The following is a 1,006,795-nucleotide window of genomic DNA, read 5'->3' on the forward strand; positions in this document are numbered from 1 at the left end:
AGGAAAATAGAACACCAACTAGCCTTAGTAATGATGACCATGAAAACTACCAGATTGTTGTAAAACTTCATCTGTTTCGCCAATGTCCTTCAGGGGAGGAAATCTGCCATCCTTACCTATTCTGGCTTACAGATGACCCCATTTGGCTGATTCTTAAATGCCATCTGATATGGCGTAACAGAACACTCAGTTGTACCATGAGTGCTACTATCAAACAGAAAAGGAATAAAACTGGACAGACCACCTGACATCAATCTAGATACTGGCATCTAAATTGGGAGACCTGACCCATGGACTGACATAGTTGTACTCACAGAATCGTACCTCACAGACAATGTTCCTGATTTCTCCATCACAAACCCTACATCTTATCCCAGCAGCAGGGCAGACCTACCAGAGGCAGCAGCAAGGTGATTTGCAGGTGAGAGTGAGCAGCCTTGAGAGTCCTCAACATCGACACTGGATACTGCAAAATCTTGTGCCATTGGGTCACACATGGGTAAGGAAATCTCTTAATTATCACCTCAGCTCATGAATCAGTGCTCCTCCAGGTCGGGCAAAACTTGAAAGAAGCAAGTGCACAGAATGCGCTTTGGGTAGTGGGATTTCAGTGCCCATTGTCAAGTGGTTTGGTATCATCACCATAGGCCAAGCTGGCCCAGTCCTGAAGACATTGCTGCCAGACTGAGTGAACCAGCATCACTTGACATCATCCTCACCAGTCTTAACTGTGCCGGATGCACCTGTCCATGATAGCATTGCTAGAAGTGACTACAGCACAGTCCTTGTGAAGACAAAGTCCCAAATTCATATTGAGGACACTCTCCACCATGTTGCATGGCACCACAATCATGCTGAATGGCATAGATTCAGAACATATCTGGCAGTTCAAGATTGGGCCTTGTGGACCATAGCAGCTGTAGAAGTGTACACCACCTCATCCCTCAATCTGTATTATCAATCCAGGTTCAATGAGAAGAGCAGGAGGACCTGACGAGAGCAACACCACGCATACCTAAAAATGATGAGATGCCTGCCCAGCGAAGCAAAATATGACACGTGCTACAGAGCCAGGTGATTTCACAACCAGTGGATTAGATGAAAAGCTCTGCAGTCCTACAACATCTAGTCATGAATGGTAGTGGACAATTACACAGCTAATGGGTACAGAAGGCTCTGAGATCACCTCCATTCTAAAAGATGGTAGGGCCAAGCGTAAAAATGCTAAAGAAAGGGCTGAAGCATTTACAACCAAGTTGTCAGAACTGCTGAGCATACCTCAACTTCCTTGACATTTCCTATCATCACAGTTTCCGGCCAGTTTGATTCACTCCAAGTTATAAAAAGAAATGAGAACAATGGATACATCAAAGGCTATGGGATCAGACAATATCTCAGTTACATTATTGAAGATTTGTACTTTAGCCAAACTGTCCCAGTATAGTTACAACACTAGCATATACTTGATGATGTGGAAATTTGCCCAGATATATCCTGTTCACTAAAAGCAGAACAAATTCAACCTAGCCAATCATTCCCCAAATCAATCTCCTATCAATCATTAGCAAAATGATGGAAGCTGTCATCAACAATGCAAGCAAATGGCATTTGCTCGCCAATAACCTACTCCCAAAGTCCTGTTTCATCAGGATGTCTTTCACTCCAGATCTCATAGCCTCGGTCCAAACGTAGAGCAAATAGCTGAATTCCAGAGGTGAAGTGAGGGTGACTGCACATGACACCAAAACAGCATTTGATTGGGTGTGGCATCATTGAACCCTGGTAAACTGAAGTCCAAGGGCATCAGAAGGAAAACATTCCTGAGATTGTAGTTATAGCTCACACAAAGGAAGCTGGATGTGATTCTTCACGGCAGTACCCTAGGTCCAAGAATCTTCAGCTGCTTTGTCATAAAGTAGCATCATAAAACTGAAAGTGGGGATATTCACTGATAAATGCACAATATTCAATTCTACTCACAACTCCTCAACTAATGAAGCAGCCCATGCCTGCATGCAGGAAGACCTAGAAAAATTTCAAGTATGGGCTGATAATTGGCAAGTAACTTCCATGCCACTAAAGTGCCAGGCAATTACCATCTCCATTAAGAGGAAGTCTAACCACTTACCCTTAATGGCCATATTATTGTCAATCCTCCACCATCAATATTCTGAGGGTCACCATCAACTGAAACTCAATTGGACCAGCCTCATAACACTGTGGCTACAAGAGCAGGTCAGAGGTTGGGAATTCTGTGCTGAGTTACTCATCTCCTGACACCTCAAAGCCTTTCTACCTTTTGCAAGGCACAAGTCAGGGGCATGGTGGAATACTCTCCATTTGTATGGATCAGTGTGATGCCAATGATTCTAAGAAACTTGGCACCATCTTTGACAAGGCAGCCCACTCGACTGGCACTCTTATCAACTACTCTAAGCATTCATTTCCTCCACCACCAATACCCAGTGGCTGCAGTGTGTGCTATTTACATAGTGCACTGCATTTACTTGCCCTGGCTATTCCCTCAGCATCTCTCAAACTTGTTACCTCCACCAACAAAAAAGCCAAGTGCAGCAGGTACAGAGGAACACAACCATCTGCTTGTCCCCTTCAAATCACACGTCATCCGGTCTTGGAAATATACCACAGCCCCTTTATCATCATGGGGTCAGAAACTTGAAACTTCCAGCATTGTGGGAATACTTTCACCAGAAGGACTGTAGCAATTCAAGAAGTCATTATCCCAAGGGCACACAGTGATAGTCTGCAAATAGTGATGGTGTAATCACTACAGTTCAGCAACACTATGATCATCTTGATCACTTGGCACTAAAATGAACTTTTTTGTTCTAATTGTGTCCTTTCTTGCAAAAAATGTGCATAATTTATGTTTAATTTGTTTTTCTTGTGAATGCTGCCTATATGATGCTATGTGGCTGTGATGCTGCTTCAAGTTTTTCATTGCACCTGTGCATACACGTACTTGTGCATATGACAATAAATTCGACTTTGACTTTGCTCATGACACCCAGATCCTGCAAATGAATTTTTATAGAATTGAGGCTAAGGATTGAAGGGGTAGGTGAAAGTCTGGTGCAGGCCTAAGGAAATAAAGAGGAAGTGTTCAATGCCTTGGTGGGCTTAAAGGTGGATAAGCCCCCAGGACCGGATGGGATTTATCCCAGGCTCCTATGGCAGGCACAAGAAGAGATTGCTGGGGTTCTGCCTGAGATTTTTAAATCTTCGCTAGACACATATGAGGTGCCAGATGACTAGACGACAGCAAATGTAGTCCCCCTTTTTAAGAAAAGCAACAGAGAAAAGCCTGGTAATTATAAACCTGTGAGCGTAGCGCCAGTGGTAGAGAAGATACCAGAAAAAAATTCTAAGAGAAAGGATTAATAATCACATGGAAAGGCAGAGACTAATCAGAGACAGTCAACATGGCTTTGTCAAGGGCAGATCCTGTCTGAACAATTTGACTGAATTGTTTGAAGGGGTAACAATGTGTATTTACATGGACTTTAGTAAAGCCTTTGACAAGGTCCCACATGGGAGAATGGGATCGAGGGCAAGTTGGCAAACTGGATCCAAAACTGGCTTGGCAATAGGAGACAGAGGGTGATCATAGAGGGTTGTTTTTGCAATTGGATGCTTGTGACTAGTTGTGTCCTACAAAGATTGGTGCTGAGACCACTGTTGTTTGTGATATTCATGGATGTGGGAAGCAAGATCAGAGGGTAGGGGATACACCATAAGTGTGAGGATTTTAGGGAGTATTGAGGAACAGAGGGATCTCAATTTACAAGTCAATAGATCCTTGAAGGTGGCAACACAGTAGTCAATGTGTTTAGGAAGTCATAATATATACCGACCTTCATTAGTCGGGACATTGAATACTGAAGTAGGAAGATTATGCTCCAACTTTATAATACCTCGGACAGACCTCAGCTGGAATACTGCATGCATTTCTGGGTCTCCATGCTGTAGGAAGGATGTGATAGTGCTGGAGAGGGTGCAGAGGAGATTCACCAGCATTTTGCTTGGGATGGAGCAGTTCAGTTATATGAGGAGAAACTGGAGAAGCTCGGCCTGTTCTCCCTTGAGAGGAGACATGACCGAGGTATATAAAATTATGAGTGTTATCAATAGGATGGAGTGAAGAAAAATTTTTCCCATATCAAAGGTAGATAAAGCTAGAGGACATAGATTTAGGGTAAGCGCATTTAGAGGGGATATGAGGGGGACCTTCTTCACCCAGAGAGTGGTAAGTACCTGGAATGCACTGCCTGAGAGAGTGATTGAAGCTGGGTCACTGACAGCATTTAAGAAGTGTCTAGATGAGCATTTGAAGCGCCCAGACATGGAAGGATATGGACCAAGTGCTGGGTGATGGGGTTAATTTGGAAGGGTGCCCACTGGTCGGCATGAATGAGTTGGGTCAAATGGCCTGTTTCTATGCTATACAATTCTACAACTTTATGTCTCTAGTACCGGCAAGGTTATTTGGAGAAAACTCCTGTTCTTTACCATGAGGCTTGGAATCTTTTCTGTACATTTTCAAGGCTGGATGGGGTTTAACTTTTACACCTCAGCTAAACAAAGCATTTCTTGCATACAGAACTCACCCAGTACTGCACCGTATTGCCAGATTTAATCGTACAAACCTTTGACCTTCTGACTCTGAGGCAAGAGGCAACCTCCAAGCCAAAGATAACATAAACTGGATAAATCTTCCACTACTGGGAGCAATCCAAAAGTTGTACTTCCTCCAAGTTGGTTATAAAAATTGCACTCAAACAGCTAATCATGACAAAATCTATCTTCCTAAGGTTTATCATCTTGAAATCAAGTCCTGATACAATTTCATTACACTGCTAGAAGCTAATTAGCTTGAGGGAGCAGATTTTAAATATTTACTTATATTCTCAATTCTTTTCCTGCTCTGTAATATGTCCAGGGGGCTAATTTCAAATGCTGATGCGTAAAATCCATCAAGATTTACATAAACCAAACTTTCTTGTTTAAATGGATTTATTAAGGAATATTTTGAGCACCACACTACTTTCAACAATACATTGTAACAGATGTCTCATTTATGCTTTTGTTGCAAGCTCAGAAATATAAATGATGTAAAACTGATTTAATCTAATTTAAGCTCCACTTCAGAGCAGACCAGAACTGTGAACCACAAGATTCATATGAAGCCAGTTCAAATAGCTTGCATGAGATCTTCTGGCAACTTTCAACTGTGGATCAATAGTAAGCTTGTGCATAATTTAATGACATCAGCTGTGTGCATGATCTCAGGGCTCCCCTCAGTGTTTCATCCTGTGGATTTCATTCAGCTCAGGTCACCTTGACCCAAGTTGAATAGAAGTTGGTTTAAGCAAGTAACTTATCACTGTAGGTTCATCCAAAAATCACAAAGCATTTATAGATGATATCAGGAAAGTTATGGTTAAAAGGACAGTGTTACTTCAAGTGAAAGCTCACTTACTATTTACTTTGCAAAAGGGAGCAAAGAAAATATTACTTAAAACATTTCTGCATACCTCCAGGGCAGGTACATGCTAACTCTCAGCAGTGCTCACTGCTATGGGTTTTGAAGCGATTAGTATGGGTGATACTTTAAAGGTAGGTTTCAGTTTCCTACAACAAACCCATGAACTGCCTCCAGCAGCTTAAAGGGGGTGATGCGTGTAAGTGTTAGAAGCATTCATTGTGCCAAAGGCTTTGACACAGCAACTATAATGAAATGTGACTAATGGTTGGATAAGGCTGGGACCTAGAAAGTTGATGGTATAATATTGTTTACTTATGCACTGCACAATTGAAAATATACTTTGGATAGAGTGAAATCTGATCATGACCATTGGTAATTTCGTCCTTCTGGAAATTAACCTAGGCATTTACCGTTATGGTGTGTTGTATATCTGACATAAGTTTAGAACATTGGATGATGTTGGTATTGCTGGGGAAGTTATTCTGCATTGTTCGAGGAGAGTTCATCATTAGTTACTCCTGGGTTTATAGTGTTTTCATGGGCACTATGCAGACTGAGATCCACGTAAAAGATCCCTGCCAGCACCCCTCTACCCCACGGATATCAACTGCAAACCCCCACTTGTCAGTTTCCCCTAGAGCCCCGAACCTTTCATTCCCAATGCCCTGATTGCCCAACCCTCTATCATGACCAATCCTGTGATGTCTCCAGTGGAGGACTCTATCTTCAACCCCTCCATCCCTGTAACTGAGTCTGATCCTCTGATGACAGGCTAGCAACCTCTGCTCCACCGTGGCTCCAAACCACCAAGAGCTGATCCAACCCAAACATCCACCAGCACAAATTGGTGCCAACTTCTAGTTCTCACTGGTCCACCCAACCACCTCCCACTAAAACCTCTGCAATTGGCCTCACTCACAGACAACAGATTTTTATTTACAGGCACAGCTGAAGATCATAACAGGTCCCCAGATGGCACAAAATGACTACTTAGATGCATATAACAGTGTATGATCATTTCTAGGTCAGTAGGGTGATGAGAAATGGATCCAAAACAATTGTTAAAAGGAATTTGTTAACATTATAATTGGAGGGCTAGGTGGATTGGTCACCAGATTCTAGTAGCCACCACTGTTGGTCGTTTTACGAAGGAGGAGATTCTGACAAGAGTTCCTTAATTTCCATCAAGGTCACATATTAGTTAGAACCATAGAACCATAGAACACTACAGCACAGAAAACAGGCCATTCGGCCCTTCTAGTCTGTGCCAAAACGTTATTCCACTAGTCCCATTTACCTGCACCCAGTCCATAACCCTCCAGACCTCTCCCGTCCATGTACCTATCCAATTTATTCTTAAAACTTAAGAGTGAGCCTGCATTTACGACATCAGATGGCAGCCTGTTCCACACTCCCACCACTCTTTGAGTGAAGAAGATTCCCCTAATGTTCGCCCTAAACCTTTCCCCTTTCACCCTAAAGCCATGTCCTCTCGTACTTGGGGAATAATTTCAGGATAAATGATCGGCACTTAGTATTGAGTTGCAGAACAATTTCTTCACTCAGAGGATTATGAATCTTTGAAATAATTGACCCTAAAGGGTTCTGGATTGTAAGGAAATTGAGAGTATGTTAATCAGGGAGGAGAGTGGAGTAGTGGTGAAGGATCAGCCATGTTTTTGCTGAATGGTAGAGCAGGTTCAAGGTGCTGCTTATAAACCCAAATCCTAATGATTCTTAAATATGTAGATTATGCTGTCAGACTAAAGTGTAATATTTCCCTCATTTTTCTTCAAGTAGGGAATGGTGATCCTGGATTGGTTTGTCTGTGTGAGCTCTCCTTCTTTTTGAGACTTCCTCCCCACCCCCACACTATGTTCAATTGCACCCTAACATTCTCCACTCTCTGGCTGTGATCTTGTACCACAGACTTCATTGCATGACAGCCAGTCTCTTAATTTGGCCTAATGTTATGCAGCCAATAGAGCAAAAGAGGATCTGGCAAGATGTAACATTCATAGGTTCTTCGATACTCCTGTTCAATAAAGCAAGTAATAAAGATGGAACTTCTGAACAAATATCTTTTATCAAAGGCAAACCTCAAATAACTGCAAAAGGTAATATAACAATATATCAGAAGTCATACTACATGATAACACATATTTCTATCAGGTACACCTAATAAACTTACAGAAAATTCTGGACATTTCTGTAGTATATTAGGTGTACCTATAAGAAATGTGTGTATTTCTAGGCTTCCTAGTCACTAAACAATCACTCCCACCTCCCACCTACTGCCCCCAACCACCCTCCATACCCCATAAATATCAGGGAACATCTCATTATGTCTTTAACTTATACAGGGCAAAAAGGAAAAGAAATATGTATATTTACGTAGTGCATTCCACATCTCTACAAACCATGAGGGGCTTGAGGTGTAGTTGCTGTTGTAATGCAGGAAATGCAGCAGCCATACACAGCAAGATTCCACAAACATAAGTGAAATCATTAGTTTTTAATAAATGGTGAGGGATAAATATTGATCAGGAAACCAAGGATCTCACATGGTATTTCTTATATCCATCTGAAAGTGCAGACAGCGCATTTATTTAATTTTACATCCCCAGACAATACACCATATTCTCAGCAGTTCTCTGGGGTGTTGGTCTAGAGTTTTATGCTTGTCTCTGGAGTGGGAATTAAGCCCACAACCGTTCTCAAGGTCAAGAGGAATGCCAACTAAACTTTGCTGGCTCTCTCACATCTCATCTATTTCCCACCTCTAGCCTCATGCCCTCTTCTTCTAGACAAAGCAAGAATAGAGGTCCCCTGGTCCTCACCTTCGACACCACCAGCCTCGACATTCAGTGGGCCATCCTTCACAATTTTCTCCAGTTTCAACGAGATTCCACCACCAGACACATATTCCTTCCCTCTTACCTTCCAGCATTTTGAAGGGACCATTCTCTTCACAATTTCCTTGTCTGCTTTTCCATCCCCACCAACCACTCCTCTTTTACATGTAACATATAAAACCTGTTCTTTTACTTCTTCACTTCTCACCATCCAGGGACTGAAACAGTCCCTCATGCAACATAGTATAGCACAGGAACAAGCCCTTCAGCCTAACTAAAAGCCTCTTACCTGCCTGGAATACCCACCACTCTCTGTAAAAAAATTGCCCCACATATCTCCTTTGAATTTACCCCCTCTCACCTTAATTACATTTTGATCCTGGGGAAAAAGATACTGGCCGTCTATTCTATCTATCCCTCTCATAATCTTATAAACTTCTATCAACCTCTGCCGCTCCAGAGAAGACAAACCAAGTTTGTCCAACCTCTCTTTATAGCACATGCCCTCTAATCCAGGCAGCACCCTGGTAAACCTCTTCTGCACCCTCCCGAAAGCCTCCACATCCTTCCTATAGTGGGGCAACCAGAACTGAATGCAATACTCCTGATGTGGCCTAACCATAATTTTGCTAAACCACCCATCCACATTTTCATCCAAGACATTTATATATTTATCACAAGCAGCAGGGATCCCAGTATGGATACCTGCGGAACACCACTAGTCAGGGACCTCCAGTAAGAATAAGTCGCACAGACCACTACCCTCCGTCTTCTATGGACAAGATAATTCTGAATCCAAATGGCCAAGTTACCATGTATTTCAATCTTCTGGATGAGCCTCCCATGAGGGACCTTGCCAAACCCCTTACTAAAATCCATGCAGACAACATCCACAGCTCTACCTTCATCAATCACTTTCATCGCCTCCTCAAAAAACTCAATCGAGTTAGTAGGACATGATTTGCCACATACAAAGCCATGCTGACTGTTCCTAATTAGGCCATGGTTTTCCAAATGCTTATAAGTCCTACCCCTAAGAATCTTCTCCAATAGCTTCCATACCACTGACATGAGACCCATCAGTCTATTGTTTCCAGGGTTATCCCTATTTCCCCTCTTGAACAAAGGAACAACATTAGGTATTCACCAGTCCTCCGGGACCTTGCCTGTGGCTAGTTGAGGACACAAAGATCTTGGTCAAGATCCCAGCAATCTCATCTCTTGCCTCTCTCAATAACCTGGAGTATGTCCCATCAATGTGAAAGAGTTTCCAGCATTTTCTGTTTTTAGTTTTGACTATTAAGCAATGTAAAAATAGAAGGTTCTGTTTTTAAAAAATAGGAGAATATTCATCAAGCCAGCCAACATCTGCAAAGAGAGGGACAGTTAACACCTCAGGTCAATGGCCTTTTTCCAAATAGCACCTTGAATGTGAATATGCTCCAAAATCACTTTCCTACAGGATTTATAACCTTAAGAAATAATGCCAAAACTAATGAGAAAGTAAAGAATAAAAGAATTTCAAGAACATGTTCCTTAACCCCCTTTAGAATGACTGCAGCAAGGGCAAATGGAAGGAGAGGGGAAACTTAGTGTAATTTATTCCCCAGTTCTAGGTTTGCTGCAGATGGCCCTCGTCATTGATTCTGGAGACTCATCTCTTCTCCTTGACATTTGTTCAGTTACTTTCTGTGAAAACTGGTGTTAAATTATTTTTTCACACCTTACATTGTCTTGTCTCCAATCCAATGTGTTGTTGCTTTGCTTGGTTAAAAAAAATTACAATCCTTACAATTACCTGCAAACCATTTTTTTTCTTTTCTCTTGCCATTTTACATATGTTCAATGAATATGAGTCAGCTAATGTAAATATTTTCTGAATTAATGGTTTATTTCCTTCATCTTTTAAATGATCAGCTCCTGGTTACTTATGGGAGAATGCAAATGAAACTTTCTAAAGGTAAAGAGACCTTTTAACAGAGGTGTTAGAACTTCAGCAACCATAAATTAATGCACGCAAGGTAAGTTAATGTCAATCTCGGTCAGAACTTGTTCAGCTCAAACATCCCTCCATTCACTTACACAAAGGAAATACCTTCAGTTTTGTTGCTGCTTGTTCCACAATGAAAAATGGGTAGCTGCTAGCTGAAAGTGTAGGTGAGGGAGGGTTTCAGGGTGGGGGTAGATCTTGGACAGAAAATCTATTTGTTCCAATTTTCCAAGAGGCCTTTAAATGAGTGAGCATCAGACACATCTCTTTCAGATCTAAGGCTACATAATCATGTAAATCAGAATGCTATCCATTCGTATAACCCTGACTATTAGCTTTTAGGCACAAATGGGTTTGGTGCGTACTATACCGTGCACAGTTTGGTCATTTGCACCAGATGACATGCAGCGGTACCTGTGGTCCTTAAAGGGAGCATCAGTGAATGCTCAGAACTGTAGTTCTTATTTATGTGGGGTATCCTCTGTCCCATGTGGGGATTAAGTTCAAGACCAAAAAAGCTTGGCAAGAACAGTCTTTGTGTAGCAGTATTGTACTGAGCTTGGTAAATGTCATAACACACTCTGTATGCAATAATCTATATACAGAAACTACCAGACCACTCATTAATTTCCTATAGAGTGATCAGTCCATCTTGGTTCCCTTGCAAAAAATGTGCTGGTGTTCTAAATCAACCTATCATTATAAATATTCTTATTTGCTGAAAAAAGAACATTTATATTTGGATCTGTGAAATTCTGGAGCAAGAAAGTATGATTTTAAGCACCTCCTTTGGAGGAACTTGATCTCCAAGGAAGAATTCTAGAATGAGCTTTCAACATTGAATTACCTTATCATATTGGGTTCACATTAATGCTAACTTTGCATTTTCTGCACTAAATGTAGTGTGGCGCTTAGCCAATGTCTACTTCCTTGGTAAAAGTGTGTCCTAATATGAAAAATATTTGCGATCAGCTCATGTCTACGTGTCATCTCTTTGATCAAATTGCTTTCAAAGGTCCAAACCCTGGTTCAGCCAAATGTCATTGGGCTGGAGCCATGCAGCAGAAGTCTAAGGAATTCTCCTTTTTAAGAAGATTGTCAGCTGATAGCAGTGGCAGCTGGTTTCTGTATGTTCCAGTCATCTTCCAAACACACTTCCAGATGTTGTGGCAGAAGTGTTTATTAGGTCACTGGCAAATCCGTCAGGATTTCAGCTGAGTGGCAGATTCATGGACCAAGGAAATTTATATGTAACATTTTACAAAGGAGAGCCACAGATTTTTTTGTGTACCAGTACTAAATTAGTATCAATACTGGATGAGAACAGACTTATTTCCAGAGTCACCGCCCCATGTGTCAACCCAAACAACCTTTAATTGGTGAAGGATGGCCAGATGTTCCATCCCTTCCAAGACTTGTTGGAAACTCAGGAGAATGGAAGAGCCACTGCAGCACTAAACCAAAACAAGTTTGCTCCAAGATCCCAAAGAGGTGCTGGTTGGTAGGTTAATTGTAAATAGGTGTTTGATGTTGCATTAAATTAAGTCTTTCAATTAACTGTCAATAGTATCCTAAAATCATACCCCAAAAATAAGCAACTGCATGACCTCATGTTTAAAAACACTCTCCTTGAACTCTGTCATTCTGTTTTGCATAAAATTCTTATTGTGGAATTAGCTCCACTGAAAACACTCAGCAAGAAAAAAAGTGGTGCTGAATAGCACAACAGTACATATTCAGTAGCACTGTTGTGTTGCCTGCTGGCTCATAGCCCCTCAGTTGTCCACAACCCTTCTCCTATTGAAAACAGCTGCTCTCAGTAAACTCCCAATCCTGCTTTTCTTCCTCCTTTTAAATATTGGTGTGAGTAGCCATAGGAAACTCTGATCATTTTCCTACATTACTGACAATCCCCTCTGCTTCAGTCTTATTTTCATCCATATGTTCAACTTCCCTGCCTTCATGGTCTCCGTGATCACAAGGGCTGATTGTTTTGTGCTTTTTATCAGAGGACCATTTGTGAAATACAATGTTGTTGTGTTGAGTTTCCTAGTGTTTCGTTAAAGCGTTTTAGAGTCATATAGTCATTGAGTGATAGAATCATACAGCATGGAAACAAGCTATTTGGCCCAACTCGTCCACACTGACCATTGGGCACCCTTCCATTTTAATCCCATCTCCCAGTACTTGGTCCGTATCCTTTCATTTTAATCCCATCTCCCAGCACTTGGTCCATATCCTTCCATGCCTAGTGATTCAGATGCTCATCTAGACACTTCTTAAAAGCTTTCAGTGACTCAGCTTCAACCACTCTCTTAGGCAATGAATTCAAAGTACTTACCACTCTCCAGGACCCCCTCATATCTCCTCTAAATCTCTTATCCCTTACCCTAAATCTATGCCCTCTAGTTTTATCTACCTTTGATATGGGGAAAAGGTTTCCTGCAGTCTACCTTATCTATACCCCTCATAATGTTATATACCTCAATCATGTCCCCTTTTAATCACTCCGGGGAGAACAGACCCAGCTTCTCCAGGCTCTCCTCATAATTGAACTGCTGCATTCCAGATCTTTGAAGATTGAAGGGAGTACAGAAAAAGTGGTGCTCAGTTTTCATTGCTCAGCAATGAAGAGATCCTGAGGGAAGTCCTTATATTATCCAGGGATGAGGTTTTGCACATGAAACAGGGTGTCTGTTGTCTGTGGATTGTTCTCATCCACCTTCTGACTTCTGGAATGAGAGTATTTGTCCCATGATAAAGCCATTGAGGATCGAAATTGTATTTTATTTCAGACAGTTGCAGGAAGAATGTAAAGCAGCCAATCTCTGTCAAACCTCTACCCAGGCATGTGGACTTTCCCAAAAATTTCTTTAAGGTAAGCTGAGAGTCGGTAGTAATTTGCCCATTTACTGATACTGCACCAATCTACTTTCCAACATGGTTTTTGCCAGAGAAATTCTACAAATAATTTGCAGCACACATCCTTCCTTGAAAATAGCTCAGGACTATCACGAGACACATGCCCATTGAATTTTATCCATCATACAGAAATTCCCAGTTTAACACCGATTTGTAGTAATCACATACCAGTTCTGTCAGACATATTAATTTCTGCGTATAATCTTTTTCTAACCATACAGTATGTTTTTATTAACCAATGTTAAAATTTAGACAATAATCATCTCGTCAACAAAAGCAGATAAGTTAAAGGAAGCTATAACCATGTCTGGGTATAATGGGCATAGTTTAGAATTGCCACTGTGATTTTCCAGCCCCATGTTTAATTGTATTTTTTCTCTATCTGACCAGTCACGTTGCTTCATCCCATTATTTTAACATTGGTTCGTCGACTCAACATACAGCTTGAATTACATCAATAGCCTTGACTTAAAATCTTCTAAGTGGACCACCATAAAATTATGATGTTTTGTATCACCTCTTTTTATATCAGCTTTCATTATTAGAAAATGTTCTTTTTTCCTTCAGTCAGGTCCTCCTGCAGCTCTCTGAGAGAAGTTATGAGCTCTAACTAGCCACAATCCAGATAAAAAAGTAAGGATCTGCTCCAACAATTCCAAGCTCTTTCTTCTGTCAGCCAGCATAATTTTTAAATCTGGTGACTAATTTCTGATCCATTGAAATTTTTTTCCTTAATTTTTTGAAAATTTTTCAACTTTGAATTTGTAATGCATTAAAAAATAATTTATAAGTCTTTCATGTTAAACTTTATCAAAAGCAAAATCCACAAGTTCAGTGTTGGGTACCGATTAGAGCCAGATTATTCAGAAGAAAAAGATGGGAGACACTCTACACACACTGACAGAGATTAGGAACTCTGTCCCTCAAATGATAGTTTTCAATGAATAGTTTTAAAATCTGAGGTTGATGCAGTTTGCAAGGGATATGGGGAAAGCAGGTATCTGGAGTTAGGTTACAGATCAACCAGAATCTCAATGAATGGCAGAACGGGCTCGAGGGGCTGTTCTATCCTTATGTTCCTAAGTTTGTGCCATCTTCAAGGAAATTAACTGGTTCATTTCTCTCTTAAGATTCATGCCATCTGTTTCATCTATATTATCGCTGTACCTGTAATGTTCTTCCAGCTTGCCTTTTAGAATAGATTATTTTAAATTATGTTATGTTCAGCACAGCTTTGTGGGCCAAAGGGCCTGAATTGTGCTGTAAATTTTCTATGTTTCTATGTTCAAATGCCTGGAGACCCTTATATAAAGTCCTCGCTAAATGTCTACTTTGTCTCAGCTCCTGCATTCCAACTGTGGTGGAAATTCTAGTTTCAAATCCGAGTCAGAGACTTAATAATGTAATCTAACTAAATCTCAGAGTTACACTGAGAGAATGTTGCACTGTTAGCGGTAAGACCATAAGATATAGGAGCAGAATTAAGCCATTCAGCCCATCGAGTCTGTTCCACCATTCAATCATGGCTGATTGTTTTTTCAACCCCATTATCCCACCTTCTCCCCATAACCTTTTTCTCCCTTACCAATTAAGAACCTATCAATCTCTGCCCTAAATATATGCAGTGACTTGGCCTCCACAGGACTCTGTGGCAACAAATTGTACAAATTCACCATCCTCTGGCTGAAGAAATTCTTCCTCATCTCAGTTCTAAAGGGGCGTTCCTTTATTCTGAGGCTGTGCCCTGCTATCCTCAACTCTCCTACTAATGGAAACATCCTCCCCCCGTCCACTCTACCCAGACCTTTCAGTATTCGGTAGCTTTCAACGAGATCCCCAGATCCCCCCCTCATCTTTCTGAATTCTATCCACAGAGAGAGAGGGAGAGGGAGAGAGAGAGAGAGAGTAACCCTTGCAACCTAAATGGAGGTGATCTTCAAAGCAGTCACCCAATCTGTATTTGGTTTCTCCAATCTCAAGGAGAGTGCATTGTGAGTGCTGAGTGCAACACAGGTCGTCCCCAGGTTATGACAGAGTTCCATCCCTGTGAACAGTTTGTAACCTGGACAGTTTGCAAGTGGGAAACGCAGCCACAAACCGAGTTCCCAGGCGGCAGAAGATGCTGCAGCCCTGCAGCAGCTGTCAAATCCGTCCCATTGGTCTCACAAACGCTTGTCTGCACGTACGTTCTGTACACAAGTCAGGCATTTGTAATCTGAGGAGGACCTGTATATTGAGTTGGAAGAAGTGCAGTGATTGCTACTTTAACTGAGTCCCTAGATGCTGGGAAGGGGCAAAGTAAAAGGGCAGGTGCTGTGGCATCTCCTTTGGGTGGGAAAGTACTGTGAGGAGGAGAGGTGAGTGGAGATGGCAGAGCAAATCAGGGCATTATAGAAGGAACAGTCCCTTCTGAATACTTAAAGGGGAGGGGAAGAGTTGTCTAGTGGTGAAATCTCATTGAAGATGGAGGGGATTAAGGGCAATGGTCAGTTTTATGTGGAGCCTACCAGTGTGAAAGGTGAGGACCAGGGGAACCTCATCCTTGCCCAGACTGGGAGGAGAGAGGGTGATAGTAGAAGTGCAGGAAATAGAGGAGATACAGTCGGGAGCCCAAATATGGTATCGGGGAAATCACAGCTAATGAAACAGGGAGACATCACAGAAGCACATTTTTGGGAAGTCTCATCAGGACAGATATAGAGGAGATGGAGAAGCAGGGAGAGTGGAATGAAGTCCTCATAGAAAAAAGAGTGGGAATAGTGAAGGGGCATCGGAGTCTGTGGACTTGTAATGGATATTGGTTGCTAAGCTACTCCTTGAGACGGAGATAGAAAACTCCAGGAAAGGGAAGGGAAGTGTCAGACATGAACCACGTGAGAGTGGGGTGGAATCTGGCAGCAAAGTTAATGACATTTTTGAACTTTGGACGGGTATAGGAAATAGGACCAAGACTGTTATCAATGTGCAATCACCAGCAAACTAAATTTGCTGCCTGAACTCTGCTATTTGATGTTAAAAGATCCCAAGGCACCGTTTGGAAAAGTATGACTGAAATCTCCATGAGGAAGAAACAAATTATCTCCTTCTTCACTATGAGAAGTGGCCATGCAGAATGTGGTGAAACATTTCTCTCCTTTTCAACCCCATCTAAAATGTAAAAGAACATAAGAAATAGGAGTGGGAGGAGACTCGCTGGCCCTTTCTGCTTTTCATCGCGATCACAACCTTTCCAAGAAACACAACAGCCTGGTGTTTTGTGTTTTTATTTAGTGGCTTTCATCAGCTGTGAAACACCGCGAGATTTTCTGGGGCTCTGAAAGTTCTTCCTTTTCTAAGCTTTAGTTAATTTTTTTCTTGTTTCAGCATTACAAATCTTTCATTAGTCCCTGAACCCTTTCTTTAGCTTCTGTTTCTGTTTCATTACCATTTTAATTGACCTAATTTTCCATTTTGGAAAATGCTCAATTAACATACTTGTTTTTCTTGGGTAGATTTTTAGTTCTTGTACTATAATTAGCCAACTTTTGTGTTTAGTATATCTATAATATATTATTTCCTCGTGCCTTTTTTCAAAAAATTGAGCTACTTTTCAATAACTGACCACTTGTTCAACATGAATAAAATTTCATGGAATTATACGGAATTTTACATCCCAGCAAGAGGCCACACAATCCAACTGGTCAAAGTTTCTCAAGTGTATCCAACTAACTTCATCCCATCCAACTAACTGATCCTTCTATTCTTTTCTCCTTGGTGCCTTTATCCAGTTTCTCCTTTGTTTATCTATCTTTGCTTTTTCTCTCAACCACCACACACCATCGTCATTCACTAATTGAACAGCTTCTCCTGAATTCTTGTTGGATTGCCAGTGTCAATCTTATACTTCTGTCCCTTATTTTTGGTTCCCACAGGTGGAAACATATTCTCTGCACTTGAATGAACAAACCTCTTCATAGCTTTATAGATCTTGACTGCCACAGAAAAATAATTCTCTCCACTAATCTCCCAAGCCTTCTCATCCCATCACCTCCATATCTTCCTCCATCCTGCTGATCACCTAATAGAACATTGCAGTAAATCTCTATTTAACCTTGACTTAGTCAATATTGTTTCATTATAACATCACTAATATATTAAGGATTATATATTCTTTAAACCTCATTGCACTGCACAGCATTCTCTGCATCCTTTCTTAGTCTTGGTCTCATTTTGCCTTTTTTGATGTTGTCTGTAGTGTGTGAGTGATTACTTTTATTGTAAATTAATGATTCAGTCCTTTCTAAACAAGTGTCAAAGATGCCTAATAGGTGACAGTAATGAATCGGATAGTAAAAAAATATCATGATTGGAATTGGAACTGGTTTATTATTGTCACTTGTACTGAGCTACTGTGAAAAATCTATCTTGCATACTGTTCATACAGATCAATTCACTATACAGTGCATTGAGGTAGGACAAGGTAAAACAATACAGAATGCAGAATAAAGTGCCACAGCCGCAGAGAAGGTGCAGTGCAGATAGACAATAAGGTGCAAGTTCATAACAAGGTAAATTGTGAGGTCAAGAGTCCATCTTATCGTACTAGGGAACCATTCAATAGTCTTATAATAGCGGGATAGAAGCTGTCCTTGAGGCTGGTGGTACGTGCTTTCAGGCTTTTGTATCTTCTGCCCAATGGGAGAGGGGAGAAGAGAAAATGCCCAGTGGGTGGGGTCTTTGATTATGCTGGCTGCTTTACCGAGGCAGTGAGACATGTAGACAGAGTCCATGGAGGGGAGACTGATTTCCGTGATGTGCTGAGATGTGTCCACAACTTTCTGTAATTTCTTGCAGTCACAGGCAGTCTCCAGGTTACGTAAGTTTTCCATTCCTGAGAACTGTTCGTAAGTCCAATTTTCCCGTAAGTTAGAAACAAAGAATTTCCCCCAAACCAAGATAAAAACCCATCACCCAAAATAGTAGAGCCTCCTCTTCCTGATGTACTACTTCAATTTTTCTCAGTACTACATCGTGCTGTTATCCATTTTCTTTAGCTACCCATATCATATCACTCTACCTACACTTCCTTTCATTTCATCAAATCTCTTCTATGTTCACCCTAACACTACCCATAATTAAACTAATGAAATGTCTACTGTGTCCAGTTGTTACTGAATACCACAAAACATTTTAATATTATTTGTTGGGCTAACAAAGCATTCACTTTGAATGTTGGCTGAGATTGCAAGCAGTCAAATTGTAATTGAGTTAAATAAAGGGGTACAGTAGATAAATCATGAAATAAAGAGGGAGCTGAGGAGGTGGAAGATGGATGGTGGTTTGTTTCTTCTCTTTATACTTATGGGGAAATTTGTATAAAGTCAGATTTCCATAAGCCTGGTCTTCCACAACCCAGAGAGCACCTGTACTTAAGAATCTAAATTAGAGGTCTTAAAGCATTTTTGTTGCCAGAAAATATGTGGTTAATATCACAGAGCAAAGGTGCTACCTCCTGCAACAGTAGGAGAAATTTGTGGTACTGCTGACAAAATCAAAGAAACTGTGATATGTTTATGTATAACCAAGATAATTCATTCTAAATGCAGCATCATGGAATGCAGGGAAAGGCTCTCAGTTGTTTGGATTGAAAACCAAAACAATTGCTGTGCACCTCTTAGTATAGTGATCATTTAAGCAAAAGCTAAAAGCCTGCACATTGATCTAAAAAATGGAGAAGGAAAGGATCACAGTTGGAAAGTAGCTTGGTTTAGCCATTTTTAGAGGTATTACACTTTGTACAACATCAAAATTGTGGGTGAAGCAGTTGATTCTGATTCTGAAGCACTGAAAATCTCCCCATTTATTTGCAGAAAATTATTGAAGAAGGTGGCACTCAGCGAGATATGTCTTTAATGCTGATGTGACAGGGCTTTATTGATAGTGTCTGCCACAATGAACATGCATTTCCAAAGAGGAAAAGTTTGTGTCAGAAGTTACACCAGTTGAATTCTTATCTCTTCTGTTTGTGGGAGCTCCAAAGGAGATTTCAAGTTGAAGTGGTTTATCATGCAGGAGTGCAGGAGCACCAAGGGCTTTAAACATCTGCTTGTTATTTTGTGATCAAATACGGCCAAGATAACTGTGACAGATTTTTAAGAATTTTTTTTTTTCTGTATGCCGTTCCTGCTTGGAAGGAATATTCTGCCATAGAAAATCTCAACTTCAAGTTATTGCTTCCCTTAGATGATGTCCAAGGTCATTTATCAACCTTAATGACATCTTGGAAAACATTAACCTTGTTTTCTTGCTGCCCAGAACAACTTCATTGCTACAGGCCACGGATCAGGGTTAATAACAATGTTCAAGGCTCTTTATTTAGGTCATACCTTCTCCCAGCTCATTAAGGAAATAAATGGAGAAAATAAGGCAACAATCAGGGAATTTTGGTGCGAATATATCTCCCAGAGTATTGAAAATATTGATGATTCATGGGCTGGAGGTACATCGGCACATATGAATGATGTGTGGGGAATAATGTGGCCCAAATGTGTCAAAAACTTTAAATGGTTAGAGTTCATTATGATATCATCAACTTGGCTGAAGAAGAGATGAAGGAGGCTGATGTGGTGAATTGCTCGATCTCTTGGAGAAGTACTGTTAAATGAGCATATAACAACTTGAAACACAGTGAGCTGAATAAGAAAAGCAAACTATTGAAACAACATTCCCTCACATGTTAACAAAACAATTATCAAAATCTTTTCAGTTTATTGAAAAAACAATGGAATCATCATCGACGACAGTCTGAACAAAGAACACAGTTCTACTGTGGATAGGGAATTAAATATGACATTAACTGTTTCAAAGAGCTTTACCAACAAAAGAAAAAAAGTTTGTGTCCACAAAATCTGACCACAGTCTGGGTGATTTTTCAAAGAGGTGAGATAACAAACTGGAAGAGGTTGCAGTTGCCCTTGGATGAATTGAGCCAGATGATGTTGTCCCTTCAAATTCCACCAATTATCCCTCCACCCCATCTTACTTCTACACTCATGTTCAACAGCCATCACCATTATTTATATATTCTGTATTTAGTTATTTATTTTATTTTGAAAAATAATTCATGCAGAGTACATCATCTTAGAAGTTCATCTTTACTGAAGAGAACTTAATGCAAGACTACATTCTAATTCTTATAAGGAAATTGGATTCACTTGATGGTGTTTCACTTGATTGCACTTTTCAAGAATGCAGCTGTGATGTTAAGTGAGAAATTGCTGTTTTCAACACTGTGGGTCCAAAAAGATAAAATATCCAGCAATTTATGTTGCACTCAGTGCCTATCATGGTGAAAATATGTCGGTACGTAAAAACTCTTAAAAATGTAATCTAAAAGCAAATTGTCAAAAGGTATTCTGCATTGACCCTTTAACACCTTCCCATTGCAGGAAGTTTTTTTGTGTGATTTAACAGTGGAGGGTACATTGAACCTGTAAGAGTGATCAAGGTCAATTATCACAGATTAGTTTACATGATCAAATACTGACTGAACATGTATTAGAAAAATAATTATATATTTTAAATACTTTCAGCAACAGTATTCAGTTGTAAAGTAAAACATGAACTCTTTCCTGTAATGTGTTTAAATTTGAGGACATCTTCAAGAGGTGGTGCCTCAAGAAGGCAGCATCTATCACTAAGGATCCTCATCATCCAGGACATGCCTTCTTCTTGTTACTACCATCAGGGAGGAGGTACAGGAGCCTGAAGACCCACACTCAACGATTTAGGAACAGCTTCTTCCCTTCCACCATCAGATTTCTGAACTTAGGAACACTACCTCATTATTTCATTTTTGCACTATTTATTTATTTTGTAATTTGTAGTCATTTTTATGCCTTTGCACCGTACTGCTGCCGCAAAACCACAAATTTCATGACACACATCAGTGATAATAAACCTGATTCTGATTCCGAAAGTTTATGTTGTAATTCTTCCTTGTTCCACAAGGTGGTAGTGCTGGTCCATAAACTCCAACTATCTAGCATTTGCGTCTTTATACACAACGGATTTTCTTTTGTTTCAAAACCTTTGATGCCTCAAAAATTGGCATATATTTAAATAAAACAGAATTATAATAATGAAGATTATTAATCAAACAGTGAACATAAATGCCAAGAAATTCTGTTTCGTCATCTTTTGATAGTTATCTTTTGATAGCTTCCATCACAAAAATTCACAAAACGGTTGAAAAGAAGTTTGAAAAAATGCAAAGGTTGACTGCACCCCATAAGATGTGTTGAATTGGGACCGGTGCATTTCCCTTTGGGAGCTGTGCTTAGGGGATGTTCTCATTCATCAGACCTTGAAGGATCTATTGCCACAGCAGCCACAAACAAGCTACAAGAAAGGTTACCATGGGGGTGAAGGTAAATGTGGAGGAGGCCAAGTATGATAATCCTCAGATTGGGTGTCCACATACCATCCAATCTACCGCTCAGTGTCTGAGCCAAGAGTGACCCGTGTCACAGCAAACATAAGAACATAGGGTAAAGGAGTGGGCCATCAGCCCTTTGAGCTTGCTCTGCCATTTATCAAGATCACAATTGATCTTCTACCTCAGGCCAAATATCCTACATTGTCCCCATATCGCCTGATTCCCGTAGTATCTGTAAATTTATCAAACCCTGTCTGAATGAACTTAACCACTGAGCCTCAACAGGCTTCTGAGGCAGAGAATTACAGATGTTCACGACTCTCTTGAGTGAAGAAATTGATGCTTATCTCAGTATCCCTTATCCTGAGACTGGGACTGTCTCACTGACCTCCTCAGCCAGGGGAAACATCTCATTGCACCAGCCTGTTGAGCTCTGTAAGAAATTTCTATGAGCTCTTCTCTTATCCTTCTAGAGAACGGGTAGCACAGTAGTACAGCTAGTAGAGCTGCTGCCTCACATATCCAGCAACCCAGGTTCAATCCCAACCTCTGCCGATGTCTCCAGGGAGTTTGCATGTTCCCCCTGTGGGTTTCTTCTGGATGCTTTCTGAAATCAAGTCTCCGTTACAAAAACTGAAATTGTTGGTACTCTTTCTTTGGAAGATAAAAATAGAACTAATATTTCAGGTCAGTGACCTTTCATCAGAACTAGTATAGAGGCAGTGAAAGGGAGGCTCTGTGATGAGAGTCAGAAAGATTTAATGACCAAAAAGGATGCAAGACAGAAAAATGGAACAGTGGAATAAAAGGTGGGGCTAGAGAAGGTGTAAATGGCAACAACAGAATCATTGTCTGCCCTTGTTTGGGTTTCTTTAGAATGGGGCAAAGGACCAAGCAGCCAGAAGGGGAATGGACCTGAATCTGTTGGATGATGAGATAGAAAAAAACTGCAAGGATGAAAATAAAAATCTCCGATAAACAAATTAAATGAAGATGCCAAGCAAAACTATTAATAAATTCCAGGAAGTTTTCTACAAAACAATTCACACATGCAAGGAAGCATATCAGACTTGGCTGTGTAAATATAACACAAATCTTCTGTTAAATTAGACAAAATAGTGACTTTTGTGTTAGCAAAATTAATTTTACAGCAAGTTCATTTGCAAAACCTGGCACACCTACACATATGTGCATATTTCCATTCAATGCACGTTTGTACCACAATGGAGTCCAGACTGGCATTTTGCATTAGGATCACGTTGAAGCAGACTTTAATGGCAGCCAGGGAATGATAGTTCAATCTGATGTTTCAATCCTCTTGTGAAGAAACTTGCAATGAACATTAAGCTTTAATTTGTTTTAATGAAAGGTTTATGACTCAGGTACAGAAGAAAGCTCTCCCATTTAGTGTTTCCCTGTGCTGCCACTGGTAAGACCAACAACTTGAAGGCATGTGATAGCAAGCCTTGGGACCCACATCCTTTCATCACATGGCACTGTGTGAAACTGCTCGAAGGATATAAGCCTGATTAACTTACATTTAACTTTTACTTTGTCAAAAACTCACAGAGCAACCCTATTCACCCGCTGACTTTCCCTGTAACCCACTTTCACCAGCTCCATCAATTCTACCACTCACTTACATATTACAGGCAAATTACAGCAGCCAGCTATCCTACCAACCTGCACGTCTTTGGGATGTGGGAGTAAACCAGAGCACCCAGAGTAAACTCACACAGTCACGAGGAGAACATGAAAAACTTCACACACAGGACCGGAGCCCAGGATTGAATCCAGTCCACTGGAACTGTGCACCACTAGAGTTGTCTATTTTGTGTGTGTATACATGTTCATCCAATAAATAGTTCCTCCAATTAGTAAATGTAACTTGTTATTCACTGAGGATCCATTCAATGTGCATAGGAACTCCTAAACTTCCTGCTTAGGAAAACACAAAATGTAAAATACTTTTTGTGGAATTTAACAAGGGCCGTGGGGGTTGTACTAAATGTCCAGAAACTTAAGGAGAGAATGAACTATCATGTGATGTAAATTGTAGAGATTGTGAAATGATTTGTGCTGCTCTACTACTGGCTTGTCAGTAAGCAGCACCTTTACCTTTACCTCCCTGTGAGTGCATGAAATTTCCGCATTTGCAACCCATACACCCTTTAAACTAACCATCAAATTAAGTCCAATAATTAATAGCAGAATTAATACTGCTTTGCTGCCACTCAGTGTTGCTAACCAAGAAATTGAAAAAAGATCATGAAAATCTCAAGAAATCAATGAAGATCACAAAAGCAATCATGTCCTATATGTGTACCCTCAACTGACCACATTCACAGAGATTATCTCAGTTTCCGAAATTTGAACAATAATCACTTTTCGTTAGAACTTCATTGGCTGCAGAGGATTTTAGGATCCCCTGAGATCATGAAAGAGATTTTATTAATCCAAGTCTTTTTTCATATTTTATTAATGGTTCAAAATAAACAAACTGCTTAGACTTGGAATATGGAAATCTTTTTAAATGCAGAGCATTGTGCTGTGCTGTTATAGTTCCCAGATTAATAGAAATAAGTGATTTTCCATCAGCGTTAAGTTTTCCCTTCCGAGGGAAGTAATGAGCGGAAACTTGGCCTCCTCCAGACTGAAAGGGAACCTGAAGGATATCACCCTGAGGACCCTTTTACCCAGTAGACAGATCGGTTGAAATACTGTCAGATGCTTGGAACAATATCGGCCACCCACCTTCGCCGTAAGTACACGTGAGAGTAGGAAAGAGAGAATTAGAGAGAAAGGCAGAAGAAAACAAGGATTAGAAGTGTGGATTAAACAGAGCAACATAAAATGTGGAAGTGTGTGCCAGAAAGAAACAAATATTAATCACTCAGAGAGGGATACTGACGTATATTTTTACATTAACCATATATTTCCAAGTATCTTGAAATTCAGCAGTGACTGTAAGACAAAGAACATGTTGCCAATTAAAGCCACAGTACTCTCAGGGAAATTAATAACTGCTCACTGCTCAACTGACCCACAGCATGGAGAGAAAGGGTGTTCAGTACTTTTGCTGGAAATTCACTTTGCACGCCAGGTTTCGATGTACCAGATCAGGATGGGTACAGTGTAATCTGGATAGGATAGATGACAACCAAGGTAACAACAGCATTTCTGTGGTATAGTGGTTACCACATTTGCCTAACATGTGAAAGGTCCCTGGTTCAAAACCAGGCAGAAACATTCCAACGACAGCTACCGCAGCCTCCTTCTCACAGACTGGCGGCTGCATAGGAGAGAGGGGAGCAGCAGAGAGTGGGCACCCATCTGTAATATCTTTCATCTTCCAGTGCATCGCCTGTAGCCTTCAGTGCCCAGGCGATTCAAGTGCTCATCCAGATATTTCTTAACTGCTGCCAGTGACTCTGCTTCCACCACTCTCAGGCGATGCCTTCCAGATACTCACCACTCTCCAAGTGTAAAAGGTCACTCTCAAATCCCCACTAAATCTCTTACCCCTTTGCCTGGCTGAATTTGAGAGCACACTTCAGAACACACCAACCAGGATGTCCAGAATGGTCATGGGGAACATGGCTTTGGGGAACATTGCACAGAAACAAGGTTTGGGTTTTCAGAAGGGAAAGGAGAAGAAGTTGAGAAGGAGGAAAATGCTGAGGGCCGGTCATGACCAACTACTCTCACTGCTTTCCATTATGCCAAAGGTATAAGACTGGTCTATTGTCCATGTGTCGAGTTCAGGTCAATGCTGCCTGACCCACTGTGTTCATCCAGCAGTTTGTTTTTTGCGTAGGGTTGGCTGGACTTGTTAATAATCAGGACTTTATAAGTAAATATTTCTTCTTCATTAATAAGTACAATTATCTGCTGTTGGGATTGAGTGAACATAAAACATAGAACAGTACAGCACAGGAACAGGCCATGCGGCCCACAACATTGTACCGAACTAATTAAACTAGTAATTAAATGCCTAACTAAATTAATCCCTTCCTCTATACAATGTCCATATCCCTCCATTTTCTGCACATTCATGTGCCTACATAAGAGCATTTTAAATGCCTTTGTTGTATTTTCCTCCACTACCACCCCAGGCAGTGCATTCCAGGCACCCACTATTCTTTGTGTAAAAAAACTTGCTCCACACATCTCCTTTGAACTTACCCCCTCTCACCTTAAATACATGCCCTCTAGTATTAGGCATTTCAACCCTGGGATAAAGTTATTGGCTGTCTACTCTATCTACACCTCTCATAGTTTTATAAAATTCTATCAGGTCTCCCCTCAACCTCTGCCACTCCAGAGAAAACAACCCAAGTTTGTCCAACCTCTCCTTGTAGCACATTGCCCTCTAAACCAGGAAGCATCCTGGTAAACCTCTTCTGCACCCTCTCCAAAGCCTTCATATTCTTCCTATAATTGGGTGACCAGAATTGAATGCAATACTCCAGATGCGACCTAACCAGAGTTTTATAAAGCTGCAATGCAACTTCCTGACTCTTGAACTCAGTGCCTTGACTAATAAAGACAAGCATGCCATATGCCTTCTTTACCACCCTATCAATGTGTGCAGCCACTTTCAGGGAGCTATAGCCGACTTGTACCCCAAGATCCCTTTGTACATCAACACAGTTAAGGGTCTTGCCATTAACTGTGTGCTCTCCCTTTACCTTTTGTCTCCCAAAGCGCAGCACCTCACACTTGGCCAAATTAAACTCCATCTGCCATTTCTCTGCCCACATCTGCAACTGATCTACATCCCGCTGTATCCTTTGACAATCTTCTACACTATCCACAAGCCACCGATCTTTGTATCGTCTGCAAACTTACTAAACCACCCATCCATGATTTCATCCAAGTCATATATACAGTATATATATCTCACAAACAACAGAAGTCCCAGTAAGGATCTTTGTGGAACACCACTAGTCACGGACCTCCAGCCAGAATAAATCCCGTCGACCACTACCCTCTGTCTTCTATAACCAAGCCAATTCTGAATCCAAACAGCCAAGCCACAGGATTCCATGCATCTTAATCTTCTGGATGAGCCTACCATGTGGGACCTCATCAAATGCCTTACTAAAATCCATATGGACAATATCCACTGTTCTACCTACATCAATCACCTTCAGCACCTCTCAAAAAACTCAGTCAAGTTAGTAAGACTTATCTCACACAAAGCCATTCTGACTGCCATGGTTTTCCAAATGCTCATAAATCCTATCCCTAAGAATCCTCTCCAATAGATGTGAGACTCACCAGTCTGTAGTTTCCAGGATTATCCCTACTTGCCTTCTTGAACAATGGAACAACATTAGCTTCTCACCAGTCCTCCGAGACCTCGCCTGTGGCTAGAGAAGACACGAAGATCTTGGTCAAGGCCCCAACAATCTCATCTCTTGCCTCTCTCAATAAACTTGGGTATATCCCATCAGGCAATGGAGACGTTCTTCAAGAGGCTCAACATTACCTCTTTCTTTATTTCAAAATGATTGGTGCAAGATGAGTGCAGGTGTTTGGACTGAGAGAGGATTCTGAATGCTGTTAGATTGGGCTGGGGATCACCAACATTTTCTCCTTGGGCTCAGTTTGGGATTTGGTTGGGCATGGTCAGGTTGGATTCAGGTTAGTTTTTCCTTTTATTACCAAGCTGATCTCTACAAGAGCACACCAATTCTGGCAAAGTTCACAAGCATTCACCAGCCTCGCTCTGCCAACACCATTCAAGGTCTGGGTGCTCCTGTCTGCATCTTATCACACATTAGAGACTACTTGCTTTCCTGGTTCTGATTATGAGGTCGCTGTCCTGTAATATTATGTCTGCTTCCTTTGCTGGGTATTTTCAACATTTTCTGGTTTATTTTGGATTTCCAGCATTTACAATTTCTTTTGCTTTTGGATTGCAAAGTTCACATCACATATTTCAAGGATAAAAATCCACAGGAATGGGAATATTAGTCATAAAAGTAAACATAATTACCACTGATAAATCAGTGGCTAGGTCTAATGGTTCCCCAAGCAAAGCAATCTACCAATTAGGACTGCCTGCCTGGAAACTGGATTTCATTCACTTTTGGTTCCCTGAGCATGTTCTGTGTGTCGTGTTAAAGTCCCATCTAATCTCCAACAAAAATTTGTGAAAATGGACACCAGTATGTTCGAAGTGTTTTGCACACTGTTTAGTGTTCACAAGGGACAGACTCACGAGTGCATGGCCAGAATCTGCTCTAACTTCATCCACAGGTTTGGAGATGACACACTGTAGTAGGCTGTATCTCAAATAACAATCAGTTGGAGTACAGAAAAGAGATAGAGAGCCCAGTGACATGGTGTCACAACAACAACCTTTCCCTCAATGTCAGCAAAACAAAATAGCAGGTTATTGACTTCAAGAAGTGGGGCAGTGCATACATTCCTGTTTACTTCAATGGTGCTGAGGTCAAGAGGGTTGAGAGCTTCAAGTTCCTGGGAAGAAACATCAGCAATAGCCCGTCCAGGTCCAACCACATTGAGGCCATGGCCAAGAAAGCTCACCAGCACATCTATTTCCACAGGAGACTAAAGAACTTTGGCATGTCCCCGTTGACCCTCACCAATTTTTGTCAATACACCACAGAAAGCATCCTACCCGGATGCATCATGGCTTGGTGTGGCAACTGCTCTGCCTGTGATCGCAAGAAACTGCAGGGAGTTGTGGACACAGCTCAGCACATCACGGAAACCAGCCTCCCCTCCATGGACTCTGTTTACACTACTCGTTGCCTCGGTAAAGTAACCAACATAATCAAAAACCCCTCCCGCCCCAGATATTCTCCCTTCTCCCCCCTCCCATCGGGCAGAAGATACAAAAGCCTGAAAGCACGTACACCAGGCTCAAGGACAGCTTTTATCCCACTGTTATAAGACTATTGAACGGACCTCTTGTATGATAAGATGGTCTCTTGACCTCACAATCTACTTCGTCTCAGCCTTACATCTTATTGTCTGCCTGCACTTTCTCTGTAACTGTGACACTTCATACTGCATTTTGTTATTGCTTTTCCCTCAATGCACTGATGTGATGAAATAGTCTGTATGGATGGCATGCAAAACAAAGATTTTCCCTGTACCTTGGTACATGTGACAATAATAAATCAATTTACCAATTTACATGCAGTTCCTATTGCATGAAGAACTCACAGCTGAGCATTATCAGGAAGAACATAGTAAGTACTCCCCCTATAGCAGCCACAAAACAACTGCATACAAGGGTCCCAGAAAGGCAAAGGAAAATGTGAGGGAGCGGGAGGGGGTGTTGGAGAGAAACATCGCGATACTCTGTGTAAATGTTCATGGTTTGCCCTAGTTAGGTAGCCCCACGCCAGAGTGAAGTGTGGGCTGATCAAAGAGTCAGTGATAACAGAATGCAGCATTAGTGTTATTTGTAAAAGTGCGAGAAAGCAGCAATAGGACAACCGCTGATATGGTTCTCATCATCTTGAAAGCTAAGGCCGGCGGGTCCTTTGAGCAGGACATCCATGCCAGATTCCAGGCCCTTCAGTTGAAGTGTCATTGCCAATCCCTGCAAAATGTGCTCCCTTTTTTGTGGCCGGTCAGTCAGGATTGTAGGTCGCACACAAAGGTTCCAATTGATGTCAGTTTGGGAGGACTACTGCGGTGTTTGATTCTGATGCCATTAGGTGAGCAACTAGGAAAACGTTAGCTGCGCTCAGGTGAATTGCGGGTGGAGACTGGTGTGATTATATCCAGCAGGAGTTACTGGTGTAATCTATCCTGGGTCACCTGCACACAAAGAAGTGGCACAAATGGATCTAACTTCTAGCCTGCTTAGTTTTGCTGAAGGCATGGCCATTGATCTCCCAGTGGTGTGGTTGGCTTTGGATTTGCTGTAGACATTAATCCTCAAGTGGAGGTCCACAGTGATCACAAGATTCATTAGCTCATTGGAGACACAAGAAATTCTGCAAATGCTGGATGTATCTGGAGCAATACACAAAAAGTACTGGAGGAACTCAGCAGGTCAGGCAGCATCCATGGAGGGAAACGAACAGTGGACGTTTTGGGCCAAGACCCTTCATCAGGACTGGAAAGGAAGAGGGCAGAAGCCAGAATAAGAAGGTGGTCTGAAACATCGACTGTTTATTTCCCTCCATGGATGCTGCCTGACCTGCTGAGATCCTCCAGCACTTTTTATGTATTGATTCATTGGCTCAAGCCAACTGCAGAAGGAATCAGACCAGCTAAAAATCATCAGTGGGGTTCAGATGTATTTCATTACTGAATGTTTTATATTTGTGCTTAGCAAGAATCAATTACACAAAACCTGATGTCATTTAAAAACTTCTTTCCTTTCCCATCTCATTAAGCATTAAAAAGTACAATTTGTATATTAGTGTAGCGGTTAACGTAACACTATTACAGTGCCAGAGACCCTGGTTCAATTCTGGCCGCTGTCTATAAGGAGTTTGTACATTCTCCCTGTGTCTGTGTGGGTTTCCTCCGAGTGCTCCAATGCTCATTGTCCCCCTACCCCGCACTGCCCGTTTCTACCTCCTGCCCAAGATTCACAAACCAAACTGCCCCGGTAGGCCCATTGTTTCCACCTGCACTTGAGTCCTCGTATCTTAACTCCACCTTGACCCCCTTGGTCCAGTCCCTTCCCACCTACATCTGTGACACTTCGCATGCTCTCCATCACTTCAACAACTTTCAGTTCCCCTCATTTTCACCATAGTCGTGGAGTCCCTGTACATTTCTATCCCCCATCAGGAAGGCCTCAGGGCTCTCCACGTCTTTCTGGACAACAGACCCAAACAGTTCCCCTCCACCACCACCCTGCTCCATCTGGCAGAACTGGTACTCACCCTCAACAACTTCTCTTTTGGCTCCTCCCACTTCCTCCAGACCAAAGGTGTAGCCATGGGCACTGGCACGGGCCCCAGCTATCCCTGCCTTTTTGCTGGCTACATGGAACAACCCATGTTCCAAACCCACCCCAACACTACTCCCCAACTCTATCTCAGCTACTTTGACGACTGCATTGGTTCTGCTTCCTGCGCCCATGCAGAGCTCTTCAATTTCATCAACTTCGCTATCAACCTCTACCCCACCCTCAAATTCACCTGGTTCATCTCCGACACCTCTCTCCCCTTTCTTGACCTCTCTGTCTCCATCTCGGGAGACAGATTATCCACCAACATCTTCAACAAACCCACTGACTCCCACAGTTATCTTGACTACACCTCTTCCTGCCCTGCCATTTGCAAGGATGCTATTCCCTTCTCTCAGGTCCTCTGTCTCTGCTGCATCTGTTCTCATGATGAGGCTTTCCACTCCAGGATATCCAAGGTATCATCTTATTTCAGAAAACAGGGACTTCTCCTCACTGCTATCGACGTAGCCTTCACCTGTATTTAGCTTACAAATTAGAAGAATAAATGCATTATTGAGCCATAAATCTAAATTAATACTTCCTCTTTAACGACAATGTCTATGTCTGCCTTCTTTTGTAACAGCCAATGAAAGTTATTCATTTCACACCATACCTTTGTCTTCAGCCTCAGAAGTGGGGAGCTTTAGTTCTCTAATTGCTCCTACTGATGTGTTTGTTATTCTTATGCCTTCACATAGTTACAGATAACTTCCTTTATCTTACATGCACCTAGCTTTCGCCCTCTTTGGTTTCACCCTTACATTTTTATGTTATGGTATTGATGGAGTGCTTGACAGATGGAAACCGTGGATAAGAACCATATATTGTCATTTTCTCACTGAAAAGTCCAGTCTGAATCTATCCCAGCTGCCGCACCTAAAATGCAGCATTAATTGTTCTTAGCATCTTAATCTTCGCATTGCAACAATAACTAGGCTTGAATAGCAGTGGCAAAGATAAAACAACAGAAACTGAAAAATTAAGTTTATTAACAACACCTGGGTGTTAATCTGAGTAGAAACATGATGATGAAATGGGAAAATCAGTCTTATCATTACATTTAGGTTTTTGTTCCTATTAATAACCAAAGGAAATTAGGAGATGAACATATGGATCTGGAGGAAATAGAAGAGGTACTTAATGAATACTTCAGTATTCACTATGGAAAAGGATCTTAGTGATTGTAGTGATGACTTGCAGCAGACTGAAAAGCTTGAGCATGTAGATATTAAGAAAGAAGATGTGCTGGAGCTTTTGGAAAGCATCAAGTTGGCTAAGTCACCGGGACTGGATGGGATGTACCCCAGGCTACTGTGGGAGGGGGTTGCTGAGCCTCTGGCGATGATCATCATCAATGGAGACGGGTGAGGTTCCAGAGGATTGGAGGGTTGCGGATGTTGTTCCTTTATTCAAGAAAGGGAGTAGAGATAGCCCAGGAAATTATAGACCAGTGAGTCTTACCTCAGTGGTTGGTATGTTGATGATCCTGAGAGGCAGGATTTATGAACATTTGGAGAGGTATAATATGATTAGGAATAGTCAGCATGGCTTTGTCAAGGGCAGGTCCTACCTTGCGAGCCTGATTGAATTTGTTGAGGATGTGACTAAACACATTGATGAAGGAAGAGCAGTATATGTAATGTATATGGATTTCAGCAAGGCATTTGATAAGGTACCCCATGCAAGGCTTATTGAGAAAGTAGGAGACATGGGATCCAAGGGGACGTTGCTTTGTGGATCCAGAACTGGCTTGCCCACAGAAGGCTAAGAGTGGTTGTTGATGGGTCATGTTCTGCATGGAGGTCGGTGACCAGTGCTGTGCCTCAGGGATCTGTTCTGGGACCCTTACTCTTCGTGATTTTTATAAATGAGTGGAGGGATGGGTTAGTAAGTTTGCTGATGACGCAAAGGTTGGAGGTGTTGTGGATGGTATAGAGGGCTGTCAGAGGTTACAGTGGGACATAGATAGGATGCAAAACTGGGCTGAGAAGTGGCAGATGGAGTTCAACCCAGATAAGTGTGAAGTGGTTCATTTGGTAGGTCAAATATGATGGCAGAATATAGTATTGACGGTAAGACTCTTGGCAGTGTAGAGAATCAGAGGGATCTTGGGGTCTGAGTCCATAGGACACTCAAAGCAGCTGCACAGGTTGACTCTGTGGTGAAGAAGGCATACAATGTATTGTCCTTCATCAATCATGGAATTGAATTTAGGAGCTGAGAGGTAATGTTGCAGCTATATAGGACCCTGGTCAGACCCCATTTGGAGTACTGTGCTCATTTTTGGTCACCTCACTACAGGAAGGATGTGGAAGCCATAGATAGGGTGCAGAAGAGATTTACAAGCATGTTGCCTGGATTGGGGAACATGCCTTATGAAAGCAGGTTGAGTGAATTTGGCCTTTTCTCCTTGGAGCGACGGAGGATGAGAGGTGACCTGATAGAGGTGTATAAGATGATGAGAGGCATTGATCGTGTGGATAGTCAGAGACTTTTTCCCAGGGCTGAAATGGTTGCCACAAGAGGACACTGGTTTAAGTTGCTGGGGAGTAGGTACAGAGGAGATGTCGGGGTAAGTTTTTTACTCAGAGAGTGGTGAGTGCATGGAATGGGCTACCAGCAACAGTGGTGGAGGTGGATATGATAGGGTCTTTTAAGAGACTTTTGAATAGGTACATGGAGCTTAGAAAATTAGAGGGCTATGGGTAAGCCTAGTAATTTCTAGAGACATGTTCGGCACAACTTTGTGGGCCAAAGGGCCTGTATTGTGCTGTAGGTTTTCTATGTTTCTATGTTTCTATTTGCCAAGCAACATGAATGCCCAGCAAATTAACAAGGGGCATGCTAAAAGGAGATAATAGCTTGGTGCATATTCTTTAAGAACATAGTTGCTGCGGTAGACCACATCTTCCTTTGGGTCTGCTCTGCCATTCATTAAGATTATGGCTGATCCTTGACCTCAAGTTCACTTTCCCACCCAATCCTCATATCCTCTGATTCACTCAATGAATCAGTATACACAGTCCTCTGGGATAGAGAATTCCAAAAATTCACAATCCTATGTGTAAAGAAATGCTTCTTCTTTTCAGTACCAAATAGTGATCCTTTAACCAGAGACAATGCCGCCCCGGATCTCAGCCCTACAGCCATGGGAAACAGTGTCTCAACATTCTGCATGGGAATCTTTCCGGAATCTCATCTGCTGGCGAAGGATCATTTTACCTCCAGTTAGGAATCAACCCTAATTTGTCTAAGGATTTGCATGTTGTCAAAAATCACTCTTCCTATTGTTCCAAAGCTCTGGCTGCAAAATCTTTATACGTATTTACAAATTCCTCCACTATACTGCGTCATCTTCAATTAAATTGTTTATTAGACAAGGGGACAAAAATCACACAAAATTTAATGTGCAGATTTGTCAAAGCCCTGTACAATTGCAACAAGATTTCCCTATTCATACTCCAAATCCCTTTCAATAAAAGCAAACATTTTATTATCTTTTCTAACTGCTTGCTTGACCTGCATGTTAACATGCACAGATTCCTCTCCCTACCTATTTGCATCTTACCAGTTAAAAATAATTTAACCTCATACTTTTCTACATTTTTCTCCACCTGCTACTTTCTCACCTCATCACTTAACCTGTCTTTACCTCTTTGTATTAACTTCACAACTCTTTTCCCAAGTTTTATTTCATTAGCAAATATGGATACATTTCATTTACTCCTTTCATCTAAGTCTTTATAATACAAACTATAAATAGCTGAGCCCCGGTACTGGTCCCTTTAGGACCCTGCAGCTACCAGACTGCCAACTCAATAATGACCTGTTTATTCCTACACTTCCTCTTCTGAGCTTTAACCAATCCTCTATCCATGCTAATATATTAATCAGAGCTTCATTTATGTTTCAACCATTTCTGTGGCACCTAATCAACTGGCTTTAGAAAATCTTCAAATGCATACTGAAAATTCATGAATGATAAACATCCCCTAGATTTAAATTAGTCTATTTATTCATTGGTTCACAAGAACTGTGTCATGACTCTAAAAATAGAATGACCATTACGGGCAATTGTCTCATATTTATCCCCCAATCAACATTTAAAAACAGATTAACTGATAATTTATCTCATTGCTGTTTATAGGAGCTTGTGTGCAAATTGGGTTCTTTATTTCCCTATAACAGAACAGGGACAAAACACCAAACATACATTGGTTATAAAACATTTAAGGACAGCCTTGGGTTATTATGGTGCTTTTTATATACTTTCTTTCTATCAGTGTGAACAGTAGAAGCATCAATTCATAGTCATAGTGAAAAACAAACTTGCTAGAAGAACTCAGTGGATCAGGTAGCATCTGTGGAAGCAAAGGGACCCATGCTGTCTGACCCGCTGAGTTCCTTCAGTAATTTGTTTTTTTCTCTAGATCTCAGCATCTGTACTCTCTTATCTCCAATTCATATTCATATTTTTCTATATAGTTTTACTTGATTTCACTTGGATGTTGAGGTGATAGCATAAAACCATTATTAACTGAGCCATTAGGAAGGTTCTTTCAAAAACTAATGCAACTATCATTTTCTAAGCTAGTTTTGTTATGTGGATTCTTTATACTGCCCATTATGAAGGCAACAAACCTGTTCTCCACAACTTGCTTTTGTCCCAACTTATCTCAGCTCCTACGGAAAGCACACCTACAATTTTATTACCTCATGACTTGGCTTCTTGAATGCTTTCCTCAATTGTCTTCTGAACTTTTACCATATAAACCCTAATTTGCCTAACACTCAAGCTTTGCAACTTGCCAAAAATCACTCCTATTCTCCCAAAGCCCTGGCTGCACAATTTTTATAGTTATTTCCAAATGCCTCCAAAATTTGTCCCTATCCTCTCCTGAAACCTCCTGCTTCAAACCTCATTGGCTTCCTACTTTCCTTTTACACTTCTGTACTATTACCCAAATATGGTGCCTTAAAATGTTTATTCTACTTGAAGTCTTAGCCAGTCCTGTTGCAGTTGAATATTTCCTCAAGCCAAAACCTTATTCACATACATTAGAAAATAACTCATAACGTTAGATCAACAGAGTGCATTTCCATTTTGATATTTTATATTAATTGCATAGTCTCCCATTAGATTTGAAAATAATATTTGAGTATAACTGTGGTAAAGGATTCAAGGACTATATTAGTAACATGCAAACACCAGAAGAAGAAAAAATGAATACACTGTTTAGTCAGTACTGAACAAATGCTTTTCCACTAGTTTTTAGTTAAAAATAAAGTGAAACATTAAAGATTAACATTTTTGAGGTAAAATTTCTACTTTTGATTGACTGTAACAAAATCATTCTTCATTCATTCAACATCAATGTGCAAAAACAAAATGTGTTGGTGAGTAAAAAGATTAATGAGTTATGGTCTTAGTTATGCTAGGCTCTTTTCACAGCAGTAACCTCCTGACTGTCTGGAATCCCAAATGTATTGTCAAACATATTTCCAAAGGACCTTTGCACTTAACACAAAGTAGATGAATGTGAAAGTCCGTTTAAAGTTCATATCTCCTCCTACTTTCTCTTCAGGGGAAATTTTTCAGTTAAAACATTGACAAAATGTTTTTTGTGTGTGTGGTGAATTATTACATAGGTGCTTTCATCTTCCTTCTATAAGTAAGGGTATATTTTAAAAAAATATTGAGAATAGTGTGGAACAATATCATTTTCCAAAATTCTTCCACTTCCATTTAATATTGGTTAGATATGTGGCATGTTACAAAACAAGTGCATTTTTGGCTATGTCCATTATCCCTGAGTTTCTGGAAACAATTTGGTTGCAATGCATTGTTTTATATGGTTACATGGTTTTATATGGCAGATTGCTTTCAAGCAAGATCTTCTCATGCATTGTGAATTATGCTTCAATATTCCCACTTTCCAATATCAAATATGAAATTGAAAAAATGCAAAACCTGACTGCAAATGTTGGAAATTGTCTTATTTTTCCTCTCCAGTATGTGGCTTCAGTTGTTATCTAAGTTACTTGGGAATAAATTTTGTGACTTAAAAGTGTGGAAGTCACAACCCAATTTTTAAAGATTGAGGCCCAGTGCTTACTCAAATTAAGCAAATCTAATTATGGAAAATGAAAATTCTTTTGTGTACCCAACTTTAAGCTCTAACATTCTGGGTCAAATCCAAAGTTACTTTTCAATCCTTTTATACCCTCTGAGTAATAAGTTATTAGCAAAAGACATGCAATTTCCCATATTTAAATACAAAGACTAAAGGATAAGCTACTATTGATTGACATGATGGAAAAACTTCATATCATAATGCTATTTCCCCTTACTTTCCATACATTTTATCTTCCTCATTCAGGGTCACTGGAGTGACTTCCCACACAGTACATGTATGGTTCTTTCATTCTGGACAAGATAAGCAGACAGGTGCTTATCTTTCCTCAGGGCTTGGCATTTGCATACCAGTAAGGAAAGAAAAGCACTAGATCTTGCATTCAACTTCTGAAAATACATTTTAACTCCTTTATTGCCACACCACTGAAGAAGTTCATAATGCAGCCCATTGAAGCTCATAATGCAGCCAATCGCTACATAGAGCAGAAGAGAAAACACAATCAGGGAGAGAGAGTTGGCATGCATAATCTAATGCTTCAAGTAAAATGAAAGGTTGAAAATTACTGGTGCTTATCAGATTTTCCATGAGATGAGATAAGATGACATGCATCCCCTGTGGACTGCCTTCCTCCTGAAATGAAGAATTATTTTTAATAAATAAAACAGTACAAAATGAGTAATGCTAGAAAGGCAACAAAGTGGTCAACAAAGTCAGTGAAAATGTCATAGTAGGATGCTCTTTTACAGATGATACTAATTGTTGCCAATACAATAGAAGAACATTTAATCTAATTGTAATTAAGACAGAAAATGCTGGAAGCATTCAGCAAGTCAGGCACCAAACAAAGTTAATATTTTAGGTCGAAGAATCTTCTTCTGAACTTATCTTATTTTAATTTACACTAAATGTCCTCCATCTGATCTGTTAAGCACAGAAATGCTCCAATAATATTAAGACTTTTGCAGTTAAAACAAAATCAATGTTCTGGGTTGCTGTGAACTTATTTGAAAATCTTTCTTCAACCAATTATAGAACACATTAAACTTTAACCCCCTAACTTGTCAAACTGTTTGTCTGGCATCCATCACTGGAAGAGAGAAGTGTCTCTAAGTGAATATTGGCGAAGCCATTGTCACTGGACCCATCACAAACTCCATTCCCTTGCCACCAATCCATTCCCTCTCCCTGATGACAGTCTGCAACTGAACCATGCTGTCCAACTTTGCAGATTGTGTCATCACTAAAACCATTATTTCCATGTCTATAATATGGGCTCACCTTGCCCCTGCCTCAACTCATCTGCTGTTGAAGCTCTCATCCTTGCCTTTTGTTAGATGAAAACATGACTAATGAAATGCGCTCTTGGCCAGTGTCCTTCAATCTTCTGTTCAGAAACTTGAGGTCATTCAAAAATCTGCAATCTATGTTCCAATTTGCACAGATTTCCACTCACCCATTACTCCTGTCGTCTTTGTACTGGTCTCTTCTTCAACATATGGATTCTTCACATATTCTTCTTCAACATATGAATATGGATTGACATCCCTTTCTCCACTCCCATCCCCACTGGGTTATGTATTGCAGCAAGTTCTCCATTAAGCCATAAGGATTGCACAATAATGTGAAAAGCCTGAATAAAGCAGGCCTTTCAATATGTTGCTCCATTATGAGTGCTTCATTGTGTGTAGTCCACAGCTGGATCAGTGCCTTGCACCACTTGTAGTGTTTATTGCTCTGTTAAATGGATGAATTTCCCTTTCAGCAATTTCACTGCTGGTTTCCTCTGCTAAATGGTATATATTTATTTCAGCTGCATCATAACTTAGGTCCAAGTTTATGCAACGAATAACCCCACATACTTCTGCGGGAGTTAAAATGAGTAGCCACTGAAAATATACAAAAGGATATCTGTGTTAACTATATTTTTGATTGGCCAAATGAATTATCATAAAGTTAATATTGCAGGTGGCTAAAATAAAAACAGAAAATGCTGGATATATTCGCCAAATTAGGCAGCATCTGTGGAGAGAAACATAATTAATGTTTTCAAGTCAATGATCTCTCATCAGAACTGGAAAAGTAAAAACTTCAAACATGTTTTAAGTTGCAAAGAAGGGGAGGAGGAGGAGAAAAGTATGGTGATATGGTGGAAACCAAGATCGTCAGGTGAAAGAAATGAAGTCGGTGCCTCTCAGAGAGGGTGATGAATGCTTGGTACTCATAGCTGGTCTGTCTGGAGGAGTGTGAATAAGAGGTGGGTGAATGAGGGGGTTAGTGGAGAGACAGAAAATGTTGGCAATACTAAACAAATCAGATAGCATCTGTGGAGAGAAATAAAATGAGTTAAAGTTACAGATGGATCACCTTATTTCAGAATTGTCCATTTCTGACATAAATACAAAAGGCTGGTTATCTGCCTGTGCTGCTTATTTGCAACCACAGGTGTCTCAAATACTAGAGGGAGAAAATGGTTCATCCATCATCTGCCGTAACCCACCAGCAGTTCACTGGAATCAGACATGTTCAGCCCTGATCCAAGTATACAGCAGCCCGGCCATGCAGACAGATTCCACAATGCATTTCCTCACACTGTACAAATCTATTGGCATCAGAGGTGTGGGGCCAAGTCATCTCATATTCTTAACTTGATGGGCTGCTGTCATGAATAGTTAAATGTGAAGTACAACCATAAATATGTAAGAGTTTTCACTGCAGGTGAGTTCTGAAATTTTTATGGTGTGTTAGGCTGACTGGAGCTCTATTACCGCAGATGATTGAGAGGATTTAATTCTTATCCTGCATCCGTTCCTCCTCTCCTTTCTATGATTTAGGGTTCCCCCAGGTTCGCAGTGCTGCCTTTAGACAATATAAAAGATTTGTTGTGATATGCAGATACAGTTTGAAGAAAGATAATCTAATGGAGTTTTTGATGCATTGTTGAGTCCTGCATGTTTTTGATTTGGAAAGCTTCAAACAAGAGTGATTTCATTCTCTTCATGGATGGCGGCCCTGAGGGCTCAGATTTCCATTTTTCTCTCCATTTTCTCTATTCTCCTTCTCAAGTATTTTATGATGAATGTTTTGACTTTGATATTGCAAAGATAAATAAGGAGCAGAGTATAATAAGTGATGACTGACCCATTATTGCTAATTTTATATTGTTGCCCAAAGTTAAAGTTATTTTCTACTTGCAGCTCTGTAAGGACAAAGACGGTAAACCAAACCATAAGGAACTCAACCTTTATAAGGGAAACATTTATTTGTGTTCTAATGATACCTCCTCCAGGCTTATATTTTAACAGAGAGTTTCACTATCCATTTAATCCTTTAACTTCTTCAGCCTGCCTTCCTACTTTTTGTGCTTAACAGATCAGATGCAGTAAATTTAGAGTAAGTTAAAACAAAATGAGTTCTGAAGAAGGTTCTTTGACCTAAAATGTTGACTTTGTTTCTTTTTCCACAAATGGTGTCTAACCTGCTAAGCGCATCCAGCATTTTCTGTCTTAATTACAATTAGATTAAACGTTCTTCTATTGTATGCAAAAATTAGTACCATTCCTACCATGGACCTCCCCCTTTTTGACTTTCTGCCCTCCCTCTACCTTGTCTGCAACTGAAAACATTATTTCATCTTCCTGCAGTTCTGATGTAAGGCCTTTGATCTGAAATATTAACTGTTTCTCTTTCCAAAGCTGACTACTTTCAATGTTTTCTGCTTAATTTGAGGGAATATTTACAATGGTAATCAGTAAAATTGGTGTTTGAAGCTATTGCAATCTAGTGGATAAATTTAGTTCAAAATTTAAGCGAACAGAAAATATTTTAACTGGGATATTTAAATAACTGAGAATGAAGGAGTATAATTTTAAAGCATGAAAAGTAAAAAAATTGTTGACGGCAATCTGAAATAAACACAGAAAATCTTGGACAAGATCAGCAGGTCAGGAGGTATCTGTGGAGAAAGAAAATCAACATTTCAATCTGTGACCCCCCTTCAGTTTATCTTTTCATTTTTCCGTCATTTTCAGTTTTTACTTCTAATTCTAAAATGTGTAAAAGAATCCTCTCCAGACTGTCATTAAAAGTGGTAAATTTATTATTGACACGTACCGAGGTACAGTGAAAAACTTTGTTTTGCATGTCATCCATACAGATCATTTCATTACAACAATGCATTGAGGTAGTACAAGGTAAAACAATAACAGAATGCAGAATAAAGTGTGACAGCTACAGAGAAAGTGCAGTGCAGGCAGACAATAAGGTGCAAGGCCATAACGAGGTAGGCTGCGATGTCAAGAGTTCATCTGATCGTACTAGGGAACCATTTAATAGTCTTATGACAGCGGGATAGAAGCTGTCCTTGAGCCTGGTGGTATGTGCTTCTTAGGCTTTTGTATCTTCTGCCCGATGGGCAGGGGGAGAAGAGAGAATGTCCAGGGTTGGTGAGGTCTTTGACTATGTCGGCTGTTTTACTGAGGCAATGAGAAGTATAAAGTCTATGGAGGGGAGGCTGGTTTCCTTATGTGCTGGACTGTGTTCACACTCTCTGCAATTTCTTGTGGTCTTGGGCAGAGCAGTTGCCATACCAAGCTGTGATGCATCCAGATAGGATGCTTTCTATGGTGCATCGATAAAATTGGCAAGGTCAAAGGGAACATGCCAAATTTCTTTAGCCTCCTGAGGAAGTAGAGGCACTGGTGTACTTTCTTGGTCATGGCATCTACACAGATGGACCAGGACAGGCTACTGGTGATGTTCACTCCAAGGACTTGAAGCCCTCAACCCTCTCGACCTCAGCACCGTTGATATAAACGGGAGCACGTACACTGCCCTCTTCCTGAAGTCAATAACCAGCTCTTTTGATTTGCAGACATTGAGGGAAAGGTTGTTGTCTTGACACCATGCCACTAGGCTCTCTATCTCCTTCCTGTACTCCGACTCATTGTTAGTTGAGATTCGGTCCACTATGGTGGTGTCATCTGCAAGCTTGTAGATGGAGTTAGAGCAGAATCTGGCCATGCAATCGTGAGTATATAGGGAGTAAAGTAAGGAGCTGAGGATACAACCTTGTGGGCCACCAATGTTGAGGATAATTGTGGCGGACATGTTGCTGCCTTTCCTTACTGATTGCATTCTGTTCTTCAGGAAGTCAAGGATCTAGTTGCAGAGAGAGGTGTTGAGTCTCAGGTCTAGGAGTTTGGAGATGAGTTTGCTTGTAATTATAGTATTGAAGGCAGACTTCTCCGTGGATTGTCACTTTATCGTGGTGGAGAAGCTTGTGTGGTCCTGAGATCCTGAGAGCGATGCCATCTGGAGCTATGCTCCTGGGAGGGTCACCCATGGCAGTAAGGTCGATGGTGAGGTCCCTGACAAAGAACAATCCAACCAAGACCTCAATGGTGGAACAAGCGGACAAAGTTACTTGAACTCAACGGCTGTGAAGGCGGCTGAAGGCTGCAACAAATCCATCAGCTCCAATTGTCATGGTTTCCATGCCATTGGAATCAGTTGGTTGATTTGTGAAGTATCATGTGCTTTTTGTAGTGCAACATCAAGTACATGTTAAACAAATACATGCACAGGCATCTTCACTCTGTGGGCTACTTCTCAAGTCAATCACTTGAGAACCCATAAATAGATCAACGGAACGAAGACCATCATCCTCGACCTCGAGGGATAGCCACGATGAAGATTGAAGGCAGAGCTGTAGTTAATAAACAATAGTCTAACATAGGTGTCTTTACTGTCCAGATCCGGAGATGAGCGTGAGGCCAGGGAGATGGTTTCCGCCGTAGACCTGTTTCATTGTTAGGTGGATTACAGTGGGTCAGAGTTATCTGGCAGGCTGGAGTTGATGTGTGCCATGACCAGCCTCTCAAAGTACTTCCACCAAGTTAGATATGACCAATCGTTGTCACTGACATTCTGTTACTGCCAATTGCAGCTAATGTTAATAGAATATTGGAAATAATTTATCAAAGCATAATTTGCATAACTTCATCAATTTAGCTTATCTCTGGTTTGAAATATAGCTTTGAATCTATTTTCATTGCTTCACACTTTTGCCCTGTGTTTGTTCTATCAGCAAGAAATAGAGTTATATTGTTTGTAGGACTTAGAACTGACATAAACATTCTTTTTATCTGCACCATGATTAGAGGCTGTTGTGAAGTGAGAAGTATGTAAAATCTATCTGCATCCCAGCCTCAGTAAAGCTTCTTTGTTTGGCAGCCCTCTTGGGATCTGGATCTGAAAACATACATATTAATTTTTTATGCCATGATACATATCACTTGCTTTCTCCTTGCTTTATTGTGTAGTACAAAACACTTCAAATTATGAATGTGATCAACACCTTAGTGGTAATTGTTATGGAGTCTGAAGACTTACATGCACTTGATTGATACTGTTAAAAAAAAACAAGCTGATTCAGGGCCAGGGGGACTAGCTCTTTGAGACTGGGAATAGGTTCATGAAAGCTTCAAAAACGTGTTCACACAGAAGTTAAATGAAACAAATAATGCCTTGGGGTTCTGAGATTTCATTACACCTTGTTATTAACTGTGGCATTTTTTGACTTATCCTTGAGAGGTTTATTAAAAGAGAAGTTAAATAACCATTGTTTTCACAACATTTTGAAGAAAAGGCTTTTCATTTTTTTATTCCATTTTCTTTCTTTAAGAAATCCAATTTATCAGGCCTCCACTCCTGATGAAGGTTTTTGATCTGAAACGTTAGCTATTTCTCTTTCCATGGATGCTGCCTGACCTGCTGAGTTTTTCCAGCATTTTCTGTTTGTCCTCTGTTTCCAGTCTCATTGGTTACAGGCAGCCAACATGTTTTAGGAGCAGCACCAATGCAGAGCCAGAGCTTCTGACCAATCTATGGACTAAATTAGGAGGTATTGATATCTCCCAGGTAGTTGGAAAAACCGTGTGAAATACAGGAGACACAAGGGACTGCAGATGCTGGAATCTAGAACAACAAACAACTTACTGGAAGAACTCAGCAGCTCAAGCAGCATCTGTGGGAAGAAAGGAATTGTTGATGTTTTGGGCTGAAGTCCTGATGCAGGGCTTCAACCTGAAAAGTCGACAATTCCTTTTCTCCCACAGATGCTACTTGACCCTCTGAGTTCTTCCAGCAAATTGTTGGTTGCCCTTGTGAAATACTTTTGTACTGATACTTTATCCTATGGAGACAATATTAAAATATTATTAATTTTCATTATTTTTCAATCGGCATTTGCATTATAGGACTTTTGAAATAGAAGTAAAGCTTTTTATCACTTCTGCAAAGCACTTCTTTGGCACTAAGAGAAACAGTACAATTCCAGCATATTTTGAACAAAAAATGTGAGAAGTACTCTACAGGTCAGGCAGCATTTGTGGAGTGAGAAACAGAGTTAAGTTTTTCGGAATATGAAGATGAAACTTCAAAAAGATGTTTTTGTTTCAGAGTTTCAATATCTGCAGGTTTTTACTTTTGGGGATATAATTTATCCTGATTTGCCCATTTTCCTTCTACTAATTTTTCAGTGAATGATCTACATGAACCAGAGGGCAGTGGTCATTGTGTCAGATACAGACCGTTACTGATATGCACGGATTGGTATGACACTTCGTTTCCTGCATACTATAGTTGAACTATGTAAATATAACTTTATATTCCATCTACTGGCCTGAGAGTTGAAAGATGTAAATCTTGCATTGTGTATTGAATAACGGCAGATGAATGTAGTTGATAACAGATCAGCCATCATGAACAGGTTCAAGGCACTTTCACCCCTTTGTTTTCATTATTTGTACTACCTTCTGTTTCAATATTTAAATTCAATTTTTTGCTGATTACATCCAATATCATCAATAATTTGTATATATAATAAACATTTTCAATCTGACTTTACATGTCCATGGATGAGGAAGTGTCCAGAGGAGTTAGGAAAATCCATGCAGAAGAATGATGATGAGAATAATTCCCAACTCAATAAATATCAAATGTGAGAGTGGCTGTTGAAATGTGAAGTGCCAAGTTTGAGATATAAGTGCTGTGGCTTTGTCGAGAGAGGCTTCGTCAAGGAGGCAGAGCAGTGGTAAGGTAAGATCTTTTACTTTCCTCTGTATTCTTTTTGGGCTTAGAGATGGCAGTCAGAGTTGTCACATGCTCCTCCTGTACAATGTGGGAAATCAAGGAAACCTCCAGTCCAGATGAAGGATCTCGACCTGAAATGTCAACTTTCCATTTCCATCCACAGATGCTGCCTGGCCTGCCAAATTCCTCTAGCAGTTTGTTTCTTGCTCCAAATTTCCAGTGTCCCTGGTGGCTATGTCTGTGGTAAGTGTGTCCACCTTCAGCTCCTGACTGACGACGTAGAGCAGCTTGAGCTGCAGTTGGATCCACTCAGGAGCATCCATGATGCTGAGAGCATTATGGACAGGAGTTTTACTGGGGTGGTCATTCCACAGGTACAGACAACAGGTACTTAGGTGAGCACCAAGAAAGGCAGAAAGGGTAGACGGAGAACAGGATTCCCCTATGGGGGTTCCCCTCAGTAATGTATATATATAGTTTTGGATACTGTTGGGGAGGGATGGCCTTTCAGAGGAGAGCAGCAGTGGCCAAGTCAGTGACACCACGACTGGCTTTGATGCACAGCAGATGAAGGTGGAGACACCGAGAGCTGTCGTGAAAGGAGACTTGATAGTTAGGGGAACAGACAGGAGACTCTGTGGCCACAAATGAGCCTCCAGGATGGTATATTGCACGGTAGGCACGGTAGTGTAGTGGTTAGCATAACGGTATTACAGCGCCAGCAACCCGGGTTCAATCCCTGCCACTGTGTGTAAGGAGTTTGTACGTTCTCCCCGTGTCTGCGTGGGTTTCCTCAGGGAAAAATCTAAACCTTACACTAAAAACCCTAACAAAAACTAACCCTTACACCCAAAAACCCTAATAAAAGTGATAAACAGAGAAAACACTTAGCTGCTCTGAAGTCCTCCAAACCGAAGCCCGAGTCCTCCGAAGTTTTTTTTCCTCCGAAGTTTTTTTTTCGACACGGTGGGCCGAAGGGCCTGTTTTGTGCTGTATGGTTCTATGGTTCTATGGTTCTATGCTCCAGTTTCCTCTCTCATTTCAAAGACATACGGGTTAGGAAATTGTGGGCATGCTACGTTGGCACCGGAAGAGTGGCAATACTTGTGGGCTACCCCCCCAAAACACTCTACGCAAAGATGCATTTCCCTGTGTGTTTTGACTAATAAAGATATCTTATATCTTATCTTGTCTTAGATTGACTCCCTGGTGCCAAGGTCAAGAATGTCTCCAAGCAGTTGCAGAACATTCTCAAGGGGGTAGGTGAGCGGACAGAGGTTATTGTACATGTTGGCACTAACAGCATAGATAGACAAAGGAATGAGATCCTGCGAAGTGAATATAGGGAATTAGGCAGAAGGTTAAAAAGCAGGACCTCAAGAATTGTAATCTCTGGAATACTCCCGGGGCCACACACTAGTGAGGGTAGGAATAGGAGGATAGGACAAATGAATGAGTGGCCAAAGAGCTGGTGAAGGCAGAATGTCAGTTTCTTGGACAATTGGGATCTCTTCTGGCGCAGAGGTGACGTGTACAAGAGGGACGGGTTGTATCTGAACTGGAGGGGGACCAATATTCTGGTAGGGAGATTTGCTAGAGGTGCTCGGGGGATGATTTAGACCAGTCTGGTGGGGGGGGGGAGGGGGGGGTGAGGTGGTGGTGGTTGGAACCTGAAGCTGTAGTGCATCAGATAAGAAAGACAAAACAAATATAATGTAGAGATTAAAGCTAGCAAGTCCAGTGGAAATTTCAGGCAGGGACAACACAGACAGCGAGGAAGGTCTGATAGACTAAATTGCATTTATTGGATAAGGCAGGTGAACTCAGGGTATGGATCAGGACAGGGGACTGTGATATTATATCCATTACATGATGGGTAGAACTGGCAACAATGTTCTAGGGTACTGATGCTTCCAGTGTGATAGAGGTGGAAGTAAGAGAGGAGGAGGAGTTGCACTATTGATTAGGGAGAACGTTATGGCAGCACTTAGAAAGGATATCCCTGAGGAAATGTCCTGAATATAGGTAGATCTTAGAAATAAAAAAGGGGGGATCATTTTGATGGGATTATACTGTAGGCCTCCCAGTAGTCAGCGGAAATTGGAGGAGCAAATATTTTGGGAGATTGCAGATAGGTGTAGGAAAAATGGGGTTGTAATAGTGGGTGATTTTATCTTCCCTAATATTGACTCTAAGTGCCATAGTGCTAAGGGATTAGATGGGGCAGAATTTGTTAAATGTGTTGGCTATGGGAGATGGGCAAGGTCTTAAATGAGCACTTGTCACCTGAATTTACAGTGGAGAAGGACATAGAAGCTAGTGAGTTCAGAACAGTGACATCCTGAAGCATTTGACATTACAAAAGGAGGAGGTATTGGCAGTCTTGAAGCGCATAAAGATGATAAATTCCCGAGGACGTTGTGGGAACCAAGGCAGCAGGTTTCTGAGGCCCTGGCAAAGGCTTTTGTATCTTTGTAAGCCACGGGTGATGTACCAGAAGACTGGAGTTTGGCTAATGTGGTTTCTTTATTTAAGAAGGGCTAGAAAGACAAGCCAGTGAGCCTTCCACTGGTGGTGGGAAAGTTACTGAATATAATTCTGGGGAACAGGAATTAATTGCATTTGGAAAGGCAAGGGCCAATTCAAGATAGTCAGCGTGGCTTTGAGTGTGGGAGATCAAGTCTCATAAATTTGATTGAGTTTTTTTGAGGTGGTGACCAAGTGGATTGACAAGGGCAGGTTGGTGGATGTTGTCTACATGAACTTTAGCAAGGCTTTTGACAAAGTCCCGCATGGTAGCCTGGTCCAGAAGGTTAGAATACATGGAGTCCTAGGTGAGCTAGCCAATTGAATACAAAATGGGCTTGGTGATAGGAGTCTGAGGGTGGTATTGGAGGATTGATTCTCAGATTGGAGACTTGTAACCAGCGGTGCGCCACAGGGATCAGTGCTGAGTCTTTTATTGTCCGGCATATATATATTAATGATTTGGATGAGGACATAGGTGGCATGGTTAGTAGGTTTGCGGAAGACAAAATTAATGGTATAGTGGACAGTGATGGACATTGTCTAAGATTACAACAGGATCTAGATCAACTGGTGAAGTTGGCAAGGGAACGTCTGATGGAATTTAATTCTGATAAGTGTGAAGTGATACATTTTTTCAAAGTTAAACCAGGGCAGAACATATACAGTGAATGGCAGGTTCCTGGGGAGTGTTGTTGAACAGAGAGACCTAGGGGTACATGGTTCCTTAAAAATGGCGACGCAGGTAGACGAAGTGGTGAAGAAGGCATATGGCATGCTTGCCTTCATCGATCAAGACATTGGGTATAGCAGTGGGGATGTCACGTTGTAGAAATTGTTGGTTAGGCCACAGTTGGAGTATTGTGTGCAGCTCTGGTCGCCATTGCTATAGGAAGTTTGTGATAAAGCTAGAGAAGATGAAGAAAATGTTCAGAGGAATGTTGAAGGGCTTGAGTTATATGGAGAGATTGGATAAGCTGGGACTGTTTCCTCTGGAGCGGAGGAGGATGAGGGATCACCTTATAGAGCTTTATAAAATTATGCGAGGCATAGATAAGGTAGATAGTCACAGTCGTTTTTCCAGGGTGGGAGAGTCTAAAACTAGAGGGCATATGTTTAAGGTGAGAGGGGAAAGATTTAAAGGGGATCTAGGGGGAAGTTTATTACACGGCAGCGGGGGCACGGAGGGCGGTGGTGTGTGGGTATATGGAACAACCTGCAAATAGGGAAATAGGATTAGTGCAGATAGGCATCTTGGTCGGCATGGATGAATTGGGCCAAAAGGCTGTATAACTCTATGAATCTACGTATAACCAGCACTGTTAAGTGAAGTACGCTAGTCAGCTGAACTAAAAAATTAAAACTCACTATTTTGTAAAATTAATCACTAAATCTTTTCATAAAATATTGCGTTCCATAAATAGGCCAAAGAAACTAAAAAACTGCCACAAAAGCAACAGATCAGATATCCCAGCAATATTTGCCGACTCAACACTCTCTCAACTACATCAATGAAGACACTTGCGATTCCTGCTCTCCCTTTTTAGCACATTTACAACTCTCTCGACTGCTTTTCTATCAAATTTTGTTGGGTTTTATGTTATTCATTCACATTGGCAACTACCTAAACCCTTTGTATCTTTGCAGTTGAACTACTCTACAAACAGGTACGTACCTTAAGGCACACTTAGAGACAGCATAAAATCTGCATTTCCGTTATAATTCCATTTTACTTAAGGATTATACATGTTATATGATGTATCTTTTTTGTACATGAGTCCAGTACACATTATAAAGAAACACTTTATTCCAGAATAACTATTAAAATGAAATATAAGCAAAGGTTACTGGTCATGTGCAGGAAGGCAAGAATATGTTTAAAATGAAAGCACTTTCCACTTTAAGTGAAAGCACCACTGTTGCTACAGCAACCCATTCTCAGAAATGAATATTCAGAGACTCACAATCTCTTAGCTGTTGTGTTGAAGAGGGAGAAAAGGGAAGGGAAGGAAAGCAAGTCGAATCCCTTTCAGTTCTGTAATATGCCATCATTGATAGACAGCACCCATAACTTTGATGCGTGTGCAGTCAGTGGTGCCAGCATTAAAGGGAAGCCTGCAATCCCGGCAAAACTGTGCGCTCTCGTCACTTCTGTTCTCTGTGAAGAGGGAATGACATCAGTAGCTGGCAATTGTAAGATATACATGTCTGGCTCCAGTCTGGAAAGAGTCTGGAGCATAAAAAATCATTCTCACTCTCACCTTCGCTGCTATTGGCAATGTGATCCATGCCCTGCGCAGTGCAGCCACAGCAAGTGGGATACCACAGTAAGGATATCTTTTTGGGACATAATGATTTACACATTGTTTCCCACCGTGGTTCAGTTAGGAGCATTGTTTCTTGTACATTCAAGACAAGTACAACTTTCTCCTGCAAGGCATTCCCTCCCTCTTCTACCCTCCAGCAGCTTGCTCTAACCTGTTTCATCTCCTAGTCATGGAATATACCTAATAAAGCACCACATCCGGAAGAAATTGATTTGTTCAGAAGCTTGATGTCTATGCAAAGTCCTTCAGTGCTTTCCACATTCTCACTCTTCAGATCTTTACAACTTGACATAGCAATAGGAAGCATTAGACACTTGTAGTATCACATATTCTCTATCATAGAATCATACAGTTATACAGTATGGAAACAGACCCTTCACCCCAACTCGTCCATGCTGACCAAATTACCTACCTGAGCTCGCCCTATTTGCCTGTGTTTGGCTCATATTCCTCTAAGCCCTTTGTATCCATGTAACTGTCTAACTGTCTTTTAAATGTGGTAACTGTCCGCACCTCTATCACTTCCTCTGGCAGCTCGTTCCACATACCCACCACCCTCTGTGTGGAAAAGGTTGCCCCTCATTTCCCCTTTAAATCTTTCCCCTCTCACCTTAAACCTATGCCCTCTAGCTTTAGACTCCTCTACCCTGGGAAAAAGGCTGTGACCATTCACCTTATCTATGCCCCTGATGATATTATATACCTCCATAACGTCATCCCTCAGGGAAAAAAGCCACAGCCTATCCACTCTCTCCTTATAACTCAAGCCCTCCAGTCCATCCGTGGGAATTTTTTCTGCACTATTTCCAGATTAATGTCATCTTACCTATAGCTAAGCAATCAGAACTACACACAATACTCCAAGTGTCATCTCAGCAATATCTTGCATAGTTGTAACATGACGTACCAATTCTTGTACTCAGAGCCTTGACTGATGAAGGCAAGCATGCTAAATGCCTTTTTCACCATTCGGTCTACTTGTATCACTAATTTCAGGAACTCTGTACTCATACCTTTAGGTCTCTCTGTTCTACAGCACTCTCCAGGGCCCTGCCACTTACTATGTGTCCTGCCCTGGATTAATTTACCAAAATGCAACACTGCGCACTTGCCCGAGTTAAACTCCATCTGCCATTCCCATGTCCACTTCCCAAGTTGATCTTGATCCTGTTGTAATCTTAGATAACCTTCGCCACTCTCCACTATGCCACCAATTTTGGGGTCATCCGGAAACTTACCTACATCCCTGCAACACACCACTGGTCTCAGGCCTCCACTATCATCCTCTGACTCTTGTATCCAATTGGCTAGCTCACCCTGGATCCCATGTGATCTAACCTTCAGGATCAGCCTACCGGATCAGCCTACCATGTGGTACTTTGTCAAAGACCTTGCTGAAGTCCATTTACATAACGTCTACCATGTTGCCCTCATGTATCTCTTTGGTCACCACTTCAAAAAAAGTTCAATCAAATTCAGGTGTCTTGATTTATCATGCACAAAGCCATGCTTACTATCCTGAATCAGTCCTATCCTTTTCAAATTTAGATAGATCCTGCCCCTCAGAATCCCCTCCAGTAACTTTCCCACCACTGATGTTAGGCTCACCAGTCTGTAGTTCCCTGGTTTGTCCTTGCTGCCCTTCTTAAATAAAAGCACAACTTTATCCACCCTCCAGTCCACAACCTCACCCATGGCTAATGATGATATAAATATCTGTGCCATGGCCCCAACAATTTCCTCTCTACCTTCCCACAATGTGCTAGGATACACCTGGTCAGACCCTGATGATTTATCCACCTTTATGTGCTTTAAGACGACCATCACTTCATCTTTTGCAAAGACATCGCTATTCTCTTTCCTGAATTCCCTAGCTTCCATGAAGTTCTCCACAGTAAACACAGATGAGAAATATTTATTTAAGACCTTGCCCATCTCCTGTGGATCCACACATAACTAATAGTAATTTCCTAGCATCAACAGCTCAAAAGAAATTACTGGTAGAGACTGAAAACTTCAAGAACCTTGAATGGAGATACTTTTTGCCGCTGAATATATTTACAAGAGGGCATTATCTGGAGCCCCAAGTATATCCTGGAGCTCAACACCATCCTGTTCTTAAGTTGGCCATGAAGTGATGGATGTTGTAAATGGTCGACTCTGCATACTTCTAGTGGATGTTGCCTGCATATGTGCCAACACCATCACCTCCCAAGTGTGCATGTATCCCACTGAGGCCATTTTGAAATTCTTTGCATGCTGGTAACCCCAGAAAATGACCTCAAATTTTCACCAAATGGGTTAAATTACCTGCAGTTTACTTCACAGAGAAGCCAAAAACTGTTAAGTTATATAAAACTTAAGGAGAAGATCTAAAGAATATGCAAATGATGGTCAAAACATAAGGAAAGTTTGAAATTTAAACAGGAAAAACTAGAAATAAAAGAAATGGGCTCACTATTGTCATACAGGGCAATCCATGTCTTGGGTGCAGAACCTTGACTTTTGTCACCTTTGTTCTAAATAAACTCTACTTCTGAAATGTCAACACTCTTGCTCTCCCCTGAACATCCAGTAAGCATGCTGAAATAAACAGAAGGGATATAACCATCATGTAACATTACCAAAGGGAATTTTTGAATCAGAGTGTTTCAAAAAGAAATAAGCTCTCTGGAGCTTGTACTGACAGAGTTTGCTTGGAACAGTGAAGGCAGACAAACAGAGGACTACAAGAGGGAATTTAGATGATGAACCATACTGAACTTGGAGTTACACATAAATAGATTGGAGCTTTTTACTAAAGCTGTATTCTGATTTGTGCTGGATCTCCCTCTGTAAGAGACACCTCACCCTGAACAGCAGAAACAGCATACAAGATTGGCAGCTGCATATGTAAAGGGTCGCTTCACAGGAAAGGAGTGCCTGGGTCTCTGTACAGCGGAGTTAAAAATGTTGGCTATATGATATAGAATTCAGCAAATGGGCTGATGAAAGCTGGAATAAATTGTTCTGGTGTAAATTGTACCCTCCAGAACGTGTAAGCACAGGGGTAGGGAAGGAGTCGCACAATGGCTGGATCATGTTGGGTCTAGGAAAAGATGCTCTAACAATTCCAGAGGCAAGAAGACTGGGCAGCACAGAATCTACCACTCACCTGCACACTAGGGACGATTTACAACAGCCAATTAACCTACTGACCTGCATGTCTTTGGGATGTGGGAGGAAAGCCGAGCACCTGGAGGAGACTTCTATGGTCATAGGGAGGACACGCAAACTCCACACAGGTCAGGATTGAACACAGGTCTCCAGCATTGTGGCTTTCTTAGTTGTGCCACTGTGCCATCCGAAATGAAGCTTTACATCACCAGGACAAAACAGGTTAATTGGCAGCCTAGCCCCCATCCAAAACATTCACTGCTTCCAACACTAGTGTACCATGGCTGCAGTGCGTACCATCTAGAAAACATACAACAGTACTCACCCTGGCTACTACAACAGCACCTCTGAAACCATCACTATGGTCAAGAAGGAAAAAGCTCTTGCAATCATTTGGGAACATCATCACCTGCAGGTTCCCCTCCAAATCACAACTGGAAATACGTCACTGCTCTTTCATCGTCACTGGGTCTAAATCCTGGTACTCCCTATCCAACAGTACCATGGGACCGCTTTCATCAGAAGGATCATAGTAGTTCATTAAAATGGCTCATTACCGCCTTCTCAAGGGCAATTAGATATGAGCAATAAAGATGGCCACAGAGAAACAGAGGATGGCAGATGCTGGAATCTAGATGAAAGAACACGATGATGCTGGAGGAACTCAACAGGCCAGGCAGCATCTGTGGAGGAAAACAGGCAGTCAATGTTTTGGGTCAAGACCCTTCTTCAGGATTGAGGATAGGAAAAGGGGAAGATTTTCACCATAACAAATTTCCAATGATCACAGCAATGAAGCGTGATTTCTACAGAAAGTCTCAATTCTAAACAATTAATGTCATGTAAAAGAAATACACCAATATAATTTCTTTATAAGTTGCTAATCTGTTCTTCTGAGAATATAACACAACAATAAACTACAATTTTGGAATAGTTTATATCTTTCAAACATCAACACTGAACTGTAAACACGGACTGAAAGCATTGTGGCTTTCCCCAGGAACGTTCACAATCAAATCACCTGCATTTCATTGAACAATTTAACATTGCTCAACAATATACTTGTAGCAAAAGTGAAGAAGGAATTCCCCGCAATTTATTTGAACTTCTTGTCGCACTGAGTTGTAAATGAAGATAATAGACTGTGCTTCAGTTCTTCGCCACTGGTGTCAGCCACCTTGACAGTACAACTGTGTTTAAAGTTGCAAACTATCATTCTTCAAAATGTTTATTCCAAGTTACATTTAATACTTTAAGCATCATTTCAATTCTTTTTAAATATTGTCATTCTCAGAGAATTTTATTCACAATACTATCAAGCATTCTTTGCCAGTGCCAGACTTCTATAAGTCAAATGGTAAGGCTTGGCAGCGTTGTTTCAGGATTTTTTGATGGTCGTCTAGTCTCTCATATTAAATTTCAAGTAAAATATGGTTTAATATAGTAGGCACAGAAATTCTGCAGGTTATATAGGAAGAGGCATGCATTGTGGCAGGCCCTAATAGAAAAAGTCCAAATAGATCCAAATGGAAACAGGTGAGATAAGAATAATGAGCAAGTCAGACCACAAAAATAGAAATGTGGTTAATGTTTCAAATTTACACTCTTTCCTCAAAATTTGAAAATCAACATTACATATACTGAATAGAAATGTGCATTATGTTTTATGAATGAAGCATAAAATTGAATAGAATATGCACACTGAATTTATTTCTGAAATTTGAAAAGCAAAGTTTAATGCCTTTCTGTTGCAATATCACAAATTTAACACATCCAGCAGATGATACGTTCTTCCAGGGTGTGCATGGAAGAACAAAAGCACAGATCATTGATGATGTAGGTGGCGGGAAAAGTTAATGAGAATTGGGATGCAAGGTTAAAGGAAAAGAATGGTGAAATGACAAATGGGTGATTTTATGGGGCAAGAAATAAAACAAAAGAAATGACGTAAATGCAGCAAGATCTGGACAATATCCAGGCCTGGGCTGATAGGTGGCAAGTGACATTTGCGCCACACAGGTGCCAGGGCAATGATGATGTCCAACAAGAGAAAATTCTGCTCTCACCCCCTGATATTTAATGGTATTATCATTACTGAATCTCCCACTATCAATATCCTGGGGGGCTTACCATTGACCAGAAACAGAATTGGAGTAGCTATAAATCACAATGTGGCTGCAAGAGCAGGAATCCTGTGGCAAGTAACTCACCTCTAACTCCCCAAAGCCTGTCCACCATATACAAGTCTCAAGTCAGATGAATGATGGAATACTTGTTATGTTTGTTCTTCATCAAGAGACAAACTTTGCGTGGGTTTAACATCTGAACATTTATTACAACAACAACAACAACAACAGACTGGCTTGCTTTCCCGCTCTTTTACAGCCACCTCCTGTTCCCCCATGTGACCCCTTGCATTGCCTACTGGGAACTGTAGTTCTTTAAAATAACTACATAACAACACATAATAACACATCTTCCCCCTTTAAAAAAAACAAACACAATACTTTGTCCTTATAAACCTGCCAAGAACCCTTGTCCACTCAGCAGCTGTCAATCAGTCTCTGAGGTGGTTTAATGGTCCTTTTTGGTCTGGTACTTGCTTTCGCAGTTGTGTTGCTTTCATTTGCTGCATTACTGTTGGTGGTTTCCTGGGAACTCTGGTCCACATGTTCATTTTCTCCATATGCTGGCCCCTTTAGTGTACTAACAGGGGACGGGTCACAGCCATGGGTTGGAACTTGTGGTCATAGATCCACGCAGTTCCTCCTCAGAAGTGTTCCTCGCTCCATCTGGATCTGGTATAAATGTGGATTTACTTCCTTTTGCACAACTCCTTGCATGGACCATGTGCCAGAATCATGATCTTGGATTCGCACTTGATCCCCAGGCTTCAGGACTGGTAGGCTTTTTGCTGTCTTGTCGTGATTCTGTTTCTGTTTTTCTTTCCCTTCCTCTTTAGCCTGTTTGACCTTGTGTGCTCCTTCAGGTCTCAACAGGTTTTCATGTATTGCAAGGTTAGTGCGTATGCGTCGACCCATCAGCATTTGGGCGGGTGAAAGGACGTTCTGCAGTGGCGCACTTCTGTAAATCATTAGACTTCTGTGGAAATCCTCTAGTCCATCTTGCGCTTTCTTCATGAGGCCCTTCACCACCTTAACTGAACTCTCTGCTAGGCCATTAGATTTTGGGTGATGTAGGCTTGAGGTTATATGTCGAAACCCCCAAACATTGGCAAAAGATTCAAATTCACAGCTCGAAAATTGTGGACCATTGTCTAATATGACTTCACATGGAACTCTATGCCTCGCAAACACAGCTTTCAGGAACGTGATAACTGCTTTGCTGGACGTTGATTGCAGTGTCACATCCTCTGGGTAATTGGAAAAGTAGCCTGTTACAACAATATGCCTCTTCCCATTACAGTCAAACAAATCCACTCCAACTCTGAAATTGGGCCTGTCTGGTACAGGGCGTGGTGTAAGTGGTTCTGCTTGCTGCTTTGGTCTGTAGGTAAGGCATATTTCACATGAAGCAGTGGTCCGGCTGATGTCTTGGTTCATTCTTGACCAGTACATCACTTCACGTGCTCTACGTTTACATTTTTCCTCCCCAAGATGCCCTTTGTGTATCTTCTGGAGCATCTCCCAGTGTAGTGACACTGGAATCACAAACCTGTTCCCTTTGAAGATCATATCTTTCACCACTGACAGTTCAGCTCTGTATGCCCAATAATCCTGAATACACATTGGACAGTCATCCTTTGCTGCTGGACATCCTTTCCGTATTGTATCCTTGAGTACTTTCATTGTTTCATCTGCCTCTGCTGCTTTCCTAATCTGCTCTGTTCTATCCGGAGGTACTGGAATAGAGGTGACAATCATGTCAACATAGGCCTGTATATCTGCACTACCCTGTTGGTCACTCTTTTCTGTCTTGTCGACTGCTCGAGACAGAGCATCAGCAGTGTGTAGATCATCTTCACGTCGTATTTCTGCAGCCTTATCAACATGCGCTGTATCCTCATGGGAGAGTCATTCAGTGGATTGGACATAATTGAGACCAATGGTTTATGGTCTGTCTCCACTTCAATAGCTTGCCCATAGATGTACTGATGGAACCTTTCACGTGCATATGTAGTGGCGAGAAGCTCTTTTTCTATTTGTGCATAGTTGGCTTCTGCACTTGTTAAAGCCCTTGATGCATAGGCCACAGGTTGCCATGTGCCATCATGCTGCTGCAGTAGTACTGATCCAAGGCCGTGTTGGGATGCATCAGCTGATATCCTAATACACCTTTCCAGATCATAAAACTTCAGCATGGGCTCTTCAGTTAGGCTCCTTTTCAACGTCTGGAAATACTCTTCTTGCTCATGAGAACAAATCCATTCATTTTGTTGCTCAAGGAGTGACCTAAGTGGTGCTGACACTGTTGACAGTCGAGGGATGAACTTAGCCAGGTAAGCCACCATCCCTAAGAAACGTCTTACCTCCTCTTTGTTTTGGGGCCTCTCCATGCTTTCAATGCCTGATGTCTTTCTTGGGTCAGGATTCACTCCCTCTTCAGATCTGACATCTCCTATGAAGATCAGTGTCTTAACACCAAACTCACGTTTCTCTTTATTTAATTTCAAATTGACATTCCTTGTCACGTCAAGCACTTGTCTCAGTCAAGTATCATGTTCCTTCTTGGTGGACCCCCAGATGATGATGTCATCCATCATGGTCTCGACACCAGGTGTGCCTTCAAAGATCATGTGGATGGTTTTAATGGTAGACTTCTGGTGCGGACAGGATCCCAAATGGCAGCCGAAGATAACAATATCTTCCCTGTGGTGTGTTAAAAGTACACAGTCTCGAACTTGCCACATCAAGCTTCATCTGCCAAAACCCAGACGATGTGTCGAGCTTACTAAACCATTTGGCACCTGAAAACCGGCACATGTGTTGGCAATTTAAAATGCTCTCTCTTGATGGCTTTATTGAGATCTCTTGGGTCTAGACATATCCGCAATGCTCCATTTTTCTTTTGCACAATGACCAGTGAACTCACCCAATCTGTTGGTTCTTCAATTTTCTGTATGACATTCATCCTTTCCATGCATGCTAGTTCTTGTTTAAGTTTATCTCTAAGTTGAAACGGAACTTTCCTGCATGCATGGACAACAGGAGCCACTGCCTCATCTATGTGAATTTTGTGTACACCAGGTAAGCATCCGAGCCTCTCAAAGACATCTGCATACTTTTCCATGAGTGTTGTGTGGTCATCTTTGGTATGTGAAGCTACTGTGAAAACTCTTTTCACTAGGTTGAGCTTTTCACATGCACTCAGACCTAATATTGGCTCTACTCTCTTTTCTGCAATCAGTAGCTGTGATTTTAAGTGCTGCCCCTTGTGCTTAAAGGTCACCATACAGCCCCCTTTCACTGGAACTTTCTCTCCAGTGTAGCCTGTCACTTTTAACTTCACATATCTTACTCTTTACTGTGAGAGTCTTATAATCATCCACAGATAACAGATTCATCTGAGCTCCAGTGTCAAGCTTGCATGGAATTACTGTCTCATTCACAGTTACTGGAACAATCCATTCCGTTTTACCAGCAGCCACAGTCTGTACAGAATCCACAAAGAATTCCTCCATTTTCTCATCAACTGTGTGCACCTTTCCCTTGTTAGCTCCAGCTTTGCAGCACCTTGCAAAGTGATTCTTCTTCCCACAGCTATTGCAGGACTTCCCATAAGCAGGACACCTCTTTGGAATGTGTCTATCTCCACATCTGCTGCATTTGCTGTTTGAGCCTTCCTCTTTGCTTTGCCGTTGCTTTCGGAAATGCCTTGGGAGCTGCTTCTCTGTTTTCACAGCATGTACTGTTGTGTCTGCTCTGTCCAGCTCCTTAGCTTGTGCTCGTGCAGTTTCTGCTGACCCACACATATTCACCGCCTTTTCCAGGGTCAAATCTTTTTCACGCGACAGTCTTTCTCTGAGTCCATTATCTGGAATTCCACAAGCTATTCTGTCTTTAACCAGCGAGTTTCTCAAATCTTCAAATTCACAAAGACTTACTCAGTGTGTGAAGCTCAGCTAAGTATTGGTTGAAGCTAACACCTTGTTTCTGGTCACAGGAAAAAAAATTATATCTCTCAAATGTGATGTTTTTACTTGGGATAAAATACTCCTCAAATTTTTCCATCAAAGTGCCCAACTCAAAAGCTGTCTCTTCAGTTTGAAAGCTGTTATAACGTCCAAAGCATCTTCGCCAATCACGTGCAGAAAAATAGACGCTTTCAATTTTTCATCGTTCCTTCCTGCTCCACTAGCATCTAAATATATGTTGAATCACTGTTTAAGCGTTTCCAATTATCAGTTAGATTGCCAGTAAACTGCATAGGCTTGGGAGGACTTAGCTTATCCATAACGGGAACTCTCGGCCTCTCACCTGAATCACTCTTGGCAAATCCGGTGACTGCTGAACTTCAGGACAATGTGCTCCCTCGCCACGCTGGCCAGCTTTTTCTCCATCTTATTACAGCTTTTCTTCTGTACTCACTGAGTCTTTTTCTCAATTGCCCACAGTATTCAGCTACTCTCTTGTTCAGACCTCACACCATCTTCTGACACTGTGTTATGTTTGTTCTTCATCAAGAGACAAACTTCGCATGGGTTTAACATCTGAACATTTATTAAAACAACAACAACAGACTGGCTTGCTTTCCCGCTCTTTTACAGCCACCTCCTGTTCCCCCCCGTGACCCCTTGCATTGCCTACTGGGAACTGTAGTTCTTTATTATAACTACATAACAACACATAATAACACAATATTCTCCACCTGACAGGATTAGTGCAGCTACAACAATACTTAAGAAGCTCAACACCATACAGGTCACAGCAGTCTACTTGATAGGCGCCCCAGCCACAATACACTGTATCAACAGTTTGTACCACCTACAGGATGCACTGCAGCAACTTACCAAGACTCCCTAGACAATGTCTTCCAAACCCACGGACTCTACCAGTGAGGAGGACAAGAGCAGCATGGGACCACCACCACCTGGAATTGCCCACACCATCCTGATTTGTAAACATATTGCCATTCCTTCACCATCACTGGGTCAAAATCCAGGAACTGTTTCTCTAATTGCATTGTGGGAATAGCATTTCCCTAATAGCACCTAAACTTCAAGGACTGCAGTGGTTCAAGTGGGCAGCGCACCGCCGCCTTCTCAAGGGCAATTAGGGATGGGCATTCAAATGCTGGCTCAGACTGCAAAGCCCACATCCCCTGAATGAATATTTTGTTTTAAAATGCAGTAAAAAGAGCATAAAAGCGGAATCAGAACATGAAATAGTTGAAAATATTTAATTAGATTAGTTAATCAAACCAAACCATACTTTACATGTGGTTTCTTCCTTAATATGGGGGAACAGCCCCACAACTGTTGTTGAAGAGGCTGCTTTCAATATGAAAGAAGAACATCAAAGCCAAAGCATATTTTTTACATAGATCAAGAGCACCACAGAAAAGCCTCTCCCCTCCTTTCCCCATGGCTGTCAACTGTATTTTCAGTTGCCTAGGCTTTACACTCTAGAATTCTTTTCCTTAACATTGTCTGCATCCTTTCACCTCTCCTTCCAATCATAACTCTTTTTAAAGAGAGATTAAATGAAGCTGGGTCTAAATGATACTGTAAGCATACTGTAAACCTCACCTATTTAACCAGGTTTCAATTATCTCCATTGGCGCAAAGCCCACTTTTGTTTTATTGCTTTGCTCTGAAGCACCAAGGGACCATCAAAGGTGTTACATAAGTGCAATCTGTTTTTATCATTGTATGGGCCTGAAAACAAGATACTTGGCCATGGGACCTGCTTTAAGTGATCCACATAAATTTCATGAATGTAATGAGGTTAACATACATTCTCAGAATAGCCTCCAGAAACTAGCAAGATGTTCACATTGAGGAATTCAAAGCAGAGCGACCGCATGACTTTTGCCTACCTGCACATACGCATAGAAAATTTGTGAACTTCGTTTGGGCACATCATCACTGAATCATCCCAAATCCAAGTGCAACTTGTATTATGTGCCAAAACATTTGCCTAGGCGTTAGCATTCATGCATCCGAGTCAGGTGGTAAAGAATTCAAGCTCCACTTCAGACCAGCTAGATCATTCTCCACACGGGAGAAATCACCCTGATGTAAGAAGTCTTTGAGGAAGGCGACAAGAAATCATCTCAGTCCCTTTTCTCTGGTGAGTGGCTCAAGAATTATGTTGAGATTTGGGTTCAAGAGCAAAACAGAAAAGATGATAAAGTACCTTTAATTCATCTATGATTTTTATATTGGGAAATATGTCTAATCACAGCATGTGAAGATATTTTTACAGTGGGCTATCTAAGTAATAATGTCTGGAATTAACTATCCTCTTTTTTGGATTCCAGTAAAATATGAAAAGTGTTCAGGACAAAACAGATAATAAAGAAAACTGGGGATGAGGGGAGGGTGGTTTTGTAACAGACTGATAATTTGCTATCAATAACTTTGCACTACCCCTGAAAACCAATTTCACGTGTAAAGACAGTCTCTAAAAGTATTTTTAATGATATTTTAACATGGTCAATGTTAGTTTCAAGGAATCTACCATCTTCCTAGGCTGAATGCCATATTGTTTATTTTTTGGCATAAGCAATGTGACACTGAAACAGGATTTATTACAATTTTAAAAGAAGTCGTGAACCAGGGATTTCTCTTGGAATAATAATAGTGGTAAATAAATCCTAGTAACTACAATTTTATTTCAACAAAAGCTGCAAACTTTACCTATGCTCACCAGTGGTTTTTAATTCTATCCTCTCTTTTCCTACATTCTCTGCCTTCTTTAATTTTATTCCCTTTTATGCATTTCATCTAAGGTTAAAATATTTGTGTTAATACTTACCTGGCCTCATTGCACACTTAAGAGTTTAGTATAACCTCTTCAAAGCAAGAGAATTTTAGTTGAGTAAATTCTATGTTAAAACACCAATTCTGGAGAATTAACAGGTTCACAAATAGTAAAATATAAAACACACGTGCTGTGAATTCCCTTGCTACAAATAATCTGGAACAACTTATTATAACTACATAAGATGGGCTTGTTATTTTTGAGGTATGTGCTACGTTTATCTTGAATTCGATGAAATCCAAAGTATGCTTTTTTTTTCATTATCACATTATAAAAGCATTGAATATTTTTGTCACAACCAACCTGAAAAGGAAACCATCATTTCACTTAGATTGAAATGTCATTGGGTGAAGCTAACTAACCAAGGATATGGAGAGAAATTTTAAGACTACCTTTCTCTTCAATATTTATCTCAAGTTTTCACCTGCTTTACAAAGATACTTTATTCTGAATAAATTTATATTAAAATTTTACATAGATCACAAAAGGGCTCCATGATTGAATAGCATATTCTAATGTACTCTATGCAGCAATTTGATGAGTTGGTACCGTTCACTGGTGCACTAATTCATAATGTTGCTTCTTTGGTTCTAAAACCCTTAACAAATCTCAAAGGACATAATTTCATAGTTTCTGAGTAGGCACCAGAAAAATTGAGAATGGCAAAGAACCCAGGAGACATTTGCAATAATTTTCATTGCTTCTGAGGAAAGTAATGAAGCCAAACACTTCCATGATGACTCACCAGACTTTTGATCAAGTTTGTTTCAAGTAGTCACTACAGTAATTCTCCAGTGCTTGCAGTTATTCAATATTAAACTTCTTACCTGTTAAGTAAAATTTAAATTATAATGATGGACAATTTCACAGCAAAGAACTGTTCATTACTATTTAAATAGAATAGCTGTCTATTATAAATCTATGATGGAGAGCATAATCTCATTCTCAGGATTACATTTTTTGCTTTATTTTGCAGAGGGGGAGTGATGATGACGTTTTGCATTTATTCTCAGCATCTTTTAATTTCTAAGCAACAACCAAAAGTCACTAATGAATAAATAATAATTTTCATAAATCACCCTTGTAAATAAGTTTTTAGATTTGCATACTTTATTTTTATTGTATTTATTCATTCATTCAAGGAGCGTGGGCTTTGCAGGCTGAGCCAGCACTTAAATGCCTATGCCTAGTTGCCCTTGAGAAGGTGGCAGTGAGTTGCCTTCTAGAACCACTGCAGCCCTTGAGGTGTGGGTAAACTCACAATGCTGTTAGGGATAGAGTTCCAGAACTTTGATTTGACACTGGTGAAGGAACAGCGATATAGTTCCAAGTGAGGATGGTGTGTGGCTTTGAGGGCAACTTCCAAGTGGTGGTGTTCCCATGCACTTGCTGCCCTTGTCCTTCAAGCAGGTAGAGGTCGAGGGTCTGGAAGGTGTGGTCGAAGGAGTCGTGGTGAAATGCTGCTGTGCATCCTGCAGATGGTACAAACTGCTGCCATTTTGCATGGGTGGTGAAGTGAATGAATAGTTGTGGATGGGGTGCCGATCAAGTGTCTGGGTCTGTAAGGTGTCGAGCTTCCTGAGTGTTGCTGAAGCTGCACTCATCCAGGCAAGTCTCATCAAATCTCCTCAAAAATACAATCAAGCTGACAAATTTGTAACCTTCATTTCTGAGAAACAAAGGACTGCAGATGCTGGAATCCAGATGAAAAACACGATGATGCTGGAGGAACTTAGCAGACCAGGCAGCATCTGTGAAGAAAAGGAGGCGGTCAATGTTTCAGATCAGGACACAGTCCTGAAGAAGGGTCCTGACCTGAAACGTTGACCACCTGCTTTTCTCCACGGATGCTGCCTGGTCTGCTGAGTTCCTCCAGCATCATCGTGTTTTTCACCTTAATTTTTACTTGGGGGAGAAAGAAGCATAAAATAATTTTTGGCATAAAACAGAAAATGCTGTAATTATTCAGGTCAGGCAGCACCTCTGGAGAAAGGAAGGCGAATGACCTAAAATAGTAACTTTTTTTCCTCATATTTCCAACATATGCAGTATTTTCCTCTTATGGTATTTAACGCATCAATTCTAGTTTTAGACTATCACAAAACTAACATTTCCCAGTACACATACATTTTTGTAAAACTTAAGTATTTTGTGCTCAACTCTGAAGACAAACCAAGCAGAGGTAGCTCTTTGGAACTATAATTTGGAACTGATTTGCTTTAAATAAAACATCATTAAATGTGTATTTTTTATTATATACACAATAGAAATATGGTACAACAAATAAAGAAGTAATGCATGTTTGGTCTTGAAGGTTCAGTCCCATGGAATCTAGGGAGAGCTAGCTACATGGATTCAAAATTGGCTCGGAGGTAGGAAGCAGAGGGTGGTAGTTGAAGGTTGTTTCTCAGAATGGAGGCCGGTGACTGGTGGTGTGCTGCAGGGGTTGGTGTTGGGACCCTTGTCATTCATTATTTATATAAATGATTAAATATAAAAATGAGAATGCACAAGGCTTGATCAGTAAGTTTGTGGATGACACGAGATTAGGTGTTGTTGATAGTGAAGAAGGTTATCATAGATTACAGGGGAATCTTGATCAATTGGGGAAGTGGGCCAAGGAGTGGCAAATGGATTTCAATACAAATAAGTGTAGGGTGATGCATTTTGGAAAGTCAAACCAGCGTAGCACTTATACTGTGAATGGTAGGGCACTAGGGAGTCTAATGAAATAGAGGGATTTAGGAATACAAGTGCATTGGTCATTGAAAGTAGCATCATAGGTAGACAGGGTGGTGAAGAAGGTGTTTGGCACGCTGGCCTTCATCAATCAGGGCACTGAGTACAGGAGTTGGGACATTATGTTGCAGTTGTACAAGTCGTTGATGAAGATGCACTTGGAGTACTTTGTACAGTTTTGGTCACCCTGTTATAGAAAAGACAAGGTTAAACTGGAAAGAGTGCAGAAAAGATTTACATGGATGTTGCCAGAGGGCCTGAGTAATAGGGAGAGGTTGGCCAGACTAGATCTTTATTCCTTGAAACGTAGGAGAATGAGGGGCAAACTTATAGAAGCGTTTAAGATTATGAGAGGCATAATTAAGGTGGACGGTAACAGTCTTTTCCCTAGGGTAGGGGAGTCCAAAACCAGGGTGCATAGGTTTAGGGTGAGAGGGGGAAGATTTAAGATGAGGGGCAACTTTTTCACACAGAGGGAGGTGAGTACATGGAATGAGCTGCTACAGGAAGTGGTTGGGGCAGGTACAATAGTATCACTTAAGCAGCACTTGGATAGGTGCATGGAAAGGTGGCGCTTAGAGGTATATGGGTCAAACGCAGGAAACTGGGACTAGCTGGGCAGGCACCGTGGTCAGCATGGACTCATTGGGCCGAAGAGCCTGTATCTGTGCTGTATTGCTCTATGACTCTATGTTTCTTGCCCTTCATGAAATGGTAGAACTGATGTGAATTATATTTCGTCATAGCCAACACAATATACTTTACAATTTAAATTATGAGATCCTTGCTTTTGAACATAGTTGGATATTTGCCATGTCAGATTTCAGTTAAATTAAAATAACTTTTGTAGTTTAAGGTACATTCTAATCTCAGCTCCAAGACCAACTTTTCTGAAATAAATACATATACCACTACTTTTTATGCTTGTAGATGAGGATTGGACTACTCACCATCTACAAGGAGAAGGAAGATATGTCATTGAGTTATTTTTCCTAATCAGTGACATTAATAACTGCAATGAAAACATGTTATTCTTCATTTGAATTTTTAAAAAAAATCACAGAAGTACTACTTGAATTTAGCACAATTTTATATGTAGTCTTATCTGGTAGTCATATCTTTAATTAGAAAGCACAGACGACCGTTCGGGCACCCAGACAAACAATAAAATGTTTGCAAGATGACAAGATCACAAGACAAGGGAGAAGAAGTAAGCCATTTGGCCCATCTAGCCTGCTCCAAAGAAAAGGGGAAAAAGAAAAAAGAAATGAGAAATGGGGGAGGGGGGGAGGGAGGAATTCAAGTATTTATATTAGAGAATTGGATAGATGAGCAGTAATTTTGAATGAGACTGGAATCATGACTGAACAGAACATTATGAAAACAAAACTTTGGCAAAATCAAAAATGATTCTAATCTTCAAATACAAAATAAATATATCAAAATATGATGGAACAAAACAGAATTTCCAATGATCCAAATCCAGATTGTTGCCCAATGGCTAATGTTCCAAGAAACATTTTCAAAACAGCATAAAAATAAAATGGTCAAAGGCCATAAATCTGAAAATAACACAACTTAGTCATTAAAGAAAATGTTTTGATTGGGCGCGACTGACTTCCTTTCTTCCTGAGGAGGAATTATCTCCAATTACATAATGAAGTAACTACAGCACTGCCTTCAGCCATGGCACAAAATATACACCAATAATTCCATCATCTCCAACCCTTGGTTTCAACTAAACCAAAATATGGATTTCCTACTTGACCAGAGCCTATCTTACACTAAAAGCAGTCTAATAACACACTTATCCATCACTTCAGCCATCTACTCCTGAAATCCACGTCTGTGCTTATGTAACCCCCAGATCAGAATATTTCATTGCTCTAATAGACAGTCTCACACTCTCCATAAATATTAGCTCATCCAAAATGCCACCACTTTAACCCTGTTCCTCACCAAATTCTGCTCCTCTTTTACCCCTAGGTATCATGGACTTTGGAACTATTTCCAAAAATTCTTCAGTGTACATCTACTTTGTTTCCTTTATAATAATGTGGATTTCTTAAAATCAACCATTGGTCACCCTCCTGATGTCTCACATTTTGTCTCAATTACCAATTTTTCCTTCTTGTTCCTGTGAAAGTCCTTAAACTGCTTTGCTTTTGTAATACCTTCCTTTAATAAATTCTGGTCTCTGACTCATTTAACCTGTGGTTATCAGACAATGGGCATGAAGCTCTACTCAGGTTTTAGGCCATGTAAGTGAACTGTTGGTTTAATCATTAGCTATAAAACTTTAAAGATAAAATCATCTGCATTTAAATCATTCAAGTTAGTCATTGGCCTGAACTTCTCCTAGTGCTGAAGAACTATTTTGAGCAGGGCTACTGGAAGAACAGGTCCCCAAATGCCCAGTGGTTTCTAACTGCTGGGGCTCTCTTACTTGATTCCCTGCTTACAAGCAGCCAGAATTTTCTAGGCTGGCTAGCAGAGAATCCTGCTTTGTAAGTCAATTGGTAGGGCACTGATTGCTGGCAAATGGAGTTCCTGACCACAGACTGGAGAATTGGAAACCACTGGTAGAGGGATAGAATGAATTATGAGAAAGGTGCTTGTTGGAGAGCACTCATGACCAATGCACAGACTCCAGTGTTCAAAGCTCCTTGCCTTTCAGCTTACACAAGTTAAAAAGGGAGTAAAATTGTAGTACCTTACAAGAACAGATTCATCATAACCTGTCAAAACTGGAAGTGGGTAGTTTTAAAAACTGTTTGGGTTCCTCTTCCAGGCTGAGTTTTAACTTCAGACGTGATCTCCAGCCTACTCACTTTCAGAGTCAAGGTACAGCCCACAGATTAAAAAATTAAAAGCAACACACTTGTCTTTGAAGAAAGTATCCCAGTTTATTTTGCCAAATGCTTTTTAGAGTGGGGCACAGCACAGGGGGAGGTGGGGGGGGGGGCATAAGTCACAAGACAAATCTCATATGTCACTTCCTTGATCATTGGTATGGAATTACATCATTCACATCTTTCCCACTGCTTGACTTAAACTTTAGCTTTCTCAGTGAAAGCTGCACAAGGTAATTCCAGCAATATACATGCAGAAAAGCAAGGTATTTTCCAGTAACATCAATGTTTGGAGAGGGGCTGAATGAGATGAGGTTTTCAGTGACAGAAAGACTACTTGCTAAACTGGCACTGGTAACTATTGTTGAGACCAAATACATGAGATGGATTCTTCAGTGACAGGTCAACATTTGCACCCATGGGACTCAAAGTTAAACAAGAGGTGGTAAGTGATTAGTAGTTCAAAATGATTGGAACAAAACCAACAAGTTGAACGTCAAGTGGATAAAAACTTTAAAAGATTAAAACAAAGCAGTATTCAAACTTCTGAAACTGAAACAAGCTTTTATTGGAATACATAAAAATATAGATAGTTGAGGTCCCACCTTACAAGAATAAAGGATCGCGATTTCACACTGGATGTTAGAAATGGGTATACACACAAACTTGTTTTGTACAGCAATAGTCAAGACACGGTAATAACAACTACATTAAAAAAACATGAACTAGCATCTTCTGGAACCAAGGAAGATACTGCACTAACCATGGCTACATTTAATAATGACTTGCACTGACTTTCCCTGTGGAAGTTCTGGCAGGTTATTGGTACTGTGGACAATCAAGATTCCACTAATACAGTGTTGTTTACAATTAAAGGGTCAGCTGTGGCTCAATGAGAATTTTCACTTTTGTATAAGGTTAAGTATTTGAGCCTCAGCCCAAATAACCTCAGCTAACATTTCTGGGTGGTACTCAGTGCTGCACTGGAAATGGGATGCTGATTTGAACCCACTGAAACAAAAAACAGAAAATGCTGGAAACAATGAGCAGCTCAGGCAGCACCTGCAGAAGCAGAAACAGAGTTAACACTTCAGATCAAATGCCATTAGTCAGAACAGTTCTGACAAAGGCTCTTTCACCCAAATTGTTTGCTGCTTTTTTTTTCCCATAAATGCTGCCCTGACTTTGAGTGGTTCTAGCATTTTATATTTCAGAATTCCAGCATCTGCAGATTTTGTTTTTCATTTAACCCTATCCTGCTCTCAAGTGCACAAAAGCACTCAGGTAAATATTTAAAAAAGGGTGGAATCCTCCTGATAGGATGAACAACAAATGATCCTGAACAATCACCAAGAACAGATTATCTGGTTCTTTAATGAACTGTAAGAACATGCTGTGTAAAATGGCTGTTTTTCCACGGGTTAAAACTGTGACTATACCTAAAATAAAAAATATAAAAATACACATATTTTCTCCCCCCCATTATGGCTCCACCCCTCCCCCCCCAAAAGGAAAGTTAGCCCAAGGTACCTTTCCTTTGCCAGTTTCAGCAGATGTTCACTCTAGCATCTGAAGTTCCATCTAATAGCAGAACTCTGCAGCTTCAGATTTGGAGAGACTCAGAATGGGGATACCCAAGTGAATGACAGAGTGGTGTCATTCTGTCACCAGAATGGTGGAACCTTCATTTTTCTAATTCGCTATTAACTGTTGTTCTTGATGCTGATGAAAATAGAAAGAAAACCAAGCTCAACAGGGATGGGTAAGCAGGTACATGTCATATTCTTAAAAGGGACTGCGTGTCTGAGCGAGTTAACAATTTAGGCAGCAAATTTTCCTATTTTCCTATGGCGATTTATAAACTTCAGCATTTGGGCAATTTTTGAAGGTGACAAAATTAACAGTTGGTAACATTTGAGTAGGCACATCAGAGTGTACTCAATTTCTAAAAAAAGTAATGAACTCTAATTAACAAACTCCAATTCAATTTTGTTTTCAAAAAGTGGGCAAATCCAATTATATTTTCAGCATGCATGAAATAGGTATTTGCCATCTGCAACATCATCAAACGAAGTCTGTCAGTCAAGTACCTGAACACTTTAAAAAATGAACTATTTATCAAGTACATCAGTGTACTAAAACAATTTTATCTGCTTAAGATATGGAATTACAATTCATCACAAAGTACATTTTTTAAACTGTAATGAACACAGATGGACTCTACAGGCAAGGAATTTAAACATGTTTCATGTATCAAAACTCAGGTGCAGAATAATTTTAAAATAATTTAAATTTATAAAAGGTAACAATTCTACAATATGCAAAAGACCTTGAGAAATAAAGCACATCAAAACCTTAAATGGCCAGGGACAGGGATTACATTATGGTTAGAGATGGTGACATCTCTTCTTAACTCCTTGAAGTCATCAAATGGGTTCGATCATGACAATAATCATATTTAACCTGGTATTTCTTCCCCGAAAAAACATGTTCATTTAGTTATAAAAATACAAAAAGACAGACTTGTATTTAAAAAAAACAGCTTCTGCAATATGAAACAAAATCACCAAAATGCATGTATGTATGCAGTTCAGCAGCCAACTGTGTGATTTACTGAGGGAGTTATATGAATTTATAGGCTTTGAAAGCCTTTTACTCAGTAATTTACATGGTCCTGTGTTTTCTTAATTTGCAGAGATTCATCCTCTCAACACTAATTTGACACACACACACACACACCTGTTCTACAATTTGCTGCTAAATGCTGAACATGGGTTACCTACAACGAAAGATATTACCTCAAAATACAAGAGATTTTAGTGAGGGTGGGGGGGGGGCATGGGTGCGAAGAATTCAAAAAATTTTACATTTTACAGGATTCTCACAATGATTTTTTAAAAATAACACCTTACTTTAGTTTCTTGCTTTCAAATATTTATTTCTAGTGGACACATACGTGTTTGCAAAGATGCTCTGAAAGTAGGATGACTTGGTATGCACATATTTGGAACAATACATTTACAAATGCAGTGTAGAAATATGTTTGAATTTAGTGGAAGATGGAACATAAGACGTGCAGCTGAATAAACCAATTGCTTTTCTTACTCCACATTTTGGCAGGCTCTAATGGTTAAAATCAAGCAGATGCAGTGGTTAAAGGCCAAGATGCTGGCTCTAATTGTTACACTGAATTTGGCAGAACCTTATTCTATTATAGAATCAACGCTTCCAAGTCAGTTTTGCAGGAACTGCCTTTTATTCAGCACCCCTTTGTTAAGACCCTGAACTACAATTATGTTACGAGAAGTGACCAAAAAATCCAACATTCAAAAGTTTAAAAAAAACTGAACTTTAAATGCTGCATGAACTGAGACTCTGCAACAGATTTTAAACCAGAAAACAACCTGAATATATATTGTACCAGATTTAAAGGCAAATGCACTGCATTTTGATCATTACAAAATGCTTTTGTGACCAAAGTGCAAAACTATTTCTGCTGGACACACTCTTCATGTATGTTTCATTACTACTGATCTTTTATTCCATGGCTTAGTAGGTATAAAAAAAGTAGAAAAGTGGAGCAGGAATCAATTCAGGTTGAGATTCTGAAATCCCACTCCTAAATTAGACTTGTGAAATGTGTCATCATCGAGCAAATGCTCCTCGATGGGCAGCACCTCCTCGACCTCTGAATCCTCCTCTCTCTCCTCTGAAATTTCCTCTGTTTCTTTCCCTTCCTCTCTCTCCACGTCCTGCTGAAGGACCACCTCTTCCTCCACCCCTGGAAGTTCCACCTCCTCGATCAGATTTAGATTTTGGAGGTGGTGATTTGGGACGAAGTCTCTCAATCTCTTCTGTACAGCCAGTCAGATGTACATTTGTTCCAGTGAAGTATGAGCTGTAAGTTTCAGCATTGAAGTTACTATTTGTAAGACTAGGACCCACAGTTAACCATCCTGTTGGTAGTAAAAGAAATAGAAAAATTAAAGTGCAAATTTATTTCAAAAGCATACAAATCAAAGGTAGAAGCAGCTGTAAGTATTGATGTCAAATAAGAATATATTTTACAAAATGGGAAATTCTGGAAAAGTAAGTAAAACAATTCATTTACCTTATGATAGATTTTATCATAAACTTTGGAAAAATGTTTTGCCTTTCAGTACATTCGTAATTATTAGGCAGATTTCTCCATTTGATGAAGTTGTTATGGTTTAGATTAATAAGCATCTCAGACACAATTCTACTTACAAACATAACGCAGTTCACCCTCAACATAAGGGGCCTCATCATATTGCGGTTTGGATATAGTGGATATTATCACATCCCCCAAGACAGGTCTGTTTCATTCTAATATAATGGGCAGAATCGGTAGTCTGCTTTCATGTGGGTACATTATGTTGTTGGGTTCTCCAGCTTTATTTTATTAGCTTATATTAGATTTGCAAAGAGAAATTAATACATTAAGAAAACCAGACCGCATTGTTGCAAATGGATTCTAATGTAGGCAGACATATTGTGTGTGCAGTACCCCCACTGCACAGAGCATACATAGAAGGGATCTGCTCACCCATCCCACCCACCTAGGCAGAGCCTGCATGCATAAGACCCACACTCCCAGTCAGACCTAGTGTATGTGGGACCCTTGCCACCTCCGCCCAACTACCGGGCAGAGCCGGTACACTCGGGACCCAAACCAGTCTCTCCCCTGACACTCCCAGGCAGAAATGGTGTTTGTAGAACCTGCAGCCTCTCTTGCCACCTGTGGGTAGATTCAGCATGTGTAGGACATCTCAACCCCCCTGCAGAGCCATGGTGCACGCATCTGTCTCCTGCTCCACTGTTACCTAGGATTTTATGGTTCCAATGTTCTCAAGGTATCCCCTATGCTCAACTGTGCTCAGTTATTCCAGGAGTCATAAGGAGACTGTAAAATTCCCAGAAGAATGCAACAGATTTGATCAGCCATGATAACATTGAATGGCTGGGCAGGTTTGTCAAGAGCTGTACTGAGGAGGGAATAACAGATTTTGGAAAGGATGAGCATCTTAGGACTGGGAATCTGTTCTGTAAATTGTAGCCATCGGTACAACAATGGAGACTGAGGTGGATATTGGGGAAATCTGTACAAAAATGCCTGTATGCATACACCTCCAAACACTTGCTATGAGGTAGTTTTGTGTTGGGTTATGGAGCAATGTTGTGGAAATGGAACTGAGGTGCAGATCGTCGAAGATGGTGGTACTCCAAAAATAATAAATGTTAGTTTTGCTTATAAAGTGGGTCCCCAATAAAGCAGGTATTAAAGTTGCCCCCCCAACACCTGCATTATATGGAGGTTGCAGTATATGTCTAGATCAGACCAAGCAGTAATAATATTTGCACAATATCCAGTACACAGAAAACAGATATCTAAGGGACTGGAGTACAATTCTCAACAGTGTGCAGTCTTGAACAAAGTCTTAGCAATTTACCCATCCTATTTTTTTTTCTCTGCCACCCACATCTCAGATGTATCTACTCAGGAAGGATTACATTTTATTACTGACAAATTTTAAATTAGAATATTTGGCTTCAATGTCATGCATGCATTGAAATATATATGTTTAAAGCAAAGATATATTAAGAAGGAGACACAAGAGACTGCAGATGCTGGATCTTGAGCAAAAACAAACTGCTGAAGGAACTCAGCCAATCTGGCAGCATCTGTGGAGCCAGAGGGATAATCGATGTTCAGGGTTGGGAACTTGCATCAGGATTCATCCTCACCATAGAACAACACAACACAGGCTCTTCGGCTCAGCACGTCGTGCCGACCTTCAAACCATTCCTAAGACTATCTAACCCCTTCCTCCCACATATCCCTCTATTTAAATTCCTCCATATGCTTATCTAACAATCTCTTGAACTTGACTAATGTATCAGCCTCCGTCACCACCCCAGGCAGCACATTCCATGCACCAACCACTCTCTGGTTGAAAAACCTCCCTCTGACGTGTCACTTGAACTTCCCACCCATTACCTTAAAGCCATGCCCTCTTGTATTGAGCATTGGTGCCCTGGGAAAGAGGCACTGGTTGTCCACTCTATCTATTACTCTATCATGTCTCCTCTCATCCTCCTTCTCTCCAATGAGTAAAGCCCTAGCTCCCTTAGTCTATCCTCATAATCCATACTCTCTAATCCAGGCAGCATCCTGGTAAATCTCCTCTGCACCCTTTCCAACGCCTCCACATTCTTCTTATAATGAGGCGACCAGAACTGGACACAGTACTCTAAGTGTGGTCTAACCAGAGTTTTGTAAAGCTGCATCATTACTTTGCGGCTCTTAAACTCGATCCCACGACTCATGAAAGTTAACATCCCATAAGCTTTCTTAACCACCCTAGCAACTTTCAGTGATCTGTGGATATGAACCCCCAGATCCCTCTGCTCCTCTACACTGCCCAGAATCCTGCCATTTACCTTGTATTCCGCCTTGGAGTTTGTCCTTCCAAAGTGTACCACCTCACACTTCTCCGGATTGAACTCCATCTGCCACTTCTCAGCCCAGCTCTGCATCTCATCAATATCCCTCTGTAAGCTTCGACAGCCCTCCACACTATCCACAATACCACCGATCTTTGTATCATCTGCAAACTTGCTAACCCACCCTTCCACCCCCTCATCTAAGTCATTAATAAGTATCACAAAAAGTAGAGGTCCCAGAACTGATCCCTGTGGGACACCACTAGTAACAATAGTCACAGCCCTCCAATCCGAATGCACTCCCTCCACCACAACCTTCTGCTTTCTACAGGCAAGCCAATTCTGAATCCACATGGCCAAGCCTCCCTGGATCCCTTAGCCTCTGACCTTCTGAAGAAGACTACCATGCAGAACCCTGTCAAACGCCTTACTAAAATCCATGTAGACCACATCAACTACACTACCCTCATCAACTTTCCTGGTCACCTCCTCAAAGAACCCTATCAGGCTTGTGAGGCAAGATTTTCCCTTCACAAATCCATGCTGGCTGTCCCTAATCAGTCCATGATTCTCTAAATGATCATAGATCCTATCTCTTAGAATCCTTTCTAGCAGCTTACCCACCACAGACGTAAGGCTCACTGGTCTGTAATTCCCTGGACTATCCCTACTACCTTTTTTGAATAAGGAGACAACATTCGCCACCCTCCAATCCTCCGGTACCATCCCGGTGGACAACGAGGACTCAAAGATCCTAGCCAACGGTTCAGCAATCTCCTCCCTCGCCCTCCGAAGCAGCCTGGGGAATATTCCGTCAGGCCCCAGGGACTTATCTGTCCTAATATTTTCTAACAGCTCCAAAACATCCTCTCTCTTGATATCTACATACTCTAGAACATTACCCTTACCAACACTGTCCTCAGCATCATCAAGGCCCCTCTCCTTGGTGAATACTGAAGAGAAGTATTCACTGAGAACCTCACCCACTTCCACAGCTTCCAGGCACATATTCCCACCTTTGTCTTTAATTGGACTCTAGCCATCCTTCTGCTCTTCACATACGAGTAAAAAGCCTTGGGATTCTCCTTAACCCTACTCACCAAAGCCTTTTCATGTCCCCTTCTCGCTCTCCTCAGCCCCTTCTTAAGTTCCTTTCTTGCTACTCTATATTCCTCACGAGCCCTATCTGATCCTTGCTGCTTACACCTTATGTATGCTGCCTTCTTCCTAACTTGTTCCACCTCTCATCACCCATGGTTCCTTCACCCTGCTATTCCTTCTCTGCTGCACCAGGACAAATTCATCCCTAACATCCTGCAAGAGATCCCTGAACAACGACCACATCTCCATAGTATATTTCCCTTCAAAAATGTCATCCCAATTTATACTCTCAAGTTCTCACCTTATAGCCTCATAATTTGCCTTTCCCCAAATTAAATATCTTCCCATCCTCTTTGCTCCTATCCCTGTCCATGACAATGCTAAAGGTTATGGAGCAGTGGTCGCTGTCCCCCAAATGCTCACCCACTGATAGATCTGTCACCTGACCCAGTTCATTACCTAAAACTAGATCTTATATGGCATCCCCTCTAGTCGGCCTGTCAACATACTGTGACAGGAATCCGTCCTGGACACACTTAACAAACTCTGCCCCGTTTAAACCTTTGGCACTAAGCAGGTGCCAATCAATATTTGGGAAGTTGAAGTCTCCCACAATAATAACCCTGTTATTTTTGCATCTTTCCAAAATCTGCCTCCCAATCTGCTCCTCAGTATCCCTACTGCTAGCGGGGGAGCCTATGGAATACTCCCAGTAGAGTAACTGCTCCTTTCTGTGTCCTAACTTCCACCCATATTGACTCTAGAGAGGATCCTTCTACATTATCCACCCTTTCTGCAGCTGTAATAGTGTCCCTGACCAGAATCACCACCCCTCCTCCTCTTCTCCCCCCTTCCCTATCCCTTCTAAAACACTGAAAACCAGGAATATTCAATATCCATTCCTTCCCTGGTGTCAGCCATGTCTCTGTAATAGCCAAAATATTGTAGTCCCATGTACTTATCCAAGCTCTCAGTTCATCATCCTTATTCCTGATGCTTCTTGCATTTAAGTACATGCACTTTAGCCCATCCACCTTACTACTTTTATAGCCTGTACCCTGCTTCTCCTTCCTCAAACCCTCTCTACCTGTTAGATCTGACTTTTCCCCATCCTCTTCTTCCTCTGACCTCCTCCCCCGGTTCCCATCCCCCTCGCAAACTAGTTTAAACCCTCCCGAACCACCCTCGCAAACCTGCCTGCAAGGATATTGGCCCCCCCCTCAGGTTCGGTTGTAACCCGTCCTCTCTGTACAGGTCCCCAGAAGAGATCCCAATGATCCAAAAATCTAAAACCTTCACCCCTGCACCAACTTCTCAGCCACGCATTTATTTGCCATCGCCTCCTATTCCTACCTTCACTACCGCGTGGCACTGGCAGCAATCCCGAGATTGCTACCCTTGAGGTCCTGTTCTTCAGCCTTCTGCCTAGCTCCCTAAACTCACTTTTCAGGACCTCATCCCTCTTCCTACCTATGTCGTTGGTACCAACATGAACCATGACTTCTGGCTGTTTTCCCTCCCGCTCAAGAATCCTGTGGACTCGATCAGTGACATCCCGGACCCTGGCACCTGGGAGGCAACATACCATCCGGGATTCATGCTCACTGCCACAGAACCTCCTATCTGTTTCCCTTCTATCTCACGTAGGGTCTCGACCCAAAATATTGACCATATATTGAACCACTGCTACAACAAATGATCCGAAGAAAACAGTTCAGTGAAAACTATCATTTTACTATTATACACACTTTTTTCTCAACTTGTAACTGAAACATATTAACTTAATGCAATAAGTTGCAATTATTAATTTCATAATTTTATTAATTCTTGAAACTAAAATAGTTAACATTTGAAAGTCAATTGAAGACTACATTAACTGGGCTCAAGTTCATTGATATCCCATCAAGAAATAAATCATTTTTTTAATTATAGGATAGTGTCAGTCAGACAGCACAGATACAGGCCCTTCAGCTCACCATGTCGATGCCAACCATCAATTACCCATATATACAAATCCCACTTACCAGCACTTGATCCATAGCCTTCTGTGCCTTGGCAATTCAAGTGCTTGTCGAGATGGTGCATAACCGCTGTGAGAATATCCATTCCCATGACCCACTCAGGTAGTGCACTGCAGATTCCAACCACCCTCTGAGTGTAAAAAAATTCCTCAGATCTCCCCTAAATCTCTTCCCCCTTATCATAAGTCTATGTCCTCTAGTTTTTGACACCTGTGTTATGGGGAAAGTTTCCCGCTATCTATGCCCCTTAATTTCTGGAAAATCCAAGAGAAATTTTTATTAAAAACATGTACTAGTTGAACAAATATATTAATTGAACATCCTACAACATATGTTACTAACTGGAAAGCTACTGGAACACAAGGTCAAAAATCAAAATTACTTGTGAATTGATTTGACTTTAACTGCTATAAACAGTCAATGCACAACAAATTTTTATCACAGTAAATCCAGGAGATATTTTTTTTATTTACCAGCCTGCATCACAGGATCTCATTGCTTCAACTGTTTACAGGCTACAATGGGTCTACAAATGGTTTATTGAAAAAGTTTTGATCTTCCATCAACTCGAGTTGTTTGAAAGCAATTTAAGTATAATTTAAAATTACATAATTGTTAGATATACTTCAATCACAGCAATACTTCAGCTTCCTTAATTTGCTCAAGTTAAATTGAGATATGTGTATTTACTATATGGGATATAAAACCCTAGATTTTAACATCAATCAACAATTAGCACAATTACAAAGACATCAATCCACATTGTGAAAGAATGGTCCACTGAAATTATTAACATCTGGGTGCAGCAAGTTTCTGTGTATTGCCAGTTTATTTTGTTTGAAAATACTTGAGCATTTGATTACTAATGTATGGACTATTTGTCTGTCCTAGGGCAATCGCTACTAGAACAGTACCTCGTATTCTGCTTGGGGAGTCCATAACACAATGGTATGAACATTTAATTTTCCAGTTTCAGGTTTTCTCTCTCCTCCTGATCCACTCAAATTCTCCTACTCCCCCCACTTCTTTCCAACCTCCCACCCCAGCTCTCCATAATCCTGTTTCTTCCCCTACCCTCCTTTCCCCAAAACTTGGTTCCATTTGCTCATCATCCCTCCCTTACCTGGTTCTACTTATCGTCTTCCTTACTTGTCAGATTCCAGAATCTGCAGCCCTTTGTTGTCTCCACTTGTCACCTTCCAGAATCTAGTCTTTTCCTCCACCTCCACTACCTGGCCCCATCTACCCATCAACCCCTCCTCTCCTGATTCTACCCATCGCCTGCCAGCTCCTGCCTCACCTCTTTATACTGGCAATCTCCACTCTACACACTTAATCCTGATACAGAGTCTTGACCTGAAATGTCAACTATTTGCCTGCCTGCAGGAGTTTGTTTTTTGCTCTAGATTCCAGTGACTGTTGTCTCTTATATCGCCTTAGTATTGGAGTGGCAATTTAATTCGAAAAAATCTACAGTAATGCAAGGTCAACCTCCGACTTGACAGGTATCACTTTATCTTTTTGTAGTTAATAAAGTCAAATACAAATCCAGTTCTTGCAACTGGATTATATTACCTTAGTTGCCATATAAGAATAGAACAGCTCATTTCTCTACTGAACCATCACAAGGACCCTAGGAATTATCACAAGATGAAACTATATACAGTTTTTTCAGATAATTACAAAAATAAAGAGCAGGATAATAATATTTGCATTTTTTTTGAAGAAAACGGTCACATACCTGGTCTTATTGTGCTATCCCTTCCAAAAATATGTAATCTTCTTCGTCCCAGACAGAAATGTTCAATGATGTGAAATATTTCCACAGGCTTTCAAGGTTTCCAATCTCTGGCTCTTCTGTAATAATAAGATCAATGTCTACATTTGCGTGGATAAAATCGCCATCTGTACTTCTACGCACCGTCCCTTTGATACCCATTAGGCAGTGTTCCTATAAAATTAAATACATAACACATTAGGGATTACAGCATGCATAACTGATTGTGAAGCCATTAACTCTTACATTAAGGAATACTGTTCATGGAGTCTAGATACTTAGTTTTGGTATTTCTGCCAATTTATCAAGAAAAATGTTTCATAATAGAATTTTAAATACTATGAATGCTTGAAAATATCATAAAAGTTGTCATAATAAATTACAACATTGATTGTAAATGATTAATTTGCAAAAAGGAAATAATTTAAATAAAAATTACACTTTTGTTATATTTGTATCTAAACAGCATACTGCCTTCATTTGATTACAGGCTAATCTAAACTTAGGACATGTTATGGAAACATTTTCAATACTTGAGAAACTAATTGGTTTATTGTGAATTTGTGATGTTAATCTTTCCACAAAAGGCATTACAATCAAGTCTCCAAAGTCCTTGAACTGTTTCATTAAAAAGATCTTTTACAATATTAACTATGAAGAGATCCTTGAACACAACTTTAAGCACTTGTTTCAAAGTATTTCATCTTCACTTAACTATGTTACAGATATTGATGAATTAAAAGTTAGCCATCAAAAAATATTTTAGTTTAATTAAGGAAATGATTAGCATGTCATTGCTTATCCCAAACACAATTTCTTTCTGATGTATACATTTTCCATTGACGATATGTTTGTTCCAAATCATCTTTTACCCTTTAGGCTTTCCAGCAGCATGCAACATTTCTACTGAAACTAAGTGCCAAATTCAATAGCAGGACTTTTCCTGGGTTACTTGAAGCAGCCATTACAAAAAAGTGAGAAAACTGACATTTTCACCAATCTGTACGACTCTCCACCTGCATGTACTCCACTGGCATTGCAAATGAAATTAAGTTTTCAAGAACAGGGTTGTGATTACGAACCCACATCACAGAACCTTGTGATATAGCACTGTTGCTTCACGGCAAACCTGCACAAAAACTAAGAGTTTACAAAAAGGAGCAAACCAAGTTTATAATTAAATAAGCGTAATTAACTGAAATCCAGTTCTGGTAAGCCACACTGACTTAGCAGTTTCAAACAGCCTTTGTCTTGTGGGGGGGGATGTGGGGAAGAGAAGGGCATTGACAATTGCATATGGATATTCAAATCAGGTGCAGCTGGATAGTAGCTTATTCCTGATTCAAAGTTGTAGGTTCAAGTAGAACTCCAGAAATTTGACAATAAAAATCAAGACCCAGACTGGTACTTAGTTCAGTGCTGCTTTGTTGGAAGTGTTATTTCTTAAATGAAATGTTGAACTGAACCAGTGGTCCAAAATATATTATGCTACTCTTTCAAACAGTAGCAGGTGCCTTGGGCAATACTGATCACACCACCATTGAAAAAACCATCTGCTTTCATCACATTGATATTTATGAGAGTTTCTGTGCACAAATTACCCACGTTTGAACAGTGCAGCGAAGCACTTTAAATGCACCAGAAGACAAAAAATCTTTTCTTTAAGTTTCAGCTTTCAACTAAAAACCAAGGTCCTATGACCCTTTAGCAGCAAGTTACATGCAAAATAAATGATTAAGAGCATGTTTGAATTTTATCACATCTTTACCATTCTACAGAAGCAAAATATTGCAGATGCTGTTAATCCAAAATAAGTCAAAATACTGAAAGTATTCAGTCACACAGCATTTGTACATACAAGTTATCATTATAGGCCAACCACTTTTCAGAATAACTCTGAATACCCTTAACCCAAAATATTATATTAGGACTGGATTGTGCTGCATTTTGCCAGTGGTTCTGATCTAAACAGTCAGTAATTGACCATTTAAACTGCAATTTCTGGAAGGCTAAATCTGTCCGTTCACCTGTTCTACTGGGGGGGGGGGGGGGGGGGGGGGGGGGGGGGGGGGGGGGAGGGGGGGGGGGGGGGGGGGGGGGGGGGGGGGGGGGGGGGGGGGGGGGGGGGGGGGGGGGCGGGGGAGAAAAGTCACCACTTGGATCCGGTATCACAGAGCATTATCCAGACCCACTGATTTCCATGGGATCGGAGGTGTATGGCTTAGCAGACAAAGGGGAATTAAATTAGTCTTTCTAAACAATTTTGCTTTAGGTTTAAATGCTTTTAATTATATATGCTGTTTTGTGTTTACAGTTTATTCTTTAATTAAATATGTTCACTTTTTACTGTTGCCCCAATTGGATAGTTTTCAAAAGACATTTAAAAGGAAAAATGACAGTTTTACACTAGTTGCCATGTCTAACCTTGCTGCCCATGGCACAACTAATACCTGAACATCCCGTGGCTTCAGGGTGTGGACTGCCAGTGACAAAAAGCCCTTCACACATGACCTTAAAGAATGGGTAAACAGCAACTCCAGAAAGTGGGCTCCATCCTGCCTATTAATACTACTTTTCTCTATACTGGGATTCTCTTTCAACGGCCTTTTCTTTCCTTCCTTCCCATAAGTGAATTAAACTATTATGGAAATTTAAACAAAAAATTTCATACAACAATGCAAAACCGCTTGCATATTATCGCATACCAAAACCGTTAGAGTTGACAGCAATTAATTGCTCATTCTGAGCTGCATTCCTCATGTCATTCAATCAAACAATGGAGGAGAAAACAGGCGTTTCTTTCGATTTAAACTGCAGGAATTAAGTTTGGACTTGCTACATAGTACTGCCCCCAAGGTCAGACAAGACACTTGCCTTTGTTCGTTGGAAGACTGCTTTTGGGTCTAGGGTTTTGGTTTTCCCGAGGGTTATCTTTATTGGTTTTGATCCAGCATATATCTTCACAACGTCTGAAACCCCACTTGCGTAACACTGGAAAAATGAAAACATGTAAAAAATAAAATTTCTATTTGAGGCTTACTAATTGGGCCCCACATTATACTCCGAACGATGAGAGATTTGTACGGGACTTTATCATAGTTCAGTAAAAGTGTGTAACAAATTTATTAAACATTGCAGTATCTATAACCTCCATATTATAGCGAAATTACATTCACAACTGTAGTAAGCACAAAAACTCTTCTTATAGTTATCACATTATGAAGGAAATGATAAATTATTAAACTGAATGCTTATGAATATTTAAAAGTTTTCTTAAAACAAGAAAACAAACTTAACTTGAAATAATGGGAAGTAGGATTTTTTTTAAAAAGTGGCGATTCCATAATGATATAATTAAAGTTACAAATTTCTAATAAAAACCTGCACAGTAAACACATAATTGACAAGTAAATTATTTTAACTAACCATTTTAGAAATTATTATTTTGTATATATATTATTTCAGGAAATGGATTTACTAATACAAATGCAGCTTTCCAGATAAAACATTGTTTTTAGGTTAGAAGATATTAAAGAATGCAGTTAGAGATTTTCCTTTATGTGAAAGGGCATTATAATGGACACAGCTTCCAACATACCTCTGCAAGAGGAAAGCCATTATCACAGTGACAGACACAAAACTAGAACAGTGTGAATTATGTACAAAGCTTAAGACTCAACATACTCCCGCTATTGATGGCAAACAATTGGTCAGCTGTGCACCAGACAGTATTTATCATCTGAATAGGCTACTTAGTAAATGAAGGCCTTTTCTGGCTTAGATTGCTGCTGCATGACAACTTACCACTCTGCCAAGGTCAAGACCATCCCCTGAGCCACACCATAAAAAGACAAATGATCTTGGAGCTGCAATTTCTTCAATTTCCAGCTTCATGATCTACAAAAGAAAAAAAAAAAGGTTGCTAAGAAAGTACTTTCTATCCACCTTAAAAACACCCCATAATTATTTTCTTGAATAACATAAAATGCAATTGATTTTAACAAATCAGAGCAAAGATTCTTTTGCAAGATGTCAGGCAAAACTAAGGTATAAAATGTTGATATATCCAATCGTGAGCAACTAAAAATTGATGAAAAAAAGTCTTCAGGACAAGTCAGGAAAGAGTGAAAGCATCAGGAAATTGAAGAGGTCAGAATGGGAGCAGAATTGAGAATTAAATTTCTGGTTAAGACCATAAGACAAAGGAGCAGATGTCAGCCATTCGGCCCATCGAATCTGCTCCGCCATTCTATCAGAGCTGATCCATTCTCCCATTTAGCCCCACTCCTCCCGCCTTCTCACCATACTTTGGTGCCCTGGCTACTCAGATATCTATCAATCTCTGCCTTAAATACACCCAATGACTTTGCCTCCACAGCCACCCGTGGCAACAAATTGCACAGATTCACCACTCTCTGGCTAAAGAAATTTCTCCACATTTCTGTTCTGAACGGGCGCCCTTCAATCCTGAAGTCGTGCTCTCTTGTACTAGACTCCCCCTACCATGGGAAACAACTTTGCCATATCTACTCTGTGCAGGCCTTTTAAACATTCGAAATGTTTCTATGAGGTCCTCCCTCATTCTCTGAACTCCAAAGAGTAAGCCCAAGAGCCGTCAAATGTTCCTCATATGTTAACCCTCTCATTCCTGGAATCATTCTACTGAATCTTCTCTGAACCCTCTCCAACGTCAGCACCTTATTTAAGAAGAAGGAGCCCAAGACTGCACACAGTGCTCCAATTGAGGTCTTACCGATGCCTTACAGAGCCTCAACATCACATCTTCTATTCCATTCTCTAGAAATGAAAGCCAACATTGTATTCACCGTCTTCACCACCAACTCAACCTGGAGGTTAACTTTTAGGGTATCCTGCACGAGGACTCCCAAGTCCCTTTGCATCTCTGAATTTTGAATTTTCTCCCCATTTAAATAATAGTCTGCCCGTTTATTTCTTCTACCAAAGTGCATAACCATACACTTTCCAACATTGTATTTCATTTGCCACTTCTTTGCCCATTCTCCCAGTCTATTCAAGTCTCTCCACAGACTCTCCGTTTCTCAACACTACCCACCCCTCCACCTATCTTTGCATCATCGGCAAACTTAGCCACAAAGCCACTTACTCCAGTAATCCAAATCGTATGAGTTCAGTTTCAAATTTGAAAAGGAGAAGCTGATAACAGGTGGTCAATATTTCAGTAGAACAAAGGAAATTACAGCTGCATGAGGGAGGAAAATGGCCCAAATTGATCAGAAAAGTAAGCTAGATGGAGGGACAGCAGAGCAGAAATGGATGAAATTTCTACCAGAAATGAGGAAAGTGCAGGATAGATATATTCCAAGAAAAAAGAAACTGATGAATGGAAAAATGGCACAAATGTGGCTAACGAGAGAGGTTAAAGGGCTAAAATAAAAGCAAATGGGAGGGCATACAAGGAAGCAAAAAATTAGTGGGAAAACAGAGGACTGGGAAACTTTTAAAAACTCACAGAAAGAAACTAAAAGTCATTAGGAAAGAAAAGATGAATTATGAAAGGAAGTTGGCACATAATTTACAAAATGATACTAAAAGTTTTTTTTAAATATATGTAGAGTAAAAGAGAGACACAGGTAGATATAGGACCGATTTAAAATGATGCTGGGAGAAATTATAATGGGTAGCAAAGAGGATGGCAGAGGAACTAAATGAGTATTTTCATCAGTCTTCACTGTGGAAGACTTCAGCAGTATACATGATAGTCAGGGGTCTCAGGGAATAGAATTGAGTACAGTCCAAGGTTACTAGAGAGAAGGTGCTTGGGAAGCTAAATGGGACTAAGGACAGATAGTCTCCTGGACCGGATGAAGTGCACCCACATGTTCTAAAGGAGGTGGCTTTAGGGATTGTGGAAGGCATTGGAAATTATTTCCAGAAATCAATAGACTCTGGCATGGTTCCAGAGGACTGGAGGTTCACAAATGTTGTTCCGCTGTTTAAGAAGGAGGGAGGCAGCAAAAAGAAAATTACAGGCCTATTAGTCTGACATCAGTGCTGGAAAAGTTATTGGAGTCGATCCTCAAGGACGAGGTTATGGAATACCTAGAGGTGCATGACAAGATAGGTCCAAGCCAGCATGGTTTCATGAGGAAAGATCCTGCCTGACCAACCTATTGGAATTTTTTGAGGTAATCTCAAGTAGGGGTAGACAAGGGAGAGAGTGTGGATGTTATCCATTTAGATTTTCAAAAGGCCTTCGACAAGGTGCCGCATAGAGAGGCTGCTAAATAAGATGAGAGCCCATGGAATTACAGAAAGATATCAGAATGAGTGGAGCGTTGGCTTATAGGCAGAAAGCAAAGGGTGGGAATAAAGGGATCCTGTTTCTGGTTGGTTGCTGGTTAATAGTGTGTTCCGCAGGGGTTGGGTGTTGGGGCAGCTTCTTTTTATACTGTAATCGATGATTTAGATGATGGATTAAATGGTTTTGTGGCTAGGTTTGCAGATGACACCAATATAGGTGAGGAGCAGGAAGTGTTGAAAAAAACAGAAAGGTTGCAGAGATACTTGGACAGTTTAGGAGAGTGGGCAAAGAAATGGCAGATGAGATACAATGTTGAGAATCCACGGTTGTACATTTTGGAAGAAGAAATAAATGGGCAGATTATTATCTAGACCTCATTTGGAATACTGTGTGCAGTTTTGGGCCCCTTATCTTAGAAAGGATGTACTGATGTTGAAGAGGGTTCAGAGAACAGTTACGAGGATGATTCCCAGAATGCAAGGGCTTACATACGAGGAGCGTTTGTCGGCTCTTGGACTGTATTCATTGGCGTATAGAAGAATGAGAGTGGACCTCATAGAAACATTTCGAATGTTGAAAGGATTGGACAGAGTAGCTGTGGCTAAGTTGTTTCCCTTGGCGGGTGAGTCCAGGACAAGAGGTCACAGTCTTAGAATTAGAGGGTACCCATTTAAAACAGAGATGAGGAGAAATTTCTTTAGTCAGAGGGTCATGGATTTATGGAATTCTTTGCCACATACAGCTGTGGAGGCCACATCATTAAGGAGGAGATTGATAGGTATCTAATTAGTCAGGGTATCAAGGGATATGGGGAAAAGGCCAGGAATTGGGGCTAGATGGGAGAATAGTTTAGTTCATGGTGAAGTGGTGGAGCAGACTCGATGGGCCAAATGGCCTGCTTCTGCTCCTTTGTCTTGTGATCTTGTGAACATAAAAAGAAGCGGCCCCAACACAGACCCCTGCGGAACACCACTGGTAACTGGCAGCCAACTAGAATGGGATCCCTTTATTCCCTCTCTCTGTTTCCTGCCAATCAGCCAATGCTCTATCCATGCTCGTAACTTTCCTGTAATTCCATGGGCTCTTATCTTGTTCAGCAGCCTCATGCGCGGCACTTTGTCAAAGGCCTTCTGAAAATCCAAATACACAACATCCACTGCATCTCCTTTGTCTAGCCTGCTTGCAATTTCCTCAAAAAATTGCAATAGGTTTGTCAGGCAGGATTTTCCTTTAAGGAAACCAAGCAGAGTTCGGCCTATCTTGTCGTGTGCCTCCAGGTATTCTGTAACCTCATCCTTGACAAATCGACTCCAACGACTTCCCAACCACCGATGTCAGGCTAACAGGCCTACAATTTCCTTTTTGCTGCCTCGCACCCTTCTTAAATAACGAAGTGACATTTGCAATTTTCCAGTCCGCTGGAACCATGCCAGAATATATTGATTCTTGAAAGATTATTACTAAAGCCTCCGCAATCTCTACAGCTACTTCCTTCAGAACACAAGGGTGCATTCCATCTGGTCTGGGAGATTTATCTACCCTTAGACCATTCAGTTTCCTGAGTACCTTCTCTGTTGTAATTGCGACTGCACACACTTCTCTTCCCTGACACCCTTGAGTGTCCGGTATACTGCTGATGTCTTCCTCAATGAAGTCTGATGCAAAATACTCATTCAGTTCCTTTGCTATCTCCTTGTCTCCCATTACAATTTCCCCAGCATCGTTTTCTACCGGTCCTATATCTACTCTCGTCTGTCTTTTATTCTTTATATACTTGAAAAAGCTTTTAGTATCCTCTTTGACATTATTCACTAGCTTCCTTTCATAGTTCATCTTTTCCTTCCTAATGACCTTCTTAGTTGCCTTTTGTAAGTTTTTAAAAGCTTCCCAATCCGCTATCTTCCCACTAATTTTTGCTTCCTTGTATGCCCTCTCCTTTGCTTTGATTTCTCTTGTCAGTCACGGTTGTGTCCTTTTTCCATTCAAAAATTTCTTCTTTTTTGGAATATATCTGTCTTGTACTTTCCTCACTTCTCGCAGAAACTCCAGCCATTTCTACTCTGCCCTCCTCCCCGCTAGTGTCCCTTTCCAGTCAACTTTGACCAGTTCCTCTCTCATGCCACTGTAATACCGACACATTGGACTTCGGCTTCTCCTTCTCAAATTTCAAAGTGAACTCAATCATATTGTGATCATTGCCTCCTAAGGGTTCCTTCACCTTAAGCTCTCTAATCACCTCTGGTTCATTACACAATACCCAATCCAGTACAGCTGATCCACTAGTGGGCTCAACAACAAACTGTTCTAAAAAGCCATCTCGTAGACATTCTACAAATTCTCTCTTGAGATCCAGTACCAACCTGATTTTCCTAATCCACTCGCATGTTAAAATCCCCCACGATTATCATAACATTGTTCTTCTGACAAGCCTCTTCTATTTCCTGTTGTAATTTGTAGTCCACATTAAGCAGAAATTCAGAATAATGTTTATGGATTGAATAGAGGTATTACATCCAACTTACATACAGTCTCCATTGAGAGCACTGAATACATAATGCTATATTAAAAGACAGACAAATAAAGTGATTGTGGTTCTGGATGGTGGGACAGGCGGTGGTGAAAAATACTGCATCTGTGGTTGTAAAGGAAGGTGACATAAAACTGGTAAAAGGGCATTTCTCCGACTGGAGGTCTGTGACCAGTGGTGCTCTGTAAGGATCAGTGCTGGCACCTCTTATGAAAATGTAAGTGGTATGATCAGCAAGTTAAAAAAACAACAAGAAGATTGGTAGAGTTGTGGACAGCAAGGAAGGTTGTCATATGAACCAGCCAGATGTAGGTCAGTTGGAAACTGAGCAGAGAAATAGCAGATCGAGTTTAATCTGGACAAGTGTGAGGTGTTGCAGTTTTGGGAGGTCAAATGCAAGAGGAAAGTGTACAGTAAATGGCAGGACCCTTAGGAGCATTGATGTACAAAGGGATCTCGGGATACAAGTCCATAGCTCCATGAAAGTGGCAACACAAGTGAGTAGGGTGGTAAAGTAGGCATACTGCCTGCATGTCCTCATTGGTTGGGGCACTGAGTCCAAGAGTTGGGAAGTCATGTTGCACCTGTTTAAAACTTTTGCTCAGCCACATTTGGAGTATTTTGCACAGTTCTGGTTGACATACTATAGGAAGGATGTGGAGGCTTTGGAGAACGTACAGAAGAGGTTCACCAGGATGTTGCCTGGATTGGAATGTATTAGCTATCAGAAGACATTGAACAGAGTGTCAGAGGCTGAAGGGTAACCTGATAGAACTTTACAAAATTATGAGAGGATAGATGGGGTAGATAAGCCAGTGTCTTTGTCCCTAGGGTGGGAAGGTCAAATACGAGAGGGCAGAGGTGAGAGGGAGAAAGTTTAAAGGATATATATAAGGCAATTTTTTTTCTTTTCTATTGTACAGAGTAGCAGGTGCCTGGAATACCCTGCCAATGGAGGTGATGGAAATAAATATGATAGTGACATTTAAGAGGCATTTAGACAGACACCGGAACAGGCAGAGAATTGAGGGAAATGGACCATGTGCAAGCAGATGGGATTAGTTTAGACTGGCATCATGTCAGCACAGAAATTGTGGGCTGAAGAACTGTCTTGCGCTATACTGTTCGATGTTTTAAGAGCATCACCTGTTGGTGGTGGCTGATGGTGAATCCGGGTATTGCAGAAAAGGAAGGCTAGGAAAAGATGCATTTTGTGGTGACATTATGCGAAAGGAGTGCCAGAAATAATGGAAGAGGATTTGTCGAAAGTGGAGGCTGTTGGAATAAGAGTGAAAGCCTTTTGTAGTTCTGTGAGTAACAGAGAATGGGCAAGAGCAAAAGTATGAGAACTGTAAACAAATGAGTTGAAGACCCATTAAACACACCGGAAAGGAATTATAGGATGCAGAAGATATATTGGAAGCATGGGTCTATGAGCTGGCAAGGGCAGAACATAACCATCCAATTGAGATTTGCCTTTCAAAGTCCACCATTTGGAAATTACTAACTGATTAAGCAATCATTCAGTGAGTCAAAGACCAGTAAGTGCCAATGTATGGTTTAGTGTAAACTCACAAACTTTTTTTATGCCGTGGTAATGCAAGCCAATGCTACCATGGAAATCAGTTATGCAATCAACAAATGGGCTATTGAGTGCATTATCCTACAATGTTAGGGGTACACACAGTCAAGTGTTTTTTTTGCCAATATTGAAAATTAGACCACTTCAGGTTTGGTACTATTTTGAACCCGAATAAACAGCTTAAACAACTGTAGTCTCTTAATTTTGCTTGTGCCCTTCAAGAAAATTACTTGGCAATGTTTACTTTTTTAATAATAATGACGAGACTTGGCAAACATACCAATCATACTTAGTAATAAATAGCCTTAATATTCTGAAATAATTTTATCAAAAAATAAATGGCAAGTTAATAACTGGAAATAAAACATTCACCATTTTTGTCTTTAAAAGAGAAAGCAAAAGCAAACATTGAGAAAATAATTTGTAGATTGATCATTACAAAAAAAAGCATTGCAAGCAAAACAACTCACATCATCCCATGTCCAGCATTTTTCAATGGCTGTGACCCCAGTTTCTCTGTAATATTCTTCCAAGGGTGGTTCAACCAAAATAACATCAAATTTGCACTTCAGTTCTCTAATGTCAAATGTCTCCAGATCAGCCTGTAAATACCTGTTCACAAATAAAGTTATAAAGTTAGTTTCAAAGTAAATCTTATGAATGTATTGCTCCTGAAGCGCACTTCTCCTGACTACCTCATTCCTGCATCTGACACAAAAATGTCAAGAATTCCACAAGGAAACACTTACATGGGAGGAGTGTTTGTTTGTGAAATTAAGTCGTCCTTCAGCCGGATCAGCTCACGAAGTTTAGGATACTCTTCAAATCTGTCTGCAAGGCCTGGAAAAAAATTGAAATGGATTTTGATTCAGACAAGCTTCAGTTCACCGAACCATGGCTGGAACATAAATCGGACTAAACCATTCAGCCCTCATGTTTGTTCCACCATTGAAGATGATCATAGTTGACATTTTATCACAGCACCACTTTCTTACACTTGCCCCATATCACTTTATTCCTTAATATCTACAAAAAATAAACTACATAATTATGCACCCTATGATTTTAACAAACCTCAAACCATAAAACAATGAAAAGTTAACAGGTCAAAATCTTCACCTATAGTTCATTCCAAGAAAACTAATAACAACACCTTATAATCCACATGGATAGACTACAAACCAATGTTATGAATACTGAATTTTCCAATTTCAGGTAACCCCTACCTCCTGTGCTCCCCTCCACCCGTCTCACTCCTTCCAATCCTCCAATTTTTCCTCTCTTACCCATAGCTCCCCCTCCTGAACCCCATCACCCATTTTTGTCCCCCTCCCCCTTCCATCCAAACTACTACCCACACACATCACCCACCTGCTACCCCCTGCACCATCTGGTTTCATCTGCGCTTCATCTCTCCTTAATGGTTCCCATTACTACATTCTTTACCAGATTCCAGCACTTGTAACCTTTGCGTCACTAATTATCACCCTCCAGTTTCTGTCTCCACCTTCACCCTCCTCTCCTGCCTTTTTGTTTCCCCTTGTCTGCTTCCACCTATCACCCATCTGCCAATCTTCCAACTCCACCCCTCCCCTTTCTGGCTCCTTCTGCCCATCATCCTTCACCCCTCCTAGGTCCACCTACTGGCCCCCGTCTCAGCCCTCTCCTTATACTGGCTATCTTCCCTCTCCACTTCAGTCCTGATGCAGAGTCTAGACCTGAAACATTGACAATTCCTTCCTCCCCACAGATGCGGCTACATCCACTGATTTCCTCCAGCAGTTTGTTTTTTGCCCAAGAAAACTAAATATTGATGAGCTTTAAGGGACACACCTATTCCTAATGAAGCTGGGAATCAAATGTATATCATTCATTGATGTTATTTCTCAATCTGATGCTCCAAAAGAATGACCGTAGCTCAGGTTGTTACCCGAAATGATGGAATATTTTGGCTATGCCTGCATTACTATCTGGATTAACCTTAAAAGTACCTGTCCTGCAACATCAATTTACATATCTAGGCAATAAATCTGGAATTGCAAAATTAAAAACATCACCTAATTTTTGTTCAAAAACTTATTTCTTCACCAGTTTACAATTCCTGTCCATTTACAAAGTCCTTTAATCCTGAGGCATAGCTACTTGTGCAATAATCTTTTCAGAACTGCTTGCTGAATGCAACCTGTTTGCATTTCACACAAGTCTCCAGAGGGGCATTCAAAGCTTACTGTTAAATCTCACACTCGCATACACACACCATCACAGTGTATTTTACTGCAAATAATCAATTTGTACCAACAACTAAAAAGATTTCCATAGAACCACACAGCACAAAACAGGCCCTTCGGCCCACCATGTTGCGCCGTCCATCAAACCACCCTCACACTACCTAACCCCTTCCTCCCGCATATCCCTCCATTTCACATTCCTCCATATGCCTATCCAACAAGCTCTTGAACCTGTCCAATGTATCTGCCTCCACCACCACCCCAGGCAGTGGATTCCATGCACCAACCACTCTCTGGGTGAAAAACCTCCCCCTGACATCTCCCCTGAACCTCCCACCCATAACCTTAAAGCCATGACCTCTCGTCTTGAGCATTGGTGCCCTGGGAAGGAGGCGCTGACTGTCTACTCTATCTATTCCTCTCAATATTTTATATACCTCTATCATGTCTCCACTCATCCTCCTCCTTTCCAGTGAATAAAGCCCTAGCACCTTAAGCCTCTCCTCATATTCAATACTCTCTAATCCAGGCAGCATCTTGGTAAATCTCCTCTGCACCCTCTCCAACGCCTCCACATCCTTGCTATAATGAGGCGACCAGAACTGAACACAGTACTCTAAGTGTGGCCTAACTAGAGTTTTGTAAAGCTGCATCATCACCTCGCGGCTCTTAAACTCAATCCCGCGATTTATGAAAGCCAACATCCCATTGGCCTTCTTAACTGCTCTTTCCACCTGTGAGGCAACTTTCAATGAACTGTGAATATGAACCCCCAGATCCCTCTGCTCCTCCACAATGCCAAGTACTTTGCCATTTACCCAGTACTCTGCCCTGGAGTTTGTCCTTCCAAAGTGTACCACCTCACACTTCTCCGGATTGAACTCCATCTGCCACTTCTCAGCCCAGCTCTGCATCCTATCAATATCCCTCTGTAAGCTCCGACAGCCCTCCACACTATCCACAACACCGCCAATTTTAGTGTCATCCGCAAACTTACTAACCCAGCCCTCCACCCCCTCATCTAAGTCATCTATAAATATCACAAAAAGTAGAGGTCCCAGAACCGATCCCTGCGGGACACCACTAGTCACTGCCTTCCAATCCGAGGGCACTCCTTCCACCACAACCCTCTGCTTCCTACATGCAAGCCAATTCCTAATCCACACAGCCAAGCTTCCCTGGATCCCTTGGCCTCTGACCTTCTGAAGAAGCCTACCTTGAGGAACCTTATCAAACGCCTTACTAAAATCTATGTAAACCACATCCACCGCACTGCCCTCATCAATCTTCCTGGTCACCTCCTCAAAGAACTCTATCAGGCTTGTGAGGCAAGATCTTCCCTTCACAAAGCCATGCTGGCTGTCCCTAATCAGTCCATGATTCTCAAGGTGTTCATAAATCCTATCCCTTAGAATCCTTTCTAACAGCTTACCCACCACAGACGTGAGACTCACCGGTCTATAATTCCCTGGCCTATCCCTATTACCTTTTTTGAACAAGGGGACAACATTCGCAACCCTCCAATCCTCTGGCTCCATCCCCATGGACAACGAGGACTCAAAGATCCTAGCCAACGGTTCAACAATCTCCTCCCTAGCCTCTCGAAGCAGCCTGGGGAAAATCCTGTCAGGCCCCGGAGATTTATCTGTCTTAATATTATTTAACAACTTCAACACATCCTCTCTCTTGATATCTACAACCTCCAGAACATTACCCCTACCAGCACTCCCTTCCGCATCATCAAGACCCCTCTCCCTGGTGAATACTGAAGAGAAGTACTCATTGAGAACTTCTCCCACTTCCGCTGCCTCCAGGCAAATTCTCCCAACTTTGTCCTTAATTGGACCTACCTTTACCCTAGCCATCCTCCTACCCTTCACGTACTTGAAAAAGGCCTTGGGATTTTCCTTAACCCTACTAGCCAACACCTTTTCATGTCCCCTTCTAGCTCTCCTCAGCCCTTTCTTAAGTTCCTTCCTCGCTACCCTATATTCCTCACAGGCCCTGTCTGAACCTTGCTGCTTATACCTCATGTACGCTACCTTCTTCTCCCTAACAAGTCGTTCCACCTCTCTCGTCACCCATGGTTCCTTCACCCTGCCATTCCTTCTCTGTCTCACCGGGACATATTTATCCCTAACATCCTGCATAAGATCCCTGAACATCGACCACATCTCCATGGTACATTTTCCTTCAAAAAGGACATCCCAATTTACACTCCCAAGTTCTCTCCTTATAGCCTCGTAGTTCGCCCTTCCCCAATTAAAAATCCTCTTGTCCTCTCTGCACCTGTCCCTGTCCATGACAATTTTAAAGGTTATGGAGCAATGGTCACTGTCCCCCCAATAGATCCTTCACCTGTCCCGGTTCATTTCCTAAAACTAGATCTAACATGGCATTCCCTCTAGTCGGCCTGTCAACATACTGCGTCAGGAATCCCTCCTGGACACACTTAACAAATTCCGTCCCATCTAAACCTTTGGCACTAAGCAGGTTCCAGTCTATATTTGGGAAGTTGAAGTCTCCCATTATAACAACCTTGTTATTTTTGCTTCTCTCCAAACACTGCCTGCCAATCTGCTCCTCTATATCTCTACTGCTACCGGGGGGCCTATAGAATACTCCTAGTAGAGTAACTGCTCCTTTCTTCTTCCTTAATTCCACCCATACAGACTCTAGAGATGATCCTCCTACAACATCCATCTTTTCCACAGCCGTAACAGTGTCCCTGACCAGTGTCGCCACCCCTCCTCCTCTTCTCCCCCCTTCCCTATCCCTCTTAAAACACCGAAAACCAGGAATATTCAATATCCAATTTAACATTTCAATTTAACATTTTTAACACCATAAAACTGTGGAATAAATTGCAGTAAAAATGAGGATCGTCTGCATAAACCAGGCAAAAGAATTTAGAGCCCCTCAAATATTCAGGTCAAATATAACTTTTGAATTAGTTCTACACCAAAAAAAAACTGTCTGATAGCAACAAGGTAGCATGATTTGAAATCAGTCTTACTGCAGTATTGCAGCTCCGGATTCAACACCATCATCCCCTCAGTATTAATCACCAAGCTTCAAAACCTGGGCCTCTGTACCTCCCTCTGCAACTGGACTTCCTTATCAGGAGACCACAGTCAGTATGGATCAGTAATAATATCTCCTTCTCGCCGACAATCAACACAGGCGCACCTCAAGGATGTGTGCTTAGCTCACTGCTCGAACGCCATCTATAAATTCGTCAGTGACACCATTATTATAGGCAGAATCTCAGATGGCAATGAGGAAGCATACAGGAGTGAGATAGATCGGCTGGTTGAATGGTGTCACAACAACAACCTCGCACAACATCAACAAGACCAAAGAATTGATTGTGGACTTCATGAAGGAGAGGTCGGGAGAACACACACCAGTCCTCATTGAGGGGTCAGCAGTGGAAAGGGTGAGCAACATCTCAGGGGATCTATCCTCGGCCCAACACATTGATGCAATCATGAAGAAGGCATGCCAGTAGCTCTACTTCATTAGGAGTTTGAGGAGATTTTGTGTGTCACCAAAGACTTGCAAATTTCTACAGATGTACGGTGGAGAGCATTCTGACTGGTTGCATCACCGCCTGGTATGGAGGCTCCAATGCACAGGATCACAAGAGGCTGCAGAGGGTTGTAGACTCAGGCAGCTCCATCACTAGCACATCCTCCCCACCTTCGAGGACATCTTCGAGAGGACGTGCCTCAAGAAGGCAGCATCCATCACGGAGGACCCTCACCATCCGGCACATGCCCTCTTCTCGTTACTACCATAGGAGGTACAGGAGCCTGAAGACCCACACTCAATGATTTAGGAACAGCTTCTTCCCTTTCGCCATCAGATTCCTGAATGATCCATAAACACTACATAATTCCTTTGTTTTTGCATTATTTGTGATTTATAGTAATTTTATGCCTTTGCACTGTACTGCTGCCACAAGGCAACAAATTTCACGTCATTTAAGTCAGTGAAATAAACCTGATTCTGATTCCATGATTAATGTCACCAGAGCTATTTCTGTGGACAAAGTCTTAAAGACACACTGGTTATTGCTTTAACTTACCTACATCACGAATAAAGTTTTGAGGGCGATGACCAGTGTCTACAAAATGCTGGCAGTAGTCATTGTGTGGATTCAAGCTTTGTGTACCCTGGTGGAAAATGAATGCATAAAGCAGGTTAAACAACGGGCAAAACAGATTAAAAGAGCATCGTCAACTATATACTCAATGTAGTTATGCAAAGTAATAATAAAGCTAAATTTAGAAATTCTTAAATTGTCTCTTTTTACTTTTACAAAAACACAATCCAGATTAAATACAACCACTTAGACTATTTCAAGTTCAGCATAATGGATAGCATTGCCTAAACATACCCAGTACTCCACCTTGTTCTACTTATTGAGTGTATAACGAGAAAGTGTAGATGCTAATTATTGATCCTTGGCCTTCAAATGTTTAATAATAAAATCTTTAATACTTTCCCAAAACTGCTTAAAAGTAAAATTATACAGAGTGCAAGAGTTACACATCTGTGATTGACTAGATAAAATTTATCTAATGCAAAATCATAAATGGATTTATGAGAAACAATACAAGTGCTTATATCAGCAAACTTTTAAAAAAGGACAAACTTTCGGTCAGTATACTGTGGTACACAATTTCCCCAAAAGAAATCACAATGCAATGTCAACTTCACTACCCTTCCTGCCCCTAACCCCAAACATTCATAAATTGTTCCATTTAAACTGATGTTTCAGTTCCCTGTTCATTATCAGAATGAATGTGCTACCATTGATCCAAGGCTTACATTGTAATGCTTTAAAACTCTTATATCTGTTCTTGCAGGATATATAGTTCTCAAATGCAATTCATTACAATAAAATCCCTCCCAGAGACAATGGTGATTTGCTGTACTTTTATTAGGATGAAATAGATAGACCAGTCATTTCCTAAGCACTGGCCATTACTCAAAATCACATGTTTTAGGTAACATCACAGTATCTTCTACAGCTTTGCTAATAAATGTCCTGTCCATTGTCAGGATAGATCCACCAGATTTGGCAGCACAGTGATAATTAGTTTCTAGGAATCCTGAGCATTGACTGAATTTCATGACATGGTTATATCAAGTCAAACATTTACAAGATAGTCTATTAATTACAATTTCCTTCAGCTGATAAGTCAGTAGTCGTCCACATAGACCACCACTTGAAAGATGTACCTAAAGTAGCAGGGGGAAAGTATATATTCTGACCGGGGAACTTCAATGTTCATCATTAAGAACTGCAAACTCTCAGTACTATTGACAATTAGTCAAGCCCTGTTTGACAGAACACCAGCTAGACTGCATCTGCAGCAAATGGTGAGAGAAGCAGTGTAAAGGAACAACTTGACCTTGTGTCAACAACTTACTTTGCATTGGTGCATCATTCCATGACAGTATTGGTGTCCAAAGTTCACCTCTGTGGAGGCAACACCCTGCCATCACACCCAAGGGCAGCCTCAAATCATGCATGTGGCAAAACCACTACACTAAACAGAAAAGATTCAGAAATAAATCCAACAGTTTTCAGACATCCATAACGTGGTCTGAACCATCACTGCAGTGGAACTGTACCCCTCCACAATCTGTAATCGATACACTAAGCCAAGGATCAAACCCATTTCACTTTGGAAAACAAATAAAACTGCTGATGCTGGAATCTGAAACAAAAACAGAACAGAAGAATTCAGTCAGTCAAGCAGCATCTGTTGAAAGAGACACCAGTTAATGCTTCAGGTTGAAGACCCTTCAGTTCTGATCCCCATCCAAGTCCTGATGTTAAGACTACAAGCAGTGAAAAAAGAGGCTATTCAGCACTCAAGCCTGCTCCACCATTCAAAAGGATCAAGGCCAATCCAACATTCAAATTCATTTCCTGCCCTTCCTCCATTACGCTCAATTTCACTAATGATTAGAAATCTATCTCAACCACAATATACACAAGGATTCTTTCCCACATCTTTCTGTAGCAAGAAGTTGCAAAGACTCTCAACCTCAAGAAATTCTTGACTTATCTCCAACTTACAAGAATGCTCACTTATTCTAAGAGGACCCTCCCATAAGAGAAAACATCCTCTCTGCATTTTTTCTGAAACCTACAACCTTCTTGAAATAAGGGCCAACATTCCACTGGCCTTTCTTATTACCAGCTACACTTGCAAGCTAGCTTTTTGCGTTTTTGTGTAAAAGGAACCCCAAATTCATTTGTGCTGTACCTTTCTGCAGTTTGTTTCCATTCAAATAATACTATTCTTTTGTTCTTCCTTCCAAAGATCACAATTTACTATATTATACTCAATTTGCCAACATTTAACACATTCACTTAACCCAATTGTAAACTCTTTGTACCTTCCTAGAATCCTGTCTTCCACTTATTTTCTGTCATCTGCAAATTGGGCTACCATGCATTCACTTCCTTCCTCCAAGTCATAAACATATTTGTAAACAGCTGGCGTCCAGCACTGATCCCTGTGGCACGCCACTGGTCACAGGCTGCCAATCTGAAAATTACCCCTTCTCCCTACTTGTTGCTTCCTGTCTGTTAGCCAATTCTCTATCCATGAAAATACATCATCTCTTATTTTGTCACCTAACCCTTAGTGAGGCATCTTGATGAATGCCTTCTGGAAGTCCAAATACATCAACTTGTTCCCCTCTATCCATTCTGGGTATGACTTCCTCAAAAAAATGTTAATAAATTCATTGTACACTATTTCCCCTCATGTAAAGAATTTATCGTATCTGTCACTTCCTTATTTCTCAAGACTGGGGAATTAATAACAGAAAACAAAGAATTGGAAGTTAAGTTAAAATCAATATTATGTATCCAGTCTTCACAATGGAGAACACTGCAAATAAAGATATCTAATGAGCTGGTTTGCAACAGAATGGAAGAACTTGTAATAACCATTATCATGAGGGGCAAGGTATTGGAAAAATTAATGGGATAATAGGCAGACACGTCGCCAAGTCCTGATGGCTTTCACTCAAGTGTTTTAAAGGAAGCAATTACAGAGATAGTGAAGTTCAAGGAATGTACCAGTGGATCGGAAAACCACAAATGTGAGTCCATTATTCAAGAAGGGAAGACGACAAAACAGGCAACCATAGACCTGCTAGCTCAACATCCTTTGCTGGCAACATGTTGGGGGATCTACATACAATAAGGGGAGAAATAGCTAGATGTTTGGAGAAGCTTAAGTCAATATTGTTTTATGAAAAGCAAATCATGTTTGACAAATCTGCTAGTTCTTTGAGAATGTAACAAGCAGAATTGATAGAGGGGAATCCATAGATGAATTTAGATTTTCCAAAGGCATTTGACATGCTGCCATAAAAGGTTAGTGCTGAGATGAGAGCTCATGCTTTTTTGGGGGGCGGGGGGGGGGTGGATTTGTTAGCATGGATTCAAAATTGGTGATTGTATTAAAGACACTGAGTCAGAATAAATGGTTCTTTTTCAGGCTGGAAGGATGTGATTAGTGGAGCGCCCTGGGGATCAAATCTTAGCATTCAATTATATACAATTTGAGCTCTGCAACAGAGGGCAGAGTATAAAAGGTATCCAAGTTTATTGATGACATGAAAATAGATGGGAGGACATGTAGAAATGAAGATATTTGGACTCAGCAGCAGGGTTGAGTGAGTGGGTGAAAATTTGGCAAAGGGTTTAATGTGGGAAAGTGCGAGGTTATGCCCTTACGCAAGGGGAATCTAAAGGCAGACTACTATTTGAACAGAGAAAGACTGCAGAGGAGAACAGTATTAAAGCGACCCAAAAGGACTTGCACGAATCGCAAAAATTTAGTGGGCAGGTGCAACAAGAGGTTAAGTAGGCAAAGAGCATATTTGCACTCATTGCAAGAGGGCTGAAGTTTAGCAATAGAGAAGTATTGTTACGATTGTACAAGGTACTGGTGCGGCCTTACCTTAAAACTGTGCACAGTTTTAGTCCCCTTAATTTAAGGAAGGATACAATAGCACTGGAAGCAATCCAAAAAAAAATTCACTCAGCTAATTCCTAACATGACTGGCTAAAGAAATTAGATCAATATTTAGAAGAATGAGGACTGATCTTATTGAAATATACCAGATCCACTAACAGGTCAATCATGAATGAGGGACAGTTCCAAGATTAAGCTGTGATCAATTAAAACTAAGATGCATGGGAACTTTTTCCTCAGAGAATGGCTATTGTAACTGACTAAACTGAGCCACACGGAAGCAGCAACTGGGAGATATAGAAGTTTTTATTCACACAGTAGATCTACTGGAGAGAGAGTACAAGAAAATCTCACTCTCCTGACACAACATTTTTATACCATTTTAACATGAAGATAACAATATACGATTAACTACAGTTTCAATGGCTATAATCACCTGCTTTAACATTTTGAATATAGTCAAGTAAATTTGCAAGAATTACATATTTACAATGGTAGCACATCCCAACTAGCAGAACCACCTTGAATAATCAACACTGGTGTCTATTCCAAAAGGTTCTGAGCACAAACACCACACAGCCAAAATATACTACTTTTGTTAGTGCCAAGGGATGGCTCCAGGAATATACAATTAGCCAGAAATATTAAGTGACAAAACAGACCTGTCCTGAACTATACATTAAGTGGCAGGGATATGCCTTTAACAATGTGCTAATACAGGAGATGGCCACTTAATGCCTTCCTTGATCTCATTCTAAAGTTTTCAATAACCATCAATTAACATAAACATTCATCTATTGTCTTCCCTGTGTAGTTTCAATGGGACAGAATCAGAATGCCCCACACCCAATGATTGGTTTCAATAGCCTTAAAGTATCAGTTGAAGTTAAATTGTGAACCCACTGTGTGGGTTTCCTCCGGGTGCCTCCAGTTTCCTCCCCACATTCCAAAGACGTAGGTTAACACGGATGCGGCGCGGACTCATTGGGCCGGAAGGGCCTGTTACCGTGCTGCATAAATGAAGTTTTTAAAAGTTTTAGATTTTATTTCCTGAAGACTAATTCTCATTTTAATTAATCCATAATTATGCTATCCATAATTTCATGACTCCAGAATAATCCCTAACAATGGGGAATGTCTGGAATTCTCCACCCAGAGCACTGTGAACACTGGATACTTGGGGGTTATTTAAAGGGAAAGTAGATACATTTTTCAAAGATCAAGGCTACAGGGAATTGTTGCAACAGAGTTGAGGCCTGGGGCAGATCATGATCATACTGAATACTGGAGGGACCGAATGGCCTACCCCTATTCTTATTTTCTTATGATATTCTTATGAAGCTATGCTGACTCCATGTGATTAGGTGATGATTTTCCAAATGCACTGCTATTACTTCCTTCATAATTAATTCTGATGTTTGTCCAACAATAGACACGAGATTAATCAAGCTAGAATAATCTCCCTTTTTGAATAGGGATATCATTGGAACTTTTCCAATCCCTTTAGTCTGCCCAATACAAATCATTAAAAAGTGAGTAATTCCTTCCCAGCATTATTGCTATTAATGGAATGTTATGCAGTAAATACTACTGAAGACTGATGCAAAATGTCTAACTCCTCTGCTGTTTCCTTGTTTCCTATACCCATTTCCCTTGTTTTATTCCCTAAAGGGTCCAGCTTCACTTGGACCTCCCTCTTCATGTACTTAAAGCAGCCCTTATGGTTTTATCTTCCTCACCTCAGTTTATCTAGTTTAATGAAATCAAAATTTATCCTGGTCTCCTGATCATTTGCTTACTTTTGCTTCCTTATGTTCTCCCTAATTGGTTCAGTCTTCCCTTAGAATCTTTTCTCCTTACTGGGGTATTTTTGCTGAGTGTCATAAACTAACTCTTTAAATATCTGTCACTGCTTGCCTACTATCTTTTTTTTGCTAATCTATGCAATCTAACTTTAGTCAAGTCTATCTTCATTCCATCGTAATTCCCCTCAGTTAAGGGGAAAACAGTTTGCAATGTTATGGTTCCTACTACCCAAAAGACCTTTTACTCTGAGGTAATTCATTAAACCTACCTCATTACCCAGAACCAAGATAGCCTGTTCCTTGGTTGACTCAATAAAATTTTGCTCCAAGAAACTATCTAAAAACACCCTATGATTTCATTCTCGAGGTTGCCCTTTCCAACTTCATTCATCCAATTTACATGAAAATTAAAGATTTCCTTATTAAAGCAATGCTTTTTTTTAATGTGTTCCCATCATCCACTGATGTATACCCATCGTTACATTGGACCTACTGTTTGGGGGCCTGTAAACTATCTTACGAGGGGTTTTTTGCCTCCACCCAAATGCACTCAACATCTTTTGAGTCTGGATCATCCCTCAGCAGTGTGTATATTTTTACGTCTTATTAACCACCATTTCCTTGCGACCCATATTTCATAAAAGTCAAATATCCCTGAATAAAGTTCCGAGCTTTGATCCACTTACAATCACATCTCCATACTGGCTACCCATTCAGCTCTAAATGTGTTATTTAGATATGAATGCTTCATATGTTAAGGTACAGTCTTTAGACTTCCCTTATGCCATTTTTAAGTCATCTTATTTTCTATAGCATGTCCTTATTTGCTTCTTGCCCACAATTTCCCTGCCTTCTGTTTTTGCATTCAACTGTTATTTCTTTCATTTCCATCTGGTTTCCAGCTTGCTAATCACCCTGCCATTCTAGTTTAAACCCTGTTGTCAAGCGTGCAATCATAAAATCTCATACTGCAGGTCTGTGGTACCTGGCACATGCAGTTTGGAGATGATCATGCTGATCTCACTCAAATCTACTGCATGATCTTGTCAAGGACACCAGGGAAATCCAGTAGCAAGTAATTTTCATGAGATGCTTGGGATTTATGATGACGTACCAGGCTATTTTAGATCATCTTAAGTGATTGTGTGGATGACTTCTTTTTCCACCCTGCCTCAGCTAGCTATACAGGATCTGCTTTGAGAAGCAAAGGTATTCCATTTTACTGATGTGCCCTATTCATGCGATGCATTTTCAGCAACATTTCTTCATGATGGTTGTTTATACACACTTAAGAACACCAATTGCCCTACCAGGAAATTCTCATTATTAAACAGATGGAGCACAGGTGAAACTGCTTGCAATGCTTAACATAGCATTTGTAGAGAACCACATCTCAAAACTGCAAAGCAGGAATGCTCGGATGACTATATTGTAGACCTGTATTTAGTGGAGGGACAGATACTGTGTTGAGGATCTGCAAACAGCCTGGCTGACTTTACTGAAGCTAATTAGCGATTCATTGCTTTGGTCATTAGAGATAATTATACCTGACACTGGTTCATATTTTTCAACATTATATCATGAAGATGACTGGCATATACTGGAACGAGATGCAGGTTGAAACAAGTTGTCTGTCTTCTTAATATAGATGACAGGGCCAAAGACATGGAATCCTTCAAAAAAAATCCATCAAATGGCCTCTAATTACACCTGTAGGCCATCAGGGCGCAATAATCTGTGGAGTACTTTGACCAGAAATCTCTTTAATATCTTGAACTGTGCTTTGACTCTTCAAAGATCAAAGTGCCATCAAGCTGAAGGTAATTCTGCAATCAAAGCCACTTTAGGTTTGATCAAAGGCACATGCAAAGAACAAGCAGCACGGTAGCGTAGCGGTTAGCGCAGCGCTATTACAGCGCCAGCAATCGGGGTTTGATTCCCGTCGCTGTCTGTAAGGAGCTTGTACATTCTCCCCTGTCTGCGTGGGTTTCCTCCGGGTGCTCCAGTTTCCTCCCACATTCCAAAGATGTACGGGTAGGTTAATTTGGGTTTAAAATGGGCGGCGTGGACTCGTTGGGCCAGAAGGGCCTGTTACTATGCTGTAAATAAAACTTAAAAAAAAGCTAAAACTCAAATGGAAGTATGCAACCTTACTTTGCCTTATTTGAAATCTTTGTCTAATCACTCAGTTCTCTGCATCTATGAGATGAGATGTTGTGGTGTCGTCCTGATTTTAAGTTCCCACTCCTGTCCGTTGCAAAGTAACACAGCGCCACCAGGTTGATTCATTAAAACGAGCTTATTAGCAGTATACCGCTAGGGAGAGGTCTCTTCAGCACTCGTCGAGAGTCGCTACCAGAGGTCTCCACAGTACAAAGGAGCAGACAGTAATTTATACAGATATTGTCATGCACACTTAATGAATGTGGCTCTGCGAGTTTCAGTAAGGCCTCAGAGATCCAAAGACAGACACTGTAAATCAATTCTACTGAACGATAAGTGCAATCAAGAGATTAAAAGACAGGTATCACCCTCATTGTTTAGGACAAGCTTCCCACTCACTGTTTATTACACCCACCACCCTTATTGTCTAGTATAACTGGCTTGCAACCAAGGTTCCGGACACAGTAATTATCACCTAGCCCTGAGTCAGGGGCTTGCTTGCTCTTGTTTGCAAGATATTTTTTCCATCAGTTATATGTACAGTCACAGTTTCTTAACCCTTTACTCCCTCACTGGGGCATCACACGAGTAGAATTATATTCCATCTCAATCTGCCCTTTATAGCCCACATATTCTGGAGTCTTACCTTCAGCACCATGCCAGGAACAGCATGCTAGCATAGAGGGAATCGCACAACCAAACAATCAATCATATAAAGGCTCTGCAATCCTGTCACATCCATTTGTGGTTGGTGACAGACAAAGAAACAGGAGGAGGACGATATAGGAACAATCCCAGTCTCAATGATTGTGGAGGCTAAAGGCTAAAGACAAGGCATTTGCATCTACCTTCAGCCAAAAGTGTTGTTGGGTAATGGGTCTCAGTCTCAAGTTCATACGTCATTGCCTTTATATTTTATACATTTTCCTGGTTCACATTGCCAAGGGAATCTAGTTTATCGAAAATGTTCAGCAGATGGTTAACCATAGAAAACTACAGCACAGAAAACAGGCCATTCAGCCCTTCTAGTCTGTGCCGAAACATTATTCTGCTAGTCCCATTTACCTGCCCCCAGCCCATACCCCTCCAGACCTCTCTCATCCATGTATCTATCCAATTTACTCTTAAAAGAGCGAGCCCGCATTTACCACATCAGATGGCAGCCCATTCCACACTCCCACCACTCTTTGAGTGAAGAAATTCCCTCTAATGTTCCCCCTAAACCTTTCCCCCTAAAGCCATGTCCTCTTGTACTTATCTCTCCTAATCTAGGTGGAAAGAGCCTACTTGCATTAACTCTGTCTATGCTCCTCATCATTTTGTAAACCTCTATCATATCTCCCCTCATTCTTCTCCGCTCCAAGGAATAAAGTCCTAACATGCTCAATCTTTCCCTGTAACTCAACTCCTGAAGACCCGGCAACATTCTAGTAAATCTCCTCTGCACTCTTTCAATCTTACTGACATCCTTCCTGTAGTTCGGCGACCAGAACTGCACACAATATTCTAAATTTGGTCTCACCAATGACTTATACAACCTCGCCAAAACATTCCAACTCCTATACTCAATACTTTGATTTGTAAATGCCAGGATGCCAAAAGCCTTTTTTACAACCCTGTCTACCTGTGACGTTACTTTCAGGGAATTATGTATCTGAACTCCCAGATCCCTTTGTTCCTCCACACTCCTCAGTGCCCTACCATTTACTGTGTATGTCCTCCCTTGATTTGTCCTGCCAAAATGCAATACCTCACACTTGTCTGCATTAAATTCCATCTGCCATTTTCTGGACCATTTTTCCATTTGGTCCAGATCCCTCTGCATGCTTTGAAAGCCTTCCTCGCTGTCCACTACACCTCCAATCTCAGTGTCATCCGCAAATTTACTAATCCAATTTAGTTAGCAACTGAGTAACAGCCAAGATTGAGAGATAATTTTCACACTGTTCAAAATCATCGATGGTCTAAACAAAGTGAATTGAAAGAAAATATTTCTGTTGACAGAAGGGTTGAGAAACATTTAAGGTTAATGGCAGAAGAATGGGGATGGCATGAAAAATTTCTTCATGAAGTAAGCTGGAACAATCTGGAATTCTCTGACTAGAGGATAAGATATTCACATGGGGCTTCCAATAAGAAACCTGGATAGATATTTCAGGGAGAAAAGAAAATTGTCTGACACTGCAAAAAATGATTTACTTTCGCTTAGAGCCAGTCTGGATGATGGGCCAAATGGCCACTTTTCCTATTTTAATGATTCTACAACTCACTGAATGGGACTGATACAAAGACCTGTCATTCTGGAATTCACAAGGCCATAGTGAAATGCCTACAACTTTTTTTTAAACCATGCACTGAAAGCACCAAATCACTTTGGGTGTAGATTGACAGCAAGTTAAATCACACATCTGAATTAGGACTAACAAGTATTGCACTACAGTGAAGAAACTATAAAAGTCTTATTGGATGAAGAGCTGAAAGCTTTACATTTATTGCGTCCTATCAGCCCCAGAATGCCCCAAATCTTCACAATCAATTTAGTGATTTTGAAATGGAATTGCACTGCAATGCAGATAATGTTATAAGTAGGAACAGCAAGCAGCCACGAATTGCAATACGAAATTGACTGCATTTTCAATTCGTAGTGTTGCTGGCTAGGGTGCCAACCAATTGACTCCATTTTATTCCCTCAAAATAATGCCACTGGAAGGCCAAACTGCCTTCAGTCTAACATCTTGTCCAAAAGTCAGCATCTGTGACATCCACTGGACACAAGAGCAGCCACATTCAAAAAAAACCCAGGATGAAGAGGCAAAAATAGGTTTCCATGAATGCTACCCATGAAAAGAATCCCTGTACTGTATAATACACTAAACTCTGGAGGCTCACAGATGCAATAACTGCTTCTAGGTGAACCAATTTGTGGGTAAACTTGCAGCCCAAGATGAAGACAACATAGAGCCTTCCATAATCAGCGTTAGTTTCAATAATTGAAGCTTGTCACTTTCTCAGAAGTTTCTCTGTTGAAAGGATTATTTTGCAATTACAGTTCATAATTGGTGCACACTGGGATCTATTCAACAGGCAGCAACCCAGTAATGTCTAATTGCTGCAAGTGTCCACAGGCTGGAACACCACTATATCAGTTGGAGACAACTTTTGTTCAAATACTCCATGCCAACAAAACCTGAATGAACTGCAGAGTCTCAAGGTACAATTTCTCTGATGTTGTACATTCACCAAGCTTTTTCTCATTTACTTTGAATTGATACATAGAACATGCTGTAGCTAATTAATTATACTTGAAATGTAATTAAAAGTACACCCAATGTCTCAGCCCGATCAGACTGCTTTAATGCTTTGGAGGCACAAGAGACTACAGATGCTGGAATATGGAGCAAAACAAAACAAAGCCAGCAGCTTGCCTTTTGCCATAATAGTTCAATGGATTCATTATACCACCAATACACAAAACAGACCCAAAGGCAGCCAGCACAAAAAGCATTGTACAATTTGTGGCACTCTAACAAGAAAGTATTTTATCTTATAAGTTAAATACTTCAGCTTTGTGGGCATGATGGGTGACATGCTGCAGGGAGGCCTCAACTCTTCACAATCTGCATCAATGATTTGGCAGAGAGAACTAAGTGTAATATTTCTAACTTTGCTACTGACATGAAGCTAAATGGGAAAGCAAATAGTGTGAATACAGAGATTTCTAAAGGATATAGACAAGCTAAGTGAGTGGGCACCAACATAGTAGATGGAATGCAAGGTGGAAAAATAAAGTATCCAGTTATTCACTTTCATTAAAATAACACTCACACTTTCAATTTTCCTAATGGATAGAGACTGGCAAACACTGACATTCAGAAAGACCTTGGTGTCTTCATAGTCACTGAAAGCTAACTTGTAGGTGCAGCAAGCAGGGGCAGCAAACAGTATGTTGACCTTTATTGCTGGAGGATTTGAGTACAAAAATAAAGCTGTCTTACTATAATTGGTGAGACCACACCCAGAGTACTGTGTGCAATTTGTCTCCTTTCCCAAAAAAAAGAGACACTTGCTACAGGAGTGCAACAGAGATCACAAGGAGGAATCAAGCAGGCTAGACTTGTATTCTTGGAGTTTAGAAGAATGAGAGGCAGACATCACCAAAATATACAAAACACTTACAGGGTTTCACAGGATGAATGTGGGAAGGATGCAGGAATGATTCCCCCAGCTAAGGACTCTACAACTTGGGGTCATAGCCTTCAAATAAATGGTAGACCCTTTCAGAAGTGACTCAGAAATGTTTTCACTCAAAGGGTGGTGAATGCTTCAAATTTTTACACCGAAGGCCAGTCACTGATTGTTTTCGAAGTACAGATTGATAGATTTCTGGATATTAAAGACCTTGGATATGGGAATAGGGCAGGAAAATAGTCAGTTGTAATTGTGTTAAATGGTGAAGCAGGCCCGAGGGCCAAATCCACTACCTATTCCCTTGTTTTTTAATCTCAATGTTCATATACTTCAGTAACCCACTGCCAAATATTGCAATCTTCGCAATGAGATTTTTTCTCAACCAAAACTTCCATGCATTCCACGTAGTTAATAATACATTTCAATGCTTGGTTACATTTCTACAACAGGTAGATATTCAAGATGTGTATAACTGAATATGCTTAAAAATCACGCTTCTTTGACCGAAAAAAACAATGCAATGAAGAAAAGCATGATTATTTGTCTTCAAATGATCTTAGCATTTTCATTTTGATCTGAAGGATCATTACACCCTCCCCCTCAATCATCCCCACTGCATCATTTTATAGACATGGTCATTATGCCAATCAACCATTCAATTCAAATCTACAGAACTTGTTTATTGATTTGAACTTATCCTTTGCTTGCCACAAGCAGCACTTTTTCCTTAGCCACCCAGGTTAGTTTTAAGAGCTTGCATGTTAATTGTCCATCAAGTTATTGAAAATGAAATATGCTAATTAATAGGTACATTGCTAATTGTTAATACATTATCCATCTCTCTAGCCCAGAAGTTTAACAATTTAAACTTTGGAACTTCATTAATTTTGTTCTGATTTTGATTTTGCACATTTTCCTCCCTTTCACTCTTTCTGTAAATGATATGACAGTTATTCACTTCTGAAGGATGCAGAATAGTCTTATTAATGGGCATACCACATGATTGCCTGATCCAGCTTTAATTTCTAAAAATCATGAATAAAATTTAAAAAAAACTTGTAGCCTTAAAATTATGATGACCTATTGTCCCTCAGACTTTTGCAGCAATATTAAAAGCCTGGTTCAGTTAGTAGCACTCCCTCCTAGGTGATGGGTTCAAATCACAATACAGGAATTACAATTTATCATCTAGTATAACAGTATACACAGTACTGTAGGGATCATGGATTGCCTCAAGTTACGTGGTCTTTACATGACGGATATATGCCTGTAGCTCTACAGCAGCCAGAAAATCCACCCCACTGGTCTCCCAAATGCTTGTTGGTATGTGCAGGCTGTATGCAAGTCAGGCATTCGTAACCTGGGGAGGGCCTCCATTTGGGCACTTAAATATTGCATTCTATGTACACATTTGGAAAAGGATAAGGAATTACATAATGTATGTTTATAGAACTCAGCATTGCCCAAACACAACTTCATAAATTTAAAATATTTTTTATACATCAAACATGGCCTTTTCAGCTGTAAGTTAAAGCCACTAAACAAATGATAGAAGTCTGGGTGACTGTATGAGGTCATGTGCCATGCAATAGCACACAGGGTAATCAAGCTATTGCAGTATTAGTTTTGAGATAACGGAATTTAAGGTTTATTTCCAAGCATTTCTCATCATACAAAATGTACTGTGCAGGACATGTATTGACCAGATACACAGATGACACAAGACCTTGAATCCTTCAACAAACACTTCATTGTAGTCTCTAGTGAGTCCCTTAATTTCTTCTCTTTAGTTCTGAAATCCCCATCCTAAGCATTCCCACATTGCTACCCACCACTCCTTCAAGTCACCCTTAAATTCAAAAAATGTTGTCAACTGTGGGTCAGCTGGTAGCACCTTAGATTATACACAAGAACAAAAGAAAATAGGAGTTGGCCACTCAGCCCCTCAAGCCTACCCTGCCATTCAATATGATCACGGCTGTTTTGCCTCAGATCTGATCTCTTCTGTGCCATTCCTCCATAGCCCTCAATTCCCTTAACTCTAAAAAAATTATCTACTTCATCTTTAAATACCTCCCCCCCACCCCCCCCCCCCCCCCCCCAACAATGATCTAGCCTTCACAACCCTCTGGGGTAGAGAATTTCAGAGATTCACCACCATCTGCAACACACCTTAATTTTAAATGACCGCCTCCTTGTCTTGTAACTACATCCCTTTGTTCAGGATTCTCCCACTGATGAAACATCAACATCCACTCTGTCATGCCCTCTAGGGATCTTATAAATGTGTCAGTGAGATCACATTTCATTCTTCCAAACTCCAAAGAATATAGATCTAATTTCTTTAGCCACTTAAAACAACCCCCTCATCCCAGGATTTAGCCTGGTGAATCTCTTTAACTGTTTCTAATGCCATTATATCTTTCCTCAAATAAAGGGTCCAAAATTGTGCCTAGTACACCTGGTGTCAGCTGACCAGTACCTTATATAATTTTAACACTACTTCCCCATTTCTAAACTCCCACCTTCTTGCAATAATGGCTAGTATGTCATTTGCTTTCCTAACCATTTGCTGCACCTGCCTGTGATTCATGCACAAGAACACCTAAATGGAGATGTAAACTGGTTTTGCAGATGGATAAATTATCCTCAATATTTTCTGGTAGAACACTACAAAACAATAGCAAACCCAGTTAACACATAGCCTCATGCAAGAGCATGCTGTGCACAAGTTAGCCTCTGTGTTTCCTCAATGACTGCACTTCAAAAGTACATCATAGAACACTACAGCCCAGTACAGGCCCTTTGGCCCACAATGTTGTGGTGACATTTTATCCCGCTCTAAGATCTATCTAACCCTTCCCTCCCACACAGCCCCCTATTTTTCTATCATTCATGTGCCTAAGAGTCTCTTAAATGTCCCTAATGTATCTGCCCTCACAACCTCTGCAGGCAGTGCGTTCCATGCACCCAGCAATCTCTGTATAAAAAAAAGCTTACCCCTGACATCCCCCTTATACCTTCCTCCAATCACTTTAAAATTATGTCCCCTAGTGTTAGCCATTTTCACCCTGGGAAAAAATCTGACTATCCACTCGACCCATGCCTCTTATCATCTTGTACACCTCTATCAAGTCATCTCTCATCCTCCTCCTCTCCAAAGAGAAAAGCCCTAGCTCCTCAACCTATCCTCATAAAACATGCTCTCCAATCCAGGCAACATCCTGGTAAATCTCCTCTGCACCCTCTCTAAAGCTTCCACATCCATCCTATTATGAGGCAAACAGAACGGAACACAATACTCCAAGTGTGGTCTGACCAGAGTTCTATAGAGCTGTAACATCACCTCACGGCTCTTGAACTCAATACCCCGGCTAATGAAGGCCAACATACCATATGCCTTCTTAACAACCCTATCGACCTGCATGGCAACCTTGAGGGATCTACGGATGTGGACCCCAACATCCCTCCGTTCCTCCACACTGTTAAGAGTCCTGCCATTAACCTTGTATTCTGCCTTCAAACTTGATCTCCCGAAGTGTATCCTTCACACTTATCCAGGTTGAACTCCATCTGCCACTTCTCAGCCCAAGTCTGCATCCTATCAATGTCCTGTTGTAATCTACAGCAACCTTCTACACTATCCACACCACCACCAACCTTTGCATCATCAGCAAACTTACTAACTCACCCTTCCACATCCTTATCCAAGTCATTTATAAAAATCACAGAACAGGGGTCCCAGAACAGATCCTTGTGGAACACCACTGGTCACCGACCTCCAGGCAGAATACGCTCCATCTACCACCACCTTCTGTCTTCTTTGGGCGAGCCAATTCTGAATCCACACAGCCAAGTTTCCCTGGATCCCATGCCCCGACTTTCTAAACAAGCCTTCAATGAGGAACCTTATCAAACGCCTTACTAAAATCCATGTACATCACATCCACTGCTCTACCTTCATCAATGTGCTTTATCACATCCTCAAAGAATTCAATAAGGTTTGTGAGGCATGACCTGGCCCTCACAAAGCCATGCTGACCCAAATCAGCCTATGCTTATCCAAGTGCCCATAAATCCTGTCTAAGAATCTTCTCCAGTAATTTGCCCACCGAGTAAGACTCACTGGTCTGTAATTCCCAGGGTTATCCCTACTTCCTTTCTTAAACAAAGGAAGGACATTTGCCACCCTCCAATCATCTGGCACTACTCCTACAGCCAGTGAGGATGCAAAGATCGTCGCCAAAGGCACAGCAATCTCTTCCCTAGCTTCCCGTAATAACCTTGGATATATCCCGTCCAGCCCCAGTGACTTATCTATCCTAATGTTTTTCAACAGTTCCAGCACATCCTCTTTCCTCACATTGACAAGCCCTAGCATATCAGTCTGTCATACGCCATCCTCACAAACGTCAAGGTCTCTCACTGGTGAATACTGAAGCAAAGTATTCATTAAGGACCTCCCCAACCTCTTCCGACTCCAGGCACGTTTCCTCTTTCATCCCTGATCGGTCCTACCCTCACTCTAGTCATCCTCTTATTCTTCACATATGTGTAGAACGCCTTGGGGTTTTCCTTGATCCTACTCGCCAAGGACCTCTCACGCCCCCTTCTAGCTCTCCCAAGTCCATTCTTAAGCTCCCTCCTGGCTACCTTGTAACTCTCCAGAGCCCTGTCTGATCCTTGCTTTCTAAACCTTAGGTAAGCTTCTTTCTTCCTCTTGACAAGATATTCTACATCTCGTGTCAACCACAGTTCCTTCACTCTACCATCCTTACCCTGCCTCATTGGGACAAACTTATCCAGAGCCCCATGCAAGTGTTCCTTAAACAACCTCCACATTTCCAAGAATATCTTTTCCCAATTTATGCTCCCAAGTTCCTGCCTAATAGCATCATAATTCCCCCTCCCCAAGTAAAATACTTTCCCATATTGTCTGCTCCTATCCCTCTCTAAGGCTATGGTAAAGGTCAAGGAGTCATGATCACCATCTCCAAAATGCTCTCCCAACAAGAGATCTGAAACCTGATCAGGCCCATTGCCTAGTACCAGGTCCAGTATGGCCTCTCCTCTAGTCAGCCTGTCCACATACCATGTCAGGAATCCTTCCTGGACACACCTAACAAACTTTGCCCCATCTATCCCCTTTACACTAAGGAGGTGCCAATCAATACTGGGGAAGTTGAAATCACCCATGACAACAACCCTGTTATTTTTGCACCTCTACAAAATCTGCCTCCCAATCTGCTCTCTACTGCTATTGGAGGGGGGGGTCTGTAGAATACTCCCAATAGAGTGATTGGTCCCGTCGTTTCTGACTTCCACCCACAATGACTCAGTGGACGATCCCTCCAGGACATTCTCCCTTTCTACAGCTATGACACTGTCCCTGATCAGCAAAGCCACCCCCCCCCCCCCCCCCCACCTCTTTTACCTGTAAAACAATTGGTATAGGGAAGGACAATGTAAATGGCAAGTTTCTCTTTTCTAAACAAAAGATCTAAGCAAACTTTTGGTCAAGTCCAAAGGTCTTCTCCTTTGGCTAGGTGTCAATTTTGTTTGATTATATTCTTATGGTGAATCAAGAGTTGTTTTACTCAAAAGGTACCATGTAAATGCAATTAAAAACGTAGCAATGTCTGATATAGATGTTTATTTAACTAAAATGTACATATCTTTATTCCTCAAGGCTTTAAACTCCTCCAATTTGTGATAGCAGGAGCAGAAAACAAAGGCAAACACTTGTCATTCTACTGCATGCTGCTTCCAACCACTGATGAAATAAACCTGCTGTTACTTTGTTTAAAGTGAAAATGCCAATAACAGGAATGCTCCTTTACTAATTGGCATTCATAAATCAAAGTATTGAGTACAGGAGTTGGGATGTTATGGTGAGGTTGTCTAAGACATTGGTGAGGTCAAATTTGGAGTACTGTGTGCAGTTCTGGTCACCTAACTATAGGAAGGATATCAGTAAGATTGAAAGAGTGCAGAGGAGATTTACTAGAATGTTGCTGGGTCTTCAGGAGTTGAGTTACAGGGAAAGACTGAACAGGTTAGGACTTTATTCCTTGGAGCGTAGAAGAATGAGGGGAGATTTGATAAAGGTTTACAAAATTATGAGGGGTATAGACAGAGTTAATGCACGTAGGCTCTTTCCACCTAGATTAGGAGAGATAAGTACGAGAGGACATGGCTTTAGGGGGAACTTCTTCACTCAGAGAGTGGTGGGAGTGTGGAACGGGCTGCCATCTTACGTGGTAAATGTGGGTTCACTCAAGTTTTAAGAATAAATTGGATAGATACATGGACAAGAGAGGTCTGGAAGGTTATGGATTGGGTGCAGTTCAATGGGACTAGCAGAATAAAGTTTTGGCACAGACTAGAAGGGCCAAATGGCCTGTTTTCTGTGCTGTAGCGTTCTATGGTTCTAATTCTTTTCCATGTTTACAATAAACATTTTACACCATATTTGAATTTAGTGCATTAATGGTGATCAGATCACCCCAAGTGCTGCATGTGATAATAATATACAAGCAATGGCAATGTTTTATCATTGTCATTTTCTTACAGCTCTTTGGGGGGAGGTACAGTAAATATTGGCTCACTTACACGGTCCACATTTTGGTATTTTATATTAAACAAGTATCAATATTATTAGTGACACGAGACTGCAAATGCTGGAATCTGGAGAAAAAAAAACTGCTGAAGGAACTCAGCGGGTCAGGCAGCATCTGTGGAGGGAAATGGATAGTTGTTGTTTTGGGTCGAGACCCTTCATCTAGACAATATTACTATCATGAATATCATTTAAACAAAATCAAAAAAAGATTAAAATCCTCTGTCATTCAAGTTTAGAAGTGTATCCTGTTATAAAGATGAAAATGTATTTACCTTTAAAAATGTGCTGGAATCTTTGTAGATTTCTTCATTGTATTGCATTTCTGTTTCCTCTTCTTCCACAACTTCATCCTATCAATAGAGTGAATATTTGTGAACACTTAAATAGATCCAAGATTCCAGAGTAGCTTCCACTCATGACATATTGTATTCAATTTTGCACATTCATAAAAGCCATGTTAGAGTAGCATATTTGTATAGGCTAGGTAGAATACGTGATCAACATCTTTCTTTCAACCTAAAGTAAAACATTATTTTTTGTGAGCTTAATATATAAAGATTCCTGTCCCTATAAGCATATTTTCGTGAGTCATCAATGAAGTGGAGGTGTACTTCCCAGATCAGCTAATGGAATTCATTTCAGAGGCAGAGCACACAGAATAAGCATAGTGCTACTGACCATGAATGAATGTCTAGTTAAGTACATCTAAAACATGCAAACTTTAAGTTCTACTTATTTTTTGTGCAAACACATTACTGGTGCTCTACGTTATTACTCAGTTTAAATGTTAAAGTAAAACAAATTTCAAGAGTTTAAAAATCACAAACAAAGCCCTCTTCAAGTAAGTGGTCAAAGTCATGCTGAAATGTAGGTCACAGAAGAGCAATAATACACCTTAGAAGGAAGATAGAATGTATATCAGATTGAAAGACAAGGAGCAAGGACAAGTTGATAAAGTTGCAGATAAAAATCATGGAATCTAGGATATAACTAAACACACCAAGTATAAATATCTCTGCATATGAAAGTCATTATTTAGGCTACAGTTAAAAGTTGTGTGAACATCCTACTTGACAAACAATGTTGTGATTTTTGGAAGGGTAAAGATTCCCCAAAATGATGCATAGGTAATAGATTACAATTATGATGACAGAAACTTTTTGGAGCAAGGATCAAGCCCAGATCTGGCACTCAAAACTATCAAAGATTTTAATCACCCCCACAAACTACTCCTGGTCTTATAGTACTTTCCCATAAAATCGTAAGATTTCCCATACATCAACTGTCTCTTCACCCCTTCCTTTTCCAGATGCCCAAACAGTCTTTCTGGGTAAAGCAGGGATTCACTTGCAGTTTACCCCTAATCAAATGTATACATTGTGTTCACAACATGGCCTCCTCTGCATGGGGGAAACCAAATGCAGATTGGATGAGTTTTATGGAGCACACACATCAGTCTGCAGTAATGTCTGAGCTTCCCGTTTTCTGCCCTTGAATTCTGCACCACACTCCCAGTCTGTGGGCTCCTGCACTATTATAGTGAGGCTAAAAACAAGGTTGAGGAACAGCACGTCCTCTTTTGTCTGGGCATGTTGCAACCTTCTGGACAATAATGCATTCTCAAACTTCAGATCGCATAATTTTATTTTACTCTGTCAGTACTGGCTAGCTTTGTTGCAAGTCATCCACCTGGAATTGGTTTATTATTGTCACTTGTACCAAGGTACAGTGAAAAAATTGTCTTGCATACTATTCATTCCATTGAGGTAGTGCAAGGTAAAACAAAACAGTATGCAGAATAAGTGTAACAGCTACAGAGAAAGTCCAGTGCAGGTAGACAATAAGGTGTAAGGTCATAACGAGGTAGATTGTGAGGTCAAGAGTCCATCTAATCGTACCAGGGAACTGTTTAGTAGTCTTATAACAGCGGGATAGAAGCTGTCCTTAAGCCTGGTGGTACATGCTTTCAGGCTTTTGTATCTTCTGCCCCATAGGAGAGGGGAGGAGAGAGAATGCCTGGGGTGGGTGGGGACTTTGATTACGCTGGCTGCTTTACTGATGCAGCAAGAAGTACAGACAGAGTCCATAGAGGGTAGGCTGGTTTCCGTGATGTGCTGAGCTGTGTCTACAACTCTGCAGTTTCTTGCAGTCTCGGGCAGAGCAGTAGCCATACCAAGCCGTGATGCATCCGGATAGGATGTTTTCTATGGTGCATCAATAAAAATTGGCTCAGTTTTTCTCTATTAGCACACCCCAACCTGCTGGGCATGCTCCAGAGCCTGCAAAAATTTGCAGCATATTGTGCTTCTTTGTTTGTATTTTCATGCTCTTCTGATTCATTCAATCCATTTGATCAGAGGACCTCTACAACCTATCCCCATGGATTCCCCCCAGCCTCATCCGATCAAAGATATTCCCTTTAACCTATCCATCCCTGTCCCCACCTTTACTGCAGCTTACAACTAACTTGTTTTTCTCTTTATTAGCTCTGACAAAAGGGACTTCAACCTGAAACATTAACTGTTTCTCTATCCACAATTGCTTCCTGATCTGTTGTTTCCAGCATTTTCTACTTTTAATTCAATTTCCAGCATCTGCAGGTTTTTTTTTAATTTTCAAATAGATAATTATTTGAGGTGTCATATTGGGCAGATGGTAATTAGAATATGGTTCCTAAACAAAATACTTGTAGAAGGGAGCTTTAACTTTAAAGAAAGTTTAGCTTGTGGTGGGGGGGGGGGGGGTGGAGAAAGAAGGGTAGAAGAACTGAATTAAATGGGTAGCATTTTTCATTGATCATTTTCTACTGTGCTGTAAAATTCTATGAAATCCAGTTGGAACATTCAATGTGACAATTAAGTGCTACTGGATTACAAGACAGGCATAGCAATGCATTTCCTTAAATCACTATAAGTGGAAAGCAACTTCTTGTTAACAAAAATCAAAACTGCAGATGCTAGAAATCTGAAATAAAAACAGAAAGTGATACAAGCACTGAGCAAATCAGTCAACAGGAGATCTTTTTCCACAGTTGTTGTCTGATTTGCTGAGTGTTTCCACCATTTTCAGTTTTTATATGAAACTTCCAGTAAAATGCTTTTATAATTAAACATTAAATTAAGATATTGCTCAGAACAATTCCTCTGGTACAAATGCACATTTCAAATAAATTTGCTATCAAGTAAATTATTCAAATTTAGACCAAACACCAAGTAATTTCACGTTTCCCTTGCAACAGTACATTTTGCTAAATTTTAATTTAGCAAAATCATGTTGAAGATTATATAATACCATATTTTAAAATGATTCTATCATCAATAAACTGGACTCTAGTTCCAACTTGATGTTAATTCACCAGATGTTTTTCAAGACATACATGCACTTTGTGATAAACACCATAAACCAAATTACAAATTGCTTCTTTGCAAGTATTTCAGAGATTCTGTTCATTCTTTTTTTAAAATACGTGATATGCCAGATAAAGAAAATGGAGAGCATATATCTCAATCTTTGTCTGAGGATGACTAAACCCAAAAGCACTGCATAACATTATTACTTTATATTCTTCAAATTCTTCTTCACTGGCTTCCCCTTCTTCTGGAAGCCTCCGCTTCGTAATTGAGGCAGATGTGTCATAAGTTGCCCTGAAAGCATCAAACAAAATATTGATTTTTTTAATATACAAAAGGCACGAGTTCCAAAAAATGACCACAGATGTAAGAATATTTCTCTTACATGCACATGCAAAATATACTGCAGAAATAACTTACAAATAATCCAAAATTATTCTGGCTATCTCCAAATTTTGCATCCGAATTATCCTTCTTACCCCTCCCATTCCAGGAATTAATTTACACAAGTATGTATTATATTCTGTAAGTTAATGATGCTGGCAGAGCAAAATAATTTGGCTACATTAAATTATGAAATTTACACTACTGGTTACAAATGGAGCTTTAATATGGAATTGAAACTTGAAACCAAATGCAAGGAGGAATTAGAGAATGGGTTGGAGTCTCACAATACTACGTTTTAATTGAAATGCAAATACCCTTGATTTTTTTTTAATACTATCATAATCGAAAAGCTTATAGAAGACTGTCCAACTAAAAGCTCTCTCTCAATTTGGTTGTGGAATTTTAGCACATGACCCCATTGCAGGAGGAATGTACCAATATTAAAGCTGCATTCTCCATCAAATCTTTGGAGAAATTTTTTCTTTTAAAAGTACTCACCAGAATAGTCTGCTCCTTTAAAAAAAGGAAACAAAAATGCATCATCATCTAAAATTGTTGTGCTTTAATTAAATTGGACTTTACTCACTAAAACTTTCATCTAGAAGATTCATTGAAGTCTGCATCCAAATTGCCCCAATCGTTCCAGTTTTGCATATTTTTGATGCATAATAACTGTAACGTAGGGCAACAGGAAACAAATGATAATCCCAAGTCTTAATGAAGTGATTAAGCATTTTACGTATACAAAAAGCTGATGGTGACAGAACTGTACTGAATTGTACCAAAGAATCAGAAATCAGTAAAATTTTTTTTTACTATGTTCACTACAATCCTTAAAAAGTTCAGTTGTGTTTCATGGTTATATACAAAATATGCCATATCAAATGTTAAGGGATTTTTAAAAAAAGCAGAAAAATGCAATATTATTTCTCCAGAACTATAATGGGTGCAAGGTACTTTACCAGATGTATTTTTACTTTTAAAAATCTATCACTTTCCAATGAAAATTCAGGATGGAAGAGACAAAAACAAATACTTATTCAAATCAATACAATTTTTTGGCACGCAGATGTCATACTATTGTTAGAAGCTGAAGTTTTCATAATGTTTGCACAAAATATTGCTCTAATAGGACACTTTATGCCCTAATCCCAAACTCAAAAACTATTAGTACTGCTCTTATCTGACACTGCCATTTATTAAAGTAGGCCATCCTTATGGCTGCTAAAAAATGCTGTTAATTTATCACACATTTTGGCTTTATGCCAATTAGAAACAGTGCTAGCACTAAAATGAACACATTTCACAAGACCTGCATTTACAGCACCACACATTCCAGTTGTCTGGAATAACTATTGTCAATAAGCAAAAGGACATTTTTTCTAATGCACCATGATACTCAATAAAAGCATTCTTGATCTGGTGTTAACCACTGTGAAGCTATGGAACCTCAGCTATGTACAGTGGCATGCAAAAGTTTGGGCACCCATGGTCAAAATTTGTGTTACTGTGAATAGTTAAGTGAGTAGAAGATGAACTGATCTCCAAAAGTCATAAAGTTAAAAATGAAACATTCTTTTCAACACTTTAAGCAAGATTAGTGTATTATTTTTGTTTTGTACAATTTTAGAGTGAAAAAAGGAAAGGAGCACCATGCAAAAGTTTGGGCACCCCAAGAGATTTGAGCTCTCAGATAACTTTTACCAAGGTCTCAGACCTTCATTAGCTTGTTAGGGCTATGGCTTGTTCACAGTCATTGTTTGGAAAGGCCAGGTGATGCAAATTTCAAAGCTTTATAAGTACCCTGACTCCTCAAACCCTGTCCCAACAATCAGCAGCCATGGGCTCCTCTAAGCAGCTGCCTAGCACTCTGAAAATTAAAATAAATGATGCCCGCACAGCAGGAGAAGGCTAAAAGAAGACAGCAAAGTGTTTTCAGGTAGCCATTTCCTCAATTCATAACGTAATTAAGAAATGGCAGTTAACAGGAACTGTGGAGGTCAAGTTGGGGTCTGGAAGACCAAGAAAACTTTCCGAGAGAACTGCTCATGGGATTGCTAGAAAGGCAAATCAAAACCCTCGTATGACTGCAAAAGACCTTCAGGAAGACTTAGCAGACTCTGGAGTGGTGTGGCACTGTTCTACTGTGCAGTGACACCTGCACAAACATGACCTTCATGGAAGAGTCATCAGAAGAAAACCTTTCCTGCATCTTCACCACAAAATTCAGCGTCAGAAGTTTGCAAAGGAACACCTAAACAAGCCTGATGCATTTTGGAAACAAGTCCTGTGGACTGATGAAGTTAAAATAGAACTTTTTGGCCGCAATGAGCAAAGGTATGTTTGGAGAAAAAAGGGTGCAGAATTTCATGAAAAGAACACCTCTCCAAGTGTTAAGCACAGGGGTGGATCAATCATGCTTTGGGCTTGTGTTGCAGCCGGTGGCACGGGGAACTTTTCACTGGTAGAGGGAAGAATGAATTCAATTAAATACCAGCAAATTCTGGAAGCAAACATCACACGGTCTGTAAAAAAAAAAGCTGAAGATGAAAAGAGGATGGCTTCTACAACAGGATAACAATCCTAAACACACCTCAAAATCCACAATGGACTAGAGGCACAAGCTGAAGGTTTTGCCATGGCCCTCACAGTCCCCCAACCTAAACATCATTGAAAGCAGTGCATGCAGGACAGCCCAAGAACCTCACAGAACTAGAAGTCTTTTTCAAGGAAGAATGGGCGGAAATCCCCCAAACAAGAATTGAAAGACTCTTAGCTGGCTGCAGAAAGTGTTTACAAGCTGTGATACTTGCCAAAGGGGGTGTTACTAAGTACTGACCATGCAGGGTGCCCAAACTTTTGCTTTGGGCCCTTTTCCTTTTTTGTTATTTTGAAACTGTAAAAGATGGAAATAGAAAAGGAATCTTGCTTAAAATATTAAAGAAAATGTGTCATCTTTAACTTTATGCCTTTTGGAAATCAGATCATCTTTTACTCGCTTAGCTATTCACAGTAACGGAAATTTTGACCAGGGGTGCCCAAACTTTTGCAATCCACTGTATAATCAATCAAGAACAGTAAGAAAAAATATGAATTTTATTAAGTAAATATTGATTTTCCTAAACTGATAATAGATTGCAGATCTCGACCATCAACAAACGAGCTCTCAAACAACAGAGTTCTACTTAGGAAATGTTCTATACCTCTTCCTGCCTTGCTTTATGCTCCACCAGAAATACTGAATTTAACACTGTTTCATTTTTAAATACAACTTCAAACATGACCAAGTAAATTCTTTGAAAGATGCTTGCAGCTCTAGTGAAAAAAATAGAACTGTAATAAAGTTACATGGGGAAAAAATCCAGTGCACCAATTATGCAATGCATCTTTTGACTTGTCCAATCATTTTGATTCTCATCCAGGGGAAGATTGGAGCACTAGTCATCATGCAAAATTTCAGAGAAAAATTGGGAAACTTCCCACAGATGAAACTTCACATTGCACTTTTAATTTAGGACATGCTAAAACAGTTCCACTGGATTGCTATGTAACAACTATAAAATATTCAATTTAATGCACAAGATATCTGCAGCTCTGAGACCCAAAAAGAAAACACATTAAACATCATTTTGCATTTTAATAATGAGAACTACAAGCCATATTCTCAAGTATGTACAGGAGATTTGTACAACTGTTCATAAAAATAGCTGTAAAATGCAACCAATCAACTTCAAATGGCCTCCTGCTATGCAAAAAATTTGCACAAAGTTGCTTGCATTATTTAGGCTGTTAAAAAATTGCTTTTAAACTCAGCATTATAATATTTTATAGTTACTAAGGAAATTCCAAATGGCATATTTTAAATAGTTTTAGATTCAAATATACTATAAAAGGAATCTAAATCCGACACCAAGCTGAACATCAAAAAGGATGTTCACAGGGGCGGGGGTAGAAGAAAGAGCAGCTCTGATTAAAACAGACAAAATTAGTTTTTAAAACTTCTCTAACAGCGGAGTATTTGGCAATAATCACTCAAACTCAACACTCAAAAAATATTTTAGTATTGGCAGGATTTGCTAACATTGTCATGAAACTATTACTTCAGTGCAGCTTATTCCCATCAGCTCTTTACATCAAACACAGTGCTTACCAGCTTCATGATATATGCAATTTTGATCTATACCTTTTCTTCACTCTGTTCAATCTCTATGCATCTAAAAACAGATAGTTTGCAATTATAAAAATACTCATCTATACTACAAATGAGTAAAATTCTGAAACTACCATGTGACTTCAAGAATTAAAGACTATCAGGTCAGTTTAGCATTGTAACTTTTCTTGGTCAAACCACTTTCCAAACCAACTGTGTGAGCGCTGGGTAGGAATAAGATCTCTTAATGAAATAAGGTTTATCACAATCAGGTGTTAGATCAAGAGGTAACTTTACAATTAATAGTGCACATCTGTTTTTCTATCAACAGAAAGGAAAAGATTTTCCTTCATTTGTTTCAATACAGCCCTTAAACCAGGACAAAAATATTCCTTGCAGATTTTAAGGACTCTTAGCTTCATGCTGGGACACTCTCAACTCGGTGTCATGTGAAGGAGAAGAAGAACAGAACTGCTCATAATTCGACTTCAAATTGTTAGTCTAATGATGTCACTATTCTACTATAAAAAATACAAAAAATGCATTAACCTCTGTATGCATTATGTGCAGTACCATTCTGAATCACAACGGGAAACAAAGCACTCTATTTTGTTCAAGTAAACCATGACTTCACACACCTACCCACAGCACAATTCAACACAGGCTGGGTTTGCTGCAAAAAGCAATTTTACTGTGTCATCACATAACACTAGAGTTGAGAATACTCAGCTCTATTATAAACACTCAATTGTCAACTACCTAAATGAAAAAAACTTTGCACTTTATATAATGAAATAGCTCAGTTGGAGAAAGGTATGGCATGAAAGTACAACACACTCAATTCACCCATTTAGAACTTATGCAGTTACACAAACAATAAACAGAAGAGATTTGATAAATATAGCCAGTTTCATCCAAGTAAAAATTGATCTCACTTTTAAAATTCCTAAGCTTGCCACTATAAAAACAAAATCCTGTTTAACAGCAATCCTTTAAATACCTTGCTTAGATTTACTATCTCTGCAGAACAAATAAATATCAAATAGACATCAATAAGATACGAATAGAAGCAAATACTGGAGACCACAATATATTAAAGAGTGACACTGACGGCATTAGTTTGTTTTATTAGTTGATTTGGATCTTGAAATTGACAACACAATTTTACTTCATTTTATGCTGAATCTAATTTTCCCTGCCCACAACGAGATACGGAGATCTTTCATTATTCAAAATAACCATGACCTCAGAAGACACTTTCTTCAGTTGACAATGCCTCTTTAGTATGAATAAAACATAAGAATTTGCTGTTTAGATTGCTGTATACTGGTTTAGAATCCCAATTTAAAATGAAACACATGGCTGATGATGCACGATTCTGCAGCCATATACACACACGTTTTGTAAAATTACTCGGTAGCAAGCAAGCTTAGACAAACACAAAAGTGAGATTCAGTGATGATTATGTACAAATTTTGGATACAAATCAAGAAAAGTGGAATTGGAGATTGCTACATAGAATTACAAAATTAGTGCTCCTTGATGGCAAAGAAGATCCAAGCATAGGCACTTGGGGAACAGAGCTTTTGAGAATGTACAAGTACAGATTGAAATTTGTTCAGTATTTGGAAAGAAGTAACGTTTGAAAAGTTACCAAAAGGGTCCAAAGGACCATTTGAGTATGTAGTCAATCTGATTTGGCTTTAAAGCTGTAACATCATCAGGTTACAAAGCCAGTCTTGTGCAGAAGTACACAAGACATTGACTTCAAAAGTGCAAGACTCTGTACACTTTGGTCAGACCCAAAACAGGTAGATTCATATTTCAAATACAAAAGGAAAAATCTACAGCACTGGTTTTCTAAAGCTGAATTGAGGATAATTGAATATATTGAATAAGTAACAAATGAGACTCTGTATTGTGGGATACAGATTAATACCTGCAATTCTTCATTTACTTAGTTGGAGATTCCAAGCTAGGAGCTTATGAAAGAACAAACGTGTGTGTGCATGTATGCATGCAAAGAAGGGATCGTTAACTTACATCGTTGAAGAGCAACTTCAGGCAACAACTTCAGGCAACAACTTCAACAAGTTGTTTGCTTACCAACTTTACAATTGATTGTGCTGAAAATATGGATCCCAAGTGAAGAGAATAAAAGAAAGCAAGGGAATGCTACCCACAAAAGTGCCCTTTGCACCTTTGTTAGAGCATAATGCTGAATTTATGCAAGATTGCACTATTTAAAGAATTCAGTTCTCTTTTGAACGAATCAATTTAGGAATGTTACAGTTCCAAGTAGCTTTATTCAGAAAAAATGCAAATAAAGGGAGATTCTAATGCTTTACAGATCAAATTGACTGTTATTTAACATTCTATCAACTGTAATCTCCTAAATATCTTATCTAGAAGCCCCAATCTGGAAAGATTCAGAAAATAGTCGCCTTCATACTAACCTGCAAGTTTCCCTGGTTTCAGCAATCTCCCTCTGTTCTTCCTTGCTGTTCAGAACTGCTCCAATGTTATCTGCACTTTCAGCTCCCAGCTAAAGGGGGGACAAAAAGCTTCATATTAGTTCTGCTACACAAAAAAGGTCCATTCAGCAAAATATTTTTAGCAAGGTTAAAGTAGAGTAATATTGCAATGAGTTACTGTTTTATTGCCTTCTTGGAATCAGTTGTAATTGTGCAGAAATATTACAGAAAGTATGTATTTAACAGTAAACATTTTACTTTCACACTAAGAAGTGTCTGCAAGAAGTAAAAATGCTTTTTAAAAAGTCAACACTAATATCATCAATAAAATAGATTTTCAGAAAAGAAAGCTCAGAATAATTTGAATTGAATACCACACAAACATTAGTTTTGTGCAAAAGTCTTGGTAGGAAGCATGTAGTTTGCAATTAGAGTTAAAACATACAATAGTCAACTTGACTGGTGGCTTATTTAGACTTGAAGATATTACTGTAAATTCAAGTTTTTTCAAGATTAATAAATGCTATCTTTATTCTTCAGTAAACTACGAGAAGAATGACAACAGCAACCAGAAAAAAAGTGGAAACTCATTTTGCAGATTGAATGGAGAATAGAAATTTTCTGCAGGCATGCATGCCAAAAACAAAATTGCAAGTAATATCAAAATATCTTCAGAAACCTTAACTTATTTTATTTCTAAAAATTTCAAAACTCTTACAGGAAATTGTTTTTGGATATGCTGTTAACTCTTTAATAAATGTTCCTACATTCTTGAAAAATAAAACTTTAAACACATGTCAAAATAGCAATTTTTTTTAACAATGCTGGTTTAAGAATGTACATTCATCGATGTCCCTGCTGACATAACATTAAATCCATAAAGTAGAAAACTGTGTGAAGCCAGATGCCCAATCACATCAGGCAACCCATTTCATCAGGGAACACTTACATAAAACAAGAGACTATTAATGAACAGATTCCTACAATTTTCATATTTTGCCCATTTTTGTTTACAGGAGCAAACTGGTAAAATTTAATATGTTTCAGTAAAAACTGATATTTAACACATTTATGCTGATCATGCCACAACAAAATAGTTCCTATAATGGAAGCAAACAATGCACATTATTGTAATTTAATATGTCCATTCAGCAACTTGGATCACGGATGAACTAATCTCAGGCTGAAAGGCAGGCAGAAAAGACTATGTGGACCATTAAGCCTACTGTAACCAGAGATGCTACAATCAGGCACCCAAATTCTCTTTACAGTACTGGCTATCTTGACTCTCTTTCCGATACTGATGAAGGGTCCCAACCCGAAAGGTCGGCTGTCCATTTTCCTCCATTGATGCTGCCTGACCTGCTGAGTTCCTCCAGCAGCTTTGTGTGTTGCTCTGGACTTCCAGCATCTGCAGTCTCGCGTCTCCATTTTGCTGCTCCACTGTGAAGTCCCTTCAAGCTTTGCCTACATTGAAGAAGCTTTCCTCCTCTCTTTGACGGGAGTTCTGTGAGACCCCCTCTCACCGCTCCCCCTCTGCTGTTCTCCAGTTCTCTGACCATGTGCTCACCCAAACTTGCAAGATCTCCCCATCACCCACACATTCCTCCCACCGGTTCCACTCACCTCCTTCCCTTTACTCCATGGTCCAATGTCCTCTCCTATCAGATTCCATCTTCTTCAGCCCTTTGTTACTTCCACCGATCACTTCTCAGCTTCTCACTTCATTCCCACTCTTCCCCCCACCTGGATCCACCTATTGCCTGCTAGCTCTTGGTCCAGCTCCACCCCTTCCCACTATTTTTATACTGGTTATCTGCCCTCTTTCTTTCCAGTCCTGATGAAGGGTACCAACCTGTAACGTTGACCACCAATTTCCCTCCATTGATGCTGCCTGACCAGCTGAGTTCCTCCAGATTTCCAGCATCTGCCATCTCGTGTCCCCCTAAATTCTCCCATCTCTTAAAGAACTACTGCCAGAAATCACTAAAAACTCCCCATAGTAAAGCAAGCAAAACTCCAAGAGACATACAGAACTTAATTTCAGAATCAGAAGAACAGGGGCATTTATCTTCTTCACTCAGAGGATTGTTCTTTTGAGAGACATTGCCCTGAACTTTGCAGTTGTAATGATGGAAACCCCATTTACACCAGACCAAGCTGTCCAGTTTAACTACAAAAATTACATTAATACCTCATGAAGGGAATGTATTCTTGAAAACAACTTTGCTATATGAAGCTTATTTAGAGAAGGAAATCTAATAATAAATTACAAAAATATTAATGAGGAACGACAAAATGGAGGCTCCAGGACAGAGTTCAGTATAAAGATTTTTCATAGTATCATAATGCAAGTGATTATTGTTCGCTTTTATAGTTGGTTGGATCAGCTTGACTGAGGGAAAATGGCTGGTCATAGACCACCAGCACCATAACCAGGAGGTTGTTGGGTCTCTTTGCCTTTATTACATTCAATAGTCTCAAATGTTTATGATGTGAACTTATTCAAATTAGTTCAGGGCGATCTTCTCTCTTATTGTGTTCGGTCATCTCTATCTGGCCTGTCATCTGTGTTCACCCCTTTCCCTTTACTGCTGCTGCAATTTTACAGCTCTGGGCTCTGTGTCCAGTCCTAGACTGCTATTTCTGTCTTAGTTTTTTTTTCAAGTAACAGTTCAGCTTTATTTGCTGGATAAAGCATTGGACCTCCATTTCTCAGCTTTTGCTTTCCAATCTCTATTAATTCCTTGACTTCCATTCTAGCTTTATCCCCTTCCCTTCTGAAGCTATGCCATTCATTTTCCAGCAACTCCAGTTTAAGAAATAGCAAAACTCTCCAGATCATGCGTCCTAGCCCCACTGAGCTGTGACCCATCTGGCTTATAAAAAGTCCTCTCCACACCTCCCCACCCCGCCCCCCCCAAGACCCAGATCTAAAACTCTGAGAAGCTAAGTTGCCCCTCCCATATGTTGTCTTCAACCCCATCTTTAAGATCTTACTTTTTAAATTCTTTCTTGGCTTCCTAAAATCAGCTTGAAAAACCTTTTTCCACATTCTACCACAAATTGACAATCAGCTGACACTGAATGACATCCTTAACCAGAGCTGCCAAAGAGCTATATTCCAACTTTGATCTATAATCATGGAAATGCCTTTGTCTCCATAGCTATTGAATTATTCCACATCAGAATATAAACAACTTTTAATATATTATACATTACCCATGACTTCCCTTTTGATGACAGTATTTTTAAAAAAGTGAAGCAGCAAAATATTCTCCATGTCAACTGAAGATTTCATATTTTGTCACAACAGATTATTTGGCCCACAAGTCTATGTTGGCTCTCAGAGCAATCCTATCAGCCCCATTTCTCCACTTATTTCCCTGTACTATTCTCTATCACATGCCCATTAACAACAATCTGATTCTCTTGCCACCCACTGACACTAGAGTTACATTTAAGTTGTTAGTTACCCTATCAACCAGCATGACTTTGGGATGTGGGAGTAAAAAGCAACATGCAGGGGGAAACCCACATGGTCAAAGGCAGAATGTGCAAACTCCACAGACAACACCCAAAGTCAGGATTGAACTCAGTTTCACAGCTCTGGCAACCTATCTGCTGCATCACTGTACTGCCCCAATTACAACATTAGTTAACATTGCAACAATAAATATGAAATTTATGGCTCTGAATACTGATCAGAAAAAAATGCCAATAACTATAAGAAATGTAATCAGGAGCCAGGTCTCCAACAAGATTTGTTTTTTCAACATTAGATATTCTGTGGAACACAAGACTAAGTTTCAAGTCAAGCATAGTTGAAAAAGCAAGGATAATTAGACTAATAGCTTGGTGCAAGGGACTTGGTGTGACCCACAATTTAGGCAGCACAGTTGCTGATAAACACAGGTTATAGAGGAATGAAGAGGCTAACTGTCATAACATAGGGGCAGAGTTAAAGTGGTGGAAGTTCGTAGTCTTGGTGGTGAGGAGATAGTGATAAAAGCTCAACCTGGAATTTAACTGGATATCAAAGTTGCAAAGAATCCAGTTCAAACAGTGGCTAAGAAGAGGGATGGAACTGGTAGTTAGAGGCCAAGTTTACAGCAGAAGTGACGACAACAGCTTGTCTCCATAATGCTCAACTGAAATAAAGAGCACCCAGCTTTGGAACAAACAACTAACTCTTGGCAATGGACACTTGGCCTCTCACATTACTGCTGCTGCTGAACAACCTGAAAGAGGGTCAGCAACATTAAAGCTCAGAAAGAAATGGTTCATCAAACCCAAGGCTTCCAACTCCGGAAAATGATCAGTTGTCCATAGCCATTAAGGTATGCCCTTCACTTTTCTTGCTGCATGCAAACTGCTTTATAACTTATTTCATAATCAAAGTACCATATGGACTGTGATATTGTTGCTTAAAACCTGCTCAAGTTTTATTTATGTTTAAAAATAAAGTGGTCTATATGGTTCTCTTTCTACAGAGAAGACAGATTTCAGGTAATGCATAATCTCCAGTGCAGCAACTTCAAATTGCATTGATACAAACATTCAAATAACATTAGATTTACCTACCCAAGAAAATTTATAAAACCCAGGATCCCATAAGCTTTGCTAATGATTTTGGATCTTTTGACTCTTAGAAAGTACATGATTAAATAAGCAAGACAACTCAAGATCAAAGCTGGAAGTGTGGTAGTGAGGTTGATAACAATTCAGTGCAATTGAACGTTGGAAGGTTACCATAACAGGCAGACAAATGACAAAAGTAAACTGCTGGAGGAACTCAGCGGGTCAGGTAGCATCTTTGGAGGCAGCCTCCAGCAGTTTGATTTTTGCTCCAGATCCCATCATCTGCAGTCTTTTATGTCTCCAGACACTTGGTGATGAGTGTAGAAGAGTGATTTAGCAATTAGGTTGAAGATGATGGGGGTACTCTCCTTAGAACAAAGGTGGTTGAGGGAAGATTTGACTGAGATGTACAACTTTATGACAGATTTAGACAAAGGAGAACTAATTCCATTAGCTGCTTGTGGAAGGACTACAAGATTTAAGATCTTGGGTATGAGACACTAGCAGGGATACTTGTATGAAATCCAACACTGAGTAAAGAAATTTCTCATCTCAGTCCCAAACGACCAAAGTCTGAACCAGGGAAAACATCTTTATTGCTTCTCGGTTGTCAAGCTCTGTAAAAATTCCTTAAGTTTCAATGAGATTTCCTTGCATTCTTCTAAACTGTAAAGCCTTCTTCATCTCTCCTCATACAGCAAACCCATCACCTCTAGAATCAGTCCAGTTAAATCTTCGCTGCATTCCCTCTCATCTTTTCTTAGATGAGGAGACCCAAAACTATACTCTAGTTGCAGACTCAAAGGCCCATACCCATACATATAATACTAGCTTATTCCTGTTTGCAAATCTTCTTGTAAAAGTTAACATTGTAGCGGCCCGTACACAGGGGACTCGAACCGCCATTGGGGGCCGCGGGCAGACGCGCAGGAGCGCGTCGTGAACGAACTGCAGGGTGGGCCTTCCGGCGGGAACCTTAGGTCACGTCCACCCCACGTGGGCCTGGAGAGGCTCTTGGGTACTTGGGCGCACACGCATTTTGTCGGAGTGAGTAAAGTGTGTTTTGAACTCAACCTCCTTGTCTCCAAGTTTTTCTTCGGAAACACGCCGCGTCCGACTACATTTGGTGACCCCGACACTTCCAGACGGCATCTGGAACCCGCGACATGCATTCCAACGACTCGCACAACGCAGTCTCGCTCAAGCTCCTGACTTTCTGGGCCAGTCAGCCCCACGTTTGGTTCGAGCAGACTGAGGCCCAGTTCAGTCTCAGAGACATTACAGCCAATGCCACGCGGTACTACTACGTGATCAGCCCACTCGACCAGGACATGGCAGGCCGGATTATCGACTTCCTGCACCAGCCACCAACAGAGGACAGGTACGCTAAGATCAAGGCGCTCCTAATCCATACTTTCCGACTCTCCCACCGCGAGCGAGCCACGCAGCTCCTGCACATGGACAGCTTGGGCGACCGCAAGCCATCCGAGCTGATGAACGATATGCTGGCGCTCATGGACGGCCATAAGCCGTGCCTTCTATTCGAACAGTTGTTCTTCGAGCAACTGCCAGAGAACATTCGCCTCCTCCTCGCGGCTGAAGATTTCAGCGACCCACGCAGGCTCGCGGCCAGGGCGGACATTCTGTGGCAGAGTAAACAGCGGGGAGCGGCCTCCATCTGCCTAACCACCACCGCACAACCCAAGGCCAAGACCCTACAACTGAAGCCGTTGAGACCCACGGGGGACAAGGACGAGGGTTTAGACCACTGGTGTTTTTAATCACCAAAGATGGGGTTCAAACGCATGCCGCTGCCGCCTACCATGCACCTTTCCAGGAAACGCCGGGGCCGGCCATCGCTAGTGGCTTCGACGGTTGGCCATCGTGACAGCCTCCTATTCCTCTGGGACCGACACTCCGGGCGACGTTTCCTGGTAGACACCGGGGCTGGAATCAGCGTTCTTCCCCCTCCAACACGGACACCCGTAACGCTGCCTCAGGTCCCGATCTCACCACTCCAAACGGCACCACTATCCGAACGTACGGCTCACAAACCATCCCGCTGCGTTTCGGGCCCAGCTGCTTCAGTTGGACCTTCACGGTGGCAGCGGTATCACAGCTGTTACTGGGGGCAGATTTCCTACAAGCCAACCGTCTTCTGGTCGACCTGAAGGGCCGGCGTTTGGTCCACGCCGAGACATTCCAGACCTTCCAGCTCGGGGAAGCCCAGCTATGGGCCCTCCACCTGGACTCTGTCACACTCTCGGGCGATAAGTTCACCAGGGTGCTGGCAGATTTCCCCTCCATCATCACCCCGCAGTACTCCACAACCAATCCCAAGCACGGCGTGCAGCACCACATTCCCACACAAGGACCACCGCTGTACGCCCGAGCCTGTAGGCTCCCACCCGACAAGCTCCACCTCGCCAAGGAGGAGTTCCGGAAGATGGAGGAGATGGGGATTATCTGTTGCTCGGACAGCCCGTGGGCATCCCCGCTGCACACGGTGCCCAAGTCCGCAGGAGGTTGGAGGCCCTGCGGGGATTACAGAAGGCTCAATGATGCAACGACCGCCGACCGATACCCGGTGCCTCACATCCAGGATTTCACAGCGAACCTACACGGGGCGACCATCTTTTCAAAAATCAAACTGGTCCAGGGGTACCATCAGATCCCCGTGCACCCCGATGATGTGCCCAAGACAGCCCTCATCACCCCCCTTCGGGTCGTTCGAATTCCTGAGGATGCCCTTCGACCTCAAGAACGCCGCTCAGACTTTCCAGAGGCTCATGGACTCGGTGGGGCGAGGCCTGGATTTCGTCTTCATCTACTTAGATGCTATCCTGGTGGCCAGCAAGTCACACCAAGAGCACGTGGCACATTTGCGCCAACGCTGCCAACACCTGAGCGACCACAGACTGGCAATCAACCCAGCGAAGTGCCAGTTCGGGCAGACGGAGATCAATTTCTTGGGCCACAGAGTCAAATTGGCATGGTGCTGCCCCTCTACCAGACAAGGTCCAGGCCATCTGCCAGTTTCCCAAACCCAGCACGGTCAAGGGCCTGCAGGAATTTGTGGGGATGGTAAACTTCTACCATCATTTCGTGCCGGCAGCAGCACACATCATAAGGCCTTCGTTCGGTCTAATGGCCGGCAAGGCCAAAGAGGTGGCATGGGATGGGGAGTCCACTGAGGCTTTCGAGCAGACCAAAGAGGCATTGGCGAAGGCGACCCTCCTGGTACACCCAAAAGTCGATGTATCCACGGCGCTCACAGTTGACACTTCCAACACAGCGGTCGGCGGAGTCCTGCAGCAGCTCATCGAGGGCCAGTGGCGACCGCTCGCCTTTTTCAGCCGACACCTGCAACCGCTGGAGGTTAAGTACAGCGCTCTACCTGGCTATCTGCCATTTCCGGTATTTCCTCAAAGGAAGGGATTTCACTATGTATACAGACCACAAGCCTCTCACCTTCGCCCTTGCAAAGGTATCGGACCCATGGTCGGCTCGGCAGCAGAGGCACCTCTCCTTTATTTCGGAGTTCACCACAGACGTCCACCACATCGCAGGGAAGAACAACGTGGTCGCCGACACGCTGTCCCGCCCCCACATTCACTCAGCAACCATCTCATCCCCAGGGATCGACTACACAGCGCTGGCGGAGGCACAATAGGTGGACACCGAGATCCCAGCTTACCACACCGCTGTTTCGGGACTCCAGTTGGAGGACGTCCCTGTCCGCCCGACAGCAGCTTGGCTCCTGTGCGACACATCTACCGGCAAACCCCGGCCCATGGTACCAGCAGCATGGAGGCGCCAGGTGCTCGACACACTACTTGGCCTGGCCCACCCATCCATCCGGGCGTCCATCAAACTGGTAGCGGACAAATTCGTCTGGCATGGTTTGCGCAAGCAGGTCGGGCACTGGGCCAGGACCTGCGTACACTGCCAGACTGCCAAAGTCCAGCAGCATGTGAAGGCCCCCTCCAGCAGTTCCAGCCGACGCTCGGGAAGTTTCGGCACATCCACGTGGACATCGCCGGACCCCTGCCTGTCTCCTGGGGCACCAGGTATATCTTTACCATGGTCAACAAGTTCACCAGATAGCCGGAGGCCGTGCTGCTAGCAGACATGTCCACCGAATCCTGCGCCAGGACGCTCATCGCAAACTGGATCGCCATGTTCGGACTCCCAGCAGACATCACCTCTGACAGAGGAGCACAGTTCACGTCAGGTTTGTGGAGAGCACTGGCGCAGCTCCTGAGCACCCGGCTACATCACACCACGGCGTACCATCCCCAGTCCAATGGTTTGGTTGAGCGGTTCCACAGGCACCTCAAGTCGGCCCTGATGGCGCGCCTCAGGGGCCCCAACTGGACAGATGAGCTCCCCTGGGTCTTACCGGGCATCCGCACAGCCCCCAAGGAGGACCTGGGCACCTCCTTGGCAGAGTTGGTCTACGGCACCCCCCTGACAGTCCCGGGCGAGTTCATGCCAGAGGCCCGAGGTCAAGCAGGGAAGCTGGCAGAGGTGCTGACGAGGCTGCAGGACAAGGTAGGGACCCTGGCACCTGTTCCAACCTCCAGGCATGACACTACACCGTCCTTTATCCCTAAGGACCTCCAGGATTGCGAGTACATTTTCATTCGCAGGGGCATACACAAGTCACCCCTACAGTGGCCATACGAAGGACCCTTCAAGGTGATCCAGCACAACGGGTCTACGTGTGTCATGGAGGTGGTTAGCCGTGAGGAGACTTTTACAGTGGACTGCCTCAAACTGGCGCATTTGGACATCAAGCAACCGGTGAGGGTACCCGCACCATGCCAGCAAGGCAGGCCACCCAAGCGGGACACATAGACTGGGGACCTGACGCCCCCGATGGACATTTCTGGGGGGGGGGGGGGGGTGGTGAAGCGGCCCGTACACACGGGACTCAAACTGCCATCGGCAGCCGCGGGCAGACACATGGGAGCGCGTCGTGAACAAACCGCAGGGCGGGCCTTCTGGCGGGAACCTTATGTCACGTCCATCCTACGTGGGCCCAGAGAGGCTCTTGGGTACTTGGGCGTGTGCGCGTTTTGTCGGAGTGAGTAAAGTGTGCTTTGAATTCAACCTCCTCGGCTCAGAGTTTTTCTTCGGAAACGTGCCACGTCCGACTACAACATAACGTTTGTTTTCCTGATCATTTATTATACCTGCATGTTGGCTTTCAGTGACATGTTCAAGCATATTTCAGTTACTCTGAATTTCAACACTACCCAATCTGCATTTAAAAAATATTTCACTTTCCATTTTGGGCATGTCAGAGGAAAACCACATTTATCTTTATTCCATTTGCCAGGTTCTCACTGTTCATTCAACTTGTACAAATGCCCTTTACATCTTCCTCCAAATCTACCTTGTTTATCATCAACAACCTTGGAAAGATGATATTTGATTATCTCAGCCAAACTGTTGCTATGGATCGTGAATAGCTATGGCCCAAGCACTAATCCCTGCAGTATTCCACTCATCGCAGCCTGCCAATCTGAGAATATTCTATTTCCATACTTTGCTTTCTGTCCAATAATCAATTCTTAATCTACACCAGTACACAACTCCTATTCCATTTGTTCTGACCTTGTTGACAAACTCCTGTATGAAGATAGTCTCCACAATGGCTGTTTTCTCAATGTTTTCATCTAGAAAACTTATCTTATCTACTTATTGGACGTAATTTGACTCGTTAAGTCTATATGTAGATTAAAGTCTGCATATGGTATTATTCTTGTCATATGCACCTTGACTTTCCTGATTCATGCCACGTCCAATATTATAGCTACTATTTGGTGGCCCACAAATAACCCCTATCAATGTTTTCTGCACTTTGCTATTTCTCAGCTTGACCCAAAATGATTCTAATTCTATATAATAATCTGCTGAACCAAGACTATTTGTTACCAGTGGACTGATCTCTTCCCTCATCGATGCCACGACACCATCTCCTTTTCCCTTTTGACTGTCTTTTCCATATATCAAATACCCATGGATATTCAACTCCCAGTTTTTAATCATCCTGCAGCACAAGGGCAATTAGAACATGCCCATATTTTCAATGACGCACATGTTAAAGTTGTAAAATTGCTATTTTCTGTACTCTGATACCACTTGCTTTTTGTTTCTGCTGTCCTATTTTACTTCATTTACTACTTTTCTATTATCCACTTCCCACTTGTTCTCACCTTCCTGAATTCCCCTGGAGGTTTCCGTCCTCCAGCTAAGCTAGTTTAGACTTTCCCCAATGAACTAGCTGGGGTGAATGTGCTTTAATGACCTTCACCTTGAGGAACATATTCCCTGCATCTTGCACAATATTTAAGGTTACAAGTTAAATGACCAGTACTAGGTGCAAAAGTGATTAAGTCAGGTTGTCCTCACGATTTGTTACACTGCCTTAACAAGACACCTTTGAATGAGATCAGAAATTACATCTTGCATCTCAAGAACAAAAGAAGGTAACTTCCATTTAATGTATGCTGTCTGGTGCTGCATTAACATCACTCCAGCTCCTTTAGCAATAGAATAGAGACAGCACTTGCACTGAGTAGAGATTACTGTACCTTTGGAAATAGTGTCACTAGCACAAAGACATCTTTCACACCAACCGCAGTTAAAGCATTCCAAAAGCAAAACAACACATACTGTAAATCTGAAAAAAATTGAAAATGCTGCATTTACTGACACCAGAGCATCTCCAGACAGAGGAAGAGTTAACATTTCAGGTCAATGATTTTTCATCAGAACACTCCACAGATGCTGTCTGACCTGTTGAGTATTTCCAGCATTTCCTTTTCATACCAAGTGAGTAACTGTTCCGATTGACCTGTAACGTTAACTCACTCGTCCGCTGCCTTTCCATTTACTTTTAAAAGCACCATTTTCAGTTTTTGAGCACCTGCAACGCTGTGCCTTTTTATTTAGTTTAAATGTGCTTGCTTTACTCCTCTCCCACCGTCGACAGAACTAGATGAGAAGCTGAGCCGGGGTCGTTCCCTGCCAACCTTACGGGGAAAATTAACAAAGGTGGATCACAACCCAACCAGCCCACACATTGAAGAAACAGTCCACCGTGACCCGGGCCTACGCCCCGGGAGGATCGGACTGCAGCCGTTGGAGCCAGGAGCCCCTCACAGGGTGTCCAAGCCGGAGTCACAGCGCGGCCACAGGCTGCGCCCAACGTCCCGCCGACTGCCGGACATGGGCGAGGGGGGAGACGGGGTAGGAAGCCCCTCCGCCACAGGGGGCACTCTCCCCCCACTCTCACCTGCTGAGCCAAGAGCTGTCGGCGCAGCTTCTGCCGCTCCCGGATCTCCTGCAGGCGGCTGTTCATGGCGGCCGGGCCGATCCCGCCGCCGCCGGATGTCACCTTTACCCATTCCCGCCAGCTCGCGTTCCAACTCTACCTCACTTCCTGGCAAAGTGGGCCGCTGCGCATGCGCGACTGGGCTTGCTGAAATGGGCGGGGCATGGGGGCGGGGCGGGGCAAGGGGGCGGTAAAGCCGGTGGACGAGGTGATGATGATGGCGGCCAGTGATGATGATGTTACATCGAAACACACAGTGAAATGCATCTTTTGCATAGTGTTCTGGGGTCAGCCCGCCAGTGTCGCCACACTTCCGGTGCCAACATAACAAGCCCACAACTTCCTAACCCGTACGTCTTTGGAATGTGGGAGGAAACTGGAGCACCCGGAGGAAACCCACGCAGACACGAGGAGAACGTACAAACTCCTTACAGACAGCAGCCGGAATTGAACCCAGGTCGCTGGCGCTGTAAAGCGTTACGCTAACCGTGACACTACTGTGCCTGCCCCACTTCCAGCAGATTTGTTCTGCAAGGTCTTCTGATGTACCTCTTGCTTGCTTACCCTTTGCTGAATCAAGAAGGACATGGGCATAAGGGGAGTGACAGTGCCAATCACGCTTCCCTGTACACAACAATGTCCCTGTCTTCTGCTCAATTCCACAGTCGGTCTGCAGATTGATCAGCATCTGCAACCAGCTTGAATTGACATCAGGGGCCAGAGTTTACCACCGGAAGGGCAAGGTTATGCTCTTCGGCAACTGGCTGAGCCAGTCCACCAATCCCCTTCACCATGTGGTCAAACTACCTGAAGGTGCTAGGGATCTGGCTTGGTGGGGCTCAGGTGTGTAACAAAAAGATTGGCTAGAGTGGCAAGGTTAAACAATAGTTGTGACTGTGGGAGTGGGGCTCTCTCTCAATAACTGGTAAGAACCTGGTCATCAGATGTGAGGTGCTCTTGGTGTTGGTGTGGCCCATTCCCTTCTCCTCTGCCATGGCATTCACCAAAGCCATTTTTTGGTTCACCTGGGATCCAAAATGGAATGGGACCAAAGGGTCACAATACACAAATTCCTGGACAATAGGGGGCCAAAGCGTACCTAACATTGCCCTCATCCTAATGGACACCTTTGGGTGTGGCTGCATCAGACTGTGCTTGGAACCAAAGTATGTTGGCACCAATTGTCGCTACATGCTTGGCTCCACTGGTCTACAGTGTTGTTAAGAACAGGCCTGGCCCCGTTGCCACGCAATGTCCCAGCCAGCTGGACATTGCCACACTACCTATTCTTTGTGGAAAAGTTCTTTCAGAAAATCACATTTGACCACAAGTCAATATGGAAAGTCCTGCAGGCATTATGGGACAAAGACATGCTGGATCCTGTGGGGTGGTTCCCTGAGCACACTGTCCAAATCATCACCAGAATTCACCAAGAAGCATCAAGACCTCACTCAGCTGGAGCTGAGAGATGCCCTGATCCTTTCTGTACGGTCGGAATCTCACTCCCAACACACAGTGCCTTTGGGATGGTTGCAAGGAGAATGAGACAGTCGGCCACCTCTTTGCAATCTGTGCATTTGCAAAGAAGGTTGAGAGAAGGATATAAGGGTCCATGTCACAGTCCATTGCTGTGTAACAGAGGACACTCTGATCTATGGGCTATTCCCAGGGACACATGCCATGACAAATATTAAGTGCTGCTGGAAGATCATCAACATGATGAAAGACACTCTCTAATCTGCTTGAATCTTTTTGATCTTCCAGTACAACGAGATGTCCATAAAGGAACGCTGCCAACTGGCACATTCCAGTCTGCAAGAACACATGCAGAGAGGCATGCTGAAGTTCAGTGCAGATAATGCTAAGGCTTTATGGGGAAGGACTGCAGTCCAAAGTGTTTCTGCCACTAAACATTGAGGGACTAAGCCTAGTGTAGAAGCTTCTCAACCACTTGAAGACTGTGTTATCCTAGGAGGGCATATGAATGGCAATGGTGCTCTGAGCACGAAATGTGCTAACAATACCACTGTGTCTAAATTATAACACTGTGAATGTATAGACTGAACAACATTATGACTGTAAAGAGAGCCATGCACTGTATTGTATTTTATGTATATTTTTTATGAATAAAGTTTATTTTTGAAATAAAATATGTCTGTTGCTTTCTGTTTGCATCACAGGCTGGCACCCCTTCTACTACCCACGACCCTCACTGCTTGACCTCTTTCTCCAAATGACATTCCTTAGTTTAATGGCATTTAATCAAATTTATTCAATGTTAATGGCACACAATAAAATAAAAAGGTTTTTTTTGAGACAGATTCAAAACACTATGGAATCTGGAATTCTGACATATAACAGAAAAGGTTTGAAGTACAAGATGAGTCAGGCAGTGATTGTGGAGAGAGGAGTAAATTAACATTTGGCATTTTTTAATTCCGTTATGACATAGTAGGAGTCCATTCAAGTCTATGTCAGATCTCAGAACAATCCCATCAATTCCATTCCCCCATTTATTTCCCAGTAACCTATTCTCTCTCAGATGTACATTGATTGCCTTCTATTTCCTCGACTACCCAACTACACTGGAAATAATTTACAGCACCCAATTAACCTATTAGCTCATTTGTGGGATATGAGAGTTAACCAGAAACCCCAGAGGAAGCCCACACCATCAAAGGGAGAACATGCAAACTCCACACAGACAGCATCAGAGATCAGGATTGAATCTGGCTCACTGTAGCTGTGAAGAAACAGCACTCCCTGATGTACTACAGTGCCAGAAGTTTCAGTTAATTGCCTTCTGACCAATTCTCATGAAAGATGACTTCTCTTTTCATAGGTGAGCAGAGGGATCGTGGTGTCATAGAAAAAATAAAAAGTAGGAGTAGGCCATTCAGCCCTTCAGATCTGCTCACTCATGGCTGATCATCACTTCAATACCTTGTTCCCACCTACACTTCATATCCCTTGATCATAGACTCATGGAGTTATACAGCAGGGAAACAAGCCAACTCATCCATGCCAACCAAGCTGTCTACTTCAGCTGGTCCCATTTACCTGAGTTTGGCCCATATCCCTCTAAACCTTTCTTCTATGTACCTGTCTAAATGTTTTTAAATGTAATTGTACCTGCCTCTACATCTTTTAATATTAAGAAACATACCTGCCTTCTTCTTGTAAATACTTAATAACTTGGCCTCCATTACCTTCTGTAGTAGAGAATTCCACAGGTTCAGCAATGTCTGGGTCACTAATCTTGGTTCCAAATGCCATACTCTGAAGCTGTGAGTCCAGATTCTGGACTCTCCAGCTATCAGGAACATCCTCCCCGTATCTAGTTTGCCTAATCCTGTTGGAATTTTATAGATTTCTATGAGATCCTCTCTCATTCTTCTAAACTCCTGTGAATACAGGCTGAATTGACCCAATCTCTTCTCATTTTTCAGTCCTGCTATCCCAAGAATATTTAGACACAAAGCCTTAAAGGTGGCATGGCAAGATGGTAAGGTGGTTAAAAAGACACTTGGATTATCTAGGGTTATGATTAGGCACATCACTATAAAAGTTATGAGTTTATGCCTTGGGTGAAAGTAATTTAAATTTCTTACAGGTACAAACATGTCACTAACATTGCTGACTTAACCCATTAGTACTGATTGCTTCTGCCATTTTCTTACAGTTATGTTATATAAGCCCATACTGAGTTGCTTCCACCTCTGGATCATGCTAGAACTTTATAAATATCTGGTTAGGACTTGGAAACTTGTGAACATTTATAGGCATCACATGTCAGAAAACGTGATTCTGTGAAGCATATGTGAAGGCTCAGTGATGCAGCTAGTAGAACTGCTACCTGACAATTCGGGTAACTGGGTTCAATCTTGATCTCCAATGCTGTCTGTGTGGAGTTTGGACGTTCTCCCTTTGACCGTGTAGGGTTTCTTTGGGTGCTCAGTTCCTTCCACAATTCAAAGACATGCAGGTTTGTAGGTTAGTTGGCCACCATGAGTTGCCTTGTATCATGTAGGTGAGTGATGGAATATGAGATAGTTGATGGGAATGTGAGGAGAGTCAATTACGGGGAAAATTAGTGGGGATTGCTCTGTGATTGCTCTTTACTCATTGTAATGGTTATAAACGTTTCTACCAAATAATTTCTCAGTCCTCTTTGCTCCAAGAAGAACAGAGTCCTTATTCTAGTCACATAAATAATATCTCTCACCCTTGCAACCATTCCACTGAATCCTTCCTGTACTGAGGGCATTCATATCCTTCCTATAATGTGGTATCTGAACCAGACTTGTGGTGGAGCAGATGGAGATAAACTATTCTCTCTGGCAGGTGGGTCAATATCCACTTAAAGTCGTGAACAAAAGATCTGGAAGTGAAATGAATTTTTTTTTCCTATGTGGAGAGTTAGCATAATATCAAGCATTCTAACTAATACTCTGGTGAAAACTGATTCATTGTAAAAGGAAGTTAAACAGCTACTGAGGAGGATGGGCTTACTGGGTCAGAGGCAAAATGCAGGAATATGGTTCTGAGAATCCAACACAGGTGCACAAGCTGAATGGCCTCCTTCTCTGCTACACATTTATGATTTCATCATTTATTGCCACATACATTTTTAGTGAACCTTTTGCAAGACAGTGACATTGCACACACATTGGTATGTATCATCCCATATATTGATTTTATTTTAAGTCAGCTGGAACTAATTTTAATTAAATGTGTATTGCAACAGAGAAATAGCTATGGTGGCATCAATAGTTTAGACAGTGATTTGTAGGGTACATACAATGTGGGATATTCTCAGGTTGCCTTTTCTCCCAGAACTGAAAAGCTGTTATTGTAATTATCCTGTTAGTAAGAGTAAATGATAAAATACATGTGCTGCCAGTCAAAATGTTTAGTACATACAGCAATGAATCATCAATCTGGATAGATGTTTATTGCACAAGGTCTGTTGATTTACAAGCTTATGGCAAGACATGGGAATATTGCAATCCTAACTGTCACATGGCTATCACAAACCAATGAAATGTGAGAACCAAAAGATGGAACATATTTATGAGTGCACCTGTCCCTGGTCTCACTTGCGGAGAGTGGATTGATATCCTATCTCACTTTAACCATCTTTTTCCACTTTCCACATGCTCTGAATGGTATCAGCCTTCCCACTGTCAGTGCCTGCTCCTTACCCCATTCCGCGACTGTGAGAGAGCAGGCTACAGAATGCACAAAGATAACCTGACTGGTTGAGAGGCCCCTGCCTGTTCTACTAACTTTTCTGGCATTAGGTGGGCAGTATGGCTCACAGCATTATCAGCACATAAACTCAGAGGCTGTTTCTGAGAGTATGAATTCAATGATAAATTGTTGTATTCATGCAGATGAGGCTATTCTTCCACTCTTATACATTATTATTAAGTATCAACTAATTCCCAAATTAAGCTTCAAAATTGGTTTAAAGGTGAGTTTGGAAAAATAAAAACTTTTATTACATGAATTAAAAAAACTAATATGTGGAACTTCACTCATAGCTAATTTGTGCACATTGGCGGGCTGTTTTACTTAATTTTTTAGACATTGAATAGCCTCCTAATACCTGAAAGTGGGGTCTGTGGGCACTTTTCCAATGAGAAGTGGAACAGAGTTATTTTTAAAAGAAATTTGAAAGCATCCAATAGCCATCAGCAGCATACAAAGTTGGCATAATATGCCATAGAAACTTATGACGTTGGAAAGGAGTATTAACTGCCAAGCTCAAATCTGCAAACTTTTACAGCACACAAGACATTTAGCTTTATAGATTGTGACTTGCACTCTGTGTGCACTTAAAAGCCTTGACTTGGTGCATTCTATAATCATGGAGAGGGATTAGGATATTGAGGATTTGGTCAGGTCATGAGACAGGATTTGCGTCAGCTGCTGGGGGCAAGGATTGCAGTGTCTCTCAGGGGATGAGGGTTGGTATGGTTCTTGGTTTGGACAGGTGCTAGGCTAGCCAACTGAGGTGGGAAGGGAGGAATCAGGCTAACAGTTGGGGCAACCAAGGGTTCGGTTAATGTTACAGGAGATGAGGGCCACTACTGGATGCCGTTGTATATTTATGGGTGCCTCTGATTGTTAACATATCAAATGCATAGAGGATTTGGAAAGGAAATTAGGGACTTCATGATTCACATGTTAGTTCCACAATTTAACAATTTTTTTCATAGAAATTATATCATATGGTTTATTTCATCACTTTTCTCTGCAATACAATTTCTAGAGCAAGCACATCAAACAGTATGCAATTATTACCAACTTATTACCAATACTGGCACTTTCAAACACCATCCCCCAGTTTAAGCCATCTTTAAAGTCTGCATAACTAAGCACATTGTTACAGGCATGAAGGAGTACCACTGACTCCTGGCAACCCCTTCCCTCTATATAAGACCATCATGAAGCACTTAATGGTTGATTGCTGGATTGTTACTTCTGATTGCCATGCAATGTCTGTCAGACTGCCAGCAGAGAAAGGAGTAATGGTTGGAAGGCTTTTGGCACACTTATCCTAAGAGGGTCTTTAAGGAGCTTTTCTCATCTCAACTTCAACAAGGAACAATGCTTGGGATATCTTTGCTTTTTAAAAGAAAATGTGAAGGAAACTCCCAACTGCTGCAACCACAATTGTAAACTAGGGCAAGTGGCCATGAAGGCCGCTTAGGGCACTTGTATCTTATGTGTCTTGTTCCTTCTGGTCTGGAGTAAATATTGTAATATAATTATTATATGGGAGCTCACTGTGGCCTTCTATATATAGATAGCGATAGATAGATAGATGGCTTCATTACATTTCCTCTTGCCAGAGACAAGCTAGCCAAGTCAGCCCAAGGGCTTGTACAGATTGCAGGCTTCCTATGATGCAGGTTGCCGTTAACTGCAAACACATTGCTTTATGTGCGCCTCATCCAAACTCAGCTACATTAATGAACCAAACATGATTTAAATGTTTCCCATGAAACATTAACTGTTTTTAAGTGCGTACCAACAGAAAACGCAGATCAATGTGCAGCGAGAGTGTGATTAGAGGCAGGATAATTTCTAGGTAAATAACCATTATCCTGGCATGGCCACAAGTTTGTGAATCTGTGGCAATCTTTTGTGCCAGCTGCATAAGTAAAAGGTTAACTGTTTACTGAATGACACAGTACACGACTCCAGCTGAAAACTACATAGACATTCAAAATAGGCCTACAATGAGAACCATGCCACCACGAAAAAAAATCTCTATTGCCTTAAGGTAACCTGCAGTACCAGCAGTGAAAACACAGGAAATACACCGCAAACCAGGCAGCATTTTAGAAAGAGAAAAACATAGTTACTGTTTCATGGGAAACAGAAATAAACAAGTTTCAAGTCGCAAAGAAAGTTAGGACAGGTAGAGAGAACAAAAAGTGCAGCAGGCATTGCACTTTAACCTTTTTGCTCAATTTATACAAGATCAAATAATTCATGAGGTAATAGTAATCTGAACTATACCTGTCCATTCACCAAGAATCCCACATTCCTTAGCTTTATTCTATCATTAATCATTCACTGTTCCCTTTCTGACAACACAAACATGAAAGAAGAAAAAACAGAAAGTATGAAATCCCATGAGGAATGCAGCCAGTGAGGCCTGTGAGCTAGACAACCAAAGCCATTTGTTGTTGAGGAAAGCACCTGCATGCTGAGGATGGACCTCAGTTTCAATCCAATTTTCTAAATGCAATTACAAGGTAATACATTCAAAAGTAAGCTCAACATCCTGACAATTGTCTTGGTTGCCTAATTTTTTTTCCACATCAGGCTTCCCCAGTATCTCCGACATGGACAATAAAAGGAAGCTAATGTCCTAATCAGGAGATGCCAGATGGCCCAGGAGGATGACCTCAAGCACCTCTGAGTATGGAAGAATCTCAGAGTAAGGACAGAAGATTCCTGGATTGCTAATTAGCAGTGCTGTTTACAAACTGATGGGTTGATTCCAATGAGGTCCTTAAACAGTGGTATCCTAAGTCATAATGACAGCATTCCATGCTTCTACTGTAGAATTCAGACTTCTAATGGAAGTTGTTTGCACCCCAAAGGAAATTGTAATAACAACCATCAGACTTTCCAACATGATGGATTCCATAGGTGTGCCATTGGAACTAGCCAACCATACCATGTTTTAAAGCACAGGCTCCAAGCTCTGCAATGAGTCCTTTGCCTAGCTAGGTCTGGACACCTCCACGTTCCTTATGATTGTGTGGCAGACTTGCAATGAGACAAGCTTTTGGTTATTTATATTCATCAGTTTCATCTTGTAATCTGAAAGCCCTCATCAGAAAATGAACCTTGTTCTCTGATAAATTGACACCTGTACTGTCCTTTTCCTTTGCCCTGCTTCCTGCATACTTTATATCCATTTTAGCACTTTTTCCAGATCCTCCATCTGTGCCATCCTCTCATTTAGGTATATTGTTAGTATCAGAGCTGGTGAATGGAGGTTTAAGATTGAATGAGGGCATTTCTTTATCTTTGCTGTTTCCTCCTCTTTCAACTGACTGAAATGACTCCAACTCTTCGTGTGCGAAAGGTTTAGAGGGACAAGAGTTGGTTTGTGAAGGGGGAGGGGGGCGAGAACAGAATGTAAGCTGTGTGGGCTGACTTTATCAGCAGGAGTGCTAGAAGAGGAAGTATTAGTATGAGAAAAGGATGATTAGAAATGCAGATATTGTTAAATGGTTTGATTTATCAACCAAAGACAGACTCATTAAGAATAACGTTGTGTGAAATCATTAAACTTCTTCCTGCACTGCAGTCCTATTCTCTGAGCAACCCTCCTTGTATTGAATCTCATTTCTGCTGCCTCCCCAGCATCTCCTTGGAGGGCTCTTCTATCAAGAAATCCGATACACTGACTTTAAAATTTGATGTTTAGTCTTTAACATATTCAGTCATTGCATAAAGCACCACAGATCAGTGTCTTTTCATAAAACTCCCACTGTTTCTTGCAGCTTCTTTAAGAAGTTAGGAAAACCTTTGAGTAACGTAAGCCATTTGAAATATTGTGTCCCCACTGATGCATACACCAGAGATTAGTGGGGGTCATGTAAACCAGCAAGCTGCAGCAATTTAACAAGCTGCTTGCAAAACAATGACTAGCTAATTAATTGTGTCCTGTAACAAAAACAGAAAATGCTGGGAATTCTCAGCAGGTCAGAAAAGATCTGTAGAAAGTGAAAGGGAGATAATGTTTCTGGTCAAAACCCATTGTCAGGTCATGTACTGATTTGTACAGATTTTTTTAGTGAAATTGCTCCTCATGAATCGGATAATGGAATAGTGGAAAATAGAACTGTTTTACAGTATTATTAGTAAGTAGGGCATTTAAGAATATTTCATGTTGCTCTTTATCATTACACCTGGAATGATGTGAGCCAATTACCATATACTTTCTGGTATTATACTTCAATAGCTTTGCACTAATCACAAGTTATGATCTATACTAGTTGAGAGTTTTATAATTCTGACAGGAGGTTTCAACTTCAAGTCCATTTATTCCTTTCTTCTCAAACATTTACCAGGTCTTCTTAAACATTTACCATGTATGGTAACCATGTCCAAGACTTAATTTCACCTCAACTGTTAAAAGAGTCTTTGCAAACATGACATTTGATAGATTCTGCACAGCCACTGACGTCTAGAAAAATGGAATATGAACAAGCCCCTGGATTCAGTGACTCCACACTTGAAATATTTTGGGAGCTGTAAAAAGCTTGCAGGAACATAGTGCTCTCTGCTGACAAGAAGAGGAAGTCTGCCAGTGTAATCAAGAAGACATGGTTGAAGGCAGCCAAAAGGATGAGCTGCCAAAGAGAGGTTTATGCTCCTGACTTCAGTGCCATTTGTGGTTGAATGATCTCATCGGATCAGGAAAAGTGCGAACAGTATTCACCTACATCCTGATTTGTGAAAGTGAAAAAAAACTACAGATGCTGGAAACCTAAAACAGAAAATTCTAAAAACACGCAGCAGATCAGGCTGTATTTGTGGGAAGAGAAACAGAATCAGCATTTCAGGTCAGAGACCCTTCATCATAACTTAAAAGGAGACAAAAGTAGCCTGTAAAACTGCTGGAAGGGTTGGGAGGATATCCCTGATAGGGTAAGACTGGGGTCATCCTATCACAGCCATGGGAAGCCAGTCAGAGGCGTAGTCAGCTCGTTTCATTTGGCTTGTGGCTTCAAGGTTGATATAATTGTCAAACAAGCTGTCTGTCACCTGCCTTACCCAGTTTTGGGACACTGACTGCAAGATGTTGCATGCCCCTGCCAAGGCCATGGAAGGGCCAAAGGCAAAGAATGGGGCAGTTGTAAAGTGAGTCTTCTGGGATCTGCAAGCTGCAGTTCTTGTTCCAGTCTACTGCACTCATCTGCCACCTGATTCAATGGGCTGTTTCATCCTCAACCTCTGGTCACACTTTTTGCAGCGGTACAGCTCCCAGCATCCTGGAGGACCTGCTGCCATGGCAGTAAGCAAGGTGGAGTAGTCTCCGAACAGTGACTAACCTGAATGTGCTGCAAACTGAGGACCTACCCTCAAATCATCCTGATAGCCTTGTGTTGTTACCACTGTTTTCCACTGTTTTTAGATATCTCCAATGATCAGAGAGAGTTAGGAACAGTTGAAGTACGTTTAAATAATTAAAGAAGTTAACATTTATATTTTAACATTAAAATTAATTATGTTTTAATATTAAAATTTATTAAAATTAATATTAGAATCATATATTTACAAATACATTTATTTTATAAAAAGTAATTTCAAATATTAACATCAATCAAAATAAAGGGAAACAGTTCACACCGTAGAACTTCACCTGACTTTCTAATGCAGGTCAGTGACTCTGTTCAATTTAATGGGGTTGCATTATGCACGCCAACTCTGTCTGGTGTAAACCAAAGCTGGTGGTCAAGTGCTTCATGCGAACTCCAAGGTGTTCCATATTTCCACACTGCAGTGTGCAGGCACAGGAGTCTGGAATGTGGTAACACATGCACTGCAGCTGGCCCGCGATTCCCTATGGAACTGCCTGCCAGTCATCAGTGCAATCTGGCCCAATATTTCCAGCCTTCTGGGTCATTGTGTTCAGAAGAGGAAGCTTTCCCCGACTGTATAGCATGTGTGGTGGGTTTGGCCTCCTGTACCTCTCTACTGATTCCTTCGTTCCTGTGTATCTGGAAATATGTGGAGAGTAGATCCTCCTGCTCCTGGGGCTCTTGTTGATGCTTATCATGATCCACCTCTGAGTGCCAAAGTATTTTGTAGTATAAAGAGCAGATATGTTGATGTAGCCTTTGGGAACTGCAAAGTGCAGTTCAAGAGCAATCATCTGCAATGTTTGAAAACTCATCTGCAAGTTTTTCAAATTCAGTTCCAACTTTTATAAAGTCTGCTCCAAGGTTTTCAGAATTAACTCCCACCACAAGCCACAACTTCTGTGAGCAAAGTATTTTTTTTCACATTTCACTAAAGTAAGCAATTGTGAGTTAGCTGCAATTATTGACAGATTTTCCCTTCAATTCCACTGTGCTCCTGCCTTGCTTTCACTGGAAAGTTCCGGGAAACTTGAGAAACCTGTGCATAAAGCTCAAAATGAATGTTAATGTAATTTTTAAGAAGCTGCTAATGCGTTGAAGTTGCCAAACCACCTCTCTCCTGAGGGTGTGCTCATAGTTAGCCTGATGCACTCAAATTGAATTCAGAAGTCAGTAGGTTGGTGGTGACATCCCAATTCTCCACTGTTTTCAGTCTGACACACTCCCATATCTGTTGACTCACAAAACTAAAATCCAGGTCTAAAAGCCTGATGATATCCTGTATAACCACTTACACAATTAAATTGCATCTCAGCACAGACAAATTTCAAATGTTAAGGAAATTCTTTTGTTTGTTTGTAAAGACACAGTATTGTCCACAGCTATAACAAAACCATGCACCGAACAGGTGACATCTGTGAATCTGTGCTGTACAGGCAAAAAACAACATCAAATTTCTGTGCATAAGTACATTGAACCAATGTTATAGTGCTCAATTGTGAAAGTGGTTATACAGGATATCATCATTTTGAGCTTTACGCACAGATTTCTCAAGTTTCCCGGAACTTTCCAGTAAAAGCAAGGCAGGAGCACAGTGGAATCGAAGGGGAAATCTGTCAATAATTGCAGCTATTTCACAATTGCTTACTTCAGTGAAATGTGAAAAAAAATACTTTGCTCACGGAAGTTGTGGCTTGTACACAGTAATTCACTTGTTTGGGTGCTATAGTTCTTTTAAGGTTCCAGAATGATACCATGCACACATTTTGACACATAGTGATACCACTATGTTGAAGGCATTCGACCTGCTGCAATAGCAGACAGTAAAGGGAGATCATGACGTTAATCAACATGGCAGGTGTTATGTTTGTTCTTCATCAAGAGACAAACTTGGGGTGGGTTTAACATCTGAACATTTATTACAACAACAACAACAACAACAACAACAGACTGGCTGCAACAGACAGGCTGGCTTGCTTTTCCGCTCTTTCACAGCCACTTCCTGTTCCCCCATGTGACCCCTTGCATTGCCTACTGGGAACTGTAGTTCTTTATTATAACTACATAACAACACATAATAACACATCTTCCCCCTTTTAAAAAAAACACAATACTTTGTCCTTATAAACCTGCCAAGAACCCTTGTCCACTCAGCAGCTGTCAATCAGTCTCTGAGGTGGTTTAATGGTCCTTTTTGGTCTGGTGCTTGTTTTCGCAGTTGTGTTGCTTTCATTTGCTGCATTACTGTTGGTGTTGTCCTGGGAACTCTGGTCCACATGTTCATTTTCTCCGTATGCTGGCCCCTTTGGTGTACTGACAGGGGACGGGTCACAGCCATGGGTTGGAGCTTGTGGTGGTAGATCCACGCAGTTCCTCCTCAGAGGTGTCCTTCACTGCATCTGGATCTGGTATGAATGTGGATTTACTTCCTCTTGCATAACTCCTTGCATGGACCACGTGCCAGAATCATGATCTTGGATTCGCACTTGATCCCCAGGCTTCAGGACTGGTAGGCTTTTCACTGTCTTGTCGTGATTCTGTTTCTGTTTTTCTTTCCCTTCCTCTTTAGCCTGTTTGACCTTGTGTGCTCCTTCAGGTCTCAACAGGTTTTCATGTATTGCAAGGTTAGTGCGTATGCGTCGACCCATCAGCATTTGGGCGGGTGAAAGGCCATTCTGCAGTGGCGCACTTCTGTAAATCATTAGACTTCTGTGGAAATCCTCTCGTCCATCTTGCGCTTTCTTCACGAGGCCCTTCACCACCTTAACTGAACTCTCTGCTAGGCCATTAGATTTTGGGTGATGTGGGCTTGAGATTATATGTCGAAACCCCCAAACATTGGCAAAGGATTCAAATTCACAGCTTGAAAATTGTGGACCATTGTTTGATACGACTTCACATGGAACTCCATGCCTCGCAAACACAGCTTTCAGGAACGTGATAACTGCTTTGCTGGACATCGATTGCAGTGTCGCAACCTCTGGGTAATTGGAAAAGTAGCCTGTTACAACAATATGCCTCTTCCCATTACAGTCAAACAAATCCACTCCAACTCTGAAATACGGCCTGTCTGGTACGGGGTGTGGTGTAAGTGGTGTAAGTGGTTCTGCTTGCTGCTTTGGTCTGTAGGTAAGGCATATTTCACATGAAGCAGTTCTCCAGCTGATGTCTTGGTTCATTCTTGACCAGTACATCACTTCACGTGCTCTATGTTTACATTTTTCCTCCCCAAGATGCCCTTTGTGTATCTTCTGGAGCATCTCCTTGTGTAGTGACACTGGAATCACAAACCTGTTCCCTTTGAAGACCATATCTTTCACCACTGACAGTTCAGCTCTGTATGCCCAATAATCCCAAATACACATTGGACAGTCATCCTTTGCTGCTGGACATCCTTTCCGTATTGTATCCTTGAGTACTTTCATTGTTTCATCTGCCTCTGCTGCTTTCCTAATCTGCTCTGTTCTATCCGGAGGTACTGGAAGAGAGGTGACAATCATGTCAACAGAGGCCTGTATATCTGCATTAACCTGTTGGTCACTCTTTTCTGTCTTGTCAACTGCTCGAGACAGAGCATCAGCAGCAAACATATATTTTCCCAGTGTGTAGATCATCTTCACATCATACTTCTGCAGCCTTATCAACATGCGCTGTATCCTCATGGGACAGTCATTCAGTGGTTTGGACATAATTGAGACCAATGGTTTATGGTCTGTCTCCACTTCAATAGCTTGCCCATAGATGTACGGATGGAACTTTTCACATGCATATGTAGTGGTGAGAAGCTCTTTTTCTATTTGTGCATAGTTGGCTTCTGCACTTGTTAAAGCCCTTGATGTAAAGGCCACAGATTGCCATGTGCCATCATTGCTGCTGCAGTAGTACTGATCCAAGGCCGTGCTGGGACGCATCAGCTGATATCCTGAGACACCTTCCCAGATCATAAAACTTCAGCACAAGCTCTTCAGTTAGGACCCTTTTCAATGTATGGAAACACTCTTCTTGTTCATGAGACCAAATCCATTCATTTTGTTGCTCAAGGAGTGACCTAAGTGGTGCTGACACTGTTGACAGTCGAGGGATGAACTTAGCCAGCTAAGCCACCATCCCTAAGAAACATCTCACCTCCTCTTTGTTTTGGGGCCTCCCCATGTTTTTAATGGCTGACGTCTTTCTTGGGTCAGGATTCACTCCCTCTTCAAATATGATATCTCCATGAAGATCAGTGTCTTAACACCAAACTCACATTTCTCTTTATTTAATTTCAAATTGACGTTCCTTGTCACGTCAAGCACTTGTCTCAGTCAAGTATCATGTTCCTTCCTGGTGGACCCCCAGATGATGATGTCATCCATCATGGTCTTGACACCAGGTGTGCCCTCAAAAGTCATGTGGATGGTTTTATGGTAGACTTCTGGTGCGGACAGGATCCCATATGGCAGCCAAAGATAGCGATATCTTCCCTGTGGTGTGTTAAAAGTACACAGTCTCGAACTTGCCTCATCAAGTTTCATCTGCCAAAACCCAGACGATGCGTCGAGCTTGCTAAACCATTTGACACCTGAAAACCGGGACATGATCTCCTCCCGTGTTGGCAATTTAAAATGCTCTCTCTTGATGGCTTTATTGAGATCTCTTGGGTCTAGACATATCCGCAATCCTCCATTTTTCTTTTGCACAATGACCAGTGAACTCACCCAATCTGTTGGTTCTTCAATTTTCTGTATGACATTCATCCTTTCCATGCGTGCTAGTTCTTGTTTAAGTTTATCTCTAAGTTGAAACGGAACTTTCCTGCATGCATGGACAACAGGAGCCACTGCCTCATCTATGTGAATTTTGTGCACACCAGGTAAGCCTCTCAAAGACATCTGCATACTCTTCCATGAGTGTTGTGTGGTCATCTTTGGTATGTGAAGCTACTATGAAAACTCTTTTCACTAGGTTGAGCTTTTCACATGCACTCAGACCTAATATTGACTCTACTCTCTTTTCTGAAATCAGTAGCTGTGATTTTAAGTGCTGCCCCTTGGGTTTAAAGGTCACCATACAGCCCCCTTTCACTGGAACTTTCTCTCCAGTGTAGCCTGTCACTTTTAACTTCACAGGGTAAATCTTAATCTTTACTGTGAGAGTCTTATAATCATTCACGGATAATAGATTCATCTGAGCTCCGGTGTCAAGCTTGAATGGAATTACTGTCTCATTCACAGTTACTAGAACAATCCATTCTGTTTTACCAGCAGCCACAGTCTGTACAGAATCCACAAAGAATTCCTCCATTTTCTCATCAACTGTGTGCACCTTTCCCTTGTTAGCTCCAGCTTTGCAGCACCTTGCAAAGTGATTCTTCTTCCCACAGCTATTGCAGGACTTCCCATAAGCAGGACACCTCTTTGGAATATGTCTATCTCCACATCTGCTGCATTTGCTGTTTGAGCCTTCCTCTTTGCCGTTGCTTTCGGAAATGCCTTGGGAGCTGCTTCTCCATTTTCACAGCATGTACTGTTGTGTCTGCTCTGTACAGCTCCTTAGCTTGTGCTCATGTGGTTTTTGCTGACCTACACATATTCACTGCCTTTTTTCCAGGGTCAAATCTTTTTCACGCAACAGTCTTTCTCTGAGTCCATTATCTGGAATTCCACAAACTATTCTGTCTTTAACTAGTGAGTTTCTCAAATCTCCAAATTCACAAGACTTACTCAGTGTGTGAAGCTCAGCTAAGTATTGGTCGAAGCTAACACCTTGTTTCTGGTCACAGGAAAAAAAAATTATATCTCTCAAATGTGATTTTTTATTTGGGATAAAATACTCCTCAAATTTTTCCATCAAAGTGCCCAACTCAGAAGCTGTCTCTTCAATTTGAAAGCTGTTATAGATGTCCAAAGCATCTTTGCCAATCATGTGCAGAAAAATAGACGCTTTCAATTTTTCATCTTTCCTTCCTGCTCCACTAGCATCTAAATATATGTTGAATCGCTGTTTGAAGCGTTTCCAATTATCGGCTGGATTGCCAGTAAACTGCATAGGCCTGGGTGAACTTAGCTTATCCATAATGGGAACTCACGGCCTCTCACCTGAATCTCTCTTGGCAAATCCGGTGACTGCTGAACTTCAGGACAATGTGCTCCCTCGCCACGCTGGCCAGCTTTTTCTCCGTCTTATTACAGCTTTTCTTCTGTACTCACTGAGTCTCTTTCTCAATTGCACACAGTATTCAGCTACTCTCTTGTTCAGACCTCACACCATCTTCTGACACCATGTTATGTTTGTTCTTCATCAAGAGACAAACTTGGGGTGGGTTTAACATCTGAACATTTATTAAAGCAACAACAACAACAGACTGGCTGCAACAGACAGGCTGGCTTGCTTGCCTGCTCTTTCACAGCCACTTCCTGTTCCCCTCATTGCCTACTGGGAACTGTAGTTCTTTATTATAACTACATAACAACACATAATAACACAGCAGGCGACATAATATCAAGCTGTCATTCTGCAATTCCAGCACTTGGATCCATGCCCCATCTTACCCTCTCACAGACGGAAATGATCAGCAGCAGGATTGGGAGAATGAACGGAGGAGGTGGAGCAGGACAAGCTGCTAGAGAGGAAGGAGGAATGGGTGGCGGGGGTTTGGGGGGGGGGGTGCTCTCAGTACAGAGCCACATTTCCAGAAAGTCATAAGGAAACAGACCCATAAGAGAACTTGTTGCAAGAGTCCTGCAACACACTGAAAGTTCCTTTCTGCGCACTAAGCCATTGAGTCATAGAGTCACACAGCATGGAAACAAACCCATCAGCCCATTGCTTCCACGCTGAACACCAATCACTAATTTGTACCAATCCTACACTAATCCCATTTTATTTTCCTCACATTCCCATCAACTGCCCCCAGATATCACTCACTGACACACTAGGGGCAGTTCACAATGGCAATGAACCTGCCAGCATATGCTTGGGATGTGGGAGGAAACTGGAGCATTCTGGGTAAACCCAGGCAGTCACAGGGAGAGCATGCAAATGCCACACAGGTAGCACCAGTGGTCAGGATCAAACCTGGTTTGCTGGAGCTCTGAGGCAGCAGCTCTAACAGACGTGCCACTTTGAACCGAGCCATGACTAGTAGTTTGAGCTTCCATGGCATGCCACCACTCTAGCTTCCTACAGTTGGACTCAGATGTTAGGTGGACTCTGCTTGTGCTACAATGGAACCTAAGGTATTGAACATGAGATACTGCTTCATATCTTCATTGAAATTGCCAGTCAGAGGTCGGACTTCAGCTCTGTACAAGGTAGTGAGGCAAGTTGGTGTCAATTTCCTATATGCTCCTTGATGTTACAGACTTTCTGACAGACAGCCTAGTGCAGTCAACATTTTGGTGCATACATCTCTCAGCCTTCTTCTGCAACTTGGACCATCAAAGTGTGCAACTCAGTCTCCTGCAGAAGTAAAAATACTCCAAAGAAATTTGACTTTCTCATATTTCTTTAATGACACAGAAGGAAGCCACTTGCCCATTATGTCAATGCCAACTCTCAGGGTAATCCCATCAATCCCATTCTCCCATTTATTTCTGGTAACCCATTCTTTCACATGTGCTCATTAAAATCCCTCCCCCCAACCCAGATTCTTCCACCAGCCACCTACACCAGGGGTAATTTATGGTAAGCAATTAACCTAATGACCAGCACATGGGATGTGGGAGGAAAGTGGAGCACCCAGGGAAAACCCATATGGTCACAGGGAGAACATGCAAACTACACTCAGACAGCCTCAGAGGTCAGAATTGAACTTAGGTCGCTGAAGTTGTGAGACTGCTGCATTACCTGCACTTCCAAAGTCCAAACTCTTAGCATCCAGTTGGCTGACAACTGCACTTTCCTTTCCACCTATCATATGCACAGTATTCACCACAGGCAGAGCCCATCTCTGTACTAAGCTCCACATTACTTGCATTGCCAGTGTCTGAGCTGGCAGATGGCAGTGTCTGATGGCAGCACAGAAGACTGATGCTGTGTCTTCATCTTCACTGTCTTCCTGCACTTCCACCACTGAACTGGGCAGTTTGCTCACCTGGGAAGTAGGGGAAAAAAGGAAAAAGAACTGGATTATGTTGAGAAAGAGGAACAAATAAGATGTAGATGTTTACACCATTAACAGTTTCACTGTCAGGGAAGACTGAATGAGGGAGAAGTGGAATAAGAGAAGGAATATTAGGTGTGCTGAGACCTTCACCTTCAGTAGTGCTCACAACCTCCACAATGGCTCTTCATTAATTGTCACCAAACTGTCCACCATGGGTTTAGAATATTAAGATGGTCTTCTGTTCCTCCAGTTATTTCCTGATGCCATGAGTTGTGATCCATCTTCTCCTTCAAGAGAAAGGTAAAAGCATCATGAGGCCCACCTTGCATTATGCTTGGCAGAGTGTACAAGTTGTAAGGTCTGGGTGTTAGACTTCCAACAGCACTAAGTGCTAGAGGTGTGGTAGAACATATGAATAAGAGTTCTGATTCATAATTGGTGGGAGGATGATAGAGGTATGATGAATTGAGCAATGTCTGAGGCTGGTATCGCAAATGGTAGAACAATGTATTAGAAGGTTAATTCACTGACCTGTCTATCTGGCTGACTAGTCAAGTAAAACAATAAAGCATCTTTAGATACTGGATCTAGGTAGTTGAACTAAACCCCTGTCAATGAATTCTGGAGATACATATTTCCACTCCCTTCTGGGGTGGTATCCTGCTCCATGATGGATACAAGACATCCCTCCTACATTCCACCTGCTCAGCAATGGCCTCCACACAGCACTCATGTGCTTCCATAAACAGCCGTTCCTCAGCCTTTCCTGGGTTACATTCACTTCACAAACAATTCCCAGCTGCTGAACCAGCCACAATGCAGCTCCTCTTTATGTGGTGTAGTCCAGCTCCAAACAGCACAAGCTGGATGTAAATAGTAGCATCAATATACAGACCCCTGCTGTTACATGCCCTAATGAACAGCATGGTGTTCAGGCAGGTATCATTGCAATAAGCAGATAGCAAAGCGTTAGCATTTTTCCTGCATTCACCTAATTGGCACTGGCTAATTGTGCGTATGATCCCTGCATCAATTTTTGATAGCTTATCAATTTAACCCCTTTAACTTTTAACCAAGTTTCCTTTTTTACTGACTTAGTCAGTCCTGCCCTAGCTAGAGAATTACACTTCCATTCCACAACTGAATAATTTTTTAAAAATTCTACCCTGTCAGCAAGTGAACAGTTCTTCAGTGTCAGTTTTGGAAGAAAGTTGGAAGGGGAGAATAAAGCCACATGATTTACTGATTTCATTTCTAGATGGCTTTTCCTCTACTATGGGTGCAGGGATAAGCAGAGTGTACACATGCATATGCATCAGAGTAGAGAGGAAGAGCTGTACATGTAAGTATACTTGCTTAAATTGGAATGGAAGCTAACTACTGCACTAATATTTAATGATGACAAACCAAATTCTAACTCAGGAAGAGCTCTCATTCTCTTTAAGATGTTAGCTGTTTGGCCACACACTTTTGTGCTTCTCCTTCATACTGCCACAGAGCATTGCAACAAACCTGACTCTACCACGCTAACTGCTTTTATGTTCCTGTCAGTAGCAACTTAGTTGCCTTTTCATTGGTAGCTGTCACAAGCAAAGCAGGTGTAATCTTTATTTTAGTGTGTCCACCTGCTACTTCTGGTCTGTACTTTAATCTTGATAATGGTTAAGTCATTTTAATGAAATTGGAACACTAGTAAGTAAATATCTATTGATTAAAACAACAGGAGATAAAGAAGCAGAAGTATGTTGGGAATGTTTGGGTTTCAAGAACTTAATTTTCTCTTGTTTAGGAGCAAATTAATTGGGAAATTAATATTGATAGGTAATCATTCAGTATGAAAAGACTGAATTTACAAGCATCACTTCGTACTGAGAGAGTCCAGCTTTGATGAAGATGTTGCCTTTCAGATGAGACGTGAATCTGAGGTCCCAGGTGCTCTCACAGATTTAGGTAATATATACCCCGAGCATAATTTTTCAAAGATGAGCATTGGAATTCTCCCCAGGGTTCTTGTGGAGAACATTAATGCAAGTTTTGCATGTGTCTCCTTCCCCCACAATATTCTGTTGTACATATGGCCCAAAGCATTGTGTACAATAGAATCGATCTTGCATGCAAACAATTTTTGCACACTAGTTATGCAATGATTGGAAATCGAGGAATGGAGGGTTGCAACTTTGAGAGGCCTAGAGAGAGGGGAGGGGAAAATTAGTGTGGGCTGGAGCTTCAATCAGGGAAAGAAACAATCAGAACCTTGACCTTAGGCTTGGGGCAACAGGACGGAGGTCGTGATCAAGTGGGGAATTCAGGGTCATGATTGTTTGCTGGTAGGGGACTAGAAGGCTATTAGGTTAATATTTGGTTCTGAGAAAGAGCCGTCATGAAGGGAGGAGATGTTGTTGGGGATACTCTTAAAGTGAGCTGTAAAGAGGATCTACAGGCTGTAGGATCCAGTATCATAGAACATAAAACATTACAGCACAGTACAGGCCCTTTGGCCCACGATGTTGTGTCAACATTTTATCTTGCTCTAATATCTATTTAACCCTTCCATCCCACATAGCCCTCCATTTTTCTATCATTCATGTGGCTATCTGAGAGTCTCTTAAATGTCCCTAATATATCTGACCCCACAACCTCTGCCAGCAGTGCGTTCCACACACCCACCACACTGTTGTGTAAAAAACTTACCTCTGACATCCCCCTTATATCATCCTCCAATTACCTGATAATTATATCCCCTCACGTTAGTTATTTTCGCCCTGGGAAAAAGTCTCCGACTGTCCACTCGATTTATGCCTCTTATCATCTTGTACACCTCTATCAAGTCACCTCTCATTCTCCTTCTCTCCAAAGAGAAAAGCCCAAATTCCATGGTTACCAAGTAGGTTTACTGACTCCACTTTAATTTGTGCTGAAGCAATCCTTGTATAAGTGGCTTCAACCAGTTGGATACGATCAGGTACTTTGTATACATGACAGAACAGAAAATGCTCACAAATATTAGCTCAGTTTTGGTGCATACATCTCTCAGCCTTCTTCTGTAACTTGGACCAACAAAGTGTGCAACTGAGTCTGCTGCAGAAATAAAAATACTCCAAAGAAATTTGATTTTCTCAATTGGCTTGCCTGTAGAAAGCAGAGAGTTGTGGTCGACGGAGTGCATTCAGATTGGAGGGCTGTGACTAGCGGTGTCCCACAAGGATCAGTTCTGGGACCTCTGCTTTTCGTGATTTTTATTAATGACTTGGATGAGGGGGTAGGTGGGTGGGTTGGCAAGTTTGCAGATGACACAAATGTTGCTGATGTTGTGGGTAGTGTGGAGGATTGTCAAATATTGCAGAGGGACATTGATAGGTTGCAGTGCTGGGCTGAGAAGTGGCAGATGGATTTCAATCCAGAGAAGTGTGAGATGGTACATTTTAGAAGGACAAACTCCAAGGCAGAGTACAAAGTTAATGGCAGGATCCTGAGTAGTTGGAGGAGTAGAGGGATTTGGGGGTCCATATCCACAGATCCCTGAAAGTTGCCTCACAGGTGGATATGGTAGTTAAGAAAGCTTATGGAATGATAGCATTCATAAGTCATGGGATTGAGTTTAAGAGCCACGAGGTAATGATGCAGCTCTCCAAAACACTGGTTAGACCACACTTGGAGTACTGTGTCCAGTTCCAGTCGCCACATTATTGGAAGGGTGTGGAAGCGTTGGAAAGGGTGCAGATGAGATTTACCAGGATGCTGCCTGGTTTAGAGAATATGCATTATGAGGTGAGACTAAGGGAGCTCAGGCTTCACTCTTTCGAGAGAAGGAGGATGAGAGGAGTCATGATAGAGGTGTATAAAATATTAAGAGGAATATATAGTGTGGACAGCCAGCGCCTCTTTCCCAGTGCACCAATGTTCAATACAGGAGGGCATGGCTTTAAAGTAATGGGTGGGAAGTTCAAGGGAGATATCAGAGGAAGGTTTTTTGCCCAGAGAGTGGTTAGGGCATGAAATACGCTGTCTGGTGTGGTGGTAGAGGCAGGTACATTGGTCAAGTTCAAGAGATCACTGGATGAGCACATGAGGAATTTAAAATAGAGGGATATGTGGAAGGAAGGGGTTAGATAGTCTTAGGGAAGTTTTAAATGGCGGCACAACATTGTGGGCTGAAGGGCCTGTATTGTGCTGTAATGTTCTATGATTCTATGATTCTATGACACAGAAGGAGGCCACTTGCCCATTGAGTCAATGCCAACGCTCAGGGTAATCCCATTCTCCCTCTTATTCCTGGTAACCCATTCTTTCACACATGGTCATTAACACCCCTCCCTTGACCCAAATTCTTCCACCAGCAACCTATACCGGGGTAACACCAGCGGCCCCCTGCTGTTACATGCCCTAATGAACAGCATGTGGTGTTCAGGCAGATATCATTGCAATGAGCAGATAGCAACACATTAGCATTTTTCCTGCATTCACCTAATTGGCACTGGCTAATTGTGCGTATGATCTCTGCATCAATTTTTGATAGCTTATCAATTTATCCCCTTTAACTTTTAACCAAGTTTCCTTTTTTACTGACTTAGTCGGTCCTGCCCTAGCTAGAGAATTACATTACGATTCCACAACCAAATAGTTTTTAAAAAATTCTACCGTCAGCTTTTCCTCTACTTTCGGTGTATCACAGGAGCAGGGATAAGTCGAGTGTACACATGCACATGCATCAGAGTAGAGAGGAAAAACTGAACATGTAAATTGGTTTATTATTGTCACATGTACTGAGGTACAGTGAGAAACTTTGTTTTGCATGTCATCCATACGGATCATTTCATCACATTAGTGCATTGAGGTAGTACAAGGGATAAACAATAACAGAATGCAGAATGCAATTACAGAGAAAGAGCAAGTGCAGGCAGACAATAAGGTGCAAGGCCATAACAAGGTAGAATGTAAGGTCAAGAGTCCATCTTATCATACTTGGGGACCATTCAATATTCTTATAACATCGAGATAGAAGCTGTCCTTGAGCCTGGTGGTATGTTCTTTCGGGCTTTTGTATCTTCTGCCCAATGGGAGAGGGGAGAAGAGAGAACATCCAGGGTGGGTGGGGTCTTTGATTATGATTCTGCTTTACCGAGGCAGTGAGACGTGTAGACAGAGTCAATGGAGGGGAGGCTGGTTTCTGTGATGTGCTGAGCTGTGTTCACAACTCTGCAGTTCCTTGTGGTGTTGGACAGAGCAGTTGCTATACCAAGCTGTGACGCTTCCAGATAGGATACTTTCTATGGTGCATTGATAAAAAGTGGTGAGGGTTAAAGGGGACATGCCAAACTTCTTTAGCTTCCTGAGGAATTAGAGGTGCTGGGGCACTTTCTTGCTCTTGGCATCTACGTGGTTGGACCAGGACATGCTATTGGTGATATTCACTCCTAGGAACTTGAAGCTCTCAACCCTTATGACTGCAGCACCATTGACGTAGACAGGAGCATGTGTACTGCCCCCCCTCCCTTTCCTGTAGTCAATGACCAGCTCTTTTGTTTTTCTAACATTGAGTGAAAGGTTCTTGACATGACACCATGCCACTAGGCTCTCTATCTGCTTCCTATACTCCAACTCATTGGTATTTGAGATTCGGCCCACTACGGTGGTGTCATCTGCAAACTTGTAGATGGAATTAGAGCAGAATATGGCCACACAGTCATGAGTGTATAGGAAGTAGAGTAGGGGGCTGAGGACGCAGCCTTGTGGGGCACCAGTGTTGAGGATAATCATGGCGGAGGTGCAATTATACTTGCTTAAATAAATAAGAGCTCTGGTTCAGCTGAGTTGAATCCAGCTTTGATGAAGATGTTGCCTTTCAGACGAGTCGTGAATCTGAGGTCCCAGGTGCTCTCACAGATTTAGGTAATATATACCCTGAGCATAATTTTTCAAAGACAAGCATTGGAATTTTTCAAAAACAAACATTGGAATTCTCCCCAGGGTTCTAGTGGGGAACATCAATGCATGTGTACCCTTCCCCCACAATATTCTATTGCACACACGGCCCAAAGCATTGTGTACAATAGAATCGATCTTGCATGCAAACAACTAGTTACGCAATGATTTGAAACTGAGGAATGGGGGTTGAGACTTTGAGAGGCCCAGAGAGAGAGGAGGGGAAAATTAGTGTGGGCTGGAGCTTCAATTAGGGAAAGAAACAATCAGAACCCTGACCTTAGGCTTGGGGCAACAGGACAGAGGTCATTATTAAGTCGGGAAGTCAGGGTCAGGGTTATTTGCTGATAGGGATTATGATGTAATTAGGTTAATTTTTGGTTCTGATAAAGAGCCACCATGCAGGGAGGAGATGTTGTTGGGGATACTCTTAAAGTGAGCTCTTAAGAGTTGAACTCTTAAAGAAGACTTCCATGCAATAGGATCCAGCATCAAATTCCATGGTTATCAAGCAGGTTTATTGACTCACTTTAATTTGTGCAGAAGTAATTATGAATAACTGTCTTGAACCAGTTGGATATGACCAGGTGCTTTGTCTACACAATGGGACAAAAAATGTGCACAAGTATTAGCTCAATTGACTTTGAACTTCAATTTATGTGGCACTCAAATAATGTTCTAGCCCACTATGTTTGTTTCGTATTAAATAACTTCCAAGCAACAGAGATTGAATAGGGTAAACAGACCACAATACGTGTTTGAATTTAGATATGCCAGTTTGAAATTGCATTTAGTTTCACAGTACAACAAATTCTTCTGAATAGACACACACAAAAAAGCACCCAAAACTGCAATGGATACTGTGTCCTTGCTTAACCAGCATATGAAATCATTAACTCAAGCTAATGTTTATGACACTTGCAATGTTTGCTACATCTCAATTCCCCTCTTCCTCCAACAAACCAGTCCTGTTATCTTTGATCAGTGGCCACAAATCAAAAGTACAAACATCAAGAGAAACCAAATAGTTCTGACATCAAAGAAAGGAGCAATGCTCATTTTATTATTGAACACAGATGGTTTAAATTTCCAATGATTTCTGACAATATTATTAATGATTTTTAGGCTATAGTAAATCAAAACTTTATTAATTTCCTAACTAATACCAAACTATGCATGAAATAAAAAGAAAAGTACTGTGTGTGCTGGAAAACCAAATAAAAATGAAATTGTTCAGCAAATGAGGTGATATCAGTGGAAGACCACAGAAAGATCTGAGCCATTGGCTGACTAACTTCTGTTTGCATACACATGCTGATTGATCTCCAGGCTATTTCCAATAAGAAATAGATTTCTATCAGTTAATTAATATGATTCATGTTATATTCATAACTTATACTTTGGCAATTTCAAACTTGCTGACACACTATCAGTATGAACTAGTTTTTATCTGTTTTTTCTGGAAAATCAGGTCTCGTGAGAATAATTGTGAATGAGAAACCATTTGAACTACCTGGTATCCCCTTTCGATTCTTTCCTGAAGATATCGGACGATAGCTGGTAAGGTAAACTAACAAGTGCTTTATTATACAAGTTAACTTACAGAGAAGGACAGAGCATTCCTTGAACTGTGTGCCTACTCCAAGACATCAAACAGATTTCAGTCTCTTTAAATACTCACAGTGACAGCGAATAGTTCAATTCTAATGGCACAATGAATGGCACAATTCCAAAAGGTGTACGGACTTAATATTGCAGAAGCTAGCTGAGAGTATTTCTTTTTTTAAAAAAATTAAGAATAAAGAAGAGGAAAAAGTCAAAATAACTGGCCAGTCTTTGTGCACTTTACTTTGACACAAAGTCCTCCTGCTACTTCAGTAGACAGACTGTTCTTCTAAACTGGCACCTCAGTGTCTGTCAAGACCTTGAATGATCTGGGCTGTGGTGTCTGTTGAGTCACCACTGCCCTTCTTCCATGTCTGGTATTGGTTTGATGTGGGTTTCATTTTCACGGTGTGACAGGTCTGGCATCTTTGTGGTAGTTGTCTTCCTCTCTTGGCTGCCTCCAGGAACGTTGCGGCACTATTTTGTCAACACCATCTGCTGGACTGCACTACTTCCAGTTTTGGTCTACTATGATCAACTCTTCCTCAAAGCAGCCTTGACTTTATGGATCTATCACCTTTAGAGAGCATCCTCCAGGTAGCCTCAGTGCATGTTGAAAGCACATCAATTTCACCATATTGACAGCAATGGTTTGCTTGGGTGACACATGACAGCTTGCTCCTGAATCAGGCTGAAATGCCACTGGTTGCCCCTGCACCAACAATTTGGCCTAGATATGTCCAGCTACAACTGGTACTCTGAATCAAATCTTGTCTCTATCTCTGCACAGCTCATCTTGCCCATTCCATGGGCTTTCAATGTCCTCTTTATCATGCATTGGCAATAAAAATGAATTGCCAAACCAGTTCAAAAACAGTTTTTCCCAAACGCGGGGCACTTCCTTCTTGGTCACTCATGATGGTAGCCGGAATACTTGCAACATCTAAACACATTGGCTGTACTTTTCTTGTTCTTTTGCACTTATACTTCTTGCTGTTGGCCACCCAGCAGTGTTGATGAAAAGTCTTCGACTTGAAGCATTAACTAGTTTCTCTTTCCACAGACACTGCTTGGCTGGCTGGGTTCTTCCAGCATTTCTATATTTGCTTCCGGTTCCAGCATCTGCAGTTTTATTTGTTTTCTTGTATACCTAGTATGGCTTTGGATAGCTCCACAGCTTGTCTGTATACACTGTCTTGGAGTTAACTCAATCTCACATGGTAACTGCTCCTGCAAGCTGGATCTCTGACAATACAAACAACTCACTCCCTCATGACCAAGTCCTTTAAATCTGCAAGACTGTAGATATCTACTATTAAAATTTGCTCCATTAAGAAAGTGTTAAAATATTCTTGCTCCTGGTTGTGAAAAAACAACTGGTAATGGTCAATTGTTCCATTTCTAGATGGGCTGCAATATGCTTGTAATCTATGCAGTATTCTCTGGGGTCTCAGTTGAAGAATTTATATTATAATACAAATTCTTTCCTCTTGAGGCTAATGAGATATAATAACATCTTCACTTTTGTCCGTTCTAGTTTATCTGCAAAAGCCAGCTTCATATAAATTGGAAACTCTCAACCCATCCTCCCACCACCACTTCCCTGTTATCTCTATTCTTTAAGTAGGATACTTGCCTGGAAATCCAATGGCTTAAGCATCTATTTTTGTTCCATGGCATTGTAAGTCATTTGAATCACATAGCTCACTTTCTTTCCATGCACATTCATATGTTATCTTAATTTTCAGGCACAGAGATTATGTTTCATGGCTTCATTAACCAACAATTATGGCACTATAAATCAGTACCTTTCTCTAAGAAACTGGAGGGTAGCTGGTAAGTTAAACTAACAAAGTGCTTTCTTGTACAAAAGAGCTTAGAGGGACAGAACATTTTCTTTTTCTCTGTGCTCCCTCCCAGACAGCAACCAATTCAAGCCAATTCAATATTTTCAATGTAACAATATATACACAGAGAGCTGTTGATAGCTGGTTATCCTGTTTCCTGCTTTGTTTCTGAACTTACTGCCTTCACTATCTTGGTTTTCATTGTGCTTCACTGGCATCCATACCTTGGTGAACTGGAATTGACTCCAGTTAAACATTGGGAATACCAAAACCATTGTTTATGGTCCCTGTCATGAAGTTTGTACACTAGTAAAATTCCATCCCCTCCACAAGCATATTGAGGATTGAGCCAAGCTGAGCTTCCAATCTGTTATCGTGTTGATCAGTTTGCCTTCCACATCTATATCATTGCTCACCTCCATCCCTGACTAATCCTGACTGCTGCTTATAACCTGATCAGCACCACTATCACCTTCACTTGACTATTCTAATGCTTTTCTACCTGGTCTCCTATTCCATGACTTCAGTTTATCCACAACTCATCTGCAAGAACCCTATCCCACCTCAAATCATGTTCACCCATCATCTCTACATTTGCTAACTATCACTGTGTCCTGGCCCTCCCAATAGAACAAATTAAACATTTTCATCCTCAAGTCTGGTTCCCTTCATAGCGTCACCCTTCTCTCTCGTATTGACTTTCAGCAGCCCTATAGCCCTACAGCACTCCGCAATACAATCCTTGGCTTTGATGTATCCCACATTCCTCTAATCATATGTAGTTGTGCTTTTATCCATAAAGCCTTCCACTTTAGAACTCTCTCTGTAAATGTCTTCATCTCCCTTTCTTTATTCACAATATACTGGTATCTCACTTAGTGCTCTGGATACATTCCCAGAAATGAGAGTGCTGAAGGAATCAGCACTAAGAAGGGTCATTTTGACATTACATTTGGAAAAGTGTGTTGCTGACAACATTGCTGTGCAAAGTACCCGACGAACCACTTCCCTCCCCATTGCTGCATGCTGCAATGACAATAATCAAAGACCCCACCCACCCGGGACATTCTCTCTTTTCTCCTCTTCCATCGGGTAGAAGATACAGGAGCCTGAGGGCACGTACCACCAGACTTAAGGACAGCTTCTACCCCACTGTGATAAGACTATTGAACAGTTCCCTTATACAATGAGATGGACTGTGACCTCACAATCTACCTTGTTGTGACCTTGCACCTTATTGCACTGCACTTTCTCTGTAGCTGTGACACTTTACTCTGTACTGTTACTGTTTTTACCTGTACTACATCAATGCACTTTGTAATAACTCAATGTAACTGCACTGTGTAATGAATTGACCTGTACGATCGGTTTGTAAGACAAGCTTTTCACTGTACCTTGGTACAAGTGACAATAATAAACCAATACCAAACCAATGCCAGTAATCAGTTGCAAACCCTGGATCCCCACTGGCATTCCTGCAGCAATGAATAGCTGATGATTCAGTGTTGAGAGGTTGCCCATATGGACTAGTGTGGGTTGGGCTTAGTTGAGTGATGTGGCCATTCAACACTGAGATGTGGGGTTTTGTGTTGCACCCCAGAGACATGTGAATTTGGACTATTGCTGGCAACTGACAGCACATTCTCCATGTGTTGGCAGACCACCAGAGTGAAACTGGTGAGTCTGTGAATAAAAGAAAGTGGGGAAAAACTGAAGGGTGAAATCTTTAGCACTGAAACAGGAAGCATGTGTAAATGAAGCTCAAGATGTGATGGCAAAAAGGGCACAGACAGGGTAGATCAGGAAACCGAGCAAATATCACAAAACACAAGAAATGTTTAGCATGTACCTTGAATATTTGTACATGTTCTGCAAAACCATACCATGTTAGAAGTTACAGGCAAAACATCCAAAGAACAAGTGCAGTAATCTGTCAGCAAAGGAAACGGATGCTATTTGTGGAAGTGAGCTGGGACTCTTACATGCCACCAGCTAACTTGTTGATAGTATATTGTGATGTTGATGACCCATTTGAAAAACTAGTCAAAAAATTAAAGCAATATGTCAAAGCTATAAGTTCAGTGCACATATTCAGACGCCAGGCATGGCACTTAGAGATTAGATCATGATTTTGAGAGACCTAGCTATACCTTGAAATTTCAGAACATTCTTGGATCAGGATTTGAGGAATAGATTAGTTGATGAGTGAATACAGGTCATCCTCTCTGATATTCCAGACTTTTTGTGAAGGTGTTTAGGATTGCCATTGTGATGGAAATGCTACTGAATAACACGAGAGAGTTTTGATCAGTCAAACCACAGATATTAAAGCATTGCACAATGTAACAGCGACAGTAGTGGCAGTGTTGACTGTGACTTTTTTATTGGGATGCAGTCGTATGAGAATTAATGTCAGGAACCCCATGAGTCACATGATTATGAAAGGCATGAGGTTCTGCTATTGATGGCAGCAACATGACGCAGCCTCATTTTGTCCATTCAAAACAGACCACTGCTGTGATTGTGGAAAAACAGAACATCTTGCACACGTTGGTGAAAGCAGGCAGAACACAGCCACTGTTGAAAGCTATAGTCTATAGTTGCCTCACAAGCACAGAAACAAATATGCAGAGCAAACCTAAAGGGATGCCTGGAATGCCATATCAATAAATGAAGAGATGGAAGAGTCCATGCTAAATGTTATTTATGTCTCAGATGGTGATAGTGGACAGCAGTGGATTTAAAATTACCTTTAAGATAAACAGTCAGTGTATTGTAATGAATATTGATACAGCAGTTTATAACTCAGTAATGGTGCAAGACGACCATAGGCACAACTTTAACCAAGTCCTGCTAAGAAAAATGTCCTCATATTCTAATCTGCTGAGTTGGGAAAGAAAGGAAGATGGGTGGCAATCTGCATGGATTTTGGCTAATCTGCTGGGCTAACATAAATGCAACAAAACCTGGTAGCCATAACGAAAACAAGGTCCTCAGCAAAGCCAAATTAGGCCATACAGCAAGCTTAAAACAAAATCACAATAAGCAACATTCTGAATAAACCACGTGTTTCAAAGGATGCAGAGTCACTAACTAGCTATATGCCTTCCATCTCCTAACAGGTGTCAACTATTGCATGTGGAGTTGGATAAGTTGTGAGGAGAACACATAGGATTATGGCAGCAGGATCTACATTATTCAGAGAGATACAGGGTGGAATATCACTGAGGTGTGCATTTGCTTAAGTACAGCAGAATCAGGGGTGATTTGGTGAAGACAGAGACCATAGGAGAGGTCTTTAACAGATAAGCAGAGATGAAACTCATTAGATAAAAGCCTCTGAAGAGTAGTGAAGAGGAACAATGCCAAAACAAGAGGATTAGGTGATAAAAGTACAAAGGTGAATTCACCAATCCAGAGAGGAGACAAGAACTACATTAAGTGTGTTGATTTCACAAAATGTTCCCAAAGAATAAATATGTTTGCCAGGATATCAGTGAAAATGAACCTGACCATGATCAAGTATACACATTAAAGGAAGATCCTAAGGAAAGCTCTCAATCAATCAGAAGGAAAGCCAGAATGAAACTGAGAAAAAAGGGCAAAAGGATAGCATGAGAAGATCTCACTAGATTAAAAAGCCTGCAATTTGTTGTTAAATGATATGTGTATATAAGTTCTCAAATGTAATGACTGGTTTTAGACGGGAAATCTGTAACAAGTGAAGTACTGCAGGGATTGGTGCTAAGATCTTTGTAATATATATATAAATGACTTGGATGAGAATGTAGGTAGTATGATTATCAAGTTTGCAGATGACATGAAAATTGGTGGCGTCACAGATAGCAGAGAAGGTTGGTTAAGGATACAGTGGGACAACAATCAATTGGAAAGTTGGACAGAGTGGTGGCAGATGGAATTTAATTCAGACGAGTGTGAGGTAGTGCACTTTGGGGTGTCAAATTCTGGTAGGACATATAGCGTAAATGGCAGAGACCTTAGGAGTGTGTTGTACCGAGGGACTCTGAGGTACAAGCTTATAGTTCACTGAAAGTGATGGCATGTGGGGGTGTTTGGTATGCTTGTCTTCATAGGCTGAGCATTGAGTTGGGACATCATACTGCAGTTGTACAAACATTGGTTAGACCACACTTGGAGTACTGTGTGCAGTTCTAGTCACCACATTACGGGAAAGATGTGGTGGCAATAGAGAGAGTGCAGAAGAGATTCACCAGGATGCTGCCTGGAACAGAGGGCCTTAGTTACAAGAAGAGCTTGGATAAGCTGTGTTTATTCTCACTGGAGCATAGGAGGCAGAAGGCGACCTTCAAGAGGTTTATAAAATTATGAGGGGCATATATAGGACAGATAGACATAATCTTTTTTCCAGGGCAGTGGAGTCCAGAACCATAGGGCACAGGTCTAATGTTTTGAGCTGAGACCATTAAAAGAAGTATGCAATAGAACAAGATGATCTGAACTGAAGATCGCACTAAGAAATATGTCCTTTTGCAATAGTTCATCAAATGTGTTATGTTATTCTACTCCATCACCATACAACGACAAACTATGAGCAGTCAAGTGCTTGCTTTCCTCAGTGACGCCACTCTTGTCATGATCTAGATGCTGGGGAGTCAAGCCCTGCTCCAGATTGTGAACAAATATTCTAAACTGAAGAACTATTTTAATGAAATATGTTTTCCTTCATTGAAGTGAGGCAGTGGCAGCCTTTTAAGCTAGACTTTAAGGCTACACTATTTAAAGTGCAGCAATGAATTCTCCCAGTAATCTTTCCAAATCTCTTCTCTTAAGCAACACCAGTGAAAAGAAATAGATTAAATGTGAATTATATTATTGCTACGTGTGAGGTTATTTCTGCCATGGTTCCTTATGGTGACTGCACATCAAAATAATTTAAAGTACTTGGGAAACAAGATTAATGATGAGGTACTATATTTATAATGCTGTCATCGCCCAACCATTGCAGAAATATCCATCTTCTGTCTGCTGCTCATCTAGGTGACAGAATTAGGGAAGTTGATAGCAGCATGCACTCACTGAACAGATACCACATGTAAAGTCATTATTTTTGGTATTAATGCTGTGAAAGTCCCAAACAATCTAATAGGACCCAAAGTACTAAATTTATTAAGCTAATTATCCCAAAACATTGAGAGAGTAAAATGAAAGATTTTGCCAACAATTTTAATGAATGCTGGAGAGGACCTAAGAAATTCAAGACAAGCTAAAGTTCTATTAAGTATTCAGAAAAGACAGCAAAACATACGGGAACAATTATACTGCCATTGGTCTTGCTTTCATTTTAAGGTAAAGCAAAAAGAACTAGTTGTCTCATTGGCTTCATTGGAAACACTATTCACCTCCTCTCCAGAACCATGGTTACCCCTGCTTCAATCATAGAGTTGCAGTATGCAAATTATGCTTGTGCATTTGAAGGACAAGCTCCAAGTCATTGTCAATTCATGCAAGAGAATGGGCCTTACGCTTAATGTATGTAAAATAAAGGTCGGCTACCAACCTGGTGTACCGCCCTCCCTCTGGCCATAAAGATTCACAATGATACCCTGGAAAATGTGGTCCATCTTACATATCTTAGGAGCTTGCTCTCAAAGAAGGCAGACATGGATAATAAAATTTACCTTCACCTTCAGTGCATCAGTGCAGCCTTTAGCTGTCTGAAGAAAATAATATGTTCAAATCTCAAACCCAGCACAAAACTCACGTTTTGCCCTCCACTACACTTCAGAGATGGCCAACCACTGCAGGCACCTCATAACAGTGGAGAGGTATCACCAGTGCTGCCCCACAAAATCCTGCAAATCCACTAGCAGGATAAACAGGTCAATGTCAGCATCCTCTCGCACACCAACGTCTTTTGCAGTGAGGCCCTGATCATACCCATTTGGCTGTGGTGGCCAAGCCACATTGTTCAAATGCCCAACACTGGACTCCAGAAAAAGTTACTCCATTCCAAATTTAAAAACTTTATTTATACAGCACGGTAACAGGCCCTTCTGGCCCAACGAGCCCACACCACCAAATTACACCCATGTTAACCTACTAACCCGTACATCTTTGGAATATGGGAGGAAACCAGAGCACCCAGAGGAAACCCACACGGTCATGGGGAGAACGGACAAACTCCTTACAGACAGCGGCGGGGTTACGCTAACCGTTTCGCTACCGTGCCGCCCCACATTCTGTCACAGCAAGAAATTACTTGGCGGCCTGAGGAAAAGATTCAAGGGCATTCTTAAAACATCCTTAAAAACATGTACCATCTAACCAGTTTATACCAGTCCCTGGCTCATGAATGCCCAAAAGAAAAGAAGCATTCTGCTGGCTATTGAGAAGACAGAAGCCAAGCATAAATGGCAGAAGGAGCTCACTGCCTCCCAGACCAGGCACCTGATCTCCCTGTCAAGCATCTTCTGCCCTGTCCGTGGTAGGGTCTGCCGATCCCTCAATGGCCTCATCAGCACCTCAGATCCACAAAACTGAAGTGGAAGCAAGTCATCCCAAGGGATTGCCAAGAAGTTTAAACTCTTGCCTTTGAGGTTCAAGGTTCAGGTCCTGCTTCAGAGACATAAACATAAATCTAATCTGATTTCCAATATACCTCTGTGTGCAGAGGATATTTATTGTCATTTGGATTGGATATTAAACTCAGTTGGTTCTCTCAGGTGGATGTAAAAAATCTCATTGTGCTTTACCTTAGAAGAATAGGGCTTTTAATTATCATCTGTATTCTGGATAATATTTATCCTTCACTCAGCATTTTTGAAAAACAGATTATATGGTCATCATTACATTTGTGAGAGATTGTTGTGCACCAGATGACTCTCTTGCTACCTACTTTACAACAGTGACTGTATTTCTAAAGTAAAGAAAGGAAAACAAAGGACTGCAGATGCTGGAATCTAGACGAAAAATAGGATGATGCTGGAGGAACACAGCAGGCCAGGCAGCATCCATGGAGAAAAGTAGGCAGACAACATTTTGGGTCAGGACCCTTCTTCAGGACTGAAGAAAGGAAAAGTGGAAGCTCAATATATAGGAGGGAAAAGTGGAGCAGTGATAGGTGGACAAAAGAAGGAAGGCAGGATGGGCACAGGGAGGTGATAGGTAGATGCAGGGAAGAGACAATGATAGGGAGGTGTGGGGGAGCAGGGGAGAGCGGATCCACCAGGGGATGGGTCAAAGGTAAGGAGAGAAAGGAAAAAAAAGGTAGGAAAAAAAGAGGCTAGGAAAGGGAAGAAGAGAAGAAGCATGGTGGAGGGGGGTGGAGTTGGGGGGAAGGGCAGTGGGGATTACTTAAAGTGGGAGAATTCAATATTCAATTATTTCTGAAGTACTTAGCAGCTGCGGTAAAGTCCTGAAATGGTTGTGAAAGGTGTTATGTAAGTACAAGGCTTCCTTTCTTTCAATTAGCAGTAAATATGAAAACTCAAAAGGACAATACTAAAGATATTGGGAATCCAAAATACAAAGAGAAAATATTTGAAATACTCAGCAGGTCACATGGCACCTTAGTAGAGACAGAGTCAATGTTTCAGGTTGATGTTTTAGGTCAGCAGAACCGGGGAAAGTTAAAAATAAATCAAGTCTTAAGATGTAGAGAAATAGGGGTGGGGAGGTAGAAGATGTTGGGGAGTATCAGAGAGAAAGAAAGAGGTGTACTCCTCCACAGTAATCTTCTTAGGATTTCATGAACCATTCATGATCAAAGTGTAGATCGATCTAAATATTTTCATAATTTTGATAGAGCAACGGATGAAGGTATAACAGTTCATTAGAGCAAATGTTTTTTTCTATTCAATAGGTGTTCTCTCCCCATTCCCTAGCACAGTTATTTCTATCAATATTCCTGGCTATGGAGTATAATCTATATTTAGGGAAGAAGTGAAACCAGTCACACAGAAATGACTCCTTGATTTTTTTATTTGCTCACCTTCACTAATTCCTCTTCTGATTCTGATCCTCTGTCTAGTCCCTTCCTCAGCCTGCAAATAGCCATGGGACATTTAACCACAATTAGCCTCTGATGATGATAAATTTCTTACTTGAGTTGACATGCGATTTTCAACCAGTCCTCATCACCTGAATGTAGGGTACAGCATGTTATTTAATCAGTGTGCACTGATCAAATCTACTTGGCACTTACAAATGAAATACACAGAAGTAAGAAGATACCTCAGTATGAACTGATGTGTCATGGTTCAATAGCTGCTTGAGATTATTAAAGGATCGATATTGGAAGAGATTTTATATTCACATGAATGAATTCTCATTTTCAGAAGGTGTCTGTTCCAAAATGACATCATCCATCAATTTCACTGGATTATGAATTAAAGAGAAAGAAATATCAACAACATATAAATGCATACAAATAAAATTCTATATGTTTAATTATATTCAAGTCTTGACTGGATAATATAAAAACACAAATTATTTCCACACCTGCTCTAGCTGCAGTATTCTAAATAGTTTAATTTGAAATGCAAAGTTCCTGATACAGAAGTAATGAGGAAGCTAAATTATCAAGTCTAATACCTTTTCTCAATGTACAGATACCTTGAGGGCTCAGTCATCTATACCGGGTGGAAGATGGATGTATTCCAAAGGATTCTTTGCGTCATGAACTTAGAAATGCTGTTGGCATTTGTTGACAGCAATACCTATTTTAACATTGTGTGGCATGAAAGGCTTGACCTAGAGAAATTGTGGAGAGCTGGGTGAGAGGGAGGTAAAAAGAATAAAGAGGAATGCTGATCTGATTTCAAGAGTTAATAATGCAGGGGCTTTATCGTGAGACCCTTTATTTTGGCTTGGGGCCATCTGTGGCAAGGAATATGACATGAGAAGTGGATACTTCAATCACTCACAGTATTGCAAGAAATAACTGAATTTCTTTGGTGCTCACTCTCTTTCAAGACGGACAGTTGCCATCAATCAATATACAGCCTGTAAGAAGTAACAGCAGAATATGGTGGAAAATCAGGCTACATCTTACGAGATAATGTGAAACATTTAAAAAATAGAAGAGATATGAATAGAAATAATATATACTTCAAAAATTTAGACTTTGAAATGTTAATGCTGAGTTTTAAAATCACTATTTAGCATGCAGAGTCTATTTCAGATCTCAGCTCTATCTTGTTAGGCGTTGTTCTGTCTGAGATTGAACAGCAATTCACAATTTATCTCCTGTAGAAGTGTCTGCTTCCCTGTGCCACAAGACTAAGTATAGGTTAAATGGAGTCAGAAGGCAAATTGAAGATTTCATGGCCTAGATTCTTCTCCTAGAATCCTACTAATTTATTATAAGGATAATACAAGACTTTGGTAACATTTATTCAATTATTGCTGTAGGATAACACGTAATATTTTGTTATTCACATGCCTTACACCAGATTTCTGAAACAGGTCTTCTCCTTTAAACTGTGATGTGGCAAGAAATATCCAAGAAGGCAGAGCTTCAAGAAAGTTTTCTAAACCTCTGAAAAAGCCTGGTCAGCTTGGATCAGGAAAAGGCCTTAAACAGGATATCACACATGTACTTGTTGGACATGCTCTCCAAAGGGGAGGGTTCTGGGGAGAGAATCAGAAATTGGATCCATCTGCTCTACACGGATATCCATAGTGCAGTCCAAATCAATGAGAAGGAGACAGATAGTTTCCCCATCAAGTCTGGAGTCAGACAGGGTTGTTCACTCTCCCTTATCTTGTGTGCTGCATAGAACCCTTTGCTGAATCCATCAGGAAAGACGAGAGCATAAGAGGGGTGACATTTCCACGCAGAGAAGGCACACAAGTCAAAACCTCTCTGTACATGGATGATGTCACCGTCTTCTGCTCGGATCCGCAGTCAGTTTGCAGATTGATCAGCATCTGTGAACAGTCTGAGTTGGCATCTGGGGCCAGAGTCAATCATGGGAAGAGCAAGGCTATGCTCTTCGGTAACTGGCCTGACCGATCCAATGTCCCCTTCATCATCAGGCCTCGTCTATGTCAGTAACTGGGAAGAACTTGGCCATCAGGTGCGATCTGCTCTCAGGGCTGCTGTACTTGGTGCAGATGTGGCCTGTTCCTCACTCTGCCTCGCCAGTCACCTGGGACATCTTCCAGTTTATCTGGTGGTCCAAGATGGAGCAAGTCCAGCGGGTCAAGATGCACAAGTTCCCTGAGAATGGGGTCAAAAGTGTAGCCAACGTTGCCCTTATCCTGATGACCACCTTCATGTGTGGCTGTATCGGTCAGTGTGTGGACCCAAAGTACGTGTCACTACGTGCTGAGGTCCTACTTGTCCCTGGTGTTGTGGAAGATAAGCCTGGCCCCTCTACCGTGCAACATCCCAGTCATCTGGACGTTGCCTCACTACCTGTCCTTTGTGGAAGATTTCTTCCAAGTGAACACCTTTGACCTCAAGTCCATCAGACAGTGGTCAGTGCAGAATGTACTGCAGACACTGAGGGACAGGGACACTATGGATTCTGTGGGTTTGTTCACGGAACAAATGGTCCAAACCATATGACAGAATGCCTCATTGTCAGATCTGACCAACAAGCACCAAGACCTCGCTTAGCTGGCAGTGAGAGGTGCCCTCCCAGTCAGAGCTTTCCTCTACAGACGACACATCGCCCCCAATGTACGCTGCCCTTGGGACAGCTGCGGTGGGGAAGAAATTGTCGCCCACCTGTTTGCAGACTGTGGATTTGCCAAGAGGGTGTGGAGATGGATGCAAGGGTCCATGTCCCAGTTCATCCCCAGCAGATGTGTAACAGGGGAGTCTCTGATCTACGGGCTGTTCCCAGGAACACCCACTGAGACAGACATCAAGTTCTGCTGGAAGGTCATCAGCTCGGCGAAGGACACCCTTTGGTCTGCCCAAAACTCGTTGGACTTCCAGCACTGCGAGATGTTCATAGGGGAATGCTGCCGACTGGCACAGTCCAGGCTGCAGGAGTACGTGCTGAGGGACGCACTGAAACTTGGTGCAGCCAATGCTAAGACTCTGTGGGGAGGGACCACAGTCTCGGCTCCTTCCACTACCACACATGGAGGGGCTGAGTTGAGTGGGGAAGCCCCTTGAACAATGAAATGGGTATGACCTCAGGGAGCCACATAAGTGGCATGGTGCTATGTTTGTTTGTTTTTTTTAATAAAATTTACACTTCTGAATGTAACATCCATGAATGCTAAGGTTTTGTTTTTCCACCATTTCTTCCTTTGTATATAATTTTTATTATGAATGAAGTTTACTTTTGAAATAAAAAAAACATGTGAGATTCATGGTCAGTTTGCAGATTGATCAGCGTCTGCGACCAGTTTGAGTTGGCATCTGGGACCAGAGTCAACCACAGGAAGAGCGAGGCCATGCTCTTTGGTTACTGGCCCGACTGACCCAATGACCCCTACACCATCAGGCCTGACTACCTAGAGTTGCTGGGGATCTGGTTTGGAGAGGCTGAGGCACGTAACAAGAATTAGCTGGAGCAGATTAGGAAGGTAAAACAAAAATTGGGTCTGTGGGAATGGTGTTCTCTGTCAATAACTGAGAAAATCTTGGTCATCAGGTTGATATACTCTCAGGGCTGCTGTACTTGATGCAGGTGTGGCCTGCTTCCCACTCCTCTGCCTGCTTCCCACTCCTCTTTCCAGCGACGAGAGAGCGGAGAGTGCCAGAAATTAATGAGGAGTGAGTTTTTTTTCTTTCCAGCGTTCAGGATAGCAGCAAGTGACTGCACAAGCACGTGACGTCACTCGGAAGCGCGTGGGCGATTTAAAAAGAAGACTGCCATATCCAGCAGGCAGCGTCGGAGCGGGCAGCGGAATGAGAGGGAGCAGGGTGGTTTGGGCTTTGGCTCAACTGGCTTCGGCGAGACCAGGTAAGAGATGAGATTTATAGAGAGGGGGTAAGTTATTAGTTTATTTGTTGATCTCAGTGGTATTCAGCAGTATGCATCTGGGTTTGGTCTTATGTTTGGAGTGTCAGGTGTGGGGACCCTGGGAGACTACTAGACTCCCCGATAACTACATCTGCACAAAGTGCACCGAGATGCCACTCCTCAAGGAACGGATTGAGAGTCTGGAGCAGTAGCTCAATGACCTTCGGCTGATTAGGGAGAGCGAGCAGGAAATAGACAGGAGTTATAAAGAGTTTGTAGACAGTACCTCTGTGGCAGTCCCCCTCAAAAACCGGTATCTCATTTTAGATTCGGTTAGAGAGGATGACCTGATAGAGGAAGACCTCAGCAACCAGGACCTTGGCACCATGCCTGGTACTACGGTCCAGTGGAGAAAGCGAAATGCAGTGGTTATTGGGGATTCTATAGTAAGGGGTACGGATAGCAGATTCTGAGAAACCGACAATGAATCTCGGATGGTGTGTTGCCTCCCTGGTGCCAGGGTACGGGATATCACGGACCAGGTCCAGAATATTCTGAGGGGAGAGGGTGAGCAGCCAGAAGTCTTGGTACATGTAGGTACCAATGACATAGGTAGAAAAAGAGAAGAGATCCTGAAGGAGGAATACAAGGCGTTAGGGAGAAGGTTGAGAAGTAGGACCACAAGGGTGGTAATCTCAGGATTACTACCAGTGCCACATGCCAATGGTAGAAAGAATAGACAGCTCTGGCAGATGAATGTGTGGCTGAGTGACTGGTGCAGGGGGCAGGGCTTCAGATTTTTGGATAATTGGGACCTTTTTTGGGGGAGGCATGACCTATTCGCTAAAGATGGGTTGCACCTAAACTCCAAAGGGTCCAATATCCTGGCGGGAATGTTTAATTTATCTGTTGGGGAGGGTTTAAACTAATCTGGCAGGGGGATGGAAACCAGGATGTTAGGATACAAGATGCTAGGGTAAGGGAGGAAGTTTACAGAAACAAGTCCAAGACAGTGTGCAGTGAGGATGGCAAGAAGGACAGGCAGGTGAGAAGTCAGGATAATTTGCTGAATAATAGAAGTACAACAAATCAGGATGTTAGGATACAGGATGTTAGGATTGAGGATGAGGTATATAGGAACATGTCTAAGATAGTGTGTAGCGAAGATGGTAAGAAGGATAGACAGGTGAAAAGTCAGGATAATCTGCTGAACAATAGAAATACAACAAAATCAATAGCAGATACTGGACTAAATGTACTATATTTAAATGCACGTAGCATTAGGAATAAAGTAGATGACCTAGTGGCACAACTACAGGTTAATAAATACGACATTGTGGCAATCACCGAGTCATGGCTTTATGATGGATGTGATTGGGAACTGAATGTCCAGGGGTACACAGTGTATAGGAAGGATAGGCGGGTAGGCAGAGGGGGAGGTGTGGCCGTGATGGTTAGTAGCCATATAAAATCAATAGAAAGGAAGGACATTGGGTCAGAAGAGGTGGAATCCTTATGGGTGGGGCTAAGAAATAACAAGGGTAAAAGGACAATAGTAGCAGTTATATATAGGCCCCCAAAGAGCAGTCAGGAAGTGGATGATAAGTTGCAGTTTGAGATAGAAAAAGCGTGCCAGAGTGACAATGTGAAGATAATTATGGGGGATTTTAACACGAAGGTGGACTGGGAAATCCAGCAAGGCAGTAGACCTCAGGAGAGGGAGTTTGTGGAATGTCTACGGGACGGTTTTTTGGAGCAACTTGCTGATGAGCCCATCAGGGGATCGGTTGTTTTGGATTGGGTACTGTGTAATGAACCAGAGGTGATTAGGGAACTAAAGGTAAAGGAATCACTGGGAACCAGTGATCACAATATGATTAAGTTCAGTTTCAAGTTTGAGAAGGAGAAGCTGATAACTGGTGTCTCGATACTTCAGTGGAACAAAGAAAATTACAATGGTATGAGAGAGGAGTTGGCCCAAATTGATTAGAAGAGTAAGCTAGCTGGAGGGATGGTGGAGGAGAAATGGAAGGAATTTCTACAGGAAATAAGGAAAATGCAGGATAGATATATTCCAAGAAAAAAGAAGGTTTTGAATGGAAAAAAGGCACAAATGTGGATAACGAGAGAGGTTAAGGCTAAAATAAAAGCAAAAAGGACGGCGTACAAAGAAGCAAAAATTAGTGGGGAAACAGAAGACTGGGAAACTTTTAAAAACCTGCAGAGAGAAACTAAGAAGGTCGTTAGGAAAGAAAAGATGAATTATGAATGGAAGTTGGCGGATAACATTCGAAAGGATACTAGGAGTTTTTTTAAATATATAAGGAGTAAAAGACAGACACGAGTTGATATAGGACCAATTGATAATGGTGCAGGAGATATTATAATGGACGATAAAGAGATGGCAGAGGAATTGAAAGAGTATTTTGCAATGGTCTTCACTGTGGAGGACATCAGCAATGAGCCGGTTAGTCAGGAGTCTCACGAAGTGGAACTGAGTTCAGTTAAGATTACTAGAGAGAAGGTGCTAGGAAAACTAAATGGGCTAAAGACTGATAAGTCTCCTGGACCGGATGAGGTGCATCCCCGGGTTCTGAAGGAGGTGGCTTTAGAGATAGCGGAGGCATTGGTGATAATTTTCCAGGAATCAATAGATTCTGGCATGGTTCCGGAGGACTGGAGGGTCACAAATGTAGTTACGCTGTATAAGAAAGGAGGGAGGCAGCATAAAGGAAATTACAGACCTATTAGTCTGACGTCAGTGGTGGGAAAGTTATTGGAATCTATCCTCAAGGATGGGGTTACGGAATACCTAGAGGTGCATGGCAAGATAGGTCCTAACCGACATGGTTTTGTGAAGGGAAGATCCTGCTTGACCAACCTATTGGAGTTTTTTGAAGAAATCACAAGTAGGGTGGATAAGGGAGAGGTGGTAGATGTTGTGTATTTAGACTTTCAAAAGGCCTTCGACAAGGTGCTTCATAAGAGACTGATTAATAAGATGAGAGGTCATGGAATTACAGGTAGGATAACAGAATGGGTGGAGCATTGGCTGGTTGGCAGGAAGCAAAGGGTGGAAATAAAAGGATCTTGTTCTGGTTGGCTACCGGTTACTAGTGGTGTTCAGCAGGGGTCGGTGTTGGGGCCGCTCCTTTTTACCTTGTACATTAACGATTTGGATGGTGGAGTAAATGGTTTTGTGGCTAAGTTTGCGGATGACACCAAGATAGGTAGAGGAGTAGGGAGTATTGAGGAGACAGGAAGTTTGCAGAGAGACCTAGATAGTTTAGGAGAATGGGCAAGGAAATGGCAGATGAGATTCAATGTTGAGAAATGTGCAGTTGTACACTTTGGAAACAGAAATAAACGGGCAGATTATTATCTAGAAGGAGAGAAAATGTGCAGGATACCTTAAAGGTTAACCACCAGGTCGGATCGGTGGTAAAGAAAGCGAATACTATGTTGGCATTCATTTCGAGAGGTATAGTGTATAAAAGTAAGGAAGTGTTGATGAGGCTCTACAGGGCACAAGTGAGGCCTCATTTGGAATACTGTGCGCAGTTTTTGGCCCCATATCTTAGGAAGGATGTGCTGATGTTGGAGAGGGTTCAGAGGAGATTTACGAGGATGATTTACGTATGAGGAGCGTTTGTCGGCTCTTGGACTGTACTCACTAGAGTACAGAAGAATGAGAGGGGACCTCATAGCAACATTTAAAATGTTGAAAGGAATGGACAGAGTAGATGTGGCTAGGCTGTTTCCCTTGGTGGGTGAGTCCAGGACCAGAGGGCACAATCTTAGAATTAGAGGGTACAATTTCAAAACAGAGATGAGGAGAAATTTATTTAGCCAGAGGGTGGTTAAATTGTGGAATTCCTTGCCAGGTACAGCAGTGGAGGCCAGTTCATTGGGGGTGTTCAAGGAAGAGATAGATAGATATCTAAATAGTTGGGGTATCAAGGGATATGGGGATAAGGCCAGAAATTGGGATTAGAATAGTTTTTTTTTCTTCTTCTTCCTCCCCCCCATTTCTCATTTCTCATTTTTCCCTTTTCCTTGGAGCAGACTCGATGGGCCGAATGGCCTGCTTCTGCTCCCTTGTCTTGTGATCTTGTGATCTTGTAATCACCCGGGATGTCTTCCAGTCTATCTGGGGTTCCAAGATGGAGTGGGTCTAATGGGTCGCATTGCACAAATCCCCAGAGAATGGAGGCAGAAGTGTACCCAACATTGCCTCATCCTGATGACCACCTTCGTGTGTGGCTGTTGCAGGTGGTGTGTGGACCTGAAGTACGTGGGCACCAAATGTCACTACATGCTGAAGTTCTTCCTGTCCCCAGTGATGCAGAAGATAGGCCTGGCCCCATTATGTGCAACGTCCCAGTCAGCTGGACATTGCCACACTACCTGTCCTTTGTGGAAGGGTACTTCCAAGTAAATACATATGACCACAAGTCCAGCAAACAGTGGTCAGTGTGGAATGTCCTGCAGATACTGTGGGACAGGAACACTATGGATATGGTGGGGGGGGGGGGGGGGGGGGGTTCCCTGAGCAAACTGTCCAAACCATCTGGCAGAACACCTCATTGGCAGATCTCACCAACAAGCACCAAGACCTTGCTTGGCTGGCAGTGAAAGAGGCCCTCACAGTCAGATCCTTCCTGTATAGATGACACATCATCCCTAATGCATGTTGCCCTTGGGATGTCTGTGGTGGGGAAGAGATGGTCAATCACCTCTTTGCAGACTGTGGATTCGTAAAGGGGGTGTGGAGACGGATGCAAGGGTCCATATCCCGGTTCATCCTCAGCAGCTGTGTAACAGTTCTATGGGCTGTTCCTGAGACAGACATCAAGTGCTGCTGGAAGGTCATCAACTTGGTGAAAGACGTCCTTTGGTCTGCCTGAAACTTGTTGGTCTTCCAGCACAGTGAGATGTCCATAAGGGAATGCTGCGGACTGGCACAGTACAGGCTGCAGGAGTCCCTGCTGAGGGATGCACTGAAGCTTGGTGCAGCCAATGCTAAGGCTCTGTAGGGAAGGAACACAGATTAGACTCCTTCAGCTACCGCACATAGAAGGCGGAGTTGGGTGGGGACGCCCCTCGAACAATGAAAAGGGCGTATCACACAGGGGCTACACAAGTGGCATGGTGCTATGTTTGTTTGATTTTTTTAAAGCAAATTTACACTACTGAATGTAAAAACCATGAATGTAAAAGGTTTTTTGGACTGCTTCTTCTTTTGTATATATTTTTATTTTGAATAACATTTATTTTTGAAATTAAAAGAAGTGTGGGAATCCCTTGACTCTTATCTTTCAAAGTGGTGAAGATACACTCAGGAAAGCCTTGGAAACCTTGAGACATTTTGTTAGACTTACAAAGAAATGCACTGTGTCTTAAACTCCCCAATCTCCTCCAGCGCTTTTAGTGTTATCTGTGGAACAGCCTGTGGGTTCTATAATGACCTCATCAGCCACTTCAGAACCTACAGGCTGAAGATGATGCAAGTTATCCTGTTTAAGAAGTAAAAGAATAGATTTTTATCCTTTGGCTTCTGTATAAATTAAAATTGTGGCATTTGCGTGTCCTACACAGCATACAATCAATTAGCCTAAGGATTGGTCTATTTACTCAAGGACATTTAAATCAGGCCTCTAAGGAGCAATCTATGGTAATTACTGTAGGATCTTCTTGCCTTTATCTCCTTACAATTGAACAGATAGGACAAAGGTTAAAAAAGCACACTGGAAACAAAGTGATTATATTTTTCACATAAATTCTTATTTTCCAATGAAATGGCACAGGCTGTCTAAATTAAAAGATATAAGGTAATTTATCATTGAGATACTTTGAAAACTGCTTAAAACACAGAGCTGTGGTTAATTTTCATTGTAAAATGTGTCATGTAAGGAACAGGTTGTATCTTTAATTTTTTATGCTTGATAAACACACCATTTACTTGATAAGTGCTACTGATGATGGCAGTTCCAATTTCAGTATCAGTGTTGTGATTTGAGGCACCAGCCTCTATAATTAAGGATAAAATGACTGAACAGCTGGAAGATTTTCAGCTTACAGGAGCAAGGGAGCATTGATTAGAAAAGAGTTGACTAATGTAGTGCGCAGAGAAATGTCTATGGATGTTATTTATATGGACTTCCATAAATGCTCTGATAAAGACCCTCATAAGAAGCTATGAGCAAAAGTTAAAGTTCTTCAATTCCAAGAATTGACTTAGGAAATTGTCTGCATGGCCTGGGAATGAGAAACGTGGAACACAGCATGTTGTAACTAATAAATGTCTGTGTTAGGCTAGAGCAATTCAATACAATTTTAAGTGACTTTGATGATGGGACAGAGAGCTATGCTTACAGGTTCATCAATGATACAAGGATAGGCAACATTGAAAGAAGTGCCACCAATGACACAAGGATAAGCAGCATTGTAAGAAATGCAGATGGATGTACTATGTTGCAAAGAAATATTAACACGTTCAACAAACAGGAAAAAAACCTGTGGAATAAAGAATTCAGGGTCAGCAAACATAAACCTAAACTTTGGATATAAAAAGATAAACTAGTTTCTAAATGACGAAAAAATAGAACCATTGGAAGTCCAAACAGGCTTATGCGTCCTTGTGCATGGAGTAAAATGTCGTTGTCATACACAGAACAGAATCAAAAGTGTCAGTGGAATGCTGGAGTTTACATTTGGAGGGGCAGAACACATGAGGGTAGAAGTTTACTAACAGCTGTGCAAACTCCTGGTTAGACCACAGAATATTGTGAAGGGTTCAAGCACCACACCTTGGGAAGGATGTATTGGGCTTGGAGGGGAAGAGGCATGATCTGCCAGAATGTTGCTTGGACTCTAATGGTTAAATCAGGAGGAAGGGTTACAAAGCATTGATGTGTATTCCTGGGAGATCAGCAAGCTAAAGAGTGCTTTGATGAAGTTACAAGTGTATCATTGATAAAGCAGATGGAAAGAGACTACTTCTGCTGGTTCAAAAGCCAAGAACTAAAGAGCACAGCCTTAAAAATTAGATCCAGGTGTTTTTAGAAATGGACCATGGAAACAAGTTTTCAAGCAAACAGTGAGAGAAATTTGGAATTCTCTTCTGCAAATGATAGCTGATGCTAGGTCTAATGTTAATTTTAACTCTGATATTGATTTATTTTTAACCAAAGGTACTAAGAGATATGGGACAAAAGCAGTTATTTGGAGTCAGTTCACAGTTCAACCAGGATCTCATTAAATAGTGAAGTAGATTTCAGTGGCCAAATGACTTATTTCTGTTCCCATGTCCAGAGCTCTTTGTGCACCAAGAACCATCTAAAAGAAGGGACAATGACACCTCCATATAACTGGTGCCAGTAGAGGAAAAGACCACATTCTTTTCCAGATCAGAGCAGCCAAGCCTGCCAGGAGAGGCCAGAAATACAGAATGCTGGTTAGCAACCAGTCCAAACCTTCTCTAGCCATAAATAGCTATGCTCCAGATCTGAACTTGTGTTTACCAGTGATTCAATTAATTAATTTAATAAACATATGAATGATGCAAAACATGAAGTTACCAGGTTTTATCCAACCTCAGCAGGAGTGAGTACCAGTGGCAGTAGCTTGTTACAATATGCACACTGTCCCAGTGTCAGGGAGCAGGAATATCAGTCATGGATTCTAATATCTATTCATCTATATCAACTGGAAGTGGATGTGGAAGGAAATTAGAACCAAATAAGTTTACGCCACAGAAGAATGCCATTCTGCCTATTGCTTCTATGTCAGCTCTTAAAGGAAACAAAAAATAATCCCATGGGTCACACATTCCCTTGGCCTTGTATCTTCGTTTACTTGGGAGTTGCACTTCCCTTTGTCTCAGCTATACCCTCCAGTAAAGTATTTGATTGTTCAACAAACCTCTGCTTGAAGAAATTTCTCTCAGCCTCCCTCAACTCTAACTTGACATTAATTCCCTTTGACATTAATTGCCTAATCAAAGGAAGTAGTTTGTATTTATAAATTTGCCGATGACACCACTGTCATTGGCAGAATCTCAGATGGCAACAAGGAGGCGTACAGGGGTGAGATAGATCAGCTGGTTAAGTGGTGTCGCAACAACAATCTTGTACTCAATATCGGCAAGACCAAGGAATTGATTGTGGACTTTAGGAAGGGGAGGTCAGGAGAACACACACCAGTATTCACTGAAGGGTCAACAGTGGAAAGGGTGAGTAGCTTCAAGTTCCTGGGCATCAACATCTCAGAGGATCTATCTTTGGCCCAACACATTGATGCAATCATGAAGAAGGCACACCAGCAGCTCTACGTTATTAGGAATTTGAGGAGATTTGGTATGCCACCAAAGACTTTTGCAAATTTCTACAGATGTATGGTGGAGAGCATTCTGACGGGTTGCATCACCGCCTGGTATGGAAGGTCTAATCCACAGGATTAAAAGACGTTGCAGAGGGTTGGAGATTCAGCCAGCTCCATCACGGGCACAACCCTCCCCACCATTGAGGACATCTTCAGTAAGCTATTGCCTCAAGAAGTTGGTATCCATCATTAAGGACCCTCACCATCTGGGACATACCCTTTCCAAGTTACTACCATTGGGGAGGAGGTACAGGAGCTTGACGACCCACACTCAGTGTTTCAGGAACAGCTTCTTCCCCTCCGCCATCAGATTTCTGAACATTCCATGAACCCATGAACACTACCTCATTATTCCTTTTTTGCACTATTTATTTATTTTTGTAATTTATAGTAATTTTTTATGCAGAACAACAAACTTCATAACATATGTCAGTGATAATAAACCTGATTTTGATTCTGAATCTGACTCTGAGGTCCATCAGACTCCCTCGCCATTTTAAAAAAGGCCCCAGTTTAATCACATCTTTCCCTGCTTCAAGAGATTTTTTTCCAATAACTCATAACTGTGGTTACCCGTCTCTGTTTACAACATTGTCCATGTGATTATATGTTGAAAGATCTGAGCGTTTTCCATGAGGAAACACCACAGTAAACAAATGTTTGAACAGGGTAGTGCTTGGGTCCTCCATAGTTAAAAAGTCCAGTCTCATTCAAAGTTAAATTGCACACTTAAAACCAGAAGTTTAAGTGTGGTACTGAAGAAGATCAATGGACAAAACACTATGATGCTGGAGGAACTCAGCAGGTCAGGTAGCATCCATGGAGAAAAGCAGGCAGTCAACGTTTCGGGTCAGGACGCTTCTTCAGGACCCTTTCTCCACGGATGCTGCCTGGCCTGCTGAGTTCCTCCAGCATCATAGTGTTTTTCATCTAGATTCCAGCATCTGCAGTCCTTTATTTCTCTAAAATCAATGGGCATTCCTGGAATCAATGATAGTGAAGAATTAACACTTTCAGGAAAGGTGAAGATGGTGAGAGATTAAGTCAGTGTGTTTTTATCGAGTGCTGTGTAAATTGTTGGTATTGTATAAGGCAGTCTAAGTACACATTACAAGTAATTTAGGGTAATTTACTACTGCAATAAAGCTGTTTCCATGCTTTAGCATTTTAAAGTTAGTTCTGAGCTCCATCTTTACTGTTGCAGTGTTACAAATACCCTGACAGTCTCATTCTGGTTTTTGCTGGCATTGAGCTACAAACATAATTATATTGTGCAAGTTGCTTTCAAACTGAAAGAAAGGGAAAACTAGAAGGTACTAAAAAAGTTGCTGAAAAGGAATTAGTTTGGCTCTGGGGTTTTATTTTTGGATTCTTTATTTACAATTATTAGTTACTGATAAAAGCTGTTTGCAGTGATGGCAGAGAGACAGATTACAATTTTGGTACAAAAACAATTCACAATGCAAACATGCACATTTCTATACTTCAAACGGCATCTGTTCATATCCACCAGGGTAGTGCAAATGTTTACAGCCTGATTGTGGAATGCATGAGTCAGTCAAAACAGCTCAGTTCACCACATGGTAGTTTATTGTATTGCTTATTGAACCCATGTACACATGCACAACTAGAATGTGCACTTAGTGTTCACCAGCTGGCATTTTCTGCTTTTGTTGTTCCCATTCCTCCTCCAAGTATTCAGTTTCATATCATTTGGGACCTATAAGATGGTCCCAAACCTCCCCAAATCAGTTGAGTCCCTAGAACTTATTTTCATGGTTGTATGTTAATGATATTTCTTGCCTCTTGGCAAAATACTTTGGGTTTGTTACAGATTAAGGTTGTTTAAGTTGTGTGGGTTGACTGGATGTCCACACAGTGCCACAACTCCACAGCGTGTCTCTTCCAACCAACTCCAGGAGCAAAAGCTCATCGTCTGGAGCCCAACTGAAGATTCTTGTTCGCAAAATAAAAAAAACTCTCATGTTAATAATTAATGGTCAAAGTTGCAAGGAGAAACAATTTCCTTTATATTGCACTCCTCATATGATATAATTTGTATTTATATAGAATTCCTCATGAAATGAAAAATCTTCCGTTCCTGAGATAACTTTCAAGACCTTAAGACCTCCCAAAGCATTTTTATTGCCAGTGAAGTTTCTATGAAGGGCAGTCACTATTGTAATAAAGGAAATGCTACATCTAATTTGTGCACAGTATGGACCGACAAGCAGCACTGGGATAAATAAAAATGTGTCTGAGTGATATTCTTTGAGGGATATGGTTACACAAGCAAACCCAGGAAAACCCCTCTGGTGTTCATTGCCTTATTTCCTCACAACACTGAAGGAGGCCATTTGGCCCATGAAGTCTGTGCCCATTATCAGTGTACTCCCATTCACCCATATTGCAAATAAATTATTCTCTCTCACAAGTCCATCAACTACCTTACATTTCTCTTGGCACCCAACTGCACTAGGGGCAATTTACAATTCCTAACTAACCTACCTGCCTGTCTTTGGAGTGTGGGAGGAAACCAGAGCGTGCAGGGTAATCCAAACATCACAGGGAGAATGTGTAAACTCAGGACAGGCCAGAACTCCTTTTACTATTTCATCAAAGTGATAGTATGTATCACAATCCAGTGCTTCAGTACTGCACAGAAGTGTCAGCCTTTTAGTACCAAGGTCACTGGATTGGAAGTTAAACTCATGGTTTTGTGACTTGGGGGTGTGACTGAAGCAAGGTGGAAGGGTTTATAGCAGAGCTTCACAGGTGAGTATGAGGTGAATCAGGTGATTTGGAGTTAGCCAGTGCAGTCGGACCCTGACCATGCAGCTGTATGCTGCTGAGTCAGAGGCGATGTTTTCAGTTGGAATTACTGCCTTCTCAAGGCAGGAGAAGGGTTTAGGGAGGATATAAGGGTAAGCTAATGCCAGCGTGGGAAAAGGTGTGCCCGGGATGGGATATTAAGGTGCTCTGTGAGAGGCAGTTAATTAAGAGAGAAAAACAGAAAATGCTGGAAACACTCAGCTTGTCAGGCAGCATCTGTGGAAAGAGGAACAAGGTTAATGCTTCAAGTCAAAGGCCCTTTGTCAGAATTGGAGAAAGAGAAAACAAGTTAGTTTTAAGCTACAGAACAGGAGGGTGGGGTGGTGGGGGGGGGATTGTGAAAGAGACAATGAGGATATCTTTGATAGGTTGAGGTCAGGGTTGCACTGAGGATAAGCTGTTGAAGAAGTATCTGGTTGATATGTTAGTCAAGAGATATTTGAAAAGGGAAAGGGAGGTTACAGGGTATGATTTGAGAATCCAGAGGCAAGAGTGTAGTACCATAGAACCATAGAACCATAGAACCATACAGCACAAAACAGGCCCTTCGGCCCACCATGTTGTGCCATCCATCAGACCACCCTCACACTACCTAACCCCTTCCTCCTGCATATCCCTCTATCTCACATTCCTCCATATGCCTATCCAACAAGCTCTTGAACCTGTTCAATGTATCTGCCTCCACCACCACCCCAGGCAGTGCACTCCATGCACCAACCACTCTCTGGGTGAAAAACCTCCCTCTGACATCTCCCCTGAACCTCCCACCCATAACCTTAAAGCCATGACCTCTCGTCTTGAGCATTGGTGCCCTGGGAAGGAGGCGCTGACTATCTACTCTATCTATTCCTCTCAATATTCTATATACCTCTATCATGTCTCCTCTCATCCTCCTCCTTTCCAGTGAATAAAGCCCTAGCACCTTAAGCCTCTCCTCATATTCAATACTCTCCAATCCAGGCAGCATCCTGGTAAATCTCCTCTGCACCCTCTCCAATGCCTCCACATCCTTCCTATAATGAGACGACCAGAACTGAACACAGTACTCTAAGTGTGGCCTACCTAGAGTTTTGTAAAGCTGCATCATCACCTCGTGGCTCTTAAACTCAATCCCACGACTTATGAAAGCCAACATCCCATTAGCCTTCTTAACTGCTCTTTCCACCTGTGAGGCAACTTTCAATGAACTGTGAATATGAACCCCCAGATCCCTCTGCTCCTCCACACTGCCAAGTACCTTACCATTCACCCAGTACTCTGCCCTGGAGTTTGTCCTTCCAAAGTGTACCACCTCACACTTCTCCGGATTGAACTCCATCTGCCACTTGTCAGCCCAGCTCTGCATCCTATCAATATCCCTCTGTAAGCTCCGACAGCCCTCCACACTATCCACAACACCGCCTATCTTAGTGTCATCCGCAAACTTACTAACCCAGCCCTCCACCCCCTCATCTAAGTCATCTATAAATATCACAAAAAGTAGAGGTCCCAGAACCGATCCCTGCAGGACACCACTAGTCACTGCCTTCCAATCCGAGGGCACTCCTTCCACCACAACCCTCTGCTTCCTACATGCAAGCCAATTCCTAATCCACACAGCCAAGCTTCCTTGGATCCCTTGGCCTCTGACCTTCTGAAGAAGCCTACCATGAGGAGCCTTATCAAATGCCTTACTAAAATCCATGTAAACCACATCCACTGCACTGCCCTCATCAATCTTCCTGGTCACCTCCTCAAAGAACTCTATCAGGCTTGTGAGGCAAGATCTTCCCTTCACAAAGCCATGCTGGCTGTCCCTAATCAGTCCATGATTCTCAAGGTGTTCATAAATCCTATCCCTTAGAATCCTTTCTAACAGCTTACCCACCACAGACGTGAGACTCACCGGTCTATAATTCCCTGGCCTATCCCTATTACCTTTTTTGAACAAGGGGACAACATTCGCAACCCTCCAATCCTCCGGCACCACCCCCGTAGACAACGAGGACTCAAAGATCCTTACCAGCGGTTCAGCAATCTCCTCCCTAGCCTCTCGAAGCAGCCTGGGGAAAATCCCGTCAGGCCCCAGAGATTTATATGTCTTAATATTATTTAACAACTTCAACACATCCTCTCTCTTGATATCAACAACCTCGAGAACATTACCCCTACCAGCACTCCCCTCCGCATCATCAAGACCCCTCTCCATGGTGAATACCGAAGAGAAGTACTCATTGAGAACTTCTCCCACTTCCGCCGCCTCCAGGCAAATTCTCCCACCTTTGTCCTTAATCGGACCTACCTTCACCCTAGCCATCCTCCTACCCTTCATGTACTTGAAAAAGGCCTTGGGATTTTCCTTAACCCTACTAGCCAAAGCCTTTTCATGTCCCCTTCTAGCTCTCCTCAGCCCTTTCTTAAGTTCCTTCCTTGCTACCTTATATTCCTCACGGGCCCTGTCTGAACCTTGCTGCTTATACCTCACGTATGTTACCTTCTTCTCCCTAACAAGTCGTTCCACCTCTCTCGTCACCCATGGTTCCTTCACCCTGCCATTCCTTCTCTGCCTCACCGGGACATATTTATCCCTAACATCCTGCATAAGATCCCTGAACATCGACCACATCTCCATGGTACATTTTCCTTCAAAAAGGACATCCCAATTTACACTCCCAAGTTCTCTCCTTATAGCCTCGTAGTTCGCCCTTCCCCAATTGAAAAACCTTTTGTCCTCTCTGCACCTGTCCCTGTCCATGACAATTTTAAAGGTTATGGAGCAATGGTCACTGTCCCCCAAATGCTCACCCACCAATAGATCCTTCACCTGTCCCGGTTCATTTCCTAAAACTAGATCTAACATGGCATTCCCTCTAGTCGGCCTGTCAACATACTGCGTCAGGAATCCCTCCTGGATACACTTAACAAATTCCGTCCCATCTAAACCTTTGGCACTAAGCAGGTTCCAGTCTATATTTGGGAAGTTGAAGTCTCCCATTATAACAACCTTGTTATTTCTGTTTCTCTCCAAACACTGCCTGCCAATCTGCTCCTCTATATCTCTACTGCTACTGGGGGGCCTATAGAATACTCTTAGTAGAGTAACTGCTCCTTTCTTGTTCCTTAATTACACCCATACAGACTCTAGAGATGATTCTTCTACAACATCCATCTTTTCCACAGCCGTAACAGTGACCAGTATCGCCACCCCTCCACCTCTTCTCCCCCCTTCCCTATCCTTCTTAAAACACCGAAAAGCAGGAATATTCAATATCCACTCCTCTCCTGACGTCAGCCACGTCTCAGTAATAGCCACGATATCATATTCCCCCATACTTATCCAAGCCCTCAGTTCATCCCCCTTATTTCTGACACACTTCAGTCCATCTACCTTACTACTTTTATAGCCTGTATTCAGCTTCTCCTTCCCCAAAGCCTCTCTACCTGTTTGATCTAACTTTTCCCCATTCCCTTCTTCCTCTGACCTACTCCTCTGGTTCCCTTCCCCCTCACAAACTAGTTTAAACCCTCCCGAACCACCCTAGCAAATCTCGCCACAAGGATATTGGCCCCCTTCTGGTTCGGGTGCAACCCGTCCTCTCTGTACAGGTCCCACCTTCCCGAGAAGCTAAGTAAATGACCACCTAAAATAGGATGGTGAGGAACAGATCATTTTTAGTACAGAGAGTACGTGCAGATATACAGTATAATGCAGGAAGAAATTATTAAGGTAGGAGAGTTCAAACTCATACAGTGACTTGGAAGGAAGGTCTAGAACTTTGAACTTAGTGGGGTTAATGATGCATAGTTGAGCTTGGAGGTGAAAAGCTGATGGGAGCGTTGGGGTTAATATGGGAGGTTAGTGGGGAAAAACAATCTACCTGTTAGTTTGACACTCCCTACTTGCAAAGTCTAGCAAGTTAGTGCTGGATCATTTTTCTAAACTGTACTAAAACCGGAGTATAAAAATTTGCTTGCAATCAATGTCAGAGTTTTAAAACTATGTACACGCAGTCCCCAGGTAACCAAAGGGTTCCGTTCCTGAGAATTGTTCATAACCTGAATTTTTCTTAAGTCGGAAATGAACAAAAATGTTATGTGGAAGAGGATCACGGGAACAACTGTGATGGCAGAGTAAGCAGGTGCAGCAAGAGCAGCCGCCAGCTCAGTCAGTGAGTGAGCGAGTGAGTCTACTCAGCAGTTCCAGCTTGGCTCGGCTCAAACTAGCTTCCGATTGGGAAGTGTAGGGAGAGACAGCTCACAGAAATGTCCCTTTCCCATTCCAGCCCGGAGCATCTGACAAATTCATCCCCATCCATCCCAATGGTATCCTAAATGCAAGGGGAAATACCCCACTCAACCCCGAAAAAGACCGCCTGCAGCCCTGCAGCAGCCGGCATATCCATCCACATCCAGAACTCTGAGCTGCCGGCACAGGGCTTCAAAGCACTAATTCCCACTGAAAACATCGCCTCTGCATGGTTAGGGTCCGACCGCACTGGCTAACTTCAAATCACTTGATTTACTTCATACTCACTTGTGAAGCTCTGCTATAAAGTTAGGGAACTTGTTTCAAAAATTGTTTAAAAATACATAAGCAAATTTTAGTAAAATCAAAGATTCATAAGTCAGCTCGATTGTATGGACAGGTGTCCATAAGTTGGGCTTTCATAACCCAGGGAGGACCTATAACTCATCATTAGTTTCAGGTTGAGATAATAGATGGGATTTGAAAATTGTCCCTAGTCATGTGTGTTGATTGTAGAATATACACACTGTATATAGCTTCTTATACAGTATTTGTCCCAATGGAACTGAATTCTGGTAGTTGAGTACAAGAAATCTGTGCTGCCATTTAGGGGATTTAGTGCAACCAACAGGGAGAAAAACTGACCTCCATCTCTGATTTCTTTCTATCTATCCTGAAAGGCTGGAAGGTAGGTGAGTTAGACTAGAATGTTAATTCTGCACGAGAGGATGGGGAGCAAGTCTGACACCTTGAATTAAAAGGTTACACTTGTAACCTTATATCACATTCCAGGATTGTGATACCTTATGTGTAAATTGGCTGCTCTGTTTCAAATTATACAATCAAGATTATATTTTTAAGTATTTAATTGGGTGTAAAGAACTTTGGGACCTCATGAGGACATGAACAGCATTATATATAATGCAATGCTTTTTTAATAGTAAATTAAATTTGACTTCAAATAAATATTTGATTGCTGCCTTCAGACTTATATTGAAATAAAAGTAAAACCTACCAAGCTAAGAGCAACCAGTTCTTTCCCTTCAGATTCTTACTACCAACATTTCTGGCAAGAAAACCTTTGTTCACTGTGCTGAAAAAGCACTGAAAACATATATTCCCAATTGTAGCATTTGCTTTCATACATAAAGGGCCAATGAAATAAAAATTCTGAAAATCTCACTCTCCCAAATGTTGTTGAGAGTAGGTGATTGAAAATTTTGTTACTAAACTAGGTTGATGTTAAGATAAGGGCATTAATGGATATAGAGCAAGTGTGGGTATTTTTTTATTTCAAAAATAGACTTTATTCATAACTATATAGTGCAAAAACTTTTGCATCCTTAGTGTCATAATTGTCAATACATTCAGTAGTGTTAACACTTTTTTAAAAAACCATAGCACCAACGCCACTCATGTGGCCCCCTGGGTAAAATTGAGTTAAAGATGTCATACTGTCATTGTCTAACAAATGATGGAACAGGCTTGAGGAGCTGAGTAGCTTATACTTGTTCCTGTGGTCCTGTAATAAAAACTCAGTGTCTGAATTTTTCTAGACAAATCCATTTTTAAAAGTATATAGGCAATGCAATGAAGCAAGCTATTAATACTCTTTCAACTGTTATAGTTGGCTCTGAATATAAGCACTAAAGTTCATCTGGTTATTTATACTGATCAGAATGAGAGGGTAAAAGGCCAACATTTCTGCATGTATTGAGTCACAGGTCTACTGCTCCTGGCGGAAACAAAACAATAGCCTTTACCTATTAATGCTAGAAATCCTGAAACAGCTGAAGTTCAGAGGAAACTGGAGAAGTAGTGGAATCCAGAGGAGAGTTTTCATTTACGAAAAAACAGAAGCAACACCTATTACAGCAAATATCAGGAGGACCTAGGCATCAACCGGATGTCGACTCGCACATTACAAGGACGGGAATCATGATAACATGATGCGGGAACACCCAAGGAAGATGCCACCTGACCAAATATTCTCTGGGGTGGGTAGGAGCAGCTGTGGTGGGGGTAACGCTGCCACTCCCACATAACCTCCTGGACACGCATTGTAGGAGACTACGGAAACTATGTGGTATATTTTTAACAATTTATAGCACTTTGACTGTCTTTGCATGAATTGTTTATACGTTTTCAATGAACTTCTGTGCGAAATAAAATATTTAATTCTGTTAATAAAGACCCAGAAATGTAAAATGCGCTTTCTAAAGCAATTCAGCAGGATGCAGTTTTGTTCCATTCCCGGCTGTTGAGCTTGTTGGATATAGATCAGTCCCAGACCTTTAATTACCATTGTGCCGAATGCGACATGACACGACGCTCACTTGTGTCCAGTGCTGGAGTTCAGGGCTGTCCGGTTTGCTTAGTAATGTGTGTGTTTGATTGAAGTGTGTTTTGAAGAGCAGAGGGAGGAAAAAGACCCCTTTGAACACTGACAACAAAGAGGGCTTGAAAGAAGTGGACCAGGGGCTTTTGTCCGTTTGTAGATTTCATTGTTTTATGAGACTTGTAAAGTGTTAACTGCCCCTAAAATGCTGTTTGAGTTGGAAATGAGCCTGGGGAGCGAGATTTTCAACCGATAAATGAGGGCAGGGTTGTTTTAGCCCGGTTCTGCCGCGGATACTACATCCACATTTAACTTTGGCAAGTTAACCGGGAGAGAGACCAGGATCCAGCAATATCCGTGAGCTCTCAGATTTAAACCCATTCTACGGGAATAGTTTCCTACCAGTTTCTATTAGAGGGATATGGGCATTCTGTAGGTAGGAGGGAATAGCTATGTCGGCACAACATTGTGGGCCGAAGGGCCTGTTCTATGCTGTACTGTTCTATGTTCTATGTACACTAGCAACTCGCAATTCGCCCGGATCAGGGATCTCTTTTATTCTTTCCCAGTTTCAACAGGCTTGTAATTCTGACAGGACACTGGTGCCAAATATTCGCCAGGTTCCAGTCCAGAGTGAAACTTGGTACATCTTGCAAATAAACCTCACGCTTTCTTCAAGTGTCCGACGGAAGGTGTGAACGAGGTCTCGGTACCAACCAACCCTAGCCCTGCCTGCCCAGCATCTCACAGTTCAGCGTGGGACTGGGGAAAGTTCACACTAGATGCAAGAACAACGTCCTCCCCTGCACGGCTGCCGGCTGTCCTATGTTTGAAGACACAAGCAGCCAGCGTTAAAAGCTGACACCCCCCGGTGTTTGGCTGGGTTTCCCTCTTGCATCCGTTTTATCCCTTCCCACACCGCGCACACACACACACCTAACGGGGTTCAATAGTGGTGCATGTGGGACTGATCGCTCCGCTGGCCGATGCAGATGGATGCAGAGCGATCGCCATGAGGACCACAGGCAGCTTTCTTGCTGCCGCTGCGCTGCTTTGCAGCGCTGGAGTCTGGTGCTTTGGCACAGCGGGTCACAGCAGCCTCCCGGGTGACTGCCTGCACAGCCCGGCCGCCCCGGCTTCCTCGCAGCGGTCACTCGGGATCACCGAGTCCGGCCACAGGTGCCTGGAGTGGAGCGCCATCCCCAGTTTCGTCGAGAGGTTCCCGAACAAAGGTCTGGGAGACCACAACTTCTGTCGCAACCCCGATGGGAGGCTCAAGCCCTGGTGCTTTATCAGGAATCGCCGTGGAAGGATCGACTGGGCTTATTGCGGCTGCAGGCAGGGTGCGTACTAACACTGGACTTGCTGCTCATGTATCCAGACAAGGTATCAGACAGTGGAAAGCTCACCGAGACGTGTGGTGCTAGCACTGAGATGTAAACGCTCTTTTCAATGATATTCTCGGCTGTGTGCCGCTAGATTCGGATACGGATTAGTTTATTGTCATATTCACCAGGGTGCAATGAAATTCCTTGCTCGCGTTAAGCTTAAGGTGTACACAGTGTACATGTTTAGTACTTTATAATTAATTCCTGTGTACATCGTTAATACTTTATAATTAATTCTTAGTCATTATTGACAGCACCATAGGAGAGGGAGGCAGGTTCAGATGTTTCATATTTAATTGGAAACTAATACTTCACGGCAATAACTGTCGTACAGTAAAAAAAAGTGATAATGGAATACCCTTACCACTGCCGATTATAACCCAGCAGTAAAAAAGGGTCTCAGCTGACTCAGAAAAAATATACTTTCATATGGATAAATATTTGGTCTTTAGTTAATAAGGAAGTGCTGGCGTGCGGCACAAATAGGGACATGACTTTCAGCAAGATTTGTCAACTAGAGGATCCGCAGTTTGGGATTGCAAAGTTAATTCTCGGAAAAGTGTTCCTCAACACTTGTCACCATGGAAACAGTTGAAGCCTTCTGAAAATATATTTTTTTCCGATGAGATGCTGATTGAGCAACTTCTTGTCGGTGGTTATCCCAGTAAATGAAATGATTGCCAGTTAGAACTGTCTCCATCTTGAATGCGTTATGGCATTATATAATATGAACGATATTTATAAACGAAACTAAGGCTGCCTTTACAGAACCAGAGAGAGAAGTCCTTTTTGAAGCAGCATTAGGTTGTCCAAATGGAATGCGTGTTTGGCAGGAGCTCATCTGCACCATTTGCAAATGTTATTGGAACATGTATATTCTTTCCGAGCAGTTCTTTGATGCCATAGCCTGGAGCTGGTGATCTGATTTCATTTCGTCCAATAGCGCCAGCTATGTTGGGTTTCTTATTTTCATAAATGTGCGAAAACGAAATGAGCATTTCATTTCGACAGAGGTACAATTAAATTTTCCTTATGTTCAGAAACAATTAAAAATCCTCTTGTTTTCTCACATGCCTTTCTTCCATCATGTGGCTCCCCATCATCTGTTCTTGTAACGTCCCACGGGCATATCAAAGGACAATCGTCGATGCTGTTAAGCAGCAAGACTTCAGGATACTGTCTTGTGACCATGTCCTGTCCCTCCTTATTTAACCATATCAGCATCCTGGTCTAATTGTCCGTGGTGTTTTTTTATCTAGCATCTCTTCAAACACAATCTTTGCTCTTTACTCTTGTAATTCCCACATTACAATAACTCTCTGAATAAATAATTTTCCCCTAAATTCCATATTGGATAAATTGGTTACCATCTTATGGTTACACCTGTAGTTTTAATCTCTCCCAAAAGGGAAACATCTATGTCTGCATGTCAGACCCTTTCATGATCTTAAGTACTTCTCTCAGTCTGCTGCTCAGTCTCCCTACTAGAACCCTTTTGACATTTATAGCTTCTCAATTCTGGATCACTCTTCTCTTGTATAGCCTTTTGTTTTAACAATTTGAAGACCAAAACTGTACTTTAAGTATTTGAGATTCTATACAGAAATTCTCTGCTTCTAGGGTCATAGAGTCACACAGCACGGAAACAGGCCCTTCGGCCCAACCAGTCCATGCGGGCCACTGTGCCCACCCAGCTAGCCCTAATTTCCTGCAGTCGGCCCATATCCCTCTTAGCCCTGCCCCTGCATGTACCTATCCAAGTGCTTCTTAAATGACACTATTGTACCTGCCTCAACCACTTCCTCTGGCAGCTCGTTCCATATACTCACCACCCTCTGTGTGGAAAAGTTGCCCCTCGGGTCCCTTTTAAATCTTTCCCTTCTCATCCTAAATCTATGCCCCCTAGTTTTGGACTCCCCTACCCTGGGGAAAAGACTGTTACTATCCACCTTATCTATGCCCTTCATGATTTTATAAGATCACCCCTCATTTTCCTACGATCCAAGGTATAAAGTACTAGCCTGGTCAACCTCTCCCTATAACTCAGGCCCTCCAGTTCTGGCAACATCCTTGTAAATCTTTTCTGCACTCTTTCCAGTTTAACCATGTCTTTCCTATAGCAGGGTGACCAAAGCTGTACACAGTACTCCAAGTGTGTCCTCACCAACGACTTACACAACTGCGACATAATGTCCCAACTCCTACACTCAAAGCCCTGACTGATGAAGGCCAGCATGCTAAATGCCTTTTTCACCACCCTGTCTACCTGTGATGCCGCTTTCAATGAACTATGCACTTGTACTCCTACGTCCCTCTCTTCCATTACACTCCCTAGTGCCCTACCTTATCAGAGAAAAAGTCCTACGCTGGTTTGACTTCCCAAAATGCATCACCTCACACTTACCTGTATTGATATCCATTTGCCACTCCTCGGCCCACATCCCTAACTGATCAAGATCCCCCTGTAATCTACAATAACCTTCATCACTATCAACAACAACACCTAATTTTGTGACATCTGCACACTTACTGGTCAAGCTTTGTGCATTCACATCCAAATCATTTATATAAATAATGAATAACAAGGGTCCCAACACCTACCCTTGTGGCACACCACTAGTCACTGGCCCTCCATTCTGAGAAACAACCTTCAAGCATCACCCTCTGTTTTCTACCTCTGAGTCAATTTTGAATCCACCGAACTAGTTCTCCCTGAATTCCATGGGACCTAACTTTCCAGACCAGCCTACCATGCAGGACCTCATCGAAGGCCTTACTAAAGTCCAAATAGACAACATCCCCTGCCCTACCCTCATCTACCCTTTTGGTTACCTCTTCAAAAAACTCAAAAGCTTCGTCAAGCACGACTTTCCACGCACAAAGCCACACCAACTCTTCCTAATTAGACTCTGTCAATCCAAATGCTGGTAGATCCTTTCCCTCAGAATTCTCTCCAGTAACTTCCTCACTACTGATGTCAGACTGAGTGGCCTGTAGTTCTCTGGCTGGTCCTTGTTACTTTTCTTAAACAACGGAACAACATTAGCCACCTTCCAGTCTTCAGGAACCTCATCAGTGGTTAACGATGAAGGAAAAATCTCCACAAGGGCCTCCACAATTTCTCCTCTAGCCTCCCAGAAAGCCCAAGGATGCACTTGGTCAGGGCCTGGGAATTTATCCACCTTAATGCACTGTAAGGCTGCAAATACCTCCTCCTTAGTGATATGAATGTTCTCCAAAATATCGACACTAGTTTCCCTTATCTCTTGAGCAACCTTGATTTTCTCCTCAGTGAACACTTAGGAGAAATATTCATTAAAAATCCCACCCATCCACTGCTGCTCGAGAAATAGGCAGCCCTGCTGATCTCTAAGGGAACCTACTCTCTCCTTGGCCACCCTTTTACTCTTAGTGTAGTTATAGAATCTCTTGGGATTTTCCTTAACCTTGCCTGCCAGATCCATCTCATACCCACTCTTTGCCCTCCTGATTTCCCTCTTAAGACTATTTCTAATCTCTATATAGACATCAAAGGATTCACTCATCCCCGACCTCTTAAATACAATGTGTGCTTCCTTTTTCTCAATATCTCTCATCAGCCAGGGTTCCCTGAACTTGCCAGGTTTACCCTTCACCCTAATGCGAACATGCTGCTTCCAGACTCTTAAAAGTCTCCCACTTGCCATTCGTTCCTTTCTCTTTAAACAAGCTCACTCAATTGACCTCTGTTAGATCCTGCCTAATTCCCCCAAAATTAGCCTTGCTCCAGTTTAGGACCCTAACCCGTGGACCTGTCCTATCCTTTTCCATCACTGTCTTAAAACTAATAGAATATGGTCAGTGGAGCCAAAGTGCTCCCTGACTGTCACTTCAGTTACCTGTCCTACCTCATTCCCTAAGAGGAGGTCCAGTATTGCACCCTCCTGAGTAGAGGGTCAGGAAACATTGACTCAGGAAACGTTCCTGGACACATTTCATGAATTCCACCCCATCCAGGCCCTTAACACTCTGGGTAGTCCAGTCAATACCAGGGAAATTAAAATCTTCCACTGATACAACCCTATTATTCATACAACTCTGGGGAATTTCTCTACACACCTGCTCAAGTTCCAGCTGACTATTGGTGGGGTCTATAATACAGCCCCACTAGAGTGACCCTCCCCTTCTTGTTTCCAAGTTCTACCCATATGGCCTCACTGGACAATCCCCCAAGAATGTTATCTCTAAGCACTGCTGCTATGTTCTCCCTTATCAAAAAGGCAACACCTCACTTAACTGTACCTCTGTCACACCTGTAGCGTCTGTATCCTGAAACACTGAGCTGCCTGTCCTACCCTTCTCTCACTCATGTTTCTGTTATGATTATAACATCCCAGTTCCCAGAGCCAATCCACCCTCTATGAGTTTGTCTGCCTTACCAGTTAAACCTTGTGCATTGAAATAAATGCAGTTTAACTGGGTATGGCTTTCCCTGCTTTTACTGTTCCACGACTTACCTGATTACTAAACTTGCTCTCGCTGGCTACTGATTTATCCCATGACTTGCTCCTGCTCAGTGTCCCATCTCCCTGCCAATTTTCAATTCTATCCCATTACTTTGATGATTGGTTTTCTTCTTTTTTTAAGTGGGAATATTAAGTTGTGTTGTTACTTTATAGTGATTTGTGCATTTGGGCTTCAAGATTGCTTAGCTTCTCGACCACATATAGGCTCTTGTAAAACATTTTAGCTCCTCAATACAGATGGGTTTGGGTCAAACAGAAAGTTGAAATGTTAAAAGTTTGATCTCAGAACCTAATTTTCCTTAATCCTTGTTAATCCCGGTTCAACAAAGGCAAAACAAAGAACTGGTGACCTATCAGTTTTCAGGAGATGGGTCAATTGTTGGAAGTATTAAGACTGTTTAGTACTTTTGCAGTATTTCTAATTTTAACCCATATTGCTTGGGTTTCCTGGACCTTTGGAAATCTACCAAGTGATAGGAGGTGTAATGGTCCACCAGTTAAGTGCCTTTGCAGCATTGCTATGGCCAAGAAGAACAGGATTGTTTAGTCCAAGTTCAACAGTGTTACCTATTAATAGACCCTCACTTCCATGAATTCCACAATCACCTCCATCATCAACTCTTGCTCTGAGATCTCCAACCCATCCACTGTAAGAATTTCCTTAATCCCCAGAATTGATTTACTCTGAATTTATGATGAATATTTTCTTCTTAATTAATCAAGCATTTGGCATCATGGAAAAATAAACAGCATATAATGCCCAGCTCTAACTGTTCAAGGGAAGGTTCATCTGGTGAAGGTACACCTATTGAGTCAAATGGTAGGAAACTCCAGGAATTTGTTCCAGCAGTGATGAATATATTTCTGTTAGGATGATATGTGAATTGGAGAGTAACTAGCAAGTAGTGGTGATCCCTTGCACCTAGTGCCCTTATCCTTTTGGATGGTAAAAGTCATGGATGTGGGATGTGCTTTTGAAGAAGTCTTGTTGAGTAACTGCAGTGCTTTTGTAGATAGTGCATAATGCAGCTATGATTCACCACTAGTAGAAGGAATGATTGCTTAACACGTTGAATAATGCGCCACGCAAGTGGCAAGCTTTGAGAATACGGAAGGAGCTGCACAAACCCAGGCAATTGAGGATTATTCCTTTACACTCCTTACTTGACCCTTGCAGTCATTTGAAAATCTGATGTGCTTAACCTATCAGAGAGAACCTACAGAGAGAACAAAAAACAGGCTACGTTTCTGGTCACTGATTTTTCATCAAAACTCAAGATAAAAGACCATTTCCCCAGATGCTTCCTGACGTGCTGAATATTTTCAGCATTTTCTGCTCTTATTTCAGGTTTCCAAGATTCTTAGTTTACTGAGCAACATCTGCACTATTATTCAAGGTCAGAGGTGATCAATCTTCAACAAGCACAACTATATTCTTTATGGTAGATATTATTTCAAACTATTTATGGTAGATATTACATCAAAGACCGCTCCACATTGAATAAATGTTGTAAGTTATTCGGGTCTTATGGAACAGCGCATAGTGAGTACTAGTTACTGTATGTGAATCTGTGCAATAGTGCAGAGGAAAGCTGTGATGTAGTGTTAGGAGTAAATATTAAAATATTAATGTTCAATGGAAAGCCCTGTGTCAGCCTCGGTTCATTAGTAGAACTCTAAGTCAGAAGGCTGTGGGCTCAGATTCCATTGCAATACATAAGCCCACAGACCAAGAATTTGTGCAACAAGCACAAATGGAAAACTACTTGCAAATTGCTCTTAAAACTGCAATAATTTTCAGAAGTGTTTTTTGTTCAAACATATGCATATTCATAAACATAATATTTTCAGTGAATCTGCTTGATTGAGGAATATTTTAGAATATGATATAAATGAAAAATGCTATTAATAGTTATTTTTTGTTACAGTTAAGATTTATTAATGCAGATGAAGACGAGTTAGTAAGTATTTTCCACCATCTATGTGTAAACCAACTTTAATAAGACTCAAAAAAAGAGTAGTGTTTTTTATTGTGTGATGAGATGTTGTCATCACTGGTGATGCCAGTTTTTGTTGTCCATTATTACCTGGAGCCACACATGGGCTAGATCAGGTAAGGATGGCAAATTTCCTTCCCTGTAAGATATAAGTGAATGAGATGGGTTTTTATGACAATTTCATGATTACTGCTACTGAGACTAGCTCTTGTTAATTTCCATATTTATTAAATTACTTGAATTTACTTAGTGGGATTCAAACATGTCTTTGGATCAATTGGCCATAATTCTGGCTACTTACATGAATAATTTAACCATTATATTAGGGAAGTTGGATAGACAGATGGTGGAGAAAACAATGTTGACACAAGGAGCAGAAGAGGGGTAGGTGAAAGCTTATGTGGAGCTTAAATGCCAGCATAGCTCAGATGGGCCAAGTGGCCTATTTTTTTTATTGTAGATACAACATAACTATCTAGGTATGTTGGCAATGAAAATCACCACTTTTCTTTATTTTTAAGCTGCCATGTAATGTATTATTCCATTAGGAAAGCTTTTTACCTTCCATACTTCTTTTTTCCAGCACATGGGGAAGTGATACCCATGCACTGGTTCCCAGATCGTTAAACTAAAGGGGCCAGATTGTGCTGGACCTCATGGGTACCCACCTGACTGGACCTTCCTCTCCTGGATACAAGTAGCTGGCTGAGCTTAACCCCACCCATGAGACAGAATGGGCTTCAAACTGCAAATAGGCCTCAGGCGAAGGGTCCAGAAACCATTCCCCACAAAGTCCTGAAAGACTTTGACAGCTCGTCATTGTCAAAGATTATAAAATGCTTTTTAATAGTTTTTAAATGTCACTGATGAAACATTTAAAAGCTCTTGAAATTGGATTCAAAGTTGGTTCAGAGGTAGGAAGCAGAGGGTGATGGTTGAAGTTTGTTTCTCGGAATGGAGACCGGTGATTAGTGGTGTGCCACAGGGGTTGGTGTTGGGATCCTTGTTATTCATTATTTATATAAATGATTCGGATGCAAATGCACAAGGCTTGATCAGTAAGTTCGTGGATGCCACAAAATTAGGAGGTGTTGATAGTGAAGAAGGTTATCATAGATTACAGGGGGATCTTGATCAGTCAGGGAAGTTTGCCAAGGAGTGGCAAATGGATTTCAATACAGATAAGTATGAGTTGATGCATTTTGGAAAGTCAAACCAGTGTAGGACTTACACTATGAATGGTTGGGCACTAGGGAGTGTAGTGGAAGAGAGGGACCTAGGAGTACAAGTGCCTAGTTCGTTGAAAGCAGCATCACAAGAAGACAGGGTGGTGAAAAAGGCCCTTAGCGTTGCGGGTCTTTATCAGTCAGGTCATTGAGTTGCAGTTTTTTTTCAGTTTTATTTACAGCGTGGTAACAGGCCCTTCCGGCCCAATGAGTCCGCGCCGCCCATTTTATACCCAAATAAACCTACCCGTACGTCTTTTGGAATGTGGGAGGAAACCGGAGCACCCAGAGGAAACCCACACACATACGGGAGAACGTACAAACTCCTTACAGACAGTGACGGGAATCGAACCCCGATCGCTGGCGCTGTAATAGTGTCGCGCTGACCGCTATGCTACCATGCCACCCCTCTACGCTACTGTGCCGCGTGTATAAGTCATTGGTGGGGCCACACTTGGAGTACTATGTATAGTTTTGGTCACCCTGTTATAGGAAAGATGTGGCTAAACTGGAAAAAGTGCAGATAAGATTTACAAGGATGTTGCCAGGACTGGAGGGCCTCAGTTACAGGGAGAGGTTGGCCAGGCTATGTCTTTATTCCTTGAAACGTAAGAGAATGAGGAGTGACCTTACAGAAATGTTTAAAATTATGAGAGGCATAGATAAGGTGGATGGTAACTGTCTTTTCCCCAGGGTAGGGGAGTCCAAAACTAGGGGGCATAGAGTTAGGGTGAGAGGGGAAAGATTTAAAAGGGACCTGAGGGGCAACTTTTTCACGCAGAGGATGGTGAGTATATGGAATGAGCTGCCAGAGGAAATGGTTGAGGCAGGGACAATAGTATCGTTTAAGAAGCACTTGAATAGGTACATGCAGGGGTGGGGCTTAGAAGGATATGGGCCAAACACAGGAAACTGGGACTAGCTAGATGAGCACCGCGGTCGGCATGGACTGGTTGGGTTGACTCTGTGACTCTAAATGGATTTAAGCATTTTGAAAAATATTTAAAACTTTTAAAAAGTAAGCTATTTAATTAATAACAGTTTTTTCCATTACTTTCATGGAAGGATAACTGGCTTTAGCAGGAAACCCATGCACAGACATAACTGCTGGAACAGAGACAGAAACATGACTAACTCATTGTTTGCTTTTCCAGTGAACTCTGCAACTGCGTAATAATATTTCTCATTCATGCTAATAATCATAGAACCGTTATATGCTGTCTTCAATTAGCTGACACTACAAATGTTGTGTTTGCCACTTGGTTACGTGATGCATCAGTTTCTCCACTATGGACCATTAGAGTACACAAATGTGAGCTCCTGTTACTGTAGTGATGAAATGGGATATAAACAACCTCTCTACCTTGGATGATGCTGGTGTTTCCACCTGGTCAGATTTCAGTTAGATAATATGTGCTGAGTTGCCTATAGTCCTGGCTTTCTGATCATTTCTGTTTGGGACCAGGACTATTCAAGTCCAGGCAAGTCATTGCATTGCACAGAAAAATGTGACCCTTTGTCTGGAACACACAAGATGTTCATAACTACCACTGCCTCCTTTTCCTCACTAGTGCTCAATCACCCAGCTGGTACTTCCTCATGCTCAGAAGTATCTACCTCTTCTGCAAAGTATGGTTGCTGAAGTGAGATGGTAATTGATGCTAAGATGCTGGATATTATTTGTGTGTAGTTAAACACCCACAGTTTCTATTCAGGTATGACTTTTGAAAATCATTGTTGTGTATCTACTTACCACAATATTCTTTCCTCAACCTGCACGTCCAATACTCCTGAACTATTCCCCATAATACAAGGAAAATTTGCATTCCTGTAGCATGTTAAACGTAGACAACCAACCTGCAGCTAAACAGAACAAATGGCAGAAAAGCTGAGTAAAATCCTCGCTGAAGATTCAACTTTAAGGATATCCATGAGACTTAGGAAGGGAATTTGGCTTAGATAGCTGAATACACAGCAATCCCTAGTAGGTCAAAGGAAATCGAGGGAGAGGGGAGTACACACAAAGATGTAGACTCAGGGGAAGACAGAGTTCTCAGGGTGTTGTTCCTCTGGAGCCAAGGAAGGTTGCTAAGTAAGTGAGTGAGAGGTGAAGACAGCTTTGTGTGGAATTTAATACAGACACAAAATGGGATCTACAATTTGTCATAATGTGTGAAGTTTACCTTAAGGCCAGTGTGGATTGAGGAATAAAAACAGAAAATACTGAAAATACTCAGTAGGTCAGGAAGTGTGTTGGAGAGAGGAACAGAGTTAATGTCTCATATCTGATGAAGAGTCATTGACCTGAACTGTAAATTCTACCTCCCTTTCCACAGATGCTGCCTGACGTTCTGAGTATTTCCAGCATTTTCTATTTTTGTTTCAGATTTCCAGCATCTGCAGTTTTGGTCTAATTTGATCAACGATCTCAGAGCATTCCCTCCACTCATAACAAATGGAGGAAAACAGGTAAGGCACAGATCTGGGTCACAGGACATGGGGAAAGGGGAGAGAACTCTGGGGAAGTGCAGCAGATGGAGGGAACTTTAGTGGAGCATTCAGTGGAGCCTGTGTATTGGGACCTGGAGAGTCAGGTGGCAGTATAGGGAAGAGTTCATGATTGGCTGCTGTTTGGAAAGGGTGTTAGGTGATCAGATGTAGGTTGAAGGCAGATGAGGGTTGTGATTTGGTTGGGAAAGTTAGGAGTTGTGAGGGGGATCCTGAGGGAAAGCCCCTAAGAGGCATACGTATTTCTTTTACTTAAAGTGGATCTACCCAAAGCCAGTTCTCAGTGCTTCATTTGTGGAGTGAAGTTTGTTCAGTCAGGCCCTTTAAATGCCACCAAAGCAAGCCTTAAGGCCGCATATGGGTTATGGGAGCTCACTTCTCCACAAACAACCTTAATTATCCGTGAGTTTAGCATGCACCAATGATATCATGGAAATGGCATTGGATATGTGTTGGACACGATTGATACCACTATGCACAGTGGTATGTCATCAGATCTTACTATGTACAGAGGTCCCGGAAGGAGTGTTGCAAACTTTGCTGACTGTGTTGTAAGTTGATTAACTTGCCAAAGAGATTCTGTCACATAGCATACATAAACATTAAATTATGTGACAGCATTTCTATGCCATAACTTCACTTCATTTTGTCTTCATTACTTTCTTTGGAACTTCTTGCTGGGCTTTTCCACAATCTGACCTTTGTCAGCTACATTTTGGATTTTCATTAGTATGGTGTGGAAAGTAGGTCTATCTACACTCCATAATGGCCTTTACTAGAAGCGGCGGTGTAATATTACAACAACTGCACACTATAGCTTTCTATGCTCTTCCTTTTTAAAACAGAGATTGAACATACTTCATTAGAGATGTAAACTGCTGACTAATGTAAAAGCATTATAATTCTTCTGACCAATATTGCAGGTAAAATGCTAATCCTTATAACTATTTAGCAATTGCCTGTATTCCTATAGGTTTACAAAGCTTACATGCTCCTTGCAATTTTGTTTTGATCAAAGGAATGTCTGCAATCCTCATTCCCTCTTCCACAATAACTGATGACTTTTGCTGTTAAAATTTTTTGTGCAAGCATTAACCAATATTTTATTTTATCAGGTTTAGTCCGATTGCAAGGAGGTCAGAAACTTGGTGAAGGTAGAGTTGAAGTGTATGTGAATGGAGTATGGGGAATGATCTGCAACAAGAACTGGGACGATCGGGATGCCTCCATTGTTTGTCGGCATCTTGGACATGGGTAGGATTTGCAAGTTAGAATTTTTGAACTCGGAATCTTTTGAGCATTATCCCAGAGAGCTGCAAAATGTTCTTGCTGCCTCTTCTGGGAGAAGCTCTTGTACATTTTGGTTCAGTTCATGGGTGTTTTTCCAATTAAAACTCTCAGATAAATTAAGGTATTTTCAGTTATTGAAGAAGAAACTTTGGCAAATACACTAACTACTGGTTTCTATAATAAATTGAAATGAAAGTAGTTATGAGAATAATAATAGCCACACATTCAAAGTGACCCATTTTTACAATTTGTTGCCTCCTGTTCACCTGGTCACTTATTCATTAACATATTTTATAACAAATATGATTGATGAGTAGTATCTGCCTTTTGAAAACAGCTTAAAACAAAATGAATGGTTGGTATTACAAAATATATTCCCAGCACAGAGTTTTACCAGCGCAAAAAATATGTATTTTTTTTAAAGCAGATCTTCAGGGTTATTGCGTTTGTTATTATCAGTTAAGACTGAAAAATTCAGGTTCTAGGTATGTATAACATAATGGGCTAAAATCCCTCTGGGTTTGTTATATATTTAACAGCTGCCATTTAAAATGCTGTTCCAAACATAAGATTAGCATTTATATTATGAACATATAAATGAGGAGCCTGAGTAGGCCACTTGGCTGCCTCAGTCTGCTCTGCTATTTAATAAGATCATGGTTAATCTGATTGTTATTTCAATTTCCCATTCCCTTCTACCCACTGTAACCTTTCACCTCTTTGCTGATTGAGAATCTATTTGCCTCTGTCTTAAAAAATTTTCAAGGGTTCTGTTTCTACTGACATTTGAGTAAAAGAGTTTAAAGATTCTTTGACAGGGATGCTTCATCTCTGTCGTAAATTGGTGTCCCCATATTTTTTAAACAGTAACCTCTGGTACCAGACTCTTTCACAAGGAGAAACATTTCCTCCACATCCACCCTGTTAAGAACCCTCAGAGTCGTACATGTTTCAATCAAATTCCCTCTCACTCCTCTAAACTCCAGTGGATACAAGTCTATCTTGTTCAACATTTCCTCATAAGACAACCTGCCCATTTCAGGTATTAATCTAGTAAATTTTCCCTGAACTGCTTCCAATATATTAACTTACTTCCTTAAAAAAGGGACCAATACTGTCCACAGTTCTCCCAATGTGGTTGCATCAATGCCATTTATATCTGAAGCATAACCTTCCTAAATTCATATTCAATTCATTTACCCTTGCAATAAACAATAACGTTCTGTTTGCTTTAGCCTTTTGTGCATCGTGCATGAAGGCACCCAGATCCCTCTGCATCTCAATTTCTCGCCATTTAAACAAAATGTGTTTTTTTATTCTTCCTGTCAAGATGGACAAATTCACATTCTCCCACATTATACTGGATCTTAACTATTCACTTAACACATCTATATCCCTTAGTAGCCTCCTTATATCCTCTTTGCAAGAAGAAGGCCCATTAGTCCCGTTCCCCCTCTCCTTGCTTCCTTGTACCCTGCAACTCATTCTCTCTCACACACGACGTGCTTTGATTCTTTTTACCATTAAGCTACACTAGAGGTAGTTCACAGTAGCCAATTAACCTAGCAGTGCATCTTTGGTACATGGGAAGGAAACTAAAGAACCAGAGACAGGCTCCATTTGCCTTACTATTGTATGAGTGACTATCCCCACTTTTTCCTACACAGAATATTCAGAGAAAAGCTGTCAGTCAGGGAGAGCCTGGCTAGCACAGGGATGGAAAGAGAGAGCATGCTGACAACATTTTATGTTATTCAGTACATTAAAGGATATCCATTTGATCATCGGGATGAAGTAAATATATATCTCATGTTCCTAAATGCCTTGATTAGCAGCTATGCATTACATGCTTTTGATTTATGAGATCGACACCAAGAATAAGAAATAAGATAGTGCAACTTCAATGAGTCAGTTTTCAAACTTGCCTGCTGTGAACACAAGCGTGTTTAACATATAACAGATATCCTTGAGGAAACACTCACCAAAAGAATAGTGTTTCTGATTGGAGAATGGATGTTTTCCATAAATATTCTATCTTTCTGACTGTAGCAATGAGGGACAATGGTTACAATAAGGCATGCACTCTGATTTCATACTTAAACAATTATCACAGTCAGTGTAGTGGCACTGAGCTAGTGTTCAATATCACAGACAAAATGGACTCAAGTGAAAGGGTCTAGGACCCTGTCAAATTGGGAGATTACTGAACTGAGGGTGTAGAGTTTCCTGGAAACTGTGGAGTGTCTCGTCCAGTAGGACCTTGCTAGTTACCCAGTAAGTGACAGATTGAATCCTGTGACTGCCTTCTTTTAGTTTCAGGCTTCAGGGTAGGTGCACAAAGAAACAATGATACACAAGCATGAAAACTATTGGGTGGCATCACATCCCCTATCCTCCCACCCCATTTCCCTGTGGCATCAATGAGAGCCATACACACCCATTGGGTAACTTAATGGATGATGAGGAGGCAGGTTTGTTATGAATAGGACAGCCTTTGACAGGGTAGAAGACAGGTGTGATTAAGTGAACTAAAGTATCATCAGAATCCACAGTTTGAAAAATTGGGAATAGCAATTGTAGTCTGAAATTGTTGAACGGGCTCTTGAGTTGAACAGTGTAAATATTAATGAACAGAAGATTCTGGGTAATTAAGAAGAAATGACTTACATTTATATCATGTTTTTCCTGTCTCTCAGAATGCCTGGAAACAGTTCACGACCATGCTGTATGGTCATTACTACTGTAATGTAATTAACACCAATTTTCCATGAAAGTAGTGCAAAGTCCCACTGGTGGTGTGGTTGATAGGGCATCTTCACTTGAGAATTTCCATCTATTGCTTATGTATGCATTAAGGAAGGAGAAAAAAAAGTCTTCAGGGTACTATTCCTGAGCCTTATCCAATAACCCCAAGTGGAAAGTATTCATATATCAGGTGAGGAAATGTTGGAATTGACAGTTTAAGCTATCATATGAAGAATTAGCAAGAGGTTTTGTATACATTTCTGAAAGTGGACATAACTGGCAAGGATTGCATTTGTTGCTTATCCCTGAATGTCCTTGAAAATTTGGTGGTGAGTTGTCTTCTTGTCAACTGTTTGGCTTGATAGGCCATTTCAGCATTAACATTATTGCAAGTCTGAGGCTACATAAAGGCCAGACTAGGCATTTATGAGGAACAAGGTAGTTTCTAGGTCATTAATATTGACTACTTGATTTTTCCAGATTTAATTACTTAAGTAAATTTAAATTCCCTATTTGCCATGGTGGGACTTGAACTCATTTCAGGATCATTATTCCAGGCCTCTGGACTGTTGGTCCAGTAACATAACCCTATGATATCAGAGAGTTGATGGCACACAGATAACTGTATTCCAGCAAGAGTTACTATTTTCAAGAGTGAAGAAGAAATTATAAAATAAAGTTCAAAAGAAGAGATTCATTGGGAATGAATGTAGACAATAATGTAAGATGTCTGATATGGTCAGTCACTCATTAAAAACTACTTTATGAAAATGAACATCAATAAAAGTGGTTAATCTGATAAGGGGCTGACATTGCATCCCAGAAATTCTATCTCTTAGTGACATATTTATGATTGCAATGTGATACAGTTTCTGTGAAAAAAAAGGTTATCAAAGAAAATCAGTATCAAACGTTTATGCAATTCTTTCTGTGTTTTACCAAGTTTACCAAGCAAAACTTACCAAGCCATAAAGTTTCAGTGCTAGTTTTTACGTCACAAACTTTTTTGCGACGTAGAAACTAGTACTGAACCTTTATGGCTTGGTAAGTTTTCCAAATCTTGAAGGGTCAGATGCACTGAAATCTTTTGTCTGTCTGTTGATAATATGGGTAAGTATTATACTGATTTGCATACAAAAAACTGGAAAGATAATAATTAAAAAATATTATTCCACATGTAGTATAAAAACATTTTTATTTAAGATGCAGAGCTTTTGCATAGGGGTAGGATAGGAAATATAGCAATTTATTGTTTGCCAATCCCACATCAAAGATTACCACTGCCAGCAGGCAGCAAGTGCAATGATACACAGAGCCTTCAGCCCACGATTTGTGCCAAACTAATTAAACTAGTAATTAAACAATTTACTAAGCTAATTCCTTCTGCCTACACAATGTCCATATCACTCCATCCCCTACACATTCATGTGCCTATCTAAGAGCCAAGGTATGTACCATGAAAACATGGCTAACATTTCTGTTTTACTTTTAAATGTGATACTTAATCCTTAATTATAAAGTGATATTTTACCAAGTTAGGATCCATTCCTCCTTGGAAATTGAGATACTAAAGTATGAAGTGACAAGAAAGATTTTAAAAAGAATTTAAGCACATCCTCATATGAAGCTTCCAACAGAAGAATCAACTTCCTGCATCCCTCAAAGTAAAAGCTTTAAAAATCAAGCCATAACAATATGATGAATGCTAAACAATCAATATTCAAAAACACCATGAATTAACCAAAGTCTTAACATCTGTCATTAAACTGAGAAAAGACCTATCAAAAAAGTGTGAACATTTCTGCCAGGAGCAGAAATCACATTGATCAGACTCAAGAACCTGCACAAGATACTTTGGACTGGCCTGAAGTCTAACACAATTAGCACCCGTGAAAAGACTCTTGCTTCTCTATCAGGAGGAAAACAGAACTAATTTGCTGAGATGACCAGGAGATCCAGGAGTTTATTAACCACAAACTGTTCTTGGATTGGAGGCTCCACTACATCTCAACAGAAAAGAAGCCACTCCAAAAGTACTTGAAAGCAAGGCTAACAGAAAGCCTGTGACCTAATGAACAGATGTTGAAAGGAAAGGGGACAGAAGGTTCAGCGACTTGTTGATAACTGAGGCATGCACAGCTTCTTCAACATTGCCAAGCCCATCTATAGTCACAGAGTTAATCAGCATGGAAACAGGCCCTTTGGCCCAACTCATCCATGCTGACCAAGATGTCTATCTGAGCTGGTCCCATTTGCCTGCATTTGGCCCATATCCCTCTAAGCATTTTCTGTCCACGTACCTGTCCAAGGTACATGGCCCAAACATCAAACGGCCCACCCCACTGAAAGCCAAGGACAGAGGATGGTCAATAAGAATAGAGAAGTAGTTGGCCCCACCAAAAGGACAAAGAGCTTCTCAAGTGTGAATATGTCCTTGACCCAAGTGTCCATGACTTCACCCACAACACAGTACCGGCTCCAACCTCTTCACCATTCCAAACTGTCAAGAAATCGATAGGACCAAATGCCAACAGAAAAGCAACAAGGCCTTGGGAGCAGATAGTATCCCTGATGAATTTTTAAAAACTGGCTGAGAGGAACTTCACAACCTCATCTCCCAAATTTGGAAAAGGAAGGACATGCCAGGAGACTTAAGAGAATCTATAATTGTTACCTTTTTCAAAAAGGAAGCAAATCTGTTCAAGTAACTACAGATGGATCTGTCTACCATTTGTCACAGGGAAAGTCATTGCCAGGCTCCTCCTCAACTGCCTCCTCTTATTTAGTAAGTTCTCTCTCCCCATATTAGTGTGTGGATTTTGTTGCCACCCCAAACACAATGGACATTCGCACACCCTGCATTTCTTTTGAGTTGACTTCAGTGCAAGTCAACTCAAGAAATGCAAGGATCAGTATCAACAATGTACCTCAACCTTTTATTGACCTTACAAAAGCTTTTGAATCACTCAATCTAGAAGGATTGTGGAGCAACATTTTCAAATTTGTCTGCCCTCTGAAATTCATCTCACTTACACTTGCTACTCGATGGTTATTAACAATCTAAACTGATGAAACTGCAAATAAAACTAAAATCCACCAGCACTTTTTCTTCCCCAGCCTCTTTCATTATATATGCTAAGGACTGGCTTTCATCAGCATCCTTGTTTTTTCGCCAATATAGTCAGGCTAGTTGCTCCTCCACAGTCATCATGATCCAACAATCCCTCATTCCACTAACTCCACCACTAACACTGCCCTGTTACTTTCAATAGAGCAACAAAGTGCTTCTCCAGGAGCCTGGTGTCTCTTTGAGGCAAAGATCCTGGGTGCCTATCTATTTAGTGCAAGCACTCCCTTGCTATTGCGTTTGGGATGGAGTCATTGAGAAGGACAAAGAGTAGCCAGAAATCCTGCCTCAAAGCAGCACTCAGCCTGGAATTTGTAATGCCTTGTATTTCACCACAGCGGCTACCCATTAATCTTAGCTTGTGAGTTTGAAGATCAGAAGTAAATTGTTAACTCTGGTGGTGATTTATCTTTCTGTTTGTTACAAATATTGAAACAAAATAATATTTTCATATGTTATTATTTATTCTTGTCTAATCAATTTAACATGTTATGGTTTCCACAGAGCCAAATATAAATTAAAGTCATTAAAAGTAGAAAATGCTCAACAGATCAGGCAGCACCTGTGGAGAGAGAAACAGGGAAAATATTCCATGGCGACACAAAAGATTCTGTAGTCCTGATGAAGGGTCTTGACCCGAAACGTCAACTGTTTATTTCCCTCCATAGATGCTGCCTGACCTGCTGAGTTCCTCCAGCATTTTGTGAAATATTCCATGGTGCTTCATCAGTAAATTAAAGTTGTCTGATGACTGTTGTATTTGCTTCATCATCCTCTGCAAGCAAGTGGAATATCTATTCTATTTTGTTGGGCCTAAAGCAGAGTTTACTCAAAATATAAAAATGATCATGAAATTATTAAGCATTTTAAGCATTTCAGGCTTGCCTTATAGACCAATTCCTGTTACACCAAAAATAAGTATACTTAGAGCAGTTTAAGGAATTTTGAATATGGTCCAAAAACTGACCAGTTTTTTTGAATGGTGAGATCTGCCTGCTGGTGACCTCTGTTTTAGTCTATCATAGTTCAGAAGGCCAGGGAGAAAATCTCTATTTTAAGTATACACTAAGGGTGCCCATGCAGTTCAGATGCCCAGCTGCTCCAGGGGTCTAGGAGTACCAGAGTGTCAGATCAGTTCAGGAATAGTGGGTGGGAGTGGGGGAGGTCATGCGACTGCGCTATAGTGTAAAACACTTTGTCAGTGGATGGTGCCAGCATTTGGAAGGGCAGGCATGGATGTCAATGCTATGGGATGTACATGTGCATATGTATCCATAACTTAATGCCACAATGTGCCCTCTAGATGATGACTATAGGGACCATGCCTCTGCTTGATCCCACTTCCTCATGCCCCTGCATGTCACCTTTGCCATACTTGCAAGAAGGACAACTCTTGTGAGGAAAAGTCTTCCTCCTTCAGAGGTATTGACCATGTCCCAAGCATAAATCTGAGTGGTGGGTCCAATTTCTTGTGTTGGGCTGGCTGGTACATCAGCCCTTCTCTTATAAGGCCCATTGCAACTCCACCCCTTATAAAGCCAAGGGAACCATGGTATACTTGGACTTCTATGACTTGGCACATTTGGCCAACTCATTTGGGAATGATACTTCAAAGTTTGTTTGAGATTTGTATACAAATTCAGAATCCTGATTAAGACAAGCCAAGAGTATGCACTAATCTATTTACTATTTGCTATTTGAATGATTCACATGTTTATAACTTTGTATCTTTTCATTCTATTCAGTCAAAGTGGCAAAGCTGGCCAGACCTCCCTTTCTGGACTGACACTGGCTCCTGTTCACTGGAGTAATGTCCAGTGCCGAGGTGATGAACACAGTTTATTTGAGTGTGCAAAGGAGACCAGGCAGCGTGGCAACTGCTTCTACAAGCGGGTGGCTGTGGTTACTTGTTACCCTCCCAAAGGTAATGATGTATTCGTGAGCTCATCTAATGATCTGTTCCAATACATTTCAGAAAAATACCACTTTATGCTCTAATACTTCAATGATGAAAAAATAAGCAAGATCAAAATTATGTCTACAACTTTGTTATGTCCAATTGCTCATGACAGTGAGTGATGACATTGCTGGGAATTAGAACACATTTCCAGGTATATCCAATCAAATTACCAAGCATTTTATCCTGAACAGCAAGAGGCTGCTTTGTTCACCTACTTTATAATTTAACTTTAATTTAGCTTTCATAACCAACAGACTGACTTTGGTGTTCATTCTTTGTTTACTTACAAAAAAGAATTGTGATCAAATAAATGAAAAATTCAATGAAAAACTATGCTTTCATGCAATTTAATTGTGGAATTCACAGTGGAGAAATTAATTCACTTACTTACCACTAACGATGGAACTACGTTAAAGTACCTTACATCAATTTGTTTGCTTGTGGAGATTTATCTCAGAAACAGAAACTGTTTTCATTGTTTATAAATGATAGCAGAGTAGTTTTAACAATGCATTTTTTGGTTTAACTTTAGCATCTGTATTTGTTCCAATCCGACTGGTTGGTGGTAGCTCTGAATATGAAGGCCGGGTGGAAGTCTATCGTTCTGGGCAATGGGGAACTGTGTGCGATGACCACTGGGATGAAGCAGATGCTGAAGTTGTCTGCAGGCAGTTGGGCATAAGGTTGGTGTGATTTCACTGCTGTAGTTAGATTATAATTAAAAGTGTAAGGAGGATTCAGTTCAAAGTCACTGAACAACTCAGCACTAATACTGTGATTTACATTTACTATTAACTTAGAAGTACCAGACCCACCTGGTGAAAGGCCATGATAGCACCTGGCCTTTAAAGTATTTATTATATATCGGTATATTTTGTACACAGTATGGAACTAATATGGTACTTGCTGAATTATTTTTTTACTCTTTCATGGAATGTGTATGTTACTGGCAAAGCCAAAGTTTAACATGCACCTTGGGAAAGTAATGATGACTTCTTGAACTGCTACAATTTTTGTGATAAAGGTAAGATTCATTATATGTTTTAAGAGAACTGAAAACTGCAATTTGTTTGCACTGGTTAAACCTCACTTGCACATTCTTTTTGATGGTACTATACCTTGTTTTCTTCAGTTTCCTCAGGTTTCCTTGCTGTTCCAGTGGTTGTGAAAGAATTTTTTATTATGATGCAATTTATTTACTTTGATTTACTTTTTTAAGTTTACTTTTATTACCTGGAAGGGAACTATGACAATCTGTAACAAAGGTGTCAGTTTATTTTCAGGCCTGTTTATTTATTTAACACAGATGTCAAGGATGGAAAAACATTTTGAAATATATGCTGATGAAAAGAGAACACAAAAGCAAGAGAGAAGAGCTCACCCCTTATAATGTTCAATTGGCTGATCCTCTTAGATTTTGGACACAGATTTGGATTGTTTTTCTGTAATTACTTCTATAAACTGTACACTGCAATTCACACTTCCAGTTCAGATATCTTAGAATTGCATCATTACCTTGACCAGTAACTGACTGACCAGACAGAGTAAGGACACACCAGTGTTACAGCCCAAATTACTAGATAATATTTAGTATGGGATCCAAATCAGCAGAAGAATTTCAAATATTCAACCTATTAACTTTTCAAATACAATCAGCTTATTTTATTCACCAGAAATGAATAATGGTTTTGAGACTGGATGCCCTTTGTATCAGAACAGAACATTTGTTGCTGTTGCACACAGCAAGCTGGTAATTATTCAAAATGCAGACATTTAGAAGATGATATATTATCACATCTGTGCTGCCTATGTATAGTCTGATGTCTAAAATCTGATATCTGAACTGTCACCCGGATCTATGCAACCTTAACTCTTTCCCTACCATTTTTTTTCACTTACAGTGTGTTCATTTTCCAAAGAACTTTTCAGCCAGCCATTGAAGTAAATGTCTAGAGAAATATCTATGTTGTTAGATGACATTTTAAGGAAACCAAATACACCACAGATAATTAGGTTTACTCTTCAGTGAGAGGTGAAACCAAAGCCCCAAGTTTGGGACCTGCCTCCCTAAATCTCTCTGCCTTTTGTCTTCTTTCGGCTTTTAAGGTATCCTTCCTCTTTGACTAAGCTTTTCTTCATCTAATATCTCCTTATTTGATGTCAACCATTGTCTGATAATGCTCCAGTGTGGCACCTTGTGATGTTTCTTACATGAAAAGTGTTGTGTAAGTATATTGTTGTTTTCATTAGATGGAGCTGCACTGATACAAAAGTCTCTAGAGTGGACCCATTGCAGTTTTTCCGCTGGAAGTATGTCCCCTATTATTTCTGAACGTAGTGGCCAACATCACACTGGAAAAGGAAGGGAAATTCATTACAGATGACAGTCAGAATCACATTCCATAGGTAGATTCCTGATGGTAATTGCAAATAAGATCACTTCTTGCTCATAGCACGAAATGGGAAAACTAATATTGCTTAAAGAGATTGTCCATGATTAGCCTGAAAAGACAGAGACATGTTTTGTGGAGGATTATTTTAAGGGCAGGGTAATAGCTGTTCCCAGTGCCTCCATCAAAATCATCCTAAGTTTTGTCTTCATTGTCTTTTGACCATACACACTCCTCCAACCTCCATCCCAACACCATTCTAAACAGCCCCATCCATGCCTTTAACAATCTTCTACCATCTTGGCTACATGGAAGGACTGCTGAACTCCTGGTGGTTACTTAATGCTAACATCTCACTGCTTTCAGTTAAAGAAGGTCTGTGAAGAGAGTTTGGGCTTCTAACCTTGTTGTAAAAATGTTGGTGCTGAATTTGCATCAGTCATCTACATAATGCCTCATTGACACCACTTTCTGGTCTGGCAAAGAAAAAAATTTCTTTTAGAAAGGAGTCAGTGGTAAAGACAAATGCTTTTTGATGGCGGCATTTGAAAAGAAGACACAAGAGACTGCAAATACTGGAATCTGGAGCAGAAAACACGCCGCTGGAGGAATTCAGCAGGTCAGGAAACATCTGCGGTGGGAAATGGACAGTCAACATTTCAGGTCGAGACCCTTTATCTGGAACCCAAAATGTCGACTGTCCATTTCCCTCCACAAATGCTGCCTGACCCCTTGAGTTCCGCCATCAGTTTTTTTTTGTTAGGTTGGAACAAAATAGGCATTACCCATAGACTGATTCAAAGCTTAGTGTTAACAATGCAATCCTTGCAGCCCTCCTCTTGTTACTCTCAGAAGTACAGGGTATAGTGGAGATATAATGCCAACTTGTGTTTCCAACCATACTTTACAGTGTCACAGATAAAAGTTTATGTTACTATTAGTTACTATTAATTACATAAACATTATTCATTTGAATTTTAAAAAATGAATAATGCAGTTATGAACAGTAACTAATGTATTAATATCAAATGCATGCATACACAAACATTTGTTACAAAATATAGATACGATACAATAATTTTGTTTCTCAAGTTTTCCTGTCATGCTCCCCAGAGTCACTTGTGTATATAAATGCAAAATATTGTTCTGAGGATACAAGGCATTGAACTTGATGCAGTGACAAATGGTGTTGAATCATCCTCCAATTTATATCTGGAACAATAACTGGCATGTATATTAGAACATATGAACTTAAGAATTATGAGCAAGTGTAGGCCACTTGGCCCTTCGAGCCTTTGGCCCTTTACCACTATCATTGGTAGAATCTCAGTTGGCGATGAGGAGGCGTACAGGAGTGAGATAGATTGGCTGGTTGAGTGATGTCGCAACAACAACCTTGCACTCAGCATCAGCAAGACCAAGGAACTGATAGTGGACTTCAGGAAGGGGAAGTCAGGAGAACACACACCAGTCTTCATTAAGGGGTCAGCGGTGGAAGGAGTGAGCAGCTTCACGTTCCTGGGTCTCAACATCTCAGAGGCCCAACACACTGATGCAAACACTAGGAAGGTACGCCAGCAGCTCTACTTCATTAGGAGTTTGGGGAGATTTGGTATGTCACCAAAGACTCTTGCAAATTTCTACAGATGTACGGTGGAGAGCATTCTGACTGGTTGCATCACAGCCTGGTATGGAGGCGCCAATACACAGGATTGCAAGAGGGTTGTAGACTCAGCCAGCTCCATCACAGGCACAGCCCTCCCCACCATCGATGACATATTGAAGAGGTGGTGCTTCAAGAAGGTGGCATCTATCATTAAGGATCTTAACCATCCGAGACTTGCCCTCTTATCATTACTACCATAAGGGAGGAGGTACAGAAGCCTGAAGACCCAAACTCAGTGATTCAAGAACAGCTCTCTCTCCTCGCCATGAGATTACTGAACAATCCATGAACCCATGAACACTCAAAATAAGGTAGATGAGCTCATAGCGTAGTTAGAAATCGGCAGATATGATGTTGTGGGCATCACAGAGTCGTGGTTGGGAGCTAAACGTCCAAAGGTACACATCCTATCGAAAAGACAGGCAGGTGGGCAGAGGGGGTGGGGCGGGTCTGTTCGTAAAAAATGAAATCAAATCCTTAGAAAGAAGTGACATAGATCAGAAGATGTAGAATCCTTGTTGGTCAAGTTAGGAAACTGCAAGGGTAAAAAGACCCTGATGTGAATTATATACAGGCTTCCAAATAGTAGCCAGGATGTGGGGTACAAATTACAACAGGAGATAGAAAAGGCGTGTAAAAAGGGCAATGTTATGGTGGTCATGGGGGATTTCAATATGCAGGTAGATTGGGAAAATCAGCTTGGTACTTGATTCCAAGAGAAGGAATTTGTAGAACGAGCTGGCCTTTTAGAGCATCTTGTGGTTGAGCCCATGAGGAAAAAGGCAATTCTGGACAGTGTTGTGCAATGAACCAGATTTGGTTAGGGAGCTTAAGGTTAAGGAACCCTTAAGAGGCAGTGATCATAATATGATAGAATTCACCCTGCAGTTTGAGAGGGAGGGCTGAAATCCAATGTATTGGTATTACAGTTGAGTAAAGGTAACTACAGAGGCATTAGAGAGAAGCTGGCCAAAGTTGATTGGAAGGGCACCCCAGCAGGGATGATGGTAGAGCAGCAATGGCAGGAGTTTCTGGGAGTAATTCAGAAGATGCAGGATCAGTTCATCCCAAAGAAGAAGAAGCATTCTGAAGGGAGGATGAGGTAACCGTGGACGACAAGGGAAGTCAAGGACAGCATAAAAGCAAAAGAGAGAGCATACAATATTGCAAACATTAGTGGGAAGCTAAAGGATTGGGAAGCTTTTAAAAACCAACAGAAGGCCACTAAAAAAGCAATAAGGGGAGAAAATATGAAATATGAAGGCAAGTTAGCCAATAATATAAAAGAGGATACCAAAAGTTTTTTCAGATATATGAAGTGTACAAGAGAGGCAAGAATGGACATCGGACCGCTGGAAAATGATGCTGGAGAGACAGTAACAGGGAATGACAGAAATGGTGGATGAACTGAATAAGTATTTTGCATCAGTCTTCACTGTGGAACACACCAGCAACATGCCAGAAATTTGAGAGAGTCAGGGGGCAGAAGTGAGTGTAGTCGCTATAACTAAGAAGAAGGTGCTTGGGAAACTGGAAGGTCTGAAGGTGGATAAGTCACCTGCACCGGATGGACTACACCCCAGGGCTCTGAAAGAGGCAGCTGAGGAAATTGTGGAGGCATTAGTAGTGATCTTTCAAGAATCACTAGAGTCAGGAATGGTTCTGGAGGACTGGAAAATCGCAAATGTCACTCTACTCTTTCAGAAGGGAGGGAGGCAAAAGACAGGAAATTATTGGCCAGTTAGCCTGACTTCAGTGGCTGGCAAGATGTTAGGGTCCGTTAGTAAGGATGAGGTTTCAGGGTACTTGGAAGCTCATGATAAAATAGGCCAAAGTCAGCATGCTTTCCTTAAGGGGAGAATTTGCCTAACAAACATGTTGAAATTCTTTGAGGAAGTGACAGACGGGATAGACAAAGGAGAGTCAGTGGATGCTGTTTACTTGGATTTTCAGAAGGCCTTTGACAAGATTCCGCATATGAGGCTACTAAACAAGATAGGAGCCCATGGTATTACAGGAAAGGTACCAGCATGGATAGAAGATTGGCTGACTGGCAGAAGGCAAAGAGTGGGAATAAAGGGAGCTTTTTCTGGTTGGCTGCCAGTGACTAGTGGTGTTCCGCAGGGGTCGGTGTTGGGTCCGCTACTTTTCACGTTATATGTTAATGATCTGGATGACAGGATTGAGGGCTTTGTGGCCAGGTTTGCGGATGATACAAAGATAGGTGGAGGGGCAGGTAGTGTTGAGGAAGCAGGGAGTCTGCAGAAGGACTTGGACAGGTTGGGAGAATGGGCAAAGAAGTGGCAGGTGGAATACAGCGTAGGGAAGTGTACGGTCATGCACTTTGGTAGAAGGAATAAGGCGTAGACTATTTTCTAAATGGGGAGCAAATTCAGAAATCAGAGCTGCAAAGGGACTTGGGAGTCCTAGTACAGGATTCCCTAAAGGTTAACTTGCAGGTTCAGTCAGTAGTAAGGAAGGCAAATGCAATGTTAGTATTCATTTCAAGAGGACTAGAATATAAAAGCAAGGATGTAATGCTGAGGCTTTATAAGGTGTTGGTCAGACCACATTTGGAGTATTATGAGCACTTTTGGGCTCCATATCTAAGGAAGGATATGCTGGCATTGGAGAGGGTCCAGAAGAGGTTTACAAGAATGATCCTGGGAATGAAAGGGTTAACACATGAGGAAAATTTGATGGCTCTAGGCCTGTACTCACTGGAGTTTAGAAGGATGAGGGGGGATCTCATTGAAACCTACCGATTATTGAAAGGCCTGGATAGAGTGGATGTGGAGAGGATGTTTCCAGTAGTGGGAGAGTCTAGGACCAGAGGCCACAGCCTCAGAATAGAAGGGCATCCCTTTACAACAGAGATAAGGAGGAATTTCTTTAACCAGAGGGTGGTGAATCTGTGGAATTCATTGCCACAGATGCCTGTGGAGGCCGAGTCACTGAGTATATTTAAAGCGGAGGTTGATAGGTTCTTGATTAGTAAGGGCGTCAAAGGTTATGGGGAGAAGGCAGGAGAATGGAGTTGACAAGGAAAAATAAATCAGCCATGATCGAATGGCAGAGCAGACTCGAAGGGCCGAATGGCCTAATTCTGCTCCTATGTCTAATGGTCTCACTACCTCATTATTCCTCTTTTTGCACTTTTTTTTATTTTTGTAATTTATAGATCTTTATGTCTTTGCACTGTACTGCTGCTGCAAAACAACAGATTTCATGTCATATGTCAGTGATAATAAATCTGATTCTGATTCTGATTCAGTATCTGAGCCTCTACAGCCCTCTGACTTAGAGAATCCCAAAGATTCGCCACCCTCTCAGTGAAGAAATTTCAGTCCTAAATGACCTACCCTTATTTTGAGCACGCAACTCTAGTTTTACGCTCCATAGCCAAGGGAGACATCTTCCCAGCTGTGAACCCATTAGGAATTTGGTAAGTTTCAGTCAAATAACCTCTCATTCTTTGTAGAATCTTTAACATTGTCAATCTTTCTAAAGTGACTCATAGGAGTGTGCTCAAAAATTACTTCACACCAATCCACAGAACCAGATACTTGGACAGAGGATCAAAAGGTTGGTCAACAGAAGTGATGTTAAGGAGTGCTTCAGGAGAAAGAGGTGGATAAGCAGAGAGATTTATGGAGTAAATTTATGGAGTATGGAGAGATTTATGCAGACCTTAGGACCCTGGAAGCTGGCCACTAATGATGGAGTAATTAACATGCCAAAGACTAGAACTGGAGGAGCACACAACTCTAGGAGACTCATGATGTTCTAGAAACGGAGGCCGTGGAGAGAGATGAAAACTTTAAAATTGACATTTTGTCAGACCAGGAGCCATCACACGCACAAGTTAGGACATGGACAACAGAAGTTTGGCTGAGTTTTTGGAAGAAGGAAGACCAGAAAAGGAATCATTAGAGTAATGAAGTCTAGAAGCAACATAAACATGGATGAGTATTGAAGTTGTGGATGAGCTGAGACAAGGGAGGAGATGAGGAATGTTACCAAGTGTAAACTGGTAATCTTAGTGATGGAGAATATCTAAGATTCAAAGCTCAGGTCTAGGTCAGGATGCCAAGGATATGAAAGGTCATATTCAGCCCCAGATGTTAGCCAGGTAGAAGGACGAAACAAGTGGCTAGGGAATGGAGCTTATACTGGGGCCTAAAGATATTAGCTTCAGTCATCCCAATATTTTCTTTAGTTGGATGAAATTTCTGCTCTTGAAGTACTGGATGCTGGACAAGCAATCTGAATGTTTATAACAATGAAGGGGTCAAGAGAGGGTGTGGAGCAGTCTGCTGAGTTTTACTAGTAGACAAGTAAATCTTGGCGTGCTTACAGGTGACATAACCAGTGGATAGATTGTGTATGAGAAATGGGAAGGGGCCAAGGACAGATCATATGGGAATTTCAGGAGTAAAAGGGACAGCCATTGTTTTCTCTCAGTCTCTAAGAGGCATTCAGCAAGACCATGCCTTAATGTTAGATATATACAGAGTATCTCTAATGTTGGGAGTAAGTATTCCTTAATTTCAGATGACAACATATGTTTCTCTTCTGGTGAAAATAGTATGACGTTTCCCACTGTATCAAGAAGTGTACATGGGAGCTCCTCATGGATCCAATGCCTGTTGCCCACAGGATCACACTGTTCATTTGGAAAGATCCACTATGTAAAATGAAATAATTCTGCACAGCTGAGGAGTAGAAAGCAAAGCCTCAGGTATTTAGTTTCTCAGGATCCTTTTTTATTTCTGTGTGATCATTGTAAACTCCTGCATTTGTCCCATTGCAAGGAGTGGGTTGGATCCTAACCAGAGGTCAGCAGAACTGTTCAGCATGTGACTTCTTAACCCCGGAGAAGAGAAGCATCCAATCTCTGAATAGGTCGACATTTCCCTTTGTCTCCCGACTAAAGCCAGAGGACACAGAGCAGAAGCAACAAACTTGGATTACAATATAGGCAGGGGTATTGACCACTCTTTTGTAACGTGTCACACTGGATTATTCCCAGATGATACTGTAGTTCTTTGCATGTTGCAAATTTACACACTACAGTCTTTCTCTTTTAAGATTGTACTAACTTTCAGAAGAATTTTATTCCTCTTTTTCTCAATTCACTGTGAAATCAATAGTATTGAAACTCCATTTCTTATCAACAGATATTTGGGTGGTATTTGGGAGTTATACATTGATCTGAAGATGCATTTTGATGATGCATTCCTGACAAAGAGAATTTAATTCTGTTAACACAATCACAAGTATTATGGACATGAAACTTTTCCAGCAGTCAGAACAAAATAACATTTATAATTTTCAGTGGAAAGAAGCATTTCTGATAACCATATTCATGACTGCAGATTTTCCCTGATTAAAATTGACAAAAAAGCACCTTGACCCTCTTTTTCCTGACAGATTTCTCTTTCTTTCACTTTTCCTTTTTGATAGCTTGATTGGATTCAGTCCCATGGTTGAAAATCAAAAAACCTGCAGATGCTGTAAATCTAAAACAAAACCAGGAACTGCTGGAAATACTCAGCAGGTCAGGCCTCGTGTGGGAAGTGAAACACAGTTAATGTTTTGGGTCAGACACCAATAACTACTAGTACTCTCTTGTGTACTTATACTCAAGAGGTAATTTCTGAGGTGTAAAACCAGATGACAAGTATTTATGGGCTGTTTTAATTGCCACAGATGCTGCATTATGGATTTTGTAGTGTATTAGTAACATTACCAGCTGGTAATCTGGAAGGCTGGACTAATGATCTAGGGGCATTAGTTCAAATGCCACCAAAACAGTTGTGGAATTTAAATTTAGTTAAAGAAAACCTGTGTTATAAAAATTGGCATCCACGAAACTACTGAATAGTTGTAAAAACCCATCAGCAAGAAAATTTCAGCAAGAAAGTTGCAGTCAGTACCTGTTCTGATCTATATTTGATTCCAGGCCCCTATCAATGTCATTGACTCTTAACTGCTGTGGCCTAGAAAGCCACTCAGTTAATTTGGGAATTAGAGACAGGCAATGAACACCACCCTTGTGGAATTGAAGCCAATTTCTGTGCCCTTATTACAGAGATATTGAACCTTTTGCAGCTGAGGGCCAAAAGCAGGTGTCAAAATCAGCAGTGTGGGCTGAACAAATGTGCAGAATTGCATACCACAAAACACAGATCATTCAAGCACTCTAACACAATGAAATCCAATGCACAAACGTTACATGATTGTCTATACCTTGTAAAGTAAGATGCCTACTGCTCCCAATCCTCCATTCACACAAAACACAGAATGCGATGTATCAACAAAAATGAGAGACCCCAGACACAAATAATAAGATCCCATCAAAATACCAACACTCAAAGTATTCTCCTCATTCTCACCTGCCCCGTTTTAGGCATTTTGGGAACTCAAAGCAGAGAAACCTCATCACTAGCAATTGAAACCTTCTAGGCTATTGGAACAATAAGTGGAAGGAAGCTGTCACCTTGTTGGTCTTAATTCACCAGAGAGCAGCTTCACATAGTCATTCAGATATGGGAAGGTGTTTTTCCATAAAGTTAATTACAATTTACTTCTCCATCTTTTCAACTGAAAGCTTCTTCTGTTAAAAACAATCTGAATGTGAAGTAGAGAATAAAGAATAAGTGATTCCTTACACTGTAATTGAAAAGGCAGTTTGATGTAAACAAAGTCATAAACAGCCATGGTTTACCACAATAAACTTAAATAGCAATATGATTGTTATAATTAATAACTTCATCTTAATTGGGGATCTATTAAAGTTGGGATGAAGATATAACATCCGTAAAATGAACTGACATTTCCCCACCTCTTCCAGAGGTATGTTTATGCCTGATACTCAATCTATCTTTCTTTCATATTCCTATTTAGCTATAAAACATCTGCTAAGTATTATTGTGGCAGTGAGCCCTAGAAAGGACCAGATAAAATGAGCTTGTGTGCTGGTTGAGAGCTGCGTGCCAATATCAGGGTAGTTCTAAGTTGTGCAGTTGAAAGTTTTTTTCTATTTTGATACAAAAGACTAATGCAATATATTATTGTAGATGATGCACAAGCTGCTTTGTTAACAAAGGATCAGCCTTGCCTTGCACAGCAGGGGGAGCTTAAAATAGTGAAATTATGCAAAACTGACCACTGGTACGACAGGGTTAATGATGGTTCTTGTTAAATTACTGCTCCAATAGGCCTGTGTTATTGTAACCGGAGATGTGGAAGTGGACACCGGAAAAGCCTGAGTGGCACAAATGTGAATTCAGTTTCTTTTATATTAGCATCTGTCAGACACATGGCATGTACTAAGTATGGATGAGAGGGCATGCTATGTTTGGTTTTAGCTGAAGGAGATTTAATACTACCGATGATTCCGCTAGTTAAGGATATGATCATCTATCCAGGCAGATCAGGAAAGCCCAAAGTTTGCTCATCAGAATATGAGATCAAAGGAATAGCAGGAGTCCTTTCAGCCCCTCAAGTTAATTCTGATATTGTTAGATAATTGCGGTTCTGCAGCTTAACTCCATTTACCAGCCTTTGATCAGGTACATCAATATCTTTATAAAATTCTATCAGTGTTGGTTTTGAAAATTACACTAAACTCAGCATCATTAGTCTTTCAAGGAAGCAAGTTGTACATTTCCATTAATTTTGTGTACAAAAGTGCTTCCTTACTTCACAAATGTAAATGTTCCAAAATTATGAGGGTATCCAAGTGGTGCAGTTCATCCTCCTTTCCCCTCAATTAACATGTAATCATAAACGTTCCCCTGTTTCTGCCCAGGGCATCTTGTTTCAACAAATTGCTACTGAAAATATAAGTATGAATTGAAAACTTATCTTTGCCATTATCCTTCATTACCACCATTCATACCCACCATTTACACTGTAAGAGGGATTAAAGTTTACCCCTTTGGCATAAAAATAAAATTACAGTCCTTGCATTCAATCCACTAATGTAAATACCATCATTCTATAAGCTGCTTTATCTCTTAGAAGAAAGGAATGCAGGATTTATGGAATCGTAGCAGCGTAAAGTCATCTTTGGTTGCAAGCAAAGATGCTGTGCAAGAATATTGGCTGCTGGATGTATTCACCTCCAAAACATTTGGTTCTTTACTGAAACTGAGTTTGCGGAATAGAATACAACCAACAGTATTTTTCTCATGCTCCTTTAGCACTGGTTGTCAAAGACCAGTTTTTATCCCCCTCAAACATTAAAGCACAAAAGGAAATCATTGGAGCTTAACATAGTACTAATGGTGATAGTAAATACCTAACTGTTGTAATAGTTCCATAATCAATCAAATCTCATTTCAATCAACATACTTTGGTATTTGCTACAGAATGGCTCAAGTCCCATTCATTTATTGGTTTCTTGCAAACTTCACCTCTTGCTCTTTATCTGACTCCTTACAGTCTTAACTAATAGTATTTAATATCTATTCTCTCAAATCCTCTCATTTTTTTAATAAGGTTCCCTTGTTTCTCTGTTGCAGTGAATTCAGCCCCAGTTTTTTTCAACTCACTTATTGTAACTGTATCTCATCAACCATTGGTCATTCAAATGAACCTACGCTGTCACATTTTATGCTTTTAATATCATTTAAAATAACAGGCCGTATTAAATTGCCTTCAATACTCCAGCTGTAGCCTAATCTGAGCTCCCAATCCTTTATCTGTAGCATTATAAAGGCTTCTACCTTCTGGCTCTGCAACATTACTTTCTTTTATCCACCTTCATGTTGCCTGCTCCAAGCCTCAAATTTTATCTTCAGGTTCAACCCCTCCCCCTGCCACCATAGATCACTCCAACCCTATAATTCTCCTTCTGAGGATTTCTCTGATGTGTGTCACTGGTTCCACCCGCTCCCTCGCCACCCTATTAATCCTACCAGTAGCATATGTGTCTTCATCCATGCAAATCCTACTCCCCACACTAAACTCCCTAACCCCTCTGTTCCCCACATTCCTCTTATCCTTTAAGACCCCCCCCCCCCAACAAGCTCAAATCCTTTGAACAAGGCTTGTGTCATTCCACCTGAGATCTACTTTTTAGGCTTGATGTCTTCTTATAAATTATGGCTCTGTGAAACATTTCAGGATACTTTTTTTTATCATGAAGACTCAATCTGAATGCAATTTTTGGTGGTGAAGCTACTGAAAATAACATATGAGAAAAGTTGCCTTGATTTTGCTGAATGTGGACACAGTATTGGTTAACTTGGAGTTCTGCGTTCAGCCACACTCACTGTGCTCTTCATTGCCTCCATTCCCGAGATTGGGGAACCAAAAGTCAATACTTGCTGGCATTGTTTAAAGCTAGCCTTCATCACCTAAAGGGATGGAGGGGCATTTGGGCTGGAGCAGGTGATGGAAGTCCTTTGTGAGAACATGACCTGTAAAAGTGGGTGTGGGTTTTCATAGAACATTGAACATTACAGTGCTGGACAGGCCATTCGACCCACAATGTTGTGCCAGTTTTGATGCTGATTTATATTAAGTGTGCTCCTCCTGTTTATCATCCATATCCCTCCATTCCTTTCATATTCATGTGTCTATCTAAAAGCCTCTTAAACTCCACCAAACCCCCTGATTCCACTAGTACCCCTGGTCACCCATTCCAGACACCCACCACTCTCTGTGTACAAAAAACTTGCCCCTTGTGTCGCTTTTAAACTCCCCCCCCCCCCCCACAAACCTTAAAAGCATGTCCTCTGGTGTTTGACATTTCTACCCTGGGGAAAAGATTCTGACGGTCTACCCTATCTATGTCTCTTATAACTTTAAAAACTTCTGTCAGGTCTCCCTTCAGCTTCTAATGCCCTAAGGAGAACAACCCAAGTTTGTCCAACCTGTCCTTATAGCTCATACCCTCTAATCCAGGGAGCATCCTGGTAAACCTCTACTGCATCTTTTCCATGATCTCCACATCCTTCCCTTAATGGGGCAACCAGAACTGCACACGATACTCCAAGTGTGGTCTGACTAAAGTTTTATATAGCTACAGAAAGACTTCCTTACTTTTATAAACAACATCCCTACCAATGAAGGCAAGCGTTCCATATGCCCTCCTTACCACCTTATCCACGTGCGTAGCTACTTTTGGTTAACTATGGACCTGGACTCCAAGATCCCTCTGTACCTCAATGCTATTAAGGGGCCTACCATTAACTGTATACTTTCTTCTTTCGTTTGACCTCCCAAAGTGTAACACCTCACACTTGCCCAGATTAAACTCCATCTGCCACTTCTCTGCCCAAATCTGTAACTGATCTACAGTATTTTCGTGGATGAGGAGGTGGAAAGGAGAAGGCACCCACAGAGGACCAGTAGAAATTCACACTGAAGCATCCAGGATCAGCCAGCCGCCAGTTCTGACTATTTTATACGAGGTCAACTTGCAAACATACTAGTTCAGACTGCTGCCGTCATGGTTGAGCGGTTTGACTGAGATTACAGAGGTGCTGTCTGGGGGAGAGGTAGCGGCTCCATGAAGCACAAACCTGCTGGCTTCTCTCAGGATGATGGCATTTTCCCCCTCACCATTGCACCTCTGCCACTTGTAATTCTATCAACCAGCCTGATCCACAGCCACTATGTTGAAAATAGTGCCTTCTGCAGCAATCCTTCAAAACCAAGATCTGGTTGGGATGTTTCTCCCTGATCATTTTCAGTTTCCTTCACAGAAATTCGGCAGTCTTCCACCAGTCTTGCTGCAGCCATTGGGGTACCATTCCAGAGGCGCATGAGGGGCACAAATAAGGTGAATGGTCACAGTCCTTTCCCAGGACAGGGGGATCTAAAACTAGAGGGCATAGGTTTACGACGAGAGGGGAAACGTTTAAAGGTGATCTGAGGGGTAAGCTTTTGACATAGAGGGTGGTGCATATATGGAACGAGCTGCCAGAGAAAGTAGTAGAGGCAGGTACAATTACAACATTTAAAACACATTTAGATGGATTCATGTTTAGAGGTATATAAGATTGTGAGGGATGTAGGTAAGGTGGATGGCCACAGTCTTTATCCCAGGGTGGTGGGGGGTGGGTGGGGTTCTAAAACTAGAGGACATAGATTTAAGGTCAGAGGGGAAAGATTTAAAAGAGACTTCAGGAGCAACTTTTACCACACAGAGGGTGGTGGGTGTGTGGAACAAGCTGCCACAGGAAGCTGTAGAGGTGGGTGCAAATATATTTGGACAGGTACATGGATAGGAAAGGTTTAGAGAGATATGGGCCAACTGCAGCCAAATGGGATTAGCTCACAAAGGAACCTTGGTTGGCATGGATGAGTTGGGCCAAAGGACCTGTTTCCATGCTGTATAACTCAATGACTCTAAGAAACTAAAACAGTCCTAGTATTTGGGAAACAGGCACTAAGGGGATGCATAAGACTGATTGGTTTGAATTTATATGGTTATAACTTGAATGTTTCACTAAGTGAAATTTTGTAAATTGAAAAAGCTGGGTGAAATGCAGTATAGATATGTTTATGCAAGAAGAGCAGCATGCTGTTTGTATAGTGAAAAATTGCCTCCTAAATCAAAGACATATAGTTCAAGGAGTCAATGGCATTAAGTCAATAACTTATAAATTGAATGTTCATTAATTGAGGAATACTATATTTTATGTTGGCATTTATTTTTGCATTTTACACAATGTCAAAGGTTGGATGAGTGGTAGAGTTAGTGACTGGTGAACAAGGTTGAAGATTACTGCTATCGAATTAATCCTCCTTGTAAAGCCTTGTCAGAAAGAGGATGCCTCGGCTGCTTCCTTCTTTCCACAGTAGTGTAGCAGTTAGCGCAACGCTATTTACAGCACCAGCGACCCGTGTTCAATTCCGGCCGCTGTCTGTAAGGAGTTTGTACATTCTCCCCGTGTCTGCGTGGGTTTCCTCCAGGTGCCCCAGTTTCCTCCCACATTCCAAAGACGTATGGGTTAGGAAGTTGTGGGCATGCTATGTTGGCGCCGGAAGCATGGCGACACTTGCTGGCTGCCCCCAAAACACTCTACGCAAAACATACATTTCACAGTGTGTTTCGATGTACATGTGACTAATAAAGAAATCTTATCTTATCTTTCATTTGCTGCTTGTTCTTCTTCCACCCACTTCTTTCCTGCTCCTCCTTTCCTACTTCTCTCTCCTTTGTTGTCTCGTTCCTTAGCATCACACCTGATAGGTGAAGGCAGGAGGTTATGACGTTGAGTCATATGTTATGGCTCAATGCTATGCAATATGCAGTAGAGTTATGCTAATCTTGGGTCTTGCTCAGTCATGTACCACAGGGTTCTCCTGTTTCTTCAATAAACCACAGGTCTGCCCAATCACATTTCCCTAGCCAGCATGATATTCTCTTGGTCCATCCTGTCCATGGTTGTGTTGATTGCAACCAACTTCATGATCCATTTCAAAGAGCAGATAGCCCTCGTCACCCAATAGCATCCCGTTGGATTTCCATCAGATACGTCACAGGATGAAGGCAGGATCTTGGTCATTTTCCTGTAGAAGCACACTGGCTAGATGCTGAGATAGAGGAAGCCCTTTCAGTTCCACTACATGGGAAGTTTGGCATGTGGCATCCGAAATCAGATCAGATCAGATATCTTTATTAGTCACATGTACATGGAAACACACAGTGAAATGCATCTTTTTACATAGAGTGTTCTGGGGGCAGCCCACAAGTGTCACCATGCTGCTGGTGCCAACATAGCCTGCTCACAACTTCCTAACCTGTACGTCTTTGGAATGTGGGAGGAAACCGGAGCACTGGAGGAAACCCATGCAGTCATGGGGAGAACGTAAAAACTCCTCACAGACAGCGGCCAGATATGAACCCGGGTCGCTGGCACTGTAAAGCGTTATGCTAACTGCTACACTACCGTGCCTGTAAATGGAATGGGAGCCAGCACTGCAGGGCAGAGCACTATCTGGCAAATGTTTATACTCTGTTTTTTTCTGGTGAGAGGGAATGAAAGGAAATTAAATCCTTTTAAATTCAGAGGCTTAATGACCTCTCTTAAAGGGGAAATGTTACCAAAATCCACAGCGTGATTGTGGAAGTAGGCAGACGTATTATGCCAATGGCCATGGCTGCTTTTAAAGGTCAGTTTTGATAAATGATCATTGACTTGAAACATTAACTTTGTTTCTCTCGCGATAGATGCTGCCTAACCTGTTGAGTATCTCCAGCATTTTCTGCTTGTTTTTCCAGTTTCCAGCTTCTGTAGTATTTTGTTTTGGGAATATCTATAAAGGCATTGGCAGTAGAGTCATTGTCCAGCTCTGAGACTGTGGTTGTGTCTGTGACAAATGGTCAGATTCCAGTGCAGACCTCCTTGGAGAAATGTAAACATTCCTCACTTTGCTCTTCACTGAGCTTCAGGCAGGAGAATTGCTCCCTGAATGTCCTGGTCAGATGTGGTTTCCTCTGAGATCCTTCCTTCTCCTTCCTTCTCATCCTTCTTCTAGCAGCTTGTTCTCTCCAGTGAGCCCTCCGAACACTCCCCCAGGTCTGCTGTGTTCTTTGATTGAAGCTCTATGATTAATGTGCATTCACTGTCGGATTACCTTCCAGAGACAAAAAGCTAGCAATTTTTTGTCACGATTGAATTGTTGAAGAGTTTGTATTATTAAACATACTTAAATATGGAATTAGTATCAAAATTACAACTAAAATGAAGTTTCAAACAGATAATTGATCGGGTTTTCAGTATTGTCAAATGAATACAGATGATGGCGTGTTTAGTAGATGCAGCAGTTGCATTACAGGCAGGATTACTTCACAAAACATCTTGCACATTTCCTTTGTAATGCTGTTTAGGTACACAATGTCTCAGTTCCTTCTAAAACAGAAGTAAGATCACTGTGTAAACAATAACTTCCCATGACCAGCAATCACTTTCTTTGAAAAGTCCCACACAAATACATTCAGAAAATCAGCTTTAAAATATGGCATTGATATTGTTTGGTGATTGTTGTGAGGAACTTCTACTTCAGCAGTGTGAAGCAGGCAACCCAAGATCCAAGTAGAGTTACAATGCCAAAAATAGCAGTCGAAGACCAACAATCTCAGTTTTGAATGTGAGCTGAGCTTTCTTGCTGCAATGAAAGGATTTTTATTCCCAAATGTGTTAACCCCCAGGGCTACCAGCCCTCAATTTCAAAACTTTAACTCTCCTCAGCATGTACTTCTGTAATAGTTCTACTGTTCATTAACATTTTTGTCAGCAAAATGTTCTTGTATTGTTTAATTTTTTTTCTTTACTTTCAAATCAGTAAACAAAGTCAATAATTTGATGGCAATAGTGCATGAGTAGGCATATGTAAATAATCACTTTCTGCTGTGCTAACGTTTGTCTTAACACAAGCCAAATTATGGAAGTGATTAAAAGGAAAGGCCTTGATCACTGCAAATATTCTTATAACTTGAATTAGAAGTGGCTTTTTCACTGAAGAAGAATGAATATAATTTCCCACTCAATGCACTTCATGAATTGTAAAGAGCTATTAAATAAAGCTGGAGGGCAGGATCATTGAAACGCGTCTTCAGTCCTTATTCTTCACAGGTCTGTTGACCTTAACACAATGCTTCACAAAGTTAATGGATAAGACTAACTAAATATTAGTGCTTCAGAAGCTGCAATAGAAATGACTACCCATAAATGTACAATGCTACGTCTAATTTAAAATGATCGTGACTAGATCCTATCATATTTATTTATGCATTTTCACTTTGGGCATTTAATGCCCTGTGAATGGTATCAATTATGAGCTTTCTCCCCTTGTATTTTGGATGCCACAGGATGCCATGCCAATGCTGCTTGGAGGGTTAGTGTCTGCAAGCTTCGACTCCATCCATCCTGCCTTCCCTCCTTCAGTAACGCAGAGCAACCATAGGCTGATAGTTCAGCTTTAGAATTTGATATGTATCATTTGAAGTCTAAGTTCTCTCATGCTGTGTCATTTCAGTGCCAACACGTGCAGTGCAGATGAAATTATTCATTAGCTCAAAGCTGCAATGTTATATTTTTCAATGTCTGCACTAGGTCAATTAAAGTTGTGACCTATTTATAGATCTTTCCTTACTCTGGAAAATAATCATGCTCTAATAGCCTTGCTTTTCAGCTGTCATTCAAGCTTCATATTCAGTCTCTAATAAAATGTGTTTGAACACACTGAAGCTACATTTAACATGTCCACGGTGTAGCTATGGCATTTCTTTAAATAAGCTTTAAATTCCTCAGGTGTGGTTTCCTTATGCATGGGAATGAATTATCCCTACTTGAATAAAGCAAAATGTTTGCTCATCAAACTCTGAGATCTTGATACATGAATTTAAAGATTAAAATCAGTAATGTTAACTACAGGTGAAATTTCAAGAGTGTGTCAACAGACAGTGTGGTTCCAGTCATTATCCCATTTCATGTCCACCTTTTACAAAAACGAAAATCTGCATTTAGGCCAATTAAATATGGCTATATTACTGAAGTGCAGATGAAAATAAAAAAACTGCAGGTGCTGGAAAACTGAAATAAAAATAGAAACTGCTGAAGAAAGGTCTCTGACCTGAAACATAAACTCCGTTTCTCTTTCTACAGATGCTGCCTGGTCTGTTGAATGTTTCCAGCATTTTCTGTTTATATTACTAAAGTGTAGTCCTCATTTTAATGTGGGAACCTGAACAATTAATTTCCCACATGCAGTTGGGAATGTGGGACATGCAATTGCTGCACAAGTTGTTAAGAAGGTGTGTGGCGTGTTGGCCTTCATTAGTCGGGGGACTGAGTTCAAGAGCCACGAGGTAACGTTGCAGCTCTATAAAACCCTGGTTAGACCACATTTAGAATATTGTGTTCAGTTCTGGTCTATACTATAGGGAGGATGTGGAAGGTTTAGAAAGGGTGCAGAGGAGATTTACCAGAATTTACCACCATCTACCTGGATTGGGGATCATGTCCTATGAGGATAGGTTGAGTGAGCTTGGGCTTTTCTTTTTGGAGAGAAGGAGAATGAAAGGTGACTTGATAGAGGTGTACAAGGTGATAAGAGGCATAGATCGAGTGGACAGCCAGAGACTTTTTCCCAGGGTGGAAATGGCTAACACGAGGGGGCATAATTTTAAGGTGATTGGAGGAAAGTATGGGGGGTTATCAGAGGTAAGTTTTTCACACAGAAAGTGGTGGGCGCATGGAATGCGTTGCCAGGGGTGCTCGTAGAGGCAGATACATTAGGGACATTTAAGAGATAGACACATGAATGATAGAAAAATAGAGGGTATGTGGGAAGGAATGGTTAGATTGATCTTAGAGTAGTTTAAAAAGTTAACACAACATCGTGTGCTAAAGGGCCTGCACTGTGCTGTAATGTTCTATGTTCTAATTACATGATAATGACCAAATAATCCGTTCTTTAGTAAAATTAAACTGAGATTAATATTAGTCAGGACACGAGGGATAACTCCTCTGCTCTTCTTTGAGAAAATGTCATAGGATCTTATCTTTTTTGCCCACATGAGAGATGGAGTTGGAGGCTAGGTTTCATGCAGCAGTCAACAAACGACACCTTCAAAGATACAGCATTGCATCAGCCTAGATTCTTGAGTATTAATCAGTCTGCAACAGTGATCTTACATCACCACCATTTTCAAGAACAGCGTTCCACCCTATATGTTGTTTCACCCTAGCACAGATGAGCATGATATTATATGGAATGGGATCTCAGCAAACGACACCACAGTAAAATTACCAGCACCTTTTAAAGGGAACAATTTATAGGTTAGTTGCTGGATTATTTCTTCTCACTCCCAGTGCAATTATAAATGTTTTTGGAGCTTTGCAATAGTCAGCTAAAATTCCAAAGATCCACAGGGAATGGCCTGGCTTATGCTGAAGTACTTTTGTTTGTGTTGAAACAATTTGATTACAAACATGAGTGGCCTGGCAGGGCTTTCTCTGGAAACTGAACATGACTGGGAAGACAAAGAGAGGGTTTAGAGAGCGGGACAACCTGCTGACTGAGATGGGGAGGTGGAAGGGCCTCAGCAGGAGGTCAAATCCATTGAGGGTGTTTAGGGAGTAATGATCTTAGCGCAACTTCATGAATGAACAATTCGTGTGAAGTCTTTACTTCACAAAATAAATCAAAACTGAAATCTGTCAATTGGGACCAGTCATAATTTAATCTCAAATTAAAGCAAACACAGAATGGCCTGTGACTGTCCAGTTGAATGTGAATCTTAAACGTTGTTTCCTAGCTCCTTCCAAATCTTGCTGGAGATATAAGCAACATCTCACCCTTTAGTGAGTTGTCACCTATGCTAATTTTGCCAACGTCCCTGCCTCCTTGCATCAGATGTACACTCCTCGGGAATCCTAGCTTCCCAAATGCCTGAACTGCTCGTTGCAGCAGTGAGAGCAAATCACCAGTATCTCTCCATCACAGGTTGAGAAGCCTCCAGTTCTGGATATCTGAAAGTAAAAAGGGATAAGCATTGGATCGTGTTGAAATAAAAGAAGGATTTAAAAACAATGTGTTTACATCAAACGCAGCTTGATATGGAAAAGTAAGGAACTGGGGAGTAAGTGAATGAGGATTAAATATGCACATGCCCTCATTACCAATCCCTTTAGTCCCTCAAGTGACCAGAACCTCAGTGATGCTTTCTCCAATGCTGGTCAGCACTACCTCCTCCATGAGTGTAAAACATGCACCAGTACTTGCCCTCTTCAATCTCTTTCCTGTTGCCTACTATTAAGTATCGTTTTCTTCTGTGAGAGATGTTGAGCTCCCCGTTGGCATGTCCAGCCAATGAACAGTGTGGGCAACTCTGGCTGCACACAGCAATTATTTAAAGGAGCAGGCAGAACCAATTTAATGTGCTGTTTGAACAGGCATGGGTTAAGCCAGAGGAACCATGTTCATGAATAAGCCAACTTCTCCCCTATGTGTTTGAATATTTCAGTAAGACAGCAATGATTTTCAGCCACATTTGCTGGCTCTGACCTGGCGTGCACTTAACTATTTATCTGGTCTCCTGCTCTCAACCTGACATTGACGTTGTCCATGTGCCCACGTACAGTATATGAAAACTGGTAAATGCTGACTAACAGCTTCAAATAAGCTGCAATCGAAGGCAGAAATTAGGATTAATACCATGCTTATGTAACTATTTAGTGTGATTAAAGTAAATTTTCTCTGCATTATATTAACAAGTTCATTATCCTATTTGAGTTGATACCTACAGCAGATTACCACAGAATGCAATTTGGTATATGCATTAGTACTTGTGCAAGAATAGTACATATCATCATTTCTATCTTGCAGTTACACTACAGGTTTATCATAGGTTACATACGTATTCAACACCACCTTATTACATTCTACTTCACCCGTTTAGCTCCTAATTCACGTTCCCACTCTTCTCCAATTCCCAGTGAGTGCAAATGAGATTTAGCTATTCCGTTTGTGCTGGCTTTCCTAATATACATAACAAATAACCTTTCCTCACACAAATTCAAACATATATGGGTGGACACAGAGGCACCTGCCCTTAGCCTTGTTCCCCTCCCTCACCCACCTTCCCCAGACCTCTCCCACAATTGGTCTCCCCTACCAGGGTAATTCTCCTTCTCCATGTCCTCGAATTCCTTCCATCCTCATTCCTTTACCCTCTTTCCTACTCTCCTTCCCACTCTGCTCCCTCTCTTCCCTTCTCCATCCTCTCCCCTGCTCTTTCCTTGTTCCTCACTCTCCTCCTTCTTCATTCCCCTTCTCCTTCACCTGTCCTCCCTCACTCCTCACTCTCCAATCCTGACAGAAAAAGTTGTTTTCTGTTGGACGCTACCTGGAGTTGGACAACATTTTTTTGATCCAGTTCTTGGTGGGTGCGTGGAACACACTGCTGGCAGAGGTTGTGGGGGCAGATACATTAGGGACATTTAAAGGACTCTTAAATAGACACAAGAATGATAAAGAAATGGAGAGCTATGTGGGAGACCAGGATAAAATGTCGACACAACATTGTGGGCCGAAGGGCCTGTACTGTGCTGTAATGTTCTATGTTCTATGTTCCTGACACTGCTCAGTCAAGGGTCTGTTGTCTAAGAGGGACCCTTTCTGGATCTCTGAATGGTTTGGGAATCCGCTGCTTGATATTGCCTGATGCTGGCAGTGTGCTGTCTCCCAGAGCACTGTGGGAGGCTGTTATGGTGGAGACCAACAAGTGGTTCAAAAAGCCATGTCCCAACTGAGAAACAACAGGGTGCTGTCACTAAAACGTTGCAGAGAAGAACCTCCAATACATATTTACAGTGGTCATTCTAACATTGTTGGTACAGCAGGTGGTGCTGCTGCCTCACACCTCCAGCAACCTGGGTTCAATCCTGACTTTGGGTGCTGTCTGTGTGGTTTGCACTTTCTCCTACCGACTGTGGGGGTTTCCCCTGGTTGACCTGGTTTCCTCCCACATCCCAAAGATGAGCTGATTGGTAGGATAATTGGTGACTGTAAATTACCCCTAAGCATAGGTGGGTGGTAGGCAAATCAGCAGGTTGTTAATGGACATGTGAGAAATAATAGGTTATGGGGAAATAGGTAGAGGAATGGGATAGATGGGATTGCCATACGGGCTGGCTGGCATTGACTTGATGGACATAAGAGTCCCGTTCTCTGTTGTAAGGAAATATGAGATCCACCAAACTGGTGTTAGGCAATGACTGTGTCATCTCCCCAACACTTTCCTCAATCTTTCACACTGCAATATTGCACCTGATCTGTAAAAGGTCTCCAACAGGTTGAATAGGAGACCGTCCAACTTCTGTTGTCTCCAGTCAAGAACCGAAGCTCCTTTAAGTTTAGTTGTCCAGCTACAGTACACAGATCATACTTGCAAAACAACAAGCTGAGCTATAAGGTATTATTGACTAATTCAATGAAAATTACAAGTGAATGAGACCTACACTAAACATCCACATAACAAAGGCCCTCTGGAAAATTGCCACTGATCCACAACACCACCCCGGCAATAAAGACCTATGATGAGACCCTGTAAAATATGAATAACTTTCCATATCTTGGGAGTCATACCTCAGTGAAGGCAGACACTGATGACGATGTTCACCACCACTTCCAGTGCAGAAGCACGGCCTTTAGAAACAGGAACAAAGGAGAGTGTTTGGAAATCAAGACCTCAAACCCAGAACATAGTCTACCAGGCATCAAAGATTCCCTTCCCTCCTGAATACTTCGGATTCATGGACTAGACAAAGCTCTGGATAGGTACAGCCAATGCTGTTTCCACAAATTCTTCCAATTCATAGGCAGAATAAATGAACCAACATCATCTCTCAGTGTCAAGGCTCTAATTATACTCAACACTCTGAAAGAAAGTTACGTTATTCACAAGCCTGATACCAAACTCCAGGCACTTTACTGTAAGTCCCATCACGGCATGAGAATACCAGAGGACGAGGGAATGTTTCAAAGATTTTCTCAAAGCCTCCATGCAAAAAAAAATTTAACAACCTCACTGACTCACGTGAATCTCTGGCACGTGATAGATCAAAATGGGGAGGGAGTATCCAGGAAGGCACAAAGAACCTTGAGCCTCTTTGTTGGGAGCAAACTGAAGCCCAGCAAGCATGGTAGAAACTCATCATCTCCCACACAACCCAAATGCACGCCCCATCAAGCACTTCCTGCCCCACCTGTGGAAGATTCCAGATGTCCCACCTGGGACTCTTCAGGCATCTCAGAACCCACAGAACTGGAATGGAAGCAGGTCACCCTCAACCCTAAGGGACTGCCAAAGAAAGAGAAGAAGAATTTTCTTTCCACCTTTTTTCTTGTACTTTTTATTACATGTTTCCTACCACCTCAGTAAAGCATGCTTTCCCTGATGATTTCTCATTTTGCATCCTCCTTAATATTGAGCTCACCCAAAACAGGGTTGTATCCTAATTCATGCCAACTTCCATTCGCCCATTAGTCTGATCCTCTCTGACCTTGCTAAATACTGATTTTAACTACCTCTTCTGTGTATCAAACCCTTTATCTTGCCCTCGCCTATCTCTATAGCTCTCCAGCTCTACAACTCTTTGAGATGTCTGCAGTCCTTCAGTTCTGATCTCTTGTACAGCTTCAGTTGTCTTCACTCCACCACTGATCAACAAACTTTCTGTTGCCTAACCAGATTCTGGAATGCCTTAACCTCACTACTTGTCTACCTCTCTCTCCTCCTTAAAGTGTAATCCTTTGTTGTGTTGGGTCACTTCCCTATTGGGTTTCTGTGTAAATTTTTGTGTGAAAAGAACATTTACTCCTATGTTTCCTGTTAGTACAAAGAGCTAATTGCTGGACTCAGAACTTATTAATTGTTGGTCAGGTTACCCACGTGATTTCACAAAACCATTCCAAAAATTTCCACCCACAATAGAGTTTTGCCAAGGAAAAGCAGAGTTCATCATGTGAAAGTTTTAAGGTGCAGCCCACCAAAAGGGAGAATAGTATTTAGGACAGAGCTGGGATTTGCTAATGTAGGCACTGATTTCAAAATGCTGGCTGTTTGTACAATGTGGGTAACAGGCATGTTCGTCTCAGCTTTGATAACAAAAGAATGTATCTTGGCAAACACTTTGTCCTGGAATTATCTTGTAGCTACTGCTGCTGTGGGAAATTGGGAGAAGTGTGCCACATGTAAACATTCTTCTGGTGAACATGATTCTTGATTGAAGCACAAGGTCCTGAGGGGGCTTGGCAGGGTGAAGGTGGAAAGGAGGTTTCCTCTTATGAGAGAATCTCGAACAAAGAGTCACTGTTTAAAGGTAAGAGATTACCCAGTGAAGACAGGGATGAGGAGAAGATTCTTCTCTCAGAGGGTCATGAGTCTTTGGAACTCTCTTCCATAAAGGGTGCTGGAGGCAGAGCCTTTGAATATTTTAGAACATAGAACATAGAACAATTACAGCACAATTCAGGCCCTTTGGCCCACAAAGCTGTGCCGAATATGTCCCCACCCTAGAATAAAAATAGAAAAAAAGTAGAATAAAACAGTAGAATAAAAGTAAATAGAACAAAATAAATAGAAAAATAGAATAAAAATTAGAATTTAAGATATAAGTAGATAAATTTTTGATAGACAAAGGGGTAAAAGGTTGAGGACAGTGGGCAGGAATGTGGGGCTGATGTTACAGTCTGATCAACTATGATCTTCTTGAATAGTGGAGCAGGTGCAAGGGGCAAAGTGACTCCTGCTGTTAATCTGTATGTTTGCATCTTTGTATATAACACTCAGAGCTGGAGGAACAGCAACACCAAGGAAATTGCTGGCCTTTAATATTCAAATCCTTAGTACCAGGATTAAAATAGAAATCCTGACTCACTGGCACTGGTATAACTTCCAACTAGTGCAGTCCACTACAAACTTAAGATGCTCTTTTTAAACCGTCTGTGCATTCTTTAGATGTGGGCATTGCATTTTTTCCCTCAGAATCAGATGTTGAAATCTGTTTCTGAATAAAAGTGCATTGGTGATTTTGTTACAAACACTTTGACAGAACAATGTGAGGTGATGCATTTTGGTTGGAAGAATATGGGGACATGTATCTTTTGGAAAAAATGTGAATGGGGTAGAAAACCAAAGGGATCTAGGATTTTAAAAAAGTTGCAACACAGATTAATGTCATTAAAACAATCAAATCAAATACTATGGTTTATTTTTAAACAGAATGAAATTGAAAAGCAATGTTAAATGTATTAGATTTTGTATAGATCATGCTTGGAAGACCACACATGGATCTGGTCACCATATTATAAAAAATGATACAGGGGCACTGGAGAAATTGGAAAAAATCTTCATAAGGATGGTGTCAGAACTGAGGGGCTATGCTTACCAGGATAGCCTAACTAGGCCTGGCTTCCTTTCCGTAAGAAATAGAAAGCTGAGGGGTGACAGGATAAAGTTGAAGATAATGAAAGGATGTGAAATGATAAAAGTAGAGAAAAGGTTTCCACTGTGAAGTAGTTCAAAATTGTAAGTAATAAGCATAAGGTAGTTATTAATAAAGTTAATATGAAGTTAACCACAAAGACTATTTGAGGTGATTAGTTCAGATATGGAAACTGGTTAAACAGATGAGAGGGAGAGGTTAGGGCAATATGTGGACAGTGTTGATGGTGTAGTACAGGAGATGACTTGTGAGGGACATAAAAGGTGGTGAAGACCTAGATGGGCAGAACTGCTTAGATGGGCAGAATGGTTTGTTCCTTTGCTATTCACTTGAATTGTCTCAATGTATGAAAAGAATGTCTGTCAAAACAAATCCAGTCAGAGTAAAATCTCACTTGTTTTCTTTATAATGGTTTTAATGCATAAACATTTTTAAATGCACTCATATACCTAAAGCAGGAATGACTGAAATAGTTACATAATATATGATAATTCCAAACGTTAACATATGCTTATCATTTTCATTTGCTGAACAGTTCACCCAAAGTTCAAAGTTAAAGTGTTAGCTTCTTAAATTTAAAAAAAATTGTTTGCAGTTTTGCAATCTACCACTCATTTTCCTGCACTACATATCCCCCTCATAAGATTTCTGCACAGCAACTTGCATTGATGAAGGTACATTGAGATATCCAAGAATGGAAAGAACAGATTCACCTTAAAGCAAAAATAAAATGTCGTAGGTATCCTTGTATTGTATTGTTTCCTTTATCACAATAATACAGTGAACAGTCACTCTGGAAATAAGTTGTTTTGTGAAATATTATTCTGTTGGAATATCAGGAAGATTGTGCGCAGATTGTGAACTAATTTATTTGAAACCCATGTGTTTGGTTTTCATTACAAATCTATATCAGAAGGAAATATAGAAAATGTATAGGTTGAAATTCTGTGTTATAAATAAGGAACAGGAATAGATTCAGGTGAAATTCCCTTGTCTTATAGAAAACAAAATCTTTCAGAATTATTAGGCAAAAGAATCTCATTGGAATGTTAAAGAATTCAAATGCCAAAAATGAACAGAAATATTTCAATAATATAGAATCATTAAAAGGACTTATTTTCTATGATTATTTGGACATTAAGTTATATTAATTCCATGGAGTACTTAAGTATATGGTTATAATTTCAAAAAGGGTCATTTTTTTATCTTTTCATCTTTTTAAAGAAATCTTATCCTCCTCTTAGATCTAGTTCCATTGTTCAAGACAATCAAAGACCAATAATTTGGATGATTCTTCACTAACTCCAGAGCTCAGCCATCAGAATCCTGGAGGTTTGACCTTCCACAGGGTTTTCCTATCCTTGAGCCATTTTTATATCAGCAACACAAAAGCTCAGCAGACATACCCACAGAGGTTTCAGTCAGAAGGCAGGAATAGGACACCAGTATTAAAGCTTTGCAAATTGTTAGCCAAGCAGAAATGAAATGTCACAGGTACCTTTATAATGGGTTACTCCCATTATCACAAAAGTGCAGTGAGCTCTCACTCTGAAAATAACCTGTTTTGTGATAAATATTATTCTGCTGGAATACCAAATAGATTGCATGTAAATCAGTTGTTGAATTCAGATTTCAGATCTAAATTTAACTGTTACTTGGAGTATGTATTTAAAGGCAGTAAGTTAGTCCTGGAGATTTTATCACATAACTTCATGTCTCATATGACCCTGCTCACAAACTCCTGTCATTGGTTCATCTTCCCCTCCCCCGGCAAAAAAAATCTTCCTCGCATTCCTCATGCACTCCTAGCACCTGGCTGGGAACAATGGATGAACTATCTGCCCTGCCGATGTTTCAGCTGCCTGCTGCTACTGGATATTGCTACTGTGGTGGCTAAAGTCCTCACAAAATATAGTGTGAATCGTACAATGCTGAGCTATTAACTCAGAGCTGTGAATTCATCTCCCAATCTTAAGTTTGGTCACTCTTTGGTAGAGAGTTTTACCATTTCTCAGTTGACCTGTTAATTGGAGCACTACAGATGATAGGGCTGCTTCTCATTCTGGGGGAAGGGGGTTAAGAAAGGAACTTCACAGAAGCAGGCTGGTTTCTCCATGCAAATAATAGAGTTCCATGAATGGTGTCTGTGAACTGAAAACCCTTCAGTACCCCTAGCAAGTGGAAGGAATATTTCTGGTGGAATGAAATGAAGAATTGTTTTTTCAATCACTCAAGTCTGACTTTCAAATCCTGTATATACTGAGGAAAGAATATTGTCAATAACTTCCAGCTTAATCTATTCCTAGTTGGCCAGCCAGAAAAACAACCTTCATCTAGGTCTCTAGACTTTAACATAGGACATCAACAGAAAAATGTTGGATACTGGATGATATTTTTAAAAAAACATAAATATCATGCTGCAATTTTGTCACCCTTGTGCCAGCTGACTTTTTTTAGTAAAATAAACAATTGTAGCAAATTGCATTCATGAAAATACTGTTTTATCTTTTAACTTTTCCATCTGCTCAGAAAGGCAGTTAATGATCCCTGGAAAAAATATTTTCCTAAAGGAAAAGTATATATATGTCTGAGTACTCCCCAATGAGTACCATTCCTTTAAATTTAACTATTTTTTGAGAAAAGTTCAGGCTCCACAGGAAATTCCAGCTTCAAGCCTCTTATGTAATAATCTATCATATTACTTCCTAAAACCCACATATACTCTTTCAGCTAGAAATTCTAAAGCATCGAAAAAAAAGCATATTAAAGTGACATTGCCATGACTGTCAAATGCTGATCAGGTGTAAAGTTTCTAGTCTCCAGGTTGCCCATGAGGCCCAAGGCAAAACATCTTGGCAAAGACAACAGACAAAATTAGATATTGCATGCAGAAATGTGCACAGAGGTCTTCAACTGTAATCTCTTGTCCCAGCAGGAATTGTTAATAATGAGCTGGGGAATGGGTGAGATGGTTGCTGAAGGAGATGGAGCTCTGGGGAGAGGAGAGGATCACAAAAGAAATGGTGAATAGTGGAAGAAGACTGGGGTGAATTAAAGACCGGATCAGCATGGGGAAAATATTGGGGTATGGGAGGGTGATGAAAAGGTTAGGGAGGGCTAGGGAAATGATTGGGGTGGGATGTTGGGAAAATGATTGGGAAGTTCACGGAGATGATTGCGGGAGGTTCACAAGGTGATTGTGAGTGGCTGAGGACATTGGTAGAGGTTAGGTGGGAGAGGAAAAAGAACGATTTTGCCTGGAGGAAGATCGATGCCTTGGACACCCCAGCAGCAGTGCAGCTGAGGTCAGGGATTTCAAGTAATATAAAATTAGCCCTCATTCATCTCTTAAGACCTGTTTCAGTGTTTGGGTCCACCATTATTTGTGGGTGAAATACTTCCAAAAGAATTTGATTCCAGCAATGTAACGGAAACCATTTTACGTCACTGAGCTTGTTCAGTACCCTCTGCATGGATATGCTTCAATGCATAGAAGACCCAGACTGAATACTTAGAAATGCATTACTATACACTAAGCATCTGACCATGTTTAGTGATCAGGTGTTGATAAAATTCTTTCACATAGCATGTAAAATTATTGCACTACAAGATAGTATTGTGTGCCCTTCATCTGTGGACTGTTTGAGGTTGATTTTGTCTGTGGAGTTGTATAAAATGGGAGATAGCTGGTCTGTTTTATACTTTATCTGTTTTTATTCCCAATGATTTAAATTAAATGAAGATCTGATAGAGTGGAAAAGAGGATGCTGACTCACTGTCATCAGCTTCACAACATCCTACAAGGTCAAAACATACTCTTTTGATTTTCTCAAAAAAAAAATCAGGGAAAGCTAATCAAACAGAACCCATCCCTTACAAATTCATCATGGAACTCCCAATTATCCCCGTCTAACTTAACCTACTTTGATAAACTTCAAAGTTCACCTAAATCAGAGTAATGCCAACCCAGCTATCATTGTTTTTCCACTTCTTGAGCACTTCAAATATTTTGGAAGATGGTGATAATTGCCTCTGCTGTCTCTTCCCCAACTCCTTCTAGTATTCTTTGTTCAGGACCACTTGAGTCCAGTGACACACTGGGAAGGATTTCCCTCTGGTATGAGACATCATATCAAGAGGATTAACCTGTGCAGAACGAACAAAAATCAGTCAAGAGAGCTTACCTGTCTTTAACATGGTCAACTTTGACTCCTCTTTCATCCCACCTACAGGGTATAGGTCACCCAACCCCCAATGACGGGCACGTGGACCTCACGGACGTATCTAATTTCTCTTTCTCCCTGCTGCCACTCTGCAGGGACTAACAGAATAGGGACCACTTGTATCCCGAAATAATGTGGAAATCGCACACCTGTGGAAACTGGAGGGAGGAAGGATGAGACCTTACTCTTTTAATGTCTTTCCCTAATATTTCAGAAATCCATGTCTCATGGAAACCCTTGTCAAGTATTAATAGAATTTTAGGATGTTTCTGCATCCTTTAAAATGGATCTTTTCTCCTTTGGCGGCAAATACTCAATGTACTTAGCTGGAATCCTGTGAAAGGCTTGACCTTCACACATAAACAGTCCCAAGCAACTAAGCAAAATAGGTTATGAACACAGCAGGGTCAGGCATGATTATTTTCTGCTGACAGCCCAACACATTCACTTTCTTATAATTCCTCCATAAATCCATAGGCATCTCAGCTTTCTTTGCAAGAGCTGAAGGAGAATACTTCCATATGAATATGAAACAATATGTTTGAAGTCAAGCACATAAAATCACATAATTAGATAAATTTGGAATTATTTGAATGAATCTTGGAATGTTGAAATATTCCTTCTAATCAGTTTCTAATATAAAATGATGGGTTAGAGCATCCTCCAGATTCACAGGATATTTAAAGCCAAACCACTCAGTGATTTGTTGTTTTGGTTTGTAATGCAATCTGAGCCTCACTGATACGTTACTGCCCAAGAACACTCCAACTAATCACACTGCACATAAATTAATATCATCTGGTGGATGCATGAGGATTTCTTGCAAAGGTTGGGTCCGTCAAAGGAAAAACTCGGCAAATATTTATTGAACAGAATCAGTAAATAATCTTACATAAGAATCCTTAAGCAGGAGTTGAACATGGATAATCATAAAATCTATCTCCTTTGATACCAATAAGGCCACATGATGGCAGCAAACAAGTTTACAAGGCACTTTGTACGTCTTACAGATCCACAGGACCTCAGGATTGAAGGGCTGTGTAGGCAATAAATTGCTGTTTGAAGGAATAATATTCCAAATTGCCAACGTTTCTGGAAATTTTAGTACTAAAATTCATAGATGATCTCCCAATTTCTCAGCATGTCCAGGAAAGGTCCCATAAATATAGTGTAAATGGTTCTACCCCCATCTTCCACCTCTGGTCCAAGGCATGCCAGAGGACATAGGGAAGTGACAGGAAATCCCAGAGGTCTCTGTACTCTCACACTACTCTTTGGCTGAGAGAAGGTGAGCCGAGGTAACCATTACCTCAGTGACTGGGTATAGAGAATATCAAGGATCTCATACTGCTTTTTTTTTAAGTTAATTCCTCCAGTGAAGTGTGTCTTGTCTGCTTTTGGGGGAATGCTTGAGATTAAGAATGCATAACCATAAAGGCAAACCTTCATGATCACTCTGATGCAAAGTAACCCAACTGCATCCCCTATAATGAAGCTCTTGTCTTGATTTTGAAATCTGCCATTTGGACAAAGCAAGGTAGATTTCATGGCTTAGAAACTACAGAAGCTTTGTTCTGTTCCACTTTGCTGGAAAAATTCTGGCCACATTTTTTTAAGATCACATGACATCAGAGGTAATTTTAGAAAGTGAAAGTTTATATCTAATATTTGCACTACAGTTATTTTTTGTTTTCCTGAAAGCAATCTCTTTGCATGCAAAATTGTGGAATTCATTTGCATGGTAAGGATACCTGCTTTGTACTGTTTGCTCAGCAGAACTGATGGAGTTCTTCAGAGGGCTTATAAGAATTATACTACAATGATCAGTTGTCTTGACAGGAGTAGGCAGAGTAATAAAAATACACTGGAAGTTCTTGCTCTTCCACATCACCAGAATTTTTCTTTTAGGCCAGGATGGGATAGAAACAGGAAGGAACGAAATTTTGCCAGAGATTTTTCCCACTGACCCAAGTTATGATACTTCTATATCAAAAACAGGCCATAGTCTCTTGGTTCATGTCAACAGTTTAGGATTAGATGAAAAAGGAACAGTAATGACTTTGTCACTGTGGTACTTGCTTTGGATTATAGAGATATCTCTCAGGATATCTGATAACTCAAGTAAGAATAATAATGGCAGCATATTGCATGTTTTGAATATTTATTTGCTATTTATATCTCTACCACCATAGTACTCCAGCCAAGGCACAGACACTGGCGCATTTTGGAGAAGGAACTGGTCCAATATTACTGGATGATGTGCAGTGTACAGGCAATGAACTTTCTATAGACCAGTGTCCCAAGAGTTTGTGGGGAGAGCACAACTGTGGGCACAAGGAAGATGCAGGTGTATCCTGCAATCCTCTCAGGGGTAGGTATTACACCAAAGTAATAAAATTATAGTTATTATTTCGAACATTGGATGGCCATATAGTGAAAGGCAGCTTACATGTTTTTGTTTCAGCATATAAATTGTTATACACTTTGAATTCAATTCTGTTGTATTTTCTGCACAGATAAAGGACAAAATAATAACCAATGGCATGGTGATAAGTCCCTGTGGTTATGGTAGGAGAAAAGGTGTGGCCTGGTATCTTTGTGTTCTGTACCTAGGATTAGGAAAAAAAATATATGAATTCAGGGTGATGTTTTGTATACCATGTTTTGTTCCTAGATTTTTCACTTTTGAAAGAAAAGAGCCAATCGTGATAATTGGCACAGAATTCTGAAAGGAAACATCCCAAAGCAGCAGTTGGAGTGCATGAACATGTGGGTGGATTCTGATTCCAGTGCAGAGTGTGAGATTATTTCTAACGATGCCTAATATGAAATGCCCTGAAGGGTTGCTATTGCTCTTAATTTCTTTCTTGTGAACTCAGTATGGAGAGAGAAAGATGAATTTCTTTTGTGTTAATCAAATACATAAAGGCATTCATTGTCCATGCATGAGGCAACAAAAGTTCGTGAATGTAACAGATAGTCCCCATACGTGTACGACATCTGTTTCCAATGGTCATTTGGAGACCTCTCAGACAGAGCTAATGAAATGCGTCAATTGTAACAAACCTGACTTTGCAGAGGAGAAAACTGCAGTTTTAAAACTGCAAGTCCTGAGTGAATTTATTGGTAGAACTCAGCATCAAAAATGATGCATAACCAGTTGTCCTTGACTATTAGTACATTTTGTAAAATAGATCTTCTATTTTCTATAATGATATTATATTCCAGCAGATGCAGGAAGTCATATTAATGGCATTATATGGGAATGCCTTGCCACTTTTATTATTAGTCGTGTATTCTCATTCCGACCTTTTTTCTGTCTTGTTCAGACGGTGCACTACGCCTGGTCGGAGGAGAAGGTAGCCACGAAGGACGGCTTGAGGTATATTATAGTGGCCAGTGGGGAACAGTCTGTGATGATGGCTGGACAGAGCAGAATGCCCAAGTTGTTTGCCGGCAACTGGGATTCAGGTACTACATGAGCTTTTCATTAGCAGCTTGCCCATCAAATCAAAGAACCCAGAAAGCTGGGAGTTAGATGGATAATTAAAACCACACTGAGGATGTGACATCATTTCTTTTTTTTTAATTAATTCAGTGTGAAATCGGCATTTGCTTTACTGCAGAGAATAATCGTCAAAGGCTTCATGTGGGGAATCACTCAACGGGAATGCTAGATTTGAAAGAACCGTGAATATTAAAGCAAGTTAACAGATAAGGTTACTCAATTAATTATAATTGAAACAGCTATTTTTAACTGTGGTGAGCAGGTGATGTAGGCATCATTTTTTATGGTCTATAAATTGTCATTAAGAATTACAAAACCATACAAGAAGAAAACTTGAATTTTCAAAAGGTGTTTGATGCAGTGCTGCACAAGATTAGGCTGCATGGAATTGAGGATAATGTAGTATCATAGACTGTAGATTGGGTAATTGACTGAAAACATAAAGTAGAAATAAGGAACTCGTTATTGAGTTGAAAATAATAAAAACGCAGTACTGGAAATCTGAAATGAAAACTGAAAATGCTGGAAACACTCAGCAGGTTGGGGAATATCTATGGAAAGAGAAATAGATTTGATGTTTCAGGTTAAAAAAAAACTCTTCATCAGAACAATGAGGAATGTGGTATCATTTCTTTTTTTTAAATCAGTTCAGTGTGATATCAGTTCCAAAGAAGCCCCTTTGACCTGAAACGTTAACTCTCTTTTTGAAGATGCTGCCTGACCTGCTGAATGTTTTTATTTAAGGTTGGACTAATTGTTAGTAGTGGGATCCCATAATAGTCTGTACTTGGGCTCCAGCAATTTACAATCCATATCAGTGATTTAGATGAAGGGACTATGTAAAGATCCCAGGTTTGCTGACTATACTAAGCTAAGTGTTAAAGTAACCTCTCAGAAGAACACAAAGTGTTCTGAGCAACTGATTAGATAAGAAGACAGTGAATGGAATGGAATGTCTGAAATGTGAACTTATCTATTTTAGTAGGAAGAATGAAAAAGCAGAATATTTTTAAAAAGTTGAGGAACTGGTAGATCTTGGTTTGCAGAGCTATTTGTGTAACGCATATTTGTGTAACCCATATATCACAGACAGTTAACATGCAGACTGAGTAAGCAATTAAGAAAGCAAATGAAATGTTAGTTTTTATTATAAGGGGCATGGAATATAAGAATAGATCTTGCACAATTATGTTAGGCTTTAGTGAGATCACACCTGACATATTGTCTTCAGCTTTGGCCTCTTTATCTTATACTTGCCCTGGCATGAGTTTAACAAGATTCACTAGACAGATTTCTGTGATGAGAAGGTTGTTCTATTAGAAAACGTTGGGTGGTAAGGGACTATATTCTCTGGCTTAGAAGAATGTGAGGTTATCTTATTAAAATGCATAAAACAGGATAGCTTTTGAGAGTTTGTTCCCTGGCTGAGAAGTAAAGAAGTTGGATTGGCTATTTTGGACCAAGATGAGTTTTTTTTTCATTCAAAGGATGGGGTATCTTTGGCATTCTCCATTCATGAGATTGCTTGGAAGGTTAGATCACATGGGATCCAGGGTGAGATAGCTAATTGGATACAAAAATTAGTTTGTTGGTAGGAGACAGTGGATGATAGTAGAAGATTGGAGACCTGTGACCAGTGATGTGCCAGAGGGATCACTGTTGTTTGTCATCTATATTAACGATTTGGATGACAATGTTATTAACATGGTTAGTATGTTTGCGGATGACAGCAAAATTGGTGGTGTAGTGGACTGTGAAGAAGGTTATCTAAGATTACAACAGGAGCTAAATCCGCTGGGTATATGAGCCAAGGAATTGCAGATGGAATTTAACTTGGACAAGGTGAAATGTTGCATTTTGGAAAGTTAAACCAGGGCCAGACTTACAAAGTAAAGGATTGGGCCCTGGAGAGTGTTGTCGGACAGAGACAACTAGGGGTACAGGTACATAGTTCCCTGAAAGTTGTGACACAAGTAGAAGGGTGGTAAAGAAGGTGCTTGCCACGCTTTCCTTCATTAGTCAGGGCACTGAGTACAGGAGTTGGGACGTCCTGTTACAAATGTACAAGTCATTGGTGAGGCCACACTTGGAGTAGTTGTGCACAGTTCTGGTCACCTGGCTATAGGAAGGATGTCATTAACCTAGAAAGGGTGCAGGAAAGATTCACAAGGATGTTGCCAGGAATGGAATTATAAGGAGACGTTCAATAAGCTAGGACTTTTTCCCTGGAGCATAGGAGGCTGAGAGGTGACCTCATAGAAGTATATAAAATCATGAGGGCATAGATAAGGTGGATGTTCACAGTCTTTTTCCCAGGGTAGGGGAGTCTAAAACTAGAGGACACACATTTAAGGTGAGAGGGGAAAGATTTGAGGGGCAGCTTTTTCAGACAGAAGACAGTGGTATTGTGGAACAACCTGCCAGAAGAGGTGGTAAAGGTGGGTACAATTACATAACTTAAAAGACATTTGGACAAGTACGTTGATATAGAAGGTTCAGAGGGATATGGGCCAAACATAGACAAATGGGACTAGCTTAGATAGGCATTTTGGTTGGCATGGATGAATTGGGCAGAAGGGCCTGTTTCCATGCTGTATTTTGACAATTGGTCAATGGAATTTTGGACACCGAGCGAATCAAAGAGTTGTCCAGGAAAGTGGAGTTAGTGACCCTGCTGAGTGGCTGAACAGGCTTGAGGAATATTATGACCCACTCTTTTTGCTCTGTTGAATATTTTTTGTGTCACCCACTTCTTGTAGTTTCCACCCTTCCTAATTCCTATTGCTAATATGCTGAAGTTTTACTGGCAGACAGTTTTAAGGATGCCAGCCATCTTCCAATGTCATCTTTGAGTGGGCATTAATGATACGTGACCATTTCTTGACATCAATAATCTATTGACTGTGAATGCCAGCACAATCAGGCTGACTTTGTCATATTTACAAAAGGAGTCAGCGGGAAAGCATTCAGGTATAAGAATAGAAAACAAATTTTACATTTCATAGAACCATTGAACAATACAGCACAATACAGGCCCTTCAGCCCACCATGTTGTGCCGACCTTTAAACCATGCCTAAGACTATCTAACCCCTTCCTCCCACATATCCCTCTATTTAAATTCCTCCATATGCTTATCTAACAATGTCTTGAACTTGACCAATGTATCAGCCTCCACCACCACCCCAGGCAGCGCATTCCATGCACCAACCACTCTCTGGGTGAAAAACCTCCCTTTGATATCTCCTTTGTACTTCCCACCCATCACCTTAAGCTATGCGCTCTTGTATTGAGCATTGGTGCCCTGGGAAAGAGGCGCTGGCTGTCCACTCTATCTATTCTTCTTAATATTTTGTATACCTCTATCATGTCTCCCCTCATCCTCCTTCTCTCTCCAATGAGAACAGCCCTAGCTCCTTCAGTGTCTCCTCATAATCCATACTCTTTAATCCAGGCAGCATCCTGGTAAATCTCCTCTGCACCCTTTCCAACGCTTCCACATCCTTCCTATAATGAAGCGACGAGAATTGGACACAGTACTCCAAGTGTGGTCTAACCAGAGTTTTGTAGAGCTGCACCATTACCTCGCGGCTCTTAAGCTCGATCCCACGACTTATGAAAGCTAAGATCCCGTAAACTTTCTTAACTATCCTACCCGCCTGTGAGGTAACTTTCAGTGATCTGTGGATATGAACCCCCAGATCCCTCTGCTCCTCCACACTCCCCAGAATCCTGCCATTAACCTTATACTCCGCCTTGGAGTTAGTCCTTCCAAAGTGTACCACCTCACACTTCTCCAGATTGAACTCCATCTGCCACTTCCTATGGCACATACATGGGTAACTCAGAGGTCAGGATCAAAAACAAGGCCTTCTAGGTCTATAATGCTCAACTACTTCCTGATTTTTTCAACCGATACATCACTATTTAACTAACATGAGAAAATCTGATTATCTTTCATAAATATTGCAGTGAATATACTATGGGATATATATTCTGATTTGATTCTACCACTTAAAAGCCTCACCCAAATGAACTATCCTGTGGAATGTGTTCTCAGATTACCAGGATATGCTTGAAAGAGATGTGGTTTTCTAATGGTCAGGCATTTGGGAACTGGCCCAAAATTCTTCAAATTCTGGACTTCTCAGCAGGTTTTCAGTGATGCAGTTGTGTTTTCCTGCTCTTCCACAGATATTCATTGAAGCCCCTTGTGGGTCAATATGAAAGAGGTTCTGGACCTATTTATTTGGATGATGTCAATTGCTCTGGTCAAGAATCATCACTGGTTTTGTGCTCAAGAAATGATTGGGGTCAGCATGACTGCAGTCACCAAGAGGACGTAACTGTCATCTGCACATTCACTGCTGCAAACGACATCCAAGAAATACCCTTTGGTGAGCATTGCTTAGCAGAGTCTCAACACAGTTTACAGTTTTACTATTGACAACGTGATTTTTATTGAATCAAAAGTTCGAAAGACAATAACCATTTTCTGTGAATTTCTTACAAGCCCATAAAATGTTTCATTTTACACACCAGTAAATGTTTTATTCATGCCTCAATAATGGTTATGAGATTTATTTTGGACTAAGATAACGAGAAATTTCAACACAAAGCTCGTATATCTTTGGGCTAAAGATATTGAATATATTCAAGAACAAGGAATCAATGGATATGAGGACTGGCTGGAATGTGGATGCGATATGGATGAGTTTGAGGATCAGTAATCTCTGCATTGGATGGTTGGCAGGTTCAAGGAGTCATTAGGCTCCTTTTCCTATTTCCACATTTATCAGCCCCGCTAACACAACATATTTTGAGTGCAATGCCCACAGAAGGAAAAATCATAGATAATTCTTTAAAACAAAAATTCTCCTTTGAAATCTGCATCAGTTACAAGGTAATTAGACTCCATCCTGTCGCATTTTCTGCCCAGGGGACAACCTGTGTGTGTTCTGGTACTTCTGTTTCAAAGTATCTGATGGTGTGTCTTTTTCAACTATAAGGGGTGAAGAACATGGTTTGTTGTGTATTTGTTTCATGAACAAATATACAAATTGGCTTGAGTCAGTTACAGTTCCACACATCTGCAACTGAATGGCCTTTAAATAATACATATTTTGGCTGTTTTAATCTCTCTCTGACCATATGAATCCAGTACAAGCAGCTGGATTACCTAATGTCTAAAAACAGGCGCCACACAGTCAAATTTCTAGGCTTGGATGTTCCTGATATATTTTTGTCCAGGCATTTTTTTGGTTACAATTAACAGCCAATTCGTGAAAAATGGATCTAGCTTATACAAACATACCTTTTTAAAGATAACAGACTTTACTTTTAGTAGCTATGTTTTCAGGTCATGAAACTCCTGGTGTATAATTTCAAAATAGTTCTCCGTAGGATCCTATTAGTTCAGATTGGACACAGTAAAAGTCAGCTGGTTGTTTAGACACAATCATGTATATTGAATTGGTATCCCGCAATTCTGAGGCAGCCTGTGGGGTTCTTCAGTACATTTCAGGTCACACTTGCCAAAATAATTCATCCACTACTCATTTAATATCCATGAGCATGAGAAGTTCACAACCTGAAAAATGTAGTTGCTGAAAATGAATGTCTTTTATATTTAAATAGATGTGCTTGTATAAGCTGTACCCATTTACTGCGAATTGGCTGTTTATTGTAAACAATAGAAGTATGTCTGGGCCGAGGTATAACAGGAATGCACAAGCCTAGAAATTTGATTGGGTCCTGCCTGTATTTTAGGCATTAAGTGATCCAGTTTCAGTTTTACCCAGAATAGATTGTGCTGCAGATCAATTCCAAGTGAACTTGTACCAGACATAAAATTGGATTGGGCATCTCCATCCACTATTCATAAAAGCTCTCCTGGCATTTGCCTAGCATCAGACACATGCCAATAACTAGATATGGGAATGCATTACTCTCTGTGGACTGACATGAGGCTGTATGCAGCCCTAATACCTAATCAGCTGCTTGTGTAAAACATTGTGAAATTGGCCAAAATCCAAGAGAAGGAGTAGGGCTTTCAAGCCTGCTCCACCATTCAGTATGATCCTGGCTAATCCTCTATCTGAATACTGTATTCCCACTCTCTCCCCAGACTGCTTGATACTTTCTGTGTCTAGAAATCTATCTACTTCCTTCTTAGATCTAGACATTAACTTGGCCTCCACTGCCTTCTGTGATGGCAAATTCCATAACCTCAACATGCTTGGAGAGATGAACTTTCTCCTCATTTCATTCTTAGATGTTTATGCTGTATCCCGAGACTGTAACATCTCATTTTAGACTCCACCCACCCAGGAGGGGAAACATCCTTCCTGCATCTAGTCCACCAAATGTATAATTCATTATCCAAATGTATAATCAGAATGTTATACATTTCAATGAGATCCCCTTTGATTCTTCTAAGCTCTAGTGAAAACTTGGTTGACCCAATCTCTTCTCATACAATGTTCCTGCCATTGTAGAAACAGTCTGTTCACTAGCTTCAAGTAAAGTACATGATTCCTTAGGCAAGGAGACCAAAAATGCACACTATAGCCCAGAAATTTCACCAAGGCCATTTTACAATGGTAGTAAGACATCCTTGTTTCTATACTCATAACCTCTTGCATTGAATATCAACATACTATTTGCCTCCTGACAGCTTGCTTCACCTGCATGTTTGCTTTCAGTGATTGGTGTTCAAGGTTACCCAGGATCCTCTGTACATCAACACTTCACAATCTAACACCATTTAAATAATACTCTGCCTATAATATTCTGTTTCTTGTATTGAAGTGGATAACTTCACAGCTATCCATAATAGACTGCATCAGCCATGTATTTGCCACTCACTCTACTTTTATAAGTCACTTTGTAGCCTCTTTGCATCCTACACACAATTCACCACCCCAGCCAATTTTATGTCATTGGCAAACTTAGAAATACTGCATTCAGTTTCCTCAGCCAAATCATTGATGTACACTGTGAAAACTGGGACCCAAGCACTGATCCCCATGGTACCCCACTTTTATTAATGCCTGCCACCCTGAGAAAGTTCCACTTATACCTGGCCATCAACTAATTTTCAGTCTATTCCAGTATGTTACCCTGAATCTAATGCCCTTTAATTTTACTCACTAGTTCCTTTGTGGGACCTTATCAAAAGCCTTCTGAAGATCCAAATACATAATTTCTGCTCTTTCACCTTTATATCAATTTTACCAGTTTCATCCTCAAAAAAATTCCAGTAGGTTTGTCAAACATGATTTCTCTTTCATGAATCTATGTTGACCTTCTTGAATCCCCTTGATAATGTGTCCAGAGTCCTGTTATCATTTCCTTTGTAATGGTAGATTCCAGCATTTTCCCTGCAAATGATGTCCTTTACTGTACTTCAATGCATTCACTGTCCCTCCTTTGTTAAACAGTGGGATAACATTTGTGAGCCTCTATTCTGCAGGAACTGTTCCATAATCTACTGAGTTTAGGATGATGACAACTAATACCATTTTTTTCCATGGTTGCATCCTTTAGTACTATAGAATGCAGATCATCAGGCCCTGGGGATTTACTGGCATTAACTTTTTCAGCACTTTTAACTAATCATAACTTCCTTTTTTTTACACTCTTAATTTCCTAGCATCCCTAGGAGGTTATATGTGTTCTTTTGTGAAGACAGAACTAAAGTATTTGTTTAAGTTCTCTGCCATTTCGTTGTTTGCCCTTATATTCTTATGTTTCTAACTGAAAGGGACCTACATTTGCCTTCATTAATCTTTTCCTTTTTACATACTTGTAGAAGCTTTTACAGTCCACTTTTATGTTCCTTACAAGTTTACTCTCACGCTCCATTTTTCAAACTCTCAAAATCAAACTCTTGATCCACTTTAAAATGGCATTAGGGTCGTTTGCACTCAGAAGCAAGGATTAAAATAGGATCTCCAAGATGTCAGACAGGACCTCCTACTACATTGCTCCCTCGGAACCCGAGAAGGAAGTTAGCACTTAAAGGTACGCTCATATAAATACACATTCCAACTGCCATGAAAGAGACAGAGAGTGCAGTGTAGAGAAGGACAATTCCCTCTTTCACTGGAAAGGACATGCAAGTCCTGGTCAATGAGTTACATCCTGTTTCAAGTGATCTTCAGAGATATCACCTCTTACCTGAATGGCTCTAATAAACAACTTATCCACTGACTCAGGTTTTCCAAAGCCGTCATCAAGATAAGTAATATGTTCTGGGAAGACATTGGGCCACACTGTCGTGCCTGAACTGCTTTTTCTGTTGAGGTAAAATCACTTTGACTGACAACTTCCTCACCACAAGCATTTTTACTAATTTCCTGTGATGCACTTCCTGTGAATGTTAACGTGCCCTGGGAATATTGGATCATGCTTTTGCCTGTGCTCCCGATGGATGAGGCTCTGAGTGGTGAGCATAATTCCAAAAATAACCAGGGGCCAAATTTTCTAGAGCTGCATTGAGTTGGTAGGAGTGAAGCAGAGAGGTCCTCAAATGCAGAAATGAACAAGATCCAGACTCTGCCCCAAAGTGTGACTTTTTATGGTGGCTTGTGCCTGTGTCAGGGTAAATTGATGCTCCTCCCGATGGAGGACTGGAGCTGCTGCAGACAGCAGGCTGGTGTGGGCTGAAGCGATGATGGCAAATATCTTGAGGGTTCCTCACACAGAACTCTAAAGTTCAACCAATTCATCTCGACTTGGATTGATTATCTTTGCTGCAAGGGTTCTGAGTCCTCAAAGGAGACTTGAACGTCATCCCACAGATGGTGAGAGTTGTAACTGAAGGTTGCTATTTGTGGGAGATTTGCTCCCCCTGCACTGCCCCCACCACAATGTTATTTATCCACCCCCACCCCCATCCCCTACAGTGTCTATGGACAATGGCTAATATTTTGGCAAACCAGTGTTCTACTCTTCTGTGATCCTCACTTGGCAATTCCACCAGAAATGTGTTTAAGATTCAGTTGGAGTTTCAGGCTCATGGTGTTTTTAAATCTTGGCTCACTTATGCATTTGCTGTCTTCCAGGTCCTCCTATCAGACTGATGGATGGTGAAAATAAGAAAGAAGGACGTGTTGAAATTTTTATCAATGGCCAGTGGGGAACCATTTGTGATGATGGATGGACTGACAAGGATGCCGCTGTGGTCTGCCGTCAGCTGGGATACAAGTAAGTAACAGCTAGATCAAGAGACAGTTGCTGTAAATGCCAAGGGAGCCTTTCAAACTAACTTGAAACATTTTCCCAGCTAATTGTTTAAGCCAAAAAAATTACATCACCTTTGGCCATTTAAATTAATGATAGCCAGTGAAATTTTTCAAAGGCATTGGATTTTCTTTTCGAATTTCAGTTGCGATTTTAAGTGTTCTACCAGGTAGAAGATGAGACCAAAATAATGTGCAACCTAGTGTCACTTGTACTATTATTTATATCGAAACACAGATAAATGTTGTAGTAATAACAAAACCATAAGATTCAGTGCATCAAAATGAAAGAGGAACTTCAAAAATTCAAAATTTGGACTTTCTATGGGTATTCTCCTGATAATTCAACATATCTTCAGCAAAACATTAATTAAATCCCCAGAAAATAGACATCTGTATATGCCAGCTGTAGTTCAGTGGCTTGGCCCCATCCCTCCTCTGGAGGTTGAGCATTCAAATGTCATTCCAGAGATTTTACCACAAGGGTATATTCTGGGATGCTGTCTTTTGGATGATGCAATGTCTGCTCTGTCAGGTGAATGTTAAAGATCTCATGGCACAGTTTTGAAGAGAAGTGGAGTTATGGCTGGTATTCTGACCAACAATCATTCTTCTACCAACTCTCCTGAAACAGATCATTTAGTCATTACCATATTGTTTAAGCCAACAAAATATGATGTCATTTTTGGCCATTTAAATTAATGATAGCCAGAGAAATTTTTCAAAGACATTGGATTTTCTTCTAGAATTCCAGTTGTGATTTTAAGTGTTCTACCAGGTAGAAAACAAGATTACATTGCTGTTTGTGGAGCTTGCTGTATGCATATAGTCTGCTATTTTTCCAAAATTATGGAAGTGCCTTGACTGGCATCCTATATTCTATGTACAGCATTCACACTGTATCACTCTGTCAGCATGTGGCAAGGGATCTGGAAGAATAAGTTGAGCTGCAGATCCAAGACTGGAAATCTAACAAACAATCCTGTAGAAAGAACAAGATTTAACATGGTAGAAATGGTTAGGTGAATATTGAGAAAAAAAATCTATCTTATTCAAGCAGTGTAACTGTCAAATTAAAAATAAATCAGCACAAGTATGGTGATTGTCTGTCTGTGTGATAAATGGATATGATCATTACATGGTTTCAGCCCACAATGAAGTAGGATACCAACAACATTGTGGAAGTGTTCAGAAAGTTTAAATAAATGTGCAAATTGACATCCATTGGTTTTCCAAAAGACATAAGTGATGAGAAGAAGGTCAGTTAGATCCATTTCTTGGACAGGGGAGAGAGAATTAGATATTTTCACCAGTGAAGCTGAAAGTAAAAATCCCAATGAGGTCTTCAAAAAATTCATTATGACCCTCAAATCAGCCTCAAGTCACTAGACCTACAGACATGAATTCCAAAGCCTATGGCAAGTAACAGGTAAGACTTAGAAGAAAATAGAAGGATATGGGCATTGTGTAGGTAGGAGGGAATAGCTATGATGGCACAACATTGTGGGCTGAAGGGCCTGTTCTGTGCTGTAGTGTTCGATGTTCTATGTTCTATGTTCTAAGACTACTGATGATTTCCTTACATGACTTGAAAATACTGCTAGTAAATGTAAATTGAAGGAAACGGTTGAAAATTTTGTGGAGCAATGTATTATGGGCTCAGTATACCAAGACATTGCAGAGAGCTTTGATTGGGAAGGTGAAGCTCTCAAACTACAGATACCATCAGAGCACAGGAGGCTGCAAATAGACGGATGGAAATGCTGAATACTCAAACAGCCAAACTCCAAATTAATCCTGGGAAAGAAAGCAGGGCTGATGCAATAAGAAAACAGCAACAAAGGAATAAAAATGAAACTAATAGAAGACTATGCAGGAAATGTGGATGGCTGTACAAGCTGACAGATAAAAAAAATTGTCCTGCTGATGTGAAAGACTGCAGGTTTTATGACAAGCTCAACTATTGGGAAATGTGCAAATAAAACACATAAATATGCAGAGAAAATTTAAAAGAACAAAAAGAAAAAATCAAATCACAACAGCCATATTATGGAAAAGGTCAAGGGATTTGAAGGCTAATTTATAGCCTTCAAATACATAATTATGAAAATATTTGAACTGTTCATTGTCATGCAGGCATTAGAGAAATGAAATCTGCTAAACCAAAATAAATTTTAAAAAATACATTAAAGAAATCCACAATAAATCTAAAGCCAAAACTGGATATGAGAATGCAATATATCATCATATCTTTCCATTTATACCAAAAGAATCATTAAACCCATTAGGTGCAAAGAAAATTACTTCAGATGATGTATGAAGGCCACTTGGGCAAAGAGAAATGCAAGCTGAAAACTAGATTAGCTGTTTCTGGATTGGCATCTACAAAGGTATTGATGTGTGCAATATGCCAGAAATACAAAACAATTCTCTAAAGCAAAATGCATTTTCCACGAGATCAGGAGGGAATACAATGTAAAGATGCATAGGCTGAAGGGAGCCAACTCAACAACGATGATGCCAAATCTTTACCTGTGTTTGGAGAGGACAAGCAGTGCACGTACAAGATATAATGATGAAAATCTGGAACCTAGCTAAAGTCATTGGTAAAGCCGATCCCCTAAGATTGTATATCACCGATAAGGTGATAGGTCAACAGATGAAGTGGAAACAATTCTATCAATGACCCACAACAGAGCTGAGCGAAAAGGAAACAGCAATGATGACAAAAGTAAGTTTAACTTTAACAGCAACAAGAATAGCAGACAGCACATCATCAAGACAATGCCCTAACTCATTGCAGAGAAGAGGAACTTGCTGCTAAATTTGTCTTCAGACGCAACCATGTTGGATAATTCCCCTATATTTTCTTCTTGGCTTTCTTCTACATCTATTTTTTTATGTTCTTATTTCTTGAGATTTTTTTGTGGTCAAAATCACCTTTAAGTTAATGGTAAATCCTTTCCCTTTATGAAATGGGTAGTTGGCCTGAAGTTCCCCAGGAATTCAACACAGAAATCCTTGCATTCAAGCAAACTCTACGATCCAATGGAAGCCGCATATGCTGATGGCTTCTGTCCATAGGACATATTGAACTCCTTGAAAACACGCTGGCTTTCAGACTGCCCACATTGCCTGTCTTCTTGTGCAATGCAGAATGTATGAAACAGTGTGAAAAGTTCATTCTGTGATAATACCATTTCAAAATAGAATCCCAGACCAGCCGTCAGTTGTGGCAGGGTGTACATGCTATAACGGGCTACGAAACGATGTTGGGCAGTATAGTCAACAACAGGGCATCCCTTCCTGATGAGCTTAACATATTCTATGCACGTTTTGAACAGAAGGGGATTGGTTTGTCACCTCCCACCCTGACAGCCTCCAATGCAACTGAACCTGTGGTCACAGTTGAGGACATAAGATCAGTCTTTCAGAGAGTGAACCCGAGGAAAGCATCTGGCCCGGATGGTGTCCCTGGGTGTGTGCTCAGATCTTGTGCTGATCAACTGGGGGGGGGGTATTTGCAAACATATTTAACCTCTCCCTGCTTCAATCTGAGGTTCCCACCTGTTTTAAGAAGACCACTATCATCCCACTATACAAGAAGAACAAGGTAACATGCCATAATGACTACCGACTGGTGGCTCTGACATCCACCATCATGAAGTGCTTTGAGAGGCTGGTCATGGCACACATTAACTCCAGCCTCCCAGACAACCTTGACCCACTGCAATTCACCTACCACCAAAACAGGTCTACAATGGACGTCATCTCCCTGGCCCTACACTCAGCTCTGGAGCATCTGGACAGTAAAGACATCTATGTTAGACTATTGTTTATTGACCACAGCTCCACCTTCATTACTATAATTTCAAGCAAATTCATCACCAAACTCTGAGACCTGGGACTCAAAACCTCCCTCTGCAACTGGATCCTTGACTTTCTGACCAACAGACTGCAATCAGTAAGGATAGGCAGCAACACCTCCGGCATGATTATTCTCAACACTGGTGCCCCACAAGGCTGCATCCTTAGCCCTCTACTCTCCTCCCTATACACTCATGACTGTGTGGCCAGATTCTGCTCTAACTCCATCTACAAGTTTGCCGATGATACCACCGTAGTAGGCCGTATGTCAAATAAGGATGAGTTGGAGTACAGGAAAGAGATAGAGAGCTTAGTGACATGGTGTCATGACAACAACCTTTCCCTTAATGTCAGCAAAACAAAAGAGCTGGTCATTGACTTCAGGAAGGGGGGCAGTGTACACGCTCCTATTTACAACATTGCTAAAGTGGAGATGGTTGAGAGCTTCAAGTTCCTAGGAGTGAACATCGCCAATAGCCTGTCCTGGTCCAACCACGTAGACACCACAGCCAAGAAAGCTCACCAGCACCTCTACTTCCTCGGGAGGCTAAAGGAATTTGGTTTGTCCCCTTTGTCACTCACCAACTTTTATCAATGCACCATAGAAAGCATCCTATCTGGATGCATCACGGCTTGGTATGGCAACTGCTCTGACTGGGCCCACAAGAAACTGCAGAGAGTTGTGGACACAGCCCAGCACGTCATGAAAACCAGACTCCCCGGCATGGACTCTGTCTATACCTCTTGCTGCCTTGGTGAAGCAGCCAGCATAATCAGACTCCACCCACCGGGGTCATTCTCCTCGCCTCTCCTATCAGGTAGAAGATACAGGAGCCTGAAGGCGCATACCACCAGGCTCAAGGACAGCTTCTATCCCACTGTTATAAGACTATTGAACGGGTCCCTTATACGATGAGATGGACTCTTGACCTCACAATCTACCTCGTTATGACATTGCACCTTATTGTCTACCTGCAATGCACTTCCCTGTAGCTGCAACACTTTACTCTGTATTCTGTTATTGTTTTTACCCTGTACTACCTCAATGCACTGTGTAATGAAATGATTTGTATGAACGGTATGCAAGACAAGTTTTTCACTGTACCTCGGTACAAGTGACAATAATAAACTAATACCAATATCAATAATGTACAGCTCTGCTATTCATTGAACAACAATTATACCACACTTGTAGCAGGGTGCCTTGTGACTCAAAAGCAGCGAAGACAGAGCTCTGATCTGACCAGGTATAAGACCCAGCTTAGCGATGACATGGCCTCTCATGAGCTGAAGCATTTTAATGATGCTAGAGAGGGAAATCCTCAGAAGATACGCATTTTCCTCTCTACATAAGCTGCACATCAAAGTCATCATAAAAATAGTGACAAGAGCAAAAACAATTAAATGACAAGAGCAACCATTGCACGCAGTCATAGGTAACTGAAAATTAAACACAATCTGAGACCAGATTTATGAAGCAAACAAGCTCCAAGGCAGTCCCAGTGAACTGAATTTTGTGGGCAGAACCATGGCCAAAATCAGAAAACCTTGCGGAACACAAGAATTCGACAGGAGTAGAAATGGTTCACCTGGCCCCTTAAACCTACCCACCATTCAATATGATGATGGCTGATCTACCCTAGGCCTCAACTCCTCCTCCATGCATGTACCATTGCCTTCAATCTTTCAAAAATGCATCTAACTCCACTTTAAATACTTCTAATAATCTAGTCCCCTGCTCCCTTATTGCCAAACAGTTCCAAGACCCATGAATGCCTGTCATTTTCTAGCCATTCATAAACAAGTAACCTCATAAATAACTTTGCCACTTAATATCATGCAAAAGATCCAACACTAGCAATTGTACTACTTGAGAGTTCTCTTTTCCTGCTTAGAACTTTCTCCTTTGATGGAATAAAATTGGTGAAAATATTTTAAATAGGCCCACAGCAGGAAATTCCACCAGCTTTCAACACAATTGAGTTACCTTCAGGTAATCACAGCTGCTCCAGAAATGAACTGAAATATGCTGCAATTATTTCAACTTTTACTAAACCCCATTTAGTATAACTCTGGGTGGCCTCTTCTTATAAAGCTCAGTCTACTATCGGCAAATGTGCTCTGTTCTGGATTGTATTTCATAGATAGAAGCTAGGGAGGACCATAAGCAGGATCTCTAAATTTCAGAGATAGATCCTTTTATAGACAGTACACCAGTTACAGTTTTTGGATTTTCAGAAAACCATTTGATTTATTTTTTGCCATGAAGGTGAAGGGTGTGGGTACTTGTTAGTTGAACGCTTTTCTATCCAGTCTCCGCATTGAGCTCTGCAAGCCCAAATGTAACGGTGCCAGATTGGAAGTGAAGTTCATTCAAATCTGCTGGGATTCAAAAGTTGCCTGAACTCCTTCACCTTCTCATCTGGCAGCCATTTGAATTCACACATCACCCACTGGAAGTGAGAGTATCGACTTAACATGAATTAGTCTCTTATTTAAAAGACTTATACTGCCTGGGGACTGGGCTCAGATTGCCTAAATTTCTTTAACTTAGGAAAAATCACATCCATCCTTCCTACCCTTTGGTTTTGGGCCTAGGCCATAGGCTGACGGTGGAGGCAAGACCTGTGTCAAGATGAAGGCATGGTGATTTTACTTGCAGTGATCTGTTTATTCAGCCTGGCACAATTTGCACTTGATTGGAATGGAAGATTTTTTATTCCCAAAAGCCATGGATATATGGCAATGTGTAGGGAGTGGTGGTGGAATGGTCGGGGGAGAAAAGTTGGTAGGTGGATAGGGGAGATGGTGGGCGGAAGGATTCCTAATGCAGCAAGTGTCAGCTGTGCTAATTGTGAAGGGTGCGGATGTGCAAACATTGAATAACGTGTTAACCACAGTCATGATGTGCTGTTCCTAAAGCAGAGCTTGTGTAGAGATTAGGCTTAATGAGAATACAAGGAGGCCTCTTCAAACTCATGTGAGTTGGTCCACATCCAGTGTGGTGGATCCTGGAACAAAGGTGAGTGGGTTACTCCTGTATTTGTTTGCTCCCTCCCTATGACTGGACTTCTTGTTTATCCTTCAAGACTTCTTGTTTTCCCTGAATTTTAAGACTGCCATTGCTATATCAAAGCAATTCCCTTGGATACTAGGAAAACAATGGTGGCTGCTGGTAAAACAGAATTCAAGAGTAGCAGTGTTGTCACAGATACTGTGTTTTAAAAAAGTTTGCAATGTCAAAATATATTCACCTACAACAAGTGTTGTTCAAAGTCTAATGCAGAATCAGTGCTCTATAAATGGAGATGGGACTGGGGGGTTGGGGCGAGGATAGGTGACTGAGCTGTCCTCTGGAGACGGCAGGCTCATTTAGATACTTGAATGAGGCTGTGTGCCTCACCTTTTTTACATTTTAGTTTTAACCCTGACTAGTCAGGTTCCTTCAGTAAACACTTCAGCTAAAATGAGTTGAGGACTGCTGATTCCTATACTGCTCGTAGCCCAGGACGAGCAGCTTGTCTGTGAAACATTTTTGCGGTCAAGAGACTACTTTCAACCCTTCCAACCACTTCCCCCCCCACCCCCAACTGACCCACAATACCCCATGATCTCCCATTAACCAGGCCTTTCTGATCCTTTTCAGCCCCATCTGTGACCCCCAGCTGAATCCTTCAATCTCCCCTTGACCTTTGGATGTCTTTGGGTCTTTTGGATCTCTATCTGTCTTTCCATTTGCACTCAGGTTTTTGATCTCTCACTCCAAGTTGACCTATGATCTTAATTCTGCTCTCTGACCTCCATTCTCTTTTTCCACCCTTTGCTACCCACTCTCTGGCATTGGATTGTGGACTTACTGTTAAAGTTTACCTCAGCCCAAGGCTGGTGACCATCTCAATCAGACTGACTGTGGCTTAATAACAAAGACAAGTGACATCAATTAGACCACAGGGAGCATGTCTCTGAGTTTAGCAAGATTTGTGTTTGCTCTAGTTGTCCAGATTTGTAAGCCCTCACTTATAGATATGAACACATTAAAAAAAATCAGAGACAGGAGAAGTCCTCTTGGCCTATCTATCCTGTCTGATCAAGTAATGATGCTTGGGGATCATAGTCCTTAGACTCTCCACTCTTCCTTGAATCATTAATCCCTGGAGAGAGATATGTAAGCAGTGTACAGATTCACTACAACCAGTGACAGAGTTGCAGTGGAATGTTTGAAAACTTGAGTTTCTTTTATGCGCGCAAAAATGTAAATGCAAATGGATGAAATTGACAGCTCATTGATTACAGCACATGAATCCCATGTTCTGTTACACTGTAACAGAATAATTTGAATTCCACGGCATAAATTCACTCAGCGTATTTTTTTTATGGTCAGCACATGGATTTCAAAGTAGTCAGTCAGTGAAGAATGCCCAATGCATGCAGAACTTTAAATATCATTTAAAGGCTGTGCCACTTCATGAAAGGAACAATGTTAAAAATGTGTTAACAATAAAAAGAAGCTAATCAAAGTCTGATGTCTTCTAAGTATTGCATGTGTTATTTTTTAAGGGGCACAGCCAAGGCAAGGTCACTGGCTTATTTTGGAGATGGTGTGGGGCCAATACACATGGATAATGTGAAATGCACTGGGAATGAACAGACGCTGGAAGACTGTAGCAAACAAGATATTGGAACACATAACTGTCGACACAGTGAGGATGCTGGTGTGATCTGTGACTATGGTGCCAAAAAAGCAGGAAGCCTAGGCAACATAGGTGAATATGTTTGACTTCTTCTTTGACAAGGCTGTTTAGCAAAGTGGATAGAAAAATAAAACAAGGGAGATGCCGAAAATCTGAGACAAAAACAGAAAGTTCTGAAAAAAAATTGAGTGGAGCGAAACCAAGTTAATTTTTCAGGTTTATGGATTTTGATCAGAATGACATCAACTTGATTTGTTAGCTCTGTTTATCTCTCCACAGATACTGTACCTGAGTATTTCTGGTATTTTCTGTTTTTATTTAAATAGATGTGCAAAAGCAAAAACATGCATTTGCTGGAAATCTGACTTTGACCTAAAGTATCACCGCTGTATCCCTCTCCACAGGAACTGTTTGATCTGCTGAGTATTTGCTGCACTTTTTGATTGATCTGAATGGATTTATAGAATTATTCCAGTTGGCACAGCTTCAATCTGACTGGCTGCTGGGGGGTGGGGGGGAGAGGGAAGTAGTGGAATAAAATAATAATATGGTCCTGCCATTAAGCATGTTCTCAAGATCCCTAAATATCCCTCATTCACTAATTGCATCCTAAGTATTTTGATGTAAAACAATTATTTTTCTAGAACATACCATTGCAACATAAGTTATGAAACCTTAAGTAGTAAAGGTTTTCAGTTAGATATGATCAACAGGAAAAGAGCATCAGAATTTGTGGCACCCCTCTATTTCATTCATCCCCTGTTCCCTGGCTACGTTTGGTCTTGTCAAAAAGTAGTCACTTTGCTTCAGCTGACACTTAAGTCTGGCTGCTCCACTGAGCTGTGTTTAACAATACTCCAGCCAGATGGCAAGGTGCTCAGGATAAAAGAAGCACTGTAGAACCAGAAACACAATGCTCATTAATCAAACACGAGGAGCCCGAAGAAACCCACGGCTAATGCAACCTGGTCCTGCTGTCAGGACTGAAGGAATAGCACGCTGGCACCAGACAGTAGTACATGAACCTATAATGAAAAGGCAGGAAAAATGTTCATGTGGAAAGGATTTACCTGGCTGTTTGCAATCATTGGCACAGAACTAAGTTACTGATTGTGTTAATGTTTCAATCAGTGACCCTTTGATCTGATTTCTCTCTACACAGATGGTACCTGATTTGTTGAGTATTCACAGCACTTTCTGCTTTTCTTCATATTTCTAATATCCACAGTATTTTGCTTTTGTGTTATATGACTGTTGGTACGCAGCAGAGTAATGTGAAGAATTTCTATGTTCTTCATTGAAATGTTTTATAATTACCAGCCTGCTGGAATGAGAACATTACCACCATGATGCACATACAGTTTGTGCAGTTTTACAGGCTTTGAGAATCCTGACTGTTTGTGAACCAAATTATGGAGAATTGCAAGTAGATTGCTCTATACAAAAAAATATGGTTCCAAATCATTCAGTCAATGATGTGCAGTTTTATTTTGAATAGGTTGTAATTATGTGACATCGATCCCACTGAAGACTAATGTGGCTAACATTCAAAAAAGAAGAATTCATCATATTTCTATGGCCTCCTGAAATCACTGGAGTGCAAAATTGGGCAAAGGAGATGTTTGACTCACATCTACCTCTTTCTCAGTTGCCAGATTGGGTTAAGTCAGGACTCCCATTCACTTTTAATGATATAGCTTCTAGGAGTGTAGAAGGATCTTGCCCTATGCTCAGCAAAGCAGGAACCAGTTGCTGGCAGAGCCATTAGGTACATCTGTGGTTAAGGTGGTTTTCCTCTGTTTGTGATTCTCATGCATAAAGAATCATGTGGGTGAAACAAACAGAAGAAATTCAGATAGGCGGGATTACAGAGGTCCACATATAATACCAAGAAGAGAATTAGATAGGCCTTGTTACAAATGTGCAATCCTCCCTCCCTATATGGTCTGCACATGCAATCCTTTACCAGCTAGCATTATAAGAGAAAAATATGTCCAACTGCCTCCTCGTCTGATCATACTTCAAAAACTGCCAAGTGACCGATTTTCTGGATAGCCTTTATACTTTGAAGCTATTTGGATAATGATGGTTTCATTCATCTGGCATACACCTTCTCAAATTCACTGAAATTGATCTGATTTTCTGTTGTATGTTTCTTGGAAAATTGATGGCCTATATGTGGAAATGGCATAGAAGAAAAATTTCAGCAATACACAACTTTGTTTTGGGGAAGTTAGCAAATGTACATTGAGGTTACCAGCAGATATGGAGTGAAAGCTAGCAGAAATTTAGCACACCAACATTTAGCTGTTAATGACACGTATACAATGATAAACATGTGCCTAATTGGCAATGTGATCCCTGGATTAGTAAGAGATCATGCACTATATAATTAGGCTTTATTCTGAATTGTTTTGGATGATTCCTCAATTTGCACGGTCCCAATGAAGACCTTCTTTCGGTGGGAATGCATCTTGTGATGCTACAGGCACTGCCCAGCTTATTGCTTGCAAACACTGTCATCCTGAAACAATCTATTGAATGAAGAAATCTCTCCACATCTAAATTCTAAATGGTTAGTCCTCTTATTCTGAGACTGTGATATTTGGTTCTAATTTACCACCCAGAGGATACATTCTTCTAGCATCAATTGGTTTAAGAATTGTTTACATTTCAGTGAGATCACCTTTCATTCTTCTAAATTCTCAGGAACATAGGCCTGGTCTCCTCAGTCGATCCTGAATGGACATTCTCTCCAGCCCAGGAACAGATTAATAAAAAGATATATCTAAACCAAGAATTTCAATTACAAGTTGGGCCTAAAGTATGTGATACTCTGTAGGTGCCAAGGAAGCAATGAAATATATGAACAGTTGAACGAAGTGAAATGGGAAGAAACTTGGAAAATATTCAAAATTTGGATGAAAAAGCCATTAGCTCCATAATTTGTACAGAGGGATTATACTATTTCTGGCATTGTAAACAAACATTCATTATAATGTGGAAACTAAATGCTTTCCCTTCAATGTTCAAAGCTTCAGTAAAAATATATTTCATAATAAATAACTCTGAGTATCATTGCTTTTAAACCTTTTAGGGTCCATGAATTCTCTCTGTGGCTTACGATTATTAAACCAACGGCAAAAACGGATCATTGGTGGGAAAAATTCTCTAAGGTCAGTAAATATTTCATTGCATAAAATAAATTTTCTTAGGAAATTGTTACATTGGTAATTTTCCATATATTTATAGATTGCCAAAACATATGTGCAAATTATTGTCTTGTTGCCTCATTCAATATGTTGGTAAAGCATATATGTTGAAGATTTACAGAAAGGTCTGTTGCAATATTTGAGAGAATTAAAACAGATATAAGGCTCTTACGCTATTTAGTCTCATTTGATTTGATATTGGTATGGATCCAGTATGATACCAAGTGTTGAGCTAATCAATTTTTAAATGCATAATGAATATGATCAGAAAAACTATATTATAAATGTTCAGCTTGAATTATACTAGGGGTAATTTACAATAGCCAATTAACCCATGGCTTAGGAAACCCACACAGTCACATGAAGAATGTACAAACTTCACACGGACAGCCCCCAAAGTCATGATGAAGCCCAGGTGGCTGGAGCTGTGTGGCATGAGAACTAATTGTTGACTACTGTGCCACAAGTTGGACTACAGAGTCGGAAATGGAGTATTCAGCCAGGTCACAGTGGCAACATCTTACTTGTACATGCCTGCCATCATTGAGTGAAAATATGAACTGACTTAGCTCTACTGTCAATCATGGTTGAGTGTTCATTCAGTAGCCTGGAACACCACTCAGGTGATGGTTTTAGACTGCTGGCAATGGTTAAACATAAGTGGTTGCTGATGGATGCCAGATCCACTAAACAACTTGAGAGCTCAATAAACCTAATCAGGACAGGAAAAGATGTTGGTCTACACAGAATAGCTTCCAACATTGAGGACCATTTTGAGCCTCTGTGACCAGTGATATAAAATAGCAAGCACAAAGTTTAACTTTGTTGTTTTGACATTGGCACTGGAGTTCAACTAAGATTAAGCTGCACACCAGAGATTTGAGTACATGATCAAGACTAATAATATCGAGAAAATGTAGCACTATTGCAGGTACAGTATTTTAGATAAGATGCTAAATTGAGGCCTCACTTGCTCCATAAGGACATAAAAGATGCTGAGGCACTGCTTTAATAAATGCAGGGTACTTATTCCCTGTATCCAAGAATATTTCTCTCTCAAACAATATCATCAAAAAAGAAATTATCTGGTCCATCTTTGCCATTTGTGGAACTTGCTGTACAACTTAACACAAATAAGTGTAAGAAAATGTGTGTTTCTTATGTTACAACAGTGAGACCAATGATACAAGTAAATACAGTAATTCAGTGACTGAAAGGTTCTTTTGGGATGTTTCAAGGCTTTGAAAGGAGCTATAGAAATGCATTACAATAAAGGATTTTGGAACTTTTATACATTGCAACTCAGCACAATGGAAAATGCTTCTGCAATGTAAATAGGAGAGAAGAAAAATAATAAGCCACATGATATATGCTATTTGAATTCAGATCTTCAGTTTAGTAGATAATGAAAATGCAATGGAAACACACACTTAATTTCTCGTGTAAGCTAGCAAAGCAACAACAGCTGAGATCTCCTGACACAACTGCAAGGGTAAGATTTTCTGTCAGTGTGAGTGACAAGATCCATGTGCTGGCCTTTCTATTGTGTTTGCTGGGCCCCTGGTGATTAATGCCTTTTTAATGTTTGGCTTCCTGCCTTACACAGGGGCGGGTGGCCTTGGCAGGCAGCCATCCGACTGAGAGCATCCCATGGAGAAGGGAGACTGCTGTGCGGTGCCACTCTCATTGGCAGCTGTTGGGTCCTGACTGCAGCTCACTGCTTTAAAAGGTCAGTCTTCTAATTGAAATAATTTAATCAGCATAATTAAAAGGAGATAATGATCTTTCTCCCTGGAGGACTATTGTAGTCTGGTATAATTTGCTGCAATTGGCTTTGAATGGCTCGATGGAAGACATATTTCCGTGGGTAAGTGTTGCAGGTGTTAGTCTATGTATGTGTCAAATTACCCAGAATTAATGGAGTTTCTATCGAAAGGATCACATAGCTTGCAAAGACTCTTTGTTTGCAGCAAAGGCTTCTCAAAAAGTTTCGGCTCCAAATTTTTTGTAGGTGGAATGGATTATCTTGTAATAGGAAGAAGTACTGAGGACAACAAGGCCACAAGATGTGCTCCAGCAGTAGAACATCACCAAGAGTGGCTCACCATCACTGACTGAGTCCTAAGAGCGCAGCTAACAGATAGGTCGTGCAACAGATGATGAGAGAATTATGATGAGGGAAAAGGCTGGATGTTCTGTGGTGAATGACTCAACCCTTGACACCCTAAATTAATTCTTCATCAACAAATCAAGGATGTGATGCAATACCTTCCATTTATCTGCGTGACCGTTGCTCTACCAACAATCAAGAAGCTCAAAGCCATACAGAATGAAACAACTTGCTTGACTGGCATTTTATCCATTACACAAGCAGGTACACTCTCTACCACTAGCATACTGTGGTAACAGTCTGTACTACTTAAAAGATGCAATGCAAGAAATCCCCAAATGTATTTGACAGCACCTCTCAAACATGTAACCACTGTCATCTAGAAGGACAAAGGCACAACTGTTAGGAAACACCATCACCTAAAAGTTCACCTCCATGTTACACACCATCCTGACATGGAAAAATATTGCTGCTTCTTTATTGTGGCCGTATCAAAATCCTGGACCCGTGACCACCAGAAGTACCACACCTGTTCAAGGAAGTGGCTCTCCATCACCTTCTCAAGGACAATTAGGAATGGGGAATAGTTGCTGGCTTTGCCATGGACATCCACAGCCCATAAATGAACAACAAAATGATAGCTGTGATATCAGTGGCAGGTAATAGGCACAAAGGCCTGGATGAAGGGTGAGCAAAAGTTCCATGAGCTTGCATGTGTGGTCAAGTTCAGTGATTACAATATTAAATACCGTATTCCATCAGCTGCACCAATGGACTCAGACCCTGTTCAAAGTACCACTCCCACAGCATTCACTTACTAATAATCAGGACTCACACCGAATGTCATGATTTCTGTGGCTCAAAGACTCACACCTACATCTCACTGATTGCATGCACTGCTCACTGTTAAAGCACCCATACACACGAAACACTCACTAACACACACTGTTTTCTTATTTGCATAGCAACTGATAGATGGGGGCAAGTGTGGTTGCATCACCTTCCTCCAGTTGAGAAGGCAGCGCAGACCTTTGTGGAAGGGGCCATGACTGAGCTTGTGGCCAATGGTAGAGTTGAAACCACAGAAGATGACAGTATCCTCACATCTAATTCTCCTTTTGTATTCCACTCCCCCTCTCTGCTTTATCCCCTCTCTCTACGATCTCACATGTTACAAAACACAGCTCTGCGATAAGCATGCCCCTACTGCACCATCCCCCTGCCCCATGTCTCTCTCCACCATTAAGCTGTCAGTGTGCTTTTCCTCTTTAAGACAGCCAGGAACTGCAGCCTGGTTAGGCAGTCATTGAAGAGTAAGGAAAGAGTGAATTTGGAGACACTCAATTTTCCACTCCTATCCAACAGCTCAAACACTGACTGTGCACCACTCAGAAGTTACGTTAGAGAAGGGATTTACAAGTGGTAGGTCACCAAGCATGGGTGGCCTGCAGGGCAAGGGAAATGTTGGTGTAAATGCACAGATCATGAAACAGACATTATACACATGCTTTCTGACTCAAAAGAACACCTTGATGTGGCAGCTTACAGAAGGCTGATGATATGCTTCACAGCATGGAACTGGTGGGCAACTCCTTCCATATGCACGTGGAGCTCACCATCTTCTGATGGCCAGTACCGCAGCTTCCATTGCAACACAAGCAAAGCTCAAACAACATCTTAACAACAGTGACTTCCAGCGTTCAAGCTCAGACATCCATCTTCATGGGTGTAGATACCAGTGTTCAAAGGAGTTTCTAGGGTGTCACCGAAATGGAGAAGCTTCTCCTTCAACAAACTTCTAAGGCTGCAGAGAGACAACCTGAGGGGAGTGGCGGCTGGTCTGTAGAGCACGAATCTACTGTCCTCTCTCAGAATGACAGGTTCTTTACCAGTGTTTGGTGTTACCTGTCAGACACCACAGACTGCTCCAGTTCATGTTGGGGAAGTGCACTCCAAAGCTGGGCCTTCAAAGCTTGTCATCCTGCAAAACCTTCTCCATTCTCCATTCTCCATCTCCTCCTTCTTCATCACCCTTTCACCAGCCACACAGCTGTCAATGGGACTGCGCTGCTAGAAAATTAAACCAGGCAAAGGAAGGTGGGTTGTGGTTGTAATTTAATAATTCCAGCCCCAGGATATCTCGGCAGGCGTTCCTGAGGTGGTATCATAAGCCCAAACACCTTCAGCTATTTCATCAAAATGTTATATGTGGGGATTGCTGATGATTGCACAATGTTCAATTCCATTTGCAACTCCTCAACAAGTGAGGCCATTCCATGCTTGACTGCAGCAAGGCCTAGACAGCAATCAAGCATGGGCTAATATGTGGAAAGTAATATTCATGCTACAAAGTACCAGGCAATGTTCATCTCCAGCAAGGGAGTCTAATCAATTGACCTTGATATTCAACAGCATTAGCATTTCTGACTCACCCACCATCGACATGAGAGTCATCATTAATGAGAAACTCAGTTGTTCAGTCACGTAAGTACTGTGGCTGCAAGTGCAGGTCAGAGGCGGAGTAGCCTGCATCCTGACACTCCAAAGACTTTCCACCAACTACAAGTCAGGTGACTGTGATTTCCACTTGCCTGGACAAGTTAATCTCTAACAACACTCAAGAAGTTTGACACTATATAGAACAAAGCACCCACTTGACTTGAACCCCAAACATTCATTTCTGTCTCCACTGACTTATCATGGATGCAGTGTATACATCTACAAAGTGCACTGCAGTTACTCTCCTGATCCACTCCAACCGCATTGCCCAAGCCTACGACCTGTGCCAGGTTAAAGAACAGAGGCTTCAAGTGCCATCATTTACATGTTCCCCTCTACATTACACACCACTTCAAAATGTGTCACCCTTCCTTCATCTAAATCCAGGAACTCCCCTCCCAACTGCACTATAGAAGTATTTTCACCAGAAGGATTGCAGTGGTTTAAGAAAGCCACTTACCACCACCTTCTTGGGGGTAATTAGGGATGGGCAATAATTGCTGGCTTTGGCAGTAAAAAAGAAATTAAAAACAACATGCAGAACAGGCACTAAAGAAATGCACAGCTATTATTAGTTGATGTTTGTATCCATTTTGACATGCTTTTCATTTATAGGTTCAATAATGTAAGTTAATTGTTGACATAGAGTGTTGGTGAAGTATCCCAGAAAGTGTCCCACTGTGATTCTTTCAACATCCGAAGCTTTAAGCAGCATTCAGAATACTATGCATTGACATTTATTTCCAATCATGTTGAGATAATTAAGCAAGGGCATTGGGTCAAATGCTAGGCACTAAACTGCAGTGCAGCTTCATTAAAGAGCAATAGCATGCTTTTTAAATGGCAATTCACTTACTAAGTATTCTCCAGAAGCTCTTTGTAGCTTGCTTCATCTTTTTTACCAAAATGGTTCCATGCGCTAAATGTGAGCTAAACAATATTTCAAGAATCCACGTTAGTCGTTGAGTTCCTGAAGGAATTCCCAAAATCATCCGTTGCATTTATTTCATGTGTTGTACAATTTATCAACTAAATTTTTAACTGCTTGCAAAACGTGAAAGGTTCTTAAAGAAAATTTAAGCAACATTACAATAATTAACAAATGAATAAATAATATTCTTCTTCATTTTGATTGCTGTTCTTTGATACAGGATACGAATCATATATCCTACTTCTCTCTAATTCTGCATAAGACATATATGTGGATGTCTGGCTGACTTGCTGCCAGGAAAATCCCATGTTAAAATTTATCTGAGTAATTTGATTATATTGCAGGCAACATGTGCTTTATGGATTATAGGTCTTGGGATGAGGTAGTCGTGATCAGATTCCCTTTTACAAACCATAATGTATAACAATCATTACAAATACAGTGTGCATATGGTAGAACAATGGGGAATTCTTCCTTCAAGTTAGGCAATGACGAAATATGAGCTGCTGTGCAGTAAATAAATCACAGTGTTGCTTTCCAATGACTGTCAGTGAAAGGCACTGATCACAAGGTAATTTCACGTCTTCACTCTCCTGACTCTGTTCTTCTTCAGTTGCTGAGTAGTGGTTTAAAAAAATCGCTATAAGCGAGCAGCTAAATTTATGTTGCAGACTCCCGGAAGAGAAAGCTTTCAAGTCAGGACAGGCTCATAAAACAAAATATGACTTGTATATTATTTGGTGTGCATTACTTGACTGTCACTTAGCAAGTATCAGTAGTGATAAAATAAGTTGTTTCTCCTTTTCTCCCATATTTAGATATTGTCTTTGCTTTGCTCTCCATATTTCGTCATTTTCCAAATAAACCTTCCTCAGAATATATCAATGTTGTCACATGAAAAAGAAGTAATTGTACTTGTCAATAGCTGGAGTAACAAAGTTGGCATGAGTTCAGAAAAGAGAAACCTGTCTTTCTTTAGCCTTTTCATAGACTCGGAGTTATACAGCATTTTGTAATAGGAATTTTAAAATTCTATTTCAATAAAAACTTTGAAAAGCTAAACATATAATCTGGTTTTTAAATTTCTCTTCTGAGCTTATTAACATAACATCTCTACTATAGCACTATTACCTTAAAATAGGTCAGTATTAAGTTTGTCACAATATAAACTGGAACACAGAAGGCCAAGAGGAAACTTAATTGAGATGCATATTACGAGGGAGCAAGACACAAGGATTCAATTCTCATAGCTGAGGGACAAAAAACAAGGGGCAGAGACTTAAAGTAACCAATGGTAGGATCAGAGAGGAGATGAGGGAAAAAGTTTTCACCCAGAAGATAGAATGCAAATAGGATTAATATAGTAAGAACTTGATGGACATCCTTTTGCAAACAATAGGAAGGTTTTCACTACGAGGACAGTTCTCAGTTTCCTTATCTTTTTTTGGAAATCTTTTCAGGGAACTGTTATCTTCACTCAATCTTGCCCTCAGGTAACGATGAAATCAAGGAAATGTGTAAGAAACTGAAGGAGGAAAATGGATGTTTTTCACTTTGGGTTGTTGGTCGGATTGTCCCACACAAAACCACTGTCTATGACGTCTGTCCTCCCACTCACCTAGAGTTCCCTTTCCTAGATACAGAGGGCTGACCAAGCTGATCCCCACACATTGTTGCCCAAATTGGATTTATAGTCCAGACCTTTTTACATCCACGGTCTGAACATGGACCAAAGGGCTGAACTCTAGAGGTGAGTTAAGAGTTATCAGGCAGCCCTGATAAATCTGAACTCAGTGTGCTTCAGGGAAAATCACTCCCGTCGTTAGAGTCTTAGCTTGCACAAAGAAAGATGGATATGTCAATTGGTGATCAATTATCCCAGAGTTGATTGTATCATTGCAGGAATTCCTCGGGGCAGTTTCCTGGGCCCAACTGTTCAGCTGCTTCATTAATGACTTTTTTTAATCATGCTAGAAATTTGCAGATAATTGCAGAATGTTCAACTCCATTCACTACTCCTCATCAAAGGAAGAAGTATTGGACAATATACAAGCATGAGCTGATAAGTTGGTGTGCATTTGCATAATAAAACTGCCAAGCAATAACTGTCTCTTGACAAAAGAGAATTCAAACACTTCCCCTTGGAATTCAATAATATTGCCATCACTGAGCCCCCAGCATCAACATTCTGGGAGTCACCATTGATCAGAAACTCAAATGGATTAGCCACATAAATACTGTGACCGTAAGAGCTGATCAGAGACTGAGTATTTGGTGGTGCATGACTCACCTGACACCTTCCACTATCTACAAACCATAAGTCAGGGTTGTGACAGGACATTCTGATATGTGGAGCTCCAGCAACACTCGAGAATCTTAAAACTTCCCAGAATAAAGCAACCTACTTGAGTAACACCATATCTACCAACCTTACCATTCATTCCCTCCACCACCATTGCACCACAGCTGCAATGTGTTCCATCCACAAGATGCCCTGCAATTATTCACCTGCGGCTACTCTGATAGCACCTCCCAAACCTTTGACCTCCAGCAGCTAAGAGGAGGCAGGGGCAGCAGGTGTAAGGGAACACCATCACTTGGAGGTTCCTCTCCAAGTCATACATCATCCTGACTTGGAAACATATCCCCATTCATTTATTATCACTGGTTCTAAATCCTAGAACTCTCTATCTGACCATATTTTGGGAGTACCTTTACCAGAAAAACTGGAGCAGCTCAAGAAGGCCACTCATCACCATCTCAAGAGTAGTCTGAGATGGGCTATAAGAACAGTCTTGCCAGTATTAGTTTAGGGCCTAAATTTTTCTGAAAGTTTAACTTTCTTTATGCTTGCTTATATGTTTGTAGAATCACTTGTTTGTCCGTAAACGTTCAGTAGATTTTCAGTAATTTGCAGTATAGTTGGTTCTGTGCTTCTGTAGCTTCTTTGTCTGTAAGCCTGAGATGTCATGGCAGTGTAAACCAAGACTGTCCTTGTTGTCTCATAGGCTGTTCTCAGGGGAAGAGACCCTTATCTATCCAGCTTGAACCAGTTTTCAGTTAAAGAAAGACCATGAGGCAGGTTCTTTGTTAGAGTATGTTAGAGTGAGTGAGAGTGAGTTAGTTACAGTTAGAGTTCGTGTTACTTGTTCACAGTTCTTTTCTGCCATTTCATTGTATTGAACATCTAATAAAACAGCTGTGACCACAAGATTTGCACTCATTCTTGACTTCTGAAGAATGTTCTGGACAATATCATCTGCAGATCCAACACCAGCAATGCCCATAACTCAAAAAATGAATGAAGTATCCAACAGTAGCCTTTGAGAAGCCCAGTGTGTTTATTCATCCAGCAATAGGTTCAGCTACTCAAAGTCTGCTCCACCAACAATAGGTCAAGGCCAATTCTAGCTCAGCTATGTTTACCTGTCTTAACTTCAAAGCTTTCACTTCCTCTCACTAACTCATTCTGGCTTTTCACATATTCTTGCACATCCAAGATGAACCAAATCAAATCAATTGCTAAAGCAGGTCGATCTTGGACTTTTTTGAGAACTGCTTTTGGGTAGTTAGGTGGAGAGAACAAATTGGAAAGAAAGGTGAGAAATCTGTTTGAGGATATTTTTTTCTCAGAAAATTGATTAAGAAAGGTGGATTAGAATGGACTTAAAAAAAGTACTTTTTATATAAATAAGAAAAAGTGGACAGAAGATAGAGGGAGAAGTAATACTTGTAAGAGTTTTCAGAATTTATTCATGATTCAAAATGTTAATGGATATTAATGCTTGTTATTTAAGCCTCTTCATCGCCACAGCATCAATCTTTGCATCAATATCACATTGATATTGACTAATAATTTACACAATGGTCATTGCATAAGGATGTCATTTCTCAGTTTGTGCTGATAATTTGTTTTTTAATATTATTTTTGTTGTATAGAAAATTAACTCATGGCCAAGTTCGCTTTGTATAAAATGGGCATGTTTAAACTTGAAAATACTAATGGTCCCATCATTAATATTGTACTCCTGCTGCCTTCATTTTGATCACTGAAGTGTGGATAGTGCATCAGTACTCGCATCATCCTTGAAACTGTATCCAAAAATCCTGGTAGTAGGCTTCTCTCAGCTTTTCTTCTTCTTATGGTTGACAATGACTTGCTTCCACTCTGGTTCTGAGGGGCAGGTGGTGCTTGACAGGGTATCTGTTGGGTAGCTTAAATTGTTTGCTTGACCTCTGCATGGCCCTGCTAAACAAAAACCTGAGGTGATATGTGTCATCTAGGATATTTCTTCTCCATTTTGATTGGCTAATGGCCAGAGAGTCTCATGAGACAATACATTACATTTCTTCAAGGAGACCTTGAGAATGTTTTCTCTATCCTGAAAATCTCTTGATTCCAATTCTGAGACTCTAAAATTTTGATGTTCAGGGAATATCACCTCAGAAGCTCTTAATATTGTAACCATGAATATCAAATATAATAGAATTTGAACCTCCATTAGGTTGATTTGCTGTTAAGTGTTCTAGTTAACATAGTAAGTATTTTTTGATATGTAATATGGAAAATTGCAGAAGATATTATTCCTAAGTAATTATATTGTAGCTTTGTAGTTTATTGATATGTTTTGATTAATTTATGGGATTACTAATATTTTAAGACATACCCCTTTTTTCCCCAATGAAAGAGCATAAAGTTTTTTTAATTTTTCTTTTCGCCAATGATTTCAAGTTAAAATCAAATCGAAAAAATATTTAAGACCAATACTTCTTTTGATATTGGAATAGAAATAATTCTTTGATAACTCTGTATTCTTGGATTTACTCCAAGTTAATTTATATCCTAGCAGTCTCTTGAAATCATTCAAGAATGAAGTGCTTCAAATCAGAATATTTAGAGAATGAAAATGCAATTTGCCAGACTTGGCATTTCATGTTCACTCCTGTTTTCTCACTGTTGTTCAATGTCTGGTTCTTCCAACCTAAGATGCAAATGTTTCCAATGGCGAAGTGATTCAACGTTAAATAGCTATGATCTACGCCTTTGCCTAAATCAAGGAATCATGATGAATACGTTGAAATTACTCTCTGATAATTGCTTGAATTTCATGGTCAGTGGCAAAATGACAGCACTTGCAGCTGACCTCATTGAAAGCTCACTCCAAGGATCTAGCAATCGATACTGCATTTATTTCACTGTTTCCAATGTTATTTGCTTCCAGGCATCACTTCAAAGAGATCACGAATGTCTGTAGCTGTGGCAGTATCAAGCTAGCTAAGCAGCCAAATACATTATAGAATTCTCAAAGAAAGAAAATCAACAAAGAAATAGCACATTTTTAGCCAATATTTTAATCAGTTTATAGAGTGTTAAATAAATATCACAAATTACACATTTGTGAAAAATCAAATATCATATTTAAGCCATTTAAACATTACACTATACCATGAAGCATTGATGTAAGGAAAGTAATCTACCTAGATATAAAAGGACTGGATTTTGAGGAGAAATGCCTACTATTCCATGGAGAGTGGCAAAATTTCCAATATAAGTGTCACAAAGTATGGGATTTCTGCATGAACATAGAAGTCCTGAATTTGTTGGACAATATTTCCCAGCCGTTTTAGGTTGTTTCTGATGATGAGCTCTCATGGAGCAGAATCGCAGTAAATCCCCCAGCACTTAAGCAGGGGTATCTGCCAGCAGAATATATGCCAATTTAGGCCTGGCACAGGAACAGCATCTTCATTCATTTGCAAGGTAATAGTTAATTTATATTTGATGGAATTAACTGAGTTTGGTTAATGTTTTGAATAGTTTAAACAATATCTCAAGTGTTTTTACTTTATTTTTGATTTACTTCTTAATATTTTATAATTTTAACATAAATAATTTCACTGATTTTTAATTGTTTTTGAATGCTTTTCAATGTCTCTGAATGTCAGAGACATTTAGAAATATTTAGTTTTTGGCACATTTAAAAGTCAGCTAAGCCAGAGGAAAGCTTTTAGCTGGCTGTCAATTTTTTCAACTGTTCTGTAGGCAGGACTTGTTCTGGATCTCTGCCATTTAGCAATATTTATGCACACAAGGGCTTATCACCACATAGGAACTTGCACTGAAGATTAAGCTGGCTCGGGACTACAATTGACAATGACCTTTCAGCCAAAGGTAACTTCAGATTCACCACAGAGGTCAGCAGTGAGCAAAGAAAGTTCACTATTTACAGGAAATTCTAGGCAAAATTAAAATAAGACAACTACAATCCACATATAAAAATGTTTTCAATAGTAAGGGAGTTTCTGAGGAATTATTATAGCTTAGTATGCCATTAAAAATTCACTTTGATTTTGCTCAACAAAGTGTTATGTTCAGAATATTTCAGAATATTATTTAAGAACATTTCACACCAAGGTTAGTTGGCAAATAAGAGAAATTTGTGTCAACTCAACTGATTTTCCTTTATTGTGATGGGGAAGGCTGCAGATCAATGGAGACTAAGGAGAAAGGCTTAATCACTGACAACTTTGGGATTTCCATGTTAAACTGGGCATGCACAGAAATGCCAAAGTACTGTCAGTTTCATAGTGCAAACGTCAATAGTTTCACTGTCATTAGAATGGAAAAATTCTTGTCATTAATAGTGAAATTGGTAATATCTTTGTCTGATGCTCCTTTGTACACTATTTTGTTAAGGATGCTAATTTCAAAAAAGTGAAAAGCCAATATTTTGTTTGATATTCTAACTTAGTCTCACCTGATATTTAACTACTGAAAGATGAAAAGATCATTCCATTTTCCTCTCAAATGTTCAAAGTTAAGAATCATGGCCATCGGAGAACCAGGGATGTAGATATCTGCTGTTTGATATTTAAACAAAATTATAATTAAATATTTCATCAAATTTATATCTTCATTATAGATAGTGAACAGCAAGCATCTCCTGCCCAGATTCGATTGAGCTTTGTTTGTTGCACATTTTTTCTTCTTATTATTCTCTTATCTTGATTCAGTAACACTCTCTTATGTGGTTCACTTAACAAACTGTCAAACTGCATCATGCCTAGAAATTCATCGCTGGTCAGTGACTCTGAATGCACTATGTAGTAACGTCAGAGTGTTGTACCCTGCTTCCAAAGTTCAATCCATTGAAGCTAACATTTAGTGCAGGTCATTATTCTTTTAATCAAGTGAACCCAAGGTAACTGTAATTCATTAAGTTAGAGCTCTTCTATGTTGTGTGTTCTATTAAATAAAACTTCCTTCTTAAATTTATTCCTTCTCTTTGATAGGTATGGCAACAGCACAAAAAACTATATTGTGCGTGTTGGTGATTACCACACATTAGTATCTGAGGAATATGAGGAAGATCTTGAAGTGAAGAGCATTATTGTCCACAAGGACTATAAGCCTGATGCTAATGACTATGACATTGCATTGATAAAGCTTGAAGGAGACCAGGAACATTGCATCAAATTCAATGCCCATGTCCTTCCAGCCTGTTTGCCACACAGGAGAGAACGTACAGAAAGAAAAGGTTCAAACTGCTACATTACTGGATGGGGTGACACAGGTACTAATGAATACTGTGAACTAATATCCCAATAAGCAGTTAAGGAGAGTAAAGTGTAACTATGATTCATTGAAGCTAAATAATTCTAGATCTTGATTAGTGTCTGAAAATAATGTCCAAAATTCAGTAGATTCTTTCCTCATGGTTGATAAAATAGTGAATTTATTTATTTGAGTGTTTGCGCAACTATTTATGCATTAATCTAAAACATGATGGTAAATTAATCTGGCAATATAAAGAATCACTGTTAACATACTCAAGGAGCCTTGTCAGTCACAGGCAGAGATTTGAGTGTTCAAATAGACTAATGGTAAGTGAATCACCAGGGTTGTCATGATTTTTGATTTGTGCTATCTTCTTGAAGTCATTAATCAGATGCAGATAGTGCTCCTAACCATATTACCCCATATCTGGATAGTTAAGCACTTACTAAGACATAATGTAGCATGTTATTACTATTTACTTTTCTATGTCTTGCTCTGTGTTTTAAGTAACAAATTATTATGCCTTTCATTTGTGGTGACATCACTAAGTTCAAAGTCATAGAGTCGTGGAGTTACAGAGCATGGAAATAGAGCAATGGGCATCCAACTGTATTAATCCCACCTTCTAGCACTTGGCCCACCGGCCCCTGTCTCACCCCTCCCCCTCTCCTCTTTACACTAACAGTATCTGCTCAGTCCTGATGTAGCTTCTCCACCTGAAACATTGACGATTCCTTTCCCCCCACAGATGCTGCTCAACCCACTGAGTTCCTCCAACAGTTTGCTTAAGCCTTCAGTTGTCTAGCCAATTCAAGTGCTCATCTAGGCAACTCTGCTTCCACCAGTCTCTCTAGAAGTGCATTCCAGGTTCTCACCACTCTCTGCGTGCAAAAGGTTCCCCTCGAATCCCCTCTAAATCTCTTGCCCCTTACCATAAAACTAGTTTGTGTTTCTTACTCCAACCTATTTAGAATAAGTTAAAACTACTAGATCTGAAAATCTGTGGCCATTCCAGTGGACTCCCACTACAACTTTCAGTAGAGTCTCTTGGAGTGTTTATTAGTTAGGCCGTTATCTAGCGATGATATCTAATGATTGGCTGGTGGGGGATGGGGCAGGTATTCTGTCCATCTCAAACATAAAGGAATGAGTGGGAACCCCAAATGTTGGAGCTTTTGGCTTCCAGGCTCACTTAGAGACCTAGTACATGGTCAGTGGCAGCATTTCTAGTTAGCACCAATTGATTAGTCAGTGAAAATAAGATCAACATAAAGGTTCAGGTGAGGACCATGGACCCCCAAAGATTAAGCAATGGATTTTTAATTTTTTTATATTTGTGATGACCATGTCCCTCCCAGATTTCTTGCTTGGATTTCAGACTCTTTGGTGGGATTTGAAACCAGAAACATTCTGTGACATGTCACTAGTGCTGTAAACTCTGGTGACTCCACCAGCCCATCTCACCACTTTATGTCAGAATGTGCTACCTTGGAGGTTTTACTCTGTTATTGTAAGTTGTTGCTGTTAACATTTTCCTTATCTATCTTAATCTGATATTTAGTCCATGAAGAAGAGAGTGGCGGGGGTGGGGGGGATGTGGAGAGGGGTAATTTTGGATGGGAAACCTTGTATTAAGTGTACTCCTTGACTGATCTTCATTAAAATTGGAAGAGGGTAGATTGAAGATGAGTTGAGATTCGATTTGGGAATTACGATATTTCCTACTCATACTTATCTACATAATGTTGGGGGTTAGAATTCCTCATTTTATGTCCACTTTTGTAATATAAGTTGTTCCTTACAATTATGTTGCACTATAATTACACCTTCCCATCAACAGCAGTATTGATGTACCTCAGCTTTGTGGCCTTTGTGAGCTCCATCCCTATGCTCTAACCAGCCCTAATTGTAATGAACATTGCTTTGTCTCATAGCTTTTGTCTCAAAATCACGGCAGAATGTGTCGTTATGAAACCTGGCTAACCAGGCACAGTTATGCCCTGACTCACATCCCGCTGGTTTACATCTTCCAGTTCCTCAGCCTATGCACAGGGAAATATCTACCTCCCAAGCAAAGCAAAATAATAACATAAAATCAAGGCAGAGGATAAAGTGAGGGCAATTGAATGATTTTAAAATGCTAGCTATATTCTAGCTATTAAATGAGGGTCCAATTGTTTCCAGCCCTCTAATCCTACTTTATTTGATGGTAACGTTCAGTTATAACTCCTTGCTTACATCAGTGCTGGCCAACAGATGCCTGATAAAAGCAGCCACTTAGCTCAGGGACAATCAGCACAATGATAATCCTGGCAGTGATCTGGAATGCGCAATCTGAAAGGATATTGGAAGCAGATTCAAGCAACCTTTGAAAGGGAACAGGACAGATACTTCTAAAGAAACAAAAAAGGAATAGCTATAGGGAAGGGATCTATGTGAACAACTCTTTTAAATGGCCAGCAGAGGCATGATGAGGCAAATGGCATCTTGCTCCCTGCAATCTATGATACTATAAGGTAATAACAAGCAGACATTCACCAGAGAGTGTTACTAATTACTTTTTCTGTTGTACAGGAGAATCACTTTAATGGTTAATCACAGTTGATCAATAATGTACAATTATATGAACAAAATTACTGGAGTTCCACTTTAAACACTTACCCTTGTTTAACCGTTCAGATCTGAAACAAAGGTTACTTGACAGGGTTGCTGGTGATTTCATTGGAGTGATCATTAACTGGCTCACTCACTAATTTCCCTGAAGTTTTTCAACAGATGAGCTTTGGAGCATTGTGTCACAATCTCCAAATTTCCCCGATTGCCGTGCTTCATTTGATATCTTTTAGAAAACAGAACTTGACAATAGAAAATGAAAAAAAGCATATGAAATAAATATTAATGTGGGACAAAATGGATTGTTATAGGATTGCAGTTTCAGTGTCTTTTTCAAAAATTGATGTTCACGGACCTAATTCTTTACAATTACCTACAACTTTGTTGCAAATTTCCCCCTTGTTAGAGATTCTGCACCATTTGTAAAGTGAAATCTTTAGGCTAAAATTTGGGGTTATCATTTTCTCAGAGGGACCCATGAACTGGGAGCACATGTTAGGAATCTAATGGACAGAAAATAATGACATTGCAAAGTTCATCTACATCTGAAAGGTACTGATACTTGTTCCCAAGGTGTAGATGGTGCACTAAAATAGTGAGAAACACCAACAAAAATTACCTCTTCCATTTGGCAAGGATGCAGAAGTTAATGGCTGACCACCCACATGCGTAGATCCATGAAACTATAGTTTAGTGTTCAGTCGTGGAATTTCTGGCCTCTTCCCATTTTATCTGATTTATAAGTAAATTGGCAGGAGGGAAGAGTTAGAACATAGAACATAGAACTACAGCACAGTACAGGCCCTTCGGCCCACAATGTTGTGCCAACATTTTATCCTGCTCTAAGATCTATCTAACCTTTCCCTCCCACATAGCCCCCTATTTTTCTATCATTCATGTGTCTATCTAAGAGTCTTTTAAATGTCCCTAATGTCCCACTGCCCCCACAACCTCTGCCGGCAGTGCGTTCCACGCACCCACCACTCTCTGTGTAAGAAACTTACCTCTGACATCCCCCTTATACCTTCCTCCAATCACCTTAAAATTATGTCCCCTCATGTTAGCCATTGTCCCACTGGGAAAATGTCTCTGACTGTCCCCTCGATCTATGCTTCTTATCATCTTGCTGTTGTCATTGTGTTGTTGACTACAGTATATAAAACATTCTCCTACCCAGGACTACAGCCATGCCATCAGTTCAATGTGGTATATTGGTGTGAGGGTAGACAAACTACAGACATATATTGATGGCCGTGGGGAGGATATTGCATTATTATTTATCTTATATATGTATTAAGTCTGAGTCATGGTTGTGTCCAGGATGTCATAGGGGAGTGAAGGCTGGGAAGTTGAGAATCAGAATGGAGGTGTCAATGCTGATTGGTAATTAGAGGGGTTCAGATGTGCTTTAGGGGAAGGGTGGGGTTCCAGGCATGTCAGTAGTAGTTGGGGGTTGGTGTTGAAGAGGATTCATGTTAAATCAGCAGGTTGGTTGTTGAAGTTTGTGATGAGTGAGGTCATAAGATCAATACATGCCTAGGTAAAATTTGAGTAGGAGCCACAGACATGATACCTGCCTCTATCTGACACACTTTGATTTTATTTCCTTTGCTTCACTGTCAACATTTTAGTTGCTGTCCTGGAATTGTTCTCCATTGCATTCCTAGTCCAATGGTTTTGGCCAGACTGTCGATGTTACTTATCTTTCAATGCATTATCACATTTCACGTTGTCAGCACAATACTTTGTTGATTCCTTCTTTACAGCGATTGATTTAAATGGAGAAGATACGTATTCACACAAGCACAAATATGTACATTGCTACAACAGTTTGCATGTGTATTATGCACATACTCATGCATGCTCACATCAGTTAGTGACTTATTTTCATATATGCCATTACTTCCTGTCACTCTGGCAAAAGAACATACACTGTCACTAACATTAATGTGGGCTTGCACTCCGAACCTCTGTATACACATTACCCTGCAAAATTCATAGATCATTGTGGGCTTATTCAGTCTCCAAATGTATTGGGTAAGCAAATCAGTTCCAACTATTTGCAGCCAGATATAAATCCAATAATCAGTCGAACACTGACAATAAAATGGTTAAATGAAATAGATCACCAAACATATTCTGGAATAGAACTTCTTGTAACATATGGACAAAATTGTCAACTTAGTTTGAGAGGAATCAAACTAAAATGATGGTTGGGACTAATCATTTTTATCTGTGTCTAAGTATATTCTGAACATCAGCATCTTGGTAAGAAATGAATATTCAAGGCACTGTGGGGGTGAAATTGGATTGCATTGGTGTGCATTTGCCAGCTGGAATGACCCCAGGGCTGGAACAACTAGGCCAAAGTCAGTAGTGGGACTTGGATCTTATTTATCTGAATGCCTGCTGCCCAATCCCAAATGCTCACCAGTGAAACAGATTTAAATTTGAGGTTGTTGTATTGCCAGCAGAGGCACCAAAAAGAGCTCCTGGGAAATACACAGGAAGCAATTGGGAAGAATGGGAATTGATCAGACAAGGACTGTGTCCAAACCTTAGCACTTGTAGTGGAACTCAAAGGATGACTCCTTCTCCTCTCATCCCTACTTTCAATTGAGTGGTTTTAATGAGACATTTTGGTGGCACACCATTTTTTAAAGAGCTACTGCATTTGAAACTTTACAGCCTTGATTATCCTGAAATTAGCTTGGTGCCTGCTGGATTTAGGGTATCCTAATTTCAGGTAAGGGTCCAGAAAAAGACACTGTACCCACCTTTCACCTTTAGAAAGAGCCTGATGTCCATTTGAGGTGAAAGCCCCAGACACCTGCTTATTTTAACCTTTACCATTCCAGCTGGAAATTATGTGCAAACATGGGGTGGCACAGTAGTGTAGTGGTTAGCGCGACGCTATTACAGTGCCAATGATCGGGGTTCGACTCCCACCGCTGTCTGTAAGGAGTTTGTACGTTCTCCCGTGTCTGCATGGGTTTCCTCCGGGTGCTCCGGTTTCCTCCCACATTGCAAAGACGTACAGGTAGGTTAATTTGGGTTTAAAATGAGCAGCGCGGACTTGTTGGGCCAGAAGGGCCTGTTACCATGCTGTAAATAAAATTTTAAAAAAAATTACTGGCACATTGGATGTTAGGATTTCTTTTGCACTACCACAGTTTGCACTACTATGCACCATTCTGTTGTTTTTGTGCTCGTTGCTGTACTTATTGTTGTATTTATTATACCGTGTATATTGTTTATGAGCTTCATTGCAGTCTGGTGTATATGACAATAAATTAAACTAAACTAACTAGGCAGCCTCTCCATGTCTGAGCCTAGAATTTGGGTGCTCTGGTTTCCTCCCACATTCCAAAAACGTATGGGTTAGGAAGTTGTGGACATGCTATGTTGGCACTGGAAGCATGGCGACACTTGCAGGCTGCCCCCAGAACACTCTACACAAAAGATGCATTTCACTGTGTGTTTTGATGTACATGTGACTAATAAAGATATCTTACTTTAGACTGTCTGGGCTTGCACCTCTGTGATTTGTAATTAATTATTGGAGATTTGAGAGTGACGTTCTTTATTTTGAGTATTTAATTATGGAAAATCGTCAGTTCAAAATGAAATTACTTTTTCATGACCCTGCAACAAATTATAGGTTCTATGGATTCAATGGGCCAAATGGCCTCCTTTTATGTTGTATGGAAAGTTATGCTATTGCTTACCCGGAGTATGTTCTGGTTGAATAAAATGTTGGACAGTGGAGTGGTACATCAGAAATTTGACAAAAGACCAATTATGACTTTGTGTCTCTGCTGCAGGAAGAGCTTATTCAAAGACGCTGCAGCAAGCTGCCATCCCATTGCTTCCCAAAAGGCGTTGTGAGGGCCGCTACAGGCAGAGGTTCACTGGCAGGATGCTCTGTGCAGGAAACTTACTGGACCACAAGCGAGTAGACAGCTGCCAAGGAGATAGTGGTGGACCACTGATGTGTGAAAGAGCAGGAGGTCGCTGGGTAGTGTTTGGTGTGACCTCCTGGGGACATGGCTGTGGTATAAAGGAAACCCCAGGTGTCTACACAAGAGTTTCTGCTTTTGTGCCTTGGATTGAACGTGTGACTAACCTGTAAGTCGCTGGGATCAGAAGACTGGTGCTGACTGCCAATGGAGCATCACATATCCCTCACTCTCCATTGCTTCCCCCATGAAGGAGCTCCCCAAATTCATTCTCCCAACAACAAGAGCACTCCAAGAACTCAAGGACCAAGAGAGCAACCTCAGTGTGGTGCTTCCATAATTACAGAGCAACAACAGAACTGGAGAAATGATGGTGATTGTGTCAATCATTTAGAGGGCTGAGAACATTTTTTAGGGGATTTTATCTTGCTGCAAATGCACTGCACAATATAAAATGCATAGACGTTTTGATTTTCTTTCCGATCCAGCAGTTTCTATTTTCCTGGACTGGGAACACATTATTGAGAATAATTATTGAGACTTATTTATTTATACTTTTTCATATTTTGGTCACTCAGTGGTGCCCCATTGAAGGGAGAAGCTAAACAGCTGCATCACTTTAGCTATGTTAGGAGCAGCACACTGAATAAGCACAGAACCTTGCTGTCTTAAAAAGATCCATTCATACAGGCTGTAAGTCAACAAGCAAATGGGGGAAGTGCAGAACAGTGTCAACACTCTATATTCATATAATGATAACAGCATTTATATCCAAACTAACCTGAGAAAATTGCACTAACTTATATGATAAGGTTTCTCCAGTTTAACTGAAAGCACAAATTGCAAAGGACAAAAAAATAGGGAACCAACATGAACGAGAGTGTTCAGTCAAGTATTTGCTTGCCCTGAAATTTTGTTGATTACTTGAAAAATTGTATAAACTTGTTTTTAATCTGCTTGCCACAATTATATACGAACTACAAATGAAAATGCTTTGTCAACTTTATTGGTTCCAACTGTGAAATGAGTTTGATGGAGGAAGAAGCTACCAATAGAAGTTCAGTATAAATCTCCATTGAGTCAGTCCAGTATGCATTGCTCAACAGCAGAAGGAATGAAATATGGCAAATTCAAAGTGGAGTTAAGCAGCCAGTTAAAAATTTGATGAGGCTGTGTAATAGTTTTGATACAGGGCTCATAACCTTAAGGTTGTGAATTCTGTATAATTGTGAGGTGGTATTAGAAAAATGGCAATAAAATCTGTTGGATTGTTATTAAAAAACAAATGTATCACTAAATCCTTCCAGCAAGTGAATCCATTATTTCCACTTACCAAATAGAACATAGAATAAATAGCACAGCACAAGAATAGGCTCTTCAGCCTATGATGCCAATCTAAACAAATCCCGTCTGCCAGCACAAGGTCCATATCCTTCTATTCCCTGCCTGTTCATGTGTCTGTCTAAATGCTTCTTAAACATTGCTATTGTATCTGCTACTACTACTTCCCTTGGCAGCCCATTGCAGTCTTCTATCACCCTCTTTGTAAGAAACTTGCCTCACAAATCTTCTTTAAACTTTGCCCCTCTTAAACCTATGCCCTCTAATATTTAGAGTCATAGAGTAATTCCTCTCATAATTTTAGGTACTGCTATCAAGTCTCCCCTCAGCCTCCAGCACTCCAGAGAAAGCAATTCAAGTTTGTCTAACTTCTCCTTATAACTAATACTCTCTAATCCAGGCAATTTCCTGGTGAATTTCTGCTGCACCCTCTCCAAAACCTCCACATCCGTCCTGCAATGCAGCAACAAGAACTGCAAACAAAACTCCAAATGTGGCCAAAAAACCCAAAATTTTATGCAGCTGCAGCATAACTTGCCAATTTCTATACTCAATGCCCCAAACAAAAAAGGCAAGCATGCCATATTGCCTCCTTTACCACTCCATCTACTTGTGTTACCACTTTCAGGGAGCTATGGAGTTGCAACCCGAGATCCCTCTACACATCAATGCTCCCAAGGGTCCTGCCATTTACAGTGTACTTTCCTCTTGCATTTGACCTCTCAAAATACACCACCTCACACATCCAGATTAAATTCTATCTGCCATTTCTCTACCCAAATTTCCAACTGATTTCCTGCTGTACTCTTTGACCACTTTCCTCACTATCCACAATTCCACATATTTTTGTTTCCGTTCAATTCATGTATTTGTGTTACAAACAGAGGTCCCAGTACTGATCCATGCGGAACACACTGGTCACAGATCTCCAGACAGAATAACACTTTTCCACTGCCACCCTCTGTCTTCTATGACCAAGTCAATTTTGGATCCAACCTACCAACTCACAGTGGATCCCATCCCACAGTAGATCCCATCCAATCTTCTGGACCAGCCTACCATGAGGGACTTTGTCAAATGCTTTACTAAAGTCCACGTAGATCACATACACTGCCCTCCCATCATTAATCATCTTTGTTACTTCCTCAAAAAACTCAATCAAATTTGTAAGACATGACCTCCCCCACATAAAGCCATGGTGACCATCTGTAATAAGTCCCTGCCTTTCCAAGTGCGGAATCCTATCCCTAAGTATCTTCTCCAATAATTTCCCTATCATTGATGTAAGGCTCCCAGGCCTATAATTTCCTGGATTATGCATGTTGCCCGATTTAAACAAAGGAACAACACTGACCATTCTTCAATCTTCTGGGACCATGCCTGTGGCAAAGATCTCTGTCATGGACCCAGAAATCTCCTCCCTTAGTACCCCAGGATAGATCCCATTAGGCCCTGAGGACCTATTCACCTTAATGTTCTTCAAAAAACACAACATCTCCTCCATCTTGATATCAACATGCCATGGAATATCAACTACCCCTCCCCGATTCTACTATTATCCATGTCATCCTGGTATTGGTATTGGTTTATTATTGTCACTTGTACCGAGGTACATTGAAAAACTTGTCTTGCATACTGTTCATACAGATCAATTCATTGCACAGTGCATTGAGGTAGTACAAGGTAAAAACAATAACAGAAATCAGAGTAAAGTGTCACAGCTACAGGGAAGTGCATTGCAGGTAGACAATAATGTGCAAGGTCATAACAAGGTAGATTGTGAGGTTAAGAGTCCATCTCATTGTATAAGGGAACTGTTCAATAGTCTTATCACAGTGGGATAGAAGCTATCCTTGAGCCTGGTAGCACGTGCCCTCTGGCTCCTGTATCTTCTACCCGATGGGAGAGCAGAGAAGAGAGAATGGCCCGGGTGGGTGGGGTCTTTGATTATGCTGGCTGCTTCACCAAGGCAGTGAGAGGTATAGACAGAGTCAATGGAGAGGAGGCTGGTTTCTGTGATGCGCTGGGCTGTGTCCACAACTTTCTGCAGTTTCTTGCGGTTCCGGGCAGAGCAGTTGCCATACAAAGTCGTGATGCATCCAGATAGGATGCGTTTTTTGGTGCATTGAATCAAGATGGTGAGTGTCAAAGGGGACATGCCAAATTTCTTTAGCCTCCTTGATGAATACAGACACAAGATATTCATTTAGTAAGTAACTTGTCCATTTCCCTGACTCCAGGCATAAACTCCCTCCTTTATCCTTGAGCGGACCTACCCTTTCCCAATCTGCTATCTTGCCTATAATATATGTATTGTGTTGGGATTTTCCTCAATCCTACTTGCCAACGAGATTTCATGGTCAATTTTAGCCGTCCTGTTTCCTTGTTTAAGTTCTTTCCTGCTTCCTTTTCAGCTTCCTAAACATTACATATGCTTTCTTTTTTACCTTTTTGACTAAACTTACAACATCTCTTGTCATCCATGGTTCCTGAACCTTTCCATCATGATCTTTCATCTTCACAGGACCATGCTGGTCCTGAATTCTAACCAGCTGGTCTTTAAAAGGCTGCCACATATCAGGTGCAGATTTGAGATACAAGAGACTGCACTTGCTGGAATCTGGAACAACAAACAATCTGCTGGAGGAACTCAACGGGTTGAGCAGCATTTGTGGGAGGAAAGGATTTGTCGACATTTTGGGTCGAAACCCTGCATCAGGATTCCTGCATCAGTTGCTGCTTAACCTGCTGAGTTCCTCCAGCACATTTTCAGATGTAGATTTACTCAATAACAGGTGTTCTCAATTCTCAGATCGCGTCTAATATAGTTGTAATTAGCCTTCTCCCAATTTAGCACTTTCAACCAAGTTCTAGTCTTATCCTTATCCCTAACTACAGTATATTAAAATTTATGGAGATCACTGTTCCCAAAAAGTTCTGCCACTGATACTCCGATCATCTGGACAGTCAAGGTCTAACATAGCCCCTTCCCTGGTTGGACCATGTATTTCAAGAAGCCCTCCTGGAGGCACCTAACAGATTCTGATCCACCTAAGCCACAGGCATTGAGGAAGTCCCAATCAAAATAGCTGAATGTTAATACCCTCCGCAAAAACCCAGGAGGTCGACTTAATTGTAAGAGTATTATCAATACCTTCTTAGGGCACTGAGACTAGAGAATGCTGTAAGTGGAGGCGAGAAAACTGGCAGAATGAATGGGCTGTGAAATCTTACATTTTATAGGAATAAGGACCAAATTGGCACTGCATTCGGGACCCATGGCTCTTCCATCTGGGAACACTGGAGAGTCATTTTCATGCATACACCTTTTACAATGAGTTTTGCATGTGGACAACATAGTTTTAGAACAGTTATGGAGAAGGACTAAAGTTATCCTCAACTGGACCAGAGTAAATTTTGGAGCCATTAGACAGGATCTTGCAATGGGTTGATTGGGCAAGATTGTTTGCGGGGAAAGGACCGCCTGCCATGTGGGAGGCCTTTGAAAGTATGATGTCAAGAGTTCAGGCCCTGCATGTTCCTGTTAGGGTGAAGGGCAAGGCTGGCAGGTTTTGGGAACCCTGGTTGACGAGAGATATTGAGGCACTGGTTGAATAAAAGAGGAAGGCATACACTGTGCATAAACAATTGGGAACTTGTGAATCTCTTGATGACTACAAGAAGTGTAGGAGTGCATTTAAGATAGAAGTTCGGAGGGCAAGAAGAGGATATGAGAAGGATCTGGCAGGCGAGGTGAGGTAAAATCCCAAGAGATTGTGTAGGTATATTAAGAGTAAAAGGGTGGCTAAAGAGAGAATAGTCCCCCTTAAGGATCAGGATCTTTGTGTGGCCATCTGTGTATGGAACCAAAGGAAATGGGAGAGATTTTTAATGAATATTTCTCTTCAGTTTATGCTGTGGAGAAAACGATGTAAGTTAAGGAAATGGGGGGAAATGAGTGGTGTTGTCTTGGACCACATACCAATTAGCAGGGAAGAGGTGTTAGAGGCCTTAAAGTCCATTATGATGGATAAATCCCCGAAGCTTGTCCTGGTGCATTCCTAGACCTTGTGGAAAGCTTGAGAAGAAATTGCAGAGGCCTTTGAAGAGATTTTTGCTTCATCTCTGACCACAGTTGAGGTTGGTGGATCAGAAGACTGGAGGTTGGCTAATGTTGTACCATTTTTTAGAAAGGGGAGCAAAAACAAGCCCAGAAACTATAGGCTGGTGAGTCTGACATTGATGGTGGGTAAATTGCTGGAAGGGATTCTGAGAGACAGAATCTACCAACATTTGGAGAGACAGGGTTTGATTCAGGACAGACAACATGGCTTTGTGCGTGGGATGTTGAGTCTGACAAATCCATTGAAATTCTTCAAGGAGGTAACCAAGAGGGTAGATGAGAGTAGGGCAGTAGATGTTGTCTGTATGGACTTCAGCAAGGCTTTTGACAATGTCCCTCATGGCAGGCTAGTCTGAGAGGTTAGATCGCATGGGATCCAGGGGGAGGTAGCAGATTGGATTCATAATTGGCTCAGTGGTAGGAAGCAGAGAGCGATGGTCAAGGGTTGTTTCTCAGAGTGAATGCCTGTATCTAGTGGTGTGCTACAGGAGTCGATGCTGGGATCTTTATTGTTTGTAATTTATATCAACAGTTTGGATGTGAATATACAGGGCATGGTTAGTAAGTCTGTGAATGATACTAAAATAGGTTGTGTTGTAGATAGTGTAGAAAGTTATGAAAAATTACAGGGGGAGCTTGATCAGCTTGGTATGTGGGCTGAGGATTGGCAAATGACTTTCTATCCAGGTAAATGTGAGGTATTGCAGTTTGGGAGATCAAACCAGGGTAGGACTTGTACAGTGAATTGTAGGGCCCTGGGGAGTGCTATGGAGCAGAGGGACCTAGGAGAACAAGTGCACAGTTCACTGAAAGCAGCATCACAGGTAGATAGGGTGGTGATGAAAGTGTTTGGCATGCAGGCCTTCATCAGCCAGGGCACTGAGTATAGGAGTTGGAAGTTATGTTGCAGTTATACAAGACGTTGGTGAGGCCGCACCTGGAGTTTTGTGTACAGTTTTGGCCACTCTGTATTGTAAAGATGTTATTAAACTAGAAAGAGTGCAGAGAAGATTTACTTGGGGGGTCCTGAATTTCAAAGTGAGGTTGCATAGACTAGGACTTTATTTCCTGAAATGTAGGTGATTGAGGGGTGATCTGATAGAGGGATATAAGATTATGACAGGCATAGACAGGGTGAAAGCACATAGTCTTTTTCCCAGGCAGGGGATGCTAAAAACAAGAGGACATAGGTTTAAGGTCAGAGGCAAGAGATTTAAAAGGGACATCAGGGGCAGCTTCTTCACACAAAGGGTGGTGCGTATTTGGAATGTTTCCAGAAATAGTGGTTGAGGCGGGCATATTAGCAACATTTAAAAGCCACCGAGATAAGTACGCAGATAGGAGAGGTTTAGAGGGCTATGGGCCAAATACGGGCAAATGGGACTAGCTCGCTGGGCAACACAGTCAGCATGGTCGAGTTGGGCTGAAGGACCTGTTTCTATGCTTTAACAGGTCGCTAATATGATGCTTTAACCATGCGTAATTTTGGGATTGCCACACAGAGTAACCTGTAACCTGTTCTGTCCTACAGTGGGGCAGCTTATGGTGACCTTATGAGAGTCAGTGCTCCACTTGTCTGACACTGGAATGGACATTGTGAGGATAGGGGGGACATTCGGGAAGAGTTTTAGAGTCGTCAGGACCTGCTGCTGAACCAAAGTGGACAACCTCATCTGTAAAATGCACAAATCCATCACTTGCTGCTGTTAAAGGTGCTTTGAAGGAGTGCTCAGCTGGGCCTGTTTCCTCCCATTAGCAGCTGCTTTCCTGTTCAAACCCCATAATGTTTTCTTCTTGCAGACCCAAAGGCCAATGTTCCATTCGTGGTCAAGGATATGCTGCACATCGATTGGTGTCAGAACTGTGGGACTAGTGTCCCTCGTGTGTGGGTGTGTTACGCAAACGGAAACACACAATCCAAACAGCTGTGATACGTTACTGCGGGGTTAGAGGAATTTGCATATCATTTCAATCGTGTAAAACATAAAACATGTCCATCATGCAATAGAATCCCTGAGCTAGTTTCTGAAAATGTAAGCAACAGCTTTAATATTCACAGAATCATTTAAATTTCAGTCTCTTGTTTATTAATACTAACTTATCGTGACACAGAGGCCACAGTCAATTAGGTCCATGTAACTCCAAGCTGAGCAATTCCTATTCCAACTTCCCTTATTTCCTTGTACCACTGCAATATATTCTCCCTATACATGTACATCTTTAATTCTTTTTGCCATTAACTCTAAAGGGTAGGTTACAGTCACCCATCTTTGGGGTGTGGGAGGAAATCAGAGCAAACAAAAGGAGAGAACGTGCAAAGTGTACCAGAGGTCAGGATCAAACATGGGTCGCTTGAGCTGGGAGGCAGCAGTACTCACAGCCCTAATTGCTTTTGTTTTGAGGTCTCAATCAATCTTGATGTTAACAATATTTATGTTAATGGTAGATTTAACATTGTAGCTAATTTATGTGAAAAAAAAACTTCAAAGCTGGAAGCAGATTGCTGATTAAATCTCAGAGTGAATGTTAAGGTAGCTGGCATATCACCAATCGCTCAGTGCAAGTTGGAGGCACTTCAGAAGTCTCTACATTGGTCAAAGCTTCCTATTCCACACACTGAGAGTGCTGCACAACCCAGTGCACCTGTAGCTGGTAGTAACACTCTTTGGTTGACCTGTTGGCTCATGTCATGACTCCAAAACCAGTTTGTCCATTCTAAGTAATTGAGTTTCTATTTGCCTCACTGCCACGTTCTCACGATGTTCCTGGTAGTGGAGTTGGAGCAGCTTTGGAGGCGAGGGGATGATGGGGGTGCATGGAGCAGTAATATGTGGGAAAAAGTTGATTACATGAGTACAGTGAGGTTTGAGGAGAGGGAGGAAGGGACTTCTCTCCTCCTGGAGATTCTTTTCTCCTTCAGAGATTCTTTTAATAAATCTGCTGTAAATTGGGCAGCACTAACTGGTGAAGAACTAAAGCCTGCCCCACTCACCGGACTCCAATTTCTCAAAGGAGGCCTGAAACAAGCAACTGGTTGTTTATTTACATGAGAATGGAAACATATTCAGGAGGTGAGCACAACCCTGCTTGGGCTGTAGAAAGTGAAACAGGTTCCATTGAAGCATTTCAGTTCCATCTGGTGATCTCTGGCTCCATAGAGTTTGATGTGGTCAGGAGGATCAAACTGATGGCCTTCCACATTTAATGGTGAGTTGTGGTGCTCATCATGCTACTCAGGCAGAGATAGCCAGTGAGAGAGCAAAGGACACTTTGCTGAGGGAGAAATTTAAAAGAGATCTAAGGGGTAAGTTTTTCCACACAGGCATTGGTGAATATCTGGAATGAGCTGCTAGAGGAAGTGGTGGATGTAGGTACAATTACAACGTTTAAAATGCATTTGGAAGGCACTTGGAGAGGAAAAGTGAAGAGGGATATGGGCCTAATGAGGGTAAATGAGATTAACACAGATAGGCAACACTATCAGCAATTTGCAAGGTGGGCTGGCAGGCCCTATTTCTGTGCTGTTCATTTAGAATCATAGAATGATAGAGCAATACAGCATGGATACAGGTCCTTCAGCCCTACGAGTCCATGCCGACCATGGTGCTCACCCAGCTAGTCCCACTTTCCTGCATTCAGCCCCTCCATGTACCTATCCAAGTGCTTCTTAAATGATACTATTGTACCTGCCTCAACCACTTCCTCTGGCAGCTCGTTCCATATACTCACCACACTCTGTGTAAAAAAGTTATCTTTCCCCTTTCACCCTAACTCTATGCACTCTAGTTTTGGACTCCCCTACCCTGAGGAAAAGACTGTTACCGTTCACCTTATCAATAGCTCTCATAATTTTAAACATTCCTATAAGGTCGCCCCTCTTTCTTCTATGTACCAAGGAATAAAGACCAAGCCTGGACAAACTCTCCCTATAACTCAGGCCCTCTAGTCCTGGTAATATCTTTGTAAATCTTTTCTGCATTCTTTCCAGTTTAACCACACTTTAACAGGGTGACCAAAACTATACATAGCACTCCAAGTGCAGCCTCACCACTAACTGCAACTTGATGTCCCAGCTCCTGAACTCAATGCTCTGACTGATGAAGGCCAGCATGCTAAATGCCTTTTTCACCACCCTGTCTATCTGTGATGCCGCTTTCAATGAACTATGCACTTGTCCTCCTGGGTGCCTCTGTTCCATTACACCCCTAGTGGCCAACTATTCATAGTATAAGTCCTATGCTGGTTTGACTTTCCAAAATGCATCACCTCACACTTACCTGTATTGAAATCCATTTGCCACTTCCCAGCCCACTTCCGTAACTGATCAAGATCCCCCTATAATCTACGATAACCTTCTTCACTGTCAACAACACCTCCTAATTTCGTGTCATCCGCAAACTTACTGATCAAGCCTTGTGCATGTGCATCTAAATCATGTATATAAATATCAAATAACAAAGGTCCCAACACCAACCCCTGCAGCACACCACTAGTCACCGGCCTCCATTCCGAGAAACAACCTTCAACCACCACCCTCTGCTTCCTACCTCTGAGTCAAATCTGAATCCATCTAACTAGCTCTCCTTGGGACCTAACCTTCCAGACCAGCCTACCATGCTGGACCTTGTCAAAGGCCTTGATAAAGTTCAAATAGACAACAATTACTGCTCCACCCTCATCCATCCTTTTGGTTCCCTCTTCAAAGAACTCCAGAAGATTCATCAAACACGACTTCCCACACAGAAAGCCGTGCTGACTCCTCCTAATCAGACTCTGTCTATCCAAATGCTGAAAGACCCTGTCTATCAGAATTCCCTCCAGTAACTTCCCCACCACTGATGTCAGGCCAATTTGCCTTGCTGGACATTAAAACAGAAGGGTTTTCTTTGACTTGAAGTGTGAGACATTCAGTTGATTTTTAGATGTGAAGCAGTTCTACATTGGCACAACTCCAAATATCTTGCAATGTACTGATGTTCCAGCATCAGAATTTCCTCAATTAGTTTTGTGCGTGTCAGACTCCAACAACCACCTCGCTTCCACCCTCAACTCCAGCTCAAGTGAACAAATATTTATCCCTTGTTTACAGTCAGAGTTAAATGGATCAGTTGTTGCAGTCCCTTGGGATCCAATTGCAGTTTATTAGATATTACAAAGTATGATTCTGCTTTGCAGGCACATATTTCAGCAATTGCTCTCCCAAGTCTTTTACACAAACTGCATTGAAAAGCACTTTTCATAATGTAAAGGTTCAATTTTTTTTGTCCTTCCATAGAATGCTAAGTTGTATTTCATTATTAGTTTTATTCAAGTGACTGGAAATTTTTGACCATTAAAACAAGGATTTGCACTCTTTCTTCAATGAAAATGAATTGACATTCAATTGCATTACCATCACAGAGCTTCCCCTCATCAACGTCCCATGGGTTAATATCGACTTGAACCTGGACAAACCACATAAATATTGTGAGCTGAGTACAAGAGCAGATCAGAAGCTGGCTGTTCAGCAGTAATTGACTCACGTAACACTCAAAGCCTTTCCTTAATCTAAAAGATAAAAGTCTTGACTACCCTTCATAACATTGAATGACTTGGAGCTTCAGGAATCTTGATAGTATCAAGCAAAATCAGCCCATTTAATTAGCAGCCCCTCACCATCCTACACATTTGTTCCCTCCACCACTAGTGCACCACTGTTTATATCATCTACAAAGTGCACTGCACCAAGGACAAGTGTAACATGGGAGCATCACCAGCTGCAGGTTCCCCTTTATTACACAGCATCATGTTTATTCATTTTTGTTTGGTCCTGCTAGTGTGAAGACCAAGGCTGGAAAGTTTAGGGAACCCTGGTTGACAAGAGTATTGAGGCTCTGGTCAGGAAAAAGGAGGCAAACATTGGGTTTAGGCAATCGGGAAGAAGCGAATCCCTATAAGAAGTGTAGGAGTACACTTAAGAGAGAAATCAAGATGGCAAAAAGGGGGTATGAGATGAATCTGGCAGTGAATGGTCAGGGCCTAGGGAGTGTGGTAAAACAGACCTAGGAGTACAAGTACATAGTTGCTGAAAGCGGCATCACAGGTCGACATGGTGGTAAAGAAGGCGTTTAGCATGCTGGCCTTCATCAGTCAGGGAACTGAATATAGGAATTGTGACATTATGTTGCAGTTGGTCAAGACATTGGTGAGACTGCACTTGGAGTATTGTGTAGAGTGTTGGTCACCCTGTTATAGGAAAGACATTGTTAAACTGGAAAGAGTGCAGAGAAAAGATTTATGAGGATGCTGCCAGGACTCAATAGCCTGATTTATAGGGAGAGGTTGGACAGGCTCAGACTTTATTCCTTGAAACATAGCAGTGAGGGGTGACCTTACAGAGATGTATAAAATCATGAGGGGTATAGATAGAGTGAATGCACACAGTCTTTTTCCCAGGGTAGGGGAACTAAAACTAGAGGGCATAGGTTTAAGGCGAGAGGTGAATGATTTAAAAGGGACCTGAAGGGCAACTACTTCATGCAGAGGATGGTGTGTATAAGGAGTAAGTTGTCTGAGAAGGTGGTTGAGGCAGGGACAATAACAACAGTTAACAGACATTTGAATAAGTACATGGACAGGAGGGGTTTAGAGGGATGGAGCTTACTAGTGACACCTACGTCCTAAAGATGAATGAAAATAAATGCATTTTTGGCCAAAATCCAGAACTGCCTCATTGAATAAATTTTGTTTTACCCTGATCACCACCTTGAATAAATTCCAACTCAAAAGATGTCCTTTATTTAAAGTTAGAAAAGAATAACATTTGCATTAATCTTGCATTTTTCATTACCTTGAAGCACTGTAAACCCCACCAGAGGCAATGAAGTGCTTTTGAAGCATTGTCATTGCAGTAAAATAGTCAATTTGATCACAGCAAACTCCCGCAAGCAGCAATATGTTAAGGATAAGATAACCTGTTTTCACTGAAGTTGTCTGAAGGATGAATATTGGCCAGGACACTGGGGAAATCTTTGAAGAAGCCTGGATACTTCACCCAAGTAAATTTCCTCATGACTGTTAACTGTTCCGAGTCTGGAAAAGTGATAATAATTGTTTTTGGCACAAATGAGCTCAATCCATTTGACAAGACAAGACAATAAATGAAGCTGAGCTTTCCATAATATCTAACAGCATTTGTTAGGCTGTGGCAGCCAAGATCTTTGAAAAGTTCGGACCCTAGCACATGGAATCCTAACAAACTTTAATTATGAAAAATTACCCCAAATGTATCTTGAAAATAAACCTGAAACATATGTCCTTCCTCAAGTTCCTCAGGAAGATGAAAAAAGGAAGCCTTCCAAACCACCTGGAGACATGACACAAGATATTTGCTTATCCTCAAGTATATCCTTACAGTTGGTGACCTGTGTCTATCCCAACTTTTACAAAAGGAAGAAATATCTTTTCTTCAATTGTGATTTTAAGCATGATTTTAGAGGCTGTAAGAAATGTTCTCAGTTTAAATGGAGGTGGTTGAATTTTCTTTGCATTTTCTGTCTGCTGATTAATGTTCTCCTCTCATAGAGATACTAGCACTGTGGAAGAATGACCTGTGTTTCTCATAGAAAGCCCTGGTTGCCAGCACTGACACACACTTATGCTGGGGCAGCATTTTCTGCCATATTAGCTGTGCTCTGGCTGCTCCTGTGCTGCAACAGCGAACTCCTTGTGGGAAATCTCCAGCTAGCAGAATGTTGCCTTCCCAGCCTTGCTACCTTAGGTGCCGAACACCATCGTCTATGCAACCAGTGTGTGCACCTGTCATATGTAGACCAGATGAGCAGATTGGTCATATTAGCATTCTGGCACCAGCGGTCATGAAGAGAAAATGATGGCAATGGGTGGGGAAAGCTGAGCCTGGACAATGAAGAGTTAACCCTCTGAATTCACTCTGCTGACCATTTGTATGAGTACGGATCATAGAGTTGTAGAATCATACAGAACAGAAACAGGTCTTTCAGCCCACCAAGTCTGCAGTGGCCATCAACCACTCATTTACACTAATCCTACACTAATCTAATTTTTTTATTCTCCCCACATTCCCATCAACTCCCCCCAGATTCTACCTCTCACCCTAAACACTAGATTTACAGTGGCCAATTAACCTACCAGCCTGGACATCTTTGGGATGTAGGAGGAAACCAAAGCATCTGGAGGAGACCCACACAGTCACAGGGAGAATGTATGGAATCCACACAGACAGCAGCAGAGATCAGGACTGAACCCAGGTCATTTGGCGCTGTGAGGCAGCAGTCACTATGTCAGCCTATGTGGGTGGGTTCGTGCGGGATACAACACTGGCAATCCAGGGGAGAGGTTGTTTATTTTAATGGAAAGAAAACCTCAAGTGGTCTGTTCATCCCAGTACTGAATTCCCATGAATGAAACTCAGGGCTGGAAGAGCAGACTGGAAAAATTGGCATTATAGCTCCTGTGGTTATTCAAACAGAATGATGGCGATGGATGAAGATACACAGCTGATCCTGATTCTGATCCTGTTCTCAACCATGTATTCTTCCAACAGGAATTACCAGAAAGCAACATGACTTGGTCTAACTTCCAACTCACACCCCTTTAACTCTTGGCTGAATATAACCCTCCTAAACCTTGTGACACTTTTTCCATGGATTGAGCAATGAGGTTTGTTTATTCCCAGTGTTGCCATGCCTCAACTACTTATCATAAACTTAGTGAGTCACTAGAAGAGCTTTGCATGAAAACTGCGAATGATGTGGAAGTTTTTCTTTTTAGCTTGAACTATTTAATGGTAACCACATCAGGAACAGTGTTGGATAATCTTTTTTTAATACTGTACAAAAGCATGAGACTGACATAAATTTCCCGCACACTCCAAAAATATATACATTTGCATCACCTCTTTGTGAGACCATTGAAAGGAAAAATGCTCCTATCTGTGCAGCTCTATTCTACATCTAAATTAAGATAAATAAAGGAGGCATTTCTCATAATGTCCAAAGTTGTGTTGCAGTGAACAAGTTTGTTCTTGAAGTCTAAACACCACTGTAATGGAGGAAATACTGTAGCCATTGTGTGTTCAGTATGATCCCAGAAACAGGAATAATTTAGTGACCAGATAGTCTCTTAATGATGCTCTTTGAAGGTTATATTTTGATCAAAACATCAGGGAACAGCTTTTAAGAACACGACTGGAACTTTTACATCCACCTGATGAAGAATATTTCACATCTTACCTGACAGGCAGCATCTCCAACTGTCTGAAATGGCACTTGAGCCTTCTGACTCAGAGATAGCTCCTTTTCTGAAGTCAAAGCTGACAAGATATAGAGAGTTAAATCGAATTTGATGAAAACAACCTTACTTTAGGTAAAAATAAGATCTTTTACAGTTTTTGACTTCACATCTTTGTATTTAGCCTAATAAAACCATGGAAACATAGTACATTAAATTCACTGGTCTTGGCTGATTGTTACATACTCAGATGCTGTTTCTGCTGCATGACCAGAAATCACTTAAGGTTAGACTAGAATCTATATTTTAAGTCTGGAATGAAGACGGTTTCCAGGGATCAAGCCCAGCAATTTATAATCTGAGGACAAGGCTAGCAATCTGTTCAGTGCTTCAATTAACCATTTAAGACAGATATACTTTATCTTTCTGGCACTGTGCTGCCAAAATGTTGGATAGCCATGGCAAGCGAACACTGTTATAAAAATACATTGAACTTGGTTAATAATGAATGGCCCCACATTCATGGACTAATGTATATTTTCATTAGTTATTAATCAACCGCCCATGTGTATTCACATAATTAATAGATGGTTTTATGCAAATTAAAAGCAGAAGAAGAGGCTGCACCTTACTTAAATTCTCAAGATTAATGTGAAACAAAAGCGCAAACAAAAGCCAGGAGTATTTATAGCCTAAACAAGTAAATGGATGCTACATTTTAATCATCCACCTGCAAAGAATACTTTATAAAGTGAAAGTGACAGAATGCTTTATAAAGTGAAATCTGTGTTCAGTGGAATTTTATAATAAGAAATGTAAATGTAAAATATAATTCATTTACTTTTCCATTGCATCAAAGGAACCAATACATGCAATAATGTAGACATGAGAGTCACCTCCCCACATTGATTTGGGTGAGACTGTGGAAATGAGGGTTGGTGGGGAGGCAAGGTAAAACTTAGATGCTACTGGGTCGTTGTCGTGTAAACAATTTCAATTAGCGGTTCTTGCAAATAATTCAACCACTGTCTGCAAACTATGGCCCATGGAGATAAACAAGACACTAGACAAAAGCGGAGGAACTCAATGGGTCGAGCAGCATTTGCGTGGGTAAAAGAATTGTCGATGTTTCAGCTTGAGACCCTGTCCTGACCCAAGGTTTCTGAAACGTTGAAAATTCCTCTCCGTCCGTTGAGTTCCTCCAGCAGTTTGTTTTTCCCTCTGGATTCCAGCATCTGCAGTCACTTGTGTCTCCAATTCACCAGACAGGTGGGAGGTCAATAAAACTGAAACTTGTAAGTGGTCTAATTCAAAATGATTTGTTAATGAAAAAGTGCCTGGACCATTTTATTTCATCACAGATCATGTTTTCAAAAATTAGTTATTTCTTGGGCTGGATCCTGGCAGAAGGAGAACTTGATATCCCAAGCTCTAATAAGAAATGGGAAAGTAGAAAGCAGTAGTAAAAGGAAGGTCGTTTCAGTTGTGACACATTTGTCTGGACCTAATATACCGTCTGAAAATGTTTCCATGCTGCAAGACGATTGGATGCCTGGCTGGGGGGCAGGCTATGGTTACAACTGGGGATCAGAGAGGTGAGAAGGAGAGTTTGTGCACCAGATGGGATAGTGACAGGACTAGCAGGAGATTTCAGAGATCAAGGACAGGAGGGAGATCAGGAGAGGTAACATTGAATGAGGAGGGAGGGGCCAAGCTTGCGAAGTCAGAGAGGGTGCTGGCAAAATATCATGGGGTGTCCTGAGGAAATGGAATGGATGGTGGAGGTGAAAAGTAGGAGGAGAGAACTGGCTATAGTAGACAGCAGGTTGTAGCTGTGGTGGGTGTGGGGATTCTAATCAATGTAGAGCTTAACAGGTTTCTTTTTGAGACAAGCATAAGGGGAAGCCTTCCTCTGCCGGCCAACAAGCAGTGTAGGACAAGTACTGTTCCCAGCAGCAGATCTCATATCACTGCAGCTGCCAGTTTTCTTACAGCCCAGAAATCCCACCTGTCCAATGTTAAAGCTGTAGAAGGGAAACAAATCTGAGGGACTGATTGAGTGGGTATCGTCAAATCGCTTACTGTTCATCCTGCTTCCTTAAAATCTGAAGAGGGCTTGGGTTCAGATTTAAGAACTTGACAACTTTCTTTCCATCTGGAGTGTAGTGGTTAGCGTAACGCTATTACAGCACCAGCGACCCCGGTTCAGTTCCGGCTGCTGTCTGTAAGGAGTTTGTACGTTCTCCCCGTGACTGCATGGGTTTCCTCCGGTTGCTCCGGTTTCCTCCCACATTCCAAAGACATACGGGTTAGGAAGTTGTGGGCATGCTATGTTGGTGCCAGAAGTATGGCGGCACTTGCAGGCTGTCCCCAGAACACTCTATGCAAAAAGATGCATTTCACTATGTGTTTCGATCTGCATGTGACTAACAAAGAAATCCTATCTTATCTTATATGTTTCTCAGCGTTAAAATTCTGTCTGCTGGCCCCCAGATTGCAGGTCATCACCCAATTCCATTCCTGCTTCAGCTCATTTTCTGCTGAAACTCTCAATGGCTCTCCTACATCAAGGCTTGATCAAGTCCAGCAAAGATCCTGACTGGTCTTTCAATGCCTGTCCTACATAAACTTGAGCTCTCCTTGAATTATCTTCCCTAGCCATGGTGAGGTACCAGAAGAATGGTGGGTGGCTAATCTTGAACTTTTATTTAAAAAAGGGCTGCCCGAACAAGCCAGGGAACTACAGCAAGGCTTTTGACAAGGTCCTGCACGGTAGGCTGGTCCGAAAGGTTAGACCAGATGGGATCCAGGGCGAGCTAGCCAACAGGATACAAAATTGATTTGGTGGAATAAGACAGAGGGCGGTAGTGGAGGGTTGTTTCTTAGATTGGAGGCCTGTAACCAGTGATGTGCCATGGGGATTGGTGCTGGGTCCACTGTTGTTTCTCATATGTATTAACAATTTGAATGAGAACGTAGGTGGCATGATAGTAAGTTTGCAGATGACACCAAATTTGGTGGTGTGGTGGACAGTGAAGAAGGTTATCTAAGGTTACAACAGGAGCTGAATAAACTGGGAAAGTGGGCCAAGGAATTGCAGATGGAATTTAACTTGGACAAGTGTGAGGTGATGCATTTTGGGAAGTTAAACCAGGACAGGAAATAAACAGTGAATGACAGGGCCCTGGGGAGACATAAGTTTTTTACACACAGAGTAGTGGGCATGTGGAACAAGCTGCCAGAGGAAGTGGTAGAGGAATGTTCAAAAGACATTTGGACAATTACATGGATAGGAAAGTTCAGAGGGATATGGGTTAAATGTAGGCAAATGAGACTAGCTCAGGAATACACATTGGTTGACATGGACGAGTTGGTCCAAAGGGCCTGTTTCCATGCTGTATACTTCTATGACTCTATGACTCTACAAACCTGTTCTAACACTCACCGTCCCGTTCACCCACGACCCATTTGAGTTTCCTCCCATACTTCCATAAGCTCCATTTTACAATTCACATCAAATCCTTTCACAGATTTGCTACCAAGACACACGCCTAACAGCATGTTCCATTCCAGTGGCAATGTCTTCAGTTACCAAGTTGTAGAATTCCCTTCTTAAATATCTTTGCCTCTTCATGTCCTTTAAGATGGTCCTTAAAATCTTCCACCTTGACCAAGATTTTGGCTATCCGGCCTAATTTCTTCTTACGTGACCATCAAACACTATGTTTGGTAATAAATCTGTGGTCTCCTGGTATATTAAAGCTTCTATATAAATACAAGTTAGTTTTGACTGTATAGCTGTCTTATTACAGAGGTTTATATATTCCTGCAGTTTCCTTTGTTTTTACTGCAAAGTAATGGTCTTTAACTTTCATCAATAATGAATTCATTAGACCAACAATTAAACTATAGGCAGCGTTTGCTCACATGAAGCACATCTTAGCATTCCAGTGCTGATTTATATAGTCTGCTCCTTGAAATCATGTGGCTGACTTCAGACCATATCACATTAGTCGAAGTCATTGCCTGGATATTTCATCTGAGTCCTTGACACTTTTAAATTATTCCACAGATGAAATTAATCTGCAATCAATCCAGAAATTGCCCACAGTCAAACGCAGTCCTTCAACTTTCAACTTGATGAGACAAAGCTAAAATCCACTGATATGTTAACCATCCACTGTCTTGTTCTGAAACTTGTCAATGATGTGATTCTTCTTATGATGAGGTGTTTTGACAGATGATCACCACTAATTACATGGCATTTTGCTAAAATGGTTACAAGCTACTCCTGAAATCCTCTGATGTCAGAATTAATCTCCTAAAGGGAAAGGCTTTCATCATCACTATGTGTCGTTACATCCAAAAATGCTGCACAATTGTAAAAGTTATGGGTCTGGATTTAGTGGTAAAATTCTGGAAATTCTGTGCAAAACTGCCAGCGTTTCCGGCTTAAAGTGTTGGGATTCCTGCTAATGTGTATCCCAAATCTGCTGACAGCTCTTTGCCAGCATTGTTTGATATTTCCCTGATGATGGACTCTTTGGAATCCTGGGAGGTAGTGTGAAGTTGTGACAATTTCCCAGGATTTACACTGGGGAACCCACTAAAACAGAAGGAGGGTGTGGGCTGGTTGTTTGGGACTAAAGTAAATTTTAGCTAATTTGCAATTCCATAAATTGTTTTACTTAATTTAAATAATCTAATAGCTTTGTAGTGTTTTGGGTGCATTTCTGTTTGCTTTTAATCAAAATACTTTAATAATTTTTTTAATCAGTTTATTCATTTGAACACTTGTGATGGATTTGGAATGTTGTTGAATGTTTCAGAAACGTTCAAAGATGTTCCCAGTGGTTTGAAGGTTTCAACAGCTGTTTAAATCAAGGGCATGGCTTATGGCTGTACAAATTCTTTCCATTATTTTGAGGGTGGGGGTTTGTTCTGTCCACGCGCAACTGGGAACTGCTGCCACCCTGGGTCTTGCCATTGAGGACAGAATTGGCTCCATGCTGTGTGGCCTTTGAAGATCCACACTAGCTAAGTTTGAACCTTCCTTGCAAGTTGGCAGCAGCAGTGGTGAATGTAGGCTGCTGCCCCCTGCACCCCCTCCCCACCCCCGATAAGAAAACCCAGACCATTCTTTACACAACCTTCTCTCAAACTGAATCAGGTTGGTCTCCGGCACCCTCTTTAGATGTATCCTGATCAGCTCTAACTGATCATTCCCATTCATTATTATTTCCTTTGGACTGGTGTTAAAAGTGGCCCTAACAGGCTTAGGGGAAGAAAAGTTCAGCTGTGCTAACAGAGTTTATACCAGCAGTGGGAGGATTAATGCCAGATATATTTAGGATGTTTGGTCATTACATCAATTACTGCCAGTTACTTACAATCAATGAACTTAGTTATTGTCTTTTATGAATGGAATCTCAGGATTAAGGGCATTATTTTTAGTTACTAGTAAAATTTAAAATAGCTCTGATTAGTTAGATGAGGAATCAAAATTTCTTCTGCCTCTGGTCAGCTCCCTGTAGACCCTACTCTAACGTTTTCACTATCTCGGCTGCTTATCAATAACAGTCGTATTCTCCGATCTGCTTGTACAAACACTTACTCCCTCAAAACTATGAGTATAGTTGTTTTATCTAAGAAGGAATGTTCCCCAAAGCCACACATAGAAATCCATGGCTTCCCTTCTGCTAATAGCAGTCTCTTCCCCCTCCCATTCCTGTTCCAGATGACTGACCACAATGTGACATCCTCTCACTGACCAATGATCCTTGCATCCAGCCTCCTGACATTGGTCAGGTTTCCATTCAGTTAGATGTTGGAGAAGGAAGCAGAACCAAAGAACTAAAGTGAGTTCCTGCCCTCAAGCATGATAGGACCTCCTGGTCCCCAGCCTTGAAAAGTTCTTGCCTTCACTTCCTCCTCTCTCTTGATATATTACACAGCCACAGTGTATGGCACTCAGGGTAAGTGTTCCCTTCAGCTGTTGTTAGCTGGCCAGATTTGTGATTGACTGCCAGATAATTTATTGGGCTTTTTTTTGCTTTCTCTCAAAGGAATTGTCATTACACAGCATGAGAAAAAAAAGTTCCTTAAAACGTCCAATACTACCAGCTGAGAATCAGAAAGGTTGTTCATTTAGGTCTTTTTTTTGACATCAGCTCAACCCACACAGGGACCATCCCTCAGGCACCCAAACTAATCACAACTAACCCAAACTGACACTGTAGACCTCTCCCAGAAGTTCTCAAACCCCAATGCTCTAACCTGACCTCAAAGTCCTCAACCCCCTACTGGCCCTCGTCCCTAACTTCGGGCCCCTCTCTTTCCCACAACCCATCTGTTTCACAGTTTTGTAACCCTAACAGTTTTTCCCTGCAATGGAGAAAGGAGAGGGAAGGCGTCCTGATATGCTCTGCAGTTGAGGACTTGCCTACCGCTAATTGTGCCTTGGTGCTGCAACACTTTGCATTGTGGTTCTTCAATAAACATATTTCCTGGCTCACTGCACATTGCCTGTATAACATGTCTTTCCAGGGGTCTACGAATTTCTGGGCCAAGCTGTGTTCTTTGAGACGAAGGTACTTCCAGTCAAGTTGTACCAGCTGCTTACAATTTTCTGAAGTTTAACTATTGACCCATAATTTTAGTCATTGAAAGTCATTTGTAAATATGTTAATAGCTCTTTAAAAGCTGACAATTACAATATATAGCTTTACTTATATGAAATAATGTAAATATATTGCTCTGCATCCAGTCCTGTGTGCAACGACCTTTATAGATGAGTGACTATCCACTTTGTAAATGATTTTAAGATTGTATTGAAGTCTGACCAATAAAAGAAAGAATTTGTTAATTTGGTTCCTTTGAACACAGCTTGCAGTCAATTAGAAAAAACTGAGAAGATCCAAAAGAAAGTGATCTCTCTTTGTGTAGCTTCAATGCTTCTTCCTAAAATAGCTTTAATAAATTACATCACTTGCCAGTTCAGTTACTGCAAAGAATGTGATTCAACATTGAGGACTGGAAGTCTGCACCCTTTGCACTTCTGAGCCTCCTCCTCAGCTGACAACATGACACTGTCATTGTCTGTCACCTGTCATTTCTGCATCACCAGCAACACGGCAAATGATCCATCTGGTATTGCAGTGCCGCTCCGCAGCTGTCAAAGGCATGCGTTGTTTTAAAGATTACATCACAACAGAAAATAGAAATGAACAGTGGACCAGAAATTGAATCATGCCAGGCATATGTTTTAAGTGCTACACGACTGATTTCTACTCCAAAATTGTTGGCATTGGGTTTATAGCACATAATGAAAACTTCAAATGAGGTGCATCCATGCGAATGATGCACCTATGCCCAGATGGCAAAGTTGAAATGTGTCATTTAAGTTGCAAGCTTATTACAGTTTAAATTTAGATGCCCAAATGTTACTGTAGTTTGAAAAGGCTTGACTAATTCATCATTTTTATCATGCATAGTTTATTGTCAAATTATTGATTAATGATATCCTGGTTCTGATGTGTTCAAGAAAGATTGTTTTCTCTATGCAGCTGATTAGGGATTACTTCTCTCACTTATTTATTCTTTTCACTGCTCAGAAGAATGTTTAAAGAATGTACAATGGCCCAAAAGCGGTATTGTGCATAGAATCACCTCCTAAAATGGTACTGCTAGTTTCATCAGAGGAAGTGGCAGCTAAAGGGTTTACTGGATGGGGTTAATATTCATTTGCAAGCACCGTTCAAACATTGTGCATGTACATGGTGCAACTCACAGGCCTTTAGCACAGTGACATACATTACCCAACATATACTGGGAGTCCTTTGCAGACCGTGAACCTATCTACATAATGACTACACAGTGCTGGAGCTCTGAAAGCACCAGCACTCACAGGGAATCACTGCAAGAAGTAATCCAGAGGCAGGGTGGATCAAGGTTACCTATTAGTAAGAGATGGAGAGAGGAACAAGCATGCCATTGCCCTGATGTTCGAGTAGATGTTGTGGTGGTGGAAGTGGACAGCCCGGGGTCAGGAGTAAATATCTGGTCATCCCCTAAAGATGGTAGAAGGCCTTACCTGCAAAACACTGTGAGATCTGATCCTTCAAAGCCTCAAGAGAAGAATGTATTGTTCTCTTTCATCACAGACTGACCAATAATTATTCTGATAACGATTGTCTTTTTAAAGAGCACTGTTGTAGATCTTACTCCCACTGTCCAGGCCCGCTTTCCTTATCAAGCTCCCATTGTTTTGTTCTCACAAAAACAAAAAATACTGGAAACACTCAATGGGTCAGGCAGCATCTGTGGAGAGAGAAACAGATATAATATTTCAGCTCGAAGACTCTTATTCACAACAGGATCTGATGAAGGCTATTTGACCTGAAATATTAACTCTATTTCTCTTTCCACAGATGCTGCTGACCTGCTGTGCGCTTCCAGCATTTTGTTTTTATTTCAGATTTCAAGCATTTGCAGATTTTTGATCCTCTTTTGTTTTCATGTGTTCATCATCCAGTGTTGCAGAAGACACAGCAACTGTTTGTTGCACACAGATGTTCATCACAACATGTGCAGCAGGCTCTACCTATATTCAGGTTATGTACATGGAGATGCATAAATCAAACTTCCACTGTGTGTTTTGTGGAGTCATAAGTGCTGATTATGTTCAGTGACAAATTTTACACTTCATTTCCTTCACATAGCATACCAGAAATATGCATTACTGGAGTTCAAGGCTGATATCCACTTACCATCTTTGCCACTGAATGTAAGAAATAGGAGCAGGAGTAGGCCATCTAGCCTATCAAGCCTATTCCACCATTCAATAAGATCATGGCTGATCTGGCCATGGACTCAGATCCACCTACCTGCCTTTTCCCCATAACTTTTAATTCCCCACCTATGCAAAAATCTATCTGTGTCTTAAATATATTTAATGAGGTACCTGGGCAGAGAATTCCATATTCACTATTCTCTGGGAAAAACAGTTTCTCCTCATCTCCATCCTAAATCTACTCCCCTGAATCCTGAAGCTATGTCCCCTAGCTCTATTCTCACCTCTCAGTGGGAACAACTTTGCTGCCTCTATCTTATCTATCCCTTTCATAATTTTACATATTTCCCCTCTCAATCTTCTGAATTGCAGCGAGCATAGTCTCAGGTGACTCAATCTCTCCTCATAGGCTAACCCCCTCATCTCTGGAATCAACCTGAATGAACCTCCAGAATGAACCTCCTTTGCACCGTCTCCAAAGCCAGTATATCTTTTCTCAAGTAGGGAGACCAGAACTGCACGCAGTACTCCAGGTGTGACCTCACCAGTACCCTGTACATTTGCAGCATAACCTCCCTGCTCGTAAATTCAATCCCTCTAGCAATGAAGGCCAACATTCCATTTGCCTTCTTGATAACCTGTTGCACCTGCAAACCAACCTTTTGCGATTCATGCACCAGCACTCCTAAGTCCCTCTGCAGAACAGCATGCTGCAATCTTTCACCATTTAAATAATAATCTCATCTTCTATTTTTCCTTCCAAAGTGAATGACCTCTCATTTACCATCATTGTACTCCATCTGCCAGACCCTTACCCATTCATTTAACCTATCTATATCTCTCTGCAGACTCTCTTCATCCTCTGCCCAGTTTGCTTTTCCACTTAATTTAATGTCATCAGCAAACTTAGATATGCTACACTTGGTCCCCTCTTCTAAATCGTTAATGTATACCATGAACAGTTGTGGGCCCAGCACCAATCCCTGTGGCACTCCGCTCACCAATGATTGCCAATCAGAGAAACGCCCATTTATCCCAACTCACTGCCTTCTATTGGTTAACTAATCCTCTATCCATGCTAATACAGTACCTCCAACACAATGCATCCTTATCTTATGGATAAGTCTTTTATGCAGCATCTTCTCAAACACCTTCTGTAAATCCACATACAAAACATCCACCTGTTCCCGTCTATCCACTGCGCTTGTTATATCCTCAAAGAACTCCAATAAGTTTGTAACTATTCTTTACCCTTAAGTAAAACTATCCTTTACCCTTACTCTCGACCTTTTGCCATGCAGTCAGCAGTTATGCATTATGGTACTTGTACCTGCCTCTGCACATACTTCATTCATTAGAGTTTTTGCCTATCATGAAGCACTGAAATTTTTTTTTAATTTAATTTCTTTTAAATTTTATTTACAGCGTGGTAACAGGCCCTTCCGGCCCAACGAGTCCACACCACCCATTTTAAATCCAAATTAACCTACCCGTACGTCTTTGCAATGTGGGAGGAAACCGGAGCACCTGGAGGAAACCCACGCAGACACGGGAGAATGTACAAACTCCTTACAGACAGAGACGGGAATCGAACCCCGGTCGCTGGCGCTGTAATAGTGTCGCACTAACTGCTGTGGTGCAGTTTTTTTTGTATGCTGTGAGTGTTCTTAGGAAAAGCATCCACAGTGTGCACACTTGGTTGTGGAGTGAATCTTGCTGGGAGTTACCTTGGTGAAGGCTTAGTGTGGTAGCGAGTGGTGCAATCAGAAGGATGCAGTATAAGCAGATCATGACCTCAGTCAGTGCACTGTGCTGATTTAGAACCGGTTCTGCAGTTTTGGAGAACTTTTGCAAATCCACTCATATCGCAGCAGCTGCATTAACTTTGAATAGGTAACAGAAAGACTAGCCAAAAATAAGTTATTCATCAAGCAATTCTTTCTTTTTTGAAGTCTGTGCATCACTGTCTTTGGCTTCAAAGTGTTTTATTTTATTTTCTCATTTTGCAGAGGCTCCATTATCTTTCCTGTCACTGATGTTCAACTGGTTGTTCTATGGACAAGTTTTAACTCCCTTCTTAAACATAAAGGTAAAATTAGCTATCCAACTATCTCCTGGTATTTCAGCTTTTTCTAATGAGTTATTAAGTATGTGGATTTATCCTTCTGCAGTCTCTTCCTTAGATTATTTTAAACTGTATGGATACAATCTACCGAGACGAAGGGCTTATATCGTTTCTGAGTTTGACGTTTTCTTAATATGAATCTTCTTTTTAGCTGAAATGCAGTGATATCATTTCTAATCTCGTCTGTCAACTCCGCCTGATCAAGCTTCCTGGTCAATACCAAAGGAAAGCAATGATTCAATACTTCTGCCATCTCACTAGCATTATCTGTGGTTTTATCTGTTGGTACCTCTAATCCCCTCCTGATTTTACTTTATTGATTTATATTCCTGTAGAATATTTGACAGTTTGTTCTTTGATATTTTAATTTTCTATTTCATCTTTGCCTTCACAACTTATTTTCTTTCTCCCCTCATCTCCCTTGTCAAATTCTTTCCACTATCCATATACTTACCGTTTTTCTCTTTCCTTACCTTCTGCTATTGTCTATTCGTATATACTATCCGTGTTCAGTCCATTTTTTAATAACTGTGTCATATCTTCATGATCCATATAGAACAATGTTTTAAATGTTTTCCACTGTAGCTCTATTTAGTTTGCCAATTTGTTGTCCATTTTATTTTCCCAAGTTTTCTTTTCAGCCCCTCATTATTTCTCCAATTTATAACCTTGGTTTTGTCATACTTAAGGCCTTCTGAACTAGTACTTTAAACTGTATCTGTGCAACATGTGTTGATTCCTAACGTCCGCCAAAGTTCATTTGCAGTGTATGCAAACAAATACACATGAGACACAAAAAGTTTAAAGCAAGATGTGTGCACCTTAATGAAGGGTTTCTCATAGATACACTGGGTATAAGCATTGTTGCATTTCAGAGGGCAATTAGTCACAAAATACAAGTTTTAAAAAGGGAACAATCTTAAAGGAACAATTAGTATTCTCAACCAATATTAAACAAACCACAATGCAAAACAATTTTTTAAAGAAGAGAGATGTGTAAATTTTATACATTTGATGCATTTAACAGAGTCACCAGATTGCACAGTCACTGTGGACTTTTCAATGGTTTTAGCGTCACCAACTCTGATCTCCGAGATTCCCCTAACCTCAGTGTCCAATTTTGAATCCAGCGAGTTGCTTCTTCATGGCCCTCACCAGCATCATCACAAGTCAACTCTTTTTGATCAATTGTGGGACTCACATCAGCAAAATCTTTGATAGCAGAGTATTCTTTGCTATGTTCCCAGGTATCATGTGCGAAAGCAAAGTAGTCAAAATAATTTTGCAGAATATATTGTTAATTTTCGTAAGATTGCTCTTAGGTCTGTACAATTCCACTATCTCTCCAGTATCCAATCTCTGCATCACTGACCTGTCAAGAGGTCCCAGACTAGAACTGTGTCATACAGACTAAACCTCTTCTCCTGTAGCTTGAGACATGAGGCTTTCGCTGTTTCCATTCATTTCTTCCACTTTCCTTCCTAATGTGTGTTGGATGAGATTCAACCTTGTCTTGAGACATTGACTCTTTAATGTTTCAGCAGGTCTATTCTTTTGCAGTGTGTGGTTTGATAGTTTAAATGAATGCTCCAGATTGATACTTCATGGCCATGTTTAATTGTTTTCACATGACCTATTTCTTCAATTCTCCCTTCACTGTGCTAATTGAGATTTTTATAATTCAATTGGAAGCTGAATGGGAAGAAATAAATTGGTGCTTTGTTCCATGATCTTAACAAACTGTTCAAACTGAAAGGATCTTTTCAGTAGATCTTTGTATGAAACAACTTCTTTAGACATGCTGTGTGTGACAAAGGTAGATCATACTTTCTCAGTTGTATAATGTATTTAAATGCATAAGCCCATATACTTGTTTCCAAGATGGTTTGAATGGCTGTCAGTTAGTACCAAATTGTGGTTCACTCTTTTTTCACAACACTCACTATGAACCTGTTGAAATGGAACCTGAAATTGTGCTTTAGGAGGATGTGATGATAGTCTTAAAATATCATACACCCAGAGCCCTCTACTCTACTCCCTATATACTCATGACTGCATGGCCAGATTCTGCTCTAACTCTATCTACAAGTTTGCAGATGATACCACCGTAGCAGGCTGTATCTCAGATAAGGATGAGTTGGAGTACAGGAAGGAGATAGAGAGGTTAGTGACATGGTGTCATGACAACAACCTTTCCCTCAATGTCAGCAAAACAAAAGAGCTGGTCATTGATCTCAGGAAAGGGGGCAGTGTACATGCATCTGTTTACATCAACAGTGCTGAGGTTGAGAGGGTTGAGAGATTCAAGTTCCAAGGAGCTAATATCACCAATAGCCTGTCCTGGTCCAACCACGTAGACGCCATGGCCAAGAAAGCTCACCAGCGCTTCTACTTCCTCAGGAGGCTGAAGAAATTTGGCATGTCCCCTTTGGCACTCACCAACTTTTACTGATGCACCATAGAAAGCATCCCTTCTGGATGCATCACAGCTTTGTATGGCAACTGCTCTGCCCAGGACTGCAAGAAACTGCAGAGAGTTGTGGACACTGCACAGCATGTCACGGAAACCAGCCTCCCCTCCATGGACTCTGTCTATACCTCTCGTTGCCTGGATGAAGCAGCCAGCATAATCAAAGACCCCACCCACCTGGGTCATTCTCTCTTTTCTCCTCTCCCATCAGGCAGAAGATACAGGAGCCTGAGGGCACATACCACCAGGCTCAAGGACAGCTCTATCCCACTGTGATAGGACTATCGAACAGTTCCTTTATACGATGAGATGGACTCATGACCTCACAATCTACCTTGTTGTGACCTTGCACTTTATTGTCTACCTGCAATGCACTTCCCTGTAGCTGTGACACTTCACTCTGTACTCTGTACTACCTCAATACACTCTGTACTAACTCAATGTATCTGCACTGTGTAATGAATTGATCTATATAAATGGTATGTAAGACAAGTTTTTCACTGTACCTTGGTACAAGTGACAATAATAAACTAATACCAATACCAATCTGCTGGCTAGGTTTTCAGCATCTCTGTAAATGTCAGGCTAAATAACAGGTTTTCCGCTTTGGAGGCAGTTGAGGGTGATGACTTGCAGGGATCAAGCAGCAGTAGCCAGGTCTCTGGTACTGGGACCAGTCCTGCTGCTCAGAAGGGAAGGGAGGAGAAGAGGAAGGCAGTAGTGATAGGGGACTCGATAATCAGAGAAACAGATAGGAGGTTCTGTGGAAGTGAGCATGAATCCTGGATGGTACATTGCCTCCCAGGTGCCAGGGTCTGGGATGTCACTGATCGGGTCCACAGGATTCTTGATCAGGAGGGAGAACAGCCAGAAGTCGTGGTTCATGTTGGTACCAAAGACATAGGTAGGAAGAGGGATGAGGTCTTGAAAAGTGAGTTTAGGGAGCTAGGCAGAAGGCTGAAGAACAGGACATCAAGGGTAGCAATCTCAGGATTGCTGCCAGTGCAACGCGATAGTGAAGGTAGGAATAGGAGGAGATGGCAAATAAATGCGTGGCTGAGAAGTTGGTGCAGGGGGGAAGGTTTTAGATTTTTGGATCATTGGGAACTCTTCTGGGGAAGGTGGGACCTGTACAGAGAGGACGGGTTACAACCGAACCTGAGGGGGGCCAATATCCTTGCAGGCAGGTGTGCTTGGGTGGTTCGGGAGGATTTAAACTAGTTTGCGAGGGGGATGGGAACTGGAGGAGTAGGTCAGAGGAAGAAGGGGATGGGGAAAAGTCAGATCGAACAGGTAGAGAGGGTTTGAGGAAGGAGAAGCAGAGTACAGGCTATAAAAGTAGTAAGGTGGATGGGCTAAAGTGGAGATGAACTGAGAGCTTGGATAAGTACATGGGACTACAATATTTTGGCTATTACAGAGACATGGCTGACACCAAGGAAGGAATGGAGATTGAATATTCCTGGTTTTCAGTGTTTTAAAAGGGATAGGGAGGGGGTGAGAAGAGGAGGAGAGGTGGCGATACTGGTCAGGGATACTATTACAGCTGCAGAAGGGGTGGATAATGTAGAAGGATCCTCTCTAGAGTCAGTACGGGTGGAAGTTAGGAACAAGAAAGGGGCAGTTACTCTACTGGGAGTATTCTATAGGCCCCCCGGTAGCAATAGGGATATTGAGGAGCAGATTGGGAGGCAGATTTTGGAAAGATGCAAAAATAACAGGGTTGTTCTCATGGGAGACTTCAACTTCCCAAATATTGATTGGCACCTGCTTAGTGGCAAAGGTTTAGATGGGGCAGAGTTTGTTAAGTGTGTCCAGGACGGGTTCCTGTCACAGCATGTTGACAGACCGACTAGAGGTAATGCCATATTAGATCTAGTATTAGCTAATGAACCGGGTCAGGTGACAGATCTCTCAGTGGGTGAGCATCTGGTGGACAGCGACCACTGCTCTCTAACCTTTAGCATTGTCATGGACAAGGAAAGGAGCTAAGAGGATGGGAAGATATTTAATTGGGGAAAGGTGAATTATGAGGCTATAAGGCAAGAACTTGAGAGTGTAAATTGGGATGACATTTTTGAAGGGAAATGTACTATGGAGATGTGGTCGCTGTTCAGGGATCTCTTGCAGGATATTAGGGATAAATTTGTCCCGGTGAGGCAGAGAAGGAATGGCAGGGTGAAGGAACCATGGGTGACAAAAGAGGTGGAACAACTAGTTAGGAAGAAGGCAGCAGCATACATAAGGTGTAAGCAGCAAGGATCAGATAGGGCTCGTGAGGAATATAGAGTAGCCAGGAAGGAACTTAAGAGGGGGCTGAGGAGAGCAAGAAGGGGACATGAAAAGGCTTTGACAAGTAGGGTTAAGGAGAATCCCAAGGCTTTTTACTCATACGTGAAGAGCAGAAGGATAGCTAGAGTCCGATTAAAGACAAAGGTGGGAAGATGTGCCTGGAAGCTGTGGAAGTGGGAGAGGTTCTCAATGAATACTTCTCTTCGGTATTCACCAAGGAGAGGGGCCTTGATGATGCTGAGGACAGTGTTGGTAAGGGTAATGTTCTAGCGTATGTAGATATCAAGAGAGAGGATGTGTTGGAGCTGTTAGAAAATATTAGGACAGATAAGTCGCCAGGGCCTCACGGAATATTCCCCAGGCTGCTTCGGGAGGCGAGGGATGAGATTGCTGAACAGTTGGCTAGGATCTTTGAGTCCTCGTTGTCCATGGGGATGGTACCGGAGGACTGGAGGGTGGCGAATGTTGTCCCCTTATTCAAGAAGGGTAGTAGGGATAGTCCAGGGAATAACAGACCAGTGAGCCTTACGTCTGTGGTGGGTAAGCTGCTAGAAAGGATTCTAAGAGATAGGATCTATGATCATTTAGAGAATCATGGACTGATTAGGGACAGCCAGCATGGATTTGTGAAGGGAAGATCTTGCCTCACAAGCCTGATAGGGTTCTTTGAGGAGGTGACCAGGAAGATTGATGAGGGTAGTGCAGTAGATGTGGTCTACATGGATTTTAGTAAGGCGTTTGACAGGGTTCCACATGTTAGGCTTCTTCAGAAGGTCAGAGGCTAAGGGATCCAGGGAGGCTTGGCTGTCTGGATTCGGAATTGGCTTGCCTATAGAAAGCAGAGGGTTGTGGTGGAGGGAGTGCATTCGGATTGGAGGGCTGTGACTAGTGGTGTCCCACAGGGATCAGTTCTGGGACCTCTACTTTTTGTGATATTTATTAATGACTTAGATGAGGGGGTGGAAGGGTGGGTTAGCAAGTTTGCAGATGACACAAAGATCGGTGGTGCTGTGGATAGTGTGGAGGGCTGTCGAAGCTTTCAGAGGGATATTGATAGGATGCAGAGCTGGGCTGAGAAGTGGCAGATGGAGTTCAATCTGGAGAAGTGTGAGGTGGTACACTTTGGAAGGACAAACTCCAAGGCGGAATACAAGGTAAATGGCAGGATTCTTGGCAGTGTAGAGGAGCAGAGGGATCTGGGGGTTCATATCCACAGATCACTGAAAGTTGCCACACAGTTGGATAGGTTAGTTAAGAAAGCTTATGGGATGTTAGCTTTCATAAGTCGTGGGATAGAGTTTAAGAGCCGCGAAATAATGATGCAGCTCTACAAAACTCTGATTAGACCACACTTGGAGTACTGTGTCCAATTCTGGTCTCCTCATTATAGGAAGGATGTGGAAGCATTGGAAAGGGTGCAGAGGAGATTTACCAGGATGCTGCCTGGATTAGAGAATATGAATTATGAGGTGAGACTAAAGGAGCTAGGGCTTTACTCATTGGAGAGAAGGAGGATGAGGGGAGACATGGTAGAGGTATACAAGATATTAAGAGGAATAGATAGTGTGGACAGCCAGCACCTCTTTCCCAGGGCACCAATGCTCAATAAAAGAGGGCATGGCTTTAAGTTCATGGGTGGGAAGTTCAAGGGAGACGTCAGAGGGAGGTTTTTCACCCAGAGAGTGGTTGATGTGTCGAACTCGGTCGGAGAGAAGACTCAAAAGACCACTGTTCTCGTTCAATCTCTTTATTACTTGATCCAAGGAGAGAGCACCAAGCCAGGCACCTACATCCTGGACCAGGTGGTCTCTGAGATACATTGATCTACATACATTCTTATACTTTTTCAGAGGTGCAAACAATTACCATATAAGGAATGATCATGCATTAGTCAGGCAGCATGGCACTTATTTTCTACATCGTGATTGGTTACAGACAAAGGAATTTACTTAAAAAAAGTTACTAAAGCTATAGTTCCTTTATCTTTTCAGACCATCTTGTTCCACTGGTTATCTTTATATACATAAGGTTTCTCATGGTGGGCTCAGTGTCAGTTTAGTGGAGCAAGAGTCAATTGTGCAGACTTGCTGAGACAGGAACTGATTGTACTTGGTATTATCATACCTCAAGGTTGAAGAAAACCAGCTGAAGCAAGCAAAAGCTCTGAAGCAAGGCACTGCAAAGCGAAGCACAGCTATTTCAAGCAGTCTATTACAGCCATAGTGATGTACCCTTTAATTCACGTATCAGGGCTCACAATCTTTTACTCTCCTAACCTTTCCTTATACACATTCTCAGGTGCATGGAATGCGCTGCCTGGGGTGGTGGTGGAGGCTGATACGTTGGTCAAGTTCAAGAGATTGATAGATAAGCACATGGACGAATTTAAGATAGACGGATATGTGGGAGGAAGGGGTTAGATAGTCTTAGGTGTGGTTTGAAGGTCGGCACAACATGGTGGGCCAAAGGGCCTGTATTGTGCTGTATTGTTCTATGGTTCTATGGTTCTAATAGACAATTGCTCAGTGCTAAGTGACAGTGGGTATAGGAACAGAACGAGGAGGAGGTTAAATGTGTGGCTGAGGGATTGGAGTAAGGAACAGGGATTCAGATTTCTGGATCATTGGGGCCTCTTTTGGGGCAGGTATGACCTGTTCAAAGAGGACGGGTTGCACTTGAATCTCGGGGGGACCAATATCCTGGCGAGGACGTTTGCTAAGGCTACTGGGGAGAGTTTAAACTAGAATTGTTGGGGGTGGGATCTGAACTGGAGAGACTGGGGAAGAGGTGTTTGGCTCTCAAATAGAGAAAGCTAGTAGTAGGTATGATAGGCAAGTGATAGAGAAGGGACGTGCTCAGACAGGTTTAAGATGTGTCTATTTTAACACAAGGAGTATTGTGAACAAGGCAGATGAGCTTAGAGCTTGGATCAATACTTGGATCTATGATGTGGTGGCCATTACAGAGACTTGGATGGCTCAGGGACTGGAATGGTTGCTTCAAGTGCCGGGTTTTGGATGTTTCAGAAAGGACAGGGAGGGAGGGAAAAGAGGTGGGGGAGTGGCACTGTTGATCAGGGATAGTGTCCTGGCTGCGGAAAAGGTGAACGTCATGGAGGGACTGTCTATGGAATCTCTGTGGGTAGAGGTTAGGAACAGGAAGGGGTCAATAACTTTACAGGGTGTTTTTTATAGGCCGCCCAATAGTAACAAGGATATTGAGGGGCAGATAGGGAAGCAGATCCTAGAAAGGTGTGAGAATAACAAAGTTGTGGTGATGGGGGATTTTAATTTCCCTAACATTGATTGGAATCTCCAGACAGTGAGGGGATTAGATGGGGTGGAATTTGTTCAGGAAGGATAGGCCTACAAGAGGAGAGGCTGTGCTTGATTTGGTATTGGGAAATGAACCTGATCAGGAGTCAGATCTCTCAGTGAGTGAACATTTTGGTGATAGTGATCATAATTCTATCTCCTTTACATTAGCACTGGAGAGAGATAGGAACAGACAGACCAGAAAGGCGTTTACTTGGCGTAAAGGGAATTATGAGGCTCTCAGGCAGGAAATTGGAAGATTAAATTGGGAACAGATGTTCTCAGGGAAAAGTATGGAAGAAATGTGGCAAATATCCAGGGGATATTTGTGTGGAGTTCTGCATAGGCATGTTCCAGTGAAACAAGGGAGTCACAAGAGGATACAGGAACCGTGGTGTACAAAGGCTATAATAAATCTAGTCAAAAGGAAGAGAAAAGCTTACAAAAGGTACAGAGAGCTAGGTAATGTTATAGATCTGGATGAGTATAAGGCTAACAGGAAGGAGCTTAAGAAGGAAATTAGGAGAGCCAGAAGGGGACATGAGAAGGCCTTGGTGGGCAGGATTAAGGAAAACCCCAAGGCATTCTACAAGTATGTGAAGAGCAAGAGGATATGGTGTGAAAGAATAGGGCCTATCAAGTGCAGCAGTGGGAAATTGTGTATGGATCCGGAAGAAATAGTGGAGGTACTTAATGAATACTTAACATCAGTATTCACTATGGAAAAAGATCTGGGGGATTGTAGTGGGGACTTGCAGCAGGCTGAAAAGCTTGAGCATGTAGATATTAGGAAAGAGGTGGTGCTGAAACTTTTGGAAAGCATCAAGTTGGATAAGTCGCCGGGACTGGATGAGATGTACCCCAGACTGCTGTGGGAGGCAAGGGAAGAGATTGTGGAGCCTCTGACGATGATCTTTGCATCATCGATGGAGATGGGAGAGGTTCTGGAAGATTGGAGGGTTGCAGATGTTGTTCCCTTATTCAAGAAGGGGAGTAGGGATAGCCCAGGGAATTATAGACCGGTGAGTCTTACCTCAGTGGTTGGTAAGCTGATGGAGAAGATCCTGAGGGGCAGGATTTATGAACATTTGGAGAGGTATAATATGATTAGGAATAGTCAGCATGGCTTTGTCAAGGGCAGGTCCTGCCTTACGAGCCTGATTGAATTTTTTGAAGATGTGACTAAGCACATCGATGAAGGGAGAGCAGTAGATGTAGTCTATATGGATTTCAGCAAGGCATTTGATAAGGTACCCCATGCAAGGCTTATGGAGAAGGTGAGGAGGCATGGGATGCAAGGGGACATTGCAGTGTGGATCCAGAACTGGCTGGCCCACAGAAAGCAAAGAGTGGTTGTTGAAGGGTTGCATTCTGAGTGGAGGTCAGTGACCAGTGGTGTACCTCAGGGATCTGTTCTGGGAACCTTACTTTTTGTGATTTTTATAAATGATCTGGATGAGGAAGTGGAGGGATAGGTTAGTAAGTTTGTGGATGACACAAAGGTTGGAGGTGTTGTGGATAGTATAGAAGGCTGTCAGAGGTTACAGCGGGACATAGATAGGATGCAAAGCTGGGCTGAGAAGTGGCAGATGCAGTTCAACTCAGATAAGTGTGAAGTAGAAGGCATATGGTGTATCGTCCTTCATCAATCGTGGAATTGAACTTAGGAACTGGGAGGTACAGTTGCAGCTATATGGGACCCTGGTCAAACTCCACTTGGAGTACTGTGCTCAGTTCTGGTCACCTCACTACAGGAAATATGTGGAAGCCATAGAAAGGATGCAGAGGAGATTTACAAGGATGCTGCCTGGAATGCGGAGCATGCCTTATGAAAGCAGGTTGAGGGAACTCGGCCTTGGAGCGACGGAGGATGAGAGGGGACCTGATAGAGGTGTACAAAATGATGAGAGGTATTGATCAGGTAGATAGTCAGAGGCTTTTCCCCAGGGCTGAATTGGTGACCACAAGAGGACATAGGTTTAAGGTGCTGGGGAGTAGGTATAGAGGAGATGTCAGGGGTAAGTTTTTTACTCAGAGAGTGGTGAGTGCATGGAATGGGCTACCAGCAGCGGTGGTGGAGGAGGATACAATAGGGTCTTTTAAGAGACTGTTAGATAGGTACATGGAGCTGAGAAAAATAGAGGGCTATGGGTAAGCCTAGTAATTTCTCGGGTAGGGACATGTTCGGCACAGCTTTGTGGGCTGAAGCGCCTGAATTGTTCTGTAGTTTTTCTGTGTTTCTATGTTTCTATGCTATGGCCATTGCCTTCATATTTATTCTGCCTGATTGCTGTGCATGGAGTTCTTCTATAATCTTCTCCAGTCTCTCAGGATCACTACAGTGTGTCCCCCATTTATACAACCCCTGATCAATAGCTATTTCACACTAAATCCATTGAATTGATTTCATCTCCTCAGACAGACCGGTCTGAATCCAAAATCTGGATCTGAATCCAGTGATATTTCCCTCACTGTGCATTCTTACTCGTGATTCAAAAATTGGGTCTTTTTGACAATAAGAAATAGGAGCAGATTTAGGCCATTCAGTCCATTGAGTCTGCTCTGCCATTCATGGCTGATTTTTTTTTATCAACCCCATTTTCCCACCTTCTCCCTTGTAAGCCTTAACCCCCTTACCAGTCAAGAACCTATCAATCTTTGCCCTGGATACACCCAATGACTTGACCTCCACAGACCTCCATGGCAATGAATTCCACAGATTTACAACCCAATGGCTGACAAAATTCCTCCTCATCTCAGTTCTAAAGGGACATCCCTTTATTCTGAGGCTGTGCCCTGGGATCCTAGACTCTCCTACTAATGGAAACATCCCCTCCACGTTCACTCTATCCAGGCCTTTTGGTATTCATTGGGTTTCAATTAGATCCCCCCTCATCCTTCTGAATTCCATCATGTACAGGCCCAGTGACATTAAATTTTCCTCATACGTTAAGCCTTTCATTCCCGGGATCATTCTTGTGAACCTCCTCTGGACCTGTGCCAGGGCCAGCACATCCTTCATTAGATACAGGGCCCAAGATTGCTCACAATATTCTAAATGCGATCTAATGCCTTATAAACCCCTAGAACTTTTGGGGTAGTTCTAGATATTTCCCCACTGTGACAGGGAAATTGTTTCCTACAAACTGTTAATTAGAAATATTGTTCTTTGTGTTTGTTGCAGGGTAGTCATAGGGTAGTCTCAGTAAGGATTTCACTTCAGCACTTGTGTTGATGCTTTATATAGTAAAATTCTGATAATCCTTTATCCAAAGATTCAGAAGTTCCAATGGTGCAGCAATAATGTTTGCCATATTCACTTTTTATTCACCGAGAATTTGGTTCCTGCACTCCCCTTTAACTCGTAAGGCCCCTGTTCCGACCTTCCATTTCCAGTTACCCGGCCCCAGTTCCGACACTCCATTCCAACTCAGCAAGGCCCGGTTCCCATGCTCCCTCTGAACTTACGTGGTTCACTGAAAAATTTATTATATCACTTGCAACATCTAAAAAAAAGTCAATTGAAAAATAACATCCAATAGTCCAAATCTACTAGTCCATCACTACTGGTCCTGAGTGCGCCAGATTATCAAAGTTTTAATAATGCCATAGCTGTATTGAGATGATAATGTTACACTCCTCTGAATCCATGAAGCAGCTATTGTGAGAATGCCACATTTTATAATGCCTTCTGTACCTAAGAGGACAATCCGGGTGTTCCCAAACTGGAAACTGTGGATGAACCGGGAGATCCACTCCCTACTGAAGTCTAGGACTGCGGCATTCGAATCAGGTGACCCTGACCTATACAAAAAATCGAGATATGTCGTCTGGAAAGTTATCAGGAATTCCAAGAGACAATACCAGTCCAAAATCAAGTCCCAGACTAGCCGTCAGTTGTGGCAGGGCTTACATGCTATAACGGGCTACAAAATGAAGTCGGGCAGCATCGCTGACAACAGCACATCCCTTCCCGATGAGCTTAATGCATTGTTATGCATGTTTTGAACAGAAGGGGAATGGAATGTCATCACATGCCCTGACAGCCTTCAATGTAACTGAACCCACAGTCACCATTGCAGATGTAAGATCGGTCTTCCAGTGAGTGAACCCACAGAAAACATCTGGCTTGGATGGTGTCCCTGGACGTGTCCTTAGATCCTGTGCAAATCAGCTGGTGGGGGTATTTGCAGACATTTTTAACCTCTCCCTGCTTAAATTTGAGGTTCCCACCTGCTTCAAGAAGACCACTAAGACAAAAAAGGTAATGTGCCTTAATGACTACTGCCCGGTGGCTCTGACATCCACCATCATGAAGTGCTTCAAGAGGCTGGTCATGGCAATGCATTAACTCCAGCCCCCCAGAAAACCTCGACCCACTGCAACTTGGCTACTGTTGAAACAGGTCTACAATGGAGGCCATCTACCTGGCCCTACACTCATCTCTGGAACAACTGGACAGTAAAGACACCTACATTCGACTATTGTTTATTGACTACAGCTCTGTCTTCAATACTATCATTCCAAGCAAATTCGTCTCCAAACTCTGAGTCCTGGGATTCAACACCTCCCTTTGCAACTGGATCCTTGATTTCCTGACCAAAAGAGCGCAACCAGTAGGAATAGGCAGCAACATCTCTGCCACAATTATTCTCAACACTGGTGACCCACAGGGTTGCATCCGCAGCCTCCTACTCTACTCCATATACACTCATTGCCGCGTAGCCAAATTCTGCTCTAACTGCATCTACAAGTTTACAGTACTGTGGTAGGCCATATCTCAAATAATGATGAGTACAAGGAGGAGATAAAGAGCTTAGTGACATGGTGTCATGACAACAACCTTTCCCTCAATGTCAGCAAAATAAAAGAGCTGGTCATTGAATTCAGGAAGGGGGGCAGTGCACACACTCCTGTCTACATCAAAGGTGCTGAGGTTGAGAGGGTTAAGAGCTTCAAGTTCCCAGGAGTGAACATCACCAATAGCCCGTCCTGGTCCAACCACATAGATGCCATAGCCAAGAAAGCTCATCAGCGCCTCTACTTCCTCAGGAGGCTAAAGAAATATGGCATGTTCCCATTGACCCTCACCAATTTTTATCGATGCACCATAGAAAGCATCTTATCAGGATGAATCACAGCTTGGTATGGCAACTGCTCCACCTGTGACCACAAGAAACTGCAGATAGTTGTGGAGACAGCTCAGCACATCATGGAAACCAGAGTCTCCTCCATGGATGCTGTCTAAACTTCTCACTGCCTCGGTAAAGCAGCCAACATAATCAAAGACCTCACCCACTCTGGATATTTTCTCTTCTCCCCCCTCCCATCGGGCAGAAGATACAAAAGCCTGAAAGCACGTACACCAGGCTCAAGGACAGTTTCTATCCCACTGTTATAAGACTATTGAGCAGTCCCCTAGATGGACTCTTAACCTCAGAATCTACTTTGTTATGACCTTGCACCATATTGTCTTCCTGCACTGCACCTTCTCTGTAGCTGTTACACTTTATTCTGTACTCTGTTGTTGTTTTACCTTGTACTACCTCAATGCACTGTTGTGTAATGAATTGATCTGTTTGAACAGTGTGCAAGACAAGTTTTTCACTGTACCTTGGTACATGTGACAATAATAAACCAAGTTACCAATTTACCAATTTTAGACTCAGAATGACTGAGAGATTCTAGGGGTCAGTAACTAATGTAAACTCTCATTGCAGCAAAGATTAGTGAAACTTTGTTGCTCCAAATACAATCACTAATGCAGAAAAAGCTAGAGACACTCAGCAGCTCAGGTAGTATTTGTGGAAAGAGAAACAGAATTAAAGTTTTAGCCCAAAGCCCATCAGAAGCGAGAAAGAGAGAAAACAAGATAGCAATAAGTTGTAGAGACAGTGGGAAGGGGTGGTTTATAGTGGCCGTTAGAGGCAGTTAGGTCCCATTTAGTCTCATTCTATCAGAGCTTTTCCCTTTGTTCCATCCATTCCTCCCCATCTTCTCTGCAACTTAATTCTCATTTGTTTTTGCACTTTCCCAGTTCTAACAAGGGGTCTCTGGCTTGAAATGTTAACAGTGTTTCTCTTTCCACGATTGCTATCTGACCTGCAGAGTATTTCCAGCATGTTTTGTTTTTATTTCAGTTTCCAGCAGGTTGTATTTTTATTTTTATAATCACTAATGCCTCCGACTGAATTCACACATAATTGTTTTCACTCCTGGTCAAAGTGCAGAATGTACACATGCACAAGAACCAAAGTCTTGGTGAATGGAAAGGGAGTGTGGCAGATATTACCTGACAGGTCAGATACGGAACCACTGGGATTTCTGAAACATGGCACAACAAACAATGCTCCATACCCGGAGGTGAAAGCTTCTCAAGTCAATTACAACATACCGTAGATGTTGTAATGTACCAAAAACAACTCAGTGCCAAGGGTCTCGGCCAGAAACGTCAACTGTTTATTTCCCTCCATAGATGCTGCCTGACCTGGTGAGTTCCTCCCGCACTTTTTGTGTATTGCTCCAGATTCCAGCATCTGCAGAATTTCTTGTGTCACCAAGACTGTGGTGCAGGCTTTTTGATGATCCTTATAGTAGCACAATGGCTCATCATTCTTTGGTAGTTGTTGAAGTGGTGTCAAAACTATGGGAAGATTGGATAGGAGTTTAAAGTAATATTAGATCATACTTCAACACAACCTGAACTCAGTACTATTTTTGGGTTTCCCAACTTTGAGGATCACATTAATTTTTTTTTTCCATTTTGTTGGCTGCTGCTCATTTTGATGTACTCATAGACCCAAATAGATAGCTCTTTCCAGATGAAGGCATATTTGCTTTGTTTAAGCTTGGCAGAATGCTGCTGCAATCTTTCAAACATTTCCTCAAGTATTCAACAGCTTTTCATGTCTTTGGCTTTGAAATTAGAAAATCATCCCGAGCACACAAACATAGCTGGATCCCGTGTAGCATTTTAGCTGTGGTCACTTAGAATATTTTTCATATTGATATTATCCAGCACTGTAATTTGGTGAAGGAATACAATGCCCTTTTGGTGTTAAATGCTAAGTACTGCTGGCTTTCTTCACCTTCATTAAATTGGGCATTGGCATGAGAGAAATTTAGCTTTGTAAAAACATTGTCCAACATACAAATCTAGGGATGTACACGGTGTTAATTTTTCATTAACTACTATTAACGGCCAATTTGTAATCTCTGCAGTGCCAGATATTTTGGCTGCTTGAGAATCAATGTGATGAGCACTCACTTTATGTCACATTCACCAATATTCCATGCCATTCAAATTTGCTTTGCTCTTCCCACAGAGCTTTCAATGCACGGGGTCCAGGTTGGGGATTACAATAGATTGACCTGGCATCCCCTTTTGTACATATGTGAGTCTTATACTCCTCAATGCCCTTGTATGAATCTGCAAACATGTCAACGTTATCTTGCTCAAATTTGGTTGTGGCATATTAACAATGGATGTGTTTTACCATTTGTTCCTCAATTCTTTCAGCCAATTACTTCCTAGCAAGGTCAGTATGATCACATCATCAGTACTATAAGCAGTACTATAGCCTTGCCATACATTCCATTTATCCTAATATACTAACATCCTCAGAGCCAGACGAGAGTGTGTTCTTAATTTGCAAGTACTTTTCCTCAGTGGCACCTGATTAGTTATTGTAGGCAAACCTTCATATTAAAGAACAGCCTGTGGCTATATCAATGTCTTGATTATTGATCCTTACTTTGCTTGAAATGACTGTTGTTTTTATTACTGCTGGTGTGTACAAAATAAAAATCTCTGTCCCTTGCATTGTTCATCCATCTCAGTGTTGGATAAACCTCCCTTGTGTGATTTTCTTGTGAAAGTTTCCCTTCCATTGGAACTTTACTTGACTGCCACTGTTCCAGTTTGTTGTTTTCTGTCTAGCTTTGCACACTTAGGCTTTGAGTCCTTGCTTTGGACAATTAAGACATTTTGCAGCTCTAAACCAACAAGCTTGTGTAAATGGTTCCTGTGACCCCAGTGGAAATATTTCCCATAATTTGCTGTTTTGTGCCACTTGTGTTCATGTGACATCGACTCAGTATTGGAGCTGCCATTAATTTTCCCTGCTATTGATTCATTTACAGTGTTTATACCAATATGCTACACTGACAGTTAAAAAGATTCTCACAGATGTGGCTACCTTACATACCCATTTGAATGATAGATCCTGCGCATGTCGAACTTTCGACTACACATGTTGGATTAAATGTGTTCACTCATAAATCCATATACTTATGTCTCAGCACATGATCCAAAACCACACCGAAGTTACAATACCATGGCAGCTTTTATCAGTTGCTAATTGTATCCCCTAACTTCTGATTGCTGATCCTGAACTTAGACCTCTTCATGATCTCTGATTTACTGGGTTGAAATGGCTTCACAACTTCTCTTCTACTTTGTTTAATGGGATTTTGATTGTAGATGTGCCAGCAAGTATTGCTGCTCACAGGATCCCCTTCTTGAACTCATTATGAGCACCTTTGCCCTTGCCCTCTGCTTCAAAAATGTTATTCATCCTGACAAACATCCTTTTGATGTGTTTGTAGAAGGGCTCCTGCACTGCGTAGCCTCTGAGATTTCCAGTGTGCCTAGTTAGGGACTGGCCTGTCATTTTGCACCTTTCCCATCTCAATAGTTATGATTCTGGTCACAAGCGACTTTGCATGCACTGCCTTTCTTCCTGTGCTACACTCCAATTTATTGCGATTTAGTGTGAGTTTCCCAGACCTGCCTTGTCACTTTTGGTGGCAGATGATTCCTTACCATCCCATCCCATTTGCCAGTGTGAGATATGTGTTCTGTTGAATAGCTAACATCTGACAAAGTCCATTTGTTGAGAATGCAGGCAAATACATGAGACACAGATTTCAATACGAGGTGTGTTTAAGGGCTCTTCACGTGATTGCAATTTTCTATAAATGTGTTGCATCCAGAGAGCAGTAAGTACATGGCACAACCCTGAAAGAAGGCATCAATTATTATTCACAATCAGTATTAATATAGTGCAGTACTCCATTATGGTCACTGTTGCCTGGGTGTTTCACTTCTTTTACTTCTCTTATCTGCTCAGATTCATTCTCCTTTATTAGATTCAGTACCAAGTTCTCCCTTGCTGCATTTCTCACACACTTTGTTAGAAGTACTCTGCAAATCCATTCCTTTATCCATCTATTCTGGCCAATTCATTTTGGGGGAGCTGCAATCCCTTACAATTATTATACTGCACATTTAACTTATTTCTATGAATAATTTACAGATTTCTTCCTATTGGTCCCACTTTTGGATGGCCGTTAGGCTGTCCTTTTTACTATGTGTTATCTCTCTCCACAGGGATTCTATTTCTGCCTCACTGATGGCAGTGTCGCCTTTTTTTCTGCTGCCTTATGTTATCTGTAACAAATACAACTATACTATCATCCCCTTTCCCCTGTCTATCTATTCCTAAATATATTATACAACACTTTGTTTAAATCTATGTCCTAAATTTTCTGTAGCTAGGTCACAGTAATACCTGGTACCTTGAAATATATAATGCCTCTAGATCCACTTATATTAAGGACACACATCTGTGCTTCTGGACAGTTAAATTTGTTTTTAATAGCAGTTCTTATCATTTTATTTTTAATCATTTTTTAACACTCCTGTTTTCTAACTCTAGTTACTCCCTTGCCGTTAATATCCTCTCTTCATTTAGTCTGCCATGTGCTCTTCTTTCCATTTTGTTCATATTTAAGCTTGTTTCACTTCCTGTAAACTCTTACCTGCTTCAAAACTTTGCCAGAGAAACAAAGGACTGCAGATGCTGGAATCTAGATGAAAAACACAATGATGCTGGAGGAACTCAGCAGGTCAGGCAGCATCCGTGGAGAAAAGCAGGCGGTCAACATTTCGAGTCAGGACCCTTCTTCAGGACCTGAAGAAGCATCCTGACCCAAAACGTTGACCACCTGCTTTTCTCCACGGATGCTGCCTGGCCTGCTGAGTTTCCCCAGCATTATCAAGTCTTTGCCGTCTCCCTTTCTGAGGGACGCACGTCCCATTCCCATTCATGACGAAGGAGCCTGTGCCATCAGCTCTGCTAGTGCCACTTTAAGAGTAGCTTTCCTTTCTCCCAACATTTCTTTAGCCATATGTTGAGTCTTCTGATCTCTCGATCACTAAACCAATTTGCACATTCCTCAGGCAATAATATGAATTTTATGGGCCTCTGAGATTGAGTGTCATTGGTGGTGTAAACATTTCAAAGGATCTCTGCATTATTAACTATCAGCTATAAGCTCCTGTATTGACCTGAAATCAACTAAACAGCACAGATCAAGCAATTTTTTTGATATTTGGGGGCAGATTAAAGAAACCATCCTGTGTTTGTAAGTTCAGCAGTGGAAAAGAATGTAGGAAAATAAGGAAGATAGGCAGGAGTAGGCCTTCTGCCCCTTGTGCCTGCAGGGCCATTCAACAAGATCAACTGATTGTTTACCTCAGCACACTTCCCCACATTAACCCCTTATCCCTTGATTCCCTTAGTATTCAAAAATTCATATTTGATGTTTGAATATACTCAGCAACAGAGCCTCTTCAGCCATTCCGAATAGTAAATTCCAAAAATTTACCAAACTTTGGGTGAAGAATCTTTTTCTCACCTCTTATTTTGAGATTGTGACCACTGGATGTCTATAGTACAACCAGGGGAAACATCAGCTCTGCACCTATCTTGCCAATACCCTGAAGAGTTTTGTATGTTTCAATGAGATCATTTCTTGTTCTTCTAAACTCAATTTAGCATTGGCCCAGACCTCAGATGTCAAATCTGCCATTCCATTAGTCTGTCTGGTAACTGTCTGGCTGAACTCCCTCTATTGCATTAACCCTAAGAGAGGGAAACCAGAGTTGTGCACATTATTACAGATGAGGTCTCACAAGGGCTCTCTTTAACTGAAGCAAGATGCTTCTTTCATTGTACTAATATTCTCTTGCAACTAATGCCAACAAACTGTTTGCCTTCCACATTGCTTGCAGATTAACTTTCAGTGATTCATCCAATAAGGCACCCAAATACCTCTGAAACTTTTCAGTCTCATCTTCCTATTGTCAAAATGTATGAGCTCATAATTTTCCATGTTATATTCCTTGTGCATTCAGTTAATGTGCTTAAATTGGTTTGATGGTACGAAGCAGAGGGTGATGATAGAAGGTTGCTTTTCAGGCTGGAGGCCCGTGACTAGTGGTGTTTCACAGGAGTTGGTGCTGGGCCCATTGTTGTTTGCCATTTATATAAATGATTTGAATGACAATGTACAAGGCATAGTTAGTAGGTCTGTAGGTGACTCTAAAATAGGTGATATCATTGACAGTGAAAAAGGTTATCAAAAATTACAAGGAGGATCTTGATCAGCTGGGTAAGTGGGCCGTTCAATCCAGATAACAAATGGTGTTCAATCCAGATAAATGTGGGGTGTTGCATTTTGGGAAGTCAAACCAGGGTAGGACTTTCACAGTGAACAGTAGGGTCCTCTGGAATGTTGTAGAACTGAAGGACCAGGGCATTGAGTACAGGAGTTGGGACATAATATTGCAGTTGTACAAGATGTTGGTTAGTCTGCACCTGGAGTATTGTGTACAGATTTGAATACCCTGTTATAGAAAAGACGTCATTCAGCTGGAAAGAGCACAAAAAAGATTTACAAGAATGTTGCCAGGACTTGAGAGATTGGGCAGGCTAGGACTTCATTCACTAGAACGCAGGAGACTGAAGGGTGACCTTGTAGAGATGTATAAGATCATGAGGGGCATAGATAGGGTGAATGCACACAGTATTTTCACAAGGAAAGGGTATCAAATCCTAGAGTGCATAGGTTTAAGGTGAGAGGGGACAGATTTAAGGGACGAGGGGCAGCTTGTTCACGCAGAGGGTGGTGTGTATATGGAATGAGCTGCCAAAGGAAGTGGTTAAGGCAGATACAATACAACATTTAAGATAGAAAAACAAAGGACTGCAGATGCTGGAATCTAGATGAAAAATGCTATGATGCTGGAGGAACTCAGCAGGCCAGGCAGCATCCGTGGAGAAAAGCAGGCGGTCAAAGTTTCAGGTTAGGACCCTTCTTCAGGACTGAAGATAGGAAGGGGGAAGCCCAATATATAGGAGGGAAAAGCAGAGCAGTGATAGGTGGACAAAAGAGGGGAGGCGGGTGGGCACAAGGTGGTGATAGGTAGATGCAGGTAAGAGATCGTGGTAGGCAGGTGCGGGGGAGGAGGGGAGAGCAGATCCACTGGGGGATGGGTCAAAGGCAAGGAGTAAAAAGGGCTAGAGAAAGGAGAGATAAGCTTGGAAAGGGAAGAAGAGAAGCAGCACAGTGGGGGGGGGGGTTGTCGTGGGGAAGTGGGGTAGGGATTACCTAAAGTGGGAGAATTCAATATTCATGCTGTTAGGCTGCAAGTTTCCAAGATGGAAAATGAGGTGCTGTTCCTCCAGTCTGTGCTTGGATAAGACATTTAAGATATTTGGACAGGTACATGGATAGGAAAAGTATAGAGAGATATGGGCTAAATGCAGGGTAAATAGGACAAGCTTAGATGGGCATTTTGGTCAGCATGAAGGAATTGGGCTGAAGGGTCTGTTTCTGTGCTGCATTACTCTATGACCCTAAATCTGCTTGAACTTTCTCAGCATCCTATTCATTGCATGTACTGTAACCTAGGTTTGTATCATCATCAGACTTGGATATATTAAACTTGATTCCCCTCATCAAAATCATCCACCCAGCAGAAGAACCAGCATGATCCTTGTGGCAGCCCACTATTTATAGACTCTAACTCAAAAATGATCCCTTTATTCCTCCTTATGGTTTTCTGTCTGTCAGCCAATCCTCAATCCATGCTAGTATATTACCCCCCAATTCCGTGCACTCTGATTTTGATAAATAAACACTTTCATAGAACTTCTGTAGGTCCAAATATACCATATCAACAGTTCAGCCTTATCCATTCTGCTAGTTACAAACACAAGAAATTACAACAGGTTTGTAAAACATGATTTCTCTCTCATAAATCCAAGTTACCTCTGCTTAATTCTATTATTATTTTCCAAATCATCTGTTACCACTTCCTTAATAATAGATTTTAACATTTTTCCTACTCTTGATGTCAGGCTGGGTGGTCTATAGTTTCCCATTTTTTTTCTTTTTCTCCTTTCAATCTGGGATTATGTTTGCTTCCAATCTGTGGGATTCAGCTAAACTCTACAGAATTTTGGAAGATGACGATCAGTGCATTCATTATCTCCATAGGCATCTCCTTTAAAACAAAAGGATGCAAGTCATCAGTTCCTGGGAATTTATTTACCTTTAGTCCCATTGATCTCGCTAAAACTAGTCTGTTTCTACAAATGCTATTTTTCAACTTCGCTTTAGCCCTAGAACTGCAAGGGTTTTGCCTCTTTTTCCATGAAGACAGACAGAAAATGCATGCTTAATTCCTTTTTAACTTCAGTTTTTTTTAAAAATAGTTTCTCCTGTCTCAATCTGTAATGGACCTAGGTTAATATTTGCTAAACTTATCCTTCCTACAAAAGAACAGTAGTCTTCCAATTTGTTATCTTGTTTCATGCTAGCACACTCTCATATTCAATTTCCCCTTTCCTTCTCAATGCTATACTCCACCTTTCTTGAATTCTGAAATTTTCCCAATCCTCTGTCCTACTGCATTTAGATTCTCAATGTTACATGCCTTTTCCTTTGTTCTAATACTATCTTCAACTCCTCTTGAAAGTTATAACCAGACTACTTTTCCTGCTGTGTTTTTTTCCCTTATAGGGATTTAGATCATTTATAACTGTGCATTAACACTGTAAAATGTTAACCATTGCTGGTTTACTGTCATACCTTGTGGTGCAGCTTCCCAATCAACTTTGGCCATCCTGTGTCTCATGCCTTTGTAGTTTGTTTTCTTCAGAAATAAGACTCTGGTTTCAGATTGAACTGCATCACTTTCAATTTTTATGTAAAATTCTACCATATTGTTATTCCATAAAGGCCCCATAAGTACCAGATCATCAACTGACCCTTTCTCATCATACAGTAGAAGATCTAAAGTAGTCTGTCCCCTCAATGGTCCCTCAGTATGGGGATGGAGGAAATTACTGCTTATACACTTGATAAATTCATCCTTCAAACTATTACTAATTTAACCAACCTATCTGTAGATTAAAGTCTGACATGATTATTATATTACCCTTGTTATGTGAACCTTTAATTTCCTGAGTAATATCATGCTCTATCTTACCATTACTCTTCGGAAGCCAGTAGACAACAGTCACCATTGGTTTCTGCCTCATGCTATTTAACAGCTGCACCCAAATCGATTCTACTTCTAGATTTCCTGAGCCAAGTCCTTCCTCCCTACTGCCTTTATCCCAAGAGCTACACCACCCTGCTTTTTATTTTGCCCATCTCTTCTAAAAGTTAAATGTTGATTATTTAATTCCCAGCCTTGGTCAATTTATAACCATGTCTCTTAGTTCTATTTATGGCTGAGGCTCCTGCAGCACTGCCTCCTGGATGCCATCCCTTCCTCATTCATAGCTGCAACATCCTGTCATTTTGACTCACCAATTCTATAGGACTTAATCAAAGTGACTGCCTCCTGCAATAAAATATCCGGGTAACTCTTCCCCTCCCGGATGCATCACAATGCCCATATGTCAGAGTCCATCTCATCAAGTCTGAGCTGGAGTTCCTCAAGCTGCAGACACATACTGCAGATGTAATCACCATCAATCCCTAGAGTTTCCATCAACTCTCACTTAACATGGTTGCAACATTTGCCCTGCAACTCTTGTTTCTCTTCTAAGCCACAAATTGCCAGATATTCTATGTACCATAAGGTTGTGTTCATTTCACTCCAAATCATTTTCTAAGCTAACATTTAATAAAATGGCTTGATTATCTATTCCTACATATTCTTGAGATGTGTTTCCTGTAACCACTATCCCCATCACCCATACTTGCTCAGCCCACCATTTCCACCCCCCAAGTGCCAGATCATGGGAACATTTTTTGTTTCAAATCTTCTTTTTGGACACACTTTCTCTTCCCTCCAAAGGCACACTCCTTTGCTGGTTTATGGGCTTTATCCAAATATTAAACACAATACAGCCAATTTCAGCAGGGTATTCAAATACACAGGCTTTCTTAGCAGAGCCTTTCGTGGTTCTTATTCAATGTCGAATACATGGGGAACCAGTTGATTTTTCGCTCATAGTATCAGGGGCACTGAGATTAATGATGGAAACTTCCTGCTTGGTATTGCTCAGTGTTTCACCAGATAAACTCACTGGGCGGTTAGAGAGCTGTAGATTGCAATAATATCAATCAAGCAAATTATACAATGTGAATCCAAGCTACTTTGATATGAAGAGTCATCAATGTAATACCTTTCAAAGTACTTGCAGATAAATTAGGAAGCAATAAATCAAATTAAACAGTTGATTTATTTATTTTACACAGGCTGTTTATCAAACTAGATACAGGTTATTAAACTGTAGTACACAAACCAGAATTGACTTCCAGATAGTCTAATGTACATACACACCTATTTGTGCTACACTGATGGTCTCAATAGTACATTTTAATTTGATCCCAACTCCTCCAGCACACAGACATGACTGCAAATACACATTTTTATATACAGCACATTTGTGTACATCAGACATTATGCCGGAATATCTACTGCCTTGAAAGAACATTGATGACATAGCTCAAAGCTAGAACACTTAAACCAAACAAAAGTGCAAAGTGTAGATTTAGGAAATAAATATAATTGATGGAATTAATTAACTTGTTCAATGTAAAGTTTGATAATTGTGTCCACTGTTTTAATTTTAATAATGGACAGCAACAGAATAAGGCATAACAAGCCATTAAAAGGTTGTTCAAATTACCAATTCCTTTGTATTATTTTCTCTTCAGATTAAGATAATGCTGGGTTAAAAAGGCTTGAAAATATAGATCAACAAAATGTGAAAAATTATATAACTGTTATAAAAATAATGAGTGTGACCTCTCTACCTGTTTGCATGGACAATTGAAGACAAAATCTAATCCATCATCTCACAGCAAATTATTTCTGCAAAACAATTAGGTTTGGAATGTCCAGAAAGATTTACAGATTCAACACATGGACCTGTACGCAGCAGTTGTGTACTGATTTCAGATTTAGATGGGCAAATAATGTAGCCCTTCTTTCTCACCAAAAGGAGTTATCATCCACTTTCAGTTATTTCATATCCACTCATATTTAGCTCTGCTATTTGCAGCCTGTAGACTGCTTCAAACTTCCCTCAATATGCCATGCCAATACCAATAAATTGTGCTGCTGAACTATTGGGATTCATAGATCTGTTTGGCCCAGCAATGTGCAGACTTGATACATCACTGGTGCCAAGTCACCTGAACAGTCATCCTGTGATTTTTCGTATCTATAGCAATTTTCAACTGAGATGTATCACAGGAGTCAAATTTACTAAACAGTAGGTTAGAATTTACTCACTAAAAAATAAGCAATATTGTGCAAAAATAACAAAATGTGAGATATCAGGATAACCCCTTTCAGTGAATTCTTAGCAATGTGAAAACTATTAAGTTCTGCATTGTGAACATGTGGATTAAATGTGAACAATGCAAGAACCGTATCCTGAGAACTTTTGGGAAATCCCAAAAATTGCCATTCCTTATGGGAAGTGTCAAATTGGGAATCTTTTATCATTCTGTATTCTCCAGGACTAAAATACTGTGGATATCACTACTCTGCCTCTCTTTCCTCCTATAGCCTTCAGACCTGAAACACATGCCTGGGTCATAGACTTGAAACTTCCTGATTTATCTCCTTTTCTCTACTCTTTTTAGCAGTGTCACTTACCAGCATTTATCCAAAAGTATTCATTAACGGGGTGGAAATGTTTCAGTGGCACAAACCTTGGTCAGAACTTTAGAGTACTGCCTTTAAGTACTAGACATCGGGAAGAATATATAAATACAAAATGTAAGCACCTGCCACATGGTCTTCTGAATATTTGCACATTTTTTTTAGTTATATTTTAGTTTTTTTAGTTATATTTTAGAATTCTAGTAGCTGTTGTATTTTTTTCCCAGGAAAGAAAGGTTGGTCGTGGAAAGGATACGACGGAAATTCACTTGAATGAAACGGGTCTAAACTGTTAACATATGAGGACACAAGAAGAGCAATCTATGATAAGAAAGCATAATTAAAACTCAAGATGGCCCATTCAGGGGTGAGATCAGGAGACATATGTTCAAGCAAAGAACACTTTTGCACAAAAAGCTGTGGATGGAAGATCAAATGAAATGTTTAAAACAAAGATCAATAGAACTTTGTTAGGTAAATGGAGCAAATGAAGGAGTAGAGATTAATCATGAATGGCAGAACAGGCTCAAGGAGCTAAGCTAAGCTGCCTATTACTGATACTAAATAGGATTTGCATGTTTTCCTTTACACACTGTGGAGTGTGTGGGAAACCACAGTATCTGTGGCTGAGGCCAGGGGAAGAGAGGGCTGGCTGTCAAAGGGGATGGGGTGGGATGCTATTACTGGAGGCTTGGACAGGACTGGGTTAGTGGAGGGTGTTGTCTAGTTGGAGATCAGTCCCTTGTGGGAGTGGATGAGGATCGTAGCCTCCATCTTAAAATTCAGGGAATAGTGACCAAGGTGTTGGATAATCAGGGGTTTGGGAGGGAGTGGGCAAGAGGGTGAGGTTGATGGTTGGAGAGGTGGAGGTCTTAAGATTACAAGTTGAGTATTGGGACGTAACCTCTGAGAGGTCCCAGTCTAGCATTGGATATACATGAACCAAGTTTGCCCAAAAGGTGCATTGCACAAGGAATGACTTTAGTTCATGCACATCAGATACATAAGTATGAGCCATATCGAAAGGTTCTGGTTGAACTTCCAGACTGAGAATGGTTGCTATCACACTTCAATCCAAGTGCACCCATTTTCAATCACAGAGTGCCAAAATAAATGATCTAAATGAGTGACAGAAAAAGCTCAAGGAGCTAAATGGCCAGCTCCGGTTACTGAATAGGCACAGCACATTTTTCTTCATGTACTGAGGAGTGCATGAAAAATAAACGTGGTACCTGTGAATGAGTCGGGTCCAATGGCATTGAGAGAGAGAAAGAGGTGGCAGTCCAATCCCACTGAATTTCCAGGCCAGGGACTTTTGAAGAGAAGGTTATGAATGATGATTGAACATTGAAGGTTGTTCTTTGTCCTCACCAACATATGTTGTGATGCTGAAATTTGTCATCTCACCCTTGGTAGCATCACTAAGGCTCTCATTGGGGGGGGGGGGGTGGGAACACATTTTCCAGTGACCCTAAAACCACTGGCTTACTCCTCTTGGATCAACTCACTGGTGTGGCTCGGCACAGTGCAGCACAGGGTCTCTCCCAGTGTAAGTGGTCAGCTGGTGAGGCCCTTTCCCCTGGGTCTACCAGCCGTCAAAGCTGTCACTGAAATTGAAAAGTTGTCTTTGAGGTTCACAAATGTTCAAAAATATTCAGGAAGAATTAAAAGGACAAATATTTAAAACAATATAAATTATTACAATTTTAAAATAAGTTGAAACACCAAAAAACCTTAAAACCAAGTAAATATATTTCAACTAACCAAACTAAATTAAATGAAAGTTGCATTTACTGTGCTCACAGGAGCCCTTCCTTCCTATTCATTTCATGGGTCACTGTACTTACACCAGTTAAACCTGGCAGAACATCAGCAGGCAGATCTTCCAACCTGAGATGGAGAATCTTCACAAATCTGCACTGCCCTGTTGAACTCCAAGGAGAGTTCAATGAAACATGCAGAGGTGTCCAGCAGCACATTACGTAAGAAGCTGATAACAGCTTTAGTGCACACTCGAGCTGGACTTTCGCACAGAAGTGGAAGATTGATCCCATTGATCAGATTGAGAGAATGTAAGTGGGAGCAATAGGACTCGTTCTGGTAGCCACATACCTAGCAGGTCAGCACGCTCTCAAAGAGTGCAGGTCAGAGATAGGGCAATAACACTCCCCATGTACTTCCTATCTGCACTCCTTCACTGGGATTGTGGGGTCTTAATGTGACCTCAAATGTGCCTTAGGTAAGAAAGATGTAATTTTTTTTACCTCAATGGCACCATATAAATGTAAGCTCTAGTAGGACCTTCACTCAATAACAATTCAAAATTCTTCATAGGTATTTCCATAAAATATATAATTTCACTGCTAAATGAAATGGTATTTTTGAAAAAGTGCTTCCTGCAGATCAACTGACCCACATTGTGAAACTAAGAATTACCATTATTCAAACCCTGAGAAAAATTCTCTAAATTTATATCATTCAATGTGAATGAGGCAATAAATTAAATTGAATTACTAATATTAGCAGTGTAAAAAGAATGACTGGACAAAAGTTAGTAGGCTCAATTTTTAAGCAATAATAAATATGATAATATTAATATAGCTCCTATATCACTCCAGGGTAGTCCACACTCTGTGTTGTGTTTTCTTAACTTGGATTTAATGGGCATCATTTTTTGATGACTTTGCCTGGTACTGAGGTATCCTTGTCTACTGCAAAGTTGGGAGGTTGTGAGCAGATGTCTGTGCCATTTTGATAAATATTTTTAGCAGGTGAAGTTTCCCACAGCTGGTGCATATTAGGAAAGTGACTCAAGGAATGATAATGCTCCATGACCATTAATAATTTGCCAAGGCCACTGCAGGGATTAGAGCACTCTTTGAGGATTTGAGAACCGGTCAAAGATGACCACTGATGAGCTTTTATTGGACCAGAACTTGCTGGAAAATGCTAGGAATTCCACATCAATCTGCTGGCATTGTTCCATATAACTGTCACTATGCTTTGGATTCTCACGTGAATGTGGAAGCGAGCAATCTTTCCTGACAATAAGTAGTGTTTGAATGGTCTTAAAGGGTTCTGAATGGTTGAGACTTCCAGAAATATTCAAAGCTTTGGACAAATCTTATAGCGGCTAAACAAGGAAGTCTGACTTATCCAGCTGTCTTAAGCTTCCTTCAATGGTTTCATGGCAAGACTTGTTCTAACCCCTTGAGTCCTTGCCCCCTCCCTTTCCATTAGCACATGACGGCATGACATTGTGCTAGGACCTGCTGCTGCACAGGGACTAGCTACTTAGGAGCAGGACAGCACTTAACGGCAAGTCCACATTGGGCATCAGTAAAAGGTAAGCATGCACTTACACATGGAGAAGTGGCAAATGTGGGGAGCTTATGGGCTGTCTTCAATGTTAAAATCTAATTGTAAATGCTTACAATTGATGACTTTGAAAGAGCAAGAAAACAGACCTTAAATATGCCTTGGCTATACATCTGCATTTTAAAATTTCCTTAGTAAATCCTGATCCCTTCTTATCAGTGTGAAGAATCACCTTGGCTATGGTTGAGAACAAAGATTTTAAGAATTGGGTTATGGACTAACCACTCTCAGAATCTTTCCATAAACATTGTTGCAACCAAGACAACATCAGTCGCATGACCCAATGCTAAAAGGGGTGACAGCCTTTTGCAGCAATCATTGTTCATAACTAATATTATAGACACTGTGTTGGGCATATTCCTTCACCAAGCAAAGGTATTAGAACATTTTGCCACACTGTCAGAAAGTTATTTCAGATAACAACAAAATAAAAACATGCTCAGAAAAAAATTAAATTTGCACCAGTACCTAGTAGAAAACAGGTGGGGACAACGTAAATAAATATAAAATAGAATTTCACATTTCAAAGACAAGCATTACAAGCCAAGCCAATTTTTGTCTCAGAAACATTTTGAACATAGCTTATATCTCTTACCCTGTTACTGTCCACACTTATTTGTGTGAATTGAAAAGGATTTCATTGTATTAGCTTCTGTGCTATTCATTGTTGTATTTTATAAGCTAATTCAGGAGACTGAATGAGATTAAATTAGCAGTTATTTTCCTAAGGGCAACAAGCTATAACAGTATTACGAACTTGACATCTCTTATTCATCAATTATGTACATACCTGACATCAAAAAAGCACATTGTAACATTGAGATTCAGTGCCTACAGTTCACAATATACATCTATTTTGAGGCTGTTGATTATTCCTGTGGCTTTGACCATTGATGCTTATAAGAGACTAGGAACAGAGAAACTTCAAAAAAGTCATGCCACAGTATCTCTGTTTTATCATTATGGTTGCTTAAATGAGAATTGTAGGGCTGCAAATCAGGTGGCAGATAAATAGGGTTGAAGTTCAAATAACCTTTGGATGTGTTCCTTCTTCTAGGTTCACACCCTTGGGACTTCTCAGGAGAAAATACTTTTGCAGGTGCTGCAGGATTACTTGATGATGATGGAACAAGACCTGGTCGAAGTGCATTGTTCACTGCAGCACAATTACCCTGCAGCACAAAAACCTGGAGCTACACACATCAGTCAAAGAGCAACTTTGAAACACTGATCACACATATGTGCAAAACTCAATATTATTTCTTTGAACTGTTGTCGGGTGAAATGGTTGAAGTGAAAGAGTGAAAGGCAACATCACAGTCTGTGTAGTCACAGATTAGCGAGTTGGACCATAATTTGAACAAGGGTAACAAGGAAGGAATAATGAGAGTGAATTTTAATTTGCTACAGCTTCAGTTATGCTCAAGGGCACAGCAACCACCAGTACACAGTGATTAACTTCTCTTTTAGTTTTCCAGTTTTCATAAGGACTTCACTTCCAACAGCTGTGTTGCTGTGAAACCACTGTGAGAGTTCCTGTTCTTACGCACCAACCATAGTGATAAAAGATTAAAGGAGGACACTGAAGGGTTGTGGGGAACAGCAGCAGTTGGCTGAAGCTGAATAATGCTTCAGGAGTAATTTTTCTATGCTATCCTCTTTGATTGATTGTTGAAACTGGAAGCACTTGTGGCTGCAGTTCAGCACTCGTGTTTCCTGCTGTCCCAGTGTTGCTTCTTTTTGCTGCACTTGCCCCCTAAGTGCCTGCTGCTGAACCTTGATGAGAGGCTGCACCACCTGATGTTCCTCTCCAACAACTAGTGAAAGCAGCTTGTGCACTGGCAGCTCAGGAACTAATGAAAAAAGGCTTGTATCCATTAACTACTTTTCAATGCCCCCAAAGCACTTTACAGTCATTTTTGAAGTGTAGTACTGGTTAGGAAATGTAGCAATTAGTTTCAATGATATTGAGGGATAAAGACTGGTCAGGAAAGCAAGGCTATTGTCCCCGTTCCATTTCTGAATAGTGCATTTAGCCCTTTAAAATCCACCCCCGAGGGGATCTTCACTTAAAAGGACAGTGGAACACTTCCTCACTACACCATGGGAGTGTCAGCCTAGGTTTTGATGCTTGATTTCCAAAATAGGATTTGATCTTATATCCTTCTAGCTCAGAGGCTGGAGTACTAACAGTTGAGCCACAACAGTATATGATAACCAAAGCTGATTCCAAAATTTGTGTGGATCATACATTGCTTATTTTGGGTCAATGAAATGTATAATCCCAATCCATTTACTAAGCACAAACAGAAATGACCTCCAACAAATTTCATTTCACAGTAATTGTTCTTAGCTGAACTGCTAAGTTCAGCAAGCAAGAATCTAAGGTCAAAGCAAAACCCTTGTGTATATTTTCATTTTTCTGGTGTGAATCAGAAATCTCTTATGCAGAATGTGACCTAATCTTTTGCTTTTCTGTGAGCTCAGACTCACATCTCTTCTCTAAAGAATACATCATTGGGGCAAATTGAATTAATGCTTAATTCACTTCACTTAATGCTTCAGGTGTTTGTGTGTGTGTGTGTGTGTGTGTGTGTCTGAGAATGAGAGAGATGGAGAAAGAGAGATGGAGAGAGAGAGAGAGAGAGAGAGAGACTGGGCATTCAGTAAAATTACCTGACTTTCAGAGCAGCTCCTATCCTGTTGATATTGTACTCATGTTCATTATTCACTTGCTTAGCAATATTTCTGCCATGACTGAGAAGGAATAGTTTTCTATGAAGAAAATGGCATGAGCCTGCAAGCCTGCCCTTCGTTTGTATCATTTTATATGTTTGTGGGTATTTTTAGCTTGGAATTTTTATTGATGTCTGCATTGACGAACAGAATTCCCAAATGAGAAACTTGAATTCATTAATGACGCACTTCCCTCTCAGTTGTTTATATGAGCATTAGTCGGCTAGTTTCTAAGAAAGGACGCTATTCCATGCGCAAATTATGCCGTGAATAGTTTACAATCATTTTAAACTTTCACTAAGAACCAAAACCAAAATGATTGGAAACTTCAGTGATTTAAAAGCACAAGTTTATAATAACCAGGTTATGATTTTGGATTAATTTAAATGCATGGCAGTAAAAGTAACATAGTGCAATATTTTTTTCACTGCAGATACCAGACAGTTAACCAGCACTGTACTGGTTTCATTTACAAAATGAGTCACAATTTTCTGTCTTTACAATAACTCACTCAATCTTAAGACAGGGTGGGGTGGAGCAGGTTTGGGGCCCAAACTAAACATCATCAGTTAAACATATAGCTCAGCCATAGGCTGTTAACCCACATTTCCTCATGTGCTGTCAGCTTTATAATACCACATGCCAGCATATGGAAAGATTAAAGAATACTTTCTGTTTGTAGAGGTATAGTAGAAAGTTGTTTATTTTTGGCAGTCACTCCGAGTTTGGGAAGAAAGGACTACTGGAGTACTGGATGCTGTGTTTTGAGACTGATAGTAAGAAAATTGCTTCCAGTTTTCCAACAACAACTATCTCATCACTTTTTGCAGCTCTTCCCTCAGCCAAGCTGGCAATGGCAGACCCAGTCTGTAGAACAGCTTGGACAGTTCAATGTTGTGGTCTTTGTAGTATCTTGAGAGGAATGTTCGGGACTGCAATGAGGAATAAAAGAACAAAAAAAATACATAATTAAAACAGAACCAGCATCTTATAGTCCAACACATTCAAATCAAATATCTCATACCTAAAGATAAATAATTGATTTACACATACTAAAAATCTGTAATGCTTCAATTCCAGCAGATGTTACTTGGGTCATAAGGTTCCAGAAAAACTATGCATTACCTGAGCAAAGGGTTCAATATGGATTAGAGGTTGGATGGGGGGGGGGGGGTGGAGTTAGCATTCCATCCATTTATAAGAATAATAAATCTAGATAACAAAGACACCTACATCAGACAACTATTTATTGACTACAGCTCCGCCTTCAATACCATAATTCCAAGCACCTGTAGGGATGGCATGCAAAACAAAGTTTTTCACTGTACCTTGGTACATGTGACCTTAATAAACAAATTTACCAATCATCAGAACAAAATATGAAAACAGGAGATTTTGGCTGTGTAAGCTTACGTTTGCCCATAATATTAAGGATGCACGGGGATAATCCTTGAAATATGAGCCACTTAAATTCTTGTACAATATGCAAAGATTTGAAAAATTTGTACAGGTTCAAACACGGCCCTGGATGGTGGCGAGATTAACCAACACACTAAAAACAATGTGCAAGGCAACCATGCAAGATTGATCTAACAGTGCCCCAGGAAACAGTACACCTGTTGGGAAGTGTATTGCATCCATTCATCTGTGAATCTATTCAGTGGATATGCTGTGATTTTGTTGGACACGAGAATACTGCAATGTGCATATTTTGGAGCAAGATAACAATGAAGGGAACATTCAGTTCATAGCAGAAGCTTGGAGACTCATATATATGTGTGTAGATTAAGTGTTCTGCCTTACAAATAAACAGCTGTCCTTTTTCATGACTATTCAATGTGAATTAATGAATTTGTAAAAACATCACAAATTGTTGATGAAATTAAGATCTCAGGTAATATATCTTCAGGATTGTTGAACGATATTGAGAACTGTCTCTTGGGAAATCTTAGGTGAACTTGTGAATAAAAATGTACATTTTCCTGGTGTTTTACTGTGGCTACTTGCATGGAGTTCCACCTATCAAACACCCCTGCATGTACTGACAAGAACGCATGCCATTGTGAACCATTGTTGCAAGGACAGTGGAGCTGAATTATCAATGGACTGTCGAACTTATAGCCATGTCAGTGCTGAAAAGGATTGAATTCTTCAAAGCAAACAATATTGTCAGAGTCTAAAATGGAGACACAAGACCGGTTTGTGGAACACCTACGCTCTGTTCGCAGTGGCCAAGCTGACCTCCCGTTGAATGCCATTTTAATCCCCATCCCATTCCCACACTGACCAGTCTGTCCTTGGCCTTCTCCACTGCCAGGGTGAGGTCAAAAGCAAACTAGAACAGCACCTCATATTCCACCAGGGTAGTCTACAACCCAATGGTATGAACATTGAGTTTTCCAATTTCAGGTAGCCCTCACCCCGTGTTCCTTTCTCTCTCCTTCTCACAGGTTCTCCCAGATTCCTCCCACCCATAACCCACTTTCATTCCCCTCCCCCATATGGTTCCATTTGCCTATTACCCACACATTATACCTACTGGGTCTCCTTATCCCCTACCCTAACTGGTTCCATCTGCCCATCATTCCTTTCCTTATCTGACTCCAATTATCCCCTTCCTTACTCATCAGATTCCAGCATCTGCAACCTCTCATGCCTCCACTTATTACCTTGCAGCCTCTGTCTCTACCTCCATCCTCCCCTCTCCCCACAACCTTCTTCTCTCCCTCCTTATCTGTCTCTATCACCCACCAGTCACTGTCTCCCAAATCCACTTCTCCCCCTCCCTCACTTGCTCGATCTGCCCATCATTCCTCTCCTTACCTGGTTCCATCTATCACCTGCCTTTCCCCTCCCTCTCAGCTATCTCCCCTCTACACTCTCAGTCCTGGTGCAGGGCCTTGACCCAAAACATCAACTATCCCTTTGCCTCCACAGATGCTGCCTGACCCTATGAATTCCTCCAGCAGTTTGTTTTTTTGCTCGTGAGAATCTAAAACAATATATGCAAGCAGAGATTTGACAAAGGCATACTGACATGGTGAAGATGTCCAGTTTAAAGATATTGTGCAGGAAAGGGAAGATTTCTTCAATCCAAAACCACTAGGAATGAAAGACATTTGTATGTTTGGAACATGCACCCAGAAGCAGGATGGAACAATTGCATTATTTCATTTAAGAATTTATCCTTGCTTTGCAACTTTGACATTTATTCAGATTATGATTTTTGCAAGTTGAGTTTGTGTGTGGATTGGTACATGAAAGCTGTCGAACAACAAAAAATTCTGTTTGATTTTACACTTAAATCTGCTGCGTCAAAAGAAATAGCATTTAAAATTGCAAGTGGATGAAATGCAGTGGTCCACATTCAAAGAGCTATAACAAGATCTAGGCTACAAACTGAGACCAGTTCAATCACTCGATATCATTCCAATGGTGATCACTCATGACCGCCTTGTCAGTTTAAAACTGCCATGTGGTTCAATTGGCCAAAGAGAAGATCACATTTTGAGCCTGCAAAACCAATACCAAGACAAGCAACAAAAGCAATTTTGGTGGCAATTTGACAACAGGAAGGAGGACTTCACAGTTTGTAAGTTCTTTCCGACAATGAAGAACTGGCATCATATAATGTCCACATCACTATGTAGTCGTGGCAGCAAGTAGAATGACTTTCAAGTGAAAGTGTTGATTAAGAACCATTGTATTACACACAAATCAACACTGCTACAAATTGTTCAATTATACATTAAGGCATTTATTCTTGCAAGATCAGTCAGATACTTAAATGAAACAATAAATTCACCAGTTACCTTACCTCGCTTATGGCTCTTTGTCCCAATCTTAAAGCTCTCTGATATTTCTAATGGTTTTGGATTAAAGAAATCTTGCAGTTACTGCATAACATCTTTAAACAAGATATCCTTCACCTTGCCCATGTGCTTCTGGCCTACTTTCCGTCATACCTTTTGGCACATCCCCTTGTTTTAGGTTCTCACAAGGGGAAGCACCACCAAAGAAGAACCTACACTGGTGAGGTTTTACAAACATTAGGGCAAATGGAGCACACAGTGCATGTGCAGCGATCTTTTATTGCAGCACCTTATGGAAGCAGTCCAACTGTACCTGGGGAGGATTAGCTGAGACAACCAAGATAAATCGGAAGAATATTTTCAATGTTGGTGCTTCAAAGTTGCACCATAACACATTGCTGGAAGGGTATGGTGATTTGTTCGAGGCAGCTAACAATACACACATTTGCAACAGGCCATTTGCATAGTTGGTCTATTGTAAGCCATACCAGTCCAGTATCCTGTAAAATGTCAAGTTGAGAAGAATCTAGATCACCTAGAACAAAACGTTGTGTTCGGAAAAGTGACCAAAGTGAGCAGACTATAGCCAACAGTGTCTGTGCCTCAGGGAGACAAAACAGTGCAGATGTGTGGAAACCACAGTCACACTAAATCAAGTCATTCATGATGAATCCACTTCTCACTTTGCAAAACCTAAAAACAAGACATAGCAGGATCAAAGATATTCATAAAAATTGGACCTCTCCAACTCCAATAACATTGGCAATGATAGTCAGCGGTACCTAGCACACAGAGTTCTATTCATAAACAAGGTTACCATACACAGTCGTGTATTCACCTAAGGTTTTCCAGGCCACAACAGACAAAATATTGAAACAGTGGATCACTGGTTGTGTAACCAAGGTGATCTATTGATTTCCATTTTCTGAATTTGGTCTAAGTATTCATATGACTGCATATAAAAGCAGGCACGGTAGCATAGTGGTTAGCATAATGCTTTACAGCGCCAGCGACCCAGGTTCAAATCCGGCCACTGTCTGTAAGGAGTTTGTATGTTCTCCCCGTGCCTGCGTGGGTTTCTTCCGGGTGCTCCGGTTTCTTCCCACGTTCCAAAGACGTATACAGGTTAGGAAGTTATGGGCATGCTGTGTTGGCGCCGGAAGCGTGGCGACACTTGCGGGCTGCCCCCCAAAATCACTACGCAAAAGATGTATTTCACTGTGTGTTTCGATGTACATGTGACTAATAAGGATCTTATCTTATATGCACAGTCTGAAGTTGAAGTGAAGCAAATGTGCATTTTTTACAAGAACTTTGATTCAAAAGTTGATGGAAATGGCCAGCAACTAGTGAAAGAAAAAACAGAGACCTTCACTAATGCACCAAAAGCCTGAAAATATCACAGAGCTCAGGTTGTTCCCAGGGATGATGCTGTATTATGCATGGTTCCTTCCAGATCTGGTGGGAGTGTTCAGACCAGTGTCTCACTTGTTCAAAAAGAATGTGAAATAAATGTGGAGCAAGAAGTAACAGAGTGTGTTTGATGAATACAAGATTTGCAAGTGAAGGTCTCCTAATTTATTTCAATACTAAGCACAACGCGTAGTTGACATGTGATGCACATAGTAATGGTGTACGTATAAGTCACGTGAATGACAATGGGCAAGGGAAACCCACTGCTTTCGCTTCTCACACTCTCACAAGGAGTGAACATATTTATGCACAAATCAAGAAGGAAGCTCATGCCATTGTGTTGGGAATCACGAAATTTGATCATTTTTTTACCAGTTAGATCCCTTACCCTAAAAATAAATGATAAGCCACTATAAGAGATACTAGCAAATCAGCAAAAGCAACTGTGGCAGCATCGGGAATGCAAAGAAAGGCAATCATTCTATTGCAGTGTGGCCACAATTGAGTATAGGAGTTACAAGCACAACAATTTTGCAGATGCTTTGTTGTGACTATTGCATTAGAACTCAGATGTTGCAAGTGAAATACAGTTGATGAGGCCCTCTGCTGTAAAAGGTCTATGAACAAACATTGAAAGGATGGACAGAAGTTGAGCAATGTAGAGGCAAGAACTAATACCATTTCACAATTGGTTCAGTGCATTATCATGTGAGCAGGAACCATAGACTGGGGTCATAGAGCAAAATTACCTCATACTTTAAGAGAAAAATAATTGATCAAACTTCAAATTGAATACACAGGAATAGTCAGCCCAAAAACGGTTAGAAGAAGCTTTGTTTACCAGCCTGTCTGAACAGCAACCACAATTCAATCATAGTCTAATGCAGCAATTGCCCAAATTACATGAACAAGCCACCAAATCTATCCTTGCTATTATGATCATAGCCTACCAGAAGTTTCCAGAGAGTACATGTAGACTTTTGTGAAGAAGTGAATGTCCTGGTTCTGACTGATAGTCGGTCAAAGTAAATTGAAGTGAAACCCATTGGTTCGTGTATCATCACGTAAAATATTATAGATGAGTTAAGAGCCCTCTGTGTATGTCATGGTATACATGAAGAGCTTGTTTTTGACAATGGATCCCAGATTCAATACTGTTTGAAAACTTTATGAACAGAATGGTATTAGATATACTTCAAATGGCACAACTGAGAGGTCAATCGGAATAGCTAAAGAAGCTCTCAAGCAGCAGATGTTACAGGGATATTCAAAACTCAGCAGGAATCGTTCCCTGCCCAATTTCTTGCTGAAGTAAAAAACAACTCCACACATGCTGCCGCAGGGTGCACACCTGCAGAATTTTGATGAACAGAAGACTTTTGATGACAGAATGCTTTTGAGTCTTGTTCAACTAAATTTGGTTTCCAGAATTGAACAGAAGCAGTTGATTCCAAGATGTCACTATGAAATTAACCCAATTTCATGCAAAATAAAAGCATTTATGTTCTTTGCTTCCCCAGCCCACACAAGTGGGAAATAGAAACAACAGTAAAGATTTGTAGAGCCAAGAAATAGTTAGCTGAAATTTGTTAGAAAATGTAAAGTGTTTGTTTAGATCAAGTGACCTCTGCAAAAGACGAACCAAGTCTGGATTATGAATCATTCAAACATAAAACTGTGCCCAAATTGGATCCAGTGCAAATTTCAGGAACTGAAGAACCAAATCAGAGCAAGTATGGCAAAGAAACTGAACCAGCTTTAGGTTCAAATCCAGAATCAAACAATTCCAAAGTTGATTCAATCCCTGAACCTGAACAAAGGTTTGGAAGGCTCAAAAAGCCAGTTACATGACTTATAACTGTTGTCATTTAAAAGAGAAAGCTAGTTATAATAATAAAAAATGTTTCTTTCAGCAAACTACCATTCCATTGAAAGTGTAAAGTAGGTATAAACGAAAATACTCTTCTTTAACAAAAAATAGGCAGCAATATAATGTGTCCATCTGTGGATCAATGCTGGTGGACATACTGGACAAAAGAGTCATGTGATGTGCTTGCTTTGTAATAATGAGTGGAATACACAGTCTGTGGCAGGTGCTTAAAGAGTGAACATGTATATACCTGAAGTGTACTACTTTGTAAATAAATTACTACTTCCTTTGATGTATACACGGTCTGCTTTACAGCACATCTGAAGACTACACAGGAAGAAACTGGAAGAAGACCAGTTGAAACACTGGCATCATGCTAGCAGTAAGACTGTGGTAGCTAGGGTTTCTTTAGGAGTTGAAAATCAGGAGGTAGCTAATTACAGTCCATGGTCTCAGTATACTAGTAGTTGGAGCACCCGCTCTGGCACCACAATCAGGTTAGCATATGCCTAATTTATGCTTTGGTGATACCCCCACAGGTCCTTTTAAAGATGACTGATTGGCTGATTATCAAACAGACTATATCTTTCATGGTGCAGTTGATAAATAAAAACCTTCTTGCCTTTTTAATGAGCATCTTTTTCCAACACATTTCGGTGTTGGACATCCAATGATGGTTTAAGATGGCCTCCACTGGCATCCTAATGAACTGAGCTCATTCCTTGGCAGAATCAGAATGGAAATCTATTGGTGACCTTTCCACCACACTTCTTAGTGGTTCCAAGGATTTTCAGCCTCTTCATCTTTAGAATATTAGCCCTTAAACAGCCAGAATATTCAGGAATGTTCTGCCTTGGATCAACACGGTTTGCTTCTTTATTCCCATGCAGTAATGCCAAAAGTAATACTATTGTCACGATGATACAGTGGTTATGTTAATATTAGCTTTATCTATATATGAGAGTGTAGTGCTTATAATACCAGACTGATAATTCGTATGTTTGGAACAAAAATTCGAAGAACGTGAATTAGAATCCCACCAATGCAATTTGACAATTTAATTCAGTGCACACTGCCTAGAAATAAAAAGAATTGGTAGCAGTAAAAAGTGACCTTGAAGGAGTCGGGTTGCCAAAAAATATCCAACTGGCTCACCAGTTACTCAGGAAAGTAAACCTGCCATCCTTAACTGGTCAGGCCTTTATGTAACCCTGGTCCCAACATTGTGCTTTTATCATCTTTGCAAGGAAACAAGAGATAGACCATAAATATTGCTCTTGCAAACAATGCTTGTATCTTGAACATTCATAATCTTAACAAAGTCAATTAAAGTACCAAAATCTATTATCTATACTTGCTCTAAGGTGTCAATTTTGCTTCTATTTTTAATTCTATGTTTATTTATTCAACTTGCAGTTGGACTTTTTTTCCTGCCTAATCCAAACTATTCAGTTTTGTTCCAATCAATTCCTTTATGGGGATGATGTGAGCTGGAAAAGGTTCCCTAACATTCAGCCAGCCGAATGCCTGGATTTGAAAGGTGAAGTGATGAACTGATGTAAAGGTTAAACCAAAATGAGATCTGCCAAATGAATAGACTCATCAGTTACTTGAAATGCTCAGTGTGCTTAAATTAGCAAACTCATGTATCGTTCACTAAAAGACATTACGACAGGAATAGGTTTTGCATCAAATCATTTCTTAAGGATAAAAATACCAATCTAGAGAAAAGCAGAAATTAATACATGCAGAAATGTGCTTTCTGTTTTTTTTTAAATTTTCAACCCTTACTATAGGAAGCAAGGTGGATTTTGGCATTTTTAAAACTGAAGGGACATTTGCTGATAAAAAGGAAGATTTTTAGAGTTCTTACATATAAAGCATCAGAAAATTGCAAGTCTCCCTGCTGTGATGTTCCAATGAGTGCTTGCAGTAGAGAAGAAGCACACAGTATGAAAGGGCTTCTGAAATCTTCCCATGAGGATTCATAGTGTGACAAAGCAAAGTAAAATAAGTCAAGGTGATGTGAAATCTGTATTAAGATTAGGCAGCTATTTTATTTTCTTTAAAAAGAAATAAATACCTCCACATCCATTGCTGGATACTTCCTGCCTTTGCTTTTTCCCAGACACTTTGTCTTCCCTCCTTCAAGCAACTGGCACCAGAAGCCTTTTTGTGGATCAAACCTGAAATTCATAAGACACTCTCTTACCTATTTGCTACCATTATTAACTATACTAATGGAATGTCCACCAGGGTTACATTGACAATAACAGCTAATAGAAAAGAAATTCATAAATCTACTTCAATACAACAGGTAATTAAATCCTCATTTGGAGTATATTATCACTGCTTATTGCATACTCATATTTCATTTTAATCTATACAAAAGAAGAATTTCTTTTTATGAAATCTTTTTGGGAAATGTCCTCTCCACAGGGCATTTAACTGTTTAAAAGGTGAAAGAGTTCTTTTTGATCAGTTTAATCTCTAATCTTTATACTGGACAGTTTCTGCTTTATCAAAATCCACACATGCAGTTGTTATTCAAGATCAGTTAATGTCAATATTTTAAATGATAGTAAAATGGTGAACCCTGTCGAAGATAAACAATTCCAGTAAACAGTCACACTATTCTGAGAGTCAGTCCTCTCTACATTTAATCATCATTTTTACATCTCTGTTGAAAATCACTTCTACTTATTGATTTGAATCTTTCAATCTGTCTTCTCCTTCATAACTTACCCTCCAAAGTTTTTAATTTTCTTTTCAAAATTTTAGACAACAGTTTCAATAACTAGAATAGAATTTATTTTGTAATATTTAGATTACAATGTATGGTGTATGTCCTGCCCTTATTATTATGTGGTGGGGTGAGGGTAATGCCTTTTAATTCTGTGTAAAACTAACAGCAGCTGGATTGTTAATCTTGGATATGCCGGCATCTAGATTCACAAGGCATCTAACCCAATGAATTGCCTGGTGGATGAACAGCATTTCTCACACACCTAGGCCAATACAGAACCCAAGATGATAGACTTAACAGTGGAATCAAGGTATGAAGGGAAACTGGTTTTGTTTTACAAACTGATGATTTTATTGGAAAAGATTTGCAAGTGTGATGTTCATTGGGACAGTGCTAAGTATTGGTTCCCAGATTTATCACAGAGCTGAAAATGAGACCCTGCAGTACACGAGGATTAGAAAGGATCAGAGACAGAAAACACTGCAGGGAAACAAAATGTGATTCCTGTTAATGTTTGCTAAAGAACACATAAATCTTTGAATCTTTGTTATAAAAAATAGCTTTAAGAATTCAATTTCAGTAAACCCCCGCTCTGACCTATCTGTGTGTGGCCTCCTACCTAGTTAAAATGAGACCCATTGCAAGGGTGAGGAACAACATCTCGTCTTTCGGCTGTCATGTTGCAGCCTTCTGGACTCAATAGTGAATTCTCCCGCTTTAGGTAGCTCACTCACTCTATCATAACTGGCCATCTGTGCCACTCATCCATCTGTGATTTTGGCTCAGCTTTTCTCTCTCCTATGGCTTGCTGGGCATGTCCCACATCCTTGCTTTTGGGAACACATAACACAGAAAAAGAAGCATAATGTGCTTCTAACTATCACATGATTTCATTTGGTCTTACCCTTTCAGAGATATTCCCTATGTTCTACACAACCCTCCCCCATCTTCTCTGCTACTGAAAACTGACTTGCTTTCTTTCTTTCCTAGTTCTGTCGAAGAGTCTTGGATCTGAAACGTTAACTCTGTTTCACCTTTCACAGATGCTGCCTGGCTTACGGAGGGTTTCCAGCATTTTCTGTTTTAATTTCAGCAAATCAGTCCAATGATTAATTAAGTGCCCATTTCATAGGGGTGAAGTACTGGTGGGGGCTGAGAGAAGTTTGTCTGAGGAATGTGATTTCCAGAACATTAAGTCACCAAATAAAATTGATATTACACATCTTTTTTGCTGGCATTTTGCTTCTCTGTGAAATGGAGCTGACTGAGGATTGTGTGCATGGATCTGCACCCCAAATTTTATAAAGGGAAACAAAGAACTGCAGATGGATGAGGACCATGGACAAGGATTTGACTTCCTTGAGTGAAGTGTGGGTTGAGTATGTAAATATAAGCACACTTGGTTTTCTTTTGCAGCAGCTGACAAAGGCATACAAGGTGTAAAATTAGTGACCTCATGTGCTCGTTCCATAATGAGACACAGTTCAGAGCAATATGTCCACATACAAAGGAAGGCTTGTCACTAACATTAAATTTGCTCTTGAGAATTAAATAAAGGGAGCACATTCCAACATGGAGGACAAGGACTGCAAACTTTATAAAGCCACATTCATCATTGCCAAGGCAGTTAAAACCTGTACAAGATCAGAACTACTATATAAATATAAATTTATTCATTAAAGTTGCAGACAGATATTATAAACTTACGTCAGAGCTTGAGAATAATTGTAGTACTGGGAAACTCCAAGGAATTTCTGCACTCCATCCATTACTGCAGCAGGGTCAGTCCTCAGCTTATGCCCATCTATAATGTGTAACTAAAACCAGTTTCAATCAGATATTGTTACCAGACAATGAATAATTGAAGCAAAAACGCAAGAATAAAGCGAGAGTTAAAATAAAAAAATAACAACTACCCACATCTATCTGGCTGTCACTTGGTAGCTTTTTGATTTAGTGGACTGCTTCACACTATGTGAGGGAGTTGATAAAGTGTGCTAAGATTTGAGCTGTTATGCTATCTTAGGTTAGACTTCCCCTTGGCAAGCCATAGTGAATTTACTGCCACAGGTTTGACAAAAAAATCAGTTGCTCTCAATTCCACAGCTTTTTCTCCAGATGGCCAAGAGCAGCTAATTTAAATTTATGAAATCCCTACAAACAGACACCACTTGAAGAAGCCACAGTGCAGACTGGCAAGGGCTTGTGCTGGCTGTTCCAACCATAATTATTACAACATACATCTTTGAATTTTTTTCATTGTTGCCTTAAAGATGTCAAAAGTTGTTAAAATGACAATCACACTGTTTTCTTCCTTCCATCAAGGTACATAGCTAGTTTTCCTTTGATGTGAAAGAGATTTTGTTTGTCCCCAAATGTAAAAACCTGCCAGTGGCAGTCATCTGTGAGAAGACATGTTGTTGTGTTGTTTCACAATAAGACCTTGGGAGGCAAACTTCCCAGATCATAAAATTACGGCTTGAAAAATACCAGTGGGATCTGCCAGACCAAACTTTAATTTTTCTTTTGAAATGTTAAAGTCAGCTTTTCTTTTGCATCACAGAAGTTATCAGGCTGTGCACAAATCTCAATCTGTCCACACACAGGTGGTGATATGACTTCCTGGAGTGAAGTGTGGGTTGAGTGTGTAAATACAAGTACACCTGGTTTTCTTTTGCAGCAGCTGACAAAGGCATACAAGGTGTAAAATTAGTAACCTTCATGTGTTCGTACCATAATGAGACACAGTTCAGAGCAAATTCTCTACATACAAAGGAAGGCTTATGACTAACATTAAATTTGCTCTTGATAGTTAAATAAAGGGAGCACATTCCAACATGGAGCACACCCACACTCATCTCCAGCTGTTTCTTTGGTGGTTGACATCAGTGTGTCTAAATGTCTCCTCAAGAGGAACCCTCAGTTGATATATTTTAAACCAGCTTCCACTGTGAATTCTGGAGGGCTGATTTAAAATTCCCTGCTACAGCAGAGGTTGTCTGAAGCAAATTGTCTGACGGTGGAGGTAGTCGCTGCTGGCTACAAAAGGTGATTGGCCTTTTCAGCACATCAAGTGTCATAAGGACCCCACCCTCTGCCCCTCAAGAATGACTTCCTAGCCTGTTTCCTAGCCTGTTCCAAAAACATCCCATCCTGATGCCTCTAAACACCTCCCACCTGCACTTCCTGCTCCCCTACCTTTCCCACAAGTGACAGTCCTCCTCCAGCCCCAACCTCCCTTCTCCACATTTGACTGCAGGTTTTCTCCGAGCAACATCTTCAAGAGTCCTTGGTTATGGGCTTCTGCTGTCAGTATTTCCTTCTGTTCACTGCACTTGCTGCCACTGAGTCTGTCTGCTGGACAGGAAACATAATGAAAAAAGCAAAAATGCAGTCCTACAATTCATGCATTTGGATCCATGTGGTCCCGCTATTGTAGGTGCCTCATTTTTTATGGTCTTCTCCTCACCCTCAGTGCCTTTCCATCAATATTGGGGCTATGAATAGTAATGTACTTACATTGCAGGGCCAGAGTGAATATTTATTTTGTGTGAAAATCTCCTGCAGGTTCATTACAAAGAAGGAAGCAGTCCAAGTGGACTGATGTTTCACTGTCAAGCTAAATGTTCCAGGGTTACCCATCACCTGATGTCACTGTGGAAGGTCAGCAGAGAATTTGGATTGGGAAGACTGAACATCATCCAACTTGCTTCCGATCTCTCTTCCTGCCCAGGTAAACATGGGGCAGCATTGATGGCTGTAAAAGGGACTGCTCTGGTTTTACTATCCCAGCATTTCTGGCTGCCAGGACGACTTGAGATAGCAAGAAAAAAATTGAACAATACAATGCACAGCGACACGAATGGCATTGCACAAGCAACTAAAACAGTTGCTTCTTGCCTGTTTAAGTGCTCACCTGACTAGCAGGGTAGTATGTTAGCCACCTCTCGATATGAGCTGCATACCAGCCAGGCACCAGACACCGATTATGAAGGGCGCGAAGCTCGGGAATGGCTCGTCGGCCTGCCGTGATCACCTCATAAAAACTGTAGCGTAGAGCCGCTGGATCTTCATGAGCTCGCTGGTGCTGTGAGCATCACAAGAAACAAAGAGTTCAGTAGGTTTCCTGCAAACTTAACTAAACAGAGGACTTCAAGTGTATGCCTATGCAAGCTGAATGGTCAGGATTACCTGGTACCAGGAGTAAGCCCGATCTGAAGGGTTGATGAGAATGGTAATTATTTTCACCTTTGGCAAGAGGGCAGCAGCTCGCTTTGGAGCATCCTCAGAGTGGAAGTAGTTTGCACTCTTCTCAAACAAAAAGTCCGTGGTCACATTGGAAGGGACAGGAAAAAAATTCATGTACCTACAAAAATAGATGAGAGGCAAGCTTTCATTGTTTGGAATGTATAAGCCAGTGGATGCAAAATAGAGTCACAGCAAAGACTTCTGTGCTTGAAAGTCCCAAAGGTAGCAAGGTGTGCTCTTTGCTTTACTGAGGGATTAGCAAGACTATTCATGAATTATCTTGGCTGGTTTAAGTTGTACTTTATGAGAATAGCAGTAAAAATACCAAAGTAAACCGAAACAATGTTTCTGCACCATTTGTATTGCTATGAACAATTTTGGAGAGAATATAAGGGTTCTTGAGTACAGACTGATATATTTAAAAATGACTTCCATCAAGACTGAGAATCTGATGCAAAGTAATTGGATTCACTTTAGTGAAAGCCAGTGAGAAAGCAGCACATAGCATTTAGTGATGCAGCTCTGTGGAGAACCAGTGTGAGATTAACGCTCCTTATAGGAAAGATAAAACAAGAATAAATTTGACATTAAGTGACCAAATGTCAAATGCTTTGAGACAATGTGGTCCTGAATTTCTTTGGTATCAGAAACAAAGTGCCTGGGTTAGTCAGCAATGAGCATAGTCTAAGAATGCATATTCCAGTGGGAGCTAAGTATGCCAGAACTTAGCCCAGTGGCCGGTTTCTGTTGAGGCATGGAATGGGTGAAAAGTCTGTTCACTCCATGCTTGTCCTTTTACATCAGAGGGGATGAGGTCAAGGGAAGGAGTGTCCAACACTGTGAGTGTCGTCAGCTATGAATAGCTCCTGACTTCATGCTCTCTGGTTTCAGATTTCATGTAAACCTTTACTTAGGTGGCCAGAATATCTGACAGAAACAAATGGGAATTTCATTAGTACATGAAAATCAGAGATGTTATTAAGCTGGAAAAAGTGCAAAGATGATCTACCAGAATATTGCCAGGACTTGAGGGCCTGAAGGAAAATGTTGGGCAGGCTAGGACTTTATTCCTTGCAGCATAGGAGACTGTGTGATCTTACAGGGGTGTATAAAATCATGAGGGGCATAGACACGGTGGATGCTCACAGTCTTTTTCCCAGGGTTGGGGGATCAAGGTTTAAGGTGAGAGGGAAAAGATTTAAAGGGGACTTGAGGGGCAAATTCTTGACACAAAGGGTGGCCCGTATATGGAATGAGTTACCAAAGAAAGTAGTTGAGTTAGGAACAATAACAATATGTAAGAATCTTTTGGACAGGTACATGGCTATGAAAGATTTAGAGGGATATGGGTCACATGTAGGCAAATGGGACTAGCTTAGATGGGCATATTGGACGCCATGGACGAGTTGGGCTAAAGGGCCTGTTTCCATGCTGTATTAGTCTAGAGCCAAATTATTTTTCATTTCTATTCATGTCGTTACTGGCAGCTTTTCATTCTTCCCACAACCTTTTGGTTGGGATATAATCAAATCCCATGGGATTAGGAGGAATATTGGATTGCAGTGAGAGGAGGTTGGAAACAGGGGTGATGTAATAGCTGCCTTTGTACTGCTGGAGATGTTGCAGAAGTTTCCTGCTGGTGAACTGCTCCCTCGTCTTACTTCCACGTGCTCCACTAAGATGCTGCCAGAGCCTTACTCAAATCTGACTACATTGTTGAATGTGAGCTGGCTCCAAGTTACTGGATCTGAACTGGCACCTATTTATTGTAAGTGTGGCCTCCTGCTGACCTCATCCAGTAGCACAATGGGCTCTACTGAAAAGAAAGCCAATAAGGATTCAAGAGTAATGTAAAATGGGTGGCCTGTATTACCGTATTGTCCATTTTACACCATCACCTGAAGGCCGCAATATACCTTCATCTTTCAAAGTCGATACTTAGAGCTGAAGATAGCCAACTCAATGGATTTCCTTGACCTCAATGCTGCTGGATAGGCTTGGGAAACACTTGGAAGCAGAATGGTTGAGCCTAAATAGACTCAGCAGAAATCATGGTAAATGAGCAAATTAAAAGGATGCCAACCTTGAAAAAGTTGGTGGAACCAGATTTAATTATGGCTTTCAAAAAAAAAGGAATTGGATACTTGAGAGGAAAAAAATTCAGGGCTATGGAGAAAAAGCAAAGGAATGCAACTGACTGGATTGTTCTTACAAGAAGTTTCCATCTGTGCTATGCCAATTCTATCATATGGGGTCTACATCATTCCTCTGGGATTTCTGCACTTCTTCTGTCAACAGTGTGAAGGATAATCAGGGAGAACTACTGTGAAATATAACAGGTGACACACTTTAAGGAATAACTGCTTTATACTTAAAATTAGATAACAGAAATAGACAGTCATCTAACATATTGCTGAAATATTCATGACTTCATTGAAAAAGTACAGACATGGAATTTACTGTATCTGTTTATCTGTTGACAAAGCATACTGGAAAATTGTTCAGTGCCCCCAAAAGTAAATGAAAGTTTTGACTATCTTTCCATTCCAGGTTTGTCTTGGTCAAACTTGGTTACAGATACATTAGAACTACAGTGTTCCAGGCAATATCTGATTATCTTTGTTCTTATCCCGGCAGCCATAAATCGCATTTGGAACAGATAATTTTTTTTTCAAAGAAAGTTAAGTTGTTGCCGGCCAGTTTAATCATGCTAAGAATTTGTTCTGCAACCTGAAAGGGATATTTTTTTCACAATACCAAGTCTCATTTGAGGGCTGGTTAGTTCTTAAGAGATTCCAGATGCCGGAACTCAGTGGGTCGGGCAGCATCTGTGGAGGGAAATGGTGGCCAGTCTAGATTTGAAACTTTGACTATCCATTTCCTTCCACTGCTGATTCCCTCCAGTATCTTGTTTGTTGAATAGTTTTGAATGTGGCCTTTAGTTCCTAGATCACAATCAAAGTTCAATAGTCTGAACATGCCTTCACTAATTATTTATGGTTCTATCATTTTAAAAGTCTGCAACATTTCCTCCTCATTAATTTTTCTCCAGCGGAAGTAATTTTAGTTTGAGTCTCTTTGTATATTTGAGTCAGAGTAAAAGAGTCATAGGGCATAGAAAAAGGCCCTTTGGCCCATACTTGTCCATGATGTATATTCAAGCTAATCCCATTTCCCAGCACTTGGCTAATATCCTTCTAAACTCTTGTCATCTAGAGACCTGTCCACATACTTCTTAAATGTATCTAATGTACCTGCCTCAACCACTTCCTCTGCCAGCTGATTCCATATATCTGCCACCCTCTGTGTAAAATGTTGCTCCTCAGGTTCTTATTCAACCTTTCACCTCTAACTTTAAAACTATGTCCTTCAGGTTTCAATTCCCCAACCCTGGAAAAAAGATCGCTCACCCTATCTACGCCCCTCATGATTTTATATACCTCTATGAGATCACTCCTCAGTCTCCAATGCTCCAAAGAGTAAAGGCCCAGCCTATCTCACCCTATAACCCAGACCCTCGAGTCCTGGGAACATCCTTGTAAATCTTTTTTGCACTCTTTCCAGTTTAATCACATCCTTCCTATAATAGGATGACCAGACTAAACACAATATTCCGAATGTGGCCGCACTAACGTCCTGTACAATCGCAACATAACCTCCCAACTTCTATACTCCGGCATCCTCTGTATACCTCCAGTGATTCACTTGATCCCAGCTGCCTGTATCTCACCCAAGCCTCCTTTTTTTTGACTAGAGTTACAATATCCCTTGACACCCAGGGTTCCCAACAACCAGCAGCTTTTGCCTTTTACTTTAACAGGAACTTGTAGTCCTCGAACTCTTGCTGTCTCACTTTTAAAAGCCTCCCACTTGCCAGAGTCCCTTTGCCCACAAACAACCTAGCCCAATCAACCTTTGCAAGCTCCGGTCTAATACCGTCAAAATTTGCTTTGCCCCAATTCAGAACTCGAACCTGTGGATCAGTTCTGTCCCTTTCCATAACTATTTTACAAGTAATGGAACTATGGTCACTGGTCCCAAGGTGTCCCCTGCCATGACCTTGGTCACTTGCTCCCTTCATTTTTTTCCTTGGTCAGCATAATTTAACAATGACATGAATGTTGCAGGGAAATAGCAGAAGATCATAACTATTTCCTCACAATATTTCCTAAAGAGTTCAATGGTGGAGGGCAAAGCTAAGGAGATTCCCCAACTATACCAGGAAATCTGCTTAAACATGTTACACCTGACAAGTTAATAGAATGGTTATGACAGGTACAGATTATTTATATTCTTGAAATTTTTATTTTTTTATATATTTCTGAACAATTTTCATATGCTGAATATTTATAATAGCTTTGAAATGTCAGAAACAGAAACATACGTATCTACTTTGACAGCTGGCCAAGCCAGGGAACATGGTCACTTTTGTAGGTGGGGCTTCTTCAGCCCCATCACATGATAGGAATTATGAGTACAGGAAAACTCCGTTAATCCAGGATGCTTGAGAGTTTGTTGATGCTGGACTGGGAGATATTCTGGTCTATTGAACGTTATTCCCATTAAAACTCCAAAACACAATCCAAATTTTTTTTAGATGTCGCTCAACAGTGTAATAAATTTTCCAACGGACCCAGTGTATTTAAAAGGAATACAGAAAACTAGGCCCTTGTGACTCTAAAGGAAGCATGGGGTACCAGGCCCGGTGAGTTTCAAGGAAGTATAAGGAATAGGACTGTCGTGCATTTATAGGGACCATGAAAATGGGGCCCATTGACTTTAAAGGGAGCATTGGAAATGGAGTCCCAGTGTGTTTAAAGGGAGTGCTGGAAACATCACAGAGACACAAGAGATTCTGCAGATACTGGAATCTGGAGCAACACACACAAAATGTTGGAGGAACTCAGCAGGTCAGGCAGCATCTACAGACAGAAACAAGCATTTGACGTTTTGGGTTGAGACCCTTCATCAGGACTGGAAAGGAAGAGGGCCGATGCCAGAATAAAAAGGTGGGGGAGGGTGGAGGAGTACAAGCTGGCAGGTGATAGGTGAGTGCAGGTGGGTGGGGGAGGGGGGATGAAAGGGAATGATGTGAGAAGCTGGGAGATGGTAGGTGGAAGAGGCAAAGGGCCAGAGAAGAAGGAATCTGGAGAGGTTGAAGAGCTGGAGAGCAGCAGAGATCATGGGGGGGGGGGGGGGGCAGAAGATTCCTTCTCTAGCACTTTGCCTCTTCCATCTATCACCTCCTAGCTTCTCAAATCATTCCCTTTCACGCCCCCCCCACCCACCTTCCTATGCCCCCTCACCTGGACTCACCCATCACCTGCCAGCCTGTGCTCCTCCCCCCTCCCCTCACTTTTTATTCTGGCTTCTGCCCTCTTCCCTTCCAATTGTAATGAAGGGTCTCGACCCAGAATGTTGACCGTTTGTCTCCCTCCATAGATGCTGCCTGACCTGCTGAGTTCCTCCAGTGCTTTGTGTGTGTTGCTGGAAACATCAGCAGGTGAACCAATAATGAATCACAGGGATTTCTGACAAATTGGATAGCAGAGTTTTAGTGTAAAAGGACCTGCTGCCAAAATTGATGAGTTTGAATTTACTTATTCTGGAGGGGAGCAGGTTTATGGAATATTTTATTCAGTTATTCAAGACTCTTAAAGAAATTTGATGAGCTTATGTTGAATGACTGAGACCGATCTTCAGAGGAGATCCACCTTGATTAGGTGGCAGATAAGCTCAAAAGTGAACTGTTCCCACATGAATGCTGAAAGGAAGCCTTACACCAAGCGTTGGCTCCAAAATACCTGGGGTCCTCACAAGGTCTACCCATGCAACATCATCTTCCGTAATTTTGCAACTCACAAGGTAGAATGTTACCCACTGAGCCTGGGCCAGGTTATACATGGTAGAAGCATAAGTCAATGCAGGACTGCATTGTGGAGGGTCATGGCTGTCACGTGTCAGCACTGCCCCTAGCTGGTCGGAAGACACACCACTGCCAATCAAGGTTTGGCCCCGCCCCACCCATCAGTGCACACCTGACCATTGGTCTTTGTGATCGATTAGTCCTTGCTGGCACCAGGCCATTGGCCTTTATAAATTACCTGGGCTGGACCCCCCAGCCCTCCAGCGCTATAAAGAGTGCCACTTGTGCTCGGCTCTCTCTCTCTTTTGTCTCCGAGGGTGACCCTGCTTTGCTCCAGGCTAAGCACTGTGAAACGGCGCTGAAGAAATCATTGGTGAGGTGTGCATTGTTAAAATGGTTGGGAGCATCTTAGTTAGTATCCCTGGTAGCACAGAGCCGTGCCTGCACTGAGTCAAGAGGTGGTGGGTGTCGTATTGATTTTCCTTGATTGTCTGTACCTAGTTCGTTGTGTGTGTGTGTGTATTCTACCCCGTTGCGATTTTCCCATGCTCGCTATAAATGGTGTGTGTGTGTGGTGTTCCCATTGCCCTGTCCCTGCGTTTGTCTCTTGTAAATAAATCATTTATCTCTAAGACTGTGTTCAGAGTCCTTGCCTCTGAGACCTCGAACCTGTTTCACAACAAACTCTATGAGAATATAGTTAATACACATAAAAATAGGTCAATGGTAGAAAGCAGGAGCTGGGGAAAATGTAAGAGCTTTTCATTTTTTAGTTGTTTTTTAAAAATCTGTGCGATGATTAGTGTAATGTCATAAAATGTTTGTAACTTTATTTTTTGATGAATACTTCCCAGGCACTTTTGAAAGTGAATGCCATTCAAGGAACAATGAAAACTCTGACAGTCAAAACACTTAGTGCGGGGCCTAACCAGCTGTCAACATTCCAGTTAATGCAGCTTCTTAATTTTATTCCAGAACTCCATAACCATGAGTTTATATGTTAATGTCCTTATCAAATTTATTTGAAAATCTTTGGAATATGCAGAAGCATTCTATCATCACAGAGGCTCAACACAGACCTCAACCTTTCAAAGTGAGCAATTAACTTCGCTACAGATGATGTGCATTGAGTCCTAAATCTAATAAAGACTTTACTGTTAATGAAAGAAAATCCCTTTGCTTGATCTATCTTACCAGTCAATTCCCTTGTGATAAGCATTCCCATTGAAAAACTGCACTTCTTCAAAGGTCTTTGGGTTGGGGAAGTTACTGGTGATGGCTGGATGCATAATTAGGAACAGGTACAAAGCTGTGGTGCCTGAGAACAGAAAGTACCAGCAAACTTATTGGTGTATTGTGTAGAAATTGCCACCTGCTATCCAAAGACTTTTTAATCAGCAGAGTCTCATTCTACAAAGCCCTTGAAAAATGCATTGGTCTGTGAAATGCTGGATTATTTAATTAGAACACACAATTACTGAATATTAACATAAGTCAATTATCACCATTTTTACTTCATGGTTGGTGGAAGAACACAGACAATTCCCAGTGAATAATTAAAATATGTATTTACTTTTTTAGATTACTGCTGGCAGCACTAATGTATTCAACAGCATAAGTGAATGGCTATTAATAGACGGTTGCATTTGAACAAAAATTGAAAAATTAAAACAACCATTTACAACAATTATATTTGATACTCCTTACTGAATAACCTGAGCTATGTATTGTTATTTACTTTTTGTTTGGTCCTTTATACTGTACTCAGTCATTTATATGTAATGAATATTCAGTATATTACTTTGGGCATCATTCCATTTTGTATAAGAGCTTGCAATGCATTGCACCACACTGAACTGTGCTTCTGATATTGTTTGGAAATAAGATATTTGTGAAATAAAAACTAAAATAAAGCACAGTTGTTGATTATCAATATCATAGAAAAATCTACAGGAAAATATTGCATATGATGAACGATAAATAAATACTCAGGGTAAATGGAAAACATGAACCACTGATTTGAGGCAAATCTTTTGCTCTCCTGAGGTCACCAGTTACCAGTGCCCGGAACCAGGATGCAGACTTCTGCTGGGAGGTCGGTTTCTGATGCATTGATGGGGGCAGGGCTTTTACTGTCTGAGCAGAAGTAGCCAGCTGTGCTGTCTGAATGGCTTTGACCCAACCCCCAGACTTACTGGCTGTCAATGTTTTCATTGTTGTGAATGGTTGTGACTGTCTTTGACATTTACAATCAAAATATCCTGGAGCATGTTAAAAATATAAAAATTTTAAAAACATTAAAATCATTAAAAAAAAGGTTTAAAGACTAATGTGCTGAGTTGATTGCAGATAGCAGTGCCATAGCTTCCACTCAGGACCAATCCAGTTAAGGGCGAATTCGTGCAGATCTTGGTGGAAGTACAACCCCATGGGACCCCTCTTAAGTCAACTGTCCCAAGTTGGGGAGAACATTAAAAGTTTCAAATTGACAGCTAATTTTGTACCCAAATGATCTTATATCCCATTGAAGTCAATCAATTGATTATCTGTATGTGCAAGAGTGCACTTTTGACTCCTGCTGGCATATGGCCTTGGGAGTTTGTAAACTGTGCCATTTAATATGTAACCAGTGAAAACATTGATAGGGTAGAATGAACATTTCCAGAACTGTGGAAAGTACTTCCATTAAAAAGATTATCCATTCAGTTGTAATGACAGGTTGTGCTGGAGAAGACCTTCAGTCAATCAAGACTACTCATTCACAGGATCTCCTTGGTGCATTTCTAATTATTCTGGACCCAATTTATTGACCAGTTCCTGTCCAAAGTTCCTTCTTGAAACAGATTAAGTTTTCTTTGGCTTAGGTTTGATTTTCTTTGATTAAAGTTTCTGTTCGACCATACAAACTAGTCATCTTCTCTGGAGTGTTCCAACGAGACTCGTGGCTGTATATGGATTTCTCCAATGAACTAAACAGCAGTGGTTTGCCTGAACAGAGGTTGTTCGGGAAGAGAGTGGAAACAATTTTGGGAACTGTCCCCTTGGCTCCGCCTACTTTATGGTGTCAGGACACTAGGGTCCTCGTCAGATCTTCAGCACCATCCACAACCCCTCAATAGGATTTTCCACAGTATGGGGGATTGTTTTAATTTCAAAAATAAACTTTATTCATATATAATATAATACAGGGAGAGGTCATCTTCTCCTATGCCAGCACTAGTGCTGGGACTTACCCAGGTGTCCAGTGCAAGCTACCATTTTCAGTGCCAGTGCAGCTAAGTTGGTGGTAGCATCGTAAGTTGGTGGCTGCCGCACTGCTGCCCCAGTCAATTCCTCATGGACTCCAATGGCAGTGCAGTCTTCTGCAAGCCTCCCAGCTCTCAGGCTGTGCAGGGTTAAATCTTGCTCCGGCATGGGGCTTTTCATTCAAATAAGCAGTAGAGATCAGCTCCCAGGATAAAGGGAAGTGGTTGTGTTTTCATTATTTATTAAGATTAGGTTCAATGATATGCATCAGTTCTTAGTGTGTGGATGTGCATTCTGAAGAACTAAGACGTACATTTTTTTAACAATATTATTTTTTTTTACACATCCTGAGTGTGACTGAATTTTGTGAAGGTCAATGAAGTTCTGAGACCACACTGACAGCTTTGACAACCTGTGAGTCAGGGTGGAGACTCACCAGCTGTCAATGTTGTTCTGGGTGCCTGGCTAGCTGTTTGGGCTGATATAGCCCCTGTGCTGCCCTGGGCACACCAAAATTCAGGGAGCAGGTTTCACAGTGGGATATTGTGCTGTCGGCATTGCTAGAACAAACAGGGTGGCCCAGGGCAAGTGGCCAGTGGCTTCAGAACAACAGGCTATCTCCCCCAGATCCTCAGGATGAGCTTGAAACGTAAAGTTGCTTCAAAGTGAAATGGTGAAGTTCTGTGGGATCCCACTCAACATCATAATTCTGATGTGAGAGCCATTGAAGCCCTGGAAAAATGTGAAAATACTGTTGTGTCTTTTCTTAAGGATTCCCCAATAATTTTGCCAAAGTTATGGAAAACCTTTGTGAAAATTCACCTTCCCCTTCTTGTTTGTGGCTGTACATTTCCTAAAATATCCAAAAACCAGGAGGTGGCTTATTAGGTCTCAATTTAAGGCATAAAGAACATCAACATGTTATTACTAACTCTGATCTTAGCCCTAATGTTCCATTCAATATACTTCATGTAATAAATTTAATTTTTAACTGTTCTCCATTCAACTGACTGAATACTGCAATAACTCATTTAAATAAAATTATTCCTCACATTTTCCATTAAAGCTTACCTGTTTTTTGGGGTCCAACAACCAGAAATTTTGGTAAGCGATCGCAGGTTTTCTCTTTGGACCAGATGTCCTTGTGTCGTTTATCATCACATGGATTCTGTTGATAACAAAAAGAATATTGGTTGTGAAATTTTAGATTTCTTACGATTTACTGTAGGATGGATGGTGATGGCGATTATTCTTAAAGAAATGGATGCACATGTCCAGTAGTATTGCAGTTGAGTCAGTGTAATAGCTTAGAGTCTGATTGCCTGAGTTAATGGTTGTGGTCAAATTAGTCAGAGTCTCCAAATAGAAAGATGTACACAAAAAGCAAAACATTATGAATGTAACCTCTTACTAAAATGTTTTAAGTCATACCTGTCGGATCCGGTGATTTTCGAATCTGCAGGTTCTTTCAGGAGTCCAAGAATGAATTGAAAACAACTTGGTGCTTCACAAAGTTTTATTGGAAACGTTTAAAACAAAGACACAGTCACAGAGCACATGCACTAGCTTTACTACTGGGAGATGAGCCGAAACAAAAGGAACTAAAGATGAGCTAGGGCCGGGGGGGGGGGGGGGGGGGGGGCGGTGGGGTGGTGGTGGGTTGGGGGGGGGGTAGGGAAGGGGTGAGTGGGGAGTGGAACAGATCAAGAGAGTGATTAACAAAAAAACAACACCTTTTATACCTGAGATAAGAGGTACTCCTTAGCTAACAATAGTCCAATCAGAAAATCTATTAGATACCTGTGGCAAAACCAACCAATGAAAAAACAAATATTCACCTGATGGACGAACCAATAAGCTAGGAAGCGGCCATTCTTTGTGCAGCCACTTGAGGTGTATTAAACACTATACATGTTAAAAAACTAATTAAAATAGTCAAATCCAACGTACCAAATGAACAGCGAGAATTTTAAATCAAAACAATGGTGCAGCAGAAAGGAAAGCCCTTGTATTTCACCATGTCATACATTAATTCATTCCATGTACATATCAATGTAATTGGTGGAAACAGGTCCAAAAGTAGCTTATCAGAGAATAATTATATAATAGGCTAGAAGATGCGTGGCATGGTGGCACAGCAGTTAGTGCTGCTCCCTCACCTCCAGGGACCCTGTTACAAGGAGAGATTGAATAGGCTGGGATTGTACTCACTGGAGTGCAGGAGGCTTTATGAGTGACCTTATAGAGGTTTATAAAATCACGAAGGGCACAGATAGCATAAATAGTCACAGTAGGTTTAAGGTAAGAGGAGAAAGATTTAAAGGTGATCTGAGAGGCAACATTTTCACACAGTGGGTGGTGGAACAAGTTGCCAGAAGAGGTGGCAGGACAGGTACAATTGCAGCATTTAAAGAGCATTTGGACAGGTACATCAATAGGAAAGGAATAGAGGGATATGGGCCAAATGCAAGAAAATGGGATTACTGTAGATGGGTATCTCGATCAGCATGGATAAGTAGGGCTGAAGGGGCTGTTTGCATGCTGCATGACTCTATGACTTGGGTTCACTCATGACCTGACTGGAGCTTGCACGCTCTCTCCTTGACCTTGTGTTTTCCTCCAGATGCTCCTTATTCCTCCCATATCCCAAAGGCATGCTGATAGGTCAATTAGCTGCTGTAAATTACCCATTAGTGTAGGTTAGTACAGCTTCATTTCTACACAAAAGTAGGCATAAGACTGTTAACTGCCCCCATTTCGAGAAGGATGGGACCCGCACCTGCCACAGTGGTTCCTTTTGCTCAGGAAAGAGCTCAAAGTATTTGTGTGCCAGCTGCACAGGAGGCATAGTCTGCAGTTTCAGGTTGGTCCAGCAGTGAACAAAATTAGCCAAGTTCACAAAGGTATAGAGTCCCAGTCGATCATTCCCATAGTTGGATAAGTGCGTCATGAATATGCTGATCTGAAAGGAAATAAAAAGGTCACTCTTAGATATGACGTATTAAATTAAAACCATTTAATCTACAATCTAGATTGAGCAGACTAACTTGTTTACTCTTGCACTATCTTGTTTAAAGGCACTGACTCATTTTGGATTATGGTTTTAAGAACAGACGCTGCCTTTGGATAATATCACCCAAATTACCATAATCATTTACAAGCTGGTTTTCTGATTATATGAACCAACACATCATAACTTGTTAATTTCCCCAGCCACTTTCTGCATCAAGGATTTTTGACTCGGTATGTTATGGCCAGAATTTATTACTCACTGTTGGGGCTGAATTGATTCACTCTATGGTTTTTACTATATGAAAAAAAAGGACAAACTATCCAATTCAGAAACAAAGCAGGAAAATTTGGGGAAAAAACTTACTAGACCCACCATCACTTGTTAAAAAATCACGTTTACATTTAAAATGTAACCATGTCACATATAGACAGACTAGTTTCATGTGGAGTGTGATCACCATGTGCGCTGGCTGGTGAAAATTGGTCAGAGGATGAGATATAGTTACACCACAAGAAGTGAGAAGAGATCAGAATGGAAGTGAAGAGATTTAGTAGAAAATTGAAGAGAGCGGGTTTAGGATCAAGCAGTGCACGCAGCTCTGAATGGACATGTGACTGGAGGTTTCTGCTCATGACCTCAGCATCCAGCCACTTCTTGGTCAAACATCATTTTTTTACCCCATCTTTGAAAACCTTGAAATAAAATAGAAAATAATCGCCCCCCTTTCATGCTCTTTCCCATTGCAGTGTCCAGGAGATTGATCTTTAATTCCTGATTGATCTTTGACTCCAAAAAGAAGGAAAGAGTAACATCCTAATAAAATGCCCTTCACATCCCTTTCAAAATAAATGACTTAACTGGGAGATATCTGGATTACGGAGTTCCTATTCCAAGCACTGGGCAACTCATGACCTAAATGTCCTGCCTCAATGCATCTCCATGAACAACAACAAAGTGTTAGTAATCATTTACTGATATACATAATTGTTGCCTGCATTGGGTGCCAGAACAAAGTTAAACTGTGGATTCTAATTTCAAAATTACCAGCTTTTTGACAAAGCTGACCACCTGCAGAAAGGTGGGACCTCGTGGTGGTGAGGGAGCAGTTGCAGACATGAGTCAGGAATTGTGTGATTGCTCTGAATCTAGGCAGGAAATTCTGAAACAAGGGTCTCTGGAATTGGGGAAGAGCTCTGACACCAGGAAGGCTTGTTAGAAAGAGTGAATGAAAGCTTGAAGTGAGCGGCAAATTAAACAATGATAGCTGGGGAGAGTGAGCGAGACTGGGAAATGGAGCCTTGGGGAGGGATAGAGAGTAGCAAATGGGGGCTCAAGGGAAAAATATATGGATTGGGTAAGGGGTTTGGGGGGATGGATGGAGAGATTGTTTTTCCCTTTTCAATGCATAGTTTCTCCTGTTTGCCTCCTCACAGGCACCCTCTTTGTTCTCAGAACCTGTCACAGAAAGCTGCTGCTTTGAAAGCAGGAATGGAAATTCTATGATGCAAGTAAATCAACATTTGTAAAGTCAGATCAGATATTCTGACGGCATATGATCCGACATCACAAAGACAGGTGTCCAGTAATTAATCTTGTAGCAATGCCATGAAGCAGAGTTGGGTATCCAAGCAAGGTTGGGATTGCCAGCAGGTATTTTGTAAAAGGGAGATACATGTCTGACCATTAATTTTTTTATGAATTCAGAACTATGAGTGAAAGCATCCCTCACTATCACTAATAAAACAACTGTTCCCCTCACCCCCAAACAGCTGTTGTTAGTTGACAGTAACCAAAAGCAGCATCCTACCTAACTTAATAATACAATATCACTGAGGTCCACTATATTGTCTGCATTGTTGCTCAGGCCATGGTTCTAGTTAAGGCTTTCATTGTGTGTACAGCTCATTGCAACTATACACTGTGCCATTAAGAACAGCATAAATAAAAAGTTATTTAAAAAGCTGAAAATACTGAGTAGGTCAAGCAGCATCTATTGTGAAACAAACAGGGTGAACAGTAAAGATATAAAACAGAAAATGCCAGAAACACTTAGCAAGTCAGGCAGCATCTTTGGAAAGAGAAACAGAGGATCTTTTCAGGTCGAAGACCCCTTGTCAGAGACAGCTCTTCAGAACAATTAGGATGAAGAATCTTTGACTTGAAATATTAACTCTGTTTCTCTTTCCACAAATGCTGCCTGACCTGCTGAGTGCTTCCAGCATTTTCTGTTTTTAATTCATATTTCTGAGGTCTGCATTTAAAAAAAATATCAATAGTTTAGACTAACTGTTTTCATCTCTCCACAGATGTTACCCGTGTTGCTGGGTATTTCCTCCACATTCTGTTGAAATCAGCTTTCCAGAATCCTGCAATATTTTGCTTCAGTATGAATAATAACTTAGTATTTACTGAATAATAGTGGGTCGTAGTTCCAGGCAGAACCATTCAATCTGATATCAAGATGCAGCCTCAGATATCATTTACAGTCAATTCAACAAATGTCTGTAGCTTGTAAAGTATTCTGTTCCACCAACTTTACATAAATTGAACTGATCTGCAAGTTTAATTAATCACTAAATGCATACTTCATAATATATAGTTTGTATTTCAAAATATACAGCCCATATTTCAGAAGATATAATTTAGATTTCAGAACATATAGTCTGCAATTCAGACCCTATCATCTGTGTAATTACAATATTCAAGCACTATATATGTAAGAAACAATTTAGTTAAGCTTTAAGATGACATTTTTACTTAGGGTCAGTAACTAGACAGGTTGAAGACATGCCAGTATCTGTGTTCACTGGTCTGGGTCACTTTTATACTTTTACAATGCTAGACAGCATTAACCAAAAATGCTTAACCTCACATTATCACAGGCACTTCAGATAAGAGATTCCTGGTACTATCTCATGCTTAGTTCAAGTTTAGTATTCCCCCAAAGATGGAGAAGGGAATCAAAATGTAATGAAGCACCAAACAATTGAGGGACAGCTATGAACCAGAAGCATTGTTGCAAATACCACTAGAGGGGGCTAAGTGTTTTCTAATGGTGCAACCTTAATTGTTGCAAAGCACAATTTTACATTACAAAACAGTAATTAAAGCAGTGATTACATTCTAAAAACAAATTCACACATGAGCATCGAAACAAGTGAACTGAGTTTCGGCTCAACCACTTACATATTTGCACATGAGCTGCCACACCACCTGAAGATTTTGCAAAAAAAAATCATTTCTGGTTGTGCTGATATCATGCCATTGACCTTGGCTTTGGAATTTGATATCACAGTGCAAAATAATTAGCTTTAAGAGCTCCACTGGACCAACCAGGGCTCATAATGTGTAGGTAATAAAAAGCAACAGATGCAATTTATATTCCATAATCAGATTATTTTTGACTGGAGTTCCTTAACAATATTTTCTTCAGCAATTCTAAGAGTGTGTTGTAACAGCTTGTGGCACTTGTTCTACATTAATTGGTTGGAGATCATATTAAAAAGCCAGCCTGTGAATCCTACAAATCACTACCTGTTTCTGTTTCTAGACATCACTTAACTAATATTTGCTTTTCATTTAACTCATCAAATGTATTTTAGGCAGAACACAAAGATATTTATTTTAGAAACTTATCTTAGAGACAGACTCTTTAATACAACATTTAAATTGTGTCTGAAACTGCTAGAGTTTAAAAATTATTTAGCATATGTGACATTAGCAATGTTGGCATAAAACATACATACATATACCCTTGTATCTAACGTATGTATAGTAAAACTGGGTTAATCAGGCACACATGAGACTTCAGAGGTGCCAGACTAGCAGATTTTCTGGACTATTGAATTTTATTCCTAGTAATACTCGAATACACATTTAACATACTTTTTTGTGCTGTTACACAGTTGAATAATATATTTCCAATGAACTAAGTTGAAAAGGAAATGGGAAATAGAACCAGAGGGTTTAAGAGGAGCGTGGGAAACAGGGCCCCAGTAAGGTTAAAAGGAGCATGGGAACGGGACCCCACTGAACCCCAGTGGGGAAAAGAGAGTGGGGGGACTGGGGGCCCAGTGAGGGAATGTGGAGTGAGGGAACCAACTCCCTGCTGAGTGAAAAGAGAATGTGGGAACTGAGGCCCAGTGTGTGAAAGTGAGCCCAGGAACCAGTGCCCTGGAATGTTAAAGGGAGTGCGGAAACCAGGACCCTGGTTTATTAACGGAAGCTCAGGAACTGGAGCCCTGGTGTGTTAAAGGAAGCATGGGAAATGGTGTCCTGGTGTGTTAAATGGAGCCCAAGGATCATCATTTAGTGAGCCAGATGCCCAAGTGTTACGATTTTTGAATAGTCAGATAGTGGATTTTCTGAGTTTTATTCTATGTATATCAACAGAGGAATCTAGTCCTAAATTTTTAGCAGGGCTCCATGAATGGATGGGATAAGAAATGAATTGTTTATTGCAGAATAATCTATTTCCCTGCTGATAAATGCTGATTTTGTGCTGAAGCATCACTGTGCACAAGTTTCTCAATTGGGTGCCATCTGAGAACCTTTGTATCTCACTTACACAGTCCCTCTGCCCTGTAAATCTTAAACTGATGCTTATTCTCAGAATTTGTAATAATAATTAAATGTCAAGGAACAACAAGGTACAGCGCAACTCAGAGTATCAGCATATCCAACATTCTCAGCGTTTGACAATGATTTTCTGTGTATTTTTAAATAAAAATTCTTGTTAAGAATATCTTGCCAGTAGCAATGAACCTGAAGTTAACAGTTTACTTTCAGAAGGACTATGCAGCTGGAGTGGCATTTCCAGTGGGAATACTCCTGTGAGAGAATGAGCAGCAGCAAAGAAATTAAACTGCAGCAATGGACGGGGGCTTTAGGAGAGAGGTTCCTGCACAAAAATGACTATCCAAGATATTTCTCCTGTTGGTAGTGTTGTTTATGAGCTCTTTTTATGCCTCTTTTCAAGCAAGTGATTTCCAAAGGCATGTGATGCTTTCAGGGTTTGCAGTCCATGCATTTGAACAGGGGCCCAAGCCAGGGAGGGACCTCAAGCAGATCTAATGCTAGTAATTAGCTGCATCTGGCAGCAATGATCAGGCTACTGAGAAGTTGAGAACAGCTGAGAACTATGAAAGTCTAATGCACTCCATATCTGCATGACTGCTCTGTGTGGATCTTCACAACTCTGGAATGAGCCTGAGCCAACAAGAGTAATAACTTTGGAGTTACTATCCTGTGTGTGATTTGTTCATCTCACTGACATACAGAGATCTATTAAAATAAAGCCAGGTGTCCTTCAGCTCTCTGCCAAAGACAGATGATTGGCATAACATCAGATCAAGGGACAATTGAGAAGAAAATCAAAATAAAGAAACCTGCAGACAAAGAAAGACAAATGACAAGGAACAGAGACAGAGCATAGCAGATGGTGAAGTCTAAAACAAGAGCAGAAACTACTCTGTGGAAAAGAAACATTTAACATTTCAGGTTGATTACCTGCTAAATGTTTACTGGCATTTTCAGCTTTTGTTACAGCAAGTGGGAGGACTGATGTTCGGGCCAAGCAACAGTTAACTGCCGGTCATGAACACCTCCAGTCACCAAGTCAACTTTTTCACAAGGTCTCCGCATAGGACCAAAGCTGCTTCTGCCAACAGCACAGGAAACACAGAAACATATATTTTGCCATTCACTGAGATGATGGCTGATCTGTGTCCAAGTTCTATTTACAAGCTTTTTCCCTGTAATCCTTAATGCATTCAGCCAATTAGTTGGAGTTGGGGCAGGGAATATGATACAAAGTAAACAGGCTTCTGTACAGCAGCAGAATAGATGGGAACGTGTCTTAGAAAACAGAGTCTATTTCAGAGAACAGTCGTGATTGGATGAAATTGGATCGGAAAAGCTATTGGGAATTTAAAATAATGGCAAGGGAAGTTTAAATTCTACATGGGGGGGGGACAGGTGAGTGAGTCAGTGATGATAAGTGAGGAATGTTGATGAACAAGTGGCACTTAGTGATTTAGAGAAGGTATCAGTGGTTTTAACAAAATTACATTTCAGGGATTGACCCACTGGTTTTGTTGGTGTCATAACTTAAAACTCTAGAACACAATGTTTGATTTTTATTTTCAAAGCCACAAGACTTGATGGTTAATTATATGTTTTGATAAGAAAATTTGAACAAACTTCACTAACTGTTGAGCACCACAAGCGGAGTAAAGCTCAATTGTCTCTAATTAGAGAGACATAGATGGTGAGATTTCCTAAATTAATCTCCACTTTTCTTCTACTTTTGGTCTCGTTCATTAATTTGTTCCCTTGTTTTTTCTTGATATTCACTTGTCTCTTTCGAGCTCTTTTACATAAATGTTTTGCTTTGCTGCAGTTTTGGTTTTCTTTTGCTTCCTTAGCATTGAGCCTGCACATGAGAAGACTGTAGGAAGCAATGTGGTGGTCTCCCAGTCAGCCATGGAAGAGAAATCCAAAAGGATTTGAATGCTCTTTATCTCTGTCTGTCTGTCTCACACACACACACACACACACACACACACACACACACACACACACACACACACACACACACACACACACACACACACAACAAAGCAGTCCACTTGACAGGCACTCCATCTCCCATTCCAATATTAATTCCCTCTACCATTGCTAGAATATTGTGGCTGCTGTGTGTACCATCCACTAAATGCACTGCAGTTACTCTCCTGGACTTCTAGGACATGAATTCTACCACTAAAACAGACAAAGGCAGCAGGCACATGGAACATCACCACCTGCAGGTCCCCCTCCAAATCACACACCATCTCTGCTTCATCAAGCTGGACGTACATCTTGGAACTCCCTGCCCATAAATTCAAGTTTCTTCACCAGGACTGCAGCAGGTCAAGAAGGTAGGTCACCACCACATCTCAAGGTTAGCTAGAGATAGGCAATAATTGTTGGCCTTACCAGTGATAGCTGAAAGCATAACAAACATACAAAAGAAAGTGTCATGATATCACAATCAGGAAAACAATTAAATTGGTTTAACTTGGTGCCTCCTGCTGACTGCTTCTTTCAAATGCACACAAGCTTAACATTTAAAGATTGAGGGTTAGATTTTCCCAGCAGATCGGCTGTTAGTCAGGCACCGTGTTACAAGCATCCACTCTTTCTTCATGAATAAACCTTGCCTGTGGGACCTGGAGAAAGGCTCTTGCTTCTGTTGCCCCCACATTTACCCTTTTAGACTTCTGCTTCATCCAGCAGAGCTCCAACATTCACCATGACCACAACAGACATTTTGACAGGTAGGGCATTAAAGTTTCCTCAGAGCTCCATGAGAGTGATAGTACTTCAATTTACATATATTTATGAAGCTTTCATGTAGGGGCAAAGGGTTGCAAACAAAACAGCCAACATGCCACCTCAATTATATAGTTTTATTACCTAGAGTAATAACTTCAGAACTGACATAAATTCCACATACAATCTCAAATATCCTGAAGAATATATTTTCATTTCCAATAATACATAGATCTACATTCATGATTTCGCCTTCAGGATTGTCACTATAGCTCAAAGTGAAAAGCTTAAATACAAGATGTAATTAAGGAATGTCTTTTTAAAAATATCCTGAAGACAACTGAAACAATACATCATACAAAGGGTGAAGGGTGTCACAACAATCCAACAGGGCTGCCCTGGGGGACCATCAGTAGCTCCCTGAAGCACTAATCTGCTGTCCTCCCTCAAGGTGACTGTATTCGTAATCCCATCCCTGCCACTCTGCCTGTTGTCCATCAGCCAGCCAGTCTGGACTGCTGCTGTCTATGCCAACACTCTGCAATATGCCACAAGCTGCTTGGTCATCCTTAAAAGCTCTCTGCAATCACTAGTGGCTCTTCAACTGCCATGCTACAATCACTGGGCAGCAAAACCACATAAATAAGGGAATGCATAAGTCTTCAGCTGAGTTATCAATGCCAAATGGCATGCTTTGATTTATTAACTTGGGCTGATGTGTTCAATGTGTAATTGCTTCTATCTTGGCTATGCAGAACTTTCCATGACCAGCAGAAAGTGGAAGGTAAGCGGCAACCCTGTCCAATAAGTTGTTCGTGGACAGCTGGCCATAAAGAGATTCTCTGCTTTGGCTCCTTTTACCTTTCTTGTCCTCCTTGGCCACCTCTTGTCACTACGCCGGTGACAAGGCTTGGCTCCTCTTGACAGTGAACATCAGCCCTTGACAGGTGCTCCAGGCATCTCGACACTGGTTTGCAGAATTCCCCCAGAGTGGTGCAGGTGGTGGAACATCATTCTTGAAAGCTAATAATTTGCTCTATTGCATTCTGTGTGGCAGTAAGCTTTCTATATGCACACTGGAACCATGTTGTCTGTGAATTTATTTTAAATGGCCTTTCTGCACAAATGACAGTGCAGTAAAAGCTGATGCTCCACATGGAAGGTCAAAACTTCTCACAGAGATGGACAGGTTGCTGGGTAACAACTGTTGCCCAGCACTCATCCTTTAGTTTGTTGTGGTGGCTCAAATGCTGATGGCACCACGGAATAAAGCTATCATGACAACATTGACCAATACAATGTACTCTGTATGGTCAATTACCACCAAGGAGGAAGTGGAAGCCTGCAATTCTACTTAGTGGTGAAATGTGATGCCTTAGAACCAAAGTGCGTGCAGTGTACGTGGTGGGGTCCAGCACGCCGTAGTCCTTGTGAAGTCACCTGCTTCCTCTGGCTACTTGGCTGGAAAAGGAGAATGAAATGCAGACAACTCTCTTTGCACAAGAGTATCAGTGAACTTCCTAACGTAACAACAAACTGAGATATTACAAATATCCTGACAGTCAAAAAACTGCAGATGCTGAAAATCTGAAACAACAAAGAACACTCAGCAGGTCAGGCAGCATCCTTTAACAACAGTTCTGACGAATAGTCTTCACCCTGAAGTCATGATTCAATTATATGGCCAAATACAGTGTTCGACTGTGAACCTTCCTCTGTGAGCTCTCTGCTCATTCTCCTTCTCATGCTATAGACCCTTTAGATCATGTACTGACCTTGCTCTGGATGAACACCAATGCTCTTATGAAGTGGCAGCTCGGGAATTCAGACTGAAAGAATGTTTCAAGATAGGTATGGACCGGGTGGGCCAAACGGGCCCATTTCTGTGCCGTCTGATTCTACAATTCCAAATTCATTTTCTCATGACCGAGTTGACAAATGTGGAAAAAGCAAAATTTTAATTATGAAAGGCAATTGTCTGATTTTCTATTCATTAAATTTTGGGGTCAGTTGCTAAAGGAAAGCACCCAAATTCTTGATATATGTTCCGTGGTGCAAGTCTTCAAACTGAGAGCATCAATTTGCCAAGTCTGGCTGTTATAACAGTGACACATTTTACAAAAGACTGTAGAAAGGTTCAGAAAATCTGCATCATAAGGACTACTTCTTCAGTAACTCTTTTTCTCGCAGCTGATGAAAATAGAAGAGTTAACAACTCAATTAGAGTTTCAATATAATCACCATGATTAATTAATTATTCTTTTTTTCAGTTTTTAGCACTGGAGCACTGACGCATGGAGAATGTAGCTGGCCTGGGTGACAGCAGAAGAATATAATGAATTAATACAACTTTGCTAGCCTTAGCAAAGGCCACAGACTCAACAGCAATGGGTGATGTCTGCTAGAAAAATGGCCAATTAGAAGTAGGTTTATATCCTTGATGACTCAGAGGCCAACACCCACAAACCTTTCTCTTTCTGGCTTCTGGCCATTTGAGATGCTTAGAGACTTCTGCTGCCAGCAGCAAAAGTTATCTGCTTCAAACATAGAGCAGCTAAAGCTTGGTAAGAAGGTTAACATTTAACAGACATACTATGTTGTTTTTTGATTATTGCACTATATCCAGTTGTGGCCTATTCTCCGTAGGTTTAGAAGAATGAGAGGTGATATCATTTCTGAGGTGGCCTAACAGGCTAGATGCTGAGAGGAAGTTTCCACCTGTGAGGGGTTTAAATTAGGGAGTGGAATAAAGGATTGGTAACTCTAGGCTAAGAGGAGGAAGAATTCTTCTGCAGCAAAAAACAAACTGCGAGAAGAACTCAGTGGGTGAAGCAGCCTCTGTGATGGCAAAGAGATGGTTGATATTTCATAGAACATAAAACATAGAACATCACAGTACAGTACGATGTTGTGCAGACCTATATAAACCTACTCCATGATCAATCTAACCCTTTCCTCCTACACAGCCCATAACTCTCCATTTTTCTTATATCCATGTATCTAAGAGTCTTTTAAATGTTCCTATTGTAGAATCAGAATCAGAATCAGGTTTATTATCACTGACATATTTCGTAAAATTTGTTGTTTTGCGGCAGCAGTACAGTACAGGACTTAAAAATAACTGTAAGTTACAAAAATAAATAAATAGTGTAAAAAAGGAAGAACGAGGTAGTGTTCATGGGTCATGGACCATTCAGAAATCTGATGGCAATGGGGAAGAAGCTGTTCCTGAAATGTTGAGTGTGGGTCTTCAGGCTTCTGTACCTCCTCCCCGATGGTAGTAACGTGAGGAGGGTATGTCTCGGGTGGTGAGGGTCCTTGATGATGGATGCTGCCTTCTTGAGGCACGGCCTCCTGAAAATGTCCTCCATTGTGGGGCGGGTTATGCCCCTGATGGAGCTGGCTGAGTCTACAACCCTCTGCAGCGCCTCTTTCGATCCTGTGCATTGGAGCCTCCATACTAGGCAGTGATGCAACCAGTCAGAATGCTCTCCACCGTACATATGTAGAAATTTGCAAGAGTCTTTGGTGTCATACCAAATCTCCTCAAATTCCTAATGAAGTAGAGCCACTGGCGTGCCTTCTTCGTGATTGCATCAATGTATTGGGCCCAAGATAGATCCTCTGAGATGTTGATGCCCAGGAACTTGAAGCTGCTCACCCTTTCCACTGCTTGCCCCTCAACGAGGACTGGTGTGTGTTTTCCCAACTTCCCCTTCCTGAAGTCCACAATCAATTCCTTGGTCTTGCTGATGTTGTTGTGAGGTTGTGAATGTGACACCACTCAACCAGCTGATCTATCTCACTCCTGTAAGCCTCCTCATCGCCATCTAAGATTCTGCCAACAACAGTGGTGTCATCAGCGAATTTATAGATGGCGTTTGAGCTGTGCCTAGCCACACAGTCATGAGTGTAGAGAGAGTAGAGCAGTGGGCTAAGCACGCATCCTTGAGGTGCACCTGTGTTGATTGTCAGCGAGGATGAGATGTTACTACCAATCTGCACTGACTGTGGTCTCCTGATAAGGAAGTCGAGGATCCAGTTGCAGAGGGAGGTACAGAGGCCCAGGATTTGAAGCTTGTTGATCAGTACTGAGGGATGATGGTGTTGAATGCTAAGCTGTAATCAATAAACAGCAGCCTGACGTATGTTTTGCTGTTGTTGCTCAGGCAGGAGTTAATTCTAGCCATGACCAACCTCTCAAAGCACTTCATCACAGTAGATGTGAGTGCTACCGGGCGACAGTTATTGAGGTAGGTCACCCTGCTCTTCTTGGGCACCGGTATGACTGATGTCTTTTGAAGCAGGTGGGAACCTCTGACTGCAGCAGTGGGGGGCCGGGGAGGGGGTAGAGACAGAAGTTGGTAAGTGATAGGTGGAACCAGATAATGGAGGAATGGTGAGCAGATGTGAGCAAGTGGGGGAGGATGAGGAAGCCCTAAGATCTTCTTGATGGGGAATGGCATTGTATAGAGACCGAGGACCATGCTGAAGGTGAGGCGCTTGGGGCCAGGGAATTGGAAACTGGCAAAATGGTGGAGCACAGCTCAAAATGGTCTTAGGGCCCTACACATTGAGGGGCTTAAGCAGCTCTTCAACGTGAGGCAGCAATTCATGTGCACCTCTTCCAAACTATCTATTGTATTCAAAGCACCTGATGTGGCCTCCTCTACATTGGCAAGACCAAGCATAGACTGGGCGACTATTTTGCAGAACACCTGTGCTCTGTTCACAATGGCCACCATGGGCTTCCAGTCACATGTCATTTTAACTTCCTTTCAATTCCACACTGACCTCTCTGCCCTCAGCCTTCTCCGCTGCCACAGTGAGGCCAAACACAAACTGAAAGAACAGCACCTCATATTCTGCTTGCATAGCCTACAGCCTAATGGCATGAACATTGTATTTTCCAATATCAGGTAACCCACTCCCTCCAATCCACCCAGGGCCTCTCTCTCTTTATTCACATTTTCCACCTCTCCACCCCCATCCCCCTTGTTACTTAGACTCATCAACCTCCCCACCTGCTTCCATCTGCCCATTACCCACATACCTACCTACCTGGGTTTCTTCTCTTTGGTTCACTTTGCCTATTTCCAACCCCACCAGATTCCATCCATCCATCATCCCTATTTGGTTCCACTTATCAGCTCCAGCTTCTGCCTCTCCCTTCCATCACGTGGCTCCATCTGTCTATCCCCTCCAATTCCCTCACCTGGTTCCACCTGTTATCTACCAGCCTCTTGTCTCACCCCTCCCTCTCACTTCTATCTACTGGCTATCTCCCCTCTACACTTTCAGTCCTGAAGCAGGACCTTGACCCTAAACGTCGACCATCTCTGTGCCTTCACAGATGCTGCCTAACCCCCGAGTTCTTCCACCAGTTTATTTTTTTCTCTAGTTCACAGCATCTGCAATCTCTTGTGTCTCCAGGAAATTCTTCCGTTGGATTGCTGTTGGCCTTTGGTATTCCTTGTTCCAGAGGATTGTAATACTGTGTCATTAACACGAATCAAGACTGGGGCAGATTTTTGGACAAGATTGAGGTGTTGTACTGCCTATTTCTGGTTTGATTTCTTATGTACTTATGATAAGAGTCTGATATCCAAACTATACAGCTCGACCACTTCTGCTTATTGTCTTTGTGACTGATTCAATCTGGCTTTCATGAAGGAAAAATTCAAATACAAATAAACATCCATCAATTTTTTGATCTCCGATCAACTTTAATGGAAGGAAATCATCAGACCGTGTGTTTATAATTTCCCAAGTTGCAGACTGTAGAATCAATGTTTTCTTTTTACCTTCAGTGCTTAGGTTTAAACCGAGGTCAGGCTAATGGGATTAAATATCTCCTCTTGGTTTACGATAAAGGAGTATCAAGTACCAAAAAGTTGGATACTCACTTTCATATTCAAGTTGCAAGAGTGCCCATGGCTTAATTTGAATTGATGATTTCTACTGGGAAGAAGGACCAGGATGGGAAATGGAAATAAGAAATAGAAATGATCCACGCTGGGCATGATGTTCTTAGGTGGGTTGGAAGGTTCATTATGGCAGTAGAGGCTCCAGCCTGTGTCACCAACCCAATTCATCTGACTGTTGGCACCACTGCAACGTATAAGTGCAGAAGTATTTTAGTTTCATCATCCTTAAGAACATCTCCACCTCCTCCAGATTAGTTTGTGACCCTGACCCAAAAGATCTCCAATTTTCCAATTATGTTATAAAATTAAACTCAACCTAATCAATATTGAAATTTTAAAATGGAATGAAAAGAGTCAGTGTAGCTCTGACAGTGAAGAACATCACACTTGCACAGCTCTGTCAGTCTGACAAGTCCTTCATGCAAAGCTAAATGTTTTAACTATTAATGATAGAACTGTATTTGCATGTATTTAGTATGGTGCCTGTACTTTGAAGGTAGGTAGTTACTGCTATTAGACATTTCACAGTCCTTCAGCATATTGTAAGATGCTACTGGGGAAAGTGACACATGGCATCCACATTTTCTGTTCCTTCGTACTATAGTGCATATGGCTTGTTAACTTCATGAACAGCATTCACAAATTTGACACAATGGCTGACATGAATGGAATGCTGAAATAGAACTCTTTTTTCCACCAGAATAATCTCTGTTAATGATGACAAATTATCACTCACAAATTTAATGACTTTCCTATTTACTTTCCCTCCCCCACAAGACGTCACATTGGTTCTGTTGCATACAAATTTAAGAAGTAAGATTGCTCATGTAAGCTGCATTTGTGATTAAAATCATCTTACAGTAAATTCACCCTTGCCTTCCTTTACAAGCAGAATCTCAAAAGGACCGTGATGCACATTTTATGCACTGTTTATGGGGAAAAGTGCAGAATCTGAAATAGCATGTCATTTTATGGTCCCAAAGAACATTTCTTTTAATCAGTTATCTGTAAATGTATCATACAGTTTTAGAAACTCCCAGAGAATACTTTGTCTGTGTTTAAAACTCACTTGCCTATATCTTATGCTCAAGTGGCTTATTTCAAAACAATGCAACCAGATCAATAATGCAGCAGTTAATATGCTTCCTTCACACCAGTGACTCACGTCAATGACTCAAAACCACTGACTTTTCCACATTCAAATGTGAAGTTCTGAACATTTTCACAGCAGATCACCAGTCTCAGGACAGCTGCATTCTGCTTTTGGGCACCTTGCGGAGTCTGGCAGGGTAACTCAAATTTTCACAGATTTCCTCCATTTAAATTGGGAAATTTTCCCCCACACAGCCTGCAGCAGGTTAACCTGGCACAGGTGTGGTAGGCCCATTCATAATAGAAAGAAATGATTGTGACATTCACAGTCACTCTTTGGCAGCCTGTTCAACCAATGAACCTGGGTGCAGGGCTTAACCAGCTGTTAAAACTATTCTGGTGGATGGGTCTGCTCCATCCAATTGGAACGGTCCTATGCTGCACAAAGCCCCACTAATCAGTTTGCAGCCAGGTGGAAAAGAGCACCCAGGGAACCCACCTCAAGTTCCAAGGGCAGATGGCCACCGAGCTTGGGCTTTTCCCTGGTTTGCAGATCTATGCTAATACAATGAATAAACATTCTAAGTTGTGAGGAGTTCTTCAGCTTCAGATAATGTGCCAGTAAACCAGCCAAATGAGTAGGCATGCGCACACACTAGACTGTGCCCAAGCAAGATTAGGATATTTTTCCGTATATTCTAAACCCAAATCTGCTTGTTGTACACTCCAGACGGGTCTGGCCAATTGTCTGTAGAAATGAAGCATATCATGGCCCTCATCATATATTCCATCTGGAATTTTGGATGATGGGAGATGATGTAAATTTAGTCAAAGAAGGAAAAGGGAGCATACGTAAGGTTTAGGAAGCTGAAGTCGGAGAGGGCACTTGAGCAACATAAAGGATGCAGGAAAGAATTTGAACAAGTAGGGCTAAAAGGGGGCCATGAAATGAGTAGGATTAAGGAGGCATTTTAGGCATACATTAAAAACAAGAGGTAGCTAGGGAGAGGATAGGACCACTTGGGGATAAAGGAGAGAATTTATGCCTGAAGCCAGAGGAAGTAGGTGAGATACTAAATGAGTACTTTGCATCGGTATTCACCAAGGAGAAGGATATGGAGGATGGCGAGATCAGGGAGAGGGATGCTGATATGCTGGGACATGTTGATATCAAGAAGAAGGGTCTTTTTAAGAACGTTGAAAATGTTCCCAGGGCCTGATGGAGTCTTTCCAAGGTTATTGAGAGAGACAAGCGAGGAGATTGCAGGGGCCTTGACAAAGAGCTTTGTATCCTCTTTAGTCACAGGTGAAATCCTAGAGGACTGGATATGGTCCCAGAGGACCAGCCAATGTTGTTCCTTTGTTTAAGAAGGTCAATAGGGGCAAACCAGGAAAATTATAGTCTGGTGAGCCTTACATCAGTGGTAGGGAAATAACCGGAAAAGATTCTTAGGGATAGGATTTACTCACATCTGAAGAAGCATGAATTTATTAAGGCTAGTCAACATGGCTTTGTGTGGGACAGGTCATGTCTTACAAAGTTGATTGACTTTTTTTAAGGAGGTGACGAAGATGGTTGGTGGGGGTAGATAAGTGGATGTTGTCTACATGGATTTAGTAAAGCATTTCACAAGGTCCCTGAAGGTTGAATGATCCAGAAGATTTGGGATCCACAGAGACTTGGTAGATTAGATTCAAGATTGGCTTGCCCATAGAAGGTAGAGGGTAGTGGTAGAGGGATATTACTCTAACTGGAGAGCTGTGACTAGTGCTGTTCCGCAGGGATCAGGGTTGGGACTTCTTTTGGGGATATATATCAATGATTTAGATGAAAATGTAGGTGGGCTGATTAGTGAGTCTGCAGATGACACAAAACGTGGTGGAGTTGTGGATGGTGAGGAAGGTTGTCAAAGGATACAGCAGGATATAAGTCATTTAGAGATATGGGTGGAGAAATGGCAGGTGTTTAATTCAGACAATAGTGAAGTGTCACACTTTGGAATGTTAAACGTAAGGAAAAGTATACAGCAAATGGCAGGACCCTTACCAGTATTCATATACAGCACGGAAGGAACTTGTGGTGCAAGTCCATAGCTCCCCGAGACTGGCAACACAAGTAGATAAGGTTGTAGAAAAAGACATACGGTATGCTAGCCTTTATCAGTCAGGGCAATTTTGAGTATAAAAGTTGGGAAGTCACGTTGCAGCTGTAAAAAACTTTGGTTGGGCCATATTTGGAGCATTGTGTGCAGTTCTGGTCACTGCATTACAGGAAGGACATGGTGGTTTTGTAGAGAGTGCAGAAGAGGTTCACCAGGATGTTGTCTCGATTACTGAGAATTGGCTATAAGGAGAGGTTGGACAAACTTGGATTGTTTTTTTCTGGAGCGTTGGAGGCTAAGGGGCAACTGGATAGAAATATATAAAGTTATGAGAGGCATAGATAGGTTGGATAGTCAGAGTCCCAGGGTGGAAGTATCAACTTCTTTAGAATGTAACTTAAGTGAGAGGGGGAAAGTTTAAGGGGGATTTGCAAGACAAGTTTTTTTACACAGAGAGTGGTAGGTACCTTGAACATGCTGCCAGGGGAGGTGGTAGAATCAGATACGATAGCAACGTTTAAGAGGCATTTTGTCAGGCACATGAAGAGGCAGGGAATGGAGGGATGTGGGCCATGTGCAGATTGCTAGCATTAGTGTAAGTTGGCATCATGGTCGGCAAAGACATCATGGACCGAAAGGCCTGTTCCTGTGCTGTACTGTTCCATGTTCTATGTTTTATCTTTCCTGCTTCTGAAGGGGAAAACATTGTAATTCCCCCACTGAACTCCACCTGCCAGATCTGTGACCACTCACCTTGTCTGTCCACATCCCTTTGTGACTTTTACTCCACGCTACACAATTTGCTGTGTCCTAACTTGGTGAGATTGGCTGTACAGCTCTCTGGTTCTGCATCCAATGACATATACGACAAATTGGAATCAGGTTTATTCAAAATCAGAATCAGGTTTATTATCAGTGACATATGTCATGAATTTTGTTGTTTTGCTGGCAGCAGTACCGTGCAAGACATAAGGACATAAAAAGTACTGTAAGTTACAAAAGAATAATCTAAAGTAATAAATAATAAAGTAATAAATAATAAATTAATACAGTAATATTAAAGTAATAAATAATAAAGTAATAAAAAATAAAGCTGGGATATTGGTGGAGATCCTTGGGGAACAACCCCTTGTTACATCCAACAACTCACCACTCAGAGTGTCCCTACTCTTTCTGTTTGTATTCCACTCAACAACAACCCACACTACAAGATTACTTCCAGTTCTGTGCACTCTAATTTTTGCCAATATTTTCTTGTACATTGCCTCATCCAGTCTACATCAGTGTTGTTGTCAGACATTTCCTGATTCAACGTGCCAGTGACCTCTTTAAAATATTCAAATATATTAGATCAAACATGGCAAAGCTTTCAGAAAACCATGCTGCCTCTTTTTAAGTCAGCCAATGCATTTTCAATCATTCCAGCTCTGACGACAGATTCCAGTAACCTCCCGACAACGTCAGATGATAAATAGATTTGATAGCAGCCATCTGAGACTGGATAGCAGTATGCAGCCCTTGCATAAGTTCAGTCTGAACAACTGCATTGCTCAGACTCCTGGTGGAAACAACTTGTGCTGTGCTGGAAGCTGAAACATTAAACATTAGATGCTGCACTATGGCTGGGGCTATGTGCATGATGATGAGTTGTCCATCATGTTCATGTTTGTGAGAATCACAGAGCCACAGAATCATAGAGGTGCACAGCATAGATTCAGGCCCTTCGGCCCAACTCGTCCATGCAACCATCATGCCTACCTATGCCAATCCCACTTGCCTGCATTAATTCCGCATCCCTCTATGCCCTGCTCATTTAAATGTAAGTTCAGACAACTCTTAGATGTTGTTACTGTACTGTACCTCCTCTGGCAGCTCACTCCACTTACTAACTTCTTTGCGTGAAAAATTTACTCCTCAGATATCCTTTAAACCGCCTCCCACTCACCTTAAGCCTATGTTCTCTAGTTTTAGACGCCTATACCATTGGAAACAAACTCTGGCTATCTACCCTATTTAGGCTTCTCATATTTGTATATATCACTATCATGTCATCTCTTAGGCTCCTTTTCTTCAGGGAAAACAGTCCCAGCTTATACAATCTTCCTTCGAATTCAAGCTCTCCAATCCAGGCAACATGCTGGTGAACGTTTTCTGCACCCTCCCTACTTTAGTCACACCCTTCCTAAAGTGTGGCAACCAGAACTGCACACAATAAGCATGGCCTAACCAACTTTTCGGACAACTGTAACATGACTTCCCAAATCTTGTACTCAATTCCTCAGCCAATGAAGGAAAGCATATGCCTTCTTCGCAACCCTGTCTACCTGTGACGTCATTTTCAGGGAACTACGTACTTGTACCCCAAGGTATCTCTGTTCAACAGCACTCCCCAGGGCTCTGCTGTTCATTGTGTGAGCCCGGTCCTGATTTAACTTCCCAAAGTACATCACTATGCATTTGTCTGAGTTAAATTCCATCTTCCATTCCCTTGCCCACTTTCCCATTTGATCTAGATTCTCTTGTACCTTCTTCAATGTCCACAATACCACCAATTTTGGTGTCATCTGCAAACTTACTATTTACGCCACCTACATTCTCATCCAAGTCATTTATACGACAAACAACAGAGGACCCAGCACTGATCCCTGTGGCACAGCACTGGTCATAGGCCTCCAGTCTGAAAAACAACCTTCCTCCACTGCCACCCTCTGACTTCTGCCACCAAACCAATCTTGTATCCAATTGGCAAGCTTACCCTGGACCAGTCACTCATGTGGGACCTTGTCAAAGGCCTTGCTAACATCCAGTTTTAGAAGCTTGCTGGGCATCACTGCAGTTCAACAATCTATCCTCCAATAGACTGCTATGAGTGTTGAGAGACTGCTCTGGAGGTCAGGGAGATAGAAAATACATGGGTGGTGATTGGGAACAAGTGAATCAGTGGCTTCACAGAGCATGATCAGCCTGGAAGTCACATGGACAACTACACACCACAGGCTGTAAAGAGAGCAGGCTACCAGCTCACAGCAGGAAGCCACTTAAGAGATAAGGTTTGGAAACTGTCATAAAAATTCCTTCTAACATTGTATAAAGATACTTTGCTAAACAATGTGAAATCCATCAATATACTGTACAGGAACATAAAAGACTGCAGATGCTGGAAACTGGAGTAAAAAATAAACTGCTGGAAGAACTCAGTGGGTCAGGCAGCATCTGTGGAGGCAAAGAGAGAGTCGACGCTTCAGGTCAAGACCCTGCATCGGAACTGAGAGTGTAGAGGTGAGAGGGTGGGGTGAGACAGTGGCTGGTAGGTGATAGGTGGAATTAGATTGGGGATGGGGGGTGGGTATGGAGTGAATGATGAGCAGATTGGGCCAGGTAGGGGAAGGGGGAGTACCGACACAGAGTCTTGTAGGCAATTGGTGGAAATATTGGTGGATGGAAAGGTAAGGAGTAACAGAGTTAGGGAGGGTCTGAGGAAGACTTTTTTCACCCAGAGTGTGGTTGCAACCTGGAACGTACTGCATGAGAAAGTGGTAAAAGCAGGTACTTTCATAATGTTTAAAATATGAAAGGATGAGCACTTGAATCATTGGGGCACAGTACACTACAGACCAGGTGCTGCTAAGTGGGATTAGTATGGATGGGTATTTCATGGTTAGTATGGACATGGTGGGCCAAAGGGCCTGTTTCTGTGTTGTACGACTCTATGAAAACAGAGATTATTGTATCCAATTCATATTGCTCCTGATTTTCCAGCTGTAAAAATGTGTGGTCAGGTATCTCATCGATTTAAATGCTGCCACATAGAGCTCTGCCACTGGTTGTCTACACTGCATTCTCTTTCAGCCAGACTGAACCAGACTCAGTTTTGAGGTTGTGTGGCTAGTGACTGCCCTGTTAAACGTACAATAGTGTAAGCCTACACAGGAACAGGGTGCATGTGGAACAGAGTGCCTAGAGGCCAGAGTTAACCTATAGCATTGTTTGAATTATATAATATGATTGGTTTGTACATTTCATGTCAATGGAAGTTCAGCTGTCTTTTGTGAATGCATGAATCAAATAGTTAAGCTAATTGTAATAATGAATGCCGATGTATGATGGGCCAGTATAGGCTGGTTGATTTTGCTATACTTGAAGCTGATCAATTATCTAGCATTTCTTACATTTTTTTTAAAAAAGGACTTTATTAAAATCACATTACTGCTACATGATGAGCTGTAAAAGAAAATAAATGAGAATGAAAATTATACGGGCTTCCTTACGTGTGTGATTCTGGTCAGTCAGCTTGCTTCTGCACGAACTGCTCAGACAATCCAGCATGGAGGAGTGCAGGAACAGAAAAATCTATCTGCTTAACTCAGAATTATTCTGAATGCTTGAACATTAAATTGATGGCATGATATTTGCTTGCATCGGACATCAACAATACTCTCTCCTATTGTTCAGGCGGGCCTGCTTGACATGTCCCACAGCCCTGCTATCAACAACACATAACACAGACAAAGGAACATCATGTGCTTCTAATTGCCACATGGATTCATTTGGTCTCACCCTTTCAGAAATATTTCCTATGTTCTATCCATCTCTTCCCCACCTTCTCTGCTTCCCCACCAGTTTTCTCCCTTTCCCAGTTCCGACGAAGGGTCTGAGACCTGAAGTGTTACCTCTTTTTCTCTTTACAGAAGTTGCCTGACACTGAGTATTTCCAACATTTTCATCAACAATTGGTGTCTTGAAGAAAGGTGGATGCTGGCTTAAGTCACAGCAAATGGAAGTTATGACCCTCCTTTCAAGGAAGAAAGGAAATGCAGAAAGGATTATTCTGTCTGAGAAATTTCTTTCCCCTCTTATGAACGAAATTTCTTTCCCCTCTTATGCAAGCCCTCTTGAATGGCTGGCAGAAGTACAAACAGGAAGTTCACATGAATACTCCCTTAAAATGATAGCAATCAGCATTCATTAGTTTGTTGTTTATGAAATCCAACGATTTCAGCAGACACTTTTTTATTGACAGATATAGTTAACCCTGGTTACCATGGCTTTGTTGGGACAGCCATTCATTTTACTTCAAGGAATAATATTGTATCAGTGTATCCTGATTCTCACACACTCTCATGATTCGAAAAAGTTTAACTGCATTTATTTCATGAGCAAGTTTCATATTTTCCTTAATAAGTGAGGAGACTATTTTACACAGGTAGAAATTTTTTTTTTAAAAATCCATGCTTGTTTATCTTAATGTTCAGAACTTTACTGGTGTCATTTTCCACTTTTGCATTCCCAGTACAGAATGTCATTTTACCAGAAGCGCATATCAGAATAATGAGCTGGATGATGGGTGATTTTTCATCTTTTAACTTAAATTTTGACACTCTCTGAGCAAGCAATGTACAAAAGCTGAAAATTTAGCATAGTGTAACCTTGACTACTGCTTTAGATGTGTTCTCAACAATTCTAATTGAAAATAATTATCCCAATCCTCTGTCAGGGAAGTGCATAAACCATGCAAAATATCAAATTTCATTAAAATATGATGTAGTGAAATTATGTCCTGGTTATGTAGTGGCTCATAAAAAAGCACTCTCTTCAATCAATACAGTTTCGCAAACTATGTTGGCAGCAAACAGAGAGAGATGTGAGTTCTCTGTTCACATGCTCATAGATGTGTACAAAGTATTCTTACAAATGTGCATACAATATGATTATAAACTCACACACAAGATAATTGCAAATGCACAGAATTATTATAAACAAATGCATAATATTATTACAACCTCATACACAACCTGCCTAGAAACTAAAAACATGCAGTTACTTTCCTTCAGGCTCCGAAAATAGTTATAATTTTGATGTTAATAAATAACTTTTTTTCGCATTTAAGTTTGAAATGCTTGGTTTGCATCTGGTGCTGTTTTGCCAACAACTACAAGCTGAAGTGGTATGAGTACAGTTCCTCCAGGTGGACTCAAACCCTTTAGCCATAGTTTAACTTGACCTTGCTCCAGTCTGTATCACATATTCTGAAATCAAAGCTACATCACATTGATGTGGGAAGTGCAATATCACTGGTCTGTCAGTAATTTTCTCCGACTTGTGCAGAAGACCTTTAGGATTTACTCTTGCCTGCAGCTTTCATTAGTTATGGGTCATTAACAGTTTGATAGGCCAGCTGTAATGCAGCAGTTCATTTGCAGTTTTATCTGTTGGTTTAATTGAGCATTGTTTCAGCTGTGTGTTGCCCATAAACCACACACAATAGGAAATATCACTTCCCTCCAAAGCAAATAAACATGCAGGCGATACTGCATAACCATTCATTACATCAATGTTGCTACAACACCTGCACTGGAATTTAGTGGCCCTCCCAGCTTCAGATTTAATTGGACGCAGTGCCACAATTCATTACTTACTTTGACAGCTTCTTGCAACACACATAAATGTCCCATATCTGATGAATAATTAATCTAATATCATGTTCTACAAAGTGCAACAGAACATCAAAGCCAAATAACACTGTTGCACAATTTTAGAAAGATCTCCCTGAAACATTTCAGAATGCAGAAGTTTCAAATATTTTCTTCAATCATTTTGTTTAACTTTTACACAATGCAAGTTTTTTTCCCATGTATGACCACTCTTAAACTTCCTGCAAATATGTAATGTTTGGTGATTTTACAATAGGTTTTTCAATTTAACTGGTTTCAGGAGTTGTATTGATAAACTGGACTCAATGCCGGCAGGTTTACTACTATAGAAAAAATTGTCCCCATATTACTGCTTTAACGCTAAATACTTCAGTACATTTATGCCGGATAAATATATATTGCATCCAAACATGGGGATTCAAGGCAATCATTTTGAGTTGCTCCCTTTATGCACTGACCCAATGTAATCCAGATGCATATCCTATGACCTGAAAACTAATACACTGGGGTCAACAGTGCATTACTGCAGCATTGTAGGTGAGTTGTGCAACTCATCTAAAGGTTACTAACTTTATGCATTGCTGTTACAACAGGCCCACCTCAATTCTATCTTACCCATACTGCAAATCATTTCATCAATAATTTGCAACAATGAAGCATCATATTGTTAATTAAAATAACAACAAATTCAATTTGTATCATATATATGTTTCATTTACTGAGGCATAACTATGTTTTGGATAGGTTGTAGATGGTATGGGTCAACAACTTGCACTGATGTTGCATCCTAAAGGCAGTAAAACATAACAAAGTTCGGAGACATTAGCAAACCAAATTAGACACCGTCACATAAACTGTTATAAAGAAGCATCTCAGAGGAGGAAAAATAAGTAAGAAGACACGGAGCTTTCGGAAAGAAATTCCAAGGTTTAGATCTGGGCAGTTGAGGCTAAGGAAGCCAAAGATAAGTCCTTTAAAAATAATGATGATTTGGCAGATACAAAGGTTTGCAGAGAGCTTGTAAGATTATTGGCTGGGAGGAGATTACAGAGAAAGGGAGATGGCAAAACCAGTGGGGTAATTTGAAAACAGGAATGACAATTTCAAAGTCAGACAAGTATGGCATTTTTGGTGATGACGCAGCTCAGCTCTAAGTTGAATAAATTGCACATGTGTATTTTTTTGTATGGTCTGAAAAGTGAACAAAGAGGGTAATAACATCATTGTCAAGAGAGCAAAGTTTATGACCTATGTAGATAAAATCAGAAAGGAATAAATACATATGCAAGGGACGAGGCGACAGTCATACTGGTCATAAGGGGGCTCCACCAACATATGGGTAAGTATGGGGAGTTGATATGAAATTGTTGCAGCACTGGAGCTTCAGTGAACTATTTGTCGAGTGTGTTCTTCAGTTTAATGGACCACTTGGTATACTGCATGGAAGGCCTTCTCATCTTGTTACTGATGCATTAAATTCTCTGCAGGGCTGTAGGTAGGTAGAACTTCCATCCCAATGCATCTCTGCTGGTTCAGTAATAAGAATCACTTTTTTTTAAGTCACTTCACACATCCAAAATATTAATAAAATGTAATCTCAGCACTAGCGATCATTTAAATCTGTGGTTTTCAAACATCCATTCAAGCACTTCACCCGCAATTCTTGCCTGTGGACATGGAACCAAATGATTAGCTAAACATATTCAGGAAGATGCAGTTAATGAGCTTCAAGAAATGACAGCACTGGGTGTGTCATGGTACACCGGTGAAGAGTGGTGGTGGAAATGATTCAGACCCAAGCTACCTGGAGGATGAGTATGGCGCCTTCCTTAGCTCAGGGACAAGAAGATTTGACCTTGCAGGGGCTGCACACAAAATGCCCTTTGGTAAGAGACGACTAGATACTTGAGCCTCCAAGAGCATCCTTCAAGGATCATGTCACTGTGTAACTGAACAACAGTCTTCCTGGAATATGTGGCAACTTCGAGAATATCGTCACTAAACTCCTCCATGCCACAAATCCAAAGGCAAATTGGAACATCTCTTACGAACACATAAATTGCTGCCATTATGGCCTCAGGCTCCAATATGCAAGATCTTCCCTCATCCAACTTAAACCTTTTGAGCAATTGAATGAAGAAAATCTGGAAGCAGGAATGGGCAGAACATCATTGGATCTATTCTTCAAAAGAACAGGGCTGTGCTGAGGTAATACCTAACAGAAAGGGTTTGGCCTTGGTGGGCACAGATGAGTCTGTCTGTTTCCCAGGGAGGCATCACATCACTTTCCCCTGCACAAGAGAGGGAACGAAAGAAGACAGGCAGGACTGGCCAGCCAAAGGAACATCAAAGTGAATTGTTAATTATATGCTGTATTACAGATATTATGAAGAAGTTCCATTAGTCCATGGAAAAGAACGACATCAAAAAGCTTTGTCTTTCTAAGAAGACTGATTAGATACTATCTGGATCTCTTTTAGTTGTAAAATCTGGTTGTTGGTTAGATAGTAATGATGGTAGAATTTTTTTCAATTCTTCCCTCTAGCGTTCTATGGTGTTCTAAAGAAATTGACTCAAACTTGTGACAATGAGAGATACTTTAAACATTAATTGATCTGAAATAGATTGCTGAAGGACCCCTTCCAGCCATCAAAGAGGAACTACATCCAATCAATTTGGGCTGCACTTGAAATCAAACCTTAAAGGTCAAGGGACCTTGGTCCAATCTATGAAATCATTCAGTCACTTAGCTACCAAACACACAGCAAAATTGCAGCTGATCCTAGGAGAAAGAATACACATCTGCTTTATTATTACACATCAGAGCTTCAGGGGAACAGGTTTTTGTAAACTGTTGCCCTAATTCTGTGCAGTATTTAAGTCATTTGGTGGAAATATGTTCATGCCTATGTAAAAATAAAACACAAGAAGTTAAATGGAGCACTTCCAGAAGTAATTAGTTTTCTGAAGGAATACAGGAGCCGAAAAAGCTCAGACCTTTCAACTGGCTTCCTAACTGGTGGAAATGCAATGGATCAGCTAAAAAAGTGCCAGGACCCAAATTTGGGCTCTTGTATCCTTCAATGTGTCTCACCAAAGAAGGCCAATGATAGGAAGGGGCAGGAACACCCATTTCTTTCGTCCCTCAGATGCCAAATGCATCTTTGAAAGCCGAGATGCATCATCAGCCATTTAGAACTATTGTTGAAGACCAGTTTTACCCCCTTGCTCCCAAATCCTTCACAAGCATGAAATATTAGCATATTTGCAAAGGGTTTTAATACTTTATGTTTTGCTTATTCAGTTTTGAACCTCGTAATTTCATTTTCCCCACGGGAATTTCTATATTAATCATGATTTTTATTTGCATTGTTAGCTCCAAATTTATTATTAAATCTGCATTCATTTACAATTAAGATAAAACTTCCTTATTTGTCCACAGGACTATCCCTTTATGAACTCACTTTTTATCAATGGAATTTATACTTTTAATGCTACCCCATTGATATTATAAATGTTTTCACTATTCTTTTTGCTACTTTTCCTGCTTGATTAGTTTAGTTCTGATCTATCTCACCTCAGTTAGTTTTACCTAATTCTGATCCAGTAGCCCATCTTGATTCTTTATTATTTTTAACTATTTTCACATTGAACATAATTATGTTTCAGTTGAATTTTCTTGCAATTGTTATTTGTGCCATTTCATTTCCTAGAACTAAATCTAGCAAAGGCCTGGATTGTGCAGATGTAATGACAACAAAATTGCCAGTGTTGGCCATCTTACACTTGACACTGACAGCAACATCTGGAGTAGACATATGTGGAATTAAATGCTGGGAACTCCAAGTATTCTTGCTGTAACATACCCTGAATGTGATAATGCTTTTTTTGAATTCACTTTGAGTTTTTAATGGCACACAAAGTTATAATTACAGCTAGTGACTCTTTAGATCTAAAAATGAATTTTATAGATGTGGCTGTACTTCCCCCATTAATATTTCAAAATATTGTACAATTGCTCAGCTAGTTTTATACCTTTCCCCGCGTTGTATACCAGAGATGACTTTAAACTGAAACCTAATGGTAACTGACACCAGGGAAAGTCCATATTACACATATGAGATCTTTGTGGATAACTTTTTGGAAATGGGTGTGAGCATTATTAAATTGGTATTCACTGCCAATGTTTTTGTCTCTTTGTTACATTCAGTAATATTGATCTAGGGAGCAGTTGCAATGGTATTCAAATAACTGACCCCAAAACAAATGAGAAAGGAATTGCCAGGCATTTATTCATTAATGCACCATGTGATTTAGAATATTAACTTTGTGACTTATGTACCTGTTCTATCTCTGGCAACAGAAAAGTTAACAAAATTGCTGTGACAACTTATCTTTCTTTCAAAGTTATCATTAATTCCAGATGATTTTGCACTGGAAGAATAACCAGTAAAGACAAGTAGTTAACTTTTATTCAGTTGTGTTTTTGTTTTTCTGCAATCTGTTACTTAGAGAGTTGTTGTGGAACATGTTGTGATCTACCTCTGAAATTCCATTCCACTGCTGTATATTTAGTGTGACTGACTATAGGTTAGGGCTTTAGTACAGGAGCATTTATACAATTCTGCAACTTGTGTTAGAGAAAGTGGTTGATTAAGAGTATTAATGTTGCTGTTTTTATTGATTATATATAAAATATAAAAGCATAAGAAATTGAATTAGAAGGCGGCCTCTTGTGTCTGCTTTGCCTTTCAGTAAGATCATGGGTAAACCTCTGTCTCGACCTCATTTTCCTGCCCTATCTCTATATCCACTTACTCCTTTGATTAACCAAACTCTATTGATTACATCTGGAAATACACTCTAAGATAGGACATCCGCAATCTGTGAGCCAGATAATTCCAAATATTCACAACTTCTACATGAAGTTTCATTTCAATTCTAAGTGACTAACTCTTCACAGCAAGACAACTGCCTTGCTCCTGATCTACTGAGGAAACAACTTCTCAGTGTCTGCCTGTCAATCCCTCAGAAGCTTATTTATATGTCTCAATTAATCATCTTGCATTCCTCTAAACCCCAGTGAATAGAGAACAAGATTCCTCAATTTCTTTCACATAGGACAATACCCTCATCCCTTGAATCAATCTAATGATTTAACATTGCACTGACTACAAGGCAAGTAAATCCTTCTTTAATTAAGGAAATCAAAGGCTATATATACCTTTGCTGGCTGTAGCTTTGAATGAGTACAGCAAGACCTGTAGTAAGGGATAATGTAAGGTCACACCAAAGTGCATGACTTCACATGTTTCCATATTATACTCCACCTTCCACTTTCCTCCTCACTCAATTAACCTATCCATATCTCTTTCCAGACCACGTCTGCCTCACAGCTCACTTTCTCTCATAGCTATGTATCATTAATTAAGTTGGATTTATTACACTCTATCCTTTCATCTAATTCATTGAAGTAAATTGTGAATTGCCCTTCTTCACTCCTGATGAAATGTCCCTAGACCCATGGATTAATAGCTATGGAATATACAACACAACTTTCTCTCTTGTGATGGTCAATGATGGCTTAACCAATGCTTAAACTGCCTCTGCCAGTCAACACTGCAACCCAACCCCACTCTCTGATACCTCTCATACCTGGCAGTCTGGTCCTTGTTCATATCAGCTCTAATTTTTTTCAAAATTTTATTTACAGCGTGGTAACAGGCCCTTCCGGCCCAATGAGTCCGCGCCGCCCATTTTAAACCCCAAATTAACCTACCCGTACGTCTTTTTAGAATGTGGGAGGAAACTGGAGCACCCGGCGGAAACCCACGCAGACACGGGAGAACGTACAAACTCCTTACAGACAGCAACAGGAATTGAACCCCAATTGCTGGCGCCGTAATAGCGTCACGCTAACCGCTACACTACCGTGCAATTGGACTGCATACTTTGGAAAGAACGTTCACATTCTATGTGACCTTTTACCTTGTTAATAAAGCAAAAGCAATGTAGTGAAACATCCCAAATGTTTTCACAGGACAATTATCAAACAAACTTCTGAAGTTTGGTTAAGTAAATAAAAATCTGGGAGTTTTATTGAAGGAGGGAAAAGAAGGCAGAGAGGAAGTTTAGCAACATATTCCAGAATTGAGGACCTTGGCAGGTGAAGGTATATTTGACAATGATGAATTGATAAAGTTCAGGATTAGACACTGATCACAGAGTCATGGAGCAATACAGCACGATAAAGGCCCTTCAGCCCAAAGGATCCATGTCGACCACGTTGTCCACCTAGCTAGTCCCAATGTCCTGCGTTCAGCCCATACCCCTCCAGGCACCTCCACTCAATGTACATATCCAAGTTCTACTTAAATGATACTACTGGTACCTGCCTCAACCACTTCCTCTGCAGCTCATTCCATATACTCACTGTTAGGGATTCAGGAGTTATGGAATTGTGTGAATATAGCAGATATTAATTCAAACGAGAACCAGTATTCAGTTCTTAACGTAACTTGCAAGTAGTAATCAGGTTGAAGTTAAAAGGACAGCTTTGCAAACAAACACCACTGTCTAGAGAGCACAGGCTGCTGGCCCACAGTGGGGGGTTGGCTGCTCAAGAGATATGGTTTGCAAAGTGAAGTGACTGTGAGACATTCTCCTCTGCATCAGCCAAATGTAACACAACGGGGTTATGTTAATCGGCGGACATGAAACCAGGCAACTATGACTAAGTTATTTTGCACCATTGTGACCGAGTTCAAGGAAGCTTGCAGACCAGACTGATACACATCAAACATAGTCACAGGTATATTTGGTCTATCAATAGTTAGGATATTTGTGTACTCAGAGAGTCAGCCCTCATAGCATTAATTTTGGGGTGTCTGGGTTCTCTGCCTCAGAAGTTTTAGACTATCTGTGTGAATTACTTTGTTCCAACAAATGTGTTTGAATATTCAGAGGTGTCCCCATTATAGATTTGTAACTCAAAGGAAGCATTGTCAGACTCAAAATATTGAAGTAAATGATGTCATTGTAGTTATTGAAATTGTATTGAATCACCTGCTGTTACCTTTGATCTTAAGGGTATAAAAATGTGATGTGCTTTGAGCTTGGGAGACTCTACCGAGAGGCTCTCCAGGAGAATACCTGCTTGTTGTCACTTCTATATCACTAGATTCAATGTCTCTCTGGTGACTCAGATCACAGTCACAACATTTGAGGGCTCGTCCGGGATACGTTTGTGACCCATTATGTGGCCAGCAACCTCAGCAGTTTAAGGGGGGTGAGTATTTTTAAGAGTAGCACCCAATCCTTAGATCTGTTCAGGCCAATGATCATAGGATCACAAAGTATCAAAGAACACAGCAGAGAGCTGAACTGATAGATATTTCATCTAGATTCCAGCATGTGCAGCCCTTTGTTTCTCTTGTAGATATAAGTGTGTGTGTGTGTGTGTGTGTGTGTGTGTGTGTGTGTGTGTGTGTGTGTGTGTGTGTGTGTGTGTGTGTGTGTGTGTGAGAGAGAGAGAGAGATAAAACCTTTGCGATGGCACAAAGGGGAGAACTCATAGATGCCCTCTTATATTTCTTTCCCTTCCTTGCCTTCTGTTTGATACTGGAATTAACATGGAAATACTTACAGGAGAGAATCAAATGTCAGGCACAGCAAGAGGCACAAAGCACACAAATCAAAGAACTGGAGAAAGAAAGGGATATGTACTGAGAAGAGTTAGACTGGATGCAAAGAGAGAGAGACATGGACAAAAAATGGATGGAGAAATTAGAACAACATAAGGATCATTTAGTTAAGGACCTGGATAGTCTGAGAGGTAAATGGGGAAAGGCCCAGCAGGTTTGTGCTCACTGGGTAGCAGTCATAGGAACGGCCAAAGAGGAAGGTGAAGAGGTAGATTGGGAGGTACTGGCCTGTGAAGTTGACAAGTGGGAACGTGCCAGCAAACAGGAGAGGTTATACTGAGTCATGCCTGTCGGGGCGGCACCTATTAGAGGTCAAAGACAGGCCCAGAATCCTGATGACCCCAGTCAGCCCTTTACATTCATTACTGTCATCCATAAACCCTTCACCCCCGAGGAGAAGCAGAGCATTCTGAATGAGCTGCCCTCATTTAGAGTTGCTTGTAGGAATGCAGAATTCTGGCGCAAGCTTGAAGTAATGATTGAAATTCACCAGATGCACCCAAAAGATATACGTGTTGGTTAAAGCTGAATGTCTGAGGAATATGTGGGACAGTGTGGCCCCGGGGGTGTGGGATGGTACATGGGTGACTAGTGGGAGTGCCAGTCACAAGGAGAGGTATTGGAACTTTAAGGGAGAAGTGAGGCAGCGACTGGGGGGAGGTGAGAGTATCTGGGGAGTGATAATGTCGATGGGTCAGAGAGCTGATGAGCCCGCCATGGACTGTGTAGATTATAAATGCTGAGCCTATGAGGAATACTCAGGGCTGGGCAATCCAGGGAGGGATGATCCAGTCTTCCTGAAAATGCTAAAGGAAGGGCTGAGTTTAGCCCACCAGGAAGTTTTAGATTTAGGGATAGCTGTGGGAGTGACCTACCCCGCAGTAATATCATGGGCCGGGGAGATAGACCGGAAGAGAGAGAAGAGAAGTCGCAAGGTGGCTGTGGTGAATGTACAGAAGCTGTTGCGAGGACGCAGAGGACTTGCTTTGTGTGTCAGCAACCAGGGCACTGAGCGAGGGACTGCCAGAATAGACATAGAAGGGTAAAGGAGATGATAATGTAACAGCTGTGGCCTCTCAAGGCCATGTTGGAGGCGGTGTCTGAATAAGGGAGGAAATTCTGAGAGTCACCCACCAAAACAGGCAGAAGCTACCGCAGTGCCTTTTCTGTCCAAAAGGACTGCTGACCAGCTCACAGATTGTGACTAACATACCCTCTGCTTGGCTCCTGGACCGAAATCTGTCCCAGGAAGGCCAAACTTTAAGGAGGATCTAATTAAGTAGGGCAACAAAAATGCCCTTCACTTGGGATCCCCTCCCCAATTACATGGCTACCATGTCCCTATGTGGACCTACATCTACATTATCTATTGTCCCTATCTGGCAATAAAACATTCCAGGTATTTAATCCCATCCTCTTCTTGGAGATATTTGTCCTCTCGATTTCAACCTGTCTTTAAAATGCAGCTTTGTCATTCTGACACTTTGCTTGTTGCCTCCTTCCCTGCTGACCCACTGCGGTATTAATTGTTCAATCTCCGATAACTGAAACTATCAGACATGCCTGTCAGTAATTACCATGTGGGCAAGGGGCACCAGCTGGAATGAGGGTTGCATTGATTCCTTTATGACTCCTTTATAACGGCTGCAGAACCTCTGCAACCTTGCTGATTAAGCCTTATGCACTCACATCCAAATCACTTATATAAATAATGAATAACAAGGGTCCCAACCCTAATCTGTGGACCTTTTCTTTCTTTTCCTTTTCCATCACTATCTTAAACTAATAGAAGTATGGTCACTGGAGCCAAAGTGCTCCCTGACTGCCACTTCAGTTACTTGCCCTGCCTTGTTCCCCAAGAGGAGGTCTAGTATTGCACCCTCCTGAGCTGGTCCCTCTATATATTGACTCAGGAAACTTTCCTTGACACATTTCACAAATTCCACCCCATCCAGGCCCTTAACACTCTGTGTGGCCCAGTCATTACCGGGGAAATTAAAATCTCCCACTAATACAACCTTGTTATTCTTATAACTAAGAGCAATTTCTCTACACACCTGCTCCTCAAGTTCCCTCTGCATATTGGGAGGTCAATAATACAGTCCACTAGAGTGACCCTCCCCTTCTTGCTCCTCAGTTCTACCCATGTGACATCACAGGATGATCCTCCAAAGATGTTGTCTCTAAGCACTGCTGTTACGTTCTCCCTTATCAAAAAGGCAACACCTCCTCCTCACCTACCTGTACCTCTGTCACACCTGTAGCATCTGTATCCTGGAATAAGGAGCTGCCGATCCTGCCCTTCTCACAGTCCCAGTCCTCAGAACCAATCCACACTCTGAGTTCACCTGCTTTACCTGTTAAACCTCATGCATTGAAATAAAGGCAGTTTAACTGGGTATTCCTTTCCCTCCCTTCACTGTGCTCCTGGCTATCCTGATTACTAAACTTGCTCTCACAGGCTACTCCTTTATCCCATGACTTGCCCCTGCTCAGAGTCCCACTCCCATGCCAATCTAGTTTAAATCCTCCCATGTAGCATTAGCAAACTTCCCTGCAAGTATATCGGTCCCCCTCTGTCCCTCTTGTCCAGGTCGACTCTATCCCAGAAGAGATCCCAATGGTCCAAAATCCTGAATCCCTGCCCCCTACACCAGCTCCTCAGCCACAAATACATTTAATCTATCTTCCGATTTCTGACCTCACTAGCACTTGGCAGCAGGAGTAATCCGGAGATCACTATCCTCGAGGTCCTGCTCCTTATCTATCTCCCCAGACTCATTCTGCAGGACCTCATCCATTATTCTACCTATGTCACTTGTACCAACATGTACTACGACCTCTGGCTGTTCGCCCTTCTCCTCGAGAACATTCTGCAGCCGTTCAGAGACATCGTTGACCTTGGCACCTGGGTGGCAAAACACCATCCTAGACTCTCTTCTGCGGCCACAGAGTCTCCTGTCTGTCCCCCTAACTATCGAATCTCTGATCACTATCGCCCTGTTTGACTGCACCCTTTCCCTCTGAGCCTCACAGCCAGTCACAGTGCCAGAGACCAGACTACTGCTGCTAGCACCTGAAAGGTCATCCCCCTCAACAGTATCTAAAGAGGTATACCTGTTAGTGAGGGGAATGGCCACAGGGGAACCCTGCGCCGACTGCCTACTCCCCTTACTTTTTCCGGTGGTCACCCATCAATCTGAAGCCTGTATCTTGGGTTGACCACCTCAGTAAAAGTCTCGCCTATGATGTTCTCAGCATCCCAGATGACCAGCGCAGGATGAACAGAGATATCACAGATGATTGTAGAACAAAGCACAGGCCAAGATGAGACACACTTCAGAAGCTTAAACCTTGATTATAACAAAACAAACTAAAAAAATAAATTAACATAAAGGACACTGACTTGAGAAGGGTCCTACCTGGAGAAGCAGCTGACTTCTTCCTAACCATTCAATGTAATTTTCACTCTTTTAATTTTACATCCCCTAAGTTAAGAATCACAGCTCCTTCTATTCTATGATGGGACATCACTTCATTTATTATTTGGTTTTGCGAGATTCTGGTTCCCACTTATTACCAGCTATTTTTCCCTAAAAGATGCTAGACAGCTTGGGTCTGTGTTCCTTGGCATTTAGAAGGGTGAAGGTTGATCTTATTCGAACAGATAAGATTCTGAGGGGGCTTGATAGGGTAGAGGTTGAGATCTTCTCACTTGTGGGATAGTGGTGAACAAGGGAATATAACTACAAAATAAGGGGCTGGTCATTTAAAACTGAAATGAACTGCACAGAAATTTCATCTTCCAGAGCGTAGTGAATCTTTGGAATTCTCTTCCCCAGAGGAAGGTGGAGATGGACAACTATTTGCAAGATCATGGGTTTGAGAGGTAGGAGATGAGGCCAGCCTAGGCCATGATCATATTAAGTACTTAGGCAGGTTTGAAGAGTCTGGTGGCCTACTCCTGCTCCTATTTTCTTCTGTTCTTGCATTAAGCTCAAATGACTTTACAATTTGACTTGGTCTGTTCACTCTTATTAAAACTGTAGAGAAAGAAAGACCAGATTTACAGGCCATCGAGTACTTATTTTTAAAAGTGCTGTCATTGTTGACAGCCAATTTGTGCATAATGAAGTCACTAAAACAACATGATACTGTGATAATAGTCAAATATCCTGATTTCTAGCAAGAAAGGTTGAGATATAAAATATTGGCAAGGCACCTGCTCTTCTAATTATGGGAAGGAATCCCTTGCGTTCATATGAAGGGGAAGATGTGGTCTTAGTTTTACTATCCACCACTGAGGAAGAGCTGCATTGAAGGAAGAACCATCTTCCAGATGAGACAGTAAACAAATGCCTTTCAAAGACCCCATGGTATTATTTCAAAGAAGAGCAGTAGATTTATGTTCATGTATCTGGTCAACAAATCTCGCTCACTCAAAATAACTAAATAGTGCTCGTTATAACATTGATGTTTGTGGGGTGTTGGCTGTCTGGAAATTGGTTGCTGCTTATCCAACAGTACAGTTGATAGTACAATTCAAATAATACTTCATTGTTGCAGAGTGTTTAGAGATATCTGGAGATTGTAAAAGTCACCCGGCAACGTGCAAATTTTGCTCAGTCAGCTTTGAAACCTAGTGACCTGTATATATTTCATTCCAATGTGACTGCCTTTTAACTCCCCTCTGAAATATCTAGCCAGCACCCGCTATATCAAAAGAAAATAGAAATACCTTCAGCACACAGACAGCAGAGGGTCAAGAAGGTAGTTCACCACCACCTTCTCAAGGATACTTAGTAATGAGAAATGAATACTGGTCTTGCCAGTAATGCCCAAATCCTGTGATAAATATCAGAAGAAAAAGAATCATAATTAAGAATGCATGATACACTTACTGGATTAAGAAGAACAGTGAGAAAAAGCTCTCCTCCCCTGATGCTTTTGTCCAGTTCTCTTGGGCCTCCAGGGTACTCTTTGTAGAATATAGTATGGGTGAAAAGGCCACAAGTTTGACGTGGGAGTACCTGAAGCAATAAGAGATATAAAAAGGCAGACATTTGAGCAGGCTTTCTCAGAGCAAAATCTTAGACAAACTGGAATAAATTGGCAGAAAAGTGACAATTGCCTGGTGAGAATTCAATTTAAAAAGATCTTTGGAAAGTAGTAGGAGTTGTCAAGTAACCAATTTGCTTTTTTTACTTTCCATAAAATCCAGTGTATAAGTCATACCTGTGTATTAGTTGCTCTACCATTTTGATGACTTCACCTTAAGGAAAGCACATTTCATGAAAAATCTTTTTACAATTTGTTTTCTACGCATAAGACAGAGTTGCTCACCTTGGAAACAGAGTGTGGTACACAGTGCAGGGAATCTTGGTGCCTAGATCACAAGGTTTACAAAGTTTGGAAAGTAAAACTTGTAACTTGCCATCTGCAGTCCATGGACAGCAGCAGAGAAGAACATTACCATAGACCTTCGCTGCTGAGGCAGTCTCAGTGCATACATCCTGCGGAATAATCTGCAACAAGGGCAGATGAGGGAGCAGCCAGATGGGCAGGTCTAGTTTAGGTTTGAGAGCATGAGATGGAAAGGGGGAAGAGAGATGGTGTGCATTGGTGTGGAGGACAAAGGGATGCCAAAGCTCGCTTACTCACTCTCATATCTCTGTGCTCTCTCTCACTCTCCCTATCACCACATCCCCTTTCTAGGTTCTCATTTCTTCCCCATGTCCAGGACCCTACCTCCTCCCCCTCTCACCACCTGCACCTTCTCTCCCTTCACTCCTTCTATCTCTCACCCTCACCTGACTCTACTTCTCAATCTCCCCCCTCTCTCTTTCTAACCTTTTACTCTCTCTCTCTCTCTCTCTCTCTCTCTCTCTCTCTCTCTCACACACACACACACACACACACACAACCTCACTATCTCTCCACCCATACCTCCACCAATTCTTTCTCATCCAAGAGTCCTCCTGCTGGCCTTCAGTTTGAGTGGTAGCAGGAGGAACAGCCCCAACCTGAAATCTTTGAGTCCAGTCAGATGAACATTCTTTCCCCATTGAGACAGCAGGAAGAAGTGGGAGGGTCTGAGGCCCGACACTGGGGGCAGTGGGCAATGGACAGGACAGCATCCGAATTCAGAGAAATGTGGCAACATAACAGGTCAAATGTGACTCCAGCTGATATGATTTGGGAAGACTTGCTGATATACACTTGCAGAACGTTCATCTGACTGGACTCAAAGATTTCAGGTTGGGACCAATTTACAAGTTGCCACAAGAGATTCTGCCGATCCTGGAAATCTGGAGCAACACACACAAAATGGTGGAGAAACTCAGCAGGTCAGGCAGCTACTATGGAGGGGAAAAAAAACAGTTGACATTTCGGGTGGAGACCCTTTATCGGGACTGGAAAGAGGGCAGAAGCCAGAATAAGAAGGTCGGGTGAGGAGCACAAGCTGGCAGGTAATAGGTGAGTCCAGGTGAGAGGGGAAAGGTACGTGGGTGGGGGGAGGTGGGAATGAAAGGGAGCAATGTAAGAAGCTGAGAGGTGATAGGTAGAAGAGGCAAAGGGCTGAAGAAGAAGGAATCTGGTAGGAGAAGGCAGCAGATCATGGAATAATAAAATAAAGGTGGGGAATAGATGGGCAGGTAATGGAGGGCGGAAGGGTAAAGGGAAGGGAAGGGGTGAGGGGGCCATAGGAATAAGGGAAAACAAAGGGGGGGGAGAACAAAAGAAAGAAGGGGGAAGAGGGGAGGGGTTACCAGAAGTTAGAGAAATCGATGTTAAGGCCATCAGGTTGGAGACTCCAAAGGCGGAATATGAGGTGTTGTTCGTCCAACCTGCGCCTGGCCTCAACATGGCAGTAGAGGAGGCCATGGATAGACACAGTTGATATGGGAGTGGGATGTGGAATTGAAGTGGCTGACCACTGGGAGATCCTTGCTTTTGTGGCAGAGTGAAGGTGCTCGACAAAGCAGTCACCCAATCTGCGTTGGGTCTCACTGATACTATAGAGGAGGCCGTGCCAGGAGCACCAGATGCAATAAATGACACCCTCGGATTCACAGGTGAAGTGGTGCCTCACCTGCAAGGACTGTCTCACGCCCCTGAATGGTGGTGAGGGAGGAGGTGTAGGGACAGATGTAGCACTTGGTGCAGTTGCAGGGATAAGTGCCGGGAGTGTCATCAGTGGGGAGAGACGAGTGGACAAAGGAATCACACAGAGAGCGATCCCTGTGGAAAGCAGAGTTGGGGGGGTGCGGGGGGAAGATGTGCTCAGTGGTGTGATCCCGTTGGAGGTGGCAGAAATTGTGCAGAATGATGTATTGGATGCCAAGGCTCGTGGGGTGGTAGGTGAGGACAAGGGGAACCCTGTCCCTGTTACGTCGGGGGTGGGGGGGATGGGGTGAGGCTGGCATTGGAGGAGATGCGGGTGAGGGTTGCATTGATTCCTTTATGATTCCTTTATAAATATCCTAGAAAATCAACGTATCCTGAATTTTACAGAACCTTTGGAGGAAATAATAATTGCTTAAATATGTCCTTGGTACTTTTATGATCAGGTACTGACAGCTCTGTACAAAATTGAGTATTTCATTATTTCATTTTGGAAACATTGGGAAGTTTTTTATTGTAACACAATAAATTGTCAGTGAAATTTTGTTCGCTTGTAAAGCATTTCCTTATACTAGGAGCTGGCTGACTGAACATTAAACTGACTGACAGTTTCATCAAATAAAAAAAGCAGTCAGTTCAAGTTCAGCTCCATTAAATGACCAGCTCAGGCTGAAATGATTGCGTTTTTGATATAGATTCCTGGGCTGCCTTATATTATAAAGCTTCTGTATTCTTTACTATGCAGGGTCACATTCAAATTTGAAATTTTGCAAAAGAAAGAAAACTTTTCTGGAGTGAGTCATAATTCTTTTCCACAAAAGCACACACCTAAGAGGCACCACATCTAAGACATATATTCTGATGCAGAGAGTTATTGTTAACTGTAACATACTGACTGAAAGGGTGCTGGAAGAAGCTTCATTAGTGATTTTTAAAATGTTAAGTTCATAACACTAACTCAGAGTTGAGCAGATGTTTAGAAAAGAGACGACAGCAAAAAGTAAAATGGGGAGGGTGCAAGATAAGCTTATATCAATTCACTATGAGACCATTTCACACCATTAACAAAGGCCAATGTTACCCCCAGGATGTTAATTAACTCCAAAATCCCAAATTTCTCTCTGCAATGATTTTCCTTCCCATTTGCCACAGTAGTTATCTTGTTTCATCAAGCTGACGTTTTAAAATAAATGATTGCTGCCCTTCCAAGCCAAACTGGAATAGATAATTAAACTATTCCAGGCAGTGAAATCTACAAATATAGCCCTTGCCAAGGGGAATTTTCCCCTCCTCCTTTCACTTACTGAGCATCGAAGCGAACGTCTCTGGCATCATGTGGTAAGAGCAATAATATAACTGAGAGACCTGAGGGCAACATTACTTTCCACACTCATGAAGATTTCATCCAGGTTGATGGGTGGGTTGCAAGCAACATTCTGAATTGCCCATAGCTGGCAGCATTCAACAAACTGACTTAGGATTTAGGCTGTGTCCTTATCTCTGACTCACTTAAATTTGATATACATCCCAAGGCTGATGGAGTTTTTGACAGACTCCATCAATCCAGTATCTTTATCTATCCCTGTGTTAAATGAACTAATGATCTTTGCATTCCAATACCACTAACAATCGGAGATGCACAAAATAAAATCTTATTGAGGTTAAAAGTACCTTTTCATTTATTCCTTCAGTTATGGGCATTGCTAGCTCGGCCAGCGTTTAATATCCATCCCAAATTGTTGCTGAACTGAGTAGCTTTTAGAGGGTATTTAAGAATCATTTGCATTGCCGAGGGACTGGAAATTTTTCAACAAAGTCCCTACTGTTTTACTATCAGCAACCTCTAAGATGTATTCTATCTACATCTGGTGCCTCTTCTCTGCTTTGAGCAGTCAACTTTTTAACCATGTTTATACAACGCAAATTATCTGTCACAGTATTTCCTCATTTTCTGTGACTTTAGCAGCATCCTCTTCTTTTGCGATATAGATGCAAAATACTCTTGCAGTGCCTCAGTTACACCATCTGTCTACGTAACAAGATCTCCTTTTTGATCCAAGTTGAGCCCCACTTTTCCATTGACTACTTTATCATGATTCACAAGCTAACACAATACTTAATGTCTCTTTTTACGTCAGCTATTCTATTCACAACATAGAGGTTGCAAAACACATTTTGCTCTCCATGTTTCCTTTTTTTTGGTTCTCCTCTAAACATTTGTACTTGGCTTGGATCTCTCGTGTATTATGTACCAGTCACGTCATAAGCTTCATTTTTTTCTGTTTCATCTCTTCATCTTTGGTCCCCTAGGGAGATCCAGCTTTGAATGCCCTAACTTTCCACCTAACAGGTAGTTCCTAGCCAGTACCCAAACCTACTCCTCTCTGAAGGTTGTGTGTTGTTCATTTGCTGTTTACCTACCTGCCAGGGAAGGAGATTTCATCACATTTATGAAATTACATCTCTTCCAATTTAGTATTATTTATACTTTATTGTTTCTTATGCTTTTCTCTGTATATATCAGACCCCACTTCATTCCCAAGAACTAGACCCAGCACTGCTTCCTCCTTTGTTGAACGGGAAGCACAATGATTAAGGAGGTTCATATGCACATTGCTGGAACTAACTCCATTTTTGCCATTTACACTGTTACTTCAGCAGTTTAAATTAAGGTAATTGAGGTCCCCTACCATTACTACTCTAAAGTCTTTACATCTTTCTGAGATTTGCCTGCAAGTTGCCTCCTTTAACACTTTCTCATTACTTGACTGCAGCATTATAAACTCTTCTTTAGTTCTGTTAGAACTAGACAAGTTCTGTTTAATTGGACAATTATTAAAATACATGCAGTGGAGCCAGATATTCTTATATAATGTAATGAGCTGGAAAAACTCGGTAGCAAGGAACAGAAAAATGAGGTGGAGAATCAATGGGGAATTTAATTATCAATTTTCCTATGTCGATGGTTTGCTCTGTAATCAGTTATGGGCAACCAATTGCATTGGAGAAACTGAGGCATTTGAAAGTGGGACACCCTTTGTTATTTGGAAATGATTGTGTAGTTTATCCTACTCCAACTAAGCAGCAAAGGCTATAAATTATACAGGCACACAGAGTAAGTTGGATAATGATTTGACTACTGGTAATGGTTTGCTGAAGGGGTGAGGGTATCAAGTTGCAATTGATGTACATCAGAAATCCTGCCCTGCTACTTTCAAGTAATGCAATGAGACGATAGGAAATCTGGAGGGGGTGAGGGAGGGGTGTTGGAGGAAAGCATTCCTTGATACTGAAAGGAATATTAATTGACATAAGCAGTGCCTTTGAACTTTAAAACTAATCTTCTCTAATAGGAATTTGCAGATATTGCTGATTTAAATGGTTAAGCTTATGCTGTATTATATATAAACATTTACGTATATGCACACAAGTCGGTGAAATATAAAACCAAACCAAAAGAAACATGGTGTTTTAGTTTAAATTATGTCATCCTGATGCTCTATCTAGAGAAACTTGAAACTTGAGTTATACTGCACTTGATTTGAGAATCTGATCTGGAATCCACTTGATTTTCTTAAATCTTATTGGAGTTAAAGGAGCAGCAGCCAATCTAAAGCTGGAGAAAAATTGCTTGGGGTAAAATGTGGTCAGTTACATGCAAGATTACTCCAGTGACTGCTGTGGCCCAAACAGAGGCGAATACTGTTAAGAGGTGAAGTTGTTGGTGTTTTGAAGCTTATTGTGTAAATGAGATGAACTGTTCTCTATAGCACTCCCAATAGTTAGTGCCAGCCATTAGCATTCTTTTGTGTTTGTCTTTTCCCGTCCCATCCCCAAACCTTCCCCACTGATGACACATTGGCCAAAGTGAGAGCCGGTAACCTGAACAAACTGTCTCTGGAGGCATTTTTACCATAAGATTCAAGGCCCAATCTCTGGAAAGCTATGGTCTTCTGGTCAGGTGTTCCACCATGTAAATGCTTGGAACTGAACCATAATGTTTAGTCACTCCCCGGCCTCCATCTGTTTTTTTCACAGTATTTTACAAATCTGTTCTCGGGTCATGGACACTTATTACCCAACTAGCTCATGAGGTGGTGGACAATTGAAGTCTATATGGTGAAGGAATTCCTGGAGGCCTGCCAGGCAGGGCCTTCCAGGACTCTCAGCCAGTTTCTGTGACCCTGCTGCTCTTGTCTTTCCAGTGACGGAGATAGTGGTTCTGGTGTGAAACAGGTAGCCGATTTATCGGTCTAGAAAACACCTGTTTGTTTCCTAACTTTTCCTAGTTCTGGTAAAAGGTCAGTGACCTGAAGCGCTAATTCTGTTTCTCCCTCCACAGAAGCTGTCTGACCTGCTGAATATTTCCAGTTTTCTGTTTTAATTTGAGATTTCCAGCAGCTGCAGACTTTCGCTTTCCAAGTGTGAGTTGTTTATGTGGATGTTTTCCTGTTTTCTTTTCCACAACTGTTTTATAATTAAATAAATATTAGATGCTAAATTGTTATGATTATTAAATCCAATTTAATTTGATGTTCTAATTTTCTTTTAGAGTCATAGAGTACGGAAAAAGGCCCTTTGGCCAACTGGTCCATGCTGACCCAGATTCCCATCTAAGCTAGTCCCATTTGCCTGCATTTGGCCCCTATCTCTCTAAACCTTTCCTATCTGTTTCTTTTGGTTTTACAGAAAGAGAAGACATATACACTCACAGATGATTTCACTTTCAGATCCAATTCAGAAATAGTAATCAATGATCTCTGCTATCCAATGCACACAGGGAATATACTACTTGCAATTGTAGGAGTTGTTCCAAATTTCTTTAGGTGAATACATGACCACTTTTCAACTTTTTGTAAACATCTGTACTAATGAGAACTGTATGACAGTTTAGATATATAGAGCATCAGCAATCCAAGATTTTTGTAAAGGAAATCAAATGCATCTTACCATGATGCTACTATGGATGAAGCCATGCCTGTATCGTGCAGGTTTCAAGTGCGGATACTCCTCGGTACTGGTCACCTTGATGCCCCATACTTTCTTCCATGCTTCATACAGCTGGACATGGACTGGATAGACACCAGAGTGATGCGGTGCCACAGCATAGCCCATGTCAATAGGAATGCCATGTTTCTGTAAACAGAACAGCATCTGTCAGCTCCTCCAGAAATGGTCTCATGGGCATAGAACGATTAAAAACCTAATTTCACCAGAAACATAACAGCTGGACATTAAACTATGCAAAGCCAACAAAAAAATTACTAAAGACAGGGGAGAAAAAAAATCCCTCATTTTGTTTTTGTGACTGAATGTATTCTGATCTTCTTATCTCCGTCAGGATGGCCCTGGCTTCTGGTCATCTTGAAGGACTAATATATAAGACTTGATTAAAATGATGTTTATGGTGTGATCAGGGATGGAAAAGTACCAAGTTGTGCAGGAATACATGTGGAAAAAGCACTGAAGTGGCACAGTGTTTAAATCTTAATTAGTCCTCCTGCTAGAAGTAACAAACAATAATAATTACCCATTAAGGCATGATTAGTGAATGTCAGTCACCAGCAGATTTCCTCAAACTTGCTTTCCCCTAAAAAGATACCTAACACCGATTAAATGTAATATTAAAATAGTAACACTGAGGTCACACATCACACAGACCGTGATGCAATGTTGCAGGCTGCCGATTAAAAATAAACACTGCCTTCCTGGCATATTAGTTGATTTATTCCCAATAAGGTTTCAGTTAGTAATCATCCCTCTTTTTAGCATTCAGATATTCATTCAGCCTTAATGTAACATTCCTGATTTCAGAAACAGTACCTATCTTAAGATTTTACTAGTGTAATCAGACTTGGATTTAAAATGCTTTTTGCTTTTGACATACTTTTCTTTCTTAAAGTATATTAAAAGGGAATGTCAGTGACAAGGAAGCTGGGAGGTATTTCTAAATAGTACTGAGCAATGAACTTCCGATCTACATTGGCTCTATGTTTAGCTGTTACAAGGAACTGATTTTCCAGTGGGCATGGTGGCTGAGAAGTACAGCTGCACACTGCCCAGCAGGTCCTTTGAAGTCTGGTAAGGATGGTCCCCAGAAGTTCCTCCAAATGTATCTTTGGGGAAGTTCTTGGGTGTAAATTATACCCATTTATATCCAAGAACCTGACACCACCTACCTAATCAATTATGGCAGTAGCATCACCACAAGACTGGAACAATTCAAGGCAACGTCTTCCTCACACCTTTGGAGGGCAATAAATGTAACCTTACAAGCATTACCGATATCTTACAAACATACTAAAAAGAAAAAAATAAATAGCATGAGGCTTAGCAGCATTAAAAGTAGCTAAGGAAAAGGCATTTAAAGCATAAAACAAAAGAAAGTAATGAAGAACTGAAGTGTCAAGTAAAATACTGTAAAAAAATAACTGAACCAAACAGATTATGTGAAAATGAAAAAAGTATGTGCTTCTGACAAAGGGTTTCTCTTACTCACCACTCTTAGAATCTTTCTATTGTTTTATTTAATCCTGAGTGAGACATCTTAAAATACTCCAGAATTGCTCCTGATTTATTAACCCGTGGAAATAATCTGTCATCATTTACTTCATCATAACTCTTCAGAATGTTCAACATATCTTGACTTGCCTCTAGTAAACAGAAGCTGTTAGCTTCCATGTTTGCCTCTATAACCACAATTGCTTAACCCTGGTCACTTTTTATTGACTGCACACTGTGTCAGTATTCTATTAGTTTTGCATAGTTTTACAATGGGATATCCAAAACTATACATAACAATCCCAATAGCAGCTTCACTGAGGTGTGCATTGTTTCCCTTTAGTTTGATATATTACAGCTATAAAATCAAATGTATCTGTTCCTCTTAGGAATGCTGTTCCTCTCTTAAAAATGTTAAAATATGTTTATCCATAAAAAACTGTATTGTCTCACCATTTTTTGACATTGAACTGTATTTGCCAACAACCTGCCAATCTTTCTTGCTCAACTAAATCACCTTTAGTTTTTCATAATCTTCATCCCAAATCATTGATCCTGCATCAATAAATCACATTATTGTTGCAGTCCAGACCACACAAGTTGGTGAGAGTAGCTTAATATCATAGTCCTGTGGAACTTTGCTTACTGCATCTTCCTGGTCCAAAACAATCACCTTACCCCTTCCTTTCTGGTCTTTAACAATCTCATTCCATCTGGCAATATTCTCTTTAATTCCGTGCACCTTTATCATCATAATAATTCTCTCAAGTGGAACTTTGTTGGGTAGTTTAAGACAGTCCGTGAAACAAAATGCTAGTACAACTTCCAGATGCTAAACATTTTAGCTAACCACTCAATGGGCTCCTCTGACATGAAGTGGAGGAAGAAGGTGCACCTCACTGCAGATCTCAGAGGGCAGTTTGAAGTGATGTGATACACATGGCCACAGTGTATAGAACATCCATCATTTCCAGCTTGTGAAGGTGATGACTGTTATTTCCATGTTCTGTGCCATTTCAAAGAAACACTACTCACCATCTCTGAAAAAAGTCAAAAGCTGGAGACCCCTGTTGCTGAGTTAGTGGAAGGATGTTGACTCTTTGTGTGCCTCATGATCCTGCCCATGTGGACCATGCATTGCACTCATCTGCATGAATATTTCTTTCCCAAAACAGTTTCAAGATCTTAAGAACTTTCATATTGTTTTTTCCAAATCATTGTGAATTAGATCAGTGTTTGTCATAGATTTTCCACCTCAAATAAACAGTATTCTGTGGTTAACCTTGTCACCAAGATGGACATAGAGCCTAATTTTTCATTAAATTGTTGATAATCCTTAAGGTTTGTTGTACTGACTGACCGTTGAAAGCTTTCACTGCTTGCTGATGATAAAATCTATAGAAACCCATCAAAGATAGAATCAAATCCTGATGAAGGTTAACTGCACCCCATGGAATTTTTATAAAAGCAAATCTTATATAATAATGGTGCAGTTCATTGACTGTCTAGGAAGGTAATTGACTGAAGAATGTATACAGACAATTAGCAAATATTGCAGCCTATTCGAAGTGGTATTCATGGCAACACAATTAGGGACAGTAGAGAAGATGTAGTGGTAAGGTAGAGTCCAGAGTTCTCAGCATACATGCAGGAACAGGTTTGAACGATGCAGTGGAGGGATTGCATTTAGGAAATAAGAGAGCATAACCGCAGATAACGGTGTGGACTGAGGAAGAAAAGTCATTGCTGGTGATTCTCTGACTACATTTGTATCAATGTTACAGCAACTAGGCATGTCAGGAAGGACAAGGACAGGTGGATTACCTATGTCAGAATCATGTTAGATACTTTTTCCAAATTCTGAAGCTTTTCACTCATTCATAACGTAAGTTAAATATTTTTATTTATGAAGATTTTTTTCAAAGCTGAGGAGAAAGTAACCATACAATCCTTATTGAATAACATTACTCAGTTTTCACACTGAGATAATTCCACTTGCTAGACAGCAAGTTAGAAAATCATGGGATTTATTGAACAGGCATTTACTGGGTTACCCACAGTGATCCATTCATGCTACCAGCAGCAATAACATTTTATAAAATCCACAGGAATCCTCCCACTGTGACCTGTGCTCATACATCATGTTGGGGAAGGGTGGGAGTTCAAGGTTTTCCATCTGAGGTTATAGAGAATTATCTTGGAATTTTCAGGACATTCTGCTTAACAGTAGGGAATATCACTGCAAATGACATTGTTTTTGGGAATTCTCTTCATGTTATCAAATAGTTTTTCTGTACTTGCGAGCTGTTTGAGAGACTGCACAGAAATTTAAAATGAAAAATCCTTAACAGAAGCCCTCTGTATACATTGTGGACAACACTATGGCACTGGCATTATAGCTACTGCCTCACAATTCCAGCAACATGAGTTCAACCCTGATTTCTGTGGCTCTCTGTGTGGAGTTTGCATATTCTACTCGTGACTGTGTGGGTTTTCTGCTGGGTTCTGGTTTCCTCTCACATTCCAAAGACTTGCTGGTTGGTAGGTTAATTGACTATTGTAAATTACTCCTAATCTAGATGGGGGAATCAATGAGGAGTTGATAGGATGGGCATGTGAGAGAGCAGAGGAATACGTGGGGGAATGGATCTGAAAGCATTGCTCTGACAGCCAGCTTAAATTTACTACATTTGCAGGAGGCATGTTCTCTCCTCTCAGAAGCCCATTAGACACTCTGAATTGCTTTCTTTCAGTTGTCCATAATACAAGGTGATTGGGGAGTACTCTCTTCATGTGCTTTCCTGTGCTTCTGCCTTCTACTTCCCAGAAACTCAATTGTAAAAAACGCATGTTTTAAAATTCAAATGGGGAAATACACCATCTGGAGTATTCACACAATTAAAAATCTGGAACAGTTACAGTTATCCATATTGCTCAAACTTTTAAAACCTATTTCAAGTCATCATGAAACTAATTTTATTGCTATTATTCTATCTGACTAAACAATGATTTTCATAATACAGGTAGAAGCTCTCTGGTCCAGCATTTTGTGGTCCGGCAACTCCCATGGTCTGGCATGTTTTGAATCTGTAGTAAATATGTATACTAATTTACTAATTCTAACTAATATCTGAAAATTACCTAAGATCTTTACTAGACTGTAGCTAAATAATCTAGCAGTACAACTTTTGCAATCTCAGCCAGCAGTGTTTCTGACTTACAGAAACTTTGGGTTAAGTATAATTCTGGGAACCCTTACATGACCTGAGGAGTGTCTATACCATAAGACACAGGATCAGAATTAGGCCATTCGGCCTATCGAGTCTGCACTGCCATTTGATCATAGCTGATTTACGTAAAAAGAACAGAACAGTTCTCCTGCTCAGAGGAAGGTGAGTGGGGGCAATTTTTGTGGTCTGGATTTTCTGTGGTCTGGCACCAGTCCAGTCCTAAGAGTGCCGGACTAGAGAGTTTCAACCTGTACTGCAATGTGACAGATCAAAGGAGATGTTCAATCAATATCGTATTGAAAATCAAATAACTTCTGAGAATTCATCACTGATGTTACATTCCAACTGCATACACTTGCACTTTGATAGCACAAGTTTTAAATGCTTCAGCAGGTTTAATTGTTACAGTTCTGATGGGCAATCATCGGAGCTTAAGAGGAATCACATGCAGGGAGAGGAAAAACAGTGAGAAAGAACTTACTGAAAATGTGGAGAAGAAAGAGAGACACTGAATGTGAGGAGGAAAACAGCAAGAGTGAGGGGGTCTGAGGATGTAGAGGGGAATGGTGAGGGAGAGAGACACTGGAGTATGGAGGAGACACTGGAGTACTGAGAAAAAGGGACACAATGAGTGTGTAGACCGAGAGGGGGACACCGAATGTGTGGAGAGAGGCACTGAGGATGTAGAGAACAGAAGGTGTTTTGTCATGGGACATATTTCAAGTACAACTATTGCAGAGCTGCTGAATACTGCATTAAGGAGACACTAGGAGACACCAGGAGTTTCACAGTAAATGCTGACTCTTTATTAAAATTTAACAACAAACTATCATGTATTCACATCACACAATCTTTTAACTATGTCAGATACGTCATATTGCTTTCCCTCTTAAAAACAGTGCTTCACATTATATGATCGATTTGGTTGGATTTCTCAGATGCTTAGACCTTGTCAAGTGTGCTTTTGTCTCTGGCATTGTAATTTTTTTTGATCTGAAATAATTGCAACATCCTGACTCAACTCACCATTGACTTGTATCTCCTCTTCAGTGGTATTATATATATACTTCAATCTCCAATATATCCTGGTAAATCTCTTACTGATGTTATTTGGTCAACATGGACATTCCTTCCTCCAGTTTGAAGGTACAGTATGTGTAGTAATACAGACTTCCACCATTTCACCAATATCCCATGTCTATATATCATACTTGTTGGCTGGTCTCATTTTAACTGCTGTCTCTTTCTCTCCTCCAAGCTGGGCACAGCAAACTCAAGCACCTTCAAAGTCTATCATGCATCAACACCTTTACTGTGGTGAGTCCTGCGGTAGGATGTGGTGTACTATGTTTCATTTGTTTTATCTTCCCCTATAGATGTTTCACCTTCTGTGTTCCAAACCATTAATCACTGATTCTCAAAGAGTATTTCCAAATATCATCACTTCTTTTGGCTGCAATACATGTCCATTTTTTTAACCATTGTCATCGTCATCACCAACTGTAGGTTAATGTTAGGTAGTTCATGTGAAACTACTGTAAAAACCATAGAACAATACAGCACAATACAAGCCCTTCGACGCACCATGATGTGCCGACCTTCAAACCATGCCTAAGACTATCTAGCCCCTTCCTCCCACATATCCCTCTATTTTAAATTCCTCCATATGCTTATCTAACAATCTCTTGAACTTAACCAACGTATCAGCCTCCACCATCACCCCAGGCAGCGCATTCCATGCACCAACCACTCTCTGGGTGAAAAACCTCTTTGACATCTCCCTTGAACTTCCCACCCATGAACTTAAAGCCATGCCCTCTTGTATTGAGCATTGGTGCCCTGGGAAAGAGGCGCTGGCTGTCCACTCTATCTATTCCTCGTAATATTTTGTCTACCTCTATCATGTCTCTTCTCATCATCCTTCTCTCCAATGAGTAAAGCCCTAGCTCCTTTAGTCTCTCATCATAATCCATACTCTCTAATCCAGGCAGCATCCTGGTAAATCTCCTCTGCACCCTTTCCAACGCCTCCACATCCTTCCTATAATGAGGCGACCAGAAATGGACACAGTACTCTAAGTGTGGTCTAACCAGAGTTTTGTAAAACTGCATCATTACCCTCGCAGCTCTTAAACTCGATCCCACGACTCATGAAAGCTAACATCCCATAAGCTTTCTTAACTACCCTATCCACCTGTGAGGCAACTTTCAGTGATCTGTGGATATGAACCCCCAGATCCCTCTGCTCCTCCACACTACCCAGAATCCTGCCATTTACCTTGTACTCCACCTTGGAGTTAGTCCTTCCAAAGTGTACCACCTCACACCTTCTCCAGATTGAAACTCCATCTGCCACTTCTCAGCCCAGCTACTGCATCCTATCAATATCCCTCTGTAAGCTTCGACAGCCCTCCACACTATCCACAGCACCACCGATCTTTGTGTCATCTGCAAACTTGCTAACCCACCCTTCCACCCTCTCATCTAAGTCATAAAGAAATATCACGAAAGGTGAGGTCCCAGAACCGATCGCTGTGGGACACCACTAGTCACAGCCCTCCAATCCGAATGCACTCCCTCCACCACAACCCTCTGCTTTCTATAGGCAAGCCCATTCTGAATCCACACGGCCAAGCCTCCCTGGATCGCTTGCCCTCTGACCTTCTGAAGAAGCCTACCATGAGGGACCTTGTCAAACGCCTTACTAAAATCCATGTAGACCACATCTACTGCACTACCCTCATTAATCTTCCTGGTCACCTCCTCAAAGAACCCTATCAGGCTTGTGAGGCAAGATCTTCCCTTCACAAATCCATGCTGGCTGTCCCTAATCAGTCCATGATTCTCTAAATAATCATAGATCCTATCTCTTAGAATCTTTTCTAACAGCTTGCCCACCACAGACGTAAGGCTCACCGGTCTGTTATTCCCTGGACTATCCCTACTACCTTTCTTGAATAAGGGGACAACATTTGTCACCCTCCAATCCTCCGGTACCATTCCCATGGACAACGAGGACTCAAAGATCCTAGCCAATGGTTCAGCAATCTCCTCCCTTGCCTCGCGAAGCAGCCTGGGGAATATTCCGTCTGTCCTAATATTTTCTAACAGCTCCAACACATCCTCTCTCTTGATATCTACATGCTCCAGAACATCAACCTTACCAACACTGTCCTCAGTGTCATCAAGACCCCTCTCCTTGGTGAAATCTGAAGAGAAGTATTCATTGAGAACCTCACCCACTTCCAAAGCTTCCAGGCACATCTTCTCACCTTTGTCTCTAATCGGACCTACCTTTACTTTAGCCATCCTTCTGCTCTTCACGTACGAGAAAAAGGCCTTGGGATTCTCCTTAACCCTACTCGCCAAAGCCTTTTCATGTCCCCTTCTTGCTCTCCTCAGCCCCTTCTTAAGTTCCTTCCTTGCTACTCTATATTCCTCACGAGCCCTATCTGATCCTTGCTGTTTACACCTTATGTATGCTGCTTTCTTCTTCCTAACTAGTTGTTCCACCTCTCTTGTCACCCATGGTTCCTTCACCCTGCCATTCTTTCTCTGCCTCACTGGGACAAATTTATTCCGAACATCCTGCAAGAGATTCCTGAACAACGACCACATCTCCATAGTACATTTCCCTTCAAAGATATCATCCCAATTTACACTGTCAAGTTCTCGCCTTATAGCCTCATAATTTGCCTTTCCCCAATTAAATATCTTCCCGTCCTCTTTGCTCCTATCCCTGTCCATGACAATGCTAAAGGTTATGGAGCAGTGGTTGCTGTCCCCCAAATGCTCACCCACAGAGAGGTCTGTCACCTGACCCGGTTCATTACCTAAAACTAGATCTAATATGGCATTCCCTCTAGTCAGCCTGTCAACATACTGTGACAGGAACCCATCCTGGACACACTTAATAAACTCTGCCCCGTCTAAACCTTTGTCACTAAGCGGGTGCCAATCAATATTTGGGAAGTTGAAGTCTCCCATGATAACAACCCTGTTATTTTTGCATCTTTCCAAAATCTGCCTCCCAATTTGCTCCTCAGTATCCCTACTGCTACCAGGGGGGCCTATAGAATACTCCCAGTAGAGTAACTGCTCCTTTCTTGTTCCTAACTTCCACCTGTACTGACTCTAGAGAGGATCCTTCTACATTATCAACCCCTTCTGTGTCCCTGACCAGTATCGCCACCCCTCCTCCTCTTCTCCCCCCCCTCCCTATCCCTTTTAAAACAGTGAAAACCAGGAATATTCAATATCCATTCCTGCCCTGGTGTCAGCCAAGTCTGTGTAAGAGCCACAATATTGTAGTCCCATGTACTTATCCAAGCTCTCAGTTCATCTCCCTTGTTCCTGATGCTTCTTGCATTTAAGTAAATGCACTTTAGCCCATCCACCTTTCTACTTTCATACCCTGTACTCTGCTTCTCCTTCCTCAAAGCCTCTCTGCCTGTTAGATCTAACTTTTCCCCATCCCGTTCTTCCTCTGACCTACCCCTCTGGTTCCCATCTCCCTCGCAAACTAGTTTAAACTCTCCTGAACCACCCTAGCAAACCTGCCTGCAAGGATATTGGCCCCCCTTGGGTTCATGTGTAACCCGTCCTCTCTGTACAGGTCCCACCTTCCCCAGAAGAGATCCCAATGATCCAAAAATCTAAAACTTTCCCTCCTACACAAACTTCTCAGCCACGCATTTATTTGCCATCTCCTCCTATTCCTACCTTCACTATCGCGTGGCACTGGCAGCAATCCCGAGATTGCTACCCTTGATGTCCTGTTCTTCAGCCTTCTGCCTAGCTCCCTAAACTCACTTTTCAGGACCTCATCCCCCTTCCTACCTATGTCGTTGGTACCAACATGAACCACAACATCTGGCTGTTCTTCCTCCCGCTCAAGAATCCTTTGGACCCCATCAGTGACATCCCAGACCCTGGCACCTGGGAGGCAACATACCATCTGGGATTCATGCTTACTGCCACAGAAGCTCCTATCTGTTTCTCTGAGTATCGAGTCCCTTATCACTACTGCCTTCCTCTTCTCCTCCCTTCCCTTCTGAGCAGCAGGACCAGTCCCAGTGCCAGAGACCTGGCTACTGCTGCTTGATCCCTGCAGGTCATCCCCCTCAACAGCTCCCCAAGCAGAAAACCTGTTATTGAGGGGAACAGCCTCCGGGGTCCTCTGCACTATCTGCCTGTTCGTTTTCTTTTTCCTTTTCTCTCCCCCGACAGTCACCCTTCTATCTACTTCCTGGACCCCAGAAGTACCTAATCTAAGGGGGGGGGGGGAGTGGTGACAGTCTCCCGATGTACATTATCTACATAATACTCTCCCTCACTGATGCTTCGCAGTGTTTGAAGCTGCAACTCCAGCTCATCAATTCTGAGCCAACGTTCCTCCAGCCTCAAGCACTTACTGCAGATGTAGTCATCGTGCACCACTGCAAGGTCCACGAGCTCCCACATCAAGCAGCTGCAGCACACAACCATGTCCTCTATCTGAACTAATTCTTTCCCTACCTAGTTTTATCCTACTTAAAAATTTGTAACAGATAACAGGTAAACCTTACCTTTACCTACCAGCTACTCGCCCGCCTTGCCCCTTTATGCTGAAGCCCTTTGGGCCAAAGCCCAAAACACTCTGCTCCCTCTCACTCCACTGCCCGCTCTGACTCTGTCCACTGGATATGGCAGTCTTCTTTTTAAACTGTTCGCGCACTACTGACTGACGTCATGCGCCTGCGCAGTTACTCCCTGCTATCCCCGAAATGTTAGAAGAAGAAAAAAAACTTATCTGTTCGGAACTCCTCAGCTGCTTCCGCTCGCTCGCCTCTTGCTCCCAATCAAAAACGGCAAAGACTTCTCTTCTCTTTTTAAAATTGGTGATTACTTTGCAATACTTCCAGCATGTAATAACTCAATATTGAAGAGTAACAACAAGTTACTATTTGTACTTACGTCACCTGCACTACTTTGTTTCGTCACGCTTTCATACAGCAATGCCACAATGAGAGCAAGATTTGGACCATAAACAACAGTGAGTCAGAGAAGTTCTTATAGTGTAGAGAACAGTGAAAGAGAGAAAGAGACACTATACAGAGAACAATAAATAGGAGAGGCTGGTGCAGAGAATGTGGAGGGGAAATGAGGCAATGACACATGACGTGTGGAGCAGAAAAGAGATAGAGAGGGGCACTGTGTACGAAGATGAACAGAGAGATCCAATGAGTACTGAGAACAGTGAAAGATGCACTCAGAGTGTGGAAAAGAATAGTGAAAGAGATGGGCATTGAGGGTGTGGGAAGAATTAGGGAAGGAAATAGTGAGAGAAAGAGAGGTATTGAGCATGTGGGGAGAATAGTAAGGGAGAGAAAGACATTATGAGGGCAAACAGTGAGAGAGACACACACACATTCACACACATTCACACACATTGAGAGAGAGGCATTGACAGGATAGAACAGAACAGTGAGAGAGAGAGGGAGAGAGAGAAAGGTTCAGATAATGTTGAGAACAGTGAGAGAGATAAAGATAGAGAGATACATTGTTGAGAACAGTGAGTGGGACAGATACGAATTGAGAGAATGGAGGGAAAAGAAACAGGAAGTGTAGAGCAAGAGTGAGACATAATAATGGGGCATTGCTTGTGAATAACAGAGACAGAGAGAGGCACTGAGTGCTCAGGAGAGCATTGAGAGAAGCATAAGAATATAAGTGAATATGAGCATAAGTGAGCCACTTGGCCTCTCGTCTGCCCTGCCATTCAATATGATCATAGCTGATCAGCACAGCCTTATCTCCTCTTCTGTGCCAGTTCTCCGCAGCCCTCAATTCCCTGATCTTTCAAAAATATGATATACTTTCTCTTTAAATAACCCCCATCATCTAACCACCATATCACTCTGGAGTATATTATTCTAGAGATTCATCACCCTCTGTGAGAAGTTCCTATGAACCTCAATTTCAAATGACCACTTCCTAAGCTTGTAACTACGCCCCCTCATTCAAGATTCTCTCACTCAACAGCTCAACATCTACCCTGTCATGCCCCTATGGAGCTTCTATGTTTCAATAAGTTCATTCTCCTGAACTCCAATAGTCCCAAAGCACTCAGAATGTGGAACAATAATAGTATGGAGAAGGACAGAATATAAAAACACAAGAAACAGAAGCAGAAGGAGTCCAATTAGCCCCTCATAAATGTTCTGCCTTTCAATAAGATAATGGCTGATATTCCTTATATCTCTTGATTCCTTCAGCATCTAAAATTCGTTTGATCACTAATTTGAATATACTCAGCAACTGTGCCTCCACAGCCCTCCTGGGCAGAGAATTCCAAAAACTTACTACACTCCGGGTGAAGAAATTCTTTCTCACCTCAGTCCTGAATGGCCACCTCCTTATTTTGAGACTGTGACCTCTGGTTCTAGACACACCAGCTAGGAGAAATATCAACTCTGCATCCACACAGTCAAACCCTATATGAATTCTGTAAGTTTCAATGAGATCATCTCTATATGTAGTATGCTTAATTTGTTCTCATATGACAAACCCACCATCTGAGGAACCAACCTGTCACATCTTTGTTGCACTCCTGTTACTTCAAGTCTATCCTTCCTTAGGGAGGGAGATAATTCAGCCAAATATCTCTTCTCTCGCACTCAAATCCTATTGCAATAAAGGTCAACGTGCCATTTTACTCCTCTGGATGTAAGAAGGGTATCCAGATTTCTCTGAACACCAAACACCATTCAAGCTCTCACTATTAAAAAATAATATGACTTTTTTCATTTTCTGTCTCACATTTTTCCACATTATATTCCATCTACATGTTTTTACTCTTTCACTTAACCTGTCTATATCATCCTGAAGTCTTTCATTCTCCTTGCAGCCCACACTACCAAATAGATTTTCAACATCTGCAGACTTGGATATAATACAATTGAACACCTCATCCAAATCACTGATATGGATGGTGAACACCCAGGACCTCAGCACTGATTCCTATAGCACCCCACCAGTCACAGCTTCCAATCTGAAAGTATCTGATGACCAGTCCTCAATTCATGCCGGTACATTACCCTGTCCAGTGCACACTAATTTTGTTTAATAACCTCCTGTGTGGCACTTTATCCCCAGCCTTCTGAAATTCCAAATATATCATCTCAACTGATGAGTCCTTATCTATCCTGCTAGTTACAACTTCAAAAAACTCTTAAGAGATTTGTCAAACAAGATTTCCCATGGTGGCTCTTTCCCAGTAGTAAAACTCTGATTGTTTGGGAATCCTGATGATTTTGCATCTGGCTCACTCATTAGTCTGGAGTGTAAGTTAAGGTGTACAGCTGGAGCGGGGGATCCCGACTCTGGGCTGGCTGTGAGGTTGGGACAAGGAGTGGGATCCAGCGCACCAGCATGTGGGTGGAGGCTTGTAGCTGTAGCTGACGTCTGATGAGCCGAAACTCACCTGGTTCTAGTTCTTGCTTCTGTTAAATTCAACAGAGCTCATCAGTATCACCAAAATCCCAAGGGTGCTGGATTATTAGTTTTACAGTTTTATTTTCTAAATGTTCTGATAACACTCCCTTAATTATCATTCCCTAATATTTTGTGTGTGTGAGAGAGAGAGAGAGGGGGGGGGGTGTGGGGGAAGAAAAGGTGTTGGAAGTCCAATGGTGAACAATGAGAGGAAGACTTAAGAGTGTGTGGGGAGAGCAATGAGAGGGAGAGAGTATCAATTGAATTGAGAGAGAAGAAACAGCATAGAGGAACAATGAACAAGAGACTGGAAGTGTGGAGGATAACACTAAAAAGCATTTGTATAGTGGAGAACAGTAAGAGAGAGGTTCACTTAGGGGGAACAACAGAGAGAGAGAGAGAGAGAGGGTGTAAAAGAACAATAGTGTAAGAGAAAAGTGTAAAGAATACTGGAAGTGAGGAGCAGCAGAGTGAAAGTGGGTAGAAAACTGAAGAACAGAATGTAGAGCAAAAAGATGAACTCTTGACCTTACAATCTACCTCATCATGGCCCTTGTGCCTTATTGTCTGCCTGCACTGCACTTTCTCTGTAGCTGTAACACTATATTCTGCATTCTGTTATTGTTTTTCCCTTTGCACTACCTCGATGTACTTATGTTTTTAGATAGAATGTAGAACATAGAAACTGGACAGGCCATTTGGGCCACTACATTGTGCTGATCTTGATGCTAATTTATAATAAATGTCCTGTGTATCATCCATATCCTTCCATTCCCTTCATATTCATGTGTCTATCTTAAACTCCACCAAACTGCCTGCTTTCACTACTACCCCAGTAACCTATTCTAGGCACCTACCACCCTCTGCCTAAAAAACTCGCTCCTCATGTCGCCTTTAAACTTCCCCCCTCTAACCTTAAAAGCATGTCTTCTGGAATTTGACATTTCTACCCTGGGATCAGATTCTGACTGTCTATCCTATCTATGCCTCTTATAATTTTAAAAACCTCTATCAGGTCTCCCATCAGCCTCCAACACTCTAGGGGGACCAACACAAGTTTGTCCAATCTTTCCTTATAGCTCATATCATCTAATCCAGGCAGCATCCTGGTAAACCTCTTCTCCACCTTCTCCACAGTCTCCACATCCTTCCTATAATGGGGCAATCAGAACTGCACACAATACTCTAAGAACGGTCTGACTAAAGGTCTGTATAGCTGCAGCATGACTTCCTTACCCTTATACTCAACACCCCTACCAATGAAGGCAAGCATGCCACACACCTTCTTTACCACCTTATTCACTTGCATAGCCATTTTCAGTGAATATGGACCTGGACCCCAAGATCCCTCTGTACCTCAATACTGTTAAGGGGTCTACCACTAACTGTATACTTTCTCCTTTCATTTGACCTCCCAAAGTGTAACACCTCACACTTGCCCGGATTAAACTCCATCTGCCACTTTGCCCATATCTGTAACTGATCTATATCCCGCTGTATTCTTTGATAGTCCTTTACACTGTCTCCAACTCCACCAATCTTGGTGTCATTCACAAACTTGCTCATCCACCCATCTACATTTTTTCCAAATCATTGATATACATCACAAACAATAGATGTTCCCGCACCGATCCATGCAGAACACCACTGGTCACGGACCTCCAGCCAGAATAGTAGCCTTCCACCCCTACTCTCTGTCTTCAATGGCGAAGCCAGTTCTGAATCCCAACTTGCAATTCACCTGGATCCCATGCTTCTTCACCTTCTAAATCAACCTACCATGAGGGACCTTATCAAACACCTTACTAAAGTCCATGTGGATAACGTCCACTGACTTACCCTCATCAAGATCCTTTGTCACCTCCTCAAAAAACTAATTAAGTTTGTAAGGCATGACCTGCCCCGCACAAAGTTCTGTACGGATGGCAGGCAAAACAAAGTTTTTCACTGTATCTCAATGCATGTGACAATAATAAACCAATTACCAACAAGTGAGAGACTGAGAGCATGTGGAAAGCAACAAGAGTGAGGGGGCACTAACAGAAGCACAAACAGCACATTCATCCCCTTGCTCTTGCTCCAGCATTCAACAAAATAATGGCTAACCATGTTCCTTGAGTCCCTTAATATCCAAAATCGCTGCGAACAAAGAGCGTGAAGGACATGAAGTGCGGCAGCACGAGATGCTGACAATAAGGAGGACAACAGTGAGAACAAAAGGCCCTGAGATGGTGCAGCAAGGCAGCACCAGCCCCATGCATATTAACTCTGGCTTTGCAGAGGAGCCACAGAGAGTCTACCTGAGCTACTGATTTGCCCTGCCGGAGGGCACAGTTTGCCAACCAAATGTCCCCATGAGCTCCAAAATATCTTGAGCCTCTGACTGGGGATGTCAGAAGGGTGATGCAATTGAACTACCTTCTGTCCATCTAACCTTTGTCAGGAATTAAAATCAACCCATACATAAACTTATAATTGGCTGGTCCTTAAACAACAAGAAGTTTATAAGGTCTAGCATAACACTAACATGTTGCTTATCAAACCTTACACTATGTCCACTGAGTGGTATTTTAACTTATTCTGCATTAATTCAACAGTGATCAGGCTCTATGGTGAGGGCTGGTAGGACCATGGTGTGGCTGGGGGAGTGTCGGCAAGGGGGAAGGTGCAGCTCGTTGAGTTTCCAGCCTCACAAAATTGGCAGCAGGCCAGCAGAATCCTCAGAGAGGAACAAGTGTTTCAGGAGTCAGGTCAGGCGAGCAGAATAAATTCTGTGCAATGTCAGAGCCCCAGATCTTACTGATCCAGTATTTCACTGCCTTCTGTGTATAATTTAGTCTAGTGAAAGAAATATGTTGTACCTAGCAGGTTGTCATCTCGTTAGTTTTGTCTTTTGGGACAGATACAGAACTTTCACTTGAATATATAATGCAATTAGAAATTAATTAGTCCAGGGAAGGTAACCCAAACATTGTAGCAATTTCAGTTTAGGCAAGACTTTGGGGTGAAATGGGTTTAGGAGAGCACCTTAAATCAGAAAATAACAAGTTGGCATTTTGTCTCACACCAGCAAATAACTTCAACCAAAAACAAATATTAAGCATGTCTATAACTTTCAGAAACTAACATAAAAGTAGTAAGTAAAAGCTCAATCTACAACTGATCTGTTCTGTTTTATGATGCATTTTAAAAAGTGTGGCATATCCTGTTTTCAGTTTTGGAGCTTGACAGTGACTACCAGCAAGATTGAATCCTTTGTAGTATATATTAGTCCAAGAAGGCAAATACAACCAAGCCTGATGCTGCTTATGTTGATCCTTACGCATATTTCCTAGGAGGAATTGGTAGCCTGTGATCAAAAGAAGTTGCACACAGTGACAAGAAAATGTATACATAACTATTTTTCGTTCACTGCATCTTTCTCAAGAAATTATTTTACTGTTACTGGGAGAAGATGCAGTTTATCTCCTTCTAATGCTGTATCAGGTGGGGCAGAGTGAGCCATGGCACTACACTCTGCCCCACCTGATACAGCATTAGCAATGGGCACCCTGATCAATAGACGTTGCATAAGATGACAAAACTGTCGCAGGCCAAATTGCAGATGATTGGGTAATTCCAATTCAGCAAGCTTGGTGTCCATATCCATGTAAATGACTGAGGATTTATGGACATAATTTATGCACATAACAAACCAAATTCACTGTATTTTTCAGGAGAAATGGCCCTGGCTCTGAGAGAAGGTTGCCATAATTGGTTCCTTTTGCTCTTCAAATAGACTGTTTATCCAGTAAAGTGACATTATTCATTAGTCAACAGACTGTTTGCTCTGGGAAGAGATCTTACGTTTTGCCCTCGCCCTCCCCCCCCCTTAACATGAAGATCATCAGGCCATCTGTAGCACCTTCACCTGTGACGATCGTGGGTGAATACTAGTCTTGTAGTGGTCTAGAAGTGAGGCCCAGCAATTCTGAATCATGAAGGCAATTAAAAGGGGAAGTAAAGTGATTCCATTTTTCCCACTGAACTGATTATGTTCTTTCACCATCACTTTTTTCCCATTATCTCTCTGAGTGCTCTGTGTACCCTTGGTCTTACAATTGTGAATTAATTTTCCCTGATGGTCATTGCGTGCAGTAGAAGTGAGAAGTGTAATGAAAGTCAGCATATTCTAACCATTTGGATAAAAAGGAGGCATTATTTAAGTTTCATGTCAGTTTTCTCAGGAGATGATAGTTGCTTTACTTTATCAGTCACATATATATGGGCATGTACTTATGCTACCATATGTGCACGTGTATTGGAAGCTGAATAAGAGAAACTCATTTGGTGATACATGGGAGATAAGTTACATTTTACATATTTATAGGAAATCTATAGTTTGTTCGAGGGGTTCTGAGAATCTAAAGTTTTATTCTCTCAAAACCTAATTCTGATATATGAATTTATGCAAAGAAGAGGAGGATAATTCCTTAATCATCACTTTCTTTGTTCTTAATCACAGTCAAAAGCATCTTTAAGAATATGATTCGTCATCTTTTGTAATTCTCTCAAATTTAGTTTATGATAATAATCTCAAGCCAGCTGATACTCACTAATGCAAACTCCTTGTTGAGAATCATTTGCTCAGCCAACACCGATTCATTGTGGAAGAGATGAGGTTGCATGTGGCTCCACATGTGGGGGAACCACCAAAATTCATTCACGTACTTTAGCAGCAGATCATCACCTTCATCCTCTGCGAGCATCCCTGAAAATGTTACACGTGTCAGTTTTGAAATAGAATCGAAGTTCAGGTCCCAATAATTGGACTTAAACACTTTCCGGAATTGGGGACAATGAGGGCGGTCCTGAGATTCCCTGCCATATTAAAGTGGTATTGTGAACCATTGGAAAAGAAGACTTTTGTTGTCATCTAGGAGTCAATGTGCCCATTGATCCTGCCGTTGAGATATAGCTAGTAACCTAATTGGACAAAGTGTAAAAGTTTCATGATAGATCCATTTTATCATAATTCCACTTGCTTGAACATCACAAATAATGTGCCCATTTAGGAATATAAAGCTGTTGATGGCTGACAGAGATATGGGAATTTTTAGTGGAACATGCAATGCCACATCATGCTATTAACAGCCACACAATTCTGTTGAATCTAGGAGAAATATATCATTACCCCTCTGAGTATTTCTTTGGGCATTTGGGGAAGCTGGAGAATACAGAGTAATAATTCTGATTAGGTACTATTGTGATTCCTTGGAATGAAGCAAAGGTGTAAAATATCAGTTGGGATCACTTTCCCTGCTGTAACTGGAGCAAATCAATTTATTAGAAAGAGTCTGGAAAGTTCACCCTCATCAATACATCTTCCTTGCAGAGTCTTGCAAACATTAAGTGAGAGATTCCTTGGAAATTAAGCACCAGGTAGAGCCAAGTGTTTTGTATATATAAATTCACAGATCACTACAAATAGTCCATTACAAAAAGCAAATAAAGTAAGACATTCATGTTGGAGAAGGCTGGAAGAGAAGTAAGATTAATCAGACAGCACCAGAGAAATTATATATCAGCACAGAAACAGGCCATTCAGCCTAACTGGACTAAGCCAAAGTTAATATATGACATAAGCCTCCTTCCTGAATACTTCACCAGCCCTACCAACATAACCTTCTGTTTGTTTTATTCTCATGTACTTGGTTGACCCAGTCTCAGAAAGCTCACAGGAAAAACTTTGGAAGGTTTACCTGAGTCCACACATCTTGCCAACATAGTCCGGTTCTCCTCTAGTGCAGCTTGACTTGTCTGATTCCTTTATGTCTTCCAGTGCCATCTCTTTCTTTGCAAAGCATGTAATCTAAAGTGCGATTTCCATCGGAAAGCCCACTTTGGACACTATGGATACTTTCCCCTGATTCTGAGTCAATATAACCCTTCCTTATAGTGAAGATCTTGTGCACAATTTGATAGGTACAGTTCCCATGATTGCTTCAGTGATTCAATTTTGGGGATGTCTAAGAAGAATTGTAATTCAGGTATCTTGGAAGGTTATAAGGCTGGAGGAAATTACAAAGATAGGATAGGGCAAAACTTTGGAGGGATTTTAAACAAGGAAGAGGATTTTAAAACCAAGGCATTGTTCGAGCATGAGCCAGTGTAGGTCAACAAGCACAGGGTGATGAATGAACAATACTACTTGCAAGTAAGGACCTGGCAGTAGAGTTTTGGGTCCTCATTTATGTAATGTAAAATGAGGGAGGATGGCCAGGAAAGTAATGGATTAATCAAAACTAGAGGTAACAACTGTATTGAAGAGGGTTACAGCAACAGATGAGCTGAACCAGGGTCAGAATTCAGCAACATAGGCGGCCTTCACATGTCTTTGAATTAATGGGGCTGTTATATTTAGCTTTCTAACATACAGTAATAGACACAGCATTGCTCACCTTTCTATATCTCACTTCATCATTGTCTTGTTGACCTATCTAGGATCTGAGAAGAATTAAGTTCCACAAGAGATTAGACATTTAAATGTTCAGGTTGTAGTTATATGTGCCCATAAAACTGCTTCAACCAGCAATACCTATTACTAGTGAATAAAATAAATTAAAATGTTGACTAGGAGCATGCAGTATAGTAAGTGAAGAATCATGATCAATTAAAGGAAACAAACTGCATTCTTTACAACTATTTTGCTGAACAGACTAGGCAATGGCCAATGGTTCTGATGAGTAATACCGGCATTCAACTGCTTGCAGGTAAATACATCCTGAATTTTCACAACCCTTTTATGAGTCTGGGATGAACTGAGGATGAAATGCAGGGGAACTTGCTCCAGATCTGGTGTAGGATCAGGTTCCCATTCATTCCCTGGGGATTTCTGACCTAGAGATTAGGATGTACAAGTTAAATACAGTTATTTATTTTTAACTTATTTGACTTTATTTTGATTATTTAATTGGTTATAGGTTCTCAATCTACTTTAATACATTGAATTTATTTTTTACATGTCCTACATTTTAATTATTTAAAGCAAGTGATTACAATGTCTCTGTTTTTAAACATCTTTGAGTATCAGTGTTAATGACAACCTCTTCCAAATGCCTCACATACTTTGACAGGAGGTTAGGCTCCACCCCCAGTCTTGCCTCCTATCAATGGTTATCACGTTGTTCTAGAGCCAGGGCCAAGGTAGTTTGTGGGCTGAGGCCCAGTCATTGCTGAAACTTTGTTATCCCTTGCTGACCAGCTCCAGGATTGGGATGCCCAAGAGAACTGGAGCCACAGCTTTCTGCCAGGTTAGTGTAGGTGTTAGGGTAATACATGCGATGAGTCTGAGCAGTGGGCCAAATCATGCACTATGACACACCACAGAAGAAGCCCATTCAATCTTTCATGCCTGTATCAGTTTTTCATAAAGCTAACCAATTAATTGCTCATACTTGCCTATTCCCTTAGATTTTCCCCTTCAAATATTAATCTAGTTCCCTTTTGAAAATTGCTACAGTGCCTGCTTCCCCTGCTCTTTCAGGTAGTGCATTCCAAATAAATGTTCCATATTTCCCTGAGAAATACTATGTTGCAGCATGCAATGGAAATCAGTTTGGTCCTGGGATAGTGCCAAGGAGAAGTCTGGGATGGGAGTTTGGATTGGGGATCTGGAGGGAGAGGGTCAAGGTGAGGGTTGATAGAAATGGTCAGGTTCAGGGCTGGCTGGTCTGGGTGGAGAGAACAGTAGCTGGATGGTGGCTGGGAGGCTGGCAGGGAAGGATCAGGAGTTGTCAGTTGGTGGATCAGCAGATTGGTGGTTGGACTGTGGTGTCCTGAGTTGGTTTTGGAGGTGTGTTCATACCCGAGTCACGAGCTGGGAAGTGCGAGGTTGGTGGTGGTCAGCGCCAGGCTAATGTGGCCAAGGAGGAGCAGTCCAGGGAAGTGAATTACTTGTAACTTACCTGATTGGGATTTACAGTATCAGAATTCACAGACAGGTGTGCAAGGCCTGCTCAAAAGTGCCTTGGGCTTGAGCACCTCTGAATTTCCTGCTTGCTGATTCTTGAAAAATACATTCTTTGTTCTAACACAACCTGATTTCTTAATGCAACCTTACCTGCACCAACCAATTGCTAATCAATTCAGTTATCACTACTCTCTTTGTCTTTGTTATTGACACAATATCATATTCTATCTGGTAATGTGTGGCTGCACCTTACCATGTAATTTACCTATATGCACTTCATATCACATCATAGACAGCTTCATATCTGCCCTATCAATTCTTACAAATTCTAATTATATTTTACTCTAGTGCTATTTGCCTCTCCCAGTCCTTGGTGCATCTTTTTCCTCCTCTCCTAGTATTCATCCAGGCGTTCATCTCCATGCCAATTTTGCTTAAGCAGGTAAATAATTGTATTTTACTTTCCATTAAGGTCACCTCTAAAGTTTCCTGCCCTGCTTGTTGGTCAACCACTTAAGATTCTCCAGAAAACTCAGTTGCTGCAGTATGATCAGCTCTAGGAATGTCCATTCCAGGAAACTTTCAGCCTCCCCTATGCCCTGCCTGACTCCAGGCATCCCTCAAGCTCAAAAATACTGACTCTGAATCCTTTACATGTGAAGACTTCTGGAACTCCCACACCATCAAGGAATTATTGCTGTTCTACCATTTCACTTAAAAATATCCTCGGAGTTTGAATGGATTCCTCTGATTATTTATGTATTTACTGCAATACATTGGTTCAAAACATTTAGCACCCAACATCCTATGGAATGAATTCCCTCTCTCGTTAAGTTTCTGTTGGCACTATTTACAAGCTATTCCATTTGGCAGATCCTTCCTGTTCCGTTCACAGAATGTTACTGTGACATATTTGACAGCCCCCCTCTCGTTATACGATATTGCACCTCCTCCTTCACTGTAATCCTCTTCTTATTTAATGAATATTCACGAGATATGGACAATCATTGCACATTCTATTTTTCAATGTTATCAACTGCCTTGACCCTTATGTCACCTCCCTCCCATCCTTATCCCCAATGCCAAGGGGATCTTGTCTAAATGTCTCAGCCTTTATCTGCACCACCCTTCCCTGCCACTGTCATCACAGTTTTATCTCCATACTAACCCTAAGTTCATCTCACTTTCTGCCATCAACTGTTCTTCCAGTTCATCATTTGTTTTCTTGACCCCCAAATCCGAACACTCAACAGCTTCCAAACTTGACCCGTGTTAGAACTGACAGCTGTTTTCTGCTTTTCTCTCAGTAAAACCATTTCCCCAGGGAGTCTAAGAAAATATGTAAGTGTTTCTTTGGGGTAGATGACAACAAAAGTGCTTCTATTTAAGAGCTAGGGAATAATCAAAACAAATCCAATCAGGAATTCAGGAAATAAATCTTTTCCCAGAAAATGTGTGAAATTGCTCCCCTGAGAAACATTTACAGGGTGCAGCAAAAAGTAACCATTTGAGGAGAAGTTGGATAACATATGAGGGAAAAAGGAATAGAAGGATATGGTGATGGGAATAAAAGAACTGTGACGGGAAACTCGTGTGGAACATAAACAACTAGCTTGGAGCATCTTGGGCTGAATGGCCTATATCTGTGTTATAAATTCTATAAATCCATCCTATATTGCTACTCAACAACTTTAAAAATCATCTCACAAATCCATCTTCCCATCAACTTTAGTCACGTCCCTTAAAATCTCCCAACCATGTTCCAGTGTCTATTCCACTATCTATTTGATCTCCATATTCTTTTATCTCTTTATCTTATCTTCATGTCTTCCAAGGTTTTTCTGAATAAAAGTCCAATCTGAATGTAAGATCTTTTCTTGGCTATAAGTGTATTTTAAGGGTTGCAAGAACACTTGGAATGGAACTGCTATTTGCTGTACATTCTCCACCTGTATGGTAGAATGTTTCCAGAATATCCAAGGTTGAAGGTAAAGTTGGGAACCTGGGTTCGCAATAGATTTTGAGTTTCAAGTATGCCTAAAAAAGACAAATTGCAACATGATTGCTGGAGGATATGGTCTTTTAATAAGATATATCTGAACATAATGCTATAAAAGTGACTGTCACATTCATTTTACACTCTTGCCAATGGATAACAGAGCAGTGAACAGCAATTTATATTTTTAGTTCAGTCTAATGAAGGTCACATGACACCACAATCTTTATATTTCATCTTAGAAGTACTCATTAAAATAACAAGCTCTAAAAGCAAAAGAAAACCATAAATATATAACTTGGTTTGAACAGGGAAGCTTAAACAATAAGATGACATTCCAGTTGATTGATTGATGAGGTCTGACCTGGATTTATGCAGAGTATATTGGTAAAAGATGAAAGCAAAGACAATTGTGATAGTTTAGTGTAAACTGTATATCTACAGCACTAGAAAAAAAGCCCAGATTTTCAACTGATCATCACCTAATTTTCTGGCAGCAATTAGGTGGTTAGCAGTGAAAAAATGGATTAAATGACCTTGTAACATCAATTCTCAATCCCATGTAATTTCACACATTTGGAATAACCATCTGTCTACTTTTGGCTAAATACATGTAAATGAGATGGTGATGTGATATTACAATATCTCCTTCCTACCTCTCTTGCACTGACTTACATTCAGAACTCTTTGACGGTTGCATCCACTGTTCCATGAAAATGTAAAGAGAATTTAGATAGATCTCTCCTTCCACTTCCCTTTCAGCATTTTGAAAGGACACTCTCTTCCCAACTCCCTGGTCCACTCTTCTACCTCAACCAACCACTGAATTTCTCAATGACCTTCCCATTCATTAGTGGAGACCAATTATCAATCCTTTCATTTCTTCCCTTCCCAGGGACCTGAACAGTCTTTCCACGTGAAGCAGTAATTCAACTGTAGTCCCTTCCCATCTAATGTATTTCATCTCCTCTATAATGGAGGAAAAAAACACATATTGAGCATGACCATTTTGCAGAGCATTTGTGTTTTATCTACAGGGAGACCCTGAATTTCCTGTTGTCTGCTTTTTTAATCTGCCATCCCACTCCCACTCTTACCTATCTGTCTCTGGCTTCCTGCAAAATTATAATGAGGTCTAATATAAGCTTGAGGAACCACATCTCATCTTCTGGTTGGGCAGCCTTCCAGAATCAATCTCACTTTCTCATCTGTATCATAATAGGACCAGGTTATCCATCTGTGATATTGGCTCACTTTTCTCTTTCCAACAGCAGCCCTGCATTTCACAACTTTCACATTTCTTATTTCTGTTCTGCCTCCCTAACAGCCCCCCTTGAGTCCATCAATTAGATGACCTTGTTTGCTGCTTACCCTATCGGAGATACTCCCTTTACTCTATCCACCACCATCACCACCACCACCCCACCCCCCCCCCACACACAAATACACAACCAGTTACTATTTCCCTGCTCTCACAGTTCTGAAGAAGTCTTCAAACTTAAATGTTAACTCTGTTTCTTTCTACAGATATTGCCTTACCTGCTGAGTGTTTTCTGCATAGCCTGTTTTTATTTGAGAATTTGAAGGGCCTAGTTTCATTGTGTACAATTTATGTTCCAATCAATCGGAATTTGAATCAGTGTCTACTATTCCCTCCTTAGTGCCCGCTGGGAGATATATTCAATCATTGTTTCTCAGAAGAAAGGGGAGAGCAATAGAGGGCTGGTTAGGTTTTGAAACTTTGTTAGATGCATGGCATACCACTTTATACCCATGAAGGCTTTGAAGCATTTGATTAAGGAGCAGAAGGAATGTTGTGAGAAATCCACATGGCTGTCACGTGACAGTAATGACACTGACCCCCGCTGACTGGAGGACAGCATTGCTCCTCTGATCGGAAGTGATACTACTGTCAATCAAGGTGCGGCTCCACCCATCCCTCAGGTGTGAGAGTACCCTTTGCCTCTGAACTTGCCTGACCACTCTGAACTTGCCTGATCAGTACCCTTTGTCTCTGAACCTGCTGACCATTGGCTGTGGCAGGAACCTTTGTCTTTGACTCCCATACCATTGGCTCATTTAAATCACAACAGTGGGGCTCCACCCAGCCTCCTAGCACCATAAAAAGGGCTGCATCCCTTAGCCTTTCCTCTTTTGATGACCCCAGGAGTAGTGAGACAATGCTGCAGAGATCATTGGTAAGAGTGCATCACTGCATGGTCAGGGAGCGTTTCACACAGACTCAGGGAGCGTTAAGGGCCAATGCTAGTGTGGGACGGGCATTGAAGTGTTATATCCTGAAGTTGTACATTCTTAGTGTGTGCTTGTTTGTATCTGTGTGTGTGTGTGTGTGTGTGTATGTTACCCCAGTTGCGATTTCCCTTTCGTGTTCGTGGTATCCTGTGCGTGAGTGAGCGTGTGTCTGTTCCCATCCATTCTGTCCCGCGTTTGCCTTTGTGATTAAACTAGTTTTGGTCTACAAAGCTCGTGTTCAGAGTCCTTGATCCTTAAGACAGTAAAGAATGATTTCACACAACAAGGTGCAAAACCTTTCCACCGCTGCATGTGACTTAATAATGTTGCTAAACCAAACCTGGTAGACATAAACAACCTTTCCTGAGAATTCCCTTTCCTTGCTATTGAAGGTAGGAGCCAGCGCTTTTACTCATTGCTGTTGCAGACTCCTTCACGGTGAAACACCTCTTTCCCTTGCCTACTTCACCCTTTCACATCATCTTGATAACTCCAGCTATGACTCAGTTCTCTGAGGGGTGTACACTGAACATTAAATTTGACACCTTATGGAACGGCACGTGCACATCCTTAGGTTATTGAGTGAGTGGGCATGTGTACCCAGAACATCTACAACCCCCATAGCGATACACAGGGGTGGGGGTGGGAACCTATGTCCTTTCTCGTTTTCCCCTTGAAAATTTCCACGATGATTCTATACTTGAATGAGCACTTGCTGCAAAAACCTCCAAGGCTGTGGGCCAAGAGCAGGCAAGTGGGATTTTCCAAATTGTTCCCTGTTTTGCTGAAGTCACACGAGACTGCAGATGCTGGAACCTGGAATAAAAAACAGAATGCTGGAAGAACTCAAAGGGTCAAGCAGCATCTGTGGATATGATGGGCCAAATTATCACCTTTTGCATCATAAGTTTCTATTGTTTTGTGATTCATCTAAAAGGGTGTTAGCTGTCCTGCCAAAGACTTAATAGACATTATTTTGTCAGAAACCTTGTTATTATACTCCGAAGCTATTCATTAGCATAACTTACACGGTTCAAAGGATGCATCCCTTTAAAACCTGCACAGGAGTGCTTGTTTGCATCCTGAGTGTTCAAGCTACCGATCAGTTGCATCCTTGGCCTCTCATGTGTGCAGTTTCTTAAGTTAGGCAAATTCCAGGTAGAGAAGAAAAAGTTTACACGTATCCAATCCTTTTACAATCTTAAACTATCTCATTCACAATCTAGCTGGTTATGACCTTGCATCTTATTGTCTACCAGCATTGCACTTTCTCTGCAGCTGTGACACCTTACTCCATTCCGTATTGTTTTATCTTGTACTACCTCAATGCACTGTGTAATGAATTAACCTGTATGAACGGTATACAAGACAAGTTTTTCACTGTACCTCGGTACAAGTGACAATAATAAACCAATTCCAATTCCAATTCCAATATCTCAAAGGACTTTAGAGTATGTTAAAAACTTTTGCAGTATAATCACTGTAGTAGGATATTTAGCAGCTAATTTCAACACAAAGGCTCCGACAAATACAAATGGGATAATTTCCCCTCAGTTGCTTCTGTTGAATGTGCAACATAATAGCAAGCATACTGTACATTGCACTCCCTTTCCAAAATTTAGTTCTACTGATCTCAATGAACAAATTTCTGCCCTAATCAATTATAATAATGTTATTTATGTATGAATATTGGCCAAGGCATTAGGAAGAACACATACATCTTTCATTGAATAAGCTAACGGGGTCAGAGAGGGCAAGAACTGCCTCAGTTAACATTCTATTGAAAGGCAGCACTCCAAATATGGTTGAGTTGGCTCATTTCATGAGGCAAATATGAAATGAAAATACCATTTTTAGAAAAAAATCTGTGCAAACATCTAAAGCTGATCACTGCACCACCAAGGAGCCTAAATTTACATATAATTCAAAAATATGTATTTGATATTCCTTATTTTAATTTGAACAGGTGTAGACAATTACAGAAATGTTAACCTGCATTTGCTCTTTCTGCTGCAACCGTGCATTTTTTGCATGCACCATTGGAGGAGGTACCAAGCTGAAATGCTCAGAATATCACAAAAAAATCAAGTAACACTGGCAGGAAAGCATGATCACCTGCCAGCAAACTTCTTAGCAAGGTCCTAGATCAGGTGTTAGATCATTCGTATTAACATATGCCAGAGCATACTGTGGCACAGCAGGAAGTGCTGACGTTTGACAACTCCAGCGACCCTGATGCTGTCTATGCAGAGTTTGCATGTTCTCCCTGTGAGTGTGTGGGTTTCCGCCAGGTGCTCCAGTTTCGTCCTGTGTACCAAAACCATACTGGCTGTACTTGGATTTTGTAAATGGGTGGTAGGAGAATCAAAGGAGAGTTGATGGGCATGTGGGGGAGAATACGTTATAGGGGAAATGGGGTCAATGAGAATGTTGTGAGAGCCAACATAAATTTCATGGACAGAATGGCCTTCTTCTACATTGTATGAAAATGGGAAGTATGACAATATGAGCCCTAATCTTTGCTTTAAGCAGCTGCTTCCAGGCAGGTAGCATTTGATTTTAGCATGATAAGACATCGGACAATTTTCCAAATGCTCTTGGAGCAGTTTTCTTGTTTGACATTGGTCAATAATGATCAATTTCAGTCATTGTTAGAGTAATGTAAATAAGAAGTACTCTATAATTTCTGCAGTTGTCAAAGTATAGTATCCAATAATATGTCCATATTATTATTATCATCTCATGGGCAGTTCCAAATTCAAGAATGACCATAAACTTAAAGCATATATAATGAAATAAATCCAAAAATCTGAAAAAATCTAACAATAACTGTTTTGATTCATGTTGCTGCCAGCCATATCATAAACATATAATTGGCCAGTTATCTTCAACATCAGATTCTATTTATGCTATGTCAAAACAGCCTGCTAAATTGTTAATGTGCCTCAAGAAAAGTGCCGACTAAATTATCAAATTGAAGTGAAATGGGATAAATGTGTCAAATGAGCTTTCATGAACGCTAGCTCTACACAGCTTGAGACCCATAAATTGACGCCATTAAGTAGCATTACCTTCTCCATTTCGCATGTGTTTTACATAAAAGAAACATGTGCAAAGCCATTTTTGTTATCCGTGGAGCAAAACTCATGTCAACCTAACACTTTGTATGTATGAGGACAAAGGGAACAGCATTTCAAAATTGGAATTACTATGCAAATTGGATTCAGCTGTAGCAAATGCAACCTAAAAAACCCTTACAACCCATTCATAAAGACTGCATCTACCCAATTTTAGAGAGCTTGACACATTAGACTTTTTCACTTTGGTCGAAATGCTTCAATAATCTTCATGTCATTTGGTAAGGAACAACCAACAGAAATAACTGATATCTAGGATAATCTCGTTCATTTATATTGTCTGGTATGTTACTTATTTTAACCCGTTTCTCATAATTGAGTATTAATTTTTGATGGTATTTCACTAAGAATCTTAGGTAAAGGCTCCTGATTCAACATGCAAATCACCATCAAGATTAGAAATAGTGGAATCTGGAAGTACTGTTTCAACAATACCAAAGACTGTGGGAGAATGGAGCCAAAGACTTGGAAAGTTTTGAAATTCGAGAAAGGTTGGATTAAGGACAGCCAGTGGTGCATGAGCTGTTCATTATAATGAAAGTAAGAGGATAAATTGCTTGTTATATGGCATATTTGAAAACAAAGGAAATAAAGGATCAAAGTTCAAAAAGGGCACTGACCATTGCAGCGTATTTTAATGGGGAACCAGAACATTACACAGGAAATCCAGCTTTCTAGAAACACATTTGACACTGCAGGAATTATCTATATACACAAATTATAGGTTTTAGATTGAAGAAGCACTGGCTTGCAAGATGCATCTTCGTATTCTGTCCAGAGATACAAGAATGTTATCTTGAAACATCAGCAGGACATGCATTTTCCACAATGTGATAATGTGCTGTTTTTTTTATTCAGAGTTCCTTGCAGAATCTGCCATTGCACTTAACAACTAATTGTAAGTAAGTAAATTAAGGAACTAACCTAACAGTGAATTTTCTGAGTCAATTTGGTGCATTACTGTTGTTATTAGATCAGTAATGCTTCCAATTCCATGTGTTTGTGTAAATACGGCAATCCTGATTATTGTAATACAGTCATACCCATTGGTGACATCCACTGCTGATCCCACAGAGCAAAGAACAAGTTACCTAATTAGCATGCCAGGGGTTGTACCCACACCATCAGAAATATACTTGGCCACACTTTCCTCAGTTCATGCCAACATCAAGAAGCTAGTGTTCTGTTATTAATTTACTAGCTTATGAGGACTAATAAACATAAATAAAATGCCTGCCTTCTTTGAAATACCCAGTTGAATGACACTGCCAGCTGCTGAGCCAGTTCTCACAAGATGTTTTCTCCTCAAAGGAAAAGAGAGTTCCCCTTTTGGGTTTAAGCCACTTGAACCTCTAACATGAGGATTCCCAACAATTTGGATAATGCCAGAGGAGGACCTCTTACAAGGCCTGCAGGAACTCCAATATTAAGGGTGGCACTGTGGTGCAGCTAGTAGTACTGCTGCCTTACAGTTTCAGGGACCCAGGTTCAATCCTGACCTCCTGCACTGTGTGTATGGAGTTTGCACCTTCTCCCTGTGACCACATCTGTTTCCTCTGGATGGTCCAGTCTTCTCCCACCTCCCAAAGACAATGTGGGTTGGTAGATTAATTGGCCACTGTAAATTGGCCTTGGTGTGCAGCTGAATGGTAATATTTGATGGAATCTTGGGAGGGGGTGGGGTTGATGTGAATGTGCGGAAGATAAAATGGGTTTGGTAGGATTTGTGTAAAAATGGGTGCTTGGTATTTGGCGTGGACTTTGTGGGCCAAAGGGCCTATTTCCAGGTTGTATTTTTCTATGACTCTCTAATCTAAGTCCTTGCTTAATTTCTGGGTTTTGGAATATTCACATTGGAGTTTTGAGAAGAGTGCAGCAGAAGAACAATAAATTCTTGGCTTCTTGCCTGAGAGTACATCTCCCCGTAAATATGCTTCATACATCTCACAAAATGAGCTCTTTTTAATTGCAAGTTTAGGGAAAGTTGCTATTTAATGTTACTTGCAAAATAATGCAGAATAGGTACAGTATATTCTGTATTAAAGGTTACCCTCTTTATTGAAGATTACTTTATAAAATAACATTAAAAAACCTTCTTAAGCTGAGTTCCTATTTTTCTCTCTCTTTGGCCCTCCGGGATCTAATGACTGTGACCCCTGCACACTCATCCTTACCTGGCTGGCTACAGATGGCCTGCCTTGCTGGTCCTCCACAACCTTGAGTCTAGCAATGAGGTCCAATCAATGAATCGGCTGCAGATCATGGTGTCCCTGCCCCATAGTGTCTCTGACAGCTGGCAAAGTGCCATCCCCTTCTGTCAAAGCTGTCATTGATTTTTAATAGTTTTTTGTTTCTGACATTCAGAGGCAGTAATAAACTAACAATAACATAAACAATTAATTTCAAATAAAAATAAATTAAAAACATAAAAGCAGTGAGAAATAATCAAAAAATACTGAACTAAAGCAATATATATAATTGTTTTTAAAGTTGCCTCTTTGCCTCTTAACCAAAATGCCAACAAACACCATTAAAATCAAGGGTGAGTTGGATCCTGTATGAGAACAAGATGGGCCCCACCAAAGGTCACCACTTGGAATGCAGCAACAGAGCAGAGGGACAGATTTGGCTTTCTGAATCTGTCAATAAGTCCTGGAACCATACCACATGTGCTCACATCCCAGATTTACATCAGTCTGAACAGCAGATGCAGGCGATTCCATTCAGAACTGCTTGTCACAGCTTGCATGATTGCCCTAATGGATTTTGTAATGCTTATTATACATATTGCTGTTATTCCTTTGTTCATCAAACATTTCATGAATATTTAAATGTTGGGTCCCATTGTAATATAGTTGGAATAATAGACAGCATGACTACAATAAAATAAAAACCAAACTGTAGAAAACTAATATCCATTCTCTACAAATCAATATAAAATTACCATCACCGGTGATATTAAAATTTATACATGAACATTTTTAAACATATTTCCAAAAACCAATAGAGAAGGAAAGAAAATCCATCAGGGGCTTCTAATTATATGACAGTGATTTCTTAGAACTGCTCTTCTGCATTAATTAGATGATTTAATCCCTATGGTACAGCTTGGTTTATGTTCCACAGTTTTGCAGCTTTCTTGCTCAAAGACCTGATTTAAGATTCTGTAAATGAGTCATAATGCTTATAATTTGAAATTCAAACCTTGTGGAGATTAACAATTACCCCAATTGCACTACCATGACAGAATTGCATAAAACCTCTCACTATCCTACCACACTCACTCCAAACAGGTGAAATATGATTTGACAGGACAAGCACTAATCAATTTTTTGACAAAATCAGATGCAATTATAATATATAGGTTTTGGACCTTTGTGTGATGAGAGTGAACATCACGAAATTGGGTGCAGCAATCAATGTATGACCTGCATAAGTTTTTCCATCCATCCATTCTCTTCAATAGCTTGATGCAAATTGAGCTCCAATTGTGTGCACTAATACCATGCTCAAAACCCCCAAATTGTTGGATAATCTTCAAGCCTTCCTAGCCAGCACTTAAAACATAAGGCCCCTTGCCCCTTACATTTGTAACAAAGGAGTTTAACACCTCTTTTAGTACCTCTCGATAAATAGGTCCTGACATACACCAACTTAACTCTTTTCAGGCAATGTGACTGTCATCTTTGGACAAGGCCAACATCAAATATGTGAACTTTAGGATTTTAAAAATAAGTAGTATCTGGAGGAGTAGCATTCCTCTCTGCTGCTGCTGCATGGTATCAGTCTTCATCAGCATCCTCTGACGGCACTGCCACGCAGCATGAAATTTGATAATGCAGAAATGAAATTACTCCCAGAACAGCAGGGGTCACGACTACTTAGGTGCTTGTGTTACAAGGTGGCACATTAGAATTAATTTTCCGACTTCATATCAAACTGGTTCATGGGGTTATGCATATTGGAAACTCAGAAAATTAACAATTAGTGAATGATCAACTGTACATATCTGATATCCAGAACGGGCTCCCCAAACCAAAAATTTTCAGGTACAGCAGAGTCAAAAAGACACCCCGAAATAAAAGGGAGCAGAGTTTAATCAGAGGTGAGGTACAAGTGTTAAAAGCCTCTGTCACTGTTTTGGATATAGCTGAATTTTTAAAAATTGGAAAGATCATTCAGCACATGAATGTAATTTTATCTAGTGTCCCTGGATGGTTAACATTACTTGCATTTCAATTTCACACCATGTGTTGATCCCCTATTTTGGCAGGTTTCTTCCTGTATCTCTATGGATAGAGAGTTAGTTGTCCTGATTTTCTGCCGGAATGCACCTGGTTTCCTGCCATGAATATGGTGGGAGATTAACACAGCACTGGGAAAATGGCATAAACAGCTAAAATGGCATAAATTGCTAAAATGGTTAACTGTACCATATATCTTGGGGTTTAACCAATCTCCTAGCAAACTCATGGAAATGTATGACCAGTTTTTATTGTACTTATACATCTTAGTTATAAAATATCAAGTCAACCATCCATATAATAAACTAATTGAGGAAATTTTTGAAACTGCATTATCTCAGCCTGCAAGAATCTGCCTCAGCTGAAATGTCTGTTTCATGTAGGTGAAATGCACAACTATTATTTTAGTGACCCTTAAATATCTTATGTACATGAGAAAGATAAGATGCAATACAAAAAGTGCCAAAGATTCCAGATGATGTTGAAGGGTACAGCATGGGTCAGTCTCCTTGGTATCCACTATGCAGACCAGGCAATAGGCAAAGAATGCTCCAAGTTGTAATTTTGTTTTAGCTAGAAGGTTGTCACAGAGCAACTCCATCTGCAATTGCACAAAAGCAACCTTAGTGTTCAGGCAGCAATTACAGAACAGGCAAAATAACAAGTAGGTATCATCAAATTATAATCAACTCAGCAAGATGCTGCCCTTTAACATTCATTACAGGGAATTAAGTAGAGTTTACTGCACAGAGGCAAGTCATGAAACGGGAGGTAGTGCTGAGCATCCCAATCATCACCAGATTTATTATGCCTGAAATGTGGGTTTCTTTTCCTTGCATTTTTTGCATTACTTGTTAGTTGTCTCTCCCTTTAATCTTGGAAGAGACTGCAAATGGATTGCAAATCCATACTTGGTGCAGACATGCCAAGTGAATTCTGTTCATCAAGATCCATATCATAGTGCAACAATGCATGCATGTTTTTACTAGCAACTCTCTTATTGAAGGGAAGCAACTCAGGTCCCAATACTTCCTATCTCCTCACCCATGCCACACTACAAGCATTTAAAGGGATGCTGTCCATTGTAGCACAACAGCAACAACTGATATAATGGTTGCTATTTTGGAAACAGTGCAAGGACTAGGGAGGAACTCAAGGGAATCTGGGCACACAGGGTAAGTACAGGAAAATGCAGTGAGATAAAAGATCAATCATAATTGCACGCATTTAAGGTGATGGGGGTAAGTTCAAAGGAGATGTGTGGGGAAAGTTTTTTACACAGGGTGGTGGGTGCCTGGAATGCCCTGCCTGGGGTGGTGGTGGTGGAGGCAAATACGATTGGGGCATTCAAGAAGCTCTTAGATAGGCACATGAATGTGAGGGAAACAGTAGCATATGGACATTGTGTAGGCAGAAGGAATTAGTTTAGTTGGGCATTTTTATTACAAATGTAATTGGTTCAGCACAACATTGTGGGCTGAAGGGTCTGTTCCTGTGCTATACTGTTCTATGTTCTATATAATCTTACTGAACAACAGAGCAGTCACAAAGGTTGGATGGACTACTCTTGCTTCTACCTCCTTTGTTCTTATTGGTGAGGTTCCTGTTTCATGACTATGTCCAAGTGGATCTGGTGTGAATTTTCAATATTTCTCTGAGTTATTGGAAAACAGTCGGTAATTTAAACTAACAAGGGCATTTTACTAAATAAAAAACAGCAAGAGCATTGGTCCAAGACTCTTTTCTGAATATGTCTTCCTGTAGAATCAGCTCCTCCTGATCATCCAAGTATCACAAAGCAGGCACAGTTGTGATCATCTCTTTGATCTGTTTGACCACTAGTCATGAGCATCCAACCAACACCATTCACTTCTGCATGGCTCACACATCTGTGTTGGCCATGAAGGAATTAGTATATGAAAAACAGCTAAATGGAATGAGTTAAGGACAGTGGAAGTAGACAAATCAAATGACTTTGTTGTTGCCATGTGGAAGCTGCCACTTTCTGAGACTGTTCTTGTGACCACCATATTGTGAACTGATTCTTGCTCAGGGATGGCTGGATCAAAGCAACTGAAAGTGGACACAATGAGGCCCCTACTGATAATCTGCTAAACCAGAGATAGTGTTCTTTTGGAAGGTGTGAACTGTAGATTTATGGAAGGGTAGTTTGTGTCTGTGACTGAAGTAACCTGAGCCCAGTGTTTGACTGAGCTGGCTGTAATTAGTTTGAATAGGCCTGAATTGGAGAGAAACAAAGAAAGTGATCAGAAGCAAGGGATGTCCTTATTTGGGAGAAGAGTTATGAGGTAATGCTGCCTGTAGCCTTGGGCCGGAGCCAATGAAAGGTTAACACCAGCTAACCAGATAAGCCAAAACCAAAGGAAATGAATAATAACAGTGCAGAACTGATAAGAAACGAGAGGAAAAATGAAGGACTTTTGATGTAAAGCAGTCAGAACTCCGAAGACTAACTTTCACAGGGAAGACCCCCATGCCTGGGGCAGGGAGAAGAAGGATCAACCATTTGGCCAATGGGAGATCCCCGATTTCGGTGTTATGAGTTAGTTGGCCAGGGATCAACATAATTGTGAATACTGGTACAAGAAGTAATAGTAGCATTGAAGAACTTAAGTTATTGACCAGGGGTCAACATAATTTATGTGGATATGTATGCTGATACAATAAAGTGTGAGTTTTGATTTGTGTTGTAATTTACCTAACCTCAGTCAGTTTGACCGAGGTAAGGGGCAACACTTGGATGTGGCAGGATCTTACTAAGATGGTTGATGAACTCCAGAAAGCATTGTATTCTGCAGCAACAATCTGGCCCAACTTTTCCTTTACTGCCTTGACTTTGCAGGATCTGACTCCAGACCACCTTCCTTCATTTTGAACTTCAATTTTGGCTTGTTCAATTTCACTCGCATTTTCCTAAGTGCTCTCAGCTTCTGATCATGGTCGAAACACTGCCTCTTCCACTGTTTCTCCTTCTCCATAAACAAATATGTTTTACGCTCTGACCTTTGCCCCTTGAGACCTTCAAATGCAGAATCCATTTGCTGAAATTCCTAAGTGCTGTATTGATTCCAAACAGCATTCTTCTTGAACAGTATCTACTGAATATTGTATTGAAACAGATTAACTATGAGCTCCCTTCATCAAGTTGCTGCCCTGAAGCCTGGTAAAAACAACGTTTCCCGTCTTCATATTGTACTGGCTTTTTGTCAGAACTACATTAAAGTGGCTTGGATCCAGGCAAATTTTCAGTTTGCCAGTCGACTTCAACACACATCAAGCTGGATACCCAAGGGGTTGGTGCGTCTTACTGCAGCTGCTGTCTCTGCCTTAATCAGTCCCTCCAACTTGGCTTGAAGTAACTCAATGAGAACCACAGGAAGTCAGAGGTAGTACAGCCATCTCGGTGGACGTTTCACCAGTTTCTTCCACTAGATGGTATTTGCCTTCCGATTTCTCTGTTCCATAAAAAACATTTTCATGTTGATCTGTAAGTTGTGGAGCTGAAGTGATTGTTTGCATTGAAGCAACTTCATGATCCAACTATGGTATATTTTTGTCACTTCCATCTGTTATATTGCACTGATTCCAAGTATAAATGTGGTATCTTTCTCACCTACCTCATAAGTCTCTTGGTTCTTGGGTTTACCATCGTCATAGAACACCGCCTAGTCTGCTTTATATTTGTGACTTATATTTCATTGATTTTAATTGCACTGCCTCAAGACTGATGGATGAGGAGGACATCACATGTTGCTCCTGAATCAAGTTGAAATGTTACTGGCTGCCCTTACACCAATGACCACTTGTAGTAGGTTTTCCTTCCAGAGAATTTGCGTTGTTTGGCACCAGGCAGTTGTGTTTAAGTGTCACTCTGAATCTGATTTGCCTCTGTCCATGCATTGCTCATCTTTGCTACTGCAAGAATTTTTTTTTAATATCTTCTTCCTCATGCATCTGTGGGAATGATTTTCCAATTCACATAGTGGAAACTTTTTCCCCATATCAGGGCAATTCTTTGTCAGCTGCTCATATTGCCATTCACGATACTTGCAACTTTTAAGCCACCTTAGTTGCACAGTCCCTGTTCTGTCTTTTGTCTCAGACTTCACCCCCTGTACCTTCATTAGACCAACCAACATTTCTAGTCTGGCTTTGGATATGTTCAGAGCTTTACATGTCAGTAAACACTTTTGTAGGGTTAACTTTGACTCATGTATTAGCCATTCCCTCAGGTTGGGCTCCCCAATTTCACCAACAATCTGATCTCTGATGTACAACTCCTTCAAATCTGTGAGACTGCAGTTATCTGCTAACAGTTTTAGCTCCATTAAAATATGAAAGGATTCTCCCTGCTCCTGACTGCAAGGAAAGAATGAGTAATGGCCAATTGTTTCATTTCTCGATGGGTTGCAATGTGCTTCAATGCATCTGTTGTGTTCTCCAGAGTCTCAGTTGAGGGCTTTATATTATGGCCCAATTCTCCACCCTTGTGACAGAAGAGATAGAGTAACATCTTTACTTTTGCTTGCTCCAATTTATCTGCCATTACCAGCTCAAAACACAGTGTAAGCTCTTCCTTCCAGTCTCTCAATTCTTCAGACAAATTCCTTTGTGGAGAGATCTAGTGGCTTTGGATGCTTTTGTTCTGTCATGTGCTATCTCTATTGAATCTCACAGTTAACTCTCTCTGCACACAACCAGCATCACATCTCTCTCTCTCTCTCTCTGTAGTGCTGAAAATGCTGGAATTGATTGGTGTGGAAGTGTTATCAGGATACTTAGAAAATAATGGAGTAAAACTCTGATAATCAAGATCCTTGGGATTTCTGTGATGCCAGTCTTGCAGATTTTTCTGAATACTGAATTTTACTCCTAGGAATACCCTAGCAAACTTTCAGGTGGTGGAAAATAATCAGTAACCTACACAAATTAGTAATTTATTTAGTAAATAATAGCTTGCAGTGTTAAGACATCTTGTTGCTCTTTTTACAGTGGCTTTCTCCACAGAGGTGGATAATGACTCTGGCATAGTATGCACTGAACAATGATACAAGATCACAGATAACAATTGGTTACATGGCACAATCTTCAAAGTGGTATCATCTAATGTCACATCCGCATGTTACAGAGGGAACCAATACCATAGGAACCAGGAACCTTCACGGGCCACAATAAGGAAAGGCTGGCAGCAAGTGGTGAAAGAAATTTCCTCCAGGACTGATAGTACTGAAAATGGAGCAAGGTAAAGAAAAAGTAACGTGACTTCATAAGATATGTCAAAGTGAGAACACTTTTAACACTTCAACCTCCTCATCAAAGGTCATGCCTTCCACTACAGCACCCAGCCACAACACTACCATACTGACATAGGCCGACCTCCACTCAGGCACACAACCTCTCATGAATGCACCCAGAGGCAGTGCTACACTCAGGTATTGGAGAATATGATAATATTGACCTCTCTCATGAGGCCAGCATTGCTCCTCTCCCCAGACTCAGACAATGGGTTAACCTTTGACTCACAGTCATCTCTTCCAGACTGGGGCCACGCATAGCAGCACATGGTAGTCAGAATCAGCAGCTCAAGGACGAGAGAGTGTGGACCTCCATCTCAGAGACCTGTTGTTCCTCCAAGTGAATGGCAGCAGCCAGGATATTCCACGGCTATTTATAGATGACACAGAGGGGCATTCAACTTAGCTTACTGCAACCAATGTAAATTGCAGGTTGATCAACACTAAATCAATCCCTCCTTTGTTTGAGTCACTATCAGGTACCTTCCACAGCCAAAAGCACATCCCATTCAAAACCTTACAAAGGTCACTTGAAATGCAAAAATGTCTGAAATTCAAATTTTATAAAGGACACTGTTAAATCTTCCACATCATGCGGTGCAATCTACCACAGTTCCTCTTGTGACATAGCTGTGGTGCTCAGGGTGCATTAAGGATTCTATATCAGCAAAGATGTGACCAGAGATGCTTTAAGAATTGATGGCAGTTTAATGTGTTTTGGTCTTCTCTTGCCCTTGTGTTACCGGAGATGGAGCTATCAGTAGTTCTCCAAAGAGATGTCAATAATGAGAACACACAGTGCGGTGGGGATCAGTTTCCCAGAGGGCTCTGCACAAGTCAGTGCTCCACTGATTGGTTTGAAAACTGTATTCATTGCAGAGATTCAACCTTTAACTGGATCAATCATTGCCTGTTATGTTTACAGCCAGTATTAACTCAAACAATTACTTCAAGTAAATCTCTTGATCCACCTTATTAGGAATCTCCTATGAGTATAAATATGCCCCTGGAGCCGATTAGCAAGCCAATTGATTAAAAAGGTAAAGAATGTGAAGCAATACTCATTCCTTGGTAAAGGAATTCTTTTAGCCAAAGCACTTGCATTGCAGAATAGTTTTAAGAGTAAGAAAAATCTGCTTGTTGGCATATACCACAGATTGTTTAAGCAGCAAGGGCACAAAAACACAAAGTCCAATCCTGAGATCTCCACACCGGTCTTGTGCAGTCCTCTGTGATGACCTGAACTGTTTGCCCTCCAGCAAAACAGCAGTATTCCATGGTGATAAAAGAGAGAGCAGATGCTGGAAGCTAGAGCCAAAACCAAACTGTTGGAGGAACTCAGCTGGTCGAGCAGCATCTGTGGAGGAAGGGGGTCGTTGACATTTTGGCTCGAGACCCTGCATCAGAACTGAGAGTATAGAGAGGAGATAACCAGTAGTTAGAGGTGAGAGGGAGTAGTGATGCAGGGGCTGGCAGGTGATAGGTGGAACTAGGTAAGAAGGAAAATGAAGGACGGATAGAGTCAAGTGGGGAAGGGGGAGGGATGGAATTGGGAGACAGCACCTGATGGGTGATAGAGACAGATAGGGAGAGAGAAAAAAAAGAACATCAGAGGTCTGTTATAACTGAAGGAAATATTGGCCATCTCACGTTGGCCAACACCTCTTGCCCACTGACAATACATGGCTACAGTGTAGTGGACTGTCAATTTGTGCCACACTAGTATACTTGCCAAGTTGTGTTCAGAGAAAATGGAGAAAGATGCATAAAAAAAGTCCAGGTTATTAAATCATCCTCAATTCATGTCCAGAGTGGCCTTTCCTTTTACGGTATGTCACACGATTCTCATGGACTGGTACGTGCTGTCCCTGATGCCGACCTTGCTCCTTACCCTCTTCAGATTTGCCCTCTTCCTCTTTTGTCTCATCTTGGTGAGATTCCTCAGTCAAAGCTGAATTTTCCCACTGGCACAGTTCAGGCTGCAGCAGAAAGCCGATGTGCATAACGGTGCACCCCCAGAATGGTGCAGACAATGGAACCTCACCTTGAGGCTGATGGGAATCTCCATTAAGGTCCTGGTAACTCAGTGGCTTTCACTGCAGCCAAGCTCAACTGGAAATGATGGAAACATCCAGGAGTCAGAGATCATGTAAGAGGGGACAGCCCTCAGGGCAGTGTTGGTCCCAAAAGATGCTTGGCAAAGTAAATTCCCTCTGAATAATTGAGTCAAGTGAGCTTATCAGATATCTGATGTTGGTTATGAGAAAATTCTGCTCATTGTCAACACAGGCTGAGTGAATAGAACTCCTGTGATTCATGAAGAGCTCCAGATTCTGAAGGGGAGTTTAGTTTCCATATTTGTGCAGCCTATCAAGGTTCAAACTCTGGGGAAATTTGCAATTCTGGCAAATTGTAGCTTCATTTTCCTCAATGAAGGAAAAGTAGAGTACGTACCTTCTCCCAGAGAATAAAGCATTAGTAATCTTACTAATGTTGCATGGGATGTAGCATTGATCAACCATGGAATAATCCTGAATCCCTTTAAAACTGAATGTGGCAGTTTACTTGACTTCCGTGGGTACAGCAGTTCAGATAGTTATGCAGGGCCAGTGCTTTGCCCACAGAATGTCACACAAGGCCGTGACAATTGTCCCAGAAAGCCTGAGCCTGCAAAGAAATGCTCCTTGGTTTGGTCAAGATCTGAGTGTATGTTCTGCTAACGACTGTTGGAATAGGATTTTTAAAAACAGGTATTTCAGCACCTCCTCCCACAGGGTCTTCAGCTTTACCTGTGGCACCTGGGACACAAACTCCACAACCAGTGGGAGCACCATGAAGTCACCGATTTGTAATGTAGTGTCCAAGTGCTAAATTATTACTGGAGATCAGTAGAAGTGTCTGTGTTCAATAAGAGCAATCTTCAGCTTCAGCAATGCTGCTTGCTCCGTAGAAGACAGCAGAAGGTTAATCTTTCACTATGGTGAGGTGGTGCTATGGTAACCTGGGTGGTTTGTGATGGCATAACAACAGTCATGATCCAACATAACCTAATTCCCACTGGAAATGCTCTAAAATGGCATTGCACAAGAATTGATGTAATTTTGTTTTTATTTGACTTGAAAATGCATCTGATGCATAAGTGCATATTGCAACTACATGTCCAGAAATTGTTATATTTCACTTCCACTCCAGGATAAATAAATTTTCACTCATACTGTGTAAAACAAAAGCACTATGCAAACTAATTTGTAGATAAAAAAATCTTTTCATTGGACATCCTGAACTTTTGTCCTCCTTCATCACCTCCAACTTTCCCATCCATTTAATGTTCAATTCTACTCTCCCCTCATAAGCATGTTTATTGCATGCATTCAACTGTGTACCTGACGCTAGGCAAATATGTAGCCTTAAAAAACTGGGGGAAAGAATAGAAATACAGGGCACAAGCAAGCCATTTGGCCCAACTAGAATGTCGTGCTGCTTACTGCCCCACACAAACCTCCACTCATCCAATTTCATCTAAACTTATCTGCATATTTCTTCTATTACCTTCTCCCTCATGCACTTATGCAGCATCTCTTAAACACGACCTATGCTATTTATTTCAACCACTCTGTGTGGTACCAAGTTCCCTACTGTTACAAAGCTTAATACAGAGAGCAACGTCGAAGCAATGAGAAAGAAGTGGGCAGATCCATTAGTTTGCCATAAATAGGATGGGGCTAACTTGCAACAAAACATTCCTTTGGTTTGTAAATATTTGCTGCCAACACATCTGAGCATTTTCATAATATGGAAACAATGTTTTGAACATATTAGAATTTGCAGAATGTGGTAAATTTAATGATGCCTTGTAGAGATATCAAATCTTACCTACTGGAAGTGCAATTTAGAGAAATAATGGGCTCAATTGGCATGCCTGTCATCCCTTACTTTTACTATTTAATATCAGCATGGGACTGCTTCTTTTATATAAGTTCTTTTGAATTTAAAGCCTGGAAATTACAATGTATTGTATAAGATACAGTGGCATTGCCTATTAGCTTTAAAGTTTCAGGTTGGGGAATGGTTATCTTCTCTCTTCATTGCATGATTAAGATGTACAACATAATGTAATGGAGTTACACTGTCTGATTGGAAGGATTCCTTTGTGAGTCTGCATTGTACTGCAACTGCCAGCAAACTTGTCCTGCTCAGAATCTTTACTAATTCATTTCCTGAACGTGGGTGTCACTGGCAAACCAAGCAATTATTGGCCTCACTCATTTGCTCCTGAGAAGGAGTGATGGAGAACGTCCATCTTGAACTGCTGAAATATGTTTGCAGAAGGTACCCTTGGTGCTGTTAGAACATAAGAAATAGAAGCAGGAGTTGGCCATTCAATCCCTTCTGTCTGCTCTGCTATTCAAAGATGACCTCTTATCTCAGCACCACTTTCCTGCACTAACTCTACACCTTTTGATTCCATTACTATTTAAACATTTTTCTGTATTTATATTGAACATCCTGAGGGTCTGAATCACTACAATCTTCTTGTGTAGAAAATTTGTCTATCTTTATATTGAAACATAACAGGGTCTGAACCACCACAATCTTCTTGTGTAGAAAATTCCAAATACTCAGTACTCTCTCTGAGTGAAGAAATTTCTTCTCCTCTGTCTTGAATGGCCAACCTCTTATTTCAAGACTGTGACACCTGGTTTTAGACACCTCAGCCAAGGTAAATGTCAATCTGCATCTAACCTGTTAATCCCTGAAAAAAAGTATGTTTCAATGAGGTAATCTAATCTAGTGAAGATGAAGGGAAGGCAATAGATTTCCAAATCAGTATATATTTTGACTTGGAAAGGAATTTTTAGGTGCTGGTTGCTAAATCCATTTGCTGCCTTTGTGGTATAATAAAGATTGTAAATATAGGGAGTGCTGTCAGTGAAACCTTAGTGACTTATGGCAGTCTATTCTGCAGATGAGACACACTACAGCCTTGGTGTGTTGATAATGGAATGAGTAAATGGTGAATGTGATGAATGTGGTGCCAATCAAGCAGGCTGCTTTGAACGAGATGCTGACAAGCTTCTCGATTATTATTACACCCCCTGATCTCATCTTGACAGGTGGAGATAATTCTATCAAACATTTATTTTACCTTTTAAAGACAGAACAATTTTGAGGAATTAGCAGTCGAGACTCTGACCTGCCTGCCATAGTTGCTCTATTTATGTGTCCGGTCCAGTTATATTTCTGGTCAATGGTGATCCCCAAGATACTGCTGAATGAAGACTTAAGTGATGATAATCCTGTTGTTTGAGAATGGGAGGATGTTGGAGATGATCATTGTCTATCACTTGCATGATGCCAGAGTCAGTTGCCACTTACTAGCCCATGTCTGAATGTTGTCCAGGCCAAACTGGATGTTTCATTATTTGAAGAGTTGCAAATAAAACTGAAATGTTATCATCAGTGTACGTCCCCACCTCTGACTTTATGACAGAGGGAAGGTCATTGATGAAGCAGCTGAAGATGACTGGGTCCAGAACACCACTCTAAGGAACTCCTGAAGCTATGTCCTGGTGATATGATGATTAGACTCAATCACATACTGTACATCTTGGCATCTTAGCTTGAGCTTCTTTATGACCTCAGCTGGTGGAGTTTTCCTCTTTTTCCCTAAGGTTTACAGATTTTCTCAGAGCTCCCTGATGTCATATTCAGTCAAGTCTTGCCTTGATGTCAACAGCAGTTACTCTTCCACTTTTATCCATGCTGTGATCAAGGTTGTAATGAGGCTTTCGGTTGGGCTGTCTTGATAAAAAAACCCATACTCAGCATCAGTGAGAAGGTTATTGCTGGTAACTGACAAGAAGGAAGGATTGGAAATTTATCAGATTGCTTTTTTTGAACAGGTCATTCTGGACACATTACTGTGTGTTTTCCAGCACTGTGACTGTAGTAGAATGGTTTACTGGAGGTGTGATTTGTTCTGGAGTGTAGGTCATTGGTACTGCAGTGAGGATGTTGCTGATCCCCTGGCCTTGGATGTATCCAAATCTCTCAAGTTCCTGTTGATATTATGTGGAGCTGAAGAGTTTTTCTATGATGATGGAAACCTAAAGAACAGGCAGAACTGGCTCATCCAATCAGTACTACCTGCTTAAGGTAGCTGTAAATGCTTCAGCCTATTCTTTAGCATTCGTAATCTTCGCCACAACAAAGCACAGGCATTTTGAGCGATTGTGATGGGACATTGGGTTATAGCTATGATTCCATGAGTGTGATTGTCTCAGACTGTTAATTGATAGCTCCCCTAAGTAAGGTGGACTATGCAGAGTAAACTGGGTTGGGTGTGACTTTATATCTGAATATGTCTGATGCTGGGTAGTCCAGGTAATTTTATTCCCCTTACATTTTACCATGGCAATTTAGTACAATGGTTCAACTTTACTGTAATGTCACTGGCAATAACTCATGTTCTGCACTAAAAAGAAAGTCAGAATAATCATAAATAACATTATTATAATTGGTTGAAACTTCAGACCCACTGCTAGGGTATCTGCATTTCTCAGCAGGAGGTCCAGTGTCCAATACAGAGGTGGGCTTTGGACGGAGGTGCCAATCTCTAGCCTGATACCTGCTTTGCTGGCTGTCCCTCTACAGCACCTGTGTCCAAAGGGACACACCAACTCCCAGAGACTTCCCAACACTGTTGTGAAATCTGAGCCTAAACCAGTCTTAGCGTCATACACCACAGAAATAGGCCCTTCAGCCTGCAGTGATTATCAAGCACCCATTTACACTAATCCCATACTAATCCCATTTTTATTCTTTTCACATTTCCATCAACAACTGTAAATTCTATTACTCAAGTACACACTCAGGCTAATTTATAGTGGCCACTTAGCCTACCAGCCTGCACATCTGTGGGATGTAGAAGGAAAACAAAGCACTGAAACGAAACCCAGATGTCACAGGGAGAGCATGCAAACTCCACATGGACAGCACCAGAGGTCGGGATTGAACCTAGGAGCACCGGCGCTATGAGGCAGCTGCTCCACTAGTTACACCTTTGTGTCACTCCAGGAGAAATCAGCTGCTTGGGTAACATTGGTGTAACATTTTTTAATTTAATATGGTTAAATTTTTCTCATTGTGTGTGCATGTACTCTTTTACCTTTAAACTTTAATAGATTTTCTTTAATTATTATCTTTACTTTTTAGCAGGTCCCGAGTGATCTTGAGTGTTTGTAACTGTCAAACTCATTTACAACAATTCAACAGCAGTGACAGATTTTTGACAGCCAGTGAACCTGTGGGACGGGCCATCAATGGCTAGTAACAAGGCTCTGAGTGCAGCTGGCTATTTGCCCTGAGACTCCCTTATGCTGCAGAAATGCTGCCCAGCCAATGAGCTGGGAGTGGGCTCCAAGTGTGCACAGGGCTCCGCTGGAAGAAAGGCACGGTTCAAGGACAGGTGGCCGCCTTCAAGGACAGCAGAAGATCTGCCTCCATGCTTCAAATTGTGGGTCAAGTCAGCAGGAGGGGATGTACTCAAGTGAAGTTTCGCAATGTGAGGACTCTCTGTGGTGCCAGAATGCCAGCAAACTCTTTGGGCACATTAGAAGGTGGCATCAAGAGCCAACACTTCATAGTGCATCTGCTCATTGCACTCAAAGCCTGGAAGGCAGCTCTTGGCATCAAAGGTGTAGAGATAATGCTGTTAGCTTGTTAGTGAAAAATGTTGGGTATTGCCACCGATTGCAGAATAAACAACTTTATTTCTGGTTAAAGAAGATAAGAAAATTAATGACACACCACTATATCACTGTAAAACCACATTAGAATCTGGTCCAGGGGTTTCCAGCCCTTTTGTGAGTGTTTAAACCCTCAAAAATGTTGCAGGCACCATGTGCTACTGCTTCATACTTATACGCTTCTACCTGAGAATATGGAAGATTAATTACTGTAACAATAAAGAAATAATCATATGCACCTCACTATAATTTGTAATGCACAAACCTTAGTAAATATTAACTTAAAAACGGTGTGCTGATGGACTTAATAATTTAACGCTAAGGCACATGTGAAATAAAAAGCCGCAAGGCTGCAGGGAAAGAGGGGAGTGCAACCGTTATTTAAAGGGGCGACATGGACTCAATCCTTTGAAAGGCCACCCTCCGAGCTGTCACAATTTTCTCTTTCTAGGAGGCCAAGCAGCTCATCACATTGATCGTCACTCCTTTCCTGTCGCAAATTCCTCAGTTTGGGTCCCTTTAACGATCCCATCTAACAGCCATGCCTCATTCACCCTGAGGGCCCCAGCATTAATCCCAGAACTTGCAGCACTTAATCAGGTAACTCAATCACTGTCATGTTACTGTATTTAGGATCTTGTCATGCCTAACAGGATGGATGAGAATTATCGTAGAAAATTACCAGCATGGCCCAATCCGACACTGCACCCTACCGACATCCCTAATCAAAGCCAGCACCCTCACACCCCAGCTTCCAACCCATCCCTTTCCCTTGCTGCAGATGTGCCTAACCCTGGGTAAAGAAAGAGTGAGGGAGCCAGTCTGGGTTGGGAGGTTGGCATCTGTGGTAAGGCTTCCCTTGCTAACGCTCCACTCCGCTGTTGTTAGAGACAGAATCCAGGTCCGAGTATAATGGTCTTTGGAACCATCACCCTCCTGTGCACTCTATTAGCTACTGAATTAAGGGTCAGACTTTTCATTGGTTAGAATCTCTTACCTACAGACCATTCATGACATCCTGAAGGAGCCCATGAACCACACGTTGGAAACCATGGGTCCAGTTAACTCAACTGTCAGACGTGATACAGTTTAATTGTTTTGCCCTGCACCACCCCCTGTTTATTTTTACCTCTGTTTAATCCACAAGTTTGAACTTGAACTTTCTGCCCAATCATTTTCATTCACCACTCCTTTCCCACTCAGACTTCTCTATCCTTGGCCTCCCAGCTCATCTTTCTACTGGGCTGATTACAATCATTGGTACTCAATGATTGGTTTCTGAAAATGATCCAGGAACTATCATCTATAACTCCTTCAGACTCATGGTTTACTCTTCATTTTTCATCAGCACTTCTTTCTGCCTTGTCCTATCATCCCTTGTTCACATTTAATCATTCTTGCCTTCCACGCTATAATAGACTCTTTTGTTCGTTACTCTCCTCCCATTGGTTCCTGCTTCTTAACATTTGTTTTACCTCTAATTTTTTTTCCAATTCTGATGATAGGTTATTGACCTGAAACATCAACTGTTCTCTCTTAGCGCAAATGGCCTGACCTTCTGAGTACTTCTAGTAATTTCAGTTTTTTGATTAAGATAAGGCAAGATTTCTTTATTAGTCACATGTACATTGAAACACACAGTGAAATGCATCTTTGCGTAGATTGCTCTGGGGGCAGCCTACAAGAGTCGCCACACTTCCGGTGCCAACATAGCATGCCCACAACTTTCTAAGCCGTACGTCTTTGCAATGTGGGAGGAAACCGGAGCATCCAGAGGAAACCCACGCAGACACGGGGAGAACGTACAAACTCCTTACAGACAGTGGCCAGAATTGAACCTGGGTCGCTGGCTCTGTAATAGCGTTACGCTAACCGCTGCACTACCCGACCAGTTAGTGTAACTACTATAACAAACTAAATGTATTCATAACTGCATGTTAGTGGAATATTTCTTTAGGTCAATACTTGTTTGCAAAATTGTAACCATGTGAGGAGGATATCTTCAATTCAATACTTCTAATGAAATTGCAAAAGACATTTAAAACACCTTTTGGATTCCCTTTCTTAATCATTTACGGGTTATGGACATGGTCAGCATGCCCATTTATTGTCTGTCTCTAAATGTCCTTGATAAGCTGGTGGAGAACCACTTTCTGCAGTGCTGTGATGATTAAAGAACACTGATGGGTTCCCAGCTCAGAATGGAGCGAGGCTTGAAAGGGAACTGGCAGGGAATGCTACTCCCATGTGCCAGTTGCTCTTGACCCACTTGTCAAATTCTTCTTTCCATGTATCCCAAACAACCAGTGCATGACAGGTAAAGTAAATCTACCTCATTTTTAATGATCTTTATTTTAGTTGGGGAGGAGACAAACTGCAAATGGAAAAAAAAAATCAGTTTACTAAACAGATTTCATGAAGCCAACTTTGGAGTGAGGTAACCCAAGACAGTGGGTTTTGAATATCTACATTTAGCAGAAAACAGTCTCTTACTTGAGGTACATAAATAAGATTGTGCCATTAGCTTAAGCTTTGTTAGCAAGATCTAGTTCCATGGTTTCTCTTGAGCAATGCCAATTCTAACTGTACATCCCATTTATTATCCCCAGAACACTCTATGCAAAAGATGCATTTCACTGTGTGTTTCAATGTACACGTGACTAATAAAGACATTTTATCTTGCTTTATAAAGTCCTTAGGTCTAAAAATTCTTCTGCTCCAAGGTGGAAGCATCTGACAATGGCGGGTGGGACACTAGCACTGTTTCCTAAAATGCCAGTGTGGTTACAATCTTCAAAAGTAATCAGCATTAAAGAGTGTAGTCAGGTTTCCCTGTGAAATAGTGTGGTATTTCTGGTTCAGTGGACATTTCTGAAATTATTTACGGCAGCATCAAGCAGCAGCCCACATTTAGCCACACAGCTCACCCTCAGGAGCCAACCCTTAAAGGACCTCTGCTGCAAATTGCAAAAATTGACGTGGAGAATAGTTGACAGAGGTCAGAGGACACGAAAAAAACAAGAAAATAGGAGCAGGTAGGCCATCAGGCCCTTCAAAGCCTGCCCCACCTTTTAATATGATCATGGCTGATCTATGCTGGCCTCAACTGCTCTTCTGTGCCATTTCTCCATACCTCTCTATTCCTCGATCTATCAAATATTTATCCACCTCTATTTTAAATACTTCAAATGATCCAGCTTCCACCACCTGCTGGGGCAGAGAATTCCAGAGATTCAACATCTTCTACAAGAAGAAATTTCTCTGTACCTCAGTTTTAAATGAACAGTCCCTTATCTTGACACAAGAGGTTCTGCAGATGCTGGAATCTGGAGCAACACACACAAAATGCAGGAGGAACTCAGGTCAGGCAGCAGCTATGGAGGAAAATGAACATCAACTGGCCCCTTGTTGTTTTGTCCCCTTGTTCAAGACCCTCCCATTAGTGAAAACATCCCAACCTCAACCCTGTTAAGCCTATTTGGATCTTATATATTTGAATAAGGTCACCTCTCATTCTTCTAAACTCCAAGGAGTAGAGGCCCAAACTATTTAGTCTCTCTTGTCAGCCCTCCAGGAATTAGCCTGGTGAATCTCCTTTGGATTACTTCCAATGTTACTATTTTTAGGTAAGGGGACCAAAAATGAATGCAGTATTCTAGGTGAGGCCTTATCAATATCCTGTACAAATGCAACAAATCATAAAATTCCAAGCCCTTTGCAACAAAAACAAAAATGCCATTCGCCTTCTTGTTGGACCTGTCTGCTGGCTTTTTGTGATTGATACACTAAAACACCCTCTGTACTTCACTTACCTGCAGTCTCTCTCCATTTAGATAATAACCCACCCTTTGATTTCTTTTTGATTCCTTCCTCCAGGTCATTAGTGTAAACAGTGAACAACTGCAGGCCAAGAATCGATCTCTGCAGTACTCCACTAGTTACCTCCTCCTAGTCTGAAAAGGACCAATTTAATCTAACTTTCCATTTTTTGAGAGTTTTCAATCCATTCTACCTCCTTTGATACCATCGGCTTTTAATTTATGCTCTAGCCTCTTATGTGCCACCTTATCAAATGCCTTTTACAAATCTAAATACACTACATCTACAGCTTCCCTTTTATCAGTTCTCCCTGTTACATCTTCAAAGAATTCAAGCAAATTTGTCAAACATGATTTACCTGTCATTAAAGAGTTTTGATGAGTTTTAATTATATTCAGCTTTCCTAAATGATTAGCTATTTCCTCTTTGTTGACTTTAGCATCTTGCCAACCACAGCTGTTAAACTAACTGGTCTGTAGTTCCTTGCTGTCTGCTTTTCGTCTTTTTGGAACAAGGGAGTCACATTGGTTAATTTCCAATCTACTGGCACTTTCCTGGGGTTTACTGAGCATTGAAAATTTTCAACCGATGGATCTACTATCTCCGCAGCCACTTCTTTAAATCCCTAGTGTGTAGTCCATTGGATCATGGTGATTTGTCTACCTTTAGCCCCCCTCAGTTTCTCTAATACTTTATTGGAATTTTTGTAAGTTCCATCACATTATTTAAAATTAGCCTGCCTGATATCTTAGGATATGGGCAATGCCTTCCATGGTGAAGACTGATGCAAAAAAAATATTTAACATATCTGTTATTTCTTTGTTTGCTGTTATTAATTCATCAGCCTTGTTTTCTAGAGGCCCCACATTTACCTTAGCCTCCTCCTTCCTATTTATAATGTATATCCATAGAAACTTTTAATGTTTGTTTTGACACCACATACAAGTTTTCTCTCAAAATTCATTTTCTTCCTTCTTAGGACATTTTTAGTCTTCTGGTGTGGGATCCTAAAAACTTCCCTGTCCTCTAGTCTACCATAGAGGGGAAGGGGGTGTGCAACATGTGGCAACCTGGAGCCTTTGCTGAAGGAGATTACTGGCAAGAGAGAGGGAATTTAAGTTAAAACCTGTAGATGCTGGAAATCTAAAACAAAAACAGAACATGCAGGGAGCACTCAGTAGGCCAGGCTGCATCTGTAGAAAGAGAAACAGTTAATGTTTCAGATCAAAGATCCTTCATCAGATCTGGCAGTGAAACGAACAAAAATGAAGCAAAAGACTGGAAATCTAAAACAAAAACAGCATTTTCTATTTTTGTTGCAGGAGGCAGGTCCTATATATCTGGAGGGCATGGAGTGGTCCAAGGCAAAAGCCCAGTAATCTTGGTCGGTATTTATGTGGAAGTGAAACTTTCATGTTTCCATGGTTCATGAATATCTGTACTTTGGAGAAGGCTGCAAAGCTAACAAATCTTCATGCCTTTTCTGCCTCATCATTTTGGCTGAAGAAAAAGTAGACAAAGTCTTCTCTCATTAAGTATAGAGGTTGGATGACATCCTTATTGGAGCAGTGAGCAGCAAGCTCTGTGATATGGTATAGATCAGTGACAGTGGCCTGGTGTGATCTTGAAGCTAAGACACTGAGAGCAATGGTGACTTTGACTTTGATTGCAAGGGCAGTCCAAGCAGACATTCAGACTGTATTTAAAGTCAAGGAAGGTCAGGCCAGTGATATTGAAGATCCTCAAGAAAACAAAACAGTCATTGTAAAATTACTGATATCATTGGACTGAATTTCATGCTGGCACCATGCTTGTAGAACAGAGAAAAATCTCAGTGAAAAGTCAGGGATCCAATTTCCCACCAGATACTAAAAGATCCAGGAATGTGTACAATTTTGCTCTACTTTGCACAAAATCTATTTTCAACAGCACAATACTGTTTTTTTCCCCCCCAGTATTATGAGAACAAATTCTAAGTTAATTTGGATAATACTGTCTCAAAATCTGGTTCAAACTATGTTTTCTGGCGCAAGCCAGTATTGATAATAATTACTGGCCTTTCCTATTCTCAAACTGGTTGGTGCTTGCAGTGGTTGACTAATGTTGAATGATCATCCTCAAAACAGTCAGACCAGAAAGACTTTAAGTAAGGAACCAAACAGGATGTTAACAAGTTCAGATTTGTGAGTTGATGGCAATGATTGTCCACAGGACAGGCTTGGTGTAAGCTCAAATGATGTTTCAATAAAGTTGTCACATACCAAATATGTCACAGAGGAAATTGCCTTCAACATATTTTACAATGTTGCTACATATAATTTAGTCTCTGCCATCTGGCAATCCCAACAGGAGTGTTTTTCCTGGAAGAACATCTGAAGAAATTGCTGGCATTTAGCTCTGAATTTCAGTTTAAGAATTCCAAGGCTGGTAGTAGATCAATTCCAGACAGAGCCCACACTTCCCCTTGTGTAGCCACTTGTTTTGGGTGACATTCCGAGTTACCATTAAGTGTTTAAACTGTCCCAATATTATGGTAATTAGAAGGTACGTCCAATATTAATGCTTTATGCATTATGTATCAACAGACCTTACCACTGACAACAGGCTTAATTTGTAGTTTAAATTAAAATGCCTGCTACAAGAAATAGAATGATAGGGTGTCATGTCAGCTTGCAAATCGGTTCATCTTTCAGAATTCAATGTAAAAACATTCTTAGTCCTACACAGTTGGCAGCATCAGGCCATTTCATCTCACTTAGTTACCTGTACGATGGTATTTTAACTGCACATTAAGAATTTGATGGATTTTCGCCATAAAAGATTATATGGATATTACTAGGGTAGTTAGCTGAGCCTTTTTTATTACTTGATGCATCATATAATTGCCAAATGTATTTACAGGCTATTGGTTCTATTAAAAGGTTTCCTATCTCAGAACTAGTTTTTGATGAATATCCTTTTCTCAATAGATAGGTCATGTCATTATGTCCTGTGTAACTGTAAACATTTGATTGTGGTTATTTAACGCACCAAAGCAATTTTTGTGTTGTACTAATTGTGCTTATGTGCCCCCTTTTGCACTGTTAGTTGCTAGTTAGGCTATTCCACAAGTATCTATAAGAATTAAGTATTTCTAACATTAATTAAATGAGTTCATTATTTTACTGGCACTAGGAAAGAAAGATACAGACTTTTTTCTAATTGAAGGTCAGAGTACCTGAAGGCTGAGCAAATTGAAAGGCTAACCAAACTGCAGTGAAATTACATACTGCTGCCTTGTCATTTGAGGGCGAGAGGTGTTACCAACAGCAGTGTCATCCAGACTTGGAATGCAATGTTCTTCCAAGTGCCTCTCTGCCTGTGCTATAGAAAAGCTGATCTCTCCAGTGACAGCTGCACTAATTCTACAATGAGTAAGAGCAATGTAAAGACAGGTACGGTGGCATTTCTCAGAAAGCATGAAACTCCAGAGCTGAACAACTAATTAGAGAATCTTTACTCTTTAAACCAATTACTAAGCTCTGATCAATACCCTGATCTCACAATTCTCTGGGCCTGATTAATCGTCAACAGGTAGGAAATGATTTATAAGATGGGCAGTGCAAATGCCAAATTAATGGGGCCAACAAAAATAATCTCATATTTCTTGTCTGTGAGGTGATGTAAATGCAATCAATTCCATTGTGCATTACAGCACTGTTGTGGTGCAAGGATACTGTGGGTATGACTTTAAGTGGTTTCCGATGGCAACAAGCCGAACTGCCATTTCAGTATTGCTGCCAGCATGACATATGGACATTTTAAGGCTACATCCACTGAAAAATGGGTCTGAGCACCAGATTCTGAGATAAATTAATGCAGTGGCAATGTACAAACAACAACATTTCCCTAAAAAATGTCTCAATAAGATGTGACTTTGTCTCACAATAGTGCTTTGGCATCACTGTCCTAATTATTTGAAACTGATGAGCTCAATTTTATTTGCTATGAACATTCTGCGTTGTTCAGGATGTTCTGCATAACGTATATAAATTATGTTTATGTAATAATCTTTCTTGTTATTCATGAGGCAAATTTAATGCAAACTAACAGAAAATAATCTATAAATAATTGAGACGGCAAACGTCACTGCAGTATGACTAAATGCATACTGTGACAAATAAAATGGGTTTTAGCAATTTTTATCTAACTCCCAAAGGAGGCTAGTTTGCAGCAGAAACCTATCCTGAATTAAATGTGACACTTAATTTGGTCACTTTACTCTGAGCAACACTACAGTAACGTCAAGAATGTAAATGCCACTTTGTGCTGTAATTGGTGCTCTATTATCATTAGGAAGGAAGGAGACTGTTGAGCTAATGTAAATGAAAAGAAGCACAGCAATGCACAGTGTACCTAACCTAATAGTGGCATTTGGGCCACAAGTGGAAAAACTATTTTGTTTCACCTCAGCAATGTAAAAGAAATTAGATTATAGTTTGGGATGGATGGTGTGTAGTATGTGCTGCATTATTAATGTCAGAACATGATTCTGTTGCTGGCAATGTACATTCAATTTCAAACTAGTTTTGTAGAACCATGCTGGCAAAACCAATCTAGTCACGAGCACTCTAACTTTATCATCCTAATGCATTCAGTAATCTGCTTGGGATATTTTGTTTTCTTTATGCCTCAAATCTGCTACATAGGTTTGAAACAAATTCAGGCATTCAAATTACAGTTTGTGTGATGAATCCAAAATGAAATACCCTGCACTTGATAGTCAGTGTAGACAGAATCAGAATCAGGCTTATTATCATTGTGAAATTTGTTGTTTTGTGGTAGCAGTATGGTGCAAAGACAAAATTACTATTAATTACAAAATAAATAAATAGTTCAAGAGGAATAACACAGTAATGTTCACGGACCATTCAGAAATCTGATGGCAGAGGGGAAGAAGCTGCTCCTAAATCATTGTGGGTCAGGCTCTTGTACCTCCTCCCTGATGGTAGTAACGAGAAGAGGCCATGTCCCAGATGGTGTGGGTCTTTAGTGATAGATGTTGCCTTTTTGAGGCATCACCACTTGAAGATGTCCTTGATGGAAGGGAGGGTGGTGCCAGTAATGGAGCTGGCCGAGTCTACAACCCTCTGCAGCCTCTTGTGATCCTGTGCATTGGAGCCTCCACACCAGGCTGTGATGCAACCAGTCAGAATGGTCTCCACTGTACATCTATAGAAAATTTGCAAGAGTCTTTGGTCATATACCAAATCTCCTCAAACCCCTGCTCATTGAGTAAGTCTTACTCTTCTGCTTTAGAATAGTACACTCACTAAATGCATGCTAATGCAGTTAACTTAGCACTTGAAGATCACAACACAATTGTTTCTAAAATGAATCCTGGGACCAGACTAATTTAACATGTACATCCAAACAATTATGTTTTTTTGGACTTAAGCTATTGTTAAGCATCAATTATGAGATAAGTGTGTGGGTTTGCTTGTGTTTGGAATCCAGCACAGTTCATTAACCACAGGAAAGGTGTTGTGAAGTGGATAGAGTATTACAAGGCCAAATAGAATCAACCAAGGGACCCTTCAATAGAAAGAAAATCAGTGGTTTCAGCTCAGCCAGCAACAACAGAACTTGTTACATTGTTGGACATACTTCAGGAGTTTGAATTCAAGGTGACGACATGGGTCTGTTCTTAAAGGAATAGCATCATTCCTGCTCTGAGGTACCACAAACTCACTTAATCAGATTGTCATTAGTAGAAAGTTAGCAAGGTTTCCATGCAGCTGGAGCTTTCCTTACTTTGCACCATGTCATAAAAGCAGCATGGTAGTTAAATGTTCACCCACTCAGTTAAATATTCACCTGGAATAGTACAGGTGTTGCATATCATTTCCCAACCTTTAGGCATGCAACCTTCATGATAGAATCACATGCTTCAGAAGGTGGTCATCTGCCTCTTCATTCCTGTGCCAGCTCTTTCAGAGGTTTATCCAATAGAACACTACAGCACAGAAAACAGGCCATTCAGCCCTTCTAGTCTGTGCCAAAACAGTGTTCCGCTAGTCCCATTTACCTGCACCCAGTCCATAACCCTCCGGACCTCTCCCGTCTATGTATCTATCCAATTTATTCTTAAAACTCAAGTGAGCCTGCATTTACTACATCAGATGGCAGCCCATTCCACACTCCCACCACTCTGAGTGAAGTTCCCCCTAAACTTTTCCCCTTTCACCCTAAAGCCATGTCCTCTTGTACTTATCTCTCCTATCTAGGTGGAAAGAGCCTATTTGCATTAACTCTGTCTATACCCCTCAATTTTGTAAACTTCTATCAAATCTCCCCTTATTCTTCTGTGCTCCAAGGAATAAAGTCTTTCCCTGTAACTCAACTCCTGAAGACCTGACAACATTCTAGTAAACCTCCTCTGCACTCTTTCAATCTTACAAATATCCTTCCTGTAGTTAGGTGACCAGAACTACATACAATACTCCAAATTTGGCCTCAACAATGTCTTATACAACCTCACCATGACATCCCAATTCCTATACTCAATACTTTGTTTTAAGAATGCCAGGATGCCAAAAGCCCTCTTTACAACCCTGTCTACATGCAACACCACTTTCAGGGAATTATGTATCTGAACTCCCAGATCCCTTTGTTCCTCCACACTCCTCAGTGCCCTACCATTTATTGTGTATGTCCTACCTTGATTTGTCCTTCCAAAATGCAACACCTCACACTTGTCTGCATTAAATTCCATCTGCCACTTTCTGGCCCATTCTTCCAGTTGGTTCAGATGCCTCTGCAAGCTTTGAAAGCCTTCTTCACTGTCCATTACACCTCCAATCTTAGTATCATCAGCAAACTTGCTCATCCAATTTACCACATTATCATCTAGATCATTGATATGTAGACAACATCCACAGCCTTTCCTTCATCTACTTTCTTGGTAGCCTCCTCAAAAAAACTCTACAAGATTCGTTAAACATGATCTACCATGCACAAAGCTATGCTGACTATCCTTAATCAACCCTTGGCTATCCAAATACTTGTATATCCAATCTCTCAGAACACCTTCCAATAATTTACCCACTACTGATGTCAGGCTCACTGGCCTGTAATTACCTGGTTTACTTTTAGATCCTTTTTTAAACAGTGGAACTACGAGCTACCCTCCAGTCCTCTGGCACCACACCCATGGCTAAGGACATTTTAAATATATCTGCCAGGGCCCCTGCAATTTCTACACTAGTCTCTCAAGGTCTGAGGAAATATCTTATCAGGCCCGGGGGATTTATCTACCTTTATTTGCCGTAAAGCAGCAAGCACCTCCTCCTCTTTAATCTCTATATGTTCCATGACACTATTGCCTGTTTCCCTTCCTTCCATATCCACTATTCCAGTTTCCTGAGTAAATATTGATGCAAAAAAAGCTGTAAGATCTCCCCCATCTCCTGAGGCTCCACACAGACGACCACTCTGATCTTCTAGGGGACCAATTTTGTCCATTACTATCCTTTTACTCTTGATATATTGTAGAAACCCTTCGGGTTTACCTTCACATTATCTGCCAAAGCAACCTCACGTCTTCTTTTTGCCTTCCTGATTTCCTTTAGTATTTTCTTACTTTTTCTATACTCTTCAAATACCTCATTTGTTCCTAGTTGCCTATACCTGCTATACACCTCTTTCTTAACCAGATTGCCAATATCCCTTGAAAACCAAGGTTCCCTATGCCTGTTAACTTTGCCTTTAATCCTGGCAGGAACATACAAACTCTGCACTCTCAAAATTGCCTTTGAAGGCCTTCCACTTACTGAGCACATCCTTGCCAGAAAACAACTTATCCCAATCCTAGATCCTATCATTGCCACAAAATTGGCCTTTCTCCAATTTAGAACCTCAACCCGAGGACTAGACCTATCCTTAACCATAATTAACTTGAAACTAATGACATTACGGTCACTGGACCCAAAATGCTCACCTACACATACTTCTGCCACCTGACCTGTCTGGTTCCCTAATAGGAGATCAAGTATTGCATTCTCTCTCATTGGTACCTCTATATATTGATTTAGAAAACTTTCTGAACACATTTGACAAATTCCAAGCCATCCAGCCATTTCACAGTGTGGGAGTCCCAGTCAATGTGGAAAGTTAAAATCCCCCACTATTACAACTTTGTTTCTTACATCAGTCTGCTATCTCACTACAGATTTGTTCCTCCAATTCTGACTATGGGCAGTCTATAATACAACCCTATTAGTGTGGCCACACCTTTCTTACTCCTCAGCTCTACCCATATGGAGTCAGTAGACGAGCCCTCCGGGCTGTCCTGTCTACGCACAGCTGTGATATTTTCCCTGACTAGTAATGCCACTCCTCCCCCTTTCATCCCTCCCCCACTATCACGTCTAAAACAACAGAACCCCGGAACATTAAGCTGCCAGTCCTGCCCCTCCTGCAACCAAGTCTCACTAATAGCAATAATGTAGTAATCCCACGTGCCAATCCACACCCTAAGCTCATCTGCCTTACCTACAATACTTCTTGCATTGAAATAGATGCACTTGAGAACATTTCTATCATGTACAAGCCTTTGATTTCTGTCGATACCTGCAGTCCTCGCATGACCTTTTTCCTCCTCCACATCACCATCTGCTCTAACACTCTGGTTCCCCTGCCCCTGCAAATCTAGTTTAAACCCCCCCGGAGCAGCACTAGCAAACCTACCCACAAGAATATTAGTCCCCCTCCAGTTCAGGTGCAAACCATCTCATCGGAACAGGTCCCACCTTCCCTAGAACAAAGCCCAATTGTCTAGAAACATGAAGCCCTCCCTCCTGCACCAATTCCTTAGCCATGTATTTAGCTGCATGATCCTCCTATGTCTAGCCTCACTAGCTCGTGGCACGGGTAGCAATCCTGAGATTGCAACCTTGGAGGTCCTATCCTTCAACTTTGCACCTAATTCTCTAAACTCTTTGCAGGACCTCCTCCTCTTTCCTATCCATGTCATTGGTCCCTATGTGGACCATGACATCTGGCTGCTCACCCTCCCTCCTGAGACTATCAAGAACTCGATCTGAGATATCACAGACCCTGGCACCAGGGAGGCAACAGACCATCCAGGATTCTTGATCTCTCCCACAGAACCTATCTGTCCCCCTAACTATCGAATCCCCTATCACTACTGCTCCCTTCTTTTCCCTCCTTCCTTTCTGAGCCAAGGGTCCCATCTTGGTGCCAGAGACACGACCACTGCAACTTGTCCCTGGTAGGTCGTCCCCACCAGCCGTATCCAAAATGGTATACTTATTGTTGATAGGAACAGCCACAGGGGTGCTCTGCTCTTTCAGTCCATACCCCTTCCCTTTCTTGACAGTCACCCAGCTACCTGCCTCCTGACTGTTAGGGGTGACTATCTCCCTGAAACTCCTGTCTATACCTGCCTCTGCCTCACAAATGATCCAGAGTTCATCCAGCTCCAGTTCCCAAACTCAGTTTGTCAGGAGCTGCAGCCAGATGCACCTTTTACAGGTGTAGTCATCAGGGACAAGTGTGTTGTCCCTGACTTCCCACATACTGCATGCAGAGCACACAACTGCCCTAGCTGCTGCCATCACTACGTACTCCTAAGTTAATTAAATTATAGGAATTTACCAGCCTTACCTCTCTGGGAGCAAGCTCTTCCTCAGCCTCTGCTCACCAAAGCCTCAAAGCTCCACTCTTACCTTGGGCCATTCACACACTGGCCACACCTCTTCAGTTACTCCTCCTTATATTTGTCACTGCCAATTACCTCAAGTACACACTCCCTCTAATCAAGCACGCAACACTCTGTTTAACCCTTCAGTTGCCCTCCACTTGTTAAGCTTTTTAAATACACTCACCGTACCTGAAAGGGAACTGCTGCTCCAACGGCCGCTGGGCTCCTTCTGTAAATCACCTCAGTTTCTGCTTATCTTTCCCTTTCTTGACAGCTTATTTAAATATTTGTGCTAGTACTTATGCTCCCACTCGATTTGATCTAACCTTATCATCAAAGCCTTTTCCTTCCTCACTAATGTATTTTCAAATTTCTCTTAAATCTATCTGTGATGTCCACCTTAACTCTTCTGATGTGACAGTAATTCCATATTCCATCATCCTCTTTGTACGGGAAATGTTCCTGAGCAGAACGCTCCCCATTTAATCTATGTAAAAGTCTGCATTTTTCTGTCTAAGCTGCATACATTTTCAAAAAGATGAGTTTATCTTTCAATAAGGAAGCCGTGGGTTAATTGTTCCAGATCCTAAGATGATTGGCAACCAGAGAACAAAACTGTTCTCTGCTGTTAATAATGGTAAAAGTGATTAAAGTGCTTCTCTCGATTATGGCAAGAGGCTTCAGTTTGCTTTTATGTTTACACACATGATGCAGGACACCTGATTAGACAGACTGATGAACACATTACTGGTGATTTTAGTTTAGATATGCACTGGGCCCATAGATTGCAGTCTGAGATAAATTGGGCAATTTCAGTGGAAGGAGAATCAATTTGGCATTATTGCAGGCTGGCATTCTGACCTTCCACTCTGATATTCAGTGTGATCAGATAATCTAGATCATCTGGATGAAGGACAGGAACAATAAAAGGCGAGAATAAAATGGGATTAGTGTTGATGGGTGCCAACCTAGTGGGCCAAATGGCCTATTTCTGCGATGTACAACTTTATGACTCTATAAAATGTTCCCAATTATTTTCAGCACTGAAAAACAACAGGGGAAGCTAAAGAATTTTTTAAAAGATGCAATGTTCCCTGTGCACAACAATTGCAGTTATGATTGCCTTTCATGCAAAATTCCACAGTGCTCTTCAATAGATATGTACATTGTTTGAAGTGTGTCCAAATCTTTATGGTCTGCAATCACTGTCAGAGATCTGTGTGTACGTTAGTATGGTTTCCAGGAAATTTCCATCACATATTTTTGAGGAAATTATGATTTCCTCATTTATTCCAGTGCCAAAGATTTTTCACTTTTTTGGTCCTTGAAGCCACAGATTACCTGCTTGAAACATCAATCATAATAGAACCACACAACCTTTATTCCACCTGGCTTAAAGCAGAGAATGAAATGCATAAATGGAGAGCAGGGCATCATTTACATTTTTCATATGCACTAATAGTTCTAATGCTTGAACCACACTGCTGCTGCCCTACCAGATACTCCAGAGAGATCAAGCAAAAATAATAGTGCATACTGCATAGCTGAGGCATGGTACAGGATAAGAGAGCCCGAAGGACAGTAATGAAGAGCCAACAAATTTTGACAATAATTGTGGAAAGCAGTAATGACGAGATTGAACAGTTCCCTCAATAAGATCTGTTTTTACATTGAATTACACTTTCTTTTTGAACAGCTATTCTTCACTGGGACAGTTTTAGTGTGAATCATTAATCTCTAAAGACAGCAGCCACAGTAAGGTGATGAGCTGCAGCCTTATTAAAAATAATAGCAATGTGCAATGTAAGGGACATTGGGATTGTCTCATATGTGTAACCTAGTTTGGAAGATACTCTTATTTTACTAATTCTGAGGCTGTGCAGAATGTCTGATACAGAATGGCCAGTGTTTCAGCTGGCTGCTTTTTCTTCTCATTCATTGTTGGGGTGTAAATGTTGCCAGCAAAGTCTGCACTTATTGCCCACTGCTGGTTGCCCATGAGATGAATGTGGATGATCACCTCCTTGAACCATTGTAGTGTTTGTGGGGAAAGTACAGTGCTGTAGGAAGTTCCAGGAATTTGACACAGCATGGGCAAAGGAATGCTGATGCCTATTCAAGTTGGCTTTTGAATGGCTATAAGACAAGCCTCACAGCTCCAACAAATTGGATTCACTCCTGTGTGTGTGGTGTTTGCACATTCTACCCGTGGCTGAATGTGCAAACACCACACTGAGTCCTCCAGTTTACTGAGTTTCAACTGAGTCTTCCAGTTTACTCCCATATCGCAAAAGGCATACTGGTAGGTTAACTGGCTATTGTAAAATACCCTCAGTGTAGGTATTGCATTGAACCTCCTGGTGCCTTGTAGGTACTATTGCAGTTATGATACCTTGCCAGCTCCCAAGTTCCAACAAGTTGACCAGGATAATCTCCAGTTCAGATGTGGATTGGCACCAGTGGGAAAGGTCATAAAGATAATTGTTGCATCTCTACATAATCATGCCTACGTTATATTAGTCATGGAAACCCAGGGGAAAGTCAAAGAATCAAAGAGTAGTTGATGGGTGTGGCTTTATGACTATGATATCTTTATTAGTCACATGTACATCGAAACACACAGTGAAATGCTTCTTTTGTGTAGGGTGTTCTGGGGGCAGCCGGCAAGTGGCGCCATGCTTCTGGCACCAACAGAGCATGCCGACAACTTCCTAACCCGTACGTCTTTGGAACGTGGGAGGAAACAGGAGCACCCAGAGGAAACCCATGCAGTCACGGGGAGAACGTACAAACTCCTTACAGACAGTGGCCGGACTTGAACCTGGATTGCTGGCACTGTAATAGCATTGTGCTAACCGCTACACACGGTAGATGTGGGACATGGTGTCTGAGTACACAGGAAATATGGGGCATGGTACCAGCACATGGACAAGGTGTATGGGAATCCTGCAGTGGAGAAGTGAGTTGCTTAGTTAACATATTTAAAACAGACAGCTGCTGCTCAGTTTTCTCAGGTTTACGACACTCTGAAATGAAACTGGACGCAGGATCTGCTATTTCCCCCAAGACAGGCATCTCCTTCAATACTTCAGGATCAAAAAGATGGTTCTCCCAACCCTGATCAATGTCCTTCCCTGTCCAGTCTGAACCTAAGATGATCATAGGTGCCCAGTCTGAACCTAATATGATGGCCTGAGACTAATAAGAGCTTCTAAGCTGTGGCCTATGACTGCTGGAATTTACTCTCATTGGCTAGGCTATGAAATTTGATCAGCTGCCAAGAGACAGGATTATCTAAGGCTAATAAAGTACCCTTTCCACATGATGAACCACTGCAATGTAGGAAGGCAAAGCATTTCTCATACAAGGTAGTTCAACTGCACTCAATTTTATAATAGAATATTATATAATTTACAAGTTAGGACATAAATACTGTGGCCACAAGAACTGGTTAGATGTTGGATATCACACAGAGTGTAGCTCAACCCCCAACTCCCAGTGTGGTATGTTGATGTAAACATGCCCTCCCCAGGTTATGAATGCCCAATTTATGGACAGCCCATACAAACAAATGAATGTTTGGGAGACCGGTAAGATGGATGGGAATGGATTTGCCAGCTGCTGTGAGACTGCAGGCATCTTCTGCTGGATGGGAACAGGGCATTTCCGCATGCCTTCTCTCCCCATCCCCCTGACCCGCAACTATCAAACCAAGCAGAGCTGGGAGCACTGAGCAGACTCACTCGCTCACTCACTGAATCAGTGAGGCTGACTGACGGCCACTCTTCCCACGCCTGTTCACTCTCCTATCACTCCAGCAAGTTAGGAACAGTTCTCAGGAACGGAACCCCATCCTAACCTGGGGAGGACCTGTAGGGAGGTTACATGGTGATAGAATGCAATGATATCATAGAGCTATAGAGATTCATAACATTATACAGCACAGAAAGAAGCCCTTCAGCCTAACTCATCCATGTTGACAAAGGTGCCTTCCTGAGCTAATCCCATTTGCCTGCATTTGGCCCATATCCTTTTAGACCTTGCCTATCCACGAACCTATCCAAATGTCTTTATAACATTGTAGCTGTAATTGGTCTTGCCCAGGATTTGACCCCAGGATCTCTCCCATATCAGCCCAAGCAAGTGTCTAAGTGAGAATCATAACCAGACCAAAGAGCTGCCAAATGCATAATATGATGGCACAGTATGACATAAGTACCATGTCCATTATGTTGGTGTCCAGTATTATTAAAGTAGAAGGAAGTACACAGCATTGCATTGAACCTTCTGGTGCCTTGTAGATATTATTGTGGTTATGATACCTTGCCAGCTCCCAACACAATCCAAGTTCCAACAAGAATACATTATAAGTTGGCCAGGATAATCACCAGTTCAGGTGTGGATTGGCACCAGTGGGAAAGGTCATAAAAGAAAAAAAGATAATTGTTGCATCTCTAAATAATCATGCCTACATTACCTTAGTCTTGGAAATCCGGGGGAAAGTCTGTGGTTGCGGATGAGAGCATCAGAAATGGCAGAAAGTGGGCCTGAGCATTGAAATTTCTGCTGAGAAGAGGCTTAGTGAGCAAATTTGTATGGGCACTGGTGGGTCAGCTCGGAGACAGAGAGAGAGAGCACAAGGGAGAGAAAGGGAAAGAGAGAAAGGGAAAGAAAGAGCAATGGGAGAAACTGCGCAAGAAGGCGCTCTTAAAGCCACATCAACTAATTTTGTAGAAAAAAGACAGGGTTAGTATGCGAGACAGTAGGGCATGCAGCATGTAACACACATGAGACTTGAGCACAGTAGAACCATTTTGGTGGGAAAAGAAAGAAAAATGGGCACTCAAGCATAAACAGATTTCACAGACTGCCCAGGGATGTATACCATGGCTTGTGACTCATTTGCATCCTACATGGAAATGATGCAGATATTTTTTATGACCAATAATATCCCTAAGGTGGAAGACAATGCTATGAACATACAGGTGATGTATGTTGTAGTGAAGGAATGAAAAAAAAGCGATTTTACTATCAGAAATCAGCTCGGAAGTGCATCAACCTCCAAGCTAAACACATTTGAGATAGCAGAGGGCAATAAACTCAGCATATACAATCTGATAAGGGATCCAATAAATAATTATAGTATCATGATGAAAGGCTTTCGCTGCACTGCAATTTTGAAAGATTTTTAGATTGTGCACTGAGAGGTGGTTTTGTGGTGGCACCAAAGGGACAAAATAACCCAATCAAAGCTGTTAAAAAGCCTCATATTTGATTTAATTTGGATGTATCTTCCATGGAAACGGCAGTCAAGAATGCCAGGCAATTCCATACTTTGTCAGCAAGAAATGAAACAGTCGAGTACAAAGGACAAATCCTGAAATTTTGATCTTGAAACAGTGACAACTTCAGATGTTCACAAGTGGTATGAGTCACTTTTATAAATGTTCCAGCAGTGATTGTTCACAGAATTGCTCTCTTAAGGAGTAGAAGTACTACTCATATCAGAAGAAATGACATATGGCAGTAGGTTGTAGATCGAAAGTTAAGGCAACAGATAAGAACTCTGCTTCAATGCTAACATCAGCACAATGACATGGAGTTTCTCATAAGAAGTCACAGAGAGGAAAGCTGCACAATATCATAACTGCACAGAATTTATTTTGTGTAGCATCTATGCTTCAAGCAAGTATAGTTTGAAATAACAGGAGTGTGAGGTCAAAATTCTAATTTATGGTAAGTCATTAATGATTCAGATCAGCACTGCTGCAGATCATTCCATTATGGGGAAGCAGTTCACTCATCTACCCTCGGCAAGGGGCACAGACAATCTCAAGACTCATTGAAGAGAAGTTTTAAACATTTTATTTCAATAACCAGACTTTCAAGAACCAATAGTTGTGGCAGACACTAAATACCTGTTGGGCGAGTACACTTGTTTGAAAGGTTGTAGTTAGTGGTCACACTGCTATGTTAGAGGGAGATCTGGAGACACTCTTGTCCAAATATGTTAACATCTTCAAAGATGTTGACAATGGAATCACCAGATACAAGGTATATATTTCCATTAAAACTGGCAATAAAGCTGTCTACTGTGAATCAAGTCCATTCCTCGAAGAGCCAAGTGGATTAAGTACTCAAGAAATTGGATGTTGTTTTGGTCAAAATAACTTGTTGCTTTGGTTGCTCTGATAGGACTCTTACTTAGAGTCACAGAGAGATACAGCATGTAAATGGGCCCTTCAGCTCACTGAGTCCGCACTGACCACCAACCACCTACTTACACAAATCCAACATTAATCCCATTATTTATTCTCCTTGTATCCTCATCAACTCCCTCCAGATTCTACCACTCACATACACACCTGGGGCTACCTACAGTGGTCAGTCTTGGGGATGTGGAAGGAAATTGGAACACCCAGAGGAACACAGGGAAAACATGCAAACTCCACACAGGCAACACCCGAGGTCAAGACTGAACTGGGTCTCTATGATCTGTGCCACTGTGCCACCCTGAAGGTGGATAAAGGAGTAAGGCTGTACAGCAACTACAAGGTAAAGTTAAAATCAGACAACGATGAACAATATCCTTCCTTAACCTTCCAGGACCTGAATGCACAGTTGGCAGGATCCAATTTTTAAAATATAATTTGGTTTGTTGTAACATTTGTACAGCTAGTAGTGGATGAGGACCATTAGGAATACTAACACAATTTATACACATAGAGGGTAGCACTCCTATAATAACCTGTCATGTGGTGTAAAATTCTCAACAAAGGTCTTCCAGTCCACCATGGACTAAACTTTACATTTTTCAATCACTGCAGCAAATGCAGAGGATAATCTTGCAATTGAGAATAAGAACTGACCCAAATTTACCATAAATTGAAATGCCTTAAGTATGCCTTCATGCAATCAGAAGTGGTGTATCTCAGTCCAAAGGTAGATGCTAATGGGCTGAAACTTGTTATGGAGAAGCCTGATGCTATCATTAGAGAAAGGCATCCAAAGTATGTTGCGGAGTTTCATTCTTTTCTGTGAAATATTCAATCTAGTTCTAGATCCTTACCTAACTTGATGTTTTTTCAAGTTGTTGGACTATTTTTTTCAACAAGAATGAGAAATAGAATTGAACAGATGAACAATGGAAGATTTTAGTTCAATGTAAGTGCAACTTGAGCAGTGAATCTCTTCAGGTTCACTACGATACAATTAGAACCCTAAAAGTGTAAGTGTTGTCATCAGCCTTTGCTGCATTATTTTTGTGAAGTCTTAATAAAAGCAAACAAAACTACAAGTAAATTGAGAAGAATGCACAAGCAATTATCTTCAGTTCCTGATGGGACAAGCCTTTCTTCTCTTAAGGATCACAAATTGTTATTGGCAATCCTGGATCACACAGGAACAGTTCCAAAAATGACAGCTTCCTGGGTCAAAGGTGGCCTGATTTGCTCTCTTGTATAAACATATGATTGAATATCATTCATCAAAGCAAAATGTAAACATCTATGTTCTCCCCAGATTGCTGCATATATCGCCTCTTAAGGGTAGTTGAAAGCTTGACTTTCACATTGCAACTTGTAAATGAGAATATCCCAGTTACAGTCATTGTGATTGGTCATTGAGTCAGCAGGATACACCACTAACACGAGAAAAGGTAGAATTCCATTGTCCTTTTATCACTGTCACCTAGTTCTAATTCTTACTGTGAGATTCTGAGATTCACACCAAATTCAAGTTAATCATTATGCCAATTTGCATCGTGTCTACAAGATCATGAACTGTGCAGCACATCTATTTTGCCTGCTAACAAAGACAAGAAACATTCACCTCATAGGTGAGCTCAGGAAGTCCAATGCAAAAAAAAACAGAAATAAACAAATCTCACATATCAAACATTAAAAGTTGTTGCATGCCTAGGTATCGTGGGCAAGCATTAGAATTACTGCTGCATAATCATGGAAAAGCAGAAGCTGAAAAGTAGAAATAAAATGTTATGCAAAGTGTTTATCTGTTACAGAATAGTGTCTTCATAAACAAGAAATAATGACAGCGGTATATTAACCTATGTTTTATGATATCATTAACAACTCAGTAAATCCTGATTAACTGGTGAACATGGGTAAACAAGGGCACTATTGTTAATGAGGACGCTGTTAGGGAGGACATTACTTCTCACTTAAAAGACGCTTAATTAAAGGCTATATTTCTTTCTGAGAGATGAAATAATGAGGCCCAAATGATTTTCTCGACCAAAAAAGGTGAGATAATTGCTGAATATCTAAACAATGGAGAGAAAAATTGCTTTCATCAGTTCCTCTGTACAGAGTTTTATATGAGGCTTTCAATTAGAGTGCATTGCATTGAATTATGTTGGTAAAAAAATGAGGGATGCTATCAGTAACCAGCAATATTGGTTTGCTATAAGGAGCAGTCTGACTGCATGGCAATTATTTCACAAACATGAACCAGGTTCATGAAATAAAGTTAAATCCCATTACTTCGACAGGTCAAATAAATTCTGGTAATTTTGGAGGAACCAAATGGCAGTGGCAATTTAATTGGTAGAGACAGAGGCATAACATATCCAATTGTCCATCTGTAGTGGCTCACACTTATAATGAATGGTATGTTGGATGTAAAAGCTTATTTCAGATGAGTCTAGCTTTGTAACCGTAGAGATCTGCATGAAAGTGTCCGTGACTAAGTGCTTGCTCATAGCTAGGCAGCAAATCTGCACTGATTTTAAAGTTGTCAATGGTAACACCTAATAATCTGGAAATAATATATTTGTTGGAAAACTTCACTTTTTTCACTTCATTTACCCAGAGACCAATAGAGGCAGCAAAGAAAAAGCAGAAACCAATACGCAGGACTTTAAATTTCTACCTTCACAATGTTGCTCTGAAATTTATGGGACTTTCCTATTAAAGGGAAAGGCCAGTGCCTGAAGCATGAGGGAGTACACCTTTTATAACTTAAATTGAGGCAAAGTTGGGGCTGGATAATCAGGAGGTTACTGGGAGGCTGAGGGAGCCGAAGACTTGATTTGTGTGTATTTATGAACTGATAGAGGACAACGAGGAGACGCAAAGGTCACCACCATCGTTATGGAAAACACAACAAACATGGTATGTGGTTCACATGCCAATGAGGCCTACTAAAAATCCATGCATTGTCTCCAAAAATTAAATTGCTCCTTCATATTTTAGCTACCTCTTTGTTGCCTCCAAAATATTAATTGCTGGAAAGTTTTTGAATAGAAGGGACAGAATCTAGTGGGTGGTGGTACATGTGAGGACAATGGATGGGAAAGGAGGTGGAATCTATATTGTTTCATCATTTTCTCCTCTCTTCCCTCTCTGATTGAGAGCATGGATATATTTGGTCCAATCAGTTCATATCACCATTTATTCCACATGAAATTATTTTCACTCGTCTAACTCTGTCAGCACAACCTGCTATTTCTTGCTTTCTTGTATTTTTATTTAATTTTCTCCTTAAGTACATTGAAACTCATTTCAACTACTCGTCCTGGTACAAATCAAAATACTGCAGATGGTGCAAACCTGAAATTAAAACTGAAATTACCAATAGTGTTGAGTGATTCTGGCAGCATCTGTGGAGGGGCGAGAAGAATTAATGTTTCAGACCAATGACCTTTCATCAGATTTGCCAAAAAGTTCTGATGAAAGATCATTAACTTGAAGTTTTACCACTGTTTTTCTCTCCCTAATGACATTGTCTGACCTGCTGAGTATTTCTAACCTTTTCTGTTCTTACTTATAGTATTGCATTTTACCATTTGTTAGGATGGATGGTTCTCTTCAATTCCTTATTGGATTTATTAATGGTTATTTTATTATTTTTGATTTAAAACTCACAGTCTCACAAGATCACAAGACAAGGGAGCAGAAGTAGGCCATTCGGCCCATCGAGTCTGCTCCAAAGAAAAGGAAAAAAGAAAAAGAAGTGAGAAACTGGGGGGGGGGGACCTAACCCCAATTTCTGGCCTTATCATCATATCCCTTGATACCCTGACTACTTAGATATCTATCTATCTCTTCCTTAAATGTCTCCAATGATCTGGCCTCCACTGCTGTACGTGGTAAGGAATTCCACAAATTCACCACCCCCTGGCTAAAGAAATTTCTCCTCATCTCTGTTTTAAACCTGTACCCTCTAATTCTAAGATTGTGCCCTCTGGTCCTGGACTCACCCACCAAGGGAAACAGCTTGACCACATCTACTCTGTCCAGTCCTTTCAATATTTTAAATGTCTCTATGAGGTCCCCTCTCATTCTTCTGTACTCCAGTGAGTACAGTCCAAGAGACAACAAATGCTCATCATATGTAAGCCCTTTCATTCTGGGAATCATCCTCGTAAATCTCCTCTGAACCCTCTCCAACATCAGCACATCTTTCCTAAGATATGGGGCCAAAACTGTGCACAGTATTCCAAATGAGGCCTCACTAGTGCCCCATAGAACCTCATCAACACTTCCTTACTTTTATACACTATACCTCTAGAAATGAATGCCAACATAGCATTCACTTTCTTTACCACCGATCCGACTTGGTGGTTCACCTTTAAGGTATCCTGCACGAGTACCCCCAAGTCCCCTTGTACTTCTGTACTTTGAATTTTCTCTCCTTCTAGACAATAATCTGCCCGTTTATTTCTGTTTCCAAAGTGTACAACTGCACATTTCTCAACATTGAATCTCATCTGCCATTTCCTTGCCCATTCTCCTAAACTATCTAGGTCTCTCTGCAACCTTCCTGTCTCCTCAATACTCTCTACTCCTCCGCCTATCTTGGTGTCATCCGCAAACTTAGCCACAAAACCATTTACTCCATCATCCAAATCATTAATGTACAAGGTAAAAAGAAGCGGCCCCAACACCGACCCCTGCGGAACACCACTGGTAACCGGTAGCCAACCAGAACAAGATCCTTTTATTCCCACCCTTTGCTTCCTGCCAACCAGCCAATGCTCCACCCATTCTGTTATCCTACCTGTAATTCCATGACCTCTCATCTTATTAATCAGTCTCTTATACGGCACCTTGTTGAAGGCCTTTTGAAAGTCTAAATACACAACATCTACCGTCTCTCCCTTATCCACCCTACCTGTGATTTCTTCAAAAAACTCCAATAGGTTGGTCAGGCAGGATCCTCCCTTCACAAAACCATGTTGGTTAGGACCTATCTTGCCTTGTACCTCTAGGTATTCCATAACCCCATCCCTGAGGATCGATTCCAATAACTTTCCCACCACTGACGTCAGACTAAGAGGTCTGTAATTTCCTTTATGCTGCCTCCCACCTTTCTTATACAGCGGAACTACATTTGCGACCCTCCAGTCCTCCGGAACCATGCCAGAGTCTACCGATTCCTGGAAAATTATCACCAATGCCTCCGCTATCTCTAAAGCCACCTCCTTCAGAACCCGAGGATGCACCTCATCTGGTCCGGGAGACTTATCAGTCTTTAGCCCATTTAGTTTTCCTAGCACCTTCTCTCTAGTAATCTTAACTGAACTCAGTTCCATTCCGTGAGACCCCTGACTAACTGGCATATTGCTGATGTCCTCCACAGGGAAGGCCGATGCAAAGTACTCATTTAGTTCTTCTGCCATCTCTTTATCATCCATTATAATCTCTCCCGCTCTGTTATCGATTGGTCCTGTATCAACCCGTGTCTCTCTTTTACTCCTTATATATTTAAAAAGTCTAGTGGAAACATTACTGCTACTCTACTCTTTCAAATACTTCCATAATTTATATCTCAATCAGAGTTTTACCTAATCTTCTTTGTTCAAGATGAAGAAGAATTGTTTGACCTGTTCTTTCCAGGGATCATGCAGGAACCGTTTAACTGTGTGTTCTATTCCGTCTAACTTAATTCATGAAGAACAGGTTTTATAAGTTTCTTTTCATCACCCACCTGCCTTTCCCACCTCCAACCCCACAAAAATGTTAATGATATTGTTCACTGTGAGAGTGAACTGAAAAAGATTGTTTTGCTGAAATATCCATACTATTGCATTTTATGAAAACAGAATAAAACATTCTAAATGGCATTTCATGAAAAAAATGCAACATGTTTTTTACTTGAGAACTGATGTCAAGAATTCATTTGTGTCAGAATGGAAACAATTGATCAAAGAGAATAGCCCTGTTTACAGCACCAGCACCATCACACTCAAGTCTGAACACTGAAACACATTTACTTAATTGAAAGTATTCCATCTGTTGTACACAGAGTTTGCCACTCAGAACGAAGCATCTTTTATTTTTATTGTCTGTCCACAATATATTTTGCTCTGTAACTAACTTCAGCATGTTATGGCTAACCACATTATTCCTTTGAATGGACAACTTAAGACAAAAATAATACATTCTGTAACTAACCTGCATTGCGAAAACACATATTCCAATGCTTGACGTGTGGTGCTGCAGGTCACTGCTCTTCAAGTTCACATCCAGGATGTTTTTCAAAGTGATGAGGTTTTCTACCTCTACTAGCCTTTGAGTTCCAGACCCCTGTCTGAGTAAAAGAAAATGTCCTCATCTCTCCCCTAATACTGACAGTCTTGTCTCCAGGGTTTTGATTTCTCTCTGAAGGGAAATGGCTTTCACACCCTCATGACTTTATATACTTCAATTAACTTTTGCCCTTACCTTCTCCATTCTCAAGAACATAACCCCAGCCTAACCAATCTTTTTTCATAGATACAAAATTTCAGTCCTGGCAACTTCCTTGTAAATATCCTCTGGACACCCCTCCCCCCTCCCCTCAGTGCAATCACATGAGACATGGGAAATAATTCCCCATCTTCCGGTATTCAGTGTTTGTGCCTTTGTGAAATATTCTCCTTGAAAGCAATACTAAAGGGCTACCTAAAGGGCTCAACTCAGGAGTGTAAGGGAACGCCCTGCTCCTGTCTGCATAAGTGGAGTTCCAACAGCATTCCAGAAGTTTGAGATGATCCAGAATAAAACAATCCATTTGATGTACACACCATACCAAGCATTCACTACCTTCATCACTGTGTTTGTCTACAAAATGCACTGCAGTTACTCTCCTAGAATACTTTGACAGTAGCTCCCAAACCTGTGATTTCTACCATCAATTAGGATAATCGCAGCAGACATCTATGCACACTATCCTCTCTTGCAAGTATATTGCTCTTCCTTCATTCTTGTTGGGTCTAAAAACTGAAATTCTATCCCCGAATTGCAGCAGTTTAAGAAAGTAGTCCATCACCACTGTTAACTGCTCTGTTAAACCCTTGTATCTGTGACTAATTATACAGACTGTATTGAACACAATGTGAATAATGGCTGTTACCCCTCGTGCCATACCTGATATCCAGTGTATGCACAGAATTATATGCATACTTTTTTGCTACATTTCTTCAAAGAGCAAAAATGCTGCAACCACCTTTTCAGAGACAATTAGAGAAAGGCAATAAAGGCTGGTCTCACGAGTGACGTGCATGTAAATGAAATAAAAGAACAGAACAGCCAGACACATTGGCACCCAATCTGCCACCTTAAACGTCCAGTCTGGTACAACATTACCACCGTGTGCATCATCTCCCCAAGGTTTCTGTGACAGCAACTCCCAAGCCTGCAACCTCACCGCCTAGAAGGACCAGGGCAGCAAGCATATGAGATTCACTCCACACATCAACCTGGCTTGGAAACACTTCACCATCCCTCCACCATCAGTGGGTCAAAAGATTAAACCCTACCAAAAAGCATTACAGGAGCACTTATATTACAAAGACTGCAGTGATTCAAGGAGGTGGCTCAGGGATTATTCTCCTTACCATGATGGCTTAAAGGCAATTAGTAATGGAAAATAAATGATGGATGGTGATGCCCTCATCCCACAAATGAAAGTTAGACGTGATTGATGAACTGTCCACTTTTAATAATTCTAGAATATTTGGCATCATATGTTAACGTATTTATTTGAGAATTGGATTTTGTTTATAGAAGCAGATTGCTATTCTGGAGTCTCCCAATGATCTCTTCCCCTTTGTATCTAAACTTCAGCTCCAAATGCTACAGTACATCTCCACAGCAACCAGGTGTGTATCAATAAGACATTTCCTCCCTCTATTTCCTTCCCACCCAGTGGGACACCATATCTACTGCATACTATCCAATAGGATAGCTGAGAACTGCTTAAATCAGCCAATTGTCACACAAGGGGTTGAGCAACAGTGCGATTCTTGAACTAAATCTTGCATTTTTCTGGTCAGTAGATAAGGACTCAAGCACTAACCACTCTACACTTCACTGACAAGTAGGAATAAACACACATAGCAATTTATCAAAGCTCCTATGAAGTTTTAAAAATGCCATTACTCAATGCCATGGTGGAGGGTTTTCAGGAAACAGTAGAAGGTGACTTTCTAATCTCTTAACGACCATCTGAGTACTACAGGTTGACTGATGTGACACGGGCTGAGAAGAAAAATGTAGCTATCACAGGCCACGAAATGGCATTATCTCCAGAACAATCAGGGTAAACCTTGCCACTTGGCAGCTGCCCAGAGCTTGTGGTATGTTTTAATTTGAAACTGTAAGGACATAATTACCACTTGGGCTTCGTTTGCTGCTTTTATTCAGATTCAAAAGGCAGATAAAGTCTTCAGGTTCTGACTCTGTTCCCACCATTAATCAATACTGTGCAACTCACTGGGCACAGTATTGATTCATGTCTGGCAGGCTTGATAAGGAAATGCATTCTACAGATACTGCAACAACTATAGCCTAAAAAAAACTAAACTCTTCTCGCTAAGAGTATTATTTAAGGTTAAAACCTTGCTGTGAGTTAAATTTTTCACACTACTTTTTCTTTAAGAAAAAAGCATGTCATTGTGTGCTCACTTTCAATGGGAAGTTTTGAGGGCACCAAAACATTGCTTTTTGTTTAAGAAATTCTCATCTGGTTGCTGGATCCAGTGCAATACATTAGGGTAGTCAAACTTGGAAGGATAGGGAAAATGACAGGTGTTTCATGTGGGAATTTGTTTTAAGTCCAGAACAAGAAACATTTCATTTAAAGTTCTCCCAGTTACAACAGATACATTTGTGTGGGAATAGGAGTAAAATCATAAGATAAATTTCATTGAATTTTTTGAAGAGGTAATAAGTGTATGGATGAGGAGAGTGCAGTAGATGTTGTCTACATCAACTTTAGTAAGGCCTTTCACAAGGTCCCTCGATTTAGGTTGGTCCAGAAGATTAGAACCCATGGAATGCAATGCAAGTGGGCAAATTTGATCCAAAGTTGATCCTAAAGGAGGCAGAGAATGATCACAAGATCACAAGACAAAGGAGCAGAAGTAGGCCATTCGGCCCATCGAGTCTGCTCCATGAGCTAAACTAAAACTATTCCTATTTAGCCCCAATTTCCGGCCTTATCCCCATATCCCTTGATACCTTGACTAATTAGATACCTATCAATCTCCTCCTTAAACGCCCCCAATGATCGGGCCTCCACAGCTGTATGTGGCAAAGAATTCTATAATTCCACTACCCTCAGGCTAAAGAAATTTCTCCCTGTTTCTGTTTTAAACCTGTACCCTCTAATTCTAAGACTGTGCCCTCTAGTCCTGGACTCGCCCACCAAGGGAAACAGCTTAGCCACATCTACTCTGTTCAGTCCTTTCAACATTCTAAATGTTTCTATGAGGTCCCCTCTCATTCTTCTGTACTCCAGTGAGTACAGTCCAAGAGCCAACAAAGGCTCATCGTATGTAAGCCCTTTCATTCCGGGAATCATCCACGTAAATCTCTTCTGAACCCTCTCCAACATCAGTACATCCTTCCTAAGGTAAGGGGCCCAAAACTGCACACAGTATTCCAAATGAGGCCTCACCAGTGCCCCATAGAGCCTCATAAACACTTCCTTACTTTTATACGTTATACTTCTCCAAATGAATGCCAACATAGCATTCGCTTTTTTTTACCGCTGATCCGACCTGGTGGTTAACCTTTAGGGTATCCTTCACAAGGACCCCCAAGTCCCTTTGCACTTCTTTACTTTGAATTTCTCCCCATCTAGATAATAATCTGCCCGTTTATTTCTTTTTCCAAAGTGTACAACGGCACATTTCTCAACATTGAATCTCATCTGCCATTTCTTTGCCCATACTCCTAAACTATCTAAGTCTCTCTGCAACCTTCCTGTTTCTTCAATACTCCCTACTCCTCCACCTATCTTGCTGTTGTCTGCAAATTTAGCCACAAAACCATTTACTCCATAATCCAAATTAGTGATGTACAATGTAAAAAGAAGGGGCCCCAACACCGACCCCTGCGGAACACCACTGGTAACCGGTAGCCAACCAGAACAGGATCGCTTAATTCCCACCCTTTGCCTTGTGCCTACCAGCCAATGCTCCACCCATTCTAATATCCTACCTGTAATTCCATGAGCCCTCATCTTATTAATCAGCCTCTTGTGCGGCACCTTGTCGAAGGCCTTTTGAAAGTCTAAATACACAACATCCACAGCCTCTCCCTTATCTACCCTACCTGAGATTTCCTCAAAAAACTCCAACAGGTTGGTCAGGCAGGACCTTCCCTTCATGAAACCATGCTGGCTTGGACATATCTTGCCTTGCACCTCTAGGTATTCCATAACCTCATCCTTGAGGATCGATTCCAATAATTTTCCAACCACCCATGTTAGACTAATAGGTCTGTAATTTCCTTTATGTTGCCTCCCACCATTCTTATACAGTGTAACTACATTTGAGACCCTTCAGTCCTCCGGAGCCATGCCGGAGTCTATTGATACCTGGAAAATTATCACCAATGCCTCCGCAATCTCTAAAGCCACCTTCTTCAGAACCCGAGGGTGCACTTCATCCGGTCCGGGAGACTTATCTGTCTTTAGTCCATTTAGCTTCCCGAGCACCTTCTCTCTAGTAATCTTGACTGAACTCAGTTCTATCCCCTGAGACCCCTGACTATCCGGTATATTGCTGATGTCCTCCACAGTGAAGACCGATGCAAAATACTCATTTAGTTCCTCTGCCATCTCTTTGTTATTCATTATAATCTCTCCTGCACCGTTTTCAATTGGTCCTATATCAACCCGTGTCTCTCTTTTACTCTTCATATATTTAATAAAACTCTTAGTATCCTTTTGAATGTTATCTGCCAACTTCCTTTCATAATTCATCTTTTCTTTCTTAATGACCTTCTTAGTTTCTTTCTGTAAGTTTTTAAAAGTTTCCCAGTCTTCTGTTTTCCCACTAATTTTTGCTTCCTTGTATGCCCTCCCATTTGCTTTTATTTTAGCCTTAACCTCTCTCGTTATCCACATTTGTGCCATTTTTCCATTCATAACCTTTTTTCTCGGAATATATTTATCCTGCATTTTCCTTATTTCTCATAGAAATTCCATCCATTTCTGCTCTGCCATCCCTCAAACTAGCTTACTTTTCCAATCAATTTGGGCCAGTTCCTCTCTCATGCCACTGTAATTTCCTTTGTTCCACTGAAATATTGACACACCTGATATCAGCTTCTCCTTTTCAAATTTGAAACTGAATTTGAGGCTTCATCACTGCACCAATAACAAGATGTCATGTTCAACAAAACAGGACCTGCACATTAACTGCTCCAAGACTTTTCCTCTATTCGCTTTACAAGGAAGGTTGTCGCTCTGGGTCAGGGATCAGCAGAGTGGGCACAGAGAAGAGAAGCCCAGAAGAGGGAGCATCAGGTGTAGTTAGGGAAGTAGGGGGGAATTGGGACCTAGTAGGTTGTGTTGGTGAACAGAGTGGGAGATGAGGGAAATATGGTCGATTTTAGGGCAATGATCGGATGGAGGGTTTAGGTTGCAGCAAGGGGTATGATTTCACCTTCAGGTCACTAACCCAGAACTAGCTCTAAGCCCTAGACTTCATGGACTGGGCCCTGACCAGCCCCGATAAATTTCACTGAAGCAAACCAGTATTGGACACACACACCTCACATTTGTGCAATGGAACTGTGGGGATAATGAGTATAAAATCACAGATACATCCATCTGGATTAGATCTACATCAGATTAGATGCAAGTTTTTAATAGCTGGCTCCCTGTTTTGCACATAATAATCTGGTGGACCTAGAGCATGCCTGTCTGCATGTGTTTTCAAATAGACCCTTTAAAGCTGTGCATTTCTCCACTTGTTTGACAGTCTATCACTGTGAAATTTAAACCAGTTCTGAATCTGAAAATGCTTTGAATCACCCTACTATGATCTTGTGCAAGTGCTTGGACCCAATGCCCACAATGCGACTATTTTGTGCCCAAATTACAAATCCCCTACTGCCACTAAACTTGTCTTTGTTCTTTTAACATCCCAAAATGATCTGTATACATTTCCCTGCAGACCAAGGACTATCAATTAAATGGAAAGTAAACCAATACAATGTAAAACTTTGCTTTATCCATGGGATTACTCATGGTTTTATTAGCAAATACAAACCAAGCAAAGGAAAAAGGACCAAATTACTTTAATCTCTTTTAGTGGTTTCAGTATATTGTAAAGTAATTTCCAATTCCATTAAGGTATCAGCTTCAAAATTAAATTGCATTTTTTAGCTCATGCACTCTGAATATCAGTTTAAATTAATGTAATCTACCTACAGACTTTAGTTTGAATGGGCATCTATCGTTTTCCATTTGCTCTGCCCCTAATATGTTCTTTTTCTTTGATCAAGACAGCCGATCAGTCTTCTTTAGTTTTCATTGCAACCATGGATTTATTATCTAAGTGAGGGCATTGGGTTGACTAAGTAAATTAGTTTAGCTGAATAACATTTACAAGACACACAAATATTCTTTCCTTTGAGGCTAAAATCCATTTAAAATTTTCATAGCAATTCAACAATCAAATCCATTTGAAACACCAAAATGCAATGCAATAATAAAAAGTCGTTGAAGAAAAATTGTTCCTTCTATCTTTTGGACCAACTGCCGTTTTATAAAATTCCATTCCTTTGCCTCTCTTTCCCTTTCAGTCTCTGTGCTGGACTGCAAATGATCAAAGGCCAAGATGATAAGAGGCTTCACAGAGGATGGAAGAACAACAACTTTCTGCCACATTTTTGCCCTTACCGTGTCCCTGCAAAGGTTGCCTTGGGGCTACCATTGGGTACACACCAGCCAACACATGGTACTGGCTGAGGGCAGCAATTTTATAACCAGAGGGTTAAGATGCGAAAGTGAGGGTGGAGGGGTTGGTTGAGAAGCAAGGTGGTAGCACAGCTGAACTCATGCAAACATGAGATGAAGCACTTTTTACACACACATTACACAGCTGGAAGAGTGGCCCACAGCTAAGTTTAGCTGTGACAGCTTCCACCCACCCTTCTCCCCCTCCACCTCCACCCTCTGGGTCCAATCTCGAGGCATCAGTCAGTGCCACATGTTCACTGGCCACTTTTTAGCACCAGTGGGAAGCCACGTAACGAGGGAAAACCAGGAACCTAGCTCAACACTGCCTCAAGGCCAGTGCAATACTAGACCATCCATCAGTAGTCCAGGCCGAAGGAAAGCAGGTCTGGGGGGACAGAACCTGGTGAAGCAGTGGCCCAGGCTAACCTTCTGAAGTCACGGGGCTTACCTTGATACTTTGTGCATCTAGACTTCCAACTGAGTTTGCTTTGCTCTACAATGACAATTGGACCTTGTGTGTGTGTTAGGTCATTGATTTACATATTAAGAAGTCCTACTGTTGATCGCAGATTGATACTTCTGCTACCAGGCGGGCTGGGTCAGAGAATCAAGGGACAGCATGGAAAAGTGGTTCAAGTTCATGAAGAACACTGCAGCAGGTTTGATGGGCTTTGTGGCTTACTCCTCCTGTTTCCTCTATGGCCTACTGCTCCCATTTCTTCTGTCCGTGGGTTCTTATTTGTGGCAAAGATACCAATGGCTGGAACAGAAAAATTCAATCTCACCATTTTGACCCCTAATTGTTTCAGTTCCTCTGAGCAGGGGCACTCAAAAACACAACCACTGGACTTATGTTTGGCCAGGAAGTGAAGGAGCCCTTTCTCCAGCTCTGCACACCCTGCCTGGGCTACACCAGAACCACCCCACTGCTGAGATCAGACCCACGGACTGATACACTTCTGCCTGGAGGCCAGGCCGACCACCCAATACCCCAGGAGACTGGCTCTCCTCTTGGGACCACTCATGAGAATGTTCTATGTGGTGACCACCTCAAAAGTCCATATCTGCAATGAGAAATCTACCCAAACTTGTTCATCTCTAAAGGCTGAAGGGACAGCTTAAAGCTGCACAGTCCTCCTTGACATGTATAACCTGAAAAGCAATTTTAAAATATTTATTTCTATTTAGTTAATGTATTTATTTATTATGTTGTATATTCACAATTAGCCTGCTTGAACTTTGGAACCGAAATATACAGGTTTGAAAAGGATATCATAGTTTATTATCAGCATTTTATAGAAAATTGGCCTCCAAAAGTATGTTTTTTTTAATTAACAGCAAAATAATGTCTGGCAGTATGGTTTTGTTTTTAATTAATTCACTGGACACAGGTAACGAAGAAAAGGCCATCTCCTGTTGCCCTGCTTTTCCTTCCAATGATGGTGGACTGCATTCTTGAAACAGCACAGTCTCAGTGTTGAAGGTGCTTCTACAGTATTGATCTGCTCAGATGTAAAATTAAAACTTGACTCAAACCCAAACATCAATGTAAATATAATCATTCTGAACCCATCCCAGACACTCAGCTTGTGTGTGCTCGACCCACAGTTTTATTGTGTTCACAGTGGTGTTGCACAGTTGTGTTACACTAGTGAGAAACACGAGTGCTTCCAGTGTTCTTGGAAGCGGTGAGTTTCCTTCTCCCTCTCCAATTCCAGGAAACTCACCGGCTCTCTATTCTAGAGTTCTGCAGAGCCCCAAGTGCCATTTTTTCCAACTTGTCCACCCCTTTTGGCAGCATTATTTTCTGGTGCCTGGCTGGGTCCACCTGCACTGAGAGTGACCCTTCACCCCAACAGGCACTATTTCATTATGTCCATGTGGTGGCAGAGGATTCAGCAAAAAAACATAAAATAATGAGCTGGCCTAACCTGACATATGCCTATAATTTTTTTCACAACATGCCCAAACAAAACCATATACATAAAGATGGGCCTCATCACCAGATCCAACCCACACTCTGCATGTCCAGTTGCATCCCATCACTGGACCCAAAAACTTAAAGTCAACTCAAAACTCAAAATTTCTAATTCAGCATGTTGTGTGACTTGAGGAATTTGTAGGTGATAATATTCCCAACTGACTATTGTCCTTATCCTTCTAGATGGAAGGAGTTGTGAGGGTGCTGCTCTGAGCAGCCTTGGCATGTTGTTGCAGTGAGTCGTGTAGACGGTGTATACTGCAGCCATGGTGCACTACAGGAGATGGATCTTGGATATTGTAACAGAATGTCAGACGAACAGGCAGCTTCCCTGGATGGCTGAGTTTCTTGAATGGTGTTGGAGGTGTGCTCGTTCAAGCATGTAGATAGTGGAATGGCTTGTCGCTCGGGAAGCAAATCATTTGACACAGAATGTATTGCAGCTGATTTGGTTACGTTTCTGGTCAATGGTAACCCCCAGGAAGTTGAAAGAGAGTTCTGGCAATGGTACTGCCACAGAATGACAAAGGTCGGTGGGTAGATTCTCTTGTGTTGGAGAGGGCAATTATCTCACACCTGTGTGATATGAGTGTTACCCCCACTTGTCAGCCCAAGTCCAAATGTAACCCAGGTCTTTATGCAGATGGAATGTTTCGTTATCTGAGTAGCTACAAATAGAACTGAACACTGTGCAACTATTAGCAAAGCTCCTTATTTCGGACCTTAAGAAGGAAGAAAGGTTGTTGTTGAAGAAACAGCTAAAGATTTTGAGTTTCCAGACTGAAAAACTCCTAGGTTTGGCATGGTTTAATTCTTCCACAGTTCCCATTGATTCAGTTTTATTAGAGCTGCTTGTGGTCACGCTCGGTCAAATGGTGCCTTGATATGATCTCACCTCAGCATACTGAAGTAGTGATCGACATGATGGAAAATTGGGCTAATAACTCTCCCTTTGTTCTTTCCTGCTTCTGTTAAGGTAGGAGAAATGTTGAGCACAAGCCAGATATATTCACAAAGAGCGGGAGAGGCAACCTGAGTCCCTCTCAGGTATTTGATGAGATTCTCTTATACAGCACAATTTGGGAATGCAGGGAATTGATTTACCTTTCCCTCACTTCTCTTGAAGTTTGAGAAACTTGAGCATATTTTATCATTCTATCTTTTACACATCAGAGACAAGTCAAATCTTCCATGTTAGGTGTGAGGCTCAGTATGTTTGCAGTTTTTTGATGTAAGAACTTTAAGAGGTTTCTAAAATAATACCCTCAGTATTGCACAAGATGCCAAAATATCTAGAGCTATTAAGTAGAGACTCTCTTGGACTTCTCGGTTGTTTGTAGGAAATTCCTCAGCATTATTTTGAAGAGTCGGGTAGTTTTCTCTGATACCAAGGCCATTATTTAGCCCTTAAATGACACGACTGAAATTTGTTATTTGGTCATTTGCATACTGCTGCAAGAGGAAGCATGCTGTGTTCAATTTGGCTGTTATATTCCGAATTATTCTCTTCTCAGGCAGCTCCTTAGTGCCAAAAATGACTTGCTTCCATTCCAGTTCTATGGGTTCTGAGGAGGTTGATGAAGCCAATGTTGAGTCGACATACTCTGCTGCAGGTGAGGCAGATGTGTGATATGGCAGGTGATGCCCTCTTCCTGCTGTTTGCATCAGGCTTTCACAAGCTTTCAATGAAGAGGTAGGAGATTTTCACTGCTTCTGTTAGGCAGTGTTCTAGGGGATGAGAATGGATTATTCAGCAGAAGTGGAGTCACTTCAAAGGCCTGAAGCTTTCCTCTCACCCCTTCATCAAACATTTGGAGGAGCCAAACATCTGATTCTACTTTGGTACAGTAGGGCTTGAATGCAAACTACCAGGAAAATGCAGCCAATTTGGTTCCCCGTCAGCAGAGCTGACTTTGATGGCAAACATCGCCTAGACACTTTGCACTAATGGAACAGATGTTCCAGACATTCATTGTACAAGCCCAAGCCAACAGACAGACATGCAGCAGCCATCAAGCTCCATCATTTCTTTATTAGAAGATGAAATCTGTAGTAGAAATAATAATGAGCAATCACCCAAAACTGCAACAAAGAGCAGAAACCAAACAAGACACAACTTTTTGCACAGTACTCCAGCAAATATAATTTAATTAGTTTTATAATCAAACATGGCACTAGATTAGGAACAGGGAGAGCGGGCTGGGAAGTGATGCATTGGTTTTCATGGAAGTGGAGCCGAAACTATCAATCCTGCTTCTTGCTTCTGGTCAGACAGGTCTTTCAGCCGTGTTTGTGGTTTCTGAGCTGAAGACAGAGTAAAACATTGCTGTCCTCTAATTATGTTGTCACTCTGATGATGAAACCATTGTCCTGTAGCTTCTTCGCCTTAAGCAGGCCCCAACCTGTTTGAGTAGGAGTCTCATCCAGAGACTGATTTGTCACCATGGCAACCTGTAGGGTTTCATGTGGGATCTCAAAGATTTTCATTATATAATCCTTTCCTACATATTAGGTGAAATTAAAATTGAGGATAAGATTTGATTTACACTTGGCCATCCTACTGGGAACAGGGTAACGCTGGCTCCCAGACAGATGCAGTGCATCTACTGCCCTTCTCTATCTCCTATATATTTACCAGGGCAGTCCCTTGGGCATAACTAGACACCAGCCTGAATCAGGCAAGAACCTCATCACTGCAAGCAAATCATGTGCCTATGATGCAACTCAGGACTCCAAAGGAATTTCAAAAAATAACTTGAAGTATGCACCGTGCACACCAAAAATTGACATCTTTCCTAAATTTGAGCCATTGAACAGCAGGATGCTGAATAGGCAGGCCAGTGCAATATACTGCCAGCATTGTAATCAAGCCCAGCCCTCAAAATTCTGTTGGCAGGAATGCAAGGGAGTACCCACTATTTGCCCATTGCATGTCTGAAGTTGTTTTCCCTGCGATTTATAATTTATCATTGCTATCCCAAAGTGCCATGTTTCTTCTTATTTGCACTCCCAGCAGTTCCACTATATGTCCCGGAGTTTCCATTAATAATAACATAGCTTGCTATTTCAAGCAGTGCACTCATGCTAGTTGTAACTCCTCCTTTTCCATTGTCACCAGCCAATGCTAAAGAGAATGTCCCACAAAGCAAGTCATCCACCTATACTGGCAGAACATAAAAATAGGCAGAAATTTGAAAACAATTCCAATGGACTGCATGGGGGGGTGAAAGTGCCTCAATAGTGTAATGAAGCCTCAAAGCTGCACATCTGTGAGATTTAAGACGAACATTTTATAACCATCAATCTTTCAAACACTGCCGACCCCATTCCTAGGACAAGTGCTCCCATGCTAAGTTCAGCCTTTGCTTGCAGTCATGTATTTCCTGTATGCCGTTGGTGGTTTTTCTTGGCATGTTACATTGTTTGCTCAAATCAGAATGGCCTAAAACAGGTGTGGAAACAACTGGGGCTCTTCTTTCTCCAACTTACTCCGCTTCTTTGCTGAATTGCTTGTGTTCTTTTAAAATCATGCCTGTTTTTCTCCTCTTTCTGTGTGTTGTCTTTGCTTTCTCACTATTCCACATTTCCTTCTCTGTTCCAACTCATTTGCAGTCTCCTCTGCTCTTTGTTGCTTGTTTCTATTCTCATTTCACCTTGGATAATAAATTCCAATACTTAATAACGTTCAAGAAAAGTAGTGAAACTTGTACTTGGTCTCTATAATCCCAATCAATGACGTCTGTAAAGAATGATGGATTAAATTGTTTATGATTAATGGTTTCAATATATGGTTTTCTATATCTTTCTTGTAGTCTGCTAATCTCTTTCGTTTTGATAAAAAATATAAAATTTAAGAAAGGTTATTAAAAAGATGATATCAAGGCCGAGCGGGGTTTTGAGGTGTTTGAAGCCAGTGGGGTTCCAATGAAATTCATGACCACAATTATGTGCTGAAGGAGAAAGGGCCAAGGGGCAGGTATTGGCAAAGTGGCAGGAATCAGGGGAGAAGAGAGTTCAGGAATACTGGAGGGGTTAAAGAAGAGGGATATCCATGAAAGGTTCGGAACACAAAAGTGAGGATTGACTGCCAGTCATTTAAGGCAGGGAAAGTGAATGAGTTGGACATGGCACAAGACAGGATACAGACAACAAGATTTTGTCCGCACTGAAGTTGCTGAAGAATGGCCAGGAGTGAGCTGGAATAATCCAAAAGTGAGGAAGTCGGTAGAAATGGAGGAGGGGAAAAGAAGCAGTTGGCAGGAAGTGGCATTGCAAAGAAGGAAGTAAGAAGCAATATGGATTGGAATCTCTCCTGAAGTTGAAAAGTTTGCTGAGTCTGTTTCAGACCAGTCAATAGTCCAGGAAGTGTATTTGGTGGAAAACAAATTTGCAGCATTGAGGCTGATACCTTCCTAATATTGAAAGAAACTGTGGCTCAGCCAGGAATGGATTTTGGAGAAGTAGTATGGCAGCTGACAGGCTATGGGATGGGAGAGACTGGTGAAGAGCAAAGAAACCATAGTGTCATCAGTGTGCATTGGCACCTATCCGTGTACTAATTAAGATATCATGACCTACACTCCTTCTTACTGACTCTATCCCTTACTATTGCCGTCACTTTCTTTCACCCAACTCCTCCAAGAACTACATTCTCCTCCAATTCTGGCCCCGTGTTTATCCCTTGTTTATATTCCCCCATAATAACAGGAATAAATTCAGCTGCCCAGGACCAGATCTAGAGTTCTCTCACTCAACTTTGTTGCCTTGCTGCTACACACTCCCAATTATCTGACTATGTCTACTGGCCCAAAATCTGGTTCTGTCACTTGAGGCAATATGTTTGATAATTGTTCCTGTGAAGCAGTTTTGGTTATTTTGTACTTTGTAATTTTGTACTTATGTACTTTCTTACATGAAGATGAGGAGGAGGAAATGGATTGGAAAGATTTAGAGGTATATGGGCTAAATGTGGGCAAATGGAACTAGGTTAGATGGGCATCTTGGTTGGCATGGACGAGTTGGGCCAAAGGGCCTGTTTCCATGCTGTATGACTCTATGAGGAGAAGGCCTCATCGACCCTGTGCATACATACCACCCATCTATTTAATTGCTTCCACCAGCAGATAAAGCTCTCTTACAACTCCCCAGTTACCACTGCTTCAAATACCTAAATAAATAATCCTTGCTTCCAAGGTCACAGAGAGAATTCAGATTAACCGACCATGGTGCAAATTAAGAGAGATTATAAAGAATAGGGAGCAGAGATAATCAGTCCTCAAATTTAGATAATCCCAATGCAAAAAAGGTGTTCGAGAAATTAGTGCAGAGACTATTTATCAAGTAAACAAACATCTTGGTCAGAAGTAAGACTCAAGAAAGCAAGAACTGTACCAGCATGTCTTAGTGTTTGAACACTTCCCAGCAGTGGACAATAAAATATGCTAAAGGGGGAATGCAGATAGAATTAGAGATTCTATTCCAGGCATAGTTGGGGAGGTAAAGGGGAGTTATTGGGCTGACCAGTAACAGGGATTGATTGCAAAGGCACTGAGTGCAGCTAAGGTGTGGAGTAGAGTTTTACTTGAGAAACTTGAAGCTGAAACTGTCAGGCAGTGGAACATTGACTGCATAATCTGTTTCTCTTGGAGGTGACAGGTTTTCTGCTTCTAGGGTTGAACTCCGGCTGGACTGAATGGACTTTGAGGTATGCTGCAAAGCAAAGTAAGTCTGATATCCATCCCAGGTGATGAATAAAATCTTTTTTTGAGTACATTAGAGTCATAATGCATGGAAACAGCCCCTTCTATCTACCAAGTCTGACCATCAAACACCCATTTACATTTATCCTATACTAATCCCTTTTTATTCTGTTCACATTCCTATCAACTGCAACCATCCCCCACCCAACCTCACTGATTTTATCACTCATGTACAGGTGAAATTTACAATGGACAATTAACCAAGCAGGAGCAGGCAGGATCAGGAAGGTGGGTAAATGTTCTAATGGTGGAGGAGTCTCAAGGACCAGAGGAAGTTCTCCCGCTAATCCAGCAGTCTCATGCTCTGCATAGACCTTACCTTCTACAAAAAACATTCCTCACCTACTGCAGTTGTGGGACAGCTGGTTTCCTAAAATTTGTGAAACCAAGTGCCCCACAATTAAGCATGCATTTTTGCTTAAACTCAGGAGCAGACTGCCTATTTTTCCCTTCTTCTGCCTTATCGAAATCAAATTTGGAGCAAGTTTTCCAAGACTCTGTGAACGTCCTTTGTTTTAAACCTCTATCCCCAAGCTCTCCATCCACTCCTAAATCCAGGATAATTTTCCTTTCCACCTGGACAAGAAAATTATCCTTTCTTTCCAAATTTCTCCAAATTGGGTGAGCAAACCATCACTTGGTGAATTCTGCTTCACATTGTTTGGAATAGGAAGGATTAAAAAGTGAGATCACTGTGTACAACTGGCCATCACAAGCCCTTCCTAAACAGCACCACCATCCCCTCCCACCTCTCATAGGTTAGTAAATTGTCTCCAGTGTGTAAGTGGGTGATAAAATCTGGGGGTGGCAGGGGAGAAAGAGTTGATGGGAGTTTGAGCGGAATAAATGGGATTGGCATAGAACTAGTGTAAACGGGTGCTTAATAGTTGACACAGACTTGGTGGACCTGTTTCTGTGCATTATGACTCTAATGGCTTCAAGTTACAGATTGCATTCACATTGCCCAAGTTTGTGTTGACCACTTACTTGTGAGCCACAAGTAACAACGCAATGATTAAAGGTCAACATCCTGAAACATTAACTCTTTTTCCTCGATCCACAGATACAGCACTGAAACAGGCCCCTCAGCCCACCCCTATTCATGCCGACCTTTTTGCATAACTCCACTAATGCCATTTGTCCACAGTAGGGCCATATCCTCCCAAGCCTTGCCAATTTAAGTGTCTAAGTGCCTCTTAAATGCAATTGGTTAATTGATTTTTAATTGTAGTTGTAGTAATTGATTCCACCACTTCCTCTGACAATGCATTCCAGATATCAACCACTTTCTGTGTAACAATCTTACCCCTCAGATCTTCTTTAAAACTCCTTTGCCTCACCTTAAACCTATGCCCTCTTGCTTTCAATACCCCTATCACGGGAAAAAAGATTTTGACTATCAACCCTATCTATGTTTCTCATAATCTTATATACTTTTATTAGGTCACCTCTCAGCCTCCTTTGCTCCAGGGAAAACAAGCCCAACCTATCCGATCTCTCTTCATAACTAAAGTCTTCCAATCTAGGCAACGTCCTGGTGAAATAAAAACAGGAAATGCTGGAAATGCTCAGCAGGTCAAGTTGCATCTGTGGAAAGAGAAACTGAATTAAGATTTCAGGTCGAGCTCTGTTCATGTTAATTTTATGTGGCCTGACCTGCTGAGGATCTCCCAACATCTTCTGTTTTTATTTAGGACAACTGCAGTTTATTTTACCAAGCATCCCAGAATATTTCCAAGGTAGAGTTAAAATGTTTGTTCCAGGTTTTTATTTGGTCACAACCAAGTTTTTTTTTCCAATTTTGTCATGTTGGGTCAATTATTTTTTTCTTACTCATGATCTACTTGTTCTCTTTCTTCTCAGTGCAATAGCCTTGGTGATATACTAACTATAACAAAAGAGAAGCCAATGTTTTCTGGTCTTTCTTTGTTTCATTCTGGCATCATGTGCTTGGAGGCTGGAATGTCTTTACTAACTTGACATGATTTTTGCTTCACCTTTGTAATCTCTGCTTGAATTCCCCAGTACAACAGAGCTGAAGAGATGTTGTTTGTTCCAAGAAGAATTGTATTTGCATTCCCTACCAATCTCTTGTTATTTTGGCCCTCACCTTTGGAATACTCTCTCCCTAGATTTCAGCATTCAATTTCCCTCTCTTTCTAAGAACCTCCTCAGGACATATAATTTCAAGTATATTCTTGGTCAATTACTGTCTTGTGTTTCTTGTCTCTGAATACCATACATTTAAGGCAATATAAAAAATGTATGAATGATTATGTACATTTTGTGTTTTCTGAGCTTAGCATCAAGTTCATATCAAAACCACTGCTCCCAGCAAATGGCAATAATGATTCTTCTGTGGCCATTTAAATCCCCTCTAAACCCAGCTTTAGCTTCTTTGCATGTCCCATTGATACTCCTTTTTGATATGCACTGTTGTCCCTTCTAATGAAAGGCTATTGACCTAAAAGCTCAACTCTGTGTCTTCCTCCACAGTTGCAGCTTGGGCTGTTGAGGTTTTTCCAGCATTTTCAGCTTAAGTTTTAAATTACTAGCATCTGTAGAAGTTTGCTTTTGATAATTTTTGCCAATTTTGGTCAAAACCCATTTCCCAAATACTATGAGATATTGCACTGTGTTAAATCAACTCAATTGAAATTGATTTGGATTTCAGATTCAATTTGGATCCCATTCTCTGTGTTATGCTCTAGTTCCCATTGACTGGTCATGATCTAAAATGAAGTCTGGTGAATGGTGCGACAAAGATGAAAGAGATTATTCTGATTGGGTCAGAGTATAAACTGATGCACTTGTAATTTGCATAAGGAATGTGTGATATAACAGAGCATTTGTCAAATATCTGCATGACTTGCTTTCTTATATACTGTACATAACTGATGTGTTCCTACTATTACAGTCTCTTAACTAGAACTATAAGTAAGTCTCAGGGAAAATCTCCTTTCATGCTTTTAGATTTATTTCCAATTATCATAGTTGTATTGTGCAAAGCACTCAGCTGCAGATTCCTTCAAATGTGAGAAGCTAAACTGCCAAGGGAAGCAATCATGTGAAACAAGACAATGAAAAATGCAAAAGAAATAAATCTGTCTGAGTTTCAGCATGAAGACCCAAGACCAAAGACATTCCTTGGTAAATTTTAATTACAGAGAAGAGACACAGAAAAGTAAAATGAAAAAGAAACAATGAGTTGCAAAATAAATAATGAGTATTTAAATAGTTTAACATGTAATCAAGTTAATGAAGTCCTAACTTACAAATAATTACTTCATTGATCTTTTAAACAGTTTTATTTTCAAACAACAGAAATTCTTTAATCAGGGTTAATAAAACATAGACTCGATGTGTCAGGGGAACACAGTATTTGTCAAAGGACTCAGATGACAATTCATCCTTATCTTTTTCATTTCTACCCTTTTATCTCTATTCCATATACAAACATGCTGACTTCTCGTATGGGTTGGCTATACAAAGCACTAAGCACTACATGCTAAGGAGCCCTGGTGCATTGACAATATCTCATTTAGAAATATTATGTCTATATATACATGACTGCATGTACAAACATATAAAATAAGTAAATGTAACCTTCTGTCTGTATCACTAATAAGCTCATCTTCAGACCTTAACTACAACTCTCATATTCTCTCGTAAAACAGGTGTGGGTGATATTGTCTGGGTATAGCAGAGCTCTTAAACATAACCACAGAATCAATAGGAATAGGAGTTGACCATATGGCCTCTCCAGCCTGCATTGGCATTCAACCAGGTCATAGCTGAATGAGGGCAGGTATGGGTTGGTACTTGAAAAGAGGATCTACTGTCAGTTCTAGAGGCCAGTGGTCCATAATATTGGGTCCACCTAACTTCTTCTTTCATCACTTTCTGAGCCAAAGGAGCGTTTCTGCTTTGTCGGATTTTTCATGATTGTGTCCCCTTCTACACTTCTGCTGTTTCTCTCATCTCTCTCTGATGTTTGTCTTGCACCATCACTACCTTTGTCATTTAATAAGCTTCTGATCTCAAACTAATCAAAGACCTCTCTTCTTAAGATATCTTTATTAGTCACATGTACATCGGTACACACAGTGAAATGCATCTGTTGCGTAGAATGTTCTGGGGGCAGCCTGCAAGTGTCGCTATGCTTCCGTCACCAACATAGCATGACCACAACTTCCTAACCCGTACGTCTTTGGAATGTGGGAGGAAACCGGAGCACCCGGAGGAAACCCATCTCCCAGTGGATCTGCTCTCCTCTCCTCTGCCGCACCTGCCTATCACCATCTCTTACCTGCATCTACCTATCACCACCTTGTGCCCACCCCACCTCCCCTCTTTTGTCCACCTATAACTGCTCTGATTTTCCCTCCTATATATTGGGCTTCCCCTCTTCCTACCTTCAGTCCTAAAGAAGGGTCCTGACCCGGAACGTTGACCGCGGATGCTGCCCAGCCTACTGAGTTTCTCCAGCATCATTGTGTTTTTCCATCGGAGGAAACCCATGCAGACAGGGGGAGAACGTACTAACTCTTCCAGACAGTGGGCTAGCGCTGTAATAGCATCACGCTAACTGCTACACTACCGTGCCTGCCCTCCGGGATCTATTCTTCCTGACAAGCCCGACATCTCTAGTAACCTATAGTTCTGATGAAAGGTCATCAACTTGAAACCTTAACCCTACTTTCATTTTCTGTAGATGCTTACAGGCCTGCAGAATGTTTAGTTATTGTGTTTTCTGTCTTTATGTCCAGAGAAGCAGGGTTGCTAACCCTGGGAATGGGAGAACTGCAGCATAGTAAACTGAAGAGCTCACTAAATAGACAACACCCAAGTTTTGCCACCCACACCTGACCAAATGATTACTGAGAGTCTGAAGATCTGGGCTTTTTTTTCCCCCAGGACTGAGATTGAAAATGCCACTTTGTAGATTTTCTGTCTAATTTTAAATGACACATTATACATCAGTTTGCAACATTCAGATGCAGCTTGTTCCTCAGCCTCTCTTGCTCTCATTCTGTTCTGGCTATGCAGGCAGTAGTGTTTCCTGTAAGGCAGTGTAACAATGTGGTATTCTGGAAAGAACAGACTGATTCTTCAATAAGGAACACAAAGCATGTTTTATTCCACCAGCAAAAATCTCTGAAAATTTTTGCATATAGTTCAGCTGCTGCGTTTTATTTAAGGTTTATTTAATCTAATCCCGAAGGGCTTTCAAGACAGTATTAATCAAACCTGCACTGCACAGCATATTAAATAACGATACTTTCACTCATCTGAAGCCCTAAATCAGATTAGTGGAACAAACTTTGCTACTTTTTGAAATCTCTCTTGCCCTTGTATAGATGTTCATCTATATATGCACCCTTGTATATGCAAAATCTGCATCCAGTTCTTCCCAAGTGATTAGACTTCACAGTTCGGCCTTCTCATTGTATATTGGCATGCTACTGAAAGGTGGCAGGGAAGCCTTATTTCAACTGAAGCTAATCATGCCCTTGTCCAATGTGTGCCTGCAGTGCTGTCTCAGACGGGTCACTGGAGCAGGAGGATGCTCGCCTATTTTTTTATAGCTCATTACTGCAGCCCACCACGGAATAGCACACCAATACTCAATGTCAACACTCATCCATGAGCAAAGGCCATGTGGCATTCTACTTGCTGTTCTCAGCTAACACCACACTGGTCCCTTATAGATGATCATGGCGCAGACCACAGCGTATGGTGGTGGCACAGTGGTTAAGTTACCTGAATCTTAATTTAGCAACCTGAGCTAACAATCTCAAGCCGTGAGTTCAAATCCCTCCCTGTCAGCTATCCGATTTAAATTCACTTAATAATCTGGAATGTAAAGGGGAAAGGGTCCCAGTAATGGTCTTCACCAGAGCTACCAGATTGTAGTAAAAGTCTATTTGCTTCACCAGTGTCCCACAAGGAAAGAAATCTGGCATCCTTGCAAGTTCAGGCCCAGATGTGACTCCAGAATCACCTCTTAACTGGCCTCCAGAACGACCTGTGAAACTACTTAGTCAGCTTGTATAGGAACACCTCCACCTGCAGGCTCCTTCCACAAACTGCACGTCAGACTGACTTGGAAATATATCACCATTCTTTCAGTGTCAAAATCCTGGTACTCCTTATCTGACAGTACCTTCACCAGGAGGACTGCAGAGGTTTCAGAAGGTGGCTCAACCACAAGGGCAACACAGTATGGGTGATAAATGTTGACCTTGCAAGTGATGCCTGCATCTGTAAAAATGAAGTGAAAAATAAAATCAACTCAACTATTGGGAAATACATACAGAAAATGGTGGCACAGGCAGCATTCCCAGAGCAGGAGGCACAGTTAATAGAAGGTTTAGTCAGGAACATAAGAAATTCCAAGCCTTGTAGCCTTTTATTCAACAAGATCTCTGCTCAGTGGTCAACATGATCAGTGAGCATAGCTGCCACCCAGGCAGTGTAGGCTGCAGGAGAAGGTAGGACCCGTTACCACAAGCCGGAAACTAATGGTGAGTGGGTGAATTTGGTGACTGCCTGCTTTTTGCCTCATTTTCTTTGAACCCCCAGATCTAGGGAGATTGGAGTCAGGTTTGTAATTTTCACATCCTTTCCAATGCCAACCTATTCATTTTGGGGAAGGGCAAATTTACCACAACCTTCTTACCTCACTGACCGGAAACATTATTTCTGTTCAGTTCCTGCAAATGGTGTCTAACCAGATGAGTGTTTCCAGCTAACTCTGTTTTTATATATCAGAAATGTAATGGACAGATGGAAGTAATTTGAGGCCATAGTCTAATGCATCATAGCATTCAACTTCAGAAACATTCTTCAGTTCAATTTTTATCCTTCTTCAGTATCCATTTTTCAGTAAATATCTCCCACGGATGTGGTGCATTTGTAAGTGCTTAGATGTGACGCAACACTGAAAGAACCACAGTTATGTAAATTCAACCATTTGTAGCATTTGCTTTCTTATCTTAGGCATAAGAAAAAGCCCCCAAAACCTGCTACTACCTTTTGTAGTTAACAAATGCACTGGCAGCTAGAGAACTGGATATGTAAATACTCATCGAAAATTAGTTACAGGGAAAAAAAGTACAGGTATTCCTTGTTTTACAAATGTTCAGTTTACAATTTTTTGCAATTATATCACTGACTGGGGTATGGGTCTTTGATATGCCAATCTATTTTTCACAATAACAAACTGTGGACCAGTCTACGCCCATAGGAATGCACTGCCCCAAAATGTCCACAATGCATTTCACTCAGCTTTTTCAATTTATAAAATCTCAATTAATGAAACATTTTCCAGAATCGCATCCCTTTTATAAATCAAGCAACAGCTGTCGGTGAAACAGAAAATGGAGAACGTTTCAGTGATTGTTTGCATTAAATGGCTTCATCATTGGCGGGAGTATCTTTCCCCAGAAAATGCTGCAGAAGGTACGTGATCATCTCCAGACCAGAACAATGAAAACTGGATTAATTACATCTGTATTAACTGGCACTTAGGAAACTATATTAGATGGTGGAGTACAAATAGTAAATAAAGCAGCCTCAGACTACTGCTTGTTCATGCACAATTCCAGAAATAATCTTAAAAGGTTCTGTATAATGGGATGGAATGTCTTGGTTCTGTTCTATTGTTGGACCTGATGTTCATTCAGGTCCCTGATTGACAGTTCTTACCTCTCCTGGATGCAGCAGACTAGACAAGCTAACTGCCACAAACCAAGCAATATTCTATGAGGCAAAGCAGGCTCAGAGAGGCAAGTAGGCCTGATCTAGCACATCTTGAGGCCCCAGCCCCAGAACGTCCCATCAGCCTTTGACAGTTCACTGGCAGTCAAAGGCTTTTTAAGGGCTTTTTTAAATACTTATGAGAGTCAGAAACATTTAAAAAATTAAATAGATCTAAATGATTTAAAAAGTTATTATAAAGCATGTGAATTTAATTAAAACCACATTAAAATATAATTCAAACATTTTAAAATTATTTGTCAAACTGAAATATATCAAACACTTTGCTTCACTCCGCCCCCCTCCCCCCAGAGGATTGGTGACACGGTTCAAAGGAAAGATGTTGCCATTCCTATTACAGGCCTTCATGGCCTACGGCTGAGAGCTGGATGCAAAGTGCCTCTGGACCCTTTCCAGGACATGTAACTGGTCAGCAAGTGGGCTCAGTGGTGTGTCCAACAGTGCAGTGGACAGCCAGAGGTGTGAACAGACTGCCTCAGACCTCTGTCTTCTAGTGCGCACCTGTGGACATCTGAGAACTTGCTGAGGCACAAGTGGCCGACAGCCCCCCATTCCCTTTGGAATTATCAGCTGTTAGGCTGCCTTAAGCCTTTAGCAAAGGAATTCCTGACAAATATAATGTGAATCTATTACAAGAAATCAGGAAAGATGACCAGTTTTCAAGACTCTCCACTAAAACTTGAAAACCCTTCTAAAGGGTGAGGAATTAACAATAGAGCAGATTTGTCAATAAATAACAAAGGTACATTAAAAAGCATGCAAACTAATCACTGGAAAATAAAAGACAAAGCATAAACACCAGAACTCAAAGAAAACAAAGGAAACATTTCAGAGCTTAAAATATAAAAAAAAGACGAATAATGATTGAATAAGAACCACAAAAGCAAAGGCACTACATTGGTATTCAAGGGATGACACTTGTGGAAAGTAGTAGGAGATGGGGGTCAGAGAATGCCCTTTGAAAATCTAGCCAAACAATCAACTTAAAGCAAAACAGGAAAACGTGAAAGGACTGTGCAGTCTTGCAAGGGAGCTTGCAGGGTTGGGTAAAATGATGGACAAATCAGCAAAGGATAAAGTGGAAAGCACCAACAAAATAAAAACCGGTCAGTTCAAAAATGGGGCTTAATGTTTCAAGCAACTAGTAACCTGATTCAGTCCCACCAACACTAAACATTTTATTATAGAAATTCATTGCAGATAAACACAAACAAATCCAGCAGGCGGAAAATCAAGGCCATGAAAAAGTGATGGAGGAGAATCAGCATGAATTCATAGAGTCCCTTTTCACAACCTTGAGATATTCCAGAAATCTTTAAAACACATTAACTTCTTTTGAGGTGTGCTTACAGTTGTAACGTAGGAAATCCAAAAGCCAACTCATGCACAGCAAGGTTCGACACACAGAAACAAAATCAATGGTAAAATTATCCATTTTAGGTGTTGGTTGAAGGATAAGCACTGGCCACTCTGTCCTGGAGTCATGGTGAGATATTGCACAGAAACAGGCCCTTCGGTCCACTGAGTCTATGCCTGTCATAAACCATCAATTAACACGAACCATACATTAATCCCATTTTTTATTCTCTTCACATTCTCATTAACTCTCTCCAGATTCTACCTTCTTGCACAAGGGGCAAGTTACAGTGGCTAATTAACCTACCAACCTGCACATCTTCAGCATGTGGGAGGAAACCCAAGCACCCGAAGGAAACTCACATGGTAACAGGGAGAACATGCAAGCTCCACGAGCTTACCATGAACCTGGACTGAACTTTTTACTGGATGGAACCCTGATCTCTGGTGATGTGAGACAGCGGCTCTACCAGCTATGCCACTGTGCTGCCCTGGTTTAATATCTGATCCAAAAAATAGTGCTTCCAAAACTGCAGCCCTTGCTTCACATGGCATTGAAGCATTAAACTAGATTATCTATTCAAGTCACTGAAATGGGACATGAATCTGCAATCTTTTCTTGGAGATAAACTTGCTACCACTAAACCACAGCTGATATCTATCAGGCCTGGATGTACACCCCAAAAGTCATTGGAAGAAATTTGTAACAACTACCAAAACAGTGATCCAACTTTACACCAAGTTCTGGGAAACAGCAGAGATAGCTGAAGACTGAAAGGATATCTTAATACTATCAATAAAAGATGATATCAGAAATTGCAAAGCATTACATTGTTTCCAGTACCAGAGAAACTATTTAACCAGAACTGTCCTTGAAAGACTGAAAATAGAATGTGACAGATGGTTAAGAGATGAACAGCCTGCTTTTCAAAACCACAAGTGATGTAATGATCACATACGCAATACACTTCACAGTGGAACCATCAATCGAATGAAGCTCATCTTTATATCTCAAGTTCACAGATTTTGAAACTCCATTTGATAGCTATCATCAAAATATGGTGGGAAATTGATGAGGCACTGTGGAATACTCCAGCAATTTATTACCATTCTCCAACGAACATACCAAAAACACCCATCATGTAGATTAATACACAAAGGAACTCTTGTAGAACTTCCCCAAAAAAAATTTGAGAATCATAGGAATAATTACAGAAAATACTCAGTAGGTCACGCAAATAGAAAAAAAATGTTTAAGACTAAAGACTTGTCATCTGGTGAAAAGTTATGATGAATAGTCTTTGACCTGAAACGTTAACTTTGTTTCTTCTCCCAGATGATGCTTTACCTGTTCTGTTTCTAGCATTTTTGTTTTTATTTCAGATCTCTAGCATCTGCATTTTTTGATCTTCAACTTCCTTTGATGGGGCTGATTAATGCAAAGTGCCAAACTTAAAATCCAATGGAGACTTTTCAGCCAGTAGATAGTTCTGACGTTGCTCTGGCATTGCCCATCTGTCACACAAGTAACAAACAATTGCCAACAAGACTGATAAACCATCAGTAAGAAAAGTGAAAACAGATTTGAAAATCACTGTGATTGACTGTAGGTCTGCACTTCAGCAACATTAAGAATGAGGAAAGTGTGAGGAAAATGGAGAGGAGTGGTGATGGCAGGCAGTGAACGTGTTGGACATGTCAGGGAACTCACAGGACAAGCAGATTCAGCCAGTTACACTGTACATGGTATGAGTGGAAATGTTCCTTAAGTCAAATGATAATGGTAAGGCTGTGGGGGAGCATTCAGGTCAGAGAAACCTGGTGATACATGAAAAGAGGAAGGCTATATGGTTGCTAGTGGTAAGGCCAGAGACAGAGGAGATATTGGTGAATCTATTGCACTATGGATTATGGATGATTTGTGGTGCTATAGAATGGAAATTTTGAAAGGTCATTTCAATCTGAAGGAGATTTATCCTGGCTTGTGCTGCCATGGTACCTGCAGTTGCCAACATAATTGGGAAGATCCCCTCTTCTGCTGCAGCATTACTGCATTACTGCATAATGTACTGTTTCCAGTTTAAAACAGTACATTAAAACAGAGAAAAAAAAACTTTGGAGGCTTCGTGGGTTCCGCTTCAGAGGACTTCGGAGCAGATAAGTTTTTCTTTTTATCTTTTTTTTAATAGGGTTTTAATTATAAGGGTTGGATTTTAATAGGGTTGTTATTATTAGGGTTAGATTTTTATAAGGTTCTGTTTTAAGTATTTTATAAGTTTTAATCGGGAGGAGTGGGGGCAGGACTGCGCAGGGGCAGTGGGGGCAGGACTGCGCAGGGGCAGTGTGGGCAGTTTAAAAAGCAAACTGCCATATCCAGCGGGCAGCGTCGGAGCGGGCAGTGGAGTGAAAGGGAGCAGAGTGTTCTGGGCTTTGGCTCAAGGGGCTTCGGCATAAGGGGGCGAGGAAAGGTAGGTGACTTGAGTTAAGGAAGGACTATGAGTACGGTTTCCTGCACTCAGTGTCAGATGTGGGAGTTCCTGGAGTCTCCCTGCCTCCAGGAAGGCTACGTCTGCGCCCTGTGTGTCGAGCTGCAGCTCCTGAGGGACCGTGTTAGGGAACTGGAGATGCAGCTCAATGACCTTCGTCTGGTCAGGGAGAGTGAGGAGGTGATAGTAAGGAGTTATAGGCAGGTGGTCACACCGGGGTGATCAGAATCAGGCAATTGGGTCACAGTCAGGAGGGGGAAGGGGAAGGGGAAGAGTCAGGTACTAGAGAGTACCCCTGTGGCTGTACCCCTTGACAATAAGTACTCCTGTTTGAGTAATGTTGGGGGAGACAGCCTACCTGGGGGGAAGCAACAGTGGCAGTGTCTCTGGCACAGAGCCCAGCCCTGTGGCTCAGATGGGTAGGGAAGGAGTGAGGAGGGCACTAGTGATAGGGGACTCTATAGTTAGGTGGGCAGACAAGCAATTCCGTGGATGCAGGAAAGAAACTTGGAAGGTAGTTTGCCTCCCAGGTGCCAGGGTCCGGCGGGATATTTCTGATCGTGTCCAAGATATCCTGAAGGGGGAGGGAGAACAGCCAGAGGTCGTGGTACATATTGGTACCAACGACATAGGTAGGAAAAGGAATGAGGTCCTGAAAAGAGACCATAGAGAATTAGGAAGGAAGTTGAGAAGCAGGACCTCAAAGGTAGTAATTTCTGGATTACTGCTTGTGCTAAAGCGACAGTGGGTATAGGAACAGAATGAGGAAGAGGTTAAATGTGTGGCTGAGGGATTGGAGTAAGGAGCAGGGATTCAGTTTTCTGGATCATTGGGGCCTCTTTTGGGGCAGGTATGACCTGTTCAAAGAGGACGGGTTGCACTTGAATCCCAGGGGGACCAACGTACTGGCGGGGAGGTTTGCTAAGGCTACTGGGGACAGTTTAAACTAGAATTGTTGGGGGGTGTGATCTGTACTGGAGAGGCTGGGGAAGAGGTGTTTGGCTCTCAAATAGAGGAAGCTAGGAGTAAGTACCATAGGCAGGTGATAGAGAAGGGAAGTGTTCAGACAGTCTTGAGATGTGTCTATTTTAATGCAAGGAGTATTGTGAACAAGGCGGATGAGCTTAGAGCTTGGATCGATACTTGGAGCTATGATGTGGTGGCCATTACAGAGACTTGGATAGCTCCGGGGCTGGAATAGTTGATTCAAGTGCCAGGTTTTAGATGTTTCAGGAAGGACAGGGATGGAGGCAAAAGAGGTGGGGGAGCGGCACTGTTGATCAGAGATAGTGTCACGGCTGTGGAAAAGGTGGACGTTGTGGAGGGATTTTCTACGGAGTCTCTGTGGGTGGAGGTTAGGAACAGGAAGGGGTCGATAACTTTCCTGGGTGTTTTTTATAGGCTGCCCAATAGTGACAGGGTTATTGAGGAGCAGATAGGGAAGCAGATCCTAGAAAGGTGTAAGAATAACAGAGTTGTTGTGATGGGGGATTTTAATATCCCAAACATCAATTGGCATCTCCAGACAGTGAGAGGTTTAAATGGGGAGGAGTTTGTTAAGTATGTTCAGGAAGGATTCTTGACACAATGTGTAGATAGGCCTGCAAGAGGAGAGGCTGTGTGCTTGATTTGATATTGGGAAATGAACCTGGTCAGGTGTCAGATCTCTCAATGGGTGAACATTTTGGTGATAGTGATCATAATTCTATCTCCTTTACGTTAACACTGGAGAGAGATAGGAACAGACAGACTAGAAAGGCGTTTATTTGGAGTAAAGGGAATCATGAGGCTCTCAGGCAGGAAATTGGAAGAATAAAATTGGGAACAGATGTTTTCTGGGAAAAGTACAGAAGATATGTGTGGCAAATATTCAGGGGGTATTTGTGTGGAGTTCTGCATAGACAAGTTCCGATGAGACGTGAGTCATGAGAGGATACAGGAACTGTGGTGTACGAAGGCTATAATAAATCTAGTCAAAAGAAAAAGAAAAGCATACAAAAGGTACAGAGAGCTAGGTAATGTTAGAGATCTGGAAGAGTACACGGCTAAAAGGAAGGAACTTAAGAAAGAGATTAGGAGAGCCAGAAGGGGACATGAGAAGGCCTTGGCGGGCAGGACTAAGGAAAACCCCAAAGCGTTCTATAAGTATGTGAAGAGTAAGAGGATAAGACGCGAAAGGATAGGGCCTATCAAGTGCAGCAGTGGGAAAGTGTGTATGGATCCGGAAGAAATAGCGGAGGTACTTAATGAATAATTTACTTCAGTATTCACCACAGAAAAAGATCTGGGTGATTGTAGTGGGGACTTGCAGCGGCCTGAAAAGCTTGAACATGTAGATATTAGAAAAGAGGTGGTGCTGGAACTTTTGGAAAGCATCAAGTTAGGTAAGTCGCCAGGACCGGATGAGATGTACTCCAGGTTGCTGTGGGAGGCAAGGGAGGAGATTGCGGAACCTCTGATGATGATCTTTGCATCGTTGATGGAGACGGGAGAAGTTCCAGAAGATTGGAGGGTTGCGGATGTTGTTCCCTTATTCAAGAAGGGGAGTAGGGATAGCCCAGGGAATTATAGACCGGTGAGTCTTACCTCAGTGGTTGGTAAGCTGATGGAGAAGATCCTGAGGGGCAGGATTTATGAACATTTGGAGAGGTATAATATGATTAGGAATAGTCAGCATGGCTTTGTCAAGGGCAGGTCCTGCCTTACAAGCCTGATTGAATTTTTTGAGGATGTGACTGAACACATCGATGAAGGGAGAGTAGTAGAAGTAGTGTATATGGATTTCAGCAAAGCGTTTGATAAGGTACCCCATGCAAGGCTTATGGAGAAAGTAAGGAGGCATGGGATCCAAGGGGACATTGCAGTGTGGATCCAGAACTGGCTGGCCCACAGAAGGCAAAGAGTGGTTGTTGAAGGGTTGCATTCTGAGTGGAGGTCAGTGACCAGTGGTGCACCTCAGGGATCTGTACTGGGACCCTTGCTCCTTGTGATTTTTATGAATGACCTGGATGAGGAAATGGAGGGGTGTGTTAGTAAGTTTGCGGATGACACGAAGATTGGGGACGTTGTGGATAGTTTGGAGGGCTGTCAGAGGTTACAGAGGGACATAGATAGGATGCAGAGTTGGGCTGAGAAGTGGCAGATGCAGTTCAACCCAGATAAGTGTGAAGTGGTTCATTTTGGTAGGTCAAATATGTTGGCGGAATATAGTATTAACGGTAGGACTCTTGGCAGTGTGGAGGATCAGAGGGATCTTGGGGTCCGAGTCCATAGGATGCTCAAAGCGGCTGAGCAGGTTGACTCTGTGGTTAAGAAGGCATATGGTGTATTGTCCTTCATCAATCGGGGAATTGAATTTAGGAGCTGAGAGGTATTGTTGCAGCTATATAGGTCCCTGGTCAGACCCCACTTGGAGTATTGTGCTCAGTTCTGGTCGCCTCACTACAGGAAAGATGTGGAAGCCATAGAGAGGGTGCAGAGGAGGTTTACAAGGATGCTGCCTGGAATGTGGAGCATGCCTTATGAAAGCAGGCTGAGGGAACTTGGCCTTTTCTCCTTGGAGAGATGGAGGATGAGGGGGGACCTGATAGAGGTGTATAAGATGATGAGAGGTATTGATCGGGTTGATAGTCAGAGGCTTTTCCCCAGGGCTGAAATGGTGGCCACAAGAGGACATAGGTTTAAGGTGCTGGGGAGTAGATATAGAGGAGATGTCAGGGGTAAGTTTTTTACTCAGAGAGTGGTGAGTGCGTGGAATGGGCTGCCAGAAACGTTGGTGGAGGCGGATACGATAGGGTCTTTCAAGAGACTGTTAGATAGGTACATGGAGCTGAGTAAAATAGAGGGCTATGGGTAAGCCTAGTAATTTCTAGGGTAGGGACATGTTCGGCACAGCTTTGTGGGCCGAAGGGCCTGAATTGTGCTGTAGTTTTTCTATGTTTCTATGTTTCTATCCAAAGGATCAGTGCAAATTCGCTTTTACATTTTAGGGTCATCAGTATATATGACCATGGAAAGGACTTTACTGTTTGACTACTACAGAAAGAAACTTTGTACTTGGAGAGACTACATAAGTCATTATATTGTGTTCATGTTATGCATGTGATGAAAGGGATAAAAAGTCTTATTTCCAATGAGGGGAATGATGCATTAGCTGTAACAAATGTAATTGATAATATTAGAAAAAGATTGAATGATAAGTTGCTAAATTTGGGTTTGAAGTTGGTTTCTTTCCTTCAAAAGTCAAAAGGGAAATGACTCTTAAATGGCTGAGAGGAGTGCATACATCAAAAGCACTGGATCAAATATCATCCCAACTGTTCAGAGCTTTTTGAGGAGGTAACAAAGGAGATTGATGAAGGCAGGGTGGTAGGTGTTGTGCACATGGACTTCAGTATGGTGTTTGACAAGGTCCCACATTGTCGGCTGCTCCAGAAGATTAAGGCGTATGGGATCCAAGGCAAATTGGCTAATTAAATCCAAAATTGGCTTGGTGACAGGTGAGGCAGAAAGTAGTGATGGAAGAATGCTTCTCTGATTGGAAGACTGTGACCAGTGGTGTACCACAGGGATCGGTACTGGAATCTTTGCTGTATGTGATATAAATTAACAATTTGGATGTGAATGTAGGAGATAAGCAAGTTTGACGATGGCTCAAAAGTTGGTGATGTCGTGGATAGTGTGGAAGTTGCCTAAGACTACAGTAGAATATAGAGCAGATCGAATTTAATTCCAACAGGTGAAAGACGATGCATTTTGGGAAGTCAAATAGCGAAAGGACATATGCTGTAAATGATAGGGCACTCAGTCACGTTGACGAACAGAAAGACATAACGGTTCCTAGTCCATAGTTCTCTGAAAGTGGCAACACAGGTGGATAAGGTGATGAAAAAGGATATGGCATATTTGCCTTTACAGGTAGGGAGGAGAATATAAGAGTTGGAACATTAGGCTGCAACAGTACAAAACTCTGGTTCAGCCACGATTAGAGTATTGTGTGCTGTTCTAGTTGCCACACTATTGGAAGGATGTAGTTGCTCTGGACAGTGCAGAGGTGATTCACGAGGATGTTGCCTGGATTGGAGGATTTTAGTCATGGGGAGTGATTGGATAGGCTGGGCTTGTTTTCTCTGGAATGAATGAGAGGTGACCTGACAGAGGTATGCATTATTGTGAGAGGCATTGATAAGGCAGATAGTCAAAATCTTTTCCATGGCAGGGGTATCAAAAACAAGGGTGCATAGATTTAAGGTGAGAGGAAGGAGTTTTAAAGGGGATTTGTGGGATTAGTTTTCTTTACACAGAGTATGGTTGATATCTGCATCGCCCTGCCAGAGGAGGTGGTGGAATCAGATACAATTACTATGTTTTGATTTAGACAGACACTTGCAAAGCATAGAAGGATATAGTCCTGATGTTGGCAAATGGGATTAGTACAGATGGGCAAAATAAGGCCATGGTGGCCTGAAGGCCCGTTTCTATGGCGCATGACTCTATAACTCTGTGCCCTCTTGACAAAAAGTAGGACAAATCCAATCCGACTAATCAGTCTCTTCTCAACCATCAGCTGTCATCGGCAATGCTATCAAGCTGTACTTACTCATCAATAACCAACTCACCAATGCGCACTTTGAGTTTTGCCAGGATTACTCAGCTCCAGTCCTCATCAAAGCCTTGGTCCAAACATTCCAGAGGCGAGGCGACAGTGATTGTCCCTAGCATTAAGGCAACAAATGACCAAATGTGGAATCGAGGTGCCCTGCTAATAAAGTCAATGGGCATCAAGGGGAAAACACTCCAATGGTTAGATTCATGCCTCACACATAGGAAGCTGATCCTGGTTTTTGGAGGTTATTCACCCAGCCCAAGGATTTCATTACAGGAATTCCCCAGGGCAGTGTCTAATCTAAACATCTTCAGTTGTTTCATCAATGACCTTCCTTCCATCACATTTAGAAGTGGGGATGTTTTCTGATGATTGCACACTTGTGTTAGAAGTGGGGATGTTTTTTGATGATTGCACGCTGTTCATTTGCATTCACAACTCCTCAGCAAATGAGGTGGTCTACACCCGCATGCAGCAAGACTCGAGAACATTCAAGCATGGGCAGACAAGTGGCAAGTAGCTTTAGAGCCACAAAAGTACCAAGCAAGTGCACCTGCAGGTTCTCCTTCAAGGCGCACATCTTCCTGACTTGGAACTGTATCACCATTCCTTCATTGTAGGTGGGTCTAAATCCTGGAATTTCCTTCCCAACTGCACAGTTGGTGCACCTTCACCAGAAAGATTACAGCAGTTCAAGAAGGTAGCTCACCACCTTCTCAAAAGCAAGTAAGGTCAGGCAATAAACGGTGGCCTTGCCAGTGACATTTGGATCCCAAACGAATGAAGAGATATAAAAAGATTCAGAATGTGAACATAACTCAGAAAGTTCTCTGAGACTTACAACAACAACAACACCAACAACAATATGATTACGATATCAGTCAAATTACTGCAATACCAATGACTGTGGGATTGAAAGACTAGAGTAGAAATGTGCCCATGGTTTTGAATGTGCCACATATGCTTCTGTTCTGCAGCTGCTGATTCTTGCTTATTTGCTTTGTTTGACCCACCAAGCACAGAGGAGGAGGAAAACTACAAAATAACAACAGTTAAAGCACAAGGTTTAGGCCCAGCAAAACCAAGGGAACTCAATTAAGATGTGCCAAGGTCTCTGAAGCATCAATAGCCAGTCACTGATGGGTGGATACCTATCACCAAACGTCCAGTAAAAAACAAATTGCACTTTGGTAAGCAACTGCTATAACAGGAACCTTCAATGTGAAATCAGATGTGACACAGTTCAGCACGTAATTAGCCATGTTCTCGAGACTCGGTGCTGGAACATAAAACTGCATAACCTGTAAAAATATCAAAGTTAACCAAATTCCCAGAATACTTTGTGAAGCCAACAAGATTATATGCTCAACAATTAAGAATTCATGAAGGCAGTTATTGTTTGGCTGAAGCCATTTTTCTACAGATAAAACATTAGACACAACAGTCTGAAACAAACAAAGGACAGAGTAACTTAACACAGCCATAAGACTTCACAAGGATATGAGACATAGGACCTCTGGTACTTCAGATTCCAAAAGGAGCCATAAATCATCAACAAAGATAGATCCAAGGACCATTTTGCAGCTCAACAGTGGCGTGCACCATCACAAGATTGATATGATATCCTAAGAACCTAGGCACCTAGTAAATTACAGCCCACAGCCATACATGGATATACTGAAACACAGTGTAATGTTTTATTATCCATGTGCATACAGTATGTGATTGGTTGAACAGATGAGGAGCATATAACTGATCACCAATGTGAGTAGAGTTGTAGCTTAGATAGCCAAGGGTTAGAACCTTTACTATATGTATCATGGGGTTTAATTTAACTGAGTAATTGTCTTATTATGATTTGACTCCAGTCAGACTGGTGTTGGAATTGCGGGGCACCGACACTAATGCACAAGCATCAACAACACAGAACTTGGCAACAGTCCATCCTACAGGGAGTGTGAAGCCTGGGATGAAATGTAAAATCTTCCTGGAAGGAGTTAAGACAGTGGTTGAGCTGAAACTTGCAGGTGTTGCATACTAAGAAAACTCAAAAGTCACATGGCAGGGAGCCTAAAGATGTGGAGAAGCAGCATGGCAGTGAATGGGAACATGATACTTTCAGACAGGAGGAGGGGTCACAATAAAAGCGAGTAATATTAATAATAGCTGTAGCTTCAGAGTCATAAAGAGACTTGTTTGAGAGGCATGGATTTGCAGTGTTGACCATTTGGGTGAGAGACAGTAAAGGCTGGGCTTGCATCCATTTCACTGCAGGTCAGAAGTGGAACATGTAATGATGGCAGTAAAATACATGGGCAGTAGATGTGGATTTGCAGGAAGCTCACATGAGACTGGGAAAGAGACCTGTAAAGCAAAGTAGGGAGTTGGTTAGGAAATTAGGCCAGGAGAAGTATCCCAGAAGAAAGGATCTTCTGAATCTGAGGCCAGTGAAAGACAACTATAACAAGCAGCCCAAGTGACATATACTTCAACAGTGATTTAGCAATTTCAGAATAATTTTCACAAACTTCGAAGGCAACCAGTTCAAAGGAAGAGGCTGCAATCTGCTTGAGCAGTACCACGGGAGATTTTGGAGTGTAGGTGTGACACTACAAGGGTCCACAAAGAAGGTGGGAAACAACAAGCTCAGCTCAAGGGGCTACAGTGAGGTGATATTGATTGGATAAGTTGATGTAGGCAGAGACGTCAAGACTATGTGATTTCTGGGCAAAAGCTCAATGTCTATAAGGTTTTTGCTGTTAATAGGATTGTTGAATGGGCTCAGTCTAGTGCAGTTTAAATTGGATGTTTTGCCAAAGGAGTGCACTGAAATGTAGAGGTAGCTGCAAAAGACTTCAGATGTTCTGAAGGATGTTATATTTCTGTAGGATGTTTAATTTCAGCCAAATACAGCACATTGGGAAAGAGACAGATGGACTGAAACCAGTCATGTCAGAATTGAGAAAGTTGGATACAATCGAGAAAGGGAAAGTCAGAGGAAACGGCTTTCTGACAATTAATGGCAGTAGGAAAGTGGAATGTTCCAGTGTTTGCAGTGAGTCAGACTGGGAATGGGAGTCAGGTTACAAGGTGAGGTGAAAGTCACAGAGATGATTATGACTGAGCTGATGGTATTCAGTAATGGACCACTTTATTGATCTCTATGTTAATTTTTATATGGGCCATTTAGTGCATACAGGTGACACCAAAAAGATGGTGATTGAGAAACATTATACAGTGTATTTAGAGTCATGACGACAACGATGTTGAGGTGGTGCCAGATGTATATGGAAGCTATCTGGAGAAATAATCCACTGGAATTAACAGTGCCTGGAGCAGATACTTCAAAAATGTCAATTGCAGCTTGCAAGGGAGAGTTCATCAAATAAAGAGACCAAGAGATTGAGTAAATTTACAGTTGGCTGAACTTATAATTATACATTGTTAACCAATTGTACATTTTCATGTATGTGAATATTTAACAGTTTGTATGAATTTATTTTTCTTCTACAGGAGAAGCAATGCTGTGTAACCTTAGGAATTGTGTGTACCATATGGCATGACTTTGGTACACTGTTGGACCAGACGCTGCTGCTTAGTTGAGAATTATTGCTTTGAATGAGGGAAGTTCTGTTTATAACTCCACCTCCACTTATTTTTAAATTAAATTTAAATTTTATTTACAGCGTGGTAACAGGCCCTTCTGGCCCAACGAGTCCGCGCCCCCCATTTTAAACCCCAAAATTAACCTACCCGTACGTCTTTAGAATGTGGCAGACATGGGAGAACGCAAAAACTCCTTACAGACAGCGATGGAAATTGAACCCCAATCACTGGTGCTGTAATAGCGTTGCACTAACCGCTACGCTACCGTGCCCTGCACAAAGAATCTTCCAAACACAACAGAAATGATGCTCGATGCATAGATACAACTCATGACCAGAACAGCCTATTTGAATCTCTAGAGCGCCAGAGACAATGTAGAAATGGCCCTTATCAGATTTGAATGCATCACAAGTAAAATTTTCATCATATGGCACAAAAAATAGGGCCATGTGATCCAATTTTTAAGCAATCATGTTCCACCTAGCATCTTCTTCATTAGCCACTGAACTATTGAACCAGATTACTTTATTGGAAACCCTGATTCAATACAGTGGGGTAAGTTTTCATCTTCATCACATTTGTTATTAAGATCCATGCAAAATTTGTCAGGTTTTCCAGCGTGGGTAACCAATTCCCTGAACACAAGCTTGATAGAATTCTGCTACTAGCCCCACATTCCTATTATGCGAGCTCCACTGCTTGAAGACGCAAAGGATAATTAAAAGCAGCAGCATTTATACCATGTCATTAGTCAGTACAAAGCCACATGCCCCGTTTTCAGTGAGGTGCTTAATGTGAGGTCTCCCTCAATCACATTAAGCAAAGGCAAAAAGAGAAAAAAAGAACCACTGAAAAACAAAATCAATTTTTTTTCTTTTTTTAATGTCATAAGAGGTGAGCCATTGATCCTTCAGAAGCAGTTAATGGTTGTTTCTGCCAAAAGTAACAAAGTTCACCGATGGGAGAGATGTTTATTCAAGGTAAAAGGTAATCATCCCATTCTGTAGTTTCTTTTGTGTTTCTGAAAGGTTTCTATTGCATTGACATTTCAGAAACCTTCTGTACAGAATACACTGAATGGGGTCATGTAACATAATGCAAACAAATAATATTTGAAAGAAAATCAAGGTCAGACCATTCCATACACTGAAGTGCTCTCCTTACCTTCACATCGTTAACGTTCATCCTTGTTCCTTCTTTCCCCACAAATATGTCATCAATATCCACAAGAATGTATCTTTCCAAGGAAAGTGACAGTTTCTTCCCTGTAAGGAAAGCGATTGCATCCATAAAAATAAGTTTGTGCAGCCAAAAGTTTAGGTTGTTCCCAAACAGGATTCGCTGAATGCCATCTAGCAGCCCCAGGTCCTGAACCACGGTGGCTTGGAGAACCTCGTCAGTGATCTGGTGAGGAATGTTTTCAGTCAATCTTGGTTTGGCTAGTAACACAGGTTGGTAAGTGGAGTGATTGAACTGGAACACAGTCCAGTCCTCTCCTGGGAGTGGGCCTCTCTCGATTTCTTTCGCTTTGGTGATGTGCAGCAAAGGAGATCGTGGGTTGATACAGCAATCCTTCAGAGCAAGGTTGGTGTGCAGGTTCAGTGGGAAACCCTTCAACTGTGAGCTCAGTAAACTATTCTCATTGGCTTTGTGAAATCCTATAATGCCAACATTATACTCCATACAGTACTTATCGAGCAGTTCTCTATTCCACGAGTCCATATTCACATATTTTAAAATATTTTCATATATAACAAGTGCATATCTTCCCCGGTCCTTATTTGTTAGGGCTGGCATGTCCCCTTTGCCAGGGGCAATTTCAGTGTGGTGTTTAAAATGGCTTGACTCCAAAATTGCCACAATCTCCTGTCCGAGCTGTGAATATTGAGTCTCAACAAATACCAGAACCACAGGGTCTGCTCTGGATGTGTCAATTGGTCTTGCAGTCTTCATTTCAAACAATCTATATGGTAAAAGTTTTGGATCTCCACAATCTTGTCCTGGGGTCGGCTTAGAAAGTTCCAGCTCTTGCTTGTAACCAGTATAAAGGTAATAAGCTGATATAATAACACTCACCATGCAAAAGGCCGCCAGCAAGAACACCATCCTCCGCAAATGCCGAGGAAACTTCATGAAAAAATTCATGATTTGATTTGGGCACCTTTTCTTGCCTTTCTTTCTTTCTATGAGTTGACAGTGAACTGAATACAAACAACGTCTGCCAGTATGCCACTGCAGCTCATGTAACCATTGCAGAAACAATTACTGTTTTTCTTCTGCAAAGCTGGCAGGTTGACGCAATTGGAACAACTCTCTTCTGGGTTTCTGCAGGTGATTACACGGTGGATTGTTGGTCAATTTCCCCTAAAGCTGAACTTCGGTCCATCTTCACATGAACCGGCAACAAACCTGGGGAGATCTACCATCACTGCCAGAGATGACTGCCAGACATTCCCATTAAACAGATCTAATCTGTAGAAAAAAAAACAAAAAAGCCCAACATAGTTATACAGACAAACTGTTTTAATAAAGCACCAGTATTCCATGTGACCCCGCACAACCAATTATCGGCCATCAAAAGCATATTAAACAAACTTATTCTTCCTCAATATGCTGAATGGGTTATTTTAAGTGACAATTTAGCTTTGCAAATGATGCTTGACCATCTGTTTTCTAGAAATCATTTGCTTTTTCTTCAGAAAAAAATAAGAAACAGAACATCATCTTTTATCCTCATGATGAAAGTATTTCTATTAAAACTACATCCTTCCAACGTTTCCATTTCCATTAAAATTTAAAAAAAAGACGTGAAATGATTTTTAGCTTTTTCTCAAACTTTTCAACATTTAGAATGATCATAGCATGGTAGGATTTCAAATTCAGTGTAAGGATGATAAACTTGGGTCTGAAGCTAGTGTCGAAATTCAGATAAAGTTGGTGTGAGGCCAGATTTGGCTGAAGTGGACTAGGAAAATAGATGAAAGTGTAAGATGATAGTTCAGCAGTGGCAGGCACTGAAGGAGATATTTCATAACTCTCAGCAAAGCTACATTCTTATAAGGAAGAAAAGCTCTAGATGAAGGAAGCACCATCTGTGACGAACTGAGGAAGTTAAGAATGGTATCAAATTTAAAGAAAAGGTATACAATGCTGCAAAGAGTTGTGGCAGGCCAGAGCGTTGGGCAACTTAGAAACCCGCAGAGGATAACCAAAAATTATAGAGAGGGAGAAGACAGAGTGTGAGAGTAATCTGGCAAATAATATGTTAAAAAACAGCTGTAAGAGCTTCTATAATACAAAAAGAGAGTAGCTAAAGTAAACATTGGTCCCTTAGGGACTGAGACTAGGGAATTAATAATGGGAAATAGAAATATGGCACTAACTCTAAATAATTGTTCTGCACCAGTCTTCAAAGTACAAAACACTAAATCTCAACACAAATAGATGATCACAGGGCTACAGGGGAGCCAGGAAGTTCGAATAATCTCTATCACTAAACAAAAGCATTGAGCAAACAACTGAGACTATAGATGGACAAGTCCCCTGGACCTGATGACCTGCATCCTGGGTACTCTCAAAGGAAATGGCTGCAGGAATAGTGGATGGATGCATTGATTATTTTATACCAAATTTCCCTGGGTTCTGGAGAGATCCCAAACATTAAAAAAAACTGAAAATATAACACTACTATTTAAGAAAAGACAGAGAGAAAGCAAGAAAGTATAAGGCAGTTAGCCTAACATTTGTCATTTGGAAAATGCTGGAATCCATTATAAAGGAGGCAATAACAGCACACTTAGAAGATCATAATAGTCAATCATCCAAATCCATAGTTCCCTGAAAGTGGCAACTCAGGTGGATAGGATAGTGAACAACACAAATGGAATGCTTGCCTTCAAAGGTTGGGACACAGAATGTAAGAGTTGGGATGTTACGTTGCAACTTGGCAAGACACTGGGTAGAATACACTGTGCAGCTCTTGTTGTTACATGATAGGAAGGATGCGAATGCGTTGGAGAGAGTGCAGAGGAGATTCACCGGGATGTGAGGAGATGCATAAATAGGGCAGAGTGTCAAAATCTTCATCCCATGATAGGGGTATCAAAAACAAGGGGGCATAGGTTTAAGGTGAGAGGCAGGAGTTATAAAGGGATCTGAGGGCTAAGTTTTTATTTACACAGAGAGTGGTTGATATCAGGATCACACTAACACAGGAGGTGGTGGAATAAGATACAATTGGCACATTTAAGAAGCATTTGGACACACACTTAAATTGGCAAAGCACAGAAGGATACGGTCCTAATGTGGCAAATGCGATTAGTGTAGGCGGACAAAAAGATCGGCATAGACATGGTGGGCCGAAAGGCCTGTTTCTTTGCTGTACGACACTCTGACAATCAGAATCAATATGGTTTTATGAAAGGGAAATTTTGCTTGAAAAGTTTGATAAAATTCTTTGAGGATGTAACAGACGTGGTGGATAATAGGGAAAAATAGGTGTAGTGTATTTGGATATCTAATAGGCATTCGATAAGGTACCTCATGAAAAGTTACTGTACAGGGTAAGAAAGTACAGACCTGGGACTAATAGATGAGGCATTGATAAAGGAATGGCTAACTAACAGAAAACAGGGAATCAGGATAAAGGCATAATTTTTGGATTGGCAATCGACAACCAGTATGGTGCCACAGGGATCAGTGTCGGGGCCTCAGCAATTTACTATCTATATTAGTGATCTGGGTGACAGGATGAAGTGTAGGGTAGCCAAATTAGCTGATGATACAAAGATGGATGGGTTAGGAAGTTGTGAGGAGGACACAAGGAGCCTGCAAAAGGACATAGGTTAACTGATATGTTGGCAGATGGAATATAATGTGGGAAAATGTGAGGTTATCCACTTTACAAGGAAGAATGAAAAAGCAAATTATTACTTAACCAAAGTGAGACTACAACATTTTACAGTACAGAGGAATTCAGGCATGTTAGTGCATGAAACACAAAAAAGTTATGTGTGGATACAACAGGTTAACCTGAAGGCTAATCTAATTTTGGTATTTATTTCAAGGAGTATTGAATATAAAAGAAAGTTAGTTTAGATACAACTTTTCAGGGCAATGGTGAGGCCCCACCTGGAGAATTGCATAGAGCTTTGGTCTCCGTATACGAGAAAGGATGTGATTGAATTATAAGCAGTGCAGAGATGTTTTAATAGATTAATTGCATTATAGCTACAATAATAAACATGTTGCAACCACATTTGTCACCTCTTTTTAAATCGACCAACGTTTATCTTTCAAGACTAATTCTTAGCTGTAACTTCCTTGGCCTTAGCCTGAGGGGCACCACTCCACTGGTTCCCAAGGCCTCAGCATTTGCCCCAGGAAGTTAGAACCTACATTATGTGTATTTTCCACTGTGTCAATTAATATTTTTTAGAGCCATGAATTATAGAGAGATACAGCACAGAAACAGGCCCTTCATGCCACCAAATTCATGCTGACCATCAACCATCTACTTACACTAATTCTATATTAATCCTATTTTTCATTCTTTCCACATTCACATCAACTCACCCCCTGTCATTGTGCTTATTGATTCATTAGCAGTCTGTGTGGTGGTGATGGTGTTGGAGGAGGGGGAAGTGGTGGGGGTGATGGGGGTGGGGAGGTTGCAGCTATTGAGGGGGCTGTTTTGATTTTGTTTTTTAGATCACACATTTTCAGCTTCAAATAAACTGATATTGAAGAACCATCCAACTCTACTTGTACACACTGAAGCACGGCATTTGAGGTCTTGCAAAACATACATAAATCACAAACCCCATGGAGAGGGCTGCAACAGTTTCAAATGATGAGGTACCATTAACAAGCTGTGGATTTCACGCAATCTCAATGGAGAATACACTTTTGACAATATATGCCTTTGTCTTGATGTGTTTTGTGACAAACATTTAGATTTGTACAGGAAGTACTGAAGATATGCAATTGCCAAGAGCAACTATGCTAAACATGATTTCAATCAGACACTCTGACACTCTGATAGAAGAGTAATAAATTTATCGGGTGAGCATGAGATTGTAGAAAATCCACATTTCAGCTTTCTGCAAAGCATCAGGTTCATGTAGCATTTTAATTAGACTATCAGGGACTGAGGCACACATCTGTCTGCATCATCTCCAAATTTCCATTACCATTATCAGCTACCATTTTTCCCGTAGCCTGAAGAAAGCCATGGTTTTAATTTATATTTGTACAACATAGCGGTTTCAAAAGTGCTAGAAAGAGTTTCCTTTATAACTGAAAACCTAACATTCAGCTGACTTAGAAAACCAAGCTAAATATTTCTCCTCATAATCATTTAAGAGCTAACTGCTGCTTCTATTCAGTTCAATTATCAAGCTCCACATTCAATAGTTATCCTCACAAATGCAAGTTAAAGTGAAACAGATGCAACATTCAGGAAGGGCAGGTCAGAGATAATACACATCACATACTATTAAACTCATGATCACTCAGGAGTCACTAGGCAAAATTTCCTTTGTGGGCTTTGTGTCACAAAGTCATGAAAACAATTATAAGGATTGTGTTTTTACAACATTACACATAAACGCGGATTCTCCAATTGAGGGCTTCTTATAAAGGATACTGCTTGAAAGGAAAACACTGGAAAATTATGGGTGCCTACTTCTCTGTCTGTGTTTCCCATATGCACCATTCCCTGTTCTAGTTATGTGATCAAAAGGTCAACATGACAGGGCACAGTCTCTCTCAGTATTAGTGTAGACCTGGAATTGGTGTTCAATAAATTGGATAACAGTGCTCTATATTAGAGTTAGCATGGCTGTTACCTGCTTCAAGAATAAAGGTTCAGAACAGTTGTTAAAGGTTGCTATATTCATTTAACTTTTCTAATCTGCATGACTGTCAAGTAAAGTAAATATTTTTTCCCCAATCAGAAATGTGATTATATTTTCATTTGTGGACTTTTCATGTGGCCAGTAGCTGCAGATACTGACAACAAAATGCGCAATGATTTGCACTGTGTTATGGATAAAGGTGGCAGCCAAGGACAGATATTGTTGCAGTGGCTCAGTTCCAAGCTGCTAGTTTTCATGAGAATAAGCAATGATCTTTGGCTTATATGGATTTAACAATATAATAGGGAATAAGCGCCTGAAAATGGACATGGGGAATCCAATGTGTAGTTAACTTGCACATTATTGACCCAGGATTGGCAAAATGCACATTTGTGACGCCTGCTTGTTACAATGATTGGCACAGCCTTACCACGATTAAAGTGATTAGAGCCACGGAGCAGGGGGTGCCGCGGCACACTCAGGAGTCACTGATGTTAACTGTAGTCACACTGCTTTACTTAAAGTTAGCTTGCAAAGTTTCAAGAGGAGATCTTAATTGTATTTTAGTTTCAATAACTGATGAAATTGAATGTAGCAATAAATGCAACTTGGCAAAAGAGATGTGGCACAAATCAGGAATGAGCAGCCTCTATACTCTTCCAACGCTGCACATGGGGCCTTACTGGAAATGAAAAGGAGTGGTTATATAGTGAGTACCTGTCAGCCAAGGTGTCTTCCAGGAATATAGCACATAGTTAGTCGATGGAAATGACTTAGGAGGTGGATATCTGGAGCCAGTCACTGAAGACATTAATGTAGGGCTGCAAACATTTCTATAAACTCACAGATGTAGTCAAGTTCAGTGAAAACATTTTCAGACACCTCATCCCACCATATACTCAATGCAATACAGTCCCTTCCCTCATTTACCAACTATCTTCATCAGTACTCGTAGCTAAATCTGCTATAGCAAAGCCTCATACTCTACTGCTGCTTCAATCCTCACCCACATTACACAATCTGCATGCATTACAAGGACAATACCTTATTCGTACTCTCCATGACTTACAACTAAATGTCATTACTTCCTGCAGGAAAAGTAGTATGTGGTCACCACCAACAGCAGCAGATAACTGACAGGATCACTTTCATCTTATCCCCATAGAAAAGATAGCATTAGTTTTAACTGGAATTTCCTGGACTGAGACTGTGGCCAGTTGCAGGGCTGAAACTATAAACATGGCACTATTAAAAAACCTTACCTTCACCTTCATAAAGTGCACCCCCCCCCCCACCCCATCATCCAGTCGTGTCTGATTTACAAGCTGCAAATGATGCATGCTTGCACCCCATCCCCCTCACAACTCTGCCTTGGTGTCTTTCTCCTTTCAGATATCCACAGAACTGCAACCTGGCCAAGGCATGATGCAAGGGTGACATCAAAGACCATCATCCCAGGTTTGTATGTGCCTATAGCTTTAAATGAGCTCACAGTGTAGCGTGATGATTTAATAACTGTAGATAATGCATTCACCGAGTGGATACTCAAACACTCCATGACAAGGCTCTGGGATGGGAATTATCCCTGCTATACACAATGGTAAGTAAACTGTTGATGTAATAAACTTTAGTTTTATACTTAGTAATTCAACGGGTCAAGATAAAATAATTCAGAAGTTAGATGAGTATTATCATCAAAATTGCTTAAAGTTATAAAGTTGGTACAAGAAAACAAAAGTTGGGTGAAACTGTCAGTGACAATGTGGTGGTGCTTAAAGTGCTATTGTAGCTTTGTAACTGTGAAATTTTGGAAAGGACACTGTGACAGATTTGCACATGGGCTGCACAATGACCAGATTCAAAAGCTTTAAAACACTGCCACCTCAATGAATGTGACTGATGAAAGCTAATTTTGCCTGGTCCTTGCTCCAGATGCAATGGTGTCTTACAGTCTGAGGGGAATACCCCACTCTGAAGCAATTTCAATACTATGTGACTCCTCATCAGGCAAGCATGGTACCAGTCAGTGAATATATGCCCATTCAAGGAAGGTTGTTTCTTTGATAGAAGAGATATGTGCACTTTGCAATTGTGTCCAAAAAGCAAATTGATAAGTCAAGGCAGTATTAACACTACAGAAAAGTACAGCACAGGAACAGGCCCTTTGGCCCATGAAGTCTGTGCTGAACACAATGCCAAAATAAATTAAATCTCTCCTGCCTGCATATGATCTATATCCCTCCATTCCCTGCATATTCATGTGCCTATTTAAAAGCCTCTGTTGTAGCTGCTTCCACCACTTCCCCTGGCAGCCCGTTCCAGGCACCTGCCACTCTCCGTGTAAAAAAACTTGCCCCGTACATGTCCTTTAAACATCCGCCCTCTTACCTTAAATGCATGTCCTCTAGTATTTGATGCTTCTACACTGGGGAAAAATAGATTGACTGTCAAGCAACAACTTTTAAAAGACAGTTGGATAGGTACAATGATAGGAAAAGTTTAGAAGGTTATGGGCCAAATGCTGGCAAATGCAACTAGCTTGAATAGGCATCTTGATCAGCATGGACCAGTTGGGCTGAAGGGCCTGCTTCTATGCTGTATGACTCTGTGATCTACCCTATCTCTGCCTCCCATAATTTTATAAACTTCTACCAGGTCTCCCCTCAGTCTCCGATGCTCCAGAGAAAACAACATAAGTTTGTCCAACTTCTCCTTATAGCTCATCCAGGCAGCATCCTGGTAAACCTCTTCTGTACCCTTTCCAAAGACTCCACATCCTTCCTATAATGGGGCAGCCAGAGTTGCACACAATACTCCAAGAGCAGGCTAACCAAAGTTTCTCTAGCTGCAACATAAAACAGGCACAAAGAGAAAGACCCCATCAGACAACAGCGTGAGTGCATTGAAGACAATACAGTTGAGAGTGAGCTTCAACATTACAGCACTTATTGCTGTGGGTGGGAATCATTATCAATAACCAGATTTCAAGATTATGGTTCAGATAAATGGTTAACCAGTCTGAGTGAGAATTGATACAGCAGCAAACCTTTCAGCTATGGTAAGGGATGTTTATGAAGATGTCTAGTCATTTATCTCTACAAAACAGACATTTCCACTTACACTCAGGAGCAGCAGTGGATGTACTTGGCAAGGTACAATGTGTTGCGTTGTATTAAGGTCAACAGGTAGAGCTACTGGTGGTAGCAGTAATTAACAGAAGATGCCAAACTCTAATAGGAAATGACTGGCTGAAATATTATAAATCCACTGTGGAGATATACTAGGTGTGCAAGAATACACTTCAGTATCAGAGTCACAGAAATGTCATTGTCCAACTTTAAAGATGTTTCAAAGGATACAGCACCCAAAACAATAAAGGCCGTGGTGGCAAGAACTCATCAAGATAACAACTAAAAGAGCAGAAAGCAGTGACTAGGTCAAAAAGACAAAGTGCTGCCAGTTATACAAACATATCATATGGGAACAGGAAAAGGCACTTGCCCACAAGCCTGCTCTGCCATTTAATGAGATCATGGCTGATCTGATTATAACCTCAACTCTGGGTGGATGTGTTTCATTTTGGTCACTTGTTGGAAATTTAAATTTCATAAGAAAAGTTATAGGCCTAAAGGTGGGAGGACACAACTGCTTTAGTAAGGGGGAACTTTTGGTCATATCAGTCTAAATTGGACTCAACAGGAAGTTTGGTTGTGTCAAAACGCTGTTGCAGTGCCAGCGACCTGGGTTCAATTCCCGCTGCTGTCTGTAAGGAGTTTGTACGTTCTCCCCTTGTCTACATGGGTTTCCTCCGGGTGCTCTGGTTTCCTCCCACATTCCAAAGACGTACGGGTTAGGAAGCTGTAGGCATGCTATGTTGGCGCCGGAAGTGTGGCAACACTTGCAGGCTGCCCCCAGAACACTCTACGCAAACGATGCATTTCATTGTGTGTTTTGATGTACATGTGACTAATAAAGATATCTTATCAATTCTCAAACTGTAGAACAACTGGAAGGAGCATCGATGCTCAAAGGAAACACCATTCTGGTACTGGCACTTGGCAAAAGTTGGCCTTTCATTGCACCTGTGTACGATATCACAGAGCAGAATAGTACAATGCCGTGTGTCTATTGACTATGACCAAGCTTGGACAGATCTTTGTACATGAACTCCCTTTCCAGCATGAAAGTTGTGGGGAATTCCATTCATACACATGGAGGCAGACATAATGCAGAGGACAACCAGGTCACTGAACATCTGTGGCCTGCAGCAGAACCTGAAACAACTGTCATCAGGGCTCTGAATGCCAATGTCCATTGGGGCCTGGACACTGTCCTGGTAGTTTAGCCATCTGTGCACCAAGGCAATAACAAGGACTGCAGAGGTACTACCCCCGGTGAAGTGGCAGAGGCTCCAAGGGCATGAATTCTGTGATCCCAGCACTGCCACTCTACCAATGCTCTTGCCATCACCCGTCAGCCAGTCAACCAAGATTGTTGACATGCCTAGATGGTGGAAACACAGCCCTGAGATGCTCAATGTCGAACACCATGGCCATATTTTTTTCTTATGTTTTCTTACAACGTAGTAGGAGACCATTCAGCCCCTAGAGTCTATGCTGGCTCTCAGAGCAATCCCATCAATTCCATTCTCCTACTTAATTCTCTACAACTTAATTCTCTCTCACCTGCCCATCAACTTCCCCCAATTCTTCTCTTACCCACCTACACTTTGGAGTAATTTAAGTTAATTGCCAAACCTATCAGCCAGCCCATTTTTTTGGGATGTGGGAGAAAACCAGAGCACAGGAAATGTGTGAAGAACTCCACACAGAAGCACCGAAGTTCAGGGAAAAGCTCACAAAGACTGTCATTAGAGAAATAGAGATTTATAAAATTGTTTTACTCTGGAATGTTTATTTTGTGTTGGTTATTATTTTGATTGGACTATAGCTGAGGATTTATCTGGCTCACTTCTACCTTCTGGTCTCCATTCAGGCAGGCGCCTCTTATTATGTAGTACCCAGGAATACAAGAAATTTCAAGCCCCATTTGAGCAAGTAATGAGCTCCTCCAAACTTTTCACGTTTACAATATCCCACTGCGTGTCATAGCAAAGGCTTTATTCTCAATATGGTGCTCACATATATATGGGCTATACATATAGCAGCCATTTCACCCAAACAACAGGCACTGCAACCAATATTCTTTCTATAAAAATACAGCTTTATGTTAGTACAAATAAAGTGATAAAGTTTTCACGTTAGAGTGATTATATTTATAATTTCAGAAATACATTCTTTCAAACCAACTTGAATTTCTTTTCATAAGCCCTTTTAATATTACTGGAATGTCCTACTACATTACATTTCCTCAACTCCCTACCATAGCCAACATATCACAATTTAAGTGATTGCCATGAAACTCAGTAATGAGCTGAACACTAGTTCAAAAAATTGGAATAAAACACAATAAAAACTTCTGGTCTCCAATACTCCCAGTTACAACTGAAGTGTGCCAAATTCTGCTGCCAATAGAACTGGTAAATACAAATTACTCATGCAAGAATGCAGCAAACAACATTCTTAAGATCCTTGAAGAAATAAAAAAAAAGGCACTACTAGGTATTAAGAGTGACTTGCTGCATTATAATTGATAGAAAAGCTGAATTAACCCTTCATTTTGTTCTGGGTCATATTCTTTCTTTCAACACTAGAGGGCAACTGTTCCCAATGTTAACAAAGTGCAAAAAAGAAAAACTGTAACCAGAATACAGGAGAGGTTGTTCCTCCAACTCCAGAAATGCCTTGAAAACAAATATAAAATATAAATTAATGTAGCTTTAATGAAACATCAGCCCATAGATTTGAAGGGATTTATTTTGCTGGTAAGCAAAGCATTACAGTCTGGACATCCAGTTCACTGATGATTACTAATTATTTATCTCTGAGATCATGCTACTTATAAATATCATTTCATTTCCATTTTAAACCTTAAGCCATCTGAAAAACTTCTAACTCAGGGAACAGAAAAAAAGGGGAAAACAATGCTTATTAATTGGTATAAGTGATGCAAAATAAATTATTTATGTTCTTAATAAATTTTACTAAAGTTACCTTTTTTCTTCCTCATTCCCCTTTCCCAAAATACATACAATTTACCAAACCAGTTGTGCATTATTGAATCATTTAAAAGGACCATGTCGAGAAAAAGATACATATTCATATATCACCTCATCACGTCATACTGTGAAATATAGTTCCTCTTGTTGTGTAGAGGCATTTGAAATGGTAATTTTCACATACCAAAGCTATGCAGAGAGCAGATGAATTAAATGACCTTCTTATCTGTTTTGGTGATGTTGTCCAGGGTCTGGTTTTATGTTTATCCAAGATGGGAAGGGTGGTCAGTCTAATGTCTCACTATAAATTATTGCTTCTGACACTGCACATTTCCATTAACTGAAATATTAGATTTTCAGACCCTGGAGTGGAAGAAAACCTCCCAACACCAAGATGTGACTTCCTCTAATTAAGGCAAGCAGTTCATGGATTGTTGTTTAACCTTGAACACTGGAACATATCACCATATGGTAAATATCTATTTCCTTCAGAAAATGCTCTCTATTCTGATGGGGTGGGGGAGATGGTCATCGATTTTGGGTAAGTTATTTCTGTTGTTTCAGAGGCAGCATACCAACAAATTTAGGAATTGTCAAGAGAACACTACCCAATAAACAGTTAATATTCTGCTACTTGCAGTTTACAGTGTCTATCATACAGCCCACACAACCACTGTAACAAACAGCAGGGTGTCTATATTCTCATTCTTAACAATAGCTAAAGTACCATATCATCACTAAACTACAGTGAAGCCAACTTTAATGTAGTTTTGATGCAAGTAAACTCCCTTGTTTTATATTACATGGAAGCTTGATTTGCTGTATTTGTTTTGTTTTTTGTTATTACATTCGATAAGGTTCTTCAATGGAAGAAAACTTTCTTTCATCTAAGACCCTGAAATAATGTAACACAAAGCTCTTGAATATATGGAATAAAAACAGAAAATGTTGGAGAAGCTCAGCAGGTCAGGCCGTACCTATGGGAAGAGAAATAGAGGTAATGTGTCGGGTCAAAGCCCCTTTGTCACAACATATGGATATATGGAATTGCTTTCTCTGTTACTTTGGTGCACACTGTGACTTATTTTTAATAAGTACATTAATAACCTTTGGAAGGATAGCAAATGAAACAACTTGAGGCAAATAAATTCAACATTTGTGTACAAGTGACCCATTCCATAATTTAAGTCTCTTGATGTTTTGTTAATAAGGGTTATGAAAGAGCCTACTGCTGGAAATTGACAATTTTGTGGTGAACTAGTGGTTTATGGGAACAAATTAAAAGGTAGCCTCTCTGTGAAAGCATTTCTTGCAGGTTTTGTTTTGTTCATGGTTGCAGAAGGAATGGAAGTCATTACTGCCTTACTTTGGAATGTCAGGGAAGTCCCCTTATCTCTTTTGATACAATTTATGTCATTCATTATTTGCTAGAAAATAAAATAGCTCACCGCACTCTTACATGAACAAGGTACAATTCTGAAGTGCATTTATACAGATGGACTGTAGCTTAATAAATTTACCCGACCTTTTACTTCGGTCAGGAATTTTCCCATTCACATTCATATTTTTAAAAGCCTCCAACTTTTTTTAAATTGTTATTTTTATAATTTTTAATTTTTATATTACATTTATATTAAATAATATTTTAATTTAAAAATTAAAAATGGCACTCTTCAGAACTTCCACTATTCAGAATTCATGTACCAGGTTCCAAAGTAAGCACTTCAGCATTTTCCAACTCCGTCCCCACCATGTGTACCACCTTACCTCCCCAGAAGAACAACATTTGTAATATCAAATGTGAATGGAAAGGGGTCAAGCTGAGGCTGTGATGCAAATTTGTAATAATCTGACATTGTTAGCAACTTTAGTGGACTCAGCAGAGAGAGACTGTAAATAGAAACTGATTGTAGCAGGCACAGTGTATGTTGTGACGTGCTTTGAAGGAAGCTGAGGCACTTAGACCTTCATGTTCGGTGCACATTGTAGCACCCGACTCTGATCCAGCCAAATACTTTCTGACGCTACCTGTCGGAACTAATATCTGAATACAGGACTGTCAGTCCTCTTGGCTACTTTAAGTAGGAAATAATTGTTTAGGATCTGGGTGTACATTTTTGCACAATGGCTCCCCATCCTCCATGATTGGAGGGTTCAATTACTAATGACAGATGATAAGTGAGCTGCCATCCCATTTAAGCATGTTCATACTGCTCCAAGAGAGCATCAATGATCAAAATATTAAGAAGCAAGTTATCTCCAACATAATTTAAACATGTCAGACATAAACGACACTTGTTTGTGGTAACATCATTGAAAGTGAATAATGTCATAACAATGTCAACAGGTGAAAATGACAAAGCAATTTTTTCACCCAAAAGGGAAGCAACGTCTTTTAAGAAGTCTGTGTAACATTCGATAAGGGAGAGGATAAAAAGTTCCAGAAGACTTTTTAATTGTTCAAATGGGCAATGCTCAGCATAGAAGTTCAAACAGTACTTTAATATTTGCAAAGCAAAACCAAGTTATTTTAAAATGTAGAGTGTTATAAAACCTGTGACAGAAAATATTGACATCCACGATTGTATGTAATAGATTGCTTAAGCTGCTTTGAAGGTGCTCTTTTCTTAGTTTTTGATTTTCAGTTGGTGGCAGCTGGTTTCCTTGTTGTGTGGCATTCTCTACCAAGCTCCCACAGGAATGGTAATGAATCAAAATCCCTGTCACTGGTCTAAGTTAATCAGTTGCACAGGTTTTACTCATGTTGGAGCCACAGTGCGATAAGATCACTTGGACCCTTCCTTTATACATTTGATATACTCTTTAAACAGCCTCTTAGATATTTGTACATTGCTCTGCGGCAGCCAGACAACTACTTTTTAGTACATTTGATCAATCATTTGTTGTTAGGTCTTTTAAGGTTTCCCAACTACTGTTGTATATCAAAATATGCAGTTTATCTAGCACCAGGAGGATAAATCCCATGGTGCCACAGTAACCTGCCACTCTCAAAAAGATACCTTAGTAATCACTTACAGATTGGGGAGAAGTTAAGTTTTATTTTGTAAAATATATTAGAGAGTGTCTCACAAAATATACCTGAAACTCCTACTCAATATACAGAATATTATCACTTTACTCCACTCCAGCAAAGAAATTATTTAAACAGTCTGGGTTTAATCTTACATTAGTTTTGCATTGCCTGCAATCATCTTTCGTAAGCTTTAATACAAAAGAGGATTATGAAGATTTGCATGCTTTCTGTCATTTTCATATTTTATCACCCCCCTCCAAACCCCCACCTCCACCCACCCAACCACTGAATCAAAAGGAACTGAATGAAGCCAGAGCACATCAAGTGGTGAGAAGGTTATAGAGTTATGCTTAAAGTGTGGTTTTGTGTAAAAGATGTTTGTTTGTCCAAACTGTGATAACTGATTCAGTGCTGTGAATATTCACCGAGATAATAATGATAGAACGAGGAGCTTCAACCATTTCATTCTGAACTGTTAAAATTAAACATAGTGTGCTCTGTATGATAATAAGCATGTGGGTATTTTTCAACATTCTATATTTTTAATTGAAAATGTAATGTTAAACTTTATGCCATTTTTAAGCAATGAAGAGTAGATCTGTGCTTTACTTTTGTAAATATGGCAGAATTTAAACAATTACACTCAATATTACACATGCCTAACATTCTACATTTGAAACCGCAAATGAAAATTTAAATAATACATTATGGAATATTAAAATCATTTATTTCCCTTTCCATTCTTCCAACTACAATGCTCCAGCTGCATTGTTCTGTTATATTAAAAAAATGCAAGCAAGGTACTTACAAAAGAGTTTTGTGTAAATAATTCAAAGAAACCAGGACGTTCATTGCTGAAACACAGTTGCACTGTTGGAGAGATTCAGAGCTCTCCTTTGTCAGGCGCTGAGATAAGTGATCAGCAGCAGTTTCCAAGGCATTCAGGAAATACCCCAAAGCATTTAAACCTTACACTTAATAATTTAGCTCACCACATTTCACACCGAAACTGCCACTTTATGCTCTCTGCTTAAACAGCTGCATACAGAAAGCCTTAAACATCCCACAACTCCTGTGATTCGACACTTGCTAACTCAGTCACATTCTATACTGTCCCTCTTTAAGACTCACCCAGCCGGAATGATTTAATGTTCTATTCACGATTATGTTCATTGCAATCTCTTCTTTGACACAAGGATTATAGCAGGGGACATTTTGCAGCAAAACAAGGTCCACTTCATCACGAAAGAACAGCAACTGCAGTGATCTCTCCTTCATCTGAAGCAAGTCTATCGCTGCTACAGGGAAGTCGGTAGAAATAGCTGTAAAACAGTGTGATTGACAGAAACAGCCAATTCTCCCAGCTAATCATTGTAAAGACCTTCAAGGACTAGGAGCCATTTTGGTGTCATCCAGATAGTGGGTTGTTACACATGAATACATTCTGTTCTGAGCTAATTCAGTGTTCGACTGAATTCCACTCACAGTCAAGTGATTGATTGGAAACTCCCGAAGGATCTTCAGATCTGCCACAATGCACTTGCGCAAGAAAGTGCCATCCTTTCAGGATCAGACTCATGACAGGCATAGGAGTAAAATATCACATGTTACTACAGACGCTGGGAACTGAAGATGTCACAGACAAACCTTTATTTTATCAAAAAAAAACCTCAACAAGCACAGTTTATATGGTCTGTTAGATCTGTTGCCAAGTCTTGTGGGAACATAATTAATAAAATACTTTGCAAAGCCAGTGGCTATCTTGTTTTGTGTTCACACAACGATCTCATACAGCTAAATCACATTCCAGGGTCAGAAGGCTGAGCTCATTTTTCATGCATTTATGATAAGTCCAAAGTGCTTCTTTGAGAAATAACATTTCCAACAATTGCTTTACATTATTAACGCATGTGTGTGTGTGGGAACTGAAGTCTTAGCTTAGTTATATGCTTTTTCAGCAAATCTGCTACGACTTGTACATCGTGTTTAAAATATTATTATGAATTGATATTGACTTTCCACAGAATAGAGAAACACAGAACTTTAAAAGCAATGCAAGATTAAAATTTTCAATCTAAATAAAGATTTAAGAATTTTTCCAACAGCATTGATGCAAACATGTAGAGTTAAAAACACACAAAAAACTGTCAGGCAACAACTTGTTAACTTCAATAGGAACTAAAAGACGTGAAAAGTTTATTCAAAACTTTCAATCTGGGTCCAAAATCTATAGTTTGGGTGTGTACTGAAACTGCAGATAAATATACAGAGCAATTATGACACTCCTGTATATTTGTCCTCCCTCCCCCATTGAAACAACAGGGAAACATGCACATTTTTCTCCCATGATGCAGTAATTTCCTTGGAACTACTTCTGCTTTGCCATCATTATTTCTCCAGGAAGCAAATGTGTCTATAGGTGTGAACAGGGGTTTCAGTTGTAGGGTTACTGTAACAAAGCAGGAGCTGCTCCAAGAAAGTTCTCCGGATAAACTTTAAAACATGTTAAAAACGGTGAGAAACCCATGGATGACACATTTTTACAACTCAATCCACATTGACCGTCAGCAACATCAAAAGGAATAATAATATTATCACAGGATGACAACTGAAGAAAGCATGTTCTGCCTGTTGCTATTTAAATCTTAAAGGTGCACCCTAAAGTAAAATCAGGAAAATGAAAATAACTTTTGGCTCTATTGGGCCAAGCTTGCAAATTCATTTTAAAAATAGCTTAATTAATTGCGAAATGTCAGACTATTACCTTTTATCATAACAAACAAATCAACCTTTGAAAAAAACTGCAATCAGGTTTCTCGAGTGTACTCATTTCTCATCCATTAAAAAGTTTACTAGCATGAAAATACATGAGAATATTCAAAGGAATTTTAACATAATATTACATAATTTTCCATGATAAACAAAAAGACTCAGCTATACGCACAAAAATATAACATTTTATGCCATTGTGTGTGAAAGCTTTGAAAAGATCAAACCTAATCTGATTGCAAAAATGAACACCAGTATCACACTGTAGCTACTTCATATATTTGTGACAAGATTCCCTTTGAGCTAAAACCTACAATTCAAAGCCTACCAGAAATCTAATCCACATCCCTAAAATTCAGCAAATGAATGAGGAATTAATGGACCAATGATATTTTGGTTATGGGTCTTATGACATGCATTAATCTGTGTCAGACCATTTATCAGAACTGGCATAGCTGAAAAAGCGAAGTTTTAGCACTGACCTTTATCGGTACAGTATTTGCTTCAGTATATATACTGATAAGAGGGTGATTGACCACAAGGAAACTGAAACACTGAAACAGCAACAAAAAAGTTAATATTATGTGGCAGTTTTATTATTGCTATCAGAATTCTGAACAATGTTTACTTGTGACGAACCCCTGACAGAACTCTCGGTGTTATTGAGCAACCTTGATGCAAGACTATTCTGACATAACTTCTGCTGTGTCTTCAATCCAATTTAAACACTTTAGTATTTTGATGCCATGGTTTCAACCTTGAAGGGATAGTAACTTAATAACCTCTGATTTTTAAATAGATTTGGGTGGGAGGTTTCTTTGGAATTTTAAATAAGCTCTATAAAAATCAGTTTACGATTGCTTCACACAGAGCATATTCAGGAAATCTTTGAACAATTTAGTTAGAAACACAAAACCAAAAGGGGAGATTTTGTAGATCTGTGCCTGGTTGTGCTAGATTACTTCAATTCAATGAATATCAGAAAACTGAGTTGGTGTGTTTATCTATAAAGAAACATATCCCATTTTTATTCAATTTTATTTTAATCCTACATAATGTTGTCCTGAACACAGTACCTTTAAGCCAGCTTTACTTTTTGTCTTTGCTTCCCCACTACTTTACAAGTATTCCCTGCACTCTCAACATTTCTTTCAGACATCTGATAGATATTTCATATTAATTTACATAAGTCATATAGGGGTAAGACACATAGAATAAATGGTAGGACACTAAGGAATGTTGATGAATAGAGACCTAGGGGTCCAAGTCCAGGTCAATAGGGTAGTGAAGAAAGCATATGGCATGCTTGCCTTCAGAGAACATGACATAGAATATAAGAGTTGGGACATTACATTGCAACTTTACAAAACACTGGACAGGCTGCACTTGGAGTATTGTGTGCAGTTCTGGTCGCCACAGTACAGGAAAGATGTGATTGCACTGGAGGGAGTACAGAGGAAATTCACCTGGATTGGAGGACTATAGTTATGGGGAGAGATTTGATAGGCTGGGCTTGTTTCCCCTGGAGCATAGGAGGCTGAGGGGTGGCCTGACCAAAGTATATAAGATTACGAGGTGCATAGATAGGGTACTTAGCCAAAATCTTTCTCCCATGGTAGGATTATCAAACTCAAGAGGGCATAGGTTTTAAGTGAGATGAAGGAGCTTAAAAGGATACCTGAGGGATTTTTTTTACAGAGAGATGTTGATACCTGGAATGCACTGCCAGAGGATATGGTGGAATCAGATACTAATACTACATTTAAGAAGCAAATGGATAGACACTTAAATAGGCAATGAGAGCATTTAACAGCAAGTAAATGATTAAATACAATTACTTGTGGATTTGTTCCAGAAATACGGATGATTGCAGATGTCATTATAACCAAAGAATCTTCTTCAACATGAATAAATCACAAGCCTATGGAATTAAAGATCCTTGAAAGCAGCAGAAATGTCCAAAATCAAAGACCAAAATGTCGGAAGACTCTCAGGCAATACCTTCAGATTGAGGGCGACTTCCTTCCACTCCAGATTTGTGAGCACTGAGGTACTGATAGTGCTAATGTGGGAACTGTAGATTCTTCCACAGTTGGAGCAGGAGGTGCCTGACGGATGGGTAGTTCATGAAGTGGCATTTATGCAGGGCTTGTGAATACGTCCAATGTATGGACCCGAGGTTCTCAATACCATCCCAGATGTGCTTTCTCCACTTTGAACGGTCATGGACCATGGGTTCCCCAAAGTCCAGGGGATGTTCCATTTCTTTCAAGGAAGAGCTGAGCACATCTTTGAAGCACCCTTCTCCTGAACTGAACAAAGGCTGTGCTGGCACATCGAAAGCAATGGTGAATTTCATCATTGATATATTTGCTTTTCCCAGAAAATTTCTGGGGTCTCACCAGAAATCTTTATTGTCAGAAAGCAGTGTTATACAACGGGGGCAGGCTGGCAGATGACCTTCACCTGGTGGATGTTGAATGTAAGGCCCCTTCTCTCATATGCTTCAATGAACAAGGCCTCCATACAAGCTCTATCTGCATGTTGTGACTCGACTACTTAAGTTCAGTTGACCTCAATTCTAGAGTATAGTCAGTCAGTTTCTTCCGTCTTTTCTTTGTCTATTATTTGTCTTAACCTAGAATATTATAATGACTATGTCACTGGACTGGTTACCAACACACAAGTTGTGCACTCCAATTGAAAACTTTTTGTACTAATTCAATACTAATTGATGTACGTATGTAATGCATGATCTGCTTGGATGGCACTCAAACAAAAGTTTTTCACTGTATCTTAGTACATGCAATAGTAATAACCAATACACCTAGTAACAAGGGCTGATAACAGAAGCCACTGGATTATCACAAATTCACATCCTCCAGGGAAAGTGAACCCGAACCACCAATTTAGTTTGCAATACAATCCAATCACAAATTACATATTTCACAGAAATTTAGAATCAAGGTAACTACGGCACAGAAGAGGCAGAGGACCATATCTATGCTAGTCTTGCCACTTGACATTTACTGTTCTCAAGGTAGCCAGGATTAAGTAGTAAATCCTGCCTTGCCAATGCTGCCCACATCCTAAGGATGATATATTTCTATTTGTATAATTGAACAACATATAAGAATGTGAGCTGTGCCAACTCCTAACTGGAAACCTACTCTAAGACTAAAGTGGAGCCTAAATGCTGGTTGTGGAAAATATGACTATGTCCTCTGAATGCTTGATAATAAAATAAAACCACAGCAAAACAATGAAATAACAAAATCTCCACCCAAGGAAAAATACCCAGTTTCCTTCAGTGAATAGGGAAGTATTTGCTTTGAAGCATGATCCTTCCTTTTCTCTTCTGTGAAAAGAAATTGCTGATAAAAATCTTTATTCTGCTTTTGTAGCTTGAGCTACAAAATTATCTGTGAGGCTCTACTGTGAACATTACAATCCATCCAAAGCCTGATCTTGGAGCACAAAATAAATATTATGGAGAATCCTATCTAACTTGAAACTCCAAAGCTGACATAGTTAAACATTAAATAAAATCAGAAAACATTGGAAATCTATGCAGAGAAAAACAGAGTTAATGTTTCATGTTGATGATTGGAGGTCAATCTGCAAGGATGACTTGAGCTTCCACTTGCCTGTCACTTTAAATCTCTTCAGGTTCAAGTCTGATTTTTCTGTCTTTTGTTGTTTTATACTGTTCTAACGAAGCCTAATGTAAACTTGAGGAACAATATCTCATCTTTAGTCTAGGCCCTCACTGTAACAATTTCAGATAGCCTACCCTTCCTGTTTGTCTTAGAACTTGACAGTTCTAATGAGAGGTAATCAGCCTGTTTCTTTTTCTCTGCATAGATGCTGCTGGATCATCTAAGTATTTCCAGTGGAGAGAAAAGGAGAGTTAACTTTTCAAGCCAATGAACATTTGTCAGAACTGGAAAACAAAAAGAGATGAAACAAGCCTGTTTTAAGTAGCAGAGAGGAGAGGATTTCCAGCAATTGCTGTGTTGGGCATCTCAAAAGTTCCAGGACTGCAATTTCCTCCTCTCCTCCATCCTAATTCATCCTCCTTTATGTCCAGGCAGATCAGCTGTGATTAAAAACCTTCACCGCTCTCATTCACTCGACATCAACAATATTCCTTTGTTGTCCATTCCCCTCTCCTCTCTGCAACTTAAAACAGGTATGCGACATTGGCTTGAAATGTTAACTCTCATTTTCTCTCCACAGAAGCTACCTGACCTGCTAAGTATTTCGAACATTTTGTGTTTTTATTTTAGATTTCCAGCATTTGTAATTTTTGCATTTAGAAAAGTTAAATATTAATATATTTCTTTGATTAATATGCTTGTCTCCTCTTAGTCAAAGAGGGCCTATTGAATAGGCACATGTCACAATAATACTAGTCTCCATGACCCTGGTGGAAAGTTGAAGAGGAGAAAATAATGGGAAAAGACAATAAAAGCCTTATCAAAAGCTATTGCTCTGAGCCTATCAGATGCCATGTGAGATCATACGATTTACAGTGGCTTGGATCACATAAAGCTTCGATGGGTGAGAAACAACTGGAATAAAGAATATAATGTCACAGGTATGGTGGTAGGGATGTGCATAACTGTCAAGAGTATTGCTGTAAAAAAGACTTTGCAAAAAATTCAACTCCTTCTCAAAGCTCATTTCCAGCTAATGTTTTCCAGCCTTTAGAACTGCCCCTTTTATTGTGGTACAATGTGTTTCATGTTCCTACATATTTCATACATTGTCACAAAAAACAACATTCCCCATTGGGAGACTGCAAACATGACCTCAGATGTGTAAGGTAAGCTTCTTAACTCTTATTCCACTGGGTGGAATTATTTTAATCAAAAATGATTACTGCCACTGCTTGCATTCATGTATCATATTATACAATACATTGGTGTGGGAGAGTTTTCCTCATGAGGCTTGCATCACTAATCCTCAGGTAAATCTATATTGCTGCAGTGGAAATAACGTTCAGAGAGCCACGGCAGGCAACAATAAGGAAAATAATTCCTTAATACCAAAATCTACATCATTGGCAAATACAGCCCTTCCTCATCACTATCCAGGATAACCTGCAAATTAGAAATAGTCTTGAACTTTACAGACACTTGTACTTAAACCTGCAACAAATTATTAGTCACCTCTGTGCAAACATTGCAATAATTGCCAGAGCTATCATCCCTCCTTCACCTGCCACTTTAAGGTCATTTTGTTGTAAGGTCACCCCAGAGATAGTTTGTTGCCTGGTTCAATGCATTGGCCCTTTTTTTCCCAAACATGGCAACAATCATTCTGTGCATCTATTATAAACAGAAACGGAAAAAAAAATACAAGTTAATTTGTTTGAAGTACTGGATTAATCTTGGTTAAGTTCTCAGATAGCACCTTTGGATCTTTTACATCCATCTAAGCCTGATGGAGCTTTGATTCAATGTACTTCTCAGAAGTTGTGTGTGGTTTTCAAACTGCACCTGCATTGAACTGTTCATTTACTATTAACTTCACAAATGTCTTTTCAGTGAGAGCAAGCAAATAGGCTTCAAGCTAATTGAGAAGCAATAGAGTCATAAAGCATGGAAACAGGCCTTTCAGCCCAACTTGTCCATGCCGACCAAGATGCCCATCTAAGCTGGTCCCATTTGCTCGCACTTGACCCATATCCCTCTAAACCTTTCCTATCCATGTACCTGTCCAAATACCTTTTAAATGTTGTTACTGTACCTGCCTCAACCACTTCTTCTTGCAATTCATTCTATATACCGACCACCCTCTGTGTGAAAAAGTTGCCCCTCAGGCTCCTATTAAATCTTCCCCCTCACACCTTAAACCTGTGCCCTTTAGCTCTTGATCCCCCAACAATGGGAAAAAGACGGAGTGCATTCACTCTATCTATGCCCCTCATGATTTTATACACCTCTATAAGATCACCTCACAGCCTCCAACTCTCCAAGGAATAAAGTCCTAGCCTGCCCAACCTCTCCCTGTAATCTAGTCCCTCAAGTCCTGGAAACATCCTCATAAACCTTTTAGACCATAAAACTGTAAGATATAGGAGGAGAATTAGGCCATTCGGCCCATCAAGTCTGCTCCACCATGCAATCATGGCTGATTTTTCTTTCAACCCCATTCTCCTGCCTTCTTCCTGTAACCCTTAATCCCCTTACCAGTCAAGAACCTGTCAATCTCTCCCTTAAATTCACCCAATGACTTGGCCTCCATAGCCCTCTGTTTCAAAAAATTCCACAGATTCATCACCCTCTGGCTGAAGAAATACCTCCTCCTCTCTGATTTAGAGGGACGTCCGTTTATTCTGAGGCTGTGCCCTCGGATCCTAGTCTCCCCTACTAAAGGAGACATCCTATCCACATCCACTCTATTCAGTCCCTTCAGTATCTGGTAGTTTCAATGAGATTCTCCCCTCATCCTTCTGAACATTGAGTACAGGCCCAGAGACATCAAACGCTCCTCCAGCTTTCCATTACATCACCCATTCTAGCTTTATGGCAACTTTCCTATAGCAGCGTGACCAAAACTGAAGTCAATACTCCAAGTGCAGCCTCAAAGTGTTAAAGAATGCGGCAGAAAAAAAAAAGGAATGAATGCCAAGCAGGAACCACAATGGAGAGAGGACTCTCTTTTCTCCATTATTATTCAGGCAAGGAAACAAAAAGTTACCACGGCATTTTTTTTGTTACATTTTGCATACCTTCATTCTATTGTCAGGTCATTAACAGCTAGTTCAACTACTTCTACTCCTGGCATATAGACAGGGACTTGAGGACAGCAGCACCAGTGGTGAGGATGGCGAGGGTATGGTCAAGGAAGGCGGAGGAGTGTTTACAGGACTGCTTTGAATCAGTGGACTGGATTCATCTTCGGATCTGAATGAATATGCCACAGCCTTCACAAACTTCATCAAGGCCTGAGTGGGTGAGTGTGTGCCTTCGAGAACATACCAAGTCTTCCCAAACCAGAAGCCCTGGATGACCAGAAAATTCACAGTCTGCTGAGGGCTAGATCTGTGGCATTCAAGACCAGTGATCCAGAATCTTACAAGAAGTCCAGGTACGACATATGGAAGACCATTGTGAGAGCAAAAAGGCAATTCCAAGTGAAGTTAGAGATACCATTGGATGTGCGACAGCTATGGTAGGGTTTACATGCCATTAATTCCTATAAGGTGAAACCAAACAGCATAAATGGCAGTGATGCTTCACTCCCCGATGAACTCAACAGCTTTTATGCACGCTTCAAAAGGGAGGATAACACTACATCTGTGTGAATCCCCACAGCACCTGGTGACCCTGTGATCTCTGTCTTGGAGACCAATGTCTTCAAGAGGGTGAACCCTCACAAGGCGTCAGGCCCCAATGATGTACCTAGCCGGACACTGAAAACCTGTGTTGACCAACTGGCTGGAGTGTTCAAAGACATCTTCAACCTCTCACTGTTGCAGATGGAGGTTGCCATCTGCTTCAAAAGGGCATCAATCATACCGGTCCCCAGGAAGAGCAGGGTGAGCTGCCTCAACGACTATCACCTGATAGCACTCACATCAACTGTGATGAAGTGCTTTGAGAGGTTGGTCATGGCTAGAATTAACACCTGCCTGAGCAAAGACCTGGACCCACTGCAATTTGCCTACTACCACTACAGGTCCACAGTGGACACAATCTCATTGGCTCTCCACTCTGCTTTGGAGCACCTAGACAAAGCAAAACACACGTCAACCTGCTGTTACAGCTGCAATTACAGTTCTGTGTTCAACACCATCATCCCTTCAGTATTAATCACTAAGCTTCAAAACCTGGGCCTTTGTACCTCCCTCTGCACCTGTGTGAATCCCCACAGCATCTGGTGACCCTGTCATCTCTGTCTCGGAGGCCAATGTCAGGACATCCTTCCAGAGGGTGAACTCTCACAAGGCATCAGGCTCCAACGGTGTACCTGGCCGGGTACTGACAACCTGTGTCAACTAACTGGCTGGAGTGTTCAAGGACATCTTCAGCCTCTCACTGCTGCAGTCTGAGGTTCTCACCTACTTCAAAAGGGCATCAAATACCGGTGCCCAAGAACAGCAGGGTGAGCTGCTTCAATGCCTATCACCCGGCAGCGCACACATCTACCATAATGAAGTGCTTCAAGACGTTGATTATGGCTAGAATTAACTCCTGCCTGATCAAGGACCTGGACCCACTGCAAATTCGCCTACCACCACAACAGGTCTACAGCAGACGCAATCTCACTGGCTCTCCACTCGGCTTTGGAGCACCTAGACAACCACAAAACGTACGTCAGGCTGCTATTTATCGATTACAGCTCAGTGTTCAACTCCATCATCCCCTCAGTACTAATCAACAAGCTTCGAAGCCTGGGCCTCTGCCTGCTGCTGGATCCTTGGGAGACCACAGTCAATGCAGATTGGTAATAACATCTCCTCCTTGCTGACAATCAACATTGGTGCACCTCAAGGATGCGTACTCAGCCATTCCACACACCAATCCTCATTGAGGGGTCAACAGTGGAAAGGGTGAGCAGCTTCATGTTCCTGGATGTCAACATCTCACTTGCTGAACACCACCTCGTTTCTCCTTTTTTTTGCACTACTTACTTATTTTTGTAATTTATAGTAATTTTATATCTGCACTGTACTTCTGCTGCAAAACAACACATTTCACAACATACAAATCAGTGATAATAAATCTGACTCTGATTCTGAGTTCAATGAGATTATTGGGTTCTATGGCTAACCCAATAGTTAAACATACTATACGAATATGGTTTCAATTCTGTAAATTCTTTGGATTGAATAAATTTAATTTATCAAGCCCCATTCAATCTAATTTTTTCTTTCAACTATCCAGAAGCGATTCAGCTTCTTCTTTATGGAAAATGAAGGGAATAACATGTTTCCGTGATTTATTCATTGATAATTGTTTTTTATATTTTGAACAGTTGTCTAATAAATACAATTTGCCTAGATCACACTTTTTTCGATACTTACAGATTAGAAATTTTTTAAAAGTTACTATGCCTTCTTTTCTGGCTCCATATAAAATTGAAATTACGGAAAAAATTTTAGGTTTTAATCCCTATCAGAAGGGCTTGATAGCAATAATTTATGATCTAATTATGAAAATACATCCAGAAACACTTGATAAAATTAAGAATGAATGGGAAAGCGAACTCCAGATACTTTTACCCATAGAGACATGGAAGGAAATTCTTCAATTAGTTAATACATCTTCAATGTGTGCCAGACACTCTTTGATACAATTTAAGGTGGTTCACAGGACCCATATGTCAAAGGACAAGTTAGCCTGTTTTTATCACCATATAAATCCTATATGTGATCGATGTAATTTGGAGTGGCTTCCCTGACACATATGTTTTGGTCCTGTCCTCTTTTGGAAAAATATTGGAAAGACATTTTTAATATTATTTCAACTGTATTGAATACTGATTTACAACCTCACCCAATCACTGCAATTTTGGGCTACCAGTGATGGAATCTGGCCACTTATCTGCTGCAGCTTGTCGTATGATTGCCTTTGTTACATTGATGGCCAAGCAATCCATTTTGTTTAAATGGAAGGATCCAATACCTCCCACTACTTTTCAATGGTTTTCTCAAACTATATCATGTTTAAACTTAGAAAATCTTAGGAGTCGCACTGTGGATTCTTCGCTTAAATTTGAGGAAGTTTAGAGTCCATTCATTCAATATTTTCATATGATATAGATCCCTTTTCAATAATCTTTGAACTTAGAGGAGCAGAGTTGATGACATAATAATGCTCTTTGTTTATCAAGAAATGTCAGTCCAGTTTTTTTTTCTTCTGAAATTTATTTCTAGTTTGTTTCGTTTTATTACTTATAATTTTTCTTTCAGTTTGGGTTTTTTTATATAATAAGTCTTTTTCTTTCTCGTTTTGATTTTTTTTGTAATATATTTGTTTACTAATGGAGCTTAGAATATATCTTTTTTTATTCCTTATGCCCATATATGTCATGATTGTCCTCCCGATCTCTTTGTATTACGTGTATAATTACTGACGTTATATGTATTATTCTGAATTAATTTGAAAATTAATAAGAAGATTGAAAAAGAGATTGAACCTCAAAGAATACACCTCCATTAGGTCACTGATTGCAGCCATTTGAAATATCTTCAATGAAAACCCAACAGCCTCCCTTGTTCCAGGCTGTAGTTATGGCATATATAGTATAGCAGTACAATTTTAGACAAACTAACAGACTAACTGGGACATACACAAAGGAGTTTCTTAGTTAGTCCCATTAAATAAAATAACTTTGAGTTTCTGTACAGATTAATACAAGTCTTCCAAGATCTGATGAATTAGCACAGACAAATCGCAAATTTTAATTGTTAAGTTCACATAATCTATTGAGCTAGTTCAAAAGTATCAAATTAGAAGCAATTGCCTATAAAATTGTTCAAACTCTCAAGTCAAACTGATCACCATGATGAGTTTCTATTAATTGTAACTATTTGAGGGCCTTTGAGTGGGCCTTTTATTGTTATTTAGGTACAAGAGGAGTTGCCACTGAATTGACACTTATAAACATTTTTAAACATATATAAATAAATAAGATGTAAGATTTCTTTATTAGGCACATGTACATCAAACACACAGTGAAAGGCACCTTTTGCATAGAATGTTCTGGGGGCAGCCTGCAAGTGTTGCCACGCTTCCAGCACCAACATAGCATGCCCACAACTTTCTAACCCATACGTCTTTGGAGCGTGGGAGGAAACCGGAGCACCCGGAGGAAACCCACACAATCACAGGGAGAACGTACAAACTCTTTACAGACAGTGGCCGGAATCGAACCTGGCTCGCTGGCGCTGTAATAGCGTTATGCTAACCGCTACACTAATGTCATTGATAGGGCCGATGGAGCTGTTACCTATCTGAAATTGTTAAGGCATCCACCCACTTTTTACAGACAAGTGTTATCAAGAAGCAATAAGAAACTGACTTGCTGAACTTTACCAATGGCTGACATGTTTCTCCTCATTGAATATCCTCATTGAGACCTACCTCCAGATGTAGCCATAATTGCAACCTTAAGCACAGCGGGGATCATACTGGTTGTCACGTCACCTTGGAACTACACCACTATGTGTTTGGATCTTCCCTGGTTGGTGCTACAGACATTTCTAGGTGTTTGCTGTCCAGGGTTGCACTGTTGAGACCACTGATTGCACTTATTCAAAGGGAGCTAATTGCATTTCATGATTTCTTAAGCAAAAAGAATTTGCAGCTTTGCAAGGATTTTATGATTTCACAGGGTTAAGGTTGTATTCACCACACGCACATTGCTTTGCTGAACGCACTTGGCAACCCTGCCCTGAACCAAAGTTGCAAGAGATTCCAAATCCTCAATGTCCAGTTCACTTTTGACCAAAGACAGGATGGGCTACAGGGGCAACATGAATACAAAATAACCAGTATTGCTCTGGGAAAAGCAATAGAGCAGTTGACTGGCACGAAAAAAGGCGCTGCCATTTGATTTGCTGTGGAATACAGACTGGGTACAATTCAGGGACTTGCTGTGTGCTGGACATCCTCTCCATTATGAGGACACAACCCTTGTTGCCTAAAATATGGCAAGCACATTATTTTAAAAGTTTCTGTTGAATCCGTTTCTCCCATTCCTTTAGGCAGTCCATTCCAAATCAAGCTAATTGCACCTTCTGTCTCTGTCAAAATTCTTCAATTTGCAAAAGAAATTCAACTCAATTCAGTTTTGAATCAATACATCCATGTTTGATAAAGGTGGATGAAACTATTAGACATAGAAACAATCAAAAATTGAAAAAGAATTCAGTTGGTTGCCAAGAAATAAGATCTTTTTTAAAAAAGAGTCTATGCTTTTCTTACAAATACATATCTGCTCACTCTCTAAAACCGACTTGTCAGTGAAAGATCATAATGATGGGGAAAATACTCTGTATGTTCTTGTCTTTTCATGAATTCAGAATGTTCTGCCATTTGCAAAATGGTAGTTAATTTTAAGATGAAGTATTATCTTTCTGAGAAGCAATAGATGATGTCGGATGTGTCATTGATAGGGCTAATGGAGCTGTTACCAATCTGCAATTGTTAAGGCAGCCACCCACTCTTTACAGACAAGTGTTACCAAGATCAATAATGATATATCGACAGAATAATGTATCAACTTAAAGTGCTCTAAATAATTTTTTAGTTGTCCAATTTCACAATGCAGATTGTTCTGTTATCTCTGCTGAGTGAATTCATGTGGGTAAATTAGGTCAATCCCTGCCACTAACAAACAAAAGCCATCAAAATTATTTTTGTTTGGCAGTCTGTTCAAAGAAGAGAAATTATTTCAGTTATGTTTAAAACCATAAACACACCCATACTAGATTCCTCTTTATATTATTTTAATAGGCAGATTAACCCATTCATTTTAAATAGGCCAAAACATCTATTGTATTAGCAGAGGGAGGGCAAAGATGTCTTGGTTTGCTCATGTATCTGAAATCTGGAAATGTTCCTGCTGTACCTTTTTTGTAGTCATCCCCATCCACTGCTGGATAAACACATAGCTCTACTACTATTTAATTTTTATGGTGTCCAGTATATACATGAGCTTAGAACCATAGAAGAACCATAGAACAATATAGCACAATACAGACCCTTCGGCCCACCACGTTGTGCCGACCTTCAAACCTCACCTAAGACTATCTAACCCCTTCATCCCAAAGATCCCTCTACCTTAAATTCCTCCATATGCTTATCTAACAATCTCTTGAACTTGAACAATGTATCAGCCTCCACCACCACCCCAGGCAGCGCATTCCATGCACAAACCACTCTCTGGGTGAAAAACCTCCCTCTGACATCTCCCTTGAACTTCCCACCCATGAACTTAAAGCCATGCCCTCTTGTATTGAGCATTGGAGCCCTGGGAAAGAGGTGCTGGTTGTCCACTCTATCTATTCCTCGTAATATTTTGTACACCTCTATCGTGTCTCCCCTCATTCTCCTTCTCTCCAATGAGTAAAGCCCTAGCTCCTTTAGTCTCTCCTCATATTCCATACTCTCTAATCCAGGCAGCATCCTGGTAAATCTCCTCTGCACCCTTTCCAACGCTTCCACATCCTTCTTATAATGAGGCGACCAGAAATGGACACAGTACTCCAAGTGAGGTCTAATTAAAGTTTTGTAAAACTGCATCATTACTTCGCGGCTCTTAAACTCGATCCCACGACTTATGAAAGCTAACATCCCATAAGCTTTCTTAACTACACCATCCACCTGTGAGGCAACTTTCAGTGATCTGTGGAAATCAACCCCCAGATCCCTCTGCTCCTCTGCACTGCCCAAAATCCTGCCATTTACCTTGTACTCTGCCTTGGAGTTTGTCCTTCCAAAGTGTACCACCTCACTTCTCCGGATTGAACTCCATCTGCCACTTCTCAGCCCAGCTCTGCATCCTGTCAATATCCCTCTGTAAGCTTCGACAGCCCTCCACATTATCTACAACACCACCAATCTTTGTGTCATCTGCAAACTTGCTAACCCACCCTTCCACCCCCTCATCTAAGTCATTAATAAACATCACAAAAAGTAGAGGTCCCAGAACCAATCCCTGTGGGACACCACTAGTCACAGCCCTCCAATCCGAATGAACTCACTTCACCACAACCCTCTGCTTTCTACAGGCAAGCCAATTCTGAATCCACACGGCCAAGCCTCCCTGGATCCCATACGCTCTGACCTTCTGAAGAAGCCTACCATGTGGAACCTTGTCAAACACCTTACTAAAATCCATGTAGACCACATCTACCTCACTACCCTCATCAATCTTCCTGGTCACCTCCTCAAAGAACCCTATCAGGCTTGTGAAGCAAGATCTTCCCTTCACAAAGCCATGCTGGCTGTCCCTAATCATTCCATGATTCTCTAAATGCTCATAGATCCTATCCCTTAGAATCCTTTCCAACAGACATAAGGCTCATTGGTCTGTAATTCCCTGGACTATCCCTACTACCTTTTTGGAATAAGGGGACAACATTCACCACCCTCCAATCCTCCGGTACCATCCCCGTGGACAACGAGGACTCAAAGATCCTAGTCAACAGTTCAGCAATCTCTTCCCTCGCCTCACGAAGCATCCTGGGGAATATTCCGTTAGGCCTCGGGGACTTATCTGTTCTAATCTTTTCTAACAGCTCCAACACATCCTCTCTCTTGATACCTACATGCCCCAGAACATTACCCTTACCAACACTGTCCTCAGTGTCATCAAGACCCCTCTCCTTGGTGAAGACTGAAGAGAAATATTTATTGAGAACCTCACCCACTTCCACAGCTTCCAGGCACATTTTACCACCTTTGTCTTTAATCAGACCTACTTTAACTCTAGCCATTCTTCTGCTGTTCACGTACGAGAAAAAAGCCTTGGGATTTCCTTAACCCTACTCGCCAAAGCCTTTTCATGCCCCTTCTTGCTCTCCTCAGCCCCTTCTTAATTTCCTTCCTTGCTACTCTATATTCCGCATGAGCCCTGTCTGATCCTTGCTGCTTACACCTTATGTATGCTGCCTTCTTCTTCCTAACTAGTTGTTCCACTTCTCATCACCCATGGTTCCTTCACCCTGCCATTCCTTCTCTGCCTCACTAGGACATATTTATCCCTAACATCCTGCAGGAGATCCCTGAACAACAACCACATCTCCACAGTACATTTCCCTTCAAAAATGTCATCCCAATTTACACTCTCAAGTTCTCGCCTTATAGCCTCATAATTCGCCTTTCCCCAATTAAATATCTTCCCATCCTCTTAGCTCCTATCCCTGTCCATGACAATGCTAAAAGTTATGGAGCAATGGTCGCTGTCCCCCAAATGCTCACCCACCGATAGATCTGTCACCTGACCCGGTTCATTACCTAAAACTAGATCTAATATGGCATCCCCTCTAGTCAGCCTGTCAACATACTGTGACAGGAATCCGTCCTGGATACACTTAACAAACTCCACCCCGTCTAAACCTTTGGCACTAAGCAGGTGCCAATCAATATTTGGGAAGTTGAAGTCTCCCACAATAATAACCCTGTTATTTTTGCATCTTTCCAAAATCTGCCTCCCAATCTGCTCCTCAGTATCCCTACTGCTACCAGGGGGCCTATAGAATACTCCCAGTAGAGTAACTGCTCCTTTCTTGTTCCTACCTTCCACCCATACTGACTCCAGAGAGGATCCTTCTACATTATCCACCCTTTCTGCAGCTGTAATAGTGTCCCTGACCAGTAACGCCACCCCTCCTCCTCTTCTCCCCCCCTCCCTATCCCTTTTAAAACACTGAAAACCAGGAATATTCAATATCCATTCCTGCCCTGATGTCAGCCATGTCTCTGTAATAGCCACAATATCGTAGTCCCATGTGTTTATCCAAGCTTTCAGTTCATCTCCCTTATTCCTGATGCTTCTTGCATTTAAGTAAATGCACTTTAGCCCATCCACCTTACCACTTTTATAGCCTGTACTCTGCTTCTCCTTCCTCAAACCCTCTCTATCTGTTAGATCTGACTTTTCCCCATCCCCTTCTTCCTCTGACCTACTCCTCCGGTTCCCATCCCCCTCGCAAACTAGTCCCCTCCCAAACCACCCTTGCGAACCTGCCTGCAAGGGTATTGGCCCCCCTCAGGTTCGGGTGTAAACCATCCTCTCTGTACAGGTCCCACCTTCCCCAGGAGAGATCCCAATGATCCAAAAATCTAAAACCTTCCCTCCTGCACCAACTTCTCAGCCACGCATTTATTTGCCATCTCCTCCTATTCTTACCTTCACCATCGCATGGCACTGGCAGCAATCCCGAGATTGCTACCCCTCGAGGTCCTGTTCTTCAGCCTTCTGCCTAGCTCCCTAACCTCACTTTTCAGGACCTCATCCCTCTTCCTACCTACGTCATTAGTACCAACATGAACCAAGACTTCTGGCTGTTCTCCTTCCTGCTCAAGAATCCTGTGGACCCGATCAGTGACATCCTGGACCCTGGCACCTGGGAGGCAACATACCATCTGGGATTCATGCTCACTGCCACAGAACCTCCTATCTGTTTCCCTGACTATCGAGTCCCCTATCACTACTGCCTTCCTCTTCTCCTCCCTTCCCTTCTGAGCAGCAGGACTGGTCCCAGTGCCAGAGACCTGGCTACTGCTGCTTGATCCCTGCAAGTCATCCCCCTCAACAGCCTCCAAAGCGGAAAACCTGTTATTGAGGGGAACAGCCTCCGGGGTCCTCTGCACTATCTGCCTGTTCATTTTCTTTTTCCTTTTCTCTCTCCTGACAGTCACCCTTCTATCTACTTCCTGGACCCCAGAAGTACCTGCTCTAAGGGGGGTGACTGTCTCCTGATCTACATAACTCCCTCCCTCCCTGATGCTGTGCAGTGTTTGAAGCTGCAACTCCAGCTCATCAATTTTGAGCCGAAATTCCTCCAGCCTCAAGCACTTACTGCAGATGTGGTCATCGTGGACCACAGCAAGGTCCACAAGCGCCCACATCAAGCAGCTGCAGCACACCACCATGTCCTCCATCTGAACTATTTCTTTTTTCCCCCTACCTAGTTTTTTTTTCCTATTTACAAATTTATAACAGGCAAAACCTTACCTTTACTTACCAGCTACTCTCTGCCTAGCCCCTTTATGCCGAAGCCCAAAAACACTCTGCTCCCCGCTCTGACGCTGCCCGCTGGATATGGCAGTCGTCTTTTTAAACTGTGCGTGCGCTTCTGAGTGACGTCACGTGCCTGCACAGTTTCCCCCTGCTATCCCCGAAACCGTTAAGAGAAAAAAAAAGACAAAATGATAAAACTAATTCAAATTATGTTTCATCTAAATGTCACATTTTCAGATCAACTGATACTCTGCTCTGACTAGAGTCAGCCAGAGATGATTTTAATTGGGGAAGGTAAAAGATGTTGAATTACCTAACAGAAAAAAAACATACACATGCCAAAAATAGCTTAAGCTTGTATAACTCTTTTAACAAAGTAATGCATCCCAAATTACTCAGAAGACTATTATAGAAAGGAAAATGATGCTGACCCTATTAGGTAGGGCAGATGACAAAAAGCTGAGTAGATAGGAGGGTTTTAAGCTGCATCTTAAAATATAGAAAAGAGGTTTAGGGAGGAAATTCTGGAGCTTAGTACCTAAGCAGTTGAAAGCATGACTGCCAATTATTGAGTGATTAAAATCAGGGATGCACAAGAGGCCACAGCTGGAGCAGAGAGATCTCAAAAAGCTGTAGAGCTGGTGGAAGTTGCACAGTTGGAGGGAGCAAAGCCATGGAGAAACCTGAAAGCAAAGATGAGAAGTTTTAAATTGTAGCGCTGTAGTGCACATAAGCAAACACAGGAGTGATGCATGAAGGAGTTTTGGTGCCAGTTAAGATATGGGCAACAGAGGTCAAGTTTACAGAGGATGGCCAGGAGCGTGTTGAAATCATGAAGCAGGGTGAAGGTTTCAGCAGCTGACGAGCTAGTGTTGGGCAAGGATCAGGTCTTGGGAATATGGTCCAACAATGGCAAAAACATATGGATGAAAAGATCATCTCATAGATCAAATGTCACACAAACAATTTACAAGCTTGGTTCAGGCTCAGATTTTTACCAGGAAAAGGGATGCAAAATTTTGTGTCATTCCACTTGATGAAAGCGGACATTATTAATTGATCTATAAATAAAGCAAGTTATAGCCTTTCACTTTGTGTGACAACATTAGGCTATTTTGTTATTCTTCTCTTGACTTTTTTTTGTAATAAACACTCCTAAAATAGAAACAAAATGATCCGCTTTAATGCATTTGATGGAAATTAGAAGACAATTCAAAACTGTTCATATGAGGTCTCAGATTTCTCAAACATTCTTGGTCCATTCCATTCTTACTGGAGTCCCAAAGGCAGCTGGTTTAATTGGATACACTAAATTCCTGTCACTGTTGGCAATCATTGGAAGAATTGGCAGAATCAATTACTTGTTACTTGTGAATTCATATTTGAGGAAATACATTTTATTATCAAAAGGCACTTCAGTAATAAAGTTCATAACGAAGTAACAGGTCTTTAGATTAATTACGTGAATTGACAACTTCACACTTTACAAAGGTCAGTCTTTGAGGTCAACATAAATCTATTTTAAGTGGCTGTTTGTATGGTTGACACTGGAACAAGGGAGGTACACACACCATTACCCTTGGTTTCCTCTGGACCCATAAATCTCTGAAGGCGAAAGGCACTTTTATCTATTGTCTGACACCAATGTTGAATAATGACTTTGTTAATATACAAGAAGAGGTACAGGCAAAGTATATAAAACCATAAAAAGTAAAAGACAAGTTTGGCACATTACCTGATGTGTGACTGCCTTTACAAAATATTTCAGCTGGTGACAAATTGTTAATTTACTTTGTGTTTGAAAACTCAGCCACGGTTATTTGTGTGAAAAAAATACTGCTTCGAAAGAATCAGAACTACACCAGTCTCAGTAGTTTCTCTTCTCTACTTCACAAAGTACTTATAGCATTTTATAAAGTGCATTCTCATCTTTAGATTCTTTTGCAATCAATCGTTTGTTTCCCAATTGAAATGGAAAGCCAATATCAGCCTTATCAATACTGAGCAATATTAAGATGTTCAGTTGCATTATCTGGCCATCCCTTTGTAATGAGGAAGAGGAGCCTTAAGAAAATCTTCTCCCACTACGGATGGCGCTGGTCGTCCAAGCCATTATTATTTTCCTGTGATCATTACAGCGATCAACTCATGCCCCCAGTGCTTATCAAAGGACTTGATTTCACCCAATCACAGAGAGACAATGCACTAGCTGCTTTTCTGTTACAGCCAATGTTTTTCTAAAATTGGTAACCTTTTGAATTTGAACCATCCTCTGTAACTATCAGTGAAGTCTGGGCTCAATGCGCATCTGTTTGTTATCGGTATCTGAAAGCTCTGTACGACTACAATGTAACATGTGTTACCATTTCAAACTACAAACTCCTTGGTCCAAATCGTCTTGGACTTTTGGTTCAGAAGGTACAAAGAATGGGGGAGATCTAACAGAGCAGTTGAACAAGGATGCCCTTCACCTTCTAATGTAGGGTTTTGCTATTTTAATTATTTTCTTTCTAGCCATTTAGGTGATGCTGCGTTAGCAAAGTTGGAAATAGCTACAAAGAACTTCCAATCTATTAAGTATTTGTCTCCCCTAAGTTGTGATCCCAGGGTATTGTGTTTCTTGGGGTACACAGGCTGCAATGGCAAAGGTTTTCCATGGTGTTGCTTTGTAGATCTAATAGATAAGGCCATTGGTTAGAATCTTACTAAGTTACATGGATGAAAAATTACCAGTCCGTGCTGTTGGCTTATCCCAGCTGATGTAACCTTGGAGAACAAAAATTAAACTCAGTGTCTCCAGATAAGAAGAGTAGGATTAGACTTTGGTTGGCACATCTGATCATTGTTCAACTGATCTTGCTGGAACCATCTATGAATCTTGGGTGAGCCCAGAATTCAGTTTCACTCTGTTGGTTCACTTTTGCCATGGTCAATTACCCTGCCCACACTAATTGTCTCAGATGTGGAGACTCTGAATCCATATTCTTTCATAGGAGTTGGTACTTCAAGAGATAAGGAAAACTGTGGGTCAGAATTTCTATCTTTCTGTTCATACTCAAAGACATGCTACAAATGTAGCTGCATTCTAAAGTGTGAAGGCCAAAGTACTTGAGCCCAGGCTTCAGCCACCGATGTTGGTGAGCTGCAGCTCTGTGGTTGCTCCACCACAGCTGGCTGGATGTGGGATCCTGGACAGAAAAATGTTAAGTTCCCACACAAGTCAAAGCCCGGGAGGAATTACCTTGGAACAGGAAGACAATGTGTAAATGAGTTCACCTATAAAAATAATTAAATATCGGCTAGCCTTTGTTTTTGGCATCTCCTGTGTGGTCCCTTTAAAGATCACTGATTAGCCCCTTCACACTTCTGTACGAATGGGTGGAATTGGATTGAACAGTTAGCATCACACTCCAATTTTTAGGTTTAATTAGACATCTATCTGCCCAAAGTTACTTTCATATTTGCATCAGGTTATTGTCAGAGGCCATTGGAATGGCCAAGGTGCTTCCTTCCATCATTTTCCAAATGTTGACTAACCATCAATCAGCCAAGTAAATTGCCCCAAACATGAACATCCTCTTAGTTACTTATGGACCCTGGTCTTCTGCCTCTTGCTTTATTCTGTTGCCTCTGTCTCCTGCTTTATCTCACTGATCCCAAAGGTCTCTTGTACCTTACCTGTGCTAAATCACTCATTTCTCAAAGCTTCCCCTCCTGTTCACTGTATGTGTCTCCCATCTATCCAAGAAGCATCTTAGTCATGCCCTTTGTATTAAAGTGTGGTCTCCACCTGGCTCCACCAAGCCCCTCTACAGTGATCTTCACCCTTTAAGAACCAGTGAAAATGAGGAAGTAAAAAAAAATCAGTCTCAGTAAAACACAAATTCTACTTTTAATGACCCTGAAGACTGATAAATACCCAGAACCTGGTGATCTACCTCCCAGATTTATTGACAGAGGAGACTATGGTTGCTCTGGTTGTTTCTTTCAAAATTCTATAGATTCTGGGATCGTTCTTACAGATTGGAGAGTAGCAGATGTGGACCCCAAAGTTTAAGAAATGAAGAAGAAAGAAAACTGGAAAGTATCAAGCAGTTAGCCTGGCACTGGTAGTTTGCTGGCATTTACAATGAAGGAAGTGATAAAAGGGCATTTGGAAAATAATAGTATGGTTGAACAGAGTTGAACATTGGTTTATGAATGGTAAGTCATATCTAAGATTAAATAAATTTAGAGCACATGGAATGGGGTAATAGATTTGAGTGGATTGAGATTGGGTAACAGATGGAAAACAAAGAGTAGGAATAAATGGGTCCTTCTTAACATGGCAAACTATGACAAGTTGGGTACCATAGGGATTGGCACTTTGGCCCTAACTATCCATAGCCTATATCAATGATTTGGCTGGGAGGACTAAATCTAACAACTCCAAGCTTACAGATGGCATGAAACTAAGTGGAATGTAAGTCATGATAGGAGTGCAAAGTGGCTTCAAATGGATATAGACAAACTGAGTGAGTAGGCAATAAGAAATTCTGCAGATGCTGGAATCTGGAGCAATACACACAAAGTGCTGGAGAAACTCAGCAGGTCAGGCAGCATCCATGGAGGGAAATAAACAGTTGATGTTTCAGGCCGAGACTCTTCATCAGGACTGGAAAGGAAGAGGGCAGAAGCCAGAATAAGAAGTGGGCAACAACATGGCAAATGGAATTCAATCAAAAAAAAGTGAGGTTATCCATTTCATCAGAAGAACAGAAATGCTGAGTATTTTCCAAAACGGTGGCAGATTGGGAAATGTTGATGTTCAAAGGGACCTGGGTATCCTTGCGCACAGGTCATTGAAAGGCAAAATGCAGGTGCAGCAGGGAATTAGAAAGACAAATGGGATGTTCACCTTTACTTGAGTTGGTCATTGACTTCAGGAAAGGGGGCAGTGTACATGCACCTGTCGACATCAATGGTCCTGAGGTCGAGAGGGTTGAGAGCTTCAAGTTCCTGGGAGTGAACAGCCTGTCCTGGTCAAATCACGTAGAAGCCACGGCCAAGAAAGCTCACCAGCGCCTCTACTTCCTCAGAAGGCTAAAGAAATTTGGTTTGTCCCCTTTGACTCTCACCAACTTTTACAGATGCACCATAGAAAGCATCCTGTCTGGATGCATCATGGCTTGGTACGGCAACTGCTTTGCCCAGGACCGCAAGAAACTGAAGAGAGTTGTGGACACAGCCCAGCGCATTACAGACACTGGCCTCCCCTCCTTGGACTCTGTCTTTACCTCTCGCTGTCTTGGCGAAGCAGCCAGTATAATCAAAGACCCCACCCACCCGGGACATTCTCTCTTCTCTCCTCTTCCATCGGGTAGAAGATACAGGAGCCTGAAGGCACGTACCACCAGACTTAAGGACGGCTTCTACCCCACTGTGATAAGACTATTGAACAGTTCCCTTATACAATGAGATGGACCATGACCTCACGATCTACCTTGTTGTGACCTTGCACCTTATTGCACTGCACTTTCTCTGTAGCTGTGACACTTTACTCTGTACTGTTATTGTCTTTACCTGTACTACATCAATGCACTCTGTACTGACTCAATGTAACTGCACTGTGTAATGAATTGACCTGTACGATCGGTTTGTAAGACAAGCTTTTCACTGTACCTTGGTACAAGTGACAATAATATACCAATACCAATTTCACTACAATTATATAGAGCCTTGGTGGGACTACACCTGCAGTATTGTATACAAATTTGGTCTCATCACCTCAAAATAAGACATATTGGCAGTGGAGGGAGTGAAATCAAGATTCACCAGGCTGGTTGCTGGGATGGGTGGGTCTGTTATTTTTAAATAAATAAGGGAATATTATTGCAGCTACTGGGATATCACCGCTACAATTGCCACACTTGTCCTGTCATCACTGTCGCTGTGACTTAAGACACACTCCACATGCTAGGTGGTGTATGCGAGACATTCCCCAGAGTTTTTTTCAGCTGAGTAGAGCTCATGATGGTTGGGTTGTTCACCTGATGTCATCAATCTCAGATCTGAACCATTCTGATAGTAGGACCTTTTTAAATTTCATTTGAGGGGTATCCACACTTTTCCAGTGGTGAACTGGCCACCCCAGTATGGCAAGTGCAGGATTTTGGATTTTTGGTGGGTCTAGGGGATGGTTCATATTTAAAATATGCTTCCACATTAAAAAAAAGGTGCATTTTTATCATCTGTCATTTGATAAATTTTGATTACAAATCACTTCGCAAAAGAACTTCTCAATGCTCTGCCTACTGACCTAGCTTTCTCTAACCATGATAAACATCTACTGCACATCAGGTCCATCCTGCTCACCTAGTACCTCTGTGCTCTCAATCCCAACACCTGGAATTGAACTTTCTCATGTCAAATTGATCTATGGCCTAAATCCTTCCTATTTCTGTAACTAATCTTCCCCTGCACATTCAACTTTCTCTTCCTCAACTCTTGTCCCTCGACACTCCCACCTCTTTCTCTCCATTTTTAGCCTGCTTCTCTTCTTTCTTCAGTGGATGAAGACAGCTTCCCTGTTGTCCACTCCACAGTTCTTCCCTGTGCTCCTTGGAAGTTTTGAAATAAAGTAACAAAACAATGTTGATGGTAGACACATATAAAGGAAACCATACAAGTCAATTTGAAACAGATTCCAAGGATCTGAGTATTTTCCTCCTTAAATGCTGTTTCCAAGCAGATGATCCAAGATGTTAATGAAAGGGGGAATAGGCTGATGGAACTGAATGGCCAACTCATGCTCCTATCTCCTTTTGTGCCTGTGTTCAAAATGCTATTTCATGGCTGGGCTAGCACAGCCAATTACATTTCACTTCTTCCAATGATAATGGCATTAGAGTCCCATTGACATCACAGAACCCTGATTTCAATGGTTTAATGAGGCTCTGATTTACTTCAGCTTATTGACTTTAACAAAGGACATTGCTGCTCTGAAATACAATGGAGGGAATTACCTTCCTGTTACTTAAAGAACCACAATAGTCAATTTCCAATCTGGTGGCAGATTGAAATTCTGTTACTTTAAGTTTAAAAATGATGCTACAAGAATTGAAATCTTCTGCTAATATATACTCAGTGAGTTTCAGAGCCAGACTATTTATATAATTTATTTGATAGCCAACAACACGAAACATGTTGCCAAACAAAATAACAGTTATAAGGCAATGTAACAAAATGGTTGATTGCTATAATTATGACTCCTGGAGGCCTCACATCATTGTGCTGTCATTTCCTGTATGATTCTGTCAGAGTTTCTGCTATAGACTCTTCAATTATGTGTAGATGTATTCCTGGGAATTACACCATTCTAGCAGGAATGCCAATGTTTGATGATAATAGCATGAGACAAGTGAATGGCTGACCAGATAGAAAAAAAAGGAGTTGGAAAGTTTAGGACAAGTAATGAAATTATTTATTGTGACATCTTATCCATCCATGTGTAGAAAATATAGAATCAGTAAAGAATCCTAAGAACTTTGTCAGTGGGCAAGGTAACAGAACACCTGCCAGTTTTTCTAATAAAATGGCAGATGCATAATTTAACAAATTTCCCCATTCAATCAGTATCCTTCACATTTACAATTGCTTTTCTGCCTCCATGTTAATAATGTGGGTGAATTTCCATCTACGTTTTAATATTTTTGTTGCGTTTGCTGAGGGAAGCAATGGCAGTGCTTGAGTTTTAGCACCAGCAAAAATCTATGCAAGTTTCACACCATCCTCACCTGGACAAATATCCATGTTCTTTTACCATCACTACAAACTCTCTAGCAGTTCTAAAATAAGTCCTTCCCTCTCCCCCTCCTGCCCCCTGTCCCCCTCCCCTCACTTCTCAAGATAATGACACAAGCACATAAGTATAATACAAACACCAAGTGACATTAACTGAATACAACTTGAGCAGGTTCTACAATCAGTGGGTTCCACCAGATTACTGGAAACACAAGAGACTGCAAATGCTGGAATCTGGAGCAACATGCAAGATGCTGGAGGAACTCAGTGGGTCAAGCAGCATCTATAGAGGGAAACGGACAGTCAACATTTCAGGTCGAGACTGTTCATTCAGTCCAGTTGAAGATTCCCTGACCACATTGAATTTTCCAGGGTTAGACATTTATTGGATTTTAGGGTGGCTTTGAATGGAAGTCTTGCCATCACTGGGTGGGCAAAATAAACCTAAAATTCAGAGGTCATTGACTGCAACATCAGAGGTAACAATTTGAGTTTTTAAAGATCTTCATTTCTGGTGCCAGCAATCTGGTTTGCAAGAGCATAATTGCACTATTATCATTCCACAAAAAATAGAAATACATGTAATTCTATCATTTTATCCTTTGAGTACTGCCATCCATCTGCCATCAAGCACTTTCTATGCCACTACCATTTCTGACCTTGAAGGAGTGATACAAAAGAGCTGGTGCTGCCAGGGAGAACCCTAAAGAACGTCAACTTGTGATACACTAGTGTAATTTCAGTGAAAATCCTTTGCAAAGGTTTACATTTGATGTAGAATAAAATAAACTTTATTCTGTATCCAGTGAAAATTATGTTTAATCAGAACGTTCCATCTAGATCATATTCTAGATGGTACATTCGAGTCCTGGTGTTTCAGTGAACTTTTTCAATGAACCCTCTTGAAAGGGAAGACCAGGGGCAAACTTTTGTCTTGATTGCACTGAATTCAGCAATCTGCCTCAACCAATACATTAAAAAGAATAAAGATTAACTGGCCGTCTGAAGTGCAGGAACTAAATGTGAATAAATGCCTGCCACATTCTACCCACACAGCTACAGAAATGAAAACAATCCATTGATTCACTACATTTTACATTGATACTTCCTTCCTTTTCCTTAATTAACCACCGTAGTTATTTAAAAGATAGCTGTGCATGTTTTTTTCTCAAAATTACGCTCAACGATTTTCAACTTTAGTTTAGTGCTGTCCCTTCTTGCATTATTATCCAATTTATCATTTGCATTTTCAATCCTTATAGCTTTAGAAGCATTTTCACTAAAAGCTGGGACGTTAATAGTTTCATCTATTTTCCCCATACTCATGTTACAATATGAGATTTAATAATATTACGAACTGCCATAGCCAAGTGCAATCCAAGGCCAACAACTTCTACTATTTCAGACCTACTCTGAACTTCAAGATCCATTTCTCAATCTGCTACAGGACTGCAGTCTCAACCTAGTGCTTCAGTTTACATCATTTTTGTAAGACTTTCATCATAATTCTGCTTTCATTTTAAAATAATGCTACCTACCCCTTCCCTCATTTGTTCAAATTATTCCAATCTCCTTTTCCTCTTATGGTCTATAGCAATTTCCAGTTATTGCTTCCATTTCTCAGCTAATAGAATTTTCCATTCAGATTTCTTTACTCCAAAGTTATATCATTAGTTCAGAATTTATCATTAGTTCAGAATATTTCCACTCTCCCTTAAATAGTATGGTCATCCCTTCCTACATATTATTGCTTTAATCCATTTCAAGTATGTCAAACTATCAGCAGTTTTTAATTTTGGCCATGTTATTCAAATAAACTCTATTCACTTTCAGTTCTCCATGTCAATCTTAAAATCTCACCCCTGAAACATACCTCTTGCTTTCATGGATGATTACACACAAGTGAAATTTCACACACCCACTGCCAACTTGACAAGATGTACAGTGTGAAGGTAAATGTTATGCTACAATGCACTCTGGCAGAGTTATCTGATTTTTCAGCTGACTAATTCATCCCCAAAAATCAAAAAAGCAGATCAACCAACGTCTCTCAAGAACATACAAGTCAGATGATGTTTCAGATGGTTTATGTCTGAAATGTCAAGTAAAATGTTTTCTAAAGATAAATTAAATGATTAATATGAACACATTCTAGTTAAGACTTTCCAGTGCTCTGGATACCTGCATTTTTGTTCATGGAATTCAGAGGTTAAATCTTGGCATTGAAGACTTTAGTTATAAGAAAATATTCAAGAAACCTGGGTTTTCATTCATGGAAGAGATTGAAAAGAGCACTCAAAAGATATTTTGAAAACTGCATAGATAAATTAAATCCAAAATATTGTCTTACGGCAGGAGTACAACATGCATAAACAGAACTGATGTCAATAAATTATTTTTCATAAATTAACAAGTTAAATAAATTAACATGTGGAAGCTTTAGAGAGGGTGCAGAGGAAATTTACCAGGATGCTGACTGGATTGGAGAGCATGTCTTATGAGGATAGGTTGAGTGAGCTAGGGCTTTTCTCTTTGGAGAGAAGGAGGATGATTGGTGACTTGATAGAGGTGTACAAGATGATAAGAGGCATAGATCGAGTGGACAGTCAGACTTTTTCCCATGGTGACAATGGCTGACACGAGAGGACATAATTTTAAGGTGACTGGAGGAAGATGTAAGGAGGATGTCAGGGGTAAGTTCTTTTACACAGAGCGTGATGTGTGCGTGGAATGCACTGCTGGCAAAGACAGTGGGGGCAGATACATTAGGGACATTTAAGAGACTCTTAGACACATGAATGATAGAGAAATGGGGGGCTATGTGGGAGGGAAAGGTTAGATAGATCTTAGAGCAGGATAAAATCTTGGCACAACTTTGTGGGCTGAAGGGCCTGTACTGTGCTGTAACGTTCTATGTTCTATGAATTCATTTCCAGGAATGGTGATGAAGCAAAACCTGAAATGAATTTAAGAAACAATTGCAGTTGTATGTAATTGGAGGGTAAAACATAAACTTTCTTAGGTGGATGGAGGGAAATAAACTTGTTAACACTCCTCATCAATTTTGTGACCTTTGAGTTCCATTAAACATATGACTGTAGGCCAAATGAAAAGCTACCTAGAATAGAGTACAATCTTGGAAAATAATACGAAGGGCATTGAATTACTGTGGCCCAAATTTCAGCCAGAGGAGGATGGTTAACATGTCTTCTGCTCATTCCTTCCACACCTTGCAATCACACAACAGAACTGAATTGAACATGAAAGTAATAACTGATTTGCTTCAATAGGGAAGTAAAACCGTGAATTTGCCACATGCAATTCCAAACGTGTATGCTGAAGAACAGTACAATGGGCAGAGGTACTCTGGACAGATAGAGGATTATTTTATGTTTCAAAATAACACTGCACATTAAGATGTTCCATATTCAAGCAGAACACCTTGATTAAGCTACAATCATTGTGTAAGAAATGATCGCATGAGAACAGATCCCTCACAGACAGGCCCATTAAAGGACAGAAGTGTGGCATAAATAGATAGTCAAGTCTAAATCATATCACTAAGAGCTCAAAATATTTAGGGAAAATCACAAACCAATAAAATATATCCACCAAAAACACAAATGTACTAAAACTTTTGCTTTAAGTACCATAATTAAGGCAAAGTTACATCATTGGTTAATAAAAATTGATTCATTTCATAAGCAATGGATAACCAAATGTGGTAGGTGTAGTAAAACTCAAGAGAGAGGATATGTCTATATCCTGTCACATGGTGGCATGAGAAAGAAACAATGCAAAATTATTCTAGTCAGACAAACAAAGAGCAACAAAATAGTTCAGTGTTGAGAAAGAAGCAACAGGATAAGAATCTTATTTTTTCACCATTGCTCATACTGAAGCTGAACTGACTTCAACATAAAAGACAATAATGTTTGTTTCAAATTAGGTACAGGATGCAATATTATGCAATGGAAGTTAAATAAAAGAACTGAGCAAGTTTAATTCAAATTTGGTGTTGAAGTCTGACTATAACATAAAACCAATAGGAAATTGCACAATGCTGTATAAACATAAATAGCAAAGTCTACATTTTTGAATAGTGGGTCAATGAGTGCAGTCAGTCCTTAATTTTTAGAGTTTGTCAACAGGACTGAAAAACAAACTGAATCAGTTCTATCTAAAAACGGCTTACGGTTGCAGAAGACATACTAATGAGGCAAACTGAAGGAATATAAACACATGAAACTGAAGTCAAACACCCAAGGATGCACCTAACAGTTTAACTGTAAGTTTTACATTATGACAAAATGTATGATGTTAGATATTACAGATAAATTACTGCTGTGATAAAGAACGTCAAAAGTTAAGACATAGTGTCAGCAGTACAGAGGGAACTTGTGAGAATATGGCTTAACAGTAAGATTTAATTCAAGCCAAAGGAAAGGTAGGAGATAGTATTGGTAGGACTTACCTTGCAGTGGAAGTTGTGTTTTGCTTGCCTCCTTTGTCCCAATTACAAGGAGGTAAGAAAGAAGCTGTGAATTGGTACAGTGAAACAGTGAAATTCGCTCCATTAATAGCTCCCCACTGAAACTGCAAAATAATCCCACCCCATCCTTCCCATGATTGACCGCTTGTGTTGAATGAATTAAAGTGTAAAACATTGGTTTAAATCTTAGTAAGAACCAGTGCTGCAGTAATTAAGAGAATGTGTAGGAAGGCAAACATCTCCCATTAGCGAACAAAAGGACTCTTCAATAAATTGAACATGTCTAAAAACTCCTTTCAAGCGGATGATATGATGAAAACAATTACTTTGATTTTAAACAATAAACTAATCAGTGATTGTGTTGATCTCTGGACAAAGTAGCAAAGCCTGAATTTTGAGGTCACGAGTAGAATTTAGCAGCTGCAAGATAGCACAGGCTGAGGTTCTCTCTTCTATTTGTTTTCATTTACAAAGCCATGCGGTCTGGGCGAGGGTGTAGTCTTGTTTTACCAACAATTGCAGCAGCCAGGTGATGCTGATCTCCCAGTTATTATGTTCAGCTGCAATCACATGATCATCCATCAGCCAGCTGGGGCAATAACTATTTTTCATTTGAATAGAAACTTAAAATGTAAACAGTAAAGATATTTAGAATATTAACAAAAAATCAAAAGTTGCCTAATGTGTTCAGTTTCCAAAGAAATCCCAGTGTCCAAGTGGAAAATTTTAAGCTTTACTCAATGGAAGGGTAACCTTGAGAACCTCTGCATCTCAACTCTCCAGGTGTGGATATAAATAATCTAACCATGGAATTAATGGGCTGTGCAAATTCTGCAATGGTTATTTCCAATATAAATCAACAGAATAATAGGCAGATGTGGTCTTTTTAATTCTTACCAAACTTGTCAAATTTTATTTGATTTCCCCATGGAGAGTCTTGTGATGTTTTGTTAATGGTGCAATGTGAATACAGGTCCAAAAATAGCAACATTTCATAACAATTGTTACATTTTTGGCATTTCTGCTCCATCTATTCTTAGACATTTGGACGTTGAAAGAATACTTTGAATTTACATTTTTTTTAAAAGACAATGCAGGAGCTGAATTTGCATTTGCAATTTGTGCTGTGCAGAAGGCTTACAAACAAAAACAGCTCCATGTGTTAGATGAAGTCGAAAAGCCGAGAAACTGCATTCACTTGCACATTTTTTTTGTGCAAACTGTACATCAGAGCAATTTTTTGCAGATTAGAACACGCCAGCAATAATTTCTGGGTCAACTATCCAGAAATTGGTCCAGGCACTTCAGTGCTGAAAACCCCTTTAGTACTGTATAGCTGACATCAGCCCGGTAGCAGTTGAGCAGCTAATGATATGACCACATGTATGGCAGCCAGTTCCACAATTACCAGAATAAACTGTGCATACTAACACAAACGTATAACCTTGATTTAAGGCACAAAAAATCAAGGAGCAAACCCTGCAGCTGATTACCTGGTGTGACTTTGATGTTTATCTTACAGTTGCTGGCCGAATCTGTTTTTTTGTTGCTTGGTGTTTATACAAACACATCCATGTCTCCCCTCATGTATTGCTGCATTTCCAACGTCATGAAGCTCAGTGCAAGAGGCTGCCATCTTTGCCTCATTGATCAGCCAATAGCTGGCACAGGACTCTCTCAGGCCATTGGATCAGACTGAGGGTGGTCACACTGGAGGTTGCTGGCTACCTCCCCTCTCCTGCATTATCCCTCAACTCCATGGCAACCTTTCTTCAGATGGTCTGTGGCTGCCACAGAACGGTTTTTTTTAAATCTAATTGCCTTCCCAGTGGTCAGCTCAGCCAGTTTGCAGCAGTTATGAGCTTTGCCTACAGCTCCCATTCAAACCTGCTTCAACACAAGAAAGTTTGTGAAGTGACACGGTGCAGCTTTTATCATACTCTTGCCCAATTACAAGAACTTTTTCAGGTCATCCATGTGAACGTCAGTGCTATATGAAGTATATGCTTTGCACTGGAAAGTAGATTAACTCCTTTTTCTGACTGGAATTTATGAATGGAGCATTCAGAATTTGTTTATTTATTGTGCTTTCTTAAGTATCTTGTCAATGTCGGAACAAGAAATGCTGGAAAAATTCAGCAGGTCAGGCAGCATCTGTGGAAAGAGGAACAGTTAATGTTTCAGATTGGGAAACCTTCATCAAAACAGGAATGATTAAGGGTTCTAGATCTGAAACATTATCTGTTTCTCTTTTATCAGATGCTGCCTGGCATGCTGTGATTTTCCAGCATTTTCTATTTTTATTTCAGATTTCCAGCCTCTTCAGTTTTTTTTCTTTAAGAGTAAAAGTTTTGTCAGCCTTCATAACTATGTCACCACAATCAAGCAGATTGCTTGACCTTGGGAGCATTGTCTCATACTCTTAGGAGGAATAATGCTGAGTATTTTAAATCTGAAAATACATCAGACATCTTTTACCATGCCAGTAATATTAAACATCACTATATTAGCTAACACCTTGAGGCACAGCCAAAGTCCTTCAAAATGGCAACCAATCCAATATCTCAAAAGACTTTGCAAAAAATTCAAATGTAAATTTCACAGACTGTTTAATCATGTCAGAAATCTATTGGAAAGATGGTTCAACCATTTTTTTTAATTGAGAATTTCACAGTATTCTGAGAAATGATCAAGGTTCGAGCTTAATGAAATGGATCAGTGAACATCAATTTCATTTGAAGGATATGTGACAGGACCATACCTCACCCTATAAGGATAGAGAACTATTTACTTCTTATCCTGTCCCCATCTCAAACCTATTTCCTTCTCCCAATGGATCTAAGACATATTTACTCTAGTTTTATACCCCGTGAGCAAATAAAAATAGGATCTGGAATTTTTCATTATCAGTTTAATGGAATCCCTAAAAGCATTCATGCAGAGAAGCAGTTCAACCTTACACATTATTGTAATTGGCACTGATGCCCAATACTGTGTAGGAACATTAAAAAGTCACATGTACAGGAAATGTGAAAGTTGGTCCTACATTTGATAAAGCAAGCGTTTATTGCTAACTATATAATGGAAAACACATTTTTTAAAAAACAGCAGGTTTCAGTTCCAAGGATGGGATTGAAATTCTTCACTCCTTTCTCCACTGGAAGTGCTCCAAGGATAGACCCGAGGTTTAGGAAGAACAGAATAGTGAGGACTCTTTTGTCCTACTTCTAAGGAAACAAGAGAACTTTTATGTGAAGGTTATGAAGAATTACATGAAAGACACTGAAGAGAACCAGTCCAAACAGCCCAACTGGACAATTATTGTGGCAGTGTTTATGTTGCACATCAGCCTTCTCCAGTTCATCTTCATCGAACCCTTCAATGTTACCTTAAAAGTACATATACTGTTCTCCTTAAATGCATCCACACTATTTGTCCAATCAATTTGTAATCAACTACATTTATCCTGGAAAATTTGAGTTTGTTAGCTGGTTGTTTAACTGAACCTAGAAAGATGTAATGAGTGGAATTTCCTGAGATAGTTTGCAACCCTTTTATGTATAGGGCCAGATGGAAGACTCACCCCCTTACTTCCCAAACCAGAGTTTATGGTTCTGGTATAGAGGGCTCAACCCATGAGGCACCAAACTCTCCCCATGTTACACCAACAAGGTGCAGTCTAAGAAGCAATGATATGTTGCTGCAGTGTACACTGTGGATGGTACATGCTGAAGCCATGATACACTTGTGGTGGAATAAGGGAATTCTCAGGATGAAAATGTAGTGGCAACAGAGTGGGCCTCTTTGTCCTGGACGATGCCACGGTTCTTCTTGCTGTGGCTCCACTCATCCAGGCAAATAGAGATAATCCTGTCACACTTTGCTAAACACTGGATTCTCCAGGCTCAACCTTTCCAGCCTGGAATTTCAGGATAGACACAGGGTACAATAGGTACAATTCAAATTTCTTTATTCACACTGATAATAAAAGTACAGAAACCTGTATGAATACATACAAGATGAATGGGAAATTAGTACCAATACAAGATATAATAAATATCATTTCATATTAAAAACTTACACTGCAGATATACTTGCTATATCAAAATTTCAATATATCTCCAATGCACATCAGTGAGGAATTGGCAGCATCAATCAAGGATCAGATTCTGAACTGCCATTTATGTTAAACTGAAGGTAAAGAGTGAGAAACACTTCTTACCTAAGAGGCCATTTAACTTATCTTAGCCTTTGCAATATCAAGTTGTAAAGTTGAGTTACAAAAATGCTCAAGCCACTTGATCTCTTAGGCATTTTATAAATTTAACATCCAATCCTTATTATGCAAAGTGCACGCTGCCAGGGATTTGGGCTTTGTGCATGCAGAATTCATAACCATGCACAATTCACAACATAATCCTGATTTACAGGTACTGGTGATAAGTAGACTATTCGAACTTCAGCCTTCATCTTGCAATTAAATTAATCAAGATAGGTGCAGTTAAAATGATTAATTTATTTGGCTCAGGTAGTTTTCAAGGTAAAGTGTCTGAAGGATGCTTTATGTTGCAACATCTACCAATGTTCCACTCCAGCAAATTACCAGCCAGGCAATGAAGACAAACATTTACCCCAATGTATCGATGTCTGCTGCTGTAACTGCAAATTGAACAAAGCGTAATAGTGTCATATTTCTTCTTTTTAAATTAAAAACAAAATGCTTCTCCACTTGATAATAATAAATATTGGTATTTTAGTCTAGTAGTCTTCTGTCAAACTGGTCCTGGGAATAAATTTCAGTATTCAGTCAGACTTTGCCTTTCATCTAACTCAAGCTCCCTCTAATCCCAAGCTGTGGCAACAAAACTGAAATTGCAGAATGATGAATAAGAAGACTAAGACAAAAGAACTTTGATTTCCTTAAGTTTTAGACTTAATTGCTCAATATCAAATAATTGATTACATTAATTCAGTGTTTTATAATAAGATTAATTTAGGGGACTAAATTGGATCGCTCTGTATCACAGATGCAGGGATTTTGATACACAGTGATCTCATGCTCCTTTGAACTGGTGCAGAACAAGCACAAGTTCATGCTGCAACCTCACTAACATGATTGCGGCAACCAGCCAGTACTGAAGTTGGCCTAACATGCATCCTCCTGGCCTAATTTCTTCCGTGGCCAGCACAAGTTCAAACTTGATTCAGCAGATCAAAGGCATGCCTGCATCTCAAAGGGGGAGCTGCTTTGTGGCTGATAGTAGATGTCATTACAGAGCACTCTGGAGGTTGCTGGACAGAAAATGACATTCCATTCCTTAATCTGCCGAAGAGCCACTTGGTCCAACACTAACCATTCATATTTCGGAATACTAACTCTTCACACGTCAGAACTTCCACCTGAAACATTAACTCTGTTTCTCTTCCCACAGATGTAGTCTGACAAACTGAATATTTCTAGCATTTTCTGTTTTGATTTTAGATTTACAGCATCTGCAGTTTTTTGATTTGCATTCATGCTCCCTGCCCTGTCACTCTGCCAATACTATTACTATCACCTATCAACTAGCCAGCCCAGAATGCTGCCACCTATACCAAGAAGGTGTATTCCAAAATAGGCATTATAGGACTGGAGCTCCTCAAGGTCATCCTTCAGGACCACCTGCAGCTTCCTTCACAGAATCACAAAATAATTAAGAGTTTGGTAAGAGGCCATTCTGCCCATTGAGACTGTCCCTGCTCCATGTAAGAACAACCAAGTTCATTCCACTCCTTCACCCTCTCCTAGTAGCCCTGCTTTCAGATACTTAAGTTCTCTTCTGAACATGACTATTGAATCTGCCTCTAGTGAATTCCAGATCTTAACCATTCACTGATAAAAATATTTTTGCTCATGTCAAATTTGTAGTTTGTTTGTCAGTCATCCCCATTATATGTCCCCTGGTTCTTGACACCATTGCCAATGGGCAGTGTTTCCTCCTATCTGCTCTGTCTAAATCCTTCATGATTTTAAATACCTCTATCAGATTGGTCTCCTCCACTGTATCTACAAGCTTCCACCAGCCATTCTGCAGTCTCTATGGGAGCACCATGTAGGAACAGTGAGACAAACACACAGAAGGCAGCACCAAGGGATTTACTTGTTTGTGATTGGATGCCAAAATATGGTTCAGAATGCTGAATTGTTGTTGTTACTTTTCATGCATTAATTGTGGTCAAATTTGCTTTGAAAGATCAGGACTACACCAAAAGTAATACACAAATTACTGGTGATTCATTGATAATGTGGCCATCTCCAATCATTCTCAAGAAGATCATAGGAAAGTGCAATCTTGAATTGTTGCAGTTTTTGCACTTAAGATATTCTTATTGTATTTTGGGTAGAGATTTCAAAACTGACCCAGTAACAGTGTAGTAACAGCAATATTTGGCCAAGATAGGTTGGTGCACAATTTGGAGGCAAACTTGAAGGTGGTGGTTTCCCTATGCTCCTGCATCATTGTTGTTCTTGGCGGTAGAGTTCCTGAATTTGCAAGGTGCAGTCGAAGAAGCAATGATATGTGGCTGCAGTGTACACTGCAGATGGCACATGCTGTAGCCATGATGCACTTGTGGTGGAATGAGGGGATCCTCAGGATGAAAATGTGGCAATAGAGTGGGCCTCTTTGTCCTGGATGATGCCATGGTTCTTCTTGCTGTGGCTCCACTCATCCAGGCAAATGGAAATAATCCTGTCACACTCTGCTAAAGGCTGGATTCTGCACACTTGAATAACTTATGGTGTTTGCGGGATCCAGGAGGTCAATTTGCCAGCAATGCATGAAGATCAACCCAATGAGTTGCCAGCTCTGCATATTTCTAGCACATGCAAATAACGCCAGTCTAACCACCCTTTTGAAAATGATGGACAGCTAAAGAGGTGCATGCCAGCAATAAGCAAGAAATTTAAGTCAACTTGTCACCCATAGCAACCAGACAATAAGCATTATGAAGCCCATTTCACGGCCTTATTCTTTTTCATCTCCTGGTCATACTCTTTCTGTACATCCAACTCAATCAAGACAAACAGAAACAGTTTATACAGTCGCGCGTTTTCACCAGATACACAATGCAGTAATGTGCTTGAAACCAAAAACTATAAGAAAAATATAAATCAGAAAAATTGCACATTTTGTATGGATTATTTTGGCATGTACAATTTCACAGATATCTTTTAATGAGCAAATCATTTTTTTGTAAAATGACTGAAAGCAATGGTATTCAATGAGTAAGACTGGTCCAAATGCCCGAAGTGATGTTCAATTTCAGTAGCTGGTGCTATTTAAGGTCGAACAGTTATCTGCTTTTTAATGTAAGACAAGGGCTTTTGGAGGATTTTCAGATGAAATCTGGCAAGTGGAAAGATGACTTGACAAAACCTGAATTGGCATATTCTCAGGACCATTTATTACTCCAGCTTATCAGAGTGTGTGTGAGGGAGGCAAGACCTTTAACAGTTGAAAATCAAGTTTAAAGCTAAAACAAAATTCAAATTTTACGGAAACTCTTGACTTCATCTGAATATCGGTCACAATGTGAATCCATCTCAATGTCAAATGTATTAAAATTGGGACATTAGTCTTCTTCATCCATTCAAGCATTTATTTTCAAGACCTGAGACACCGTGAGAAACTCAACTTGTGCAGTAAAGGCATGGACAATGATGTCACATAAAAGCCTGCTTTCAATTGGTCCTCATGCCTTTCTGTTGAGATTGGTAAAAGGGATAGCGGATGGCACTGATACCATTTAAAAGAACCTTGCAATTTTTAAGAAGAGAGACACCTAGGCTATTTTTAATCAGGGCTTTGAACTAAAGACTGCTACCTGTTCTACAAGGGCATTTTTATTATCAGACTCCATACAGGAAGCCCTCGTGTAATTTTGCAAGGAGATGAGAATATATTTTTATTCCAGTTGATGGGAGAATGACTGACTTAAATTCAAAAGTCAGGGTCTGATGACATCAGCCAGGTTTTGATTATATTTATATGCTGTTTAGCCCCGGCTGGAACGATGGAGCAGCAAGCCACGTCATGGTCGATGCAAAACTAGTCTTATTTAACTTAAAACAAGTAACACCTCCCCCCCCACCACCCAATCACAGGAGACCAGGAGACAGTTCAAGGCAGAACCTGGTTATTATACCAAAAGAAAAGTCAATCATCTGACCAGCCACCTTAGTCTCACTCACAGCTCACACCGCTCTTTATTCACTGCTTGTCCTGGCACTATTGAAAGTCCCAGTGAGCCCAAACCCTCCCATCCTTCCTTCCCTTCACTCCCCATTTAGATCAGCATTCTACCTTCTGCAGTTGTCACTGTCACATTCTGCATCTGTTACTGGCCCCAAACTACTCTCTCCACTCACCCAAGACATCTTTCATGCTTCATCAAGACACATGCATTTCAGAATCTCCTACCAGATCATACACTATTTTTCTTGTGGGACAAGCTGGCAAAGAACATCAAGGACCAAGTAAGACTGTCGAGGTAGGGGGAGGGAGAACCAGCCTTCAAAAAAACCTGTTGAAATGTAAAACTACAAGCAGTAATCGGTGTTGAAATTACAAGGACAGCAGTATAAACAAACCATACTATTTTCAGAGCACAGGCTACTGGCCCACAGCAGGAGGCTGCTCAGGAGATATGGTTTGCAAACTGACATGACCATGAGATATTCTCATATGCATCAGCCAAACATAAGATAATGGGGCTATGTTAATTGGCCCACATCAAACCAGGTACCTTCAGCTAAGTTGTTTTGCATCTTTCCGCTAGAGGTCAAGGTGGGTTCCCAGACTAGAGTTAACTTTGTCACCAGCACATCGAACATGGCATCTTAGCTCCTTTTATTAATAATTGGGATATCTACGTACCCAAAGAGTCAGCCCTCACAAGGCTGATTTTGGGTGTCCGGGTTCACTGTCCTCGGAAGCACTTAGACCCTCCATGAGAATTACTTTGTCCAAGCAAAGGCATCTGAACATTCAGAGGTATCCTGTCAGTTAGAATGTGCTCCCATTGTAAATATGTAATTCAATGGAACCATTTGTCAGACACAAATTATTGAAGTAAACAATGTCATTGTAGTAATTGGGATACATTTGTGACCCATTTCATGGCGAGTGACCTCAGAAGTCTAAGATGGTGGATGGCGAAGTATCAAAGAACACAGCAGAGGGCTTGGAGGTAGTGTGTGTGTGTGTGTGTGTGTGTGTGTGTGTGTGTGTGTGTGTGTGTACAGCTACCAGACTTAGTCACACTCATAACAATCATTATATGGGTCTACTTTCAGCTGGCACTAACTGGTCCCCACCAATCTTTGTCCATTAACCTTAATCGCTCTCCATTTCCTTTGGCCATCTCAAGGGTTTCAGCTGCAGCAGAAAAAGTAGGCTAACACTGATTTACAAATAATCAATAAACTACTTCTGATTTAAGGCAAGTATCTAAATGGCTAGAAGTTATTTATGTCAGTGCAGCACTCTGCACAATTCTACTATGTCTGATTACAATGCAAAAGTGGGGGTCTATGGATGGCTATGAGTTGAATTTCTCTCACCCCGAATCGAGACTGTTGGGTGGCTGGTCACTGTATACCTATTAGAAGTGAGAGTGATATTTCTTCATCCCTTGGGTACCAAGGCCAAATAAAGTCCCCTAATCCACATGGGTTTATACTGTCCTGTGTCAGGCCGACTAACCCAGCAAAGGATTGAAGAGATTTTGGATCCAAAATTTTCCTGACACTCTGCAATTTCTGTATTGATTGAACCTTTTTTATGATTGAACTGTCCAATGGTTCTGATAAATTGCCACCATAGTAATGGGAAGAAAGAAATACATGCATTAATACAGTGCTTTTCACAATCTCTAGATATTTCAAGCACCTTACAACCAACTAAGTACTTCTGTTTTTAAAGTGTAGGCACTATTACAGCATAAGAAATGAGATAGCTGATTTGCACACCACAAGTCCCACAAACAGCAATGAAATAATGACCGGATAATCAATCCTTATTATTGGCTGAGGGAAATTTAGCATAAGTTGTCGATCTGAGCTACCATACACAATATGTTCAAATGTCAATCCCTACCGACTCAGTTGTGGGGAAGCTAGGGAAATGTCTCAAGAATCATGTGTTAGAAAAGTTAAACCACTTTTTTATTCTGCAGCCAAACAGCAAATTTAAGCATTACAAAAAAGCCTCAAGCCAAGTCAGAACCTGAAAGAATACAATTTTTGTTTGAAGTACTCCATTTACTTCAGTCTCCAATCTTTATCAACATTGCTTTGTGATCACATGGCTCCTAATGTTTGAGAATTACTCCAAGGTCTACAACAACACTTCGTTTAACAGACATCAACATTCTTAAAAGCATCTGGATTAAGCCAGAGTTCATTGTTAAAGTAACATCAAGGTTTTAAATGGTGTAGAAGTATGGTTAAATATCCAAAAATGCCTCAGTTGTCTGCCTTATTATTGAAATTTATTAAGCTGCTGATTTTGTATCATACATGTGAAGTAAATCTGCTGTGGGTATTCAGGGTTGGTAATTAGTATTGAATGCACTCTTTCAGCTGTGTGAACATTGTTGCAATCCAAATATTGTTGTAGTTATGACAATGCTTTCCCTGTGATATGACTTAATGGCTGAGAGAATCTCATGGTGCTCAATCAGTGGTTTAAACGTAGGCACCTACACTCAAGTATTATAAATAAATACTTTGAAAATAAGTATGAGTGATAAACTTGATTTTCCAATTACGGAGGTGAAATTTTTCGAAGACAAAAAAGTAATTATTTGACAATGAATTGGTAGCCACCCCAATTTCACTTTTGACAATAATGGTTCCTGGTAATATTCCAGAAAACATGGACATTTCCCATATCTCTGGGGCAACTCTTGCCAAAGACAGGCATCAATGATGAAATTCACCATCATCTTCAATGAGCCAGCACAGCCTTTGGTCAATTGAGGAAAATGGGTTTGAAGATGAAGATCTCAGAACTGGTACAAAATCAGTATCTACTAGGCAGCCATGATCCCTGCCCTCCAATATGCTTTGGAATCCTGGCCTACCTGCAGAAGGGACCTCAAGCCTCTGGAAAGATGCTACCAGTGATGTCACCACAAAATCCTCTAAAGTCAGTAGAATGAGAACTGATGTCAGTGTTCTTTCCCTGTCAACATCCCAGCCTGGGACTCTAATTACATTCTGTTTGCTGCAATGGGCAGACCACATTGTTTGCATGCCCAACACCAGGCTCCCAAAATAGACGCCACTATTTTGATGTCATGGAAAAAGATTACTTGAAGAACAAAGAAACATATTCAAGGATGTGCTCAAGGTCTTTTTGGCTCATCACTGCTCAGTGTGGAGAGGGAGCAGTTGGGATGGTATTAAGAACTTTTGAGGTCATACGTTGGGACCATACAGAAGGCCCATGTAAGTGGCAAAAGAAATGCACTACCTCAGAAACTATACACCCACCCACCCCATCAGATATCTCCTGCCCCCTCTGTGGAGAGTCTGAAGTTCCCACCTTGACCACATCAGTCACTTCAGAAGCCACAAGAACAGAATAAAAGCTAATCATTCTCAATCCTGAGGGACTGTCTAAGGGGAGAAGACCTTGCTGCCTGACATTTTTTTATTCTGTGCACTGACCAATTTCACACCCTTAATTTGGCCTGGATTTCATTGGTAAATTCTAGGCCGTGCATGCATGGAAGGCCAACACAGGTCTGACGTTTATTCGGCAACAGTTGCCGCTACATGCTTCAATCATCAATGTTCAGATTCCTGACATAGCTAAGCAGCAGAGAACCATCTTGTCCAGGGTCTCTAGCAGTTATGAAAGTCACATCTTAAAAACCCATGACAGCTTTTATAGTTGGCAAAGTTTGGGGGGGAAGGCACTACCTACCTGCAAAGCCTTTTAGGAGAGCTTGAGGGGCTGGGCCTCTCCAGTGTGCCATTCAAGGCGTTGCTGTTCTTCAAGCATTACCATTGGAGTCTACGGTTATTCAGGCCAGCTAGAGATTCCACATCCAGATCAAAAGTAGCTTGGGTGCAGGGTAAGCTGGGCAATGGACATGCCAGCAAGATCTGGCCCAATGTTCAAAGATGACACTTGATCTCATGGAGAAGGAGCGTTTTTAAAGAGGCTGCATCTTCATGAAAAATTGATCAACAACTATATTCAGTCACATAATACAATGATCTAAAAATTGCATTAAAAGAATAATGGATCAGTGCCATGATTTCATCAAGCTGAAAAAGACGACTGGCTCTTAGAGTACTCACTCTCCAGAGGAAATAAGATCTTATGAAGAAAGAGCCTCTTTAAATAACTCACAACAAATATACTTTGTAGGTTCTGAATACGTTCGAAAAGCTTTTATGTTTGTGCATCTTATCTCAGGAATCTGGAAGATACATAACCATAGTGGAATAGGTCTGATATTTGATCAAATTACAAGCAAGTAATGCAGTCCCATCAATTTGTTATTTATATTAATGCAGCCTTCAATATGGTGATGTATTTTGTTTAAACTCTAGGGCTGGAATGTGTGCTGATGTGAAGGTTAAATACTTCAGTTTGTGTGAATGTGCTTAAAATTAGCAGATACATTTTAGACCAATGGAAAAACACAATTGAAGTTTGACAATAGAGATGGATTTGATTTGGAACCTGCAAAGAAGGGAATAGGGTAAGTTAACAGTTACGCTTGCTGTGTGAGCTACTGAGATGCTGGGGAAGGCATTGCCTCTGGAGAAAGACTTATTATCAGAGGTAGCCACCGTAATTCAGGAAGCAGACCTGGTTACGCAGCAGCCCAAATTATTTTTGTGGGGACCAAAGAAAAATTACTGTTCGATACACTTCAGCCAACTAAAACTAGATTGGGGCTGGCTAGCACACCCAACCTAGTTTTCCACTAAAATGGCATGCACCTCACATAACCCTGTTTTGCCTTTGAACAGAACCTGCTGGATGCTTTAGGTGGTTCAGTGTTTGGCCCTTGTGAAGACAGAGATGCTCTAAAGAGGGGCGGTGAGCCATGTCTGGGCTGGATGCATGTGGGTCGAGTTTTGAACAGGGGATGAGCTCACTATGCCAAAGGAGCAGTAAGCTCACATAAACTAACGTTAAATTTACAGCCTGCCTCAGAAAGGCTATAAAGATGTGTCGGTGTGGGAAACAGCTGATACAACTTTATGGAGTTAATTCATGATGTTGAGACAGAGCAGATCCTCATCTGCTGTGTTAAAACTGACAGAAGATAGGTTGATTTTAGGGATTTATCCTCCCAGCATTGAGCTTCCTTGTGCAGGGATTGCACAATGGGAATCTGGCTGAAGTAGTCATTGGACCTGGTAGGATTTTTACTAGATGGGAAATCTTATGGGGTCTGCAAAATCTGGGTATTGGAAGTCCCACTGCACATTCTACCCATGTGAAATCTTAAGTGGGAAATTAAAATTATTTAAACCTAGGTTCTGAATTCCCTCACCTTATTGAACAAGCAGAAAATTGCCACAATGGATTGTTAAAGTGATTAAGTTCTTTGTTTTCATTTGTAATTGATTTTTGGCTAACCAAGTTCACCATCCTAAATCCCTGCTGTGCCTGGAAATAAACTTATTGAGATCTGTATCCAAGGGGATCCGGATCTCATTATATCTCAGTATTTCCCAAAGTCTCACCTTTTAATAAATATTATGTTTTTGTGCTCTTCCGACCAAAGCCTGATAATTTCCCATTTTTCTCCATCTGGTACTTAAGGCTCATCAACTTGACTCCTCTACATCCCTCTACAGCCATTCTACATCTGTCTCACACTGCTGTCTCCATTTAACTTTGCAACATCAGCAAACGTGGATACATATCACTGATTCCCTCACTTGAATCCATGGTTCCCAACCTTTTTGAACCAAAGCCCCACTTGCTCACACTTGTTAAAATGCATGCCCCTCCATAACAACTAATGGTGTTGATGGGCTGCCCCTCTTCGGGAGTTGGGGTTGTCCTGGGGATTCCTGAGGACTGCTGACAGCTCTATAGCCAAGGCAGACAGTGTGCCAAGTACATTTTCCTTTATTTTAAAATTTCTTGTGAACTTTCCAAATACATTACCTCTGTATTACAGAGTTATAGAGTCATACAGCACAAAAACAGGCCCTTTGGCCCACCATATCCATGCTGATCACCCAGCATTTATCCAGAATAATCCCATTTTCCAGCACTTCGTCTGTAGCCTTCTATGTCTTGGCGATTCAAGGGCTTTTCTAGATATTTCACAAATGATGTGAGAATACTTGCTGCCACCACCCACTCAGGCAGTGTCTTCCAGATTCCAACTACCCTCTGAATGAAACATGCTTCCTCAGATCCTCTTTAAACTACTTACCCCTTACCTTAAACCCATGCCCTTGGGTTTTAGACACCTCTATTATGGGGAATAGTTTCCTACCATCTACCCTAGCTATTCCTCTCATAATTTTAGACACCTTTATCAGGTGCTCCACAAAATGCTTCTGCTCCAGGGAATACAAACGCAGCCTATCTAGTCTCTCCTCATAACTAAAATGTTCCATCGTAGGCAACATCCTGATGAATCACCTTTGCGCTCTCTCCAGTGCATTCATGTCCCTCCTATGGTTTGGCAATTAAAGTCTCATGGACTCCCTGTAATCTTTGGTCCTGACCCCTGCTCCATTTGATAAGATAAGATATCTTTATTAGTCACATTTACTTCGAAACACACAGTGAAATGGATCTCTTGTGTAGAGTGTTCTGGGGACAGCCCGCAAGTATTGCCATGCTTCCAGCGCCAACACAGCATGCCCACAACTTCCTAACCTGTATGTCTTTGGAGTGTGGGAGGAAACTGGAGCACCCAGAGGAAACCCATGCAGACACAGGGAGAACGTACAAACTCCTTACAGACAGCAGACAGAATTGAACCCGGGTCACTGGCACTGTAATAGTGTTACTGTGCTGTACCAGTCTGCCCAGTCTGACTGAGGGGATGTACTCCCAGGTGGGGAACCCCTGATCCAAATCATTGACATAGATGATAAATAGCAGAGACACAAGAGCAGATTCCTGTGGTACTTCATTGGTTACAGCCCATTTATTCCTACTTTTCATTGTCTTTTGTTATCCAATCCTCAACCCTAACTAATATATTACCCCTTCTCATGAGCTGCAATGTTTGCACATTAACATGCTTTCACTCAATTCAGATCGCGGCAGTATTTGTCTTGTGAGGAAAATTCCTCTTTAAAATTTTCCAAGGATAGCAAGTTATGACTGCCACAACCTCTTGACTTTTCTTCTAACCTGCATTTAATTTTGCCTCACAGGACCAACCATGTGCTGTTTATTTATGGCTGTATAAGCTCTTGTGGCCTTCCTGTCACCTGACCAACCTTTAATCTTTGCCATTTGGCTCCAGTGAGAAATTTACAGACTTGGCTCTTTATACTATTGGAGCTAATTTTAAATGAATCATTAAGTGATCCCTTCCAAATGTTATAAAAATTACATTTGCACTGGAGGCAAATTATATTTGCATCTGTGGTAACATTTAATTAATTGAAAATAATAATTGGCTTTGCAAGTATGGAGTAATACCATATGTGTGTTAAGGCATGTTCCAGCAACTGAAATGCTCCAGTCAAGAAGGGGTGCCGTTTTGAAATGCTCAGAATTCCACTTACTGTCATCAGTACCACAGTCAAAAAATTAATCCTTTCTTTGTGATTTATCACTTAAGCACACAGATGCAGAAAAGAAGCAGGCCCAAATGTTTACATCACAGCCAATGGTATTTCTAATGTAAATTGCAAAAATACACCTGAAATACATGCTGTCATAAGTGGAAATTAAACAATTTCAGGTTGTAGAATTACAAACAACTTGGGAAAAACCAGGATATGACCTTGTGGTCAAATAACCTGGGAAGCAAAGGCATTTTGTATCTGCAGTCTCAGACTGGTTTTGTGCTAGTGTTTCAATAAATGTATGTACAAAAAGAATAACATGCTAAATTATTTTGTCTGCCTCTCAACTGCATATATCAGGAAATCATCAGCATACTCTCTGCAATTTACTAAAATAGAGTCTTAATGAACCAGATTCAGTGTCATGAATAGACATCGAGAAGAATGGAGCTACAAGGATGAGGCATTTCTAGACAACGCCACACCTCTTCTGGAATTCTTTTCCAATAAAAAAATGAGAAAATGACTATTATTGCCATCATTTGTAATTTGCCAACTAAGTTTCAGGATTACATGTCTTTCAAGTGTGAGACTCATAAGGATGAGATTGCATGAATGAATCATCAGTTTACCGGGTCATTCTTTTTTATTTCTTTCAATTTTCATCTTCAACAGTGTTCTCAAGGCTTGTCAAAAATTGAATATTATCAAGCACTTAACACTCTTGCTTGAACTTCAGCAGAAATTACTTTCAAGAAGACAGCACGAACAGAACTCGTCTGGTGAGAACACTGCAAAGATGATTCACCAGTAAAACTGAACGGGCCAAGTAAAGTGCAACTTACTAATTAAAAATATCCAATTGTGAAGGAATTGTTCTGCACTGAACGACTTAGTACTTCTTAACTGTAACATTCACCATTTTTATGAAGAGATTACCTTCTCACTCAGTCAAACGCATGTATCCAAAGATTCTGTTGCTTGATATTAGAGATATTAGAGAAACCTTAAGTGTCTGTGGTTCCACTTCCCAACCCTGGGTTTGGTTGACTTAAAGAATCACAGCATACTTGTGGAAGCTGTAAGTAAATTTCTCCTGCCAAAGATGGAGCAGAAATCTGCAAAAGTTTCCCACTGGCACAGAGTGAAAATGGAAATGACAGTAGAAGAATTTTCATGTTTCCAATAAAGGTCTGCTTTTACACCCTGTCATGCGAGGTGCTCTATGACATTTAAGGTGCTGCATCACAAAAACAGGCATCTCGTTATTTTGTACTTCCTGCCTTGAAGAACTGAAACAGCTGAGAAATTTCAGTCAGTTGTAAAGCCTAGAATTCCTATTAGTAAGCCAGATAAATTATGTTTTTATTTTCTTAAGCTATTTCTAGAATAACAGATATTGTTGGAATCTCAAATGATGTGCAGTAGCATCTTGGGCTCCCTTCATGGTTCATGTTTACCAAATGACTTAGACATTAACAAACTAACATAGGCAGCAAAGTGTGAAGTTGATTAAAGCACTAAATGAGGCAACATACTGCTCGCAGGGCAGAAAGAATGCTTGGTTAACGATATTCTAAGAATGCTTGCAAGTCACAGGGCCAGTACTGGCTGACATTCAGATTTCCTACATTCAGTGAGTGCTATCAGTTCTTGCCAACTTATGATGGCAGAGCATTCCAGATGGGTGGCCAGATGCTGCTGATATTCTCCTTTCCTACTTTGCAATAAGCACTCTGCCTTCAGCCTGATCGTTGCATGCTCTCTGCAGTAGCCACAAAGAAGCCTGCATTCTAGTAGAAACTGTTATCCTGGTCAAATAGATTGCAGTTGTCAAAAAAAACTATAGTAACATTTTTATGAAGATTCTCACAACATACCAAGGCATTACGATATGGAAATCCATCCTGTCAGCTGCACTAAATGTGCTATATAGTAGTGGCTGTGTGATCCACTCCACTTACAATATTTGTTTGCATAGTATAATCAAATTTGAGAAGCAAAATTGAATGCGTAGCTGCTATCCTGGTGCATTTACCACTAACGACCTGAGATGAATTTCTAGGTATGCAGAGCCTATGAAGTATTTTTGTAGTATAGTTGTTACTCTAATGTAGGAACTGCATGAACTAATTTAGACACAGCAAGCTCCCACAAACAGTAATATGACAAATGTCAGACAATCTTTTTTTATTTGATAATATGGGAACTTTTGCAAGGCTACTGAAACTTGGTTTAGTTTCTCACGGTGAAACATGGGAGACATTTAACATTCAATTTTGCGAGAGTTCTACAAATGAAATCCCCTCTGCCATCAGTGTTGTATCAGTGTTGATGATGATATCCAGCAATTCATTTTATTTGAGGGAGAAATTATGCTTATTTTGTTTATTTCTTAAATGAGAGTGAATCCTTTCTTTGACAGTTGTGTATAGTAGAGTACAAATATGTGTTTTAACTGAAATGGCATCAGTTCATTCTGTAGCTGAGTGGAAGTCTACCAAATGTTTTTAATGCATTCTCTGCCTTATTTCTAGAGTGATGGCTCTGGCCTAGCTGAAGGCACAAGAGACTGCAGATATTGGAATCTGGACCAACACACAAAGTGCTGGTGGAACTCTGCGGGTCGAGCAGCATCTGTGGAGGGAAATGGTCAGTCGACATTTCGGATTGAGACACTTCATCTGGTGTGACCCTGCCACCTAACCCGTTGACTTCCTCCAGTACTTTGTGTGTTGCTGGCTTGGCTGATCTTGCTTCTGTCAATCAACTTGGTGATAGATATAAAGGAGAGAATCTGATTAATTCCACACTTCTACAAATTGCTTTACAGTTATGAAGTATTTCTTAAGTGTAGCAATGTAGCAACTGCAATGGGCCATTTGTGCATTGCAAGATCCCAAAAAAGAAACACAATATTGACCAGAGAATCTGGTTGTAGTGGTGCTGGTTGAAGGATAACCATAGATAACTCTTCCCTGAAATAGTGCCACATGATGCTTTACATCAATGTGAGGGAGCAGACCCAGCCTTAGTTTTATGCCTTATTTGAAAGATGGCATCTCCAACAATGCAGTACTCCCGTAGCACTCCATGTACTCTCTGGAGTAGAACTTGAAACTTCAAGCTTTACCATTCAAATCCTAAATTGTTTCCACGTGAGCCACAGCTGACACTGGTGGGAGACTTCACTGACATTAATTAAAATAAAGATTGTGAGAGACATAAACCAGACTGTTACTTGCTCTTGCCGTGATTGCACAGATACAAGTTCTGCCCTAAGACTTTGACTCACCATTGCAGGTGGTGCCTGTGAAAGTGGCCAACACAGAAAAGCCAGCTCTGACAGTTCTCTCAAAGAACTGCTCTGAGGTGTTTTCACACAAAGTCGCTTAAGATGGTTCCTGGATACATAACAGTTCCAAGTTGTCAGAATTCCCTGAAGCTGGCTGATTGTTGTTAAAAACCCTGGAGTCACTAATATCCTATAAGGGAATACAGGTCCTCCCCAAGTTATAAATGCTTGAAGCCCATACATAGAACGAGCATTTGGGAAACTGGCGGGGTGGATTTACCAGCTACTGTGGGGCTGCAGTCAACTGCTACCAAGTGGGAACTCACTTCATGACAACACCATTGCATCTTGCAGAGGAATGTGAAGGGTTCGGTTAAACACCCTGTTCTAACTACACGTGGCCCTTGGTTGACCTATATTTTTATTTAAATATATTTCTAGGCAGCCGCATTTCCAACGGGAGTTGTTTGGGTTATGGACAGTTCTCAGGAGTGGGAACCTGTCGTAAGCTGGGAGGACCTGTAACTCTGCCACCTCGTGCTGGTCTGATCTGCTCATGACTCCAGTCACACACCAACAGCATTTATTAAACCAGCTACTAGAAATTCAAGGAAGTATTTCAGTACAAATTCTGCAGGACAACCAGGAATGGACAATAAATGCGAACGTTTCCAGTGATACCCTCATTTATTCCAGATCATGTTGCCAGCAGGGAGTCTCGCCCACTGGCAGCACACAACAGAAATCCTGTTATGCCCACAGATCCCTGACCGGGATCACATCATCATTCGCAGTACGAGTCCCAGTTCATTCTATACCAATGGCAAACGTGACTGGTAGTGTGATTTCATTTTATCTTCTTGTATTAAGTTCACTCAACAACAGACATAGGTTAGTTAAGCTTGGATGTTATTCAGAATGAGTCAATCTGATTTCCTTGGGCTCAGATCAAAAAGAACAATTAAAATAAACACCATTAATTCAAACACTGTTACCCTGACCTAAGCCATTCTAGTGATGAAGATGGGTGAGGTTACCCAGATCTACGAGGGAAAATATTTTCAGGTCATCTCTTGACCGATCTGTTGTGAATTAAGAATAGATTTGTTGTCATGCCAAAGCATGTTGCAGCAGCAGAAGAGTTCTGGAACCATTATCAGAAATTCCTGACAGGAAATCAATGGCAGAAATAATACCTGAAGGCTAAGCACCATGGTCGAATGCACACTAAGTCTCAAATCGACCCTACATTACTAGAACAAAAGTTAGGCTCTTTTTATTCTTAATCTTTCTATTACTGGGTTTTGTAAAGAGACCTCTGACTGGGGCATTCTTCCTGCTACCTGTATCTGCATATACATCCATTATACTGACAGTCAAGGTCCTTTCATCCTGGATATCCGTGCTGTGGAATCTTTTGTTACTACTCTGCCCAAATATTTCATGTACGCCTATTTTTTGTAAAGCTACTGCACCTCTGCACAAGGTAAGAGCACATGGCACTGGAACTAAAATAAATTACTATGGATAGAGGATCAGACATTATCAGAAAATAGTCAGGATAAACAAATTGTTTTCACATTGGCAAACTGTATCTAATGGGCTGCCACGGGATCACTGCCTGGACCTCGACTATTTACAACTTACATTGAAGGGATCAAGTGCATTGTCGTCATATCTGCTGATGATACACTAGGTGGGAAAGCAAATTGTGAGTACCCAAAGAGTCTGTAAAGGTTAAGTGAGCAGGGATAAAGGCAGATGGAGTATAATGTGGGCAAATGTGAGCTTATTCACTTTGGTTGAAAGAATAGAAAAGTAGAATATTGTTTGATTGGTCAGGGACACCATTTATAGAGGAATTTCAATATCCTTGTACATGGTAAGTTAGAAAGTACAGCAATTAATTAGGGAGGGGAACGGAATAATGACTCTTATTGCAAAGTGAATTGTGTATGAAAATTGAGAAATCCAGCAGCAAATGGATAGGGTGCTGAGAACAACGCAACTTATTTAAGGAGGGATACTTGCACTGGAGGCAGTTCAAATAAACTTCACTAGATTGATTCCTGGGTTGAAACTGTCTAATGAGGAAAGGTTGAGCAAGTTGAGCCGATATTCATTGAAATTTAAAAGAATGAGAGGTGATTTTATTGAAACACATAAGATTCTGAGAGGGCTTGCAAGGAAGATGCTACAAGATGTTATTCTTTTGTGGGAGAATCCTGAATCAGGATGTTAGAATAAGAGGTCAGCTTTTTAAGATGGAGATGAAGGAACTTTCTTCACTCTGCAGGTCATGAAGCTTTGGTATTCTCTACCCCAAAGAGTTGTGGAAACTGAATCATTCAAAACCTAGACAGACAAACTTTTGGTCAAGGATTGTGGAAAACATGGAGGACAGTGCAGCTGAGGCCAAGATCAGATAGTAGAGCAGGCTCGAAAGGCCATTTGACCTACTTCTGTTCCTATTTCTTATGTTGTCTGTGCTCTCTTTAATTCCTGGATTGTTTTAAGAAGTTAACTTGAAATTGTATGCTAAAATGCACTGATGAACAGTTTGCATTAATTTTCTCAATGTTCCAATTTAAAATAATTAATACCCCATTGTCCACAACTAGAGCCCATTTTACCTGTCTAAGGTGTCCATGAAATGGATAAAATGGTCACAAGATGATCATTAAATTATCCTATTATTTGTTATACTAACAGTAAAACTAGGCCTTCGAATTTCTTAGTTGATGAGACATGATTGCAAGTTAACAGTGAAATGTAGATGGATATTTGGCTAATTCTGGGAACAAACACTGCCTCATCTCTCTGCTGCTAGTAGTAAATTACTTCAGCAGAAATGATATTGGCATATTAATTATATGTGTAGGGAGAGAGTCCTGTTTACTTCTGATGGGACAAAAAGCAGCTGAGGGGCAGAAGCATTGTTTCATGATGCTAACCTTTCATCCGTTTTGATGAAAGCTGGCCAAGCTGAAACTTGAGTACAGTTTCTGTCTCCGCAGATGCTTACTTCTGTTCCCTGGCACCTGCACTGTTCTTGATTTTAGTGATTCACTTTGTTAGATCTGCCTTGTGATACAGGAATGATTCACTGAGTGTCAATGGTGAAGTTTAAAACATGCTGTCTGACAGTAATTAGAAGTGATCTGTGTAGCAGCATCTCCCAAGCCCAACAAGTAAGATAAGATCAGCAGATGCTCTGGTGCACCACTACTAACAAGTTCCCATTCATGTCCACATTATCCCGACTTGGAAATGCAATGGCATTTCTTCATCATCACTAGATCAAACTTCTGGAACTCCTGACCCAACTTCGTTGTCGGAACACAAGGGCTGCAGCAAGTGAAATTGGTGATCATTGTGTGATGGACCTTGTTGGAGCCACAACCCATGAGAAAAAATCAACTACAAAATAAATTATCACCACTACTCATAATTTCCCTGCCTTATTAAAGCTTCAACATCACACAAAACAAAAGATGGGCAGATTTTCCTGACAAATATCCAGATGCAAGAGCTTGGCTAGGAAACAGCTCTTTAACAGATTGGCTCACGTGTTTTTCCATCATTAAAATGAATGAGTGCAACATTTTGAGCAGCATGCCAAATTTATGATAAGTACTTCCAGCCCACCTATCCCTTCTTTTCAGTTGGTGAAATGGGAAAGCTAACCAACACAAATGTCAAACCATAACCACTGTCTGAAATTAAATGATTAGATTTAAACAAAAGCTCTTGAATCTGAAATCTTCATCAGTTTTTTTTGCACGTCTGTCAGTGTAAAGGAAGTAATGTTAATGTGGAACCCACTAGAATTTCCCCTTAGTAATTTAAATAGTGGAAAATCAGATAGCTGCTGTTAGGTACTTGATGTTTGAAGTTCGTTGCAGATGAACTTGTGCCAAGATGCACTTGTGTCTTTTATGCACAAGTGATTCAAATGTTTGGGTGATTCCAATGATTACCATGTGATATGTGTAATCAGGCACCTCATTGTATTCATGCAATTTATAACATTCAGGTTGTTCATGGTGCCCAGGTGATTAATTATGCCCAGACATTCTGGGCACTAAGGTGGGACATACATCCAAATTAAGACACACGAGACTGCAGATGCTGGAATCTGGAGCAACCAAAAATCTGCTGGAGGAACTCAGTGGGTCGAGTAGCATCTGTGGGGGGAAAGGAACTGTCGACGTTTTGGGTTGAGACCCTGCATCAGTTCTGATACTGAGGAGGCGAGATGGCCAGTATAGAGGAGAAATGGAGAGGTGAGAAAGGATTCCGAGGTGATTGGTGGACAGAGGAGGGCTGTAGCAATGGATGTGCCACGATGAGCAAGGAAGGAGCTGGAAGACGGCGGCAGGTGAATGATAGATGGAGGCAGACAAAGAGAGAGAAAAAAAATATGGAGAGAGATTGAGCAAGGTGGGAGGAGGGGAGTGTGAAGGTTGCTGGAAGAAGAAAAACAGGAACACAAAGGGTTACCAGTGCTGGAATCTGATAAGTAAAAGAGGTGAGAATGGGAGCCATTAGGGGAGAGGTGAATGACAGATGGAATCGGATGGGGAGGGGAGGGGTGAACTGTGTGTCTAGTGGGTGGATGGAACCAGGAGGAGGAGGGGGATGAAGATAGGTGAAGGAAGGTTGGTGGGGGGGGGGGGCAGGCCGTATGTAGGAGAGGAGACAAAAATGGGAGGACCAGAGGAGGATCAAGACAGGGGCAGGGCGAAAGTGGGGACAAACAACCCACTGGAGGGAAGGGTTACCTGAAATATTCATCATACAACATGAGGTTTTGTTCCTCCAGTTTGCATCGGGCCTCATTCTGGCAGTGGAGAAGGCTGAGGATGGACAGGTCAGTGTGGGAACGGGAAAGGGAATTGAAATGATCTGCAACTGGGAGCTTCGGATGTCCCTTGCAGACTGAGCGTAGGTGTTCTGCAAAATGGTCGTTCAGTCTGCGCTTGGTCTTGCAGGTGTAGAGGAGTCCACTTCAGGAGCACCGAATGCAGAAGACAAGGTTGCTGAAGATGCACGTGAAGCTGGAAGGGCTGTTTAAATCTCTGGATGGTGGGGTTGGGAGGAGGTGTAAAGACAAGTGTTACACCACCTGCGGGGCCAGGGGAAAGTGCCAGGGGTCAGGGTGGGATGAGCGGACCAGGGAGTCACGGAGACAGTGGTCCCCGCGGAAGGTGGAAAGGGGTAGGGAGAGAAAATGTGACTGGTGGTGGGATCTCATTGCAGCTGGCGGAAATGACGAAGGACGATGGGCTGGATGAGGAGGCTCATAGGCTGATAGGTGAGGACTAAGGGAACTCTATCTCTTTTCTGTCTGGAGGGAGGCAGGGTGGGAGCAGAAGTACGAGAACCAGAGGAGAAACATCCAAATTATTCTTTACACACACATACTTCCTACTTGCAAAATTATTCCAAAATGATTCATGCATTCAGGTGATTTGTTGCAACCTAACAATTCGGCTAAATTCATTGATCTAGCATGAGTGCACAGGAAGGAAATTTCATTTTCAACAGGGGCATGAAGCAAACAGTAATGGATTAACTGTTCATAATCCCCTGCTTGATTGGGAGACTGGCACATGTATAATGGGTATAAAAAAAAGTATGTTGAAAACGTTTGCATTATTAACTGTAGGTTGAGTAGATCTGGGGATACATGAAGGAACATTATCATTCTCACATCATGTTCAATGATCTGGTAGAAAAGATTAATTTTCCATGCCACTACCACCCCCTACCCCTCTATCTCCACTGTCCCACAGTATTATAAAACATGTCTTTTTTCATTTCATTGATTTGGGTGGAATAAAACTATATATTTGTTATTACGGGCAACCAATCTATTCCATTAGATTATGCTGTCCCAAATGTTCTCCACGTTACAGAGATTCAGGTTAAATTTACTCCTCTCGTCTTGAATTATGGCCTCTTTTGTGGAATATTATAGGCTACTTTAATGTTTCCTCTTCAGAGCATTTTTGTTCTTAATAACAGTAATTGTTTACGAAGCATTATCTCACTGCTACCAAGAATATTACAAAATATATTTTTAGAAACAATAGAACATTCAGGTGAGCTAATAATAGATTTATGTTCACAGATAATTCCCACTGAGAACTTTAGATGTTCACTAACACTTTCATGTCTGTCCCACATGGAATTAGTACAGATAAAACCAACTTAAAGTTATCTTAAAGTTATGTCTGCCAAGGACTAAGTTGTACAACATTCAGCAAAGATGATCATTTGACAGCATTGGTCTCAGTCCACACCGATTACTGATTCTGTGTCACAGGCACGCTTGAATCTAGGTGGTGCTCAGTAGTAATATAAAAACAGAAAATGCTGGAAATACTCAGCAGATCAGGCAGCATCTGTGGGAAGAGAAACTGAGTTAACATTTCAGGCCAAAGATCCTTTGTCAGAACTGGGAAGGTGACAAAGAAGTATCGGAGAATGAAGGAGGGGGGATGTCTCTGATAGAGCAAGCTGGGGATAAGCTGTAAACAAATTCATCTGTCAGTGCATGAATGGGAGCAGCTAGAGAGTCTTCCACTCCCAGAGGGAAAAAAAACAAACTGAGCCAATATCAGAGATGGATGACCGATACAGATATAAATCTCATTACCTGAAGTGGTAGAGTTCAATTTGAGTCCAGAAAGGTGCAAGGTACCCCGACAGAAGATGACATGCTGTTCCTCAATTAGGCCTCATTGTAACAGTGCAAGAGGCCACAAACTAACAGGTCGGAGTGGGGAGTGGGATGGAGAATTAAGGTGGCAGGCTATGGGAAGCTCAGGGAGTTGTGAATAAAAGTTCCCTGCGGACTGAACACAGGCTTGTTGCAAAGTGATCACCCAATCTATGTTTGGTTTCTCCAGTGTAGAGGAGACCACAAAATGAACACCAAATGCAGTACACTAGACTGGAAGTGTAAGTCAACCTCCTGCTTCATGTGGAAAGACTGTTTGGGTCCCTGGGTGGTGAGAAGGGAAGAGGTGAAAGGACATGTGTTGTATTGCTCGCAGCTGTAAGGGAAAGTGCTATAAGTAGGCAGATGGTTGGTAGGAAGAATGGACCAGGAAGTCACGTAGGGAACATTCCCTGTGAAATTCAGTATTTCCCAGAACCACTCTTCCATTCCCATCAAACACCTCACTTCTTACGGCACTTCCCCTTGTAACTGCAGACAATGCAACACTTGTCCTTTACTGAGCACCCGTGTCCTTTGCAGACCACCTGGGAGCAAACACCACGAACAGCCTGTCCTGGTCCAACCACGTAGACGCCACGGCCAAGAAAGCTCACCATTGTCTCTACTTCCTCAGGAGGCTAAAAAAATTTGGCATGTCCCCTTTGACCCTTACCAATTTTTATCGATGCACCATAGAAAGTATCCTATCTGAATGCATCACAGTGTGGTATGCCAACTACAAGGAACTGTAGAGAGTTGTGGACACAGCTCAGCACATCACGTAAACCAGCCTCCCCTCCATGGACTCTGTCTATACCTCTTACTGCCTCAGTAAAGCAGCCAGTATAATCAAGGACCCCACCCACCCTGGACATTCTCTCTTCTCCCCTCTCCCATTGGGCAGAAGATACAAAAGCCTGAAGCACGTATCACCAGGCTTAAGGAAAGCTTCTATCGCACTGTTATAAGACTATTGAACGGTTCCCTTATACAATAAGATGGACTCTTGACCTCACAATCTATCTTGTTATGACCTTGCACCTTATTGTCCACCTGCACTGCACTTTCTCTGGAGCTGCTACACTTTATTCTGTATTCTATTATTGTTTTACCTTGTACCACCTCAATGCACTGTGTAGTAAATTGATCTGCATGAATGGTATGCAAGACAAGATTTTTACTGTACCTCAATACATGTGACAATAATAAACCAAATCCAATTCAGTCTGCAGGAGCGATCCTGAGCTTCCCACTGTCTGCCACTACAATTCCCCATCCCACTCTGACCTATCAGTCTGTGGCCTCCTGTACTCTTACAACGGGGCTCAATGCAAGTTTGAGGAACAGCAGCTCATCTTCTATCGATGCAGTATTGAATTCTACAACTTCAGGTAACTTGATTTCTCTGCCTGTATCAGTCATCCATCTGTGGTATTGGCTCAGCTTGTTTCTTTTCCCCGCCTTTTTTTCACTTTTATCTCTGGATGTAAAGGTCAGGCACAGCCTTCCCTGACAGGCATGTCTTCTTGCTCTTCATTTTGCAACTCCTTCATTCTTTTGTCTATATCCTCACTCTCTAACTGCTCCCATTCACTCATTTTGTTTACAGCTTATCCCCACGGTCACCCTGGTTTTATGCTTTCAGAGATACCCTACAGTCTCTGCAGCTTAACCAGCTTCTTTTGTCTTCTTCCCAGTTCTGACAAGGGGTCTTTGACATGAAACATTAACTCTGTTTCTCTTCCCACAGATGCTATCTGAGCTGCTATTCCCAGCATTTTCTGTTTTTGTCTTAGATTTTGAGCATCTGTAGCTTTTTGATTCTCAGTATTAAAAATTAATTGACAGCAGCGTCATTGAGACTAGTGCCAAATCACAACTGCAATTAGGAAACATTGTGTATGACATCACATCAACTATTCAAATCTGAAGAAATGTTTTTAGCCGTGACTTTGTCCTGATAGGAAACAAAACATCAAAATTTAGCCATCTTGCAATCTTCTATTGATTAATTTATTAAAGTTCACAATTTCTTTTAAAGATAGCTTTATTCACATTATTAATTCTGACTTTCAATCAACTCGGAGATCAGCAAAAGAACCATTTCTCCAATATATTTAACTCCTTAATACTAATATCTCTTTCAATTTTATTTTGATCACCATTTTTCTTTTTGCTTTCTTCCTGATCATATTGGGTTGATATTCCAATGGTCACAGCAGCATTCTGCAATAGGGATCTTCCATGCACAAATCCAGATGGGATCCAACCCTAAGCGTAAGAGGCAAGTCAGCTGAGCCCAACTTGTCCTCAGCCAAGCACTTTTCATTATGGGGCTGTGACAACACTGGCTGATCTTAGCTCTTGCTAGCTCAAGACCTCTAAAACTAACTGAAATACCACAACAGCCACCTAATTTCATATTGTTACTTTAGAATAGTTCGGGAATGATATAGAGGACTCTCCCGTTTTGAATAGCTTTGTTTACAAATAATTGCATTTAAGTAACTCTTCAAATGCATTCATAAAACAAAGATTATTATTTGAAGCCCATATAGTGGATCTGCTTTCAGATGCTGAATGACTCCCAAAAATATAGATATTGGCTTCTAGGTCCTTCCTGTCAGTTCATTAAAGTTTGAAGAGGAAGCAACAAAAACTCCAACAAGCTACTAATTAGGAAAATAATGGCAAAGCTTGTGTGAGACAAAGGCTAAGTCACTTCAATTAGAAGATATCATGGTAATAAGGAAAATAGAAGTGGTGGCCACAGGGTCACCTGTATGGCAATAATAAACAGCAAGATTACTGTTAGTTGTACAATTCACACCCCTACCCCAACATTACTCTTGTTATCTAGTCCAGCTGTTTACACAAGTGCCAAGGTTTGTCTTAGTGATGTGTCAACTAAAAAACAATCATTTCAATCATGCTTATACTTTTCATTTCAATGCATTTACTTTGTCATTCAGATGTGCTGCCCCATTTACTTTTCTCTTACTCAGGCGCAGTGGAAAAACATTCATTTTATATTATATTTTCATTAATATGAATGAAGAATCTATTTGATTTTGCATCCAGCAGCAGTGTTAAGGATGCAATATCCTTTTTTTTCAGGTACTGTTGTCAATCACATCTTCCTAAGTAGTTTCACAAAGCTCCTTAAACTGAAGTTGACTTGTATTGGACTTGTCAATATGTTGTAATACAGTTTTATAGCTTTTGAAATAAAAAGGATCGAGGAAAACTCATTATGAAAGTTCAAAAAGCAGAACATGTCTTCACCTTATAGATATGAATATAGACCTGCATAAAAATGTATTTGGATATGGATTTAAGAAAATAAGAACGGTCAAGGCTGAGAAAACATTTCCCATTTAACTTCAGCACAGTATTCTTATGGAATGTTGCTCAAAGCCTTCTAATTGCCCATGAATAACTGGTCATGCAGTGGAAGAGCTCTGGGGTCCTTTGTCCTTTTGCAGTTAATATAAACAAGGAAGAAAATTGAGTGGAATATTGTTCTGATATTTTTGTCAGCAGCTGACCCCGTTTCTGTATTTTCTGCCAGAAGTAACATCAGGCATAGAAATATGATAATAGATGCAAATGATGGATTGACGACATATAATGTCTTTCCTGTCATTTTTGCTCCAGTGATCCTCAAAACAATTGACTGCCTTAAGTGAGGCAGCAATTTCAGAAATGTTGAAGTTTTTAAAATTCCTGGCTTGTCCATACCTGCTCAGTTGTGATGGATGCCTCACCAACAACACTGATGGCCATGGCATCCAGGCTCAATGCTTAATAACCTCTTCATTTCAGAGAAACAATGAAACCAAGAGGACATTCTGGACACTGTGATAAGACTATTGAATGGTTCCTTTATACAATGAGATGGACAATGACCTCACGATCTATCTTGTTGTGACCTTGCACCTTAATGCACTGCACTTTCTCTGTAGCTGTGACACTTTACTCTGTACTGTACTGTTATTATTTTTGCCTGTAGCACATCAATGGACTCTGTACTAACTCAATGTAACTGCACTGTGTAATGAATTGACCTGTACGATCGGTATGCAAGACAAGTTTTTCACTGTACCTCAGTACAAGTGACAATAATAAACCAGTTTCAATACAGGATGACACTGTGCTCTCAAAGCTGGAACTGAAGATGTCTACAAAACATCCTATCCTCCCCTTTCCAACTGGGATGCCTACTTAAGTTTCGACTGTCTATGGAATCAGTTGTCTTTTTATTTAAATTTCCTCTGGGATGAAAATGAACATTAGAGCTGAAACCCAACAATAGGATGGAGGCAGGGTCTGGTAACAGCTGCAGAGGAGGTCAGACACCTGAATTCAACAATTCCTGGGTTCACATCACTTGCGCTGGCTTGTCATTTAGCTTGTTCTGGAGCACTCCTTGGCAGGAGTGTGCATGGAGATATAGATTTAAACAGTCTCCCTCTGCTGTGGACATGAGGGGTTCACAGTATCAGTAATGATACTACTCCAGGCTGGTCTAAAGATCGGTACACCCAGTCTTCAGAAGATATTGTAACACAAATGTTGAGCTGAGCAATAGAATTTTCAGGTCAAAATATTTCATATGCAACATGTTAGAAAAAAAATGAGACACAGTGTATGAAACAAAATGTAACAGCAATGAAAGGCAGTTGATTGAAGGATAGGAAGCAAAAAAAATAGTGGGAGCCCTGATCTACATACAGCCGAGCAGCACCCTCATCCATGGTAATGGGAGATGCTGCCTCACATCTCAGGGGCAGGATCATTGGTAAACCCAGAGTTTGCACCTCATGACTGGAAGAGTTCTTAGGTATGTGTATTCCCCTAATGTTATAAGCATTTCTACCCAGGTCGACGGAGAAGGAAAACAGTCAGGGTGAAGGACAGGCTTCTGCTTGGCAAAAACTGTTCATGTTCTATTACACAGGACCTATAAGACTACTATCACTTCCACAAGTATAATATCTCAGGCAGGGCCAGGTGACTTTTTAGAGTTACAAAATAAGGAGGCGATCATTTAGAACAGTGGTGCAGAGGAATTTCTCTTGCAGAGGGTGCTGAATCTTTGTAATTCTCTAACCCGGAGATTTATGGAAGCTAAATCACCAGAGGTGTTTGATGAGGAGGTAGATCCATTTTGACAGATCGGGGAACTGAGAGCTACATGGAGTTAGCAGAGAAGAATAACTGAAGCCTGGGGCTGAACAGCCACGATCATATTGTATGGCAAAGCATGCTTGACTGGGCAGGTGGTTTACTCCTGCACGTATTTTCTACTGTTCTTGTATTCCACCAGACCTACAGTGATTTAGAGACTAAGTCATATTGTGCTAGAAATTTTTCTATGCTTCAACATGGACATAAAGTTGTGTTGCATGAAGGCCGTGCCCAAACTCACCCAAGGCAGCCAATCAGCAGAGCAGGTCGGCCCTTAATTGGATTGATGGGGATGTGAGGGAAGAGAGAGGTGAGAGGGATTGTTGGTAAGGAACAGACCTGGAATGGGTGGGTGCGTCAGAGCACCTGGGCAAAGAGGGGCATTGAAACAAGAGACACAGGAAGGTGGGGAGGGGGAATGGATCACCATTGTGGAAATGGCATCATAGGTCAAAAACTTGATCAGGCACTGGCAGAAAGGTGTCATGTTTTGGACTTGCAATTGTGTCAGGGTCCACATCTGGTGGTTGGACTGACAATTGGGGGCGGGAGAAACAATGGTAACAGTGGTTGGGGATGGAATGGGGTGAGGAGGTTGGGGGTGTAAAGGGAGAAAAAAATAAGAATAGAAGTTAGATCTCCTGGCACAGAAAAAGCTGCCTCAGACTCCAAGGCGGTGGAACAAATAAGGTTAGTCCCATTGAATGAACATTGAACCGAGACTCAACTCTCCAGTTAAGACTGTCTTCAGTATGAGTGACCCAAAATACATCTTGCGTGTCATTTGACATCTGTCCATACATCTGGAGGCCAACATCTGTACGTGCTTCATATACACTCAAGAAACATTACATTTCCAGAATTGCATTATGTCCAAATCAAAGATCCCATTCAGGCTTCAGATAAAATTTATTTGCGTAGTCTATAAAAGCTTTGTCTTTTATGAAAGAATTCCTAGCCCAGAGTATGCTCATCAGACTCTAACAATCACTCAAAAGGTGTTCTGTGTTTGCCTCAATCCCAAATACAGCAGGGAAGCAGTCAAGACAAGTTAGCGTAAAAAGAAAACATTGTTACTATTCCAACCTGTGCAATCCTTCTTGCAATGTTTCTTTTTACAAATCTCGCAAGTTACTGAATTCATCAGAGAGCAATGTGTCCCATATGTCGAAATGATTTCTTTGTAAGAAATTTTCAGTGCTTACCTTTCTTTGGTTCTTTTTACTCCTGCACCGAGAGGCTAATAAAACCGACAATAAAGGGTAGCAAAAAACTCAGAAGGTGATCAAAGAGCAGAAACTATCCTGAGCCACAGTGTCATATTAATGCTAATTGTACTCTTATCGAATTACTTTCTCCGCATTACCCCTTTGAAATGGTTTCAGTAATTTCAGGACAAAGAGAGCTACACAGACAAAGACAGCTGGAGGCAAAGGGATCCAGAGAAAGGCGGACATTAAAAAATGATACCGTGAAACCTGAGCACATGAATGGTTAATGCATATGTCAAAAAGAAACCTTTCTCTGATATTAACCCATTTAAAATAAATTGCCTAAAACTGCCACTGAAATATTAAGGCAAATGAGAAAGGTGTAATTTTAACACCTTTGAAGATAGTGGGCTTGGGAGCGTCTGGGGGAATTAACTCAGCAAATAATAATCGTATGTCAGAAACCCAATATCTGCCTGACAACTTATGCATTTAACTGGATGTATCAAGACTGCATTCGGGAAACCTCTTCAGGAGGGTTGGGATCACTATATCACTCTAATATCACTCATTAAGAAAGATACTCACAGGGGTTTGGCACTTTAAATGAATGTGCCTGAGTTTCCTCTGCTTCTGAGAACTTTGCAAAGAAAACCAGCCAAAGACATAGTGACATTGACATTAATGAGGAAACACTGCAGCCTCTCAACTGCTCTCTTGAGTGACTCTGTAAAAGGTTTTCTTCACGGGACTTGTATTGGATGGTTCTTCAGAAAGGTTTGGAGCGCATTTTTTAAAAATCTGAGTTTGCTCCTCATTTTCCAAACTGTGCAACTGCATTTTGCAGCTTATAACTTTTGCGGCAATATTGTCTGGCACAGAGGAGGCCCATGATGAACAAAAACAAGAATTCCAAGGCTGCCCTCATATATTTGTGATGACACAGCAGGGAAAGGAGCAGCAGAGGTGTGCAGCTCCTGGAAAGTCACAAACACCATGCAGAGTTCGTAGCTCAAAGTTAAGCTTCTTTGAAGGTCACAGGAGGCTAAAGGCATTGAATCAAATGGTGGCAAATTGGGCCTGTTGAGCCCTGTACCCATGCTTTACCTGTGGCTGTCAAAGCAACTACTGTCCTCAACTTCCTCACTTCTGGATCCTTCAAGGGCTTGGCTGGACCTTGAATTCAGTCACACACAATTGCACCACACAGTTGAGCGATGGCAACACACACAAAGAATGCTGGAGGAACTCAGGTCAGGCAGCATCTATGGAGAGAAATAAACAGTTGACATTTCGGGTCGAGACCCTTCATCAGGACTGTTGAACGATGGATTGCTTTTTATAGCATGTAATTATGAATTGTGCTTATTATTTGGATAGGATGGGCAGGTGCTGATATTTGCAGCTCTGGTCATACTCCTGAGTAGATCCACGATGCCTTTAGCCTGTGGAGGCCACCCTCCCTGATCTCCTGACAACTCTGAGCTGACTTACTAGCTTTACATGCCCTTGAAACCTGGCTGACACCACCGTTGAAACCTGACCAATGAGTGCCGGCAATAATACGGCCAGAGTCCTCTGGCAACCAACATCTCCTGCTCCGATTGTTCTGTTCTTGTTGGCCTGGGCAGAAGAGCCATGATAGTATTGAATGGGAGTGCAGGCCTGAGTGGCCAAATTAGCAGCAGCAGTCTAGAATAGTCCCATTGATAGGAAGCCGAGAGTCACCACCATCATGAGCAAAGCAATCAGGGCACACATGTGACGCTGTATTTAAAGTCACAGAAGAACACAATCTCAGTGAGGAGAAAGAATGCAGTTTGAGTGTTGAAAATCATAGTTCCAGGAGAAAATATGTTAGTAAAACCTGATTGTTCTGTGAGTTAGTAGGAACAAGGATTTCTTAAACCAGTGAGGTTGGAAATCTAGGTCCCAGGGCAAATGAAAATTTCATAGAGAATACATCGGTCAAATTTCCTGACAGGTACGAAAACATCGGGAAATAAGTGCAGAATGCTCTACTCTGTGTTAAGTCAGTTTTCAACTGCACAGCAGAAGGTTCTTTTACAGTTCTGTAAAGGAATTTTTAGGCCACAGAATACACTGGCAGCTCTAACCTCTGAGTCCAGGGACTAGAACTTGAGATCTGGACTGACACCAGTGCAGTACTGTCAAAGCTGGTGTCTCTTCAATGAGAAATTAACTGTCTGTTCTCTTGATGAATATCAATGCAGCTCAAAGCTACATCATTATCTGACAGAGGGACTACAATGATGTCCGCATCAACCTTTCCAGCACAGGCACTGATGACTACTGGACTGACCACTGCCTAATCCACTCGATTTGTTCCATCTTCATGACCCCAAATGAGCAGTGTTAACAGAAGCGCAGCTGAAGCTGGATCAATGTTGAAGGTCACCAGGACCCCACAAAGGTAGCTCTTCTCAAACAGTGCCTCAAAGACAACCTCTCAAATCCAAAACACAGGAGCAGGAAAATAACCACAGCTTACAGGTTGTCCTGTAGTCCACCAAAATTGGCACTTGTGTAGACTCTTGGCTTCTCGACCAAGACAGATTCCTGAGGGAGTAAGTGTAAAATGGAGCTGAGACTTAAAAGCAAATTCAAAGAATGCACACTGTCCTTCAGGCAGAATGAGGCAAGTATTTGAAGCAAGACAGAGTTTCTGAGCCACTCCCCAGCTCTTTGGATTAACTTCAGCTGCTTGCATCAATGATAAGGTACCTTGGCAAAACCTATGACCTTTATAATGTCCACAGAGGCTGCAAACCACTTATCTTTCCATTAGTTTTAAATCCCTAGTTGAACAATAATTGATGAACACAGTTGTTTAAAGAGGGACTACAATGCCATACATAAATATTCTAATACAATAGAATACCATTTGTTTCAACTGACAAGACTTTCACTGGAAAATAACACTTCATAAAGGCATTTGTTATCATTCTAATGCGCGTTCCACTTCTAATTTTTGAATTGTCCTCTTTTTGCCCTTCTTAGGGCACAATGCTCTCTTTTATGTACGATGAAAATCCTTCAATCCAGCACACTCAAGGCTTTGGTGGTGCCAGATGAGGATTTTCCTAATTATTGAATGTTATTATATTAAAGCCCCATCACATATATAATTCACTTTTTCTTTAAATGTTACACAGTAGAATAATAAATTTTACAGTGAATCATAAGTTTCAAGGGAGTGCAGGATTCAAGGCCCTCGTGAGTTCAAGAAAAAGCAGGAACCAAGGACCGGTGAGTGGACGAGGAGTGTGGGAACCAGGGACTGGTGAGTAGATGGAGGGGTGTGGGAACCAGGGACCGGTGAGTGGACGTGGAACGTGGGAACCAGGGAGCGGTGAGTGGACGGGGAGTGTTGGAACCAGGGACAAGTGAGTGGACGGGGAATGTGGGAACCAAGGACCGGTGAGTGGATGGGGGGTGTGGGAACCAGGGACCGGTGAGTGGACGGGGGGTGTGGGAACCAGGGACCGGTGAGTGGACGGGAGGTGTGGGAACCAGAGACCAGTGAGTGGACGGGGGGGTGTGGGAAATATAACCTGATCATCGTAATCAATGGTGCTTTTTTAAAAGTATCAGGCAGCTGCACCTGTCCATGTATCTTATTCCTTCCTTTCACCGGAACCAGATGACCAATCAGGATTTCCAAATAGTCAGACAGCAGATTATGGGAGTTTTAATGTAGTCTGACGCAATGAATGGCCCTCAGACCATGGCCATAGAATCAATACGGTTGACATGCACCCTTAGCCTTAAAATATTCGTGGACAGTATGCACCAATAATGAACAGATGTCATTACATAGTAATGGGAATTAAAGTTCAATGATCAGCTCTTGTTTTCTCTATGGGTTCCAGTGAGGCACACGCAATAAGGAGTGGGAGGCTCGAATTTTATTTGTTATATAAAAAGCAGTTTCACAACATTATTATTTTTCTATCCCATCTTTCTCGTTTCTTGGTTCTGACTTCTATCTCTTCCTCATTTTCTTTCAACTTGCTTCCCACTACATCAGTACAATCTGCGCTGGCATTTTTTGTAAAATGCACTAATCACATAATGTGTTTATATACAAGTCCTGCATTTTTTTACACCAACCATTTATATAGCAAGAGAAACATATTTTCCTAAAATTAGCGGAACGTGCACCTTCACTTCGTCTTTCCTTTAATTTGACAGCAGTTTCTCAGTTCTTTATTTCCCTGGGCAATGCCTTTTGGCTACTGTATAGGCTCTGAGTGTTAGGGAATTGTCAGATATAGACCATCTTTTAGGATTTACGGAATAGGGGTGGCAGGTACTAATTACAAACAAGAACCAACCATTCTTCAAAAAACCTGTAAAGCATAAGCAGTAATCACTTTTGAAACTAAATGGTATCTACTGAGCACAGGCTGCTGGCCCACAGCAGGGGGCTGGCTGCTCAAGATATGGTTTGTAAAGTGATGTGGCCATGAGATGTTCTCGTCTGCACCAGCCAAACATAAGACAATGGGCTATGTTAGTTGGGCTACATCAAACAAGGCACCTACAGCTAAGATATTTTGCACCCTTCTTCCAGAGATCAAGGAGGGTTGCCAGACCAGACTAAATTTTGCCACTTAGAGAAAGATACCTTTATTAGTCACATGTACATTGAAACACACAGTGAAATACATCTTTTTGCGTAGTGTTCTGGGGGCAGCCCACAAGTGTCGCCACGCTTCTGGCGCCAACATAGCGTGCCCACAACTTCCTAACCCATATGTCTTTGGAATGTGGAAGGAAACCGAAGCACCCAGGGGAAACCCACACAGACACACGGGGAGAACGTACAAACTCCTTACAGACAGCAGCCAGATTTGAACCCGGGTCGCTGGTGCTGTAGAGCGTTACGCTAACCGCTACACTACCATGCCTACTTATCAAACATGGTCTTGGGCATATTTGCTCTATCAATAACTGGGATAACGAGGCTAGCCCATTGACTTCGGTTGTGCTGACACCTGCGATGTCCCCCCCAAAAAATTTGTGTACTCAGAGAGTCAGCCCTCACAACATTAATCGTCTGGTTCTCTGTCCTCCATAGCTTTTAGACCTTCTATGTGAATTAGTTTGTCCCAACAAAGGTGTTTGAACTTTCAGAGGTGTCTTATCAGTTAAAATGTGCCCCCATTGTAAATATGTACTTCAATGGAACCATTTATCAGCCACAAAATATAGAAGTAAACAATGTCATTGTAGTTATTGAAATTGTGTTGAAACACCTGCTGTTACCATTGTCCTTAAAAAGTATAAAATCTTGATGTACTTTGAGTTTGGGAGCCTCTACCAAGAGGGTCTCCAAGAGAATGTCTGCTTGTCATGATGAATAAAGACTTCATATCCACCAGTTTCTCCAGTGACTCGGTCACAGTCACAACACTGACCACAGCTGCAAATCTGCTTATTGACAGTTCATGTATTTCCTCGTTGCCAGAGTAAAATATACCTCACAAGTATCTTTTAGTATCTGTTGACACATAACTTGGATAAAGAGATGTCAAGGAATGTGAGAGCAATCGGAATTTAACACTGAGGAAGAAACTAACTTGCATCAACATAACTGACTTTAAACCATAATAAGGAGACAGTAGGCACACTAGTGAGGTTAGATGATTATTCAATAACAATTTCCCATTCAAGTAGAGATTGCTTTGACCCAAACCCTCAATAGTCCAAATTACACTTGGATTTTAATCCCTGCCACAATCCCTAAGAGTTTGCCTTCCTCCTCCTCATTCCCCTTTATATCACTGCTACCCTGACCCCTTTCACTTTGAACCACAAACTCCATCTCTAAGCTTCAGTTTATCATATCTGTTCCCTGCTCCTCCACCTGCACTCCCCATTTCCACTATCAGGCAGGAAGATCCTGACTTAAAAATGAATCAAATTAGAATGATGGAAGTATCTGTTGGTTTGATGGTATTTCATCTGTATCTTTTGTTCTGCATCCCCCTCTCTCTAGCCATCTCATATTTAGAATTTAAATTACTAAGAATAACATAGAAATTCAGTGGGCGGAGATTGGGCAATTTAAGATAATGGGAATTAAAATAAGGTGTACACATAAGTGATGCAGATCCAGTTCTGTCCACCAGAGTGAATTTTACAATGAAGTTTTTTTCCAGTCAACAAGACAAATAATCATGGAAAAGCAAAAAAAAACTGCAAATGTTAGAAAAGTAGAAATGAAAACAGAAAATACTGGAGATGCTCAGCATGACTTAATGTTTTTACGTCGAATGATCCTTCTTCAGAACTGATGAAAAGTCATTGACTTGGTACATTAACAGCTTCTCTCTCTACGGCTGCTGCTTGACCCGCTGAGACTATCAATTATCTTCAAAACTCAACTCTTTGTTCTTTTTAACTTGTCACAAAATTAATCCATGAATTGTAGCAAAAATAATCTTCAAATGCACAGACCCCAGTGGATAAGCTGCCTCAGATACATCAACAGAGGATGAATTTTTATCCTGTTCTATTTCCCACAGGTCTGAAAGCTCCTTGTGTCCTGCTCAATTGATGAAAATGTGGCAGAAGGGACCTCTCACTCAACCCAGCCCAGGACCACAGATGTCATCTCAGTTTCCAGCAAAGAGGCTATTTGTACAAAGACCCAGCTGCAGCAGAAGACCCAACTCAGGCTAATCGACCCTACCACGGTAGAGTAGAGGCCTCTGGAGGTGACAATGTGTCAGAGGAAGTTTTCTCTGGGCATTCTTCAACTTCTGCTGATCTAAAGTACATTTTAATGGCTCCCACCTCAATCCAACACTGGATACAACTGCTTTCTGCAGCTTCAGGAAATTCAAAGCTTTTGTCTGTTTAAAAAAATAAATCAGCATAACGTGCAGCTCAATATTATTATTGGCATTTCTTTGTGTTTCAAAATGATTACAGGAACAATCTGCTGAGCAAATAGTAATAGAATGAATGTGGGAAACTACATTTCAGGGGAAATTAGGTCTGTGAGCTGGCAGAGGCTCAAAAGGGTGAATGGCCTCCTTTATCATGAGAAAACATGGAATAAGAAAATATGGAAGTTTAAGCAAAATATTGTCTCTGTAGGTGAATGGTACTGATGGGATCTAAGAAATTAGTTGCACAGCATATGATCAGATAGCACAATCCAAAATCAACTCACTATCCCAATAAAATAGCTACTATGTATCACAGCCTGATAGCTTTCAACATGGAAGAGATGTAACTAAACAGCATCTAAAGGATGAACCAGTACTGCAAATACTTATCATACACTGCAAGTGAAACATCTGCCCGACGTATCAACTTTAATGCATAACAATAGGGTAGATATTGCGCTGCAGGTATATAAATAAAAACTACAATAGAGAGCAGAGTAACAGATCCAACAACTCGTCCCGCTGCTTGCTTATCATCCATTCTATTAATTCTTAACAACTGCAACAACAAATTGCATTTATATAGTACCCTTAACTTTGAAGAAGTTCCACAGTGCACAGGAAAAACCAATAGCAACCTGTCTGATATTGATGTTTTCCACTAAATCACCCCCCAATCAATTACGGACTTAGGTCTTTTTTGAAGCTAACTCTGATAATAACTGTAAGTAATATCAACAAAAATAACTCACCCTCACACTGAGGTTGGCCAGGGAAGGGTAAGCAAACTAAATTAAACAAGTAATTTTTCTATATAAAGAGTTATGCAGCATTTATTGCAAAGAACTAGGCTATTTGACTCAACCACACTTCCCCACACTCCCCACCCCATAACACTGCCGGTGTTTATGCTCCACACACACCTCCCCTCTTCCTCTTCACTTAACTCACCCAGCATAAGCCAATAATAATACCTATCAGATAAAACTTAGACATTTCACCATAGCAGGATGAATAATTTTATAACATTACAAAGGTGAGACTGCAAAAGTATTATTGGGTGTCCCCTCCCCAGTTAAGCTCCTGTGTCAATAGTGCACATTTCAAGCACAAAGTATCACAGCTACATTACGAAAATGCAAAATAAGCTCCCTTAGCTCCAAAACAAAAATATGTAATTTACTCCAATGTAGTGCCTGGTTTCAGCTTATTGCGAAAAATGAAAAAGAAAACCTTCATGTCTACAGGAGAGAACAGATAATAGGAAATTTTAAGAACAAAAGAACGAGCATTGAGAACATTGCAGGAAGCAGCGGGTCAACACAAAGTGCAATGAAGTAGTGGGATATAATTGCATGTTCACAATCGCTCAGATGCTGGGTTAGTGATCTCAGCCAACCTGCTGTGGGTGGGCTATGATGCTACCTCTATCCCTGCAGAGAAGAAGGTTAAGCTGTCAGCTTCAGAGCTATGTCAGCTGTGGCCTCAGAGTCGCTTGTCTACTTCACTCTCTCAGTTACAGAAAGCAAAGAAACCATTAGAAATGAACCAGGCAATCTAATACAGAATATAGAGGGGAGCTTTTCTTCATAAATAGATAGACCATATATTCACCTTAATAAGGTTGATAAAAAATTGGATGGAAATGACTTGAGTCATATCAACAAATAGATTTCATTCCAACTTTTCTACCACGAGTAGCTATTACCATGTTAAGACATATTAACAAAAATTAGAACCATAGAACCATAGAACACTACAACACAGAAAACAGGCCATTTGGCCCTTCTAGTCTGTGCCAAAACGGTATTCCACCAGTCCCATTTATCTGCACCCAGTTCATAACCCTCCAGACCTCTCCCGTCCATGTATCTATCCAATTTATTCTTAAAACTCAAGAGTGAGCCCACATTTACTACATCAGATAGCAGCCCGTTCCACACTCCCACCACTCTTTGAGTGAAGGAGTTCCCCCAATGTTCCCCCTAAACTTTTCCCCTTCCACCCTAAAGCCATGTCCTCTTGTACTTATCTCTCCTAATCTAGGTGGAAAAAGCCTGCTCGCATTAACTCTGTCATACCCCTCATAGTTTTGTAAACCTCTATCAAATCTCCCCTCATTCTTCTGCACTCCAAGGAATAAAGTCCTAACCTGTTCAATCTTTCCCTGTAACTCAACTCCTGAAGACCCGGCAACATTCTAGTAAATCTCCTCTGCACTCTTTCAATCTTACAAATATCCTTCCTGTAGTTAGGTAACCAGAACTGCACACAATACTCTGAATTTGGCCTCACCAATGTCTTATACAACCTCACCGTAACATCCCAACTCCTATACTCAGTACTTTGATTTATGAATGCCAGGATGCCAAAAGCCTTCTTTACAACCCTGTCTACCTATGAAGCCACTTTCAGGGAATTATGTATCTGAACTCCCAGATCCCTTTGTTCCTCCGCACTCCTCAGTGCCCTACCATTTACTGTGTATGTCCTACCTTGATTTGTCCTTCCAAAATGCAACACCTCACACTTGTCTGCATTAAATTCCATCTGCCAATTTCTGGCCCATTCTTCCAGTTGGTTCAGATGCCTCTGCAAGCTTTGAAAGCCTTCCTCACTGTCCACTACACCTCCAATATCCAGTATCATCAGCAAACTTGCTGATCCAATTTACCACATTATCATCTAGATCATTAATATCGACAGCAAAAAACAATGGCCCCAGCACAGATCCCTGAGGCACACCACTAGTCACAGGCCTCCAGTCTGAGAAACAATCATCCACTACCACTCTCTGTCTTCTCCCACACAGCCAATTTCGAATCCAGTTTACAACCTTTCCATGGATACCTAATGTCTGAACCTTCTGAACTAACCTCCCATGTGGGACCTTGTCAAAGGCTTTACTAAAGTCCATGTAGACAACATCCACAGCCTTTCCTTCATCTACTTTCTTGGTAACCTCCTCGAAACACTCTACAAGATTCGTTAAACACGATCTACCACGCACAAAGCCATGCTGACTATCCTTAATCAGCCCTTGGCTGTCCAAATACTTGGATATCCAATCTCTCAGAACACCTTCCAATAATTTACCCACTACTGATGTCAGGCTCAGTGGCCTGTAATTACCTGGTTTACTTTTAGATCCTTTTTTAAACAAGGGAACAGCATGAGCTACTCTCCAGTCCTCCAGCACTGCACCCATGGCTAAGGACATTTTAAATATATCTGCTAGGGCCCCTACAATTTCTACACTAGTCTCTCTCAATGTCCAAGGAAATATCTTATCAGGCCCAGGGGATTTATCTACCCTTATTCGCTGTAAAGCAGCAAGCACCTCCTCCTCTTTAATCTCTGTATGTTCCATGACACTACTGCTTGTTTCCCTTCCTTCCATACCCACTGTGCCAGTTCCCTGAGTAAATACTGATGCAAAAAAACTGTTTAAGATCTCCCGCATCTCCTTAGGCTCCACACATAGTAGAAGAACTCTAGTTAAGGAGAGGAGCCATATACTTAGCACCTTCAACAGTAGTTTGTGTCACACTAAATGGAATGCTCTGGCCAGGTCTACAAATACAATCGTCGACTCTTTCCCAGTTCTGATGAAGGGACTGGACCTGAAACTTTTTTTTCTCATTCCACACATGTGCCTGACCTGTTGAGAAGTTTTGGTTTTTATTTACGATTTCCAGCATCTGCAATTTCTTGATTTTCATTCCCAGTTAAGGGCAGTTTGGGCCTGTTTTTGGCAAATTGGGAGGTTATGCAGAATTGAAAGGGGATAAAGGTGTAATATGACATAGTGCACAATGTCCTTCTCCCCATTCATATTCCTGCCTTTTTATTCTGTACATTTTCATTTGTTCTCTGCAGGATTCTTGGCATTTTTTCTATTCACTTCTCCTTATCATCACAATCTTCTCCAGCTGTAACACCCACAAAGACACGTGCAGTCCTCTAGTTCTGGCGTCTTCATCATCCTAAAATTTAAGTTGTTCAAGAATGTGGTCATATATTCAGTTGCCAAGGCACTAAGCTTCATAATCTCCTTCCTAATCATCTCCATCTCCTTTTCTCACGTTCCTTCTTTAAGACAATTCTTTTTCACCAAATATTTGGTCATCTGCACTAACACCTTCATACACATGGCCTGATGTTAGATTTTGTTTGATAACTCTCCCTAATGTGCCACAGGACAGGTTGCATCATATAAAAGGCAGCAATAATTGTTCTTTTTGGATCATTCTTCCTCCATCCAAAAAGTTCATTACATTTCATGAAATAACTTTAGTCAAGAACCTCATTCCCAAGCCAATGAAGTGACCTTTCCTCGATCACTCAGTTTGTCAAATATTTGAGTGTTGATTATTCGACAAAAAGAAAAATGTTAGATTAATTAAATGCAGATTCCACCATCTGAATATACACAAGGAGCATTGTTACAAATGCATCCTATTTAGCCAGGATTACTTTTGTTTGAGCAATACATCCAACCACAATTTTAAATTGGATCCATGAAGATGAGTAACTGTTGAAGTAAAAGTGGTTCTGTAAACATGCAAAATATAAAAAAGTAAACAAAGAAATACCAAAAATGTAAAAAAAAACCAGGGCATGGGAGAGAAAAGAACAGAAAATGGAGTCATGGGGAGAAGTAACTTGTTTTTATTTATTTTTCAAGATCAAGCATCACTGGCAAGGCCAGCATTAAATTCTCATCCCTAATTGCCCTAGAGAAGGTGGTAGTGAACCGCCTTCTCAAATTGCTACAGTCCTTCTGGTGAGGATACTCCGACAGTGCTATTTGGTAGTTACGGAACCTAGACCCAGGAATGAAGAAGGAATGGCAACACATTTCCAAATATGAACGGCGAACAATATAGAGGGGAATCTGCTGGTGTTGGTATTCCCAAATACCTTCTGTCCTTCTGTGGCAATAGAGATTATTGGTTTGGGAGATACCATCGGAGTAGCCTGGCTGAGTAAATGTAGTCCATTTTGTAGATGACATGCACTGTAGCCACTGTATGCCAGTGGTGGAGGGAATGAATACTTTCTTGCAGGATGAGGTTCCAAATAAGCAGGCTGCCTTGCCCTGAATGGTGTTGAACTTCTTGAATATTATCAGACTTGCGCTCATCCAGTCCAGTAGAGAATATTCAATGACACTCCTTAGTTGTACTTTGTAGATTGTGAGAAAGATCTCCGGTGTCAGAGAGCGAGTCACACACTGCAGGATACCCTGTCTGTTGACCTGCTTTTGCAGCCCCAGCATTTGTGTGGCTGTCCACATGAGTTTCTTGTCAATGATGACCACCAGGATGTTGACAGCTGGGGACTTGGTGATGGTACTGTCAAAGTGTGTCAAGGGTAAGTGGTCAGACTCTCACTTGTTGGAGATGGCCCAGTCCACGCCTGACACTTCTATGCCACAACTAATAGCTGCTTGTCTGAATGTCAAGGACTTGCTGCTTGCAGGCATGGACTGGAAGTTGTGAATGGAGTTCAGCATTGTGCAAGTACTAGTGAACATCCCTGATTCTGACCTTATGAAGGAAAAGAAAACATTCATTGATGAAGCAGCTGAAGGCACTGTTGCTAGGAACTCCTACAGTGATATCTTGGGGCTGGGATGATTGACCATGTGATGTATGATTCCAACCACTGGAGTATTTTTTCCCACTGACTTTGGTGTTGTCAGGGCTCTATCAAATGCGTCATGATGTCAAGGGCTTGAGCTTACACCTCAGCTCTGGAATTCAGCTCTTTAGTCCATGTTTGAACAAGGCTGTGATGTGGTCTGAGCTCAGTAGGACTAATTAAACCCTTATAGATTATTGGTGAGGAAATGACACATTAATCTTGCCTCCATCACTATGATGATGCTTGAGAGTAAGATCATTAGGTGGTAATTAGCTGGATTGGATTTGTCCTGCTTTTTGTGAGCAGGTCATATTTGGGCAATTTTCCACACTGTTGGGTAGGTACTTGTGTTCTAAATGCACTGGAACAGCTTGGTTAGAGAAGCCATTAGTTCTGGAATGTAGGCTTTCAGTACAACATCTGGGATGTTGTCTGGTCCCATTGTTTTTGCTGTATCCAGTATTTTTTTTTAGCAATTTCTTGATATAAAGAGGTTGGCTAAGAACTGACTTATGATGGTGGAGATCTTAGGAGGAAGTTGAGATGGATCTTCAACTGGCTGAATGCAGCTCTGAATGCTCCAGCTTTATCAGTCCTACTCAGCCCAGGCCACATGCTGGGCCTTGCAATCACTGAGGATGGGGATGTGCTTTGAGCCTCCTCCTTCCATTACCATTTAATTACTCACCACTATCACAAAGGGCAGGACAAGAGAACTTTGATCTGATCTGGAGACACAAGAGAGATTGCAGATGCTGGAATTCTGGAGCAACACACAAAACAGCTTCACCAAGTTGAAACCTCATTTTCAGGTATGCCTGGTGTTCCTTCCGGCAACACCTCTGTAATCCTCATTGAACCAAGGGTGATTCACTAGCCTGACAATAATGGCAGGGTGATGGATATACTAGGTCATGGGGTTAGAGATTGTGGTGGTGATCATTTTTGTTGCTGTTAGTCCACGGTGCCTTATGGATGCCCAGATTTGAGCTGCCAGTTCTTATCTTGAGTCTATCCTATTTAGCACAATTGTAGCGCCACGCAACACAATGAAGGTTGTTTTGGTGTGAAGTCTCCACAAGGACTGTGTGGTGGCCACTTCTACCAACGCTGTTATGCATCTGCCCAAAGGAAGAGGATGAGGTTAAGTAGATTTCTACCTCCTGTTGGTTCACTTGCTGCCTGTCACAAACCCAGCCTGACAGCTATGTCCTTTAGGACTCGGCCAACTCAATCAGTGATGGTGCTACCAGGCTGTTAGGGTAAAGGAGGATAAAAACAAGAAGAAAGGTGCCAGCAGTAAAAGGTTCTGATACAAGAAAAAATCAAGAGCTGGAAACTGAGATGCAACCACATGATAAGGAACTCAAAAGAGAAAACCACACTAGAACCAGACACACAGAAATTTATAGAGCAAAACAAAATAGAGACATGGAGGACAGCAAACACAAAAGCACCTGATCAAAATGATGACATAAGGACTGAATATATGAACATAGTCTTGTCACCACATATTTGGTATATAAAATATTTCTTTAATTTAAGTCTTAAAAATTGCATATTTATATGATAACAGAGCACATACCATACATGAAAGTTATATGGCACTGTTGTTCTTATACTACTGCAGTTTTCTCACTACCTGCGGGCTTTCTGTGATAAGTCAGACCGCTCCATAAAACAAAGATGTTTCAATTCAGCGTGCAAAATGCAATAGTAGCAACCCAATGACATGAGTCCCCTTGGCTGGATTTATTGCCCTGCAAACCCAATTATTCACTGCAACTTGGTTATTATTAGCTTGCTCCAGCGGCTCAGTGGCAGCAAGAGGCTGATCCCTAAGCCCATTGTGTCAGAAGAAACAATTTTCACTGATTCTGAAACACTAAGAGAGAGTGGGAGAGGGGGATGGGGAAAAAGTCTGCCAAGAGAGCACTAATGATTAATTGGTAGGTACATAAAAGTAACCACAGATTAGAATACAGATCTTTTAGAATCTAAGAGTATATTCTGTGACCATGGTGTGGAATTTCACATGCCAGGAGGGGCACTCAGTTAATGAACCTGTGGGATTTTCCATTCTCTAATCTGATGACTCAAATTCCTGATATGCAATCCCACTATGTGAAGCTTGATGCTGGGAGTGCAAATGCACAAATGTTCTCCTTCAGCATTTTCCCAGATATCATCAATGGTTTTCATTTTTGCTGGCTGGGGGTTGAATTTAGTTACAGAATTCTACTTATACATGTCAGTTAGAGAGAGAAATGGTGTGAAATAATTTATTACCAGACATTTTTTGTTTAGTCTCACATATATTGTTTTATTGTAGTGGTAAGATAATAATATTAACATTCAGAATATTTTTGGTCTTTGTTCAAAAGTAAAACAAGAACAATTTGCTTGTAAAGTCACTTCTTCTGTCCTTAAGGCTTGCCCAGCATAATGATATGGCTGGCAAGAAACCTTCTGCTATTTCTCCACCTTTCCTCTGACAGTCTCCACATGCCAGACAAAATATTGAAACCTGACAGGCTTATTGACCTTGGGGTAAATCATAATCAGACTCACTGTTATTTCAACCCTGCACAGGTCCTTGGTAGCAATCATTAATTAGCACGGTGGTTATTTTTTTTCTCTCTGCCTAATCTAGTCATACTGAATTTAATTTAGTAGCTGCATCACTGTCCTGATGATGCCAGCTAACCCAGTAAAGACTCAGATAGAAAACCAGCAGCAGTTATTGCCTGCCCATCACATATCAAGCTCAAATTTTCTTTCCACTGAACTAAGAATGAAAGGGCTTATAGTTATGAATAATTAGGAGCTGCACAGATCATCAACAACATTCCCTTGTAACATCTGACACCAGTGAAAGTTTTTCCCTTTCAATGAAACAGAGGATACCAAACCTGTATCTCTTCGATTTCTTGAACAATTTTTACCTCCAAAGTACAGATTCAAGTTGTCTAATGAAGTCAGAAGGCTTATTGGCTATTACAAGGATATATAAAGTTAGTACTGAACAATGACAATAAGTATACAGAGAGTCTTAGCTCCAACAGGTTCTGTTTTACAAGCTCCCTGGGGAGCTTTTGGCATGTTCTGTTAATTATAGTCCATCTTCATTCTTTGGCTGTAGCTCCTCTTGGAATGTGGGTGTCTCACCATATAAGGTCATGGATAGTATTGGCTGCCTACACTCAGTCTTTTGTTCACCCATGGCCTCCTGATCTAACTTGTAGTACTAACTTTGTATATCCCTATAATAGCCAATAAACTTTGGGACTTCATTAAACAAATGAGTTTCTACCTTGGAAGTCAAAATTGGTCAACAATCTAAAGTGAGACAGGTTTGGTGCCTATCCTATCCAAGTACCTGTCCAAATGCTTTTCAAACATTGTAACTGTGTCTGCCTCTATCATCTCCTCTGCCAGCTCATTCCACATAACCACCACCCTTTGTGTGAAAAACTTAACCCTCAGACCTCCTTTAAATTTCTCTACTCTCACCTTAAAGCTGTGCCCTCTAGTTCTAGACTCACCTATCCTGGGAAAAATATTCTGATTATCTATCCTATCTAAGGCCCTCATGATTTTTAAATCTTTATAAGGTCAACCCTCAGCCTCCCATGTTCAAGTGAGAATTAACCCAACCTATCAAATCTCTTCTTATAGCTGCAACCCTTCATTCCAGGCACATCCTGGTATATTTCTTTGTTATAAAAGAAGGCTGTTGATAATCAGTGCAGTACTTAATTACCCAGCACTTAGACCCTTTCTAGGTGGTTCCCATCTCCTGTTAAGGGAGAAGCTCAAAGTTTACATTTCCTCAAATACCACTTGCTTCCTGCAAGCTGTGTTTTCTTAACCATCTCCCCTCACCTAACCTGTATAGATATATCCTGCATAAATGTTACCATTGAACAACGTTTATTTTCAAACGAGCACAATCATATATTGTCCTTTTTAATGAAGCTTTCCATGGGTGCCTTATGGTTACAGTTTGCACTTTAAGTAACAACAATCAGCAATACCAAATTAATACTGAATCTAACAAACCCTAAATGGAGAAAAGCTATCTGAAGGCCCTGTGAAAGATGTCAAAGCACAGAAAGGAAAGGCGGAATACCCAATGGAGCAGTGTAATAAGAATGATGCATCCAGGCAGAACTTAAGTGCTTAAGAGTTTGCAAAGGATCAGCAAAACAAAAGAATAGCATGATTTGAAAATGCTGATAATCAGTGCATTCAGAAATGGGGAGGTATTGGAAGAAAGCAAGGATTAGCACGAAAATTATGGAGGATTTTGTGTGCCAAATGATGCAGCTGGCAATGGTGTGAATGAGTACAGTTAATGAAGATTAGGAATCTGGGCCCTAGGAAGAGGGCATTGGAAAAGTTGACCCAACGCATTTATAATAGAACAGAATTTCTTGCAATGTGACTTCCTACAAATGGTGTTAAATTTGTTTGTGCATGCTTAGGTCCCCCCGCCGCCCCATGAAGTTGCTGGGAATGAGATCAGTTAAAAGGGAATCTGGGATCTGTAACAGCACCAATGGTTAACCGATCTGGTTAAAGAAATGAGGAATAAACAGATAACGGACAAATGGAGCACAAACTAGAACCAGTTAGATCATGCTCAAATAAGATGCACAATAAGAAATAAAAAGAGGGAAAGCAAGAATCAAGGGAGAGAAAAAATAGACAGGTATGAAAAAATCCCAATTTGAAAAATTTGGTATTTTAAACCTTTGATAAGTGAAATCAATTGAGAGAATGGCATTCCACACTTCTAATGCTTTGATTTCTGGCCTATGATGTTGTCTGACTGCCATTAACAATTTTTATGTTGTTAATAATTATACTTTTAATTACCACTTTCTTGCCAATTCAATGCATAAATGATTTGACATTGCAGGAACTTCACAGCAGTACAGGTACAAGATGCATTTTTGTGAGGTTATGAATTAAATGACTTAACCCATCTGATACAATATGGGATTTTTAAATTCATGGGGACTCTTCTTCATCAATGTGCACAATGAAAACCATGTCCATCATTGGCACAATTACTTTTTCCACAGGTCCTTGAACAAGCAGCTCAATGCAAACTCTTCAAGAATCTGAGGTTGTGCCATATCAGATACACTGGAAAATCCATTGACCAATTCAAGTCCAGTGAAAAAAAGGGCTTTTAGATAATGCGGAATTGGAAGTTTAGAAAGACAAATCATAAATCTAGATATGGACTCAATCCCAAACAACCATGTGCTTTAACACTGCTGGCTCAAGCCAAACAATTCCCCAGGTTTCTTAGCTGTAATAATTTTAAACTAGTGCCTGATCACACATTTACATATTCATTCTGCCATGCAAACAAATTTGAGCTCTGCTGTGCTGTCAGGGAATGCATCCTAATCTGATTTTACTGAATGATCCAAGTTACAATTACTGAACAGGTATAACGATTTTACTTGACGGGCTTGAAGGTAGCAGATAAATGACTTTGCTTGTTTCTGGACTCATTTGTAATTATGAATACCATTTTCAGTGAATCAGCATCTCCATCGCATCTGCATCAGCAGTGTCTGTGACAGACACTATTACTGTTAATGTCATGGCTACTTGTAGCTCATAGTAATGATCAAGTTATCACACTTTTACAATTTCCTTTCCAGGAATAGTGCATATATAGCACAGCAAAGTAAAAAGATCAAGGTTCTTATGGCAATTAGACCAGCCTTTATTCTACATTCTCTGATTTATTTGCTGATGGTACTTATTTAGATGACAGATGGAAGTGCTGGAGATCACAACTTTCATCCATTTTACATTCATTTCACATCCGGTGATACAATCTCAGTCTCAGCCTTATCTCAGTCTCCCGCGTCACTGCACCAAGCAGCATTTCTATTTTGTATACTTCACAGGCCACTGAATTATTTGCAGAGAACAGTCCTTCAGGAAATAGATTGTTATTACTGGGGCTCACTTCTAATCTTCTATAATGGGCATCAGCAAGAAAAGACCTTTGCCACCTTTCCCTGTGCTAGGATCAGCCCAAGGTCTACCAGCCTGGCCGGTGGTGTCTGAGGCAGAAACTGCAAACTTTGCAACACAGGCACCTTGCTCCGACATGGGATGTGACGACTCAAATTTCTCAATTACATACAGATATGTTGAGAGCAATTGCTCAGTCACTCAGCCTTCTAGTTTAGGCATGCTGTGTTTCATCTACTATCTGAGTTCTTCTCACTAGCACAATAAGTGACAGGTTGTACTGCCTACTGTGTAATGTAATGTAAACAAGATTGATTTTCATTTTTTTCATTAAAAATCCCATGGTAAAAGCATTTTTACTGCTTGAAGATATAATTCTGCCATTGTGATTTCAGTCCATTATCTCCTCTCTAATGAAGCAACAATAATGGATGGATTATAAATGCAGTTACACAACTGGGGGTTCTGATGACACAGAGACCATATTGGCAAGACTCAGAGCAGCTTAGAAATGTCATTGGAAAACCCGGGGAGCATGTCTTGAACCACAGACAATCATTTTCATTGATTTTATTTTAATGTATGCATCTATAGTTCAAAATGGAAAACACTAAGAATACATGTATCCATTTTGCATGGTTCTTTTGGAGAGCTGGAAAGAAATTAGAATTCTGGTCATTTTATGCCAGCAACATCAGTAAATGCAGCAGGGGTATTTTCTCACATTATCTGTGAGAAAAAAATCATGTTAGTCAAGAAAATTGATTTCACCCATTTTTATTGAGCGAGATAGATGCTTTGTTTTGTCCAAATGCTGAACTGGGGGTCACCAAAAATATCATGAAATTGGAACATCATTGTTTTGAAAAATCATGTCGCCTTCTTTATTGAAGCATTAACTCCCAACCTGCATTTTCACAAATGGCAGCCACTGCCTGAATTCCCAGCTGATGTTGTGGGCCAGCACTCTTACAGCGATATCTCTGTGGCAACCACACAGGCTACTATGGTGATAAAGGAAAACTGGTTCGTGGTGTGGAGAGTTGAATGGCGCAATCATGGTGGGTCTTCACAATTGGGTTACATTATGGCACTGGGCTTAATCAATGGAGCAATCAATGTGGCCATAGTACTACCTGCATGTAGATGTGGGGAAACAGAATGCAGGAGAGGGTAATGGAGAACCCATCTCCAACACACAGACTGGGTCACTTATGCCCCATATGGTAGGGGCTTCTCATCCATTCAGGGATCAACAGAATTGGGCTATAGGTCGTGTACCTTTGTCCAGAGGTTATCAGTGAGCAGATGTTTTAATCTGTACTCAGTGCAAGTAGCTATTATTTTTCTAATGCCTTATTTACATAGTAAAAATGGGGGCTACCACTTTCACTTTCATGGCAATTTTCCAGTTGGAGCAACAGCAAACCAAAGTCTAAGGTTAGAGCTGAGGTGGAATTCAGTGATGGTGTGGGGCTGAATTGAGGCAGTGAGGGGTTGGGAACCGGTTGGGACAAAAGTGAAATATGCACAATGGAAAATCAGCAGCTCGTTTACACATATTTTGAAATCAATGGAAAATGGGTATGGTACAAAATGGAACACCAAATTGCTTTCTCCTATTTTGTACTTTTGTCAAAGGCACACAGAGCTGTCGCTGAAGTGCTGGAGGCATAGAGAGAAGTAGCTGAAGAAAACAAAGCTAAATGGATCATCAACAAGATAGTGTTTAAGACTTGTTGCGGGATTCTGTGTGGCAACCTTTGTCATTCCCCATGCTCATAAATAATTTGTACTAAAGTCAAAAATTTGTTAATGGGAACGAATAAGAAGCTTGGAAATTGGGAGAAAGAATGCAAAAAGTTGTCAGAGAGGTACAATAGATAGATGGTGCAAAATGTGGCAAATAAAGAATGGAAAATTCTCAGTGATACAAGAACAAAACCATTCGAGGGGTGCAGGACTGCAAGGGGAAAATCTTAAAATGAGCAAACCAGACTGACTATTCATAAACATAGATTGAATATAAAACAAAGAGCTGATGATGTCCACATTAAACATTAGTTAGGCCAAAGCTGAAAACCATGTGCTGAATTTGGAACACCAAATATAACAGGCTTGATTGTGTTGGACTCGAATGGGAGTATCTATTCATTACACTTCAAAAATTTAATTTTAGCCCTAAATTTATATCTGCGATTAAAATGATTTATTATACACCTATGGCTGCAATACTTACTAATAATCAAAGATCTCCTTTGTTTAGGCTTTTTCGAGGTAGTAGACAAGGTTGCCCATTAAGCCCTTTATTATTTGATATTGCTTTAGAACCCTTGGCTATTGCACTCTGGGACTCTTCAAATATATGTGGCATTACTCGCGGACAGAAGATTCATACGATATCTCTTTACGCAGATGACCTGTTACTTTATATTTCTAATCCGGAGGAATCTATCCCCGCAGTACTATCACTACTAGATCAGTTTAGTGTTTTTTCTGGCTATAGATTAAATCTTAATAAGAGCAAACTTTTTCCATTAAATATGCAAACTCCAATTTATAGGCAATTACCTTTTAGATTGGTAACTGACTATTTTATGTATTTAGGTGTTAAGATTACCAAGAAACATAAGGACTTATTTAAAGCTAATCTATTGCCTTTAATTGACCATCTTAAACAATTATTTACTAAATGGTCCCCACTGTCTTTATCATTGGTAGGCCGAATTAATGCGGTTAAGATGAATATTTTACCAAAATTTTTATATTTATTTCAAGCGATTCCAACTTTCGTCCCGAAATCTTTTTTTGACACTATTGATTCTAAAATTCTTTCATATATTTGGCAGGATAAAAACCCAAGATTAAGTAAGAATATTTACAAAAACTAAAAAAAGATGGTGGTATGGCCCTGCCTAACTTTAGATTATATTATTGGGCAATTAATATCAGATATTTAATTTTTTGGATACAAGATTCAGATGTAATTCAATGTCCCAAATGGGTACACCTTGAGCACCAAGCAGTACTTGAATTTTCATTAGTTTCTATTTTAGGAGCTTCACTCCCTTTTGCACTACCAAATTAAATAAACATATGATTAACCCAATTGTTAAACATACAATACGAATATGGTTTCAATTTCGTAAATTTTTTGGATTGAATAAATTTAACTTGTCAAGTCCCATTCAATCTAATTTTTTCTTTCATCCATCCAGAGTTGACTCAGCTTTTTCCATATGGAAAAGGAAGGGAATAGTATGTTTTTGTGATTTATTCACTGATAACTGTTTTTCATCTTTTGAACAATTGTCTAACAAATACAATTTGCTTAGATCACACTTTTTTCGATATTTGCAGATTAGAATTTTTTTAAAAGCTACTATACTCTCTTTTCTGACACCTTACAAAACTGAAATTATGGAAAAATTTTTGGTCTTAATCCTTATCAGAAGGGCTTGATAGCAATAATCTATGATTTAATTATGAAAATACGTCCAGAATCACTGGACAAAATAAAGAATGAATGGGAAAGCGAACTCCAGACATCTTTACCTACAGAGACATGGAAGAAAATTCTTCATTTAGTTAATACATTTTCAATGTGTGCCGGACACTCTTTAATACAGTTTAAGGTAGTTCACAGGACCCATATGTCAAAAGATAAGCTAGCCCATTTTTATCACCATATAAATCCTATATGTGACAGATGAAAATCGAATATGGCTTCTTTGACACATATGTTTTGGTCCTGTCCTCTTTTGGAAAAATATTGGAAAGACATTTTTAACATTATCTCAAATGTATTGAAGATTGATTTACAACCTCACCCTGTCACTGCAATTTTTGGACTACCAAGGATAGAGTCTGGCCATTTATCTGCTTCCGCTAACCATATGATTGCCTTTGTTACATTAATGGCCAAACGATCCATTTTGCTTAAATGGAAGGATCCAATACCCCCTACTACTTTTCAATGGTTCTCTCAAACTATATCATGTTTAAACTTGGAAAAAATTAGCAGTGGTACTGTCGATCCTTCGCTTAAATTTGAAGATATTTGGAGTCCATTTATTCAATATTTTCACATGATATAGATCCCCTTTCAATAACTTTCCAACTTAAGAGGAACAGAGTTGATGACATAATATTGTTCTGTTTCTACTAAGTTATTTTAGTCCAGTCTTTTTTTTTCTTTTTTTTTGAAATTTTTCTGTTTAGTTTAGTTTGGTTTGATATATTGTTTATAATTGTTCTTATTGATTTGGGGATTTTTTTTTTCCTTTTATGTATATCTATATATATCTATATATATATAATATAAATCTTTTTCTTTCCTTTCTTTTATAGGGCGGCACAGTAGCGTAGCAGTTAGCGCGATGCTATTACAGCGCCAGCGATCGGGGTTTGATTCCCGTCGCTGTCTGTAAGGAGTTTGTACGTTCTCCCATGTCTGTGTGGGTTTCCTCCAGGTGCTCCAGTTTCCTCCCACATTTTAAAGACGTACAGGTAGGTTAATGTGGGGTTTAAAATGGGCAGCGCAGACTTGTTGGGCTGAAAGGGCCTGTTACCACACTGTAAATAATGAAAAAAAAATTATATTCATTTTCTAAGAGATCATTGGATCTACAGATTTTTTTATATTTTATTGTTCTTTATGATTATCTATGCCATGATTGTTCTCCTGATCTCTTTGTATTACATGTACAAACATTAATGTTATATATTAATCTGTATTCATTTGAAAACTAATAAAAAGATTGAAAAAGAAAGAAAGAAAAGATTGTGTTAGACTCGGCCTACTCTCCAGGATCACCTCCCATAGTTTCCACATGCCCAAACTCACCTGGGCTGGACACACAGGGTCAATGTTACTGGCCTCCATACCTCAGGTCTAATGATGATGAAGGGGAGAGTCCACAGTCTAGTGACCAACTCAATCCATCAAATTTGTCAGTAGGTCCTGAAGCATCAGTGCTTGAGTCCAAGACTTACTGTCACGTCAACAGCAGAAAACTTAACTTTCAGCCGCAATCGTTATGATTCTAACCGACAGGTGGTGGATGGAAGACAAAAAAGCAAGGTAGATCCCCTGGAATAGTGCACAAAATGAGAATGTGTTGTCATAGTCTAAGATTAGTATCCTTTGTAGAAAGGGAAGATTAACTATGGGTGTTCAAAACTTTCAAAGAGTTTGAAACAATGGCCCCAGTATTGACTGGGAAAATCAAAAGGGTAGGGAGTGTTGTTAGATGTTTTCCCAAGACAATGTGTAGAAGATGCACAATATCTTTTCATTTTTTCCGTCAGTTTGTTGAGCAGCAGCTTGAATGGCAGGTTGGCTGTAATCAGCAGGGAGCAGATGCCAGTTACAAGTGACATTGTGGGTTGGGGAGAGCGCGGACGTTCTGACGAGGCAGGTGTTGGGGGATGTCAGTTCACCTGTTGATCATACTCTTGCTCCTGCTAGAACTGAAATAAACCCCACTCCCCTCCTTTTGGCTCTGGAATTCACAAGCTCCATGAATCTGTTTCCAGGGGTGAAAGTTCGGTCTGATAAGATTACAGGAGAAGGGTGAAAGACCTTCCTTTTACACAAAGGAGTTAATAGATTACTAGAGATCTGAAAAGTGCAGTGACCATGGCCCTTTAACTGAAATCTTATGCACCAATTTCTTCCAGTTGTTGTACTTGGAATCAGTAGGAACCACCATCTTTGTATCAGGCTACCAGCTATCTGTCCCAATACAAGTGCATCATATGTAGCTGTAAAAGCATCACTGGCAAATACTCTGGAGTCTGGCTCCATCTAAGGAAGTCAAAATTACTCATTTTCTTTTAAAAATTTCTCTTACAAACAGAGTTTCTATTTTCCATTTTCCCTCACTTTTTCTGGTTGGTCACACTTGATCACTTTTGGAGGCCGTACCTCTTCAAACAAACATATAAAGGATCCTGTGAAATACTCCTAGCACAGGGAATTCCCACTTTTGGCTCACGCCCACCATATCCATTTCTTTGTAAAGGAATAAGAAGAAAGCTTGCAATACTACACCACCTTTCGTGACCCCAAGGTTTTCGAAAATGCTTCACTGTACTTTGAAGTGCAATCAATACTTTAATGTAGGGAAAATTATGTACTTTGTGAGCTGTAAAGACCAAACTTCCACTAAAAACAAATTGTAATGCACTGAATGAACCGAAAGAATGAATAGACCTATTCTGTGGCTGACATGATCAATAATTACAATTGGTCATGACACAACCAATGATTATGTCATTGACAAGAGTGCAGCGTTCTAGTGATACTTTGGTCTATTGAGGTGTAGGCTTGGTGTGCTAAGTATTTGATTTAAGCAATTTAACAATCTTTTACAAAAGTACATCAGACTTTCACTCTAATATTACATTTCCAAGACTGTAATATGGAAATAACTTAAAGATTTGATGCCACGGTTAAAAATGAGATGCTGAAGGATGAAGTGCTAATTCTCCTTTCTGATCTAAAATAGTTTTCACTGACCATCAGCTCCTCGGTGCCACAAAGCAGAAATTAATAGCAGCAGGTTGATAGAAACCAGAATCATTTGATGCTTTGCCACACCATCATCAAGGCAGTCAAGTGTGATGCATTTAGTTCATACAGCACTCATTGCACCCAATATGCCTTGTCATCAGGGGAAAATTGCATTGGATAGAGAAGGAAATCAACTAGTTGCAGTATAATCAAGAAGTGACTGCCTCAGCTGCTTAGTGAAGCATTTGGAAATGCAACCCATGGGGCAGACAGGACCTTTACTTTGCCCCAAAGACTTTACTAAATAATTGCTGCATTAAGTAAATGGGTTCTCAGAGCTTCTTTATGTCTCGCTGCAACCTGGAGTGTTGGACATTAAGCAAAACAGAACCATTTCTGGATTTTACAATATAGCTAATGTAAGTGCATCTGAGCTATAGATAGTCTTTGGTAGTCCATCAAGATTGAGGATGATTGACATCCCCTCTGGTTTTTGGATTCTGAAATGAATAATGAGGACAATCTAGGAATGACAGACTCTTCTCCAGAAAGGGTAGGCAGAGACTGGTAGTGCAGGCAGCTGACTAACTTGTACGATGGTTTGCTCCTTCCACTGTTCCAACACAGTATGGACTTTACTCAATAATTGCTGCACTGAGTTTACTTAGCTCCTTTAAATCTCCATGCATCCTAGAATGCTGAACATTTCAGCATTTTCTGTTCTTATTTAATATTCCCTGCAGTTTTTTTTTGTTTTTCTGGTTTTCTGGTAAGGCACATTCCTGCCCACCTCCAGGTTCAATTCCGGCCGCTGTCTGTAAGGAGTTTGTACATTCCCCCCGTGACTGCGTGGGTTTCCTCCGGGTGCTCCGGTTTCCTCCCACATTCCAAAGACGAGCGGGTTAGGAAGTTGTGGGCATGCTATGTTGGCGCCAGAAGCATGGCGACACTTGTGGGCTGCCCCCAGAACATTCTACGCAAAGATGCATTTCACTGTGTGTTTCGATGTGCATGTGACCAATACGGAAATCTTATCTTATCATGTGCTTTCATCTTATTTTTCATGCTCCTAACACAACGGAAATCAGGATAAAGTCTGCAGCTTCCACAGGAATAAATCTCAAAGAGGAGAACATGGCAAGAAGAGAAAATAAACTTCACTAAGAACTATCCCTGACTTGCCCTCACCTACCTGTTCCTCCTTCAGTTCCTTACGTGGACTCAATCGGTATGGCATGATTTTCTGTATCTGAAGATAAAGTTGATCTGAAAGCACAAAGGGCTGGATCATTGTACCATCCATACCTTTAACTCTGTCTCAAGGTCATGTTTGGCCAGTGACTTATCATTTTCTGGTCCTGCCTCTAAGTCATCACGCATGGTATTGTTGTATGAATTAGTGGCTGTAAGTGTGAAATTGTATGGCAGTGTGACTTTACCATTATTGCCTGTTGCCACACAACTTCAGGCCACTGTCATCATAGCTGTGTGCAGAGGAGCTCTCTGTCACATCCGCCTCATCATGTGGCCAGGAATTCAGAAACATCAGACATTTGAGCCAGAAGTACAGATGTGGAGAAAACAGTTAAACTGTTAATGCTGCTTATTAGTGTTAAATGTCCAGATTACAACATTAGTTGCAAAAGGACAGCATTCATTCATAACCTCAATGACAACTGGCCACTAAGATACAGTTGTGCCTGAGGCATGGATTTCATCTTTTACAATGTGATGCTCTGTCAGCTCTGTGCACCCAGGAAAGATGTTGTCATCAAGCAGGTGAAGCAACCAATCAGACTGAAGAATTTTCACAAACCACAAACCAGGAAGTAAAAAGCACTGATTTTCACTTCTGAAAGGCAGTGGAAGTAGTAGTCTTCAAAGATCAATGGCGGGAGTCAAGCTCCAAGAACCTGGATGTAATGCTACCAGAAGGCCAATGATGTTACATGTCAAGGTGAATGCACACCAATCCCACCAACTGCCCCAATGCTTCAGATATAAGTCAATGCTTCCATTACTGACCTGCCAACAAGATCAACCAGTTATGACTCATATCGTACAAGTGTGTATTCACTATACCATTGTACATTCAGCCGTGGCACAAGCTTTACACCCAGGATGCATAGTTTACATGTAACTGCCAGCCACATTGACAAAGCTGCGCCAACCCATCCCCCAAACAGGTCACATGACATTCCCCCTTGTAACAAGATTGCACAGGAGCTACTCAGAGAGGGTCAGGGTCACTTAAATGCAGGAATGCCATGAGTAACTCTATCCTTGTACCACATCACACTTCCCACATCCAACCTCTCAGCCAATGTACGAGCTGTAGATGGTGTAAGAATTTATCTCTTCCACCTATCACAACTCGCAGCCCTCAAAATACCAACTCCCTGCCAATTTTACCCAGTGTGCAACTTCATCTTGTCCCCACACCAAGTCCTCCTCATATCACACCTTCACCCTAATTGACCATCAATTCAACCCACACCACAACCTCCCTCTACTCAACCTCTTCCGATCACACAATCCCGTCCCTCACCAATCCCTCCTTACTGCACAACTACAACTCCCCGAACAATACCAACGTCAGAAACTCAACTGCCACTAATCCCTTCCTACAACACAACCTGTTCCCACCAAGCTCACACCACCCCTCAACCGTATATTCCACTGACTCTACCCAGGTCCACAATCCTAGCCCTGAACCAATTCACCCAACACCATATACTCATGGCACACCAACTCTTCCCCCACCATACCTTCATCCAGCTCTACTTCACAAGCTCACCTCATCCCTGACCACCTCCTCCTTACAAGCAATAAACCTTCCCCACAGCATATCACCCTCCATTGATGCCTCCCCCACCATAACCCTGTCACTTAACCAAAGATTCCCCACACCACCATCGAATCCCCATACAAATCTTGGTAAGTGCAAGATGATGCATTTTGAGGGAGGTTAAATAAGGCTAGGATATGTACCATGAATGTTACAGCCCTTGGGAGCATTGATGAACAAAGCGATCCCTGAAGGTGTCAGCACAATGAGGGTGGTGAAGAAGGCGTACAGCATGCATCTCTATATATAATGCTATAATAATCCCTTTTAGCACTGATTTCGTTAGTGCTTTTGTTCCTGGCAATGCATCCTGAGCACTAAGTGAGGTACCAACGTATATGAAGACTTTGATGAAGCAGACTGCAGAAAAAGGTTGTGGTTACTACAGTGATGCTCAGATAGGTGCTGCAGGAGCAGTCTGGGCAGAAAGGAGGCATCCAGATTGTGTCCTCCTTTTCTCTTCCCATCTCACCCGCTCTTCAGCTTCTTGCCATGTAGCTGGCAGCTGAGCCCTATTGCTGGCGAGGATGTGTATCATGTTGCTGATCTGTCTCCACACCATCACTGCCGAATATTGTAGGAGCCCTCCCAGGGAGCCGAGTCCTAGTCTTTGAAATGTTCACTGTGTTTTTCTTTCCTCAGATGCTGCCTGACTGAATGCTTTTAGCATTTTGTGCCCTTGATTCAGATTCCAGCATCTCTAGATTCTTTGACTTTTGTAAGTGACAACAACCTTGTTTCAGCATGCTTATATTCTGCTGTGTCAGATTTTGTGTGGCAAAATGACTTTTATGATATATATTCTGCCCAAATGTGCCTAAATTATGCACAAATGTCACTGCCTATGTTGCTAGTGGATTTCCCCTCGCAGCCCAGTAGTAGCTTGTATGCTGGTTCAAGTGCAATTAGCACTTTGAGCATAGCAACAGAAAGAAGGTATAGCGATTCAAGCAGAATCCAATGCAGTGGCCTGAAGGAGTCACCTGCCAGCTGGACATTAGGCAAGTGCAATCCCCTTTGGTTATGCAATTTGGGAGACTTTACACATGAATCCCCAAAAAAGTGGTGGACATGCAGACAATGACACCATAGGATAGCCTCCAAGTTTTGCAAATTACCCCTTGAAACAGCACTGGTAGAAGCAAGGATGGGAATGTGTCATCACACTTATCAACCCTGATCCTATCAGAGCGAGGATTAGCTAGAATGATGAGCTCCAAAATGTCAGTACTCATATCAGTGTTGGACATTGACTTATGCCATGACCTGTCTATACGACATACTTTCAGTGGGCTTTCAGAGTGCACGGACTGACAGTCTCATCAATATGGCATCTGGCAAGACTTATAATGCAGCTGTTTGTGAAGACCAGGTAGATCATTTTGGACTTTAAGGGCACGTGTAGTTTCCAATAAATGATAGTATTGTGTTGAATTTTTCCTTTACTGAACTTTAACATTGCTAAAGTACACTAAACAGCACCCACCTCAAGTAGAACAAATGTTGTATAAATCAATCATCCTGGAATAAAGTTACAAGTTTAATTGGCTTAGTGCACAAATTTCACTCATCTACAGTCACTTTTTATTCATTGCGAGCTATTTCCCTCTGGATTGTGCTGCCTGAGGTGGTGGTGGAGGCAAATTCGATAGGGGTGTCCAAGAAGCTCTTAGAAAGGCACATGAATATGAGAGAAATGGTAGGATATGGCCATTGTGTAGGCATAAGGAATGACTTCAGTTGGGCATTTTATTACTAGTGTAATTGGTTCGGCACAGCATTGTGGGCCAAAGGGCCTGTTCCTGTGCTGTACTGTTCTATGTTCTATGTTCTAAATTATCTCCTCTTTGCAGCCAAATGCTATTTCAACAATGACTTTTTCTCATAAATTCTTACCTGCTGTCATTTTTTGTTCAATGTTTTAACGTGGATAAAGACTTTATTATCTTCCTGTCACACCAGTCAGCTGCAAGTGCTACCATCTTCTTCATAGTTGTCAATGTGATCCAAATCTCCACAGAATTGCAGCAGCACTGACTGTAAAAAGTGACTGACTCATTTTATTACAAAATGGTTCACCTTACATGTTTCTCTGAGGAAATTATATTATATTGGGCTGGAATCCTGTTACTGTCATTACACAGATATTGCCACTATTTTGCTGTCATACTGGAAGGCAAAACCAATTGTTACCCTATTCCGAAGATTTTTCCACCTACTTTCTGCAACTTTTGTCTCCACAAACCAATGTTATTTTACTTGAATGGAAAGCTGAGAAAGTCTGTCTGGAGAGCTATTACAATGGATATGTTTGGTTTGGGAGTCACACATAATTGAAGAAGTTTAGGATTTTCATCTGAGTTCTAGTCATGTTTTTTATTCCCTCTTTCCCTCAGTCAAATTATTATGTTGAAAGTATTAATTCAAGTAAGCTACTGGATAAGTTACACCTAACAAAATTCCTCAAGCGGACATATGCATTTCTGACTGCCCGCACTGAACAAATCAGATGGGAGGAACCACTGTTGGTACTGCCCCTCAAGGTTCAGTTCCAATGAAATCAATAGAACTGAATATGCAGGAGGCAAGTGCATATAATTAGTACCAGTGACCCAAGATAAATTCTTCACCTTTAGTTCAACAAAGATGCCCAATGACTACATTTCACTGGATTAATGACTGTTGATACTCATTTGGTACCTGCACTGCCCACTGTGGAAGAGAGCCAAATTAATCATGTGGGTGATGGGTTTAATGCATTGAGTTCCTGCTTTACATGTTTATGCTGAGTAGCAGATTTCTCTGGTACATTGGTAGAAATAATACAATCACCCTGGGCAATCTTGGGCTGAGGGAGAAACCCAGCTGGGGTACTTGATCATGGTACACATGGACGAATTAACACATTCTTGTCAAATTCTATTAAGATAGATGAAAAACACTCTAATGCTGGAGGAACTCAGTAGGCCAGGCAGCATCCGTGGAGAAAAGCAGGCAGTCAACGTTTCGGGTCAGGACCCTTCTTCAGGACTGAAGATAGGAAAAGGGGAAGCCCAATATACTGTATAGGAGGGAAAAGCAGAGCAGTGATAGGTGGACAAAAGAGATAAGATATCCTTATTAGTCACATGTACATCGAAACACACAGTGAAATGTATCTTTACATAGAGTGTTCTGGGGGCAGCCCTCAAGTGTCACCACGCTTCCAGCGCCAACATAGCAGGCCCACAACATCCTAACCGTACATCTTTGGAATGTGGGTGGAAACTGGAGCACCCGGAGGAAACCCACGCAGACACGGGGAGAACATACAAACTCCTTACAGACAGCAGCTGGAATTGAAGCCAGGTCGCTGGCACTGTAAGGTGTTATGCCAACCACTACACTACCGAACCGTACTGCGCTGAGGGGAGGTGCGGTGGGCACAAGGTGGCAATAGGTAGATCCAGGTAAGAGACAGTGATAGGCAGGTGTGAGGGAGGAGGGGAGAGCAGATCAACCGGGGGATGGGTCAAAGGTAAGGAGGAAAAAATGGGGTAGAAAAAAAGAGAGATAGGCTAGGAAAGGGAAGAAAAGAAGAGGCATGGTTGGGAGTGGGTGTGGGGGGGGGCAGGGGGATTACTTAAAGTGGGAGCTGCAAGGTTCCAAGATGGAAAATGAGGTGCTGTTCCTCCAGTTTGCACTTGGAATTCTCCTGGCAGTGAAGGAGGCTGAGGACTGACATATCAGTGATAATGTGGGAGGGGGAGTTGAAGTGACTGGCAATGGGGAGATACAGATCACAGTTACGGACGGAGCACGGGTGTTCTGCGAAACAGTCACCTAGTCTGCGTTTGGTCTCGCCAATGTAGAGGAGTCTTAAAGTAAACAGTGTAATAAATTTGCTAAACTAACGTTCACTAGTGGGCTACACAAAACACCTTTATAGGTAATAGTGAGGTTTGGACTAAACTCATTGATCCATAAAGCTCATTTGAGGTGTTAATTCATTTTTGATCTTTTTCGACATTGAAGCACCAGGACTACATGCTCAGCACTTACAGTACACTTTTAACTTTTGCAAAGGAACTGGATATGTACCAGAAGTGGAATCTTTTGCAGTTTTATGGAAAAAGGGAAGGGCAGAGTAACTAATCTTTTCAAAGAGCCTAGATAGGCGTGATGCATTCACTACTGCTTCCTACGCTGCGTTGTTCTACAATTCTATGACGTGAATGTAGCTAGTGTATTTCCAGCCGTAGCTTTTCTTCCCCTCATTGTGCTATCCTTGGTGGAGTCACAGAAATATATGCTTTCTCTCCTTCCAATTCTTCAGTTATTTCCTCCCCCTCCTCCCCTACCATAACGTCATTCATACTCACAGATCAGCTTCCACAAGCTTGCTGGTGACATCAAGCTTTGCATCACCACCATTCCCATCCCCTGATGTATAATATCCAGTCTTGGATCAATAATAACTTGCTCCAGCTCTTGACTGACAAGATACCACTAATACTCTGCTGTCATTGATTTCATTCCTTCTCAAGGTCACTGCATTAGGCTGTTCATAACCTTCTGCACTTTTTTTTGTTAATTTCATATCTTCTTCATTGTGAAGATCACTTACATTCGGTGTCATAAAACTGTCCACATCTGGCACCATTTCTTTGTCCCTAAATGTTTGTACACATCTTTGTGAAATAACTCACTCTGCTACTGCCACTGACCTCTCCTCCTCTGTCCTCTATAAATTCCAGCTGGTCAAGATATCCGGATACCTTGTTTCTTATTATCCTGTACGCACATTCACCCTTCCCTTCCAAGCAATCATCAACCAGAACATCAGCCAAGAACATTAAAATTTTAAATTCTTCCCGTGTGTATATTTTCCATGGCCTTGCCTGTCTACCCTCTGCAATCTCCAGCCGTTAACACCAATCACTTCCCTTCCAGTGTTGCCTCATTCAAACTACAGGTGGGTCTCCAGGTTATGACAGAGTGCCATTCCTAAGTACTGCTCATAATTGTGAGAGTGGGGAGAAAAAGTGTGTGGGAGAGGATCACAGAAACAGGTGTGATGGGAGAGTGAGCAGGCACAGGAAGAGCAGCCACCAGCTGGCCTCACTGACTCAGTGAGTGAGTGAGTGAGTCTGCTCAGTGCTCCCAGCTCTGCTCAGCTCAACCCACCCCTCAATTGTTGTAACTTGTTAGTGGGGGGGTGGGTGGGGGGGAAGGATGGAGAGAAGAGAGAGAAGGCACGCAGAAGTGCCCATTCCTACCTGGCAAAAGATGCCTCAATCCCACAGCAGCCAGTAAATCCATCCCCATCCATCCCACTGGTCTCCCAAATGTTTGTAAGGACCATAAGGCATTTGTAACCCAGGGAGAACCTATATTCTTTTGTCCTCTGCCCATCTTCCCTTTGCTTCATGACATCATCTACATCATTAGTTTAGAGAGGAAATTTGAGCCTCTGTCCACCTTGGTCCTCCAGTCATGAATTCTCACCCTGGGTGTTTCAACCTATCCTCTTCATCCTTTCTTAAAAAAATACCCAGAACCCATTTCTTTTACCAATCTCTCAGACATTCAACTCAATGTCTCCCTGCCTGGCACAGCACTTGTTATTCTGTGGGCTAGTTATAATATGCCTTGGGATTTCCTTTGCTTAAAAGCACCACATAAATTGTTGAATCAAATGAAGGGAAAAATAGCTTGTAAAATGGCATAATACAAAATATCCAACGCAATGCAATTTACATTTACCTCGTACATTTTACTATTGAGTGCAGTTTGAATTCAACAGGTTCAATGCATAATCAATAGACTAAATGTTTTATAGAAAAGTATGCTCATAAGTGCTTTATAATTTGAACATGCTTCAACATGCACCCTTCTTGTTTGGCAAGATGGCTTGCTGACTTGTTGATTAAGCCACATTCTTGATTATGCCACATTCTGATTGTTTGCATCTGCAATATAATGACAGCGTTTTGAAAAGCACAAAGACTTGAATGATGAGAAACGAGACCCACTTCTGGCTTTGAAATTGATGAATTTCAGTGGATTTAAATCAGCTCTGGATTGAGAAAGATAATTATTGTTTGTCTCTAATGATAAATGCTTGAGATGTAGAATGCATTATCGATTACTGACTTTCCATTTTAGCCCTCCCCAGGTCCATCATTTCATATTTCTCTGCATTACATTCCATCTACAATGCTCAATCCATTTCACTATCCTGACTTTCTTCCCAGAACTATTCATCACTATCCTTTCCTTTCACAAGTTCAATATCATCTGCAAACATTATAAAACCCCATCTTATATCTGAGCCCAGGTCATTTATAGAAATTGGAAAAAAGGGGTAAGGTGCCCTTCGGAAACAGAACTGTGCACCCCACATAAATAGAAACATCTATCCAGCTCCAGCCTTTACCCACTTTTAGTTAATCTGCAAAAGAATTCGGAGTGTTTTCAGTGATACATCAATGGCTAGTGTTTGACAGTTGAGTGAACAATTTTGTGCAAGTCAAGATTTTCAGTGACTTTAGTGTCAGTAACGGACATTTACAGGTTATCTATAACATAACAAGGTGCAGAGGAAACTGCTCTCCTACACCCCAGCAATTATATAAGAGAACCTCCTTCTGCACAAAGTAACATTTTCTTTTTCCAACCAAATGATTTATTAGGTCAATGCGGTTTAGCGTAAGTTAGGAGAAATTTTATGTTGTGGGCCAATTATCAGCAGGAATTTAATGATGAAAGAAATCAAACTCAGTTCAATTCATTTGATCACAATAATGGATTCAAATCCAGATCCTAGTAGCAAAAAGACAGTGCCTAAACTATTGCATCATTCAATTCATTTGAAATCATTACAAGAAACTGTTTCAATATAAAACAGCCCAGAAAATGTATCATCTATCACTGTCAAAGTTTTGTTTCCTGTTCATTTCACCTGAGACAGATAACAGTCAATTTCACAGCATTGGATGAAATGTGGATCAAGCAAGCTTTTAAAAACAAAACAAAATTGCTTTATCTTGGAGCTCATTAAATTATTTAAATGCTCTTTGAAAATGATATTTCAACCTAAGGTTCAATGAACATTCACAATCAGGCTTCAAATTAAGAAATAATAAGATGTGCATCATTGGTGCTTACTTTGGGAGAGTGTCCAGCATAAACAGTGAAATGAAGCCTCATTCTCAGCAATATTGCAATACTGAACAGCCTGGAGCTCATTATCACCGTTAGATTATGTTAAATCAAAGGAATTTCTTTCCCCTGCGAATTAAAATTGCACTTCAAGAAGTTCATCATGGCTGGAGACCTGCCCTCTGAACATCAGAGCATTTTCATTATATATAGCAAACTAATAAACAAGATGCATCTACCTAATTACAACTTAATGTGGAACTGTTGTAAAGGGAGTGGAGGTAAATCCACATGTGGTTGTCAGGATCCTTTTAATAATTACTGATTTATTATGCACAACAGGAAAAGTCTATTCATTAAAATATGCATGGTCATGCCCCAAGTAAGTGTAATGAACTAGCACAATGAACTGAACCTTTCCTTCAGAAGCACATTAATGACAGACACAGACTCCGAATGCTGATTTTTACCAGTACATTATTGCAAAGACATCACCTTAAAAACAACAGAGCTGTTTCAAAATTTTTCCTTTACTGTTTCTGATAGATGTTTTGTTTTAAACTTCTAAAGTCTTTCCTGCAACATTAGCATTAGTTTCAAGTGAGGCTTTTTATTCTAACGTTCTTATTTAATCTACTGCATCTCTCAGAAGTTCTCTACTATGTCTCTAAACAAAGCTTTGAAACATCTATTTTAGCATCTTCTTCTCTGGCTTGGCTCATGTCTTTAGCTAATGCACTCTTGTGAAACATAACTGCACTGAGTAAGGTGGCTCTGAACCACAGGCGATGGAAATGCCTCAGGTTCAATTCCTGATCTCCTTGCCATCTTGAATGAAAATGGAGGAGCCTTTGAGTGTAAAGGATAAGGACATTTTGAGTGGATCAGCCTTGGCTTCTTCCCCCCCACCACCACCCCAGGCCCTCACCATCACAAAAGAGTGCCTCCAGGCAATTCAAGATACACTGGATAGAAAAAAATTTAATGGCCCTGACAACATACTGATGCACATCCAGCCAAGCTGTTCCCAAAAGTCTAAAATTTTGGCATTTGCCCAAAACTTGCCGAGTTACGTTCTATCCACAAAAAGCGTGACAACTCTAATGTAGCCAATTATTGGTCATCTGTACGCTCTCAAACATCAGCAAAGTGATGGAAGATGTCATTGACAGTGCTATTAAGTGGCACATATTCACCAAAAACTTATCCACTGATCCCTAATTTGAGTTCTGCCAGGACCACGTGAATACAGAACTCATTGGAGTACTGTTTCAAACTGGGACAAAAAACAAAATTCCAGAGAGTGATTGTCCTTCACCTTAAATCAATGGGAATCAGGATTAAAATCTCCATAGGCTGAGGACATATTTCCTTCAAAATCAGATTTTGTGGTTGCTGTAGCCAAACATCAGAGTCCTAGCATATTGCTTCAGAAATTGCTCGTTCTGGGCACAACCATCTGTAACTGTTTTATCAATGATCTTCTTTCCATCATAATTGGTAGGTCAAATATGTTGGCAGAATATAGTATTAATGGTAGGACTCTTGGCAGTGTGGAGGATCAGAGGGATCTTGGGATGCTCAAAGCAGCTGCGCAGGTTGACTCTGTGGTTAAGGAGGCATATGGTGTATTGTCCTTCATTAATCAGGGAATTGAATTTAGGAGCTGTGAGGTATTGTTGCAGCTATATAGGTCCCTGGTCAGACCCCACTTGGAGTATTGTGCTCAGTTCTGGTCGCTTCACTACAGGAAAGATGTGGAAGCCATAGAGAGGGTGCAGAGGAGATTTACAAGGATGCTGCCTGGAATGCGGAGCATGCCTTATGAAAGCAGGTTGAGGGAACTCGGCCTTTTCTCCTTGGAGAGATGGAGGATGAGGGGGGACCTGATTGAGGTGTATAAGATGATGAGAGGTATTGATAGGGTAGATAGTCAGAGGCTTTTCCCCAGCGCTGAATTGGTGGCCACAAGAGGACATAGGTTTAAGGTGCTGTGGACTAGATATAGAGGAGATGTCAGGGGTAAGTTTTTTACTCAGAGAGTGGTGAGTGTGTGGAATGGGCTGCCGGAAATGGTGGTGGAAGCTGATATGTAGGGTCTTTCAAGAGACTGTTAGATAGGTACATGGAGCTGAGTAAAATAGAGGGCTATGGGTAAGCCTAGTAATTTCTAGGGTAGGGACATGTTCGGCACAGCTTTGTGGGCCGAAGGGACTGAATTGTGCTGTAATTGTTCTATAAAATTTCTATAATTCTATAATGTCAGAAGTGGGGCTGCTCACCAAATTTCACATAGTTTAGTTATATTTACAACTCCTCAGATAATAAATAAGTCTCTGTTCACAGGCCATGGATTTAGGCTTTGGCTGATAACTAGCAAATGACATTCATGCTACATAAGAGTCAGGCGGTGACTATCGCCAACAAGACTGACTCTAACTACCTTCTTTTGACAGTGAAAAGCAGGTACCGTCAACAAATACTTCACTATCAACAGCCTGCATATCACCTTTTAAGAGAAACTCAGCCAGATCAGTTGCATATGTTATTGGCTAGAAAAGCAGATTAGATCCTGGGTGTCCTGCAGAAAATGACTAAGCTCCTCAAATCTTTCTCCCATCCATGAGGCATAAGTCATGATGACACCATCTAGCAGTAAATTACCAAGTCTTCTTCAATATATCTCCTAACCATCTCAACAGAAAGACAAAGTTCAGGGGTGGAGGGAACACTTTCAAGACACACAGTGTCCTGACTTGGAAGTATTTTGCTTCTTCCTATGTATACCACATGGACTGCAGCAGTTCAAGATGGAAGTTTTAACGGCAAGATGGCTGGTATTTATTGACCATTCTTTGCCTCTCAAGGGTAAAGAATGCTGTTCTTGGCAACTACTCCCATAACACTCTTATAAATATATTTTTAAAAATGTAGCCAGTCTGAGGAAAATCTCAAAGATTTGCTAGAATTAAGGAACTCCATGGGACCAAAGCCATCTCTGGTATATTATTATTTTTTAACAACAAATAGAAAATAATTATCATTTCAAACTGATAAGTATTAAGTAAAATGAAAAGTGCATGAAAACTTTCACCTAAAACAAAATAATTAACAACTTATGTGAAAGAATGGAAAGGAAATTATTTTTAAAAATTATCACTGAAAATGTAAAATATCCTGATTTTTGCAGGACACATTTCAGGTCATAATTGTGTTATGGAATAAAATGTCACTATTTATGCTTTACTGTAGCAATTAATTATTTTCTAAATAATGATATTTAACATAGTTCTCAGAAATTCTTATGTCATGCTGGCAATTAAGCAGTGCTATTAATTACTTTACTGCAACTGAAACTCAATTAAGCTGAGCGTGCATAGGCAGGCCTGAATACAAGAAGCTAACCTACAACACCGCATCTTTCTGAGAAACCATCAGCCACTATTTCTACATAAGGGGTCATACAATGCTCCTAAACTCCCAATGAAGAAAGGACCATAGGATAGCGGTGGGCTGCAATAATGTGCACCTGAACCTTTACCCACCCACTCTGTGAGTAAGTGATTTTTTTTTCCAGAAACAGGATTATAATATTATACTAATATAATCAAAGACCTGTGAGTTAGAAAATCACACGGTTTGATTATCAATGACTAGTATTTAGGGGAAGAAAACACTCAGGGTTTTGCAGATTTTTAATGCTTATCACCGATTTTAAAAAAGACCTCAGGCACAGAATACAGTCTCAAATCCTATATAAACAGTACATGTTAAACAGAGTGAAAAGCTAAGAACTTGTGAGAGGTAGAAGGTCAATATTTTCACCTTTAATACTTCTGGTGGTTTAAAAAATCATTCCATATATTAGTACAGTGTTTTAAAGACACATCAATGAGACTAAACAGAGAGTGACATAAGGCAAGGACTGAAAAAAGAATTTGGGAAATTAAAACTACCTGAGAGAGGTTGATACTTTGTAATTATGTTCACTGACCCCAGATAAACATTTCAGGCCCAGTGACATCACAGTACTGTGGATTGCTGATTGTCGCAGAGTGAAATTCTTTTGTGTTAAAAAGGAAACTAGATGCATTTACTAAAAAAAATTGAAAGCAACTTGGTCAACATAAAAAAACAACTTAAACAAATAAAAATAAACTCAATTAATTAATGATATCAAACTCTAATTAATTAGACATATATACAAGTTGACATTAGCACTGGAGCAATGATATATCCAAGGCAACCAGATTTGTAAAAAGTACACTCAAAGAACTTCTATTCAGAGATGTTGAACTGGAATCTGAAGTACAGACTTGTGATGCATTAGATGCGTTAAGGGTCAACTCAACATTTTAACTAAGGAGGCAGTCATGGTCCTTGAATTAGGTTGTGATTTAAATTTGGTCGAGAGTGCAGGACATGACTACCAATTAGATTGGCATAGGTTCACAAGATAATGCAGGAGTCTCAGCTCATGCCAATATTTCAGAAAAAGTATAAGGAAATTGTTTAGACTCCAGGGAGAGTGTGCAAAGGGATGGTGACACTTGATGAAAGGAGGCCTTTCAAGCGTGTTACTGAAAAGAATGTGGTAATAATAGGGATAGTGTAGTTCAGAGGGGATAGAGATGATTATTTGCAGTCGTAAACAGGAATCCATGTTGACTGCCTAGTGTCAGTGTTAGGGACTTCACAGTTGGAAAAGGACTTAGAGTAGGAAGGAGATGATCCAGTGGAACCCAATGACAGAAGTGGAACTCAGAATTAAAGAGCCAGAGGGCAAATTAAAAAGCAGAATGTCAAAGGTAATAATCTGAAGTACTGTCTGAGCTCTGTGCAAATTGGTTTAGGGTCAAACAGATTCGACATTTAAATGTGTGACTGAACGAGTGGTGCAGGGTTCAGGGATTTCAATTCTTGGGCACTGGCATAAGTACTAGTGAAAGAGAGAACAGTTAAGTAAATATTCTATGTCTGTTAAAATAGGATACACATAAATAAAGCAGGAAATTATGGGGAGACTAAGGATCTTATAAGGGTAAGAAACAAAGTAATTAATATTTTTTAAAGAAATAGTACCAGAGAAATTAACAGGACCAAAAGCCAGCAAACCCCTTGGACCCGTTGATCTATACATTAGGATCATAAAGAGGATGAATCTAGAGATGCTCTAGGTTTGGCTTTCAACTTCCCTAACATTTTAGAATGGTTGCTGCTGATTGAAAGGTAGCAAATGTAACTCTGCTGAAGTGAAAGGGGAAAAAAGGTAACAGAAGAATAAGAAATTCAGACATTGACCTGAAGCAGGTTTCTTCTACTACTATTACTTAGTTCTTTTATTACATTGTTTTATTTCTCTAAAGGAAAATAAATACATATTATAGCAGATATTTGGCTGTAGCACCTACAGAGATGATTTGTTGACTAAACAGGAAAAGCAGAAAAAGAAAGGAAATATAACGAGTAAAGACATAAGACATTTCTTTTCCCATTTAAAATATTTTAACATTCTTTACCTTTTTTGGTAAAATGTAATGAAATTACAATTAAAGCTACTCTTTGTTTAATTGGAGATGTTAATAATTTAACAAGTTTTTAAAATTTAGTTTCAGTACTAATTATTTGGAAGGAAAAGCTTTAATTATTATGTGAAAAGAAAGGTCATTCGTTCTTGCAAGTGAGACAGAAAAGTGAGGACCATGATTCGTTCTCCTGCAGTCTGAAACTCTGTTCTGCCATAGTTTCACCCTTATTCTTGTTTCATGGATCTGAACAGTGGGCTGTTTTCAGCTTATTATGAATTTGAGGTAATATGGTTGTTCTTTTGCAATTCCCTGCCCCAATCCTGGATTAGTTTTATATTTTATAAATGCTTTGGCGGTCCTCAGCCAATTTTTTCAATATCGCCTCCCTTCCATAAAGAAATTTAAGTTTGCAGTATCCTCTTAACTTTTAACCAGCTGCAGTACTAAAATATGAAGCATGAATTATGACTAATTCATTATTCATTATGTTCTTAATTCATTATGTTCCTTCAGTTACCAACAATAGGAAATAAGTCAATTGTGAGTAAAGGTGAAGCGGGTCATTTGTGGTTGTTAAGCTATTTAATTTGCATGATTCCATCTTATGTTCCATTGGATAGCTGAAATCATAGACAGCTGCAAATTAACATGCAAATAGCTGAAAATGCCCCACTAATGGCTGGGCAGTAGCTGTGCATAATTATTGTAAAGTTAGCAACAAAATATGCACAACAGAGGAAAATGGTCTTACAATGAAAACGTTCAACACCTAGCCAAGGCTTCAATCTTGGCTCACATGAAAGCTTCTAAATGTGTAGTGATGTCAGGTTGGCATTTAGTGCAGGCCAAATTGCCCATTCTTGGCCATCATACAAAAGCTGCTTCAGTAATGGCAGGAAAGTAGCTCTCACATGGCCAGGAATACCAACATTTGATGAATTTTCTACATGCTGCCTTCTGCCAGGTAGGAAAGATTAAACATAAATGCAATTTACAATTATGCAGAGGGAAACTTGGACTGGAAATACTACTCTCAACCCAAAATTAAGTTTGAAAATAATGTATTTTATAATTATTTGGGATATTTATGCTCTTGCAAGTGACAGTAATGAGGTCTCCAGTAGTCAACTGCACTTTTCCTATGGAGTATACTTATGAAAGTAAATGATATGTTAGCCTTTGTTATAAAAGGCTTGTTCATATATCCACTTTGTCTGTGGATATATGAGCAAGTTACCATGTTTCATCGTGTATATAAAGCTCACCTTAGCTTAGCGTACCATACCAAATGATGATGCGACTGTCATAGCAAAGAGCCTGTATGAAAAAGACAACTATTTGGGTTTTATGTTTTGGAAATAATGTCAGATATATACCTTAATCAGGAAAGATGCATCATGTTTTCAGGATTATAGTTAATAAATTGAGACAGAGATATTGGGGCAAATGTCACAATACTGAGTTCACTTGTAAAATATGTTCCTCTTGTTTTGTTTTAAACATAAGAAATAAAAGTAGCAACCTGCTGAATTAACTCTGTGAGATCATGTGGATGATCCTGTGTCTCATTATCATATCCCACAATTACTTTGGTGCCTAAGATTTATTGATCCAGCCTTCAATGTAGTCAACAATGGCATATCCACAGACATTTGAGCTGGAGAATTAGAACGATTTACAGACTCTATGAAAAGTAACTTTTCTTCACCTTTGCCCTAAATGGTTGCCTCTTATCGTGAGACCTGCTTGTCTAACAAAACAGCCTCTTGAAATTTGCCCTGTCAATTCATCTCGGTATCTTGCAGGCTTCCATGAGATTATTGTTCTTTCTTCCAAATGCTTCACATGGGATAATTGCCTTATCCAAGGAATCAATCCAGTGAATCAATGGTGTGTTGATTACTCAGAATGAAGACCCAAATATCACATGGTTCTCTAGATGTAACCCCACAAAACCATTATACAATCTCGGCAAAACTCCTCTTCTTTGTACTTCAATTTCCTTGGAATAAGGGCCAAGATATCATTAACATTCCTAATTTCTTGCTATTAAAATACTTAAATATAACTGACCAAACATTATGTATTATTTTATTCTTCTATTGTGCCATAGGATGAAGAGATGAGTGCTTGCATTCACATTTCCCCATCAAGAATAATTTCACCTACTTGCCTCTTTCAATGAAATTGTAAATGTAAGTACAAAGTATCCACATACTACATGCCCAGAATTATGAGTGGTGATGAGTCAGGGTGGAGTTAATGAGCATATGAGACAGAATAGGTTGTATGGAAATAAGTAGGGGATGGGATTTATGTGATTACTCTGATAACAGGTATTTATTTGATGGACTCTTTCTGTGTCATGAGAAATATGAGATAATTGGGGAACCCTTACTATAACTATACAGGGCACTGGTGAGACCATATCTGAAATACTGCTTACACTTTGGTCTCCTTATTTAAGGAAGAATATATTTGCATTGGTGGCAGTTCAGGGAAGATTCAGAGTCGATTCCAGCAATGCAAGGCTGTCTAATGAGGAAACACTGACCAAGCTGCACCAATGCACATTGGAGTTCAGAAGAATGACAGGTCAAATTGAAACACAAGTGATTCTGTGACAGCTTGACAGGTCGGAGGCTGAGAGGGTGTGTACTCTTCTGGAAGAATCCACAAGTAGGGCATATTACCTCAGATTAAAGGGACAAAGAAAGACCTTTTCTCTCAGATGGTAATGAATCATTGGACTTCTCCACTCCTGAGAGCTATGCGTCCTGAATCACTGAATATATTGAAAACTCAAAGATTTTTGGGAATTCGAGGATTATGGGGAACATGGGAGTTGAGACTAAAATCAGATCTAACATGATACTGAATAGCAGAGCAGGCTCATTGGGCTGTATGGCATACTCGTGCTTCTGTATCTTATAGGAGCACTCCTCATGACTGACTTCTCTCTCATACCCCATCTTCTGCCTTATGAGCTGCAGATTGTTTAGACATGCACCTTTTATCTGCCCTTTCCTTTCACTCGGATCATTCAGCTATGCTTTTTCATCTCCTATATCCAACACCTGAGAATCAAGAGTTGGAAGGAGATTCCCCGTCACAGCATCTGATACTCCTGTACACCAGCTCAGATCCTATCATCTGGGGGGCAGTAGAAGGCAGTTCACTAGCAGAATCAGGGTATGCTTAGCCCCAGGTCTAAGTGGACTACTGGTAGGAGAGGGGACATGGTAGGTCATGTGTCAGCTCCCTGTTTGACAAATTCAGGCACCAGATCTGGTCAAGGTCAGTTTTATTTAATGGTAATCTCCATTACATTGCTGGTGGAAGAATGTGCAACAACAATGTTTTTGAAAGTCTTGGGACTATTATAAGACTTTCATTTGGAATCTCAGATGGTGACGAGGTGGTGTACAGGAATGAGAGAGATCAGCTGGTTGAGTGGTGTCACAACAACAACCTCGCACTCAACGTCAGCAAGACCAAGGAACTGATTGTGGACTTCAGGAAGGGGAAGTCAGGAGAACACACACCAGTCTTCATTGAGGGGTCAGCAGTGGAAAGGGTGAGCAGCTTCAAGTTCCTGGGCATCAACATTTCAGAGGATCTATCCTGGGTCCAACACATTGATGCAATCACAAAGAAGGCATGCCAGCAGCTCTACTTCTTTGAGAGCGTGAGGAGATTTGGTATGGCACCAGAGACTCTTGCATATTTCTACAGATGTACAGTGGACAGCATTCTGACTGGTTGCATCACCGCCTGGTACAGAAGCTCCAATGCGCAAGATCAAAAGAGGCTGCAGAGGGTTATAGACTCAGCCAGCTCCATCATGGGCACAACCCTCCCCACCACTAAGGACATCTTCAAGTGATGGTGCGTCAAGAAGGTGGCATCCATCATTAAGGATTCTCACCATCAGGGACATGCCCTCTTCCTGTTACTACCATCAGGGAAGAGGTACGGAGCCTCAAGACCCACACTCAACGTTTCAGGAACAGCTTCTTCCCCTCTGCCATCAGATTTCTGAACGGTCCATGAACCCCTGAACACTACCTTGTTATTTCCTCACTCGTACCATTTATTTATTTATTTTTGTGACTTACAGTGACTTTTATGTTTTGCACTGTACTGCTACCGCAAAGCAACAAATTTCATGACCTATGTCAGTGATAATAAACCTGATTCCGATTCTGAATTGTCAGTATTCAGACACTACCTGCACCTTCAAAGAGTAACAGCCTTCTCAGTTGCTTAGGAACTTTAGTTGACATGTGGAACCCTGTGTGATATCTATCCTTTCCCAAACCTTGGGAAGCCTGTAAACTGGGCAAGTTGATACACCTGATGCCCTTAACACAAGGAGAAGAGGGAATCAGTGATGTCAAGAATGCAACAGTATGCATCAGCTGTTGAAGTGGGAATGATTTAAGGATTTAGGGTAACAGGGACCACTTCCATATGCTGTGCAGACCAGGCACAAGTGAATGGCTGGAGTTCTGTTATGGAAGCTGGCAGATCTCTGGAATCACTGCCTTTCAGAATCTGGATATATTGCTCCTAGGAAAGGTTGAGGTAGGAGCATGGCTCCTGAAAATCTTGAGGAATAGGTCCTCTTCGTCAGTGTCCTTCTTCAGCCTCCTCTGTGAGGGAGATCTTGCCTTCAGTCTCTCTCCATCTCCCCTGGTGGTGCCAGAGGCTGTGACTGTGACTAAAGCACTCTTTTAAAAGAAGGCTCAACTTCGTTCACTGACTCCAAAAGGTTTCCCAGCAAACTTGTAAGTAACTTATGATGGCTTTAAAAGCAGGATGCATTGCTGTAGTTCAGAAACAATGCCCTGGCTGTGCTCCACACTTTGTGGTGACTCAGGTTCAAAGGAGTGGCAGCAATTGTTTGCTGTACAATGAACAATGCAACCTGAATGCTTTGGTAGTGGGCATGTACGTGTAATGTGCACAGAGCCATGTGACTGAATAATTCATTATGGGAAGGATGTGCCCGGATTAACACTCATACTTTGCAGTTAATTTATGCTGCATTTAGTCCCATGATGTTTTCCAAATAAGTAGTCTGCCAGATTGAATTTCAAGACCTAAATGTTCTGTAGAAGCTCTTAGGATAATGTGAAATAAGATAAGTAATAACCATTACTTAACCATGATAAGATAAGATAAGATTTCTTTATTAGTCACACGTACATCGAAATACACGCTGAAATGCATCTTTTGCATAGAGTATTCTGGGGGCAGCCCGCAAGTGTCACCACACTTCTGGCGCCAACATAGCATGCCCACAACTTCCTAACCTGTATGTCTTTGGAATGTGGGAGGAAACCGGAGCACCGGAGGAAACCCACGCAGACACGGGGAGAACGTACAAACTCCTTACAGACAGCAGCTGGAATTGAACCTGGGTCGCTGATCCTGTAATCGTGTTACGCTAACCGCTACACTACCGTGCCTGGTGAGACAACAGAAGCAATGTAAATTGGAAACTCTGCATGCTATGGGATTTCTGATCATGCCACCACGAGGGGGACTTGATGGCTGGGTCAGCAAGGGAATTTGCACCATATTTCATTACACATGAACTTGGACTTGGACTTGTAATACAGAAAATAAGTCAAATCTCACCAAAGTGACTTGATAATTTTTATTTGGTTTTCAAAATCTTGACAAGGGCATTTGGTATTAGTAGAAGTGACTGCATAGTTTCAGACTGTCTTCACAAGGCAACTATGGATGAGCAGTAAAATGAACAGAGAATGAATACTTCTTAAATATTGAACAGCAGTGTGTGACCTTCATAGTGGAGTATATAATTTTGTTTCCCAGGGTCAGGGTGCATCACAGCTTAATTTGTGAATTAAAACATTTCAAATCTGTTTCTCAGTGGACAAAATGGAGATGAAATATAGAAAAGAGGTTTATCCACCTGGTATTCTGAAGAGCATAACATGTTTTACTGATGATGTTGTTTTGGTAAGCATCACAGGATATATTTTTAATTTTGATTTTGTTCAATGATATGCCTTCTATAAAATTAATCAACATCATGGCATACAGATTTTTTTCTCAATTAAACTTGTCCTAGCAAAACTTCCTTCATTTCTATCAAAACATAGGAAGTAGTACATGTGGGAAGAGAAATGAAAATGAATATAGCATGATAAAGGGAAATGCACTGTTAAATCCTTCAAATTTTGCTGTTGTATAGGTACTGGGTATTAAGAAATAACTCCAAAACATTACAAGAGAAGTCTGCAAACAGGAAATAATTTGTACCATAGAAACCCTGAAAATACAGCAGACCCACAATTCATAATAACAGCCATACTGGAGGACATTTAGGACATGGAATTAATATTGGCTGAAGAACATTAGGATTTTTTTACAAAGGGTTATTAACTCTGGGAACATACTTGTTGGAAAGGTGAGGAGGTAGGTTTCATAGAAACCTTCGAGAAGCAATGGGACATACACTTGGAGAGAATACATCTGCAGCATGATTTGCAATTATGAACTAACCATAAAAATCAGCATGGATTTGCAGAATGAGCTTGGTTGAATACTTTGTGGTGTTAATAGCAGGGCATATTAGGAAGTATCTTTAGGTGTTTATTAATATAGTTTTCCAGACAGCATTTTATCAACTTCCACACAAGAGACTGCTAACAAGTAGGCGAGGATGTGGAATTGGAGGCATCCTATTGACGTGCGTAGGGAATTGGTTAGGAGGTAGAAGACAAAGTGTTGGAATAATGGATAAGTATTTGAAATGGCAGGATGTAAATAGTGGTGCTCCAGGGAGAGGTATAGAAGCTCAGCTTTTCATTTTACTTATAAATGACTAAGACAAAGGAACAAAGTCATATATCCATGTTTGCTGACCGCACCAAGAGCCAGTAAACAGTATAAATGAAAGCAGAAAGCAAGAAAGGGACATTGATAAATTAAATGGGTGGGCATAACTGTGGTGGATGAAGTTCAATGTGAATAAATTTGAGGTCATCCACTTTAGGCCTGAGAGAGAAAGGGATTAGAGAATTTTGTAAATGGATTGAAGCTAAGGAATTGTAGAAGAGCAAAGAGATTTAAAGATCCAAGGACAGAAATTGCAAAAGGCAAGATAGGCATACAAAAAATAATTTTAAAAAGACTAATGGAATGTTGGTTTTTAATCTCACTACAATATAAGGAGGAAGAGGGTAAATTGCAATTATATAAAGCTCTGGTTGGACACCCTGTGGAGTACCAAAATCAGTTCTGGGCAATGTATCTTCAATATATTAACATAATGATATAGTAGCTAAAAAATTCAACATATGAGGTCAGATTTCAGGGACTAAACTTCTAATCCCATGACTGCAGAAGATTAAGGGGTGATCTAATGATGATTAAATGATTTTCTGGGTTACATAGAGGAATGATTTCTTCTAGTGGGGACTTTATTGGAACATGGGGGATTATGTCAGGAAACACTTCATCACACACAGGAAATCAGAAACTCCTCCAACTCAGTACCATCCCTCTGGTTCCTCCCCCCACCCACCCCCACCACACACAAAAAAAAGAGCCTGCCAATTGAAAATGTCGGAACATGGAATCATGGCAGGTGGATACAGTTAAAACATGTAGCATCCTCAGTGGATGATGGAGGAGCTGAGTGGCCTAATGTTGTCCCTACATTTGTATAAATGCTGATTGATGCCATGATCAGTTACTTTCACCTGTTCTCTGGTACGTAGCCCTTGTAGGGAATGATAGCCTACAGTTATGGCACTAGCCTAGCATTTCAGAGGTTAAGAGTTTGACATTCCACCATGGAATACTGTGAAATTGATTTCAATAAATGTGGTAATTTATGAACTGAAATCTAACTAGCTGAGGAAATGAAGGCTGCCAACTCTACCTAGTCAAGAGACTCGCGTGGTTGACTCTTAGTTATGTAACAAGGCACTGAATTGTAAACAGCTGCTGTCAAAATTCACTGCTATAGTCTACAACATAAAATACCTAAGTGCAGCTTAATGGATGACAGCAGCCTTCGAGTATTCACCATTCTGTGTGGGTAAACTTCACCCATATGTACTTTCAGGATTCTTAACAGTTGGTTACATCAAATCAAATTCTATTTTTGCAGACTGTGGTCTGAAACATAACTAGCTCACTAATATCCATCAGGAAATGGAATCTGACAGCACTGTCCACTCTTAATAACTCAGGACAATACAAATTAGCTTGATAGAGTCATCCATACTCTAGGGACAAGCTTAAAGAGAAACCTGGAGGCTAAATTCTAAAGACTTAGAAAGACCCCAGGAATCCAACTAGTCAACTAACCTAGGCCCATTGTTTGTGATGTGGGCAGTTTGCCAACTTCATGTTACTGGCTTACATAAAGAATTTCACCATCTAGCCAATGTTAATCAGACTGCTCATTGAGTGGATGCATCAATAGAGGGGCTGATATTGTGAGTGGCTTGCTGGTTATAGCTAACTTGCTTTTCTTAAAGAGGGGCTGCATTATGGTTGGAATATGTGTTGGAAATCATGCAGGAAGTAAATGTAACATGAGAAGCAATGAAGAACTGGAATATCATGTGGAAGAACAGCATCCAAGCAGTAAGTATGCTCCACTGACAGAGAATGTGCAAAGTAGCAGGAAGCTCTCCAGATATTCAGTTAACTGGCAGCAGGAGCAGATAGCTTCAAAGTATCACCTCATGAATAATAAAGTCACATTCTTCCAAAGCACCACCTGGCTCAGACTCCATTCACAAAACCTAACCCACCCACTAACAACCTCTATCATTCAGACTCCTATTCTTCTCTTGCAAAGGCAAGATGGCATACAATTGGAAGCAGGGAAAAGTAACCAGAGAGACCATGTACACCTTCACATCCTTACCTCTGTGGGAGAATTGATACTAGCCATTATTACGACAATCAATGCAAAGGTCGTGACCAAAGTTGGGGCCGAGACCATCAAAGGTGCTTAGAATCCTCCCAGTTAATCCTCCTTTTCATATCCTACCTGTGAGCATTCGGTTATTACTTATAACGATATCTTATCTCTTATAAAGAATTAGTCACATGTACATCAAAACACACAGTGAAATGCATCTTTTGCGTAGTGTTCTGGGAGCAGCTGGCAAGTGTCACCACGCTTCCAGCACCAACACAGCATGTCCACAACTTCCTAACCTGTACGCCTTTGGAATGTGGGAGGAAACCGGAGCACCCGGGGGAAACCCACGCAGACACGGGGAGACCGTACAAATACCTTACAGACAGCAGCGGGAATTGAACCGGAGTCGCTGGCGCTGTAATAGCATTACACTAACCGCTACGCTACTGTTCCTTTGTCCACAACCTTTCCTTTGTCTCTGTTAATTTCAAATACTGAACAAATACATCCATAAGATAAGAGAAGGGAAAGTATGATGAGTGACGGCGAAGGAAAACCATCACCTGATTTCACACACAAGTCCACCAGCTCAGAGCTGACATCACATCACACACAATTTAGAGGAGAGCACTAAGGAGTATCCTTGTGTAGTGAGATTATGTGTACAAGTGGGCTACAGCATGGTCAGGGGCAAGGATAATGTGGGTGGTAGTTTGCTGAAAGGCAAGGTCTGACACGAATTGCTGCAAAGAACTCGGGGAAAGTGGCTAGGTAAACAACATAATGATTTTGTGGGTTAGGTGATTCAATTTTATTTGCAGTCCAATGCTAAATGTGACTGGATCTTATGTACACACAAAGCACTCTTTCGTATCTTCAATCTGACTCCTCTGTGCATTTGAAGCACCTACACAGGGAATATATAATGACTTCACATCACATGCAACACATGATTTGATGTCAGTTGCACAAAACTATTTTGCATATTTGAATCCCAGGTTTGGCGCAGCTCACTCAGACTGAAGTAGGCCTTGCCTAAGGAGTAAGGGACTGCTTTATCAATAACTTTGCCTAATTCACTGCGATGGAATATGAGGCATTGTATCTCCAGCAGGAAAGCCCTCATTCGCATAGATTCCTTGGTATTTTCCCCTAATAACCTTCTCACAACCCATCATTGGCATTGTCCTTGTGTCCCCTCAAACAACAGACAACAGCCCAATCACCTGTCTGACGACACCACTATCTCCCCTCCCACCCCACCACACCACTTCATCCCCAGCCTGATCACATGCTGCTACCTTCTTCTGGACCATAAACCAATTGTGCATCCGAATCCCTCACTACCTGATCACATGGCTGACACTCCAACACAATCACATTTCCAACCCTGCCAAACGCCCATGTGGCATCTCCCAGTGCTTCTCCATCACTCTGGTGCATGACCACTAATAGGTGAAGCCCCTTTCTACCAATGTTCTCAAACCCCTCTGACTCTGATCCTCCATACCTACAGCACCGCCCAACCTCTCCCAATGATATCCCATCACAACTCCTCCCCACTGACCAGTCCACTCTCTAATCCCAAACCTACAGTTGTAGTCCATGTGACTTTGTCTAAGGTTCAATGTGTAGTGCCAAATTTATTGTGCGCGAAGCTTTGGGCCTTGTGCCTGGCACAAACCCTCTGCCGAGTGCCTTGTACAAGCTGATGTGGGCCCCAGCACAATCCATCTCCACGGTGCCAAATCTGCAGCCCGTTCTTGTCCTGAACTTTGGACCCCCTTGTAGATCAAATAAGTCAAGTTTTGACTGAGGCTAAGGGGAACAGAAAGAGTTAATGGATAGATAGTACTTGCTTTGGAGCTGGCTTTTAGGAGTGCAGATAAGAAATCCTACATCAAATGATGGGAAGAGTTTAGAATTTCCTTTTGCATATGGTGATTGATATCAGAAAAATTGTTAATTTTAATTTGAGATTAAAAGATGTTTGCTGACTAATGATATTAAGAAATATAAGGAAAAGGTTTTGGATTAAATTAGTTCAAAGACCAGCCTCATCTTACTGAGTGGCAGAGCAGGCTTATTCTTGCTCTTATGTGCCTTCAATACATTGATGGCAGCTGTTTAAGGAGGCACGTACTTTTCATACTTTTTTACAACAAAGGAGACCATTTAGCCCATCAAATCTATGCTGGCTCTCTGAGCAAGTCATATTTCCCCTTAATTCCCTATAACCTATTGTCTCTCACATGCCCATTAACTGTGCCTCACACTGCCCCCGCCACCCCACCCCACCCACCTCAATTCTCCTCCCACCCACCTGTACTAGAAGCAATTTGCTGTTCCTAATGAATGTACCAGCCAGCACATTCTTTGGGATGTGGCAGGAGATCTAAGCTCCTGGGGAAAATCTATGCTGTGACAGGGAGAATGCAAAAACTCCACACAGACGATATCTGAGGTCAGATTCGAACCCAGGTTGATGGAGCTAATGACACAGCAACTCTACTGACTGCCCCAGTATGCCACCCTTCTCTCTATCGTCTTTAGAATGAGAATCAGTAATGGGCAAAAAATGCTGGCCACCTCAGTGATGGCCACATCAGACAAACAATGAGACAAACTAGCACAGAGCATTTTGATGAATACGTTAAAACAGAAATAAAAATAGAGATGTGGGGAAATGTGGAGTTAGATCACAGGTAAGCCATGATCTTACAGAATTATGGAACAGGCTCAAGGGACTAAAAATCCTCCTTCTGCTCCTATGTTCTTGCAACAAGCTTTTTCAACTTGTGTTGAAAGGACGTCAACCTGAAATGTTAACTCTGTTCCACTCGCCACAGGTGCTATGTGAACTGCTGAGCATCTCTGGCAATTTCTGGCTTTTCTTCCAACAACCACAGTTGGTGTTACTGAAAATGGACTAGGAAATCAAAAACGTGCAGAGCATGAACCAAGTTTCTCCCAGAAGATACAAGGACTCTTGTGAGTTGAAAGTATAATTAACCTCGCCGAGCACAGAAAATGGCTTTGCTCCCCAATGCTATCATATGACAAGTATGAGGTGATTTATTTTTCAGAAAGACAAATATTATTAAATGAGTATTTCATATGTTCCTTCATCTTTGTGTCTTTAATACTCTCAGTAATAAATTTAATAGAGTTTAATTACGGCTTTCTCTATAGCAGTAACAATTTGAAGAGATTATGTTGTTACTGCACTCCACAATCCCCTAAAACTGTCATCAAACACATATCTTGAAGTAAAAGATATCACACTAACAGTTTACTTTTCAGCTTATGAAAATGGGCCACGGGGCATGAAGTTGGCCCGCACAAACAAAGTTAACCAGCCTTGGAGTGAATTGCGAGCCTGTTTTACACCACACCCTATTTATCTTTTTTCTTGAGTGTGTTCTCAGTACAAGCTTCCAACTCACCATGAGATTGATTCATCCTAAAGCTGAAGAACAATCACACAACTTTTATAAACTAGAAGATCCACATTCTAAATATGAATCTATTTTAGTCAGGTTTTTGTTCATGTACATATGAGGAAACCATTTTTATATGATAGTAATCAGCGGCCTTGTTTTCTTTCCATTACAATCAAAAGAAAAGAATATAGAGCAAAATCTAAACTGGATTACCAATTTACTGCCACCCTGTTTTGCACTATTTCCAAAACTTAATTTCATATCTCAGTCTTCAGCGAGCATGCAGACAAATCTATCATTGAATAATTGACCCTGATGCTGACCATTTAGGAAAGTATTAGTTCACACAGGTAACCCAGAGTAGGAATATCAAGATTTTAGACTTGGAACCAAGTTACAGAAGAGAAACTAGAGTGCACCAGTCCAGAAGAGAGAAAAATGTGCTAATCCAGTGAAGACTTAATTCCATTTAAGAAGGGATTGCAAATAAAAACCTATTTACGGTCTACCTTTGACCATCAGGATGAAACTAAATACTCAAAGGATGAAGAACGACAGACAGATTTCAGTGAAAATGTTTCCCTTTAGAACATTTGTTAGGCAGTTATACTCCATTCACTACACTCAAGTAATAGAAAATATAATTTATCAGATTTTACCAAACCATAACAATTCATTTACATAAATGGACCATACTGAAGAAGAAGAATAACATGCATTAGAACAACCCCTCCAGTCTATTAAAATGAACAATGACTATATACAATTTCTAATGAATTTTGACCTTCATTTATTGTCCTTGACTAGGTTAAAAGCAGGGGTCTCCAGGGTAAACAATATGCACTCTAATTTCAGCAGAAATATGCTCCTCCGCACCGCCCCCCAGGCCCCAGAGGATGCCATTATATATTTTAGTGAGAAAATGGTTATTTTGTTATAGACCATTAAAAATTATTTGTAGAGCCTGAACACAATACATGCTGCCTACATAAGGGAAAAATATGTTCTGACAAACAGGGATATTTTTTTGTCATTGCCACTTTGTTTTAATTATTGTTCAGAAAAATATGGACTATTGAACTGGTCTGACCAAAATTCACAATATATGCTCCCAGATTTGCATTCCTGAGTCATGAATATTCAAAGCAAAAAAGTATATTTTTTTTTGTAAAAGCAAAGAAATTATTATTTCTAACTGCAACTTCCAACTGCTAAAAGTTGACTTGGATGTCATGGTCAGTCTAAATTCAAATGAGAACATTTTAAGAGAAATTATGAAGGGATTAGATTCTTCCACACATATTTTGCCATTGAGAATCTCCCTGAGGCTCAGATATATGCCTATCCATATGGTTAGAAAGCAGGAGGAATTTTTGTTTATTTAATGTTTACCACAAATCACAGCAAGGTCTTAATAGGCCTTGACCTACAACTAATTGCTTTGGAGTGCATCATTGCCTTATGTAGGCAAACACTCAAAGTGCAGGACATCTTGTACTTTACAGAAAATCAAAACCAAAGAGGATTGATTTGGCCACTTGCTCTTTTTCTTATTTCTTTTACATTTCTTATTTATTATTAGTCAGTAACTATGGCCCAATTGATGGAAAGTCAGTCTCCCTGAATTCTTGGTTGTCTGGTGCCTCATCATCTGACTTGCATATAAGAACATATGACCCATAAGAAATAGTAGCAGAAGCAGCCCACCTGGCCCTGTGCACTTGCTCCACCACTCATTAAGACTCCAGCTGATCATCTACCTCTGTGCCATTTCCCATTACCTTTGATTCAATTAATGTCCAGAAATTTATTTATCTCTGTTTGGAAGGAACATAGCAACTGAACCTGCAGTGCCTTCTAGGATAGAGAATTCCAAATGTTCACCACCCTCTGAATGAAAACATTTTCCTCATCTCAATCCTAGATGTCCCACTCCTTAATCTGAAAATAAGCACCCTATATTGACCCCAGTGTGGGACACAATTCCTGAGTGGGAACATGTTCCTTGCATCTGACAAGGGGTCCAGGACCTGAAGCTTCTCTCTCCACAGATGCTGTCTGATCTCCTGAGTGTTTCCAGCATGTTCTGCTTTTATTTCAGAATTCCAGCATCTGCAGCTCTGCATTCTATTTCCTGCACTTAGCTGAAGCCCTTAATGAAGTTTGTGTGTTTTGATGAGCTCTCTTCTCGCCTTTTCTAATTTCTAGAGAATACAATCCTCATCAACTCATGTGGCAAATCTGCCATCCCTGACCTCAGTCTAGTGAATCTTTGCTGCATTTCCTCTACAGCAAGTACAAATTGTATACAATATTCCGGGCATGATCTCAGCAAGGGCCTATACAATTGTCATAAGATTTTCTTACTCCTATATTCAAATCCTCTTGTATTAAAGGCAATCATATAATTTGAAACATACAAATGTGGAAAACCTGCCCTCTTCATTGCTTTCTACACCTGAATGTTAGCCTTCAGCAATATGTACAAGCACATTGGTTGGTGTTTATGTTCAAAGGGACCTCAGTATCTCACCATCTAACAAATACTCTGCTTTTCTATTATGTGCACCGTAGTAGATAACCTCTCAGTTTTCCATATATTTTCCAATACCATGTTCTCACCCACTGACCCAGCTTGTCCATATCCTTTTGAGACCTTTCTACAACTTCCTCCACACTCTCTATTATATCTAGTTTTACATCATCAGCAAACTTGGAAATATGACAGTTGGTCCCCTCAACCAAATCATTGACATAGATTTTTTAAAGCTGAGACCCAAGCACTGATCCCTGTGGTCATAGCCTGAGAACAATCCATTTATTCTGAATCAGTGCTTTCGGTTATAATTAAAACTCAAGACATGTCAGTATAATACCGCCCCCCGCCCACCCAATTCCATGCACTCTAACCTTGTTGAACAACCTTCAGTATGGGACCCTCTTGAATAGGTTTCAAAAATCCCAATACATCACATCCACCAATTCTCCCTCATCCTCAAAGACCTCCAGTAGATTAGTCAAATATAACTTTCCTTTCACAGATCCACATTAGCTCTGCTCAGTCCTATGATTCTTTTCAAGCTGTTTGTTACTAAATCCTTCATTACACAAACCCTACTAACATTAGGCTAACAGGTCATAGTTCCATGTTTTCTCTCCATCCTTTCTTAAATATTGGGGTCACACATGCTACCTTGCAATTCACGGGAATGATTATTCGCAGGCTCTCTCTCCTGAGGTAATTATGCTTTATTCTTTTAATTTGAACCCAGTCAATTTCTTTCTATTTATTTTGGAATCTTTAAAATTTAGCATTTCTCACTCTGGGGTCAAGCAGAAACAGTTATCATACGATACTCAAAATAAATAGTCTGTATATATGTCTCAACTCTTCTCCCATACTTGATAGCGTCATAGGTTCTCCTTCCTACAAAGCTTTATCAGCCATGAGGAAATGATTAACTCTATTCAATCGGGGGATTTGGGATTATCAACTGACTACTACAAAATCTAAATCCCCTACTTCTGACTTGTTATTTCTCTGCTCCTGGCTATCCATCCTCCTGATTTTACACTAGTTCTTCATGTTAATGACAACCAGACTACAAATAAACCGAGAACATGGACAAGAACAGAGATAATGGAAATCAGTAAGATATTGTCAAAGTCCAGGATTCTACCCAAGTAAAACAAAATCTGCTCAAATAAAATAACAGAGAGACACAGGCAAATTTTGGGAAAGTCATTATTGGCTATTCAACAGCAACAGAGGTAAAGGTTAGAGATTAGATTGGTAGCAAGAATTAAAGAAATTATGTCTTATAATATTATTATCAATTTAGATCACATTTTATGGCAATATTTTCAATTAATTTCTTAGCAACTTCATTAATTTCTTTTGTGTTATAATAATGACTGCAAAATATTTTATTTCATTGAAATAAATGTTCTGACCCAAGATACAGACCAAATGTGAAGAGCAATCGTCTGTTTACCTCAATCTTTCCAACAGTGTTCCAATTTGCACCCTGCAAGTTAATGTCCAATGAATGCAAATGGAGGTGATATTATGTTTCCAATCAGCTGAAATAAAGTTTTCAAAAAGCAAATTATTTCACAAATTAGCCAGCATATTGGATATGGTGCTGAAACTGGGGATGAATATCTTTCTATATTCAAGCTTGGAAATCTTGGAGTTTCTACAAATATCTGACAATTACTTAGTACTGTATGGATGAGATTCTAATAACTAGTGTCGCATGATGAGCTTTGCATATCATTAACTTCATAGAATAAATACTGACTGTGTTATTTCCTGGCACTCAGTCTAAGATTGGAGGCTTCTGAGCTTTGGAAGACTACATATTAAACCTGCTTATCAGTACAGAAGTACCAACTACAGCTGCCTCATATTGGCAGCCAGACACAGGACAGATGCAATACATGTTTTGAAATCATTCATGCATAGTAGATTTTGGATTAACATTTCCACATCAGCTTCTTGGGTGGGTCTAAGTGGAACGGAAGACAGATCAAGCCCCTACACCAAACTTGCATTCATTTAAATGCAAATTATTGCAAAATACAACCTGGAATTTACAGTGAGCAAAGTTCTTGCACAAAGGCTGAAGGCAATCACAAATAATTCTTCACTCTGCTTTGTTGACAGATGCATTAACCTGTTTACTTCATTAATGTAGTGCAAATAGGAACATGATACAAATCTGTTAAGTATTTTTGTGATAACATCACACACGGTAGTTTCCAACCTATTATGTTACATAAGCATTGGGTTCACCACAAATATCAACATGAGGCTAAGTAATAAGCAGCAGATCTTCATTCACCATCCAATCTAATTCTAAATCTTAAAACCTTAATTCTAAATCCAAATTCTTCATAATTTAAACTTGAAAAGGTTTGTATTTTAGTAATCTCTTCAAAACAATCCTCATTTGAGTTCATGAAGTGCATGAGATTCCTATGGTGAGGGCAGGAAACAAATTCACTCACGCACTCATGGTTTCTGATGCTGATCTCAGCACAGACCACAAGCACTTGTCCGTGACCTTAGCTCCAGCAGTCACTCACCACTAAAGATTAAAGGAGTACATTATCATAAAATTGAATACAATATGCATCTGGTAAGTAGATGAATGAAAAGTCTGTTTTAATTGGGTCCACCCTTTTCATTGTTCTGTTATAAAGGCAATCAGCTAGTTAAGCACTAGGAGTTCAAAAATATTGAGTTGGGATACCATGACTGATGAAAATAGTTCAATTATCTGTTTTCAATGCACACAATATATTTAACATTATAAGCAAGAGTATAGCCAATGTTTCTTATCCAGTACAAGGGAAAAGATAGATATGTGCCTTCTGGTCAAAGGTTAAATCACGGGAGACACAGGAAATACAACATTTTGCCCCACTTACTGGATCCTGGTGACAACATGGCATTTTGAGCCAATGCTTTTATTTTGATATTAGATGTTATAAAACAGATTACGTCTATTCATTCTTGGATGCAGTTGACATTAATTCCAGGCTTTTGTTTTAAATCTACACTTAGGTAGCTTTTTGAAAAGAGAGTTCTCTCAAAAATGTTAAAGTCCATTTTATTAACCAGAATGTATCCAATTAAAATAGATTTTGTATTCACCTGCTTATCAGATAACTATTTTGGCAGGAGCTTGCTGATGATTCAGTGCATTCTGAATGCTCTGCATTTGATTTCATTGTCAGACAAGTTATAATGCCAGATTTGTATCAAATTTACATTTGTTACATAACCTATAGGGAAAATAAAATAAAACCAAGCTAGCAAATTAATGCTATCAATTTAGTGAATACAGTACCTGGACCACTTTTTGTAACAGAGTTAGTGCCAATTGGATGGATATATCACAACCAAAGTTAGGCTGCTTACCAGCTTAATTATAGCTGATTGGGTATAAACTCAAATAGACTGACAGTGATCAGGCAGTGAAACATTGCCATCCTTACCTGGTGGAGTCCACATGTGACTCCAGACCCACCTCATGCAGTTGATTCTTAAACACCCTCTGGTGGCCTAGCAAGTCACTCAGTTGTACCACAATCACAATGTTTAAACAGAGAGAAATAAAAATGGAATTACCCTAGGCACCAAAATTTGAACATGGCAAACTCACTCCAAGCCCAGCCAACCTTGCAAAGTCCTCCTCACAAACTACTGGGGAATGGTGTCTAAATTGGGAGAGCTGTCCCAAGATTAGTTAAGTATAGCCTGACATAATCATACCTTACAGACAATGTGCCAGATTCCTCCATCACAAACCCTGGGTATGCCTTGTCCCAGCGGTAGGACAAAACCACCAGAGGTGGCAGCAGAGTGGTGTCCAGGTGCAAGGGAGCAGCCTTGAGAGTCCTCAATATCAACTCCAAATTAAACATGGGTAAGGGAACATCTCTCTGATTACCACTGACTGTCTGATGAATCAGTACTCCTCCATGTCAAATAATATTTGGAAGAAGCACTGAAGGCATCAGGAGCACAGAATGTAACCTGGTGAGGGACATCAGTCCCCATCAGGAGTAGCTTGGTAGCAGCATCACTGTCTGGCTGGCCAAGTCCTGAAGGATGTAGCTGCAGGACAGATAACGAGTGAACCAACCCAGGGAATAAACCTCCATGACATCCTTAAAAGTCTACTCGTGGCAGACTCATTAGAAGTAACTACCCCACAGTGCTTAAGGAAACAAAGTTCCATCTTCACACCAAAGATAACCACTGCCATGCTGTGTGAACTACATGTTGAATGCAATAGACCTTGAACAGATCTGACAGTTCGAAACTGGGCACCCATGAGGTAATGTGGATGATCAGCAGCAAGTGAAATCTGTAACCTCACAGCCTGGAATATCCCTCACTCTACCATAACCATCAAGCCAGGGGATCAACCCGTTTCAATGAGGAATGCAGAAGGGCATGCCAGGAGCAGCAGCAAATTTACCTAAAAATGGTGAAGGTGCCACCTGCTGAAGCTGCCTGCCAAACAGAAAAAACAGGATGCAATAGACAGAGTTCAAAGATCTCACAACCAATGGATCAGATCAGAACTCTGCAGTCCTGATATATCTAGTTGCAAATGACGGTGAACAATTAAAGAACTAACGGGAGGGGGAGGCTCTGAGAAAATCTCCATTCTCAATGCTAATGCATTTATAACCATGTTCAGCCAGAAGTGCTGAATGAATAATCCATCTCAGTTTCCTCCTGAAATATCAAGAAGCCAGTCTCCAGCCAGTTCAATTGAGTCCAGGAAGGGCTGATATCTAGAAATAGCTGTGATCACTGGGTACAACAAAAGCTATGTGACTGGACAATATCCCAGCTGAGGACTGAAGAACTAACTGCATCTCTATCCAAGATGTGCCAGTACGATTACAATACTGGCATCTACCTGACAATGTAGAAAACTGCCCAGGTACAGTCTTTTTCTCTGACAATGATTGCCTCACCAGTCTGCTCTCAATCATCGCAAAGTTATGGAAGCCATCATTAACAATGCTATTAAGTGGCACTTACTCACCAATAACCTACTCACTAATGCCCAAGTTCGGTTTCACCAAGACCACTTGGCTCCAGCTTTGAACCAAACTTAAGCAAAAGTGCTAAATTCTGGAGGTGAGGTAAGAGCAACTGGCCTTGACATCATTGGGCATCTGACTGAGTGTGGCCCTGGTAAAACTGAAGATCTACCAGACTTTCATCTATATCCAAATCTTCATAAATACTTTTCAAATGTTAAGTCCCAAGGTTGGGTGTCTAAGCAACAATTTTAAGTTCTTAAGGCTAACTCCAATCTTTCCTAAGCCTACCCAGTTCCTGAGACAAGTCAAGCAAATCAAAATTGGTCACTGAAATCCTTAAAGAAGACTGTGTGCCTCCATTTCAATAAAATCTTCATTTTTAACTCATGGGTCCTGGTTTACCTCAGGCCTCAGGAATTCTGGCAGGCAAAGGACTGCATGCATGAAGTAGGTGCCTTTGCAATGCTTGTCATCAGTAGGAGCAAGTTTTTCCTCCAAACCCAACATGCTTACCTCAATGTAAGCATTATAATTAAATGACCCAACTTTCTCTTTCTGAGATCCAACCCCTGAAATATTCAGTTCATCAGTATCCACACTCCCTTTCCTTCCCCCTTTCAAATTTTGGCAATCTCTGCTTATAGGCATCAGTTCTCCCATTGCTTAACTCGGTGTAGATCTGGCTGTATGGTGCAAGAAACCTGTTGAAAAGGTTTAGGAGAGATTCTAAAACCCACAGGATATCCAAGAATTTTAGATTTTTGGATTTCCTGCAGGAAAATCCTCCGATTCTTGGCCCTGACCTTTTTTCTTCCCAGTCCCGTCTTCCCAACATGCACCCTGCAACCCCCCACATCAATCACACCCCATTCACATAATTCACACCTTTCATCTGTCAACCTGCCAAGTACCTGCACTTAACAATGGGAAATATTGTTGCTGTCCGGTTTATTGACTTGAGTAATTACCCACTCTCCAAGTTCAATTATTGTGTTGGCTAGACTTCAAGCAGCTCAGATACATGCAGGAGTTCCACAATGCTCCGGGCTTCAAGGGTGTGCACCTTTTATGGTCACACATGTGAAAAGATACTTCCTCCATCACCCAAAGTCTTCCATTTTTCATCCACAAGCAATCCCACACAGTGACCAATCAATATCCATCTCCTTTGATGGTTACAGGCCATGGTCATAGTGCTCGATTTGACTGGTAGTGTTGAACTTGCTGTGCTGTGGTGGGCCAAGTTTGCCATGTCATCGTATTAGCTGTAGACTAAGTACTGCAATGTCTTTAGAATATATCCAAAGACATTGGATATATCCAAGAGATAATGTTTACTTACAAGATAGTACACTATTTATTTATTGCATCTTAAACTGTTGCTGCAGAACAAAGTCTGTGAAACAGTTTCATTATTAGAGAAGCAGCAGGCCATTTGACTCTGCTGTCCAATAGGATCACAATACAAACAAGCACAGATAAAGAGGAAACAACATATTTCATGCTTAGCTGTACATTTTAAGCACATTCCTCTCAATGGATCCCTGACTTAAAGGCTTCAGTTTTTCCCTACAACCTACCAAGGAAGAAGGTTTGAACGTTGTATAAAAAGGAAAAACATAACTACATCTTAATTCTATTTTAAATATTGCTGCTCGTGGTATATGGGAAAAGTAGTCGTCAGCTGATTTTAATCACTGAAATTTTTGCTATTTGGATTTTTGCTGAAAAATACAAATTTTCATCTATTTAAGATAATTAAATACTGGTTGAAATTATTTTTAAAAAAACTGAAGATCAGCTTGCCTGTTGTGGCAAATGGTTGTGTGTTGCAGAACGGGCAAAGTTTGATATAGAACTTCAGAACGTTCAAAGGGTTTTCAACCAACATTAGAAAAATAATAATATGTTGATTAACTGATTTACTGACCTATTATTGTTAGGAGTGAACCCACTGCTGCATGTGGGTACTATAGTTCAACAAGTCTCAATTATGCTTCAGCATTTCTTTATAAAATACTCTTTACTCTTGCATTTTATACACCTCAAGATCTCTCTCTTTTATTGGCAAAGCAAAACCATTCAAGATTCATATGTGTCAAAATCTTCCCTTTATCAATAGAGCCATATCATAATCTTGATTCAGGATCCTTAAGGCAATTATTCCTGGAGTTTAATATGCTCATAAGCCAAATGGTGTGTGAAAACTCTTCACTTAGACAGATATCTTGGTCACTTCTAGAAACATGCATCCTCCTCCTAAACTATCATATATTCCTAAGTGTAGTATTTATGAACACAAGGCTTATTGGAAAGGAATTGTGGAATAATGCTGCTGTGAGTCATTCAGCATTATTTGTATAATCAATTCAAATTGATTCAAAGCTATGTGCAAACTGGGTCAGATTAAACTGGCGACATAAGTTTGAGTTATTGTGCCTCCAAGCTAAATAGCATAATCTTAAAACTAATCTGACCTGCAATAAATCCACAAAATTGATCAAATTCTGGACAAAATGCATTTGTACCTGACCTTTAACCTTAATCTCACTAAACAAGGATATTGTACAAAATTTTCAGAGATGCTATATCCAGAAAGCTGACAATGTACTTGATTGTGAATTTCAAAAACAGCTTTTCTCAGTGATTTCACCTTTATATGTACACTGACAATGAAAGCAATCTGAGAAACTATGTTTCCCACAATGATTTTCCTGTAGGTTATTTACAATGCTATCTTCTTTGAAGTCAGGTTTTAGAGGACAGTGGATTGTTATTTTTGAAGAAGCAGGTGTTTTTGATATTGCATCCTGTTGAATGAATTCCATTTGTTTTCCACATATTTTGTTTTATTTGTGCATCACCTCTCTTCCACATATTTTTGGGAACTCAGAGCTCATGAGAAATAATGAAAAATTTAATCATACATTGAAATAACAATATCATAACAACTGAAAACATCTTGAATATATCACGGTGAAACAAATTTTATATATTCGGAAAATCTGAAGTAGAAACTTTAAGACTGCTTCAGATATACAGCCAGTGACGGTAACAGGGAGAGGATGCAGTAACAGTTCAGGTAGAGGCACATTGTTAAGCAAAGACATCACCTTGCAGGATTACATCTGATTTTATTAATTCAATACTTTCCCTTTCAAATACATCACAACCTGTTTTAATTTTCCAGTATTTTATCTGCTTAGTTGTAACCTGCACCAATATTACAGCCAGAGTGTCAGTGTGAAATGATTTCACTTGGCAACAATACTATAGTTATAGTGCCAGTACTGAGAAACACAGGATTAGGAACAGATCAGGTAGCCTCTTGTACTTGTTCCACCATTCAATGGAACCATGGTCGATCTAAGAGCTCTCTTCCCTCTTAGTGTCCATGGTTAAAACTGACAATATCCTTTGCATTAACTGTCATTTACAAAAGCAAATTCCAAACCACCACCACCTTTTGCATTTGTTTCCCAGTTTAATTCCTGAAAGGCTTGCCTCCAATTTTTAGACCGTGTCCCCATCTGAGTGTCCCCAACCAGCAGAAATAGTTTCTATCTATCTATGTCATCAGTTCCCCTGTCAGAGTTCAACCGATGTGAGAAAGGCAGGCCCAGAATCATTTGTGCTTTGGTGCACACACTAAAGTCACATAGTATCCTATATACTACAGGAAGAACTGATCACAGTGTACCAGGTACCACCATGGATTTTGTAGCTCTATTGTACAGTTTATTAATAATAAAAAAATTCATGCACGTTATTGGTGAATTTCCAGGCCCAGATATAGTTCAGGCATATTTCTGCTGCACTCCCTTGAGGGCCAATTCATTCTTCTCAGTGGTGGTGCCCAGAACTGATTGCAATGTCCCAAGCATGGTCTAACCAGAGCTTTGTAAACCTATAGATTTTTACAGCTGAAGAATAACTTCCTTCTTTTACTACATTCAATATCCAGTTCACATTTGAAAACGCTGATTAGCCCTTCAGATTATACTATTTCACCACCTCCTTCTCAACGATAATTAGAAACTTATCAGCAATGCCCACGTCCCATGAATGAACAAAAAACAACTTGAAATTGTCAATGTCCTATCACATTACTGAACAAGAAGTCCCTAGGTGTTCTCCAGAACACCGGAGAACATTCAGCTGGAAAGACAAAATTCAATGGAGCATACAGGGTTTTCAGGAGGCTTTTGAAGGTGGAGAAAGCCATTGCTAAGTAGTGATATAAAGAAGATCTTATAAGTCATATTAGTTAAGGAATCAAAATGTTTTTCTGTGCAGTATAAGTTTCAATCAATTTCATGCAGAATGGAAAGGCCACTGTAAAGCTAGAATTCAATTGGGTTGTACTCATAATGAACAAAAAATAGTCGGTACCCTTTATGCCAAAGGAACCCTCTGGTCTGTCCATCCACGCTCTGAGCTTGCAGTTCAAACAACTCCCAACACATCACCCTGCAACTTGCAACACTGAATGAACAGTCATAATAAATGGATAACAAACCAAAGTCTAAAATCTAATTTCCTCTGTAGTAATTAGACTCAATTGGTTTATTCACAAATAAACATGAAGGCAGCACATTTCAGTGATTTCATTCTAGCCATTTTTTAAAAAAAAATTAATCCTGAAATCAGTAATAAAACCAGTTAACTAATATATCTTCCAAGATTTTCCACTTTGTAAAACGAATTTATGATTTTGATTGGCAGAGAATTGATGTGAAATTGTCTGCTTCCAAACAGTGGTTTTATTTCCCATTCCATTTACATTTTAAAATATTTTTCCTCCACTATTATACTCAACAAAAAGAAATGCTAACTGAAATAAAATGTGAACATGAACACATACTATGATCAAAGCACCCTCAGGAATTCTCTCCTCACTTCTCTCTGAAACACTTCTGAAAGCTGCCAACCAAGACTTTACAGTCTGCTGTCATTCATCACTAAGATTTAACCTTAGAATAGCTTTAAGTGGAGGCAGCCTCCACAGGACTACTCCCATTAGGGTATATACCTGCTACTCCTGATTCATTTTTATTTTTAGAGTTCCAGTCCAAACATATTAACACCACTGGAAAGATTTTGTGGTTGTTCATCTGAAAGCATATCCCTACAGAGAAACCAACCTCTTCCAGATAAATGCAATATGGGTTAGTATTTGATTGAAGTTTGATACCTTCCTTACAAGCCTTCTGCTGGTGGTATTTGTAATGCTGGTAGTCTGCTTTCCATCTATTGGAAGTCCATGCTTATGACGGCTCTCTAAGTTTTTAATTCTTTCTCTTACCACAGAGCGTTCAAACTACCAGATTAATAAAGACAAGAAGATAAAGAAAGGGCTACAAATACAGGCACTCCTTGTGTTATGTTAAGGTTCTATTCCTGGGAACTGCCCATAAGCCAATTTCTCCGTTAAGTCAGAAGCATCCGTTTTCTATAGTAACCCATATTGAATCGCTCTACATACACTTGCTGTACTTCTTTCACTTCAATGAATAATCATGCTAACACTACCCATAATTAAATGAATGGAACATATAGTGTATCCAGTCATTAATGACTACCATAAACCATTTTGTTGTTATTATTACTAGCTTGAAAAAAATGCTTTAAAAATGTGTGGAAGAATTTGTGTAAAGTCAGATTTCCCTAAGGTAAGTCATTCATAACCCAGGGAGTCCCTGTAAACTGAGCGTTTTTTATGACCTTACAATGTCCAGAGAACTTTATGACCGATGAAGTGTGCCCGAATTGTTATCATTGCTACAATAAAGGAAACATGCTTGTTGATATGTGCACAGCATGATCCCAAAGCAACATACGAATTAGGGGCAGAAGCTGGTCACTTGGCCTTTCGAGCCTACTCCATCATTTAATAAGATTATTGCAGATCCAACAGCAAACTTAACTCCACATTCCTGTCTACCTGTGGTAACCTTACACCCACCCTGCTTATCAAGTGTCTATTTACCTTGGCCTGAAAAATATTCAAAGAGTCTGCTTCCATACTCGTTGAGGAAGAGAGTTCCAAAGACCTACAACCTTCTAAAAAAACAAAAATGCCTCACCTCTCTTTATCTTTATAAAGAGACACTTTATCTTTAAACTGTGGTCTATATGAACAAACAAATTCAAAGGAGAGATGACAACGTACAGATAATATGTTTCTGATCAAAAGATAAATTTTGATCTGGAGGTCAGGGATAACTTCTATTCATTTTCAAAGCCATAACACGAAATCTTTTAATGTCTAGCAGGGGAGAGCACACCGAGCCTTGAATTAACACAGGGGATGCACAACATACAGCCCCTGAGCCACCTCGGACCTACTAGATATTTCTTCCGAGCCCACCCTCAATCTGCACTGCCATGGCTACAATGACCATGTAGATAGGTGACCATTTTGATGTTTATTTCTGTCCTATTGTGGTTAGCTGAATTATTTTAGTTAGTTAAATTCCAGTTGCAGTCTTTTGTACACTTGGTGGCTCGGTTAACTAATGCAAACCTACTGGACAAGGTTATGAAAATATAGCTGTACAAAAAACAGAAAATTCTAGCAACAATCAGTAGGTCACTAGGTCACATGTGGGGAAAGAAACAGAGCGAATGTTACACATGGCTGACATTACATGCTATGATCCTCCACCAGAAATATTAACCCTTTTTTCTCCCCATAGATGCTGCCTGACTTGTACGGAATTTCCAGCTTTTTCTGTTTTTATTTTGGATTTCTGGCATTTGCAGTTTTTGCTTGCCTGTGACAGGGCAAAGGTGTGAATGAAACTGACATGACCAATATATCTGGAAAACAGAAACTCTATATGTTCTTTAACAGTTTGTTTAAATGAGGAAGATTTCTTTGTGGTCAGATGGCTGATTTCCCCCAAAGGAAACAAATAAATTAAATAAAGCAAATTAATGTTGAGTAGCTTTACTAGGGGCGTTTGGGAGTTGAAGTACTCTTTCTTTTAGAAACTTAATGACATTCACCTTCAATAGTACTAGAAAATTAGAATCATAATTTGAATTAACTTACAAACCTAGATCTGGTTCAGAAAAAAATCTGAAAACCATCAGAATTTTTCACGAAATATAATCACAAATATATGGAACTGACTTCCAGGAAAGGAAGTTAATAGCAACACAAATGAAGAAATTGATGATTATTTACTGCAAAGTAAATGAGTACAAAATACAATTCACATAGGAGATAAAGAGAGAAAACAGACAAACAGACAAAAGCAATTCCAACCTAATAAGTATACTTTGCAAAAGAGTGTTTAACTTAAGAGTGACCATTTTAAAACACAGGGTAAGTTATTAATGGGATCAAGAACCCAAACACTTAATGAGTTTGCAGGACTGGACGGGATTTAAAAAGGATTTTAGAAAATTATGCTCTCAAACACACATAAATGCACCAGTCAGAATTTACTATATTATAAAAGAGAAACCATTACCCACTTATTACTCAGTAGTAATCTGAACAGAATCAAGGCTGCTAATAAACATTAGATTTTTTTATCTTCATGTAGATCTTGAAAATTTTGGATTCTGGTTATGTGTGATAAACAGAAATTATTTGGAATGCCAACCCAGCCTTTTTTGCAAAAAAGCTGTGCACCACTGGCTAACATCTCATCCAACAGGCAGCTAACCACATAATGGTCTGATGCAGGTTCTCGATCTAAAACACTGACAATTCCTCCTGCCCGCCATCCCCACTCACCACCCCCACACCCCTTATAGATAGTCCAACCCACTGAGTTCCTTCAGCAGTTTGTTGCTCCAGGTTCCAGCAACTACAGTCTCTTGTGTCTCCAGTGGTCTGATCTACACTGGTATATTTACCAGGTTTCAGACTCAAGCCTCTGGAGTGAGGATTGGGACTTAGCTTGCTACCTTCTGAGGCAAAAGCCTGTGCACTATCAACTGAGCTACCACTGGTGCACAGGCCAGAAGGGACCGAGCCACTGACAACATATAAAGAAACAACACCAGAGACCACATGACATTTTGAACATTCCCTTCAAATACACTTTGATTTTTTGGGAGACAATGGCAGAATGGTTGAGAAAGGTGAATTGATCTTATTAGTGAAAGGAAGATCAAGAAGGGAGACATAATTTAGGTCTTTGTAGTGGCAAGGTATTTGACTTAGCCAGTGAATAAGAATATATGCTTAAAATCAGCAAGCTTCAAATTAAGCTAGTGGTTAAAAGAAATATTTTGCTTATGAGATATGTGGAAGACTTTCCCATCAGAAATATGAAACTTGGTGCTAATTAAATTCTTCAAAAGATGGGCCACATAAATATGTTGATTAGAATGAAAATGGAGGTAATAAGGCTCAGAACGAACTGAGATAAAACTGAGATATTTTATGTATCATGGAGACACATCCCCCACCCCACTTCTGATCCTCCTCCACTCCTCCCATTTTTGTCCCCTTTCCCTCATACCCCCTCCGCCCCCCGGTCCCTTCAACCATCTTTGTTCCCCTCCCCCTCCTGGTTCCATCCACCCATGACACTACACTACAGTTTACCCACAGATTTCTCCCTCCCCACCCCCTTCCCTTCCCTGGTTCTGGTTCCATTGCCATCATCTCTCCCTTAATGGTTCCCATTCTCGTCTCCTTTGCTTATCAGGTTCCAGCACTGGTAGTACTTTGTGGTCCTGCTTATCTCTCTCCAGCTGCTGTCTCCCATCCTCACACTCCCTTCCCCCACCTTGCTCCATCTGTTGTTCTCCTTTTTCCCCTTTCCACTCTCTGTTTGCCTCATTCACCTACCCATGTCTCCCATCGCCATCCCTGCACTCATTCCCTACCTGGCACAACCTGCCTGTCATCTTACACCCCTCCTCAGTCCACCAATCACCTCAGAATCCTGTCTCACTACTCCACTTCTCCTCTTCATATTGCCCACCCCACCTCTCCACTCTCAGTCCTGATGCAGGGTTTCGACCCGAAACATCGACAATTCCTTTCCTCCCACAGATGCTGCTCGACCCGCTGAGTTCCTCCAGCAGATTGTTTGATATTCCTTTTATATGCATCATAGTGTTTATCACATGAAATCCTGTGCTGGGGTGATGAGGGGAGTTATGACACTTGTGAGCACAGTGGCTTATGGTGAATAATCAAACCCAAGGCACAGTGGTACAGCCAGAAGAGTGGCTGCCTCACAACTCCAGTGACCCACAATCAATCCTGATCTTCAGAACTGTCAATGTGGAGTTTACACGTTTTTCCTGTGACCTCATGTTGGTAGGTTAATTGACCACTTTAAACTGCTCCTAGTGTGTGTGTGAGTAGGAAGAGTTGATGGGAATTTAGGGAAAATAAAAAAAAACAGGATTAGTGTAAATGGGTGGTCAGCGTAGATTTGGTGGACTGAAGGGCCTGTTTCCTTGCTGTATGACTCAATGACTCTATAACCTTTTGCCTTTTTGCTTGACTAAGTTAAGGCATAAGAAAGGAAGAAAAAGTGATCAAATTAATTTAGGGCCTTTCCTGATCTCACAACCACCCAAGACACTCTATAAACAATTGAGATTCTTTTTCAGTGAAGTAAGAAATCTTGGCAGCCAACTTGTACTCAGCAAGGTTCCACAACCAGCAATTAAATAAATGACTAGTTTATTTGATTTATCTGTTGATTGAGGAATAAATATAAGCCTGGCACCAGGAGAATACCCCTGCTCTTTTTTTGAACAGTGCTGTTGGATCTTTCCTGACCAACTGGCCTCACTTTTCCTGCCCATAACCCTCTTCTGATTAAAATTCACATTCAAAAGTTGAAGAAATAATGTGTTAATCTAATCCATTCCAAAATGAGATGTCCTTAAAAGTTGTTATTCACTCAAAAGCAACTTGACATTTAATGAAATGTAATTACTTCTTATCTTTTAAATTGATAAGAATTTTTTGGTTCATAGGAGAAGACAGAGGTCCAGAACAAAGTTCTGTGAATAATTTTCCATAATTTCACTCGTGAGAGAATCTTAAACAAGGGGACATAGCAACAAGACAAAGGACAGTCATTCAAAACAGAGATATGTAGAAATTTCTTTTCACAGATGGTGAAGAATCTCCAGAATTCTCTACCCTAGAGGGTTCTGGGTGCTAGATCATCACAAGTATTTAAAGTGCAGGTATATACATTATTGAAAGATTGGGGAATTTGAGGGCTACAAGGAAATAGGAAAGAAGAAGCGCTGAGGTTAGCATACGTCAACCACGATTATATTGAATGGCAGGGGGCAGGAAGGCTTGAGGGTCAGGTGGCCTACTCCTGCTCCTATTTTCTTGTGTTTCTCGAGGCTTGCGAAGTATCAGCACATTGCGATCAGTGATGTCAAAGCACATTATCACATTGCTTTTACATTTTGTCACTTGGGCATTCCATTGCCTCCAAGAACAAGAGTCAGTAGATTCCTTAAAGCTGTTTACTCTCCATCAACATTCCTTTGCTGGAGATGCAACAGAAAACACTAAGTGTGATATCTAAAACTTCTACTAACCAAAAAGAGAAATGGTTTATCTGGGGATTTTCGTAGTGGGTCTGCTGAATTCATTACTGGATCTTATCTGCCTCTCTGTAAAAGGTGCATCAGTGGAATTCAGGATTAGAAAGGAAGGGTGATTTTATGGGGTCTCTGCTTAAGGCTGTATTATAAAATTTATTTCACCTACATGACTGATCATAAACCTTGAGTAACAAACAATCTGCTGCAGGAACTGGGGGGGCCGGGGGGGGGGGGGTGGGTGGAGGGCGGAGGAACTGTCGACATCAATATTGTTCCAGATTCCAGAATCTGCAGTCCCTTGTGTCTCTGTGATCAAAAATCTTGTTTGTGTTTCCCATTTTCCTTATTTTTTTGGATATTTAGGATTAAATGATTTGGTTGAGCAAATACCAAATGAAGTGGAATTCGAGCATGGGGGGGGGAGACAAAAGTAGAGATAAGGCAAGATAAGATAGCTTTATTAGTCACGTGTTCATCAAAACACACAGTGAAATACATCTTTTGCGTAGTGTTCTGGGGGCAGCCCACAAGTGTCGCCACGCTTCCAATGCCAACATAGCATGCCCACAACTTCCTAACCCGTACGTCTTTGTAATGTGGGAGGAAACCGGAGCACCCGCAGACACACGGGGAGAACGCACAAACTCCTTACAGACAGCGGCAGGAACTGAACCCGGGTCGCCGGCGCTGTAATAGTGTTATGCTAACCGCTACACTAATAAACAGTTGTTGGATATAGTAAATTCTCTGCTGTTGGGATTGGTGTAGAGCTGGAATAAAGGCAGCGGTGGGGGGGGGTGGGGGGGTGATGGGAAGGGAGGCAGACTCAATGATGAAGATCTGAGCTAAGTGGACGTTTCTTACTAGCTGTGGTAATCAGTTCAAATTGATTCAGATTGTTCCCACAGGAAATTTGGCAGTTCAAAATCTGGAGCAATATTGACGTCGACAAACCATCATTCTTGCGTGCTGGACCTGGATTGGGACTGCTCAAGTGTTGTAAACAATGTCCAAATGATAGTTGGCTCCAGATAATACCATTTTTACCCTAATACCACTCAATTCCATATGCTCTCCGACTTGGGTTGCACATTACTGGGAAACAACATGACCTCTTTGCATTATGTATGTAAGTTACATGCTATTAATGGGCAGAGAGTTTTAGATGTCAGCAAAAAAGAAAGAACAGTTTATCAAGGTCATGTCTTAAAAACATACCTCCATGTAATTATCTTTTCATAATATATATCATTTTCAACCCAATAAAGCATTTGGAAATAAAATAAGATAAAAGTGAATGTGTTGAGTGGCTGAAAATATACACTTCTGTTTCTCTTTTTTTTATTTATGTCTTTTATCCAATAACCTGATTTAAACCTATTTGTCTGTTAATCCAGAAACATTTTGTTATTGTTAATGGTTAATGCAATAAGCAGGAAGCCATGGATTGATATTCTCATCCTACTCCTTCTGAGTACCAAACTAAGCAGACTCAGGTCTGCTCAATACTTGGATGGGAGACTACCCGATAGTATTAGTCCACGAGACTTGCTACCTGGGGAAACACATGATCCAACCAGCAGAATTAATTAATTAAGGATCTCAGTCACGTTGTATTGCATATGGTAAACAAAAAGTGCAATGACCCACTTCTTGGTTAGTTGCAACACATTTTTATCTTTAGTCATCAGCACATTCCTGACTATTGCCTCATTCTGTGCTTTTGGTGGCTTTATTTTCATAATAGAAATAATTTATATCAAAAGATGTGCAGCTAGAATCTGCTTGAGGCATACCTAGTAAATCACATTTCTGTTTTACTGGAAGATAGTTGAGCAATCAATATCGTGAAGTATGTGTGAGCGGGACACCTCCCTGTGGGCATCACAGTAAAATGCCATAGTGTAAATAACATTTTTTTGTTCTAACATATTTTGTTGAGTGAATAGACTTAAAACCTCAGTCTCTTGTTCAGATCATGAAGTGGTGATTCACTTTTACCACCTAAAAATAAGCTACTGTGGTTTTCTAAACTGTCATATGTCATGAAAACATTATTTTAGCAAATGACCTTCATTTTCTAATCACAGATCTGGAATTCTATAATGGCCAAAAGCATGACATAATTAATATTATATTACATTTAACCATTTATTTGTAATCAGTCTGATAGCTTTATTATTGTGTCGAGTGGAAGGGCTACATGAAATAGTGGCACATTGTCTTTTCGGCCTCGGTACTCAGGTTTGAACGAAATCCAAACTGAAGAGATAAAAAGCTCTCACCACTGTAAGTGCCTTGAGTTAAATGAGTTTCGGCAATACCAGTAATTCCTGTGTGACACTTCTGGTTCACCTTTCTCTCTGAGGGATATGAACCCTGGAAAATTACTTGAAAACTGTTATTTTATGATACATGTTTTTAGGTTTGATGCTCACAGTTGAAATATCAATCTATATTTAATTGCTGCCAATAATTAGGTTAGGCTTCATCTAGACTGAGAAGGATGTCAACTGGAGCAACTACTTCATTCTTCAGTTTTGATATCCCTCATCTTAATAAGTACAAAGTACTTGACAAACCTCCAAAAGGAAATATATTTAAGGATTAGAACAGCATATTGTAATTATTATAAAATGAGGATGATTAAAAAAGTATATGTCTGCTCTAAAGACTCAGAAGAATCATACACAGTTGTGGGGGATGAAACTGTTGAGTCAGGAAAACAGCAATTTGGGGTGAATATTACTTTCTCCTAACTAAACCATTTCCATTAAATAATGAAGGAATAGGAACAGGAAAAAGCATCTAGCTTCTATTTTGACATTGATTACATTATTTGTCAATTCCCATTTATCTCCCTTGATCTTGTAACCCCTGCCTACCAAAAGTCTATATTGTAAGTTTTGAAATGTTCAAATTGTCTGATCTCAGTCGCTTTTTGGGAGGGTCCCAGATCTAAACTGTATGCTATGTGAAACAATTAATCCAGTCATCGCTCCAAAATGTTATATCTGTATTTATATTATTCCCCATCAAAGAAAGAAATAGCACCTGTCTACTCTTATACTTTTGATCATTTTAAAGCTGTCAAGTGCATAACTTCTTAATCTCATTAATATAAAGGAATACAAGTTTAGTCTACACATCATTTCTTTATAACTTAGCCTATTTGTCAAGGTTGCATTCTGCTGCACTCCTCCTAGACTGGTAGATTATGCCTGAGATATATTAGCCAGAACTGAAGTTAGTACTCCAAATGTTGTTTGGTATCCTTGGCATGATGCCATTATTCCACTATTTAAAAAAAATATTTTATGTACCTGTGCAACCACTTTTAGCGATTTCCATATTCAGAATATCTCACCTTTATCATTTTCTAGCTTTACACAATAGAGAAAATATATAATATTTTAAAAATATGGGAATAGTAAAACTAAATAGTGTGGAATGGGGAATAACATGGTGGGAGATGGCTGCACAGTACGAGGTTGGTAGACAAGTATTTCCAGGACTACTTTAACATGGACTCCTTTCAAAGGGAGTCATTGATAGTATTTCCAAGTACTTTCTGGGGATGAACCAGCAAGTTACATAGTAAGTTATAGGTGGAGGCACTTGCCCACTATTATCATTGTAACAATGGCTTTAACCTGATTCTTACGAGCTTTCATAAGTTCAACAGCTGAAGTCCTTCTTGGGCTCCTCAAGACACTTAAGTTGAGGTACGTCCTCTCTTCAAATGACTATGGTGTCAATATGATTTTAAATCAAACAACAGATATGAGTTCATACCTTCTTAATAGCCTGCTGATTCATAAAGTTCTTGGTTCAAGCTCCACTTCAGAGACTTGAGAAAATAATCTAGGCCGAAACTCCACTGGGGGACTGATGAAACACTATTGCAAAAGAAGTACCGTAAGTTGCTGAACTTGCCCTTGTCTACTGCCTAAACAACTATTTTGAAGGGCAAGGATGATAATTCTAGTAAATTAAGAATATCTGCTACTCAATGGATTATCTAGCTTTTAATCATTATGCTGTTTGTGTATGTGCTGTGCACAAACTGGGTGCCCTGTCTCCTACAACAGTGACTGCACTGAAAAAGCACATCATTGGCTGTGATTTTCACTTTCTCCAAAGCAAATGATGACCTACTTTAAAGTCATTATGTGGGCAATTATTTTGAATTCAACTGAGGTGTGTTTCCACAGCCTCTGTTGTAGATATTGTGGGTGTGCAAGATCTTTTTATGAGGCAGATGTATTTGTAATCTGGCAGCGTCAAGATGAATTTGGTGCAGAAAGCGTTCAAGTACTTTCACTTCATCATCTTTAGTGTAGGAAGTAACACTGGAAGAACAGAGAGAAAGTGGTGATGTGTCCAACGCTTCTCTTAGTGGTTCGTTAAAGAGTGGCAGTGGCAGAGAACAAATCCCACTCCCTCACCAGACCCCTGCTTCTAAATGACTGATAACAATCTGCTACACAAAGAAAACAAAAAGTGGAATGGGGAAATATTGTTAACAAAAGTTCTTAAAGAAAAGAGAAATAGCGCTCTACAGTAAAACTCTGATAATCCGATTTTGGGCCATTTGGATTTCCAAATGGCTAGGCATCTGGCTCACCAAGTAGTATTTGCCATGCATCCTTCCCACTTGGTGGGGCTCCAGCTCCAGTTCCCACAATCCCTTTCCACTCGCTTAAGGCCCCAGTTCCTGTGGTCCCTTCTAATTCAATGGGGCTCTGGTTCATGTGTTCCCTTCCTACACACCAAGGCCCTGGTTCCTGTGCTCCCTTCCTACTCCATGAGGTCCTGGTTCCAGCATTCCTTTCCTATTCTCTGGGGCCTCAGTTCCAATGCTCCCTTCCCACTCACTGGGGCCCTAGTTCCTGTGCTCCTTTTCACTTTTCTGGGCCAGAAGTTTAGAGCCCATCGAAAGCAGGCAAACTGGATCCAAAACTGGCTTAGTAATGGGAGGTAGAGGGTGGTGGTGGGGGGTTGCTTTTCTAATTGGAAGTCTGTGACCGTGGTACCACAAGGATTTGTACTGGGACCCTTGATATAACATGCATTCACATCCAAGTTGTTAAACAACTTGGATGTGAATGTCAAAGGTATGAACCTGACACAAGGAATTGTGGTGTTGTAGATAGTGAGGAGGATAGTCTTAGAAAACATGATGATACTGATCAGCTGGAAAGTTGGGCAAAGCAATGGCAGATGGAATTTAACCCTGACAGGTACAAAGAGATGCATTTTATTGCACCTTATTGTCTACCTGCAATGCACTTCCCTGTAGCTGTGACACCTTAGTCTATATTCTGTTATTGTTTTTACCCTGTACTACCTCAATACACTGTGTAAAGAATTGATCTGTACGATCAGTATGCAAGGCTCATTTTTCACTGCACCTCAGTACAAGTGACAATAATAAACCAATACCAATACCAATTTTGAAAGGTCAAATAAGAGTAGGTCATAGAAAGTAGGAACATAGGAAGTGTTGATGTGCAGAGATCTTGGGGTACAAGGCATATTGTCATGCTTGCCTTCATCAGCCATGGCACAGATATAAGAGCAAGGATATCATATTACAAGTTTTTAACACCCTGCTTAGGCCACATTGTGTGCAGCTCTGGTCGTCATTCTAGAGGAACAATGTGGTTGTACTGGAGAGGGTGCAGAGGAGATTAACTGGGATATTGCCTGGATTGGAACATTTCAGTTATAAGGAGAGATCGGATAGGTTGGATTTGTTTCCTCTGGCGCAGAGGAAGCAGAGGGGTGACCAGAAAGAAGTATACAGAATTATGAGGGGGATAGATAGGGTCAATAGCAAGAATATCTTTAACCTTGGTGGAGCTGTCAAAGCTAAAGAGGGCAGATATTCAAGGGGAGAGGTAGGAGATTTAGAGGGGATATGAAGGGGAAGTTTTTCATTCAGAGAGTTGTTGTAATCTGGAACGTGATGCTTGAGGAAGTGGTGAAAGCAGGTACTCTCACAATATCCAAGCCACATCTAGCCAAGGCACATGCAGGTAAAGAAGTACAATGGTAGGTATGGACATAGTGGGCCAAAGGGCCTGATTCTGTGCAGTACGACTCTGCGTACTCTTCTGATTCACTAGGTCCCCAGATCCCACTCTACCCTCTGACTCACTAGACCCCTGGTTCCTGCACTTCCTTCTGACTCACCGAGGTTCCAGTTCCACCTCGCAATCAACTCACTGACACTCTAGGTCCCGCATTCTCTTTCAACTTACCTAGTTGGCTGGAAAATTTATTATAATAACATCTATAAAGGTGAATGAAAAATGTTCCGGGCCACTAATATGAATGATTTATCCAATAGTTTCAGAAAATTTGTTAACCTGGCACCAGACATGCCAGATTAGCAGTTTTACTGTACATAGGAATAGAAAAACAATTAGTAACAAATCCACCTCCTGCCACTGTCAAATGTATGTTTGTACTGTATTGTCTAAAACTGAAACAATATGGGAACATTGTACGTATCATAGATTGAGTCTCATTTGTTTCAATGCTAACTGCGTTAAGATTCCTGCATCATTTCAGCAACATCAATCTTGTTTCTAGCATTTCCATTTTTCTCAATGAATAAAACTGACAAACATTCTTTATAGTTTCTTCTTTTTAACTTCTAAAAAAGAACTAAAGGACTCATTTGCAGGAGAAATAAGAAGTGGCATTCTTTTCCCATAATCAGGCTTTAATCAGCTTCCTTGTTTCATGAGAAACTTTTCAGAACCTTTATAATTATCTGTATGGAAAATACATGACACAATGAAATAAGCCTTGCTGGATCACATCCTGGCAAAAACGGCACACTGCTATGATGGTATTACTTGGCAGAACAACACAAAGAATAACAAATTTCTCTTCAGAAAACTTGCACCCCTTCAACAACTATATTAATTGGAATTTACTTTGCAACTTTAACCTGTTAATCAAGGCTAGCAGAAGAAAGAAATTTTAAGGTGGCCTTTAAACAATGAGTGAAAGGTAGTAGATTCAGGGTTAAGGAAGAACACGTCACACTCCATTCAAGAGGCAGCTGAAGAGTGTGCCAATGAAGGTGAAATAGATGATGTAGAATAAAGCTACCACATGGTTTTTGCAGAGGTTGGAGATAGGGTAGTTGGCATCAGAAGGGTTTGATAATGAAAATGAGCAATTGGAATTCAGAATGTTGGAGAATGGCAGAAGGTGGAGCTCCTGGGGAGAAGCACCCAGTGAAGCACGGATGGGTCCTCAAAAATACAGCAGCTCAGGCCACATCGGTGGAGGGGGAAACAAAGTAAACAGCTCAGGTCAACAACCAGGCCATATGAGGGTGAGTGTTGTGTTTGCTGGTGCAGGGTGGCAGGTATGGAAATGTGTCAAAACTAAGGTATGATTATTAGTGAAGCTGGTTTGACTGCAAATATCAGGTCTTATGCCAGTACATCAGACAGTACATCAGGTCTTAAGCAAGATAAGAGATATTTTTTCTCCCTTATTCATGTTGCCAAATAAGAATAATGATGGTGCTCGGAGTTGACTTCTTTAAAAAAAAATGATGGATAAATATCTGATTAGGAGTAAGGGGCTATAAACAGTGAGAGATGATCTTCAAAAACTGGCACTGTGAACATGCCAAGCCATGCACAGCATTTGTTCAACGATGAACTATGTAGACTGAAGTTCTGGAACTTTGATTGTGTTTGATGGTTCGAAGGAGAATTTGGAGAAGCCTTCCTTAGAAGATTAAGTGAAAAGGATAGAGTGTGTAATTCATCATATCTCACATAGCCTGTGGAAGGAAGAAACTTGATTGACCGGAACGGCATTTCTTATTTCAATCATTTTTTTCCCCCCAGAGGAACTGCTGCATACTTAAAGGTACTGACTTTTGGACGAGATGCTGACTAAGGGCCTGTCTCTCCTCTCAGGTGAATGTTTGGCAATATTTGCAGTTAGCGGGGGTGGTGGGGGTACTTCCTGTTGTCTTTGGTGGTCATTTGTTTCCTTGCTAGTTAAGGGAATTTGCCAGTTGCAAAGTGTCTGGCAGATTTCCCGAGATAATAACAGTGTGTACACCTGGAAAAAGAGCACATAAGTTGCTGTGAAATACCCCGAGATGCCTAGAGGTTGTAACATGCAGAATAATGCAAATTCCTCTTTATTATTGATTTTCTATGGAAAAGAAGCTGTTGTTTTGCTTGCAGAATGCTATTAGCTCTTCACATTTTATGATGGAAGCAACATTAAGTACTGTGCCACCTGCATCACCTCCACCACCCTCACCATTTACAACATGATTTACTTTGAGGATGGCAAGGGAAAACAGCTAGAAGTCTCCTTGACAGCTGCCGAAACCATTCACCCAGATCTCCTGAGCTACTAGCACCTGTTTCTTTGTCACTGAGTAGGATCTCCATTCTCTATTCTCCTTCCCCCACAATCAACCTTCATCGCTTGCAGTGAAATTAAAACACTGCAGTCAACCTAGAAGCTTCACAACATAATTCCTGATACCCACATTTGATATCTGTTCCTTCACTTGATCCATTACTTTCTCTCTCTAAGACAGACAAATGGACTGCTGTTCAGAGTGCCACTCCTAAAGCAAGTATGGCACAACACATGCATTGTTCATAAAGATGGAGCCACTAACTGTCCACAGGCATGAAACTCAGTGAGTGGGGCAGAGGAAGGGTTGGACAGTGTCAGGTAAAGGCCATGAAATTGAAGAGGAATGGGGAGGGGGGAGGAGCGGGTTGGAAATGGCTATTGTGAGGGAACTGAAAGAGAGCTGGGTAAGCAAATTACTTAAAGGGGAGCTAGCTGTGTCAAGTACCTGGCACCAAATTGGGAGCTGCTCATGCAGATCCCATTTAAGTCAAGGGAGAAGCAAGGTTCATGGGTGCTTCACGAGCTTGCTCCTGCAGGTTTAACCTGCACTCCAGTAGGGCCACTCAAACATCACTGCGATGTCCAGGAGGGGAGCCCCAAGCTCATGTTGCACATCAGTGTGCACGCCCAAGGCCTTAGTGAGTCACATGTCGGACATATGGAAGAGCCCAGAAAAAATGTTGCGGATCCTTTCCCACAATTTTTATTAATATTCAAATATACAAATTAGGTGTAAGAGAAAGCCACCTGGCCCCTTGAGCCCGCTTTAGCACTTAATGAAATCATTGCTGATGTGATTGAAACCTCAATTCCTGTCTAACCCAGGTAAAAATTCACTCTCTTGCTTATTGAGTGTTTATCTAAACCTATTCAAAGACTCTGCTTCCACTGTCTTTTAAGGAAGAGAGTTCTGCAGACTGACAATCCTCTGAGAGAAAAGAAATTTCACCCAACCTGTCTTATATGGGAAACCTCTTATTTTTATACACTGACCCTCAGTTATAGATTCTCCCACAAGAGGAAGGATCCTCTCACCATCTTATAATGTTTCAATCAAATCCCCTCTCACTCTGCACTTTTTTTTAGAAACTACAATACAGTTCAATCTGGCACTGTGTAATCCACTTTTTGGGCATGAGTGTTTCAATGAGATTACCTCTCATTCTTCTAAATTCCACTGAATTGAGGCCAATCTCTGATATTTCCTCACAGGGCAATCCTCTCATTCCAGGAATCATTCTAATTAATCCATTTGCACCATCCCCAGCACAGGTATATCCTTCAATAGGAATGGAATCCAGAACTGAACACAGTTGTTCTGGTGTGGTGTCACTCGAGCCTTTTTTTGTACTCCAAATGCCTAGCAATAAAGGCTAACGCACTATTTGTTTCTCCAGTTACTTGCTGCACTTAATCCTAAATTGTGGTGCTTTATGAACAACTCAGTTGCTTCTGTTCACCAACATTTATCAGGCTCTTGTCATTAAAAAAAACTGTTTTTCTATTCTTCCTACCAAAGTGACTAACCTTACAATTCACCATCCATCACCTCTTTTCCCCCTTACCAACTGATCACTGACAGTACTTCTCCCAGGCAGTCCTTTGGGGTTGAGGATGACTTACTTCCACTCTGGTTCTGTGGGTTCTGAGGAGATTGATGAAGCCAGTATGGGACCAAGACTCCGCCACAAGTCTGACAAGAGGTGCCTGATCAGCTGAGTGGTGGATTGTTTGAGAGGTCTGCTCCCTTCTCTATTTTGACAGCTCTAGTGGCTCTATGTCATATTTATACTGTTGTAATGAATGACATGGTAAAATATCACCAAATGTGTGAAAATATATTTACTGAAATTCAAATTAAAAATACTGAACCTGGTCAAGATGATTGTGATGAGAAATAATTTCTTCCTGATAACATTAGCAACAACTGCAATTTTGTTGACAATTTATAGCATTTGTAATATTACTTCAATTTTCTCTCAACCCTTTTAATCTGGCGAAATGGCCACCTTGCAGCATTACTATTATTGAGAAAATTCAATAAATTGTCCACAAATTGTTGCTTACACTGTTTTACAGTGTGCCAAGTGAGATAAGCTTTGAATCCTCTCAACTCAGCTCCAAGTCAACATAAGCACATACACCACAGAATAGCCCATAGTCCAGTAATCCTAATCAAGTATAAGACAAACTCAGTGAGGCTGTCCCGAGGCTAAGGGCTACGTGTAACATTTTTTTTTGCCTGTATGTTAACCTCTAGGAGGCACAGTACAAGCTCTATGTTTTCTATAGGCTAACACTGCAAACTGCACTTTCCTCCAGGTTTTGTGCTACTACTTCTATAAGAAATGTTCCAGAGTTTGTGGTATCTTCAGTGCCACAAATCCCAGTTCATACTTTATTCTGTCTTTAACAGAGATAGAATTAAAGTGACATTTTATTCTATATCAACATTAAAAAGGTATTTTTAAATATTTCCTTCAGGATAATGTTAGCATCTTTCTTCCGGAAATGTAACATTTGCTTCTCATTTCAATGATCATATTTACATGCAGTCTTTATATACAGTATGTAGCATTAGATCAGCTGTCGATAAGGTTATTGACTCATTTTCAATGGAATTTAATTGATTAATTCTATGAGTTACAGAGTGCAAACAGCATGGGATGATTTAATCACTATTTAGTCAGCAACATTGAGGGAACTGTTGAGAAACTCCAAAAGATGACTGATAAATTAGTTGTCAAAAGTGGACCATAAACAAAAAATGATTGCTTGCATTTGCAAGTTGCACATAAATTACGCAAAGTGATTACTGAACTTCTCAACAGGCTGTGATTGTAAGAGAGGTCTCAGAGTGATTTTTGCAACTTTATATACACAACACATGTTGGCATATTGAAGACTAAAATCCTAGTTTTAACTCCTTCCCCAAGCCTATGGAGAAGGCATATATTTAAAGATACCTCCTTGCAGTGGCATTTTGCCTCCTGGGTTTTAGAAGATCTGTGGGCCCTCACCACAGATACAAATATTCTAAGGCCAGTTCTATTGATATCTCTTGAACTTGAAGCAAAGTTAATATTGGGGTTGCCACACACGTTAACTGCATCAGTGAAAACTAGCGTCGGATGGATTCAGGAGCAGAGGAGACACAACAGTGCAAGTTTCCTTGTTGGAGCAGGAGGAGCAGAAGGCTCCTCCCAGCCTCACAGGAAGTTGTTAGATTTCCCTTTGATCATTCAGTTTCTACTCCAGCGACTGCCCTCAGACCCACCCAACCCTCCCAGCTCAGCCCCCTTCTCCCAAAGCTCACAGTTCTAGGTGCATTTCCCACACAGCTTTGGGTAACAGTCCAATTGAGTTTCAATTATGGAGTCAGCATTCCACAATTGAAATGAGGCACAGGAATAAAATAGCTCAGGTATCATGCTGGCTTGGCCATGTGGGTCTGTCACTCACACACTACCCCATCCCCCATTCCCAATTTTGACCCCCTGCACTGCACCTGCACTTATGGAGTTGAAATCAGGGCTTACTGTCAAACCTTATGAAACCAAACCAATCACGTATGTTAAAAATGATGGAAAACTATCTTGTTTCAATTTTATTGCCTAGATTTATGCCAGACAGGTTCAGTGCAATACTATCCCTTTTCTGGAACAATGTAAGAATAGAAATTGTGTCTACAAATTGACCAAATAAAAAAAACTATCACCACAAAGCTTCATATCTAATCCACATTGGTCTCTTTAAATGCATGAGCATTGCTAAAGTGATACCGGGATAAGGCTCCTATTTGTGTTAGATAAATACACCATTTCTAGCAAAATTCAGGGAAATGAGTACATACAAGAGCCTTTGTAATCTGGCAAGTGTTCGTCACAGCTAATGAAAAAAAGATGCCAAACTACTCACAGCTCTGCAAATGTCCCAGTGCTTATTAAAAGAAAAATATTAGAAATCATTGCAGTAAATGTCCAGCTGGAAAGTGTATCCTGAGCATTTTACTGGCTAGGCAAATGCATCACATGCACATGTGCTAGACCAGCAATATTATTTATAATTACAGAGAATTCTCTTTGCTGTGCACAATTATTTCGACATTTCTGACATTTTGATTTTGCTGTTTGATTACTCTTTCTGTGATGCACCCTTTCCCTCTTTGCATAAGCCACTAATTTATCTTCTAAAAATGCAGAGGCTCTGCATACAGAATGAGCTGTGAGACTACTGAAGGGATTGATTTCATAAATCACAGACTTGTTTACTGTGCATGTGTGTGTTTTTTTTCTGTGCTGTACAGCAATACAGCAAGCTACTTTTCGTGAAATAAAAAGGCAAATACATTGTACAAGCTGGTCATGGTGTTTTTCCATTAAACTTCAATATCAGAAGCAGCAGCAGTGCTAGAAAAGGCCAAGCAGATAACATGATGAATATACTAATTTTGGAAAGAATAGGTTACATTGCTACATCACTGCCCATTTTTCTTCCCTAGTACTGAAATGCACGTTAATAAGAATTGCAGTGAAAACTTGGTTGACAGTCCTCCCAGTCCCAGGAACTGCACCACTAAAGTGGCAAGAGAGCAGACATATGGGAACATGATCACTTCCAGGTTCTCTTTTGAGTCAACCATTATTTTGACCTGACAGTAAAATGCCTTTCTTTCAGAGTCATCGAGACAAGTTTTGAAGCCATCTATTTACAGGCATCTATCATCATCTTCAGGACGATGCAATTCAAGAGGTGGCTCAATTCTACCTTCTCAAAGGCAGCTATGGGTGGGCAATAAATACTGATCTTGCCTGTGGCACCCATATCCTAAGAGTTTTCCTTTGGAAAAACTCTTTGTGATGATCCACAGGTCCAGTTGCTGCACACTAAGTCTGCAGCAGGATCGATCACTCATTGTATGTATTGCTCAGTGGAGAAAGTCCTGCATGGTACTTTACAATTATGAACACTACAGAAATACTCCAAAAATTCTCATCTCAAGCAACTTTATCAATATGTAGCATTTGCCTTGGGCTGACATTATTCATAATCTGGCAAGGAACCTTGTTCAGGCCCTTTTCCTTTCACCTGTGGCCATCAGTACACGTGCTCCTCCATTTGTCGCCTGGCCAAGGGATATTGACTGAGGTAATATTCAGTGTTATCTTTATCTTGCTTTCCCAGAAACAGAAGGCTATCAGGAAGCAGTGTTATTTGAGCATTTATATGACAAATGAAAGACCACTGTTAAAAAGAACTACGTAAAAGAACTATTGATTTTATGGTTCTATTATTAATGTTCCCCTGAGGGGATATGCCTTGTTCCTAGCTGGAAACTATCCATAGTGACATAATTGAAATCAGGAGCTTTCTGTTTGGGGAGTTGCATGCAGAATTCTGCACTCATTGCTTGATGATACACATGTTGTATTACTTATGAGATTAGTCCCTGAGCAAGACATTGCTCGTGATGATGGCTCCCGACAAAAGGTTAGTGAGCTTGATCCCTGCAGGTGCGGCCTCGACTCCAATGGCACCTGCAATATCCCCATTATAAACGTGAGGTGAAAACATTGCCCTTGAAATTGCATTGTGCAAAATTAGCCCATGCATAACGAGCAGAAAATTTATTTCTCTATTTGTTCAATAGTCCATGAGTTGTGGCTGTAGGAACTTCATATGAAAAGTTCTGTGCATATAAAAAAGTTTTATGCAGCATAAATTCATCATCAAATAACCCCCACCCCCTCCCCACCTAAATACGATGCGAGTTGTATGATTGCTATCTGTGCAAGTTCTGTCTGTGCTGTTCAATGACTGTCTTCATTTGCTGGGGTCTGATTTAATGTGTAGCTGGTGCTTCTTAAATGTAGCCTGCAATTCTTAAAGGAGAAATGCATTGTGGATGCAAGAAGTGGTGAATATCATTTCAAAACTGAACTTTTCAGCAATATCTGAACTAGGAAGAAAGCATGAAACACCACACTGGAGCTGTTTGCAGAAAAGTTGGAAAGAAAAAAGCAATGATCGATATTGACAGAAATCCAGCCAAACGCTCTGACGTATACTCAGGATGAATTGAGAAGTTACAATGGTGGTCAATGCCAAAAGAGAAACTTCAGGACCATGGTTGCACTGTAGGAAGAAAGTTAACAATCCCACATGAATTGAGAAGGTTATTGAGTTCATATTTAAATGGTATAGGCAACCTGTGCAGCACTAGCCTCAGCTGTAGGTCAGTTCCCACACCCATATTCGATCAGGACTCAACCCTTCATTTCAAATGGTCACCTCACTCTCACCTACTCAGCACAGTTGCAAGCCTCCAACTAAAACTCAAAGTTCACAGGTACTTGCAGCTAGTTAACCACATGGCTTCCAGCACAAACAGCTTTGATCAAACACATGAATACTGTGCTGTGGCTCAGTCAGCTGCCACCATGGATTTGGATGGTGTGTTCAAAAGAATTTGCAGGGCATTACAACAATCCATCAATCTATTGTCCAATAGTCAGCGCAGTAGACACAGTGACTTAATATGCCATTGGATTGCTGTATAATTTTCTTGTAACTGCCAGTGTAGAACCGCTGTGCATGCATGCCTGTTTCCAGACTAGATTCATCAGCCATGTCATGAGATGACAGTATTTCCCACTCCTTCATCCTCCGCAGTTTTCCAGCAGGTCGTCTGCCCGGGTTGCAATCTCTTCATTCTTCCAGACATGCTTAATTCTAAGTAGAGGCACTACAAGCCACCAAGGCCCAGAAAAAAACTAATTTGGTGCAAACTTTTAAAAAAAATAACAAGGTCATTCAACATTAGCCAGTGCACTTTCAGTAGACTAGTAAAGTTTTAGTCAAGTAAAGGAATTTCCCAAAAACACTTGCAGTCACTGCCCAAAGAAAGAACCCAGTGTCTAACCTGTCAGTGCTTCTTGACTCCTTTAAGTGACACAGGTGAGAGATCCTTCATGTCCTTTGACATCGTGTTTGGTGTGCACCAGTGGGTCAGTGTATAGACTGGTGCATGCAGTCAAATCAATGCTGCTATTAAATCAGTGTTGCCTACCAATTGATGTCATAATATATCTTTGTTGCATATGGCTTCCTTTCATCTTTTTCAGCAGTTAACTACCAAAATTGGCTTTCACTGCCATGCCTCACTCATCAGTCAATGCCTCTAGTACCGGCAGATTGACCTGCTAAATATTTCCAACACCTTCAGTATTTATTTTGTAATCTACCTCATCTATTTCCCCTGCTTGCTGCTAGCCATGCTCAGCACCTTTCACAGGTTAACTTCTTTCCCAAAAGTTATGCGTGCAATTTGAACGCCAATTTCCATTGTTAGGTGCCTCAAGAAAAAGCTCCCACTTACCTGTTTGCACAAGCATATACGTCAAGAAACATGCCTTGCAACTGCAAGTAATTCAACATTTGTCCTTTAACCTCTTCCCTTCCCATCATTCAGGACACAGTCTTTCCAGGTGAAGCAGCAATTCATTTGCACTTCTTACAATCCAGTGTATTGCATTTGGTTCTCACAGTGTAGTCTCTCCCACATTGTGGGTCTCCCCTCCCAGAAACCAACTGCAGATTGGGTGATTGCTTTGCATAACATCTGTATAGAATCTTCACGGGCAGCCCTGATCTTCCTGTTGTCTGCCACTTTAATTCTCCATGGGTCCGTGGCCTTGTATACTGTTACGAGGCCCAATGCAAACTTGAGGAACGGCACCCCATCTTCCGTTGGGACACACTTCAGCCTTCTGGATTCAATATCGAGTTGTACAACTTCAGGTAACTTGATTTCTGTCTGTATTAGTCATCCATCTGTGATATTGGTTCAGTTTGTTTTTTTTTCCTTTTTTTCCCTTTGGAAGTGGAGTACATGTCCAGTCTGACATCGCGGGCATGTCTTTCTACTCTGCATTTTGCAATTCTACATTCTTTTGTCTGTGTTCTCACTCTATAACTGCTCCCATTCACTCACTGACTGGTTAACCTTGTTTACGGCTTATCCCCATGGTCACCGCAGTTTTACCAATATCAGAGGCATTCCTTCTCCCCCACCCTTTCTGCAGCTTAACAAGCTTCTTTTACCTCCTTCCCAGTTCTGTTGAAGAGTCTTTGACCTGAAACGTTAACTCTGTTTCTCTTACCACATATGCAGCCTGACCTGCTGAGTGTTTCCAGCATTTTCTGTTTTTACTTCAAGGAACATACTTGTTTCCCACTGTCCCACTGTATTAACCAGTGCTACACCTGCCATGTTAGAGATCAATAAATAATTTCATGTAGACTACAGAGCAGACAGCAGGTGGCTAAAGGTTTGAAACTGATTGTCAGATTCCTGGTGTGCTGGGACAGGGGTCCACTAAAGATTTCATTCCCTCTATCACACACCTCACTTTCACACACCACAGCAGGAATCAACTGTAACAAGTCTTTTGCACCAATTTCAGAAAATAATCAAGTCACTGTGCCTCTTCCATCATGTTTCACCGAGGATGAGCAGTGCTGTTACATCCACTTGTTTTTCTTTTCCCTTTAAGTCAATAGAATGGAAAATCATGCAACAAGGTGGTGCCTGTCCCACCTCACTAACAATTTCACCAACTTTCCTTCCTCCCAAAGAGGAGTTAAACTTATTTTTCAATGTTTTGGTTCTTATATATATAAGCAAAGACACAATAGTTCTTTTCAGCTATCTTACCTGCCACTTGATGCCATTATTCTTCAAAGCCAAGATCAAAATTTGTTTCATACTGATGTCTGCATCATAAGGAATGTCATCCTGCAAGTAATGTGCTTGAAGGCATTCCATAAAGATTGGCAACTGACATAGAGACTCTCTCCAACAGCAAGCATCAACATCACCACATTTAAAAAAAAACCATAACTACTTGTATTTATATTAATATTTATATTCTTTCCAGTTATTGGCGAAGGCTTAGGTTTTCATTTAATATTGGAGAATGGTATTGTGAGAGGTACATTAACCTCAGTACAGAGAGTTATTAACCTATGGTTAGAACAGCGAGCTCGTCATTAGAATCACAGATGTTAATTTAATTCCTTCACTAAGTCAGGCTCATTAATTCTTTCAAGCCAGTTCCCCATATGATGTCAACAGTAATTACCATCTAACAAAATATATATTTAAAACTAAAAATATAAAGAAATAGGAAACTAATATTAAAAACAATATTCTTATTAGTTTAGAAGGAATGCTGACAGATGTGATTCTCTAAATGTATTCAATGCATTTCTTCATTGCTTATTGCAGCTCAATGCTTTTGAGAAGGTAGTATCCATCGACTTGATTAATAAATATTAGATCAGATTTCCATCATCAAACATAGGTCAGCAAGCTGTCTGATCACACACTGCACCATAGACCCTTAAGAGCACTTGGCTCTCTGCTAATCAGCAGCATTACCAAGTAAGAAAGATACTTTGGCTCCTCGTTAAAATAAATGTGGTATGTAATTATAAAAAAAAAGATGCCCAAGGGTGACTTACAAGGTAGTAATTTTACTGAGGGTTTTAGAACAACATCAGAATCCACAAATTGAATTTCACCCCTATTTGGTGTGCTGAACAGGTGCTGCAATTAATGCAAGTGTACATTTGGAGAGGCCCCCCCCCCCAGAAAAAAAATCACTAAGTCTGGAAAATTTACTTTTAAAGGATTGTGTACAAATTATGCTGGAGGACTATCAGCCACGCTGGAGTAAACTGTGTACAGAGTGACCGACTGGCAGGACTTTGACCAGAAATAGTCACTATCCACTTAATATAGTGCTGAATGGCTTTTATGCATGATTTGCCCATAAAAAGCAAACATGAATGATTCCAAATTTTTAGGGTTTTTTTTCTCACACTTCTGGGTAACTAGCATTTTCTGCCCCTATAAAAGAGCAATATGCTGTGTCTAAACGAGACAAGTCAGTGTTTTTGCATGCAATATGTCAACACTTTCATTTTTACCCCCTCCAAAAACTGATGCTTTTTGCTCATTATACTGACCGTTCGTCTAATTACATAAATGCAAGCAGAAAAATTATAGCCTTGTCACCTGAAAGAATACTTACTTAAATATTACTTCTGCAGTGCCTGCTGATGTGAGATTTTCTGTGGCTCATCCAATCTAAGCACAAATTTCTTGTAATATTGAAACTTTGCAATCTTTAGTTTATACAGTTTTCTTTAAACAACCATGCTGTTGATTCAAATTACATATGGTATCAGGAACAAGGAGGAGGTATGACTAGATATTCAACTTCCAGTTATAACCTGAAAGGAAGTCTTGGACATTTCATCTTGGTAGCAATTGTGCCAAAAGTCCTGTTGTTGGATAGTATACACTCATTATATAGCCCAGTCCAGCTTTAAAGAGGAACCTACAGAAATCCTGTGTAACCTTCCTTTGGTTCCAGTTGGGGTAGGGAAGGAGCACTTTCAGTTTGAGAGATACTACTGGTGTACCTTCCCCTATACTATCCTTGGACCTACATCTGCACTACAATTAAACCTGGCTGACATATCCCTCCCATCCACCAACACCCCCCCCCCCCCCCACCCCCGACTTGTCCCAGGCTAACTAGAGCCAAATCCAAAAGTCAAATTAAGGGACAGTTGGGATTGCACTGGAGAGGGTGCAGAAGGGTTTTGTGTGCATGTTGCGAAGACTAGAACTTTGTGGCTACAACAAAAGATTGAAAAGGCTGTGTTGGTTTTCTTTGTAACAGAGGAGGCAGATGGAAGACTTAATTGACATGTATAAAATGATTAAGAAACAAAATAAATAAGCACCTATATCTCTTAACACTGAGCTCAAAAGTGACGTGGTACAGATCCAAGATAGTTAGTAGAAGGACAACAGGGGAGATGAAGAATGTTTTTTTCACCCAAGAGGTAATGGGGTTCGAGAACTCACTGTGGTAAAAACCCTCATCACAATTGTCTCTCCATGAATTTGAGAAGCCGTCATGTACAGGATATTGGACCACAAGTCAGAAGGTAGGATTGGTTCTTTATTGACCAGTACATATTCACATGGGGCCAAATGACCTCATTACGTGTACATTTTTTCCTGCTATTTTATGAAAAGGATGTCCACACTCATATCCAATGTCCAAACATACATGTGAAGTACGAGCTCTGCAAAACAACTGCACAGGCCTTTCTAATTTACATAATTTATGGTCCAATTTATAAAGGCTGTGAGTATACTATTCAGTTGCACAAAGAGACTGCTATTTTTGTAGTGTCTGCAGGTTCGTTTGTGTTGCTTCGTACATAAGCAAATAAACAGAGGAACATTTTTATTAAAGACAGTAATTCTCAATTGAACTGCAGTGTCTGCATGCAACAATATATCACGAATCATATTATGTAATATAAATCAGTTCTCAGAGGTACACTGCACACTTATGTAGTAGCTCCTGTTTTTAATGAGACAAGCTGAACTTTTATATGTTTTAGTGTATGCAGAGCTGGCAGATAGAATGGCTGTTTGCAGCACTACATTCAATTACAGGTGTGGACTTTTGTAGTAGGAATGGTATTGTGGGAAGGGAATTCTGAAAGGAAGCAAACAGCAGCAAACATCAAGGAGAATACACAATAGCTAAAGCTCATCAAATCTACAACAGCAGTCAGAATACAAATCTTATAAAGATGGTAAGCTAATTTTAGGTGGCAGAGTTTTACAACAGACAGCTGACAGACCAGCCAGGATCTATTTTACAGAAAATATTAAAGAACCAAGAAGTGTTCTGTGAAATAGAAGGAGATTTTAGCATGGATTCATAATGCAACTATGCAATTATTTCCGGAGGAGTTAATGAAGTCAAGACTAGCACGCACTGCTGCCTGAAAATGTCATTTCAGGAAATCAGCTTTTTCCCACTTTGGTGTACTGATGTGTATTGCATTTTGCCCTAATACTAAATTTGTGGTCACCAAAAACAATTGATAAAATGAACATCGTTGCTTTAAGACACTGATCCCATAAACAACTAATGGAACTTGAAGTGTCCTCACAGATGGCAGCTGCATGCAGCTGTTTTCTCACAGGGAAGAGGTTCATTGCTATTAAAGTGCACTCTCCACAGCAGTGACTTTTTGCCAGAGACATAAGGAAAAGCAAAACAGAAGGGCAGAAAGCTGTGCAGTGGGTGGGGTGGGTTTGGGAGGCAGAATGAGAAAGGAGTGTTAAATGATGCAGTGGCATATGGCGAGGCCCTGCCACAGCTTGTACATTACTGGTCAGGCCCTATGCCATGGCTGGCCACTACCACACAATCACTGAGGACACAGATTGCAGTATCTTCCACTGAGGTGCAGAGAGGCTGCCCTCATTCTTGGTGGGGGCAGGGGTGGAGGGTTGGTGAAAATATGAAACCCATACGCAACACAGGTACGTATGGGAAAGTCTGGATAACTTACACAGTGATTATAACATTTAACCAAAGCTATGCTCCTCAAATTTCAAAGCTCCGGTTTGGGATTGCCAGGGTTTTTACAGCACAGATCATGGGCTTCCTTCTAGTCCCTCAGGTACATTTTCTGCACTGACCAGCATCTTTTCACTATCAGTTGGCACATCTTAGCTCATAACTTCTGCTGACACCTCATCCCCACCCTTCTCAGAAAACAGACCCCGCTCCTTCCCCAGAATGAACTTCTTAACCGCCAGGATAATCCCCAGTGGTGCTCAATTGGGGCCTTGCACTCCTGGGATTATCCCCAGTAGTGATCAGTTGTGCCTTGCACTGCTGCCTTCCCCACTCATCACTCATTCCTCCCAGCTGCCTGGCAGGAATTGCAGGTAAAGAATGTCAATGAAGTTCATCAGGACATTTGTCTTACTGGTATTTCTGTTTTACTTGGCTATCGACATGCTCCCGCTCTGCCTGCCTATATAATCATATATATTATCTGGTTACTGCAAAGCTTCAACATTGACCCACTCAGCCTTCTTTATCATTCACTGCACTGCAATGAGTATATCAGCGAAATATTGTTAGTGTGGTGGAAGAGAATTTATCTTGAGGAAAGATATTTAATACAGAAGAAAAGTTTAATATTGATGTGTTGCTGTAAGAGGTGAGGATGCTGTAGCACACCACTGTTCTAGCAATACAAGTCTAATACAAATGATTAGCAGACATGTTCGAATTCCAATATGACAGCAAGGGAATTTAACTTCAGTTAATTAACTAACTCTGGGGAGAAAAACATTTGGACTATTGATAGTAATTAGCTAACTAGTGATAGTTGGAAAAAAACAATTTGTTTCATTTAATGTCGCATAAGAAAGAAAATATCATCATTGGCTTCTGTCTTGTACAGTTTTCCATCTGGTAATTCGACTGTCTCCCAATCTGTCCATTTGATGACCACTGAACTCCCAGAGGGTGTTCTATGACCTTCCCTACTCACTGGTGCTTCTTCTAATTTCTGACGTTATTTAAGGTAAAGGTAACAGAAAATTCTGGAAATACTCAGCAGGTCAGACCACATCTGTGGGAGGAGAAACAGAGTGAACGTTTCAGGTTGAAGACCCTTCACCAGAACTGACCTTCATCTTTGACCTGAAATGTTAACTCTATTTCTCTTTCAACAGATGCAGCCTGATCTGCTGAGTATTTCCAGCATTTTCTGTTTTTATTTTAGATGTCCAGCATTTGAAGTGTTATTGATTTTCATTCTGCCCTTACCTGTCTGGGCTACATCCAACTCGAGGCCCAGACCAATGTGAGCCTACTGCCTTCTGAAACAGCGTAGTAAGCCACTCAGTAGCATCAACACAGCAACAAAAGAATAAAATTCAAACAAATCTAGATAAACCACCCAGCAGTAACCAGCCACAAGATTCAGATGCAATAACGCTGCACCCAGCCCAATTAAAGCCACACACAAACATATGGGGACTGGTATTTAGGTTAGGAGAGTAATTCCACAAACTCACGGAACAGCCCAAGACAATAATACTCAAAATCATATCTTTTGGTCAATCTCCCAGCTTCCCCTGTTGCGATCCTTGAGATGTCTCACTAATAACACAGATCCATTATGGGCAATCATACAGTGATACATGCTTGGACAGGATTGACCATGCAAGTCCACAACGATAAATCTTATGGCACAAATGAACTATCAACATATAAACTCCTGCTATCACCTTCCACCTTCTCTCAGTTAATGAGTCAGTATTCTTCCACATTGAACATCACTTGTTAGAAAAAGCACTGAGGGGACCAAAGCACTGAGAATGTTTTGGATTTCAAGAACCATCACCAAAAACAGCTTGATAGCATTACCAGACCTCTATTGTCCTTTGGGTGAACACATTTTGTCCATGTCAGCTCCAATTATTCTACCAATTATCTTAATCTATACCCCTGAGTTTTTGGCTGCTTAACTAAGGGAAATAGGTTTTCCTATATACTTACAGCCTTCATATTTTTACACACCTCATCTGTTCCAAAGAAATCAACCACAGCTTATCCAGTCTTTCCTCAAAGCTAAAACAATCCAGTCCTGTCAACACCCCCAAGAGCCTGCTTTGCACCCTGTCCAGCAAAATAACATCATTCCTACAATATGGTAACTGGAACTGGATGCTGTACTCAACAGCTGTGGCCTAATTAGTGTTGCATATAGTCCGAGCTTAACCTCTCTGCTCTTATATTTAATGGCTCATTTAATAAAAGAGAGCAACACATTTACATTTTTAACCATCTCAGTGACTAGTCCTGCTACTTTTAAGGATCTGTGGGCACACATTCCAAGCTCCTTGTATTCCTGCACATTTCTCAATATCCTCCCATTTACTCTTTCTTCCCTTGCTTTGTTGCAACTTTCCAAATCCACCATCACACAATTCTCGGAATTAAATTCCTTTTGCCACTTTTCTGCCCAACTCAACATATCATCTATGTCTTCCTAAAGTTGAAAGTTTTGTTCTCCCCTGTCAAGAATAGGGCCAGTTTTTGTATCATCCACAACTTCTTTATCATGTCCCCTCTATTTAAGTCTAACTCATTAAAGAGTACATCAGTAGCACTTCTCCAGTCTTCTAACACCACTCCTATAGCAGGGAGCATTGAAAAATGATGGTCAGAGCCTCTGCAATTTTCTCCTTTGCATCTTCTAATAGCCTGGATTATACTTCATACAGGTGTGGCCATTTATCCATTTTGGAAGATGCTAAACCCTTAGTACTTCCTTAATCCGATGTTTGTCCATCTAATGTCTTACACACTTCCTCCTTAATTAACACATTGGCATCACCCTTATCCTTTGTAAAGTTGGCTACAAGGTACTTATTAAGAACCCTACCCACCTTCTCATACAGGTTACCTTTCTGAAGCCTAAGAGGCTCCTACTCTTTCCTTAGTTATCTTCACTTAATCTAGTTATAAAGCACCTTTGAATTTTCTTTGATTTTATCTGCAAATATATTGTTAACCCTATTTTTGCTTTCCTAACTTTTCTTTTAGTTTTACTCTGATACTGCCAGCGGTGTACATTCCACCCCTGGCAAACGTCAAGCTGGCGCTGGAGGAGCTGAGCACTGTGATCAACAGTCACAAGACAGCACACCAATGTCTTCGCAATCATCGTGGGGGACTTCAACCAGGTCAGCTTGAAGAAGTCTCTAACCAACGACCACCAACATGTCACCTGCAGAACCAGAGGAGCCAACACACTCGATCACTGTTATACCACCATCAAGAACACTTACCGTGTCATCCCGAGCCCACACTTTGGCAAGTCCATTCACCTGGCTGTACTTCTACTCCCGGCATGTAGGCAGAGACTGAGGACCGCAGCACCAGTGGTGAGGACCGCGAGGGTATGGTCAAGGGAGGTGGCGGAGTGTTTACTGGACTGCTTTGAATCAGTGGACTGGACCATATTCAGGGATTCATCTTCAGATCTGAACGGATATGCCACCTTCATCACTTATTTCATCAAGACTTGCGTGGATGAGTGTGCATTCGAGAACATCCCGAGTCTTCCCAAACCAGTAGCCCTGCAGATTCACAGTCTACTAAGGGCTAGATCTGTGCATTAGAGGCCGGCAATCTGGAATCCTACAAGGAGTCCAGGTACAACCTACGGAAGGCCATCGTGAGAGCAAAAAGGCAATTCCAAGTGAAGTTAGAGACACCATTGGATGTGCGACAGCTATGGTAGGGTTTACATGCCATTAATTCCTATAAGGTGAAACCAAACAGCATAAATAGCGGTGATGCTTCACTCCCCGATGAGCTCAACAGCTTTTATGCATGCTTTGAAAGGGAGAATAACACTACACCTGTGTGAATCCCCACAGCATCCGATGACCCTGTGATCTCTGTCTCGGAGACCAATGTCTTCAAGAGGGTGAACCCTCACAAGGTGTCAGGCCCCAATGATGTACCTAGCTGGGCACTGAAAACCTGCACTGATCAACTGGCTGGAGTGTTCAAAGACATCTTCAACCTCTCACTGTTGCAGTTGGAGGTTGCCATCTGCTTCAAAAGGGCATCAATCATACCGGTCCCCAGGAAGAGCAGGGTGAGCTGCCTCAACGACTATCACCCGGTAGCACTCATATCTACTGTGATGAAGTGCTTTGAGAGGTTGGTCATGGTTAGAATTAATTCCTGCCTGAGCAAGGACCTGGACCCACTGCAATTTGCCTACCGCCACAACAGGTCTACAGCGGACACAATCTCATTGGCTCTCCGCTCTGCTTTGGAGCACCTAGACAAAGCAAAACACAGGTCAACCTGCTGGTACAGCTGCAATTACAGTTCGGCGTTCAACACCATCATCCCTTCAGTATTAATCACTAAGCTTCAAAACCTGGGCCTCTGTACCTCCCTCTGCAACTGGAGCCTTGACTTCCTTATTGGGAGACCACAGTTAGTACGGATAGGGAATAACATCTCCTCCTCGCTGACAATCAACACAGGTGCACCTCAAGGATGTGTGCTTAGCCCACTGCTCTACTCTCTACACTCAAGATTGTATAGCTAAGCACAGCTCAAACGCCATCTATAAATTTGCAGATGACACCACTGTTGTTGGTAAAATCCCAGATGACAGCGACGAGGCTTACAGGAGTGAGATAGATCAGCTGATGAAGTGGTGTCACAACAACAACCTCGCACATAACATCAGCAAGACCAAGGAATTGATTGTGGGCTTCAGGAAGGGGAAGTCGGAAGAACACACACCAGTCCTCATTGAGGGGTCAGTGGTAGAAAAGGTGAGCAGTTTCAAGTTTCTGGGCGTCAGCAGCTATCCTGGGCCAAACACATTGATGCAATCATGAAGAAGGCATGCCAATGGCTCTACTTCATAAGGAGTTTGAGGAGATTTGGTATGTCACCAAGGACTCTTGCAAATTTCTATAGATGTACGGTGGAGAGCATTCTGACTGATTGCATCACCGCTTGGAATGGAGGCTCCAATGCACAGGATCACAAGAGCCTACAGGGGGTTGTAGATTCAGCCAGCTCCATCATGGGTACAACCCTCTCCACCATCGAGGACATCATCAAGAGACGGTGCCTCGAGAAGGCAGCATCCATTACTCACCATCCAGGACATGCCTTCTTCTCATTACTACCATCAGGGAGGAGGTACAGGAGCCTGAAGACCCACACTCAATGATTTAGAAACAGCTTCTTCCCCTCCGCCATCAGATTTCTGAATGGCCGATGAACCCATGAACATTGCACTATTTATTTATTTTGTACTTTATAGTAATTTTTATGTCTTTGCACGGTACTGCTGCTGGAAAAACATCAAATTTCACGTCATGTCCATCAGTGATAATAAACCTGATTCTGATGCTTTCTGCATTCTTCAAGGTTTACTGCAGTACTAAGCTGTCAGTACCTGACATAACCTTCCCTTTTTTGCCTCACCCTACCTTCAGTGAACCCTATCATGCAGGGGTTTTAAAAATTGGCAATCACAGCCTTTATATTTGCTGGAACATGTTTATCATAAATGTCTTGAATCTCTTTCCTGAACTTGATTTAAGGTCGAATTATTGGTTCCAAGCAATTTTTGCTTATCCACTTTTCCTCCCCATCAACCACATGGTCACTTTTACTCAGCCTTCTAAAACTGGCCCTACCCCAATTTATAACATTTACTTCTCTTTGTCCTCTTTCATAGCTATGCTAGATTTGACTGAATTATAATCACTAAGACAAGAATGCACTCACAATGACACCCTTTCACCCTGCCCAACCTTATTCCCCCAAACAAAATTCAGAATTATCACAACCCCTTTTGTTGGGCTTGCTACATACCAGTTAAAAAAAGTTCTCCTGAATGCAACAGAGGAATTCTGTTGCCTCCAAACCTTTTTTTACAGTGGCTGTATCCCAGTTAATACCTGGATAATTAAAATCCCCTTAATAATGCATTTGCTTCCCATCCTCTGCCAAACCTAGTTTAAACCCTCCCCAGTAGCACTAGCAAACCTAGTGCTACTGCAAATATATTAATCCCAATCTTGTTGAGGTGAAACTGACCTGTACAGGTCCCAGTTCACCAGAAATTATTCCAATAGCCCAAGAATCTGTAATTGTCCTTGTTATTCCTTTTCCGCTCACCATATATTCATCTGTGCTATCCTCTTGGTCTCTGTTCACTGATGCCTGGCACTGGGAGGAATCCAAAAATTATTACTTTTGAGGTCCTGGTTCTTAATGTATTTCCTAACTCTTTAAAATCTGCCTGTTGAATCTTTTCTGGTTTTCTATTTGGTAGTTGGTTCCGATATGGACCATGACCTTTAGCAATTCAATCTCCAGAATGTTGTGAATCCACTCAGAGATGTCCTTGACCCTAGCACCATGGTCCACAACAAATGACTCATATTCTGACCCCCAAGGTCTTTCCATCACCTTCAAGTCACCAAGCCAGATGTGTGATGAACTGCTCCCCAATTGCCAACATAATTCAATGACCTCAGAGACAAAGTCCACTTGATCAGTGCTCCACATTAATCCTTAAACATTCATCAATGCCACAATATGCCAGCAATGTGTACCATCTACAAAATGTTCAATAAGACTTTTTCAACAGCACCTTCCAAACCCATTTTCAATACCACCTGGAAACAGCAAAAATAATATCATCACCTTCAAGTTCTCCTTGATGGCACATATCAGCCTGACCTAGAAATATATCATTGTTCCTTCAGTGGAGCTCTCCATCAAACAGTGGTGTGAAGGCATCTTCACCATGCAGATACCATTGGTTCATTAGCACCTTCTGAAAAGCAATTTGGAATAAACACCCCATGGTGACCTTGCCATCAATACCCTCATCCTATGAAAGGATAACAAAAATCTCTGAAATAGAATATCTGTTTATTATCACCTTTGCTGGTTGTGGGAACTTGCAACATGGAACATTGGTTGCTGATTTCCTCCACTGTGACAGTGTCTGCACTTGTTTCTAATTAGTTGTAAACCATTTTGGAATGCCCTGAGGTCAAGAAAGCCATCACATAAACCAGGTTAAATTATTCCTTTATGTCGAACCACTCCTTATCTTTATTTTATATCACTCTGTGCTCAGCCTTGCTGCTTTATGCCTCGCCCACAGTGAATATAACAGGAGGTTAAAAAAGACTTGCAAATGCTTCTCTTTCTGTTCTTCATTTCAGGAGCCATGAAATTCAACTAAAGTATAGAATTTTCAGTTATTCCTCAACATCAATTTATTATAAAATTCAATAATAACTTTGTGCCCTGGAAAAATTCTCAGAGGCCTTCGAAGCAACATGAATCTAGAGACTGATATGTGGTTGACGCTCTCCAGAATAAGATCAAGAATTGTGGATTTGCAGCTGGCAAGCTGATCCAACCCACACATTTACAGATGAGTCATCAAATACTCTTTAATCTTTGTTTATTCTGTGGTGTGGTACCGGTAGTGTGCTATTTATATTGCACTCTTAAATATGAGATATCAACCCAGAAAATAAAATACCTTCATTCTGTGAAAAACACTTTTTTTTGGAAAGAGTGTTGTGAGGATGGGAATATTTGAACAGGGGTCCCAGAAAAGAATCGTGTTTCTTGATGAAGTCCACATGATATCAATGTCTAGCATTACAGTTGTTATGAATGGCTGCTTCTGGGCTTGCAACTTTAATGAACTCACCAGTGGAAGTGTCATACTTGGTACTCATGCTATCATTACTCTGCCTAAAACATCCGTCCCACCCTCTCAAAGTCACAATAGATATTCAAAACCATCTTCTGTCTTTGGTTAAAAATAATCGCTTTTCTCAATTGAATTTCTAAGTTTCCATTCAGCAGAAACTTCTTTTCCTTTATTTTGGTTAATTTTCCAAATAATTGGAGGGAGCTGGCAATATATTTAAACATTAACTGAGCACATTGGTATTAGGGAGCTGAGCTTGCATAGATGGATGAGTGTAGTAAAATGATAACCCGTCATTTCTATCCTTGCCGAGTTTCATTGACTGTCAGTCCCATGCCAATTCCTATTCTTAATCCATTTATAGAATTAATTCATTACTCAAAGGTGTGGATTCCAGTCCTAAAAAGGCACAGAATGTAAAAAACCATCTTCATGTGTTACTGCTACTTCCATCAGTGGAAAGGACTGTTTCAATGGTTAGCCACAGGCATTGCTTGATAGCATCTGCTAATGTCATATTCTTAGTTTAGCTGATTCTGTGGAAGTCCACAATGTCAGTCAGACTTAACTCTATTTTGAAGTTAAAACTTCAACACTTTAAGAGAACCTATAATTCTAACTGTGAGCAGTTAACAAAAAAAAACTGAGTGATTTAAAAAATATTCAGCATTACATGAAGTGGTGCCTGATTCAAAAGTCCATTGACAGGTCCTCCCCCGGGTTACGAACACCTGTACATACTGTTTTAATTAGTTTTTTAACATGTATAGTGTTTGATACACCTCAAGTGGCTGCACAAGGAATGGCCGCTCACTATCTTATTGGTTCGTCCATCAGGTGAATATGTGTTTTTTTCATTGGTTGGTTTGGCCACAAGTATCTAATAGGTTTCCTGATTGGAGTATTATTAGCTAAAGAGCATCTCTTATCTCAGGTATAAAAGGTGTCGCTTTTTGTTAACCTCTCTCTTGCTCTTCCTGCCCCGAGTATCTTTTGTTCCCTTTGTCTTGGCTCATCAAAGCTCGTGCCATGTGCTCTGTGACTGTTTCTTTGTTTTAAACTTTTCCAATAAAACTTTGTGAAGCACCAAGTTGTTTTCAACTCATTCCTGGACTCCTGAAAGAACCTGTGGATTTGAAAATAACCGGATCCGACAATACGAAGGAGTTGACTTATGAATTTTCGACTTTACGATAATTTTCTGAAGTAGTTTTAAACATTTAAAGTTACGCTTCCCTGACTTTATATCAGACCTTCACAGGGTCTTCATAAGGTGAAACAAGTGATTTGGAGTTAGCCAGTGCGGTCGGAGCCTGACCATGCAGCTGTATGCTGCTGAGGCAGAGGTGATATTTTCAGTGGGAATTAGTGGTTTGCGCCAGTGTGCTGTGGTCGGAAGTCTGTATGGGCATGGATTTGATGGCTGCTGCAGGGCTGCAAGCATCATCAGTCAGATAGGAACAGGGTAGAGTCAGTGAGACCAGCTGGCAGCCACTTTTCCCATGCTGCTCACTCTCCTGTCACAGCTGTTTCTGTGATCCTCTCCCACACACTGATTTTGTTCACTTCTGACATACAAAATATTTGGGTTACGGATGGTTCTCAAGAACGGAACTCTGTCATCAACACTGTACTTCAGAAATTTTTTTTTGGGGGGGGGGGATCTCTCGCCAAATGGCAAGAGAGGACTGGGCCTGCTTTTAAAATAGAGGGGCTCCATTTCCTATGGAGCAATTTCCTGGACCAATGAGGTCCAGACTTCTGCTGTCCCAATTCCCCTCTGCTCATGATACCTTCACAACATAGCCAAGGTTTAAATTGTTGACAGCCTCCCCTTGGCGTTTATAATCAGCTTTCAGGTTGCCTCACCTCAACCAGACCCCTAACCCCTGCCAGCCAGTTGCCACCTTCTTCTAAAACAGTCTAGCAACTGGATACAAGCATTCTTAGTGAGGCCAACCCACTGAAAACCTGATCTGAGCCATCCATTCCTACTGGTTCCTTCTACCCCTTAATTCCCCAAAACTGAGTTTTATCAATAGGCTCACGTTTGCAGTTCAAATATCAAAGAAACTAATATTTCTCTACTGAATTGAAAGCCCCCTTCTTCACATTGCTGAGTACACAGATAATTCTGCTGTTTATATTACAATGCTACCACTGGACACTTTCAAAGATATTGTAATATAAATTAGGTGGCATTCTGGTACCCAGAGGCTCAAAGCACCACTTAACAGGATGTTTTAACTGACCATTTCCAAAGGAAAATAGCCACTGGGGACAAAATGGAAACATTTCAAGGTTGTCTAATCTCTCACTACAAGGTGAGCAACATGTTTTCACACAACCCTGATACCAGGGATGCTCTGAAAGAAAACATTAGATGACAAAATATAACTCCATGAACTCACAAGGCTGTTTATGGTCAGTTCTTTCTACTTTCTCGTGGCTACTCAAAAAAGAATTCTGAGCTGTTTCTACTTTTAACTTCCTTCATTTTAGTGCACTTTGCTTCTGGAGATTGAATGTCCATTTGATAGCTTACTCTGGACACTAAGGAAATGTTCGAAAATTCATTGCCAAGAAATTCTAGTGCATCCTAATAGATGGATGAGTTTGGCACAGCAGTTGTTGTCTTTGTCCCTCCACTGATAACTTCAGTTATACTTAAGCCCTAAACTTGAGCCCAACTGACTGGCCACAGTACATATTTGACACCAAAAATATGCTGCTCAGTATTCTTATCAGAGGCCAGGTTCAGGATGACTCCCAACACAGGTATGGTTAGAGTACAGGAAGGGGTAGGAGGGTAGGAAGGTTGATGGGGATTGAAAATTGTACAGCTATCATTTGGAGAGACTTAAGGGGAATATTAAGTTGGCTGCTTAAAGCTTGCAATCATAGATCTGGGATTCAGATAATTAAGGGGCTGGGCGGGGTGGGGGGGTGGGGGGTTGTTGGGCCAGAGTGGCAATGGGGAAGATGAGGGTGCTACACAGTGCAGGATTCAGGGGCCTGAAGGATGAAGGTAAGTAACTCACTCACCTACCCCAGTCCGGCATGGCACCAAGAAGACCATCTTGCCCTGTGAGTGCCCAATTGTCTGTGTTGTCCAATCCTGGGGCAACACGGACAAGTTACTCTTCAATGCTCAAAAAAGTGTTGTAAAGGGAACAATGTCATCTGCATGCCCTTGGCATGGAAATCTCATCAAGGCACAAGAATGACCTCTGGCAGGAACTACCCAGTTGAATTCTGGGAGAATATTTTTACATTTCATGATTTCTTTATGATGTGGAAGGATGCCATTCAGCCCATTAAGTCGAGGCAGTCCCTAATAACAATCCCATCAATACCACTACCACATTTATTTCCCTGTAACCTATTAGCTCAAACATGCCCATTGGCTACCTTCCCCCCCCCCCCCCCCCCCCCCACTACCCTGATTATCCTATCACCCACTGACACTAGGGGTAATTTAGAGTGGGCAATTAACCTAACAACCAACATGTCTTTGGAATGTGGGAGAGAAAATGAGCACCCAGAGGAAATACATGTGATCACAAGGAGAACATGCAAATTCCACACCACACAGACAGTACCAGATGTCAGGATTAAACCCAGGTTGCAAGACATGTGAGGCAGTTGCACCACCTTCAGTGCTTCTGTGCACAGTGATACAAAATGACCAGAAAATGGACATTATCATGATTTACTCTGGAAAACAATAATTTTCAGTTGCATGACACTATAGAAAATAGCATTATACAATTGAATTTCTAGGTATATACAAGCACCTTGACATCGTTTCACACTCATTAGTCAATACCAAAAAACCCATGAAAATGGATGCCAAATTATTTCCGGCACAGCGTTTTGAATGTACTAATGAATCAGCCTCCTGAAAAAATACCACAGTGTGGATTACCACAATTACAGAGTAAAAACAAATTTAAATTCAAACCATACATAATCAGATGCACATAATGAGATAAAAAGAGTAAAGGAGGTTGATAATGTGAGATTAAATCCATAAATACAGTTTTTCTCCTTTGAATCCAAGGTTGCTTACAATTTCAAGTTAATAAAAAAAGTCAAGAAAGACATCAGTCTTGCAATATTAGCAGGGAAATTAAATTTTCTATAAGTTTTTAAGGCCTGCACTCAGATAATTAGACGCAACCTCAGCTGATTTGAAACCATGAACATTTCCAATTAACTCAACATCTGCGACAAAATGAGATGGTTAACAGTAGTCACAATATGAAATGTACTGTTGAGTTTAGAGCTATAATGTGAAATGTACTTCTGAGTTTAGACTTGTGTGAAAGCATCAATTTATACTGGTTGACCCAAATGACCAAGGCATCTTGCCACTGCTGTATGGGTTGGAAAGGCCATTAATTTTCCAGTCCACAATGTCAGCAGCTGAAGTTGCCCACCAAAGAAGACTTTCATAACTGATCTATTTGCACAATTGTACTAGTTTATCAAGCACCATGACTGAATATAGTTTGCATCAACATTTTCTTCACTACCCATCTCCAAATATGACATTCACTTAAGTCAGGTTGTACACAATGAATAAACGGAGCTATACAACTAGTCTTAAAAGAGATTATTTGATGATTGTAAATGGCTTGAGAGATCCTGAAACACTCTTTTAAAGCAAGCTCTTCTATCACTCTACAGAGCTGAGTGCTGACAAGTCAGCTTAGGCCATAGAGCAAAATGCATGATCAGCAATCCCTTGAAAAATTATCGCTGAATCAGAAAAGGACTTCAATAGTAATTATGCTTGCCTCCAACATAGTACATTTTCTCACATACACAGCAGTGGAGTCAATGCTTTTAACTCTTCTCTGACAAGATTCTTAAAAACATCAGCTTTGACTTATAATGACACAGGAGGCAGCGATTTGGCCCATCAGGTGCATGCTGGCTCGCTGGAGAACAATCACTTTGGTCCCATTCAGTCTTTCTTTCTTATCCTGCATGCTGCAATTGATTCTCTCTCACTCAGACTCATCAACTCCCCTTTCATTGTTTTTGCCATTTAACTACATGGAGGAGTAAGTTACAGTAACCAATTGACCTACCAGCATATTTTAGTGGGAGTAAATAGGAACACCCTGAGGAAGCCCAGGTGGTCATGGAGAGAAGGTACACAGCCAGCCCCCAAAGTCAGGATCAAACCTGGATCCCTGAAGCTATGAGGCAACAGAAGGAATTCTAGTTCAAAATTGTGTATATATTTAATTTCTGTTTTTCTTATGAATGCTGCTTATATGATGCTATGTGCTGGTGATGCTGCTGCAAGTAAGTTTTTCATTGCACCTGTGCATACACGTACTTGTGCATATGACAATAAGCTTGAGTTTTACTTTGATGAACATATTTTGGTAATTCCCCAGCACAATAATACTCCACAACATGGAGCTATGTGTGTTTGGGGCAGGGGCACTGAAGTGGATGTAATGTGGAAGTCTGCATTTCCAACTGTACAATGGCTACATATCATGTGCATCACATGCGTGGCATCCTTAGCTCAGAGTGAACATTAAATAACGCAGCATCTTTCTTAATTTTCAGTAAATTCCAATATATTGTAATGTACTGCAAAGCTTCTTAATACACTGCAGTCTATTCTGAAATATTATAGATTATTGTAACATATTCTGACATATAGCAATACAGTGCGGAACATTCCAACAAGCAATACACAGCAACACATTCTGATATTATAAGTTCTGAAAAATCTCCTGCTATATTGTAATGTACAATAAGAAAATCTGATTTACTATCACATCCTACAAAGATAATATAATACACTATATAGTATTAAAGCACATTCTAGTCAATTATGTTCATTTATTAACAATATGATTTTGAAAGGATATGATAGGATTGGCAAAGGAATACAATAAGTCGTAGAAGCAGGAGTTAACCATTCAGCCCCTCAAGCCTGCTCCACCATTCAATATCATGACTGAACTAATCTTTGGCCTCAGATCCTATTTCAAACACATTCCCATCAACTGTTCATTCCTTTGTAACCCAAAAACCCTCTCAGTCTTGCACATGTATAATGCATTAGCACCTTCAGCCTGTTACTTTAGAGAAGTCGAAACCTTCACCTCAATCTTGAATGAATGACCCATTATCCTGAGACTCTGCCTCATGGCCCTAGATTTTATCAGCACAGAAAACATCTTCACCATATCCACCCTGTCCAACAACCACAGAATCCAATAATATTTCAATGAGATCACCTCCCGCTATGTTGGCGCCGGAAGCATGGCGACACTTGCGGGCTGCCCCCAGAACACTTTACGCAAAAGATGTATTTCACTGTGTGTTTCGATGTACATGTTATCTTACCTTATAAACTAGATAGAGCATGTGCTTAGTCTTCTCAATCTTTCTTCATACATTAACTCTCATTCCTGCAATCAACCCAGTGAACCTTCTCTGCAGTGCCTCCAGGACAGGTATATCCTTTCTTAAATAAGAAGACCAAAACTTCTCCACGAATGTTCTCATCAAAGTCCTTTGGAAATGAAGCAAAACTTCCTTACTATTTTTCTTTAATGTCCTTTGGACAAATGGCCAATGTTTACTCCCTCACTGCCCTGATTGACCAGGTGATGTCTACAACTTATTTCCATGACAACCATATCAGAGAGATCCCCTTTGTCCTCTTCATCCCTCTTTCCTCAGTTCTGATGAAGGGTCTTTGACCTGAAATGTTAACTTGGGTTTCCCTTTCCTCAGGTGCAGCCTGACAGCCAAACGTTTCCAGCATTTTCTGTTTTTATTTCGATTTCCAACCTCTATACTTTCAAGGCCAACATTTCAATTGCCTTCATAGCTATTTGCTGTACCTGCATATAAACTTCGTGCTTCAGGAAAAAAGACATTCAGATCTGAACACTAACGTTTATCAGTTGTACTCCATTGAAATAATAATATTCATTTTTCTGTTCTTCTACCAAAGTAGATCACATTATCATTTAAGACCTGACCCATCTCCTATGGCTCCCACAAAGTTGACCACACTGATCCTTCAGGGAAGAAGGTTGTCTAAGGTTGCAATGGCGGAGGAATGGTAGATGGCATTTAACTCAGGCAAGTGTGAAGTAATGCATTGTGAAAGTTAAACCAGAGTAGGACATACACAGTGAATGGCAGGGCTGTGGGGAACGTTGCTGACCAGAGAGACTTAGGAGTAGAAGTAGACGATGTGGTGAAGAAAGTGCACAGGTCGGGGCATTGAATACAAGAGTTGGGACGTCATGTTACTGTTACACAAAACGTTGGTTAGACTGCATTTGGAGTATTGTGTGCAGTTTCAGTCGCTACAATAGAGGAAAGAAGTGATTAAGCTAGACAGAGTTCAGAAAAGATTCACAAGGACATTGTCGGGACTGGAGGGCTTCAATTATAAGGAAAGATTGGATAGCCTGAAACTGTTTTCCCAGGAGTGAAGGAGGTTGAAGGATGATCTTTTAGGCGTTTATAAAATCATGAGGAACATAGATGGAGTAGATAGTCACAGTCTTTTTCCCAGAGTAGGAAAGTCTAAAATGATTGGACATATGCTTAAGATGAGTAGAGAAAGATTTATAGGGGATCTGAGGAACAAGTTTTTCCACACAGAGGATGGTGGGTGAATGGAACAAGCTACCAGAGGAAGTTATTGAGGCAGGTACATTAACAACATTTAAAAGACTTTGAGACAAACATGGATAGGAAAGGTTTAGAGGAATATGGGTCAAACTGGGCAAATAGAACTAGGTTAGATGGGCACTTTGGTCTGCATTGACGAGTTGGCCCAAAGGCCTCATTTTCATGTTGTATAACTCTATGATTTTCTATGACTGTTATCCTTGTCCTACATTACATTCCACCAGCCATATTGTTGTGCAAACACAATAGCTATCCCTATCCCTATACTGATATTTTATGTCCTTCTCACAACTTATTTTTCCACCTGTATTTGTATCATCAGCAAAATTGGAAATGCAAGGCCAAATTATGCACACGGATCATTGGTGGTTGCATAGTCTGCCTCTGGCTAGCTCCGCTACATAAGTGTCAGGGTGTACAGTTTTCTGTAGTTGTGGACTGCACCGCAGATGTACAGAATGCATGAGTGGTCAGATGAGGGTGCATCTGAACTCTCACTCTGGCCCTGGACTTACCAATACGTCCTGGGGCATTCTGTAACTTGCTGGGCCAAGGAAACAGATACACCTCGTAGCTGGCCCTTCAACTTTAAGCAGACATGGCTCTTGCATCTGAATATCACATTTGAATGGCATCACCAATCTTTTTTAAAAAGGTAACTAGACATATGTCAGTTGTTTTTCTACTTAACTTTAATTAATATATTTTAATTAATATGTGTAAAATAAATTAGTTTCAAGCGAATTTATTATTTTTTACTTTTACTAATAATAATATTTATTTATTTTCATTTATTTTAGTATATTGCAACTTTTTCTTAATTTCTCTGATCATCTGAGATATTCAGAAACAGTGAAAAGGACTTCTGACACCATAAGGTTCAGAGGTCATCATGGTGGTCTGTGGCCAGGGCCTTCGGGTCTGCTGCCGGCAGCCCAATCACTGCTTGCAGCCCGTTCCACTTTGCAGAATGACTACAACAGCTGTGTCAGCACTGCATTGGGAGCTGTGCAGTTACAAAAGGTAAGTGCAACCTTGGGGCTAGCACAAGCAGCAGCTGAAAGATCGGTGCTAAATCCAATGTAATCCAGCCCATTACATTTGGTCCCATTGTCTCAGTGGAAAAAAGCATGATGTCCCAACACCGACCTCATTACTACATGCTTATCAGCTTGAAAATAACCCATTCTTCCCGACTCAGTGTTCTCAATCAGTTAACCCATTATATTTTCATACTAATAGATTACCTTTGGTACTCTGAGTCTCTGTGCAGTAATCTTTAATTCAGCCCCTTTAAAATGCCATTTTGAAATCTACTTCACTTCACCCACAGGTTCTTCTTTATCTAATCTGCCAATTACATCTTCAAAGAATTCTAATAAATTTTTAATATACTATTTCTCTTGCGTAAAACTAATATTGTCCACCTGGAGCATTACCATTACTGTTACTACTTCTTTATTAAGCAACATTTTCCCAGTGACTGATGACAGACTAACTGACCTTCTCCCTCCTCTCTTGAATATTGGAGTTATATTTGGTAATTCCTAAACTACTGGAATCCTCACAGAATCGAGATAATTTTAGCAGATCACAACCATTGCACCCACCTCTTTTAGAACCCATGCGTGCATGGCATCTGGTCCAGGGGATTTATTAACAATCAGTCCCATTAGTTTGTTTAGCACATTTCCTCCAGTGATGTTGGTTGCTTTAAGTTCCTCCCTCCCTTTTACCCTATTTACAAATTATTTTTGGCATTTGTTCAGTCTTCTACCATGAAGATGTACAAAATATTTCCTGTCATTTCCTTATCTCCCTTCATTAATTTTCCTTTCTCAGCTTCTAGCATTTTAACATTTGATACCCTCTTCCCAATTGAAACAACTCTTTCAATCAGTTTTTAATTTTCTTCCCAATTTACTCTTTATCATTTTTATTGGTTTCTAAATTATCCCAATGTCCAGGATCACTACTATTCTTTGCAACCTTATAAGCTTTTCCTTTCATTCTACATCATCCTTTAACTTCTTCAGTTAGCCACAAATGGATCACTGTTCTTGTGGAACTATTCTTTCTCAATGAAATGTTTCTTTGCTGAGAATCATGAAGTATATATTTATGTTGCTCATCTAACATCATACCTTTTAATTTACTTTCCCAATCTGCTTTAGCCGACTTTCACCTCATACCTATTTAATTCCTTTTTCCTTTTATTTAAGTTGATGATCCTAATTTTATATCTTCAACGAATGGGTTATAAAATTCCATCATGTTGTGACCACTCTTTAGCAGAGAATTCTTAATTAATAACATGTCTTTACATATGATCAGGTCTAAAATAATCTGTTTTCTGGTTAAATCCAGTTCATATTATTCTTGGAAAATGTCTCAAATACTGTGAAATTATCCTAGGACTGCCTTTATCAATCTGGTTTGCTAGACAACATGAAGATTAAGTCATCCATGATTAACCTATTATCTTTTTATGTCCCCTTTATTTCTTGATTGATGCTCTGTGGAATATGGTCTGTACATAGCCCTATGTGCGATCAGATTTACAATCTGCTGGTGCAACAAATCACTTTACTTTTTCAGTTCTTTGTTGCATCAACTTTAAATCAATTGATTCACAAATATGGGATTCCACTGTGGTAAAAAAGTGTTTCAATTGAATTAGGAAAAAATTTTGGCCTAACCACCTACTTTGCATATGCGATAAACCATGCCTGAGGGATTTACCTTCTAATGTACTTGCTGCTATTTAAACTAATTAATACAGTCCCATTTAAGCTACTAAGCATGCAGGAAAGTCTTTACTGGAGATATATAATGTCCTTCCTTAAATATGTATTCAATTAGTTTGGGGTGGCCAACCCCTCAAGAGTGGCCTGAAGTCTCTAGGAATTGAAATTAATCTTCCAGGAACTCAAGCTTGCAATCATGGAGAATAATCATAGGGCTTCAAATTAATTGCTTGTTTGGTTCATTTCCTTTTAACACTTGTTTACTAATTATTAAAATATTGCAGATATGGGGGAGAAGGCTGTTTGATTGACAGTCAAAATCATTCAAACATGTAATGATGAGTAAGATAGAAATTTGCACTTAACTCACAGGTTAAAAGCATGGTGCAATTTTGTTTGGGTGTTACACTCTGCTTCTGAAATTTGTTTCTATTAACTTCAATGAAACAAAGTTCAACTTGTGTTTGCTACCATATCAATGGACTTGTGTTTGCAATCACAGATGAATTCCTGCCACTTTTGTTTTCACAGGATGTGGCACACTGTTAGGGTGAACATATGAGGTACCCAATGGTGAGATGTCAGGGATGCATGAGGAGTGTGGAGAAAAGGTCCAACCAGAATTTGAAGCCAATCGGAGATTGGGACAGTTAATTCTGGAAGAAGTGCCAATGAGTAGGATTGAAAATAAATATTACAATGATTTGAACCAATATTTACTGTATGGAAAGCTTATCACTGAATGCCTAACTTTATAGGGTCAGAGAGTCATACAGCATAGAAAAAGGCCCTTCAGCCCAACTGGTCTATGCCAACCAAGATTCCCATCTAAGCTAGTCCCATTTGCCCGCATTTGGCCCATATCCCTCTGAACCTTTCTATCCATGTACCTGTCCACATACTTTTTATCAAATTTAGTCTTTCTTTTAGGACACATTTCAATTGTATGACCTGGGTTTCTAGCTGTTCTCTCTCTCTTCTCAAGCTCTACAAGACCACCGGATTCCTAGAGATTAACTTTGTTCCAACTTTATGCATAAAACTTGCATATTAGATCACAATCATTCCTTGGTCAATTAGAAACTACCACATAAAGGGCCCATGCAAGATTCACAAGTGCACTTGATGTTTACCCAACATGAGTAGTACATCAAAATGATAAATAAAAACAGAAAATGGTTAAGCACCATCTTTGGATAGAGAAGCAGAGTTAACATGTCAAGACAATAACCAATTATCAGGAGAGACATAAGAGACTCCAAATGCTGGAATCTGGAGCAACAAACAATCTGCTGGAGGAATCCAGTGAGTCGAGCAGCATCTGTGGGAGGAAAGCAACTGATTCAAAATCCTGCATCAGGGCAGACCATTGATCAGAACTTCACTTCTAATAATGTCATCTGGTGCACAGCAGTTATTTCCACATTCATTGACAGAAAATGGCTGCTGCAGGTGTGACTAGTGATCTCCATTTTGACTTTACATTAAAACAAGTAGCAAACTCTGCAACATGTCAGCAAAGATACTCAAAGTGAAGAGATCCCCTCTGGGGAAACAATGTTTTACCGAGAGCCTCGGTCAGACTCATTGTTTTTGTAGTCCACTTTAGTTCACCTGCATTACTGACAATGATCACAGCATCTCTATCTTGTGCACCTCAGTGTAAAATGCTGTGGTCACTGGCTTCTTGGTGGGTCCATAAGCCACAGTGGCTAGTGGCCACTCACAGCAATGGGAGGAGGATTGCAACCAGAATTACATGGGCCCATTTCACCAGACCATTGCTTGGAGACTGCCAAAGGTCTGAAGTCCACTCCCCTCCTCCTCTCTTTTTCCCTGGCTCTATGGCAGCCTTTTAAGCTGTGCAGCTGCTAATCATGGGTGGTCTTTAAGAACTGATTGGCTTCCCAGAAGTCTGCATGGCAGGGACATCGTAACTGTGAGCTCAAAAATTGTACAGGGAAAGCTTCTGTGGATGATTCAGGATTAAAAAGCCCTCATTTTGTTCTATAATCAAAAACAGAAAATGCTGGAAGCCCTCAGTAGATCAGGCCCTTCAACCTGAAATGTTAACTTTGCTTCTCTTTGTATAATTGCTGCCCTTCTGCCGAGTGTTTCCAGCATTTTCTGTTTTATTTCAGATTTCCAGCAACCACAGTTTTTTTGATTTTCATTTACTAAAATCTTTTAAACCAGTATTGTCACCATCTTCACAATTCTTTGATTGGGCCCTAGTTCACCACATGACACCTGTTCTGCAGATCAAGAGGTGACCTCTGATTTCAGGCACAATTGTTTAGAAGCAGCCAAACATAGCCCAGTACCAGCCAGATGTTCACCAGCTGTATTATAAAAGGCACAAAGGCTGGCCAGCAACTTTAAAAGACAGTCACAGCCACTCACCTGGAAGCTGGTCTTGAAACTTTGAAATAACATTGCTCAAGAACCCTTGTTTCCTGTTTAGGATTTGGGCATGGTGAATTTCGTGACAGGGCAATGCAATATCTGAAAAGGCAGGTAATGCACTTCTAATGCATGATGAGCACAGGCTTCCTGCTGCTACATTGGATGCTGAGGAACAAGGTCTATGCCTGAAGCAGAGCTTTGGCAATATCAAATACCTCTATTATAGCCCTTCAGAAGGCATAATGTAACACATCAGTCAAATGTTTACATTTTTATAATACCCTCTCTTTTGATGTCACATAGAGCATTTACTTCTTTACAGCATCACCATCTTTCAGTGTTGTTTACTTCACTGAATCAAATAAATCACAAAAATCTCTTCAGAATATCACTGAAGTTATGAAATATCAAAAAGAACAGGAGCACTTGAAGTCTGCTATGGACAAGTGTAGAACTTGAGGGAGTGTGACTGAGTGGGAGGATGGGTATGCATGCGTCGTACATCAGTGTGGGAGGAAAGAAAGGTGGTAGGCAGCAGCAAGCATATGCAGTAACCAACTCCCTCATTTCCTACCACCACTGTCTATGACTGGAACACAACTACGTCTGTACAAAACACAGCAGCTTGGTTAGCTCAGAGTAGGTAAACAGAGGTATGGGATTGATGTGCAATGAAACAAACCCACAAAAAATGCTCCACCACCATCAACATCTTGTGTGGTTTCAAGATAAGTCTTTTGTAGCGGACAGCATGGAGAAATGTAGCATTTGTTTCTTGGAAAAAAATATCATCTTTGTGAGCTCAGTACTCCTCATTCAGTGTACTGCTGCCAAAGTCTAAATAAATAGCTGAAGTAGAAATACTGATTACACACAGGTGCCTCGATGTGATTGTTTCTCATCTGCAAGTGTGGAATTGGTTTTTCAGTGAAAGGTACTCAATGCAATGTTCAGTCATGCAAAACCTCTTTCAACTTCAAGGATGTCGATGTGAAATTCATGTAAACATTTCAAAAATGAAACTAACGTTAAATATCTGTTCTTTGTAACTTGAGCTTTAAACAGGCTTTACACAGGATTTTGCTGGGAGTTTAAAGTTAATGCCTAATGGAGGCAGTATTTGTGGGAATTTCAAGGGGAGAGGACGTTCCAACAGTCTCTGCCACTTTTGCTGCATCAAACTGCAAGGCACCAAATACATCCACTGCCTGCATTTGCACTGGATGTTTCCATAAGCAACAAATGTACATCAGATGGCAGTACCTTCATACATACACTTTGTGAGTACTGTTCACTCATGCAATGACTTCTTACAAAGTCAAAGATGCTGATATAAAATTTGTGTAAACATTTAAAAAGTGAAACCAAATTTAAAGTATCTGTTCTTTAGAATTTGATCCTTAAAAATACTTTAAAGAGGAGTTTGTCTGGGAATTCAAAGATAATGAGGAGGAAGTAGCATAAGGAGCATCCTGACCTGGGCTCAGAACAGAATAAAATAAAAAAAAGCATCATCAGGAAGTACTCAGTATGATAGCCCAGAACTGATGGCAAATAGGGCCTGTGAAATCCCAAGTCCAATTTTCAGGTATTTCCCAAATTGGGTGTTCCTGCTTTCCTATCAGGCTGGGATCCAACGTAGGGTTTAAACAAGTGCACTCAATGGGATCTCATCCTGGCTTCCAAAAGGGTTACATTAAGGAGCAGAGAGTGCCCAAGGTTAAGAAGTTTTGAAGGATCCACACAATTCGCTTTTTATGATTTAGCAGTGACTCCTTCAGAAAACACTAGAAACTATTTTCATCTGAGGGTGGCTGGGTAATCTTCCCCCATCACCACCTCCCCAGCTGACAGTCCAGGTACCTGCGTTGCAAATAGCAAAGGACAAGTATGAACCCAACATTTGCCTGTGAGTGCCTAGCTCCATTTAAAGTCTGTTAAGGGAAGAACACAGAGGATTTCAATGAAATTTCTGATCTCCAACTGCTTTGTTCTATGAAGAGATCAGATGGATCCTCATTTAGGACAATGCAGTGGAAAGGAAGCATACAAGATGAAGTATGAAGTGGCAGAATATTGTTCTAGACGTCCTTATTTAGAAGAACAGCAGCAGCAGGTAATCTTCAATACAGACAATTGCATATATAATCCATGGGCAAAGTTGCTAGTGAGCTATAGTCACTCATCCTCAGAGATGCTTGTTAAGATTTGCATCCGTGTGTTTTGATTACACTTCTAAGAACCACCTTGAATGTTTTCTCTGCATTACACACAATATTAGAACACGGAACATAGGATAGTACAGTACTGTACAGCATGGTGACAAATTAAACTAATCCCTTCTGCCTGCATATACAGTGTAAACCATATCCCTCCATTCCTGCATATTCATGTGCCTATCTAAAAGCCTCTTGAATGCCACTTTGACAGTGACATTATGAGATGGACTCTTGACCTAACAATCTACCTTGTTTGACCTTGCACCTTATTGTCTCCTTGCAATACACTTCCCTGTAGCTGTGTCACTTTACTTTGTATTCTGTTATTGTTTTTACCCTCTACTACCTCAATGTACTGTGTAATGAATTGATCTGAACAAACAGTATGCAAGACAGGTTTTTCACTGTACCTTGGTACAAGTGACAATAATAAACTAATACCAATACTTTCGTATCTACTTCCACTACCACCCCTGACAGTGTGTTCCAGGCACCTACCACTCTCTGTATAAACAAAACTTGCCCTGCATCCCCTTTAAACTTACCCCTTCTCACCTTAAACCTATGCCCTCTAGTATACAACATTTCTACCCTGGGGAAAAAAAGATTCTGGCTGACTATCTTATCTACGCTTCATAATTTTATAAACTTCTATCAAGTCGCCCATCAGCCTCCAGTGTTCCAGAGAAAACAATCCAAGTTTCTCCAACCTCTCCTAATAGCTAATACCCTCCAATCCAGGCAGCATTCTGGTAAACCTCTTCTGAACCCTTGACGAAGCCTCCACATCCTTGAACCTTCTCCAAAGATTCCACCGCCTTATTAAAGTTTGTTGATGTGGTGATGGCTGTTACACTCTGCCTGGATGGAGTTGGCCAAGTGAGTTAAAGCAGTTGGCCCAGGGTCTTCAGGATAACGTTCAGTCATTAGGAATACCAAGGTCAAAGCACTGACAGTTTAATGGAGCAAGCTGAAGACGTAAGGCATGAAGGACAGGAGCGGAACTTGTAATCCTGCACATATTGTAGAGGCAGAATGAAAATAACTGCATCAACCTATCACATTTTTCACAGACTTCCAAGGCAATGAAGCTTCCTAGGAAAGAGGATTTAACATTTTCAAGCCAGCCCTGGAGGCTTTGCAGAAAATGTTCAGGATAATACCTTTCTGCTGGCTCAGTAAATGCCCCAGCATTGCCAATAATAACATGAGTAGCCATTTAAATCAGGCCCATTCCTTAACATTATGGAACCTGTGGGGGTAAGGCTTGGTCACCACTGTGTAGGATACTGTGTAATTGGCGCTGAAATAGCTTATAACTGTCACATATAAATCTCATAAGGTATTCTCTTGACCAACAGTGCAAACTGCAGCTGCATTGAAATGGTTTCGTATTAGGAGAATCAGAGAATGAACCTAGTGTGTAATTTTACAATGAGTATGAATTCCAATGAATTTGGGCACAGATAAAGTGGATGGTAGCAGTTTTTTCCCCAGGGAAGGGGAGTCCAAAACTAGGGGCCACAGATTTAGGGTGAGTGGGGAGAGATTTAAAATGGACTTGAGGGGCAACTTTTTCACGCAGAGGGTGGCGAGTATATGGAATGAGCTACCAGAGGAAGTGGTTGAGGCAGGTATAATAGTATCATTTAAGAAGCACTTAGATAGGTATATACAGGGGCGAGGCTTGGAGGGATATGGACCAAACACAGGAAATTGGGACTAGATGGGTGGGCACCGTGGTCGGCATGGACTGGTTGGGTCGAAGGGCCTGTATCCGTGCTGCATTGCTCTATGACTCTATGAGTAAAGCTTTCCTTTTGAGTTTCTGAATTGTTTATTTTGTGTGATATTTTGAATGGTTGTAAGGCATTTAAGCTTTACATCCTGTGTATCTGGGACAGAAGAAATAAACCCACAAGGGGAGAAAAGCTAATGACTTAAGGTAGGGCTGGGAAGAAGTCCTGAATTGATCTCCTAACAGGAATCAGCTATCAGGAATCACCTAACAGCTATCAGGAATGCCAAGAGACATTACCGGTTCAAAATAGAGTCCCAGGCCAGCTGTTAATTGTGGCAGGGCTTACACACTATAACGGGCTACAAAACGAAGTCGGGCAGCATAGTCAACAACAGCGCATCCCTTCCTGCTGAGCTTAACACATTCTATGCACGTTTTGAACAGAAGGAGAGTGGATTGTCACCACCCACCCTGACAGCCTCCAATGCAACTGAACCTGTGGTAACCATCGAGGACCTGAGATCAGTCTTCCGGAGAGTGAACCCGAGGAAAGCATCTGGCCCAGATGGTGTCCCTGGCCGTGTGCTCAGATATTGTACTGATCAGCTGGCAGGGGTATTAGCAGACATACTTAACCTCTCCCTGCTTCAATCTGGGGTTCCCACCTGTTTTAAGAAGACCACTATCATCCCAGTATATGAGAAAAACAAGGTAACATGCCTTAATGATTACCGACCAGCAGCTCTGACATCCACCATCATGAAGTGCTTCAAGAGGCTGGTCATGGCATGCTTTAACTCCAGCCTCCCAGACAACCAGACAATAGGTCCACAGTGGACGCCATCTCCCCAGCCCTACACCATCACTGGAGCATCTGGACAGTAAAGACACTTATGTTAGACTATTGTTTATTGACTATAGCTCTGCCTTCAATACCATAATTCCAAGCAAACTCATCACCAAACTATGAGACCTGGGACTCAACACCTCCCTCTGAAACTGGATCCTTGACTTTCTGACCAACAGACTGCAATCAGTGAGGATAGGCAGCAACACCTCCAGCACGATTATTCTTAACACTGGTGCCCCACAAGGCTGCATCCTCAGCCCTCTACTCTACTCCCTATATACTCACTACTCTGTGGCCAGATTCTGCTCTATCACCATCTACAAGTTTGCAAATCATACCACTGTAGTGGTATCAAAACAAAAGAGCTGGTCATTGACTTCAGGAAAGGGGGCAGTGTACATGCACCTGTCTACATCAACTGTGCTGAGGTTGAGAGGGGTGAGAGCTTCAAGTTCCTTGGAGTGAACATCACCAATAGCCTATCCTTGTCCAAACACGTAGATGTCACAGCCAAGAAAGCTCACCAGCACCTATACTTCCTCAGGAGGCAAAAGAAATTTGGCATCTCCCCTTTGACACTCACCAACTTTTATCGATGCACCATAGAGAGCATGCTATCTGGATGCATCAGGGTTTGGTATGACAACTGCTCTGACCAGGACCGCAAGGAACTGCAGAGAGTTGTGGACACAGCCCAGCACATCGCAAAAACCAGCCTCCCCTCCATTGACTCTGACTATACCTCTCACTGCCTTGGTGAAGCAGCCAAGATAATCAAAGACCCCACCCACCTGGGTCATTCTCTCTATTCTCCTCTCCCATCAGACAGAAGATACTGGAGCCTGAGGGCACATACCTCCAGGCTCACGGAGAGCTTCTATTCCACTGTGATAAGACTATTGAACGGTTCCCTTATACGATGAGATGGAGTCTTGTCCTCATAATCTACCTTGTTATGACCTTGCACTTTATTGTCTACCTGCATGCACTTCCCTGCAGCTGTGACACTTTACTCTGTATTCTGTTATTATTTTTACTCTGTACCACCTCAGTGCACTGTGTAATGAATTGATCTGTACGAATGGTATGCAAGACAAGTTTATCACTGTACCTCAGTACAAGTGACAATAATAAACCAATACCAGTAAAATTTTTTTGCCCAAGAGTGCAACAAAGGTCCACTAAAGTTATTTTTTATGAAGGGAAGGTAGTCCTTTGAGAAGGGAAAGGCTCTGATTTTACAGGGAAATATGTGAAAATGTCAGCTTTCACCGCGATGCCTCTAGTTAACTAAAATTTCACAGTGGTTGCCATCAGCAGTTTAGTACTGGACAGACCACTGTACTCCAATGCTAGGATACAGCAATCAATCTGGAAGTTGTGAACATTCTCCACTACCGAGGACACTGTGCAGGCCCTACTGATATCAATGGAGAGGAATGGTGTGAAGGTACAGGTGGGTTTCTTGAAACAACATGTGGAGAATCCAACTAGGAATGGGGCCGCACTAGACCTTAGATTGGGGAACGAACCTGGCCAGATGAACAAAGTTTCAGTGAGGGAGCACTCTGGAAACAGTGACCAGAATTCCATAAATTTTAAGATAGTTATGGATAGGGATAATACTGGTCTTCGAGTGAAAGTGCTAAATTGGGAGAAAGCTAATTACAACAGTATTAGGCATGAATTGGAGAAAGGAGTTTGGGAGCAGCTGTTTAAGGGCAAATCCACCTCTGATATGTCCTGGTCTTTTAAGAACTAGTTGCTTAGGACCAGCATGTTTCTATGAAGATGAAAGATAAGGATGGCAAGGCTCAAGAACCCTGGATGACAAGAGATATTTTATATTTAGTCAAAAAGAAAAAGGAAGCATATATAAAGTTTAGGAAGCTGAAAAGAGACGAGGGCCTTGAGGAATATAAAGGAAGCAGGAAAGAACTTAAGCAAGAAATTAGGAGGGCTATAAGGGACCATGAAATGTCTTCGGTGAGTGGGATTAAGAAGAATCCCAAAGCATTTAATATGTATACAAGGTCATATATGTACAAGAGAGGAGCTAAGGAAAGTGTAGGTCCACTGAAGGCCAAAGGAGGGAATTTATGCTTGGAGCCAGGGGAAATGAGTGAGGTTCTTAATGAGCTGTTTACATTGTTATTCACCAAGGAGAAGGACAGGAACGATGGTGAGTTTAGGGAGGTGAATGATAATAATGAGGAGGGGGTTCTGGGTCTCTGGGTTGTTAAGTCCACAGGGCCTGATGGGAGCTATCCAGGATAATGAGGGAAGCAAGGGAGGAGATCGCTGGGACCTCTACAGAAGATCTTTGTATCCTCTTTAGCCATTACCATGTGCCAGAAGACTGGAGAATTGCTGGTGTTGTTCCTTTGTTTCAGAAAGGCAATAGGGATAAACCAGGAGATTATAGGCCAGTAAACCTTACATCAGTGGTAGGGAAATTATTGGAGCAAATTCTCATGGACAGGACTAACTCACATTTGGAAAAGCATGGACTTATGAGCAATAGTCAACATGGCTTTGTGCCAGGGAGGTCACGTCTCAAAAACTCAATTTGAGTTTTTTGAGGAAGTGACGGCAATGACTGATGAGGGTAGAGCAGGTGTTGTCTGCATGGACTTTGGAAGAGCATTTGACAAGTTCTCTCACTGTAAGCTGGTCTGGAAGATTAAGTCACGAGGGACTTACTGTGAGCTGGTAAACTGGATCCAAATTTGACTTGGTCACAGAAGATAGAGGGTTGTGGTAGAGGATTTTTCTTCTGACTGGAAGTATGAGACCAGTGATGTTCCATATGGATCAGTACCGAGTCCACTGTTATTTGTAATATACAGGTATATTAACGATTTGGCTGAAAATGTAGATGGTCTGATCAGTAAGTTTGCAGATGACATGAAGATTGGGAGTTGTGGATATGGATCAGTTGAAAATTTGGCCGATAAATGGCAGATGGATTTTAATCCCGACAATCCTCAAGTATGAAACAATACATTTTGGGAGGTCAAACACAAGAGGAAAGTATAGGACCCTGAGGAGCACTGATGTACAGAGGAATTTTGGGCTGCAAGTCCAGAGCGCCCTGAAGGTGGCAACACAAGTAGATAGAGTGGTAAAGAAGGCATATAGCATCCTTACCTTCACTGGTTGGGGCACTGAGTGTAAAAGGTGGAAGTTATGTTACAGCTGTACAAGGCTATAGTTAGGCCACATTTATAGTACTGTGTGCAGTTCTTGTCGCTCACACTGTAGGAAGGATGAGGAGGCTTTGGAGAGGGTGCAGAAGAGGTTCACCAGGATGTCCCCTGGATTAAAGAGTATTAGCTACAGGGAGAGGTTGGACAAACTTGGATTGTTTTCTCTGGACTGTCAGAGGTTGAGGGGCAACTTGATAGAAGTATATAAAATTATGAGGAGCATAGATAGGATAAATAGTCAGAGTCTTTTTTCCAGGGTGGAAAAATCAAATACTAGATGGCATAGGTTTAAGATGAGAGCGGGCAAGTTTAAAGGAGATTTATGAGGCAGGTTTTGTTTTACACAGAGTGGTCGGTGCCTGGAATGCACTACCAGGAGAGGTGGTAGAAGCAGATGACAGCAATGTTTAAGAGGTATTTAGACAAACAAATGAACAGGCAGGGCATGGAGGGATACGGACCACATGAAAACAGATGGGATTAGTTTAATTTAGCATCATGGTCAGCACAGACATGGTGGGCCAAGGTGCCTGTTCCTGTGTTGTACCATTCTATGTTTCTGTTACAAGTTAACTTAAGATGTTTGAGTGCTTTTAAATGATTTAGGCTTCCTTAAAACAAATGTAGATACCAGAAATAGAATTCAAAGTTTGTAAAGAATCTCTGGCGGTTTTTGCTGTTAGGGGTATGGCTTAGTAAGCTGTTGAAGTTTTCTTCATTTTTTTTGTCTGTGACATTTATTTTGGCTGCTCCATCTGATCCCACAATGGCATGGAAGTTCTTCATGCTATTTATCCACCCCAAAAGCAATTTTCTCAGTTGGAACCTGAGGTAACTGTATTTTTTTCTGCATGAAGTAGAGAGTACTGGTCACTGAACAAATATCATGAATTTTGAGTAGATTAGGCCCATATTCTCTCAGCTTTAGAATGGGATATGACCTCATTGGAAACAAAAAGGCATTTAACAAGCTAGATGCTGGGTAGATGATTTCCCATAGCTGGGCAGTCCAAAATCAACTGTCTTGGAACAAGGGTATGTTATCTGAAGATGAGGAAAAATTTCTGCACTCAACAGATTGTGAATGTTTATAATTTAGAATTCAAGCAAGCTGTGAATTTTACCATTTAGCATTTTCTTGGACACAAAGGAAATGAGGGTTTGCAGGAAGGTGAAGTTGAGGTAGATAAACATGACCTTTCTGCTTTCCTATCAGAGTGGAACCCAATGCAGGACTGTGGATAAGCACACTCAGGTGAGATACCCTGACTCCCAGAAGGTTGCAAGAAGGTTCCGCTAAACATGAAGTGATCTAAGATCAACAAACTGATACTATCCTGTAGTCTTTCTGCAAAGCTAGCAGGGCTGGCTGGTCTAAGTTGAATAAACTGAAGGCATCTTTTTCTTTCACAGAACAATGGATTTCTCTGGTGTTCTAGGCCTTGTGATTAATCTAGAACACCTGAGAGCCCTATATGGTGCCTTTATGCCAAACCTTGTAGAACACTGATCCTCACAGAGGCAGAAATTGTGGAATTCCAATGGACAGGATGTTCCAACAGTCTCTGCCATCTTTGCTTGTACCATGCCAGACTGCAAGGATCAAACACACCCACTGCCTACAACAGGCTGCATTGGAAATGTTTATAGAAGCCACAACTATCTTCCATCTACCCAATGACATATATACACTGTGCAGGAGGTGTCATTGGATGGGGTCAACAAAATGGTTAAACTCAATTATTTTAGTGCTGACCAGAAATGCAATAGAGGACCTTCAAGTCCATAAGTCTGAATCTTCGGCATTGCCCTTGAATGAGCTGGTTAAAGTACTTTACTGATACGTTGGAGTTTTCATTCCAAGTACTTTTCTGAGGTTGATGAACACAAGCTAGTTGAAATTTTCAATGGTATTGTGTGGATAAAGCATACTGCCAAAGCCTTCTGATGCACTGGTGATTACTGTAGAAGTGCTTTGATTAACTATAATACTGGTGTCATGCACGGTTTTATTCAACTGGAACGTACTTTGCAAAGATGAGGTTGTTGGATGGGTTGTCAGATTATAATTGCCCTTAAGATGTAAACTTTCATCTTCAGGCAAGCTGATTTGATATTTTCATGACACGTTTCATTTCAGATATTAAGCAGAAACTTTTCAAAGATGTTTAGCATTCATTATAATAGTGGGAAAAATTTAGGCCTGCACCAGAGTTCGGATCAGTTGAACTGCTATTCCCACCTTGCTAGTTTGAATTGAATCTCGCTTGCAGCAGACACATTTGCAATAATGAATGAATCCAATTGTGTAGTGCAGTGTCAATTCATAATTGTCAATCTCAGTTTTACTATTCTTGCTGGAGATTTTGCCCAGATTTTTTTTAGTTAATTGCTGTTTATTGCACATAAATTAACAAAAGAAAGAATTTGTCAGCGAGAAGAGTAGTATTTGTCAGTTCAATTAATTTTCTTTTTTACCCAAGAGAATTTCATCAATACAAAACGGATTTTAAGCATTCTAATTTATTTGAAATTTCACAAGCACTTTATGTGTAAAAACAATTCAGATGGATAAGTATGGCTAATGCTCAGTGACAAGTGAATAGAAAGAAGGAACTGGGTCCACAAATCCTTGTGTGCCTCAAAAGGCATGTCAAATCAGCAATGTGGGATTAGGAGGGCCCAGACTAATTTCGGATGTGGCCCCTAGCAGTAATATCTGATAGTGGATATTGTTCAAGACTTAAAATGGTTATTGCGTGAGGAAAACTGCACAAAAGACCTTTCATCCAGGATTATGATGGTCATGGAGGAAAACAGGTAGCTGTAAATCCAGCAAAGAGGGAACAGTTGACAGAGGCTCAGAGCAGGGTACAGATGATTGAACATGGAGGCAAGTGGGGTGGTGTGTGGTTGCGGGCTAGGTCAATACAGGTTCCAAGGGCCAGGTTAGGACACTGACAGTTAGAATTGATTGGAACAGCTTTCCGTAGACGTAGCAGAGGACAGAAACATAGTGACATCATGGAAAAGCCCAAATGTCATTGGTGTATGATATCTTTAAGAACTCTTTTGTATCACACGGTGCAAATCTTGACTGTTGCATCTGGACACTTCAACTAAGCTGAGAGTTACCACTTCAAAGAAGGATGCTCTGGTTTTAAAGGTTCACTCAGAAATAAATCCCCAGAACCTGGTGAGATGCATTCCAGACTGCTATGGGAGGTAACAGAGGAGATTGCTGGGGTCATCAAAGAGATTTTTAATCTTTGTTGGCCATAGGTCAGATAGTTCAAGTTTATTGTTGTCACAGGCATACATACACAGGGTACAAATGCCATGAAATTTTTTCTGCAGCAGCAGCACAGTATATTACAAGACAAGGACAAATAGAAGTTAACATAAACTTAAATTGACATAAATTATATATAACTTATATGTGTACAAAATTAACAAAATAAACAATGACACTAATGCAAGATTGAGAGAGAGAGAAAATATAGTCTGATAATTAGAGGTCAACGAACAAGGTAACCTTATTGGAGTAAGGAAGCAGGGATAAGCCAGATAATTACTTGCTTGTGAGTCTAATGTCAATGGTAGGGAAATTATTGGCAAAAAATTCTGAGGGATAGAATTAATCTACACTTGGAAAGAAGGGGATTGATCAAAGAGAGTCAGCTTGGCTTTGTTGGTGGGAAATTCTGTCTGAACACTTCAAATGATTTTTTTTAAAGAAGAGGTAACAAAATATATTGATGAGGGCAGCGCAGTTAATGTAGTCTGCAAGACTTTAATAAAGCATTTGACAAGGACCCAAATGGGAGGTGGGTCCAAAAGGTGAGAGCCCATGGGATCCAGGAGAAGTTGGCAAATTTGATCCAAACTGGTTTGGAAGTAGGAAGAAGAAGGTGATGGTGGAAGGTTATTTTTGTGATTGGAAGCCTGTGACCTGTGGTGTACCACAGGGAGTGTTGCTGGAATCCTCACTGTTTGTTAAAATACATGAATGATTTGGATATGAATGTAGAAGATATAATTAGTATGTTTGCGGATGACATGAAAATTAGTGTTGTTGTTGATAGTGATCAGAATAGTCTAATGCTACACCACGATAATGATCAGCTGATTGGATGGACAGAGCATTGGCAGACGGAATTTAATCCAGATAAAAAGGTGATGCACTTTGGCAGAAATAATAAGAGTAGGCCATACATCATGAACGGTAGGGCTATAAATAGTATTGAATATGATCTTAAAAGTACAAATCCATGGATTCCTGAAGGTGGCAACACAAGGAAATAAGAAGAAGAGATACCTGTCTTCATTAGCAAGGGCACAGAATACAAGCGCAGTGAGGTTATGGTACAGCTTTAAAAAACATTGGATTAGACCAAAAACTAGAGTACCATGGGCAGTTCTGGCTGCCAAACTATAGGAAGGATGTGACTTCACTGGAGAGAGTGCAGAGGAGATAGCCTAGAATGGAGTTCTTCTGTTAAGGAGAAAGAGTGGATCGGCTAGATTTGTTTTCCTTGGAGTGAAGGTAGCTGAGAGGGGACCTAATGGAGGTATACAAAGTTATGAGAGGCACAGGTAGATTTGATGGTAGGAAACTTTTCTCCATGGCAAAGGTCTCTAAGGCCAGAGTACATAGGTTTAAGGTAAGGAGATCTTCTTCATCCAGCAGGTGGTTCGAATCTGGAATGCACTGCTTTGTTGGTGCATCAGCATGGTGGTGGTAGAGACTCTCACAACATTTATGAAGTATCTAGATGAGCACTTGAATTGCCAATGTATAGAAGGTTATGGACCAAGTGGTACCAGTTAGCCTAGACATTGGGGGGGGGGGGGTGCAAAGCACCTGTTTCTGTGCTGTATAACTCTGTCACTATGACTTTAAGTCTCAGAAACCACAAAGATTAAATTCCTTCACACAGCACACAGAAGCAAAGCGCTACCTGAACATCTAGAGCTTGGTATTTATTTATTTTTTTACATCTTTAACATCTTCAGCCTCACTTTAACACTTAGCTAAACTGATAATTAGCCATTGAAATATTTCTAAAATATAGACATTGTTCTGCAGTGGGCAAACCAGGCAGTCACAGAAATGTCACATGCACAGCAATAAGATAAATGGGATCATCTACTTTGCATCAGATAATGCCATGAAATCTTTAACATTCAGAGTGTGGAAACAGGACTCAGTTTATCTTCTCATCCAAACGTCACCTCCAACAATGTAGTATTCTACCAGTATAGCACTGACATGTCAAACTAAACTTCATTTTAAATCATCATAGTGCTACCAGTATCAAGTCGGACACCTGAATATATTTTGCATGTTTTTTTGTAATTATGTGAACTGGCACCATCGTGACAAGAATCAGCTTGAGCTATTCACAGAACAGAAATGCATGGGCTAACAACTTTAATTCTGTTATTGTACAGTAGCAGCTACTGCAGCAAAGCAGAATGCAGCGACTCTCTTATGTAGTTCAATAAAAGTTCTTACTGGTTGGAGTACAGGTTGGTGAGCGTCTGTGCAATATTCAAAGAATCGTGTCGGGGCTCGGTTTGCAGCTACGACCTTGCTTGAGCTGTCAGCGAGATGTCTTGTCAGCAGCATGGCTGCTACTCCAATCTGGGAATCAAATCTAGGTCAAAACAGTTTGCATCTTTGACTGAAACCAGGAAACATTTCATTTCCTGGCCTGTCCTGTCATTTCACAACAGTATTTGAGATGTTTTAGTCATATCTGTTATGACTTTGTTACAGAGCTAGAAAACATTGTGGCCTAGAAAGTGTTTCCTGCCACCACAAACTGGCCACCCAGAATGATTCCTGCATTGGAACGGGGAGGTCTGAGCCAGACACAAAATTGGGCTTCATCCTAGACAAGTGTATTGAACATCAATGGATGTCTCCAACCAGTTCTTTGGTGAATTGATATGGAATTGCAGCCCACTATTTTGATAGCAGGAACTCCCAGTGAGTCTCTGGGGTTTGCTGGGTGGGGTACAAAGAGGAGGCAGTAATCAAGGCAGGGTAAGGCGTGTCCTTGTTTCACATAGCCATAAATTTAATGGGGAACCTACAAATGGTAACATAACACAGAGCTTAAACTTATACAGCTTTCCCTTAGGATTAAATGGTCCTGTTTAATTTTTGTTCCTCTTCTATTTTAAACACTTTACAACTAAATGATGTTCAATCAAGAGCGTAAGCATGGATTTCAACGAATCATTACTGCTATGGGAATGAATCCTTTGAGAGAGAGTACTTCCTGAAGAATGGAAATGAAGCTCAATAGTAGTACCATGACAATGGCAGTTAACAGAGAATGAGAACAGGAAATTCCTTTGGCACATAGGAGGAAAGGCATGTATTTTTCATACCTAGATTTTCCAAACGAATAATAAGTTGTTTCAATCAAAAAAAGACTGAACATGATATTTCAGATAATAAAAACAGAAAATGCTGGAAATACTCAGCAGGTCAGATTGTATCTGTGGGAAGAAAAACAGAGTTAATGTGTCAGTTCAAAGATCCTTTGTCAGAACATGATATTTCAGAATATCATGGCACCTGCAAGGTAAATTGCTCGGCACAATTTCATTGCACGAGAGGATCCCAGTTTTAATTCTTCCTCTCTGCAAAGTTTCTGAAAGGGCAATGGGGAAAGCCTGAACCAAAATCACCCTACTGGTACCCACACTAAGCCTGTAACATTCTACTGTATCAGGTTGCTGAGAGTATAAACATGGTGATCCTTCATAAGTAATTCAGCAGAAGCCCTTTCAAAACTCTGATGGTGGATGTTAATCACATAGATAATAAAGAAATCCTTACTCTAACAATTTATCTGGAAGCTTGGTATGAGAACCTGCATTCCAGGGTTATCTCTATCCAGGATTGTTTGCCCCCTTTGACTGGGCTGCAGAGAGAAGCAGGTGTTACTCCAGCTAGTAGAAGCATCATTTGATGAGCCATGGAGACCCAAGAGATTGCAGATGCTGGAATCTGGAAAAAAAAACAAGCTGCTGGAGGAATTTAATGGGTCAGGCAGCATCCATGGAGAGAAATGGACAGTCAACGTTTCAGGTCAAGACCCTTCATCTGTACTGAAAGAGTAGAGGGGAGATAGCAAATGTAAAGAAGTGAGAGGGACTGGTGGGGCAAGAGCTGTCAGATGATAGGTGGATCCAGGAAAGGTGCTTGGCAGATGGAGTCAGGTGGGGGAAGGAAGGGTGGAAAAAGCAACAGAGGCTGGGAGGTGACAGGTGGAGGCAACAAAGGGCTGCAGATGATGGAATCTGATAGGAAAGGATGGTGGAGTGAGGAACCAAGGGAGGAGCGTGTGGGTGACAGGCAGGCAGAGTAGGTGGGGAGAGGAAAGAAACTGGGTGATAGAGGCTGGGGGTGGGGAGGCTGGGGGTCGATGAGAGGATCTAGATGAGCCATGTAGTGGTCAAGAGGACAATGGCAAACTATTGCCTCATTTGTGCAGTTTTCAGACTCATGCCAGTTAGTAGCCCAATGGCCATTACTTTCCTGTAAGCTTTGCATGTGTTGCAGGTAGCTGAGAACTAAGTCAACCTTTCATGGTTGCCTCAGTATTCAATACCACATGTGGTTCTGTGCAACGTTTGACCAGCTACCATGGATCACCGATAAAATCTGAAAATAAATACCTGACCTGGGGGGCTATCCCTGCAAACTGTTAACGTAATCGATAGGGTAGCACCTATTGGACAACCAGCATGAAACCAAGTGCTTTATAATAGATAGAGTTTGTACCTTTAACTGGGTTTGTTACCAACAATAGCCTTATCACATTCATGGAAAAGTATATCTCAGCTCTCAGTAATATGCCTTTGGACTTAATTAGGGTGTTGCTATAGAACTTTTCACATCAAGGAAACAGAATTTCTACTTTTGTTTGATTCCTGGCAAAACAAAAATCTTGTAGGTTAGAAAGAAAATAAATAAACCAAGCTTCCTAATCATCATCAGTTATTCCTTCTGGGAAGTGTCTCTGCCAATATATTTAACTTTGGATGTCGTGTTTCACATGATCAAAATACTTGCTGATGTAGGCTGTCTAAATTCATTAGAAAATCAGGAAGGATTCCTGCACAAATTCAGTGCCTTGGTAGGAAAATGGTGGAAAAGAATGACGCTGGCTAATAAAATCACAATGGTTTGCTTGACAGATGAACAGGTGGATCACACAAAGTTCAGAACATACTTTTCAATACAAGTAGAGTTATTCTCATTTGGCTTATGGTGTAAAATAAGTGATATCAGAACAGCAGCCTATTAAAACCTCTCTTGACTTCTTTTCATGATATTGCCCATTTTATACTATAGCCTAGCCAAAGTACTCCGTACAAGAATACTTTCAGTGAAATTAAAAAGGGTTTGATTGTCAAAGCCCAAGAAATATACAACGTTAACAGTTTAATAACTTGCAACATACATATTAACTCAACTTACCATTAAAATTCTCTTCATTACAAAGAAAAGAGGAGGCTTCTGACGACCAATACAAAAGGCATTCCCTCCTCCTTGACTGTCTGTCACAAAAACCTAACCTAGAAAAGATAAAGATTAATTAATGCATCATACTGGTCTAAAGCTTTGCTCAAATTGGTTACCTATTTACTGATTTGTAGGAAGAAGTGTAGCAGCCTTGGAGAAAATAAATGCTCAACTTTATGAAGCAATTGACTACACATTTTCGATTTAATGTTTCATTGATATAAAATCTTTCATAGGTCAGTTAAATACTTCCAACATTCAATGTCTTTTGTAGTCTTTTGATACTTTATTGCAGCAGTAATTTTTTTTGGTAAAGAAAGCACTGTGCAGATGTGTGTGATACTTTTACATATTGATTTCTTAGACTCATTTACTTTAACAGTCTGGGGGATATTAATGATGTGTATTACATCAAAGGCCATACTTCTGAACATTGTTGCTAGGCTTTACTAAAGGTCATTAATTTTAGCTATTTAACTGAACTGGCAATGTAAACATTTTCCTCCAACAATACAGGACTGATCATTACTTTATTAAAACCTAGTATTTATAAAGATTGCACTTAACCAAGGTTTTATTTTACTAATTAAGAAAGTACGTTTTTGTTTAAACAGTGGATCACATTGATGCATTTGGGATAAATGACATGGAGGATTTACTTCGTTCACTGCCATCATGACATAGAATATCATAAGAAATGTAGTTATTAATTCATAATAGTGTAAGAAAATCATTCTAAGTCTCACCTCAGGACCTTCCTGTTAATAATATCAGAAGCATTCATTGATCAGAAGTACAAAAAATGACAACAATTTTATTTAACTATGTAATTTTTAAGAAGTAACGGATACCGATGATTAGTGCTGAGCAGTGCCACACAAATTCCAAATTTAATGGTGGCAGATTCCCAGCTTCAGTCACACAGCTATGTCCAAGTATGGTAAAATGGCTCATCCACATGTTAGGGATTGTTAGACAACTTTAATCAGCACATGCAAGGATAGCAGCCAGTAATACAAAGAGCCAGTATTCATAATGTTCACATGAAATTACAAGCAGTAATCAAGCAGACACCTTTGCCTGCAAACAGAGCAGACTACCAGCTCACATGCAGAGGCCACCTAAGTGGCACAGTTTGGAAACTGACGTGACTTGAGACATGCTAGAAGCCAGAACAACAAATACAGTGCTGGAAGAACTTGTCTATTTTTCCACACGCAGAGTAGTTGGTATCCGGAGTGAGCTGCCAGATGTGATGGTGGAGGCAGGAAAGATAACAACATGCAGAACACAGAACAGTACAGCACAGGACCAGGCCCTTCAGCCCTCGATGTCTGTGCCAAATTACGATGCCAAATTAAACTAATCCCATTTGCCTGCACAAGGTCCATATCCCTCCATTCCTTCGTATCCATGTGCCTATCTAAAATCCTCTTAAACATCACTCTTGGTATCTGCTTCCAACATCCCCCCCCCCCCTCCCCACCCCCCCGGCCCCGGAGAAAGACTCTGACCATCTACCCTGTCTTTGCCTCTCAGCCCCTCATAATTTTATAAACTCCCATCGGGTCTCCCCACAGCCTCCAACGTACCAGAGAAAACAATCCAAGTATGTCCAACCTCTTTTTATCGCTCATACCCTCTAATCCAGGCAGCATCTGGTTCCACCTACCAGTCTCTGTCCCATCCCTTCTCCCCCACCTGATTCCATCTGTCCATCATTGCCCCTCCATCCAGTTCCACCTATCACCTACCAGCCTCTGTCCCACCCCCCTTCACACTGCTATGAGCTGGCAATCTTTCCTCTTCCCTCTCAGTCCTGATGCAGGGCCACGACCCAAAATGTCAGCTTGCACCTTTTGTCTTCACAGATGCTGCTTGACCCACTGAGCTCTCCCAGTGTTTGGTTTGCCATTTAACATTCTCATATGCATTGGCCAAATGTACAAACTACGGAACTATGTGAATTAGTCTCTATCAAACCAGGCATCAGACATCTTTAGCTGAGATATTTTGTACCATTGTGACAGAGATCAAGGAAGGTTCCAGACTCATGGTTCTGCCACTTAGCACATCAGGCATAGTCATAGCACATTCCCCACTCTATAATCATTTTAAAAATATTTTACAGTGAATAACTTTACATTTCTCCACATGAAGCCACTTACTCACCCAATCAATTAACATCTTTGTGTCCACCTCATTGCTTTTTTAAGAACATAAAAACATCGGAAATAGAAGCTAGAGTATGCCATTTAGCCTCCTGTGCCTACTCTGTCATGATTTATCTTTTACAACAGCACCACTTTCCTGCATTACCACCGTTCTTCTAATATCTAAAACTTCATAGATCTCTTGAATATAATCAGAGACTGAGTCTCCACAGCCTTACAGAATTCTAAGCATTTACTGCCTTTGGGTGATTTTCTTTTCTAATCCCTGCCCTGAATGGCTGACTCCTTATTTTGAGACACTGAAAGCAGGTTCATGAGAGCCCTGCCAGGGGAAAACGTCAACTTCACACCAAATAATTTATTTTAATGCTTTAATAAGATTATTTCCCATTCTTTCAAATTCAAGAGAATATAGGCCCAGTCTACTTATTATCTGATAGGACATTCCCACACCTCAGTAAACATGATAACTAGATACTCTCATCCAATACATTGATGTACCCTAGAAATAGTTAAGATCTAAGGAGTACAGCACACCACTGGAAAGATATTGTCAATCTGAAAAAGACACATTTTCCTTTTATCTTTTATTTGTTAACCAATCCTCCATCCATTTTGATACACCGCAGAGAAGAGTCACCAGCATGTTCCCTGGATTGAGGACTTTAGTTATAAAGAGAAATTGGATAGGTTGGGCTTGGTTTCTTTTTCCCATGGTAGGAGTATCAAAAACAAGAGGGCATAGCATTAAGGTGAATGGGAGGAGTTTTAAAGGGGATCTGATGGGAAAGTTTTTGCATGGAGAGAGGTTGATATCTGGGACACCCTGCCAGAGGAAGTGGTGGAGGCAGATACAATCATTAGATTTCAGAGACTTTTAGACAGACACTTGATCAGGCAAAGCAAAGAAAGATACAGACCTAATGCAGACAAATGGGATTAGTGTAGATAAGCAAAACAGATGGGATGGATGCGGTAGGCCAAAGGGTTTGTTTCTGTGCTGTACAACTCTATGACTCCACTTCAATATCCTAATCCCATGATCTCTAATTTTATGTGGAACCTTGTCAATTTCCTTCTGAAAACAAAATACATTAAACCATGCTTTATCTATCTTGTTTGTTTACACCTCAAAAGATTCCAAACACAAATCCATTTCATAAATCCATGGTGGTTGTATCTAGCCATTTTATGATTTTCTAAGTATTTTGTTATCATGTCCCTCAAGACAGGTTATTTCTCTTCCTAGTGATGCCAAGGTAATTAGCTTATAATTCCCTGCTTCTTTCTTGAGTAGTGACATTGCATTTTCCTGCTGTTCCTCCAGTTTGCACTTGGAATTCTCCTGACAGTGGAGGAGGCCGAGGACTAACATATCTTTCATAGTGTGGGAGGGGGAGTTGAAGTGACTGGCAACGGTGTGATGCAGATCATGATTACGGACAGAGCATGGGTGTCTGCGAAACAGTCACCTAACCTGTGTTTGGTCTCACCAGTGTAGAGGAGGCCACACTTGAATGCAGTAGATGATATTAAGGGAGGTGCAGGTGAATCTCTGTCTCACCAGAAAGGACTGTTTGGGTCCCTGGATGGAGGTGACGGACGTGATGTAGGGGCAGGTGTTGCACCTATGGTGGGGGCAGTGGAAAGTTCCCAGGGTGGGAGCAGGATGGGGGGGGGGGGGGGGGGGATGGTGAACAAGGGAGTCGAGGAACTTTTTTGATTCCTCTCACGTTCTACAGAACAAGGTCGTAGCTATGGGCACTCGCATGGGCCCCAGCTGTGCCTACCTCTTCGTTGGCTATGTTGAACAATCTCTGTTCCAAGCCTAGTCCAGCCCCATTCCTCAACTCTTTCTCCACTATATCGACGACTACATTGGTGCCACCTCTTGTACCCATGCGGAACTTGACAGTTTAATAAATTTTGCCACAAATATTCACCCTGCTCTCCAATTCACTTGGACTATCTCTGACATCTCTCTCTCCTTCCTCGATCATTCTATCTCAATCTCAGAGATTCCTTATCTACTGACATTTTCTACAAACCCACTGACGCCCACAGCTACCTCACTTACAGCTCCTCCCACCCTGTCTCTTGCAAGGACATGATCCCTTTTTCTTAATTTCTCCGCCTCTGCCGCATCTGCTTCCACGATGAGGCTTTCCACTCCAGAACATCCAAGATGTCCAACTTCTTTTCTAACCGTGGCTTCCCCCGACTATGGTCAAGAGAGCTCGCACCCGTATCTCTGCCATTTCCCGCACTTCTTCTCTCACCCCCTCCCAGACCCAATAGGGATAGGGTCCCCTTTGTCCTCAGATTTCATCTCACCAGCCTATGTATCCAACGCAACATTCTCCACCACTTCCGCCATCTCCAACGAGACCCCACTACCAAGCATATCTTCCCCTCCCTACAGCTTTCTGCCTTTCGCAGGGACCACTCTCTCTGCCACTCCTTAGTTCACTCCTCACCCCACCCATCCTGCTCCCACCCCAGAAACTTTCCACTGTCCCCACCATAGGTGCAACACCTGCCCCTACACCACCTTCATCCAGGGACCCAAACAGTCCTTTCAGGTGAGACAGAGATTCACCTGCACCTCCCTTAGTATCATCTGCTGCATTTGGTGCCTCAAGTGTGGCGTCCTCTACATTAGTGAGACCAAACACAGACTAGGTGACTGTTTCACAGAACACCCACGCTTTGTCCATAACCGCGATCTGCATCTCCCTGTTGCCACTCACTTCAGCTCCCCCCACACTATCACAGATATGTCAGTCCTCAGCCTCCTCCACTGTCAGGAGAATTACAAACGCAAACTGAAGGAACAGCACCTCATTTTCCATCTTGGAACCTTGCAGCCTAATGGCATGAACATTGAATTCTCCCACTTTAAGTAATCCCCACACCCCTTCCCCCCTTCCACACTCCCTCCAATCATGCCTCTTCTTTTCTTCCCTTTCCCAGCTTCCCTCTCTTTTTTTCTACACCACCCTTTTTTTCTCTCCTTACCTTTGGCCCATCCCCCAGTGGATCTGCTCTCCCCTCCTCCCCCGCACCTGCCTGTCACTATCTCTTATCTGCATCTACCTATCACCACCTTGTGCCCACCCCACCTCCCCTCTTTCGTCCACCTATCACTGCTCTGTTTCCCCCCCCCCCACCTATATATTGGGCTTCCCCTTTTCCTAACTTCAATCCTGAAGAAGGGTCCTGACCTGAAATGTTGACCGCCTGCTTTTCTCCACGGATGCTGCCTGGCCTGCTGAGTTCCTCCAGCATCATAATGTTTTTCATATTTCTCTAATACCTCTATCACAACCCATTTCCCATAATAATTCTCTTGCCTTTGCCTGTAAGAAACGCTTTTACATTCTATTGTTATTTCTTCAGATCCCAATTCCTTCTGAAACCATGTTAAAAACTTCTAATAAATGGAAAAGTAGCAGCTTGTATGTCAAACTCCACATTTCATACAATGTGATGCCAGTGGGGTTATCGTGCACACGCATTGTATGAAAGGTGTTTTAATTAGATTGCTTTTGTCTTTCTCCCACAGTCAGGAGTGAAAAATCAATTAAACCTCAAAATACTATTTTGTGTTTTTCTCCCACACTGGCAGTTTCATTAAATGGAATGGTAATTGGTTTATTATTGTCACATGTACCGAGATACAGTGAAAAGCCTTTATCTGCATGCCACTCAGACAGATCATTCCATGCATAAGTAAATCAAGGTCATACAAAAGGAGGAAAAAATATAGTGTTACAGTTACAGGGAAAATGCAGTGCAGGTAGGCAAATAAAGTGCAAGGGCCATGACAATATAGACTGAGAGATCAAGAGTTCTCCTTTCACATGTAAAACCATAAAATGTAGGTTTTATAATGCAATGATTGACTCCCATATTACGTACACTTATCGCACAGAATCCAATCTTTAATTGGAGGAATTGAGGTGGATGTTTGCTAAGTGTCAATGCCAGATAAGATCCAGAGGGTTCAATATCCAATTTGCTTGTTCAAGCAGATGGCTCTGCAACTTCAAACACCATATGTAGTGGCTGCTTAGGCTTCTATACTCTGTGTTACTTGGAGAGCAGTTTTCCTCCTTGCCTCATGGTTTCTCATCATGGCTAAGGGTCTGTGTGAGGACAGTTTACTGGGCAGCACTGTATCTTATTGCTCCTTCAATTGTTTCCAAGTTTAGAATTAATGGAGCTATTGGTTGTACAATTGCATCCCAATCTACTTGCATGGCATCTATTATCTGTGCACTTTTGGAAAGATAACAAGAACTTTTGTTTTACAGAGGATTATAGGAGAAGCTGGTGACAGAGACAAATGCAGAGACCAGTAACCCTCTTCCACGATGATGTGTAAATGCCATAGTGTTTGATGCTTGTCATGCTGTATCTCCCACTGTGCACAAATATTTTTTCTTGAAACAATGTACAGCCCACTGGTAAAACATGGACATGGTCAGGCAACTGAACAACAATCTCCAAGAGGCAGTAGATCTTTCTTCTGTATAGCTGCACTGAGATCACAGTTGGTTATTGTTAAGGGACATTGTAAAGGAGCTTTTTAATATTAATCTTAAAAATCTCCAAGAAATGAACAAATGTAGTCCTCACTTTTTAAAAAATATTTATATATGTGAGGCAATAATTTCATTCAAAGCTGTTTTTCTTAACAGAACCTTTTCTGGAGGTTCATCCTTCCCCATAATATCTCATTGATTTTGCTGCTGTGCCACCTACATGCAAAGAATGAATAACATTGGTGAGTATGATCAATCAAGTGGATAACAGATTATTAATTGAGCTGTAAATGCTTTTTGTGGAAGAATTCCATATTTCTGCCATCCTATCTATGAGGAAGCACTTTCTATCCTCTCTCCTTAATGGTTTTGTCTCATTGTCATAGAGTCATACAGCATAGAAACAGGCCCTTATAAATATGCCACCACATCTCATACTTCATGCATAAAAATGTCTTTACATCTGGATTGTGTGTTGCTACATTATTCAAAATGGATGCATTTTGAATCAAAGTACATAAAGGTAAAGCAGTGTAGTTTATGGTAAACAGTCAATTGATATTGTCTGCAGATTGATATTTTGAATCCTTTAGAGTGATGTGTATTTATGAAGATGATGAGACAGAGGATTAGAGGGACATACAGTATTGGTATTGGTTTATTATTGTCACTTGTACCGAGGTACAGTGAAAAGCTTGTCTTACAAACCGATTGTACAGGTCAATTCATTACACAGTGCAGTTACATTGAGATATAGAAACAGGCGTGTCGGTCCATCAAATCTCCACCGACCATAGAGCACCCTTTAACACTAATCCTACACTCATCTCAATTTATTCTCCTCACAATCCCAACAACTCCTACCAGATTCTACCATCCACCTGCAGACTAGGGACAATTACAGTGGCCAATTAATCTATAAACCAGCATGTCTTTAGGATGTGGAAAGAAAGCTTAGTACCCAGAGGAAATCCATGCAGTCAGAGGGAGAATGTGATAACTCCAAGTATTATGAACCCTGAACATCATTCAGAAGTTTCTATTTCCCTGATGGCAACTTTTTCCAGGAGTGGGAGTTGTTGTCCGTCACTGGCATAAATCATTCCATTACAATATTTAAACTTGTTTAAGTCTAATTACTTCCTGTCTGAAGCTGCTCAAACGGTCTACTATGATCATTTCATCTGAAATCAGTGTTTCTGCAATGTCCAGCTACATTATGCCACACCTTTTCCCTGAGCCTCAGAATCATTATTCTGGAACAACTGCACTGTCACAGTGCAACAAAGCTGTTCAACTGCTCAATGAACTAGTAATACACTAAATCAAAAGCTAGTTTGATGCAGCTTCTTCTGTGAATGGGTTTTATTTTGAAGGGAGACTGTAAACTTCACTGTCACTTTGATTTGCCTCAAAGCAAAATTTTTTATCTGAGCAGGAAAAATGAATAAACGGACTATCACTTGGATTTCAATAAACTTTGTGTAGTCCAGAACTACAAATAAATCCTTCCTACGTGAGGACTCTGAAGAATCAAATACATCTGCAGAGTGGTGGCTCTTAAAGCATTCATTAATAATTGAACATTGAGATAAAGGCTATGCTTGTAGTTTCATGAAAACAATAGGAGACATCTTGAAAACAATGGGTCATTTTCCACTGGTGAAATGATACCTGCACATTTCTTTGTTATCATAACAACATAGATAATATTCCCTGTCCAATGGCTTAACCAAAGAAATAAATCTTCAAACAATTTTAAAAAGTTTTGTAAGGCTCTCTCTCAGCTGAGCAATGTCCGGCAAGAAGCAAGAGGCCAGAGGAGAGTGTCATGTACCAGCAACAAAAGAATCACACCAAGTCATGTATCAGTGTTAAAAACTACTTTATTAATAACTACTTACAATAATAAGAAAAATAAAAGTAAAAATGTTAGAATGTTAGAAGTAAAAATGTTAGATCCTAAACATTAACCCCAAAAACTAAACTGGAAGTGTGTGTGTGGCAAATTCCCAAACTCCAAGTCTAGGAATAGTTCTCAAAGTTCAGTTCAGCAAGCCGTAAGGCGAAACTTGAGCAAAGGCTTCTGCAAAACCACCATTGACTGAAGAGGAAATGTAGAGAGAAAATAGAGAGTAATTACGAAATCCAAATGTTCCACGATGGAACCCATTTGACACCTCAATCACTGATGATCTCCATTCCTTTGTTCCGAAGTATCTGCCACCCCGAAAGGCATTCGAGACGTGGCCATCCACACAAATACCTGTTTCCTTCTACAGGTTAACAACAAAGTGGACTCCACTGGATTATTCCAAAAATCCATACGTGGATTGTAGTGACAGACACAGTTATTGTTTTTCATCCATCGATACAGAGACCAGCAGACAGTGTCTCTCTCTCCCCTCTCTCTCCTTCTTCTCTGACTGCTCCAAAAACGTCATCACATCCTTATCTCCTGTTGTTGTCGTAATTATGCCACACAAACACACACACACACACACAACTGTGCTATGTCTTAAAGGGATATTCACCAATAGTAACCTAATCTATAACAAGAGTTAAAGTCTTCACATTGAAAGACACCAGTAATACGCCAGAAATTCAAGAGAGTCAGGAGCAGAGTTGAGTGTAGTGGCCATTACTAAAGAAAAGGTGCTGGGAAAGCTGAAAGGCCTGAAGGTGGATAAGTCACCTGGACCAGATGGACTCTACACCCCAGAGTTCTGAAAGAGGCAGCTGAAGAGATTGCAGAGGCATTAGTAGTAATCTTTCAGAAATCATCAGAGTCAGGGAGGGTCCCAGAGGGCTGTAAAATTGTAAATGTGACAGCCTGACCTCAGTGGTTGGCAAGATTTTAGAGTCCATTATTAAAGATGAAATTTCAGAGTACTTAGAAATACAGGGCGAAGTCTGCACAGTTTCATTACGAGGAGATCTTCCCTGACAAATCTGTTAGAATTCTTTGACGAGGTAACAAGCAGGTTAGATAAAGGAAAGTTAATGGATGTCACTTACTTGCATTTTCAGAAGGTGTTTGACAAGGTGCCGCACATGAGGCTGCTAAACATGGTAAGAGCCCATGGTATTACAGGAAAAGTACTAGCATGGATAGAAAGTTGGCTGTCTGGCAGAAGTCAGACAGTATGGATATAGGGGACATTTTCAGGATGGCTGCCAGTGACTAGTGGAGTTCTGCAGGGGTCAGTGTTGGGACTGCAACTTTTCACTTTATACATTTATGATCTGGATGAAAGAACTGATGGCATTGTGGACAAGTTTGCAGATGACAACAAGGTAGGTGAAGGGACAGGTTGTGTCATGGAGGCAGGAAATCTGCAGAAGGACTTGGACAGTTTGGGGGAGCGGGCAAAGAAGTGGCAGGTAGAATATAATGTGGGGCAGTGTGGGGTTATGCACTTTGGTAGGAAGAATAAAGGTGAAGACTATTTCCTAAATGGGGAGAGAATTCAGAAATCAGAGGTGCAAGGGAACTTGGGAGTCCAAGTGTAGAATTCCCTAAAGATTAACTTACAGGTTGTGTCGGTAGTAAGGAAGGCAAATGCAATATTAGCATTCATTCCGAGAGGACTAGAATATAAAACCAAGGATGTTCTGCTGAGGCTTTATAATGCATTGATCAGACTGCATTTGGAATATTGTGTACAATTTTGGGCCCCATATCGAAGGAAAGATGTGCTGGCCCTGGAGATGGTCCAAAGGAGGTTCACAAGAATGATCCCAGGAATGAAAGGTCTGACATAGGAGGAGTGTTTGATGTCTCTGGGCCCATACTTGATAGAAGGAGGAAGGGGGATCTCATTGAAACCTACCGGATATCAAAAGGCCTGGATAGAGTGGACATAAAGAGTAGGAGACTCTCCATTAGCTGGAGAGTCTAGGATCTGAGGGGACAGCTTCAGAATAAAGGGATGGGCCTTTAAAACTCAGATGAGGAGGAAATTCTTCAGCAAGAGGGTGGTGAATCTGTGGAATTCATTGCCAGAGGGCTGTGGAGGTCAAGTCATTGGGTGTATTTAAGGCAGAGATTGACAGGTTCTTAGGGACACAAGGGACTGCAGATGCTGGAATCTGGAGCAACAAACAATCTGCTGGACGAACTCAGCAGGTCAAGCAGCATCTGTGGGATGATTGTCGACATTTCGGGTTGAGGCCCTGCATCAGGACCGATGAAAAGTTCTTGATTGGTAAGGGGATTAGCAGTTATGAGGAGAAGGTGGGAAAATGGAGTTGAAAAAAAAATCAGCCAAAAGTGAATGGTGGAGCAGACTCAATGGGCCAAATGGCCTAATTCTGCTCCTACATCTTTTGGTCTAAAGCCAATTTTTGGGTTCTGTTCTGTCACTCTTCTCCCTAGAAGGCTTGCCACTGCTGCAACATGGTTTATTATCGCCCAGCACTTTGTAGTCCCCGCAGCAAAAGCAGGAAATATTCAGCTGCTTTCCTGGAACTTGCACCACTCTTCAGAGTCAGGAAGGTGAAAGGGGCAGTAGCTGATTTCTCTGTAGTGGGGAGCACAGGAAATGTGAAACTGTGTAGGTTGGGGCAGCAATCCAGAGAGTAGGCGTAAATGGGTCTTTTTTCTGGCTGCAGGATGTAACAAGTGGTGTGCCACAGGGAGCAGTGCTGGAGCCTCAACATTACAATTTCTATACATGACTTGAATGAATATACTGAGAGCATGGTTGCTGAATTTACCAAGGACAGGTATGAGAGTACGTTGTGAACAGGACATTAGTAGGCTACATAAGGATATAGGTAGGTTAGATGAATGGTCAAGGATCTGCCAAATGTAGTATAATGTGGGAAATTGTCCATTTTGGCAGGAAAAGTCTAAAAAACGCCCATTATCTAAATGGTGAGCGATTGTAGAGCTCTGAACCATAGAACCATAGAATACTACAGCACAGAAAACAGGCCTTCCGGCCCTTCTAGTCTGTGCCGAAATGGTATTCCGCTAGTCCCATTTACCTGCACCCAGTCCATAACCCTCCAGACCTCTCCCGTCCATGTATCTATCCAATTTATTTTTAAAACTCAAGAGTGAGCCCGCATTTACTACATCAGATGGCAGCCCGTTCCATATTCCCACCACTCTTTGAGTGAAGAAGTTCCCCCTAATGTTCCCCCTAAACCTTTCCCCTTTCACCCTAAAGGCATGTCCTCTCGTACTTATCTCCGCTAATCTAGGTGGAAAGAGCCTACTAGCATTAACTCTGTCTATACCCCTCATAATTTTGTAAACCTCTACCAAATCTCCCCTCATTCTTCTGCGCTCCAAGGAATGAAGTCCTAACCTGTTCATTCTTTCCCTGTAACTCAACTCCTGAAGACCCGGCAACATTCTAGTAAATCTCCTCTGCATTCTTTCAATCTTACAAATATCCTTCCTATAGTTAGGTGACCAGAACTGCACACAATACTCCAAATTTGGCCTCACCAATGTCGTATACAACCTCACCATAACATCCCAACTCCTATACTCAATACTTTGATTTAAGAATGCCAGGATACTAAATGCCTTCTTTACAACCCTGTCTACCTGTGATGCCACTTTCAGGGAATTATGTATCTGAACTCCCAGATCCCTTTGTTCCTCCGCACTCCTCAGTGCCCTACCATTTACTGTGTATGTCCAACCTTGATTTGTCCTTCCAAAATGCAGCACCTCACACTTGTCTGCATTAAATTCCATCTGCCAATTTCTGGCCCATTCTTCCAGTTGGTTCAGATGCCTCTGCAAGCTTTGAAAGCCTTCCTCGCTGTCCACAATGCCTCCAATCTTAGTATCATCAGCAAACTTGCTGATCCAATTTACAACATTATCATCTAGATCATTGATATAGACAACAAACGACAATGGCCCCAGCACAGATCCCTGAGGCACACCACTAGTCACAGGCCTCCAGTCTGAGAAACAATCATCCACTACCACTCTCTGTCTTCTCCCACAAAGCCAATTTCAAATCCAGTTTACAACCTTTCCATGGATACCTAGTGTCTGAACCTCCTGAACTAACCTCCCATGTGGGACCTTGTCAAAGGCCTTACTAAAGTCCACGTAGACAACATCCACAGCCTTTCCTTCATCTACTTTCTTGGTAACCTCCTCAAAAAAACTCTACAAGATTCGTTAAACACGATCTACCATGCACAAAGCCATGCTGACTATTCCTAATCAGCCCTTGGCTATCCAAATACTTATATATCCGATCTCTCAAAACACCTTCCAATAATTTACCCACTACTGATGTCAGGCTCACTGGCCTGTAATTACCTGGTTTACTTTTAGATCCTTTTTTAAACAACGGAACTACATGAGCTACCCTCCAGTCCTCCGGCACCACACAGATTGCTTGTATCTGAGATACAGAGCAATCTGTGTGTTCCAGTGCATGATTTGCAACAGGCCAGTATGTGGCTACAGCAAGGAATTAGGAAAGCTAACAGAATGTTATCACTTATTGCAAGTGACATTGAATACATAGGCTATGCTTCAGTTATATGAGGCATTGATGAGACCACATTTGAAGTACTGTGTATGGTACTGGTCACCTCATTTAATGAAGGATGTTAATATATTAGTAGTTCAGAGAAGGTTTACTAAATTAATACCAGAAATGGGTGGGTTGTCTGATGAGGAAAGTTTGCACAGGTTAGCCATATATCTGCTGGAGTTTATAAGAAATAGAGGGGACCTGATCAAAACATACTCTCAAGAGGTTTTTACAGGATGGATGAGGAGAGAATGCTTCCTCTATGGGAGAATTTAGAACTTGGGGCTTAAGACTGATGAGGTGAAATATTTTCTCTCAGGGGTGGCAAGTTCTTGGAAAGGTCTTCCTTGAAGCAAAATGGAAGCAGAATCTTCAGATATTATTCAAGCAATTAGCTACTCCATTTAACTAAAGTAGAAAATAAATCTTTTGAATCTTTCCAATCCAGTGAATTACTACAACAAAACATGCACAGGTGGTTAGGATAGGATTACGCAAGGTCATGATTGAACCCAGGTCTGAACCAAGGCCCTTCCCTTCCACTTTCAGCTTTCCAAAGGGACTGTTCACTCAATGACTCCCTGGTTTGCCCTCAGATCTCTACCAACCATTGCCCTTCTCATGAATCTTTCCCATGCAACTGAATATGGAACACCTGTCCTACCTCTTCCATGCCCACCATCCAGGCAATCAAACATTCTTTCCAGGTAAAGCAGCAATTCATTTGCACTTCTTCAAATCTAGTGTACCACACTTAGTGCATAAGCTGCATTCTCCTTTACACTGAAGAAACTAAAAGCTAATCTGTAGAGATGACCCTGATTTCAATTGCCTGTTACTTTAATTCCCCATTCAACTCCCACTCTGTGGTTGGTTTCCTACAGTATCCCAACACAGCCCAATGTAAGCTTGAGGAACAGCATCTCATCTGCTGTCCAGGCATGTTGCAGTTCATGGACTGAATACTGAATTCAACAATTTCACATAACCAGATCCTGTGTCAGAAATGGCCAGTTCTGATGTAAATTCATCCTCCTGTAACATTGTCTCACCATTTCAATCTTCACAGATGTTGCTCAATCTGCTGGGTACTTCCAAGATTCTCTTTGATTTCAGATATCTAGCAACTGCTGTGTTCTGCATCTCATTATCAGCTTTTGTCCCCCTCCTGTCTATTGCTGTCATTCACTCCCTCTGTTTACACTCCTCCAGGCAGCTCACCAATGATTCATTGCCCTCTTAATGGTACCAAGGGCAATTGCGTCACCTAAAATCTTGATCTCCACCCTGTCACAGATATTCCCTTTGGTGTCTTAATGCTACACCATCCCAAACCCGTATTAACTGTTTCTTTCCCTGCAGATGCTGCTTGACCAGCTGAGTATCTCTATCATTTTATGTTTTTATTGCTAATAAATAGAGAATGGCCGTGTGTATGAGTTAGCAAAGGGAAGGGAAAAGGCAGCATAAGAAGGAGAAGGAAATTCTATAGAAAAGAAAATTGGCCAGAGTGCAAAGCAAGCTGGTGATTGGCATTTTCATATCCACAATTAATTTATATCCCAAATTCTCAAAAGTACAACCATCGTATTCAAATGACAGGTGTGTGCTAACAAAGGCAAAGCTGAATGGGGGAGAAATTGCTTTCTCTGTTCGAGTCCAGGAAATTCAAAGTTTGACATCAAAATTTCTTTAAAAATGGCAATAGTTGATCTGAGTAACTGAGATAATGAAATATTTAAAGAGGGAGCATTAGAAGTTTAAAAAAGTGGTTTAGCTATTTAGGAATAAAATAAGGCAAAGTAGACAATTATTTCAGGCATGATACAGATCTCTAATTATTGTTATCACTGAGTACCTAGGCACAGAATGACTTAATACTAGGAAATTAATCTGGCTTTACTTTAGCTGATTACATTCACTCACTTTCACTAAACTCTTAAGAAACTAGAAGTAGTGACATGCTGCTGCATTAAATAATTCAGCACATAAGGGTCACAAATTAAAAGCCACAAGGTTATATAATTTCCATTTAAAAATTGTAACACATCAGCAGTTCTTAGCCCTGTCCAGTACTACAGACTGAAGCTGCAAATTATAAGCCATGTACATTTGATATTTAAAATTTCTATTATTAAGTGTCAGAGTTTCTGAAGCTTTTCAAAATGAAGGAGTAATTGCAATGACTGCTTGCCAAGCTTGGGGTATAATTTCAAAATTATGACTACCTGCCTTCAAAACAATCAGTTTTCTAAGCTTTACGACTCCAGACATTTTCCTTCTTATTTGATTATAATGTTGAAGCTACAAAGTGCAAAAGGTTATCCATTCATTTGTAACTGAAATTATATTCTGCTTTTATTTTTCTGAAAGCTTACATAAAAGATTTTTTTTTAATTGCAGTTAAATTATTCCTCTTACTAGCTTTACTTCCTTGCAATAACATTTTGAAAAGTCAATAACTCATCAGTCCTTTATTCTGGCCTAAGCTTAGACCAAGGTTCACCTAAGAGAAGATCCTGAGGTTGGATTGAACATTGGCACTTAGCCCTTAATAAATGGACATGCAACTGGCATCACCATTACAGTGCAGAAAGAGACCATTCAGTCTATTGGGTCCAGGCCAGCTTCCAGCAAAGCAATCCTATTCATCCCATTTCCCCTCTCTTTATTCTCTGCAATTTCTTCTCTCTCACATATGCTTATCAACTCCCCATTTGGTTCCTTTGCCATTAAACTATCCTAAGTACACTAACCATTTAACCTATCAACACTTGGGGAAAATCCACAGTCACAGGGAGAACATGCAAATTCCACACAGACACCATCGGAAGTCAGGATTGAACCGAAGTTGCTAGAACCAAGAATCAGAAACAACCTGCTGCACCACCGCACTGCCAAGCAGTTTCTCCCCCAATTGCTCACTCTTTTGAAACAAAAATTGCCACATCTGGCCACTAGTTTTGCCAACATCAGCAAAAAAAAATCCCAGGAGAGCCAATAAGGTAGATATATTGCCAGTTATGGAATCGGGGAAGAATCCAGCTCCTCCTGATCCCACAGGAACAAATTGTGATATTTAAAATAGCTTGCAGAAAAGTCCTGAGCAGGAAAGGCCCAACTGATAACTAGCCTGGATGTCTTCAGAGCCCCTGACTTGGTGTGATGGGGACACTAGTTCTTAAAATTAGCAATATTTATTCATTCCACCCCCTTGTCCAGAAAGGGTAACATGATCCAATTTCTATCTCATTGTAAATAGAATTCTAAATCTTTCAATGGTACACATTTTTATTAGCCTCTTAACTAGTGCTACTAACTTTTTAAAATGACAAAATGGAACACATGACGTTTTATATAAAAGGGGTTTGATGAAGCCAATTTTAAGGGTAGCATTTGTGGTTGTCTCTATCAAAGTTAATGTCTTGGGAGGCCCGATTAATGTTCAGGGCCTCACTTTGAGGGCTCAAGCTAATTTTGCACCACAAAGTTGAGATAGTACTAATTTAGTTTTGGAAATGCTTTTCTTTCTCAAATTTCACTCAAAACTGATGGGCTGAGAGTGGGTACTTAAGGTTTACCTTGGCCAGATGGAATTCTCACCCTCAAAGAAGCTTGGAAGCCAAATCTGAACATTTGTAAGGGAGAGGTAGTGATGCCACCTCCAGACCCCGTGCACTTGATGAAATGATGTAGCAATGTCATTCATAAGGTGGGAACTGGATTCTGACCAAATAGAAGTCCGCAGTCACCCTGCTCCCTTCTTTTAGCTCCATACCACATCTTAAATGTTCTCAATGTGAAAATCCTCCGAGTTTGTTCTCCACCTTTTATAATACATTTGTTCCTTCATTAAATGCTCCAGCAGGTTAATTGCAACCCTTCCCCGACGAATCCCGCTCCCCCCTTCCAGTTCTCACCCAGTGATACTTCACTCTCCTCTCACATACAATTAGGGGCAGGGGTAGTACACTCAGCACTTCAAGTCAGCTCCAACACTTAAGATCATGCTGATCGACTATATATTCATCTCTGCATTCCTGTAGACCCTTGGTCACCTTTCACCCCCTTGCTTATGGCTGCTGTGGCTGCAGAGAGAGTGGGTAAATGAAACTGCTTACATGGTGGAGGAGTGTCATGAAAATTCTGTCAATCTACCTTGAGCTTAAAAGTCTATCTTTGTTGAACCTTCTCCAATGCAACAGATTTGTCTTGAAGTTTGTGATAGTGCTGTTTTACAAATGTCACCTTTCTAATGCATCATACTGGTATATTTCAGCTTGGAATTAAATAATTTGAGCTACATACCTACACTTCATTAATTTTGCTGTTAACAGCAGGACAATAACTAGATACAGTTAATTAACAAAGAATCCTCCCACAGATGCTGCTTGACTGGCTGAGTTCTTCCAGCAGATTGTTTGTTGCTCTATTCTTTTCCTTTTGCTGAAGCAAACCAGGAGAGAGGGAACATTTTATACCTTTACGTCCTTCCTCAGGGCCTACGGATCCAGTTCTTTATCCCCCTCACTTTCCCCATTTACTGACCATAGACCTGCCTACCTTTTGCATCCAACCCTCTCTTCCTCCACGTCCACAAGTCCATCTAATGTTAGTCTTGCTTTTTCTTCTCTTTTCCCCCCTCTTTCCAACTTCTCCTCCCCATTCCCATGGAATTTCCAGATATATGCACTTTTGAATGGATACTTTTTTTTGCTGTAAACACTAACATGAATCTCAGTACATTGCCCCCAACTATAATGTGATGAGCAGTAATTATAGGTCACATTTGGCTGTAGACACCACAATTCATGGTGTGTTGCTTGTTCAGATAGCTTGATAAATTTGTTTGCTCTGGCAGCAACAGATCAGGGACAAAGGCAGGTAAGTGAATCAAAGGTAGATGTGAACCATGATTATAGGGAACTTTCAACACTGAACTAGTTATTTTACTCAAGTGATGTATGCAAAAGTCTGTTCTGCATGAATCTTCTCTTGCACTCAACCAGTCTACGTGTAGTGTGTTCTATGATCTAATTACTTGGTAGTGTCAGTGTTTTAGAGCTGAATCAACCATGTTGAAATTTCTGAACAGCTTTTGTTGGCTTTCTGTCTGGAATGCATTTATAAGTGTTTTCCACAAACTCAGGAGAAGACAAATTGCCTTTCAAACAATAAAGGAAAGTTAGTGAAATAAAGCAGTATGATTCCACTAATGTCAAGTTAATTCTACCATCAAGTATAGGACATCACTCTAAGCTCACATAAAATGTTTGGTGAAACTGGCTCAAAAAATTGAGCGGCCAATTCCTGTTCCATTATTCTTATGATGATGAAATATGGGGGAGGAAATTCAGTGGCAAAGTAGTAAAATTCAGCAATACTGCTGTCTATTTTTTGTTAGTTTTACTTTAAAAGTCTGTGCATTGTGACCCTGAAATTAAATACCTGGGAATTAATTCTTGTATTTCCAGTTTATATTACTTTATTTTGTAACTTCAGCTTCTTGCTCTACCTATACATTTAGCCATTTTACATTTGCTTTGATCACAATGGAGTAATACATTTTTTAAAATTCTGATTTAACTGAGTAATGACTACTGGTATGATAGGTCCCTGGGGTTGCAAAAGGGTTTGACTGACCACAGAGATTGCACAGGGCATGATCTATGGAAAGAAGTTGGGAGAAATAGAGGTCCAAAAGCATCAAGGTCCATGTAACTAGATCATTAAAATGCTCCCACAAGGTCCAGTGAATAATCAAATTGCTACATCTGAGTAAAGCTCTAGTCAGATCACAACCAGGGTGCTGTGAATAAATCTGGGTACCACACTTTAGCAAAGAACTTTAGAGATGGATGGTGCAGCATTACCAGAACGATAATTGAACTTCAAGTTTTAGGATACATCCAGTGATTATGCAAAGCAGAATTATATTCAGGAAAGATAGAAGGTGATTGGATTGAAGTTTTCAAGTTATCAAGTGAGATTGATAGGTTGTTATTGACTGTGGATTATAAGGGACATGAGGAAAAGAGGAGGTATGATGGTTTGGGTTAAAAATCAGCTATGCTCTCATTGAACGGCAGATCAGGCTGACAGCATGTGTATTCCTTTATTCTTATCACTTTGGGTTTCTTGTTTTGGGCATTAAACTAAAAAAGTTACTCCATGAGTAGAAATGATTGCAAAGTAGAGCACTTACCTAAACAGTGCAAACATGATGAGAATGGGTGAAAAATAAACATAAACAGTACACTAATTTTGCAGGAGCTCCACTCTTGGGGCAAACTATGATGTTACTGTACACTGATATATGGGGTCAGTTTTTCTTAATAACATTGAACCAGCCTGGTACCAACAAATCCTAAAAGCCATCCAAAAGTTGTTCTGTTGCGAGGAGAAACAATACTTACAATAAGTCTAAGGGTTATAGCCCATTTTCAGGATATGACTTTGGAGACCCTATTACACTACTCACTCTTTGAACATGGAGGTGCATTTAACTCTGTTTAAGCACAGCTGCAGGTGATGGATGAGTCCTCTCTCAGATCATGGAAGCAGGTTGAAAAGAAATTGATACTGCTCTGGAAATATTGCCAAGATTAGGATTAACGCAGGCCAGGGCACCTCCCTTATTCTTTACAGACATCTCACAAGATCTTTTTCAGCAACCTTACAGAGCAGATGGGGCCTGAGTTTGATGCCCTGAAAGATGTTGCTCCTGACAATCTGACACCCCTGACAATCTGACTGTCAGCTTAGATTATGTGCCCAAAGCTCTGGAAGAGACTCAAATCCAAAGCCTCTGACTCAGGAGGTGAGAGGACCACTGTTAACCAAAGTTGATACCAAACAATAAGCAAGTCTGACATCTAAAATGCAATAAAAACCTTTGAACACTAATTTATTTCAAAGAACAACACCATAAACATGTTTGTAATTTAGATTTTTCATTGACACTATGATAATATATTAAGTTTTCTGAGAAAAAAATGTATTTCCATTAAGAAAAGTTATATAAAACATGTGAAGAGAATGTAGCGAAAATTAATTGATGCTTCTGTTACCCAAATATAAAAAATAAATGCATTTTGAGTCACTCTTTTAGATCTTGTTACACCTCAGAGTATTTCTTGTGAGAAATAGACTCTGAAAATCTGGCTGTTAAGCTTCCTCTAAATCTACGTTGGAACCAGTCCTTATACAGTACACTAGCTGGCTTTCCTGCAAAGAACCAGCACTGACAGCAGTTTCATGCTTAAGTGCTCAAATATTGGACACAACATTCAATAGGATGAAACCTTTGACAGTGACAGAGCTTGTGTTTTGCATTGGGGAATGCCAGGCAAGCAGTGTTTCAGCCAGAAAGGCTAAACCGAGTTTCCTTGCATACCTTTGAATTTCAGCTTCACGACACCTTCCTTTCTTTTTACTAGAATTTTTGCTCAGAGGTCAGCCTAACTGTCTGGCAGGGAGAACTCCAGAGCATCCTAGTGGTGCCTGCTGCTGCTAGAGGGACCTTTGGGGGAATCAACAAACAAAATCTTGGAGGAACTCAAGGGGTCAGGCAGCATCTGTGGAGGGAAACAGATAATCAATGTTTCAGGTGAAGACCCTTCATCTGCACTGGATGAAAGCACTTTGTTGCTGAAAATTCCAGCATCTGCAGTCTTGTGTCTCGACCTTTGGGGGATATAGAAGCGGGGGGTGCGTGAGAATCTGATCCTTGATACCCCATCTCAAGTGGGTTCTGAGCGGAGGGTGGAGTCCATTCCCAGGAACTTTGACAAATTTGGGGGTTAATGTGGGTCAGCATTCCTGCTCCTCCTGGCCAACAACTAAGGGTGGCACAGTGCTGCTGCCTCATAGCACCAGAGACCAGAATTCAATCCTGACCTCTGGCGCTGTCCATGTGGAGTTTACGTGACTCTTGTGGGTTTGCCTCCGATGTTCATTACCTCCCACATTGCAAAGGCTTGCAAGCTGGTTGGCTAAATAGCCACAGTGAATTGCCCCTAGTGTGTAGGTAAGTGGTATAATCTGGGGAGAGTTGGTGGCAATGTAGGGAGAATCTAAAAATGTGTGACTAGGATTAGTGCAAATGGGTGACTGGTAGTCAGCATGGACTTGGTGGGCCAAAGGGCCCGTTTCTATGATTCTAAGTACTCTACCTCTTTCCTGAAGGGGTCTTTGGCTCTCTTTAATGGTTTTAAGTGGGTTAAACCATTTGTAACTATTCAAATATGAGGATTCCAGCAAGAATTTAAAAAAATTTGCACCTCACCTAACCCCAGCCCACCTGAAAAAAAATCACAGATTACCTCCTATGCTTGTTTTAAGATAAGACCCAGGCTATTACAAACTGTGGGTTGTGTAATAAAAAGAATACAGTGGTTGTTTTACATAGCAATTAACAATGGTGTAATTCTTGTATGAAGTTGTGGTAAGAGATCAATATCACCCTTGTAAAATGCTTTGGCAGAGTAGACAGTATCATTCAGAGAGGCAGACAGTAACAGGAGCTGCTCTATTAATAGATGAAGCCACAAAGAGCAATATGGTTTAGTTATTACATGTAGCAGAGTAGTAGCATCAATATCAGATACAGCTAATTTATCTCCTTTGCCAGGTACTGAATTTACAAAAGATAAAGAAACCTCAGATTACATTTTATGCTGACTGCATCACAAAAACTAGAAAAGTTAGAGGATAAATGAAAAGCATTTTGCAGACATTACTTGTATGACTATACCCATGTTCTGTTATCATTCAATTTCCTCAGTTGTTATACAGTGAATGGGATATCTGACACACCAAGGTCCTCTGATAATAGATAGCATCATCCTTTAATACCATACACAACTAAGGAAAGCCTTCATTAGTTCTAGGCTTCCAATTGCCCTCCTGTATTAAATTGTTTAAACACCATAATTAAATTGTTTCAAGCATGCAGTTTAAATATTCAGAATCCAGTCTTTTTGACTAAAGCAGGGTAGATTTAGATCATTATCTTAGGAGTGGATCTCACCTGTTGTGGAACCACACAATATTTAATCTACTGAAATCAATAGGAAGAAGATTAGAGGCTCCACAACAGTGGACTGGTGAAAGAAAGGCAATCTGCTTGAGCAGATTACTACCCAGCTTGTGAATATTTCCCCATTTGTTTCTATTTAGGTACTGAAAATATAGACTGATTGAGTTAATATTCAAACCTTTGATACATTTTTATTGAAAGAATGTTAGAACTTAAAGTTCATCAAAATATATAATAGACTGCAGATAAACTGTGTGGGAAAGAATTCATTTCAACTGACTGAAATCAAACATGTAGTTTGTGATAAATTCAGGATAATCCATTCCCTGACTGTCCAAAATGCTGCAACTCAGCAGCTGAGTTGGTTTTCAGTAGACTTCCTGGATTGCTCTGGAACTCATGTACTCACTTAGCAGCTGAGTGCAAGGTCTGCTGTAGTGCTGATCTGTGCGGGACAGTAATACTCCCAGTTCCATTTTTAGTCTGAGCTGAATTACCTGAACACAATGGTTTGTTGTACTTGAATTAGCTTCCACACCATTGGGAAAAGGGGGAAATGAATTCCAGTCTTGAATAATTCTCAATTATGTCTATTGAGAAATATGCATGTTGTGTTTGCTAACGAAATGATCCAGGATGCAGATGGTGATTTCTGCAGTTGAACGTCCTGGAAACATTTATTTTCTTAGCTTACATGTAAAGAATGGCCTGGAAGAGGCACTAGATCAGAAATAAAAACAAACTGCTGGAAACAGGTCAGGCAGTATCTATGGAAATAGAAACATTGTGAATGTTTCAGGTCTGAGACTCTTTGTCAGATTTTCATTTATTGAGGCAGATGTTTATTAGGGACAAGGAGCCATGCCATAGAAGAGCATGTTGCAGAGCATGATATGGCCAGCTCTAGAACATGGTTCTTAATTGTGGTTCTCTGTAAGGTAGGGGGCATCAGAGTTCCAAAGCAGCTTCAGTAAGCAGAACCAGAATGATACCTACCCCAGGGTTTTCCTTGGAATTAGTCCATTGCAACTTCATTAGATTGTGGAAGAAAACTAACTTATGTGCATCAAGCATGTATTGTCAGAATAGGAACCACTGTTGGGTAAGGCATCTTTTTTTGTTTGAAACCAATGTCCTGTGGATTTCCAGAGTGCGAGACTAGGGTCTATAATACGATTAAAACAGTAGCTGCTGTTCAGGTACATAGGAGAAACATAGAGAAAGGAACATCAATACAAAATACAAAAGCATAGTTATATCAGTTGCCAGAAAATATTTTTGCTTAGACAGACACTTATTATTGGAATAGATTGGCAGAAGATATAGGCAGCAAGATAATAGGAGTTGGGATGTTATGGTGAGGTTATATAAGACATTGGTGAGGCCAAATTTGGAGTATTGTGTGCAGTTCTGGTCACCTAACTATAGGAAGGATATTTGTAAGATTGAAAGACTGCAGAGGAGATTTACTAGAATGTTGCCGGGTCTTCAGGAGTTCAGTTACAGGGAAAGAATGAACAGGTTAGGACTTTATTCCTTGGAGCGCAGAAGAATGAGGGGAGATTTGATAAAGGTTTACAAAATTATGAGGGGTATAGACAGAGTTAATGCGAGTAGGCTCTTTCCACCTAGATTAGCAGAGATAAGTACGAGAGGACATGCCTTTAGGGTGAAAGGGGAAAGGTTTAGGGGGAACATTAGGGGGAACATTAGGGGGAATTTCTTCACTCAAAGAGTGGTGGGAGTATGGAACGGGCTGCCATCTGATGTAGTAAATGCGGGCTCACTCTTGAGTTTTAAGAATAAATTGGATAGATACATGGATGGGAGAGGTCTGGAGGGTTATGGACTGGGTGCAGGTAAATGGGATAGCAGAATTATGTTTCAGCACAGACTAGAAGGGCCGAATGGCCTGTTTTCTGTGCTGTAGTGTTCTATGGTTCTATAGCAAGCTTTTACTTTACGGGGGACTTCACTTCAAAACTACTGTATTAGCTGCAAAACACAATGGGTAATATTGAAAGTTTTGAAAAGGTATGATACAAATGCAGGATGTTCTTCCTCACCTCATGACAAAAAGAATTCTGGATGCAATCCTGCAAGCAAATGGTATCTCAATTACAGAAGGTGGAGGAGTTGACAGTGAAATAGGTTCTATCATATTTGGATAAGGTGGGCTGCATACACCAGATATTACTTCCTCTCCCTTTTCATATTCTCAGTTGAGGCAAGTAGGAAGAAAAGTGAAAATTGAAAAATATAATGAAGATAAATGGTACAGTGTTTTCTGAGATCCTTTCTTCCAGACAACATTAAAAGAGGGAGAGGTAAATGTCTTATAAGACTCCTGAATAGACCTCTTGTAGAATAAAGGTGGACTCTTGACCTCACAATCTACCTCGGCATGGCCCTTGCACCTTATTGTCTATCTGCACTGCACTTTCTCTGTAACTGTAAAACTATATTTTGCATTCTGTTATTGCTGTTCCCTTTGTACTACCTAGATGTACTTATATTTTGAAATGATCTGCATAGATGGCATGCAAAACAAAGTTTTTCACTGTATCTCAGTACATGTGACAATAATAAACCAATTACCAATTTCAGTGTGATCTTTTTAATCTGCATGCAGAATTCATCCAGTATAATTTTGAACATCAGCTGTTGAATTCAATCGATTCTTTCATGTTAGAATTCATTTGTTGCATAGGATTTGAAGCTTATGATTATGATGAGTCATCCATTTTTTCATTGATATTCACCTTACTAATCACAAAGTTGCTTCAAAAACTTGTAAAAGATATTCTCATAAATTTCCTTTCCCAATTTCAACTGGTCTTGCTTGTACAGCCTGTGGATATTAGCAGGATGAACACTAGTAAAAGTAAAACATACTTATGAAGTAAACATCATAAGAGTTCTCTGATATTGGATCCAATGGTGAATATTGATTTAACTTCCAGACGGGCCAGTTCTGCTGAAGGTCATCCATCTGTGATATTAGCATAGATTTTCTCTCTGCACTAAACACTACCTGATCTGCTGGGCAATTCCTAAAGCTCTGATCTGCATTTCACAGCTTTTGTGCATGTGCTTGTGAGTTTCACCTTGCAGGAGTCTAAAAGAGGCATATTTGCAAGTGGTTAATAATTGATTGGTTCATTGGCTAGTTAACAGCAGCCAATAAAAAAAAGTAAGGGTCAAACAGAGCAGTCATTTTGAGAGTGAATACCAGGCTTTAGAGTGGAGGGTGAGCAATACTAAGGTCAGGGTAGGGTCTTATTCATTATTTCTGTCTCTTTATTTTCACTCAAAGCTTTTTAGTCATGGCAGGCCAGCTCAGACCTGTGTCACGCTCCTCCTGTGCAATGTGGGAGCTTGGGGAGGCTACCAGTGTCCCTGATGACTGTGTGCAGGAAGTGTGTCCAGCTGCAGCTCCTGATAGACTGCATGATAGCACTGGAGCTGTGCATGGATTCACTTTGGAGCACCTATGATGCTGAGAATGTTGTGGATAGCATGTTTAGTGAGTTGGTAACACTGCAGTTTAAAGGCCTTGGGAAAGATAGGGAATGGGTGACCAACAGGCAGAGCAGTAGCAGCAAGGTAGTGTAGGAGTTCCCTGTGGTCATCTCCCTCCAAAACAGATATACTGCTTTGGCTACTGTTGGGGAGATGGCTCATCAGAGGAAGGCAGCAGTAGCCAGGATCATGGCACCATGAGTGGCTCTGCTGCACAGGAGGTTAGGAAAAAGAGGCAGAACAATAATGGTAGGGGATTCCATAGTAAGGGGGATAGACAAGAGCTTCTGTGGCTGCAAATGGGAATCCTGGTTGGTGTGTTGCCTCCCAGGTACAAGGGTCAGGGATGTCTTGGAACAGCTGTAGGGCATTCTGGAAGGGTGAACAGCCAGTTGTCATAGTACATGTAGGTACCAACAATGTAGGGGGGGAAAAAAGCAGTATGAGGTCCTACAAGCTGAATTTGGGGAGTTTGGAGCTAGATTAAAGTAGGACCTCAACGGTAATAATCTCAGGATTACAACCTGTGCCATGTGCTAATCAGAGTAGGAATAACAGTATGGTTAGGATGAATGTGACTTGAGCAGTGGTGCAGGAGGGAAGGTTGCTGATTCCTCATGCATTGGAACCAGTTCTGGGGGAGGTGGGATCAGTACAAACCGGAAGGTCTGCACCTGGGCAGGACTGGGATCAATGTTCTCGGGAGATTGTTTGCTAGTGCTGTTGGGGAGGTTTTAAACTAATATGGCAAGGGCATGGAAATCCATGCAGAAGGACAGAGGGAAGCAAAGCCGAGACCAGAGCTAAAGTTTTTTTTAAAAAAAGTAAGAGTGGTGTACAGAAAAGTCAAACACAAAGGTTACTAGATTCTAAAAGAACAATAAGCTTAAGGCCACTTTATCTGAATGCCTGTAGTATTTGAAACAAGGTCACTGAACTTGTGGCACAGATCAGAAAAAAGGGGTATGATTTAGTGGCCAATACAGAAGTGTGGTTGCAAGGTGGAGATGAGTGGGAATTAAACATCCAAGGGTATCAGGAAATATGGAGGGATAGGCAGGGAAGTGGGGTAGTGCTCTTAATTAAGAATATCAGGGTGATAGTGAGAGATGATATAAAATGTAAGGAGAAGAATGCTGAGTCCATCTGGTTAGAGATTAGGAATAATAAAGAGGAAAAAATAACTGGTGGGAGTTGTCTATAGACCACTGAATAATAATATCACAGTGGCACTGGCAATAAACAAGAAATATTTGATGCATGTAAGAATGGAAGAGCAGTTGTCATGGGGGACTTCAACTTCCACATAGATTGGGCAAATCAAGTTGGTTAAGGCAGTCTTGAGGAGGACTTCATAGAACACATTTGTGACTGCTTTCTTGAACAGCATGTTAGTGAACCTACAAGGGAAAATGCTATCTTAGATCTGGTCCTGTGCAATGAGACACGCAAAATTAAGAATCCAGTAGATGGGGATCCTCTTGGAAAGGGTGATCATGGTATGATTGAATTTCTCATACAAATGGAGGGTGCAATAGTTTGATCTAAAACCAGTGTATTATGCCTAAACCAGGGAGATGACAATAGGATGAGAGAGATGAGTTGGCTAGTGTAGACTGGAAGCACAGGCTATGTGGTGGGACACTTGAGGAACAGTGAAAGACTTTCAAAGAGACTTTTCACTGTGTCCAACAAAAGTATATTCCAGTTAAAAGCAAGGACGGTATGGGTGGAGAGAGCCAGCCTTAGATAACCAAGGAAGTAAAAGAAGGCATCAAGCAGAAGCTCATGTGCACAAAGTTGCCAAGAGTAGTGGGAAACTGGAAGATTGGGAAAACTTTAAAAAGCAAAGAACCACTAAACAAGCAATAAGCGAAGATAGAGCATGAAAGTAAACTAGCACAAAATACTAAAAACAGATGATAAAAGTTTTTAGAAACATAGAAAACCTACAGCACAATTCAGGCCCTTTGGTCCACAAAGCTGTGCTGAACATGTCCCTACCTTAGAAATTACTAGGCTTACCTATAGCCCTCTATTTTTCTCAGCTCCATGTACCTATCCAAAAGTCTCTTAAAAGACCCTATCGTATCCACTTCCACCACCGTTGCCGGCAGCCCATTCCACGCACTCACCACTCTCTGAGTAAAAAAACTTACCCCTGACGTCTCCTCTATACCTATTCCCCAGCACCTTAAACCTATGTCCTCTTGTGGCAACTATTTCAGCCCTGGGGAAAAGCCTCTGACTATCCACCCGATCAATGCCTCTCATCATCTAATATACCTCTATCAGGTCCCCCCTCATCCTCCATCGCTCCAAGGAGAAAAGACCTGACCCTGTTTAGATGTAACAAGCAAGGGGAGAGGGCAATGTTATATTCTGGGATACTTCCGACTATCATGAATTCATAATTTTCCATATCATAAATATCATTTTTATAATTATATAAAGCAAAAAAGGGTAGCTAAAGTGAACGTGGGTCCCTTGGAAGATGGGAAGGGGTAATATTGGGTAATGTAGAAATGGCTGAGGCCTTGAATGACTATTTTGTGTCATTCTTTGTGGTGGAGGACATGTCTAACATTTCCAAAGATGTTATGAATGCAATGGGAGGCAAGGACCTTGATACAAATGCTGTCACTAAAGAGGTAGTGATGAGCAAATTAGTGGGCCTAAGGGTAGACAAGTCCTGATGGCATGCATCCCAGAGTGCTGAAAGAAATGGTGGAAGTTATGGTAGAGGCATTTGTGATAATTTACCAAAATTCTCTGGACTCTGAGCAGGTCCCAGAGGATTGTAAGACAACAAGTGACACACCACTGTTTTTAATAAAAAGGACGTAGGCAAAAGGCAGGTAACTATAGGCCAGTTAGCTTAATGTCTGTAGTTGGGAAAATGCTTGAAGCTATCATTAAGGAAGAAATAGCGAGACATCTGGATTGAAGTGGTTCCATCAGGCAGACACAGCATGGATTCGGGAAGGGCAGGTCCTGTTTGACAAACTTACTGCAGTTTTGAGGATATAATGAGTGCAGTGGATAGAGGGGAGCAGGTGGATGTTGTATACTTGGGGTTTCCAGAAGGTGTTCGATAAGTACTGCATAAAAGACTTATCCATAAGATAAGGATGCATGGAGTTGAGGGTAATCTATTAGCATAGATAGATGATAAATTAACCAATAGAAGGCAGAGAGTTGGAATAAATGGGTGTTTCTCAGGTTGGCAATCAGTGGTGAGTGGGGTGCCGCAGGGGTTGGTACTGGGCCCGCAACTGTTCATGATATACATCAACAATTTAGAAGAGGGGACCGAGTGTAGTATATCTAAGTTTGCTGATGACACAAAATTGAGTGGAAAAGCAAATTGTGCGGAGGATGTGGACAGTCTGCCAAGAAATAGATAGGTTAAGTGAGTGGGCAAGGGTCTGGCAGATAGAGTACAATGTTGGTAAATGTGAGGTCATCCACTTTGGAAGGAAAAATAGAAGATCAGATTAGTATTTAAGTGGTGAAAGATTGCAGCATGCTGTTGTGCAGAGGGACTTGGGAGTGCTTGTGCATGAATCACAAAAGGTTGGTTTGCAGGTGCTACAGGTTATCAAGCAGGCAAATGGAATGCTGGCCTTCATTGCTAGAGGGATTGAATTTAAGAGCAGGGAGGTTATGCTGCAACTGTACAGGGTACTGGTGAAGCTGCACCTGGAGTACTGCATGCAGTTCTGGTCTCCTTACTTGAGGAAAGATGTACTGGCTTTGGAGATGGTGCAGAGGAGGTTCATCAGGTTGATTCTGGAGATGAGGGGGTTAGCCTATGAGGAGAGAGTGAGTCGCCTGGGACAAAGCTCACTGGAATTCAGAAGAATGAGAGGGGATCTTGTAGAAATATGTAAAATTATGAAAGGGATAGATAAGATAAAGGCAGGAAGGTTGTTTCCACTGACAGGTGAGAATAGAAGTTGGGGACATAGCCTCAAGGTTCAGGGGAATAGGTTTAGGACAGATGAGGAGAAACTGTTTTTCCCAGAGAACAGTGAATCTGTGGAATTCTCCACCCAGGGATGCAGTGGAGGCTACCTCATTAAATATATTTAAGACAGTTAGATTTTTGCATAGTAGGAGAATTAAGGGTTATGGCGGGGAAAAGGCAGGTAGGTGGATCTGAGTCCATGGCCAGATCAGCCATGAACTTACTGAATGGTGGTGCAGGCTCGATGGGCCAGGTGGCCTAATCCTGCTCCTATTTATGTTCTTATGTATGTTCCTTTTGTTTTTTCTCCCTCTGACTTTCCAGTAGCTTATTACCATAGCAACCCTGGCCTTGTCCTCAGCAGAGACATTCAGCCTTTGTCCTATCCATCCCTCCCCTGCCTTCTCAGCAACTTAGAACTACCTTGTTTTCTCTCTGTTGCATTTCTGACAAGGATTCTTTCACCTGAAATGCTAACTGTTCCTCTTTCCACAAATGCTGCCTAACCCAGCATTTCTGTTTTTATTGCTGATTTAACTAGGTTATTACACAGTAATAAATGCAAGACGTAGAGAAAGCAGTGTTGAATTTCTGTTCCCATTGCATTTTCTTCTAAAATAATGTTGAGCAAGTACAAGCAGGGTAGTCAGTAACAGTGACTCATGCACTTTCACTGCTGGTGACAGCTTAGAAAAAAAAATCGATATCAGTAGAAAAGAAGGAAACCACACACGGGAGTGAACTGTGAGACTAACTGAAGTCAGAGACAGTAACAAGAGACAGTGAATAACTGACAAGAAGTGACTCGCACATTAAACTAATCAGTCAAGAATAAACCCTCAAGAGGTAAAATGGAAGGACAATTAACAGGAGGTTGAATCAATAACGCATAAAGGCTGCTGTAAAGAATCTATAATCAGAATTCATGATAGTGGGAAGTATCCCAGAATATAACATTGCCCTCTCCCCTTGCTTGTTACATCTAAACAGGGTCAGGGCTGTGGATTCCTGCTCTCCATGGGTTTTGATCAGAATTTTTATCCTGTTTTCTTTTTGTCTTTTTCCACTTTCATGTCTCGATTCAAGAATTTGTCTTCCCCTTTACCCTGACAGAACCATTTTGGCTTCTTTGTTTCCCATGTATTTTCCAGGTACATTTGACCATACCACACCAGTCTACTCTTTGGTATTTTCCCAGATGCCTTTCACTACCAAGCCCCTGATGCAAGCATTTCCTTCCTTTCCCCATCTAGAAGATTATTGGGAGCTAAATTCAGCAGATACCACAATCCACTTCAAGGATCATCATGAACTATTGACCCATGATCATTGCTTCTATTGCAAGTCAACATTGTGTTGTTCCCAATAGGGATGATTCCTGGATGCAACCAGTGCTAACTGCACTGTTCATTGGTTGATGCTTAGGTTACAGCTAATCATGGATGGCTAGCACCAAATAAAGCTAGTCTGGATTGTTTAAAAGCACCCTGAACCTCTTAAAAGAAGGTGCATTGTGACTGCAAGTAGTAATGGAATTTTTCTCAAGTCAATCTGTATTGAGATTCCTTGAGAAATGGCAGCATTGCTTCAGAGGTTTTGGTGAAGGTGCCAATATCGGGAAGCTGTCCAGACAAACTGAGAGCAGCAATTATTGCAAACAATTAAACAAGAAAACCATAGATGCAGTGCTGAAACTAGTCTGATAATCTCATACTAGTAGTCAAGGAGGGTAAATGCATTTCAAATGCTGTATCCCACAAGTTTCCCTGGTCACCTCACACATTTTCAATGCACCAGACATTCATCACAACAAATAACTTCCCTTAAGCAGAGCTCAAATCCAACGGTTATTGGCTCAAGTCGCCTCAAACATCTAATACCACTGTAAACATCATGCACCTCACAGCCTGCATGTACTGCCAACTCTTCAATCATGACAAGCATATCACCCAATGATACTACTTTTCTCCCTTGCATCACATTGATGTATAATTGGAGGCACCACAGCAAACCAATGGAAGATGGGCAACATCATTTTAACCAAATGGAGGAGATGCTGTACACCATCATTGGAACCATGATCAGTGGCAAGGCTGAAGTGACTGAAGATGGCAGAATACCAATTCTGTTCCATATCCCACTCTATCCTAATGGAATAATTCAACCAGCTTTCTGTAGAAAGAAAAAAATTTAAGATAATCACTCAAATCACAGCTGAGACATCTTGATGTCACAACCTGACATTGTCACCTAGTCTGTAAGTCTTTCCTTTCATTTGTTGGACAATTGAAATTTCCTCTTTCACTGCTGCTACACTTCTCTCCACATTTATGGATCTCCCCACACACTTGGAAATCTCCACCTCTCCACCTTTCCACCTCTCCACCAATGCTGTTCCATGTCCACTTGCAATGCCCCACCAACATTGCTCTCTGCACTCTTGAAACTCTCCACCAACACTGCAGTGCTTGCCACTTAACTTTTAGAAGTGAGGAGTTTCTGGTATAAGAGCATGCCAGTTAGGTTGGTCTGTTGATGATGACAGCAGGTCAATCACAGATTCAATGAAAAAACAAGATGATGCTGGAGGAACTCAGCAGGCCGGGCAGCATCTGTGCAGAAAAGCAGGCAGTCAACATTTCAGGTCAGGACCCTTCTTCAGGACTGAAAATAGGAAAAGGGGAAGCCCAATATATCAGGGGGGGGGGGGGGGGGGTGGGTGGGAACATAGCAGTGATAGGTGGATAAAAGAGGGGAGGTGGGGTGGGCACAAGGTGGTGATAGGTAGATGCAGGTAAGAGACAGTGATAGGCAGGTGCAGGGGAGGAGGGGTGAGTAGATCCACCAGGGGATCTGTCAAAGGTAAGGAGACAGGTGCTCCGGAGGGGGAGGGGGAGGAGAGGAGGTGAGGAAAGGGAAGAAATGAAGGCGCATAGTTGTGGGGGGTGGGTTGGCTTACTTAAAGTGGGAGAATTCTATGTTCATGCTGTTAAGCTGTAAGGTCCCAAGATGGAAAATGAGGTGCTGTTCCTCCAGTTTGCGTTTGGGCTTCTCCTGGCAGTGGAGGAGGCTGAGGACTGACATATCAGTGATAGTGTGGAAGGAGGAGTTGAAGTGGCTGTCAACAGGCAGATGCAAATCGCAGTTACAGATGCAGCACAGGTGCTTTACGAAACAGTCACCTAGTCTGAGTTTGGTCTCGCCAATGCAGAGGAGCCACACTTGGAGCACCAAATGCAGTAGATGATACAAGGGAGGAGCAGATAAATCTGTCTTACCTGAAAGGACTGTTTGAGTGTCCAGATGGAGGTGGTGTACCTGCCCCTACATCACCTCCATCCAGGGACCTAAACAGTCCTTTCAGGTGAGACAGACTTACCTGCACCTCATTTTCCATCTTGGGACTTTGCAGCCTAACGCATAAACATCGAATTCTCCCACTTCAAGTGAACCAAAACTGCCACCCCAACACCATGCATCTTTACTTCCTTTTCTTAGCTCTTTTTTTCTCCTCTCCTCCCCTCATGGAGCACCTGTCTCCATACCTTTGACCCATCCCCTGGTGGATATGCTCTCCCCTCCTCCCCTGCACCTGCCTATCACTATCTCTTACCTGTATCTACCTATCACCACATTGTGCCCACCCTGCCTCCCCTCTTTCATCCATCTATCACTGCTCTGCTTTTCCCTCCTATATACTGGGCTTCCCCTTTTCCTATCTTGGGTCCTGACCCAAAGCACTGACCATCTGCTTTTCTCCATGGATGCTGCCGGGCCTGCTAAGTTCCTCCAGCATCTTGTTTTTTTCATCTAGACTCCAGCATCTGCAGTTCTTTGTTTCTCTAATCACAAATTCAATGTTGGCCTCAGTAATTAAGCAAATCTGACCAATGAAAGTCGCCCTTTCTGTGTACAGATCACAAGCTTTGCCCCAGTAGGTCTAGCAAAAACCAACCAATGACTAGTCCTGTGCTGCTTTCTCTTCCCTACTTTCTCTTCTAGACCAGGAATCTGCAACTGCCCAAATGTCACATTTTACATTTGGAGTAGGAGTTTTGAAAAGAGGTGAGTCTCTGTGCTTGTGCTGGTGAGTTTCACCTTGCAGGAGTCTTAAAGGCACATATACAAATTGCTAATTGGCCAATTAACAGCAGCCAATAAAAAGAAGGTAGGGTCAAGCAGAGTGGCCATTTTGGAGTGCCCATTATGTGAGTGGACCAGTGATGGAGAGGGGGACTGAGGTTTTGGCTCAAGAGGCTTAGGCGAGAGGAGGCAGAAACTAAGGTAAGTTTCTTTCTTCCTTTGATATTTCCTTTAGCACCAGGCTAGAGTGGCCCTGTGGCCATTCCCCTGAATAACAGATATACTGCTTTGGATACTGTTGGGGGGTTGTTGGGGGGGGGAACCTACCAAAGGAAAGCTGCAGCGACCAGGTCTCTGGCACTGAGCCTGGTTGTGTGACGCAGAAGGGAAGGGAGGAGAAGAGGAGAGTGGTAGTGATAGGGTTTCAGTAGTAAGGTGGGTGGATAAGAGATTCTGTGAAAGAGATCACAAGATCACAAGACAAGGGAGCAGAAGCAGGCCATTCGGCCCATAGAGTCTGCTCCAAGGAAAGGGAAATAGAAATGAGAAATGGGGAATGGGGGAAGAAAAAAAAAAGAAAAAAAACTATTCTAATCCCAATTTCTGGCCTTATCCCCATATCCCTTGATATCCTGACTATTTAGATATCTATCTATCTCCTCCTTGAACGCCCCCACTGCTCTGGCCTACACTGCTGTAAGTGGCAAGGAGTTCCACAAATTCACCACCCTCTGGCTAAAGAAATTTTTCCTCATCCCTCTAATTCTAAGATAGTGCCCTCTGGTCCTGGACTCACCCACCAAGAGAAACAGCCTAGCCACATTTACTCTGTCCTTTCCTATCAATATTTTAAATGTCGCTATGAGGTCCCCTCTCATTCTTCTGTACTCCAGTGAGTACAGTCCAAGAGCCAACAAACGCTCCTCATACGTAAGCCCTTTCATTCCTGGAAGCATCCTCGTAAATCTCCTCTGAACCCTCTCCAATGTCAACACATCCTTCCTAAGATGTGGGGCCCAAAACTGTGCACAATATTCCAAACGAGGCCTCACTAGTGCCCCGTAGAGCCTCATCAACACGTCCTTACTTTTATACACTATACCTCTCGAAATGAATGCCAACATAGCATTCGCTTTCTTTACCACCGATCCGACCTGGTGGTTAACCTTTAAGGTATCCTGCACGAGTACCCCCAAGTCCCTTTGTACTCCCGTGCTTTGGATTTTCTCCCCTCCTAGATAATAATCTGCCCGCTTATTTCTGCTTCCAAAGTATACAACTGCACATTTCCCTACATTGAATCTCAACTGCCATTTCCTTGCCCATTCTCCTAAACTGTCTAGGTCCCTCCACAACCTTCCTATCTCTTCAATACTCCCTACTCCTCCACCTATCTTGGTGTCATCCGCAAACTTAGCCACAAAACCATTTATTCCATCATCCAAATCATTAATGTACAAGGTAAAAAGGAGCGGTCCCAACACCGACCCCTGCGGCACACCACTAGTAACCGGTAACCAACCAGAACGAGATCCTTTTATTTCCACTCTTTGCTTCCTGTCAACCAGCCAATGCTCCACCCATTCTGTTATCCTACCCATAATTCCATGACCTCTCATCTTATTAATCAGTCTCTTGTGAGGCACCTTATCAAAGGCCTTTTGAAAGTCTAAATACACAACATCTACCGCCTCTCCCTTATCCACCTTACCTGTGATTTCTTCAAAAAACTCCAATGGGTTGGTCAGGCAGGATCTTCCCTTCACAAAACCATGTTGGCTAGGACCTATCTTGCCTTGCACCTCTAGGTATTCCGTAACCCCGTCTTTGAGGATAGATTCCAATAACTTTCCCACCACTGACGTCAGACTAATAGGTCTGTAATTTCCTTTATGCTGCCTCCCACCTTTCTTATACAACGGAACTACATTTGCGACCCTCCAGTCCTCCAGAACCACACCGGAATCTATCGATTTCTGGAAAATTATCACCAATGCCTCCGCTATCTCTAAAGCCACCTCCTTCAGAACCCGGGGATGCACCTCATCCGGTCCGGGAGACTTATCAGTCTTTAGCCCATTTAGTTTTCCTAGCACCTTCTCCCTAGTAATCTTAACTGAATTCAATTCCATTTCGTGAGACTCCTGATTAACCAGCACATTGCTGATGTCCTCCACGGTGAAGACCGATGCAAAATATTCATTCAATTCCTCTGCCATCTCTCTATCGTCCATTATAATAGCTCCTGCACCGTTAACAATTGGTCCTATATCAACCCATGTCTCTCTTTTAGACCTTATGTATTTAAAAAAGCTCTTAGTATCCTTTCAAATGTTATCCGCCAACTTCCTTTCATAATTCATCTTTTCTTTCCTAATGACCTTCTTAGTTTCTCTCTGCAGGTTTTTAAAAGCTTCCCAGTCTTCTGTTTTCCCACTAATTTTTGCTTCTTTGTACCCCGCCCCTTTTGCTTTTATTTTAGCCTTCACCTCTCTCGTTATCCACATTTGTGCCTTTTTTCCATTCAAAACCTTTTTTCTTAGAATATATCTATCCTGCAATTTCCTTATTTCCTTATTTCCTGTAGAAATTCCTTCCATTTCTCCTCTGCCGTCCCTCCAGCCAGCTTACTCTTCCAATCAATTCGGGCCGACTCCTCTCTCATACCATTGTAATTTTCTTTGTTCCACTGAAATATCGATACACCAGTTATCAGTTTCTCCTTCTCAAACTTGAAACTGAACTCAATCATATTGTGATCACTGGTTCCCAGTGGTTCCTTTACCTTTAGTTCCCTAATCACCTCCGGTTCATTACACAGCACCCAATCCAAAACAGCTGATCCCCTGGTGGGTTCTTCAACAAGGTGCTCTAGAAAAACGTCCCTTAGACATTCCACAAACTCCCTCTCCTGAGTACTACCGCCATTCTGGATTTCATGTTAACCTTCATGTTAAAATCCCCCATAATTATCTTCACATTGTCACTCTGGCATGCTTTTTCTATCTCAAACTGCAACTTATCGTCCACTTGCTGACTGCTATTAGGGGGCCTATATATGACTGCCACTATTGTCCTTTTACCCTTGCTATTTCCTTAGCTCCACCCACAAGGATTCCACCTCCTCTGACCCAATATCCTTCCTTTCTATTGATTCTAGGCCACACCTCCCCCTCTGCCTACCCGCCTATCCTTCCTATACACTGTGTACCCCTGGACATTCAGTTCCCAATCACATCCATCATAAAGCCATGACTCGGTGATTGCCACAATGTCATATTTACTAACCTGTAGTCGTGCCACTAGGTCATTATTCCTAATGCTACGTGCATTTAAATATAGTACGTTTAGTCCGGTATCTGCTATTAATTTTGTTGTACTTCTATTGTTCAGCAGATTATCCTGGCTTTCCACCTGTCTATCCTCCTTACCATCTTCACTACATACTACCTTAAACTTGTTCCTATATACCTCATCCCCTATCCTAACATTCTGTATCCTAACATCCTGACCTGTTGTACTTCTATTATTCAGCAAATTATCCTGACTTCTCACCTGCCTGTCCTTCTTGCCATCCTCATTGGACTTGTTTCTATAAACTCCCTCCTTTACCTTAGCATCTTGTAACCTAACATCCTGGTTTCCATCCCCCTGCCAGATCAGTTTAAACCCTCCCCTACAACTAAATCAAACATTCCCGCCAAGATATTGGAACATCTGGAGTTTAGGTGCAACCCATCCTTAGCGAATAGGTCATGCCTCCCCCAAAAAAGGTCCCAATTATCCAAAAATCTGAAGCCCTGCCCCCTGCACCAGTCACTCAGCCACGCATTCATCTGCCAGAGCTTTCTATTCTTCCTATCATTGACACGTGACACAGGTAGTAATCCTGAGATTATTACCCTTGAGGTCCTACTTCTCAACCTTCTCCCCAATGCCTTGTATTCCTCCTTCAGGACCTCTTCTCTTTTTCTACCTATGTCCCAGACCGTATGTTGCACCCCGGGTGCCAGGGTCAGGGACGTGTTAGATTGGGCCCACAGCATTCTGAAGGGGGAGGGCGAACAGCCAGAAGTTGTGGTACATATTGGTACCAATGATATAGGTAGGAAAAGATGAGGTCCTGAAGAGGGAATATAGGGAGCTGGGTAGGAAGCTGAAAAGCAGGACTTCAAGGGTAGTAATCTCTCTCTGGATTGCTGCCTGTGCCTGCCACACACCAGTGAGGGTAAGAATAGATTGATTTGGCAGATGAATGTGTGGCTGAGGAGTTGATGCAGGGGGTAAGGTTTCAGATTTGTGGATCATTGGGATCTCTTCTGTGGAAGGTACGACCTGTACAAAAGGGATGGGTTACACCTAACTGGAAGGGGACCAATATTCTTGTGGGCAGGTTTGCTCAAGCTTTTGGGGAGGGTTTAAACTAGTTTGTCAGGGTGAAGGGAACCTGAGTGATAGGTTGGTGCATTTAGCATACAAGTAGTCTCAGCGTGTAGAAAAACTGAAGGATTGGCAGTTGAAAGGACAAAATTGCAGTCAGTTGGATGGGTTGAGATGTGTCTACTTTAATGTGAGAAGTATCAGGAACAAAGACGATGAACTTAGAGCATGGCAAAGTACGTGGAACTATGACGTTGTGGCCATTACAGAGACTTGGCTGTCACAATGGCAGGAATGGCTGCTGGATATTCTGGGGTTTACATGTTTCAAAAGGGACAGGGATGGAGGTAAAGGAGGTGGGGGAGCAGTTTTGCTGATCAGGGAGAGTATAACAGCTGTAGAAAGGGAGGAGGTCCTGGAGGGATTGCTGAGTCAATGTGGGTGGAGGTTGTTAGGTGTGTACAAGAAGAATTCCTGACACAGTATGTGAACAGGCTGACTAGAGAGGCCATGCTGGTACTAGGCAATGAGCCTGATCAGGTTTCAGATCTTTTAGTGGGAGAGCATTTTGGAGTCAGTGATCATAACTCCTTGACTTTTACCATAGTTTTGGAGAGGGATAGGAGCAGATGATATGGGTAAGTATTTAAATGGGGGGGGGGAAATTATGATGCTATTAGGCAGGAAACTGGGAGCGTAAATTAGGAACAGATGTTCTTGCGGAAGTGCACAACAGAAATGTGGAGGTTGTTTAGGGAGTATTTTATGGGGTTCTGGATGGGTTTGTCCCATTGAGGCAGGGTAAGGATGGTAGGGTGAAGGAACCATGGTTGACAAGAGACGTAGAAAGAAGCTTTCCCGAGGTTTAGAAAGCAGGGATCAGGCAGGGTTCTAGAGAGGTAGCCAGGAGGGAGCTTAATAATGGACTTGGGAGAGCAAGAAGGGGGCATGAGAAGGCCTTGGCAAGTAGGATAAAGGAAAACCCCAAGATGTTCTACACGTATGTAGAACACTAGGGTAGGGACATGTTCGGCACAGCTTTGTGGGCCGAAGGGCCTGAATTGTGCTGTAATTGTTCTATGTTCTATGTATGTGAAGAGTAAGAGGATGACTAGAGTGACAGTAGGACTGATCAGGGATAAGAGGAAACATATGCCTGGAGTCAGAAGAGGTAGGGGAGGTCCTTAATGAATACTTTGCTTCCATATTCACCAGTGAGAGAGACCTTAACATTTGTGAGGATGGCGTACAACAGGTTGACGCGCTATAGCATGTCAATGTGAGGAAAGAGGATGTGCTAGAACTTTAGAAAAACATTAGAATAGATAAGTCACCAGGGCCAGACAGGATATATCCAAGGTTATTACGAGAAGTGAGGGAAGAGATTGCTGCACCTTTGACAATCTATGCATCCTCACTGGCGACAGGAGTAGTGCCAGATGATTGGAGGGTGGCAAATGTTGTTCCTTTGTTCAAGAAAGGTAGTAGGGATAACCCTGGAAATTACAGACCAGTGAGTCTTACTTCAGTGGTGGACAAATTACTGGAGAAAGTTCTTTGACAGGATTTATGAGCATTTGGAGAAGCATAGGCTGACTGGGGCAGTCAGCATGGCTTTGAGGGGCAGGTCGTGCCTCACGAATCTGATTGAATTCTTTGAGGATGTGACAAAGCACATTGATGAAGGTAGAGCAGTGAATGTGGTGTACATGGATTTTAGTAAGGCATTTGATAAGGTTCCTCATGGAAGGCTCATTCAGAAAGTCAGGAAGCATGGGATCCAGGGTACCTTGGCTGTGTGGATTCAGAATTGGCTTGCTCATAGAAGACAGGGTGGTTGTAGATGGAGCGTATTCTGCCTGGAGGTCTGTGACCAGTGGTGTTCTGCAGGGATCTGTTCTGGGACCCCTGCTCTTTGACTATTTTCGAAATGACTTGGATGAGGATGTGGAAAGGTGGGTTGGTAAGTTTGCAGATGACATGAAGGTTGGTGGTGTTGTGGATAGTGTAGAAGGTTGCTGTAGGTTACAACATGACATTGATAGGATGCAGACCTGGGCTGAGAAGAGGCAGATGGAGTTCAACCCAGAAAAGTGTGAAGTGATACACTTTGGAAGATCTAATCTGAAGCCTGAATACAAGGTTAACAGCAGGACTCTTAGCTGTGTGGAGGAACACAGGGATCTTGGGGTGCACATCCATATATCCCTCAAGGTTGCCACGCAGGTCAATAGGGTTGTTAAGAAGGCGTCTGGTGTGTTGGCCTTCATTAGTTGGGGTATTGAGTTCAGGAGCTGCAAGGTAATGTTGCAGCTCTATAAAACTGGTTAGACCACACTTGAAGTATTGTGTTCATTTCTGGTCGCCTCATTATAGGAAGGATGTGGAAGCTTTAGAGAGGGTGCAGAGGAGACTTACCAGGATGCTGCCTGGATTGGAGGGTATATTTTATGAGGACCAGGTGAGCGAGCTAGGGCTTTTCTCTTTGGAGCGAAGGAGGATGAGAGGTGACTTGATAGAGGTGTACAAGAGGATAAGAGGCATAGATTGAGTGGAGAGTCAGAGACTTTTACCCAGGGTGAAAATGGCTAATACGAGGGGGGTATAATTTTAAAGTAATTGGAGGAAGTATAAGGGGGATGTCAGAGGTAAGTTTTTTTTTAAACACACTGTGGTGGATGTGTGGAACTCACTGCCAGAAGAGGTGGTGGAGGCAGATACATTAGGGACATTTAAGAGACTCTTAGATAGCCACATGAATGATAGAAAAATAGAGAGCTGTGTGGGACGGAAGGGTTAGATAGATCTTAGGGTAGGATGAAATGTTGGCACAACATCATGGGCTGAAGGGCCTGTACTGTGCTGTATTGTTCTTGTTCTAGAGAACCACCAAACCTATTGGCTGGAGATTGTCACCAAATTTGTTTTATTAGGTTGCAGGGCTACTGTTGCACAGTAATATTCCTGTAAGATTCACACCCATTCTATCTACAAATGGAAACAAATTTAAAGTACAGAATAAAAACAATTACATTTCAGAAGTACCTTACATTTTTTGAATGTCATAACTCAGTCATTATTTTTGAAGTGTCCTGAGTATTGTTTACAGAAGCAATAATCATAGCCAAAGAAGGTGAAGTCTTAAGAAAATATGATGGATGCAAGAAAAGCCAGGGACACAAAGGCCAGTGAGATTCATTTCCCTTGTTACTTGTGTGTGCGTGCTTGGAAAATGTTGGGAATGATATTTCAGGGCTAAAGTTTTGGAAACTAAGGAAAACAAATTTGTAACAGATAATTTTGCCAAGTTGCTCTACTGCCAGGAAGTCCTGCCTGGTAATAACAGCCTACTCTGGGATTTCAGTAAAGCTCCCTCTCATTTTCCATCATTAAAATGAATAGATGGAAAATTAAAGGGAGCAGGTGGCTAAAGCCTGAGAGGATGTTTTTTTCCACCAACTTTCTACAAGTGCTAAAATTGATGGCCAAGATGGACTTTTAAATGGTCTGTTTCTTTGGTCCACATTTAGTGCAAGTCACCTTATTGGTAAAAGTGTGAAAACCTGCATCAGGAATGGCCACCTAGAAGCTGATTCAATGCACATTTGCTCTGAAATGACTGCTAGTTCTCGTTAATGAGGCAATGTGGTGGTTAGTGCTTCAACAAATGTCCTCTCCTAACAGAGGCCAGCTGGGAATGAAAGTGGCATTCATGTCAACTTCCACTTAAGTGCCATTTAAAGGGATATTCACCAATTGAAGGGTAGTCACCATTTCACAGTCATTACTGCCAAGATAGCCTCTGAAACACATTGGGTGATTCTCCATGTCACTTTTTCAAGATTTCACCAGTATTCTCTTGATATTTATTCTGAAAAATCTGTGGTCTTCAGAGGGCATATACTGTGGTGCCCTATCTCACTGGGCAGAGTAACCAGGAGAAAGGGAATGTTTGGTTGGGGTGTTTAACCTTGGTTTGGTCAGGAAATGATGCAAAGAAAATGACACTGGTGCCATCTGCTGCATGGCAGAGAGGCAGGAAGACATGGAGGACGATCTGGTGTCCTTCCCTCTTTTTATAGCTCATCCTTCCTCATCCAAATCTCCTCTGTTATTGACTTCCAGTTCAATATCTAAGACCCAGTGTGCCCTCTACCTTGGTCCCAAAGCCAGGCTTCAATGTTCTGCTGAGTGTCTACCCACCCCAAGCCTTGAATGGGGGTGAGTGCACACTGGTGATTGTTGTGTGAAACGGTTCTTTTGGAATCTTAAAGGTAAAGAAACTCTGGACACAGTCTTTGTAATTTAAAAATGGTTTATTAACAAAGACACGCAGGGACAGAATGAATGGGAACAGATGCACACTCACATGTACACAGGAGACCGTGAACGTGAGGGGGAATCACAACGAGGATGAGATACACACACACACACACACACACACACACACAATAAACAAGGTACAGCTTATCAAGGGATAAACACTTCAATGCCTGAATACCTTGACTCAAACAAGCATTGGCCCTAACACTCCCTGGAATCTGACTAAGACACTCCCAAACCACATGGTAGTGTAGATTCTTATCAGTGGTCTCTGCAGCGTGTCTCACTATTCCCGGGGCAGTCGAAAGAGGGAGACCAGGGGATTACAACATTTTATAGTGCTGGAAGGCCCGACCAGGTAATTTAGACAGGCCTATGGCTTGGAGGTCAAGGACAAAGGTGCCTGCCAGAGCCAATGGTCAGGCAGGTTCAGGAACATGGTGTTCTCCCAGGCCAATCTCTATGCCCACACCTCATGGGTGGGGTGGAGCCAAACCTCAATTGACGGTGGTATGACTTCCGACCCAATGAGCAATGCTGTCATCCGACCGGAGGGGTCACTGTCACATGACAGCCATGTGCTTTCATACTACAGTGATTTTTAGATGCAATTAGGGCCAAAATTGCACACTAAATCTGTACTATCAATAATGCCTCATTAACACTGCACACATTTGGCAAAGAACAGCACCAGATTTTACCCTTTAGTCAAAATAGACTCTCTGAAGTGCATTCCACAGAGTAAACTCTCCAAAGCAAGAGTGATTCTACTAAATAATACTGGTACAGTGGAAATTTTCCTAGTCTGGAGATGAAAAGAATGATACAGGGTAATACTTTTGTTGCTTTTGTTTTGTGTTATTATTTTATAATTGCTACTTTCCTTTCCAGGCAATCATTTCCTCAAAGTGAAAACAAATGTCCTTTCTCTGTTTGATGTGGACCAGGGGAAGTTCAAACTGAGGGCAGCTGATTGGTCAGGAGCCAGCTGTTTCCTTTTAATTTCACCCCAGTCTACCTTTAATGCTGTTTTCAGAAGAGTTTGCTTAGAGAGCAAGTAAAGGACTCTTATTTAACAGCCTGAGGAAACAGAGTTGCAAACAAAGTCAGTCAGGCCAGGGGGCCAGTGATAGGCACTGACTAAGCATCCACCTCAACAACACATGCTTGATTTGATGTATTCATGCCAATGGGGGGGGGTGGGGGGGGGATGGAAGAGAGGAATTATGGGCTGGTCAGCTTATTGAAGACACTGCACCCCAAATGTACCTACCTACCTATTGCTGGTGGTCCATGAGCAGAGCTCAGCTGTGGCGAGTTAGATGGGTGGGGGAAAACACACCTCATGTGCAACCCCTCAGTTTTACCTAGTTGTGCTTGCCATGTGTAGCATAGCCCCAGTCATTTAAATGGGGCTGCCAATCCTTATTGAAAAGTGCAGGTAATTTTTTTTCCTGACTGTATAATAGATCTACTCAAAGCAATTTTTCAGTTTTTTTTTAAATCATTGTTCAGAGACATTTAAAACAGTGACAAATGTCTTTGACAGTATGAACTATCAAAAGGCTTTCAATGCCACCAGAGATAGGGTTATATGATACAGGTTCTTGACCCGAAACGTTGACAATTCCTCCCCACCCCTCAAATGCTGCACGACCCACTGAGTTCCTCCAGCAGATTACACACAAAAACAAAATGATCAGCAGTCTAAACTGAGTCATTGCTCAGGAATTGCTCAGCATTGGGGGATAGCCAAAGCAGCGAGGCCTCCAGCGTGAATGAACACAGAACTGTTTAAAGAAAGCCAGCGTGTCCTTGAATAGAGCTGGCAAGGGAAGGGGGAGAACAGGTTGGATCAAGCACAATCTGGCTCTGAGCTAGAAATCCCACCATGTCCAGACATGGATGAAAGAACATGGGCTCGTTTACAATATTTGTCCTGCTGAATTGTTTGTGATGCAATAAAACAACCAGCGCCACCTGCACTACTTAATGGCTCCATGCATTTTGGAGCAGTCATGGTAGAAGTGTGAGGAGCATGCTATATACCAGCATGTCTGATGCCACTTAAACCCAGACTGCATCCTCTGGAGGGATTATGTTCTTGTGGACAAAGACACACAAAAGAATCCTTTCTTTTTCAATCTTTTTATTAGTTTTCAGATTTATTACATGTACAAACATTGATGTTATATATTAAAGAGATCAGGAGAACAATCATGGCATAGATAATCATAAAGAACAATAACATAAAATCTGTAGATCCAATCTCTTAGTAAATGAACATAATATAAAATAAAGGAAAGAAAAAGATTTATTATTATAAATTTTAAAAAATCCAAATCAATAAGAAATTATAAACAATATATCAAACCAAGCTAATCTAAACAGATAAATTTAAAAACACAAGAAAAAGACTGGACTAAAATTTCTCAGTAGAAACAGAGCAACATTATGTCGTCAACTCCGTTCCTCTAAGTTAGAAAGTTATTGAAAGGGGATCTATATCATGTGAAATTATTGAATAAATAGACTTCAAATATCTTCAAATTTAAGGAAAGGATCAACAGTACCACTCCTAATTTGAGATAGTTTGAGAGAACCATTGAAAAGTAGTAGGGGGTATTGGATCCTTCCATTTAAGCAAAATGGATCGTTTGGCCATTAATGTAACAAAGGTAATCATACAGTTAGCAGAAGCAGATAAGTGGCCAGACTCTATCCTTGGTAATCCAAAAATTGCAGTGATAGAGTGAGGTTGTAAATCAATCTTCAATACATTTGAAATAATGTTAAAAATATCTTTCCAATATTTTTCCAAAAGAGGACAGGACCAAAACATGTGCATCAAAGAAGCCACATTCAATTTAGATGTCACATACAGGATTTATATGGTGATAAAAACGGGCTAGCTTATCTTTTGACATAGGGGTCCTGTGGACTACCTTAAACTGTATCAAAGAGTGTCTGGCACACATTGAAGATGTATTAACTAAATGAAGAATTTTCTTCCAAGTCTCTGTAGGTAAAGATGTCTGGAATTCTTTCCCATTCATTCTTAATTTTGTCCAGTGATTCTGGACGTATTTTCATAATTAAGTCATAATTATTGCTATCAAGCCCTTCTGGTAAGGATTAAGACCTAAAATTTTTTCCATAATTTCAGTTTTGTAAGGTGTCGGAAAAGAGGGTATAGTGGCTTTTAAAAAATTTCTAATCTGCAAATATCGAAAAAAGTGATCTAGGCAAATTATTCAAAAGATGAAAACCAGTTATCAATGAATAAATCACGAAAACATACTATTCCCTTCCTTTTCCATATGGAAAAATCTGAGTCAACTCTGGATGGATGAAAGAAAAAAATTAGATTGAATGGGACTTGACAGGTTAAATTTATTCAATCCAAAAAATTTACAAAATTGAAACCATATTTGTATTGTATGTTTAACAATTGGGTTAATCATATGTTTAGTTAATTTGGTAAGTGCAAAAGGGAGTGAAGCTCCTAAAATAGAAACTAATGAAAATTCAAGTACTGATTCGGACTTAAGGTGTACCCATTTGGGGCATTGAATTCCATCTGAATCTTGTATCCAAAAAATTACATATCTGATAATAAGTGCCCAGTAATATAATCTAAAGTTAGACAGGGCCATACCACCACCCTTTTTCAGTTTTTGTAAATATTTCTTACTTAATCTTGGGTTTATTCTGCCAAATATGAAAGAATTTTAGAAACAATAGTGTCAAAAAAAGATTTCGGGACGTAAGTTGGAATCGCTTGAAATAAATATAAACATTTTGGTAAAATATTCATCTTAACTGCATTAATGTGGCCTACCAATGATAAAGACAGTGGGGACCATTTAGTAAATAATTGTTTAACATGGTCAATTTAGGGCAATAGATTACCAAGAAACATAAGGACTTATTTAAAGCTAATTTTAACACCTAAATACATAAAATAGTCAGTTACCAATCTAAAAGGTAATTGGCTATAAATTGGGGTTTGTATATTTAATGGAAAAAGTTCGCTCTTATTAAGATTTAATCTATAGCCAGAAAATCTAGTAGTGATAATACTGTGGGGATAGATTCCTCTGGATTAGAAATATAGAGTAACAGGTCATCTGCGTAAAGAGATATCTTATGAATCTTCTGTCCGCGAGCAATGCCACATATATTTGAAGAGTGCCAGAGTGCAATAGCCAAGGGTTCTAAAGCAATATCGAATAATAAAGGGCTTAACGGGCAACCTTGTCTAGTACCTCAAAAGCCTAAACAAAGTAGATCTTTGATTATTAGTAAGTATTGAAGCAATAGGTGTATAATAAATCATTTTAATCGCAGATATAAGTTTAGGACGAAAATTAAATTTTAAGTGTAATGAATAGATATTCCCATTCGACTCGTCAAATGCCTTTTCAGCATCTAGTGAAACAACACATTCTGGAATTTGGGATGAAGGGGTATATATAATATTCATTAATCTCCTAATATTAAAGTGTAAATAACAATTCTGAATAACTCCTGTCTGGTCTTCAGAGATAATTTGTGGAAGAACCTTTTCCAATCTGAAGGCCAATATTTTGGAAAATATTTTTGAATCTACATTTAATAAAGAAATAGGTCTATAAGATGCACAATCAGTGGGATCTTTGTCCTTTTTAAGAATTAAAGAAATAGTTGCTTCATAGAAAGATTGTGGTAGTTTACCTACTGATAGGGCATCTTTAAAAATGTTTGCTAACAAGGGAACAAGAACTATCAGAAGAGGATTTAAAAAATTCAGCTGTATATCCGTCAGGGCCGGGTGCTTTACCCGAGTTCATTGAAAATATTACTTTCTTTATTTCTTCCTCCAAAATGGGAGCATCTAATGTAGAATGTTTATTTAAAGATAATTGGGGAATCTTCAGATCTCAAAAACTCATGCATTAATGTAGGATCCTCAGGGGATTCTGATTGGTATAAAGAAAAATAAAATTCTTGAAAGGATTTATTAATTTGAACCTGATCTATCATGTAGGTACCATCTGGTTTACGAATTTTATTAATTGGGCGTTTAGATAAAGTAGCTTTCAATTGGTTGGCCAATACTTTACCTGATTTGTCACCATGTATATAAAATTGACTTTTGTTTTTAAGTAGTAGATTTTCAATTGAAGATGTTAATAATAAACTATGTTGTAATTGGAGTTCTGTTCTCTTTTAAAAAAGCTCCAGATTAGGAATATCAGAATATTTTTCATCAATTTCTTTAATCTTGTCAGCTAATATACGTATTTTGTTATTAGTTCATTTTTTCAATCCAGCGGAATATGAAATAACTTGACCATGGATATATGCTTTAAAAGTATCCCATATTATCCCACTGGAGATTTCTTCAGTAAAATTGGTTAAAAAGAAAAATGAAATCTGTTCTTTAATAAATTGGACGAAATCTAAGTCTTGTAATAGAGAAGGGTTAAATCGCCATTGTCTGACAACAAAGGGTACATCTGGTAATTTATTTGATAATCTCAATAGTTCATGATCAGAAATGGCAATTGCATCATATTTACAGTCCATAGTAAGTGGAGCTCATCTAGCATCAATTAAAAAAGTCAATCCTCGAGTAATTATGGTAGACATGAGAAAAGAATGAAAATTCTTTATCATATGGGTGTAGAAGTCTCCAAACATCTAAAATTCCAGATTCAACTAAGAAGGAATTAATAAAGACAGCGGATTTGTTTGGAAGTGCAGGATTTGACACAGATCTATCCATCGAAGGGTTTAGACAGCAGTTAAAATCTCCACCCATAATCACAGTATATTCATTTAAATTAGGAAAAAATGCAGAGATGTCTAAAAAATTCAGGGTGATCTACATTGGGTGCATAAACATTAACCATAACAATTTTTTTATTATGAAGTAGACCAGTAATTAATAAAAATATACCATTTGGGTCTGATATTGTCTCATGATGGACAAACAAAATTGAGGAGTCTATAAAAATAGAAACTCCTTTCACCTTTGCTTGTGAATTTGAATGGAACTGTTGACCCCTCCAAAATCTAAAAAAAGTTGATTATCTTTCTTCCTGATGTGAGTCTCCTGAACGAAAATGATCTGAGCATTTAATCTATGAAAAACTTTAAAGATCTTCTTGCACTTAACTGGATTGTTTAAGCCGTTAACATTCCATGAAATAAAATTAATAGTCTTATCCATTTTAACAGATTAAAAAAACATGGTATGTAAAGGGTTAATCTTGGTATATGCGAGTCTTACCGGCAGGAAGTAGTAAAAAAAAGTTCAAAGTGGAAGCGGATATGGCAACAATTTAGAAAAATTTGTAGTTTAGCCCAGAAGGAAAAAAACCTAAAAACAGCCCCACCTCCCTCCCCCAACAGCCTGAAAACTGGCCAATAGACAGCCAGAAAGCTACCCTCTAACTGAACTAACCCCAGCTCTATTGGTGGCAGTAGTCCAAATTGAAAAATATATAAACCACCCATGTTTAGTCTAAAGGTGAACATAATCCAAACAAAGATATCGAACTCACAACATAGTTGTGGGATTGAAACAGAGCCAAAGGGTGTTAACAGTCAACATTTAAAAAATACAGTTTATTATTTTGAAAAGAAAGCAAATGATCAGTCATTTTGTTAAATTATTATTAAAACAAAACATTAAAAATATTAAAAGGAAAAAAGGTTTCAATCTAAAAATTAATTGGATAATAAAGCAAGTAGGTAGTAAAAACACTCTCTTGCGCATTTCTTAGCTTCTAAAATTAAAAGCTAGTTCAAAAGAAATTCCTTGGCCTCTTGGACGGATTTAAACCATTTGAGAGATTTATCAGGTAGTGTAGTTCTCAACCTTGCTGGGAATAATAATGCAGGATGATAACTGCTTTGATAGAGGAGAGCCCTAATTGGTTTGTAGGTCAGCCTTTCTTTCATAACTTCTGGGGTGTAAGCTTCAACTATTCAAAACTTCCATTGTTTAAATTGAATCATTCCATGTCCACGAGCGGTATGAATCAAAAGTTCCTTGACATTGACATAATGAAATCTCAATATTACTGGCCGAGGTTTTTGATCTGGAGCAGGTTTGGATCTTAATGCTCTGTGAGCTCTATCGAGAATGGGCCGAACAGGGAACATTTCGGAACCAAACACATCGACCAGAAGTTTAGAAAAGAATTTCGTAAGGTTACCAGTCTCAGCGTTCTCTGGCAAATTGATGATTCTTACATTTTTCCTCCTGCTGCGTCCTTCCAGGTCGAAGATCCTCTGTTGTTGCTTTTCCAGGTTTTGCTTGGTCGTAATTAAGGCTTTTTCAAGTGAATGGAGTTTGGCATCTCTCTCTACCAGCTTGGTTGAGTTCAGCAATTAGTTGCTCTTGTTTGGCATTTTCCTGGATAAGAGTATTTTGTTTGTCTTCAAATTCCTTTAAAATGGGCTTCAATTCAGCAAAGCTCCGGTCAAACTTTCTATCCAGATTAGAAATAGCTTCCAAAGTAGGTTGGTCTCCATTACCTTTACCATTAGCTGACGCTTTAGATCTGGTATTCATTCTAACAGTTAAAGATCAAAATTAAACTTGAGCCAGTATTGTAAAAGACTTACTAAAGAGTGGTAAATAGTAGATTGAAAAGTGCTTGGACCAAAGCCAAGTTATGACTTAGTCCATCGCACCAACAGACTGCCCGACACACAAAAGAATCCTGATCTAAAGATATGGAGCAACTTTGGAAAGGGCACCAATATTCTCAGGTGCTAGCAGTAAAGATGATGTAGAGGATCCACTATCCTTCCCACACAGGGCAAGATACTCGTACAGAAAATCCAAGATCCTAATTTGAATCAATTAACATATCATTTAATGTTCCCAACACTTATACTGACATTACTGGCACTTTCACCAACATGCAAAGGAATGAACATGGGATTCCTTCCTGCAATCATGGGCTGTCCAATAGCATGGTGAGCACCTGAAAGACAAGTATTGCTTGTGTGGATTTTCACTCATTGTTTTGCCAATCTAATTACTTCATAGAGCTCATGGGTTTACAATTAAACACCAGTGTGACAAATCTTTAAGAAGACTAAAATTCATCTGTTCTGGCTAAGATTTTTGCAGTAAATTATCAAATAAGTATAATGTCCTTGTTTACTTCTATTAAGCCAGTGCAATAAGGTAAATTTACATGTCCAACATTGATTATTTTACCAAAAGTTCATTAATACGTTGAAGAGAATTCAAGGAAGGAAATGAAGATGGTGTTGAACTGCCATTGATGAGGAGATTCCTGAGAATTAATGTTTAATGTTGGGGAAAAAAAATGTATGCAGGGATTTAAAGCCTGAGAGGTGATCATTAGAAACTGAAGGGTAATGTTCTCTTTGTTCTTCAGCTCAGTTGGTATTAAACTATAAAAGTTCAGAGTATCAAATCACATGGTCTATTTTCATCAGCCAACATATTAAACATAATATTGCTGACTATCACACAAATACAAAGTAATCTGGGATGCCTGTGTCTGGCACTTCCTCTATTATTTACAGAGACAGAAAGTTTTGAGTCTGAGGTCTCAAGATAATTAAAGGGTTTTATTACAGACCACCCAATAGTCAGAGAGAATTGGAGGAGCAAATCTGTAGAGGAGAGATAGCAGACCGATGTAAGAAACGGAAAGTTGTAATCGTAGGGGATTTTAACTTTCCACATATTGACTGGGACTCCCACACTGTGAAAGGGCTGGATGGCTTTGAGTTTATCAAATGTGTTCAGGAAAGTTTTCTAAATTAATATATCGAGGTACCAACAAGAGAGAATGCAATACTTGATCTCCTATTAAACCAGACAGGTCAGGTGGCAGAAGTATGTGTAGGTGAACATTTTGCGTCTAGTGACCATAATGTCATCAGTTTCAAGTTAATTATGGATAAGGATAGGTCTGGTCCTCGAGTTGAGGTTCCAAATTGGAGAAAGACCAATTTTGTGGAAATAAGAAAGGATCTAGGAAGAGTGGATTGGGATAGGTTGTTTTCTGGCAAGGATGTGTTCACTAAGTGGAAGACCTTCAAAGGTGAAATTTTGAGAGTGTAGACTTTGCCTTTAATCCTGGCAGGAACATGCAAAGTTAATAGGCATAGGGAACCTTGGTTTTCGAGGGATATTGGTGATCTGGTTAAGAAAGAGGTGTATAGCAGGTATAGGCAACTAGGAACAAATGAGGTACTTGAAGAGTATAGAAAATGTAAAAAAATACTAAAGGAGGAAATCAGGAAGGCAAAAAAAAGACATGAGGTTGCTCTGGCAGATAATGTGAAGGTAAACCCGAAGGGTTTCTACAAGTATATGAACAGTAAAAGGATAGTAAGGGACAAAATTGGTCCCCTAGAAGATCAGAGTGGTGGGCTATGTGCAGAGCTTCAGGAGATGGGGGAGATCTTAAACAGTTTTTTTGCATCAGTATTTACTCAGGACTCTGGCACAGTGGGTATGGAAGGAAGGGAAACAAGCAGTAGTGTCATGGAACATATAGAGATTAAAAAGGAGGAGGTGCTTGCTGCCTTACAGCAAATAAAGCTAGATAAATCTCCCAGGCCTGACAGGATATTTCCTCAGACCTTGAGAGACTAGTGTAGAAATTGCAGGGGCCCTGGCAGATATATTTAAAATGTCCTTAGCCATGGGTGTGGTGACGGAAGACTGGAGGGTAGCTCATGTTGTTCCATTGCTTAAAAAAAGGCTCTAAAAGTAAACCAGGTAAGTACTGACCAGTGAGCCTGACATCAGCAGTGGGTAAATTATTGGAAGGTGTTCTGAGAGATCGGATATACAAATATTTAGACAACCAAGGGCTGATTAGGGATAGGCATCATGGCTTTGTGCGTGGTAGATCATGTTTAACGAATCTTGTAGAGTTTTTCGAGGAGGTTACCAAGAAAGTAGATGAAGGAAAGGCTGTGGATGTTGTCTACATGGACTTTAGTAAAGCCTTTGACAAGGTCCCACATGGGAGGTTAGTTCAGAAGGTTCAGATACTAGGTATCCATGGAGAGGTTGTAAACTGGATTTGAAATTGGCTGTGTGGGAGAAGGCAGAGAGTGGTAGTGGATGATTGTTTCTCAGACTGGAGGCCTGTGACTAGTGGTGTGCCTCAGGGATCTATGCTGGGTCCATTGTTTTTTTTGTCTATATCAATGATCTAGATGATAATGTGGTAAATTGGATCAGAAAGTTTGCTGATGACATGAAGATTGGAGGCGTTGTGGACAGTGAGGAAGGCTTTCAAAGCTTACAGAGGGATCTGGACGAACTTGTAAATTGGGCCAGAAAATGGCAGATGGAATTTAATGCAGACAAGTGCGAGGTGTTGCATTTTGGAAGGACAAATCAAGGTAGGACATACACAGTAAATGGTAGGGAACTGAGGAGTGTGGAGGAACAAAGGGATCTGGGAGTTCAGATACGTAACAGGTAGACAGGGTTGTAAAGAAAGCTTTTGACATCCTGGCAATCATAAATCAAAGTATTGAGTATAAGAGTTGGGATGTTATGGTGAGGTTGTATGAGACATTGGTGAGACCAAATTTGGAGTATTGTGTGCAGTTCTGGTCACCTAACTATAGGAAGGATATTAGTAAGATTGAAAGAGTGCAGAGGAGATTTACTAGAATGTTGCTGGGTCTTCAGGAGTTAAGTTACAGGGAAAGATTGAACAAGTTAGGACTTCATTCCTTGGAGCACAGAAGAATGAGGGGAGATTTGATAGAGGTTTACAAAATTACGAGGGGTATAGACAGAGTAAATGCGAGCAGGCTTTTTCCACCCAGATTAGGAGAGGTAAATATGAGAGGACATGGCTTTAGGGTGAAAGGGGAAAGGTTTAGGGGGAACATCAGGGGGAATTTCACTCAGAGTGGTGGGAGTGTGGAACGAGCTGCCGTCTGATGTGGTAAATGCGGGCTCATTCTTAAGTTTTAAGAATACATTGGATAGATATATGGATGGGAGAGGTCTGGAGGGTTATGGACTGGGTGCAGGTCAATTGGACTAGCAGAATAAAGCTTCGGCACAGACTAGAAGGGCCAAATGGCCTGTTTTCTGTGATGTAGTGTTCTATGGTTCTACAGATGAGAAAGACTATTCAGGCCATTCATCCATCCAGAAATATCTTAAACTTTTCCAGTTCAGTACTTCATAATTTTCCTCAATAAGTTTCATCTGCCATACACACACAGTCATACACACAAATCCCAAGTAATTCTATATTTTCTTAACCTTCAAAAGCAAGTTTGTTGTGGGGAGACATATTAAAGCCCAACTGCCAACAGTCTTTGAGTTGGCGAGCCAATCGTACTCACGACAGACTTACAAGTTTTCTCTGTGGGCCTTCTCTAAGATAGTGCATGTTCTGACTTATTAACCAACAATTAATAACTTAGTGAACTAATGTCGCAACTGTGCCTGTTAAGTTAATGAAATTCCCTTGTGTTAAATGACAGTCGGGATCAAAAACCCATTACCATAGGTGGTATAACATGTTTCAGATCAAACACCAAATAATGGCCAGTGATTACTTATCAAGGTGGCTGGGTTAAATTAAAAGCAGGTTGAATGCCCAAGGAGGATAGCAGAGTTCTTGAAGGAAATGGCAGCAAAAAGCAAATGAGCAGAGTGGCTTAGTGATTTTACCAATGACATCAGGGGGGCAGATGGGCTATCTAGGAATGGCCAGTAATCAATGTAGATGAAAAGCAAGCAGGAATATCTCCCCTAAACTGGGAAGTGCTGCACCGCAGCTGGTTCCAAACACACCAATGCAGGTAATAAAAAGGCCAGTTTGCCTTGGATTTTTTTGGCAATGGCATGATGAATGAAAATGGTTGACCACTTCTCAAATTTCATTTTCAACTTATTTTCTGGGATAGGATCACCATACAAATGTAATGGTAACATTTACGATCAAGCCACGAGCACCAACTAGAACTTGTTATTGCTAGAAGGAAGGACTTACCTTGGGTGTAAAAGACGCACACATTTCATGGTGTTGGCTTTGATACAACTCACTCCCTGATTGTGAGCAAGGTGAAGATTACAACTAAGAAACCAGACAGAACAAAATTCAGGGCCAAATCCAAATTCAACTCTACCAAGAACAAGAGGAAATGCCAAGTGTTTATGAAAGCTTTTGAATACAGCATGCCTGAGACTTCACTACCACACAAGGTGGAGGAAGACTGGGAAGCATTAAGAACAACAATTCAGGAAGTTCCCAAAGCCACATTTGGGGAAAAGAGACAGCTAAATAAGGACTAAGTTGAAGAAAATATAGAGCTATTACCTTTCATCAAAGTGAAGAACATAGCCTCTCTGGAACATCAAAGAGGACCAAAGTGAGATAATTGCAAGGTATGCTGCATAAATTAGTAATGGTCTGGTCTGCTCTCTGAGATATAGCCTCCTAGGCAGGAAACATTAAAGTCATGTACAATAATTTCAAGACAGCACTGGGTCGCTTTGTCAATGAAGATGTACCTCTCAAATCATGCATTGGTGAAACCATTATAAACAGGAGCATACAGATGCTCCATTGGACTGAACACTATGCTTGCAACAAAGAAATATCACTGGATTAAATACCAACTCTTCAGTTGATATGCAGCCTAGTGCTAAGCAAAGCTATTGGCTCATTATCATGTGACAAGACTACAAGCAAAGAAGGTATTCCAGTGGAATTCTAAATGTGGAGAAGAAAGTCCAAGTATCTCACATTTAAGTACAGTAGAAAAAACTTTCACAAGGGTCAGCTTGACGTGCCTGTAACCACGAGTGGTTATCCTGAATAACAGTGGATTCAATGTCGGAAGATCAACTATACAGTTAATATTTTCTTCATATCAACTTCAAAAGTGTAGACACCAAAATTAACAACTGTACATCATAACTGTGGATTTAACCAAAACATTTGCAATCCTGGAAAAGGCAGAATGCCTACCAATCCTATTAAATCATATAATAGAAAATGCTGCAATCACTCAGCAGGCCAGGCAACATCTCTGGAAGGAGACACAGAGTTAATGTTTCAGGTACAGAGTTCACCCTACATTATCTAGTTTTGTTTTAGACTTTTTTTATATGTTGCTTTTCAAAACATACTTATGCACACTTTCCAAGACAAGGCAGCTACTGTTGAGTATGATGGGTCCACATTCAACAGCTTTGAGGTGAAGAGTGGTATGAAAGCAAGGGTGTGTTCTTGTCCTGCAGTCTGGAATCTTCTCTGTACTTCTGAAGCACCTGTTTAAAAGGTATGGAAGGTGGAGTGTACTTACATTCAAGATCGGATGGGACCTTGTCATGCCTTAAGGATATTATTCTTCTATAAATTTTCAGTATCCAAGCCATTTTACTTTTCCTAGCTGAGGAAGAATGTTATCCATGATTAAAAGTGGTAGTAATTATATCTAAGGGCAGCTTTGGATTAATAACATTCCCAAGTTTATTACTTACCGTCATTGCCAGTTCTTATTAACAAGCTCATTGACCTGAATCATATATGCCTTCTGCTGATAGTTTCATAGGGAACAATAGAGGGATCCTTTTCAAGCCCGTATGCCGAAATCTGACCTCCAGTTCATCTCTGGCCTCTATGCCAGTGCATTCTGATGCAGAAATCAGGAATGAGCTGAAGGTCAAATTTCGACATATCCAACCTCCCGTTCTGCTGCTGGACTCGGACTGATTCCAGGTGAAGAGCACAATCATCCTGAGCTGCTTTATGCCAGGAATACCTGGGATATGGAGTGTGACCACTTTCATGAATGGGGCCACCAAAATCAATTGAAAAGATTAAGTGTAGCAGTGTGGTTGTTTTACTTGATATTCAAGGAAGCATTAAAACTTTGTTTTTGAACAACCTTTTTTATCTTTTGCTTTAGGCAATTAGGATTTTTTTTAAAAGATATTTATTTGAATTTTTTTTTTAAATGCTGCTAATTACCAAAGATCTTTGACAGTGGGCAGATAGCGATAGGGAAAACCACAAAGGGTAAGTGCAATTGGCAGGCCAGACCAAGCATAATGCAGCTATTAACATGCTCTTTCACAAGTTCTGTTACAAATGGACGTACCTTCCTGCTGTATGAGTGGGAGTTGAGGGCTAATTAGAAGGTATTTAAAATCACTGTAAGACCCAACTGCACTTTGAAACCCTGCAGTTGCACTTTGGGGCCTTTTTAACTCCTTGATTGAGTCATGCAAATTTCCCAGGATAGCTGTTATTGCCAAGAAAATGAAATTATGGACCATCAGCTGTCCAAGGGTAATTCAGCAGATGCCCACCATTTTTTCCATTAAATGATACAGCATTTCCTTGGGTAACAAACAACTATGCACTAATAAATGCTGGTTGTGCCACACAATGTCACTCACTAGGCAGTTTTAGATCAACCACACTGACAAAGTTTTTGACTAATGACTCCTAGCCAAACTAACCAGTCAGCTATGAGTTGTTTGCAAAACATTCAGTGTATAATGAATTGTAATTGAGAATTAGTGTTGAAGGTCAATATGCAACTTCCTGATTTATTCATTCCATCCATGTGGCAATTTCAGCATTTGAACCGCTTCCAAATGTTACTTCATATTACCTGGTTTTTACAACTTGTTTTATGACATTTGATATTCCTGCCATTATAATAACATGCTTGCTATTTATTGTCACCAGTTGCATGTACTCAATGACTCAAACATCCAGAATTCACACTTCAAAATATTTGAAATAAACATTAATATAGCTCCTTTTCAATGGTGGGCAGGCACAGTAGTGTAGCGGTAAGAGTAATGCTATTACAGCACCAGCGACCCGGGTTTAATTCCAGCCACTGTCTGTAAGGAGTTTGTACGTTCTCCCCATGAAACCTGGGTTTCCTCCAGGTGCTCCGGTTTCCTCCCACATTCTAAAGACAAACATGTTAGGAAGTTGTGGGCATGCTATGTTGGTGCCGGAAGCATGGCGACACTTGCGGGCTGCCCCCAGCAAAAGATGCATTTCACTGTGTTTCGATGTACATGTGACTAATAAAGATACCTTACTTCCGCTTAATTGAATACAAGTTGTTGGGTATTAGAATCCCGAATCCAATTTTATCTATATCAGTAGGCACTACATTTCAGTGGGATCTAAAACTGGATAAAATCTTAAAGACAAGATTCATGTTAATTTTTTTTTAGCATATTGGTCTCCTATGTTTTCTTCTTCAAGAAAGGGAATTTATCAAAGTGACTATTAGTTTCACCTCTAGTTACTATTTCACTTTTCTCCAACTCTCAATTTTAGACATGCAGTGTAGAAGTGGTTGAATTCTCCATACATCTGACTTTCCTGACCCCAAGCTCGATAGGTTTTCTCAGCATGTTGTTTCCTGTGGCATTTACAGCCTACTTGGAGAGTTTAAAACATTTCTCAAAGGCATTATTAGCTTTCAAGTACAAACAGCCTTGATGTCTTCTTTTCCTGTGTACAAAGCTGAAGACCAATAAATATTTTTTAATGCTTCTCTGCCCTAAAATATTTTGAATATTTAGTGAGGCGTTTGTAATCATGCAAGTGTCCTGTATTCTTTTAAATCTTGCCAGTTGTTGGTTAGCTGCAAATTTACCAGGTGTGATGTATTTAAATAAAATCTTTGAAGAATGAAATAGTTTTCCTGGAGCTTGGCATCTTCACTTTCAATTTTAAAGATAACGTGTGGATAATGCAGTCATGCAATTCACATAACCTGGTTTATATGGCTAAGTAAAAGTGCTATTGCATCTGTATTTTATCACTTAGAGCACATAGCTGAAAGCACCAAGGGAACTTTAACCAAAACTGGATGGAAGAAAGCATGCTTGGGGAGCTTTTAAAATGAAGATTTCAAATCAACAGCCCCAACCCTACCATTTTCCACAAAAATCACACACATTGTAATTTGGATGCAGCCTCATATTTGTGCAAATCATCTCTTCAAATCCTACTGTATCAGTGTGACCCCAGTTGCATTGAAAAAAAATGCAGCCACCTCAGCTTTCTTACTGGGCATTATCAATTAAGTAGAAACTGGAAGGGCCAAGACCAATTTACTCACTTGCCGTTTTTCCTTTGGTGCTATGAAGCACCTTAGCCGAATGACCACCTGCTCCTGCCCAGACTTCAGAACTTGCAGGCAAAGTCTTTGAATTAAAATACCCTAGGCCTTTTGCTTAGAGATTTACTGTATTTGCTTTTCCAGTATGAAACACAGAAAACCCCTGAAATATGAGACCCTGCTGAGATCTTGCTGAGGGAAAGTGCGACTTGGAGAAGTGGGCTGCTTTTTGTAATAATATCTTTTAATGGTTGAGAAACTACAGAATTTATCCTATGGTCAGGGGTCTTGGCAATGGGAGGGCATTGACTTATTTGTTGGGTTACAATCTGCAATGAATGAATTTGTGGCTGACCTGACTGACTGTGCTGATCCTGCCTTTATTCTGTATGATTGCCTGTCGTCTCTCCTGGAAGATCAGGGTGCAGATTTCATCTCGTTTGAATAGATCTGTGCCTCAGAGCAACAGACATTAAAAGCACCAACACAATTAACTTGCATTCAACGTTGAGTGTTTGGTTGTGGAATTCTTCATCTACAATTCAAATTGTTGGTAAAACAAAAACAATGCTGTAATAACAAAAAAAAGGAAGTGTGTCCTTGATTGCTAGCCCTGAACAACAGCAAGAGTATTGGCCCCATTATTAGTATTGGAATAGGTTTATTATTGTCACTTGTACTGAGATACAGTGAAAAACTTGTCTTGCCGTACAGATGTGTACGAACTTTAGTGGAATCAAATATTGGGAGGCAAGTGCAACTGCCAATACCCTAGCATACCTTTGACCAAGGCAACCAAGTGTACATTTCTGCTCCAAACCTGTACCATCAGTTTAATCATGTACACTGTGTCATTATGAGAAATGTGAAAAAGATACAACCACGAGTCACTTCAATAGATTGAAGTGATTAATGACCCAAATGCTTTTGTGATAGAAAATGTTTTACAACCATATGTTTTCACATCAGATGCTTCCAGAAATTATGAAGTACTGGTATAAAAATAAAATCAATCTTTTATTTTTACTTCCATATAATGGTCAAGAATTTCCTAGAAATAATCTCATCATATCACTGCAAATTGATCTGAAGCAATGTGGAGACCTGGTTTCCATAAGTTGCAGGGTTTGTCCCATGCATTTGAAGAAGTTATGATGGCAGCTTTGGGATCAGCTGTGAGGAAATTCCCAGCCATGTTTGCCCGGATAATGGCCTGGGGATATGTTGTGGTCAGGAGCCGTCAGGCCACAGAATCAAGTTACACCTGATCCTGACCTGAAACATTGACTGCCTGCTTTTCTCCACGGATGCTGCCTGGCCTGCTGAGTTCCTCCAACGTCGCAGTGTTTTTCATCTTGATTTCAGTATCTGCATTCCTTTGTTTCTCTTAGTTACGCCTCAGCTGTTTCTACATAGAGCTGAATGCAACAGAGCATAAAATCACATGGGTTGGGATACAAATTTCTCATATGCTGCTGGGATATTCCCCACAGACTGGTCATCTTATAATTAATTTTTTGTGTTAATAATGGATAAGAAATGTATGCCTCAAAATTCATTGCCAAACAGTATGGTAGCATTAGGCCAATTTACTGTGCCTTGAGATTCATTCCTTTGACATCAATAGAATGAATTTCAGAGGCAGAGTGCAACATAATGACAATGCTATATAACATATTTAATGCTATTAACCAGGAATTAATTTTTAGGCATTTAGTCACAGAATAATACAAAATGGAAACAGGCCATTCAGCCCAATTTGTCCTCACTGACCAGTGGGCACCCTTATTATATTAATCCCCTCTCCCAGCATTTGATCCAGAGCTATCTGTGTTCAAGCAATTCAATTCAAGAGGAATAGATAGAGTAGACAGCCAGTGCCTCTTTCCCAGGGCATCAATGCTCAATACAAGAAGGCACGGCTTTGCAGTAATGGGTGGGGAGATATCAGAGGAAAGTTTTTTACCCAGAGAGTGGTTGAGGTGTGGAAATGCACTGCCTGGGGCAGTGGTGGAGGCAGGTACGTTGGTCAAATTCAAAAGATTGATAGATAAGCATATGGGAGGAATTTAAAATAGAGGGATATGTGGGAAGAAGGGCTTAGATGGTCTTAGGTGAGGTTTAAAGGTCGGCACAACATTGTGGGCTGAAGGACCTGTATTGTTCTATGACTCTAAGTGCTGATCTAGACACTTCTCAAGTGCTGTCAACAACCACTCCCTTGGGCAGTGAAGAAGGTCCCCCTCACATTCCCTCCAAATCTCTTCCCCCAACCCTAAATCCATGTCCTCTAGCTTTATCTAACTCTGATATGGGGAAAAAGTTTATAGTCTATCTATCTATACTGAACTTTAAAATACCTCAATTATGTTCCACACTAGCCTCCTCCACTCCAGGGAGAACAGCTTCTCCAGTCTATTGTCAGAACTGAACTGCTCTATCCTAGGCAACATCCCAGTGAATCTCCTCTGCACTCTCTCCAGCACTATCACATCCTTCATATAGCAGGGTGACTAGAACTGTACACAGTACCCTAGCTGAAGTCTGACCTTTGATTTGCACAATCATTCTCTGATGCAGATTATACATTTAGATGAAGTGTTTCTATTATACCAGGATGATTAGGCTGCAATGATACTACAAATTCTCTAACTTCCTCCTCATCCCACAATTTTCTGGCTTACAATATGATGTTGAGTCCACCACTTTAACATTTCCCTTCCCTCACAACGATCACATTCTGATATCTAAGGATACCCAGCTGCAGAGTTTGGGTTGCTGTACAAGAAGAAACTGAGGGAAATACTTAGGTCTTCCTCCCCATCAATCAATCAGCAGATGTAATTGCACTCCACAAATCAGGGCAGGTACTTTGGAGATGGGACTGGCAGCCAGTGAGTTTCCTGGGATGAGTGACCTATAGCCAGGGAGGAGAAATGATTCGGTTCCAGTTCTCCAAAGGGCAATGCACTACATGAAATGGGAAGCTTACAGATGAAGGCTGAAGGGGACCCACATTCAGATGATCAGGGAACATTTGGAGAAGCGTGGCCAGCACTACATTTGTGGAAGCAACCACAGTGCAGAGAGTGAAGGCAGAGGTCTCTGCCCACACTTGCAGCATTGGTGGAAGCTTCAAAATATAGATGTTGTACTTGGAAATCTTTATTTCCCCCTTTGCAATAGCAGAAACTTCCTGGCAAATGAATTCCAGCTGTTGCCATCATGGCTCTTGTTTCCATAGATTCCAGACTGGAGCAACATCAGGGGTGGCTGCAGCTCCATGATATACAAATCTGTCACTGTATGGGGTTTTACAGCTGCCCATCAATTAACTGGCCTGGACAACAGTGGCCCATGGAAAGCAATGCAATCTAAAGCTGGCTGTATTGGAGCATGACCCCACACTGCTCCAGGCACCTGAAGTGGTGCTGGAGGACTACCCATGGCTCCAGGTATGGTATACTTGGTAGAGCTTCCCAGAATCTGTGCAGAGTCGTACATTCAGAGGATAGATGTTGTCTCTCTAAGGGTCATTTGTTAAGAGCTGAAATCTTACATGCAAGTGGACTGCATCACAGTGAACAAGTCAAGCCAGTTTCTAGGGTGATAAGGTTAATCACGATGATCTTGCATACAAGTTGCTAATTTAAAGGTAGTTGACCTTACCAATAGGCTACGGTTCCTACTTGGAATCTATATGGCCACGTGGATATGTAAAACATGCACTGAACTATGGGGAAAATCTCTAACGGAACAAATCCATGCACCAAAGGAGGAAGAAGTGAATTCCCTCTCTTTGCGAATAGGGAGTTCCTATAATTGCCGACTGCAGCTCTGTCTGGATACTGGAATGTGACAAAAATCCGCCCTTGTCACCCCAAGTACAGAGGCCAGAGTCATTGTGGCCATCACTGTTTCAAGTGGCCCAGGCACGGATCTGTGGCCTGAGGTCTGCTCTGCAGCAGGTGGCCGATCTGAGTGTACACGCACTTTGAGGGGCCCGACCTCCTCTACCAGTTAACTTTCAGAGTGTTGCTTTTGGAGAAAATTGTCATACCAGTCTCCAATGGGCACTGAAACAATACTTGCAGCAGTTATCAATCTTTGATTTAACTACTCCAACTCAAGGAACCAAATAATTAAAGATCTCCAGAAATAGCATAGTTGGCAAGGGTGGTGTGGTGTGGTGAGAGAGAAGGCCTTCTTCCTGGAATGGCTCATGCAGCGTATTAGGGACACACGATATACTCATTTTGCTTTGAGTCAAATCAGCATGGCATGAGGTCAGCAGCAGTCCTCTCACAATATCCTGCATGGTACCCATGGAACCATACAATTCCTTTTGATAAGTGTGAGGTATGCTAGAGCGTTAAGATCATCATTCACAGTTGAAACTAATCACAAAACTGGGACCTGTGTAGTTGAATCAAATGATGCCACTCAATCCAATTTCTAGGTCAATGGGTCTGAGCAGCAAAGGTCAGTTTTACATCTCTCACTTCAATGCACCTGGGAGTCAGATCATTAAACTGATTCAAAGCAATGACTTTCAAGTCGATACACACTCAAAATTGGTTTGCAATAAAGGAGAAGTGGCAGTGTAACTGTGAATACTTATTGAATGTATCAAGATATTGAGTACACTGGGAGAATGAAATACCCGAGAAAATAGAGGACACATGAACAAACCAATTCAAAACACATGTGCAGAGTAAAACTCTTTTTCCATCTATGAAGAGGGCTAATGTAATACTTGGTCTCCACTGTAACACCCCCATTGGTAGGGGAGGACTGCAGTTAACATATAGATCACTTAAATATCATTTGAACCTGGTCAAATACAATATTAAAATCAATAAACAAGCAGATCAGGTTCCAATCACAATATTGGGGCCCAACTGTTATGCTAACCCAAGGCTGAATGGTACAGCAGTGGTGCACTGCTAGTTAGGCTCAATAGGCCAGAAATAGTAGCCAGGTTCAGAAAAGGGAGAGTGATATAGGTTTCTTCATATATTTAATTTCCCTTGTGGTCCTCTCTGGAACACATTGTCAGAGGAGGTGGTGGAATCAGATACAATTAGTACATTTAAGAGACATTTAGACAGACACTTAAATAGGCAAAGTATAGAAGGATGTGGAACAATGCAGGCAAATGGTCAGAGCAGAGGTCAGCATGGATGTAGTGGGTTGAAGGGCACAACACTATGATTCTGACTTTAAGATTTGCTTCTCATGGCCCCACAAGTAAATTGTACACCAACCCTGCAACGAACTTACTGCTAATCTAATCCCCATCTTCTGCCCCTCATCCCTTCCTGCCCATGATACAAAATTATATTCGTCATTTTAAAATTATTCCTCAGTGAGATAAGAGTGAATACTATAGTCAAACTAAGTAACAGCAGAGATTGGGTGAACATCCATTTATTCATCTGTGAATAACAGGTACAGTTCACAGTAGACACATAGCAGTACTGTGGTAAACGAGCATGACTAAAATTGTTTGTGCAAGCAAGCGATACAGTATGGAATTGAAGCCATAGAGAATTCAAAGGGGAGGGGGAGGGGGAGACACACACACACACGGGTCTCAATATTATGCATCTGCACTCACAGGAGGTGGTTAATGAATATAAATTGCATTCGAGCTGTGCCTGGTAGCATGCAGTAGAGAGCTGCCTGCCTTGTCAGTGTCCTCTAAGAGGGATAGGAGATTTCATTTGCCGAGGAAGGGTTACTGACCTGATACTTCAACTCTTTCACTCTCCACAAATGCTGTCTGACCTGCTGAGTATTTCTGTCATTCTCAGTTTTGTTGTACATTTAACATCCACTGGCAGAGCTGGCAGCTCCAGAGCACTTTCAAAACACAGTGGATCAGGAGGAGTAGGAGTGTTCCAAGCCAGGCTTCTCTCAAAGCCTTGCTCTGCCACCATTACTGAACAGGTCCAGACCATGCGTTGCAGCTGATGGTCCTCTCCCAACTGTCAGAGAGATGACATCACTAAAACAAATTGTCTGACCTTATTACACAGCTGCTTGTGGCAGCTTACTGTATACAAATCCATTGCTACAACTCTTACCTTGCAACAATGACTACATTATAAAAACAGTTGATTGGGATGTGAAAGATGCATTTCACCACATGCTTGGTCTGCAGTTTCCCTAGCCATCCACCTATCATCGAGAACAAAGCCATTTCCCAACTTATTTCCATCTGATGAGTGTTGCTCTTTAAACCCCATCATTTTGCAACATCTGTCATTTCCAAAGCAGTCTTAAATTCCACCTCCTCAACACCTCAAGCTTCTTCCCCAAGAACACTTCTTGCTCCAGTGCTGTGAAGAATCTTGGCAAATTTTATTATTTTGAAGGTATTATATAAATGTTAGTAAAAAAAATCTTGTGCGCACCAGAACCTGGAAGAAACTTGCACCTTTTTCTTCTGGAGTGCTTTACCCTCAAATTGAAAATTTAGTTTAAGCATCAAAATATCATGCCTAGACTGTGTCCGTATTTCTGATGAAGGATGAGGCTATCACCCACAGGCAGTACAAAAATCAGGAAACTGCCACTCAAGTACAATAATCAAAAGCCAATAATGTGGGTGGGATGCATGGATTGATGTGTATTTACATCAGATATTATTGGGTCAGAATTCAGTAACAGATTCACCCCATCTCTGCCATAACTTTGACAAACACCCGTTTAACAGCAAAGAAATGGTGGGAATTGCAACTCCTTTCATTTCCTCTGGGTGGGACTGAGTGGATATCATGAGAGGATATGGATTTCTGCCAGTTTCCCGTTCAAGAAACACCATGAGACTAGTGAGAATCCTCTGATATTCACCTCTATCATGTCCTTTGAATCCTTTGCCATTAGAAAGATAACAGAATAAAAACTCTTTCCAATCCACAGTTAAAATTCTCAGATGGATATGTCCTTGTGGTGTTTAAATGCTCCTCCATATTCCAGGACACAGGTACTGCAAGGTACCTGGTTGTAGAAAATACAAAATTAAAGGACACAAAAAATAATGTGTGGATTGTTGTTTACACTGTACAAGCAAAATCTTTAAGCAACACATCAGTCATGCATAATAATAGTTGTAAAATAAACTTGAGGGAGTATTTTAGTATGAAGTATTTTAGTTTTTATTATGTCTCTCAGAGCTCAAAATTAAATCAAAATATTCTTTTCAACTCCTTCGTATTTTTTTAATACACATTATCCCCAGGCAAATGAAATATTCTACATGGCAGTTATGTAGAGATAAAATTCAGATAAAAGCCTTAAGTGATCTAAAATAGTGAAATGTATTGCTCTCTGTCATTCTCTGGACATTCAGATACATAATGTAATCCACTAACAGCACAGCAATACCATTAGACACCTCAGGCATTCAATTACACTAATACTTTATCCTTCTTAATTGATGCTGCTAATCACTCTTGTCTAATCGTTTGACAATCGTCAGGATATCTGCCTGATAATGAGTCAAGTTAACTTGCAGTCTGTGACACTGCAGCAATTACCAAAGATCTCTAACACAAGCCAAAAATCAATACCTTACTATAGTTCTACTTTTATGTTTGCTTATTCTAGCCAACTTGCTGTTGCACTAAGATGCATAGGAATCAAAGACAGGATGCAATCAACTTGAGAATGCTACTGCAAGCACAAGCATACAGAACCTATTAGGATGGGATGTAGCGCACAGAGTGCAGAGCTACCACGGTTAGTCCTTGAACGTGGATCAATTCCCTGGAGGCTTTTAGCTATCAGTGTCCGCTAGAATATCAACTGCCAGCAAAAAAAACGAAAACCACTATCCATATTATTATATTGGTGAAATAATTGATCTAGCTCACAGGGAGGGTAAATATCATAGTTTCCCATTCATCAGTCTTAACATTATTGAAAGAGCTGTGAAGATGGTCTATTTGTTGCTTCAGGGTTTCCACTGGGTCTTCTGCCAAATAGCAGAAGAGGAAGAAAGCATCTGCAGAGCACACTTGACATCAAGGTGAAGCACAATATTCAGTAGTATTATTAATGGAAAAGATGGGATAATTGCAGGGTAATTTAATGCCCATTTAACATCATAATCTCTGTCCTAATTTTGTGTTTCTATTGTAAATTCCTATGTTGATATTTATAATAGGATATGCCTAGGTAAACACGTCATGTTCTAATCACTGCCTCTTACCAGTAATACCATTAGCTTCAGCAGAAAAAAAAGTTAGTAATATACAAGTACTCCCACAGTCAAGCCTCAGGCCAGGAACTGCTAGAAGAGCTGCTGCCTCACTGCTTCAGCCACCTGGGTTCAAACCTGACTTCCTATGCTGATCTGTGTGGAGTTTGCACATTCTCCCTGTGACCATATGGGTTTCCACCCAGGTCCTCTGGTTTACTCGTGAACTCTAAAAACATGCAGATTGGAAAGTTGAAAGAAATTTTAAAAAATGCTGGAAAAACTCAGGTCAGGCAGCATCCGTGGAAAGAGAAACATTAATTAACATTTCAGGTCATCAGAACAGGTTTTCCCTTATTCAAAACTCAGCTTCCACGGCTAAAATAACATCAGTGTCCAAGTAAAATCTGCGCGAGGCTGAAATCGGAATAATTTTTTTTAAAATTCACTTACAATTTTCATTGACTTGGAGGAATCAGATGCAAGACTCTGAGGGAAGTATTGGAATAGTAGTCAGTGAAAATATGTGAAGTCTGATAAATGGAATGAAAGGAGGTAAGCACAAGGAATGCTGCTGATATTCAAGAGTATTATCATCAACAAAAAAGGCAGAGTTCAATGAAAAGAGAGAAGCAGATTTAAAGCTTGTTCAATTTTTCTGGCGAGTTTATTTGCACAGTTAGGCTTTACAGTACATGGCTGCATTTTGAATTATGAAGGTCAGTGCAATGCAGTCATGGTCTTAGTGCTTATTATTCAGTTTGTCCAGCACCACTGATGGTATCACAATAAATTTATACAGTACACTAAACAACATTGATTTACCAGTCCTCCTCAATGCAGTTCATTAATCCATCCCTAAAATTCTGAAAGTGATTATTTTTGCAAGGCAAAAACCACTTTCCTATCAACCTGACAGCCTCAACATCGACTTCTCAAACTTCCGATAACCCCTCCCCCTCTTCTCCTCCCTCCTCCCCCCGCTTTGTCTTCCCTCATTCCTGTGGCCCTCTCACCCCTTCTCTTTCCCCTTCCCCCGCCCTCATGACCTGCCCATCTATTCCTCACCTCCTTTCCTTTATTCCATGGTCCACTGCCTTCTCCTACCGGATTCCTTTCTTCTTCAGTCCTTTGCCTCTTCTTCCCATCATCTCTCAGCTTCCTGGACTCACCTTTCATCTGCCAGCATGTGGTCTTCCCCTGACCTTCTTATTCAGGCTTCTCCCCTCCTTTCCAGACCTGATGGAGGGTCTCAACCCAAAATATCAACTGTTTATTTCCATCTATAGATACTGCCTGACCTGCTGAGATCCTCCAGCATTTTGTGTGTGTTGCTCCAGATTCCAGCATCAGTAGAATCTCGTGTCCCTGTTCCCTCCTATCACCCTTGCTGTACCAAAAATGTGTGGTTCACTTGCCACATGGTTGCCAAGAATGGTTGAATCTTGTGCTACCAACAGTACTTTCAAAATTAGGATGAACATGTTATCAAAGTCTGGCTTGAGACCATCCAGCTCAGTTTTCAAAATCCAGGTTTGTCATCACAAACCTAATCTATTAAAAAGGTGTTTGTAAAGTTAAGAAGTTCACAGCAAGATGGTGAGGCACAAAACAAAACAGCAAAAATAAAACCCTCAAATATACAAACATAGAACAAAATAAGGTGGCTAAAATTGGGAGGAAAAGAATAAACTTAAAATCAAAAGTGAACAAGAAGTGGAGAGGAATAGGACACAAGCATAGATAAAGACCCCAGAAAGGAATGATTGAGAAATAGGGTGAGAAATTGAGACTTTCACTCAAAGATTTCCCAGCTGCTGCCATACCTCTCTCTCCTCTGTTCAATGACCAAGTCATGCCTCTACCTCACTGAAGCCATGCAGGTTGCACATGTTGAAGTAGTAGGGGGTGTAAATTGAACAAGTGCATATGAATGTTTTTCAAAATGTTTCTGGTTTTAATGTCACATAACAACTGATCTAATTGTTCAGTTCAATTTCATGTCACTTCATGCTAAAGGCTAATTCACCCTTTCACATGTTCCGTGATGAAGGTCAATAGATGCCAAGATCCATTGAGCACATGTCCAATAGGTGGATTACTGTTGAAGGGTTGTTCAGTACAAAGGTAGCAGGAGAAGTAGGGCTGCCATTGCTGGTCGATGGATTATGTTTCACATTAGGTGAATATTTGCTCTGTTGGGGCACTCATGGCAGCAATGTAAGCAGCTGGTCTGGGGATGCGTGGCCAATCTGCATTCTCCTGCTCTTACTTTGAAGACGAGCACCAAGCTCCTTTGAGTTTTCCTTTGGAACAGGTTTCTTGACCAGTTCCAAATGTGCCTCATTAAAACAAGAATGGATAAATTGATGGCATCTCCCTCAACCTATTCAATTCAGTGCTCACAATGTGGCCTCCTCTACATTGGCAACACTGAGCATAGTCTAGGCAACTGTTTTGCCAAACACCAGCACTTTGTCCACAATGGCCATCCTTAGCTCTTGGATGCATATTGTTTCAAATCCCCTTCCCATTCCCACACCAACTTCACTGCCAGGGGGAGGCCAAATGCAAACTAGAAGACTACCAGCTGGTTAGTCTTACAACCCAACAGTACAAACACTGAATTTTCTAATTTCTGGTTATCTGTACCCAGTGTTCCTTTCTTTCTCCTCCTGATCCACCCAGGTTTTCTCAACCATCCTTTGTTCCAAACCCACCCATCCCCCGCCACCACCCATTATGTGGTTTCTTCCCCTCCCAGCTAGTTCCATCTGCCTATACACTGGTCTCCTATCTCCTTCCCCACTGGGTCCATCTGCCCATCACCTTCCTTACTTATCAGATTCCAGGACCTGCAGCCCTGTTATCTACACTTATCACCTACCAGCCTCTTTCTCTATCTCCCCCTCCCCACCTGGTTTCACCTGCCCAACATCCCCCTCCTACCTGCCAATTTCTGTCTCACCACTCCCCCACATCTCATTGCCCCTCTACACTCTCAGTTCTGATACAGGGTCTCAACTCGAAACATTGGCCACCTCTCTGCCTCCACAGATGCCACCTGACCCAAAGTTCCTTTTTTTGTGATGGACCTATTGGAGTTGGATTGCATTCTTTCTCCCATCCATCCCATCCACCCTGCCCTACCCCGCAACACCCCCCACCCACCCTCCTGGCACACATCCAATGCTCACCATATTCCCATTCCACCAGTTCACACCCGATTCTTCTTTGCATTTTATCTTCTACAAGAAACGAAAGTTTCTTTTGTTTAAATTGAGGGACAGCAGTTTGGGGTGGGGGGGGGGGGGGGTAGGGTGGGATATGCTGTGATTGTTGGGTTAGATTTTGCATGGGTTTAGTTATCTACAAGAGTGGGAGAGCAACACCATTCTGCAGGAAAACACAAGAGTGCTGTTGTTTATGGCATTCAATTTAATGAATGGTTTATAACTCTGATATTTGAATCTCTAATGTTTCAGGAAGTCTTAATGCTAAAAATATTAGTTATGCCTCATCTCCTGTACCAGATCCCCATATCCCTCATTTCCTTGATCTGTCAAAAATATATTTACTTCCTCTTTAAATACCTCCAATGACCTAGACTCCACTATCAGGGTAGAGAATGTTGGAGATTTACCACCCTCCATAAAAAGTTCCTACACATCCCAGTTTTAAATGATTACCCCCTAATCTTCTAAACGTGTCCCCTCACTCTGGATTCTAGTGGAAACATCTCAACATTGTTGTCAACCCTCATGATCACCCAATTCTTCTAAACTCTTAAAAAAATATAGATCTAATTTCTTTAGCCACTTGTGATAGGACAATCCTCTCATCCTAGGAATTAGCCTAGTGAATATCTATTGGACGGCCTCCAGTACACTAAAACTCTGATGATCCACTATCCAATAATTCAGAAATCCTGATGGTTCAACAATTAGCTCAACAAGCAATGTTGCCTCATTCTCTTCCCACTCACCAGGACTCCAGCTCCCCTACCCTTTTCCGACTCACCCAGGATTCAGTTCCTCCACTCCTTTCCCACTCACTGGACCCACTGTTCCCATCTCCATTTAAACTTACCTAGCTCCACACCATTTACCAAGTTTTCACTCACATACTCAACCTATCTATATCCTGTCACAGAATCCAAATATCTTCACTGCAACACACCCTCAAACCCATTTTCTTGTCACTGGCAAGCTTGGATATTTTACATTGTTCTGCCTTGTCGGAGTCATTAATGTAAATTCCAAATAACCGAGGGTCAAGAGCGGATCCTTGGAGTGCTCCACTAAATATACCCTTCCAGCTTATTCTGATTTTGTCTTCTATGCGATCTTTAGTCCAAACATACTTCCTCAGTATCATGAGCTCTTTTATGTGTCACCTTCTCAAATGCCTTCCAAAAATCCACATACACTACATCTACAGGCTCCCTTCTATCAACTCTGCTTGTTACATTGTAAAAGAACTCTCGCAAATTTATCAAGCATGATTTTCGTTCCTTAAATCCATATTGACTCTGCTTGCTTACATTAAGCTTCTCTAAGTGACTCTTTATTCCTTCCTTGATGATAAACTCCAGCATCTTGCCAACACATATTAAGCCAACAAAGCCTATAGTTACTCATTTTTTGTCTTCTTCCCTTCTTACCAATGCAGTCATATTTGCAATTTTCCAGTTTGCTGGTACCTTCCCTGAACTTTGTGTTTTGTGAACCTTCCATCAATGGCTCCACTACTTCTACAGCTGCAACCTTTAAAACCCTTGGGTACATGCCATCGAGACCTGCTGTCTGCCTTTAGTCTCATTAGTTTTTCCAATACAGGCCATCCTTGGGTAACGAAAGAGTTGTGCAAGTTGATTTTGCCACAAGTCGGAAAATACACAAAAATCACTCGATGTGGTAACAATACCTCCACAGTACTGTAATGAATGGCATCAAAAGCACATAAGACTGAAAAGGAAGAACAATTACTAAACCGAGAGCAAGAGAAAGGAAGCTAGTTCTGGCATTCATAGGAATGGACATATATGTATATTGGACTTTTCAATTTAATACCATTATGGGAGCTCGTTTGTATGTAGGAGTGTCCATTAAGATGGACGTTAATAATTCTGGGGACGGCCTGTACCTCGTCTCTCATGATAGTGATCCTTACAGGTTCTTTGACACTTTTTGAAACTAGCCCATCAGATATTTTTTGGGATATTTGCAGTGTCCTCACCGTGAAGACTGGATGTCAATTATTGATTTAATTTACCAGCCACTTCCTCATTTCCCATTATTAATTCTCCTACCTCACTCCCTTGGGATCCCACTTTTGCCCTATCTACCCTCTTTTCATACATCCATAGATGCCCTTGCTGTTGATTTTGATATGAGTTGTCAGTGTTCTTTCACAAGAATTTTCCTCTTTCCTTTTTAGCTTTTATATTCACGTTGCTGGTTCTTCCAAAATTCCCAGTCCCCTGGTCTACCTCTAGCCCTTGACACTTAGTCCTAGTCTTTGATTCAATATTTTCCTTGACTTCTTGTTAACGATGGATGGTTCATCTTTCTTATGCAATCCTCTTGTTTATTGGTATAAATTTCTGCCAAGCATTATGAACTAGGTATTCATAACACTCATGCACCAATCTCTGTTAATATATTTCTCCATTCTGCTTGAGACATCATACCTTTGTAATTACCCTTATTTAAGTCAAGGACACCAGTTTTGGATCTGGGGTGTTTATCCACAAATTGAGACCAGAATTCTACCACGTTATGATTTCCACTTCCTGGGGATCCTTGACTACAACATCTTTTCCTAATCCTACCTCATTACACATGACTAAATCTAAAGTAGCCAGTTCCCTGGGAAGTTCCATAACACTCTACTCTAAGAAACAACCCATAATACACTCCACAAATTCTTCTTTGACAGTGCCCTTGCCAATTTGATTAGTCCAATTAATATACAGGATAAAATCACCCATGATAATTGCAGTTACCTTCATACATGCTCTTGATATTTCCTCTTATGTTCTAACCCATCGAGAAGCCACACCTTGGTGGCCTGTAGACTATTCCCAACCATGCCTTCTTTTTCCCACTAGGCATTATTTCCACGCAAATCAATTCCACATCACTATCCACCTGTATCAGTGCTGTGCTGATACCTTCCTTGATTTAGAGCTTCCCCACTTCCTTTCCCTTTTCATTTTGAATCTTAAACCTGGAATAACGCAGCCCCAGTTCTGGTTATCCTGCAATTACATCTCTGAAATTACATTCCTGTAATGATATTCAGATCTGGATGCAGTACTAAAACTATGGCTTATAAACTGTATTGTGGGCAATTTCAGTATAACCGCACTGATTTTATATTCTCTGCCTCAGCTATTGAAGGAAGGTACCCCAAATGCCATTGGACTGTTTTATCAGCAGATCTGTTATCTTTAAGGATAAAGTTTGAAGGCCATGAAGTAACAAGGGCTGCAACAGCATAGACAGAAAATTAGCTAAGTAATAGAGTGCAGTAAAAGAGAGCAGAAAAGATTTCTGAGGATGTTGCCAGGACTAGAGGGTCTGAGTTTTAGGGAGGGGTTGGCCAGGCTAGGTCTTTATTCCTTGGAACATGGGAGAATGAGGGGCATTTTTATAGAAGCGTTTAAAATTATGAGAGGCATAGACAAGATGACAGTAATAGTCTTTTCCTTAAGGCAAGGGAGTCTAAAACTAGGGAGCATAGGTAAGATAAGATGCAGGATATTTATTAGCACATATACATTGAAACATAGTGAAATACCTCTTTTTGCCTTACTGAGAATGTGCAGGGGCAGCCTGCAAGCGTCGCCACACTTCCGGCACCAACATAGCATGCCCACAACTCCTAACCTGTACGTCTTTGGAACATGGAAGGAAACCGGAGCACCCAGAGGAAACCCACACAGACATAGGGAGAACGTACCAACGCCTTACAGACAGCAGTGGCTTAGGGTGAGAGGGGAAAAGAATTAAAAGGGGACATGAGGGACAACTTTTTCCACACAGAGGGTGATAAGTATATGGCACGAACTGCCAGAAGTGGTTGGGGCAGGTACAATAGTATCATTTAAGAAGCACTTGGATAGGTACATGGAGGGGTGGGGTTAAGAGGTATACGGGCCAAAGGCAGGAAATTGGGACTAACTCGGTGGGCACTGTGGCTGGCATGGACTGGTTGGGCCGAAGGGCCTATATCCGTGCTGTATTGCTCTACGTCTCTATAATAGGAAAAAGTAGCAGTAGTACATGGTGATTTTCTATTTGAAGGAGAGTGCACAGTAGAGTTCACAGGGTTGGTACTAGGCCACTGCTTTCCTTAATAGAAAATAATGGACTTGGGTATTCAGGACATGATTTCCAAATTTGTGGTATTTGACACAGAACTTAGCAGGGAACTGCGAGGTCAGTGTTTACCTTTGAGATACAGACAGGCAAGTGGAATGGACAGATGGATAGCAGAGAAAATTTAATGCTGAGAAATGCAAAGTGTTATTTCTTTGGTAGGAAAAATGGGAAAGAAGCCACTTAAACTATTTAAAAACAAAAGGTGGGGGGGGGGGGGGTACAAGAAAAGATCTGGGATATATGTAACTAGTTCTTTGAAAATGGCAATCTCTGTTGAGAAAGCAGTGTTTAAAAAAAGCTGATGGGATCCTGAGCTTTGTATGCAGAGGCATAGGTTACAGGAGCCTGGAAGTCATGATAAGTCTTCATAAAACTGGTTCAGCCACAAATGATGTATCGTGTCCAGTTCTGGATGCCACACTTAAGAAAGTGATAGCTTTAGAATGGTCTCAGCAGAAATGAACCAAAACGATTGCAGGGACATGCAGAGATGTGGAAGCCATAGAGACGGTGCAGAGAAGATTTACAAGGATGCTGCCTGGAATGCCGAGGGAACTCGGCCTTTTCTCCTCGGGATGAGGGGGGACCTGATTGAGGTGTATAAGATGATGAGAGGTATTGATAGAGTAGATAGTCAGAGGCTTTTCCGCAGGGCTGAATTGGTGGCCGCAAGAGGACATAGGTTTAAGGTGCTGGGGAGTAGATATAGAGGAGATGTCAGGGGTAAGTCTTTTTACTCAGAGAGTGGTGAGTGCGTGGAATGGGCTGCCGGAAATGGTGGTGGAGGCAGATACGATAGGGTCTTTCAAGAGACTGTTAGATAGGTACATGGAGCTGAGTAAAATAGAGGGCTATGGGTAAGCCTAGTAATTTCTAGGGTAAGGACACGTTTGGCACAGCTTTGTGGACCGGAGGGCCTGAATTGTGCTGTAATTGTTCTATGTTCTATTAGCAATGTAGATGGACTAAGGAAGACAAAGGTGTTCTCCTTGGAGCACAAGAGTTCACAAGGGGATATTTAAGATTATGAAGAATGTAGATAGTACAAGGAGAGAAACTGTTCTAATTGGCAGAGTGACCAAGAACTCTGGGACATAGAAGAAAGTGATTGGTAGAAGAACCAAAAGTGACATGATGAAAAACTTATATGCAGAATTACTGATAGAGCCTGAATGCACTGCCAGGGTTAATAGTGAAAGACGATTAAAAGTCAGCTGTGTAAGTATCTGCAAGGAATGAATTTAATGAGCTACGGGGGGGGGGGGGGGGGGGGGGGGGAGGAGAGAATGGAAGGGAGGAACTAGCTAGATTGCTCTTATATGGGGCTGCTATGAACTCAAAAGGGCCAAAATGCCAATTTCTGTGTTGTAACCATTCTGTGATCCTGTTGAGTACACTTCAAGTTCCTCCGCACCAATCAATATCTTACATTTATTGTTTATTCGCTTGCCTGGCTGCATCTCCCCAAATGCATCATCTCACATGTCTCCAAATTAAATTCCATCTATTATTTTCTCCATTCAATTACATCTTTCTGATGTCCAGAGCTTTTCTCCTCAGCATCAACCACATGACCAGTTTTGGTATCATCTGCAAGCTTCTTTATTTAGATCTTAAAATTTAGCTCTTAAAAATTTAGGTCTAAAATCACATCATTATGAACAGCAAGTGATCAAGGCCCGTGAAACAAAAAAATCTCATCAACCATTACCCTTTTGCTTTCTGCCACTGAGCCAGTTCGGGATCCAATTTGCCACTTTCCTTTGAATTTCATGGGTTTTTACTTTGATCAACCTGCCATGCATGACCTTGTTAAAAGACTTGCTAAAATCTGTGTAGACAACATTCATATACTTCCCTTGTCAACCTTCCTTGTGGCCTCCTCAAAAAAAAATTCAATCTGTTAGACATGTCTGTCCCTCAACAATTCCATGCTGACCTGCACCTTTATAAATTAAGGTTTATAGTGTCATGTTCCTGATAATAGATTCCAATAATAATCACTGAACTGCCCCATAATTATTCAGTTCATCCCTTGCTGCCTTTTTAAGCAACATTCCAGTTCTCTGGTACCATTTCAGTAACCAGGGAAAATTGAAAAATTATGAGTCTACTTGTTTGCAGGGAACACCTCAAGAGAGGTGGTATGCCTATTAACATTTGTTAATTGCTCAACTGGAGCAATAATTGAACACAATTTCAGATTTACTGCTGCATCATTGGGTTTCTCAAGCTTCCTGAAACCAGTTAGTGAAAGCAAGGCAAGAATGCAATAGTTATTGATGGGCTGAATCAAAATCCTGGGACAATACTCCAATAAATACTCAGTACTCACAGCTGTGTTCTAACAGAAAGCTGGTTAATGGCTTAACTGCCTTATATTGAACCTCTGATAAGGGCAAATATGAACAGCAAAACCACCATGCTGAGACTCATTGCTGAACAGCTGGGCAAAGAGCAGCAGAGGGATAAAGCTTGCCAAGCCACAAGAACACAACCTGGGGAATTAATTGTGGAAAACATGAAGATGGCAAATGAATTATTTTGGACTCTTCACACTAGCGGATTCAAGTAACATCCCAGAAATAGTTCTGGAATTGGAAGGGAGGAAGGAAATCAGGAAAATTACAATCACCAGGGCAATGGTACTGAGCAAATTGCTGGAGATATGGGTTACAAATCTCACTGATTAACTTCATCCTAGGGTCTTAAAACAAGGAGATGGTTTTAAGATTCCTTATGATCAAAAAATTGTAAATGTAACTCCTTTGTTCAAAAGGACAGGAAGAAAGACAGCAAGAAACTACAGGCCTGTTAACATATTTCATTAAAGACATTATGGCAGGGCGCATAGAAAAATTCAAAACAAAGTTAACAATGTGAAAGGAAAATCATGTTTGACCAAATTTTAAGAGTTCATTGACATAGTAACTTGCTGTTGATAAAAAGGTAAACTGGTAGATGTACTAAATTTAAATTTCCAAAAGACATTTGATAAAGTCCCTTATCAGATATTGCAGGTGTAGGTAGCAGCATACTGGCATGGACAGAAGATTAGCTGGCAACAGAGAGGAGACATATGTAGGTTTTGTTCTGGTTTGCAAGATGTAACAAGTGGATGTAACAAGAGTTGTGTGGGAGGCTCAACTTTTTACAATTTATAATAATGATTTGAATGGAAACAAAGATATATATATGTTTTCTAAATTTGCTCATGGCACAAAGATAGAAGGGAAAGTAAGTCATGAAGAGGACACAAAGTGGGTAAAAGTCTGGCAGATGGAGTATAATGTGGGGAAAGTGCAAAATGGTCCATTTTGATAGAAAGGATAAAAAGCCATTATCCAAGTGCTGAGATTGCAGAGGGATCTGGGTGTCTGAGAGCATGATTCACAAAAAGCCAATATGTAGGTACAGCAAACAATGAGATTGTAATCAGTTATTGTGAGAGGAATGGGGAAGTTATGTTTAGTTATATAAAGGCATTGATGAGACCATATCTGGAGTGCTATAGATAATGTTAGTCTCCTTTTTTAATGAAGGATGTTAATCCAATGTAAGCAGTTCAAAGAAGGCTTGCTGGTCTAAAAGCTAGAATGGGTAGGTTGGCTTAAGGGGAAAAGGTTGGACAGGTGATGCTTGTATCCACTGGAGTTTAGAAGAGTGAGAGGTAATTTGATTGAAACATAAATATTCTAAGGGTCAATGTGGAAAGGATGTTTCCTCTTACGTGAGAATCTAAAACTAGGGGTCACCATTTAAGACAGAAATGACAGGAAATGTTTCCTTTGAGAACCATGAGTCTTTGAAACTCTTCCTTGAAGAATTATGGAATCAGGTTCTTTGTATATTTTTAAGGAAGAGGTGCACGTTGGTTCCTATATGTAGACTAGAATGCAGAGTTCAGCCAATAGTCAGATCAGTCATGACTTTTTTTAAAAAATGACAGCAGAGTTGAGGGGCCAAAGGGTCAACTCTTGCTCTCATTTCATACCCTGAATGTTCAAATACAGAGGAGAACAAGGAGCTTTTTGAGCCTGCTCTGATACTCATCAAGGTCATGACTCACTTTCTACATCAGCTCCATTTCCTCGTACTATTCCCAATGTCTGTGAATTCCCGTAATATCCAGAAAACTCATCAATCTTTGCTCTGAATTAACTCAATTTCTGAGCCTTCACAGTCCTCTGTGGTAGAGAATGCCAAATGTCCAACACCTTCTGAGAAATTTTCTCATCACATCAGTTCTAAAAGATCCTTTAGCTTATTCCACAAGTGTGAACCCTGGTTCTTGATTCCTCAGCAGGGGAACACATTCTCTCTGCATCCAGCCAGAGAAAGCCAATATAAAAAAATACCAAATTTGCAAAATGAGAATTTTGTACATTTCAATGAGCCCTCCTCTCAAATCTTCCAAACATTAGGAATCATAGACCTAGTCTACTCAATCTCTCTTTAAATGACAAGTCCCACTATCCTAGGGACCTTCACTGCATTCCCTCCATTACCTTTTTAGGTAATGACACCAAGATTGTACAAAATGTTCCAGTGGTGCCATTCCACTAAGGCTTTATAAACTGTAGCAGCAGGTCTTTGTTCCTTTATTCAAATCCTCTCCTAATAAAAGATAATTTACCTTCCTAATTGCTTGCTACACCTGGATGCTAGCTTTCAGTGACCTGTGCAATGACAGCCTCGTACCTTTGAACATCAACATTTCCCAATCTGCCACCATTTTAAAAAAATGGGTTTGTGTGTGTTTTGCACACCAAAGTCGATCATTTCACATTTTTCCTCAGTATATACCACCTACCATACTCTTGCCCACTCACTTTGTTTGCCCATGTTTCTCTGAAGCCTCTTTACATCATCTTCCCTGCTCACAATCCCACCTAGGTTTGGTATAATCAGTAAACATGGAAATATAACATTTGGTCCCCTCAGCTAAATCTTCAATTTGGATTGAAGTGCTGCCTCCCCTCCCCCCCCCTCCCAACCAAGCAACAATCTCTGCAGTACCCCACTAATCACAGCCTGTGAACCCAAGAAACATGCATTTACTGTCACTCTTATTGCTTGTCGTCTGTTAACCAATTCTCAATCTATGCTTATATATCATGTTTAGCTGCACAGATGGTTTAGATTTTCTTTCACATTTCTGAACACCGGTGCCTCAAGACGTCCCAGTGGTGGCAGACATCTGCAGTCTAACCTGACAGAAAGTGGTCAGCTGTTTGTTCAATTGTGTGGCAGCACTTCACCTGTTACTCTCCAAGTCACCAACATCCTTAGCATTTGTGTGCACAGAACCCCGCAGGGCTCTGCTGGACACAAATTCAGGATCTCCCAGGAGGAGGCCCAAAGATGTTAAGCCAGGTGATTGACAATTTTCTTACTCATCCTGACGACTGTGGGAATTTTACTTGCAATGATGCCACTCAGAATGGGTGGGTGCTTGGGTATGTGGTTGCCAATGTTTACATTACCAACAAATGCGGCAATACACACACTCAACCATGAACCACCTCCTCAGCCCCCACCCCATGCAGGACTCTCACTCACTGAGGCTCTGGCTCAACTACAACAACAGCTGCAAATTATACAACAGCTTTAACATAACAAAACAACCCAAGATCCTTCACAAGAGCACTACCAAACAAAATGTGACATTGAACCACGAGGAAGTACGAGCATGGATAACTAAAAGCTTGGCTAGAGTTAGGTATTTGAGGTGGACCTCAAAAGGCAAGAGAGTTAGAATTTTTAAGACAGGATTCCAGAGATCAGGATATAGAGTAATAGAGTCATACAGCATGGAATCAGGCTCTTCGGCATAACTCGTCCATGCTGACCGTGTTGCCCAATGAGCTAGTTCCATCTGCTCATGCTTGGCCCAAAGCCCTCTAAACCTCTCCTATCCGCGTACTTATCTAGATGGCTTTTAAATGTTGCTAAAGTGCCCACCTCAACCACTATTTCTGGCAGCTCATTCCAAATACACGCCACCCTTTGGGTGAAGAAGCTGCCTCTGAGGTTCCTTTCAAAGCTTTCACTTCTGATCTTAAACCTATGCCCTCTTGTTATTAGCAGCCCCTCCCTGGACAAAAGACTATGTGCTTTCACCCTGACTATGGCCCTCATGATCTTGTATACCTCTATCAGACCACCCCTCAATCTGCTACCTTGCAGCAAATAAAGTCCTAGTCCACGCAACCTCTCCTTGTAACTCAGGTACCCCAAGTCCAGACAACATCCTGGTAAATCTTTTCTGCACTCTTCCGAGTTTAATAACATCTTTCCTATAACAGGCTGACCCAAACTGTACACAATTCTCCAAGTACAGCCTCACCAATGTCTTACAGTATATATCTGCAACATAACTGCCCAACTCCTATACTCACTGCCCTGATTAATGAAGGCCAACGTGCTAAACACCTTCTACAGCACCCTATCTATCTGTAACACCACTTTCAGTGAACTATTCACTCACACTCCCAGGTCCCATAACACTCCCCAGGGCCCTACTATTCACTGTGCAAGTCCTACCCTGAGTTGATCTCCCAAAATCATTATCAATGGCCAAGGTCACAGATGCCACTGTGGAGCAATTAAAATCAGGGGCAATCAAGAGGGCAAAATTAATGGAATCTAGACACCTAGGATAATCCTCCAGATGGAGGGGCTCACAGAGAAAGGGAGCAGTGAGCCCATGGGCAAACCTGGAAATAAGGATGAAGTTTTAAATGCAGTCCCTTCCCACTTATATCCATGACACTGCAGATGTGCCATTTTGACCATTTCTAATTCCCTGTCCCACAGGTTCCTCGTATCCTGGACTGCACAGTAGCACAGCTAGTAGAGCCACTGGCTCACAGTGCCAGAAACCCAGCTTCTGTCCTAACCTCCAGCTCACTGCTCCCTTTGTGTGAAGTTTGCATGTTCTCCCTGTGACAGTGTTTCTTCCAGGTGCTCCAGTTTCCTCCCACACCCCAAAAACTTGGGGATTGGTAGGTTAATTGGCTGTAAATTGCCCCTAGTGTCCAGGTAAGTGGTAGAATCTGGGGAGGGGCTAAATAGAATGAGAAGAGAATTTTAAAAATGGGAGGATGAATGTAGGACGAGTGTAAAATGTGTGGTGTGGACTTGATGGGCTAAAGGGCCTGTTTCTATGCTGAATCTCTCTACGATACTATGACTCTTTGCACCTCCATCCCAAATCAGGATGGTCTGAGGGCACTTGTTTCTTTCTTAAGAGGCCCAACCAATTCCCCTCCAGCACACTCACTCATCTATCTGAACCTGCTATCACATTGAAAAAAATTCTCCTTCCCATTCACTCACTGCCACCTGATCAAGGGTGTCACCATGGGATCCTGCATAGGCCTGAATTCTGCTTATCTTTTTGTGGGATATATGGAACAGTCTTTGTTCAGTCATATCTGTGCCCTCTATGTCAACTGTTCTTCCCCGTACAGTTGACTGTGTTGGTGTTGCTTCCTGTTCTCATGCAGAACTCAACAACTTCATTCTGTTAGATGCCAATTTCCAACTGCCCTCACCTTCACATGGTTAATCTCTGACTCTTCCCTTCCTTTCCTGGCTCTCTTCATCTCCGTCTCAGGAGATGGATGAGCTACTAACATCTATTCCAAGTCTACTGACTCCCACAGTTATCTTGACTACTCTTCATCCCACCCTGCCTCCTGTTAGGATTCCATTCCATTCTTGCTACGTCCCTACACTTTATCTCATCCATTTCCCATACCGTTGCTCTCACCCCTTCTCCTCCAGGACAGAACAAGGATAGAGCTCTCTGTTACTCAACTTCCACCCTACCAGCCTCTGCATTCAACACATTTTCTGCAATTCCCACCACCTTCGAAGAAAATTCCACCACAAGACACACCTCCCCAATCCTCCCATTTCAGCAACCGGTGACATGACATTTGTCCTTTCACCTCTGCCCTTCTCAACATCCAAGGACCCAAACAGTCTTTCAAGGTGAAGCAGCAATTCACTTACACTTCTTCCATTCCAGTGTAGTGATCTCCTCTACAATGGAGAAACCAAATGCAGGTTGGGTAATTGCTTTACAGAGAAACTGCGTTCAGACCGCAGGGGCGACACTGAACTTCCCATTGCCTGCTGCTTTAATTCCCCATCCCACTATTGGTCTGGTAGCTTCCTGTACAATTAAAACAAGGCCCAATGCAAGCTTGAGGAACAGCACCTCATCTTCTGTCTGGGCACGATGCAACCTTGTGGACTCTATATTGAATTCTACAACTTCTGTTTCTATCAGTTGTTCATTTGTGATATCAGCTCAGCTTGTTTGTTACCCCCCCCGCCCCCCACAAGAACCTTTGTTTTTTTTTGAAAAGACATGGAAAGAGGCCCTTGGGCCCCACTCATCCACGCTGACTGAAGTGCCTTCCTGAGCTAGTCCCAATTGCCTGCAGTTGGCACATTTTCCTCTAAACTTTTCCTATCCATGTACCTGTCCAAATGTCTTTTAAATGCTGTAATTATACCCACCTCTACCACTTCCTCTGGCAGCTCATCCTATATACCCATCACTCTGTGGAGAACTTTGCCCCTCAGATTCCCTTTAAATATTTCTGCTCTCAACTTAAACCTATCCACTCTAGTTTTAGCCTCCCCTACCCTAGGAAAAAAGACTGACCATGCAAAAAAGATTCTGCCCCTCATAATTTTATAAACCTCTATAAGGTCACCCCTCAGCCTCCTACGCACCAGGGAAAACAGTCCCAGCCTATTCAATCTCTCCTCATAACTCAAGCCCTCCAGTCCTGGCGATATCTATGCAAGTCTTTTCTGCACCCTCTCTAGCATAATCACATTCTTCCTATAGTATGATGATGAGAACTGCACACAATACTCCAAGTGTGGCCTAACCAATGTTTTGTACAATTGTAACATGGCATCCCAACTCTTGTACTCAATGCCCTGGCCAATGAAAGCAAACGTGTCATACTTCAGAGTGTGACAACTCGTTGCAAGCTGCTCTCTGCAGATCTACTCATTACTTTTACTATAATCATTCTACACTTTTACCTCAATGCACTGTGTAATGAATTGATCTGTACGAACAGTATGCAAGACAAGTTTTTCCACTGTACCTCAGTACAAGTGGCAATAATAAACCAATACCCTTGTCCACCTGTGTCACCACTTTCAAAGATCTATGTACTTGTATCCCTAGGTCTCTCTGTTGTACAATGCTCCCTAGGATCCTGCCATTTACTGTGTATGTCCTGCCCTGGTTGAACTTCCCAAAATGCATCACTTCCACTTATCTGAATTGAATTCCCCTCAGCTAGTGTCTGATCTTAGAAATATATTTTGAAGTGTACATAGAATTCCTTGGCACCTGTCATGATGCTTTTGTATGGCAGCAGCCCAAACTAGATGACCTCTTGGGACACAGAGGAAACCAACAAATGAAGCCAAGCCTTGTTACAAAAAGATGCCAGGTCACCACGGGTTGCCTGCATAAACAGGCACTGGCATGCTGAAGGTGTGCTTCAGGTGCTTGGACAGTTCTGGGAGATCCCCTTCAGTATGCACCAGCTAATGATCCTAATGGTCTGCCCTCAACACAACATTATGTAGCTGTAAATAGGAGGAAAAAATCTCACAACTCAGATCCAATTTGAATGTTTTTGAGAAGGGATGTTCATCCCTCCTGTTGTCACAGACCCAAAGAATCTTGCAAACAACCATGCAACTTTGCACATTGTCCATTTGAAAAATGGAGACCAATCATCAAACAAGTTAAATAAAAACAGAAATTTCTTAGCAGGTCTGGCAGCATCTGTGAAGAGAGAAATCAAGTTAACATTTCAGGCCAATGACCTTCCAGCATCTTCAATCTTTGCTTTGTGAAGTTAAATGGCAAGTTGTCATCTAGCACAACAAAATACTGAAGATGTAAGTGGTCTAACATAAAATGTATGGACTTTTAAAAATACCCTTGTGCAATGGCAGCTCTCCATTCTCTTTTTCTGCAATTCCTTTTTGATGCAAACCCTGTGTATTCAGCAGACGTTAAGAAAATAACATATTTGATCACTCTCATTGCACAATTGGTCTTGGCCAACATTCTAACATTCTCCCTCTTCTCCCCCCAATCCCCCATCTGCCCCCCCACTTCAAATTCCTCAGGTGGTGTCATTGCAGCAAGGCACAGTTCCTCACCACCCTATATTCATTTTTAATATTCTACTTCTACTGTATCCAGTTCCTTCAAATTTCACTTCAGGTGGACTGCTGACGACTGAACTTTACATTCCATATTGTCCATCCTTAGAAAGTTTGAATAGTTAAAAAGGCACTGACAGATGCACTAACCTTACTACCTGTTTTTCCAAAAAAAAAATCAGAACACTAACACATCACTACCAAGCACCCCCACACACCACAAGTATGTCTCCAATTTCAGGGCTATGCATTTCTGTAGAATTCTCATTGCATACACTCAAAGGTGAACATCCCTCATAATAAAAATCACTATCCCTCAGTGATCAAAGTCTTTTTGATGATTAAATCCAATCATGAGATCCTTTGACCCCATCAGGGTTTTAAGTCCACCTCATTCACTGCTGTACAATGATATAACTAATTGAAGGTAAATATATCCATGTTCAAATCCATACAGACTGCATTGTACCAGCAAGCTCCTTTGATTTCTACCATGAAGTATTGTTGCTACGATTCAGAGCAAACTATTCCCCCCAGATTGCACTGACAGAAATGCAAGTGAATGCATGCTGTGTTCTTGACCCCGAGTTTGCATTCTTTTTCGTACACAGTTGTCCTGAGCTCATTACAATTGAATCCAGAGCAATAGGACAGCTTACTGTTGTTGTTGAGCAACATAATTCCTGACCCCATGTTGGCCAATTAGTGTAATTTGCACATCAATTCAGTGTCCAAGTACTCCCAGGGTAACGTTACAACGATGTAGACCATGTGTACATTTCAACCATAACTCAACTGCAGTTATTTCTTTGTCTCCAGACGTGTAACAAAAGTGGCTACACTTCAAACAGTACAATTTTGAATGCAACTTGGGATTTCCTGAGGTTGTGAAGGGCTCCATACACATGCAAGCCTGTCACCCTTTTAATAAAACAGATCTCTGTTAACTTAAGAATTTTCCAGTTATCTTCAAAACTGATGAAAATTCTCCAAGCTGTGGTTAGAATACAACCAAAAAGTCAATATCTTAGTGTGCTGTGATTTTTTTACATGCCAATGCTGTTTTCATGCTTTTCAACATTCATTTATAAATTGTACTTTTTCATCATCTTGAAGGTTTCCTCACCCCACACCAACCCCTCCCCCCCCCATGCTACAGAACATTTTCACCCAAGTTTGGTGCAACTGATACATTTCTAGCCCCAACACCAACTACCTCTGACATTACATGCTTACAGCAACAAACAGCATGCTGGAGGAACTCAATGGACTGAGCAGCATCTGTGGGGGTTGAAAGGAATTGTCGATGCTTCAGGTCAAAACCCTGCATCAGGGCCACTCCGGATTCAGATTGTTGCTTCTGATTCTGGCATCTGCAGTCTCTTGTGTATCTATTACATGCTAATGGACGTACAATAAAAGCCACAAGTTGGCATTTTACTCCTTTCCCTCCAAGTCCTTGCTTCTGCCAATTTTGTTTTTCCAAAAGAAATGGTGGCCTGCCCTTTCCCAACAGTGTTCTCTTTCCTTCTCTGTGACATTTTGCAAACTGTTGCTGGACTTCCAGCTGAAGGCTGGATTTTGAGAAAGCCACAAAAGCCAAGCTGGTCCACCACATTGGACAAGAAAATGCAGGACATTGTGGAAAGTGAAATGACTAAACTTATAATAGCCAGCAGGCAGGTTACAAAGCTCATTTTCAGAAATGCTTACTGCAAAGACAAGCCACTTCACTTAACTTCTTGATGTACACATCTCCACAGCTCACTGGCAGCTATGCTATCAGTAGGTTCTTCAGCCCTGTCAAAGCTATGGCCCAAACATCCAAGGCCACACCCAAAAAACTGAACTTATCAAGCACAGAGAGCAGTCAATGCCTCCAGGATGGAGTATATTGAAGACCTTCTCAACTGCAACTCCATCCCATCACACCTATTGAATCCAGCCTTGCTGCCAGTCCTTACAAGTTGGAAAGTTCATTTGCCAATTAAAACACATCAAGGCCTTGGGAGCAGATGGTATCCCTGCTGAAGTTCTGAAGCTCAGTGCTGAAGTTCTGAAGCTCAGTGCTGAAGAGCTTCAGTGACAGATCAATAACCTCATCATCCACATCTGGAAAAGAGTATATATCAGGGAGCCTCAGAGATACCACAAGTGTTAGGATCTTCGAAGAGAGAGAAACGTCCAACTGTGGTAACTACAGAGGGTTTTCCTGCTGTCCGCCACAGGGAAAGAAATCACCATGATCTGCTTCAACCTCCTCCTCCTCCAGTGGCCAAAGAGTTGCTCCCCAATATTGCAATATGGATTCCATGTCTCTGGAAGTACTGTGAAATCATCTTCACCTTGCAACAACTCCAAATGCAGGGTACAGCACCAACTACTATACATGGACCATTTTCCAACCTCACTAAAGCTTTAACTTTGTCAATCAGAAGGGACTGTGGAACCGCACCTTAAATTCAGCTGCCTGCAGATATTCATCTGTCTTATTTTTGCTTCATGATGCCATGAAAGGTGCTTGCTGTAGTGAACTTACCTAAGTGACAAATGGGAACTTTTCAATCTACATAGTTTATGCTCCAGAACCAAGGTCACCTGAACCTCATTACTGAGCTTCAGCATGCAAAACAACACTTGCATTTGTGGCCGAGCTCCAACATATCGTTCACTTCATTCACTGAAGCGTTCTGCCTTACATCTGCAAGATAAACAGTGCTCCATCAACCTGCCCCAGCTGCTCAACACTGCCTTTGACAGAAGTTCATGGCGGGACCCAGGAAAACTTTCCATTATTCACAAGCCATCTCTCAGCAAAGGCAGACATCAATAATGAAATTCACCACCAACTTCAATGCACCAGCACAGCCTTTGACTGCCTGAGGAACAGAGTGTCTGAAGATCAAGACCTCAAAATCCAGTACAAACTCATGACCTATAGACCAGCAGTAACCCACGTCCCACCAAGACTTCGACCTCAATACTACAGAGATAACAATTTTAACAATGACTCTGCAAAATCCTCTAAATGTACTGGAAGAACAAGTGAGCCAACATCAGGATCCCCTCCCAGCCCAAAATCCCCAGTACAAATTACACTCAGTGGGCTAATTCGAGCAGGCCATGTTTTTCATATGTGCAACATCAGACTCCTGAGGCTTAGACACACTGTTGTAAGCTGTCATGGGAAGAAATTGCCAGCTGGAGGAAGATTTTAAAATATGCCAAAATCCTTCTTTAAAAAAAATGTAAAGTGCCCACTGACACCTATAGCCAACAATTGCTCAAAATAGAGAAGCTACATTTGGATTGATACCAAGAACCTCAGGGAGGGCAGAGAAGCCCAGCAAAAATCATGGAAGCTCTGCACCACTTCACAAACTACCCACCCACCCATCCCATCAGGTACCTCCTGCCCCATCTGTGCGGGAGTCTGCAGGAAATGCATTAACCTTAGTCACTTCAGAACCCATGAGCCTGGAATGGAAGCAATTTATCCTTAATCCCAAGGGACTGCCCAGGGATATACCTCCACCTATAATCAAGTCAGCAGTGATATCAATGTTCATATGAATACAGTAATCATTAAATTTCAGTACAATTTTAAAAATTGCCACAATTTCCATTACTGTTCGAGTGAGTTTAAACCTTGCCCTTCATGTTGCTCATCAGCTTCAGTCTCTCATTTCCGAGAGTAGCTCTTCCATCGAGGACCTACTTAGCTGAATTTATTCTAACTCGTTGTCATCCTTTGTCCAGGTTTATGCAATGAGACCTTTTTGCAGCTGAATTGTATCGCTGCTCTAAGCCGGCAGGCGTGATAGGTGATATTCATATCCAGCTGACCTTTTCTGTCCCACTCACTCGTGGACCTTGAACTTGGTTTTGGAAGTCCTGTCTTCAACAAATGACAGTTGCTGTATAAAGCATCAACAATGACATTATGCACCAGCCAGAATTTATTCAGCATTTATGCAAGCCATCTTCATCAATATAGATATTTTACATGCAAACTCAGATGTTAAATCTTGTGCATTTAATAATCTAGATTGAACCTGCTCATCTGTTAAAGTGCACACAAACGAATCCCGCAGTACTCAATTCAGGGAGGTGCTGAAATTCCAGCATCAAGACAGATCCTCAACACACTCAAATAATCCCTATTGTTCTCTCTGGATCTTTGTCTTCTGTCCTGGAATTGTCATCAAAAAACACCATCTTAAAGTGATTCTGCAATCAATCAACTCTGTCAAAGAGGTCTGCCACAGTGAAATACTCGCCAAGCACCATTAGCAAGATTTCTTTCTCATTTGGTTTTGTCTTGAGGATGTATATTTTTGCCATCACCTTCAATTGCAATGATATTGTTTGGGCTGAAAAATGCCTCCATCTGGTCCACAGAGGAACTAAAGAGCCCACACACTTTATCATAAATACCAAAGACCAATGACATAGCCAGATTAGGTCTGAGCTACCATGTTGCACCATTTCTACTTTCATAGTTACAGTTCTTATGATCCATCCTTTGTGCCCTCTATCATTCAAATTAAGTACCAGTTCTGTTGCTCCAAATCTACACATTAAGTCACTCTGACAAATCAGGAGATTTCAGACTCACCAACTACAATTGCTCATGCAGTCACTTGATGTATTCAATAACTGTGTTACTTCTGGCAGCTTCGATTCCCTTTTGTTCTATCTTCATAGCCAGTGTACTGCCTATGCCCCTGTGCATTCCCAACCTATGATGAAGTAGCACATTGAGTAATATACAGGGACCATTCTTACTTACTCGAGGTCCTTCTCAGACTGTGCACAACAATACACACATGATCAAATAGATCATATTTATTTACATCAGGTTACAGTGAGAGCAATCAGAAAGCACAGCAAGTTTAGCAAACCAAACTAGGTTTAAATGTTTTAACCCACATTCAGAATGTTCTGACCTTTGAAGTTGGTTTGGTTGGCTTTGGTATCCACTGATTTCACTGCTTGTATGTTTACTTATAGACAGCCTTTTAAATACTCAACCAGCACCTTGTGTCATTATTGATCAATAGATATAAAGCAAAAGGTAAACCAAAGTATGGTTGCTTCACATTTGAATTGAAAGTAGGAGTCATATATACCAAGGATAGGATTATACTCGCTGAATGTAAAAGTTGACAAAAAACATAGGTGTTAGTTCTTCTGTTTCCTGCATCTAGCAATGCGGAGTGATATTGAAGGAAACAAATACGATGTCAGATTTTATTTGCAAATTAAGTTTTGTTATTATTTAAAAGCTAGTCAAGAGTTCCTGAAATAGTTGGAAGTTATAGTGGACTAATGCAATAAAGTGGGATAAAAAGACTTTCTTCATCCAAAACAATGTTGTAATCTATCGTGTGAACTAGTATCCCCATCTCTTACAGCACTGTACTTTAGAACTAGCTTTTACTTTTTAAAGATATCTCCAAATCTAGTTGTAAAAATTAACATTTAATTAAAATCACACCTATTTCAGTAACATCTTCATTGTAAAGATTAAAGTTTTTTTTGCACACACCTTGTACTTTAATAATTCAGCTACACAAAATGTTATTTTGAACCCACTGCGAGCACAAAAAATACATCAACATATATCTGCACAATTGTTCAACAAATCTCTTCCATAAATTGTTGTCATTTCTCTTTCCACCAGCAAATACTATTCCCCGAATCACTGACAATCTCCACTACAGCTGAGGAAGACATCATGAGATGAAATCTCATGACTAATATTATAAATATATACATCACTTTTTGACAAATAAATTGAACCCATCTGAAGCAGGGAGACATCAACCTATTGAGCTGAAGGATATGGATGTATCAATTGTAGTATGTCTACCTCAATAATCTCTGGCATTTGATTGACCCATCCACTGGCTGCCTACAGGGATTTTAGTATTAAATATTTGACAAACAATCAGTGTAAAGGCTTGACTGTAAATTAAAATGAAGTCATGCAGTAGCATAACAGAAGTAGTACAAGTGGAATGTGACTGAAATGAGACAGCATGTTGAACATTCTGTAATAAGTGGTTATTTAATAATTTAATGTTACGAAGTGAAGACAATGTTCTCGGAACTGAGAAACAATGCATAAAACTATGAGACTGAGCTAGTTCACTAAAATATTGATTCAAGATTTTATGCTTTTTTAAAAAAAGATTTTGTTGTAGGCTGAGAAGTTTGTGGAAATTCTTAGATATATCTGCTCTTATTACTGTTGTGTGCTCTCAAAGACATTGATCCTCTAAAGAGCTAACTATTCTCTTGCGAGAAGAGGGTGTGGGATAAAGCCCCAGTCTAAACTCATTCACCGTCATTTCTGGAGTGGGTCAACTCCACTGGCTACAAGGTCTATGCCTTTAGATAAAATCTTTCAAGATAATGTTTGAGAAAAAGCTGATGAGTTTATTTGCTCCCTGCAAATGCAGACCTGCTGCCAGTATCAATGAACACTGTCAAGTGATCTATGGCCCAGCTTATTATCGATCCTTCTGGATGAAGTAGGAGGCATGGCAGTGGATGCCTACAGAATGGGTTAGCAGCAGGAAGTATGTCAAGTGAAAAATAAAGAAAATGGTTTATGATAGGTGCAATATGGTTGGGAGGAAGCAGCAACTTTGGAACTATGGTTTTCTGCAGACCTTAGATTTTTCTGGCATCATATCTGAGGGTTGTAGATCAACTAGACTTCATATTTGTTTCAACAATCACGACAGTAGGATGCAAACTAGGAGGACACTGGGTCGTCCCTTGTCATATATTCTTTAAAGTCCTTATATTGACAAAACAGTAGGTTTGCAACTGTAAGTTCATTAATACAGCCTACATAATGAATCCTATCAGAAGCAATAACCAGTATAGCCAACACAGAAATAATAAGCACAGCATTAGTTCATGCAGCTTAAGTTTTCCATGAGTCTAGGATTTCTCTTTTGGATATCAACTATTCTGCAGTGGATGTGCACCGTATCCCTTTTTTTTTCTATATTTGTGTTCTTTTTTCCAGTTACTTTTCAATCTTTAATGAATTAGGGTGCTTTTTTTCCCCTGACAGGAAGAAGGTACAATGTATTAATCCAGTGGACTACCAGTCTTATAGCAACAGTGCATGAAGTGCCAGGTTTGAATCCCATCGCAGCCCAAGAGTCAAATCTGATCATCTGAACAGAGATGAATTTTGTCAGTTTTTCAACTGGGCTGCTAGCTGTGTGCAAGCTAAGTGCTTTCCTTCAGAGGACAGCAACTGTGCCTAGGAAAGCAAATAAGCCAAAGGGAATGCTGCCACTGCCTGTTCAGAACCAGAGAACAGTCCATGCTTCCCAACACCAAGTAGCACTCTTTATGGTGTGGGTCACATCCTTCTGGAGTCACGGAGTCATTCAGCACACAACAAGCCTTCGGCCTACAGTGCCAGGCCAACCACTGTACTAATCTATCCTAATCCAATGTATCCTCTTGCATGAAGCAGAGCAAATGATGGTAATTTGATATTTTGGGAAAGGGGGAGATCGTATCAATGATAGAGGGGAATTTTATAAACTTTTTATAAGCAACTTGTTCTAGTCAATAAAACCTCCAAATGACTTTTGACTCCATTTTTACTTCAACAAAGTTTAGTTGCTGAAGGCAGCCAAATGAAATTGAACTAATATATCAAAAAAGATTTAATATTGTAAATTAAGAAAACAGTAGCTCAGAATGAACATTCAATAGGAAAGCAACAGTGCTCACTGCAGATCTTAAGAGCTCCCCACAAAGACTTGATAATCACTATAATAAAGATCCCCTTTTACATGTCAGTTCAACAGGATCCCTGATGCCCATGAGTTGTAATGTCATCCAATTTGCTGAACAGCCAATCACATTAAAGAATTCTCACTGGCATCATGCCCCAAATCAAAAAAAGGCACATTTTCCAATTAACTTTTTAATTGGAGGATTAATTATTTTAGGGCTAGATAGTCTGCATAATTGTAATTATGTCTTAGTATATAATTTAATTCATATAACCAAGCACATAACTCACAGGGTGCTTTACAGTGAGATTAGTTTGCAAATATAAAGTTCACGTGAGATTTCCCTTGATTTTTGGAGAAAGCTACAAACAGCAGACTATGGGAGGTGGCTGAGTCATTGATAGGAACTTTGGGATTTCCATGATAAGCTACACCTGCACAGAAATCCTGAAGCTGCTGGCACTTTAAGTGTTATAAATACTTCAATATCTGAGCCAAAGCATATAAATTTAGAAATGTTTTCCGGCGAGCAAGATGAAAGTTTTTGTCCCCTACCACCTGGCAGAGCAGATCACAGTTAGTATTGCTGAACTAAAATTCCTTTTCAATTCCCCCCTCTTACCATTGTAATTAGGCTCGATTTTCCAAGCAGTCAAAATCCCGGTCTGACTCAGGTGGCAACCAGATCAATATTTGCTAATCTCTTTCCTGAAAGTTCCTGTTTAAGATTATTATGGCAGTACCTTCACCAGTAAGATTTCAACATTTTATATTATTTTTTAAAATAAAGTTCCTGTGAGGTAGGACTCCAATGGCATTTTAAAGAATTTATGACCAGGGTATCCTCAATAATGAGAAGAAAAATCCTTTTCCTTGTGTGGCCTGGATTAGATTAGTTTGTGCATATCAAGAAAACGTGCAACCTCTTCTCTTCAAGGCATTTGCAAATGACAATCACTTTACCTGCTGCCAAATCAATGTACTATTCAGCACTGCCCAAGAGAATCTGCAGCTTAGAGTAGAAAGAGAAATGGATCAGAAAATAATAGAAAATTATTATTGACGGATGAATAATATATCTGGTCTGTTAGTTCTTGATAAGTAATTACTGGATAAATATGCAATCATTATATAGCAATAACGTCTTTCATTTTGAATAATATCACGCATCGACTACACAGAGCAGACACCATATATCTTCACAGCAAATATGTTTCAAAATAATAGACATACAGGAATGATTAGGAAGCAGTAATTTCCAATTGATGAATGTAACTCAGTTTGGAACCAGAGTTTGTCATGCCATCAAAACTCTTTACAATACTATACTTGTGTGCCCAATGTTATTTATGCAATAAAATATGCATTTTTCCCTGGTTTCTCATGGGCTATGTTATTTACTATGTTAATTGATTGTGACTATGTGCACTTTTGCTGGATTATTTTGAAATTATTTTCAGAAGCTACATGATTTCGATAGGTGCCATTCTGAAGTTTAGGTTTTAAACTCAGATTGGCTCCATTAGCTAATCTAACTGTAAACCTCAGTAAAACAGGGCAAACTAAATGGATGAACCTTAATGAAGTCTTGTCATCAATTGATAATTTCATGTGGAATCTGCCTATGGATACTCTAAAGTGCTCCCCCCTCCACCCACCCCCATGCTCCTAATATTAGATTCTAGCTTTCTCCCAGTGACTGATGATAAGCAATGATAGACTGATTAGGCTATTTTCACTTTCCTTCCATTTTTGTAAAGCCACATCTGGAAGATTTGAGCAATGTATTCATCACACCTGGTGCTAAGACATTGAAAATCATAGTATGTAGGCCATCAAATCCTGGGAATTGATGGCCTTCAGACCACTTAGCTCCCCTTGACCTCTTATTAATATTAATCACTTTACATTCCTCTCTCATTGGACAAATTGGTTCACCACAATTCCATTAGATTCTTTGTTACTTTTGAATGTAACCTTTGCTCAATGGCATAGACATTCCCTTTTTCTTCATTATTATTCCTCCAGCTCTCTCATCTAATGTATCCATGTTTATCTTTGCTACTCTCTTCCTTTTTGCATTGTTGCAGAAGTAATTGCAATCACACTTCATATTTTCTCTGAATTTACTCACGTTTTATCTTCTCCTCCTTTAGCAACTTCTTGTTCATATTTTGTTAGTTTCTATAACTTATAGCCCTGTGGTACAGAATACTTCTCAGCAACATTGCCAGACTTTTATTTTATTCCAATTCTATCTTTAACCTCTTTAGGCAACTATTATACTTTTCCCCCAATAGTGTTTTTTTATTTTCATTTTCCCAATGGTATGTATATTCTTTGAGAACTGCAAAATCTTTGTTAGCCATTGTTTATTGTTTAATTTTAATTGAATTCCAGAATTTATTGTAGGAAGATTGGTCCTTCATTTCTATGCAAATTAATTTAAAATTTCAGACTCCGATTTCAGATTAAACAATAAAATTCTATCATTGGGATCACTTTTCAATACATATCGCTTATGATGAAATGACATTATGTTACATTATGCAAGATACAATCTAAAATGACCTGTGCCCCAATTTGTTTCATATTTTGTTCTACAAAATTGTGCCTAATGTGTTCTATGAATTTATCCTTCAAATGACTTTTGTTACGGATTCAGTGAATGTCCCTTTAAGATAGTGTGTGCGTGTGCAGCGTGCTTACGTCAACAGAAGATAAAGGACGTAATGATGTTGTTGAAGAAGTCAGTTGAAGAGAGAGAGAGAGAAAAGGGAGAGAGACAGCAGGCTGCTAGTTTCTCTGTCAATGGATGAGAAACAATAACTGTGTCTGCCACTGAAATCCATGTATGGAAATTGGAAGTAATCCGGTGGAGTTCACTTTGTTGCCGACCTGTAGAAGGAAACAGGTATGTGTGGACGACCACGATTCGGATGCTTTACAGGGTGAGGAAGTCATTACCGAGTCAACACTGAGGTGTTGTTTGGGTTCCATTGTGGAACATTTGGACTTCGTAATTACTCTCTCTATGTTTCTCTACATCTACGTCTTATCTTCAGACAACGGTGGTTGTTGAAGAAGCCTTTGCTCATGTTTCACCTTATGGCTTGCGGAACTGAACTTTAAGAACCATTCCTGGACTTGGAGTTTGGGACTTTGCCACACACACACACACACACACACACACACACACACGAAGAGTTTAAGTTTTGGGGTTAATGTTCAAGGTTTAACATTTTTGAATTCTAACATGCTAACATTTTCACTTTTATTTTTCATATTATCATAAGTAGTGATTAATAAAATAGTTATTAACACTGAATCATGACTCAGTGGTGTTTCTTTTGTTGCTGGTTCGTAACACTTTGCTAATTTAATTTGCCCAGTATTTATGAAAATTAATGTCCATTTTGATCATCTTATTACCCTTCCTACAAGCTTCAGTTTTATTGTACAAGTTCTCTTTCCAAGAGTGTAGCTGCCAAGGGGCACCCATAAACCACTGCCATCAAGGATTTTGATCCTTGCTATTTCCAATTTCTATCCAGTAAGATTCTAAAATCTGCTCTTCAAGTCAAGATTATTCAGCAGTTATGTAATCCTTTATCAGGGTTACTCCCCACTTTTCCAAATATCAAGTACCCTCGAATATTTAGATACCAACTTTCACAACCACGGTCTACAAATTCATACATGTAAATGCTTCCCCCCCCCCCCCCCCCCCCCCCCCCCCCCCCCCCCCACCCCCCCCCCCCCCCCCCCCCCCCCCCCCCCACCCCCCCCCCCCCCCCACCCCCCCCCCCCCCCCCCCCCCCCCCCCACCCCCCCCCCCCACCCCCCCCCCCCCCCCCCCCCCCCCACCCCCCCCCCCCCCCCCCCCCCCACCCCCCCCCCCCCCCCCCCCCCCCCCCCCCCCCCCCCCCCCCCCCCCCCCCCCCCCCCCCCCCCCCCCCCCCCCCCCCCCCCCCCCCCCCCCCCCCCCCCCCCCACCCCCCGCCCCCCCCCCCCCCCCCCCCCCCCCCCCCCCCCCCCCCCCCCCCCCCCCCCCCCACCCCCCCCCCCCCCCCCCCCCCCCCCCCCCCCCCCCCCCCCCCCCCCCCCCCCCCCCCCCCCCCCCCCCCCCCCCCCCCCCCCCCCCCCCCCCCCCCCCCCCCCCCCCCCCCCCCCCCCCCCCCCCACCCCCCCCCCCCCCCCCCCCCCCCCACCCCCCCCCCCCCCCCCCCCCCCCCCCCCCCCCCCCCCCCACCCCCCCCCCCCCCCCCCCCCCCCCCCCCCCCCCCCCCCCCCCCCCCCCCCCCCCCCCCCCCCCCCCCCCCCCCCCACCCCCCCCCCCCCACCCCCCCCCCCCCCCCCCCCCCCACCAGTGCTACATATATAGAAACAACCAATTTCTGTAATGGAACACAATTGCTATGATTTCTGGGACAAACTGTGCCATTCCAAAAACTTGACCATGTTTTTTTTGTTGTGAACCTCACATAAAACACAAGATGGAGTAAACCACTTGGCCCCTCAAGCCTGCCCCACCATTCAATATGGCTGGTCTGCTCCAGAATTCACATCCCCTTCTGTGTCAGTCCCCCAGAGCCCTCAGTTCCCTGATCTTTCAGAAATATATCTACTTTTCCATATGTACTCCCAATGATCTAGCTTCCACAACCCTCTGAGGTTGAGTGAATCTCTTTTGGACCGACTCTGATGCCAGTATAATCTTTCTTAAAAAAAAATTGTGTGCAGTACTCCAGGTGTGCCTCACCAGTATCCTGCACAACTGTAACAATATTCTCCATTTCTAAACTCCAACCTCTTACAATGAAGAGCAACATGCCGTTTGCCTTCCTCACCACTTGTTGCAGCTGCTTGCTGGTTTTTTTGCTATTTGTGCACAAGAATACCTGGATCTTTGTATTTGACTCATTTGCAATCATTCTCCATTTAGCAAAAAGGCTTCCTTTGGATTTCTCTTGCTGAAGTGCATATCCTCACACCTTCCCACATTAAATTCCATTGCCAAGTTTTCATCCATTCTATCAACCTATCTATATCCTGCTGCTGAGTCCTGATATCCTCAACGTAACAAGCCCTCCCATTATGTTCATGTAATCGGCAATTTGATATTGTGCTGCGCACTGCACCTCATTCATACAAGTCATAAGTAGTTGAGGGCCAAGAACCGATCCTTCCAGCCTGAAAAAAAACTCATTTATTTTGACTCTCTGCCTTCCATGTGATATCCAATCTTATTAACACACCTCCTTCATACTATTTGCTTTTATGTTGTGCACCAGCTTTCTGTGTGGCATGTCATCAAAGTCCTTGTGAAAATCTAAATACCCTTACATCCGCAGGTACCCCATCAACTCTCCTGGTTATATCCTCATAAGAACTCCAACAAGTTTGTCAAACATGATTTACCTTTCGTAAAACCATGTTCTCTTGATCTGATTACATCAAGCTTCCCTGAATGACTATTTCTTCCTTGTTTATAGATTCCAGCATTTTGCCAACAACAGATGTTCAGATAACAGGTCTATAATTACACACTACCTGTCTTCCTCCCTTCTTCAACAATGGAGTCATGTTTGCAGTTTTGCAATCCACTGGAACTTCACCTGGAACTTGGTTAATTTTGAAAAAGCTTCAACTAGTGGCTCCACCATCTCAGCAGCCACTTCCTGTAAAACCCTAGTGTGCAGGTCATCAGGACCTTGTGATTTGTCTACCTGTAGTCCCATTAGTTTTTCTAATACCTTGCCCCTAGTGATAGGGACCATTACAAGTTCTTCCACAGTATTTGAAACCAGCTCATCAGAAATCTTTAGCATGTTTGCAGTATCCTCGACCATGAAAACTAATGCAGAGTATTAATTTAACTTATCTGCCATTGTTTCCCATTATTAATTCCCCAGTCTCACTCTCTAGGGTTCCCACACTTATCCCAGCTATTCCTTTTTTGTTATATATTCATGGAAACAAAGAGCAAGGGTTTCTATATTTCTTGTCTGTTTTCTATCACAGTCAAGTTTCTCCTTATTAACTTTTTGGTCTCTTGCTGTTGGTTCTTGTAACACTCCCAATACTCTGTTCTATCACTAGCTCCTGCCACTCTGTATGATCAAGTCTTTGATTTAATATTTTCCTTGATCTCCTTTGTTAAATCATCTTTCTCCTTGAATTCCTCTTCCTAAATGGAATAAATTTCTGCTGAGCATCACAAACTAGCTATTAAATATCTGCCACCAGTCACCCACTGACCTAACCTTTAACCCATTTACCCAGTCCACTGAAGACAACTCTACCTTTGTACCACTGCAACTGTCCTTATTTAAGTTTCACTTGCACTGAAGATACGATTTCCATGCACATGGAGTGATGTCATTCGTCGTGCATTGCTCTTTTTTGTTAAAAGGGAGTATAGCCCTGGCAGTGAAGCAAAACATATAGCCCTGACAACCGCAAATACTAGCCCCTCTTCTGCTCTCACACCTCTCTCGATCCTCCCACCCACTCCTCTCCATACATGGTAACAACTACTTCCGGGTCTTTCTGCATCATTCCAGAAATTATGCGACTTGCTCTGCTGTGCTTGGTCCGATTTCATCAAGTGATTTTACTCCACACCCAATATTCCTTTTGAAACTTTGTGGATGAAATTAGTCCACGTTGTCACAGAAATGGGGTTGATGGCCACTCTTGGGACCACCATGGACCAGCAACATAATCCAGCAGCTGACCAGTTTCTTATTTCTTTCTATCCTTCTCTGCCCCAGCTATGGTATTAACACCACCTCACCCATCAACTTTACCAAAAAATGGCTCATCCTCTGATGCTGAACCTGCCCCGATCACTCAATATCCTAACTCCAATGACCTTAACTCTCAGATCCCCTGGCATTCTGAAGCCCCAGTCCACCTTGTCCCAATTTCCCCAACACATTGCTCTTCCACCTCTGACTATAGACATCAGTATCTTGCCGACAGCAGATGTTAAGCTAACAGGTCTACAGTTATCCATTGTTTGTTCTCCTCTACTCTTTAACAATGGAGTCACGTTGCAGCTTTCCAACTCACTGGCATCTTCCCAGAACCTGGTAAATTTTGAAAAACTTGTCTTTGCAGCCACTTCCTTTAAAGCCCCAGGGTGCAGGTCATCGGTACCCAATAACTTCACAGCATACAAAGCTAAACTTCAACATAGATTCCATAGCTCTACATTTGTACCACATAATGACCATGGCATACACACAATTTACTTGATTATGAGAAATACAAACTTTCATAGCAAAATAAATTCATTCTTCTACTTCAAGAGAAGCAAACAGCCTCTAATCTTTTGGCTAAACATATGTAAAATCAAAACATTGCTTTGTTTTGCTTCTTTTACTCTTTTAAGCCACTTGTAATGTGAAAGGTCATGGCTATCATGTGACACCACCGAGTACTGGTCAAAAGTGACACCACTGTCAATCAGGGTCTAGCTCCACCCAGCCGTTAGTAGCACACTCCTGACCATTGGTCCCTGTGCACACCTCTCGTACCTGGCCATGACCCACTGTACTTGTTGAATTACCTGAGCTAGCTCCACCCAGCTCTCCTGCACTATAAAGGATGCCGCACGTGCGTGGCTCTTCCTCTTTTGATTGCAGCCGGGGTCGAAACCACGTCGAGGGACCACTGGTAAGAGTGTACGAGTCCACAGGGGTTTCGGGGCATTTTTAAGTAGATTCCCAGTAGCGTAGAGCCATTGCTTGTCCAGACACAGGGGGTTCAGGCACCGTATTGTGTTTTTCCCTGACCATTTGTAACTAGTTTACTGTGTGTGTACATGCGCACTTCACCCCTGTTGCAACTCCCCTCACGTTTCGCAATTACCCACGTGCGTGTCTGTTAGTGTGCATCCGTTCTCGTGTTTGTCTTTGTAAATAAATTCTTTTTGAAATCCAAAGACAGTGTCCGGATTCCTCTGCCTTTGAGACCCAAAAGAACCTTTTCCCACAACACCATTTTAAACTGTCAAGTATTTAACCCATAAAGAATGTTATTGGAAATTGAGTTCAGTTTCTTTGAAAAAAAAAGAAACTTAAAATGAGTTCACTGACATATTTTATGTTCATGAAAGGAAGTATCTAAATAATTCACTGTTTCTTATAGTTCAAGTATGAGATATATGAATTAATAATCAGAAATTAAGCAATAGGAAGGGAACCATTTCACCAAATGGAATAATGTAACACTGATGTAAATAGCATAAATAGGAGCAGGGAGCAATTAGATGCATTTCTGGATGAATAGGAGATGAAGAAGTGTTGACAGTGGGAGGGGTAAATCCGTCAGAAGAAGGAAGGCTTTCTAAAGTTTTCTATTGCTACACATTTTTTTGTTGTAAATCTGCTTTTCGTAGCATGAACAGCACTTGATGATAAATGGATTAAGAGGAGCAAAAACCACCAATGAACACATTGTACCCCAGCCCTACATCAGACAAATACATGGGTGAAACATTACTTGCAATATGAAGGAAAAAGATTGTACTTCACTTCAGCTCACACAGTTTAACTGCAACAGATGGCCTCCTTGGCACAAGAGCTCATCACTGGCACAAATAAAAGCTCAAAATTAAATAAAAGAAAGTTATTTTGAAGAATTTTTACTTCTTGATAAAGAATATCATGGGCGTATGTTTGCTTCAAGCAGGCAGCACATTTTGTGGTTCAGATTACTTTCAGAGACCAAACTCTACTGTTACTTCCAAATATTATCCCATGCAATATTGCTTTTTATACCACACATTGTACGGAAGTGATGGTTTAGGTTTTGTATTTTCTGGGGTGTGCAGGTCAGTAATACAAGGAAATTAATTGATAATATGCTTTACTGTCAATAACATCAAATCTAATAATTACACAGATATATTTATTTATACAGACCATCAATATACCAGACATCATTACTAATATTCTTCAGGGAAAGAAATCTGCCATTCTTACCTGGCCAATATTCAACTCCAGACCCACAAATCCAGTTGAGTCTTATGCTCTCTGAATGTCAATGAGGGATGAACAATAAATGCTGGCCTTGGCAATGACATCCACATCCCATGGATGAATAATAGAAAAAGTACATGTTCCTATGGAGCTACAAATGTGCATTGCCCTCTTAGCCAACATGTTGCCATAACAATTTTTACCTCCCTTCCTCAGCATCTTCAGGCTGAATGCAGCTCCTTTCAGCTTTGGTCTGGCAGGAAAAGCACCACACCTCACCTCCCAGGTCTTAATGATGACAGCATGATTCCATTTGAATAATCAGAGTAGAACCCAACTCCCTCCAGCAGTTTCTCCATGTGCCTGCTGAAATTTGCAGCATAAAGTCTGCTCCAATATGATTCCACGTAAGTCACTTCCCCTTATTTTAACTACTTTCCATTCTGTGTCTTCTGGATTGGTGGTGGGGGTGGGTTCAGGTGGGAAACTGCCCTCTAAACCAACTTCTTATAGTACAGAACTCAATGCAGCAAGGAATTGACATAATGAACATATACAGCAAAGACACCGAGAAGTGACAAACTTGCACTTATGTCACACTTTATTACATTTCTCACAAACTTAAGCATCTGCAAAATAATGTCCCAACTCCTATACTCAATGCCCTGACTGATGAAGGCCAGCATGTTAAACGCCTTTCTCACCACCCTGTCTACTTGTGATGCCGCTTTCAACGAACTATGCACTTGTATTCCTACGTCCCTCTGTTCTATTACACTCCCTAGTGCCCTACCATTCACAGTATAATTCGTTGCACACCCAAACAAAATAAATCTTGGAGGTCCAGTGTTACATTGCAGAAGTGCACATGATTATGAGGGCTGTACACACAATGCTTAACATACCTATGCAAAATTTTAATCCTTACTTATGTCCTACAAGACTGAATAACATCAATCCTTGAATGAAAACAAGCCATTTAACAAGTGAACCATTCATTATATAAGCATCCAATATAATGGTAATACAGGCTTGCCAAAACAGATGAGGGAGAACATTTAATCTCACCACTGCACAGATCCACATAGCTTTGTAAGTGGCAAAAAAATACCTAATTAATATAGTACATTACAAAATTAAAAATAGGGTATAAATATCTTCATGATAAAAGTCCGTGTCCAAAGAAAATCAAAATGGGCAAGATTCTCAACTACTGCCTGCCCAGATCTTCATTGACAAAGCATGAGAAGCAAATAAGTGGCAGATAGCTGACTGAAACCCAAGGGCTGACTGACTTGATAAGCTGGTGACCTTTTAAATGGTGAGCAGTTTGCTTACCTACTTCAAGGAGGAAGCTTAAATACATAACAGGAATTGCATTTGGTGGCCTAATAGGCAGTCTGAAGAGTTATTCAAAAATATGATCCAAGTATTTTTTTTATTTTGATGGTGACTTTAAGAACAGGATTACTCCTTCCTGCGCCATACAAGACTTCCAATCTGTTGACAGCTTGCACAAGTTGGTCACCATCTCATGGCACGTCACACCCTACCAGACACGACCCACCAAGAGTTAGCAGGTTTCAAAATAAATCTCAAACAAAACATGATTGTTTTTCTTTGAACACCAATTTTAAGAAGGTGGAATGCCCCTCCTACTGACTTTGCCACTAGTTGGAGACTGGCTCAAGTAACTCTGAATGTACTTTGAACTGCAGAATCAATGTAAAATCTGGCCAGTCAGTCTGGGTGGGACGACATCCAATGACAAATCCAACCAATTGCTACACTTATGGAAGGTTTTCATAGATATTAATTTGAACTTCAACAAGTCTTAGGAAAAGATCAAAAGGGAAACATCCACAGAAAACACTGGGTACCACAACATTGATTGGTCATTTAAGCCTGAGCCTTTCTGCAGAACATGTTAACAGAGGAAACCTTCTTTTCCATCCACAGTAAAGCAGTTAACTATTTTTTTCCACCATTCAATTCTATGAGAGCTGATTTGTACCATAACTCAGTTAACATAATTTTGATCCTTCACCTAATAAAAATCTGTCAATCTTAAACTTTAAACGTCACAAATTTTTGGAGGTTGGTTTCCATACTTCCGCAAGACTTGTTGTTCATCATATAAAAAAACTGCTTCCTGAGTTCACTGCTAAATGCCCAATTTCAAATTTGTGGCTTTTTGCCCCCTTGTTCTTTACACCAAAGGAAGTGATTTATCTGAAATTACTCTCTCATATCTCTTCAGCTGAACTGTGTGAAAATCATACTCAACTGCAGCCAATTCTTCTGTCATTTTATAGCAAGAGGAATTGGCTTTCACCATAGTCTAGAATGTGATCACCAACAAGTAGAGCATCAAATAATCAAGCAATACAAGACCATATTTTAACTTAATCCACTGATGTGAAGCAGTGACCAGGGCCATCGTTCTATATCCAGGAATATGGCTGAGCTATGGATAGGTTTTGAACAGTTTTTAGCTTTTTGCCAATGTGCAAGTTTTGGAAGGTGTTTATCAAATATTGTTGGTTTCCCAGGTGAACACTTAAATACAGTTAGGGAAGGGACAGATGGCAGATGAGTAGGAAATGGGTGAAAAGGATTCTGGAATATTTGCCAGCCAAGAATATCACTTGGAGCCAAGCAAAAGCATTCATAAAGGCAATCAACAAAACAAGAATAAATTCTGCACATCATTGAGAGAGACTCCAGATTTACAAATGCACTGTAGACAAGAGATTCTCTGTTAACAATCAATGTTAGAATTCATGTTCTCATAGGATTCTCATGCAATGACCAGTGGTATTCTGGAACAACAAAAACTCACGCTTTCCTTTCAATTTATTTTGGGCTCTATACACTAAAAATGAATAATTGACAGACAGGTAAAATACTGATATTGATTGTAGGAAAAGCTAAATCAATGCTACAAATATCTTTTGTTACTATCTGTAGCCAACAGTAAGCAGAGGTTAGCAGTTCACAAGAGCAATCTACAGCAAACATTTAATAACAAATAACCTGAAAGGAATACATTTCTAAATCATAATAGCAAAAGGTGAGTGCTTCAGAGATGCCCAGTAGTACGCCAAGAGTGACAGTATCATTTTAAGTGATTGAGCACTTCACTTTGACTCTGGATGATATTGTGCAACTGCTGATATCGACACATCTGTCCATTGCACAAGGAATCATAAAACATTACAGCAAAGGAAGACACCATTCAGTCCATCATATCTGTGTCAGATCTTTGAAAGACCTCTTTATCAGTCCCAGTTTCCCCTCAAACTCTGAGATTTCTTTTCACATTTCATTTTATCCAATTCCCTTCAAAAGTGTGTTGTTGATTTTTCTTCTATCAACCTTGTGGTAAGTGCATTCCAAATTACAACAACTCATTGGATAAACCTTCATCTCTCTGCTGCTTCTTTAACCAAGCCCCTTGAATCCAAGCTCTCTAGTTAACAGCTTAGTTGTGGAGGGAAACAGAATCAGCATTTACACTACCAAACTCAAAACAAATTTATGGCTTTACTAGGATCTGTTTCACTCTGCGCCAGCCCCCAATCACTTAATTTCCCATTCACATTTGAATCAGAAGTGTATGATGCAGAACAGAATCAACTTCACCAATGGATACTGGCAACATTAGCCCTCAAGCTTAACTCTAAAATACAGACCTTAGTTAAGAGATACACAGCACAAAAACTGCCCCATCCATCAGGTATATTGCAGCAGATATTAAATACTTGGCTGGAACAAAGGCTGTCCATAAAAGCGTCACCATCCTAGATACAGTAGAGGGTGAAAAACTCAATTCATGCTTACGGACAAAATCCACTGATGGACATCTGTAAAAACTGAATCTGTTCAATATGTTGGAACAGCCTTCACTAATATCGATGTAATCCCCTGGATTGCAATTCTAAATGGTTGTTTAGTAACATTTAAAAATTGTATCAAACAGCTGACAAGATATTAGACAAGAGTGGGGTAAAGAGCTAAATGCTATTTGGTCAGGCCAAGAGGAGGGGAACATGAAACTTAGTTTCACAAGGGAAAGCTGCAATTATTTGTTTATGGCAGGAGGGGCTCTACCTTAAAAGCAGGACTCAGCCACAAAGATACTGCAGGCAATGCAGATGGCCTAATCTGTCATCAAAAGTTATGTCTTATTGGGTTGGAAATAGATTGACCCCCAGGATGGTCATGAGGATTCAGCTGATTGCACAGAAGAGCATGGGAAGCACAGTGGTGCAGTAGTTAGGTATCAGGGTACAATCTTGACCTGCTTGTGTGGATCACACTCCCCAGGGGGAAAACAACAGCTCCCTCCTACATCCCAAAAGACTTGCTGGTCGATTAATCAGTTGTTATAAATTGCCCCAAGCGTAAGCGGCTGGCAGGAGAATTAGGGAGGATTTGACAGACTGAGAGAGGATAGTTTATCAGGAATAGGAGGGGAAATGGAATTGCTCCAAAAGCAGGCATAGATTCGATGGGCCAAATGGCCTTGTGTCATAGATTTATGCAGCATGGAAACAGGCCCTTCTGCCCAACTTCTCCATGCCGACCTTGGTGCCTTCCTGAGATAGTCCCATTTGCCCATGTTTGGCCCATATCCCTCTAAACCTGCCCTATCCATGCACTTGTCCAAGTGAGTTTTTAATTTTATAACTGTACCCACCTCTACTACTACTTCATCTGGCACCTCGTCCCATATACCCAACACCTTGTGTGTGGAAAAATACTTGGCCCTCGGGTCCTCTTTAAATCTTTCCCCTCTTACCTTCAACCCATGCCCTCCAGTTTTATCTATGCCCCTCATGATTTTATAAACTGCCAATAAGGTCACCCCTCAGCCTCCTACGCTCCAGGCAAAACAGTCCCAGCCTATCCAATTCTCCTTATCACTCAAGCCATCCAGTCCCGGTAACATCCTTATGAATATTTCATGAAAAAATATGAAGTGTAGAAGGGAAGAATGTCCTCATGTCAGCTATTACATTAAAACTACTAAAAGCTCAATCAAGGTACTTCACCACAGAATAAGGAATTTTTTTTTGTCATTTACTAAAATTCTCTAGTCAGAACTTTAACATCGCTGGCGGTAATTCAATTACTGGTCTGTTGTAAATGTACGTGGGCCGTGGGAGACACCAGTCCCACAGGCCATTACAGGAAATTTTAATTCACTGATGTGATGAGCATGCAGAATGTCAGACTGAAAAGGAATAGGAGTACGCCCTGGCATTCCATTTCTACTTGGCCTCAGTGATAACCACAATCTTGTTCTCCTGACATGCTGGGCTGCGGAATCAGCCATTTCCTATTATCTGCTCTGTTGACTATCCAATTTACAACTTGTGTTTTGATCCCACAAGCTTTTACTTATGAAGTGTTTTATCAAATGCTTTCTACAAGATAAGCTTTATATTAACCACATTATCTTCATCACTAACTCTGTTATATCCTCAAAGAATTCCAATAAATTTGTCAGACACAATCTATCCATCATAAATGTTGGCCTGAATTTATTACCCTTATTTCCATCAAATGCTCTTCAATTACTTCTCTTACGATAGATTCTCACCACCCCTCTCCACTACTGAGGCCAAGATTAAAGCCCCACAATTCCCAAAACTGTGCTTGACCACAATTTTAAATTATCAAAATAATAGGAGCTACTTTTCTGCATTGACCGATACATTCACTTATTTTTGTGTTCCTTTTTGCTATCCTCATTTATTTCAGCTTTCTTTCATATGTACATTGAGGTCTTGTAAATATTCCTCAGTGACCACTGCATTGTTTCAGACACCTCATTTATCATTCTGTTTACCAAACTGGGGATACTGGAGGGAATGGGTCAGATCAAGCCGAATGGCACTGCAGAGAACCGCCCGCTAGTTGCAAGCACGTACAATCTGGACATCCAAGCCTGGACTCTGCAGTGAAGTACAGAACACAGTGGAGGTCGGGCACAGGCACACCGGACATCTTGTTCCACTCTGAACTTGCCCCTAAGATCTGGGGCATTTCATAAATAACTGAACCCATGGGCTGGATAAACTTCACACCAGGCCCCTCAGCTTTACACCAGCAACATTTAGTATAGCTCTGGTCATTTGACTGGAATCACCAACCTTAACTACAAAGGGAAGTTGGTCAGGTAACTTTTATTTTTCATTAGTTTTGTATACAAAAGTACAGGAATAATCCAAAATATTAATATTTAAAATAACAAAAATTAATTTAAATTTAAAATATATTTTATATGTAAGATACCCCCAGGCTTGCACTGTTAAAAGCCATCAGGGTGGGGCTGGTGATGATGAGTAGGATGTGTCAGAGGCCTAGTTGCCACTCCCAGCTTGATCCGCATGAAAGGTCACTGCAGAACTGAGACCGACACGATTGACTGCTGGGCAGCTACAAAAAAATTAGAGCGGCCACAGGCCTTGGGCAGCAGAGAACTATGGCCAATTTGGCACAATATCTTTTCCTCTGCGATATCCAGCAAAAAAATACTTTTAATGGGATGTTGGCATCACTGGTAAGATCAGCATTTATTTCCCAATAAACAAATGGTGGTGGTGAGCTGCCTTTAGAGTCACAGTACTGGTGATTCTGGTGAAGGTCCTCCCAGAACGCTGTTGGTTGGAGAGTTATGCTATGATATGGGAACAGAGAAATATTTCCAAGCCAGCATTGCGTGCAGGTTGGAGGGGAATGTGCAGGTGGAGGAGTTCACTTCTGCCTTCTATCATTATCCTTCTTGGTAATAAAGGGTGTGGCTTGGGAGATGCTGCCAGCTAGCCTAACCTAGTAGCTTCAGTGCATTTTGTAGATGTCACACAATGCAGCCAGCGTACACCAGTGGTGGAAGAAATGAACACTCATTGCAATGGATTGGTCATTCAAGCAGGTGCCTTGTCCTGGATGGCATCAAGCTTCTTGTGTGTCATTGGAAATGCATGCATGCAGGCTCGTGGAGAGTGTTCCATCACACTCCCACATACCTTGTAGATAGTGGAAAGGCTTTGGGGAGTCTGGACATTACTCACTTCCCACATGACACCCAGCCTCTTACCTGCTGTTATAGCCACAAGACTTACACAGCTGGTCAATAGTGAGCCCCAGGCATTGACGGTGGAGGACTCTGCAATGGCAATGAACGTCAAGGACAGGCAGTTAGACTCTCTCTTATTGGAGACGTTCATTGCCTAGCCCTTTTGTCACGTGATGGTTAGCTTCCAGAGAATTAGATTTAAAAAGTCTACATAAAAGTTAAATGATAAAGAGTTAAAGAGAATATTTAATGTGTTTATTTTGCAGCTTTTACTTTGTATTTTGTTGTCTTTCATATAATATCTGCGATGTGTACGTTGTATTTGACATAATATCAGCATTACTTGTGTTGTAGTATTTGCACAGTATTTGTAAGTGCAATACACTCTTAAGACAACTTGTACTAATCTCTGAGCCTTGAGCAGTTTTACCCACCCACCCCCAGACAGGTTAAGTAAAATTCACAACTGAGGAGTTAGGAAGACAGGTACAGAGGTACCTACAACAACTACAAATGGAATTGAATCATCAGCAAACATCCCCACCCTCTAACTTTATGATGGAAGAAATGTCACTGATGAAGAAAATATACAATTCGATCTCTGTATAAAAGACCAATTACAATTCTTGAAATGGGCCAGCTGATTTGCAGAATATGACAGATCATCCTAGTTGACAGCTTGAATTCTGAACCATTTTACACGATTCGGTACTGTGCAGTGGTTTAACCATCAACATTAATCACTGAAGGAATAGGACTTGAGTTTGGAAGCACTAACAAAGATTGAATTAACTGGTGCATTTGACAATGTAAAGGCTGGCTTAATGATCATGTTAGACAAACAAAAAAGACATCTTGCACAAATGTTGCTGATTCATCAGCACCTAAAAGTAAAAACAAAACTGCTTCAAATATAATCCTTCTTCAGGTTGCAAAATGGAATGAAGGGTCTGAAACATAGGTTTATTACCTCCCTGTCTGTTCCTGCTGAGGCTCTAAATTACCAGTATGCATTTTAATTTAGATTTCCAATCCTGTAAGCTGTTTTTCCCCTCTTTAACCACCATCATGTTATTGCTATTTTTTCCTCTTCCATCTTCTCATCTTATCCACACCCAACTTTAGTACCACCCTCATATTATTTTATCAGCCTCATTTGATTTTTATTGGCCTCATTCTTCAACTCCTTTCTGTCCAGTTATAATGGGGGAATTGAACCAAGTATGTGACAGCTCACTCAACTTGCCTTTTTTTCCCCCTATTCATTTTAATGGGACCTACTGAGCTTGTGTCAGGTTTAAAGACACAGACTCAGTGGGCAGATTTCCCAGCCTGAGAGCTGGGAAGCCTGCAGAATATCACACAGACCTGTTGGGCTCCACAGCGATTCCTCTGGTGCAACACAAAAGCTGGAACATCTGAGATTTAGCCAATGAAGCAATTTAAATATACTGTAACTGTAAAATCTACCTCAGCCCTCTATCCCAAACAATGTGAAGAAATGGATTGCTCTTATAAAAGGATGACCCACCAGTGAACACGCTTGGTACACCATTTACTGCCTTACAACCAAAAGAGGTTATCCAAGCTGCATTGTTAAAATACTGTCCAATAACAACAAATACAGCAACTCAAGCAATGAGTGAAATGCTCAGACACATAATCTATGAGCAACTTTAATCAGCCACTGTTAACATCAGTTTGAGTGCACCCATCTCTCCCAGCGAGGGGTTGTTCAACTGACTGATCATGTCTGACAAAGCTGCAGGACCAGGGAGCTATTCTCAAAACTTGATGCTCAGTTTGGGATGAAATGAAAAGATGTCTCCAGCAGTGTGTCTAACAGCTGTAGACAGCAACAGATTCCCAAAGATCTGGAGAAAGATTAGTGACCTAAAACCAAACAAACCATTGTAAGTTCCAAAGAACTACTGATCCACCTCCCTGTTGTATATTAAGTACAAATTTGAAGGACAAAATCCCAATTAAAAAATTGACTCCTAGCTCTCAAGAACAAGCTGATATTTGAAAACAACAGAGTCTCACTGACCAAGTTACTTTGTTCAAATCCATTTTCTATGCCAGACGCTGAACATGGTTGTGGTCTTCATCAGCCTTATGGATAATGTGATGGCCTCAAGGTTTCAAATAGGAACTGCCCTCCATGGTACCTGACAGCACAGAGTCATCATGAGCAGGATCACCAGCAAGTCTTTCAAACTCGTGCTCAGTCATGGAGTACAAGCCCTGAAAGACAGAGTCTTTTCAGGGTCAATACTTGCACCAGTACTTTTCAATATATATTTTATGCTTTCCACACACATCCAAGTAAAAGAGAGGCCAAAAATATTGCAGCAGCAGCAGCCGCCTGAGAAAAGACTTGATGATCATTACCGAGTTAGAACAGCCTCCATAAGTGGCAAGTACAGTAAAACTCCAATAATCTTTCATCTATTTAGAAATCCTGATAGCTCAACGTCTGGCTCACCAAGTGATGTTTCCTACACTCTTCTGATATTCACCAGGGCCCCAATTCCACCAGGTTCACTGGAAAATGTATTGTAATACTGCGTAACATTCATTTAATTTGGGTTTTTTAGATAACAAAAATACAACAGTCTAGAAAATCTGCCAGTCTGGCACGAAAGTTTCAAGTGTGCTGGATTATCAGAGCGTTTCTGTACATCAATATTATCAATTTTCCAACTCTGCAACCATTAGAACTAAAGCCTACTGAATATTAAAGCAGCAAAGTACATTTTTCTCCATTGGCACAGCCCAGGCTACCTGGATGTTACTCCCTCACCTATAAATAACATGTTGGTATCGGTTTATTATTGTCACTTGTACCGAGCTACAATGAAAAACTTGTTTTGTATGCCATTCGTCCAGATCAATTCATTACACAGTGCAGATACATTGAGGTAGTACAAGTAAAAAAAAACAATAACCGTACAGAATAAAGTATCACAGCTACAGATAAGTGCATTGCAGGCAGACAATAAGGTGCAAGGTCACAACAAGGTAGATTGTGAAGTCAAGAGTCCATCTCAATGTATAAGGGAACCATTCAACAGTCTTATCACAGTGGGATAGAACCTGTCCTTGAGCCTGGTGGCATGTGCCCTCGGGCTCCTCTCTCTTCTGTCTGATGGGAGAGGACAGAAGAGAGAATGACCCAGGTGGGTGGAGTCTTTGATTATGCTGGCTGCTTCACCAAGGCAGTGAGAGGTTTAGACAGAGTCCACAGAGGGAAGGCTGGTTTCCGTGATGCGCTGGCTGTGTCCACAACTCTCTGCAGTTTCTTGCGGTCCTGGGCAGAGCAGTTGCCATACCAAGCCGTAATGCATCCAGATAGGATGCTTTCTATGGTACATCGATAAAAGTTGGTGAGTGTCAAAGAGGACATGCCAAATTTCTTTAGCCTCCTGAGGAAGTAGAGGCGCTGGCGAGCTTCCTTGGCTGTCGCACCTATGTAGTTGGACAAGGACAGGCTATTGGTGATGTTCACTCCTAGGAACCCTCTTGCCCTCAGCACCGTTGATGTAGACAGGTGCATGTACACTGCCCCCTTTCCTGAAGTCAATGACCAGCTCTTTTGTTTTGCTGACATTGAGGGAAAGGTTGTTGTTATGACACCATGTCACTAAGCTCTCTATCTCCTTCCTGGACTCCAACTCATCCTTATTTGAGGTACAGCCTACTACGGTGGTATCATCTGCAAACTCGTAGATGGAGTTAGAGCATGATGTGGCCATGCAGTCATGAGTATATAGAGAGTAGAGTAGAGGGCTGAGGACACAGCCTTGTGGGGCACCAGTGTTGAGAATAATCATGCTAGAGGTGTTGCTGCCTATCCTCACTGATTGCGGTCTGTTGGTCAGAAAGTCAAGGATCCAGTTACAGAGGGAGGTGTTGAGTCCTAGGTCTCGGAGTTTGGTGAGAAGTTTGCTTGGAATTACAGTATTGAAGGCGGAGCTGTGGTCAATAAACAATAGTCTAACATAGATGTCTTTACTGTCCAGATGCTCCAGAGCTGAGTGTAGGGCCAGGGAGATGGCATCGGCTATGGACCTCTTACTGCAGTGGGAGGATTGCAGTGGGTCGAGGTTGTCTGGGAGGCTGGAGTTGATGCATGCCATAACCAGCCTCTCAAAGCACTTCAAAATGTTGGATGTCAGAGCCACTGGTCGGTAGTCATTAAGGCATGTTACCTTGCTTTTCTTCAGTACCAAGATAATAGTGGTCTTCTTAAAACAAGTGGGACCCTGCGGTTGAAGCAGGGGGAGGTCAAGTATGTCTGCTAACTGGTCAGCACCATATCCGATCACACGACCAGGGACACCATCCGGGCCAGATACTTTCCTTGGGTTCACTCTCCAGAAGACTGATCCTACGTCCTCGATGGTGACCACGGGTTCAGTTGCATTGGAGGCTGTCAGGGTGGGTGGTGACAATCCACTTCCCTTCTGTTCAAAACGTACAGAGAATGCATTAAGCTCATCAGGGAGGGATGCGCTGCTAAGTTTTAGTTTTGTAGCCTGTTATAGCATGTAAGCCCTGCCATAATTAACGGCTGGTCTGGGGCTCTATTTTGAACCGGTATTGCCTCTTGGCATTCCTGATAGCTTTTCTGAGGTCATATCTCTTTTTCTTATCCAGGTCAGGATCACCAGATGTGTGTGCAGCAGTCCTCAACTTCAGTAGGGAGTGGATCTCCCTGTTCATCCATGTTTTCCAGTTTGGGAACACCTGTATTGTCCTCTTTGGTACACAGTCCTCAACACACTTGCTGATAAAGTCTGTGATGGTGGTGACATACTCATCTGGGCTGGCAGCTGAGTCTTTGAACATGGACCAGTCCACTGACTCAAACCAGTCGTGTGGAAGCTCATCTTTATCCTCAGACCAGCACTGCACGACTCTCTGTACTGGATCCTCCCATGTCAGTTTCTGTTTGTGTGCAGGGGGGAGCAGCACAGCCTGGTGGTCTGATTTCCCAAAGTGGTAGTAAAGTCTTATCAAATAAACTTTCCATAATGGACTAGATTTTGCTCTGAAGACAGAGTTCAGCATCCCAGTCAAAGCTCCCAGTCTCCATATCTGTGGACAGCTTTTGTTATCGGCCATCCAAACAGGACCAACCAAAATCAGCACACCTGCACTGCTCAAAGACCATCAGACCGGGACCAGGCTTGGCCAGCCCAAAACTCCTGCAACCCCTACTGAAGCAGACACACTGCAACATGTCCCATCATTGCATATGGCCATTTGGTATTGCACCAAACACACTGTCACCTCAAATGGACAGGGAACTCTGACATAAATTGCTGCCAGCCAGCATGTATCGTGCTCCATGGAGAGCAAGGTCAGCTGCAAGTGCTTAAGAGTGTAATTGTGAGAGCCCATCACATTAAATGTTGCCGATTCAATGAGGTCGAGCACGATAGTGGGTGTGAACTGCTTTTGAGGAATGGACTATCAGGAGCAATTTAATGATATTCAAAAGTGATGTTTATTCCAAACCTCTAACACAGGCTTAGAGCCAGTGAGTCACCAAGCCAAAAAACAAAGATGGCATTTGAGAAGTGTTTAGACAAACACCTAAATCTCTCAGGCACAGACATCTACTTACTAAGGGCTGGAAGATGTGATTAATACAGATGAGTGTCCACAGGTCAGCCTTAAAGAGGGCTGAATGACTTGTACTCCAAACATGAGAACACACTGACTGCTGCATCATTACTAGAACAATACAGCACAGGAGAGACCCTTCAGCCCACCATGTCTGCCACTTTCAGCCTATTAACCTAAACTCCCATCTACCTGCACATGGTCTGTATCTCTCTCTTTCTTGTCAGTTCATACCTCTGTCCAAATGCCTCATAAATGTTGCTATTGCATTTGCTTCTACCACCTCCCCTAACAGCACATTCCAGGCACCTACCTCGCACATCCCTTTTAAGCTTTCTCCCTCTCACTTTAAACCTATGCCTTTCAGTATTTGACACTTCCACCCTGGGAAGTGTCAAATACTAACCTATCTATGCCTCTCATCATTTTATATAAACTTATCAGATTACATCTTAGTCAATATTTTAAAATTTTGCTCTTGCGCAGATCAATTGGTGAAAATGCTCTTCAATTCTGAAGAAAATTTGGGCTGCAGAAATTGGAGGCAGCAACTCTTCATAAACATGTCGAACCAGCATGGTGAGTGTGGAGTTCACTACACAGCACAAAGCTGGTCTTCACAAATGCTCATACAAGGTGGATGGAATTCGCACATTGAGAGTTAACACCAGTCACTAAATGAAGGTGTCATCCTAATGGAAGCAAAAGATCCTATTCTGTTATCAATTATTGTTTATCAAACCCCTCAGTGTCCAAATTGGTTATCACATTGTTTTTTAAATGCTCTCACTGTATATATGTTCTGACGTCACAAGGTTGAGAAAATCTCAATGGAACTGCATGCTTTTCCTCTCTATTAAAAACAAATTTAACTAAAACAAGACTGTCAGAGTATTTAGCAATCTGCGCAAAGCATTTAGTGAATAGGATTAGAAGCCTGAATTTTCTAGTGGATTACTGTAAAACTAATTCCCATCCATATTATTTTGTGATAACAGCAACTTAATTGAAGTTGATTCTGGGGGAAGATGGCATCCTCGCATATGAGACGCAAGTAGGATGTTAGCCTACAAACTTCACAATAGATATTTTCCTGGGACCAACTGAGGTTGCCATGGAGATGGGTTAAGGGTGAAGCAGGTCCACATGTTCTCAAAATTCCTCTCTCTCTCTCAAAATTGGATGAAATTCCATTATCATCTAGATGTTGCATACAGGTCCTCCCCAGTTACAAAGGAGTATTTGGGAGACTGGTGGAATGGACCTGCTGGCTGCTAGGCATCTTCTGCCTTGTGGGAATGTGGATCATGGCTGCATTTCTGACTTGAGAACCATTCAGGCTATGAAGAGTTCTCAGGAGTGGAACCCTGCCATAACCTTGGGAGGACCTGTAGTTGCTCATAGATGGGCAACACAAAGGATTGTCCAACCTGAAAGTTACATGGTTGAATGAGGCAGACTTGACAGACCAGCTGGTCTTTGCTTTATTTGTTCTCATCTTTCTGAGCTACACCTGATGGCCCATTAAGCAGATGCCCAATGTGGAAGTCATCGATAAAGATTATCCTAGATTAAATCCCCAGCATGCACTGAATTAATTAACTTCACCCAAAGTGACTTCCAGATTCAAGCCCAGCAATAAAGGAACAGCAACTTGGTTCCAGTAAAGATCGTAACCGACTTAGAAGAGAACCTGCAGGTGGTCTCCTCCTGCCTTCTCTCTCTTGATGGTATAGTTTGTATGTTTGGGAAGGGCTATTAAAGCCACCTTTATAAGTAACTGCTTATATAGATGCTTCACACTACAGCCAAGGGTGTGCCAGGAGTAGTTATGGTGCCAATCAAGTGGGCTGCCTTGGCCTGGATGATGCCAAACTGCCTAATTAATCAAGCTGCACTCATTCAGCCAAGCAGAGAGAATTCCATCACACTCCTGACGTATGTCTTGCAAAAAAATAAGGAGGCAAATCACTCACAGCAAGGCACCGAACTCTGCTCAAACTGATAGTATATGCTGGTCTGATGAAATTTCTGGTCTTGGTGAACCTCCCCCACCCCTCCTCAAGAATGTTGAAGGTAAGGACTCAAAGTAATGTTGTTGAATGTCAAAGGTAGTTGGTTATTTTCTCTACAGATGGAGATGGTCATCATCACTTGTTCAGCAGCAATATTATTGCCACCTTTCAACACAGGCCTGAACTTTGTCTAAATCTTGCTGCTTGCAAAAACATGGACTGCTTCATTTTCTTAGGCATTGCAAATGGAGTTGAACATTGTGTGAATCAGTGAACATCACCATTTATGACCTCTTGACAGAAGGAGGAACACCAATGTCTTTTTCTTTGAGGTAACAAGGGTGAATGAGTGTGTTTGATGTAATCTACATGAATTTTAGTAAAGCCTTTATCAAATTCCCACATGGAAGGCTGGGGAATAAAAAACTAATAGACCAGGGGATCCACAAGAGAATGGCAAATTGGATCCAGAAGTGGCTCAGTGCCAGGAACCAGAGGCTAATGGTCAACAGTTGTTATTACAGCTTGAAAGTTGTTCTCACTGGGATTCCTCAGTGCTCAGTACTTGATCTCTATTTTTTTTGCAAGTATATTAATAATTGAGACCTACATGTGGAGAAATGACTAAATGGTTTACAGATCTACAATTATTGGCCATGTGGGGGACAGTGAGGAGGAAATCTATGAAATAGATTGTTTGGTCACTTGAGTACAAAAGTGGCAATTGGAATTTAATGAAGAAAAAAGTCTGAGGGAACGCATTTGGAGAGGCACAACCAGGCAAGAAAGTATTCAATAAGCAGGAAGATATTGAGTGGTGTGGAGAAACCAAAGGTCCTTGGAGTGAATGTCCAAAGGTCATAACAAGACAGGTCCATCAGGCATGCAGAATGATTTCCTTTTTTAGCCATGGTAAAGAACATAAGAGCAGGGAGATTTTGCTGGAACTCTCTGCAACACCAACCAGGTGACAGCTCGAGTACTGCATTCATTTCTAGTCACTGCATTACAGGAAAGCTGTGATTACATTGGAAAGCTTGTAGAGGAGATTCATAAGAATGTTGCCAGAACCAGAACACTTTAGCTCTGAGAAAAGACCAAATAAGCTCGAGTTGCTTTCTTTGGAACAGAAGACGCCTTGGAGAAACTTAACCGAGGTGTATGAAGTTATGAGGACTAGATAAAATAAATGGAAGTGACTTATTTTTCTTAGCTGAAAGGTCAGCAACCAGAGGGATAATTTTATACTAACTGGTAGAAGGAATAGAAGAGCAATGAGGCACAATATCTTCTCTGAGTTTAGTAGGATTTAAGAACCCCAATCTTGAGAGAGTGGTAGAGACTGAAAGCCTCACCACATTTATCACAGTCATAGAGTCATACAGCACAGAAGCAGACCCTTTGGCCCATGTCATCCATAGCTATCCAAGCCAGTCCCATGGGCCTGCATTAGATTCATATCCCTCTAAACACTTCCTCTCCATGTACCTGTATCTTTTAAGTGTCATAATTTTATCTGCCTTTACTACCTCCTCTGGCAGATTGTTCCATATACCCACTACCTGCTGTGTCAAAAAAAACTTGCCCCTCAGATCCCTTTTAAAATCATTCCCCTCTCACTTTAAACATTTCCTCTAGTTTTACACTACCCTCCCATGGGAAAATAACTATCTACCCTATCTGTGCCCCTCATGATTTTATAAACCCCAAGGTCACACCTCAGCCTCCCATGCTCCAGGGTAAACAGTCCCAGCCTATCTAATCTCTCCTTATAACTTAAGCCCTCCAGTCCAGGCAACATCCTTGTGAATCTTTTCTACAACTCCTCTAGCTTAAATGACATCCTTCCTAGAGCATGGCGACCAGAAACACACACAACTTTCCAGGAGCAGTCTCATCAATGTTTTGTACTACTATAACATGACATCCTAACTCTTGTATTCAAGCCATGGCAGATGAAGGCAAGTATGCCATACACCTTTTTCACCACTTTGTTTTCCTGTGTCACCACATTCAGAGAACTATGTACTTGTAGTCTTTCGACTCTGTTTAACAACACTCCCCTGCACCCCATCATTCACTGTATATGTCCTGCCTTGGTTTAACTTCCCAAAATACATTATTTCATAATTTTCAGAGTTATATTCCATTTGCCATATTTCTGTCCACTTTCCTAAATCCCCACCCCCCAGCAATATCCCATTTCAATCTTGAGAAACCTTATTCACTGTCTACTCTAATCACCAATTTTGGCATCATATCTGCAAACTTACTAACCACGTCACTTACACTCTTATCCAAGTCATTAATATATACGATGAACAACTGAGGACTGAGCACAGGCCTCCAGTCTGAAAAGCAATCCACCACCATCACTGAGCCAATTTTGTGTCCAGTTGGGTTGCTCACCCTGGATCCTATAACTTTCTGGACCAGCCCATCACGTGGCACCTTGTTAAAGGCCTCAGTTAAAGTCTACGTGGACAATGTCTACTGCTGCCCTCATCAATTCTCTTGGCTAGGTCTTCGACATAATCAAATTCACGTGCCTAAAGAGCTGTGAGCTGCAGGGTTACAGACCACTTGGTGGTATGGGGATTAGGTCAGAGAGCTCCTTTCAACTGGCATTGATGATGTTCTGGAGCTGAGAAGATTGATATCTCCAACAACCACAAACATTTTCTTTTGGCCAGGGCAATACTTCTGCCAATGAAACATTTTCCCAGTGATTCCCTTTGACTTCAGTTTTACCAAAATTCTTTGCTATCACACTCACCCTGTCTCTGGAATTCAGGTCATCTGTCCATACTTTGAATGAGCTTGTTAATGAAGTCTGGAGTTAAGAATAAAAAACTCGAGTAAATGCTGCTTGACAGCATTATCAATGACACCTTCCCTCAGTTTATCGGTAATCTGAAATAGACTGATTGGATGGTAATTAGCTCCGCTGAATTTGTTCTGTTTTTTGGGATATACCCAAGACATTTCCATATTGTTGGATGAATGCCTGTGTTGTACCTATACTAAAATAGCCTGCTTAAATACACAGCTAATTCTGAGGGCAAGGTTTCTGCAGTGCATCTGTAAAGTCATCTCTTTCCGTAACTTCCACATGGAACCATTTCCAACCACCTCTGAGTATCATGTGGAGCAAATTAAATTGGCTGAAGACTGGCAGGGATCTCTGGAAGAAGCCAAGATGGACCATCCACATCTAGCTTTAGGTTTATGACTGGCGTTAACCTCCTGGGCTATCTGCTCTCACTGCAGACTGTGCATAGGCCTGTAACTAGAGAACATCTCTCTTCATTACCACTTCCCGTGCAGTGACTGAAAACCAGAGACTGTGCTCTTCCACTTGCAATTAGATATACCTCAGTCCAGTCAATCACAAATGTTAGCCCTCCACTGAAGTGCCCAGTAAATGAATACTGCAATTACACAGACTTGATACTACAGTCTCAGAAATACTCTGGAAGTTAGCATCCAGCTCACACTCTCATAAATGGGAGAAGTTAATCATGCTCCATGATCTTTGCATCCCTTTTTGGGAGTTGCAAATTTTGCCCAGTTGTTTTCTTTAAAACAAAGATTTGTGCCTAGTCTACAGCTCCCTTCTCTTCAAATACAGTGCCTAGTGGAAAATCAGTATGGGAGACAACTTAGTTAATTTTTTTCAGTGGCAATTCCTTGTACTCTTGCTCATTGCAAACCTACCAGTGAGTTTTGGACTAATGATCCGTTAGCCTTTTTCATCAGCTAATTCACTACCAGTCACACTTCAGATAACTGTTTCACTTGGATACCACAATCAAACACACATTGAAACTGAACAAATAACATTAACAAACATATGAATTTTTTTGAAAGAAATTCACTAATTGCTGAAAAAGGAATGCAGTTCTTTCATTTATTGGATGTTTGATAAAAAGTGCCAACAAATTTGTTTCTAACATCACACCTCAATTTCATTCTTCTTATTCAACTCTAATCTGTAAATGTTGAGCTTCAATGGAAAATGCCTCAGAGTGCCACGCTTATGCATAATAATGATTTCCAAAATTGGATCTCAGTTAGTTACAACATCCAAGTATTTGCTCAAGAGGAACCCTCTTCCCTACCAAAAATAAATACTTAGCTATGGCAGCCAGACAAATGCAATGTGTGGCTAAGTTTTAGGTTGTTATAGCACCTAGCTGATTTTTTTTTTTAAAAATGTCAATAATCTTCATTCACTACAATTTTCTCCATAAAAGGTCCATGCAGCTGGTCATTAGCTCCCAAGATGAAGTTCAGAAAAGGAAAAAGGCAGTAAACGTAAATGGCTGAAGTTATTTATGACAGAGACAGACAGCTGAAATTAGGAGAGAATAGATGAAATCATTAAAGACCTGAAACAGCGGGTGGATGTGATTAGGAACTGTGACCAAATGACTTATTAAAACTGCTGTGAAAGATCAGTTCTACATTGCTGACAATTCACCGTTTCCAGTCTCAGACTGTTCATGTTATGATCCACAAGTACAACAAATGCCCGGAAGACAGAGCAGTGTTATTTTTATGCGGCCTGTGCTCTCATACTTTCTTGCTCAACTCGTACTGCTTTGAGTTTCTGCTCATTCATCTTATGGGTGTATCTGAAACTGAAATTAAAGTGGGCAAAAGCAACGTAACGCCAGATCATCTCTCTGTTTCAATAACAGTCACAAGTGTAAAATCCTTTTCAATTTGCACCCCCTTGCCATTTCATCATAAAGCAACCTCATTCATTCCTCTTTATTTCAAACACCTGTCCTCTTCCACCAAATAGCTTCGTTCCATTTTTCTCTCCTTCGATCTCACGGTTTATAACTCTAACAATACAGTAGCGTCCAGATAGTGAAGGTTTCAATAGCAGTTCGTGGCAATAATCAGATCAGGTCAATAAACGAAATGTTGAAACCTTAAACTGTAATCTGTTAAAGCCTACCACAGCAAAAACAAATACTCGTGTTCCACTGCCACTGTTAAGACATTTTTAATTAATACAGAAAAATGTGTTTATAATACCAAGCATAGTGACTTTCAGCAACAAAGTTTATCTGAATTGTTGATATCAGGAGAAATCTATCACGGCAAATTAGCACTTACATCATCTGATGCCCCCATAATTCAGACTAACGAAGCCTTGTGATGTTTCCGTTTGCTGCAGCTCAGTGTAACACCAGCTGGGCTGGTGGAGAAACAGACTTGACTGTGAAATGAGAGACGTTGTTTTACTTGGTACATCCTTCATTGCTGACAAGTCCCACGCTGCCAAGCCTCCTACTCTCAGGCACAGCTGAGCGATGCGAGGCAACAAAAAAAACCCGCCCGTACAAGCGTCATGTGATCTGTGAACGTCTGGTCGGAAGAGAACCCATGATTTCTGTTGCAGTGATTTGCAGCAAACAATTTTTTGCAAGTTTTTGTAGAATGGCTTAAGTATGCAGAAAACAAGATTTTGTACTTTCTTCTTGGTTGAAAATATAGGTGTTTTATTGGTCCCCTTAGGATGTTGATAAATTTATGCAAGAGACTGGATGACTGCCAAAAAATGTGCACAACAGCACACTTTATATTTCTAATGTCACCATCTCAGTCAACCAAATGAAAAACCAAAGAATTCTCAAGAGACATTTTGAGAGCAAAAGTTAAGAGCAAAGTCCCCGCTGGAAGCTCCATTATTGCACAACCTGCTATTAATTTGAAGAAGCAGTAAAACATCTATTCAGGTAACTTGGTCACTGTCAGCTGGAGCTTTAACAGACCAGTTTCCTTGCTCTGGTGGGAGTTTGCATCTCCCCTTGAAGCAGCATGTGGGACCCAGGGAGTCACATGTCCCTGCACATCTGGACCTGAACTCCTGACTGTCTGGACACAAAAGTTGAAAATGTTTTGAGGCAGTGCCTTGTGAACGTGCTGGTCTGGAATTCTGGCTAAATTGAACTTGTTTATTGGTGCACTTAGTCAAAAATCAGCACAAAATGGCATAAAAGAACAGAGTTTTAAGGCTCATTTGCATTTGAGACAACTCAAGTTCAGAGGTTTACCAGAATAATTCTTGGAATGGGTAGTTTGCCTTATAAGGAAAGATTGGACAGCTAGGCTTATATTTGCTGGAGTTCAAAAGAATTAGAAGGGATTGATGAAACCATAAGTGATCCTGAGGGAACCCACCAGGGTGGATGTGGAGAGGAAATTTCCTCTTATGGGAGAATCTAGAACTCGAGGTTATCCATTTAAGATATAGACAAGATGATTTTCTTTTATTCTCTCTAGGAGAAAGTCTTTGGAACTCTTGTCCTTAAAGGGTGATGGAAGCAGAGTCTTTGAATATCTTTAAGGAACAGGTAGATAGATGCTTGATGAGCAAGAGGTGAGAAGTTATTTGGGGTTGGAGGGAATACGGATTTCAGGTTACAATAAGAACAGCCATGATTTTATTAAGTGGTGGAGCAGGCTTGAGGGGTTAATTGGACTGCTCTTAATTTGTATGTTCTTATGTTTATAAGTAACTACTTTCTTTTATAAGAGTTTTATAAACATCTTGCCAGAACTTTCATCAGAACTTTTCAGTTGTGACAGAAACAGGCATAGCTGGTTATGTGAATTTTTTAAATTTGTTGCTGAGTCCTGAGGGCTGTAGTGCCTCAATGGAGGTTGAGAAGCTGCTCCTTGAGCTTGTGCTGCACTTTGCAGAAGTTGTGGAAAAAGCCCACTGCAGAGGGATAAGTGTGGAAGTGGGATGGAGAATTACAGTGCTAGGTAAATGGGAGCTCCAAATCAGGGAGGTAGGGGAAGGAAATGGTTCTCCAAACACGCAGCTTTGCAATGCCAGAGTCAGCAGTTATGCCCATACTATATACAGAAACTCCTATTGAGTTAAAGAGTAGTTTACATCTGATCAGCAACTTTTAAGAAATGACTGGTGACATTTGCCATATTAGTCTATAATTTATAAAATGGTTGCGTGGCTCATTGAGGCTGAGCTCTGACTGGGAAGGTGGAAACTACCACAGACAGCCTTCCCCTTCTCCAAGATAGCTGAGTTCCCAAAAATACAGAACAAACTAAGGAACCCAAGGCATAAATAAATCATAAAGGATTGTCACTCATCAACATTTAGGTACTTTTGGACCTCCACACCAAAGTAGCATACCTGACTGTAAGATAACCTGCCAGTAGCTGTAATCTTGCAACAACCAAATGAAGGAACAGGGGAAATGCATGCATGAGACTTGTGACAACACCCTAATCTTCATGGAACTTACCCAGGTGTTGCTCCCAAAGGAGGTAGCTGGTAGGCTATTTTTTTCCTGTAAATTGTTCCTGTGCATAAGAATGAAAAAAGGGAGTTGATGGGCATGTAAGCGAGAATAAGTCACTGCAGGGCTATAAGGAAATAAAGGTGGGGGGGGGGGGGGGTGCAGCTCGAGTATTGTCTTCCCTATTCAGAGAAGAGAGCCTTTACTTTTATACCAGCTACCACTAAAAAACTCTGGTATCCGCTTCACAATCTACTTGGGTATAAAATTAAAACTGAACTGAGCCCAAGGACTTAACACTTTTTCCATCCCAGACCTGCTATCGTTCAGAGGACCCTTCCGCAAGCACTCAGCATTGGAGGAAGGGGAGGTCACTTGCTAAAATGTGATTGGTACATTTTAGTATGAGAAGGTACTAAGCCAGTTAGCCTGAATCAAGCACAAGGGTGTTTCTTTCATACCCAACTTAACCTAAACCTGGCACTTATAGCCAGGTCCCATTGGGCATGAATTGGACAGTTAGCGTCCATATCTGTTGCCCTGCTTGAATTATGCAGTTGTTGTCATCAGACCTTTTTAGTGTTCATAATCTCATATATGGAACCTTATTAAATGCATCTGGAAGACCTCATTAGATGCTCTCTGATTTGGCATCACTCTGACCTCTTCAGAAAGTCCAATTGGATTAATCAGTCATGACCTCCAATTAGCAAATCCATGCTGATTTCTGTTGATCAGCCAATTTATGTCCAAACCCTCAGCCATTATGATAAATTCCAGTAACATCCTCATGGTTGATGTGAAACTGATGCATCTGTGGTTTCCGAAAAATCAATAAACTGTGAATTTCTCCAAAGGTTGCCCATATTTCCTGCTTTGTCCAGCGAGGCTGGAACATCTGCAAGACAGCACAAGTGGGAACTTTTGACTGTTTCCACCCTTTGTCCAGAGGCCCTGCAGATATTCTATGTAGAATATGGCAGACTGGGATCTCCCCTTGCAAAGTTAGCTCCATTATTCAGGAATAATACTGCTTCACAGCTGTTACCTTTGCATAAAATATAGTTCAAACCATTTTTACCATACTTATTAATGATGAAAGATCAGAAAGTTGGTCTTCAAGAATGTTGATGATACTACTTTAGAAAGCATAGGAAAGGTGTTTGCATGCAAGGGACAGAGTAAGTGATTGGAAAAGAATATACAAATATGGAAGAGAGAGTGTTTAATGGGGGGGGGGGGTATAGTTAAGATTATCCACTCTGGATTTGGGAAAAAAAGTTGGAATATTTCTTTAATGGTGAGGAACAAGCGAGAGGGAAGTAAAAGGAAGTGTTGTATATGTAATTGTAATCTAATGTAATGCAGTGTAATCAAACAAACAAACAGAAAAAATGGTTGTAATACAATCCTTTGAATGTGTTTGACCAAGTGGGGATAAACACAACACATCTTGACAGCAAACATAATAAATTCAGTTACCCCATAATTCCCCAAGGAGCAACAGAATCCATATTGATCTTTTTGATCAGGTCTCAATAAGTTGTTTAGGAAAGCTCCAGATATTTATAGGGCTCTTGCACACTGTCCTTGCTGAATCATTGTAGACATGCAGAACTGTGAACAATGCCCTCCCACCTAACACCCAAATGTGAGAGAGTTCCTATAAAATATCAGATGGTATTTTGTTTACCATCCTGGCCTATTGTCCCACAACGTTGTCTTGGCTGTCTTGTTTCACAGCCCAGCAACAGAAGTAATTTAACTGATATGAATTATACTTTCTGCACCTCAGAGAAGCTAAACTCCAGCCCAGTTAAATTGCACACAGACACATTAAACCATCCTGGGTTAAAGAATCATGGAAATGAACAGCTTTAACTTTTTTAGTATTTCTAGCATCAAGGCAAAATTACAAGCCATAAGTAAAATAAGTAAAATTATTGTCAAATTTCTTTGCCAAATGTGAATAAAACAATCCACCATTGGGCACTAACAATAATGTAAACATTTATCAAGGGAGCAGGAATTTAAAAAGTAAGGAAACAATATTTCAGTGGTACAGAACCCAGAGCAGAACCTTGCTGGAGTATTGAGTACCACTGTGGGCATCAAGTCTTAGGGTACATCTTGGAAGATAGTGGAAGGGAGAACGTATAGGTTCACCAAAAGAACACCAGAATTTAAAAAGTTATGAGACTGGGTTGCAAAATTCTGGCCAGTATTTCACTGAATTTTAGAAGGCAGAATATGAGCTAAAGGGCCAAATCATTCTTTTTTGTTGTTGGTAGCTTCATACAAACTGCTCTTCCCAGGTAAGCAAGTGCTGGACTTCTACAAAACTATTCAAGGTTCAGAACTTATTGAGTGACACATGCCATCCCTTCTATAACTTCATTCTGATGCTGGACACTCAGTGGAATCCAATGGGGCAAACCATTCTTGCTGAGGTGCCTTGGCATTAGTCTTAGGAATCTGTCTCTCCGATACTGTTAGACAGAAACTCCATTCATTACAATGAGGTTTTTTGACTTGGTAAGAGGCAAGGTAAATGATTTAACAACATAATTTTGGTTAATGTTTCTTATTGATTTATGTGTTTTAATAGCTTTAATTAACTTCTTTTTTTCCAAATATTTACCTGCCTTGTAATAATTTTTAAATGCCTTTGAATGTTAAGAGATATTTTAAAGGATATTTAAAATGATAGGATCTGGGGTGAGTTGATGGGAATCTGGAAAAATAGTTTAAGGGAAAAATTAGTGAAAGAATGGGATTGCTCTGTGAAGCGGCAAAGACTCGATGGGCTGAAATGGTCTCCTTTTATATTGAAAAGAAAAATGGAAATATGAACTAAAACAGTAACAGACAACCGAGTTTTTTAACATTTCAGTCTTGAACTTTTAATGATGAGGGATGTGTTATTACATTATTGTCAAACAACATCTTTCAATGGACATTACATGTGAGGAGTTTCATTGCTTCATGTTTCATTTATTGTTGCAGATTTTAAATACTTGAATTTCACTTTTTTTTAACTTTTGTCTTTTTTTTATCTTGTTATATTGATTCATTGAAATCCTCATCATAATATTAGAAAGTTCCTGGATGTATGCTTGAAGAGCAGTGACTTGCATGGTTAGAGACCTGATGTTGGAAGGTGGAATCAAGGTAGATTCCTTTTTTGACTGGTACAGACAGGATGGCCCAAAAGGACTCCTCTTGTGTTGAACATTTTCTGTGATTGACAATTCATTCAAGGTCCATGCCCTGGTAATTTACAAATCCTTCAATCTAATTGGCTATGGTAATACACAGGTGCTCACCCAATGTACTCAGGTGCCAGGTGCCCTGTATCTCTTGTTGCATTGTTAGCAACGTACAATATCGGCAAAGTTTTAACATGAAAAAGCAAGTCCAGCTATTGGCAGTGTCTGTCATTTTCAATCCTTTAGCAAGATGTGACCCTGTGTAACTCATCTAGGTCTTGTAAAAAGGCATGCTTATTATAGGATTTAAATAAATTGTGGCATTCATATTTTGCAAATAGTATGAATCACATACAAAATATGATCATCTATCATTTCTTTGACAATCAAAATCTTTACATTTTTAATTCTAGAAGTAAATTAATGAAGCAGGACAGTTGTAAATATTGGGATGTTTATGTTTTACAAGAGTCTGGTGTCTGGAGCAAGAGAAGAATAGGATGTTTACTTTTGCAGGATAATATTTCCTTCCTGTTGCTAAATTTAGCCAACAGGCTGCATTGGATTTCACAGTTTTATTTATTTCACACCCAAGATTATATCATCAGTGACTGGAGCAAAATATTCTATAATTTTGTTTGAGAACAAAGTCCAAAGGAAGTGGGAAATCTCCAGGCAGAATCTGTTGTCTAACCAGGGGATGCAAAACTACTGTGCCAGTTTTTAATTCTTCATACATCTCTCAAAATGTCTTGCCTGCTCATCAAAAATGACAATCAGTCAGAAGAAAGAGTCATGATGGGTTGAAGCAATGAATCAATACATGATTACAAGACATTCTGTGAGAAAAGGAAAGTGTGACCATTTTGCTCAGAAGCATGCCCATAGAGAATTTAATCAAAAATTTGTCAAGTCTGTCAGCTTATGAGACGTTGATGTTTAATAGATTGCAATCCGAAGAATGTGCCATGTCTGTGAGGAGAAATGCTGAATAATGATTATTCACTAAACCACTGGAAAATATGAGAGGCAGATGTTGATTAAAAATGTCCTTCACTAGTACAATAGGAAAGGAGGAGTCGGAAAAGACAAGCACAAGCAGATGCAGAGTTGAAATAACACATCATTTCATAAGGCCATTGGAAGAGTAATGTGTCTGTGATAGCTTGCACAATATTATATTTTAAATTTGTCCATGAACACTCCTCCTGTAAATTCATCAGGAAATTTGCAAGATTCCCAAAGAAATGGTGCCAATGTCCAATTCAGACATTTCTCTACAGTTTCTACCAGTTCCCCTTCCAAGTTATGGCAATGAGTACAGAACTCAATAAAACTCTACCCCAAGATGAAATAATGTAGATCATTAAAAAGTACATTTTTATACCTTTATGCTGCAGACAAACACAACCCCAAGGGTCAACCAGAGGTCAGTAACCTGTCTTTGAGCCCAGATCAATCAAAGAAATCCCCTCTCTTGCAAATGCCCTCAGTGAATGGAAAGGTTAAGTTTGCAAATCAATTACTTAGTCTTTTCACTGGTTGGGTCTTGAATGTAGGCCCAAAAGAGAAGCATCTCACAGTGTACCTTGTTACTTAGACTTGATCTGCACTCATTCAGTTTTGTTTTGAAAAACTGCTCAGTAAGTTGCTTGGAATATGAATTGTTAGTGGTGCAGTGACAGCAATGGGCCATCTGGGATCTTGGTCCAATAGAGTTTGAAAATATGGAACTGAGAAACAAACAGAGAAAGGATGACAAAGATGTAACTCTGGGATGAGGTGCTACCTTCCTGGTGTCAAGGATGTCAAGGATGCATGTCCTTGTCCACCAGTACCAAAGAGATAGACAGAAAGAGGGATGAGATGCTGCGGGCAGAGTTTAGCGAAGTAGTTTAAGATGCAAGACCTCAAAGGTGTTAATCTCTGGGTTATTACCAGTACCTTGTGCAAGTCAATGATTGGGACAAGGATGATGTGATTGTGTGGCTAATGAGACTGTGTAATAGGTAGGCCTTTAGATTCCTGAGGAATTGGAATCATTTTTAGGAGAGGTGGGACTTTTATAAGTTAAATGGATATGGGACCAATATTATCATGGGGGGTTTTGCTAGTGCTGTTGGGGAATGTTTAAACTAGCTTGGTAGGGGATAGGAACCAAAGGGAAGAATAAGAAGGAGAACAGCTGAGCTGGAAGTTTAGGTAAAGCGGTGATTAGGAAGGCAAAGAGAAAGGAAAAGACAATAGGGCAGGGCAATGACTGGGATAGAGCACAGAAACAGGCCCTTCGGCCCAGCTGGTCCACGCCAACCAAGGTGCCCCATCCAAGCTGGTCCCATTTGCCAGTACTTGGCCCATAACCTTCTAAACCTCTCTAATCCATGTACCCGTCCAACTATCTTTTAAAAAGTTGTTATTGTACCTGCCTTAACCACTTCCTCTGGCAGCTCATTGCACATAGATACCACCCTTTGTGTAAAAAGGTTGCCCCTCAAGTTCTTATTAAATCTTTCCTCCTCACCTTAAACCTATGCCTTCTAGTTCTTGATTCCCCAACCCTGGGAAAAAATACTGAATGCATTCACCTTATCTATGTCCCTCATGATTTTATACACCTCTATAAGATCACCTCTCAGTCTCCCACACACAAAGGAATAAAGCCCTAGCCTGACAAACCTCTCCATAACTCAGTCCCTCAAGTCCTGGCAACATCATTGTAGATCTTTTCTGCACTCTTTCCAGTTTAACAACATCTTTCCTATAGCAGGGCAACCAAAACTAAACACAATACTCCAAGTGCGGCCTCACCAGCATCCTGTCCAACCACACCATGACCTCCCTACTTTTGTACTCAATGCCCTGACTTATGAAGGTCAAAGTGCCAAAACCTTCTTCACCACCCTGCATATCTGTGGCTCCACTTTCAGTGAACCATTTATCTGTACTCCAAGATCCCTCTGTTCTACAACACTTCCCAGGGTCCTGCTATTCACTGTGAAAGTCCTTCCTGGATATGACTTTCCAAAATACAACACCTCGCACTTATCTGAACTAAACTCCATTTTGCCATTCCTTGACCCACTTACTCAGCTGATCAAGATACTACTGTAATTTTTGATATCCTTCCTCATTGTCCACTGTACCACATATTTTGGTGTCATCTGCAAAAACTATAACCAGAAGGTATCAAGAAGCAGCAGAGAATGCACCCACAAATAGAATCAGATTAAGAAAAAATGATAAGATAAAATTAAAGACTCTTTATATGAATGTACACAGCAATCACAGAAAGATCAATGAGTTGATGACATTAATAGAAAAACATGGGCATGATCTGGTAGTCATTGCGGAGATATAGTTGCAAGGTGATCAAGGCTGAGAGTGGAATATTCAGAGGTATTTGACATTTTGGAAGGATAGGCATAATAAAAAGGAGGTGAGATAGGTCTGCTAATAAAGGATGAGTTCACTGAAGTGGGTAAGAATGATATTGGCTCAGAAGCTCGAGTACAATTTGGATTGAGATGAAAAGATGAAAAGTAAGAAGTCACTGGTGACAGTAGTATATAGGGCCTCTAACAGTAGCTATACTTTATGACAGAGCATATATCGAGAAATAACGGGGGCTTATAAGAAAGATATTGCAATAATACTGGGTATTTTTAGTTATAAGATAGACTGATCAAACACATTGGCAAAGGTAACTCAGAGGATGAGCGCACAGTTTATTTGGGATGGTGTTTTTGAATTTTCAAACAATATATTGAGATACCAACTAGGGAGCAGACTATTTAAGAACTAGAATTGTGTAATGTGACAAGATTAATTAATGATCTCATAGTAAAGGTTCCCCTTGGAAAGACTGATAATTGCACATTAGAATTTGAGGGTGCGAAACTTGGATCTGGAATTGGTGTCCCAAATTAATTAAAGACAACCACAATGGTATAACAACAGTTGGCTAAAGTGGACTGGGAAAATTGGTTAAAGGGTAAGACAGTAGATCAGTCACAGAGGACATTTAAAGATATAATTCAGAAATCTCAGCAAAGGTATGTTCTGGTCAGAATAAAAGGCTCTATGAAAGGGATGTCTAACTAAGGAAATTTGGTATCAAATTGAAAGAAAACTAAAACACTGGTGAAAAGATTAGTGATAGGCCAGAGGATTTGGCTTTTTTTTAGAAACCAGCTGAGGATGACGGAACTAAATATAAAATGGGAGAAAATAGAGTAGGGAGTAAACTAGCAAACAATAAGAACTTCTACTGATATATAAAGAGCAAAGGAATAAATGCTGGTTCTTTAGAAGATAAAACTGGAGAATTAATAATGGGAAATATAAAAATGGCAGACATTCCAAATAATTAGATATTAAGAACCCTAATAATAATTGATAATTAAAGGCCCAGTGAAAGGGAGGAATTTAAAGCAATCTCTACCACTAAAAACAATATACGAGGCAAACTAATAGGACTAAAAGCTGACAAGCACTCTGGACCTGATGGCCTACATCCTGGGGTCTTAAAGAAAATAGCTGCAGAGATAGTGGATACATATAATCTACCGGGATTCTGGAGAGGTCCCAAAGGACTGGAAAACCTCAAATCTAACGCTGCTGTGCTATGCAAGAAAGCAGGGAGGTAAAAAGCAGGAAGCCATAGGCCAGTTAGCCCAACAACTGTCATTTGGAAAATGCTGGAACTTATCATTGGAGGGAAGTTCCAGCATTAGAGAATTGGCTAACTAACAGAAAAACAGAGAGTCGGGATAAATGGACCACTTTTGGAGTAGAAGTCAGTAATTAGTTAAGTGCAACAGTGGTCAGTGCTAGGCCAAATATTTACAATCTATATTATGATTTGGATGAAGGGAATGATTGCACTCTAGCCAGATTTGCTGAAGATACAAAGATGGGTGGGTCAGCAATTTGTGAGGAGGACACAACAATATTGCAAGAGGATACAGAAAGGTAAGTGATTGCTCAACTAATGTGCAAAGGCAGCATCATGAAATTCATGAGCAGGTTTTAGGAAGCTAACAGAAGAGTGGCACCGATCATTCTGCAACTTGCAATGATTCACTATTCACAGGATATCACTTCCTTAGTGCAAGTTGCTGTCTTGTGCATTGGTAACAGTATGAGTTATTCACATGCTGTCATTTTCTTAGCAAATTCTGCTCCACGGTAACAACAAGGGGAAAAAGGAGGTTTTATGACAGCTAATAAACCTTAAATACCAAATACCTATGTGTCACTCTCGGCTCAGTAGGATGCAGTCTTTCCTGACTATGGATTCTGTGGGGCCAAGCCTCCTCTGGGATTTGAGTACATAACCCAGACAGGCAATGCTTGCCAGAACTACTTTAGCCAGCAGTGTAAGAATGCTGCACTGCTGGGGATTTTTGAATAGATTTTGATGCCATGCAACGTGCAAGTCTTTGCACGTTGCATGGCATCAAAATCTATTCAAAAATCTTTCATGATCTCAGATTGTCCAAAAATGTCTTACAGCCAATAAACTTTCATCACTGCTCTGATGTTGGAAAGGTAGCAACCAGCTTGCTCATAGCAAGCTCTCCAAACTGGCGATACAATAATGGTCAGATCATCATTTTGTGTGCTGGTGAGTGAGGAATTAAGTTCTGGTTCTCCAGATCTGCCAACCTTGACGTTCTTTGAATGAGTGAACAGGGTTGGTTACGTCATCAGAAAGGGCAAACTAGATGTGTGTTTAACGTTTCTTGCAAAAAAAAATGGTGTTTCTGACTGCAGGACTCTCATAATGCTACACTGGTCTGTAGTACTTTCAGTCTCAATTTCCATGTTTAGTTTCTGACTTAATCCCACAACCTTCAGGTTCTGAGGAACAGGTTTTACCAGATGAGCTCTGTGCCCAAATTGGAACTAGATCTGATGAACCAACCTGTTTATTAAGCATGATAATTCAGACAGTGCTCATACGAAAGCAAACCTATCTATAATGAGCTTTGTGCATATTTATAATGGTAAATCTAGAACATAGAAACATAGAACATAGAAAAACTGCAGCACAATTCAGGCCCTTCGGCCCACAAAGCTGTGCCGAACATGTCCCTACCCTAGAAATTGCTAGGCTTACCCATAGCCCTCTACATCCCATCCAGTCCCAGCGACTTATCTAACTTGATGCTTTCCAAAAGTTTCAGCACCACCTCTTTTCTAATATCTACATGCTCAAGCTTTTCAGGCCACTGCAAGTCCCCACTACAATCCCCCAGATCTTTTTCCGTGGTGAATACTGACGTAAAGTATTCATTAAATACCTCCGCTATTTCTTCCAGATCCATACATACTTTCCCACTGCTGCACTTGATAGGCCCTATCCTTTCGCATCTCATCCTCTTACTCTTCACATACTTGTAGAACGCCTTGGGGTTTTCCTTAATCCTGCCCGCCAAGGCCTTCTCATGTCCCCTTCTGGCTCTCCTAATCTCTTTCTTAAGTTCCTTCCTTTTAGCCTTGTACTCCTCCAGATCTCTAACATTACCTAGCTCTCTGTACCTTCTGTATGCTTTTCTTTTCCTTTTGACTAGATTTATTATAGCCTTCGTACACCACGGTTCCTGTATCCTATCATGACTCCACTGTCTCATCGGAACATGTCTATGCAGAGCTCCACACAAACACCCCCTGAATATTTGCCACATATCTTCTGTACTTTTCCCAGAGAACATCTGTTCCCAATTTAATCTTCCAATTTCCTGCCTGAGAGCCTCATAAATTCCTTTACTCCAAGTAAACACCTTTCTAGTCTATCTGTTCCTATCCCTCTCCAGTGCTAACGGAAAGGAGATAGAATTATGATCACTCTCACCAAAATGTTCACCCACTGAGAGATCTAACACCTGACCAGGTTCATTTCTCAATATCAAATCAAGCACAGCCTCTCCTCTTGTAGGTCTATCTACGTACTGTGTCAAGAACCCTTCCTGAACACACCTAACAAACTCCACCCCATCTAAACCCCTCACTGTCTGGAGATGCCAGTCGATGTTTGGGAAATTAAAATCCCCCATCACGACAACTCTGTTATTCTCACACCTTTCTAGGATCTGCTTCCCTATCTGCTCCTCAATAACCCTGTCACTATTGGGCGGCCTATAAAAAACATGCAGCAAAGTTATTGACCCCTTCCTGTTCCTAACCTCCACCCACAGAGACTCCGTAGACAATCCCTCCGCAACGTCCACCTTTTCCGCAGCTCTATGACACAGAAATACAAGAAACAAAATAACAGAGCAATTCTAGTAAAGGAGCTCGTCCTGGACTATTGATGGATGGGATGACAGACCATAAACACCGCTGATGATAGCAAATGTCATTGAAGCTCTGGATAACTACAAATAACTTGCAGACCATTGGACAAACACAAGGTGACATAGATAAATAACGCAGTTATAGCCCTGGATGGCACAGGTTCGTTAATGGAATACACAGAAGAATAACTGTAGTAATGGATATAGATTTTCATTCCAAATTTCTGTGTTTAGTTTCTGCTTTTATTCCCTTTATCCCACAGTCTTTGAGCTCTGAGGTATAGACTTTGAGAACTGAGATATAATGAAAGTCAAAGGATGTCCTAATAACCAACTAACATGTCTCTATCTGTTGAGGATAATAAGAAGGAGATTCAGTTAAGTATCCCATTTGAGAGGCCTGGATGACTCGGACTAAACCAACAGGTTATTTTTGGCCATGGAGGCTTATGGAGAAATATATTGATGGGTTGAGCATCTTTGGTGTTATACAATGAATTTAGGGGACAATTGATGTTGCTTCTGGGTAAGTGACACAACACATTGGACATAGAAGAATGAACATTTGTTAATCAGTAAAGATTCATTCTGCCTTTAGAAAACATATTTTCATCATGGAAACCAAAGGGAATGTTGGGGTAAATCAGTCACAGCAACAACTGTGTTCCGAAAGTCTTAGAACCTCATGTCCAATCACCAGCAAACAGTCTGAAGGATTACAGGACAGCTATCAGTATTGTCATATCTCAAGATGTGCAACAACCTTATCATTGTCATGTCCCACACTGTAAATATCCTGGGGCCACCAATGACCAGAAGCTTGATTGCAAAAGCCTCAAAAATGCAAAGACTATGTTGGCAGGTAAGATATTGGGTATTCTATGGTAGTAACGTATCTCCCAACTCCCCAGCCTGTCCACCATCTAAAGGAACAGGTCAGGAGTGCGATTGAATAACCTCTATTTGCCAGTGCAGCTCCAGCAGTTTTGAACAAGCTCAATATTATCCTGGTCAGAAACAGTGTCTGATTGTCAACCCATTCACCATTCTAAACATTCACATGCTCTATCACTGGCTGTTGTGTATACTATTTGTACGGTTTTCTCTGGTAACTTGTCAAGATTTTGATGTCATCTCTAAACCCATGACATCTGTTGTCTTGATGAATAAGTTTTGTTGGTGCACAGGAACACTGCCAAATCCCCTTCTATATAACACATCATCTTGATTTGAAAAGGTACTGCCTCCTTATTGCAGGGCCAAAATGCTGGAACTTCCTACCTGACTGTACTCTGGAAGTATCTTCACACAAGATAATGTGGTTCAAGAAAACAGCACACCTTCTCAAGGCCAATAAGAGATGGGCAATAAATGCTGGCCTTGCCTGTGACGTCCAGGTCCCTTGGATAAAAAAATTCAAGAACAGTTTTATTTTCTAAATAGAAAAGAACAAAAAGATTTGCTGTGATTGGTATATCTACTGAAATCACAATCATATCCTTAAAGTAAACATCTTGGTAGAAATTCTGCCTGAATTTATTTGCAATGGGGGGGGGGGGGGGGGGGGAGGACTGTATTTGTTTTTCATTGATGGATGTGCAAGATCCTCTTCGCAGGGCAGCACTTTACTGATTTCTGCACTTGTGTGTTGCAGTGCGGAACCCAAGAACCCTGTGGAGATTAGAGTCAATGCATGACTGACCCATTATCAGCAAGCAGAGATTGCAACTTTGCAGATGATACAAAGACAATGATAAGTGAAGGGGCAAGTAGAGTTGAGGAAGCAGGGAGTCCGCAGAAGTACTTGGACAGGTTGAGAGAAAGGGCAAAGAAATGGCAGATGGTATACAGCATAGGGAAGTGTATGGTCATGCACTTTGGTAGAAGGAATAAAGATGTAAATGATTTTCTAAAAGGGGAGTGAATTCAGAAATTGGAGATGCAAAGGGACTTGGGAGTCCTAGTGCAGGATTTCCTAAAGGTTCACTTGCAGGTTGAGCCAGCAGTAAGGAAGGCAAATGCAATGTTCAGATTCATTTCGAGAGGATGAGAATATAAATGCAAAGATGTAATGCTGAGGCCTTGTAAGGCCACATTTGGAGTATCGTGAGCAGTTTTGGGTCCATATCTAAGGAAGGATATGCTGGCATTGGAGAGGGTCCTGAGGAGGTTTACAAGAATGATCCAGGAATGAAAGGGTTAATGTATGAGGAGCGTTTGATGGCTTTGGGCCCGTACTCGCTGGAGTTTAGAAGGATGAAAGGGGATCTCATTGAAACCTACCAAATATTGAAAGGCCTGGATAGAGTGAACAAGGAGAGGATGTTTCCAGTAGTGGGAGAGTCTAGGACCAGAGGGCACAGCCTCAGAATAGAAGGACGTCCCTTTAGAATAGAGATGGGGAGGAATTTCTTTAGCCAGATGGTGGTGAATCTGTGGAATTCATTGCCACAGATGGCTGTGGAGGCCAAGTCATTGGGTATATTTAAAGTGGAGTTTGATATGTTCTTGATTAGTAAGGACGTCAAAGGTTATGGGGAGAAGACAGGAGAATGAGGTTGAGAGGGAAAAATAAATCAGCCATGATCAAATGGAGGAGCAGGCTCAATGGGCTGAATGGCCTAATTCTGCGTCTATGTCTTATGGTTTTATCTCCCTCCAGAGATTTGCTGTCCTACTTCAAGAATATATCTCTGCGTGTAACAGTTGTGAACAGACTTTGAAAAATTATCACCTGCTAATGTAGCTCCATTATATTGAAAATCCCTCACAAAAGAACTTAATATAATTGCTGATTTAGAAAAAACTTAAACTGATATTGAAGGAGAATCTATTTTTCAAGTTTAATAAAATCTATTGCACAAGCTATTCTTTAAGTATTTATAAGCTGTGAGTCTAAGGCACAATTTAACCATCGGAGAGATCTGTTGCCACTTAGCTGCTTATTAGAAAAGTAGTGAGTGCTATTTATATACCGACATACAGCTGTGAGAAAAGTAATGCATATTTGCCTGGTTTTAGCCTGGCAGAGGTTCCTGCAATTCATTTGAAATAGACAGTGAGTTAATATAATGTTGTTTGCAGAACTGTGCTTCAAGTCAAACCAGACAAGAAAAAGCTGCAGGGACTTGTGTTTGGTTGTCTCTGAAACTGAGGGGTGATCTAAGTCACGCAATTGCAATAAACAGAAGTATGATTTGTCTAGCCACATCACTTCTTTCCATCAGTTTGATTGTTTCTTCCAATTCATATCTGTACTGCCACAAGGGATTACTTGGGAATTCTGATGGAGGATAGACGTGTCTCCTGTCATCAGGAATGTGGCATGAGCTTGATGGACCTTCTGGTCCTGTCAATCATTTTCATCTGTTCACACTTTCTCCTTCTTCTTTCCTTCAGTTCCATATTTCTACTGTAAAAATATTAAATTAATTCACAGGGGATTAACACGATTTTTTAAGGGTCTGGTGAAGCAGGCAGATTTATCTTACAGTGAACTTGATCCAAGTGAACGATGCAAATCTGAATTTATCCACAAAAGTTCTCAGCAACAAAAAGCAAAGGAGAAAATTTCTAAGAGAGTTCCTGATCTCCCTTAGTCCACGTTCTTGTATCTGGCTATTTGAGCAGCAGGTTTGAGCTGTATGTCAAGGCTATAGATAGTATGTCAAAGGCTTTAGGTGAGGTTGTACGGACAAATTCTATGCCATCCTTAAATGATCATTCAGGACTAGAATTCAGAGCAGCAATCACTGAGGCTTTTTCCTATTCTCCTAAAAGTGGCTTTATCTTCCCTGAACTATCCTCACATTGTTCATGTCAGACCAGGTTTTCCAAGCGTTAAAACCCAAGACCTCCTTACTCAGATCCTGTAGCAATTACATCAGCAGTTAGCCAAGAGTTGTGGCAGTGAGTAGACCAGTCAGGTTGTTTTTGAAGAGTGTTGACTGTGCTCTAATAGCGTCTAGATTCCACCTTGTGTGAAAACTGGTTGACACAGTATGGTTTAACAATGTCAGTCCAGCACACACTTTACTTTGATATACTTTGTAGTTAAGTATTGTTCTCAGTGAATATCTGTCACATGACCATAGTTGATGTTCAGATAAGAGCAGCTATGTGAACAAATCCAACAACACTGAGATGAACCCAGCTAACATAGCTTCTTCACTATTTTACAGTGAAGTTTTAAGTTTGCAGACAATTGGCTGGCAATAACTGAAGTACTTCCCATAACAGAGAACAGACAACTCCCATGAATGTAACTCAGATTTCATAGTCCATATTAGCTCTCCCATAGCTACTTGAACAGTAGAGAAAACTTGACACTTTGACATAAATGGTCCCATCTACCTCTCCCATCCTGTTACCACTAATTTTCCACCAGGTTCATAGAAGGTGATTGGAACATAGTACCAATCACCTTCATACCCTTGAAACATTCAAAAAGACCATGACTGATCTAAAATCAATATGAACACAGGGATCTGAATGTTGGATGCTCAAATGAAAAGTCTGATATTCTGTTAGCTCTAAATGGGCAGAATTAGTAAATTAGCAGAAAATCCAGATGTATGGGAATGTCTCCAGTACTTCATTAGGACCAAGGTGCCTGAAATCACTGCTGTCAATTAACCAAGATTAAAGACAGAATGGTGTGAAATACTGCATAGGGACTGATGTGCAGGTGCTCATTTATCAGCTGTTTTAGAGTACCCATTAAAATGGCTTCTCCATAAATAATTTAATTAGCATCTAAAACATTTGACTAATTTCTAGATCAATCAACATTGCCTGATCCTGTATGCAGTTTGCTTTTCTCACTTCATTGAAATTGGGTAAGGGAATCCAGCTTTCATTTCAAATGTAGTGGCATAAAAAAAGTTCATGAAATGAAAAGCAAACACTTATCTATGATGATAGTGTGCCTGGTGGATCACAACTCAACAAAGACTGCTTTCTATTGTAATCCTGGAAGATGGGTGTCAGACAGTTGCTTACTTTCTGGAGAGCATCACAGCTAAACCTAATCCCACAACAAACTAACATTTGCACATTATGAAGAAAGGAAAGTTAACACAAATGAGGAATGGAATCTAAATGTAGCATCTCACTTGCTACATTTGGATCTGGCTGAGATTAGCAAATCAATAGAAACCAGATATTAACCCGAGTATCTTTTGACCTCAATGGATCAGAAGTATATTATTTACTCACTGTACCAAGATGGGGAGAGAAAGGTTAAGGCGAGAAGTTAACACTTATTGTATGATAAAATTAACATGCACTTACTGTTAAATCACTTTAACCTTTTATATCCATTCAAGTGCTGCCTCATCTCTCAGCTGTGAAGCACTATACTTGTTGATCCATCCTGTATCATCTACATTCTTAAATGCTGGCAGGAATATCTGATAAACTAACCAGAAAGTACAAAAAGAATCCAAAAACTGGTTCAGTAGATTACAATGCATACAATAGATATGTGGTTTAGTGAATTCAAGTGTACAATGTGCTTGGCACAGATCTTTCATAATGGTTCTCCATTCAAATTTATCCAAAATCCATAATAATTATAACAGATTTGTGCAATCATCCAACACCCTTAACAGCTGTTAAAATGTTACTGATAGAAGACTGCACAAGAGCAGCTTTGAAACAGCTCTCTGTTACATGGAGAAAACCTAACTAAAATCTGCCAACTTTTCTCACATCTCCTTTCAACGTTTATCATTGTGGTTCAGTAATAGTTAAAATGTTTGTTACATGATTTCATACAGTATGGGATAGGACTTCATTGGACTTGATTTTCAAAGGCTGGATTCAATGTACTTACTTTACAGCATTGTGTACTCATCACACACAATAGAGAATAAATTGTTAGACTTTTTGTTTATAATTCTGAAACCCTGCATGTTATTTTGAAATTAAAATCTGAAAATGCACCCTAAGTAAATCTTATTTACTGGAAGGATGATTTGTTTCATGACAGTCTGGTCCAATCGTTCATCACCCCATGGAGTACTCATCTACCCTAACACCTTCCCTTGCTAGTGAGATGTTAAGCATGCCCCTCACATCTTAACTTCTGATTATCCAGGATACTAAATGTTTCTTTCAGGATGCATTGCCAATTACTTCCAGTGTTTCCAATTTCACATTTTGTAGTCACCACCTTTGATCCTGTCTCCATTTTCTGATTATAGATTGAGTATTTGATTAAATTCCTTTGCATTTGTGCAAAACAAAACATTGCATCACTGAATGGATTTCTGCTCCATGGTCTTAACCACCGCCTCCCATTTCCTCTTTGCAAATGCTGATAATAGAGGATTGATGCAACAGATCCTTTGGGAATGAAGGAGGCATGAATGAAGCTTGGGGATCCTCCTTAAGGTACAAAGCTGGCAGAGTGGAATCTACCTATTCTGCAGTCTCTTGTGTCTCTAACTGTTCTATTTCTACCACAGTTTTCAGTGGCATGAGTCTTTCCCAGACAATTGCATCTTTCCTTCCTCAGCTACTCTGTTGTAATCAATTATATCTTCTCTGGACACTATTTGGTTTCGACTGAATGCCCTCATTTTTTTTCACATTTAATCATTCTTATTCTCTATCACAGACTTTCACTGCTTGTTCCCTTCACTGCCCTAAAATCTAACCTCCCATCTCAAGTCCCCATCTCTTTCCCTATTTTTCCCAGCTTTAAAATGGCTCATCTCTAACTTGTTCTGGATCTGATGCAAGGTAACATTTTATTTCCTTTGCAACAGAAGCTGCCTGAATTCATAAATGTTCTTGAAAGGTTTCCAGCATCTGAAGTAATTTGCTTTTGCCTTAATTTGCCAAAAACTGTTATTATTAATTCAGGCAATCACCAATAACCCACTCAATGATGCTTAACTTTGGTGTTGCCAAGATCACTTGGCTTCAGATCTCATTTCAGCCTCACTACAAACTCAGGAAAAGGACCTCCCTTCCAGAGGTCAGAGGAGAATGTCAGGCTTTGACAACAAGGGAGCATCTGAGTGTGTTTGTAATAAAATTGAACTCAGTGGAAATCAGGGGGAAAATGGTACTGGCTGGAGCAGCCATGAAGATATTTGTAGTAGAGCTGATGCCTTGGCTGAGCACATCATTGCAACAATTCCTCAGGCCAGACCATCTTTTGCTCTTTTATAAGGGCATACTGCACACCTTAATGTCAGAAGTGGAGGTGCTCACATGACTAAAGAGTGTTGAGCACTATTTCAGCCCATCTGATTAGAAAGCGGACGGTGTCCACATGCAACAAGAGTGACAACCTTTGGACTCCACCTGACTAGTGACAAGTAACATTCATGCCACACAAGTATTAGGCAATGAGTATGTCCAACATGAAGGAACATCTTCAACTCACCTTGGCATTCAACACTAATATCATTGATAAATTTTTCACCTTCAAGTCCATTGACCAGAAACTTAGTTGGACTGGCCACATAAATACTATGGCTACAAGAGCAAGTCAGGGGATTGGTATCCTGTAGTGTGTGATTCCCCTGCAGACTCCACAAAGCCTTTCCTTCATTTACAAACCAAAAGACAACTATTTGATGGAATAAGATAAGATATCTTGTCTTATCTTCATTTACAAACCATAAGACAACTATTTGATGGAATACTCACTGTTTGCCTGAAGACTGCATCTTCAACTTAACTCAGGAAGCTTCACATTTAGTGACAAAGCAATCTGCAAAATTGCATGCCATCGAACGTCCTGAACATTCATTCTGTCCACCATCAATGCAACAAGGCTACATCACAGCCTTTTTTCAAAGGCTTATTTGACAGCAGCTCTTAAGCACAAGGGTTTTCCTGATTAGAAGAACACAGGTAGCAGGCATCGGTGAATACCACCACATCCATGTCTTCCACATTGCACATGTTGCTTTGCAAACCTATCCCTATTCTTTCATCAATTTCGGAACTTCACATATAACAGTGCTTCAACGCATGGAATAGAAGCGTTAAGAAGGTGGCTTACCACCATGTTCTAAAGGGCATTTGTAGATGAACAATAATCACTTGCCCATTAATGAAACACATTTAGCAGCCTAGTCAAATCCAAAAAGCATGTGTCAATTACCATCCTCAAATAAAAGCATAATGCATTCATTAAGAATAGTGCAAGGCAGGTTGCAATGGAAAGTAATAGAATTAAATGAATATGTGTGAGGAAAAGGCTTGATCGATTGAGCAATTATAAAATCTAAATGTTTAATCACATGCAAGATTAATTTGTATATATTCATTGCAATGAAACATTAAATATTTAAAATGTTGCATTATTAAACTGTGCTTATTGTTCTACCGAATACATGGACTAAAGTATAATTTTGAGTCAAAATTATCATATTAGTATTTGGAAAAGTTTGCAAATATCAATCAATTTTCCAGCCTGTTGGATGCTGAAGAAAATGTGGCAATACAACAATACACAATAGAGCCAAATTAACTAAATAATGAAATGAATAATTGTAAGGATTTTATCCAAATGTTTTTAAAGTATTTGCCTCAAGTTGAAAACAGCTAATAATTCAATCTACACAACGAGAAGCAAATGAAGAAACTATTACTCATATAAATTTCCAACCTACAAAAAGAACCGCAACAACGCCCTCCTTCTCAAGCCAACAATTTGTGAAAAAGAAATTGGACATGATCGTGTGAAGCACTACACAATTTAAGAAATATATGCAACATAAGGTATTTTGTCTCAGAAGGAGTTTCTGAATTACAAAGCAAAATATTTTGCCATACACCTTTGCCAGACAAACAAAATAAACTATATTTAGAAGACTGTAAAAATCACCCAATAAAGATGCAGCCAGATACATGTTTTATTATAAACCAGCAATATGCTTTCATATTAATAAAAACTAATTGTTAAAATCATGATCATTGTGAAAGCATCCAATGATGCATTTTCCCAATACTAAACAATTCCGTACATCCTCAAATGCTCAAAATATACTCTTGGGTGTCAATGGCTCCCTGATTTCCACAGTAAAAAATGGAATGATGTAATGGGCATTAATATTTTAACAAAGTCCATATTAAGTAGCAGTAAAAGTTACTGTGTTGTTTCTTGACTGATATCTGCAGTATTAGACAACTACCTTTGGGATGCAATGTTCACGAAAAAAGGGGGAAAAATCAGAATACATTTGTTATGAAAAGCTGAGAAAACTTTCCCTATAAGTGCATATTTTTCCTTTGAATGTAGAAGGGGGTTGGCATTTGGAATAACCAAACGATGATGCTAATGGCATTGAAAAATATCCTCAGGAGCAGACGATGCTGACTCTTTGAAATACCAAAGAGTAATAACAATATGGATGAGTAGCGCATAATTGCTTTCAGCCTTAAGCTGAAATTTTGTTATTTTTCACAGATGATTTGCATCTTTCATTTGATTTATTTTGCTGGCAGCTAAAGCTTATATAATAAAAGAAAACACTGACGTAAACTTCAGCTTCAACAAGAAATGAGCTACTATTGTATTTCCCAATGAAAGAAGACATGAAAATAAGACGGTGGCTTTTTAAAGTCATTGGGATGACTGGTGTGCTTTAAAAATGCGTTAAGAGGAAATGTTCAAACAGCACATTGGAAGCCAGAGCTGACAATGATTAATGCTTCACCCAGAATACTGATGTAATGATGAACACTAACAACAAACTAAATGCATTTCAAAATGTGTTTTGTCAACATAAAGAGCTGCATAAAACAATTTTGATACCTATTCACTCAAGATATTTAGGAAAATAATAATGTAGGTAGAAGCAATTAAATTTATTTGTTCATTTGGCATGAGCTTTAAAATTAGTATCAAAATAAATAAATAAAGATATATATAGGAGTTAACAATCCTAAACAATGTTAGAATTAGGAAATAATGTTTTGTTGCTTCATGTTTATTGCTTGTTTCAAATGATATCTTAGTTCGGATCCAGATGCCATAATTAAATAGATCAAATGTAGCTATTGGTAGATTTTTAACTAAATTGAAACACTGGGTATCTTAGTTGAACAATTTGATTACGCAAAAAGCAATAGAAATAGCTTCAGCTTAATTCTTTTAAGGGTATTCTAGAAAGTAAAAATTCTAGATGAACCTACTTGAAAGCTGATTAATATACAAAGTGAGGTTTACTTTATATACATCCTAAAAGGTAAACAATTTGTTGGCTTGCTTGGGTAATCAAAAAAGTCTCATGCATGCCAGTCTGATGATTCAGCTCAACTAGGTTGGTTTAGTGAGATGTGACAAAAAGATCCAGAATGTTAAGCATATATTTCATTGAACCGCAATTGAATACCAATGATCTTTTCTGCTTGTTTTGAGGACATTGTTCTTAAAGCATGCATACTCACACACTGGTTGTCCACAAAAAGGATTGATCACTGATGGGATTTTCTCCAATTTGTCCTCATTTGCAGGCTTTTGAAAAAGTAACAGAAATCCAGATGTATTCCATGAGACAAGGACACCATTAAATTTTTAAGTTTTGATATATTTTGGATGACTTCTTTACTAACAAACTGACTATTCTAAGTAGAAAATAATTTTGAATACTTTTTGAAAAATCTTTTACAGTAATTTAAGATCATAAGTGTTCATAAGTGGTAAATTAGAAGTATGATTAAAATGCTTATTTTTGTCAATTTTTTGTGGTATTAATCAAGCTTAAGCACTCTTAAATATATACCAAGGATTTTTTTTTAAAAAAGAAACCATACTTTAAAAAGATTGCATTGGTTCATGACAATTTGGCAAAATGTAAATCAGATTGAGCAAAATCACATGGGACAGGAAAATAAAAAAATAATTCCTATCTACTTTGGCTGTTTGTATCCGAAGCACAAAATCTAACCAATTGGGTTTTAAAAGTCCTTTACTCCTGCCCAATTTTGAAGGAGAGATTAAGATTAAATAGAGACCTGGGGGCATTACCATGCAATCTTTTAGAATTAGAATAGCTGGAAAGCATGTCAGGTGTATTAGAAACATAGAAAACCTACAGCACAATACAGGCCCTTTGGCCCACAAAGTTGTGCTGAACATGTCCCTACCTTAGAAATTACTAGGCTTACCCATAGCCCCCTATTTTTCTAAGCTCCATTTACCTATCCAAAAGTCTCTTAAAAGACCCTATCGTATCCGCATCCACAACTGTTGCCGGCAGCCCATTCCATACACTCACCACTCTCTGAGTAAAATACTTACCCCTGACATCTCCTCTGTATCTACTCTCCAGCACCTTAAACCTGTGTTCCCTTGTGGCAACCATTTCAGCCCTGGAAAAAAGCCTCTGACGATCCACACGATCAATGCCTCCTAGCATCTTATACACCTCTATCAGGTCACCTCTCATCCTCCGTCGCTCCAAGGAGAAAAGGCCAAGTTCACTCAACCTGCTTTCATAAGGCATGCTCCCCAATCCAGGCAACATCCTTGTAAATCTCTTCTGCACCCTTTCTATGGCTTCCACATCCTTCCTGTGGTGAGGTGACCAGAACTGAGCACAGTACTCCAAGTACTGAAGTCTATGAGAGCTTTCCAGAAGACGAAGAAGTATTAGAAGGTAGGGTATGGATAGAAAGTTTTTAATCCCCAAAACAAACAGGTTTCTCCTGATTTGGGTGGAAGCATAGCATATTCATTTGTTTGTATTATTTCACAAAAATGAATTTAATTGTCAGTCTGGTCACAATGGCTGTGAAATTTATGTTCATTTATTGTTTTTTTTCCAAACAGGCCACTTTCAGTAGTGTTTCTTGAAGAGATTAGAGAAGTGTTCATTTTAAACAGGACTCCACCTGCCTTGCAACAGTTGCTATTGCTTTGCTCTTGATTTGATGCATTTGCAAATATGTACAGAGCAATGTAAGGCAATTCCTATTAAAATAATACCTCTGGACTCATTATAGAGTAACAATTGATTCTGATAGACCAAAATTGTATATGGCGGTCAAGGAGCCTTAGAGTAAGACAGCACAGAAACAGGCCCTTCTGCTCAACTCATTCCATTTGCCTGTGTTTAGCCCATATCCCCCGAAACCTTTCCTATTCATGTACCTGTCCATATGACTTTTAAATGTTGGTATTGTACCTGACTCAACCACTTTCTCTGGCAGCTTGTTCCATATATGTGCTACCCTCTGTGTGAAGAAGTTGCCCTTAAGGTTCCTTTAAAATCATTCCTCTCTGAAAAAGACTGTGTGCATTCACCTTATCTATGCCCTTCATGATCTTATACACCCAAATAGGTCCTACACCTCTACGAGGTCTTAAAGTCTTAAAAATTTCATTGGAATTATATTTCCTTCTGCTAAAAGGCCATTATTAAGAGGGGAAGTCTCTAGAGTCTTGACTCATTTACCTGTCTAGTGCACTTTTTTCAAACTAGTTCCTTTCTTCATCATACAAAACTTCAGCTTTGGATAAAGATGACCAAATGATCTTTAGAACATAGAACATAGAAAAACTACAGCACAATTCAGGCCCTTTGGCCCACAAAGCTGTGCCGAACATGTCCCTACCCTAGAAATTACTAGGCTTACACATAACTCTCTATTTTTCTCAGCTCCATGTACCTATCCAACAGTCTCTTAAAAGACCCTATCGTATCCGCCTCCACCACCGTTGCCGGCAGCCCATGGTGAGCAAAGAGTTTTGTTAGCCATCAGTGAGGAATTTCCTTCAAGATGCTTCCACTTCATTGGATCCTAGAGGTGAGTTATAAAACTTGCTCATATCTGTAAATGGGATTTCTACTGCATTCCCCTTGAGCTTGCAGTAGTGAAGGGGAAACTGGCTTGAGGGAACTTCCATCGTAGTCAAATCAATAAATATATTTATTTATAATTATGGTAATGGGAAAAATTGACGATTACTTCGAAAGGGAAAGATTCTCCAAGATGTCTTCCAGGATCCATGTCCAACACACTGATTTTGTCCAATAAACAATAAATCAATGTATACAATCATATCTGATAATGAGGGAAATAATAAACGTACACCTAGAAATTTAGTGCAAAGTACTTTTCTTTTCAGTGATATGCACCTGACAAAATCCCTGAATTAACTGGAATTGCAAAAACTTCCAGGTCAAGTTGTGCCATTCTGGTCATACCTGTTGGGGTTCACTCTTCCATGCCTCATGCAACTTCTGTGTTTCCTTGGAACATTGCAGGGGACATTAGGCCAAATTCCCTTGGAACATTGCAGGGGACATTAGGCCAAATTTCCCTGGAACAACCATTAATAGGCACTCTTGAGCCAACAATGTCTTCACAGCACAGAGCTAGATTGAAACCCTTCATATGTAAGTCTGATACTCAACTTTAATTCCTTGACCCTCCTTTCTAACATGGTATCATCTTCCCCCAACCACCAATATCCAAATTCTTCAGCATCCACCTGCAAACCTCCTGTCATCCAGGTCCCATGACCTCAATTACCCTGAAGACCACGATATGAAGCCAGACCTCACATCCCACCCCAGTCACTTATCTGATCACCGCGGACACAAACCTACCCAACTAAATCCTTGCCAGTAAACTATACCTCCCGATCTTCCTTGCTCTCATTCCAGACTTTCTGGCCCTGATCTTACTCATCATTACTACTGCCCACCCCTTCCCCCACCCATTGCTTCCTACCACCACCACCCAGCTACTCTCTTCATCACAGATCTAATCCTAAGCTCTACTGTGGCCACAGCTACCAGACTTCTCTCCCTTCACCTTAACCCACTGGATCTAGCCTTGGTCATAGGTGGTATAATTTTGACACAAACAAAATAATATTGAAGTTTGAAGCAGCGTGCCCTCGGCCATCTGGCACACCGATTAGGTTGCACTAGAGCTGCTAGGCTAATCTGTTTTAGTAGCATAAGGAGACTAATAGACTTTAGTCCAGACACTGGAAGAAATAACTTTGTTTTGCATGACGCCATGGTAGCTTTCACTGAGAGACATTCCTGTTTAATGTCACATCCAACAGGTGGCATTTAACAATGCAGCAACACAATAGTTTTGCACTAAATTATCAGCCACACACATTGGTATATAGAGAGATGTTTGAGCCCATGCCCATCAGACTTGAGTAAATGTGCTAATATGAAGCCACTGAAGACACATATACACAACGTTTTGTATGTAACCAGTCATCAAAACTCAGAAATTCTAAAAATATTTTAGGTGTCAAACCTCAGCTTCCGTACTTTTTTACCAAAAACTATACACAAAAGTTATCTACGTCAAACTCAGAAATCTTCATAAAGTTCAACAGAATTGCACAAACCTGTCTGTAGTGACACAATCACAGCTCACATGTTCCAAGGTGCTTTGATGATTAAAATTTTTTTCTCTGGAAAGTAGTAAGTGCTCTCACTGAGCCAATAGTCTGAACAGCTGTTGCTTCCTCTGGCTGAAATCTGGTGAAGGAAACACATTTATTCAGGGAAATGGAAATGAGAGAGTTTTCAACAGCAAAGGATCTTCAAGCTTGGAGTGTGGTAGGTTCCGATCTGATGGAGAGGCTTCTATTGACAAAAACAGAAAACGCACCATCATTGTTATTATACTTGAAATAAAATCAAGCGTATTCACCAATCTAGCAGCAAGGGATCAATCTGATGAAACCAGGGTGTTTAACCCTGATTTCTTGTAAAGCTAAGAAGTAAAATGCAGTCCTTAGAACATATGCTTCCCCATTCGGGAATCAAAGGCTTGTGGGTCTTGAGCAGGAAAACAGAGTGAAGGCTAAAGATCAGAGTCACCATGATCTTATTTTGAACAAGCTGGTTCAAGGGACTTCATGCCTTCCTCCAACTCACATTCCCTATCCTATTCCACTTTCCTCGTGGATTAGGTTTTAAGGTTTCAGCACTAAGAATCCACAGATTTGTAATATATACGAGAAATACGGTTGTGGAAGTCCATGTTCTCTGTGTATTTTCTCTATGTCTATTAAGTAGGCTGCACTGATTACACACAGTTTCCAGTTTGCAGTTCTGTCATAACAACACCAGGAACATTAATTCGACATATCTTCCCATTTAGGGGCTCCTAAGCTAATTGGCTGCATCTGCAATTTATTTACGGTCTTTATTCATAATAATTAGTACAAGAATTAATTTATTATATCAGTCACTCACTGATTTCCCTACACTATTCCTGCCACATTTATTTATCTACTTGGTGTACACCTTTAAAAAAAGAACAATTTACCTTTCTACATTGATTTCATTTTTGAAGAGATAAATTAGAAACTTGCTAAAATATGGGCAGTGAAATTAATGCATAATTTCTGGTGAAAGCAAAGAAGAAATAAGACGAGGTAATGGTAATACAGTGTGACAAATAATTGCACTGCAGTCACAAAAAGAATGGCTTTGGCCTGGTAATGTCTGCATTATTGTGGCATTGCAGGAATAATATATCTCTACTGCAATGAGCTGGATCATTCAAGTGCCATCCTTGATTTTCGGAAAGTCACCAGCACTCCCACTCCTGGATTCTCACTTTCTGTTCAGCAGCTTGCGTAATTCATAGGATGTATTTTTCAGACTTTTCTGTAAGCTTGTCTCTCTTGTCAGCAACTTGTCAACAACAGTTCATTGCAAGAATGAAAACTACCCTTGCATTTCATTTAACAAAATCCCAAAGATTTAAGGTGCAATATATTGATTCATTTATCACACAATTTGATATATATGATTGTGTAGTAGGCTATTTTGAATTCAAGACCCACATATAATGCAAAATTGAGTTAAATGGCCTGAGGATTGTTAATTCCATCGCAATTATTACATGAAACTAACGGGACAGCAATCAACTTATTTCATTAATATCAGACCACACTCTGCCATTACTTTAGGAATCCAAAAAGTAACTCAAGGACGTTGAGGCAGATTGGCCCAGTGGCGGTGCTTAGACCTCTGGAAATCCTGGTTTCCAGCCTGACTGCTGCCTTTGCACTGCAGTGCACAGGTGGACTTCCCATGAGGTCCAACAGGGCAGTACAAACTTCCACAGGCTTGCCAAGCTTTCAAGCCAGGAAGCAGGCTCACTGTACACCAGTCGTATTCAGATGATTGAGAGAAAATGTCTGCCAGCAGAAAGGTAAGTGGGATTATTTTTTAAACTTTTTACTTTTTTTGTTGCCTGTGTGTTCTTAGTGTGTCAAATGTTTTAAAACAAAACTTTTGATTCTCTTAACTATATATCCTTCAGCAGCTTCTCAGTATTACTCATTACTTGTGAATGTTAAAGATGGTCATGAACATTCAGTGGTCCCACACTGACAGTCGCTGAGCCTGGGGCACTTCCTCTGTTAAAGCTATTCTAGGATTGCAACAGGCTGCCTGCACTGAGACTATTGCTGCACTTAGACTATTGCTGCACTTTACTTCATCACATGAACTCCAGGGGGCCATCCTAGAACAAAGAGTGTAGCTGAAGGGCAGGAAAACAGCAGCTTCAGGGTAATGGAAGATCTGCCCTTTTGTTTTTATTTGACCTATTGTTTTTATTTAGAATTCAGATTCCATTATTTGTAGTTCTTTTCTCAAATTACTACAATGCTGCTAAATCTTAAATCATTCATGGGAAATGTGAATGTTTGCACATCTGTGATACGTCACAAGATCAGATTGGATGAAGAGGCTAGCTGCACTCATGAGCCATCCAGGCACCTTTAGTCCTACAACATCTATCGCAATGTGATCTACAATTTGTGCAATGACCTCAGCAGCTTCACCACTGACATCTATCCTGTTCCAGCAGCAGTGCAAGGACACCTGCAGGGGGTTTGTGTGTTACTACACTGGTACATCTTGCACTCATTTGATACCTAAAGCTGAGCATGAGCTGTAAAATTTCAAGTTGCCATTAAAATGGAATAACTAAAAATATCCAAGTTATTGAGCAGAAATTCTTCCTTGAAGATTGAGATTTATGAACTGTTACACTAGAAGATTGAGTTTCATATGAATAGCTTTGAGTGAGGAGCTGTGAAATGGAGATGAGCAGAGAAATTTATAGGGCCAGATAGAGAAATCACTTAAAACTAGTGAACAGGCACAAAAAGTAATTAAAAAGGCTAATGGAAAGTTGGCCTTTATCTCAAGAGAGCTAGAATACAAAAGAATTGTATTGCGGAGCAGAGCTGTATTTCATTCACTTCTGGACAAATCAAGAAGGATCCTCTGGCCTTGCAGGAGATGCAGAACTCTCAAACCCATGGTGACTATTCCCAACAAAGACAAGGGCAGCCCTGACGTGGAAATATGTCTCTGTTCTTTCATCATCAGTGGTTCTAAATACTGGAATCCCCTCCCCAACAGCACAATGGGAGTAGCATTACCAGGAGGTCTGCTGCAATTCACGCAGGTGACTCATCACAACTATCTCAATGTCATTTAGGGAGGAGCAATAACATTGGTCTTGTTAGGAACACACAGATTCTGACAAACGAACTTAAAAAAAAGATTCACCAGAATGATTCCTGGGGCACAAAGGGTTAAGTTATGAAGTCAGGTTGTATTCCCTGGAATATAGAAGATTTAGGGCTTCAAGTATAGAAATCACTTAAATCACTCAAAGCAATGTGCAGGCACAAAAAGTAATTAAAAAGGCTAATTGAATGTCGGCCTTTATCTCAAGAGAACTAGAATACAAAGGGCATGATCTAATTGAGGTGATTATTGTGATTAAAGGGTTTGCAGGACAGATGGAGAGAAGTTATTTTCTCTTGGAGAGATTGGCCAGGTTAGGTCTTTATTCCTTGGAAGGTAGAAGAATGAAGGGCGACATTATAGAAATGTTTAAAATTATGAGAGGCATAGATAAGGTGGATGTTAACAGTCTTTTCCCCAGGGTAGGGAAGTCTAAAACTAGAGGGCATAGATTTAGGATGAGAGGGGAAAGATTTAAAAGGGACCTGAGGGAGAGAGGTGAGAATATGGAATGAGCTGCCAGAGGGAGTGGTTGAGGCAGGTACAATAGTATCATTTAAGAAGCACTTTGATAGGTACATGGAGGGAAATGGGCTGAATGCAGGAAATTGGGACTAGCTGGGTGGACAACGTGGTCGGCATAGACCTGTTGGACCAATGGGCCTGTATCTATGCTGCATTGCTCTGTGACTCTTGTGGGAGGATCCAGAATAAGGGATCATGCCTTAAAATTAGGCCTGGTGTGTTCAGGTGAGACATCAGACTTTGTGGGTTCACAGAAAGTGTGGAGAAATCTGGAAATCTTCCCCAAGAACGTGGCTAGATCAGGTGGAAATTTGAAAACTGGGCTTAATAGATTTTTATTTTTTCAGCTATTATGTAAGATGGGTAAATGGAGTTAAGAAAGAGATCAGCCATGATCTAATTGAATATATAATGGAACAGGTGAGAGAGTCGGCTGGCCTACTTCTCCTGTTACGAACAAAGGTATAATGGTTTCCTTAGTTGACTCATAAAGGCACTGACTGTGAAATTCTTTGGCCCCTGTTAAAATGTGTGGAGAGCAATGGGCAAATGTCTATTACAAGGGCTTAATGCAGCAAAATATATTGTGCTTGAAACCAACAAAGACATGTTTGGAACAGCCTTGTGCATTTAAATTGAGGAGGAAAAATTGGTGGGTTGGCATATCTTATTTTTTGATTATTGTGAGAAAGACAATGAGGATGAGAAAGCTTAGGACATCAGATGTGTGAAGAACTGAACTCTAAGAGATAGGTAGAAGCATCACAAGGGTCACAGTCAGCGGCTATAAGGAGGCTGGTGCTGGGATCACGATCAGCTGCTGAAATGGCAGTGGGAGTGAAATGCTGGGATACATCTGGGCGGTGAGCTTGCAATCCTGTTAGAGGAGTGGATTTCCTAGTCAAGAGAGGGATGTTGGGGAAACTGCAAGAGGTAAGTCTTTTGCTAAGTCTGCACCTACCTGAAGCTGCTTCCCAGCTGGTTCTACAGGATGGGACCACTTCAGGCAGACCCTCCAAGTTCTGTTGAAGCAGACCTTACATCTCTTGCAAAGCCTTACTTCTGCATGAGTGGCCCACCTACACTGTCTGCAGAAATTGCAAGTGACAGTGGTGTTTACAGTGCAGACATACATTTCCACCACTGAACATCACTGCCCAGGTCTGTGTGTGTGTACGTGTTTTAGCAAAAAATGTGTATGTGGAATCTGGGAGAAGACTGTGTTCTGGGCAGTAAAAAACCGATTGTGCTTTGCTATCACTTATTTTGAATAAACCTTATTGTATAGTGCATCTACACATCAGAATTTTGAGGCTGCTGAATATTATTTGCATTGAATGTGTTCTAAATCTTGTTGCTTTTACATTATATAATGGGTAAAACAAGCATGGCGTAAAATCCCCCATTTGTATTTTATTGCAGGAAATAAATACTATACCACAAAACAATACCTTATTGTAGCACTAACGTTTTATCTAAAGCAAGCATTCCTGTTGAAAGTTTTTCAGATATGATTGCAATTTTACTAAAATACATGAATTGTACAAATAATAGTTGCAAGACAATATCTTGAAAGAGTTCTTCATTCTCTTGGATGATCAGAGCACCAAACTGTTTTAAAACATAAATTAAGGCTCCATGATGACTATAGAGTCTCAACTGGAATGTTGAAATATGTCGAGTGTGCCCAATGTACCTGAAACTTGTGGGGGGCTTAGTCTTGTGGCCGATATTCCAAGCAATGTAAAGATAACTTAGAAATACTTGCAGTGCAAATAATATTCAGCAGCCTCAAAATTATATGTCAGATCAGAATGTGAATGTTATTCTGAATGGCTCTGTGTTTTCAAGATTTATCAGTTTGGACCTTGCAATTTAAAATGGGAAGTGTTGTCATTACTAAACCTAGGCAAAAAAAAAGCTTTATTTTTGCTACATTATATTCTGATATATATTTTTAAAAAAAGACAGACAGACACACCCACTCTTTATATCCAACAACCAAAGTGTACATGATCAACAGGCAAATTGCACTCCAGATTCTTGGTTATAAAATGTAAATTGCTGCTTCATACCAGATTTCATTGAATTCAGAAAAGAGAATCACTTTAAATTCAACCGAAATATTTGTGAATTAGGAATGATATTATATCCTTTTGGAAGAGATTTTCGACATAGTGGAGCTACTTGCCTAAGTAATAATGTTCTTAAATCTGTTAACAAGTATTATACATCTTAAAAAAGACAGTGAATGCCCATGGGAAGATTTGCAGCAATCTATATATGCAATGGCACCATCAATTAGTTCAGTCAGCATTTGTAACAAAAACATTAAAAGGACTCAAAGGAAGTGATAGCAAGTTGACTAAAAGTACTGACTGGGAACACTTCCTCACTTATTCAGTAAAAAAGACAATTTCGTGATGTGGGCAATGCTAGCACGATCTTGTTTATTGCACATATCTTGTTTCTCTTAAAAAAATACAAGAGCCTCTATCAATCTCTGGGGTAAACAGTGATATAGAAATGGAATTCCATGATTTGGACCCAGTGATGTTGAAGAAACTAAAAATAAAGTGTGAGATATTTCGACCATCATATTGTTTCCTTTGTTCTTTTCAGTGTTAGGGGTTATGGTAATAAGGGTTGCTGTTGAAATAATCTGGAAAAATTACTACATGGTATTCATTAGAATGTGTATTCTATAGCCATAGTGGAGTGGTTGTCAACCAGTGAGTTCTTAACCTCTCATGAAGTGTATTACAGATTATACAAACTGATACATGAGACATGTGGAGTTCAGACATGATGTGACAAATTTATTCAAGGGTTTTTCACACTCTGCCTATGTACACAGTAATACACCTGATGTGTGACATCATGAGGATGTATTACACTTTACGTATACTACATTGGCGGTATAGGAGCTGGATGCTGAGTGAAGCAACAGGAACCCTAAGCAGGTGTTCTTCGCAGCCCTGAATGGTATTGAGATTTTTGAGTTTTAGAGTAGCTGTGTTGCACAAGGGGTCAGAAAATACTCCATCACATTTCTGACACATGCCATGGAAATGATAGAGGTTTTAAGGAATTGGAGTTTCCATTCTCTAAGTTTCTAGTCAGTAGTGAGCTTCATACAATAACCACAAACTCAACCCAACAGTGCCATGCAGATGGTAATGATGGAGATTCTGTGACTGTAGTAATATTGAAAATTTGGTAGGTATTTCACCCTTTACTTGTTGAAGTTTATGTGGCACTAAAATGGTACGTAGGTTACATGCTATTTTCCAGCCCAAGTCAGGATGTTAGTCAGTGCCTGTTGCAGTGTGACGTGAGCAGCTTCATCACTGAAGAAATTGTTACTGGGACCAAACACGGCAGACTTGCTCATCAGCATCTGTGAGGTTGCTAATTGTGGTGGTGTAGAATTCTATACTTCAACTCATCCACAACAGCTCATAGAAACCTAATTTGATTTATCAGCTGGCCCTGAGCCCCGCTTAACACATGACACAAGTAATAATCATGACCAACATTCATCTTGTGTTCAATAAGTGATAATTTGTTGATTAAATATAATCAAGTTCCATGGTTGCTCTAAATGCTAAAAGCAGAATTGTCCCATATGCAGCCGTTAAGTTTATTGATCTGGTTACGGATAATTGCCCATATGTACCAATGGTAACACATGGTTTACCAGCTTTTTCACCCCTTAATTTAATGCATACAATGAAAAGACATTTTCAATAGTTATTTTAAGCAACTTAACAACATAGAACAAAACCATCTGACCTCCAAACTTTAGACTAGTTAGTGCCATAGATGCAAATTTAAACAAAACAGATACCCATGGTTCTGAACACTAGAATTCTTTGGAGCACAAGTTGGTCCCTTTGGTTTGCCTAGAAAATCTAGTCCACCCTAACAGGTGTGGTAAAATTACATAACTGCAATAGGACAGCAGCCATTAAGGTAATTGACCCAACAAATTCTAATTGGGACCAAGCCCTCAGAATGCACATTTTCACACTTGATAATATGCCGCACAGTCCACATAAAGTCATAGAGTCATAGAGAGCAGAGGCCCTGTAGCCCAGTAAATCTGCTCTGACCGTCAACCATCCATTTGCACTAATTTAATATTAATCCTATATTCCCAAAAATTCCCCCAACATTCCACCACTCAGGTACACACTGGGGGCAACTTACAGTCATCAATTAATCAACCAACCCACATGCCTTTTGGATGTGGGAGGAAACCAAAACACCTGGAGGAAATCCACGCAGTCATAGAGAGAACATGCAAACTCCACACAGACAGCATCCAAGGTCAGGATTGAACCTGGGTCGAGTCTCTGGTACTGTGAGGCTGTGGCTCCATCAGCTATGCCACTGGGCTGCTGCATCTCCCAAGGCAGGGTTCAGCTTGGCAATTGGCTTCACTTTGCTGGTGGAGTGGGGGGCTTGATCTGGACGATGTGTGTGTGGGGGAAGAACTTCGGAGAACAACATTCTTAGCATGTGGTGGGTGAGGAGGAGGGAGGGAATGGGATGAGGATGCAGCAAAGCTGGAGTTCCTACCCTCCCAATGAGCAAGGTATAATCAGCTCAGGTAACACCTTTGTTAATTACAGAGGTCTGTTTGCCAGAATAGTTTGGGCCATCAAATGATGTCAACTGGGAGTTCAGCAATTGCCCAGTACTCATTCTATGCACCAACAGATTAAAGCAAACTCAGACTTTGTTTTAATTTTGCAATTTGTACTGTGAATGTGACTATTTTCTGCTAATTCCAGTGTGCTGCCAGCCATCTACAATCCTATGCACAAGTTACCTCCATAATGTTAACCAATCTTCTGGCTGAAATTGCTGTTAGGAGCTCAGCTACAGATTTCTGCAGGCACACCCCTGGGTTATGGCAGCAGCTAAAGCAGTGGAATAGCAGTGACCTTCACGGCAGCAGCAATTACAGGGAATGATTCCAGATTGGTGCAATTGATGACAATGACATAAGACAGTGAGAGTTGCTCCACTGAATACAAATGACCTCAAATACACAACACTGATAAAGGCAGATTTTTTTTTGAACATGTAAGTCCTTTGCCTTCCTTCTACTACTGCAATGTACTCATTCTTAAAATAAAGTTGCCAATGATAACAGTAATGAGCATTGTAACTCGGTACTGATTGAAACACCATTATATATTATTTTACATGCTGCTTTTGTAGGTAATGTAGCAAATAGTCAAGAAGGCAAAGAGAATTTGTATTCATATTTATATGCCTTTGCTTCAAGGGGGATAGAGTATACAAGGAGAGAAGTCTTGCTACACACATACAGGGTTCTGCTGAGACCATACCTGGAGTACTGTATACTATACGTAAGGAGGCATATCCTTGCATTGGAGGCAGTTCAGAGAAGGTTCACTAGGTTGATTCCTAGGATGAATGAACATGTTGGCCTCACTTCACTGAAGTTGAGAAGATGCCAATTCCCATCACAAACCTATAGACTGCAAAAGTTATCTCGACTGTGCCTTCTCCACCCTAGTACCCAATGATATTTTCTAGTCCTCACCTTCTAACCCATGGAGAATCCCTTGTAATCGCTACCACTTTCAATGAGATGCAACACTTATCCTTTCTCTCTCTTTCCCTTTCCACCAGGGATCCAAATACTCCCTTCCAGGTAAAGTAGTAATTAACTTCTACTTTCAATTTAGTATTCTCTTGCAATGCTGATGCTGCACTCTCTCCTAAATTGGACAATCCAAATTCAGATTGGGTGACCTCTTTGCAAAATACTTCTGATCAATCTGCAAGGGTAACCATGAGCTTCCAATTGCCTGCCACTGTAATTCTCCATTCCACACCATCCTGACTGCCCCACCTCTGGCCTCCTGCACGAGTGAAGCACAATGTAAGCTCAAGGGACAATGCCACATCTTCTAACCAGGAAGATTAAAACCTTCAAGACTCAATAATGAAATCAATAATTTCAGATAAACAGCCTTTCCAGTTTGTGATAGAACTGGTCTATTCTGATGAAAGGACATCAACCTGTTAACACTAACCTTGCTTTCCTCTTTCATTGATGCTGCCTGACCTGTTGAGTATTTCCAGAATTCTCTTTTACTTCAGGTTTATAGCAGCTGCATTATTTTGTACCTTCTAGTTCCAGCACTGATATTTTTTCTCCTCTATCCTCATGCACCTCATTTCGTCAAGACAGATCAGTCACAATTAACAAACCATCACTACACTCTCTCAATCATCACCACAACCTCTTACACTCCACCCTCTCACAGACATTCCCCTTGTTCTTTCCACCCCTCCCTCTTCTCTGCAACTTAAGAAGAGTTCAATTTCTATAGTTTTTCTACTTCTGATGGAAGTCATCGATCTGAGACAATATCTCCGTTTCTCCCTTCACCAGTGCTGCCTGAGTATTTCCAGCATTTCCTGTTTTTTATTACAATTAGATCACTAGTTCAGCAAATCTTGGTGGAAAAGAACTGGATTGATGGAAATAAATATTTTAGAACCGAAATAAACCAGAAAAGTTTGAAATATTAATCAAGTTCATCAGCATTTGAAAATAAGTTAACATTTGAAAGTACATTGCATATTGAAAAATTACAGATAGCTGGCAGCAGTGTAGAAGGCATCAATTCAAATAAATGGAGCTGGTGATGTTGCAAATCACAAAAGCAAAGCCTCAGTGGTTTATGAGCATTAGTGAAATTGCAAGATACAATTACTGTCTTCAACTCACCGTAGAACATCTGTTATTCCCTAAAGTATTCCATCTGTATACTTTTGAACCTTAATTTTTGATACTTGTGCAGCAGTCACCGGCTCAGCTCAGTGAAGTTTGCACGACGAAGATAATTAAACTGATACTTACATAAAAGCTAAGGGCACATGGCAGTCTTTGATTCAGCACATACATTCAGCTTTGATGTGATAACATGATTGGGAGGGAGCTGATTTTAATCCCTTTATTTTACTTGATCCATTCCTGCCAATTACTTCAATGCCGATGACCTTTGCAGCATAAAAGGTGTCAGCTAATTGGCTCCCATAATGTACTCACAGGCAAGGTCCAGTTCTGGTGATTCTGTCAGGTAAAGCTGCCAGGAAGTTGGCAAAGTCATTGAACATGGTAACAGGTGAGTAGGGGGCAGGAATGTTTTTCTAGACATACAACTAAAGAAAGGACTGTTCGGTTTATGGAGACATAGGAGACTGCAGATGCTGGAATCCGGAGCAGCAAACAATCTGCTGAAGGAACACAGCAGGTTGAGCAGCATCTGTGGGAGGTTTCAACCCAAAACATTGACATTTCCTTTCCTCCCACATATGCTGCTTGATCCACTGAATCCCTCCAGCGATTGTTTGTGACTATTTGGTTTATGTATGGTACTGTTATGCATCCTTTATTTGATAGTGTTGGATTCAGCTTTAGGATAAGTGAAAGGGCATTTCAGACGGAGCATAAAGGTAATTCCCATAATTAAAGGACTGCAAATCTTTGGGATTCTTTGCTTCAGAAAATTGTGACTGTTTGGTATTGGTTTATTATTGTCACTTGTACCGAGGTACAATGAAAAATTTGTCTTGCATACTGATCGTAAAGGTCAATTCATTACACAGTGCAGTTACATTGAGTTAGTACAGAGTGCATTGAAGTAGTACAGGTAAAAACAATAACAGTACAGAGTAAAGTGTCACAACTACAGAGAAAGTGCAGTGCAATAAGGTGCAAGGTCACAACAAGGTAGATCGTGAGGTCATAGTCCATCTCATCGTATAAGGGAACCGTTCACTAGTCTTATTACAGTGGGGTAGAAGCTGTCCTTAAGCCTGGTGGTACGTGCCCTCAGGCTCCTGTATCTTCTACCTGATGGAAGAGGAGAGAAGAGAGAATGACCTGGGTGGGTGGGGTCTTTGATTATGCTGGCTGCTTCACCAAGGCAGTGAGAGGTAAAGACAGAATCCAAGGAGGGGAGGCTGGTTTCCGTGACATGCTGGGCTGTGTCCACAACTCTCTGCAGTTTCTTGCAGTCATGGGCAGAGCAGTTGTCGTACCAAGCCAGTTAGGATGTTTTCTATTGTGCATCCATAAAAGTTGGTGAGTGTCAAACGGGATATATCGAATTTCTTTAGCCTCCTGAGGAAGTAGAGGCACTGGTGAGCTTTCTTGGCTGTGGCATCTATATGATTTGACCAGGACAGGCTATTGGTGATGTTCACTCCCAGGAACTTGAAGCTCTCAACCCTCTTGACCTCAGCACCGTTGATGTAGACAGGTGCATTTACACCACCCCCTTTCCTGACATCGAGGGAAAGGTTGTTGTCATGACACCACGTCACTAAGCTCTCTATCTCCTTCCTGTACTCTGACTCATCACTGTTTGAGATATGGCTTACAACGGTGGTATCATCTGCAAGCTTGTAGATGGAGTTAGAGCAGAATCTGGCCACACAGTCATGAGCATATAGGGAGTAGAGTAGAGGGCTGAGGACACAGCCTTGAGGTGCACCAGTGTTGAGAATAATCGTGCTGTAGGTATTGCTGCCTATCCTCACTGATTGTGGTGTATTGGTTAGAAAGTCTAGAGTCCATTTACAGAGGGAGGTGCTGAGTCCTAGGTCACGGAGTTTGGTGACAAGTTTGCTTTGGATTATAGTATTGAAGGCAGAGCTGTAGTCAATAAACAATGAGTATCTTCTAAGAGAATCGGAGAGTATGGGGTCTGCACAACAAAATAGAGCTATGGTGAGGGATCAGCCATGACGTTACTGAAAGGCGCAGCAGGCTCAAAGGGCCCTCTCCTTGTTTTCAATTTTTTTAAACCTTGAATAAAAACTTGAGGACCAAGGAACATTTAAACTTTGGTTTTAAAACTCAGTTAATTTATGAATAGGGAAGTCAAACCCTCTACTCTTAAAACCCTTTATGCACAGCATGCACATAGGTCCCAATTCCTGCGTAGCTCACATCCCCTCTTCAAGTGATCAAAGCTATTAACCTCAACAAACCTGGAGACAGTCTTAAGGAAATCTAGCATCTGAAGCTTATGGCTATGTCCTAACATAATCCCCATTAAATCAACATCTTCTCCTGCAACCAAAGGAGGTGCAAAACTTGTCCCTACACCTCCAACCTCACCACCATCCAGAGCCCTAAACAGCCCTTCCAGGTCAGGCAGAGATTCACATGTACCTCCTCCTTGTCTATTGTATTCGGTGTTCGCGATGTGTCCTCTTCCACGTTAGTGAGATCAAGTTTAGACTAGGTGATCATTTTGCAGAGCACCTGCTCTCTGTCCACAAAGGCACTCCTGAGCCTCTGGTTGCACGTCAGTTCAACTCTCTTTTCCATTCTCACACTGACCTGTCTGTCCTCAGCCTTCTCCACTGCCACAGTGAGGCCAAACACAAACTAGAAGAACAACACCTCATATTCTGGTTGCTTAGCCTACAGCCCAATGAATATTGAACTTCCTGATTTCAGGTAACCCACTTTTCAGGTGTTTCGTTTCTACTATTCCAGTCCGCTCAGGTTCTCTCTCCCTCTGTTCATCTTTTCTGTGCACCACCCTCCCCAGACTCATCACTCTCCACCACCTGGTTCCATCTGCCCATCGCCCACACACCAACCCTGTCTGGGTTTCATCTCCCTTGGCATATTCTTCCTATCCCCTCCCCCACCCAGTTCCATATGCCTAAATGACTTTCTTCTTCTGTTCTAATGTTTCCACCTGTTATCTATCAGTCTCTGTCTCAACATTCTCCTTCCCCCTCCCTATCTGGCTGCATCTGCTCATCATATCCCCTCACTGGTTCCACCTATCACCTTCCAGCCTCAGTCTCACCCCTCCCTCTCACCTCTATACACCAGTTATTTCCCCCTCTACCCTCTCAGTCCTGATGCAGGGTCTTGACCCTAAATGTTGACCATCCCTTTGCCTCTGCAGAGGTTGTTTGATCCACTGAGTTCTTCCAGCAGTTTATTTTTCTGCTCTAGATTCCACCATCGACAGTCTCTTGTGTCTTCATTCTACCTTCTCCAATGAATCTATGAGAGGATCTATTTACTGACTAATGAGAAAACATTGGGTATTAGTTAAGGCCTTGCTCTTCATTTTTTTTTACAGAACAAAAGCCTATCCAATCCATATCACCCCTCCACAACCACTTGAGTTATCTCTGTGCTTGTATTCTTGGTTCTCCTTCTCAAGGTACTGTCTCCAATAATTTAATCCTGGCTTGGGGAGGTATTGCAGAATAAATGCAAATCAATGGATGTATTAGATTATAGAAATAAATGGCAATTCAACAAGTATCATAGGGCTCTGCTGCACTGGGACTACCAACCAGCTCCACCCCACCCCACCACCCCCCCAACCCCAACACCACACAGAGCCTTGTAGCCCTGCCACTTAGATCCAGTAGGCATTCTCTCTCCTATGACTTACTTTTGTACTAGGAGCCTTCTCTTGGTAATCTTTGGACTTGCCAGTCTTTACTGTTCACCTGCTTGCAAGCTGTCATCTTTGACACAACATGGTTTGGCAGTTGACAATCAAGACCCAGTGTTAAGATTAACTTCTCAGGTAGGAATGTCATCCACTCATACTGTCTTCAACCTCGAGCTAGTCCATTCTTGAAGTCAAAGACAGATAGAAGATACTTAAACTATACACACAAATTTCACTTGCTTCATGACCATACTAAACATCTGAACAATGGATTAAAAACCTAGTTAGATATGAACAATGAGATTTGGAAAATACAGATTGGCAAGTAATGTGCTATTGCTGGTTTTGCTGAAGCAACTCCCACTATAATGTATTAATTGAATACAGTATATGATAATAGTGCTTCAGTAAGCAATTCCCACTATCACCTGTAAACAGTCCTATTTATTTAAGTGCTTAAGCCTATTGGCTGTGCAGCATTAAGAGTTATTTTCAATGAAATCACTTTTCTGGCCATTCTCACTTTCCATGAACAAAGAACTCTGAATGAGAATTGCAAACAACAGTTATGAACATTGTTTTGAATTGATCAGATGGAGTGGCGCTGTAGAAGTGCAAAGGAACGTAAAAAAATTTCATCATTGTCACAGGTGTACAGGGGACTGCCTGAAATCAATGTGCACTCAGAAATGGGTATGGGGTAGATCATTGCTACTGCGGATCAAAAATGGGTTCCTCTGAGCCCTGTGAAAGTGAAAACTCAAAATATAGGCACACCAACCTTCAACTCCAACCCTCACCCGGTTGACAAGGAACACTATGATTTGCCTTTTAAAGAAGGAATGGCATGAGCCTGTAGGCAGATGTTAAGCTGAGTTGCTGTCCCTATAATACCATCAGGACTAGACATTTAAATAAGCCCTCTTCCTATGAGATAGACTGCCTTGCTATGCTTGATGACAGGTAGGTAGAGTAGGCAGTGGATGGGAGTTCATCTGAAGCATCTGCAAACTTACTGCAATCTTATCCTTGCCCACACTGTTCCTGACAGGTTGGGGGAAGAGTTTAAACAGATGAATTTCAAACTCCAGTATAACAGCTCTTTGCCTCATTAAAATAATAAATAAAATATTCCATCTGGCATGTGCATTAAGTCTGTCATCTACAATTGAGTCATCTGTCAATTTTCATCTTCAACATTGTGTAAGAGTTTATGGATCTGTTTTTCTCCTTTCTAATTGGATATTGAATATTTTTGTTACCTTTCATTATCCCCTAATTGTATCATGCAAAACCTTCCTCGCCAATTTCAACTTTCCACTTGGTCAGATTCCATCTAAATAAATTATCTGCATTTACATCTATTGAGACAGCTTTTCATTGCCCTGGCTACAGTGTATGAATAACATTTGTCAAATAACAATGGTCACAAAAACTCACAACAAATTCAGAAACGTATTTATAAACTTCATTCCAACAACTTTCCTGACTGTAATGTATCCTTTTGGTGGACTTTTGCTACTGCTGGAGTTCTGGTAAACTTTCTTGATACCAATAGTAATCATTACAGGAGACAGGAGTATTGAACAGGTGGGGGTGGACCAAAATAAACAGGAGAGTGTACACCAGGCAAAGGAGGAGGAAAAGTGGGCAGTAGGAAACGAGCAGAGCAGAAATAAAGAAAAATGAAGGGGAAGAGATGGAAAGAGAGAAATGGTATGAAGACTCAGTATAAAATTATCTTAGTTGGTATTGTGAAGAGAACCTGTTGACTGTTAACTTCCACAGTGGCCCTATGGGTCCTTTGCTTTATTATATAAAACTGTTGATTTTGTCTGTCCAGGGTTGCCATGGCTGAATTTAGGATGCAGAAGGTCACTGAAAAACTAATTATAAATGATGATTATAAGCACCGTTTTCCTTTGCATTTCACACCTAGAGTTGTGTTAAAAAAAGACAGCAGGTGTCCTTTAAAATGTTAAAGAGACGTGAGATATAATCAACAAAAACAGTGGTAATGATCCTTTGCTCACTGTGAGTCTGTGTCTTTTTTACTGAATGTCATCTTCCAAACAATTTACAGTGAACGTTCAATTTTCCTCCCCAAATTACATTTTAACTGTTATCAGATTGTATCAGGAAATGAAAGAAATATGTACATCTTTACAATCACTAGTGCAATATGAAATCCAAAAAGAGAAGTCCCTTTACAGTAACCATTAAAATGCTCTCAAGAGCAAATATTCACAAGATTCTTATGTGATGGAGGAGTAAATATGAAGATCATCAGGCCAAGGTGAATGTATATCTGGTTACCTACAAAAAGAATATTGTTTTATTTGATCAAGTAATCTCTGTGTTTTAATTTTCCTTGTTTGCACTGTCAACCTGATTACAACTTTCATTTTGAAGATTAATGTTTGCACATGATGTGTTGATTGAAGCAGCAGAGTTTCTGAATGCTAATTCCTTTCCAGCAGTAAATAGAAGTACAATAAATTCCTTTGCAACAAATAGTTCATAAAAACTTGCAATTTAGCTAAGACATGTTAAAATTATTATGTAGCATATCCCTGTTGTTAAAAATTACCACATACATACTTGTTATGGTATTTACAATGTTCAAATGGGTCAGACTGATGTTTCCCTTCAGAACTGCTGCCTGTTGGCCTTTCAGGGTACTACTCACTCACTCTGCTGCATGCACCCAGCTGAGGTCAAAGCTTGAGACCAGCTGGAGATTGAATTCCGGTGTGTCTGAGTCCAGTGACCGAGCATTCTGTGGAGAGAGTCTGAATGCCCTTTGCATCTGGCCCACAGCTTTACAGCAGGGAAACTGATAAAGGGAAACTAATAAGGTTTACTTTATTAAAAAGGCTTTAATTACTTGCTTTTATTTTGTATATTTTAATTAATTTGTTTTCTTTATTTTTTCATTTTAACTTCTTTTAATTATTTAATAATTTTTACACACCTCCATCGGGCCTACTCATCACCTGGAGCCTGTTCTGCCCCACAAGATGGTTCTTGGGTGTGAGGATCACCTTGTCTGACCCTCTGCATGGATGGGCATCATGGGCACAGTAGGTGGTGAGTTCAGAGACTGGGCTGGCTTCAGGACAAGTCTGGTCCAGTGTTGATAGCTCTCCTTTGTACACTTTCTTAGACACTTTCATTTCATTCACTGAAATTTCGAATGACTGATATGAAACTTCTACCAAAATAAATTTTCTTAAAAATCTAGATATCAAAATTAGCTTGATATAATTACTGCCAAATACATCAAGAGAGCAAGACCAGAGATACACATGGGGCTACGTGAACGAATTGCGTGTCTTTTCTCAACTTATTTGATTCTTAATAAAATTGCAAATAAATTGAAATTTTAAAGCATATAAATACCAAAGATTCTGTGCAGTAACTCAATGTTTGTGTGTGTGTGTGTGTGTGTGTATGTTATCAAAAATCTATTTGCTAGAAGCAAGTGAATACATACACACTTCCAGAGTATATTTTGGAACTTTCAGAGTCCACTGGGCACATGCTAATATTGTTCATTTTTCACAGAACCGGACTGAGCAGACAAGACCCATGGATGGTGAGAGAATTACAGACTAAACCAGGCCGTAACAGGAGGGTTATGGTAATGTTCAGATTTAGAGGCTACCTGACTTTACCTGGGCCGCTGACAAGGAATCCAAGGCATCTTTCTTCCAGGTACCTTTTTACTTACTGATTGCTCCACCCACCCTCCTCTCACGTGCTGTCGATGTCCTTAGGCCCTTTTTATTGTCTCCCCATTCGATGCTCCCCTCTCATTATAGTCAACATTATCCCTCCATTTTTTTACCTGATTGAACTCACAACAATCCTCTACCTATTTAAATCCTCCTATAATGGTGCCCCTGATACTTCCCCAATCATCTCCTTCCATGAATATCTTCCCAACTTACCCCTACTTGTTCCCTCCACCAGCTTGTGCCATTATCTTCTTATGTGGCGCCAATCTTCTCTATCAAGTGTCTTGGAGTATTTTGCTGCATTAAAAGCACTATAAGTTGTTGTTTTTGTTAAAAATAAACTGCTGAAAGAACTCTGTTGGTCAAACAGCATCTATGGAGGCAAAAGAGATGTGTTGAGTTTTGGGTTGAGACCCTGCATCATGATTGAGGGTGGGAGACAAAAGATAGCCAGTATATAGAAATGTGGGAGAGGGATGGGGCAGGAGTTGGTTGGTAATAGGTGGAACCAGATGAGAGGAAATGATGGGCAAATGGACCAAGGTGTGGGAGGGATGGGAAAGGTGAACAAAGGGAGAGAGAACTTGCCTGGACTAGTGGGAGTAGAAAAAGAACACAAGGGGTGTGGGTTACCTGAAATTGGAAAATTCAATGTTTATACCATTGTGCTGTAGGCTACCCAAGTGGAATATGAGGTGTTATTCTAATTTGTGTTTGGCCTCACTGTGGCAATGGAGAAGGCTGAGGACAGACTGGTCGGTGTGGGAATGGAAAGGGGAGTTCAAATGATATGCAACTAGAAGCTCAAGATGACCTGGAAAGGCTAATTAGGACCCTGGATGGTGGTGAGGGTTGTTCCCTCAACAACTTCTGTTTTGATTCCTCCATACACAAAGATGTAGCCATGGGCACCTACATGGTCCACAGCTAGGCTTGTCTTTTTGTTGGCCACATGGAACAGTCCTTGTTCCAAACCTACTCTGACACCCCTCCCAGTTCTTTCTCTGCTATATCAATGACCATATTGGTGCTGCTTTCTGAACTCATGCAGCAGTCATTAATTTTATCATCTTTGCCACCAATTTCCACCCTGCCCTCAAATTCACCAGGACTATCTCTGTCATCTTTCTTCCTTTCCTGGTTCTTCATGTCTCCATCTCAGAAGGTAAACTAGCCACTGATATTGACTATAAACCTGCTGACTCCCACAGCTACCTTGATTACACCTCCTCCCACCCTGCCTTCTGTAAGTTCACCATCACTTTATCTCAATTTCTCTGTCTCTGCCACATCTGTTCTCAAGATGAGGCCTACTGTCTAGAGCTTCTGGAATGTCCTCCTCCTTCTGGAAACGTGGCTTCCCCTCTGCCGCAGCTGATGGAGGAGTCGCTTGTATTTCCTCCCTTTCCCACATGTCAGCTGTCATCCTCCCGTCTCCCCGGACACAACAGGACCCCATAGTCCTCACCCCACTAGCCTCCACATCCAGCATATAAACCTTCACTATTCCTGCCAGCTGAAATGGGATCCACCAACAGTCACTATCTTCCCCTCTCCTCCCCTCCCCCCTTTCTGTTTTCCATAGAGATCTCTCTCTCCATGACTCCCTCCCCCATCCACTCTTCCACTTTTCCCTGCAACCGTAGGAGGTATAATATTTGTCTCTTCACCTTCTCCCTCACCAACAGCCCTTCCATGTGAGGCAGAGATTCACATGCACCTCCTCCAACCCTGTTTATTGCATTCAGTGCTCACAATACGTACTCCTCTAAATCGACAAGACCAAGCATAGACAGGTGACTTTTGTGGACCACCTGTGCTCTGTCCACAACAGCCACCTTGAGCTTCTGGCTGCATGTCATTTGAACTCCCCCTTCCATTCCCGCACCGACCTGTTTATACTCAGCCTTCTCCACTGCCACAGTGAGGCCAAATGCAAACCGGAAGAATAACACCTCGTATTCCTCTTGGGTAGCCTACAGCCTAATGGTGTGAACATTGAATTTTCCACTTTCGGGTAACCCGCACCCTCTGTGTTCCTTCCCCATTCCCACCAGTCCACCCAGGTTCTCTCTCCCCTTGTTCACCTTTTCCCCCACCTCGCCCAACTAGATCTATCTGCCCGTCATCCCCACCCCTCCCCCAATCTGGTTCCATCTACCACCTCCTGTCCCACCCCTCTCCCACACTTCTATATACTGGTCATCTTTCATCTTCCCCCCACCCCGAAGTCCTGACTCAGGGTCTCAACCTGAAATATCAACACATCCCTTTTGCCTCCACAGATGCAATTTGCCCCAATGGGTTCTTCCAGCAGTTCATCTTTTGCGCTAGCTTCCAGCAGCTGCAGTCTTTTGTGTCTGTTGTTGTTGTTGATGTTGATAGTTACTAACTCCTGGTACACGCAGATATCATTGGCAGAGATAGGGAGAGAACCTAAAGTTGCTTGGAGTCAATTCCAAAAAGCAGTAGTGAGAAGACTCTGGGTGAAAAACAAATTCTGATGTTAGTTATCTTCATAGTTTGCTTTACACGTGTCTCATTTTGCAGATCCATTTGTGTCAACATTGGATAAAAAGATAACATCCAACTTGAATCAAAAAGAACAGAAGATGCTGGAAATCTGAATTAAAAATAGCTTCTGAGTCTCTCCAGCATTTTTATTTAACAATTCCAACTTGAGGTATCTCTGTAAAATGACAACTTACATGCATATAGTACCTTTTATTGTGGTAAACCATGACAAGTTACTTAACAGCAACTGGTAACTGTAATATGGGTTTTTTTTATTATTATTTATTCGCTTTTTTACAACATGGATATTGCTAGCAAGGTCAGAAGTTATTGACCACCCATAATTACCCTTGAGAAGGTGGTGGTAAATCACATTTCTTTGACAGCTGCAGTCCTCCTGGATAAGATTGTGGGCAAAGAGTTGCAGGATTTAGACCTGGTGACAATGAAGAACCAGCAGCATATTTCCTAAACAAGGTGGTGTGTGATTTGAAGGGAAACCTGCAAGTGGTGATGCTCCAATATAAACTCAGTCAAATTGGTGAGGCAGGATTTCCCCCTCACAAAGCCTAACATACATAAATCCTGTCCCTTCGAATTTTCTCCAATGATTTCCCTATCACTGACCTATTGCTCAGCCGCCTGTGGTTACCTGGCTTATTCTTGCTGCCTTTCTTAAATGAAGGAACAATATTTCCATGAACCAAGTTTCCACGAACGCGGTAATATCAATATTTCCATGTGCTGCAGGAATACCTGAGGAACTCCTGCAGTGACCTCCTGTGTTCAGCATGACTGATCTCTGATAAACAGTCATTCTCCTTGGTGCAATGTATGACTCCAACCAGCAGAATGCTTTCCTCAGTGCTCATTGATTTCAGGCTGTCTGATGCTGCACTCAATTAAATGCTGCCTTGATGTCACTCCCACCTCACCTCTGGAATTCAGCTCTTTTGTCCATGGTCACCAAGGCTATGATGAGGTCTGGAGCCAAGTGGTCCTGGCAAAACCCAAAATGGGCATTGGTGAGCTGGTTATTGGTGAGTAAGTGCTTCTTGACAGCATTGGTGACATCACTTTATAGATGATTGACAGAAGACTGACTGGGCAGTAATTGGCCAGAGTGGATTTTTGAACAATGGTTGATGAATTACTTCTTTAAGTATCGTATCATGTGACCAACTGCTCTCAAGGCTGCAAAAAGTATTTTTAGAAGGTTCAAGAGATGCAACCTATGAAGTGCCCTTTAATAAGGACACCTTGTTTTGAGCTCCTTGTGTCTCATGTGCACAAGTCTGCATACTCTGCAAATGGACATTGTGGGATGTTTAGAATTCACATACTCCTCTGCAATGATTATCAAATAAAATACGACAAGAGGCACCTAAGGATTCAGTGGAGGAGTGAGTAAAATCTTGGTTAAAAATTTAGGTTTTAAGCAGTCTTAGAAAAGAGAGATGGAGAAGCAGACATGTTTGGAGTGTGACTCCCATAGCTTCAGGCATTTGAAGGGACAGCCACAAACTGCAAGAGATTGACAAAGAAAACACAAAAATTCTGCACTCCTGGTTGTGAATTTACAAGTTAATATCTTAAGGTTTACTCCTGAGAAAGCTTGGAAAGTTCCAGGATAGGTTTGCCAAAGATATGCTTGTGTGAATCAGTATTTTATTTGGGCAGACCCTCTCTGTACCATTTCCCAAAAAAAGTGCTGAATTTATCCTATTTGTATCTCACATAATTGAACCACTGACATTAAAAATGAATCTTCATTAAAGTACCTTTGCAACAGTATAATTTTTGCAGAAAACTATTGGTGTGCTTAAGAGGACTGGCATATTGGACAGAGTGTATGTACTTGGTGAAAACATAAGTAATTGGAAATGTCTATGCATGGATAACTAATTCTGCTGAGGCCGAGAGGATGGCAATTAGGTTGCTCTGGAATTTTGTCTTTCAATCTAACTTAGCAAATATGGGTTTATCTGAATACTCTCAAAGTTTGTCTGTTGGTCTTCAACCCACATGGGATATGAGCCTGCACTTATTAAAAACTGATCACTTATTCAGCATTTATAGCAATGTGAAATAAGTTTGTCAAATGATTTAGGAATAGAAGTCTCTCCATTCAGATTAATACATGCACTGTTTGTGCCAAATGGTGGAAGGTAAAGGGTCAACACGACCATCTGTTTGGCTCCACAAGAATCCTGTTTTGAGGGAAAGCTTCCAGCAGTTCTTGCTCATTGTGTATAATGGGCACACTTTGATTTCGTCCTACACTTAATAAATAAAGTTTAAAAGTAAAAAATAAACGCATGAACAATTTGGACTGTTCTGCAATACTTTTGATTCATGCTCTCCCCTTACAAATTGGAATGTCTTCTGGGATAATAGAAAACAGCAAGACAAATCAATCCTCACACTCTTGTCATGTCTATTGGAGACTGTTCAGTATGCTACATCAGACTCTCAGTCTCTCCAAAGTGGTGGCAAAACACTGTTCAAACTGAACTCCGTTTTCAAACTTATTGTAACTGATGAAATGATATTGAAAGAAAAATAAATAAGCCAAACAGAAGTACGATGTCCAACCACAATCAAAACAATAACAAATAAGCATTTGTAGCTTTCCTCTGTAAATTTTGAAATTAAGTCTGTGATTAAAAAGCTACCCTGGCTAGGTGAACTTTGACTCAAAGAGTCGGGGCAGAATGTTGTGTTTGTACTTTTGATACAGAAGCAGTTCCACTTCAAACTACTTTTTGTTTACAATGGGAGTACAACAAGGAAGGCAACAACAGAAATAACTAATTATAATAAACACAGCCTACCCAAGCAGAATTGGAATTAATTGAGCTCTGATTTTCCCAATGAGATGACCATTACAATTTTCAACCATTTAATTAATGATTGGAAAATAATGCACAGCGACACAATTTCCAATATGTACTTTCAGCATAGTATGGGTTACTGACAGGAATACAAGGTATTTATACAGTAACTTCTATATTGTAAATTATTCAGAGATATTTAAATACAATGTTTTATGTTAATCCATATTTGCTATATTATTTAAGTTAATTTGCTATAAGTTCCCCTATTTTCTTTTATGCTTGGCTAAATTCAACAACTAGATGATCAGGAAGCCAGGGATAGAGCCTTCTATGATATGTAATTCAGCTTAATTTATTTACAAATGATGGTTACAGTTAATGCAATGAATACTGCATCACTTCTTCCAAAATATTCTGGCCCTCGATCGTATGCTTGACAATAACCAATTTAAGTACACACCCTTAGTGTCACAGCATGTGGTTTGCTGACTCAATAAACATGCCAGAAGCACCTGTGCTAGCAAAAACAAAGCTCCTATGTGTAATAATTTCCTTACTTGGCAGCATATAAACCCTGCTTGCATGGAAAATTAATTGATAAACACCTTGGTCTGAAGCCGATCAGTTTTGCATTTCCCCCTCATTAAGCTAGCATTGAAGTAGTAGGTGGGCTGGGGGTGAGTGCATGGATGGCAGACAGAGATGAGTGAGGGAGAAACTGACCTGAGCTTTTCATACAATATCCAGATCCTCTTCAGTTATGAACGCCCAACCTACGTACAACCTGTACATAGGAATGAGCATTTGGGAGACCGGCGGGACGGATTTGCCAGCTGCTGCGGGGCTACAGACATCTTCTGCCACCTGGGAACTTGGTTCGCAGCTGCATTTCCAACTTACAAACTGTCCAGGTTACGAACAGTTTGCAAAAACGGAACCCTGTTGTAACCTGCAGAGGATCTGTTTTTGCACAAATAGTTACTGTATTGGCTTTTGCACTCAGATGAATGCAAAATTCAAAAATAGTTACTGTATTGGCTTTTGCACTCAGATGAATGCAAAATTCAAAAATGATTAGGAAAAAAAAGGTTTCAACATTAGGTGACATTTGATTTAACTTTAGGTTGGCAGCTCCAGTTTACGCAGAGGAAAGAGTCTCTCCTCAATCAACATTTCATAAACATCTTACAGAAGGGGGATTATCATTTGCTTGTGTAGAGGGCCCTTCACTAATATCTCTAATTATTTCTTCAACTTATTTCTAAGTGGCACAGAAATTGGTAGAAAAATGATATACACCCATTGTGTCCATCATTATAAAAGCTTATCTAAACCCTAATTTGCGATGAGGTAGGGATACCCTATGTTGCAAATTGACCTGATTTGTGTTGCTTTAGCATTCACCTCACAAAAAAAATAGCAATTTGCCCTCAATTTACCCATGACTTTGAAGAAAAAGCATAGGATTTATATTCTGAATGGCAGGACACTCAGGAGTGTAATGGAAGAGAGGGACCTAGGAGTACAAGTGCATAGTTCATTGAAAGTGGCGTCACAGGTAGACAGGGTGGTGAAAAAGCATGCTGGCCTTCATCAGTCAGGGCACTGAGTATAGGAATTGGGATATTATGTTGTTGTTGTATAAGTCGTTGGTGAGGCTGCACTTGGAGCACTGTGTACAGTTTTGGTCACCCTGTTACAGGAAAGATGTGGTTAAACTGGAAAGAGTGCAGAAATGATTTATGAGGATGTTGTCAGGTCTAGAGGTCCTGAGTTAAAGGGAGAGGTTGGCCAGGCTAGGTCTTTATCCCTTGGAACATAGGAGAATGAGGAGCGTCCTTATAGAAGCACTTAAAATTATGAGAGGCATAGGTAAGGTCAATGGTAACAGGGTAGGGGAGTCCAAAACTAGGGGGCATAGATTTAGGTTGAGGGGGGAAAGACTTAAATGGGACCAGAGGGGCAACTTTTTCACGCAGAGGGTGGTGAGTATATGGAACGAGCTGCCAGAGGAAGTGGTTGAGGCAGGGACAATAGTATCATTAAAGCACTTGTACGGGTTACATGGAGGGGTAGGGTTTAGAGGGATAGGGGCTGAATGCAGGAAATTGGGACAAATTGGGTGGGCACCATGGTTAGCATGGACTTGTTGGGCCGAAGGGCCTGTATCCGTGCTGTATAGTGCTATGACTCTAAATGGCTGGACATGTGCCATTAACCTTGTCACAGCTGGTAACTCCTGCTGTAACTTTCCTTCTAATTGGTATGTAGTATTGACATGCCACTTTGCATTCGAAACTCAGAAAAATAAAAATAATTTTTTTTGTCTCTCTTCTGCAGATAATCAACATTTCTGGAGGTTTACCAAATTTTATATTTTCTTTTTGTTTTCTTTTCTTACTTTTATTCTTTTTTCTCGCTGTCCATTCATTTAATTCACATTCCTGTCTTTTTTCTGTCTAATTTAATTCTAATTTAATTCTCCTTTAATATTAAAGGACATTGACCATTGGACCTGTTTTTCACAAGCTCCCTTGATGTGCCTTTTCAGTAATTAAATATGGCCCAGAATTTGCAATCTGAGATAAGGCACTCAAATTTGTCACTGTCCTCTGAGGGAAGACTGGATTTATCCTGCACATTTGGTTAATGGAAACTTGCACAGGGAAGTGGGCCTCATCTGTAGTGACAAGGCCTTGTACAACAAAAGGGGCTTCACAATCTAAATGCCATGATGTGGAATTTGGTGGGTGAGAAAGGTAGACAAGCTCTGCTCCCCAAACAGCTGGAAAAAACCTTTGACACTGTCCAAGATGTACTTGGCTTATCTGGTTGTAAATGGCTTTAAATGTTTCCGGTCACATTCAAAAATAATTACAACCTATTAAAACCACTCAAACTATTAAAAAGTTCCAAAATATACAAACATATTTTTTGAGAACAGGGACGGACCACTTTGTCCCTTGAGCCTGCACAACCTTTAATAAGACCATGAATGATCTCATTGCAATCTCAGCCCTGTGTTCCCATCTACTCATTTACCCATGGCCACCTTTCAGCCATTACATAGCTATCTACTTCTGCCTTGAAAGTATTAAGGGATCTGCTTCAACCATCCTTTAATAAAGAGTTCCAAAGACTTTCAAATCTCTAAGGGAGAAAAAAAGTCACATTGTTCCTGTCCAAAATGGGCAATCCCTTATTTTTAAACTGACTTTTATTTCTAGGTATATATAGATATTTAGATATTTATTAGTCACATGAACATCGAAACACACAGTGAAATGCATCTTTTTGTGTTACTGTGAACGTGCTGGGGGCAGCCTGCAAGTGTCGCCACTCTTCCAGCGCCAATATAGCATGCCCACAACTTCCTAACCCGTATGTTTTTGGAATGTGGGAGGAAACTGGAGCACCCAGAGGATACCCACGCAGATGCAGGGAGGACGTACAAACTCCTTACAGACAGCGGCGGAATTGAACCCGGGTCACTGGTGTTATAATAGCATTATGCTAACCGCTACACTACCGTGCCACAAGTGTAAACACTCTCCCCACATCCACCCTGCCCAGACCCTTCAGGGTGTTACAAGTTTCTCTCTTCACTCTCTAAATTCCAGAGGATACAAGCCTAGCCTGTCCAACCTTTCTCCATAAGAAAACCTGCCCATCCAGGTATTGCTAAACATTCTCTGGACTGCTTCTAATGCAGTACCTTTCTTAGATAGGGAGACTACTATTATACACAATACTCCAGATCCAGTCTCACTGATGCCCTTTATAACTGAAGTATAACCACCCTACTTTTGTATTCAATTCCCCCTGCAGTAAATGATAACATTCTGTTAGCTTCCCTAAATAGTCCATCTGCTTGTGGCAAATCATACACTAGGACACCCAGATCCCTCTGCATCTCAGAGCTCTGCGATCTCTCACCATCTAACTAAAATGGACAATTGCATATTTTTTCATGTTAGATTCATTTTGCAAGTGATTTGGCCACTCCTTAACCTGTCTGTGTGCCTTTATAGGTTCCTTAAAAAAAACAAAATAATCAACAATTAAAAATCTATATTAACAAATACTCGCCTTGGGCCCAATCCCCTCTATCTGGTGAATGTACCATTGAGGTGATTCTCCTCTGTAAGTGGTGGGGATTTGCCACAGCATTGCTTTCACACCCTGGACTCCAAAATGACAGACCACAAGGCACTGAGCTACATCAGAGGGCTGGCAACAAAACTGTCACAACCAGCTGACCACAACTTTGGGACTTCCTTATTCATGCTGAAATCGCTAAGCTCTAGTCAGCTACCTGATGAAGTGCTGGTAACATTTTCCCACAAAATCTGGACTGTGGAGGGTGAGGTAAAAGTTCTAATTCTGGGCCAAATTGATTTATTTGTTTACTTCCTGTTGCGCTGTTGGATCCTTTTAAGTTGATACAGCCGTCTGGAAGAGAAACAATTCATTTTGTTCCATTTCTGCTTATGTAAAGTGCTTTTCACACCAGTGAATCATATTGCTGTGAGTTCCTTTGAATTCATTAATAGATTAAAGCTACTTCATCTGATTCACCCAGCTTTTAGGCAGGCTTGAGGAAGCAACCAATCACCAGTCACAGCAGGAGAAAAATCAGCTTCACTATCAGGAAAACAGTTTATATGATCATATTCATTTGAGTCTGTGAATTACTGACTTGAGGGACAGCACAGTACTGAAAAGAATAACACAAATATATAATTTTTCACCTCCAAAACAAATCTTAATATGCAATATAATATTTCTAATTTCTCTAAATTTTAATTAGGCGATTAAACTTATGAGGAGAGACGAAGGGAGCTAGGGCTTTACTCTTTGGAGAGGAGGAGGATGAGAGGAGACATGATAGGGCTATACAAAATATTAAGGGGAATAGATAGAGTAGACAGTCAGTGCCTCTTTCCCGGGGCATCAATGCTCAACACAAGAGGGCTTGGCTTTAAAGTAATGGGTGGGAAGTTCAAGGGAGATATCAGAGGAAGGTTTTTTACCCAGAGAGTGGTTGGGGCATGGAATGTGCTGCCTGGGGTGGTGGTGGAGGCAGGTACATTGGTCAAATTCAAGAGATTGCTAGATAAGCATATGGAGGAAGTTAAAATGGAGGGATATGTGGTGGGGGGGGGGGGGGAAGGGTCTAGAGAGTTTTTAGGCGAGGTTTAAAGGTTGGCACAACATTGTGGGCTGAAAGGTCTGCATTGTGCTGCACTTTCTCTGAGTCTATGAGAGTGGTTAGTGCTTGGAATGCACTGCTGGCAGAGGTTGTGGGGGCAGATATATTAGGAACATTTAAGAAACTCTTGGATAGACACATGAATGACAGAAAAATAGGGGGCTACGTGGGAGGGAAGGGTTAGATAGATCTTAGAGCAGGATAAAATGTCAGCATAACATTGTGGGCCGAAGGGCCCATACTGTGCTGTAGTGTTCTATGTAAACAATGGCAGAAAACAGAAGAGGAGAGATTGGCCTGTCCCCCCAATCCACCTCTCCCCTCTTCCCCATGCCACTGTACACCTAGTCTGATTTTCATAAAACCAGCAGACAATCCCATGATGAAAATTAAAATCATTCCCTAATATATTAGCTTTTAACTTCTGAAATGGGAACCAGCAGTTCCAAAAAAAGTAGTGGGATAAATGGGGCAAGACTGGCATTCGTTCACACCTGTTTTTTTCCTAATCATTAAGAGGTCATAGCTACTCCATTTAATTCAAAGAAAGTACCATAAACAAATTGAAGTTTAGACAAGCACCCAATGATGCTGCAAAGAACTAAACGAAGCATCATTTTCCAGTAGATTTTTCATTTTTAATGACATAATTGGTGTCATTAAAGTTACATATATGCAAAATCATTACCTAATCCCTTTAAAGATGTTCAAAGCATTTCATTTCTATTTTACAGTGATATTAATGATCACTGTTTCAAGATTCTAAGCACTAACTGGTTGAGTCAACTGATTGTCGGGAGGTGGACACTTGTTAAATAATAACTGAGTAAATATACTTTCCTAACAGTTTACCAAATTGACATTTGCTTATTTATATTTAGTTGAAAAATGGCAGGATAATTGTGAGGAACTGTCTGTGCAACAGACTGGAACATATTGAGCCTCCTTCAAATGTGCCTCAGCATATGTTTACCACTTCCCTATCTCCTTCCTCTACCCGCAGAAAAACACAGTAAATATCAGCCTGGCTTATTTTAATGAGTTTGTTGCCTAATAATTGGTTTAATTAGTGTTTAGCTAATGCTCGGCACTCTGTTACCACTTAATTAGTATGATTTGGAAAATGCAGGGTATCTGTTGATGATGAAAGTACCACTGGACACACACTAGAATTTCCAGTAAATATCTAATTATAGGGCAGCACAGGTTCTCCTGATGAAGAATATTTACTGTGCTACATCAGATGAGAATCCCTGAAGAATATACAGCCAATTTTGAACTTGGTGACAAAGGTGAGAGCCTTTGTGGTGCAAAATGTTATGTAAAAAAAAAGTTGCACCTCAATTCTATTTTACCATTACACAGAACCAGGTGCTGAGAGATAGGCAGACAGGGCCAGATAGGCAGACAGCCAATTAAAATATTTTACTGAGGAAGACAATTAATAATGATGTGGAGTGTAATATGATCACTGATCCAGATGCAGAGGGGTAGCTACAGCAGTTAGAGCCATCTGTTTGTCGAGGCACCCTCTGCCCGAGATTTGAAGAAGAGCAAATAAAAGGACAATAACTGTATCAGGATTCAAAATGCTGATATTGCAACCAACTGGGTGAAAGTATCTCACAGCAAAGGATCTGTTTTGGTCATGGGAGAGCAACATCATTGAAGTTACCATGCTGTCCAGGTAGCTGCAGCCTTAGAATGCTTCAAAGACTATCTATGTTTTCTTAAAATATTGAATGACTGAAACAGTATATGTGTCTTTGAATTATCTGGATATTGTTGTTGATGCCATTGTTCTTTGTTATCATTCAGAAATGTCAAGAAACAATCACTGTTAACAACCGGAGCTGCAGATCTTTGATCAGTTCCTGGGAGGACAGTTAAGGACTGATTGAAGATCAGGACCTACCCTCACTCTTTTATAAATGCTTTTCCAAGCAGGTCGTGTGGCTTATTGGATGTTCTCCCATCCAATTCTTGGCATAGTTGGAGCTGGAGAAAACCGTAGTTCCTTTAGTTAAGGTCAAAACAATATTAAAAGTGGCAGCTACAACGTGTTTGATAATGAATCCTATTATCCAGAAAATTTGGCAAGTATAACACTATTTAACAGACAAAACTTTATCTTCCACTGATCTTCATATTTATAAACTTGAAATACCGTGGTTTAAGTTGAATGATAAAATGCTAACAACCATGTGTGGATTTGTAAAGATCTTCTGACTTTAATAAAGGAATTATTTGGAACTGATAATGTTGAGTCCTGTGACCAAATTCAAACATGTGCAGCTGGAAATGGACATTAACTGGTGGATTCTCCAAGTGAAAAAGGGGTGCATAGAGCTCAAATTTAAGTGGCCAAATTCATGTCAACACAGATTGTCAGAAACATTTCCAACACTATATTAGTTTGTCTGTCATAGAGACATCTCTGGTGGCCTCCTAAAACAGCTATTAGACCTCATGAATATGCTTAAAAAGAACACTATAATGTATTTTCGGACCCAAACCAGAACTTGTTTGGTCCTGAACATGAATCCTCTCAGGTCCACAGTGGGCTGCTGGCCATAGCTTGCCCACCCCAGATTGCATGCCCCCAGCTGGTGTCCAAGGAGATATTCCTGCATTACTCCATGGAAAAACAATTTACTGTGCTCCTCCCAATGGTCTCTTTAGGTGTGTGGAGCTGGAGCCCCACACAGATCTCAGCCTGATTTAGGTACAAATTGCAGAATGATACAAAAATTGATGGTGTTGTAGATAGTGAGGAATGTAAATCAGCTGGTATGTTGGATGAGCAATGGCAAATACAACTTAATCCTGACAATTGCGAGGTCATGCATTTTGGAAAGGGAAACAAGGGTAGGACGTACACAGTAAATGACAGGGCCTGAGGAAGTGGTGATGAACCTTGGGTACTAGTCCATTGATCACTGAAAGTGGCAGCACAGGTGGATAATATAGTGAAGAAAGCATCTGGGATGCTTGCCTTCATTGACCATGGCATAAAATATAAGAGCTGGGACATCATGCTACAGCTTTATCAAACATTTCTTGGTCACTGCTGGAGTAGTGTGTGCAGTTCTGGTCACCACATTATTGGAAGGGTGTGATTGCACTGGAGAGGGCTCAAAGGAGATTCTCCTTGATGTTGCCTGGATCCAAGTATCATGTTTATAAGGAGACACTGGATAAGCTGGGTTTGTTTTCTCTGGAGTGGAGGAGGCTGAGGGATGACCTGATAGAGGTATATAAAATTATGAAGGAGACAGATAGGGTAGACAGTAAAAATCTTTTTCCCATGGTGAGGGTTTCAGAGACAAGGAGGCAGTGGTTTAAGGTGCGAGGTGGGAGCTTTAGAGGAGTTTTTTTTCATACAGATGTAACTGGAGTCTGGAACATGCTGCCTGAAGAGGTGGTGGAGGGAGATACTCTTGCAACATTTAAGAAACATCTTGACAAGTACTTGAGCCACCAAGTAAATGGGATTAGCATAGATCTATACAATGGGTGGCACAGACATGGAGGGCTGAAGGGCATGCTTCTGTGCTGCACAACTCTACAACAATCTCATTTCATGGCCTTGATTTCTCATAATTTTCTAGCTGTGACATATTGTTCACCAAGCATCACACTGTAATATTCTTCATATAAGTTCTCTATCAAGGGTATTTAATTCACTTAGACTGTGCATAAATAGCAGACAAAAGGTTATTATCCATTAGATGCAATCTAGCACTCTGAAGGTGCAGATTAAGGTAGCTGGATTTCATTGCTCAACATTCACCATTAGATTCCATGGATTTGCTCTGAACCAAACACATCATCTTCAAGACAACGTGCAGTGCAAGTGTGGGTGGCACCTGGGGAAAATGATACATTTTCTGTGAGCAAATTACCTGCCCATTTTCTTTAATACAAAAGTAACTATACTTCAATTGTACTTAATTCATTATAAAATTCCTTGGGATAATGCAAAATGCAGAGCTTTTGTCATACTATAAGATGAAATATTATTGAGAAAATGGAGCATACTTCCACCTTAGAATTTAATTCTCTTCCCAAAAGATGTTTCAAGGATCTCTGACCATTGGAACAGATCATACATACTGCCTGTTAACAATTCAGTTGACATTGAGCAACAGTGGGAGCCTGATTAATCTTTCAACATTTGCTGATGAGTCAACAGGAATGGTTGCCCTTCACTCATCTCCTTTCCACAGCCCCGCCACTGATGTACAGGATAGGCCTTACCCCTGCATCTTCTTACCTCATTTCCTCTCTGGTACAATGGGAAGGAATGACAGCTGCAGCCAGTAGATGGGAATCCAGGTGATTGACCTCTGCAGTTGACTGAAAGCTGACTTGGTGCATCTTGGGATGAACAATAAGTGTTGCTCTTGCCAGTGACACTTGCAATTTAATCATGAATTTTCTTAACTAGATACAAAGGGGTGACAGTAAGTGGGGAAATGTTTTTGGCTAAAGTGCTGATTGCTGGTATTGAATTGGTAGGCTGCTTTGCACTGGACTTGATCTTCTTCTCTATTAAATAAATAAAATAATTTCATGAGATGGTGTATGGGTGGTGTGGAGTAACTAGAGGGAGGGGAGTGGTTGCTGGGAAACAAAGACAATGGAAAGAATGGAAAACAGATAAGGAAGTGCAGGTTTCAGCAGCCGAACAGCTTATTAGAAGAAAGGTGGCAAAAGTACACAGTAATGACCATGGACATAGCATCCAGTTACCTTAGTAGCAACACTCTTCATTGATAAAAATTCCCCTTCCACTCTCTTGCATCAATGTGAACTATATTTAAAGTCACTTTATGCCAGTGAGAGAGGCAAAGTAATGGGAAGCCCCTCACCACCTCCATTCTCAAGAGCAATTAGGGTTAGGTAATAAGTTCTGACCTTCCTGAAGACTCCCACATCTTATGATGAGATGTGTCTTGTGTCTCTTTATGATAAGATATGTTGTTTTAAAAAGGGCTAGGGTTAGATACTGAAGTTGTAACAGCTTCACCTGGAGTTTATATTCATTGGAGGAGATTAGAACAGAGGGGTAAGAGAGGCACTTCGAAGGACAATTGAATTGGGAAGTGAAGGATAGCACAGAATCCTCCAAAGGCTGAGTATCAACTGGGAGTCACCTAACCTGAAAATACGTTCACTGACATACAGAAGACTGCAAATTTACATGCCTTTGATCCAAAATTGTGCACTTACTTTCATCGTCTATGCTATTTTTTCTTTACTTTTTCCTTTGAATGAAATATGAAGCCAAAGCCTCCGACAAAAAGATGTGAAAGATACTGTGGCTCTATCAAAGCAGGGCACTCTCACCACTATCTGACCAATATTAATCCTTCCACTACTAAATGAGATTTATTTAACTGATATTCATAATTTTACAGTGTGCAGATTAGCTACCACATTCCCTACACAACAGTAGTATCTATGCTTTAAAATGTGCCAGTGTTTATGTACCAGTTTATTTTAATAACTGTACAAAGCTGCGATTGCTATTTCTGCTTTGCTTAGAGAGGAGGCCCAATGTAATCAAATGGAAATTCTGGCTTAAATTAAAGGGATGAGCCTGTTTGGAGGCAAATCACCGCATAGAAATACATGTTCAAGCCTATAGATTTATCGCTGAAAAATATTGCTAAACATCCTAAATAATTACTTCACAATTTTATTCTGCCTCTGAAATTCAATCCAGTGACATTCATGGAGTGAATTTCAGAAGGAGAGTATAATGTATTAAAATTACAACCTAACCCATTTGGCACCAGTGGCTGGGGATAAATGCATGGGCATTCTTATTGTCTAACAATCATTGAAATAAAACTTGGCTTGGTAAATCTTATGAAAATTGATGAACAGCATTTAATTGAAAGGAAACTAATGTGGTGGCATTAAGTTTCTCAAAGAAAATGATGGAATGATGCCAGACCTGCCTCCTTGAAGATGAATGGCTGCATGTTATATTTGACATGATAGAAAGGAATGGTTTCCAAATTGGGAGACCAAAAATAAAGGTCATCAGTATAAGATGGTCACCAATATATGAACAAGGAACTCTACTCAAAGAGTTCTGAGAATATAAAACCTCTGGCCCCCTACCATACCCAGCACATGGAGAAATTAAGGCAAGTAGTAGAGACACAGTTAAGAGGAAGTTAGTTTATCTATATAATGAAAAAAAAACATATGCTACAAAGTTCAGACAAAGAAGGACATGATTTGGCTCACGTGGAGTATAAGCAAAGGCAACATTAGGGAGGTGAATGTCCCAATTCTGTAAATTCAATGTAATTGCTCTTTGTGCAAGGGGTGTTCCTCTTCAGAGAAGATCAAGGGATTATTGATGCTGGATATGATAAACCATGTAGATAATATGCAGACAACCTGCAGGATCTAGGTAGAGAAGACATTTGTCCAGAAATGGAATCATACTTTGCAATAACTTTGAGTGCTACACAATACAATTTCTGTGAAAAAAAATAAATGTTCATAAAAATCATGGATTTACTGTATGGATTGTGCAATCCTTGATTTTCATTTGAAGGTCTGACATGTAATGTACAGAGGAGACTGAACATGCACAGCGGTATGTATCTCATGGCTCACAACACATGGTTGGATTCCACCACTGGGACTTGCAGTGAACTTAGAGGCCAGAGCAGTCCATGGTCACTGATGGAGCAATATGGCTACCAATATTCTTGCAAAGTCTGCATCTGACTCAAAGGAAACCTCTGAGCAGGTGCTGGCCAGCTCTGGGAGATTCTAGTTAAGAAATTTAGTTACACAAATCTTCTTCACGCACCTCACACCCAAACTCACAGCTCTTGCTCAACACTATCCTCATCTTCTGGTCTCTGGTCCCAGCCTCACAGCCACTCAATCTCTGATTACCTGATGGATGCAGTCCCCTTATTCAAGTACCCCTCCCCTGACGAACAATTGCAGAATCCCATCATCCGCTTGATCCCTAGCAGATGGCTCTTTCCCTAACCTCTCAACATACCAAGGCCCAATACGTAACCCTGTACTGCTCTTGACCCTTAAGTGGTCTGCCTTCGTAGCACATAAGCCCTTAGATCTCCTGCACTCTTGACATCTAGTTGTGGGTCCCTCAACAGCTGATCCTCGGCCTGCATACTGAACAAAATCTATCAAGGGAAAAGCAATAAAAATAGCCCAACGATGACAATCCTTGGTGGCAATCTTTTCCCACAGGGTTTCTGCATCTCCTTATGTGTTAAGTTCCCATAAAATCTTGCTGCCTATTCTCTCCATCTTGTACATACCTGCCCCTCAGAGGTGCGCAGCTACAGATGTAATTTACATTATCCATATGGCTATCATCGTAAACTTCCTTCATATTAGAATCTCAAAATGATCTTTCTGCTGGGTCAGCTAGATATTACCCTCATGGCTGAATCCCACATGGACCCCAGACTTGCTGAGACTTGTTGGGGAAATAACCTCGCCCAAAGTGTGATAGTGCAGACTGGTGCAGGCTCTAAGATCCTATTGATTTCACTGGGGACCCTAGAGCAAAGGTTTAACAAGCAGAGTGGAATGTAAGCTCTCTTTTTAATCATTTTGCTTTACTTGACAGTTTTTAAATAGTTATATATGTTTTAAAGCTTTCGATAATTGTATTTTTTGTTTATATATTTCAACTTTAATAGCTTTTAAATGTCTTTGAATGTCAGACACATTTAAAAAGTAGTAAAATTAATTGTAACTTTTGCAGAAGGCCAAGGCTCACTCCAGCTTTGCTGGCTGTCGTACTGCCAGAGCCTTCTCACTACACTGGTAGACTCCAGGATACAAAGGTCAATAAGATGCAGCCTCTGCTTCCGGCACAGGTAACCACAGGCACAGAAGAACTGTGGGTGGCATGACTGGTAGAGGCTGGTGCAGTGGGCCAGCCCAATCCGGCCTAACATCTAATTGACATCTCAGTGTTGTTTGAAGAAGCTGGTTGCATACAACATTGCTGACTCACATCTTACATTACAACAACAGAACAAAAATACAGAATAGTGCCTCTAGTCCACTGGAGGAGAATTTTAGACAGCAAGATCAAATCATTTAAAATTTTCAGTTTGATTGAAGTGCATTTCGATTCAATTAAATCGTCCTTTCAAACCCACCATGATATTGACCAAGAGAATCATTTCTATAACTTTAGTCTGTTCAACATCTTAGTTCCAGAGAGACTTGGCTGCCATCAGATCCATCGACACAGCAGATCATCACACATTGTTTTCCTGTCCTGATTCAAAATCTGGATAGCTAAAACATTATTTTAGCACTCATTTTAATGACAATGAAGAAATTGCACAAAGCTGATATTCATTCTAAGCAGCTATGACATTCCAAAGTCAGACCTGCTTGCAATAATATTTTTATGTACCTCAATTGTCCTTGCTTTGAACCTGTGAAACTTCTGCATCTGTACAATCAATAGGCCAGATCTTCTGCTGATCAGTCAGCAATCAATCCCACTGGTTGCCTGTCCTTGGACTATGCTGTTTGATCCACCTTGATCCTCCCACAATCTTCTTGGAGGCTGCCTTATTGAGCATGAATGTCACAAATATTTTTTCAAAATAATTCCCAAGGGTAAAAGAGTTTAGGAATAGTGCAAAACTAAAAACATATTTAAAAAAATAAAACTTTTTCTGAAGCTAAATTATGAAAAAAACTCTCACTTGTGCTCAAAAACAATAAAATATGTTTAATGTTACTGAGTTACATCAACTGAAGTTTTACTTTACGATTGCATTCCTTCCCCTTTGTTTCAGTGGGACTGTTGTGCTGGGTTAACCTGAAACAGGTTCAGCGTATGTTGCTTAACCTTCAGCTGGGAAGTCTGAGGAAGTCTGCGTTGGGTCTGTCAGTGCAGCGATTGCGTCCTGGGGCCAGCTCTCATCTGGAATGGAAAGCTGCACAATGGCCTGGGCTCATGAATCCTGAGCTTCTGCCTAGTTAAGTGCTTAAATGCTGTCAGATTCAAGCAGATCAGTTGGCTTTTCAGCAGAAGGTCTGCCCACATATGTTCAGAGTTTGGTTCTTGCTCTCTTCTGAACTCATTTTATTTTCTCCAATTATTTTGATGTAGCTCAATGTGTCAATACTATCTCCCTTTCAATTATTTCTTTTCGATCTAATGGATCAGCTTCCAGTAAGTTAAGCTTCTGTCAATTGTCTGTCCCTTTACTGTTAGCATGTGTGCATTATCATTTCATCAGGCTTTTCTCAGAAATTCTGCTTTTTGCTTTCACTGCCCTGTCTATACCTTAGCTGGTGAATTCATTAATCTGAATTTGACTTAATTGCAGACATCATACATTTGTCTCTAAAGCAGAATGGAACTGAAGGCAGCACAGATTTTTCTCTTTTTTAGGGAACTGGGGAGAGAAGCCAATTTATTTTTTCTCCACAGATGCCTGTTAGAATAATTACAGTCCCAGTGGTTTCTGTGAAATTGAAGTAGGTAAGTACAAGAGTAAGATGGACAGAAGTTATTAAGCAAGACGGAAGATGGACAGAAGTTATTAAGTAAGGTGAAAGATGGACAGAAATATTAAGCACACCGTAAAAACACAGCTCAAATTGATCTTTAAATGAATATAGGGAAAACCAAAGAAATGATGCAATGAGCAAATGAGAATTTACAACCACACAAAAGCAGGTATTGCATTGCATTGCAAATAGTTGGAATTATAAATTATAACAACAGAAGAGCATATTAACACCAGAATAAATGATGCTTTTCAACCTGAAGGCTAGTGAATGGAGTCTGCAAATCCAAAATCTGTGCAGGAAAGATACAAGCAAGATATTCAGGAGCACCATGGAGCTGGTTTTGATATATAGCCCCGACACATGGACATTTATTAAGAAAGTAAAAAAAGAACTAGATGGCATCTACTAAAGATTATTGAGAAAAGCTTTACATGTGAGCTGGGAAGATCATATCCCTGTGATATAGTCATGGAAACATAAAAAGAATAACAGTGGAATAAAGCCAGGAAGACAGAAACTGACCAATTTTTCCTTCAGAGTGAGAGAAGAATTTGGTTTTAGAATAATTTTTGCTTTAAACTGAAACGTGAAAAAGAAAGGTCCAACTTGCAATACTTAATGCAAAATAAAAAATGTGCACAGGGAATTATTAATGTGCACTATCAGTGAAAAGGCTTGTAGGATAGCAGTAGGATCTTTGAGGATAGTCAACTGATGAAGATAATACGGTACAAGACTGGTCGATTCATGATCCTTACATGCCATTAATTTCTGTCATTCTATAATCTCATCCATTTATCTCATGCGTAATTCTTTGCAGATTAGTAATTGAGTGTTGCCACCAATATGCTTTGTAATGGGAAGTCCTCAATTTAATGTATTCAGAAGTGTGAAGGGAGGGTGCAAGGGAAAATATCAATTTGCATGAGAGGTACACTATGCCCACCACTGGCATCTCAACACCTTCAGAAGTGGCCAGAGCTGGTGTTAGCAGGTGACTGAGGCAGGTCAAGGCTACACTTCCCCAAGGAAACTCTGTCAACAGATGACACTTGGTTAACTGGTTAATATTTGGTTAACTGTTTAAATGTGATCTTGGATTATTCCCTTCATTCCAATCACAGTACCTGTTCAGTTCTGCTGGGCAAGGTAGTTCCGAGTTGCAGGAGCATAATTTCCTGGATGTGGCTGTCAGTCTGGAGGGAACTGCCTGCAATCAACTGCTTCAATGGAAGGAAGTCCTGGACTTGCACAGAGCTGCTCTGTGTCCAGGCCTTATTGATTGGCAGATCTTGACATATCTGTCACTTCTCTCTGATGCTGGACTCTTCTGCGTGGAATTTAGTATTCCTGGGATCTCCTAACATTATTTCAGGAAATTTGCTCTCCAGCCCTGTGCTAGGCCAAAGGATTGGAAACCTCATTCATTCCAACAGGGATTCTGGAAGGTAAAGATAAGGTAACTCTTTAAATTACTTTACTTTAGTTCAGTGTTTAAAATATTTCTGTTTTATTGTACATTAATTAACTTTTTATTTTAAAAACAGATGTTCCAGGGACAAGGCCTCAGGCTTCAGACGAGCTACCAAAAGCCCTCAAGAGATGCGAGGATCTGAAGTTCCAGAAAAATCTCTGCATCTCTTGGAGGTGCGTGAGGAAAGCAGGGGCTGCAGACAGTGACTCCAGGTGGCAATCCAAATTGAGGAAGATTGGGCCCAGTATATGTTGATTGGTCACATCCTACAAGATGCCACAATCCTTATCCATGGGACTTAGCCCATGGGTAAGGATTACTGGGCAATAACCATGGAAAACTGATGTGATCGGGACCATTAAGGAGTCGGATTTACAGTTCTGCTATGTGTGTTTAAAAAAAACTTGCCAGTTTTAACTGCCTTAACAATCATTTATGTTAGACATAGCAACACAACCATTTCTGTAGTTGTCGAACAGACCAGGTGTTGCATAGCTCTGTCACTTGCTTACAGACACATGCTTCCAATTTAGATTTCCTTCCCCTTTACATTTCCTGACCATTTCTATGTCCCATCCCCACACCCTACACTCCACCCCTCCAACCATTGAGTTGAGATGCATTTCCAAAGGTCTTCAGAATAATTCTCATGCTCAGTTATTTTTTTTTTAATTTTCTCCTAGAATAAAAGGAACATTAATTGACACAGCACAGAGGGAGGATTTAATTAGGTAACACTAAGAACATCAGGCACAGCTCCGGTCTCAGAGGAGACAGAAATGCTGGAGAAAGTAGAAAAAAAAGCCAGAATTGAGACAATATACCTTTCATGAAAGATTGAACAGGTTGAGTATTTTTTCCTAGAAGAGAGAACATTAGGGAGAACTGAAAGAAATCTTTAAAATCTATCAATGTATTAAACAAAGATGATATTGGATAATCGAAAGCTAACCCCTACTAACACATGATAATTATAACAGATGTCTTACAGTGAACCAAGGAGGAAGTTGTTTATTCAGGGAGTGGTTTGATTGTGAAAAAGAAAGAGGTAAGATTATAAAGGGTTGAAGGTGAGAAGCCACCCAGGAAAAGGGCATCATCAGCAGCTGAGATGAAGCAGGGTGGAGCTGGGTGTTGTTATGGAGGTGGAAATGGATGACCCTGGTGATGGTGTATTTCGTGATCTGGCTATCATTTCAGGGTCGAAAGGTGGAAAACAGTCTGATTTGCCCACGGCTAATTGTCAAGGAGAGGGATGGAGTCTGTGACCAGGAACAGAGTTTATGACAGAGCTAAAAATAACGTAAAAGGTCAGAATCAAATTATAGTGCAACTTATGTCTTAGAGTCACAGGGAGATACAGCAGGGAAACAGGCCCTTTATACCACTGAGTCTGTACTGACCATCAACCACTCATTTATCCTACATTACCCTTATTTTTTCTATTCTTCCCACATTCTCATTAACCCCCCTGGATTCTACCACTCACTTACACACAAGGGGCAATTTACAGCGGCCAATTAACCTAACAATCTGCAATGTCTTTAGGATGTGAGTGGAAACTGGGGCACCCAGAGGAAACCCATGTGGTCACAGAGAGGATGTGCAAGGTCCACACAGGCAGCACCAAGGTGAGCATCGAACCAAGGTCTGGCGCCATGAGGCAGCAGCTCTACTGGCTACACCACTGTGCTACCCCACAAAAATTTACCTGGACGCCTTGGACCCAGACGAAGGAAATGGATGGGGAATCATCTATTCCTTCAACAGTTAAGTGTTGGACAAGACCAGGCAACTTTTCAAGTTGGAGCCCTAGACAGGGCTCTTCATAGTGAAGGGCAACATAACTGGAATCAAGAACTAGAATCACAGTCTATCAGCCATCATGTTCAGCAGATTTATATGTGAGTCCCACCTAACTCAAACATGTTACTTAAACATGATTTGCCTTCAACAGACTTCCCTTCTCCCTCAACATGGTCCTCCAAGGTCATGCTGAGAACGAGATGTGGCCCAATGTCACCAGCTGTGCCTCAGTCTCAGATACTGCCTGAAGGAAAGGTGTTCTGGGCAGCACGGTAGCGTAGTGGTTAGCGTGACACTATTACAGCACCAGCGATCGGGGTTCGATTCCCGTCGCTGTCTGTAAGGAGTTTGTATGTTCTCCAGTGTCTGCGTGGGTTTCCTCCAGGTGCTTCGGTTTCCTCCCACATTCCAAAGACGTACGGGAAGGTTAATTTGGGTTTAAATGCGCAGCGCGGACTCGTTGGGCCGGAAGGGCCTGTTACCATGCTGTAAATAAAATTTTAAAAAAAAGAAACACATTTGGCTTTATCTTCAAAGATTTGTGCACACACACCACAGGTGTCTCAGTTCCTGTAGCTCCTCAAAAATTAGACCCTTTATATTGTATTGCACCAAAGTACATAAATTTAAGTTTCATCAACCATGTGACTGCCCATGTTGTCCGATCTACATCCACTTGAAAACTTTCATTATCCTCTTTGCTGTTAATTACATTTCTTAATTAGTTGTCATCTGCAAACTTTGAAGTTGTTCCCAAGACACTACTGTTCAGTCAGTGATATACGTGAAGAAAAACACTGGTCACAGAGTAATAGAATCAAGCAACATGGAAACTTCTGCCTACTGAGCCTGTGCCAACCATTAAAATCCAATTACATTTATCCAACATTGATCCCAATATATTCTCCCCACATTCCTATCAACTACCCTCAGATTTTATCATTCACCTGCACATTAGGGGAAACTTACAATTACCAATTAGCCTACCAACCTGCTTGTCTTTGGGATGGGAGAGGAAACCAGAACACCCAGAAGAAACCCCGCGTGGTCATAGGGAGAAAGTGCAAAGTCCACATAGCCAGCATGGAAGGGAGGATTGGACCCAGATCTCTGGAGCTTGAGGCAGTAGCTCTACCAGCTGCACAACTGCGATGCCCTAGTAATGATCCAATATAACTTGCTCCCGTCATAAGAGGAGAGATTAGGTCAAATAAACCTCTTTCAGTAGAGTTCAGAAAAGTGAGTAGTGATCTTGCTGAAACGTACAAAATTCGGTCATGGTTTGACAGGATGAATGCAGTGAGGATGTTTCCCTTCGTTGGGAAGTCTTGAACTAGAGGTTACAGTGACAGGATACGGGGTAAAACATTTAGGGCTGTGATGAGCAGAAATGCCTTCACTCAGAGGGCAGTGAACCTGTGAAATTCTCCACCACCGAAAGTGGTGGAGGTAAAGTCACTGATTGTGTTTAAGAAAGAAAAAGGTAGATTTCTAGAAACAAAAGACAAAGGGCTGAGGGAAAAGATTGGCAATATGATACTGAGATGATCAGCCATGATCATAGTTAACAGTGGAGGAGGCTTGACAGGCTGAACAGCCTAGCCTTTCTCTTATTTGTCTACTTTTCTATGTCTAAAGGACAGCTGCTAATCACCATTCTCTCTTTCTTGTCCTTTAGCCAATTTTGTATCTAAAACCATCTTTTATCCCAAGGGCTTCAGTATTGCTGCTAAGCTGGTCTGGCTCTTGATCAACCACTTCTGGAATGTACATTTACACATCAACCCCTTAGCAATCCTTTGATTTACCATACAAAAAAACTTAATCATGTTAGTTAAACACAATTTTCCTTCAATAAATATGTGTTGACTTTCCATTATTAATCAACACTTTCATAAACAATTGTTAATTTTGCCCAGATTATCATTTCCAGCAGTTTAAACTTGATTGAGGCTAGACTGACATTTCTGCAGATGTTGGGGTTTTTCCTCTAATCTATTTTGTACAAGGTGTGCCGTTTTTTTTAATTCTACATTCCTCTGGAATCACCCATTTGGAAAAATGTGCTCAGAACCTCATAATTTTCACCTTTACTACTCCTTAGCAATCTCAGAAATGTCCTCTCTGAATTAGGCAACTTTACAGTTAGGTGTTTAAATACTTCCTCTTTACCAAGTTATCATCAGTCCAATATCATAACTACTTTCCACTTTTATTATGATTTGACAGTACTTTGAAAACTACTTACTTAGCAGGTCCTCTGTTCTACTTTTTTTCTGCAACTTTTATGTTCCCAATCAGTCCTGACTCTCCTCTTATTCTTCATTTTTTTTTATTTATATGCAAATAAGCTTTGGTTTCCCTTTTATGTTTTCTGTTAGTTTGTTTCCTCGCCCCTCTTATTACATTTTTTTGCTTTCCTTCTGAAACATTTGGCCTGTTTCTCCAACTTGTTTTCAAGCTGGCATCCTCACTCACCAACTTTGTCCACTTCTCTCTCTATTATTATCCGGAAAGCTCTGGCTTTGGTTGCTCTACCTTTTCCTACCATTGAAATGTTTTGTGGGAGACTGGGAACGCTAGATGTGGTAGATTTACTTTCTGGCGTAATGAGGGAAACTGAGGATCCAACCAGAAGCTTGAATTCATGTTCCAACAAGAATATGAGTCACATTCCTTACCGTTCCTCAGAAAAGAAAGGCTCATAAAAAGTACCTAAATTTGCTACTTCTTTCAAAAAGTAACCACACAAGTAAAAACACATATTTTAGCTTTTTGGTACATAACATGCCTCAGTGAACTTTAGAAGAGAAGGTATAATGTGCCTTGTTAAACTGCTTCAGAACACTGCTAATTGTCAATAATAATGGTGAGAGTCCCAACTGGATCTCACATTGGACTCTTCAGTCACCTCAAACCCAGACAACATGCATGAAAGTAAGTTATGCTGTACCTCGACCTGCTTAAGGAAATACTTGTTCAACCATTTCTCAAAACTGCTAATAGTCAAGAACATTGTTATAAGTAACATATGGAGCAAGTTTGCTAAGTATAGCAGGTTTTCTTTCTAAAAAGACACTAGTGAATCAGCTGGGCTTTTAATGGTCATAATGATTCCTCTAACTGATTGTATATTGATTCCATTTTCTTAAAAGAACTGAATTAAATTTGAACACATTCAGAGGAAAATTAATCCTGGTCTTCTGAATTACTAACCTCATGATAAAACCACCATGTCATCAAGCCCTTCTTCACTACCACAGTCTTGACTTGATTTGATTGGAAGTGTGTTTTTAGTCCAATAGTCTAGCTTGTGTCACAGATTAGGCATGCACTATACATTCACCAATTACATTCAAAGAGAAATATAATCAGCATCCATGTCACTATGTAATACTTATGACCACTTTGGAGTCAAATTTCCATTCATGACACTAGGATGCTTCAAATTGTATGAATAAGAGATAAAAGTACTGTATCCATTTTTAAAAGAAAAAAAACCATCTGTTTCTAATTTCAGTACGACAACTGAATTGCTGTTTGCTTTCTCCTGCATTGTTTATGAACCCGCAGGGCATGATTTCCAACCTCTAATTACAACTCTACTTTGCATAAATTTATGCAAAATCCTTTCATATAATTTATTCTCAAAATCAATAAAAGCTAATTATTTCATAAGAGTGTAAACATAAGCAATCTCCTTAATAATTATGACCTCTAGCTAAACTCATCACTGACAACTTTAGTAAATTAGAAACATAATGAAAAATCTCCAACAGTCACTTGATTTTGAACTAGTGCATTATATATTAGCACCTTGCTACAAAGGCTGCCTGGAGGACAAAGGAATGTAGGAATTATTAGATGAAAACAGATCAGGGTTCATCTAGTTCACCTTCTACCATCCTGATTGCATGCTGCAATGATAATGGAGTCATCGACTAATTATGGCAATCTATCTGCATCAATTAGTCTACAGCATACACAAGAAACACTCTATTGATGGGATGCCTTGAAAATTGGAGACCTAAAGTCACTTTATCCTGCCTTGCCTGCTCCTCAATGTCACACTTTAAATTACTCATAAACTATCCCAAAGAGTTATTTTCTGAAAAAAAAAATCTAATTTGAAGGAATCATTGCAAACTGTTTCCTCTCTCTCCTAAGGGAGTTTATTCCATAAATTGACCATTTACTCACAGATGCATTCATTGTTTTTGCAAATCATTTTGAGTTTGTTCCACTTCAAGCACTGCCCATGCCTCCTGATTCCACTCTCCCGGACAAAGTAACATCGTACGTCCACATTATCCCATCTTTTTTGAAGCTTGATTACAGCAAACTTCTTGCTATCAACACAGATTTGTGCAGGAATTTAAATATGGCCATTTGGAGTGCAACTTTAAACAGATGCATATAAATGATTACCTTTACTGTATTTTACAATATGGGGAAGGGTTGTTGTACCCCTGTTGAATCCCTCTGTCCCAAGCTTCCCTCTTGAAAATCTAATTGTTCTTCATAAAATTACTCCATGCTTGCAATCAGTCTGGCTGCTCCTTTCAATTGTTAAACTATCTTTGTTGTATTGTGATCCGAAAATTGCACCCAGTATTCTGGGTGTGACCATACCAACAATTTATAAATGCTGGGATAACCACACTATTTTATCTCAAGACAGATCTTTTAATAAATCCTAACATCTGATTATATTTTTTTCCATACATGGCATATAGAAGTTACTGGCAAAGCTAGCATACGTTGTCCTACACAGATTGACCCTAAACTGAGGCGGCAATTAATAGTTAACTACATTGGTGGGTCTTCTGTCATCTGCAGGTCAAACTGGATAAATGTGACAGAATTCCTGTGCTGAAGGACGTTAATGAAACAGATGGATTTTTATGACAAATTAACTGTTTCCTAGTCACTGGCAGTGTGACACACTTTTTTTGAAATTCCAGATTTATTTAAATATTGGTTTAATCACTGCCACTGAACATTTTTGTGACAGCTTCAACTTATTGTTAATCAAGACCATAGAATCTCTTATTCTGCGCAACATTTTTATCCATTTTTCCCCAAAAGTCCCTAGATATTTTTTCTCATGTGAAGCACCTTTTCCATTTCTTAATAATAAATTTCATCCGTGACCATCTGCCCAATTGCCAGTATGGTCACTTTCTCCAAATTAATCTACGTACGGCCTTTGGCAACCTTGATTCATCTGTAAATGAAACCCCAACACTTGTCCCAAAACTAATCCCTGTGATACCCCATGAACAACATCTCCGAGGCTAATGACAAACCCACTACAAAGTTCCTGCATAGTTTCCTGAAAGCTGTGACACAGGTAGACAAACTGATGAAGGCGGCGTATGGCATGCATTCATTGGATGGGGCATTGATCACAAGAGTTGGGACATCATGTTACAATTGTATAGGATGTTGGTGAGACCACAAAGAGTATTGTGTGCAGTTCTATGCCATACTATAGGAAAGATGTGATTAAGCTAGAAAGAGTGCAGAAGAGATTCACAAGAATGTTGCTGGGATAGGTAGGCTTGAGTTAAGGGGAAAGACTGGATTCCCTCAGACTGTATTCCCTGCAGCAAAGGAGACAGAGGGGTGAACTTATAGAGGTTTATAAAATTATTAGGGGCAAAGATAGGTAAGATAATCTTTTTTCCAGGGTTAGGGAGTCTAAAACTATAGAGCAGAGGCTTAAGGTGAGAAGGGAAATATTTAAAGGAGACCCGATAGGCAAGTTTTACATGCAAAAGGTGGTGGGAATATGAAACAAGCTGCCAGAGGAAGTTGTAGAGGTGGGTACAATTGCAACGTTTAAAAGGCATTTGCTCAGGTACATGGATAGGAAAGGTTTAGAGGGATATAGGCCAAATGAGACTAGCTCAGGTAGGTGCCTTGGTTGGCTGAAGGGTCTGGTTCTGTGCTGTATAACTCAATTACTCAAAGATACTTCTATCAACCAATGATTTACACATATTGTGCAAACATTTCCACTTATCTCCACCTTCTTATGAACATATTAATAATTTAGTGGGAATTTCTTTATTTTTATTAAACTTGTGATGGAACTACAATCAATGGTCAATGATTGACAATCAATCTTGGTAGCACACCTACACTGTACTTCTTAAGCATAAATGCATCCTTTTTCTATAAATGAGTTGATCATAGTCATTCATCTCTCTTCCTATGTGATAATCTTTTTGTCTTGTTGGATTCTCCATTCCCTTAGTTTAACATAACCTAGTCCAATATAATATTAAATCCAAGGAAGTATCATAATCATAGATTTACCAATGGCATTCTTTGAAAAAGCTGTTTATCGTGGCTTATATTAACAGAAACAAAATATAAAATAACAAGTCAACATCAATGCCAAGTGTTGTCTTTAAGTAAAGTGTGGTTAGAGGGCAGGTATAACTGGAGCAGGACATATAAACATAGCCAATTCATGCAATCTGTCCTTTTCTGATTTGATACAATAAAAAGCTTATCTGTGCATCTCCAGTCAATTATTTTATTGTAAGCTCTCGTGTATAAGTTTAAAAATGAAACTATGTAAACTACAAACATCATAATTATGCTTTCCTTCCAGTGATTGCACTGGTGGGGGTGAGGGAGGGTGGAGTGCGAGACAGAAAATGTATTTATTCAACAACCTCTAATGCCTGTGCATTTATTTATTTGGGGAGATGTTATCAATTTGTCATGAGACATTAAATGTACAATGCCACATCCATCTGCAATACCACTGGAAACTTGCAACTATCTAATGTACTTTTTTAAAAAACATTCTTATTTTATCTATATATTTATTTAAGCAATTTTGTTCATAAAGTGTTTTATTTTACTTTGTTTCAATGATTGTTAATAGTGAGTACGAATGTGCTCCTGTTTAAAAGGTTATATTTCATTGAAAAACCTCAGAAGGGAATTTAAATGAATAAATGATGAAAATGTCATATCAGTCCAGTAAGACCTTCGCTGCAATTTATAAAAATTAAATAATATTGGTACAATTTGCTCCTGGATATTTAGCTTCACTATTTCTGGCTAGTGTATGCTTAAAATTAGATATGGTGTTGACAAAATGCATGAAACTGCAGAATGAATTTGTATTAATGATTCAGTTATTTAACATTTCAAGCAATTTTCAGTGAAATGTGATTAATTCTTTTTGAGCACAATGTACAAAATTGTATTATAAATGCATAGGAATAAATAGGTAATGCAGTTGAAAATCAAATGTCAAATGTTCACCAGGCAGATACAACAATGAAGCTGATAAATAACAATACATTGTAACCACTGGAAACAATTTCCTTGGTGGTGCACAATGGGCATACATTATCAAGGTGCCTGCTTTTCATGGCATTGCCAATAGCACATGACCAATTTTGTCCAGGAATACATTTAAACAGTTTAATCAGATGAGACCCTCTGCATAGAAAAGCACAAAGTTGAGGAGGAATTCCTTCTCTCAAAGTCATGAATCTTGAAATTCTATCTGAGAAAGATACGGAAACTGAATCATTGAACATATGAGGCTAGATGGACAGATTTTTGGCCTTTAGGGGAGTTAAAGGTTATATGGAACAGGAAGGAAAGTGGAGCTGTGACTCACATTGGGTCAGCCATGATGTTATTGAATGCCAGTGCAAGCTCCTGGAGCCAAATGGCTCTCTCCTGCTGCTGTTTCTTATGTTCCTATTAGAAATCTTCTGCCTTTTCACATCTTTTGAAGCATCATTAATATCCTGTGACAATAAATCTTATGCAACATATAGCATAGTACTATCAATCAAGGTATCCTTTCTGTACTGTACTGGGGAAATAATTCAGAAAAGTCCATATAATTGCCATAGGGCTGCTTCTGAACTATAGACCTGACTACAATATACAACATTGGCTCAGCATGGGCTACTGACATAAATATGGAATCAAGCAGCAATGGCTGTTGTCTCTTAATTGCCAGCATCTTGCTTGTTGTAGAGGGACATCTTTAGGATTTTTGCAATACAAATAGCAGTTGCTAGGATGGCAGGAACAGACCTTATCAATATGTCCCTAGATATCACAAATGCATAATATGAAAGCAGAATGAACCTGCAGGTTGATATGAGAGTAGCTAGTATGCAAACCACACAGCCAAGATCTTGAAGCAGACTAGCTACAGTCAAATTCAGAGATTAGTAGCAACTGTGGCAGTGAATTCCTGCTCTTGGTACAGAACTTGTGTTTTTTCCCCCCCTTGAAGGAGTGCAAGTGACCTCAGGATTTTCCAAAGCACAGCACAACCAATGAAATACTTCTAGTTTTTAAGTGCTGCCTCTGTTGCATTTTTAGACTGCATGGCAGCTAAATTACATACAGCAAGGAATGTTACAATGAACAGAAAAAATGTAGTGACTGGATATTCTGTTCAAGTGATGTTGGTTAGGGGCAAGTACCAGCCAAGACAATTGGAGCTACTCCTTTGCACTTCTTTAAAATAGTGTCATGGAATCTTACGTCTACTTGAGGGGGCAAATGCAACTTTGATTTTTCATCCCATCCAAAAGTCAGCACCTTGGACAGTGCAGCAGTCTCTCGCTATGCAACAGGAATGTTGTCTGATTTTGTATTTAAGTTCATCAAATACACTTTAAACAAAAACTTCAGCCATTGAGAGTTCCACTGCAGCACAGTTAATATTTTAAAAGTGCAACCATGTTGTTCACTGAATTACCATGTCTTGACATTGCAGTGCAGGTATCATAATGAATGAGCATTGCCCTTTCGGTTGGTCAATAATATGGAGCAAAAGAGAAATCATTAATGTCATACCAAATCAAAATAAGGGCACAGGAAATGCTAGACTTGCAAGTCAACTTTCTGGAGGTTCTTCTGCCTCTTAGCATTACCATAGAACCATACAGCACAAAACAGGCCCTTCGGCCCACCATGTTGTGCTGTCCATCAGACCACCCTCACACTACCTAACCCCTTCCTCCCACATATCCCTCTATCTCACATTCCTCCATATGCCTATCCAACAAGCTCTTGAACCTGTTCAATGTATCTGCCTCCACCACCACCCCAGGCAGTGCATTCCATGCACCAACCACTCTCTGGGTGAAAAACCTCCCTCTGACATCTCCCCTGAACCTCCCACCCATAACCTTAAAGCCATGACCTCTCGTCTTGAGCATTGGTGCCCTGGGAAGGAGGCGCTGACTGTCTACTCTATCTATTCCTCTCAATATTTTATATACCTCTATCATGTCTCCTCTCATCCTCCTCCTTTCCAGTGAATAAAGCCCTAGCACCTTAAGCCTCTCCCCATATTCAATACTCTCCAATCCAGGCAGCATCCTGGTAAATCTCCTCTGCACTCTCTCCAATGCCTCCACATCCTTCCTATAATGAGGCGACCAGAACTGAACACAGTACTCTAAGTGTGGCCTAACTAGAGTTTTGTAAAGCTGCATTGTCACCTCGTGGCTCTTAAACTCAATCCCGTGACTTATGAAAGCCAACATCCCATTGGCCTTCTTAACTGCTCTTTCCACCTGTGAGGCAACTTTCAATGAACTGTGAAAATGAACCCCCAGATCCCTCTGCTCCTCCACACTGCCAAGTACCTTGCCATTCACCCAGTACTCTGCCCTGGAGTTTGTCCTTCCAAAGTGTACCACCTCACACTTCTCCGGATTGAACTCCATCTGCCACTTCTCAGCCCAGCTCTGCATCCTATCAATATCCCTCTGTAAGCTCCGACAGCCCTCCACACTATCCACAACACCGCCTATCTTAGTGTCGTCTGCAAACTTACTAACCCAGCCCTCCACCCCCTCATCTAAGTCATCTATAAATATCACAAAAAGTAGAGGTCCCAGAACCGATCCCTGCGGGACACCACTAGTCACTGCCTTCCAATCTGAGGGCACTCCTTCCACCACAACCCTCTGCTTTCTACATGCAAGCCAATTCCTAATCCACACAGCCAAGCTTCCTTGGATCCCTTGGCCTCTGACCTTCTGAAGAAGCCTACCATGAGGAACCTTATCAAATGCCTTACTATGAACCTTATCAAATGCCTTACATTGGAGGAAGACTTCTAGTACTTGTTGCTCATAGTGAAATTGTTAACAATTGTTCACATTTATCGTGACCTTGTTATACCCACTTTTAGAGTTAAGTGCTCCTAGACCAGGCACAGCACAAGTTGATGCAAAATTCTAAGTAACCTATCAAACAGTAATGCAAGGCTTTCACAATTGCCCAGTTATCACAAAACTACAAGCTCCATTGAAAAGAAAATATTCACATTTTCACTCTAATTAGAAAATAGCAGAAATCTTCCTTCAGTGTGCATCTGATAATGCAAAGATGTGGCATAGTTATTCTTTACATGAGATACAAAGTTAGTTTCAGATTGACACATTTATGATGCAACTCAGAACTTAGCAAGAGCTGAATTTGATCTATTTAATCACATTCAACTTAAAAAATGATTTGCATTTTCATTGCATTTCAGAAAATCTCAGTGCCCTTTTGTAGCATGCTCATTGCTCTATCACGTGGGAATACAACATACAATTGGTTAATCTACTTTTGTAGTGTTGGTTGAGTGATTATTTGTTTGCAAGAACACTCGAAGTCCCCCTATCCTTTAAATACTACTGTGGCATTTATTGCCATCGACGTGAGAGCAGGCTAGAGAGTTGCTTCATGTCTTTTGTATCACTGACACCACAGAATTCCACCAGTTCTTTCCAGAAATGCAAGCCATTATATTATATTCATTGGTTTCTGAATTAGTCTTGAACCCACAACCTTCTGATTAAGAATGAAATGCCACTAATGAGATAGCATAGGTGACAAAGTGGTTAACTAAGTCCTAAATCCAGAAGCACAAGCAGATTTAGACCATCTCCATTGCAGGCAGTTGGAAATGGAGATGGTGCGAATAGGTTGGGAAAGAAATATTGGTCTTAAGTTTCTTTTAAAATTGGACGCAATGGGGTTGCATTCAAATATGCCCCTCTGATATGTTTACTGAAGTCCTATTTTTAATTGTTTTAGCATGGAAAGAACAGTCTATATCATACCATTTTTAATTGACCAATTTAAAACTGCAATACCACTTCTGGACTATAACTAGACAATGAGTTTCCAAACCACCTGCAAAAGATAGAAGATCAAAAATCAAATTTGAAGATCAAGTCAAAGCATCAGCTTTTGCCGATTCATTGATTGCTGTGAACAGAACATTGAGAACAAAACGAAACAGGAAAATTGAGAGTAGCACTGTCTAATTCAGAGCAATTTAATAGCTAGGGGTGATGGATAGATAAGGAATCATTCTGACTTCTGTCCATAATCCACCACTTGGTCTAGGGCAAACTTCCTGAGGCCCAACTCGTTTTATAGGTTTGAGACCATTTAAGATCCAGTTTTCTGAAGGAACTTGCAAGGCATTGCTACTATTCCACCTCTTCCAGACAGCTCTTATTTTGTTCTGCAAATTGAGTTACTGTTCTCTTGAAAAGTGACCAAAAGCTGCACCGAAATGGAATGGCAACTTTATTGTGAATATTTATTAAACTATCTTTATACTCACATCAATAATACATTGACCAGAATGGTTGTTATACATCTCATTAAACTTCATTCTTATTATATACAACTCACCTAAATGATTTAGAAATAAACAACCAATTCAATTATACCCAAGAAGTGTTGTGCTTTCAGGGAAGTTACATCAGAGCAGGCCCAGGAAAACTTAGGAACCAAGACTTAATTTAGGAGGCATAATGATCAGCTTAAAGAAAACTTGAAAACAGGGAAAATTAAGAAGTTGAATGGAGGGTGGTCAAGGGCACTGTTCACATGCTTGATTGTCAAACACACAAAGAAACATCTCTGCATTATATCCTGTGGTGAACCCTGGATATCCCTGAGACTTTGGCAAGTTCTACTTACAGAAATAATTCAGGAAAAACAAAAAATTAAAAGAAACTGCAGATGCTAGAAATCTGAAATAAAAACAGAAAATCAGAGAAACACTCAGGTGAAGCAACATCTACAGCAAAAAAGTTAATACTCCATGTTAAAAACCTCGAGTTTTAACCTGAAACATTAAATCCGTTTTTTCCCCCTACAGATGATGCCTGACCTTCTAAGTGATTCCAAGAATGACTGCTGTTATAATTAAAAAAACATAGAACATAACAGCACAGAACAGGCCCTTCAGCCCATGATGTTGTGCCAACATTTTATCCTGCTCTAATATCTATCTAACCCTTCCCTCCCACACAGCCCCCCATTTCTCTATCATTCACGTGGTGATCTAAGGGTCTGTTAAATGTCCCTCATGTATCTGCCCCCACCACCTCTGCTGGCAATGTGTTCCACACACCCACTATTCTGTATAAAAATTACCTCTGACATCACCTTATACCTTCCTCCAATCACCTTAAAATTATGCCCCCTCATATTAGCCATTTTCATCCTGGGATAAAGTCTGACTGTCCACTTGATCTGTGCCTTTTATCTTATAGATCTCTATCAGGTCACCTCTCATCCACCTTCTCTCCAAAGAGAAAAGCCCTAGCTCACTCAACATATCCTCCTAAGACATGCTCTCCAATCCAGGCAGCATCCTGGTAAATCTCCTCTGCACCCTCTAAGGCATCCACATCCTTCCTATAATGAGGCAACCAGAATGGAACACAATACTCCCAAATGTGGTCTAACCAGAGTTCTGTAGAGCTGCAACATTACCTCACGGGTCTGGAACGCAATACCTCAACTAATGAAGGCCAACACTCTATATGCCTTCTTAACCCTATCGACCTGTGTGGCAATCTTGAAGGATTTATGGACATGGACCCCAAGATCCCTCTGTCCCTCCACACTACTAAAGGTCCTGCTATTTACCTTGTATTCTGCCTTCAAATTTGATCTTCCAAAGTGGATCACTTCACTTTTCCAGGTTGAACTCCATCTGCCACTTCTCAGCCCAGCTCTGCATCCTATCAATGTCCTGTTGTAATCTACAGCAACCTTCTACACTACCCACAACACCACCAACCTTCGTGTCATCAGCAAACTTACTAACCTACCATCCTCACAAATGTCAAGGTCTCCCTCACTGGTGAATACTGAAGCAAAGTATTCATTAAGAACCTCCCCAACCTCTTCCAACTCCAGGCATGTTACCTCTTTTACCCCTGATTGGTCCTACCCTCACTCTAGTCATCCTCTTATTCTTCATGTGTAGAACACCTTGGGGTTTCCCTTAATCCTACTCACCAAGGCCTTCTCATGCCCCCTTCTAGTTCTCCTATGTCCATTCTTAAGCTCCCTCCTGGCTACCTTGTAACTATCCAGAGCTCTGTCTGATCCATGCTTTCTAAACCTTAGGTAAGCTTCTTTCTTCCTCTTGAAGAGATTTCTATATCTCGTCAACCAAAATTCCTTCACTCTACCATTCTTACCCTGCCTCAATAGGACAAACCTATCCAGAACCCTGTGCAAGTACTCCCTAAATAACCTCTACATTTCCACTGTGCGCTTCCCCAAGAACATCTGTTCCCAATTTACACTCCCAAGTTCCTACCTAATAGCATTATAATTCCCCCTCCCCCAATAAAATACTTTCCCATATTGTCTGCTCCTATCCCTCTCCAAGGCCATGGTAAAGGTCAAGGATTTATGGTCACTATCTCCAAAATGCTCTCCCACCAAGAGATCTGAAACCTCATCAGGCTCATTGCCTAGTACTGGGTCCAGAATGGCCTCTCTAGTCAGCCTTTCCACATACTGTGTCAAGAATTCTTCCTGGACACACCTAATAAACTCTGCCCTATCTATCCCCTTGTGACAACCAAGTCTTTGTAATGGCCACCACGTCAGCGTTCCATATACTTATCCATGCTCTAAGTTCATCATGGAATGTTGCTTCCCAGGTGCCAGGCTCAGGGACATCTCTGATCAGGTCCACAGCATCCTGAAGGAGGAGGGTGAACAGCCAGAGGTTGTGCTACACATTAGTACCAATGATATTGGGAGGAAAAGCGATGAGGTCCTGAAGAGGGAATATAGGGAGCTAGGTAGGAAGCTGAAAAGCAGGATCTCAAGGGTAGTAATCTTGGAATTTCTGCCTGTGCCATGTGCCAGTGAGGGTAAGAATAATTTGATTTGGCAGATGAATGTGTAGTTAAGGCATTGGTGTAGGCGACAGGATTTCAGATTTGTAGATCATTGGGATCTCTTCTGGGGAAGGTATGACCTGTACAAAAGGGAGGGGTTACACCTGAACTGGAGGGGGACCAATATTCTTTCGGGCAGGTTTGCTAGAACTGTTGGGGAGGGTTTAAACTAGTTTGGTGGGGGGGGGGATGGGAACCAGAATGATAGGTTAGAGAATGGTGCATTTAGGGTAAAAGTAGATGCAGAGTGTAGAATGACTGTGAGGAAGGATAGGCATTTGAAAGGGCAAAATTGCAGTTGTAGTTATCAGGGAGACTGGAGGTCTCCCAGAACTCCCACATCTCACATGATGAGCACACCACTGACCCTGGAGCCATTCTAACTACTCTGGCCTGGCACTAAAGGAAACACCAAAGCAAGAAAGAAAGAAACTTACCAGAGACTTACTTTCACCTCTTCTCACCAAAACCTCTTGGGCCAAAACCTCAGTCCAGCACTCTAACACTAGCCCACTGATACAAGAGCTACTCCCAAAATGGCCACACCACTTATACCTACTGTCCTTATACTTGCTGCTGTTAATCAGCGAATCAATTGATAACAATTTGCAAATGTGCCTTGTTTAGACTCTTGCAAGGTGAAACTCACAAGCACATGCACAGAGACTCACCTCTTTTCAAAGGTCCCGCTCCAAATCCACAGAACACATGCATTAAATATGAATGCTTATTCAACAGCAAGGACTCACACTACACATGATGCTTACAACATTTATACATTTTATACTATACATGTATTATATACAACAGGTATGATATTAAATATACTACATCCTCTGTCCATGTGACTTATTTACATAACTACATACAAATACACCACTTTCTTCTGTTGCACATTCATAATGTAGGCAATTTCCTACTGGGAATGCATATTAGAAAATGAACACAAAGTTTTCTGTTTATTTAATAATATTTAATAACAATTCCTGAAGGAAAATAATGGGTTCCATATATATGAATTTTCATGCTGCATTACTAACAGACAAGATTTCATGCTGGGAGTGTTTAACTGGAAAATGAATCCTTTTCACTTTTAGATACAAGAGATAGTTTCACTCTCTTTCAAACTTAATGATTGTAAATTCTGCGTAAGATCAGCATAAATGGCAGAGAAGCATTTTAAAGGGTCCTTGTGACATTTCTCCAGGGCTCCCATCTGTGTCCAGCCACGGCCAGTTGGAGGGACCCTGGCAGGAAGTCTACTGCTGCTGGATTCACAATATAATTGAGTATCTTTGGTGGGGAATTTTGGTGGAACTTCTGTTCCTTTACCAAGGTTTCTGCCAAACAAACCACTGATGGAAGGCCAGAAGGTATCTGAGAAAATTCAGCTATTTCCATTTTATGATGCATTTCAGGACATATTTTATAAAGTTTGTAGGTGAAAGCAAATAAACATGGTAGCACAATTCCATCATTGATAATATAAAAATCATCATAACTTACTCACATGCATTACTGACTATGAGATCCAGATCTTGTAGTCTCATTACACTACCCCCAGTGTATTTATTATCTTTCCTTGTATCTTGAACTCCTTAAATGTAGCAAAACTGGAATAATACTCTTCAAAATCACTCATTCATCTGGTGAACATCAGAAGAGCATTGCTCCTTGACTAAATACTGAAGGGAGGGCTATTTTTTGCTATCCTTTCTCCTGAGAAATAGAAGCTATGAATTAAGTAGTGCTGCAGATTAATCATTAATATTCAAAGACTTTGTCATTAGTTGTGTAAGACAGATACTTATTTTATCAGGTTTAAAAATTAAGTCTAATTTTCCTGTCTGTCAAGGTCATAAACTAACAAACACCCTGCTTTGAAGTGAATCTTCCTCTTCATTAAAAAAGATATAACCTATGATCTATAATTGAATTCTCATCTCTTTTGTCAAGAACTAAGCCTCAAAGTGTAATGAATTATCAGCCGCGATTAAAGGGGACATAAGAGAAATTGAATCAACACATACATTTTTCAATTCAAATTTTGAATTGAATGTCAAAGTACAAAATAATTACAATGAGCTAGAACTTCCACAGGCATTGTATCAATTTCTAACTATAACTTCAGCTGAGGATTGGACGATAATTCAGAGAAACAGTGGAAATCAGAGTTTACCTCACCATTTCCAATTTTCTGCCAATGTTATTACACCAATCCCCACAGAAATTCTACTCAGTATTTTAATTATATGATAGCCTTAGTTTTTTTTTCATAAACGTTAAAGACAATGTTCCTAAAGAATATTGTTCAACAAAGATTTTCCATGATGATGCGAAAAGAATACTCAGCCATAATAGGAGTCTTTTCCTTTTCACTCTCACTTTAAACATGGGATATACCACCAAAAAATACAAATGATTTAGGGTAATTATAACTGCAAAACCTGGGCCAGTGCATCTGCAATTGGATATCGCTATGCAAAAATTACAGTTATCACCTTGTCACATCAGTAACATACAGATATTCTTCTTACCCTGGATTAAGATGCTTTTTTTCCTGAAAAAATGAAGTGCAGGAACAAAACCAGAATACAGTGAACCACTGGATTGGAAAGAATAACTTAGAACAAAAGTGATGAGGAAAGTAGCAGAACTCAACCCTGGTTCAGTAAGTTGTGATGCAAACTCTATTCAAAGACTCAATAAAATGATCCGAGCTCTGTTTAATGCAGCACAAAGTCTAATCATCAACATCATACCTTTTACTCATAATCTTTATTTCAGATGCATGTGTTAGCATTCTTTCAGGCACCGAACTGTAAGAGGACAGGGTTTTATATGCACTAATGTGTAACTGCAAATCATTAATGTTATTTGGGATTATATCTGGGATACTATCAGGAGTATTACATTCAAAGTTCTCTTCTTCATTGGTGTTCTAGCAAACCTACTGAAATGTGCCCAAGTGTGTCCACCTGGTGAAGAATGATCAGTTGAATAGTTTACTTTTGCATCATTCCACCATGGTGTAACGTAAGAAAACAGCAAACACAGAGATGACTGACTAAAATGTATGAACTGGTTATCACATATGCAAACACTGAGCAAGGGAAGAGCTATCATTGCCTGGAAGGTGTCAAAAGACACCTAGTCAGTTCTTATGGCAGGTGATGAATTTTGGGAAATTCTACAGCATAAGGCCCAAGATGTTTTGTGCTGCTGAACACGTCTTCTACACTTAACACCTTTCCTTCGCATGGTCTACAAATGCAGAGCATGCAAAGAAAATTGTGTGCAATTCTGGTTGCCCCATTACAGAAGGAAGTGGACATTTTGGAAAGGGTGCAGAAAAGGTTTACAAGGATGCTGCCTGTATCAGAGGGTATGATTGATAAAGAGAGTTTAGGCAAACTTGGGTTGTTTTCTCTGGAGTGTTAGAGACTGAGGGGGGGGAAACTGTTAGAGGTTTATAAAATTATGAGAGGCATAGAACGGGTAGACAGTCAGAATCTCTTTCCCAGGGTAGCAATGTCAAACACCAGAGGACATGCATTTAAGCAGAAGGGGATAAACTTAAGGGAGATCTGTAGGGCAAGTTTTTTGTTTTATACGGAGAGTGATAGGTGCCTGGAATGGGCTGCCGGGGTTGTGGTGGAAGCAGATATGACAGTGGCATTTAAAAGGCTTTTAGATAGACACATAGATATGCAGAAAATGGAGGGATATGGAGCATAAGCAGGCAGAAGAGATTTAGTTTAATTTGGCATCATATTCGGCACAGATATCGTGGGCCGAAGGGCCTGTTCTTATGCAGTACCGTTCTATGTTCTCTCAGTGAATTCAAGGGATGGGTCCAAGACCAATGTGGGCCCTGGGGATGTGGAATTAGAGTCTGAAGGTTGAACAATTGTTGGTTGAGGGAATGATCTGTTTGGGTTGGATTGGGAGACTTGGGTGTAGGTTGGGTAAGGGTCACAAGCTTGGGGAGGTGGGAGTAGGTAACCGTTTGGAGATTTGCAGGCATTGTGAAAGCCTGCTCCCACCTGAGGTGCCTTCAGGTGCATGGATATCATAACTATTATGATGGTGGCAGAGGAGAATGCATTGCCAGTTGTTGGGTATCACTACACCTGTTCAGGCCCTTCTGTGTGTTACCATGTCAGATGAACAGAAAACCCTGAATTGTGAAGTACTTCACAATTCTGAATTTTCTGTTCATCTGACATGCTAAGTACTTACAACTTATTTCTGATCTTCAATCAATCACAGCCCGCACACAATTGTGATTTTAAGCAATCCAGTTCTTAGGTCCATATGTTTTACTTAGAGATGAAATGGCAGTGGGATGCCAGTGGAAGTATTTGCTCACCAGCTTCTGAATATCCTAAACACATGTCTGCATTTGTCTAATATAATGAAATAATGTTTTCAATGTTATTAAAAGTTTCATCGCAAACCAGTCCCAACTTTTCGGTGAAGGAGAAGCAGTAGTGAAAGAAATTTTAAAATAGATCCTTATGAGCTGTTTCTACCAATATATGAAACAGAATAATGGGTTTCTTCCCCTATTCATTGTAAAACATTTACCAGCAGGCTTTGTTTTTTGGCTTCACACTGTCATGCGTCATCACATATAATTAATTGGCCAAATGTAATTAATTAGTGTACTGTAATTCTTACAGGGTTAATTTAGCAAAATCTAATAAGGTGACAAGTATACAATAGTCTAATAGATTATGTGGAATATTTTATCATTTATTGCCTTGAATAAACACCTAATGAGTCATAAATTCATCCTAGAAAAGACAATAATTCAGTGTCTGCTACATTTATTAGGGGTCCATTAAAAGCCCAAGAATAGAAAATTCTGCCTTTTGTTTTGATCTCTGAACAACTGTGTGAACTAAAACTAGTGCTGCTGCATCTCAAATTGATTCTGTTTGACTCAGATCATTGTGGTGAAGGAAGGTGCTTAATTTTATTACATTACTATCTCTATTCCGCCCAGCCTCAAAGAAAGCAGTAAAAAATGACGACTTCACCCACAGACAACAGAGCACTTCAGAGAAGGGAAGTCTTATCTTATAATGTAATAGAAGGAGGCCAGTTAGCCCAATGAGGTCAAGCCACCTCCCAGGGGAACAATGCCATTAATTCCATTCCCCCTCAATGTAATTCCAAACTGTTTTCTCTCACACATGCATATCAATTCCCCTTGGATTCTTTTTGCTATTAACCAACACTAACTATTAATTTACAGCATCTCATTAGCCTGCTTGCATTTCTTTGGGATGTAAGAGGGAACTGGAGCACTGGAAGAAATCCACATGGTCATGGGAATGATAAAATATCATTAAGCTGCCCCAATTGCTCTAATAGCTGTGATCTCTTACCTGACTGATGGTCCAGTGGTATACGTCACCCGAGACACTCCCTGTCTGTAATGAAGACTACACGACCTTTAGAGTGCTGAGGGATTGTTTGGATCAAAGTTCTCATCTTTTATTTAAAAAATACCATATTACACTCTTTGCTTTTTCTAGTTTTGCCCTATATGTTGACCTTTCTTTCTGCTGGATACTTCTCCAGAGATACCTTAAGCTTTTCTATTTCTTGCTATTATTTGAGTTGAAATCCTCTGGAGCATTGTGGAGCTAACCAAATCAAACATTACACTTTATCACAAAATCTAATAAAAACCAAAACTAAACGCATACTGCTTAAGTGGTAGATTTGTACACAGACACTCGTAATATGGGCTTTTTCATCGTATCTATTTTGCATCTATTTCAGCCTTTTTACTTCTCTGCTGTTTCTTTTGGTTAAAGTGTGATCATACTTACACAACCACAGATACAGGTATACTCCCTGACTGAGACAAGTATTGCAAACTGTTGGGGCTTCTGACTGTATAGTCTCCATATCAGAAATATCGTCCATTTCCACCAGCATAATTCTGTCCCACATCCACCGTCCGTCAGCCCCTTGTTTCAGAAACCCTCGACCATGACTGTCACCTCAGGAATGAAATATTCTAACACTCACCCAACTCATGTCCCATCCTTATCACCTCCATAAATATTAGCTCTGTATAATTCTTGCTTCCTGCATTTTAAGCCACATCAAATGCCAATTTGCTATCTTCCCTAATTGCAAACTCTTATTTAATATTCTCAAGCTTCTTGGTGTTTGTTCTTTTCATTTTTGTGATCACTTTTAGACCTAAAAGCTCCCAAGATTGTGTTCTTCCACCTCTTGTTTGATTAATTCCCAACTCTTTTCAACCCAAAATTGGCAGTTGCACCTTAGTCCATCCAAGCTCAAATAATTGCTCCCTTAACATCACTCTTCAGTTTCCTCTTCTAACTTAAGTTCCTCTTGGTCCAGTCTTTAGTTACAATATCTCATTTTATCTCTTTTTTTTCATTTTCAACTCTTATATACATTTTGGGCTGGACAAACTGCTCACTAGCTACTGAGTTTATCACTTTCCCTGATAGCAATCTGAGACTTAACCAGACTTTTCACAACCTGGGTATCATATTTGGCTTTGTGATGCAATTCCAACTACATGGACATTACAGGTGTGCATCCTGTGAAAAGGGTGCAGTCCTGGCCTCTGGTGCTGTCTGAGAGGAACTTGCATGTTCTCTCTGTGGCCAATTTCTTGCAATCTCCTCCTACATCCTAAAGACCTGCTGGTTGATCGGTTATTTGGGCACTGCAGTTTGCTCTTAGTACGTAGGTGGGTGGTAGAATCTGGGGAAAGTTGATGGAAATGTAGAGAGTATAAAATGGGATGATGGTAAATGGGTACTTGATGGTTGGTGCTGACTTGGTGAGCCAAAGGATCTGTTTGCATGCTGTATGAATCTATGACTTTCATGACATTACAAACAAGACCACTGATTTGCATCTATGCATTAAAGTCCAACTCTGCCACTGCTTTACTTCATCTGCTGGTGAAATTCTCATCCCACCTTTCTTATCTCCAGATTCCATTGCTCCATCACTTTCTCATGTTTTATCCTCTGCAAACTTTCTTTGATCCAAAACTTTGTTGCCTATATTCTAACTTGAACTGGGATCTGTTAATCAACCATGTGCACTTGCTGACTTACATTGGCTCTCTGTTAAAAACAACCCTCAATCTTTTTCAAACTTCTCCCTGAGTTTTCTTCCCCCATCTCTGTCATCTCTACCGTCTGCAACTCTGAGATATTTTGGGGCCTCCAGCTTTAGTGTTTTGAGCATCCCTAACTTCATCACTGGGACCGGTCCTGCTGCTCAGAGGGGAAGGGAGCAGAAGAGGAAGGCAGTAGTGATAGGGGACTCGATAGTCAGAGAAACAGATAGGAGGTTCTGTGGAAGTGAGCATGAATCCCGGATGGTATGTTGCCTCCCAGGTGCCAGGGTCCGGGATGTCTCTGATCGGGTCCACAGGATTCTTGAGCGGGAGGGAGAACAGCCAGAAGTCGTGGTTCATGTTGGTATCAAAGACATAGGTAGGAAGAGGGATGAGGTCCTGAAAAGTGAGTTTAGGGAGCTAGGCAGAAGGCTGAAGAACAGGACCTCAAGGGTAGCAATCTCGGGATTGCTGCCAGTGCCACATGATAGTGAAGGTAGGAATAGGAAGAGATGGCAAATGAATGTGTGGCTGAGAAGTTGGTGCAGGAGGGAAGGTTTTAGATTTTTGGATCATTGGGATCTCTTCTGGGGAAGGTGGGACCTGTACAGAGAGGACGGGTCACACCTGAACCTGAGGGGGGCCAATATCCTTGCAGGCAGGCTTGCTAGGGTGGTTCCGGAGGGTTTAAACTAGTTTGCGAGGGGGATGGGAACCAGAGGGGTAGGTCAGAGGAAGAAGGGGATGGGGAAAAGTCATATCTAACAAGCAGAGAGGCTCTGAGGAAGGAGAAGCAGAGTATAGGTTATAAAAGTAGAAAGGTGGATGGGCTAAAGTGCATTTACTTAAATGCAAGAAGTATCAGGAATAAGGGTGATGAACTGAGACCTTGGATAAGTACATGGGACTATGATATTGTGGCTCTTGCAGAGACTTGGCTGTCACCAGGGCGGGAATGGATATTGAATATTCCTGGCTTTCAGTGTTTTAAAAGGGATAGGGAGGGGGGGGGGAGAAGAGGAGGAGGGGTGGCGTTATTGGTCAGGGATACAATTACAGCTGCAGAAAGGGTGAATGATGCAGAAGGATCCTCCCTAGAGTCAGTATGGGTGGAAGTTAGGAATAAGAAAGGAGCAGTTACTCTGCTGGGAGTATTCTATAGGCCCCCCGGTAGCAGCAGAGATACTGAGGAGCAGATTGGGAGGCAGATTTTGGAAAGGTGCAAGAATAACATGGGAGACTTCAACTTCCCAAATATTGATTGGCACTTGCTTAGTGCTAAAGGTTTAGATGGGGTGGAGTTTGTTAAGTGTGTCCAGGACGGATTCCTGTCACAGTATGTTGACAGACCGACTAGAGGGAATGCCATATTAGATCTAGTATTAGGTAATGAACCGGGTCAGGTGACGGATCTATCAGTGGGTGAGCATTTGGGGGACAGCGACCACTGTTCCATAACCTTTAGCATTGTCATGGACAAGGATTAGAGCAAAGATGACGGGAAGATATTTAATTGGGGAAAGGCAAATTATGAGGCTATAAGGCTAGAACTTGAGAGTGTAAAATGGGATGACAATTTTGAAGGGATGTGGTCGATGTTCAGGGATCTCTTGCAGGATGTTCGGGATAAATTTGTCCCGGTGAGGCAGAGAAAGAATGGCAGGGTGAAGGAACCATGGGTGACAAGAGAGATGGAACAACTAGTTAGGAAGAGGAAGGCAGTGTACATAAGGTGTAAGCAGCAACGATCAGATAAGCCCCATGAGGAATATAGAGTAGCAAGGAAGGAACTTAAGAAGGGGCTGAGGAGAGCAAGAAGGGGACATGAAAAGGCTTTGGTGAGTAGGGTTAAGGAGAATCCCAGGGCTTTTTTCACGTACATGAAGAGCAGAAGGATGACGAGAGTAAAGGTAAGACCAATTAGAGACAAAGGTGGGAAGATGTGCCTGGAAGCTGTGGAAGTGGGTGAGGTTCTCAATGAATACTTCTCTTCAGTATTCACCAAGGAGAGGGTTCTTGATGACGCTGAGGACAGCGTTGATAAGGTTGATGTTCTAGAGCATGTAGATATCAAGAGAGAGGATGTGTTGGAACTGTTAGAAAATATTAGGTTTTTCACCCAGAGAGTGTTTGGGGCATTGAATGCACTGCCTGGGGTGGTGGTGGAGGCTGATACATTGGTCAAGTTCAAGAAATTGTTAGATAAGCATATGGAGGAATTTAAAATAGGGGGATATGTGGGAGGAAGAGGTTAGTTAGTCTTAGGTGTGGTTTAAAGGTCGGCACAACATGGTGGGCCGAAGGGCGTGTGTTGTGCTGTATTATTCTACGGTTCTATGGTTCATTTCAGAATCAGAATCAGGTTTATTATCACTGACTTAAATGAAATGAAATTAGTTGTTTTGCAGCAGCAGTACAGTACAGAATAAATAAATTGCAAAAAAATAGAAATAATGAGGTAGTGTTCATGGACTGTTCAGAAATCTGATAATGGATGGGAAGAAGCTGTTCCTGAGGTGTTGAGTGTGGGTCTTCGGGCTCCTGTACCTCCTCCCTGATGGTAGTAATGTGAAGAGGGCATGTCCCGAATGGTGAGGGTCCTTAGTGATGGATGCCGCCTTCTTGAGGCATCACCTCTTGAAGATGTCCTTGATGGTGGGGAGGTTTGTGCCTATGATGGAGCTGGCCAAGTCTTCAACTCTCTGCAGCCTCTTGCGATCCTGTGCATTGGAGCCTCCATACCAGTCGGTGATGCAACCAGTCAGAACGCTCTCCACCGTACATCTGTAGAAATTTGCAAGTCTTTGGTGACATATCAAATCTCCTCAAACTCTCAAAGAAGTAGAGCCACTGGCATGCCTTCTTCGTGATTGCATCAATGCATTGGGCCCAGAAACTTGAAGCTGCTCACCCTTACTACTGCTGACCCCTCAATGAGGACTGGTGTGTGTTCTCCTGACTTCCCCTTCCTGAAGTCCACAATCAATTCTTTGGTCTTGCTGATATTGAGTGTGAAATTGTTGTTGTGACACCACTCAACCATTTGTCTCAACTTTGCCTTCCAATTGACAGTGTTCTAATTAATTCCCTAAACCTCTTCACCTCTCATTCTCTGTTATAAATGCTCCTTAGAGCTCAAAGTTTTGATCAAGTTGTTCTAATATCTCCTTCCACGCCTTGTTCTGAATTTTGTTTGATCATGTTTCTATACAGAATATTGAGAACTTTACAGTGTTAAGGGTACAAACTAAACCGTTGTTGTTAGAGTTGCTCTGGCATAGCAGTTAGTGCTCTTGCCTCACAGCAGCCTGGGTTTGATCCCATCCTTCAGGGCTACTTTGTGGAGTTTGCATGCTCTTCCTGCGACCGCAAGTTGATAGGTTAACTGGCTACTGTAAATTGCATAGATGAATGGGAAAGGAATCAGGATTGTGTTGATGGACATGTGAGAGGGATTAGGCTGCAGGGAAATAGGACCGCTCTGAGAGCCAGCACAGACTTGAAGGGTCGAATGGCCCATTGTGAGAGAATGTGTGAAAATATTAAAAAATCTATAAATACTATAATATATAATACATGAAAATCTGAATAAAATATATGAAATATATAAAAATATATACATTTCAAGGACACTACACTAGTTGTAAAACACTTAAAAATTTGAAGATTGTGAGAAGTATGACATAGCTATTTTAGATGAGAATATACAATTAAAACTGTTAATAACTGAAACTTTTATAATTGGTTATTTCATTTTCTAGAAGCATTCCAAAGGCTTGGCCCTTTGTTGGAGAAGCTTTTGCCTTCAATTAAAAGGTTTGTGGGTGGGGCTTGTTTTATCCCACCCATGTGACCCAATTGTGTTATGCTGGGCCTCACTGAATGGTCCAAGATGTTCTTGGACAGCACGTTTGGCCTTACTGATCTCAGGCAGGTAAATGTGGGGCAACTGGGAATCTAAGCAGCAGATGTGGGCAGCACATCCCAAAATATAGGATGCTGCTCATGTGATGCTCTGTGCCTGTGATGCTGCTGCAGGTAAGTTTTTCATTGCTCCTGTCATACATGTGCACATGACAGTAAATTCAACTTTGACCCCTCTCAACAAGATTCAGACTGATGTAGAGTAGCATGATGTGCTGGCTGGAGGGGATAAGGATATTGGATTCTCCTCAGAAACACAATGACCTGGCAGCCCTTCCCACCTACAACCTCACACCTTTGTAAGGATGCTATTCATATTTATAAGTAAAAGATATACTTCATCTTTAGCATGAGGTTATACAGCATTGGTGACTCAGGTCATGACAGTGTAAACCCTTTCCACCATCTGCAAAGTTGGTCAGGATTGTGATAGAATTCTCTCCACTTGCCTGCTTGAGTAGGTCCCCAACACCTCTCAAGAAGTTTGATATCTTTCAAAACAAAGTCGCTGCAGATGTCTACAGAATGGTCACAGATTTGCTGCCAGTATGGTGTGCATCTCTGAGATCTACACATGAAAACATGCAACTATGTACACATTTCCAATGAAAATTTTAAAAAGGATCCTTACATTTGCAACAACAGAGGAATAAAAAAACTCAAATCATTGCAGTCTTGGGTCTTAAGATGTTCAAACCCAGTATCCCTGTGGATTTTGATTTATATTAGATACTTTCACTGATGGTATCTTGTCAAGAATTGGCTCTCCATCAACAACCTTAGATTTTCATTCCATCCACCACCAGTGCATGTAGTTGCAGTGTATATCTTCCCAAAATACTCAGTAATTACTTGCCCAGGTTACTGTCGCAGCACCTTGCAAACCCTTGATCTTTACACCAAGAGTGACAAAGGTAGCAAGAGCTTGGGAACATCACCTCAAAATCTTGCACCATGCTGACTTGAAATTTCCTGCTGATCCTTCATCATCACTGGGTCTAAATCCTGGCACTCCCTCTTCAAGAGCATTGTGGGAGCACTTTCACCAGAAAGACTGAACTGGTTCAATAAGGTGGCTCATCGCCAACTTCCTAAAGAAACGTAATAAACACCAGCCTTGGTAGTGATACTGAGAAATAAATAAATGAAAAAAGTTTACTTTTATATAAAAAATAACATATTTATAAACACACCTTAGGTAGTGTCAGAGAGTTCCAAAGGTGTTGGGATACTTTGGCTTCATCCTTCAGTATCCCAGCCTATGATGTTACTTCAGGTACTCACTAGGCTGGGAAATACAATCCTAGTGCTGGGATCCTTGCTCTCTTCTTTGTCTTACTCTGTTTCAGAGAGCATGGTAAGGGACACTTCACTAAACACCTTTCAAACTCTTGCAATGATCAGGACTGGATAATTCTGATCCATGTGGATATATGGCCATTTATATTGAAGATACTGCAGATGTCTACAGAATGGTCACAGATTTGCTGCCTGTACGGTGTGCATCTCTGTAATCTACACAAGTTTTATTCCAAACTAAAACATGCAACTATGTGCACATTTCCAATGAAAAATTTAAAAAGAATCCTTACATTTGCAACTACAGAGGAATAAAAAACTCAAATCCTTCAGATTTTGCAGTCTTGGGTCTTAAGATGTAAAGCTTCAAACCCCAGTAGCCCTATGGATTTTGATTTATTTTAAATACTTACACTAATGGCATCTTGTCAGGAAAACAAAAACAATTGCTTGACACAACCATCATAATTACAAACTTGCTTTTAATCACGTGAAAGCTGCTGCGGGTGCTCAGGTTAATTAGTATTTATCAGCACTTGAATGGTTTCTAAACTGTGAGTTCAGTTATGCATTTTTAATAAAGCAAAATATCTGACATAAATTGGCAGTTTTATCATTAACGATGGAACAATGGCCAAATTTGCCACATTCAATCACGGAGAAGTCAGCATTGAGTTTCTGCTCCCAATTATAAGAATGTAAGAAATAGAAGCAGAAAGCGATTCATTTTCCATTATTTAACAAGACTGTGGCCAACCTCTTACTTCAGGACCACTTTCCTGGACTAACTCCATATCTCTTCTCTCCCTTAATATCTAAAAATGCATTGATCTGCATCTTGTACGTGCTCAGCGACTGAGTGGCCACAGCCTTCTGGGGTAGAGAACTCTAAAGAAATTTCTCCTCATCTCTGTTAATACTATTGTCCATTGTCCCAGTGCCATTGTTAATCCAGTGGTAACCACTGACTGACCTTATCCACTCGCTTTATTTTTTTGTGATCAAGTCCTCCTCGGTGTCAGTAATTGCTCAGCCAATTATGTCAAAGCATTCCATATTTTAACAAACATTTAAGTAGCCAATTACTGATTCCAAATTTATGCTCTCCTGACTATTTGGTACTTACTTTAATCAGTCATCATGGGTTCTTTGCTCTTTAGTGAGGGGTGATTTTGACTATTCATCTCTGCTGATTTTCTTTTCTGCTAAAACAGGTGGTCGATCCAACATATCCCATTTTAGAACATAACACGGTGCAGGAATGGGTCCTTCAGCCAACGATGTCTGTGCCAACCATGATGCCAATCCAAACTAACCCCATCTGCCTGCCCCCTGGTCTATATTCCTCCATTACCTGCCTATTCATGTGCCCGTTGAAATGCCTCAAAGGTTGCTATCGTATCTGCTTCCACTATTTCCCCGGCACTGTGTACCAGGCACCTACTACTCTCTATGTAAGAGAAAACTTGCCTTCTAAATCTCCTTTAAACATATTGTAGTGTTGCTGCCTCACAACTCCAGCAACCTGGGTTCATTCCTGACCTCTGGAACTGTCTGTGTGGAGTTTCCACATTCTCTCTGCGTTCACTTGGGTATTCCCTGTTTCTGTCCACATTCCAAAGAAGTGCCAGTTGGTAGGTTAAATGGCCACTGTAAATCCCACCCCCTATCCCGCCCACCAAGTGGGTGGTAGGAGAATCAAGGTGATAGAAGAGAGAATGGGTTGTGGGAAAGCAGGCAGAGAATGGGATAGATGGGATGACTCTGAGAGCCAGAATAGACTCGGTAAGTCAAATGGCCTCTTTCTATGTTGTAAGAAAATGTGAGAATTAATATGAGGAAGTGTGCTCACCCTCTGCCAGGTACTACAGGCCTTGGGAAACACAAGTTTCAGTATAGCTGGCCAGCTATGGGAAGCCTGGCAGCCACTATAAACCTGACAAAGGAGGTTAAATCATAGGCGCTAAGTCTCATAAAATATTTAAATTACCAATCCGTCTCCTGGCAGCAAGTTGCTTTCTGGCTGCTACTCCCACGAGTTCATGAGTGGGCAGTTTGGAGAAAGGGAATTTCGGGTGGAGTGGGGAGGGGGAAGGATTTTTAAAATTTAATGCAGACCTTGATCCAACCCACACATTGGATCTTGTAAGCTTGGATACATGCTTGTATCACCTTACAGCTGATTTATTGCCATATCTGTTCTCAAATTTTAAAGATTGCACATTAATTGGCAATATTTACCCTAATTTTTGATAGGGGCTTCACTGGTCTACTTCCCTAAATCACCAAGGGATTTTAAGACTATTGATTTGCCGAACATCTCTAGTATTTACAGAAAATTTGTGGTTTCTTTGTAAAGGGCGGAACCTTGTTCCATGCAACTAAGAACTCCATCCTCAGTACTGTTCCCAAAACTGCAGGTTCACTTTTTGCCTTTGGTAACTTGTTTTGTCAATGTAGAGAAACTGAAGGTGGTCTTACATTACCATTCACTCAGTGCTGCTGAACTGATATGCCACTGTAAAAGGCAGTGATTTATCCTAGCAGCTGAGCAGTAGACCTATGATCTTACTGCCATCTGATTAAGTATTGTAAACGTACAGGGCTGGCACATGGATGATGAATTTTGGGAATCTTCACTGAGCAATTACTGGTGGCCTTCAAAAAAAGGAACTAGGTATATACTTGAAAGGAAAACTTTGCAGGGTTTATGGGGAATGGGTGGAGTGGCTTGCTGGTTTGCTTTTGCATACGGCAGGTGTGCCTCATTCTATGATGCAGTCTTGCTGCAATTCTGTGAATGCAAAAGCTGTTTAAATGACCAATGACAAGTGATTCTGGGCAGATAAGGCGCTCAACATTTACATGTCATATTAGTCAAATTTGTGTGAAGTGACGTTCCTTGGAAACTGACATGATGCAGATTAAATGTTCTAATTTTCACTGTTGATTTTCCAGTTTTGCATCCTCATAGTTTTATCTTGGAGGAGTCACCTTGCAAAATTGCAACTGGTTATCAATAATGAAACTTTTATTCCTGTTAATAGTGTTGAAAAATAAATTTAAAAAGCTTTGCTTCAAAAATTGAAAGAGGAACAAAGGCTGAAGTGATGAAATAGAAGATAGAGAAGATAAATTAGGACAATTATATCAACTTCCTCTGCCATTGAAGTAATTCAGGCAGAACTAAATAAGCCAGCTGTTGCATTTTATGAGTATTTTAAGAAAAGTAATTCCGTCAAATACTTACTAAATAGTAGCTGAGAATAGGCGATCAGTAATAACAAGTTAACCAAAGCCATTGTAAATATCAACTCATTCAAATAGCATCCACTGATTTCAATGGCAAGCCAGTTAAATATGCAGCTGTTTTAGTGCACATTATTACTTCAGGAAAAATGTCTACTTTATTTTATCAGGCTTTACTATATTATTAATAGAGCTACATTCACAGCAACCTGTTAAAGTGAAATTCTATTTTTATTGCATAGGATCCCATGACTTGCACTGATGTTCTCAACTAGATTACATTCCCCTTGTCCATTTATTTAAATAGGGTCATTGGTTTACAGTGACAGAATAAATGAAATTTTGATGTAATTAAATAGGATTACAAGACTTTCACCATCACCTTACAGATCATATTCCATGCTGCCATTTATTGCCATTTAGGAATGGTGGTAATGAGTGAATTTATTGTGAATGTTTCAAATTACCAAACGCTTATCTGTACTGTTAAATTTGAATACTGGGACCATTTATTATTGACGGTGTTTTGAATCTGTTGGTTATTACAGTAACAGTAATCTAGCCCTCCTCCTCCCACAATCCACAAAGTTTTGATGGATCTGGAGGTCTGGAGAGACAAAGCAACTCACAGACATTTCACTTTTCCATCTCCTATTGTTTCGCTAGTGAGGTAATGCAAATTAAGAAGTCTCTGCTAGGTTTCCCATTGTATAAGCTGCTAAAACACCAATTATTATTGAAGCTACTTGTTAGGGCTTGGGGTTCAGCATTCAATAAAATTGAACACCAGCTACAAGTACACAGGCTCACCACAGGAAATCTCCAATCTCAGAACTTTGCGAGCCCATCTCTCATTGGCAAAAGGCACCAGGCAGATACCACTGGTTAAAGAGAAATCTGATTCTGCCAGAGGTGCAGCCTACATTAGGGAAGGAACAAGCTTAGGCTTTGTCTTGAAATTGTCAATTGTAATGCAAGTCAAGTGTATGTTAACGAAAATAAAAAAAAACTTCAGGTGTGGAAATCTGAAGCAAAAACAGAAAGTGCTGAAAAAACTCACCAGGTCAGGCAGCATCTGTGGAAAGAAAAACAGTCAATGTGCTAGGTCTGCGACCTTTTGTCAGAACTGGGAAAGGGGGAAGTTGCAACTTTCTCTTTCCCAAATCTAATAAAGGATTGCAGACCCAAAACATTGATTGTTTCTTTTTCTGGACTCTACATATGTGCCACTCTTATAACCCACTATCCAACTGCAGATGAAGATGCTAAACAATGTTGCACCATCCTCCTTGATACAATAATGTACTCACATGAGAGCTAAGTTGATAGATTTTATTTTTACCAAAGATAACTGACACTTGTGATGAATATTTAGGCAAATTGCTGAAAAACACACATGTCAGGTCAAACCAGACCCACCTGGCAGCCCAGACTTGCCACCTGCATTCTCTGCTTATCCACACTTAAATTCTCTGGATGTGCTGAACCCCACAGATGAGAGATGTCTGGTGAGACAGCAGGTTCACGGGGACAGCAGGCCTTTTGCTGCATATTCTAAGGCCCAACCTTCAGAATGCCCCGACAGCTTTTGACAGTTTGCCGCTCGTATATTGACAGTTCTAAATGTTTTTGTCGTTAAGGAGATGTAAAGTCTATACCAGCAGCTTTAAATGAGTTAAAAAGTGAAAATTATATAAAAATATAGAAAAAATAAATTTAACAGAAAGCATATTAAACATTGACAAAAAATCATAAGCAGTTAAATAAGGTAATGAAGGTACGATTAGAGAAGTTCTTACCTTTCTATACCTTACTCAAGTCAGCAGTACTAGCTGAATGAACAGGGCTGTCATTAGGACACCTAGCCTCCCTGGTGTAAAGTTGAGGGGTGGGTGCTGAGTCCTCCTTCTCCTCTCTACAGCACATCATTGCTGGGCTCAACAGTAAGTAAAGAAATGAACCGACAAGCCGATAAGCTTGCATGTGACTTCCAGCACATCTCTGTCTTCCACCTTGTACTGCATAAAGACATGACACATGCTGAGGCAGACCTACTGATAGCCAGTGGATGCCTTTTCTGAAGAGTTAATTCATATATGAGCTGAAATTTCTGCCACTTTTATGATGCTTTAAAATAAAGATGGATAGATAGATTGATAGTTAGTTCACAGATCAGCCAGAATTTAATGGAAAGATGTATAAAGCACAAGGGTTGAGGCCATGTTTTGTCCCCATTGCTATCTGAAGCTGCTGATAATTGTTTTGTAAAGATACAAAATTATGTCTTTGTATGATGGAACCCTTCCACTTGAAGACCGGCAACAAGAGGACAGGTAAATGCATGCTATTGGGCAACTGCACAGTTTTTAGAAAGTTGCAACTCAAAGTATTTTTGGATGCAGACCTGCATGTCTATCGCTAGTGCATGACAGTTCTTGAGCAATGGAACTCTTTGCCACCAGAGGCATTACTATAATCTTATTTACACTACAGCTCCAGCACTTTTGTTGGAAGTAGTATTTGCAGGTCTGTAATGTTAAAAGAGCACCCCAATTGATTTGAAGTAAGCTGATTATGTTGAACTCATAGTCTGAAATGAAACACTATATCCACTATTTCTATGTAGAAATCATTAGGTAAAATAATCACTTGGCACAAGACAATGTTGCGGCAAAGCTTACTAGAAAGGATAAGATAGTACTGGGGCAAGAATTATAAATGTTAAGTACTTACCCTTGGATGTGGCCCATATTTTATTCCATGCTTTAAAAAAAAGCTCTTAAAAAAACATATTTTAAAAGCTCTATCTCAGCTTGTAAGTAATCTAAATCTGGAAAAGAGCAAGTGGACCCTGGAGGGTGTCCATTTACTTTTGCACACAGTCATACATTTCACCTGTAAGGCTTCACAGAATGACTTTGTTCTTAAGCATGTACTATGAAAGAAAATAAAACAATAAATAGGCAAGTCCTTTTCATCAAAGTAATCACCTTTGGAATTACGATCCACAGAAAGAAGCAGCAGGCAGCAAAATCCTACCCTAAGTTATAAACTCTGGGATAATTGATTTAAAAATCACAATCCGTATCTAAGTACACAACAGAGAATTTTACTCTCATAATATTCAGCTTCAGGCTATTAACATTGCCTCAGAGGATGCTAATATTTATACTTGGACCTTTCATCCTGTTGGTAGACTTATGTTTTGTTGGATCTCACATCTAGAGCAGCACCCTTTTTTTCTTAACATAATGAGGAGTAAATGTTGTCACAGCTAAGCAGAATCTATTTTGGTGGTTACTACTACTAGCATGTCTCCTGTCCCACCAGGGGCTCTAACACCCTTGACCATTGCTATACAACCATTAAAGATGCCTTCCAAGCCACCTCTCACCCTCACTTTGGTAAATCAGACCACCAGGCTGTGCTCCTTCTCCCTGCATACAAACAGAAACTGAAATGGGAGGATCCAGCACAGAGAGTTGTGCAGTGCTGGTCTGAAGAAATAGATGAGCTTCTATGTGACTGCTTTGAGTCAGTGGACTGGTCCATGTTCAAAGACTCAGCTGCCAGCCTAGATGAGTATGCCACCACCATCACAGACTTTATCAGCAAGTATGTTGAGGACTGTGTACCCAATACAGGTGTTAACAAACTGGAAACCATGCATGGACCAGGAGATCCACTCCCCACTGAAGTGGAGGATTGCTGCATTCCAATCAGGTGACCCTGACCTGTACAAGAAATTGAGATACGACCTCTGTAAAGCACTCATAAATGCCAAGAGACAAGAGTGGTTCAAAATAGAGTCCCAGACCAGCTGTCAGTCGTAGCAGGGCTTACATGCTGTCATGGGCAACAAAACAAAGTCGGGCAGCATAGTCAACAACAGCGCATCCCTTCCTGATGAGCGTAATGCATTCTATGCATGTTTTGAACAGAAGGGAATTGGTTTGTCACCACCCACCCTGACAGCCTCTAATGCAATTGATCCCGTGGTCACCGTTGAGGACATAAAATCAGTCTTCCAGAGAGTGAACCTGGCCCAGATGGTGTCCCTGGCGTGTCCTCACATATTGTGCTGATCAGCTGGCAGAGGTATTTGCAGACATATTTAACCTCTCCCTGCTTCAACCTGAGGTTCTCACCTGTATTAAGAAGACCACTATTAGGCCAGTACCTAAGAAAAACAAGGTAACATGCCTTAATGACTACCAACCAGTGGCTCTGACATCCACCATCATGATGTGCTTTGAGAGGCTGGTCATGGCACGCATTAACTTCAGCCTCCCGGAAAACCACTACCTACTGCAGTTCGCCTATTGCCGCAACAGGTCTACAGTGGATGCCATCTCCCTGGCTCTACACTCATCTCTGGAGCATCTAGACAGTAAAGACACCTATGTTAGACTATTGTTTATTGACTACAGCTCCACCTTCAATACTATAATTCCAGGCAAACTCATCACGAAACTCCGAGACCTGGGACTCAACACCTCCCTCTGCAACTGCGGGGGTGGTGTACATGCACCTGTCTATGTCAACGGTGCTGAGGTCGAGAGGGTTGAGAGTTTCAAGTTCCTGGGAGTGAACATCACCAATAGCCTGTCCTGGTCAAATCACGTAGATGCCACGGTCAAGAAAGCTCACCAGGGCCACTACTGGCTCAGGAGGCTAAAGAAATTTGGCATGTCCCCTTTGACATTCACCAACTTTTATCAAGGCACCATAGAAAGCATCCTATCTGGATGCATCATGGCTTGGTATGGCAACAGCTCTGCCCAGGACCGCAAGAAACTGCAGAGAGTTGTGGACACAGCCCAGCACATCACGGAAACCAGCCTCCCCTCCTTGGACTCTGTCTTTACCTCTCTCTGCCTTGGTGAAGCAGCCAGCAAAATCAAATACCCCACCGACCCAGTTCATTCTCTCTTCTCCCCTCTCCCAACAGGCAGAAGGTACAGGAGCCTGAGGGCACTTACCACCAGGCTCAAGGACAGCTTCTACCCCACTGTGATAAGACTATTGAACGGTTCCCTTATAAGATGAGATGGACTCTGACCTCACAATCTGCCTAGTTGTGACCTTGCACCTTCTTGTCTACCTGCATTTCACTTTCTCTGTAGCTGTGACACTTTACTCCGTACTCTGTTATTGTTTTTACCCTGTACTACCTCAATGCATGGTGTAATGAATTGATCTGTACGAACGGTATTCAAGACAAGTTTTTCACTGTACCTCGGTACAAGTGACAATAATACACCAATTCCAATACCAATGCTGCAATGGGCATGATTTCACTTGGAATTGACAGTTAACATGAATGAATTTTTGCATTTTTTTCACATAGAAGGGTACTAATTAATAGAATTTCTAAGCTAATAACAGCAAAAAACAACCACGGCTACATACAGAAATAACTGCTTCCTTTTGTATCTTTGTTTCTTTCAATACACAATGATGCCTTTGGCACTCTGTCTCTTATCTTTTTTGGACTGTTCTCTGCAATACTAGCTGGATTGCATATAAATATTTTTAAAAATCTATAAACAAACACAATTACACTTTCTTCTCTTTGACAAAGATGAATCTTAGAGATTGGCCAAATAGAAATGATGAAATTAATAAAGAATTACAAAATAGAGAAGCTGCTCACTCTGTCAAAGTGGATCCATATAAAACAAAATAGAAAACTGAGTGTAGGGAGTGGAAAAAGTTCATATATAGATATCCATACAAAAACTAGAATCATTGAATAAGTTAACCAGGAACATAAAATATCATAAATGGTTTGAAAAAGCATTTGGTTATGTACTAGATAAAGAGGGGATGTAAAGAAATCGATTGCAAATGCATTGTTGGGGTTTATCTTACCAGGTTTTACCTGTTCCTAAAGGATCAAGGTAGATTTTACAAATTGGTATGCCCAATATGGAACTTTGTACATTGGGAGAATGTAATGAAAATTCAAGATGGAAGTCAGGGTACAATGAGCGTCTATTAATTTTAAGGAACAGTTAGCTACAATCAGTAAAATGAAGAGAATGAATCAGGACTTGATTGGAACTGGAGGTAGTTGTGAAGGTGCATAAACTAGATGAGGAGTGTTTGGTTAAATGAGGATCAGGATACATTTTAGGCTAAATATGGAAATTGTGCCACTAAAATATTATTAGACAACCATTTATATCAAAATTCCTTTAGAGATAATGGCCAAAACATTCTAAGAATACATTAACAGATTTATTTCAAAACAGGTTGATATCACTGTTAAAATAGGAGACAAAGAAATGAAGGCAACCAAATAAAATGTTCACACGATAAGATAGTATAATTTTGGGTCTTAAAATCATCCTACAGTGCTGTGTGCACTGACATTGATTTGGAAGTGAACCCTTCAATGCACTGAAATAAAGAAATAACAATGTAAAAGCATTTTAAACTTCAGAAATGTGTTGCAGGAAGTAATTACAATAATTAAAAAGGACTAAGAGAGTCTACAAAGACTATGACCACAGGCTCTCCAGAAAGCAAAACTAATTCAAAAATGAAAATAATCACAACACAACTGTAGAAATGAACAGTAATATTTTGCTGCCAATTACTGAGGCATGATGCTCCCACTGAATAATAAGTGTCAAAGGAAGACAAAGCTTTAATTTTCCATCATTGGCATGGAATCACTGATGTTTCCTTTCCACCCCTAATTACTTCAAATACAATATATAATTTATATAAATTCATTGGTTAATTAAAAGTGCAATAGTGAAGCAGTATTCTTGTCAGCTATTATTTTTTAAAGACCACTGTCGCATTCAATAATAGGCAGGATTGCCTCACTGGCAAATCTTGTACTCCAATTAATCCCTAGATTGGATAGAGCAAGCCAAGCGGAATTGGATTAGGGAATTGATTTCCTATTATCTAAATATAAAACAAAATATGCTGACAGAGTAGCACAACAAATTAGCCCTGTCCTTTCACCTCAGGGATTTGGATACTAGAAATTTTGAATTTAGTCTAAAATGATGGTCATGAAAATTTCCTCTCTCTGTGACTCTAATTATTTTATGGATGGAAGTGGAAAGGGTTATGCTATTGGATTATAATCCAGAGGCTGGATAGTAATCTACAGCAAAGGAGATCAAATCAACCAAGGCAATTTGAAATCAGCATTGTTTAAGAAACTGGAAATTAAAATGTTCTCATCTGAATCCACTAAATATGCAATACAGTAATAATTGTACTTCACTTTGAAAATTCAGATCAATTAAATTCAGTTCAGAGGCTTGAAGATTGGCAACTGAAGGTGATAGTGGAGTGTCTAAAATTGGCAATGTGCAAGAGGACAGAATAGGAGCAGCGTCAAGATTTAGGAGCAGGAATGGGAGAATGAATGGAGGATGAATGGAGTCAGTTAGGATTGGGCAGTTGAGTTTCGGGTGAGTGCATGTTCATATGAAGATGGAAGAGTGGTCTAGACAAACATAGGTGAGGTGAGATTTAGAAGTAACAAAATAGAGGAGGATGGCTTCAGCCACTTGGGCTGAGGCTGGAGCAGAGTTAGGGAATGTCATGCAGGTGATAATAGATGGTTATGATGTTGAAGTCAATATCCATCCAAACCTCGTATGCAAGGGTTGAAGTCATCTGATTTAGCTTCACACAGGTGCTAAGGAGAGGGCTGGAGTTGAAGGCCAGATAATGGAGGCTGTAGTGTGGACAAAACCCTACAGCATTGGTTTTGGGATTTTCAATACTAAAGCCAATGTGGGGTGTGGGAAAGGTACTCGTTCGTGACTGAAGTCATACAACGGCAAGAGAAATCAAGGGCAGTGGAGGTTTTGAGAGAGGTGGGGATGAAATAGACAGCATGTAGATAAGAAGTAAGAGGACACCAAGGATAGATCTTTAGGGAACACTAGGAATGATGCAGAAGCTGGAAATGAAGCCAGAGCAGATGACTGATTCCTTGTCCTTAACTGGATAGGTAAGAATAGGAGGCAACAGCCAATTGACCCAGGTAGATGTCAAGGGTGATGTATTGTACAAATATGGCATAGTCAAGAGTGTCAAAGATGGCAGATGAATCAAGATGAATGATGAGAGTTTACCATAGTCAGAGGAACACAAAATGTTGACGGAGGCCATCTCAGTACTTTGACAGGAGTCGAGACCCAATTGGAATGGTACAGGAATTTAGAGAGAAAAAAGGTTAGAAATGGAATGGTAGTTTACAAGGGCAAAGGAAGACAAAAGTGATTTTTTTAAGATAGGTGATGAAGCAGATTTGAAGAAAGGTCAGGGTGGGTTGGGGCAGTGGGGGAATGAAGAATTATATTGACAGGAGGGAATATTTAAAATACTAGGTAATATAAGAGCCCGGATAGGAACTTGTGTGGTTCACAGTTGTGTGGAGAAGTGGGCATTAGTTCAGATTTGAGGTGGCAGTGAGGGAAGTGGGAAAGCTGAGTAATGTGGGAAGGTTGGGAAAGGGATTTAGGAAGGCAGATGTAAAAGAGCCATGACAGAAGAAAAGTGGGGCTTCGGAAGGTCAGACAGATAAATCCTAGTGATGAGTGGAGAATAGAAAGGAACATGAAGAGGTCTGGAACTAACTTTGAGATATTATCTGCTGGGTTTGAGATACTGTCTGCTGGGTTAAAGTTAAAGGGTCAGTATGGAGCATCAAACAGTTGGTAATAGGGTTCAGAAATAGTTTGGAAACAGAGTTCATCCAGATGTTACTTCGAAGGTTTGGTGTCAAAACAAGTTGCTAGATGTAGAGCCTGGAGCTATGCAGAAATGATCACTGAGCAGAAAAAAGGGCAAAGCAGAAAGTCACTGTAAGATCCAGAGCCAATGGAGAAACGGGTTCACACCCAGGAAACTGCAAGTTGTTAGGCCTGGAATGTTCCATGATAGGTAACTTTATTAGCATGGAGATATGTCTTTAATAATTGAAATGTAATGTGTCTTTAGCTGTGAAGTGGTTTAGAAAATCCTGAGGGTGTGAAGGGTGTTATACAAATGCAAGATTTTTCTTTTTAGTATGAGTGTGGAGTTTTGTTCTTTCACCTGTTAATGGTTGGTAAAGATAAAAAAACTTGTAATAGTTATCCACTCACTGGTGCTCCATTATGTAGCACAGGTTGTCAGGCAATTTTCAAGAGACTGTTTTGTGACTGTTTTAGGTATCAGCCTGACAACTCTTTCTGTCAGCAGGGTGTTTCAGGTTGCTCTGTCTTGGTAAATGCATCAAAGTCTGTCAAGGACAATGAACAGAGATTTCTTTTTAAATTACTTTAGCTCTCAGTTCTATCCTGTACCTCCAAAGATTATTTTTCATCTATGCAAGTAGCAGAATAACAATCCATTAAATATTGCTTTGGCTTTAACTGCTGAACAAATTTGGGAGCCTAACTGACACAATAATTCAACTCCTTTTGGTGTGATAATTCAGCTTTGGTGGGTGGTCCCACAAATACCAAAGACAGTCATGAGGAATTTGTCAATTTCTGCCAAAGTTAAAAATTTTCTATTGGAAATGTTAAGCCTGGATCAGGCCTTATTTGTCACGGTTGTATTTTAGCCATTTTTATCAGCAGGGACATTGAAAGAAAAGCACTGCAATAGATATTCCCAGTATTAAAGGTGTCATACTTATAGAGTCATAGAATTACGTGGCGTGGAAACAGACCCCTTTGCCCTCCATACTCTGAGACATCCAATAATATTTTGTGGTTGAATATAGATGGTGTACAATGCAATTATCCAATTCTATAATTTGCATTCTAATCTTTTCCCTTACCTGCTTCTCTCATTAACTGAAATTTCTGGTGACCAAAAAAGCAGTTTAAAAAACATTCAAATAGATAAAGTTGGAAAAGTCTTGCTTACTTTGATTAACCTGTTATATTGGACAGCATTTATTACAATTACTGGGGAAAATGGTGGATTAATATATCTTCAACAAGTCCAACGGACAATTTTCACAATCTGAGACAAATATACTCTCATTATAAAAAAATACAGCTAGAATTTACAAAATATAGATCCCAATGCTACTTCTGAAAAAATATCAGGTGTGCTAGTATAGCACTGAGTGGCAGTGAAAGCACCCACCAGTAGTTGCAGTCAACATTTGGGTCAGAGTTTTCATAGAATCATCAAATGCTTAAGGCACAAGATGCATCTAAAATGTTGCTATCGTTTCTGCTCCCACCAGCTCCCCTGGCAGCATGTTCCAGGCACTTACCACTCTCTGTGCAAATAAAAACTTGCCTCATAAATCTCCTTTAAATTTCCCCCCTCTCACATTAAAGCCATACCCTTTGGTATTTGATAATTCCAGCCAGGGAAAAAGACTCTATCTACCCTATCTATGCCTTTTTTTAATTTTATATATTTCTATCATTCATCCCTCAGCTTCCAAGGTTCCAGAGAAACCAGTTCAAGGTTGTCCAACCTCTCCTTATAGCTAATACTCTCTATCCAGGCAACATTCTTGTGAACCTCTTCTGCACCCACTCCAAAGTCTCCATGTTCTTCCTGTAATGCAGCAACCAGAACTGCACACAATGCTCCAAATGTGGCCTAACAAAAGTCTTATACAGCTGCAATATAACTTGTCAATCTTTTTACTCAGCAGCCTGACCGACGAAGGTGCATATGCTTTATGTCTTCTTTACCACCCTATCCACTTGTGTTGCCAATTTCAGGGCACCATGGACTTGCACCCCAAGATCCCTCTGTACGTCAATGCTCCAATGGGTCCTGCCATTTACTGTATGCACTCCTCTTACATTTGATCTCTCAACGTGCACCATCTCGCACTTTACCAGATTAAACTCCATCTACCATTTATCCGCTCATATTTCCAACTGATCTAAAGCCCACTGTATCCTTTGACAACCTTCTTCACTATCCACAACTCTGCTAGTTATTTGTGTCATCTGGAACGTTACTATTCAGCCCACCTACATTTTTGTCCAAATCATATACATCATAAACAACAGAGGTCCCAGCACTGACCTCTGCAGAACACCACTGGTCACAGACCTCCAGTCAGCATAACACCCCTCCACCACTAGCTTCTGTCTTCTATGGCCAAACCAATTTTGAATTCAAATCTACCAAGCCACCGTGGATCCCATGTGCTTTAATCTTCTGGATCACCTACAACGAGAGACCTTGTTGAATGCTTTACTGAAGTCCATATGTACAACATCCATTGTCCTACCCTCATCAGTCATCTATGTTGCCTCCACAAAAAACTCAATCAGCTTTGTAAGGCATGACCTCCCCCACACAATGCCATGTTGGCTATCCCTAATAAGTTCATGCTTTTCCAAATGTGAGTAAATCCTGTGCCTAAGAATCTTCTCCAATAATTTCCCTGACACTGATATAAGGCTCACTGGTTTATATTTGCTGGATTATCCCTATTCGTAAACAGAGGAACAACATTCAGTATTTTCCAGTCCTCCAGGACTCCAGCAATGGCTAAAGAGGATGGATACAAAGATCACTGTCAAGGCCCCAGCAATCTCTTCTCTTGTCTCCTCCAATAAACTGTGATAGATCCTATCAGGCCCTGTGGACTTATCCACCTTTATGTACATCAAGAGACCCAACGCATCCTCCTTCCTGATATCAACATGCCCTAGAATATCAACAGACCCCTCCATTATATCACTTACCTCCGAGTCTTTCTCCTTTAAGGAGGGAAACAACTTAGTTGAGATAGCAGAGAAGGCAGGGGGAGGGTAATGGGTGGAACAAAGGGAATGTCTGTGATATGGTGAGATAATGTTGCTGTTAAGGGGCAATTAAGCTCCTTTGTCTACATTTGTTGAATAATGTGTTGTAGTCAGTCCCACTGGGATGTGCCCAGGAAAGGAGTAGGTGGGAGGGAAAATGGCCAGTCCTCTTATAAACAGAAAGAATGAGCAAGTTATCTGAAGTTGGAAAAGTCGATATATGTAATCATGCAGGCTGCAATGTGTCAAGACAAAAGATGATGTATTGTTCCTACAGCTTGAGTTGGGCCTAGCTGTAATGGTGTAGGAGGCCACAGAGAGAGACGTCAGAGTGGGAGTGGGATGGTGAATTAATGTGGCAGGCAACCAGAAGCTCAGGTTGACCCCTGCGAACTGTGTGCGGGTATTCCATAAGGTGATTACCCAATCTGCGCTTGGTTTGTCTGAGGTAGAGGAGAACATTTTTTGAACACTGAATGCAGTACAGTAGATTGGAAGTGCAAGTGAATCATCGCCTTACCTGAAAAGACTGTATGGGACCCTGGATGGTGGGAAAGGAAGAGATGAAAAGACAGGTATCACACCTCTTGCAGTTGTATGGGAAAGTGCAATGCAACAGGGAGTAGTAGATGGGGACGGAAGAGTGGACCAGGGAGCCACGAAGAGAGCGATCCCTTCGAAATGCTGAAAGAGAAGGGGAATGTGTGCCTCCTGGTGGAATCTTGTTGGAGCTGGCGGAAATGGTGAAGGATGATCTGTTGAATGCGGAGGCTGGTGGGGTGGAAGATGCAGACCAGGGAAACTGTTCTTGTTCTGTCCAGGAGAAGGGGTGAGAGCAGAGGTGTGGGAAATAGACAAGATGCAGTTAAGGGCTCTGTTCACAATGGTAGAGGGGAAGCCACAATTAAGGAAGAAGGAAGACATTTCAGAGAAATCTGTGTGGAATGTCTCATAATTGTAGCAAATGAAATGGAGACAGAAGAAGTGAGAGAACCATAAATCTCTCTTGCTGTAAATCTAGGAGCGGAGTACATCTGTTGGCTCTGCATAACCATATTTGCTTGTCACTAGTCTGTAGTCCCGGACCCTCCCCAAGTCAACCTGTAGAGAACCCATGTTAACTAGAGGCAATGTAGCTCCCACTTACCACTGGTAGTTGCCAAAGTTATTCCAGTAACACCCAAATTTAGGATGGCTTTTGAGCTTTTTTCTTGTAGCATCTATTATCAGATTTTGGCCTCAGTAAATGAAGTGAATGTCTAATTAATAACTATAACTAATAGATATTCCTTGGCACATAAAGGAATATGATCAGTCTCATGAACATCTGCAGCTTTTATACAGTTGTTCCTTTTTCTCTCCATCTCTTTTTACACACATCGGCTTCTCTCTCACGACATAGAAGAGCATTGCCCTTGGTTGCTAGCGTGAAACATACACAGAAATATCAGCCACCAGTTGTATTTATGCGTGATATTCAGTTCCACTGATGAAACACAGCGTTGGCAAGGTGAATAAACTGGCAACCAATATTTGCACACATTTACCAATAGCGACCAAAGCAAAATTACTCCTCCTAATATATTTTACTTAATTTGCTCAAAGCTGGTGACTTGTTGGAGACCCAAACCACCCTCAGAAGACTGTGGAGAAAGAGTGGCCTTCATCAGCTCCCTAGGGTATCTAATTTCTAGTACCTGTGTTTGCTCAACCTCTATTGTATTGTATTCTGTTTTGTCACCTTCCGGAGTTTGCTTTGTTTCTCAAAATTATTGAAAACATGCAACTTTGCAGAAGTAAGTGAATGGCAGATAGAAGTAAAAATATCCCAATAGTGCAGCTATCAGTGGATGATACTGATACATTTTTAATTGCAAATAATGCATCTTGCATGTGCTGACATTGCATGAACCTTAGATATTTGTGCTCTGGACAACTACATTAAGTACAGGCCTTGGGTTTTGGGAAGAAATGTTGCCTTCAAACAAAAATATTAAGGAAGCATTGAAAATTCAGCGCAAGATACAATCATGTTATCGTGAAATATGCGTATTTGTTCTGAATACTTTATTTTTTAAAACTGCTATTTTGAACTCCGTAAATTTCAGTTAATGAAAAAAAGGGTAGAAAGCAAATTGTGGGAATTGGATGACTGCATTGCACACTCTTTGTACTTGACCATAAGATAGTAAATCATTAGATGTCTCTGAGTCTGACACCTTTAACAGTAACAATACCTATTACGGTGGAACGGGAAGGAGTAAAATTACTGAACTGCTGATACTTGTTTTTCCAATGAAACACACACCTTGCAAACCAAATTCCATATATTGAATGCTATATGTAAAATTTGATCAGACTCTGCTGCATTCCAAACTCATTTTAATACATCTGAGGAAGAAATGTTGTAAAAAAGTGACTTCAAAATGTCATTGTAAGTCTGGAATACCAAGTGCTTATGAATTCACGGTTCAAAGCGCTGTGAATACATAAGTAATATATGCTAGCACAGGTTTATTGCATCTGGATAGTATAATCTGTGCTGGTTGCAGGCTTGACCTTCTGTAGACAAGGTTCATCCATGTAAACATGAGGCTCCCAAGCATTTGAAAGGACTCATTATTTGATCATAACAATATTTGACCTGCTTCCGCTGACAGCCTACCTTTACAAAAACAAAATAAAGAATTTTCCTTCTGAATTTTGCTGCTGTAATTTTCTAGTATTTCCTGCTTTTATTTTCTTCTGACAATATGGACAGTCACTTGAGATGCACTGCATAAACATGAGCGGACTCATGGCAGATATATCTTTTTAAATGACCTAAAAGGAGTCAGGACACAAACATTCAATCACATCTTGACCTTTAAATGTAGGGGTGCCAACATCTGTCTGGTCTAAGTAAGATATTTGCAGATGGAAAACACTCACTTTGTGTTTCCAACTGCTTCTTTTCTCTGGTTGTCTTTTCTGCATTCAGTGTGGTACATTGATCATATCAAAAGATAGGATCAGTGTTAATGCTGTGTGGTTTTGCAGTCCTTGGAGATAATTTACAGTTCTCGTAATTCAATATCCTGCAAAGTGGCAATTTGCACATCAGCAAAGTTTAGATTGGAGCACATGCATACTAATTTGCCCAGGAAGATCTTGGAATGAATACATAAATAACCACGCTGTACAATGAAACATCAACAGGGCACTAAAATACATAAACACATTTGCAGTAAATTTTTGTACCTGAATTATGAATACTATATACTTGGAAGAGCAGCCTCTATTAGTCAAAAATGTAATTTCCTCAGAAGAATTCAGTCTTGCATTTTAAATAGAAAAGAAGCTAATAAGTCCAGATGGCTGTACCTTTATTTATATTTCTCTCCTCAGCCAAACATGCACAGACAGCAGATCTTCCTTCACTGCACTTGCTAGAAGGTGGTAACCACAGCTTTTCCCAAACCAGGAATCTTCCACGGATGGCATGCTGGTCGACCACCCACTAAACCTGTTCTTGTTTGGAGTGAGTTGCCGAGTGACAACATTCTCAAGCAAGCTGTTTCCAAGCTGATCGGCAAGGCCTGGGGCAGCTCAGGCTTTTCAATGTACAAACCCAGCCCTCCCAAAAATTGCTTTGGGAGCCAGTTGAGCCAAAACCCCTCAGGCTTAACATCCTTCAAAGCTGCCAAAGAGATTGAATGTTTGTGAATGTATCCCATACATTAAAAAAATTATTAAAAATTAAATATCCCATTAAAATTTTAAAACATTTTTACAAAACAAAGGAATTTTTAAAAATGGAATTCTAGAAAATACTAGTAAGCACAGCAAAATGGTTTGGTTTTTAACTAGATAGGGCTTATTCAAGATAAAGTACATCACCTAACAGGGCTAGGGGCAATGTCCTAACAGGGTGGTTTACTAGTACAGCAGGGGAACTTTAGAACTAAATTGGCATGGGGATGTTCACCAGCACATAGTGGTAGAAAAGGGAACAATGATAGACAAAGGAACGGAAATGTTATATTGTTCCAGAAAAGGGAACAGTACATTATTGATGGGAGGAGACCAGAGACCATGAGCAACAGAAATACAGGTTTCAAATTTATGTGTGTATAGGAATAAAGTACGGTGAACAAAGTCAATGAGCTGCAGGAACGAATAGCTGTTTGCACAGCCAATAAATGAAACACAACTCAATAAAAGACAGGATGAGCACCAATCATTCCTCAGTCCAAGGTGTTTGGAAAAAGAAAGGTAAGGTTAAAAAGGTGGAGTGACAATCCTGTTTGAGTGAGATATTGTAGCAATGGAGAGAGAGGACGTCCTTGAGGGATCAGGCACACGTCCTTGTGGCTGGAATTAAGAATCAAGAAGGGAGCTATAAAGCTACTGGGAACGTTCCATCAGTGACAAATTAGTGAATTAGTGAGAGAGGGAGGGAGGGAGGGAGGGAGGGAGGGAGGGAGGGAGGGAGGGAGGGAGGGAGAGAGAGAGAGAGAGAGAGAGAGAGAGAGAGAGAGAGAGAGAGAGAGAGAGAGAGAGAGAGAGAGAGAGAGAGAGAGAGAGAGAGAGAGAGGATTATCTATTTTGGGTCCTTTCCCATGCCCAATTTCACCTCAAGGCTTTGTGTTTGAACTGTACAAAAGTCCTCATTGCACAACCTCTTCAAAAGTCAAATTCAGAAGTCAGTCCTAAGGCTGCTGCAACAATTGGGTGCCTTAAGATTGCAGTATCCTTCAAATCATAGGCAATTCTTGGGCAGGGTGCCAGCTCTGCTCCAGGTATAGCCTTGGGCACCAGTTATTCCAAGGCCATCTCCTATTCGAGTGCTAACCATGCCTGAGTCTGTTTAAGCTTCTGAGGTCAGGCATTCCAATAATGGTACAGTAGGACTTGGACCGCTATTATCATAGGGATTTTGGTTTTGTTGGTTTAAAGTTTAAAATAAAATTGCTGAACTATTGAAAATAGTCATTTTGAGCAACTTTTGGCCATGCTGTAATTTTACATCCCCAACAAATAACTATTTCTTTTCAAGATGAAAAATATGATGATGCTGGAGGAATTCAGCAGGCCAGGCAGCATCCGTGAAGAAAAGCGGGCGGTCAATGTTTCAGGTCAGGACCCTTCTAAGAAGGACCCAAAACATTGACCGCCTGCTTTTTTCCACGGATGCTGTCTGGCCTGCTGAGTTCCTCCAGCATCATTGTGTTTTTCATCTAGATTCCAGCATCTGCAATCCTTTGTTTCTCTACTATTTCTTTTCAGTCCTGAATATTAAGTTACTGTGTGATATGCCACAGAAAGCAGACCATAATGAGGCACTAACAACTTCAGTTACACAGGATCTCTGGGGGGAGAAAAAAGACCCTTGGAAAGCATCATTTCTGACAACAACTTCCTGGAAATACAGAAATAACACAGGAGCTCATTGCAAGCAGCAGACAACCAATGAGCTGCTCATCTAGGTCAAATTAATGACTTAAATATTCCAGGTTTTATTGCTGTAAAAGAATGATTCTAAATAAAATGTAATCGTATATAAAACCCAACAGAAGTTGAGAAAAATTCTTACTCAGAGAGGAGCAAGAATATATTGCCATCACGTAGATGGTTGAGACAAATAGCACAGACACATGTAAGTGGAAAGGAGTGAAAGAAATAGAAGGATATATTGATTGAGTTAGACAGAGAGTATAAACCTACTGAGTTGAATACTCTGTTTCTGTGCTGTATATTCAATGCAAGACAGAATAAGGCATAATATGCAGATAGTTTTCAACATATCTTCAAACTTTGGAAGTCAGTCTGGCGTAGGAGAGCAACAAACCATTGACTTTGGATTCTGAGAATGGTCACCCATTCATAATTACCTCTTGTCCACTCATAGAAACATAGAAACATAGAAAAACTACAGCACAATTCAGGCCCTTCAACCCACAAAGCTGTGCCGAATGTCCCTACCCTAGAAATTACTAGGCTTACCCATAGCCCTCTATTTTTCTCAGCTCCATGTACCTATCCAACAGTTTTTTAAAAGACCCTATCGTATCCGTCTAAATAGAATAAAATATCTCCTTCTAAATATCTTCTGGATTTTGTTTTACTCTTTCCCCCTAATGTTTGTCTGGAATGCATCAATGCTGTCTGCTGCAACATCACCAAAAACATCAAGAAATTCTTCCAAAGGTCTTCATTTGCTCTGTGATAATCTTTAATTTATCTCAGTTTGTTTTGAATTCACTCACATGGAAATATTTTCTTCACATACTGCCTGAATTCTTCCTCCATAGCACATCTTCAAAGTTATGGGTGTGGGGATTCTGATTATAAATGTTTGTTTAAGGTATTGAGTGGGAAGGAATGTATCAGCAATGTGACAAAGGGCTCGATTTGGAAGGAACCTACTACCTTGCCTTTCCTTGCTCCCTCTGTTCTGATTCAAAAGAATGGTCGTGACCTCCAAGCAAGTTAATGATCTTAATATTACAAAGTTGTGTAGACAAGGTACATGACAAGAATAGGCTATTCAGCCCAATCCTCCCAATCCTATTGCGTTGGTGTTTATTCCTGAGATGAGCATTTATTTTAATTTGGTAAATTGGTTTATTACTGTTACATGTAAGTGCAAAAACTAGTCTTGCGTACCACTCATACAGATCAATTCATTCACGGTGAATTGAGATAGTACAAGATAAAACAATGCAGAATGCAGAGTAAAGTGTTACAGTTACAGAGAAAGTGCAGTGCAGGTAGATAATAAGGTGCAAGGTCATAACGAGGTAGAATGTTATGAGGTCAAGAGTCCATTTTATTTTAGTAGGGAACCATTCAATAGTCTTATAACAGTGGGATAGAAGCTGTCCTTGAGCCTGGTGGTACGTGCTTTCAGGCTTTTGTATCTTCTGCCAGATGGGAGTGGGGAGAAGAGAGAATGTCTGGGGTGGGTGGGGTCTTTGAATATGCTGGCTGCTTTATCAAGGCAGTGAGAAGCATAGACAGTTAGAAGTGTAGACAGTGTAGAAGTTAATCTCACTATGATCACTTTGCCTTTATTCCTTTTTCCATTAAGTGTTTTTTTGATTGAGCAAGGTGGCTCAATGAATTTGAAGCTATTTTGAAGGTACAGAGAAATTGCCTCACACCCCTTCCTCCCACAACTTTTTGTGCATATGTTTAATTCCCCATATACCTTACATTATAACTGTCCTATTAGGATAGTTCTCTGAGCAAAGTCACACAGGGTTCTTGACAAGTTTGTCAATGAAATCATGTGCAGAGGACAACTTTGTATCAGCAGTTATTAGCTTTAGGGCACTCCCAGATATTTGCTCGGACTGGAAAATCAGCCCCAATATCTGCTATCTGGAAATTCAGACATTTTGGTAACTGGTACACCAGGTGAAGTTTGCCAGTTCCCATGCCCCCACTTCAACTGCCTACTGTTCCTGCACATCAGTTCAGCTCCCCGAGGCCCCAATTCCCACACCCAACCTCCCCCTCCCTTCAGCTCCACAAGGGACCCAATTCCTCTGACTCTATTCAGCTCCCTGGGAATCCGGTTTCTGTACCTCCCTCCAACTCCCTGGGGCCCCAGTTCCTATGTCTACCTTCAACTCCCCAGACCCATATTTTCCACATTCCCCCTCTAGCTCCCTTGGGTCCCAGTTTCAACATCTTTAGCTCCCTGGGTTCCTAGTTCCTATGCCATCCTTCGGCTCATTGGGGCCATGGTTCCCATGTCCCTTTTCAGACCCAGTTCTAAACAAAGGGAATTAAAAGTGTAGAGAAACAAAGGATTGCAGATGCTGGAATCTAGAAGAAAAACACAATGATGCTGGAGGAACTCAGCAGGCCAGGCAGCATCCGTGGAGAAAAGCAGGCAGTCAATGTTTCAGGTCAGGACCTTTCTTCACGACTGAAGATAGGAAAAGGGGAAGCCCAATATATAGGAGGGAAAAGCAGAGCAGTGATAGGTGGATAAAAGAGGGGAGGAGTGGTGGGCACAGGGTGGTGATAGGTAGGTGCAGGTAAAAGATACTGATAGGCAGGTGCAGGGGAGGAGGGGAGAGGAGATCCACCAGGGGATGGGCCAAAGGTAGGGAAGAAAAAAGTAGAAGAGGCTAGGAAAGGGAAGAAGAGAAGAAGCGTGGTGGTGGGGGGGGATGTGGGGAAGGGGGTTTGGGGAATTACTTAATTAAAAGTGTGTTGGGTATTAACAAGAGTAACATCCGGTAGTCCAGAAAATCTGCTAGTCTGGACCCACCAAAATCCCAGGTATACTGGATTGTTGGAGTTTAACTATACATATATGTTGGCAGATTACAGGAGTAGTCATTTGTGTTGCTTTTGCTTGTTCTGTTTTGCAGAACTCCAGATCTTCTCTTTCTGGAGTAGAATTGTGGTTGCATTCTTTAAACTCAAATGCAATATTTTGCTACAAATAGCACCAATTTTGCCAAATTGTGCCCCCAGTGCAGGTGCTCACTGAAAAGGAAGGTAGATTGCAGAATTGTAGGCACCATAAAAACAGTGTGCTGAACTTTATACATATTTCTTTGCACCTTTCAGGAAAGTTTTCATCCATTAATCAATTTCGTAATCGCAAACTTATCTTTGTTTAAAGAACCAGTTTATTTTTTCCTCTTGTTAATTTCTACCCTGCATGTATCAAAGAAAACTTGTCTCAGAAGGTAAGAAGGATGAATAAGACATTGACATTAACTTTATGATGCATAATTTACCTTCATGTATTCAAGACAAATAAGAGATCAAATGGTCCTGGTTATGACTATTTTATAGGTGTAAGAGAGATGAGGCGAGACCCTATTTCAAAACCATTGTTCAGTGCTTTAAACATCTCAAATGTTGGATTAGGTCTTTTTCAGGCATCTCTGGGGACTCCAAAAACAGTTGTAAATGAAAAGGCTAATAACTATTTTAGGAGCCCTCAGAGTAATGGATTATTGCAGAGCAGGTGAAAACTTGCTCCCTCCGGATCCTTCAGTTGTGACTACCAACAGAAGGTAACTTTATGCAAAATGTTTTTTTTAATAAAGTTGCCCTGAAGGGAATGGAAGAGGAGTGCATTTCTGGTTTAACTGTATCTAAATTGTCCTGATCTCTGCATGGTCATTCCATCCTTGGCCCCCACTTGTTCGCCTTGTGTCTTGCCATCAAGGGGGAGGGTTACCTCTGGGGTCACGACTGGGGATGCCATTTAGTGATTCCCAAGACACAATTTTGAGTCCCAGTTTTGGTCCATATTGCAGAGGCCTCACTATATTTGTACCCACATTTTTACCCCAATTGCCCTTAGCTCTGCTTGGAGACATTTGAAATGGGCTGATGCTTTGCATTTATTGCACCAGCATTTAATTCATTTTCATTGCTAGCAATTGACAATGTTATTCCATCTGCCACCTAGTTTCTTTTTTATCTCTTACAGGAATTGGACTTACTAATAAGTACAATGTTAATCTTCCAAATCAGGAACTATTGCCCACAATCCTAAGAAGTGGTGTAGATGACCTTATGTATATCTTATTAAGGGTGGTATGCTGTATCAGAGCCTGAAGTGACTTTGAGAAGATTTGCCTTACTGGTTGGTCTGCATTTTGGGCATTTTAGTTGTCCCTACGTGATTTTCCTCCACAGGCTCTGCCTGTGTTTTCTTTGTCACAGCTTTTCTGGTTATTGCCCTGCTCGAACATTTCTTCTCATGCTGTCTTGCTCTTTCTAGAGCTTGTAAAATTCAAATGGATCCTAAGAACTTGGTGGCAATTGGTCCAATCTTTCCCAGAAATGCTGGCAGTTCCATGTTGGAAGCAAAACTGATATTTCATTTGGCTGGAATGTCCAGCACCAGGGATCACTGACTCAAAATAAGGGGATGGTCATTCTGGACAGACAGGAGGGAAATGTCTTCACCCAAAGGGTGGTGAATCTTAGGAATTCACCACCCAAAAAGGTTGTGGCAGCTCAGTCAAGACCGTGGTTGGTAATCTTTTTGATAATAAAGGAATCAATAGATATTAGAAGGGCAAAAAGGGAGAATGAGATAGCTTTGGCAGAGAAGATTAAGGAGAACCCAAGGAAATTTTATAGGTATATTGGGAAAGATAGTAACTCAAGAAAGCCCCTGAAAGACCAATGTGAACATCAAAGTGAACAGCAGAGGAGGTACTGGATGTCTTAAAACGTATGAAGGTAGGTAAATTTCCAGGTCCTGATCAGGTATATCCAAGAACACACTGGGAATCTAGGGAAGAAATTGCAGGAGCCCTGGCTGAGATATATGCATCATTGTCAGCCATAGGTGAAGAGGCGGAAGACTAGAGGGTGGCTAATGTTGTACCTTTATTTAAGAAGGGCTGCAAAGAAAAACCTAGGAACCATAGACCAGTAAGACTAACATCGGTGGTAAGTATGTTACTAGTGGGGATTCTGAGTGATAAGATATACAAGCATTTGGAAAGGCAGGATTAATTAGGAATAGTCAGCGTGACTTTCTGCGTGGGAGATCATGTCTCACAAATTTGAATTTTTTGAAGAAGTAACCAAGAAGGTTGATAATGGCAGGGTGGTAGACATAGCCTATATGGACTTAAGTAAGGCCTTTTGATAAGGTCCTACATGGTAGGCTGCTATGGAAAGTTAGATTGCATAGGATCCAGGGAGAGCTGGATCATTGGATACACAATTGGCTTGATGGTAGGATGCAGAGGGTGATGATTGCTTTTCGAACTGGAGGCCTAAGACTACAGGTGTTCCGCAGGGGTCGGTGCTAGGCCCATTACTATTTGACAAGTATATCAATGATTTGGATGAGAATGTACAAGGCATGGTTAGTAAGTTTGCAGATGGTACTAAAATAGGTGGTGTCATTGACAATGAAGATAGATATCAGGATTTACAGGGGATCTTGATCAGCTGGGTAAGTGGGCTGAGGAATGGCAAATGAAGTTTAAATCAGATAAGTGCAAGGTGTTGCATTTTGGGAAGACAAATCAGGGTAGGACAATTACAGTCAATGGTAGGACCCTAGGGATTGTTGTAGAGTGGGATCTAGGAGTACAAGGGCATGGTTCCCTGAAAATGGCATCACAGGTAGGCAGGGTAGTGAAGGCAGCTTTTGGCATGCTGGCTTTCATTGGTCAGGGTACTGAGTATAGAAGTTGGGATGTTATGTTGCAGTTGTACAAGGCATTGGTGAGGCTACATTTGGAATATAGTGTTCAATTTTGGTTGCCCTGCTATAGGAAAGAAGCTATTAAGCTGGAAAGAGTGCAGGGGAGATTTACAAGGAAGTTGCCGGGACTTGAGGTACTGAGTTATGGAGGGAGGTTGAGCAGGTTGGGACTCTTTACATTGGAGCATAGGAAAAAGAGGGGTGGTCATATAGAGGTGTATAAAATCATGAAGGGCATAGATCGGGTGAATGTTCAGAATCCTTTTCCCAGGGTTGAGGAATCAAGAACTAGATGGCATAGGTTTAAGGTGAGAGGGAAGACATTTACTAGGAACCTGAGGGGCAACTTTTTCATCCAGAGGGTGGTCAGTATATGGAATGAGCTGCCAGAGGAAGTGGTTGAGGCAAATACATTAACAACATTTAAAAGGGTCTTGGACAGGTACATGGATAGGAAAGGTTTAGAGTGATATGAGCCAAATGTGGACAACTGGGCCTAGCTTAGATAGGAATCTTGTTCAGCATGGATGAGTAGGGCTGAAGGGCCTATTTCCATGCTCCATGACTCTATATGGAGTTAGTTCAGGAAAGTGGCACTGAGGCAAAAGATCAACCATAATCTTATTGAATAGCAGAGCAAGCAAAAGGGATTGAATTGGCCTACAGTTCTGCTTCTATTTCTTGTGTTCTTTCATTAGGTCCAGAACTTCTGTAGAGCTGATTGCTAGGGATTTCCTCCTTGCACTCCAGATTTGGACTCTTAATTCAGTCCAGCAGTAACGCATGAACTTGCACAGATTTCACCATAGTTATCCTGGGATATCTGGCTATGGTTCCTGCACCAGGTTAGCCTGGCCAAGGATCAGAGAGCCCCTGCAATTGAACAGAGAAGAATGGCTATGAGGGAGAAGGGCAAGTTTTAGCAAATATCTATTTGTTCCTGGTATATTTATGGAATCCTGATATATTTCATAGAATCAAATATATATTTGATTCTATAAAATCATTATGGCACAGGAGGATGTTTTTCAGCCCATTAGTCTTTGTCATATCCTGATAGCCCATTTCCTCATTCTTTCCTCATTGCTCTGCAATTTAATTTCTTGTAAGTCCCTCTGCAATTGCCTTTTGAAAGATCCACCACCCTCCCAATCTGTGATCTTCAGTTCCTAACGACTTTGAGTAAAGAACTTTTTCCACACATCTGCCTTGGGCCTTTTGCCTGAAATATTATATCAGCCTCTCCAGTCCTTGAACGTAATGTAAACAGCTTCCCTCTATTTAACCTATCAAACCAGTCATAATTTTGTATATTAAATCACTTCTCAACCTTCTTTGCTCCAAGGAGAACAACTCCAGCTTCTCCATTTTAACACTGTACTTGAAATAAAGCAACCAGCATAATCATAGACCCCACCCACCCTGGACATTCTCTCTTCTCCCCTCTCCCATCAGGCAGAAGATACAAAAGCCTGAAAGCATGTACCACCGGGCTCAAGGACAGCTTCTATCCCACTGTTATAAGACTATTGAAGTTCCCTAGTATGATAAGATGGACTCTTGACCTCACAATCTACCTTGTTATGGCCTTACACCTTACTGTCTACCTGCACTGCACTTTCTCTGTAACTGTAGCACTTTATTCTGCATTCTGTTATTTTACCTTGTACTACCTCAATGTACTGTGTAATGAATTGATCTGTATGAATGGTATGCAAGACAAGTTTTTCACTCTACTTCAGTACATGTGACAATAATAAACCAATACAAATGCCAAATATAATTATACCTCGAACCATACTGATGGATCTTTACTGCAGCTTCTCCTGGACCATCATGACCTTCCTGAAGTGTGGTGGCCAAAAGCGGACGCAGACCTCAATTTGTGACCTAACCGTTGTTTTTTTACAGCTTCAACGTAACGTCCAGCTTTTCTAATCTATGCTCCTATTTATGAATGAAAGGATCTCTTAAGCTTCACTAACTATTCTCTCAACACACTCTCCATTTTCAAAGATATCAACCCAAGTCCTGCACCAACATTCCAAAGGTTCATTACCCTACATATGAAGTAATTTCTTCTCAATCCTGAATGCCTGTCTCCTTAGTTTGAGATGGGTATCCCTGGTTTTACATAGTTCATTCAGTGATAGCATCATCTCTGTAATATTGTGTCAGTCACCTGTTACTTGCGGTTATTTGCAGTTTTGTTAATTTTAATATTTTACGAGGCAATAAATGTAATTTGCTTCTGTTCTTTTGTTCCCACCTATTAGGCCTTAATTAGGTTCCAGCTAGACTTTGCTGATACTGATGATATTAGGAACTCGTATGCATGGACTTTAAATGGATTGTCTATGAAACAGTATTGAATTTTCTCTCTACTTCTGACTTAAAATCATAGCTGTTATTTCTAATAGCTAATTATAGACCTGCAGGCAGTATTCCTTAATTCTTTCAACTCATTTAACAGCATAACATAAGTCACTAATTCTTATTCTGTGCTGTCCATTATCAATGTCTGGAGCATTATTTTACAGATAGCTCCTTCAAGTTCTGCTAATGGAATTCTATTTAGTTTTTACTAATTTACATACTTCTCCTCAGTAGCACTATTAGGACTATATTGGAGCACAGATCCAATGGTGTATATTTTATGAATTCATACTCTGAGCCTAGAGAATTGCAAACTGAGAATGAATAACACAGTCATATGGAAGTTATGAGGTTGTCCAGAATTATTTTTGTCCTTTAAAATTAGATTTTACAATGGATATTTTATAATGGAGATATTATAATTGATACTCAGTCTTGCAATAGAACATTCAATATATTTATAAAAATCAATCATATGGTTATGATAAATTCAAAAATATGATTTAAATAATTAATATAAGCAGATTTACATCTTAGATAACATGATATTAAAGAGTTACCAATTAGATTAATTTTAACAATGAATTCAATGGGAATTTTTCAAAGATATTTACTCTCGGTTTTCTTAAAGTCCCTGGTTTGTGTTTTTATAGTAGTTGATCGAGTGAGCTAATAACTGTTTCACTGTCCATCTAAAATCATTCTGAGCTAGCAGCTTAGATGCATACAAGGATGACCCCATGATTTATCTGTTTAGCACATGAAGATGGTCTTTACATACCAACAGACCCTCACCACCCGGGACATGCCCTCTTCTCGTTACTACCAATGGGGAGGAGTTACGGGAGCCTGAAGACTCGCACTCAGCGATTCAGGAACAGCTGCAATGCATGGTCAAACCCCAAAAAAAGTTGTTTCCATTAAATTTTCCCAGATACAAATTGCATTTTGAAAAGGAACTTCTTTCCATGAAACTTTTCTGTTTAGGCTCTCGTATATTCCACTCATGAGCTATTCTACAGCCACCCTGACACCAGAGTTTCAGAATGACAGTAATCACTGTCATGATAATTGGTTAACTAGGAGGGTCTTCGCCCTTTGGGGGTAGCAAGCTTACATTTATTTCCATTTTTAGTTTGCTCCTGAAATATAATTAAGTTTTCATGACATGAAGCTAGTCTGTGAAAGGATTCTTTTCTTCACAATTTCAAGCACGTAGCATGAAATCCCTCTTGTTTTGTGATGCTGTGTAGCAGTTAGCATAACACAATTGCAGCGCCTATCTGGATACATCACGGCTTGGTATGGCAACTACTCTGCCCATGACCGCAAGACACTGCAGGGAGTTGTGGACACAGCCCAGCACATCACGGAAACCAGCCTCCCCTCTGTGGACTCTGTCTTTACCTCTCGCTGCCTTGGCGAAGCAGTCAGCATAATCAAAAACCCCACCCACCCGGGTTATTCCCTCTTCTCTCCTCTTCCATCGGGTAGAAGATACAGGAGCCTGAGGGCATGTACCACCAGACTTAAGGACAGCTTCTACCCCACTGTGATAAGACTATTGAACAGTTCCCTTATACAATGAGATGGACTGTGACCTCACAATCTACCTTGTTGTGACCTCACACCCTATTGTACTGCACTTTCTCTGTAGCTGTGACACTTTACTCCGTATTGTTATTGTTTTTACCTGTACTACATCAATGCACTCTGTACTGACTCAGTGTAACTGCATTATGTAAGGAATTGACCTGTATGAACGGTATGCAAGACAAGTTTTTCTCTGTACCTCGGTACAAGTGACAATAATAAACCAATACCAATACCACTTTCCAATGGCCCTTGCATTCCCTCCCACCCTGCCCCCCCCCCCCCCTTGCTTCTCCTGCCACAGCAGTCCTCCAGCACATTACTTGACATTATTATTTGTGATGGTTTGAGCCTGGTCATACTCCAGGAAACAAAATAATGAAGTAAAAACATCTTGGGCGATATTATTTTTCTTATGTGCCATCGATGGAAACTCGAAACGGCCAATGCAATTTTTAATATGCATAATAATCAGATAATGGCAACAAAAAGAAAACTATGTTATGCAGAAAATATAATGAAAACTTTTAAACAATTTGCGGCAATCCTGTCAAGACTTTGGTTGGCCTTGCAGAACTGGCACTGTGTTGTGTGTCAATGGCACTTCAAATCATCTATTGACAAATTCAGCAGTGGCCAAGGTTCAGGACATCAGGTGGTAACAGAGGAAAGGACTTACCTTCACACACTGTGCTGGAAGTGGGGTCCAGGATTGGTGGGGGTGGGGGATGAGTAGGGTTGAGGATTAGGTGGTAGGCTGGCGTGTGAGTGGGTGGTTGGATGGGCGGAGATGCAGCGGTGAATTAGAGAGCTGCGACCACCTATCGGGGGTGGGAGATGGTGGTCGGGTCACAAACTTGGGGAGGGAGTGTGTGCCAGTGTTGGGTGTTGCCTGGAGCCAGGACGGGAGGGGGGTGTCAGTAAGTTAATGAGCAGTGACCCGGTTGGGTTTCCAGCACCAGCACAGACCTGTTCAGATGGCTCCCTTAAAGTTGTGCCGAGCTGGAAGTGTGGACAAGGGGCCGGTGGGGTGTTACCTATCTCTGGATATCATGGTACATGGCCGGCACCTCCATGTGGAAGGCGGTAGACCCCAGGACAAAAAACCACAGGCTTGGCATCTACCAGCTTCAAGTTCCCACTTTTGGTTCACGTTTTAATTTTCCTGGAACTCGAATAGCAAGGCAGACAAAGCAAGGAAAATGGTAATTTCAAAGCCTCTGGTCAGAGGTGAGCTCTGATCAGTTTCAATACAAGTGGGTAACATGTGGTAGAAAGTCCATGCAGTGGTAAGAAATTTCAGTTACTTTCACCACTGTGTATAATAAAACTCAAATAGCAAAACACAGTGTCAAAACACACAAAAATATAAAATCCGGGCCTTAAGGTTGCTTTGTGTGTAACTGCCACAAAGAAAATAGGCTCATGATAAATGGCATTAGAGTACCATAGTTACCGTGTAAGTTGTATGTCTGTTTTCATTCTTAAAGTACACGGACAAGAAATCAATGAAGGATTCCAGTGGACCATGTCAGCTATAGTTATAGACCGCTGGCTGATGAAGGCCTCGCCAATTAAACGTCAGCAAAATTCAGACTTCCCAAAACCTGAGTGAAATCCATATCATTACCCATTGCACTGTGCCCAGTTTTAGCTGCATACACTCTTTACCATGCCTTATTGACTGCCTTCTGCTGTTAAGTTTGTATTAGGAGCTGCTTCAACTAACTATAGTGTAGGACTGCACATTGCAGCTTTGGTGAACTCCACTGCATTGTTGGGGCAGATTTCACAGCAACAGAGCAGTAAAAATGGTAGCACTGTGGCAGCTGTCTATAAACTGGTTGGACAGCAGGGAATAAAGCATGTTTAAAAATAAAAAAAAGTCCAGCTTTTACTGACTACAATTGACTTTAAAGTGATTAGTGGTAGTACAGAAATTTTCAGGTGGCTGCAGGACTAAAGTTTCTAGCTCTGCCAAACTGGCTCCACCTTTTGGACTCTGGTGTTGTCTGGTGGAGTTTACAAGTTCTTCCTGTGACTCCATGGACATGGTCTGGTTTTACTTTACTTTTTACATTGAAATGCAGAGAAAAAGTTTTCACATAATTGTGCTACATTAGTAGGATAAGGATCATTTACTTTAATAGTTTCATTTATCATTAACTGAAACCTTGTGCCTCTATCTCACCCCAACCTTTTGGCCATCTGTCTACTATACAACTTCCCTTGTCAATGATCACTAAGCTGACCCTCTGGAACAATTGCCCCTCCTCCCCCCCTTCCACCATTTGTGAACCCAATCTTCTACAGCCATAACCCCACACTTCAACTCCTCCCAATCTCTAAACTAATCACAACTTGCAAGACACCCTTACCTCATGATCTCCTGGCCAATCCTCTATTGAAAAACATCATCCCTGCCAAAAGTAAGCCTAACCTTGGCCACGTCCCAGCAACCAATTACAAATCTTCTCAATGATTTAGTCAGACAACTGACCATTCTCTCCAATCCTCACCCTGCTCTGGCCCCTCTAATATGAAGTCTTCATGCTTCAGCAACCTGGACCTTGGCTCATGCTACATTATTGGCACTGGCAGACATGGAAGAGAAATATCTTTGAGTGCAAAAACACTGTGAAGCTCATTCTGTAGTACACAACATAGTGGGCTATGTACATTTCAGAATTATGCAGTGGCGGTCCCTCTAATTAAACATTCTTGTCCCATCACGTCACCCAATGGACACTCAATTCCAGGCACCATATAATTTCCAGACCAAAAGCATTTGTACAGCAGGGCAGCATAATTGAACCTTATCATATTTTGTTCCTATTCATTGAAACGTATCCCCTGATGTACTTAGTAATCTGGTGCTGCTTTATTAAAGAAACTGAAAGTAAGTTTATCACCAGAAGTCAGAATTTTTAATAAGATTGTCCAGTTCCTCCACTGAGTAATCTGATTTATAATCATGGAAAATTAGTTTAAAAAAACAGGTAATAGTTTCACGAGTGTACAGTTGTCACTTTTGTAAATTAAATGATTTTTGATATGATTTTTCAAACTTGATAACCAGGTGTCAATAATGAACGGGAATGGTCAAGTCTTCCTTAATCAATATGATTAGCATGTGATCAGTTTTGTGAAAATGGTATGATCTGAAAGTGAATTGAATCTCAAAGCAGTATTAAAGAACTTAAATTGTTTTGGGCCTAACTCCATTAACAATTGAAACGCACAAACTTTTGCATTAGTTAGCTGAATAAATCTGGATTGTGCCAGAATTCCTGATGCAGACAAATGTAATCTCTACTCCTTCCCAGTTAAACCAATGATCAAAATTCATCAACATGTGGCTGGAGAAGCCATTTTGGAGAATCTGTTCATCCAGGTCATGTATAGATTTTGCAGTACACCTCAAAGCTATACAGTGGATCATGCATGAAATCTTCTCTGTTTCAATTCCATTCAATACAAGATAACTTTTACTCCCTGCTTTTGCCGCCTGTTATCAAGACCTGAAGCTGACAGTAAATTTTATATATCATGGTTTGCAATTTTTACTGATAATTTCCTATTCATGAATGTGAATGAACATTATATTCCAGAAAATGTGCTGTTCAACAAATGTCTGAATTAGATGATCTTTGACTATGGGTTCTTCTCCATTGGAATATCACCTTACTTGAAATAAATAAAGGATACTGAAATTCAAAGGAATCCAACATTCCTGTACACTGGGATGCCTTGAATATGTGCACATTTATGCATGAAATCCAGACCAATTCAAATTAGATTAGATATGCTGGTACAAGCTCTTCCGCTAAATCCCACATATAGGAGTATATTTCTGCTGCTTATTTCAAACCTCTGTCCTGTGACTAACTTACCCTCCCAAGTTTTCTTTAAAACTTATCCCATCAGCTGTTTGGGTAACAACAGCAGAAGTTAAATGGAAGTAAATTGTGGGAAAATACAAATAACAAAAGAGCTTTGTACACATTCATATTTTGTTGACCGTTACATAATAATTCATCATCACCGACTGCAGGAACCCTGGTGGCTGCATGGAAATATTCTGCCTGTTAGCTCATGAAACTGTCGAATTATAAGAGCAGCAGATGATAGACTCAAATGTACCTTCAATGTCTAACATGTTTATACATAAGCAAGGTATATGGAACTTGATGCATTACTCTTTACTGCTTCATAATGAACTATGAGTGCTTTGATTTTCTCAAAGTGGTTACTACCATAGCAGCAGTAGAACTCCATTTATTTACACGGTAATTTAATTAGTATATTCAGTTTCTCTAATTGTGAGTTTAATAATATGTGCAATAAGCAAAATCACCTGTTCTTTGTGACATTCATGAGGTCTTTCAGTTTTTGCACAGTGAATCATTGGCACTTGCAATTGGTATGGCCCCTCCTCCACATTCACAAACACCCACACCTTGGAGACATTTCGAGAATGTTTCTTGCACTTTTAGTTTAGCCTAAATCTACTGCTGTGACCTGATGAGCTATCGCGTTTAGATAATTAAAAAAAACTTCTTTTTTTGTAATTACCAGCCATTATTCTTTGGGACAAGTTCAACAAATTTCTGCAGACTCCAAAGGTGCCTCAGGGAAACAGGCTCTTTGCTGCCACCTCCTGGTGGTGATAGATCATCCTTTCCTGTTAAAGAAAACAACAGAGGAACATAATACAATAACAGCACTGACAGACAGCAAATATATATTAAGCATATAAAAACTAATATAAGACATTAGCCAGATAAATCCTTTAAGCAGCTTCTGAAAATTGAAATGAGCATATAAGTGTAACCAGCCTTACACTTCAGTGTTTTGCTTCTCTTCATCTTAACATTCTTCCGCTGGCTTACTTTGATTTTGTCCTCTCTCATAACAGCAGCTGTCACTCTCTGTAGAGATACACGAACTGATAAACACCTGCAGCTCCTTCTTGGCCAATTTCATCACTGTCACAGCATCGCTTGCAACCCAGTGACAAGGAAAAGATCACACAGAATCCCGAGCAATGAAATGAATGAAGGCAATTTACATGGTGCAGCATGTCAGCACAGCTACTGCCATGCCAAGACAAAGCACATCAGTGGTACCAGCCAGAAAGAACATTCTTTAAAAATGCAGACTACATAACATGAATATTTTATCTCCTGCACCTTTCTTTGGATTAAATATGTTAGAGAGGCTGAACTGTAATGGAAGCTGAACAATTGAAGGTCCTGGTGCAGCAAAAGAAAGGAAAGGCATTCAGAAAAAAATAGTTCATGATTCTTTCTGCATAAATCCTGCTGATACTCAGTCACATTTCCTCACATTAATTTCAAACAGTTTAGTTTGTGTTATCCCAGTTTTCAATAAAAAAATCCCTTTAACAACACTTAAAACAGAAATACAACACACATTATTCTGCTGTCATCTTATCTTTTGTAACAAAAGTCCACATAACAAACCCTTTTTTTCCCTAGAGAAGTATTCAGTACTTTCATCTTCCTTTCAGCATCTGCACATTGGGATCACAAAGCACTCCCTTTGTTCCAGGCAGCTATCATGAAGCGACCAGCCCTAGAAGTCACTTGGTTATCTGCATTTCATGTAAACTAAATTAAGGCTCAAAAATAAATCTTCAGTGAACCTCCTAGATTGCTTATAGGCATGCAGGCTAGTTCATTGCCACAAAAGAACAGACCTTAGTTGCTCATGTATTTCACAGCTTTGCTCCACGTAGCTACCTAAGCCCCATTGCTTTAGATCCACCTACAACAATTTACAGTTAACTCCTTCCTTTAATCCACCTGCTTTTGAGTCTCTCAAAGGACTGTCAGCCAGGATCAAGTGAAGCACTTTCTTATACAGCCCAGAATGAGCAGCTGGTTTGAGTAAGAGAGTCTCATATCAACCTTAGACTTTTATATTGTGTTGCAGGTTATTTTAATTTTCCATGTATTGTGAACCACCAGCTTTTAGTGATAAGCTGCTGATTAAATTCTAAATGCATACAGCAATGGGTGCCTTAGAAATCCTGAGGCACGTGCATGCTTTTGCCATGGAGCCAGTGATTACAGTGCTGGCAACGAGACACACCTATGTCATTTGATGCTAAACAATAATACATAATGGTAATTACTTTTCTTAAAACATTTAAGAACATGTTCCAAAGTCCCATTAAGTTCTCAATTGAAACCAGTCTCGGATTCAAAAATAAAATACGCTGCATTCTGTTTCCAATAGATGTCTAAATAAATCATCACAAGCATATACAAAGAAATTGACAATGCTGAAGTAATCCTGTTGCAATGATAGGAACTTTATTTCTTTACTTTCTGCAGTACCTAACAGCACAATATCTAAATTCACCAAGGTATAAAAGGAGTTATTATATATATTTAAATATTACGTGTTATTTGCTAGTAGGTAAAACAGGCATGCAACTAACACTTGCATGTCATCTTCCTGAAACTAAGCACACAGTTTGTTTTTTTGTCTTCAGGTTTAACAATCACTTCATTTTCACAATCATAGTTTGCTTTCAGACTTTACTTAAAACTACTCTTCACATTTATTTAACAAAGTACCTTTCAAAGAGTGAGTAGCAATGTGATAAACATCTTTTTGTATGTAAACAATTAAAAGCATATAGTAGAGTTCTTTCTCTCAAGACAAAGTTTATAGCTAGAAACCAATTAACCCCTGCCGGCTTCCTACCTTCAGATTATGAAGTCTGTTGCTCACCAGCGCTTTCAGTATGAAGGTGCTTCTAGTTATATTTAACACACCACCTTACCACAGAGATTTTTTTTCTCTTCCCCTCCAAACAGGCACCAAGCATCCAGTACTAATAACTGACAGGACCGTGCATGCAGTACCTCAGCAGCATCTAACTAATGGCCCCCAGGCCAGTGAAACTTTTACATGCAGCTAGCTATTTGAATTCTCTTCACTGCAGGACTTTCATTTACAGTGACAGGCTGCTGCCAGACGCAACCAAAGTGGACCTATCAGAGCCTCCCTATGCAAAACTCAATTCCTCACCATTATAAGCAATCCAACATAATAACATCTCCTCCGGCCTTTGTATTAAATGGACAGTTTCGTTCTGAAGCTTTAATGAGACGATTGACTTAACCCTTGAGAACCAAAAGACTTCGATGGCTTTCTAAATACTATTCACTGCCATTGATTTAAGGAACATTTTGTGGATGGAAAATATATACAGGGATAGAACACAGCAACACTCAAATATTAAAATCAGCAGAAAACTATCCTTACAAATGCACTAAGAATAAAATTGCTGCGATTAGCTGGAATGTAGCCTCACTCCTCATAGATTTGCCTCCCACAACCCAGTTGTTCCCAGCCTGGACTGTGACTCCCTGGAGGAGATGGTTCATAGGTTACAGGGGATGTGTGAGACTTCAATAATGTTAGGGTAATTTAGATAGAAAGCTCACAAAAATAGTAGAAATAAATGAAAGTATACTCGAGACACTAGCTGCCCTGGCTTTAGGATTGCCAGCAATTCCAAGGAATCCCTGGGTCAGCTCCAGCTCATGACACCATCAGTCCCAAGTAGGGGGGAGGGGAAGTGTGGGAGAGGTATATATTTTGTTCGAATGGGGAGATAAATGGGGCTTTCATTCAAAATGGTTGGACCACTAATGTAGCCTAACTATTAACTATGCGGCGCTTCAAAATCTTGCCATGTCATTTTCCTGAACAAAATGTACTCCAGTTAAAATTCTTACAACAAAGTCAAGTTCTGGTATTTTGGGTATTCTGTTAGAGTTTGAGCAACATTTATACCTGTCTAGAACTCCTTTCTGAAATTCATTCTGATGAATGGAATAAGTATGGCAGACAGTATTAATGTGGTTGGGACAGATAAATAGTGTGGTCCAAAGTTAAGCAACTAACAATCTCAGGGTCCCATTATGTTTTGGAGTCACGTTTTTACAGCCTAATTATATTTTCTGCTCTGTTAATGGTGCTCTATGTATAAATATAAATTGAAAAAAAATTCTAGGCAGATCCTGGACGCAAATGGCAATTTCTTCTCTCAAAATCTACATTGAATTTTTATCCCCCCCCTTCAATGCCACAAAACATTAATTTCATTATTCCAAAAGACCAGTTAAATGTTTTCATGTAGGACTCTTTTGAAGTCATTGTGTCGATAATCCAGTGGAAAGCATTGATTACATAATGTGGACAGATGTGTTTGGTTAGTTGGTCGTGCTTAAATTAAGAACATTATTTAGGCAGTTATTTGTTTGGACTATGATAATAGATAAAATGCACAGTTCTGTGTTAGTTCACACAGTCTCCTATTTCACTCTGTTTTTGAGCCTTCAAACACCCAGCTAATTTGCAGTAACAAAACGTACAAGTTTGGATGTATCCTTCTGCCTGGGCACCCATGCTTCTGTCAGACCTACCCACTTGGGCTGGCAGCAGTACCTTCTGCTACTGTGCTGCACTGGTGGATCCATCATGGAATTCATGGTGTAGCACAAACTTCTTCAGATATCCCAGCTTGCAGTCTGCCCTGGTACAAGTATCATATTGAAATCAAAGGGAAAAAGCAGCTGTCTACAGAATAGTAAATAGATCTGTTTGTTGTATTTGTCAGTAAACTTAAATGTGTTCAATTGTTTCCAGTCTCTGTGGTATTTTAATTTTTATTAATAATTTTGCTTTTTCAGTATTTTTAATTTTGATACTTGTGTGAACTATGGAATGTTTGTGGATATAAAATAGTCATAAACATACAATTTCAGTGAAAGTTTGCACAGCTGGTAGCCCCAACGATGATACTGCTGGCTGTCAAGGTCTTTCTGTTAGTGAAGCTGGTCACTTAAGCTGTAACAGCCTTTCACTATGATGGGCCACACCCAAAGGAAGACTGTGCATGGGAACATGTTGAAAAAATAGTGTAGTCCAAGGTTAAGCAACCAGCAATCTCAGGGTCCCATTATGCTTTGGAGTCATGTTTTTACAGCCTAATTATATTTTCCGATCTTTTATAGGATACCGACAGAATTCAGCAGAGCAGATGTCAAGTCTGTGATGATTCACTGCAGGCTAAGCAACCTTGCCATGATAAGAGAAAAGCCCTGGCAACCTGGAAAGCTCCTTCCTAGCTAGGCTGATCCAACTTTGATCAAAGTTAAGCTTATTGTCATATGCACAAGTACATGTATGAATAGGTGCAATGAAAAAACTTACTTGCAGCAGCATCATAGGCACATAGCATTAGAGACACAAGAAAAATATAACTTATACAAAATTATACAAGAAAGAACACAATTAGAAAAATTAAAACAAAATTCATTATAGTGCAAAGTGGTCAAAATGCTCACAGTTTTGCTATACTGAGGTAGTGATTAGAGTTGTGCAGATTGGTTCAAAAACCAAATGGTTGAAGGCAAGTAGCTGTTCTTGAACCTGGTGGTGTGGGACTTCAGGTTTCTGTACCTCCTACCCGATGGTACATGTGAGAAGATGACATGGCATGGATGGTGGGGACATTTGATGTTAGATGTTGCCTTCTTGAGGCAGTGCTTCATGTAGATACTTTCAATGATGGGGAAGGATGTGCCCATGGTGTATTGGGCTGAGTCCACTACTCTCTGCAGCTTCTTGAGTTCCTGCACATTCAAATTGCTGTACCAGGCCATACTGTAAATGTATCGCCACCCACAGTGGCACAACCTCAGGTGTTGTCTGTGTTGAGTTTGCACATTCTCCCTGTGACCATGTGGGTTTCCTCTTGGTGCTCCGGTTTCCTCCCATATCTCAAAGACGTGAGGGTTGATAGGTTAATTGACCACTGTAAATTGTATGTAGCTCAGTGAAGGGGACGTTGATGAGCATGTTGGGAGAATAAAAAATGTAGGATTAGTGGAGATGGGTGGTTATGATTAGCATGGGTTTGGTGGGCCAAAGGGCCTGTTTCCATGCTGTATCTCTCTCTCTCTCTCTCTCTCTCTCTCTCTCTCCCTCTCTCTCTCTCTCTCTCTCTCTCTCTATATATATATATATATATATATATATACATACACACACACATACATATATAAAATAATATAAACATACATTGAAAAATAATTCTAATGTTGGCAGATCCTGGAGACAAAAGGCAACTTCTTCCCTCAAAATCTACATTGAATTTTTATCCCCCACTTAATGCCACAAGAGTATTCATTTCACTGTTCCAAAAGACTAGTTAGGTGTTTTCATGTAGGATTCTTTTAATGTCATTGTGTTGATAATCCAGTAGGAATCATAGATTACATAATGGGGACTAACGTGTTTGGTTAGTTGGTCATGTTTAAATTAAGAATTTATCATCTAGGCATGTATTTATTTGGAATATGATAATGGATAGTTTTCATAGTTTTGTGTTGGTTCACACAGTCTCCTATTTCACTCTGTTTTTGAGCCTTCAAACATCCAGCTAATGTGCAGTAACAAACTATACAAGTTTGGATGTATCCTTTTACATCACACAATAAGTGGTGTAGAATCTCTGCAAGTTACTCAATTCCAGGTTCAGTAAACTCCTTGCATTTGCTCAGTTACCAAGATCAATATCTTTCACCTCTGTAATATTACACATTCTTTCCATATTGCTCTCCCTCTCTGTAAACTGAAATCTATAGTTTTATCAATTAGTGACTGAACTTCTCCAATACTGTTGTTCCTGCATCCTTGTCAACCAGAATGATGCAGTCCTTTTCCTCATGAAATTTAAAATCTTTGTTCTCAATACTTCAGAGAAATATGCTTCAGAGAACTACCTTTCAGACACCCATATAAACCTTCAAACTCCCAGTTTTCACCCTATTCAAATCCATGACGTTCTCATACAGACAACTTTCAGTCCTCTGCAACAATCTACCTGCGGTCTCCTCATCTTCCCACCTCCACTGTGCTACTTCTGCAGCCATCTTGTTCCCGACCTATGAAATTCCCAGTCTCCACGTCTATGCTTTGCCTTCTTCCCTTATCTGCAAAAACTTACAACGGACTCTCCTCATAGATCTAACTTTCGTTCCACACTAATTCACTTTGTTCTTCTCAACTCCCCCCACCTCACCCCTGCTCTACTTGATAAGATATGCACCTTTTGTGTAGAGTGTTCTGGGGACAGCCTGCAAGTGTTGCCACGCTTCCGGGTCCAACATAGCATGCCCACAACTTCCTAACCCGTATGTTTTTGGAATGTGGGAGAAAAATGGAGCACCTGGAGGAAACCCACACATAAGGAGAACATACAAATTCCTTACAGACAGCGGCCGGAATTGAACCTGGGTCGCTGATGCTGTAAAGCGTTACACTAACCGCTACACTACCGTGCCTGCCCTCTTCCTATCTGCTCCCTAATAAAGGAGCAGGAGCAAAGGAGAAAATCCCTCACTCTGAAACATCTTTGTGTAAACTCAGTCCTATAACAATTTAATTGTTATGTCACGATATGGTAGAAATCTATTTATCAATAACGAATCTATTTATCAATAATGCAGCCCTGTGCATCGTCAGCTTTTTCAAAGTCCCATTCAAGAAACTGACAACGGTTTACTCTCCATTTCAAACACTTGTTTAAACCCTACAGAGGACGGCACGGAAGCATAGTGGTTAGCACAATGCTTTACAGTGCCAGTGACTTGGGTTCAAATCCGGCCGCTGTCTGTAAGGAGTTTGTACATTCTCCCCGTGTCTGTGTGGGTTTCCTCTGGGTGCTCCGGTTTCCCCCCACATTCCAAAGGCGTACGGGTTAGGAAGTTATGGGCATGCTATGTTGGCGTCGGAAGCGTGGCGACACTTGCGGGCTGCCCCCCAAAATCACTAAGCAAAAGATGCATTTCACTGTGTGTTTTGATGTACATGTGACTAATAAAGATCTTATCTTATCTTACAGTCCTGCAGTTTTCAAAATGGGAGCCCTAACCTACAAAACCCTCAGATTTTAGAGTTGTTGATCAAAGGGAGTTTTACTTCTATTGTGCTTTGTTAATATATTTTCTGCCCCTGCTTTCCTTTGTCTAGCTGATACAGGGGGTGAAATCAGTCCCAATCATTAGCGTAAACTGGGTGCATGATCAATTGGAAGCCTTTTTTTCCAATCTGTCAGGTCGTCCTTTCCATTGAAATTCCAGTTACACCCACCACTGTCTTGCAGAAGTTGGGAATCTGGCACCCTGAGTCTGTCAATATTGTGGGAACGTCTTCTACAACAAAATCAATTGCATTTATAATCCTTCCAAGGTTCTTTATAGAACCTTTATCAAAACAAATCCTGTCGTGATCTAGATTTCCAGTGCAGTGTGCTGGTAATGGATGGCTTTTATGTTGTCATCCATTTCATTAAAACAATGAATTGAGGAACAGTGGCCAGAACTAAAATTGCTGTCAGTCCTCATTTAAGCAAATGCATTTTATTTTTGGTATTTTAAATGGGTAAGCAGAAAGGTGATGTCAGCCTGGAATGAGACTTCACTTTTGGATTTCTACCTAAAAATGGTATATCTTTTGAAATATAAAGATAAGCTAGAAAGCAGGAACAAAAAACAATCTGAGATATTTTCATATTTTAAGTTTAGCTAAACGTATATTAAAATCTCACTCAATGATACAATTAAGAGTACATTATCTCATCACATGTACTATTATTAGATTAAAGCTTAAAGTAAAATAATAGGAAAGACTTGAAAGATTACAGTTGAAATATGATAGTATCATCTCAGCACAATTTCCAGAAGAGTGAATCAATGCCAGACTAAAAGCATATGAAATAATCCCCCACCCCCTTCCAATCTAAACATTTACACCAGTATTAATATTGCATTGTCATTCACACGTAAGGATACCTCTTAAGTTACTTCTCAACAATATTTTGTATTTCAAACAAAGAATGATTATAAAATAAATCAAGAGGATGGGCCCTTAATCTTTTTTCTGTCACTGTTTATAATTAAAGAATGATTTGTTTGCAAGGAGGGAAATAAATCTGAAAGCTGTTCCTACCCTTTTCTGTATCTGCATGTCCAAGTTATCTGTCTGAGGAATTTACCATCAATTAATTCTTCTTTATTTGTTTGATATGATTACAGCATGAAGGTGTGGTTTTCTATTCAATTAGAAGTACAAGATGAATGTGCTCAGCAAGATAATTCCAGGACTCTGTAGGAATTAAAGGCGGGGATGTCTGTACTAGGCAGCTGATAAACAACTGCATAGTGCTGACACAGAAAAATTAGCCGTCTCAGGGCAAAAGACTAAAGCTATCATCGTCAGTTGTGAGCCTCCTGTTACAAAAGCCAAAACGTTGCAGCTTTCATTTATAGCAACATTCTGTAGCACATATAAATGGGAGTGAGGCAGTTAGCCCATTGAGACCATTCTACTGATCACCATTCTGTACTCTAGTTCCATTTATTCACCTTGGATTGATAATCCCTTAAAAACTCTTAGCCAACAAAAAATTATCTTGATCCAAAAATTTGAATTGACCAGGCCCTTTGAAGGAGAGTTTTCCATATTTTACATCCCTTTTATGAAAGTTTCAGTGGGATATCAATGGAAGTGAATGGTGCAGATCCCCAGTGTACAAGTGGTGCTATAAGTTGCAAAATAAATCTTTCATTCCTATGTGCCTTTAGGCACTCCTTTCTTATTTGTGTTCCCTTGTTTCGGATTACCCCATTTCCCTAATGGTTTTCCTGTATCAAATCTTAATGCCATAACTCAGTTTCTCATCTAGCTGGATGCAGAGCTCAGGCATTGCAGAGACAGCTAACAATTCAGGCTTTGGGGAAGGAGAGGAGGGAGAGCAATTGGGGGAGTCAGTCTCATTGAGGATCATTCACAGGCTGGCAGTGGGCCAGAAGACTTTAGCGGGCTCACGAATCAGTCCCACAAAAATAAAAGATGGAAATGGTTCCAGGCCATTTATTTTACAGCATCTGTCAATCCTTGTAAAGATAGTTGACTGGTTGTCAATGCGTAGCAAACATTCTGTTCTCTTGAGCTCCAAAATAGCAATCAGTTGAGAATCATAGCTCCCAGATTGGCTTTCCACCTGAAAGTGCTGGGCTTCCTAGCTGCCTCTCCAGAGACCCCTGCTAGTTGGTGGCAGGCAGTGCAGAGGACCACCATCAGACCACTATTGTTCTAGTGACACCAGATGGCCACAAGTTAAAATTTGGCTCAGGTTTTCTATCTTCATTTACATTTCCACACATTAACTTCAATAGGCTTGAGAATGACATCACCAGGGCATGTGAAAATTTGGGAAAAAGTCAATTCTAAAAAACTAGGAAAGGAAAAAGTGAGTGTCACAAGGTGCAAGAAAAGCCCTTAGGAAGCTTTTGAAGGGCTTAAGAGGCATTTCATTAAAATGTTTGGTGTTTCAATAAATCCAGATATTCTAAAGACATAAAGAAACTATAGATGCTGGAGGTATTCAGCAGGTCAGGCAACATCTGAGGAAAGGGAAACAGCTAACGTATCAGATCAATGACCTTTCATCGGAACTGAAATATGCTTCAAATTGCAGAGAGGAGAAGGGATGGAGACAACAGAGAAGGTCTGTGATAGGCTGGAGACCAGATTGTCTATATGCCGGAGACACTGACATGGATACTGTTGGTGCCAGCACTAGTCTGTCTGGTGAAGTGTCTATGGAGGGAATGAATGAGGGCAAATTAGGGGTGGGGGGGCCAGGTAGCATGGGAGAGAAACCAATGCTGGATCTGTGAATGAAGAATACACACGTTGCTGCAAATCTGAAAAAAAAAGGGAATGCTTCAATGCCGGCTAGTTCTAACACAAACAGGAAAGGATGGTTATCTGAAATTATTCAATTCAAAACTGGCAGAAAGTTGAGGTGTTTGTTTCTCAGGTTTACATTGAGCTTCATTGGAACTATATAGGAGGCCAAGGACAGAGGGGTCAGAGTGGGACTGGGATGGAGAATAAAACAGACAGGTGACTGGAAGCTCCGGGTTGACTTTGCAGACTGAATGAAGGTGATCTACACCCAATCTATGTTTGCATCCTCTAATATAAGTGAACCCACATTGTATCTAATGCAGGGCACAAAGTTGGAAAAAATCCAAATATTCTGTTCATTGCTATGATGCCCACTTTTGTCTGATTCCTCTGAAGTGACTGAAAACATTCTTTTCTAGATTAAATGCATGATATAAATGCAATTAATGATTGCACTCAGATTTCTTGGTAATAATGTATATTATACTAACCAAAATTATGTTTTCATCTTGCAAGAAAATGTTTATCATGGTTCAGCTACATTAACCTCATGTTACTTTTCTGATTTTATCTTAAGCTTTGCAAAATGTTAGCTGAAAATTGAGCTTTTTACTTCTCAATGCACTGCTTATGGGAATTATGATTGGGTGCACATCCAGATGTTGGGCAGACTAGAGCCTTTAGAGTTAATGCCTCACACCCAGTGAGACAAGAGGAAGGGAAGATCCATGCCATATAGATTGCAAGATCTTTATGGGGAGCTTTCTTCAAGGTCAGTGACAGCAGAACGAATCATGTGATTTCTCTTTGAGGTCATTAACAAAATCCAGTTGATGGGAAATTATTGCTTTAGGGATTGATGTTAATGATCTGGATGATGGAATTGAGGGCTTTGTGGCCAAGTTTGAGGATGATACAAAGATAGGTGGAGAGGCAGGTAGTGTTGAGGAGGCAGGGAGTCTGCAGGACTTGGACAGGTTGGGAGAATGGGCAAAGAAGTGGCAAATGGAATACAGCGTAGGGAAGTGTATGGTGTCTCTTTGGTAGAAGGAATAAAGGCATAGACTATTTCTAAATGGGGAGTGAATTCGGAAATCAGAGGTTCAAGGGGACTTGGGAATCCTAGTGCAAGATTCCCTAAAGATTAACTTGCAGGTTGAGTCAGTAGTAAGGAAGGCAAATGCAATGTTAGCACTCATTTCAAGAGAACTAAAACATAAAAGCAAGAATGTAATGCTGAGGCTTTATAAGGCATTGGTCAGACCACATTTGGACTATTGTGAGCAGTTTTGGAAGGATGTGTTGGCATTGGAGATGGTCCAGAGGAGGATCACAAGAATGATCCGGGAATTAAAGGGTTAATATATGAGAAGCATTTCATGGTTCTGGGCCTGTACTCGCTGAAGTTTAGAAGGATGAGGGGGGAATCTCATTGAAACCTACTGAATGTTGAAAGGCCTGGACAGAGTGGATGTGGAGAGGATGTTTCCAGTAGTGGGAGAGTCAAGGACCAGAGGGCACAGCCTCAGAATAGAAGGGCGTCCCTTTAGAACAGAGATGAGGAGGAATTTCTTTAGCCAGAGCGTGCTGAATCTGTGGAATTCATTGTCAGAGAGGGCTGTGGAGGCCAAGTCGTCGGGTATACTTAAAGCGGAGGTTGATAGGTTCTTGATTAGTGAGGATGTCAAAGGTTACAGGGACAAGGCAGGAGAATGGGGTTGAGAGGGAGAAATAATTCAGCCATGATCAAATGGTGGAGCAGACTTGATGGGCCGAATGGCCTAATTCTGCTCCTATGTCTTATGGTCTTATGATGTTATGGATTTTTAAGAATGCTACAATATTTTGTTTTGTGTAATGGTGCGAATTTGCAACTGCTTGCAACTGTTCAGCCATTAAACATTTTAATCTCAGATATCTTAAATTAAAAACCCCCTAATAATTAGGCAACTTTGGATGTCAAATATGCTTCCAAACCAAGAATTTGTTTCCATCATTTGGAAAAAGGGAGAAGGTGTTCAATGAGTCTTGGAAAAAATACACATAATTTAAAATTAAGTTTAACTACCCAGTTTTTTTCTCTATTAAATCTCTGCCTCAAAATTATCATTTCAAATCCTTTGTCCATCTCAAAATCCTATGCTTCAACTGGAGATCTATTCTGAAAAAAGTTGATCTATGCTTTACTCTCATATGAATATACTGATCATGCCTACCTTGCCCATTTCTTCTCTGTATCAGAAGGATAAAGGTATGTGTGCTGTTCATCTTGGGAGGATTCAGGTTTTATTTGTTGTCTCCAAAGGAGATTGAAATAGATACTAAATTGGTAAAATCTCCTTTCTCAGGTGAGTATAGCACTTATTTGAGATTTCTTTGTTGATGTTTAGAAAAGAAAATTGGGAGGGCAGTTTCAAACTAATTTTCTCTGAAGGCAACTGATGGGGTCAGATTGGTGGTTATTTTTCCACCTGGTAGATTTGACATATTTTATTGTTTTTGTTTTTTTATTTGACACTTATTTGACAAACAAACATTAGTTGACATACAGTATGTTATTGTTGAAGAGTTTGCTTGTAGTGACTGTATTGTATGTACTGCTGCTAAAAATTAAGACATCTCCCTTCTAAAACATTTTAAGGATTAAAGGATCCTTCAAAAAACATTGACTGCAGAAATTATGAACTTCAGAGTGTGTATGATGTCACTTTTTGTTAGATACAAGAGACTGCAGATTCCTGTTCAGTGGAAGGGTCTCAACCTGAAACGTCGACTGTTCATTTCCCTCCACAGATGCTGCCTGAACTGCTGAATTCTTTTTTCTCACTTTTTGTTAGTTTATAGAAATACCAATGTTCATTATTGAGTCTGTGAGTCATAAAACTCAATAAAATGCTTCTGGCAAAGACATTATTTCAGGAAGTAAATGATTTTTCATTTATGTGTTTTATACAGGAAACTTACACTTAAATACATGATGGTAGGTGGTATGGCAAATATAGCTGATGTGGGAAACGTGCTGGTGGGAGTACCCGAAGGGACATAAGAATCCCTAGGCCGATGAGGAGGAAGGCTAATGAACAAGATCATGATTGGAAATTGGCCCTCGTTAACCCAATAAAATCAGACTCTCCCCATTCCTGCAATGGTCCAAAGCCATTTTCTCATTAATAAGAAGACATGATGCTTCCCCCATATTCCCACCACCCACCCAATTCTTTCACCCCGTAATCCAAAGAAACTCCCTTGTGGTGTTCCAGTGGCGGGCAGTTACAACTTGTTTTTGCTAATTTGTCCTTCGCGAAACTCTTACCATGAGCAGCATCACAAAATAAATGAGTGTTGCAGAATATTGACATTTTCATCTGGACATTTTACGATGTCAACTTAATTTAAAAATGCCTGCTGCAGTAAAAATTCTGCAAAGACAATTAAATGTTAATAGGAAGCCAAACTACAGGCCAACATTTTTAGAGGAATTTTAGGATACTTTTCACCTTTCTTTTTAACACAAATAATCCTAACCTAAAGCATACTCCAGCTTAAAAGGAGAAGCAGAATGCAGGTACTAGTCCTTCTGAAAACAGAATTAGAACACAAAGTCATGGGACCCAGAAACTATAGCATGCATCCCATTAATAAATTGGCAACCTATTTCAAGGGCAGGGCTAGCCACTTTCCACTCCATCAGCACTCCTGTCCATACCCAATTGTTTAGGGTTGCATCACAGGTTGATGTATCATTCAGTATGGGAATCCAGCCAGGTGCAAAACCTTAGGCTCAGCAGCAAAATATCTGAAAAAAAGTAAATTGAGGTGCTCCCTGAGCTGGATGTGGATTGTACAACAAAAAGAAATGGGGGTTGAGTGACACTTCATTCCAGTCTCACAGGTATGGGAACAAAAGGGGAGCATCAAATACTCTTGGATTAATGGGTCTGCTGCTCTTGCTTTGAAACAGGGTATTACACTGTTGTAACTTAGTTAGCACTGTGGGTGCCCACCCTGCTCAGGCTGAGTTAGAATGAGGTCACTGGGAACTCAGTGCAACAGGTGGAAGCTCTCTCCTCCCAAGTATCCAGACATACATTTCAATTACCTGTAATTTTATTCTCCTATTAGGAATTGATAGTCAAGTACAGCATCCACTGATCCTGCTCAGTCATTTAATGAGCATCAGCAGCACTGTTTGAAAAGAACGTCAGCTCAAGTTTCCATTAGAGAAACAATGAGCTCCACCTGATCGAGCAGGTACTTAAGCAGTTTGTCAGTCCTCTCCGCTGGGATCTCAGTTTCCAGGAACACAGCTGAGATTTCAGTTGGAAATATCATTGTGTAAACTGCATAAAAATCTACATACATGCTCAAGCTCAGTACAACTGCTGAGATGAGCTTGCCACAGTTCATGTATCTGACCCTCTCAAAGTATTCAGTCTTGGTGGTGGGGAGGGACAGAGCTGAGGGCAGTTTCCTTCACCTACCAACCATCATTGAATGACTATGATACTAAGTTTCCATTGGTTGAGAAATAAACAAGCAGAATGGCTAGGCTGCCTATTATAATATCAGTGTGAGGGGACAGCTCAAAATGAGAGAGTGATATAATCCATCAGTTTACCAGCCAAATTGTGAAGGAAGAAGCTACGTTTTTAGAGCATATTATTTCATATTAATTCCAGGCTAGTAGCATTAAACACATCACAGAGTCAGTGTATAAGCTTTTTCCAAAGATCACAGATTACCCAAAAAGTCAAGGAAAAGAATGGTTTATTTGGTTCACAAAAAAATTACTGTAATCACCACAGTCTAATATTACAAAACAAACATGCAACCTGATGTGACAATTCTCTTGCAATGGACTGATCAGTCAAACAGAAAACAGTGAGATGTCTCAGCATCTACCAAGATCAACAATGACTTGTGTTTCTGGTGTTACATTTCCTCCAGAGAAATGAAATAAACACACCATGCTAAAGATAAGACAGTCAAGTCAGTTTTGTTGGTGCAGTAACAATGGGCATAGCAGAAGGAGCTTTCCGACAGGATGTGCCAAAGACACTTAAGTGAAGGCAGAGATGAGGAAGGATCACAATTACATTACCTGATAAAGGAGGAATCAGCTGTTTGTTTGTTAGTTTGTTCATTAGGTGAGGTAGTTAGGATCTTTTTCATGATGTTCTTTGTAAGCAATTCAAGGTGCTAAGCCAAGACTAGCAATGAAACATCCACTTTGAAGAGCTTTCAGGATTAATTACTTGGTTTTCACTTATGCACAAATTTAAATATCCCCATGCAAGCAGTTAGTAGATGCTCCTTGTCCATCATTATTGTAATTACCTTAGCCCTTTAATCAACCACTCATAAATGAACAGACACCCCAAACAATTGCGGTAATATAGTTGTGAATTCTTCATCTCTGACTTTACTCAGTAGGTTATGTTCCATTGGACAACTCCTTCTCCTAAACCACCAAATTGACTCAACTGTCAAAAATGATTGGCACCAGGATCTCCTTTTCATTTGTATGTATCCAGGATAGCATGGTGTGTTTATTTCATTTCTCCAGAGGAAATATGGCATCAAGGAGAAACTCCTGCTTTTAGGCCTCTGCTTAAAATAAGACAGGTGTTGAAGCTTTTAACATAAAGTTGTCTGTCTCAACATCCATCAGTTCTTTTCCTCCTTATATAATTCCCTCCCTGATCACAATACCTTTCTATCATGTTGTTCACATTTTCCTTCAACCTTTCCAATTTTACTCCTACCAAACAATCCACCACCTAAATTTCAACATAATAATGAGGTTGTACCCAAAACTCTGTCCATTGAAACATTTATGGAGGACTACAGTGCTACAGCCATGGATATTAAAATTTGTATTTTTTACAGGAGAGGCATCAAAGACTTGAACATTAATGTGAATAACATGGATTGTGGAACTATACTGCATAATAGAGTCTTAAAGTCTGGAGTGTTCAAGTATGACTTCACCAGATATTCTACATTAATCTCAGCAATAATATTATGAGAAGCAGATTAACCACCTTGATAAAAAGTGAAAGGAAATAATCCATGAAACATTGTGGTCTCCTTCTATCAATTGGCTTCAGGGCATTGTTATTGGAGAGATAGCTTCAAGTTACCTACCTACTCAATTGGCTCAGATTAGTGCCCCAAAGCAAAGGAGACACTGACAAAAGAGCAATTTAATGCTGAAAAAATCATAATATGTGGACAAGGAAGTGCTATGCAATAAGTAAGCTCTCAAACTTTCAGATCAACCAAAAAGGAAATTATTAAAGACAGCTGTTGTGATAGCTTTGTGGATTGCAGAAGAGCATTGTAAATTTGTTATGTGCACACGCGGTTTAGGTTTACATAGTTTTTCCCGTGTGACATTAAGTTGTTATATAGAGCAACAAACAAACTTGAGTCCTGATGCAGGGTTTCGACCCAAAATGTCAACAATTCCTTTCCTCTCACAGATGCTGCTCGACCCACTGAGTTCTTCCAGCAGATTGTTTGTTGTTCCAGATTCCTGAATCTGCTGTCTCTTGTGTCTCCAAGCTGTTAAATAGATTGGATTATTTTAGTACATAGCCACTTTGTCTTAAGATTGTGCTTAATCAGTTTACTATCATAGCTGTTACTTTGCTGAATGTCACTGAAAGGATTGCAGGGAATCCCTGCACGCCTATCACATTCTTTCTCAAAAATAAATGCTCATTCTTCTATTCTTTTAGAGGATGTGGGCAAGGCCAGCATTTATTGCCCATCACTGAATGCTCTTGAGATGTCAGCAATGGCGCATCTTCTTCAACTGCTGCAATCCTTCCAGTGAAAGTACTCTCACCCTCCAGTCAGGTAGGAGGTTTGTTCCAGGATTGATGGTGAAGAACTAATGGTGTCTTTCTAACCTGAGCTGGACTGTGTGACTTGAAGGGGAACCTGTGGGTGATACTGTTCCCATGCATATGTTGCCCTTGTCCTTCTTGTCAGTAGATGTTGTGGATTCAGGAGGTGCTGTCAGTAGCAGCATAACTCTTGATTAATATTTCACATTGAATCAATCCGCATGTTGAAGTTTGCTGATCACTTTTAGTTATGTGTTCGTTTGAGTGCCTGACAGATCTAGAAACCTGCTACGAAATGTACATTGCAGAGTTTTGGATTAACCTATATGGAATGTGTATGAATTAATCTTGCAGACTACCACCTATTTAAATCAAGAAAATTTAGGCATAGAGTAGAAACAGCTCAGGGGCTCATGAATATGTACAAGTGATACAACTAGAGTCTAATTGTAGAATTGCTGGCCATCACAGTTCATCATGGGTGCCAACAAATGCCAGCTATGACTCATTGATCCCAATTCAAAAACTGTTTATAAACTATGTAGAAAATATTCACGAATTATCGTTTCTCTTTTTGCTATGCCCTCTCATTAACATCTGAGCTCTCTCATAATCATGCAGGTAGCCTGGGTTACCTCTGCATACAATGAACAGCAGAAAATGTAAGTGGGCAACTGCGCCACAAGCATAATTGCTGACAAATTTCAAAGGAAAAAATGGATTACTTTTGATTGTAATGCTCCAAAATCACTAAAGCCCAGAGGAAAATCTCATTGTTTTATTATTGATTGCAGTTGTCAAATTTTTGTTGACTTTTTTCTAAGTTATATCTAATATGGTTATGCAGTAACCACTGATAGACTGCTTTGTGCACAACACTAAATCATGGGCTGAAACACATCTTCCAGACACTTTACATTCATTGGCTTGTACATTTTGTCCTCTGGGATTCTTGTTGCATATATAAATGCAAATATGTACCCTTGTTTCTTCATTACTTCTGGTGGAAAGCTAGCATTCATGATTTTAATGTAATAGATATTCATTATCATTCAAGCACTCTTTCATGAGGAATTATTACTACCGAAGTGCGATTGGCAAGAGGAATTAAACTCAACTGCAGTCACATGCACAACAAGCTGATGAAATTATAAAACCTGAAAATGCTGGAAATCATCAACAGGTCAGAATGTATCTGTTGAGACACAAACATAGTTAATATTTTGGGTCAGTGACTTTTCACTGGAATTGAAAGCTGTGAAAGGTTTTAAGATGAAAGGAAATAGAGGAGGGGAAGAAAGAATAAAAGTGAAGGTCTGTATTGGAATGAAAGGCAGGAGAGATAAAATGTTCATTGTTGGGCAATATAAGAATGGTGGTGACAGACCAAGTAAAGGGGAAAAGGATTGACCCAGAGGTGTAAATGAGAGAATAGCCAAATGATTTCTGAAATTGTTGTACTCATTGTTGGTTCTGGAAAGTTGTACTGTGGCCCATTGAAAAGTAAGGCCTTGCTCCTTGAATTTGTATTGGACTTCATCGTAGTACATTGAGGACAGAGAGGTCTGGGCTAGAGTGGAATGGTGAATCAAGGTGACCAGCAACTGGAAGCTGAGGGTCATGCTTGCAGACTGAATGGAGATCTAATGCAAAGATGACCACACAGTTTGCCTTTTGGTTCCTCAATAAAGTAGCAACCACAAACAACTGAAGTAAAAGTGAAATACATTGTCTCCTGCAAAGAGTATTCAATGTACGTGACTATCTGCCTAACATTGCTCTGCAAACTGTTAATTGATCATAGCATTCCTGGTTAAGACAGTCTGAATGTTCACAGATACATACTTCCAGTTCTTTTATAAAGGATTTGAGTTTGGCTGCTCACTTGTTCCTGCCTGGTACTTGACTTTCTTGTAACAACGAATCACCCACAGCTTGGTGTGGAGGTGCTGTCTAAGAGGGCTGGCGTTGGGTGAGTGGCTGAGCTGGCAAGCTGTGTGGACACTTATTATGGTAGTACAGGGCTTAGGGTTTCACCCCGGCTTCCTTTTGAATGTGATGGAAGCTGCTGTCTTCTCCTCTCCAGGTTTGACGGACAAGCTCAAAAGGTCAGTGTCCATTGTTGAGCTTATTACCATAGAGAAATCACTGTGCTGGGGAGAATTGTGCAGCCAAACAAAAAGAGTGGAAGAGAGCAGCTTCCGTCACATCCAACAGGAGGTGATGAGAGAGGTTAAAGGATCTGAGCAGTCTGCCAAAATTGGCTCGGTAGTAGGAGTCAGAAGGTGGAGGGTTGTTATTCAGATTAGAGGTCTGTGACCAGCAATGTGCTGGATCCACTGATGTTCATCATCTATATTAATTATTTGGATGAAAATGTAGTTGTCATGGTTAATAAGTTTGTGGATGACACCAACATTGGTGGTGTGGTGGACGGTGAAGAGGGTTACCGAAGATTACAGCAGGATCTAGATCAACAGTGAAAGTGGATCATGGAATGGCAGATAGAATTTAACTTGGACAGGTGTGAAGTATTGCATTTTGGTAAGTGAAACCAGGGCAGGGTTTACTCAGTAAATGGCAGGGCCCTGGAAGGTGTTGTAGAACAGGGAGACGAAGGGCTATGAGTGCATAGTTCCCTTAAAGTGGTGACACAGGTAGACAGGGTGGCAAAGAAGGCATTTGGCATGCTTGCCTTCATCAGTCAGGGCATTAAGTACAAGAATTGGGATGTCATTTTACCTTCATACAAGATATTGGTGAGACCACACTTAGAGTATTGTGTGTAGTTCTGGTCACTTAGCTATAGGAAGGATGTCTTTTAGCTGGAAAGAGTACAAAAAAGATTCACAAGGATGTTACTGGGACTGGAGGGCTTGGGAGATAAAGAGAGGCTGCGGGCTGTGGCTTTTTTCCCTGGAGGGTAGGAGGCTGAGGGATGACCTTACAGAGGTATGTAAAATTGTGAAAGGAATAGATAAGTTGAATGGTCACAGTATTTTTCCCAGGGTAGGGGAATCTAAAGCTTGAGGGCATAGATACAAGGGGTGAGGGGAAAGATTTAAAGGGGACCTGAAGGGCAACTTTTTCACACAGACTGTGATGGGTATATGGAACAAGCTGCCAGAACAAGTGGTAGAGGTGGGTACACTTACAGATAAGATAAGATATCTTTATTAGTCACATGTACATCGAAACACACAGTGAAATGCATCTTTTGCATAGAGTGTTCTGGTGGCAGCCCACAAGTGTCGCCACGCTTCTGTCACCAACATCGCATGCCCACAACTTCCTAACCTGTACGTCTTTTGGAATATGGGAGGAAACCGGAGTACCCAGAGGAAACCCACACAGAGAAGGGGAGAACGCACAAACTCCTTACAGACAGCATCCGGATTTGAACCTGGGTCGCTGGCACTGTAAAACATTACACTAACCACTACACTACCGTGCCTGCCTAACACTTATAAGGCATTTGGACAGGTACATGGATAGAAAAGGATTGGAGGAAGATGGGTCAAGTGCAGGTAAATGGGACTAGCTTAAGTTGGCAACTTAGTCAGTATGGACAAATTGGGCTGAAGGGTCTGTTTCCGTGCTGTATGACTCCATGAAGCAGGTACTGCCAGTCCCCAGTAGTGACTGATGTTACAACAATGAATGAGCACACTGCTCACCCTGGCAGGAGCCCAGCATTGACTTTCATAGGCAGTCTTCGTATGTGGGTGATTCATTGCTGAATTCAAACCAGGTTCCTGGAGCAACAGTGCTGTCAGTAACACATATGTTCAATGCTGTTATCAGTCCTCTTAGTACTGATTCTATGAGCGCTTCATTCCTGGAAATCCATTTGGAGTTTTGAGCTATTGGAAGAATTGCAGAGGATATGGGCTGGATGGTGCTGGGTCTGATCCACAGCCTATGGTTTTTGCCCAGCCATGCTCCAGGATGGCTGATCTCACTTGCCTCAGGCTTCAGCCAGCAGATACCGAGGTCCTGCCCCAGAATGTCCTATTGGAATTTAACAGGAGCCAATGCTAAGAATCCCCAGCAAGACTGTCAGCTGCTGGACCCTGTGTGGAGTCCTGGGACGGAGAGCAGTGACATGTGGTACCATCTGGCATGACATGGATGGGTCTGCAAAACTCCAGGAATTGCATCAGTTAGAATGGTGTGAGCCAAGAAGATTTAAGTTGCTTTTAAGTTTCAATGTTGTAATTTCATTAATGCAGATGAGTTTGAAGTGAACAGCTAAAATTCTTTTTATACACAATGGGCCAGATTTATTTTTGTTTTGGTTCTTTATATCAATATTTTATACTATAAATATAGTGTCATCCATATCCATAAAAGCAAATCTTTACTCAATGTAGTCCCAGAATTTACCGATTATATTAATGCATTGATAAATGTGTAAGTCATATGTAAATTAGTTTCCTTTCTATCAATAAAGATTTTTATGCACGGCAAACTCTGCTGCACTTGTTTGATGCTATAAATTAAAGTGTAAATAACAATAAAAAAAAATTGCACACATCTCTGTTGTGTCCTTTCATGAGTGAAATTTAGATGCAGAGTCCTAAATAACATTTTTAATGGTGCTTGTTCATGCCACATGAGGAAGGAACCACAGAACCCAGAATAGGTTTGTCTCTTGTTTATTATACAAATCTAATAAAACCAGTGATTAGATGTTATCCTGGTGGTTTTGTAAATGTAATCAGTTTGATTTTGTTTTATCTAATTCCCCTTCGTGATGGTTCACTCTGCATTTCAGTGATATGTTTAGCTGTACGAAAGTTTATAAGAGGCAGTGCAGCATACCTGGACTCCTGATTTTGCAGTCAGTAGTGGTGCTATCTGCTGAGGTCTAGTGATCTCTTATAACATGGACTTTGGGATTGCAAACAGGCAGTAGTTCTTGGGTATCAATGGCTTCTAGCAACTTTGATGTTTTAAGTAGTTTGACCAGTCAATTACATTGATGAATTTTCACCAAAATTTAGCTAATGTTTTAAACATTTTAAAGAGTGCAATATAAAGGCTGAAACTTACAGTTAAGATTTATGTAGATGCTTTCTTCCTTACCACTCTCAACTATTGTCTCCTCCAGATAAACACAAGTACTGTATATTTAAAGGCTATGTATCCATTGGCAGAATGCCTCTATTCAGTCTGTACTGGTTACCCTGAGCTTCAAGTTGTCTGTCACTTTAATTTTCCATCCCACATCCATTTTGACCCCTGTGTCTTTGACCTTTTCACTGTTCCAGTATAAGCTTAAGAGTAGCATCTTATCTTCTGTCTAGCTTTAAGCTTTAAGACCAACTTTGAATTCAACAATTTCAGAGAATCAGCCTTTCCAGTTTTGATCATCTGCTTTAATTTCTTCTTAAGTGGCTCGGCATCAATTTTGTTTTGTGAGGTCTGGTGAAGTGCCTTGACATCAATCTGTTAATGTTACTGTATAAATCTAGTTGGTTGTTGTCCTGCCTGCTACTAAATGCATGAGCCCCATGTGTGCTTATCATATGATTGAACATTGAACTCCCAGTTGACTGTGCTGTTGTCAACTGGGTATTGCTTGGTGATTGACATTATATTCACCTTCTCTGCATGTTATTGGAAGGCATTACTGTCACATGTGCTCACACTTCCTTGCATGCCAGCTATGAAAACCCATGCTACAGATATGCATGAGCACTAGGGAGTCCATATTGAAAGCAAATCAGATATTTAGTCCCTAAGCATTGGTAATACACAGCAGACTTTTGCTACCACAGTCTCAGGAACTGGTTGACCCCAGTATTATGAAGAAATTGCTTTCAAATGTGTGATTGAATTCTTACCACCACCTTGGATGACTGAGCAAAAACAACACTCAAGATGCTCATTATTATCCAGGATAAAGCAGTTTGCTTAGCAGGTATCCCAGGACCAATATTTACCCCTTCATTGCCAGTGAACTGTGGTTATGGTATATATAATTTGCAACATTGCCTTAGAGGGAAATGACATTAAAGTGACTTTGTAAGATTCTGCAGACAACCTCTATTATCAAGAAGAACAAATGCAAGCATTTTGTGGGAATTTTATCACCTCTCCTCTTCCCAACAGTCATTGACTTGGACATGACTTTTTCTCCTGTTTTATTACCGGTCAATTCATGTTGCAGCCAACTTCATCACAAAGTTTGCAGCAGCACAAAATATCAACTTGTCTGCAATATCCATACCTCAATAACAAAGTAAAAGAGAACTTAATTAGCACTCATGCTTTAATGCATTTTCAAAATGAAAATAACGAAATCCTTCCATTCTGTCATTTCCAAAGTTATTTAATTTAGTTTTTCCTGTTGCTCCTTATGTGAGATGCACCTTCCTCGTGGAACTCTTCCTTTTGACTGAGGACAAAATATGGGAAATGAACTTCACAAGAGTTGTGTAAGATTCATCACAAAAGAACTACTTGGATATTCAGGAAAGCTTGAAATCTCTGAGCGATATTTCAGCCTTATGCATG

General features: G+C 40.8%; 3 protein-coding genes across 4 annotated transcripts; 1 reads left to right on the plus strand and 2 right to left on the minus strand.

The window, feature by feature from the left end:
* Positions 1 to 70,144: 70,144 nt before the first annotated feature.
* mettl14 (methyltransferase 14, N6-adenosine-methyltransferase subun) lies at positions 70,145 to 136,555 on the minus strand. The gene is given in 13 exon segments (XM_052010308.1): positions 70,145 to 71,374; positions 78,747 to 78,839; positions 78,842 to 78,956; positions 81,657 to 81,704; positions 81,706 to 81,773; positions 82,583 to 82,679; positions 89,645 to 89,786; positions 89,924 to 90,014; positions 95,493 to 95,580; positions 114,468 to 114,545; positions 117,752 to 117,839; positions 124,539 to 124,627; positions 136,444 to 136,555. Coding segments are annotated over 13 exon segments (1,374 nt in total). The 5' UTR covers positions 136,510 to 136,555; the 3' UTR covers positions 70,145 to 71,063.
* A 58,703-nt stretch (positions 136,556 to 195,258) lies between these two features.
* Positions 195,259 to 291,611, plus strand: prss12 (serine protease 12). Of its 2 annotated transcripts, none has more exons than XM_052041280.1 (13): positions 195,259 to 195,590; positions 206,987 to 207,125; positions 214,779 to 214,957; positions 215,526 to 215,676; positions 248,444 to 248,622; positions 249,581 to 249,722; positions 253,952 to 254,154; positions 258,826 to 258,967; positions 267,427 to 267,632; positions 270,658 to 270,736; positions 272,379 to 272,501; positions 283,606 to 283,886; positions 290,308 to 291,611. In XM_052041280.1, the coding sequence occupies exons 1-13, from the start codon at positions 195,260 to 195,262 to the stop codon at positions 290,613 to 290,615; spliced, it is 2,463 nt and encodes an 820-aa protein (XP_051897240.1). In that variant the 5' UTR covers position 195,259; the 3' UTR covers positions 290,616 to 291,611. The 2 variants fall into 2 exon arrangements, with proteins under 2 accessions (XP_051897240.1, XP_051897241.1); XM_052041281.1 differs by lacking the exon at positions 195,259 to 195,590 and adding an exon at positions 205,025 to 205,078.
* A 56,327-nt stretch (positions 291,612 to 347,938) lies between these two features.
* On the minus strand, positions 347,939 to 853,652 carry ndst3 (N-deacetylase/N-sulfotransferase (heparan glucosaminyl) 3). The gene is made up of 16 exons (XM_052040680.1): positions 853,538 to 853,652; positions 732,356 to 732,453; positions 524,461 to 525,768; positions 521,030 to 521,135; positions 436,088 to 436,234; positions 433,951 to 434,105; positions 416,101 to 416,286; positions 408,927 to 409,055; positions 373,223 to 373,405; positions 371,515 to 371,611; positions 368,392 to 368,515; positions 361,275 to 361,449; positions 361,000 to 361,170; positions 358,791 to 358,900; positions 356,421 to 356,523; positions 347,939 to 348,174 (listed from the first exon to the last, which is right to left on the minus strand). The coding sequence occupies exons 3-16, from the start codon at positions 525,439 to 525,441 to the stop codon at positions 348,052 to 348,054; spliced, it is 2,790 nt and encodes a 929-aa protein (XP_051896640.1). The 5' UTR covers positions 525,442 to 525,768; positions 732,356 to 732,453; positions 853,538 to 853,652; the 3' UTR covers positions 347,939 to 348,051.
* Between the last annotated feature and the right edge of the window lie 153,143 nt (positions 853,653 to 1,006,795).

Source organism: Pristis pectinata, chromosome 2 (assembly GCF_009764475.1).
Source record: "Pristis pectinata isolate sPriPec2 chromosome 2, sPriPec2.1.pri, whole genome shotgun sequence".
Lineage (NCBI taxonomy): Eukaryota > Metazoa > Chordata > Chondrichthyes > Rhinopristiformes > Pristidae > Pristis > Pristis pectinata.

Coding starts and splice junctions, on each gene's coding strand:
- prss12 (XM_052041280.1), top strand. CDS start 195,260: ATGAGGACCACAGGCAGCTTTCTTGCTGCCGCTGCGCTGCTTTGCAGC. Junction 267,633..270,657: donor AGGAAGCCTAGGCAACATAG/GTGAATATGTTT, acceptor TAAACCTTTTAG/GGTCCATGAATTCTCTCTGT. Junction 272,502..283,605: donor GCAGCTCACTGCTTTAAAAG/GTCAGTCTTCTA, acceptor TCTCTTTGATAG/GTATGGCAACAGCACAAAAA.
- ndst3 (XM_052040680.1), bottom strand. CDS start 525,441: ATGAATTTTTTCATGAAGTTTCCTCGGCATTTGCGGAGGATGGTGTTC. Junction 436,235..521,029: donor AATCTTGTTGGCTTCACAAA/GTATTCTGGGAA, acceptor CCTAATCTCTAG/GTCAGAAATCCCCAGGGAAT. Junction 368,516..371,514: donor TGTTGGACCCCAAAAAACAG/GTAAGCTTTAAT, acceptor TTCTGTTCTCAG/GCACCACAGCTTTGTACCTG.